Here is a 1,032,863-nt window from a genome sequence, read left to right as displayed (position 1 = left end):
CCTCCTGCAGTAAATATACCTATCTGAGTTACTGAGATTTACAAATAGACTAGCACATCCATTAATGAAAAAGAATAGCAAAAACTTAAAAAAGATTTACAGATATAAAAATTTTGCTAGGAGGAAATGTGAATTGGGGACAATAGGGGATGAATAAATTTATATTTGATATCCTTTAAGTTAGTGTGTTTTAAATTTTAATGTGCATATAAATCACCTGTAGATCTTGTTAAAATGCAGATTCTGATTCAGTATGTCCAGGGTGGAGCCTGAGATTATGCATTTCCAAAGCTTCCGGGTGATATGATGCAGCTGCTCAGGGATCTCACTTTGAGCAACAAGGCTTTAAGCTTTGTAACATTTATGTGACTAAGCTCACAATTATTCACACTTGTGATGGTTAATAGTGAGAGTCAACTTGATTGGATTGAAGGATACAAAGTATTGATCCTGGGTGTGTCTGTGAAGGTGTTGTCAAAAGAGATTAACCTTTAATCAGTGGGCTGGGAAAGGCAGATCCACCCTTAATCTGGTGGATACAATCAAATCAGCTGCCAGCAAATGTAAAGCAGGCAGAAAAACGTGAAAAGGAGAGATGGGCCTAGCCTTCCAGCCTACATCTTTCTCCCGTGTTGGATGTTTCCTGAGCTTGAACATCGGACTCCAAGTTCTTCAGTTGTGGGACTCGGATGCCTCAGCTTGCAGACAGCTTGTTGTAGGACCTTGTGATCATGTAAGTTAATACTTAATAAACTCCTATCTATCTATCTATCTATCTATCTATCTATCTATCTATCTATCATCTATTCTATTAGTTCTGTCCCTCCAAAAGAACCCTGACTAATACAGATATTTGTACCAGTAGAGTGGAGCATTGCTGAAAAGACACCCAAAAATGTGGAAGTGACTTTGGAACTGGGTAACAGGCAGCTGTTGGAACAATTTGGAGGGCTCAGAAGAAGATAGGAAAATGTGGGAAACTGTGGAACTTCCTGACTTGTTGAATGGCTTTGCCCAAAATGCTGATAGCGATATGGACAATAAGGTTCAGGCTGAGGTGGTCTCAGATGGAGATAAGGAACTTGTTGGGAACTGGAGTAAAGATGACTCTTGTTAAGTTTTAGCAAAGAGATTGGCGACATTTTGCCTCTGCCCTAGAGATTTGTGGAAATTTGAACTTGAGAAAGATGATTTAGGGTATCTGGTGGAAGAAATTTCTAAGCAGCAAAACGTTCAAGAGGTGACTTGGGTGTGTTAAAAGCATTAATTTTATAAGGAAAGCAGTACAAAAAAGCCCAGAAACTGTGCAGCCTGTCTGTGCGATAGAAAAGAAAATCCCATTTTCTGGGGAGAAATTCAAGCTGGCTGCAGAAATTTGTGTAAGTAGCAAGGAGCGTAATGTTGTTGTTGTTGTTGTTATTGTTGTTGTTGTTGTTCTTCTTCTTATTGTTATTATTATTATTATATTTTAAGTTCTAGGGTACATGTGCACAACGTGCAGGTTTGTTACATATGTATACATGTGCCATGTTGGTGTGCTGTACCCATTAACTCGTCATTTACATTAGGTATATCTCCTAATGCTATCCCTCCTCCCTCCCCCCACCCCACTACAGTCCGCGGTGTGTGATATTCCCCACCCTGTGTCCAAGTGATCTCATTGTTCAATTCCCACCTATGATTGAGAACATGTGGTGTTTGGTTTTCTGTCCTTGTGATAGTTTGCTGAGAATGATGGTTTCCAGCTTCATCCATGTCCCTACAACGGACATGAACTCATCCTTTTTTATGGCTGCATAGTATTCCATGGTGTATATGTGCCACATTTTCTTAATCCAGTCTGTCACTGATGGACATTTGGGTTGGTTCCAAGTCTTTGCTATTGTGAATAGTCCCGCAATGAACATACGTGTGCATGTGTCTTTATAGCAGCATGATTTATAATCCTTCGGGTATATGGCCCAGTAATAGGATGGCTGGGTCAAATGGTATTTCTAGTTCTAGATCCTTGAGGAATTGCCACACTGTCTTCCACAATGGTTGAACTAGTTTACAGTCCCACCAACAGTGTAAAAGTGTTCCTATTTCAAGGAGCCTAATGTTAATTCTCAATATCATGGAGAAAATATTGCCAGGCATGTGAGAGATCTTCACAGCAGCCTCTCCCATCACAGGCCTGGATGTCTGGAAGAAAAATGGTTTTGTGAGCTGGGCCCAAGGTCCCCATGCTGTGTGCAGCCTAGGGACCTGGTGCCCTGTGTCCCAGCTGCTCCAGCCATGACTGAGAGGGGCCAACATACAGCCCGGGCTGTGACTTCAGAGGGCGGAAGCCTCAAGCCTTGGCAGCTTCCACGTGGTATTGAGCCTGCGGGTGCACAAAAGTCAAGAATTGAGGTTTGGGAACCTCCACCTAGATTTCAGAATATTCATGGAAACGCATGGATGCCCAGGCAAAAGTTTGCTGCAGGGGCAGGGCCCTCATGGAGAACCTCTGCTAGGGTAGTGCAGAAGGGAACTGTGGGGTTGGAGCCCCCACACAGAGTCCCTACTGGACACTGTCTAGTGGAGCTGTGAGAAGAGGATCACCGTCCTCCAGACCCCAGAATGGTAGATCTACTGACACAGACACTCAATGCCAGCCTGTGAAAGCAGCCGGGAGGGAGGGGCTGTACCCTGCAAAGCCACAGGGGCAGAGCTGCCCAAGACCATGAGAAGCCACCTTTTGCATTAGCATGACCTGGATGTGAGACATGGAGTCAAAGGAGATCATTTTGGAGCTTTAAAATTTGACTACCCTGCTGGATTTCAGACTTGCATGGGCTCTATAACTACTTTGTTTTGCCCAATTTCTCCCATTTGGAACAGTTGTATTTATCCAACACCGGTACCCCCATTGTATCTAGGAGGAAGTAAGTAGCTTGCTTTTGATTTTACAGACTCACAGGTGAAAGGAACTTGCCTTGTCTCAGATGAGACTTTGGACTGTGGACTTTTGGGTTAATGCTGAAATGAGTTAAGACTTTGGGGGACTGTTGGGAAGGCATGATGGGTTTTGAAATGTGAGGACATGAGATTTGGAGGGGCCGGGGCATTTACTTCAGGTATAACTCCCAATGCCATCCCTCCTCCCTCCCCCTCCCCATAATAGGCCCTGGTGTGTGATGTTCCCCTTCCAGAGTCCAAGTGATCTCATTGTTCAATTCCCACCTATGAGTGAGAACACGCGATGTTTGGTTTTCTGTTCTTGCGGTAGTTTGCTGAGAATGATGGTTTCCAGCTGCATCCATGTCCCTACAAAGGACACAAACTCATCCTTTTTTATGGCTGCATAGTATTCCATGGTGTATATGTGCCACATTTTCTTAATCCAGTCTGTCACTGATGGACATTTGGATTGATTCCAAGTCTTTGCTATTGTGAATAGTGCCTCAATGAACATACGTGTGCATGTGTCTTTATAGCAGCATGATTTATAATCCTTTGGGTATATACCCAGTAACGGGATGGCTGGGTCATATGTTACTTCCAGTTCTAGATCCTTGAGGAATCGCCATACTGTTTTCCATAATGGTTGAACTAGTTTACAATCCCACTAACAGTGTAAAAGTGTTCCTATTTCTCCACATCCTCTCCAGCATCTGTTGTTTCCTGACTTTTTAGTGATTGCCATTCTAACTGGTGTGAGATGGTATCTCATTGTGGTTTTGATTTGCATTTCTCTGATGGCCAGTGATGATGAGCTAACAGACACATAAATTTTTTTATTTATTACCATTTCAATCTCACTGCTGGTTATTGGTCTGTTGAGAGTTTCTATTTCTTCTTGGCTTATTCTAGGGGGTTGTATATTTCCAGGAATTTATCCAGCACCTTTAGGTTTTCTAGTTTGTGTGCATAAAAGTATTCATAGCAACTTTGAATGATCTTTTGTGTTTCTGTGGTATCAGTTGTAGTATCTCCAGTTTCATTTCTAATAAAGCTTATTTGGATCTTCTCTCTTCTTTTCTTGGTTAATGTTGGTAATGGTCTATCAGTTTTATTTATCTTTTCAAGGAAGCAGGTTTTCATTTCATTTATCTTTTGTATTGTTTGTTTTGTTTCAATTTTATTTATTTCTGCTTTGATCTTTATTTATTTTCTTCTGCTGGGTTTGGGTTTGGTTTGTCCTTGTTTCTCTAGTTCCTTGAGGTGTGACCTTAGATTGTCAATTTGTGCTCCTTCAGATTTTTTGATGTAGGTGTTTAATGCTATGAACTTTCCTCTTAGCACTGCTTTTGCTGTATCCCAGAGGTTTTGATAGGTTGTGTCACTACTATCATTCAGTTTGAAGAATTTTTAAATTTTCATCTTGTTTTCATTGCTGACCCAAAGATCATTCAGGAACAGATCATTTAATTTCCAGGTATTTGCATGATATTGAGGGTTCCTTCTGAAGTTGATTTCCAGTTTTATTCCACTCGGGTCTGAGGGAGTACTTGATATAATTCTGACTTTCTTAAATTTATTAAGGTTTGTTCTGTGGCCTATTATATCATCTATCTTGGAGAATATTCCATGTGCTGATGAATACATTCTGCAGTTGTTGGGTAAAGTATTCTGTAAATAACTGTTAAGTCCATTTGTTCTAAGGTATAGTTTAAGTCCATTGGTTCTTTGTTGACTTTCTGTCTTTATGACCTGTCTAGTGTTGTCAGTGGAGCATTGAAGTCCCCCCACTATTATTGTGTTGCTGTCTATCTTATTTCTTAGGCCTAGTAGTAATTGCTTTACAAATTTGGGAGCTCCAGTGTTAGATGCATATGTGTTTTATTAATTTGGGAGCTCTAGTGTTAGGTGAAAGATTGTGATATTTTCCTGTTGGTCTAGTCCTTTTATCATTATATTTGTCTTTTTAACTGTTGTTGCTTTTTAATTTTTAATTTTGATGTTTTGTTTTTTAACTATTATTGCTTTGAAGTCTATCTTGTCTTACATTGACTAGCTACTCCTTCTCACTTTTGGTGTCCATTTGCATGGAATATCTTTTCCTTCCCTTTCTCTTATATTTATGTGAGTCACGTGTCAGATGAGTCTCTTGAAGAAAGCAGACACTTAGTTGGTGAATTCTTATCCATTTTGCCATTCTATATCTTTTAAGTGGAGCATTTAAGCCATTTCCATTCAATGTTAGTATTGAGATTTGAGATACTCTTCTATTCATCATGCTAGTTGTTGCCTGAACATTTTGCTTTTCTTTTTCCATTGTGTTATTGTTTTATAGGCCCTGTGAGATTTATGCTTTAAGGTAGTTTTATTTTGGTGTGTTTTGAACTTTTCTTTCAAGATTTGGAACTTCTTTTAGCATTTCTTGTAGTGCTGACTTTGGTAGTGGTGAATTCTGTCAGCATTTGTTTTTCTGAAAAAGACTTTATTCCTCCTTTATTTATGAAGCTTGGTTTTGCTGGATACAACATTCTTGGCTGATAATTATTTTGTTTAAGGTGGTTAAAGATAGAACGCCAATTCCTTCTAGCTTGTAGGGTTTCTGCTGAGAATTGGGAAAAACTACTTTAAATTTCATATGGAACCAAAAGAGAGCCCGTGTAGCCAAGACAATCCTAGGCAAAAAGAACAAAGTTGGAGGCATCACACTACCTGACTTTAAACTATACTACAAGTCTACAGTAACCAAAACAGCATGGTACTGGTACCAAAACACATATATAGACCAATGGAACAGAACAGAGACCTCAGAAATAACACTACACATCTACAACCATCTGAACTTTGACAAACCTGACAAAACAAGCAATGGAGAAAGGATTCCCTATTTAATAAATGATATTGGGAAAACTGTTTAGCTAGATGCAGAAAACTGAAACTGGACCCCTTCCTTACACCTTATACAAAAATTAACTCAAGATGGATTAAAGATTTAAATGTAACACCTAAAACCATAAAAACCCTAGAAGAAAACCTAGGCAATACCATTCAGGACATAGGCATGGGCAAAGACTTCATGAGTAAAACAATAAAAGCAATGGCAACAAAAGCCAAAATTGACAAATGGGATTTAATTAAACTAAAGAGCTTCTGCACAGCAAAAGAAACATCATCAGAGCGAACAGGCAACCTACAGAATGGGAGAAAATTTTTCCAATCTATCCATCTGATAAAGGGCTAATATCCAGGGTCTACAAGGAACTTAAACAAATTTACGAGAAAAAACAAACAACCCCATCAAAAAGTGGTCAAAGGATTTGAACAGAACCTGCTCAAAAGAAGACATTTAATTGCAGCCAACAAACATATGAAAAAAAAACTCGTCATCACTGGTCATTAGAGAAATGCAAATCAAAACCACAATGAGATACCATCTCACGCCAGTTAGAATGATGATCATTAAAAAGTCAGGAAGCAACAGATGCTGGAGGCGATGTGGAGAAAAAGGAATGCTTTTACACTGTTGCTGGGAGTGTAAATTAGTTCAACCATTGTGGAAAACAGTGTGGTGATTCCTCAAGGATCTAGAACTAGAAATACCAGCAATCCCATTACTGGGAATATACCCAAAGGATTAGAAATCATTTTACTACAAAGACATGCTCACATATGTTTACTGTGGCACTATTTACAATAGCAAAGACTTGGAACAAACCCAAATGCCCATCAAGGATAGACTGGATGAAGAAAATGTGACACAGATACACTGTGGAATACTATGCAGCCATGAAAGAGAATGAGGTCATGCCCTTTGCAGAAACATGGATGAAGCCATCATTCTCAGCAAACTAATACAGGAACAGAAAACCAAACACTAGATGTTCTCACTCAGAAGTGGGAGTTGAACAATGAGAACATATGGGCACACTGAGAAGAACATCACACACGAGGGGCTGTTGAGGGGTGGAGGGCAAGGGGAGGGATAGCATTAGGAGAAATACTTAATGTAGATTATAGGTTGATGGGTGCATCAAACCACCACGGCACATGTGTACTTATGTAAGAAACCCGGATGTTCTGCACATGTATCCCAGAACGTAACATATAATAATAAAAAAAGAAGAAAACTATTTAGAAAAACAGTAGTGTAATAGGATTTACAAAAAAAAAAATACAAATTCCATTTATCTGTTGTTTGACACGTAAGTTGATTTCATATCTCAGCCTTTTCGGTATTTTCTAAGACAATCATTTGGTTTTTGTCTTTAGTTCTGTTTATTTGATGAATGACATTTATTGCTTTTTGTATGCTGAACCACCCTTATATCTCAAGGATGAGCCTAGCTAATCATGGTGGATTAGCTTTTTGATGTGCTGCTGGATACAGTTTGCAAGTATTTTGTTGAGGAGTTTTGCATTCATGTTCATCAAGGATATTGGCCATATATATATTTTTTAATTTAAAAGTAAACTGTAATGTCAAAAATGTAAACTTGGGGAGGGCAGAAAGATCACACACAAGGCTGCCGCTTCACACTTGGAGGGTTGCAAAGCAGCCGGGCAGAGGGGTTCCTCACTTCCCAGACAGTGGGGCGGCTGGGCAGAGGTGCACCTCACTTCCTAGAGTGGGCGGGGGCAGGGCAGAGGCACTCCTCACTTCCCAGATGGTGGGTGGCAGGGCAGAGGCACTCCTCACTTCCCAGATGGTGGGTGGCAGGGCAGGGGCGCTCCGCACTTCCCAGATGTTGGGGTGGCCAGGGAGAAATGCTCCTCACTTACCAGATGGTGCAGTGCATCGTCCAGGCAAAGGTGCTCCTCATTTCCCAGACAGGGTGGCAGCTGGGCAGAGGCACTGCTTACTTCCCAGACAGTGGGGCACCCTGGCCTGACATTTTTTTGTTGTTTCTCTGCCAGGTTTTGGTATCAAGATGATGCTGGCCTCAGAATGGGTTGGGGAGAAATCCTTCCACTTCAATTATTTTGAATAGTTTCTGTAGGAATGGTACTCGCTCTTCCTACATCTGGTAGAATTTGACTGTGAATCAGGTCCTGGGCTTTTTTTTTTCAGTTGCTAGACTATTTATTATTACTGATTCAATTTCAGAGCTCATTATTGGTCTGTTCAGGGAGTCAGTTTCTCCCTGGCTCAGTGTTGAGAGCATATATGTGTCCAGGAATTCATCCATTTCTTCTAGGTTTTCTAGTTTGTGTTTGTAGAGTTGCTCATAGTAGTTTCTGATGGTTGTTTTTATTTCTGTGGGGTCAGTAGTAACATTCCCATCATCATTTCTAATTGTGTTTGTCTCTTTTCTCTTTTCTTCTTAATTAGTCTAGCTAGTGGCCTATTTTATTAATTTTTACAAAAAACCAACTCTTGGATTTATTTATTTATTTATTTTGTCTCCAGGCTGGAATGCAGTGGTGCCATCTTGGCTCACTGCAACCTCCGCGTCCCAGGTTCAAGTGATTCTCCTGCCTCAGCCTCCTGAGTAGCTGGGACTACAGGCACACGTCACCATGCCCAGCTAATTTTTGTATTTTTTTTTTTTTGAGACAGAGTTTCATTCTTGTCCCCCAGGCTGGAGTGCAGTGGTGCCATCTTGGCTCACTGCAACCTCCGCGTCCCAGGTTCAAGTGATTCTCCTGCCTCAGCCTCCTGAGTAGCTGGGATTGCAGGCATGCACCACCACGCCCAGCTAATTTTGTATTTTTAGTGGAGACAGGGTTTCTCCATGTTGGTCAGGCTAGTCTCAAATTCCTGACCTCAAGTGATCTACCTGCCTCGGCCTTCCAAAGTGCTGGGATTATAGGCATGAGCCACTGCACCTGGCTAATTTTTGTGTTTTTAATAGAGATGGGTTTCACTGTGTTGGCCAGGATGGTCTTGATCTCTTGACCTCGTGATTCACCTGCTTTGGCCTTATTGGTCTTTTGAATGGTTTTTTGTGTCTCAGTTTCCTTCAGTTTTGCTCTAATTTTTGTTATTTTTTTGTCTTATCCTAGCTTTGGGTTTGAAATGTTTTTGGTTCTCTAATTCTTTCAATTGTGAATTTAGGTTGTTAATTTGAGATATTTCTAACTTTTTGATATGGGCATTTTAGTGTGTGAGTTTCCCTCTTAACACTGGCTTAGCTGTGTCCCAGAAATTCTGGTATGTTGTATCTTTGTTCTCATTATTTTCAAAGAGCTTCTTGATTTCTGTCTTAATTTCATTATCTACCTAAATGTCATTCAGGAGCATGTTGTTTAATTTCAATGTAATTGTATAGTTTTGAGCGATTTTCATTGTGTTGACTTCCTTTTTTATTTTGCTATGATCTGAGAGTGTATTTGGTGTAATTTTGGTTCTTTCACATTTGTTAAGGGTTGTTTTATGCCTAATTATGTGGTCAATTTTATAGTATGTGCTATGTGGCGATGAAAGAAATATATATTCTGTTGCTTCTCGGTGGAGACTTCTCTAAAGGTCTATCAGATCCATTTGTTCCAATGCTGAGTTTAGGTCCTGAATATCTGTTAATTTTCTGCCTTGATGACCTGTCTAATATTGTCAGTGGAATGGTGAAGTCTCCTACTATTATTTTGTGGGAGTCTGTGTCCCTTTGTAGGTCTCTAAGAACTTGCTTTATGAATCTGGCTGCTTCTGTGTTGGGTGCACATATATTTAGAATAGTTAGGTCTTCTGCTTCATTTGAACCCTTTACTATTATGTTATGCCCTTCCTTGTCTTTTTTTTTCAACTTCATTGATTTGAAACCTGTTTTGACTGAAATTAGGATTGCAATCCCTTCTTTTGTCTGTTTTCTATTTGCTTAGTAGATTTTTCTCCATCTTTTTATTTTGAGCCTTTATGTGTCATTTTGTATGAGCCAGATCTCTTGAAGACAGCGTATCACTGGGTCTTGGTTTTTCATCCAGCTTGCTACTCTGTGCCTGTTAAGTGAGGGCATTTAGCTCATTTACATTTAAGGTTAGTATTGATATTTGTGGATTTAATCTTGCCATTGTGCTGTTAGCCGGTTATTAGTTTGGCTTGTTTATGTGGTTGTTTTACAGTGACATTGCTCTATATGTTCAAGTGTGTGTTTGTATTATTAATATCAAGTAGTGGTCTTTCCTTTCTATATTTACTATTCCTTTCAAGATCTCTTATAAGTCAGGTCTGTTGGTAATGAAGTCCCTCAACATTTGCTTATCTGAAAAGTATCTTAGTTCTCCTTCACTTAAGAATCTTAGTTTGGCTGGATATTAAACTTTTGATAGAAATTTTTTTCTCTTTAAGAGTGTTGAATATAAACCCCAATCTCTTCTGGCTTGTAGGGTTGCAGCTGAGTGGTCTGCGCTGAGCCTGATGGGAATTCCTTTGTAGGTGACCTACCCTTTCTCTCTAGCTGCCTTTAACATTCTTTCTTTCATTTTGACCTTGGAAAATCTGATGATTATGTGTCTTGGGGTTGATCTTCTTATGTAAATCTTGTAAGGGTTCTCCGTATTTTCTGAATTTGACTTTTGGCCCCTCTAGGAATGTTGGGGAACTTTTCATGGGCTGTATCTTGAAATACATTTTCCAAGTTGTTTGCTTTCTCCCTTTCCCTTTCCTGGATGCCAATGATTCCTAGATTTGACCTATTTATATAATCCTACAGTTCTCAAAGGTTTTGTTCGTTCTTTTTTTAAATTTATTTTTTGTCTGACTGTCTTATTTCAGAGAACCAGTCTTCAAGTTCTGATATTCTTTCTTCAGTTTGGTTTATTTTGCTGTTAATACTTGATTACATTGTGAAGTTCTTGTATTATGTTATTCAGCTCTGTCAGACCCATTAGGTTCTTTTTTGTACTATTTCATCCTTCAGTTCCTGTATCACTTTACTGTGATTCTTATTTTTCTTGGATTGGGTTTTGCAATCCTCCTGAATCTCAGTGATCTTCATCTCTATCCATATTCTGAATTCTTTTTCTGTCCTTCCAGCCAGTTTGGCCTGGTTAAGAACTCTTGTTAGAGAACTTGTGTAGTCATTTGGAAGACATATGATATTCTGGCCATTTGAGTTATCAGAGTTCTTGTGCTGGTTCTTGTCTATGTCTGTGGCTGTTTCTTTAACTGCAGTGTAGATTGAGTACAGTCAATAGACTTCTTTTCTTGATGTTTTCACTGGGCCAAAACTTTGTATAGGGTTTTATTTGAAGTTGACTTCTTGTCTCTGGTTTTAGATGAGGGTATGCTAGTGAGGTATTTTTGGTGTTGAAGCTTTGGGGTGTGATCCAGCAGGTAACATTTCAGCTGTTGACCAGTTGGTAGACTCTTGTTTGGTTGTGTGGCTTTCATATGTTTCCTCACAGTTGCAGCCACGTTCCTTCTCAGTGCTCTGAAAGTGTGGCTTTGTCTCCCTCTTGAGCACTGGCTGTAGTTCATGACTTGGCACTCTTGGGCTGCCCACTGCAGCTCTAGGGTGATCTCAGTGTTTATGTTCTTTCCGCAGCTTAGCAGCAGCAGAGAAAAATCTTAGTAGTGATTGTGGCTGACGGTTGTTTGCTTGACTGCTGGGGGCTCCATCCCAGAGAGATGCAAGTTAGCAATCATTCAGTGCCATCAGCTCAAGATGAAGAGTTTGTACTGTGGGCCCAAACCAGGGATTCCCTTTCTGGTGATAAGTCATGGTGGGTATGTGGGACCCATGTGAGCTGGATTGGCCTCCTCTCCTTGGGTTGATTGCAACTTGTTGGAGGTTTGGATAAAGCACTTAGGATGTTTGTTCCTTTGTTAGTTCAAGGGTGGCAAGGGCAGTTCAACTGCAGAGGCAGTGGCAAAGAGGCTTCCAGTTGCCCATGGAGGCTCTGTCCAGAAAGTTGCTGAGTTGGCACTGGCTCTGAAGCTCTTATGGTGGGTGGCTGGAGGCCCAGGCCTGGAGGACCTGCCCAGTAACAAGATATGGGAACAGCCACCCATGTAACAGTCTAGCCAATTTTCACAGGGCTGCTGTGGTATGCCTGGGACCCACTCCAGTCCCAAATTACCTCAGATCTTCCAGAACCTGGTGGTGTCACTAGTGAAGGCTACAAAACAGCACAAGTGGCAGCCTGTCCCTTTCCCTGGGAGCTTTGTCCAGGGAGGTGCAGACCTGCTGCTGGCCCCGTTGCTGGCTTCCAAAATCTTCTGGAAAAATTTGACTTTGATCCAGGCTAACAGTGACTGTGAGACTCCATTTACTTATAAGACACATTGTAATTCCAAAGCTCCTAAAGTATGAAGAAACTTGCATCATTGACATGATAAAATGTGATAGTCAGGAAGGTGACACAGTGATGCTTGGATTGAGGTTGAGATCTGAAAGATGCTGGCCTTACCTTAATGAAGAGGGTGGGAAGAACATTCCAGCCAAAGGCACAAACACATGCAAAGGGCCTGAGAAGGGGGAAACACAAAGTACAGGGAACTGGAGGGCACTGGCATAGCTGGAACATAGAAGAAGGGGGCGTGGTGGTAGTGAAACTTAAGAGGTGGGCCAAGGTGAGCCCTCACAGGGACTTGTAGGTCATGTGAAATAGTTTTGTCCAGATTCTAACAGAAATGGGTAGCCTCATATATTTGAGGATGGGGAAGGAGTTTGAGAGAATCACATTTGAGTTTAGAAATAATGATTTTGAGTACAGTAAGGAAAAGAAATTGAAAGTGAATGGAAGTTTAGTGTGTGATGCTTACATTTAATCCTTAGTGAAGGCTCTCTTCTTTGCAGTAAGGATATCCCAGAAAGACTGAGACCCACTTTGGACTTGACTATCTGAAAAGGAACAGTCCTCAGGTATTGAGAGTCCAGAGTGTCAACGTGCCAGGAGGTCACTGGTAGATCCTAAAGGTAGCATTTTGGCATTTTTGTAATATATTTTATAAGACATTGCTTGCCACTTTTTCCTCCTTAAGTGAGAAGCTAAAAAGCCATGTTTTTGAATGATATTTTTATAGAACAGATGATAATGGTTTCTTTAAATTCCCACTTGTCTTGTTTTAAAATAAAAACCTACTGAAATTCAATGACTAGGTCTGGTTTTACAGTAAGAGAAAGGTAGGATGCTGTCTCAGTGATTGAATTTTCTATGGTTGATCTTTTTGCAGATGCCCTGTATCTGGCTTTTAAAATTTCTCAGGAGTATTTTATTCTTAAACTCTAAATATAGTGTCAAAAAGAGTGACTTACAAATGGACCTAACAGACATTTATAGAATATTTCATCCAACAGCTGCAGAATACACATTCTTTTCATCAGCACATGGAACACTCTCCAGGATAGACTATATGTTAGGCCACAAAATGGTTTCAAAAAGTTAAAAAATGTCAAAATTACCAGAATCTTTTCTGATCACAATGGAATAAAACTAGAAATCAATAACAAAATAAACTTTGGAAACTTTAATTTCCATGTACACATATGTGGAAATTAAACAATATGCTGCTGAACAACCAATGGTTCAATAAATAAATTAAGCAGAAAAGGTAGACATGTCTTGAGGCACATGAAAATGGAACACAACATACCACGACCTATGTGATAGAGCAAAAGTAGTACTGAGAGGGAAGAAGTTTATAGCAACAAATGCCTACATGAAAAAGCAGACTTGAAATAAACAATCTAACAAGGTACAAGGAAATAAAAAAGCAAGAACAAATTAAACCTCAAATTAGTAGGAATAATAAAAATCAGAGTAGAAGTAAATGAGATTGAGATAAAAAATACAAAAGTTTAGGAAAATGAAAAGTTGTTTTTTGAAAAGATAAACAAAGTTGACAAACCGTTAGCTAGACTAATAAAATAAGGGAGAAGATCAAATACATAAATCAGAAATGAAAAAGGAAACATTACGACTGATACCACAGAAATACAAAGGATCATTAGAGGCTATTATGAAGAACTACATGCCAAAAATTTGAAAACCTAGAAGAAACGAATAAATTCCTGGACACACACAACCTACCAAGATCAAACCATGAAGATATAGAAAACCTGAGCAGATCAATATTGAAAAATAAGATCAAGGCAGTAATAAAAAGTCTCCCATTAAAGAAAACTCCAGGACCTGATGGAGTCACTGCTGAATTCTACCAAACATTTGCAGAGGAAATAATACTAATTATTCTCAAACAATTTACAAAATTGAAGAAGAGATATCACTTCCAAATTTATTTTATGAAGCCAATATTACCCTGATACCAAACCAGACAAAGACACCACAAAAAAATGAAATGAAACTCTAGGCCAATATACCTGATGAAACATCGATGCAAATATCCTCAACAAAATACTAGCAAACCAAATTAAATAACAAATTAAAAAGATCAGTCACCATGATCAAGTGGGATTCATCCTCAGGATGCAAAAATAATTCAACATATGCAAATTAACAAATGCGATGCAACACATCAGCAGAATCAAGGATAAAAATCAGATGACCATTTCAATCGATGCAGAAAAAGCATTCAATATTCAAAATTCAAAATTTAATATTCAATATTCAAAAATTCAACATCCCCTCATGATAAAAATCCCTCAACAAATTGGGGGACACAACAAAGGTCATATGTGACAAACTCATAGCTAATATCATACTGAATGGGGAAAAGTCAAAAGCTCTTCTAAGAACTGAAGCAAGTCAAGGATGCCCGCTGTCACCACTGTTATTCAACATAGTACTGGAAGTCTTAGCCAGAGCAATTGGATAAAATAAAGAAGCAAAAGTATCCAAATTGGAAAGGAAGAAGTCAAATTATCCTTGTTTGCAGATGACAGGATCTTATATTTACAAAAACCTAAGGACTCCACCAAAAAACTTTTACAACTGATAAATGAATTAGTAAAGTTGCAGGATACAAAATCAACACACAAAATCAGCAGTGGTAACTCAAAAAATCTGTATGCTTAAGCAATCAATGTGAAAGAGATATCAAGGAAGCAATCCCATTTGCTGCAGCGACAAAAAATACAACATGGGAATATATTTAACAAAAGAAGTAAAAGATCTTTTCAAGGAAAACTGTAAAATACTGATGAGAGAAATTGAAGAGGACACAAAAAATGAAAAAAAAAAAAGTATCGGAAGAATTGTCATTAAAATATCTATAGTACCACAAGTGATCTACAGACTCAAAATGATTCCTATCAAACTACCAATGTCATTCTTCACAGAATTAGGAAGAGCAATCCTAGAATTCATGTGGACTCACAAAAGACCCCAAATAGCCAAAGCAATCTTAAGCAAAAAGAACAAAGCTGGAGGCATCACACTACTAGATTTCAAATTACACTACAAAATGATTGTAACTGAAACAGTACGGTACTGGCATAAAAACAGAGACACAGACCAATAGAACAGGATAGAGAACCCAAAAATAAATCCATGTACTTACAGCCAACTTATTTTTGACAAAGGTGCCAATAACATATATTGGGGAAAAGACAGTATCTTTAATGAATCTAGGACAGTCTCTTTAATGAATGCTGGGAAAACGGAATATCCACATGCAGAATAATGAAACTTGATCTCCATCTTTCATCATATATATCATATATAAAAATCAACTCAAATTGATTAGAGACCTGAAACTATGAAACCATTGAAAGAAAACATTGGGGAAATGCTGCAAGACATTGGTTTGAGCAAAGAGGTTTTTTTTGCATAAGACTTCAAAAGCATAGGCAAGAACAACAAAAGTAGACAAATAGGATTATGGCAAGCTAGAAGAGCTTCTGCACAGCAAAGGAAACAACAAAGTGAAGAGAAAATAGACCAAATGGGAGGAAATATTTACAAGCTATCCATCTGACAAAAGACTAACAGCCACAGTATATAAGGAAGTCAACTAACTCAGTAGCAAAACCAAAAATATAATGGAATGATATTCAGCCGTAAGAAGAATGAAATCCTATCATCTGCCACAACCTGGATGGAACTGGAGGTCACTAGTTTAAATTAAATGAGCCAGGAACAGAAAGACAAATATTGCATGTTCTCACTCATACGTGGGAGCTAAACAAGTAGATCTCATGGCAATAGAGAGTAAAATTGTGGTTACTAGAGGCTGGGAAGGGAACGTAAGGGGATGAAGAGAAGTTGATTAATGTGTGCAAAAATACTGTTAGATAGAAGAAATAAGTTCTAGTATTTGAAATTAGGGAAATTACAGTAAACAATAGCACGATTTATAATATAAATTTTAAATTTACTTATCAATTTATAACACACATTTATTTAAAAATTTATAGCAATTTATTGTATATTTCAAAATAGCTAGAAGATAAAAATGTAATGTTCCCAACACAAACAAAAGATAAATATTTGAGGTGATGGATATCGCAATTACCCTGATTTTGTGTGTGTGTGTGTGTGTGTGTGTGTGTGTGACAGAGTCTCGTTCTGTCTCTCAGGTAGAAGTGCAGTGACTCGATCTCGGCTCACTGCAACCTCTACCTCCGGGTTCAAGTTATTCTCCTGTGTCAGCCTCCTGAATAGCTGGGACTACAGGTGCCACCTCACCTGGCAAATTTTTGTGTTTTTAGTAGAGATGGAGTTTCATCATATTGGTCAGGCTGGTCTCGAACTCCTGACCTCAGGTGATCCACCTGCGTTGGCTTCCCAAAGTGCTGGGATTACAGGCGTCTCCGTGCTTGGCCCAGTTACCCTGATTTTTTACACATTGTATACATGTATCAAAATATCACATTTAAAATATGTACAACTTTGATATATTAGTAAAAATACAAAAAAGTGACTTCTAATACCTACCAGAGATTTTAAAAATTTGCTTTTTGTTTAGAATTTATTTTTATTTCATTTTATTATTTTTTGAGACAGGATCTTGCTCTGTTGCCGAGGGTGGAGTGCAGTAGTGTGATCTTGGTTCACTGCAGACTGAACCTTCTGGGCTTAAGCAATCCTCCCACCTCAGCCTTCAGAGTAGCTGGTACCACAGGCATGAGCCACCATGTTCATTCTGATTTTATTTATTTATTTTCTAGAGACAGAGTCCCACTGTGCTGCCCAGGCTGGTCTCAAACTCCTGGGCTCAAGTGATTCTCCCGCTTTGGCCTCCCAAAGTTCTGGGATTACAGGCATGAGTCACCATGCCTGCCCCTCTTTGGGTTTTTTAAATTGGCTTTAAAATTAGCATAAAATAATATAAAATTGATTAATGGCACTGTATCATCCACAGTAAGGTTTTATTCAGTGAATTTTTTTCTGTTTTTTAAAACTTGCTTCCCACCATCACCTATCCTTCTTAGTCCATGATGCCATATCTGCCCTGTCAGCCCAGTGGCCCATCTAATTATTCTTATATATTTAGTTAAAACTTATATAGTGCTATATAAGCTAGGCACTATTCTAAGCCATTGGCAAACTTTAGAAATATGGTGACTACTGTAGATTTCTTCTGAAAATAATGTTTTTAAATGTGTAAAATAGAATATATAGGTTTATAAAGTAAAGCAAACATGTTGAAATAAATTTATTAGATATCATGATATTGTGATATAAAGTATATGATTTTTAATAACACATTAAATGAAAAAACAATGCTAGGTCAAATAATTATCATATTTTAAAGTAAAGATGAACATAGATGATATTTTGAGATACTGAAACACCTCTAATGTGATGTGAAAATATCTATGCTTCTATTTGTAACAGTCTTAGGTACTGCAAATGGTATTGAGGTGTGTTGCCTGTATTCCTAATTGAAGGAAGTATTAAACTTCAGTTAATTGTAAGAATAAAAGCATGTTTTTGTTTCTGTTTAATTTGTGGACCAACTCTAGGTTAAAAACCTTTTGGTGGAAGAATTCCATTTCTGCTAAATGAACTGTGTCTATGTATTCAAAGTTCAAAGGAATGTGTACGTAGTTTGGCTATTGGGTACTAGGCTTAGTGTCACCAATACCTGAGTGAAAAAATAATTCATACAGCAAACCCTCGTGACACAAGTTTGCCTATATAACAAACATGTTACACATGTACACCTGGATTTAAAATGGAAGTTTTCTTTTTTTAAAAGGATTGTCGTTTGGTATTAAGGGAAATCAAAGTGTATGTTTACCATGTTAGTAACCAATAGAAGTTGACGAGTACAGGGAGGATGTATTTTTCTACGGAGAACGTATTAGAGTAGGACATAGTGGGACTTCAAAATCATGCTACTCTGGGTAGCAGGATTGATTTAAACTAATAAGAAATCTAAGAAAAAAATCCTGAAAAATATTGGTTGAATTTATTTTAATTACAAGAGAAGAGCACAAAGAGTTTTCATAGATAGCAAATATTTTTTCATATTCTTTGAAAAATTTGAAGAAATCGGCATCTTTATATTATACATTTTTAAAAAAATGCTCTGGGATGCTTGGATTCCATTCTTGATGAGACATACAGGTTTTGTTTACTGTCGGACAAAATGTTGATGTTAGTGGTGGAAAGAGCAAAGATACCTTCTTGGTAGGGCAGTTTAATTTCATGAACATATTGATAGAGAGAGCGTCACATCCCCTGATTCTATTGTAAAGAATAATTGATGGCTTTAGACCACCCACTTGAAGTTTCAGACATATAGCTTGCTGCTTAGTGACTGGAGAAGTCCTACAACTACGCTTTAAATAATCCTTTCAAACTTTTTAAATTGTGATGCCCAAGAACAAAATACATTTTATGTTGAGAGGCAGCATACACACTCATATGAATGATGCAAAGATTTCACAAAGCAATACTAACCTTTAACGATGTAGAATGCACTGATGTTTTCTATTTTAGTTCATTTTATTCCATTTCTTTTTTTGATTTATTCCAGGTGTGTCATATAGTTAAAGTTCCTGCTTGGTACCAAAAGGCTCCTGTTAAAATGTAATGGCTTATTTTAAGGGACTATTTGCTGTTGAGTATTTTTCCTAGGGACATTTTAGACCAGTGATTTCCAAGTCAAGGTTTATAGTAAAAAATTTACTATATTCTCTATTACATATATTAATATATTCTCTATTACATATATATGTGTGTATATGTGTATAGACTTTTTTTTTTTTTTTTTTTTTTTCTGGCTACTGATTTCAACCAAGAATTGAAAGCCACTGTCTGAGACTAATTGCAGAGCTTCTCCAATCATTTAGAAGTAAAACATAGCAAAATGTGGCCCTGTTCTTTTCCTTACATTTCTAGCAGGCTGACTTTGTGGCTTAATCAATCATGCCTATGTAATGAAGCCTCCATAAAAACCCAAGAGGACAGGGTTGGCCGAGCTTCTGAATGGCTAAACACGTGGAGGTTCCTGGAGGGCAGCACACCCCGCGGGGTCATGGAAACCCTGAGCCGCTTCCCCCATACTCTCCCTGTGCATCTCTTCATCTGTATCTTTTGCAATATCCTCTATAATAAATTGGTAAACATAAGTAAGTGTTTCCCTGAGTTCTGTGAGCCACTCCAGCAAATTAATCAAACCCAAAGAAGGGAATGGAGAGCCCCCAATTTAAAGCCGGTCAGAAGTTCTGGAGTCTCGGACTTGTGACTGGTATCTGGGGATGTGGGGTGCAGTCCTGGGGACTGAACCCTCACCCTGTGTAATCTGACCCTGTCTCTAGGTAGATAGTGTTGGAATTAAATTGGAGGACACCCAGCTGATATCCACTGCTTGGTGTTTGAGGAAAATCCCCCACATATTTGGAGACAGAAGTCTTCTTTTGCATTAGTAATTGTCGTAATGGTGTTAGAGTTTAGGAAAAACCTGGTTTGAGTGTGTCAGAAACATGGGAATAGAGGAATGAAGGAAGGGGTACCTTAAAGACTTGTAGGCAACTGGGACATTTGAAGTTGTAGCAGGATGAGGTTTCAAGTTTGTGGGTTAGGCACACTTTTCTGTAGTGTGTTACCCCTGACAGCCTGATCTCTGTAGCTGAACAGCATCATTTGGCTCCTTTCTTTGCTAAAGATACTTAATATTTATTTATTTTTAACTTTTTTGAGACAAGGTCCTGCTCTGTCACCCAGGCTGGAGGGCAGTAGTGAGATCTCAGCTTACTGCAACCTTTGCCTCTCAGGGTCCCAAGTAGCTGGGACCAGAGGTACCTGCCATGATGCCCAGCTACTTTTTTGTATTTCCTTAGAGATGGGGTTTCACCATGTTGGCCAGGCTGGTCTCAGAGCACTCCTGAGCTCAAGCGATCTGCCCGCCTTGGCCTTGCAAAGTGCTGGGATCACAGGAGTGAGCCACCAGCCTACTGATGCATGCAACAGCACAAATGAATCGTAGCCACAAAGGGTTCATACTGTATGATTCCATTTACATGAATTTCAATAATAGGCAAAAGCAATCTATGGAGTTAGAGTCACACTTACCCCCGAGAGACAGTATTAACTAGGATGGTGCAAGAGGGAATCATCTAAGATGTTGGAAACATTCTCTATTTTGATCTGGATGGTGATTATATGAGTGTATTAATTTTCTCTTCTTTCACATTGTTTAAATGGAAAGTGTGAATTCTTTGGCCGTAGAAATCAGAACTTTACCTGGGTGGTGGTTATGCAGGTGGATACATATGTGAAAAATCATCAGGTGGTACACTTCAGACAGATCTGGTGCACTCAAGATGGTATGCTGTAGACGAGGTTGTATACTTCAGATCTTTACACTTTACGTGTCTTATAATGTAATTTTTTAAAGATTCCCTTATCAGAGAAGACTGTGGCAGGTGATTAACGTTATAGTCAACATTTGAAGATAAGGCCTTAGGCTCCAAATTCCCAGGAGCAACTGGAAGTTTGCATCCTGAAGTATTTTTTTTTCCTTTTGTGAATCTATCTCATCTGAAATGCTAATTTACAGAAAATAATAAACATAAAATTATAATACCAGAATTGGAAGAGTATGATTAATTCTTAAAATGGGACTAAACGCCATGCAAAATGATTTGCATCAAGCACTCAGTAAACATCAGGGCTGAGGAGAAGAAACTTAGACCTTTGCAACAGTGTTTTCCTTAGGCTGGGAGAGGTTGGGATTCTGTGCCCTAGGTGGGACGAGGGCATTGGTATCATAGAACTAGTTCTCTATTGGAGGTCTTGACTTCTGTCCATTTGAAGTCTTTCTTGAAGGCCTCAGTGATGACCGCTTTGAGGCATCTCATGTAGACTTTAATCACCACCTTCACAAGAGCCATAACCACAGAAGCTACAGACAGAACAACACACAGATAGTCACTGCTCATTTAATGGCCTCCCAAAGGCAAACACTCTTTTACCACCCCTGGAAGCCAATTTCAGTGCTCAATCTTCTATTTTGATTCTGCTATTTTCACCTCTACTGGCATTATCCTGGAGGTTTTCACTTATTTCCAGTCACAAATTGGCATTTGAATAAAATGTACCGTCTCTTTGCACAGCACACTCTTTTTTATATTGAAATGACTGGTTTGTAAGGCAGCATCTTCTCACGTGCACATGGCAGAAAGGATGTTGCAGAAAAACACTAGAAGTATCCTGAATATTAGTCCAGTTATTTAGTTTGTCCAACTTGTTATACAAGATAAGATAAAACAGTAGCTGCATTTATGTATGTAGAAGCTAGAATTCTTCCCTGAAAGATTGTGGGATTAAACAATGACCCCTTTCCTTCTCTGGAATGACTCTCCATCTGCCTAGCTGCTTTATGGAACTGTTAATACTTATGAAAATATTTTTATTTCTTTCAAATTACATATATATAATAATTTGTTTGAACAGATAATACATGAATATGGCTTAAAACATCACATAAGTCAGTGAAAAGTTCATTTCTTTCCTGCTCCTGATCTCTGTGGCTGTCTTTTTTCTTAGAGGCAACCGTGATGACTGGTTCCCTATGCAGCCTTCTGTAAACATATCCAGCATGTTTAAGAATCTATATATACCTTTCCTTCGTGGTGCTCATTTTTGTAATCTAAATTTATAAACTTATTGAAGTATTTACACAGAGATACTTTGCCAGTGAATTTAAGCCAGCATTTGAAAATCTGCTAAAGTATTTTCTAAACTTCAGTTGTGTTGGATTTTTCTAGCTATCTTTATTCTTCTAGGTGTTCTAATAAATGCCATTGAGTAGCAGGTAATTACCTAATTACCTGGAAATTCTTTACCAGTCTTTAAATAATCTAAACCTCCATTCTAGACCCTACAGAGAGAATATGCCCAGTATGGAAATTAGCACAATATATATCTCTTGGTTTGTAAACATTACTGCCATAGGAAGCCTTAAGTCGTAGCTAAAGATAGGAATGAACGTTTAAAAGTGGAAGAAAAGTCCGGTTATAGTCTTTTTCTGAGTTATAGAACACTAGTTTGTTGAAAGATTATTGTAACTAACTGGGCAATCACTTATTGAGAGTGTTCATTATGAATTAAGCAACCTTTTTAGTTTCTTACACAGATCATATCTCCTCTGTGTATAACTCTGCTGAGTAGTTTTTGTCATCTCCAATTTATAGACGAGGGATTTCATACAAAGACTACTTGTTAAGTCACAGAACAGGAATATAATTTAGGCTCATTAAGATTGGTATCCTAGTTGGCTTTATTCCAAAGTTCATACTTTTTGTTTTTTTCTCTCCTAATTCATGCTAACATTCAATGCATAACTTTACTAGTTTCCAAAGCAGCTAAGGACTAGCCTATTTCATGTGGGGAAACAAACTCAGACTAGGTTCTGAGTTGCTTAGAATATATATGTTTAAATTTATATTTTCAAACAACTTGAGACTTATAAAATATTATAAAAATAGTTCAGAGAGAGCAAGATGGCAGATTAGGAAATTCCAGCCCTCACTCCTACACAAAAACAATTATCAAATCAACTACCCACAGATGAGGATAGCTTTGTGAGAGCCTAGAAGTGCAGTTAGGGGGCTGCAGTAGACCAGAGGAGCACAGAGAATGGGGATGGCCACAGAGAAAGGGTGAGGAAGAATTCTGCCTGTGTTGCCCATCTCCTGGGCCAGCATGATATCAAAAGGAATTCCCTTGGCCATGAGTAATTCATGTAGGGTAAGAAGGATAGTAGGGCACCTTAGCAACCTGTGCCATTGAGGATCCCAGCAGCCCTAACCACTGCTGCAGAGGACTCTTTGGGTTTTTGCTGATGTGGACCCCAGCTGTTAGAGCTGTCCAGAGCCAGAGCTGCTGTGTCCTGTGAAATCAGAGCCTCCAAGTGCTGCCACTTCCCACCTCTGGAGTCAGAGCTGCTACTTCACCCTTATCCTGGTCAGGCTATTCATGCCTGCACTTGGAAATGGGCACTTACCACCAAGCACATTCCTGTGCACTGGTCCTGGTGCCCACCAGTGCCACCATGCATGTGTCCATATGCCCAGTGGACTAGGTGCCTACCATAGCTGTGCATGTACAACTACAGGACCAGGCACCTGCCAAAGCTGAGTATGTATGCCTATAGAATCAGGCATATGCTGCAGCTGTACCTGCTACCCAGCAGACTGAACCCTTGTGCCCCAACTGCCACAGTGTGCATGCACACCTGTGGACCTACTGGACAAGGCTTCTACTACAACCATGTGTGTGCTCATGAGCCCAGCAGACCCAACCCCTGCATGTCCTTGGAACTGATGTCTCCAGACACAGATCCAGACCTGGAGCCACTGTGCACTTTGCCCAGCTGGCACGCTCACAGCTACCCTTGGGAAGAAGTCTTTCCCTACCTAGGCCAGTCCTTGAAGTTTGGAAGGGGTGATCCCTTCTTTGAATCAAAGGTGACAATACAAGGCTACAGCAACATAAGAAACCAGAGAAACATGACACCACCAAAGGAACATCTCTCCAGTAACCACCCCATATAAATGGAGACCTATGAGTTGCCAAACAAAGAATTCAAAATAATTGTTTTAAACACTCAGCAGGCTACAACAGAACATAGATGGCTCAATGAGATCAGAAAGACAATACAAGAACAAAATGAGAAGTTTATCAAACAGATAAAAATCATAAAAAAGAACCAAACAGGAATTCTGGAGCTGAAGAATGCAATGACTAAAATTAAAAAAGGCAACAAAGAGCTTTAGCAGCAGATTTGGTTAAGCAGAAGAAAGAATATGTAAGCTTGAAATTGTCCAGACTGAGGAGGAAAGGAAAAAATATAACGAAAGAGTGAAGAAAACCTGTAGGATTTATGTGATACTGTAAAGCCTTACAAAAGAAGAAAAATCCTGCCATTTACAACAACATAGATGAACTTGGAAGATATGCTACTGAGTGAAATAAGCCAGACACAGAAAGGAAAATACTGCATGGTCTTACTTATACATGGAATCTAAAAAAGTTGAATTTATAGAAGAGAGTAGAATGGTGGTTACAAGAGGTGGGTAGGGGAAATGGGTAGATGTTGGACAAAGGATACAAAGTTTTAATTACATAGGGTAAATAAGTTCTAGAGAGCTAATGTATAGCATAGTGACTATAGTTAATCATGCTGTAGAGTATACTTGTAATTTGCTAAGAGTATATCTCCAGTGTTTTCTTTCTTTATTTTTAGTTTTTGAGACAGGGTCTCACTTTGTTGCCCAGGCTGGAGTGCAGTGGTATGATCTCAACTCACTGCAACCTCCACCTTCCAGGCTCAAACAGTCATCCCACTTCAGTCACCCAAGTAGCTGGACTGTAGGTGTGCTCTACCATGCCCAGCTAATTTTGTATTTTTTGTAGGGATGGGATTTCACCATGTTGCTCAGGCTGGTCTCCAACTCCTGGGCTCAAGTGATTCGCTGGCCCTGGCCTTCTAAAGTGCTGGAATTATAGACATGAGCCACTGTGCCCGGCCTAGATCTCCAATGTTTTCACTACAACTGCTCTCCCACCTGAAAACACAAGGCAACTATGTAAGATGATGAGTATGTTAATTAGCTTGACTGTAGTGATCATTTCACCATGTATCTCTATCTACATATATGTAATCAAAACATCACTTTGTACAACTTTAAACGTGTAATTTTTATTTAATTTTTTTAGAAAGTTCAAAAAGCTTTTTTCTGCTCTTTATTGAGATTTTCCTGTTCTTCATTGAGATTTTCCTGTTAATATGTTACACAACCACAGTGCAATGCTCTCAATCAGGAAAATAACATAGCTGCAATATCAACTAACTTATAGACCTTACTTGAATTTGTCTCTTGTTCCACCAATGTCCTTTTTCTGGTCCAGAATCCAATTCAGGATTCCAAATTACTTTTCGTTTGTTTTATCTCCTTAATCCTCCAATCTCTGACAATTCCTTAGTCTCTTTTTGTATTTCATGACCTTGCACTTTTGTGGATTCCTGGTCAGTTATTTCATAAAATATCTCTCAATTGGTGCTTGTTTCATGTTTTCTCATGTTTTAATTAGGTTATATATTTTTATCAGGTAAACCACAGAGGTGATGTATTTTTCTCAGCACATCATGTCAGGAGATATATAATAATATTATTTTATTTTTGTGATGTTAACTTTGACCACTTGGTTGAAGTCATGCTTTCTAGATTTCAACACTGAAGGGTGACTATTTTCCGTTTTGTAGTTAGTAAGTATCTCATGGGGAGACATTTTGAGACTGTAAACTTAGCCAACTTTGGTTCTAGACTTATGGCTACCAAAATCTCAGCCAAAATATTTCCGCATTGGGTATTGGGGGCCAAGGCCTAAGAATAACCACTGATTATTCTATGTTGATATATTTTCCTAAGATAGTTTGATGGAAAGAATTAGTTGGTCTAAGACAGGATTTGATTGTTTCCAAGTCCCTTGACTTAACATTGTCAGCTTATAACCCTGTCTAATTCCCAAATACCTTTAAGGTTTAGTCGAGATAATAGACCTTCCACAAGTCATTTGGTTTTTGTGGGCCTTAGTTTATCGACCTATCTGGATAGATGGGATGAAAAACCTTAGAGCCATCTTTCCTTACTCATTCCCCCTGCTAGTGAGAGAGAATTCAGTGGAATCAGAAACGGAATGAAACATATACTTGGAGAAGTAAAAGTAATTTCCCAGAACAAAAGACAGAAAGGGCCCAGTGAGCAATATAAATATGTATTTTATGTCCATATTTAGGCATATTGCAATTAAAGTTCAAAATAACAAAGATGATTTAAAAATATTATGTATCAAACACGGTTTTACTTACTGGACAGTATGTAGTATAGGTTGTGCATTCATTTAACACAACTTTTAAGCATTTCTTGGGGGCCAGGCATTGTGTCAGGTGACTAGGGATTTAGAAACTTATGAGAGATGATTGGCATAGTCAGTTCTGGCTGCCATAACAAGATGCTATAGACTTGAGGCTTAAGCAACAGAAATTTATTTCTCACAGTTCCAGAGGCTAGGAAGTCCAAGATCAAGGAGCAGGCAAGGTATGTTTTATTCTGTGGTCTCTTCTCTTGGCTTACAGGCAGCTGCCATCTTGCTGTGTGCACATAGCACAGACCTCTTCTTCATGCATCGGGGGAGAGGGACAGAGAGAGAGAGAGAGAGAGAGAGAGAGAGAGAGAGCACTTTTGTGTCTCTTCTTGTAAGGGCACTAATGCAATCATGAGGGCTCCAATTCATTTACCTCAATTTACCTCCTATCTCCAGATATCGTCACCTTGGGGTTTACAGGCTCACTACATGAATTTTGGGGAGACATAGCAATAATCCTCTCCTTAAACTCTTTGGGGGCAGCAATAGACATGTCAGTGAATAACTGCAACTACAGGCTAACAAATGGGACAATAGAATATACTCTTAAAAAGATGGGGCAGCACAAGAGGGCAATTAGCCTGGTCAGGAGAGACCAATGCAAACATTTCTCATCCAGCTGAATCCAGAAATTCAGAAGTAAAAAATAATACAAAGATTTTTTTTTTCTTTTCAGAATGCAGTTCTCTAAATTGCTTTGGTAATAAGCTGTGGGTGTGAAAAGACTGGCGGCAGGGGAAACACAGGTGTGAGGTATGTTACTGCAGTCTAGTTACTAGGGTTAATGTGTGGTTATTGCAGTGATGCACAGAGGCCCAAATGATTTCTGGAAAGCTTTCAATCACAAGCAAGTCATGAAATCACAGACTAGGGAAATAGATTTAACTATCTATGTTTCGGTTGTATCTCCAAGGAAAAGAAAGGAGCAAAAAATTTATGTAGAATTTTAAGGGAAGAATACGTTGTTTCTTTTATCTTTTTTATTTTTTTGAGTCAGAGTCTCGCTCTGTTGCCCATGCTGGAGTGCAATGGTGTGATCTTGGCTCACTGCAACCTCCGCCTTCCGGGTTCAAGCAATTCTCCTGCCTCAGCCTCCCGAGTAGCTAGGATTATAGGCACCCACCACCACGCCCAGCTAATTTTTGTATTTTTAGTAGAGACAGGATTTCACCATATTGGCCAGGCTAGTCTCTTGGCCAGGCTGGTCTTAAGCTCCTGACCTCGTGATCCGCCCACCTTAGCCTCCCAAAAGGCTGGGATTACAGGTGTGAGCCATACCACCTGGCCCACATTTTGTCCTAATAGAGTGCTTTGAGTTGACCTTCAATCTACAAAGGGGTTAGGCAATGGGGTAAGTTGAGTTAGTAATAAACACAGTGAACCCTTTTGTTGTTGAAGTCTGTAAGTAAGATAGTATTTCGTTAAAACTTTTTTGTTATTTAGCTGTTGATTATTAAAAGAAAGATATAACCAATACTGGAGTTAAAGTGTTTTTTTTTTTTTTTGGCAGGGTCTCACTCTGTCACCCAGGCTGGAGTGTAGTGGTGCAAAGTTGGCTCACTGCTGCCTTCACCTCCCTGGGCTCAGGTGATCCTCCCATCTCAGCCTCTGGAGTAGCTTGGACCTTAGGCATATGCCACCACACCCAGCTAATTTTTGTATTTTTAGTAGAGACAGGGTTTGCCATGTTGCTCAGGTTGGTCTCGAATTCCTGAGCTCAAGTGATCCACTCATCTCGGCGTCCCAAAGTGCAGTGATTATGGGTGTGAGTTACCATGCCCAGCTAATTTAAAGTTTTATAAAATAAGTTAGCTGGAGACTAATACCCCCAACATACTTATACAGGGAACTAATGATAATATTAAATAAATTGCAAATATGGATATAATTGAAATAATGAGACTGTTCTATCACCTGCAGCTCTCTACATAAGTCCTAGCATACTGGTTCTATTACCACTCATGTTGGTGAGAAAATGCTAAAGGGAACTGGATATATTCAATTCCACATTGTTAGAATAGATTCCATAATGGTTATAAAAGGACAATTTGACATGGTGGAATGAAGGGGTAAAATTAGCTGATAAGGGGTTGTGCCTTCACAGTCCAATCTAATTTCAACAAACAAATGCATAAGTGATTGTTAATAGCATAAACAAAATTCTAGCATTACATCATGTGGCACTTATGGTGAGAGGGTCATTTGTTTTCCATCTTTCTTAGTTTCTTTGATTCTAAGGTCTATGTTTGTTTGTTTGTTTCTGGGTACCACAAATGTGTTCCTAGGAGGTAGTCATGTTTGGATATAAACTGTGTTAGCCATTTCCACCTTTTCAAGAATAAGTTGCTCGAGTTACCTAGCTTAGAAAACAGAGAGTGAGCTATTATGCATGTGACAGTGGACAGGCAAATCTTGCTAAGAAGGAGTGAGGGATATGGACATGAGACAATTCTTTGGGAAACAGTGGAGCAAAATTGCAAACTTTGGCTTTGATGCTACCTCCTCTTTCGGAACATATCTCCTCTCCACAGTCATCATATCCTGGAATCTCATGCTACTTTATTCACGATCCATTAATTGACACATACGGGTCACAATGTGTTTTTCTTCCTAAAAGCATATATGCATTTTAATAATAATAATAATAATAAAGCTATTGTAACTCAAAAATGTGTTGTTAATAGACTTTAAGGAAAGAGTCTTGAATAGAAAATCTTTAGGAGATCTAAGAAAGGCCAGTCATAGAAATTTCAACTGGAATCCCTTGGCAGGCATAAGGAAATTCAAAGGACAGGGAAGTTGTGTGTGCTGGAAAGAGAGACTGATAACAAAAATAGTAATATTGAAAAGATAAATATGGTAGGCTACACCAGTGGATGGAGGTAGAGAGAAGGGAAACCAAGGTAATGGCATTCAAAAAATAATTAGCTTTAGTTCTAGAGATTGCATGGTAACTCTTATTTTCAAAATTTTGAAGAACAGGGTAACAGTCACCTCTTTGAAATTTTATGTGATACACAGCTTGGATTCAAGAAAGTAATCATTCCAGGCCTCGATCCCCTGAGGCCTTCTGAGGCGATACCAGGCTAACTAGGATTCAGTCTTTTCTTCTTCTCAGTCTTTAGTTCTGGCATTTTTCAATCAACATATGTGTCCTTTGGGTATTCTAACCATGAACATTAAAAAAAAATTTTTATTGTGGAAAATCTCAAATGTACACCAAAGTAAAGAGAATTGCCTAATGAACCCCATGTACCAGCTTCACCTGGTTTCAACAATCATCAGCATTTGTTAGTCTTGTTTTCTTATTCCCACATAATGCTCTTCTCCCTCCTTTTTAAGCTAAAATATTTTGAAGCAAATCCAAGACAGGATATCATTTTACATGTAAATATTTCAGTAAAACAATGGCCATTCTGACTTAATAAACATAGATATAGAAATTGGAATAAAAATATATTTAAGTTCTACTGTGTTCAGAACTCTGTGCTAAGCACTTTACCTGTGTTATGTCATCCTTTCACCATCCAGTGAGCCAGGCTTAATTGTTCTCACTTTCCTAATGGGGAAACTGAAGCCCCAAGAGGTCCAGTAAATTGCCAAAGATCACACAACTAGGAAGTGATGCAACTGGGATTCAAATTTGCTTTAACTCTCAAGAGCTTGTGCCCTTAACCATTGTATACAAATGCCTCAACAGTACAACATACCTGTCTTCTGAAAACAGGCCCATAAGGAACACTCTTGCATGGGTGAAAGAATGACTTTGCATAACACAATTTATTCTATTGCTTAGTGTCCTTAAATCTCTTCTTGATTGAGAATTTTTTAGCAGAAAGAATATTGGGTTTGGAGTCAAATGGCTTTAGGTTGGGTATGCTCTTCCATCACTTTATGGAGGTGAGACTTCGGGCAAGTTACCCAGGATCTGAGTCTCAATTTTCTCATCAATTACTGTGAAGATTAAATGAGACACTAGAAGTCCTAGAGCAGTTCACTGTATGTAGACTGGAATCAAGTATATGTTGGTACTCTCTCTCTACTTTCTTTTCCTTTCATCTGTTCCCTACACTTCACTATGAGTGTGCTTTTCCCTCCCCTCCTACCACCTTTCCTCCGTTCTATGTTGTGAGGACTATATTTATATTCATATGTCCTAAATTTCTTCAGTTAGCATGATTTTGGCTTAATTTCTACTCCTTCATTAGTTTCCATACACATTTTGAAATGGCTGAGCCTGGCTATTACCTTGTGTTAATTTTATAGATTCTTCTCATTGCATTTTTAAATGTAAGCTGCCTAAAACACTTTCAGGAAGTCAGCAGGGTATAAGTGGCCAGTTTCATTATTTATTGCCGCATTCTGTAAAGGATTATAAGGTAGTATGTGCTGCTTAAGCCATGGCACATATTTGTCATCATTGTGTTGTCAATTTCAATTAAGCTGAGGTTATGTGATGAATAGATTGGGTTGGCCAGGGGAGGGGAGGGTCATATAGGCTGACGGTTGTTTTGTCAGCCTGGCATGTTCTTCAAACCAATTTACAAGGCTGCTTTAATTACCTTGGCAGCTTTCCTTGGAACCCTCTCCAAGTTCCTCACATTAAAAAGTTTTCTCATCAGCACAACCAAAATTATCAATGATTATAATGTCATAAACCTCCCAGCTCTCTGCTTGGCTCATGATATGGATGAATGCTATGGTTTTATTGTCTGAGATGTCAAGCTGATTCTCTGGTTGCCCTTGGAAACAGTTTAAATCTCTTAAAAACATGAAATAAGCTCTTCAGGTCAAAACAGCGTATTCATATTGTGACTACTGAATGAATAAAACTAGATTAATGAAACTTTTTAGAGAGTTACAGGGACTTTTTGTTGGAAATTGATGCATTATTAGTTGGCACTGGGAAACTTACATAAAGAGATTAGACATCCATGTATGTTGTATGACTCAAACACATGTAGAATTAAGTGTAATTTTGACTTTGTTGAGACTTAGGGAATATAAATAAAAATGAGTACATGTGCACTGATACACATACACACACGCACACCCACAAACACACACACATTTACAGATCTTCCTCACACTCAAGAATAGCCGTAGGAAAATTGTAGTTTTATTAATTTAATGTATTTATTTAACATTTTTTTAAAAAATAGAGGCAAGATCTCATTATATTGCCCAGGATGGTTTTGAACTCTTGGGCTTAAGTAATCCTCCCTCCTTGACCTCCTAAACTGGTAGGATTACAAGCATGAGCCATCACTCCCAGCCGGAAAAGTGTAGTTTTAGAGTCTGAGGGAAGATCTAAAGTGGGCGTGGTAGTGACCTTGGAATTACAGGACAGAGGTGTAGATATAATAAAGGAGAAATGGGGAAATTTCCATAATTTCATGTGAGGCAAAGCAAAATGGGAATGGGGCAAGGCTGGCATGGGAAATGTTGACAGGAGGAGGAAACAAGCCTGCTGGCCTGTTCGGGCTCCAAGGCAGTGTTTCCTACCTGGGCATCATTTCCTGGCTTTCCAAAAGACCCAGAGAGATGAGCCCCGGAGTGTGGTAGAGATAAGGGAGTAGGGAAAAAGATAGTGCATCAATTAACTATTGCCGTATTACTAACCTCTCGAAAGTTCAGCGTCTTAAAACAACACCCACTGATTATTCACAATTCTGTGGGTCAGGAAATCTGGGCAGTACCCAGCAGAGTTAGCTTGGCTCCCCATATTGACTAAGCTCACTCATGCAGCACTGTTCATCTGAGTGTTGGAAGAGGCTGTAAAGTCTAAGATGGTCTCATATACCACGTTGTGGCGTTCCCGCCTGTCCTCTGGGTTGCTTTAATCCATCTCCACCTGGCATTTCTATTCATGCAATCCTTCTTTCTATTAGGATATCCCAGAGATTTTTTATGTTTTTGTTTTTTGTTTTTTGTTTTTTTTGAGACAAACCCATGCTCTGACACCTAGGCTGGAGTGTAGTGGTGCAATCACAGTGCACTGAAGCCTTGACCTTCTGGGATCAAGCGATCCTCCCTCCTTAGCTTCCCCAGCAGCTGAGACTACATGGACACACCTGGCTAATTGAAAATTTTTTTTTTGGTAGAGATGGAGTCTCACCGTGTTGCCCAGGCTAGAGCTCTTTACTTGTGGGTTAGGGTAGTAAGCAAGCAGAAGAGGAGTTGCCCGTTTTTTTTTTTTACTCCCTGAGACAGAATCTTGTTTTGTCACCCAGGCTGGAGTGCAGTGGCTTGATGTTGACTCACTGCAACCTCTGCCTCCTGAGTTCAAGCAATTCTCCTACCTCAACCTCCTGAGTAGCTGGGATTACAGGTGTCTGCCACCATGCCCAGCTAATTTTTGCATTTTTGGTAAAGACAGGGTTTCATCATGTTGGCAAGCTGGTCTCGAACTCCTGACCTTGTGATCCACCCGCCTCGACCTCCCAAAGTGCTGGGATTGCAGGCATGAGCCGCCATGCCCGGCCTGTTGCCAGGTTTCTTAAGGCCTAGGCCTGGAACTGGCACAGTGTCATTTTTGCTGTGTTCCATTGGTCAAAGCCAGTCCCAGTGCCAGCCCAGATTTAAGGGAAAGGAAAAAGACTTCACTTCTGGATAGGAGATATGGCATGGGGCTACAGGAGTTATGGGTGGCCATCTTTGCAGATAATTTTCCACAGATGGCTGCCCAAATACATTACAGTAAATGTCTGGTATCTTTGGCTTTTGATAGGGAGCAATGGCAAACTTTTCAAATCTCACAGTGGTAGATGGTGATATTCTGATTCAGCTTCCTTTTGTTGGGAAGGTAATCTGGAAGAAGAGCACTGGTTTTGACTTTAGACCTGGATTCTGGTCCTTAATTAGCCATTCATAAGTTGTATGCCCATGGTCCCACTTCATACTCTGTGAACATGACTTTCCTAATCTCTAGTTGGTAATAAACATTGCCTGCCTCCTAGGGTTGTGCTAAGATGTACTGAAATTACTTACACAGTGTCTAGCCCAGTGCTCAGTCAAAATAAACGCTCCATAATATTAATCTCCTTCCCTCCACATTTGATCCAGGAGAGGCATAACTGAGTGCTCATAAGGAAGGTGACCATATAGTTTATCTAAACCAGGACACTTTTGGAGTGCTATGAATAATTATGGAGGTGCTAATAATAATTATGCCAGATAAGAGATATAAGCCAGGAGTATCCCAGGTAAACTGGGTCCTCCTGGTCATAAGGAACTGCTGAATTGGGGCAAGAATAGGATAGTAGCCGTTGCCTTCAGTGAGAACTTGGCAAAGTCTATTTGTATTAAGTATGTTCTACATTAAAGGCCTCATACAACAGACAAGAAACCTCACAAGAGAAAATCAGAATTCAGAGTAACTGTAGAACAATGGTGGCTCACGCTTGTAATCCCAGCACTTTGGGAGGCTGAGATGGGTGGATCACTTGAGGTCTGGAGTTTGAGACCAGTCTGGCAACAATGGTGAAACCTCATCTCTACTAAAAATACAAAAATTCGCCAGGCGCAGTGGTGCATGCCTGTAATCCCAGTTACTCAGGAGGCTGAGGCAGGAGAATCGCTTGAACCTGGGAGGCGGAGTTTGCAGTGAGCAGAGATTGTGCCACGGCACTCCAGCCTGAGTGACAGAGCAAGAGCTAGACTGTCTCAAAAAAAAAAAAAAAAAAAAAAAAAAAAAATTGTTTGCCTTCTGTTACCTTGAGTTTCTTTGTCAGCAAAGGTGTATCTTGTGACAAATTTATCTTCCGTGTGAGGGTTACGAAAACTTACAAGGAAATCCACCTGAAAGCACCCTCTACGCCCTTCCTACTCCCCACTCTTTCTTTTTCTGTATACCCTTTCAGTCTCTGCATCACTAAATGTACAATTCCAAGAAAGAACAATTGAGAGTGAGGCCACGAGAATTCATGTTGTCAGTCTGGTACAATGGGAATGAAGCAGTCAAGAGAAAAAATTCCACCCCATATAGAATCACTTAAAACATGGTTGGTAAAGAAAAAAATATCAGACCCATGATGTTAATAGGGAACTGTTTTGCTTTAAGAAGTCTGTAGGAATGATAGGATCTTGTGAGTCCATAATAGAGATGTAGACATGACAAGCAGAGGAATAAAATAAGTTGGAACTGAATAAAAATGATCATGATTGCATGTTTTCAGGATTTTATGTCCAGATGGCTATAATGTTAAATATTGATGTAGGATTTTTTGCTCCTTAGTTCAGCTAGGTCTGGGTTCTTGTTGCCAGACCAGGAAGAAGTGGGCAGGTGGACACTCAAAGAATGAGTGGAGTAGAATTTATTAAGTGAAATGAAAGCTCTCAGCAAAGAGAAGGGTCCTGAAAGCAGGCTCCTGGTTGTCTCCTTCACAGTTGAATACCAGGGGTTTTATGTAAAAACTGATGGGGCTGGGTATAAGGCGTGAATTCCTGGTGGCTCCACTTCCTCCCCTCAGTGCACATGTGGTCCCTTAGTCTGCTGTGGGAATGTTCAGGCAAACCTCATGTGCAAGTTCCCTTATCTACACAAAACATCTGGTGCAAGCACTTGTGGGGTGGGTCGGAGATTCTCTGAGAACACTTCCCTTACTGTCTGACTAAAGCAAGCTGGCTAACTCCTTTCAATATGAGTTCCATATCTCTCTTGACTATAATTAATATTAAGTGTTAAGGTCCTTTTCTACTTGTGCAAAACATAATGGGCTCAATCCAAGATTAATTTCTGCAGCACTGTTTTCCAAATTTAAGAAAAGCAAGAAAAATACAATGCCCTTGGTGATGGATGTAGAAATTATATATTAAGGTACCATTGTGTGTTAGGCTATCACCAGTGCATCCTCACACATAGTAAACTATGTTTTTATGATGAAGTCTAAAAAGTAATCAATTTATTCATCTCCTTTCTGAACAACACAAAAGTTTTAGCATATTAAACATCCTTCCAACATCCCCTTGTTATTGTTTTCTCCCATGTTATTGGTGCCCAATATTTTGATTCCACATTGCTTTTAAATGTAAATTATTTACACTTTTTGCAGTTAAGAGTAATAATGATAATAGTGATTTATATTTAAGAATATAGTTTGCTGATTTTCTTTACTCCTTACTTCGGGGTTTATTTTTCTTCCTATCCAAGTATATGTAACTTTCAGCATTTTGTTTGGCATAGGTCTGTGGATTCAAATATTTTTAGTTTCAGGTGGGCTGGAAATGTTTTTATTTTGCCTCTCAGTCTCAAAGGATGTTTCGGCTTGGTATAGAATACTAGGTTGAGAGCTATTTTTCATCAAGTGTTTTAGAGGTTTTTATTGTGTCTGGCATTTATTCAGTGACGTGCTGGTAAATATTTTCTGGAGGCTGGAGAAAGAAATCTGGTTTGTAGCATTTATCAATTTCTATGGTATAAATACTCCCACCATGGCTGATTTTAAGCTACTGACATTTTAATGACTGGTTCACAAAATTCCTGGAAATTTCTCAGTCGGCTCTTGTGAGTTAGTGCAGGCTGGCTCCAGTATGCCACAGCATTTATTGTTACTGATTCATTGATGTTAGTGTGTTCATCTTTCTACTTTAGGTAATAGTCTTTGTTCCTGGTAGCTTGTCAGACTTTCTTTTACTATTGATGTTTTGTAGCCTTAAAATGATGTTTAGGTGTGGGTTTACTTTTATTTGTACTGCTTGGAATCCAGTGTGCCTTCTTCATCTAAGGACCCAAGTCTTTCGTCAGCAATTCAAAAATCCCAGCATAGGCTAGGTGTGACGGCTGACACCTGTAATCCCAGAACTTTGGGAGGGTGAGGAAGGAGGATCGCTTGAGCTCGGGAGTTTGAGACCATCCTGGGCAACATAGCAAGAACACGTCTCTACTAAAAATTTAAAAAGTTTAGCCCAGCATGGTGGTACATGCTTGTAGTCACAGATACTTGGGAGACTGAGGTAGCAGGATCACTTGAGCTGGAAAGATGAGGCTGCAGTCAGCTATGATCATTTTACTATCCTCTAAACTGAGTGACGGAGCAAGATCCTGTCTAAAAAAATCCCCCAAATCCCAACATAATGAAACAGCCATTGCCCCTTCCTGCTTCTTTCTCTCAGGAGTTCTGATTTGATGTAATTTGGAGCATCTAAGTCTAGCCTCCATGGCTTTTGTTCGTAGTTTCTATATATTATTCTTATGTGTTTATTTTGGGTTTTTATTCAGTTTATTCTTTAAAATTTACTAAGTCTCTTTTCACCTTTGATGAATTCACTGTTTAACATGCTTGCTAAATTTTTTATTTTAATGATTATACTTCTCATTTTAAGATTTTGTAATCTACTAATTTTTTAAAAAATCTATATTTCCTTCATAAATTACTGTTCTTATGATCTGAAAGCTTCTAATTATACTTATTTTAAAGTCACTTCCAGATTCCTCAATTAACTCTGCTCGCCTAGTTTGACTTCCACTTTTTAGGCCTGTGGATTATCTCTCGGCTATGGAATAAAAGGTAATATTTATTGAGTGTTCATTGTGCACTTTATGTGTGTTAACTCTCTTAGTCTTCTCCACAAAGGTGGATGCTCTCATCCTCATTCTGTAGTAAAGAATACTGAAGTGTTGAGAAGCTGAGTAACTTGTACAATATCACCTAGTTACGGGAGAGGCAAAACCAAGAATAAGTCAAGATTCAGAGTGTCCACTCATAATCACGATCGAAGGCAGGCTCCCATGTATCTTTTTTTCTCAAAGATCTTTCTATTGAAGTATGAACATACCTATATAAAAGTGCAAAAATTGTAATGGAAGAGCTTGGTGAATTTTCACAAAATAAACTCACCCACATGCAGACTGAAAAACAAAACAACATATTTCCAGCATCCTGGAGACTCCCTTTGTATATTTTTCAGGTGTCTTCAGCCTTGGATTCACTTATTAATCCTAGTAATTTGTCTCTAGATTATCTAAGAATAATTGCAGTTTCTCTTTTTTAAATTCTGAACCCTCCCCACCTCCCCGTTTTTTTTTTAACCCTGTCTTACGGCTAGGAACTCCTGTACTAATGTCGGATAAAAGTAATTCTTGCAGGCACCCTTGTCTCATTCCCCAATCTAAGGAAAAAGGGTTTTTAACATTTCATCATTAAATATGTGGCCTCTTGTGAATTTTGGGTGGATATACTCAGAAAACAATATCCTGAAATGTGCCACTTTGTACTTTACACTGAGCACTGGGGCAGCAGCAAATGAAGGGAAGACCTTTTTCTGAACCTTGCTTATCTACCTAAAGGCCAGATCCTCCAAAAGACATTCAACTGTTGTGAATCTCTTCCCCAGATGTCTCACTAACCATGGGAAATTGACGCATATTGCAGGAAGAAAGGTGACACCACACCCAGAGCCCAGAGGAGCGTTGTCCCAGGCTATTGTTTATACTTTGAGCTCATTCATCTCCCCTAAAAATGGTTTACTCTCCCTCTAAAATTGCCTACATCCCTCACTTTCCTCTCCCCTGTGGATAGAGTATTTAAGCTTCAGCTATCTGGTGCTTCTTTGAGTTTCTATACTTCGTGTGACTCCGTGTGCTTACATATTAATACATTTATATGCCTTTTCTCTTGTTAATCTGTCTATGATCAGTTTGTTTCATAGACTCAAATTCTTGAATATTCAGGGTATGAAAGAACACCTCTTATGAATCTTGACAACACTCTCAAATTAAGGAATTTCATTCCTATTCCCTGTTTGGTCTGTTACTGTTGTAAGAAATTAATACTGATGGCCGGGCGCGGTGGCTCAAGCCTGTAATCCCAGCACTTTGGGAGGCCGAGATGGGCGGATCACGAGGTCAGGAGATCGAGACCACCCTGGCTAACACGGTGAAACCCCGTCTCTACTAAAAATACAAAAAACTAGCCGGGCACGGTGGCGGGCGCCTGTAGTCCCAGCTACTCGGGAGGCTGAGGCAGGAGAATGGCGTGAACCCGGGAGGCGGAGCTTGCAGTGAGCTGAGATCTGGCCACTGCACTCCAGCCTGGGCGACAGAGCGAGACTCTGTCTCAAAAAAAAAAAAAAAAAAAAAAAAAAAAAGAAATTAATACTGATTTAGTGGATTAAGCCAACACAAACTTATTATCCTACAATTCTTTAGGTAAAAAGTCTGACACAGGTCTCATGGACTGAAAATCAAGGTGTTGACAGAGACGTATTCCATCTGGAGGCTCTAAGAGAGAATCTGTGTCTTTTTTCCAGCTTTTATAGATCACTAATATTCTTTGGCTTGTTGCCTGTCTCCTCTATCTTCAGAGCCAGCAATGTTGAATCTCTCACCATTCTCCCATAGTCACATCTCTCTCTAACTACAGTCGGGAAAGATTCTTATTTTAATTAGCCACATAATTAGGCTGGATAATCCAGGGTGCTCTCCCCATCTCAAGGCCTTTGATTTATTTGCATCTGCAAAGTCCCTTTTGTCATGTCAGGTTTTGGAGATTAGGATGCGAACATATTTGTGGGGGAGCATTATTCTGCCTGTCATATGGATGTTGGTTTTTTTTTGCATTTATGAGCTGATAAACCAATTTTCTCCTTTATTCTGTTATGTAGTGAATTACATTGACTTATTATTACATATTAGACCAGGTTAGATTACTATTCCGGTTTTGTTAGAATAAATGAAAACTTGATAGTTATATGTTAACTATTTTATATCATTGTGTTTGATTTGGTAATACTTTATTTAGGATTTTTATATCTATATTATGTGAGAGATAGCCAGTCATTTTCCCGTCTTAAAATTTCTTTGCCAGGTTTTTTAGTATTGAGATTTGCGGAACTCAAAAAAATGATTTGGAAAATGTGGTTTTTTTCCCCTAGAATATGGGGGAGTTTTGTAAAATTGCTATTTCGTTTTGAAATGTTTAGAAGAATTCACTAGTAAAGATATCCGGGCCAGGAAGTTTTTTTTAATTTTTTTTTTATTTCAACTTTTTTAGATTTAGAGGGTACATGTGCAGGTTTGTTATATTGATATATTGTGTGATGCTGAGGTTTGGGGTACAGTTGATCCTGTCACCTAGGAAGTGAGCCTAGTACCTAACAGTTTTTCAGTCCTTTCCATATTCCCTCTTTCTCCTCTTTAGTAGTCCCCAGTGTCTATTGTTGCCATCTTTATGTCCAGGAGTACCCAATATCTAGCTCCCACTTAAAAGTGAGAACATACAGTATTTGGTTTTCTGTTTTGCATTAATGTGCTTAGGATAATGGCCTCCAGCTGCATCCGTGTTGCTGCAAAGGACATAATTTTGTTTTTTTATAATGGCTGTGTAGTATTCTGTAATACATATGTACCACATTTTCTTTATCCAGTCTACCATTGATGGATGCCTAGGTTGATTCCATGTTGCTGCTATTGCGAATAGTGCTGTGATGAACATATGAGTGCATAAGTCTTTTTGGTAGAATGGTTTATTTTCTTTTGGATATATACCCAGTAATGAGATTGCAGCTTGAACAAGAGTTCTAAGTTTTTTGAGAAATATTTAAACTGCTTTCCACAGTGGCTGAACTAATTTACATTCCCACCAACTATGTATAAATGTTCCTCTTCTCTGCAGCTTTGCCAGCATTTGTCATTTTTTGGTTTTTAAATAACAGCATTCTGACTGGTCAGAGATGTTGTCTCATTGTAGTTTTGATTCACGTTTCTCTGAAGATCAGTGATGTGGAATACTTTTTAATATGTTTGTTGGTTGCCTGTATGTCTTCTTTGTTTTTTTTGAGACGGAGTCTCACTCTGTTGCCCAGGCTGGAGTGCAGTGGCATGATCTGCTCACTGCAGCCTCTGCCTCCTGCCTCCTGGGTTCAAGCAATTCTCCTGCCTCAGCCTCTGGAGTGGCTGAGACTACAGGCGTGCACCTGTATTCTGCTCATACCATGCCTGGCAAATTTTTTCTATTTTAGTAGAGTCGAGGTTTCACCATGTTGCCCAGGCTGGTCCCAAACTCCTGAGCTCTGGCAATCTGACCGCCTCAGCCTCCCAAAGTGCTAGGATTACTAGCATCAGCCACCATGCCTGGACTTGCTTGCTTTTTAATAGGGTGATTTGTCTTTTTCTTGTTGAATTGTTTATATTCCTTATAGATTCTGGATAGCAGACCTTTGACGAATGCATATTTAGTGAATATTTTCTCCCATTCTGTAGGTTGTCTGTTTACTCTGTTGATGGTTTCTTTTGCTATGCAGAAGCTCTTTAGTTTAATTAGGTCCCACTTACCAATTTTTGTTTTTGTTACAGTTGCTTTTGAGGGCTTAGTTATAAATTTTTTCCCAAGCCTGATGTTCAAAATGGTATTTTCTAAGTTTTCTTCTAGAATTCTTACAGTTTGAGGTCTTACATTTAAGTATGTAGTATATCTTGAGTTAACTTTTATACATGGTGAAAGGTAAGGGTCCAGTTTCATCCTTTGACATATGGCTAGGCAGTTACCCCAGCACAATCTCAGGGGAGTAGGTTGAGGCACTCAGCAATGACACATACAGACCAGTTCCAGGTCACCAAACTGGCCCAGGCTGCAATTCTCATCACCTAGGAGAAATCACAGCTGTGGCAGATATCCTGCCCCAAGCCTTCCATGGGGGAGAGCACAATTCCAGTGTCTACTGCTAAGGGGGCATTCCACAATTCTGGTTATAGAGGCCCCCTACTCTACTCCAGGGCAGGTGCTCCAATCTACAGCTCAAGACTAAAATGCCTGTGCAGCCATGGGACCCAGTTGCCAAAGAATGGCTGGTTTGTATGCACTCAGATTAAAAGTGGTGTCCTGTTCTCTGTCCTGGGTCTGGGAAAATGTCTGCAGTTTTTGCCACTATTTTTCCCTCATAGCATCTCCGAGTCTCTCCCCATGATAACTACAGGGCTTTGGAGAAACAAAGTACTCTCTCTCAGCCTTGGACCCCCAGTGGAAAGGCGAGTCACAGAGTGAGAGTCTCTTCCTCTCTCCTATACCAGGGCTTCATTCACTTTTATCAGTTGGACACCTGTCATGGCAGCTGTTTGCCTGTGTTCTCTTTCCTATGATCTGGGGTGTCCTTTGTGATTTTGGTGCATTCTCATTTTCCTTCTTGCATGAAAGCTCACATAATTGATTCTTATGTGTGATCTTGCTACTTTCAAGGCACTGAGTCATGCTAAAAGCCTCTACTCCACCATCTTGGGAAAACTTTTTGGGAATGTTTTTATAATCAGATTAATTTCTTTTATATATATAGGCTATTCAAATATTGTATTTCTTCCTATGTCAATTTTTTAAATTGTGTTTTTCTAGGAACTTTATTATTTCATTAAAAATTAAAAATTTATTTGGTTCAATTTGTTTATAATAGCCTCTTCAGTTTTTAAAGCCTGTGTGTTTCATTCCTGACTACCATAATTTGCACTTTCACATTTTCCTTTATTAATTTCCCCAGATGCTTATGACTTTCATTGATCTTTTCAAAGAACTAACCAAGGTTTGACTTTGTTTATTTTCTCTATTATCTATATGTTTATTTTGGCTCTTATATTAACTATTTCTTTTCTTCTATTTTCAGTTTGATTTTCTGCTCTCTCCCTCTTTTTCAACTTTATGAGGATACTCAAGTAGTTCACTTTCTTCTTTCCAAGTTATGCATTTGTAACTAAAACTTTTTCTCTCAACAGAAAATTATCTGAATTCTATATGTTTTTATATGTCATACTGAGACAGCCAGGTGGCAGGTGGGAGGGGGTCCCTGGAGAAACTACAACCAGCCTGCCCACTGGGGTGGAGCCTAGGGAAATTCACATCGTTTGCAGGGGGCAGGATACTGGCCCCTCCTCTTCCTGTGTGGAACCTGGGATTCAATCAGCCGGGTAGGAAGTGCTCTAGCAGAGAGACTCAGGCCTTGTGAGAGTCCTCGTTTCCTTCTTTTTTTCCCTTTTCACCCAATAGAACCCTGCTTTACTCACCCTTTAAACCGTCTACGAGCCTAAATTTTCGTGGCTGTGGGATGGGCAAAACCCCTGTCTTTAGCTGAACTAAGGAAAAGCCCTGCAACAATGTTTTCATTATCATTTGGTTAAATATGTTTTATAATTTCTATTTTATATATATATTTTTATTCATGTGTTGTTTAGAATAATATTTAATTTACAAATATTTTGAGATTTTCTTTTTTTCTTTGTTATTGATTTATAGATTAATTTTATAAATATATTCTGATTGATATCAATCCTTTGTCATTTGCTGAGAGTTGCTTTATGAACTAGCCTATTGTTTATTGGAGTTTTTACTCAAATATTCTGCTCATATTTGAGTACAGCATTTGTTCTATGTTGCTGAATAACATCATTATATGTTGCTGAATAACATCAACAACTTTAGTGATTTAAAACATTGACTTTGAATGAAAATCTGAAATTTAGAGAGAGTTCAGTAGGGACACTTTTTCTCTTCTCCACATGGTATTAGCTGGAATGGCTTAAAGGCTGGAAGCTAGTATATGTCATTCATGAAATTTGTTCCTTTTTTCTAAGTAGTTGAATTTATTGACAAACAATACTTTGATATTTTTAGTCACTCTCTCTTTGTTATAGTTAGTATTTTGGGGTATATATTTTTTACATCTTTTTAATTGCAGTCTTTCTGTGTCTTTACATTTAAAATGAATTTCTTGAAACAACATGTAGTAAAACTTTTGTTTTTTCCATTTCAGTAACATTGCCTTATAATTGGAGTATTTAGTCCATTTACATTTAGTGTAAATAATGATATATTTGTATTTACAAATATACATCTCTTTTTACAATTTATTTTTATTTGTTCATCCTGTTTTGTGTTCCCCTTCATTTTCTTCTTTTGCCCTAATCTAGTAATTTTTTTTATTGACTTGTTCATTGAACCTTATTTTGCTAACATTTTAGCAGTTACTCTAGAAAATGCAACATAAGTCCTTGACTTAATCATATTTCATATATAAGTACTTTTGTCACTAACCTGACAATGCTAGGACTTAAGAACACTGTAACTCCATTTGTTTTTGTGTTATTCTTGTCATGCATTTAAAATTTACATATATTTTAATTTTTAAAAGAAAGTCATTCTTTGGGAAACTGAGGTGAGAAGATCCCTTGAGGTCAGAAGTTTAAGACCAGCCTGGTGAGACGATGGGTCACAAAAAATAAAAAAATTAGCCAGGCATGGTGGCCCGTGCCTGTAGTCCCAGCTACTTGAGAGGCTGAACTGGGGAGGATTGACTGAGCCCAGGAGGTCGAGGCTGCAGTGAGCCATGATCCCTTCACTGCACTTCAGCCTAGGTGACAAAGTTAGACCGTGTCTCAAAACAAACAAACAAACAAACAAACAAACAAACAAACAAACAAACGGTTATAATTATCCTTTTGTTCAGTCAATTTACTCATATATTTACTCCTCTTTCATTTATTCTTTATTTTTCTTTTATTTTTATGTTTCTATTGAATAATTTTCTTTTCTTGTTTTGCTGGCAAGTATGTAGAACAATGAAGTCATTTTCTTTCTGTCTAAAAAACTCTTTCACATGAAGCATGAACGTGCTAACAATAGATTTTTTGTTTTTGATTTTTTGTTTCACTTTTGAAGGATATTTCACTGGGTTTAGAATTCTGTGTTAGAAGTTATATTCTTTCAGCACATTTAAGATTTTATGATTGTCTTTTTGCTTTCAGTCTTATTTTCTACTTTGAAGGTAGTATGCCTTTTTTTCATGGTTGCTTTTATCCAAAGTAATTTATTGTGGAAAATTTCAAGCAACTATGAAGTTTTACAGAATATTATAAGGAACCCTATTTATCAAACATTCAGCTTAAAAAATTATGAATTTATGCTTGGTCTTCTTTAATCTCTATTCCCACCTACTTATTATTGTGAAGCAATTTCTCATCAACTTATTTAATATTTAAGTATGTATCTCTATTTACTAAGAGTTCATTTTATCTTTAAAAAAAGACATAATCACAATACTATCATCATGCCTAAAAAATAAGAATACCTTAATATGATCCAATATTCCATTATTTAAATTATTTGAAAACAGCAAAAAAATATGAAATCCACACACATATATTTAACATTCTCAACAGATATTCAACATGTGTGAGTGCATGTGTGTGTTTGATTATCTTTTGGTTTGAATATGAGGTCAAATAAGTCTATTGTTTGGCTTGGTTGAAGTATCTTTTAAATCTCCTAATAGACTTCCCTCTTTCTTTTCTTTTCTTTCCTGCCTTCCTGCCTTCCTGCCTTCCTTCTTTTCTGCCTTCCTTTCTCCCTTCCTCCTTCCCTCCCTCCGTCCCTCCCTTGTCTTTCGTAATGTTTTTCACTATATTTTTGGGTTAGATTCCAGGAGTCCGTGTAATTTTCTTAGACATCATGAAATTCCCCTTCGTAAAAGTTGTACCATTTTAAATTCTCATAGGCAATGTATAAGAACAATTGTTTTTCCACAGCCTCACCACCAGAATATGTTGCAGAATGGTTGGATGTTTGCCTGACTTTTATTTTATTTTATTAACATTTTTAAAAAATAGAGATGTGGTCTCCTTATGTTGCCCAGACTGGTCTCGAACTTCTGGGCTCAAGTGATCCTCCTGCCTCGGCCTCCCAAATTGCTGGGATTGCATGCATGATCCACCTCACCCAGCCTTGCCTGGCTTTTAAATAGTTTTCTTTCTATTTGTTTTTTAGTAGTTTTACTGTGGTGGGCCTATATATGGGTCTCTATAGATTTATTTTGTTTAGAGTTTGCAATGGTTCTTCAGTCTATGACTTCATGTCTATCACCATTTTTGGGAAATTCTCAGCCATTGCCTGTTTAAATATTGCTACACTCACATTCTCATTCTTCTCCATCTTTGGGGATCTAATTACTTATTAGACCTTTTGTTGTGTTCCATGTGGATCTTGCGCTCATTTTCCTCTTTCTGTCCTTTTATCCTTTGTGCTTTATCCGGACACATTTTTCACTTCACAAATTATCTCTTCTGCTATATCTAATCTGCTTTTACAGATGCTGAGTTCTTAATTTGAATTAATGCATTTATCAGTTCTAGAAGCTTTAATTATTTTTCATGGATTTTAGCTCTTTAATAATTTAATCATCTGTTTTGTTAAACACAGTAATTTTAAACTCTGTGTTAGATAATCCCAATAAATGGGTCCTTTGTGGTTTTATTTTTTTTCTAGATATTCCTGGTCATTTTTTTATTTAACGATGACCATTATATGTGAAAAATTATAGAAGCTCTTGAGGATGCAATTTTTCTCTACATAGGGTTTACACTATTGTCTGGTGCAAGGCAGACAGAATAGACAGGCAGGTGGAATAGGTACAGGTTTCATTAATTCTGTGAGGAACTGACTTCACTGGCACTCAGTTAAGGATGCACTTCTGGTAAAGCTCTGTAACATGGATTTCTCCCTGTCCCTGGGGTATGGCCATTTTAAGGTCCTGCTGAGAGTCCAGATGAAGTGTTTACTGGAGTCTTATACTTTTTCTGGTCTTGAATTCTAATTTTCTTTCTTCAGCACTTGAGACTGCCCAAAATTCTTTCTTGTCAGCATCTTTGTATTTAGCTTCTTAGATTTTTGCCTTATGCAGCATAAATATTCAACAACTGCCTTGACTTAAAACCACCATGTGTTAGACTTTTCTTCATTCCTTTCTCTTCAGGATTTTGACCATTTAATTATTGGCTGCATTAGGATGTGCAAGGTCTAATTTTTGTCTCTTCATCGCCATGAGTTTGCCAGAAGCTCTGCTTTTGTAATTCTCTTTCTAGATTCTGATGCCATGCAAAGAATTTGCAAATGCCTTGAAGGTAAAAGTGGGTAGTGTGCTTGGCTTACTTCTCTATAATCCTGATGTCTCAAGTCCTATTTGCTTTGGTAGCTCTCTGATACTTTCAAATAGAGTTTTTAGAGAGGTATCATATTCAGTTTTCTAATTATTCTTGGAGGGAAAGTTGTTCCTCAGCAAGCTATTCTATAACATCGAGAAGGTAAAGTCACCTACGTATTTGTTCAGCACCTGAATTTTGTAACATGAATATCTTCTATATTTTATAATTTCTGTGAGTTCTTTAAAGGGAGTTATCTGATATGTATGTGCATATCTGTGTTTGTGTGTAGGAGGGGTCCTGCATATACTTTTGGTTGTAGAGGCCTTTCTACGGGGCAGTTTCACTTTAGCTTTTCCTGGGGCTCTATGGCATAAATCATTTTTGTATCAGTCATCATGTTTATTTATGTGACTGGAGCTTCTTCATATGTGGGTGGTACACATGTGATCCTTACCCATGGGTAATTTAAAATTTAGTTTTTCTTGGCCTGGTAGGATGGCTCATGCCCATAATCTCAGCTCTTTGGGTGACCAATGAGGGAAGGTAGCGTGAGGCCAAAAGTTTGAAACCAGCCTGGGCAACATAGTGAGACCCCATCTCTAAAAACATTTTTTTTTTTTTTAATTAGCCAACTGTGATGTCACACCAGTAGTCCCAGGTACTCAGGAGGCTGAGGTGGGAGGATCCCTTGGGCCCAAGAGTTTGAGCCTGCAGTGAACCATGATCGTTCTACTGCACTCTAGTCTGGGTGACAGAGTGAGACCCTGTCTCAAAAAAGAATTAGTTTTCCTCAAATAAGTCTATCTTCACTAATGACTTGAGGTAGATGATTGATTTTATTGCAATTTTCAGCTAGCAGGTTGAGATCTTGTGACTTTTGTTCACTGAATATAGAGTATTTTCCTTGTGTCTGGACTCTGTTGATGAAATCATAGTCTGGGTCACGTGAGCAAATGGTGCAATAAAACTCCATTGACACTTGATGAAAGCAAATGTATAGCCATTATGTGGAAACACTATTACTTATACAAAGTAATAAACTACAGAATATATTACCCACAAGAGAATGATAGTCTAAAAATAGAAGTATGTGACAGAGTATTTATAGAAGTATTAGTAAAAGTGGGAAAATTAATAATAAATCTAATATACATTAACATTTCTAGCTTCAAGGGTAAAATATAGGAGTGACATCACTGTTGGAAGTGTAAGACAAAGGAAAAGAACCATAAGTTGTTAAGTCATTATACATGCCAGGTACTTTATACATTTTATTTCATAAACAATCTTATCAGCAAAATGTTGGTTTCCCCATTTTAATAATGCGGACACTGTGACTTAAAGTAGCAGCTCATTTAAAGTTACAAAATCCCTTTAGAGGCAGCGTAGCCCTAAATTCAAGCCCTTTCAGTCTGATCAGTATATATGGAGTAGAAACTAGGGTTTTAGGGCTAGAAGACAGAATAGGTCTCTGACATCATAAATGGATGAAATGCCCATTTGGCTTCTCTTTTCCTGTTTTCTTCTGTCATGCTCATTTTGTATGTAATAATCGGTCTACCACTCACTCCAGGCTGTGGGTTCCTTGAGTGTAGTAACAGACTTATATTCATCTTTGTATCCTTAGTGCGTAACATAGTGTATGATGCATTAGGTGGATAAATAAAGTAACAGCTTGTAATTGCTAGATCCAATGTTCAAATGGAGATCCATCTTACAACAAACTTGTGCTGCTCTCCTTAATCCAGGGAGCCATGGAAAGAGGAGAATGTGCTAGGAGAAACTGCCTAATGAAATATGCCAATGACATACTTCTTAGTGTATAAGCTGTGCATCAACACCAATGGGATGAATCATGTTTCATTTTGATTTTGGAAACAGTTAGCTTTGATAACTTATACAAATAATATTTCCCTTTACATCACATTTCTTTTACTGAATAATGGGAAATAAAAATGATGAATAGTGATATAAATGGGTATCTTCGCTAATTCCTTTTAAAATTTTTTGCCTTTAAATATCTTTCTCTTATTACTTAAAGTACCGTGGCTTAACCGTGATATAAATGGCTAACTTTTCCAACTTCCTTTAAATAGTTTTGCTCATAGATGTAACTCTTTTATTATGGAAAATACAGTAAATTGTAATGGGTGGCTAGCATAGTTTCCATAGCAAGGTTTGAAATTGTTTCATCAGTTAACTTAGAAAGACTTACTTTGACAGCTTCTTCTGAAGTCGGTGGCAGTACTTAACATATAGGCAAAGCTGGTATAGCACAGGGGTCACGAAACATTGTGGTTTAAAGAAGAATGTCATTTAAATAATTTAAGTCTCACAGGAGTTTTGAAGAGAGTGGTCTAGGCCAGGACAGCTCAGCTCCACACAGTCATTCATGGTCATAGGTCTTTTGCATCTTGTGGTTCTTCCACACCCTAAGGTCTTGTTTTCATCTGCCTGGTCAAGCTGAATCTCAGGCACAGTAGAGTAAGAAGAAGTGGCACTTCCAGCTAAGTTTTTCTCATAAGTAAGTGAAACTAAGTTGAACATTGTACTTTTTCTGTTCATCTTAAATTGGTGACAACGGTCATATAGCTACACTTAACTTTAAGGGTGGTCAAGATATACAGTGTTAGTTGGACAGCTGTTGCTGAAATTTTATTACTGTAGAAGGACAGGGTAACAGATTTTGCTAGGCAATTAGCAGTCTTCACTAATAAGGATAGTACTGGAATTGACATGACAGAAAATGAGTTTTGGGGGTGGGTTCTAGAAAATCTTTGGTATTGGTTATTTATAAAAAATGACTTAATGTGGCTAAGCTGCTTTCAGGAAACTGAAAATTTATGCATTTTAATTTCCTAAGGACAATTTATTTAGTTAGTTCTGAAAAATCCGTCTCTATTACACTTCAAGGTAGCTGGCACAATATAATTCCCATCTCTTTTTAAATAATTTTTTAAAAATTTGAATTGATATATCATAGCTGTATATATTTTTGGAATATATTTTGATGTTTTGATATATGCATACAATGTGTAATACTCAAATCAGGGTAATTGGGATATCCATCACCTCAAACCTTTATCTTTGTGTTGAGAACGTTGCAATTCTTCTGTTCTAGCTATTTTGAAATATACAACAAATTATTGTTAACTATAATTTCTCTGCTGTGCCATTGAATACTAAAACTCATTTCTTCTATCTAAATGTAATTTTTATCCCCATTAACCAATTTATTTCCATTGTTGTCCTCACTTGTCCTTCTCAGCCTCTGGTAACCACTATTCTACTCTCTACCTCCATGTGAGTGAGGTAACTCACACTTATGAGTGAAAACATGCAATACTTGTCTTTCTGTGCCTGGTTTACTTCATTTACGATATGACTTCCAGTTTTATCCATGTGCTGCAAATGAGAGGATTTTATTCTTTTTATGGTTGAATAATATTCCATTGTCTATGTATACCACATTTTCTTTATTCCTTCATCTGCTGATGGATACGTAGGTTAATTTCATACTTGGTTGTTATGAAGAGTGCTGCAATAAACGTGGTATGCTGATATCTCTTTGATATACTGATTTCTTTTCTTTTGGAAATATATCCAGCAGTGAGATTGCTGGGTCACATGGTAGTTCTACATGGAAACGCCATACTGTCTTCCATAATGGCTGTACTAGTTTATATTCCACCAACAGTGTATGAGCATTCCCTTATCTCTGCATCCTCACCAGCATTTGTTATTTTTTTGTTTTTTTGGGAATAGCATTCCTAACTGGGGTGAGATGATATCACACTGTGGTTTTAATTTGTATTTCACTGATGATTAGTGATGCTGAGCATTTTGTTTTCATGTACCTATTGGCCATTTGTAGATCTGTGTGTGTGTGTGTGTGTGTGTGTGTGTGTGTGTGACAAGGTCTTGCTCTGGTGCCTAGGTGGGTGTAATGATGCCATCATGGCTCATTGCAGCTTTGACTTGCCAGGTTCCAGCAATCCTCCCACTTCAGCCTTTCAAGTAGCTGGGACTATACACTTGTGCAAGCATGCCTGGCTATTTATTGTTATTTGCAGAGGCAAGGTCTTGCTGTGGTGTCCTGTGGGGTCCAGGCTGGTCTCAAGCTCCTGGGCTCAAGAAATCCTCCCACCTTGGGTTTTCAAAGTGCTGGGATTACAGGTAAGAGCCACCATGCCCGGCCCCGTTTGTATATGTTCTTTTGAGAAATATCTATTCAGGCCTCTTGTACACGTTTTAATTCTTTTTCTCAAATTAATCAGAGGTATATTGCCTTTTGCCTATGACCAAGTCTGGTCAGTTGGATGTATATTCCAAAGCACTGACACAAGGAGTCTTGCTTTGCTAAGTGTTAAAATGATGGCAGAATGACTTTCTGAGCCATTCAGGCTGGAATGTGATTTTATTTAATAGAAATTTATCAAGTGCTGCTCATTGAGGATGATCCTTTTGACACAGGCTGCTATCAAGCATTCTTGCCTGGTCATTTTACGCTCTTCAAGTGTTGTGTTAAGCCTTCTTAAATATGAGTTGCTGGAATAGAGCCCTTTGGGGCCCCTGGTTGAATCTAAAGTGGTATTTATGTTATGTCCTAAATTGCCCAAATTGTCTTTATGATTTTAAAAATGTTAGCTTGCAGGGGATATGTGGGAAATCTCATTAACTTCTATTCAATTTTTTTTGAACCCAAAGCTGCTCTAAAAAATAAAATCTAATAAAAATAAATAAACACTAGTTTGTAGATGGAAAAATATGGAAAGTAAAGGGGTAATTTTATTTTGTAACCAATCCTAGTGTAGCATGATTGGATTGGGGTATTTGAAATGTCTGGTGATAATGTTCACAGACAGATCCAACAATTTTGTGTTTAGTCCTCAAACATTCTGGTATAAATAAGGGAATAAATGCTTGTGTATTATGGTTTTGAAACTGGTCTGGCTAAACTAGACCCTTGTTGCTTGAAGCATGGCCCCTGGACCAGCAGCATCAGCATCATCTGGGAGCTTGTTAGGAATGTAGAATATGAGGCCCTACTCCAGACCTTCTAAATCAGAATCTGTATGCTAACCATATCTCCAAGTGTTTCTATGTACATTTGAGCTTTGGAAGCACTGCACTAGAAAATCAGACATCTAATGAAGCCTTGTTATGTAGTTCCTTATAGGACTACCTCAGATTTACTGCTCCATAAATAAAATACCTCCATTGACCCTATTCTCCTTGAGATTTTAAAAACATCATAAAGCCCTGTGGTCCACCATATAAGTAACCCCTTTTAATTTAACCTGGTTTAATAGTTCAAGCTGACAAAAATGGAAATGCAAACCACAGGCTGAGAGAAATGATTAACAATATAGATATTTCACACTGGACTTCTATCCAGAACATATAACAAACTCTACAACTTGATAATAATAAGACAGACAACTCAGGAAAAATGTGAATAGACACAAAGAAGATATTTGAATGTCAATAAGCACATCTAAGGATGCTAAACATTAGTCAGAACAAAAATACAAAGTAAAGTCACAATAGGATTCCATTTGGATGCCTACTAGAATAACTAAATTTAAAAGCATTGTCAATACTAAGTGTTGAAAAGGGTGTGTAGCATACAAACGTTGCTATTGGGAGTATAAAATGGTCTAAATGTGTTTGCAAAAGTTTCTTTTCTTAGAATGCAAAACATATGACAAAGAAATTATACTTCTTAGGTATTTACTCAAGAGACAAGAAATCATTTGCCCAAAGAAAGACTTATACACAAATGTTCATAGCAGTTTTATACATATTAGTTGCAAACTGGATATAATTCAAATGTCCATCAACAGGTAAATGCATAAAGAAACTATGGTTTATCCGTATAATGGAATACTACTCAACCATAAAAAGTAATAAACTACTGACCCATGCAAAAACCTGGATGAGTCATAAAAGCATGCAGAGTGAAAAAATTTTATTTTCAACAATTACATACCATATTATTCTATTGACCTGAAATCCTAGAAGAGAGAAATCCCTTCCATAGTGGCAAAAAGTAGATAAATGGTTCTCTGGGGTTGGGGGTTCAGAAGGCTTGACTGCAAATGGAAACAAGGGAATCTTTTGGGGTAAGAGAAGTATTCTATATTTCAATTATTGTGATAGTTTCAAGGGTGTGTATGTGTATAACTTGCTAAAACTCATGGAAACACACACTTAAAATGGGTACATTTTTATTGTATGTAATTATTAATCAATAAAATTGATTAAAAAATCCCAAACAAACCTCAACTCTTAACTGCCAAGCTTTACAACTATCCTCCAGGGAAGTCTAAGTCAGAGCAAACTCATGCTACTCTAATATTTAGCTTCTTTTTATCTTCTAGCACCTAGGGATTTCTCTTTCCTGTAAAGTTAAATTTAAAAAAAGAAAGAAAAAGAAAAAAAAGCAATCTAACGATGGTTATGTTTTATGTAGCACTTCTAGACTTTTTGTTGGCTGGAAAGAGTTTAAATACTGTTTTAGTCTATGTTTTTTGAATCTCCAATTTCTATGAACATTATGGAAGTATGTGAGTAATGTATTTTTTTTTCCTAACCACTAGACAACCAGTGAATGTGACTAATATAAATCTTTTCTCCTTATCTTCTTAAAACATTTTAATAAAATCTGATTTCTTACTGTTGTCTTGTGCAGTGCTGAGTTCTGTTTACTGGTGAGGGCGAAGTCAAAATTTTCCTAAAGAAGGCTAGGTGCATACAGATAACAGGCAGATGTCTGGAGAGCTAAATGCTGAAGTAATAGATCACTCAAGACTCTTACAGAAGTGTCCTAAAACGTTCTAGATGATTTGAAAACAATATACCTTCACTGAGGTCTCATGACATTTCTTAAAAGTGTCCTATTGAGGGCATACTTTAAAAATAGACTTTTAGTTATTTATTTTTTGTTTAAAAATATTTTTAATTGTTATGGGTACTGTATTAGTTCATTCTCACATTGCTAATAAAGACATACCCGAAACTGGGAAAAAAAAGAGGTTTAATTGGACTTACAGTTCAACATTGCTGGGGAGGCCTCAGAATCATGGTGGGAGGTGAAAGGCACTTTTTACATGGTGGTGGCAAGATAGAAAAATGAGGAGAAAGCAAAAGCGAAAATCCCTGAGAAACCCATCAGATCTCGTGAGACTTATTCACTATCATGAGAGTAGCATCAGAAAGTCTGGCCCCCACGATTCAATTACCTCCTCCTTGGTCCCTCCCACAACACATGGGAATTCTGAGAGATACAATTCAAGCTGAGATTTGGTTGGGGACACAGTCAAACCATATCATTCCATCCCTGGCCCCTCCAGATCTCATGTCCTCACATTTCAAAACCAATCATGCCTTCCTAACAGTCCCCCAAAGTCATCACTCATTTCAGCATTAACCCAAAAGTCTACAGTTCAGAGTCTCATCTGAGACAAGGCAAGTCCCTTCCACGTATGAGCCTGTAAAATCAAAAGCAAGCTAGTTACTTCCTAAATACAATGCAGGTACAGGAATTGGGTAAATACAGCCATTCCAAATGGGACAAATTGGCGAAAACATAGGGGTTACATTGTCCAAGCAAGTCTGGAATCCAGCAGGGCAGTCAAATTTTGAAGCTCCAAAATAATCTCCTTTGACTCCAGGTCTCACATGCAGGTCACACTGATGCAAGAGGTAGGTTCCCATGGTCTTGGGCAGCTCTGCCTCTGTGGTTTGCAGGGTGTAGCCTCCCTCCTGGTTGCTTTCATGGGCTGGCAGTGAGTGTCTGCAGCTTTTCCAGGAACATGGTATAAACTGTCAGTGGATCTGCCATTCTGGGGTCTGGAGGACGGTGGCCCTCTTCGCACAACTCCACTAGGCAGTGCCTCAGTAAGGACTCTGTGTAGGGGATCCAATCTCACACTTCCCTTCTGCACTGCTCTAGCAGAGGTTCTCCATGAGGGCCTCACCCCTGCAGCAAACTTTTGCCTGAGCCAGGCATTTCCATACATCTTCTGAAATCTAGGCGGAGGTTGCCAAACTTTAGTTCTTGACTTCTGTGCACCCAGAGGTTCAACACCACATGGAGGCTGCCAAGGCTTGGGGCTTCCATCCTCTGAAGCCACAGCCTCAGCTCCTCTGCGTTGACCCCTTTCAGCCATGGCTGGAGTGGCTGGGACTCAGGGCACCAAGTCCCTAGGCTGCACACAGCACAGAGACACTGGGCCCAGCCCATGAAACCACTTTTTCCTCCTGGGTCTTCCGGCCTGTGATGGGAGGGGCTGCCATAAAGGTCTCTGATATGCCTGGAGACATTTTCTCCATGGTCTTGGGGATTAACATTAGACTCCTTGCTTCTTATGCAAATTTCTGCAATCAGCTTGAATTCCTCCTCAAAAAGTGTTTTTTTTTCTTTTCTGCTGCGTTGTCAGGCTGCAAATTCTCTGAATTTTTATGCTCTGTTTCCCTTTTAAAATAGAATGCTTTTAACAGCACCCAAGTCACATTTTGAATGCTTTGCTGCTTAGAAATTTCTTCTGCCAGATACCCTAAATTATCTCTGTCACAGTTTTACAAATCTCTAGGCCAGGGGCAAAATGCCACCAGTCTCTTTGCTAAAACATAACAAATGTCACCTTTGTCACCTTTGCTCCAGTTCCCAGCAAGTTCCTCATCTCCATCTGAGACCACCTCAGCCTGGACCTTATTGTTCATATCCCTGTCAGCATTCTTGTCAAAGCCATTCAACAAGTCTCTAGGAAGTTCCAAACTTTCTCACATGTTCCTGTCTTCTTCTGAGCCTTCCAAACTGTTCTAACCTTTGCCTGTTACCCAGTTCCAAAGTTGCTTCCACATTTTCAGGTATCTTTTCAGCAACACCCCACTCTACTGGTACCAATTTACTGTATTAGTTTGTTCTCATGCTGCTGATAAAGACATACCCGGAACTGGGAGCAAAAGAGGTTTAATTGGACTTACAGTTCCACATGGCCTGGGAGGCCTTAGAATAATGGTGGGGGGCAAAAAGCACTTCTTTTCTTTTTTTCCTTTTTTGTTTTTTTATTATTATACTTTAAGTTCTAGGGTACATGTGCACAATGTGCAGGTTTGTTACATAGGTATACAAGTGCCATATTGGTTTGCTGCACACATGAACTCATCATTTACATTAGGTATTTCTCCTAATGCTATCCCTCCCCTCTCCCCCATTCCGACAACATGCCCCAATGTGTGATGTTCCCCACCCTGTGTCCAAGTGATCTCATTGTTCAGTTCCCACCTATGAGTGAGAACATGCAGTGTTTGATTTTCTGTCCTTGTGATAGTTTGCTGAGAATGATGCTTTCCAGCTTCATCCATGTCCCTGCAAAGGACCTGAACTCATCCTTTTTTAAGGCTGCATAGTATTCCATGGTGTATATGTGCCACATTTTCTTAATCCAGTGTATCATTGATGGACATTTGGGTTGGTTCCAAGTCTTTGTTATTGTGAATAGTGCTGCAATAAACATACGTGTGCATGTGTCTTTATGGTAGCATGATTTATAATCTTTTGGGTATATACCCAATAATGGGACAGCTGGGTCAAATGGTATTTCTAGATCTGGATCCTTGAGGAATCGTCACACTGTCTTCCATAATGGTTGAACTAATTTACAATCCTCCAACAGTGTAAAAGCGTTCCTATTTCTCTACATCCTCTCCTGCATCTGTTATTTCTGACTTTTTAATAATCACCACTCTAACTGGCATGAGATGGTATCTCATTGTGGTTTTGATTTGCATTTCTCTGATGACCAGTGATGGAGAGCATTTTTTCATGTGTCTGTTGGCTGCATAAATGTCTTCTTTTGAGAAATGTCTGTTCATATCCTTTGCCCATTTTTTGATGGGGTTGATTTTTTCTTGTAAATTTGTTTAAGTTCTTTGGATATTAGCCCTTTGTCAGATGGGTAGATTGCAAAAATTTTCTCCCATTCTGTAGGTTGCCTGTTCACTCTGATAGTAGTTTCTTTTGCTGTGCAGAAGCTCTTTAGTTTAATTAGATCCAATTTGTCTCTTTTGCCTTTTGCTGCCATTGCTTTTGGTGTTCTAGTCATGAAGTCCTTGTCCATGCCTATGTCCTGAGTGATATCGCCTAGGTTTTCTTCTAAGGTTTTTACGGTTTTAGGTCTAACATTTAAGTCTTTAATCCATCTTGAATTAATTTTTGTATAAGGTGTAAGGAAGGGATCCAGTTTCAGCTTTCTACATATGGCTAGCCAGTTTTCACAGCACCATTTATTAAATAGGGAATCCTTTCCCCATTTCTTGTTTTTGTTAGGTTTGTCAAAGGTCAGATGGTTGTAGACGTGTGGTATTATTTCTGAGGCCTCTGTTCTGTTCCATTGGTCTATATATCTGTTTAGGTATCAGTACCATGCTGTTTTGGTCACTGTAGCCTTGTGGTAGAGTTTGAAGTCAGGTAGTGTGCTGCCTCCAGCTTTACTATTTTTGTTTAGGATTGTCTTGGCTATACGGGCTCTGTTTTGGTTCCATATGAACTTTAAAGTTGTTTTTTCCAATTCTATGAAGAAAGTCATTAGTAGCTTGATGGAGATAGCATTGAATCTATAAATTACCTTGGGCAGTATGGCCATTTTCATGATATTGATTCTTCCTATCCATGAGCATGGAACGTTCTTCCATTTGTTTGTGTCCTCTTTTATTTCCTTAAACAGTGGTTTGTAGTTCTCCTTGAAGAGGTCCTTTACATCCCTTGTAAGTTGGATTCCTAGGTATTTTATTCTATTTGAAGCAATTATGAATGGGAGTTTACTCATGATTTGACTCTCTCTTTGTCTGTTACTGGTGTATAGGAATGCTTGTGATTTTTGCACATTGATTTTGTATCATGAGACTTTACTGAAGTTGCTTATCAGTTTAAGGAGATTTTGGACTGAGATGATGGGGTTTTCTAAATATGCAATTATGTCATCTGCAAACAGGGACAATTTGACTTCCTCTTTTCCTATTGGAATACCATTTATTTCTTTCTCTTGCCCAATTGCCCAGGCCAGAACTTCAAACACTATGTTGAATAGGAGTGGTGAGAGAGGGCATCCCTGTCTTGTGCCTGTTTTCAAAGGGAATGCTTCCAGTTTTTGCTCATTCAGTATGATATTGGCTGTGGGTTTGTCATAAATAGCTCTTATTATTTTGAGATACATCCCATCAATACATAGTTTATTGGGAGTTTTTAGCATGAAGGGCTGTTGAATTTTGTCAAAGGTCTTTTTTGCATCTGTTGAGATAATCATGTGGTTTTTGTGAATGGTTCTGTTTATGTGATAGATTATGTTTATTGATTTGTGTATGTTGAACCAGCCTTGCAACAGAGGGATGAAGCTGACTTGATCATGTTGGATAAGCTTTTTGATGTGCTGCTGGATTCAGTTTGCCAGTATTTTATGGAGGATTTTTGCATTGATGTTCATCAAGGATATTGGTCTAAAATTCTCTTTTTTTGTTGTGTTTCTGCCAGACTTTGGTATCAGGATGATACTGGCCTCATGAAATGAGTTAGGGAGGATTCCCTCTTTTTCTATTGATTGGAATAGTTTCAGAAGGAATGGTACCAACTCCTCTTTGTACCTCTGGTAGAATTCAGCTGTGAATCCATCTGATCCTGGACTTTTTTTGGTGGGAAGGCTATTAATTATTGCCTCAATTTCAGAGCATGTTATTGATCTATTCAGAGATTAAACTTCTTCCTGGTTTAGTCTTGGGAGGGTGTATGTGTCCAGGAATTTATCCATTTCTTCTAGATTTTCTAGTTTAGTTTTTTTGCATAGAGGTGTTTATAGTATTCTCTGATGGTAGTTTGTATTTCTGTGGGATCAGTGATGATATCCCCTTTATAATTTTTAATTGCATCTATTTGATTCTTCTCTCTTTTCTTCTTTATTAGTCTTGCTAGTGGTCTATCAATTTTGTTGATCTTTTCAAAAAACCAACTCCTGGATTCATTGATTTTTTGAAGGGTTTTTTGTGTCTCTTTTCTCCTTCAGTTCTGCTCTGATCTTAGTTATTTCTTGTCTTCTGCTAGCTTTTGAATGTGTTTGCTTTTGCTTCTCTAGTTCTTTTCATTGTGATGTTAGGGTGTCGATTTTAGATCTTTCCTGCTTTCTCTTGTGGGCATTTAGTGCTATAAATTTCCCTCTACACACTGCTTTAAATATGTCCCAGAGATTCTGGTACATTGTGTCTTTGTTCTCATTGGTTTCAAAGAACATCTTTATTTCTTTATTTCTGCCTTAATTTTGTTATGTACCCAGTAGTTATTGAGGAGCAAGTTGTTCAGTTTCCATGTGTTTGTGCAGTTTTGAGTGGGTTTCTTAATCTTGAGTTCTAATTTGATTGTATTGTGGTCTGAGAGACAGTTTGTTATAATTTCTGCTCTTTTTCATTTGCTGAGGAGTGCTTTACTTCCACTTATGTGATCAATTTTAGAATAAGTGTGATGTGGTACTGAGAAGAATGTATATTTTATTGATTTAGGGTGGAGAGTTCTATAGATGTCTATTAGGTCTGCTTGTTGCAGATCTGAGTTCAAGTCCCTGATATCCTTGTGAATTTTCTGTCTAGTTGATCTGTCTAATATTGACAGTTGGGTGTTAAAGTCTCCCATTATTATTGTGTGGGAGTCTAAGTCTCTTTGCAGGTCTCTAAGTACTTGCTTTATCAATCTGGGTGCTCCTGTATTGGGTGCATATATATTTAGGATAGTTCGCTCTTCTTGTTGAATTGATCCCTTTACCATTATGTAATGGCCTTCTTTGTCTCTTTTGATCTTTGTTGGTTTAAAGTCTGTTTTATCAGAGACTAGGATTGCAACTCCTGCTATTTTTTTGGTTTCCATTTGTTTGGTAGATTTTCCTCTATCCCTTTATTTTGAGCCTATATGTGTCTCTGCACGTGAGATGGGTCTCCTGAATACAGCACACTGATGGGTCTTGCCTCTTTATCCAATTTGCCAGTCTGTGTCTTTTAATTGGGGCATTTAGCCCATTTACATTTAAGGTTAATATTGTTATGTGTAAATTTGGTCCTGTCTTTATGATATTAGCTAGTTATTTTCCCCATTAATTGATGCGGTTTCTTCATTGCGTAAATGGTCTTTACAATTTGGCATGTTTTTGCAGTGGTGGTACTGGGTGTTCCTTTCCATGTTTAGTGCTTCCTTTAGGAGCTATTGTAAGGCAGGCCTGGTGGTGACAAAATCTCTGAGCGTTTGCATGTCTGTAAAGGATTTTATTTCTCCTTCACTTATGAAGCTTAGTTTGGCTGGATATGAAATTCTGGGTTGAAAATTCTTTTCTTTAAAAATGTTGAATACTGGCCCCCACTCTCTTCTGGCTTGTAGAGCTTCTGCCAAGAGATCCACTGCTAGTCTGACGGGCTTCCCTTTGTGGGTAACCCGACCTTTCTCTCTGGGTACCCTTAACATTTTTTCCTTCATTTCAACGTTGGTGAATCTGACAATCATGTCTTGGGGTCGCTTTTCTTAAATGAGTTATCTTTGTGGTGTTCACTGTATTTGCTGAATTTGACTATTGGCTTGCCTTACTAGGTTGGGGAAGTTCTCCTGGATAATATCCTGAAGAGTGTTTTACAACTTGGTTCCATTCTCCCCATCACTTTTAGGTACACCAATCAAATGTAGATTTGGTCTTTTCACATAGTCCCATATTTCTTGGAGGCTTTGTTCATTTCTTTTTACTCTTTTTTCTCTAACCTTGTCTTCTCACTTTATTTCATTAATTTGATCTCCAATCACTGATACCCTTTCTTCCACTTGTTTGAATCGGCTATTGAAGCTTGTGCATGCATCATGAAGTTCTTGTGCCATGGTTTTCAGCTCCATCAGGTCATTTAAGGTCTTCTGTACACTGTTTATTGATCAAATCTGGGTACTTGAGGTATCTATCACCTCAAGCATTTATCATTTTAACAATGGACTCCTAATCTCCTTACTTGATTGCACCATTTCCCAACTCTATGCTTTGCATTAGAGAAGGCTTCTTTAAAGAAGTCATCCATTCCTACTTCTGCATGTTTGCCCTTCCTTCGAATTCCAAAAATGTCTAATACAGTTAACAGCAGTAATTTTCAAGTGTCACAGTTTTCTAAAGCTGTAAGGCAATTTTACATTTGAAACACAATTGTCTTTCTAAACATAGTAAATTAGACACTGAAATGAAGTCAAGTTTGTGATCTTTATTTCTTTTTGTATTCACATGTAAGCATACAACTTCCAGTATTTGAATACTTTTCTTTAGGGTGACTTATAAACACATAGGATTTCTTGCCCATGTGAAATGATAGATTAAATATAATAGACATAGGTGGGCTCAATATATAGAGGAACATCTCTATGGGCAGAAAAAAATCAAAGATTTAGTTGGATTTCAAAATGTGGATTTGCTGGGCTTGGGCGAACATGCATATAGCGGTTGTAAGGGGTTCACTGCTTGAAGTCCCCTGCTCTGGAAAAGGGACAGAAAGAGGTTATTGTGGGTTATGACTGATAGAAATTTGTGAGTTCAGGGAATTAGAATTCGGTCTTACCAGTAGGAACTGAACCAGCCTCCCACTGGTTCAGTGAGTGAACTGGTTTTGCCGTATTTCTTCAAATTACTCTGGGGCAAAGACTGAATTATCAGTATAAAACTGAAGGTCTGGGTGCAGTCAACCTGGAATGGCAAGGAGTGAAGAGAGAGAAAGACAGACTGAGGGAGACAAGTGAGCCAAAGCTTCCATTCAAAGAGTCAGAGTCTCAAAATTCTACAATAAATGAAGATATCTTAAGCTAAAAATGATGGTAAAGTAAATCAACAATCAGATGAAAAATTAGTCCAGATTTCTTAAAAAGCACAACGAATTCAATGTTATAAGGCAGATTGACAATTTTTAGCTATGTTAAAAAGCCACTGTATCAACAGTGGCAGTTAGATAGGATTTGACTGCTACAGACTACTCACAGCACCCCAAATGACAATGCTTTCAAATCTATAGTATTTTTTTTTTCTTTGTAGAAGAATGATACAGTGACAGCATCAAAATAAAGATATATATCACAGCTAAAGGCAGCCTGGCAGCAAGGGATCTGGAGTGACCAGGTGCAAACTCTAACTGTACTCTGTCTAATGGGTCATACCAGGATACATGTTAGCTCTCAAATAGGGAACCACTAATATGTGTATGAAATATCTCAGAAACAGGGATCCATTAATGGAGTCTCAGACCGAACTTCTTCTAATTTGCTGGTAAATTAGGAGTATTATTTCCACATAACAAGCCCCTGTGGCAGAGCTCTTGTAGGGACCTTAATGAGACCAGGTTCAAAAAATGTGTCTCACTATTATTAACAAACATGCTAACAAGCTCATATGCATTACTCCAAAACTCACTTGGAACCCATGCTTACAAAGCAACACTATTCATCAATTCATTTCATACCTTCACCAGAGATCAACGTATGCAGCTAATTCAGCAAAACAGTTCAGGCCAATTCTAGGCCTGCTGGAATTAATCCTTTACAACACAGCCACCACAAACAAAGTCAAAAGACCCATGACAGAGTAGGAAAATGAATTACAACTTACACTGTAGATAAGAGGTTAATTTCCCTAACATATAAGAAATTTCTACAAATCAATATTGGAAAGACTAACAGCCCAATCACAAAAAAGTCAAAAGACATGGACAGATACATTACAGAAACGAAATCACTGCAACATAAAAATAAGCATATGAAAATATGTTCAACCTCATTCATGGGAAGGAATGTGCATATTGAAACTGCACTGAAATGCCATTTCTCACCTATTATGTTGGAAAAGGTCAAAAAGTTTGAGTAAACATTGTGTTGGCAAGACTAACAGCTAACTACCTACTCCTCTTATAGCTGGGCAGAGTCCTTTCTTGAAAGGGCATTCTGAGCATCACATTTTAATGTCTACTACAGTCAGATGTCTCTAAGATAGGATTTTTGCATTCATAAACCCTTATACTGAGTTATTTTCTTCATACATAAATCAGTCAGAGTCCTCTCATTGTTCCTTGCCACCCATTTTAACTTCTCTATTCCTTGCTCTTTGTATTCAAGGTTAATCCCTTCACCTGGAATGCAAGAAATGACAATGCCAATGAAAACTGACACAATGTCAGCCCAGCTAATTAAATATTGACTGATAAGAAAACAACTTAATTTTAGAAAGTTAAAAAGATAAAAATAAAGATATTCTGGATAAAAGTTACAAGATGAGTAGTGTGGAATGGGTGTGTGTATGTGCAATATTCAAAGTTTCTGACACTAATTGGGATAATGATCAAAATCCGAATATTTAAATACTTTGTTTTTTAAAATTAGCAGTAAAAATCCTTAAATAACTACCTAGGATTGATTTATTCACCCCCCTCTTCAAATATTTATGGAATGATTTTTTCAATAAGCTGGCTAGGTATTGTTGGGGAATATCAATGAAAAAGAGGCCATTTTTTTCTTTGAGCAGCTTATGCTATTGCCTATAAGGGAAGTAAATTGCATACGTAAATAATCTGGAACAGAAGTTGGAAATCTTTTTCTGTGAAAGGCCAAATAGTAAATATTTTATGCTTTGCCACACGTATCCGCTCTGTTGCACCCACTATTCAACTCTGCTGTTGTAGTGCAAAAAATAGCCACAGGACAATATGTAAACAAATGAGTGTGACTGGGTTCTTTAAATTAAAAAAAAAATCTCTTCCTAGGAGAAAGAAACTAATAAGACTTAATTTATATACAAGTGGTGGGTTGAATTTGATATATGGGCCATAGTTTGTAAACACTTGAAAAATATAAAGTATTAATTCCATTTGAGAATTTCCAGTAAATAGGAATTTAGAGAAAGGAGAGCCTGTATCTACCTGGTAACAGTATAAAAAAACTTCATGGGGGTGATGATTTAACCTGGAACCTCATTGTTGTATATAATATCAACTTAGGGGTATGGTAGGTAGAAAAGTGAGGATGAGGCAGGAAGGATAGTCTCAGTAGAGGAAACAAATGTAAGCATAAGTGTGGTGGAGTTGGTTAGCAAATGGGTGTGCAGTAGCAGCTCAGTTTGTTTTAATGTAATAGCTTGCATTAAGTAAAGTAATGGTAACATAGGTGGAAAGAAAGGTTTCACTCAGACTAAGAAAGGCTTTACAATCAGGCAAAGAGGAATGAATTTATTATGTAGTCAACTTGGGTGGGTTGATGTTGGGCCATTGAATCAGAGAGTGGAATTGCCATTTCTGCCTTAGAAAAGTTAATCTGGTGCTCTGGAGGACCTGAAGCTTAAGCAACTAGTGAATACACTTCAAGAGAAAGGATTCAATATTACGAATTTGACATTAGGTATAGGACCCAATGGAAGGGGTCCATGTAAGTGTTGGACCCCAAGTCTAAGTTTCACTAGCCCCCTGGAATGTCTACCTCAGTGGGTTGTATTATGTAGGATGCCTCCAACAATAGTCTTGGCAAGATAACAAGGAATTAATGTGGAAATGGCAGAGGAAATTTGGAAAAAGGGACAAATATAACATTTTATGGAGGTGAAAGTTCAAGGCCTGGCAAATTATTGGATGCTGAAGGTGAAAAGGAGGAGACAAAGATAGGTCTGAAATTTGCAGTCTACAGGTAACAAGGAAGGTGGTGATGGTATAGACAAAGATAATACAAGAAAAGGTTCATGTTTTCAAGGAAGAGGATGCAATCATTTTGATCAGAGTGAGTTTGAGAATGTCTAGGTATAAATGTTCAGCAAGTCATTGAAAATGTGAAATTAAAGACTATCTGAATTTGAAAGTCACCTATTTCTACATGCATATTGTGATACAATGAGATTGTCATGGGAGGGGAATACAGAGAGACCAGAAATCTTTGGATGGAGTGGCCTCCTCATTTGGTAAAAGTTAAAATAAAAAAAATTCTGCTTATAGAACCAATACACTATCTGGATGTTTTTATTTGCTTTCTGGTTGCCAAAATTTTCTATGAATATCTTTTAACTTTAGCAGAGTATTTAGAATAAAATTGCTTTTCATGCTACTTTATTATTCATTAGAAGTTATAGGTATTGCCCTGAAATTTAACATTTAAATAATTTATATTCATTTTTACTTTCAGCGCCTATTTCTTAAGGTGACATTCACTGTGTTTTTTAGACTCCTTTAATGAAGATACAAAAATTTATGAAGTATATGTCCCCTTCCACTGACAGATAACCTTTACATCTGTCTTCCTTCCCTAGTATTTACAATTACTTTACCGCAGAAGGGGTCAAACTTCTAGAACTAGAAGGAAAGAACTCTTGAGATGCATGTAATTATAAGTAATAGTTATGCTCTTTTACTGTAATTACTGTTCCGTTTTAGAGCTTTTGTCTGCCCCTCCATGATTCCTTCTGACACGATCAGGATGTAAGAAGTTTGGTACAAGCTTCTGGAAAAAATAGATGTACTTTTTGAGAGTGTTTGTTTAATTATCTGGTCTCAAATGACTGGTACAAAAAAAACCCCAGGGTAATCAGGATGCTAATATCTGTGCAATCAGTCATCTTTCCTTCGTTAAGAAACTTAGTAATAAGAACACATATTTTTTCTACTTATTGTGTTTTTTAAATTGTCTTAATGATTTTTCCCCCTAAAGTTTCCCAGTAAATATTTTTGCTATTTTCAGAAACATAGTCCCTTTTCCAACATTCTTGGGTTTATTTGAATATGGGGAAAGTACCTCCGCCAGAGAGTTATTAGAAAATATACTGTAAAACTGGTTTCCAGCCTGGACCATTATCAGAATAACCGGGGAGATCAAAAAATACAGATTTAAACCATATGGGACCATGAACGGTTTATGCCTTTTCTTGAGTTGGCATGCAGTACTTTCCTTCTTCTTTCCCTCCCTACATTTTCACTGATATTTCCCCCATTCTCACAATAAAATATCATTTAAATTTGGATAATACCCAGATTTATATATCTCGTACAGTTCTTTGACTTGAATCTCGGAAGTGGCTAGGTGCATGTTGCTTACTGGTTGTTTTTCTGCAAAGCAATCCAACCCCATCTTTCAGTCATGTAATTTGGATTATGAGAATCCCATTCTTCCAATCTTTATTAGTCTGCACTTGCATTGCTATAAAGAAATATCTGAGACGGTTAATTTATGAGAAAAGAGATTGAATTGGCTTATGGTCCTGCAGGCTGTACAGGAAGCATAGTGGCTTCTGCTTCTGGGGAGGCCTCAGGAAACTTCCTATGATGGTGGAAGGGGAAAGGGAAGCCAGCACTTCACATGGCTAGAGCAGGAGGAAGAAAGGGAAGGGGTGGGGGTGCTATGTACTTTTAAACAAACAGATCTTGTGAGAGCTCTATTGTGAGAACAGCACCAGGGGGATGGTGCTAAACCATTCATGAGAAACTACCCCAGGATACAGTCACCTCCCCTCAGGCCCGCTCTCCATCACTGGAGATACAACTCTATTATTTGGTCGAGTCGCAGATTCAAACTATATGGCAATCCTATCCTTATTCCCACTTTGTGGTTAGGAGTGTGACCCAAGATTTCAGTACGCTGTATCAGCCTCCCATTCAGGACGAATCAACATTATTTTCTGATAGTTTTTTTTTTCTTCTTTTTTTGTTGTTGAGACGGAGTCTGGCTCTGTCGCCCAGGCTGGAGTGCAGTGGTGCGATCTCAGCTCACTGCAAGCTCCGCCTCCCGGGTTCACGCCATTCTCCTGCCTCAGCCTCCTGAGTAGCTGGGAATACAGGCGCCCACCACCTCGCCCGGCTAATTTTTTGTATTTTTTAGTAGAGACGGGGTTTCACCGTGTTAGCCAGGATGGTCTCGATCTGCTGACCTTGTGATCCGCCCGCCTTGGCCTCCCAAAGTGCTGGGATTACAGGCGTAGCCAACCGCGCCTGGCCTATTTTCTGATAGCTTTCGCTGTAGATGTCAGGAGCTTTGTGAACTGCTGGAGTTGTGACGCTGCTGCCTCTGCCCTGGCTGCATGAAGAAGGTCATCCCCAGTAGGAGAGAAAGTGACCGGTGTGTGAAGAAAAGAGATGCCTTGAGATGCCGTGTGGCTCCATTTATATTATCCCATGTAATCCTCACAATAACTCACTAGATTATCTATCGTTATTTCTATTTTGCTGGTGAGGAAAATGAACTCCAGAGAGATTAAGTAATATGCTTACGTGTTACTGTTCGAGTTAGAATATCATTTAGCTGTAAGAAATATTAGCCTGTGAAAAATTAATTTCTGAAGTATCTGTACAATATTAATTCTCTCTAGCCAAGAAAAAGTTTATTATGAATATTCCACGGTACAAAAAAACCGTGTCTTAAGAATGTGCATAATTATTTACTAACAACGGCAAATCAAAAGGACACGTGTTTTGTAGAAAACGTTAGTGGTAGTGGTGGTTGGCAGATTCATTGAAAGACTGAACTGTTGGCTCTGATGGATTAAGGTCAGTTAAGACAGTGCTTGTTCAAATTTAATGTGACTAGAAATCACCTGGAATCTTGTTTAAATGCAGTTTATGATTCAATAGGACTGGCATGGGATCTGAAATTCTGCGTTTCTAACAAGCTTTCAAATGATGCCCATGCTGCTCGTTCCTGGACCACTCTTTGAGTATCAATGGGTTAGAATATCTGTGATGTGAGTTATTTTTATTGCACAAATCTTCGTGTAGCCTCCTGAAAGATTATAGCCTAAATTGTAATCATACCCAATAGGATAGCACACAAAATTCATTGATGTTTAAAAGAAAAAAAGGACAACAGAGTTCGTGCTCATGTGATTAAGAGTGAGAGATCCACTGTACTGTGGATCTAGGGGAAGATTGGAGGAGACGTCTATGACTCTTCCGGAAATATAGGTGAGGCTTAAATTCTTGCAGGATTTTAAATGGAAGCTCTGGTGATGGGGAAGCTCCAGGAAAAACACAAATCATGGAAGTGAAGAACCTGTAGAAGAGAGATATTGCTACCTAAGAAGTTATTTCTTCCCAAATGTCACACTACACAAAGAACTAGAAATAAATGACTCTTGCTATTCAAGTATAGAATTCTTCTTGGCAAATATACACCTTAACACTTATGTATTTAAAAAGCAATTTTTTTTTTTTTTTCTAAACAGAGAGAGAGCACATGTTTTATTTATCTCCCTGTCTTTCTGTCAAGCTGGTTTCTTAGAAAAAGCAATTCATTTTATCCATTTGTAAATAAACTAACAGGGCTGAGAAGAATTCAGATTTCTGAAAAGTTGAATACGCTGGAGTACCTCTGCCAAACACATTATGAGAAAAATATCACTCAATGCCAGTAGGAACATGGCAAAATCAATGAAGTTTTGTTTCATGAGAATTTACACATTGAAGTTTTGTTACAATTTTACATTGAGAAAGGCCATATTCTTAAAATTGGTAACATGTTTCTTGTACTGTGGAACAGTAATTATTTTTTATTTTTGGAGAGGGCAGCAATATCGGTATGAGGCCCTGGGGTTGGGGAAGAAGGCAGTACAGCATAATTATTTCATTGTCTTTTGTGAAATGTGAAGGTAATTGTTTTGTATGAATGGGATTGAGGGCAGTTCTGAAGGTTGTAGCAGACCTGTAAACAAAAGGGATTAGTTTAAATTGAGCCCAGAGAAGGGCTTGCTTGGCATTCTAGAGTTATTTTCAATATTTCAAAAAGCCTAAATGAAATTCTTTGGTGATTAGACAATACATTGTGGCTTCTTAATTTTTACTGGTTTATGGAATTTATGGAGATAACACCAATTATCCAGAGCCAATTGGAAGTACTGATTTGTATGCCTTTGTTTAAAAATGAGATAAATAATTAATTGTAATATCATGGCCTAAGTCTCTCAAAAAATGGGATTGATGTGTGCCTAGAGAGACAATGAAAAGGCTCTTTTGAAAGTTGAAAAGTTTAGGGGGCAATTATTAAAAATCAAATACATTACCTTTTAGGGAAAACATTTTGAACTAACCAATGAATTTATTTGTAGCCAGTTAGTCAGCAAATATATAATGAGTATCTTTCATGTGCCAGCCACTGGGCTGGACATTTTGGAGAAGCAGTAATGAGCAAGTTATGGTCATTGCCCCTATGGAGCTTAGAAGAAAAAGGAAACATTAAAGAAGCAACTAGCTACACAGTTTCAACACAATTCGTTTTAGAGGCTTTTAATGCTTATAAAATGAGAATGCATTTTATTTCTTTATTTATATATTTAAGATATACAATTCTGAAGAGAAACTGACAAAAAGCTATTTGTGACTAATACAGGTAGCGAAAAGACTCAGGGTGCTTGTTTGATGCACGCACCATGGCTTGGAGTTATCCTACACACGTGTCCACTGGGTTTTTTTTCCTGAGACCTTTCTCCTGTAAGCAACTCTTGTAAAAGAATTGGTGTCTCACACAGTGAAGTGAGTCACTTTCACCAAAACAGCCTTTGTGGTGTTTACATTTTGAATTCTTGATACAGATGTTTTCCATTTTACAGCTCAGAGTTCAAGCTCAAACTTTTCTGCAATGACCATCTTTTGACTATTTGCATTTGGAACTTTTATGAATCCTATTTTAATTTACTCTTCTCGTCATTTGTTCATCTTAGTTGTCATAGAGAGTCATAAATGATCTCTTAGTCTGTTCTCTATATCCTTTCTTCTACAATTTTTCAAATGACTCAGTCATTTTTACACTTTTAAAAATGCTTTAATACTGATTATATCATTAAACTTCCAGAAACACAAAAATTATTTGATTAAGTAAACTAATGCTCAGAAAAATAGTCACATTTATTGAGTTCTTTCATAGGTAGTACTTTAATTTCAGACTTGGTGGTGTATGTCTGATGTTGTATATATTGTAGAACTTTGAAGGTTAAAGTGCTCTATTTCTTTTTTTCTTTGAGATGCAGTCTTGCTCTGTCTCCCAGGCCAGAGTGGAGTGGCACGATCTTGGCTCACTGCAACCTTTGCCTACTGAATTCTAGTGATTCTCCTGCCTCAGCCTCCTGAGTAGCTGGGATTACAGGTGCCCACCACCATGCCCAGCTAATTTTTGTATTTTTAGTAGAGACGGGGTTTCACTATGTTGGCCAGGCTTGTCTCAAACTCTTGACCTCAGGTGATATGCCCACCTCGGCCTCCCAAAATGCTGGGATTACATGTGTGAGCCACCGTACCCGGCCTAAAGCACTCTATTTCTTGAACTGCACAATGAGTTCATGTACACATAGGTTTCCTTATTGTTATTTTATGCCTTATAAATATTTTATTTATTTATTATTTTGTTGTGGTAAGAGCACTTAACATACCTACTCTCACCAAATTTTAAGTGTACACTACAATATTGTTGATAATGGGGGTACACTGTTGTAGAACAGATCTTTAGAACTCATTCTTCTTAATTAACTGAAACTTTATGCCCATTGATTAGTAATCCTCCCTTTCTCCCTCAGCTCCTGGAAACCACCATTCTACTCTTGAATTTGACTATTTAGATACTTTATGTAAGTGGAATCATGCAGTATTTGTCTTTATGTGATTAGATTATTTTACTTAGCGTAATGTTCTGCAGGTTCATCATGCTGTCATATATTACAGAATTTCTTTCCTTTTAAAAAGCTGCATAATATTTCATTGTACACCCCCCCCCCCCCCCCCCCCCCACATTTTCTCTATCTGTTCATCTGTCAATGGGCACTTAGCTTGTTTCGATATCTTGGCTACTGAGAATAATGCTGCAATGAACATGGGAGTGCAGATATCTCTTCGAGAACCTGATTTCTATTCTTTTGAATATGTACCCATAAGTGGGATTGCTGGATCATATGGTGGTACTATTTTTAATTTTTTGAGGAGCCTCCATACTCAAAAAGTTCCATAGGAGCTACACCATTTTGAGTTTCCACCATCAGGGTGCAACGCTTCCAATTTCTCCACGTTCTCACCAACGCATATAGTCCTTTGCTTTTTTAAAAGTAATAGCCATCCTAAAATGTGTGAGGTAATATCTCATTGTGGTTTTGATTTGCATTTCCCTAATGACTAGTGACATTGAGCATTTTTTCATATACTTATTGGACATCTGTATGTCTGCTTTGGAGAAATATCTACTATTCAAAGTCCTTAGTCTGTACTTTATTTTAATTTTAATTTTTTTTTCGCTATTGAGTTGTAAGAGTTCCTTATATATTTAGGAGATTAACCTCTTACCAGATATATTGTTTACAAATGTTTTTTCTCATTCAGTAGATCACCTTTTCACTCTGTTGATTATTTCCTTTGCTGTGCAGAAGCTTTTTAATTTGATATAGTCACAGTTGTTTATTTTTGCTTTTGGTTGTCTGTGATTTTGGTGTCATATCTATGAAAATATTGCTGAAAACAATGTCATGAAGCTTTTTCCTATGGTTTCTTCTAGGAGTTTTATAGTTCAGGTCTTATGTTTAAGTTTTTAATTCATGTTGAGTTGATTTTTGTGTATGGTGTTAGATAAAGATATAATTTTATTCTTTTGCCTGTGGAAGTCCTGTTTTCCCAGCATCTCTTGTTGAAGAAACTACTGTTTCCTCATTTTTGATACTCTTGCCAAAGATCAGTTGACTGCAGATGTGTGGATTTATTTCTGGGCTCTCTATTCTATTACAGGCTCCCCATGTCTGTATTTTATCATTGTTCCTTTCTATGTAATTAATATTTAATAAAAAGGATAAAAGTTACATTGAGATTAGAGGTTACAATCTCCAGTAATAGAAATCTGGAGAGAAATATGGACCCTAGAGCTTTTGAAATCTTAAAGATCACAACGAAGTGAACACTAAGCTTTGCTTCCGTTGACAAAATGTCAGTACTTCTATAGTGTTTACCGCAATACTAAGGTTGAATGAACATTCAACATTTGTTTTGTTGAATTTATGCCTGTTTCCTAAAATGTTCGCAGATTTCCTATTAGGTTGAAAACTTCACTGTAATAATTCAAGGACTGGAAAGTGTTGAGTGTTTATTATGGGCAAATACTGTGTTTGTTCACTTAATTTGTGAGTTATGTTTGCCACAGCTGGTTGGTTTTACACATCACTTCATGATCTTATTCAATAAATGTGAATGAGTTCAACAATTTAAAAAAGCTGGGAGGATATTTCTCTACATCAAGAAAATATCAAAAGGCCTTTTTTTGTTATAAAATAAGTTTTACAAGTAGATAAATAACAGTGTAACTTAAAAACAGGCAGAATCTTGATTTTCTGGAAACTATCAGCATTTACAAATTAAGGTGACATTTTTGTGTGATTGTTGAATACTTGGGTATTCTTTGGCTGAACGTAAACACATAAATATTACCCCTAGTTGGACTTTGGAAATATTGCTGAGTTTTTTTTTTTTTCAGATAGGTCTACACACAGGCATACACACACATGCAGGTATGATTGGTGTTATAGACAAAAATTAAAATGTGCGAAATACTGTACAACATGTGACTTAATTTCTTCTGAGCACATCAAAATAAATGGTTTTGATAGACAGCAGTATGCTATGGCACTGAAATGCAAGTTAAAGTTTAATTGAGAAAGAGGCTATTGAAGAGAGGCTGAGGCAGGAAGCCAGGATGGGAGCACCTGGGTTGTGAAAATGAAAAAGGATAGTGGGGAGCATTTTGAAGTTAAATTGGCTTCTTCATAGCAAAGCACACGCTGTGGTCTTTACCTGGAACATTATTCTTCCTCCTACCAATCCTTACCTGTTGCTTTTTCTTTGTATGGTTGATTTTTTTTTCTTATCTTTCAGGTCTCAGGTCTAATGTGTTTTCACTGGAAATGCCTTCTTACTTTAAGTAGTCACCTGTCCCCACTAAATAACTCTCAGAGCCTTGTTTATCTTTGTGATAGCACTTATGATAGTTTTCAGTCATTTAATTGTTTACATTGTGGTTGTTTGTCTCCCTTTCTCATTTCTAGTTTCTAAACTTCATGACAAACCATTATATGTCCTAGTGTCTACTAGAGTGCCTGGCACACCGCAGCTATTCATCAGAGATCTGGTACCCCTTATTGCTTTCAGGCAGCAATACAGGAAACTTATCTCTGAAACACGAGAATCAAGCATACTGTTAAAAGGTTTCTATATAGGAAGGTCTGTAGATCCTTTTATCTTTCTTCTCCCTGTCCCATTGTAGGCTTTTCATTAATTTAACATAGGACGTATGTTTTATAGGTGGGACATTTACTCATTAAGGAACTTTCATAAGCCACTTGAATTGTCCTTAGTAGTTTCAAATAGAATTTCTTCTCTTTCTTCAGTGATGATATAATGACTAGAAGGCCAAAAGCTTTCCATCTCTGTAGAATTTTATGAAGGCATGGCATGCTCAAGTTCTACCATTCTAGTGAGCCTCGGTTCATTTGGAGCAATGGGCTGACTGCTTTCAATGTTGCTTTAATGTCCCCTGAAGACTTATAATTCTATAATTAATTTGTAATTTATCATTAGGCTGTGTGTTTATTCATTCATAAAGCATTCACTAAGTGTAGATGAGATAGGAAATTGAATAGGTGGTCACACTTGAGACATAAAGATTGAAGGTGTCTTCATCCTTGTATTTGAGTTAGTAAAAGACTAGCTAGGAAGAGCAGACATTCATACATCAAACAGTAAAAGGCAATTACAGGCTATTTAAAACAATGAAAAGTTAGAATCAATGCAAATGTTTAGTAATAAGTGAATAGTTGAGTAAACTGTGATATAGCTAGATACATGATGAAATTTGACTTTAAATTACGTGAATTACATAGAAATGATTATATTATAAGGTTAAGTGTGGAAAAAATCAGATTTCAAAACATCAAAAATTTAAATTGCCCAGGCCTCCTTTTCTTTTTATTTATTTATTTATTTTTTTATTATTATACTTTAAGTTCTAGGGTACATGTGCATAACGTGCAGGTTTGTTACATATGTATACTTGTGCCATCTTGCTGTGCTGCACCCATCAACTCGTCATTTACATCAGGTATAACTCCCAGTGCAATCCCTCCCCCCTCCCCCCTCCCCATGATAGGCCCCGGTGTGTGATGTTCCCCTTCCCGAGTCCAAGTGATCTCATTGTTCAGTTCCCACCTATGAGTGAGAACATGCGGTGTTTGGTTTTCTGTTCTTGTGATAGTTTGCTAAGAATGATGGTTTCCAGCTGCATCCATGTCCCTACAAAGGACACAAACTCATTCTTCTTTATGGCTGCATAGTATTCCATGGTGTATATGTGCCACATTTTCTTTATCCAGTCTGTCACTGATGGACATTTGGGTTGATTCCAAGTCTTTGCTATTGTGAATAGTGCCGCAATAAACATACGTGTGCATGTGTCTTTATAGCAGCATGATTTAGAATCCTTTGGGTATATACCCAGTAATGGGATGACTGGGTCATATGGTACATCTAGTTCTAGATCCTTGAGGAATCGCCTTTTCTGCTTTATTTTTCTCTGTAGCACCTAATACCATCTAACATGCTATATAGTTTATTTATTTGATTATTGTATTCATTTATTTCATTAGCATATAAGTCCCATGGAGGAAGGAGTTTGTGTCAGTTTTCTGCATTGTAATTTTATTGTATCTAGAATTGCACCTGACACATGGTAGGCACTTAATGAATGAATGTGTAATTAAAATATAGAAATGCGTGGTAAAATAATAGAAAAATTATGAATGATGGCTGTCTTTCGAAGTGGGATTATGAGGAATTTCCAAATATTTTCATTCATTTATTTATTTATATTTTTAAAATTATACTTTATGTTCTAGGGTACATGTGCACAACGTGCAGGTTTGTTACATATGTGTACATGTGCCATATTGGTGTGCTGCACCCATTAACTCGTCATTTACATTAGGTATATCTCCTAATGCTATCCCTCCCACCTCCCCCCTCCCCACAATAGGACCCGGTGTGTGATGCTCCCCTTCCTGTGTCCAGGTGATCTCATTGTTCAATTCTCACCTATGAGTGAGAACATGTGGTGTTTGGTTTTCTGTTCCTGTGATAGTTTGCTGAGAATGATGGTTTCCAGCTGTATCCATGTCCCTACAAACGACATGAACTCATCCTTTTTTATGGCTGCATAGTATTCTGTGGTGTATGTGTGCCACATTTTCTTAATCCAGTCTGTCACTGATGGACATTTGGGTTGGTTCCAAGTCTTTGCCATTGTGAATAGGTAGGCACTTCATGAATGAATATCTAATTAAAATATAGAAATGTGTGATAAAATAACAGAAAAATTATAAATCATGGTTGTCTTTTGAAGTGGGATTATGAGGAATTTTCAAACATTTTCTTGTAATGTTTTGGGTTTTGTATAATAAATATGCATTACTTCTGTAACAAGACTCTCTCTCTCTATATATATCTCCATATATATATACACACACACATATACATTTAGGTCATTTCACTTAAAGCCGCAGTCTCCAACAAGAGAATGTATGTCAAGTTTATAGTCCAGGGTTTGAAATATAACAGGCACAGGATAAATAATATATAAATAAACATAACCACATACAGAGGATCCTCAAAGATGACTTCTTGTTATAACATTGATGAGAAAAAAATCAGTTCTTGGCTAAGACCACTGCGCACAATTTGCACGTTCTCTCCATGCCTGCATGGTGTTTTTCTGGGTACTCTAGCTTTCTCCCACACCCCAAAGATGTGCAAGGTTGGGGAATTTGAGTGTCTGAATTGTCCCAGTGTGAGCGCATCCTACAGTGGAATGCCATTCTGTCCAGGGTGGGTGCCCACCTTAACCCTTAGCTGCGGAGATAGGCTCTGGCCACCTGTGACCCTGAGCTGGAATAACTGAGTAAATAGTTTTCTTACTTTTTAAGATTAATCTTTCTTAAGTGTATGATAGCTCACATTTATTTCAATATTGAACATTAGAAGTGTTTGGGTCTTTATTGAGAAGTTTTGTGATGTTTTTGTGACCAGAAATATGCCATAGGAACTTAACTCTTGCTTCTATCAATTATTATGGTAAAATTGGTTTCATTATAGGTCGTTTCACTCAAAGTTGCAGTCCCCAGGAGCCTACTGACAGTGTTAAGAGAAGACTTACTGGACATACCTACATATATGTATATATAAGACTGGATGGAAATACAGTAGGAAAATAGCTTTCTTCACACTTGATCTTAGGCAAAATGCTGAGAAGCAATACAATAGTTTCTTTGAATCATAAACTTTTCAGTAAGTCTTTAAAATTTTTGTTTTCCACGTAAAATACAACACAAATTTGTTAGATTTGAAATTGTTTTAAAAAGAAAGGAAAAAAGCTTTCATTTTTGGTTGTGGGAGTTTGGATTAAAACTTTAATTTATATTAAAAAACACAAAAGCTCTCCTTTATTTATGTCATTTATATTTAATAATGTGAACCTTTATTAAAAAGCAGGTTAGACAATTATGAGGCTTAAAATAGGTTCTGTTTGTTAGAGATAATGTGTACATTGGAACTTTACTGCTGAAGGATCTTAAATAATTTAGACAGAAGTGATAGCAGAATATAGATTTTTTTTGAATTCAATAATTTGTGCTTTATTCTTACTTTGACACTTCATTACATATATCCTTTGAAAATACCAAATGTCTTAAAAGGGTTTAAAATAAGTCCTTGGAAATGTAACTTTTAACCTCAAATGCCCTCCTTAGCAAACAGTGATTAAAAAATGTTCCCCTGGTAATAAAATAGGAAACAGCAAAAGAAGGAGCATCACAACATATAACAAGAAAACTCTTAGTCAAGCTGTCAAGAGTTCGTTTTTAGAAGTGTAATTAATAGAAATTTTGGTTAAAATTTCATGACGAGTGTTGGCTTCCATCAGGATCATTTCCAGTCTGATGGGATTTAGCTATGTGTTTTGCATATCAATTTAGGTTAAAACATAAAGATGGGATACTGATTGTAGTTATTAACTTGGCAGTTGTTCTAAGTGCCTTCACTGCAAAGTGGGGAAACTTTAAGCTGTTTTGGTTAGGTGACCAGCAAACAACATTGTATTTCTTGCTTTTTTCAGGAATTATCTCTTTAGATCTCTTAGGTATATCATAAATATTTTGATCAGGTTGCTTTAGTAATCCATAGGTAAGAACTTTTGGAGGTATATAAAAGTTGCCTTCTGGATGATATAGTTGTTATTGTCAATCTGAAGAATAAAATATAGAACATACATGCTATGGGTTTTAGGATATAATTTGGTATAGATGTGCAAGGAATAGGATTTCATTTAAAGATAACTGGTGAGAAATTACAGGTATGAACTCATCTCTTTCTAAGGATAACTTTTTAACATCCATGTTTTTCTATTTAAAATTTAAATTAAAAATATCTCCTTTCTTTTGAAGAGATGTACTCCTATAGAGAGGAAGAATTTCTTACTCTCTCAACTGTAGTGCTTTTCCAACTTTAATATGCACCACCTGGGAATCTTGCTAATACAGATTCTGATTCAAGTGGTCTGTATGGGACCTGAGATTCTGCATCTCCAACAAGCTCTGAGCTGATGCCGATATTGTTGGTACTTGTTTTTCCACCGTACTTGTTTTTTGTGTTCATCATCTTACCTGCCTCTCTTGGATGACCTTAAACCCATTAGAATATGAACTGTTTCATCCAGGATTGTTTTGTACAGCTCACCCCACTCAGTAATGTTCAACTAACACCAACCTATTGTGGGATTAGGAATATCTTATAAATAATTTTCCTTAGTGCAATTTGGGGTTACTTGCAGAGAATTTAGCAATATTCAGCACTTGTTTTGTAATGTTCTGGTTTCTAAAGTGGTAGAATGGGAAAAGCATGGAACTGGGTGACACACATCTTCCGGATGTGAACCCTCACTTAGCACTTAGCCACTTGCTACTTGTGATAAGATCTTAAGTATGTAATGTCAGCTTTCTGAGCCAGTAAAATGCTAGAACTAATGCCTACATTGCTGGGTGGTTATAAAAGTTAAACAAGAGAATGTATGTCAAGTATCTGGTCCAGGGTTTGACATATAGCAGGCACAGAGTAAATAATATTTTTCTTTCTTACCTCTTCTAATAAACTCTGTGGTTCTGAAACAGAGGAGTAACATTTCTGTAGGCTTGGAAGTCATGGCAAAAAGAGAATTAGAAAATAAATTTAGATCAGTGTGTATGTCTCTCTTATTAGTATTTACTTCAGATCTAATCTAACTTTATATATTTTAAAACAGAAAAATATATTATGGAAAATAGTTTACATCATAAAATTACCACAGTTTGTATTTTGAGTATAAAAGTGCAACTTATTTAGAGGGAAATCACAACTTTATTAATTGGACTAACTTTGTTTAGTCCAATGTTTAACCTTTTTTTGGTTATATTTGGAGCTAAAAGTTGCTCTACTTTGTGATATATGACAGAATTAAGTTTTGTCCAATTGTGAAAATAAAGCTGTATTACTACGATTTGCTACAAAATAATATTATCACAAACTTAGTGGCTTAAGACAGCACACATATATTATCTCACAGTTTCTGTGGTCATGGCTTAGCTAGTTTTCTGCAAGGATGCAAGCAAGGTATCAAACAGGGTTGGGTTGTATCTCCTTCTAACCTCACATGGTTGTTGACAGAATTTAGTTTCTTGAGGTTATAAGGTAAAGTGTTCCCAATTTTTGCTGTCTGTTGGCTCGAGGTCACCCCCAGTTCCCAGAGGCTTTCCTTAGTTTCTTGCACCACAGGCCTCTGAATCTGGTCACTTGCTTCATCAGAGCCAGCAAGGGAGAGGGTCTTTCTGTAAGACGAAGGCCACAATTCTGTGTAATGTAATCATTCAAGTGACTCACCATCACTATTGGCTAAAAGCAAGCCACGGTTCCCACCCACATTCAAGGGGAGGGAATTTTACAAGGGCATGGATACCAGGAAATGAAGATCTGTGCCACAGAAGTATATGCCTGAAGTATAATGAATATTAACATACCAGTAAAAAATTAACATATCAGTAAAATATGTTTTCTTAGACTTTTGGTCCCACACAATGTCAAGCATCATGTACAGGAAGTATCTACATTCACAAAACTAACTGATAGAACATAGGAGAAAAAGTACCCTTAAACTCATTTGAATGTAAATTTGTCATTTGGAACTTGGTTTAGTCAGTTTAATTTTATGAGTAACGCTATCAGAAATTTTTGCTTTGGTGCTTTAATTTCATGTTCACAGAGTATTGTAAACAAAAGTTTACCTCACAGAGACATCAATTTGTCTCTTAAGAACTCATTTGGGATATTTTAAAAGGTGGAGCCAATTAATTTTGGGAGCTGCAGGCAAGAATAAAGAGGCCTTGTTACTATTGTTTGATAGAAAGGTTTGGTACATATGTATACATGTGCCACGTTGGTGTGCTGTACCCATTAACTCGTCGTTTACATTGGGTATATCTCCTAATGCTATCCCTCTCCCCTCCCCCATCCCACTTAAAGTATTTAAAAAAACTTATTAAATACTATTATTAAAAATAAGAAAAAATAATTAAAAAAAGGTTTGTAAAAATCCTTGGCCACTTTTCCCAACCCCAAACCAGAAACTTCTGTATCTGTCGCATTTGATGGTATTTACACAAATTGACTAATGAGTATACGCCTTAATTTTCAGTTTAGCCAGTTCCTAAAAGAGTGGGCTCTTGGTTGCATTTCTATCTCTGAATCTCAAAACTAAAGAACCTAAACCAGAATAAATTTTCCAGCTTATGATTATTTCTATTTCTGAATAAAATTGCTGTCTTTCTTCTGGAGTTGAAATCAGAAATGTTATTAGACGAAAAATATCTGTTAAATGTGCTTGTGATCCTATCTCCCGGAGCAATCATGGCAGACAGTTGTAGTTTAAAATCATTTCTTGCACTGTTTCAGGAATAGCTGGAAGCACTGTATGCTGAGTAGCAATGTATGTACATCATATATATTCTAAAACTCTAAGTTTTCCAGTTTTTGAAAAGAAAAAATTATGTATAAAATAAAAAAGCCACAGAAATACTTAACAAAATGTTTCTTCAGTTTCTCTTTTGAGATTATTATTTATTCTGTATAACTTTAAATGACCCTTTTTTTAATTACAAAAAGAAGAACAAAATAATTACCTCTAATACCAGTAATACGAGATGATCAATAATGTTTTGGTCTATTTCTTTGTAGCCCTATCTTTATGTATAAATGCATTCATATATGTTTATTATTATGTGTTATGTTTATTGTACTATTATATATATTACATATATTATGTGTGTGTTTAAGCATATATGTATTTTTACATTTTTTGTTTGTATCCCTTGACAATATATCAACATCTTTCATGATCATTAAATGTCACTTATAGTATTGTTTATGATGGATCTGTTTATTGGGAGAACATATTATTTAAACATATACTATTTACTTTTGACTATAAAAGCAATTTATGTTTCTAACACTTTGTCATGGTAAATTTCACACACATAGGAAAGTAGAGACATTTACTTACTCAACACTCAGCTTCACAATCATTCGTACCTGATCCTATCTTATTTTTTCTAACTCTCTACCCATTCCTCCCACCCCTTGGAATATTAGAAAGGAAATCCCAGACATATTAAAATATTTCATCTAAAAATACTTCAGTATCTCTTTAAAATATAAGGCCCTTAAAAAGTACGATCACAACACCATTTTCTTATTTAATATCCAGTTAGTGTTCAGATTTCCTTGATTATCTGATAAACGTTAATTTGCTTGAATTGGCATCCAAAAAGCAACACATTATTTTTGTAAAAATGGAACACTACAGATGTTCATGATGCAGAAAGTGAGTAATTCCTCCTCTGCCCAAATTCCACTCCCAGTGATAACCATGTGAGCATTTATCTTGTATATTGTTCCAGATCCAAGATAATGCCTTTTCTGTATCAATCTAATGACTCCCAAGTGATGGCTATTCTTTCTGTCTTGTCTTTGAACAAATACATGTTTTAACATATAATAATTCTAATTGCATATATAATTGTATTTATTTTCTTATCTGATTTTAATGTCAAGCCGTTTTGTATCCCTAAATAAAAGATGTAAGCAGAGCTTAGGAAATATGTGAAAGAGAGCAAAATATCAATTGATAAATTAGGAGATTTATGATCATGTTTATGAATTCATTTTCTCTGATAAATGAGTGCCTAATTCTTCCATAAACATGCACTTTCTAATACAACACATTTTAATTTTAAATGACCATATCAATATCTAACCGGATGCCATTTCAATAATTTATACACCAGTTAGTCTTTTTACTGCCAGCCTCACAAAGGAAGTACATTTGTTTGGTGAGAGATGAGAAGGGCACCCAGCCTCACTGTTTTCTCCTAAATGAGAAAAGCAGCTTTACGTTTCCTGGCTTTTACAACCTTTCCTTCACTTCTGACAAATTCCAATCTAAAAACACTGTCTTTTGGAAAGAGTGTCTATAATCATGCTGTTGCTAATAACGCTGCCATGTTCACTTGTCTTGTACAGTTCCTACAAACTGTGTTTTTCAGAGTGTAAGAGTAAGGATTTGGTGTCTTGCTTATTTTAAAAATCCCACCACAGGCCAGGCATGCATGGCTAACACCTGTAATCCCAGCACTTTGGGAAGCCACAGTGAGTGGATCCCTGGAGCTCTGGCGTTGGAGACCAGCTGGGGTAACATGGTGAAACCCTGTCTCTAGGAGGAAAAAAAAATTAGCTAGGCACAGTGGCACATACTACTCAGGGGGCTGAGGTGGGAGGATCTCTTGAGCCAGGGAGGTTGAGGTTGCAGTGAGACGAGATCGTGCCACTGCACTCCAGAACACCAGCACTCCAGCCTGGGCAATGGAGTCAGACCCTGTCTCAAAATAAAAACAAAAACAAAAATACGACAATTTTACGCATAAAGGTGGCGTAACAAAAGGTATCTTACTGCTGTATGTGTATCACTTGCTTGTTTAAAATATTACTATGCTAGTTACTATTTCTGCATAAGAAATTACTTCAAAATTTAACAGCTTAAAACAACTTTTTCTTTTTTTGTGCCCTTGGATTCTATGGGTGAGGAATTCAAATAGGTCTTAATGGGGATAAATTGTCTCCGGTCCAGAATAACTAGGGCCTTAGCTGGGAAGACTATAAGGCTGAAAGTGACTTAATGGATGGTGGTTGGAATTATTTGAAGGCTTGTTTACTTGCACGTTTGGTTCTTAGGCAGGAATGACTCAAAGACTCGGACTGCAGCAGGAGGGGATCTCTGTGTGGTCTGAATTCCTCACAGCATAATGTCATCAAGATAGGTGGACTCAGGGATCAAAATTTGAGTGTTCCAATGAACAATGCGGAAACAGTGGAGTTTTATGACTTAACTTAGAAGTCACGCAGTAGTGGGAAAGCAAGGATCCTTGGATGGTAAGTAAGTGCAGGTGTAACCATATGGCTCCAGTCACATTGCTTTGAACACCAATTTTATTGAAGATGTGTTTGAGTGCCATTAGTACAACAATGGGCAATAAGTATGCTTTTTTTTTTTTTTTTGGATGTGTGTGTGTGTGTGTGTGTGTTCGGTGAGCATGACGTCAATCACAGCTCAAGAATTCTATACATGTCTGCATTTCATATTGTCACAATAGTTTTGTTGCAGCCTGGTAGATGATAATTTCCATTTGAAGAGGGTGGTTTAATCAATAAGGACCAAGAGTTTAAAATGTGGTTTAATATATTTTCCATCATGCCTGTCCATGCTCCATGGCATCCTGTTTTTGTGCTTTTTTGTTCATTGCATTTCCCTTGCCAGGAATGCTTCCTATCTGCCTCTCTGTGTTAAACTCTTTCCCACCAGTCAAACTTTTACTGGTGTTGGTATATAGGTTATCTTTATAAGGATTCCAGTTTTTAAAAGTTGGAAGAGAAAAACTATTCCAACACAAAAGCAATTAAGTATACAAAGGTTGATTTCAAGGCTCAAATGTCCAACAATGTGTCTCTTGGAATTATACATCTTCCAAAGGTACTATTTCCTACCATCTTCTCTCTCTGTGACTTTTTCTCTTTCCCCTCCTTATTTTAAGTTGATGTCCTCAGCTCATATTTTTTTTAATTAAAACTTTTTAAATTTAAATTTCAAGAAGTGCATGTGCAGGTTTGTTACATGGGTGTACCACGTGATACTGAAGTTTGGGCTTCTATTGTTCCCATCACTCAAATAGTGAACATAGTACCCAACAGGTAGTTTTCCTCTCCTCCCTCTTGAAATCCCCAGTGTCTATTGTTCCTATCTTTATGTCCATGTATACCCAATGTTCAGCTCCCACTTATAAGTGAGAACATGCAGTATTTGGTTTTCTATTTCTGCAATTATTCACCTAAGATAATGGCCTCCAGCTGCATCCATGTTGCTGCAAAGAACAAGATTTTGTTTCCTTTTTAATGGGTGTGTAGTATTCCATGGTATATATGTACCACATTTTCTTTATGCAGTCCATCATTGATGAGTACTTGGGTTGGTTCCATGTCTTTCCTATTGTGAATAGTGCTGCAAGAAACACACTAGTGCATATGTCTTTTTGGTAGAACAATTTATTTTCTTTTGGGTATATACCCAGTAATTAGATTGCTGGGTCAAATGGTAATTCTATTTTTAGTTCTTTGAGAAGTCTCCAAACTGCTTTCCACAGGGGCTAAACTAGTTTACATTCCCACCAATAGTGTATAAGCTCTCCTTTCTCTGAAACCTTGCCGGCATCTGTTATTTTTTGCCTTTTTAATAATAGCAATTCTGACTGGTGTGAGATGGTATCTCACTGCAGTTTTGATTTGCATCTCTCTGACGATTAGTGATGTGGAACATTTTTTCATACTTTTTTGGCCATTTGTATGTCTTCTTTTGTTCAGCTCATACTTTAATGAGGAATGGCAGTCATTAAATGGGAAGTTGTTCATGTACCTTCCGCCAGATCTACAAGCATACGTGCGTCAGCCGCATCTTCTCTATCTTTGCTCCTATTATACCTGAGGAAAACTGAAATTCTCAGACTATTCTTTCTCTAACTCCTCTCTTTCTCTCTTCCATTATCATTACTTCCTTTCCACTCAATATTCTCATCAGCCAACAACACCAACAAACTTCGGATCCTTTATCTAAATGAAAACTCCATTGACTCCCACATTCTTCTCCAGCTACAACCCATGTACAACTCCTCTCCACAGCTAAACTTCTAAAAGAATTATCTGTCATATGAAAAAATAAATGTTTATCATCACTGGCCACCAGAGAAAAGCAAATCAAAACCACAATGAGATACCAACTCACACCGCTTAGAACAGTGATCATTAAAAAGTCAGGAAACAACAGATGCTGGAGAGGATGTAGAGAAATAGGAATGCTTTTCACTCTTGGTGGGAGTGTAAATTACTTCAACCATTGTGGAAGACAGTGTGGCGATCCCTCAAGGATCTAGAACTAGAAATACCATTTGACCCAGCAATCCCATTACTGGGTATATACCCAAAGGATTATAAATCTTGCTACTATAAAGACGCATGCACACGTATGTTTATTGTGGCACTATTCACAATAGCAAAGACTTGGAACCAATCCAAATATCCATCACCGATAGACTGGATTAAGAAAATGTGGCACATATACATCATGTGTATGTGCAGCCATAAAAAAAGGATGAGTTCATGTCCTTTGCGGGGAGATGGATGAAGCTGGAAACCATCATTCTCAGCAAACTATCACAAGGACGGAAAACCAAACACCGCATGCTCTCACTCATAGGTGGGAATTGAACAATGAGATCACTTGGACACAGGGTGGGGAACAACACACACCAGGGCCTGTCATGGAGTGGGGAGCTTGGGGAGGGATAGCATTAGGAGAAATAACTAATGTAAATGACGAGTTGATGGGTGCAGCAAACCAATATGGCACATGTATACCTATGTATCAAACCTGCATGTTGTGCACATGTACCCTAGAACTTAAAGTATAATAGATAATAATAATAATAATAATAATAATAATAATAAAAGAATTGTCTGTAATTTTGGTTTGATGAAACTAGAAAAGGCAGCATGACTTCATTCTAGAAATCCCCAGTTGTCCTTCCCCTAAGAGAGGAGGAGATTAGAAATGCAAACTCGTATTAGAGAACAACAGAAACACAAAATCACAAAATACGTGGATGGGCTGCCAAAAAAACAAAGAGGAACAAGGGAGACAGTGAGCAAAGATACCCACACTTACAGATCTCGGAGAGCACAGGGGCTCTTTTTCAAACTGAAAGGTCCTTCTTGAAGTTCAAAATCCAAATTCCTTATTGCAACAAGGGAAACAAGGTGAAAGGAGAAGGGACAGAAGCTTCCCTTAATGTGGCTGGTTTTGAAAGTGAAGTTTGTGCTGAACAAAGCATGTCACAGAGGCAATCCATATCTGCAGGAAACTGTTAGTGAGGCAGGGTAGTGGGAAGAGACTACACTGAGTCTTCAGAAAGCTGCTTCACTCCACTGGCTGGGGAGAAGTATAGGACTGAAGAAAATGTTCCATTGCAGGTCATAAGGAAAATCCCCATAGCCTGGAACATGGCCTTGTTTCTTTCTACACAATGAATTTACCCATAGGTTGAGGAAAAATATTCCAAGATAAATAAATAAATAAGAAAGAGAAGCAGAAGTTAAACAAAAACAGTGCAAATATAAAAAGGGGCATTAGGGACAGAAAAAAATATAAGAAAATTTGCCATGGAAGAGATAAAAATTGTGTGTATAGGATGGTTCAAGCCACACAAATCCATAAACATGATACATCGTATCAACAGAATCAAAGGCAAAAAATGGTAATTTCAATTGATGATAGGAAAGCATTCAATGAAATTCAACATCCCTTCATGATAAAAACTCTTAGCAAATTGCGTACAGAAGGAATGTGCCTCAACACGATAAAGGTCGTATATGACAAATCCACAGCTAGTATCATATGAAGTGGGGAAAAATTAAAAGCCTTTCCACTAAAATCTGGAACAGGACAAAGATGCCCACTTTCATCACTTTTATTCAACATAGTACTAGAAGTCCTAGCCAGAGCAGGTGGCCCAGAGAAAGAAATAAAGTGTATCCAAATTGGAAAGGAAGAAGTCAAATTAACCTTGCGGTTTGTAAGGCATGTTGTAATAGCTATAACTATTAAAAACATATAACTAATTGTTTAATAAAGGGAAAAATGGAAGTAAAAGATGCCTAATGAGTACAGCAGAAGACCAGAAAGGAGAGAAAAAGGAATATAGAACAGATGGGGCAAATAGAGAACAAATAGACAGAAGATGTAAGCCAAGCTACATCAGTAGTTACATTTAATGAAAATTGAATAAGTACTCCAATTCAAGGCAAAGCAATGGTTAAAGTAGATTTCAAAAGTCCTCCTGTATTTTGCCTAAAAAAGCTATCTTTTAAATATAAGGGCACAAAAAAGTTGAAAGTAAAAGAATGAAAAATAATAAGCCATGCATATACTAGTAGAAATTTTAGTGTGTTTATACTAATATTAGACAAAATAGACTTAAGGCAAGAAGATTGCTAGGGATAAAGAATATTTATCAATAAAATTCAAAAGATAAAAATCACAGAAATGAGAGGAGTGTCACTCAAAATTTTCTTCCGTTCCGTAACAGTCACATCAGTAACACGGGTCATGGGAGCAGTGGAAGGCAGTCTAGATCAATTGTTTCAACTTCCACACCTTTATGGATGTTATTGCTTCTCCCAGGAGAGTTTATTCAACCATTAACCCATCAAAGAAATTTTGGGTTGCCCCAGATTGTTACAATTACAAACAAAACTGATCTGAATATTTGTGTAAAATGAAAAATCATGAAATCCTCATGTTTGTATTATAAGAGCATAAACTAAAGAAAAAATAACTCAGGTAGAAGAGGATGAGACCACATAAGAAGAGGAAACACGAGCTATCATAGCTCTAGAAAAAAGTGAAATAATAGTAATTCTTCACTGAAGAAATGACGTGAAATTGGAAGTAGCAAACAGGGAAATAGACTCAGATCAAAACATATTAAGTGATATAAAAGACAAGAACAAGAAAAGTAAGAAGGAGAGAAAAATAAATAATCGGTGAAGTATCAGGAAAAAAAGAGGAATGAATGAGCAGGCTTAGGAGAGATAATATTTGCAAAACTTGAGTCTCCAAAGAAGAAAACTAAAATTATAAAAGTAAAACAAATATTTAAAGGTTCAACTTCCTTTTTTTTTTTTTTTTTTTTTTTTTTTTGAGACAGAGTCTTGCTGTGTTGCCTAGGCTGGAGTGCAGTGGTGGAATCACAGCTCACTGCAACCTTGTACTCCTAGGCTCAGTCGATCCTCCTGCCTTAGCCTCCTGAATAGCTGAGAATAAAGGCACAGTCACCATGCCCAGCTAATTAAAAAAAAAAAATTTGTAGGGACAGGGTCTCACTAATGTTGCCTGGGCTAGTCTGAAAGTTGTATTCTCACCTTAGCCTCCCAAGGTGCTGGGATTACAGGTGTGAACCATCACACCTCATCCCAGACAATTTTATAGAAACGAGAAAGATCTCGAATCTATTATATATACTTTGAGAGCATTCTGTGTCCTAGAAAAAAAAAATCCAGAGTGGTCAACATTAGCGTGTGTCTACTGAAAGTTAACTGAAAGAGATGAAGAAATCCATTATCTAGTCATGCAAAAAATATCAAGACATTTAAAAGTACAATGAAAATGTCAATATAACACTTTAAAAAAATACACTGAGAAGTCTTACTTATCTGTCAGATTGACGAAGATCAAAAAACGTATGAAGTTCCAGATGGCCGACTAAAAAAGCAGCGGAGTGGAAACAAAGTGGCGAGAAAATATTAGCTCTTCAAGTGGATCCTCTAAGAGACCAAGCTGGGATTCACCAAGAAAGGGAGGGGACCCAGAGAACAGAGGGGAGCAAAGCCAGGAAGCCGCCCAACTGGGACGGTGGAGCTGTGGGAAGCTTCTGAATGCGGGGAAGGGGCGATTGAGTGAGAGGCCCCGGGGGATCCACACTTCCCAAGCGGACCTTTGCAATCCTGGGCCCGGGAGAACTCCCCTGACCACCCTGGGCATCTATACCCACGCAGAGAGCCACGTGGAGTTTTTTCAGAGGCACCCCTCAAACCCACGTGGAGCCCCACAGGCCATGGATCTCTGAGCAGCGATCGGCTGCCAGAGCCCCCACAGAGGCCGCAGCTGTCAAGCCGAGGAGTGGTCAGACTGCCCCGCTCCTCTTCGCCATGTGAGGCTCCCCTGGGCTTCCAGCGCAGCAACCTGCCCCCGCCTGAACTCTGCAAGCAGTCACAGCAACGCCCCAGGGAACTGCCGGCCGGCAGAAGTGCGGCCTCTACCCCTGCTGCTGCTAGCCCAGGAGGCTCCAGGTTTGGACTTGCCCGCAGCAACCCTGCCCGCGCCTGAGCACTGTTGTATGGTTGTGGCTCTGCCTTCCTCTGGGGCAAAACTCCCAGAGGGAACAGATAATGCTTGGAATCTTTTGTTTGAGGATTCCGGTCCTCCTCAGTGAAGGGTCCGTGGCACAGCCACCCTGCCCCTGCTTCATCGTTTCACCAGAGGCCCAGAGCCTTTCTAAAAACCCACCTCCCACAGCCCTGGGATAGTCCTTGGGCTCCCACAACCTAAGCGTTCTGCCTGCCCTGGCCAGAGAGTTTGGCGGGTGACCTGGGGAGCGGCTTGTCTGCTTCTCCATGACAGTCAGCACTTGAACTCTGGGCTAGGGTTCAGTCCCTTCAGGACTCATACTTGCTGTCCAGGGGGATATGTAGGGGCCTGGGAACTGGGGAACTACCTGCTCCAGTCCTGCTCTGCTGGCGTCTGACCACTTTCCCTGGGGCCTGAGATCTGGCGGGGCCAACCAGCTGACACGACCACAACCAACATCCTCTTGGAGGGGCCAAAAGTGGGCCCTACCCTCCTTCACAAGAAGAGCAGCACTGCCACATGGGAGAACAGACCTTAAAGCTAACTGTACCCGTTTGAGTGACGAACTTACGCTCTGAAACCACTCCCGTGGAGACTCGAAAAACAGATGTTCCCTGTGGCTCTCAGTCGCATTGCGGTCTGGAGTTAGACTTCAGTGTGCGTCTGAACTAGGAGTCCCAAGCCCTGGGGAGATGGGGTGAGGGTTGAAAAACTACCTATCCGGTATTATGCTCACTACATGGGTGTACACCAAACCTCAGCGACACACATTTTACCCATGTAATGAAACTGCACGTATACATCCTAAGCCTAAAAGTTAGAAAAAAAAGTTAGCTATATTGTTTTGGCAAAAGTATGGGGAACACATAGTCTCATACACGGCTGGTGGATGTACAACCTTTGTGGAGATAAATTTGACAATTATTATCAAAATAACCAAGGCACGCACTCTTTGACATAGCAATTCCACTTCTAAGTTTCTTTTGTAGAGACGCCCGCACATTTACAAAAGGACATATACACGAAGATATTTGTTCAGCACTGTTTGCAATGGCAGAAAGTCAAGTAGGGACTAAATTATTAGTTTCATTCAATGAAGCACTACAAAAGTTTAAAATGATAAAGGAAACTATACAGTGATGTAAAATGATCTAAGATACGTTTTTAGGTGAAAAAAGGAAGGCATGGAACTGTGTATATAGGTCACAGTCATTTGTATAAAAAAATAAAAAGACAAGAATAATGCTTACTTATGCATAGGACACCTCAAGAAGCACAGTGGGGCTCAGGGATCCGTGTGGGAGGGAGCCCTCTTTCTGCGTACTCTTTTGTACTGTTTGAATTTTGAGTTCTATTAATGTATTTCCTATTAAAATATGAAATTAAAACAAACAAAAGGAATTGTGTGTGTGGGGTGCCTTTGCTTTCAGTTTCCATTCATTCCTCAACACACTGAAGCTGACTTCCCTGGCATGTCACGAAAATTCCTTTTGTTAAGGTCACTAGGTTGCTGTTTCCAATGGTCGCTTTTCGGGTTTCATTTTACCAAACTTCTGAGTAGCATTAGACCCAATTTACTATTTTTCCTCTTGAAATATTCTCTGTTCTGGGGTTCCATGATAGCACCCTCTCTTGGCTCTCTTACATCTCTGTTCCTTCTCATTCTCTGTTGAAAACGTTACAATCCTCTGACACTGGTTCCAGGTGCTCTCTCCTGTCTACATTCTCTTCCTAGGTGAACTCGTCTATTTTCACTGTTTAAATATCATCTGTATGCAGATAGTCTTGCTTTTACAACAGGCTTTTTTTTTTTTCTTTTTCTGAAGAAAACCAAGTTTGTGTTGTAAAAGCAAGGCTATTTGCTTTCTTCCATCTCATTACATTTCCCCACTTCTTTGGTACTTGAGCTGCTAGAATCTGAAGAGTAATCATTGCATCTTTCAACTATCCTACTCTACACAGCTCTCTGACCACATCGAGTCCATTAACAAGTCCCATTGTTTCTACTTCCAAAATATATCTAAACTTCATGCACTGTCTGTGTCTTCATTGCCACCATCATAGTCTAGCCAACTCTTTTTTGAGCTATTGCAAAACTCTTCCCATACTTCTTTCCACTTGAGTTCTTGCTACCCCACACCTTGAACAACTGTTTCCCATACAGCAGCCAGAGTACTTTTTCTTTCAAAGACTTAGATCAGATCATGTGATACCCTTGTGCAATGGCTCCCACTTCACTTAGCAGTACACCTTAGCACAGCCTGCAACATGTATGAACCAGACCTTCCTAACTCTTCAACCTCATTTTCTGTAGCTTTCCGCCCAGCTGATCACACTGGCCCACTTTAAGTTCCTGGAATATGGCAATCTCTTTCCCACCTCAGGACCTTAGTACAGGCTGTTCCTTCCACTTGGGAAGTTCTTATTTTTGCTTTTTCTCATGTTCGATTTTTTATCTAACACATCGTAGCTCAAATCTCTCTCCCTCAAAGAGGCCTTTTCTGGCAACTGGCAACCATGTATAGAACTGGCCTTCTCCAGATGTTTGCTACTATAGCCCTTATGATGTCCTATCTAACCACTCTGTTTTTGAGTTCTTTTGAGGTTCTGTGGTGTTTTTCAGTAGGTTAACTCTTTGACTGTAGAAATGGTGAGAGAACAGAGAATAATGTGTGCTTCGTTATCAGCAAGGGATAAGAGAGTGTACATCATTTGTAAACTATATGTGCGGTAAAAGAGACAAGAACAAACTCAGAAAGGGACTAATGATTATTATCCTGGCCCAAGGGAATTGGCAGATGGGGGAATAATATCCTTTGAGAGAAACAGGCATCCATTTACCATCTTGCAGTCCCTAAAGATACCTAATTACCTCCAGCAGCAACATTCATTACAGTTTAAATATGGCATGTCGTTTTAGGTTTTGAGCACAGTTAGGACTGTAAGAGGTCTTTAGAGTGTGTCCAGTGTATCTTTCCTTTTTCTAAAAAGCTCATTAAGAACTGGAGAGGTTCAATGATCTGCCCAAGGTCATCCTACTACTGAATGGACTTGCTGAGATTTAGAATTCATACAGCCTGCCTTCTGCTCTGGGGATTTCCACTACGCCCTGTTAATAATTAAGCTTTGAATTCCTAAAGGCAAAGGAGCCTGAGAACTGTATGGATCCAATGAAGCCTTTAAAACATATTTTTTTTCCTAGCAATGTCTGAAATAGGAGCACATCAGATTTTTTTTTTGTCTATGGTTTTTAACATGCAGGCTTTTCATTTTCTTTCTAGATAAAACAACTTTACAAATATAAGGAAAGTGATCATTTAAAAATGAGAAAATAGAGATCATTAAAAATGATAAAAATTATCCATATCATTTCCCCTCATGCCCTGGATTATAGCATTTTGGTGTCATATTTGATCTTATTAAAAATGGCTCAAAACAAGAGAATTGTCTTTAATCTTGAGTCTGTGATCCTGCTATTAAGTAGAGTCAAGAGTGGGCACAAGTTTCTTATCTCCATAAGTTTCCCTGGAAGATATGATAAAGTAGGACAACGAAGTAGGTATACATTTTGGGCGTAAATGCTTTTTAACTTTTTATTTGTTTTAAGACATCTTCAATGAGACCTCAAATGTTTTCATTGGAATGTATGAAGTAGGTGGAAAATCAATTAAAATACCTCTAGTTCTCTGAACATATTAATCCTGCCTTCAGTAATTTGCCTCATTTGATGTCAGCCCCATGAAACGGATGTGTGGGTGGGGTGCTCTGGTTTCTTTTTTTTTTCTTTTGTTGTTGCTGTTATTTTTTTCCCTAAGCACAAACACATTTTCTTTGCCTAGGATCCAAGTTAGAAGCTTGTAAGGGAGGGGCCCGCTGACATGTGATGCTGAAGTGTGCGTGGATGCTGTCCCAGGTGGTTACCAATGAATTAGAATTTCAAAGAAGGAAGGGATGACAAAAAATAATTCCCACTCTATTTCAGCAAGTTGAAGACACCAACATGTTTTTAAAATATACTCCATGGCGACTATATTAAAATCATATCGCTTCTCTAATACACTTTGGAACCAGTGAAGAGGAAAATAATGACTTGAGGTGCCTTAGTGTGAAGTCACTGGAAATATCAGGCCTTCCCTCCTCACATCATTACATTGAAAACTTCAAACACTGAATTTAAGATAAATGCCCTGCTCTCTTTGTGGTTAAACACAACTTTTTTTGAATGTAAACTTTGTAATCAGATAGCTCAGATTGTGAACTGTCCATTTTTGGGCAAGTTATTTATCTACAGGAGCCCCACATTTCTCTCATAGTCTGATGAGGAAAATTAAGTGAAACAGTTAGGCAAATAGTTTTGCACGGGTTCTTGGGTTCAACAAATATTTCCTGCTTTATTTATGGTAGGTGAGAGGGAGGAAGGGAAAGAGCAGGTCAGAAGGGTTTTGAGGGTAGGTTATGAACTAGGATTGCAGAACAGCTATGCTACCGGGAGGTTAACTCAGATTTTAATGACAAAAATTCCTTAATTATATCAAGTGATGTTTTCCCATTGTGATTTTATACAGTTTCTATTGTTAAAATTATAAATATCAAGTTGCAATAATGAAATACATGGTTTGTGATAGTAGCAAATGTGAACAATAGCTCCGGTATTTAAAAAATTGCAAGTCCCCCCCTTGAGACCCAGTAGACTCTGAGCATCAGCCAGCATCATCCTGTGTAGTCAAATATTTGTACTTTTCACTGACCTTGGAGCCTTTAGTGGTTTTTTTCCCCTCCACCTTCTCCTATACCCCCTGATGTGCCTCTTTGCTTAATCAGGAGTGAAGCTGAACTTTTCTACCACCCACTGCTTCTCAATGTATATGGATGGCTTTCTTTGAGTTGTGCCCAAAATAACATCTGATCTGAAAGCAACATTGGGAAATTAAATCGTCTATGAAAAGAACAGTGAAAAATAAAAGCCAAGTCAAGCCCCTTGAAAGTTCAGGTTCAGCCCTAGAAAATATACGAAAGGTGATTAGGGCGAATCTATTTCTGGAAATTCCATTGCTCCAGCACAATGTGTTGAACAGTAGGGGGATCCTTTTGTGTCTAATGCACACTCAGAGAGCGCTGCAACACTGTATCAGCCTTTTAACCGGCAGGAGAGCAAAGCTGGTCTCAGCTGCCTTACACTAAAGTTAATTCATCACTTGAGAGTTTTCCCTAGTGTAATATACTATAGCACTACTCTGATTTTTTAAGGTCTGCTGGGTCTTGGCAGAGAAGCATTTAGAATTTGAAGTAATACATCTAAACTGATTCTGAAGTTTATTTCTTATAGTTTGGTTTATTTCTCTCCCTCACTAATTTAATGAACGTACTTTTCCTTTAGAGACATTTCCCTGAATCAGGACATTCATATGCATGTTTTCCACACTCTAATGAGACTTTTTCTTAGGCCTACTGTGAGAGAAATAGGAGAAATTGTGACAGAACATCCAGCCCATGCCTACTAATGCAAACATGAGCAGTAATGTTGATGGGAGCTGCTGCTGCTGCTGCTGCTCCTGAAATTACAACCTCCTCCTCCCCACCACAACTCATGCCTTAAATCCAGTATTGACAGCTAGGTGTGAAGCTGCACTGCAAGTCTCTTAGGGGGGAAAAACCCCTAATCTTATATTCCTCTCCTCAGGGCTTCTGGATTTGTGTGTACTCTGTTCTTTTCTATTCTTCCTATTTGCCCTTGGTTTAATTCCACAAGGGATGAGGATTCCATCAGATCCATCATAGTCAGACTCTAGCTCCTAATAAGTTCATCTGAACTTTTATTTCTACAGGTATACTGAAGAGTATATTAAGAAAATAAACTCTAGTAACTATCAGCTCAACTCAACAGAAAACAACAACCAAAAAAAAAAATCATTTCATTTGGAATTATCTGGTGATTTCCAGGTGAAAGATTTCATTTTGCCTTGGACCATCAGAATAATTGCCTCATTTCTCCACTCTGCTTTGCTAGTGCCCTAGATGTTACTCTGAGCTTTGAAACCTTGTCTGGTTTCTTATTCCAGTGATTTGTGCTTCAAATGTTTCCTCCTCCCACCTTATTCTATTACTTGTAACCAAGGAAACTGATACATACTGAAACTTTCTGGTAAATGCACCTTCTGTCATTGTCTTTTTCACTGCTGGTTGTTGTTGTTTTTTCTCTGCCTCTTCTCTGGATTTTATAGGGAACCACGCTCCTTTGAAAGAAGAAACGACTGGTTCAGGATGAGGATGAGTGAATAGATTCTGGTAGCCCATGAAGTTGCCCTGGAATTATGTTGCAAAGAAACACTATTTTTCAGTCTGTTTTATACCTTAGTTGGAGTGGAGTAGTGGCAGGCAAATAGTCATAATATATCAACTGAACTTGGGTGACATCTCTGAAAGCAATGGAAAAATATCACGGCTGGGTTTCCCTAAGTCTTTCGGGCATGTGCCATCAAACATAGTAGCTACTGGGCATTTTGTGGATATTTAAATTAAAAATGATTAAAATTAAGTGCATTAAAAATTCAATTCTTCAGTCGCACTGGCCACATAGTGAGTATGCAATAGCCACATGTGGCCGGGGATACTGCACTGGACAGCACTGATATAGAACATTGCCATTGTGGCAGAAAGTCCTATGGAGAGTTCTACTCCAGTCATCAGTTTGCCTAAGTCGTTTTCCAGCCAGAAATATGAACTTCCCACATCACTGCCTCTGCAAATCTTAGTGGCCTTCCTGATGCTTGACTCACTCTTACCTCCATCATATACTGCAAGACTGCTCCACACTACATTTTCTAGTTTTAAAATTTCTTGAACAGCAATTGTGAAGTTTAGAATACAATAATATGTAGTCACTATTCATGATTTATATGTTAACTCTAGAATTTTAATTGTATTAAGAGCTTCTTGTGGACAAGAATCGTATTTTTCAATTTTATAGCTTTTTAGTGCCGTGCTTAACTCAAGGATCATTTTATTATTTCTGCGTTTTCAAAGCATACTCCAGAACAAAGCTCAAGGATTTTGCAGGTGTCTTCTTCTAGACTATGGGCTCTTGTAAGATAACATTCATAATTTATTTATTGTTGTGTCCACAATGCCTGGCACATGGTAGATTCTCAATAAACTTTAAAAAAGGGAGGGAGAATAATTTTATTTGATTTTATAACAGTGCAAAATAGGTATTTATCTTCATTTTTACAAATTCAGAAATTGAGTTTCAGGACAGTTCAATAATATTCATTTATTTATTTGCTTAGTAGAGATGAGGTCTTGCTCTGTTCCTCAGGCTGGAGTGTAGTGGCATGATCCAAGCTCACTGCAACCTCTAATTCCTGGACTCAGGAGATCCTCCTGCCTCAGGCTTCCAAGTAGCTGGGACTACAGGCGTGTGCCTCTACACTCAGTTAATTTTCATTTTTTTTTGTAGAGACGAGGGCTTGCTATGTTGCCCAGGCTGGTCTTGAACTTCCGACCTCAAGCAATTCTCCCATCTCAGCCTCCCAAACTGCTGGAATTATAGTTGTGATCCACAATGCCTGACCCAAGTTTAATAATTTAATGATGCACATAGCTTATAAGAATTGGATGTTTTGCAGCTTTCTCTCTACTTGGTATCTCATCCTTCTCTCCAGACGATAACCTGGATTTTTTTCCATGGCAGCTCAAACATCTTTGAGGGAAGAAGGGGTCTGAGACATACCAAAATGCCACTTTCTCATCATTCTGATGCTCAAAGCAATAGACAATCCAGCTCAGATTCAAGGAGTGATGGTATAAGTTGTGCCTTTGCATGCAGGAACAGCATGGGAAAACAGAGCAGGGAGAGATTTCTGGGGGGCATCTTTGGAGACTAGCTACCACATGGAGTCACTATCTCTACAGGACATGAGTTTCCTGGTACTATGATTCCTTTTGTAGTAATTCTCTTGTACCAGTGGAGGGTGTCCAGGTTCTTGGTATCTTGAACAAAGAGTTGGACAAAACACATGAACAAAGCAAGGAAAGACTGAAGCAATGAAAGCAGAGATTTATTGAAAACGAAAGTACACTCCATAGGGTGGGAGCAGGTCCAAGCACAAGAGCTCAAGAGCCTGGTTATAGAATTTTCTGGGATTTAAATACCCTCTAGAGGTTTCCCATTGGTTACTTGGTGTACACCCCAGGCAAATGAAGTAGTGTCCTGCAATCTGTCTGATTGGTTGTGGAAAGTGGCTGATCACAGGCTGAAGTGAAGTTACAAAGTTATACCCTATGCAAACGTCTGGTTTTGGAAAGTGACCAATCAGAGGCTGAAGTGAAGTTACAAAGTTATACTCCCATGCAAATAAAGACTTGGCCTTCATGACCAGACTGATTGGTTGTGGGAAGGGACGGATCAGAGGTACTTTCAGTTTTCCATCTGCCACACAGGAAAGGTGGAGGAGGGGCATGAAAAGGGAGTAGCCTCTGGTGTTTTTGTTACTTGGGCAGGAAAGTTGAGATTTTCCTTTAGATTTAGTTCTAGGAAGTCAGCATGAATTGGCCTTAGGTTCCCTGCCTTCAGATCCTATTCTGCCTCACTCCCACCTTAAAGCATCCTTCTGTGAAATTGGAAAGCTTTCAATGCAAAGCTGTAAGCTGCTGGAACATTCCCATGAAAAAAAGTTACCTGGGTTTGATTTTTAGAAATAAGTATATCTCTGAAAAACCTGGGATGGCCTCTCATTCCAGCAAGAGGCAACTATGGTCGTCAGTAGGCTATGCAAGGAACTGACGCTCTTTTCTTTCATGAGGATGCTTGTATTTCCCAACCAGAGGCCTCTTGAATAAGTGCTCCAATGCTGGGGTTCTGATAGCTAGAATTCTTGCCTGGAAGGTAAAGACCCTGAAACTGTGAAGCCGAGACACTTGCATCTTCCTTCCAAAGTGAAAACAAGCAAGTGAAGGCAAAGACAGGAAAGACATTTCCCCGCAAAGGATTCTTTTGGCTGCCTTCCACACTCCAGTCAGCAACTTCAGACTTTTACAATCAAATAATGTCTTTTTCATACATGATCATCCTTTATAGTGAGCTGGGCTGTTAAAGTTGTGTGAATTACTCATGTTGGAAATAAGAAATAACACTTTAAAGAAAATCTTCTGTGTTTACTGGGGTAATATTCTAAGCAATTCCTTTGAAAGAGAAATGTAACATGGAGGCTTGTGGATGTTTTTCTCCTTGTTGCTGTCAGAGAAGAATGCTGCTTTAGGGCCCCAAAAGGAGCAGTCAACATGGAAAAATGGAAGACAATAGAAGGCTTGAATTCAGTTCAGCTTCTGTCAGCTGAATTGTATTTTGGGGAGCAATTAATTATTCAACACAATGGGTGTTTTTAACAGCCCTCCCCCTCTTCACCCCACCCATGTGAGTGTGTGTGTGTGTGTTTCTATCTCAAGTTTCTCTGGTAAAAAAGAAAAGTACAAAAGCAGCTGAGCAAAGAATACTTTCAGGAAACCCAAAGTGAAGCTAAAGTGACTGAACCAGGCTCAGTTTAAAGTCTGGCTGTGTCAATTCCTCAATGATGTAGTGAGCACGGCTGTCTTTTCTGCAAGCTCCCTTGATCCTGTACTCCACTGTAGCTAGAAAGATGTTATGGCCTTGACTGGAAAAACAAAGATCTGAAAAAAGACAGCCCCAAGTGGACAAGCCTTGGTTCTGAATTATTCATCATTCTGAGAGCAAGTAAGGACTGGGATTTAGATAGTAGTGTTCTGTATAGCCCTGCTTTGATGTAATTCACTTTGCAGCAGAATTTAGAAATTACTGGAGGTCTCAGAATGATTTGGTTAAACCTCTGTTCTGTTTACTATTGTATAGCAGTCTATCACAAACTTAGTGATATAAAATAACAACAATTTCATTATGCCCTCAAATTCTCTGGGTTGGCAATCTAATAAGGGCATGGTGGAAGCAGATTTCTTTGCTTCATGATGTCTGGACATTCAACTGGGAAAACTCAAATGGCTGGGAGCTGGACAATCCACTTCCAAAAGTGGCTTCTTCCCTTGCACGTCTGGATGTTGGTGCTGGCTTTTGGCTGGAACCTTGGCTATGTAGCTCAACTTGAGCATCTGTGTGCAGACTTTCCATGTCGCAGAGCTTGCCTTCCTGCTAAGCATGGAGGCCTTAGGGTAACTGGACTTTTTATAGGCAGGCTCAGAGCTTTAAATGTGAGTGTTTTACTGAAGAAAGCAGAAATCGTGTCATCTTTTATGACCTATTCTCAGAAGTCACAGAGTGTCACTGTTATTCATCGAAGCAGTCATAGGCCATCAGAATTTGAGAGGAAGGAACATAGTTTCCACCTTTTAATGAGTTCGTGGTAAGGTTACAATGTGGAAGAGCATGAGAAATGGGAGATATTATTGTGGCCAGTTTCAAAAATGCAATTGTCTATGTTTCCATTTACCTAGAGCAGGGCTTAGGAATCAGTGTTATAACTTGCCAGGAGAGTCATATCCACCTACCAGTTACTCAGATTCATACTCTGTACAAGATAGTGGACCAATGAGCTCATGTCTCATGGATGTGGAAGATTGTATGTATCTCCCTCTCTTAACAGAGGCACACGAACACAAGCCATTGAATCTGGTGTGGGTTTTTATACTCCTAAGCCTGGATAATATATGCTATAAAATCAGTATACCTTGTTCAACTTAATTTTCATGTATCCAGCAAATAACCAGTAAAGTATGTAATTTTAAAATCATATTAAATATTGACACATACGTGCATGTATGTGTGTATGTGTGTGTAGGAAAATCTAGAAATAAATTTAACAAAAGACATGCAGCACCTTTATGGAGAAAAATATAAAAATTTGTTGAGATACATTATAGATGACTTCTTAATGAAGAGATACATTTTCAAAGATTAGGGTTTCAGTACAGTCAGCATGTTTGCTTTCCTCAAATTGGTCTATATATTCAATGTGTTCCAGTCAAAATCCCAACAGTGTTGGTTTTTTTTGCATTTTTGTTTTGGTAATCTAATTTCCCTTTGCTTAGGTTAGTCAAGAAGTTTTTCTGTTACTTGTCACCGAAGAACCCTAACTCACAAAATGGTTTAATTTATAGTTTATTCTCTCTTTCCTCAACCCTATCCTGTCGATGGGGATAGCATTGATACAGGCACACAAATGGCATAAGAGAAGTAAACAAATGTGACTTTTTGCCATTCTACCAGATGAGGAGTGGTCATGGGTTTAAACCAGGGCTTCAGTGGCTCTTGCTCAGTTTTATCAGTGTCTCTAAGGTTGCTACCAATGCAATTCAAGTACTCCAAAATGACTTTTTTTCACTTCACAATTATTCATCATTTATTCATTGTTATTCCCCAATTAATGATTTAGTGCCAACTGTGAGAGAGGTGCTATGCTAAGTGCTGGAGATAAAATGGGGTAACAACATCAGCTACAACAACAATAAAAACGTGATTTCTGCCCCCAGGGAATTAACATTCTAGGAAGGGAGACAAATATAAATACTTAAATAATCACAAGACAATTTTATTTCATTTTTAAATTGACTAATAAAAATTATACATATTTATTGTGCACAGAAAGTTGTTTTAAAATATGTATACATTTGGACTGGCTAAATTGATCTAATTAACATACATACTACCTCTCATACTTATCTTTTTTTGTAGTGAGAATACTTAAAATCTACTTTCTTAGCAATTTTCAAGAATATAATATACTTTAGCCATCATCTTGTACTACAGATCTCTTGAACTTATTTCTAAGTGAAATTTTGTGTCCTTTATCAACATCTCCCCAATCTCACCCCCTGTCCCATAGTAATAAAATAATTTCAGATTGTGGTAACTGCTACGATGGAGATAACATGAATGCTGTTTATCTAACTGGATGCAACCACATAGCTAAGATGCTAAAAATTTTCAAAGTATGCATCTATACATTCTTAGAAGAATGTCAAGTTATCTTGCAAGCACTTATCTTTCAACAGGATTCACAATATTTATAATCAGACTATTTTATATTGGTTTCTCTTAGACAACACAATAAAATTTTGTCTTCACTCATCTATCATATTTCCTACCTTCTCCTTATTAACCGAACTAATTTATTCTGTTAAATGACAAGTAAGAAAGTATTTGAGCCTGAAGTGCTGTGAAGATAACTCAATCTTTGGGAGTAGATTAGATTTAGAGGGAGTAATTAAAAAAAAAACATAAATTTAATGATTTTTTGGGAAAATGGAATAAAAATTTTAAAGTATTGTGACTAGTAAATAAATACCATTGTTAGCTTCAGTAAAAATTTAAAGTATTTTGATACAATTCTTTTACAACTAACTGCTCCCTCTATAGCCCATATGACTCTTACTTCGTTCTCCATCACTTTCCACTACGAACTTTGGACAGATTGAACTTTTTATTCTTCTATAATGTAAATAATACATTCTTATTTTTTTCTTCCTTGAATGTCCTATTCTTTTGTTGTAATTTAGGAATGGATTCTCATAGAGAATCCATCCACCTTCCGAATCTTGTGAGAATTTCTCTTGTGGCCAATGCTAACCTAGAACCATACACAGAAGGGAATTCTAATTCTAGCTCCATGGAGATGAACCTGTGTCAAACCACCACACAACGTGTTTTCAGTGCACTTAGTATTGTTAGGTATTCCACCAAACACTGTGTACACACACTAATAATTCAGTTAGAGAATTAATTTGCTAGTAATTTTCTAGAAACATGAATTACCTAGGCCAGAGTTTGTTTCTTTCAGCCAGTGGCTGAATTCCCTACATAGTTAAATTATCTCAAAGGAGCCAGTGGCTGGGGTTGTAGCAACATCCAGAAGGTTTGTAAGTGGTAGGTAAGTGTATAAGCCTTCTAGAGATCACATGAAGTATTTGAGAGAGCTGACTAGTAGTCCCCCAGCTGTGTCCCTTCCTTGGATTATTGAAGTCTTCCCCTTTTAAGTCTTGCATTTAATCAACCAATATTTACTGAAGAGTACCCTGTCTATTCCAGGCCCTGTGCTGAGGGCGATGGGGACAAGGGTGTCACAGATTAGGTTCCCTGGGAAGCAAACTCTGAGACAGATATTAGTGTGTAGGAGGTATATTGGGGAGTGCTCACGGGGTCAGCACCTGTGGAAGAGAAGGTAAGGAAGCTGGATGGGGTAGATGGAGAGGTTAAACTGTGATGCACTTTCAATGAATGAAGAATGATCTTTCAGAGCTGTTCTGCATTGGGGCAAGAAAGGCTGGGCCTTCATACATCTGCATCAATATTGGCCACTCCTAGGAGGGGGTGCAACCTTGGGCAAAGTGACTTTTTTCAGTTTTAAGCTTTTTGCAGTCCCCAAAGCCGCTGGCAGCAGAGGGCTGTCCTCCAGCAACTCTCCCAGAAACTACAGTACTAAGTTCTTTATTCTTTTTTTCCCTCAAATTCTGCCAAATCCCAGGATAAGTCCTTTTTTCTTAAAGGGAGATCTGGGGAGCATATCACAGCATCCACCATAAATGGTGGCCAGAAAATTAAGTGTCTAGTATAGGTGATGAGTAAAAATCTAATTCCAATGTTGTGTGATAGGGACTACAATAAGAGTGAGTGTCTCATAGCAGAGGAATTTAATGTAGTTTAGAGAGGAAAAAGGAGTAGCAGATAAATTCTGAAAGATTATTGGAAGTTGGAGAGACAAATGTGAATGAAGAGGGAAGACTGGAAAGCTAGGAGGTTAGAAAGTAGGTAATGCTTAGGGAACAACTTCCAAACCGGATTCTTAGAGTACGGTTAGATATTCTAAAAGAAGTAAGGTATAAACTGAGATATGAGGGATAAGCAAAGCCAGTCAGGTGAAGGGAGTGTGTATGTGTTACGGGTGAGTAGGAGAGTGGGGTATTATAGACAACGGAGCTTATGAGAAGGCTTGAAAGGAGGAAGTGAAGGAAGGAGAAGGAGGGGGAGGGAGGGAGGGAGGGGAAGAGAGAAAAGGAGTTGAGTAATTGAAGGAGGCTCCAGTTTGGCTGGAGAGTGGACTTTGACCATGAAGGTTTTTGTGTGCTGGGTAAACAAGTTTAAACTTTATCTTGGGTGCAGTGGGAAAGCTCTGAAAGATTATAAACAGAAGAATGACATAATCACTTTTGCTGTCATCTGTCATTTATCTCAGCATACCTCATTATTATTTATTCTCTTAAGGTTTATGTATGGCACCACTTAGGTACAACTGAATCTGAAATAATTTCATTTTCACATCCTGTCACATAGCTACCGTGTTGTATCAGTCAGGTCTCGACATAGAATAAGAAATGTATATTGGGGTTAGACCTTAAGTAAGTGTGCGAGCTGGTGGGACAGGCTATGCAGGCTGTTGTGTTTCTGATCTTTACCTGTAAGTTGCTATGGTTCAGCTAGACCTATGATCAGGAAGAAAGGCTGGATGTGAACGACAGCAAGGACAAATGGGAACTCAGAAAGATGAACTAGAACCCACGACTGTTTCTCACCACCTCCAATTTTGACAATGTGGGTGACTGTAGGAGAAGCTGACACGCTTCACTGTGGAGCGGCACGTGCATCTGGCCCAGGTCCTGGAGAAGCTAAAGGAGGAGGAGGTACAGTGGGAGCCGGAGGAGCTGCAGATCTATGCACTTCTCCACGCCAGCCAAATGGGGCAGAGGTCAGTGACGATGTGTGTGGGCTGCCACAGCGCCTGCTGCTCTGCACTTACCTTCAAAGGGCAATGGCTGCTGCTTCACTCCCACCTTCCAAAGCTTGTGAGAATTTCTCTTGTGGCCAGTGCTAGCTTAGAACCATACACAGAAGGGAATGCTAGGAGGCATAATTCTAGCTCCAGTGAGTTGAAACTGTGCCAAAACCACCACATATGTTATCAGTACCCTTAGGACTATTAGGTATTCTACTAAACACTGTGTACACATGCACACATGATATATATATGTAAATTATAAACTATAGACATATATATACATATATACACATGTATATATATAGTTTAATTATTTCAACATATACTGAAGGAATATAAACCTCATTTTACAGATAGGAAAAGAGATAGACTGAATGACTTGCTTTAGTAAGAAGGAAAATTGGCATTTACATTTATTGGTCTAATTCACAACCTATAATTTCACTCGCTATGAAAAATAGCCTTCTCTGCCGAGTATTATAGAAAGGTAGACAGATATACATATTAAAAACACCATTTTTGCCAACATAGCATATTTTGATACATCTAGCCCTAAAATGAAAGGAGTTAATGCACACTGATCCTTGCTAATGACTTTCGATGCTTGATACTATGATCTGTCTTTGGCACTCTCACAGTCGTCTGGCAGCTCGTCCATCACTGCTGTCAGAGGGGAACTGTGGCTTTAACTGTCTTCCTAATTTTCTGAGGCTTACAGAACATTTTAACCATGGATATCCAGATCTGGGATATACATATCTATTATCATCAACCAAAGCCTAAAGTCCTCTAATGACTGCATTTTAAATTGTGAAGTCTCTCCTGATTTAACACCTGTGAACACCTTATTACCACTGGGAGACATCATTACTGTGATGGGGAATCTTGAAGATCTAGAATCTGGGGAAAGAGGAGAGGTACTCCATACTAGGCTTTTCCACTTCTGTTTGCTTCTGTCACTTTCAGCTGCTAGTTTCTGCATCTCTTTACCTCCTTCTCCAAGTCAGGTGGATCTCTGCCTGAGTACACAGAAGAACTCAAATAGCAGGGAATTAATTCAACTAGGAGCAACCCTCAGTCAGTGAGTGGTGAGAGATGGTATAAAATACGCCAGTTCACCCTCAGCTGGAATAAATCTGGAGCATATGATTTTATGATTTCACATGATTTTCCAGAATTTTCTTGTGGGCTTAAACTCCAGTCACTCACCATGTTAACTTGATAAAATAAGTACTTTTTACTGACTGCCTTTTCTTCCCTGACCTCCTTCCATGCTTCTATACAGGCATTTCCTACACTTTCCAAATAAACTATTTGTACTTGAATCTTTGACTCAGATCCTGCTTCTGTGGAAATTCAAACTAAGAGAAGAGAGAAGGATATGGAAGGGAGATGAAAAATGTGGAACATGGGATAATAGAGGGAAAGAACTAGAGAGAGAAACTGGAGAGAAAAAAGGAACTGGGTTGCAGGGAGAAGCTCCTGGGATTCTAAGGGACAAGGAAAACTTGTTTCCCTAATCTGAAAATAAAACTGCTTGGTGAGCCCCTTACATAGACCTGCACATAAATCATATCTGTGATGAAATCAAAATCACCACTGTAGGAACTCAGGGGCAAAAGACATACTCATCTATCAGAATCATTGAAGGCCCCCAGTCCATTTTATAGCAAAGCTTAAATGGCACAAGAGACCTTTTATAAGAAAAGTTCAGTTTCATAAATGTACTATCTACGTATTCATCCCGAGTCTGATTTTTCATTTTTTCCCTCTTTCCACTTGCATATCAAGAGAGAATCAGGAATTTTTCTGACTTTGTGACCCATCTTTTTCCTTTTAGATTTTGAAGTAATCAAAATCTGGGCTGCATTTATGATAACCAGTGCCTGTAATATGACTTGACATTTTCCAAAGTGTAATAAAAATTCATGCCAAATGCACTGACAACCAATTTCATATTGAGTTTCTTATTGAGCAGTTCAGGAAATAATTAGTAAATATCTGAAGTATAATTCAGTTAGTGAATAAACCTCTAGTTGTATACAGTAACTTCCCCTGCCAGAGGACTCGCCTGGAGTTGTATCTGGGTTTTCTTTCACTTCTCCTTCTCTGACAGTGGGCCCCAAATGGTTTCCTCACCTGCCACTACTTTCTTTTGGTTTGCTTGTTCTCGCATATCCTTACTGGGTTGGAGTCACGCACAGTCCCCACACAAACTGTAGAACCACCTACTCTCAGATTGCTGTTGTTTACCATCATGAAAACTTAACTATTCATGAAATAAATATAAACTAAGATTGATCACCAGTCCACCCCCCAAATACAACCAGCATTTTCTTAGCGAATGAGTTCTTTTAAATAGCTAAGGTACAATCAGTTTTAAAGTTGCATTACATTAGCATTGAGTAGACACTAAGATACAGCTTTAGTCCAGCTCACATAATGATTCCTTTACCTTGCAGTATCAATGATGACTCTGGTAGATGCAGCTGAAAATGCAGTATTAATAGGTTCTAGGCCACTATTTCTACCATCGTGATTTTCGTACTATCTGTACTCAAATGTACTAAGTGTTTTTAATGAGTCACTTTAAAAACTCAAGATATTTGTCTAACAAGAAAATTAAAATCACTACCACAAATACAAAGTTTCATTTTTCTAATTTATACTAAAATAGATGCAAAATTTTTAAAACCTAATTTGGTCACTGAATCACCTAAATACAGCTCATAAACCACACTTTGGGAAATATTGCTATATGAAAGTATTTCCAGTGATTCCATTTTTACTATGAAGCAATGCTTGTAGAATTGGTTAACATGGTGATATCACACTGATCATCTATGTCTAACTCCCTCTAAAGAAAAGATTTTCTTCATACAACAGCATGTATTCTGACCACAGTGGAATAAAAATAGAAATCAATAATTAAAGGAAGACTAGAAAGCACACAAACATGCAGAAATTAAACAACCCATTCTTGAGAAAAACCAACATACCAGGAAAGAAAACAAAAGGGAAATTAGAAAGTATCTGAGACAAAGGAAAAAGTAAACACAAAATATAATTATTTATGGTATGGAAGAAAAGTAGTACTAAGAGGGAAGTTCAGGGCAATAAATGCCTATATATAAAAAAAGAGAAAGAGATAAAGATCTCAAATAAATAACCTAAGTCCAAGGTTAAAGAAAGGAAGGAAAGAGTAAAGGTTAGAACAGAAATAAAATAGAAAATAGAAAAACAATAGAAAAAAAAGATTGGACTGAGGGTTGGTCCTTTGAAAACATAAATAAAATTAACAAACTGTTAGCCAGACTAAGGTAAAAAGAGAGAAGCCTCAAAATAAATAGTCAGAAATGAAAGATGAGACATTACAACTGATGTCACAGAAATAAAAAGGACCATAAGAGACCACTAAGAACACCACAAAACTGCTTACATAGATGAAATAGATACATTCTTAGAAATATACTGACAGACACTAGTCAGGGTTTTCCAGAGAGACAGAACCAATAGGAATGAATGAGAAGGAATTTATTAGGGAAATTGGCTCATGTGATTATTGAGGCTGAGAAGTCCCATGAGACGTCTGCAAGCTGGAGACCCTGGTTTGACGCTGGTAGTGTGGCTCAGACCAAGTCTGAAAGCGCAAGAACCAGGGAAGTTGAAGGTGTACCTCAGTCCAACACTGAAGGTCTGAGGACTAGGATGGGGGAATGTTGGTATAAGTTCCAGAGTCCAAAGGCTGGGGAGCCTGAAGTGTTCAAGGGCAGGGGAAGAAGGTGTTCCAGTTCCTGGAAAGAGAGAAAATTCACCTTTCCCTTGCCTTTTTGTTCAATCTTGGGGCCCCAGTCAGTTGTATAGTGCTCACCCATATTAAGAGCAGATTTCCATTCAATTCAACAGGGGTTGAATCCTGATTTCCTCCTGGAAACTGAAGAATACACCCAGAGTTGTTTCAGTAGGGAGGGAGCTAATATATTTATCTACCATTGTCAGTCACTGGGTGAGGGCTACTCCTGGGATAACTACCTGGCAATTCTCAACCTTCCCTGTGTTTGAGCTAATCAACATTTCCTGTGGACAAAGAAAGCTCTAGACAGAGAGTTGCAGGGGCTGTGTATGGGAACTGAAGCTGCAAAGGGGGTGCAGGTTGGATTACAATGGATCTTTTATATAAAATAAGCACAGGGTAATACAGGAACATGTAGGAAGACCTAATCCAGTCTTGAAGACTCAAGGAAGTCTTCCTGGATCAACGTATCTTGTCAATAATAATAATAAACATCTAGATAGAGCATTATAGCTCATAGATCATGTTATCTCATATAATTATTTCACTAACTCTGTAAATGATTATTTTGACAGAAAAAAACTGATACTGAGCAAGCTTAAATAAACTGTTCATGACCCTTGAATTCAAGTCCAGGACCTTTTTGTTTTAAATACAGTTCTCTTTCTCCAACATGATAGTTTGAAAATGTTGACTGTCTTCTGTGAACCTGCTGGAAGGCTACTGGGACACTATCCGAGTTCTATTAATTATTTAAAATGTAACTAATTTGGTAGAAGATTATTTGGAGCTCTAAATACTAAAGTATTTAAATAAGGGAATTAGTCTTCAAGGAAACTTTTAAACAACTATTATTTAAAACATCATCTCATTGTAATAACTGAACAGTGATTTGCTACATGTGTGGCATTTAGAAACGTCAAGATGGTGTGAGCCCTGGTGCTACTGAGACCTACTGCCAGTATCATGGTGATCCAATCTACAGACATCAGTGGAGAATAGGATTCACACAGGATTCAGAAGTTATTTCAGGTTGTAAAAATCTCATGGATTTTATGAAACAAAGGTCATTTGTACAGAGCAAAAGATACTCTAAACGTACAAGTTGAAAGAAATTTGAAAAAGGGGATGCAGGAGCAATCTGATAGCACTCATTAATCTTATTGATGTGTGGATGCATCATCTCCTTCTCCAGTTTCTGCAGATGCTGATACCACAAATCATTAGAAATTTCCTGATCATTTATTTGTTCATGTTATTCCATGATATTTATGTGTGTGTTGGGTGGTGGTGGGGGCTAGGTAAAGAAATAAGTGTGCATCACCTACTTTGATTTTTAGTGCAAAAATTGATTAGTAATGTATTCATTCAATTAACATGTTATATAATATGTCACACTTTCACCCCGTTTTCAGATAAACTCAGAGTTTTGATTAATGAGACGTTACAAGTATTTGATATATATTTCACTTCATTTGTTTGATAGATTTATATTGAGTGAAAGATTTTGTAAGCTAAATATACACATTTTAAACTTGTTTATTTCTTATTGAAACTTCAATGTAGATTTTGCATTCAATCTATCTTCTGCCACGTGCTAACTGCTGATTTTGGGCAAATTATTTGACCCGTCTTTGTTACATTTCTTCATCTGTAAAATAGAGATTATTATCTACCATTTATTGAATCTCTCCATTGTATCAGGCAATTTGTTAAGCACTTTACAAGTAATACTTATAAAATATTACTTGTATGAATGTAACATCTATTCTACATTCTCAAAGCATATTTTATGCATTATTGAGTTGTTTTAGAATTAAAGTATTTAAACTCCAAAGATACCATTATTAATCCAAGTCCTAGACATTTGTATAAACTACCTTCTACTTAGAGACCGTATTGTGTAATGGTTAAAGGTACAAACTCTGGAGCCAGATTGCTATTACTAGTTATATGAATTGGACAAGTCACTCAGTGTCTCTTTGATTTAGTCCTTTAGCGTGAAATGGGTACACTAATTTACTAAATAGGGTTGTTGTAAGAATTAAATAAGCTAATGTGTTCATAGAACTTGGTACAGTGCCTGACATAGAGTACACATTAATAAGTATTTGCTATTATTATTATTATTGTTACTGTTACTCTCCTAAACAGTATGCAGCCTTAGAGGGCTTGCCAAAGCACCTAATAAAAGCAAATTTTTGCATTACTGTTGTTATTTTGCATTGCAGAGATTCCTGGTATGCTTTACAACAGTGAAACAATGGAGACCTAGGGTTAGAACTCAATAAATTGACATTTTTTTCCATGGGCTTAAATATTATTTGCAAGATGAAATTTTAAAAATGTATATTCACACTTTCACATTGTTGCATCTTTTTGGGAAAAGATAAAGCATATTTCTGTTGTATAGAAGGAATCTGTTTGGATTCAGTATGTAGACACCTACGATGTAATTTGCCACATTTATGATCTTCCTCCTGAAGCAAATGCTTCCTGCTAGGTTGTACAGACACATTTTTTCAATCTCTCTTCCTCTATTGTTTGATAGGTACCACTGTATTCCTGGAGATCCAAATGATAAAACTGCAGTGAGTTCTAAGGAGTTCTACCTATATGGTTGATATGTGAAAGAATTGATGTTCTGTGACCCACATTTCTCTAGTAACAGATGACAACCTAAAGGGAAAATGTCCATTAGTGCTGAACGGTAGCAAGGAGAACAAATCTGCATAACTCTGCCAATGGATAAAGTGTGATGAAAATGATCACTTTCAACCTTGTTTCTTCCCATATCTCTATTCTGGGGTCCAGGGTTGTAGGCTATAATAAGGCTCTTCCCTGTTTAGACTATCCTGAGCTTGTCTACATTCCCAAATTTTCTGGTGAAATAAAAGAATGCCAAGAGTGACATGAACTGATGTGGGGTGGAGGGGGGAAGATTTACTTCCAAATTATTTTAGTAATTTTTTGATCTTTGGTATTTTCTTAAAATGATGCCTTGAATGTCTGGGAGTAGTCATCTCTCCTCTCAGATCTTACCCATTGGTTGTTAACAGAATGGCTAAATTTGGTCTTAGTTTGTTTTGCTATAACGACTGGACTCACTATTCTAATGCCTAGCTTGATAAAACTTCTGGATAACAAAGGTAAATGGGCTCAAAGCAAAGCAAAGTTAAGCCAGGCCAGGTCAGGCAAAGCAGAACAAAAAGAGCACAACCTGCAAAGAAATCAAGCAAACCAAAACTGTTTAGGCTAATCGGTATTTGGAAGGGTGAACTACATTCTTATAAAGTTGAAATCTTCCCTTATGGTTTTTGTTGCCTCCAAAAACCAAGCCAAGTCAAACCAATTTAAGCCAAACCAAACACCAACCAACCAGTTAATAAACAAGCAAAAATGTCCAATTTTAATTTCTATACCTTTTCCTTACCTGTCAGTTCAGTTCTCCAGAGTAACACATCTAAGTGGGAGAAATTTATTTTAGTTTGTTTAAACAACTAACATTTATTTTAGTTTGTTTATTTAGCATGAGTATCTCCATTTTAGTTTGGTTTGGCCTGTTGGGGCCTAGTGCAAAAGCTTAGTCCAAAACACTGGCCTCCCATAATTTTGTTTAAAAAATTTCCCCTTTTGGTTCAGGTTCTCACTTAGGTGAGAGTGTGATCAAAACTTAGGGCCTTAGCGCTGCTCTCTGTTACCATCATTTTGGGTTTCTGGTCTCAGCACGTCATTTGTAGGTTACAGTATCCTTATGGTCACTCGTTTCTTTCAGCTTTTGTCATTCCAGTTGAAGAGAGACCATTTGACATTCTAGAGATGGCTGCATGCAAACATTTAAAACCTTTGAGAGAATACAGTACACCAAGGAGATTATTATTATAATCTCAGGGTCCCCATAAACCAAACCACCTATTGCATATCCATTTTATCTAATAGAGCTCATTGATAGAGAGAAAACTTTGCTTTCCAAACAATCTGTCTTTTGTCTTTCCCTTCTTTTTTTTTTTTTAGTATTGTATTTAGGAGGCAAACAAAAAATTTTCGTTATCTTTTAATATTACACAAAAATCTTGTTCAAGAGAGAAAACTAAATTTTACCCTTATATTAGTAAACTATTAATGTCAATGTCAATTTTTAATAAAACCTCATAGACGAATATATCCAATCTTAAGCAGTTTGACTGTAAGGCAAGATTTTTATAAATCTTTTATAACTCTTTACAAATTTTTGGTAAAGAGCAGATTAGTACTTTAAGAAAACTCTGTTGTGGTTTTATTTCTATGTTCAATTTATGGAAAAACTGAATAATGTCCCTTTAAATTTAGTCAATATTTTCACACATAGATATTTTTTTACAAGGTTAATTTTTACAAACTTTCCACAACCTGTTTAGACTTTCAGTTTTTTTCTATCTCACTTAAAACAATCCTTTAACTCTCTAAACTTAGGCAAAAAATTCAGATTCCTATGACTTTTAATAATCTTTTACCAAAAACACATTTCACTTTCTTTACATACTTTGTATGTAAAACTGTTTTTTCAGTAGTTTCAAATACATGTTACACTGTTAACCCTTAGCGACTTTTGCTTTTGGTGAAAAACCTTGGTTAGTTCAGGATTTTAATTAGGTACTAGGTGTGGAGCCTAGGACCCAGACAAAAATGCAAATAAGGTCTGACTCTTTCTAGTATCTCACTCCACGTGTCCCAGGCCTTACCTAACTGTAAAGCAGGCAAGTTGTACCGTTAAGAGTCATAGTGGCATTTTACAAATTATGTAGGAGGCCTAATCACCTTTAAATTGTCCAACATTTCTTGCATAAATTCCCTTTGGTGAATTCTTTCATGAGTTATGTAGACCACCTATGGCATGCTTAGACTTTCTGACTTGTCCTAAACAACCTCTTTTTAAACAACCAGTCATTTTACTTTAGCTTAGGATGAGAATTTACCATACAAGATCCCTTCTTATATAAAATCTCTCTTATTTAATACCTTTGCATAGCTAGGGGGCATGGCTGATTTCACATGTCCTCAGGTCTTATCTAGAATTTAATGCTCCAAAAATAAATTGAACAATTTTTAAAAGTCAAAGAAGCAGTTCATGATCTTAAAGTATTTAGCAAACTTAATATCTGACCTGCATAATTTAGACCAAATGTTTACACTTTTGAAGAAATTTTTATTTTACCAATAATTTTTAAACTGTCTTTATTTCCCAAAGATTATTTAAGTCACATGAACTGAAAGGCATTACACTTTTTACTTTTCTGACAAAATATTTGATTTAAGCTCTTATTTTTAAACCAATTAAAGCTCTTTCATATATAAACATCACACATATAATACATATAAATACACAGACAGCAAAAGATAAAGGACTCATTTTCCAAGCCAGGAATTGAACCCTGAATCTGAGCCACTATTGTGAAAAGAGAAAGCATGGCATGTGGTCTTTCTTTCTTTCTTTCTTTCTTTCTTTCTTTCTTTCTTTCTTTCTTTCTTTCTTTCTTTCTTTCTTTTCTTTCTCTTTCCCTCCCTCCCTCCCTCCCCCTCCCTCCCTCCCTCCCCCTCCCTCCCTCCCTCCCTCCCTCCCTCCCTCCTTCCTTCCTTCCTTCCTTCCTTCCTTCCTTCCTTCCTTCCGTCCGTCCTTCCTTCCTTCCTTCCTTCCTTCCTTCCTTCCTTCCTTCCTTCCTTCCTTCCTTCCCTCCTTCCTTCCCTCCTTCCTTCCCTCCTTCTTTCGTTTTTTACAGGGTCTTTCTCTGTCTGTCACCCAGGCTGGAGTGCAGTGGCATGATCATGGTCACTGTAGCCTCGACCTCCTGGGCTCAAGCAATTCTCCCACCTTCGCCTCCCAAAGTTCTGGGATTACAGGTGTGATCCACAGTGCCCAGCCAAAAATACACTTTCGAAACTAGATATTAACCAGTAGCTATATTGAACAATATTGTTTGGTTTATTTTACATTACTAGATATTTCCCTCCAGTTTTATTCACATCAAATATAATACAGGAAATAATGTAGTGGTTCTAGAAGGATATGTAAACAGTTTCTCTCTTGAGGTAGATTAAAATGCCTTTGAAAATCTGTCTAGGCTGTTTTCCAAGGCAGTGGAAATAGACTTATAAGCAGTTATTATAGACTGAATAGGTTTGTAAAGTCCTAAAATGTAGGCTGCATTTTGAGGCCACTTTCTGAGGGAGAATGGTGAAGGCTATAGAATCAGGAATAAGAGCTGTTAGAGTAATAGATTTCTTCTAAGCAGTCCAGATGTACGGTAGTACTTCTAGTCTCATTTCATGTCTTTGTGTAGACATCAGATGGTGAGTTTTTATTTCAGTTCTAGAATATTGTTGTGGACATGAATAGTTTTTACTATATCTATCTTTCTTTTCCTTATTTATCTAACTTAGGCTTGGCTCCCATCTAATTTGTCAATAGCTTGCTGAATTTGGTTTCCGACTTGTCCAAGACAACCTATCATATCACATCAAAAGGATTCTACACAGTTCTGGTTATATCACTCCTCTTTATTTGTGCCTTTATCGAGCAGCTACCATTTGCCAGGCATTGCCTAGGCACTGGCACAGAGAGTTAAGATTGTTTTTGTACATTCTTCCTGGAAGGGCAGACATTGCACAATGCACTATATACTTGATGCACAAGAGGTGTTGTTAGTCACATCAATTGAGAAAGAAAAGGTGAGCTTTTTAAGAACAGGAGACTGCATGTGTAAAGACCCTGATGTTAGAAGAGCCTAACTGAAGTGTAGCAATCATGGGGGAAAGTAGAAGGAAATGAACATGAAGATGAATATGGTCCAAATTGTGTAGGGCTTTGCAAACCATTTTAAGGAGTTGGAATTTTGCTTCATGTGTAATGGGGAAGCCACTGAAGGGTTTCAAGCAAGGGAACAATGTGCTCAGTTTGACATTAAAAAAAATCTTTGTTTCTGTGTTGAGAATGAATTGGAGAGGTGCAAAAGCTGAAGCAGAAGACCAGTTAGGAGACTGTTATACCCATTTGAGTGAGATACAACATTGGCTTGGGCAAGGAGGGGTTTAGTTAAAGTGAGAGAAATAGAAAAATTCAAGAGATGTTTAGGACTTTGATTCTAGAGAATGTTATGATTGGATATAGAAGATAAGGGAGAAAGAAAAGTAATGATGGATCACAATTATTGATCTTGAAGAACTGGGTGGATGATGATGGAATTAATCTGACATAGGAACAATTGGGACAGATAAAATGAGTTCAACTTTACATGGTTAGCTGAAAGGTATCTGTGAACTTTCCACATGGCGATGTTCTTAGGCAGTTGCATGTATGGGTATGAACTCAAAGAAGGTGGACTGGAGAGGTAGATTTGGGTAATCTAAGTTGTCTAGTGCCATGGGAATAGAGGTCATCTAGAGAAGACTGCGTAGAATGAGATGAGAAGAGGATAAGAAGTTAGCCATGAGTGATGCCAAAAATCTTGAGTGGCTTCCAAAAGCCTACAGAATGAAAATCCAAATATTTATGTTGGCATTTAAAGCCATCCATTTTCTTGTGTTTTTTTTCAGTTTCAAATTCTATTACTATTCCTCAACTTACCTTATATTCTAAACACACCTAACTATTATTATCCTATTTATATTCTAAACACACCTGCTATTATCCTTGTTGTTTTTCAATCTGAATTCTCTTTTTTTACTCTGTTTATTAACATTTTTATCTTTCAAGGCTTGAAACAACTGCCATTATACCTTGAAACCTCGCTGAATTCTAGAGTAGATATCCACTAAATGTGGAATGAATAAATGAAGGAACAAAGTATAGTAAATGCATTTGATTTACTCCAGTGAAGAAGGAAACTATCATTTATTCAGTATCTAGTAAGTGTCAAGAATTGCGTTGAGCCCATTACCTATAGAGTTTTCTCTGACCCTCACAACAATCTGTAGAACAGACATGTTGCCATTGTTCCCATTTTACACACAAGGAAAATGCCTGTGGCATTTCCATGACATCACAATGTTTTTAAAATAAGTTATTTCTCCCATTTACACAAAGCATCAAAAAACACCTGAGTCAAGAAAGAATCCCAAACTCAGTAAGTCACTAAAACATTAATGTCCACGAAGTCACCAGAAAATTAATGTCCTTTTTTTTTTTTTCTTTTCCCTTAGGTAAGATTTTATCCTATTATATTTTAATGGCAATGGCAATAATTACTTTTTTCTTGTTAATGGCTTCTCCACCCTGCTTCCTTGACAACAGGTTGAACTTCACTCTCAGATTAAATCCTCCAATTTGGTAAATGACCTATTGTTTTTCATGCCCAAAGACCAATTTAATTCAACTTAATAAACATTTATAAACCAAATACTACATGTCAGGTACTCTGGTGGATGTTGGAAGAAAATGCCAAGATGGGTAAGACAAACCACCTACTTCTAAGGGTTCTACAATCTCACAATGGAGTTAATTTAGAAAAACAAATATATGCAATACGAAATGGTCTTATTTATTTATTCACATACTATTTGTCACCTACTGTGTACTAAACATTGTGGTAGCCTCTAGGGCTAGATTAATGCAATATTATTATTATAATAATGCCTTGAGCAAAGGCATTCTCTGCAAGGAAAAGTAAAATGATAACTCTAAAGTAACAGACAACACTCAGAATAGCAACCTTGAATCAATAAACATTTAAAGACAGACAGAAGTCAGTATCTAGAATAATGATATTGCCTTCGCTTTGTGTTGCTGGATCTTTTCCCTAGTTACACAGAGGAACATATGGAATATGTTGGAGTGAACTGCAGGAGTTATGTACTTTGTAGGAATAAAGAGTAGAAAATATTTTAGAATTTCAGTGCAGAGTGGTTGTCATCTACTGTAATGCTTCCCAAATGTAAATGTGTGAGAAATCACTTATGGATCTTGCTAAATGAGGACTCTGATTCCATATTTTTGAGGTGGGGTTTAAGAATTTATATTCCAAGTTCCTGGGCTGCAGATTATACTTGGTATGATAAAGATCAAGTGCATGCAACTTTTATGATTGGTTAGTGTTTAATAATTATTATTATTCATTTTTAAAAGTGAGAAATAAAATTTGGAAAGAGTAAAAGAAAATATAAATGATTACTCTCAAAGAAAACTAAATAACTCCGAGTGGCTGGTGTCCCTTTCTGGAAGTATTTTCTGGCTGGGTTTGGGTTAGGGGAGGGGGTGATTTATAGGGCCCTGGACTTAATAGGGCCCTCAGTCTAGGGTCTGTGGCAGTAGCGCTTGGTGATGGGGTTTCTAAATCCGTAAAGAAGGAGCACTGTGGAACTGGATTATTGAGCCTAAATTGGGAGCAATAGGGAAAGTATGGGTTAGAATAGAGAGTCAATATACATTCTGGCAAAGAGCAGGAGAAAAGAAGGTAAAAGAGGGAGGAATTTCCTGAACTCAAAGCTGCAGGGATGGACTTTCTTATCTATTTTCCATGACCTCAACATGGGACAAGCCCAGAGAACTTAAAGATATAGTCCAGGAACTGACAGAAACTATATTTTCTCCTTGTGCTTTGTGTGCCTGTTCTAGATATAGAAGAAAGAGAATATTCCATGTTCTCACTTGAGAATGCTGTCCTTAGTACCGAAGATAGGAAGCTTACAACACTGGGAAAGAATGGAGTCAAAATGTCTGAGTTTGAATCTAGACCTTCCAATTTACTGTTCATAGGGCATTACACAGATTATTTGCTTCTGAATCAGTTTTCTTATATGCAAAATGAAGGAAACAATAGTGCCAACTCCATAGAGTTCCAGTGATGATTAAAGAAAGTGGTGCACATAAAAGATTTTAACATTTTTCTTCGAAGACTGTAAATATTAACACTTATTATTATCACCAGTCACTGGATGGAGCCTTAGCAACACAGAGTTTCTATTGGCAATTACCTATGCCCATTTAACAACCTCTACTGATAACAGCAGACACTGCTCTAGACATTGTGGGTACAATGATGAATACAAAAAGTTTCTTCTCTCAAATTACTCTCAGTTTTGCAGTAGAAATGGGATCATGTACAATAGGTTTTAATATGATATAGTTAACTGTGTTCTAAGGGATAAAGTAAGAGTATGGGGGGAGTGCATCATGTTCTTTTCCACCAAATTTTGGGATTGGGTGAAGGAAGTGTGTAAAATAGGAACTCGCCCCCACTGAGCAAAAAATCTGTAAGGTGCAGCCTTGCTAGGTCAGAAGGGTAAATAAGTGAAAGAATGCCCTGCTCATGCTGTGCATGAAGTCATAGCCTCATCATCAAAGAATATTCTCTTTTCTTTAAGATTTGGAATCATATATGCAATTCTCCCAAACTTGATACAGAAAGAGATTTATAAGAAGCTTTAATTTGGGTTGAATGGCTTATTCTTAAACCCAAAAGGCTGGGTAAGTAATTGGATTGATGTGTGAATGTTAAGTGTGTCCTTGAGATCCAAGTAAAATTTGGGGCCCTGAGTAGTTTATTTATTAAATAAGTTATTTTCTGTTTTAAAAAGACATTGAGGAATAATTTAGGCAAAAATTTTCTTACATGATATCAATGAATCATAAGAACATTTTTTTTTTTTTTTTTTTTTGAGACCGAGTCTCACTCTGTCGCCCAGTCTGGAGTGCAGTGGTCGGATCTCAGCTCACTGCAAACTCCACCTACCGGGTTCACGCCATTCTCCTGCCTCAGCCTCCCGAGTAGCTGGGACTACAGGCACCCGCCACCTCGCCCGGCTAGTTTTTTGTATTTTTTAGTAGAGACAGGGTTTCACCGGGTTAGCCAGGATGGTCTCGATCTCCTGACCTCGTGATCTACCTGTCTCGGCCTCCCAAAGTGCTGGGATTACAGGCTTGAGCCACCGTGCCCGGCCAAGAACATTTCTTGTCTTTGTAAGTTTTTTGTCAAGGCCAGGTGTGGTCAGCCTGTGTGTAATCATAGCACTCGGGAGGCGGAAGCTGGAGGAACGCTTGAGGCCAGGAGTAAGAGACCAGCCTAGGCAACACAGTGAGACCCCATCATTACAAAAAATAAAACATTAGCCAGGACTAGAGACACGGCCTGTATTCCCAGCTTCTTGGAAGGCTGAGGTGGGGAATCGCTTGAACCCAGGAGGTTGAGGCTGCAGTGAACTATGAGAAGAATGAGACCCTGTCTCTAACAACAATAAATCAACCAAAAAATAAAAGAAGGTTTTTTTTTTCTTTTTTTTTTTTGGTGGTGGTTGTTTCATTTCAAAAGGAAGGAGGAGTCATAAAGTAGATTCAAAACCTTTCAGAAAAAAGAAAATAATTTACTGAATGAACATTATTATAACTAAATAATGGAAATTTTATAAAAGAAAAATTATCTTCAATAAACGATCTTTATTTTCAATAATTTCTATCATTTCTATCACTTTTGCCCATTTGTACGATGTCATTTATGTAGTTTTAACTATAGTGTAGGACATAATTTAATATCTTTCCAAGTAATACTTTCAAATATCTCATATCATGTAGATTCAATTTGTGAATTTGTCAAATACTTTGGTTTTGTGAAGAGATCTATCCTTATCCATAAAGAGTACAATTGAACTGTATTTAGTCGATAAAGGTATGTTCAATTTATCTATTCTAGCAAGCCTAGGCTCCTAAAAGTAACAGTAGTTTGACTGATATTTACCAGATTTTGATTTCTACTTATCAAGTCTTATTTGAAATTCACATCAATCAGAAAGAAAAGTTGTACATGATCCATATATTTTACTTTTTTGTTGTTTTCTTAAGCTGTCATTCACTAAATGATAGAATAAAAGCAGTGTTACTAGCTGAAGCTTTGGTGAAAAGCCCATGCTCTTGGAGAAGAGTTTTGGGTGAAATAGAGGTGTGGAAGAATTACTACTACATTGATGGTAGTGCGATCAATATAAGAGCCCTGGAGTTTGAATGATCAGGGTTCAAAACCTGCCTCTGCTACTTGCAAATTGCATGATTTTTAATCAAATTAGATAGATCCTCTGAATATGTTTTTTAAATGTAAATATGGGCCATTTTTAGTATTATTTCTTACAGAGTGAAAAGTTGGCATTTAACATTCTTAAGACGCAGTCTCTTAGCAAGGTCCAGGGAATGGGTTCTGAAGTCATATTGCCTCAATTGCTGTATGAATTGGCATTGATTTCTTAATTTCTATTCACTTCAATTTCCATATCAATAAAATGGGGATAATAATGTTATACACTTCATTTCATCCTTATAAAGGTTAAGTGAATTAATTCATGTAAAAGAATTTAGTATAATTCTCAGCCTTTAGTAGAAATTCAATAAATATTTTAGTTTTCTAGTAGTGTGATATAATTTTAACCACTTTATAATCAAAAAGCTCTAATCACTTGGCTTCCCTAAGAGGAAACCCTCCTGTGACTCCTACAACCCTAGTGACCAATTCTTTTTCAATTTCTTTCAAGGAATCCCATCATTTGCTCTGTAAATGTTGGTCGTTCCTAGCAATCTGTCTTTGGGCTGCCTCTTATTACTATATGTATTACATATAATCTCCTCATCACTTTATTCATGAGCTATACTCCAATTAAACAAGAATCTATAACTTTTATGCTTGAGTTTTTCTGCAGGCTTTAGTCTTACACATATCCAACTGCCTTACCCAAATCTTCTCCTGGATATTTGAACCAACATATTATTGGCTTCAGTTTTTCACCCTTGTCTGCCTCTACACCCTTGCCATAGTCTCTTTGTGGGTAAAAGGTATTTACCCACCCTTTGACTTTGAACTTGGCCATGTGCCTTGCTTTGGCTATTGGAATATGGAGGAAAGTGATAGTATACCAGTTTTGAGCCTAGGCCTTAAGAGGCTTTGTGTGTTTCTGCATGATCTCTCCCACCTCTGCTGTCTTTATGGAAAAAAAATCCCAAACATGTCTTGAATAGCTCATTGGTTCAAGGAAGATGAATAAAACATGGAACAGAACCTTCCCATCCAACCCAAGACTTGCGGTGAGAAGCAGATCCACCCATCACATCCTAAATCAAAGTTGCCCAGCTGAACCCAGCCTAGATCAGCCAAACTCCAGTCAATCCACAGGTATGTGAATGATGATAAGTAATCTTTTCTTTTTTTTTTTAAACTACTGAGTTTTGGTGTTGTTTATTTTGCATCAATAGCTAGCCAATATAATGTTTTACAACATCTAAAATTTAACTTGCCTGAAATTAAACTCCCTTTCTACCACCCACCATAAACCTGTTCCTTTGTCCTGTATTTCTTTTAATGGTTGATGGAGTCACCACTCATCACTCAGCCAGACATTACGATATCATTCTTGACTAACATTTTCCTTATTCTCTACATCCCACAAATCTCCAAATTCAGTCAGTGTCATTTTCTAACTAGTTCTAAAACCTGTTTTTTCTTTTAAATACCCATCTTCAATGTCACTGCCAGGGCTTATGGTGTAATACTTATTCATCTGGGCTATTGGTCTAATGGGTCTTCCTGCTCCCATTGTGACTGTCTCTGATCCTCCGCATGGTAACCAGAGTGATAGAAAATTTGCCATGTTATTTTGCTGTTGCAAATTTTTCTCTAGCCCTCAACACCCACCGGAGATGTCTGAGGTGCTTAGCATGACTCCAGACTTTATCATCTGGTCTTCATCTGCCTATCCAAATTCATTTCACATTTTCCTCCCATTACGTGTATTATCTATTGGTTTAAAACTATGCCAATTTCTCTCAAATATAGCATGAAGTTGCCTACTTGTGTGCCTTTGTAAATAAAGTGGCCCTTAGAATACTCTTCCATCCCTTCTCCACAGGACAATCCCCTGTTCATCCTTTAAAATACATCTTAGGCATCAACTCCTCTTGGAATCTTTGCTGGTTCACTTAGAGAGAGTTAATCATCTCTTCTGTTACTTGAAAATGTTTACCACTAAACTTATCATGCTGAATTATGACTATAATTCTCTATCTCTTCCACAAAACTCTGAGTACCATCTGGGCAAGATCAGTGCCTATAATTTGTAGTTTTGAGCACAGAGCTTAATGTGTAAGAGAATAGACAGTCAATACACATTTTCTTGGCTAAACAAATACTGTTGTGGAAATGAGGTCACTTTAGTCAACTCTAGGGAGATAAGGAAGGCTGACAAGCTGGATCAGGCAGCTCCCCATAAGCGCCACATCCAGAGCCAGAAACAACCCTCGCTGCCCCAGAGGCTGGCTGTGTGCAATCAGGATGGTTGTGAACGTGGAGCAGTCTTTTGGAAAGGAGTAGGGTATGAGGAGACTTAGAGAAGAAGGAAGACTGGGTGGTAATGGGTGTGATCTCTTTCCGTTATTCCTCAAGCTTTAAAAGCCCAAGCTAAACTTCCAAAAGCATGAGTGTGACTGAATTTTTTGGGTGTTAACTACTAAAGGGACAAGTTATATCTGCTCTACAAGAAAAGATCTTACTGGGGTGTCACTCCCAGACGAAGGAGCTAAGGTTTTGAAGAAGTAAAGTTGGGAGTCACAAGAGTTTTGGAGTGTGCACTCAGATTTGCATGGGCTGTGAAAGATCCATTTCAAGCTTTTAAACTGAAATCTCTGAGGTGCAAATAGGCTCAAGTAGGATCTAGATTACAATGTTTTTCTCATAGAGTTGATGGTTAGAGAAAATATTCCAAAGTACCTATCACAGGGCATGGCATTTAGTATTTATCAGCAAAAGTAAGTTTTCTTTCTTCCTAAACTTCCTTTCAGAGGAAAGAAAAAGAGAAATCACTTTAATTTCCTCTCTAACTATCTCAATATAAACTTAATTTACCTACCTATGTTTTTTATGGTTTAATTTCTGTTAAAATGTAAACGTCCTGTTTATAGGGCAATATCTTAAATGTAACAATACAAATGGACAATTTACAATTTAACAAGTTCTTGAAAGTAAAAATGAAGAGAATTCCTACTGTTGAAATACTTGTTGACAGGTATAGTAGACATTTCTTGTACCCTTCCTCGCACCCTCTGGGCATACAATTTACCCAGCTGTTTTTGGAGTGACCAGCTTTGTGCCAGTGTAACCTCCCCTCAGCAGAATCTTCTGACTCTGTTTGTTACCTGTGAAGCTGTGGGAGTTCACCTAGTATTTACATAAGGATAATTTGCAAATGCACAGGTGTTAGCATCCCCGGGGTAACTCTTGATCAATGGGCAGCGTAGTTAGGGAATAAATGTCTCCTCTTCTGTCCCTGAGGTGTTCAATTCTGAGGCATATTCCACATGACTTCTCAGAATGTCTCAGCAGGACTGAGGTCTAGGTGCCCGCAGCAGTGACCAAGCCAAGACTGCACACTTACACTGACTTTCTCTCCTTTTCTGTTTCACTCTCACTGGGTCTTCAATTCTGTTGCTTAGAATTACTTCCCAAAATAACTACCTGTCTCAGACTGCCTTTTGAGAGAAAACTCAGGTTAAGAAAATAAACAAGCCCCTGTAGTTTCCCAACTCATAAGTAACCAGTTAAATTTTTGTGCCTTTTCTTAATTTTTAATTATGCATGCATGCATGCATGTATATATATGCAGGCTCACATGTATAATTCTGTTCTGGAACTCTCCACCCACTTTTGACCCATTGAAAGTCTCCTCAGCCCTCAAAATCAACTCTTTCAGAACCTCTTTAATGAAAGTTTCTCTAATTTTTCATGTTAGATATTTTAAGACACATTATATTTTGCTTTGTAATACAGTTTTATTTTTGTTTATAGGTACTTATTTTCCCAATTATAAACTTCTAGTCAAGAGGACAGAGTTCATATCCAATTAGTCTTTGAAATATCATATTATCTGACTGAAGCAGTAAATTAATATTCAACAATTGAAGAAATATACAATTTTGCCTATGCTTGTTTTTCTTAACACCTTCATCACACTATTATTTCTTCCACGTAATTATTTTATTACATACTTTTCTCCTTTATGAATCATTTCATAGATACGTGTCTCATTTCACCAATTAGGTTGTAAAATTTCCAAAGACAAGGACCTTTGCTTATATTTTTTTGTGCATTTATCACATTTCAAATTACAGAGCAGGTATCTGGCAAACCTTTGTTGATTCTCCACTGATATAGCCTAGCCATCAGATGCTGAATATTTTTTCCCCTAACCACGTCAAAAGCAGATCAACTCTAAGTTTAGAATATGATTAGAATCAATATCTGTGATAGTCCATGGCAATTAAAAGGGGCTTGTCCATGAATGTCTGAGAATGGCTGCAACTTATTTCTGATGATCGATCACTCCTATTGAGAAAAAGAATCAAATGTTTACAGACACTCAGTAACCCCAGAGAAGTCAGCCTTTGAGAAAACGTAGTTTCCACTGTTAAATGTCAGAACCTTTCAATATGGGACAATTGCTTGTTGATTTCTAAACATCAGAATTCACTTATCAGGGAGAAAATACTTAACAAATTCGATATTTGAAGAATGCAATTAGCAACAGCACTAACTTTCTCCAAAATGAGATATGGCATGGGAAGGTACATTCTTTAGTGGGTGCTGCCCCTCTCCCCATGAGAAGCATGAACATTTTTAAGATATTACCACGAAAATTTTGAGCTAGCCATGGTTCTATTACAGGTTGTCCATTTGCATCATGTGCAACCTTAGACAAGCCACTTACTCTCTGTATGCCTCGGTTTTCTTTTCTGTGTTACCTAGGTAACACGGCTATGATCTGAATGTGTCCCCCAAATTCATGTGTTGGAAATTTGATTCCCAGGGCAGTGGTGCTGGGAGGTGGGGCCTTTGGGAGGTGTTTAGGTCATGGAGGATTCGTAAATGGATTAATGCTGATATAATAGGAGCTTGTGTAAGTCAGTCTTCCCTCTTTCACTATTCTGCCATATGAGGACGCAGAATTTCTGTCTTGCCCTTCTGACTTCCACTATGTGAGGACACAGCAAGAAGGCTGCCATCAGATCCTGGTGTCTTGATTTTGTCTTTCCCAGCGTCCAGAACTGGGAGAATAAATTTCTGTTATTTATATAAGTTACCCAGTCTATGACAGTCTGTTATAGCACTACAAATGGACTAAGAGATCTACTTTATAAGGTTGTTAAAAGATTAAGAATAAGGCAATCCATGTAAAGGACAGAAATATGACAATCTGTTATTAGTTTAATAAGTAGCTTTTACTACTTATATTACTTTCTTTTCAGATTGTTAAAAAAGGAAATAATTTGACACTCATTAATATTAAATTGAGCAGTTTTTATGGTCAGATTCAGTATGCATCTCTTATTTTTTTGGCCTTTTTCCTGTTTTCCCTGTTTATGACTTTGCTATAGCACAGTAACTATAGCCACTTTCCCTGGGGTTCTTAGGGTTGAAGAGGCTGCTGTCCCTCTTCGAATGAATCCTCATTAAGCATGGCAAATATTAATTACTGACATTAGAAGTAGAAGGGCTGTGAAGTAGATAAAAGAGCATATTAGGGCAGTCAGCATATTACAGTTTTTTCTTCTGAGAAAATGTGAGCAAATGACAGGTATCATAAACTTATTAATTGTTCTAATATGGGACAGGCTCACAAGTCTTGAGCATGGAAGTACTTGTATTAAAATTGGCAAAACAACTCGATTAAATGGTATTGTATACACAGATGTGAAAGGTAAATTTCATTAATAATTATTATTATGAATAAGAAGAACAATTCAACTCCAGATTCAGACTCATTTTCTTTTCTTTTTCTGTTTTTTTTTTTAGATAGGATGTCAATCTGTCACCCAGGCTGGAGTGATCTTGGCTCACTGCAACCTCTGCCTCCTGGGTTCAAGCAATTCTTGTGCTTCTGTCTCCTGAGTAGGGGGAATTACAAGAGCGCACCAGCACACCCAGCTATTTTTTGTATTTTTAGTAGAGACTGGGTTTGCCATGTTGCCAAGGATGGTCCTGAACTCCTGGCCTCAAGTGATCCACCTGCCTTAGCCTCTCAAATTGCTGGGATTACAGATGTAAGCCTCTACACCAGGCCCAGACTCATTTTCTATGAGAAAAGGTGAAAAATTAAGAACTAATTATGTAAAAATAAAACAATGTTTAAATCTGTATGCACTTCCATTTAGTTAATAATAGAAGTAGATAAGCTAATAAGTGCAGTGTTATAAAAACAAGTGAATGCCTACTGACTTTGATGAGAGAAAATGCTCAGTTTAATACTAATGAATGCTAACTTTTCTTTTTTTGAGAGTCTGAGAAATTCTCGTCTCCGTGCTGCAATGAAGCTCATTGATTCTGTCTTCAAAGGTTTTTTAAAAATGTAAAATTTTTGCCTTTTAGAGAAGACGATGCAGATGACTATTAAGTTTTTTTTTTTTAACTCCCCTGATTCATGTTCTTTTTAAGAGAGGTACATGATAGCTCCTGCTTCCCACTTCTTATCAAATAATTGGCAGATCCTATTTTTGTTCTCTTTAATCTGCTTACCTCTGCAGAGCATTCCAGAATCTGTTCTGAATAGGAAGATAGATCCTTTACCCAAGGGGTTTAATTAAAGAAAGAACAATGCTCACAGTCAGCAATGCAGAAACAGGTGATGTGTAATATGTGAATAATACTGCCCAGGAACACTAACTGTAGGACTTGGAGGCCCTTCTCACCACTACCCACTGTGCACAGATATAGATAAGTCAGGTTGCTGATCAAGTATTAGACTAACGCATGAAGCTCAACAGGTGGCTTCAATTCCTGATGTGTTTCCCAGGAAACAAGTCACATACATAGATAAGCGTAACTACTTCTCTGAATGAAGAGATGCTTTTAATCATTTGTCTTCTGTCACCTTCTATCTTCATCACTGCATATGTCTTCATCACTGCACCTCTCTGACAGTTCACGGCTCATGATGAAAGAAACGGCAGAATAGCTAATGGGTGCTGGGCTTAATACCTGGGTGATGGAATAAACTATGAGCTAAACTGCCATGGTGCATGTTTACCTATGTAACAAACCTGCCTGCACATCCTGCACATGTATCCCTGAACTTAGAAGTTGAAAAAAAAAAAATCAAAATGATTGAAAACTTAAGAAAAAAAGAGAAAGAAATGGAGAGTTTTTTTTTTTTTTTTTAATTTTGCTTTTAGGTGACCAAAACTCACTATCCCCTTTCTAAAGATATAGTGCTTACTATTCACAATAGCAAAGACTTGGAATGAACCCAATTGCTCATCAAGGATAGACTGGATAAAGGAAATGTGGCACATACACACCATGCAGCTGTAAAAAAGGATGAGTTATGTCCTTTGTGGGGACATGAATTAAGCTGGAAATCATCATTCTCAGAAAACTAAAACTAACACAAGAACAGAAAACCAAACACCACATGTTCTCACTCATAAGTGGGAGTTGAATAATGAGAACACATGGACACGGTGGCCGGGGGTGGGGGGCGGGCATCACACACTAGGGCCTGTCAGGCAGTGGGGTCTGGGGGAGGGATAGCAGTAGGAGAAATACCTAATGTAGATGACCGGTTGATGGGTGCAGCAAACTACCATGGCACGTGTATACTTATGTAACAAACCTGCACAATCTACACATGTACCCCAGAACTTAAAGTCTAATAATAATAATAATGAAAGATTTGGTGCTTAAAATTTGGCATCCATCAGAATCCACTGGTGAGCTTTTTCACAGGACACACAGTAGGGGCCCTTCTTTACCCTACTGAATCAGTAGTTGGGATTAGACATGTGGGTTATGAAAAAAAGTCTCCAGGTGGTTTCCATGTATACCAAAGTAGAAAATCATCCGTTGATTCGGACAGATGATGCTGCATAAAGGTTCATGCTGCATAAACGTTGGACGATGTTGCTGCATAAACAACAGGAAATTTCGTTGCGTCTGCATAATGGAGCCACCTGGAAACTTTGAAAAACTGATGCTGGATTCCACCCCCAGAGATTCGGATTTAATAAGATACTGGGCTTTGAGAATTAGGAAAGCTTCCCAAGTGATTTCAGTGTTCAGCCAATGTTGTAGAACTGTGATCTAACTACCTACCCAGCCCAGGTGAGAAGCATTTTGACTATTCAAAGTGCTATATTTTATATGAATATATTATCATTGTCTCTCACATTTCCCTTGATAGAACTGCTATATTGAAAGTGTTACATATAGGACTGCTATTTATAAAGGACTGCTATTTATATTCATTTGTTAATTTGTTCATTTATTCATTTACATGTTCATCACATATGGGTCCTACCACGTGCTGTGCCTTGTCCTAGGGATTGCAGCAGTGGACAAACAATACATAGTCATTGCTTTCATGGTGATTAATATAACTGCGTGTTTTGAGTTCTCTTCATTGGTTAGCTTCTAGGTTTGTTTCTGTCTTCTTCTTTTGACCTTCTATCACATGTTCTGGATACTCCATTTTTACTGAACTCATACTTTCCTGAAGGAATAACCTTTTCTCATCCTTCTTGTCTCTGTTGTCATCTCTCTGTCTGATATCCCTTCCTCTTCCTCCTTAACTAGCTAGCTTCCACCCATCTTTCCACAATAATTTTGGCTATCTTCTCTTTTGAGGGGTCTCTCTGGACTGGGGTAGATGTCTTTCCTTCACTCCCCACATTCCTTTACATTAGTAGAATTGATAAAAAAAGAAATCTATTATATAAGAGGAAGAAAGCATATTGCATTTGATATTAAAAGAGAATATATTAAATCAGTGAATTCTTGGTGGTCATTTGGAGAAAGAAAGATGATATGAGTAAGATTATTGAGTGCTTACAATTTTGTGGCCTTATACATTAGATGAGCCAACTGCAGCACTGCATTCAACCTAAGGGGACAGAGAGTCTAAAAGGGGCTGAAATTTATAGGTTTCCCTCCTAGTTGCTCTGGGTCCTCCTCATTTTATGATATACTGAGAAAAGCAAAATGCAAACAACTCTAATAAGAGGCTGAAAAAGCAATGCTCTAATTAGCTCTATGTAATTAACAGAAGTAATTTTTGAGGGTTTTACACAATGCACAAAGGATAAGTCAAAGAGGAATGTTTCTTTCATGTTAAGTAAATGGTTGAATAAAGCGTGTGAACTGGGAAATTTTAGAAATATTGCAGATCTCTTGTGTGTGTGTGTTTTTTTTTCTGCTGTCGTTGTTATAGCCAGGATAAATAAATTAAATGTTTGTGAATTTTCATTGTCTCTTCTGTTCCAACTTGTGCCATCACTAGATGGGAGAAAACATAAGAACAGGGAAAGAATCAAGCCCATTGCCTTGATTGTATTCTTTATTCTTTGCTGCTATTGAGGAGGGTTAAACCCTTCCCAAGGGATTAGGATAGGCAGAAGATGAAGTCTCTACTCTTTGCTTTTCAGTGTTTTCACTCTTTGCTTTTCAGTGTTTTCACCGTCTATTACAATTGTTATTTCTTCTGTCCCCTTGTTCAGTGCCTGAGGGAGGTCCCTCAGGCTTTTCAACAGACAAGTGTAGGTGAATTTCTACCTTGGAGAGGAAGTGGATGGTGGTGTAATAGGCGCACTTATATTTCCTTTTTTGAACATACTGACTTGTCTGTGAGATGGGAAGCAGAGTCATAACAGTGAAGTGCCTCTCAAATGACTTAGATAGAAATAAAGGGACTAATATATAGACCTGGGAGAGTAAAATGATAACTGGATGGTGATCCAGTGGATTCCTCTAGAAATACGTGAAATAAATTTAATAAAATTGTATGGGTTGGGGGTGGTGGCTCACGCCTATAATTCCAGCACTTTGGGAGGCCGAGGCAGGGAGATCATTTGAAGCCAGGAGTTTGAGACCAGCCTGGCCAACATGGTGAAGCCCTATCTCTACTAAAAATTCAAAAATTAGCCAGGCATGGAGCCTGCACCTGTAATCCCAGCTATTCCAGAGGCTGATGAGGGAAATCGCTTGAACTCTGGAGGCAGAGGTTGCAGTGAGCTGAGATAGCCACAGCACCCCAACCTGAGTGACAGAGCGAGACTCTGTCTCCAAAAAAAAAAAAAAAAAAAAAAAAATTAAATGGTCCATAGGTTATGAGTCTTGACTGAAAGTGTTTGCATATTTTCAACAAAGGTAACAAAGAGAAGTGGCCAATCAACTTAGTTAATTAGGAAAGGAGGGTCCGAGAGGTACTCTATCCATGCAAATAATCTCTAGGTTAAAAAAAACCCAAAACACAGTATCTTGGCAACTAACATGACCACTTGGTACCAAATGTATATATGCTCCTTTTGTGAAAAATGGATACTTTGGATTACAATTTGGTAATAACCAAAGCAAGAATCATACAGTTAATTTCTCTACCTTGGTCCCACACTCATCATGGAATCATTTATCTGTAACTTGCTTTTTCGTGGAACTCAGCATATTGAAAGAAAATGTGCTTATTATATGAATACTATATTGGATATTCTAGGCTGAATAAAAATAATGTACATTGTTGTAAATGTAGTAATTGATATCCTGTTTGTCCACCACTCTCTTAGATCAATGCGCACCGGACTCTCCTAGTAGTTACTCTACTTTGATATTTACCTTCCTTTACATTCTGGTTTTTGTGTTATGTACCAAGAAGACTGAACATGAATTAACATGATGCAAAAAACTAGTGTGCAATTGTCATATATCCAGTACACATTTTTGGAGCTGACTATTCTGTTTTTCTCAAAAAGTTTGTTGTACCTTTCATGGGTCTCCGTATTTTAAAAAGTCAAAGAAAGGACTTCAATTATGTCTCCAGGTTTGTAAAGCTCTTAAGCATTTATTCTCTCACTGGCTCCTCAAAACAGCTCACTAATGTAGCTGGAACTGATTTTTATTTTTTCATTAGGTTTTGAGGTGGTGATGGTTGTTCAAAGTTACAGGGCTTTGTATTGGTATAGGGAGAAGTTGAAAGCAAATTTATGTATCTTAAGCCAATAAAATGTCCACATCTCAAGTGTGAAAGAAAAATAAAATCTCAGGACCCCAGACTAACTATGCCAAAGGGAAAATCAAGCTTAGGAGCTGAATCTGCAAAAACTGCCTTCCTTTTGTTGCCAGACAGCTGTAATTTCACATGCTTTACTTTATCTGTCTATTACATTTTAGATGTTGGCTTTTCCCCTCACTCCTCTCTTTTCACACGTAAAATGTGGATTCAGTGGGCACTAATCATAGCATCACATGAATGTAACACTTGCCTCACCATCTACTCTACTCTTTTTTTTCCCCTCTCCTTTTCCTCCTGCCCACTGTTTCCCCTTTTAGTATTAAAGTCCTCAAAACCCTGTTTTGAAAAACAGGCCACGGACCCTACAGTAACTTGTATTTATTTTTCCTATGTGTATCCTTAACCTTGGCAAAATAAACCGCTAAATCAATTGAGGTCTGTCTCAGTCAATTTTTGGTTTATGCAAATAACATATCAGACCGGGGAAAGGCATAAAAATTTCTCCGCATTAGTCTCAATGAAGGATTCCATCGAATACTTTCTGTGATCATTCTCTTAACTTTTGAAGAATCATCTTCTATTACAATATTCTCTATTCCTAGCCTTATTGTGTTTATTTGGTTCACTTCCAATTTATGTATTCATATACTTGACTAACAAGAAGAAATTACTATTTAAAATCAGAAATTTTCAGGAGAGAGGATCGTGGTAGAGGAAACCTTAAGGTTTCTACTAGTCTTAATGCTGCCAAGAGAACAGACTTGCCATTTGTTATGTCTAACTCATGATCAATTAGGGATTCATCCAACATAAAGTAGACTTGGCACTACACTTAGAAACAGTAGCCAGAGAGAACTAAAATACGCTTAGTAAATAGAGAGCTAAAACACTCTAAGACAAATTGTTGGATTATGGGGCATTTTAAGAAGGATTTAGGAAAGAGAACTAAGAGAAAAGAGAGGTGTTTAAAAAATTAGTAGAGTCTGGGGCATGAGCTAGAGAATGGCAGAGGGTGAGCAATCTATAGTAGTAAGGTCAACACAAGAACTTTAGGAAGATTTTCCTCATAATCAATTTTTAACTTTCTTTCTATTACTGTGATACTTAATACCTCCTTTTCTGCCCCTCTCTCTAAAGCTTCAGTAAAGTCAGTTCTACACTTTTTTTTTTTTTGGTCAGTAGCTTATCTCTGTTGAAATCAAGAGAAGAGTCCAAGTTTTAAGTCTGGATCAATACAATATTGGAAAAAGGTAAGAATATGAGTGTCATGGTAAAATTATTCGTGAATTAAGCTACTTTTGCAGAAGCAGATAGTGGGAGACCGAGATGACTGTAAGAACCCAGGCTCCCAGACCATTTGCAGGAATCTCGAAGGGGTTTGAACTTCCCACTGCTAGGGCATGAGGTTTAGTTCTTGTCTTGATTTTAACGGGTAGGGTGACCCTAACTGGCTTCTAGATTACTTTAAAAACATTATTATCTTGATTAGCAGAGCTCCTCCATAATCTTATTTGATTCGCATTTTATTACCTTTTGGCCAAAAGCTGTGCATTAAAAATTTATCATTACAATATACAGGGTTAATTTGTGCAAGGTTATGGCACACTGTACAGTAAAGGCAATAGGGAGAAGTGATTATATAATAAACAAAGCCCATGGACTTGGTCAGAAGCAGATCACCTAGCATCAACTATTTTTCGTACTGTTTATTTTGAGTATTTTAGTTCTTCTTGGCTGCTATTTCTAAATTTAGAACTCATCATCAATACAGTAAGCAGTTTTGGATTTCTTTTAGAGGTGATATGTATCTGATACATTATACATTCTTGCAAATTGACTCTAGTACACCTTCTTATTTTGATTACTCTTTGCATTAAGAAAAGCAGAAGTGTAAATCCCAGCACTTTCGGAGGCTGAGTCGGGTGGATCACGAAGTCAGAAAATTGAGACCATCCTGGCTAACACGGTGAAACCCCGTCTCCACTAAAAATACAAAAAATTAGCCGGGCGAGGTGGCGGGTGCCTGTGGTCCCAGCTGCTCCGGAGGCTGAGGCAGGAGAATGGCGTGAACCCGGGAGGCGGAGCTTGCAGTGAGCTGAGATCCGGCCACTGCACTCCAGCCTGGGCGACAGAGCGAGACTCTGTCTCAAAAAAAAAAAAAAAAAAAAAAAGTAAAATATGAAAAAACAAAGGCAAAACACCTAGGAATGCTGATTAGAAATACCAAATCCGTGTGACGATACCATATATATCTACTACCATATATATTTACTATATACTGGGGTCAGGGTTAAATTTTTTTTTTTTTTTTTTTTTAATTTATTTATTATTATTAAACTTCAAGTTGTAGGGTACATGTGCACAACGTGCAGGTTTGCTACATATGTATACTTGTGCCATGTTGGTGTGCTGCACCCATTAACTCGTCATTTACATCAGGTATAACTCCCAATGCAATCCCTCCCCCCTCCCCCCTCCCCATGATAGGCCCCGGTGTGTGATGTTCCCCTTCCCGAGTCCAAGTGATCTCATTGTTCAGTTCCCACCTACGAGTGAGAACATGCGGTGTTTGGTTTTCTGTTCTTGTGATAGTTTGCTAAGAATGATGGTTTCCAGCTGCATCCATGTCCCTACAAAGGACACAAACTCATCCTTTTTTATGGCTGCATAGTATTCCATGGTGTATATGTGCCACATTTTCTTAATCCAATCTGTCACTGATGGACATTTGGGTTGATTCCAAGTCTTTGCTATTGTGAATAGTGCTGCAATAAACATACGTGTGCAGTTGTCCTTATAGCAGCATAATTTATAATCCTTTGGGTATATACCCAGTAATGGGATGGCTGGGTCATATGGTACATCTAGTTCTAGATCCTTGAGGAATCGCCATACTGTTTTCCATAATGGTTGAACTAGTTTACAATCCCACCAACAGTGTAAAAGTGTTCCTATTTCTCCACATCCTCTCCAGCACCTGTTGTTTCCTGACTTTTTAATGATCGCCATTCTAACTGGTGTGAGATGGTATCTCATTGTGGTTTTGATTTGCATTTCTCTGATGGCCAGTGATGATGAGCATTTTTTCATGTGTCTGTTGGCTGTATGAATGTCTTCTTTTGAGAAATGTCTGTTCATATCCTTTGCCCACTTTTGGATGGGGTTGTTTGTTTTTTTCTTGTAAATTTGTTTGAGTTCTTTGTAGGTTCTGGATATTAGCCCTTTGTCAGATGAGTAGATTGCAAAAATTTTCTCCCATTCTGTAGGTTGCCTGTTCACTCTGATGGTAGTTTCTTTTGCTGTGCAGAAGCTCTTTAGTTTGATGAGATCCCATTTGTCAATTTTGGCTTTTGTTGCCGTTGCTTTTGGTGTTTTAGACATGAAGTCTTTGCCCATGCCTATGTCCTGAATGGTACTACCTAGGTTTTCCTCTAGGATTTTTATGGTATTAGGTCTAACATTTAAGTCTCTAATCCATCTTGAATTAATTTTCGTATAAGGAGTAAGGAAAGGATCCAGTTTCAGCTTTCTACTTATGGCTAGCCAGTTTTCCCAGCACCATTTATTAAATAGGGAATCCTTTCCCCATTTCTTGTTTCTCTCAGGTTTGTCAAAGATCAGATGGCTGTAGATGTGTGGTATTATTTCTGAGGACTCTGTTCTGTTCCATTGGTCTATATCTCTGTTTTGGTACCAGTACCATGCTGTTTTGGTTACTGTAGCCTTGTAGTATAGTTTGAAGTCAGGTAGCGTGATGCCTCCAGCTTTGTTCTTTTGACTTAGGATTGTCTTGGAGACGCGGGCTCTTTTTTGGTTCCATATGAACTTTAAAGCAGTTTTTTCCAATTCTGTGAAGAAGCTCATTGGTAGCTTGATGGGGATGGCATTGAATCTATAAATTACCTTGGGCAGTATGGCCATTTTCACGATATTGATTCTTCCTATCCATGAGCATGGTATGTTCTTCCATTTGTTTGTGTCCTCTTTGATTTCACTGAGCAGTGGTTTGTAGTTCTCCTTGAAGAGGTCCTTTACATCCCTTGTAAGTTGGATTCCTAGGTATTTTATTCTCTTTGAAGCAATTGTGAATGGAAGTTCATTCCTGATTTGGCTCTCTGTTTGACTGTCACTGGTGTATAAGAATGCTTGTGATTTTTGCACATTAATTTTGTATCCTGAGACTTTGCTGAAGTTGCTGATCAGCTTAAGGAGATTTTGGGCTGAGACAATGGGGTTTTCTAAATATACAATCATGTCGTCTGCAAACAGGGACAATTTGACTTCTTCTTTTCCTAACTGAATCCCCTTGATTTCTTTCTCTTGCCTGATTGCCCTAGCCAGAACTTCCAACACTATGTTGAATAGGAGTGGTGAGAGAGGGCATCCCTGTCTTGTGCCAGTTTTCAAAGGGAATTTTTCCAGTTTTTGCCCATTCAGTATGATATTGGCTGTGGGTTTGTCATAAATAGCTCTTATGATTTTGAGGTACGTTCCATCAATACCGAATTTATTGAGCGTTTTTAGCATGAAGGGCTGTTGAATTTTGTCAAAAGCCTTTTCTGCATCTATTGAGATAATGATGTGGTTCTTGTCTTTGGTTCTGTTTATATGCTGGATTATGTTTATTGATTTGCGAATGTTGAACCAGCCTTGCATCCCAGGGATGAAGCCCACTTGATCATGGTGGATAAGCTTTTTGATGTGCTGCTGAATCCGGTTTGCCAGTATTTTATTGAGGATTTTTGCATCGATGTTCATCAGGGATATTGGTCTAAAATTCTCTTTTTTTGTTGTGTCTCTGCCAGGCTTTGGTATCAGGATGATGTTGGCCTCATAAAATGAGTTAGGGAGGATTCCCTCTTTTTCTATTGATTGGAATAGTTTCAGAAGGAATGGTACCAGCTCCTCCTTGTACCTCTGGTAGAATTCAGCTGTGAATCCATCTGGTCCTGGACTTTTTTTGGTTGGTAGGCTATTAATTATTGCCTCAATTTCAGAGCCTACTATTGGTCTATTCAGGGATTCAACTTCTTCCTGGTTTAGTCTTGGAAGAGTGTAAGTGTCCAGGAAATTATCCATTTCTTCTAGATTTTCCAGTTTATTTGCGTAGAGGTGTTTATCGTATTCTCTGATGGTAGTTTGTATTTCTGTGGGGTCGGTGGTGATATCCCCTTTATCATTTTTAATTGCGTCGATTTGGTTCTTTTCTCTTTTCTTCTTTATTAGTCTTGCTAGTGGTCTGTCAATTTTGTTGATCTTTTCAAAAAACCAACTCCTGGATTCATTGATTTTTTGGAGGGTTTTTTGTGTCTCTATCTCCTTCAGTTCTGCTCTGATCTTAGTTATTTCTTGCCTTCTGCTAGCTTTCGAATGTGTTTGCTCTTGCTTCTCTAGTTCTTTTAATTGCGATGTTAGAGTGTCAATTTTAGATCTTTCCTGCTTTCTCTTGTGGGCATTTAGTGCTATAAATTTCCCTCTACACACTGCTTTAAATGTGTCCCAGAGATTCTGGTATGTTGTATCTTTGTTCTCATTGGTTTCAAAGAACATCTTTATTTCTGCCTTCATTTCGTTATGTACCCAGTAGTCATTCAGGAGCAGGTTGTTCAGTTTCCATGTAGTTGAGCGGTTTTGATTGAGTTTCTTAGTCCTGAGTTCTAATTTGATTGCACTGTGGTCTGAGAGACAGTTTGTTATAATTTCTGTTCTTGTACATTTGCTGAGGAGTGCTTTACTTCCAATTACATGGTCAATTTTGGAGTAAGTACGATGTGGTGCTGAGAAGAATGTATATTCTGTTGATTTGGGGTGGAGAGTTCTATAGATGTCTATTAGGTCTGCTTGCTGCAGAGATGAGTTCAATTCCTGGATATCCTTGTTAACTTTCTGTCTCGTTGATCTGTCTAATGTTGACAGTGGAGTGTTGAAGTCTCCCATGATTATTGTATGGGAGTCTAAGTCTCTTTGTAAGTCTCTAAGGACTTGCTTTATGAATCTGGGTGCTCCTGTATTGGGTGCATATATATTTAGGATAGTTAGCTCTTCCTGTTGAATTGATCCCTTTACCATTATGTAATGGCCTTCTTTGTCTCTTTTGATCTTTGATGGTTTAAAGTCTGTTTTATCAGAGACTAGTATTGCAACCCCCGCTTTTTTGTGTTCTCCATTTGCTTGGTAAATCTTCCTCCATTCCTTTATTTTGAGCCTATGTATGTCTCTGCGTGTGAGATGGGTCTCCTGAATACAGCAGACTGATGGGTCTTGACTCTTTATCCAGTTTGCCAGTCTGTGTCTTTTAATTGGAGCATTTAGTCCATTTACATTTAAGGTTAAGATTGTTATGTGTGAACTTGATCCTGCCATTATGATATTAACTGGTTATTTTGCTCGTTAGTTGATGCAGTTTCTTCCTAGCCTTGATGGTCTTTACATTTTGGCATGTTTTTGCAATGGCTGGTACCGGTTGTTCCTTTCCATGTTTAGTGCTTCCTTCAGGGTCTCTTGTAAGGCAGGCCTAGTGGTGACAAAATCTCTAAGCATTTGCTTATCTGTAAAGGATTTTATTTCTCCTTCACTTATGAAACTTAGTTTGGCTGGATATAAAATTCTGGGTTTAAAATTCTTTTCTTTAAGAATGTTGAATATTGGCCCCCACTCTCTTCTGGCTTGAAGAGTTTCTGCTGAGAGATCTGCTGTTAGTCTGATGGGCTTCCCTTTGTGGGTAACCCGACCTTTCTCTCTGGCTGCCCTTAAGATTTTTTCCTTCATTTCAACTTTGGTGAATCTGGCAATTATGTGTCTTGGAGTTGCTCTTCTCGAGGAGTATCTTTGTGGCGTTCTCTGTATTTCCTGGATTTGAATGTTGGCCTGCCCTACTAGGTTGGGGAAGTTCTCCTGGATGATATCCTGAAGAGTGTTTTCCAACTTGGTTCCATTTTCCCCCTCACTTTCAGGCACCCCAATCAGACGTAGATTTGGTCTTTTTACATAATCCCATACTTCTTGCAGGCTTTGTTCATTTCTTTTTCTTCTTTTTTCTTTTGGTTTCTCTTCTCGCTTCATTTCATTCATTTGATCCTCCATCGCTGACATTCTTTCTTCCAGTTGATCGAGACGGTTACTGAAGCTTGTGCATTTGTCACGTATTTCTCGTGCCATGGTTTTCGTCTCTTTCATTTCGTTTGTGAGCTTCTCTGCATTAATTACTCTAGCCATCAATTCTTCCACTTTTTTTTCAAGATTTTTAGTTTCTTTGCGCGGGGTACGTAATTCCTCCTTTAGCTCTGAGAAATTTGATGGACTGAAGCCTTCTTCTCTCATCTCGTCGAAGTCATTCTCCGTCCAGCTTTGATCCGTTGCTGGCGATGAGCTGCGCTCCTTTGCCGGGGGAGATGCGCTCTTATTTTTTGAATTTCCAGCTTTTCTGCCCTGCTTTTTCCCCATCTTTGTGGTTTTATCTGCCTCTGGTCTTTGATGATGGTGATGTACTGATGGGGTTTTGGTGTAGGTGTCCTTCCTGTTTGATAGCTTTCCTTCTAACAGTCAGGATCCTCAGCTGTAGGTTGTAGCTGCAGGAGATTGCTTGAGGTCCACTCCAGACCCTGTTTGCCTGGGTATCAGCAGCAGAGGCTCAGTTGAAAATGCAGAAATCGCCGGTCTTCTGTGTCGCTCGCGCTGGGAGTTGGAGACTGGAGCTGTTCCTATTCGGCCATCTTGCTCCAAAATCGGCTTCGGGTTAAAATTTTTTAACATGTATTTCATTTAATTTTTAAAGCTCGGTAGAGAAGAGAATTATTATTCATATTAAATTAATGAGGAAACAAAGGTTTGGAGAGATTAATAACTTGCCAATGCTCACATAGGGAGAAAGTGTTCGAGTTTGGACTTGAACTTAGGTCTATCTCATTCTAAAACTAGTGAATCCCGGCAAGGATCCAGATGGGACTACTTTAAAAAAGTTATATCACTTGGCATATATCAAAGACTTACTACATGCTGCTAACTTCTATCATTCTGAATAGGCATCTATTTAGAAAACAGTCATCATCATCAATTTAGCCTTTGAAAAGCTGCCAATCTTACCAAAAAATCAATGTTCAGTTTCTATCTTTTATATTCCATGGACCTAAATTACATACTATTTTTTTCAAATGTTTATTCCTAGAAATTTGATCAGGTTAGGTAAACGTCTTCTCATGTCATGTCTTAAATGCTTTCTAATCTTTGTCTCAGTTTGTTTACCCATGATGTCCTGCTTCTTGTTCTCTAAACTTTTCTTATCAATCAACCAATAGATACTGAATGCCTACTTCATGCAAAGCACTAGAGGTGATAAAAAGAGGTATAAAAGTTTTGAGGTGGATCCAGAGATTTGAGTGGGAAAAGAAAAAAGTAAAGGAGAGAGAAAGGCAGAGGATAGAGTGGGAAATGTAGGGAACAATTCAACAGTGGTGCCTAACATAAAATAAGGACTTAACAGTAATAGTTGAATGAATGAATCAATGAATGAATGAATGCACAAATAAGTGGATAGTCACATAAGTGAGTAGATAAATGAGTGGATGGATGGAATAAATTGATTTGAAAAAGATGGGGATGGAAAAGGTGATTACAACAATCATACATTGCCTATATAGACTGTGTCCTTTTAAGGAGAATCTGCTAAATATTTGGCAATGGTTCTAATCATTTTAAAAGCACACAAAATTACAGATCTTGACTCATGGTCCTCCCTGTTGTTCAGGTTTAAACAAGTCAGAAGGCATTTGGGGACTAGGTGATAGAGTAAACAGACTCTTAGTGTTTGGAAATGTTATAGAGATGATCAAATACAATTTGTTTTCAAATTGATATAGAAAACCTATGTTTTTAACTAAACTCTACCACTACGTATACTCTGATATTTAAAAAAATAGTGCTGAATAGAAAGAAGAAAGATATTTACACAAAAGCACTCTGACATCAGATGAGAGAAAGAGGCAATGATAGATACACACCTTAGCAAGGAATAAGCTTATGGCTTTGGAGCTGGAAAACAGAACAAACTGTCTTGCCTCTGCTGTACCAGCACTTTGCATCTCTATTAGTAACAGAAGATTACCCCCTGGGGTGCTCTGCCAATCTTCTAGGCCCAACTAAGTGTGCAGAATTTTTCTTTTTATTTCTTTCCTCCCCTGTTGTGCCAGTCTTAGAATGAATATTGTCTACAGGCAGACTTATGCAGATTTTTGAAATATGGTTCTTTTTATGTCATTGTCTTTTCTTAGACAACTATTGCTAATTTGAACATTGATTAAATATCATGTGGTATAGTAGAAAGAGATTTTTTTGTGACCCTGGGTAAGTTACTGAGCCTTTTTCTTCATCTATTATATGAGAGTGATGAGACCTAACTCATAATGACATTTTAAGTATTACATCAGATAACCCTGGTAAAAGCCGCTAGTTTTCTAGACTTACTGTGACCACTTCTATGAAATTCTGTGGTCCTATACAATTATATTAAATCCTGTATCTTGAGGCTGAGTCTATCAGATAGATTTGCCTACTATTTCATTGTATAGATGGAGGCAGCAAGTCACTTACCAGAACATGTTTTTATTTTATTTTTTCCTTTTTAATGTTATTGTAATAAGGACATTTGACATGAGATCCATTCTCTTAACAAATTTTTAAATGTACAATACAGTATTGTTGACTATAGTCATGTCGTTGTACATCTTTCAATCTTTAGAATTTATTCACCTTGCCTAACTGAAGCTTCATGTCTATCAATTAGTAACTCGCCATTTATCCCTGCCCCTAGTCCGTGGAAACCACCATTCCACAGTTTGATTTTATGAATGTGACTATTTTAGATAACCTCATATAAGTGAGATCATGCAGTATTTGTCTTTCCGTGACTGGGCTATTTCACTTGGCATAATGTCCTCAGGGCTCATTCATCTTGTCACATTTCAGAATTTCCTTTAAAAGAATCTGAATAGTATTTTATGTGTGCATACACCACATTTTCTTTATTCATTCATATTCCAATGGACACTGAACTTGCTTCCACAACTGACTTTTGAGAATAGTGCTACAATGAACATAGGAGTACTAATAGCTCTTCAAGATATTGATTTCAGTTCTTTTGGGAAAGTATCAAAAAGTGGAATTGCTGGATCATATGGCAGTTCTATTTTTTAATTTTTGGAGAAAACTCCATGCTATTTTCTATAGCAGCTGTACCGTTTTGCATTCCTACTAACAGTGTACAAGGTTCTAATTTCTCCACTTCCTTACTTATACTTGATGTCTTTTTGAAAGAATAAGAGTCATCCTGACAGGTGTGAGATGGCTTTGATTTGCATTTCTCTGATTAGTGATGTTGAATATTTTTTTCATATACCTGTGGGTCATTTGTGTGTCTTCTTTGGAGAAATGTCTGTTCAAGTCCTTAGCCCATTTTTAAGTTGGGTTGTTGTTTTTTTAACTACTAAATTGTAAGGGTTCTTTATATATTTTGGAGATTAACCCTTTATCAAGTATGTCTTAGGCTATTCTTGCATTGCCATAAAGAAATACCTGAGACTGGGTAATTTATAAAGAAAAGAAGCTTAATTGACTCATGCATGGTTCTGTAGGCTTAACAAGAAGCATAGTGCTGGCATCTGTTTGGCTTCTGGTGAAGCCTCAGGGAGCTTCCAATCATGATAGAAGGTGAAGGTGGAGCAGACACATTACATGCCAAACGCAGGAACAAGTGAGAGAGTGTGGGGTGAGGTGCCACAGACTTTAAAAAAAAACAGATCTCACAAGAGCTCACTCACTCATTACTAAGGGGATGGGCACTAAGCCATTCAAGAGGGATATGCCTCCATGATCCAAACACCTCCCACCAGGTCCTACCTGTAATACTGGGGATAACATTTCAACATGAGATTTGGTAGGGACACAGATCCAAGCTATATCAAGGTATATGGTTTACAAATATTTTCTCCCATTATACTTAGGTTGCCTTTTCACTCTGTTGATTGTTTTCTTTGTTGTGCAGCAGCTTTTTAGTTTGATGTAGTCCCATTTGTTTATTTTTGGTTTTGTTGCCTGTGCATTTGGTGACATATTCACGAAATCATTGCCAAGAACAATGTGTTACAAAGCTTTCGTCCTATATTTTTTTCTAGGAGTCTTAGAGTTCCAGATCTTAACATTTGTTTTTAATCAATTTTCAGTTGATTTTGGCATAGGGTGTAAGAGAAAGGTCCAATTTCATATTTTGCAAGTATATATTATCTTCCCAAAAGCATTTGTTGAAGAAACTGTTTTTCCCCCTTGTGTATTCTTGGTACCCTTTTTGAAGATCAGTACTATATACGTGTGAATTTATTTCTGAGCTTTCAATTCTGTTCCATTGGTCTATATGTCTGTCTTTATGCCAGTACCATACTTTTAAAATCACTGTAGTTTTGTAATATATTTTGAAATCAGAAAGTGCAAGGCCTTAAAATTTGTTTTTTCTCGCGATTGCTTTGGATATTTGTGATCTTTAATGGTTCTGTTTGAATCAATTGTTTTTTATATATCTGTAAAAATGTTATTAGGATTTTGATAGACATTGCATTGAATTTGTAGATTGTTTTGGATAATATAGGCATTTTTAACAGTATTAAATCTTCTAGTCCATGAACACGAGACGTCTTTCCATTTGTGTCTTGTAGTTTTCAGTGTACAAGTATTTCACCCCCTTGGTTAGGTTTATCCTTAGTTATTTTATTCTTTTGGGTGCTATTATAAATGAAATTGTTTCTTAATTTTTTTAAGATAGTTTCTCGTTAGAGTATAAAAATACAGGCCGGGCATAGTGGCTCACGCCTGTAATCCCAGCACTGTGGGAGGCTGAGGCAGGCGGATCACAAGGTCAGGAGATCGAGACTATTCTAGCTAACACGGTGAAACCCCATCTCTACTAAAAATACAAAAAATTAGCCTGGTGGTGGCATGCGCCTGTAGTCCCAGCTCAGGACGCTGAGGCAGGAGAATTGCTTGAACCTGGGAAGTGTAAGTTGCAGTGAACTGAGATCACACTACTACACTCCAGCCTGGGCGACAGAGCGAGACTCGGTCTCCAAAAAAACAAACAAAAAACAAACAACTGATTTTTGTATGTTGTTTTTATATCCTGCAATTTTACGAATTCATCTATGTTTTAATGGTTTGTTTTTGAGTTTTCACAGTTATGCCATCTGCAAACAGCAACAATCTTACTTCTTCCTTTCTCATTTGTATGCCTTTTATTTCTTTTTATTACCTAATTATTCTGGACAAAATTCCTAATACTATATTTCACAAAAGTGACAACAGTGGACATCCTTACTTTGTTCCTGATCTTAGAGGAAGAGCTTTCAATTTTTTCACCATTGAATATGATAGCTGCCTTTCACATATAGGATGTATTATTTTAAGATAATTCCTTCAATTTCTATTTTATTATGAAAGAGTGTCGGATTTTGTCAAGTGCTTTCTCCATATCTATGGAGATAATCATGTAATTTTTATCGTTTTTTCTGTTAATGTGGCATATCACATTTATAGATTTGCATATGTTGAAATATCCTTGCATGCCAGAGATAAATCCCACTTGGTCATACTGTATGATCATTTTAATGTAGTGTTGAATATGTTTTTATCTGGTTTGTTAGTGTTTTGTCAAGGACTTTTACTTCTATATTCCTTAAGGACACTGGCATGTAGCTTTCTTTTGTTATAGCATCTTTGTCTGGTTTTGGTATCAGGATATTGCTGGCCTCATAAAAACTTTTTTGCAAGTAAATCAGGGATTTCTTTTTGGTTTGGGTCCATTGCTGGTGAGCTAGTGTAATGTTTTTGGGGGTGTTAAAGAATCTTGTTTTGTCATATTACCGAGTAGGTTTTCTGTTTCCTTCTCATTTGGGTAGGCTCTGTCAGAGGGAAGATCTGGGGCTGAACAGGATCTAGGGCTAGAACCTGTTCAGATTCTTTTGTCCCATGGGGTGTTCCGTTGATGTAGTACTCTCCCACTTTTCCTATGGATGTGGCTTCCTGAGGGCCAAGCTGTAGTGATTGTTATCTCTTTCTGGATCTAGCCACCTAGCAAGTCTACCAGGCTCTGGGCTCATACTGGGGGTTGTCTGTACAGAGTTCTGTGATGTGAACCGTCTGTGGGTCTCTCAGCCATGGATACCAGCTCTGGTGGAGGTGGCAGGAGGGTGAAATGAACTCTGTGAAAGTTATTAGTGTTGGTGATTTAATGCACTATTTTTGTGCTGGTTGGCTTCCTGCCAGTATGTGGTGCTTTCCAGGAAGCATCAGTTGTGGAATTATGGGGAGAAACAGGTGATGGGCAGGGACCTAGAACTCCCAAGAGTATATGCCCTTTTTGTTCAGTTACCAGGGTGGGTAGGTAAGAACCATTGGGTGGGGGTAGGGCTAGACATGTCTGAGCTCAGACTCCCATTGGGTGGGCCTTGCTGCAGCTGCTATGGGGGATGGGGATGAGGTTCCCAGGTCAACAGGGTTACATTCCTAGCAGGATTATGATGTTCTTTACTGTGTCATGCAGGTTGTCAGGGAAGTGGGGGAAAACCGGCAGTCCCAGGCCTCACCCAGCTCCCACACAATCCGAAGGGCCGGTCTCGCCCCCACCATGACCCTGCCTGACAGCACTAAGTCTGCTTCCAGGCAGTGAGTGAGCAGAGCTGGAACTTGTTCCAGGCTACCCACCTCCCAGCTGTGAAAGCAAATATGGCTTTTTTCTTCTCGCACCTCTGGAGTCTGCATACCAGATTCATGCCGTCCCTCAAGTTCTGGCTAGGAGGCTTCTCAGTCACTTCAAATTTTACGAAGTTCAGCTGGAGATTTCCTTCTCCCTCTGGCCTTTTCCCAGTGCTTCTGTCTGTCCTCCTGTAGGACCCCTGTGAGGCCAGGCACAAATGGCTTGTTAGGGGACCCAGCGAGCTCCCAGGGCTTTTCCTGCTGCTTCCCTTAACCCTGTATGTTTCTTGGCTCTCTAAATTCACTCAGCTCCCGATAAGTTCAGAATCTTCTCCCATCATCTAGGCCTTCAGTTTCTCCAGTGGGAGTGTGTGTTCGGGGGTGGACAATTTCCATTTCCCAGTTTCATAGTTTGGGTACTCAGAGTATTTGAGGTGTCTCCTGGGTCCTGAAGGAGCAATCTGCTTTCTTCAGGGAGTCTGTGGGTCCCCTCAAGTTTCCTGATTTATTCCTGCAGTTGTTCTGGAGCAAAAATTCATGACGCAAGACTCCACACGCTGCTCTATCCGTCTGAGTTGGAGCAGGAATCTAGTCCTGCCTCCTGTCCGCCATGATCCCCTGATATCTCCAATCTACATAGTTTTTACAGGTCTGTTTAAACTTTCTATTTCTTCAATACCATTTGACCCAGCAATCTCATTTCTGGGTATATACCCAAAGGATTATAAATCATGCTACTATAAAGACACATGCACACATATGTTTATTGTGGCACTATTCACAACAGCAAAGACTTGGAGCCAACCCAAATGTCCATCAATAATAGACTGGTTAAATAAAATGTGGCACATATACACCATGGAATACTATGCAGCCATAAAAAAAAGATGAGATCATGTCCTTTGCAGGGACGTGGATGAAGCTGGAAAGCATCATTCTCAGCAAAATATCACAAGGACAGAAAACCAAACACCACATGTTCTCACTCGTAAGTGGGAGCTGAACAATGAGAACACATGGACACAGGGAGGGGAACATCACTCACTGGGGCTTGTTGGGGGTGGGAACTGGGGGAGGGATAGCGTAAGAAGAAATACCTACTTTAAAAGATGAATTGATGGGTGCAGCAAACCAACATGGCACATGTATACCTAGGTAACAAACCAGCACATTGTGCACATGTACCCTAGAACTTAAAGTACAATAATTTTTTAAAAAACCTTTCTATTTCTTCATGATTTAGTGTTGGTAGAGCATAGTTTTTAGAAATTTATTCTAGATAATTAGTTTGTTGGTGTATAATTATTTCTAGTAGCCTTTTATGATCTTTTATTTGTGTGCACTAGTTGTAATGTCTCCTTTTTATTAATTTCATTTATTTTTGTCTTTTCTGTTTCTCCTGGTTAGTCTACCTAATAATTATTCATTTATTTTCCCCTTTCAAAAAATAGAGTCTTAATTTTGTTCATCTTTTGTTTATCACTGTTCTATTTCATTTATTTCTATTCTAATCTTTGGTATTTCTTTCCTTCTGCTAACTTTGGGCTCCCACTTCTTGAGATGTAAAGTTAGTTAGATCTTCATTTTATTTTTTTTTAAATGTAGATGTTTAATACAAACATCCCTGTTAGTACTACTTTTGCTGCATCCCATAACTTGTGCTATGTTGTGTTTTCTTTTTCATTTGTCTTGAGGTATTTTCTAATTAAAATGTTTTTCTTCTTTGATTCAACAGTTGTCCAAGACTGTGTTGTTGGCCAGGTGCCATGGCTCATGCCTGTAATCTCAACTACCTGGGAAGCTGAGAATCGCTTGAACCCAGGAGGCAAAGGTTGCAGTGAACTGAGATTGGGCCATTGCACTCCAGCATGGATGACAGAGCGAGACTCTGTCTCAAAAAAGAAAAAAAAGTAAGAGTGTGTTGTTTAATTTGTGCATATTTGTGAATTTCATTTTCTTTCTCTTATTGACTTCTGTTTTTATTCCATTATGGTCAGAAATGATACTTGGTATGACTTCAGTCTTTTTAGATTTGTTAAGACTTGTTTTGGGAGTTAACATGTGATTTATCCTGAAGAAAGATTCCTGTGTGCTGGAGAAGAATGTGCATTCTTCTGCTGCTGGGTAGAGGGTTTTACATATGTCTGAATTTTAGGTTTGTTTAGTCTACAGTGTTATTTAGGGCCTCTATTTCCTTTTTGATCTTCTGTCTGAATGCTGTTTCTATTGTCGAAAGTGGGATATTGAAGTCTTTTACTATTATCATATTTTTGTCTATTTCTCCATACATATTTTCAATGCTTATATATTTAGGTATTCTAATATTAAATGCTTATATAATTATACTTTTTGTGTCTTCTTGGTGGAACAACCCTTTATCATTATAAAATGTTCTTTTTGTCCTTTGTGACAGTTTTTGACTTAAAGTCTATTTTGTGTGATATAAGTATGGCCATCTCTACTTTTCTTTCACTACCATTTGTGCAGAATATCTTTTTCTATCCCTTCACTTTTAGCCTATGTTTCCTTAAGTCTAAAGTGAATTTCTAATAGATGGTTTATAGTTGGGTCTTGTTTTTTAGTTCATTTAGATTCCCTTTGTGTTTCAACTGGGTTTTTAAAAATACATTCACATTTAAAGTAATTATTGACAGTGAAGGATTTACCATTTTGTTAGTTGTTCTTGGTTAGTCTTGTGGTTGTTTTGTTTTTCTTTTTCACTCTTGCTGTCTTCTTTTGTGTTTTATTGAATTTTCTTGTGTGTACACTTACCTTGGGGCTCATATAAAATACCTTACAATTTTGACAGTCTATTTTAAATTAATAACAACTTAAGTTCAATTGTACACAAAGACTCTACATTTTTACCACTCCCTGTCTCCAACACTTTATGTGTTATTGTCGTAATTTATGTTTATTCACATTGTGTATCTTTTAATAATTTTTCAGTTATAATTATTTTTAATAATTTTGTTTTTTAATATTTATTCTAGAAGTAAAAATGATTTAGCCCCCACCTTACACAAAAACAGTATTCTGTATTTGCCTATATAATTACCTTAACAACGAGTTTCATACTTTCTTATGTTATTCTGTGTTGTTTAGCATTCTCTTGCTTCAACTAGAAAAAGTCCATTTAGCACTTATTGTAAGGCAGGCCTGGTGATGATGAAGTCCCTCACTTTTATTTGTCTGGGAAATCCTTTATCTTGCCTTCATTTCTGAGGGAGCATTTTGCTGGTTATGGTATATTGCTGTTGTGCCTCTCTAGCAACATTTTGGTATAATTATTGTGTTCTTTATTTCCATGATTTCTGTTTGGTGCTTTTACGTATTTTCTGACTTTGTTAAAGTTTTACCTTGTTCATGCTTTGTTTCCTTGACCTTGTTGAACATCTTCATGAGAGTTATTTTTAATTTTCCGCCAGGTAAATCATATGACTCTGTTTCATTAAGGTCAGTTTTTGATTTATCTTGTTCCTCTGTTTGGTCTGTTTTTGCCTAATTCTTCATTTTCCTTGATTTTCTGTGTTGGTGACTACACGTGAGACAATGCGGGCACCTCTCCCAGTCCTCAGGGACTGGCCTCATACAGGAGGAAACCTCCACCAATTAGGCCATTCAGAGATTCTGGGGATCTTTGCCAAACCTTTTGCTCCCTAGAGAGAAGTAGGCAGTTGTGGTTGTTCACTTGCTCTGTGCTGAGATGAGGTTGGCAGGTGACTGCGACTGGGGTGTTATGGCATCTATAGATGCTGACATCCAGGATGCTGCCTCAGTTCTTTCTAAGTTAGACAGAAAGTGGCAGGCCTGCTAGAGATCAGGATTAGTGAGCTAGATACTAGTTCTTGTCTACTTGCTCGATGTTGAGCAGACGAGAGGATTAATAGCATCTCCTAGCCCAAGCAGTTACTTCCAGTCTCCCTTATGTGGCTAGACTGTGCCAGAACAATTGGGGCTTCAAGACTGGTAAGACAGAAGCCAGTCTGCTTGGGAGTCTTCTTGCGAAAGTTGGGCAAACCAACTTTGCAATCCAGAAGAGCTGGATGCACAAACCAAGCTCTTCCGTCTCCTGGGTACAACTGGGAGCTAGGGAGTCTCTCATTATATGGCACTGCACTGGGGGCAAGGTCTCTGGCAGTGTCAGTGTCACAAATCTCTGTACTGACTTCAAGTGAGTCAGTAGAGAGATTTCATATTCTTCTGGGATACAGGAGCCTTTCAATTAGTTTCTGATATATTACAAAGGAAATTCATCCATGAGTTGTTTCTGAATCAGTATGTGAGGGAAAGAAGTGTCCAGGGATTTCTATTTCACCATCTTGTTGACATCATTTCTCCCCAAAACTTTCTTTGCTTTTAGAATATGTAGTGTTTCCTCTTAGATATGTAATTGTAAGGACAATAAATCCTTTTTGTAACAGATCAAAGGCTGCAGAAGGTCACAAATGCTAGGGTCATGGAGCCTCTGTAAGCAAAATTTCAAGGTCAAGGCAATTTTTTAATAGAAAGTAACTAGTAGATTAAGAGGATCTTTACTTGAAGACTTTCACTGGAGCAAAATACACAATGAGAAAAGGGAATCTGCAACCATTACCCAATTTCAGTGCTAAGACTTTTGAGGGTTTAAGATTGGCATATGGTTGGCTAGGTGTTACAATGAAGTTAGGGTTTGGCTCAAAGTTGAAGACAGATTATCCTTTATCATACTGGGAGATGAGAGTGAGACAGCCAGAGTCCTCCTGTACTTTCTGTGATCTCAAAAAATTTAAGGGTGGGACAGACATAGAAAATAAGCAAAATGACTTTCTGATAATATGACATGTCAAGCCCAAATACTTTACATGGATATTAAAAAGGGATAATTTTCCAAAAAAAAATCAAGTCTGAATATGATCAAGCCTCTAGATCCACAGGAAATATAGAAATTGGTATAAATTTATAGGAAATACAGAGGCATAGGAATATGTTACATGACAATGCAGGATTATAATCAGGAAAATGTCAATAATGAGAAACTCTATGATATGGTTTGGCTGAGTCTCCCCCCAAATCTCACCCTGAATTTCAATAGTCCTGATGTGTCAACAGCAGGGCCAGGTGGAGATAACTGAATCATGGGGACAGTTTTCCCCATACTGTTCTCATGGTAGTGAATAAGTCTTACAAGATCTGACGGTTTTATAAATAGGAGTTCCCCTGAACATGCTCTCTTGCCTGCCACCATGTAAGACTTGACATTGCTCTTCATTTGCCTTCTGCCATGATTGTGAAGCCTCCCCAGCTATGTGGAACTGTGAGTCAATTAAACCTCTTTCATTTGCAAATTACCCAGCCTCAGTTATGTCTAGCATGAAAATAGATTAATGCACTCTACAAGATGAACAACTCGATTTCCACAATAAATAAATTGAAATGAGAATCAGAGAGAAAGAAAAGATGAAAAAAGACTGTGAAGGGACATAGTAATCTATTGTTGGCCTATTGTAACATATGAAACTTTTGTATCCTGATTTGAACACAAACTGAAAAATGGATAGAATGGCAGAAAAGTGAAAAGAGTCTGAATAGTGATTAGATATTTAATTATATTAAGAAATTAGGGATTTGCAGCAAGATGACTGAATAGGAAGGGCTCTGGTCTACAGCTCCCTGTGAGATCAATGCAGAAGATGGGTGATTTCTGCATTTTCAACTGAGGTACCTGGTTCATCTCATTGGGACTGGTTGGACAGTGGATGCAGCCCACAGAGGGCAAACCAAAGCATGATGGGGCCTCACACGGGAAGTGCAAGGGATTGAGGGATTTCCCTTTCCTAACCAAGGGAAGCCATGAGAGACTGTACCAGGAGGAATGGTACACTCATGCCCAGATACTCCCATGGTCTTTGCAACCAGCAGACCAGGAGATTCCCTCCAGTGCCTGGCTTGGTAGGTCCCACACCCGCAGAGACCAGCAAGCTAAGATCTTTTGGCTTGAAATTCTCGCTGCTAGTGCAGCAGTGTGAGATCAACCTGGGATGCTAGAGCTTGGTAGGAGAAGGGGCGTCTACCATTGCTGAGGCTTGAGTAGGCAGTTTTATGCTCACAGTGTAAAGAAAGCCTCAGGGAAGTCTGAATCAGGCAGAGCCCACCGCAGCTCAGCAGGGCTGACTGCCTCCCTAGATTCCACCTCTGTGGAAAGGGCATCTCTAAACAAAAGGCAGCAGCTCCAGTCAGAGACTTATAGATAAATTCCCTATCTCCCTAGGACAGAGCACCTGGGGGAAGGGGCAGCTGTGGGCAGAGCTTCAGCAGACTTAAATGTCTCTGCCTGGCAGCTTGGAAGAGAGCAATGGTTCTCCCAGCACAGCATTCAAGCTCTGATAGTGGACAGACTGCCTCCTCAAGTGGGTCCCTGACCCCCATATAGCCTGACTGGGAGACACCTCCCAGTACAGGCTGACAGATACCTCATGCTAGAGAGCTCCAGCTGGCATCTGGAGGGTGCCCCTGAGGGATGAGCTTCTAGAAGAAGGATCAGGCAGCAATATTTACTATTCTGCAGCCTCCTCTGGTGATACCCAGGCAAACAGGGTCTAGAGTGGACCTGCAGCAAACTCCAACAGACCTGCAGCTGAGGGGCCTGCCTGTTAGAAGGAATACTAACAAACAGAAAGGAATAGCCTCAACATCAACAAAAAGGATGTCCACACCAAAACCCCATCTGTAGGTCACCAACATCAAAGACCAAAGGTAGATAAAACCACAAAGATGGGGAGAAACCCAGCACAGAAAGGCTGAAAATTCCAAAAACCAGAATGCCTCTTTACCTCTAAAGGGTCACAACTCCTCCCCAGCAAAGGAACAAAACTGGATGGAGAATGAGTTTGATGAACTGACAGAAGGAGGCTTCAGAAGGTGGATAATAACAAACTCCTCAGAGATAAAGGAGCATGTTCTAACCCACCACAAGGAAGCTAAGAACCTTGAAAAAAGGTTAGACGAATTGCTAACTAGAATAATCAGTGTAGAGAAGAACATAAATGACCTGATGGAGCTGAAAAACTCAGCACGAGAATTTCGTGAAGCATACACAAGCTTCAATGGCCGAATCAATCAAGTGAAAGAAAGGATATCAGAGATTGAAGATCAAATTAATGAAACAAAGTGAGAGAAAAGATTAGAGAAAAAAAGGTGAAAAGAAACAAAAAAATCCTCCAAGAAATATGGGACTATGTGAAAAGACCACATCTATGTTTGATAGGTGTACCTGAAAGTGATGGGGAGAATGGAATCAAGTTGGAAAACACTTTTCAGGTATTATCCAGGAGAACTTTCCCAACCTAGCAAGGCAGGCCAACATTCAGATTTAGGAAATATAGAGAATGCCACAAAGATATTCCTCGAGAAGGGCAACCCCAAGACACATAATTGTCAGATTTACCAAGGTTGAAATGAAGGAAAAAATGTTAAGGGCAGCCAGACAGAAAGGTTGAGTTACTCACAAAGGGAAGCCCATCAGACTAATAGCAGATCTCTTGGCAGAAACCCTACAAGCCAAAAGAGAGTGGGGGACAATATTCAACATTCTTAAAGAAGAGAATTTTCGACCAAGAATCTCATATCCAGCCAAACTAAGCTTCATAAGTGAAGGATAAATAAAATCCGTTACAGACAAGCAAATGCTGAGAGACTTTGTCACCACCAGGCCTGCCTTACAAGAGCTCCTGAAGGAAACACTAAACATTGACAGGAACAACTGGTACCAGCCACTGCAGAAACATGTCAAATTGTAAAGACCACTTAGCTATGAAGAAACTGCATCAACTAACTGGCAAAATAACCAGCTAGTATCATAATGACAGGATCAAATTCATACATAACAATATTAACCTTGAATGTAAATAGGCTAAATGCCCCAATTATAAAATACAGACTGGCAAATTGGATACAGAGGCAAGACCCATCAGTGTGCTGTATTCAGGAGACCCATCTCACATGCAAAGACACACATAAGCTCAAAATAAAGGGATGGAGGAAGATCTACCAAGCAAATGGAAAGCAAAAGAAAGCAGGGGTTGCAATCCTAGACTTTGATGAAACAGACTTTAAACCAACAAAGATCAAAAGAGACAAAGAAGGACATTACATATTGGTAAAGGGATCAATTCAACAAGAAGAGCTAACGATCCTAAATGTATATGCACCCAATACAGGAGCACCCAGATTCATAAAGCAAGTTCTTAGAGACCTACAAAGAGACTTAGGCTCCCACACATTAATAGTGGGAGACTTTAACACCCTACCGTCAATATTAGACAGATCAACGAGACAGAAAATCAACAAGGATATCCAGGACTTGAACTCATCTCTAGACCAAGTGAACCTAATAAGCATCTACAGAACTCTCCACCCCAAATCATCAGAATATACATTCTTCTCAGAACCACATCACACTTATTCTAAAATTGACCACATAATTGGAAGTAAAACACTCTTCAGCAAATGAAAAAGAACAGAAATTACAACAAACTGTCTCTCAGACCACAGTGCAATCAAATTAGAACTCAGAATTAAGAAACCTACTCAAAACTGCACAATTACATGGAAACTGAACAACCTAGTCCTGAATGACTACTGGGTAAGTAACGAAATGAAGGCAGAAATAAAGATGTTCTTTGAAACCAATGAGGACAAAGTCACAATGTACCAGAATCTATGGGATACGTTTAGAGCAGTGTGTAGAGGGAAATTTATAGCACTAAATGCCCACAAGAGAAAGTAGGAAAGATCTGAAATCAACACCCTAACACAACAAGTAAAAGAACTAGAGAAGTAAGAGCAAACACATTCTAAAGCTAGCAGAAGACAAGAAATAACTAAGATCAGAGCAGAACTAAGGGAGATAGAGACACAAAAAATGCTTCAAAAAAAATCAATGAATCCAGGAGCAGGTTTTTTGAAAAGATCAACAAAATAGATAGACCGCTAGCCAGACTAATAAAGAAGAAAAGAGAGAAGAATCAAATAGATGCAATTAAAAAATGTTAAAGGGATTATCACCACTGATCCCACAGAAATACAAACTATCATCAGAGAATACTGTAAAACCTCTATGCAAATAAACAAGAAAATCTAGAAGAAATGGATAAATTCCTGGACACATGCACTCTCCCAAGACTAAACCAGGAAGAAGTCGAATCTCTGAATAGACCAATAACAGGTTCTGAAATTGAGGCAATAATTAATAGCCCACCAACCAAAAAAAGTCCAGAGCCAGACAGATTCACAGTCAAATTCTACCAGAGATACAAAGAGGAACTGGTATCATTTCTTCTGAAACTATTCCAATCAATAGTAGAAGAGGGAATCCTCCTAAACTCATTTCATGAGTTCCGCATCATCCTGATACGAAAACCTGGTGGAAACACAACAAAGAAAGAAAATTTTAGGCCAGTATCCCTGATGAACATCGATGTGAAAATCCTCAATAAAATACTGGCAAACCGAATCCAGCAGCACATCAAAAGCTTATCCACCATGATCAAGTCAGCTTCATCCCTGGGATGCAAGGCTTGTTTCACATACACAAATCAATAAACATAATCCATTACATAAACAGAACCAATGACAAAAACCACACGATTATCTCAATAGACGTAAAAAAGGCCTTTGACAAAATTCAACAGCCCTTCATGCTAAAAACTCTCAATAAATGAGGGATTGATGAAAGGCTAAACCAGGCAATCTCAAAATAATAAGAAGTATTTATGACAAACTCACAGCCAATATCATAATGAATGGGCAAAAACTGGAAGCATTCCCTTTGAAAACCGGCACAAGACAAGGATGCCTTCTCTCACCACTACTATTCAACATAGCATTGGAAGTTCTGGCCTGGGCTATCAGGCAAGAGAAAGAGATAAAGAGTATTTAATTAGGAAAAGAGGAAGTCAAATTTTCTCTGTTTGCAGATAACTTGATTGTATATTTAGAAAATCCCATCATCTCACGCCAAAATCTCCTTCAGCTGGTAAGCAACTTCAGCAGTCTCTGGATATAAAATCAATGTGCAAAAATCACAAGCATTCCTATACACCAATAACAGACAGAGAGCCAAATCATGACAGAGCTCCCATTCACAATTGCCACAAAGAGAATAAAATACCTAGGAATCCAACTTACAAGGGATGTGAAGGACCTCTTCAAGGAGAACTACAAACCACTGCTCGAGGAAATAAAAGAGGACACAAACAAATGGAAGAACATTCCGTGCTCATGGATAGGAAGAATCAATATCTTGAATATGGCCATACTGCCCAAAGTAATTTATATATTCAATGCTATCCCTATCAAGCTACCACTGACTTTCTTCATAGAATTGGGAAAAACTACTTTAAATTTCATATGGAACCAAAAGAGAGCCCATGTAGCCATGTAACCAAGACAATCCTAAGCAAAAAGAACAAAGCTGGAGGCATCACACTACCTGACTTCAAACTATATTACAAGGCTGCAGTAACCAAAACAGTATGGTACTGGTACCAAAACAGATATATAGACCAATGGAACAGAACAGAGGCCTCAGAAATAACACCACACATCTACAACCATCTGATCTTTGACAAGCCTGACAAAAACAAGAAATGCGGAAAGGATTCCCTATTTAATAAATGGTGTTGGGAAAACTGTCTACCTACATGCAGAAAGTTGAGACTGGATCCCTTCCTTACACCTTATACAAAAATTAACTCAAGATGGAATAAAGACTTAAACATAAGACCTAAAACCATAGAAACCCTAGAAGATAACCTAGGCAATACCATTCAGGACATAAACATAGGCAAAGACTTCATGACTAAAACACCAAAAGCAATGGCAACAAAAGCCAAAATAGACAATGGAGATCTCATTAAACTAAAGAGTTTCTGCACAGCAAAAGAAACTATCATCAGAGTGAAGAGGCAACCTGCAGAAAGGAAGAAAATTTTTGCCATCTATCCATCTGACAAAGAGCTAATATCCAGAATCTACAAGAAACTTAAACAAATTTACAAGAAAAAATCAAACAACCCCATCAAAAATTGGGTGAATGATATGAAAAAACACTTTTAAAAAGAAGACGTTTATGCAGCTACCAAACTCATGAAAAAATGCTCATTGTCACCGATCGTTAGAGAAATGCAAATCAGAACCACAGTGAGACACCATCTCATATCAATTAGAATGGCGATCATTAAAAAGTCAGGAAACAACAGATGCTGGAGACGATGTGGAGAAATAGGTATGCTTTTACACCATTGGTGGGAGTGTAAATTAGTTCAACCATTGTGGAAGACAGTGTGGTAACTCCTCAAGGATCTAGAACTAGAAATACCATTTGACCCAGCAATCTTATTTCCGGTTATATACTCAAAGAATTATAAATCATTCTGCTATAAAGACACATGCACACGTATGTTTACTGCAGCACTGTTCACAATAGCAAAGTCTTGGAACCAACCCAAATGCCCATCGATGATATACTGGATAAAGAAAATGTGGCACATATACACCATGGAATACTATGCAGCCACAAAAAAGGATGAGGTCATGTCCTTTGCAGGGACATGGACGAAACTGGAAACCATCATTCTCAGCAAAGTAACACCAAAAAGAGAAAACCAAACACTGAATGTTGTCACTCGTAAGTGGGAGTTGAACAATGAGAACACATGGACACAGGAAGGGGAACTCCACACACTGGGGCCTGTTGAGGGGTGGGAGGCTGGGGAAGGGATAGCATTAGGAGAAATACCTAATGTAAATGATGAGTTGATGGGTGCAGCAAACCAACATGGTGCATGTATATCTATGTAACAAACCTGCACATTGTGCACATTTACTCCAGAACTTAAAGGATAATAATTATAAAAAGAAATTAATTCTAATTTCTTTTTCTTTCTTACTGCCTCTATAACTACATAAAATGTTAATTTTTAAACTTGACAATAGTATTGCGATTCTTAAAGGAGTCTTTATCATTTAATCCATAAATATTTAACACTTATATACTTAAATATTTATGAATGAAATGATGAGACATTGTTGAAGTAAGAGAGCATGTCTTATTGACAGCACAAGCTAAGTATAGCAGGTAATATATATGACACAAAGAGATCACTAGAGATAACTGTAGTTTCTTCCTCCAGGTATACCAAGGTAGATACTCTTGAATTCCTTTTCTCAATGCCTCTTTCTTTACAATATCAAAAGTTTATTCCTAATGGATAACCTTCTGTGTTTCAGATGTCGTAATTGATTTCACTTGTATCTAAATAGCTTCTCCAGAAATGAGGTTATCTAGAGTTAGTTAGGGTTAGAAGGAACAAACATTTTTGTTTACCATTATGCAGAAGGCAGAATGTGGTAAAAATCCTAATGGCATACATATCACTATAAGTATCTATTTGTACTGCACCAAGCTTTGCAGTGGCTTCTTGTATGGGTTACAGCATTCCTGCAACGGCATGAACTGGGCCAGTGAGATGCAGCTGGGATAACTGTGGATTTGGTAAAAGATCTATTCCTGTCAAGAGTCGTTCATGGATTCTAAGGACTGTATCAAGCTCCCCGTTTTAGCTCTGAAGCATAAAGGAAATAATATGTTTTTAATCTTTTCTCAGATACCATTCTCTAACGCAAACAGTAGCTATTTGGCTCGGATTCATCAAATCCATCCATCCACTCATTGAATTCATACATCCATTCCTCCATCCATACATATTTATTATGTATCTACTTCTTACCTATATACCTTCTGTGTAATTTGTTTGAGATTTGATGTGACAGATTGAGTTTTATGTGATATTTGTCATAATGATTGATCATTAACATCATTATTTTGGGGACATCTACTTCATATTTCAGTGGAATAAGTTAGGTAAGGAGGAATCAGTAATCTTAAATATTAACTTGCTATATAACCTCAGAAAATCAAAATATTTTATGTGCTTAATATTCTACATCTATAAATCATTAATAAAATACTTTTCTTGAGAAAAAATCTTCCTCAGGAATAATTACTAATTTAAAAAAAATTTAAATGCAGTGACACAATCACAGCTCACTGCAATCTCAACCTCTTGGGCTGAAGCAATCCTCCCACCTCAGCTTCCCAAGTAGCTGGAACTACAGGCATGCACCACCATGCCCAACTAATTTTTGTATTTTTGTAGAGGGCATTTGCCATGTTGCCTAGGCAGGTCTTGAAGTCCTGGGCTCAAGAGATCCTCCTGCCTTGGCCTCTCGAAGTGTTGGGATTGCAGGTGTGAGCCACTGTGCCCAGCCTGATTATTTTATATCATGTTCCAAAGACTATTTAAAGAGATAGAATATTATGATAAAATATTAAATTGAAAAAATACCCTTCCAGCATAATCTCAAGTTTGTTATATATAGAATAAACAATTCTGGCTACAAATACATCAAAATGGTATGTTTCTCTAATATCCAAACTTGCTATAATTAAACTGCACTTATTTGTGACAAGGAAAGATGTTCTAGGAAAAAAATCTTGAAGATATAATGAGGCTACAAGTGTGAAAACCTGAAGAGCCGACATAATGTAATTGTTTGCAAGTCTTGTTTTATTTAGCAAGCTGCTGAAGGTTAGAGAAGGGTAATCCAGAGGGAGATAACATAGATAAATAATATTATTCTATTGTAGCCTTTCTAACTATATTAAGTTCAGCAATTACCTATTAAGAATTTTCCATGCATAAGACAGTAGGCTAGGTTCAACAAATGTTATTCAAATGAGTAAAGGTAAATTAAAGGAATGAGTCTGGTTTTCAGGTGGGTTATTTGAGATTAAAAAGAGATCAGTTAGAAGAGATGCTTTTATAAGAAAATCCAAGTGTGAAATATGAGCCCTTGAAAAAGATGTAGAGTATCGAATCCAGCACCTACAATTAACATAAAGGATAAAAGACAACATATATATGCTTGCTTAAATGCATATAGACAATGTCAGACTTAGGACTCAAACACAGATTTAAAGGCAAGATTCTATTCAATGGCATTTTAACAGAAATCTACAGGCATTTAAAAATAAAGGGTATAATTAAAAATTTTTTTTTTTTTTCCTCCAAAAACACTAAGAAATTTTGAGACAAGTGGTTTAGGGTTGGGAGTGGAGTTCCCTGATGCCATCAAGAAAACAGACTGGTTCACCTTCAGTTTCATGGAAGATGAAGAGATAGCACACTTCTGCTTACATTTAATTGGCCAACACTGAGTCTATATGGCCTCTTAAACCGCAAGAGAATTTGCAAGGTTGAGCTTTCAGTCTTCCATCTACTGTAGTTGAGAAAGGAATATAAAAGGAGTGTGAAGTACATGTTGAGTGAGCCAACCTCAAGTATCAGCTTTCCTGATTTTGGATATAGGGCTCTTCATTAACCCCTTATGTCTTACACTGAGCTTTATTCTAAGGGACTGATAAAATAGCAAAGTCTCAAAAAATGGATGAGGAAAGAAGGGCCTACTAACTTTCCTCAAATACTAAAAGTGTTGCCCAATTTGATGGTATTTGAAGATGGGACCTGTGGGATATAATTCAGTTTAGATGAGGTCATGAGTGTGGGGACCTCATGATAGAATTAATGCCCTTATAAAAAAAGAGACACCAGAGAGGGTGCTGTCTCTCTCTCTATTATATGAAAACACAGTGAGAGGGCAGCCATCTGCAAACCAGGAAGAGGGCCTTCACAAGGACCTGACCATACTGGCACTGTAATCTGATTTTCAGCCTCTAAAATTGTGATAAATAAACTTCTATTGTTTAAGCCACTCAGTCGATGGTATTTTGTTATGGGAGCCTGAACTGACTTAATACAGATTTTGGTACTGAGAAGTGGGGTGCTGTTGTAAAAAAATACATGTGGAGGTGGCTTTGAAACTGAGTAATGGTCAGCAGGTGGAATAGTTTTGAGGTACATGCTAGAAATATGAACATTAAGAGTGACTCTTGTGAAGTCTAAGAAATGAAGAATATGTTATTGGAAACTTGGGGAAAGGTGATTCTTGTCATAAAGTGGCAAAAAACTTCAATGAACTGTGTTACAGTGTTTTGTGTGTGGTAGAAACTGTGAGTGATGAAACTGACTATTTAGCTGAGGAGATTTCTAGGCAAAGTGTGCTGAATATTTAGCTCAGGAGATTTCTAGGCAAAGTGTGCATTAGTCTATTTTTATATTGCTATGAGGAAATACCTGAGACTGGGTAATTTATTTTCAGCAAAGAGATTTAATTGGCTTACAGTTCTTCAGACAGTACATGAGGCATAGTGCCAGCATCTGCTTCTGGTAAGAGTCTCAGGAAGCTTCCAATCATGGTGGAAGATGAAGGGGAGCCATCAAGTCACATGGCAAGAGCAGGATCAAGAGTGAGAGAGAAAGGGGAAATCCCAGACAACCAGAGCTTGTGGAAACTGAGTGAGAACTCACTTATCATCAAGAGGATGATGCTAAACCATTCATGAGGGATCTGCCCTCATGATCCATTCACCTCCCACCAGGCCCAACCTCCAATATTTCAACATGAGATTTGGAGGCAACAAACATGCAAACTATATCAGACTGGCTTGGGTCCTCCTGTGTTTTGGTTAAAAGACATTTTAACTGGGGTGAGATGATACCTCACTGTAGTTTTGGTGTGCATTTCTATGATGATCAGTGATGTTGAGCACTTTTCCATATACCTGTTTGTCATTTGCATGTCTTCTTTTGAGAAATGTCTATTTAGATCTTTTGCCCATTTAAAAATCAAATTATTACATTTTAAAAATAGAATTGTTTGAGCTCCTTATATATTCTGGTTATTAAACCCCTGTCAGATGGATAGTTTGCAAATATTTTCTCCCATTCTGTTTGCTGTCTCTTCATTTTGTTGATTGTTTCCTTTGCTATACAAAAGTTTTTAAACTTGATATGATCCCCTTTGTCTAGTTTTACTTTGGTTGCCTATACTTGTGGGGTATTACTAATGAAATTATTGCCCACTCCAATGTCCTGGAGAATTTCCCCAATGATTTCTTGTAGTAGTTTCACAGGACTCATTCATGTGTCTATGGGTGCTGGTCTACTGATCTAGGCTGGTTGATTGGAGCAGCTTGACTGAGTGGATTTGCTTCACGTGTTCTTCATCTCTTGGGACTAGTGGGCAAACTCAGGCATAAATTTTTCACAGAGATGGCAGGAACACAATAATGCAAACAGAAAAACGCAAGGTGTTTTAAGACTTAGGCTGGAAATGAAATGAAATGAAATTCTATTTTTATCTAATTTATCGACTAACCAAAGCAAGTTACATTTTTAGTTCAAGTAACTGTAAAGTCACATGGCAAAATGTGTGGATATAGGGGGCAAATGTGAAGAACTGGGGCTAAAGATGCTATTTACCATAAAGACTATCTGATCCAAGATTATTTAATATAATTAACTTTCTCAGTTTTCTATTTAAACCCAATGGTGATATTTCTTTGCAAAGTATTTACCAGAGCTGGTGTTCTCTGCGGGACATTTAGAATTTTATTTTCCTACTGTATTCTGAAACTCTACCTACTTCATCATAAGGAAGTTAGGAAAAAACCTTTAATTCTAGAGTATTTTTATTCTTTTGCAAAGAATGCTGTTCAAAATGCTTTATTTCTTTGATCTCACTTTGGTACGTGTAAGTAAGACTTTGTAATTTTAGAAATATACAAATACAATAAATACAGACACATTAAACTGTACAAATATTGCAGTTGAGAGGCAACACACCTGGGTCTTCACTAAACTTCAATAATTACATCATAAAAGCCAAAAACAACTAAAAATATTTTAAAGTAGCAGTCCAGAATTTAGCACGAGATTCACAAGAAGAATTTTCCTAGCTGGCAGTTATATGAACTCTAACAACCCCAGAGTAAACTTCCTAGTGAAAGAGAATAAGGGGCTGCATATGCCAGTGTTTCTATTTTTATAAAATCCATGGTCCAGGTGCTTTGGTTTTTTGTTTTATGGCAGAAAAATTTACACACACACATTCTCTCTCTCTCTATATATATATACACACACATATATATACACACACATACATACATATACACACACACACACATCTATATTCCTTTGTCTATATATCTGTATATATCTCTCTCGGTGTGTGTATTTTGTGTGTGTGTGTGTCTGTGTGTGTGAATATGTATCACATTTGGTGTATATGGGTATCACATTTTCTATATCTATCTATCTGTCTGTCATCTATCTACCTATCTGTATCTATCCTCTATCTATCCAATCTATATATGCATGTCTAGGGCGATGTAAATAGTTTGGTAAGCTGGACAAAAAGATAAACATAGTTGACTGCAAAGGTCAGTAAGAGCTAGTTTATGACAGATCTTGACTTTGCAGCAGAACCAAGGTTGTGCTCACTCTAAATTAAGATGTGTTCAGGGCTTCCTGGAAGGGCAGAGAGGGAGCTTACCAGGAGCCTGTTTGTATGAATAATAATAGTGCTCCTGGGGAAGAATCTTTCTGGAAAGGTACAGCATGTTGAGAAAAAATGTACGTTGCTATGATAACAATCCCCAAGCATTAGCAGGGAGAAGACGATTTAGAATCCTCAGGTACCATCTGTGTATATTGGGTTGAGTCTTAGAGGCAGGGGCTACTTACGAGACTGAAAGTTAAGTTTCCCCAAGCTTATTTTTTAGATCGCATTCTAAATCTTTTTTTTTTTTTTTTAATTTCAACTTTTATTTTAGATTCAGGGGGTACACATGCACGTTTGTTACGTGGGTATATTGTGTGATGCTGAGGTTTGGAGTATGATTAATCCCATCACCCAAGTAATAAACATAGTATCCGGTAGTTTGATTTTCAATCCTTGTCCCCCTTTCTCCTCCCTCACCCTTCTAGTAGTACCTAGTGTCTACTGTTGACATCTTTGTGTCTATGTGTACATGATATTTAGCTTCCACTTATAAGCAGTTTTCTGTTCCTGTGTTAATTGCTTAGCATAATGGTCTCCAGCAGTATCTGTGTTTCTGCAAAGGACATGATTTCATTTTTTTTTTTATGTCTGCATAGTATTCCATGGTGTGTATATGTAACACAGTTTCTTTATCCACTCTACTTTTGATGGGCACCTAGGTTGGTTCTAGTCTTTGCTATTGTGAATAGAACTGCAAGGACATGTGAGTGCATATGTCTTTTTGGTAGACAGATTTATATTTCTTTGGGTATATACCTAGTAATGGGATTTAAGGGTTGTATAATAGTTCTGTTTAAGTTCTTTGACAGTTTGAGAAATCTCCAAACGACTTTCCACAGTGGCTGAACTAATTTATACTCCAACCACAATGTATAAGCGTTACCTTTTTGCTGCATCCTCCCCAGGATCTGTTTTTTTTGACTTTTTAATAATCGCCATGCTGACTGGTATGGGAGGGTAGTTCATTGTGGTTTTGATTTGCACTTCTGTCATGATTCTGGCTGATATCCAGAATGGTATTTCCTAGCTTTTCTTTTAGAATTCTTGTAATTTTAGGTCTTACATTTAAGTCTTTAATGCATCTTGAATTAATTTTTGTATATGATTAAAGGTAGGTATATTCGTCCATTCTTACATTACTATGAAGAACTGCCTGAACCTGGGTAACTTATAAAAGAAAGAGGTTTAAATTGACTCACAGTTTAGTGCGGCTGGGGAGGCTTTAGGAAACTCACAATCACGGGGGAAAGTGAAGGAGAAGCAAGGTACCTTCTTCACAAGGCATCAGGAAGGAGAATGAAAGTGGGAGGAACTACCAAACAATTATAAAACCATCATATCTTGTGAGAACTCACTAACTATCATGAGAACAGCATGGGGGAAACTGTCCCCATGATTCTATTACCTCCACCTTGTCTCTTTCTTGAAACGTGGGAATTATGGGGATTACAATTCAAGATAAGTTTTTGGGTAGGGACACAGCCAAACCATATCAGTAGGGGTCCAGTTTTATTCTTCTGCATATTGCTAGCCAGCTATCCCAGAAGGACTCCCTATTAAATAGAAGGAGTCCTTTCCCCATTGCCTATTTGTGTTGACTTTGTCAAAGACCAGATGGCTGTGGGTGTGTGACTTTATTTGTAGATTATACATTCTGTTCTGTTGGTCCATGTGTCTGTTTGTTGGGCCAGTACTATGCTGTTTTAGTTACTGTAGCTTTATACTATAGTTTGAAGTTATATAATATGATGCCTCCAGCTTTGTTCTTTTTGCTTAGGGTTGATTTGGCTATTTGGACTCTTTCATGGTTTGATATAAATTTTAGAATAGTTTTTTTTTGAATTCTGTGAAAAATAACATTGGTAATTTATAAGAATAGTATTGAGTCTGTAGATTGCTTTGGGCAGTGTGACTATTTTAATGATATTGATTTTTCAAATCCATGAGGATGGAATATTTTTCCATTTGTTTATGTCATCTATAATTTCTTTTAACACTGTTCTGTAGTTCTCCTTGTAGAGATCTTTCACCTTCTGAGTTAGATATAGTCCTAGGTATTTTATTTCTTTTGCAGTTTCCCCATGATTCTAAGTGACATTGAAAGCACAGGTATTTACTCTTTTGAAACATGTAGGGGTAAACATTTGTGCCTCATTCCTCAAGTTCCTGGTTCAATACATAATGAGTTTAAGGACTGAGTGAACTTCTGTTCCTCAAGCCCTTTTGGAATGTAGAGAAGTACTGGTTTTACTTATTCCTGCTAAGGTGGGAGTGGTTAGGTAAAGTAGCTAATTTATTAGGCAGGATTTTGTTCACTGGGATTTGTCTATTAGAGGGAAGGGTGTTCACATATGACATGGCTTCTCTACTCTTCCAGTTACTAGCACTTTTTGTCTCCTTGTGCTTAGCCTGGGAAGAGCCCACAGCCTGTCTTCTGAAGAAGGTCTTGTGTGCTCGACCAGATACAAAAGGGGGTCTAGATTTGGGATTAGGAGAGACTACTTCTTTAATTGGTCCAACATTACTGTTACTTTGATTTACTATGGTCTCAGCAAGTAACATAGAAAAGATACATGATATTAAGGATGCCTGAAGATACACATAAAGGAAGCTCCCTAATGCATCCCTGATCCTCATGGAAGCATAGCTGAAGTTTTTTCTTAGTAAAGAATCTCCAGGTAAGTGAAGGGCAGGGTAGGAGGGAGATGGACAAGTCAAACTACTTAAAATGAATGTTTTGATTTGCTATACATACAGACTCTCTCAGTTTATTTCTTGCTATATCTTTGGGAAAAGCTTTCATTCAGCAGTCTTAGTCATAATTAGCTTCACATCATCATTCTTCAAGCTCTCTCTGTTCTGCATGTAACTGGGTGTATAAGGCAGGCCTGTTTGTGTAAGTGATATGGAGTCAGGTTTGAAGATGCTGTTTATGCCTCTGTGTGCATACCTCAGCATGCAGGCTCTAAGATTTACGTGTAGAATAGGAGGTAGGAGGCTCAGCTTGGGTCCCTCATCTTGCTTTCCAACTATACTTTCCATCCATGCTTATCCAAAGGCCCAGCATTTTGGAGATTCCCATATAAATAGACCAGTACTTTATTTTTTATTTGTCTTGCATGTGTTACAGCACTCATAACTGCTAACGAGGTATGTTTAGCCGAGAACTACACAGGTGAGACCGTTTGTTTTCTACACTGTGACTGCAGCTGAGAATATAGAATGCCAGTGATCTATTGAGGGCACTGGGCTATCAGCAGGGGAGGGCACCAGCCATATTGGAGTTTTGGCAGCTTCAGCAAAGCACCACATGAGCACGGCATGACTTCAGCAGACCTTGACAAAAGACCTCATCAGAGGCAGCATCAGTGAAATTGCACATTCATCAGGCTTCACAGAGATTGGGATATAGCTCACATGGAGCCAGAGATGAAGTAACCACAGGAATGGAGGAAGTGGTCGCTAAGACAGCCTCACACATCAATACCAGTGGGATCTCTTCAGGGGACACGCAGGAATGCTTGCAGGAAATTTTAAAGAGCATCTGGAAGATATTCAATAATAAGTGAGAGAAGAATTAGGAAACTACTGTGTTTCCATAAATAGGACTCCTGTCACTCCCAAACTTGTAGAGCCTAAGGAAACATAGGTGCAAAAGAGTTTGAACAGGTGTTTTGCATATCTTTTCCTTAACTCTAGTCATAACCAATCTGATAATCAACTTGGGTGCTTAAATGAACTCTTGATTGGTTTGATCATCTTAAATATTTTATTTTATTTTTGTTGTTGTTGGCTGTGAATGGGGAGCCTTAGCATCTACATTTAGCATTTTGACAGCTTCTGCATTACTGGTTTCTAAGTCTGTCAATTAAAATTTTATTGGTTGCTATGTCAGCACTCTGTGTATATGTGACAGGAGAGGATGATAGGTGATAAATATGTATGCAGAGGAAAGTGATATAGGCACAGGTGGAGGGAATTTAGCATAACATAGGAATTTCGAGTTTACCATATTAGGTTATAAACCCCACAAAGACTATTTATTTTCATTAACATTGTATTTTCATCTCCCATCACAGTGCATGGCATGCAGTATAGAAACTGTATTTTTGATGAATAAATATTTACTACATCTGTTAATTATTATATATGCAACATTCAAGAGAAGCAGTCCAGTTGTGCTTGCGGGGACAGAGAGGAAACAGAACCAGGAAAAGGCAGAGAAAAAAATTGAAGACAAAGTGGTTTGAAGAGGGAGCATGACACAAATCTGTTATTTTAAACCCTAAGCCTACCATCAATCAGTTTAGCTGTTTTTCTTGGGTTTTTCTCTATGTTCATTCTTCCTCTTCAAACTGGAAAAACTGTGCATTTATTTTCTGAGAATGTTTATTCAAGAAAAGTAATTCAGATCATAAGACAGAACAGACTCTTGACTGCATATGAACAATTTGTTTCTAAATATCAGATCTAAATGTTTTTCTATATGGTAAAATGAAGACATTTATAGGAGCTTTCATATTAAGGCCAGGATCTTCCTAGCCTTTTATGTCAACTCACATCTCTTCATCATAATGGATAGCTCTGTTTCACTTGGTGAGGCCATCGACTATGGGATGGGGAGAGAAGAGAAGGTGCTGAAATGGCATCTACACATTGTTGTGTCCCTGTAGTCACCTCAGATAGCAGAGTGCCTACAGGTGCCAACAGAGTCACTGTAAGAATTCTGAATATTAAAAAAAAACTATCCTTTTTTGGAATAAAGAGCAACGGAAACTCTTCAAAACAAACACAACTATGGGCAGCCTGATGTATATTTTCAAGCTGAAAGTGGGATAGTACTTTTTTTCCTTAAAAATAGACCTTTGTAGGCAGGGCATGGTGGTTCATGCCTGTAATCCCAGCACTTTGGCAGGCTAAGGTGGGTGGATCACCTGAGGTTAGTAGTTTGAAACCAGCCTGGCCAGAATGGTGAAACCCCATCTCTACTAAAAACACAAAAAATTAGCTGGGCGTGGTGGTGGACACCTGTAATCCCAGCTACTTGAGAGGCTGAGGCAGGAGAATCACTTGAACCTGGGAGGCAGAGGTTGCAGTTGCAGTGAGCTGAGATCGTGCCACTGCCCTCCAGCCTGGGCAACAACAGCGAAACTCTGTCTCAAAAAAGAAAAAAAAGTGTAGACCTTTGTAATAAGATAAAATACTACAACCAATTGTCAGTTTCACTATTATGACTTGTTCAGTTCCTTGAAATTAAAAGTATGATTAAAACCTGAACCAGACATGCTTTAATTAAAAAAAATGAAAGTATAAAATTGATAGGAGAAGAAAGAATCTTCCTCTTCCTCTTCCCCAACAATCCTCGAGTGACAGCAATGACAGTGCATTTCCAAGAAATGAAAGGGTATATTTTGTTACCTTAATATGCTCAAAAGATACATTTTGTTTTTCGTGATGTGCTTCTCACAAATTCTTCTCGTAGATGTTTATTTCTTTGAGAACATGTTATGAAAATGTCACAATAAAGATATGTTTATGTTCTTATTTTTTTTTTTTTAAAGATGGGGTCTCCCTGTATCACCCAGGCTGATCTTGAGTTTCTGGGCTCAAGAGATCCTCCTGCCTTGGCTTCCCCAAATGCTGGGATTACAGGTGTGAGCTGCTGCACCTGGTCAAGATATGTTTGCCTTCTTGTTGAATTATTTCATTGATGGTTTCCTGCTCTCCATTTTCTCGAATCTTTTTTTCTGGACATATTGGATGGATTGATCATTTAATGTCTTCTCTTTTCTCCCCTATTTTCCATTTCTGTTTCTTTGTCTTTTAACATAATGTCCTTGACATTATATTTCAAACTCTCTCTTGACTTTTTAATTTCTGCTATCATCTTTTTCACCCCTGAGGTTTCTTTCTTATTCCCCAAATGCTACTTTTTACTATTAAAAATAATGGCAAAAAAATGCAATTACTTTTGCACCAACCTAATAGCATCCTGTTCTTATTTCATGTGTTCAATTTATTCTCTCTTAGAGTCTATTGGTATGTATATGTGTGAGAAGCTTTCTTCTCTCAGCGGTTATGTTTTTCTTGAATTTTCTTTTGTTTTCTATCTATTTGTTGTAATCCCTATCTTTTGTGTTAGAGACTTTCCTCAGATTTTTGTTTGCCAACACTTATTAGGTGTCAGGGACAAAAATACTGATTAGATGCTCTGAAGACGTATGTAGCCCTTGTTGATTGTACACTGCAATATGCAGTAATACAGTTAGAAGTTTCTTGGGAAGCTCATAATATGAGTACCTTTGCTTTTTCTCCTAGACTCTCAGATTCTATAGAGATTTTTCAGTTTCCTGCCTGGGTAGCAAATGCAGTTTCGGCATTTTATATTTACACAAAAACTACACTTTAAAGTTCATAGCAGCTTTATTCATGATAGTCAAAATCTGGAAACAATCCAAGTGTTCTTCAATGAGTAAAATGCCCAAACAAAAGGTACATCCATACCACAGAATACCACTCAGCAATATAAAGGAGTGAACTATAGATGCATGCAACCACTTTGTGGGATTTCAAAGGAATTACGTAGAGTGAAAAAAGCCAGTGCAGTTTTCTGCAATTACTACCCAGGCAGGAGACAAAAGTTCTGAGAGTCTTGTGGGGAAAGAGATTGGCTTTTTTTTTTTCCTCCACTCATCATAATTCTCTTAAAATCATCAAAGTTGTTGTATCATTAGGCTGTATAAATGAAATTATACAGTGTGTAACATTTTGAGATTGGCTTTTTCACTCCACATAATTCCTTTGAGATCCACCCAAGTGGTTGCATGGATCTATAGTTCTTTCCTTTATATTACTGAGTAGTATTCTGTGGTATGAATGTACTACATTTTATTTAAGCATTTTATTCATTGAAGGACATTTGGATTGTTTCCCAGTTTTGACTGTTATGAATAAAGCTGCTATGAACTTTAATGTATAGTTTTTTTGTGTGTAAATATAAATTTCATTTCCTTAGTACAAATGCACAGAAATGTGATTGCTGGGTAATATAGTAAGTGTATGTTTGGTTTCCAAAGAAACTGCTGAGCTATTTTTTAGAGCATGGTGGTATTTTGCATTTCCACCAGCAATGTATGAGTGGACACGTTTTCCTGCAAATTTACTAGAAGTTGGTGTCTGTCCACTTTTAAAAAGTGCAATATCAATTTAATTTACTGGGATGCAATGATCATACTCAAAATTCTGGAGGTTTCATAGTTAAATACATTCATGTCACCATCACTCCAAATTATTACCATCTCAATTCCATGCAGCTCTTTTCCAGTCATCTTTCTCAACTTAAAAAAAATTCCATCACCATAGATTAGTTTTGTCCATTTTTGATTTCTTTCTTTTTCTTCAACTTTTAAGTTCCAAGGCACAGTGCAGGATGTGTAGGTTTGATACTTAGGTTAATGTGTGCCATGGTGGTTTGCTGCACGAAACAACCCATCACCCAGGTATTAAGCCCAGCATCCACTAGCTATTCTTCTGGAGGTTCTCCCTCTCTGTGTGCCTCACAGTAGCCCCCATTGTGTGTTGTTCCTTCCACCCATGTGTCCATGTGTTCTCATCATTCAGTTCCCACTTGTAAGTGAGAACAGGCAGTCTTTGGTTTTCTGTTTCTGTGTTAGTTTGCTGAGGATAATGGCTTCCAGTTCCATCCATGTCCCCGCAGAGGATATGAGCTCATTCCTTTTTGAGCCTGCTTGCTGGTGGGGACTCTGCAGATTCCCAAGGCAATGCAGGCCATTACATGGCAGAGGGGCTGAGAATGCTGGCTCAGGTCTCTTTCTCTTATAAAGCTATCAGTTCTACTCCATGATAATCCATTAATCTATTCATTCATTAATACATGAATGGCTTTGCTTTATGACCCAATTACTGCTTAAGGGTAATCCCTCTGAATATTGCACACTGAGGATTCCATTTAATGTAAGTTTTGGAGGGGACAAATATTTAAACCAAAGTGGTTAGTCTAACTAAGGGCTTGTAAATTTTGTTTAGCTTTTAAAGAAATAACTGTTTGTTTGATGTTTTTTCTATAGTTTTTCTCAACTCTTACGTTTCTGCTTTGAAATAAATTTTATTGTTATTTCCTTCGTTTTGCTAGCTTTGGGATTATTTTTTGTTCTAGTTCTTAAGGGTGTAATGTTAGGTGTTTATTTAATATCTCTATTCTTTTTTGATATAAGCATTTATGTTGTATAAAATTTCCTCTTAAAACTGCTATTGCTGGATCCCATAATTTTTTGTAAGTTGTGTTTTATTTTCCTTTGTCTCAAGCCATTTTTTAAGTTAAAAAAAATTTCTTCTTTGACCCGATAAGTATTCAAGAACATATTGCTTAATTTCTACACATTTGTTAATTTTCTATTCCTCTTGTAACAATTTCTAATTTTGTACCATTGTGATTAGAAAATATACTCGATATGATTTAAAAATTCTTTCAAAATTTGTTAAGACTTGTTTGTGGCCTAACATATAATCTATTATGGATACTGGTTTCTATGCACTTGAGAAGAATGTGCATTCTTTTGTGGTTGGATAAAATATTCTATTAATACATGTGTTTGGTAGGTCTATTTGGTCTAGAGTGTAGTTGAAGTTCAACGTTTCCTTATTAATTTTCTGCCTGGATATTCTGTCTCTTACTGAAAGCCAAGTATTGAAATCCCCTGTTATTGTGTTGCAGTCTATGTCTCTCCTTAGATATTTCAATGTTTGTTTATACATTTAGCTACTCCAGGGTTGGGTATATATTTACAATGTTATATCCTCCTGATGAATTGACCCCCTTATCACTATGTGATATTCTTTTTCTCTTCTTACAGTTTTTTACCTAAGGTTTATTTTGTTTTATATAACTATAGCTACCCCTGCTCACTTTTGATTTCCATTTGCATGACATATCTTTTTCTATCCCTTGACTTTGAGTCTATGAGTGTCCTTTAAGGTTAAGTCTTTCATAGGCAGCATATAGCTGGATTTTGTTTTTTTATTCATTCAACCTCTATGTGGTTTTTGATTGGAGAATTTAATCCATTTACAAATAAAGTGATTATTAATAGGTAAGAACTTACCATTGCCATTTTATTCATTGTTTACTCATTGTTTTTCAAGTCCTTTCTTCCTCTCTTGATTTCTTTCTTTGTGGTTTGATGGTTTTCTGTAGTTTTATGTTTTAGATTTTATTTTTTATCTTTTGTGGGTCTATTATTGACTTTGGCTTCGTGGTTACTATGAGGCTTAAAGCATATTATAACAGGTTATTTTAAGCTGATAAATGCTTAATTTTGATGGCATACACAAACTCTATGCTTTTACTCTCCTCTCACATTTTATGTTTTTGATGTCATAATTTACATCTTTTTATAATTTGTATTCCTAACAAATTATTATAGCTTTCATTGTTTTTAACAGTTTTTCCTTTTAGCATGTATAGTAGAGATATAGTTTATTTACCAACCACCATTACAGCATTAGTTTTTGGATTTGACAATGTACTTACTTTTACCAGTGAGTTTCATATGTTTGTGTGTTTTCGTGTTACTAATTTGTATCCTCTTCCTTCACCTTGAAGAACCCCCCCATTACACTTTTCAGTTTGGTTATAGTATCCCTCAGCTCTATGATTTCTGTTTGGTGCTTTTATATACTTTCTACCTCTTTGTTTAAAATTTCATTTTGTTCTTGCATTGCTTTTTTGACCTCATTAAATTCTCATAAAGTAAGCATTTTTATAACCATTATTTTGAGGTCTTTATTGGGTAAATCACATATCTCCATTTCACTAGGATTGGTTTCTGGAGATTTTTGTTCTTTTATTTGGTGATACAGTTTGGCTCTGTGTTCCCACCCAAACCTCATCTTGAATTATAATCCCCATGTGTTGAGGGAGGAGCATGGTGAGAGGTGATTGGATGATGGGGACAGTCTCCCTCATGCTCTACTCATGATAGTGAGTGAGTTCTCATGAGATCAGATCATTTAAAAAGGACAATTTCTCCTATGCTCTCTGTCTCTTCTGCTGCCATGTAAGAAGTGCCTTGTTTCCCCTTCATCTTCTGCAATGATGGTTAAGTTTTCTGAGGTCTCTATAGCCATGCAGAATTATGAGTCAATTAAATCTTTTTTCTTTAAAAACTACCCAGTCTCAAGTTGTATCTTCATAGCAATGTGCAAATGAACTAATATAGAGAATTGACATCAGATGGGTGGGGTACTGCTATAAAGATAACCTGAAAAGTAGAAGTGACTTTCAAACTGGGTCATGGGCAGAGGTTGAACAGTTTGGAGGCCTCAGAAGAAGACAGGAGAATGTGGGAAAGTTTGGAACTTTCTAGAGACTTGTTAAATGATTTTGACCAAAATGCAGATAGTGATATGGACAATCAAGTTCAGGCTGAGGTAGTCTCACATGGGAATGAAGAACTTAATGGGAACTGAAGCAAAGGTCACTCTTGCTATGCTTTAGCAAAGCAACTTGTGGCATTTTGCCCCATCCCAGAGATCTGTGGTCTTTGAACTGGAGAGAGATGATTTAGGGTATCTGGCAGAAGAAATTTCTAAGCAACAAAGCATTTGAGAGGTGACCTGGCCTTTCCTGAAATCGTACAATGATATGTACTGAAAAAGAGATGGTTTGAAATTGGAACTTACGTTTAAAGGGGAAGCAGAGCAAAGAAATTTGGAAAATTTGCAGCCTGGCTGTGTGGTAGAAAAGAAACACCCATTTTACTGGAGAGAAATTGTCTCCAGGGACATTTCAGAGAAATGAGGAAAATGTCTCCAGGGCATTTCAGAGATCTTTAAGGCAGCCCCTCCTATCACAGGCCCAGAGACCTAGAAGGGAAAAATGATTTTTTTGGGCCCTGCTCAGGGCCCCGCTGCTCTGTACAGCCTCGGGACATGATGCCCTGTGTCCCAGCCACTCCAGCTCCAGCCATGGCTAAAAGGAGCTGAAGTATAGCTCAGGCCATGGCCTCAGAGCATGCAAGTCCCAAGCCTTGGCAGCTTCCATGTGGTGTTGGACCTGTAGTGTACAGAAGGCAAGAATTGAGGTTTGGGAATCTTTGCCTAGATTTCAGAGGATGTATGAAAATTCCTAGGTTTCCACACAGAAGTCAGCTGCAGGGGTGGAGCTCTCATGGAGAACCTCTTCTAGGGAAGTGTGGAAGGAATGGAGCCTCCTCACTGAGTCCCCCCACTGGGGCACTGCCTAGTGGAGTGGTGAGAAGAGGGCCACTGTCCTTCAGACCCTGGAAAGGTAGATCCACTGACAGCTTACACTGTGCACCTGGAAAAGTCACAGGCACTCAAAGCCTGCCTGTGAAAACAGCCATGGGGCCTGTACCCTGCAGTGTCACAGGAGTGGACTTGTCCAATGCCTTGGAAGCCCACTCTTTGAATCAGCATGTCTTGGATGTGAGACATGGAATCAAAGGAGATTATTTTGGTACTTTAAGATTTAATGAGTGCCCTGCCGGGTTTTAAACTTGCATGGGGCCTGTGGCCCCTTTGTTTTGGCCAATTTCTCCCATTTGGAATGGGAACATCTACTCAATGCTTGTATCCCCACCACGCCCGGCTAATTTTATTTTATTTTTTTTTTGTATTTTTAGTAGAGACAGGGTTTCACCATGTTGGCCAGGCTGGTCTTGAACTCCTGACTTCTGGTAATCCACCCGCCTCAGCCTCCCAAAGTGCTGGGATTACAGGCATGAACCACAGCGCCTGGCCCCAGATTGTATCTTGGAAATAACAAGCTTACTTTGGATTTTACAGACTCCTAGGTGGAAGGGACTTGCCTTGTCTTGGATGGGACTTTGGACTTAGACTTTTGAATTAATACTAGAATGAGTTATGACTTTGGGATACTGTTGGGAAGGCGTGACTAGTTTTTAAATGTGGGAAGAACATGAGATTTGGGAGGGGCCTTAGGTGGAATAATACGGTTGGCTCTGTGTCCCCACCCAAATCTCGTCTTGAATTGTAATTCCCATGCGTTGAGAGAGAAACCCAATGGAAGGTGACTGGATCATGAGGCGGTTTCCCCCATGCTTCTCTCATAACAGCAGGTGAGTTCTCATGAGATGTGATGGTTTAAAAGTGGCACTTTCCCTTTTACTCTCTCTTCTGCCACCTTGTGAAGAAGGTACTTGCTTCTCCTTCACCTTCCATCATGATTGTGTTTCCTGAGGCCTCCCGAGACATGCAGAACTGTGAGTCAATTAGACTTCTTTCCTTTATAAATTACCTAGTCTCAGGTATTCTTCACTGCAGTGTGAAAATGGACTAATACAATTTGGAATATATTTCCTCATTTCTTCACTTTTCTTGACTCTCTGTGTTGGTTTCTGTGCATTTCATAAGACTACTGCCTCTCCCAATTTTATTAGACTGGTCTTTCTCAAAAGAAGGATCTCACCAGTACCTGCAGCCAGACATTTTTAGGTGCCTCTCAAATTTTTGTTTGTCCAAACTACTGTCTCTGTTTTCAGTGGCTCTCCGGAGATTAGAACATGCCATGTCCTGTCAGTGCCCTGAGATTGGTAAGGCTGAACCCTCCAGATGGAGCTAGAAATATGAGGGTGTCACATGTTTGTTCTAGTTTATTCTAGTCTAATAGTAAGGCTGATTACAGGAATTTCTCTCCTACTGTCTCTGCACTAAGCTAGGAATTTGTGGCAAGTGACTGCACTCCCGTTCAGATTGCACCCTCTGATCCTGAAGAGATAGCTTCTAGAAGTGAATCCATTGTATGTCTACTTATTTGTTTTCTGTGGTCCTTGGAGATGCAGGAATGCAAAACCCTATCAACTCCTAGAGCTAGGTTGTTGAGGAGATGGGAGCTATAGATGGGAGCTATAGAAGTTGTGGGACTTGGTGCATAAACAAACTTTCTTACAAGAAAAATAGGTAGACCTGGATTTATCACTGGGGTGAGCCAGAGGAAAGGCTTGGGAAATGCCAAGCTCGTGCTTAGGCTGCTGGATGTCTACTGTTTGTCTGTCTCTGTTAACGCCCTAATGCAAGTTAGTTAAAAGCCAGGCCATAAAGTAGCCAGTGGAAGATTATGCAGTAAACCCCTTCCAGAGTGAAAATGGAAGTACTCTATTCCAGTCTCTTTTCTGAACTACTCCCAGATGGTGTGGTCTGTAGCTGTATTTGGACACTTATTTAAAACCACCTCTTTTTTCTGTGATCTAGGGAGACAGGCAGATGCCTAATCCTCTCTACTTCCAGAGCTAGAGGTTTAGAAGGCATCTCTTCAGGTTGAAGCTACAAAAGTTGTGACTTTCAATGTGTGGACAAATTCCTTTCAGGAGGGATTAGTAGAACTGGCATCCTGGGGTGAGCTGGGGGGAAAAAGCTTGGGAAGTGCTGATCTGCATTTCAGTTGCCAGCAGGCTGTTTGTGTGCACCTTTGACTCTCCAATGTAAGTTAGTCAGAAGCCAGGTCATCATGTATCCACTTGAAAATAAACAGCAAGCTGCATTTTCAAGCCCCTTCTCTGTACTACTCCCAGGTGATGAAGCCGCTAGATGTACTTGCATGCCCAAATTGCTACAGAGACTCAGGTATGCAAATCCCCTCTGCTCCCATTGGTGAATTAACAGGCAAACTGTGCATGACCTTAGAGTTAGGGAACTATATATGTGGGCAAAACCCTTCTCTCCACAGAGAGAAGTTGGGTGTGGAGGATTCCTTCTTAGTTTTATGGTGCCGTGCCCAGGGAGGGGGTCTATGCCTGAGTGTGCCTCAGCAATTCCTGCCCATTCAGTGTGGATATTTTCTCAGTTGCTCAGCAGGTGGGAGTCTGTTTACTGTTTTTCCGACTTTCTCACAGAGGAAATTGATTCATAAATAGATGTTTATTCAGTGTGTCCCTGAGTGGAGAGAGCCAGGAGCCTCCTTTTCTGCCAAGTGGCTGACACCACACATGTGTTTATCTTTAATTAGGTTGTTTGCTTTTTGATTATTGAGTTTTGAGAGTTCTTTACATATTCTGGATACAATTTTTTTTTTGAGTTGGCACTTTATATTTTTTAATTAATTGATATTTTTAAAAATTATACTTTAAGTTCTGGGATACATGTGCAGAACATGCAGGTCTGTTACATAGGTATACATGTTCCATGGTGGTTTGCTGCACTCATCAAGCTGTCATCTACATTAAGTATTTCTCTTAATGCTATTCCTCCCCTTCCCCCCCAGTCCCTGACAGGCCCTGGTGTGTGATGTTCCCCTCCCTGTGCCCATATGTTCTCACTGTTCAGCTCACACTTATGAGTGAGAACATGCAGTGTTTAGTTTTCTGTTCCTGTGTTAGTTTGCTGAGCATGATGGCTTCCAGCTTCGTCCATGTACCTGCAAAGGACATGAACTCATCCTTTTTAGGGCTGCATAGTATTCCATGGTGTACATGTGCCAGATTTTCTTTATCCAGTTTATCATTGATGGGCATTTGAGTTGGTTCCAAGTCTTTGCTATTGTGAATAGTGCTGTAGTAAACATACGTGTGCATGTGTCTTTACAGTAGAATAATTCATAATCCTTTGGATATATAGCCAGTAATGGGATTGTTGGGTCAAATGGTATTTCTAGTTCTAGATCCTTGAGGAGTCACCACACTGTCTTCAACAATAGATGAACTAATTTACATCCCACCAACAGTGTAAAAGCATTCCTATTTCTCCACATCCTCTCCAGCATCTGTTGCTTCCTGACTTTTTAATGATCACCATTCTAACTGGTGTGAGATGGTATCTCATTGTGGTTTTGATTTGCATTTCTCTAGTGACCAGTGATGATGAGCTTTTTTTCATCTGTTTGTTGGCCACATAACTGTCTTCTTTTGAGAAGTGTCTGTTCATATTCTTTGCCCACTTTTTGATGGGGTTGTTTTTTCTTGTAAATTTGTTTAACTTCTTTGTAGATTCTGGATATTAGCCCTTTGTCAGTTGGATAGATTGCAAAAATATTCTCCCATTCTGTAGGTTGCCTGTTTACTCGGATGATAGTTTCTTTTGCTGTGCAGAAGCGCTTTAGTTTAATCAAATTCCATTTGTCTATTTTGACTTTTGTTGCCATTGCTTTTGATGTTTTAGTCATGAAGTCTTTGCCCATGCCTATGTCCTGAATGGTATTGCCTAGGTTTTCTTCTTGGGGTTTTATGGTTTTAGCTTTTACATTTAAGTCTTTAATCCATCTTGAGTTTATTTTTGTATAACGTTTAAGGAAGGGGTCCAGTTTCAGTTTTCTGCATATGGCTAGCCTGTTTTCCCAACACCATTTATTAAATAGGGAATCCTTTCCCCATTTCTTGTTTTTGTCAGGTTTGTCAAATATCATATGGTTGTAGATGTATGGTGTTATTTCTGAGGCCTCTGTTCTGTTCTATTGGTCTATATATCTGTTTTGGTACCAGGGCCATGCTCTTTTGGTTACTGTAGCCTTGTAATATAGCTTGAAGTCAGGCAGCGTTATGCCTCCAGCTCTGTTCTTTTTGCTTAAGATTGCCTTGGCTTTGTGGATCCTTTTTTGGTTCCATATGAAATTTAAAGTAGTTTTTTTCCAATTTGGTGAAGAAAATCAGTGGTAGCTTGATGGGGATAGCATTGAACCTGTCAATTACTTTGGCAGTATGGCCATTTTCACGATATTGATTCTTCTTATCCATGAGCATGGAATGTTTTTCCATTTGTTTGTGTCCTCTTTTATTGCCTTAAGCAGTGATTTGTAGTTCTCCTTGAAACTGGAAGCATTCCCTTTAAAATCTGGCACAAGATAAGGATGCCCTCTCTGACCACTCCTATTCAACATAGTATTGGAAGTTCTGGCCAGGGTAATCAGGCAGGAGAAGGAAATAAAGGGTATTCAAATAGGAGGAGAGGGAGTTAAATGATCTCTCTTTGCAGATGACATGATTGTATATTTAGAAAACCTCATCATCTCAGCCCAAAAACTCCTTAGGCTGATAAACAACTTCAGCAAAGTCTCAGGATATAAAATCAATGTGCAAAAATCGCAAGCATTCTTATACAACAATAAAACAGAGAATCAAATCATGAGCAAATTCCCATTCACAATTGCTAAAGAGAGAATAAAATACCTAGGAATACAATTTACAAGGGATGTGGACGAACCCTTTTTATAATAATTTCAATTTTTATTTTAGATTTGGGGGTATATATGCAGATTTGTTATGTGGATTTATTACATAATGATGAGGTTTGGGATAAGATTGTGGCCACATACTCTTTTTCAGATATTATTTCCAAATATTTTCTCCTAGTCCACGACTTGTCTTTTCATTCTCTTAACAATGTATTTTACAGAGGAAAGGTTTTTGATTTTGATGAAGTCCAATTTATCAATAGTTTTATTAATGAGCTGTGCTTTTGGTGACTTCTCTATGAATAACTTAACCCAGGGTCACAAAAATTTTATCTTGCTTTCCCCCAGAAGTTTTAAAGTTTTGGGTTTTACATATATCTTTGACCCATTTTGAGTTAATTTTTTATATATATTACAAGATATGGGTCTTTTTTTTTTTTTTTTACATGTGGATATTGAATTTCTTCAGTACAATGTTAAAAAGACAATTCTTTCTTTTTGGGGTTTTATCTTATATTTGTAAAAAATCAATTTACCATGTTTTTGAGGGTCTATTTCTAGATCACTTTCTTCCATTGATTTATATATTCTTTTGCAAATACCACAGCTTTATAGTAAGTCTGAAGTCAGATGGTGTGAATCTTACAAATTTGTACTTCTTTTAAAAAATTGTGACTCTTATTTCCTTCACTTTTTCATACGCGTTTTAAAATCAGCTTGTCAATGTATACAAAAAATCCTACTAAGATTTTGATTGAAATTGCAATGAATCTGTAGACCATTGGGGGAGAAGTTATATTCTAACAATATTTAATCTTCTAATCCCTGAACATGGTATATGGTTTCATTTATTGAGGTCTCCTATGATTTCCTTCATCAGTGTTTTGTAGTTTTCAGCATATAAGTCTTGCAAATGTTTTTCTACATTTGTATCAAAGTACTTCTTATCTATGGTGCTATTATAAGTGACTGTGACATTTATCACCATAGCTCGGGTGATTTTTTTTTTTTTTAAGCTTTTAATCGTCAGTGGTGAGGACATTGTCTAGTATAGACTAAGAACTCAGTAAATATTTGTTGACTACTGGCTTTAACATTAGATAATTTGAGTTCTATTTCAGGCTCTATTCTACTCATTGTGATATCTTAGGTAAGACACACAACTTCCCTGAGCCTTATTTTATCCATCTGAAAATAATGCAGTGGGTCCAGATGATGTCTAAGATTATTTGATGCCTACTTATTCTGTGAGTCTGTAACTGAGCCAATATGACATAAGTTGCCAAGGCATGTCTTCTTTCCTTCTTATTTGGAATGACTGATTTGAGACAGAAGAATTAGCAGAAGATGAGGGTGGGATAAAGGGAAAACTTACCAAAGTTTTTCTTAATCCATTCCATAATTTAGCTGAATTGAATACTCTTAGCATTAAATGTTCAAAATTTTAAAAATATGTGTTTATTGGGATTAGTGGGTTGAAATAGAAAGAGTAGAGAATCATGATAATACCTGCTTATTTTCTTCTTCATCTCACAATTCTTGGAGAATAATTTAGGGTTACATATTCCCATAGTCTGGGCATTCTCCAAGATGTACATGACTGGTGTTGAATGATCTGATAGTGATTACTCCTAGGTTATAAAGTTGATTATGCATGATAATCTTTATATTTAAAAGAGTCAAGTTGGTCTCATGGGCTCATGCAAAGTAGAAAGTTGTGGCAAACGTAATTTTAATGACCTTCTCTCCTCTTTCTTCCATCTAAACTAGTACCTATTTTATCACTCACTGGTGACTCATCGCCTCAGGTTGTTACAACAGAAGAAGGGATTTAATTTTCATTGGCTATTTATTTCTAAGAATATGTCAGAGAAGTGGTGGCCTAATTATTGTGGGCTTAAATATTTAACCTTACTTAAGGGGAGAAACAAGATTTGATAATATTGGAATTTAGTCACTCTTATGGGCTAGTCTCACTAGCCAGTATAGTTATCTCTTTTTATTTACTCAAATTATTGTATCCTAAATTAGAGCTGAGTGTAACTGTCACAATTCTCCAAAGTCAAAATAATCACAATATTTTCTAAGAAAAAAATCTTCTTTAAAAAATTGTCATATTCACTGCTAGTATTTCTTCTCTACTTCTTTAAGATTGCATATCTACCATTCAGTGAAAACTGTTTTTGTAAAAGCTACCTGTAACTCCATTTTTGTTTTCCTTTACTCTTAGATGCCTCTGAGTCATTTAAAGCCACTGGCCACTATTTCCTTGGCATTTTCTCCTCCCTTGTCTTCCATAACATTTCTTGAAGTAATTTCTTTTACCTCTGTGGCTTTTTTTTGTTACTTCTTTGCAAGTTTTGCAAGAACTGCAGAGGCCTTGCAATTGTGAAGAGAAAAATGCAGCAGTGACTTCGAACTGATGACCAGAGACCAGTTGGGAGGGCAGTCATGCTGGATGTCAGCAGGGCAACGATGACAACCCCAACACCTTGGCACAATGTAGCCCTTCTGGGACTATGGGCACAAATGAAACAGAAGTGGGGGGAAAACCTGAATCAACTGAGATTAATTTTTCACACCTAGGGCAACGGGAACTCAAAATTAAAATTAAATTTAGTTGTGAAAACAAAATTAAGCTGTATCCTGGCAAATCTCAGATTATGCTCTAAGATTTATGTGTACTCCATATAGCATTTTTGAATAGCTCTCTCTTATCATTGAACCCTGATAATATTATTAAGAGGAGTCAGTTATGGTTGCCGTCCACTCAGAGTTAAGTAACTTTTCCAAAGTCCATAAAATTCAATACTATTAAGGCAGGAATTGGATATCAGAACCTCTGATTCACAATGCCATGACCTTTCCATTGGATCATACAGACTTAGAAGTTATCTTGTTACTTAATAATTGCAGAAAAAAATGTAATGATCCATCATCAATGGTTCCAATCTCAAGTCAGATCCAAAAAGAAAGATGTAGTCCTCTGTAGCAATAGAAACTATGCTTATATGAAATACTTTCAAGGCAAACCAGTTGACATAGCAATCAATAGCGCTGATTGCTATTCAGTATATATTGAGTCATCCTACTTTGTCACTTTGGTGTTTAGAATGATTGCTGTAGATTTCAAAATAAAGAAATAGTATTTTAGGGTTGGATTTAGTCTCTTTTGAAGCTTCTTTAATTTCACAGGTAAGAGAACATAGGTCCAGGAATGTTACAATTTTTGCAAGGTAAGACGGTTAGTGATTAAAACAAAGCCAGAGACTAGGGTTTAATTTTCCTTTGCACTATCTCACCTTTTCAAAAACTGAAATGATAGACTTATTTTTATTTTAGCTTATCTATACAGGCTGAGGAAGTACAAGACTTCTGCAAATTGGATTTACTGCGTCCCAAGCTTCCTGAGCTAGATGTTCCTCCCTGCATTCTGCTGTCCATTATCAGAGTATTTTAGTAAACTTAATAGAGGGTATTTGTATTATTAAAGTAATAACCTTTCCTTGGAAAATATGAATATTTTTGACTTCTAAAAGTAGGGCTTATCTCAGAGTATTTGCTTAGGGTGTGGTGGGTGGTAGATGTATCTCCAGTCCGTTAGCTACCAGCTTTCATAGTCATTTTAAAAATAGTTTTCTTTAAAAGAGTTGAAGTTCATGCATTTTTTTTGCCAGACATATAAGGCATCCAGATCTTAGATTCTTATTTTATTTTACTGTGGGATGGTCATGTAAATTACTTTGTTTCCCATTTGCTTATTACTCTCTTTAAGTTTTTTCTTTTCCTAGTGCTTTTCATTACTTTTTATCTCAATGGAATTATGTTTCCCTCTTTCTTCTCACACCAACCCCTATAACTTGGACAGCAAGTGCACTTCATTCCAAACATGGATACTGTCTGAATTCGTTAACCATGTGGTCAATTAATTAGCCTAAATTCTTGAACACCTGTCAAGTCTTGCTGAGTTGGCAGGTCCTTCTTCTTCCTTACTTTCATTTTATGCTTTGTCTTTTTGACTAGTCATTTGGTTCTAGTGATGAATCATGTGGTTTTACTGCTCATTAGAGTGTTTTTAAGCGGAAATATGAACCTATGGTCTTTTTCTACACCATACAAAACATATTTAACTACATTTAGTCTATTTTTACTCAGTAATGTACATAGTTTCCCATGAGTCAATGTTAATTACTGAAGTGTTATTAGGGGGCTGGATTATGGCTATTACTGCTGAAGCCCAGGCACTTGTCAATCCTAAATGAGACTACTACATCCGCCTCCTAACTGGTCATCTTAAATCCTTTTTATGTCTGAGGATTACTTCTTCTCTGATCCTCCAGGTTTATTATACTCCAGTACATTAAGACACTAAAATGATAGAACTGTATGATTGTTCCCAAGAATGCCTCAGAGCCTTCTTTTCCCCATTCTACCAACATTAAATGCTCCCAGCTTTTTCACCTATGGGACATTAAATGCATGAAGAAGTCACGCTTAGGGTGACTTAGGGCATACCCACACCTTGCTACCCCCTGCTATTTACACTGGGTTTCCTAGAAGTACAGCCTGAGGCAGAAATCCAGGTGCACATGCTTTATGGTAGAGGTGCTCTTAGAAGGAACCCATAAGTGAGTGAAGAAAGTAGGATGGTGTATTAGTCCGTTATCACTTTGCTATAAAGAACTACCTGAGACTGGTAATTTATAAAGAAAAGAGGTTTAATTACCTCACAGTTCCACATGCTGTACAGGAAGCATGGCTGGGGAGGCCTCAGAAAAGTTACAATCATGGCGGAAGGTGAAGGGGAAGCAGCACAATCTTCACATGGCGGAACAGGAGAGAGAAAGTGAAGGGGGAAGTGCCACACACTTTAACAACCAGATTTTGTGAGAACTCACTCACTATCACAGCAAGAGAACAACAAGGGGGAAATCCGTGCCCATAATCCAATCACTTCCCACTGGGTCCCTCCCACCAGCATTGGGAATTAAAATTCTACATGAGATTTGGGTGGAGACACAGAGCCAAACCATATCAGGTGGTAAAGGGGAAAGAGCCTAGCAAGGTTTCTGTCTTAGGAAAAGTCACACCTTGACCCGACCCACTGATGGTGGATGGCTGCCTCTAGAGCATAAACCACACCACAAAACTTTCTCTCTATAAGACAAGGGGTCCAGTCTTTTGTACCCCCACATCAACTAGTTCTGACTATGAACTGACTTCGTGGTTGATTCATAAACTTCCCAGCCATGTGGCTCTCATCAATAGAGGACTACATTTTTAATAAAGGACTGTAAACTTAAAATAATCAAAAAGGTCAGAATCTAGCTTAAAGAGAGCTTATTAAAGTACAAAGTCGAGGAGAGGATCACCTGGAAAGCACAGATTTCAAGGAATGGAAATCAGTGTTCCAAAGTGTAGATGTTTGGGATTGCTTATATAGACGAAACCTAGGTAAGTTTCACAGAATTTCAATATCTTTCTATGTAAGTCTTGATGCACAATTGCAACTAGTGTGATTAGTCAAGGTGGTCTTTGTCTTTTGGAAAAGGTATATTTAACGTTCCAGATGGAAGATGTCATTGTCATGGAGTGTTGTGTGCCATCTTGTCTGAGTTAGACATAACAAAAGGAAGGAGGCAGTTAATCAATGACAAAGACCAGTGATTGAAAACGGGAAGGTCTGGTCTTTCCTTGTCATTTACAGAAGAACAACAATGAGAAAGAAAGTTGAACTATAACCTAAGAACCAGAATTGCAAACATGCTATGTGACTTAGTCGCCAGGATTTAACTTCCCCTTTGACATAATAAATTTAGAGGGTCTTGAAATTTTGTTTTCTTTCGCAGGGGTATTTGTGAGCTCTTTGCAGCTAAAACTTACAGCAGCTGCAACCCAGTAAATGTAATAGAGAGTGCCCCCAACAGCATCTAAAACACCAACTAAATTGGAATTTTTTACCTCCTCATCCGTGTTTATATCCTATGTGATTACTGCTTGCGTCAACTCTCATATGCCTCCTAAATTTCTGGAAAGTTGACAGTATTCAGTGGCACCCAGAGCAGTTTATTCTTATGTTAATGTAACTTCCAAAGGTTTCAACACTAAAATCTTAGCTCAGATTTTAGAAAAAAAAAACCTTTGATTGAATCCTTCAGTTTGCAATGTGAATAGAAATAAAAGCCAAGGTTTTAAATTTGTGACACTTGGGCTAAGAATATGAGTAAGCAACCCACAGGAAGTAACAGAAATAGCCTAAAGGCATATGAAAAATTATTAGCTTCATGAATAATCAAAGTAATACAATTTTTAATAAAGGTAACAGCCACAAAATTGATAAAAGTACAAAAGATCCTAATATCCAGTGTTAGTATAAATGTGGAGAAATAAACCCTTTCATGCATTGCTAATAGGTATCTCAGTTGGTGGCCTTTTTTTGCGGGGGTGCCAACTTAGCAGTGTGCATCAAAGTAGATACTCTTCATTATAGGGATTTCACTTTCTGGAATTCAACCTAAAGAAATAATTGAAAAGTACCCAAAGAAAACATTTTAATGACTAAAATATTTATTTTAGTATTGTTTATAAGAGTGGACATTTGCAAACATTTTAAAATAAGCAATTAAGTAATCCTATATATTTATACACTAGAAATCTATTTAGCCTTTGAAATGATGTCAATATGTTTATTGACACAGAAAGATACTCAGAAAATATCAAGTTTAAAAATCAGGTTATTAAACAATAGATAATTGCCTTCTATCATTTAAAGAGGACTCCCGGGCACTATAGCAGGACAATGGACTGGGTGAAGGAAGAATATGAATATATATTCATAGCAATGATGTTACATTAGATAATTACTTACCTTTTCTGAGAATCAGTTTTCTCAACTGCAAAACTTCAATACTATATAATTTACAAAGATATAAGAATTGGAGAAAATGTACTTAAAATGCCTAGTGCAATGCTCGGTGCTTAGCAAACTTGCAGTAAATGCAAAAAACCATCATGACCACTACTATCGCTACCACCACCTCCATACCAGTATCAAACAGGAGAGTGGTACACTTATGGACAGAGCTATTTCAAGGTAATTGTGGAATGGGGGCTACTCAGCACATATGCATTTTTACACATTTGATATCAGGCTAAATCAGAAACTCATGGAGTGCTCCTGCTGGAAGAGATCTTGACAAATCCGCTAAAATTATAAATGAGACTCACAAAGTTTAGATTATTTCTAATGACTTGTCAGGGTCAGAGCCAGGAGCAAACTCAAGCCTTAAGGTTCCTATCCTGCACTCTCTGCTACAAACATGGGTGCTGTGCTCAAAGGGGAAAAGATGCTCCCAAAGATGCACACTGAGGAGTGCTCAGGGCACTGGAATTCTTTCTCTGCCCAATCCCTAAATTCTTCTGTCCTATGCACAACTGAGCACCTGTTGTTTTTGTTTCTCCAGAATCCCCTACCTCTTCTCTTTGTTCTTTGGTAAACTGTTCCTTTCTTTCTAATCCTAGAGGGGCCACCAATAATAGTATTCTGCAGCTCCTGGCCACAGAGTGTGGGGATAGCTCCTGGCCATTCACAGCATCTGTTTTCCTTTGTCACAGTCTTACGGCTTAGTCACATTAAGAATTGGGTCATTACGAATCCTTCCTTGTCATTCCCAAGTCTTACCATCCCTGTCTACTGCATGAATGGCCTTCTCAGTTTTATGAACCAAATTCTCTCTCCGTCTCTCTCTCTGTTCTTAAACTACTTTGAGTTGAGGTTTTTACCATCGTGAAACTACTAGATGCCATCTACACTGCTAGCACATCACATTTAGTCCCGTCTCTGTTCTCAGTTATTAGCCAAGGCACAGGAGGTGTCTTGAATTCCTCGTTTACCTCCTGTCCTTTTCTTTTGCCTACTCATGCATTATTGAGATGAGCTATTTGAAGGCGAGACTGGAAATCTATTAGAGGAGTTATCTTTGATTTTCATCTTTTCCTCACCAACACTTCTTCCATTTCACACAGGTAGAGATTTTAGAGGTTAATTACTTTAGCTCCATTATTTTATCAATGATAAATCATGTTTTTAGAGGTGTTTACTAAGGTTAGAGACAGATAATGACTCAAGGGCCACCTTTACTGTATTGTCTGGTAGTCTTTTCACTACTGTATCCTTTATCCTCCAACCTCATTGGAGTCATCCCCTCTCCTGGGATCTTGTGAAAGATCACTGCTGCCTTGGCTGTAGTTAGTGAAGGGAGAATTCACACCATATTTACGAAGTAGACCAATCCCCCTACATAGATATATGTAACCTATTTACACAAACTATAAATTATGTAAAATTAATGTGAATGAGTGTGGGATATTTCACAAAGTCTGTATTAGTTTCATTTGTCAGTTTATCAAAAAACACTCAAAGAATAGAATATTTTGAGTATTTTCATGGTTCTAAAAGTAAAAATGAACCAAGAATTAACTATCTCCCTCAATTTCCAAATGGATATTACTTTCTGAATATTCCATCTTTTAGTTCCAGTGTAAACATTAATATTACATTGAATCTTTTTCTCTTACAAAGGATCTGCTTATCAGCTGCAACCAATAACACAGATTACAGACCTGAAAAATATATTGTTAAAATAACAGGTTAATTTGTTAGCAACATTAAAAGATTTCAAATCCACTACAAAATCTTTGTTAGGAAGTAAATGAGGATGGCCTCATTCTTGCAGCACACATTGTACAGATATATTTTGACATCAACAGCAGATTAATTTTCCACTTAAACCCGGGGAGCAGTGAACAAAGTCATTTATCCTTTCCTCTCATCCTCAGAAATAAATGGTCCTCTTATTCACATTTTTTCATGTATAAACTTCCCACATCATCAACTCTGTCTAATTTCATTCTTTTTGTAAAGTCCTTTTCGTTCCTTGCTTTATGAAGGACAGGTCCAATAAAAGAACTCTGGTGGGAAAGTCAGTATCTTAATCTGTTTTCTGCTACTGTAACAGAATACCACAGACTGAGTAATCTATTAAAAAAGGAGATTTATTTGGCTTATAGTTCTAGAGGCTGAGAAGTCCAAGATCAAGGGACTGCGTTGGTAAGGACCTCCTTGCTGTGTAGTAACACGGCAGAAAGGCAAGTGAGCACGTGAGACAGAGAGAAATGAGGCCAAACTTACCCTTTTATCAGGAGCCCATTTTTATAATAACTAACCTACCTCCACGATAGTGGCATTAATTTGTTCATGAGGGTGGAGCCTTCATGGCCTAATCACCTCTTAAAGTTCCCACCTCTTAATAGTGTTACAATGGCAATTAAGTTTCTAATACATGAACATTTGGGAGACACATTCAAACTACAGCAGTCAGGGAGGGACTCAATCATCTTTTTTTGTTAGAAAGTCTACGTGAGCAAGAAAGGCAAATCCTCTGAAGTCTTCATGTGAATTACCTGGAAATTTCTGAGGGAGGGAAAAACAACACAATGTTATACTTTTTTCTAATAAAAGGCTTTAGTTCTTAATCTCTGGAAAGGACAAAAATCGTATCTTAGATGTTCAGTTACAAACAACTTAGATGACCAGGTTTTCTACATTTTGGGAAGATGCAACTTTCTAAGCTTGGAATATGGAAATCTAGACTGTCCTTTGATGCATATTAACTGCATGACACAGGATGAACGAATACCCCAGGTCTTTAGATTAGACTCCTTCAAAGTTCCCTTATAATTATATCTCATGCCTATTCTAATAATGAGTTGGGACTATAGAAGCCTGTCAGAGGCATGTCTGCAGATGTATATACTATACACACCAAGTAGGCTCAATAATCTTTCTATGTGGTTAGCTCATTTCCACCTCCTCCATGTATTCCCATAGAGGAACAAGGACTCGTCAGGACTCTGCTAAGTACCTGCAAAACGATTTATGTATGTTATTTAGAGACCATTCTACTATAGTCTTCGTATTTAGTTGGAAAGATTACTCGTTTCTGAATCATTCTTGCTGACTTCAAACAGTGGCATTTTTCAGATTTTATCCCTTGAAACATCACTAACAAATGTTCCTCATTTAAAAAAAAATCTGTAATGAAATAGATTTCACAGACTCCATATCCTGTGATTGCCCTGGCAATTCACATTGTACTTCAGATACTAGAAGGTAACTGAAGTTCTGCTAATGAGATCCCTGTTTAATTTCATTTAAAATAGCACGGTAGGCAAAAGAGTTCCCAAAAGTACCTATGTTCTAATCCTCAGAACCTGTGAATATGCTGTTATATGACAAGGGGAACTAAGTTGCCGATAGAATTAAGGTTACTAATCAGCTGACCTTGAGATGGAGAGATTATCCTGGATTATTTGGTGGAGCCAATGTAATCACAAGAGTCTTTAAAAGCAGAAGAGTCAATTTTAGAGCTGGACAGAGATAAACTTGACTGGCTATTGCTGACTTTGAAGACAGAAAGAGAAGTCTTCTAGAAGCTGAAAAAGACAAGAAAGTGATTCCTCCCTAGATGCCTCCAGAAAGGAATGCAGCCCTTCTGACATCTTTATTTTTTATTTTTATCAGTTTTAGTATCTTATTTTATTTTTTATTATACTTTAAGTTCTAGGGTACATGTGCACAACGTGCAGGTTTGTTACATATGTATACATGTGCTGTGTTGGTGTGCTGCACCCATTAACTCGTCATTTACATTAGGTATTTCTCCTAATTCTATCCCTCCCCCTTACCCCACCGTACAACAGGCCCCGGTGTGTGATGTTTCCCACCCTGTGTCCAAGTGTTCTCATTGTTCAATTCCCACCTATGAGTGAGAAAATGTGGTGTTTGGTGGTCTGTCCTTGTGATAGTTTGCTCAGAATGATGGTTTCCAGCTTCATCCATGTCCCTACAAAGGACATGAACTCATCATTTTTTATGGCTGCATAGTATTCCATGGTGTATATGTGCCACATTTTCTTAATCCAGTCTATCATTGACAGACATTTGGGTTGGTTCCAAGTCTTTGCTATTGTATGTTTATACATGTGCATGTGTCTTTATAGTAGCATGATTTATAATCCTTTGGGTATATGTTTAGTAATGGGATGCCTGGATCGAATGGTATTTCTAGTTCTAGATCCTAGAGGATTTGCCACACTGTCTTCCACAATGGTTGAACTAGTTTATCTCCCACCAACAGTGTAAAAGTGTTCCTATTTTTCCACATCCTCCCCAGCACCTGTTGTTTCCTGGCTTTTTAATGATCACCATTCTAACTGGTGTGAGATGGTATCTCATTGTGGTTTTGATATGCATTTCTCTAATGACCAGTGATGATGAACATTTTTTCGTGTGTCTGTTGGCTGCATAAATGTCTTCTTTTGAGAAGCGTCTGTTCATATCCTTTGTCCACTTTTTGATGGGGTTGTTTGATTTTTTTCTTGTGAGTTTGTTTAAGCTCTTTGTAGATTCTGGATATTAGCCCTTTGTCAGATAGGTAGATTGCAAAAATTTTCTCCCATTCTGTAGATTGCCTGTTCACTCTGGTGGTAGTTTCTTTTGCTGTGCAGAAGCTCTTTAGTTTAATTACATCCCATTTGTCTATTTTGGCTTTTGTTACCATTGCTTTTGGTGTTTTAGTCATGAAGTCCTTGCCCATGCCTATGTCCTGAATGATATTGCCTAGGTTTTCTTCTTGGGTTTTTATGGTTTTAGATCTAACATTTAAGTCTCTATCCATCTTTAATTAATTTTTGTATAAGGTGTAAGGAAGGGATCCAGTTTCAGCTTTCTACATATGGTTAGCCAGTTTTCCCAGCACCATTTATTAAATAGGAAATCATTTCTATGATTTTGTCAGGTTTGTCAAAGATCAAATGGTTGTAGATGTATGGTGTTATTTCTGAGGGCTTTGTTCTGTTCCATTGGTCTGTATCTCTGTTTTTGTAGCAGTACCATACTGTTTTGATTACTGTAGCCTTATAGTATATTTTGAAGTCAGGTAGGGTGATGCCTCCAGCTTTGTTCTTTTTGCTTAGGAATGTGTTGGCAACATGGGCTCTTTTTTGGTTCCATATGAACTTTAAAGTAGTTTTTGCCAATTCTGTGAAGAAAGTCATTGGTAGCTTGATGGGGATGGCATTGAAACTATAAATTAACTTGGGCAGTATGATCATTTTCGTGATGTTGATTCTTCCTATCCATGAGCATGGAATGTTCTTCCATTTGTTTTTGTCCTCTTTTATTTTGTTGAGCAGTGGTTTGTACTTCTCCTTGAAGAGGTCCTTCACATCCCTTGTAAGTTGGATTCCTAGGTATTTTATTCTCTTTGTAGCAATTGTGAATGGGAGTTCACTCATGACTTGGCTCTCTGTTTGTCTTTTATTGGTGTATAGGAATATTTGTGATTTTTGCACATTGATTTTGTAACCAGAGACTTTGCTGAAGTTGCTTATCAGCTTAAGGATAGGAGATTTTGGGCTGAGATGATGGAGTTTTCTAAATATACTATCATGTCATCTGCAAATAGGGACAATTTCACTTCCTCTTTTCTTAATTGAATACCTTTATTTCTTTCTCTTGCCTGATTGCCCTGGCCAGAACTTCCAATGCTATGTTGAATAGGAGTGGTGAGAGAGGGCATACTTGTCTTGTGCCAGTTTTCAAAGGGAATGCTGCCAGTTTTGGCCCATTCCATATGATACTGGCTGTGAGACAAAGAAGGCCTTTACATAATAGTATAGGGATCAACTCAACAAGAAGAGTTAACTATCCTAAATATATGTACACAAACACAGGAGCACCCAGAATCATAAAACAAGTCCTTAGAGACCTACAAAGAGACTTAGACTCTCACACAATAATAATGGGAGACTTTAACACCCCACTGTCAATATTAGACAGATCACCAAGACAGAAGGTTAACAAGGATATTCAGGACTTGAACTCAGCTCTGCACCAAGCGGACCTAATAGACATCTACAGAAATCTCCACACCAAATCAACAGAATATACATTATTCTCAGCACCACATTGCACTTATTCCAAAATTGACGACAGAGTTGGAAGTAAAGCACTTTTCAGCAAATGAAAAAGAACAGAAATCACAACAAACTGTCTCTCAGACCACAGTGCAGTCAAATTAGAACTCAGGATTAAGAAACTCACTCAAAATCACACAACTACATGGATACTGAACAACCTGCTCCTGAATGACTACTGGGTAAATAATAAAATGAAGGCAGGAATAAATATATTCTTTGAAACCAATGAGAACAAAGACACAATGTACCAGAATCTATGGGACACATTTAGAGCAGTGTGTAGAGGGAAATTTATAGCACTAAATGCCCACAAGAGAAAGCAGGAAAGATCTAAAATCGACACCCTAACGTCACAATTAAAAGAACTAGAGAAGCAAGAGCAAACATATTCAAAAGCTAGCAGAAGGCAAGAAATAACTAAGATCAGAGCAGAACTGAAGGAGATAGAGACACAAACAACCCTTCAAAAAATCGATGAATCCAGGAGCTGTTTTTTTGAAAAGGTCAACAAAATTGATAGACTGCTAGCAAGACTAGTAAAGAAGAAAAGAGAGAAGAATCAAATAGACACAATAAAAAAATGATAAAGGGGATATCACCACCGACCCCACAGAGATACAAACTACCATAGAGAATACTATACACATCTTTATGCAAATAAACTAGAAAAGCTAGAAGAAATGGATAAATTCCTGGACACACACACTCTCCCAAGACTAAACCAGGAAGAAGTTGAGTCCCTAAATAGACCAATAACAGGTTCTGAAATTGAGGCGATAATTAATAGCCTACCAACCAAAAAAACGTCCAGGACCAGATGGATTCACAGCTGAATCCTACCAGAGGTACAAGGAGGAGTTGGTACCATTCCTTCTGAAACTATTCCAATCAATAGAAAAAGAGAGAATCCTCCCTATCTCATTTTATGAGGCCAACATCATCCTGATACCAAAGCCTCGCAGAGACACAACAAAAAAGAGAATTTTAGACCGGTATCCCTGATGAACATCGATGAGAATATCTTCAATAAAATACTGGCAAACCAAATTCAGTAGCACATCAAAAGGCTTATCTACCACGATCAAGTTGTCTTCATCTCTGGGATGCAAGGCTGGTTCAATACATGCAAATCAGTAAACATAATCCATCACATAAAGAGAAACAAAGACAAAAACCACATGATTATCTCTATAAATGTAGAAAAGGCCTTCAACAAAATTCAACAGCCCTTCATGCTAAAAACTCTCAATAAACTAGGTATTGATGGGATGTATCTCAAAATAATAAGAGTTATTTAAGATATCTTTATTTTTAACCCAGAGCAACTCGATTCTGACTTCTGACTATGAGAACTGTAAAATAATAAATTTGTGTTGTTTTAAGCCATCAAGGTTGTAGTAATTTGTTATAGTAGCCATACAATGTTAATATACACAATATTTTTCAAAGTTATATAACTTTTGGAAAATATTGGAAAATCATTTTCTTGCTGTTTTGAGCTTATAGAGGCCTCTTCCTAGTATCTAGTATGTGGTACTGTCACCACTAGTGGCCATAATATCCCCTTCTAGTGTCTCCTGGATCTAGTGTCCTGGAGGACAACATTTGAGGAGAATGCTGATCTCAACCCATCTTTCTTTTCTAAATTATAACTCTCCAATAGAGCTTTCTGCAGTGATGAAAATGTTCTATATGTATGTTGTCCAATACGGTAAGCACTAGCTACAGGTACCACTGAGCACTTGCAATGTGGCTGGTGCAACTGAGGAATGAAAATTTAAATTCTACTTCATATTATTTTAAGTTTGAATGGCTACATGTGGCTAGTGGTTACTGTAAAGGACAGTAGAGCTTTAGATCAAAGTTTCCAAATTCAGTTGCCTACAGGAGCTCTGTAGGACATGAAAATATGAGAAGCAGATGAAATGTAAACAAGTCAGCAGTGAAAGAGTTATGATAAATGGTCTTAGACTTCAGTACTTCAGAGATGATAAGGAATAGTGGAGAATGTGAGGAGAGGTATTCTTTACAGGATATGCCTTAGCTACAAGGTGTAGAGCTACTCTGCTCCAGCCTTTTATTTCAATGAGAAAACAAAGACTTAGTATAATTAGAGCTCATATTTCAAAAGAAGCTAGAAATTTGGATTTTTAGCTCAATTACTCTGATTTTTCAAAGTTTCAGACAAAAGCAAGCATAGCTATGGGGCCCATCCACCTTTAGACTTCTGATTTAGAAGTCCTGAACAAGCATAATGCAGAAACTTTTCCTTTATTTTTATTCTGAAGCCCTGGCCTAAGGGAGAGCATTCAAGGTAGTTGTTGTTGGTTGCATAGACTGGCATTGCACAAGAGCACACACTGTGAGTCACCACTCACATTGCACACAAAAGGTGTTTATATTTACCAATTTTTTGACAGATAGCAGTAAAGTATTTCGCTCTAAGAAAGCCAGCTTGTTCTGAGGATTTTCCAATAGATGGAAGTCGATTGCCTTGAAGAAAGGAAGTGTTTTGTTTGTCTTTTAATTTGCACAGTTGTGGTGTGGGCTAGTGAGAACTTGATGAAAAGAAATAGGAGTTCAAAGAAGAGTATCTAGGAAGGCTGCAAATCAGATACTATACAGCTTAAAAACTGGGTTTTAGTAGTACAAATGAACCCATTGTTTTGAAACTGCTGAGCTGCCTTTTCTTGTACACTTATTAAAAGAAAAGATCTATATCTTTTTGCAAAGGGTACCAGATCACTTATATATACTAAGCTGGGAATTCCTGCTCTGTCCTTCTTCCCAGAGAGTACTCAATTTTCATATCACTACTATTCATTGAAATGGCTTATTTAATTGATTTATCTTTACAGTCCAAGTGCCTGCTAATGCGGAGACCTCACATCGAATCTGCTCAATAGATCCTTGTTGAAGAAATATTCTTTCATATTTACCTCTTGCCCATTACAAGTGTTCTTTTCCTTTCTAGCTCTATCTGTTTCATTTTGTTTTTCAACTGTCTCTGTCTTTGCCTCTCTCCATCCCTGTTTGCCTTGGACTCTTTCTCACTCTGCTTCAGCCTTCATCTTTGTATCTCTGGTCTCCTCATTCCTTCTCTTACATTGTGCCTTCATCACCCACTGAACTGCTTTTACCTTCCTTTCACTTTTTCTTTTTCTCTCTCACTTAACTCTGCTTCACTAATTTCTAGCTCTGTTGATCTGTCTTTGGTCGCCTGTTTCCTCCAAACAGGGATTTAGAATCCACAAAACTGACATAGCAAAAGATGTGACACATCGGCCTTAATTTTCCAATTGTTTCTTTATCAGACATTTTCAGGCTTTTCCTCTTTCCAAGGGATAGAGCCAGGTTGGAGAGGTGAGTGGCAGCTGCTTCCAACTATGAAAATCTTTCTTAAAAGCATCAAGGTAAGGCCATTTATAAAGCCATTGACCTTTTGCAGCAGGAGCCCCTCGTGGCAGCTTTCCTTTTCTCATTCCCTTTTTAAAAAAATCTTAGAAAATACGTTGGTAGCATCACAGTGGAATTTCCTGCTTTAAATGAGACTCAAACACCTGCTTATTTCAGTTTCCATGGAGCTGGCTCTTCTTAGGCCAGAAGAGGTAGAGAGCCAGGCATTCAGGGAGATGAGTCTGGCTGTACCATCACACCAGCACCATGGGGGAAGACAGCTGGGCTGAGGAGGTGAAAATGAAGACGAAACATTGGCTGTGCCTTGTATTCTTTCAGCCTTACTTTCAGATGCTCAGCTGTGAAGAAACTGAGCTTTTGTCTTACCTGAGACAAACTACTTTGCTTTAAATCATTCTTCACTGGGTCACAAGAGCCAGTCACAGGTGTTCAAGTGAAAGGCTTACTCTGTTTCTCTAAGGGCTGTTTGAGATTTTAGAGGGATTTCTGTAGAGGCAAAATTTTTCCAGTTTCAATTCAGCACGCATGATCCTGGCATCAGATTTACATATAGTAAACCTACATATTTATACCTGGTAGAACCTCCTAGTTCTACTGAGTCCCCTTTCTCTCGTGAAGTAAGTGGAAATCAGCTAGTCATAGCAACTGAATTCAGAAGGAAGTTTGTTTGCATGGTGTGGGTACACTAAAGTCTTGCTTTTCCATAAATGACCAAAGGAATCAGTTCATGAACCAGCAATGAGATTTAAATTGTGACTGAGTTCAGCAAGAATCTTCCAGTTGGCCACCTCCTCACGTATGTTTCAATGATTTCTTTATAACCAGTCAAAATGACTTTTTTTCTTAGTTAATTAGTACTCTTGCCTTGACATACATTTGATTGAGCAAAGCTAGTGATTCAGAGAGTAAATGCGTATGCTCTCTTTTGGCCTCGCTGTTTTATTCTCGTGAATTTGCCACATTTCTTCCTGCCACTGGAGCTTTGAACAGGTTGTTTATTATTTGTGGACTGCTCCCTCTCATCTTCTACTACTTCATCTCTGTTCATCTCTTCGGTCCCCTCAGGTACTACTCCCTCAGAGAAACTTTCACTGACTTCCTGACTACTATTTATGGTGAGCCTTCTAAATACAGGATTTCACATGATACGTATCCTTTATATATTTTTCCTTTATACAATTTAATATTACTTTCTGTGATTATTTGATTAATGTCTGTCTTTCTTGCCAGACTACATGCTGCACAAGTACAGGGACTGGGTTTCCTCACTTTGCTTCTGTAGTGTTTGGCGCTGAGCTTAGCATGATGAACACTCAGTACATGTTTTCTGAGTGAATGAATGGATTACAGGCCTATAGCACCGCAATGCTGTTGCAATGAATCAGTTTAGCCACTAGGAGAAGGACTTAAAAAGACAGAAGAATGGATCAAGGGTCATCTGAGAATAAATCAAGGGTAATCTGACTACGTCCAAGGCTTCCTGTATTCTACATGCAAGTGCTAGTAAGCACAAGTCAAATCTATCGCAGCCTGCAGTGAGGGAATGATGGAAAATCACAATGAGATAGGAAAATATTCACAATCTGGGGTTAAGGGTCCAGGGGAAACAAAAGTGCCCAATAATTGTGGCCCCAACAGCTTCATTCTAATCAGACTGTTCCTATAATGCAGTATTAGCCTGAAAAGAAATCTCCCTCAGTTCTTAAAATAGTTCTTAACTATTTTCTGTCTGGTTTTTCTGTCTTCCCATTGACTGTGTGCTCTCTTCCTAATAACTTTCCTGATAATCTTCCAATACATGATTTTTTTATTTATAAAGAATCAAATCCTAATGCTTGCAAACAAGATATCTTGGACTTCTATAGGAAATGTGAGAGAAAAAGCCAGGAAAAGGCTCTCTCTAATGAACCCCCTGAACAAAAACCAAGCAATCCAAATCTAGTATCCTAAAATAGCCATAGACGAGAAAGTGTGGATTCTTTTGGCAGATCAGTGAAGTCTTGGCAAAAAGAAATTCCAGAAGAAGCCACTTGTGATGTTAGGTTTCATCTGTGGCATGTCAATTCTCTTGGAGATAAGTCTTCATGAGACCTGCCTCTCTGACCACCAGACTGCTGGAGCCTGAACACTCTTGGTTCCCAGAGTGGAAAGGGATAATCTAATTTAGTTATTTTCAACTGAGGCAATTATCCTTCTACCCTCTCCCCAGAGACATTTGGCAATGTCTGGAGATATCTTTGATGTCACAGCTGGGGAAGAGGGTTGCTACAGGCATCTAATTAGTAGGGGCCAAGAGTTCTGCTAAGTACCCTACAAAACACAGGACAGCACACAATCAGGAATTATCCACCAAAATGTCAATAGTGTTGCTATTGAGAAACTCTCATGTAAATAATTGTGCCTGAAACTACCTTTCTTCTTAGTAAGATCTCGAATTGGAAAGTCAACACTTAGAGTTTTGTTCGATCATTTTTAAAGAAAAACATTAATTTCATATTTGAGGTATTTCATCCAATAGACATTTTTGAACACTTTCTATGTGCTGATGATTGGGTTTATTAAGGATAAGTATCTCTTCCTTTGTGAAGAACTCATAGTCTACTGAAGAAGTCAGAGTTCAAAAAGGGGTTGCAGGAAAAAAACGTGTGTATAGGTGTGTATCAAGAAAGGGTGATTAGCTACTTGGATGAATCTGGGAACATGCCCACAGAGAAGGGTGTTGAAGTTGGGCTGGAATCTATCTCTCTATTCTTTGAGTATGATCTTATCATTTCCTCCTCTTGGGCTTACCATTTGGAATGTGGTCTTCACTTCTCCCTATCAACTAACATCCTGCCTGTGTTGGACTAAATGACTGAACTATATCTGGACCACTGTAGTCCAAAGTGATTCTTTATTGTATTGAACTTCTTTGAGGTCTTGACTTGTTGACTTCAATAGGTACTAATTAATATAGTTCTTGCCAAGACTCTCCTGTTATATTGTAAAGTGCATGAAGTACTGAAACAGAATTACGCAAATGTATTTGGTGAAGGCAAGAAAGACCATTCTAGAAGGTTTCATTGCATTAACTCTTACTTACAACTCATTCTTGAATTTACAGGAAAATACAATAATACACAGTCTGTGTATAGATTTCTGCACTGAACGATCTCACTGTGTACTCTCTCCTGCATTCCCTTTGCACTTTTCCATGTTTCCTTTGACTGCATACGCCCTGTTTAGCCTTCAGGTCTCAGCCATATCCTCCAGCAAACCTTTTTTGACCACTACTACCCTAAAGGATTATGTACTTTTTCTCCCAAAGCAGTTTGTCTCCTGAGAGAGTGCTTCTCATGTTTTACATTAATGTTCATTTGATTTTCATCTTCTTCCTTGGACTGTGAGTTTTAAGCAGCAGTGTCCGTGTCTGATTTGTTTTTCTTTATATTCTTAGCATTCAGCCCCAAGTCTGACACATGGTATGTCTTCTGCTCCAGGAGCAGACACCAGGGTGAGGAAACGTGTGTAGATGATTTCCCAAGAAAGTGTTTGCCGGGGAAAGAGAGTTGGGTGATCAGGAAAGGCAGGGGAAGGAGGCCAAGCAAAGGTGCAATTTCAGGTCATGTCCCAGCCTCACCCTGATCCCACTGAGAGTTCTGGAGTCTTATGCCCCTGAGTTGTTCCCAGTTGAAGTCAAGGGAGTTAGCAATCCACTGCTCAGTCATTAGAAATGAGCCATTCCTGGGAGACATAAACTCTTACACCTTGCAGGAAAAGCAGGTAAAGTGGCTCTGGTAGCACAGTGAAGTTTTCTGAAGAGGGTAGCAGAGGCAAGACATAAAAATCAAACACACAGATGTTGGAAGAGTACTGCACAGAAACTGTGAAGGGAATCTGAAAGATCCAGCAACAGCAGAGACAGTGTCCACTACATAGTAAATGATAAATAAATATTTGTTGTATGAATAATCTAAAAATTATCTATCAGATTGACCAGCAACAGCAAAGTTAATCCAAGTAGCTATGTAGCTATTCATGCATAATATAATTGACAAAACTAGCAAATATAAAATTGTACCTTGGCAATTTTGGAATCAAAAAATTTCTATTTATTTTATAGAATGTATGATCAGCAACCGATTAATCTACCTGAAAACAATTTTACAAAAAGTTTGGATAAACTAATTAGTTATAAATCCACAGTATGTTTTCCAGGGAAAGTCAAGATTTTCAAAGCATTTGTCCAATACTTTTAACTGATTTTAAAGAGAGAAGCAACAATATCCATTTACAACTTTTCTTAATACTATAGTTACAGAAATATTTTGTTTGCTGAACCAGTAGCCTTACCTATTATGGCATTACTTACACATACACCTGTTATGGACAAAAACACAGAATGGCAATACTCTTAATTGTGGGAATTGGTAAAGTAAGTGATATGGCAGTTTACTCTGACTGCAGGGCTGAATAGAAAAATCTGCTGCCTGAAATATTTGATCAGTATTTTTAATGACTATGGCAACCACAATGCTTCCCTTGAATTTATGAGGTTGTATGGCACCTGGTGGAGGAATCCTTATTTATTATGAAAACAGTTTAGTCTCACCAGGATGACTTCTGACAGTGTTTATACTCCCAGAGTTTGCCTTTATACCAGAGTACCTGGCAAAATATAAATAATGTGGTGTTTACCACAGAAAAAAGAAGAGAGTGATCAATGTAATGGAGATTACGGGATAAATGGTTTCAGATCAAATGTGTGATTCTTCCTATAGCAGGAATCTTATTTTTAATAGTTTTCATAGACGTCAACGTTGTGTGAGATTATTCACAGCTGTAGTGGCTCTAACCTCTCATTTCATTTATTTTAGCAATGTAGACCTCATTAGAAAAAACAAAATTTAAGACAAGGATAAATTAAGGAGAATGTTATTTCATCTGGAAGAAACCATCTACGTCACCTCAGGTTTTGTCTTTATTCTTTTGAATGAGAGCAGTTCTGACTTCCTAGTTAATGAGTGAAAAAACTATTTTATCAGAAGAGTGCTAGAGAAGAAATAATAATAAACATATGTCTATTTTCTGGAATGTACTATTATTAACCTTGTTATAAATAAAAATTGCCAATAATAAAAACGTTTACTCATTCCAGGTAAAAATTAATGTTACAGATCTATGTGAGAAGACATTAAAATTTGTATATTTATTGTGATGGGCTCCTTCAATTAAAAAGACAAGAAATCACAGATAATATGAAAGAGAATTACATATATAGAAAAGGAATTAGTAAAAGTTAAAAATAAACTCAATCAATCAAACAAACTCTAGACTGAACACAGATAAAGAATTATAGAAATAGAAAGGAGTTCTGACTGTTTCACTTTGAATGCAATACAGAGAGGTAGACATCATGTATGAAAGAGCAGTTGAAAGATATAGAAAATAAATTGAGAACTTTCAACATATGCCTGCTAGGATTCTGGAGAGAATGAAGAAAGTTTCAGATAAATAAGATTTGAAGCACCAGTGAAAGAATTGAAGACAGACACAAATATTTAGGAAGAAACTCACTTGGTGGGCAGAGCAAGATGGTGGAATGGAACACTCCACTGGTCATCCTCCTCGCAAGGATACCAATTTAGCAACTATCTACACAGAAAAAAGCACCTTCACAAGAACCAACAACCAGGTGAACCCTCATAATACCTGGTTTTAACATCACATCATATCACTATAAGAAGCACTGAAGAAATTAAAAGAAAAAACAGTCTTAAATTGCCAATGCCACCCCTCTCCACTTTACAGCAGTTGTAGTATGAAGTGCAGCTCTGGGCACTAGAAGAGGGAGAGCACAGCAATTGTGAGGCATTGAATTCAGTGCTGTACTGTTAAAGCAGAAAGAAAAAAATTAACCAAACTCAGCTGATGCTCACCTGTGGAGGTAGCATTTAAGCCAGCCTTAGACTGAGGGGAACCATTAATCATAGCAGTCAGAACTAGAGTTCCTGCAAACCTCAGCACCATAGGCTAACTTTCTTTGGGTCTCTAAATAAACTTGAAAGGCAGTCTAGGCCACAAGGATTGCAACTCTTAGATAAGTCCTAGTGCTAAACTGGGCCCAGGGACAGTAGACTGGAGCGATATGAAATCTACTGAGACACCAGCTCAGGTGGCTTACTGAGCACTACCTTCACCCCTTTCCTAACTCAAGGCTGCATAGCTTATGGCTACAAAAGAGATCCCTTCCTTCTGTTTGAGGAGAGGGGAGGGAAGAGTGGGAAAGACTTTGTCTTGCATCTTGAACACCAGCTCAGCCACAGCAGGATAGAGCATTGGTTAGAGTCATGAGGCCCTTGTTCCAGGCCCTGTCTCCTGCACAACATTTCTAGATGCACCCTGAACCAGAAGCGAACCCACTGCCTTGAAGAACTGCCAGACCCAGTTCTGGCAACATTTATCCCTGCTAACTGAAGAGTCCTTGGGAGTACTTCCGTGAGAAAGAAAAGGACATTGCTGAGCAATAAGCAATCTCCTAAACATAAAAAACTCATTGGTAATAGTAAGTACACAGAAAAACACAGAATATCATAACACTATAACTGTGGTGTGTAAACTACTCTTATCCTAAGTAAGACTAAATGATAAACCAGTAAAAGATATAATAACTACAACAACTTTCCAAGACATAGACAGTACAATAAAATATAAGTAGAAATAATAAAAAGTTAAAAAGTTGGGGGGAACCAAATTAAGGTATAGACTTTTTATTAGTTTTCTTTTTGCATGTTTGTTTGTTTATACAAAAAGTGTTAACTTGTTATCAGGTTAAGATGATGGGTTGAAAGATAGTATTTGCAAGCCTCATAGTAATCTTGAACCAAAAAAGAATACAATGGATACATAAAAATTAAAAGCAAGATACTAAATCATATCACCAGAGAAAATAACCCTCACTAAAGGAAGACAGGAAGGAAAGAAGGAAGAGAAGACCACAACAACCAGAAAACAAATAACAAAATGGCAGAAGTCCTCACTTATCAATAATAACATTGAATGTAAATGGACTGAACTCTCCAATCAAAAGACATACAAGGCTGACTAGGTGAAAAAAATGAGATCCCTTGATCTGTTGCCTATAAGAAATGCACTTCACCTATAAAGAAACCCACAGACTAAAGATAAAGGGATGGAGCAAGATATTCCATGCCAGTGGAAACCAAAAAACGGCAAGAGTAGTTATACTTATATCAGACAAAATAGATTTTGAGACAAACACTAAGAAGAGACAAAGAAGGTCACTATATAATAATAAAGATGTCAATTTGTTAAGAAGATATAATAATTATAAATAAATATATATGCACCCAACACTAGACACCAAGATATATAAAACAAATATTAGAGCCCAAAGAGAGAAATAATTCCCAATACAATAATAGCTGGAGACTTCAAAATGACTTTCAGCACTGGACAGGTCTTTCAGACAGAAAATCAACAAAGAATCGTTAGACTTAATCTAGACCTAATGGACCTAATAGATATTTACAGAACATTTCATCCAATGGCTATAGAATACAGACTCTTCTCGTCAGCACATGGATCACTCACAAGGGTAAACCATCTGTTAGGTCACAAAACAAGTCTTAAAACCTTCAAAAATCAAAACAATATCAAGCATCTTCTCTATGGAGTAAAATTAGAAACTAATGGAGTAAAATTAGACCACTATGTAGTAAAATTAGAAACTAATAACAAGAGGAATTTAAGAAACTATACAAATGCATGGAAAGTAAACAATATGCTCCTGAATGACTAGTGGGACAATGGAGACATTAAGAAAAAAATTGAAAAATTTCTTAAAAAAATGTCAATGGAAACACAACATACCCAAACCTATGAGATACAGCAAAAGCAGTACTCAAAGGGAAGTTTATAGCTATAAATGCCTACATTAAAAAAGAAGAAAAATTTCAAGTAAACAATCTAAAGATGCATCTTAAAGAATCAGAAAAGCAAGAGCAAACCAAACCCAAAATTAGTAAAACATAACAAATAATAAAGATCAGAACACAAATAAATGAAATTGAAGTGAAACAAAATACAAAAGATCAAGGAGGTAAAAAGTTTTTTTTTTGTTTTAAAGTGAAACAAATTGACAAACCTTTATCCAGACCAAATAAGGAAAAAGAGGGAAGATCAAAATAAAATCAGAAATGAAAAAGGAGACACTCCAACTGATACTGCAGAAATTCAAAGGATCATTAGTGGCTACTATAAACAACTATATGTCAATAAATTGGAAAATCTAGCAGAAATGAACAAATTTCTAGACACATACAACCTACCAAGATTGAACCAGGAAGAAGTCCAAAACCTGAACAGAGCAATAACAAATAGCAACAAAGAAGCTATAATAAAAACTCCCAGTAAAGAAAGGCCTGGAACTTGATGGCTTCACTGCTGAATTCTACCAAACATTTAAAGAACTAATACTAATCCTACTCACACTATTTCAAAATATAGAGGCAAAGAGAAGACTCTGAAACTGTCTCTATGAGGCCAGCCTTACCTTGATACCAAAACCACACAAAGGCACATTAAAAAAACACACAAAAACCAAAAACTACAGGCCAACATCTCCAGTCAATATTGATGAAAAATTCTCAAGAAAATACTAGCAAACTTAATTGGAAAATACATTAGAAAGATCATTTAACATGACCAAGTGGGATTTATCCCTAAGATGGAAGGATAATTCATCATACACAAATCAGTGTGATACATCATATCAACAGCATAAAGGATAAAAACCATATAATCATTTTGGATGCTGAAAAAGCATGTGATAAAATTCAACACACCTTCATAATAAACCCCTAAAAAACTGTGTATAGAAGGAACATATCTCAACATAATGAAAGCCATATGTGACCATTAGGATACTACAGCTAGTATCCTAATGACTGGGGAAAAACTGAAAATCTTTCCTCCAAGGATGTCGAAGAAGACAAGAATGTCCACTGTCACCACTGTTATTCAACATAGTACTAGAAGTCCTAACTAGAGCAATCAAACAAGAGAAACAAATAAAGGGCATCCAAATTGGAATGGAAGAAGTCAAACTACCTGACTTCAGGTCATACTACAGAGCTATCATAAACAAAACAACATGGTACTTGATTAAAAGCAGACACATAGAACAATGGAACAACATAGAGAACCCAGAAACAAATCCACAAACCTACAGTGAACTCATTTTCTACAAAATTGCTGAGAATACACACTAGGAAAAAGATAGTCTCTTCAATAATGGTGCTGGGAAAACTGGATATCCATATGCTGAAGAATGAAACTAGACCCCTATCTCTTGCCATATATAAAAATCAAATAAAAATGGATTAAAATCTTAAATCTAAGTCTTTTAAATTAAATGCTTTATTTATGCCAATATTAATCCAAGTTAATAATGTAAGTCTTAAAAACTTAAACATAACTAGTCTAATATTTATATAACTTTACCATAGTCTTAATTCTAACTTAGTCTTTAACTGAGTCTGAAGTGTAAACTTCAAACTATGAAAATACTAGAAGAAGATATTGGGGGAAATCTCCAGGACATTGGTCCGGGCAAAAAAATTCTTGAATAATACCCCACAAGCACTGGCAACCAAAGCGAAAATAGAAAAATGGTATCACATCAAGTTAAAAAGCTTCTGTGCAGCAAAAGATACACCAACAAAGTGAAGAGACAACCCACAGAGTGGGAGAAAATATTTGCAGACTACAAAATGGCCTTGCTTCTTTGTGCAGGTGCCTTGCTTGGGTGCTGCTTGGGACTTGGTGCCCTCCATCCCAGCTATGGCTGAAAGGGGCCATCGGCTCAGAAGGGAAATGTGGGGTTGAAGCCCACACACAGAATTGCCATTGGGGCACTGCCTAGTGGAGCTGTGAGAAGAGGGCCACCATCCTCCAGCCCCCAGAAAGATAGATCCACCAACAACTTGCACTGCATGCCTGGAAAAGCCACATCACTCAGTGCCAGCCCATGAAAGCAGCTGGGACGGGGGCTATACCCTGCAAAGCCACAAGGGCAGAGCTGCCCAAGACCATGGGAGCCTACCCTTTGTATCAGTGTGACCTGGATTCGAGACATGAAGTCAAAGGAAGTCATTTAGTGGCTTTAAGATTTGATTGCCCTGCTGAATTCCAGATTTTCATGGGACCTGTAGCCCTTTAATTTTGCCAATTTCTCCCGTTTGGAACAGGGGTATTTATCTAATGCCTGTACTCTCAATGTATCTAGGAAGTAACTAACTTGATTTTGATTTTACAGGCTCATGGGCAGAAGGGACTTGCCTTATTTCAGATGAGACTTTGGACTTGGACTTTGGATTATGCTAGAATGAATTAAGACTTTGGGGGACTGTTGGGAAGGCATGATTGGTTTTGAAATGTAAAATTGACATGAGATTTGGGAGGGGTCAGGGGCAGAAAGATATGGTTAGGCTTTGTGTTCCCACCCTAATCTCATCTTGAATTGTCTCCATAGTCCATTATCCCCATATAATATGCCCATTATCCCCATAGTCCCCATGTGTCAAGGGAGAGACCAGGTGTAAATAATTGATTCGTTGGGGCAGTTTCTCCCATGCTGTTTTCGTGATAGTAGGGGAGTTCTTATGAGATCTGATGATTTTATAAGGGGCTCTTCTCCCTTCACTCAGCATTTCTCCTTCCTGCCAGCTTGTAAAGAAGCTGCCTTGCTTCCCCTTCACCTTCTACCATGATTGTAAGTTTCCTGAGGCCTTCCCAGCCATGCTGAACTGTGAGTCAATTAAACCTCTTTCCTTTATAAATTACCCAGTCTCAGGCAGTTCTTCATAGCAGTATGAGAACAGACTAATATACTACCCATCTGACAAGGGAGTAATAACCAGAATATATAAGGAGTACCAACAAATCTATAGGAAATAAATCTAATAATACCATTTAAAAAAGGAAAAAATATCTGAACAGACATTTCTGAAAAGAAGACATGCAAATGGGAAATAGACATATGAAAAGGTGTTCACCATCATTATCTAAAAAATGCAAATAAAAACTACAATGGGATATCATTATACCCTAGTTAAAATGGCTTTTATCAAAAATTCAGGCATTAACAAATGCTGGCAAGAATGTGCCAAAAAGGGAACAAACCTTAGTACACTGTTGGCGGGATTGTAAATTAGTAAAGTCATTAGGGAGAAAAGTTTGGAGATTCTTCAAAAAACTAAAAGTAGAGCTACCATATGATCTAACAATCCCACTGCTGGGTATATAACCAAAAGAATGGAAATCATTATATCAAAGAGATATCTGTTCTTTTATGTTTGTGGCAACACTGTTCATAACAGCTAAGATTTGGAAGGCACCTAAGTGTCCATCAACAGATGAATGAATAAAGAAAATGTGGTACATTTACACAGCCATAAAAAAATGAGATTCTGTCATTTGCAACAACGTGGATGGAACAGGAGATCATTGTGTTAAGTGAAATAAGTTAGGAAGAGAAAGACAAACATCACATATTCTGACTTATCTGTGGGATGTAAAAATCAAAACAATTGAATTAATGGACACAGAGAGTAGGAGGATGGCTACCACAGGCTGGGAAAGGTAGTGGCAGGCTTGGGGGAGGGAAGTGGGGATGGTTAATGTGTACCAAAAAACAGAAAGAATGAACAAGACCTACTATTTGATAGCACAACAGGGTGCTATAGTCCATAACTTAATTGCACATTTTAAAATAACTAAAAGAGTGTAATTGGATTGTTTGCATGCTTTAGGGGATGGATACCACATTCTTTATGATGTGATTATTTAATATTGCATGTCTATATCAAAATATCTCATATACCGCATAAATATATATAACTACTATGTATCCACAAAAATTAAAAAGAAAAAAGAAAGGAAAGACATGCTAAATTCTGGCCCGTTAAAAACCCCATACCAAATGCTTGGCAGTGGAACTTCAGAACATAAATAATTAAAAAGAAGTTCTTAAAAGCTGCCTCAGAGAATAGACGGATCACCTAGAATGTCAATTAATGAGACAACAGACCCATTATGAACAGGATTATGAACAAGAGATGTCAAAAATAATGATAAAATATCTTCAAAATAGTGAAGGAAAATAACTTATGGCTTAAATTTTTACATCCATCTAGATTATCATGAAAGAGGGAAGAGAGGGTAAAAAAAAGACATTTCCGACATACAAAGACTAAGAGAGTTTACTAACCACAGTTTTTCATTTAAAAAGATGCAGTGGTCACCATTCACCTGCAGTTTTGCTTTCCACTGTTTCAGGTGGAATGCAGTTGGAAAATACCTGGGTACACAATAATACAATAAAATGTTTTGAGAGCAAAAGAGAGAGAAAGAGACCACAATCACATAACTTTTATTACAGAATATTATTATAGTTGTTCTATTTTATTAGTAGTTATTGTTTTAAATCTCTTACTGTGCCCAATTTATAAATTAAATTCTAACATTGCTATGTATTTTCTGGGGAAAATATAGTATATATAGGGTTTGGTACCACCTATGGCTTCGGGCATTCACTGGGGGTCTTGAAACTTGTGCCTCACACATAAGGAGGGACTACTGTATTGAATAGTTTTCTTTATCAAGAAGAAAAATAATCACTAAAGGGAGCTACAAGGAATTGAATATTGATATGGTTTGAGTAGTCCCCACACAAATCTTATCTTGAATTGTAGTTCCCATAATTCCCATGTGTTACGGGAGGGAGCTGGTGGGAGGTAATTGAAACATGGGTACAGTTTCCCCCATGCTATTCTTGTGATAGTAAGTTCTCACAAGATATGATGGTTTTATAAAGAGCTTTCCCCTTTGCTCAGCTCTCATTCTTCCTTTTCCTGCCACCATGTGAAGAAGGATGTGTTTGCTTCCCCTTTCACCATGATTTTAAGTTTCCTGAGGCCTCCCAAGCCATGCAGAACTGTGAGTCAATTAAACCTCTTTTCTTTATAAATTACCTTGTCTTGAGTATGTCCTTCTAGCAGTGTGAGAATGGATTAATACAGTAAATTGGTACTGCAGGGAGTGGGGTGCTGCTATGAGGATACCCAAAAATGTGGAAGTGACTTTGGAGCTAGATAACAGGCAGAGGTTGGAACAGTTTGGAGGGCTCAGAAGAAGATAGGAAAATGTGGGAAAATTTGGAACTTCCTAGAGATTTGGAGGGCTCAGAAGACAGGAAGATGTGAAAAAGTTTGGAACAAATGGCTTTGACTAAAATGCTGATAGTGATATGGACAATGAAGTCTAGGCTGAGTTGGTCTTAGATGGAGATGAGGAACTTGTCAGAAACTGGAATAAGGATTATTCTTGCTATGCTTTACCAAAGAGACTGGCAGCATCCTGCCCTGTAGAACTGTGGAATTTTGAACTTCAAATAGATGATTTAAGGTATATGGTGGGAGATATTTCTAAGTGCCAAGTATTCAACAGGAAGCAGAGCATAAAAGTTTGAAAATTTTGCAGGCTGACAATATAATAGAAAATAAAAACCCATTTTCTGGGGAGAGATTCAAGCTGGCTGCAGAAATTTATGTAAGTAGGGAGGAGCCCACTGTTAATCACCGAGACAATGGGGAAAATATCTCCAGGGCATGTCAGACACCTTCACAGCAGCCCCTCCTATCACAGGCCAAGAGGCCTAGGAGGAAAAACTGGTTTCATGTACTGGGCCCAGGGCTCCCCTCCTGTGTGCAGCTTAAGGACTTGGTGCCCTGCAACCCAGCAACTCCAGCTGTGACTAAAAGGGATGAACATACAGCTTGGGTGGTTGCTTCAGAAGGGGCAAGCCCAAGCCCTGGCAGCTTCCATGTGGTGTTGACTCTGCAGGTGCACAGAAGTCAAGAATTAAGGTTTGGGAACCTCTGCCTAGATTTCAGAGGATGTATGGAAATGCATGGATGTCCAGGCAGAAGTTTGCTGCAGGGGCAGGGCCCTCATGGAGCACCTCTGCTTGGGCAGTGTGAAAGGGAAATGTGGGGCAGGAGCCCCCACACAGAGTCCCCAGTGGGGCACTGCCTAGTGGAGCTTTGAGAAGAGGGCCACTATTTTTTAGACTCCAGAATGGTAGATACAATAACAGCTTGCACTGTGCACCTGGAAAAGCCACAGACACTCAATGCCAACTCCTGAAAACAACTGGGAGGGAGGCTGTACCCTGCAAAGCCACAAGGGTGAAGCTGCCCAAGCCCATGAGAGCCCACCTCTTACATCAGTGTGACCTGGATGTGAGACATGGAGTTAAAGGAGTTCATTTCAGAGCTTTAAGATTTAATTACTGGCTCATTGATTTTGTACTTGCATGGGGCCTATAGCCCCTTTGTTTTGGCCAACTTCTTCCATTTGGAATGGGTGTATTTACCCAATGCCTGTACCCTCATTGTATTTGGGAAGTAACTAGCTTGCTTTTGATTTTACAGGCTCATAGACAGAAAGGACTTGCCTTGTCTCAAATCAGACTTTGGACTTGGACTTTTGGGTTAAGGCTGGAATGAGCTAAGACTTTGGGGGACTGTTGGAAACACAGGTTTGTTTTTTGACATGTGAAACTATGATATTTGGGAAGTGCCAGGGTGGAATGATACAATTTGACTGTGTCTCCAGCCAATCTCTTCTTGAATTGTAGTTCCCATAATCCTCACGTGTGGTGGGAGGGACCCGGTGCAACATCATTGAATCATAGGTGCAGTTTCCCTCATGCTATTTTCATGATAGTAGGTAAGTTTTCACCAGATACGATGGTTTTATAAGGGATTTCCCCCTTTGCTTAGATCTCATTCTTCTCTCTTCTGCTGCCATATGAAGAAGGATGTGTTTACTTTCCCTTGCATCATAATTGTAGGTTTCCTGAGGCCTCCTCAGCAATGCAGAACTGTGAGTCAATTAAACTTCTTTCCTTTATAAATTACCTAGTCTCAGGTACGTGCTTATAGCAGCATGAGGACAGGCTAATACAGGTATATATGGTACAGAAACTAAATCTAAAAAATATAATAGTTTTAATTAACTACTGGATGTAAAAATAATGCAGAAAAAATATGTATGAATAAAATGAAAAGACTAATATCATAGGTCACAGTGACACCATGGGTACAACATAGGTCACAGTGACAACATGGGTACTTTGTTCTGTGGAGAGTTAACTGGTAATAGACCAATGTCATTTTCAAGAGGAAGAAAGGAATCTCAAATTGTCTCAAACTTAGAAAAACAAAGACCCAAATAAGTATATTAGAAAATTTAAGAGTAACCCCTACTTTTCTCCAGTGGAAGGGCACAGGGAAAGGAAGTATCCTAAAGTTCATTGATCTAGCAAATTGCAGCAAAAGAAAAAAAAATATGATGATAGAAATAAAAGGGTAGTTCACCACATGATGGCTGCTGATTCCCCTTGTGGCAGCTTCAGTCCTTTCCAGTTTTGTAAGATCAGATGATTCCACATAGCATTATGTTCTTAACCTGATAGTTCTTCCTGACTTCAGTTCCTGGCTAGGGAATGCTCTGGCATCTCCCTATAGTAATACTAATGGATTCACAGTCAGTTTTCACTTCTCAAATGAATATGAAATTAAGACTAGAGAACTTGGTGGAAGCCTTATATTGGTTTTCATCCACAATTTTTTTTTAAACTTATTTTTTATTTTTTACCATCTTCCACCTCTCTCACTGGGATATGGAATCAAGTTCCCAGGAAAGCTAATCCAATTTACATCCCTTAGGGGACACATGTTTTGAACCCCAAATCATATCACATGATCTGATGAGTGCTGATTTCTATATGGGACTATGAGATCAAGTAATTATAGTAGAGGTGAGCACAGATCACTACTCAGACATACGGTTATTATAAATTACATGAAGAAAATAAAAGAATATTATGCTATTAATATGGAAGAAGGACAAAACATACCTGATCTGCAAGATGATCAATGAACATGTTGAACCATTGGGAAACTGGTTATCCAGCCCACTGTACTACTCATTATTGAAGTATATTTTCTCATATGTATAATTTTCATTTCATCATAGTATTTACTGTTATATGACTTGATTGAAAAATGAGTCTCCTTTTAAACTAGAAAATTTCCAATCATTGTGTTTTGATAGAAAATATAGATAGATAAGAAAAGTTTAGTAAAAATACTACTCAAGACAATCACTATTAATTAACATTTTGGTATATTTTTATTTCAGTCTTTTATTTAAGTATTTGAAAAAATATTGGCTTCCCTTTTCTTAAAACAAATTCAATATATAGTGGGTTTCTGTATTATACTTGGTGTCCCCAAAGACAAGCATATGGCAATCACTCAATGAATAATTGGATGGACATATAAATGAATGAAGTGATGAATACATGAATAGATACATGAATAAAATTAATCAGGGAGAAAACCATGTATTCAAATTTAGGGCTACTTACATAGACCCTAGTACACAAAGAATAAAGAGAATAAATTGTAAAGGTAGCTTATAGATAGAGAATCCAAATGTCAGGAAATAACAGATCCCATTTTACTCTAAATATGACAGCCATAAATCTCAAATACAGAATTCATGTTTTAGGGGGAAAAATGGGTGATTTTCATATAAGTAATAATGACATCTATTTCATCTTCCTGAATTTCAGCCTGTGGAATTACAGATAACATATGCCAGCAAATGTGACTATAAATAGGGAGGCTCCTCATTCTGTGCTACTGTGGTTCATTTTGTGTTCTATAATGACATCATTATACATCACATAAAGGACATCTGGGCTTTTCAGATTTTTTGGCCTACAGCTTCAGACTGTAGGTAGAAGAAATTTCTGTAGAAAATTTCTGCTGCTGGTCTTAATATTATTTGGTCAATGTTTTTCCTATAGGTCTACAAATTATACATATCAAAGCTTGACTTCTTGTGCATGAGATTAGTTTTGGAAATTCTTTTGCTTATCGATGAAATATCATCAATTAGTTTTGAATATATACAAATGGAAATTGCAACACTTTAGTTTTCAAACTTTCTCTCTCTTTTAAACTAAACCTTTTTACTGAAAAAACATGATTTAGATATTTATTTTATTTCCATTTTCATTATTTAGTTTTCAAATATTTCTAGACAATTGAATAATAAATATTAACATTGAGTAATAAACATCACCATTCATTCAGTGCCTACTATGTGTCAGGCACTGTATTAGGTACTGAATACTTCATATTAAATTCTCACCATAACTTTTGAAGTTCATGACAATTTAGTAGATTGAAAGATACTGGTTGGTTGAGCTGGAATTCAGAAATGGATCTGTTTCTACCTACAGATCCTTGCTACAGATGCCTTGCTATAAATAAAGATAAAACATAGAAACACATTTCCTGATATCTTCCCTTGATTGATATCAATTCAGCATTCATAGACCATGTAAGAATTCAAGAGATAGCTCATTGGCTTCTCTCCTCAAAAGTCATTGTGTTATTATGAGAAAGCCTCTGAAATAGGATTGAGGAGAAAAACATTCCAGTACTGACTCTCTGAAAAAATATTTAATAAGAAGCATAATAGTAATAGCCATAAGAATAATGTTGCTAATAGAGCTTTTAGTATGAATGAATTACATGGGATTTTTGGTGGTTGAATCCTTCAAGCTCAATGTGTATAGATTAGTGTACTCATGCTAACGGCCTAGAACACTACTGTGAAATTGTAACAAAAGTGATTTAACAAATGAGTATCTCTAGTATCATGTCACAGCCACAGTCCTATGTTCTTCTCCCTGTTATTACTGCTTTTAAAAAGAAAATTAGATGAAGATATGTTTGGCCTCTAAACCAAGATTGCTGATGATATAAATTGTGTGTAGGTACTATCAGTGTTGAATAAATCAAAAATTGAAATGATCACAAGACATTAGACTATGGGCCAAGGTGAGCTACATGAAATTTAATTTTAAAAGGTTACCATTAATGATTAATACAAATCATTATGTAACTTGATATGAAATTATTAAACATAAAAAACAACAAACAAACCAAAAAACCTTAAGATTAGAGGAAACTATCAGCAGGATAATCCAAAAGTGACCTAGGGTAGACTTGACAATCCATGTGAAAGACTTATGGGTTTTACAAGTCACCTTGTCACTACAAGCTAATATTATGTTTTGACTGTAGAAAAGCTAACATATTCCTAGGAAATAGAAATATTATGCTGAATCGGAAAGTATATCTAGGACTTGCTTTATCTCAATCTAAAGAGAAAGATCGGAATTGCTGGTGATGTCCAGTATGGAATGCAATAACACCTCTAGAGGCAGGGAGCTACCTGCTATTGGTGGGGTTCAAGGCAAGCCAGGAAGACCATGTAAGAAGCATGAAGTTTACTTAGGAGTCAGGTTGAACTAGGTGAACTGAAGGACTGTTTCAGTTCTAAAATTATAATATTTAAATAGAAATTCCTTGAGCTTCAGTTTATGTTATCTGTAAAATAAGGTATTTTTCAGAACATTTAAGGTATATGTACATAACATTTTGTGGAAAAATAGTGAACATGCTTAGGCAAGTTCAAAATGATAGAGCAAAGTTCATGGTTTGTCACGATGAACAATTTTCTAAATTATGTCATTATTTTGATTTTTTCTTATTTAATTATTTTACTGTGTATAGAATTTTGTACAGAGTGACATAGAATTTGTTAGAACACTAATGGAGCTTTAGGGGTTCAGAAAAATAAGGGTTACTCTGTTGTTTTGTTTTAGAAAAAAGGGACCTAAATTTGTCTTATTTGTTTTTCCTATATTTTGATAATATTCCTCATAGTGTCAGTCAAGTAGGGAACCCCAATTTCCAGTCCTAAGCTAGATCCTGCAAAGAAAGCTGAAACAGAAGACATTCAGCTCTTCTAAGGAGGCTATAGTTTTTTTCCCTCCTTCAGAGTGGTCCAACTAAATAGCACTGGAATTCTCTAGAATAGCAATTCTTAGAATGTGGTTCATGGATTCCTGGGGTACTCAAGACCCTTTTAGGATATCTATGAAGTCATAACTATTTTTACAATATAATAATACTAAGGTAATATTTATCTTTTGCATTGTGTTTACATTTGTTCTGATAGTGCGACAGCTGTGGTGTGTAACACTTCTGGCACATGAATCAAGGCAGTTTCACTAACTCGATTAGTAGGTATGGTATTCTTCATTGCCACTGATATGATTTGACTCTGTGTCACCAGCCAAATTTTACCGTGAATTGTAATAACCCCCCCCCCCCCGCCCCCGTGTCATGGGATGAATCTGGTGGGAGGTAATTTAATCATGGGGGCTGTTTCCCCCATAAGTTCTCCTGGTAGTGAATAAGACTTATCAGATCCGATGGTTTTATTTTATTTTATTTTATTTTATTTTATTTTATTTTATTTTAGAGACAGAGTCTCACTTTGTCGTTCAGGCTGGAGTGCAGTGGCACAATCTCATCTCACTGCAACCTCCGTCTTCCGGGTTCAAGTGGTTCTCCTGTCTCAAGTCTCCTGAGTAGCTGGGATTACAGGCATGCGCCACCACGCTCAGCTAATTCTTGTATTTTTAGTAGAGACAGTGTTTCACCATGTTGGTCAGGCTGGTCTCAAACTCCTGACCTCGTGATCAGCCTGCCTCAGCTTCCCAAAGTGCAAGGATTACAGGCGTGAGCCACAGCGCCCAACTATCTGATAGTTTTATAAATGTGAGTTCCCCTGCACAAGCTCACTTGCCCGCTGCCATGTAAGATGTGACTTTGCTCCTCATGCCTTCTGCCGTGATTGTGAGGACTCCCCAGTCATGTGGAACTGTGAGTCAATTAAACCTCTTTTCTTTATAAATTACCCAGTCTTGGGTATGTCTTTTTTTTTTTTTTTTTGTTATACTTTAAGTTCTAGGGTACATGTGCTCAACATGCAGGTTTGTTACATATGAATACCATGTTGGTGTGCTGCACCCACTAACTCATCATTTACATTAGGTATATCTCCTAATGCTATCCTTCTCTCCTCCCGCCACCCCACGACAGGCCCCGGTGTGTGATGTTCCCCTTCCTGTGTCCAAGTGTTCTCATTGTTCAATTCCCACATATGAGTGAGAACATGCGGTGTTTGGTTTTTCGTTCTTGCGATAGTTTGCTGAGAATGATGGTTTCCAGCTTTATCAGTGTGAGAACAGACTAATACAATTGCACATTTTCAAAAATGTCAGTTTTACCTAGGAATATTCCTTATGAGAGAGTAAAATTCTAGTTTTATTAACTCATCCTACAGTACACCTTTTTAGATATTTGGAGTAACAAAATGGGATGGAGTGATGTTTAAAGCATTTGTGTGTGCTTTGAGTTGAAAGCTATAGGTTGGTGTAAAAGTTATTGCAGTTTTTGCCATTACTTTCAATATCATTACTTTTGCCATTAAAAGGAATGGCAAAAACCACAATTACTTTTGCACGAACCTAGTAACATAGCCACCTTTTCGTGAAATTTAAAATTTCCATTTTGAGAGATCAACTGACAAACTGTGGTTCTTCAAACTTGGACATTTGACAGATGTTTTCTCAAAAACAAATTAAATGAGTTGTCACTCAAGCTTTCAAGTGAAAATTAGAAGAATTTTTAAAAACTTGCATCAGATATGTGATCTTGATTTTTCCAATACTCATTAGACTTTTATGATGAGATCAGTGGTTATATTTTTTGATATTATGTAATAAAATCTGCCAACATTTTGAAGATCTGCATAACTCAGTGAAGCAGTGTTTTCTAAATGATCATCTCATGATGTTACAAAATCATTCATGTGCAAAAGATCCATTTAGAGTGCAAGAAAAGCCCAATGGATTTTAATGTTACAGAGTATGCAAAATTAATTGATGTGTTTTCAGATTACTTATTGCAATTTAGCTTTATGAAACTACCATTTGAGTTTTGATGTAGTGTCAAAGGAAGAAATCCACAAATATATAAAAATGCTATTAAAACACTCTTTCCTTTCCTGCTACATATTTGTGTGAGCCCTGATTTTCTTCATATCCTTCAACCAAAAAAAACACATAACATTTGATTGAATGTAGAAGCCAATATGAGAATTCAGTGTCTCTTATTAAACTGGATGTTAAAGGAATTTACAAAAATGCAAAATGATACTACTTGTCTCTTTTTTGGGGGAAATATAGTTATTTCTGTAAAATATGTTATTTATGCTAACATGCAATAAATATATTTTTAAATGAAAAATATTTTAAATATTTCTCAGTTTTCATTTGTGCTACTGTAAATATGGATAGATATAACCTAAAAAAAAGAAGTTTTTTTTAGAATTTCCTCAATAATTTTAGGTGTAAAGAAGCCAAAGGCCAAAAAGTTTGAGAACTGCTGTTCAAGAATACCCTGGAGCTGTAAATAGACAATTCTACCAGCCCTTTTTTTTTTTTTTTTTTTTTTTTTTTTTTAAGCATTGACTCTGCTTGCCCTGATGCAGCCTTTTCATGACTTTGTTCCTGGCCTTAAAATGAGATGTTAAAGTTGAGGGTCTCAATCACCATTAAAGTTTCTCTAAGTTGCCTTCAAATCCATGAACTTCACCGCCCTGACTAAATTCCCCTTGGGAAATTACAGCTTGTGGGATTTGGAAAGTCCTTTCAGCTTCCCTTGGACTTGAAGTAGTTCACTTCAGCAGTTGCATTTCCATGTGGTGTGAAATGATCCCTACATTGGACCCCTACTGTGGGAGCCGTTACCAACCTGGGATGGAAAACAAAGCCAAAAATAGGGTACAAATGTGCTCTCAAAAAAAAAAAAAACAAAAAAAAAAACTACACAAAACCTCAAACCTGAATAAGCCATCTTTTAAAATGACCATCTCAGAAAGACCCAAACTTAAAATGAATATTCGGATTTTCAAAAGTCATAAACAATTAACGAGCCATTAGTAATGGTTTCAAGTTTTTGAAATTACAATGTAAATCAAGGGGATATTATTATTCAGACATTTCTTTACTACGCAAAGTGATCTACACGTAAAAGTGTAATACAAACTCTACCCCATGTCTTTAGCCGTTGACAATGACTTAAAAATGATGTTGCTGGAAATGAGTTATCTGGAAATCAAAATGATTCCACACATATTGGAAATTTCATTAAAGTATAATTTTGGAGAATATTTAATATCTTTCTCTTGAGAATTTATTTGAATGCTCACGAATATTAGTGCTAATGGGTTACTAAAAGTCAAAGTAATGGCAAAGGCCTATGCTTATGTTTAGCATACTATCAGATTTATTTTGAATTAATTCAGGCACCACATATGGAGACATGCTTACTATTTGTGAGCTCCAGCTTTCGATTAAGATGTTATTGTACTGCTGAAAAATTAATAAAAATAGGTAACATTGATTATTTGCTATATATTCAATAGGTAATGTACTACTCTAAGCATTAAACAGATATTGTCTTATTTAATTCTTCAACAAACACTATGAAGCATCTACTACTGGTACATCCTTTTCAGAGATGAAAAAGCAGGATTTTCTTTTCTTTTTTTTTTTTTTGAGATGGAGTCTCGCTCTGTCATCAAGGCTGGAGTGCAGTAGCACAGTCTCAGCTCACTGCAACCTCCATTTCCCAGGTTCAAGTAATTCTCCTGCTTCAGCCTCCCGAGGAGCTGCGACTACAGGCGCCTGCCACCACACCTGGCTGATTTTTGTATTTTTAGTAGAGGCAGGGTTTCACCATGTTGGTCAGGCTGGTCTCGAACTTCTGACCTCAAGTGATTCACCCACCTTGGCCTCCCAAAGTGCTGGGATTACAGGCGTGAGCTACCGCGCCCGGCAGAAGCAGGATTATAAACGCCCAGACAAAACCAATACATTACAAAGTCAGGATTAGGACATAAAACCAATAAGTTACAAAGTCAGGATTAGGTCCCAGACAGCCTACCTACACAATCAATACTTTTAATCTGTATTGAGTAAGTTGTCCATGTGGCAGGATATGAGGAGAGATATACAGACATACCTCCTTCTTATTTTATTGCACTTCATTGTACTTTGCTCTATTGTGATTCACAGATACTGTTTTTTTTTTTTTTTTTTTAACAAATCGAAGGTTTGCTGCAACTATGCATTGAGCAAGTCTGTCAGTGCCATTTTTCCAACAGCGTTTGCTCATTTTGTGTCTCTTTGTCTCATCTTGGTAATTCTCACTACATTTCAAACTTTATTATTATTATTATATTTACTATGGTAATCTGTGATCAGTGATCTTTGATGTTACTATTGGAATTATTTTGGGGTGTCACAAAGCATGACAATGACGGTGAATGTAACTGATAAAGGTTATGTGCGTTCTCACTGCTCCACTGGTTGGCAGTTTGCTCATCTCCCTCCATCTCTTCAGACCTTCCTATTCCCTGAGACATAACAATATTGAAAGTAGGCCAGTAAATCAACCTACCATGGGCTCCAACTCTTCAAGTGAAAGGAAGAGTCGCGTGTCTCTCACTTTAAATCAAAAGCTAGAAATAATGAAGCTTAGTGAGTAAGGTGTGTTGGAAGCCAAGAGAGGTGGAAAGCTAGGTCTTTTGCACCAAACAGGTAGCCAAATTATGAATGTAAAATTAAAGTTCTTAAAAGAAATTAAAAGTGTTATTCCAGTGAATACATAAATGATAAGCAAAAAGCCCCTATTGCTGATACGGAGAAACATTTAGTGGTCTGGATAGAAGATCAAAGAAGTCAAAACATTCCCTTAAACCAAAGCCTAATCCAGAATAAGTTCCTAGCTCTCTTTAATTCTATGAAGGCTCGGAGAGGTGAGAAAGTGGCAGAGGAAAAGTTGGAAGCTGGCAGAGGTTGGTTCATGAGGTTTAAAGAAAGAAGCTGTCTTCATAACATTAAATTTCTAGGTGAAGCAGCAAGTGCTGATGGAGAAGCTGCAGCAAGTTATTCAGAAGATCTAGCTAAGCTCATGATGGAGGTGTCTAAACAACAGATAGTTCCTGAAATGAAATGGCCTTCCATTGGGAAAACATGCCAACTACAACTTTCCTAACTAGAGAGGAGAAGTCAATGTCTGGCTTCAAAGCTTAAAAAGACAGGCTGACTCTTGTTACGGGCTAATGTAGCTGGTGACTTTAAATGGAAGCTAGTGCTCGTTTTCCATTCTGAAAATCCTAGAGCCCTTAAGAAGTATGCCAAATCCACTATGCCTATTCTCTATCAGCAGAACAAGAAAACATGGGTGACAGCACATTTGTTTACAGTATGATTTACTGAATATTTTAAGCCCACTATTGATTCCTACTGCTCAGAAAAAAAGACTCCTTTCCAAATATTACTGTTCACTGACAATGAACATGGTCACCCAAGAGCTCTGATGGAGATGTACATGGAGATTAATGTTGCTTTCATGCTTGCTAGCACAACATTCATTCTGCAGCTGTGGGTCAAGAAGTACTTTAGAATTTCAAGTCCTATTACTGAAGAAATATATTTAGTAAGGCTATAGCTGCTGTAGATAGTGATTCCTCTGATGGATCTGGGCAAATTAAATGGAAACTTTCTGGAAAAATTTCAACATTCTAGAGGCCACTAAGTATACGTGTGATTCTTGGGAAGAGGTCCAAACATTGACATTAACAGGATTTTGGAAGAAGTTTATTCCAACCCACGGGGATGACTTTAAGGAGTTCAAGACTTCAGCAAAGGAAGTCACTGCAGATGACTTGGTGGAAATAGCAAGAGAACTACGATTAGAAGTAGAGCTCGAAGATGTGATTAAGTTTCTACAATCTCATAGTAAAACTTTAACCTATGAGGAGTTGCTCCTTATGGGTGGACATTGTGGTTTCCGGAGGTGAAATCTACTCCTGATGAAGGTGCTGTGAATATTGGTAAAATGAAAACAAATGATTTGGAGTGTTATTAGACTTAGTTTAAAAGAAAGTGGCAGGGTGTGAGAGGGTTGACTACAATTTGGAAAGAAGTTCTGCTGTGGATAAAATGCTATCAAACAGCATCACATGCTATAAAGAAATCTTTCATGAAAGGAATCAATCAGTGCGGCAAATTTCATTATTGTGTTTTTTAAAATTGATATATATCTTATTTGCACTTATTTTGGGAGAACATGTGATATTCTGACACTTGTGTACCAAAATATTTTGACACATGTAGCAAAATCATGTAATGATCAAATCAGCGTAATTGGGAAATCCATCAACTCAAAGTTTTATTTTTTGTATGTGTGTGAGGAACATTACTAATCTTCTAGCTCTTTTGAAATATACAGTAAATTATTAGCTATAATTTCCCTACTCTAATATAGAATACTAGAACTTATTCCTTCTATTTTACTGTGTTTTTTTTTTTTTTTTTTTTTTTTTTTTTTTTTTTTTTGGAGACGGAGTCTTGCTCTGTCGCCCAGGCTGGAGTGCAGTGGCTGGATCTCAGCTCACTGCAAGCTCCGCCTCCTGGGTTTACGCCATTCTCCTGCCTCAGCCTCCCGAGTAGTTGGGACTACAGGCGCCCGCCACCTCGCCCGGCTAGTTTTTTTGTATTTTTTAGTAGAGATGGGGTTTCACCGTGTTAGCCAGGATGGTCTCGATCTCCTGACCTCGTGATCCGCCCGTCTCGGCCTCCCAAAGTGCTGGGATTACAGGCTTGAGCCACCGCGCCCGGCCTTTACTGTGTTTTTGTACCCCTTAACCAATTTATCTTCATCCCCTAATCCTTATCACTTTCCCTTCCCAGCCTCTGGTAAACATCATTCTACTGGAACATTACTAATCTTCTAGCTCTTTTGAAATATACAGTAAATTATTAGCTATAATTTCTCTACTCTAATATAGAATACTAGAACTTATTCCTTCTATTTTACTGTGTTTTTGTACCCCTTAACCAACTTATCTTCATCCCCCAATCCTCATCACTTTCCCTTCCCAGCCTCTGGTAAACATCATTCTACTGTCTACCTCCATGAGGTCCACTTTCTAGTTCTCATGTGTGAGAACATGCAATATTCATCTTTCTGTCACTGGAATATCTTAGTATAATAATCTCTAGTCTAGTTCCATCTGTGTTGCTAAAGATGACAGGATTTTATTCATTTTGTGGCTGAATAGTCTTCCATTCTGTGTATCTGTCACGTTTTCTTTTTTCATAAAAGTTTTTAATTTTTAATTTTTGTGGATACATAGTAGGTGTATATATTTATGATGTACATGAGATGTTTTGATACAGGCATACAATGCATAATGATCACACCCTGGAGAATGGGGTATCCATCCCTTCAAGCATTTATCCTTGTGTTACAAGCAATCCAATTATTCTCTTTTAGTTATTTCAAAATATACCTTTAAATTATTATTGACTATAGTGATCCTGTTGTTCTATCAAATAGTAGGTCTTACTCATTCTTTCTAATGATTTTTTTGGTACCCGTTAACCATCCCCGCCTGCTCTCCATGCCATTACCCTTCCCTGTCACATTTTCTTTGGCCCTTCATTCATTGATAGATGCTTGGTTGATTCCATATTTTGGCTATTGTGAATAGTGCTGCAATAAACATGGGAGTGCAGATATCTCTTCGATATACTTATTTTCTTTCTTTTGGATATACACTCCTCAGTGAGATTGTTTAATTATACGGTAGCTCTAATTTTAGTTTATCGAGGAACCTCCATACTGTTTTTCATAATGGCTGTAATATTTTACATCCCTGTCAACAATGTATGAGCCTTCCCCTTTCTCTGCATCCTTGCCAACATTTGTTATTTTTTGTATTTTTGATAATGGCCACTGTAACTGGAATGAGATGATATCGCATTGTGGTTTTGACTGGCATTTCCTTGATGATTAAATGTGTTGAATATTTTTTTCATATACCTATTAGCCCTTCATATGTATTCTTTTGAGAAATATCAATTGAAACCTTTTGTCATGTTAAAATCAGATTATTTCTATTGAGTTGTCTGAATTCCTTAAGTGTTCTGGTGATTAATCCCTTGTTGGATGGATAGTTCGCAAATATATTCTCCCATTCAATAGGTTGTCTCTTCAGTTTGCTGATTGTTTTTTTTGCTATATAGAAGGTTTCTAGCTTAATGTAATTCTGTTTGTCTGTTTTTGATTTTGTTGCTTGTGCTTTTGAGGTCTTTCCTAAAATATCTTTGCCCAGATCAATGTCCTGTAGCATTTCCCTAATGTTTTCTTTTAGTAGCTTCGTAGCTGCAAGTCTTACATTTGTCTTTAATCCATTCTACATGTATTTTTGTATGTGGTGAAAGACAAGGATCTCCTTTCATTCTTTTGTGTATGGATATCCAGTTACCCAGCACCATTTATTAAAGAGACTGTCCTTTCCCCACTGTATGTTCTAGGCATCTTTGTGAAAAGTGAGTTAGATGTAAGTGAGTAAATTTACTTTTGGGTTATTTATTCTGTTTCATTGGTCTGTCTGTTTTTTATGCCATTATTATGCTGTTTTGATTACTGTAGTTTTGTAGTATAATTTGAAATCAGGCAGTGTAATGGACAGCTTCAGCCTTGTTTTTTGGCTTAGGATTTCTTTAGCTATTTGAGGTCTTTTGTGTTTCCATATAAATTTTAGGATTTCTTTTCTATTTCTGTGAAGAATGTCGTTGGTATTTTGATAAACATTACATTGAATCTATAGATCACTTGTGGTAGTATAGACATTTAACAATATTAATTTATCCAATTCATGAAAATGATACATCTTTCCATTTTTTTTTGTTCCTCAATTTTCTTCAGGAGTGTTTTGTAATTTTGCTTGTAGAGATCTTTTACTCCTTTGGTTAAATTAAGTCTTAAGTATTTTGTTTTGTTTCTTTGTGGCTATTATAAGTGGGCTTGCTTTCTTGCTTTCTTTTATAAAAAATATGCTTATTTTCGTTTTTCGTGGGTACATAGCAGGTGTATATATTTATGGGGTACATGAGATATTTTGGTACATGTATGCAATGCATAATAATCACATCATGGAAAATTGGATATCCATCTGGTCAAGCATTTATCCTCACTGTTACAAATAATGCAATTATACCCTTTTAGTTATTTTAAAATGTACAATAGATTATTATTGACTATAGTCCCCCTGTGGTGCTGTCAAATACTAGATCTTATTCTTTCTTCTGACTATTATTTTTGTATCCGTTAACCATCTCCACTTTCCTCCACCTCCCACTACCCTTCCCAGCCTCTGGTAACCACCTATTCTCTGTCTTCATGAGTTCAATTGTTTTGATTTTTAGATCAAAGTAAGTGAGAACATGTGATGTTTGCCTTTCTGTGCCTGGTTTATTTTGGTTAACATAAAGACTTCCAGTTCTATCCATGTTTTTGTAAATGACAGTATCTTATTCTTTTTATGACTGAATAGTACTCCACTGTGTATATGTACCACATTTTCTTTATCCATTCATCTGTTGATGGACTCTTAGATCGCTTCCAAATCTTAGCTATTGTGAACAGTGCTGCAACAAACATAAGAGTGCAGATATCTCTTTGATATAATGACTTTCTTTTTTTCTTTTTGAGACAGAGTCTCACTCTGTTGCCAGACTGGAGTGCAGTGGCATGATCTTGGCTCAATTCAACTGCCAGCTCCCTGGTACAAGTCACTCTCCTGCTTCAGCCTCCCAAATAGCTGCGATTACAGGCACGTGTCCCCACGCCCAGCTAATTTTTGTATTTTTAGTACAGGTGGGGTTTCACCATGTTGGTCAGCATGGTCTCGATCTCCTGATCTTGTGATCCACCCACCTTAGCCTCCCAAAGGGCTGGAGTTACAGGTGTGAGCCACCGCACTTGACCATGACCTCCTTTCTTTTGGGTATATATCTAGCAGTGGGATTACTAAATCATAGGGTAGCTTTATTTTTATGTTTTTGAGGACTCTCCAAATTGTTCTCCATATTAGTTGTACTAATTTACATTCTTATCAACAGTGTACAAATTTTTCCTTTTCTTCACATCCTCACCAACATTTATTATTCCCTGACTTTTGGATGAAGGACATTTTATCTGGAATAAGATGATATCTCATTGTAGTTTTGATTTGCATTTATTTCATGATCAGTGATGTTGAGCAACTTTTTATATACCTGCTTCCCATTTATGTGTCTTATTTTGAGAAATATCTATTCAAATCTTTTGCCCATTTTTATAATCAGATTATATATCAGATTAGATTTTTTTCCTATACATTTGTTTGAGCTCCTTATATGTACTGATTATTAATCCCTTGTCAGATGGACAGTTTGCACATATTTTCTCCCATTCTGTGGGTTAATTCTTCACTTTGTTGATTGTTTCCTTTCCTGTGCAGAAGCTTTTTAACTTGATGTGATCCCCTTTGTCCATTTTTGCTTTGGTGGCCTGTGCTTATGGGACATGACTCAAAGAAATCTTTGCCTAGCCCAGTGTCCTGCAGAGTTCCTCAATGTTTTCTTGTAGTAGTTTCATCATTTTTCTTCTTAGTTTTAAGTCTTTAATCCATTTTGATTTTGATTTTACTATATGGTAAGAGATAGTGATCTGGGTTTATTCTTCTGTATATGGATATTCAATTTTTCTGGCATCGTTTATTGAAAACACTGTCTTTTCCCCAATGCATGTTCTTGGCACCTTTGTCAAAAATGAGTTCACTGTAGGTGAAATGACATTAATTGTAGGGCCCCCTCTGGATCTGCTTTGGAACAGAGATCAGCAAGCTCATTAGAGAGTCTCAGACTCCAAGGCTGCAAGATATGGGTGAGTCTTCCTTTGGATTCTTGTGTGAGCAGCTCTGAGCTGGGACCCCAGTGGAGGGGGCCTGACGTCAAGCTATAGGGCGGCTTTCAGGTTCACTGCTGAGACCAATGATAGTGGGCAAATGAGCCTTTCTGCCAAAGTACTAGTGTGCACAGTTCTTTCTGGACCTCTTGGCAGATGGTTTTGGTTACAGGCTCAGGGCACAACAGGGCTGTAACCAAGCCTCTTGTAGAACTGGGCCTTTTCTGGGCTTGAACCCAGGAGAAAGCTCAGTGAATCAGCCAACTAGGTTTCAGTTTGCACTCTCAAAATGACACTCCATGGTCTTAGGCCTCACTGGAGTTTCACAAACTCCTACTTGAATCCCGAAGCTTGTAGAGAGACTTTTTTTTTTTTAATGGTAGATGGCTGCAGAGTTCTTGTTTTTATAAAGGGATATGAACAGGTTACTTTTTATTCTGCTATTTTGGTGATGTGGCATTGTTGTCTTACTTTAAGAAATTGCCCCAGCCACCCTGACCTTCAGCAGCTACTCACCTTGATCTGTCAGCAGACATCAACATAGAAGCAAAGCCCTCCTTAGTAATAAAGTATTTTTAATTAAGACATATACATTGTTTTTTAGACATAATGCTATTTTACACTTAATAGACTATAGTATAATATAAACATAACTTTTATGTGCACTGGGAAACCTAAAAACGTGTGTGACTTGTTTTATTGCAAAATTCATTTTATTGTAGTGGTCTGGAGTTAAACTGAAAATATCTCTGAGGTATGTCTCTAATATATCCCATATTTACTGTGTATGTCTTTCTCTCTCTCTCACCATTTTTACAACAAGTTGAAATCTCATCCATCCTCTTATTTCAAATGCCGTATCTTCAGTCTTCAATGTTGTCTTTTTCTCTTCCTTGTGTTTCCATAATTGCTTTTTTATATGTTTGTAGTGAAAAATGTAACCTAGATGTGGGTTTACTTTGTGTGCCACTCTTTTTTTCCTTTTAGGCTAACCTTAAGTAGTAGGTCTCCAGATTGCTTGGTTTCCATCTCTTGGCTCATCTCTTACTACCACAATGTAGGAATCATAAAGTAGCATAACATTTACTGAACATTTCTTGGTGCTAAATGCCTACTTTCTGCTCTATAATACAAACCTCCACCGAGGTATGGGTATAATCCTGGAGCAGGGAGAGAAAATTACATTAATTGTATGTTAATATATTATTCTACCACCCTGCATAGAGTACATGCTCAACATCTAATTTAATAGAATTTAATTTATAGAATTTAATAGAGTGTAATTGATCTTGTAAATATGTCTTTTAGAAATTTGGTCTGATCCAACATCATACTGCCTGGGCAAAAGCTAAAGCCGTTCACTTTGAGAACTGGAACAACACGAGGAAGCCTACTCTCACCACTTCTATTCAACATAGTACTGGAAGTTCTAGCCAAAGCAATCAGCCAAGAGAAAGAAATAAAGGCATCCAGATAGGAAAAGAAGAAGTCAAACTATCTCTATTTGCCGATGATATAATTCTATACCTAAAACCTCAAGACTCTGCCAAAAGAGTCCTAGAACTGAAAAACTACTTCAGTAAAGTTTCAGGATACAAAAGCAATCTACAAAAATTAGTAGCATTTCTTTACACAAAAAGGTTCTAGCTGACAGCCAAATCAAGAACACAATTACATTTATAATAGCCACAAAAAATGAAGTACCTAAGAATGCAGCTAATCAGGAAACTGAAAGTTCTCTACAAGGAAAACTGCAAAACACGGCTGAAAGAAATCAGAGATTACACAAATAAATGGAAAAATATCCCATTCTCATGGATTGGAAGACTCAATATTGTTAAAATGGCCAGACTGTGCAAACCAATGTAGATTCAACACTATTCCTGTCAAACTACCAGCATCATTTTTCACAGAACTAGAAAAAACTATTCTGAATTTTGTATAGAACCAAAAAAGAATCTGAATAGCCAAAGTAATCCTAAGCAAAAACAATGAGGCCAGAGACATCATATTATTTGATATCAAATTATACTACAAGGCTACAAATTATACTACAAGGCTTTTGTACTGGTACAAAAACAGACACATAGATCAATGGAACAGAATAGAGAACAGAAAAATAAAGCCGCACACCTACAGTCATCTGATCTTTGACAAAGTCAACAAAAATAAGCAAAGGGGAAAAGGTTCCCTAGTCAATAAATGGTGCTGGGATAACTGGCTAGTCATATGCGAAGAATGAAACCTATCTTTCACCAGATACAAAATATACTCAGGATCAACTAACACCTTAAATGCAGGGTCTCAAACAAAAAAATCCTACTAGAAAATCTAGGAAATACCCTCTTCAGCATTGGTTTTGGCAAATATTTTGTGACAAAGTCCCCAAAAGCAATTGCAACAAAAACAAAAATTGAGAATGGGACCTAATTAAATTAAAGAGCTTCTGCACAGCTAAAGAAATTGTAAACGAGTAAACAGACAACCTACAGAATGGAAAAAAATATTTGCAAACTATGAATCTGACAAAGGTCTGATACCCAGAATATATAAGTAACTTAAATCAACAAGCAAAAACCAAATAATATCCAATTAAAAAACGGGCAAAGGACATGAGCAGACACTTTTAAAAATAAGACATACGAGCAGCCATCAAACATATGAAAAAGTGTTCATCATCACTAATCATTAGAGAAATGCAAATCGAAACCACAATGACAGATATAGCTCACACTACTCAGAATGACAATCATTAAGAAGTCAAAAAATAACAGATGCTGGGGAGGCTGCAGACAAAAGGAAATGCTTATACACTGTGAGTGGGGATGCAAATTAGTTCAGCCACTGTGGAAAGCAATGTGGAAACTTCTCAAAGAACTTAAACAAGAACTACTATTCAACCCAGAAATTCCATTACTGACTATATACCCAAAGGAATATAAATCATTCTACCCAAAAAGACACATTCTCTTGCATGTTCGTCACAGCACTATTCACAATAGCAAAGACATAGAATAAACCTAGCTGCCCATCAACAGTGGATTGGAATCAGAAAATGTGGTATCTATACACCATGGAATACTACACAGCCATAAAAAAGAACAAAATCTTGCCCTTTGCAGCAACATGGATGCAGCTGGAGGCTATTATCCTAAGAAAATCAACGTAGAAACAGAAAACCAAATGCTTCATGTTCTCGTTCATAAGTGGAAGCTAAAAACTGAGTACATATAGCAGTAAAGATGCAACAATAGACACTGAAGTCTACTTGAGGAGAAAGAAAGGGAAGGGGCATGGGCTGGAAAACTACCTATTGGGTATTATGCTCACTACCTGGGTTATGGGATCATCTGTGCTTTATGCCTCGGCAAACCATGTATACTCATGTAAAAACCTACACATGTATCCTCTGAATCCAAAATAAAGGTTGGAAAAAAATAAATTTGGTCTGAGATATAAATTTTAAACTTATTTTAATTTTAGTATGTAAGTAATGTGAATATGTTCTCACTATAAAAACTTAGGGAAAGGACCAATAACGTCCTTTGATTATCTTTTCTGTCTTTGTCCTTATTATTTATTTTCTTGCCTTACTATATTAGGCAAAAACTCAACTACAATATTGAATAGTAGCACTAATACTTGACGTCTGACATCCTTTTATGGATGCCAACTTAATGAGCATTGTCCTAAAATTTCATCAGGTGAAGTAGCTTTTGATTGGATGTATTCTTGATTATATTTGTTAAAGTTATAATAAATGAGTGCTATATTTTATTAAATGTACTTTTTCATGTATTTATATAATTAATATTTTTTGGTTAATTTGTTAATATAATAAATTATAATACATTTTCTAATTTATCCCTTCTTCATATTTCTATGTGAAATTCTACCTTGACACAACGAATTATTCTATTATATACTTCTGAATTTACTTGGAAAGTTGAAGAGTTAAAATTTTCCTGCTGTTGTTTAGCCCCGTAATTGTGTAAGGTCAAATCTTTATAATAAATCTCTTATTATGTATGTCTCCTAGGAGGTCTGCTTCTCTGATTGTTCTTTGAGTGATACAATTATTCTCCATGTGTCTTTATACAATACCCCATTAACGAAAGGAATGCAATCATTGTGCTCCATATCACTCGCAAAACAGTGACTTTGTTGGAGTCACAGCCCTGGTAATTTATGTGGCTAGGACTCATGTCCACTGTTTCTGCGTCTGTGTTCTTTCAGCAGGATTATGTTGTTTTCTTTAAATCGTGGGAAATCAGAGCTGTCTCAGCTCATTAAAATGCCTTTCCTAAACATTTCCTTCCATGAAGTGCTAATGGTAATTACTATTTTAGCAATGACATGGTTTGAGTCAGCCATAAAGTATTTTTATTTTTCAGGTTGCCCAGATGACCTAACTGTTGTCTAGTGCCATCATAGCCATGTAAAAAATGGCCAATGTGGAAGCAAAATGAGCACTTTGTCCTGCCCCCATCATAAATAAAGATGCATATTATGTATCAGAATGAGATAAACCAAAAATAACAGGGTCACCTGGTCTAATTCTGCTCCCTAAAATAAATAAAACCTTGGGCACTTCATCTACATTACTTAATCTGTAGCAGAATGACTATAACCCAGACTTTTGCAGAGCTGATTTCTAAAGATATGTAACATCCTTTGTGGGTATGATAATTACGTGAGAAAGTTGTTGTTTATCTACTACAAATAGATTGGTGTAAACTATGTAACCTTGGCAATTTCACAGTTTTTCCCCTTAAATTTATGTTGTGTTTTTTATTTGACAAGCTACTCTTTCTGAAGTCTGACTCCCCTGCCAACATTTTTGAAAGTAAGTCTCTTTTCTAAATGCTTTGATCTCTGAGTTTTCATCTCATACCAATATATTTTTATGTTTCCTAGGAGGGAAATGCTCACGATAGTGGGAGAAGTAAAATCATAGTAGTGTTTTTCGTTTATGTTGAGCCCATATATCACAAAATGGTATGCAAATTTGTCTACTGACAATATATAATCCATAAGCAGATGCAGTCTAGGGAATTCATATTCTAACATGAATTTGGTGGGGGTACAGAGGAGGAAGGATGGGACCACGATGAAATCTGAAATGTTTGGTTTATTGCATATCCCTTTACAGTATTTAAATTGAGACCAGCCTGGGCAACATGGTAAAACTCCGTCTCTACAAAACATACAACAATTAGCCCAGCTTGGTGGCACATGCCTGTAGTCTCAGCTGCTCAGGAAGCTGAGGTGGGAGGATGACTTGAGCCCAGGTGGTCGAGGCTGCAGTGAGCCATGAATGTGCCACTGCAGTCCAGCCTGGGTGACAGAGCAAGATCCTGTAAAAAAAAAACAAACTAATTTTTATTGTTGTATTGCCTGAGTTTAAATGTGAACTTTTCAACTTAGTATCTATAAGATTTTAAACATTTTATATAGTAAAAAGTTATTTAAATGCTCTATGACTCAGATTCCTTGTCTACCAATCAGGTAAAGTAACAGTACCTACTTTCCAGTGTTGCAGTGAAGATTAAATGAAATAAAGTAAATATTCAGAGTAGCACAGAGCCTGATACATAATACATGCTCATTAAATTTTATTTATAATTATTAAGTTTTCTGATATTTTGGAAATAATTTCAGACTGGTTGGACTTACTCCTTGGAAAGCGGTGAAGATCAATCTAGTTAATAGACCAGAAGTGTTAACCACACAGGTACTGCTAGAAGTTAAAATTCGGGAGGCCAAATTAAGAACTTCCTTAACTAAATTTTGTCTTCAGGAAGAAGAGTTTGAGGGTGTGTCTATGACAAAAAAATCTTCAGGGATATTAGAAAGTAAAGTGCTGTGGAAAACAAGCATGAAATCCCAGTTCAATAGGCCAGAGGCAGGATCAAATTTGAGATGGCTAACAATCTAGTGAATCAGACAGTTGTGGTTTTGAAAGGAGAATTGATTGGGGAAAAAGAAAGGAGGGTGTGTAGAAAATATCTGAGAGCAGTCGATCTTTTGTCTTTATTGGATGATAGTGTATGATGTGTCAATTGTCCATCTGCTTTGGAGGTAGAGACAGTATAGTAGAGGCAATGTAGATTGAAACTAGTTTGGAGAAGTCTTTTTTTTTTTTTCACCTTTTATTTTAGATTCAGGAGGTAACACATGCAGGTTTGTTACCTGGGTATATTGCATAATGCTAAGGTTTGGGGTACAAATGATCTCATCACCCAGGTACTAAGCATAGTACCCAACAGTTAGTTTTTAACTCTTGTCCTCCTCCCTCCTCCCTCTAGTAGTCCCCCGTGTCTACTGTTGCCATCTTTATGTCTATGAGTACACAGTGTTTAGCTCTCATTTGTAAGTGAGAACACTTGGCATTTGGTTTTCTTTTCCTATTCACTTAAGATAAATGGTCTCCAGCTGCATTCATGTTGCTTCAAAGGACATGACTTTGTTCTTTTTTATGGCTGCATAGTATTCCTTTGTGTATATGTACCACATTTTATGTATCCAGTCCACCATTGATGGGCACCTAGGTTGACTCCATGTCTTTTCTATGTGAACAGTGCTGCACTGAACATGCAAATGCATGTGTCTTTTTGGTAGAAAGACATCTTTTTCTTTTGGAAATATACCCAGTAGAGGAACTGCTGGGTTGAATGATATTTTTTTAAGTTCTTTGAGAAATCTCCATCATTTGGAGAATTCTTGTATGGGCGATGGGAATCCTCACATTGGTAGTATATGGTAAGAAATTAGTATCGAGCAACTGTACTTTGCATGAAGTATTTCATCTTTATTACAAACTTATGTATTAAATATTTGCATTGTCAATTTTGCAGATGAAAAAACCATAGCTCAATGGGGGGAAATGTATTAGTCATGGCTTTTTTGATTTATGTGACCAAAACCCAGCTTGAACTTATTTAGGCAAGATGGGGAACTGGTTACCATAACAGTTGGTTTTCATGACAAACCATACTTCGTTTCCATGACACCCAAGTCATGGAAAGGAAAGGGACAACTCTTGTATCAGAGTTTTCTGAAACGGAAGAGAAGTGATAACTGTCCCCATTCTCTTACTGGCTCTCCCTGCATTTTTCTGCATATAATCTTCATTCCTTTTCATTACTTTTGCCATATGGCTGGACACATGGTCCCTGGAAGCTCCTTCTCTCACAGGTTTGCAATCCAAGAGGCATAGGCAATAACTCTGAGTAGTCTGGTATGTGCCGCATGCCCACTGCTGGACCACTGAAAAGTAGGGAATTGGGTACGAACACTGGTTGCCTCCACTATAGTATCAAGTTTCAACTGAGAAGAGAAAGGGTCTCCTCACTCCCCTTAATAATTTCAATTTGAAAAGAGTGGAAGGGCTGGGAAAACAAAACCCATACTTGATTAATCTGGGTAAATTATTCAAGGGCTCACACACTCTGTAAATGATGGAACTGGGATTAAAACCAGTTCTGCCTGTCACTGTTTACAAAGCCTTTGCTACTTTTTGATCTGCTTCCATTGATCGAGTTAATGCCCAGCATATGCAAGGTGTTTCAGGATTCAGGGTGAGGTGTGAGGGGATAGTAATAGAATTTTCATACTATGGTTTTTACCATCAAAAATGATTTTCCCTCCCTCCAGCTTCTGTAACAATGGTGCTGCATCTGTGTTACTTCTGTAATATTTGCCACTTATTACTCGCTGTTATTTATTTACAATGCAGTGTGCATTAATTGGTTGTGAGTCCTTCCTCTCTCTTTTATTGAATGGAAAGCTCCTGGAGGAGGGAGATTCTGTCACATAGTACCCATCATAGCCCTCTTCTCTTATTTAGTGCATCATAAATATTTTCTGTTAGATTAGTCTTCCCAAAACAGGTGGAATACTGGTTTCAGGTAGCTATCATTTACTTGTTTGCTTTTATTGAAATATAATGTACATACAGAAGAGTGCACAAATTATAACTATACAGCTCTATGTAGTCTCACAAATTGGAAAACATCCATGTAGCCAGCCCAGACTTAAAAGAAACAGCTAGTACCTCCAGAAACCCCTTCATACCCTTTGCTATTATTATTCTCTCCAGGAGTAGTGATTATAAGATGTTTATTGTTTTATATAACTTCTAACAAGTGTACCATGTCTTTTAAATATGTTCTCTAAAAAATATAAAATCCCTATATCAATGCTCTCAAAAGACCCTTATCATGTAACCTTTTCATGCTTTGTCTCACAAGAATCTAAAACTGTTACAGGGTAGAATCTAGCAAGAAATAAAAACCTAATGAGATATTCAGCTGCAGATGCTCTTGTGAAAAGATTTTAAAGTCATACAGATCATCTAACTCCTGGAATGGGCTTTCCCACAGACTAAGCATTTTCTAGTCTGTTTCTGAGGTCAGTAGTGGCCCTGAAGAAAAACATTCGCCTGTGTTTTATCTGATCGGATAAAGTTTTATCATTTTATTTTTTGGTGTCTTCTTGTGACATCTGATTTTCTTTGTTTTAGCAAATACTTTTTTTTTTAGGTAAGATTGCTTATGGGGTATCTGGAACTTTCTGTACAAAATAGCATCTGGATCCCTTTATCTTCAACTTTTCTCTCTTCAGCAAGCCACCCAGGCAGCTTACTTTCTCACTTAGCTCTCTCTGGAAATCTTGATTTTTGTTCATACATTATACATATTTCTTTGGTCATTAGGTTGAGATTAGATAATTATCCTTAATCCATAGTTACAGTGCAACCAGAAAGGCCAAATACTATCTGATAGTTTTTGTATTTTATTTCATTTTATTTTGCCTTCAAGTTAGTAGGACCCTCAGATCTTACTTAATGTTTGCCGAGTACTTGGTTTTGAATATTGTTTTCAGGACAATTTGATTTTTAAAAAGTAGCCTTATATTTGTTTAGTTTGTGCATCACTGTTGCCTCATGCAAATTCACTAGTGAGGACCCCAAATGATGGGAACCATGAACCTTAGAAAATGTGTTGCAGATTCTGATGGCCTCAGAGATGAATGTGACTTTGTGTTACATTCATTGTGTTGAGTTATTTTGTATAGCTAACTTCCTGTGCAGCAGGCTTTACAATTGCTCCTATAAAACATCTTGAATGGAATTCTCTAATTTTTGCTTCATTTTGTCCCAGATGTCTCCCCAGTTTTAGTAATGAATCTTTTACCTTAGCCATTGTGATGGTTAATTTTAGGTGTCAGCTTGACTGGATTAAGAAATACCTAGAGAACTGATAAAGCATTATTTTCTGGTGTGTCTGTGAGGACGTTGCCAGTGGAGATTGGCATGTGAATCTGATTATACTAAGGGAGATTTTCTCTCAGTGTGTGGGGGCACCATATAATTGGCTGGGAGCTAGAATAAAAACAAAGGAAAGATGAATTATTCTCTCTTTCTTTCTCCTGGAGCTGCGATGAACTAGTACTTACCTTCCATGTCTACTAATTGGTTATAACAGTAGCTACTAGGATCTTGCTCATACGACTTTAAGTTCAGGAGGCTGAGGTATACTTGCATCAACTTAGGCTCCCCAAGTCCGCTGTGATGTGTTCAATCCCAACTCAACTACTCATTTTGCCCTTTTCCGTAGGGCAACCATGATCACCTTTTTCTTTTCCTTAGTCCTGATTCGTTTCACCAGAAATAAAATTTGGGTAGTTCCTTGGGTCTTTGATAATGTTTAAGAAGATCAGTAGTTCTTGGTTATAAATCGTGGTGTGCTGGTAAATGTTCAGTAGTTGATTCTGAAAAAAAAATTGATTTGTAGCATTTGCCAGTTTTCTTGGTGTAAATGCTTTCATCATAGCCAATTTCAAGCTACCAACTTCACTATACTAAGTATGAGGGTGGGAGAAATATTCATAGTAGACTCTCCAAACCAGTTATAGCCAGTTACTAACCTTTGTTCCTAGACTTGAACTGTGCACCTCTCATTCTGTAAGCCATGGTCTATGTTCCTGATAGAGAACTCACTACCAAAGGAACTATATAGGAACTGAAGACAAATCAGTTCTAATTACTGCTTGACTTGAATCCCTACTATTTCCTTGTAGCGTATATTCTCCAGGGTGGATATATAACTCACTAGTGAACTGGAAGACCAACTGTGTAGATTTGAGTCTGTAATTAACTCCAAATTTGGACTCTGTATAATCTTATCTTCTCTGTAGCCTATGTCAGCCTTTGAGGCTTTGAATCCATAAAAATTGTGTTAGTTACCTTTTGTTGCATGACAACTTACCGGAAAACTGAGTAGCTTAAAACAACATTTATTATGTCACAATTTCCAAGGTCTGGGAGTCAAGTGTAGCTTACCTAGGTGCCTCTGACTCAGCATCCGCCTTTGAGCTGCAATCAGGTGTCAGCCAAGCTGCAGTGCTTAGGCTTAAGTGGAGGAAAATCTGTTTCCCAACCTTCTCACATGACTATGGGCAGACCTCTGGTCTTCCCTGGACATTGACTGGAGACAGCAATTCCTCATCATGTAGGACTCATCATAAAGCTGTTCATAAAATGATAGCTGGCTTTCCATAGAGCAAGTGAACACAAGAGTAAGAGAGGCTTCCCAAGATGGAAGCCATTGTCTTTTTGTAACCCAGCTTCAAAACTGACATCACTTTACTTTACCATATTCTATTTAGTAGAAGGGAGTTCCTAGGCTTAGTCCACACTCAAGGAGAGAACATTACATGAGGGTACAAAGAAAGCAGGAATCATGGGGCTGTTATTGGCCCTATGACATCTTCTAAACATGCCTCAAAGTGTTTTTCTCTAATTTCTGGTAGACAGTAGGCTGGATATGTAATTCAAAAGTCTCCTTAATTGCAAATAAAAATCAAGTTCAAAATATCAGGTCTTAGTATGCTCCAAAGGGTAAAAGTTTGGATCCAGTCCCAGTATATCTGCACTTAACTCCCTCAATTCTTCCAGAAAAACAAAACTAAACCCAAATCTCAAGTAATAGAGAGATCATTACATCTAGGTTAAAAAGCAATTTCCAGGAGGTGATTTAATGAGCAAGTTTTTAGATTTCCTAAATTTAGAGAATTTATATAATGCTACCTACATCTGATTTTCTGCCTAGAGCATACAATTTATAACGGTATTCTTCCCCAACTTGTCCCTCTGGGTTTGCAATGATATTCAAAGAACCACATTTGGTGCCTTGTGACTCATTGACACCATTCTGCTAGGAGTTGAGTTGGCATGGAGGGTGCAACGCTACTGGGCTTGGATTTTTGTTATTGCTTTCTTCACAGCACAAACTCCGTGCCTAAGTTCATACAACCTGCACAGTAGCCATCAATATATAACCAATAGAATCCCAGCCACCTGATGATTCATGTTTCATTCAAAAATACCTTTCCACTATTATACACTTTAAAGAATAGTGTCAATATTTATTGTGGGTTCAAGGGGCAGTATAGCATTTTTATCCAATACAGCAAGCAATCTATAAATACATAATAAAAATCGAAAAAAGTACTCTATAGATGATTGTCTGTCCTTTTGTGTGTTTTTTCTGCTTATGACAACAGCTGAAAACATTCTACCTTTACTTTCATTCTTATTGCCCTGTCAGCACCTCCAAGCATCCTACTGACTTCCTCTTCCCCAGGTGCATACCACATGCAACACAACCTCCTGGAATAGCTGTGTGTGGCTTTTGAGAAGATGGTCCCGTTCCCTCCTCTGCTGGTCTTTTTGAGATAATTAGGCACCAACTTGACCTTGGAACAGTAATTAATAAAATTCGCTATCACTATTTAAAGGGCGGTCGTTAAGACACTGAAGTTTGGATTTTGGTTTCTTTCTCTTTTGGTTCCTTTCTCCCAAACTCAAATAAGAAGAAAGTGGCCAGTGTTAGGAGTTACAAAAGGGCTTTGGAGATGTGATATGTATTCTAAGAACCAGCCTTAAATTCTTCATGTTGAAAGCTCTAAGTTGCTCTCCCCACTTCCCACCTCCATCCATTGAATCATCAAATTTTTAAAAATCAACAATTTTTAATGTTCAAATCACATAAAGTTATATTTAATATCATTTTTTCCTTACTACCTATGTGATATGGTTTGGCTGTGTCCCCAGTGAAAGTCTCATCTTGAATTATAATCCCCATAATCCTCACATGTTGTGGGAGGGACCTGGTAGGGGCTAATTGAATCATGGAGCTGGGTTTCCCCCATGCCATTGTGATAGCGAGTGAGTTCTCATGAGATCTGGTGGTTTTATTTTTGCCTGCTGGCACTCCTTCTCTCTTCTGCTGCCATGTGAAGAAGGACATGTTTGCTTCCCCTTCCACCATGATTGCTAGTTTCCTGATGCCTTCCCAACCACGCAGAACTCTGAGTAAACTAAACCCCTTTCCTTTATAAATTACCCAGTCTCTGGCAGTTCTTTATAGTAGCATGAGAACAGGTTGATACACTATAATTTTGTATTTGTGTTGCTTTTGAGTAAAGAAGCTTAATAGATGTTTTGGGCAAAATTTTGGCTGTAAAGTCAGTCACAACTGAGTTTAAAAAGAAGAAAGGCAATAAGAATGGACCCTTTAAAATGTTTTCTTTCATTCTATAGAAAGCATAGAGTGAAAAGAAGAGAAAACAATACAGAAACTATCAGGATTATTTTTTCTTCTCATCTGGGTCTGAGTACTTATAGAGACTTAGAGGCTGGTTAGTAACCAAATGTACTGCCCTTCAAATTTAAAAGCTATGATTTGTATCCCGTATTTAGGGATTGTGCACATTTGTTTTTAATTTATTATGTTTAGCTTCCTCACTTGTTTTTGGCTTGCTTCCCTGCCTACATAGCAGCAGGTGTTTGGGTGATAACAACATTTAAAATAATTCTAGGAAAATGTGAAAATTGGCTGGAATGCAGTAGAAGCTATCATAATCTTCCCACCCCTATAATTTACTTAAACTAATCAAGTTGTAGCACCAATGCTGTTAAGTGCTTGGGACATGGAAGTCTTTGGTGTGTAATTGTGTGGGTGTTTTAACTGCAGTGAGACCTAGATAGAAATGTTTTGAAGTTTGTGAGGGCTACTGTGTATTCTAGAAGTGCCCACTACCAAAGATGATCCAGCATAATAAGAATTAAGAGAGAAGAGCTTTTAATTCACAAAATTTGAACTATAAGATACATAACTAGTATTTATTAATATTCATATCAGTAAGGAATGTACTCAGCCATAAATAGACAAAAATTCAGCAATACTGTGATGTCATTAAGACTCAGATTTCTTCCATTTTCCTACTCTATTATCCTTAGTGTGTGGGTCTCTGAATGGTTCTGTACCTCCAAGCATCAGGTTCATATCCTAGCCTGAACGAAAATAGAAACAGGAAAGAGGAAGGGGCAGGAGCTATTATAGGAGGGTGAAAAACTGATGAAGAAACTTCTACCAGATTCCCAGTTGTGTTCTCTTTTTGAGAACTGGGTCACAGAATCATCTATAGATACAGGAATGGCTGGAAAAATGAAGATTTCTAGTTGGACAAATTGGCACTCCACCAAAATCAAGGCTTTTGGTTAATAAAGGAGAAGGGGAGATTTAACATTTAGTAGGTAATTAGACAGCCATGCAAAATCCCTTTTCTAAGAATAATCTGTCTCTCATCTGTGTATGTATATATGTATATGCAGAAATGTATGTTTGTGTGTGTATATCTCCTGAGCATGTTTGAGACTGTAGTCTTTGGCATCTGACAGAACTGAGTTTTGATTCTTTCCTAGTATCTACTAGATGTGAGGCTTCAGGGAAGTTGTTTCACTAAGTGTCATATTCCTGAGATTACAATTGTATTTAATTCATGAGATATTTTTGTGATCAGTAACTAAGAAAATATATGTGAAGCTCTTAGCACAGTGATTGGTATGGTACACAGTAAGCTTCCAATAACAGACAATGCTTTTATTATAAATATTGCTCTTACTGCTATCGTTATTAACCTCCAGGTTTTCTGAACTGACAGGAATTTGAGAAGTTAGATGGGAGCCTGGATAGGGACTGTCCACTCTCCTGTGAAGGACAGTCAGGGGTGTGTGGTTTGGTTGCCAGGAACATGAAGGTGTGGCAAATTCCTATCCAAGGGAGATAGAGTAGAACACACATTCCTCCTCCCTGTTGGCATTTATAGGGTATGCCCACTGCAAATGATGGCAAATCACGGGAGGACAACCATGTACAACTTGTGGTAAGGCAGATTGTATGGTTCAAGAGGTACTTCCCTCACTACAAAAAAAAAAAAAAAAAAAAAAAAAAAAAAAAAATCCACCCAATGCAGACCTGGTCTAGTCTAGAGCTCATTCGGCAATCCCACTCTTCCACCACCTGGAGCCATTTTTGTACATTTGCAGGGTAGTTGTACTAACTCCTAAGGAGGGGCATTACCATGTCTACCTGCTCCCATGTTCAAAACCTCTTCTGTGAAAGCTGACACTGCAGATCTCTTGCTGGAATCATTACCCAAAATATAACACAAGTGACCCTCTAGCACATCGATAAGCTCTTGCTGCTCAACGTCTACTGACCATGTTACCTCTCACTCACAGAGCTTTTGCTTGCTGATATACGATCTCATTATTATTTAGAAGACCCATGCATTATTCTTGTCTTCAGTTTTGCTGCCTACGTTACCTATACCTGTCTACCTGTCTGCCCTGCAGTAGAATCATGTCTCAGGCTGATACCCTGAACAAATGTTCTACTTGTAAGATGAATGCCAATAAATTCCATAACTGAAGTTATAGAGCCCAAGATCTCACCAAGTCCCCATTTTCTGAAACTACATCTAAGTTCCCCAAATTCCATAGATACAAACATACAAACACATTAACTGGAAGAATGATGGACTAAATATGTTGAGATTTTGCCAGCCTTATCTCAATCATCATTCAAGAAATCTACTCTCAAGCTTGCTGACAAACTTGATGGAACAAATGACTTCATGAAGCTAGATCAGGAGTGTGACTAAAGCCTTTTCTATGTAGTCCAGTGATCCTGAAGTAAAGAAGTTTCCTCCGAATGGAGACAATCTAGTCACGAAGTATTATTATTTTTGGCCTACACAGTGACTCTACAATCTCCCAGTGGGTAACGAATAAAGGAAATTAAGCACAACTATCCTCCATATTGATAATATTCTCATGAACATGATAAATGCAACTTCATGTAGACCTCTGGTTTGAGTATCTCTGTAGCAAGTATGATAGAACTATCGGGATATCAACCTTGAGAAATTAACTTTGTATGCCAAAAAATGAAATACCTAGTCCATGTTCAGTCTATTCAACTTGTCTGCATGATGCCAAAAAGGTACTGGAAGTTTTTGAGTGTTCTGTATTGCATACAGATGGGCCCTGACTTATGATGGCTTGACTTATGACTTTTTGACTTTATGATGGTGTGAAAGTGGTATATATTTAGTAGAAACTGTATTCCAACCACCCTACAACCATCCTGTTTTTTACTTTCAGTGTAATACTCAATAAATTACACAAGATCACTCAATACTCCATTATAAAATAAGCTTTGTGCTGGATGGTTTTGCTCAACTGTAGGAAATGTAAGTGTTCTGAGCATGTTTAAGATAGGCAAGGCTGAGTTATGATGTTTGGTAGGTTAGGCGTATTAAATGCATTTTCAGCCTACATCATTTTCAATTTCCAATGAGTTTATCATGAATTACAGTGAGTTTTTCACAACTTAACTCCATTGTAAGTTGAGGAGCATCTGGATTTGATGGGTTCCTGAAATAACCTGTTAGGTGTCTTGTTTCCCAGTCTGAATTATTTGGGAATGAGTTTGGCAGTCTTGCCCAGGAAGGTCTCTTAGTGAGCATTCATCCAGGTGCTCATGAATACCAGTGCCTGACTAAGATTTAGAGTCACATAGAGATGGTCTTAGGAGACATGTATGTGGACAGGCTTCTTCCTTCATTGCTATAGCTTTGTTGCTGCCACCCCAAAGAGGTATGTCTATCCATTCAACATTAATATAATCCACAGAAACTTTTGATGGTTCACAACCAACGTGATAGCTCTAACATTGCAAATTGTATGACTCTTAACCATATGTTATAGACAAACTCAGCAGGCCAGAGGGTGCTCTGAACTCATGCTAGACTCCTTAATCTCATTGAAAAAGTATTACAATAAATTTTATTTTATAGCCATGACATCATCCCGGAGACAGTGGACATTGACCAAGATTCTGTATTCCATTCTCTGCTTTGCATTCCCCGTTTGTACGAGCCACTTTCATCCTGTTTACATAAGGCATTTATCTCATTTTAATGATATAATTCTGACAGATTGTATTTGGATCTCCAGAAGGCATATGAGGAAGTTTTGTCTCTGATTGAGTTCCAGTATTTGCCCTCATGATCACCCCCACAATCTCCTTTATATTGGGTGCAATGCCAGGATTCTGAATCCTGAGTTTGTTTTCATCTTCCTTTCTTTTTTATTTTGCTTCTGAATCTTTATCCATCTTTTATTTCTTATACTATCCCTGACAAATGAAATTATCTCCAGGTTATAGGATGGATATGAAATATTGGGTTCATGTAGCAGCTTGAGAAAAAAATAATAAAATAAATGAAAACTCTACTCAATGACATGACAATCAATTTGGTCTATACAGAAAATAATTCTGAAAGCTAACTGCATTATAACCTTTTAGATATTATGTATAGTCATGCTGTGATTGCTCAGCCTTCATTCTTGCTAAAGCATTATCATTCTTTATCCTCATCCCTTTTGTTTTCCTAGATGCTTTCAGCAATGACAGTCATATTGAAGGTAAAGAATAAAGAAAAGAAAATAAATGTCAAAAATATGACTATCTATCTAAATGTCAATGACCATTTACAACTACTGGAGACACAGCCACCCTGACTGCATTTGAAATTTCAGACTTAATGTGGCCTCTGGCTAATGGACCTAGTGCTGCCAATCTTTTTGCACAGTAGAAGAGGAGCCTTGGAACTAAGTCTCTGATTTTTTTCTACCACCTAATTATCTGCTAGGTCCCATAGCTGTGGAAACCATGTAAATGGCATAATGCATTTCACTTAACCATGGCAGAGGTAAGAGTTCCTATGATTTCAGACCAGTGAGAAGTATTTTAAAATTGAGTTAAATTTAATAGTAGAATACAAATTTGATGTCAGAATATTCCATATAATATAGTATGTGCAAACCCAGTAGAAATGTTTATATAAATTTGGCTTAAACCATAACTAGTATTTGTATAAGTATCAGCTCAATTTATTTAATCAGGAGTATTTTAATAATAATGGGCCTAGAAATTAATGTGGACACAGAGAATAATAATTGATTAAGCTGAAAATCACATGCTTTAGAAAACTGATCTTATATCAATTTATTCACTTACTACTCTACAACCATTTGCTTCTACAACCACTAAAATTTCAGTCTTATTAAATAGGAGTCTAATGTAATGAAACTTTGGAAATGCAGGCAGAAAATAAAGAATCCATGCCAAATAAAAATAAAACAGAAAATTGATAACTTCGAGGGTTTCTATTATTATTACCTTCAGCTGGCAGCAAAGTTATAAGTTAATACAGACTTCTACTTAATTTGGGTCGACTACCCCCACTAATTCAATGACTCTGTTTCTGTGTGTGTGTGTGTGTGTGTGTGTGTGTGTGTGTACATGAATGAATGCAGGGCATTATGAAATGTTGCCTCAGTTACTAAAAGTTATTTCAGAATGATCATTGATGGTTGTCTTAAACTTTCCTACTAGATATTTTAAAGTAGAAATTATACCATTATGTTTGCTATTACTTCTTTTTAATTTGATTGATGTCGACAGAAAATTGTTCCTGACAATAATCTCTCTATTGGATGATGTCTAGAAAGATAGTTGAATTAGGAATAGCACCAGTAGATTTTCCCTTCTAATTTTTCAAGGAAAAGCATAGGCAATCATTTATCTAGAAAGAAATTACTCCACTGGTAAAAATATTTGCAATAGCTAACCTGCTGCCCTCCAGCCCCAAACTTGGTACTGCTTGACTAAAACACGGGTATGAGAAGATTGCTGCTGGCTGAAGCTGAAGATCCTTACTTGACCTCTTGTTAATCTGATGTCCTCCTGTGCTGGGAGTTGAATTATATCCTTTAAAAGGATGTTGAAATCCTAACATTTTGTATCTGTGAATGTGACCTTACTTAGAAATAGGATCCTTGTAGATGATTAAATTAAGATGAAGTCAAGGTGGACTCTAGTCCAATAGGACTGGTGTCCTAATAAAAGGGGAAATTGAGCATAGAGATAGACATGCACACAGAATTCCGGGTGAATATGAAGCAGAGCTCAGGGTGATACATCTACAAGCCAAGGCAGTCAAAACTTTCTAGCAAACCAGCAGGAGATAAGGAAGAGGCATGGAACAGTTTTCCTTCAGAGTTTTCAAAAGGAATCCATCCTGCTGATACCTTGATCTCAGATTTCTGGCATCTAGAACAGTGAGAAACGATTTTTTGTTGTTTAAGTCACCCAGTTTGTGGAACCTTTTATGTAAACCCTAGCAAATGAATACAACTCCAAATCCAACAGTGCTAGTCAGCTTTGCTCTGCTAACACACACACCTAGATCTCAGTGGCTCCAGGCAGTTCTCTGCACCTGGCTGTAGTTCTGTTCCACATGTGTTCTTCTGGATCCCAGTCTGAAGGAGCAGCACCTGTGTGGGACGTACCACTCTCATGGTGGACAGCAGAGGTGAGGGAATGGTGGAGACTTACAAGGCCTTTTACAACTTCTGCCCAGTCATGGTGTATGTGAGTCACTGAGCACATTTCACTGGCCAAAGTGAGTCACATGGCAATGGCAAGGATGTGGAAACTTCTTATAGGAAATATGGTGGGACGGTGAATAATTGTGAAATATCAAACAAACACACTATTTCTTCCTCAATGGAGCAAGAATTGAGGGGAGGCCCATCAAAACTCTGGCTCTGAACTTGTGTGTATAAAACTGGTATTGCAATGATGGGATGGAATAAATCATTCCAATGCTTAATCTGTAGATAAAATCTGCAAGTGGTTAGGACTTAGACTTGATTTTCAGCACTGAGAGTGTGCCTATCCTTCAGTGACATACCCACTGAACTAAATTTAATTGAATTAAAAATATTAACCTTATAATAATGCATATAAGATGTATACAAGAGAAAATGGTCAGCCTCTTTGTTTGCTTATTTTCCTCTTTTTCTTTCTCATTTATATTTAGTTACGACTGGAACGAGATAATTGACTTTTTTTTTGTTTCCTTCTATTTCCTGAGATAATTTTCCTAATATTCAGATAAAAGGCTTGAAATGGATTTTGTGCAGGAGAGACCAATAATGGTTTTCAGAAAATAACAGCTATCTATTTTCATTGATAAAAGAGAATATGAGAGTTGTGGAAGAAAAAGGTAGAATTCTGCTGTTGATCAATTCACATAATTTCTGAAAACAGTAGACAGCAAATTCAATGCTGCAGAAAGTCAGACTGGTGGAACATGGTGGGATGTAAGAAAAAAACTGAAAGATGAAAGAAAATGTGAGAGATATGAGGGCAGACATGGAAAATAGAAGTTTCTGAATAAAAAAACAGACTATTAATCAATGGCATACAAGATAAAGAAATACAGATGGTAAAAAATAGCTGAGGTAGGAGATAACAATGTCTCACTTTATTTCAGATAAATAAAAGAAGCAAAAACACTCTATAAGATAAACTCTGGCTATTTTATATCTTTCATAGTGTACAAATTTTATTTTGCTCTTCTCATCTCAAAATTAAAGATAAATTATCAAAGGAATTAAAATCTGGATAGCTCCTATTTCTTTATCATACTATCACAGTTAAAAGATAGTAGAGCAGTGTTTGAAATGTTCTCTAAGAAGAAGGTGTGATGCAGCTATGTCACACCCAGTTGAAATGCTGTCACTATGTGAAATACAGCCTAGTATATTTCAGATTTGTTTTCCAAAAACTTTACCTTTAGTGATGATGATATTTAGATTTTCGATCATTAACTAATTTTTTAAAAAAGGTTGAATTTTGTAGTTATTGTGGAAAAAATATAAAGAATATTGAAATCACTTACCCAATTTACAAATAAGTAAATAATCCTGTGAATTCGATTACAAAATAAGAGTGGTACAATTAGGAGTAAGGGTAGAAAGAAGATATTTGCTTTTTCTAATTATAAAAATACAAAAGACAATGGAAATAGAAAAAGAAAAAGGAAATGTACTTCTCCAAAAAAGGCATAAGACAGATGCAGCAAGTAACATAAATATTTGATATTCATACATAAAACACACAGAATCTTAGACTGTTTTTTATTTGAAAGGTCTAGTGATTTATTGCTCTGAGGATATCTGCTGAAAATAGATCAAAAGGTAAAATGAGTTAGCAAAAATGGCCGAGTAAAATTAAAAGAAAAGATAGTATGAGTGAAGAGGATCATGACAATATGATAAAATGCATAAATTATAATGAGTATATAACACTGATAATCTTATATGTACAAAATAACAGCAACAAAAATGATGTGAAATACACAGAAAAGAAAAAGCTAGAAGATTTTTAACTCACCTTAATTAATGTATTACACACTTAATAGAAAAAATTAAATACATGGAAAAATAAACATTACATTAAGCAAAGTAAAAGATAATGTTATAGAGATCATTTTGGGAACCTGAAACTTCTAAAAATATATTTTCTATAGAGAAAATGTGCTATCAGGTTTCTAACCAGATAAATATCATGGTACAGGAATTAAAAGGGGGGGCATGTAGAATTAATGGAAATACTTGAGAAAGTGACTAGAAAAATTTTGTATGAATGTAAGTATAAATATACACACAGATATACATGTGAATACACTATATACACACAAAAAACAATTATGTTCAATAACAATGAAAACTAGATACCTTACAAAGTCACAATGAAAAACATGAATTTGTACATCACCTTGCTCTGATAAGCATTTAAAGTTCTTTTAAAAAAAATAACAAATATGTGAAATGGTAAAAGAAAACATAAAGTGCAAATATGTAAAAATAAGTATTGTTCAAAGAGGTAAATTATGTAGAATCTTTGAAAAGGAAATGAAATTTTTTGACACATTTAAAAGATTTGAATAAAGAAATACAGCTGGCTCCTGGGACTCTCCCCTCCTTGATCTTTAACAACATATATTATGTATTTTTTGACTGTATGCAGTTTTAAGAATACAGAAGAGTGTGAAGAATGATGGTTAACACTCATATGCACAAAACCAACATTTGTATGTGGGTGAAGTATAGATATTCTTTTTAAATTCAAGAACAAAGTAACAATGATATATACTATCACTTTTCCTATTTACAACTGCATTTTATTCTAAAAACAGAGAGAAGGTCTGAAAAGTCTGCACCAAATTAGAAGCAACTAATTCGTTGTTTTGTTTTGTTTTTGTTTTTGTTTTTGTTTTTTGAGATGGAGTCTTGCTCTGTCCCCTGGGCTGGAGTGCGGTGCCGCCATCTCGGCACACTGCAAGCTCCGCCTCCCGGGTTCACGCCATTCTCCTGCCTCAGCCTCCCGAATAGCTGTGACTACAGGTGCCCGCCACCATGCCCAGCTAATTTTTCATATTTTTAGTAGAGATGGGGTTTCACGGTGTTAGCCAGGATGGTCTCGATCTGCTGACCTCATGATCTGCCCGCCTTGGCCTCCCAAAGTGCTAGGACTACAGGCCCGAGTCACTGCACCCTGCTGGTGGTTTTTTTTTGTTGTTGCTGTTGTTGTTGTTGTTTTGTTCAGAGACAAGGTCTTGCTCCGTCACCCAGACTAGAGTGCAGTGGTGCAATCACAGCTCACTGCAGCTTCAGGCTAAGCCTCAAGCAATCCTCCCGCCTTAGCCTCCTGAGTAGCTAGGACTATATAGGCTTTTGAGACTCCGTCTCAAAAAATAAAAATAAAAGTTCAAGACCAGCTTGGCCAACATGGTGAAACCCTGTCTCTACTAAAAAATACAAAAATTAGCTGGCAATCGCTTGAACCTGGGAGGCAGAGGTTGCAGTGAGCCAAGATCGTGCCCCTGTACTCTAGCCTGGGCAACAGAGCGAGACTCCATCTTAAAAAAAAAAAAAGAAAAAGAAACAGGCGGGGCAAGGTGGCTCATGCCTGTAATCCCAGCACTTTGGGAGACCGAGGTGGGTGGATCATGAGGTCAGAAGTTCGAGACCATCCTGGCTAACGTGGTGAAACCCCATCTCTACTAAAAATACAAAAATTAGCCGGGTGTGGTGGCAGGTGCCTGTAGTCCCAGCTACTCGGGAGGCTGAGGCAGGAGAATGGTGTGAACCTGGGAGGTGGAGCTTGCAGTGAGCCAAGATTGCACCACTGCACTCCAGCCTGGGTGATAGAGTGAGACTCTGTCTCAAAAAAAGAAAAGAAAAAAAAAAAAAAAAAGAAAAAGAAATAAACAAACGAACAAACAATGAGCTGTTAAGCCACTGAAACACATGAACACTTGAAGTTAAAAGCATATTGCAAAGTGAAAGAAACCAACCCAAAAGGCTACGTATTCATACCGTGTGAGTCGAACTATATCACATTTTGGAAAAAGCAAGACTACAGAGACAATAAATGACCAGTAGTTGCCAGGGGTTTGAGGAGAGGGAGGGAGTGACAGATGAATAGGTGGAGTGTGGGGGATTTTTAGGCTAGTGAAACTGAGAGGTGAAGCCAGCTGGGCTTCTCCCTCAGGGACTTGGAGAACTTTTCTGTCTAGCCAAAGGATTGTAAATGCACCAATCAGTGCTCTGTGTCTAGCTAAAGGTTTGTAAACGCACCAATCAGTACTCTGTAAAAATGGACCAATCAGCACTCTGTAAAACAGACCAGTCAGTGCTCTGTAAAATGGACCAATCAGCAGGCATGTGGGTAGGGCCAAATAAGGGAATAAAAGCAGGCCACCCATGCCAGCAGCAAACCGCTGGGGTGGCCTTCTATGTGTGCAAGCTTTGTTCCTTCGCTGTTTGCGATAAATCTTGCTGCTGCTCACTCTCTGGGTCCATGCCTTTTTGAGCTGTAATACTCAGCGCGAAAGTCTGCAGCTTCACTCCTGAAGCCAGCGAGACCAGAAACACCAAGAGGAGCAAACAACTTGGGACGTGCCCACTGTATGAGCTGTAACAGTGACCAGGAAGCTCTGCAGCTTCACTCCTGAAGTCAGCGAGACCACGAACCCACCAAAAGGAATAAACTCTGGACACATCTTAACGTCTGAAGGAACAAACTCCGGACACACCATCTTTAAGAACTGTAACACTCACTGCAAGTGTCCGTGGCTTCATTCTTGAAGTCAGCGAGACCAAGAACCCACTGGAAGGAACCAGTTTTGGACACAAAACCATTTTGTATTAAACTGTGTTGGTAGATACATGACATTATGTGTTTCTCAAAATCTATAGAACTGTATAATACAATGAGCCCTGATGTAAGTGATGGACTTTAGTTAATAACATTGTGTAAATATTGGTTCATTAATTGTACTAAATGTGCCACACTAAGGCAAGATGTTACTAATAGGGGAAACTGTATGTTGGGAGAGAGGGGAAGGGAAAGAGGACATGAAAATTCCCTGTACTTTCTATTCACTTTTATGTCAAACTAAAATTGCACTGATAAAGTCCATTAATTTAAAAATCAGAAAAGGAATGATGTAGGAAAAGAATAACTGACATATAATTACTTGTAAAAAAGTATTTTTAAATTTCTCAATTTTTTGTACATAGTATTCTATATGATGCTATAATTTTTCTAATGACAGTTAAATTTTTCTAATATCTTAGATTTATTCCTACGAATTTTATTATCTTATTTACTCCCCATTTTCTGGTTAGCTGATTAAGTATTTATTTTAATATAGTTACATTGTCTAGCTTTTCTAAATGTTTGAAGCACAACAGTCGGTTTTGCATAGTAACTCAATGTGCCGTACGGATTGTAAGTTCTCCAAGTTTTATCTTATTTTTAATTGACGAAAATTGTATGTATTTATTGTACACAACATGTTGTTTTGAAATATTCATACATTGTGGCATCCAAGTTTTTAAAAAGTATATTTGAAAGTATTTCTATCCAAATCTCAGAAGAAGTTTTAAGAATTTTGATTAAAAAAACTTCTAAATCACTGGAAAAGTGAACAGGTAAAAAAAAAAAATCCAGACAAATGCCTTAAAGAACAGCAATAGAGAGAAAAATGCCTGCTATATATTGAAACCTATAATAAAACAATAATATTTAAGATATTTTGATATTGGTAAAAAATAAAAATATAAAATAATGGGGTAGCGTCAAGTAGATATAAATAAACCTCACAAAGATGAATACATTTACTAAACATGGGAGGGAAAAGGAAAAATTGTTAACTATCTCACATTGGAATAATTGGTTAGCATTTTAAAGCACATTATACTAATCACCAAAATATATTCCATTTGAATAAGGGCAATGTATTAGTCTGTTCTTGTGTTGCTATAAAAAAATACCAGAGACTAAAGAATTTATAAAGAAAAGCAGTTTGATTGGCTCACGCTTCTGCAAGTTGTACAGGAAACATGGTACCGTCATCTGCCTGGCTTCTGGGGAGGCCTCAGGAAGTTTACAATCATGGCAGAAAGCAAATAGGGAGCAAGTATGTCACATGACTAGGGCAGGAGCAGAAAGAAGGTGAGGAGGGGGGTGCTACACATTGTTAAACAACCAGATCTAAGAACTCATTGACTATCAAGAGAATAGCACCAACAGGATGGTGCTAAACCATTCATGAGAAATCCACTCCCACGATCCAATCACCTTTCAGCAAGCCCTACTTCCAAAGGTGGAGATTGCAATTCCAAATGAGATTTGGGCAGGGACACAGACCAAACCGTATCATGCAGAGATTGCCATTTGGGTGGAGGTGGGTGGGAGAGTGGGTGGTAAGGTGTGGAGTAATAATAAGCGTTGTTTGCAGAATGATGCTGCATTCTCACTAGGTGTAAGAAAAAGGAGTAACTTTATAGCTATTATACCATTGAGAGTGGAAATTGTAATTTATCTATTTCTGCTTATGTGCTGAAGGAGAATGAAATGTCTAGATCACATCAAATTGGAGGGTTAATTATAAAATATCCAATTATAGAAGAACTGGCAGAAGATAAAATAGTTTAATCTATGGAGAAATAACTTTTTCAACATCTAAGTATTAATCAGAAGAATGAAAATATGTTCATATATACAAGTTTAAAATATCCTTATGATGAAAATAGTAATGAAATAAGATCAACCACAACATGTTTACATCAAGTATGATACATTTTGATTTAATATTTATAAAATATTAAGGATGCACTCAAGTTATGAGAAAAATATTGAGACTACAGAAGATAAGCAGGCAAGTGACGTGAGCTGACGCTTCAATAGGGGAAATGCAGTTGGAAAATGATAACATGAAATTGTTCATACTATCTAGTGATAAAAATTCAAAATAGAGCAATATTAAACAGCAAATTAAAAGAATTGATAGCTTCCTGTGCTGATAAAGTTGGAGTAAAATTGCTACGTATATTTTAAGTTGACACAGTTTAATTTAAAAGTAAAGTAATTGGATTGACAGTAGGTGTTCCTTACATCTCAAAAATACAATGCCTTTTCTGAGAGTTTAATTATGGAAAAATAAATTTGTAAATGGACAACAGATATATCAGTATTTTTTATTTACCTGATAGAGTGGGTTATAGCTTTATTTGAAGTCTTTAGTAGTATGTATAAAGCTGCCACAGAGCAAATAATTCTTTGTATGATCAAACAGAGAATATAACAAAGGCAGGCAGTCATGGCAGCGCGCAAGAATGGTCTTGTGTATTTGGAATATTTGCGTCTTTATAGCTGTGTATGTTTGTGTAAATTATTTAATTTCTCAGAAAATGCAGATAAGGGTTTCTCTCATTACAGGAACCGGCATGATGATCAGGGAAAGACTGCAACAAATCCCAGAATCTGATGTCTCTTACTTGTGGTTGGATTTGTCCCTGAAGTCACCTGAGGTTAAATCTTAAGGTTGTGCCTCCACCTGTGATGTTTTAACACCCCTCTTCTTGACTCCACTATTGCTCTAAATTAGAATTCCCAGGAGAATTAATCCTTCCATGAGCTGACAAAGGGGTTCATATGACTGGTGCTGATTTTTAAAGCCTTCGGTGGATATCTGAACAGGATTTCTAGATAGAGAATCAGTAGAACAAAGGCTGTATTCCCTCAGTTACCGAAGGTTTAGAGCACAGGTGAAAGCCAATCAAGGATTTCTCATTTCTCGTGTAGCTGTCTATCCTCTGTGTGCCTAGAGGAACTTGAGCAATCCTCTCAAGCTGTTCCAGCTGCTGAAGATGTTTGTTGTCTGGAGCATAGCATGCATTTTTAATTCTGAGCATTTACAGAAGCTGTTTCTTGACAATTGGACAGTTGAAAGTGGCATCCTTTTTTCATGAGTTGTAAAAAGTCCTCTGTATTATTGCCTTTGTTTCAGGTTAGACTACTCTAAGGAATCTCTTTTGTTATTAATAACTTGGAAGATGAATATGCCATTATAACTGGCTTATCAATCATTTGAGAAAAAACTACCTAAACAACTTCTGCCACATCACTTTTTCTCACTTATTTGCTTGTGGAGTGAGAAATATTTTTAAAGTGATTAACTGGAAATTTTAGGAAATGAGGGTGACTGACTTTAATGGGTTTCAGCATTGCTGTAGTCCTAGAAGATATCTGTACCTCAAGCTTCACATATTTTTTGAAATTCTATTGCCCTTCTCTTTGAAGGAAAATGATATTAACTAACTTGTAAGTATAGGTTGCCTCTTCCTCTTCCTAGCACATTCCTAGCACATTTTACCCTGAAGTCCAGGGTAAAAGATAGTCTCTGTGTTGACAGGATTCAGTAGCAAGAAATTAAGAATATATATATATATATATGTACACACTCACATAGTATATTCTTTGTGACTTTTTTCAATAAAAACTTTTTCGAGATAGAATAATCATAAATCTTTTCAACAAGCATATGACTCTTTCCATAGAGAGACATTAAATACCCATCCGTAATAAACAATGAAGGCTCTCAATTGAATGAGCAAATTTGATGAAACAATTTTACATGCCAATAGGATACCATAATGTTACGTATAAAATATATTCTTGTACATAACCTTTTAAGAAAAAAAAAATACAGTGCTTACATTTGACACTTGCATATTGCACTCTCTTGAATGAACAGAAAGAAAAGGATTTGGTGTAATTCCTTATGGGGTGTGTGTTGTTTTTCATGCCACAGTTTGTGAATTGTAATTATGGTTTCCCACTTCATTGTCATAACTGTGCAGAAATTTTTTAAAAAATCAATAAAAATACAAAGAAATGGTTAAGCAAAAAAAAAAAAAACATGCTTATAGATGCTTGGTTGAGAATATTTGTAGAAGTAAAATCTTTGTCAGATTATGTTTGTATGCATTTTAACATTTGCCAGATGTTGCCAAATTGCCCTTTAAGAAGGTGATATCAATTTAACATAGACCGACAGATGTTTATTAGCTACATGAACCACTTATCCTTGTTCTTTGTCAATTTTTCCATGGAATAACTTATCTCTTACTTTAATTAATATTTATATTTTTTTCATACATTAAGGAAGTTAGCACTTTGTCCTTGGTTGCTCATATTCTCCAGACTGTTGACTTTGTTAAGGATATTCTTTTTAGTTCATTTTTATGAATCTCTTTATGGTTTCAATCTTTTTTAGTTTTTAAGGTATTAGGTTTTTGTGTTCTGATTGGAATAAAATTATTGGGCCAGGTGTGGTGGCTCATGCCTGTAATCCCAGCACTTTGGGAGGCCGAGGTAGGTGGATCATTTGAGGCCAGGATTTCAAGAGCAGCCTGGGCAACATGGCAAAACCCCATCTCTACAAAAAAATTATCTGGGTATGGTGGTAAGTGCCTGTAATTCCACCTACTCAGGAGGCTGAGACGTGAGAACGAGACTTGTGTCAACCTGGGGGGCAGAGGTTGCAGTGAGCCGAGATTGTGCCACTTCACTCCAGCCTGGGTGACAGAGTGACACTCCATCTGAAAAAAAAAAAATTATTTACTCAAGGATTTTATTAGCGAGAGAGAGGAGAGAGAGAGAGAGAGAGAGAGAGTGTGTATGTGTGTGTTTCATATCTAAATCTTTGATTCTTCTGGGATTTGTACCTTCATTGAAGAGGTGAGTTAGAATCCAGCTTGCTTTTTAAAAGCTGGTTGTTTTAGTATTATTTATTGTCCATTGATATGAAACACTAGCTTATAATATATCTAATTTTCACCCATATTTGTTTATAAATCTCGCTTATTTTATATCATCAGGCTGTATATTCCATCTGCAGTACCAAGCTGCTTTAATGGCTATCGTGTGCTTTCATACCTGGCAGAGCTCATTCTCATTCACTGTTGATAATATGCAAGTATATAGGAGATGAGGTGGGGCCTTAGTAAAATCTGAAGAGAGTTTTATCGTACAGTAAACTTTAAATCCTAAAACCTAGTTTTCATTTTGAAAAGGGCTGCTTTTGGTAACTAGTCCCTAAACATCTTTCGTGATGACACACCTCAAATGTTGTTTTGTCTCTTCATTTTTTATTATAACATTGTGTGACTATTACCCCTTTTGGAAAATGAGTTTCTGGGATCTTGGAAGTGCTCTCAACTAGATAACCTCAGATCCCTGCTTTGAGACACAAATTTAAAAAGCTAGAGTCAAGATAAGCTATATTTTTAGAATTCATATGAGTATCAAGATTTTTCCCATAGAGGAGGGGATACTAAGGAGTGCCCATGGCTATGTTGGGATATAAGAACAGCGCACATATTAGAGGGTTTTTACACTGACTGAGCGTGGTTCTATGATTTCGTGGTGCATTGTATATATGAACTATAAGCTAGCTGTATTCACGATATCAAGAGTGCCAAATAAGCATTATTGTGAATAAATTTGTACAGGTGATTCTCAGATATATTCAGGTATCCTGTCACATTTTGTTGAAGTTTTATAAGTCTTTCAAGGCCAAATTTGAAGCCAGCTTTTTCCTGAAGGATTCGCTGATCCTTTTGCTCAGATAACATCACCATTCCCTCCTCCCACCTTTCTCATCACCACTGTAGTTTCTCTGTTATCACATAGTTCTGATCTCTTCTGATCTGTGTTCCAGCATCTGCTTCCTTCCTTTGAGTATGAATGACTTAAGCTAGGTTTTCCCCATGGCCTTGTTCATAATACTAACTCAAAAAAATCTTTGATTGAGTGGAATTTCTAAAATTTTAAATGTTTGGAATTTGATTAAAACTATTTTACTAGTGTCTGTGACTACTGTAATAAATTACCACAAACTTGGTAACTTAAAAGAAGAGAAATTTATTCCCTCACGGTTCTGGAAGCCAGAAGTCCAAAATCAGTATCAGTGGCCCCAAATAAAACTGGGTTGCACTCTTTCTGGAGGCCTTAGGGGAGAATCCTTTTCTTACTGCTTCCAGCTTCTGTGGCTGCCAGCATTCCTTGACTTGTGGCTGCATCACTCCAGTCTCTGTCTGCCTCTGCCTTCACATTTTCTGAGTGTAATCTTGTTTTTCCCCTTTCTTATAAGGACTTTTATTGCATTTTAGGTCTCACCTGAATAGTCCAGGATAAGATCCTTAATCACAACTGCAAATATCCTTTTCCATTTGCAACTTCCTGGGATTAGATGTGGCAAGTTTGAGGATATTACCCTACCAACTATAGGTAAATAGCATCTATCTGTGGAACCATATACTAGGGAACCTAATTTTTTTTTAATGTTGAATCTGTTTCCCTATTTGAAAGTGAAGTCCAGGGTAAAAGATAGTCTCTGTGTTGACAGGATTCAGTAGTAAGAAATTAAGAGTGTGTGTGTGTATATATATGTATGTATGTATATGTTCACATTGTATATATTTAATATAATATATATTATTTTAAAAATCATATTTATTGAGATATAATTGATATACAATAAAGTACAATCCTTTTAAGTGTTTTGATAAATTTTGGTAAATTCATTCTCATATAAACACCATTGCGATCAATATACAGAACATTTTATCATTCCACGAAAGTCCCTTGTGTTTGTCCCTAGCCAGTCCTCTCCTCTCTTTATCTTGGTTCCAGGCAATCACTGATCTGCTTTTTGTCTTTATAGATTAGATTTGTTTTTTTCTAGAGTTTTATATAAGTGTCATCACATAGTATACTTCTTTCACTCAGCATAATGCTTTCGAGATCCATCTATGTTACTGCATATATTAATAGATTATTTCTTTTATTGCTGAGCAGTATTTTTTGTTCATGCATTCCTCTGTTGATGGGCATGAGGATATTTCCAGTTTGAGGCTGTGATGAACATTTGTATACAATTTTTATATGTGGACATATTTTTTTGTTTGACATATGTTCCTTCTTTAGAATCCATCTCCCCCATTTTAATTTTCCATGACTTTAGAGAGCCATCCCTTAAAAGATACAGACATGAACAAACTTGGCAATAAATGTGGTGACAGTTTTTGTAGGACTTCCTGCCTTTCCTGTTTCTGTAATAGAGACAGAGCAGCCACTTCAAAGACTCCTACTTTTCTTTCAGTTAGGTTTTAATCCTTTCAACTAACCAAGCAGACAGTAGTTCCATTGAGAAAACAAAAGAAATTGGAAAGAATGTGAGAGCTTGGAAGTATAAGCAAGTAATTATCTGATTCAATCAGAGGGAGAACCAATCTTAATGGGGGTATTGCTTGCTAAATTAAACTGCAGGGAATCAAACGTGAATCTAACTTGAAATGGAACCAACTTTCTAAGCCACAGAAAGTTCAGGCTCCATTAGTGTACTTTGTTCTCTCCTGCTGTAGAACTCTTAGAAGAGCCCCTAGACAGATGGGGTTAATATGGAACCATTGATCAATCATATGATTGTTTCTTTTTCTCGTGACACAGGTGATTTTACAGTGATTTGGAATATCAACAGTCAATGAATTCACATATATGCTGTATTTCAGTGGTTGTGAGACTATCTGAGGTCAATTCTAGCCTAGCTCCTAACTTTTGTTCACTGAATACATTAAGGTCCCTTTCAGAAGAGAAAGGTAGAACTGAATATTTTAGCTGCTGTGGTGACAGGTGCCATTTACATCTGATAATTTTATTCTCAGAGAAAAGAAAACTGAGGAGAACTAAAACTGAGAAATGACACTCAGTCACAGAAATGGGAACAAGATAGAAGGAGGAAGTAAAATATGTGGTCCCAAGACCTCTGGCTCAACCTCTGTGCAGAGGATTTAATAGCAATAAAGCTAGAATTCCCAGTGCAGGGAATTTTCATTCCCACCATTAATTATATCTGTATACTGAGCTACAGCTAAGAAATTTTGAGATATTCTAAAACATAGCGTTCTCATTCAATTTCCCCTGACAGATAAAAGATAGAAACTTATATTAAATATAAATACCAGGTATCTTTCAGTGTTTCCACTAGTAACATATTGGACTGTGAGAGTTAATATGACTGTCTCAATAATCTATTGATCACTATTAAAAACACGGACTTTGAGAAACGGGTATAATTCTTTGGTAATTGTGTAAATACAGTGGTCTGTTGCCTACAAGAAACATACTTTACCTACAAAGATACACATAGACTGAAAATAAAGGTATTAAAAAAGATATTCCATGGGCCAATGGAAACCAGAAAAGAGCAGGAGTAAGACAAAAACTGTAAGAAGAGACAAAGAAGTTTATTATGTAATGATAAAGGGGTCAATTTAACAAGAGGCTACAATGATTGTAAATTTATGTGTACCCAACATTGAAGCACCCGGATATGTAAAGGAAATATCATTAAAGCTAAAGAAAGAGATAGACCTCAATACAATAATAGCTGGAGACTTCAAGATTCCACTTTCATATTGGATACATCTCCCAGAGAGAAAATCAACAAAGAAACATCAGACTTAATGTGTACTATACACCAAATGGACCTAATCAATATTTACAGAACATTTCATCAAGTGGCTGCAAAATACACATTTTTTCACACAACGATCATTCTCAAGGATAGACCATATGTTAGGTCACAAAACAAGTCTTAAAATGTTCCAAAAAATTGAAATAATATCAAGCATCTTCTCTGACCACAATGGAATAAGACTAGAAACCAATAACAAGAGGAATTTTGGAAACTGTAGAAACACCTGGAAATCAAACATTGTGTGTCTGAATGATTAGCAGGTTATTGAAGAAAATAAGAAGGAAATTGAAAAATTTCTTGAAACAAATGATAATGGAAACACAGCATACCGAAACCTATGGGATGCAGCAAAAACAGTACTCAGAGAGAAGTTTATAGCTATAAGTGCCTACATATGAAAAGAGGAAAAACATCAAGTAAACAATTTAATGATACATCTTAAAGAATTAGAAAAGCAAGAGCTAACTAAACCAAAAATTAGTAGAAAAAAGAAATAATAAGGATCAGAGCACAAATAGATGAATTTGAAATGAAGAAAAATAAGCAAAAGATCAATGAAACCAAAAGCTATTTTTTTTTTGAAAAGACAAACAAAATTGACAGATGAAGACAGATGAAGAAAAAAAAGGGAGAAGACTCAGATAAAAATGAATAAAGGGACATTACAACTGATATCACAGAAATTCAAAGGATCATAAGTGAGCAGCTGTATGACAATAAATTGGAAAATCTAGGGGAAATGAATTCCTAGACACAACCTACCGAGTTTAAAACATGAAGAGATCCAAAACCTTAACAGACCAATAACAAGTAACAAGATCAAAATTGTCATATGAAGTGTCCAGTAAACAGATACCTGGGACCCAACTGCCCCACCACTGAATTCTACCAAACCTTTAAATAACTCACCTGTAATCCCCAAACTTTGGGAAGCTGAGGCAGGAGGATCACTTGAATCCAGGAATTCGAGGCCAGTCTGGGCTACATGGCAAGACCATGGCCATCTCTACAAAAAGTACAAAAATTTGCCAGGCATGGTGGTACATGCCTGTTGTCCTAGCTACTGGGGAGGTTGGGGTGGGGAGATTGCTTGAGACAGGGAGTTTGAGGTCGCAGTGAGCCATGACTGCACCACTGCACTCCGGCTTGGGTGAAAGAGTAAGACCCTGTCTCAAAAAAAAAAAAAAAAAAAAAAAAAAAAAAAGAATACCTAATATAAATCCTACTCAAACTACTCAAACTATTCTGAGAAATAGAGAGGGGAGTACTTCCAAACACATTTTATGTGGTCAGTATTACCCTGACACCAAAACCAGACAAAAACACATCAAAAAGGAAACTACAGGCCAATATATTTGATTAATATTCATGCAAAAATCCTCAACAAAATAGTAGGAAACTGCATTAAATGATACATTAAATGGATCATTCAACATGACCAAATGGGATTTATCCCAGGGACACAAGGATGGTTCAAAATATGTGAATCTCTCAATGTGATACATCATATCAACAGAATGGAGGACAAAATCATACGATCATTTTAATGGATGCTGAAAAAGCATTTGATAAAATTCAACATACTTCTTGATAAAAAAAAAAACCTTTGAAAAATTGAATATAGAAGAAACATAATACCACATAATAAAAGCCATATATGACAGACCCACAGCTAGTATCATACTGAATCATAGAACCAGGTTTGGAACACAGGTACGTTAGATTTCAAAATCCATGCCTTTCTAAGCTTTTAAAAAAAGTCAAGAAACAGTGTTTGGGAAAGATTCTCAGGTACTGGATTCTGATATTTTAACATGGCAGGGTAAGAAATCAGAAGGAGTTTCTGGTGGGTCAGGGACCATAAACCCAAGAAGATAAGAGATTAATATTAAGTACAAGATATTAGTGCAGAAATTGGTCGAAACAGGAGCTATGAGCACAATTCGATGTATGTCTTGAAGTTTATTTTATGTTTCTACAAAGAATTGAGAAGGAATGATATTGAAATTCAGTGATCCAAGGGAAGATCCCTTGATACTGGATTCTATTGTTGGTTCTTCCACTTGTATGTCATATGACCTCTCTCAGTCTTCCTTATGAATAAAGTGGAGCGAAAAATACTGTAGTTACTGGGGTAAAAATGAGATGGAAAGTATGAGATCAGTGTAAGATGGACAGTGGAACCATTTGCAAGAGGCTTGGAAACCATGCAAACCAATCAGTGTGGTTGGAGGGCTGCAGATACTGAGAGATAACTATGGGAAATAGAAACCTAGTCAATTATATTGTAACAGGATGGCGTGACTGAAAAGGGCAAAAACAAAAACAAAAACAAAAAAATCAGATATGTTTTCCAGTCCTGTCTGTCGGAGGGAACATTGCTTTTTAGTCTTTTCTTAGACTAAGAGCTGTTCCACTCTGGATAACATATCTATCAAGGTCACTGTATTCCTTTTTACCTATGTCATGCTCACCAAGCAATCCTACACCCATAAAGGTTTTTTTTTTTTTCTTCTTCTTTGCTTGTTTTTTATTTTATGCTACTTTTATGCTGAGAAGGTATGTTCTGATTTCTGCTCAATTTAAGGGCATATCCCCACCATTCTTATTGTATTAGTTATCTACCTGCTGTGTAACAAATTATACTGAAATTTAGCAACATAAAACAACATATATTTATTATTTTATAGATTGTGCGGGTCTAGAATTTGAGTACAGCTTGACTAGATCCTCTGTCAGGGTTTCACAGGCTGCCATTAAGATATAAGCAGGGACTTTATTGCACAGCTTGTGACTATAGTTAATAACAATGTATTATAATCTTGAAATTTGTTAATAGAGTAGATTTCAAGTGTTCTAACCACAAATAAAACATATTTGAGGTAATACATATGTTAATTAGTTATTCTACAGTGTGTACATGTTTCAAAATATCATGTTGTATACCACAAATATGTATAGCTTTTATGTATCGACTTTAAAAATTAAAAAAATATATAGTCAATGGCTTCAAGGTTGAACTCAAGCACCAACTGGAAAAGGATCAGCCCCAGGCTCACTCAGTAGTTGTTGATAAGATTCAATTCTCTTCTGTCTATTGGGATGAAGGCCTCAGTTCCTTACTGGATGTTGGCCAGAGGCTGTCCTCAGTTCTTTGCCTTATGGTGCTTTCTATCACAGTAACTGAGAAGAACCTGAGAGAGAAAATACCAGCAAGAGAGAAGTCACAGTCTTTTGTTACCTAATAATGGAAGTGATACCACATTATGTTTGCTGTATTCTATATGTGAGAAGAATGTCATTAGGTTCAGCCTATACTCAAGGGGAGAGGATTTCATGAGTGGGCACACCAGGAAGTAAGGATCATTGGGGCTATGCCAGAAGCTGCTTATCACACTTAGCTATCTACAGCTGTTGTAGAGAAGGAAAGAGTCATGACTATTGAAACTAATAAAGATGGTTACTTAGAAAAAAATCTGAAGCCCCCTTTACTCTGTCAAATATCCTCTCTGTAAATGGAAAATTGAGCTGTGTGTTTCTCAATAAATGTATCACAGCAAGTGAATCACCCCTTCTGATTTCATTCAGAGCAATAAAAAAGCAATCACACTATACCTTTGCTTTTACTGTGGTGTCTGATATAGCCCTGTCTTTGAGTAGCCTAGTTCTGAGCAGACCCAAGTGAATAATGTAAGCCAAGGTCCCTTGACATATGGTTTTTAGAGTATATTTACACTCCATGTAAGTCAACAACCTTGATATTTGGCAGAAGTCTCTTGAGTAGATGATGGAACTATTTTATCTCACATTTAAGCCAACTCCTTTGTGTTGATATTTCAAGTATAGGCATGAATTGGAGAGAGAAGGGGAAGAGGGAAACAAGGAAGGAATGGGAGGAGGGGTGGCAAAGAAGGGCAGAGAAATTTTCTGTTTAGTCTCAAGCTTTATAAATAACAAGGGTTTTGCTCTAAAAGAAAGCTTCAGTGACAAACCTAAGAATTTGGGACCTCAATAAAAAATTTATGTTTAAACCAGAAATAGTTCAAGTAGGGACAATAAGAGTCACATTTAACCTGTTCCTGCTTTAATGAGAGACTGAGGAGAAAGGGGTCTGCCTGTCTTGAATGTTTGTCTGTGAATGCCTTGCCATTTTGGCTTAGACAGAGGAATACAGCCTTTTGTGTGTGTGTGTGTGTGTGGTTTTTTCTTCTATTTATCACCAGCAGTCAATAGTCAGAGCTATTGACTTTAAGCATTCAAAGACCTTAAGCCTTAAGAAAAGATGCCATTTCCTTTGACTTCATTTTTGTTTTGAAAAATAAGGATAGTAATGCTATGTACTCAGGTTATTTGTTTGCTAGATGATTCACACTCTAAGGTATACAAATGCTCAGAAGCTTCTTCAAAGAGGGCTATGTTAAGGAAAGGGGTTCATAATGGTTAAAGAGATGCCAAGTAGAGATTCTGCTTGTCTTTGGGTACCAGTTTGAAACACAGATATTGCACAGATTTTCATTCTACAGTTGGTGGAAGATTTGGAAGCACAAAAGTAGATCTTTTGGAGTGGTTAATTTGAGTTCCATTTTAGTTATTTAGTTTAAATGCTTATTGTGTTACGGGAAGCTTTACAATGGCAAGTCTTTTATTAATCTCCATATAAATAATGGTAATTGTCCAGATTTTATGGTCTATCAGCCATTTTGCATCAGCCTCTGTCCTGGTTGTTGTTTGGGGATTAGAAATCTATTGAAAGACTTTGGCCATCTTGGAAAGCCTTATAACCTAAAGAGGCACATGAGCAATAGATAAGCATAAAACTGGAATACAGTATAGGGCTAAGAGCAAGAGTTCTGAAACAAATATAATTGGGTTGGAATTCTAACTCAGCTACTTACTAAGAGTATGGGTTTGGATATATTATTTAACTTATTTTATACTCAGTTTCCTCAGCTATGAAATGAATATAATAGCAGTAACTACCCAACAGGATTATTGTTAGAACAAAATCAGTTGATATCTAAAGCTTCGAGTATAGTGCCTGTTACTTTATAAGCACTCATTAAATATTAGCTATTTTCATGTCTTTCCAGTTTAGACTCTTTGTTTAATCTTACCTTAATATCCTCCTCCATAGAATAAGCCTCATTTTATATTTTATCCTCTGATAATACTATGGGTGTATCAGGAGATAAATAAAAGCACTCATGCTTTTAAGGCACTTTGCAGATGTATATGCTTTTTCAAGATTTATTTACCAAGTTTGGGTTCAGGGCAGGGTAGAGTATGTACTTACAAACATCCAGGAGAGTCTGAGAGAGATCTAGTGACACCGTGGAGCTGTGCTGAGTACGGTTTTTGGAATCTAAAGGCACTGTGCTTCCTATTTGCTGTGGAAACTTGCATAGTTTCTCAGCCTCTGCTTTCTCGTTCATGACAAAGTGATAACAAAGCATTTTTTATGGACTTGTTGGGAAGATGAAATGAGACCGCATATTTAAAGTACCTGGCATATAATAGACAGTTAATAAACATCCTCCTATTTTGAGATGAAAAGAGGAGGAAAAGGTAAAATATGGAAGACCATGGAGGAAGATCATTGAACCCCAACATAGAGGCCCATTCCCACAAACCCTGATGGTTCAGCTCACACCTCCCCAGAGCTGTGGACATCCTGGATGCATGAGGTGGGCATACTTCTCAAGTATACTACTTTTCATCTCTATTTACCTTTTATCTGCCTGCTCTCTCTTCCACAGCCCTTCTGTTTAACACCAGAAAGAGTCAGTGAAGTAACTGATCCAGAATCAGTCCTAGTATCAGAAGGATGTAGGGATTCAACTTTTCTCTTTGTTAGTTCTAGATGCTGGGTTTCTTTTAGCTTTGCGAGTTGGGGCATGAGCTACTTGACTATTTACTATCCAAATGGTTTCTCACTTTTGTGACTAGATAATCACCTTCTCTGCTTGTATGGATGACCAATTTTAATTTTGGTTGCATCTGAGTAGAGTCCAAGTCATACATGAAAGTTTTTCTTAGACTTGCCTCTCTCCTTTCCCCAATGCTTGAGCATCTCAAGCCAGAAAACGTTTCAGAAACCACCTGGCTGAATGTAATTCATCCCATGCATCACCTCCACAATGAACTTGACCAATGTTTATCTAGCCATCTATGACCATTTTGTTACAGTTCCCTTTAAAATGCCAATTATTTTGACATGTACACAACTCTCAAAACAGAAATTGTGTTTCTGTCCATGGTTACCTTTTGTCTTTTGGTTTCTGTGCCTGTCGTTATGCTGTACTATTATATCCCTTTGACAGCCTTTGAAACTTCATGAAATAAAGAGAAGGGAGAAAAAAGGATGTTCTGACCTATCAGCAGACCTGACGACAGATTGGTTTTCTATTTCTAAGAGTTATAAGTGACTATGAACATCAATGGTAATTGAAAGGAAACAATAAATTAATAGCCAGAAGCACATTGATGAGTCAAGAGATTAATTCATTTAGAGGAAAGGTTAATTGGATACGTATGTGATAAAGACCTCTCAAGGAGATATTTTAATTGACATATCACTAGTGAGGAGAATAAGAGAGAAGAGTGTGATAAATTAGAGGATTTCAACTCAATGTTTTTTTTTCATAATTTCCCAAATTTTTTATTATTATACTTAAAGTTCTAGGGTACATGTGCACAACGTGCAGGTTTGTTACATAGGTATACACATGCCATGTTGGTTTGCTGCACCCATCAATTCGTCATTTACATTAGGTATTTCTCCTAATGCTATCCCTCCCCCAGCCCCCCACCACCCGACAGGCCCCGGTGTGTGATATTCCCTGTCCTGTGTCCAAGTGTTCTCATTGTTCAATTCCCACCTATGAGTGAGAGCATGTGGTGTTTGGTTTTCTGCCCTTGTGATGGTTTGCTTAGAATGGTGGTTTCCAGCTTCACAATTTTTTTTTTTTTTTTTTTGCACTGATCTGACTGTGCTAACTAGGGTGAGAGAAAAAGATGCGGTTTCCTGAAGGGTTTGAGGGAGAGAAGCAAGGACAGTCTAACTGCCCAGTAATAGCTTTTTCATTTTGTACATAGACCATTTTCCTCACTTTTTCCATTGTCTGTCAAAATTTTCTGTAAAAGAAATAAAAATATGCTAGAGCCTTTGTATTCTGTGGATTAAAATAAATATATTGCACTTATTATTAACTGTAGAAGAAAGACTTGATCCCCATTAAAGGAATTTTAGGCCATGAAAAGTGTATATGGACATGGGAGTCAATTTACGACATTTTTACAGAGAAGAAAACCTTGTTTAAAAGACCACATGCTAAAGGTAGTTTAAAAAATATAATAAATCAACCATATTAGTGAAAAACATAGTTTTATTATAAATAGTAATTCTGATGATGTTTTTGCATACAAACACTCATTTAAAAAATACTATTAGGTTAGTGCAAAAGTAGTTGCGTTTTTTTGCATTAAAAGTAATGTCTTTTAAAACCGCAATTACTTTCACACCAAGGAGAATGCTATGGTTTGGATATAGCTTGAGTTTGTCCCCACCAAAACTGATGTTGAAATTTTTGGTTCCCAGTGTGGTGGCATTGGAGGTGGGGCTTAGTGGGAAGTGTTTGGGTCAGAGGGGTGGATCCCTCATAAATGGTTTGGTGAGTTGTCACTCAGGCAAGATGGGATTCAGATTCGTTCTCGTGGGAATTCCTTACTTCCTGCAGAGTGGGTTGTAATAAAGCCAGGATGTGCCGGTCCTCAGGTTATGCACCTTTGCTTCTCTGCTTCCTCCTTTGACTTTCTCCCATGTTATGAGGCAGCAGGAAAGCCTCCACCAGAAACTGAGAGAATGCCACTGCCATGCTTATTGTATTTTCCCACTTGCAAAATCACAAGATAGACTTACTTTCTTTATAAATTACTCAGCTTCAGATATTCTGTCACAGAAACACTAAACAGACTAACACAGAGAACTTTACGGTTTAAAAAGTAATTTTAATACATGTTATTCCATTTACTTCATATCGAATGATCTTATGTAAATAGTATTTCCTTGTGTCAGTGGTCAGAATCGGCCCTTCATTGCTCTGCTTGTGATACTGCTTGTGATACTAACTGATCTTGTAAGTATTTCCTCATTGTCAGTAGAGGGCGCTGGAGAGACACTGCAGAGGAAAGGGCTCTTTTCGTGGGTTCTGTGTCCTGCTTCTGAATTTGTTGGTTCCTATGGTACAGGGTGACCAGTTGTGTATTGAACACCAGAGCCATTTCTCACACTAGCCTTGGTCCACTTGAACCTCCGGATGGATTTGCTGTTTGCCCAGCATGCATTTCCCTCTGGCCTCAGTCCAGGGACAATGGACCACTTCTTATCCAGGCAACCCAGCAAATCTCTCATTGGGCTACGTCTACCCCTTTTTCAGAAAGTCTGTATCCTAGTCTTGGAAACTTTCCAAATTTATTCCCTCCTTGGGTACCCTCTCTCCACCACGGATGTTCTTTCATCTTTTCTTAGAAACCTATCTTCCATAATAAAAATTATTTATTCTAAGCATTTCCTGTTCAAGTTACTGTGTGGTTTCTGCCTTTTGACTGGACCTGATACATACATAACTCATGTAGCAGATGCTCTTGTGCTCTTCTCACATACACTGTGCACTCACGGTTCCAGGCTCTGCTTAAGGCATTCTGCTGCAAACTCCTGGGACTCTCTGCTAATGTTTTGTCTTCATATTTGCATAGGGACAGGCCCGATGTATAGTTAACATCTCTGGGTGCAGCCTTTAGCCGTTGACAGAGGAGACTTGGAGGATGAATAATCCAGTTTCTTCCTTGTTAGGCCGTGCAACTCATAAGTCATGTTCTATAATGTTGTCTGAAGCTCCTTAGAGTGATTGAACCTCAGTTGCTTACAATGGTTACCTGCTCAATAATATATCACTTTCTATCTTCCTTCTTTCAGTCTCACTTTCCCATTCCCTAATCAGTGCTTCCTGAATTCATCCTCCAAATAAACTGTTTCACCAAAATTTTTATATCATGATATGCTTCTAGGAGAAGTCATACGGAAATAACCCAGCCTCAGAGAAAAGGGAGTGAAGAGTCTGAGAATTTGTTTGGTTCAAAGCCAAATAGTTAAGCAGTAAAGTAAAGAACTCAGTTTAGGCCGGGCGCGGGGGATCACGCCTGTAATCCCAGCACTTTGGGAGGCCGAGGCGGGTGGATCACTTGGGAGGCCGAGGCGGGCGGATCACGAGGTCAGGAGATCGAGAGCATCCTGGCGAACACGATGAAACCCCGTCTCTACTAAAAATACAAAAAATTAGCCGGGCAAGGTGGCGGGCGCCTGTAGTCCCAGCTACTCGGGAGGCTGAGGCAGGACAATGGCGTGAACCCGGGAGGCGGAGCTTGCAGTGAGAGGAGATCGCGCCACTGCACTCCAGCCTGGGTGACAGAGTGAGACCCCATCTAAAAAAAAGAAAAAAAAAAAAAAAAGAACTCAATTTATCTCAGCCCAAGTCTCATTCTTTATATTTACTTCAGAAAATGTCTTTATAAAGAGAGTGTTAACTACGTGTTAGATAAATGCAGACCTATTATTGTAGTCTAAACACATAAACCCTGGAGTATAGGTGCTGGACATATAAAAATAAATTTAACTTGTTTAAAAGTGAAACTCCGTAAAAGATTGCCACATCAGCCATGTAGGCAGCAGCATTAAGATATAGAAACAGTTTGTAATAATAGAAAACCTTCCATTCTCATTATTTCATATATGATATTTTATTGTCAGTAGATACCACCTCTTCACAGTCAGATAGTAGGCTATTAGCTATTTTTTATGAATGTGGTTAAAACAACACAGTGCTGCTCTTATGCCTTATATATGGAGCTGGTTTTGTGTTGCAATATAAAGCTCTGATTTCTGAACACAACAACCATCTTTACTCAAAATGAGAAAAAACATTAGGTTGTTTTTCTATGGGACACACTGTAGTCTTGAAGAAGGAACTTCTGTCTCAGCTCATGGTTCACAAGACCTACAATTGTGATCTACTCTTGTAACCAACAATTATTCTTTTCCCAAGCTCAGACTCATAAAACTGAGATGTGCCAATGATATCAGAGGAATAAAATCCTTCACAATGATATCTCTAAGCTAAACTAGAAATGATAGAATAGATGACATTATGGGGAGCCTATTGTAATCAGAAAGTGATAGGTCCATCTACTACTATGGTTTTAAAACAGAGGAGTATTTGAAGTGGAAAGAAGATGATGAGTCTCCAAGAGAAAGGTTGATATTGATACACATCTTGTTATACTCTTTATAACTATATGCACATTCTTTCCTGCTTAAACCCTACTTCAGCCAATGCTGGGTCCTTTGTCATCTAGACTAGAGCAGTAGTTCTCGAACTTTAGCTGGTATCTGAAGCACCACAGGTTGCTGGGCCTACCCCCAGAGTGTCTGATTCTATATGTCTGGGGTGGAGTGTGAATTTGCATGTCTAACAAGTTCCTGGTGATGCTGGTCACTGCTGGTTAAGCCACCACATTTTGAAAACTACCATTCTAAAGCAGTGTTTTCTTCAACCCTGGGTATATACTGTAGTAATGTAAACATTACCAATACTTAGGTACTACCCATGCAAACTAAATCAAACTCTTTGTGGTTAAGGCCAGGAATCTGTTTCTTAAAAGTGACATAGGTAATTCCAATGGGTAGCCAGAGTCAAGAACCAATGTTTGTCAGGGTATTTCTTTCTTTCTATTTTCTTTTCTTTTCTCGTCTCTTCTCTTTTCCCCTCCCCTTCCCTTTTTTGACGGAGTCTTGCTTTGCCGCCAGGCTGGAGTGCAGTGGCGTGATCTCTGCTCACTGCAATCTCCACCTCCCGGCTTCAAGCGATTCTCCTGACTCAGCCTCCCGAGTAGCTGGGACTACAGGTGACCACCACCACACCTGTTTAATTTTTGTATTTTTAGTAGAGATGGGGTTTCAGCATGTTAGCCAGGATGGTCTCCATCTCTTGACCTTGTGATCTGCCCACCTCAGCCTCCCAAAGTGCTGGGATTACAGGCATGAGCCACAGCACCCGGCCTTGTCTGTGTATTTCTAAGCCTTTAACATGTGCACAAATTACCTGAGAATCTTGTCAAAATGTAGATCTTGATTCACTGCTCTGGGATGGGGTCCAAGATTTTGCATTTTTAACAAGCTTCCAGATGAAGCTGCTGCTATTGTCCCACAAATCACACCTTGGGAACCAAAAGTCAGAAATTTTGTCTTCTTTACCCCTTTTCTGTAGATGTGATTTTTGTGTAAGTTAACAAGAGATATGCTAAGTGATCTAAGCCCAGGGCTCAAATACCTTTGGGGTACTAGAAGCCAGAGTTGACAATCAGATTGGTTCCACAGGTTGTCTGATTAGAGCAGGAGGAACTCTTATGACTCATTTTAGTCAATAAGTTATCATGGCAGCTTTTGGAAATCTGTGTTTCCATCTGAGGGCTTCTGGACATCACTGCCAATCATAGCAAGGGGCCCCGAAGACGCTGAGTGTCGGCCATGTGGCTGCAGCTACCCAGAGGGCTCTGTGTTCCCCGAAAGATGAGGCTGAGTTTGAGCCCCTTCCTTAGTAGCATTTAATACTGACCCCCATGCAGAATTCAGAAATAATTCTCTCTCAGGACAAATAAACCATAGTGAAGAATAAAGCTACAGGAGTAGTGTAAAGTTCAGGAGTCAGCACTGGTTAAAAAAAGTTACCATTGCAAGTAAAAGTGCCAAAGCAATGGGGTACTCTTTACCCTGGAGGAAATTCTTAAATGAAAATGGTCCTTTCAACTTAGTATATTAGTTCTTTACAAAAATAAAAAGCACAGACACACTTTTAAGTCTCACTTCCTCTTATTTGATTCTTTGTTGTACTTAAATATATCACATATGTATGTTCTATTTTTATCAAGCCAACTGTGAAAAAGACCCAGAAGCTTAGCTTCAGCATCAAATTCCATCCCATTTCCAGCTTCTTATCTCCATAAGGGAAAAACCCACATTAAAAGGAAGTAGCCTAAGAAGGCATAGTTTTGCCCTTTGGACACAGTTTTTCCCACCAGCTGTTTTTTTTTTTCTGGAATGTACAGCTTATTTAATTACCTGCAATGACAGGTGTGGAAGTGCTGGTCTCTCTCTGCCTCACTGTGCTGCTCTCATGTCTTTTATACTATTTATTCGGGGCTCTGTTGAATGTCACAACCCAAGGAATAGGTTCTTTCAGGACACAAGCTGCAGGAGGCAACATTTGGCTTATTTCCTCTGATGAGACCTACTCACATGATGGGCTTCCTAAGGGAAGCTTTGAAGGCATCTGTGTGTAGTGGCAGATATTTCATAAGCTCTGCCTCTAGCCAGAGGAACTGTGGGTAAGAGGGCAACAACATTTGCCACAGAGAAAGCTCTGAGGCTTTTGGCTGATAGTGCTCAGGTCTTCTGTCTCCAGGAGTGGTGGGTGTCACATATATGTGTGTGATTTCTGAAGCAACAGCAAATCTCTACAGAAAAGCTTTATGGGGAAAACATGGTGTGTGTTTGTAGAATATATTTGTGTTAGTGAATAAACTTCCTGTATCTTTCTGTAATTAAAGAGTTCAAAATAAAACTTCACTGAAATTCAGATAGACATATTAGAAGCCACACAGGTTGGGGATAAGGTGGCTGGGGGCAGAAACAGCACGTTTTTCTGCCCTGGTGGCTCTTTAACAACTTTTTAAAAAAAGGTAAATGTTGACTTGATTGTTAACACTGTGATGAATAGACTGTAGGGGACATATTATGAAAGCTAGTTTGTGACCTAAGCAGAGAAAATGTCAAAGAGAGGATTCATTTTCCAGAAAGTGGCCTGGAACACTGAGGGAGAAGGAAAAGGAGGAAGCGTGAGGAAGGGCCAAGGGGAGAGGACGGAGCGGGAAAGAGAGAACAGAGAAGATGTAAGTGGGATGAGGCTGGAGATAAAGGGAGAGCCAGGAAGAAGTTGGGGAAGAGGAGGGTGGGGGCAAGGAAAGGTGAAAAAATCAGGAAGGAGAGGGCAGAAGGAGATGAGGGGAGGAGGGGGAAATAGGTTAGGAACCAGGGGATGAAAGGTCAGGAAGATAAATTGACATTTGTTTAGCGTTTATTGTACGTCGGGTAGTGTGCCTTCACAAAAATTCCTTCATTAACTCTCACGAAGACTCTGAAAATTGGATATATTTTATTCTTCAAGTTTTAGATGAAGAAATTGAGGCTCAGATGTCTTAAATAACTGTCCAGATCACAGAGAAAGAAAAAATGGTTGGAGGCAAACACTCCTTTGTGTTCTTCCAAAACTCCTACTCCTTTCTCAGCTTAATATTTATTTGGACCATTTGCCTTTGTATAAAGTGAAATAAATAGGCAAAGGAAAACCTTTTGGATGAGGCTTTAATAAGGCCTGTGCCTGCATATGTACCCAAGTTCTATTTTCAGTGATGATGGTGTCTAAGAGAAGACTACATTTGAAGCACTATATACTTAGAAAAGAAGACATAAAAGCAATGTCTTAAAAAGATGACCTTAGAAAATGAGCTATATATGCCATGAGAATAAGTAGCTTTAGCAAGAACTATTTGGGGCAGGCTGTTTTCATTGTTATGAATAAAATCACAATCTCAACATTAGCAATTCCATTTCACATAGGGGACATCCACAGCAACTGTCATCTACTGACCAAATAGTTATCTTGCTTCACATACAAATATGATTCCTATCAGATAACTGACCCGTTTTTGAAACTTCAGAAGGTATTTTCACTTTTCTTTTTTCTTCTAGAAAATCTAAATGAAACAAGAAAACAAAAATCTACAACAAATCAAGAGGTATAAGTGGTGCAAGACACATAGTAGACAATCATTTTTCATTGAAGTAATTGATGCATGTTCAAAGCTTTCTTGGAGAAAAGATATCAGTTACTTTGATTAAAAAAAGTCATTGATGTATTTGGAACTGTACAGAAAGAAACTTGTCGGTTTTAATTGGTTTGATTCTAGATGGTCCATCTTCTCACAGAACCAGCTCATTGTAAAAGGAATGGTTGTACTTCTTAGGGCAATGTTTTCAGAATTTATTTCTTGGAACATACATATTAGAATCACTTGGGGACTTAGCTCATGTCTGAGGAGTTGGAGCCCTGAAATCTCTCTTTTAATAAGATCCTCCAGAAATACATTATTTGAACTAAAGTTGGAAGACTACTGATTTAGGAGTTAATCAGCTTTCTTTATTATACAATTACAGACTCTGGGTTGTCCTTAATAGAATTTCAATAGTTGTCTACTTACATGCAGATTAGCTAGGACTCAGACTTGTACTTCTATAGATTCTAGACCAATACTTCTCAGCCTTTAGTGTATTTGAGTCACACAGGAAGTTTACTAAATGGTAGAGTTTCAGGACCCATCCAAAGCAGCTGGCTTGAAGCTAGATTGTCTGCATTTCAAATATATACTCCCTGTGGTTGTGATGTAGGCATTCTGCTAAGTTCACATCCAATGCACAGCTCCTTCTGGAAAAACTGTTCCTATCAAATACTCATGCAGCTTCTGAGAGAATACTTTACTGGGGATAAACAATAAGCTCCATTTGTAAGTAGCTGGAATTATCCGAAATTTCTTCTTATATTGAATTAATATGAAGTTTTGCATAATCTCTCTGGTTTTAATTAGAATTGCATAGAAGATATTTATTCTCAACATAATAATAAAAAAAAAACTACCTTGACCAAGAAAGTAACTGCTTTTGTTGCCTCTGGGTTCCTGGGATGTTCCTTCAGCAGAGGGTGAGTAGGTGAAGAAAATGGAGGGGCTCAAAAATGCATCCCAGATAAGAAAACAAGGGCCTTTGCTATTTGTGCAGCTACAATGCTTGGACAATGAAACATCTAGGAAAACTTGAAATTCTCACTTTCTAGAATATTATTAGCACATACTTAAACAAAATAGAACTAAACTGTATCATCCTGAGTTGCCCTGGATATGGGAGAGTCCTATTTGTCAGAGTAGATGGGGGAAAGTGTTGATAAGGAATAAAATGGGGCTGATTTGGATGAGGCAGAGGTCCTCATGGAAGAAATGCATGGGAGCCCTCTCTCCTCCCAGGTGCTTGCTCACTTTTGTCCAGCTGCAGCTCCATGCAGGTCAGGGAGCTGGTTCTCATGCCTGCTAAAGTCAGATGTTGAGTAAATACAGAGAAGGTGATTGGATGGAAAATATGGGCTTGTTTCCAGCCAATTCACGGGAACATCCCCAAATCCCAAGAACTTAGCTAATTAATCCTATTTGTTTACTTGCATTGTAAAAATAACTCAAATATTTTATTCACTGATTTTGAAAAAAGTTGTTAGTTGACCCTTGAACAACATGGGTTTGAACTGCATGATCCACTCATATGCGGATTTTCTTCAGCTTCTGCCACCCCTGAGACAGCAAGACTCCTCCTCTTCTTCCTTCTCTTCAGCCTGTTCAAGGTGAAGACTATGACAATGAACACCTTTATGATGATCCACTTCCAGTTAATGAAGAGTAAACATATTTGCTCTTCATGATTTTAATACAATTTTCTTTTCTCTAGCTTTTTTTATTGTGAGAATACAGTATATAATACATATAATATACAAAATATATGTAAATCAACTGTTTATGTTATCAGTAAGGCTTCCAGTCAACAATAGGCTATTAGAAGTTAAATTTTTGGAGAGTCAAAAGTTATATATGAATTTTTAACTGTGTATGGGGCCAGCCCCCTTGCCCCTCATTGTTCAGTGGTCAATTGTAATTATTAGTAAAGTTTCAAAGATCAACAAGCATGCATGTGAACATGAACAGAGGGGTACTTAGAGCAGCCATGGCTGCTATCTATCATTTAAAATAGTCTATCAATCATTTAAAATAATGTGACTGGGCAAGTTAAAAAAAAATCTGTGTCTCAATTATTCACTTGTAAAATAGGGATAATAATAACAAATAAGTAACTGTTAGCAGTGTTTGATTAATACACGAGGAAGTATAATGTGTATTAATTCCTAAAAACTGACTGGTACAAAGTCAGTACTCAAGAAACAGAATGCCAGTTATTCTTGTTAGCATTAGTAATAGCAGTGTAATTTGCCAGAAGGACACTTGTGAGCCAACACCAGTTAACTCTTTTTGAACTGCACTTAAAATGATTACATAGGTCAAGAAGAGCAGAAGGGAGAATGTAAATGAATACATGAAATCTAGAATGTTGCCTTTGTCTCACTTTTTGCCTTAACTTAGGGAAAGACTGAATTTTGGAGAGGGGCAAAGTAGAAGGCATTGAGTCCTGAGTGACCTGCTTTATAAACATGTCCTGTGTTCATTTTTCTTAGAAAAGATATCTTTTTTCTCTGCTGCTCTATCCAGTTTTAAGGTGCAAGATTCACACAACATCAGAAGTCTTGGTGTGTTTAGATACTTTTAATGATACAATTCACAGATTGTTTAGTCTTTGTGTGGAAAATAGAGAACTCCAGAATGTGAACCCAATATGTCTTCCCAAAATGTTCAAGACAATTAGACCATAACTGTTCTAAAACACAAAATAAAACTTAAGTGAAGGTGCTTAAATCATTGCCAATCCCAGCATCTGAATTTGCCTGTTAATGTGAGATGTAGGGAACATTATGGATTCTAGACTGTGTCAGCATTCCTAACTGTGTAATCTCTGGGGCTTCCCCTGAGATTTATTAAAAATAGGAATGAAAACAACTGCACTGCATAGCGTTGTGGAGCCTTAAAGAAAAAAGGTAAAGTGCTGACCCACTGCAAGCTGGTATTACTCCCACAAGTTACAGCTCAGAAGTCTTGGCTCCATTTGGGGATTTCCACTGGTCTACTACCTCTTGTAAAAGCAAAGCACTGGGAAAGGACACACCCAGGTTTTCTCCCTCACTTTGAGCCCAAAATTGCCCTATGTCCACAGACCCATTTTGAATTCTTGAGCCACAAAATATGATGCCTAGAGGACAGACATTTCTGCTGGCACAACGACCTTAAATCAGGTCATTGACATGAGTCGGCAGAGCCTAGATGGAGCCTGTCTACCCCCATGCCAAAGCTCATGTAGTTGACACTCAGTCCATGTTTTTATTTCATCAACAAAATATGACTTCACTTTTCTTTTATAATCCAAAAGCATGAGAATACATTTGTTGCAAACTGCATGCAGAGAAAATGGGGGATTCCTTTGGAAACTACATCCTCTTAGTAATAAATAATTTTTGATCTACTATACACAACAGTAGTGCATTTCTTGTTAAAACAGCAAGCTTTTTTTTTTTTTTTTACCAAAATGAAAAGAAAACATTCATTTCTTTATAAATATTTAAATAGTTTAAATACATATTTCATACCAAGGATATAAAAATAGCCTCTGTGTTTTTTTGATAAATAAAGACGTTTTCATTTACATGGCAAATAACGTGCGAATAGCTAACCACTGGCCACCAGTTCTATTTGACTGATTGTCTAGGAGATGACATGCAGTGATAATTGTCCCTTTGCCTTCACAAAAAGAAAAATAGATCAGCAGGAGCTGTGCACTCCTGAGGCCAACAGTGCTATGGATATTGTTCAGGAATGACAATCAGGCACTCATGAAAAACCTTTGCCACACTTCACAAAAGCCACCCGGGACAAAAGTCATCCACAAATTCTTTGTCTAGGACTTCTAGCTGCTCAGACCCTCAGGGTCTTTGGATTGTTACCAATGTCTGTCAAACAGACCAGTAGTTTCATACCTGTACAGAAAAATGTTTCTATTATGCTTCTAGCATCTAGAAATTGTTTGCTACAGCATGGAGGTGGTTCTGCCTTTCCCTGACTCCTCACACTCTTTTCTGCAGGATTCCCAGCTTTGCTCAGTCTTCCTACCCACCAGAGGCAAAAAAGGCAAACTAAAACTGTCATGCAGTGGTAGGTCTGAGATTAGCAGCTGCTTCATGGGCACTAATATCATACATTTATGGCTTTGTTATCTTTCACTTCTGCTGTGCTTGTGACAACTTCCAGTGGAAAGTTCTCCAAAGGTTTTGTAGACGCTGATGCCATTCCTTCCTGGTTCCAAGATCCAGGTAAGTTCTCCAGACTGAAGGAACTCACAGTTCCCTGACTGAAGCTGCCCTCCTCTGATCTGCTTGGGAGAACTAGGTGCAAAGATGTCTCCGAAGAGGAGCAGACAGAGGATGAGAGAGTTGCTGAAATGGACTGCAGAGGCGTCAGCGTAGAATCTGAATGTGGAGAGATGCACCTTAAAAATTGCAAATGACCTTCCTGGACAACCTGGTAGTGGGAAGGTGAATAATCAAGGCTTGGAGAATGATAAAGTTCACTGTCTGCAGGATTTTGCTCATGAGCTCCAGTTCTTTGGGGGCTGCTCCCCACAGAGGAGGGATCCACACTCCAAATGTCTGAGGCGATATTACTGCTGCAAAGTTGTGCTTGGGTATAAGCAGCCCCGCCTGTTTGCAAGTGTAGGCAAGGCTGGTGCACACTCCAGCTCATTCTGGTCTGTAGGCTCTCCCTGGAGGGACACACAGAGGTGCTGTGCAGAGAGCAAAACCGTGATGGCTGCTGAGGTGACAGAACGTTTTCCAGAAGCTGGATCACATTTCTCATGTCTTTACCCAACTGAGAAACTTCCTGAGTCAATGTTGTTACCTATGTGGATACAGCAAAGTGAAAGGTAATAGTTAGAGGTGCATAGTAGTGACTAAATTTCAGAGAAATGAAGCAGGGAAGTGATATTCCTTTTGGTTTTCTTTTATTCCTACTTATTTAAACATTCTAGCATTTGCTTTGTGAAAAAGAAATTTCTTTGTCTTTTTTTTTTTTTTTTTTGAGACGGAGTCTCGCACTGTCATCCAGACTGGAGTGCAGTAGCGCGATCTTGGCTCACTGCAACCTCTGCCTCCCAGGTTCACGCCATTCTCCTGCCTTGGCCTCCCGAGTAGCTGGGACTATAGGCACCTGCTACAACGCCTGGCTAATTTTTTTTATTTTTAGTAGAGACGGGGTTTCACCATGTTAGCCAGGATGCTCTTGATCTTCTAACCTTGTGATCCGCCCACCTCGGCCTCCCAAAGTGCTGGGATTACAGATGTGAGCCATGAAAAAGAAATTTCTTAATAAGAAAGCCTGAAAAGCTGCTCCAACTCCAACCAAGCCCAAGGGGTGACTGGGTAGGTTAGGCATCTGAATGAACATACATCCCGATCTAAAGACGTCCTCATTCTGAAAGATCCTAGAGGGGCATAAGTAGTCTGGGGATCTTAATCAGTGATTTGGGATTCTTAAACAGAATGAGAGATATGGATCCATCATCTCTTAAGTACTGATGATATCTTTGCTCACTCTAGGTGAATGGGATGCACGATAGTGCACAAAAATCATCGGACACTTCTAAACAATGTGGAGTGGCAGAAATTGCATGTAAAGCACTCAGCACACTAAGCACTGCTACCTATTTGGAGTAGACACCTAGTGAGTGGTAGGTCTCACTCTTGCCATTTCTGGTTGAAGCCTATGCTTATTATAGGCCAGAGACAAAGTGGCCTTCAGTGATGGTGAAGTTGCTACAGAAGAACTCATACCAGATTTGCTACAGAGAAAGTTTGCAGAAAAAGGGAAAGCTATGGAATGAGAGTTGGAAAGAAATAAAAAGACCTGCAATGCGGACAAGTAGAGATAAGCATTGCAGAGCGTCTGAGAGTCCTGGAACCCATCAGTGAACCTGAAACCCCATGGAATTATAGAACAACAAATTGTGTTGTATGTACTTCATTCTGTTTTCTAGGTGAGACATTTAGCTTTCATGGCCCCCAAACACTTAAGAACCGTTGAAAAGTCTTCGTTTTACACTTAAAATGCATAATAAAATTCATCAGATAATTTATTTTCCTAATGACCACATCAGTATTTGAATCATGGAAGAACACGAGAAAATTGAATTTCACTTAAACCTGGCTTTTCTAAAAGATATGTATTCTTCAAATTGAGGAAAACATATTTCAGAAAGCAGGACACACACATATATTTTCTAGTCCTTGGTTATATTCATGTAACTAACATAATGTAATATTTTGCCTTCATTGCTACAATACTTTGTATTTTATAAAGGACTTTCTATGACTTTATTGTACTGTCATGAACCACAAAATGCTAATAGAAGCAAATGAACCTATGGGCTAAATATAATCAGGAAACAAAAAGAGGTAGTTCAACTTCATTGAACTGAAGATTCATTCAAGACTGCTGTTTTGGGCAGACATTCTTCAACATCTAAGTACATATTCCTAATTCATCCAGCAACTTAATTCAGTCTACTTACTGTGAGTGCATTCTGAAACTAATTCTCCCTGGCAGGTCCATCAGGAGGTAACACTGCTCAAAGTCAGGCATTTTAAAAAAGGCCAGAAGGAGGTTCTTCCATGGTTCGGGCAACCAACTGGTAACACCTGTCTTGAAATTGCCAGGCCAAAACTATTTCTGCCCTTCCGCTGGCCTGAAACTCAAGGGATTCAACTGAATACTTGTCTAGGCTTTTCAGCAAATCTAAAACTTCTGAAGACAACAACATCTCTCAGTCCCACATTTGAGAAGTGAAACAATGAATATGAGAAAAATTCAATATGCTTTGAAGTCTTTACTACAGGTTGTCAATTTCATGACCTGCCAAACTTCAATTCTAAAGCACACGAATCACACTTAAATCATTACCCCAGGATCTTTGCACTACCTACAGTCACAAGGGTTCCATCTTAAATTGATTAACTCTTATATCATAATTTCAGAAGACAAGGCTGCCACTAAATGAGATGGTTAAAGAGGCACATTAGCCATCCATTCATATAGGTTGTCCAAGCTAAATTCCTGTGTGAAGCTCACCAGGGCTACATTAGTTCACTTCCCAATAAAAATGCTTTGAATTGACCTTCTATTGAGAATTAAATAAAGGCACAGTCTCTGAAGAACGATTTTGAATTTTAGGCACATCAACTTATGTTAATCAACAAATGTTTGTACGTTTGTAAATTTATACAATGTACTTTCAGGTACATTTTCCCTATTGGATCTACAAACAGTGCTAAGACAGGCAGGGATGTATTATTATTTCTCAACTTGTAAAATGGGAGCAATAAGACTTAGAGGTGAAAGGACATTTTTAAGGTCACTTATTTCATGAATGACAGTCTTCAGTCTAGAATTTAGGACTTCTAAGTTTGGTATTCATTCTGTTGTGGAATGTTATCATGTGGAAAAAGAAATATTGCTTAAGAAAGGGTTGAGAGATTTTTCCTAATGTGGTCAGAACATGTAAAGAGCACGACACAGAAAGGTAGCCTCATGAGTAAAAAGCTGTGTGAAATGTTAATTCAACATTAAGTAAATAGCGTCATCTCTAAAAAAATAGGAGACTGATTAAATACAGTAAAATATCTTCATAGCAAACTATATGAATGCAAAAATAGTTTCCTCAGGGTAAGAACTGGAAACAGATATGTTAATAGACATATTTCTGATGAACTATTTTTCTAGTTTTCAAAATAAACAGATATTTTTCCATGATTGAAATACCTTTGCATAGACACATTCTTTTTTTTTTTTTACAGATATATAATAATCACATATATTTATAGGATACATGTGATATTTTATATATGAATACTGTGTGCAATGATCAACTCAGGATAATTAGTATAACCACTATCTCAAACATTTATCATTTATTTGTGTTGGGAATATTTCAAATATTTTCTTCTAGATATTTTGAAATATACAATAAATTATTGTTAATTATAGTCACCCTACTATGCTGTCAAACAATGGCACTTACTCCTTTTATTTAACTGTACTTCTCTGCCCATTAACTAACCTCTCTTCATCCTCACCTCTCCCTTCCCAGCCTCTGGTAATCATCATTCTACTCTCTACCTCTGTGAGATACATTTTTCTAGCTCCCACAAACGAGTGAGGACATGCAATATTTGTCTTCCTGTGCCTGGCTTACCATGCATTTGCACAACTTTGAGGCCATGAACTTTGAATAGGAATCCAGAGTCTTGACAGGATCCAGGAACATAAACAAGCACTAACATTTTCAGAAAACAAATTACTATCCTAGCTTGAACTAAAAGGAGCAAGTAACTCAAGGAAACAGATTTCTTTAACTCTAGAGGGAAATAATCAATTTATGTTAGGGAAGATTCCTGCCACTGTGTCTCTGGGGATACACCCTTGAACCTTATTAAAGTTGCATGAGGGAATTAATTGTGTTAAGTAAAGGATCTCTCTTTTTGCCATGACAAAGCCAGCTGTCACAAGGAGAGATGGCATTTCCTAGAAGTAGAGACTGTGGTGACAGTAAAGGTGACAACATACTGCCACAGAAAATGCCATAAAGTTTTACTGCATTTTTGTTTACTGCTTCCTGCTGTGCTTGCTATCAAAATTTATTCTAAAACAGGAAAGATCTCAGTCTTGATCAAATGTTGAAGTCAAAGAATGCAGTGTTGCTACTATCTGAGGGTGGTGGTGCAAGTGCTTCTCTATAGCATGGTAAGAAGACACTCATTTGCTAAAAAAGGATTGTTGGGGCTACTTTGTGAACAAAACCCTATCCACTTAAGAAGACATGTATACATATGTAACAAACCTGCACGTTGTGCACATGTGCCCTACAACTTAAAGTATAATTAATAAAAAAAAGATACTTCTTCAAAATACAACTTAACTGCAAAGAGATATGTCAATTAAAACAAACAAAATCGTTCTGATCAAATGAGCCTAAGTTTTCCCACTTACCTCAACAGCAGCATAAAATATTTAAATGTTTCTGACACTCATATTAGAAAATGCAATCTTTTTGAGCAGGTAATACAAAGCCCTTCACAAGCCCCACTTAGTTTTTAATGGCTCCATGTCCTGCGTTTTCTCCCTTGCACACCATCACATACAGTGAGCTTTACCCTTCACTGCCCTGGTGTGTGCTGTTCCTTCTGACAGTGGGCTCTTCTCCTCTGCCCTTCTCTGTCTGGCAAGAAAATCTTCTCCTTCAAACTTCTTTTAATACTTAATTTTCTCAGCAGAGCATTTCCTTGACTTACTGATACTCACATAGCAGTTTTAGCCCTGACCAGTTTGGATCACATAAGACTGTACCAACTAGTCTTTGGAGTTCCTTGAGGGTAAAACTGTTATCTCAGTATCTCCTGGTCTCAAGGCAATGCCTAGAACACAACATGTACTCAGCAAATCTTGAACGTAAAAATAAATACAATACCTCCATTTTGAAGGACTTTTGATTGTTATATTGCCTTTGATTCTGATATTATTTTATCTCATGATTTTACCATAAATATTTTAGGGGAAAGTTGCCTGATACAAAATTGTATTGGAAAAACTGTAACTGGCCATCTTCATTCCAAGTATATATACTAAAAGTGGGTATGACTGTTAGAATTCATATATATAACTTTCCTAAACCAAAGCCTTGACTATCATTTTAAGTGCAGGTGGTATTTCTACTGTTAAGAATCCCTTTTCCTTTATTGTGTTTCTTTTATAATTGTTGAAATATGTCTCCATTGGCCAAGGTTTCTGCTGGATTTCACTTGTCTTACTGCTTTGTCATCTGTCCCAGCATAAACTTGATTTCCACGGGTAGTTCTAATTCTCTGGGAAATTTCCCCCAGTGACTGATTCTTAGATCTCATAACTACATTATGAATGCCAAGTGATGAATTCAATTAAGTTATTAAGAGTTGTTTATCAACTGAAATTTGGCAAACATTTTGCATCCCCGATTGCTACTCTGGATGGCTATTGTAGACGTGGCCTTCAGATTCTCTTTATAAAGACTGCATAAAGGAAACATAACAATATACATTCTTATTTGTTTATTAATTTACATTTTCTTTATCCATTTCCCCCTCTTCCTCTTTTTTTCTTCTTCCCCCTTCTCCTTCTTATTCTTCCATGGATAAGAATCCATCAGCCTGGAATTTAAAACTGTTGGCCAAACCAGTTTACCATCACCATCTGCACAGCCAATTGTTCACATCCAAGATTCCTCTATCTCTTCCAAAATCCCAACTGTTAAAAAAAAGAAGTGATGAAAACACCATCTGTGCTTCCAAGTGGTACAGTTTTGTATCCAAAACTTTGAAGCACCTAAAGATTCCTCCCTTCTCTATTCTCCCAGCTTCATGCATTAACCACACAAATCATTAGACGTTTTGCAGGCAATGCATTTGCTCTTGTTAAACAACATCTCCTGTCATGAATAAAAACCTATGTGACAACTGACTTGCCAACCGGCCATGATAATCCACTCACTGATCCTTCCATAACCCTAAGAAGGGAATCACTGACTACCACAGCTTTTCTATTTCTGTTGTGTCCAGGTTTCCTCAGAACTTCTGTTGGTTTGGAAATAGTCATTGTTGCCCTACATTTCCAGAGTATCTGGTTTACTCCTCTCATGTTTAATCAGTTTTATTGGTGTAATGCTACTCTGTGTCATAGTTCCATAAGGGCCCTGTTGTGAGGATTAAATAATATAATAGATATAAAACTTTAGTCCCCATATGACTGGTATCATGTCAGAATTCCAGGTGGCTCGATTTGATAGTGGATTTGTGACACAGGCACTAAGCTTGGTAGAGAACTTCTGCAAGGGAGGGAATCCTAATCCAGAAAGTATTTAGCTTAAAGAAAATAGAAACTACAGTTATCTCTATAACTCTTCTTCTGCCTTAGCATAGAGAGATAAGCCATTCCTGGTAACAATTTTACATAATTAATATCAGAAGAAAAAGTCTCGAATTTTTAGTATTGCCTTGTATGGATCTTTGCAGTGGCAAGTAGAAACAGCAATAATTGATGCCATTGGAAGATGTAGATTAAGGTCTTGTATTTCAAGTACAAAGTTTGAACAACTGCATTCAGATGGATTAAAAATTCTCTATAAAGGATGTGTGAGCCAAAATGTAAGGATGTGCAGCCTGGTTTTGATCAGAATTGAAAAAGGACCAATGTGGAGCGGGGGGCAGGTAGGGCAGCTACTACATATATTTATTGCTCTTCACAGTAGTTGAGCTCCTGTGAAAATCCTGCCACATAATAGAACTCTACAAATCTTTGTTGATTCATGAATAATTCAATGAATAGTGAATTTCATGGTGAATTTCTTATGACTTTCTGTTATTTTCAATTGAACTTCAGTAGCTCACTTTCATCAGTCGCCCCTAAATATCACTGAAAGATAAAGAAGTATCAGTATACCTCTAGCAGGTAAGAATGTTTCATATAAGATCCATGTCTCATGGAAGTCCCCACCACTTCAAAATGGGAGCTTTCAAAACATCATGTTATTAAACGGCTTAAATAATCTATCTGCAGTACCGGTGACCTATATGCATTGTCAGTGTCCACAGTTAGATTGTGTGTTTTTTGGTGTAAACACAGATTTACTGTTCTGGTGTGTCATTAGATTGTGCCTTTTGGCAATAAAAGTATGAGTTACTAATGTGGACCAGAGAAAAAAGGTCTTTGACAAAATCTTTCATTTCACATAAAATGACATATAAAACCATATAAAATAGCTTGACTTCATTTTACATATGTTTTATATTTCTCTATCTTGGCTATTGGTGTGATATAATTATTGGGCTTTAAGTATAACTGGAACTTCCGTTGATAGGCAGAGAAAAAAAAATGTGATTTCCATTTTTGTGCATTCAGTGAGCAGATGGGGTATGCATCTGTTGACATAATCTTCTTAGCTTGAAGAGTTCTTGACCTGTCACTCAATTTTTGCCAAACATGTACACATTTGCCTGCTAGACACAATTCTCCTAAGGGGTACTAATTATACCAGTCATCCCCTGACCCACTACAAATACATATACATTTTTTCAAGCTATGATTAGGGGAAAGTAAATGGTTTTTCATTTAATCCTTTGTTATGTTGCATATTTATCATAGGATTTAGACATGTTCAAACAAACTCCATAAACAGGAAAAACAAAAAAGACGATTGGCATAATTTCATTTTTGTGTCTTTTGCTTTACAAAGCATTCAAAACAAGTGATAGTCTTTTCATCTGTCAGCTAAAATAATAATCACACTCAGCATATGCATACATTTCATCCAAATGATGACCTCAATCCCATTACTAATAAAAGTTGTAAATCTTTGTCTACAGCTGGAGAGACTAGAATGTTGGAAGGTGAAGTGGCTTGTTCTAGGTCACACAGGACTACTAACCAGGGTTTTACTTCTGCAGGTGCAGCCGATGTCTCTTAAATTATAATTAGGGAAGAATTACAAGTCCAACATTACCAATACAAAATGACCAATTATAGTCCTGAAAGTGATTCAATGGCTTCGTTGAGTTTCTGCAAGCTCAGGCCTTTGGACATTACTTCAGCTGTACCATGGTAATCTATTATTTATCAACCCTTTGACTGCATTTGTCATCTGTTTTCCTGGTTTCTGTGGCAAAGTTTGATTAGTGTTCAAATTGCTGTCTGACTAAGGGATCTTTACTGCTATCAGTAAACACCAAATGAAAGTTTGTCTGCTCTCAGAATACTGGTTGTATAGAACAGTGCTTGTCAAACTTTAATGTGTATAGGAATCATCTGGGGATTTAGACAAAGGGTATACTCAGATGCAGTAGGTCTTGGGCAAGACCTGAGATTCTGCATTTCTTATAAGCTCAAGTTGATGCCAATGCCGCTAGTTCATGCTCTACAGACAGATTCTTAGCCCCAATATATTTAGAAATTTCTTTTTTAGGGAAGCTCGAACTGGGTGGAGCTCACAGCAGCTCAAGGAAACCTGCCTGTCTCTGTAGACTCCACCTCTGGGAACAGGGCACAGCTAAACAACAACAACAAAAAGCAGCAGAAACCTCTGCAGACGCAAACGACTCTGTCTCACAGCCTTGAAGAGAGCAGTGGATCTCCCAACACGGAGGTTGAGATCTGAGAAGGGACAGCCTGCCTGCTCAAGTGGGTCTCTGACCCCTGAGTAGCCTAACTGGGAGACATCCCCCACTAGGGGCAGTCTGACACCCCACACCTCACAGGGTGGAGTACACTCCTGAGAGGAAGCTTTCAAAGTAAGAATCAGACAGGAACACTCGCTGTTCAGCAATATTCTATCTTCTGCAGCCTCTGCTGCTGATACCCAGGCAAACAGGGTCTGGAGTGGACCTCAAGCAATCTCCAACAGACCTACAGCTGAGGGTCCTGACTGGTAGAAGGAAAACTATCAAACAGGAAGGACACCTACACCAAAACCCCATCAGTACATCACCATCATCAAAGACCAGAGGCAGATAAAACCACAAAGATGGGGAAAAAGCAGGGCAGAAAAGCTGGAAATTCAAAAAATAAGAGCGCACCTCCCCCTGCAAAGGAGTGCAGCTCATCGCCAGCAACGGATCAAAGCTGGACAGAGAATGACTTTGACGAGATGAGAGAAGAAGGCTTCAGTCCATCAAACTTCTCAGAGCTAAAGGAGGAATTACGTACCCAGCGCAAAGAAACTAAAAATCTTGAAAAAAGAGTGGAAGAATTGATAGCTAGAGTAATTAATGCAGAGAAGGTCATAAATGAATGGACAGAGATGTAAACCATGACACGAGAAATAAGTGACAAATGCACAAGCTTCAGTAACCGACTCGATCAACTGGAAGAAAGAGTATCAGCGATTGAGGATCAAATGAACGAAATGAAGCGAGAAGAGAAACCAAAAGAAAAAAGAAGGAAAAAGAAATGAACAAATCCTGCAAGAAGTATGGGATTATGTAAAAAGACCAAATCTATGTCTGATTGGGGTGCCTGAAAGTGAGGGGGAAAATGGAACCAAGTTGGAAAACACTCTTCAGGATATCATCCAGGAGAACTTCCCCAACCTAGTAGGGCAGGCCAACATTCAAATCCAGGAAATACAGAGAACGCCACAAAGATACTCCTCAAGAAGAGCAACTCCAAGACACATAATTGCCAGATTCACCAAAGTTGAAATGAAGGAAAAAATCTTAAGGGCAGCCAGAGAGAAAGGTCGGGTTACCCACAAAGGGAAGCCCATCAGACTAACAGCAGATCTCTAGGCAGAAACTCTACAAGCCAGAAGAGAGTGGGGGCCAATATTCAACATTCTTAAAGAAAAGAATTTTCAATCCAGAATTTCATATCCAGCCAAACTAAGTTTCACAAGTGAAGGAGAAATAAAATCCTTTACAGATAAACAAATGCTTATTTTGTCACCACCAGGCCTGCCTTACAAGAGACCCTGAAGGAAGCACTAAACATGGAAAGGAGTAACCAGTACCAGCCATTGTAAAAACATGCCAAAATGTAAAGACCATTGAGGCTAGGAAGAAACTGCATCAACTAACGAGCAAAATAACCAGTTAATATCATAATGGCAGGATCAAATTCACACATAACAATATTAACCTTAAATGTAAATGGACTAAATGCTCCAATTAAAAGATACAGACTGGCAAACTGGATAAAGAGTCAAGACCCATCAGTTTGCTGTATTCAGGAGACCCATCACACATGCAGAGACATACATAGGCTCAAAATAAAGGGATGGAGGAAGATCTACCAAGCAAATAGAGAACAAAAAAAAGCAGGGGTTGCAATACTAGTCTCTGATAAAACAGACTTTAAACCATCAAAGATCAAGAGAGACAAAGAAGGCCATTACATAATGGTAAAGGGATCAATTCAACAGGAAGAGCTAACTATCCTAAATATATATGCACCCAATACAGGAGCACCCAGATTCATAAAGCAAGTCCTTAGAGACTTACAAAGAGACTTAGACTCCCATACAATAATAGTGGGAGACTTTAACACTCCACTGTCAACATTAGACAGATCAACGAGACAGAAAGTTAACAAGGATATCCAGGAATTGAACTCATCTCTGCAGTAAGCAGACCTAATAGACGTCTATAGAACTCTCCACCCCAAATCAACAGAATATACATTCTTCTCAGCACCACATCGCACTTATTCCAAAATTGTCCACATAATTGGAAGTAAAGCACTCCTCAGCAAATGTACAAGAACCAGAAATTATAACAAACTGTCCCTCAGACCACAGTGCAATCAAACTAGTACTCAGGACTAAGAAACTCAATCAAAACCGCTCAACTACATGGAAACTGAACAACCTGCTCCTGAATGACTACTGGGTACATAACGAAATGAAGGCAGAAATAAAGATGTTCTTTGAAACCAATGAGAACAAAGATACGACATACCAGAATCTCTGGGACACATTTAAAGCAGTGTGTAGAGGGAAATTTATAGCACTAAATGCCCACAAGAGAAAGCTGGAAAGATCTAAAATTGATACTCTAACATCACAATTAAAAGAACTAGAGAAACAAGAGCAAACACATTCAAAAGCTAGCAGAAGGCAAGAAATAACTAAGATCAGAGCAGAACTGAAGGAGATAGAGACACAAAAAACCCTCCAAAAAATCAATGAATCCAGGAGTTGGTTTTTTGAAAAGATCAACAGAATTGACAGACCGCTAGCAAGACTAATAAAGAAGAAAAGAGAGAAGAATCAAATAGACACAATAAAAAATGATAAAGGGGATATCACCACCGACCCCACAGAAATACAAACTACCATCAGAGAATACAATAAACACCTCTACGCAAATAAACTAGAAAATCTAGAAGAAATGGATAATTTCCTGGACACTTACACTCTTCCAAGACTAAACCAGGAAGAAGTTGAATCCCTGAATAACCAATAGCAGGCTCTGAAATTGAGGCAATAATTAATAGCCTACTAACCAAAAAAAGTCCAGGACCAGATGGATTCACAGCTGAATTCTACCAGAGGTACAAGGAGGAGCTGGTACCATTCCTTCTGAAACTATTCCAATCAACAGAAAAAGAGGGAATCCTCCCTAACTCATTTTATGAGGCCAACATCATCCTGATACCAAAGCCTGGCAGAGACACAACAAAAAAAGAGAATTTTAGACCAATATCCCTGATGAACATCGATGCAAAAATCCTCAATAAAATACTGGCAAACCGGATTCAGCAGCACATTAAAAAGCTTATCCACCATGATTAAGTGGGCTTCATCCCTGGGATGCAAGGCTGGTTCAACATTCGCAAATCAATAAACATAATCCAGCATATAAACAGAACCAAAGACAAGAACCACATCATTATCTCAATAGATGCAGAAAAGGCCTTTGACAAAATTCAACAGCCCTTCATGCTAAAAACGCTCTATAAATTCAGTATTGATGGAACGTACCTCAAAATAATAAAAGCTATTTATGACAAACCCACAGCCAATATCATACTGAATGGGCAAAAACTGGAAAAATTCCCTTTGAAAACTGGCACAAGACAGGGATGCCCTCTCTCACTACTCCTATTCAACATAGTATTGGAAGTTCTGGCTAGGGCTATCAGGCAAGAAAGAGAAATCAAGGGTTTTCAGTTAGGAAAAGAAGAAGTCAAATTGTCCCTCTTTGCAGATGACATGATTGTATATTTAGAAAACCCCATTGTCTCAGCCCAAAATCTCCTTAAGCTGATTAACAATTTCAGCAAAGTCTCAGGATACAAAATTAATGTGCAAAAATCACAAGCATTCTTATACACCAGTAACAGACAAACAGAGAGTCAAATCATGAATGAACTTCCATTCACAATTGCTTCAAAGAGAATAAAATACCTAGGAATCCAACTTACAAGGGATGTAAAGGACCTCTTCAAGGAGAACTACAAACCACTGCTCAGTGAAATCAAAGAGGACACAAACAAATGGAAGAACATACCATGCTCATGGATAGGAAGAATCAATATCGTGAAAATGGCCATACTGCCATTTATAGATTTATAGATTCAATGTCATCCCCATCAAGCTACCAATGAGTTTTTTCACAGAATTGGAAAAAACTGCTTTAAAGTTCATATGGAACCAAAAAAGAGCCCGCATTGCCAAGACAATCCTAAGTCAAAAGAACAAAGCTGGAGGCATCACGCTACCTGACTTCAAACTATACTACAAGGCTACAGTAACCAAAACGGCATGGTACTGGTACCAAAACAGAGATATAGACCAATGGAACAGAACAGAGTCTTCAGATATAATACCACACATCTACAGCCATCTGATCTTTGACAAACCTGAGAGAAACAAGAAATGGGGAAAGGATTCCCTGTTTAATAAATGGTGCTGGGAAAATTGGCTAGCCATAAGTAGAAAGCTGAAACTGGATCCTTTCCCTACTCCTTATGTGAAAATTAATTCAAGATGGATTAGAGACTTAAATGTTACACCTAACACCATAAAAACGCTAGAAGAAAACCTGGGTAGTACCATTCAGGACATAGGCATGGGCAAAGACTTCATGTCCAAAACACCAAAAGCAACGGCAGCAAAAGCCAAAATTGACAAATGGGATCTCATTAAACTAAAGAGTTTCTGCACAGCAAAAGAAACTACCATCAGAGTGAACAGGCAACCTACAGAATGGGAGAAAATTTTTGCAATCTCCTCATCTGACAAAGGGCTAATATCCAGAACCTACAAAGAACTCAAACAAATTTAGAAGAAAAAAACAAACAACCCCATCAAAAAGTGGGCAAAGGATATGAACAGACATTTCTCAAAAGAAGACATTCATACAGCCAACAGACACATGAAAAAATGCTCATCATCATTGGCCATCAGAGAAATGCAAATCAAAACCACAATGAGATACCATCTCACACCAGTTAGAATGGCAATCATTAAAAAGTCAGGAAACAACAGGTGTTGGAGAGGATGTGGAGAAATAGGAACACTTTTACTCTGTTGGTGGGATTGTAAACTAGTTCGACCATTATGGAAAACAGTATGACGATTCCTCAAGGATCTAGAACTAGATGTACCATATGACCTAGCCATCCCATTACTGGGTATATACCCAAAGGATTATAAATCATGCTGCTATAAAGACACATGCACACGTATGTTTATTGCGGCACTATTCACAATAGCAAAGACTTGGAATCAACCCAAATGTCCATCAGTGACAGACTGGATTAAGAAAATGTGGCACATATACACCATGGAATAGTATGCAGCCATAAAAAGGATGAGTTTGTGTCCCTTGTAGGGACATGGATGCAGCTGGAAACCATCATTCTTAGCAAACTATCACAAGAACAGAAAACCAAACACCGCATGTTCTCACTCATAGGTGGGAACTGAACAAGGAGATCACTTGGACTCGGGAAGGGGAACATCACACACCGGGGCCTATCATGGGGAGGGGGGAGGGGGGAGGGATTGCACTGGGAGTTATACTTGATGTAAATGACGAGTTGATGGGTGCTGACGAGTTGATGGGGCAGCACACCAACATGGCACAAGTATACATATGTAACAAACCTGCACGTTATGCACATGTACCCTAGAACTTAAAGTATAATAAAAATAATAAATAAATTAAAAAAAGAAATTTCTTTTTTATTTTGATTTTTTAAATTGACAAAAATCATGTGTATATATTTATGTTATATAACTTGATGTTTTGACATATGTATACCTTGTGGAATGACTAAGTTAAGCTTATTAGCATCTCTATTACCTCACATCCTTACCACTTTTTCTGTGGTGAGAACATTTAAGATCTACTCTTTTACCAATTTTCAGATATACAATACATTATTATTAACTGTAGTCACTATGTCACTACAAAACAAAAGAGCACAGCTTCTGACAACTGACCTTTTCCACCAAGCCTTCTCTGACTCATGATTCTGTAACTGCTCTCTACTCTGGCCCCTTCTGACCTAGGAGTTGTGGTGACCTTCCATTGTTATTATCAAGAGGGGTGGTTCTACCCCTTGTGGTTTCCCTATACTCTACTGACTTCTTTGTAAATAACTTTTTAATTCAACATTGCTAAAATTGCCCATTTGGAATGTGGCATTGGTTTTTACTTGGGCTCTTACTGATATATCCATCTTCTATTCAAAGATGAGAAGAGTCCTATCTATAAGCCATCACAGGCAAAGAGGAAGAAAACAACCAGTCTCCAAAAGTTACATGCATTTTAAATCCACACCTCACAGGAGAAGTTTTCTGAATGGCATACATAATTTTTTTCTTTTGAGAGATCCACATTGTTATTTAGAATTTTTAAAAAGCAGTAAAATTCTCATGAGAGTTACAAATCTGCCTATTTATATAGGCTTGAGAACTGGAAAATAACCAAAAAGAGTTCTACAAAGCATAAATTAGTTGGAAACATTCCAGGTTAAAAACCGATGTCCACAAAACGTAGTATTAACATCAATAACACGTATCTAAAAATTAAAAGAAAAACTGTTGGTTTTGCCAGGAGTTAAATGAATTTTGTCGTTCTAAGTCAAAAAGTGAATGTACAGTCTTTGTTTATATTTTGCTTTGAAAATTGATGAGCAATAACTATATATGATCAGGATGAAGAAGAAAACAGCCTATATAGACAAATCTTGGAATGACCTGACAATTCTGTCAGTGTGTTTCAGTTGACTCATTTGTCAATGAAAAGATATAATGGCAACACTAATTCAGAGGACTAAGGAATCAACTTTACTATAATATATTACTCATGTAGGTTCCCTTATGTGAATTATTGGTAATATCCTGTTTTTGTAGGCATTTAGAAAAGTAGTAAAGCAACTTTTAAATAAAAAACAGCCTCTCTTATTATTCCATCTCTTTGACTCAAGGAGATTTCATTAATCTATTAGCTTTTTCAAGTATAACCTAGAAAACAACTGAGATTCTTTGTCTGTTTTCCAGTGGAAGGTCTTTCATTGTTGGCATTTGTTTTTACTTTGATAATACATAATACATTTAATTGGGGGATATTTAGAATTGAATTTTGAGCAAAATTAAATGAGGGACAAAATTTTCCTATTAGTTTTTAGGTGCTATGGTACATACTATGAGGGTTTGCCAGTATCTAGTTTTCTTTTCCTTTTTCTTTTTTTTTGAGATGGAGTCTCACTCTGTCGCCCAGCCTGGAGTGCAGTGGCTCTGTCTCGGCTCACTGCAAGCTCCGCCTCCCAGGTTCACGCCATTTTCCTGCCTCAGCCTCCCAAGTAGCTGGGACTACAGGCACCCACCACCACGCCCGGCTAATTTTTTTTGTATTTTTAGTAGAGACGGGATTTTGCCACGTTAGCCAGGATGGTCTCGATCTCCTGACCTTGTGATCTGCCCGCCTCGGCCTCCCAAAGTGCTGGGATTACAGCCGTAAGCCACTGTGCTGGCCCAGTATCCAGTTTTCTATTTCTTTTGGGATATACAAAAGCTTACACTTTCTTCTCCCATTGAAATTAACTGTGCCCATGGAATTAGTTCTGGTGAATAAAATATCGGCAGAAATGATGTGTTTATCCTTCAAACCAAACAATTATGCTCCACACTTCAAATGGAAAACAGCCAATCAGTGACATTCCAGATGGTGCAGCCACTTCTACTGACCTGTGTTAGGCATTTTGCTTGAACGAGAAACAAATTTTAATGACTTTGGAGTTTGTTACCTCAGTATAATTTATAACAGTGCTTATCTGATAATGGTGGGACTCTTCAAAATGTTAGAAACAGTAACTGGACTTTTCGAGGAGTTGAAAATGAGAAAATAAAGCTAAAAGATCTTGATGTTATAAAATTAAATTTGAAAATCTAACTTTTAGCTCATAGTGATGATATAAAATAATTTTCTTTAAAGCCTTAGGACAATAGTGCATAGCGAAGGTAAACACCTTGTTGAAATCACAGAATAGGAATCTAAATATTTTTCTCTTTCCAAAGTGAATTCTCTTTCTTCCATAGTGTGGTTTATGCCTCATGCCTGCTGTGTCAGAGCGCACAGTCTCCGTTGGTAAGCTATGGCTTGTATCTTTCTGGGTCAGCCACATTTCAGAAATGAGAATGCACTCTAACCTTCACCTACAAACCTTTTCAGAAGTGGAGCATTTGACTTACACAGCCCAAGGCCCCTATCGTGACATTTTTGTAATTTTCAAAGAGTTTCCTTAGAGTCACACTATTTCATACTATGCCGTAAAGCAATGGCAATGTGGTCAAAGCGTTCTAATATTAGCAACTGCCCCACATCTTTTAAACTCTCCTAACTATTCTGTGAATGTAGGTAATTACCAATATTATTCCTTTTCAGACTTTGGTTCCATATTTAGCTTGCAGATTATGATTATGAAATGTACACACTGCTGAACGGTTTCTTTATGTCTTAAATCTTTGAACAAATCTTAGAATAGAGATTCTGCAGTGCTCTGACACCTCACACAGTGCCCCACAGTCTGCCTGGCATGTGTCACACGTATTTTAGGTCGTCCTTTTGGTGGCAGAGTTTTTATCATGCAGTACATCCCACATTTATTATCAATTCTTCTCTTGCTTGCTATTAACCAAATAATAGCAAGAACAAAGAATAAAGCAATCAAATGATGACACATGTTAGTAATAGAAAATAGGCAAAATGGTAAAATCAGGTTTGGACTTTCAAAAAGTTTTTTTTCTATATAAACTATCATTTTACAGGAAAGATGAGGAAAAGAAAAATAGGTTAGAAGAGGGATAATTTTACAGTTTGAAGTCCATTTGTATTTTTTATTCTGCCTGTCTTAGTGGGTTTTAATGCACTATCCAAGGGGTCAAAACTGTGTATAAATTAAATTATGTGTGAAGGATAAGATTTTTCTACTTAAGCTTCAACCGTGAATAAATCAGATATTTTCCTTTATGGAAAACCTAATTCTTTGGGAAAGAATAGTTGGACCTTGACATTTTATCTTGCCCTTTTTATTCAAATGTTTGACAAGATAAAAAGATGTATGTCGGTGAGCGACACAGAAGACCGGTGATTTCTGCATTTTCAACTGAGGTACTGGGTTCATCTCACTGGGGAGTGCCAGACGATCTGTGCGGGTCAGCTGCTGCAGCCCGACCAGCGAGAGCTGAAGCAGGGCGAGGCATTGCCTCACCTGGAAAGCGCAAGGGGGAAGGGAATCCCTTTTCCTAGCCAGGGGAACTGAGACACACAACACCTGGAAAATCGGGTAACTCCCACCCCAAAACTGCGCTTTAAGCAAACCAGCACACCAGGAGATCATATCCCACACCTGGCCGGGAGGGTCCCACACCCACGGAGCCTCCCTCATTGCTAGCACAGCAGTCTGTGATCTACCAGCAAGGCAGCAGCCAGGCTGGGGGAGGGGCGCCCGCCATTGCTGAGGCTTAAGTAGGTAAACAAAGCTGCTGGGAAGCTCGAACTGGGTGGAGCTCACAGCAGCTCAAGGAAACCTGCCTGTCTCTGTAGACTCCACCTCTGGAGACAGGGCACAGTAAATAATAACAAACGCAGCAGCTCTGCAGACGCAAACGACTCTGTCTGACAGCTTTGAAGAGAGCAGTGGATCTCCCAACACGGAGGTTGAGATCTGAGAAGGGACAGCCTGCCTGCTCAAGTGGGTCCCTGACCCCTGAGTAGCCTAACGGGGAGACATCCCCCACTAGGGGCAGTCTGACACCCCACACCTCACAGGGTGGAGTACACCCCTGAGAGGAAGCTTCCAAAGCAAGAACCAGACAGGTACACTCGCTGTTCAGAAATATTCTATCTTCTGCAGCCTCTGCTGCTGATACCCAGGCAAACAGGGTCTGGAGTGGACCTCAAGCAATCTCCTACAGCTATAACCTACAGCTGAGGATCCTGACTGTTAGAAGGAAAGCTATCAAACAGGAAGGACACCTACACCAAAACCCCATCAGTACATCACCATCATCAAAGACCAGAGGCAGATAAAACCACAAAGATGGGGAAAAAGCAGGGCAGAAAAGCTGGGAATTCAAAAAATAAGAGCGCATCTCCCCCGGCAAAGGAGCGCAGCTCATCGCCAGCAACGGATCAAAGCTGGATGGAGAATGACTTCGACGAGATGAGAGAAGAAGGCTTCAGTCCATCAAATTTCTCAGAGCTAAAGGAGGAATTACGTACCCAGCGCAAAGAAACTAAAAATCTTGAAAAAAAAGTGGAAGAATTGATGGCTAGAGTAATTAATGCAGAGAAGCTCACAAACGAAATGAAAGAGACGAAAACCACGGCACGAGAAATACGTGACAAATGCACAAGCTTCAGTAACCGACTCGATCAACTGGAAGAAAGAATGTCAGCGATGGAGGATCAAATGAATGAAATGAAGCGAGAAGAGAAACCAAAAGAAAAAAGAAGAAAAAGAAATGAACAAAGCCTGCAAGAAGTATGGGATTATGTAAAAAGACCAAATCTACGTCTGATTGGGGTGCCTGAAAGTGAGGGGGAAAATGGAACCAAGTTGGAAAACACTCTTCAGGATATCATCCAGGAGAACTTCCCCAACCTAGTAGGGCAGGCCAACATTCAGATCCAGGAAATACAGAGAACGCCACAAAGATACTCCTCGAGAAGAGCAACTCCAAGACACATAATTGCCAGATTCACCAAAGTTGAAATGAAGGAAAAAATCTTAAGGGCAGCCAGAGAGAAAGGTCGGGTTACCCACAAAGGGAAGCCCATCAGACTAACAGCAGATCTCTCGGCAGAAACTCTTCAAGCCAGAAGAGAGTGGGGGCCAATATTCAACATTCTTAAAGAAAAGAATTTTCAACCCAGGATTTTATATCCAGCCAAACTAAGTTTCATAAGTGAAGGAGAAATAAAATCCTTTACAGATAAGCAAATGCTTAGGGATTTTGTCACCACTAGGCCTGCCTTACAAGAGACCCTGAAGGAAGCACTAAACATGGAAAGGAACAACCGGTACCAGCCATTGCAAAAACATGCCAAAATGTAAAGACCATCAAGGCTAGGAAGAAACTGCATCAACTAACGAGCAAAATAACCAGTTAATATCATAATGGCAGGATCAAGTTCACACATAACAATCTTAACCTTAAATGTAAATGGACTAAATGCTCCAATTAAAAGACACAGACTGGCAAACTGGATAAAGAGTCAAGACCCATCAGTCTGCTGTATTCAGGAGACCCATCTCACGCGCAGAGACATACATAGGCTCAAAATAAAGGGATGGAGGAAGATTTACCAAGCAAATGGAGAACAAAAAAAAGCGGGGGTTGCAATACTAGTCTCTGATAAAACAGACTTTAAACCATCAAAGATCAAAAGAGACAAAGAAGGCCATTACATAATGGTAAAGGGATCAATTCAACAGGAAGAGCTAACTATCCTAAATATATATGCACCCAATACAGGAGCACCCAGATTCATAAAGCAAGTCCTTAGAGACTTACAAAGAGACTTAGACTCCCATACAATAATAATGGGAGACTTCAACACTCCACTGTCAACATTAGACAGATCAACGAGAGAGAAAGTTAACAAGGATATCCAGGAATTGAACTCATCTCTGCAGCAAGCAGACCTAATAGACATCTATAGAACTCTCCACCCCAAATCAACAGAATATACATTCTTCTCAGCACCACATCGTACTTACTCCAAAATTGACCACGTAATTGGAAGTAAAGCACTCCTCAGCAAATGTACAAGAACAGAAATTATAACAAACTGTCTCTCAGACCACAGTGCAATCAAATTAGAACTCAGGACTAAGAAACTCAATCAAAACCGCTCAACTACATGGAAACTGAACAACCTGCTCCTGAATGACTACTGGGTACATAACGAAATGAAGGCAGAAATAAAGATGTTCTTTGAAACCAATGAGAACAAAGATACAACATACCAGAATCTCTGGGACACATTTAAAGCAGTGTGTAGAGGGAAATTTATAGCACTAAATGCCCACAAGAGAAAGCAGGAAAGATCTAAAATTGACACTCTAACATCGCAATTAAAAGAACTAGAGAAGCAAGAGCAAACACATTCGAAAGCTAGCAGAAGGCAAGAAATAACTAAGATCAGAGCAGAACTGAAGGAGATAGAGACACAAAAAACCCTCCAAAAAATCAATGAATCCAGGAGCTGGTTTTTTGAAAAGATCAACAAAATTGACAGACCACTAGCAAGACTAATAAAGAAGAAAAGAGAGAAGAATCAAATCGACGCAATTAAAAATGATAAAGGGGATATCACCACCGACCCCACAGAAATACAAACTACCATCAGAGAATACTATAAACACCTCTATGCAAATAAACTGGAAAATCTAGAAGAAATGGATAATTTCCTGGACACTTACACTCTTCCAAGACTAAACCAGGAAGAAGTTGAATCCCTGAATAGACCAATAGTAGGCTCTGAAATTGAGGCAATAATTAATAGCCTACCAACCAAAAAAAGTCCAGGACCAGATGGATTCACAGCTGAATTCTACCAGAGGTACAAGGAGGAGCTGGTACCATTCCTTCTGAAACTATTCCAATCAATAGAAAAAGAGGGAATCCTCCCTAACTCATTTTATGAGGCCAACATCATCCTGATACCAAAGCCTGGCAGAGACACAACAAAAAAAGAGAATTTTAGACCAATATCCCTGATGAACATCGATGCAAAAATCCTCAATAAAATACTGGCAAACCGGATTCAGCAGCACATCAAAAAGCTTATCCACCATGATCAAGTGGGCTTCATCCCTGGGATGCAAGGCTGGTTCAACATTCGCAAATCAATAAACATAATCCAGCATATAAACAGAACCAAAGACAAGAACCACATCATTATCTCAATAGATGCAGAAAAGGCTTTTGACAAAATTCAACAGCCCTTCATGCTAAAAACGCTCAATAAATTCGGTATTGATGGAACGTACCTCAAAATCATAAGAGCTATTTATGACAAACCCACAGCCAATATCATACTGAATGGGCAAAAACTGGAAAAATTCCCTTTGAAAACTGGCACAAGACAGGGATGCCCTCTCTCACCACTCCTATTCAACATAGTGTTGGAAGTTCTGGCTAGGGCAATCAGGCAAGAGAAAGAAATCAAGGGGATTCAGTTAGGAAAAGAAGAAGTCAAATTGTCCCTGTTTGCAGACGACATGATTGTATATTTAGAAAACCCCATTGTCTCAGCCCAAAATCTCCTTAAGCTGATAAGCAACTTCAGCAAAGTCTCAGGATACAAAATTAATGTGCAAAAATCACAAGCATTCTTATACACCAGTGACAGTCAAACAGAGAGCCAAATCAGGAATGAACTTCCATTCACAATTGCTTCAAAGAGAATAAAATACCTAGGAATCCAACTTACAAGGGATGTAAAGGACCTCTTCAAGGAGAACTACAAACCACTGCTCAGTGAAATCAAAGAGGACACAAACAAATGGAAGAACATACCATGCTCATGGATAGGAAGAATCAATATCGTGAAAATGGCCATACTGCCCAAGGTAATTTATAGATTCAATGCCATCCCCATCAAGCTACCAATGAGCTTCTTCACAGAATTGGAAAAAACTGCTTTAAAGTTCATATGGAACCAAAAAAGAGCCCGCATCTCCAAGACAATCCTAAGTCAAAAGAACAAAGCTGGAGGCATCACGCTACCTGACTTCAAACTATACTACAAGGCTACAGTAACCAAAACGGCATGGTACTGGTACCAAAACAGAGATATAGACCAATGGAACAGAACAGAGTCCTCAGAAATAATACCACACATCTACAGCCATCTGATCTTTGACAAACCTGAGAGAAACAAGAAATGGGGAAAGGATTCCCTATTTAATAAATGGTGCTGGGAAAATTGGCTAGCCATAAGTAGAAAGCTGAAACTGGATCCTTTCCTTAGTCCTTATAGGAAAATTAATTCAAGATGGATTAGAGACTTAAATGTTAGACCTAATACCATAAAAATCCTAGAGGAAAACCTAGGTAGTACCATTCAGGACATAGGCATGGGCAAAGACTTCATGTCTAAAACACCAAAAGCAACGGCAGCAAAAGCCAAAATTGACAAATGGGATCTCATTAAACTAAAGAGCTTCTGCACAGCAAAAGAAACTACCATCAGAGTGAACAGGCAACCTACAGAATGGGAGAAAATTTTTGCAATCTACTCATCTGACAAAGGGCTAATATCCAGAACCTACAAAGAACTCAAACAAATTTACAAGAAAAAAACAAACAACCCCATCAAAAAGTGGGCAAAGGATATGAACAGACATTTCTCAAAAGAAGACATTCATACAGCCAACAGACACATGAAAAAATGCTCATCATCACTGGCCATCAGAGAAATGCAAATCAAAACCACAATGAGATACCATCTCACACCAGTTAGAATGGCGATCATTAAAAAGTCAGGAAACAACAGGTGCTGGAGAGGATGTGGAGAAATAGGAACACTTTTACACTGTTGGTGGGATTGTAAACTAGTTCAACCATTATGGAAAACAGTATGGCGATTCCTCAAGGATCTAGAACTAGATGTACCATATGACCCAGCCATCCCATTACTAGGTATATACCCAAAGGATTATAAATTATGCTGCTATAAAGACACATGCACACGTATGTTTATTGCAGCACTATTCACAATAGCAAAGACTTGGAATCAACCCAAATGTCCATCAGTGACAGATTGGATTAAGAAAATGTGGCACATATACACCATGGAATACTATGCAGCCATAAAAAAGGATGAGTTTGTGTCCTTTGTAGGGACATGGATGCAGCTAGAAACCATCATTCTTAGCAAACTATCACAAGAACAGAAAACCAAACACCGCATGTTCTCACTCATAGGTGGGAACTGAACAATGAGATCACTTGGACTCGGGAAGGGGAACATCACACACCGGGGCCTATCATGGGGAGGGGGGGAGGGGGGAGGGGGAGGGATTGCATTGGGAGTTATACCTTATGTAAATGACGGGTTGATGGGTGCAGCACACCAACATGGCACAAGTATACATATGTAGCAAACCTGCACATTGTGCACATGTACCCTACAACTTGAAGTTTAATAATAATAAATAAATTTAAAAAAAAAAAAAAGATGTATGTCATCTTGGAGGACTAGGGGAGGGATAGCATCAGGATAAATACCTAATGTAGATGACGGGTGGACGGGGGCAGCAAACCACCATGGCACGTGTATACCTATGTAACAAACCTACATGTTATGCACATGTACCACAGAACTTAAAGTATGATTAAAAAAAAAAAAGAAAAGAAATCGTGAATACGGGGTCATACTGGGAAGATATTTTGTTTTTCAAATGGTAATTTTGTTTTTGTTAATGAATCTACCCCTGATTCACACTGTCAAAGGAAAATAACAAACTGTGTGGATTTACAGCCCTAACTTGGAAAAATTATCTACATTCCTAAAGGTGAACATATAGACATTTTTTCTCAGAAGAATCACTAACTCTAATATTTGGACTAAGATACAGATCAGTCAGATCTTAAAATTATTAAATGCTTTTCTCAAATATGAGAGGAAAGAATTCAAATGATATTGATGGGTGGTTTTAGCTAAGAGCAGTATCTGAAGAGAAACTGTTCAATAGAAGGTTAACATCCAGTTCTCCAACAGGGAGTTGCATTAGTTTTGTTTTGGGTTTCAGTGTTTTTTTTGTTTTTGTTTTTTTTTAACAAGAGGTTATTTGGGTGATCCAGCGCATGGCTGAGTATTTTTGATTTAAGTATTTTCAAGCCAGTTAGTGGACCATCTAGTTTTCCTTTTCTGCTTTGTTAGTCTGCCCTTTGGCTCTCTTACTTCTTATTAGCAACAATCTCAGCTCCAGAGAGGGCAGGTGCAGAAGGAAGATGGCAGTAAAACATAAATCTCCATAAAGCTGAAGAAGCACAGGTTTAAGAGAAATCTGCAGATTTCATGACAAGCTATTCAGTCCACCCTTATTACAGATAACTGGAAGTTGATTATATGAACTTCATTTTTCGTAAATCTCATCAATACCATCACGTGATTACATTTTCCCCAAGGTGTCATCAAATCACCTATTAATGACTTTACTCCTAGAAAAGGATTCTACTGCACTGTGTGTCCCTGCCCACATGCCCTTGCCTGGGTCTACCCTGAAGGTCACCAAAGACAGGCACAGGTTTTGCTGCATAGTCTCGCGTGAGGAATTTTTTTTCTTCAGGGCTTCCTGAAGAGCCTCAACTCCACTTTTCCTTGCTTCTTGGTTGAATAATTTTGAGTCGTCCTACATAGTCTCTCAGAGGCCTCCAGTGGGATTGAGCCCCAGTTGTTTACGAGTTTAACTATCTCACTAACACTTCTGTTTTGCTTTCCTTCCTTTTCTGTCTTACTTCTCTATTGTTTAATTATACTTCCTGTATCACTTTCCAAATAAACTATTTGTACCCATATCATCTCAGAACTTGTTTTACTTTATTTTTTATGAGAGAGACCCCAATTAAGACGGTAATCAAGAAACTATCTTATTTTTACATTTAGGTCTATAAAATTGCCAGAAAAGGCAGATTTATAGAAATAGAAAGTAGATAAGTAGTTGCCTAGGGCTGGGACATAAGAATAGAGATTAACTGTAAAATGAGTATGAGAGATCTTATTGTGGGAATAAAATACATCCTAAAACTGATTTATACATGATGGATTCAATAAAGTTACTAAAACTCACTGGATGGTATTGGTGAAATGGACAAATTTTATGACATATAAATATACCTCAATAGAACTGTTAAAAATGAACAGATAGTAAGATTTAGAGAGGTAAAGTACTCAAGGGGACACAAGCAAATACAAGTCAGAGGAAAGGACAGAGTTCAGGCCATTTGACTACACTGAGAAACAGCATTCTCCTGTGAAGTAGTGACCCTGCTTTAACTCATTAAAAATGGAAGGTCACGAAAAAGTTTAAAATGTACCAATTAAACCAAATATGCATGTATCTATGATATTAATTATAATAATAATTTATTTACTGCCTACTTTATGCTAAACAATTTACCTAGATTATTTCATTTAATTTCACGAAGGGCCATAAGGCAGGTATTATTCTTCTTCCCTGCTTACACATGGGGTGGTGGAGCTTGAGAGAAGGTACGTGACCTGTCAGAGGTCACACAACTTACATGAGGCAGAGTAGGGATTCACCCATGGTGGTCTCATTCTGGAATGCATGCTTATAACTACTATATTACACTGCTTCTGTGAGTAACTAGGATCTATATCTCCTTTTACCATTTAAGTATGACCAAAGAAAGAGCTCCATACCTCACTGTTGAGTTTGTTTATCTGCTGCTTGGTCTCCTCTGCTTTGATGAAGAGAACAGCAGCTCCAATCTCTGGATCTGGAAAGTGACACATACACAGAATGAGTCCTTTAGGAATAAATCTCATATTTGAGGATTGAGGCAATTAGAATATGGAAGAAAGCCCACGCTATCACTTTTAATCTTTTCTGATGTCTGTGCACTGTACTGTCTTTTGGGGATCAAGCAAGTGTTTCTGTATTCCTCTGGATGGCACCAGATATACACATCATGGTGGTGATTGCACCTACAGTGACTGGATGTGTCCATTGCAAATACCCCATTTCCTCGAGTACAGTCACCACCATTTTCCAAGATGGCACATTTCCTTTTCTTTGACCATTGTTTAAAACTGTATCATAGTTAGTGCTCAGGCCATAGAAAAGGGATATTATTTGTATCCTCTCGTTCCATTCTAAACATTGATTCCTGTGCCCATGAGCACATTTTCCTCCTACATATATATCAGCTACTAATATCCACTGCAGTTTGCCTTTCTCTTCCTGCATCACTCTAAAGGGTAATTTCTCCCAGCTTTTAGTTCTTCTTCTTCACTTTTTCTCTACTTTGCTCTTCCAGATATATTTATTTTTGTCAGGGACAAGAGTACAGGTGAGTCAGTGCCACCTTGAGTGGAAAAGATTTGACAGATATAACCATCCTAATTCTGGTCAATTATGAGGAGAAAACTTGTTGGTAGGGGAAGAAAAGCAACTCAAAACACTCTGAAACAGAGTAATAAGAAATTGTTTTGCAGATATATCTTGCAGAGATAATCCATTCATTCAACGAATGATTGAAGGTCATATACAATAGGCCAGCCCTCTTTTAGAGGAGATAGCAACCAATAAAGAAAATACAGTTAACACTCATGGAGTTTAGAATCGAGCAGGAAAAATAAACATTTAAAAAGTAGGCCAGGCATGGTGGCTCATGCTTGTAATCCCAGCATTTTGTGAGGTTGAAACAGGAGGATTGCTTGGGCCCAGGAGTTCAAGACTAGCCTGGGCAACATAGGGAGATCCCATCTCTACAAAAAAAGTAAAATAACTTATATAAAGTAATTATGCAATAGGTTTGAATTTCATACAAAGGGCAACATAAAGCCATATTAGGGTTTTAAGCATAGGAATAGAGTAATACAAATAAATTTGAATTAATAAAATTCACTTTGCATGGAAAACAGTGTGAGGTCAAAGAAGAGACTTTGGTAGTCATGCAAGCAAGAGATAGATGTAGCTAGAGAAAGAGTGGTAGCAGCAATGCTAGAAAGTCTTAGAGAGAACTAAGATATTTCAGAAGTTGCTTCTAGAAAGCTTGTTGCTTGAATGTATAAGCATAGGGGTAGGTGATAGGCTAAGGAAGAAGAAGAAGCTAAAAGAGTGGTAGGACTAGAAATACGTGGATGAAATGGTGAGTTTCTGTGCATTGTCTCTAGTTGAACCAAAAAGATAAATATCCATTTGAGGTGTCAACAGGCTTTCATTGCAAATATATCAGTTTGATGATAACTATGATTTCTTTGATCCTTGGTCCAAGCACAGTAATATCAACATATGTAAGTCAATTAAATCAATAAATCAAGACTGTACCCCTTATCCTTTTGCATTCTCCTCACTTCACACTCCCAATCAAGGAATTTCACAAGTATCCTTTAGTTTCCCAAGATGAGTGCTGGAAAGAATTACTGATTCAGATGAAATGCTGGTATTCTACCAGAGAAACATCTCCAGAACTGTACATTCAAATGTCTTTCTTGGGTTTGGCTTTGTTCATAAAGGGATTTGTTAATTACCAGGACATTCTAACACAAGGATTTTAGAACTTGGTGGGAAGGGAAGGGGAGGCTGGGTGGGAATTGCTGGCCTTGAATTAGGTAGTTTGCTGGTAATTGTTTTGGATTGTCTCTGCCTATTCAACACATGTTCATTATTCTCTTTTTATCAAATACAGGTGTGTCTTCTTTAGAGTTTGTCATTTTATTTGTCTTGTTGACAGAATCCCTCTTATGAGCAACAAACTCAAGATTGAAAAGTAAAGACAGGGATTTCGGTTAGAGTTGGAGTACCCTCACATTAATTCACCATCACTGAAGGTTAGCACATCACATAGTTCTCCATCATTTCCAACATGCTTATATCTTTCTGAAGTTGTTTTTCCTCTGGAAAACTGCAATATATAACCTCACACTGAACAAATTGCTTAAATATAACCAATGTTCCTTCAGTGCACAATCAACATGGCATTTCCTCTAGATAATGCTTTTGTGGATTAATCTAAATTTATAATAGTAAAACATGGTTATCCTCTGAAATATCGCAGAAATTTGAGTCTCCTGGCATACCAATTACCTTGGCTGCTAAAGGGCAGCTCATCCAATCTGGACAGAGAAATGATCACAAATGACATTTTAACTTGGAAATGGCATAAACTCATGTCAAATTATTCAGTGGTATTGGTAAGGGTCTATGACAGGGAGAATATTCTAAGGACAGGAAAGCAAAAACAAACAAACAAACAAACAAATGTCCATAGCAAACATTACAAGTTAATAAGAAATATTGTACCTTAGGAGAAGACTAAATATAGATCTTACCTCCAAGAGGAGGAGAAATTCTGGGCTCTGATCTGATTCGTTCAGAGCCAAAATCAAAAGTCTGACTTTCTTCACTGCTGTTTCCATCTTCAATTCCATCAACAATCCTACTTAAAATAAAGGAAATTGACTGGTTGTGGATTCATATTCATGGATTCCAGTATTTTTAAAAGAGTTAAAAGATATTATGTTAAATTTCTAAATTCTAGATACTCTAGAACTGAACTATTCAACATAGTAACCATTAGCCTTATATTGCTATTGAGTACCTGAAATGTGGTTTGTGCAAATTGAGATGTGCTGTAACAATAAAATACACACTGGATTTTGAAGAATGTGTTGAAAAAATGTAAATTATTTCACTGAGTATTTTTATATTATTCAAATTTAAAATAATATTTGGAACATATTCAAACAAAATATATTATTAAAATTAATTTCACTTTTATCATGCTTAAAAATGTAGCTGTTAGAAAATTTAAAATTACATATGTAGCTCACAATTTTGTATCACATTATGTTTTTTATCACACACTGATGTTGTAGACAGAGGTTCTTTTACTTATTCTCAGATTAAAAACTTTAAGGTATGGTATAAAAGTCCTCTTACCTAAATTCATGTTAAATCACGACTCTCCAGGTTTTAACCCTTAGCATCACAGAAAATAAATATCATTACACCTCTACTCTAGACTTAGAGAAAATTCTAAATGTAAGAGTTAAAGAATTATATTTAAATCAGTATTTAGTCTTCTTTTCATGGTAAATAGTATCTAATCCACTCATTATTTTAAAAAAATACAAGTCCATTGTAGAAAATTTAAACATAAAGGTAACAAAAAAACAGAAAATAAAAACCACCTGTAATCTACTACTACAGTCAATATTTTGATGTATGTCCTCAAAATATTATTTTCTCTCTAAAGGAACATATATTTTTTTCATAAATGTAAGATCATATTGTATATAAACCTTTCTTTCTTAGCTCTGATACAGTCTCTTCCTATTTATAATTTATTATGTTTAATTTTAGTATAAACTTAGGAGAGTTAAGCAATATTTTCAAATTACCATCTCCAACTGAATTCTTGAAAATTTATCATCCGCCTACTTTTTACTAAACCTATTTTGTTTATCTTTGCTTTAATACTTTATATTAATGAGTAAGAATGTTGTTCAAATAAATAATAAAACCATAGTATTTGAGAAAGATCACTTGCTTTATAAGCAGAAAAACAAACTTTTAATCCACCTTTCAGTACTTAATATCTCTGAGATCTTGGATAAAATATTTACCCTTCGAGTTTCACTTCTTACAACTTTATATAGAGATAACACAAACTATGGAGTTCTGAGAAGATTAAATGCAACTGTCAATGTGAAATTACCTAGCAAAGTACATGAAACATAAAAAATAATACATATTTTGTTCATGCTTTTATTTATTATTCAGCTGTTATGTGATTTTGATGATGGCTGTTGCTTTTCTACACCATGGCCTACCCCTGAACATCTTCAGAATCAGGATTTTTCATGCTTTCAATCACCTTTAGTGGATTCTAAAATGATTTTTAAGAAATTAAAAATAGAACCATGCTATGTTACTTATTGAAGAGACCAGAAATAAAACTAAGTTTTAGCCATCCTTGATAATAAGGCAAGAATAGTATGAAAAATAAAAATATGCATTTCATTTTCTTCCTAATTTCAACTTGTTGCTTATGAAACTTTTGGTAAGATTGAGCACTGAGGGGTTAACATTGATGGAGTTTGTTCCATTTCTTTTATTTTCATTATCAATCATAAAATCACAATGTAGGAATATACATTTAACATAATAGGTAGTGCAAAATGAATAAAGGGAGTAAAGAAGGATTTCTGAACATTTAGTATTTTGAGAACATGACTAAAGCTATTTTGCTCATCCTGCATGCACACACACTTGCATATATACTCAAAAAACTGCCCACAAAACTCAGAAAAGCTGAGGATTCCAGGAGAGGAATCTGTGGAGTAGAAAGGCTCAGAAGGCTGAAGGCAGGTACTACTCTGTGTAAAAGGCAGCCACGATCATGTGAGAAAGTTATATGATATGAACTCTTACCTTGGACTGAGGTCTGGGGGTCCAGCATTATTCAAAGTTGAAAGTTGCAATTTCAAGTTCTTCTCTTTCCTTTTATTATGGTTGGGGGGGTCAATTTCCTGCTTGGTTTTGGGGGAATTTGACCTGGAGACTCTGATAGGTGAGTGAAAGGGCACCGTTCCCGAGGCCAGTTGCTTTAAGCTTAAACCCAGGTAGGTTTTACTGCTTCCAACCTTCTTGTTGCGTGAAGAAGATCCCCTTGTGCAGATGGGAGAGAGAGAGGCTGTCTCCTCTTCCTCCCCCTCCTCCTCCTCTTCCTCATCTTCCACAATGGATGGGAGTCGCTTGTTGATGCTGCCGTTTCCCTTGGGCTCTGACTAAATTAGTGGATAATATGAATTAGTACACTACAAAGACCGCAGAAGAGGTATCTCATTAATGCTGGAGGTCTCATTTGAACAAAATCAAATCTCTTAGAGACTCTTTTCATTAAAACTGAAGTCTTTGCAGATTTTATTATTATTTTATCAGGTGCTAAAGGTCTTCCCACTTCTGCTCTCCTCCAGGTTTACCCTCTATGCTTTCTTGATGTTAGCCTCTGATTTTAATCCTCCTCTTGGTCTTTTAAACTGTCTTCATGTGGAGCCACGTGAAAGGTGCATTATACCAGGTTTGCAACTGGATTTTAATTCAACCTGTCATTTGTAATAGTATATGATGGCATGCTCTTAGAAATAAAGACATTTTCCATTTTAATGTAGGGTCTTAGGCCTTGTTATTTAAAATTACAGGATCTTTACTGGAACTTTATTAATCAGCAAAATTGCATTATTCTTGAGAATAAAAAAAGCTTTCCTATTTTGGATCACATGAATGGAAGAAGATCAGAAGTATTCTCAGCTACTCTGCTTCCTGCTCTCCTTGTTCTTTCCAGTCACTAGCAAGAAAAGAAGCGAACCACCTGGTCTGCTTCCTTTGAAGAGCCTTGGAAAAGGAAGGAAAAATAGTCTTGCCAAAACCCATCCTATAACTACTGGACCCTTGACTGGGATCATTCAACTTTGTAGACTAAGAAGAGGAAAGAAAGAGTGTGGGAAAAGACAATTGAGGTGATGATGGAAGGGCCAGGGCAGTAAACACAGCAAAGGCTAACTAGTGGCCCTCAACAGAGTCACTGTAATAGTGTGTGCTTTTTGCTTTGCCCCAGACATGGCTTCTCTGCTCACTTTTCTGTGCCTCCGTCTTTCTTGCAAATTGATTCCCTTATACCCAATCATCAATAATTTATAATAAAAATAAGGCAAAGAACTGAAAATCTCTAAGATTACTATTCAAACTCTGGGCTGTCATGGTTATTGACTTAAAGGAATAGTTGTTCTTTTGGTGTGTAGGGATTTTGCTGTATATATTACAGGTATAATAACATTGCAGTGACTTGTAGGCAATAGCCCATTCAGTGTAGGCCATCGATGCTGAGTGAAATGTATAGTTTACTCATGAAGTTCTTGTACTTTAATCTCATCAGCTCAAAATTTCTTGAAGAAATGGCGTTCTTAGACTCATCTTTCCAAATACGTATGATTATTTTAATTAATGATGAGGCCATACTTTTTGTTTGTTTGTTTTGCTGGGATAGTCATGATGTTACTCTTGTTTGTTTTTCACAGCATTTAAAACTCTGTGTTTTTAACAAAAATTGGGCCTACATGGAATTACAGTGGAACATTTGTACACTAGCATTGTTGGATAGAAAAATTAGTTTACCCAGCTAAAGACACAACAGGGCAAACTTAATCTAAGAAATGAGAAACAATGAGCACATTCTCTAATTAGAATTCTGTTTACATTTGCATTGGCAAGTTAATCATTCCTTTGTTTCAAGAAGCCTCTATTGGCTCTAATTGAATTCTCTGACTAATAACCTGTCAAGTATTTGTACTTCTACAAGTTTGTGGAAATTTCATACCTCCATTTTGTTATGGAGACTTGGTGTCTTGGACAAGTTGCTTAGATACTGACTCACAATCAGCGTAGCAGACATTACTTATACCAATAATCAATTATCCCACCTGCCATCATTGCAGGCAGGACCTAAGTTTATTATATTATTAAATATTCAGCCTCACATTAGCCTCTGTGCAGGAGTATCAGTTACTTTCTTCAGGCCATCTATATAAAAACAGCTGCTTTCTGCATGTAGCTGGATTCACCTGTTATACACTGCCATGAAGTTCAACCACAGAACTCTTCCTTCTCAACTGATGTATCTTTTCATTTTCTTCCTGGAAAATGCTTTCACAAAGGCACTAGGATTTTTATACTCATAGTTAAACAAATCTAGAGTTTGGCTCATGATACTTTGCTGGGATAGCCACTTCAAAGTTACAAATGACTAGATTCCATCAAATCTGTCGTGACTAAAGGGGAAACTGAACAAAGTCTAGTGGTTGAAATTCATGAACTTTCAGTTACACAGTCCTAAAAAAAAAAAAAGTCCTGTGACTTACTAGCTGTAATCTCGGTCAAATAATATAATTATTAAATTATTGGTTTCTTCATGTGTGAATTAGGAATGGTGTGAAGAAAACACTAGATATTAGATAATGAAAACCAAGCACTTTAGCAATGTGCAAAGAGTTTAATAAATGCTTGCCTACATGATGCTGATGATCATAAAGAAAATGAAAACATTTATACTGTGGCAAGTGCTACAAAGGGTTCTGGTTACCTCCTTTTATGCAATATCCTCCCTTCTTTCTTAGTTAACAGAACTCTCAGCAATGCACCCTCAACAAAGATTACCTTTCTCAGGTTCCCTTGCCACTTGGTTTGGCCATGAGGCTAAGTTATGAGATGGTAGCATATAAGTGAACAGGTTTCAAGAAATTTTTAGAAAGGCTCATAGAAACACTGTAACCTCTGTCTTACTCTTGCACATTTCTTTTGTTTGTACTCTGAAGTATGGATTAAGTGAACGTATGTTCAGCAGTCCCCATGGAGAATGAGATCTTGGAGAAGGAAACCATATTTTGAGAATGATGATGCAAAAATAATAAATAATACATCCTGGCACCTTATTGACACATGGGAGCTTTCATATTTTTCATTTCTGGACTTGTCTACGAGAGGGAAACAACACCTGTTATTCTGGTGGTTTTAACATTACAAATTAACTTCAGCCTAAATTATACAGAGGATTTTGTTGTTGTTTAAAGTTTAGGATGTTGTAGTCTTGGAACAGATCTTCATTTTCAGAGTTCTATGAAAGGCAGAGGAATTCAAATTGAAAAATACAAAAAAAAAGTCTCTTTTTTTTCATAAGAAAGAGGGTATAGAAAGGTCTGAGGTGAAAGCAGTGCAGTAGAAAGGAAAAGCTGTCTGATGAGAAGAGTTAAGACATAAAGACGTTTATGGAACATAAAGGCCATTTTGCTTGTTGCTGAGGAGGATTTTGTAGAAATAAGAGAGAAAAGACAATTAGTGCCAGGAGAAACTTGAATGAAAGCACTGAAATGCTTTAAGAGCTTCTAAGAAGCTTCCCAATGTAATATTAAAAGTGGGCCTATAATCTTAGCACTTTGGGAGGCTGAGGCAGGCAGATCACTTGAGGTCAGCAGTTCAAAACTAGGTTGGTCAACACGTTGACCCATTTCTACTAAAAAATACCAAAAAAAAAAAAAAAAAAAAAAAAATAGCGGTGTGTGGTGATGCATGCCTGTAATCCCAGCTACTTGGGAGGTGGAGGCAGGAGAATCATTTGAACCCAGGAGGCAGAGATTGCAGTGAGCTGAAATCACACCACTGCAATCTAGCCTGTGCAACAGAGGAAGACTCATTCTATGATAAAGACACATGCACACATATGTTTATTGTGGCACTATCCACAATAGCAAAGACTTGGAACCAATCCAAATGCTCATCAATGATAGACTGGATTAAGACAATGTGGCACATATACACCATGGAATACTATGCAGCCATAAATAAGGATGACTTCATGTCCTTTGCAGGGACAAGGATGAAGCTGGAAACCATCATTCTCAGCAAACTATCACAAGATTAGAAAACCAAACACCACATGTTCTCACTCATAAGTAGGAGTTGAACAATGAGAGCACATGGACACAGGGAGGGGAACATCACACACCGTTGCCTGTTGGGGGTGGGGGGCTAAGGGAGGGATGACATTAGGAGAAACACCTAATGTAGGTGATGGGTCGATGGGTGCAGCAAACCACCATGGCACAGGTATACCTATGTAACAAAACTGCATGTTCTGCACATGTAACCCAGAACTTAGTATAATTAAAAAAAAAAAAAATTAACCCTATTTGACCCTTCTCCACCATCATCTTCAGTAAATTCTTAATGTCTTCATAATGCATTATGTAATTTGATCTATTTGTGTGCCTCTGTGTCACAGGATTATTGGTAATAAAAGTCTAGCTAATAATCTTAACAAATCAGTTTTTTCGGGAAACTTTTCTTGAAATTAGAGAGTTCTTAAAAGTTGAAACTGTTTTAAAAGTTCATTGAATCATAAAACATGGTTCCAGAATATCTCTCAACCATATTTTTAGCATTATTGACATTTACAAGAAAAAGTCTGACTACCAATTTTAAATGCAATGAAAGTACTTTTAAGATCAACACCTTAGGACTTTACATTTGGCATGTTTTGGTAACAAACTGCTTTATAACGATAACTATAAAATGCTTCCATAGAAATATGAGTTTCAATTCTCCTCTATACTCAAACTCAAGCAAATCAGTTGCCACATCTCTCATTGGAAAGTCAAGTAGGGAAAGTAAAAAATAAATACATGAAATTCTGAAGAGAAAGACAGATTTATTGGTAATCCTCCAGATTTTAGATAAATATTTTACTCTTTAACAAAAGCCATACCTGTGAGACCGTAGATTTGTTTGATAGTCTTGATATCACCTGAAAGAACAAACAGAAATGTTAATCATTGTATGTCTTCTGGTGGTTTGGGGCTAGGTGAAATGCAGCAGGCAGAGGAAAGAGAAGTATGTACAGAGTTTGCGGGAGGGCAAGAGCACAGGAAGGGGTGTGGATCTACCTGTGCATGCTAGAGAAGAGAAAACACCTTCTACAATGTGCCAAAAACAACTGCCTCATCCTACCCTCTAGGACCACTACTGATCAGGTGTGTGTAATGAGAAAAGGAGCACCAAGTTGAATGTCTACCACAGGATACCACACCTAGGAAATAATGACCACAATAGTGGGCTTATTGGCTGTATTTTCCACCATGATGCTTCGTTCTCTTTCCTTTTTTTCCCTATATCTCCCTATTCTTCTTTCTTGCTATTTTGCCAAATTTGCTCATCTTCCTTGATTTTTCTTTCTGTCTCTGTGGAAATAGAAATCTATGAAATCGTTTCTTACTTAATTTCATTACTTCTATTTATTGGCCTCACTTTTTGCCTGAACGCTCATGGGTATGACCTATTCATCCTGTTCCACTTGTTTTCCACTATCTCACCGTGGTAATCCCTGTGGACTAGATTTCAGTTTACTGGGAATCCTAATCCCCTAATTGAATCAAATATTCCACTGATTACGAAAAAAGAAGAAAAACTGCTGCTAATCAGTGTTGATATGCCATCAATTGTAAGACAGATTTAAATTTCAGAGATGCTAAAATTGGGGAAAAATATATATCTTACTTAGGCTTGAATCTCAGGACACATTTTGTATAAAATCAAACTATGGCACTATAGAGGAGTATATTAAAAACATGCACCTTCCACGATGTACAAAGAAGCTCTGGAAATTATAAGATGACCTGGAAACATGCTTCTGATATTATCTACATTGTTTTTGCTCAAATATATTATTTCATTTTAATGTGGTAATAGATGCTGTTAATTAACATGATTTTATTCACATGAAAAAAATTTGTACTTGAAAATGATCTGCCTAGAAAGCCAGACATATTTGGTAATTCTGTCACCCTCCCCTCATTTTTTTCCCTAGATGATTAGGGAAATAGATCTGTTATATTTATACAAATGCCAGGATCATTATTGCTGTGCAAATATATGTTTCATCAGTGTTTAATTTTATGATAGCAGTCAACCGATTCTACATCTGCTTAGCTGCCTAAATATGCATTAATCAGATGCATTTTAGACATAAGTTTTGTGATAATTCCCTAACTAAATGGTGACAAATAAAACAGCTGAATAGTTAAAAATGTGAAAAATAAAACAAAATTTTGGTGTTCTTGCTACTGTGGTAGACATGAAAACATGTTTGTAAAAAGCCTTTCATTTATAGCTTGGATTACAGAAGAACATCACAATGGGATTCAGGAAGCCTGAACACCTCCAATCACAGATACCCTTAGAGATATAAGAGAACGATGCTGGCCTTAGCAGTTTCCAGCTGTCTGGTTTACCACTAGATGAGTTCTGGCAAGTTGCTGAATCCCAGAGTCATTTTTCTATACTAGTGCTTTTCAAACATATTATGTGTACATGAATTACTTAGGGATCTCCTTAAAATGCAGATTCTGACATGGGAGGTCTGAGGTGGGGCCTGAAATTCCTAATTTCTAGTTAGTTCCCAGGTAATATTGGTGCTGCTGGCCCTGGAGACACATTTTGAGTAGTAAGAGCTTATGACCAACATCACAGTTATTATCATCCTATTTCCTATCAGTTATTTATCCATCATGTGATAAGAACCCTTATAAGTGTTTCCCAGACATTATGCACATTAATTCCCACTGTGATCCTACAATATAGGTATTTTTAGTCTCTATTCTGCAGAAGAGGAAATAAAAGGACCAAATTAGAGTTAAGTGATTTGGTGATGGCTGCAAAGTAATAACTGACTAAGCAGAGAAATGAACACCAGATTGGCTGTTATTAAGGTTAAATGCAATACTATATTTAAGTGTTCGGCATGCAATATATTTTTCTTCCTCCTACCTTTTGATACTTTGATTACCCAAGGTAACCTTATCTCATCTTTTACCAAATGTACTGATGGTCAAGAGTCAAGCAGAATAACCCTGGTACCAAAATCTGGCATAGACACAAAGAAAATAGAAAACTTCAGGCCAATATCCCTGATGAATATAGACATAAAAATCCTCAACAAAATACCAGCAAACTGAATCCAGGAGCACATCAAAAAGTTCATACAGCATGATCAAGTAGGCTTTATTCCTGGGATGCAAGGCTGTTTTGACATACACAATTCAATACATGTGATTCACCACATAAACAGAATTAAAAGCAAAACACGAATGATCATTTCAACAGATGCAAATAAAATCAACTTGCCTTCATGATAATAACCCAGATTAGTCGTCAGAGGAATATACCCGAAAATAGTAAGAGCCATCTCTTGGGCAGGTAGCAGCTCCGTGTTTTCCTGGGATGCTGCGCCCACAGAGGCAAGCCGCCATTTTTGCTGTCTTGCAGCCCGCGCCCCTGTTGCCTTCAGGCTTCCAGAGGGTGCGTGGTGACAAGGGACTGGTGCAGATCCCCAGCACCATGCAGCTGCCCTGTGGAGAAAGCAGCCAGACCTTTTTCCACACAGGTCTCCGATCCTGTTTCTCCTTACGGGGCGGCCCTTGTGACCTGGGACTCCAACACAACTACCCTGTCCCCACCAGAACTTGTCCATTGGAGGTGGCTCTGCAGTTCTCAGAGCAGGAACTCCCAGAGAAAACCCACAATCCCTCTGTTATTGCAGCTGCAGTGGTACCGCCCTAACCGCTCTGGGGCTGGGGAAGGAACAAAGGGCCTAGTCACTATGCTGGCACCTTCAGCACACTACACACCATAAGGAGAGGAATCCAGACCCTCTTCCCTGTGAGCCCAGGCCTCCCACTCTTCATGAGGCAGGACCTCTGGCTCCGGACCACAGATCAGCCTCCTCATCACAGCAGAACACACCCACTGGTACTGGCTCTGAGGTTCCCTGGTGAGGGCTCCCAGAGGCAATCAACAGCCCCTCTTGTCATTGCCACAGCAGTGGTTCTGCTCCTGCTGCCCTTGGTATAGGGAAGAAACAGTCTGAGGGCTTCACATGTGCTCCTGGTACACCACAGCCACCATACAGGGAGAAGCTCAGTCTCTCCTCCCTATAAGCTCTTGAACCTCCATTCTTCACCAAGCAGAGCTGCCAGCTCAGGCCAGCAGTACGTTTGTCTCATCCCCTTACTGAACATTTCCAGTGGCAGGGGCTCTGTGTTTCTCTGAGACAGAGGTCCCAGAGACAACTGAAGGCCTACTCCCATGGCCACTGCAGAGCGGTACTGCTCTTGCTGCCCTCGGACTGGGAAAGGCACAAAGATCCTGAGTGCTTTAACCACACTTCTAGGAAGCTGCAGTTGCACCCAGGAGAAGAGGCCAGTCTGTCTACCCCATGACCTACCCACTCTCCCTGCTTGTTATCAGGTAGGGCGCCCCCAGCTTGGGCCCCCAGTGCAGCCACCCCAACCTTGGCTGATTATACTGATTGGTAGCAACTCTGCATTTCTCTGGAGTGGAGTCCCCAGAGACAAGAGAAAGGCCCTCTGTCACAGCCACTGCTAAGGTCCCTGGCCTTGCTGCCTCCAAGCTGAGGAGGCCACATAAAGCCTGAGCTCACCCCAGAGTTGCAGTGTGCAGCCCAGGAGAGCCAAACCGAGATCTGCAGCCAGCACTCAAGTAGGAGAGATGCTCAGCTCACACTGTCAGACTGCTGAGAGAGAGCACAACTGCAATCATGAGGAAATACAGAGGAGCCACATGGCCAAGCAAGTGCCTACCTACTGGCCATTTCACTTAAGCACCACCTACTGGATCACAGCACAAACTTCAACACCAAAAATACTTTTGGTAATAGGCTCCTCTGTGAAACCAAAGAACTCAGCTAAAAATAAAGGCCCTGCACAAAGCCTTGGCCCTCTGAAAACATCCAGAAATGAAACCTACTGATTATACCCAAATTACACCACAGTTAGAGGAACACCAGCCCACACAGATGAGAAAGAACCAGCTTAAGAACTCTGGGAGCTCAAAAAGCCAGAGTGGCCTCTTTCCTCCAAACAACCACGCTAGTTCCCCAGCAAGGGTTCCTAACTGGGTTGAAATAGCTCAAATGCCAGAGATAGAATTCAGAATCTGGATGGGAACATAGACCATCGAGATTGAGGAGAAAGTGGGCACCCAATACAAAGAATCTAATGAGTACCATAAAATGATTCAGGAGCTGATGGATGAAATAGTCGTTATAAAACAGAAGCAAATAGCTGAAAAACACACTGCAAGAATTTTACAATGTAACCTCAAGTATTAACAGTAGAATAAACCAAGCTGAGGAAAGAATCCCAGAGTTCAAAAACTGGCTCTCTGAAATAACTCAGTAAGACAGAAAATACATAAAAAAGAATAAAAAAGAATGAACAAAACCTCTGAGAAATATGAGGTTATGTAAAGAGACCAAAATCTATGAATCACTGGGTCCCTGAAAGAGCTAGGGAGAAAGCAAGCAACTTGGAAAACATATCTCAGAATATCATCCATGCAAACCTTCCCATCCTCACTAGACAGGCCAACATTCAAATTCAGAAAATGCAGAGAACTCCTGTGAGATACTACAGAGGAAGACATCCCCAAGACAGATAGTCATCAGATTTTCCAAGGTCGAAATATAAGAAAAAATGTTAAAGGCAGTTAGAGAGAACGGATAGGTCAGCTACAAAGGGAACCCCATGAGGCTAACAGCAGAATTTTCAGTAGAAACTCGACAAGCCAGAAGAAATTGGGGGCCTATATCAACATTCTCTTTTTTTAAAAAAACTTTATCTTAAGTTCAGGGGTACATGTGCACGTTTATTATATAGGTAAATTTGTGTCATGGGGGTTTGATGTACAGATTATTTCATCGCCCATGTACTAAGCCTAGTACCTATTACTCATATTTTCTGATCCTCTCCCTCCTCCAACCCTTCACCCTCTGGTAGGTCCCAGTGTCTGTTGCTCCCCTCTTGGTGTCCATGTGTTTTCATCATCTAGTTCCCACTTACAAGTGAGAAAATGTGGCATTTGGTTTTCTGTTCCTGCATTAGTTTGCTTAGGATAATGGCCTCCAGCTCCATCCATGTTCATTTAGAGAACATGATCTCATTCTGTTTTATGGCGGTGTAGTATTCCATGGTGTGTGTGTGTGTGTGTGTGTGTGTGTGTGTGTGTATGTATGCATGTGTATATATATGTATGTATATATACATATATACACACTATATATACATATATACACATATACACATATATATACACACTATATATGTGTGTATATACACACATACATATATATAATATATCTCATATTTTATTTTATCCAGTCTATAATCGATGGGCTTGTAGACTGATTCCATATCTTTGCTATTGTGAATAGTGCTGCTATGAATATATGTGTGCATGTGTCTTTATGGTAGAACAATGTGTATTCATTTGGGGATATACCCAGTAATGTGATTGCTGAGTTGAATGGTAGTTGTGCTTTTAGCTCTTTGAGGGATCTGCACACTGCTTTTCACAACAGTTCAACTAATTTACACTCCCACCAACAGTGCATTCTTCCTTTTTCTCTGCAATCTTTCCAGCATCTGTTATTTTCTCACTTTTTAATAATAGATATCTAACTGGTGTGAGATGGTATCTCATGGTTTTGATTTGCATTTCTCTAATGATCAGTGATATTGAGTTTTTTTTTCATATGACTGTTCGCCACTTGTATGTCTTTTTTGGAAAAGTGTCTGTTCATGGCCTTTACCCACTTCTTAGTGGGGTTGTTTGTTTTTTGCTTGTAAATTTGTTTAAGTTCTTTATGGATGCTGAATATTAGACCTTTTTCAGATGCATGGTTTGCACAAATTTTCTACCACTCTGTAGGCTGTTTGTTGATAATGTCTTTTGTTGTGCAGAAGCTCTTTATTTTAATAATTAGATCCCACTAGTTAATTTTTGCTTTTGTTGCAATTGCTTTCAGCATCTTTGTCATGAAATCTTTGCCAGGTCCTATGTCCAGAATGGTATTTGCCTGAGTTACCTTCCAGGGTTTTTATAGTTGTGGGTTTTACATATAAGTCTTTAATCCATCTTGAGTTGACTTTTACATATGGTGAAAGAAAGGGGTCCAGTTCCAATCTTTTGCATATGGCTAGCCAATTATCCCAGAACTATTTATTGAATAAGGAGTTCTTTCTCCATTGCTGGTTTTTGTCAGCTTTGTTGAAGATCATATGGTTGCAGGTGTGTGGCCTTATTTCTGGACTCTCAATTCTGTTCCATTGACCTATGTGTCTGTTTTTGTACCAGTACCTCAGCATTCTTAAAGAAAATAATTTTCAACTAAGAATTTTATATCCAGCCAAACTAAGCTTCATAAGTGGAAGAGAAATAAGATCCTTTTCAGACAAGTAAACGCTGAGGGAATTCATGACCACCAGGCCTGCCTTACAAGAGGTCCTGAAAGGAGCACTAAACATGGAAAGAACAACAAACAAACAAACATACCAGCCACTACAAAAACACGCCTAAGTACACAGACCAGTGACACTACAAAGCAACCATACAAACAAATCTATATAATAGCCAGCTAACAACGTAAGAGGATGAAATCCACACAGATAAATATTAACTTGGAATGTAGATGGGCTAAATGCTCCATTTAAAAGTAACAGAGTGTCAACATGGAGAAAGAAGCAATACTCCCTGGTATGCCATCTTCAAGAGATCCATCTCACATGCAATGACAATCACAGGCTCAAAATAAAGGGATAAAGAAAAATCTACTAAGCAAATGGAAAACAGAAAAAGGCAGTGGTTGCTATCATAATTTCAGACAAAACAGACTTTAAACCGACAAAGACCAAAAAAGATAGAGTAGGACATTACATAAAGAGTCTAATTCAACAAGAAGACCTAACTATCCTAAATATACATATACCCTCAAGAGAGGAGCACCCAATTCATAAAGAAAGTTCTTAGAGACCTGCACAGAGACTTTGATTCCCACATAATAATAGTGGGAGACTTCAATATCCTACTGAGAGTATTAGACAGATTGTTCAGGCAGAAAATTAACAAAGATATTCAAGACCTGAATTCAACACTTGAATAAATGGACTTGTTAAGTGTCTACAAAACTCTCCACCCAAATATACAAAACAACAGAATATACATTCTTCTCATTGCCACGTGGCACATATTCTAAAACCAATCACAAAATTAGACATAAAATAATCCTCAGTAAATTCAAAGAAACTGAAATCATACCAACCACATTCTTGGACCACAGTGCATAAAAACAGAAATCATCATTAAGAAAATCTCTCAAAACCATACAATTACATGGAAATTAAACAACCTGCTCCTGAATGAGTCTTAGGTAAATAAGCTAAGGCAGAAATATAAAAGTTATTTGAAACTAATGAGAACAAAGACACAACATACCAGAATCTTTGGGACACAGCTAAGGCAGTGTTAAGAGGAAGCTTATAGCACTAAACAACCACATGAAAAAGTTAAAAAGATCTCAGATTAACAACCTAACATCACAACTAAAGGAACTAGAGAAGCAAAAGCAAACCAACCCCAAATATAGCAGGAGATAAGAAATAACCAAAATTAGAGCTAAACTGAAGGAAATTAAGACATGAAAAATCATACAAAAGATCAATGAATCCAATAGTTGGTTTTTTAAAGAATTAATAAGACAGACCATTAGCTAGACTAACAAAGGGAAGAAGAGAGAAAAGCCAAATAAACACAATTAGAAATAAAAAAGGGAATGTTACCACTGACCCTACAAGAATACCAAAAAACCATCAGAGACTACTACAAGCACCTCTATGCACACAAACTAGAACATCTAGAAGAAACTGATAAATTCCTGGACACATACAACCTCCTAAAACTGAGCCAGGAGGAAATTAAATCCCTGAACAGACCAATAATGAGTTCCAAAATTGAATCAGTAATCAAAAGCCAACCAACCACAAAAAGGTGCAAGGCTAGACAGATTCACAGCCAAATTATGCCAGATATATAAAGAAGAGCTGATACCATTCTGACTGAAAGTATTCCAAAAATTTGAGAAGGATAGACTCCTTCCTAACTCATTCTATGAGGCCAGCATCATCCTGATACCAAAACCTGGCAGAGACACAACAAAAAAAGAAAAATTCAGTTCAATATCCTTGATAAATACAGACAAAAACCCTCAACAAAATACTAGCAAACTGAAACCAGCAGCACATCATAAAGCTAATTCACCATGATCAAGTAGGCTTTATCCCTGGGATGCAAAGTTGGTTCAACATATACAAATAAATAAATATGATTCATCACGTAAAGAGAATTAAAGTAAAAAACCCACGATTATCTCAATAGATGCAGAAAAGGCTTTCGGTAAAATTCAACATCGCTTCATGTTAAAACCCTCAATAAACTAGTCATTGAAGGAATATATTTTAAAATAATAAGAGCCATCTATAACAAATCCACAGCCAATATAATACTAAATGGGCAAAAGCTAGAAGCATTCTGTTGAAAACCAGAACAAGACAGGGATGCCCTCTATCACGACTCCTATTCAACATAGTACCGGAAGTCTTGGCCAGGGTAATAAGGCAAGAGAAATAAATAAAAGGCTTCCAAATAAGAGAGAAAATCAAACTATCCCTGTGTACAGATGACATAATTTTATATCTAGAAAACCCCATAGTCTCTGCCCAAAAGCTCTGTGATCTGATAAACAATTTCAGCAAAGTTTCAGGTACCAAATCAATGTACAAAATCAGTAGCATTCCTGTATACTAACAATATCCAATATAAGAGGCAAATTAAGAATGTAATCTCATTTGCAATTGCCACGAAAAGGGTTAAATACCAAGGAATACAGCTAACCAGAGAGGTGAAAGATATCTACAATGAGAATTATAAAACACTGCTCAAGGAAATCACAGATGACACAAACACATGGAAAAACACTCCATGCTCATGATTAGGAAGAATCAATATCATTAAAATGGCCATACTGCATGGAGTAATTTACAGATGTTATTCCTATGAAACTGCCAATGACATTCTTCATGCAATTTTAAAAAATTTTAAAATTTGTGCAAAACTGAAAAAGAGCCTGAATAGCAAAGGCAATCCTAAGCAAAAGGACAAAGCTGAGGTATCATGTTACTTGACTTCAAGCTACATTACAAGGCTACAGTAACCAAAATAGCAGGGTCCTGGTACTAAACCAGACATATAGACCAATGGCAGAGAATAGAGATCTCAGAAATAATGCTACACACCTACAACCATCCGATCTTCAACAAAGCCAACAAAAACCAGCAATGGGGAAAGGACTCCCTATTCAATAAGTGGTGTAAATGGTGCTGGGATAGCTGGCTAGCCATATGAAGAAGATTGAAACTGGACCCCTTCCTTACACCATAAACAAAAGTTAACTCAAGATGAATTGAAGACTTAAATGTGAAACCCAAAACGATAAAAATTCTGGAAGATAACCTAGGCAATACCACTCTGGACATAGGACCTGGCAAAGATTTCATGAAAAAGATGCCAAAAGCAATTGCAACACAGGCAATAATTGACAAGTGGGAACTAATTAAAGTATGGAGCTTCTGTATAGCAAAAGAAACTATCAGCAGAGTAAAAAGACAATCTACAGAATGGGAGAAAATATTTGCAAACTGTGCATCCAACAAAAGTGTAATATCCAGAATCTATAAGGAACTTACACAAATTTACAAGCAAAAACAACCCCATAAAAAAGTGGGCAAAGGATAGGAACAGCCACTTTTCAGAAGAAGACATACAAGTGACTAGAAAACATATGAAAAAATGCTCATCATTACTAACCATTAGAGAAATGCAAATCAAATCCACGATGAGATAGTATTTCAGAGCAGTCAGAATGGCCATTATTAAATTTGAAAAATAAATGCTAGTGAGGTTATGGGGGAAAAGGAACACTTATATACTGTTGGTAAGAGTATACATTAGTTCAACTATTGTGGAAAGAAGTGAGGTGATTCCTCAAAGAGCTAAAAACAGAACTAGCAGTTGATTCAGCAATCCCATTACCGGGTATATAGCCAAAGGAATATACATTATTTTACCATAAAGACACACACATGCATATGTTCACTGCAGCACTGTTCACAATAGCAAAGACATGGAGTCAACCTAAATGGTCATAAATAGAAGACTGAATGTATTAGTTCTTTTTCATGCTGCTGATAAAGATATACCCAAGACTGCACAATATACAAAAGAAAGAGGTTTATTGGACTTACAGTTCCACATGGCTTCAGAGGACTCACAATCATGGCAGAAGGCAAGGAGGAGCAAGTCACATCTTATATGGATGACAGCAGGCAAAGAGAGAGCTTGTGTAGGGAAACTCTTGTTTTTAAAGTCATTGGCTCTCATGAGATCCATTTACCGTCATGAGAACAGCAACGGAAAGGCCCACTCCCATGATTCAATCATCTCTCACTGGGTCCCTCCGACAACACATGGGAATTGTGGGAGCTACAAGACGAGATTTGGGTGGAGACACATATCACTGGATAAAGTAAATGTGGTACATATACACTATGGAATACTATGCAGCCACAAAAGAGAATGAGATCCTGCCCTTTGCAGCAACATGGGTGGAGCTGGAGGCAATTATCCTAAGCAAACTAACACAGGAACAGAAAATCAAATACTGCATGTTCTCACTTATAAGTGGCACTAAAAACAAGAAAGCAAAGAAGAGAACAACAGACACTAGGGCCTACTTGAGGGTGAAGAGTGACAGTAGGCAAAGGATCAGAAAAAATATCTATTGAGTACTAGGCTTAGTACATGGCTGATGAAATAATCTATATACCAAAACTCTGTGATACACAGTTTATGTATATAGCAAACCTGCACATGTACCCCTGAACCTAAAATAAAAGTTATAATAAAACAATCTATATTAATGGTTCATCATGTAAAAATATAATTTGTAATTAAATAACATAAGGAGAATAATGTTGTATAGAGCAGGAAAAATAATAATAATAATAAGACTCATCAATAATAAAGCCACAGCCAATATCACATGGAATGAGCAAAAGCTAAAATCATTTCCCTTGAAAACTGGAACAAGAGAAAGATGCTGTATTTGTCAATTTTCACACTGCTATAAAGATATTACCTAAGACTGGGTAATTTATAAAGAAAAGGGATTTAATTGACTCACAGTTCTGCATGGCTGGGGAGGCCTCAGAAAACCTACAATCATGGCAGAAGGGGAAGCAGGAACATTTTACATAGTGGCAGGCATGAGAGAGAAGCAAGTGTGTGATTCTCTCTGCCATTTATAAAACCATCAGATCTAATTCACTCACTATCACGAGAGCAGCATGGAGAAAACTGCCCCATAATCCAATCACTTCCCACCAGGTCTCCCCCTAAACACCTGGGGATTACAATTCAAGATAAGATTTGGGTGGGGACAAAAAACCTAACCATATAAGATGCCCACTCTCACTGTTCCTGTTCAACATAGTACTGAAAGTCCCAGCCAGAACAGTTAAGCAAGAGAAAGAAATAAAAGGCATCCAAACAGGAAGACAAGAGATCAAACTGCCTCTCTTTGTGATGATATTACTGTATATCTAGAAATCCCTAAAGACTCTGCCAAGAGGCTACTAGAATTGATAAACAATTTTAGTAAGGTTTTAGGATACAAAAATCAATGTACAAAAATCAGTAGCATTTCTATACACCAATAATATCAAGGCTAAGAGTTAAATCAAGAACACAATCTCATTTACAATAGCCACAACGAAAATGAAATACCTAGAAAAACAGCTAACAAAGAGGTGCAGGATTTCTACAAGGAAAATCACAAAAGTCAGAAATCACACACACATACACACACACAAACACACACACACACGAAAAAACATTCCATGCTCAAGGACTAGAGAACCAGTGTCATGAAAATGACCATGCTGGCCAAAGCAACTTACAGATTCAATACTACTCCTATCGAACTACCAATATCATTCTTCAAAAAATTAGAGCAAACTATTCTAAAATTCATATGGAACCAAAAAAGAACCCAAACAGCAAAAGTAATTCTAAACAACAATAACAAAAATGAACCTGGAGGCAGCACACTACCTGACTTGTAACTACACCATAAAGCTATAATGATCAAGCAGCATGGTACTGGTACAAAAACAGACACACAGACCATGGAACAGAACAGAAGACTCAGAAATGAAGCCACATGTTTAAAACCTCTGATCTTCCACAAGACTGATAAAAATAAGCAATGGGAAAGGACTCCCTATTCAATAAATGGATAGCCATATGCATAGGAATGAAACTAGACCCCTATCTGTCACTACATCCAAAAATTAACTCAAGATGGATGAAAGATAGAAGTATAAGACCTAAAATTATAAATATCTTAGATGAAAACCTAGGAAGTACTCTTCTTGACATTAGTGTTGGCAAAGGATTTTTTGCCAAGTCCCCAAAAGCAATTGCAGTGAAAACAAAAAATGACAAGTACGATCTAATTAAACTAAAGAGCTTCTGCATAACAAAAGAAACTATCAAGAGAGTAAACAGACAACTGACAGAATGGGATAAAATATTTACCAACTACACATCTGAAAAGGGTCTGATTATCCAGAATCTATAAGAAACTTAAATTTACAAGCAAAACACAAACAACTCTATTAAAAAGTGGGCAAAAAGACATGAACAGATTCCTCTCAAAAGAAGACACACAGGTGGCCAACAAACATACGAAAAAAGCTATCATCACTAATCATCAGAGAAATGCAAATCAAAATCACAATGAGATACCATTTCACACTAGTCAGAACGGCTATTATTAAAAAGTCAAAAAACAACAGATGCTGGCAAAGCTGTGGAGAAAAGGAAATGCTGTTGCTGGGAATGTAAATTAGGTCAGTCACTGCGGAAAGCAGTTTGGAGATTTCGCAAAAAATGAAGAACTATTACTTGACCCAGCAATTCCATTACTGGGTGCATACCCAAAGGAAAATAGATCACTATATCAAAAAGAAATGTTCACTCATATATTCATTGCTGCACTACTCACTATAGCGAAGACATAGAATCAGCATAGGTGACCATCAGTGGTGGACTGGATAAAGAAAATGTGATACATATCCACCACAGTAATAAATTACCATAGTAATACAGTCATAAAATAGAATGAAATCACGTCTTTCACAGCAACATGGATGAATCTGGAGGCAAGAATCCTTGGTAAACTAATGCAGGGACAGAAAACCAAATACCACATGTTCTCATTTACAAATGGGAACTAAACAATGAGTACACATGTACATAAACATAGGAATAAAAACACTGGGAACTGCTAGAGAGAGTGGGGAGGGGGGTACGGGTTGAAAATCTACTTGTTGGGTACTATGCTCACTACCTTGGTACAATATCCCCATGTAATAAACCTGCCCATGTACCCTGTATATCTATAATAAAGGCTGAACATTTTTTAAAAAGTGTGAGGCATAATCAAGTGTACTTCATTCACACACACACTAACACATATATATGCAAATAATCAGTAATGTCCCAGCAATCTGAGAGACTCTCTGAATAATTTCATTTACATGCAGTATTAATCACTTACGCTATAAAAGAGCACTATGATATATTTATTCAGACGATTAACACTTCATACCAATCCAGATTCTGCCTGGAATATTTTTTTATTGGAAACTCAGCATTTTAAAGCTAGAAGTGACCGCAGACTGTCTGCTGAAATGATTTCTTTACTTGTCAAAGAATAGAATGTCTTGAGTAGCTTTCTTTTTTTATTTATTCAAAAGTTTATTCAAACGAATATAGCAGTTAAAAACATTTTCTTGTGATAAAACTGAAGGTTGAGAATAGTTTCTAAACATAAGATTAAATGTAAATTTAAGTATTGTTTAGAAAAAGTGACATGGTCTTCATACACCTGAATCCCTGAATAACCAATAGCAGGCTCTGAAATTAAGGCAATAAATAATAGCCTACCAACCAAAAAAAGTTCAGGATGAGACGGATTCACAGCCGAATTCTACCAGAGGTACAAGGAGGAGTTGGTACCATTCCTTCTGAAACTATTCCAATCAATAGAAAAAGAGGGAATCCTCCCTAACTCATTTTATGAGGCTAACATCATCCTGATACCAAAGCCTGACAGAGACACAACAAAAAAAGAGAATTTTAGACCAATATCCCTGATGAACATCGATGCAAAAATCCTCAATAAAATACTGGCAAACCAAATCCAGCAGCACATCGAAAAGCTTATCCACCATGATCAAGTGGGCTTCATCCCTGGGATGCAAGGCTGGTTGAACATACGCAAATCAATAAACGTAATCCAGCATATAAACAGAACCAAAGACAAAAACCACATGATTATCTCAATAGATGCAGAAAAGGCCTTTGACAAAATTCAACAGCCCTTCATGCTAAAAACGCTCAATAAATTCGGTATTGATGGAACGTACCTCAAAATAATAAAAGCTATTTATGACAAACCCACAGCCAATATCATACTGAATGGGCAAAAACTGGAAGCATTCCCTTTGAAAACTGGCACAAGACAGGGATGCCCTCTCTCACCACTCCTATTCAACATAGTGTTGGAAGTTCTGGCTAGGGCAATCAGGCAAGAGAAAGAAATCAAGGGTATTCAGTTAGGAAAAGAAGAAGTCAAATTGTCCCTGTTTGCAGATGACATGATTGTATATTTAGAAAACTCCATCATCTCAGCCCAAAATCTCCTTAAGCTGATAAGCAACTTCAGCAAAGTCTCAGGATACAAAATCAATGTGCAAAAATCACAAACATTCTTATACACCAGTAACAGACCAATAGAGAGCCAAATCATGAAGGAACTCCCATTCACAATAGCTTCAAAGAGAATAAAATACCTAGGAATCCAACTTACAAGGGATGTAAAGGACCTCTTCAAGGAGAACTACAAACCACTGCTCAGTGAAATAAAAGAGGACACAAACAAATGGAAGAACATACCATGCTCATGGATAGGAAGAATCAATACTGTGAAAATGGCCATACTGCCCAAGGCAATTTATAGATTCAATGCCATCCCCGTTAAACTATGAATGACTTTCTTCACAGAACTGGAAAAAACTGTTTTAAAGTTCATATGGAACCAAAAAAGACCCCACATTACCAAGACAATCCTAAGCCAAAAGAACAAAGCTGGAGGCAATCATGCTACCTGACTTCAAACTATACTACAAGGCTACAGTAACCAAAACAGCATGGTACTGGTACCAAAACAGAGATATAGACCAATGGAACAAAACAGAGCCCTCAGAAATAATACCACACATCTACAGCCATCTGATCTTTGACAAACTTGACAAAAACAAGAAATGGGGAAAGGATTCCCTATTTAATAAATGGTGCTGGGAAAATTGGCTAGCCATAAGTAGAAAGCTGAAACTAGATCCTTTCCTTACTCCTCATACGAAAATTAATTCAAGATGGATTAGAGATTTAAATGTTAGACCTAAAACCATAAAAACCCTAGAAGAAAACCTAGGTAATACCATTCAGGACATAGGCATGGGCAAGGACTTCATGTCTAAAACACCAAAAGCAACAGCAACAAAAGCCAAAATTGACAAATGGGATCTAATTAAACTAAAGAGCTTCTGCACAGCAAAAGGAACTACCATCAGAGTGAACAGGCAACCTACAGAATAGGAGAAAATTTTTGCAATCTACTCATCTGACAAAGGGCTAATATCCAGAACCTATAAAGAACTGAATCAAATTTACAAGAAAAGAACAAACAACCCCATCAAAAAGTGGGCAAAGGATATGAACAGACACTTCTCAAAAGAAGACATTCATACAGCCAACAGACACCTGAAAAAATGCTCATCATCACTGGTCATCAGAGAAATGCAAATCAAAACCACAATGAGATACCATCTCACACCAGTTAGAATGGCAATCATTAAAAAGTCAGGAAACAACAGGTGCTGGAGAGGATGTGGAGAAATAGGAACACTTTTACACTGTTGGTGGGACTGTAAACTAGTTCAACCATCGTGGAAAACAGTGTAGCGATTCCTCAAGGATCTAGAACTAGAAATATCATTTGACCCAGGCATCCCATTACTGGGTATATACCCAAAGGATTATAAGTGATGCTGCTATAAAGACACATGCACATGTATGTTTATTGTGGCACTATTCACAATAGCAAAGACTTGGAATCAACCAAAATGTCCATCAGTGACAGACTGGATTAAGAAAATGTGGCACATATACACCATGGAATACTATGCAGCCACAAAAAAGGATGAATTCGTGTCCTTTGTAGGGACATGGATGCAGCTGGAAACCATCATTCTCAGCAAACTATCGCAAGAACAGAAAACCAAATACCGCATGTTCTCACTCATAGGTGGGAATTTAACAATCAGATCACTGGGACACAGGAAGGGGAACATCACACACTGGGTCCTATTGTGGGGAGCGGGGAAAGGGTAGGGATAGCATTAGGAGATATACCTAATGTAAATGATGAGTTAATGGGTGCAGCACACCAACATGGCTCATGTATACATATGTAACAAACCTGCATGTTGTACACATGTACCCTAGAACTTGAGTAGTTTTCTTAAAAAAAAAAAAAAAAATTCACTGTGCTCACTACAGTGAGTCTCTTATAGTTGGTGGTGGAGGGAACCCAGTGATCCAGAGTTTTCCACAAGTCTCCAGGTTAGATGTGAAACCATTCATTTAGTCCAAGTCTCTCACTTTAGAAACATGTATACTATTGCTCAGGGAGATGAGATTACTTTCTCACTTTAAGTGGGGAGACCACCCCTCATATTGTCTTATGTCCAATTTCTGCCTCCAAAGAAAGAAGAAGTGAAAACTAAAATGCAAAAATGAAATCCACAGGCAAACAGCCCCGTGCCACACCCTGGGGCCTGGTAGTTAAAGATCGACCCCTGACCTAATTGGTTATGTCATCTGTAGATTACAGACATTGTATGGAAAAGCACTGTGGAAATCCCTGTCCTGTTCTGTTCCATTCTAATTACCAGTTCAGGTGCATGCAGCTCCCAGTCACGTACTCCCTGCTTGCTCAATCAATCACGACCCTCTCACACGGACGGCCTTAGAGTTGTAAGCCCTTAAAAGGGACAGGAATTGCCCACTCGGGGAGCTCGGTTTTTGGAGATGTGAGTCTGCCAATGCTTCCAGCTGAATAAAGCCCTTTCCTTCTACAATTCGGTGTCTGAGGGGTTCTTGTCTGTGGCTCGTCCTGCTACAACTTCATCCATCAAGTTAAGAACAGAATGTCTATCATAGGCCATGCATCCTGACTCTCAGCATTCCTTACCCAACTATAGTTTTCTCAGGTACTTTCTCCAGCAGTTAATGCTGTTACTTGGGCTGAAATAAATGCCTGATATACTGCAGAATTTAATCCAGCACAGGGTTTTGATGATTCCCATAAAGCAGACCCAAATAGCTCATGATGCAAGGTTGCTCAAGCACTGCTTTAACCTTTTCTGGATCATAGATTTTTCTAGAAATGTGATGCATTACAGACATTCTCTCCTCAGGAAAAAAAAATGCATGAATACAAACTTTGAACAGAAAAACTTTATTGACCCCAATTTTCTTGTTCTAACATCTAGAAGAGGACTCAGAAGTTTTAAATGTTTTGAAGAGGGCAGTCTTATCCAATTTTGAGTCCCTTCTACATAAAATTTTTACATCCTTTACACAACATGAAGAACTTCTTGTCATCTCTAATCTCTACTGGGGATAACTTAAAAAAATAGACTTCTAGAGGTTAGAGAAACAAAAAGGAAGTAAATTAGACAAAAGAGAATAAATGGAGTAGAGGTTGGAGAAACAAAAAGGAAGTAAATTAGACAAAAGAGAATAAATGGAGCTCATTGCAATGAAGCCTTTGGGGAGGATAAGAGAGTACTTATGAGTATAATATATATTATTTAGGTGATAAATACATTAAAAGCGGTGATTCTCCCTAGGCAGTATATCTATGTAACAAAATTAAACTTGTACCCCATAAATTTATATAAATAAAAAACAAAATCAATGAAGTCTTCAGAGAGATAAAGAAGACTGAGGGTTAGCCTACTGAAACCTTAGAACTGTGAACCAAATGTGGGCAAGAAAGATTTGTCTTTGCATAATGAACAGTGGTAAGGCTCTATAACCTTGTAGAGTGGGAAAGAAATATAATCTCAGCCACAGTCAGTTGATTTAAGAAGTTTCCACACAGATTTTCTTCTCCTTTCTCTCCCAATCCTAACCACCTAAATTGCTCTATCACTTTGTGAATACAGTGGGAACTGAGAGGGAGGACTCTTAAATTGGAAAGATAATTGTTTTTTTGGCATGAAGAACCAGACAGAGAAAATATAGTTTCTTAGTACTCATACTATCTGTAACAAAAAAAGCAAAACAAATTCACAACTTTTTTTTTTCTTAAACTGTAGAGAGAAGGCCTCAACATTCTACTATTGAGCTTGAATTGCAAATGAAATCAAGCATACCAGGCACATGGATAGCAATTTTACAGGTGAAAAGTGCTATTGTATTCTCTAATGTTGTCTTTATTCTACTGAATGAAGACATTTCTATAAGAGCTCTCATAGGCTCATACTTGACTTTGGCTATTCAACCTATATTTGCCTTAAATTCTTAAATTCCTCAATGGTAAATGTTCCTAATATTAGAATTTCCACTAATTACTGTAGTTGGGAAGGCAGTTCTTTGATTTATTTCATCTATTTCTCTAACTCATTAAATGCCTCTGAATCCTGACAGATGGTACTATAGTAACACACAATGTTTGGGACCCAGCCTTTTGTGGGATGATAATGCTTCACCTTTGAAAGGATTTTAAGTGGTTTTTCAGTCCTGTTGAGGCAGAAGGAAGTTTACTCTAAAGCTTCTTTCCAGAGGCTGAACCACCAAGAAGTTGACTACTGTGAAGCAAGGAAAGAAGCAAGCATTGCAGAACCCACAGCCTGGGCCTATGAAACCTAAACTGTAATCTAGTAGGACAGTGGCCCAGGGAAGATAGGAAATCTATTTGCAATGCTTACGTGGTACATAGGCCAGAATTTATAAGCCCTTGTTTGAGTCTGAAAATGTCCTCTCAATAAGGAATCTCATAAGACACTAAATGCTCCGGTAGGAATGTTATCTACAGTCGAATGCTCAATTGGGAAATGTGACGTATATTATAAGGTTCTTCTTTCTGACTGATTCGTGATATCTTCTGCCTCAATAATAACAGAGGAACATGTGTTCCCATTCAGAAAAAGAGATCATTCCATATTTTATCTTATTCACCGGACAGCAACATAACCAGTTAGTGGTGACTGTTTGGGATAAAGAGAATATGAACGAAGTGTACTCACAAATAAACCCATGACTCTCATAGTTAAAATGTCCACTCCTGCAAAATCATAATAAATGTCATATAATAGAGACACAGCAGATCAGCAGGTCCCTTTTTCATTTCTGATCTGTTTCTTCCTCTTGTAGACTCATCTGGAGGTGCCCATAAATAGTAAATAACACCCATGGCAGGTGTAATGGGAACAGGAAATGGAAACCTCTGGAGAAAGGATAGGTTTTGAATAAGGGAGCACTAATGTACAAGTAAACAAATCTGACATTTCACCACCATCTAATCTAAAGAAGAGATTTTTTGAGGATGGCCTGAAACTCTAAGTGAGTAACACAGTCTCTACTATATTTCCCTTGCTTGTTGTGTAACTTAGAAATGACATTTTTAATGAAAGAACTGATGATATTTTAACATTTTCCAATTTCACCCTGAGCTTTAGATCAAGATTAACTATTAAGACTTAGAGGATAATTCTTTTCTCCTAGGTAGATGGTATCACTTCTAATACAGAAGTACAAGTTAAGTAATTGAGCTCTGAATTTAGAGTTTATGGACGAGAGCTGGAGAATCAGCTACTGAGTTCATAGTGTAGGAAGCATCCCGCCAACTCGCTATTGCTGTATGTTGGAGTAAAAGGTCTGTGTGCCAGGGGATGGAACCCACTTAGCAGGTCGGGTAGCATAATGATTAAGATTTTCCTAGTCCTGTCAATTATTAGCTATGTAACCTTAAGAAACATATTAATTATGACAGAGTAGGTAATGCTGGGTTAACAATAATGTTCTAAATTTTACACAAAAGAACTTTATTTCTCAGTCATTTACAGTGTTATATGTCCAGCAGTTCTCCTCTAATGTAATCCTTAGGTGATTCAGGCACCTAGGCTTCTTCTATTTTGTGGTCTCAGGATTTTTCTGGTATTATCCAATGGGCAGCTCAGGAGACAATATAGGGAAGGCATACTGGGCACATGACTACCCCAGCCTAGTGTGACACATCACTTCTATTTACATTTTAACGGTCAGAGCTAGTCTTACAGTACAATTCTGGGAACATTCATTTCCTCTTCTCAAAAGTGATGACAATAACTGGAGTTGTTCTGAGAATTAAATGAAATATATATGTGATAACTGAATGGAGATCCAGTTGGCCACATCTGGCATTGTGTTACATTTAAGAGAAATGCAGTATAGAAACCAAATGTAATTAAAATGTAATTCTAATTTGTGTGTGTGTATGTAATTCTAATTTGTGTGTGTGTGAAATCCCACAAAAGGGATTTCAAGATCCTTTTTAAGGGTCTTGAAATGCATCCCTTTCAAGACCCTTAAAAGGGATGCATTTCAAATTAAAACCACAATGAGATACCATCTTACATTAGTGAGAATGGCTATTAATAAAAGTCAAAGAACAATAGATGTTGTTGAGGATATGGAGGAAAAGGAATGCTTATACATCGTTGGTGGGAATGTAAACTAGTATAAGCTTTATGAAAAACAGTATGGAGATTTCTCAAAGACTAAAAATAGTACTACCATTCAATCCAGCAATCCCACTACTGGGTATATACCGAGAGGGAAGTAAATCATTACATCAAAATGATACCTGCATTCATAAGTTTATTGCAGCACTATTCACAATAGCAAAGATATGGAATCAATCTAGAATTCACAGGCCCATCAGTGGAGGATCGGATAAGAGAAAATGGGCCTATGAATTCCAAACTGTGTATATATACCATGGAATACTACCAGGCCATAAAAAATAAAATTATGTTTTCTGCAGTAACATGGGTGTAACTGGAGGCCATTACCCTACCTGAAGTGACTCAGAAACAGAAAGTCAAATACTTGCATGTTTTCGCTTGGGAGCTAAACAATGGGTACACATGGACGTATAGAGTGGAATAACATATATTGGAGATAAAAAAGGGTGCGAGTGGGTGAGGGTTGAAAAATTATTTATTGAGTACAATGTTCACTATTCAGGTGATGGCTACACGAATAGCCCAGAGTTCACCACTATACAATATGTGAATGTAAGCAATCTGCACTTGTATTTCCTAAATGTAAATAACAAATAAATAGATTTAAAGAAGGGGATGTATTTGATAACTCACAGTAAGACATCTTAAGATTAGCCCTCCTTTTTTTATTTTATTAGCCATAATAATCATGCATCTCTCTCAATTCTCTCACTGAAACTCTCTCTGGATTCCTTGTTTGTTGCTTTCCCCCGGCCATAATTCTAAGCATTCCTGTTAGAGGTATTAGTGTCATGCTAGAGGTGATAGTGTCATGCCTTCCAGGCCTCTCATTTCTCCAGAAAGAAAGCATTTGGAGCCTTTTGGGCAGTGTAAGCCTCATATCCCTTCAACTTCAGGGTCCCCTATCCACAAGGAATTCTCACATAGAAATTACGGTAAAAAATAAAAACCAAAAAAATCCTCACATTATTTGTTATGTTCTCGGTCCAGTGTCTGGCATCAAGAGTAATTCTTGTTTATAAATATTAATTATATTTTATTGATATATTGATTATGAATAAAAGTTTTCTTTGAACTGAATTCATGTTGGGAATGAAGCATTATGATATTTTACATCAGTCATTTAGTTGGGTCATGATTATCTTAACATTCGCATGGTGGGTCTGTCCCACTTGCAATTCACAAATATGTACAATGTCTTAATAAATAGGCCACATATTTAAATACCAGTTTTCCTAAAACTGTTCTCCCGGCAAAAGGACTATCATGCCATGCCACAAAACACACTTTTCTTTGCACAACACTAGGAAGAATACTTTATATAAAGAAATGGCCAGGCATTCTATATTTTTCTTTGTCAATCCCTTCATGTGCTTTACTTAAATAAAGTAAGACTGTTCATGGGTGTGAATACAGTCAATAAACATTGACAATACACACAAATCAACTCAAGAATGATTATCTTTGGATGCAATTGCCTAAACTACAAGGCTCTGAAATTCAAAGAAAATCCAAAGAAGTTTCTTGATACTTATTTAAAAGCTTGGAAAATGCAGGATGATTTTGAGGGAGAGAGGGTTATTTACTAATACATGGCTCATATCATTCTAGAAGGAAAAAGGAGAAAAATATACACTATGATGTGAAGAAAACTGACTAGAAATCGCTCAGCAATGATGTAAGAGTTTTAAAGATTTCAAGCTTAAGAAACTATGCCCCAAATCAATGATATCGGAATTCAGCAGGGTAATCTGCGTGAAAAGAATTTATACTGTTTAAATTCGTTATATTAAGCTGAGATCCCATGCCCCCCAGTGACCCGCTTCGGATTAGGGTACAATGGCTCCTACTTAGCTTGTAAAGTCAGCTACTGTGTAATTGTAAAGAAACACAATAGACAGTTTCATAAGATTTTCAGGATACCCACTGAGTATTTAGGTTTCAAACCAGGTCGGTTAAGAAAGATGCTCACTTTGGTGTGAGAAGTTTGTGCAGCACAACTCCCTATGGCACTTTCAGCGTTAATGCGAAATGCCTAATTTGCTGCCTAGGAAGCCCATTGTCAATTATACACTGCAACAAAAAAGTTGAAGCCCATTGTCAATTATATACTGCAACAAAAAAGTTGAATCTACTTATCTGTTGAAGATAGCATTTGAACCAGCAAACTGAAACAAACTGTTTTGCTGATTTGAAATACAGTGCCTCGGTTAAGCTCAATTAGCCACAAAATAAGAAGAGGGCTAATAGAGGGTCATGAGAGTGGGATGATAGGCATCCTCCACGTGACTAAATGCATAAATTTTTTACTGAAAGATATCTTTGAAACTTAAGCTTGAAGAATATTATTCATCATAGTATTAGCACTTTTACCAAATAATCATTTTCAGGTGAGGGAGATATTCTCACAGTTAGTAGACATGAGGCCAATCTTCCTACGTTACAGTATTGTACTCAAAGTTGGTGTGTGGAGCATCAAAAAGAAGATATTATTGGCTAGTTATATATTGACTAAAAACAAGTCTTTGAGATAATTCACAATGGGATTACAAGTCACTGAAATTTAGAATAAAACACATCTGATTTGACATTTTTGCTCCCTCAATAGTTCTCCTGAAGAAGGAATTTCCCAGAACAAGAATTATGTCATAAATAAAATATGTCTGATAAATCTCCAGTTTCCTTCTCTGGGTCTCTTTCTCAAGAATGTTTCCACGTGGAGCATGTTTTCCATGGGGAAGAAATTATTCTCCAGTTATTTACATGGTCTTGTGTATTTTATATTAATTTTTAAAGTGAGTTTATATTTTGAGCCTGAGCTTTCATCATAGGATAGACATTTTCTTAACCTTTTGAGGAGGAAATTAGGGAGAAGGTTTGTGGGAAGAAGGGTGAATCAATGGTTCTTTTCCTGAAATTGTACTATTTGGAAAAGCATTTAGAGTCATCACATGGCAACCTAGTTACAAAGTCAGCATTTCCAAATTTGGGAAAAATCATAGGGATATGAGGAGCTTCTCTGTAAAAATGTGAACGGTGAACATATTCACTTAGAATGGGCATAACTTCTGAATATACAGAACTACCTAATTTAGCTATTTATAGATTCTGTACAAAGTCATCATTCATTTAGCTATACACATGAAACCTTTTTTCAGAGCAAGCTTTTCTCTCCCTTAAGACTATTATTTTCATGTAGCAAAATATGGACAAGAGACTCCATTGGAAGAATGATGCCTCAATGAATATTCACAAAAATTTGTGCAACTCTGCCCCTTTAAGCTTCCAATCTTTTGGATCAAAATGTGCCTGTTTAGTTGTTTCTTTGGGGGTTGCAAGAAACTCACAACTTTAGATTCTTTGGAGGAACAATTCTGGCCTGAGTCGTAAGTGTATTGAGTCTAATAGTCAAGATTTCTGGATCCTCTTCATCGCTCTTTTTGATAGAATCTTATTTCGTTGTTCTCTATATATGATGCTAACATTCTGTACTATCAAGATGGAAGAGTGACTAATAGCCTCAAAGGAAAATGTAAACTGTATAACCTAGGATATAAATATGCTTCATTAGCAATAATCAGACTCGGGACTGTTTATGAATGTTGGCAAAGTGCAGTGACACAAATCAGTCATCATATGTTCTGCTTTCAAAGACATTAATTTTAACAGTGGAAAATACAAGTGGAATTACCACATCATTAAACTTTTAGTATGTTGTATACATTCATATCAGAATTTTCCTTAATTAGTTTTTTCAATGACATGGAAACCAAACCCTTTGAATCCCAATTTATTTGACAGAAATGCATCTTCCTGGGTCCCCCCACCCTTACAGAGTTACCACACGCTGGCCTTCACATTCATAATTTCGAGCTACTTCAGTTTTCCCCTTAATTTGGCATTCAGCTTGCTTTGTATTTCTGACAGCTTGGCTGCTGTTTCCTCCACTCAAAGATGCCGCTCTTTTGGCATCCTGGCATGTTGGGTTTAAATGGCGAGCAAATAGATGCCTTGAATCTGATCAAACTGGAGGTCTCCAGATCTGCCTGCTGAGCACAGTCTGTGCTGCCTTGTAAGTAGACTGCCTCTACCATATGTTATCCTCTCTGCTGTCTACACCCTTTTGGGGAATTTTGTGGGAAAAACAGTATTAAATATGTTTATCCTGGGATTTTGCAATTTGTTTTAAATTTTAATTTAATTTCCACCAACTTAGCTCATGTACACAGTTTTAATCTTACCATGCACTAAATCCAACAGTTGAGTTTGGGAATTGGGGTTAAAGGGCTAACTGGTTTGGGATTTAGAGGGCCAATAGAAGAAATGACCCACATGCCTAAGGATGACCTATGAAATGTTATTATTCTGGCACAGCCTCAAACAGTGAAATATTTACCATGATGAAACGTTCAGGATTATTCTGAAAATCCTGGACAAAAAGCATAATTCTTGGACAGAAAGCATAATAGAATTATGTTTTAAAAAGTCCTAACATATCCACAGGTAAAGTATTTGCAGGTTGATGGAGAAATGTGAACAAAAGTCTAAATTAAAGACATCGCTTCTTTCACTTATGTTCTCAATCCCTCTACATAAATGTAGTGTGTGCATGAGTTTGTGAGTGTATACAAGAAGTTCTCAGAATGTGTTGCTGGTTGGCAAATATGATATATTCACACTCCAAAGATATTTTCATTTATTTCCAATAATAAGAAGACCTGTGTCTTCTTACAAGAATGAAACAGTCTGGGAAGAAAGTAAAATGCTATTTTGTACATTTGAAATGATAGTGGAGTGGTGATTTCACAAATTTACTCTTAAAGATGGAGCAAGGGAAGGATGAAGAACAATCATGTAAAGAGCAGGTATACTGAACTCAAGTATACTGAAAAACGTATACTTGAGTTGGAAGAAATTCTCCCAGAGCTAGTCTGTGAGGATAGGGTTATTTAATAAATGGATGGATTTATGAACAAATAAGAGCACAAATACAAGGGGAGTGGGCAAGTCAAATGGTCAAAGTATGGATGTTTTGTCACCTTACTTGTCTTCTTGCTAATCAGCTGTCTTTCCTAAAATGTTTTGTACCAGTCGGTTTCTGATGAGATATGACGAGCAATAGAATTCAGTTAAAGAACTTAAGGTGAATGTTATTCCAGAAATTCAGTATAGCTTATGCTATAAATCAGAAGAACACTAACCCATTTCTCTCTGATTTGTGGCAGATTATGTTAGTGGACAAATGTATTAGGCTTGTATGGAGAAGACGAGGAGTTTGACTTGATTTTATCCTGTTTGATTCTTTCACTAATTTTGTAATCTCAGGCAGTAAACTACTTGAATACTCAGTTCCCTTGTTTGGGAATCCTAAACATAATCCAAACTCCCACAGACAATGCAAGGATTAAAAGTTAAATTAAATAAGGTAATATAAACAAATTACTTTGCTCATAATACTTAATAACACTGACATTCTTACCTCTATGTAGCACGTAGGTATGCTACCAAACATTCAGTTAACAAGAGAAAGTAAAAAAAGATGAGATGTATTTTGTTTTCTTGACTAAATCATATTTGAAACACATGCTTGATGTCCATGGGAGATGTATTCAAATGTGAAAGTCTTCTCTGCAAAGGATATATTCTGATTAACATAGGTATGTAATTCACTTATATTATATATCTAACCAATGACTTAATTTTTATGCCACTTGTAATCCAATTGTATTAGTCTATTTTCATGCTTCTGAAAAAGACATACCTGAGACTGGGCAATTTACAAAAAAAGAAATTTAATGGACTTACATTCCCACATGGCTGGGGAGGCCTCACAATCATGGTGGAAGGCAAGGAGGAGCAAGTCACATCTTACATGGATGGCAGCAGGCGAAGAGAGCGTGTGCAGGAAACTCCTTCTTACAAAACAATCAGGTCTCGTGAAACTCATTCACTATCATAAGAACAGCACAGGAAAGACCTGCCCCCATGATTCAATTATCTCCCATTTGGTCCCTCCCACAACAGTGGGAATTATGAGAACTACAAGATGAGATTTCGGTGGAGACACAGAGCCAAATTATATCACCAAAGAAAAAGCTTTACTGGATGGTATATAAAGTGCCTTTGTGTTCTAACATTCTGTTATTCTGTGGACATTAACACACACACACACACACAAATGAACTGATTAAATTCCAATAAGCATTCATCAAGCACATACTTTGTACCAGCAATTCCATTAAAAAAGGATTGCAAAAATGAATTAAAATATAGTAATTGTTCTCAAGGAAATCATATGTGCACAACTGAATTATTCACTTGTAACTTGGTAGAATTCTTATAATTCACTTTTTAAAAACTTTCTAATTGAAGTATAGCATACAGAAAAAAAGTGCATAAATCAAAAGTGTACAGCTTAATACATTATCAAAAAGTGCTGTGCTTCATTTTTTACTTATGCATTTGGCTCGTGAAGCTGATTTTCCCATGGAAACGTGTTTTCTATGAATGCTCCATTAACTTAGCTGGCATTCAGTAATCATAGGATTAGGCAACTGACCATGAATCAATAACTTTGTTTTGATGGACAAACTTACACTAAGTTTCAACTGGGTTTTGAAGTCAGGTGGTTTGGGACTTAAATTCCCTTGATTTCTCTTGCTTACTTGCTAAAGGATTCTGGACCAGTTTTTTTTTTCCCCTCTTTCATCCTGAATTAGTCTCCTTATATAGAGCATAAACTTATACAACTTATTTCCAAAGTTGTTGTGAGAATAAAATAAGTTAATGTTTGTAAAGTGCTTAGCATGCAGCTTGGCTCCTAGGAGCTACTATATTATCAACAGTATATATATCATCTTCTTTTTGTAGAGCCTTTGCCATGAGTGTGAGGCTTTGTTAACCCAGCCTGCAGAAGAACTCTACAGAGGGCAAACACTGCACTTCATAGGCCTAAATAACTACCCAGAATGTAGCATGGAATAGACAACCCTTGATCCACATCCCCCTCTTCCTGCCAAGTAACTGTACAGCAGGTATGAGGATTCCTGGTGGATGCAGCAGGAGGTTGTTTTTCATTCTCAAGGAATACATGTAAATGGAGCCATGACTGTTTGTGGGTATGTGTGTGTATATGCAAATTTAATACTTTATGTAAGGCTGAAAATCTGCTGTTCTCTGCAGGATAGAAGCAACCAGGGAAGAAAGGAAAGAAACTTTTTTGTCTTGTTTATGGTATGGCAAGGTGGCCTTTTCTTTCTCTCCCTTTGCCAACCCAACTAAACTCCCCTTCCCCATAAACAAACTTAAAAATCTAAATGCTCACTGTTCAACCTGCAAACATAAGTTGAAATATCCAGATGACACTAAAAATGTGGTTGATCTCTTTGCAGGGTATATGTTGTGCTCTTTGACTAACAAGAGGCCACACAGGAGAGAACTCAGAAAAGATGAAGCATGAGCCACTGCAGCATGTTTTAAAGCTTTTTATGTGCTCCTTATTTAATATGCTCTTATTTTAATATATTTTTATAAGGGATTGGGTTTCTATGAAAATCTTGCCGAGATATGACTGCATGTAGACAAACTATAATGCCACAGCACAAAGGAGGCCCAATTCATACAATTTCTATCTTTGTTTTATGGGTCCAGCAGCTACTTCTGCCTACCCACGCTCTTTCTTGCTCTTGTCTCTTATCTCAACTCTTCAGCCCTCAAGGATTCCATGGAAACCACCATGCTCCTACAGGGCAATCTCTCTTCATCCTTGAAGCCCCCGCTCACTCTGCCACTCACAATAATTAATGAAATCTGGATGGGCACATGACTTAAAGCTGACCCACTCAGAGTCTTTCCATAAGAATCTAGAATCAGCTAAGAAAGTCCACCTTACTCTGCTCCTATTTAAATTGAAGAGCTGCTGTCTGACACCATATTTCTGCCATTTGGATGAGGAAAATAAGACAGCAAGTCTACCGAAGGAGAGAAGAATGAAGAGGAAATGCAGAGAAAAGGAAGAGTAAGAAATGGAGAGATAATGTTAGAGTTTGAGAGCCTGACTATAAGAGTTCCTGAGATCTAGGGGGTATGTGTGGTATGTGTGCATGCGTTTTATTTGATCCCATCGGATACTTGGAATTTTTACATTAAATCTACCCTTCTTTTAGTGCTATATTTGAGTTGAATTTCTATTGTTTACAATCAATGTCCTCATTCTGAATTACCCCCAAACTTAACAGGATTCCCAGGATGGCCCATTTGCAATGTCCCACACTAGTTCTATCCTAAAATAAGAATTAAAAAAAATTACATATAATTTGAGAAAGGGTGAGAGTAACTTATTTCCTTTGATTTACAGAGTATCAAGCTTTCATTTCTCTGAAGTAGGAATCTAGAACTTCAGGATTAGAAGGGAACATGACCTTGGACTCCAGTGGAGTCCAGTAGAGTACAGTCCTCACTGAGAAAACAATGAAGATGGGAAGAAGGTGGATAATAATAAAGGGAATGAAGCTGTCATCTTAGGCAATCACTAAGAAGAGAAGGGGCACCGAGAGTCATTTTGCTGTAGTCAGAGGAAGTAGGATGTATTAATAGATGCAAGAAGTCCAAATTAATCTTTATTTCCTCAATACCATGACCATAAACACAAAACTAGACTCTGGAGATGCTAATCAAAAACACGATCTCTTCCTTCAAGATACTATGTTTGCCACAATCACTTCTGAATCTACTGAAAGACATCAGTAGGAGGAAAGTTTCAGAATATAAAAAACATACTGTGACGGGCACCTGTAATCCCAGCTACTTGGGAGGCTGAGGCAGGAGAATCGCTTGAACTCTGGAGGTGGAGGTTGCAGTGAGCCGAGATCATGCCATTGCACTCCAGCCTGGGCGACCCTGTGACACTCCGTCTCCAAAAAAGAAACAACAAAAACAAAAAAAACAAAAAACAACAGCAATACCAAAAAACCATACTGGATCCAAGTACAATTTAATGAGCTTTTCCTATCTAACATTTTCTTAGGCAAAAAATGTAAAACAGTTCACTGCAAGATATTTCACAGAAGTGTTTTTGCTTCCTGAGGGAGAGTATTTTAAAGTACACAACTGACAAAACACTTGTTGGGCCTGAGATAACAAGGAAAGCTGACATGATAAAATGACATGTGAGTCCTTCAGTATGCAATTTTCTAAGAACAATTATCTCAGAAAAGTGAAGAATTAATTATGTTCTCTTATTATGCAGGACTCTGCTAGCAGATGCACACCTACACACAGGCTACTTTTGAAGAATTAAGTATCTGGGCTGTCAGATACGATTTTTAAAAAGTTATTAATATTCGATAAATCATTTTCAGGAAAATTGCTTCTAAGCAGCCCAATTTTATTTCAGACTGAAATGGGGACTAAATTTACAATACGTCTCTTCTTTGGAATAGCTCCCTTTTCAGTACATTCTTGAATTGAATTAAATTGTAATATAGTCACATAGGTGTCAAGAGATGTTTGCAAATCAAAAACTTTATACGAGAGATCTAGTTAGGCGCGTTTTTATCTAAGAAAGGAATCATGAAGTCGAATCTCATGGATACAGCACAGCTTAATTACACAAGAAATTGCCCAGTGCCAAGAGGTTCAAGCAGACGTAACTCAATAGTTCATGGAAATTAGATGTAGAAAATGGGTATATTAGCTGAGATTTGAAGGCAGATCTTTTATTTTAACCCTACTTACTATACCAAACCACCTGGAGAAATATTACTCAGATTGCAAGCTTTATTTTTCCCGTATTATTCAGCTTAAATTCCTCATGTTGCTTTTGAAAATCTCTTTTCCTGAACTTAGGGGAAATGCGAAATGTTGTTATTCAATTTAGCTGTTCTTTCAATTTGTTCTTTCAAATCCCAGTATTGATACTTTTTTCAGCTTTGCTATATCTAACAGATATAATCCTAAACTGTTTTTTGCTTCTCATTTTAGACTTTACTTACTGGCCATAGAGGCCGCTGTCTTCAGGACTTTCTTCATTTTCTTAAAACTTAACATTAGTTCCAGGCACCAAAGTAAACTTATTGACATTTGTTCATTCATTCATGTAACATATAGTAAATGTTGACTCTGCATTAGGCTCTGACCTAGGCACTGGGGCTATAGTATAGAACAAGACAAAGCTTTCATAAAATAGGTTTTGGTAGGAGAAACTGATCATAAGCAAGAAAATATACAAATTAAAATAATACTAGATCCTGCTAAATGCCATGAAAAAGATAAACAAGATGATATAACAGAGGATAACTGGGAGAGGGCAAACTCCAGAGCAGACTGTCAGGTAAGGGCAGAGTAGCAGCACAGCAGGAAGAGAGAAGATCAAATGCAAAGGCCCTGAGGCAGCAGAGGTGGGGAGGAGGGGAGGGAGGGAGGTGAGCGGAGCCTGCCTCCCTAAGGAAGGGAAAGCAGACCCGTTTGTTGGAGTGTAATGTTGGAGGCAAGATGGCATCAGATGACTTTGAAAGGCAGGCTGGGGAAGTAAGGCAAAGAACCTTGAAAGTTACCATAAGAAGTCTGGATGTTACTACCAGCCCGTGGGGATCTATTTCAAGCAGCAAAATGACACAATTTGATTTATGCTTTACAAATATTGCTCCTGTAGCCTTGGGGTCATAAGAGGATACAAGTGGAGACAGGGAGAATCACTATATTGACTCTCATTTGTCATAGTCAGGTAGGTATGTTTCAGCTCCCACTCCCACCACGCCCCTGTGCTCCCACAAACACATTCTTCCCTGCCCCATGGGCTACTGAAGGCAAGTTGACTCATACATTAGAGTTCAGCTTATTCCTGACAAAGGATACACATACTTTGTAGAGCTGGTGAATATAATTGTACCCAAGTTGCATGACTGTCATAAAGATTTCACCAGATAATGCATACACAGCGTCTATCACAGAGAAAGCAATCAGAAATGACAGCTTTTAATGATGTTTATCCCGTGCATTCTTTGCAGGTTGCTGGGTTATATATTTGTGTGTGTGCGTGTGTGTGTGTGTGTGTGTGTGTCTACCTATACGTGAATCTGCGAAAGGAGATAAGGGTCACTATATTTCGCTCAGGATATTTTAACATGTGTATTTTTAATTGAAATATTATGGATTCCCTATATGATATTGAAAGGGTCAATGAATCCCCTGAAACTGAGTCATGATACAGGCATACCTCAGACCACTTCCAAACCACTACAATAGAGTGAATTTCTCAATAAAGTGAGTCATATGAAATTTTTGTTTTCCAGTGAATATAAAAGTCATGTTTACATTACACTGTAGTCTATTAAGTGTGCAACAGAATTATGTCTAAAAACAACATACATCTCTTAATTAAAAATATTTTATTGGCTGGGCGTGGTGGCTCACGCCTGTAATCCCAGTACTTTGGGAGGCTGAGGCAGGCAGATCACCTGAGGCAGGGAGTTCGAGACCAGCCTGAGCAACATGGAGAAATCCCGTCTCTACTAAAAACACAAAATTAGCCGGGCGTGGTGGCACATGCCTGTAATCCCAGCTACTCAGGAGGCTGAGGCAGGAGAATTGCTTGAACCAGGGAGGTGGATCTCGGTAAGCCGAGATCGCACCATTGCACTCCAGCCTGGGCAGCAAGAGTGAGACTTCATCTAAAAAAAAAAAACAAAAACAAAAATAAAAATGTATTGTGACAAAATGTTAACAATCATCTAGTCTGCAGTACATTGTAATCTCTTTGTTGGTGGATGGTTTTGCTTTGATGTTGATGGCTGCTGACTAATCAAGGTGGCGGCTGCTGAAGGCTGGGGTAGCTGTAGTAATTTCTGAAACTAAAGCAACAATGAAGTTTGCGACATCAATTGGGCTATTCCTTTCACGAGTGATTTCTTTGTACCATACAGTACAGTATGATAGCATTTTACCCACAGTAGAACTTCTTTCGAAACTGGAGTCAAGACTTTCAAGCCCTGCCACTGCTTTATCAACTAAGTCCATGTAATATTCTAAATCCTTTGTTGTCATTTCAACAATGTTTGCTGCATCTTCACCATGAATAAATACCATCTCAAGAAACCACTTCACTCATTCATAAGAAGCAACTCCTGGCTGGGTATGGTGGCTAACACCTGTAATCCCAACACTTTGGGAGGCTGAGGCAGGAGGATTGCTTGAGCCCAGGAGTTTGAGGCCAGCCTAGGAACATAGGGAGACTCCATCTCTACAAATATAAAAAAGAATTAGCCAGGTGTGGTTGTGCATGCCTGTGCATGGGAGGCTGAGGTTGGAGGATCTCTTGGGCCCAGGAGGTCAAGGTTCCAATGAGCTGTGATTATGCCACCGCACTCCAGCCTGGGCAACAGAGTGAGGCTCTACCTCAATAAATAAATAAATAAATAAATAAATAAATAAATAAAATAAAGAAAAAAGAAAGAAGCAACTTCTTATATGTTAAAGTTTTATCATAAAATTGCAGCAATTCAGTCACATCTTCAGGTTCCACTTCTAATTCTAGTTCTTTTGCTATTTCCACCAAATCTGCACTGACTTCCTTCATTTAAGTTTGGAACTCCTCAGTCATCCATGAGGACTGAAGTCAACTTCTTCCAACTCCTGTTAATGTTGATATTTGGACCTCCTCCCAGGAATCACACATATTCTTAATCGCATCTAGAATGCTAAAATTTTCCCAGAGTGTTTTCCACTTAATTCACCCAGATCCATCAAAGAACTCACTATCTATGGCAGCTATAGCTTTACCAAACGTATTTCTTTCATAATGAGACTTGAAAGTTGAAATTACACTTGATCTATGGACTATAGAATAGATGTTGTGTTAGCAGGCATGAAAACTGCATTGATATCCTTGCATATCTCCATCAGAGCTTTCGGGTAACAAGGTACACTGTTGATGAATGAGCAGTAATATTTTGAGAGGAATCCTTTATTCTGAGTACTAGGTCTCAACAGTGGGCTTAAAATATTCAGTAAACCATGCTGTAAACAGATGTACTGTCATATAGGTTTTGTTGTTCCATTTATAGAGTACAGGCAGAAAAGATTTAGCATACTTCTTAAGGGTCCTAGGAGTTTTGGAATGACAAATGAGCATTAGCCTCAACTTAAAGTCACCAGCTACATTAGCTCCTAATGAGAGTCAGTCTGTCCTTTGAAGATTTGAAGCCAGGCACTGACTTCTCTTCTCTAGCTATGAAATCCTAGATGGTATCTTCTTCCTTAAATTGACACGTGAAATGTATGGATTGCTAAAGATTTCTCCAGCATTACTGAAATATGGAGAAGCAGAATAAAGAAAAGAACGTCTTTTAAGTAATGCCTTCAAAACTTTTTGAGTTACCTATTTATATTTCTTTTTAATTATTTTATCATTTTGGGTGCTATTTATGCTAATCTCAATTACTTATCTTGATACTAATCATATCGTTCTCACTATAATTTTAAAAATTCTTTTACTATGAATAATAGAGTAGATGATGGTGTCATTTACTAACTTAGAGGAAAGACTGAGGAGGGAAAAGGTATACAAGAAGTAAATGATCAAACTTTACTGGACATTTGGATATGCCATTTGGATATCAGCCATTTGTAAAGTGCCCGACCATGTTTTCCTCATTTAAAAAACTGAAGTAAATGTCTCTTTCTTACTTATTTTTAGGAGTTTTAATACATTCTGGATATTCTTTCTTTTTCAAATATATGTGATGCAAATATATTTTCGCATTCTGCAGTTTCCCTTTTTATTCTGTTACTGGTGTCTTTTGATGATAGAAGTTCTTCATTTTAATAAATGTCTCTTTCCCTTTATTGTTATTACAGTCCATGTCCTCCTTAAGAAATATTTGCTATTACAAGGTCATAATGATACTCCACAATGTTTTCTTCCAGAAACTTTATTGTTTTTTCTTTCATTTAGGTCTACAGTCCATCTGGAATTGAGTTTTAGGAATCTCATGGGCCAACTTTTAGGCCAAGGTTTCTTTTCTTTCATGTAAGTTTTAAATTAATATATCATCATTAATTGATAATTTAAACTGTCATTTTTTTTCACTATAGCAACTTGTGATAAATCAGGTGACCATAAAGTGTGGGCCTGTGTGTGGAGTCTGTTCTATTGAAATTGTACAGCCTTGCACTCATACCTCATTGGTTGAATTACTGTAGGTTTAGTTTCTAAAGTTGTGTTAATGTGACAGCATAAATCCTCAAATTTTGTTCTTCTTCTGAACTGCCTTAGGTATTGAGAGTCTTTGGTATTTCAATGTACAGAAATTCCTCTGGTATTTAAGTTAATAATTAGCTTATAAAATTGTACACTGATTTATTTGAGTACATTTTAATTTATGCAAGTGGTACTGTTTTAGATATCATTGTTTCTTGTCTTGTCAATAAATCCCACATTTTACATATTTATATATACTGTCACTGCTATATAGATTTCTGTTATAGATGCACCATATTTTATTGAATCTGTTCTTCCAGTGATGAATACCCAGGTTGCTTTTAGCTCTTGTCCACAATAAGTAGAGTTACAACGAACATCCCCATACAATCCCGTTTATAGACCTGTATGAAAAAATTTTGGATACATTTTGTAATTGAGAGGTCATCGGCTGTATATATATATTTAAATGGCCTAAGTAGTGACATATTTTTTCTCCTAATGGGTACAAAGACTATATTCCCCACCAATAACTGCATAAGTTCCTATACACTTTTATTAACCTCCTCCATAAAGTTGGTATTCTAAGAATTTAAAAGTTTACATCATTGTTTTTTATTTTCATTTTTATATTTCTAATGTTTTTGAGCATATTTTTATGTGCTTGTTGTCTTTTGTGTTTCTTCATCTACACAGTGCTTGTACATATATTTCGCCAATTTTTCTAACAGTAATACTTTTTACTTTTTGACCAAACCGTTATGGGTTTAGATATTATGGATATATTCTTCCATTATGTCCTCTATTAACTTTATGCATACTACTAGTATGAAACTTTTGCATTCAATTATGTTTGTTTATATTTGTGTTAACTTCATGCATAGGAGTACTCTGAAACTTTTGCAATGAATTATCATTATATAGGTACAGTGGTCCCTTAGTATTTGAGAGACTGGTTCCAGGATGTCCTGCAGATACTAAAATCCTCAGATGCTCTAAGCCCTGATATAAAATGGCATAGTATTTGCATATAACCTATGCATATCCTCCTGTATACTCTAAGTCATCTCTAGATCACTTGTAATACATAATACAATGTAAGTTCTATGTAAATAGTTGTTATACTGTATTGTTTAGGGACTTATGGTAAGAAAAAAGTGTGTACATATTTAGTACAGACATCAGTTTTGGATGATTTTGATAGGTGGTTGGTTGAATCCCACACATCTACAACCACCTGATCTTTGTAAATCTGGCAAAAACAAGAAATGGGGAAAGGATTCCCTGTTCATTAAATGGTGCAGGGAAAACTGGCTAGCTATATGTAGAAAGCTGAAATTGGATCCCTTCCTTACATTTTATACAAAAATTAATTCAAGATGGGTTAAATACTTAAATGTTAGACCTAAAGCCATAAAAACCCTAGAAGAAAACCTAGGCAATATCATTCAGGATATAGGCATGGACAAAGACTTCATGACTAATACACCAAAAGCAATTGCAACAAAAGCCAACATAGACAAATGGGATCTAATTAAACTAAAGAGCTTCTGCACAGCAAAAGAAACTACCATCAGAGTGAACAGGCACCCTACAGAATGGGAGAAAATTTTTGCAATCTACCCTTCTGACAAAGGGCTAATATCCAGCATCTACAAAGAACTTAAACAAATTTACAAGAAAAAAACAAACAACCCCATCAAAAAGTGGGCAAAGGACATGAATAAACACTTCTCAAAAGAAGACATTTATGCAGCCAACAGACACAGGAAGAAATGCTCATCATCACTGGTCATCAGAGAAATGCAAATCAAAACCACAATGAGAAACCATCTCACACCAGTTAGAATGGCAATCATTAAAAAGTCAGGAAACAACAGATGTTGGAGAGCATGTGGGGAGCATGTGGGGAAACAGGAACACTTTTACACTGTTGGTAGGAGTGTAAACTAGTTCAATCATTGTGGAAGACAGTGGTGATTCCTCAAGTATCTAGAACTAGAAATACCATTTGACCCAGCAATCTCATTATTAGGTATATACCCAAAGGATTACAAATCATGCTACTATAAAGACACATGCACACGTATGCTTATTGCGGCACCATTCACAATAGCAAATACTTAGAACCAACCCAAATGTCCATCAATGATAGACTGGATTAAGAAAATGTGGCACATGTACACCATGGAATACTATGCAGCCATAAAAGAGGATGAGTTCATCACTTAAATTTCCACAAAGGCTTTAACCATAGAAAATCCTGTGTGACTGGATATTTTTGGTTTTGTCTGTGAAAATCAAGGAAAGATTGATTTTCATTTGGTTCTACATTTATTCTGACACCAGAGTAGGGAACAGGGATCCATACGGTAATCATTAGGATACAAGTTCCCCTGAAAGTCACAGTATGCTTGGGGAGGGCACAAGACTTTTCCCCTAGGTACAAAGTTATAGAAAGAGAGGTCCAAACTTATCTAGCCCTTAGACAGCATAGTATCCCCTAGACTCTCAGTTATATATAATAGAAGTTTTGAGAGATAAAACATCAGGAAGTATAAAACAATGAAGGTCCCATCTGCCTTTAAAATGTAACTCATATGGAGTCCCCTTTGAAAAGGAGCAATACTTTTGGTTCCAGTCAAAATGAAGTAACTTACATTGAACTAACCCAATCAAAAGTAATTATCAAACTGGACAAAATTAATAAAATAACTGTGCATTAGCCTTTTCTCATGCTGCTAATGAAAACATACCTGAGACTCGGTAATTTATAAAGGAATGAGGTTTAATTAAGTAAGGTCTCAGGAAACTTGCAATCATGGCAGAAGGGGAAGCAAACACGTCGTTCTTTACATGGCAGCAGGGAGAAGAAGAATGAGTGTCTGGTGAAAGGGGAAGCCCCTTATGAAACCATCAGCTCTTATGAGAATTAACTCACTATCACAAGAACAGGATGGGGGAAACTTCCCCCATGATTCAATTATCTCCACCTGGTTCCTCCCGTAATATGTGGGGATTATGGGGACTACAATTCAAGATGAGATACACAGTCAACCCATATCAAACTGCTTGAAGGAATTTGAGAGGAATCAACTCGGATAAGACTTGAAGGACTGTGATCCCTAAGAAAAGAGAAGTGCACCAATGAGAGCATCACATTTGGCTACGTATTTTTCTACAGGCATTTGCTATTTCATTGTAAGGTGGAATAGAAGAGATGAGAAAGGAACATCCTTACCAACTAAGGAGACAGAGAAGTTCAGGTAAACCAAAACATAAAGGATTTGAGGAATATAATACCAGAGAGAAGTAAACTGCATTGATGTTCCCTTTAAGGCATTAGTCAACTTGAATAGCAAGAGGTAGTACTCTAAGAAACAGATTTAAAATAGCATGTAGAAGGCTAAATTGCAGGATAGAGATTTCAGCAGTCACGTGGTGTTGGGGAGATGGAGGCTGAAGCTCAAGCTCTGCTAAATAGGAATAGCCTTGGTAAACATACTATGGTTTGAACTGAGACTCCAGAAAAGCTGTTTTAGGAGTAAAGGCTAGACCTCAGGATTGAGGGCAAAATTGAAATATGCCAGCTTAAGAAAGCCTATAAATAGACTATGGGCAGCACAAGTTGGTTTGCTGATACTCTATCTGCCTGTGAAAAGAAAATCTTATTTTGAGGAAAATGACATGAACAATCTTTAATAATCAACATCTATAGTTAAACAAAATTCTGACACCTGCTTTTCCTTTTTTAAAAAGAGAACTAAATGACCAAAGAAGAACAAATGACTGAGAGAGAGAGACATAAAAAGAGAAAAATAACAGACAATGGAAATAATTCCACAGATAATTCAGGTATACACGCATTTTTAAATTACTATAATTAATGTTCTAGAAAACAGAAAAAGAATCATGAAAATTTTATCTAAGATAAAAATTCCTTTTCCACATACAGAAGAATAAAATTAGATCTTTATGTTACACCATATACAAACATAAATTCAAAATGAATAAAGACTTAAACGTAAGAACTGAAATTATGTAACTCTAAAAGAAAGCATAGGGGAAAGCTCCATGACATTGGTCTGGACAATGATGTGTTTGGATATGACTCCAAAGCACAGGCAACAAAAGCAAAAACAGACAAATTGAATTATATCCAATTAAAAAGCTCTGCACAGAAAAGGAAACAATCAACAGAATCAAGAGACAATCTACAGAATGGGAGAAAATATTTGCAAATCATACATCTGATAAGGAGTTAATATGCAAAATACATAAGAAACTCAAACAACTGAATAACACCAAAAAAAAAAAAACCTGATTTTTAAAATAGACAAATGACCAGAATGAACTTTTCTCAGAAAAAGACATGCAAAAGGCCAACAGTTATATGAAAATATGCTCAATATTGCCAACCATTAGGAAAATGCAAATTAAAACCACACCTCTTAGAAGGGCTATTTAAAAAAAACAACAAAGATAAATTTTGGCAAGGATGTGAAGAAAAAGGAACCCCTGCACACTGTTGGCGCAAATGTAAATCAGTATAGCTACTATGGAAAACAGCAGGGAAGTTCTCTAAAACAATTAAAAATAGAAGTACCATATGATCTGGAAGTCCTAATACTGGGTATATATCCAAAGGAATGAAATCAGTATCTTAAAGAGATATATGCACTCCCATTTTCATTGCAGCATTATTCATAACAGCCAAAATACAGAATTAACCTAAGTATCCAACAACAGACAAATGAATAAAGAAAATGTGGTATATATACACAATGGAATACTATTCAGCCTTAGAAAAGAAGAAAGTCCCGTCATTTGCAGCAACATGGATGAAACTGGAGGTCATTATGCTTAGTGAAATAAGCCAGGTATAGAAAGACAAATACTACATGATCTCAGTTTTATACTGAATCTAAAATACCTTGAACTCAAAGAAGCAGAGAGTACAATGATGGTTACCAGGAGCTAGGGCTGGCGATCCAGGAGAGATTAAAAAGATGTTGCTTAAAGGATACAGAGTTTAAGTTAGGAGAAATAAGTTCAAGAGAGCTGTTGTACAACATGGTGACTCTAGACAACAATGATGTATTATACACTTGAAAATTGCTAAGGGAGGAGATTTTAAGTGTTATCACCACAAATAAATGATAAACATGTGAGGAAATGCATACATTAATTAGTGTGATTTAGCCATTCCAAAATCTATACATATTTCAAAACATCATTTTGTATGCCACAAATTTTTTAAAAAGATAAGAATCCTTAATAAGTCAAATGAAATAAAATAGACACTGAGATCCAATATTTCCCACTTTCTATGCTGAGGAATATTAGTGAATATTTTTCTCTCTTTGCTAATTTATTCTTCTTTTTGATTACTTCCATCCCCTAACTCACCCTCGATTTTCAAAACAGTTGTCATTTTATGCTGTCATGGAGAGGACAGAAGACAACTGTAGTTTTAAAATTCAATCTACTGATTTTTTTAAAAGACATGAACATGATTTCAAGAAGAGGCAACATATTTAACAGAAACAATACATGTTTTAAACTCTGATACCTATGTTGAAACTCTGACCCAGCCACCTGCAAGTTTGTGTGAACGTACACACGACTTAACCATTCTGAATTTGTTTTCTCTTGCATAAAAACAGATCAAGACTTACCTTAAAAATTTGTCTTAAGCAATAAATGAGATGCTTTACATAGGTAGGGTGCTTAACACATAAAACGTAGCCAGTAAATGTTGGTACCTCCTCTGCTGTTTGCTATCAACAATGGAGAGAAGCATATATGCAAAACTGGTAATCTTGAATCTCAGAATGGGATATTATCTACGTATTTACTGTCATTAGATAGCCCCAACCAAGATAAAAGAATACACAATTTAAGTTTTCTTTCTACCTTTCACAGCAGAGAATATTAATGATTGACATGAGTATCTGCACAGTATGGGTTGGTCAAAACAATAGCTTCTCAAGTACATGGGAAAAAAATCCAGAGTTACAAATATCCGAGACAAAGCTCAAGACAGCATATAAAGGCTTGTTGTTACACAATGCTATGCATGCCTTGGCTTGTCTTTCAACAATCATTCCTATTAAATCATGTGTCTCTCTGAGACATCTAATGAAGTCATGTTCACGATCGGCTTAATCACAGGATGCAGTATAGTACATATTTTGACAGGAAAGCTGTTTGTCTAATACGAAACTTGCAGCAAATATATAATTGCACAAAATGTTGATTATGCTTTCAGTGTGACAATCCTTGGCTTGAATCCTTTTATGCATATTTACTCACTTTAAGATAGACTGTTTCGTGTACCATTAAATAAAAGATTATTTTTAGGCAAAATCTATGTCAAGCAATTGGAGTAGTGAACAATTACAAACACAGCAAACTGAACCATATACTTCATATGGAAATCTTTAAATTCTGGAGAAATCACACATCTCTACCTAATGTTATGTACAATTGAAATCAATTGTAGTTATAAGCATATGAAAATAACCAAGAAAGAAACTGAGTTGAGAAGTCATTCATGAAAAATATTTTCTTAAAATGTTAATAACAGACTCTAGGTTTGGCTTCTAGCTAATTATTTAACTGCTTAACTGGTGGCTGAATATTCACGTCTTAGATATTCAGAGAGTTTTTAAGGTGAGGTTGTGACATCTGCCTTTGCTGTTATAAATGATCTCCAGGCCCAATGTTATTAGGTCTCAGCACTAATTAGAAATGAGACTTACATCACTCTCATGACCTTCTCGAAGGTTGTATGTGAGGTCATGCTGAATGTCTTCCACGAATTTGTGAGCATATTCTGGGTAAAGGTCTAGCACTTCAAAGAGTCCTTTGAGGATGATGCACTGGAGATCACAGTAGGTTAAAGCCTTTACATCTGCATTGGTCTTGATCACTTGGTCCTTAATTGATAGATTTGCTCCAATTAAATCCCCTTTCCCTAGAAAGAGAGAGAGAGATCACTTTCAAAAAAAGCAAGCTTAGGACTGATAACCTCATTTGACTCACAGCCTTCATTTTTCAGTGAGATTACACTGAAAAGAGAAAAACGTTTACCTTGGGGCAGGGCTTTTCAACTTTGGCATACAATAGCCTCATACCTGGGCTTTAGCTTTTATTTGTTTTATGGCCATTATCCTCCATTTCATAAAGAACCAACAACTAACAAATTTTTAACTAACAACAACAAGCAACAAGCAAGCTATATCTTTGGAATGTTATTAGGACAAATGGCCTCTACTTCCCATTCAACAATTTGTTTTTAACTTTTAAATTTTTTATCGTACCCAGCATTGTTTAAAATTTTATTTTTTATTGTGCCCAGCATTTGTGGAAGCAAAGTTCCTGGTATGTAGCAGACTTCAATACAAGTCTGTTTTATCAGATTTGACAGTAAAAGGAAACATGTCAAATTGACTATGAATACCTGAGTTTTTAATAAATCTGCATGTCGAATAAAAAAATAGTTTAAAAATTATTATATTATAACTAGGTATTATCTTCAAGTTAACACTGGACTTAAACCTTGAAATTTAGCCTATTTTGGTAGAAGAAAAAATAGACTAAAATCTATATTTACAGACACTAGGACTAATACATAGCCAGGTGGTATGGAAGAATTTAAGTCTGATTTATTGTTGTCAATATTGCTAAACTTGGAAATTTTGTTTCTTGTATATTTCATTAGAAATCTAACTTGCTGCTCAAAACTCAAAGTTGGGTACTGATGCAGGATGTAAATATAGCCAGGATGTTTTGAATATGGCAAATTTTTAAATTTTGTATATTTGAGGAGAATTTATCATGATGCGGTGTCTTGCACAATAAACATTCACATTCTCTGTGAATCAACTAGTGTCTGCAATAACTTCAGGGTCATCGTACTTTCATACTTTGGGTTGCCATGGTATGGCTATTTCAGTCACAATGACACTAGCTATAAAAACAGCACCAACATCCTGCCAATCTTGGCATCCTAGAAAGAATTCCACTTTATTTATTCGTTCAAGGAATATTTATGGGGAACTGACAACGTGTGCTGGACCTTGTATTGAGTCCTGGCAAGCAGGTACTGGTGAATACCATGTTGGTATTCACCTCATTACCTAAAATTACCTCACTAATTTTACAGTCTTGTGGACTTCTTATTGTCTAGATTTAGGACCTTTAGTTAAGTTTTTAAGTAACTCTGGGTCTCAGTATCCTTATTTCTAAAAGACGAGAAAGATTTTCTTGTGGGCTCCATTTTTCAGCATTATACTACTGATCCTTGCTAATCAGTTACTCTTTCACTGAAACACATAAGGTGATAGGATGCATCTGCAAACCACCCAGGTTAGAGCTATAACTTACGTTTAGTTATAATTAGGCAGACTAATGTTCTGTTGAGAGTACATTTATTCATGCTTTGCCATTTTCTTTTAAAACAATGAAGAAATTGGTCGGGGAGACACTATTACCTGGACATGAAATCAAGGCGTACAAGGCAAACGAATTCCAGCCCCATAACAAATTCCTGCCCCTACCCTTTCCAGGTATCAGATTAAGAAATGTCTGCACGTATTGACTGGACAAGAAAGTTGCTAGGGTAAGTTTATGGTTGAACAGCTGTTGCTGTGAAGAAGAAGAACATTAATTTTTTTCATTGGCAGAGTGAACATGTGCTAAATATCTACAGGTCAAGTATAATGTCAAGTACTTGCTAAGTTTATCAAAGTAGTATTGATTTGAATTAGCCCTATAAGCCTTATAAGGCAATATTATATATATAATCCATAGGGAAAGTAAAATAGTCAATCTTTATTGAAATAATGTTAATCACAGAAAGTAAATATTAATCTTTTATTGTCTTTGTTTGAGTTTAGCCCCAGTACCACATACCAGTGTTTAGAATGGTCACGCAGCAATTTGCACTTTTGATGTATACATGGGAGAGGCAAAGATGTGAAAATGTTACCCATGTTAATCACATTTTATGGAGAAACTTGGGGCCAGGAGCAAAAGATAATGAATTAAATCTTTTAGCCGTAAGTAGTTTTTAAAAAAATGTAACAAGAAATATCCAACTGAATCATATTTGACTAGCAATGGAAGTTACACAGAAGCCACTAAATTTGTACTTATTGTGCTCTAGTGTCATAGATGATGCCTTTGTATTCTATTCCTAAAACTGTTGATAGCTACCAAAATTAAAAATACACCACAATTATAGAAAAATCCACATTATATCTGTTTAGAATGATACAAGATTCTAAGGAAAAAGTCTAGATGCCCTCTTAAAAACAGGCTGAATCCTTAGGCAGGCTATAAAACATTTTGTGGTACTAAAGAAAAATCAATAAAAAAAATTTTATGATTAAGGTTAAGTTTTTGAAGCAAATTAAGAATAACTGTTAATTCTACTTCAGAATAACAAGATGATAGGGTGACTGGCCTTTAACTTCACAAAGTTGAGAAGAGGCCAGGAAGAGTGTTAAATTCTCCCCTTAAGAAAGAACACACACACACATGCGCGTGCGCGCGCACACACACACACACACACACACACACACACAGGGAGCCTTGCTCTAATATTGCGTTACTCTATTATTGAGCCTCACTCTAATATTGATAAAGAAATGACCACATTAATAGTAAACTCTGAGTTGCCATTCCATGCCTTTCTATTAAGGAGAAAAACATAAGAGGATGAGAAAAGAACAGAGTCACAAATTTGAAAGACAAACCCTACCTTTACTCTAAGTGGCAAACAAGTCAACATGAAGCAGTGAAAAGCATATGGGTCTTTCATCATTCACTAGTGTCTCTCTCTTCACCTTTAATCTTGGAAGTAATCATACTGTCTTAGTCTATTCAGGTTGCCATACTGTAAACTGGGCAGCTTATAAACAAAAAAATTATTTCTCATAGTTCTAGAGGCTAGTGTCTGGTAAGAGCTCACTTTGTGATTCACAGGTGGCACCTTTTCGTTGTGTCTGCACATGGGAGAAAAGGCAGGGTAGCTCTCCTGAGTCTCTATTATAAAGACACTAATCCCACTCACGAGGGCTGTGCCCTCATCACCTATTTGCCTCTTCAAGGCCCCACTCCTAATACCATCATATTGGGGATTAGGTTTTGACATATCAATTTTGGGGGGAGGCAGACATTCAGATCATAACCCACAAATAATAAGGTTGCAAGATTTAAATTCAATAATGGGCATAAACACCCAGATCATATGCGGGATTCAATACATATTAGTTCTCTTTTTCTCTTCCAAAATATAATCTATTTTGAAGCTTACTAGCCAGAATCCATTGATAGAAGGTCTACAATGATTATATAGAATAATGTCTTTTTAAAATTTGCATAAATTTAAGGAATACAAGTGCAGTTTTGTTACATGGATATATTGCCTAGTGGTGAAGTCTGGACTTTGAGTGTAACCATCACTTGAATGGTGTACACTGTATCCATTAATTTATTTTCATCCCTCACCGCCCCCCCAGTCTTCCACTTTTTCTCGTCTCCAGTGTCTATTATTCCACACTCTATGTCCATCTGTACACTTTATTTACCTCCCAATTATAAGTGAGAACATGTAGTATTTGACTTTCTTCTTCTGAGTTACTTTGCTTAAGATAATGGTATCCAGTTCAATCCATATTGCTGCAAAATACATGATTTCATTCTTCTTTATGGCTGAATAGTATTCCATTGCATATATGTACCATATTTTTAATCCACTCATTCATTGATGAACACTTAGGTTGATTCCATATTGTTGCTATCATAAATAGTGCTGTGATAAACATATGAGTGCAGGGTTTTTTTAAAATTAGAAAAATATACATTGTTTAGACACGGAAGGAATGCTGAATACAGAATCTGATGTCTTAGATTAGCCTTGACTTTAGAAAAATCAGAGAAAATACCTTCGCCATCTTTCTGTGTTGTAAAGGCTTAAATGAGACCTTGTGTGTGAACACACTTTGCAAGTAATTGTTTACAAATATAAGGTTCTTAAAAATTAAAAATAAAAAGGTACTGAATTTACCCCCCTTTTATTAGCGCAAACTCTAAATATTTGTGTTTTATACTGGTGTTTGAAACACATCCTGAATTCACCTGCCTCTCACCATCATTACTACCACCTTGCCTGGTCTCAGACCCCATCGTATCCTTCACTTCAGTTTAATTTTCATGTAGGCAAGGATTTTGGCAATTTTCTTTTTTGCTGCATTATCAGTGTTTAGACCAGTACTGGATTCATTCATAGGCCCTCAATAAACGTTAGGTCACTAAACAAACAAAAATTACAGTTTTTTTTTTTTTTTTGAGACACTGTCTCTCTCTCCCTGCACTCAGGCTGGAGGCAGTGGCGCTATCTTGGCTTACTGCACCCTCCACCTCTCAGACTCAAGCGATCCTCCCATCTCAGCCTCCCAGGTAGCTGGAACTACAGGATCCTGCCACCATGGCCAGGTAATTATTTGTACTTTTAGTAGAGACAGGGTCTGTCCATGTTGCCCAGACTGGTCTTGAACTTACGGGCTCAAGCAATCCACCTGCCTCATCTCCAAAAGTGCTAGGATTGCAGGTGTGAGTCGCTGTGCCCAGCCCAGAGTGACCTTTAAAACAGCCCCACATAGCATTGTAAACAGGATTTTGTATACATTAACTCTGCATGCCGTTTTTGTCAACTGCCCTTTATATTTCAATGAAGACCAATTATGTGTTAATATTGAGAGTCAGCTCTGTGGCACAAAATTTTCACAATATATCTCGTAAGTTTTCTTTAAGGAAGTAAAAAGAGCCTATAGTCACCTTGACAGTATTAGGTTAATGACTGCTATGAGAGCTTATTCTTGAAACATAGTCACCTTTGCTCTATTTCTAGCACAGATACAATTTAGTTTTTGTGTTCTCTGAATTAATTTTCCACAAAAATAAATGCCCTCTTAAAACGGAGCAGCTATTTCACCAGAAGGGAGTATACATCATGATTAATAATCTGGCTTTAGGAATCAAAAATAACTGAGTTTATTTTCTTACTAGGTGATCTGGGTTTGTTACCTCAAGTACTAGTTATTCATGTCTAAAATGGAGATAATATTTATACTACTTTTTTTTTTTACAAGAATTAAATAATATGTTGGATATAACACTTAAGCAAACTAAACTCATATGAAGAATACTCCTGAGTTCACGTCTTCATCTATTCTTTCCCTACTCTCAATAGCAGTTTTCCCCCATTTCATCTTCTTAATTTATGCTCCAGAGTCAAACTTCATAAAGTTTTTCAATTCAGACCTACCAAGAATAGCCAGCACCATGCTGTCTTTAAGAACTTCCATGGAGCCCGAGCATACAAAGTAGATGGCCTGCAAAGCATCCCCTTGACGCAGCAGATACTCCCCCGGAGCACAGAAAGAGGTTTTGATGTGTAGAGACAGAGACCTGAGGCAGCCCCGGCTGGCACATTCAAAAAGGGACAACTGTAAGATCTCCTTGTTCAAGTGCATAGTGATGTCAGAACGCAGTTCATCTGGAAAGTCTTTCAAAAGCTGTCAGAGAAGATGAAGGAGGAAATCAAATTGGGGTAAGTGTAGTCTAACTGATTTACTTTGCAAGACTGCAGGGATGCTCTTCCTACTGTCTCCTGCTGTTTGGCCATCCAGCATACAGAAGAGAAAATCTAAGTATGTATAATCTTGGAGAGATTTTTCAGTGACTGTGATTTCAATTATGTGCTACTAAATAATCAGCTGATAAGAAGTCTGGAGAAAGAGAACAAATTAAGAAAACGCTCTAGCAGGAAAACATATAATGACTCATTGTGACTTGCTTCTCACAGAGTCCTAGTCAGGACATAAGATACGGAATTTGGATCCACTGGTGATTATACGAAGAGAGGAGAAACCAATTAATCACTACTAAAATGTTGGTTACAGGTTTGGTTGGTGGGTTGATGAAATGGTTGGTTGATTTATATAATATCTTTTTTTTTTTTTTTGAGACGGAGTCTCCCTCGTCTCCCAGGCTGGAGTGTAGTGGTATGATCTTGGCTCACTGCAAGCTCCGCCTCCCGGGTTCCCGCCACTCTCCTGCCTCAGCCTCCCGAGTAGCTGGGACTACAGGCGTCCGCCACCACGCCCGGCTAATTTTTTGCATTTTTAGTAGAGACGGAGTTTCACCGTGTTAGCCAGATGGTCTCCATTTCCTGACCTCATGATCCGCCCGCCTGGACCTCCCAAAGTGCTGGGATGACAGGCGTGAGATATATATAATACCTTTTTTATAGTGGCAGTCTGGGGTGTTTCTGGAAGTATAAAGATAACCCCTTTGATAGAATTTTTTAACTTTATTGATGTTAAAGGGAAACAGAAACTTGATTCATATAATTATTCCAGATTACACCATTAAATTGTTGTAAGAATTGATTCCTTCGAAAAGAGAGGATAAGAAGGAAAGTAAGTCCACCAGATTGAACAAGCAGCAAGTTAATATAAAACTTTGGTCAATCCAAATTGGCATTGTGAAAACACAAGCCAAAGCAAGTGAAAGAAGATGGATTGGGATTCATGAATAATTAAAAAAATAAAGGAATAAAGAAGTTAGTATGCTTTTCACTTCTGATACCTGCATTAGAGCATCTTGCTTTTACCTTAGAATATGTGCTTTCTGCCTGAAAACAACATGAGAAATGAACATTACCTCATTTGAATCTATTCCATTGTTGACTGACCAGGTTGTTTGAAAATATTCGAGCATCCTCTGCTTGAGTTGTTGGGGCAGGTGATGGACACGGATGAAATCTTTCAGATCCTTAGTTCTAGTGTGATAGAGGGACCATCTGGAGTACATCCTCTGTATGATTGCTGTCACGTTTCCAAACACCAAGGCGTGCATCAAGGCTAGAAAGTACAACACAGTATACAATGGAAGAGAAATATGACAGTGGGGCCCACGGCTTATATCTAATTTACAGTCTATCCTGGATCAGAGCAGAACGTGCTTATATGGCCACCATGTTGATACAGCTATTTTGGTACAAGCATTTTGGTGCAGACACTGTATCACAGGGTACATCCTGAAGCAATCACTTTGATTCCATATGGCTTGATCAGAGTAAAAATAGCTTTAAAAATACTCAATGATATGCAAAATAGGCCTCTTTGATTTACATTTAATCTGTTAGCTGCCATTCTGGTTATGATAAACTTTTATTTGAACTCGATTTACATCTATATTATTTTAATAGTTATGTATAGTTTAATAGTTACAATAAAATAGTTTTCATAGTTTGATAGAATAAGCTATAAAGTTATAGTTTAATAATTACTTTTATTACAGTAACTAATGAAATAAATTTTTGAAGTAAGTCTACTTTAGTTAGCCTTTGTGGGAACTTCAGTCTCACCCCCTCAAAAAGCCATCATTTAAACTTTGTTTTAGAATATTAAATGTGATAAATTTATATTAATGCAGATATGAAGGAAGTTGTAAAAAATGTAATTGAGGATTTCTTGAGCAGTGTGAAGCTCCAATACCCACTCCAACCCCAGCTCTGCAGTTACTTTAATTTTGAGGGAGATATTGGAAAATTTGAGACCATTCAAGAAACAAATGAATTCACAGAGAAAAAGAGGTATTCTGCATAGAGGAGTCATTGTTGCCACCATGAGATGCACCAGCAGGGTGTGTATGTATGTGTGTGTGTGTGTGTCTGTGTGTGTGTGTGTGTGTGTGTGTGTGTATATATATATATAGGGCTCTTGTTTCAATGAGGTTTGTCAGCCAGATAGTATTTAACCTCCACTTACTTGCTCAGCCTGCCCTTTGAGCCTGTCTCAAACCTACCATCAAAGTGTAATGACATGAAAAATTTTGTTCACCAGAATTTGAGGGCATATGGATATTTAGGGTGGGTATTTCTTCTGGAGAACAGTAGAGTGAAAGGATGGACCTCATTTTCCAGGAATTACCCACTTTGGGAAGCAACTAGGTATGGTCAAGGCATAGAAGGCATGACAGGATTTTGCACTCACTAGTCAGTAGCAGAATGAAACTGAAATGGTTTCTAAACAGATACCAGCAGATAATCCAAGAAGGCCTTGGACATACCTGGAACTGTGAAACTGAGAGAGATATTAGGGCCAAGCACATGCATTATTTATGGATAAGTCAACTCTAAGTAATATTCAGATTTTATCCCTGATCCTTATTCTGGGACAGAATTAGGAATGAGGCATGAAGCTTATTAGTTGGGTAAAATCATCTGTTTCAGTAATTTGGGGCTTAAAAAAAACACTAAACATTTAGTAGCTTGTCTATTAGGATCTATCAAAATGTACATGTATCAAAATCTCAGTGCCCAAGGAGCTACGTTAAAAATTTCCTAGCATCATAATGGATACATTAGTGCAAATATGTCAACATATTATTACTTCTATCTTCCTATCTTAGGATCTCCCCAATTCAAATCTTGTGTCCCTACATTTGTCAGAAATTACCAAACACTGGCATACTAATTTAATTCTAATCTCACACTGGAATTAAAATTCTTTACCAGGTAATACATAATTTCTCTATGGAATAATGGTCACTATGTCTATAAAATTACTCCCTTCATAACAAGACCTCAGTATTTTGGAAAAGTTACTAGAATAGGGTTAAACTTGGGGTCTATATACAAGAAGCAATGTAATGTTGCAGAGAGAATATGAACTTCAGAATCAGACAGATCTGGATTTGAATACTGATTTTGCTACTTCTTAATTGTGTGAACTTGGTAAGTTACATAATTCCTTTAAACAGATTCATGTTAAATGGGCATAGTCATTATGTTAAATAGCCCTTACTCATAGCGCTATTTCAAGATTTAAAGACCTATGTATGTTTTAAAAAGTGCCTAGTATATGTATGAAAAAAAGCATTTGCTCAATTTATGTTAATTTTCCTTATGAAAGTGAAAAATTTTATGAATTTTCAGCATGCTCAATGCAATTAAGCTTGGGGAAAATGACTCAGATTTAAGGTTTTCCTGCAACCTCTTAAATAGTAAAGAGCGGCTCTTAGTAGACATAAGTTATTGATGAAAGAAATTCAAAACATACTCAATAAATGCTTGATACATGCAAGAATGTGTAAGTATGTATTATTCCTAAATGTTCAAAAATGAGATGTGTCCCAACAGGTTAAAAATATTCCGTGAAAAATATATATCACGTAGCAACTAAATGTTGGATTTGTTCTTTGTAGATTCTAAATAGAGGTTTATTCTTCTGTATTGTTTTAGAAGCACAGCAGTTCTAATGCTTAAGTCTTTTATTTGGAAGATAAGAGCTCTACTTACAATAAACACTCAAAGAAAAGAACTGATTCTGCTCCAAGTCAAAGAAATTAAACATCGATTTCAGGCTCCCTTAATATACTTATGGGCTAAGTGTTTGGAAGCCCTACCATCTTTAACACTATGTAATCGTCTTTTCATGGAGATTAAATTGAGTACAGAGAACAATTCTGTTTCATTTATTTTAACACTGCTTTCCTTAATTATGTGTATGATTTTAACCTTGCTTTGCTTAATTATAATGTGTAAAGCACTTAAAGTAAGAGAAGTAATACGTTCAGATTATTTAACATCCTAGTTGTATTTTATTAGTAAAATGAATTACTGGATTAATTATAGCATTCATAAGTGTTATTGAAAAGTACTAGTCTATGTCTGAGTCACCACAATTTCAAAGTCTCATTTCAGCATAGATAACTATTTCTAATTTAAGTAGTTAAAAAAATAAAATTCTGGTCCTCATAGTCTTTCATTTTCCAAAGTTATTATGACCATTCTGTCACTGGTTATCATTTCACCCTGGCAAAGAGTGTGTGTAACTGTCAGAAAAAATCATTCCATCTGCTCTGAAAGTTTGACTCAAGAACTTCTATATCCAGGTCAGTATGGAAATTATTACTTACTTTCTCTTTATTTCTAGCAAATTTGATGTATATAATTCCTGAGTGTTTGACCTGCTGAGTGTGTGGGCGTCTCTTTTTTTGTGTGTAGTTTTGCATAAAATGCATTTTGTAAAATTTCATCTCAGTATCAGGTCCTGGAAGGAACCTCAACAATTGGCATCTAAGAAGAAAGTAAGCGGTTCTCAAATGAAAGAAGCGCTTCTGTAGAACTGCCTGGCCTTTTCTTTCTCGTTCTCTTTCCCTTTGTCTTTTCCTTTCCCTTTTCATTTCCCTTCCCCTTTTTCTTTCCCCTTCTCTTTCTTTTCCTGAATTTTGGACAACACGTATCTCCAGGAGTATAACATCATTGCTAATTACTTTAGCCAACTATTTTGCAGTGGCTTTGGAGGCTAAGTAGGGGGCGTTTTCTACTGATATAAAAGGAGGCCAGAGCTCAGGTTTTGGGTAATCTTAGCTGCCCTCCTTCTCTTTCCCACCTCCTCATTGCCCTGGAAATTTCCATTCTTGGTTATAAGTACACTGGCTTGTGGATGGCAGATGGTAGAGAGAATAGAGATGAGAAAAATTTCCTAAATGATGAATTTAAATGGCAGTGCAAAGACATCTTGAGAACAGCCTGAATTTGCGAACACAATAGCTCATCATATGGGTCCAATAAAACTATGTCAGGGTAGTGTGTGTGTATTCAGTGGGGGGACCCGAGGGAAGCCTTGATTACTTTGTGATAATAATGCTTCATTGAAACAGAATATGTTCTCAGTGATGAATGATCTTTATTAGGAAGCTTTATCCAACCTCCAAGGCTGTGCTGATGACTCTATCAACTGGGGCAAACTCATTAGGTGACTATAGGCAGTCACTGTTTAGTGTGATAGAATTTTTAAAGACATTGGAAAATATTTTCTGTATATTTTGTCTGGTTGCAAAAAATATGAATAGTTATACATACATATTTCAAAAAATAGTTATGTATGGAAATTCTGGAAAACTTTCTTTTGATAATGAGACTATGTGTAATTTTATTTTTCTGTTTGTTTTCCAGTTTTTTCTAAATGTACATTATAATAGAAAAAAATAGAAATAAAAAAGAAAGAACATCCTCTGCTTAAGTACCTATTTCCATTATTAAACTGTGAACTCCTTGAAAGAAAGTATCATATCTTAGTCATCTTTGTTTCCCCTGCATCTAGCACAGCTCTTGGCATAATTTAAGTATGCCATAAATATTTATGGAACTGAAATGTGCCTCTGGTAGTTTGATACTTTCTTTAAAATGTTTCATAATTGTAAGCAAATGGTTTAGAAAATCTATGATAAATAGTCCAGCCCCAAACTCATCCCTTCATCCCCATCTCACTCGCTAAAATCAACCTTTTAAAATGATTTTTTTTGGGTATTTTTGCAGTTATCACCAAAATGTTGGACAACATAATTGTACTCCATTGCTTGACTCATTATTGTTAAGACAAACCCAAGAACAACCTGATATGAAAGGCAAGAACTTAGCTCACTATTACCCAGCTTCTTAACTCACACTTGATATATTATTTTTAGCTCATCTATTAAAATTTTACAAGGTAAAATTAAAATCAAAGATACATATAGAACAAGTTACCCACTTGCTAAATGTGAAGCTCATTGAGATTTTTCAAAGTAAACATAGCTATAGAATCACTACCTCCCACCACCCCAGATGAATAAACCAAATAATAGTATTCTGGAGGCTTCCTTGTGTCCCTTTCACAATCACTAACCAATCCCTTCACCAAAGGTAACCACAGTTACCAATTATATTACAATTAATAAGCTTTGCCTATCTATGAACTTTCTCTAAACAAAATCATACAGTATGTACTTTTTTCTGTCTGGCTTCTCTGCTGAGCATTGAGTTTGTAAGATTTGTCCATAAGGTTCCATGACATAGTAGTTCATTTACTTTTAGTGTATAATGCTCTCTTGAATAGAGAATTTACTTATTTATTCTCCCATTAATGGACATTCCCAGTTTGAGATTCTTACAAAAAGGCTTTTGTAGACATCTATGTATATATCCTGAAGTATACATGTATGCATTTCCACTGGTTATATATTCAGAAGTGAAATTGTTGAATCACAGAGTAGAAGTATATTCAGATATGGTAGATGTTGACAAAGTTGTATCGACTGACATGCCCATCAACAGTGTAGGAGAGGTCAAGGTCTTCCATTATCCTCTCAAACACTTAGGGTTGCAGTGTTTTTAAACATATCATTTTGGTGAACATAAAATGGTATCTAATTTTGGTTTTAATTTGCATGTTTCTGATTAATGATGTTGAGCACTTTTTTATATGTTTGTCATCTACTCCGGTATTGGAAATCTACTTTTCAGGGTTTTTTTCAAGCTTTTGCCCATTTCAGGGAGTTGATTGATCTTTTTCTCATCGATTTAACAGTTCTTTATATACAGGAGATGAGAGTCCTTTGTTAGATAAACATTTGAAAATATCTTCTCCTGCCCTGTAACTTCCCTCTTCACATTTATAATAAGGTCTTTTCATACAAAAGAAGTTCTGCAGTTGAATTTATCATTCTTTTCCTTTATGGCTAGGGCTTTTTGTGTCATGATTAGGAAACCTTTGCCAAATCAAAGGTCATAAAAATATTCTCCTATATTACCTTTTAGAAGTTTTATTGTTTTCCCTCCCAAATTTAGATCAAAATCCACCTGGAATTAATTTTTATGTACAGTTTTAAGAGGGACCAAGGTTGTCTTCCAACAGGTAGATATACATTTGACCCAACAACATTTACTGAAAGTAGCATCCATATCACAAATGAAGTGACAATATATGTGTGCCAATATATGAGTTCAGAAACAGTTCTGAACTCTCTTCTGTTTCATTGGCCTATTGGTCTATTATTGGACAAACACCATACACTCTTAATTACTGTAACTTTGAAATACATTTGATATGTGTAGCACAAATCTTCCAATATTGTTTCATGATAGCTTTGACTGGTTTTTGCTCTTTTCCACTGATTTTTAGAAACAACTTGTCAATTTTCAAACACACACACACACACAAACACACATCTACTGGAATTTTTTATTGGGATTGCATTTAATCTTTAGATTACTTTGAGTACAACTAGTATTTTCGCAATGCTGAGTCCATTGTTAGCAACCATCACCATTGTATATCCTTCCATTATTTTCTCACTAATGTTTTGTAATTTTCTGTATGGAAGTCTTACAAATTTTTAGTTATAATTATTCATAAATATTTAATTATTTGTAATAATTTTTATATTTTATTTCTAATTTGTTACTAGTATATGGAAATGCAATTGATTTTTTGCATATCGATCTTGTGTCCATACACCTTACTGAATTCGCTCATTAATTCTAATATTCATCTGAAGTTATTAGGATTACTTATTTGTTTTGAGTGTTCTCAAAGTTCACATAGTTTTGTCTATGTATAATTTTTAGACATTATTTTTGCTTTAAATCTCTCTGATTTATAGTTTTAAATATTCCTCCCATATATTAGTGGTTTGTACACTCCATAATTACAGATGCTTATATGGAAGTTTATATGGCACCTTAAATGAAAACTTTATATATATATACACATACATATAAAGTTTATGCTTATATACATATACATGTATGTGTGTGTATGTATATATCTCTATATATCTATATATGTATATATCTCTATATCTCTCTCTCTCTCTATCTCTATATATCTCTATATATCTATATATGAACTTGCCTATCTATGAACTTTCTTAGCTCTTCACTGTAGCTCGCACTGTAGCTCTTCAGAAAATCTATATATATCTATAGATAGACATATAAAATAAAACTTGTACAACTCCTGTGGAAATTCTGATGGGTTCCCAGAGGACTCCCAGGTGGATCCATTCAGCATTTTTTCACCCGTTTCTTCTCACTGAGCAATATTATCTCTGTCCTTGATGATTATCTGGAGTTTTGCCAGTCCCCTTTCTCATTTAATATTGCTACTGTTTATTTTTCTAGTATATTGCATCCTTGCCACTAGCAATTTCATAGCCTTGTGTGGCGGATTCCTAGTGAGATACCTTAGACTTAAGTCTATGGTAACACAAATTTTAGGTCCTTCTTTTTAAAAATAAATTATTTGTTTATATTTATCAAAATTAAGTAAATAAAATAAATTTATGGTACATAAGAAAATGAGTATTTTAGAAGAAGTTTGCCAGGTCTTAGTGAGGCCTGGATTTAAACTCACTAAATCTCTTCTTCTGCCTTATGTCTAAATTGGGGTATTAATAATCTCTCTCTCACAGTATTGTAAGAATTAAATGAACAAAGTGCTCAATAGTGTGAGCTCTTATGATTAGTTCTCAACATTTTACAAGTAATTAGTTAATTAGGAAATATTAAAATGCAGGCATCATTTTTCCTAGCCAGCGTAATTTTCACAATAATATAAAATTATTTCCCCACAAACACAAATATGAAAAGCTTTAACTAATAAACTCAAGTCACTTAGATGCCATTTGACTTTCAAATGAATAGTTTGCTAAGTGCTGCTCAGGTCACCTAAATTTTTTAATGCCACTTACCAGTGGGCACTGATTTTGCACCAGGACATTTGCTCAATAAACATTCAACAAACAAGAAACAAAGTAACATTTTCAGATTATTTCCTGTATCTTTTGGCCTTTGTAATCAGTGTTGCACCTACCTACAGAGAACAGCCGGGAACAGTTTGTGCATTAACAATTTTTGATTCAGTACTACTCACAATACAGTAAGTGAATCAATAGAGAATAAGCTCATTTATCTTACGGATTTTTTGAAATGTCAAATTAGTAGAATTAAGCTGTGAGCATTTCCCAAAATTATCATCAGGAGTAGAAGAAACATGGGCAAATATTAAATAAATATAGACTATGTTTATCTGCAAAATGCTTGTGATTTTGCTTGGCTGAAATATGGGCTATCACAGAGAATAGAAATTATAAAAAGTCATAATGCTGGATATGAAAGAGTCACCACAGGGCCTGGCACACTGTAGCTCTTCAGAAAATGAGTATTCCTGTTCTCTGCTCCCTAGGCGATCACTGCTCTACATCAGCCAAGAGTTTGTTACAGTTGCTGCAGCCCCAGCAAGCTACTTCAACAACTGTGCCATGGCACTGTCTTTCCAAGAAACTCTCACTGCTTCTGAACTTCCTAACTGACATGGCACTTAGCATTTACTGCCTGGTATCATTAAAACTCTTTCCACATGTTTCAGCCTATCTCCTCCAAACTGGATCATAAGCTCTTTGAGGGAACGTTTGTTTTTATACTTCTTTGATTTCACTGTATGCTGGGTGACCAATTGCTTAAGACCCACACACTCATATCACTTCTCTCATGCAAGGAAGCCTGTAGGAGCCATCTCCTATTATAAAGTTCAAAACTCAAAGTGATGTCTTGAATTAAGGTCATTAAGAGGACATGCTAAAACAGGTTTTGAGGGGAATATTGTGGGGCAGAAAATATTAACAGAACTCTAGCCTAAAAAGAATGCTTACTTGATCCAGGTAGACTCCAACATCTCCTAATACTCCATCACAGCGGCCTATGGTTCAGTGAAGTTTCCCTTTACATATTTAAGGAGAGAAGTAAGTATTCACCTGGGTTCAAACCTTGCGTTTTCACTAACTGGTTGTGTGGCATTGGAAAGTTACTTTAATTCTCCATACTTTAGATTTGTCATCTGAAAAATGTGGATAATATCAATCTGCATCAGTTGGAAGTTTAGAAGAAAGAAATTATACTAAATACTTCAACAGCAGTAATTCAGTATAGAGAATTGGTTTTCCTGGGGTTGGAAGGCTGAATAAACAAAAAAGAAAAATAGAGGTAACACGGACATAGCAAATGCAGAAGGCTTAACCCTTAGGGCTGGATACACGGAGGGAAGAAGTGCAGTTATCAGAACATAGAAACACAGAGCAGGAGTTGTGAGGAGTGTCAGTGAGCCAGGGTTCTGTCTTTGGACAAGATGGCGCCCCTGACTGATGCAAGATTGTCTGAGGAGGCCCAGTGAGTTTGGTTCTGGAATGAAGGCTGAAACCATCTGCTGCTGCTGAGGTGCCCGCGTCCACTGAGGGAACAGCATGAGCACCACAGCAGGCAGTCCCTTCTCCCCTCCTCCTGCCTGCCAGTCTTCCCTTGGTTCCTCCTATAAGAAAAAGCAACTGAGGTCAGCTGGCAAAGAAGAATGAGTTTTGCTGAGTACAAACCCCAGCGTTACAAAGCAAAATAAATAAAGGTGGGTTTGGAGTCCAGAGAAAATAGTATAATAGTTTATTTGTTATAAGAAAAAATAATAATAGTGCCAACCCCATAGATTTGCTTTAAAAATTATGGTATTGTGTTAGAACACTTAAAACAGAGAATGGAACATAAAAACAACTAATAAATGTTCACTATTATTGTATTGGTGTTGTCATATAATAGACATTCAGTAAGTATTTGGTTATACACTTGATATGGTTGTGTCCCGGACCCAAATCTCATTTTGAATTGTAGTTCCCATAATCCCCACATGTTGTGGGGAGGGACCTGGTCAGAGGTAATTGAATCATGGGGACAGGTTTTTCCTGTGCTGTTCTGCTGATAGTAAATAAGTCTCACAAGATCTGATGGTTTTATAAAGGGCAGTTCCCCTGTACGTGCTCTCTTGCCTGCTGCCATGTAAAATGTGCTTGTGCTCCTCCATTGCCTTCTGACATGATTGTGAGGCCTCCCCAGCCATGTGGAACCATGGTCCATTAAACCTCTTTTTCTTTATAAATTACCCAGTCTTGAGTATGTCTTTATTAGCAGAGTGAGAATGAACTAATACAACATTTGAATACATAAATGGTTGACTCTACCCTGTTATTTTCCTTCCTTTCTATTGTGCCTCTATCTAGCTTGTTCTCTTCTTCCTGCTTAAAAAATTTACATGTAATAATTCATGTTATCAAACATTTTCTAAAAAATTATGTAAAATGCTATATAGTGAAAAGTCTTCCTTTGAATTTGCTGATTCTTATTAAAATTTATGTATGCATTAATAAGCAATATACATATGCTGGCTCTCCTTAGCCTGCTTTCTACTGTTAGGGTTTTCTCTACTCTTTTTAAGTTCATTTCTTTCTGTCTTTGTCACTCACTCTTTTTCTTTCTTTTGCCTGCCTGCCTGCCTTCCATCATTGATCTTTCTCTCTTCTCCCTCTGTCTCTTTTTGTTTTTTCTCTCTGCTTTTTCTTCCTTCCCTTCAGTTTCTTTTTCTTTCCTTCTTTTTATCCCTTATGACTCATTATATTCTCTGCAATGTCTATTCCCTTTTTTCCTTCAATTTTATCTTTGTGCATAAGATGGCTTTGCTTTTTTCTTTGATATCTTTGCTTAGATACTTCATCTCATCTTTAATCTCTTTTGTTATATCTTTTCTAAGATACTTAGTTTTTGTTTGTGGTCTTCTTTAATAACAGCAATAGCTTTATTAATATATTTTGAATTATTGTCTGTTGTTAGCATGATCTCTGCAAATATGAACGGTCTGTGTGATTCTTTGTGAGTTAAGCCTTCTCTACTTCTCCACTAAACTTGCTCACTTGTTGCTCTTACTTGTAATAAAGGAGGGTGATAGCTTTTGCACTTTAGGCTATGAACCTCACACTTAGGAAGTGTATTTTTGCTGATGCTTTCTGAGATTTGACATGCCAGATCCTCTTGTCACATCTTCCCATCTCTCCTCGCGTTTGCCATCTATCAGTCTCAGTTTTTGCAGACTTTATGTATATTTATGAATTATAGCTGTCTCTTAGTTTAACTGAATATTGAACTTACTGGCTTTAAAAATATTCTTAGTGCTTTAAAAATGTGATTTCTTTGAAGAGAAGTATAAAATGCAGACTATTTCATTATGTTCATATAAGAAATATTTATTCCTGTTTTTGATTGTCGTAAAATTCTCTAGAGAGCGTTTTGGACAAATTTCCTAATTTTTTAATGTTTTGAGCTTTCCAAAGTAAGTGTACTTGGGGCTTTCATTCCAGGAGTGGGGATAGATGTTTGCTGAATCAACCACCCTCTTTCACTGAGTCTCTTATAAAAGAGTTGCTTGCCTAGGGAAAGAAGTGTGAAGACCATCTAAATTAAATTTGTTTTTTTATTGGGAGAAGTACTGCTGGATCTTACTAATACCCTTGTTTTATAGAAAGCAATTTCTATGTTATTTATGGTCATATAACATTACATCAGAGATAGAAAGAACCACAGTTGCATCTTGCCTAATACATCACTTGAAAGATGAAGAAACTGAGTGAAGAGTCTGAAACGGACTTGACCCACAGTTTCAAGGCCACAATGTGGACCAGAAAGAGGGCATATGTAAAAGTAAGTTGGAGGATCTAGGAAAAGTCTAGGATCCAGGAAAGGGTCTAAGCCACTGTCCAGAGTACACATTCTAGTGGGTAGGGTAAATGTGTATTACAAGTTTGCCTACATAGCCACTTCTTACTTCGTCTTACCTTTGCAGGCTAAAACAGTAAGCTGGATGAGGTAATGATTCTACATAAGGGGAGCCCCATGTGTTAATCTTGCTCCATTCTTCTTAAATGCACGCTCTAGTGTGTTAATCTCTCAAGTCTCTTTTTATATGGAACCACAGAGACAACTACAGCTTTGCATCTAGACTATCTAATTAGTGCTTTTAGAATCTTGCAATGTTAATCAGCTTATCTCTATTGTATTTCAGGATGGAACAAACAGGCAGTGATAGTTAGACAGGCACAGTTCTTCTTGGTATAAAAGAAGATGCTCACTTACCACCAATCAGCATGGTGCAGATGGAGAAGATCTTTTCTGCATCTGTATTAGCAGAGACGTTCCCAAAACCCACGCTGGTGAGGCTGCTCAGCGTGAAGTACAGCGCGGCAATATAGGCACTTCGGATCGACGGGCCCCCCAAGGTATTGTTGCCATAGTACGGAGATTCCAGTCTCTTTCCCAACTCATGAAGCCAACCTGCAATGGAGGAAATAATGCAAATGAGAGAACAAAAAGTAAAGTCTCAGTATTAACACATGGGAGTAATGATAAATAAATATTTGGGGAGGTAATGATTTGCTCGGGGGAAAAAGGAGGTAAAAAGGAAATTAAAGGCAAGTTATTAGATTTCATTCTTTAAAAGTGAAAATATAATTTTCCTCATGCTGTTCTCTATAATACACATGGCATATAAACATGAATTCCAGAGTGGATTGATGGACAAAGCTAAACAAGTTACTATAATGCAACAAACTGCAGGGATGGCTACTCTCAGAAGCAGTGTTGCTTATTTCACTTGCCCTGTTAAGCTCATCTCATTTGGAATTATAAGAAGAAACAAAGAGTTGAGTAAATATTTCAAAACCCAAAGTGATGATATATTACAACAGCCATGAGTCTAGATGTCAGAGGTGAGAAGTCTAGAAGTCTAGGTGAGATAGACTTTATTTCCATTCTGTAAAACTCTTCCCCTTTGTATTCACTTGGGGAGGTATCCACTCATCTTACAAATCTTAGCTCATGTTACTTTACTCAGGAAGTGTTCTCTGCAGTCCCATTTTAAAATCAGGGTTGAAAGGGGGAAAATGCACGAGTAATGAATACCTGTAATCGATCAGAACTGAAAGCCCCTCTACAAACTGTTTTATGATACTATGCATATATGTGTCAAAATTTATCAAATTAAATGCTTTATAAATATATATAGTTAATTGTATATTAATTACGTTGTCAGAAAGCTGTAAACAACCTGTATTAATAAACATGAGACGATAGCAAGTATAAACTTAATAATATTATCTAGAATTTAAACACAACACAAAAATCACTTTAAAATTATTTATTGAAAATAATTATCCCTTAAGATTTTATACTTTATAATTCTCTCTTTCTCTCTCTATGTGTGTGTGTTGTAACAAGCAATAACAATGCAGCTCAACTCATAAGATTCATAAGGCTTTCTGTAATGGATACTAACTACTACTTTCTAATAAATACTTCATTGAATGGCTGCTCAAGAAGAGATGAAAAACCATTACACTCTTAAGTAGTAATAATATTATCATTATCAACTAAGCTTATATATGATAAAACTGTGCTAGGTAATTAAAATGCAAATTTGAAGCAGCTGGGAATTCCTTGCGACCAAGGAGAAGTGCTTAGGGGCAAGTACTGGGCCTTATTCCTTCTGTGTTGCTACAGAGTGTTTTTCAACCTTTAACTTGCATCAGAAACACCTAGAGGGCTTGCTAAAGAGGGTCTAAACCAAGCATTTATTTGGTTCTTTTGGTCCTGTATTCTCTGAATGAAATCACTTTGCATATCATTTACTTTCCTTAATAAAATAGGATAAAAATATGTGTTGGAATGCACAGATGATATGCTTGCTTAATGTCTGTTAGTTTACACATGTGTGAGATGGTGTGTCTCTGAAGTGGTTCAGGGAGCAACACACAGACAAACAACTGACCTAATTTTGTTGATATCTCTTTTCTGTCTAGCCAACTGTTTGGTCTATTTTGAAAAACATCTCATTCTTTAAAAGGATTGCCCTAAACTGTGTTACAGCTGATGAAGCAGAAGCAATAATGATGATGAAAAAAACTGGTAACACAGAAAGGAGGTAACACCCACAAATCCGGGGATTGGCTATGTGGGCCAAATAAAACTTTTTCACACAATGGCTCTTCTGAAATGAGAGCACATGTTTCACTGTAACAAGACAACATGTGACTGAACTGTTACAGAAGAAGCAATTTAACCAATTTGGAATCCAATCATTTTTTATGCTGGAGAAACTCATGTCTTTAAAGGAAAGGATGTTCTAGAACAGCCTGTTTCTGCTGCTCAAATATTTTTTTTCCTAAAGAACATTTTGAAGGAAACAGCATACACAACATAAAGCAGAATCTAAATATACTGAGTGCAGTGACTTATGATAAAAACAAAAGATATCATAAAACAATCTCATAATTAGTAAAATTGATTCCATGAATATAATAGGTTTATGAAATAAATAATCAATGTCAAAGACAGAACGACTCTTAAGAGTCATTCCTAGAAGAGTTTATCATTAGCATGATAATTCAGTTGGTGTATTTTTCATTGCATACTTACCATGGCCCCAGTATTTTGCTTAATTACATACTTTTAACTCTAAACAGGAGTTTCTTATTTTACTCTTTAGATTTCCTACAACAGTATACTTTGGTTTACTATTTATATGTGTGCATTCACAATGTGTACAGGTGTGATCTGTTTTATACAACAGATGTGTTCCTGGAAACTCTGATTTATGTTAGCATATGGTAAATTAACATGTTTTAGGTTTAATATAAGGAATGTGAGCATGTTATTTAAGGAAAACCTATGAAGAATCTCTGTGGTTATATAAAATACTTCAGTAATATGAAAAACCACCCAGTAAAAGATAAGCTTGTTAAATCAGATTTAGATGTTTGCTAAACGATATGTGTGTGGAGAGAAAGGGGAAAAATAATCAGCAAGTACTTAATCACACCTATAATTCAAAATGGTGTTCTACTTAATTTGGTATGAATGAGCCATGTTGTAAAAGAAGTTAGCTAGCAGCAAGAATGGGGCCCATGTGAGGGTTTCCTTGTTAGCAGGCTAGTACATGGTCAACATTTTACTAACTGCTGCCTGCGCTCTAGATACTCTGCTAAAATGGTACATCCCATCTCATTTACGTGCACTAACCCTATGGAATAGGTACAATTACAGTCCACATTTTGGTTCGTTATTTCATTAATAATCACAAAGAGTTAGGAATTGTTATCTCTTTTTTTTTTTTTTTTTTTTTTGAGACGGAGTCTCGCTCTGTCACCCAGGCTGGAGTGCAGTGGCCGGATCTCAGCTCACTGCAAGCTCCGCCTCCCGGGTTTACGCCATTCTCCTGCCTCAGCCTCCCGAGTAGCTGGGACTACAGGCGCCCGCCACCTCGCCCGGCTAGTTTTTTGTATTTTTTTAGTAGAGACGGGGTTTCACCGGGTTAGCCAGGATGGTCTCGATCTCCTGACCTCGTGATCCACCCGTCTCGGCCTCCCAAAGTGCTGGGATTACAGGCTTGAGCCACCGCGCCCGGCCGTTATCTCTATTTTAAAGATGTGAAAAATATGGCTCAGGGACATTAAATAACTTGTTAAAAGTGGCATTATCAGAATTTTAACCCAGAGGTAATCATTTTGCTGTATTTTTTTCCTCCAGTTGCCTTTTGGGCATATTTTGATTCTTTTTTCTTCAGTTTTATTGAGGTATAATTGATAAATAAAAATTGTGTATATTTATAGTATACAACATGATGTTTTGATATACATATACGTTATGAAATGATTACCACAATCAAGCCCAGTAACATATCCATCAACTCACATTATCTTTTTTTGTGTGTGGTGAGAACATTTAAGATTTATTCTTAGCAGTTTTCAAGCTTTAAATACATTATTAACCTTACAAGAGTTCATTTGTATAGTTATCTCGTGATGCTGCACAAAATATCATTTCAAATTATCATTTTAAATTGTGCTATGTTGAGATCATTATTAAATAAGTTTGCACTTCCCACTTTAGGGAAAATGTGTCCCAAAAGCATAACCGCATACCAGAGAAAATAGAATTATCCAAATGCAGTCTACAATATAAACATAGTATGCCTTGGTATTTAGAATCTGGATATTACTTTAACAGTAATTAAGAAGTATCAAATGCAAATTCCAAGAATTTAAAAATACTCTTACTAACATCTGCTTCCCCTCTCTCCACAATTCTGAAGGTCCACTTAATCAACCTCGTGGACTTCATTAGGATGAGAGGTGGAAAAGCACTGTGATGTTTGATGTAAAAGGTGGCAGGCGGTTTGCTGGGAGAGGCAGAGCATTGGAAGAAATGATTATGATGCGGCACAACATGGGAGCTTCTCCACCCTCTTCAGCCTCCTAAGCAAGGGCCTGAAGCATGGGACTACTCAGCTGCAGAAGTGACTGAGAGATATCAGGATAAGTTTCAGAAGTCTGCGTGTGTGTGTGTCTTTATGTCTGTGTAAAGGGAGATGGAGTGGGATGGTTATTGGTGAAGTATTTATTACTGCTACAAATACTGAATAAGAGCAAAGATCAGAGAAAAGCTTGAGATTTCATCTCTATTGCTCTTAAAATATCTACACTTCATAGCATTGATTACAAACATCATTGAAAAGAAACATACTTACATATCTGTCTCTGTGCTTCAAGGTTAATCTAGTGCCCATGACTATAATTTTTGGGGTGTTTTTGTTGTTGTTTTGCTTTAAAAGCACTTTTTGTTATGAGATAATTTTAGATTTACACAAAAGTTCAAAGTGTACAGACAGCACCTGTATAGCCCACATCTTTCGCTAGTTTCCTCCAGTGCTGATACCTTATGTTATCACAGCACATTTGTAAAAACTATAAAACTAACATTGGTACATTACTATTAACTAAACTATAAATTTTTCACATTTTAATTTCAGAGACAGAGTCAAAGAGGTTAGAGACTTGGATCCCAAAGCTCACTCTGAACCCTTCACCCCTTTTCCGTTTTATGAGATGTGATCAGGCTAGAACGGCACAAAGCGGTAACGGCATTTAGTGTTGATTTGTTGTTTTACTCAGAAGGCACCAGTAAATTTAGGTCCCAATTCGGCAGGAAAGCAGTTATTACTTGGAATTCCCACTAATGTCAGACTTTGATTCTCACAGAATAAGAAGTATCTTACATTTCTGAATTCGTACAATCTACTTTTGAGATAAACATCTGAAACAAAAGTAATTAATCATAAAATAGTAAAGACTGGACTTTGAGTCAGGAAATTGGGGGTCCTATGCTTGGTCTTGCTACTAATTGGGTAGCTCTGTGATCCTTCATAGAATTCCATTTTTTAAACTTAAATATGAAGTGATTGGATTGAGTAATCCCTAGGTTCCCTTTCACATCTAAGATTATGTGAAATAATATTCTGTAAAGCTTCTTCACAAATGACTGACCTTTTTTAAAGGCAAAATTCTGTGTAAAAAGTATGACTTTTTGAATTTATCTTTCATTTGTTTTAATTATTTGAGGGAAGATCCAACAGCAAATATTGATGGGATAAAGATGGCAGATTTTCACATTCTCATGTATGTATCACTTGTGCTCTATTTCCATGCTGAACAACCTTCCAGAACAAGCAATATTATATATTGTTAGTACTGTCAAGAAAAAAATGTGGCACTTGTATTAAACTAGTCCAGAGGCTGCCAGTTCATAATAGTCTACATGACAGTTGAAAAGTTTGTATGATAGGAAGTTTTTGAACATTGATTACCGAAGTACAGCATTTCACTTAAGCAATGATTAATTGAAAGATTGTACAGTATTGTAAATTGCCAAAATAGGCCATCATCACATGTACAAAAAATAAAAAAAAACAACATATGAAAACAAAAGACAAGCAAACAAAAAAAACCCCCTAAACAATCTGAAGCCACAGTTGAGCAGCTACTGTAGAGCTGTCTGGTTGATTCTAAGAAGAGAAAGAACAGGCCATCTGTTTCCAGCTAACTGGGGCACTTCCAAATGCCTCTTAAATCTCAGCTAATAATAGAAAAAAGTGTAACAAAGATTAAGCTCATGGTTAAGTTGGCAGAATATAAACTATGAACTATTGCATTTAACCTTCCTACATAAATTACTTACAATTCACAATGCTTTCAGATCTGTGCCCCAACATGGGCATTTATTTCATGGGTAGTTGCTCTAGTGTTTCTTGTGGCTTAAATAGGTTTGTGGGACATACATTTGTGCCTGAGCTCAGAGTATCCTTTACAAAGGAAACTGTTTACTCAGTAAGAAAATCTTAACTGAAAGTGCTCATCACTTGCATTACATCAGGACAAAAACATGTTTTAGGAAGGCAATTTGGGATAAAAATAAGTAAGTCCAGCCAAATTATTTCATTATTGATATGCTAAAGTTTACATTAATAGTCTGCCTCAAATTTCCTTCTTGTCCTCTCTTTTTTCTCGAAGTTTCAGGCTGGTGAAAAGCTGGAGAGGAAAAATGAAGTGACAGGTCTCCTCTCAAATTTGCATATAATTTCTCAACTGTTTTTGGTAGTTTCCTGACAGCCATTTTACTTAAAATGATAGGGTTTTGCATATATTGAAAACGAATCTCAAGTTTCCCTGGTTTGCAAAACTTCAAAAGAAAATTCTAATTACGTTTTTTTCCCAAAAACATTGGAGGGGGATGCATTTTCTAACATCTCAGTCATAAAAGTAAATGTAAAATAAATTAGACCATATAATATGCTTGAGTATTGTATACAAAAATCCTGTTAGAGAGTTCACTGGATTTTGTTTACCTTAGCTTGGTATTGAAACTGTTCTACCGAGAGCAAACAAATCCCAAAACTAGCAGAAGTTAAAAAATAACAAAAATCAGAGCCGAACTGAAGGAGATAGAGACATGAAAAACCATTCAAAAGATCAACAAATCCCAGAGCTTGTTTTTTGAAAAAATTAATAAAATAGACCACCAGCTAGATTAATAAAGAAGAAAAGAGAGAAGATTCAAATAACCATAATCAGAAATGATAAGGGTGATATTACCACTAACCCCAAGAAAAAACAAAGAACCATGAGATAATGTTACAAACACCTCTGTTCACATAAACTAGAAAATCTAGAAGAAATGGATAAATTCCTGGATACATACACCCTCCCAAGGTTGAATCAGAAAGAAATTGAATCCCTAAACAGACGAATAACTAGCTCTGAAATTGAGGCAGCAATAAATAGCCTACCAATTAAAAAAAAAAAAAAAATTCCACAACCACACAGATTTCTGGCTAAAGTCTACCAGATTTACAAAGAAGAGCTGGTACTATTACTACTGAAACTATTCCAAAAACCTGAAAAGGAGGGAAGGAGGGACTACTTCCTAACTCATTCTATGAGGCCAGCATTATCCTGATTCCAAAACCTGGCAGAGGTACAACAAAGAAAGGAAACTTCAGGTCAATATCCTTGATGAACATTGATGCAAAAACCCTCAAAATACTAGCAGACTAAATCCAGCAGCACATCAAGAAGCTTATCCACCACAATCGAGTAGGCTTCATGCCAGAGATGCAAGGTTGGTTCAACATACACAAATCAATAAATATGATACATCACATAAACGGAACTAAAGACAAAAATCAGACGATTATCTCAATAGATAGAGAGAAGTCTTTTGATAAATATCAACATCCCTTCATGTTAAAAACTCTCAATAAGTATTGAAGGAACATACCTCAAAATAAAAAGAGCCGTATATGACAAACCCACAGCCAACATCAGGCTAAATGGGCAAAAGCTGGAACCATTCCCCTTGAAAACTGCAAAAGACAATGATGCCCTCTCTCACCACTCCTTTTCAACATATTATTGGAAGTTCAGACAAGAGAAAGAAATAAAGCGTATTCAAATAGAGAGGAAATCAAACTGTCTCTGTTTGCAGATGACATGATTCTATATATAGAAAATCCCGTCGTCTCAGCCCAAAAGCTGCTTAAGCGGATACACAACTTCAGCAAAGCCTCAGGATACAAAATCAATGTGCAAAAATCCCTAGCATTTCTGTACATCAACAATGGTCAAGCTGAGAGTCAAATCGCAAACGAACTCCCATTCACAATTGCCAAAAAAAAAGCAATAAAATACCTAGGAATACAGCTAACTAGGGAGATGAGAGATTTTGTATTTCTACTAAGAGAACTACAAAAACACGTCTCAACAAAATCAGAGATGACACAAACAAATAGAAAAACATTCTATGCTCATGCATAGGAGGAATTAATATTATTAACATGGCCTTACTGCCCAAAGCAATTTATAGATTCAATGCTACTCCTATTAAACTACCATTGACATTCTTCACAAAACTAGAAGAAAACTATTTTTAAATTCATATGGAACCAAAAAAGGGCCTGAATAGTCAAGACAATCCTAAGCAAAACAAACAAAAGCAAAAACAAACAAACAAAAAAAACAAAGCTGGAGGCATCATGCTACCCAACTTCAAACTATACTACCAGGCTACAGTAACCAAAAGAGCATGGTACTAGTACAAGAATAGGCACATAGACCAATGGAACAGGATAGGAAATCCAGAAATAAGACCACACACCTACAACTGTCTGACCTGTGACAAACATGACAAAAACAAGCAATGGGGAAAGGATACCCTATTTAATAAATGGTGCTGGGATAACAGGCTAGCCATAAGAAGAAGATCGAAACTGGACCGCTTCCTTACACTATATACAATGATTAACTCTAGATGGATTAAAGACAGGAATACCATTTGTCCCAGCAAATATATCCTCTGGTATATACCCAGAGGAACATAAATCATTCTATTGTAAAGACATGCATGTGTATGTTCATTGCAGCACTATTCACAAAAGCAAAGACATGGAATCAACCTAAATGTCCATTAATGACAGACTGGATAAAGAAAATGTGGTAGATACGTAACATGGAATACTATGCAGTCATAAAAAAACAAGATCAAGTCTTTTGTGGGAATATGGAAGGAGCTTTGTAGGCTATTATCTTCTGCAAACCAATGCAGGAACAGAAAACCAAATGCTACATGTTCTCACTTACAAGTGGGAGCTAAATGATGAGAACACATGGACACAGAGAGGAGAACACCACACACTGGAGCCTTTCAGAGGGCAGAGGGTGGGAGGAGGGAGAAGATCAGGAAAATCAACTAATGGGTACTAGGCTTGATACCTGGGAGATGAAATAATCTGTACAAAAACTTGCATGAAACAAGTTTACCTAGTAACAAACCTGCGTTTGTACCTCTAAACTTAAAAGTTAAAAAAAGAAACTGTTCTAAAGGACTTTTCTTCATGTTTCTAGGAAATGTCCAAGTCTCAAAAGGAAACACCAAGTTTTAGGTGTCAGTCTTTGTTGGAAGAGTGGATTCTGACTCATATGCATTTAAAAACATATAAGTACCTTTGTTTCATAGCTTGACAGGTGTGAAAAACAGTAAGTAGTGGGAGTTTGCCTGAACATTCCAAAATAAGTTTTCAGCCAGTGTGTGGTGAAGCAATCGGCCTTGAAGTAAACACAGGGCAATGACGTTGTCTTGGAGAGACCTAAAGTGGGGCACAGTCATTTTGAAAAATGAGAAGTAGATAGAATGCAGAGAGACAGCACACAGGAGAACAAGAAATGCAGTGAAATGCAGAAGAGAAACATGAGTACAGAGAGATGTGTCAGACCCCGGTAATGCAGTAAACCTTGGTAACCCAGAAGGCAAGCAATGCAGCATATAAAAGTGCATACATGATCTTGTCCTGTAATTATGTTGCCTGACTTTTTATGTCTTAGTTCTGCCTCTTAGTGGTTATGTAATGCAAGTTTACTTATTCTTCTTCTGTCAGTCTTCTTCTCACTAAAATGGAGAACACAATAGTAACTCACTTCATAGGCTGTTGTGAGGTTAAGTGACATGATTCACATAAAGTGCTTAGCAGAATGCAGTATTACATGTTGCAAGCACTCAATGTAAGGCTTTTATTAGTGCTGGTGCTGTTGTTTTAAATATGGGATTTCTGTTTTACTGAAAATTATGCAGATTTCAAAAATCCTTCATTATTGAAAACCTATATAAAATATTAATTCAGCATCCCAATTTCATAGGTAGAAAATAATGTACACAATTGCATCATTCTCAGAAATCAAAGATCTTGTAACATTCATATTTACAAATGACACTTTCCATTATGAGGTACCGAAGACATTAAATGGTTACGACACAGACTCAGAATATTTTCTGGCATTATTTGTTTTACTGTTATTTGATTCCCTATGACAAAAATAGTATGTCTTAATGATCTTTTTTCTGTTTGTGTAGGAGACCATGATTTAATGTGCTAAGTATTTTATATATTATTTAATTTAATCCTACATCACGTAATTTAATTTCTTACAACTCTAAGAACTATGTATTACAATCTGAAATGTTGACATTAAAATATTGGTACTTAAGAAGGTTTAAGCAAAACAACCAAGGGTGGACATCTGTTAGGGAGAAGGACCAGGTTTTTGAATCTGGGTTTGTCTGAATTGAAAGTCATTACACTTTTTAATATGCTCCTATCTCCTGATCCTTCTTGTTAGTCAAGGTTTTGATATTAATGAACTTCTGAAAGACTTCATCTTTTTCATAGAAATAGCTATCCCAGTAGATTTTTCTCCATTTCACCTGCAAATAGGAATTTCTCACGTTGTCTACTGTCAACTTAACTGTCTCCATCATCTAGGACATGTGGTCTGCAGACCTTGTATTATTTTTATGTTGAACATGAAAACTTTTCTGAACACTTCCCCAGCCCTTCTCGCAGAAAACCTAGCTATTATTCCAAAGGCAGCTGGTGGGAGGGTGTTTTAATGTTTTGTGTATGCAAAGATTTCGGTAACATAAGACCTTTTTGGAACCACAGACTGAACTCTCAGCAACTTCCCAATGACTCATTTTCTAGGAATAGAACTCTTTGGTTACTGTTTTATGAACTTTGCAAGATATTGATATAGGTCATACCTATGCTGTGAAGAAATTTATAACCTCATAGCTTTTGTTTATAAGAACCCATTTTTCTATGTAATTTCTTGGACCTTATCAAAAATATTGAATAAACAAAGAACTTCAAATCACATTTTAATGATACAATTTATTGACATTTGACTTCTAATTTCACTTACAGACACCAACTATCTGTTTAGAAATCCACTGTTTGGCAACTATAATGCCTTTTCAATGGATTTGAAACAATGGAAAGAAGGACAAAAAGTGGTTTAGCCTCCAGCATGGCATACAAAAGCTGGTTTAATTCACATTATAACCAAAGTACAGTATCTGGTTTTAAATAGATAAACCTAACTAGAATTGACAGCGGTTTTTTTAAAAGCACTCTGAGAACAATGGGCCAATATCCTATAAACATTGAAGGATATGACTAGTCGATATCTAGATCTAACTCCCCATCTTCCTTTGAAGATAGAGGTTGCTTACCCCTGTTGCATTAATTTTTGTGTTTCTGTTCCTGGCCTTATCCATTGGTACCCTTTGGTGCTTTGCCCTGTGACACTCACGATATTATATGAGATGAGACATTTTACTAATCAAAACCATGGATAAATCTGAATCACCAACTCAAGACAAAAGGGAAAGGAAAGGAGATTTGAGAAAGGAGAAAGATACACATCGCACGAAGAAGGAAATATTTATCGACTATAGAGCAAATGTATAGGAAGAAAGGGACAAATGCCACAGGATCAAGAACAATGATATTTTTGATTCAAAAGTAGGCAAAAGTGGAAAGAAGAACAGGACTAAAGTGGCTGATTGCTAAGAAGCAAAGTCATAGTTTTGGGTGTTCAACCTCCCCTATTGTTCAAGACTATATCATATCACTTAGTGTTGAGGCTAACAGCAAATTCAGCAGCTATCCACTCTAATATTTAAACTTACAACGTTCAGTCAAATAACATCTAGCCCCTGGTCATCTATGGCAAAACCAAATTTACTTCATATCTTGTATGTCATATCAATTTTGGGACAATTCTGATTATTAGAAAGTTATTTCTGGTGCAGGGAACATCAGGGGCCCTAATATACATATCTACCTGAGTGGTTTGGGGATATCAAAACCATACAAGCCAACAGAAATTTAATTTGCACAATTGCCTAAGTCTTGACCTACAAATCTGGAAAAATGCCTCCATTATATGTCATTGGGTGGTATTTTCCAGAAACTCCAATTTTGGGAAGCATGTTTTAATTTCCATGTGGCAAATTTTACAGGTGTCCTTCAGAGACAGAGCTCTCCAACTTTGGCCAGGTACCAGAAGTGGCAAGAGGCACAACAACAATGGGAAAAGGGAAGTCCAAGAACACCAGAGCACAGCAGGAGCATAGCCCAGCAGGACCAAGGGAACAGCATCAGGGATTCTTAGGGAGAAGATAAGAAGCCAGGGCTCTGGTTATTCCAGGCCTTGGTGGAAGGCAGAGTTTGGCTCCAGTTTCCACTGGAGCTAAGAATCCAGGAACACATGATTCTCCTTGCTGTCACAGCCCTGACACATTTAAAATCCAGTGTTGAGTCCAAATCTGCTTCTGTTGCTTCTCCACTCTCTGGCCCTATTTCTACTCTCTTAAGTAATATTACAGCAATTTTCAATGTTTAAAAATAAAATTGTCAACACCTCAGCTCCAACTTCATCCCCTCTATATGGTAGTCTTTTTCAAGGTCATATGACAACACTTCCTGTGCCTGCTCTTCCTTTTCTGAACATTCTGCAGATTGTCAAAGTCTATCTTTGATATTTTGTGCTAGAACTGAACCGAACACAGTCAATGTTGTTTTTTCTTCATTTGTTTTTGCCTGCAATTGCCCCTTCATGACAAGATTTGATTCCTAAATGTTCTGTTCTCACATCCTGTTCCCAGTCAAGTTGACTTTCAGACCAGTTCCCTTTGCATTTCCTTCCACTACTATTGAAGGGGAGACTTACCTTGAGCCATGAGACTACAACATTAATTTCATTGAGTCCATCTATCCGGTAGTCTCTTGCCCTTAATTAGCTAATTAACAATTCTCTCCATTAAAAAATATTTAGTGACCATGCACAATGTTCAGGCTGTTGCATGAGATACAAAAATAAGGGAGAAAGGTCTTTATTATCTTGCAGTCTATTGGGGAAACCCTAATACAAATGTAAATAAGGCAATATAAGGTTGACTCTACTTAAAGTCCTCCTAGCTGGATCAACTAGAAAGAGTTTAAAGGAGGAGGAAAATATTCAAATTGTACTGTACAGAATGAGTAGAATTGGATGAACAGAGATGGAGAGAAAGTACATTTAGGACAGTTGAAAGGACATGAATAATAATCACAAGGCCAGGTAAATATAAAGCATTTATGGGGAAAGAAATTCATGTGAATTGGCTCAAATTAACGGTACAGAATGGGAAGTCATGTAAAGTATATTTAACTTACAAGTTTTCAAACTTTAAATGTTTTCCTTTTCTTCCAAGGTATCAAAATCAGAACCCATAAGAAAAGCTTGGTTTGGACTGATATTTAGTATAATGGCTCATTCTCTTCCTCTGTGTGTGTGTGTGTGTGTGTGTGTGTGTGTGTGTAACAGGGAAACCACAAATGATGTGGGGATGGATTTAGTATAATTCTTCCTAGAATCAGCAAGTTTGTTCAACTTTATTTTGAAATACTCATAATGCAAAAAATAATGCACATTTTAAATTTTAGAAATAATTTTAAGAGACTTTTTCATATATTTTTTGGCTATTTGTATACCTTCTTTTGAGAACTGTCTATTCATGTCCTTTGCCCACATTTTTATGGGATTATTTATTTTTTTCTTGCTGATTTGCTTGAGTAGATTCTGAACATTAGTCCTTTGTCAGATGCATAGTTAGAGACTGTTTTCTCTCACTCTGTGGGTCATCAGTTTACTCTTCTGATCATTTCTTTCTTTTTAGTTTAATTAGGTCTAATCTACTTCCTTTTTGTTTTGTTGTGTTTGCTTTTGAGTTCTTGGTCATGAACTCTTTGCCTAAGCCAATGTGTAGATGAGTTTTTCTGATGTTATATTCTAGAATTTTTATGGTTTCAAGTCTTAGATGTAAGTCTTTGATCCATCTTGAGTTGATTTTTGTATAAGGTGAGAGAGGAGGATCCAGTTTCCTTCTACATGTGGCTTGCCAGTTATCCCAGCACCATTTGTTGAATATTATATTTTTGTTTGCTTTGTTGAAGATCAGTTAGCTGTAAGTATTTGGGTTTATTTCTGCGATCTCAATTCTGTTCCATGGTCTGTGTGCCTATTTTTATAACAGTACCATGCTGTTTTGATATCTATAGCCTGTTGTATAGCCTTGTAGTATATCTGGTAATGTGATACCTTCAGATTTGTTCTTTTTGCTCAGTCTTGTGTTGGCTACGGAACTTTTTTGGTTCCATATGAATTTTATAATTGTGTTTTTCTAGTTCTTTGAAGAATAGTGATGGTATTTTGATGGGAATTGCATTGAATCTGTAGATTGCTTTTGGCAATATGGTCATTTTCCTAATACTGATTTTATAATGAGATACCACCTTACTCCTGCAAAAATGGCCATAATCAAAAAATCAAAAAATAATAGATGCTGGCACACATGTCATGAAAAGGGACTAGTTTTACACTGCTGGTGGGAATGTAAACTAGTATAACCACTATGGAAAACAGTAAGGAGATTCCTTAAAGAACTAAAAGTAGAACTACCATTTGTTCCAGGAATCCTACTACTGGGTATCTACTCAGAGGAAAAGAAGTCATTATATGAAAAAGACACTTGCACACAAATGTTTATAGCAGCACAATTTGCAATTGCAAAAATATGAAACCAGCCTAAATGCCCATTAACCAATGCATGGATACAGAAAATGTGACACAAACCCACACATACACACACTCACACACACAATGGAATATTAGTCACAAAAAGGAATGAAATAATGGCATTTGCAGCAATCTGGAATGGAACTGTAGACCACTATTCTAAGTGAAGTAACTCAGGAATGGAAAATGAAATATTGTATGTTCTCACTTATAAGTGAGAGCCAAGCTATGAGGATGCAAAGGCATAAGAATGATATAATGGACTTTGAGGACTCAGGAGGAAAGGTGGAAGGAGGGTGAGGGATAAAAGATTACACAATAGGTATGCTGTACACTGCTTGGTGACAGATGCACCAAAATCTTAGAAATCACTACTAAAGAACTTATTCATGTAACCAAAACTCACCTTTCCCCCAGAAATTATTGAAATAAAATAAAAATATACATAAAAAGAAATAATTTTAAGAGAAATAACAAGGAAAAAGATACTGAGGTTTTGAGATACTGCGGTAGAAATCTCTTGGAATTTATTTTAGGATTTATCTTAGGGTCATGCAGTCTGACCCAATAAATGTACAATCATGACAAAGCTTTTCAGTCTTTAGAAAAGATTATACTCAAGATTTCAAGTTGCTGGCATTCAATCCTTATGCTGGTGTTGAGATAATAATTTCTAATCATTGTGGATCATCATCACTATGACGCAACAATTATAAATACTGTTAAGGATCTTTCAGGATATTGCAAAATTCTTTCACCTGCAGTGATTTCATTTAGATTTATCCCCTTTCACTTTTCAGTAAACTAGGTAATCCATTTGTCATTTCAATTGCTTAAATTGATCAATCTCTTGGCCCTATCTTCCTTACACCTCCCACCCCACTGGAGGTCTCAACACACTTTAATTTCTGGTTATCTGCCTACAGGTAAATACTAGGCTGACTGCTTTGTGAACATAGGGATTATGGTCTCTCTTACACACTTGATTCCCAAGCCTAGCTCAGGATGAGGCACCTAATATGCACTCGATTAATATTTGTTAAATGATAAAAAAATGTATTTCTAAATTGTAAATACCACAGAATAGATACTCTTTCTTTGCATATAAAACAGGATTTGGGTTTACAGAATGGTTTGAACTGCAGCCCCCACCAATACTTAATAATTTATCTTTAGGTAAGCTAATTCTCTAAGTTTCAGCTTTTTCAGCTAAAATATGGAACTAAAAATGCCTTCTTGTTTGCTGAGAGCATTTAAGAAAATAATTTTGTTCTGGCACGGTGCATGGTGTTTTGTTCCTGCTTAAAATGACAGTTCTTTCTTCACCTTTTCTGCAGTCTTCTGTTACTTTGTCACAAAAAAATTGTATTATTTAAAAACAAGTTAGCTTTCTGATTTGGAAGATTAGTTGACAATTTTCATTATAAACTCTGTATATATCTACAAATAACCATGTGCCAGTTGGGAAATTCAAATGTGAAAATACCATGATCTGTAAATGTAGATAGAAACTAAGATATAATGACTATTTCTAAGACATCAGTATCATATAGCAAAACCATATACTTTCTGATTTGTTCCACTGAGGTGTCTAATATCTGAAGGAGGATATTTTGACCCAACTGTTTGGATTGTAATGATATTTGACCTCCATCTCCACCTAGTTACCATCGTTTGTACTATCTCATGTCTTTGCGTCTTGACTAAAGAAATAAACACATATTTTAATTATTATATCCAATTAGTAAACACAAGTGGTAGCAATGAGGCAAACACAGTTGGATATGTTTAAAACAGAGTACGGTAAAATTGATTAGTCCTCCAAACAAAACAAAACAAAAAGACCTGACTGGGATTATACATTCTTTAGGAACATTAAAGACAGCAAGCATTGATTTTTAAAAAATTAGACTTAGTAGAAATAATAAAAAATAAAATTAACAATGGCTAAAAACGCACAGATTAAAATTTGTAACTGACCCAAAATTGATGAAAGAATAACATTTTCTTGGTGGAAATTAGCTCACTAAAACTTAAATTGACAAAAATTGGGCGCTGTAGACATGTTACTAAAATAATATCAATGTATCTGATATGAACTTTTAAAAATTGATTAGTGAATTAAATCTTTGGTAGTAAAGTTTATACCAAAAGAACTTAATAAAAATAATTTCAATAAAATCAAAAAGGAAACATAAAGGAATTGTTTAACTCTACTGTATAAGAATTTGATTTAAAAATTAATTTAGTTTAATGAAATTATAGAAAGTACACTTTACATAAAAGTCACACAGGTTGCTATCATTCTAATGAGAATGTCTGTATTAAGAAACACACAATAGAAATGTCCTTAGGGATCAAGACAGTGAAGACAAAAACGCTTAAAATGGGAGGTTCAAAATGGTAGATGAAAATATCCTATACTTATTAAAATGTATTGAGTATTTGGTCAAATAAAGATTTTTAAAAAATTATCCAATTTGTACCTCTGAAAGTAATTTTTGACTTATATGAAAGAGAGCATTTTATTAAAATACTCCCATTTAGCTCATTACCCAAAGATGTAATATGTCCTTTCTAAAGAATAAAAAGTAGTTGTTGCACCAATTTTGAAAAAAGTGTCAAATTCTAACAATTCTATAACTTGGCAGTGATAATGAATTGCAGTTCTTCTTTCTCTTCTCCCTCCTTCTCTCTTACACACACATGTGTGCATGTGAACACACACCCACAGTCAATATGGTCATGATATTTGTAAAGAATGACCACCATAAGATGGCTTGCTTATACCATTCACTAAGGGTGTTGTTGATGGAGAAATCACAGTCACATATCCTCAGCTGCCAACAAAATAATACTAGATTTTCATTTAAGTATCTCTAACTCTTCTGAATCCTGATGTACCATGGTATTATTTTTTGGATTCTGGCAGATGTATTTGTATTACTATGCACATTTTTGTATGAAACATATAAAGCACTGTATTGGAGACTAGAATCATGTGCTATAATCATGTGCTGTCACTTGTAAATCAGACACGAATCAACTCTTTGAAATCATTTTTATGTATTACTCCTGAGTGGGTCACAGAGTCACGACATATTCCAAAATATACCATTTCAGTCACAAAATAGCTTTTCAATCTGTAAGCCTAAGCCATTATGTTTTAAAAATTAATGAAATTAGCTAGCACTAAAACATGATTTTATGGGCAGATGATAAAATTAGAAATACCGCCCTCCCTCTGTGCGTCACAGTCAAAAAAGCCAACCTTGACAGAATTCCATTTCAGGCTAGAAAGATTGCTAAAAATAAGCCTTTAATCCCTGACCATCAGGAGCAGGTTTTCGGTAGAGACTGCGAGCAGTTCAGGCACTGGCTTCAATATAGCAAAAAAGTTACATAAAGTTTATTGGGAACAAAATAAGCTACCATAGTCATTTAAATAAAATGTCATCATGTTAATAATAGCAATGATAGTTAAAACAACCACAGCAGCAGTGGCAGCAGTAGCAATGAACATATATTGAGCATTGAATCACTCTACATCACTTAATCCTCATAACCACCATATAAAGTAGCTAATGCTGTTGCTATTTTACAGGCTGTACCTTAGACAGCCTGTAAAATTTAAATATCTCATAAATTTTCAATGATAGTAAATACAGGGTCTAGGCTTTGGAGTCTGAATTTAGAACATATATTCTTAAAAATTGTCATATGACATTTTATCCTAAACACAGGTTCATTGAGAACTGTCAAGCCAAAGGTGAATTTTAAGTATCATTATAATAGAAAATGAATTTAGAGATGTTGAAAGCTACATAAAGCTAAATAGGAGTTAATTTTTATTTTTGCCTTTAGTGCTTCAATTGACTGACCCTTCTGGTATCCCATTTCTGCTTGAGTTTGGTGTAAAGGATAGGAGTATGGATAAATATAGTAGGATGTGAATCCACCAGTTTTTGAAATGGAGGCCTTTGTAAATATTTTCTATCTTGAATAAGGTTCTGGGCTCTGAGTTTCTGAGAAATTAAAATTGGGTTTTGTTTCTATCTTTTCTGGCTAATTTCAATGAAAATATAAGAAAAAACCCAACGATTCTCATGTTCAAGTAAAGTCCATGTCAGCATAGATATTTTGGCAGTAGCTTCTTTAGGGCCGAAGGGCGCACAACACATTTTAATTACTTCTTTTTGTGACTAGATGGAAAAACCCTAAATACAAAGCAAACAGCCACATATACATGCATGATGAAAAATAGAGAAGAGGTATTACAATTTTATTCCAGATGTCTAACTAGTTTAGATAAAATGTTTATCTTTCATTTCCTATCATGTATCTATGAGTTATGTTCATGTTTGTTAAAATCTCCTATGGGGAATGTATTCTGGTGGAAATTCTTTATAAATGCCAAAACGCTGTTATGGAAATATTTCCACAATTAGTATAATAGAATACCTTTTCATTAGTGCAAGTATAGAGAGCACGAGACCTTTACCTAAAAACAGCATTGGTATTTCTTTTCACAAGAATGTGCAGCTGGATGAAAATCATTTGGCAAATATTGTAAAGAAAATCCTTTTCAGTGTTTCTCTCAAGTTTGCATTAAAATTTTAAAATTATTATATCAATCAAGAAACCTAGTTACATCTTCTCTTACTCTCTGTCTGGGTATGTCTTAGGGGTCATACTCAGACACCTCAGGTAAAAGCCCAACCCATCATTTTGGTATTATCCATTTATTTCACTTTCTTTGTGTCTAGGATGGCAAATTAGTGACCAACGGGCTTGATCAGACCCACAGATATTTTGTTTGGGCTTTATATGATGTTTTCAAGTTCTGAAGTATTTGCCAATGTTTAAATATTAGAGATTTATAAAAAACTCCTGAGTCTCAAATTCTCTAGAAAACTCAGATGTGGCCAAACTTAAGCTATATTGGTGCTGGAGTTAGGTCATGATTAGTTCTTTCAGATGAGACTTGCGTTCTCCACCTTTTTTAGAACTTAATTTCATTAACCTTTAGTTTAGTATCCAGCCTGCTTCGTCCATGTACACCACGTCTCCTTCTCGTTTAGGTTTTCTTTTATCTTGCAAATTCAGCTATTCATTAATTTTCTACTATAAGCCAACTGAGCCACTCACAATTCCTCAAATACACTGTGAGATTTCCTGCTTTCATGCATTTATTCACACTGAGCCTCTCACCTGAAATGCTCTCTGATGAATCCTCGAAAATAATATTCACCTTTTGAAGCCCAGTTCAAATGCCACCTTCAGAGAGATTCAGAATTATTTCTGTGTCTTTCTGAACTTTTAAGGAAATTTCTACTTGTGCAAACACACACCAAACTAACATTTTTGTCTTTTTACATTTTATTTTACTTTTTACAATATTTTTGTGTCCACCTTGATTTTCTAATGAGAATACATTTAAAGGAGGCAGACTCTATTTTTCAATTCTTAGTATTATTCACAACAGTGTGTCGCTCTTAGGTAATCAATAATTATTTATTTTATAGTAAATACTGAAAACCTTATTGGATTTAACTGTCACAGTCTCAAAGCCTTGGTTCTTTTCTGTTTTGTCTTTTTTCATATCTGTAGTCTCTTAGACACATAATCTGCAGTATATTAACTTGTCATGCATTCCAAAGGAATTACTATGATTAAAGTAGCAGTTAGAAAAAAATAATTGTATATTAAGCATATTTTATGATCTCTTTTCAATTCAGAAGCATAATTTATATTCCTGCTAACTGAAAAATTCTGTTTGAAGGATTGAAGATTTGAGGTCTTACATTAAAATGATTTTCCCACATAAAGGGAAATCTTTATGTGGGAAATCTTACTTATAAGATTACTTATAAGCATAATAATCTTGTAATAATCTTACTTATTCTAAGCAAGAATAAGGTCCAGAGTAATTAACCCTTATTCAGTTGGCCTCTTATGGGTAGATAACAACCATTTTTATATTTCAAACAAAATATATAACAAAATCGCACTGGAATATAGGCTCTATTTTTTTTGGCAGAAATTAATACTGTGGTTCTGGCAAGATCATAAACTTAGTTAATGTGCAAGCCCTTCTGATAGAAATACCTATAAATACTGGAAATATATATATACACACACACACTCATATACATATATGAATACATATATTCTTCAAAAATATCTATTTTAATATATATTAGATTATATATATATCTTCCAAATATATATAATATTTTGGAAGTGAAATTTCCATATTAAAAATAAAGAGTAAGAAGTTAGTTAGCTGACACTATGGTGGTGATGCTGATAGGGGAAGAGATGGGAAGCTAATCAGTGGTAATGATGTCAGTGGGCCTGAGTTTCATGCCATTGCAAGGCACAGGAGATAACTCTTAAAGCCTGCAAACACTGGAACTTACACCTTTTGTAAAACTGGGTTAGTGAAAGGGTGAAACATGCAGGGAGAAAGACAGAAATAATTTACCTACCAGCTTATGGGAATGACAAAGAAACTTGAGTTTTAAAAAGTAGTCTCTTTTAAGCAAATTAAAAAATTCAGCCTTGTGCTTTGGAAGCACACTATCTATGAGGCACAGGAATTTTGATGCTAAGAAGTTTTAAAAAATTTGATCCCAGGGCAGGTGATAATACTGGCATCATTGAGAGAAGCAAAGACATAAACAATCACCACCGAAATTCTGTATATTTTCACAGCTCAGTGTGCACAGGATTTCTACAGAAAGAGTGCTATTGAAGACAAGCTCAGAATAAGAATTTAAAAAAAATTACAAAACACATGAGGGAATAATTTACCATTCACAAGGTTAGCAGAACAGAAACTTAGAACATAATGAATTTGAACTAATGAAACAAAAATGGAGAATACAGGAAGGTAGTATGTTTTAAATATTTAACTTCAATTCAGAAGCTTGACCTAATAAAAATATTTGAACTATAAAACACAAACTGAACACTGTAGAAAGTGAATCGAAACCTGAAAAAGCACCAAATAAAATTTCTCTATATATTTGATTAGAAAATAATTAATAAGGTCCTATAATATGTGTACAATTAAACTCAAAAGCTTGATCTAATGGAAATATATAAAACACTAAGAATTAATACATATTCTATCCAAGTACACAAAGATTATGTACTAACTGAGCCTCAGCAAATACTGATGAATCAGTATCATGTAAACCAAATTCTGTGATGACCAATGCACATAATTAGAAATCAGTAATAAGAATCAACTTCAAAAGTCCCACATAATTTAAATGATAATTAAAAAAATTTTACACTTAAAATATATAGCATTAAATAGATTACTTAGGAAAGAAGATAACCTGCAAGTTAATGAGCTAAGTGTCTAATTCATCAAAGAGAAACAGTACTGGTCAAAAAATGTATGAAAAAGTATTCCACCTTACCTACTCAGGGAAATGGAAATGAAAATAAGAATTAAGCACTATTTCATACCACTCGGATTTTTACAAATTGAAAAACACTGGTAACAATTGCTAGTGAAGATCTGGGGAAAGAACACAGAAAACTACCAAACAATAAATTGGCACAAATACTTGAGACAAGAATTTAGCAATATATTAGTTTGGTGCAAAAGTAATTGTTGTTTTTACATTACATTAAAGAAGTGGCAAAATTACTTTTGCACCAACCTAATATGTTAACTTTGCAGATGCATGAGCATTTGGACTGAGCAAGTGCACTTGTACATATCTTACCTAGAGAAATTCTTGCATGTATACAAGGGAACTCATATTTGATTGCTCATTGCTCTCTACTTTATTAATAAGTGCAAAACAAGTAATTGTGCTTCAGTAAGGAGATGGATACATCAACCAAAATGAATAAATCAACCGCTGATTGTAGAATAATAAACATAAATAAATAAACAGATAAGATTTACATCTGTTATCATGGGTAAATGCTCTGTGAGAAAGTAAAAATCCCAAAAGGAAGACAGAAATCCCAGCTCTCACGTATACTATCTGTGTGATTGTGATTTAGGATAAGTTATTTAGTCTATGGTGTGTTTTCTTACCTGTAAATGCAAATAATAATAGTATTGGGCTCATAGAATTGTGCCAGTATTAAATGAGTTAACCCATGTAGGTGTCTAGAACACTGCCTGGTACTAAGGAAACCTCATGTATGTCTGCTGTTATTATTATTACCATCGTTTCTTTCATTTGTGATGACTCACATAGAAGTTAATGAGACAAAATAATGCCATATATTGGTTTGCTAACTCATTTGTATAGTAAAAATAGTAGCTAAAAAATCTTATGCAACAAGTTTATAATAGTAGAGGAGAGAAAGAGGGGGCAAGTGAGAATTGAAGGGCTTTATCTGTAACATTTTATTAAATTTAACAATAGAAATTAAGCAATTATGGCAAAATGTTAAGACAATAATTTCTGGCAGGTTTCTATTACATTAGTGAGAAATTTTTTCATGTTAAGATATTTCCTAATTTTAAAGGATATCCAGGAAATCTCAAGCTTTTCAAGTTTTAGTTTTTTTCTTATAAAATCTGCTTGAAATTATCTGCCTCATGGGATTGCAATAAAGATCAGATGAAATAATGTACAAGAATGTATTACGCACTCTTCCATGCAATAGTTTGTGATCAATAAATGTAAGCACAATATTAATTTGATATAAATCAATTATTTTTTAATGATTAAAAAGGAAAACTTCCAAATAATTTTGCTACTCATTGGATTTATTTTCAATTCTTTTGTGTGTGTGTTTATTTCCTTTTTTTATCCCAAATAAGAATCATGTAATATGTAATAATCTGTTTCCTGAATTCTTCACATGAAATAACCTGAACTGTTTCCTATGCTTTAAACATTCTTTAAAATCATGGTGTTTATGACCTATTATTTCTTACATTTGTGTTTTCTTGGTATTTCCTTTTTTTCAATCTTTTTCCATATGTTTCAAGGTTTGTTTGATTTTTATGTTTTCTATTTTAAATTTTGTTTAGTGGTGACTTTTAATTTTGCAAAATCCCATTATATCTATATTTTCCTTCTTATCAGTAAATATTGACATTTTAACATTTGAGTATCTCCTTCCCTGCTCCAAACTCTAGTTGGGACATTTTGTAAACTTTAATGTTTCTTTTACTTTTGAATAGAATGAAAAAGCTACTGGGCCTAGCAGAGTGACTGTTATGTTTTAAAGCAATGTCTAAGCAGTAGAGGGATGATTGTCCCATTTTCTTGGAGACCTCAGCTCTCTGAATCAGGGAGCAGAGTGTGAGCATGGGGTGAAGGATTTCCCATTAGAATAGGTATCTCAATGGTATTGCCTAGGTTTTCTTCTAGGGTTTTTATGGTTTTGGGTCTAACATTTAAGTATTTAATCCCTCTTGAATAAATTTTTGTGTAAGGTGTAAGGAAGGGATCCAGTATCAGTTTTCTACATATGGCTAGCCAGTTTTCCCAGCCCCATTTATTAAATAGGGAATCTTCCCCTCATTTCTTGTTTTTGTCAGGTTTGTCAAAGTTCAGATGGTTGTAGATGTGTGGTATTATTTCTGAGGGCTCTGTTCTGTTCCATTGGTCTATATCACTATTTTGGTACTAGTACCATGCTGTTTTGGTTACTGTAGCCTTGTAGTATAATTTGAAGTCAGGTAGCATGATGCCTCCAGCTTTGTTCTTTTGGCTTAGGATTGTCTTGGGAATGCGGGATCTTTTTTGGTTCCATATGAACTTTAAACAGGCAAGGACTTCATGTCTAAAACACCAAAAGCAATGGCAACAATGCCAAAATTGACAAATCGTATCTAATTAAACTAAAGAGTTTCTGCACAGCAAAAGAAACTACCATCAGAGTGAACACGCAACCTACAGAATGGGAGAAAATTTTTGCTATCTACTCATCTGACAAAGGGCTAATATCCAGAATCTACAAAGAACTCAAACACATTTACAAGAAAAAAACAAACAACCCCATCAAAAAGTGGGTAAAGGATATGAACAGACACTTCTCAAAAGAAGGCATTTATGCAGCCAACAGACACATGAAAAAATGCTCATCATCACTGACCAGAGAAATGCAAATCAAAACCACAATGAGATACCATCTCACACAAGTTAGAATGGCGATCATTAAAAAGTCAGGAAATTTGCTGGAGGGGATGTGTAGAAATAGGAATACGTTTACACTGTTGGTGGGATTGTAAACTAGTTCAACCATTGTGGAAGACAGCGTGGCAATTCCTTAAAGATCTAGAACTAGAGATACCATTTGACCCAGCAATCCCACTACTGGGTATATACCCAAAGGATTATAAATCATGCTGCTATAAAGACACGTGCACACATACCCATGTATTATTGGGTATATACCCAAAGGATTATAAATCATGCTGCTATAAAGACACATGCACACGTATGTTTATTGCAGCATGATAAACAATAGCAAAGACTTGGAACCAACCCAAATGTTCATCAATGATAGACTGGATTAAGAAAACGTGGCACATATACACCACGGAATACTATGCAGCCATAAAAAAGGATGAGTTCTTGTCCTTTGTAGGGACACAGATGAAGCTGGAAGTTTGCTCATTCTAAGCAAACTATCACAAGGACAGAAAATCAAACACTGCATGTTCTCACTCATAGGTGGGAATTGAACAATGAAAACACTTGGACACAGGAAGGGGAACATCACACACCAGGGCATGTTGTGGGGTGAGGGCAGGGGGGAGGGATAGCATTAGGAGATATACCTAATGTAAATGACCAGTTACTGAGTGCAGCACACCAACATGGCACATGTATACATATGTAACAAATCTGCACGTTGTGCACATGTACCCTAGAACTTAAAGTATAATTAAAAAAAAAAAGAATAGGTATCACAAAAAACTCAAACTATCTGTTGTTTATATTTTTTAAATCTAATCCTATTTGCTTGGCTTTTAGTGAAAATTCCTTTACTTTCTTACAACATATCAGTGGTTGACACTTAACTTTTACTGATGATTAAGATGTCATATTATGTCTTCATCCTGGCCTTCATATTAATTTTAAAGGGAAAATGTGAGAGGCTGCAACAAGAGTTGTTTTTCAGATGAACTCTTTTGTTTTTAAAACAGAGGAGGGCAGTTTATTAGTTGTCTAGGGCTTCTATAAAAAATATCACGGACTAACTGTCTCAAAAAACAAATTTATTTCCTCCAAGTGCTAGAGGCTGGAAGTCCAAGATCAAAGTGTCAGCAGGATTGGTTTCCTCTAAAGCCTCTCTCCTTGGCTTGTCAATGGCTATTTTCTCGTTGTGTCATCACAGGGTCTTCTAGCCGTGTATATTGTCTCTGTTCTAATCTCTTTGTTCTAATCTCTTCTTTGTTTTCTTTTTCAACTTTTATTTTAGATTCAGGAGGTATATGTGCAGGTTTGTTACATGGGTAAAAAATGTTACCCATGATGCTGAGGTTTGAGGTATGAATAATCCCATGACCCACGTAGTGAGCTTAGTACCCAACAGTTAGTTTTTCAACTCTTGTCATCCTCCCTCCTTCCTTCCCTTCTCTAGTAGTCCCCAGTTGCTATTGTTCCCATATTTATGTCCATGAGCACCTGATGTCTCATTCCCACTTGTGAGTAAGAACATGTAATATTTGGTTTTCTGTCCCTGCATTAATTTAATTAGAATAATGGCCTCCAGCTCCATCTATGTTGCTGCAAGGAGCATGATTTCATTCCTTTTTTTTTCTTTTTGCCCATGTGGTATTCCATGGTGCTTATTTACTGCATTTTCTTTATCCAATCCACTGCTGATGGGCACCCATATTGAATCTATATCTTTGCTATTGTATTCAAATAGTGCTGCAACGAACGTGTGAGTGCATATGTATTTTTAATAGAAATGATTTGTTTTCTTTTGGATATCTATCCAGTAATGAGATTGCTGGGTCAAATGGTGGTTCTGTTTTAAATTCTTTAAAAAATCTCTAAACTGTTTACCACAGTGGCTAAGCTAGTTTACATTGCCACCAACGTTGTGTAAAGTGTTCCTTTTTCTCCACAGCCTCACCAGCACCTATTTTTTTTTACATTATAATAACAGCCATTCTGACTGGTGTGAGATGACATCTCATGGTTTTAACTTGCATTTCTCTTATGATTAGTGATATTGAGCATTTTAAAAAAATGTTTGTTGGCCATGTGTATGTCTTCTTTTCAGAAGTGCCTTTTCACGTCTTTTGCTCATTTTTTTTTAGTGAAGTTAATTGTTTTTTGCTTGTTGAATTGTTTGACTTTCTTACATATCTCAGACATTAGAGTTTGTTGGATGCATAGTTTCCCAATATTTTCTCCCATTTGGTAGGTTGTCTTTTTATTCTGTTGGTAGTTTCTTTTGCTGTGCAGAAGCTCTTTATGGGGTCCTACTTGTCAATTTTTGCTTTTGTTGTGATTGCTTCTGACTATTTAGTCACAAATTCTTTCCCAAGGCCCATGTCTGGAATGGTGTGCTCTAGGTTTTCTTCTAGAATTATTATAGTTTGAGGTCTTACATTTAACTCTTTAATCCACCTTGAGCTTTTGTATATGGTGAAAAGTAGTAGGTCCAGTTTCATTCTTCTGCATATGGCTATTTAAGCATCCCAGCACCATTTTACTGAATAGGGAGTCTTTCCACTCATTGCTTATTTCTGTTGACTTCATCAAAGATTAGATGGTTGTAGGTGTATGATTTTATTTCTGGGTTCTCTATTCTTTCCCATTGGTTTATGTGTCTGTTTTTAAATCAGTATCATGATGTTTTGGCTATGGTAACCTTATAGTATAGTTTGAAGTCAGGTAATGTGATGCCGTTGACTTTGTTCTTTTTGCTTAAGATTGTTTTGGCTGTCTGTGCTCTTTTTTGGTTCCATGTAAATTTTAGGATTTTTCTTCTAATTCTGTTTTGTTTTTGTTTTTGTTTTTTTTCTAATTCTAAAAGAATACGTTGGTAGTTTAATAGAAACAGTGCTGAGTCTGTAGATTGCTTTGGGCAGTATGAACATTTTAATGATATTGATTCTTCCAATCCTTGAGCATAGAATGTCTTTCTATTTGTGTGTGTCATCTATGGTTTCATTTAGTAGTGTTTTGTATTTCTCCTTGTAGATATCTTTCATCTCCTTGGTTTGATGTATTCGTAGTTATTTATTTATTAGTTTTTGTGGTTATGGTTAATGGGATTGTGTTCTTGATTTGGCTTTCAGGTTGAATATTACTGGTGTGAATGCACACTACTGATTTCTGTACATTGATTTTCCATCCTGAAACTTTGCTGAAGTTGTTTATCAGTTTCAGGAGTCTTTTGGCAGAGTCTTTACGGTTTTCAAGGTGTAGAATCATATATCCCCAAAAGAGAGTTTGACTTCTTTTCCTGTTTGGATGATTTTTATTTCTTTCTCTCGACTGATTGCTCTCTAGGACTTCCAGTGCTATGTTGAATAGAAAGTGGGACAGTGGGTATCATTGTCTTGTTCTAATTCTCAAGGGGAAAGTTTTCAGTTTATGCCTGTTCAGTATGATATTGGCTGTGGGTTTGTCATAGATGGCTCTTATTTCAAGACGTGCTCTTTTGATGCCTAGTTTCTTCAGAGGTTTTGTAACAAAGGGATGTTTGACTTTATCAAAATCTTTTTCTGTGTCTATTGAGATGATCTTATGGTTTCTGCTTTTAATTCTGTCTATGCAGTAAACCACATTTATTGTTTTGTACATGTGGAACGAACTTTGCATCCCAGGAATGAAGTCTAGTTGATCATGGTGAATTAACTTTTTGATGTGCTGTTGAGTTTGGTTTGCTATATTTTGTTGAGAATTGTTGTTTCTATGTTCATCAGGTATATTGACCTGTAGTTTGATTTTTTCACTATATTTTTACCAGGTTTTGGTGTTAGGGTCTGCTAGATTCATAGAAAGAGTGAGGGAGAATCCCTTTGCCTCAATTTTTTGAAATTAGTTCTAGTGGAATTGGTACCTGGCTTTCTCTGTACTTCTGGTATTATTCAGTGGTAAATTCAACTGGTCCAGGGCCTTTTTTTTTTTTTTTTTTTTGCTTGGTAGGCTTTTTATTACTGATTCTATTTTGGAACCTCTATATTGGTTTGTTCAGTGTTTCATTTTCTTCCTGATTCAATCTTGGGAAATTTTGTCTTTCCAAGAATTTATTCATTTCCTCTAGATTTTTAGTTTGTGTCCATAGAGGTGTTCATAACAGTCTCTGATAATCTTTTGTATTTCTGTGGGGTCAGTAGCATTGTCACCTTTGCTGTTTCTGATTGTACTTATTTGGACTTTCTCTCTCTTTGTTTTTTCTTTGATAATCTTGTGGTCTATTGACCTTGTTTATCTTTTAAGAAACTAAGTTTTGGTTTGGTTGATTTTTTAAATGGATTATTAGGTTTAAATTTTATTCACTTCCACTCTGATTTTAGTTATTTCTTTACTCCTGTTAGCTTTAAGGTTACTTTGTTCTTGTTTTTCTAGTTCTTCTAGATGTTAGGTTAGATTGTTAAAATTAGATCTTTTTAACTTTTTGAGGTAGGCGTTTAGTGCTATAAACTTTCCTCTTAACACTGCTTTGGCTACATCCCAGAGATTTTGATATGTTGTGTCTCTGTTTCCATTTATTTAAAATAATTTTTAAATTTCTGCCTTCTTTGTTTACCCAAAAGTCATTCAGGAGCAAGTTGTTTAATTTCCCTATAATTGTGTGGTTTTTGAGAGGCCTCCTTGTATTGATTTCTATTATATTCCACTGTGGTCTGAGACTACAGTTTGTATGATTTTTAGTTTTTTTTAAATATTATTGAGATTTATTTATTTTTTATTTTATTGAGCATGTGATTTCTTGGAGTATGTTCCATGTCCAGATGTCCAGATGGGAAGAGCGTATATTCTGTAGTTGATGGGTGGTGTATTCTACAGATGTTTATTAGGTCCAGTTGGTCAAGTGCTGAGTGTAAGTCCAGAATTTCTTGGTTGGTTTTCTGCTGTGATGATCTGTCTAATGCTATTGGTGGGGTCTTGAATACCCCCACTATTATTGTGTGGTTGTCTAAGTCTTTTTGTAGTTCTAGAAGTTCTTGTTTTATGAATTTGGGTGCTCCCATGTTTGGTGTGTACATATTTATGATAGTTAAGTCTTCTTGTTGACTTGAACAATTTATCATTATGTAATGTGCTTCTTGTCATTTTTCACTGTTGTTGCTTTAAAGTCTGTTTCATCTGATATGAGAATAGTAACTCCGACTCTCTGTTTTTTGTTTTCTGTTTGCATGGTATATCTTTCTCCAACCCTGTAAGCCTATGGGTGTCAGTACGTGTGAAACAGATCCCTAAAAGAGAGCAGATGAATGGGTCTTGTTTTCTTATCTAACTTACTACTCTGTGACTTTTAAGTGGATCATTTAGACCATTTACCTTCAAGGTTAGTATTGATATGTGAGGTTTTGATCTTATCGTGAAGTTGTTAGCTGTTTGCTGTGTAGTTTCTATTGTATTTTGGTTTTATGAGGTCTGTGAGCTGTATACTTAAGTGTGTTTTTGTAGCAGCAGTTATTATTCTTTTGTTTCCATGTGTAGAACTCCTTAAGAATCTCTTGTAAGGCAGGTGTAGTGGTAACAAATTCCCTTGGTGCTTGCTTGTCTGTAAAAGATTTTATTTCTCCTTCATTTATGAGTTCAGCTTGGCAGGATATAAAATTATTGATTGGAATTTCTTTTCTTTAACTGTTAAAAATAGATCACCAATCTCTCTTGGCTTGAAAGCCTTTTTCTGACAAGTCTGTGGTTAGCTTGATGGGGTTCCCTTTGTATGTTATTTTCCCTTTTCCTCTAGCTGCCTTTAAGTTTTTTCTATAGTGCTGACCTTGGATAGTCTAGTGGCTATATGTCTTGGTGATATTTGTTTTGTATAGTGTTTCAGAGGTGTTCTCTGAATTTCTTATATCTGAATTTCCATCTCTCTAGCAAGATTAGGGACATTTTCTTGAATGAGTCCCTCAAATGTATTTTCCAGGTTATTCGCTTTTCCTCCTTCTCTCCAAGGAATGCCAGTAATTTGTAGGCTTGATCAGTTTACATGAGCTCATATTTCTCAAAGATTTTCATCATTTTTAAAAATTCTTTTTTTCTTCATTTTTGTCAGACTGGGTCAGTTGAAAAGACTGGCTTTCTGGCTCTGAGCACCTTTCTTCTACTTGATCCAGTCTATTGATAAGATCTTCAATTGCATTTTGAGGTTCCTTAAGTGAATTTTTCAATTCCTGAAGCTCTGATTGATTTTCTTTTTAGGGCATTTATCTCTTTCTTCATTTACTGGATTGCTTTAGAATTTTTTTTGTGTTGATTTTCCACCTTGTCTTGGGTCTCTGAGTGAACTTCCTTGCAATCCATGTTTTGAATTATTTATCTGTTATTTCTGAGTTTCTATTTTGGATAGTGACCACTGCTGGAGAGCTAGTGCAGTCCTTTAGTGGTGTCACTACATTCAGATTTTTCATGGTGCCAGCATTCTTGTTTTGGTTCCTTCTCATATGGAGATGCTGGCACTTCTAATTCTTATAATTATGTTTCTGCAGGTAGGATTTTTTCTTTTTTGTTCTTTCCCTATAATGTTATTATTATTATTTTGTATAAATTCTATGTGTGCCTACATGTGGAGCTGAGAAACCTTGGCTTCAAGATTTCTGTATGGTAATGGGCGCAGCTGAAGCTCAATCTAGGAGAGTGGGTGCTCTAGATGCCTGGAGATCTGCCTAGGCATGGGACAGAGACAGCATCCCTGCACCAAGATCTCTACATGGAGCGGGGTGTGACTCAGGCTGCTGAACCAGGGAAATAGGTGCTCTGAATGCCTCAGGATCTGCCTGGACATGAAGCAGAGAGGGTTTCACTGCACCACTATCTATGTCTAGGAATGGTGGGGAAGGTTGGGCTGTTGAATCAGACAAGTAGGCGTTCCAAATGCATGGAGATCTACCTGACCATGGAGCAGAGAGGGTCACCTCAAGATCTCTGCACAGGAGGGGTGGGACAACTCAGGCTGCTGATCCAAGTGAACAGATGTTCCAAGTTACTGGCGATCTGCCTAGGTGTGGAGCAGAGGGATTCACTCTGCACCATAATCTATGTCTAGGTAGGGTGGCGCAGCTCAGGTTGCTGAACCAGGTAATTGGGGGCTTCAAATCCCTCTAGCAGATAAACTCTTGTCTGGAAACAACATTTGTAAATTTAGCAGGAACAGGCGTAGAAAGATAAGGAAGATATGAACTTAAGAAAAAAACTACACTTAGATTATATTTCCATTAATATCACACCTTATTTTCTATTACTTGTTGTAAATATTATTGTTAATTTTCAATGCTTCAAATTAAAAAATACTTTGTTTGGACTTGAGAATAGAAGCATTTAGACTACAAAGTAATTTTTAAAAAGACATATATCAGGTCAAACTTACTCCTTCTTTGGAACAAGGGTCAGAAGTCATAAAACCCATTTATTTCATGGATTTTTGGAAGTAGAAAAATATATTTCTATCTTCAGAAATTTTTTAGAGTAGAATAATTCTACTAAAAGAGCCTTTGTTCCACTCTTCTTCTCATGCAAATAAGAGAAGTTGATGTTCTAAAGATCTTGGAGCTCATTTGATCTGACTAGCTCATTTTACAGAGAAGAAATCTGAGGTGTAGGGCCAGGATAGATCCTTAATTTTATAACACTCAATCCATGTTCTCCGCACTACATTATGAGGCCTCATCAAAGAGAAATAATCAAGTAAAATTAGGGATTTAGAATATATTATCTCTAAATTCCCTTCTTACACTAACATCCTGTGACTCTATGGGTTACAGTTGGCTTAAATAAAACAGTAACTCACCTGGAGCCAACTCAGTTGCATAAGGTTATTGAGTATGGGGGTTGAAAAAAATACAGCAGTTAAAGACTATGTTGTGAAGGATCTCACAACATCTGGGCTAATTAGAACATTGTCCAAATGACAGAAGTCTTAAAATACTAGGAATCTCCTTTGCTTCTTACTATCCTTTAGAAATTAAACCAGAAATGAAATTTTGGGCATTTTAAAATATGTTATTTTTATATCCAACCTGAACAGTGGTTGGTTTCTCTCAATTTAAGAAATTACTACATTTCTGAAAAGTTGCATATAAAGTGAAACTGTTTATTAAGCTTGTTTGAATAGCAAAATTGAAAGTTCATGTCTGTAGCTAAAAGTCTCCAAAGGTTAAGAACTTTAGGAAGAAATGGATTAAATGAGAGAGATTTCACAAAAGCATATTACTATGCAGAATACAATTATACTTTAATGGTATAAAATCTGAAAGAATATAAAGGCTAACATGTTTTACTAGTGAGTTATGGCAACTGTTATGTAGTTTTCATTTATGACTAAAGATATGTCAGTAGACTAAGGCATTAGTTGTTCGACAGAACTAAAATTCATATGCAAGATACATTTCTTAAAGGTAATGTAGCCAAATATTACTTAAGTTAAAAACTTTAGAGATCAACTAGCTCTCAGATATTTTTGTGTGTTTTGTTTACCAGGATCCTATGAAATAATCTAATGAAACATAAAACTATACTTTAATGCAAATATCATTTATATAGAATATATTAATTTATCATTGGATATCTACAGCTTCCATTCATTTTCCAAAACGGTTTCAAGAAGGATTGAAACTCAGTAAGAATCAGTCAAATATCTCATTTTAAGAGAAATAATCGAGACAAATATGGTTTGATAAAATGTCCTACGTCAAACAGCTAATTAATGTCAGGGCTTGATTAGAGTAAAGGATTCCCAACCTCCGGGCTAAGAATTGTTCTATTATGTCATGTTCTTTTATGAAATACATTTTTGAGAACCACAATATAAAGTTCTGTGGTATATCACAGAACTTTATCAAGTATCAATGTATATCAAGCATTGATGATAATGCCTGTTAGTGATTTATAAAACATCTTTTCAGCAAAATCTCTTAGTGAAGTTACAGTACATATTTAATAAAATATGTCATTTTCTCAAGCTAGTAGCTAAAAAGACTACGGATATTAGAAGTCAGGGAGAAATTTATTCGTATGTATATATATTATACGATTGTCTTTCTAAAAAACTCAGAAAATATAAAACTTGTGAAACATTATTAGATACATATTATTTGAGATTTCTATAAAATATTTCAAAGTTACTAGATTTTCTCATACAGTAATGACTGAAACGAAAATCAATGAAAAATAGATCCCATTCACGGAAGCACAAAAATGCATAATTCTTAAAAATATACTTAAGAAATACGTGCAACTTGTGTAAAGAGAATTACACAATTTCACTTAATTATACAGAATAATATTTTAAATAAATGGAGATTAAATACCATGAACTGGACAAAAAAAACTCAATGTTCTCAAAGTATTACTTTCCCTAATTTAATTTCTAAAATTAACTCCAATTAAAATGTCAGTTAGATTTTTTCCCCTGATATTTATCTAAATAAGTAAATGAGCCAAAATGTCCTCTGTTCTACCTGCTATACCCCAAATTTTAAAGTACAATAATCAAAACTATGTAATATTTTTGTAAAGTTAGACTGTCAACAGAAGAAAAATGAAGCCTAGTAAGAGCCATAAGTATGCATAATTAAGCCTAATTAAAACACTATAATTAGTGGAAATAAATGGATTATTTGATAAATGATACTAGGAAACTAAGTAGGTGTTTAGAAAATTAATTAATTAGTTAGTTAGTTTAGATCCAAACCTCAAGTCAGTAGATCACATTGCTCCCATTGCCAAAAATAAATCTCTTTTCATTGTATTCTTTGAATGTTCCTATTACCTTTTAGGTCACTCTAAGATTAGTAGTTCTTGTGTGAGACATGCCTTCAACACTGAACTCATTTAAATATAGAAGCCCATGATACTCCCAGAGCCAGAAGCATATTACTTGTCCATGATCTTAACAACTACACAACTCAGGAAAATCCAGTAGGGTAGAAAAACAGTGATTGAAGTCATAGGATCCTTTCAGAGAAGCAGAGAAGCCAATGAATGGTCAGCAAACTATCACCTTATAACAAAGACTCCTTGGAGAAAATACTCAAAAAAGACTCACTCTTCTAAAATCTAGGTCCAAAGCACAGCCTAAGATGTTTAAGAGCCAAGAGTATTCCTTGAAAGCTAAGATACCAAAATGAGACTAGAAAGATGAGACTAGAAAGCAACAGCTCTTTGGAGGGATTCTGGATCCAACAAGAGCTGTAAGCAGTGCCAATCTAAATTTATCTCCAGCTAGAAGACGGAAGCATGCTTGAGCCATTTACTGAGACAGGAAATACAGAAAAAGCAACAGGGTAGGGAGTGAAGAGCAGTTGAAACGATTAGTTTTCTCTTGTAACCTGGTGAAATTAAAGTTCTGTAAAACTGAAATCATTGCTTATCATTTCCTTTATGACACTATCACACAGTAAGAAATTCAAAATACATTTACAATTGACTGATGCACTGCAACCTCACACAAATTTCAGGACATCTGATGAGGAATAGGGCCTCTAAAACCTACATATTAAAATGTTATATGGGGCATAATATAAAACATACTACACAGGTTTCAATAAAATATATACTAGGTACTTTAACAAAGTCCAGATAATAAAAATTACATAGTGATTAGCATCATTGCTACAGAACGACAATTAACCTCAGTCACAAAGTATTAGCTGCTTAACACTTTTTTATCCTTAGGAATACGATGACACTGTGGTTCTGATTTTTATTTTCATCATCAAAGCTAATTTGTCTGTTTGTTTTGGTTAAAAATATATTAGTGTGAGTGGTTCAAAACCTGTGCTTTTCTACAAGCACACTGAAATTTCACACTTCACATTTCAAATCAGTGACTTAGACTTAGTATTTAATTCTTATAGTTGCAGTCAGTGCTCATAGACTTATTAATCTAGTAATTATTTTTCACAATAAAATTATTTAGAGTTTACAGTATGTTCTTCTTTGATGGGGATAATAGTTAAAGACTGTTCTTTAGTAATACCATAAACAGAAAGATTTTATATATATATATATATATTCCTTACATATGTATTTCCTAGCGGGGGAAACAGAAGAAAAATGAGCAATTGTTTGTACGAGATTGTCAGTAGATGTGAGGAATATGTAGAGCATAGATTGCAAGTTAATTATTATAAAACAGGTCAAAGATTTTCAAAAAATAGCAAGGAAATGTAGGGGCAAGGTACACTTGGATAATGTTTTATAAGTCAGAAAACCAAACCCCAAATGGATTAATTTGTGATACTTATAAATGCTTAATAAAACTTATATTAATAATCGTCCAGTATTATAAGATCTTTTGAGAGAAAACCAAAACAGTTTCTCCTCAAGTGTAATCTGAATACTAAGGGACTTCAGTATTTGGGGAGCTAAAATATCCAAATAATAGACTATTCAATAGAAATAGAATCCTGACTTTTGGTTTCCCATAACTTTATTGCCTATATTTTAGGCAAATCAGTTTTAACCAAATGACTAATGAGAATGTGGTCTATAATAGTACAGTATAAATAATGAGATACTATAAGGAAGTATGAAACAATCATAACTTCCAAACACTGAAGGAAGACTGATTTCAGAATGTCTTTCTCTTTTAAGCTAAAGGGTGACCTGATAATAAAGTACGGAATCCCTATTTGTTGTTCACCCACTTATTTCTGCATCCATTCACTCAAATACATGTATTGTGCATGTACTCTCTACATACAAGCTAGGATCAGTATCGTGGAGAACATGAAGACAGGAATTTGTGGTATAGTGTATACACATTCCTGTCTTTCTTATATATGCATACATATACATATGTATGTATATCTGTGTGTATACTGTTAACTATGACCCCAAAATAACACATCATAATTCTATAGCACTTTTAGATTTGCAAACTGCTTTCATATACATTCCTTTTTTTTTTTTTTTTTGAGACGGAGTCTCGCTCTGTCGCCCAGGCTGGAGTGCAGTGGCGCTATCTCGGCTCACTGCAAGGTCCGCCTCCCGGGTTCACGCCATTCTCCTGCCTCAGCCTCCCAAGTAGCTGTGACTACAGGTGCCCGCCACCACGCCCGGCTAATTTTTTTGTATTTTTAGTAGAGACGGGGTTTCACCGTGTTAGCCAGGATGGTCTCGATCTCCTGACCTCGTGATCCGCCTGCCTCAGCCTCCCAAAGTGCTGGGATTACAGGCGTGAGCCACCGCGCCCAGCCTTTCATATACATTCTTATTTAAGCTCACCAATGATTTTCTAGGTAGGCATTTTAATCTCCATTTTGTAGCGAGCATAATCTCGCTCTCTATTTTTGTAGATTTACCGTGGGATGATACATGTGATACCCTATATTTTTAAAAGATTAAAACCATGATTATTCTTCTTATTATGATATTGGTTTTAGTAACTTTTCCTAAAGTTGTTTTTAAAACTTCATATTCATAGGATAAGATGTTAATAGAGTATTAGTAATATGCACAAAAAAGAAAAAGATTATGATATAAAATAAATTTATGCAACATTTCTTTTAAATAAAGTTTAAATCAATTTCTTCAGAATTTCTCTGAGCGTATATATGCTGCTAATATACCTTGTTAATCTTTTAGAACTGGGATGCAGTGTGCTACATCTCTGAAACTTACATGATAACAGAATCTTTGTTGCTTGGAGTGTTTGGTAGGAAGTGTGAACACATTTGGAAACAGCGGTGCAAAGATTCTGAGTATATTGTAGCTTCATTTCTTTCTAGGTATAAGTATTTTCTCCTCTTAAGCAACCGTAGCAACTTGAAATCATATTAACTCCCTGCTACCTGAAACCCAGAAATTCCCTTTCAAAGGACTGCAAATATTATGCAATTAAATGCAAACTTTTGTATTTCTTACTATCTAAATGCCCAAATAATCTTTAAATACAAGATCAGACTGCAGAGATAATGCAACTTCATAACTGGACATTGCTATATATACTTTATTTCCACAATTTTTATAATAAGCAAAGTTTATTGCTATACTTAAAATATAAAAAATTTGAGTTTTTAAAATATACCATTTGCTCCTTATAACGAAAGAGTAAAATCTTACTTCTAAAACATGGAAATATTTTGTTTTCTAGAAGCCCTTATGAAAATAGAACAGAGCATTGACAAAACTTTTAAAACGGATGGTATTTGATTTGGGTTTTCTGGAACTAACAGTAATATACGTTGTTTCTGATGACATTTTAAGTACCGTGTTGTACTACTTCAGTATTGAGGTTAATTGCTTTTAGATAGACCTCCTTTGTCCATTAGAAATAAACTATGTCCAAATAAATTTGCAGATGTGTTGGGGATTGAAAAAATATAGGATGGTGGAAAAGGATAGAAAGAACTGAATTGTTACTGGTTCGCGCTGTTTACAACTGGGAGTATTAACTTCCTCAAAAGTTTCAAGACATTTTAAAAACCTTGCCACCCACAGTGTGATGTGCTGGACCAGTGACACCAGCCTCATTTTGGAGTTTGTTTTAAAAAGAAGGGTCTTGACTTCCTGAATCAGAATTTATATTAAAGGAGATCCTCGGTTCATTACAGCGCACATTAAGGCTTAAGGTACTGACTGGTTTTTGTTTTAAAAAAATAAATCCAGGAGTCCTTCACTAGTGTCCACTTTAATGGCTGGAAAACTTCATTTTAGATTTTTTCCTCTTTTCTTTATCTCATGCATTCTTAAGAATGAGAATTTACAGGTAAGGGTTCTCTTTAAAAGTTTTTATAATTCTTTATGTAAACCCTGAAAAAGTAGGGTTAGTAAATTCAACCTTCTTTAGGAAAACCGATGCAGTTATTGAAGTAATCAGCTCACAATATCATAAGCCTGGTCATTTATTTTTTTTCTTACATAAGGCTTGTAAATGCTAAGTAGTTAATAACTAGAGAGCAATTCAAATCAATCTGCTTTTATGAGGTTTTATCCAACGAGGATCAGGAGATTTAGGATTAAAAGTGTCAATGAAAATTTGAAAATGATGTCTGACTTAATCCTTTTTTTTCCCATTCTAGATTCTTGGCCTTCCTGCCCTTCCCTGCATGATACAGATACACTTATAGGCATCTGCAATGGATGCGCCTGCTCCAGCCCAAGGGTAAGAGATAAAAGAGCTTCCTCTCTATTACAAAATACTCTTTGAACTTTGAATAGATTATTTATTTTAAAGTTCAGATTGTCATTGTCTTAGAGGTAATTTTGAAAAAGAACATAAGGTAACACTTTAGCTATAAAACGGGAGCTACTGACCAAGACACAATCTATTATAGATGAGGAAACACAGATTGGTAATTAGGATTCCACTGTTAGACTCACATAAGGAACACAGATTTGTTACAGTGAGCAAGATGCAAAAATACCACTTCCCCATATTTCAGCTAATTCTGTCTGACATTATCATGCTTTTTAATTTTTTTTTTTTTTGCTGGCTAACATCCTACCTGGCAGGGGTATGGGTGGGTTCTTCCTTGTATATAGTAATGGAGAGACATAGGGCTCCACTTTCCATCATGGAAGGGTAAGATGGAAAGCGTCTCCCTGGCCTGGCAGTCTGTGTCTGAGCATGTGATTTAAGCTTGGCCAATTGAATTCTTCCCTCAGGCACTGTGAATCAGAGGTGCAGAGGAGGTTAGGACTCCTGCACAGGATCTACAGACAGAAACATGTTCAGGCCATCCTTGTGAAATGTCACAATGGAACTTCTTGCATTGGCAATGTGGGGCTACCTTAGCTCATGTTCTCTTCCTAGTCTTGTTTTGTATCCTTCTAATTCTGAGTCTACATTTCCTGCGAATGAATTCCTTTTTTGTTTTTACATGCAATCAAGAATCATGACTGATACAAAAATATCACCTCTTTACTAGACTTTAAGGCTATTGCTATTTCAGTTCTACATTGCTCATTGATAGAAGTTTGAACAGGTTGCTGGAGTTTCAGATGGCTTCAATTAACAGTAAGAGCAGAGGTGGTGGTGATAATGGTGGCAGTTACCAACTACAAGCACACACTATGTACCAGATACTATGTGAAATGAGTACTCATGAGAGTCAGTATTGCCACAGTCATAGATGACAAATCTGAGATTGTTTAATGAAAAACCACACATTGAGGTCATTTTGGTCAAAATCACATGTCTGATTCAAACTCACATTCCTGAAGCAGGATTCAGACTTGAACCTTTTGAGCTGCAAATCAGAGCTCATATTAGGATGCTAACGTAGTTCTTCAGAGACTAATTCAATATCATTGATTGCACTTTAAAAGTGATAGGAGCTGAAACAATATATACATATATTGATACATAAGAAAACATGCAAGGTCTACTTGTACATTTTTAGCTGGATATTTATTTATATCCTCTTATAGTAAACAAATAAAGCATCCTCCACTCCCTGCAAAGAGATCCTTCTGAAACATTTCTTCACAGCCTCCCAAAAATTAAACTGTAAAAAGCACTCTCTGATTCAGTTGTGACATGTGTCTTTAATACAGAGTTTAATCTTACCCTTGAAGCACTATATCTAAATTCCATAAAAAGTTGATATATCCTAACAAGCTTATAAGGTTGATACAGGACTTGCCTCCTAAATGAACCTGAAAGAAAAAATCTCCTACGTATGTGCAATTGTGAGCCTATGCAAAAATTTTTCAGAGGCTGACTTTCCAATTGAAAGGAGGTACAGATAAATTACTTTAAAGATATGCAAAAGCATATAATTTTTTGTCCATCACCAAACTAAACCATGAAGGCAATACTTTTAAAGCTATTTCTTAATAACTTTCATACATAAAATGATAAGTATTCACTAGTCATAGTTCATGGTACCTTCTTTCATTAGAAGTAATTGTCACAATACAATGATAATGAGAATTATACTAGCTGTTACTTACTGAGCAGTTACTAGGTACCAATATAAATGCTTTATACATCTTGCTTAATTTAATACTGGTAACCCCACTGAGGTTGGCACTATTATTATTGTCAGTTTACAGTCACTGAAAATGAAGCAGAGTGAAACATCTCCCACTCTTTGGTGGTGCTCTATGTTCAAAGGATCTCTGTTCAAAAGAGAGCTTTATCCCTCGCTATATCTTATGATGAAGTCCACACTCTAAAGCTTAGCATAGTCTTTAAAGATCTGGTCTCTACCTACCTACCTACCTCTTTAGCCTCATTCCCTTTCTACCATACCTCCATTCACCTTCTGTGAGAGTGAATTGCTTAACATATTAATAACCTTGCTGTCACAAATGCCCTTTCCTCAACATCTATACAGACAAGGCCTATTCACCCTTTAAAACTTAGGTCATCTCTGAAAAGCCTTTATGATATTCTAGTTAGATTTAGTGCCACCCTTCTATATATATTCCTTTTATAAAATGTATCACACTGTAATAGACCCATTAAATCTTTGTCTACTTTTCCCACTAGATTTTAAGCTCTATTATTTGTTTTGGTATCCCCAGTGTCTAACACAGAACCAAGTATGTAATGGGCACTTAGAAATTTCATTTTATGGAAATTAACAGTAATTAGAAAACAATTTTATCCTTTGGGAAAATGAATCTATTTTTATACATCTAATGTTAAACACAAACATAAGGAACAACATATTCTCTCATCAAATGTTATTGGTATGATAAATTTTTGTATTAATGATAATTGGACCCAAAAAGGTAAAATTTACTATTAGTGCACAAATTACAGGGTAAAAACTAAAGTAGCCTAGACTCTCAGTTACTTCATTATAAAGTTAGATAGGGAAGGTCATAATTATTTAATTTGTGTTCAAATCTCAACCAGGGAATGTTTTAAATGAACATTTAAATGATGCAAGTAATTCTAGCGAAGAGAAAGTTTTTGTAGACAAGCCTATAAACTCAATATTTTCACACTTAATTAGCATACTATCTTGCTAGTCATATCCCAATAGGTGTTTGGACAGGAAATCTAGTTCTCTAAAGATAAATTTTCAGTCATTTTTATCATAAATAAGTAAGATTATCAATTATTTGACATGCCATGATCATAGGATGTACTTTCTAATATATCCTCTGGTGGTTTATGTGGATACTGACCCATAATAAGAAAACACACACACACACACACACATATATATATGTATATTTGTATATATATATACACACATACACACATATATGAAGCACACATTTTGGGGTTTGTTTATTCATGATAATCATTACTCATGAAACCAGAAATAGACTTTCAAATTATATGGTGAGCTTTTTCACATTGTAGATGAGGAAACTGAGGCCCAGACAGGTGAAAAAAAAATATTGCAAATCTGACAGCTGATTAGCAATGGAACCATGATGACAGGAGAGGTCTATTGCCCCCAGTCCAATGCTCTTCTTGCCACTACTTCATGACAATGCTCTGTCTGTGAGATTGTGTTCTGGCTTACAACCTCCGACTCATTACATTGAACCATAATACAAGGACCAAGAATACAAGTAATGGGGTAAATACAGAAGCAATTCAGGTTTGTTTGTTTTTTTTAATTGATAAACAAATACCTCTATATGTTGTGGGAAGAAAAACAACAGCTAGATTGTAAGTCTGCAGCAAGCCTGGCATGTTGGAAATGAAACAAAAGGCTTTCTTCATATAACTAAATTTGAGAGTGTGAATAAGCTAAATTTCCCCATCTGCAGACTCTCAGACTAGACGAGACTTACAAATTAATATGAGTGTATAGGTCTGGGGCCTGAGGAAAATTAGGTCAGGTCTAAAAAGGAATCAGGTGCTGACCACAAGTCAGAATTTTAATATAAATTCAAAACAAAGGGCAGAGATCTAATGCTGTAATTTACTGAACACCATTAGGATGATGACATATGATGTGATGAGGAAGCCTTCAAGACAAAGTTATAGAGAAGAAAACAATATTGAAAGATGGAAAATGTTTTAATCCACATACAATTTAGACCCTGATCCTCCTTTTAACCAACTCTTCTCTCTCTCTCTTTCTCCTTCTCTTTCTTATTGGATCTTATTTTCACCGAAGATATTTTTGCTTTCATTCAGCAGTTTTATTTCCCCATTTTCTTTGTTTCCTAGAATTGAGGACCCACCACAAGACATTTAAAAGTGCTTTGATAAAGAAGATAAGAAAATCACTCTAAGATAAAAATTATAAGAACACATCAGTTGTTTGGTGTAGCTCAGAATTAAAATTGGGATGTGAAGAGGTATTTTTAATAACCTGAACAGGAGATTATTCCCTTCCACCTGCTTTCCTAAGGTCTCCAGCTCTTCCTCCAGTGCTGCCTTTGAAGGCTTTGTATATGTCCTTTGCTGAGAGACTGCCATTTATGAGGGCCAACACAGGGATGTTCCAAATATGTCCAGCCATTTAGTGCTGGTATGAAAAGTTTGGGCATTTTTCTCTCTTGGGAGTCTCCTATGCAAAGGTTTGAACTTCTTCCAAAAGTTCAAGATCGATTTTTGGTGGAGAAGATATGTGAAGGATTTTCTAGCCAACTAAGAAGCAGATTCTTTTGATTAAATGTCAGATTAATAAAAAAAATTCTACATAAGGTACTGTGACAATTCTCTAAAGGGTATGACTGTGAGAAAAATGCAGATATTTTGGGATAGAGAGTTATAGTTTTGAGAATTTTCATTTTCTATAAATTTACTGTGGTTGACATAAGTTTAAAAATGTATTCATGTGCATAATGTTTCAGATTCATTTATGCAGATTATGTAACACTTGAAAAATCTCCCTTAAATTCCCATGTATTATGGGGACTCACAACTATAAACTATGCTTGTAAATATCCAGTCCTTTCTACCATCACAAATTCTCAAAGTGTGCTAAATGTGGAGAGTGTGTTATTATGTTTACTTTTGCTCTCACTCTCTCTTTTTAAAGGGAAGGATGGTAGAATATCTTTTCTATTAATGTACCACCTCAAATATAAGTGATCATTTTCTTATTAGTTAAGATATTGTAGAGATAGACCATAGGCCAGTTTCCCAGTGATTTACTATTACTAGCCCTGCATAGGAACATTTCAAGACAAGATTGAACATTATTTATCTAAACACTTCTACAGCCAAACTGGTTATTTTGATTATATATAAAATTTATTAGTTTAACACATTAATTTTCAAAAAAAATGTAAGGTTGTTCCAGAAAACCTTATTGAAATAAATTACTTATATCATGGATTCAAAAACAGAAATTAATTAGATAAATTGACAGTAAGACGAAATATATTTATAGACTTGTCTTTCACTTCCTCCAAGTTCTTGATACTCTTTTTTTAAATTTAAAAATGGAAAATGTGACAAATGTAAGCCCTTACCAACTTCCCACTTCAGAAGGCTGTTGTCTTCCCTCTCCATTTTTCCAATGACATACCAGATACACGCCATCCAGTGTGCAAGGAGTGCAAACATGGACATGAGCAGAGTCAGGACGATAGTACTGTGTTGGGAATAGCGGTCTAACTTCTGCAGCAGACGCAAAAGACGCAAAAGTCGCACCGTCTTTAGAAGATGCACAAGAGATACCTGTGGTAGGAGACAGAGCAGCACAACTTGGTGCATGTGTTAAAGTCATACCACAACATTAACCTGGAGCCATTCTAAAAATTCTGGAAATGAAGTAGAATTATTTTAATATTATTATTTTTATGAATTGTCTTTGTTCTTGACATATTATATCAGAAAGTGATAGAATTAAAGAGGCTGGAATAAAGGACAGGATAGGAAGGATAATTTAATTTCTTTGAGGAAATACCTTTCTTAATTAGGGGTTATCGTTTTTTCACTCCCTGTCTGATTTCATACTGTAGTTTACATTCTGATACACAACCGAAACACATTATGGTATCAGAATTGTACATACCTCGAATGCCCTACACATATTTTCTTTCAACCCCGCATTCCCTTCTCTGTGTAAGGAAATTGCTTTATAATAATAATTCAGAAAAACTGAAGTAAATGCATAGAAAGTGATAATAAAAATACTTTAGAGTTTATTTTTTAAAATAGGTAGACCCATAAAACTTGAGTAAGTTCTGCTCACAAATACCAGTAGCATCTTCTGCCTCATGTACTATACTTCCAACATTATCAATGGAGAGAGAAAACATTTGCCTGAAACTCTCTCTCTCTCTCTCAGCGCTCTCTCAAACATGCTTAGGTAATTAAAATGAAAGGGACAAGAATTTCTGAAGAGTCTCCTAGTGCCTTTGCATCCACTATAGCAGTAGAATTGTATCTGAGGGGTTATTTTATTGACTTCAGGGTCCAGTTGAAAAATGTGCATCATTGGTGTGGACCAGAATGGTCAATATCACCATTAATAAAGGGAGTACATAACACACATTCTTTTCATACCTTCAAAGAACATTCTAAAATAGAAACAACAAATAAAACATTAAATCATATGGAAATGCAGTTTGACAGATCTCTTGATGTCACCTCATTTCTTTGGGGAAAGCGTAAGTAGAGAAGGAGTGACTTTTTATGGCTTTAACTAACTGCACTCTTTCCTTTACAAAACTTAATCAGACACAAGGTCAGCATTGGGAGTTTGCTTTTGTATTTATCTAAAGTCAGTTGACTTCTAATTCTGTCCTCTGCTAGCCATATTCTCTTATCTCTAAGAAAAACAAACCTAGAACAGTGCCTGACACATAGAAAATGCTTAATATTTATTAAATGAGTGAATGAATAAATTATCAAGTTAAGATGCAAACACGCCAAGCTCAGCATAGAAATTGATACTCAACAAAATTATATTCAGTTGTAATCTTGTGAATTATTCTATACTCAAATACAGTAAACTCTTAAGGGCACTTGAAGAACTTAACAGCTAGCTGTGCTCTTTTATTTCTTTTTGTCATTCTCCTGTGTCAAATTTTACTTTCTTCTCCTTTATAGCTAAGTTCTCATCTATCATTTCTCAAGCTGGTGGTTAGCCAGATGGTCGGAGGCCAAGATTTGTAATCTCTATTCTGTTATTTAAATATATTACTGGGGATGGAGTTTATTTTACAGGTAGATGAATTTGATGGTTAGGTGACAATTTGGAAGTGAAATGAAACTGGAACGGAAGTCCCAAATGGAGGCAGGCATCTGCACACATAATTTTGATACAGTCTCCCCATTTTCTCTGACCAGACAGGGGATGTTTGAGCAAAGAATGTGGAGTTGCTTGTACATGAGGACAACAGCCATTTGCAAATATTAGGAACATGAACCTTGGTGTCCAGATGACCCAGATAGTTCTATGTTCATTCTTAAGTCAATAAAAACTGGCATTAAAAAAATTATGCTTGCTCCCATCAGAGTCAATAGCTTCTTGCTAAAGTTTTAATGTTGCCTCTTGAAGAATGATAGGAGAAAGAAGCATATTTGACTTAGACAGAAATATGTATCTGAAAAAGGGAGAGGATTCTTTTGACTCTTTGGATGCTGTTTCAAATTTGTCACTGATGAGAACTGTAAGCTACTCATAGACAGGTGCATTCATTGAACCCCCCTATCAAATGTGAGTTTCCCCTTTTACCAGATGGATATGACCACCTCCTAGCTATCACCCAGAAGGGAGAAAGAGAGAGAGAGGAGGCTAACTAACATGTTGTGAGGTCTTCCTAGGTTTTAGATATTTAGAAAAGCATTGTATAGATATGTGGCATTTTTAGTCTGGTCAAAAACTCTGTAGGAATTATATTATGCCCATTTTACGGACATTTTAGTGTTAACTTCCCCAAGTAAGTTACTCAGATGGTAAGTGATAGAACTTGGATTCATGCTTCTGCCCTTTCTACTCTATCAACCTTCCTATGTCTTATTCATAATTTTATCTCTTATAAGTGCCTTTTACAGTGATATACATACTAGTTTTCAAAAAGCATGTGATCTCTACTTAAAAGAACTGCCATGAGCAATTGTGAGCAGAGCCAAAGCCAAAGCTTATGCAGTTCTGAATGTCAGCTATGGAGATGCATTAACTGGACACATTTCAGATTTGGGAGACAAACACATTTTGTTATTTATTTGTTTCTTTTTTTAAGTCTTTGTTGTAAAAGAGCATAACCCATAAGTTATTCCTCATAACTTACATTTGCCTGAGAAGAAAACATAATACCTTGAACAAGCTTTTCTGTTCAAATATTACAGAATATTTTGTCCTGACTAACTTGTTTAAGAGGGATAATGAATTTAGGTGCCAGCTTTTTCAATGCTCATATGCTCACTCCTGTGAAAAGCAGAACAAGTATCAGTGAAAACAGATTTCTTCCTTCCCCTTTTTCTTTTTTTTTTTTGACATAGATGTTGCTCTATACCTTGTATTATTTATAAAGCATTTGTGTTAGATTACATAAGATTGATGAAGAGAGAGCAGAAGTGTAGTGAAAGTACATAAATATTTAAAATTCGTCAAACATGCGAATTAGACTTTTAAGACATTTCTTCATCCATATTAATTTTGGGGAATGAGAATGCTAATGATATGAAAGTGTATGTTATATATACCTATAATATATATTATATATGCATATTTAAAATACCTTATTTGCTCAGCACTCAAATAAAAATGGGACATAAAAAATGTATTCATTTTTAGTAGCAAAGCAGCAAATTAATTTAAAATGGAATTGTATTAAATAATTAATGAACAATTTAAAACAATTTGCCAGGGGAATTTGGAAATTTTTTTAACCTTTTGTGAATTACATGCTTATTCTGCAGTCTTGCAAAAACGTGGTTTTAAGCCATTACTGTTTCATGATGGTACACTTATCTAGTCAAATTCAAACTTAAAAAGCACTGTAGAAAGCCTGGATAAGAATTCAGTGTAGCAGTGATTGATATATACTAGATTTTTCCTGGGAGCTTTCCTTTCAGTTGAGTCATAAACGTTTTAAAGATGTTGGCACTATCAACTTCCCAACTTAAAAAGAAAAAGAATAAAAAGAAACTATTGTACAGGCAATTAACAAATGCACAAGTCTGCACTAACAAGTCGGGATCACAATTCTATATTCATTCTGAAGTTAATAATAAATGTATTTGAAACTGTGATTATTGTGTGTAATATTTAAAACTATGCCTTTAAATTTTTGAAAGAGAATATGATTTCTATGAAGCACTGTCAATTGAATAGAATATCTGCTTAATTTGAACTAATGTTTAATAAATTTTTACATGCCATCATTGGTTACTTTAGCAGAAAATTGCATTGCTGCTTCACAAATGGCCTCCCTAAAAGTTTCTTTATAAGGGAGCATTTAATACTTTTAAGAATACCAATCATCATATTATAAAAATGGCTGCCACTACAAGTGATATGCTTTCTGTCCTGTGAGGCTACATGAGGGTAAGGGATTTAGAGCAAGAAAAAGAAGGTACCAAGATTCATGCAAATTCAAGAGAACTCTCAAGTTTTACATTAGTCATATCATTTAGGTTTTTGCTACATCCAACAGTTTTACAAGGACTTCTAAGAAGTGGTTGAATTCCTTCATTTAAATTCAACAGTCCTCTCTATCTTGATCAGTCTTCAGTCAGTTTTGCCAATGAGTAACAAAATACTAAAGAAATAGAGAGTTAAGGGTCATAAAAGCAGAAAAAAAATCTTCAAATTCTCCAGCAAATTCTTGAGACAAGTATCTGCCTAGGTAATATAAACTAATGCTTAAATTCCTACAGATGATTTCCTTCAAGTGTGTATAGTATTTTCTATATTCTTGAATAAGTAAATGTAATATGGGAAGAAATCCATTAATCCTCAGATAAATCTGTAAATATAAAGCAATTCCAATTAAATCCTTATGGAATTCAAAAAAAAAAAAAGAATTTGTTTAGTGGGTCAATATTTATGATAAATTGAGCATTTCTGTGTTTCTTGGCTCTGGGTATTTATAAAAGCCAGAACAGGTAATATGAATGTCAAAAGGAAATCACTTCATCAACTGAAGAATCTGGCCTGCATATCACTGGGCATCAGGGCATCTTTATTGAAGAAGGTACAAAACCCTGGAAGCATAAATCGCCACAACCATTTAAAACCTAAACATGGGAAAAATAAATCAACCTTAAAGGCCATGTGGCGGGGAGCTCTTTACTCACCACTGTGACGTTGAAAGCATACAGGAGATCAAAAGGCAGGGCAGCGATTAAATCAATGATGAACCAGGTTGTGACATAGTGGATGCAAATTGATCTTGCTTCAAAGATAACTTGGCCAGACTTGCTGACATAAGTTGTTCGGAAATTTAAAATAATATCTGCTTGGGAAAAAAAAGATGGAGAAATAAAAGGAAGAGACAGAGAAGAAGAAAGAAGGTAGGAAAGACAATGAAAGAAAGAAGAAAGGAAGGGAGACAGGCAGGCAAGCAAGCAGGAAGGAAGGGAGGAAGAAAATTGTAGAAAATTAAATAAAATTAGGCAAATGACAACCACTTAGCCTAGTTCAGATTGATAATATCCAAAATGTTCTCTTCTACAGATCCAGTTCAACTCAACAGATACTGAAGAAGGGTGAAAGAAGTAATATCTTCTGAGCACATAATATGTTCCAGACATTAAGCCACATGTTAAGATTATTAAAATAAATAATGACAGCAATAGTGACAATAGTCATCACTTACTAAGTGTTCACTATGTACCCGATACTGTTCTAATAGCTTGGCATAGGGTATTTCACTTATTCCTCAGTACATCTCCTAAAGTAAACAGTGTTACTCTGATGTAAGAGTCAGAAATCAAGTCTCAGGAAGAAAAAGTAATTAATCCAGAATAATATTGCCAAGAGTGGTAGAGTCAAGTTTTAATACAGATACAGGCCGGGCATGGTGGCTCATGCCTGTAATCCCAGCACTTTGGGAGGATGAGGCAAGAGAATTGCCTGAGCTCAGAAGTTTGAGACGAGCCTGGGCAACAAAACGAGACCTCATCTCTACTAAAATTCAAAAAAATTAGCTGAGCATACTGGCACATGTCTGTAGTCCCAGTTACTCCAGAGACTGAGGTGGGAGAATCACTTGAGCCCAGGAAGTTGAGGCTTCAGTGAGCCATGATTGCACCATGGCACTCGAGCCTGGGCAACAGATTGAGACCCTATTTCAAAAACAAAAACAAAAACACCCACAAATATAATCTTAAGTCTGTATTCCTTATTTTATATATTATTATTTCCATGTATAAAAGTTTTAGTAATCTCTGTGTTGATATAGAATTCAGCCCTGCCCTGAAGGCACTCCTATTAACAAAGTACTGGTAGTTTCTTGTGTGAATTTCTAGGTTAAATTCTATTTTAATGAAAGATGTAATTGCTTTCAATCTTTCCCTGCATCATTATTTAGTTATATATTACTGAGTGTTTTACAATATATGAGGTCTCCTGAGTGCTGATCAAATGACATCGCTATGAGCTTCCAACAGCCCTATAAGCTTGAAAGAAGACCCTGAGCACCAGAAAGGAACACAACTCAGCTGACACTATGATGTCAGCCTTTTGAATTCCTGATTGGAGGATCCAACTAAGCCATCCCTGGACTTCTGACATATAGCAACTGTGAGATAGTAAATGGATGTTGTTTTAAGTTGATAAGTTTGCTATGCAGCAATAAAAACTAACACAATACTTATGTTATTTGATTCTCAGGATAGCCTTGTGAGGTGAAATACACAGGAGTTATGACAAGGCAGATTAGTATTAATGTAGATAACATATAGGTTCTTAGTATGAGCCCAGTACAGTTCTAAGTCCCTTATCATCATAATCTCATTGATGCCTTACAACAACGCTAAGAGGTAGTCATTTCTATTATCTCCTTTTACAGATGACGAAATTGAGGCATAAAAGAGGTCAAGTGACTTGCCCTGGGTGATACATCTGATAAAACTGAAGCACAGGATTACATCTTCCAACAAGTTAGTGAAAGAGCAAGACCCAAATCCAAGTGTCCTGAATTCCAGTTCAGGACTTGGGGTTGTGGTATCTTCACAGAGACTAGTCTCATCACAGATCTGGAGGCAAGTTCTGGGTGACCCAAAAAGAAAACAATCGTTGTTCTAGTCTATTGTGAATGATATAACTTTTACAATCTGAATTATTAAAAGTGACTTTTTTGTCAAAATATAAAAATACCTAGATAATTTTATTGTTAATATTGAGAATACGAAAGAATGAAGCTAATTAATAAAGCACTCACATAGGATAAGAACAATGCCAGGTGAATTCCACTGCACAGTTAAAACGCTATCGTGGCAAAGCACCACCGGACCATGGAAGCATGGCCACCGTGAAGGAGACAGGTCAGTGGAATGCCATCAGACTGTAAGAGTAGCACGTGAACGTTCATTCTTTATCTTTCTAGGCTCATGTACTTCCGCATTAGCAATGCAATTTAGTACCTCAGACCACCCACTTTGAAATAAAGCAAATATTTCAATTTCATGTTTTCTAAGAGAAAGCACAGGTGAAGCATTTAAATTCTCATGAGTAAGAAAACCCAGAGTTATTTATTGAGCCCATTAGTGATGTTTGGTTTCCGCAATATAGGCTAAGGCAAGCCCATAAGTTTGTTATAAAATTAAAGGGGATAAATTCCTTGAATACGTGGCCATGAGCTCTACCACAGTTTTCACAGAAAACCCATTGCCATCGTCCATATACATACCAGCGGCACTCCCATGAATGGAAGAATGAATGAAGTGAATGACCTATAGTTGATTGATGCAGCAACATTTTTAAAGCTATGTGGTTAGTTATGTGCTTGACTAAAGAACAAAATAGTGGTTCAGAATTCTGAAAAAAAAAAAAAAAAACCAAGTATTTTCTTGGATAAGTCATTACAGAATATTAGTTTAAAGAGCTTTTTAAAAAACAATTTATTATTCAATTGAGTTAATGGAATGAAAAGAAATATGCTAAATTTAGGTTTAAAAAGAAGTAATTATAAGACTTTTATACACAAAGAGATAACAGTAAAAGAATAAAAGATTTTAAAACATCTATACAAATCTATGTTTGACATACTTGAAAACTTTTTGGTTTATTTTCAGGGGGAAAACTTAGATATATATTATTTTCTAAGATTTCTAGGTCTATGGTACACTTATAAAGAGTATGGTACACTTGCAAAGACTGTATGTTTATCCAATCAATATTATTTTTTGGTAGCTGATTTCAAAGCAAACAACTACTTTTGTCATACTCATAAGAACAGACATAGTTCTGGTATATTTACAAAACACTTTTTCACATTCATTAATTTGAATATTTCCCATGCCATCCTCTCAGGTGGGCTGCTGTCACTTGCATTTTAACAATGACACAGGAGATTTAAGTAAATTGTTTGAAGTCATGCAGATAGTAAGCAACAGAGACAGAGGATGTCTTTTGACATTCAATCCCATTTTCTTTCCATTATCTAAATGATTACTGCACTTCTAAATATATTTTAGAGGAAATAACAATAGGTCAGTGCAAGGAAATGCATTTCTGACTGTAGTCCTTCGATCAAATTCGGCATCAGCACTACCCAGGTAAAATAATATTAAATTAGGGTCACAGAATTAAATGTGGTGAGATGAACTGTCTTTGATTCTGGAAGTACAAGGGCTAAGCTTTTGTTCAGGGATAACAGAGAAGTCTCTCTGTTTTCTATCCAGTGGTGAGGATGTGGTGGTGGTGTTCACGAACCAGGATAACTCAATGTTTATAAATATTTCCTTCCATTTAAGAGAACTGTAGAGATGGTAAGTACAAATTCTTCTTTGAAAGTGAAGGAAGCACAGAATAAAAAGATTGTGATGAGGAAGAGCTTTCTAGATCTGGTATCCCTCACGACAGAATCATAGAAACAGAGTGGAGCTTCACAAACACTGAATGCAGCTACTCCTCCCCATGTAGCTGTCTCACTCCCTTTAAGATTTTTGTTTCTTTGGCTAATTAAATCAATGATTTATTTAAATATTACAATAAGAGTGTGATCTCCAGACAATCTATAACCTATCTGAAAAGCAGCAGTATAACTTTCATTTTTGAGAGTCTAGAAGCATAAGTATAATGTTTTTCAGCCTTATGTTGAAAAAATACATAGAAGTGTATTCACTAATATCTACAGTTTTATATGTAATTTTCTGGTTAATATCATTTATGATCAATTTGCACAATTGTCCATAAGTACAAAACACACACACAAAGAAATTTCAAAATCCATAACAAATTAACTCAAAAGGATTTTTCACTTAGAAACCTTAATGTCTTCATGTGCTTACGTATGCATAAACGATCCTTTATAGCACAAATGAGTAAATAAGCAGGGTAATTACAGAATTACCATACATACTCTATGTGGTTTGTAGAATTTCCAAAAAACTCATCATAATATACCCACCCAAAAGAAGCAGAATATAATTGAATTATCTAATGCTTCAGATGACAGTTAATTATTTTGCAGAGTGATCAGTTTGCCTTATTGTATTTGAGTTTCACATAGAATGATTAATAAAAGACAAATAATCAAGAGAAAAATGTGTACATATTCTATTCCATACTGTTAAGGCAGCCAAAAGTGAGTATTTCACTTATATCCCATACTAAATGTCTATTTATGTGGACTAAAAAGCAGAAAGGTTAAATCCATTTTTTCTAGTTTGATTTCCTGAAGAACTATGTAACTAAAAAGCACAAAAAAGAGGCTAAATTTAATATGGCATAAATTAGTAGGTTTCTTTACTTTATTAGCATGCATGACAGATGGGAAATAATTTTAAAATCATATTGGCTTACTTGTTAAAAAGTAAATTAAAATACAATAGTGTGCATGAAAGCATATGCACCACATACAAATAATTAATGTCTTCATTTAGCCATTTCTTTAAAAATTAATCAATGTAGTACAGTGTAGGTGGAGAGATATCTAATTAAACCAGATGCCAACTAATATTCAAAGATACTCTGTTTTTTTCATTGCTTATGAGGCACTCTTTCAAACACAGTACAATATCACAGCAAATTTGAGCTAGAAGGTGTGGGACGAATGAATAGAGAGCTGATTAATGAAGAGAGGCTTGAGGGACTAACAATCCTAAGAATAATTGCAATTGATTGCCAATATTAGTGGATGAGAGTTTCATATCACTTGACCGTTGCTCATCTTGTCAGATTTGTCCCTCTTGCTTACCTGAAGTGAAAGATTAATGGAATAGAAAGAGCAGCAGGCCCAGTGAGAAACAGCATTTAAGAACAACTACATTTAGGAGAAAAAATGAAGCTGACAAAGGGCAATCAGGTAGATTGAGGTGTAGTTGATGCTGGTGTTGGCTTTTGCTTTGTATCTGTAGGGTCAATTATTCATAGTTGCATTAGTTGGCGATGTCCATCATTAGGTAGTTATTTTTTCATGTTTTAGAAAAATTTTCTTTTTTCTGTTGATACATGACCAATGTACATCTTTTGGGGGTGCATATAGTTTAATACATTCTTATAATTTATAAAGATCAAATCAATATAAGTGGAGTATCCATCACTTTCTTGCTTTTCTCAAGTCAGAGGAAATGTCTTCTTTCTCATAACTTCTTTTCCTTTATTCTAGTTTTGTTCTCAGCAGCAGCACAGAATACATTGTCCTCTCCCAGCCCAAAGCTCTTTCTGTAAATATCTGAGATCAGCCGTCAAGTTCATCTCTCAGTTCTCAGGTTGAATATCTTCATTTCTTTCAACCATCTCTTACTGATACGGTTTCCTCTTCAGAGGCCTGATGATACTCTCTAGTTTGGTAGTTTTCACAAAAGCCTCATGGAAGAAAGGAAGGATTTGGGTTCTACCTCCACCCACCCAACCTTTCCAATTTTCAGGCTGAGCTTTTATTCATTTTACATAGTAAGCCTCTGCATCAATTTTGATTTTGAAAAGGAATTTTCAAGTCTTTAATATAATAAAGAAAAGAAAAAGAAAACCACTCTTGTAAGGTACTTGAAATTAAATTTACCATCCCAGAAGTGGTCCGGCCAGTGTGGGAGACAGGGGCAAATATCCACAATTCCCACCAGCATTGTTTTCAGAGTTCTTGTTACTCCACAGCCTTGCTAACACTTAATGTTATAAAATTAAAAAATTTTTTGCCTATTGAGTGGGATAATAATAATTTTAATAGTGTGTTTAGAATTAGTTTTAATACTTCTAGTAATGCAGCCTTATTAAATTATTACGGTTTAAAAAAACTCTTTTATTACTATATACTGAAGTGAACTTTTGCCAACTTAAAGTCCCAGATGCTATTGTTTTTCATACATATTGGTCCTAATAGACTGCTTGGGTTCTTACTGGAAGAGCTAAAGCATAGATATATCTTTCAGCTTTTCAATATACTTAAGTATCACAAAATACTGCTATTGAGGACTTGTGTTCTTTGCCTTGTGCAGAGCCCCTGGCACTCAAAGATGAACAAGGCATCCAAGAGAAGCATGCCTTTTTCCGGTAACCACAGGATTTCATAATTTTATTAATCTGCAATCATTCCAGCTGTAGATGCATAAACACACACTATCTGTGATCTTGCTTGCAGGTCAGAGGAGACAGTGCGCGCACTACCAGTGGATCTTTAATATTCCTCATTTATCGTCTACAACGAATTATTTGGGTTATATTGGTCTTGTGCTTTTATTTTGTTATATAAGTTTACCATATCAAAAGACTTCCATGTAACATGCCCACTGGCATGTGTACAGACTATTTTGACTCCCTATATTCACTTTTTCAGTGATGTGTAACTCCAAATTAGATATTGAACTTTGGAAACATTTAATCATTTTTAATAAAAAGAATTTAATGATTAAACATAAACATACTGAAAAAACCTTATTTAATTAGTCTTAATTATATAAAGTTTTGACACATTTATTCTGTTTATAGGTGTAGTTATTAGGTGGCAAAGTTTCCAAGTTTAAGTAAAAACAAAATATAAGAGCTATCTAATTTATAATACTCAATCACGTAATAAAAAATTAACAATGGGGGTTATGAGTTTCATTTGAAGTAAATATTAATTATTCCAGTTACAAAGCTTAGAACTAATGAACACTTGGCTGGGTGCGGTGGCTCACACCTGTAATCCCAGCTCTTTGAGAGGTCAAGGTGGGTGGATCACATGAGGTCAGGAGTTTGACACCAGCCTGACCAACATGGTGAAACCCTGTCTCTATTAAAAAATACATAAGTCAGCAGGGTGTAGTGGTGGGCGCCTGTAGTCCCAGCTGCTTGGGAGGCTGAGGCAGAAGAATCACTTGGAGGCCAAGGCTGCAGTGAGCCCTGGGATTGTGCCACTGCACTCCAGCCTGGGAGACAGAGTGAGTTACACATCACTGAAAAAGTGAATATAGGGAGTCAAAATAGGCAGTCTGTACACATGCCAGTGGGCATGTTACGTGGAAGTCTTTTGATATGGTAAACTTATATAGCAAAATAAAAGCACATGACCAATATAACACAAATAATTAGTTGTAGACAATAAGTGAGGAATATTAAAAAAAATTAACGAACACTGAGATGAGTAATAAAAAATGTGTTAATATAATTGATGTTTGTCTCAAAATGAAATCCCACATGTATGCTCATTAGAGACAAAAATAAATTTAGGTTAAATAATATCTTTTATAGTAACATAGCTCTTTGCATTTTAATTATAACTATTATGTTCATTTTCACATTTGAGGAAAATAATATTCTCAGTATTTGTGGTAGGTTTTTAGTACTGTTTACCAAATATTATGGTTCCTTATTTCCTGGAAAGATTATAGTTTCGTACCATCTGAAGAGATTAAGTGCATCCCTGTGATTTGCTTTGGCCAAAATTGTAAGAACAGGGGTAACCTGGAACACTTTTATGAAAAGCTTTGAGAACCAGGGCATAATTTCTTACATTTTCTTTTCCTTGCCTTAATAATTATGGAAACATATGGCAAGATGTGGATCTTCTGTCAGCCTAGGTGCCTGAGAGGTTACAATGGGCAGAGCCCATTGTACATAGCATGAGTGAGACATAAAACTTTACAATATATCCCACTGAGACACTGAGATTGCTTGTTACTGTAGCACACCCTAGCCCATCCTGACTAACAGGTGTTTTTGTAAAGCCATAGAGCAGAGTGGCTAACAGTGTAGAATCTGGAGTCCATCTCCCTAGGTTGTGGATCACTGGGCAGGCGTTGTCATTATTATTACTATTACTACTGCTATTACTACTACTCTAGAGGCTTCAAAACTGAGGAACAGGGTCAATGAATGACTTAATCTAAGATTGCATAACATATTAATAGTAATATTTTCATTGTTACTTTACAGACCTAATATAGTGGTGTTAAAGTGACAACAAAATAGTAATAATAATCAAAGTAATATAGCTAGCATGTATTAAATTTTTACTTTGTGACAGGAATTGTTTAAGTATTTTCTATGTATTAAGTATTTTGGTCATCATGTAGTCACTTTAAAGTAGGCAATACGTCTACTTAATGATACATTAAACAATTAACTTGCTGAAGGTTACCCAACTGGGCAGTGGAAGAGCTAAAAGTTATACTTTAAGAGTCTGTCTGTATACTGCCACCAAAACATTATTTACTATAATTCTTACCCTCCTTCCAGCTCAGGAAAGAGATTCTTTTAGTAATATCTAAGTTTTTTGAAACTTAGTTAATTTTTAGAATCATATACAGATAATATTTAGCATTTAAACTATAGGTTTCCATATACAAAATTGCTCAACATTTTTTAAAATGTTGTATTTCAAGAATAGCATATATACTGTAAAATGCACTAATCTTAAAGGGACAGTTTAAAGAATTTCCCAAAGCTAACCATCTTTGTAGCCAACAATGGATAGAGATATAACTGGAACCAGAACTCCAGAAGCCTCTTTTATGATCCTGTCTAGCCATTAACTTTCAAAACATAACAATTGTCCTGAATCTCATAGATTAATTTCGTTTAAATCAGTAGGGTGTGTATGTCCATTGATTCTATTAATCCAATTGCTGGGTCAGCAAGTATGTATATATTCTAGTTTAATAGACACTGGCTAAGAGTTTAGTAGGAAGACTATACTAATTCGCATTCTTATATGCAGTGTATGAAATTTCATGTTGCTCTTTATATTCCTCCAATCCTTGGCAATTTCTGATTTTTTTTTCCTTTTTTTCCCTTTTAGCCATTCTGGTGGTAGTGAAGTTATTTTAATTTTCCTTATGACTAATAATGTTGAGCACAAACTACTTTCACATTTATTTATTCTTATTTATGAGTATCAATTCAGGACTTTTGTCTAGGGAAAATCTCCCCCACCCTCAGCATTCTTTCTCATTTGCAGGAGTTGTGCTACATTTTCATATAAATTGTGTCATGTTCAGGTAATTTCTGCCTACCCCAAGGTCATTAAGATATTCCACTGTGATGTCTTATAAAAGCTTTATTTTTTAACTTTTATAATTTGTCTACAACACAACTTCAATTGATTTTGTATATGGTATGATGCAAGAGTCAAGATTTACATTTTCCAGACAGATATCCAATTGATCCAGCACTATTTTTTTTTTTTTCTTTTTTTTTTTTCTTTTTTTTTTTTTTTTTTTTGAGAGGGAGTCTCGCTCTGTCACCCAGGCTGGAGTGCGGTGGCCGGATCTCTGCTCACTGCAAGCTCCGCCTCCCGGGTTTACGCCATTCTCCTGCCTCAGCCTCCCGAGTAGCTGGGACTACAGGCGCCCGCCACCTCGCCCGGCTAGTTTTTTTTTTTTTTTGTATTGTTTTTCAGTAGAGACGGGGTTTCACCGTGTTAGCCAGGATGGTCTCGATCTCCTGACCTCGTGATCCACCCGTCTCGGCCTCCCAAAGTGCTGGGATTACAGGCTTGAGCCACCGCGCCCGGCCTAAAAGCTTTATTTTTTAACTTTTATAATTTGTCTACAACACAACTTCAATTGATTTTGTATATGGTATGATGCAAGAGTCAAGATTTACATTTTCCAGACAGATATCCAATTGATCCAGCACTATTTTTGAAGACATGATTTCTTCAAAACGTTGCAGTGGCACCTTTGACATAAATCAGGTGTTCATGAACATATATGTGCAGATTCATTTATGATCTCTGTATTTTGTTCCAATGGCTTATTTGTCAGATGCTAGTTTTTCCACATTTCCAGCACAGTCAGAAATAGAAGTGTTCACAAACTATTTTTTAAGGACTCTCAAGAACATTTAAAACATAACTAATATATTTAACTTTAAAAGTAAAATTTAAATATGATTTAGTCATAAATACGAGGTGTTCTATTAAAAGTGAAATAGAATAAAATTTCTATATTTGAAATAACAGAACTATGCACAATTAAGAGAAAAATAGATTCTCACTTAGCACATTATGATTTCATAGTTATTTTTATGAACGCCAGCAGTAGAAATTGCTCATATTTTTGTGTTATGCTAGAATTTCATTTCTGCTTGTGGTTACAATAATTCAGTCTATTTTTAATAACTGTGAACAGTAAAATCACAAAAAGATCAATAGTATCAAGCCACACCCATGTGATTTCGGTAATGTATGAGCTCAAGCAATAATGCCAAACTTGGCACTAAGTGTTGTTCACTCTAGCTGTGTTGTAATTCAGGTCACTGAAACCAAAAGGCAAGTTGGGAAGCAAAACGGTTTACATTTTATTAATTCTCCCCCAGAGTTACTTGAGTAGAGGGTATAGCCTAATGACCAGTCAAGTCAATATCACTAGGTATTTAAGAGCCAAGAATTTCATTGTGGTAGCTCGATCACCAAAGCCAAAAAGATGAACAACACCACAAACAGAATTCAAAATCCAAACAGCCACAGGAACTCAATAAGAAAGAACAAGAATTCAGTGGGCTAGGAGGAATTACAAAGCCTGTTAGTGCTGAAGTACACCTGGCCTATAGTCAGAATTAGGGTTGAAAACGTGCCTCAGGAGGTAAGATCGATGGGTTGGAAATATACACAATCAAAAGAGTTTCCAATTAGAGCCAGAATCTCCAAAAACATGAAGTTGCCAGTCATTTTTATTTGTTCATATTTCATGTTTAAAGTTTTGTTTTTAGGTTCTTACACAGTTTATCCTCTTTTTGTATATTATTTCAGGACGGAAGGAAAGACACTGTTCCTGTATCTGTTTATATAAACATAGTATTTAGAGTTTCTCAGTGATATTCTAGAGGCAGCAAAACATAACTCTCAAAACTTACCAATGCTGTGTGTTTCTGTACTTATTCTTCATAGGGTATAGGTTGTTGATATAAGGGTTAATAAGCAAAACTTTACATAAACACAGCTGTTTGTTAGAAATGATCTACCCATATACTCAGGAAAGTTCTTATCCTCAAAATAACCTTTTATTATACTGACATAGTTTTACTGTTTTTTTTTTTTCCCCCTAGCAATATGGATGAAACCAAAGTGTCTTTACTGGGGTTAGAGTCAGAAGGTGCTACAATATTCAGGTTACTCAGGACTGAACACTGCCGCAAACTATAAGCCTAAGGCTTTATTCCAGGGAATTGTTTTCTGAGGCATAGCTCCAAACATTGAGTAATGCAAATGTGATATTTGGCTGTCACTTGTATGTTGCTTGACCTGGGGTGGTTTTGATGAATTCTGTTACTCACGTTAATGTTGTCTTCTTTTCTTTTCTTTTTTCTTTTTTTCTTTTGAGACAGAGTGTTGCTCTGTCACCAGACTGGAGTGCAGTGGCACAATCTCCGCTCACTGCAACCTCCACCTCCCAGGTTCAAGCAGTTCTCCTGCCTCAACCTCCCGAGTAGCTGGGACTACAGGTGCATGCCACCACACCTGACTAATTTTTTGTATTTTAGTAGAGACGGGATTTCACCATGTTGGCCAGGATGGCCTCATGATCTGCCCGCCGTGGCCTCCCAAAGTGCTGGGATTACAGGCGTGAGCCACTGCGCCCAGCCTTCTTATTTAGCATTCGAACGCTTATCAGTACTAATGCTATGCTAAATACTTATTTAAATACAGGCAAGAATATCTCCCTTGCCATTCAAGAGATTCAAATATAACTTCCTCTTAACTTGTTTAAAAGGATTGCTACTAGTCATGTACTCTATATTTAAATTTTAATGAGGCTTTTCATGTGTATGGTCAATTCAGATTTTCAATCTGTTATGAAATACCTTCTTCGTGATAAGTAAAGATTAATTTGTATTATGTTAATAAAATTGCCCACGATAGTACTTGATCTGATCAAATACACCCTCCAAAGCTGCTTACTATTTTTCTTCTTACTTTTATGTGGCACCTTTAAGGAACATGTAAATTACTTGCCTTTGTGTACCTACAGACCTCACTACTTGGGAACAACTGTCTGGGTGTCTGTGATGCATGAGACTTGAGATACCTTTAAAACATGCAACAGCTAAACTCTAGGGACTGTGAAGAAATAGCGTATATTTATTTGTTTTGCAAGGATAATTTTTTTATGTTGATATTAGGTTCTGAAGTTTCGAGTAAAGGATAATTCATGTAGAGTAAAAATTGTGCCCCAAAGAACTTGTCACCATAAAGTATATCATCATAACATATCATTTCTCATTAAATCCAATATATCACCTTTTTCTTCGGTGTTAAAATAGATCGTGATATCTTCAGTTAAATAATAGATGAAGTGGTTGACTTACATCCAGTGGTCATGTTGTTATGTTCCTTAAAATACTAAAATCACATTCAAATCACAACATTCCCACTCTATGGGAGAAACAAAGAAACTAAGAACAATACAGAGCATGGCAGAGTGTGCTCACCTATCTCACATTTTACCCCACATTTTCTTTGAGTCAAAATGATGGGGAAGATTGCTTCTAATACTTAAAACAGTCCCTTGCTATCCTTGTCTACTTTTCTTTCTATCTAAAAGTCCCGTAGTGCAACTCTATTGTACTATGAAAAACACAGTCGCAAAAAAAAAAAAAAACCTGACCATCAAATTCACTTCTGCTTTCTCCAGAGCAGTAAGATTGTAGCTGGAATGACACTTTCCAGCCATCTTTGCAACTACTTATGGTCACATGACTGAGCTCTTGTAATGAAATCTATATGTGCAAATTTTATGGTTTGCCCATAAAATTGTGCACATTTGCTTTTCTACGCTCTTTTGTTGGCTGGAATGAAGAAAAATAGAGTGACATTACTAGCCACTCATTAAAGATGGTAGAACCACTGTCAATCTCAGTTCCTGAATGATTATCTAAGAGAACCACCCCCAACACGCACACCTCCCCGCCTCACATACACCTCTCCCATCTCAATACACTACCCAGAACATTAGACAAGAAATAAAATAAAGAGAAATACATTTTCATATCCCATAATGCACTGAATTATTGTTGAGCACTTGTTCAAACAGCTTATTAACACTAACAAAGCAAAAACCACTGCCCTCTTCCTTTCACTAACAGCATTTTAATGGTTCTCAGCCTTTTGAGAATAGTCTTTTGATGATTGGTCTTGAAAATTCAATCAAAATGTGACCTTTTATCATTATGAACAAGGAATTCACACAGTTCTCCACCATCTACCACGGATGACAGCACTCATAAATAAGTTTTTCTTTTTCAATGCCCAGTCAAATGTTGATCAGTATCATCTCAATATATACCACTCTTGCAGCTCCTCCTGGGCACTGGACCTCTTAGTGTCGCTTGCTAAAAACCAGGGCATTAGTATAATCCATTGAGGTCACTGCTGTATACTTGCCAGATTTAGCTAATAAAATATAGGATAGCTGTGGAACTTTGAACTTCAGGAAAAACCAGATCATTCTTTAGCATAAATATATTGGATAAAAAGAAAATGTCCCTACATCTGATTTAAATGGCTATAACCACCCTTGGACTCTTAATCATCTCAGAATACATCGAGATTACCTGAAATTGACCACATATTCTCGCCTCTCCAACAAATGTGCACAAATTCACTCAATGCCCTGATCAGGAACCTTAAAAAAGTGTGTGTTTATCACTAGATGGATCCTGATGTGGATCCTGTACAGCAGAAATGTGTTTCAGTAACCAACAGAAAATATCATCTTTTCATTTGTCTCTTTGTCACTAATATCTTTTATCCTAGTTCTTTGAAAACAGTATTTTTGTTGGCTGCTATAGCTGTTAACCTTCTTGCTATTTCTTCCGGGATTTGTCACTGCCTAGTATAGCAAATGTATACAACTTACATTCTAGATTCCCATTGTATTCTAGACATTTGTTTCTATTGACAACTTATACACAGTAAGGGACATTCTGTCTACCTTCTTCCATGTATGTTTATGGTTGTGCAATCTCATTCTCTGCCTTACCTGTGCACAGTATTGCTGTGTACCCATCAAATGACCTTTTTATGTCTTCATAATTTTTTAAGTCACTAATTTTGGACATCTCCTCTTTGTTCACCATTGGTCTCCCAAAAATGGAAATGAGAGTTGCCTCTTGTTTAGTATCTCAAACTTTTGTCCCATGCCAGTGTATTTTGAGTGTCTTCACACTTCCCATTGCACTTTTTGGATTATCCAATGTAAATTTAAAATGTTCAAAGTTTCCTCCAAAGAAATATCACCAAAATTACCGATTTCCATGGAGACTACAATAATCATCAGGCTGTGGGCAATACATTAGCAAATTTAAAATATGTATACATTCGTTGTATTTTATTCTTTAAAATTATAATCTTAGCTTAGTAATAATATGATTATATGATAAAATGCCATGAGATGAATATTAGCTTTAAAATAAAATATAAAATAAAACATTTACAAATTAAAATATGTCCTAATCCAGCTCTCTCACTCAGTAGCAGTGTGTCCTATGGAAAGTTAATTATCTTTCCTAAGTTCCAATTTTCACTTAAGTAAAATGAAATGAATAATGGTTACCCTTCAACTATTTACTCAACCAGTATTTATGAAGCACCTAATATGTACATGTTTAGCTGAATTCTGGGAGTACACACACTCTGTTTCTGCATTAAAAGGAATTGTAGTTTAGTAGAGGACACAGACAAGCAATTAGGAAATTATAAAGTCATGTGATGAATGTTATGGGAATACCAAGAAAAAAATAGCTAACACAGACTTGGGAGGTGAAGCTTGAGGCAGGCAGGCAAGAGATAACAAGCGAGCTATATCCTAAAGGATTAATAAGAGTTATCAAGGCAAAGGGGAAGAAGGTGGAAGCAGCAAGTCTGCATTTATTTAAAGAGTAGCAAGTGATGGCAGGGATTTAAGCAGAGACATGATATGATCAGACATATACTTTATTAAAACAACAACAGAAACCTATTTATAGCATAGTAAATAAATCTCAAGACTGTAGGTAGAGAAGGAAGTTAGTCAGGGATTGTAGTAGACTAGACAGAGCTGATGGTGACCAAAACTAAAGAAGCAGTGACAAGAATAATAAGGGAGAGTGCAAAAATAAGTGGTTAGGAGGTGGACCATACAGGGTTTCGAGTTTGATTTTATCAAGGGATGGAGGGACAGACAGACATCTGCAAAGGGCCGGAAACTTATGACTTACTAGATCATTCACAAATATGGGGAAATCCAGGAAGGAAATAGGTTGTGGTTTAGTGGGAAAAAACGATGAGTTCACTTTCCAACTTATGGTATTTTAAGTAGCTATGTTTCATTGGAATGATATCCTATAGACAGTTGAATTCACTTGCATAAATTTAGTGAATGCATCATGCTCAAGATATTGTTTTGGGGGCCACCAACATTGAAATGCGAGGTGGCAAAACAGTCTCCCATGATGAGTGTGTGATACAACAGAGAGAAAGGAGAGAATCAAGGTTAATACGCAGGTGAGGAGTATCATTTAGGGTACAGGAAAAGGGACAGGAGCTCATAAAAGAGACTGAATAGAAACATCCAGCAAGGAGAAGGAAAATCAGGAGAACACAGTATACAATGGAAGCCAAGGAAGAGAGGAGGGGTCACTAGTATCAAATATGGAAAGAGGTCTAGTCACATAAAGACTAACAAGCACTCCTTGACAAACAAGAGGCTACATGCTACAAGCGACTGAACACTCTTCTGTATGTTTGTTACAACCATTAAAGGAAATAATGCATATAAAAATACTGTTACCTCCACTGTTCAAAATACGTTTATACTTAATTTCCAAACATATTTCATTTTAAAAAAAGTGATTTAAACTCTTTGCGTTTCACTTTCTGTATCCATAAACTGAGATGAATATTAACATGCAATTTGGCTCTTAATTATACTATAGTAGGAAATGTCAGCCTTACAAATATTAAGAGATAGAAAAGCCAGAAGGGAGTCTTTTCAGAGTTTTTGTATGTTTCAAATGAGAAAATATAAGTAACTAAACTTCAAATATTTTGAATTTTTGTGGCTATAAAGTATAATAAATTTTTAAAATTAGACAGTATCTCACATTTTTCTTGATGAGACCATCTGTTTCATCTAGGCCAATATATGATCATCCCAAGGGAATCACGGTCTTATTTACTATTGCAGTCAATTCCAATACACAATAACTTTCAAACGTGCAGCATAAATTTACTGACCAGCTATTATATTGCAGATACTAGATATCTAGCATGTTTATGCTCAGTCATGCTTCTAAGTATATAATCTTTATTCAATGGCCTTATTTGAGGAACGTCTCTTGAAACATTCCACTCCAGCCATGGATTTCCTTTAGTCTGTAGTAAGGCTAGGCTTAGATATAATTACAAATGGGGAAATAATCACAAATATAGCTTCTTTCTTGTTGCCACCTTGGTAAGTTCCTTCTCATTCCAGGTGCTCAGTACTCATGGTCTCTCATCACACTGTCTTATCCATTTCTCTTCTCTGATCATACCTTCAAATTCAGTGACTAGTATGGACCGGCCCTAAATCAATTTCGAAATACACCACAGATATTTTTCCTACACTTATGGAATTACACTACACAACCTGAACAAAGTTTCCACTCTTCTCCTTTACTATTCACTAAGAGTTTTCCATGCTTAGACAAATTTCCCTAATCATTGTATAGGCTTGTTGAACACAGGGATAGTGTCTTCAACTTCTTCAATATGCTTTTCATAACCCAAAGCATGGCATCAGATTTATATCAGGCCTGATATAATTAAAGTATTTAGCAATGATTAGGTAATTCTTATTAGTTATTTGATAAGAAAGATTTTTAATTGCCTGGTGGCCAGTATGTCTAGCTGAGTTAAGACTGTAGCATCTCCTTGGTCCTCTGTATGGTCATAAGTCTCCCCTTTAGGGTTGTCATCCAGGAAAGGATGATATCCTAACACCTAGCATTTATATTTGCTGGGCTAATCCCATGCTCTCTGGTAAGCCAACGCTAAGGGGGTCCTTGACAAGATCTTGATGTGTTTGCAAGCGTCTGGGCCTAGTGCCAAAACCTGTAGGATTTCCCAAGTTACCTGCTCTTTGTTTAATGATACATGACTTGTTAATAATTAGCAACTTTAAAGTAGGCTGTGCTGTTTAAAAATTTTAAAAAACATAAAAAACACATCACACACTGGGCCCTGTCGTGGGGTGGGGGAGGGTGAAGGGATAGCATTAGGAGATGTACCTAATGTAAGAGGACTTAATGGGTGCAGCACACCAACATGGCACATGTATACATATGTAACAAACCTGCACGTTGTGCACATGTACCCTAGAACTTAAAGTACAGTTTTTTAAAAAAGAAGAATGATTTACCAATAACATGTCAAAATTCCACCTAGAGGGTGTTTGAGCGTAAATAAAATTGACAGAGTAAGAAACACACACACACACACCTCACACCTGTGAGGCTACATGAAACAAACAAACATGCAAGCCTACCTTTGGAAATAAGGCTGTTGTTCAACTCAATGAACTACATGTTATATTTTGTTTATCTGAACTACGCTAGTCAGGAGACATTTGTTTAGTGCTACTATGGGTTAAATACTATATTTGTTGGTGGAATTTGACAAATAAATGCATTGCCTGGTCCATGTTCTCTGAGAGCTCAAAGTTTATTTCTGGTATATATATATATACACACATACACACACACACACACACACACACCAGATAATAGTGTATGCCCACTATTATAATATGGGGTTAAAGAGTGGAAGATGGAAATAAGTTAAATAGTGTGGGATGGAAACCTAACCCAGACTCATGGTAATCGGGGCAATAAGGGATAAAGATGGCTTTGCAGAGGAGTTCACAGATGATGCTTCAAGGATAAGAAAAATGTCATTGGGTAAAGAGGAACTAAGGAGAGGTCTTGCCATTTTTATTTTCTGGGAGTAGAAAGTGCAAAGATCATGAAACAAGGTGAAAAGAATGACACAGCTGAAGAAGTGCAAATGGTCAGTATGGCTGGAGCCACAAGAAGGAGGAGCAAGTGGTGATAGATAAAAGGATAGAAATAAGGAGCCCAGACCATGAAGGGTCTTCTATGCTTGGGTGACATCATAATGGTGCTCAACAAATATTGAATACATTGACTACATAAAGAATTACATCTAGACACAGATAGCCAGGATGTTTTCTGTTGTCTAAAAATATTTAAATAACTTTTCACTATATTCAATATATATTTGTTTTTATTGTTTATTATTTATGTATTTATTGATCTTAAAACTATTGGAGTGATGAGAAGAGGAGGTAATTCCAAAAGCAAATGCTAACACCATGGACTGAGATGGAAAATACAAACCACGTGAATAATGCCTTTTCTATTTTGAGAGTAGAATTTTATTTTATTTTTTTAAACTTTAAGAAAACATACTCGAAAAGTGGAAAGAAGAGAGAATGACATAGCAGAACTCATGTTTGGTAAGACGGAAAAAAACCCTCCCATTACATTAAATTTCTAAATCAAGAACTCACAATTTTCTCCTGGGTTTCTAAATTTAGTAACATTCCATTCTTAATATCCCTGCCTTGTTCAAAACAAGCACCACTATTTCATATTTTATGAGTACATGCCCGTCTCATAGTCTATTTACAGTAATATATGTCATAAGGCAGAATCATTCTCGGATACATGCTAAGACAATTTTCCTTCATATTTGCCATCTCTCAAATATTTCAAATTTTAACGTTTAGGTACACTGTGAAATAAGTTATACTTCATTTTCCTTGTAAGCATTAAACTTAAGGAAAAAATAGGAATAAGTAACAATAATGCAATATTAATATTATAGTATCTGAATTACTCCATCAAATTAAGTGACTTTAAGTATTATAAAAAATTCAGAAAGCAGCATGCAACTTATAATATTTCACAGTAACTATTACTATGAAAATATTACCATGGACAAATGGCATTTCAACTACAGCTTTACTGACCAATAAAATGCTCGAAGGATAACGTAATTTTTTTTTAAAAAGATGTGTTATAAGCTGTATATATTAATATTCTTTGGCCCAATAATTCCACTCCTTCTTAAAAGAACTCCAAATATGGGAGTAAAGCATCTTGCTGTCTCCTTTGCTTGGAATGTTCTTCATCAAGACATACAGTTGATTGCGTCTTCATTTCTCTTCTGTCTTTATTTAAATGTCATATTCTCAATTATACTTCCCGTGACCACTGATTTAAAATTGCAGCCCATTCCTTCCCCCTTCTCTGCTTTATTTTTCTATGTGCAACTTGCCACTATCAAGCATGTCACATATTTAAATTGATTGTTTTGTTTACTGTTTGTCTCCTATCAGGATGTAAATCATATGAAGGCAAAAACCTGTGTCTATTTGCTTCACTCGCCTATCTCCAGCATCTAGAAGAGTACATGGCAAATGATAGGCACTCAGTACATATTTGTTTAGTTAGTAAATAAATACATTTTTCATAGAGACGTTCATTACAATTTTTTATATTTAAGTGGCAAAAAATCAAAATCATCTTAAATGTGTAACAATTAAGATGCAGCTATATAAACTAAATAATTAATTATATGGTGGAATATTATGCAAATATTAAATATGTTTGTAAATATTTATAAAACACAGAAAAATAATTCTATTAAAATGTTATGAGAAAAAATATTTCCCAAATTTGCATGGAATACCAGCACAACTACATTAAAACAGGTAGAGAAAACAACAAACAGAAAGATTTAACATGGAAGCAGAGGTTGTTTTCGAATGGCTATAATTGACAGACATTTGTTTTTCTCCAGTGTTTCTATTGTAAAGTTTAGATAATTAGCACAGTATACCCATAGAGGAAAATTAAACAAATCACAAGAAAATACCTTAAAATGTAATTTGCAGGTTTAGAGAGAACATAGTTCTTGAGTGTGATTCTGCTTATAGTAAAGAATGGTGGAATTATTTCCAAAAATCCATAAGTCTGCCTAATAGAAAGTGATGGTGAATAAAGTCATTCTTATAATTAAACATAAGTGTATTACATCTTGCCCAAGGAAACATCAATTGCTATGTTTGAAACAATCAAATGAAAAACTGTCTGCTCTGCAGTTTCATATGGTTAGGGAAAATGTAGTGGTTACACATCCTGGGTATCCGTTCAATAGTTAATTTATGATAGCATTTCATCTTCCCATAGTGAATTCCGAAAAGCCTAATGAAGCAATACTTGAACTGACAGTTGATTTGCAAGATAAATGCAATTTTAATCTTTGCTTAAGTGCTTAAGTAGGTACTTTAAAGTTACCTAATTTGAGAGCTCTTAATAAGAACGATGAAAACAGTACCTTACTTTTCAATGCACTGTCTTTTCCCACCAAGGTATTCTGACACATAAAATCATTACATTTTTTAGATAAGACACTTACTACCTTACACCTCACTGGGAATCTGAAGTGGTAGTGTAGTTTTCTGGTTTTTTTGTATAATTATTGCTATATACTCAGGCTTAGATTTATTCACCAAAGAATAGCTGGCCAGTAGCCAAGTAGGCACTGGTTCATTTCTAGTCAAAGATTAATGCTCAATACAATACATTCCTTTTATTAAATATTCCAAATACATTATTTTGGCATATAGACACTGTAAATATTCTCATAGCTGCGTTATAAATAGCTTTGTGGGACAAAGGTCAAATCCGAGCCATAAATGCCGTATTGAGTTATTGTTAGTGAGAGACCCTATTACTCAATCCTAGATTAGTGTGAATGGCTAAACAGAATAACTGGAAGGAGTCTCCTCAACATGCTTAAGGCTTTGTGTTGTGGAGGTGTGGGCATGAAGATGTGGGGGTATATGGATATACGGACCTCCACTGCCACCTTATATCTAAAAGGTGGACTAGGAATAGGTGGGAGAATGTGAGTATGTTAGTAGTAGGGGAGGAGGAAAAATGAGATTTAAAGAGGAAGAGAGGAAGGGAGAGAGGGAGCCAAACACTAAGAGACGAATGGATGTTAACTAACCAAAGCATAACTATGTAGTCAGGGTATACCAGAATGTCCAAGCAATTCAGGGATAAAATTTATTTTATTTTCTCTTCATCATAAAACTTCAACTTTATTTATTATTAGATGTCTTTGCCTTTAGTATCCAAGTCAGTATCTTTAATTTTAGCCATTTTACCTAAGGAGGAAATGACATCTTTGCAGTTTTCAGGAAAATGACCATACCATAAATTGGGATTTACTTACACAATGAAATAACATTAAAATGTCCATACCCTTTCAGGGCCCACTGATGTTTATGTATTTTACCCTGATAGAAAAAGACATCCAAGAATCCTAGAATTAAAGTACCTTTTTGGGGGCTGCTAGTGTAACAAGCATTGATATGAGTAGAGTTCAATGGTACAAGAGCACTACCCCTTAGTTCCATTTAACATGAAACTGAGATAATATAGGTTATGCACAATAAAGAGGAGATTTGGAGAAAAGTTTTTTGAAGCAAATATGTATTTGTAAATGCTACTAAATATTGAACTCAGATCCAGCAAAATTATGAAGCTGTTGGAAAGGTACCTCTTGATTACTCAAGTTGGTGATTAAGCTTTTAGCTGATGACTTCCTTCTACACTGTGTTACTGGAAGTCCCAGTTGTGCCTTTCAGGCCTCCTCAGAGCTGTTTGGGGAAAAAAGGAGGAGGAGCTGAAATGCTGATGAGCTCATTTCCTTGTTCTTAGAAGTGCTGACGGAAGATTGGAAGGAAGAAGATACTGGAACGATTACTTCTAATGTTTGACATCATTCAATGCATGTCACTCCCTAGAGTACTGCAGATAAAGGACGCCTGACTTAGGTAGACATAAGATGATGGTCTTTAAGAGATCTTCTCTTGGTTTTTCAGAAAGATGCTGAGCCAAGTCTGCATAAGTACCTGAAAAAGCCTCTGCTCCTTTAAGTAGTAAATGAATCCTCAGACACTTGTGTTCCTGAAAGCTTTGAGTTGTGCAATGTTCTGGTGTATCTTAGTCTCAAAATTAGCTGGATTATTAAGTATGTTTCAAAGGATGTAGATTTTCTAAAAACAGTAGATATTAAAAAAAACTGAGGAGGATGGGTGCAGTGGCTCATGCCTGTAATCCTAGCACTTTGGGAGGCTAAAAAGGGAGGATCACTTGAGCTCAGGAAACCAGCCTAGGCAACATGGGGAAACCCCATCTACCAAAAAAAAACCAACAAAATTAGCCAGTCATGGTAGCACATGCCTGTAATCCCAACTACTTGGGAGGCTGAGGTGGGAGGATCACCTGAGCCTGGGAGATTGAGGCTGCAGTGAGCTGTGAATGTACCATTGCACTCCAGCCTGGGTGACAGAGTGAGACCTTGTCTCAAACAAACAAACAACAAACAAAACCAAAAACAAATATTGAGGAAATACAGGCTTGATGACCTTGAACATGCCACCTCAAGATGTGCTGCTTTGTTATATTGATTATTTCTAGCTGAAGGCATTTGAGAAACAGCAGGTGTAGGAAAGCCTCCCTGACCTTCTTCTAAATGCAAATCATAAAATTTCCCATGAGACAGGTGCTTTCCCCATATCAGAAAGAAAAGAACATTCTTATCACTGGAGACTGGGAGTTGAAACTGAGATGAATCTGGACAAACCAATCTACTAAAGCAACCCATCTTCCATTAATTTCCCCCATATATTTCCTCGTCACTGCCCCACAATTTGCTTCCCCTGTCTTGTCACATCCTCACAATGTTTAACACATTTTTTAAAAAAGGTATTTAGGCTTTTGGGCCTAACAGCTTCTTTGGATTTTCATTTTCTTTATGAAGACTGCTGTGTGTATGGAAAAGTATTTAATAAAATTTGTATGCTTTTTATTCCTGTTTGTCTGTCTTACATTAATTTAATTCTCAGCCACAGAACCTAAGAAGATAGAAGGAAGATTTTCCTCCCCTACATTATTGATGATAATCATCATTATTGATTGAACAGTGAGTGAGCTTATTTCTTGATATAATTACTTCACCAAATCCTCGCAATTATGCTACTTCTTTGCCCATTTACAAATGAAACATTTAGGGTTTTAGCTCTAGCTTCGTCAGTAATTAACTAGATCTTGTATAAACTTCTTACTTTCCCTCCCTTTCTCCCTATGTATACAAATATATACCTGCCCTAATTATGTCACAAAGTTACACTAAAAATTAAATGATATTCAGAAATAAAGATTCTGAGATAGAAAAATTTGGACATTTGTAAGTTAATAGAAGTATTGGTTAATAAAGCATTTTAAACAAAAGGAGAAAAACAAAATAATTACAAACAATGAAAATGTGTATATATGCTTATAAGAAATACTGCACTAATGGGAATTCTGCTCATTTGTTTAATTTTTACCCCATTTGCAAATATGTAAATTGGGACTACAAGCACAAATTCTATACCAAATAATAGTAATGCTGATTGGTGAATTAAAGTCAAACCCATGTATTTCTAAAGTATCTCCCATGGTTGGTATTGCCCTTTTGAGAATCAGCAAACTAGAACTACGGAAGTCGATGCAGGAAATAACCTTAAAACACAGCATTGAAAATAAATGCCAAGTATGTATGGATTATTTTGAGTTATAATGATTGGGAACATTACTGGTGTGTAGTGGGCAAGGACGTGAGATGTTCTGGCCTGGAGAGGATGATCTACCCAATATGATAGCACTTTACTCCACATGACTTCCAACTGTTTGGGCAGAAAAATGTGGTATCTCCTTTATTTTAATTAATGAAGAAATACTTACTTAAATGAGAGAAAATAATCCATGATTCTATTGAAAAACCATCAGGAAAATTTAATGTCATGATTTCTTTTTCTTGTTGTTTTTCCCCACTCAATTGTTTCTCCTGTTATTATTTATTTTGATTTCACCACTATCTCACTCCAGGTCTGAGCATAGGAACTGTTGGAATACTACATATAGGGATAAGGTCCAACAAATTTGCCAGAAGACTCAGTTTCCTCATTTTTTCTATTTTCATAGACTGAAATTTGTGTTAGCATGCTATCCTTACTTGAGTTAGCTATTTCTCAATTTCTGTTGTCATATATTAATGTCTGCTTAAATGAATACTCATCATAATACGAGTTCTTGTTCTATGTCCACTTGTACCTCTACTCTTTTAATCTGCCTGTACTACTTTGATGGAATTATTGTAAATCTAAATTTGTTCATTATAACTAATTGCAAGTGTTTATCTCATTATGCATTTTAGTATCCTAACGCTACAACCCTTATGAATTGAAATACACAAGAAATTATTATAAATGATTTCCTTTATGTTCTCTCTGATATTACAGTTATTGTATCAATTTAATTTTTAAGGTGAATAGGTAGAGAATAAGAAGGTATTATAAATATTTGTCATGGAAAAGGCAATGTTGGGTTAGAAAACATTGTTCTAGACCAGGGGTTGGCAAACTTTTTGTTTAAAGGACCGATTGTGAAGATTTTAGGCTCTGTTGGCCACAGAGTCTCTGTTGCAACTACTCAACTCTGCTGATATAGTAAGAATGCAACAACAAAACACATACAAAAGAATATGAGTAACTGTGTTAACAATAAGTTTTATCTATAAAACCAGGCAGAAGGATTTTGCCTGACACTTGGTTTGACAATCCCTGCTCTATATTCTTTTTTCTCTACTGTGTAGTTTTTCATTATATACGTCCACCCATCCACCACACTTGATTTATACTATACTCTTGGTGAATACAGACTTTGTTTCCATTATTTTGTTTCTGTAAACAATAACTCAGCAAACATTTTGCACATGTCTGCAAGTGATTCTCCACCTAAAAAAAAAGTGCTGAATGCTAGGATATGTGCATTTCAAATTTGATTGATTCTTGCCACATTGTTCTTATTTTTGTTTGCTTTCTAGAGTACAATTTCTGTCCTTATCTTTATGACCTCCTTTAGGCTTTTTCCCATGCTTTTTAAAAATTCTGGGGTAATCACTTAACTTTTATATTTATGTTTTTTACTTTAATTTTGTTTATTCTTTATTTGGCATTACAATTATATTGCTCAAAACTCAAAAGTTCACAGAAGGTATTCAGTAAAATCTTCCCTTTTCTGTGCTCAGTACCCCTTGTGGTTCTCTCTGGAAGCAAATAAGCTCAGCAATATCTTATTTAAATCTCCAAAGACAACCTAAGCATTGTCAAGTAAATATATACACACATACTCTTTTCCCACCTCTTCTGTATATAAACGGTAGCATACTATATATACACAATTAATCTTGCTTATTTCATTTCACAATATGTCTTGGAAATTATAATAAATGCATAAATTGGCAATGTCTAGAGGCAATTTTGATTGTTACAACTGGGCAGTGGGTGCTACTGGCATCTAGTGTGTAGAGATCAGAGGTGTTGCTAAACATCTTGCAATGTACAGGGCAGCCTCCATAACTAATGATTATCCAGCCCCAAATTTCAATAGTCCCAAGGTTAAGGAACTGTACTTAAATGATATTGTATCAGGTGTCAATCGCGTTTTTCAAATCTCCGATAGTCTAAAATTTTGATGTGCTAATTTATCAGTTTGTGATACTGTGTGTTATAATAGCTATTTTTATTTTCTAAAATAAGTTTCTCTCTCTCTCTATGTATATAAGCATGCACACACAACACACATACATATGTATATATAAGTACATATATTTACTATGGTTATATCTTCTTAATAGTTTCTTCCCTTAACAGGTAATATTACTTACTAGTCCTATTAGTATCTTCGTCTTAAATTTTGTATCTCAACTATTTATATTCTTGCACCACTTTTCTTTTGGTTAGTATTTACATAACAGATCTTTTTTCCAATTCCTCTAGTAGTTTTGTATTAGATTTAATTCTATAACTGGCATATTTTTGAATTTAAAAAATCTATTGACTATTACTTATTTTAGCAGGTGAGTTACTACCCATTAAGTGTTTACATTTGAATATTTGTCATATATCTTGATTTACTGCTCTTATTTTTCATCTTCTATTCCCCAATTTTTCTTCCTCATTTGTTTTTCTCCTTTCCTTTTCCTTGTGGATTGGTAATATTTCACATTTTCCTTAGGTTTTTTTTCTGGTTGTTTTGAAATCACTGGGTCCATTAATAGTTCTCTTTTTTCTTTTTGCACAGTTACTTTAAAAATTTTAATAACACAACTAATTACAAAGTTTTCTAACAATATTTTCTAGGTTCTAATGTATTTACTCTGAACATGTTAAAAGGTGACATACTGCTTTTTAGCCACCTACCATCACTTTCGTATGGTCATCATTGTTTAGAATTTTGGTTTCCATCTATTTAAAAAACATAAAACACCTTAACATATTTTCAGTCAATAGTTAATTAAATCTATCAATATGTTTTAGCAGTATCTGTTACAACTCATTTTTATTCAGTCCATCAAAACAATATTGTTTATTATCACCCAATGGTTAATCTAATTTGTCAACATATTTTTATCAATTTTCATTTTAAATTTTGTTTTATCTTGGATCCACTCCTTCCTTCTGGCTTCACTTTTCTTCCTGCTAAAGAACATATTTTAGTAGTTCTTTCAGTGAGAATTGGTGGGTGGTACAATTGTTTTGTTTTATTTTTTGTGAAAATATCTTCATTGTGCACCCTTTCCTCAAGAAGAATGAACCAAGAGAAAGAAATGAAAGAAAAAAGAGAAAGAAAAGAAAGGAAGGGAGAGGAAGGAAGGGAGGGAGGAGAAAGAGAAGAAAGAGAAAAGGAAAGAAGGAAAGAAGAAAGAAAGAAAGGGAAAGAAAGAAAGAAAAGGAAGGAAGGAAGGGAGGAAGGAAGGAAGGGAGGGAGGGAGGGAGGGAGGAAGGAAGGAAGGAAGGAAGGAAGGAAGGAAGGAAGGAAGGAAGGAAGGAAGGAAGGAAGGAAGGAAGGAAGGAAGGAAGGTTGGCCAGTCAGTATTTTTTTCTAGTAAGCCAGATATTGTTCATTGCCTTTTGGCCTCTACTGTTGCTGAGAAATCTGATATCAGTCTAATTATTATCCCTTGGTAAGTAAATTTTCTCTTTCAGAAGCTTTGAAAATTTTCTTTTCAATCCTTTATAATCTGCACTGTAACAAGTTTCGGTATGGAGTATATATATTTTTATCCTATTCAGTTCCTAAAGTGCCCTTTTGGTCTCAGGATTTATATATATAGTCCTTCCATTATGAAAGCTTCTCAGCTTTATACCTTTATTTATATATTCCCTATTACTCTATTCTGTTTTTTCAGATGTCCTATTACATAACTCAGTGATTTTTTGACTAAGGTAAATATAAACAGAAAGCATACTTGCATATCATGTTACTTTGACAGTTAGCTTTCTGAAGAGTTCTTAGAGAGACCAAAGCCATCAAAGATACAATTTTATGGCATAATCTATGACTCTCAGCCTTTGTGGTTATAATAGTAGTTAGTAAGAATGTGCAAATCACTTCTTAGTCTCACAGTAAAATGACAAGATATGAAAAAGAACATTCTGTTTCCTTTGAAAGAATATAACTTAGAACCTTTGAAATGGCCCAGTACAAACAATTAAGTGATTTTGTTTTTGTATTTTAAGAATGATATAATGATTACTAACAAAATACCCAGTTAACAGTGGCTCCAATAATAGGAATATTTTATATCATCCAAAAAGGAGTCTGGAGATGCATTGTCTCAACTTTCTGCTTGGCCATCCACATCTTCTTTGCCATATCTCTCTGAATGATAACAAGACAGCTACAGTGGTTTCAAAACATCATCTCCTTCTATCTACACATATCAGTGGAAATGAAGGAATGGGGATGCAAATATTTTTCCCTTGCATGTCTTTCTTCTTTTATCAGGGAAAAGAATTATTTCCAAGAAGCTCCCCTCTCCCCAACAAAACAATCTCTTTATATCTTATTGGATAAACTTGGTCACATACTGACCTTCACACCAGAAAGTGAGATAAAGGGAATGAAATTAGCACTGGTTTAGAACAGTCATAATTTATTCCCTGAGTCTGGGCATACTGCTGCCTACATAAAATTGCTTTTTGTTTTATTTTTCAGTAAGAAAATGGGAGAGATAACTGTTGAACCTACGGATACCCAGCAGTTTTCACCACCAAGATTACAAATTCAAACTATTAATTTCCATATTCATGGAAGAAAGAAAAGGAGGTAGCCTTTCTTTTTCTCATTTTCTGCCTCACTGCCATAAATAAAGAAAAGCAAGTTGAGTGAATTTTTTTCAGAAAATAGAAACTTATTGACTGTAAACTCGAGCAAAAAACCTGATCCAGCAACCAGAAGGCCTGAATCTGCCATCAGTTAGTTATAGCGCCTTGGGCAAATCACTAATGCACAGTTCTCCAACTGTGGTGGAAGAAAGATTGGATTCAATTAATTGCTATACAGTCACTTCTCGTTTTAAGTTTCCATAAGGCTTTGAATCAGCAGCTTAATTATATGGGATGATTTTCAAACTAAAGGTAACTCTATAGCCAAACTTTGTAACTAATAGGCAACCTTGCACCCTGTTGATCTCAAATAATTAATGTGGCTTACAAAGGAATTTAATTTAAGAGTCAGAGTACAACCTAGTAGAGATTCACCATTCAGAAGATGGCCAAATAGGAACAGCTCCAACCTCCAGCTCCCAGCATGAGCAACACAGAAGATGGGTGATTTCTGCATTTCCAACTGAGGTACTGGGTTCATCTCACTGGAGCATGTCGGACAGTCCATGCAGGACAGTGGATGTAGCCCAACGAGTGAGAGCCAAAGCAGGGTGAGGCATCTCCTCACCCAGGAAGCACAAGGGGTCAGGGAATTTCCTTTCATAGCCAAGGGAAACCATGACACACAATACCTGGAAAATCCGGTCACTCCCACCCTAACACTGCACTTTACCAAGGGTCTTAGAAAACAGCACACCAGGAGATTATATCCCGTGCCTGGCCTATGGAGCCTCCCTCATTTGCTAGCACAGCAGTCTGAAATCTAACTGCAAGGCGGCAGCTAGGCTGGGAGAGGGGCGCCTGTCACTGCTCAGGCTTAAGTAGGTAAACAAAGCAGCCAGGAAGCTCGAACTGGGTGGAGCCCACTGCAGCTGAAGGAGGCCTGCCTGCCTCTGTAGACTCCACCTCTGGGGACAGGGCATAGCTAAACAACAAGCAGCAGAAACCTCTGCAGTTGTAAAAGTCCCTGTCTGACAGCTTTGAGGAGAGTAGTGGTTCTCCCAGCACAGAGTTTGAGATCTGAGAATGGACACACTGCCTGCTCAAGTGGGTCCCTGACCCCCAAGTAGCCTAACTGGGAGACGTCCCCCACTAGGGGCAGACAGACACCTCACACGTCATACGGCCAGGTACACCTGAGATGAAGCTTCCAGAGGAACAATCCGACAGCAACACTTGCTGTTCAGCAACATTCTCTCTTTTGCAGCCTCATCTGCTGATACGCAGGCAAACGGGGTCTGGAGTGGACGTCAAGCAAACGCCAACAGACCTGTAGCTGAGGGTCCTGACTGTTAGAAGGAAAATTAACAAACAGAAAGGACATCCACACCAAAACCCCATCTGTATGTCACCATGATCAAAGACCAAAGGTAGATAAAACCACGAAGATGGGGAAAAAGCAGTGCAGAAAATCTGAAAATCCAGAAAATCAGAGTGCATCTCCCCCTCCAAAGGAATGCAGCTACTCGCCAGCAACGGAACAAATCTGGACGGAGAATGACTTTGAAGAGTGGAGAGAAGAAGGCTTCAGTCGATCAAACTTCTGAGAACTAAAGGAGGAACTATGAACCCAGTGCAAATAAACTAAAAACCTTGAAAAAAGATTTGACAAATGGATAACTAGAATACCCAATGCAAAGAATCAATAAATGACCTGATAGAGATGAAAACCATGACATGAGAACTATGTGACAAATGCACAAGCTTCAGTAACCAACTTGATCAACTGGAAGAAAGAGTATCAGTGATTGAAGATCAAATGAATGAAATGAAGCGAGAAGAGAAGTTTAGAGAAAAAAAGAGTAAAAAGAAATGAACAAAGACTCCAAGAAATATGGGATTATGAGAAAAGACCAAATCTACATCTGATTGGTGTGCCTCAAAATGACGGGGAGAATGGAACCAAGTTGGAAAACACTCTTCAGGATATTATCCAGGAGAACTTCCCCAACGTAGCAAGGCAGGCCAACATTCAAATTCAGGAAATACAGAGAACACCACAAAGATACTCCTTGAGAAGAGCAACTCCAAGACACAGAATTGTCAGATTCACCAAAGTTGAATTGAAGGAAAAAATGTTAAGGGCAGCCAGAGAGAAAGGTCAGGTTACCCACAAAGGGAAGCCCATCAGACTAACAGCAGACCTCTCAGCAGAAACACTACAGGCCAGAAGAGAGTGGGGGCTAATATTCAACATACTTAAACAAAAGAATTTTCAGCCAAGAATTTCACATCCAGGCAAACTAAGCTTCAAGTGAAGGAGAAATAAAATCCTTTAGAGACAAGCAAATGCTGAGAGATTTTGTCACCACCAGGCCTGCCCTACAAGAGCTCCTGAAGGAAGCACTAAACATGGAAAGGAACAACCAGTAACAGTCACTGCAAAAATATGCCAAAATGTAAAGACCATCATTGCTAGGAAGAAACTGCATCAACTAGCAAGCAAAGTAACCAGCTAACATCATAATGATAGGATCAAGTTCACACGTAACAATATTAAGCTTAAATGTAAATGGGCTAAATGGTCCAATTAAAAAACACAGACTGGCAAATTGGATAAAGAGTCAAGACCCATCAGTGTGCTGTATTCAGGAGACCCATCTCACGTGCAGAGACACACATAGGCTCAAAATAAAGGGATGGAGGAAGATCTACCAAGCAAATGGAAAACAAAAAATGGCAGGGGTTGTAATCCTAGTCTCTGATAAAACAGACTTTAAACCAACAAAGATCAAAAGAGACAAAGAATGCCATTACATGATGGTAAAGGGATCAATTCAACAAGAAGAGCTAACTATCCTACATATATATGCACCTAATATAGGAGCACCCAGATTCATAAAGCAAGTCCTTAGAGACTTAAAAAGAGACTTAGACTCCCACACAATAATAATGGGAGATTTTAACACTCCACTGTCAACATTAGACAGATCAACGAGACAGAAAGTTAACAAGGATACGCAGGAATTGAACTCAACTCCGCAACAAGCAGACCTAATAGACATCTACAGAATTCTCCACCCCAAATCAGCAGAATATACATTCTTCTCAGCACCACATTGCACTTATTCCAAAGTTGACCACATAGTTGGAAGTAAAGCACTCCTCAGCAAATGTAAAAGAACAGAAATTATAACAAACTGTCTCTCAGACCACAGTGCAATCAAACTAGAACTCAGGATTAAGAAACTCAATCAAAACCGCTCAACTACATGGGAACTGAAAAATCTGCTCCTGAATGACTACCGGGTACATAACAAAATGAAGACTGAAGTCAAGATGTTCTTTGAAACCAATGAGAACAAAGATACAACATACCAGAATCTCTGGGACACATTTAAAGCGGTGTGTAGAGGGAAATTTATAGCACTAAATGCCCACAAAGAAAGCAGGAAAATCTAAAATTGACACCACAATTAAAATAACTAGAGAAGCAAGAGCAAACACATTCAAAAGCTAGCAGAAGGCAAGAAATAACTAAGATCAGAGCAGAACTGAAGGAGATAGAGACACAAAAAACCCTTCAATAAATAAATGAATTCAGGAGCTGGTTTTTTGAAAAGATCAACAAAATTGATAGACCACTAGAAAGAGTAATAAAGAAGAAAAGAGAGAAGAATCAAATAGACACAATAAAATATGATAAAGGGGATATCACCACTGAACCCACAGAAATACAAACTACCAACAGAGAAAACAATAAACACCTCTATGCAAATAAACTAGAAAACCTAGAAGAAATGGATAAATTCCTGGACACTTACACTCTCCCAAGACTAAACCAGAAGAGGGTGAATCCCTGAATAGACCAATAGCAGGCTTTGAAATTGAGGCAATAATTAATAGCCTACCAACCAAAAAGAGTCCAGGACCAGACGGATTCACAACCGAATTCTACCAGAGGTACAAGGAGGAGCTGGTACCATTCCTTCTGAAACTATTCCAATCAATAGAAAAAGAGGGAATTCTCCCTAACTTATTTTATGATGCCAACATCATCCTGATACCAAAGCCTGGCAGAGACACAACAAAGAAAGAGAATTTTAGACCAATATAACTGATAAACATCGATGCAAAAATCCTCAATAAAATACTGGCAAACCAAAGCCAGCAGCACATCAAACAGCTTATCCACCATGGATCAAGTAGGCTTCATCCCTGGGATGCAAGGTTGGTTCAACATATGCAAATCAATAAACGTAATCCAGCATATAAACAGAACCAAAGACGAAACCCACATGATTATCTCAATAGATGCAGAAAAGGCCTTTGACAAAATTCAACAGCCCTTCATGCTAAAAACTCTCAATAAATTTGGTACTGACAGAATGTATCTCAAAATAATAAGAGCTATTTATGACAAACCCATAGCCAATATCATAGTAACTGGGCAAAAACTGGAAGCATTCCCCTTAAAAATGGGCACAAGACAGGGATGCCCTCTCTCACCACTCCTATTCAACATAGTGTTGGAAGTTCTGGCCAGCGCCATCAGGCAAGAGAAAGAAATAAAGGGTATTCAATTAGGAAAAGAAGCAGTCAAATTGCCCCTGTTTGCAGATGACATGATTGTATATTTAGAAAACCCCATCGTCTCAGCCCAAAATCTCCTTAAGCTGATAAGCAACTTCAGCAACGTCTCAGGGTACAATATCAATATGCAAAAATCACAAGCATTCTTATACACTAAAAGTGGACAAACACATATCCAAATCATGAGTGAATTCCCATTCATAATTGCTTCAAAGAGAATAAAATACCTAGGAATCCAACTTACAAGGGATGTGAAGGACCTCTTCAAGGAGAACTACAAACCACTGCTCAACGAAATAAAAGAGGACACAAACGAATGGAAGAAACTTCCATGCTCATGGATAGGAAGAATCAATATCGTGAAAATGGCCATACTGCCCAAGGTAATTTATAGACTCAATGCCATCCCCATTAAGCTACCAATGACTTTCTTCATAGAATTGCAGATTCACCATTCATATTTAAGTTTTGACTAGCATAATTTACAATCAGACACTTGCTTTATGGTGAATCTATATGGGAAGAATGTTTCTGAATCTATCTTCCCAAAAGAGCATTACTAAGTGGTCTGGGGAAGAATGAGTTCTGAGGTAAAAATAAATTTGAGAGATGCTGGATTAATCGTATTTAAATACATTTCTTTATCATAAACTTCTTAGAAGACCTACAATGCCAAAGCGTGTTGTGACTCTCCCAAAGAGATATATCACCTCCAAATTTGACTCTGGGTTCTTTCTTCATGAAACATTTGAATTATTTCTCAATTGAAAGTAATCATGCTGCCTTATATTTTTGTATGAAGTTGACATAAATTCCAAAATATTTTTTAAAACATCCTCTTGTAGTTCTATGAACACCTTTCCTTCCCAGACCTTTTTTGCACTACGTTTTAACAATTCTGCCCTAATTGATTATAAGATGTCAAACTAATAATACTATTCCAGAAATAGAAAATAAACAGTATATAAATATACATGTAAATTTTAGCACACATATTAATTTAATAAATATATATATTTTGTTATACTTTAATTTCTAGGTTACATGTGCACAACATGCATGTTTGTTAAATATGTATACATGTGCCATGTTGGTGTGCTGCATGCATTAACTCGTCATTTACATTAGGTATATCACTTAATCCTATCCCTCACCCTTCCCCTCACCCCACGACAGGCCCTGGTGTGTGATGTTCCCCTTCCTGTGTCCAAGTGTTCTCATTGTTCAATTCCCACCTATAAGTGAGAACATGCGGTGTTTGGTTTTCTGTCCTTGAGATAGTTTGCTCAGAATGATGGTTTCCAGCTTCATCCATGTCCCAACAAAGGACACGAACTCATCGTTTTTTGACGGCTACATCGTATTCCATGGTGCATATGTGCCACATTTTCTTAATCCAGTCTATTATTGATGGACATTTGGGTTGGTTCCAAGTCTTTGCTATTGTGAATAGTGCCACAATAAACATATGTGTGTGCATGTGTCTTTATAGCAGCATGATTTATAATCCTTTGGGTATATACCCAGTAATGAGATGGCTGGGTCATATGGTATTTCTAGTTCTAGATCTTTGAGGAATCACCACACTGTCTTCCACAATTGTTGAACTAGTTTACAGTTCCACCAACAGTGTAAAAGTGTTCCTATTTCTCCACATCCTCTCCAGCACCTGTTGTTTCCAAACTTTTTAATGATCGCCATTCTAACTGGTGTGAGATGGTATTTCATTGTGGTTTTGATTTGCATTTCTCTGATGGCCAGTGATGATGAGAATTTTTTCATGTGTCTGTGGGCTGCATAAATGCCTTCTTTTGAGAAGTGTCTTTTCATATCCTTTGCCCACTTTTTGATGAGGTTGTTTGATTTTTTCTTGTAAATTTGTTTGAGTTGTTTGTAGATTCTGGATATTAGCCCTTTGTCAGAAGGGTAGATTGTAAATTTTTTCTCCCATTCTGTAGGTTGCCTGTTCACTCTGATGATAGTTTATTTTGCTGTGCAGAAGTTCTTTAGTTTAACTAGATCTCATTTGTCAATTTTGGCTTTTGTTGCCATTTCTTTGGTATTTTAGTCATGAAGCCTTTTCCCATGCCTATGGCCTGAATGATATTGCCTATGTTTTCTTCTAGGGTTTTTATGGTTTTATGTCTAACATTTAAGTATTTAATCCATCTTGAATTAATTTTTTGTATAAGGTGTAAGGAAGGGATCCAGTTTCCACTTTCTACATATGGCTAGCCAGTTTTCCCAGCACCATTTATTAAATGGGGAATCCTTTCCCCATCTCTTGTTTTTGTCAAATTTGTCAAATATCAGATGGTTGTAGATGTGTAGTATTATTTCTGAGGGCTCTGTTCTGTTCCATTGGTCTATATCTCTGTTTTGGTACCAGTACCCCTCTGTTTTGGTTACTTGTAGTATAGTTTGAAGTCAGGTGGCATGATGCCTCCAGCTTTGTTCTTTTGGTTTAGAATTGTCGTGACAATGCAGGCTCTTTTTTGGTTACACATGAACTTTAAAGTAGTTGTTTTCCAATTCTGTGAAGAAAGTCATTGGTAGCTTGATGGGGATGGCACTGAATCTATAAATTACCTTGGGCAGTATGGCCATTTTCACAATATTGATTGTTTCTATCTATGAGCATGGAATGTTCTTCCATTTGTTTGTGTTCTCTTTTATTTCATTGAGCAGCGGTTTGTAGTTCTCCTTGAAGAGGTCCTTCACATCCCTTGTAAGTTGGATTCCTAGGTATTTTATTCTCTTTGAAGCAATTGTGAATGGGAGTTCACTCATGATTTGGCTCTCTGTTTTTCTGTTATTGGTGTATAGGAATGCTTGTGATTTTTGCACATTGATTTTGTATCTGGAGACTTTGCTGAAGTTGCTTATCAGCTGAAGGAGATTTTGGACTGAGACGATGGGGTTTTTTCTAAATATACAATCATGTCATCTGCAAACAGGGACAATCTGACTGCTTCTTTTTCTAATTGAGTAGTCTTTATTTCTTTCTCCTGCCTGATTGCCCTGGCCAGAACTTCCAACACTATGTTGAATAGGAGTGGAGAGAAAGGGGGAATGCTTCCAGTTTTTGCCCATTCAGTATGATATTGGGGGTGGGTTTGTCATAAATAGCACCTTTTTTTTTTTTGAGATATGTCCTATCAATACCTAGTTTATTGAGAGCTTTTAGCATGAAGGGCTGTTGAGTTTTGTTGAAGGCCTTTTCTGCATCTATTGAGATAATCATGTGGTTTTTGTCTTTTGTTCTGTTTATGTGATGAATTATGTTTATTGTTTTGCATACATTGAACCAGCGTTGCATCCCAGGGATGAAGCCCACTTGATCGTGGTGGATAAGGTTTTTGATGTGCTGCTGGATTCTGCTTGCCAGTATTTTATTGAGGATTTTTGCATTGATGTTCATCAGGGATATTGGTCTAAAATTCTCTTTTTTTGTTGTGTCTCTGCCAGGCTTCGGTATCAGGATGATGTTTAGCTTCATAATATGAGTTAGGGAGGATTCCCTGTTTTTCTGTTGATTGGAATAGTTTCAGAAGGAATGGTACCAGCTCATCTTTGTACCTCTGGTAGAATTCGGTTGTGAATCCGTCTGGTCCTGGACTTTTTTTGGTTGGTAGGGTATTCATTATTGCCTGAATTTCATAGCCTGTTATTGGTCTATTCAGAGATTCAACTTCTTCCTGGTTTAGTCTTGGGAGGGTGTATGGGTCCAGGAATTTATCCATTTCTTCTAGATTTTCTAGTTTATTTGCATAGAGATTTTTACAGTATTCTCTGTATTGATATCCCCTTTATCATTTTTCATTGTGTCTATTTGATTCTTCCCTCTTTTCTTCTTTATTACTCTTGCTAGCGGTCTATCAATTTTGTTTATCTTTTCAAAAAATCAGCTCCTGGATTCATTGAGTTTTTGAAGGGTTTTTTGTGTCTCTATCTCCTTCAGTTCTGCCCTGATCTTAGTTATTTCTTGCCTTCTGCTAGCTTTTGAATGTGTTTGCTCTTGCTTCTCTAGTTATTTTAATTGTGATATTAGGGTGTCAATTTTGGATCTTTCCTGCTTTCTCTTGTGGGCATTTAGTGCTATAAATTTCCCTCTACACACTGCTTTAAATGTGTCCCAGAGATTCTGGTATGTTGTATCTTTGTTCTCATTGGTTTCAAAGAACATCTTGACTTCAGTCTTCATTTTGTTATGTACCCAGTAGTCATTTAGGACCAGGTTGTTCAGTACCTATGTAGTTGAGTGGTTTTGATTGATTTCTTAATCCTGAGTTCTAGTTTGATTGCACTGTGGACTGAAAGACAGCTTGTTATAATTTCTGTTCTTTTACATTTGCTGAGGAGTGCTTTACTTCCAACTATGTGGTCAACTTTGGAATAAGTGCAATGTGGTGCTGAGAAGAATGTATATTCTGCTGATTTGGGGTGGAGAGTTCTGCAGATGTCTATTAGGTCCATTTGGTGCAGAGCTGAGTTCAATTCCTGGATATCCTTTTTAACTTTCTATCTCGTTGATCTAACGTTGACAGTGGTGTGTTAAAATCTCCCGTTATTATTGTGTGGGAGTCTAAGTCTCTTTTTAAGTCTCTAAGGACTTGCTTTATGAATCTGGGTTCTCCTGTATTGGGTGCATATATATGTAGGATAGTTAGCTCTTCTTGTTGAATTGATCCCTTTACCATTATGTAATGCCCTTCTCTGTCTTTTTTGATCTTTGTTGGTTTAAAGTCTGTTTTATCAGAGACTAGGATTACAACCCCTGCCATTTTTTGTTTTCCATTTGCTTGGTAGATCTTCCTCTATCTTTTTATTTTGAGCCTATGTGTGTCTCTGCATGTGAGATGGGTCTCCTGAATATAGCAGACTGATGGGTCTTGACTCTTTATCTAATTTGCCAGTCTGTGTTTTTTAATTGGACTATTTAGCCCATTTACATTTAAGGCTAATATTGTTATGTGTGAATTTGATCCTGTAAGTAGGATGTTAGCTGGTTATTTTGCTCATTAGTTGATACTGTTTCTACCTAGCATTGATGGTCTTTACAATTTGGCATGTGTTTGCAGTGGCCGGTTCCAGTTGTTCCTTTCCATGTTTTTAGTGCTTCCTTCAGGAACTCTTGTAAGGCAGGCCTGGTGGTGACAAAATCTCTCAGCATTTGCTTGTCTGTAAATGATTTTATTTCTCCTTCACTGATACTTAGTTTGGCTGGATATACAATTCTGGGTTGCAAATTCTTTTGTTTAAGAATATTGAATATTGGCCCCCACTCTCTTCTGGCCTGTAGTGTTTCTGCTGAGAGGTCTGCTGTTAGTCTGATGGGCTTCCTTTTGTGGGTAACCCTACTTTTCTCTCTGGCTGCCCTTAACATTTTTTTCTTCATTTCATATTTGGTGAATCTGATAATTATGTGTCTTGGAGTTGCTCTTCTTGAGGAGTATCTTTGTAGGCATTCTCTGTATTTCATAAATTTGAATGTTGGCCTGCCTTGCTATGTTGGGGAAGTTCTCCTGGATAATATCCTGAAGAGTGTTTTCCAACTTGGTTCCATTCTCCCCGTTACTTCCAGGTACACCAATCAGGCATAGATTTGGTCTTTTCATATAGTCCCATCTTTCTTGGAGGCTTTGTTCATTTCTTTTACCTCTTTTTTCTCTAAACTTCTCTTCTTGCATCATTTCATTCATTTAATCTTCAATCACTGATGCCCTTTCTTCCAGTTGATTGAATCAACTACTGCAAGCTTGTGCATGCAGCACATAGTTCTTGTGCCATGGTTTCAGCTCCATCAGGTCATTTATGGTCTTCTCTAAGCTGTTTATTCTAGTTAGCCATTCATCTAATCGTTTTTCAAGGTTTTCTATTGGCTTTGCAATTGGTTTGTACATCCTCCTTTAGCTCAGAGAAGTTTGTTATTACCAATTGTCTGAAGCCTTCTTCTCTCAACTTGTCAAAGTCATTCTCCATCCAGGTTTGTTCCATTGCTGGCAAGGAGTTGCGTTCCTTTGGAGGAGAAGAGATGCTCTGATTTTTTAGAATTTTCAACTTTTCTGCTCTGTTTTTTCCCCATCTTTGTGGTTTTATCTACTTTTGGTGTTTGACGATGGTGATGTACAGATGGGGTTTTGGTGTGGATGTCCTTTCTGTTTGTTAGTTTTCCTTCTAACAGTTAGGACTCTAAGCTGCAGGCTTGTTGGAGTTTTCTGGCGGTCCACTCCAGATCCTGTTTGCCTGGGTATCACCAGCAGAGGCTGCAGAACACAAATACTGAAGAACGGCAAATGTTTCTGCTTGATCCTTCCTCTTGAAGCTTCGTCTCAGAGGGGCACCTGGCAATATGAGGTGTCGGTCAGCCCCTACTGGGAGGTATCTCCCATTTAGGCTACTCTGGGATCGGGGACCCACTTGAGGAGGCAGTCTGTTCATTCTCAGATCTCAAACTCCATGCTAGGAGAAGGATTACTCTCTTCAAAGTTGTCAGACAGGGAAGTTTAAGTCTGCAGTAATTTAACAAATATTAAATGGTATGAACACTACCTTCACATTGTAAAGATATAATATTACAGGCAACTATTTTGTCCCCAGTATTTTAACTTATTTGTCTATGATCACTTTTAGGCCACCTTTTTGATATATTTTATAGAATAAAGATTTGGGGGAAACAGAGAAATACTAATTTAAGTCATTTTTCTAAATATGCTATCATTGTAGATATGCTTAAACTCATTCAAAAAAAAGAGCAAGCAGATAACACCAGGGAAGAACAGGAAAGTTTTTACTGCTTATAAAAATAAGTCCATCAACAAGGGATTTCAGGCAGGAGTCACACTAGAACTGCTTGCAGACCAAAATTTCAAATCCTAAATGAATCTTTGCAGAAAGTAAACTGCAAAAAAATTGGAATGGGTTTTCATTCCTTTGTCATGTAGCTAGTAAGGGATGGATATTGCCTACTGGGAGAACCATCTTGCTGCCTGAAGAACAGTAGAAATGACAGTAATAAAAAACACAGAAGAATTTAGGGGTTGCTATCAGGGGAGCAAAAGAGTCTCCATTGGTTTAGTAGAGAAAAGCAGCCTTAAAACGAAATAAACAAAAACTTTTAAAATATCTCCATCAAAAGTATGAGTTTTTATGGGAGTAAATAAGTCATCATCTGTTAATGAACACACAGTAACAGAAGTGGCTTCTAAGGCCAAAGAATTTCAAATATCTAAGAACCAGGAAGAATGGAAAGGAAAGTTCAAGATATAACTTAACCTAATAAAAAAGTTGTAAATAACAATAATAAGATGATGAAATATTTGTTAAGCAGATACTTACATCTATTATTTCATGACACCCTATGCAATCGTTACTACAAAAATTAAGGCTTAGACATGTTGAGTGATTGTCCAAATTCTTGAGAATTTTGACCAGGTCATGGAGAGTGTTTTTAGGATGTTAATTTATGTGTGCATCATGGGTGGGTGGAAGGAGATGTCAAATGTTGGCAAAGTAAAAGGATACAAAACCATAGACACACCCAATTTGTCTACCATTTTCATTTTAAATTTTTGTTCAAACTGGAATGTTATTTTCCATTTAACCATTATTTAATAGATCCCTTTATGGTTACAACTTTATAATAAAGGATAGCTATATTTTAAAATTAAAAAATTAAAAATAAATTTGCCATCTGCCTAACTAGACAACATTGCCATCTAGTGGCCTAAACACACTACAGCTACCACTTCTGGGGTGACAGCAGGGGTCCTATCAAGGCTCTGAAGGATGTGCCCAGTAGATACAATGTTAATAATGATGGCAAGCCATACCAAGAGCACACAAACTCATCCAAAGCAAACGTGCTGACATTCAACAAGAAAACCCACTCTAACCTCAAAGATGTAACAGCTTCACTGAGAAAAAAACAACCAAAAAAAACCAACTACCAACACCATTGAACCAAGGTTTTGATGTGCCTCACCTATTTATTTATTTATTTTTCTTTGAAATTTTAAGATCCATTTCTTACTCCTGTGTTCACCTACCTGCATGGTAATGTTTCCAAACATTCTCTCATCTTTACAGTAAGACTATAGCCCTCTATCAACATGACCAAGGAAAGAAGCAGGTATCAGCTGCTAACGACAGTCAATAATTCAACAGGGAGTCAATCTGTTGACTTAACAGACTTTAAGTTAAGTTTAAGTCCCTGTTGACTTTAAGTCAGGGACTTAAAGACCCGGAATCTGTCCTAGAATGAGCAAGCTAAAGCTAGGCTTTGGTCTAAACAAGATGAAGATTTAAAGGACAGGAAAATAGGAAAAGGCTTACAAGATTGGCACAGATGCAGCTTCAACTGAGGTACCCAATATTCTAGTGATAAATTCTCTTAACAAACATCCTTTGGGGCCTTTTCTTTAATTAAAATCAGATACTCACTGCTTCTCCAGATTTACTGCAAGGCTTATGTAACGCTTTGTTTCTGCAACCAGGTCACCTATTGAAACCATCAACGTGCTGAAAGGGCACGGAAGGGCATGGAGAAAGAACCACGTCAAGGAGTGGACCACTGTCACAACACCACTGGTGGGTTTTTGCCAAATCCCATCTCTGACCCTACAAGTTTAAGATCATGAAGGATGTGAGAACACAAACAAAACAGCTGTTAAATCTTTTTTAGCCCATTTTGGATGAAATAAGTATAGAAACACAGGAGATCAGTTTAGATCTGTTTGAATAAAGGAACAGGAAAAGTTGGAAGAGGCAATTTTCAGAAATCCAAATACAGTATGCGCTTCTCCAAAATTTGCATCAGAGGCTGAATCACGCCCATGCAAATGGATCTTAGTTCAAATTCATATCAGAAAAATCTGGAACACACTTCACTTCCCATATGCAAATATCCTAGGAAAGCAGCTGTTTGTTCTTACCTATAATAAAAAGGATCTCCACTGCAATGTCACTGACAGTTGTGCTCCGAGTTGTGGATAGGTCGTCATTGCCAATAAAGCAAACGTTGTAAGGTACAGTCACAGCAACATAAAACGTTGCCAACAAAATAAGCCAGTCCCAGCCAGCTTTAAAAGTGCTAAAATGCAAAAGTATGAATTTGGACTTTTTTGCATCAGAAACTTTATACTCCGGAAATGCTGGTTTATCTACAAAAACATTCTGTGGATGAAGACAAAAAGGAGAGAAAGGAGAAACACAACATTAGAAACAAGGATTACATAGTTTGAAACATACACTTTTGTGAGGAGGATCATTCACTACACAATGCAATATCTTACAAGTGACTTTTAAAAGTTGGTGATGCAAAACATCTAAACATCTAAAACTGAGCAGAGATCTTTGTTATAAGGAACAGGAATATGCAGTTTAGTCATGAAGCTAAGTGAGTAACCCAGATTTTGTTCATTAAAAAATAAAAAAGACCATTACCTAAGATGTCATCAAAAAACATTCACAGTTACATGTAATCCTACACACATTATAAACACAAAGCTATATTTACATTCCTATTGTCATGGGAACATTCTGTATACTTATAGATTTCTGATGACAGTCATTATCTAAAGACTACATTTGACCTGATATTTTACTCATGACAGCAATGGTATCTTTCTTTCCAAAAAGAATAGATATATGACCAATAATATATTGGTAAACAGTTTACATTTCTTTCCAAATATAGCTAAGTCATGCTAACTACTTTCATTTTTTGCATTGTGGCTGTTGGTGAAGTTGGGAACCCAAACCTCATTACCTTGATAGACACAGATGCAGTCTGACATGCACCAGACATTGTTCAGATAGTAAAGTAAGAAACAGTTACTTAAGAGTTATTATTCAAGTCAGGGGAGAAGAAAGCCAGTGTTCACTGTGCAGTTGACTAAATGCAGAATAGCTGGAGTTTTTGATAACTGCAAAAGCACTTCACTTTGAATGCAGTTCAAATTGATGAACAATTCCCTTGTTGCTAGAAGACAAAGGGAGGCCCAACAATAGCATGTGTGGAAATTTGACAAGCCTGTGACCAGATACTTGCAGACCTTGCTTTGACCTCAATTAATGAGAAATCCAAGATAGGTAATGGAAACTTATATTTGAAAGTTTAGTTGAATTAACAGAGCAGTTAAAAATTCCAGAATACATATTACTTGTAGGTCACTATGTTGTGTTCTTGTCTCACTCATTGAGGGAAGGGCAGATTAATGTGAAGTGTTCAGGGATCCTGAAGTACCTGAGGATTCAAGAAAGGTTCAGAAACATCAGGAACATCTAGCTCTAAGTGGTGACTGTCAGTGATTGAATAGTTCTGCTACCTTGATATTAATGCACCCCTGTCTGGCATTTCTCTTTGGTAGGTATTTTCAACCCATGTTTCCACTTCCTGTTAATATTCTCACTCAACCCACACAGGCATCTCATAATGTCAGCACTTCGTGGTGGGTCACTGTTAAACTATTTCCAGATGGTCCTTAGATGCCCATCTGCCACTGCATCTATGTTTCATACAATTCCCTGATATTCATCCTGTCTCCTTTGCCTCATTCTCTGGTTTGAAGAAACCAGTTCCAAAGGTAGACTTTGGCATAAAACAGAGAAGAGGAGACGAAGTAGCCCTGTTGGGCTTCTCATAAAAATTCAGTCTGTTACATTGGAAGAGGGAATTGAGGTCTGTAACCATTAATCGTCCCACTATTGATAAACACTTCTAGTTATAACAACATGATTGATTCTAATCCAAATTTTCCCTGAATATTTACTACAATAAAGAGTTATCAGAAGCCATGGGAAATATCTCATTTTCTATCCACATAAGTTTTTCCTATTATATTACAGAAATTAAAATTTTACAGTGCTTGAGGGAACATTGATATTTAGGGGTAATGATTTGGGAAAACTAAAAAGTGAAGTTTTTGCTTTTGTTTTTGATTATGCTGATAATGAAGCATTAGGGATTCTGTCACAAAAGTTCAGCAATATATCACTTTTCTGTACAAATCAGAAAATAAATCACATGGTTTCATTTTGTAAGCTACTTAGAACATATTTTAAAAATATTTTTAAAAGATACTGAGAATTCAATACATTTGAGATTAGATTTACATTTTGAAATGTTGTTAACTCAAATCCTGCAAACATCTTTACATAATCACCTGAGTGAAAAAAAATAGATGCTCCTCTTCTTCCACCAGTTTTTGTAACGTTTTATCAAAATCCTTTCAAATGAAAAAAATACTTAAAATTATAAAAAAAAATTGTACACAGTTGTAAAATTATGCTTTTTAGCAGGAAGTAGGGAAGAAGACATGTTATTTGTAACTGTCAAACATGGAGTTTGTCTACTCTAGACGTTAGGTTTATCTTATTTATTAATCTTCAATCATATTTCTTTAGTACCAATGGTGTTTTAGATGTTTAACCTCTAACCTGTGACACCAACAAAATAGTTAACTCCAGTGCCTAATTAAGCTAATTGTTTCCTAAACTATTTTTGCAATAGTTCCTTTGAAGCTATCATCTGAAAGAGCAAGAGAATGCGAAAATATTTCTACAGTCACTTCAGTGAGTAATCTAAAGCCAGTGTATGCCTTTGATGATTACCACTGTCCCCTGCCGGAAATACGCACTTGTAGCACTCTCCTTTCAAGCTTCCAAGGCTCTAGTGTGATCTTTAACATTTCTTCGTGTTGAAAACATTTGCATCATCTCATTCTTATTTGATTGACAGAATAACAAATTAAGGAAGGTAGAATTTGAAAACACCTTTTTCAAGGTATACCAGGCAAAGTTAGAGCCAGACTAAAATATGTTGCATCCTGATTCCCAAACCTGCTGATGACCTGATGAGTTCATTTGACTATGGCTGAAGCATATATTCCTGTTCCACAGAACTGTATCTGAGAAACAGCAAGGTAAGAGTCAGAAGCACGGTGGCTTTGAATTAGAAGATTAAAGATTGGGTACCACAACTGCTGCTTCTAATAAGTTGAGTTTTTTCCATCATTAAAATGGGACTAATAAAAATCAGACCTAGTATTGGCTTCTATGAGAATCAGATAATATGATTTAAGTAAAAGGAATTTGTAAATAGCAAACGACTATAAAATGTTAAGAATTATTTTTTGTGTGTGCAAATGTTATTACAGCCAGAATTTCCAGAAAATTTGTTTATTTAATAAACTATACAAGTCATTTCCTCTTCTCCCTTCTGTCTTCCTTCTATCTGCCATTTAGCCATTCTACTCTGTTATTCCCGAAAGGAGATGGTGAACAGGTGAACAGGGCAAATCCTGATTCCATACTTTGCTTCAGGAATAAGATATTACCTGTAGTATTAGATATTACCTGTAGTATTACCTGTAGTATTAGAGTCACTGTGCTGATTAGGCATCTTAAATTACTATGTATTATTTTAATACTCTACCCTGATGTTTGTATTTCTTAAATGAATGGCAATTAAGCAAATTAGCTAAGTAATGGGAGTTATACTTTTTTTGAAATCATATTTTTAAGTACTGCTTTGTACTTTGTTAAATCTAAAGGGAAAAATAGCATGCCCAGCAAATGCATTTTAAAGCACTAATTCTTACTACGTTTAAATTCTCCACTAAAAGCTAGATAGTGTCAGCTTTCAGCCTTACAGAATCTGTGCATAATATTTGTTTAGGTGCTTTGCTGGTTGGTTTGCATGGAATCAAGCCCAGATGTAGTTACCTTTGTTTCTTCCTATAACTTGCTTATGTCAGTAAGGCTGACTTGGTAACTGAAAGGGGACGTAAATAGGCACCAGTGGAAGGATCCATAGATCAAGTGGTGTGTACTGTTTCAAGCCTCTCCCTGGATTCCCAGGAAATCAATATAACACTAGGGCACACGTATCCCTAGAGAACCTTTATATTGAATTAGGACCAAAAAAAAAAAAAAAAAATCAAAATGTGACCTTCCACAGTGGTACATGGCAGACCAGCACGGACATGGTTGATGGTCCTGGGAGGACAAATGATTCAAAACATCTTGTTCTGGCTTCCAGAAAGTTGCACTGAAGTAGAGCCAGGTTTGCAGCACTTTCATGTCAAATCTGGCTCCTCACCCTGGGTTCATAGATCTTTCTTTGTTCACTACAATCAGAGAAATGAATACTTTGTATGTCTGATGAATGGTCCTGTTTTATCAAAGCATGTGTATGTGTATGTCAGATTAGGTAGTCCTTGAGCTTGCTGTGTTAAAAATAAAATGCCTAAGGATCCCCCCTCTGTCATTAACTCCCAGAACTTCTGGATCTTAAATGAATTCCAAAATAGATCTGGTCATTTCATGTGACTTTTTCTTGTCATTGGCAAGTTAGATGCTGGTATTTAATCTGCCACCTATAGTCACACAACCCCCCATATACGTTCTGATGATTCCATAAGGCAAATTAATGACATTAACATCATTTTAAAACTCTGACTATCTACAACTAAATAGATATTGTTCTAGGTTTCTCAGTGAAGTCTCTTAGTGCTAAGAACCAGTTACAAAATTCCGTGTGAAATCCTGGAGGATATATGTCATGTAAAATTGGAAAGAATCACCTTATACAGGCATAGTTATTTGTTGTGGCTTTGACAGAGAGACACCATATTTCAGAAAGCAACTCTGTTGTAATTTACTAAAAGTGTGACTTTCCAAAATTGTTTAATGTATGGTATGCAATTGTAAATCCAGTGTTTTACTGTGAAATTTTCAACTGTGTTTTATATATAATGAAAGTTTTTTAGTGGCGTAATGGCTTTGATTTGGTCATGTTTCTCCTGGATAAAAGCATTTGTACAACTGGATAACGTGCAAAACGATGGAACTAAAATTAAATTTGAGAAATTTTAACCAATAAACTATGAATGTGTAATATGACTTGCTGCATCATTTTTGTTTCATAAAATGTAACCAGTGTGTCCCCATTTGCAGTGTCCCTAGTACCATATTTACTTCACTGCAATAATATTCTAATCTCTATGCTGTGATAACACTATGATTAAGCACTTTTATTATAGAAATGCCTCATGACTGCTGACCTTTTCCAGTTTGTTCTATATAGAAAAGCACAAACCAAAGTGGAAAAAAAAATGTAGGCAAGCCAGTAAATGGGTAATTGAGGCCTTTCTTTAACGAGTCAAACATTGCCACCAGGGGAAACACTAGCATTCGTCCTGTACACACATACCACCTACGTTATTTATTTTCAATTTGTTCTTTTCTCTTCTTTGCAGGTGCCCAGAGATGTGATAAAGGACTGCTCGACTCCGTCTCCGGGCTGAGTCAAAGTGGGTCCCTGCTCTTGATCTTCCTTTGACTTTGTCTGAGGGAAAATAAAGCTCATTAGACACAAATGCATGCATCATTTCACCTCCAGAATGTCGTTTTGACAATTCCCTTTCAAGAGCATATTGTACATGTTTTCCAATACCTAAAATAATCTGCTGGATCCTAATGACATTTAATTTAATTTTAGTCCTTTATAATTTGTACATTTTTATCATCATATTGACTGCATTAATTTTTAAAAATTAAAGTAAAACATACATGAAAAGAGGAGCACTTTCAAATAGTTCAGGAAATCATTAATGGGTATTATTCCTTCCTTCCTGCTGTTCCACACTGAAATCGCTAATTCTACTCTCAACATTTAAAAACATTCTTTGCAGAAAAATTTCTAATATGTACCCTATATCCACACTTATATTTTTTCTCTGCATATATATATAAGTTTACAGTAAAAATTGTTTACTTATTACTTTTTTCACATTAAAATACTTGCAAATCATTCAATATTTGCATATTATAGTTCTCTCCTATTTTTTTAAACGGCTAATAGCACATTATGTTAAGGATATAACTAATTTTATTAATTTTACTATTTCTCTATCATGAAGATTCAGATTTACCTAAGTTTTTTTGTCAAAATCCGTGTGGCCAATCCTGCAAAGAAAATTCTTAAATGCATACAGCTTTAAGTTTATTAAGTAAATAAATTACTGGCAGAGGTATGTACATTTTAAATTTTGGTATACATATTCCATATTTCATTCCAGCAATTTACAGTACCAGCAAGTGAATAGACGTGCTTGCTTCACCACACACATGCCAAAACTATAAACTATTAAATGAGTATTGGCTAATATTTGGATAGTTGAAAAATGCCATTTTAATTTGTATTATAAAAATCATGAGTGTGGATGAGCATGCTTTAAATATTTATTGTTTGTTTGTATTGATTTTTCTGGTCTATTCAGTTTTGTCAATTTTGAAATCGAAGTAGTGTTTTTAAATTTATTTGCAGTAGCTCTTTGTATACTAGAGTAATGGCCATTTTCTCATCATATTTGCCACCAAAAATGTTCCCAATTTGTTCTTGACTTTGGAATTCATTTACGCAGTTTATAAATTCTAAAATACCCGTTGTCATGTTACAGTAGGTAGTTACTCAGACATGAACAGTGCAGGAGAGGACCATCTCCCCAGGAATGTCAAGCAAACATTAGTTGATGGTCTGGTGGTTGCTAAACCATCGCTCTGAAATGATAATTGGCTGCAGCCAGTGCCAGCGAAGGACAGTATCCCGATAGGTAGAAAACACCTGAGCTGGTGATGTTAGGAGTTGAATGAGTGGGCTCAAGCATGTGCACTAAGAGGCAAAATGGTGGTGTTTAACTGGTACATAACCTTCCTCTGGGAATGCACTACTGGTAAGGGAAAGCACCTCAAGTGAACAAGGAAAACACCTTCAGTAAACACACTGTGCATGCAGCCCCTCCCTAGTGCTGGCAGGCCACTGTGCATGTGGACAGCCTACCTCAAGAGAAGAGTCAAGAAAAGAGAAATGGAAACCCTAGAACCACGCTAATGTGTAAAACCCCAAGTCAAAGGCTGAACAGAGAACTTGGATCTCTCAAGTCACGTGCTTGGCCCGCTTCCAAGTGTACATTGCTTCCTTTCATTCCTGCTCTAAAGAATTTTAAATAAACTCTCAATCTTAAAACTTGCCTTGGTCTCTCCCTCTGCCTTAAACCTATTTCTGCCCCTTGGTTGAATTCTTTCCTCCAAGAAGGCAATCATGGAGTTTGCTGCAGACCTATATGGATTTGCCACTGGTTTCAGTCAGACTTATCTTTCTATTTCTGGTGTCTAGACATTATGCCCTGCATAGCCAAACTATTGTCACACAAAAATATATGCAAGTTTATTCCAATATATTTTGCCCTTACTTTAAAAAGTTTTAACATTTAAATCTTTAATCCAATTGGACTGTATTTTAGTAAAACAAAGTAAGGATCTAGCTATATTGTTTTCTTTCTAAAGGGCTACTGTTCAAGAAAAATAAAGTGGTTATGTTACATTAAGAAACATTTAGTCATTATTTGATCAAATTTCACCCTAAATAAATTGTATCTATGTTATAATTATTCCAAATATAAAAACATTAAAATCTATTTATTTAAGTTCATTATAAAATCTCTCTACTATTATTAAAGCTCTTTGATATCTCTCCTTCATAAAAAAAATTTGGTTTAGTTGCTATGTCATGGAAGCCATATGACTGCTGTTGATGCCTACTGTGTGCCAGGCTCTGTTCTAGATCTTCCAAATGTATTATTAAAACTGATCTTCGTAAGTATCTTATGAAATAAGTATTATTATTCGCCATTTACAGATGAGAAAACTGAAGGTCTAATAACACATTAGATGGTCACACATCTAGTAACAGGAGTAGAGTCAGTATGTGAAGTCAGATTGGTCTCGAGTCCCTCTTCTTTCCACACACAGAACCAAGTCCCTTAGTGACTTCAATTAGTGTTCGGGACTGCCGCTTTTTATCGACTTTCACATAGAATAACAGGTATTATAATTCCTGCCCATCTGAGACCTCACTCCAAGTCTTTCATGGACTTTAATTACCCCTACCTCCAGAATTCCCACACCACTCTGGGATGCTTTAATGACCAGCAAATGGGGTGTTTGATTCACCGCAAAAGTCTAATTGAATGTTACTTTTAAAAAAAGCATTCACCTTTTGCTGCATACTTGAAAAAATATTGAAAATCAAATTTGCCACATTACTATAGACTTGCATCACTAAAAATAGATTTTAAAACACCCAGAATAATATCAAAAAGGACACTTTTTAAAAACTTGTGGCTGAACAAAGCACATTTCATGGTTACTGCTAAAAGTTAAGATCATATCTTCGTGTGTTAAATTTTTTTTTGATCTACATAGAATCTTTGTAAATTACATTTGAAAATGGAATTATTACTCCAGCAAGGAGTAATTTTAAATATATTTAAACTTGAAAACAGCCAGAGTTTTCAGACAATCTCTACAGAAATTTGGTAGGAATGGCCAACAGGCTGCTTATACAATATCAATTGGCTTCAAAATGTCAAGTGGAATTACAATGCTAACTACAAAATGAACCAGATTAGATATTCACAACCGTCAATAAACCAATTCCCTTCTCAGTGGAGAAATCTAATTAATAACTGAGATTTTCCAAATCAAACGACAGCAGTTTTACCATCTTAGAAAAGGTCCCCTCAAAGGGAAGTGTCAAAGAATAATTTGTGATAGTCTTGACTCTAAATGGAAGAAAAAAAAGTTTTCTGTGCAAATATTTAGTCACGATTGAACCCTCATGCAAGATTGGGTTGAAAATCATTCTACTTTACTATAATATTCATGACAGCAATATTTGTAATCTGCATATCTACACAAACCACAAACACATCAGTATGTATATATATACACATAACATATGGGTGTGTGTGTATGTATAACTAGAAATAAGCCAAATGTCCACAAATAAAACAATGCATACAGGCATAGTAATGACATAGAATATCAGAATTCCATCAAACTGAACTTACATAGGAAATAAATGGGAAATGAATGAAATAGTGTCTTCCTATTAACACAGAAATATCTCAAAAACACAATACTGAGTACAACAGCAAAAAATGAAAGAGAAAAAAATGGCAACATTTAAACAATATTCACAGATGTGTAAAACTAAATAACATACTGTTTAGAGAAATGTACAACTGCTGTAAAACTGTATGTAATCACATGACTACAACCAGCTGCACAAGAGGCTAGAAAACAGAATCTCCAGTTGACCACCATGCCTTACTAAATGGTATTAGTATAATTGTATTTCTTAAACTGGATTGGGGGTATATAATGATCTGTAATAATATTTTATACTTCATATATATTTTTAATATAAAATTATTTCACCAAAAAAGGACAACAATAAAGTGATATTAAACCATTTAACAATGAAACCTGATAAAATGATACAGAGTGGCGGTAGAAGTGGTGGTGGTGGTAGGGAACAAACTGCTTGAGATGGATGACCCAGGGTTAAAATCTGAAGAACCAATAGTTGTTAATAAGATAGGGTCAGAGGAGCAAAGACAAGGTGTGAGGATCTCAGGCAGAAAGGAGTTCAGCATCTTTGAAGAACTGAACGAAGTCCAGAAGAGTTAGTATATGGTGAAAGGAAGGAAGAGCAGTAAAAAGGGGAACTAGAAGGTAGGCAGAAGTCAGACAGCTCATTCAGCACCTTTGAAGCCACATTAGAATTTTTGCTCTTGACTATAAGTGCAATGATAAAAGTATTAGTTAGGAAACAAACAAATAAAAAAGCCTAAATTATTTTTTTAAAAAGCCTAAAATATATATTTGCAGCTACTTGAATAAGAAGATAACACTCTCTCCCCTATCTCCTTCTCTCCTCTCTCTTTCTCTCTCTGTCTCTCTCTCTCTCTCTCTGTGTGTGTGTGTGTGTGTGTGTGTGTGTGTTTTCTGTCTCCCTCATTCTCTTCTTGTTTCCTATAACATAGCACAGATTAGCAAGCTACAGTGCTGGAGCACATGAAGCAACAGTAAGATTTTAAACCTTCAAATGACATGAGAACATTTGAGTTTTCAAAAGAACAAATTGACTTGTAATGGGTGATTTTATTAGAAAGAGACAACAGAAGTTGATAGGAGATTACTCAGGAGCCTGTTTTAGTAGATCAGTAAAAACATGGTAAGACTAAAGTGGTAGCTAGCAGTAGATGTGGAGCAAAGCCGGCACGTTTGAAATACGTGTAGAGATAAAAGTTGCCTGGCTTTGTCAATTAGTTGATTATGAAATTATCTAGTAAGAGTGGTCAGAGTAAAAGGAGAAAATCTAGGTCTTCCCTTTTTCTTTCAGTGATGAAAAGGTGAAGATTTCAATTGCCACCAGGTCAATGAAGGTAAATAAGTAAAATACAAGAGGAGCAGGTAGTGGTCAGTAAGCAGGATAATTAAATAAGCCATTTTAGTTACTAAGCAACACTGAGAGATGAAAATTTCCAGGAAAAAAATTAAAGTTATGATTAGACTCCACTGAGTTAGGACTTCTGAACAAAACATCATACATTAGCAATATTCCCTTAACCTCCATCATGTTCTAGGCATTATGCCAGGAACTTTGTCTTGATTCTTTTTAAATCCTCACTTTGTTAGGCATTAGTTTTTCTATTAACTGAAGGGGAAAAAAAGCATAAAACAAACTTGAAGATCATGAAAATTGTGTACTTGTCCAAATTCACACAGAAGTGGGAGGGTTGATATTTGAATTCTCAATGAACTTCCGTGAAATCACATGTTCTTTCCAACTCACCATAGTAAATAATAGATCACTGAGCTGTGAGCCTGTCCAATATTTTTACTTATCTGTGTTATAGTGTTGAGTCAAAATGGATCTCTTCTAGGCAGGAGTTATCTTCTCTGCTAGACAGGGTCTTCTCTTATTTCGCTCTCTTTCTTACACTAAAAAGGATGTACGCTGAAATGTACTCTCTCTCCAGTTGTCATTTTAGGTTTTATTTCCTTTCCACTTTCTCTCATATCCCTACTTTTACATTGTAAACTACTACTTTTATAACATGCTTTTTTAAAAAATAGAGCACTTGTTCCCATTTAAATATCAATGCAGAAACTTATAGTTCAAGATGCAAAGGAAACGTCCTTTTAAAAAAATTACAATAAAATTATACATTTTTACATTCTAAATTATATAGCATTGAAAAACATTAAAAACACAGGAAATCTGAAAATCCAAAATCACAGTGAAGTAACTTCATCTGTCTCAGAAACTGATAGCTGTGGTGGCAAAAAATAAATAAAATTATAGGGAATGTTAATACATTGATTTACAAGTTATTATGGCTAATACATTAATAATGTTAATGTTAATAATTATCTATAATTAATGAATGAGTATCTACGGTATCTACCAAAGAAAGAATTTCTCTTCTTTTCTATGCTCATGGAATATTCCTAGCAGTTGATTTTGTTCTGCAAACACAATTTCAAAAATATTTCAAAAAATAGAAGTCATGTGTATGAAAACAATTCTCCATATAATGGCTCAAACTCTATTTTGATTTATTAAATTTCTGTATAGTTTTTTATATTAAGAGAAATTAGTAAGCAAATTTGTAGACTTTTGGAAATAAAAGACTTTTTAAAAAGAAATAATGTTAATAAGCACATTTGATATCCAAACTCAATGGATGTAATCAGATGAATGAGAGAAAAATCAATACTTAAAATGTACCTATTACAAAATATATCATATAAAATATCTAATACATGAAACAAACTACATATTTAAAATATTAAATATGTAGAACTTTAAGACACCAAATAAATATAATAATATAATAGGAAAACAACAAATAAGAGTAAACTAGGTTATAGAAACAAAAGAAATGAAACAGAAAACAAAATGTTTTTAAAAATGTGGCCAATTAAACGGAAAGAAGATAAGAGAATTAAACTTCTGGCAGTTGTATTCAAGGAAAAGAAATAAGACCAACACAAATAATATTCAGAATAAAAACAAGATCATGAATTTGGAAGACTTTAGAAATTATAAAATTACTTTGTAGAAAATTACATTTTCATAGTTTTGTAGATTTAATGAATACTTTGAGGGCAGGAGTCAATTACCAAAATAGTTCCAAACAGTAGTAAAAATTTTGAATAGACCAGTAATGTGGAAAGAAGCAGAGAAAGAGACTATCCCATGTCACTTACCACCCCTCTCTGAGGCCTATTGCAGAGGGTTTTAAAGTCAAAGTTATCAAGCTTTAAAAGAACAGATAATTCTTTTAACAACTTCAGAGAATAAAAGAGCCAAAAAATTTGTGAATACACTTAGAACTCTGGAAAACTTGGTACCAAAACTGTGTGTGTGTGTGTGTGTGTGTGTGTGTGTGTGTATGTATGTGTGTGTATATATATATCACTTTCACTTATAGATGCAAAAATCCTTAATAAAACATTAGTAAACTGAATATAGAAATACAGTAAAAGAAAAATATATCAGTCTCATGTAGGATTTATGCTAAGAGTCGTTCCCTTTTAGGGAATCAATATAATTCAGCAGATCTGTAAATAAAACAAAACACATGACCATTTCTGTAAATACCAGATTTTATATATAACTCAGTAAACATTTGTGTTTTTTAAAAAAGCTTTATAAAATGCAATAGAAGGACTCTTCTTTAAAAATATTCAACAGTAACGAAGGGAACAGTCTTATTTAGTGGGGTGGCAGTTTTTGTAACTTATAAAAAGGCTGAAATCTAAAAACTATACATATTTTAGAGAGAGAGAATAAAGGTAATTTAAACTCATTATGGAAAATTGGGGAAACACAGAAAAAATATATATGTAGAGAGAGAATAAAGGTAATTTAAATTCATTATGGAAAATTCGGAAATACAGAAAAATAAAAAAGAAAGAATGCCTGATTGGCTTCAATATCAAGAATTTCAAGCATTTCCTTCCAAATTTTTATTGCATTTATTTTTTATAAGCTCAACTACAATTAAATAGTGCATACACATTTCTTCCTTGAATATTAAAAATAATACATGTGCATTTTACTAAATTAAGAAGTGAAAAACAATGTAAAGCAGGAAATGAATCTCTTTCATAATACCACCTCCCAGTAATAATTTAACATTTTGGTGGACTTATTTTTTGGCTTTGTTCTAGGCTTTCTTTTTCTTTTCTTTTCTTTTCTTTTTTTTTTAACATCACTGACCTCATATAAATTAATCTTAAACATAACTAACACAGGAATAGTTATAGATCTTAGATATAAAGAGGCTTTAAGGGGCAAATATCTGCCAAAGTACACGAGACTGGACTTTTAGTTTTGCTCAATTTTAAAAAAGCCTGTGACTCAGTTCATTCAATATAAATTTTGAATATATACATCATATATATATGTAATCATTATTAAAAGGTTTGAAATGCAAATGGCCATTTGGCCACAAATTAAGCCCTGCTTTGGTTTGTTTTTTAGAGATGAGGTCTTGCTGTGTGGCCCAGGCTGGAGTACGGTGGCTATTCCCAGGTACAATCATCGCAAGCTATAGCCTCGACCTCCTGAAGCTTTGCTTTTGTGATGAGAAATAAGAAGACAGGTTCTACTTGCTGAGTTGTAGTACATGTTAGGCTACACTGGCCAGATGCCTGCTCAGGACTAAAAGCCTGAAGTCTATAGCGCTGGGAGTGTACCTGTCCAGAACCATCACCTCTTAGGCCTCAGTCCACTTATGAATTTCCCTCAGGTGAAGTGAGTGGCTCTTCCCAGAACATCCTGCATTCAATGACGGTCCATATGGGACTGTAATGAGGGGTCCCTGCCCAATTCGAGACAACTCTGCAGAGCACCCAGTTTTAGCTGCTGGTGAACTTGGAGTCGGCAAATATCTTATAACTGCATTGCAGCCCAGCTTATCCCTCTGCCCACTCTTCTTTTTATTCCTTTATTTAAACTTTTATCCCATAAGTGCTGCTAAGAAAAATTTCCAATATGAACTGTGGGGAAAAAATGTGCCCCAGAAAAACTAGTTGCTGATACACAAAAATGACTACAAGTGAAAGAGGAATCATGTAGGGAATTGATGAAGGGTGTCGTTTACACTGTGAACTGAAGAATCCTTCTGGATTAATACATAACTGGTCCAAATTTGTTAAGGAAGGACACAAATTTATATCTTCCACATTCTTAAATTTATAATTTTGAATCATTTCTGTTGGCTGGAATACATTGTCATTTTTTAAAGAAAAGTATATGGAGTATGTATTTTATCATTTTCCATGTACTGAATTATACAACAGTCTATTGTGAATTTTGTTACCGTGAGAGTGTTATAAAAACCTGCTAATCTCTAGGTCTAGCAAGAGCAGTAGCATACTGCCAGGGTCAGGGCAGGGAAAGCACTCCAAACCTCTGTAGACAACAGGGGAAGTGCTGTCTGCAGAAATTTAAAAACAATAATAAATCCAACTACATTTGGTCAGTTTTGTATTCTTACCATGCGTTTGCAATTCTAAACAAAAAATCTTTTGTTGATTTAGGTTCAAAACAATTGCATGGTTACTGTTAAATTTTAATAGTATATGGAAGCTTTGAATTAGCACATTTATAATACAAATTACATCCTGGGAAAAGTATTTCTAAACCACTCATCTGACAAAGGACTTAGATGTAGAATATATAAAGAACTCTGAATACTCAATAATAAGAAAACCAAACAATCCAATTAGAAAATAATCAAAAGACATTTCACTAGAGGATATAAAAATAGCAAATCACCACATGAAAAGATGTTTAAAAACACTAACCATTAAGGGCATGCAAATTGAGACTACAATTAGATATCAATAGACACCATATGAGATATCAATACACAATAGCAAAATAAAAAATAGTTACAGTATCAAATTCTGGTGATGATGTGCAGAAACTGGATCTCTCACACATTGCTGGTGGAAATGAGAAGTAAAACAGTCACTCTATGCCGGGCTCAATGGCTCACCCCTGTAACCCCAGCACTTTGGGAGGCCAAGGAGGGTGGATCACTTGAGGTCAGTAGTTCAAGACCAGCCTGTTCAACATGATGAAACCCCGTCTCTACTAAAAATACAAAAATTAGCTGGGTGTGGTGGCACGCACCTGTAATCCCAGCTACTTAGGAGGCTGAGGCATGAGAATCACCCGAACCTGGGAGGCACAAGTTGCAGTGAGTTGAGATCGTGCCACTGTCTCAGCCTAGGGGACAGAGGGAGACTCTGTCTCAAAACAATGGAAAAATAAAAAGAAAAAGAAAAACTGTTAATCTAAAAAATAGGTTGGGAATTTCTTGAAGAAAAAAGCCTTAAACATATCTTAACCATACAAGTGAGCAATTGCACTGTTGGAGAACTATTCCAGAGAAATGGAGGCATGTCCTCATGAAGCCCTGTGTACAATTGTTAAGTAAACTGGTCTATCTATACCATGAAATACAATTCAGACATAAAAAAGAATAGACAATGGAAGTGTGCAGCAACTTGAATTGATCTCCAGGGCATTAAGTTGAGTGGAAAAAGTTAATCTCAAGAGGTTACACATTGCATTGTTCTATGATAGCATTCTCTAAATGTTGTAGATGGAGAACAGACTAGCAGTAGTCAGGCATTAGGGATGGTAGAGGGTGATGGGGTTGGTATGACTGTAAAAGGGTAGCAAGAGGGAGATTTTTGTAGTGATAGAAGTTTGAACAAAAGCAAAGCAATGTTTTGTAAGTGAACCTGAAACTTCCCAATATGAGGAAATAGGCCTGAAATCTTGAGTCAGTGTAGTTCACACACGTGAAATGTATGTGAAAAAAAAGTAATATATAGCAAAAATAGGTGATATATACATCCTTAAAGTACAAATACTTAAAAAAAATTTCTCTTACCAAATAATCTGATATTGGCCATTTTGAGTATGGATCTTCACAAGTAAAATGGTTCAGAGTCTAGGTATTTCATTGTATTTGACTTAGACTTAGTTTCATCATGATAGAAGACTCACCGTGTTACACAAATGTAATTAGAATAAATAGGAGCTAGTATTTAATGGCACAACAGAGTGATAACAATCGATAGTAATTTGTTGTACATTTTACAAAAACTAAAAGGGTATAACTGGAATGTTTGTAACACAAAGAAATGATAAACGCTTGGGGGGATGGATATTCCATTTACCCTGATGTGACTATTATGCATTGTATGCCTGTACCAAAATATCTTACGCATCCCATAAATACCTAAATCTATTATGTACTCATAAAAATTAAAAATAATTGGCCAGCACGGTGGCTCAAGCCTGTAATCCCAGCACTTTGGGAGGCCGAGGCGGACAGATTATGAGGTCAAGAGGTCATGATCATCCTGGCCAAGAAGGTGAAACCCTGTCTCTACTAAAAATGCAAAAAATTAGCCAGGTGTGGTGACACACACTTATAGGCCCAGGTACTCGGGAGGCTGAGGCAGGAGAATCACTTGAACCTGGGAGGCGGAGGTTGCAGTGAGCCGAGATTGAGCCATTGAACTCCAGTCTGGCACCAGAGCGAGACTCTGTCTCAAAATAATAATAATAATAATAATAATAATAATAATAAAAAAATAAAATAATTAAAGAAAGAAATCCGTCTCAAAATCTAAATCTTCTCAAAGTCAACATGTAGCTATTACTGTTACCAACATCAGAAAGCCAGAACCTTATATTATAAGAAAAAATCTCAAAAAACTTCCCCACAGTATTAGAAAATGATACAAAGTATGAATTTTGATTTTTAAAAAACTTTATTTATACTACCTTGCAAGAAATAGTCTGCCTACAGTGAACTGATTATTATTTGGTATCATTGGTTGGAGATTTATGTCCTTCTGGGAAGATGGCAGATACTGCAATTTTGAGTCTTACTTCTTCAGTAGAGAATATGACATTTTAAGAAAAAATTGAGAAAATGTCTGATGGAATTTAGCTTTGAAAGGTAGTTCAAAAGACTAGGCACCTCACAATATATGATTATCCTTTGCCTATAGGTGATCCTCTAAAGTTAAATAAGTTATGAAGAAATGAGAGTTTTCTTCCTTACAAAAATATCATAACATTTGCTAGGAAGTCCTGACTATGGGGAGACACTCCTATGTTTGTACTATATGATACCAAAACAAACCCCAAAATTTCCCTATTAGTGGTTAAGAATAAAACAAATATTTTGGTTTTCCTATTCCTTGCATTAACTTCCTGATAGTATTTTCCAAATCTTGTTTGTAATGTCCCCAAATGGCACAATTTCAGGATAACTTGATGCTCCCAATATTAAAATAACTTCAATTCAACTTAAATGTCAAAAATAAATATGACTCCCACAATAGTTTCACAATAGGTGTTGGAAATTCATTGTCTTCTTATAACCCCATCAGTTATAAGGAAGATGTTGTGAGACAGAAAGCTCATATAAACAATTTCTGACTTCGTTGAGATCATTTATGGTCAGAAAAATAGACATAATTGAGGATATGGTGGCACACATGAGCACTAAATGGAAGTATTTGTGGAATATAAGGAAGATGTTTACAAGGGAGAATAAGAACAATAAAAAAATCAATAGAGAAACTAGCCTCTGGTCTGAGCCTAGAAAACATACTTTTGGCCAAGCTTATGGAAGAAAGGGAATTCTAGACTGAGAATGCTTGAGCAAAAATATGTTAGAATACTTTATCATTTGAGAAAAAGATTACATACATTATGTGTGGTAGTGTGTAATGGATGCTGTGGGAGACAAAATTGAGAGTAAAATTTCAGCAAAATTCAGTAGAGATCTTGAATAATAGGCTAAAGAATTTAATCCTAACTCTTTTTCCTTCTTTTGGAAAAAAACATTATTAAACACGCAAGAGTATACTTCTCAATATCACAGAAGAGTTTCCAAATACAAGTGTTAGAAGGAAAAAAAAAAAAAACAAACAAACAAACTAAAAGCTAAAAGCCAATCAGAAACAGTTTGGGTGTGCAGAGGACTGGAGGAGGGACAGGGACTGCACATGGGAAGGAGCCACTTTTGTATTCCATAATTTGATCTTGTTGTGCCAGAATGCATGTTTTTTTTTCCTCCAAATGAGGAATTCATTTCAAATAGGAATTTCCTTTATTCTTCTGGAACTGAAATGCTTAGTGCTATCCCTAACATCAACCATGGGATTTTTGAAGTTATCCCAAATTTGCAATGCAAAGCACTTTTATGTATCTTCCAGTTGTAGATCGAAATAGCAAAAGTGAATGCTAAGACCCTCCTAAGTTTTTATCCTCCTAAATAAAGACGTTCCCTTCTAGAGAACAAATGTATCATAAAATGTCAAAACTAGAAGAGAATAAAATGAAAAGAAAAAACCTAGAAAAATATCCTAAAATATCGAATGCGGTCATTTCTAAATATAAGCTTTTAATATTATTATAATTATAGCTTTACCTATTGTTCTTATTGTTCCTATGCTGCTTCTACAACGTTACATCAACTATACTTAGCTTTACTCTCCCAAAATCTTGGTGATGAAGCCTTCTGAATGTGCTGTCCAAGCAAAGATAAGGTAATAGTAGCATCAAAGATTAGGTGAGGTTTATAGAAAGAAACATATCCAGGCTTACCAAAGTATGAAGTCAAGAATATAGTATGTGATCAGCTTTCAAAGCATTTACAAGTGCTGCAAGTTAGTGAAATAGCTGTCTCCATAAACAGAGGAAATGTCAGGAAACCTCAGAATGTCCTTCTGGTTCTGGCATATTGGAATCCTAACTCTTAAAAGAAATATTGGGGTTATCTAGACAAGGAAGATGTGATCTGACTTCTGCTTTTGGATTTGGAGTGATGTATTTATTAAAGAAAGGTTTTAGAAGTAGAAAGACCAAACAAATGGTGCTAGCTATAAAAACTCTAATGGATTGGTAAGAACTATCCTTTGGTTATTTACTTTTTTAGAACATATTTCTGACAGTATTTATCAAGGACATAAATAAAGAAATCATCCAGCAACACCCACCAAAAGAAAAAAAGTGCCTGCATATTGTATCTATAGCAAGTATAATAATATGATAGAAACAGGATTCTTTTATTCACTATTTTATTTTAATGCTTAGTCAAATATTGGTTAGGAGTTTCTTTTATGGAAATTCTAATCACACAAAATAACGTATGAATCAAGAAAGATAATGCGCTTTTCTTGATTTTTCTTTTCAAAAATTGCAATCACTCAATTGTCCCTAATCATTGCTATTACTTTCTATTTATATATTTTTTCCACAGAATTTATGAAGACACTGACTAATGCTGTATCTGGAATCTTTCATAGATAAAATGGCCCTAAAAGCAAATTTTTACTGCTTCTCTGGTTGTGCAATTCAACACGTTGTTATTGAAAAGTTGCCAATTGTTTAGTTCTATTTACAGTGTGTGAAATTTAAAGTGAGTAGTCGGGGGACACATGGTTTAAAATACCCCCAAATTCATCATGGAGCATAAAACTGATGGAAACGGTTTGGAAACAAATAGATTAAAATACAAGGTTACAAATATTATTAATAAGCACCAGAAACATTAGACAACGCTTCTGAAAAAGAAAAGATTTCGTATGGATTTAGGAATAGGCAATGATAGTTTATTTGGCAAAAGGAAAGTATGAGCCAAGGCTTAGCAGTAGCAATAACATGGCAAACTCAGGAAAGAATAATGCACCCAGCACAAGAGAATAATAGTTGTCAAAATGCTTAATAAATCTTGAAGAATTTGTTGAACAATATCAGTAGGTTTATGACAAATATGTTTGATTGTTATGAACAGTGGTTAGAAATTTTCAAAAATGTTTTTCTTCTAGGAAAAGGTAATGGGATAGAAAAAAACTGAGAGAGAGAGAGAGACATGTGGAAATAGGAAGAAATAAAGTAACACTTATTGAGCATCTCTTAAGTTTCAGTTAATCACTATGCATAAACTATATTAATATAAATCTAATATTAACCCTTTGAGGTAAGTTTTGTCCCCTCTATTAGTTAGTAGATGAGAAGACTTGAAGTAAAAGAGCTTACATATTTTGCTCAGTGTCATATTACTAGAAATAAGTAGACCTGACATCCACTTGAAGGTCTATATGTTTCTAAAACCTGTGTATTTTCTACTAGGCATATTGAATTAGAAATAATGATGACAACACTCACTCCATATAACCTGAGAAACCAGTGACATCACTGATATTGTCAGGAGAGACATGAAAAATGAACAAGGAAAGAAAGGAGAAAAAGGTGGAAGGTGTAATAAAATGTTAGATTGTCTGTAAATATGGCCATGGGGCCAGGCGTGGTGGCTCATACCTGTAATCCCGGCACTTTCAGAGGCTGAGACTGGCAGATTACTTGAGGTCAGGAGTTCAAGACCAGCCCAGCCAACATGGTGAAACCCCGTCCCTACTAAAAATACAAAAATTAGCCAGACATGGTGGTGTGTGCCTGTTATCCCAGCGACTTGAGAGGCTGAGACAGGAGAGTTGCTTGAACCTAGGAGATGGTGGCTGCAGTGAGCCTAGATCACACTACTGCACTCTAGCCTGGGTGACAGAGTGAGACCCTGTCTCAAAACTAAATAAGTAAATATGGCCAGCAATTAGCCATCACATTCTTATTCATATGTGCTTGTCTTCCTACCAATAGATAAAGGTTGTTTTCTCTCCCCTTGAATTTGAGCTGGTCCTGTGGCTTTCTTTGACCATTAAAGTATGGCAGAAAAGACTGTGTGACTTCTGGACTTATGCAGCTTCCATATTTGCCCTCTTGAGAGCCAACCATTATGTAAAGTCTCAAAGCTCAACTACTGAATAAGAAGAGAAAGCAAGCCAGAGAGAGAGAACCAGACATCTTAGACAATGGAATGACCCCCAGTGATTTTACCCTCCTCAGTTAAGGGCCCTGCTAAGACACCAGATATATGAATGAAGTCCTTCAGAATATTCTGGCCCCAGCCAAGTTCCAAGCTGATAGTAGCTACATGAATGACTCCAGCCAATACTATTTGAAACAGAAGAACCATGTAGCTAACCCACAGAATCATAAAATATAAAAACTATTTTTGTTTTCAATTTTTCAAGTTTTGGGGAAATTTGCTGTGCAGCAAAGACTAACTGGTACAACAAGTTCGGGATCTTGAAATGGAGAAAACTAGTCATCAGGAAAATACAGGCATAGCAGGAGAGTAGTGCCACCTTAGTCTATCTTTATTCAAATCCTTGAGCCTATATCTGATATTAACAGCTACTTCTATTAAAATATAAATACTCTCTGGAAGAAATAGCTGCTTAGCAGGAATTAGTTGACAATCAGTAGAATACCAACATTTGGCACAGGATGAAGGGAATGATTTTACCTATGCCTGACTCAGAAAAAGGAGTTTAAAAAGTTCAGAGATACTTCATGATTTTGCAGAGCCTTGACTCTGGTCATGTCTAGTTAATATCAACACCATTACTTCCACAACAAATCATAATGATTTATTATATATATATTTTTAACTTTTATTTTAAGTTCAGGGGTACCTGTGCAGGCTTGTTACATAGGTAAACGTGTGAATGTGTGTCATGGCGGGCGGGGGCGGGGGTTGTTGTGCAGATTATCTCATCATCCAGGTATTAAGCCTAGTATCCGTTAGTTATTTTTCTGGATCTTCTCCCTCCTCACATCCTCCACCCTCCTATAGGCCCCAGTGTGTATTGTTCCACTCTATGTGCCTATGAGTTCTCATCATTTGGCTCCCACTTATAAGTAAGAACCTGTGGTATTTGGTTTTGTGTTCCTGCATTAGTTTGCTAAGGATAATGGCCTCGAGCCTCATCAATGTCCCTGCAAAAGGCATGATCTTGTTCTTTTCTACGGGTGCATAGTATTTTGTGATGTATATGTACATTTTCTTTGTCCAGTCTATCATTGATGGACATTTAGGTTGATTCCATGTCTTTGCTATTGTGAATAATGCTTCAATGAACATACATGTGCATGTCTTTATAATATTACCAAACGATTTACAGTTCTTTGGGTATGTACTCAGTAAGGTGATTGTTGGGTCTAATGGTATTTCTATCTTTAGGTCTTTGAGAAATTGCTAAACTGTCTTCCACAATGGTTGAACTGAATTACACTCCTACCAAAAGTGTATTAGCATTCATTTTACTGCATAACATCACCAACATCTGTTATTTTTTGACATTTCACACTGGCCATTCTGACTGGTGTGAGATGCTATCTCATTGTGGTTTTGATTTGCATTTCTCTAATGATGAATGCTGTTGAGCTTTTATTCATGACTGTTGGCCGCATGTATGTCTTCTTTTGAGAAGTGTCTGTTCATGTCCCTTGCCCATTTTTTAGTGGGGTTGTTTTTTTCTTGTCAATATGTTTAAGTTCCTTATATATGCTGGATACTAGACCTTTGTCAGATGCATAATTCGGGAAAATTTTTCCCCCATTCTTTGGTTTATCTTTCTACTCTATTGATAGTGTCTTTTGCTGTGTAGAGCTCTTTAGTTTAATTAGATCCCATTTGTCAATTTTTGTTTTTGTTGCAATTTCTTTTTGTGTCTTCATCATGAAATCTTTGTCCATGCCTATGCCCTAAATGGTATTGCCTAGGATGTCTTCCAGGGTTTTTATGGTTTTGAGTTTTACATTTAAGTCTTTAATTCATCCTGAGTTAATTTTTTAATATGGTGTAAGGAAGCAGTCCAGTTTCAATCTTCTGCATATGGCTAGCTAGTTATCCCAGCACCATTTATTGAATAGGGAGTCCTTTCCCTATTGCTTGTTTCTGTCAGGTTTGTTGAAGATCACATAGCTGTAGGCATGCAGTCTTATTTCTGGGTTGTCTGTGCTGTCCCATTGGTCTATTTGTCTGTTCTTAAATCAGTATCATGCTCTTCTGGTTACCGTACTCCAGCAGTACAGTTTGAAATCAGGTAGCCTGATGCCTCCAGCTTTGTTCTTTTTGCTTAAAATTGCCTTGGCTGTTCGGGCCCTTTTTTGGTTCCACACGAATTTTAAAGTATTTTTTTTTTTCTAGTTCTGTGAAGAATGTCAACGGTAGTTTAATGGGAACAGCATTGAATTTATAAATTGCTTTGGGCAGTACGGGCATTTTAATGACATTGACTCTTCCTATTCATGAGCATGGAATGTTTTTCCAATTGTGTGATCTCTGATTTCTTTGTGTAGTGGTCTGTAGTACTCCCTGTGGAGACCTTTCACCATCCTGGTTAGCTGTATTCCTAGGTATTTTATTGTTTTGTAGCAACTGTGAGTGAGAATTCTTTCATGGTATGGTTTGATTCTGTGTCCCCACCCAAATCTCATCTCCAGTTGTAATTCATATAGTCCCCACATGTTGAGGAAGGGACCTGGTGGAAGGTGGCTGAATCATGGAAGTGGTTTTCCCCATGCTGTTCCTGTGACAGTGAGTGAGTTCTCATGAGATCTGATGGTTTTATAAGCGTTTGGAAGTCCCTCCTCTACTCTTTTCTTTCCTGCTGCCTTGTGAAGAAGATACTTGCTTCTTCTTTACCTTCTGCCATGATTGTAAGTTTCCCAAGGCCACCCCAGCCATGTGGAACTGTGAGTCAATTAAGCCTCTTTCCTTTATAAATTGCTCAGTCTCTGTTATAAATCCATTTGCCTGGAAACCACACTCCCATTGCCCACAGCAGCCACACCAAGTCCCACCCCCAAAAAAGTATGAGCTCAGACACACCTAACCCTGCCCCATTGAATGGTCTTTCTCTACCCACTCTGGTAGCTGAAGACAAAGCACATAATCTCTTGGGAGTGCTATGGCTCCACCCACTGCCTGATCCTATACTACTACAGCTGATGTGCTCTTGAAAATGCCACCACCTGGCTGAAGGCCAACCAATACAAAACCAGTGCACTTAACAAAAATACAACCAAGAACCTTCACAGGGTCCACTTCACTCCCCTGCTACCTCCACTGGAGCAGGTGATGGTGTCCATGGCTGAGAGACCTGAAAACAAATCACATCATAGCACTCTTTGCAGACACTCTCCAGTAATGGCCTAGAGCCCAGTTGCTCCACTGGGTGGCTAGATCCGGAAGAGAAATAACAATCATTGCAGTTCGGATCTCAGGAAGCCCCATCCTTAGGGGAAAGGGAAGAGCACCACATCAATGAAGCACCCTGTGGGACAATAAAATCTGAACAGCAACCAAGAGTCCCAGATCTTCCCTGTGACATAGTATACCCAAATGACAAGGAACTAGAAAATCAATTCTGGTAATATGACAAAACAAGGTTCTTTAATACCCGAAAAGATCACACTAGCTCACCAGCAATGAATCCAAACCCAGACAAAACCTCTGAATTGCCAGAAAAAGAACTCAGAAGCCAATTATTTTTTATTTTATTTTTATTTTTTTGAGATGGAGTCTCGTTCTGTTGCCCAGGCTGGAGTGCAGTGGCGTGATCTCGGCTCACTGCAAGCTCCGCCTCCCAGGTTCACGCCATTCTCCTGCCTTGGCCTCCTGAGTAGCAGAGACTACAAGCGCCCACCACCATGCCCGGCTAATTTTTTGTATTTTTTAGTAGAGACGGGGTTTCACTGTGTTAGCCAGAATGGTCTCAATCTCCTGACTTCATGATCCACCTGCCTCGGTCTCCCAAAGTGCTGGGATTACAGGTGTGAGTCACTGCACCCAGTCCAGAAGCCAATTATTAAGCCAATCAAGGAGGCACCAGAGAAAGGTAAAATCCATTTAAAGAAATAAAAGAAATACAGGATATGAATGGAAAAAAACTGCAATGAAATAGATAGTATACGTAAAAAACAATCACAATTTCTGGAAATGAAGGACACACTTAGAGAATTGCAACATGCATGGGAAAGTTTCAGCAACAGAATTGAACAAATAGAAGAAAGAACTTCAGAGCTCGAAGACAAGGCATTTGAATTAACCCAAGTCAATAAAGACAAAGCAAAAAGAATAAAAAAAAAATTAACAAAGCCTCCAAGAAGTTTGGGATTATGTCAAAAGACCAAACCTAAGAATAACTGGTGTTCCCGAAGAAGAGAAATCTAAAAGTCTGGAAAACATGTTAGAGGGAATAATCAAGGAAAGCTTCCCTGGCCTTGCTAGAGATCTAGATATCCAAATAAAAGATTTTCAAAGAACATCAAGGAAATTCATCATAAAATGATCATTGCCTAGGCACATAGTCATCAGGTTATCTAAAGTCAAGACAAGGGAAAGAATCTTAAGAGCTGTGAGGTAAAAGCATCAGACAACCTATAAAAGAAAACCTATCAGATTAACAGCAAATCTCTCAACAGAAACCTTACAAACAAGAAGGGATTGGGGTCCAATCTTTAGCCTCCTAAAACAAAACAATTATCAGCCAAGAATTTTGTATGCACTGAAACTAAACTTCATAAAAGAAGGAAAGATAAAGTCTTTTCCAGACACACATAAAAAATGCTGAAAGAATTCACCACTACCAACAAGCCAGCACTATAAGAACTTCTAAAAGGAGCTTTAAATTTTGAAACAAATCCTCAAAATACACCAAAATAGATTATTCTTAAAGCATAAATCTCACAGGACTTATAAAACAATAACAGAATGAAAAAAAAGGTATTCAGGTAACAAATAGCATGATAAATAGAATAGTACCTCACATCTCAATACTAACATTTAATGAAAATGGCCTAAGTCCTCCAGTTAAAAGATACAGAATGGCAAAATGGATAAGAATTCACGAACTAAGTATCTGCTGTCTTCAAGAGACTCAAGAGATTCACCTGACACGTAAGGACTAACATAAACTTAACGTGAAGGGGTGGAAAAAGAAATTCTACGAAAATGGACACCAAAGAAGAATAGTAGTAGCTACTCTTATATCAGACAAAAAAAAAAAAAAAACTTTAAAGTGACAGCAGTTAAAAAAGACAAAGAAGGACATTATATAACGATAAAAGGACCAGTCCAACAGGAAAATATCACAATCCTAAATATATATGCACCTAACACCGGAGCTCCCAAATTTATAAAATAATTACTACTAGACCTAAGAAATGAGATAGACAGCAACACAATAATAGTGGGGGACTTCAATACCCCACTGACAGCACTAGACAGGTCATCAGGACAGAAAGTCAACAAAGAAACAATGGACTTAAACAATACTCTAGAACAAATGAACTTAACAGATATTTACAGAACATTCTACCCAACAACTGCAGAATATACATTCTATTCATCAGCACATGGAACATTCTCCAAGATAGACCATATGATAAGTCACAACAAGTCTCAATAAATTTAAGAAAATAGAAATTATATCAAGTACTGTCTCAGACCACAGTGGAATAAAATTGGAAATCAACTCCAGTAGGAACCCTCAAAACCAGGCAAATACATAGAAGTTAAATAACCTGCTCTTGAATGATCATTAGGTCTACAATGAAATCAAGATGTAAATTCAAAAATTCTTTGAACTGAATAATAGTGACACAACATATCAATACCTCTGAGATACAGCAAAGACTGTGCTAAGAGAAAAGTTCATACCGTTAAATGTCCACATCAAAAAGTTTGAAAGAGCAAAAATAGACAATCTAAGGTCACACCTCGAAGAACTGGAGAAACAAACCAAACCCAAACCCAGCAGAAGAAAAGAAATAACAAAGATCAGGGCAAAACTAAATAAAATTAAAACAAAAACAAATACAAAAATTAAATGAACCAAAAACCTGGTTCTTTGAAAAGATAAATAAAATTGATAGACCATCAGCAAGATTAAGCCAAAAAGAAAAGAGAAGATCCAAATAAGCTCAATTAGAAACAAAATGGGAGATACTGCAACAGATATCACAGAAATTCATAAGATCATTCAAGGCTACTATGAATAACTTTACATGCATCAACTAGAAAACCTGGAGGAGATGAATAAATTCCTGGAAATATACAACCCTCCTAGATTAAACCAGGAAGAAATAGAAACTCTGAACAGACCAGTAACAAGCAGCGAGATTGAAATGGTAATTTTAAAGTTACCAACAACAAAAAAAATTCCAGAACCAGATAGATTCACAGCTGAATTCTATTAGACATTCAAAGAAGAATTGGTACCTATCATATTGACACTATTCCAAAAGACAGAGGAAGAGGGAATCCTCCCTAAATCATTCTATGAAGCCAATATCACCCTAACACCAAAACCAGGAAAGGGCTTAACAGAAAAAGAAAGCTATAGACTGATATCCCTGATGAACACAGATGCAAAATTCCTCAAAAAAGAAGAAAAAAGTACTAGTGAACCAAACCTAACAGTATATCAAAAAGATAATCCACCATGATCAAGTAGGTTTCATACCAGGAATGTAGGGATACATTCAGAGGTATGTATATATTAACGATACATAGGTAAATAGATGTGATACACCACATAAGCAGAATTAAAAACAAAAATCATATGATCATCTCGATAGATGCAGAAAAAGTGTTCAACAAAATCCAGCATCCCTTTATGATTAAGACCCTCAGCAAAATCGGCATGGATGAGTCATACCTTAAGGTAATAAACGCCACCTCTGAGAAACCCACAGCCAACATTATGCTGAATGTGGAAAAGTTGAAAGCATTTCCCCTGAGAACTGGATCAAGACAGAGATGCCCACTTTTACCACTTATATTCAACATAGTACTGGAAGTCCCAGCCAGACCAATCAGACAAGAGAAAGAAATTAAGGGCATCAAAATCAGTAAAGAGCAAGTCAAACTGTTGCTGTTTGCTGATGATATGAACGTATACATAGAAAACCTCAAAGATTCACCCAGAAAACTCCCAGAACAGGCAAATGAATTCAGTAAAATTTTAGGATACAAAATTAATGTACACAAATCAATATCTCTGCTATACACTAAGAGTGACCAGGCTGAGAATCAAATCAAGAACTCAACCCCTTTTACAATAGCTACAAAAAATTAAAATACTTAGGAATATACTTAACCAAAGAGGTGAAAGCCCTCTACAAGAAAAACTACAAAACACTGATGAAAGAAATCATAGACAACACAAACAAATGGAAACATATCCCATGCTCATGGATGAGGAGAATCAATATTGTGACAATGACCATGCTGCCAAAAGCAATCTGCAAATTCAATGCAATTCCCATAAAAATTCCACCATCATTCTCCACAGAAGTAGAAAAAACCGTCCTGAAATGGATATGGAACCAAGTAAAGAGCCTGCCTAGCAAGACTAAGCAAAAAGAACAAATCTGGAGACATTACATTACCCAACTTTATACTACAAGGCCACAGTCACCAAAATAGCTTGATACTGGTATAAAAATAGGCATAGAGACCAATGGAAAACAATTGAGAACCCAGAAATAATCCCAGATACTTACAGCCAACTGATCTTCAACAAAGCAAACAAAAACATGAAGTGGGGAAAGGACACCCTATTCAACATACGGTGCTGGGATAATTGGCTAGCCACGTGTAGAAGAATGAAACTGGATCCTCTTACCTTATACAAAAATCAATTCAAGATGGTGCAAATACTTAAATGTAAGACCTGAAACCCTAAAGATTCTAGAAGATAACATCAGAAAAACTCTTCTAGACATTGGCTTAGGCAAAAACTTCATAACCAAGAACCCAAAAGCAAATGCAACAAAAACAAAGACCAACAGATGGGACTTAATGAAACTAAAAAGCTTCTGCAGAGCAAAAGAAAGAAACAGCAGAGTTAACAGACAACCCACACAGTGGGAGAAAATCTTCACAATCTATACATCTGACAAAGTACTAATATCCAGAACCTACCAAGAAATCAAATAAATCAGCAAAAATAAAATAATAAATAAACAAATAATCCCATCAAAAAGTGGGCTAAGGGCATGAATAGAAAAGTCTCAAAAGAAGATACACAAATGACAACACGCATATAGAAAAATGCTCAACATTACTATGTATCAGGGAAATGCAAATCAAAACTACAATGCAATACCACCTCACTCCTGCAAGAATGGCCATAATAAAAAAATCATAAAGTAGTAGATGTTGGCATGGATGCGGTGAAAAGGGAACACCTTTACACCGTTGGTGAGAATGTAAACTACTACAACCACTATGGAAAACAGTGTGGAGACTCCTTAAAGAAATAAAAGTAGATCTACCATTTGATCCAGCAATCCCACTCCTGGGTATGTACCCAGAGATAAAGAAGTAGTTATATGAAAAAGACACTTGCACATGCATGTTTATAGCACCAGAATTTGCAATTGCAAAAACATGGAACAAGCCCAAATGCCCATCAATCAACAAGTAAATAAAGAAAATGTGATATATATATGTGTGTGTGTGTGTGTGTATTCCATGATGTGTATGTGTATGTATATGTACACACCATATATGTGTGTGTATATCTACACACACACACCATGGAACATATATATATGTGTATATATGTATATATGTGTGTATATGTATGTATTCCATGGGTGGGTTGTGTATGTGTGTGTGTGTGTGTGTATACATACTTCTACTCAACCATAAAAAGGAACAAAATAATGGCATTTGCAGCAACCTGGATGGAATTGGAGACCATTATTTTTAGCGAAGTAACTCAGGAATGGAAAACTAATAATTGTATGCTTTTACTAATAAGTGGAAGCTAAGCTATCAGGACACAAAGGCATAAGAATGATACAATAGACTTCGGGGACTTGAGGGACAGGGTGTGGGGGTGAGGGATAAAAGACTACATCTTGGGTACAGTGTATACTACTCTGGTGATAGGTGCATCAAAATCTCAGAAATCACAACTAAAGAACTTATTTATGAACCAAACACCACTTGTTCCCCCAAAACCTATTGAAATAAATAAAATAAAATAAAATAAATTAATTGCCCAGTCTCAGGTATTTCTTTATAGCAATGTGAAAATGAACTGATACAGTTTGTGATTTGGCTCTCTGCTTATCTGTTGTTGGTGTACAGGAATGCTAGCAACTTTTGCACATTTGTTTTGTATCCTGAGACTGCTGAAGTTGCTTATTAGCTTAAGAAGCTTGGGGATTGATACGATGGAAATTTCCAGATATAGGATTATGTCATCTGCAAACAGCGATAGTTTGACTTCCTCTATTCCTATTTGAATACGCTTTATTTCTCTTTCTTGCCTGATTGCCCTCGTCAGAACTTCTAATACTCTGTTGAATAGGATTGGTGAGAGAGGGCATCCTTGTCTTGTGCCAGTTTTCAAGGGGAATGTGTTCAGCTTTTGCCCATTTAGTATGACATTGACTGTGGGTTTGTCATATATGGCTCTTATTATTTTGAGGTATGTTCCTCCAATACCTAGTTTATTGAGAGACTTTAACATGAAGGAATGTTGAATTTTATCTTGTCTTTTCTGCATCTATTGAGATAATCACGTGGTTTTGTCTTTAGTTCTGTTTACGTGATGAATCATATTTATTGATTTGCATATGACATTTATTATGATTATGATTGACTTACAACTACCTACTTAATGCAAATACTTCTTGGATCACATTTAATTTAATTTTCTCTATTCTCACAGTTATACTCTGAGGTAGTCATTGGCCCATTTTAAAGACAATAACATTGAAGTTCATTAGGTTTAAATAGCATGTCCAAATTAATGTTTACAAGAGTGCACATGACAATTAATACCCAGTTCTGCCCAGTTCTAAAGCATTTTCTCTTTGTCTTTATCATGCAGTTCTGAAAGAAAAGTATTGGTAACAGATTTTGAAAAGTAATTAAGTTCTATATAAAATTGGTCCATGTTTTGGAGTTACAAAATACATTAAAATAATTAAGATGAAAAGCAAGTTTATAAGAATTCTAGTGTGAAAATTAACTTAAAAATTTTAAGTCAGCCTTAATAATTTGTAGCAGTGACAATTTTGTTACAGTGATGGTAGGTACTGAAATAATACAATATTTTTCCACTAGTATTCTCCAATGTCTTACATAAAACTCCTTAATACTTTTTGGTTCTGGGCCCACCTTTTGCTGATAGAAGTTAAAGCAACAAAATCTTGGCCATATCTTGAGTGTGAAAGAATAGAACAGACTATCTATGAATAAATCAAGCCACCAGGAAGTAGTAGTCAGGAATGAATATAGGACTATAGGAGGAAGAAGGAAAAACAGAAGATGAAAACATGCTGACTCTTCGTCTGTAAGATCAACGAATAGATTCCACCTATTCATCCAATTTCGAAGCATCTATTTCTCTTGTGCCAGCAATGGAGTTGGAAAGACAGAGATAAATATATCATATGTCTTGACCTTAAGGAAAATTAGGCAATCTGATTTATCCAGACAAAAAGTATGTTGAGAGGCTTGGAGGTAACTCAGCTAATTCATAGGGTTTCCAAGATGAGGTCCAATTCATTTTCTATTCTGAGATGTAACTCCACCATTGCTGCTCTGCATGCAATCTCCGGTTGAAGAGCAGGATCAATAATACAATCTTCTTATTACAACCTTAGCATGATATTGACAACATGATATGTAAGAGCTAGAGGAGCACAGAGATAGCCCTTTATGGAGCATTGCTTTATTTCCAAATATTAAGTTTCCTTAGAAAGTCTTGTGTAATAATGCACCACTCAAAAATACTAAATAAATAAATTCATTTCAATACCAAAATTCAATTTTTAAAGACTTGTATTACTAATAAGATACTGCTTCTATTCCTTAACCCTATACGTTATAGAGTTATGGCCTGGTTGCTGTATACCAGTGCATCTCAACCAGGGGAGATTTTACCCCTAAGGAGATTTCTGACAATGTCTGGAGACAATTTTGGTTGTTTAAACTTGTGTATGGGTATTACTGGCATTTAGTGGGTGGAGAACAGGGATGCTGCTAAAAATCCTGCAATGCACAAGACAGTCCCCCACAACAAATAATTATCCAACTCAAAATGTCAGTAGTTCCAAGGTTAAGAAAACCTACTGAACACCAATTTTACATGAACTTAAAAACCTTTCCATAAAATTCAACCAAAAATTATGCAGTCAATCATACACAAACAAAAGATGAACTACTCCTAAAAATATTTTCAGGTTTGTTTATTTTTTTCCAAAATAATGAAATGACTTGAAATTAATACATGACTTAATTTATTTTAAATCCTTAGGTCACACAAAATAAATGGAGTAATAATCAGATATATTCAATTTAAGGACAGTTAACTTTCAATTGATTCATCTTTCTCTAGTCATGTTTATCAAGTCACCAAATAATGATCTAAGTTTCTAACATCTTTAGAGATCTCTCCTTTGAAGCAATTCTTATATACGAGTGGCCAACTATAAAATATTCTCCTGATTTTTTCCTTAAAAGAAAAATTATAGTGCCTCAACCACTTGCATCCAAATTATGAATCTATAATAATCTCAGTAATATCTAAGATAAAATGCCCTGGCTGAACTAACTTTGATAGTTCATATAGGTCAGGGGATGTATTTTAAGTGCACAAAAGAACTATTCTGGGGAATACTTAAGCATTCCAGATTAGGCCAACATAGTAGCCAACTACTAATAGACTATTAGCACATTTTTAGTCATCTAAATAGATCTACGAAGGATGTCTGATCTACAAATGATGTCTGAAAGTCAATATTTATGGTTCTACCTCTATCTACTATATGTTGGGTAGCAGGAAGTACCTTGGTGCCTTTACGTTTTATGAAACAACAGCCAGCAAAAAAAGACCCTCAGTTCATTAAAATAAACTCTTGGATAAGGCAAAAGCTGATCAGGATTTGTAGAGCTATCACAGAGAGTGCAGGCAAGCTTTCCTTTCTCATTACCTTAGTTGTGTTCCCCAGTTTCTTGGGCTCCTAATACTTTGCCTTTTTGACTGTAGGGTATCCTTGGACCACCTGCATAGACTTGGATGCTCTGTGATCCTACCTCTTGGATGAGAAATAAAACTTTCATTTTCTTTACCAGTTCTGGTTCTGACACTTCATTACCCAGTTTCAAGTCTGCACGATCCTGGGCCATGTTTGTTATGATTCTAGAACATGATCATTTTTGATGAGAATGGAGGAGTTCTTTTCTTACCTCTTTCCCCTCCAGATCAGAAATATGGCCCAATTTATCAGAATCCTAACCTGATCTTCATTTAATGGTACATAAGTTCCTGAGACCTGATATTAAAGTATTACACCAGATATAAAGCAATACCACAACAACAGTCTTATTAACTCTTAGCTAATACAATTTAAGAACTGGATATGAAGACTAAAATAAGCTCCATATCAATGAGAATTTCAATGGGATTATGTATAGTCAATGTCCAGTAATTAGAAAAGCTATAATTGGGAGCCAGCTATTCAGTCCAATGCTATTTTCAATATGGAATGATCTGGGATTGGGAGAGGATTGAAGGAGAAATCACTTGTTAATTACCTAGATCAAGTATCTGCCAGGTTTTGCTCACCAATGGAGCACCTGTTTCAGTAAATAAAGTTGTATGGAACATAGTCACATGCATTTGTTTATAGATTGTCTATGGCAGCTTTCCTGCTACAGCCGGTGAGTTAAGTACTGTGGGGTTTTGTTGTTGTTTGTTTGTTTGTTTGTTTAGACACAGGGTCTTGTTCTGTAGCACAGGCCAGACTGCTATGTCATGACCATGGCTCACTGTAGCATCGACGTTCTGGACTCAAGCGATCCTACTGCCTTAGCCTCCTGAGGAGCTAAGACTATAGGTGCTCACCACCATGTCAGTCTAATTGTTTAATTTTTTGTAGAATCAGTGTCTCCCTATGTTGTCCATGCTTTCAATCTCCTGGCCCCAAGCTATCATCCCTACTTGGCCTCCAAACGTGCTAGGATTACAGTGCTGGACTCCTTTGTGCCTGGCCAAGTACTGTAGTATCAATAGACATTATATGGTCCACAAAGCCCAAAATATTTACTATCATATCTTTTACATAAAAAGTTTACCATTTTCTAAACTTAGATTATAGAGCAAACAAAAAAGAAAATCCAAACAAATAATTTTTCTAAATATATTCCTATTTGAGAATCAAATTTTTGGAGAAAGTATGATGACCCAGCTTTATCAAAACTTTCAGAAATTAAACTTCATGTAATTGATTCTAGGTTTTTATATGTAGGTGGTTTAAAGGGGTGGGGGGAGAACATCTGCAAGTACATTTGAAGTTCAAATATTTCTCAATTCTATTCATTTCACCATTATGTAACATCAAACACTCTATAATATATAGGGTTTAAGAAAATCAAATCATTTAAGGACTGGCATTGAAATGCAAATTCCCACTTAATTCACTGAGAATACTAACATCTACTTTTATCTTTCTCCTGAATAGGACCTTAAGGTAACCAGGGACCCATGGAAGCTTTGTATGACCATCTATAATCTTATGCATGACACTTCTTAGTGTTTCTTCATTTATAGTTACAAAGTTTTTTGTTTTTTTGTTTTTTTTTTTTTCCCAATTGAATCTGAGGGAGCACCAGGAAAAGAATGTATACTTCAATTTCAAGAATGTAGACTAGAACAAGAGTGTTTTCTGGTTGGTAATACTGCATGTGACAAACACACTGAATGTTCACTGGCTCTGGTGAGTTGAGATGGGAGATTTGGAAAACAGGGTCATTAGTTCATGATCTGTAAGTATGGTTCTATGTGGTCATGCTTTTGTGTCATGTAGTGCGATTATATAATTTTAGATTCTTACAATAAAAGAAGTCTTAGAAATGTTATATTCCAATTATTTTATGTTGTAGCTGGAGAAACTGCAGTTAGGGAGGCAAAAATGCCTGGCCTAAGATCACAGTACTAACTAGTGGCAGAGATAGGACTTGAACTTGTAACTCCTGGGATTTGTTTACTATACTGCAGAGCTAGCAAGTAGACTTGTCCCAAATAAAATGATGAAATAGAGAAATGCTGTCCTCAGACAACCATAAATAATCCTAAACCCCCTTTTGAGTGCCTGACTTGGCAGGACTCACACACCACTTAATAAAGAATAAAGACCAAACTGCTTAGCACACCCCACAGTTGGGAGCCTGAATTACCTATGTGTTCCCCATTCAATGCAACCACTCATATTTTTGGAATTCTAGAGCAACTCACAGGCCAGGACATCTCCATGAAAGCCAAAGTGGCCAGTAGCAGTTATGGAGAAAACTATTGTCTTCAGAAAATCCTGGACACTAGAACTTATCCAATTCTGAAATAATAGGTATCTAGAACAAGAGGGAGTCATCCTTTTAAATGGGCCCATCTTGACTACAAAAGGTACTCTCAGATTTATTCCAGGAAATGTCCTGTGTCTTTTTATAGGAAGGTGGTGCTGAAAGAAATCTTGTGGAACATCTAACCCAGTGATTTCCACAGTTTCAAAGTTATGATCCATAAAAGCAGTGAAGGAGCAAGCTCTTTGATCAAATTTTAATTTTGTATAAGACCTAGGAAAAATATTTTATTCATCATAATACTAATAAGAGCCACATAGCTCAAGATCATACACTCTTAATCTAGATTTTATTTAGAATAATATTTACTAATATCACATGATCAGAAGCTGTGATTGATCACTGAGGAACTCAGAAGAACTTCTGAGAAGTGACTGATGGTTCAGAAGCATTCAGATGGTCAGAGTTACCATTCTTTTAAATGCCAAGAAGTAATATAATCCAATATATTCCAAGTATGTATGAGGAAGCTCAAGCCCAAGACTGAGAGTATTAAAGGCCTACCCAAGCTTATACAACTTGCCAAGTTTCCCATTTCTAAGTTGGTGTCCCTTTCACCATAGTATACTATTTCACAGCATGGAAAGTTTTATAGCAAACTGATCGCATAACCTTGTTTTCCTCATGTTCTGAAATGAAGAAAGAAATAATAAGGAAAAATAGAAGGGATAAAGACAAAAGTAATTTAGTTCCTTTTTATGTCATTGATTGGCCCCTACACATTTGCATTTTTAGAATTATAATTTTGAATGAAGTTTAAATCAAATTCACAACAAAGTTAAAGTCTGTATGTAAGCTGTAGTATACTTGAAATGAATTTTAGGTTAGTATATTAATTCAACGGATCTTCAAAATGGATTCAATCAATATTACATAATATATAAGCGCAAAACACTGCAGAAGAAAGAGTTTGAGAAAGGCAACCCGTATGTCTAAAATTTTACCCTTTAATATGGGAGAATCTGTCAGCTTTATATCAATTAGGATACTTTATACAGCAATTAACAGAAAAATCTAGAAAACTGTACACTGTTTAAAAAAGAGAAAACAGGAATTTTGGTCATGACTCTGTGTTAACTCAGTTCTCAGAAAGAGAACTCCAAGGATGTGCATCATCTCAGTTTCAAATGTAGTCAAAAGTATGCATGTCTGCATCTCATAATGTCTCTTTGGCTCTGGTGGGCTTGTGTGTCTAACCTTGAACCAGTTGCTGTGTCAGAGGAATGTACAGCTCTGTTTGGCCTGGTCTGTATCAGATAACACTCCTGGAGTCTGTGAGGGATAAACAGCACGCCACAAAAACTACGGCTGAGAGTGAGGAAATAGTGGATCCCTCCCTCTTAAATATGTTTCTGGGTGTAGGACAAATTAATACAAGATGGCCAAGAGGCACAAAATGTCTATGACATACACACAGTAAAAATAATTAAATTTTATATATTGCATAAAAGTCAACTAAAAGGCAAAGCTGCAGAGTAAATAGCTATAGTAGTTAATAGCTCTGCAACCGGGCTGTACAGGTTCAAGTCGTCACTCCACCACTTGCTAGCCACTAGGGCAAATTACTTAACCTCTTTTGGCTTCAATTTATTCATCTCTAAAAAATGGTGTTAATAAGAATATCTATTTACAGGTATTTTTTGATAATTAAATGTGGTTAAAAAATAAATAAAGTCCTTAGAATAGTGCCTGACTCATGGTAACCACTCAATCAATGTTAGTTGTCATTATTATCATTATTAGACATGAGAGGCAAATATAAGGACTGTAAAAAATCAGGGAAAGAACACTTATAAAGGGAGTTCGAGCAGGGTGATCTGTGGACCTGCATTCAATGGTGAAGAATGGGTAACTGTGATAAGCAGACGGGAAAGGAGGTGACCTTCTGGTTGCTAGGAACACTCTATGCCAAAGTGTAGCAGTATGAAAGAGCAAAAGTCACAGTAGTGCAATCAATTTCATAGAGTGAAGAGGAAAAACAGGGTTGTAAGTGCTATCCTTTTTTCAAAAATACTGTGCATGGATAATTCTCCCTAGTTGTGATCCTGAAGTATTATTAGAAATTGTATTTTTTCACCTTAGGTTTATCATCTTTTATTATGAATAGTTATAATCTTCTGTTTTATTTAATTCATTCACTAAAAATAGCTTTGTAGGCACCATTATATGATTTTATGACATATTCATAAAATTACTCTGTTAAGAAACAGATTGTAACAACTCACCCCTTTGAACCCAAGAATAGCTATCTTGCCAACAAGAATGTTAATCTAAGGATTATTATTCTCATTTTAAAAGCCTCGTAACTTACCAATAGCTCTCACCTCCTCCAGATCTGCTAACTTCTTTCTCACAGTCTTTCCTCAGAGACTTCATAAAAACAATGTTGTTATGATTCTCAAGTTATGAAAATCCATAAATAACACAAAAAGAAAATCACATCCTATATATTGACATTTCATGATATGTTATATCTGTCCCTGGATAGGATTCAGCAACATTTGCTAAAGGGTAAGAATTCTGCACCACATTGGGTAATTATTTTTGTAAGTTGCTTTATATTAAATAAGGCATTATTCTTTAACAAGTAGTAAAAAAATCTTTGAACAGATCTAATGAATACAATGAAAAACTTTTATATTAGTCACTTATGTAAGGCAACACTGAAATTTTACTTGGATAAAAAAATTTAAAAAAAGGAAAATTCTTCCATCTCAAATACCATGGTAATCAGTATGCTGATTGTTCACATATTCATGCATTCAAAATATGTTTTGTTTTCTTCTCCCCTTTTAAATAGACATAACTACTATATTCAGGTACAATGCTAGGAGCAAGAACGCAAAGGCATAGACCTGCCTCATAAATATTTCAGTATTTTTGGGATGCAGAGTTCCTATTTCTTTTCCTCCCAGGAGCTTCCTGCATGTAGAAGATCCAAAAAGCTAGTTATCTAGCAACAAGCAAGGTCCAAGAAACACAGAGATAGTGGGAGAGGGGAGACACTTGACCCACCAATGAATTGAGCCTTGTGCCAAAGCAAATTGTCCTATTGCATCTCTATTTGGATGACAGATTTTCACATAGTTTCTGATTCAACTATTACATTAAGTGGTTTCAAAAAGGACATGACTGATGGTTGCAAGAATGGGATTTTGGGTTCATGCTTTGCCGCAGCTCTATCTATCCAAATATTTTCCTTCTGAAACTATCAATTCCTTTGAAAATTCTTTCCTTCATTTCCCTCATCCTCCTCCATGACTACTCAGAAATAATCATCACTTTCTTAAAACACTTTTTCCGCAGCTCTACCTTACTATATAGAATAATATATGTTAGTTATTAGACACTATCACTCTCCAATTGACAGTGGTATTATGTAAAGGTAACAATTTTCCTTTTTCACCTTTCTGTGTCTAGATGTTTGGTGGCTCTGCTGAATGAATAAGTGCAACAATGAATCTATGCATACCACTTCAGCTAAATTTTAACCTTTTAAATAGTATGTCTATGAAGATGTGCTCTCAGACTTTATGAAACACCATAAAACCTCCAAATAAATTTTCCACTGAGTCAAGTTTGATATTCAGGCAATTCTTCTCCATCCCTCGGTAACTTACATAAATGGAAGTTAACTAGCATTTTGAGGGAATATCCCTCTCTTCTTTTAGCTACAGGGAAACCCCAGTCTCTCTTAGACAATGGCAGCACTTGCTGTTGGGGCCTCTGTGAAAGAAAACAGGACACCAGTGGATGGAAAAGGGAAACCACTGAACTCAAGTTAATAATAATCAAAAGTCCACCAAGCATGCTAAATCTACAAAAAGAAAAATACTAGAAAATAAGCATTTGGCTGGTATAAAGTTTTAATCTTATTGTCACATGCTGATTCCACTTGAACACTACAGAGTTGTGATTTGGTGTTATTTCCAGGACTGAAGCTGTTGTTCTCCTTAATAATTGGTGTGTGTTAGCATCACTGGAATTTACATTAAGACAGTGTAGCCTGCTCCCTTAAAAACAGATTAAATTTAATCCTCGGTTTTCATGGCAATGAAAATAAAATTTGCTCTGAGAAAGAGGGAGACAGAGAGAGAGAGAGAGAGAGAGAGAGAGAGAAATTGCTGGTATAGGTTGAGCTCCCCAGAAAGCCAACTAAAGAAAAGAGGTGCTTGCAGGCAGAGCTTCAGAGAGTGCCTCAGGGTCAAAATCTTTTAGGGAAAAGAACAAAGCAGGATTGGGTAAAGGGAAAAATGGAGCTGTGCCATCTGAACAAAAACCCTCCCAGTTCCATGGGGTGCTCTGGAGTTAGGAGGCTCCTTCAGAAATGCTCAAGTTGAAGAAGAGTATTGTGCCTTTATACTTGTAGACTCCTCAGCTTTCCCACCTGCAACTCCCACGCCTAATATTGACTAGCCACTGGATGAAAGTTGCTAGGAAAGCAATGTGACCATGGAGAGCTCCTCTTTTTAGCCCAGGTAATTCCTGTAGAGGACTAATAGCTCATAGTTGTCAGCCAGCAACGCTTGCAGAAGCTGGGGAATAAGTTCTGTCCTGAAGAAGACTGGTAGCATAACAGAGTGATCTAGGTAACTGAACAGCATTAAAAAAACTGTATCATTTTAAATAATTGTTTCCTGTCAAAATCTTGTGTTCAAGAGATGGCAGTTGTAAAGATCACTGAGGATCAACAAGTTAGTAATTTGAATATTCCATTTTTTCCTTCCTTCCTTCTTTTCTTTTCCTTTCCTTTTTTTTTTTTTTTTTTTCTTTTTTTTTTAATGAGACAGAGTCTTACTCTGTCACCCAGGCTGGAGTGCAGTGGCATGATCATGGTTCACTGCAGCTTCGACCCCCTGAGTTCATGTGATTCCTGCCTCAGTCTCTCAAGTAGCTGGGATTACAGGTCTGTGTCACCATGTGCGGCTAATATTTTATAATGTTTTGTAGAGAAAAGATGTCTCTATGTTGCCCAGGCTGGTCTTTTTTTTTTTTTTCTTTAAGTAAAAGCTAGAGTCTTGCTATCTTGCCCAGGTTGACCTTGGCTAAAGGAATCCTCCTGTCTCATCCTCAGTAGTTGGGACTGCAGGCACAAGCCATCATGCCCAGCTCCATCTTTTCTTATCTAAAAAATTCACTTGAAAACAGTTATTCTAAGCCTGAGCAACATGGGAAAACCCCACCTCTACCAAAACAAACAAAAAAAATTAGCTGTACATGGCGGCTTGTGCCTGTAGTCCCAGCTACTTGGGAGGCTGAGGTGGGAGGATGGATTGAGCCTGAGAAGTTGAGGTTACAGTGAGCTGTCATTGTGCTGCTGCACTCCAGCATAGAAGACACAGCAAGACCCTGTTTCCAAAAAAAAAAAAAAGTTATTCTATCTAGAGGTATTTGAAGTGATTTTGTTTCTTATTTTATTGTTTGATTTGGTTTTATTTTTATGGGCTATAACTAGTCTTTAGAAGAAAAAGATGTTTCAATGCTCATTTATGAAATTACAGATATTCATATTTTTCATATGAAAAGGTGGTGCAAATTTGTCGCCTAATGTCATTTCTTCTGAAATTACTTCTCTGTGTCAATTATTACAGATTTAAAACTGAAAGTAATCATTTCTGCTTTTCCCAATAAACTTAGAAGCAAAATCACCTTATTTGTAGAGTGACTAATTTCTACTCAAAATTGGAAGATATTTGAAAAGGAAGGAGGATGCATTATATCAGCAGTTAGCACAGGGCTTTGATGTTTGACAATTCTTGTCTTGAAAAGATTCCCTTAAGATACAATCTATCTGATCACCCAAAGGCCAATGTAGGACCACAACTCCCTATTGAAATGTAAATAAAAACTTCATGCAATGCAGAAACTTCATGTCATGTCTACATGAGTCATATTCATGCAGAAAAATTGTACTGGAAAGTAAGGCTGAAAAACCAACTCACTGATAACTTGACCTTCTTATAGACAAAAACACAACATTCACAGGGTCTTTTCATGTGTGTGCTCATTGGAATTAAAAAAAAAATTTGGAAACTTTTGGTATTTGAACACTTCTGCTGTGGTGGAATTGAATTTATGTGACATTCTGGATTTCACCAAATTATTATGTGGAAGATTGTGGGGAATCATCAAAAGTTTTATTTTTTCGAACTGACAAACCTTGAAATATCCTCTTCCCAAGGTAACTGATTAGGCTTCAGTCAGGAAATATAACTACTCAGGGTTTAGGTTAGGTAGAAGCTGTCAATTTCAAGGTACTATGCACCGATTAGTTTGAGGTCTACTGATAGTAGGTCATATGAAATCTAATAATCACCTTTTTTTTTTTTTTTTAGTGAGGAAAAAATTCCCTGTTTTGTGTCTTAGAAAATTTACAAACTTTAGAGTCTAGACCTTTAATAAGTAGCAATTCTTTAAAATTTAATTTATTTAAATTGATAATAATTGTACATATTCATAGAGTACACAGTGCTGTTTCAATACATATAACATACAGCAATCAGATCAGAGTAGCATATTCATCATCTTACACATTTATCATTTTTCTGTGTTTGGAACATTCCATATCATCTTTCTAGCTATTTAAAATCACAAAATATATTATTGTTAACTATAGTCACCCTACAGTGGTATAGAACACTAGAACTTATTCCTCTTATCCAGTTTAAAGTTTATATTCTTTGGCAAATCTCTTCCTGTTCCTCCCTTTCACCTACCCTTACCAACATCTAGTATATTCTGTTCTACTTTTTACTCTTGTCAGATCAACTTTTTTTAGCTTCCACAGATGAGTGAGAACACAGTGTTTAACTTTATATTCCTGGCTTATTTCACTTAACATAATGTCCTTCGGTTCCAACCATATTGCTATGAATGACAGGATTTCTTCCTTTTTAATGGCTGAATAGTACTTCATTATGTGTATATGTACCACATTTTCCTTATTCATGCATCTGTTTTTAGACACCTAAGTTGATTCCATATGTTGCCTACTATGAATACTATGGCAATAAACATGGGGGTGCAGATGTCTCTTTGATATAATGATTTCCTTACCTTTGGATAAATTCCCAGCAGTGGGATTGCTGGATTATAAGGTAGTTCTCTTTGCAGATTTTTGAAGAATTTCCACTGTCCTTCATAGTGGCTGTACTAGTTTACATTCCCCTCAACAGTGTATAAGAGTTCCCTTTTCTCCACAGCTTTGCCAGCATTTGTTATAGTATTTTTGTGTTTTTGATAATAGCCATCCTAACTGGAGTGAAATGATTTCCATTGTGGTTTTGATTTGCATTTCCCCGATGATTAGTGATGCTGAACATTTTTCATATATATATTTTTGGCCATTGGTTTGTTTTCTTTTGAAAAATGTCTGTTGAAATCATTTGTCCATTTATAAATTAGATTGCTTTGTTTTTCTTTTGTTTTGCTGTTGAGATGTTTGAGTTTCTTGCATATTCTATATATTAATCCCCTGTTACATGAGTAGCATCCTTTATTGAAGGAACTCCTCAGTGAGTATTCTTGGCACTTTTGTCAAAACTCAGTTGGTTGTGGATAGGTGGATTAGTTTCTGGATTCTCTGTTCTGTTCTATTGGTCTACGTGTCTCTTTTTATGCCAGTACCATGCTGTTGTGGTTACTACAGCTTTGTAGTATACTTTGAGGTCTGCTAGTGTAATACTGCCAGCTTTCTTCTTTTTGCTCAGGGTTGCTTTGGCTATTTGGGGTTTATGTGTCTGTGTGTATCCAGAAAAGACTTAGAAAATGGATCTTTTGTTGATAATTAAATGATATAAACCTATACTATTTAATCCTTGATATGATATCACATTTCCTGATAGGTGAAAGGAATCAAATGAGCCACATATTCACATTTTGCATATTGCTTCATTTTATTGGCAAGGAAGATAGAACAATAATTCTGGCTCTGGGGCTCCTGCTCCTTTGTTCTCTCCAACAATTTGCCTCTGTGCCAACCCTGATTTTGCTCATTCTTTAGAAAGAATTGTTTCCTTTGTCTTTTGAGTCAGCTTCAGGTGGAAACTTAGGTACTCCCTAGCTGTAGGACCTTAGATCAGGCTTTAGTGAGAGATCACTGATGAGACTAACCAGCATATTGCCTGGCATGCAGTAAGAATTGAACATCGACTCTTTCTCTGCAGAGAACTCCTGGTCCTACTAAGACCATTGACTCTCTTCACTCATTTGTTTTCCTTATATGAAGTCTACTTTAAATGTTATTTTCCCTTTTGAGTAATAGGTTGTTTTTTCCTAATATGATGAAGGGCTACCTCATCAATTTAAGTACCTGATAGAAAGGAGACGTATTATTTGTGTTTAGTTTAGTTTATGTTTTTATAAGATTTTAGGGAATGTATTATCACTCACTAACACATTAGGACAAGTTTGATAATAGCCATCCTAACTGTGGTGAATTCTGAATGCAACTGGTGCTATTCATTTGACCTGAACATTTTTCTTTGATAAATAAAAGTTATACATACATGTGGCGTAACTTGTCCCATCGTTAACGGAAAACCAGAAGTTCCCAGATCCTCTCCTCCCATTTCTTTCACACTAGAAACAAAACTTTTCAAGCGTTTTGTCCATTTATTTTTAGTAATCACTTTCTTACAACTAACATACCTATGTTGCCATTTTTTATTTTTTTTTTTGGTTTGGCTTTCAAGGCATTACCAATTAGTTTCCCATATAACAAATGAGACTTTAGCTCACTTATATCCCATCCCCTAACCACACATACCCTCTTTCCATTGCTTCGTTTTGCAGCAAGGTAAGATTGTTACTTTGCTTAAATCAATATTCAGTGTTTACCATATTGTGACAACTGAGCCATTGGTGTCTGATAAATATTTGTTTTCTACACAAGCTTTTGTTTTCTTTGAAGTTAACAATTATCTGGATTTTTTTTTTTTTTTTTGGTTTGCTTTGTTTTCTATATGCTTATTGCTACTAATACTACTCTAATATGTTTTTTATTATTACTAATAAAAATCCAAAGTCTTCCCCAATTGTGTGTGAATTTTCTCTCAATAGGTTTTGATACATCAAGTGGAATATTAACTAATTTTGAAAACTCCCAGAGCCTCTGCCTGCTCTGGGCAGGATGGCTGATGAACCTAGTTCATAGCTCTCACCCTCAGCTGACCCTTGGTCATCATTCCAGCAGCACCATATAGTAATGTCTTGAATTCTGTCTTCATTTCCTTAATTTCATGTTTACATTTTCTCAGCTTATTGCCTTCTTTTGATGCACCACATCTTCTAGTAGATAGCTAAGACAAGGTACATGAAAGGGAGATACACTTTAGAGACATTTCATGTCTGAAAATGTATTTTTTCTGTCTTTGACTTTATTGCCAATTATGCTGGATACAGATTCTGGGTTGGAAATCATACTCATTTAGAACTTTTAAGACATTGCTCTACTGTCTTCTAGCTCCCAGTATTCCTCTTGAGAAGTCCAAAGTCATTCTGGTTCTTGATCCTTTGTATAATACTGTTTTTTTTTCTTCCCTTTTTCTGGCAGTCAAAATAATTGTCTTTTTGATTGCAGTTAACAGTGTCATGAAGCTTAAGTCTGGAAACTCATGTTTTTTAGATCTGGGAACTTAGCTGGCATAATGGACTCCTCCTTTCCAACCAGTTTCATTCTCTCTATTTTTCTTTATTTTTGGTACTCTTTTTAATTTAGTTCCTCAGCCTCCTAGATCTATGCTTTCCAATACAGTAGCAGCTAGCAACACGTGGCTTTTCACATTTGCTTTTAAATTGATAGATATAAAATAAATTTTTAAAACTAACTGTCTTAGTAACCCTAGCCACATTTCAAGTGCTCAATAGCCACATGTAGCTAGTGGTTACTGTATTGGACAGCACAAACACAGAACATCTCTGTCATCACTGAAAATTCTAGGGCAGTATAGTCCTTGATAATCCTCTAAATTTCTAATTATTTCTTTTTATTTTTCACATATTTGTCACTTTGCTCTAATTTCTGAAAGATTCCTCACCTTAATTTTCTAATCTCTCAACTGCTAAAAAATTCTGTCATTATCTTTTAATCTTCACAAGTTTTTCTTTAAATTTTATAGTTTGTATGCTTCTTTACTTCATTATATCCTATATTTATTTCATGAATATCATATTTATTCTTATCTATTTATAAGACATTTATAAGATATTATAAGATATTAAATATTTATAAGATATTAAATATTTAGCTTTGTTATTTTTTGTTAGTTTCTTTTTATTTAATGGAATTTTTTTCTCTTTGTTTATTTTGATTTTATTCCTTTTCCATAAGAAGCTCCCTGTAGAAGTCCTGGCAGTTTTTTGTGTCTGCTCATATTTAAGACTGAAGCAAGATAAATCTGAATAGAAAGTCTGAGCACATGTGTGGAATGTGTCAAATTTGTTCTTTGCTATAGAGTGATATGGATGGACAAGGTTTGATGTCAGTATATTGAAAATTTTCCTCATGGGCTGTCCAGGTTATTTTGAAAATCTTCTTCCAAAGTCTTATTGAGAGCGTATAGACTTCTTCGCTGCTAGAATTATAGGAGCCAAGTTGAGGAAGAGAACTGGGGGTCTTAACATTTGGGATATAAACTTTTGCTTATTTTATCCTTTTTTAGTACTGTCTGATTTTCTTCAGTCCAGAGACTCTATTTTACCTTCACAAAAGAATAGGCCTCAACTTTTCTGCAAAAAAATGATGTATTGGATAGTTTGCAGTCCCCCTGTATCCACCCTCAAAATCAAGGGTCTATTTCCCCAGCTCTTGGGAGTGCCCTTGGTTGAAGAGGATCACCTTGCCCATGATCATGCACCATTTGTAAGGTCAGCTTGCCTACGATGATTGTTCAGTGTGACTGTTTACAAATTTCCAGGTCCTTTACTCATCTCAAGAGTTTTCTGAAAGGTCATCCTGGCAGGGAGGCTTTTTTTGTGACTATATCAGAACCCAATGACTTCTGCTTAGCACTGCTTTCCTCCTTCACCACATGATACTGATCCCACTAATTTTGCTGACAAAATTAGTGACAGCTTTGGGAACGTGACAGCTTTGGAAGGATAGTCTCAATGCACATATCAGGGGGTTAATCTATAAATATAGACACTCCTTAAACATACTTTCAATTTATCTTTCTGGTTTTAGTCTTACTGTCATAACCACTTCCAAAGGTGCCAATTTGCGAACTTTTGGAGGCACCTACAGTGAAAATCGCGTTGCTTGTTAGCTCTTTCCACTGCTGGTTAGGATTTAGGTTTCTCAGATCTATTAAGTCAATTCACACTGATCTGTTTGCTTTTCAGCTTCTAAAATTTTGTTCTCTCTTTTCTATTATTTTTAACCTGTGGGTTTATGTCTTTTTAAAAATTTCCTCATTGTTATTTTAGTGATGTTTTGGAAATCCATGCATTTAATCTGCCAGTTTCCAAACTTCACCCTGCATTTAAAACTGACATTTTTATTTGTAGGCCATATCGTATAGTAAATAGAAATATTCATCATTAAAGCTTTCTTATTGCATTAATCCAAGAAAGAAAAGTGAGTAGAAGAGTGGTTGTATATCTTGAAATTTGATATATCCTTGAGGAAGTAAGTGGTCAGAAGCTATCAGACTGAGGTTCGGTATGGATGGAGTTATTACAGGTTTTGCAATCATAAGATGATATAAAAGACTGACTATAAACCGTAAAGTGGACAGTATCCCAAGGATTATAGTGGCTCGTGACTTGAATGACAGTCATAATTATTTTTAAGAGTCATTCTGATGGGGTAGAATACATAAAATAGAGACACTTAAAAGCTATTCTTTGATTAAACTCAGTAGTGACGGGACGTAATATGCATTAGCATGTACTGTTCTAGACTCAAGAGGAATAGAATGAACTTCAAGAGGGCTAAAAGGAAAATAACAAATATGTTAAAGGGTTGGGGATGAAGAGAGTCTGTGTAGGAAGCAGAAAAGCCTGTAGTTTATTCAGAAGAGAAGAATGGCTCTAAAGGATGTGAAGAAATATTCACTCTTTTACACCTTCCTAAGTGCTTTTTCTGAGAAAATCTAATGAGACGATTGGTGAGGGCAAGTACCTTATTGATAGTAGGACGTTTAATGTTTTCTTCACAAAGAATTCAAGCATGATGAAATGGTCTTTAATTTAAACATGAAGAAATAAAGCTTTAAATAAGAATTTCCTAGAAGCTAAGATTATTACAGAATTGGTTTATTGCCTTAAAATTTACTAAAATTTACAAAGAAAAAATAATGGATGTGTGATATTTTAATAAGAAATACATATTTGGTCTTCCTCTCTGGTTCCTGGCATAGAGGTTCCTAGTATTTTTGGAATTTCCAAAGGGATGGAGTGAGAGGAGTATCTTTTGTTATTCATAATAAGCCTCTTTCAACCATATTTATATTTATGCTACTGAGGTGACTCCTGAAAAATGGAAGCTGGCTTCCAGAGGAACCATTACCTGATTGGACGGTTGGAACCTTCAGTCTCACACCCCCAAAAGAAGAGGGATTGGAGACTGAGTTAATCACCAATGGCTGATGTTTTAATCAATCATAGTTACATAATGGAACCTCTATCAAAACTGTAAATGCGAGGGTTTGGAGACCTTCTGGGTTGCTGAACATATCCATGTGCCACAAGTCTAGTGCACCTTGTTCACAGTGACAGAAGCTCCTGTGCTCAGGACCCTTCTGGACCTTTTAATTTGTCTGTTCATTTGCATCCTTTATAGTATCTTTTATAATAAACTAGTAAATGTAAATAAAATGTGCCCCTGAGTTCTCCGAGTAGCTATAGCAAATTATCAAACCTGCAGAGGGGAGTTGGAGTAGTTGTAGCAAGCCCATTTGCAGCCAAGCTGAACAGAAGGATGTGTAACCTGAGACTTGCTACTCGTGGGTGGCATCTGAGGTAGGCACAGTTTTATGGGACTAAGCTCTCAACCTGTGGGGTCTTCACTAACTTCAGGTAGTTAGTGTCAGAATTGAATTAAATTATTGGACACTCACTTGGTGTCCACAGAGAATTGGAGAATTGCTTGACGTGGAAAAAACACACATTTGGTGTTAGAAGTGTTCTATGAGTAGAGACACAATATTTTCTTTTTTGGAGAGAAAAAATTATGTGAAAGATAGTTTTCTTTTAATAAGCCTATTAATGATGGATTTCCTTAGTTCTTCAATTTTTCTTTATATTTCTAATTTTACATTTATGTAAATACAAAATTATATATATTTATATTCATGTAAATAAATACTATATATTTATTTTATAAATATAAAATATGTATTTGTATTTTCTTTATATTTCCCTAATTTTACATAAATGACCACGTAACATTTTAAAAATGGATACAAATTGTCACTATTTTTATTTTTAGTTGCAACCTGATATTACATATATATTATTTTACACTGTGATATAGAGACCTTATAGGGTAAAGATTGTAGGAGATGAGACTCAAGCTTAATAGGGCTTGGGTTCAAGTCCTAGCTTTGCCACTTTTTAGCTTTGTGACCTTGGGAGTGTTACTTAACCTTGGGAAACACTGATAATAATATTGCTCATATCACAGGGTTATTGAGAGGATTATATTAATAAATATATAGAAAATATTTAGAAGAATATCTTGTAAGCACTCAATAAATGTTAGATATTATTTTTTATCCCTAAAGCATTTCAGGTAGCTTAAAAAATATATTATAAAGGCTTTAAAAATTAAGAAAAAGGATTTAGGCAAAAGGTAGAAAATAATGAAATAAAGCTAAAAGGAGTTAAAAATTTAATATTTTAAAAATTAATATTACTTAACAAATATAAAATTTCTAGCTGTCAATTGAAAAGAAGAAAACGTGGTTGGATATAACATCTAAATGCCTATAAATTTTAAAACCATCAACCAAAAGTCATATCCTGACCTAAATGTTTCCCCAGGGCTCTCACAAAGGAATCATTGAGATATATAACTTATTTATTAGAAAGTGTAAAATGTTATGTAATCTCCACTCTTAAGTACCTTGAAAATTAAATTTCTAAATATTGAGCACCTAGGGGTCTACGTTTCCTTAAGCTTATTTTTTTTTTTTCCTAAACTACAGAGATCAAGCACAGCTATATGATAAAAATACTCCACAGCAGGAGCTTATATATGCCCCACTGAGTTATAGGTAAACAGATCAACAGCTAGACAGAGTTCTAATGCTTTTGAAGTTAACTATGTTTCTCTGTCTTTCGGTATTCATCAACTTGCCCCATGGTGAGTCTTCCTATAATTGACAAATGTGTCCCAAATTAGTCATTCAAATACTAGCTTCCTTATTTTGCCATACTTACATAACGCCTGTTCATATTTTCTTTTCTTTCTTTTTTTTTTCCTTTGTTGTTTTTTGAGACAGAGTCTTGCTCTGTCACCCAGGCTGGAGTGCAGTGGTGCAATCTTGGCTCACTGCAACCTCTGCCTCCCAGGTTCAAGCGATTCTCCTGCCTCAGCCTCCCAAGGAGCTGGGACTACAGGCGCATGCTACCATGCCCGACTAATTTTAGTATTTTCGGTAGAGATGGAGTTTTGCCATGTTGGCCAGGCTGGTCTCGATCTCCTGACCTCAGGTGATCCACCTGCCTCAGCCACCCAAAGGGCTGGGATTACAGGCATAAGCTACCATGCCTGACCCATATTTTCTGTTATATGTACTTCCAAATCACTTCTTTATTTTATTTAGATCATTTTACTAATATTCATGCACTGATGATGCTTTCTAATGCATATTAAAATAGGTTTTTATCTTTATAAAGTTATTGATGTGTCATCCAAAATCACTACTGGTATACCACCAGCAATATTCATGACTTCTACCTACTCTTTGGAAAATACTGGAATAGAAAATTATACTTTGACATACATAGTCACATTAAAACTTTTTTATTTTTTATTTTTATTTTAATTTTTTTTTAAGTTCAGGGATACAAGTGCAGGTATGTTACACAGGTAAACTGTGTCATAGGGGTTTGTTGTAGAGATTTAAAAATGTGAATAATCATCTCTAATTTGGAAATGAAAATTATATTTCCTTGTTAAATGAAAAAGAAGAGACATTTTTTGTTGCTGTTGTTTTCTTTTGTTTGGAGATGGGGGTCTCACTATGTTGCCCAATCTGTACTTGAACTTCTGGACTCAAGCAATCCTCTCACCTCACCCTCCTGGGTGGCTGGGATTACAGGCAGGAGCCACTCTTCCTGATTTAGAATGGAAATTTTGAGGAGCACATCAGCCACTGTGTCTGGTCAGAATCACTTTAAATAAAATTTTCAGCTAGGATTACTCCATATTCCACATGTATTACGAATCCAAGTCCCAGACTTAAACAACCGTGAGATTGCAATTAGAAATTCTTAAAGAAATTTTTCTTTTTATTTTCCATGCACTACCCAGAACCAGAGTTTAAATAAGAAAGTGTCTTTTGGGACAGCCCTACATCCCTATGCCAAGTGACACTGTCAGTGTCACCTTTCAGTTGTCCCAGATTTATGCTGGTGTCTTCAATTTGACCTTCCACTCTGCTCAAAAACTAGGCTTTGTCCCTTCTTCACCAACTCCAAAGCACCCCTATTATTTATAACTTTTCCCCCTCAAATCTAATTGTTTCTCTTACTTTACCATGAGCACAGCCACACTGTAAAATTTTTATTTTATGCAGCAACTTTAAGAATTCTGTATCAGTATGTCTTTTCTGCACCCCCAGCTCATCACATGATTTTTACTTTCACAATTGATTTATTTGTAATTACAGAGTTTTGATAACTCAACTGTAACCCACAGTGGATGGATTATTTTCATTTCAAAACTATATGAAAGATATACTATTTTGTATTTATGAGTTAACCCCACAAGAGAAGGTTTGAGGTCTCCAACATTCTACTTGTTATAAGAATGACACTGCTTTCCTTAACTGCAGGTATGGCAAATATCTGCTTTGCTTGTGACTATTACCTTCTATTCTCCCATCACCGTGACCTGGCAGACTTCAATAACTGATCATAACACCTTTCTCCTATGAGATAAGATGTTACCTTAGAAAGGTTTTCAATGAAAATTCTAGGTAGTCATTACCATTTACATGACATTAGGTAATCTAGTAACTCTTTTTTGCCGTCCCTGTTTAGCTAATCAAATTCACTGTATTTTTCTTCTCAGCACTATTATTTATTATTCTCACCTATTAAAACTTTATCTTTTGACTCTAATGGTGATGTACAATTGCACAAGAGTGATAGTCACCATGGAGAGACACCAAAAAATACCAGCAAAAGACACGCCACACTTTTATTTAACATAGGTGATTAATAAAACTCCTATCTACAAATCTAGAAATTGTTACACAGAATAAAATAGCTAGCCAGCAGTGCTTCTGGAGAGCTTGATAAGCATCTGCGGCTTTCAAGTTCTCATATTGGCCCATTGCTGCCAATGAAATCACTTGATTGAAGAGAGGCTTTGAGAAACTCCTTTCACCACTTCACCAATTTTCTGTTTTTGGTTATGTATGAAGTTGTAGATACCTTCCAGCCCTTTTCCTCTCACCAGTAGCCAGCATACTTATGAGAGGTTTGTAGGTAAATTAGAAAATTGAAAATCAATTTTCCAGGTGTGCCATACCCTCAGTAGACTCAGGTTTGAGCTTATCTGAAGTCATATTCCTTTACAGAACGCAGTGACAGAACACTTATAGGAATACATTTCACTGAAGCTTCAATTTGGCCAATCAATCCCTCTTACAATAAAAAGCTGAACTATCTATTCAGGAAGTCATCATCTAATGGCATAGCTTAATTTTCTGTACTCAACAAGCTGTTAAATAACTTATGTTGTCATCAATGTATCATCTAGGTATTGCTGAATCCTATTGTAAGATGAAATACAGTTGTAGTACCATTTGGGCTTTATCATTTAACTACTTCCTTAAGCTCATATTATAGCAGCCTAACCATGTGAGGGAACATGTATTTAAAAAATCATGTCGGGATTCTCAGCCATTTAATGGCTGCTTCTCAAAACTGTGCTCCAATGTGGTAAGAACTTTACCCTATTCTTCCCTTCTATCTGGGTATCTCAGTATTTTTTTTTTCCATGCTGTTGAGTACATTTCTTAATGTTTACATTATTCTGAACCATTTTATTGAGAGTTTGATACTCTCAAGTGTCTATCTCATACTGTAGTCTCATGTGTTTGCTTTCATATTCCATCTGGATATGTATGTTTTTCCACCTTTGCACTAAGATGGAACTAATAAATAATATATTTTGTATCTGTATAATTGGAATATTCCATTTCTAATTTTTAAAATAGACTCACTACTTTTCTTCATTTGTAGTTAGTAGAAGTTGTTCCTTTTCACGTCTTTTTTATAAGAAAAAATATATATTTAATTTTCATAGGTTTTGGGGGAACTGGTGGTGTCTGGTTACATGAATAAGTTCTTTAGTGGCGATTTGTGAGATTTTGGTGCACCCATCACCTGAGCAGTATACACTGTACTCAATTTGTAGTCTTTCATCCCTCACTCTCTTCCTACCCTTTCCTCCAAGTCCCCAAAGGCCATTGTATCATTCTTATGCTTTTGCATTCTCATAGTTTATTACAAATAACCACAAGACTTCTGAATCTTTTAATGCCACTCAATTAGCTCCTCACACCTTAGCCTAAATTACTGGGATCAAAAGTGAATCAGACATGACATCTGTTTTCACAGAGCTGATAGTCTAGAAGAGGAAAGGAACACATGGAAAAACTACAGCACAAACCAGTGTGCTCATGAGCACCATTTATAAGTTCTGAAGTTTTCATCAATGCAATCAGTCATTTTAGCAGCTTTCTAGTTAACATTTGTTCAGCTTACCTCCCACATTGCATAAGCATTCTTAACATGAATGTCTGCTTTGAGAAATTAATACTTGGGCAAAATTTTCATTCTCCAAATTGGGGAGCAGTCTCCTAATTATGTTTGTATGTAGTTTTTCTCATGAATGTGAAGATGTATTTTTGAAGTAAATCAAATAAAACTGAATTGCTATATAATATTAAAAGACTGAAGCAACTATGTGAACATTTCAGTAGACATTTGCCTTTGAAGCTTCTATATTATCCATGAGTCAAATTGTTCCCCCACACAAAGCGTCAAATACATATATATATATATATATATATGTAAAGCATCATGGAATTTTGAGGAGGCTCACTGGGGAGGTAAGCAGGATTGACACATAGTGACTCCTGGACATTTTTTCCTACTGTATGAAAACAAGCTAGTTGGGATGCAAAGCTTATTTTTACTGAAGCATGGAGCAGAAACTAGACTCAAAATCCCCCCAAACTGGGAACCCTATATTTCCCATTCAGGGCACCGAGTTATTCCCAGTCACTTCTCCAAATAATGGCACCTATGCCCTTGGTACCAAATAGTCTGTTTTTTCCTCACTGGCAAAGTCACTACCTCAATAACCCCACATAAAAACTCGGCAAAAAAGGAAAAAGCTCTACACTAGCCACACCACCCATTGAAGTACAAACCCACAGTATTTTCTGCCATTCCCCAGAATGTTTCCACAGAAAATGCCAGGAGGCCAAAGAAACCTTACCTATAGACCTTTCTGTAGGTCTCCAGCCTGTCCTCAGTGACACTGTTATCATCCATGACAGTATCATGACAGCTGTAATTCCCAAACTGGGAATATTCCTTCATAACAATGTCTAGGTAAATATTGCTGGATATAGTGAACATCGTCAAGAATGTATACCCAAACAGGGGGTCAAGTTATATGGCTCTGGCTGTTTTAGCTCTCAGCCTGAACGTATTTATTTATTTATTTATTTATTTATTTATTTATTTATTTGAGACAGGGTCTCTCTGTGTCACCTAGGTTGGAGTACAGTGGCATGCTCACAGCTCACTGCAGCCTCTACCTCCTGAACTCAAGCAATTATCCCACCTCAGCTCCCTGAGTAACTGGGACCACAGGTATGCACCACCACACCAGGTTAAATTCTTTTTCCATTTTTTTGTAGAGACGGTGTCTCCTTGTCTTCCCCAGGCTAATCCTAGGCTCAAGCAATCCTCCTGCCTCAGCCACCCAAATTGGGATTACAGGTGTAAGTCACTGCACCTGGCCTTAATCTTCTTAATACCATATTTGCCTCGTGTTTCAATGAATTGACCATTTAATTGCAAAAAGTTTTTTAATATTAAATTCCAAAAAGGGGCAAAAACCATGTTTTAATCTTAAAGTAATAAAACTAGAAATATACTGTATAAAAAATAAGGCCAATGAGATAATAGCTTCAGAAAGTTTTGTCCAAGGATAACAAACTACTCACCATCAGAACAAATGCAATCCACAAGAGTATTTTGGTGGCTGCAGATACTTTAAATTTTTCTTTCAAATGGAATGACTTGGTGAAGCATGCCATGACTATTATGCCTAGTCCTTACCACAGACTATGGCAATATCTTTCTCATTACATCATACCATGGTCTCTAAAGGCAACCTAATTTATGAACCCTAGTTTGCATATTTGTCTTTAAAAGGTTTTGGGAGAAAAAAGACATTAGCGAATATGTGTAGAAACTCCAAAGATCATTTTTTAATCACTTCAAGCATCTATATGAGCTCTTCAGTTCCAATGTCATCACATATCTGATAAAGAGTTGGTACAGATGTCCCTAAGGCAGAAATCTATTTTGTGGGATAAAGTATCAATTTTTACAATAATTCTCTCATCAGGCAACTTCTCTTTATTAGAAATTTGGCATGTGTTTTTTCTGTTATGCAAACAAAAGAAAATCAGGCAGAATATTTCAGCAAGTGGAAGGAACATTACTGCAATGTTCCACATTGAAAATTAAAATATTCGAGGTATATAACAACCATCTTAGATTTAATTAACATCTGATCAGTCGCTTAATGTCTTTCCTTTTGGTGACTTTTTATTTTTTATAACAAATAACTTCAATTATCTTCAAAATTTTGACCACATTGAGATTCTTGGAAACTTAACAACAGAAGAGTTAACAAGAACAAAAAATCAACCAACAACAGCGATTCTATTCAAAGCCAAAGGGCTATTCAATATCAGCAGTAAGAACACATTTAGAGAAGTTAAGACTAGGGTAAATACATGAAAAATCGTCTTTGAATGAAATCAAGCAGAACAAAGCCAAATAATACAGTGATCAGAATGTGCACCTGAGACATGCAGCTTTTGTAATTATGATCTGGTTATTTTGAAACAGCGAGAATGCTATGTTGTTATCTATCTCTGAAGAGCCAAGTATCCTAAATTAAACATCATTTATGCATTCATATACTTATCATCCATCTATCAAATATCTATTGAGCACTTACCATGTGTCAGACACTCTGTGTTAGAAATAAGATTCTCAACAAAAGCAAAGTCTATTCCTTGACGAAACCTTAATTTTAGTAGAAGAGAAAATACTTACAATTAAAACCAACTTTTGAGTAATATTGTTTCAGATAGGCATACATGCTATAAAACAATGTTGCTATAAAACAATGTAATAGAATAGCTGAAGATGGATTAGTTTAATATGGATGGTTGGGGAAGCCTTCTAAGAAATGTGTACCTCACAGGGCTTCTTAAACTTGGATAGGCATGTGAGTCACCTGAGCTCACTGAAATGCAGATTCTGATCAAAAGGTCTACCCTAGGACCGGAGATTCTGCATTTCCAATGAGCTCCCAGGTGATGCTGCTGTGTCAGTCCCTCAGACCACACTTTGAATACTAAGGATTTTAAATAAGAAATGAGAATGGTAAAAATAATTGAGACAGGGGCTCCGTTTCAATAATAATTACTTGTAGGGGTTTGGGGAAGAAACTGAGATAAGTCCAGCTTTCTTTCCACCTCATTTCCAGTTTCTTCTCACTTGTTTCATTGCAGGTCCCCTTGTGGTATAGTGGAAATATATAAGCTCTGAGACCAGATGGTCCTGGGCTTTACCCTGTCTCCACCTCTTCACAGCACTGAGGTCTTGGGCAGTTCACTTTTCACTCTAAGTCTCATTCTTCTACATTGTAGGATCCTGGGATAGCATATCTGGCATATCGAAAATAATCAGTAAATGATACCTTGATAGACACTCTAGGATGCCTGACCCAGTCTCATTCCAAGACTCTTTCTCTTTTGACTATTTCTATTTTTGAGATATAAAAGCTTAGAAAAAAAACCCCAAACCTTGATTTATTGGCATTCCTTGGAGCTAGAAACGGGCCATGGCCTTGTGACAAAGTTATGGTAAATGACGTGCTGACAGAAATCCCTGGCAGGAGAGAGAGGCAAGGGGAAATACATTCTTTCCTACAAACAAAGGAGAATCCTCCTAGAAAGAGGCGCCTGCCTTTTGTCCATCACTCCTCTTATTGTCTGCACCACAGAAATGAGTTCTAAAGGTGCAGCATGCATCTTGCAACCATCAGGTGATAAGCAAGATGAAGAAAAACAGCACATAAAGGACAGCAGAGCAGAAACGCCAAAAGAGCCTGAGTGCCCACCAGTATTACAGTGTCTCTGTTTCCAATCACGGGCTGCTCAGTCGCATGCTCTTTGAAATATGAGGAAAATAAGCCTTTACTGTTTAATCTTGTGTTAGTTAGGTTTGCACATTCTTGTAGCTAAAGGCAATGCATATCTAATTGTTTAGAATAGCTGTTTATTATTTTATTTCTCCTGAAGTCACTTAGTAATAAGCAATGGTATATGCAACACAAAACTTTTGTCAGTGTAATTAACAATGACAACCTGCTGCGGCTTGCCACTTAGACTACCAAGAAATGCCACTGCATTGGAATCTTGATTTGTATTACTACTAAAGATAATGTGAAAGGCTTCACACATCAACCCCTAAATTCTCAAAACAAATGTGAAGTGCTCATTTTTTAGAAATTATAATTGAAATCCCCTCATTCTATGATAACTGATGTTGTTACCACATAATGAATAAGCCAGCATCAACCAACATTCCAAAGCAAATCTGAGACACTGAACAAGAAATAAACAAAAATAATTTCACTGGGCTCTGTGCCTGCAAAAACAAGGCATGTAGTATTATACTCAACTGGTTTGAATGGAAAACCAAATTAACATAATGAATGAAATGCTGTGGAAAATGTTTGGAAAATTGACACAAATGCAACTCAGTGTAGAGGAAAGGAACTTTTAAAAGACATTTACCACTGTCACACAGGTGAGGGCCATTGAATACAATAAATTAATAAGCAAGTATTTACTCAGTTTCTATTATGTTTAAGGCAATGTAGGAAATGCAAAGAATGAAGCTGTGTGCCAGTTTCAAGGCCCATAATGATCTGGGAATGACAAGATAACAGAAGTTTGATACACTGGTGCCAGAAGGTTTAGAAAGATGACTCCACCAGCAAGGAAGAGAGTGTTTTAAGGGAAGGACACTTACTATGAACTAAAGTAGCCGGGAAAATCTGACTATACAGAAAACAAGTGGGATTTTCATGATGAATAAGGTGACAAAGATACATTCCAAGTGAGGGAAAATTCTCCCGGGTAAGGAGAAATAAGAGTGTGAGCTGAAAATGAACAGGCCAGCTTGACTTGTCCCCAAGTTTCAAAAAAGTTAGAAAGTGAAATGGTAGTAAGTGGAGTGTGGGGCCGGGCGCGGTGGCTCACGCCTGTAATCCTAACACTTTGGGAGGCCGAGGGAGGTGGATCACGAGGTCACAAGATCGAGACCATCCTGGCCAACATGGTGAAACCCCGTCTCCACTAAAAATACAAAAATTAGTTGGGCGTGGTGGCGCATCCCTGTAGTCCCAGTTACTCAGGAGGCTGAGGCAGGAGAATCACTTGAACCCGGGAGGTGGAGGTTGCAGTGAGCCGAGATTGTGCCACTGCACTCCAGCCTGGCGGAGACTCCGCTTCAAAAAAAAAAAAAAAAAAAAAAAAGGAAAAAATAAAGTGGACTGTGGGGAGCTTAATAAGCTAATTCTTAAGTAATTTGAACTTAAAATCTACTTACATGAGCTAAGAGCATATAAGAAAGTGCTACAATTGTGTCTCCTTAATTTTAATAATGTGATGGCGCAAAGTGTTGGAAAGTTAGTAAGATTCTCATTATTGACTTTCTCTCCCAGCTCTCTCTTGAAACTGCTTTTAGCAGCAATCCTGTAATCTTTCAATTAAAAAACCCAATGGGCACATCTCTGTCCTCATCTGACTTAATTTCTCTATGATGTCTGGTTCCATTTTTCTCTAGTGTCTCACCATTATTAATCTTATAAACATATAAATTTGGGAGTGACATGAATCAGTTCATAACAGCCCTTAAACCAGAAAGAGGATTCCAAAAGATCTCCTTTTCCTTCATCTCTTATGTCAAGGCCAACCTGTTCTAACTCTGAAATATATCTGCATACCACCTAAACTCCTTAGGGTTGAACTTCAACTTCATGACTTTTCTTATGAAAAAAGGTCAACTACTTGCTGTTTCATCACCTAAAATTAACATTCTTTCCTTTCAGTCTTACTCCACACACAAATCATCTTTCAAGATTTGCTTCAATATTATTTCTCCTGTGAAGTTCTCCTTGACTCTGCTCTACCTCTTGCTGACCCACTCTATCTCGTTTCCTTGTCTGAGAAGAATTTATTATTTCTCTCATTCTACTATCACTGGACCTACTATATTGCAAAACTGGATCTGTGTCCACCAGAAGATTATGAGCAATTTGCAGAGGGCAAGTGAGGGAGAAAAAACATAATGTAGGCTCTGAGGTTTGGCTGCATTAGTGTAAATCCTAGGTTACCTTTTTTTTTTTTTTTTTTAACTACAGCTTAAATCCTTTCCACTAAATTTTAGCTATTAGTCCTTCCAGAAGCTACTTACTGTCTCAGGAACTGAGTTTCTTCATGTATATACGTATCTCCTACATTTGTTATAGGTTTATAAGAGATAATATATGCAATTCGCATAGCACAGGGCATATAGAATATGCTCAATAAAAGATGTGGTCATGGTTGTTATATTCTATAGGTTTTATAAAAATAGCTAGCTCTCACTGAGTCTCTGCTTCATGCTAAGTGCTTCACATAGGTGACTTCATTTACTTCTCATAACTCTGTGAAATAAGTATTATTCCTATTCCCATTTATTGATGAATTTAAGTGACTTGACAAAATTTTGACATCTCCAAATGCTAATGCAATGCTGGGGTCAGAGTGGGTGTTGAATGAATATTTTTTGAATTACTTAATACATTATTAATCCACTTTTAAATTTACATTAAATTTTAAATATAATTTTTAAAACTAATTAAATTAAATTAATTTTATTTTCATTAACTAAACAAATTAAAGCCTACTGCTGAGGCTATTTTCCTTCACTCAGAGGAAACAATTCCCTCTGAACCACTCCATTCAAAGGCCCTCTGTTCTCAGCCTTGTGAATGTTTTTCCTAATCCTTTCCCACCATTGAGGACCTGGTGTCCAAAAAGACTTTGCCTACCCTGGCTTCTTGTACTAAGCAGACATTCCCTCTCCTCTCCTCCCCTTCCCTCCCCTTCCCTCCCCTTCCCTCTCCTTCCTCCCTTCCTTCCTCCCTCCCTCCCTCCCTTCCTTCCTTCCTTCTTCTTTCTTTCTTTCTTTCTTTCCTTTTCTTTCCTTTTTTTTTTTTTTTTAAATAAAAAGGTCATATTTAACTGCCAGCCAAGATTTCTGATCAGCAACAAAAGAACCTCAATTGCCAAGCTGATTGACATATAAATCCAAATTTTATATCAAAGTATTTCTTAACTGATACAGAAAGACATAAACAGGGCCTCGTATTAAATTCACTCTATAAATAACGCTTGACATGAACACAGAAGTAAGTGGTGTACACATTATTTTTGGAATGGAAGTAAAATATGTGCCAAAAAGGAAGGTAGTTTTAAAGGTGATAAAAACCATCAGATTTCTGCTGAAGGCGCTCTCTCTCTCTCTCTCTCTCTCTCTCTCACACACACACACACACACACACACACACCAGCAGATGCACTAGCTGAAAGCTACTGTACATACAAATAGTAGTTTGAATTTTGTGCTTATCTTCTACTAATGCTGTTCATTGACAAAAGGCCTACATTATATCCCACACCTTGTTAGCCTCTTGTATAAAACAGGTTCTTCCCCATTTAAATAAACTCCCTCAAAACATAGATAAATAATTAAAGTATTTTTAATAGAAGTCCATGCCATTTATATCTCTTAAACGAAGCCCATCATATGAACCTCAATATTAATTAATTTAATTAACATGAACCTTATTTCTACAACTTAGATGAACTTCAGTGATGCATTTGCAGAAGATGCAACACTGGGTCATGTCATGCACTCATTTAGTTTTTTTAATGTTATGACACAATAGTGCTACAGTTACATGGTGACATTTTAATAATCAAACACTTATTTGGAAGTTTTAAAAATATCATATGTTAAGGTGTGCCTTTCCTGCAAGACATGCCATCAATTGGTGAATTTCAATAAGTGCAGGTAAAAATATATTTTTTTTCTTTTTCTTTTTTTTTTTTTTGAGACAGGATCTCACTCTGTCACCCAGGCTACAGTGCAGGAGTGTGATCACCAGTCACTGCCACATTCACCTCCTGGGCTCAAGCAATTCTCCCACCTCAACCTCCCAAATAGCTGGGACTACAAGTGTGCACCACCATGACCTGGCTGATTTTTAATTTATTCTTTATTTTATTATTTTTTATTTTTGGTAAAGACAGAGTCTTCCTATGTTGCCCAAGCTGCTATCAAACTTCTGGTCTCAAGCAGTCCTCTTGCCTTGGCCTCCCAGATTGTTGGCTATTTTTAAATTATCATTTTATAACCATGGTTACTTACAATAGTTACTCTGTCTTTCTAAAAATACTACATACTTTTATGGGACATTTATAATAAGGTAGCAATAGAAAAAACTGTTCTTGAGTGTTCAGCAAATATTAGAAGTAATATTTTTATATGAAATAAAGCTGAGATAAAATATCTGGGGACTTACTAACAAATATTTCAAAAAATTAAATCATATTTTGCATAATATAATTAGTGTTAAAAGTGTTTTGCTATTTTTTATTTAAATCTTGCAAGAGATAGTCTTTACATTGCACATGTTTCCTAAACAAAATGAGAATATTATTGAGCACAATTTAATATATGTATTTAAATACAAATGTAAAACTCATTTTTCAGATAGAACTTTGGATAAGTTTGTTATTGGTTGACAGTGTTCAAATGGATGTCCTTCACTTCTAAACGACAGATGTAATCTTTCAAGTGCAAGCAGCTCTACTAGTGTGACATGTTAGTCTCTCTCTGCTCCTTAACTTAGCTATTTCAATGGAAAGGAGAAGAATATAATTCGATAAGTTGGGAAGGTGTTATGGACATGTGTAGGAGAGCCCCTTTGTCTTCCCTCTCTTTAGGGAGCAACTATTCTGCTCTGGTTCTCCAGACATTAAGTTACATCGTGAGAGGCTCTGCTTTGGCCTCAGTCCAGCTTTGTGACTGAAGGGCAACTTTGCCTAAAACTAGAGCTCACTAGAAGGAAGCCCACTTGGAGGTAGAGATATTTCATGTTTTCCTTTATTAGTGTCATCAGAAATAAAGGTGATATTTTGGTTTCCAATCTACTCATTTCTCATTTTTCTTTTTCAGCTGATTCAGAACGTGGATGGCAAAAATGAGTATTTTTATTGAGCTCTCTCAAACTCCAAATGAAAAAGTATACTTCACCGCTTCTATTCATTGCAGTCCACCAAGATGGGGATTTCTCCCCTATCAAGAGACATAAGGAACATAAGACAAAGATAATTAAGGGATTTGTATAATACCATTAGGCATGGTCCTCATATTCAAAACAAGTCAATTAAAGGTTAATAAAACTACCTTCTTTCAAGCAAAAAAAAAAGTCATGTATTTCTTTCTAAGGATTGTGTTATATTTCTATTTATCCACACATATTTGTGAATGTACATGATATCAATATATATTTATATGTTTGAATAATTTTATTCAAAGGATCCTTGCCCTTTGTGTTTCTATCTTACAAAGAAAATATTAAAAGCAAAAACTGTACACATCAATTTTCATACTTTGTGGAACTTACATTGGACAGGTACTACACACTTGCTCTAAAATTCAAGTAACTTTAATTTTAAGATGTCTCTTCCTTTGCATATGTAAAATAAGCCACAGAATTTACTCATGCCAATATACAGCAAAACAGATATGCATTTGCAAGGCTTTCAAATGCTAGAAAGTGAGAGCACCAAACTATGATATCTGTTCATTTGGGTTGTCATTTCAAGAGACATAATGTATTGAAAACAATCACACACATTTTTAAAAAGAACTGGAATAAAAGAGTCCATTCTTAAAAAGACACAGCTGTTGAAATGTCAAGTAGCTTATTCTAAAAAAGAACTTACTACATAGGAAATCCACAAAGGATAATTGCTTTTTCTCTGGTGACTAGAATCCTACTGCTGTTTAAAACAAATAATATCCGCAGGTTTCAGTGTTAACTTATGTCAGCTTATATAAAATGCAAAGAATTTCTATATAAATTATAATAAGAAGATACAAGGTAAACAACACAAATTCTTAGACTCCTTTAAAGATAACTGAAAAGCTTGTTTATGTCTTAAAACAAAGTATTATATTTGTATATATGATAAGGTACAGGATTCACATTTGTTTGCAACATTCTATTCTAACAACCACTAAGCTAGAGTTCTTACCTTTGTACATAACTACACTTTGCACATCTAAGTTTGAGCTACAGCAATCTAGAGGAAATGGAGAGATGTATTTTTAATCACATCCTCCTAACGTTACTTATCCCATCCATTAATTTTTGACTAATACAATGAAGTGGTGTTAATCCTTATATTGTGATAAACTGTTTTCTCATCCTCATCCTATTAACATAGGAATATGGACTTTTAGTTCCTGTCAAGTGAGTCTTTATTATAAAGATGATAGAATGTAAATGCATGTGAGTCTCTATGATTTTGGAATATGCACCAAATACTGACTGCTAACAGTTACGAATATTTATCAGTTGCTGTTATTAAAAATGCATTTTTTTCTCCAAGAGTTTTTAAGTAAACAATTTCAAAATGTTACTCCATCTGTTAATGTTTTCTGAAAACGGTACAAACCTTCTTTTTTATCTTCTGGAGTAATCTTCACTTTTGTATCTGTTATATCTTTGAATGAGGCCAGAAAAAGTACTACATCTCCTTTTTCATTCTTTATGGGAACAATATCCAGTAGGCACCAAAATGGAGACCCTGCAACAGTAAAAACAAAAAAACAAAAAATACAAATCAACCATTGCCTTGTGTTATTTCTATGGAAATCTCAATCATTAATAAAAATAAAGCCCTTAGTGTTTTCTTCAATCCCACAACTCCCTCCATCTTAAAAATGTCAGTTTTCAGATTCCATAAATTTCTATCCTATATGCATCTCTCTTCATTCCAAAGGAAATGCTTTTTCTGAAAATAAAGAAGTATTTTAAACAAAAACACTTGTCTGTGCTGAGACATTTCTGCTTATATTATTCAAACTGCATTTCTTCTTTGGACTTGTTGATGTTGAAGCATTCCACTTTATGAGAGATTGTCCCTTCCTACCCCCAGCACACAGTTTTCTTCAATAAAGACCTTTGTTTGTTATGAGTTTGCCAGAGGTTTATATAGTCAATTTAAAAATCAAAGCTTGTACAACAGAATGCTAAAATAAAAAAGATGAAAAATACCAAGTTTTGGGGAGCATGCATAGCCACTTAAACTCTCATACATTGCTGGCTGGTTGCAAATTAATACATCTACTTTAAACACAGGTAGTATTAAAATTTAATCTCACAATACTACATTATACATCAGCGTGAATGAGTGACTTACAATCATTTGAAACCAAATGGACGAGTATCACTAATATAATGTTGAGTAAAATACCTAAACACAAATGAGTAGAATGCAATAAGAATTTGTTTGCATTAAGTACAAAAATAGGCAGAACTAATCTATGATGTTAAAAGTCAGGTTAATGGTCACTTTAGGGAGCTTGTGATTAGAAAGGCATTCAGGTCTGGGAGTTGTAGGATGCTGGTCAAGTTTCGTTACATGATCTTTATGTTGTTTACATAGGAGTGTTCAGTTCTTAAGTGCTTACATGTATTTTTCAGTAAGTATGTTACATTTCAAAAAATATTTGAAGAAGAAATAATCAAATTCAATTCAATTTTTGAGCAAAAAACCACGAGAAATATCATTAAGATTCAAGTTCAAAATATAGTAGCCAAATGGTATTGCCTAAAGCTTGTATTTTCAATTTTTAAATATATTTTAAAATATGTATTTTAGAAATATGTAAAAAAATCTTGCACTGTGTTTCCTACTGAAAGGCATTTTGGACAGGAATATTTGAAAATGATGATAAAGTTGTTGTTGCTTAAAAACTAAACTATTAATCTATTTATAAATAATTTTCCTTCATCTTCTTTTCATGAGGGGAAAAAGACTTCAATCCTGTGAATTCTCATCTTATTTGGGTGTTGATTTCAAAGTCAGGGTACAAGACAAAAATATAAGAGGGTCAGAAATATCCTTGATATTTTGAGTTGTTTTGCATACACTGTATTAGATCTCATAATTTCCAACACAACTGATGTATTCATCCAGCCTTGGGATCTATCATTCTTTTCTGCAGTTAAACACCAGGTGAAGCCATTAATTTATATTTAGGAGCCATCTGATATAAAAGTCTATTTTATTGTAGCTGCTGCTGTATTTGTTTAAAAGAATGGCTGGATTATGTATGATGTGCTGCTCTCATAAGTTACACATGGAATATAATAAAATATGCTTGCTCCTCTGTATTCTCCCAATAGTTTCAGAGTCATGATTTCCTCCTTTTTTTTTTTTTTTTTTTTTCCCCTATGGTATCCCATTTCATTCATCTGCCCCAGTGTCTATGCCATGGCAATACCATTTCAATAGCTGATCACCAGGCTCTAGAAGACCTGGGATCTAACCACGGTTCTAACATTAGCCATGAAACGATAGGGAAGTCAATTAACCCATCTGGAACGTGGTTCCTTTCATTGTAACATTCTCACATCCTTCATTCCAGTAGTGAATACAGTGACCCCAAAAATGCTGAGACAATAAATCAACTCAAATGTTTGTAATTCATGGAGAAGCCTCAAAAATAAGCCATACCCATAGCGAAACACTGCTATCCTCATCATCCCAGAATGGTTCTTAATTGAAATTTTATCTGTGGTCACCATTTCAGATTGGGAGCCTTTTTCAATGCTGTAGCTATGATAGAAATAAAAAGACTATCGGGCTAAACTAATAATCAGATCTTATAGAAAGTAATAGTGGGGATACAAAGAATGGTATGAATCTGACATTGTGGTTGAAATTTTAAAGCACCTCTCTCTCAATTGCACCTCTCTCTTGCAAGAACATCACCAAATCATAACCAAGGCTATTAATTTTCCTGAGAATATTTTATCTGTGTACTCAGACAAGTATCATTACTGTCTCCAAAGAGCCTTTGCATAGGTGCACCAAAGTATTTTGGAGAGAGCCAAAACCACAGCATGAGGTGAAAGCCAAGGAAATAGCTGTTGATATGGGAATATTCACTGATCAGCCTTTGAGGCACAGCCATCATTTCACATTATATTCTAGAAGAACTGAAAGCTTACTTTGAGATTTGTCTTTTAACTTACAGTGATGTGATCACTGACATTTTATAAATTCAATAAAACTTCATTAATTCAGATCTTTCTAAATTCAAGCTTTGGAATGATTTTACATGAACTAGACTGATGTCTACCTTCCCAGTGCCTATATGACAAATAAGCTTATGAAGGAAACAGTGTAAAGGGCATCAAAACTATTTCCTTTTCCTTCCTTCCTTCCTTCCTTCCTTCCTTCCTTCCTTCCTTCCTTCCTTCCTTCCTTCCTTCCTTCCTTCCTTCCTTCTCCCATTCATGTTCAATGCAAGACCCTTTATACTTAGCATGCTCTCTTATCCTCTGCTTCTCTGCTTTCCTAAATCTTTCAAGCAAGTACTCCACCCTGGATTTCTAATGACACCTTCTACCTCTTATGAATGCAAAAATTCAAGGCTATTCTCCAGTATCTGGCTCTTCCTCTCTTACCTGTGGGCACAACGATGATCAACTCTCTCAGTCAAGTGCAATTCAAGCCCAGTTCAACAAATCTCTCTTAGGGTTAAGGTGAGAGGTTGCAAGTCCCTCAGCCTCAAATTCAGAGATGTAAACAATTTATAAGAGCAGAGTTAGAGGGCAGACATTTCATGAAAATTTCAACTCCTTCTTTATATAGCAGTAGTAATTACCATGTGAGTTGGAGAGTGCCAACACAGATGAGACTCTGACAGGATTTAGGTTAATGACACCTTTAATTTCTATGGATAAATACAATCATGGAGAGAAAACAAGGTTTTTACCTTATATGGGAAAATCTACTTTTGGAATTGAATAGTTTTACACAAAAGCTCAAATCTGGTGGAATGCCCCTTGTCTCCATTTTGGTACTTTGTTTTTCCTTCATTGGGAAACAAGGATGCAGGATAACTTGACTTGCTAATATTTTTGTTGTTTATTTCTTTTTATTGAGGTAAAACATACATATATAGTTTACCACCTGTGCCTTCTTGTTTTTTAAGAGAAAGTCTTACTCTGTCACACAGGTAGGAGTGCAGTGGCATGATCACAGCCTACTTTAGAGTCAAACAATCCTGCCATCTCCCAAGTAACTAGGACTACAGACGTGAACCACCATGCCTGGCTAGTTTTAAATTTTTTTGTAGAGATGGGGGTCTCACTATGTTTCCCAGGCGGTCTTAAACTCCGGGCCTCAAGGGATCCTCCCACCTTGGCCTCTCAAAGCGCTTGAATTACAGGCATAAGCCACCATGTGCAGCCCATCTTTACCATTTTTAAATGTACAGTTCAGGGGTAATAAATATCTTTATAGATATTTTTCCCTTCATCCCCCTGCCTCCCCTTCCTAGTCTAGGGTAACCAACAATCTACTGTCTGTCTTCATAAGATCCACTTTTTTAGCTCTCAAATATGAATGAGAACATGCAATATTTGTCTTTCTGTGCTTGGCTTCTGTCACTCTACATAAGGGCCTCCAGTTTTATCAATGTTTCTGCAAATGACAGAAATTCATTCTTTTTTATGGCCAAATAATATTCCATTATGTATATATACCACACTTTATCTATCCATCCTTTGATGGGCACTTGGGTTGATTCCATAACTTGGATATTGTGAGTAGTGCTGCAATAAACACAGGAGTGCAGATATCTTTCATATATTGATTTCCTTTCTTTTGGATATATACCTGGTAATGGAATTGCTGGATTACATGGAAGTTTTATCTGTGGGTTTTTGAGGACCATTCCATACTTTTCTTCATAGTGGCTGTACTAAGTTTTGCTAATATTTATAAGTATTAGAGAACTCATATGCTTTCCAGACACCACTAATATATACTTGTCCATAGATAAAAACTCATAATAGCTAACTAAAAATAATGTTTCTAGTATGGGTTCATGGTTTAGTAACTTAATAACCTAGTAACTTAATACAAGCAGGTATAAGGAAAATTGAGTTGTGAGTGGTTCCATTCTCTTTAGTGACTGTGCTGTCATGATGGGAAATAACTGCATTGCTCAATATAACACAATAGGTCAAAGTGAGTTATGGACACATTTGATGTTCTCTTGTTTCTAATATCAAGCAGGAGTTTGAATAAATTTTTAATGATAAATACATAACATCTTGATTTTTTGAAATTATAGCAACAATATAATATCCCAAGGGTTAAGAGCATCAGTGTTATACGACCTAAACATTTTCAGGTGTTCCTCCTAGTTCACATAAAGTCTGATGAATCTTATTCTGTACAACCATTGTCTCAGTGCTACTTAATGATAAAATAACAGGCTTGCCAGTTTTTAGAAATTAGTCCAGAGAAAATACATATATATATGTATTATATATATACATACGCACATAAATATATAAAATATATACACATATATAAATATATACACATATATAGACATATACACACACACACACACACATATACATATTGGGGTGGGAGTGGGGAAGAGCTGCAGTTGAGTACACAAGGCTGCTATTAATTGTGGCTGGGTGAAGGGACACTCATTTCTTCAGCAGAAAGAGTGGGGCAGTAATTCAGTCCTAACTGAATCTACTAGAAAGCTCCAAGTTGCCCCTCCTCTTTATCATATTTGCTACTGTTTTGTTCTGGTTTCAGTCATCTCTTGCCCACTTTTCCAAAGTACTCTTTCTGCCTCTAGTCTTCCTCCCATGCTACTGCCAACAATCTTTGAAAATACAGGATCCTGGTTAAAAACACCTGCCAGCTTTTCACTATGCTCAAATCAGCACACATTCCAGACTCTAATCAATATGGAAAGTGTATTTCAAGGGAATCGAAAATACGGGAATGAGATGGACAGTGCAAAGAGGTAAACTAAAAAAAGGTGTCATGTTAAAAAGGAGGGGAATGTTCCCTGGAATACACAAAGCTGCTTGGCAAATAAGTCTCTACAGCATCCTCACCAGCTCTTCCTGATGTTTGTACTACACTAAGAGATGAGTAATGGTTCTTTAGAAAATATGAGGTAAAAGCTTCACCTTATCTGCAGTGAACATTTCTTCCAGGGACCATCTATTTACAGTGCAGCCCACATAGGTTGTAAGTCTTTGCTCAGCCCTCACTGAATTTATGTTGAGTCAATACCCCTTCTCCAAATGCCCTAGGATACTAGTGAGCCAAAGTAAATGGCACCGGTGCCCTGACCCCTTATGTAACAGTGGAGGGCAGCGTGGGAGTAGACAGGAGATGAACTGAGACAGCTGGAGAGGTCCCTGAACTGGGTGGTGGCTAAGGACCCCCTACATTTCAATGTTTAATGAAAAACACAATGGGTTTTAAATTTCTTTTTGTGTTAAAGAAAACATGGGTAGAATGCACATACAATATTGAGTTGAAAAAAGACTGGCAGAATACACATAAAATCTACAATGGTGAATTGTGAATTATGGTTTAATTTCCTTTTCTTCTCAGCATCTTTATTTTCAGGTTTTCTAGAATAAGCATGAAGAAATATATAGTGGGATTCTGTCAACTCCAGTGATTTGAGGTAGAGATGTAAAGAGTTCAAGACTGGAGTAATAAGAATGATGAGGTCATATTTCTGGGGAATAATTTTTTATATATTGATAATTTGAAAAACAAGTTCTAATGGATACTTCCATTTCAAACTTTTGAGAAGAGTGCTCAATGTTGAGTCTGAATATCTGACAGAGAGGGAGGGAAGGGGAGGAGAGGGGAGAGAAGGGAAGGGAAGGGAAATCAAGTTATGCCTAACAGAGTTAAACGTCTCGCTCTGTCGCCCAGGCTGGAGTGCAGTGGCCGGATCTCAGCTCACTGCAAGCTCCACCTCCTGGGTTTACGCCATTCTCCTGCCTCAGCCTCCCGAGTAGCTGGGACTACAGGCGCCAGCCACTTCGCCTGGCTAGTTTTTTTGTATTTCTTAGTAGAGACGGGGTTTCACCGGGTTAGCCAGGATGGTCTCGATCTCCTGACCTCGGGATCTGCCCGTCTCGGCCTCCCAAAGTTCTGGGATTACAGACTTGAGCCACCGCGCCCGGCCACGCGCCAAGCTTTTAATCCTCTTTTCGTTTTGATCCAAGTTACCTTTCTCCTTAAACAAAAGTACTTTATTCATTTCCCAGGTGTATGTATAGCCACTGCTCAGAAATCTCTAATAATTAGGAGCAAGAAGAGCCTGGAAACTCCAGGTACAAAAATATTCCCATGACATGATTTAGTCAATATGTCCAACATCCTTGCTCAACAAATTAACTGGGGTTATTGACCAGTAGAACTAATACTTGCTTTAAGAAAACCAAATTGGTTCTCATGGTAAACACAGATAATTCTTACCTACAATTGAAAGGAGTTTCCATGTACAGTTAAACACAGATTCAGCAGCAATAGTTTTATAGTAGGAAATGGAAAAACTGAGTACAGTCCAACAAGAAATGGAGATAAAGAGGCCCTGAAAACAACACACACAGCAAGGACCTGGTGGTTGCTGTATTCTGTGAAGAGTGTATTATGTGCTAACACTGTGCAACACGTCTTGCATGTATTATATCTAAATTTCCCACTGATCAACCTGATCAACATTTTACTGCACTGAGCTATATTTTACAATTATGGAGACTGAGATGTTTAGCATTTTCTTTAGGTCACAAAATAGTCCTGTGAAGAACTGAAATTTAAACACAAGTCTGAGTTTGATTTTCTAATGTTGCCTTACTATTAATGTAATATTCTGGGGATGATCCTCTTCTATGGACAATGTTTTAAACATTGAGTTTGGAGTCAATTTAATTCTCCGTTCTACACATACTATAGGACATGATTACATATATGCTCTAAAAAATATCCTATTTTAAGTGAAAAAAGTGCAGTAAAGTCTCTTTATAATAAAAAGAATTTCACTCTCAAACCAAGAATAAGAGTAGAACCACTATTTAAAACAAGATTCAGCTATTTTAGTTTAAGACTGAAAAACATCCTTCATTAAGGTATATGTGGTGTTAATTTTTAAATTTGCTTGAGTATCCAATGAGACTGGGATCAGAAAAACACCACTGGTGCTGCTGCCAGTCCCAGGTTGAGATAGAGAAAATGTACTTATACAAGCTTTGTGATTACAGTATCTAAGTGTAGTTACCTAAGTTGCTAACACACAAGGCACCATATTCTGACCTCATTCACAAAGCTTCTGCATGCTTCTGCCTTCCAGTATGTTTTGGCTTCTTGCTCTCTTGGGAAGTTTCAGAAATGGTGATCTGTATACCATGGCACCTCTGTGTAGGATGCAGAGCAACATCCCCTGGATTCACCTGCTAAGACTGGAAATAGTAAAGAGAACTGAGCCCCAATTAACGTCTGAGTCATGGCTCTATCTTTTCAATGATCCTTTGGAGAAAAGAAGGCCACATGTGACGGACAATTGGTAGTGAGCAGAAAAATGTCTCATCTGACAGGTTTGGTTTCATGATTGCTACTTCTAAGCCACTTCTTTGTGAGAACAAGGCACTGAAACCCAAACCCACTCTCTCGATACTTTTCTTTAAGAAAAGCAGTTTAAGATTTCTTCAAACTTGCAATTGTTCAGTGAGAAAGAACTTGCTTTAAATGAGAATTTGAGGATTAAGTTAACCCTCTCTAATTGCACAAGGCTTTAGTCAGAGGAATCTACGGCCTTTGCAGAGCAATGAGAATAATTGTTGGTGCCAATACACATAATGTCTATATGAACTCAGCAGTATTATAAGGATCTGGGACTCTGGGATTATCTAGTTTAGGATCCAAAAGAAAACATTTGGAAATTACATTGCAAGCAATTGGAAATAAAGTTATTCATTCATTCAGTGGATATTTATTGAGTGCCTGCAATGGCAGGCACTGTTGTTAACTGTTTGGATATATCAGTGAACAAAACAGAATAGATCTCTGTCTTATCCCTGAACGGACTTATATTCTAATTGGAGTGAAAAACAATAAATTATAAATGCAATATATAAGCAGATTGTATAGTTTATTAGAAGGTCTTAAATGCTATAGGAAAAAAGAAAAAGGAGAGCAGGGTAAAAGGAGAAATGTAGGAAAGTGTGGGAGATCAGGCTGTAGGATTGTAGCATGACATTCTTAAAGAATTATTCATGAAAATGCTACTTAATGTTGCTTTTCAATATTAATGAACTATTTGTGTGTTATTCCAGGTCTTCTTAAAAGCAAACTATGAGAAGACCATGATGTGGTTTTGACGTCAAGTGAAGGAAAGAAGAAGGAAGAAAAACTGGATGAAAGGAAGTGTCTAGATTGTAGCACAGTTCTAAGCAGTTCCTCATTTCCCAGGAACAGACCTGTCTTAGCAACCCTGCCTCATTCAGTCATTGGCTGGAAGCAGTCCATGAAAACTTTGGCTGATCCGGTGATGTGTTTCAGAGCACCGCAGCTGGGGCCATCAGCCAATTACTCTCCTGTAATCAGAGACACCTGAGGCACATTCTGAGTTGACACAATTAGTATAGTTTACCTCTCATATTTTTGGCAGAATATCATCTGTGCCCCCTTCCTCTTGTCATTGCACCTCGAAATTTTACTGGGAGCCAAACCTCCTTTCTGCTTGCAGCCTTGGTAGAACCATCTGGTGCTCTGCAAACCCTCACTGGAGGAATGGGCAAATCATCCAAAATGAAGCAATCAGTCTTTCTCTTCTGGTAATTTTAATCTTGATTTGATGAATCCGAAATCAAAAATGAAGAAATTATGTTCATTCAATAATGAAGCCTGGAAAAAGCTTTCCAATTATTTTTGCTACCTAGACCTTACAGAACGACTGCTTTTTGTCTTTTTCAAGGCTTAGATTCTCATTAACTTCTTTGATTTGATAAGTTATGGCATATATTTTTCATTAAATTATTATTTTTGCTTAATATGATCAGAACCAATTTGTGTTACTTTCAAAGAACACTAAATACAAAACTGTATCTTTAGAAAAGAAGAGTCAAGATGCAACAGGAACATGCAGGATTTAGATGGCGTTGCACGTGGTCAAGTCCCTGGATTCATCTTCTAAGACTGGAAATAACAGTCAGTTACTTTGCCATTTACTTGCTGAATATTCTCAGGTACAATTTTACACCTGTTTATACCACATCTGCATACTGTATATATGGCTAACTCTCATGGTTAAGAGCTCTGAGGAGGCTAGGGTTAAGAGCTTTGAAGTATTATATGCATTTTAAATAGTTATATAAAGTAAGGGCTTTACCTGTATCTGTAATGCTTTATTTATTTAACCATAAAAACAATCATGGACAATTATGGCTTAGTTTTAATATATCTTAAAGTTAGGTGGCAGTGTAAAGTGGATATTTGTTGCAATAATTTCTCTTTTGTGTATGTATGAAACATTTCATTGTTAAATGAAGGAAACACATATCACACATATACTTTAAAAATGGAGAATTCAGTGTTTCTTTGAACATCTAATATAATGCTAAGGTGAAACCTACAAAGGCATTTCAGATTGCTCGAGTTAAAAAAGATCTTAAAGATGATGAGATGGAACTGTTTATTGTAAGGATGAAAATCATGAGTTCAGAGTGTCTCAGTAAATTGAAGTCAAAGATGTTAATTGTTGTAAGAGTTGGGACTAGACCTCAAATCATGTGACTCCCAGTTTCACAAGCTTTCTTGTGAAAACACAGTGCATTTCAACATATGTTAAAAGAAATTACCAAAGGAATCATTATCACAGGAGTGAATTATCTATTTTTGACATATTAAAAAGGAAAAATTATACTTCTATATATTGCTATTATTTTATTGATAGCATAAGCTAGGACATGTAACAAATTCAACTTTGACCAAGTCCTTTTTAAGAAATTAGTTGCAGAATTAGAATTTGTGTTTAAAAGGTTAGACAAATACAGTGAAATGAATGAAAAATACATCCTATGTAAGAAAGCAGAAACATTGAGATGAGAATTTGGAAACAGGAAAGAAGTAAAAAGAAGTGGTTAAGGATCTCATGACAATTCTCCAGTGTATAAATATATGATTACAGTTTTAGGTGACAATTTAGCACTTTCCAAGAATATGCAGACAACAAACATACTGAACATTTCTTCCATTGTGCAAACTCAACTCTTAACGAAGGCTTGTGAACACTGTGCCAGATTGCCCTGAGTCACAACTTGGCAGACATGTGAAGCAAAACAGACATCTTCCTCAACTTACTGCTTCTCTCCCAAAATAAAGTGGACACCTCACCAGAACTTGAGGCCAAAACCCGGTGCCCAGGTAGGCGTCACTGTACTCAGACTACTCAGGTGAGGTATTAGCACCAATAAGCTTATCCTTGCATTACTCAACAGACATCTGCTCTAACACAGAAATCGTTTCGTGAAAAACAAATTTGTGCAAAACATTTTCCCATACGATTATAGGCACTTTTCTACAACAGAAAAAAAAAATACATTTTGAGACCATATGTGCCATTAAGAAATGAAAATTCAGAATCCTTCTAAACTGTGAGGGTTCCAATTGGGTATGCAACTTAACAGATTTGGTTATTCATCTTCAAAGGTCAGCAAACTTGTTCTATAAAGGACCAGAGAGTAAATATTTTTGGTTTTACAGCGCATATGGTCTCTGTCTCAACTACTCAACTTTGCTTTTGGAGTAACAGACAATACATTAAGAAATGAGCATGGCTGTTTACCAGTAAAACTTCATTTAGAAAAGCAGGCATCCTGCCAGATACAGGTCATAATTTGCCAATATTTGATGTAGAAGCCTAAAGATTACTGTATGCTGGGAGTTAATTCTTGATTCTTCAGAGATTTAAGAAGACTGTATACTACCAAAGTAATAAAGAAGCACTATTTGTTAGTGTAAAAATCATAGAGACAGTTTTGCTTGAGAAGGAGCCTAGACTATGTCATAGTGGTGTCTTGTAAAAGATCGTCCAATCAGACAACACTGTTTTCCTACATAAAGGCTAGTCATTTGCTTTCCAATTTGATATTGAGCATATAAGTAATTATCCTTCACTTGAAAAATAGCGTTGGCCATCAATGGCCTAGAGGGATCTCTGATAAGGCTTTTACTTCGAAATTCATGAGCGGAAGCTGCTTTGGGAATTATGGCACAGAGTAGGAGCTTTCTGAGCTGCATTACAAAGCAAAAGATATGTAAATCAGGAGTCTAAAGAAGTGAAATGGAGATATTGGTCTGAGTCTATACAGAATCAGATCAAAGCAACTAGAATGTTAAAAACGTGAGAAATGTCCACTCTGGCTATCTCTTATATGTGTGAAAAAGAATAGGTACTTTAAAAAAATCACTGTAGACATTATACAGAGTGTAACAATCTTAGGCGGTCAGTGATTTTTTTTAACCTCAAAACACATTCTGAGTTTAATGTTTCTCCTTTTAATAGTATATTATCTTAGTAGCATTTTTAACAAGATTTCTTTTACTGTTTCACTCCTAGTGTAGTTCTGAAAAGGTAATTTTTTTTAAGTAGTGGAACATGATGTTTCAAAAGATAATCTAGGGGACTCAAAATTGCGAAATTTTGGGAAAGTAAAGACTTCAAGAAAAATAGCTCTCCTTATCATAGAGGATATCAGCTCTCCAGTGATAACTTGCTTATATTGCCAATTGGTTAAGATGGTCCAAGTTATAAGTTATTTTTTTCACCTAAAGTATTTTTTATAATGATGCTTCTTAGATCTTATCAACAGTGCTCTGTGAATTAGTACATGCTTAAACAAACAAACACATGTAAATCAAAATCCACACCCTAGTCCTTTATCTTTTCTAATCTCAAAACAGATATAGCTATACACACAACAAAGCATAAAAAGTCAGATTAGATGGTTTCTTTAGATGCACAATTTAGAGTCATTCTTGATGCTTCCTTCTTTCTCATTCCCCAAAGTAAAGATGTTGCCAAATCTTGTTAATTCTAGTAGCTAAACCTCTGAAATTGGTTTTAAATGCATTCACTCTTCAGTCTTCACTGGCTACATCCTAGACCAAGCCAGAGCTTCTTAACCTTTAGTGAGCATCAGAATCACCTGGATTGCTTGGGAGAACACTTGAGTGCTGGGCCCCATCCCCAGATTTGATTTGTAGGTCTGGGCGGCACTCAATAAATTCCAGGGTAATCTGATGCTGCTGGTCTTCAGATCACACTTCGAGTAGGACCTGCCTTAAATGACCATCATCTCTTATGTGGATTACTCATATGGAGCAAAAATTTTCTTTGTTAAATGATATTTTCATCATGTGACTTTCCTGCTTAAAAAACTTTGACTGTACTAAGTTGACTCTCAATAGCCTGAGCATAGTCAACAAAATCCCAAGTGATCTAACTTGGTTTACCTACCTTCTCCTATGTGATACACAGCTATCTGCCCTCCAGCTAAACTGGCCCTCTCTCCACGTCTCAAATAAGACAGTCTCTCACAAGAACTTTGCATACGTGGCTCTCTTTGACTAAAATGCTTTCATTCTTTCCTCCATATAGTCAATTTCTACTCATCCTTCAAAAGTCGACTCAAATATCATTTCCTTGCTGAAGGTTTCCTTGAACTTCGTATTTGGTGAGATCCCCCTGTTATTGTCTACCATAGCAGCCTGCAACTTGCCTTCAAACTACCGAATATGTTTGTGTGATTATTTGATTAGTCCTTCTCTGTTAATAGACCACAAGGTACAGGAGGGCAAGGTTTATATTTTCCCTTTTCTTGTACTCTCTTATGTGCAAAACAGAGGGCCTGACCCAAACATAACAGGTACTCTAAACTCTGTGTTCAGATACTGAACAAAATTATTGTAAGATGAATTCAAACTTTGCAACGGTAATGCTATTGGTTACAAGAGTGACAATTAAAATTTACTGAGCACATATTATGTGTTAGACACTGTGCAAGGCACTTTACACTTCACTTAAGCCTATGAAACAGATGATATTACTGTTATTGCCATATTACAGAAGAGAAAACTGAGGTTTGGGAAGTTGAAGTTAATTGCTCAACATTACATAGTTCATAAGGGACAGAAGCCTTTTGGTCTGGTAGATATGAATGTAGACTCTGAGAGTCAATACAACAAGCATTTATGTGTTTCTTTATATTTTCTATAGTTTACTTTCTTTATCTGATCCTCTTAAATGCTTTTAAGAGCTAAATATTTCTGCTTGCCTCTTCAGGCAAGATTAGATATTGTAGGGTTAAACAGCTTGGCTAAGATCACCTACAGCACCTTGGTGACTGTGCAAGGACTCAAACTCGAGTCTTCGTACACAGAGGTCATAATTTTTTCCAATCTAACCGGCTAGAAATAGTAAAAAATGCTTTCTATGATTTACTACATTTTTCTTCTCAAATATGCATCTGAAAATGTGAATTCCTTTGAACATCCTGCAAAGTTGCTGAAGGCCAACATTGGACTGCTTCTTAGAGTGCTCTTTCAGCCTTCAGAGATATTTACACGCCAAAGTTTCTAAGCAGAGTAAAATACTTATTCTTTTCACATTCAGAGAGGTCCCATTGTCTCCATCATCAGGCACGGGGATTTCTGAGTTGTGTGCAAGTTGCTGGCATCAGCGCATTCTAGCGGCTGTCTTCTTGGGTGCTTTTCCCTGGCCTTTTCTTGCCAGCATGCTCAGGGGACACACTCACTTCTCTCAGCTGCCTTTTTTGTTTACCTCCTCTTTGACTTTATTGGCCCAACCTCCCAGAGGCAGCTGTGACAGCCAGGACTGAGGCAGAGCAGAGAGATGTCAATGAATAACCCTTCAGACCGCCGTCCTCATGCTGGAATTAAAATACCTTAGAACAACCCGGTCACTTCCCATGCAAACAGATGTTAATTTATCAACCCAGTAGAAACTTCCAGAACACCAATCACTCTCTCTGTGTAAGATAGAGAATTGAAATATGTTTTCCAAGTAGAGAAAAAGAAAATATTCCAGCAAAGGAATTAATGTCTAGAAACAGAAAGAAAAGTGAAGGGTGAGGTCAGAGGTCTTTCTTGGGAGGAAAGGTAACCATAAAGTTGAAACAGAAAAGCAAAATGAGTTTATGTGACAATATAGAGAGACGTATACAACATCTCAAGGTTATTCTAACATGGAAGCAGTATAGGGCTTCAATTGAAACAGCAAGAAAAACTATTTATTCATTCGCCCATTCAGCAAATAGCATTTACTATATATCAGGAACTATTCTAGGCACTGTAGATAACAAGATTAATATGGTACCAATGTCACCCTCAAACATGCATAATGAAACAGAGATGTATAAAGAGAAAGTGATAACACAAGGTGGTGCCTACTGTGATGCATGGAAACATCGTGTGAAACAGAAGGTCATAGTTGAAAGTCTCACAGATGAAATAGGCTTGAATTGAATCTCATAGTTTTATTAGCTTAATATGAGGATGGAATTTGGGAGTGGGGAGTAGCATTCCTGGCAGGGGGAACACCGAGTACAAAGGCACAAGGCAAGTTAGGATATGGAAGATCTTTAAAAAACAATACTATGAAATAATTAGGCTGAAGTCTGGGATATGCTGACATGGGAATGAAGAGAAATGAAGGGAACAGGGATAGAAAAAGGGAAGGATGAGTTTAAAGATATTATAGGCTGGCAGTAGTTCATAAGTGGCTTTATATGCCAGAGTGAAAAGTTTTTATTTATCCTGAAAGGCCATGAGGAACCCCTGAAGGCTCTGTCATAAGACAGTAGCATGTGTTTTGTGGAGAGGCACACTTGGGGATTGCAGGACACACTTTAGGAAGACAATTTTGGAGACAGTGAGGAGAAAAGACTTGAGGGTGCAGAACTGGAGGTTGGTCTACAGATTGAGAGGAGTTATTATAGCTCTGTACCAAAATTGTGAGGGTCTGACCTAAGACAGTGTCAGGAAGGATGAATTTCTGGTGCCAGTGATTGTGTAAATTTGATGGATGACGTAGAGTAAAGGCTCATCACTGAAAAATAAAGCACTATTTTAATATAATTGTAGCCAGTCGATATTATATAATTATTCATGCTGCTAGTATAGTTTAAGCATGTGTAAATGATGTAACTTTTTGTGTTGATTTTCTAATTTCTGTTCAACTCAAGAGACATAGATCCTCTTGGCTAAGACCTCACAGAACTTTTGTGAGATCTCATTGAAGATGGATAGATATTCACGGCTTTCTGATAAGGTAAGGGAAAACTAGAAACCAGACCACAGGCCAGGGTTCAGAGTTAGCCAAGGGCCAAGCATTAGATTCCAGGCTCCTTAATGTGAGGTTCTGAGGATCTAGCACTCTGGGAAATAGGAGTAGGCAGGTTCTTCTGGTGGGAAGAATGTTAGGGGTGGAAAGAATATTCATTAAATGGCTATGATGTAGAAGGCCACCCTCATGGGCATGCGGTCTGTGCAGTCACATAGACCCCCGCTTAGAAGGGCCCCATGCTTTCATTTAACGCTCTGCTGGTGCTGTCTTGAAATTTTTAGCAAGTTTTTAACAAAGGCATCTGCACTTTCATTTTGCAATGGCCCCTGCACATTATGTGGTTGTTCCTCACACATTATGTGTGATGAAAGGTGGTTATCTCATTTGGCCCTTCATAAGACATCTATGAGGATGATACCGGATCTCTATTTTAGAGAAGATCAAGCTGAGGCTCAAACAAGCAAAGTCACTGAACTAGAATACATACTTACTGAATGGTAGAAAGCCGAGATTCTACTCTAAAACCTTCTGATTCTAGCTATTATTGAGCTAGTCCTTCCTTGATAGTTTGTCAGTCACTCACCCCAAGGGTTATGTATAGTGCCTGGCATGCCTACCATCCACCGCCATAGACTACGGGCTTCCTAGGTAGAAAGCTTAGGTTTGCCAGGTGCATGAGTATAACTTAGTATTTCAGAGTACAAGGGGTCAGGAGTCAGAATTGCCAGGACTTGGATCCCAGCCCTCCCACTTAACTTATCTGTGAATCAAAATCTTTAACTGTGCAATACGATAGTAATAGGATATACCTCAAAGGGTTGAGGAGAGGATTAAATTGAAGCAACAACACAGGCAAAGAGCAGAGCACAGAACTTGGCCCACAGTGAACGCTCAGTAAATGTTAGCTGTTTCTATTTTATGAAGTTGTCTGTGCTAAGTCAGGAAGGTGCTGAGGCTGACTTTGAAGAAGTGAAAGTATGGAGGAATCTAGTTAGGCAGTATCGCTGAACACTAAATCTAAGCAGAACAAGCTAAGCTAAGCAGTTTCTGATGAATGCACTGCGACCTGATCTCTACGTTTGTCTCACTTTCTTCTCATCATTCTGGCTGCAGAGTGTGGGTCAGTGAAGAGCACTTCAAAAACTGGACTTACTTAAAACCCCTGCTCATTGATTAAACAATGCAACTTTAGTCATGACCATAGAAAAAGAACAGGCTCTCTCAGAGAAGCTCTCTCAGATAAATGAAAAGAAGAAAAGAAAGACAGCCTACATTTACAAATACAAAGCTGATGTGCAAACAGAAAGATAAACTGCAAGGCAGACTCTCATACAGGCTGCATGTGCTACCTTCAGTGCACATACTTTCTGAACCCTTTGCCTTCCTGCTACCATGACTTTGAAGTTGTCTTCCATAAATGCATTTGTGAGATTCACCTCTTGAATGCAAAAGGCGTAAGAGGCAAATATACAATATTAATCTCCTATCAAGACTGAAAAGATATATTGGAGAATCTTTAAAAAATCTTTTGCCAAAACATAAAGAACAATGCATGCTTTCTATTTGAGGGCATGCAAAGTCTCAGTAAGGCTTCAGATGAATCCAGCTGGAGAAAGCAACTGAGAATAGTCACAATAATATGACCCAATGTTTTCAAATACACTTAGTTGAAGGAAGCATGGTAACTGTTTAGTGGCCCCATAGACTTTACGAAAACTGCAAATTTTACAAGCGTCAGAACCAAATGCTCTCTTGCCTGTTGCTACACACACACTCATCCCCAAATGTGTTTCTAAGAAACTAGATATTAAAGTTGTACAACACAACTGCACATTCTTTGACACTCTTCTTATCAAGAGGTGGAATTTTGGTCTCCTTTCCGTGAATCTGAGTGGACTTATGTCTGCTCCACTCAATATGGTATGGCAGAAGTTATGCTATGTAACTTCTTAGATGAGATCACAAAAAGTCTTGCAGCTTCTGCCAGGTTCATGAAACACTAGACTACCAGACTAGTGACTACCCAAACCCACCATGCGGAAGAGGACATGGGGAGGCACTTTGGTTCATAGTCTCAACTGATCTCAGCCTTTCAAGATGCCATACATGAATGAAGCCATCTTATACCTTCCAAACAGATGCATTTCCCCACTGAACACCACCAAATTCCAACCTCTGCTAACTCCACATGGAAGGAGAATTAGCCACCCATGGCCAACTTAAATTCCTGACCCACAAAATTGTAGGATATAGTTATTGTTAAGTTGCTAGGTCCTAATGTAGTTTGTCATAACTGGAACACTAGACAAACTATTTTGAGTTTCCTTGACTCTACAACCCAGCGAGTAAAAATATGGTCATATATATTACACAGGAAAAATATTACAAGGTCTCACATTCAGGAAACCAAGTCTCCTTGGGGCTCTTCACAAATACTTCTAACACTCAGAGGAAATGTCCTTATAATCCAGTCCTTTTGGCTTCCAAAGAAGTAAGAATCTAAGTTTTATACTGTCCTCCAGGCTCACTTGGATGCATTCAGTTGCTGCCAAGGCTACCATTTATATAAGCCTAATGCCCACGGTGCTAATGACTTTAAGATTCTCAACAGCCTGAGGAGAACTTTATAAAAAAATATTGCACTTGTGCTGTTGTATTGCCTTTCTCTCGTCTTAGACTCTGGTTTGAATCAATGGGAGGGCTAGGTGAGAAGATAATTTTTTTTTGCTCAGAATGATCTTTCCTTTCTCCCCAGGTCTCACTCAATCTTAGAATAAACTATCTTTTTATTTTGTGTGATCTCAAGCCTGGTTTCTCTAGCTCTTGATAAAATTAATTCTTGGTTCTTTAGACGTGGTGAAATTCTAAAGCAACTACAAGTGTTGTCCATGCTGGGAACTCTGGTATTCACAAAAACATTCATTTGGATACAACACATTCTGTTTAAAAGTACATTCTTGCTGTTGTTCATTTATTAAATGGGTGGGCATGACATCTTTTGCTCTGAAATTTATAGTTACCTGAAAACATTCCATACTCTATGCTATGAACCCACTACTTAACAGCCAAATGGGGAAGTCACATGTGCTTCAAATTTAAAATTGTTATTTTGGCAATACTCTGAAATTTTACAACCCAAATCATTGTCTCTTTTCCTATTTTGAGTTCCAATTCTGAAATAACTAGATGACATAATCAAATATTCTAAAAATCTTCCAGTCATATTGAATAACTAAGTGTAAAAGAACTCATTAAGAATATCTTCTTAGTGTTAGAAGCAAAATAATGGATGAGAAATATATCTACACTGAAAGCTATACAACACTGATGAAAGACACTGAAGAGGAGACAAATAATGGAAAGATAGTCCATGCTCATGGATTGGAAGAATTAATATTGTTAAAATGTCCACACTACCCAACACAATATATAGATTCAATGCAATTCCTATTAAAATCTCAATGACAATTCACAGACAGAAAATAATCCTAAAATTCATATGGAACCACCAAAGACCCAAAATAGTCAAAATAATTCTGATTAAAGAAAAAAAAAGGTTGCAAGCATCTGACTTCCTGATTTAAAATTATATTATAAAGCTATAGTAATAAAAAAGTAATAGTGCAGGCCTTAAAAACAGACAAAGAACAGGGAGACAGAATAAAAGTCCAGATATAAATGCAAACATATACAGTGAACCTAATTTTGACAAGGACGTCAAAAAGACACAACAGGAATAGGAAATCTCTTCAATAAATGGTACTGGGAAAAAAAAATCTGGACTTCCACATTCCAAAGAATACAATTGGATCCATATCATATACTATACACAAAATTCAACTCAAAATCAATAAAAAAAACTAAATATAAGACCTGAAACCATAAAACACTTAGAAGAAAACATGGAGGAGGAAAAGCTCCTCTCCAAGACATTGGTCTTGGCAATGATTTCTTGAATCTCACACCAAAAGATCAGTCTACAAAAGCAAAAATTAAATAAACAGGACTACGTCAAACTAAAAACCTTCTGCATAGCAAGGGAAACAGTCAACAAAATGAAAAGGTAACCTACAAATTGAGAAAAAAAGAATTGCAAACCATATATCGGATAAGAGGTCAATATCCAAGACTGATAAAGAACATGTACAACTCAATGTCAAGAAAACATATAACACAAATAAAAAATAAGCAAAGGACTTGAATAAATACTTCTCCAAAGGTGACATAAAAATGACCAATAGATATATAAAATGGTGTTCCACATCATTAATCATCAGGGAAATGCAAATTAAAAACACTATGCAATATCATCTCACACCATTAGGACAGTTACTATCAAAAAGACAGGATAACAAGTGTTGACAGGGGTATAGAGAAAAGGGAACCCTTGCAAACTGTTGGCAAGAATGTAGATTGGTGAAGCCATTATGAAAAACAGTATGGGGGTTCCTAAATAAATTAAAAATAGAATTGCCATATGACCCAGAAATATATATATATACACACACACACACATATAAATATTATTCAGCCTTAAAAAAGGAGGACATCCTGCCATTTGTCACAACACAGATGTGACTTGGAGAATATGATACTAAGAGAAATAAGCCAGACACAGAAAGAAAACTTGCATTATCTCACTTATATATGGAATCATAAGGTGAAAAACAGATCAAACACATAAAGATAAAGAATAAAACAGTGGTTACCATTGGGGTGGGGAGAAGAATTTGGGGGGATGCAGTTCTAACGATAGAAAACAGCAAATATGCAACATGAACAAGTTGAAAGATCTAATGTACAACAAGAAGACTATAGTTAATAATAGTGTGTTGTACTTGGGATTTTTGCTAAATGAGTAGATTATAGCTGCTCTTGCCACAGGGGTGGAAGTGGATAACTATGTGAGATAATGGATATGTTAATCTGTTCCACCCAGTAACCATTTTACTATATATACACATATCCTATAGTGTCATATATATATATAAAATATACACAATAATTGTTTTAAGTAAGTAATGTTTCTTACTGTAATTGTCTGTCATTAATAGTTCATTGTAAAAGAGGGAGGTCATGAAGAAATTTGCTTCCTTTTCACTTTTATCACGATCTGAAATCGTAAGACTGACTATGAATATACCTGATTCAGACAGCTTATGTGTACACTTGTGTGAACACAGCGTGTTGCCCAAAGAGCAGTATGAATACTTCTGGTGGTACACAAGATTATTTTAAGTGGAAAACATAAATATCTTACATTCAAATATGTACATATTAGTTACAATGTGTATTTGAAGCTAAAATATGCAGCTAGCATATAAAACTTACCTTTAGACATGTTGATGGATAAAATACCACCAGATCACCAGATGTTTCCCCATTTATTTCCCTTGCTCGCTCCCCTTTTCTCCTCTTTATCTGTCACGATTCCTCCTTCTTTTCCTCTACCCATCCCAATGCTAAAGAAGCCTCTTCAGCCCTCCCTATTTCCATACACCAGTTTTTGTTTATTCAGCAGCTTAGTTCAGCTTGAAATCTGCTTGTAAACAGAGGTTCCCTCTTTGGAAATATTCCCCCTTTAAAAAAAGGCAGTTAATTATAAAATAATTGGTTTTGTTTTAACAAGTGTGTGTGTGTTTGCGTGTGCATGTGTAAACACACATACATATAGGCATATATATACATACTATATATATGTATATGTATCCATATATCCATATTGCAAACAATTGAAAGCCTAACATGTTAAAAAGAATGGGCTTTTTGAGGCATTTTACTATGTCCTCAGATAATTAAATTTTAAAATGTAAAAATAAATAAATTGAAGCGCATCAATTTGTAAATAAGTCAATCTGTAAATAAAATAAGGAACAATGAATGGGGCAACAAATTGGGACCTGTTCATGACATAACATTTAGACCTGTGTTTAAGTCATTTTCTACATCATAGTTTCCTCATTTGTAAATGGGAAATAACACATATTTATTTGAAGGGTTACTGGGAAAATTAAATAAAATAACATACATGCTGGTTGGCATAATAAAATTGATTAGGTCTATTATTACTTGGATTTCCAGTATACTTTTTACTTTTCTGATTTTAAAAAGCTTAAAACCAATGTTTTCATTTAATATTTATTTATGTTTGCGTTCTATTTGAAATTAGTGATCCTGGTTTTGCATTCAGGGTAGTGGCTTAGTTTTCTTTTGCTTACAATTTATTTAAGTAAAATAAAACAGTGAACCAGAATAAAGACAAACATCAAATAAGCAATAGCTCAGGAAGTATACACACAGAAATGGCAAACCTTGATGGTGACGTGAGAATGAAAGCGTTTGTGAGTAAAGAGTTATCCACAACCTTATCAAAACCCAAGATTCTCTTTTAAATAGCTATATTTCCCTTTTTACTATCTAGAAATAAAAATCATCATAATAAAACTTGCCTACCTACACACATTATTTTCAGATATATATATATATACACACACACACATACACAGAGAGAGAGAGAGAGAGAGAGAGAGAGAGAGAGAAACAGAAAATAAAAATGAAGTCATTTACTCTGATAATATATAGCTCAACAAGAAATGCTCAGGTATGACCAACTAGAGCAGAAGATATAATAAAACAGTTGCATAATTGGACCAGTATATAGAATCACTGCAAATGCTATGCCTCTGAGTGCAGAACACCTGAATATGTGCTCCATCAGACCAACAAGTGTTGTGAGCCACTAATAAGATTTTCTTACATGGGGAAATTCTGAACGTGATAAAGTTCAGTCTTCACTCACTTACACTACAGTTTTATTCTTGAAAATTCAGTGGGAAATAAATCCTTTCAAAAAGTACTCTGTATGTGAAGTTCAGGATTCAGGTAATTAGAAACCAGTGTTTCACCTCCTGGAAAGTCTGACTGGGCATTAGACAGTTACGCAAGAAACTGGACAATTCTTCAATTGCAAGATCATTCCACACATTACAGTATATTTAGCAACTCAATCTTGCCCAATAAATGACAAAAGCATTCTCCTAATTACTGAGTCAAAAACCTGCAGAGATTTGCAGACTTCCCCTGGGAGATGGCAGCATCTCCACCTCCACAGAGAATCAGTGGCTTAAGAGCAAGGACCTTGAAGTCAAGCAAGAATGTTTATGCATTTGGGTTTTTTTATTTACTAGTTTGTAATCTTGGGCAAATGACTTAATTCCTAATCTATTCAATATAAATGTAACTAGACGTTTTAGGTTGAATTTTGTCTTCCCCAAAAGATATGTTGCAGTCTAATCCCCAGTACCTCAAAATGGGACCTTTTTGATGATAGGGTCTTTACAGAGGTAAGTTAAAAGGAGGTCACTAGAGTAGGACCAAATCCAATGTGACTGATGTCCTCATTTAAAAGGGAAAATGTAGACACAGACCATCACATAGGGAGACCTGTATGTAAAGGTGAAGGCAGAGATCTGGGTGACACTCTACAGGCCGAGGATCACGAAAGGTTTCCAGCAAACCACCAGCAGTGAAGTGAGAGGCATGGGACAGATTCTTCCTCATATCCCTCAGAAGAAACCAACCCAGCTAACATCTAGATGAGCTACTAGTTTCCAGAACTATGAGATAACAGATTTCTGTTGTTTAAGTCACTCAGTTTGTGGTACTTTATAATGGTAATCCTAACAAACTAATACACCACAATAATATTTTTTGCAAAATTGGCAATATTATCCTAAGAACAACCTTAAATCTTTGTTCTCTACGTTTTTCTTTCCAGGAAACTGATGATATTGGACCTACTAATATGCAAATAGGTTGTAAAAAAATAAGCTTTCTGTAGAGAGGATAGATATGTTAAGATAAACATATAAAAGCTAAGGCTGGTAGGTCCAATCATGACAGTCTTTCATGCTATTAGAGAAGACACAACTCGTTGATATTAAAGTTCTGCCAACAAGCTAGAGTGAGGAGGAAAACAAATAGGACATGACATCTCAGCGTGTCCATTCTCAGCTTGAAGGATAACAAGAAAGAACAAGGAAAACCAGAGATGATCTCCCACTATGTGGTTTTACAGCTCTGAAGCACGGAGAAATTGTGTTGGATAGCTTTTCCCTATCACTTTTTCTGTAAGGTCAGGAGAGCAATCATAGCATTAAGGAACAAATAGGCAGCACAGCACAATCACAGAATGTCAAAATGTATCTGGGTAGGATAAGATAAGCATCTGCTTTCTAAAGCATATTAAAAGAAAATGATCCTTGAAAAAAGGAAGGAGGACACTTTAAGTCATAAGCATATTTTTTAAAACCAGAAATCCAGACATATTTTAAAGTACCCATAGGCTAATAATCAATTTCAATTCCCTTCAGCAAGTATTTGCTAAGAAACTACCATCTGAACAACGCTGAAACCCCAGGCTCCAGGCACTGGGGATGTAGACGTGTGCCTTCAAAAGTTCACAACTGCATTTACAGACAGAAATTTATATAAATAGTTATAATGCAGTATGATTAGCCTAGGGTAGATGGCAATTTTCAGTCTAGTAACTGGATCAATTAGTTTTCTTAGAATGTCAGACAATTCCCCATAGTGACTAGCTTAAAGGGAATTGGTGCCTTTAATGATTTCTACTCAAGTGTGTCTAAGGTTGCAGAGACATCTTATTAAAAAACTGGGCTCAAGAAATTCTTGCTCCCACCCTGTACGCCATACTTTCTACCTATCTAGCCTATAAGTCTCCATTGTTTGGTCCTGACACCTAGATTTGGATATTGTGAAGTGGCTTAAAAAGGAAAATACTCGTACGGATTTGGAGTGACCTACACAAGACGCCTATCTTAAGAAGGACAAGTCTGCAGTCAGTGGATATTTCAGACAAAGGAAATCCTTTCCTCTTTGTTCCACCGGATGGCAGCTTTATCACTCCCTGCCAGTCTGCATTCTCAGCAACATCCTCCATTTTCTTTTATCTCAGGCCTCCTTTCAATGATTATGGTATAATTACATAGAGCTGGAATCCTTTTGTTTTATCATATTTGCTATGTAGGCCTTATGTATTGACACTGGGAAGGACACAATGGTCTGAACTGTGTTACCAATGCCAACGAATTGAGGTATCCTGTCTCAAAGAGATACTCTCCAATACTTCATAACTACTGTATATCCAAAATTCACATCATCAGGGAATATCCTCCAAGGAAAAATAACTTACAAAAGGGGATGAAATGTCCATATGCAGGCTCTTCTTGACATTGATCTCAATACCTCAAAGTAATGAGAGTAAGATATAGAAGCCAGGGATGGTGCTAAGCATCTACACTGTACAGGACAGCCTTCTACCACAAGAATTACTGGCCCAAAATATCAACAGTGGCAAGTCTGAGAAACCCTGAGCTAGAGTATAATTTAAATATTGTTACACAAAGACCCCAAAATAAGTGACTCAAACAAGATAGAAATGCAACAAAACAAGATAGAAATTTTGTTGTCTGGAGCGGAAAGTGGATCTGTAAACATACCCAGGTTCCTTCTGTCTTGTTGCTCTGCATTTCATTATGTTATTGTCCTTGTCAAATGGTTGAAACTGGCTTTCCAGCCTTGTCTTAACTTTTTATTTTGAAGGGAAGGAGTACACATTATTGTAATATTGTTATAATGAATAAAAGGTGGAACTATCTTTTTTTTTTAGAGCCAGTAAATAAACTTCAGCAACATCTTAGCCATTATTGTTTCTATTTCAAATATGCAATTCCTTTTCTTCTTTTAATTTAAGTTTATTTCATTTTAAGTTCCAGGATACATGTGCAGGATGTGCAGGTTTGTAACATAGGTAAACGTGTGCCATGGTGGTTTGCTGCACCTATCAGTGAAGCATTCCTCTTGAAAACCAGCACAAGACAAGGATGCCCTCTCTTACCACTCCCATTCAACATAATATTGGAAGTTCTGGCCAGGGCAATCAGGCAAGAGAAAGAAATACAGGGTATTCAAATAGGAAAAAAGGACGTCAACCTGCCTCTGTTTGCACATGACATGATCCTATATCTAGAAAACTCCATTGTCTCAGCCCAAAAGTTTCTTAAGCTGTCCTAACTTTTTAACATATGCATATTAGTTTGCTTGGGCTGCCATAAGAAAATAACATGGACTAGGTAGCTTAAACAATAGAAATTTATTTTATCGCAGCTCTGGAAGCTTGATGTCCAAGATCACAGGGCTGACAGGTTTGGTTTCTCCTGAGGCCTCTCTTCTTGGCTTGCAGACAGCTGCCTTCCTGCTGCATTTTCATGTGGTCTTTCTTTTGTGTGTGCACACCCTCAGTGCCTCTTCTGCTTCCTATGAGGACTCTAGTCATATTGGATTAGGTCCCCACCCGTAGGGCCTCATTTAACACTAATTATCTTTTTAAAGGCCCTATCTCCAAATACAATCATTTGGGGGTTATGACTTCAATATATGTACTTTCTAGGGCACAGTTCTGTCCACACCATGGGAAAGGGAAAGGAGATAAATTAGAGAACAAACAATTTCCCTTTCAGATATTTTACCCAGAGATTGCACAAAATATTCCTTCTCATATATCTTGGCCTAAACTTAGTCACAAGCGCAACCTAATTACAAATAAGACTGGGAAATATTTTTTCTAGTTTGGTAGCCATGCGCTAGCTAAAGTTCAGAGGATTATGTTACTACAAGGGAAAAGGAAAGCTATTAAAGAAAAAATGAGAATTTTGGATACTGATAAAATATTAGTTTGTTCTAATTTTTGATCTAGCATTTCTCCCATTTCTCTCTCTTTAATTTACCTAAAGTACCAGGGCCCATTTGCTAATGATATGTATTTCTACATAGAACCCAAGAACTGCGGACACCTTACACACCCCTAGATCCTCTTTCATTTAAAAGAGAGTCACAAAACTGCAGCCACAAGAAAATACCTAGTATTTCCCAGGGGCAGTTTGGAGCCCAGGAAAATTTACTATAACATCAGATGCTATGTGTCTCCTGTTTTGTGTTTAGAATTTAAGAGAATAGTGAGAAAGACTCTGTGTCTAGGTAACTGGAAAAGAAAATGTATATGCCAATTATTTTTTTTAACTGACTTCCTTTTTTGCAGGGAACACGCGGATCTCTGTGTTTAATGACTGGAATTGAGATGTAGCTCTTTAAGGCATAAAATTTGGGAAAAACTCCTGGATAAAAGTTGTTAATACCCAAATAACTATTATACATAACATATATTTTAAGAATTACCAAAATATAATAGTAACATACTTTATTTTAACATATATTAACTGAGTTAACTCATATATTATATGAGTTAATATATGTTAACTCAGTTAATATATGTTAACTATTCGTTGACATTGAATAGTTATAATTCTAATTCAAAATTTCTAGGCAGTTTATGCTACTAATGGTAAAAACAAGGCTATCGTCCAAGTCATTTGTGAAACTTCTATAACAGGCTGCATGTATATGAAATGCCATTAAGCCTTAATGGAGTTGTGGAGCAATTACTAGGTTGAAAGAAGACAGCCTTTCACTACTCTCCAGTGAGCACCAAAGAAAGCCAACTCACCATTTTTCTTGTAGAACATAATTTCTCCTTTGAATTCTGTTTTCTCCTCCAGTGACTTTTCTATTTGAAGCATCAGTTGCTCATTGGTTTCAACCCCAAATAAGAACTTGCAGCTACAACTCTTCTGCATGACTTCAGTTCGGGCAAATCCAGCAAGCTCGCAGAAGCCATCGGAACAGTAGACTATAGGGAAACCCTTAGCCACCTGGGCATTGGCGAGGATGAAGTTGCTATCTATAGAAAAACAAGGAGAAGATACTCAGCAACTAGATAAGTATGAGAATTTATACACAACTCCTGTATAAATTACCAGCATATGTGTTTAGCTAACTGCCAAAAGGCACGTTCTGATGTGCAGCAGTGGAAAAGAGACACTCCAAAACATAAAATGGACTTGACCAGCAGAAGCATGCTTTAAGTTCTGACTTAGGCTTGCATTTTGAAACACACTGTGGAAGAAACATAGGTGTTCACTGGTCTGCTTTGTGGCACCTACCATCTAGTTGGCAGTAAGGGATGATGCTTTTGATCATGGCTTCTGGCTTCATATACTGAATCTGCCATGTAAGGTATAGGTGAACTTGAAAAAGTTACTCAAGAACTCTAAACCTCAATTTCCTTAGATCTGCTTTCCCCAAAAGCAAATCCTGAGACTAAGATTTGAGCATAATTAGTTTATTTGGGAGGTGATTCCAGGAAGAAAGCAAGTAGTAAATTGAGATAGGGAAGAGATGAAAGAAAATAAAGAGTAAGTTAAAAAGGGGTTCACTGCTGTAGGCAAAATATATGAGTCCTGAAATAATTGTGAGGAGTACAACTAAAGGTTGTCACACAAAGGGAAGAGAAAGCAGAAGTATTTACCCACTAATGTCCACACATAATTGGTTAAAGTTCACTCCTGGGATGTCAATATGTTGGCACTTCTGACCTACTCACTTGAGCTAAGTGCACTCTCCAGAGATCACTCTGGCAGAAAGATGCCAGAAAACAGTGACATATAAGGAAATGGTCTGGATACGATCTCCAAGTGAGTCAAGGTGACATTGGCAGGGCAATGACCGGTATGCTACAATAATAATAATGTTATTTACTTCATAGGTGAGTTGTAGGAATTAATGAGATCATGCATATTATGTGCTTAGTGAAGTGTCTGGCACAAACAACTACTTAATAAAAAATTATTGTTAAGAGTGCTATTCAGGCTAGACGTGGTGGCTCACACCTGTAATTCCAGCACTTTGGGAGGCCAAGGTAGGTGGATCACGAGGTCAGGAGTTCAAAACCAGCCTGGCCAACATGGTGAAACCCCATCTCTACTAAAAATACAAAAATTAGCCGAGCATGGTCGTGGGCCCCTGTAATCCCAGATACTCAGGAGGCTGAGACAGGAGAATCGCTTGAAACTGGAAGGTGAAGGTTGCAGTGAGTCAACATTGTGCCACTGCACTCCAACCTGGGCAACAAGAGTGAAACTCCATCTCAAAAAGAAAAAAAAAAAAAAATTAACACAAAAGACTTAGAGGACAATCAAAATAGTAAACTATTAAGTAATCAGTAAGAGTAAACTATTATTAAGTGCTTAGAAATAACTCCTAGGGGAGAGACAGTCAATATTCAGAGAAGGTTTCCATGGGATAAATTTTTTGAGATTTAATTTGAATATAATGTCAACAGGGAGAAAAGATGCATATTGGAGATGGGGTTTAAGATAAGGCATTCATAAAATGTGTTGTTGGGTGACTTTTAGGTTCACTATGAATGAATTAGATACTATTATCAAATTAATCATTCATACATGAAACAAATGTTGGACACTGGTATACCAACAGTGTTAGAGACTGAGATTTTAAAGATAAAGATAAAAATGGAAAAACTACAGTATAAGCTGTTAATTTGTTAAAAAGCAAGATTCAGTATAGTATGTTATTATATGAGCGATTTATCTGAAATAAATATATATATATGCATATGTGTATGCATACCAAACATGAAATGTTTTTGTATACCTAAAAATAAATGAAATCTGGTAATTGTGTTGTCTCTAGAGAGAGTAACTATAGGCAGAGGTAGGAAAACACTTATTTTTCCCATACACCCTACTGTACCTTTTGAATTTCATCCCACATGCTTTATATATTGCCTATTCACAAAACAGTAAGTTTAAACGAGGTTTGCAGCGGACAATCTTTCCTGCCATGCGAAAGAAGGTACTCCAGCTACTTCTTGATGGCCAGCAGGAGAAGCACTGAAAATCTTTTCCATTTGTTTTTCCATTTCTTTTTAAGCTTTTGTTGTTTGTTTCCAAACATAGTCCACCATCGGCTGGCAAAACCAAATCCACTCTACTCAGCTTTGCTCCAATCAGCGCCTAACCCCAGAGTACCAACTGTAGTGTAAGCATCAGCATCCCGCCTCCAACCAGCTGGCTTTTCTGCCTTCCCAGCCACTCTCTCCCTCTGAAAGCATGAGCTAGAGACACACACTGAGAAACTCCCATTATACATTGTTTTGAAGCCACAGGAGTGCATTACATTACCCTAGACTCATAATTAATTCTTTCACACGTTGCTGAATCACTTATTGACTATACATTGTATGTTGGACTTTGTTTCAGATGTGGATGTAAAAAGTTCATTAGATGTGGTCCCAGTCCTTAACAATCACATAGTCATAAACCTGTGGGAGTCTCCAGAGGGGGGTACCCTCCTACTGGGGGTTGTAGTCTCAGTCTCATCAACTCGGCACAGCTTTGGGTCACTTTAACAATAGTGTGTGTCTCTCCTCAACGCCATTTTGGAATTTTGGCTGGAAGATTACTTAGAAAATGTAAATACATAGCATTGACAAAGTACTAAACATCTTAAAAAAGCTTTTAATGCACTTTCAGAAGCCATTTTTCAGTTGACTGCTGACATGTTTATTAACTTTCTATTATACGATAATACCAGGTAACACAATTTTACCAGATGGCAAGTCCTGGGGTGAGGTGACAGGAGGTGTTTAAAGAAGAATAAGCATGATCTCTAGCTCTAAGACATTGTAATTTAATTAAAGAAATGCATGTACATAAATAACACTAAAACACATCATATAAGTACCAAATCAGTGGTACACAAATAACAGGTACTACTAGAGTTGAGAGATCAAACATCTTGGGCTTTGAAATGATTAGGTTGGAATAATACAAAAATAGATCAAGATGGCCTATCATAAGTCCTAGAATGTTAGAAGCAGATGCTTGGATGAAGTAGGTTCAGAGAATGAATAAGGAAACAAGAATTGCAGGCAGAATAAACATCGCATTTTATCCTAAAGTCTAGTTCTTAAACTATTTATATAGATACAATAGCTTTCTTTGTTAGTATTTGTCTAGCATATCTTTTCCTATATTCCTATTTTCAGGGACTTATGTTTTAGTTGCATCTTGCACATGGCATATATCAAGTTTTTTTTTTAAGTATAATAGAAAAATACATTCTTCAACCTAAGATTCATATATTTACTTTTATTATTATAATTATATTACATTGGATTTTTTACCAACTTAATTTTTGCATTCTCTTCACTATGTTTTGTCATTTTGTCTTTTCTATTTTTCTTTTTTTTGAAAGAAAGGTTGGAGTGCAGTAACACAATCACAGCTCGCTGTAGCCTCAATTGATTGATCGATCCTCCCACCTCAACCACTAGAGTAGCTGGGATTAAAGGCACACACTACCACACAGATTCTTCTCTATACAGATTATACATTAAAAATTCACACCTGGCTAATTTTTGTAGAGATGGAGTTTTGTCATGTTGCCCAGCCTGGTCTTGTATCCTGAGCTCAAGTGATTCACTCACCTTGGCCTTGCTGGTTTACAGGCATGAGACACCATACCCAGCTTGCCTTTGCCACTTTAAAAAATTAGGAAATATGGGATACCCCGTAAAGATGGTGTAATATTATTAAACAATAATAAATACATGTAGATCATGCATGCAGTGAAAACCCCTGTGTATACCATACAAATTGTATTTCCTTCCTTCCCCAAAGAAGAAGCTCATAATTTGAATTTTTGTAATAATCACTCACATTTATGTAGTTTTCACCCCTTACTTATGTATCCTCATGCAGCAGAGTGCCTATTTTTAAATATTCAGGACATATTTAATGATATTTCATTTGGTATACTTCTTAGTTACTTGCTTCATTTATTAATTTCCTTAGCATCTTTATAATTGTTTATGAATATAAGAAAAGACCAGTCCTTCAGAGCTGCAACAAACTGTTGACAAAAGATGCTGAAGGATTCACCAAGTTGACTGATCTGTGTGTTTCAATTAAGGATTGTAGTGTCTTTGAGGTGGTTAATTCTTCCCACAAATATACTGCAAAAACAAAGGAAAAAATAAAGGCATGTATTTGGTCTTTTCTGTTTATATTTAGCACTTGTCCTCGATATGTAATTGCATTTCAATTCTAAAGAGAATTTAGTGGCAGCCTGAGCTTCATAAAGCTCAGTGTACCAGCTACATGAATGGTCCTTACATTTGGGAAAGTAGCCTGTCTTGCCCAGCTATCTACCTGGAAACATATGCTTTTCTGAATCCCAGTCCTGGAATCCCTAAAGAAGAAACATGACATTTACTTTAGAATTAAGTAAAACAAAGCCACTGCCATAATACTTACGGGCTCATCATGGGTATATCACTATCCACACATATGCTAAGGGTATTTAACCTTTTAAGAAATCAATTATGCATATGCGATATGCATCTAAATGCCACACGGCTTTTCTCTGCTTGTTTCTAGGTCATTTTTGTATATATATTCAGTTTGAAAGTGACGGTAAACAGTAAGATATAAATGTACTTATACACGAGGTAGTTGACTATTTCTCTAAATGCTTTCCTAGCAAAAAGCTTTCATGAATCTTCAGAGAGAATCTCATGATTGGTAAACACCCAGGTCACTGAGTCTGATCTAATATAGAGCACCACTTTCCCCTTCAAATGAAGATGCACTGTTTATTGTTAACTTCTTAAGCCCAAAGAGAAGGGGATAGGAATGGGAAGGTATAAAAGATGAAAATAAAAAAGAGAGAAGAACATAAACATTGATCCACTATTAGCTTCTTTCATCTTTGTACTTGTCCCACTTTTCAGAGAACACAGACCTAGAGAACTTTAGTTTCCTGTCTAAGATCCAATGCTGGAGATTAAAACTCAGTCTGTGTGACTTATTTTACTATGCCATGCATTCTGTAAAGAAGTGACTTGCTCCCTACTAGCAGGAGAAATGGGCAAATTGTAGAAAAATGTTTTTACCTATTTCAGTCTCCATAAAACCCAAAGACACGGATTTTTCTCTACACAGATTGTATGTTAAAAATTCATTGATGACATCTCCTAAGCCAGTCTGGATGTGTTAGCAAACTCTATGTCACTTCCTAATTTCACGCAGAAAATCTGTATTTCAGAAATAGGACAGTAACTTCTGTGGTCTCAAAATGTTTTGCATACAGCCACTCTGGAGTCTCACAGGCGGCACAGAAATGTCGTTTCTACTCAAATAATCTGGTCTCTAATCTCACATGCTTGTAATGTATTTCGCAGTACTTCAAAAAGTTTCCCACTGAAATATCCTCCTACTGGCCAATAAATCTGTATTCCACAGGGCCTAGAAGCATACTCCTAAGCCTGATATTATTTTCAAATCTTACGTTTAACTTAAAAATTCATCAGAATTTTTCATTATACCCTTTCATAAATTATTGCTTGTTGTAGTGTTATTTTGTTTTGATACGGGCCTGTAAAACTTTTAATTCAATTGAAACTTTGAAAGGTTGTGCTGTTTCTACTATGACTTGTGCATATCATTTAGTATACTACTACATAATTTAGGTTTGAGAATCACAGCTTTAAGTAGGATAGTGTGTGCTCAAGAAGATTAGGTAGATACAAACCATTCTCCCTTTGTAGCCTCAAATATTTAAAAATAACCATCTCAGCACCGAGCGAAATAACTCTCCATATGGCAGGTCCCTGGAGTCATTCAAAGCAATGGGGTCATTGATACACACTGACTTGGCATCATACAGAAACCTGCCAATTATGCAGAAATTGAGACATTTATAGTTCAAATCTTTATTTCTGAAGAGTATCTTTGATATTGGTTCTCTTTTTAAAAAGAAACCTTATATTGGGTTAGCAAGTACTCATAGTAACATACGCTGTTGACAAGGAAAGTGGACAAATGTAAGTCCTCCATTCTTCACTTTCCTGCACAGAGCAAGAAACAAACAGGAACTTTTGACATTGTTTTGGGAGTTGCCCCCCAGGCTTTCAGAATTACCTCTACATACAGGTTCAACAAAGACAACGTTTGTATCCCTTGTGATATTGAATACAGTCATTTCTGGAGACTACTTTGTATAGGAAGATAGAATATTAATGTTTATGACTTTAAATTATTTAAATGATCTTCGTACTTTATATTGATTTCAGGGAGCTTAACTGCATCATTTCCAAGTATGATAACATCTTTATTAGATTAATAGTACAGGCTCCAAGCTAAAGTTTACAGCATGCTTTCTGCCAAAATTTAGGAAGTTATCTTCATTTGGTAACTTTTCTAACCTTGTTTAAATAGCAGATTAAAAATTTGTAAAAAAGATTTCTCATAGTCCTTGTAATTTATACATCATCCAGTATCAGGCTTCATATTGCTAGGTTTCATTCTTCAATTATGGTTTGATTTTTAAAATACTGTATAGATTATCACTTAAGACAAAGATTGGAAGAAAGCTTTGTGACAATGCAAAGCTCAAAGCTGGAACTCTAGTGCTGAAGTAGTAGTAGAAAGCAGAAAACTGCATCTGTTTATGAGACTATCTTGCTCCCTTCAGTCCAATAAACAAACAAACAGAGAGACAAACAGAAACAAATGTCCTTCACAACCTTGCCATTGGGTGCATAGTCCTGGGCCAGTAACATCAGCCTCAGGAGGTGGAAATTCAGAATCTTAAGCTTCACTCCAGACCCACTAAATCTTAACCCATATTTTAACAAGATTCATGTACACATTGAAGTTTAAGATGATTCTTTAGAATAGCACTGGAAAGATCTACAAGAATCTAGTGACAGTAAATGATTGAAGGAAAGTAACTATATGGCTGAAGATTAAAAAAATAAGAGAGACTTATTTTCATTGTATACCCACTTTAACTTTTGAATTTTCTGTCATATGCATGTCATACGTACTCAAAAATATCTTCTTGGCCAGGCACAGTGACTCATGCCTGTAATCCCAGTACTTTGGGAGGCCGAGTCAGGCAGATCATGAGATCAAGAGATCGAGACCATCCTGGTCAACATGGTGAAACTCTGTCTCTAAAAAAATAAAAAATTAGCTGGGCATGGTGGCGTGTGCCTGTAGTCCCAGCTACTTGGGAGGCTGAGGCAGGAGAATCGCTTGAACCTGGGAGGCAGAGGTTGCAGTGAGCTGAGATCACACCACTGCACTCCAGCCTGGCGACACAGTGAGACTTCATCTAAAAGGAAAAAAAAACAAAAAAGGAAAACAAAACAAAACAAAATCTTCTTAAAGTTATTTAATCATTCATTTGAACGGCTTAATAAAAATAATTTTAAAAACAGCAATCTTATTGAAGAAAAAACTCCGTATTAACAAATTGTAAAACTTCCATTAAACAAAGGTGAAAGCTCATCAGGATAAACAAACTTGAAGCAAATTTATATATTCTTTCATAATTTAGAATTAGCAAAATCATCAATAAATTTTGTAAATTTCACTTTTCCACCTGTATGAGCTTTAGTGTTGAATTGTACGAATTTTTGTCAGGTTTATTGTCTCTTAGAGTTCAATAAATAAGTTTCATATTGAAAAATAATGGAAGAGAAAAATAAAAAGTTATTCAAATGGGAAAATAAGTCAAACTATCTCCTTTGCTAATGATATTACTCTATACCTAGAAAACCCTAAAGACTCTGCCAAAAGCCTGCTAGAACTGATAAACACTTTCAGTATAGTTTCTGGATACAAAATAGATGTACAAAAATGAGTAACATTTCTATACACCAATGTCCAGGCTGACTGTCAAATCAAGAACATAATCCCATTTACAATAGCCACAAAGAAAATAAAATACCTATGAATACAGCTAACCAAAGAGTTAAAAAAAAAAAACTCTACCATAAAACATGGCTGAAAGAAATCAGAGATGATATAAATAAATGGAAAAACAGTCCATGCTTATGGATTGAAAAAATCAGTATCTCTCCATACCATCAGAAAGAATTTACAGATTCAACACTATTCGGATGAAACTACCAGCATCATCCTTCACAGAATTATAATAAAATATTCTAGAATTCATATGGAATCAAAATATAGCTCAAATAACCAAAATAATCTTAAGCATAAAGAACAAAGCCAGGGGCATCACACTACCCAACTTCAAAGTATGCTATGAGCCTACAATAACCAAAACAGCATGGTACTGGTACAAAAACAGACACATAGACCAATGGAACAGAATAGAAAACTCAGAAATAAAGCCACACACTTACAACAATATGATATTTGACAAGACCAACAAAAACAAGCAATGGGGAAGTGACTCCCCTATTTAATAAATGGTGCTAAGATAACTGTTTAGCCATATGCAGAAGAATGAAATTGTACCCCTACCAGTCACCATATACAAAAGTTAACTCAAGATGGATTCAAGATTTAAATGTAAGACTTTACACTATAAAACTCCTGAAGAAAACTTAGGGAATAGCCTTCTCAACATTGGCCTTGGCAAAGAATTTCTGGCTAAGTCCCCAAAAGGAATTACAACAAAAATAAAAATTGACAAGTGGGATGTAATTGAACTAAAAAGTTTTTCCAGAGCAAGATAAACTAGAATAAACAGACAACCTGCAGAATGAAAGAAGATATTTTCAAACTATGCATCTGACAAAATCTAATATCCAGAATCTATGTGAAACTTAAACAAATCAACAAACAAACAAACAAACAAACAACCCTATTACAAATGGGCAAAGGACATGAACAGACACTTCTCAAAAGAAGACATACAAGTGGCCAATAAAAATACAAAAAAAAATTCATGTCACTAATCATCAGAGAAATGCAAATCAAAACCTACAACGAGATACCATCTCAAACCGGTCAGAATGGCTACTATTAAAAAGTCAAATAACAGATGCTGGTTAAGCTGTGAAGAAAAGGGAATGCTTATACATTGTTGGTTGGAATGTAGATTAACTCAGCCACTGTGGAAAGCAGTTTGGAGATTTCTCAAAGAATATAAAACAGAACTACCATTCAACCCAGCAATCCCATTACTGGGTATATACACAAAGGAAAATAGATCATTATAACAAAAAAAAACCCCACAAAAAACAAACAAAAAAAAAAACCCATGCACTCATATGTTCATTACAGTGCTATGCACTATAGCAAAGACATGGAATCAACCTAGGGGCCCATCTATGGTAGATTGGGTAAAGAAAATGTGGTCAAACTTTTCCCCTGCATTTGCAAAGAGCAAGAAGGAGAAAGCTTATGCTTCGCCATAGCTTCCCCCTTTCAACATACACAAATGAATAGTAGATAAAAATCCCCACCCAGAGGTAAAGGAAAGGTGAAGAGTTACGGAGAAAGTGACAGGGCCTGGATTTCCTAGGACAATTTTCATTTACTGAAATTTTATTCTCTTAAATAAACATATGTTTCTGTGGCTAAATGGGACTTTAATGTTATACCTTTTAAAAAATTTCTTTTAGAAGTTTATTTAAAAACAAAGTAAGACCACAAGACGATATTTTTACTGGAAAAACATAGTTATTTATCTTGACATCTTTTTTGGCCTACTGAAAGACAAGTTAAGTGGAATCTAGCAAATGAAACTAGCCATATTCTATTAATACTACGATTCCCAAAACATTTAATTTAACTTGTCCCGATTGTCCCGAAGCACAGTCTAGACTTTACTTGCAATTATATTTAATTCAAAGAATATTTCTTTTTAATTTCAAATAGACTGGAACAGCCTCTTTACTTCAAGCATACATGAGGCTTTGAGGAAAAAAAAATGGTTAATTCAGCCATGTTTTAGTCGTTTTATTACTTTTACCCTTATAGGTCTTTTAAATTTGAATTTTTGAAGACAACATATGCAAATTAGTATGCCCAATCCATCAGAGTGGACCGACCCTTCTCCATTTAAGTTTTGTTTATATTCTGCAAAAGATAATGGTATTCAAATGTTTTCCATAATTTGGTAGCATTTTCCAGAATCTCATCTGTCTCCTGCATAGTTTTTTCTGCTTTGCAGTACTCATGTTAGATTAAACAGGAAAGATGAGTAGATTTACAAGAGATAATTGTAAGTTAAGTAACAGGAAACACAAGACTAAACTAATTTGATGGTCATAGCTATTTCATGGCTGTAACATCGGATTTTTCTTCTAGTCTCATTATAATAATGCAGAGATGGAAAAAAAAAACTTTAATTAAGGTGATACTTGCTTAAGGCAAGTCTCTAGCAAGAGAGGTCAAGGCAAGAAGAAGACAATAGTTGAGAAACAAACCAACACAGGTGGATGCTGACTCTGCATGACAGAATACAGATGAGTAGTAAGAAGGAAGCTAAATAAATTAGGCTGAAATAAAGCAGATAATAGCTTTTGTTTATTAAGCAGTTGTGATGTGCCAGATGCTCAGGTCAGCATTCTGTATTTTGAATCTGTGGCCCTCACAATAGCATATTATGGTAAGTGTCATTATAGATGAAGAAACTTTGGCTCAGAAAGGTTGCATAACCTAACAATACAAGTTAAACTATCCTTACAGCTGTAATACTCCTGAGTTCAGTGGAGGATGGCTAGAGGTGAACTAGAGCTAGGGTCTAAATGGGTTTTGTTTTGTTTTTTCTTTTGTTGTCACGAAGCCCGCTGTTTCTCAAAGTACAGTCCTTGTTCACTTCATCCACCTCATCTATTGGAATCTCCTGGGTTGCTTATTACATTTGCAGTTTCACAAACCTTACCTCAGGTCTACTGAAACAGAATCTCCAAGGTATAGGACCTGGTGACCTTCATTTTAAACAAGATTACTCAGTGAGAGCTATCACACAAAAAAATAAGACCTTCTGCTCTAATGGAAGGGGGTTCAGATTATATTCCACAGCTCCAATGTAGGAAGGGGGATACCACCTTTCTAGATAAGTATATACTTGATTTCTATGGTTTGGGGTAAGAGTGGGAATTCCCTTCTGAATAATAACCTCTTTGATCTTATGGTTTTCTTTTATTCTTAAAAAGAAATTTTCAATAATTAGCTTAGTTGATAGAACTATAGAAGCTTAAAGTTTGGAGAGGATCATAAAGGTCAATACATAACTTCATGCACCTATAATCCTTTAATCTCCCTCTATCATATTCCCATAAAGTGGTTGCCCAGCCTCCTCTGCACCAGTACCCTAGTGATGGGGCTCTCACTCTCTCATTAGTGATGTCTATGGTATGACTGTGAAGGGTGCTCACCTAACCCACATGTGGATTTAACACCTGCTTTTGGTTTTACTACCTAGAAATCTTTGCAGAAAAATCATGCGTATCACCCTCCTGTTTTATATTCTTTAAAGATTTTCCATTGCACTTGGAATGAGATCTAAACTACCTCTTTCACGGCCTGGAATACTCTGCCTAAAACTTCACTCACTCCTCACACCTGATATCTTACACTCAAGAATGTTCTTCTCAGCTCTTTCTACTTTCAAGGCTTTTGCCCATGCGGTTTCTTCTCCTTGTTTTACATACTTCAGGTCGTGGATTAAATGTACACTTCTCAGAGTCCTTCCCTGATCATCTTCTCTAAGTAGGTCCCTCCCTCAACTATTCTCTATCATCATGGCCTATTTTTTAATTAAGACTATTACAATTTTCAATATTGTAGTTAAGTTATTTATGATTTGTTAGCCACACATACCTGAGTCCCTTATACCCGAAAGTATAAAGGCACACTCAACTGTATACTTGCTCCATCACGAATGGTTTCTCTTTTATCAAGCGTGTGTGTGTGTGTGTGTGTGTGTGTATTTTTATAACTGAATATTACCTAAGATATACATACACACACACATTTTTCCAAGGCAATGCTGTCAATACACCTGAGTTATGTTGATATGACACCATGGCAGCCACCTAATCTGCAATTTACAAAATTGTGTTTTCATGAGAAAACTCATTTCTGTTGCTGATTAGATTGTGGATTGAGCACCTTTTAGACCTAAGTCATGAGGAGGTTTACATATTAGATATACTATATCTAGTAGATATTTTCTACTTTGGGAAAACGCTAGTCTACACATGAGATATCTTAGAATTGGGTTTCAATTCAATCAATAAAAAACTGTATGATCATGCTAAAGTCACTTCCCCTCTTTGGATCTTACCTGTCTCATGTGTAAGGTGAAGTAGTTGAATCACATGATCTCCAAGATCCTTTCTATCTCAAACAGGTGGTGAGTCAATGAATTATGGATACTTCCCATATGGATACAGAGGTTATGTGTGAACAGTGACTAGAACTTAATGACTATAATGAACAATGTAAAAACTGCATACAGTTTTAATCTTAAGAATAAAAGGAAGGAAGAAAAGAAGAGAGGGAGAGAGGAAAGAAAGAAAAAAGACAAATTCAAACGGACAAAAGGAAAACAGCTTGAATATTACGATCCAACAGAAGCATCTTAATTAGAATTAAATATCTCAACCCTAAATTTCTTCCACTTAACAAAATAGGATGGGCTATAGAAGAACAAAGACCAGACTGGGAAGACCAGTAGAGGGTTATCATGACAGTCCATAAAAAATATGAGGTGATTTTTGACCAGAGCGATACCAATGAATGTGGTGAGAAGCGGTCATATCTGAGACATTTTTAGAAGAGCTGAAAAATTTGCCTATGGATTCCACTGATGTTGGAGATAAAAAAAAAAAAAAAAAAAACAGGAATTCAAGAATGATGTCAATGCTTTTGCCTTAATAACTAGAAAGGAAGAGGTGTATTTTATGAAGTGGAACAAAAACCTGGCAGGTCTGGGTAATTTTGACAGTTTGGTCTTCTATATGCTGTTTAAGAAGTCTATTAAGCATCCAAGAGGAGATATAAAGTATGCTGTTGAATAGAGTCTGAAGTTTTTGTTTGTTTGTTTGTTTTTTGAGACAGAGTTTGGCTCTTGCTGCCCAGGCTGGAGTACAGTGGTGCGATCTCGGCCCACTGCAACCTCCACCTCCAGGGTTCAAGCAATTCTCCTGCCTCAGCCTCCCGAGTAGCTGGGGTTACAGGCACGTACCACCATGCCTGGCTAATTTTGTATTTTTAATAGAGACGGAGTTTCTCCATGTTGGTCAGGCTCCTCTTGAACTCCCGACCTCAGGTGATCCGCCCATCCCAGCCTCCCAAAGTGATGGGATTACAGGCATGAGCCACTGCGCTTGGCCTAGTGTCTGAAGTTTAAGGATGACAGCTATGCTTAGATAGAAATTTGGAGTTAGGAGAAATTGGATAATTTAGAGAGTAAGTAAAAACAGAGCAAAAACAAAGTCTGAATACTGAATCCAGAAAACTTCAACTGTCAAAGGTTGAAAAAAATCAGGAGAAACCATCAAATGAGCCTGAAAAGAGTAGCCAAGAAAGCAGAAAGTGAGTAAAGAGGGAGCTCATGAAACTAGATGAAACTAATCACAATGTTTCCATGCCAATACTAAATATATTTTATGTTTAAATATGATTTGCAGTGTAGATTTTTAAAGAAATCAATATAATTATGTTTTGAGTCCGTAAACACTGGGGAAGGCATTGGTTGTGATACTGAATATGCTCTAGCTAAAAGAGACCAGGATGGCTTCCCTGCTCCTTTCCCTGCTTCGGTTAAGTATAGATGTGTGGATGTGATGTCAAATGAGATACTTGATAAAGCAATGAATCGGTCAAGTCGAAGTCTAATATCTTTAAGGTTAAATACATTTAATTTTATTATAAATGCATGATTTAGTTACCTAAGGTAGCCACATTATAAAACATTAGGAAACTAGATTAGATAGACAGCTTAGGTAGGTAGGTAGGTAGATGGTTAGATCCCATCATTCTACTTTTCTCAGCTACTGGTAATCATTTTAGACTAGTTTCTAAAATTTTTCCCCATTAATATTTTAAATACATATTATCATAGCATAGCCATAATTGTGAAACTGATATTTTCACTTGCCATTATGTGGTCAAGTTAACAAGTGCTGTCCAGTGAGATATTCGCATAAGTAGGTTTGAAAGTATCTAGGTTAAAATATTTTCATTTCTATTAAAAGAGAGCTGTGAGAAGAGAAATGTTCTCACCATCCAGGCCATTGTGCTCTTCTACCTTTTCTGCCCCTCATGCCTGCCTTGTAATGTGATTGTGGTGTCCAGGCCTATACTAGTTATCTTGTGACCTTGAGGTGACATGCCTGGATATGGCATAACCAAAGGATGGAAAAAATCCTGGATTTTTGATAATATCATTTAATAGTAAAATAGGCCAGCAAAAGCCTATAGCCAGATGTTTTATTAGGTGGAAAAAAAAGTCCTATTTGTTTAAACCACTGATATTTGGGTTCTCTGGTATTTTAAGCTGAAAGCGTTCCGAACTGAAACACACAATATCATGAGTATTTCCCTATTTATTCCTGTCTTTATAACTACAATTTGAATGGTGATGTAAGAATCAATATATCAAAAATTACTTAGCTAGTCCTGTATTCTAATAATTAAATATGTTTTCTGGGAACTTTCTAGGTTTGCTCCTTTAAAATTTTAGTGTGAGTAAAAATTAAAGCTAGTATTCGGAACATCCTCTGGAATTAAAAAGACTGTAAGATACTCTTCTCCTGCTCACTGCTAGACACTTGGTACCAAATGACCTTGAAGACTTGTACCAAATTCTATAATTTTCAACAAAAGCTCATCGAGGAAAAAAACCCAAAATGTGTACTTTATGATATAAACGTATGCTAACATATGCTAAGAAGTAACATCATAGTAAGCTTCATTTATTTCCCTCTACTTTATATGAGACTACAATATTAGAAACAAGGAGGACAAGTAATTGGTTCTTGTGCCTTTGTAAAAGCTCTTCTGGCATTGTTATTCATCCACAATTTGGAAAGCAAAATATATTTCCTCAGCATGTGGTTATTAAATCACAAAAAGAGAGTTATTATTCTATACAAATAAATTCTCATAAAGGGGTGCAAGTGTCTGCAAAAACAAAGACTTGGAATAATCTCTCCACTTCCTGGATATTTTTTTCTTTTTCAGTTTGTTTTACCATTGTCTAGTCTACTATTTTCTCAGTCTTGAGACAGGGAAATTATACCATTTCATATATCTGCAGCGTTGTCACATAGAAGAGAGAGCAGTCTTATTCTAGGTTTGTCCAGGAAACAGAAGTAGAGCCCACTGACGGACATTACAAGGAAAAGATCTCAGCATGACCATATAACTCTGTCCAGTAACTAAGGCTATCCAAAAGGTCACGAACTACCTTAAATATAGTGATCTCCCTGTTACCAAAAGAACTAATACTAACGTGGATGACTCGCACAAATGCAACTGAAAGCAGACTACCATGAGGTGCAGAAACAGCCTACATGACTTCTGAGGCCATTTGAAAAATCTAAGAAATAATCTTGCCATGCTTTTTGGATTGTGTCCCCAGACCAAGCCCTGAATTCTGAAGATCTTTATTTTGAAATATACTCCAAATTCAACTGCTAAATATCTCTTCATAAAATTTATAGGACATATATAAATTTTATATAAATATACTTATCCCTTAGCCAATAGTTTCAAAACAAACCTTTTAATCACATTTTTTCTTAAGCAATGGATATGCAATTTGGATAAAAATTGCTTTGAAACAAAAGACATACACATGCTTGTGCACATGTGTGCCCTGCATATACATTATTCTTTGATTCTGTTCTGGGTCCCTCAGTGGTTCATGTACTTTAGTGAATCAGAGCTGATATACAATTGTACAGATTTCTCAGTCTTGCTATTTTCACTTGCTCCAAGTTCAGCCTGTAAAGCACAGGGTCTTCACTGTCTACATTTACATGACCCTAATTATTCATTTGTGTTTGCCTCTGTACAGATTACTGTAAACCACTGAACTCAAGGAACACACTAATATTCAATGCATGTGCCCACTGCAGTTGCCCTTTAATACTCAGGTGTGTATTCCTTGTACTAATGTGAAGAAGAGGGTTTTATAAACCATCACAGATTTTGGAGAACAACCACCAGGGCTGGCACATACATTTGAGTAGGTCATATTTTGAACAAGAGTGCCCAGCTAAAGGACTGAATGAGGACTGAAATCCAGCCTGCACTCGTTCACCAAGCCATGAGCCCTAGCACTGGGCCATGTCCACTGGAGGAAAGATGCCTTCGTCTAATTCCCACACAGACCATGGGCAACTCTGAGAACAACAGACTGACTGAATAATATCTGAAGACTCTTCCATTACTCAACAACAAAAACACCAATTAAAAACATCTACAGATGCTACCTGTGACCTCCTATCAAGTGGTTCTTCCTAAGGGATTTATAAATACGAAGTTCAAAAAGAAAAAAAGCAAAAAAGTTTATGCTGTTTGTTGCTGCATTAACATGTATTGCCATTTAATTTGACCATGAGAACTGTATTTACCTCCTACAATCTCATACCATAAACTAAGTGACTTCTAAAGGAATTAGGTCAAAACAGAATAATAAAGTCAAGTTCAACTGGGTTTTTTAACCAACCAATGTTTTTGACAATTGCATTAAAATATTTTAGCATAACATATGTATGGCACATAGGATGTTGAAACCTAGAGTATTACAGAAAGGTGTTAATAATTTCTGTGTTTAAAATCTACTCCTCCATCTTTTATTTTTCTTGTCTTAAATATCTTCATTTACACATGTCCTACATGGATGTCTATTATTGGAATCTATACCATTCTAAGGCTGCAACTTGATTGAATAATTTTATGCTTTGTTTCATCTTAAACTTATATCACATCTTCCTTTGCCAGATTCTGAGGAAAGGGCATATAAAATGGTTAGAGTGTCACAGTTCTACCTAATAGTACAAGAATAACAAATTTTAATATTTGAACCAGTGCCCTCTTACTCCACCTTCAACTCTCAAAAACGTACACCACGCAGCGTACATACCAGGGTTTTCCTGCTTACCTCCCTCCCCGTGAAAGACACTGTAGTCATTCATCTCAAGCATATGAACAGGTTGAAGAAGGGAGGCAGTGCACGACGATGTAAGAAGAGAAGAGAGAGTATGTAATTTATCTAGATAATGACTGTCCACATTTTTGTTGTTTCTGTTGTTAACCAAAAAGCTGCATGTACCCATCTCCACACAGAGGAAGACTCAGATGAAGACTTTTTCAAAGACTCAAATGAAGACTTCTTCCAGGATTCAAAGAGAGACTAACAAATTCAATGAAGTTTCTTTCAGCCCTGGTATTCTGCACTGGTTATTGGTACTGTGGAGCAATGGAGATGAATCTGTGGAGCCTTTTACATACTATTTAAAGGTCTGAAACTATACTACCAAGCTTCCCCCATCTCATAAAACTATATACACACAGTTACATAAAACTACACGTAAAACTATCATTTATTCAATGACATTACGTAAAAATTATATCTAACTACAAGGCCCTACGTTGAAATCTGTTTTATCAAACAAATGCACAATGGCTGTTTTCCAAGTGAGGATAATCAAATCTATGCTGAAAGTCAGTTTTCCTGATTTCAATTTTGGCCATTTTTCTAAAATAATTGTTTAAGAAAATCAAGTCATTTCAACGAGGATGTCTTTCACTCAGAACCTTAGATCGCTGTAACTCTGTGAATTTGAAGTGCCTGATACCCTCTGAACGGCATTAAAAAGGTAACAGCCTCTGCATTTTTAAAGAAAAATCCACTAATTTGTTAATATTTAAATTTTCCACGTAAAACAGACTTAGATGATCATTGTTATATCTTGATTCTTAAGTATTCAGACATAAAAATTGAAGGAAGTAATGTGACCAACATTCAAGGCCTATTGTCCGGAATTAACAAATATTAACATATTTCCATATTTATTTCTAATTTGATAATATTCCAGATGCAGCCAACATTGTTTCCTCAATTTTAGTCCCCCTCATCTTTCCCCAGAGGATACATATGTATGCCCCAGAGGCACACAGAATTCTGGAGTGCACATGTAATCTACTCACCTTTGTTTTAAACTTTCATCATATTTTGTGTATATAAACAGCATTTTAAAATGTTTTATGTGTTTGTAAAATTTACATAAATTATATCATTCTATACGGATTATTTTGAAGTTACCCCCTCCCAATTAACTTTGTTTTTGAAATCTATCACATTGATAACTATATAGTAAGACTCACCTAACGTCATTGATAGGTTCTTGGAAGCTGTGACTTTAAGCAAAGCAAGGTATAATAAAACCAATTTTACCATAGACTAATTGATATAAATAAGAGTTAAGTTCCTATGGCATATTTCTCCTAATGTCACTAAACTTCTAAATAAAATCCAACACACTTCTAATATTAAACACTGAGATAAGTGCAAACTGTACATACATTTAAGAAAGGTTAATAAAAACAAGTAAGATAATTATTTACCCAGTTACTTAAGTTCAGTGTCATAGAGTGGCCAGAGTGAACCTATCCCAGAAGTTTAGGGTGCAAGGCAGAAACCTGCGCTGGACAGGACATCATTCTATTGCAGGGTGCATTCACACACACCCACACTCACTCAGACTGGGACCATGTATGCAGGTCAGATCACCTAGTGTGTACATCTTTGACATGGGAGAGGAAACCAGGGTACCCAGAGAAAATCCACACAAGGGAACATGCCAACTCCACACACAGTGGCCCATGCTGGGAACCGATGTTTTTTTTCTCATCAATGTTATAATAAATGACTTGAATGAAACAATATTATTCAAGGATATGCTGTACATCTATTTGCTCCATTTGAACTACTCAGCTGTAGGCATATACCACATTTTATCCATTCATGAAAGAATATTTAACTTCTTTCCTTCCTTCCTTTTCTTTACCTATAATAAACAAAGCAGCAAAACACAGAAGTATAAGTTCTAGAGTTTCTTGAAGCTCACTGTAAGCATTATAACCTACAAAAACACTACATGCATTTTGTAGAATATTTGTCCAGAAACAATTCCAATTGTTTCATGTTTCTAGGTATATTTAACAAGTAGTACTAGTGATTCTTCTGCTACAAACTTTTCATTGATTAAAATGTCCCTAACTTACTATTGTGTCCTGAAACTGGCACCCACTCAGTGTGCTGACAGTAGCAATAAAATCAAATCAAAGTTATTTTCAACATTATCAAGAGTTAACAGCTCCATACAGAGATGGCTCCCATTTAAGATAATAGTTCAGTTTATGTAGTGGTGGAGGGGGAGGAATATCAAGACATTGAGGTGTAAGAATAAGAGACAAATAGTATTTTAACCAAAACATCGGAAAATGGCCAAGCACTAATAATAGGGGACTTATTTAGGTTGAATCATAAAAAATTGCCATTTTGTGTGTCAAACATAAGCAATACATAAAAATCAGCTGTTCCTCATGCTTTGAATTTGGCAATAGCATGTACGGTATTCTCTGAAATGGCCAAGAACTATTTCTGAGACCTGTACCTACCACTACACGTGACCCACGCCAATTGAGATTTGGAGGTGTTCTCAGGCGCTATAGGGCATCTTTCATACCATACCTCTCAGATGCTTCATACAATTCTCATACACTCATCCTTTACCCAAGGGCTGCTATCCTGGGTTGTGCATTTGTGTATTTCACAAAGAATCTAAGCCAAATGGGAAACAGGGTGCCAGTGACTAACCTTGCACCCCAGGATTCACCCAAGGAGGTTCTTTTTCCTAACTGATCTGTCCACCAGGAGTGCCCTTTTCTAATTTTTACAAAAGCATCCTATAGGTTAATTGCTGATCATTTTTTGAATTCTATACAAGCTTGGACAATTAAAGTATAAGATTAGCTGGGTAAGAAAACAGTGGGCTGAACCTTCATAATACGTGCAAATAGAAACTCTCCTTTGTTGTCTTGGATCCTTGGTTTTCTCATAGCTCAGATTTTCTACATCAAACATCCCTTTGATGAAAATGTTAAGGGATTTTCTCCAGATTCTCGGTGAAGGATGTGGTTGAGGAAATAAAACCAAGAGTCAGATTATCTTCTTGGCAACCAAACAGAGATGACGTATTCAAGTTACATTAGGACATTTGCAATCTATTGATCGAAGTAAATAAATCTGGAAGGTGTGTCTTGTTTGCTGATCGTGCAAGAGGCTTCCCTTTGACCCTAAATTTTTCTTTGAAAAGGAAAAAAACACTAATTCCTGTCAATTATTTTCACACTAAAAAAATACATTCCAATCAAGATACAGCAGCAAGCATTTCAAATGCATAATTCAAAGATTGTGAAAGGAATTCAGTATAGTGACCTCTGAATTGAGCTAGAGGCTGTGTATTCTCTTTTGGTGTCAGGTCTCAAAACTCGTGGCAATTAATTTGATGTATTGATTTAATATTTCAGGAAGGAATGTATTTACCTGGCAAAGGCACTGTGGGGAAGATGTTTTGAAGAGAAAAGAAATGTTTGCAAATGAAGACGAGCTCCTTTGATGAAAGGAAAGCTGAGAATGAGTAGCATTCACAGATTCAGACCCCAAACACTTATTACTGCAAGGCTCAATTTCCCAAATTAGAGCTAATAATGATTAAGCATTGCACTGTTGGATACTTCATTCTGTAAAAGAATACCACAGGGTAGAAAGGATGCCAAGCAACAGATATGATCTTGTAGGTTGGCCTATTAAGAGAGGGTTATTTAAACTAGAGCCAAATTAGAAAGAACCATTTCAACACTATATATCTAAGCCAGCAGTTTTGGAGAAAAGATGCTGTCTCTCTTTTTCAATATGAAAATTTACTATTACTTTTTAAATTGTCTGTTCTGATTATATAAATAAGAAAGTACTAAATAAAATATAAAATGTAAAAAAAAGTATAATTCCATTATATAAAGACCACCAGATTTTCTCTCCTTTCTTATTTATTCAAAAGAAGTTACAGTTTATCTACAACATACTGAGCATTATGCACAATAAGGACACTACACCAGTAAAAGCCACAATCCTTTCCCTTGGATTTCTTTGGTGTAGTGGGAAACATGCATAAATAAAAAGGAAAATGAAGTACATTTTAATCAGTGTTGTCAGAGAGGTATAGAGGTATATATGCTATATATTAATATAATCAGATTTTTAAGAAAATAGTTCCTCTTTTTCAGTTAATGTAATATGTTCCCCCAAAATAGCAGATATACATTTTTAACATCATGTTATTGATAGCAAAATAGCCCACAACTTGGATATACTATAATTACTATACTATAGTAACATAATTGGATATAGCATGTTAGCCATTTTCTTACACTTATTTGTTCAGATTATTTAAAATTTTTCACTCATATCTAACATGATGATGAATGTACTTTACATCTTCCTTAAGGCAAATTCCTAGAAGTTAAAAGTTTTGATTCAAACGGTAAGAACATTTCCAAAACTCTTGGCACATATTACAAATTTGCGTTCCAAAGAACAAAAGCATTGTGCCAAATTACATGCCCACCAGGAATGGAACCTTATGAAAGATACACAAGTACACACTCATAAATCACACTGTCCTTGTTTTCTTCAGTTTGTAAGTTTTCTAAGTGCAAACAATCTGTTTTTTCTTGAGAACAAGTGAATAAATGTTTACAGTACATAAAGAGTTAGAGATGATAACTGATTTTGCCTTAATGTAAAAAATACCTATTTCAAAGTTTTTTATGGTACAGCTTTGGTATTATGTAACCAATGACATAGTATGCATTTTCTCTATAACCATTTACCACAAATATCTAAAACTATCTTTCAAAATAGCATAGTAGCAGATCTTTATCTTCTCTCATTATCAAGTCTGGTATTTATGCTATCTGGTTCTGAGCAAGACGAAAGAGTCTGCTGCTTATTTAGATTTTATTACACTTCTATGTTTACTGTTTGCAACTGTAAAATCTAGATAACCACCAAAAAATGAGTGGTTGGAAATTAAGAAAGTAATCTCTCCAACTTTTATGTAAACTTGGCATAAGATTTATTGAAACCCTTGAATTATTAAAACAAGTTATTTTTGCTTAACATCTGATATGGTTTGGCTTTGTGTCCCCAACCAAATTTCATCTTGAGTTGTACTCCTATAATTACCACTCCCATAATTACCCTGAGATAATCTGAATCATGGGGGTAGTTTTCCCCATACTCTTATTGTGGTAGTGAATAAGTCTCATGAGCTCTGATGGTCTAATCAGGGGTTTCCGTTTTTGCATCGTCCTCATTTTCTCTTGCCGCCACCATGTAAGAAGTGCCTTTCACCTTCTGCCATGATTCTGAGGCCTCCCCAACTATGTGGAACTGTTAAGTCCAATTAAACCTCTTTTTCTTCCCAGTCTCAGTTATGTGTTCATCAGCAGCATGAAAATAGACTAATACAGTAAATTGGTACCAGTAGAGTGGGGCATTGCTGAAAAAATACCCAAAAATGTGGAGGCAACTTTGGAACTGGGTAATAGGCAGAGGTTGGAACAGTTTGGAGGGCTCAGAAGAAGGCAGGAAAATGTGGGAAAATTTGGAACTTCCTAGAGACTTGTATTGCTTTGACAAAAATGCTGACAGTGATATGAACAATAAGATCCAGGCTGAGGTGGTCTCAGATGGAGATGAGGAACTTGTTGGGAACTGGAGTAAATGTGACTCTTGTCATGTTTTAGCAAAGAGACTGACAGCATTTTGCCACTGCCCTAGAGATTTGTGGAACTTTGAACTTGAGAAAGATGAGTTAGGGTAAGTGGCAGAAAAAAATTCTAAGCATTCAAGATGTGACTTGTGTGCTGTTAAAAGCATTCAGTTTTAAAAAAGAAACAGCATAAATATTTGAAAAATTTGCAGCCTGACAATGCGATAGAAAAGAAAAATCCATTTTTTAAGTAGAAATTCAAGCCTGTTGCAGAAATTTGCATAAGTAATGAGGAGTTGAATGTTAATCCTAAGACAATAGGGAAAATTTCTCCAGGGCATGTCACAGTCCCTCCCATCACAGCCCAGAGGCCTAGGAAAAAACAATTCTTCGGCTGGGCCCAGGGTCTGCATGCTGTGTGCAGCCTAGGGACTTGGTGCCCTGTGTCCCAGCTGATCCAGCAGAGGCTGAAAGGAGCCAACGTACATCTCGAGCCCTGGCTTCAGAGGGTGCAAGCCCCTAGCTTTGGCAGTTTCCATGTGATGTTGAGCTTGCAAGTGCACAGAAGTCAAGAATTGAGGTTTGGGAACCTCTGCCTAGGTTTCAGAAGATATATGGAAATACCTGGATGGCCAGGCAGAAGCTTACTGCAGGGGTACAGCACTCATGGCGAACTTCTGCTAGGGCACGGAAGGGAAATACGGTGTTGGAGCCCCCCAACAGAGTCCCTACTGGGGCACCACCTAGTGGAGCTGTGAGAAGAGGGCCACTGTCCTCCAGACCCCAGAATGACAGATCCACGAACAGCTTGCACCGTGCACCTGGCAAAGCTGCAGACACTCAACACCAGCCCATGAAAACAGCTGGAAGGGGGGTGTACCCTGCAAAGCCACAGGGGCAGAGCTGCCCAAGACCATGGGAACCCACTTCTTACATCAGCTTGACCTGGATGTAAGACATGGAGTCAATGGAGATCATTTTGGAACTTTAGAATTTGACTGCCCCACCAGATTTTGGACTTGCATGGGCCATGTAATCCCTTTGTTTTGGTCAATTTCTCCCATTTGGAATGGCTGTATTTACCCAATGCCTGTACCTCCATTGTATCTAGGAACTAACTAGCTTGCTTTTGATTTTACAGGCTCATAGGTGGAAGGGAGCTGCCTTGTCTCAGATAAGACTTTGGACTATAGACTTTTGAGTTAATGCTGAAGACTTTGGGGGACTGTTGGGAAGGCCTGATTGGTTTTAAAATGTAAGGACATGAGATTTGGAGGGGCCGGGAGTGGAATGATATGGTTTGGCTCAGTGCGTCCACTCAAGTCTCATCTTGAATTGTACTACCATAATTCCCACATGTTGTGGGAGGGACCTGGTGGGGATACTTTGAATCATGGGGGTGGTTTCCCCCATACTGTTCTCATGGTAGTGACTAAGTCTCACGAGGTCTGATGGTTTTATTAGGGGTTTCCGCTTTTGCTTCTTCCTCATTTTCTCTTGCCGCCACCATGTAAGAAGGACATCTCTCCTCCCGCCATGATTCTGAGGCCTTCCCAGCCATGTGGAACTGCAAGTCCTATTAATAGCCTCTTTTTCTTCCCAGTCTCAGGGTTGTCTTTATCAGCAGTGTGGAAAGCAGACGAATACAGCATCTTCAACTATTTTGTGAGATATGTAGTAGTGGCAATATCATTTACATCTTCAGCTACTTTTGAACATCTAATCAACTACAGACAGAAGTAATAAAGTCAAATAATGGGTAATACTTAGAACTAATAACAGACAGAAGCAATAGAGTCAAATAAATAGAAAGAGAATCCATTGTCCAACTGGATGAGTAATTCTAGACTAATTTACAACTTCCAATTATAAATGTCCTATAATGTTTTACAAAAACATCCTGATTTGGAGTTCCAAGATCTAGCTTGGCTTCATGACTTGCAGTGGTTATTTTACTTCTAAACCTTGAAGAGTAAAATGAGTTACCTCCTATAAAAGTGCACCGCACATAGTAGGTGTCTTAAATATAATTTTTTTCATAGGTAGACATATTTGCTTTTTCTGTGGCCATATTAGCTAAACCATTAAGCATGTAGCTTTATTCATAAGTTTCCAGTGAATGTTCTGCTTTTTATCTGCTTTGGAAAATAACCTGATGAATACAAATAAGTAGAAAGTAGCTAAATATATTGGTGACGTAACACACAAATAACCATCATTTTATTTGTCAATATAGATACATTTTTTAAATGAATCACAGAACTAGAAATGCTGTGAGTAAACATTTATCATGCTTTCTTACAATACATTGTAGAACCTATGTTATGGTTTTATTGAGCTGCCCCTAAAATTTCACATCTGTGCCACATTCGTCCAAAATGTTTCAGATGCTTATTTTTATTTTAAAACTCTTGTATGTTACAAAATAAGCCACGAATTACAAAAGTGCTCAATATAAGCCTAACATGAGCTTGTGAAAAAAGAACAGCCCTGAGGCTAAGAATGTAGATTTTAGAATAGGGATTAGCAAATTCTTCTGTAAAAGGCCAGCAACTAAATATTTTAGGCTCTGAAGGCCATACAGTCTGTCACAAATACTCAATGTTCATAGTATGAAAGCAGCCACAGAAAATATGTAAACAATTATTGTCATTAAATAATAATATTATTCTTTTCAACATTTATTAATATAACTATTGTTCTTAGCTCACCTGTTCAAAAAAACAGGTGAGCCAGGTAGGGCCCACAGGGTATGCACAGGGTACAGCCCTAGAGTCGTACTGTTTGTATTCCAATTCTGGTTTATGCCTTTGTGGTTATGCGATCCTGCCTCCTCTCTGGCTCGGGAATCTAAGCAGGAATGATAACCTATACCTCACTTACATGATTATTATGTGGTCTCAGTGAGGAATATATGAACGTGCATAACATTATACATGAAGAGCACATGTATAACCACCAAAAGGGTGGTTCCTTTCCCCTGGAAACATCTTTATTTTCACAGGCATCATGTATAGTGGAAACACAAGATCCTTGAAGTTAGACAGACTTGCACCCAAATCATGACCACCAACTTTGAGCCTTGTTGCCGCTCACTGGGCGTACAACATTATCTGTACTTCACAATTGCTGTGACAGCCTGGTTCATAACAGATACTGAGTGTTTTCCTGAATCTATAGCATAAACAAGATGTTCAAAAATTCTGGTTATTTTTGTTTTGCACTAAACTCGTTTTCTTATTCTTCATAGGGCATAGGTAGTTGATATATCTTATATCTTTGTATCATTTATAACCTATGTGTCCCTGTGTGTGTGTATACTCCTTCCTGAGCTCTGGACCGAGAACACTTTTACAGAAATAAAGTACCAATATTCAAATATAATCCATAGTGATGTTGGGAATTCTTGAGTTCTCTTGTATATTTTGATCTTCGATCTAACCAATGGGTCACCTCGAGGAATAAAAGTTCTCAATAAGAGAAAAGTGTCATGTATTACTATCTTACTCCCCATCAACCCACTTGAGATATCCGAATAGGATAAAATACTGGCTCATTTGATGTACAGATTAGTAACACTATGGAAAATAGCAACTTGGCCCAAGGTGGAAAGAAATGAGTAAAAGGAGGGATTAAGGACACCTGACTTGCTAAAGAAGAAAGCACAGAGGGAAGCAGATGTCTTGTCTGGTTTTCAAGATTAAAAGGAAAACCAGGTTGAGGTGCCCAAAGAGTAATGTTGGCTCTAGAGAGCAACAATGATATTTCCCATACTTATGCCTGAATATAAACAACAAATTCCAGTGATTGCAGTGATATGAAAGTGTCACTGGACCTATCCAGGCAAAAGAAGTCCAGTGAAGAATCCAGGTGAAGACTTGGGACACAGCTCCAAAAATAAACCCTAAGTCTTGAGGTCTAGTGGACAAGTCAGAGATAAGAGACTGGGAAACTGTGGATCTCCAGAATTGTACACAAACCATAGATCTAATGTATATGGGTGTTTTTTCATATTATTGAAAATCTTTTGGAAATATTTTAAGACATGTCCTGCTCTTGAAGAGCACTAGAGAGCCCCAGAAGGCACCAATTCCGACTATAGGCACCATATCCTAGGGGATCTTTTGTGAATGGCACCCAACTGAGCTTTGCAGAGCACAGCCTGAATAGCCTAAACATCAGTAAGTTAACAGCTGCCTTTCCTGCAGAGTGAATTTTCCCGTGTGTGTGTGTGTGTGTGTGTGTGTGTGTGTGTGTGAGAAAGAGAGACAGAGAGACAGAGAGAAAGCAAAAGAGAGAGAGAGAGAGAGAGAGAGAGAGAGAGACTAAGAGAGAGAGAGACAGATGGTGGAGCAAATACTTTGATGCTAAAGAAGTATGATGCCTCCAAAACGTAAATCAGTCTCTTAGTGTCAAGACCTTACCAAGACAAGGATTATAGAAACCACACTTTCTTCTAATGACCTTGCTTATCATTCAGGAAATACCAAGCATGCCCTTGTAGGGTTCAACGAAGAGAGGCTCTGTTAACTACTACTACTACTACTAATGATCAAAACTACCTTTCGTAGGGCTCAGAATGGAAAATTTTATCCACATGTAAACAGATACAAACATATATAATTATATCAAATATGTGTGGACATCATATAAAATAGCTAACTATAGTAGACACTGCTTTTGCTTAAAGCTATTTTGCCAACCCTGCTGGCAGCTGAAGCACTGCTCAATAGAATTTGTATTCTCAATATAAAGGCCTGAACATTTTTCAAATTATGCCTTACAAGACAAGCATTCAATACTTATTCCATTGGAATATACATCTAAGACTGGGGTAAGGCCCATATGGTCAAGAAGAACTTAATATCAAAAGAATTACTTCAAAATACATATTTTCAGTTCCTAACAATGTGCTTTGCTAATGATATCACTTTTCATAAACACTACATTCATAATAAACACCTAAGAATATAAGACTTACTTCTGAAATCACTGGCATGTATATATACCTGACCTAGCACACCAGCCAAAATAGCTTATGGAGGAAAATATCACTGACTAGTATTCTAAATGAAAACATTTAATTTTTGCAAATTTTAGACCCATATTGTGGACAAAAGCATTATCCAAATCAGCCATCTATGAATGAGAGATACTAAGAAATAAAATAACTCCCAGAGTAGATAGAAAAGCCAATTTCTAAAGAATAAATGTTACAAGAAACTGTCAAGTTCACATGAACAAAACACACCACCTTCCACAAGTCATGGAGTGAGTCAATAATTTTCTAAAAAGGAGAATTATAAGAATTTTTATATGAAGGGCAAATACATTAGCATACACACCACATTCATATGTCCAGGAGAAAGTTCTCATTCTTAGAAGCTCACAGGAGAAGAACAGATATTAAAAAACAATGACAACTAGGCCTATCTCTACATATTTAAGAAGTAATAACTGCTGAGGACTTTGACCTTGAATAGCCCAGTATAGCCTAATGTGATCAAAAGATTTCTAGGCTGGAAGTCAGCAGATTTGGGTTTTTGGTCCAACTAAGCTACTGATATTGTATAGAACCTTTGATAACTCACTTCCAAAAGTCACTTCTGTGCCTCAGTTTCCTTATGTGTAAAATAATGGATTGGACTTTTATGGATCCTTCCATAGTAGAGTTCTGATTTTTGTGGGTCCATAAAAACCCAGTCCATATTAGAATACTGTCACTCTATTATGTCTCTACAAGTCTTCCTTCATATTAGCTTAGATTTCAGGTATTGAGAATAAAGTCTAAATCCCTCAGGTTAGTATTCAATGTATCCCATGTTTTGACTACAACCTTTGTCTTAATTTTTAACTCATTCTATTCCTGAAACTATATCAACATCCCCATTCATGTCTTTTTCTTTGTCAGTCTTCATCATGGTTGCCTTTGTTTTTCTTTCCTCTTCTTCAACTCAAGTGTTTTATTCATTCTAGCATTTGCCAAAGTCATCTCTGTGTTAGAATTCTGTATGTCTGTTGTTACTACAAGCCCCTACATATTGGAGGCTGGGCTTTATGCAAGGTGTCATCTGTTTGTACAGTACTCATTAACACCTGGTCCAAAATATATCCTTGGGAATCACTGGTAATTCTAACCTTGGTAACAGAAAACAGCAAAAGACCTGATTCCAGTTTAATCATTGACACATTTCGTCAAAAACCAAATCAGGCTGGGTGAGGTGGCTCATGCCTGTAATTCCAGCGCTTTGGGAGATCAAAGTGGGAAGATCGTTTGAGCCCAGGAGTTCGAGGTTACAGTAAGCTACAACCATGCCACTGTACTCCAGCCAATCTCAAAAAAAAAAAAAAAAAAAAAAAAAAAGGGTTCAAAACAAAGTACATCCTTCTTAACAAAAGTTAGTTCCTCTCAACCTTGTAGGAATACATTATTGGAAAGGAGGGAGAAATGAATGACACTTCAAATCATTAAAAATGGTTTATTTCTCTTCAAACATAGACTGTTTAGGTTTCATAATTTTCAAAGCAAGTATGGTTTAGGTAAACAAAATAACCATCACTAGACTAATTTTTCACAGGCTCCATGGCAACTTTTAATACATTACATTTTCAAGTGCTCCAAAAAACCTAATGACTGAAATAAGGTTAAATATTTTCTAAGTTGGAACATGCAATATACTCATTATTTAAAAATGTCAGAATTTGTCTTTATTTAATGTTCAAGAAAAGTTGATCTGTTTGAGTTAGGCTACTCTATTTCATATGCCAAAAATAGGAAAAAAAAACTTTACTTTGAAATCACTAAGAGAAAAACCACTCCATGCCAATTAATCTTAACAGAAATCTTGGCTCTGTCTTTTAAGATGCACACGCATTCTCTTATAGGGAAGCACAAATCAATATAAGATGTGTCACTATAGATCTTAATCTGTCTGTATTTATTCCTCTGTACATACGAAATATGATTTCAAATAACTTATTTTACATCTTTCCCTCCCTGACATTGAATACATCTTTATCTCAGAAAAACATATTAAAAATTAAAATCTTTAAGATAAAATTAGAAAGCGAAATAGCTATATGACCTTTAAAAAGGCAGCCATTACTTTTTAAATTTTCCCCCCAAAATAGAAGAAAATGACAAGTGGAGTCAATGATAAAGCATTGAGGAATTGGGCCAGAAGTTAGTGGTTTTACAGTCTCGAATGGTAAAATAAGAAGAGGAGACAAAGACGATGTCACAGAAATGGTCCACTCTAGTAATGTGATTTAGTAATGAATGTCTGAGAGAAATCTTCATCATTAGCAGTAAACCCTGAAAGCACAGTGGAATCCAGGCCCAAATAAGCACATTTAACTCACACAAACTTAATATACAAGCTCAGCATGAACATATAGATAAGTAAATAAATAAGGAAATAATTAAAAAGAGAGGAAAATTGTTGGAATGGTTTAAAGATAAACTTTATTTTAAAAAATATATAATATGTCTCCAAAACATAAGGGAACTATTTTATTAGAGACTGAATTCAAGAGTTAGTTACCTATTCAATACTGAGGAAATTCTGACTGCATTAACGAAAGACAAAAATGTCAGTCTACAACAGACTTACTTCATAAAGGAGAGTGGTAGGTAATTTTGACCATATGCAAATTTAATTTTATGTTGAGACCTTAGTACAGAGTTGTTGAATAATGCATGACTCTGTTCGAATGCCCAAATTTGGAGTTGCTGACCTCAAACCAGAATTATCCCCTCTAGTAACTCTTGCCCAAGTATTAAGCAATAACTCAGTGGAATCCTAAGGGCTTCAGTGATATCGTCAACTCCCATAGTACTCTGTTATACCTAGAGTGCTAATTACTCTTCTGCTCTATTATGGACCTGACCCACTTAATATATGAATAAAGAGAAAACACCACAAAATATTTTTGCAAGAGCTCAAAATATATAAAATAAGGCAACTGAGCTCTAAAGGACTTAAAGGATTTGGTCAAGGTCTACACTTAGCATGGGATTCTGTACCTTAGAGTGCTTGGTACATCGCTAAGGATAGGAAATGCAAATATTTCTTCACTAGTAAAGTACAATGTAGAGGCTTTCTTACACTTCTCCTATAGGCTTCACCCTAAAAAATATCCTGAAATGAACCACACATTAGTGATTTATCTGTGGTCAAAACAGAACTTCCGAAGATTTCAAAGGCTCTACAACTGGCTTACACTCGATCTGGAAAGTTTTGAATTACTTTCATCAAAACTTATTATCAATCTATCTCTTGGTGGTACAATTTATTTAAAGGGTGAGCTTGTATTATTTGTCACACTACAGGTTTCAGAGCTTTACTGATATCTTCTAAAGCCATTACTGCAGTTAGATTGATGACTGGAAATGCCAAACAAAATTATCCTCTGTGTACAAATGCACATGCTTTGACCTGTTCTAATTAGTCAACTCTAGTTCAAGTAGAAATGCTTAAGCATTTCATTACTATCTTTCCTCACACAAAATTTGAGAACACTGTGGCTACTTAAAACATTCATTTTTCACTGAAGTATATATTATATATGTAGAATAAAGGCATTCAGCAAAAATAACATTTAGGAATTCTCTCATACTATCTGCAAATAATTAGGAAAAAAAAAAAAAACATGTTTTATTTAGAAGGGCATAGCCTCATGTAGAAGGCAAAAAGACAAAAACCCTGGGTAATTCATAGAGGTTTTTAGCTATGAAAATCTACTCATATTGCAGAACTCCACTATTGTATAAAAATAAGATGCTAGGCTGGGTGCGGTGGCTCACACCTGTAATCCCAGCATTTTGGGAGGCCAAGGTGGGAGGATCACGAGGTCAGGAGATCAAGACCATCCTGGCTAACATGGTGAAACTCCATCTCTACTAAAAATATTTTTAAAAATTAGCCTGGCATGGTGGCATGTGCCTGTAGTCCCAGCTACTCAGAAGGCTGAGGCAGGAGAATCACTTGAACCTGGAAGGCAGAGGTTGCATTGAGCCAACATCACGCCATTGCACTCCAGCCTGGACAACAGAATGAGACTCTGTCTCAAGAAAACAACAACAAAAAAAAGGATGCTAGTGTTATTTTTTTCTTGCACTTAGAGACTTGATAAGGACTAGTTATCTAATATCTGTATGTTTTTAGAAGTTGTTGAGGGCAGTGAAATTACTAATAATAACCACCAAATGACATTAAACTTTATATGACATTTTCATACATTAGGACCCAGAGAACCTGTCAAAATTTAACAAATTAAAGATAATTGATAAGGCCATAGAAGGGACGATCCATGTTTTGGAAGTCTTAATGCTTTTTTAAAATAGGAAAAGTTCTGTAAGAAGAAAATTACAAATAAATTAGGAGTGAAGATGAATATTCACTTAAGATGAGAAAAAAATCACCCAAGTAACAGATTAAAAAAAGTCGACAAACACAAGAAATCCAGAAAAATAACACGATGGCTTTATTAATCACTGACTGCCAAATGTATCTCTTACAATACTTTTCCACAGATCTGTTTTTGGCTATTTCAGGCCTTCCTTCAACTTCCCCATTGTCACAATTCTGGTGCAATGCACTGTAGGAGCTATCTATCCTGGGGCAAGATCTCAGGCCCTGCACCTTAGTGTCCTAACACTCAGTGAGTCATGGAGCAGGTAACTCAAGTATTCCTGCAAGCCCATGTATTCCTATACCAGAATGACTAGCAACAGCTATACTTGGAAATTGGTGCCGCAGTTCCAAGATGGCCGAAAGGAACAGCTCCAGGCTACAGCTCTCAGCGTGAGCGACACAGAAGAAGAGTGATTTCTGCATTTCCAACTGAGGTACTGGGTTCATCTCACTGGGGCGTGTCGGGCAGTGGGTACAGGACAGTGGGTGCAGCCCACTGAGTGAGAGCTGAAATAGGGAGAGGCATCACCTCACCCAGGAAGCACAAGGGTAAGGGAATTTCTTTTCCTAGCCAAGGGAAACTGTGAGATAGAGCACGTGGAAAAAGGGGTCACTCCCACTCTAATACTGCACTTTTCCAAGGGTCTTAGCAAATGGCATACCAGAAGATTATATCCTGCACCTGGCTCGGAGGGTCCCATGCCCATGGGGCTTCCCTCATGGCTAGCACAGCAGTCTGAGACCTAACTGCAAGGTGGCAGCGAGGCTGGGGGAGGAGAGCCCATCATTGCTGAGGCTTGAGTAGGTAAACAAAGCAGCCAGGAAGCTTGAACTGGGTGGAGCTCACCACAACTCAAGGAGGCCTGATTTCCTCTGTAGACTCCACTTCTGGGGACAGGGCATAGCCAAACCAAAAGCAGCAGAAACCTCTGCAGATTTAAATGTCCCTGTCTGACAGTTTTGAAGAGAACAGTGGTTCTCCCAGCACAGAGTTTGAGATCTGAGAACGGACAGACTGCCTCCTCAGGTGGGTCCCTGACCCCCTAGTAGCCTAACTGGGAGGCACCCCCCAGTAGAGCAGACTGACACCTCACACGGCCGGGTACCCCTATGAGATGAAGCTTCCAGAGGAACAATCAGGCAGCAACATTTGCTGTTCAGCAATATTCACTCTTCTGCAGCCTCTGCTGCTGATACCCAGGCAAACAGGGTCTGAAGTGGACCTCGAGCAAACTCCAACAAACTTGCAACTGAGGGTCCTGATGGTTAGAAGGAAAACTAACAAACAGACAGGACATCCACACCAAAACCCCATCTGTACAAACGGTACCAGCCACTGCAAAAACATGCCAAAATGTAAAGACCATCAATGCTAGGAAGAAACTGGATCAACTAACGAGCAAAATAACCAGCTAACATCACAATGACAGGATCAAATTCACACATAACAATATTAACCTTAAATGCAAATGGACTAAATGCTCCAATTAAAAAACACAGACTGGCAAATTGGATAAAGAGTCAAGACCTATCAGTGTGCTGTATTCAGGAGACCCATCTCATGTGCAGAGACACACATAGGCTCAGAAAAAGGGATGGAGGAAGATCTACCAAGTAAATGGAAAAAAAAAAGAGGCAGGGGTTGCAATCCTAGTCTCTGATAAAACAGACTTTAAACCAACAAAGATCAAAAGAGACAAAGAAGGCCATTACATAATGGTAAAGGGATCAATTCAACAATAAGAGCTAACTATCCTAAATATATATGCATCCAATACAGGAGCACCCAGATTCATAAAGCAAGTTCTTAGAGACTTGCAAAGAGATTTAGACTCTAACACAATAATAATGGGAGACTTTAACACCCCACTGTCAAAATTAGATCAACGAGGCAGAAAGTTAACAAGGATATCCAGGAATTGAACTCAGCTCTGCACCAACCGGACCTAAGAAATATCTACAGAACTCTCCACCCCAAATCAACAGAATATACATTCTTCTCATCACCACATCACACTTACTCCATAATTGACTACATAGTTGGAAGTAAAGCATTCCTCAGCAAATGTAAAAGAACACAAATTATAACAAACTATCTCTCAGACTACAGTGCAATCAAACTAGAACTCAGGATTAAGAAACTCACTCAAAACCACTCAACTACATGGAAACTGAACAACTTGCTCCTGAATGACTACTGGGTACATAAACAAATGAAGGCAGAAATAAAGATGTTTTTGAAATCAGTGAGAACAAAGATACAACATACCAGAATCTGTGGGACACATTTAAAGCAGTGTGTAGAGGGAAATTTATAGCACTAAATGCCCACAAGAGAAAGCTGGAAAGATCTAAAAATTGACACCCTAACATCACAATTAAAAGAACTAGAAAAGCAAGAGCAAACACATTCAAAAGCTAGCAGAAGGCAAGAAATAACTAAGATCAGAGCAGAACTGAAGGAGATAGAGACACAAAAAACCCTTCAATAAATAAATGAATCCAGGAGTTGGTTTTTTGAAAAGATCAACAAAATTGATAGACCACTAGCAAGACGAATAAAGATGAGAGAAGAATCAAATAGATGCAATAAAGAATGATAAACGAGATATCACCACCGACTCCACAGAAATATGAACTACCATCAGAGAAAACTATAAACACCTCTACACAAATAAACTAGAAAACCTAGAAAAAATGGATAAATTCCTGGACACATACACTCACCCAAGACTAAACCAGGAAGAAGTTGAATCCCTGAATAGACCAATAACAGGCTCTGAAATTGAGGCAATAATTAATAGCCTACCAACCAAAAAAGTCCCAGACTAGACAGATTCACAGCCGAATTCTACCAGAGGTACAAAGAGGAGCTGGTACCATTCCTTCTGAAACTATTCCAATCAATAGAAAAAGAAAGATTCCTAACTAACCCATTTTACGAGGCCAACATCATCCTGATACCAAAGCCTAGCAGAGACACAACAAAAAAAAGAGAATTTTAGACCAATATCCCTGATGAACATCAATGCAAAAATCCTCAATAAAATACTGGCAAACCAAACCCAGCAGCACATCAAAAAGTTTACCCACCATGATCAAGTTGGCTTCATGCCTGGGATGCAAGGCTGGTTCAATATACACAAATCAATAAATGTAATCCAGCAGATAAACAGAACCAAAAACAAAAACCACATGATTTTTTTTTTTTTTTTTTGAGACGGAGTCTCGTGCTGTTGCTCAGGTTGGAGTGAGTGGCGCGATCTCAGCTCACTGCAAGCTCCGCCTCCTGGGTTTACGCCATTCTCCTGCCTCAGCCTCCCGAGTAGCTGGGACTACAGGCACCTGCCACCTCACCCGGCTATTTTTTTGTATTTTTTAGTAGAGACGGGGTTTCACTGTGTTAGCCAGGATAGTCTGGATCTCCTGACCTTGTGATCCACCCGTCTCGGCCTCCCAAAGTGCTGGGATTACAGGCTTGAACCACTGCGCCTGGCCTAAAAACCACATGATTATCTCAATAGATGCAGAAAAGGCCTTTGACAAAATTCAACAGCCCTTCATGCTAAAAACTCTCAATAAACTAGGTATTGATGGGATGTATCTCAAAATAATAAGAGCTATTTATGAAAAACCCACAGCCAATATCATACTGAATGGGCAAAAACTGAAAGCATTCCCTTTGAAAACTGGCACAAGACAGGGATGTCCTCTCACACCACTCCTATTCAACATAGTATTGGAAGTTCTGGCCAGGGCAATCAGGGAGGAGAAAGAAATAATGGGCATTCAATTAGGAAGACAGGAAGTCAAATTGTCCCTGTTTGCAGATGACATGATTGTATATTTAGAAAACCCCATCATCTCAGCCAAAAATCTTTTTAAGCTGATAAGCAACTTCAGCAAAGTCTCAGGATACAAAATCAATGTGCAAAAATCAGAAGCATTCTTCTGCACCAATAACAGACAAACAAAGAGCCCAATCAAGAGTGAACTCCCATTCACAATTGCTTCAAAGAGAATAAAATACCCAGGAATCCAACTTACAAGGGATGTGAAGGACCTCTTCACGGAGAACTACAAACCGCTGCTCAGTGAAATAAAAGAGGACACAAACAAATGGAAGAACATTCCATCCTCATGGATATGAAGAATCAATATCGTGAAAATGACCATACTGCCCAAGGTAATTTATAGATTCAATGCCATCCCCATTAAGCTACCAATGACTTTCTTCACAGAATTGGAAAAAAAACTACTTTAAAGTTCATATGGAACCAAAAAAGAGCCCTATTGCCAAGACAATCCTAAGCTAGAAGAACAAAGCTGGAGGCATCACGCTACCTGACTTCAAACTAAACTTCAAGGTGACAGTAACCAAAACAGCATGGTCCTGATACCAAAAGAGAGATATAGACCATTGGAACAGAACAGAGCGCCCAGAAATATTACCACACATCTACAACCATCTGATCTTTGACAAAACTGACAAAAACAAGAAATGGGGAAAGGATTCCCTATATAATAAGTGGTGCTGGAAAAACTGGCTAGCCATATGTAGAAAGCTGAAACAGGATCCCTTCCTTACACCTTATATGAAAATTAATTCAAGATGGATGAGAGACTTAAATGTTTGACCTAAAACCATAAAAACCCTAGAAGAAAACCTAGGTAATACCATTCAGGACATAGGCAGGGGCAAGGACTTCATGTCTAAAACACCAAAAGCAACAGCAACAAAAGCCAAAATTGATATATGGGATCTAATTAAACTAAAGAGCTTCCACACAGCAAAAGAAACTAGCATCAGAGTGAACAGGCAACCTACAGAATGGGAGAACATTTTTGCAATCTACTCATTTGACAAAGGGCTAATATCCAGAACCTACAAAGAACTCAAACAAATTTACAAGAAAAAAGCAAAAAAAACCCATCAAAAAGTGGGCAAAGGATATGAACAGACACTTCTCAAAAGAAGACATTCATACAGCCAACAGACACATGAAAAAATGCTCATCATCACTCGCCATCAGAGAAATGCAAATCAAAACCACAATGAGATACCATCTCACACCAGTTAGAATGGCCATCATTAAAAAGTCAGGAAACAACAGGTGCTGGAGAGGATGTGGAGAAATAGGAACACTTTTACACTGTTGGTGGGACTGTAAACTAGTTCAACCATTGTGGAAGACAGTGTGGCGATTCCTCAAGAATCTAGAACTAGAAATACCATTTGACCCAGGCATCCCATTACTGGGTATATAACCAAAGGATTATAAGTCATGCTGCTATAAAGACACATGCACACGTATGTTTATTGCGGCACTATTCACAATAGCAAAGACTTGGAATCAACCCAAATGTCCATCAATGACAGACTGGATTAAGCAAATGTGGCACATATACACCATGGAATACTATGCAGCCATCGAAAAGGATGAGTTCATGTCCTTTGTAGGGACATGGATACAGCTGGAAACTATCATTCTCAGCAAACTATCACAAGAACAGAAAACCAAACACCGCATGTTCGCACTCATAGGTGGGAATTGAACAATGAGGACACTTGGACACAGGAAGGGGAACATCACACTCTGGGGCATGTCATGGGGTGGGGAGAGGTGGGAGAGATAGCATTAGGAGATATACCTAATGTAAATGACGAGTTAATGGGTGCAGCACACCAACATGGCACATGTATACATATGTAACAAACCTGCACGTTGTGCACAGGTACCCTAGAACTTAAAATATAATAAAAAATTAAAAAAAAGAAATTAGTGCAAACAATGTAAATATATTCCGCTCAATCTAACCTAAATAAATGCATTCTCAATTCAACATTCCCTTTTAGCTGAACCTCAAAATTGCCTGCAGCCATATGAAGATGAGTGTGGCAGAAGGGAAATCAGAATGGTGAGAGACAGTACAGTAAACCTATTGTGTTTAAAATACATTCCTTTTGAAAATTTTACAAACAAAACTGATTGTGGCACATGGTAAGGCTCCCACTAGGGGAAGTAGAAGGCCCCAAAGCATAGGCTTCATTAGGTTCTTGATAAAGCTTTGTCTGCAGAAAGAATCCATCCTCATCAAAAGGAGCTACCTCTGCACTAAAACATGCCTAGCCTTTTCTTTTAAATGGATTTAATGTAGATAGCACTGATAGGACGAGAAAAAAAAAAAAAAGTGCCATTGTTCAGGAAGTATATGATGTATGGCCAAATAAGGAATAAGATGGGTTTATTACCTGTGGATTGAGGGATCAAATGTGCTGCTTTGGTCAATGATGCCTCTTGATACCACTCCTGTTTTATGGTTAGTCATGGATAATGTTGCTATCCATGAAAGAGCATGGCTGAAAAAAAAATCAATGTCACATTTCCCACATCTGTATAGGCAGTTCTTCCTCTTTGAAGACTCATTCATTTTAGATGCACTGTTGACAGGTTTCACCACCTGGGCCACATGACCTCAGAAACACCCTTTCAGGCTCTCCTACAGGTCACCAATCTTACCCCTGCAAGAAGAACTCCTTAAGCAGTGTTTCAGAATTTATTTTTGCAAACCATTCATGAGTTTAACGAGAAACTGAACCAAAGAACAAAGGCATGGACCATGCCACAGTGATACTTAACCCAGGTAGCTGGGTGGTGATGCAACCTCCACGAGATTGTGTGGGCTGAGCTCTGAGACTATACTTCAGCTGGGGTTTCAGAAGGATTTTCCAAGCATTTTCTATATACAGTATCTATGCTGGGCACCAGACTGAAAATCAACAATAGGCAAGACATGCTTGCCCTCATTAGATTCCACATTCTGTGAGGTAGAGGCTGATAACAAACAGACAATTTTAACATAAAATGTTGGCTTGGCTAGCTTAGCAGTTCTGCTGGGAATCTTTCCTTATATTGGCTACCAGAGAACGATGAGAGACCTTGATGTGATTATTAAGGCAAGTGGATGTAACATCTGTGGCCCTTTAAACCTTATCTACTCCACTGAAGCCAGAGAAATGTCTCTCAGAGTACTTTGTGGTTACTTTAGGAGCTTTTTGCTTTTGATGTTAGTGGGAAAATCACAGCAAGTCATGATGCCTGAGTTCCTGAATTGAGTAAGAGGTCCCTTCTAGAAGCCTCAGTGATTGCTTCTCCACATGCTAAGTGATGGCAGAAGCCAGTCAAATGAGGCCTCTCCCATCTCTGGAAGAGTCGGATTCCTCTCTGTAGGAAGAGAATGCTTTGAGCTCTCAGAAGGGAGCCATGGCAAGCACCCACAACGATTTGCAGTCATCATGAAGATGGTATTTAGCTAAAAGCCTCGAATGTATGACGTGGAAAAGCCATGTCACAGTGTGCAAGAAACTTGTTTCAGATATGTTTTGCCTTTCTCCCAACTGCCTTACTCCAATATATTAAAGGGTTTCATCTCTCAAACTAAACCAACAAAGAAAAATGGGAGTGCTACACACAATTTCAGTTCTAGGTGCTTGGATTACATTGAATAAAAAAAGACACAGGCCCCTCAGTGGGCTTACACTCCAGTATCAGGGTCAGAAGACAAGCAAAAAACATTTTAGTTATAAGGTTATAAATACTATGGAAAAAAGAAAAGGAACAGACAAGAGGGTCTGAGGGACATGAGGAGGAGTTGGGGTAAGATTTTAAATAGGGTGATCTGCATAGGCATTACTGAGGAGGGCATATCTGAAGACATACTTAAAGAAGGGAGTTTGTAATCCATGAGGACAGTGGTGGTGAGGGTGGGAGTGTTCTAGGCAGAGGGAACAGATAAGGCAAAGACTTTAAGGCAGGAGCACATTCAAGTACTCAAAAAACCTCAAAGAAGGTAGTATGGCTACCCCACAGTGAGCAGGAAGAAGCATAGTAGGTGTTACAGACTGAATTGCGTCCCAAATTCATATGTTGAAGTCCCAACCCCTAGTACTGCAGAATGTGACCTGATTTGGAAATAGAGTAATTGAAGATACCATTAGTTAAAATTAGGTTATACTGGAATAAGGTGGGCCCCTAATCCAATATGACTGTGTGCTTATAAAAAGAGGAAATTTGGACACAGAGATAGACATGCTCACAAGGAGAATTCCATATGAAGACTGGAGTTGTTCTGCCAGTCAAGGAGCTACCAGAAGCTAGGAGAGGAGCTAGGAACAGGCCCTTCCCTAGCACCAACAGAGGGAGGAAGGCCTCCTGACACCTCGATCTCAGACTTCAGCTTCTGGAACCGTGAGACAATTTTTTGTTGTTTAAACCATTTAAGTTTGTGGTACATTGTTCCAGCAGTGAGAGCAAAGTAATGAATAGGCAATCAGGCCAGAGAGAGAGTGAAGGACCAGATGATAAAGAGTCTTACCGCAGGGACTTTAAACAAGCAGCCATTACAGCATTTTGAGTGAAGGAGTGATATGATCTGACTAAAGTCTGAGTTCTGGAGCAGTTCCACTTCATGAAGTCGCAGAACATAGGTGGACATGGCAAAGGAGCTACCAGTGATGTGGCAGGAAACCAAGAGCATGTACAGCAAAGAAAGCTCATGGTTTTTTCAAACTAAAAATATGGTCAGTTGGTATTATAAAAGCAGACCACCGCTGGTGGATCAGGGACAAGTACTAAGAGGGAAATCAAACAAGTTCACTAACTTCTTCAAAAGCAAACACAAACTAGTTGAAAAATTTAAAAAATTTCTTAAATTTGTAGGGTTCATTATGGTTAGTGGAGTTTTAAAATGTCTTAAAATTAAGAGTTAATTTATTAGCAAGAAAATAAAAAAAATAATAAAAATTCTGGTCTCAGTACATAGGTCTTCTATTTGTGCTGAATAGAACTACTTTAAATTACTAAGAAGGGGTTCCTAAAATAATTTAAAACGATGGAGGTCTCAGAATCTAGTTTGGATTGAGAAAAGAGTTTAAGTCAGTCAAATCCATGGCTCCTAGTTTATGTGACACAGTTCCTTTAGACGAAGTCCTTAACACCACTCCCTGGCATGCCCCTGCATCCCTAAACTCCTTACCTGAATGACTTACGCAAAAGGGAAATTTCTAGTTAGTACCACAGTCCCAAACAAATGAAATAAGGTAACTCTAAGTTAACTCAGAAAGCCTAGACGTACAGACACACAGAACAAGTTAAATAATCCCAAATCCAGTTATTCAAAAGCTGCCACCATACAAATGGGCTAGATTGATCTAGCCTCCTACCTGTAAGTACAGACTCTGAAGCCAGCCGGCCTGGATTAGAATCCTGGCTGGACAGCTTACTGTCTACGAGATCTTGAGCAAGTTACTTAATTACTTTGTTCCTCAGTTTACATATCTGTAACCACAGGAATAATAATAGAACCAACTTCATAAGGATTACATGAATTAATATTTGTAATAGGCCTAGGAAATGCTTGGCACTCTGTAAATATTACGTAGGTATTTGTTAAATGCATAATTATATATTTCCTAGGAAAGGGTATTGATGAGCAAATAAAAAATATAAAAATGGCTAAAAAGGAAGAAACTTCATATATTAAAGACAAACTTTTCAGGTTCTTAAAATGTTTGCCTCCAGAAAACAATATGTATGCTAATCATAACTACTCATAACTATGCCTGTGTGTGCACCTGCTCACAGAATGGGTCACCTACTTTGAAAGTTTGAACATAATAGATTTTTATAAATGGTAGAAATGTAAGGTGAAATTCCTTAAGCCATGTATCTAAATAAACTGAAATAGAACACTTTCCAAGCAAAACAGATGACTTTCTCCTCAACTTGAATTAGCAGTGATGATCAGTGTATGCAACCAAAAATGTTAGTCTTGCACAAGGGACTGTGCTCAGACTTCACATGAATGCCTCCTTTAATCCTTCCAATAATCTCATGAGGTGCATCTTGTTATCATCCTCTACAGAAAGATGAAGAAACAATCTCAAAGAGGTTAAATATCTTCTCTACCTTCACACCAGCTAAAATATATGCTGCTTCATTTGCACCAAAGTCATGCTCTCAGATTGCTCAACCTGGTCTCTGAGATCCCTGGCTCCTTCCTCACCCTTCCAGGCGAGCATCAGCACCCTGGATCTGGTCTGTTGCCATACTGCTGCAATCTCATCTCAGAGTCAAACGGAAAAATCAATCCTGTTCATAACTGTCTCCTTGAGAACAGTGCTCTAACTGCTAAAAAGCTGAAGAGAACATAAAAGGGGTTCCTGATGTATCAATGAGTGAGCAGCACATTGAATTTCCTTGAGGGACACACATTTCCACTGGGGAAAAAGAAGTTACACCCAAGGGACTAAAATCACATAAATAAAGATGGCAAGGACACTGTAACACATTTTACTAGTATGACGAATCATTATGATTACAAACATTTTGAAGCTGCTGGTGACACTTGCTTATTTTCCTGAAGTTAAAATCCATTATGCTCAGAGGGGTAGGGACCATGATACTGGAGATCTATTAAGAAGAGGGATCAAGAACTACTAGTAGATATTGATCATAACTGAGAATTTCTATTGAGAATATCTGCCATTTCAAATAAATGTGGCACCACTTGGATTTCGTCCAAAGTTACCTGCACAATATACATGAATTTCATCCAAAGTTACGTGTGTAACACAAACACTCTTCGTCCCTGATGGAGATGCAGGCCAGCCTGCCTCTGCTAGCACTGTAAGTTGTTTCTATTTTTTCTGTCTCTCCATTCCCTGCATAGAATGGAAAGAATCAACTCCACAAACCAGCAAGCTAAGGGGAAAGGGTAAAATTTAATTGGAAAGTGATAATTCAAGTTGTTTGTGAATGACAGGTACATCCAGCAGGTTAACTTAATAGACAAACTTTGTTAGCAAAACTGCTTATTCAAATTACCAGAGGAACTAGGTTTCTCGAACCCATAAATGGTTCATTGCAAACATGCCCATTTATTCTAAATTCCTATTAATTTTTCAATTCCCAGTTGGATCTAGTTGCCTTCAAAGGCATGTTTCTATTTGCAGTTGCCGACACCGTAGAAATGGCTAATAATTTCATCTAAGTGTGGGACACTAAAAATATGACTGAATTAGCTACAGGTATACTTCATCCAGCCACAAAGAAAGCATGGCAATGCTGAAGAGAGTGTAATCACCTTTATGATATGGGTAAATTGTCTCTCTGCAGAAAGGAGAGCCTACTAGCAAGAATACCAGCTTTTCATTTATTGGTTTGTTTGTTTGTTTCTTGAGAAAGGGAGAAAAAAAGTTGTGGGCTGTCAAGTAATTGGAGTCATATGGGAAATTTGGAGTCATACTCTAGTAGGCAGCATTGACTAGGCTAAGAAATCCCCAAAGGGATCTGCATGCAACGGTCAAAAACAAACCACAAAATCAAAATATAAGCTGGGATCATGGAAAAGAGACAATTAGATCCAAGACCTGTTGACTCGTCCGCTGAATCTTCCACTGTGTTTTAGAGCATCTGAAAATAGAACGGGTTGAAAGAAGCTGCTCTCACATAGTGTTGGCCCAATTATCTTTCAATCTCTTATAAATCTAGGTCCTCATGGTTCTCCCAGGTCCCTGAGCAATCCTTCAATTGCCTCCACCCCGTTCCTGGATAAGTGCTAGTGTATGGTGCCAGAAATCATAAATAAACCCACTGTTACGGCCCCCACTCATAGATTATTTACCTAAAATGTATTCAAGTGTCAAGATATCATCTTAGTTTCTGTACCTTAGTAAATGCCAGCGCACAATTGCCAGGAAATGGAGAACTAGTCTACTCCAAATAAACCTGACTGGAGAACAGCAGTGTGATTTAGCTAGACATGCAGACTCACTTCAAGGAACTGGGAAGGCAGAGTTCCAATTAGAATGCTGGCCCACATTCTAGGGAAGAGATATGAGCCCAATCCAGTAACACAGGGGATGTGTAAGCCTCCACGAAATACATAATGGGCATGCGGACCTATGGCAACAATGGGCACAGGCCTTAGATATTCTTGCATCAATAATCACACATTTCAGTCTGATCTAATGGCAGAACTTTCTCCAGGCTAAGGTGGCTCAGCATGGAAGACATACTGGATTAGGGAGAACATGCTGAAGGTGCAAGATTACCTTAACTATGAGACAATGCTGGTTAGAGAGCACAAGATGTGGAGTTAGATGGATCTAGTATAATTACTAACTTCACTATCTTCTAGCACTGTGTTCTTGGTACATGTCTAAGGTCAGGTTCCCCAGATGCAGAGTCTGAGGCAAAGACTAGGATATACTCAGTTTATTAAGGGAATACTCTCAGGAAAGACACGTTAGAGAATAAGGGAAGTAGGATTGACAAGGGGAGAGAGAGCTGAGAAAAGACATGGTTTCTGGCAAAGTTTAGCCTTGGCCTGATCCACAAGGGAACTCTGGGAGGCACAGTGTACCCACAGAATTGTCCTTGCCTTAAGTCAAAGGAGCTGGCTTTTAACGGTTAGTCATTGGCTCCGGCCCATAGGTGGGGGAGGAGGAAAAGGTGGCTAACCTCCTGAGCTTGGCAGCTCCCACTAATGAAGGGCAATTATTCCAAGGAAGGGGACAGCTATGTGTTTTGTGGCCAATGCTCCTAGCAGCTATGGGATGGTCCTATAGAAATCCAGATCCAATCCAGATAAAGATATCACATGGTAAATTAAGCAGACAAAATTTAATATAGAGAATTATTAACTCTGATAAAAGAGTAGCTATATATTATCCTAGAACTCAGGGAAAAAATCCAAGGAAGGGAAAACTTAGAGAAAGTACAGTTCAGCTCCCAACATCATAGAGAATTACATAGGTATGGCCAGGCCAGAGGTGGTCTGGAGTTGCTGGGCCAGCAATAGGCTATCACCCTCTAGAGTGCTGAGTGCCAGCCCAGAGCAGATGATCAACAAATAATCCCACAGGCAGGCGTGGGTGGTAGAAGCCCAGGTGCTGTCAGCAATAGGAGCACTTCAGTGGGTGCTAGCCATGCCTACCTCTGGTTTCTGTGTCAAGAAGGCAGAGGAAAGGCTATGGTCATGCTGAAGCCGCAGGCTTGCAGAGGGACTGTGTTTTGAGCTTGATACTGGAGTAGACTTCACTAGATATCCTCCTACCCACACGGCCAATACCAGGACCATTCTGAAAAAGGTAGCAAAACCTTTTCCTCCTCTGGTGTCCCTCTAGCACCCTCTCCTGAAAACGACTAACATTATGCTCTCTTTAAAGGGGAAAGACTTAAAGGAATTCCATTATCACTGAGCATATAGTGAAGAGTGCATTCTGAGCTGAGATGAAATAAACAGATGACTGAAATAGTACCCCGGGCCAATAAAGACACATCAAGATGACTTCTGCTTTTCGGCCCAAACAACTAGAAAAACTAAAGTCTCAATTCAAGAGCTGAAGAAAACTGGGGTATGGGGGAAGCATTTTGGTGGAAAAGAGAAATCAAGGCTTTGCTTTTGGATATTAATCAGAAATACCTATTAGACATTCTAGGGCGGGGGCTCAAGTTGTACATGGGCCGTTATACATGGGTCTCAAGTTCAAAAGAGAAGAGGCTGTTCCAGAGATACAAATTTCAAAGTCCTCAGTTTACAGATGTAAAGGCTTGAGACTGATGGGATCACAGAATGAGGTGCATATGGATGGAAAAGGGGAGAAGTTCAAAAACAGTCCTAGAATACTTCTATTAAAACACATAGGATTGCAATGTTCTCTTGGGTTTAATAGAGGAAATGCCCTCTTTAAGTTAAGAGAAATATATTACTCGTAAAGGCAATGAATTCCTGTTCCATGTGCACAAGCAGCACCTGTTGACATCAGTAAAGGATGCTGTAGAGATTCCTACATTGGGTATAAAGAAGGAGTCTGTGATCTCCACGCTCAAAGTCATCAATATAGAAGATAATTGATGAGAAATTGAGATACTTTTAATTAAAAACCTGCCCTAAACTTGCTCTGTAGCTTTATCAAATTATGAAACTCCTTTAGTCTTCAGTTTTCTCATTGAAAAAATGAAGGAGTTGGATGAGATGTTCTTTCAGATTCTCTTGTGAGACCCAAAAATCTATAATTATTAGGCATCCATTTTTGTGCTACTTAACCCAGATGTTACAAAACCCAGCTATAGAAAAAATACAAAGTGACTTAACTGAAGAATTGCTGATATGCTCAAAATTAATTAATTAGATTCTTGGAGTCTGACAAAGGCAAATCCTTTCCAGGTAGTTCCTGAATTATCTTTGCCAGAGCTCCTGTTCCCACTTCCACTCCGAGGTGGTGCAGCTGTACTTCTGTGATAAGCTAAGGTAAAAGAAGAAAATTTAGCTCAATTCAAACAATATGAGCCCCAACCATGAGACAAGTACAGTGCTAGATGCCTTGAGACATCTTAACAGGCCTTTTCAGGATTTATAAACCAGTCAGTAGATGGCCAGGTAAATTCTAATGAAGAGAAGAATAAATTACTACCCAGAAATGCATAGTGCTGGCTGCATGAAGGCCAAAGAGGACATCAACCATCCGCTGGAAAGTGGGGCTCACACAGAAAAAGCTGGTATTCACGTTGGGACTTGAAGGTAAAGAGGGTTGCCAGGTATGATGAAGAATAGAAGTTTTGGAGTCAAGTGGGTCTGAATTCCAAACCCAGCTCTATTCTATTAGCTGTGAGACTTTTGGTGAGATTATTCACTCTTAAAATCAAGCTAACACCTTTCTCTTAATGTACTTGTGATAAAACATGTAATAATTATATTTAAGCTGCTTAATAAATATATGGAATCCGAGAAGGAATCAATAAACCACAGTTATTACTATCTGGATAAAAGAGCTGATAATATAATCCCAAGAGAAGGAAAACCATGAATAAAGCTCATGAGTCTAGCATTCCCTGATCTTCTGACCTATTCACAACCAACCAGTCTTTCTAATCTCATTCTGGCTACTTTCTATCATGACTCTCCTTGTTATCGCATGGAACTACCTGCCATCCTCAGTGTTCTCCCAAATTCAGTCATTAACATACCACCCAAACAAATTTTCTCCTAACACTAGTACTATTATTTGTCTCTACTTTTCCTTAAGTTGCCTAAGGTTTTCCTTAAATACATTTATTTGATTAAAACATTTCATACCACAATTTTAAATGGAAATCCAGCATGACTTTCCATAAGATTAAGAGAACTAAAAAACAAATGCAATCTGAAATCAATTTTATTATAGTTACTGTTGTCTGACACAGTCTTGAAGCTTGAGACCTGCTGGCTATATGTTAAAGAATAGGGGGAATGAGGAGGAACTGGCTAGCTAGCAAGTAAAGCAAGAAGTTAAAATATCAGACTGAGGTCTATTTTTTTCCTGAGTAAAAGAAGTTTTGAAGACAATTGGAAAGAGAAAACTTTCTCACTAAAGGTTCAACATTATTTAATGTTACATCTGTCTACTGTGCATATCAGCAGTGGTACAGAGACTATGCTTTGAGAAATACTGCCTTGATTCACACCATCCTGCCTCCTTAGTTTATCCCAATCCTTCACATCTCTCAATGTTTCCCCCAGCCCCACTTCTTTCATGAAGCCTGCCCTGACTATTCCAATTAACAGACAGTGGGCTCTCCATCTTTTAAATCAAAGTACTTGGTGTTTAGCAAACCTATTTGGAAATAAATCATGCACTTCTACATGGCATCTGTTCTTTGTCTGTGGTACTCACATTTTACTCTTGCATTTTTATCATTGTATATGTTTTTCTTCTGCCTCACCAGTGTAAGTCATTATGGGCGGAAACTATGTCTTTTCTTTTCACCCACAATACCTTTCTCTCATGTACTTTAAAAAATGATAAGCATATAATAAACATATGTAGAAAACTAATGAAAATATGTGGCAATAGGACATCATGTATTTATCACTGTATTGGAGAACTGAAACAATCTAGATGAAGGCTAAGGATAGTGGCATCAACTAGGCATTATTGAAATAAAAATATTTGAATATTGGGTAGTATGGAAACATCTTCCTGACCTAATTTCAGTTTCATATGGATGTGAAGAAGGAAGCTGTCAGCACTAATGCAAAAAGGTCATCATACTTTCAGGGTCCAATATTAACAGGGCTCTGCCCAGATGGTGCTGTCAGAGGAATCTACTTTGTATTCTCGCCATCATCCTTCATTTTTATCTCTCATTTGACCCACGAGGAAACATGAATGACTCCTATTTGAATATATGTGACAGCCCAGTTTTTCTAATCAAAAAAATTTTTTTACTGATAGGTTTATGAAACTTAACCTGCTATGGCACTAAAGCAACCATTTTACAACGTGTCAGAACCCTCCACAGCAGAATTTCAGGAGTAAAAGGACAAACTTGATGAAAGCAGTATTTTTTTAAAAAAATGGGCACTCAAAGTGTGATGCAGAAGAAGATAAAATATGAAAATGAATTCTCTTACATCTTACACTTCAAATGAGATTGAAGCACCAAAAAGAAGACCTTATTCATCCTGGTGGTAGGGTTTTTGTGTTATTTTCTTACTAAGCCCTATGTAATAATTAGGATGTTAATCATCCCACAGCTAGGTATACAATTTAAAGGATACAATTTCATTTTGTGCATTTGGGTAATATCACTTTGGAGAGAATCACGTAATTGAAAAAGAAAAAAGGTAGAAGAAAAAAAAAACATCACTGAGAGCCTTGTGCTGCTGGTCCATCTTTGACCTTTCTCTCTTAATTTTAAAATGTGATGGCAAATCTCTTCACTCACAAAATGTTTCCTAGAAATAAATGGAAATTAAAAGGCTTTCCTAGAAATAAATAAGAAATTCTAAATAACCTTTCATTAGAATGGGAAGAGATCTTGGAGACTGCCTAATTTAAACTTCACATTGTACGAAGAGAAGACCAGAAAAGAGTATATAAATATAAGATCACTTAGACAATTTTGGCAGAGGGAGCTCTGAAATGCAGGCCTCTCAAACCAAATAGCTAGCCTTGGTTTATGCAATATCTCCCCCTCATAAAAAGAAAAAAAAAGAAAGAAATCTCTTCCCGAAGCCCAGCTGAGGGCTTACCTAGGGACTACACATACACTGATGAAGGATAACTCAACAGTTACCTATAACTCTCCCAGGAATGGTCCTGCCAGATCTTTAAAAAGCACATGAATCCTGTCCGACTTCTCTTCTTGGCAAATGGAGTGAACAGGCAGTGCCTCCTTGTTAAGTTTCATGCTACCATTGACAATACACCTCCCTATATGCAAAGCTGATTTTTGTTCAGAATCCAGTAAACAGAGCTGTGCTGTGTGTTCATAACAGATGTGAAGGCACAATCATTTGCTTAATTCTGCAGGGGAATTCAAATACCTTGGATAATTTAAGGTAGTCCACATGACTAGTTTGAATGCTTTGCAGTGTAATAGTCAATCTCTGAGTGAGTGTTAGAAACCCTACAAAAATCCCAAAGACTAAATTAGCTTTGTTTAGAAGAACCTACTTTATTTTAAAATGATCCAAGTATTTTCTTAAATTTATCAGCATTACTTTCTAGATAAACATACCTCCTTGGCCTCAGAAAGTAAAATAATATTTTCCCCAAGAAGTAGAAATTATTTTCCTAAATGAGGAAAGCATGTTTTAGTGATTTATTTTCATCAGTAACTTCTAAGCATTAAAAAGATATGGTTTGCATGTGAGGGCAATCATAGTGAATCTTTTTAAGTAAAAAATGCACATGGCCTTTTTTTTTTTTTTTTTTGAGACGGAGTCTGGCTCTGTCGCCCAGGCTGGAGTGCAGTGGCCGGATCTCAGCTCACTGCAAGCTCTGCCTCCCAGGTTTATGCCATTCTCCTGCCTCAGCCTCCCAAGTAGCTGGGACTACATGCGCCCGCCACCTCGCCCGGCTAGCTTTTTGTATTTTTTAGTAGAGACGGGGTTTCACCATGTTAGCCAGGATGGTCTCGATCTCCTGACCTCGTGATCCACCCGTCTCGGCCTCCGCACATGGCTTTAAAAGCAGCTAAGGGATGGGAATTGAGAAGGTATAATATATATTTTACATGTTTATTTACTCCTTTACAGCTATACATATATATTTATACTTTGCACACATAAATTTACGAATATAATAATATGAATAAAGATGTGAAATGTGTATTCTATATTTATATACTATATATAGATAGAGGAGAGATAGATACAGATAGATATAGATATAGATATAGCCTTGTGATTTTGTTTACTGAATAAGGAAAGTATGAAAAATATCCCTGGGATCCAGAAATATTAAAGACCTGACATCTCCTCATCCCTTGCTTTAACACTGGGTTCCTCTGAAAGGCAAATTCAATCCCCCTTTTCCTCTCTTTCCTACCCATAAAGAGGAAAAATTTCTCTTTGGAGTATTACCAACATCAAAAAAATTGAAAGAAGACCATATCTGCCATAAGTCCCTTTTGGTTTCCTTAATTCCCATGGATCTCTCCTTTCCTTAAATGCTTTCCACATTTGCACTGAACTTAATGGTGCTCAGCATTTACTTGTCCTCTTATTAATTTATAAAGGGTACCTTCTCACCAACAGGCTTGGAAATATCTGAGCATAAGGACTACAATTTATTATTTGTGCCTTATGGTAGACGGTGGTATATTAATAGTATTTGATTAATAGTATCAAATCATACTAGTTTGATTGAGAATCACACACCACTCTTTTCAATTTTTTTAAGTTGTTGAAAACATATATCCAAATGGAGTTAGGATATTAATTTAATTACAAAAAAGAGTGAATTTATTCTTTGGTAAGACCCAGACAACTTCTGAACAGATTACATATATTTTTTATTATATTGAAGATGTACAATAGAAATAAACATAATAACATTTGAAATGTTAAATGTGTACTTTCTGATAGTAAATACAAATAATAAATGTCTTCTTATGAATAAAACATAATGCAGTATTTTGCAAATTGCCAATATTTTGCTTAGCTCCTTTTTCCCAACAATGACAAGAGGAGTACATGATTAATTTCTTTAAATTGTGCTTGAATCTTGGGAAATGAATTTCTGTAGTATTTAGTATTCGACACTCTCAACTTGTGGAATAAGCAGATAAACAGGCAAAGGCTATAAGTACTAGAGTTTTATTAATTCAACTGAAACTAGCATCTTATTTTAATAATTCTTAGTAGAACTGCCAATCAATACTAACTAAACTGAACACCCTGATACACATTTAAAAAAAAAAACCTTGAAATCCATACCAATTACATTAAAATTTCACACAAGAAAACATTTTTTCCCTCTTTGATATCCAGAATACATCCTGTTGGTGATGAATATAATATCCACGTTTTACATTTTTGGTGAGAAAAGCCATAAACTGTATGAGACAGCTGTTCACAGTCTTCCAGACACAACTTGGCATATTTCAAGACACACAAATGATCATTTATAAATTAAATGAGTCCAATTACACATTGCATTTATTTTGTACTGGCTTAATTCAGCTATCTGTGCATACTGCTATGAAAAGGAACATCATAAAATTATATCCCTGGAATGTCTATGTGTGAGAGTCTCAAAAGACTTCATATATATTAACAGATTATTTTGTATTATCACAAAGTGATCAAAGAAGAAGCATTAATTATGTCCATTTTCTTACGTATGGTATTGATATAATATTATAATCAAAGACTATTGAATAATCCAGGCCCACAGACCCACTTTTATTTTCTTAAAAGAGGTCCTTTATTCAGTATAATTCATTATGATTCATTTATTTATTCTTTCATTCATCCGGCAAACATTTTTTGAATACACACTATGTGTCAGCCACCAAATCTACAAAAGAAAATAAGTCTTCATTTAGCTTTGTATTTTCCGCTCAAACTGCTATCTCCAAAAATATTTTTTATTTCCTATTTGAATACCCCTTTCTTTACCATTGTTACTAAGACACTTCCTTCCCAAAAAGCTTGAGATAATACTCCCAGCTCTTTTCTTACCCCTGACCCTTCGTTGTCTTTGATAAGTTTCTCTCCTGCTGTATCCTCTTCTACTTATGTTCCCAAAAGTTCAATTGCCAGCCCACTTGTTTTGCTTTTCTATACACCTCCTTCCTTACTTTTATTAACAACACCCAAATCTTTTTTTTTCAAGACCAAACTTCATGGAGTTTCAGGTATGTATACTCCACTGATTGCCAGACCCATTTGCCTGGAGGTAACTCAGGCACCCTGAATTTTCAAGTTCAAAAACCAAACCCATTATTTCCTCCAGTCTCCCTGTCTTTGCCTTGCTCTTTCTCTTCTTCTGATATTTTCCATCCCAGTATCTCTCAAATTATCTGCCATATCTGGCGGGCTTTAATCTCTAAATTCTTTCTGCATTTGATTCTGATTTCACCACTTGTCTGTCTTTCTTCAATTCATCCCCTGGGTGATTCATCCAAAACACTGGTTCTCAACTTAGGGCAATTTTGCTCCTCAGGGGACAATGACAATGTCCAGGACATTTTTGAATGTCACAACTTGGTAATGCTACTCTTATCTACAGGGTATAGACTAGAAGTATTGCTCAAAATCCTATAATATACAGGATAACACCCCAGCCCCTACAAGATGACAAGTAATTATCTGGTCAATATTGCTAAGGTTGAAAAACTTTATCTAGAATAAAAACTAACCATGTCATTGTCATCCCCACCACTTAAAACCATTTCAGTGGTCTTTCAAGCTTCTTGAAATTTCATAAAAGTCCTTGCATGATAGATCCCAGCTTTCCACTGCAGTTCATCTACTGCCCAGGATGCCTTTCCACTTATGCTTTTGCAGCCCAGATACCTGCACACACATGTTTATAGCAGCACAATTTGTAAATGCAAAAATGTGGAACCAGCCCAAATGCCCATGAATCAATGAGAGGATAAAGAAACACACACACACACACACACACACACACACACACATATATATGATGGAATACTACTCAGCCATAAAAAAGGAATGAATTCATGACATTCACACATTCACAGCAATCTGGATCGGACTGGAGACTATTATTCTAAGTGAAGTAACTCAGGAATGGCAAACCAAACATCCTATGTTCTCACTCCTAAGTGGGAGCTAAGCTATGAGGATGCAAAGGCATAAGAATGATACAATGGACTACGGGGACTCAGAGGAAAGGGTGGAAAGGGGGTGACAGATAATTCAGTGCATACTGCTCAGGTACTGGGTGCAATAAATATCTCACAAATCACCACGAAAGAACTTACTAAAGTAACCAAATACCCCCTGTTCCCCCAAAACCTATGGAAATAAAAATAACTAATAATAATTTCCCATCACACTGTTTGTCACCTTTATGCCTCCAGTCGTATTTTTGTGCCTCCTGGAATGCCTGTCACCTTTATGCCTCTGCTGATACTTTTTGTGCCTCCTGGAATGCCCTTCCCTCCCTTCTTCTATTTGGTTAATTTCATACATATTTTCAGACTTTTCACAGAGATCTTCCTTGATACTATTACTGCCCCCCACCACCTCAGGTGAGGGTGGATGCCACTTCTATGTATTCCTATAGTACATTGAGCATGTTTCTATCAGAAAATCAGTGGGGTGGTTTTCAACAAATCCATGTGTACCTATACCCCCTCGCTTGAGTGTAAGCGTGGTGTTTTATCAGTTTTCTCCGTACCCCAGTGCCTGGCTTATAAGTATTCAATAAATATTTGTTAAAATTAACTGGAATAGTTAAGTAGAATTTGACCGACTATATACACCTGAGGATCAGAACTTTATTAGCATTAAGAGTAACTCTAAGATATTTTCTAAATTCTCGGAAAAGAACTCATCTTGCCCAAAGCATTGGAATACAAGCAGAAATCTAGCTATATTGAAATACATTTTTTGGCATCAAATCTCTACATGAGACTATAAATAACTTAAGATCAGGGCCTCGTTCTCATTTTTTTGCCATTGAAATATATTAAAACTATGCATTTATCAACTATTAGTTAGACATATGAAAGAGTGAGCGGATGGATAGGTAGACAGATAGTTGGGTGGGTGGATGGGCAGTTGAACGAGTAGGTAAATAGATGACTGGCTTGGTAGGTGGGTGGGTGGATGAATGAGCAAATAGCATAAACACTGTATTCTTTTGATCTCTATTTTGGTTTCTTTTTTATGACCATCTGCCTCCTAATAGGTATAGGAAACATTCTTTGTACTTCTTTATTTGACGTCCTTGTCTATGTATTTGTCCTCCATGTTGACAAGACTCAGAAAGATCAAGCACAAAGATTGCTGAAAGCATCTGAATGAATACTTCAATTTTTAGAGTTCATTAAAAGCATCTTGATTTCATTTATAATGAATGATATAATATTTCATTTATAATGAATGATAAAAGATCTCTTTAGGTCCTTCATTTACAATACATTATGGTTCCCTCCCCAACCTTGATATTTTTTTCCCTCAACTTGTTTAAAATGTTTTGTTATATGCTTTTTAAAAACTATTTTGGCTAAAATATGAATCTTAGAAGGAAAGAAAAACTGATAACCACTTACCTGAAACCAGGTCTGTTTATTTTTAAATCATGTTCAGAACACACACACACAGACACTCTCTCTCTCTCTCTCTCCCACCCCCCACCCCCAGCAAGAGAGAGTACCATAGTTTAAAGCTATTATTTTCAACTTCAAATCAATTAGCAGTAGACAGCTGTGTAGGGGTTCTTATCCAGCCACCTCTAAGAACCATTCCATTATAGAGAAATGGGCTCTCACAGACACATTAGTCTATGTAATTCATTCCCAAGATCACACATGCTTATGACAGAGGAAAGACAAAGACAGAAAGTAGTAGCTTCAGTTGACAGTAGAATTAAGTTCCTGGTCCTAGCCATTATGAGCAGGGAGGCCATGTGATTTATCATCCAAATCAAATGATATTTAACAGTGAATGTGAGCAATGCAAATAAATGATATAATTTTTGAAATGATTAAAAATTGAAAATTTTGGTTTAAAATATATTGGTGAAGCAATAAAATGTACTATTCAATACCTATCCTCAAAATGATATTCTTTCTAAAAATAAAATTGGTACTTATTTTACATAGTACACTAACATTAAAATACTTCTTAAATCTTATCTGAATAATAAACATAGCATAGTAGTCACTTTCTGCTTCTAGTAATTGCATTGATTTTATCAAAGATATTTTATAGTTTAAGAATGCTAAAATATTTAGAAAAATATTGAAAAGCATTGTAAAGCCTTTTAAAATACAGTGTAAGAAATTAGCCTAGAAAAAACATAAACAGAGGAAACATTTTTGCATACCTTTATGTATTTGAAGAGTTTATCTATTTCTATCCCTACTACCATGTTACTAATATTATTTATATGTTATTTCAATTGGTGATATTATTTTTGCTTTTTTATAAAACTACCTGCAAACTTCTTCAAAGATGCATTTTTATGGATAACATATTATAAATTGTGAACATTTTCAATTTACATTTTTTGTAAACCATAAAATTTTTATTTATTTATTTATTTATTTATTTATTTATTTATTTATTTATGTTTTTGAGACTGAGTCTCGCTCTGTCGCCCAGGCTGGAGTACAGTGGCTGGATCTCAGCTCACTGCAAGCTCCGCCTCCCGGGTTCACGCCATTCTCCTGCCTCAGCCTCCTGAGCAGCTGGGACTACAGGCGCCCGCCGCCTCGCCCGGCTAGTTTTATGTATTTTTTAGTAGACGGGGTTTCACCGTGTTAGCCAGGATGGTCTCGATCTCCTGACCTCGTGATCCACCCGTCTCGGCCTCCCAAAGTGCTGGGACTACAGGCTTGAGCCAGCGCGCCCGGCCCAAACCATAAAATTTTTAACTGAAAAAGTATGTTTTCTTTGAGTTGTCTGGTAAGCAAAAAGCAAATTATGCTACATAAAATATATTCTCAATTTTAATATTTCTATATTCAAATATGTAAATATTCTTATAGACTTTTTTACTTTTATTTAGAATAACTTCCTTTGACAAACATTCTATACCAAAAAAAATCAACAATTTGTCTCTATTCTGATTATTTTGAATCTTTAGCCAAATTTAAGTGCGTCAAATATATGAGTAACTTAATTAAAGAAGGGAGCTCTAACAAAACATCCTACCCATAACTCAAGATATTTTAAAGTGCAATTATAAACTTTCAAATTAAGTCTTCTACACAAGTGGGGCTCTCATTATTTATTTGCTTAGTTTCTCCTTTTGTAATGATCCATTTTAATATGCTCCTGTTTGCATGAATTGTTCACAATAATTATAGCTTATTACATATTCAAAATACGACTATATTGTTACTCCATTATTTGAATACTTTAGTCCTAAATTTCTAACTCATTTTGAACAAAATGCATACAGTATTTGAAGTAGACACTGATGCTTCTTCAGCAAATTTGTATCTTCTGGTGGTCAGGTGGTTTGTGATACGTGTATAGTCCCCATAATGGGTGGTAAATGTCAACAAACTTTTTGCGCATGTTACATGTTGTCATCAACATTTTTTAATAACTGTAAAATTAGTACCTAACATTTCAATAAACACATTTCTTTTTTTTACTTTGTTATTGAAGCCAAAAGGGTCGATTCCAAAATAAAAAAGGTTTTCCAAACAATGCAATATAGTTGTAGACTTAAACATACAAATAATAACAAAAAGTTACAGACTACTCTCTATAGAACAGGACCCTGCATCCTCTCTTTTCCATACATATTTCCCATACCAAAAGCATAATTTCTCATATTTCTTCATAACTGCAATCATTGGTAGCTTGGCAGCTTTGTGCATCTGGCACAGGAGTTGGCTGTTCTCAGCCCCTGAGGACTGAGAGGTCTTTGTATTATCGGCAAACACAATTCACATAGTCTTTGAAGGGAGATTGGAGTTGGAAAGGGTTGAGAATAGAGGGACAGGCTGGGCATTGTCTATCAGATTTAACCGCATGTTAAAATTAGAAATGTCTTCATTGCACATGGGAATCACAAACTACTAGTTCAAATTATGGCAGGGGATGCAAACAAAGTAGAAATATATCAAACTCAACCCAGTTCATCTTAATAAAATAAATAGTAATAATAATAACTTGTCCTTAAAAACCAAAAACTTCAAATACTTGCTAAACCAGATAAAATGCTGGGATAATAGGCATAAGCCAGGACTGGCCTAAGCAAACCATGACATATGATTACCCGCCTCATGAAGTCCCTTTGCACTTCCAGCCCTAACTTAAGAGGGACATTTTTAAACCCAACTCTCCTAACTCAACTAATTTGGTGCTGTAAATACATTTATGAAATGATGCTATTGGATTTTATTTCTAAAATAAGTGAGATATCTGCCAAATTCAATCAATTGACCTTGTGTTTTTAGTGTTATTTTGTTTTTAGAATGAAAAAGAAATTAGTACATTGTTTTCAGAACAGTAGAAATTAACATCTAATGGTTTCGATCTGAAATGTGAAAGCCATCAACTTATCTGCCTAGTAATAACATAAGTATTAATAAAACATTTAAAGATAAATTAGAATGGAACTTAGTAAAGCAAAAACTCATGTCTTCATGTGAGTGAATTGAGATACCATGTACTTATTCTGTCTTGGACTGATAATTCAATGGATAATACCAGTATGGGTGGCTCTTCAAGGTACCCAGGAGATTATTAAATAAGGGTGAGGGGCCCAGGTTAGTGACAGAAAAAAATCAGATTTAAATAGGGCATTCATTAAAGTCATAGCTAAGGGGCACTGAGCTGTGTAGCAGTTGGTGGAGTAGAATATAAAAAAGGTCAAAAAAAGTATGTTCAAGTACCCCCACTCTGTCACTTACTATGATCCTTTCTCATTGCTAAACCATAATTTTCTTATGTGTAAAACAGACATAGAGCGTCCTTGGAAGAGAGAAGGCTGTGAGATTAAATGGCACAATGGCACGTAATTGACCTTTTAAAAACATCTGTTAAATTTTGAATGTTAAAAAATAACTAGATGAAAACAAAAACTTGAAAAGAAACAAAATAAACATGTTGTGATAAAAATGTTAGCAGCATATATGAGTATTTACTATAATTTTTTTTTCTTTTCTTTTCTTTTCTGGGGTTTTTTTTTCTGTTTTTTTTTTTTTTTTTTTTTTTTTTTTTTTTTTTTTCCTGTTTTTTTTGAGGCAGAGTCTGGCTACTTCACCCAGGCTGGAGTGCAGTGGTGTGAACTCAGCTCACTGCAACCTCCACCCTCCAGGTTCAAACGATTCTCATGCTTCAGCCTTCCTAGTAGCTGGGATAACAGGTGCCCACCCCCATGCCCAGCTAATTTTTGTATCTTTAGCAGAGACAGGGTTTCACCATGTTGGCCAGGCTGGTCACTAACTCCTGACCTCACATGATCCGCCCATCTCGGCCTCCCAAAGTGCTGGGATTACAGGTATGAGCCACGGCGCCCAGCCGTATTTACTATAATTTTAAGAGAATAACTGTTTATATATAATTTTTTTTACATGCTTGAAAATATCCCAATGATTTAGTATGCTTATCCTGAGAATACATTCAAAATTAATAAAACAGCAAAACTTTAAGGACAGAAATTTACTAACGAACTCTCACTGTAAAAGTAATGGTTTGGGAGAACTTCATGTATTAAAGTTTGATCAAAGTCTGATTTTGGGAGATTCATAGGTCAAAGCTACCATTGCTATAAATTGACAATAGTATATAACATAGGAAGGCATCAAATCTTTACAAAAATTAGTTAATAAAGATGAAGCTGAACTAATGTTCATTTAAAAGATTTTTTAAAAATAGGTAAAATTGAAAACCATAGTTAGTTAAAGATCACACTGCTTATGCCCTGATAATAAAACATTGTGCCAGGAAAAAAAAAAAAAAAGGTGGAAATCCAACTGTCTATGTAGTAAGAGCTTCACAATTTTGGTTGGGTGGCATAATATTCAGGACTTTCAGTAAATTTTAAAGACATGCCAATTTTGTTTTACAATATAAAATTTTATAAACTTTATTCATTTAATAGACTATTATGAGTTATTTTTAAATTCTCTTTAAAAACAGACACATAAAAACAAACTACCAGAACTAGATGTACCATATGACCCAGCCATCCCATTACTGGGTATAGACCCAAAGGATTATAAGTCATGCTGCTATAAAGACACATGCACACGTATGTTTATTGCGGCACTATTCACAATAGCAAAGACTTGGAATCAACCCAAATGTCCATCAGTGACAGATTGGATTAAGAAAATGTGGCACATATACACCATGGAATACTATGCAGCCATAAAAAAGGATGAGTTTGTGTCCTTTGTAGGGACATGGATGCAGCTGGAAACCATCATTCTTAGCAAACTATCACAAGAACAGAAAACCAAACACTGCATGTTCTCACTCATAGGTGGGAACTGAACAATGAGATCACTTGGACTCGGGAAGGGGAACATCACACACCGGGGCCTATCATGGGGAGCGGGGAGGGGGGAGGGATTGCACTGGGAGTTATACCTGATGTAAATGACGAGTTGATGGGTGCTGACGAGTTGATGGCTGCAGCACACCAACATGGCACAAGTATACATATGTAACAAGCCTGCACGTTATGCACATGTACCCTACAACTCAAAGTATAATTAAAAAAAAAAAAAAAAAAACTACCAGTTATTTGTGCTTATGTTTCGGTCTGAATACACTGTCAACCACATTTAGAAACTTCCCAAGATCATTTTTTTGTCAACATTTTCTTGGAACTCATCTTATTTTTTAACTTTACGTTTTTCACCACTCTTACTTCCACCCATTTTTTCTCTTGTTTTATTTTTATGTAGAAAAAAATTTAATCACATAAAAATCAAATTTTATTTTTAATCACTTAATAAAAGTAAATTTTATATTTAATCACTTATTTGTATCTTGGAAAGCTGCCTCCTATCAGTTTCTGGAATGATGTGAACAATAATTTGATTAATTTACTTAAAAATTTTTTTTAAATGCCAGGCTTAGGAATTCATTGAACAAGATATTATATGCTTCAGTATCACAACAAAAACTTATACCAAGATATTCACGTCACATGGGGATTTATAGCAGAGCAGTTTAAAAAGAAATCCTACTATGAACTTCTTCATAATGAACTGTGGCATTAGATCAGGAAATTTGCTGAATAAAACCCAGTTCATATAGATAGAAAGGACAACTCACTTTTTAAACTAAAACAGTAATATTTATGTCACATATCACCGTGTTTCAGTAACATCATCTACCATTTATCAATATAATTCTCAGTGATTTACATATTTTACTCAATATATCCAAAAGAAACATCTTGTTTATAAGGATAAGAGACAGTCCCTTATAATTAGAAAATCTAGGTACTCAGCCAGGCGCGGTGGCTCACGCCTGTAATCCAAGCACTTTGAGAGACTGAGGTGGGTGGATCACAAGGTCAGGAGTTCAAGACCAGCCTGACCAACATGGTGAAACCTGCCTGACCAACATGGTGAAACCCCATCTCTACTAAAAATACAAAAATTCGCCGGCAGTGGTGATGCACACCTGTAATCCCAGCTACTTGGGAGGCTGAGGCAGGAGAATCGCTTGAACCAAGGAGGTGGAGATTGCAGTGAGTCAAGATCCTGCCATTGCACTCCATCCTGGGTGACAGAGCAAAACTCCATCAAAAAAAAAAAAGAAAAGAAAATTTAGGTACTCATTGCTAAGACATTTAAAAACATATATCATTATGTACATATTTATATGTACATAACATAAAAATATATAATACATCATATATTTTTATTTATATAAAATTTAAATATATAACGATTATATATGAATTGATTCTAGCAATTAATGATCAAAGTACATTTCTGCTGCAGGAATTACATGAATAGCAGTTTTTGTCCAGCAGTTTTTGTCACTACAAGAATTTCTGGTATTACAAGATGAAATACATATTTACAAATTGAGGGTAATCATTTTGTTACATGATTAAAATCATTTTGTTACATGATTTAAAAGGATGCCTCTTAGGACATGATGGCCTTTGTTTCTGATTACAATTTATGTAATATTAGCGAATAGCTTCTATAATGAAAGTTTGTGCTCTGACTTTTGTGGAACTTACTGTTCTAAAAGCACCATGTGAGATGAAAAACAAAGGGTAGAATTAAGTTCAGTTCAACACATAACACGATTTATTTAAATGTGATTAGTCACAAATAACTATCAGACTTTATATATTAGTAGGATGACACAGTGCTATGAGTGCGATAATATGCAGCATGGTAAAAGTTAAATATTTGAGGGGAAGCTAAAAACAGCTTTGAAAATATCAAGCTATCTCTTCTCACAGCGTATTTCCTATTTTATAATGTTCTTCCATAAACATGAAGCTGATATTGGCACTTCTTGGTCAGCCAGTCAGTCTTTATCATCTGTTCACCTGATACCTGCCACTGTTTGAGGTACTGGTTAGTTTGTGGCTCTTCCAGGCAGTGGCCTTGTTTGAAATCCCTCTTCTCTCATCTATCCTCTTTCTATATTTACTAACATGTATCTCGTTTCTGCAGATCCTGTTCTTAGTGAGACAGCTAATTCATCTCAAAAGTCGTGGCTACTTAATGGAATTCAACATTCTAAAAGATATCCTAGAAACTACATATAGTGTATTCCTTTGTATTAAGAAAAATTAGAAAACATCAATGGGGAGTGGGTATTGGCATTGGTTGTTATAATTGTTGTTTGGAAAATGTATCTGTTCTTGCGGTAAGGAAGAGTCACTATCATATTAACTGTGTCCGTCCAAAATATATCCTTACTTCTACAATATTAAAATGAGGCAAAACAGAATCACAATCGTCTGAAAACATTATTGATGACTTATTTTAGAAACTCAATCTGCACACATTCTCTATTAACTGTAGGAAAGGGTCCAAACCTTTTTTTTTTTTTTTTAATGGCAGGATGGACTTCTGTGACTTCTCCAGCTTTATTTTGTGCCAAACCTGAACCCACTGCAGTTGTCTTGCACTGCAATGTTGGTTCCGCCTTATTTGTTCTACTCGCTTGGTTGGAACAGTATCCCATTTTTACCTCCCAACTCCTCCAGTTCAAGGCTTAAGCATTACTTCCTTCAAGAAACCACCACCAGCTTACTCTCCCTCTGCATCCTGTCCCTATACATAAAGTTCAGCAATTGATTGCCCCTCTTAATTCATTTATTAATTTTTCTGTACTGGGTGTTAAATGCTCTAAAGATTGGAATGGTTATTTGTCCATTATGAATCAATAAGTTTTATCTCTATGTCAGGTACATGATGAATACTCAATAAATGTTTGCAAATTCAAGATGGATGAGAGACTTAAATGTTAGACCTAACACCATAAAAACCCTAGAAGAAAACCTAGGTAATATCATTCAGGACATAGGCATGGGCAAGGACTTCATGTCTAAAACACCAAAAGCAACGGCAACAAAAGCCAAAATTGGCAAATAGGATCTAATTAAACTAAAGAGCTTCTGCACAGCAAAAGAAACTACCATCAGAGTGAACAGGCAACCTACAGAATGGGAGAAAATTTTTGCAATCTACTCATCTGACAAAGGGCTAATATCCAGAACCTATAAAGAACTCAATCAAATTTACAAGAAAAAAACAACCCCATCAAAAAGTGGGCAAAGGATATAAACAGACACTTCTCAAAAGAAGACATTCATACAGCCAACAGACACATGAAAAAATGCTCATCATCACTGGCCATCAGAGAAATGCAAATCAAAGCCACAATGAGATACCATCTCACACCAGTTAGAATGGCAATCATTAAAAAATCAGTAAACAACAGGTGCTGGAGAGGATGTGGAGAAATAGGAACACTTTTACACTGTTGGTGGGACTGTAAACTAGTTCAACTATGGCGATAAACAGTGTGGCGATTCCTCAAGGATCTAGAACTAGAAATATCATTTGACCCAGTCATCCCATTACTGGGGATATAAGGATTATAAGTCATGCTGCTATAAAGACACATGCACACGTATGTTTACTGTGGCACTATTCACAACAGCAAAGACTTGGAACGAACCCAAATGTCCATCAATGACAGACTGGATTAAGAAAATGTGGCACATATGCACCATGGAATACTATGCAGCCATAAAAAAGGATGAGCTCATGTCCTTTGTAGGGACATGGATGCAGCTGGAAACCATCATTCTCAGCAAATTATCGCAAGAACAGAAAAGCAAATACCGCATGTTCTCATTCATAGGTGGGAACTGAACAATGAGATCACTTGGACACAGGAAGGGGAACATCACACATCGGGTCCTATTGTGGGGAGGGGGAGGGGGGAGGGATAGCATTAGGAGATACACCTAATGTAAATGATGAATTAATGGGTGCAGCACACCAACATGGCACATGTATACATATGTAACAAACCTGCACGTTGTGCACATGTACCCTAGAACTTAAATTAAAAAAAATTATGACATGTTAGAATTATTGCAGCAGTCCTTAATCCAACCTTTCCAAAAACCTTTCCCATAGCTTGCTGCAAACTGTTTAAACACTACCTTTGATACACAAAACCCTGCTCAAAAGCATTTGTCAGTAGCTCCTCTTTACCCAGTGATTAGGCATCAGATTTGTAAAAAATACCGCACAAATTTTAAAAAATTATATGTTTCCACAACTAACTTAAAATTTAGTTGGAAAACAGTAAGCCAAGAAGCAGTAAAATAGAAATAATATCAATAGTAACAGTAAAATTTTATACAACTTTGAAACAAATATATCTGTAAGGACTTGACATGTATTAACTTACGTAATTCCAACAACAATTCAGTTACATAGGAACTCTCACGGTCCTGCTAGAGATAAAGAAACCAAACCACCAAGAATTTATATAACTTGCCCAAGGTTACAGATAAAGGAAGTGGCAAAGTTGGGATCTGAAGCCAGGAAGTCCAGCTCCAAAACCTGTATTCTTAACTACTGAACTAAACTGCCTTTAAGGACATGATGCACAAAATGCTTACATACTCCAAAAACAATTGTTAAGATTAACTGCTAAATGTCTAAACAGACACGGGCTAACTTTTAGAGGAGGCAACAATGGCTCCAATGCCAGATAGATTTGGGGAAACTTTATGGAAGAGGTAAAAAATTCACTGAAATTGATTTTTCAGGGTTTATTAGGTTCAGCAAATCAGAGTACAAGAAGGCCTCATAACAGAGAAAATTAAATCTGAGAAACCAAAGATGAGTAAGAATAAGGTGTGTTGCTTATGAGATAATATTGGAGGGTACAGAGGGCAAAATTGTTGGGGGTGGATTAAATTCTGGAATCAACAGTTCAAAATATTTCTAACTGACCATGGAAGTCACTGAGGCGAAGAACAAAGAGAAATAAAGCATTTTATCAGAATAATAATCTCTCAGTAACTTGTAAAGCAAAAATCAAAGGCAACAGATTGGAGAAAATGAGCTCACTTGAACACTAATGTACAGAGTTGGACAGAAGTAATAGGACTCCCGTGTTACCTATCACTTCTTTCCTATGTAAATTTGAATTCAGAAAATTCTGAATTTGAAGTTGGAAAATCTGGATTTAAATTCCACCTTTGCTATTCATTAGCTATGTTTATGTCACTGGATACTAAAAGTGTAATATTTCCTATTTGGTAAAATCAAGTTGTTAAAGGATAATTTTTTTAAAAGATAAAATCTCTCAAACAAACATAAAGCATGTAGGTATCAAACATTTTATTTAACTTCTTAATTAATAAGATAATCAGTCAACTAGTTGAATTCTTTTGGATTCTCAAAGGAGAATCCAGAGAACCACACAAATAGACTAACAACTGCGTTCTTCCAAGGCCGAGAAAGGAAGTCAATTTAGCCTCTACCAAGCATGATGTATTCGCACATCCACAGACAATAATCATGTGTACTTCTATCCACTTTCCACAGTTTATAGAGATGTAATTATTTTAAAGACAATAAACAGTACAGAGACCTCCATATAAACATAACCAGGAAGGATGTGCTAAAGAAAACCTAGTTTTCCACCAGAGGCAAACATCTTTTTTTTTAAGTCTTTCACTGGGTAAAAGTACCCATCTCAATATATTGGTGCTGAGCATTAACAGATAATATCAGTGATATTGGATTAGAGCAGAAATTTGAAACTTTCTAACACATGAGATTAGATGTCACTTTTCCTCTCCTCACCTCTTAAATAGTACCTAATCATTTTATCAATATATATGTGAACTAGAAGATTCAGAAAAAGAGTAGAGCTATTTCTTTTATGAGGTTTAGGCATATGCAAGTATCCTGGCCACTTTTGGAGTGGTAGAGGAAGACAATAACTGAACAAAGGAGAGGCTTGAGTCTCTTACGGAGAATCTGGCACAAGAAAAAAGACATCGGCCTGGATTAATAAGCCAGACTTGGCAACAGGGTTTTGAGTTTCAGACAGAGTACTTTCTTGTAAGAAAAATAAACTAACTTGGGCTATTTTAATATTTTTGAAAAAGCAAATGAACAAAACATACTCAGGAAGTTGACAGACAGATATTAGATTTGCAGAATCTGCAAGAAGGCTAGAAGAAGATGCAAACTGAAGAAAGACCAGGACACAGGAAAGATCTTAGCTGGAGGACCAAGGAACAGGAAAATCCAATTACAGGACTGATGATTCTGAAAGAAAGGACCAGTACTAGAAACCACTGACATCGAAGCTACATCATTCACCACCAATAGCTTCTAACTGATCTTTCTTTCTTGAGTCACTTGCTTTAGAATCAGTTCCAGGATGAAACATCTGATTGGCTGAGGTTGGGTCATAGGCCTTGTTCTGTCTCCTGGGTAATTATCAAGTTGATGGAATATCTTCTCCTCTGCTTTCGTAGTGACAGGCGAAAAACTTCAGCATGCCAATCCTATACACAGGGCCAAATTCTGCCAAAATATAGAGGGAGTAAAAGATCTTCCATTGTTAAGTGATAAAGCAGATGTCCAGAACTGTCAGGTGTTGAGACCCAAGAAGTTATCTGTTGGGTATGAAGAGATGAGACATGAATTCCTCTCTGATTCATCTACCCTGTCAAGATGAATATACTGTGAGGGAAAAAAGGGGCTATGTGAATCAAGAAAATGAAAAGCCTATGATACCAGAGCCAAGATGTTCTGCTGTGTGATCCCTTCTAAAAAGTCAGAATAGAATAGAGACAGGAAGAATCTGACAACCAGCAAGGGGAATGAACACATTGGCATCTTGGAACTTCAGGAAGCCCAGGCAAAGCTCATGAGTGGAACAGGGGTTAAGGCACAGATGTAGATAATGACAGCAGAAAAATGGGGTTATGAGACTCCCGGCAAGACTCAAGCTGGCAAAAGAGATTTTTTTCAAGTGTTCCTATACTATAGCTGAGGCTCAGGGAAACATGTGATTATAGAAGTTATTGGTATTTTCCCTTAAAACATATCATGTCTTATTGATCATTTTTTTCTGTCACTTCAGTTATGATGTCTTGCTCATAATGCTTTTAACCTACCCTAAGAGGGCCTTCTACTCCTTATCTAACTATATTTTGTAGCTTTTAGATAACTGGGCAATTCCACCTCTTAACAAACCATTCCTAGACCTAAACCAACCCATATTGTTTTCTCTGTTGTCTAAATAATCAAAACTTTTATCACACCACTTAGTATTTAAAGTGAAACACTGTATTATGACCTTCTCTCATTTTTTAGCTTATGTTTTAGATTCAGAGGATATATGTGCAGATTTGTTACATGAACATATTGTATGATGCTGAAGTTTGGGGTAGGATTGATCCCATCACCCAGGTAATGAACCTAGTACCCAATAAGTAGTTTTCAACCCCTACCCCCTCCTTCTCTTCCCCTTGTAATAGTCCCCATTGTCTATTGTTTCTAACCCATAAGATTTATATCTCCAATTAACTTGTTCGCCCTATGGAGAAACCGTACTATCTGACTTTGAAATGTCCTAGCCCTACAATAGGTGCCTAATAAACACTTCTTTCATTAAGAATTTAATCACGGTAGAGTAGAAAGAAAACAAAAGTAAGATAGTGTGGGTTAAGCCTGTCACTCGTCGGAAATTGGATAAATAATTCATACAACTTTTTGATCCTTCCTTCTTCACCAATAAAAAAGGAACAATATCTACTAACACTTGCTCAAATAAAGAAAAGGAATAAAGATGATGAAGATATCAATACCATCACCAACAGCTAGCACAAAATGTTATGAAGAGCCAATAAAAATACAGCAAAGTACTTTCAAATGTGAAACTGCTGCATTTCAAAAAATGCTATTTTTGAATGTGTACTATTACCTACTATTAGCATCAAACAAAAGCAATTTCTCTAGCAGAATTTTAAATGCCATAACAAGTTGTAGACAGAAGATATTTCTGGAAATGAAGTCCATTCGAGCATGCTTCAAAATACATCATTTAGGTAGTTATAATTTTGCTTAAAATTTACTGTCTTTTCCTTTCCAAATATGCTCGGTTCTACACCTTATCAAAATTGTTTCATAGTCTCTCAATATCACCTCCCTTCACAATAATAGCACCTTATATTTATGAAGTACTTTGCGGTTTACAAAAAAAATTCACACCTACTGTCTCATTTATTTTTGCACAAACACAAACAAAAACTACAAGAGAGAAGTGCTAATACTTAATAAGCTTCCCAAGATGTTTGAAGCGTTCAAGTTAAAAAGACATTTCTTCAGTGAAACAATGCTTCCTTTGAGGAGTCTCCTTCTGCAATATATTATCTCCAATTTAACACTCAGTACTTAAGACAACAATCTGAAAGTTTTTAAGCCTAATTTTATAGCATTTTCCCTCTATTCAAAATTTAAATTGATACTGTATATCTGCCTGTACCTTTTACAACATCTTCTATTATAAGACAGTTTTATAGAATATTTTTATACCTTTCTCATTTGATCTCTGCACAGAAACAAACGTCAAAATATGAGGTAAAAAATCATGTCTTATCTATTCATCATGTCTTATCCATTGTATCTCTTGGGTCTAACACAGTGCCAGGCACATATAAAATACTGCATAAATGTTTGTTAAATTAAACACAAAAGAACAAAATGAAGAGAAGCAAGGAGAAAAGGGAGAGAACGGTATGACTGAAAGACAAGGAAATATGAGTGTCCATGGAAATAAGATTGTTCTTATTTTTATCTATGCAGAAACTTTGCTAATTTACATTCATAGTCAATTCTTACACATAACCTTTGTGTTCAGCACCAAATTACAGGTTTTAGAAAGAAAGAACTTATTAAATATTGGCAATAAAAATGTTTAATATTTTTTAAAAGCATGTATTTAAAAATCTAAAACTTAAAGTCTAATAAAAAATGAAAATAATCTTTGGATGGGATCAGTTTCAACTTTCAAATTAAACTCTCTCATTACTGATGTTTTAAAATAAGAAAGTTTCAATGCATCTATAAATGAATCTTTCTAAAAATTTATGTAAAAATATTAAATCACTGACAATCCTGCACTTAAAAGAAGACTAATGCTTCTAATAATATTTGATTGGGTTAAATTTCCAGTAAGTTTGTAGACCTTTTCTAAATACACCTGCTACAAGAATTTCAAAGAAGCAAGATAAGTAGTCATCTCTTTTATTGGAATCAGACTGAGTGAAAATAAATATAATGGGATCAAATTTAACCACAAATCCAAGCTAACTCCATAGGAAGCTTAAAAGGAATAGCTTGAAAAAAATATAATCAGTTACTCAAAATGACAATACTATTTGTTTAACTAGAGACATTTTATGTCAGTAATAAAAGAACTATGGTCTTCTTAGTTCAAATAGAAGATTACTGACTGAGCAGTCTCCTGACTTCCCAAATACCTTTGAAAGGGACAAGTGAAAAAACAAAAGTAAATAGAAAAGAGCACTGGTAATATGGGACAACTGTGAATTTCCTGGAAGATATAAAGCAGATGGAAATAGACTAATATCAAAATTCAGCTGAATTAAAACTATCTCAATCAGAGAAGGCCTTAAACAATCCCAAGATAAAGGCATTCCTTGGAGACAGATTGGATGACAATCAGTCAAGAGAAAAATAAAAGCATGTTGGAACCCCAGTGAGAGTAGCTGACTCTTAAGGTTGGTAATTATTATGTTTGCTGCCTCAAAAAATGAAAACAAACATGAGTGCATTCTATCAAAGCAGGAATTCTTACATGAGAGACTTTAAGAGTGAGCAAAAGTGCCAGAAATATGAGACAAAATCCTAGGTAACACATTTTCTAGGACATGCAAGAAAACTATAAACTAGTTGAAGGTTATTGTTCCCCCCGAACAATAATAAGAGGGAAAATTCCTGTCTTTAGAACTTGCGTTTGCTGTCAAATAAAAAGGACTTATCATCCAGTCTGTGGAACTATACTGAAGCTACTCAGACTGTACAACCTGAGACCAGTGGAGAAAACCATCAACTTGAAAAGGAGGTACCGATCTACTACCCCAAGGAAATTTGAATAAACAGACCAAAAAAAAAAATTAAAAGAAAGATTAAAAATGGGTAGAACTAAGGCCCTAATCATGAATATCCAAGAGGATAGTGAGAATAAACAAAAAACAAAAAATTATACAACCACATAAATAGGTTATTATAAAAATCATAAACACCAAAGCTAAAATTGAAACAAAATACATCAAGAACTAAATAGCAGGATGAACCTTGATAAAAACTGGGAATCTGGAAGACAGAGCATTGGGACCTCCTCGATGAATGCACTGGACTAGGGTTGGACAGTAGAGGACAAAAAGTTTAACAGTGTGAGAGAGCAAAGTCAAAAGGTGTATTGATGAGATATTGAAAAGCTAACATGCATCTAATAGGAGTTTTAGAGAGAGGTAACAGAGAAAAAGAAATAATCATAGTAAACAAACATAAAGGAAAATTTCCCTAAGCCTTAGACTCTATAAAATAAAATTCATGCATACAAATAAAGAGACAAAATCTGCCCATTAGTTAATTCTTAAACTGATAAGAACTAGGCTAATTACACAATTAACATGTGAAAGATGTTCAATTTCGTTACTAATCAGATATATCAAAATCATAACAACATATCACTTTTTGTTCGTAATATTAACAAATATTTAGAAGGTTGATAAAATACAATGCTGACAAGCTTATGGGGAATAGATGTTCTCACACAGCTACAGTGGGATAATGATCAATTTAGCAGGAAAGTTAAAGAACGTATTAAAATATTAATTGTGAATATATTTTGACCCATCCACTCCATTTGTAGGGCTCTATCTTGTGGAAGTACACACATATTCTACAATGTATAAACTTAGGTTTATGGCAGCATTTTTTGAAACAAAAAAGATAAAAGTTTTTTTGAAAGTTTTAAGATGTGATCATCTTAAACTGACGTTAAGCATCGTAAAGTCAATTCCTCAAAATAATCTAGTTCAAAAGGTTGATGAAAGTAATCTTACAAAATTAAGAACAATTAAAGTATGTGACCAACACTTTACTACAGTAATACATATCAAAAGCAGTATTACATATGTTCATTTCCTTTAAAAGGAAACTAACACAGCATACTTGAAATAAGGCCATGCAAACTTGTAGAAGCTACTCTACCTTCGTGAGATTCATGTTTGAGGGATTTTAAGTGGAGGTCTGAGACAGGAAGCTACAAATAAATACTTCTTCCTGTGCACAGTCCTAAACTCTACCATCCATTACATATCGTGAAAGCCAATTTATTGCCACGTTGTCAATCCACTTGTTGCTTTAGTAAATTAGCTCATTTCCAACAGCATCCTATTTTCTTTGACATTAAATCCATATGGCTTCTTGTCCATGCAGCTAATTTTTCTTTGCCTATAAATACACTGGACACATATTATTCCCACAAAGCTATTATAGGAAAAATATTCCATCAAAGGAGGCAGATTTATATATTTTATTCCTTATAACTCATCAACAGTCAAATTAATTTCACCTAGGCTGTTCACAGCTTTCAAAATATTTCCTGGATAAAATAAAATACAAAAACAATAAAAAACTCAATCTGCTGAAGACAAGTGACCTTGACTAACCAAGAATAGAACTACATTTAGTGAGGCATCTGTTCAACTGCTCTTGGCAAGACCTTGGATCTCCTCAGAGAACTAAAGGGAAGTTGTTTTGTTACCAAGAAGAACAGCTGCTGATACAATAAAAAGGCAGTGAATAAAATTTTTCTCTTAGAACTTCTGTAAGTGAACAAAAATGAAAGAAATCGTTTATTAGTTTCCATAGTTTCTTGAATCAATGGAAAACCTGTGAACACCAGTTTTAACATGTTTACTTAACTACCGGACTTTAGAAACATATTGATTCTGATGTCACACCTTAAGTATTCCCACTCAGCAAGCAAAGGTATTCTGTCTCCCTTAACTAGACCATCTCTGCTAGCACTAGATCAATTTTGCCCAAAAGCAATTGATCAAATAATCGCCAACCTTTACCAAATGTATCAACTTATAAGCAGTATGTTAATGAATTTTTAAATTATAGTCAATAGCTATATATTTTTAATGAATCCATTTAAGTAGCATCAGCTTTAATTTTGTATTTATAGCAATTAAAATGTAAAGTCTCAGCAATTGATATGTGATGGAATTTTTTTGGGCTGTTTTCAGTTTGCACACATTCTTTACTATTTCATATAAGTTTGTCATCATTTCACCAAATGGCGTATCAGTCATAATTTTGTAATTAATAGGAAGATCATTAACATTTGATATCAATGTGTTTCTAGATAAAGCTATGTTTCTGAAGGTGATTATAGGTCAGATTTGGGATGCTAAATCTTATTCTAAATTTTGGTTACTGAATGTGAATCACATATTTCTGAATATTAAATGAGAAATTTTTCCTAAGAAAACTAAGTCATACTATGACCTTCTAAAAATTCTCTTTCAAAAAACTAATTATTTAAAATATTGCTATGGTCTTTAAAAGACCAAAACACTGAAATTTACAGAAATTTTAAGAAACCATTAATTTAGACCCACAATATAAACCGCTATATAATTATAAATAATTAAACTAAACCTAATCAATGTTACTCGACTTTTAAAAGAATTTGAAAGAGATCACTACATACCAATTCTCATATGAAACAGTTGTAAGATTCACTTAAAATAGTAAACAAAACAATATATTTATAAATGTATTCATAAAAATTAACTCAGCATTGAATATTCATTGAATATGTTCAAGAACAATTAGAGTTTTGCTGACCAGCTTTTAAACTTCCTTTCTGGCCTGTCAGAGAATGATTTATCATTGTATTTTAACTGTTGTAGTTTCTTTGACCAGACACCTTTGATTTAGCTGACATCTAAAAATCCTGCACTTGTAAGATGAAGATGAAAAGTTCTGACCAATATCTAGGGTTTTAGAAGCAGTTTATTTAGTAACTCAAATGTGTATATGGGTTATGGCTATAACTCAAAAAGGAAAACTACCCATAATTTGTGTTAAAAAACAAAACAAAACTTGTGAGCTGGAAGCAGTGATGCACGTCTGCAGTCAGCTACTTGGGAGAATGAAGTGGGAAGATCGCTTGAACCCAGGGGTTTGAATCCAGTCTGGGCAACATAGCAAGATCCTGTCTCTAAAAACAAAATCAAACAAACAAACAAACACTTGTAGAATACAGGCTGGTTTTCTTCAAGAATATGCTATTTCGTTTTTTAAAAACTTTAAAAACCTAGTTCTTTATTTTAACATAAAACATTCATAATAATGTAATTTTATATTGTATTTGTATAATGGAAGGATTATATAGCTAACCAAATAATGGCTTCCTAATTTACCTCTGCAAATGTGATGCTTTATAGAATCATTTGTTAAAGAGTATATATTTATAAATCGATTTGCATTAAATTTTTGAGAATCATCAGATGTTCTACAACAAGAGTTAGCAAACTAAGGCCCTCTGGACATAATCACCCCACCATATGTTTTTGTTAATAAAGTTTTATTGCAAACTAACCACATTCATTTGTTTACATATTGTCTATGGCTGCTTTCATGCTACACTGCCGAGTTGCATGCATGGTTATGATGGAATTCTATGGCCTGCAAAGGCTAGAATATTTACTTTCTGGTAATTTACATAAAGATTGCCAATATCTCTGCTTTAGAATATATTTGCATACTCTAGAACAAGAGGCCAACTATCACAGCTGGACAAATATTACCTTAAAAGTTACATTTTAAAGCTCATCTAAAGCCCACTAAAGGAACACAATTACAAAAACAAAAACTGTTCAGCAATATTTGATTATAAAGTGGGAATCCATAGACAATATGTAAACAAATGAGTAGGGCTATTTTTCAGGAAAACTTTATTAACAAAAACATGTGGTGGGCTAATTATGTCCAGTTAATTCATAAAAATAAAAATGCACATTTGAAGACCTTAGAGTGCTCATGGACCCTAAGAATATATCTGATGACCCTAGTACATGTATAGTGGTTACAAAACACAGTAATAAGTAATATAACAATAAATATATTAAAGAGGTAATTTTATACCTGTACCCAATTCATGAAATCTTACCAGTGTATTCAGCCAACAAGTAGATGAGGGCTGATAAAAGTTTGTTCACGAGGACTTTTTAAAACTATCTGAAAAACTATTACATTATATGTACAATTTAAAACATATTTAATAAAATGAAAATACTCATATTTATATAGTTAACTTATATAAAGAGGCTCTATATCTTATGCGTTTGTTAACACCCAGGTTGTAAGTTTTCGTATGTTCCTCATGCACTCAAGGAAAGCTGTCTGTTTCAAATATGCTTGGAATTCCGTGTGCGTTTGGTAAGCCAATTGTGAAAGAGAATACTTCTAGGTAACTGATCACAAAATAGTATTTTTTACTCCATCAGGTCGGGTTAGTCTTATGAGTAAAGTGGGTGATCAACTGAGGTGATATAACCCCAGTGATACACGTTAACAAGGTATGGTAATCTGTACTTAGACAATCTTGGTTTTTCCAACATTTTTAGCATAGCCCCTGTTGTTGTTATTTTATGACAATTATTTATTTATATTACATATATGCACAGATAAATATGTATGTAAGTAGATATATCTATGGATATTTACTATGTACATATGTAACAATATTACATTTATTATGTATGACAACTTATTACTATAAATCTTATACTTTGCAAATCTGTGCTGATTTTAGTTATGAGTTTTTCAGAATATTCTCTGTTGATTAAATGTTAATCAAATATGTCTTGCAGGCTGTTTTTGTATGGTTCACAGCAAGGACTAGTCTTAGATTTTTAAATGTTTGAAAAACAAAAAGCAAAAAGAACATTTTGTAACATGAAAATAATATGAAATTTGAATTTCAATGTCCATAAATAAAGTTTTATTCAGACAGAATTATGTCCATTTGTTTATGCATTATCTATGGCTGCTTTCACGCTACAACAGCTGAACTGAATGGGAGACCATAAGGCCCACAAAACCTAAAATATTTGCTATCTGGCATGTTGCAGAAAATGTTTGACAATCCTTGCTTAAGAAGGAGAAAACATTACTAGGTGTCTCCAGTGAAAAATTACACATTGTCCTCCTTCACCCCTCTCTCTAATGGAAAAGTCAGTTTTATCTCCTTTTGTACACTGATTACAACATTACTTTGCTCCACAAAAACTTGGGATTCATTCGCTTCTCCTTTGAACTTTGTAACATCAGCCTAGTTCCCTTTTTAATAATGAATTAAACAAAATCTTTAACATGTTTATTTTATATCTATAAGAAAGTTATGATTTTTCTTTTTTAAAATTTGTCTCTCAACAAAACAAAGAAACACATCAAAGAATATGTCTTATTCTCCCTGCCGCCACCTCTTATATCATGTGAGGGCAGAGCACAGAAAGGTGATCTGTTTTTGCTCTGTCCTTTCAATATATGAATAAAAGACAAGGGCCAGAAAAAGAGCCCTTAAGCAGCACAATAATTTGTGAAATGCCAGGTGTTTAAACAAGGTTTTCTTTTGGAAAGACTTTTGAAAATGAACCAAAAAGCATATGCAAGTGTAAAGGACATTCATTTCAAGCTAAGGGTGGGCTGCAATTTTTTTTACATTTTTTAAAGAGGAGCATTCCACATAAAATAAAGCTATGGGAGAATGCACTCCGGTGAATTGTGCATTGCAGCAATGTCTCCTAGACAATCAGACAAGTGATTCAGAAGACTTACCTATTCTAGAAGGTTTTAATGCTGATTAATCTAGTTCCCGTGGAAGCATTTGACTTTTAAAATTGTTTCTTATTGCTGTTTTTAAAAGCATACTTAGTAATAATTTTTATTGTTTTTTAACTAAATCCCTATTTTCCATGAGACACTAATCTTACCAAATAAAGTCTGTCCAACAACTATGAGGGTAACATCTGCAATTGGCAAAATGTTAACTCATATTTTGAGGCAGAGAAAATGAATGTGTGTGCATGTGTGTATGTGCATTGAATGCAGAGGTTTACCACTCACTCAGAATGCAAATCATGAAGAAAACTTTAAAGAATGTTTTAAACAATATTTACTTTAGGGGAACAAATGTGGAAAGTAAATATAAGACCATTGCTTTGACAGAATTACCAGTAATTAGAATGTAGGAATTCTAATACATTTGAATTAGTATTTTTCATAAGATTTAAATCCCCAGCAAATAAATCATAGGAGCATAAGCATGCTAACTACCTAAATTATCCATTAGAGTGATAAATGGTCCTCTTGTAAATCATCTTCACAGCAGTACTTTCTGTCCAAAGTAATATCATGTGAGAGATATGAAATACATGAAAATCAAGCCCCACTTAAAATTTTGTTATTTCTTACAGGAAGAAAATATTTGCAAATCCTACATTTGGTAAAGGACTCATTCAGATTAGAACTGTCATAACTCAGTAATCATCATCATCATCATCATCCAGTTTAAAATATGGCAAAAGACTTGAACAAACATTTCATCAAAGAAAACATCAAATAGCTAATAAGAACATGAAAAGTGTTCAACATCATTCATCTTTAGAAGAATGCATATTAAAACCACAATGAAATAACACTATACACTCACCTGAATGACTATAATCAAAACACAGATGATGAAAAGTTTTGGCAAGGATGTAGAGAAACTGAAAATATTACTGGTAGAAATGTAAAATTGTATTGCCACTCTAAAAAATAATTTGGCAGGACTTTAGAAAGTTAAACATGCGCTTACAATGATTCAACAATTTCACTTCTATGAATCCACCCAAGAGAAATAAAAATACATCTCTCTACAAAAGTTTTATACAAAAAATGTTCACAGCAGCATTATTCATAATAGCCAAAAATTGTGAGCAATTCAAATAATCAACAACTGGCATATGGATAAACCAAATACAGTATATCCGTATAATGCACTACTATTTGCTAATATAAAATAACAAAATATTGATACATCCTACAACATGGAAGAACTTCAAAATGTTATGTTACATGAAAGAAACTAGATATAAAAGACTACATATTGTATGATTCTCTATGTACGAAGTATTCAGAAAAGATGATGGTCTAGACCTCAGGCACTTGCATTAAGAAATAATTTCACATCATTTTTTAATTTCTAGATTTGCATTTCTCTCACTTGTTCTGCAATAATCTAGTGTCTCCATAGATATCCTCAAAATTCATTCCCTGATCAAATGCATTTGAAAAATGCCAAATACTACTTTTACCTTTTAGAGAGTCACAGTGCATCTTAAGGTCTGAGAAATCCAACATCAGTTACAATAGAATTTAATTTTAACACCATTTTAAAATGAAATCTCATTATCATCCATAAAGTTATCAAGAATGTATTTTTATTTGTCAGCCAGCCTTATTAAATGTTAAGATTTTTCAGTTTTTCTTTATATTTAAATTAGAAAAATTACATATACATTTGAAATGCTTATGTATCAAAATTCCATCCTTTTTTCCAGCTGATCTACTATCCTAAGCTAGTGTTTATTATTACTATGCTTCTTTTTATACTGTTATCACATAGCTATGTCTATAAATAGTATACAGTATTTTTAATATGCTCTAAAACTTTAGCTAAGCAGTGACATACTTGTATTTTTCTCTCAAAATTAGGTTTTTGAGATTCTGCCATGTTATAGGTGGTTCACTTTCATAAGGGCTTAGTATTTAATTATATGATTACATTGATAATTCACTTATCCAATTTATAGTAAAATTTGCATAAATAATGATGCAACAAACACTATAAACATATCTTGTGTACTTGTAGAGGATGGATTTCTAGAACGTGTTTCTAAAAGCGGAATTGTTCCGTCAAAGAGCATGCTTATGTTCAAGTTTACTGTAACTTGACAAATTGCTCTCCCAGAGTGGCTATTTCAATTCATATGAACATAAACATGTTTAAAATCCATTTCTCTAAATTCTTGCCAATACTGTAAATGTCATGTTCAAACTTTTAAAAACACAGTGGCCATATAAATGTGAAATGTTTTAATATGCATTTCCCTGGTTGCTAATGAGGCTGAGCATCTTTCTGTTTCTTTCTTATGCTGACTTACCATTAGAGTTTCCTCCTCTGTGATTTGCCTTTGTCCGTTTCTCTTTTAGACTAACCAGAAGTTCTTTTAAAATTCTGTATGCCATCTTTTGTCAGCCGCATGTGTGACAAATATCTACTTCCAGTCTGCATCTTCCATTTCAAATATGTTTATCACAGGCATAGCTGTGGTTGTTAAATACGTTTAAAATTAGGATTTAATGGCATTTGTGAATCTTTCCTTTATAGTTTGTCAACTTTTAAAGTTGTTTGTTTAAGTCTTTAGTCGACTCGCAATAGCTATTTCATCTTTTCCCAACTCATTTGTAAAGTTAACTCTCCCCTATATCAGTTTTTATAAATATCTAATTCTGTTTCTTGGCTCTATATTCTATTCCATTGTCATTGTTCCACGCATGCATGATACCTTATTATCTACTTACTATAATTTAATGTATAATAAATCTTGCCATCTGGTAGAGCTCGTCTCCACACCTTGTTATTCTTTAACATTATCTTTAGAGTGTTTCTTTGTTCTAACAGCATTTACATTCTCCAGGGCTTTCTACATAGACAATGATATCATCTACAAATAAGAATACTATTTTTTTCTGATTTGTATATCTCATTTCCTTTTTTATTATTATATCGCATTGGCTAGAACTTCCAGTACAATATTAAATAGGAGAGGTAATAGCAGAATTCTTCACTGCTCCCAAATTTTAATGGGAATGCCTAAAGTTTCACTACTAAATATATTAACTGTTCATTTTACAGTTAAAATACCTTTAATCAGGTTGAGACACTTCTACTACTTTGCTATGATGTTTTATAATGAAGAAGCATTGAAAACTATTTAAATGTTTTCTGTATCCAAGATCATTCATTAATGTGTCATTTAGCCTTTGCTAAATGTAACAAAATGTCCAAAACTGTTGTGGCCAAAAAGATTATTTTTTTCTCAGTATTTCTCAAATGCATTTCTCACGAAAAAAAATAGTTGTGTGTTGGCCGAGCATTCTGTTCTCAATTACGCTCACTCAAAAGGCAGAATATATTCAGTAAACAGGCCTACTAGGACTCAGCTAGTACTACTGGGGCCTCTTTTCCCTATTTGTCTTTTCACCGTGCTAGAGGCTAGTCCATGCTTTTTCACAGGATTATATCAGGGCTCTGGGCACAAAAAAAGCAGAAAGCTTGATGCACAACCACTTTTTAAGCCTCTTCTTTTCTTTCTTTTTTTTTTTTTTTTTTTGAGGAGTCTCGCTCTGTTGCCCAGGCTGCAGTGGCGCAATCTTAGCTCACTGCAAGCTCCTCCTCCCGGGTTCATGCCATTCTCCTGCGTCAACCTCTCCAGCACCTGGGACTACAGGCGCCCACCACCACGCCTGGCTAATTTTCTGTATTTTTAGTAGAGACGGGGTTTCACCGTATTGGCCAGGATGGTCTCGATCTCCTGACCTCGTGATCCGCCCGCCTCGGCCTCCCAAAGTGCTGAGATTACAGGCGTGAGCCACCGCGCCTGGTCCCAATCCTCTTCTTTAGTAAGATTTGCTAATTTTCCATTGGCCAAAGCAAGTCACACAGCTGAACCTAGATTCAAAGGATAGAGAAGCAGATTCCGTCTCTTGATGGGAAGAATAACAAAGAATATATGCCCTCTACTCACAATCCAGTCTCTTTTTTAGTATAGTATACGTAAACAGTTTTTGGGTTTTTTTTTTTTTTTTTTTTTTTTTTTTTTCCCTGATGAGGAACCATACTTTACAGTATGGTCCTGGGTATGTTACAGATACCCAGGAATTTGGTCATTTTCTTTTCTATACAAATGTCACACACAACACTGAATTCACTTTCTTAGTATTATATATGTTTGTATATGCAAAAAGGATTGGCCCCTAATTTTATTTTTATTACTATTCTTGTCTAGTTTTGTAACAAGATTTCTAGATCAAGGATATTTCACTCTTTCTCTGTTTGCTGAAACTGTCAGCCCAGATAAGGAATCATCAGTTCCTTGAATATGGGTGCTCATAATCTTTCTGTTGTCTCATAATCTTTCTGTTGTCTGTGCAAGACAGGGGACAATGAGAACAAACTATGAACATTTTTGAGTTGATTGATTTTTCAAAATTCATTTGTTTGCTATTTGCTTATTCAACTTTTCTATTTTTTGAGTCAATTTTGGAAATTTACAATTTTATAGATATTCATCTATTATATATAAGTTATTATACTGGCTTAAATTTGCTCATGGTAATCATAGGGTGTTAAAAATATCTGTTCCCCTTTTTATTACAAATTCATTTCTTTATCTCTTTTCTCTTTTTTATGTTAATCTTGACAGATATTTACATATTATTAATTTATTCAGAAACCCAAACTTGTTTTGTCGTTCATCTCCTTCTTTCCCTTATATTGAACATTTCTGATCTATCTTTGTTCCTCCTCCTTTCTACTACTTTATTTAATTTTATTCCATTTTTCTTTTTCTAACTTCTGGAGTGAAATGAAATATAGAACAAAGCAGCAGAAGGGCAAGGAATAGATCTGAGAGGAAACTGCAAAGACCAGCACACAACCCTTCTGGGCTCAGTTTTCCTCTTGATAAAGTATATCTTTTAAAAATTATTTTCTGAATGTTTATTGGGGATAAACTCTTTCAGTATTAGTATGACTAAAAATGTCTTGCCACAAAAATAGGCTTTGACAAAAATGTATCATGTGACTGGAAAGAAATGCAACTTCATAAAAATGTTAATCCTCTCTAAAACAGTTTATATTTGTTATGATAATATTCAGGCCATCTTGAAAATTGCATGCTTTTTTATATTACCATGTTATATTTGTGTCTCTATTCTACCAAAATAACTTAATTTCTATTTTATTTTATTTCCTCTGACCAATATCCTTTCTCTGTGATCACCTTATGCAATTAGATATAACAATTACTCGTCAGCAGAAGTATCAGATGGAAGATATTTTTTAAACTTTGTGTAATCATCTAAAAATATGCTCTCACAGAATATTTTACAAAGAGTATATCCTCATAGCCTATCAGATAGTCTTTTTGGGGAGATTTAAAAGATCAAACCAAACAAAAATTGAACAAACAAAACCGTACAACTTTGTACTGATTTGCTTTGTAAGTATAATGAACCAGATTGTAAAGCCACAATAGCAATTTTGAATGCCTCAAGTCAAGTTCAGAAAATACATGAACCTGCCCAAAATAAGGCAACTTTTAGAAGAATCAAACTTAATGAAATTGCTAATGGCTTATTCTTCTTATAACATTGGCAATTCCTAATCTCCAAACGTGTAATATTCCTAAAGTCAAAGCTAATCTTCCATTTTGACAGCCTTCTGTTTATTCCATGATAAATATCAGGCTCAGTTCAATAGTAACTTTCATAATTGTTTCAACAAGAAGCATGTCTCTGTGAATACTTTGAAATAAATACTTCAAAATTCCTTCAGCTCTGATTGGAAAAGTCTGTCTTGGCCCTGTGAACAAATGTAGGTCATGCCAGAGCGCCTTCACAAAACTCTCAAAGTAGGTAAAGTGTTGAAATAGTTTTATAACACATTCTAGGCTATCCTAGCATATTCTCTCTAAACTTTTCAGCAGAAAATATTGATTCTGAAGCATGATTTTGACTTTTAAATGTTTTTAGGTTTCAACCGTTAGTAATCAGTACAAATTTAAGAAAACTTCTTATTATGAAAGCTGCTCTGTTTTTCCTGTGTACTCTCATTCTGGCCATGTTTAAAAGCATCAATCTTATGTCAGAAGACCTGCCCTTCTGCATTTTATTAAATAATCATACCTTTACTAGGGTGTCTTTTCAAAAAGTCCTTCTCTTCCTACTTACCAACTCTACTGCAAACCACCACAAATGTCATTTACATAATTTCCATCTTTATAATCTTCCCTGCTGAGATTAGAGCAAGAATATAGAGTCCAGTGTGTATGGATACACACTTCTCCTCTACCTAGAGTCTCAGCATCTTTCAACAAGCATTAATACCCTGTTTCCCCTATGACTTTACTTAAATAGCACTATCTATTATTGTATTTCACTGGAAGCAATAAAGAGAATGGTTTTATTGTAGCTGTTACTGTTATTTCACTCTGTTAAACTTTCTGCAAATCTTATTCAAACATACGTATATTTTAAATCTTTCTTACAAAATTTGTTCGGAAATACCACCAAATCTTTCAAGCCCCTGAGATGAGTTAGAATGTTTCTACTTTTAACTAAAATATCTGCCAGAAGTATTTTAATTGTCCCTGTTAACATTCATCTTAGAGAGAAATAACCACAACAAAAACATACCATAACTGATATTCTTAATGTTGACAGTAAGGCCCATGATATTAATTATCTTTCAAATGACCAGTAAAGATTAAATTATTAATCAGCTTAGTTTTTTAGGATTAAGCCAAATATTTTGTCTTTATTACTCAAAATGGATCATTTATATATGGTATTTTACTATGACCACAGATATGTGTGTTTGGCAAATGTTAGAGAAACAAATAATAAACATCCTCACACCCCAAATAAAAACAGATCAACAACAAAAACAATAATTTAGCAGGAGTAAATTATCTACAAAAAATAAAGAATTCTAGTTTTGGGTAAATAATCTCTCAGTCAAGAAAAAAATATTTATTACACTAAAAATATATCCTTTCTCAACAATGTAACTCATATTTATCCCCAACTTCCTAATTCAAATTTCCCACTCTGGTTCAGCAATACTATGAACACAATTCCTAACTTGCTTCTTTGCTTTTAATGTTGCATCTTACCTAATCCATCTAATGCACAGCCTCCTGCCTCAGGAGTGAGCCTGAGAACAGAATGCTCAGCCAACACACAACTTCTTCTTAAAAGCAAGATTCCCTGCCAGTTCAATATTTTGTAATAGCTCCAGTTATCTATTTATTAAAATCTAACCATATTACTTAACATGCAAGACCTGAACCACAAGTCCAAATTACCATTCCAGCCTTCCTGAAATTTGCCTCCCTATGTTTGTCTTCAAGAATTTCCTGCTCCAGTAAAACCTGCTGGATGACCACACTTCCTTTCTAGCTAACAGATTCTACTCAGAATTCAAATCTCAGTGTAAATTCTCCTTTCCCTATTCTCCTTATGAAGCAGGCTTTCCATTCGCCCCACTCATATTCTTTGCTGCTAGTTTTTGTATAATCTTTCCATTTTACACTGTATTATAGTAATGCCAGTCTTCCCTCTCTTTCTGTAGTGCATCTTGAGGAAAAGAAATATTCATCCTTCTATTGAAACAGCTCCCTTAGCAATATGTAACACAATGATTTGCAGAGTAATTTTTGAATTTATGTTTTCAGTACTGAGTTAGGGCCTGAAGATTAAGAGACTGAAAGAGAGCACTAACCCTTTATTTCCTATTCACATTTTTTTTTTTAATGAACAAAAAGTTAAAATGACTAATGATTTCTATTCTCCAAAGACAGAGCAATAAAAAAATCTCCAGGTATAAAATATAAACCAAATCAGTACTTTTTTTTTAATTTCAGAAGCCTCAATTCTAAATCTTATTAACAATCAAGTGCAGAATTTTCTGGAATTGGCAACCCAATTACTGCGTTTGCTTCCCTGTGCTATTCAGTGTTGCCAGAAGGCATAAATTAATTTTGATAAATGAATAAAGAACTGAGTTGGTAATATACTAAACAAATGTTCCACTGACTTTAATATTAAGGAAAAAAAAAGTGAAGCAAAGCATCACCTTCTAATATATAATGATACGTTCAAATTTAGTAGCTAGAAGTGTGGCAAAAACTGAATTAACTATGTCAGAAGATGGATGACTTCCCATTAACTGCATTTTAAAATAGTGTTAAGACTGTATTAATTATGAAGGCTTTTCATTTTAATTGTCTATAAACAGAACAGGTTAAGTCAATTTTATGTACATCAAATAATTTTTAAGCAGGCTGCTACACTAACACATGAATAATTAGTTCATTCATGATTCTTTCAAATGACTTTCTTTTGCACATCAGCACATCCTTGTTCTCTCTCCTTCTTTCTTTCTCACTCTGTCTCTGTAGGTGTATAAAAAATAATACACATGTACTTAGATATATATGCATTTAAATACTCAAGTTTTAATACATATATATTTAAAAGATAATAAATATTACACGAAGAGGTATTTCCCTAAAACCAATAATAAGTAGAAGCACAGAATGGGGGAGGCTGCTGTCTACCAAGTATTTTGAATTAAAAGATAAAACATAATAGAAAATAATTCCTATTGTATATTAACCAAAATATGTCATAGATGCATGATAATCATTATTTCTGGGTGCCTTATTTGTGAATTTGGCAACTCATTAAAATGTATTTATAACCACAAAGTCAGTACTCATGAATCTTTTACAATTATTTGCAACACACACAAAGCATTAAAATATTTGAATTACCTGACACATTCCCACCTGTGGCTGAACAAAGTGATGCTCTGCCTTCTTGGTTTAGCTCTCATACTGTAAAAGCAAGTGTCTTTTTTGTGTTCTATTTAGTGCTGTGTTTTTGGCATTTTTGTGCATTTTGTTGGTAATTTTCTTTTTTAAATTGGCTCAGAAGTATAATGCTGAAGTACTGTCTAGCGTTGCTAAGAGCAAGACTGTGATGTGACTTACGGAGAAATCACATATGTTAGATAAGCTTTGTTCAGGCATGAGTTATAGTGCCATTGGTTGTAAGTTCACTGGTAATAAATCAAAAATATATATTAAAGTTGCCTTAAATAGAAATACACATAAAACAGTGTTATATATTGATTGTTTCACAAAATTATTGTGACCAGAGGCTCACAAGAACTTAACTCCTATATCTCCTTTAGGAGAAATGGTCAAGTATTTGCTAATTCAGTGTTTATACAATTTTATAGAGCATAACTAACACAAATAATGAGAATCAACTGTATATCATATACACATAAAACCATACATGCAATAGAATATTCTGATATAAAGTTATAAAATTAATCAAAAGATAGGTAATGTCAGAAAAACTACTTTTTTCAACTATATAACACTGCCTGCTCAAAATCAATTTTCTGGTCAAACTGAGTATATATTCTCAGTTAAAGGAAGAAAATATTTCTATTAACTTTTGTGATAATTTTAAAGATGAAATATAGTCTTAAAAGAATCTTAGGAAAAAAAGAATGTGTCTTCCATATTAAAATTATGCTGAATGCACTACTAACCACAATCTCATAGCATTTTCAGATATTTCCAACACTTTCCATCTCGGTAATGTTCTTACTAGAAAGGTCTCCGTTGAATGAGAATACTCTTACCTCATGTTTATAGAGCCTCATACTGTTTAGCTGAATATTTTCAGTAGAGTAAGGGCACAATATAGACAATGGCCTCTATCCTAAACAGCTGTGCCTCCTTAAGCCTCCAGTTTCCTTACCTTCAAATAAGAAGCTGAACAAGGTAATTATTCAAGTCTTTTTCAGGGTGTTAGCAAAAAATGCATCCTGAATCTACTTGAGAGTAAAACTGGAGTAAAATATTAAAAGACAAGAGGTGAACAAATATTTCACCTCAAACTCAGCTGGACCTATTTTCTGAGAAAATTCTAACAACAGGATACAAGTCTAGAGACAGTACTGGCATCATAATTTGAATTTGTATCATTTTGGTATGCATTATTTCTAACAAGCTAGTGTAGCTAAATTGATCCTGAACTCCCATACAGCTACCGGAAATTTATTACTTGAGGAAAATGTGAAATCTGAGTGCCTACGGGAATTTGGACTTGTATTCAAATCTAAATATAAATAGCTCACGGATTTTTTTTAGCCCCTCTGAAATGTCATAGAGAGTATTAGGAGACCCAGTTTATATTCAGCCTTTACACTTAATTGAATAAATATATGATCAACAGAAGAATCAAGATGACAAATCAAATTTCATTTTAGAAGCTGTGAAAAGGAAGTGATTTGACAGTATTTCCAGAAGAAATATACAAGGAAGTGTATAAGAACTAGTCATTGTATTCTTTGTAGAGTTTATAGGAAATATAATCATAAAATAGTATTTTAACTATTCAGTCACATAAAATATGACAAATTCATTGCCATTCTATGGAGCAATTTGAAATGAAAGAGTACAAAAAAGCATGACCCATAAAATTACAAAACAGTTATTGTGCAGGTTTCAAGTCAACAACTTCTTAAAGAAATGTGTAAATATGAACAGAGTATCTCTATATTACTATGTTTAGACAAAGGCAAACTATTAGCAAAAGTCTGGACTCAGAAAATACTGGTTTCTGGTGTGAAAATATCCTCTAAAACTCATGCCACTTCATCCAAGGTTAAGAGGCCAAATTCATTAATTAAAAAATACCTTATATTCTGACTAATTGGTCAGAGATTTTACATAATAAAACAAAATTATTAGTGCCTAATTCAAAAGGGCATATTTCTTCCTTTCATTTGCAATGATTTTCATTAATAGAAACAAAACAACTATGAATGGACTCAAGTATTCCTTTTCTGAAATAAAACAGGCACATACTATTAACTATTCAGAAATAAAAATACTTTAAATTGTATATATTTCTTCTTTTTAACCCTCCAGACTTTAACAGTCACATCCATCTCCTATGCTAGACACCACTAGAATAGTGATTATTTATTTTTAACTTTTATAATTATATCCAAAAGCATGTAGTAGATGTCAGACTAACTGAATAAAGAACGTTTTCAGACACAATTCTAAAATAATCTCACTAAAAACATGGAAGTTCAGTTTTAATTTAGTTCTTAAGATTGAGAATGTAAAATATAATTAATATTCCTTCTTAACTTGAATGAGGTCCAAATTAGAACTTTTAAAATAAATCCTTGACTATTCACTAGCTTGCTTGACCCCATTCTATTTATTTTTCCATTTTCCTAAAGAGACAGAATACTAAGATTTGTGGACTTGTCAAGACAACTGCATAAACATAATTCTTAAGGTCCCTATGATCCTTTGGAGACATTTTTAATACTATTTTAGAGGAAACTACCATATTTGTGTTTTAAAATTTTATTTTATTCAAATGTATTTGAAAATACTCAGAAAAATGAAATCTCTAAAAGTACAGTTGCTCGCCAAGGCCTGGAGCTAATGTAAGAAGTAGAGATGCCAGAACATTACTGAAAAAAGTGAAGAAACCCATTTCATGTAGATATGGGGCCTAGTGGTGAGCTGCAGGAAGAGCAAGGGGGAAAACGTTACCTGCCACAGGGTATCTTTTTCTTACTTCTTCTTTTTTTTTTTTTCTTTTTATTATACTTTAAGTTCTAGGGTACATGTGCATAATGTGCAGGTTTGTTACATATGTATACTTGTGCCATGTTGGTGTGCTGCACCCATCACCTTGTCAGCACCCATCAACTCGTCATTTACACCAGGTATAACTCCCAGTGCAATCCCTCCCCCTCCCCACTCCCCGTGATAGGCCCCGGTGTGTGATGTTCCCCTTCCCGAGTCCAGGTGCTTACTTCTTTTTAGCAGTAAAGGAGTCAAAAGACAGAATGAAGTGGTGTAGAGTAGGAGTGGCCAAGTGCTGGGGGTGGTGAGCTGGGAAGGCAAGGTCAGAGTGGTAATAGGGGAGAAAAAAAGGAATGTGATTATAACACACAGATACTAGACACTAGAACAGATTTTAAAAATCTATAAAGATACCTGTGAGAACAGTCAGATGTCAAAGTCAAACCTGATAAGCACAGTTACCAAGAATTTATGCTTGGATGAGACCTGGGGACACAAAGATAATTATTTACTTTGAGGATAAATATGAAGATGTAGAATATGCAATGAGCAAGAGAATCATAGTCAAAACTCCTTTGTTCTTATGTGAATGTATTTAAATTTTGGCCTAAATGTTCTCTCATTTTTCTCATAAATAATAAATTATGAGTAGCTTGTATTAATGATTTATGTGTTCTCCATTTTATTTGTGTGTGTGTGTGTGTGTATGTAGTTTTATGCCTTTCTCTCTTGCACTGATTTCTCTAAATCCCTTACTCTATGAAACCTACAAACTGGGCACCGAACTAAGACATTAGAGCTGAGCATGTTGTGAACAAAGTGGATATACCTCAAAATTTTAATTATAAAGAAAAATTAAATAGTTATATTGGTTGAATTATTTCCTGTTTTTACACTTGCAGAAGTGTAAGCTCTTGCACATTGTATGGCGCATAGTAGATACTCAATAAATATTTATTAAAAAAAATAACTAGGAAAAATCTGGGCACTGTCCAGGCATCCACTGCTCAAGGCACCACCACCATTGCCCAAGGCACTCACACTGATGGTCCAGTGCCCAGGAAGAAATCACTTCTTCAAGTCACTGTCTCACAGACCTAAGCCCTGATTTGCTAACCAGGTTGCACATAAGAAATACAGCATGGCATTTGTTTTTGTTTTAATGAGATGCCAGGATCTCTCCTAAGGGATTCTGATTCAGCAGTTTTTGGACAGAGCCTGGGAATCTGCAGTTTTCAAAGACTTATTAAGCAATTCTGATATGTAGCCTGAGTTGAGAGCCACCTAGAATGAAATGAATCTCCATATCTAGGATTGTATACATACACACACACACACACACTTTTATTCCTTTAATTAACCTAACTCAGATTTTTTTTTCTTTTCAATAGCATACATCCAAGGAGGCATGTAGGTAAGCAGATAGCAGGAGATGGGATTAAAGCAATTAAAAGACTAACAAAAACTTTATTGTACAATCAAGAAGACTGGTGGGGGGAAGGGGAAAGGTAACTTTTACCACAAGCACAACGTAGGTAAGAGTTTGAACCTAAAATAAGACAAGTACACAGTTTAAATCATGACTCTGGCTACTGGTTTCAGCTGTGACAAATTGCTTGCCTTCTCCATACCTCAATTTCTTCACTTTTAAAATGGAGCTGAGGTCAGTATCTCATAAGACTGTTGTGTGGATTAAATGAGGTTATGTATAAAACTTGCTTAACAGAGAGACTGGTACTTAATTAGAGACCGGTACTTAATTAGAGACCAATAAATGGGAAGTGAGATGATGACAAAGATGACAACAGTGATGAAAACAACAATGCTGGTAATGATGGCTCCTGAATATAAGTGATCAAGGAGTTTTATAAACTCTAGGTAGTTAAATAGAAAAACACTTTCTATTATTCTTCTTTCACACTTATCAGGTTAAAAACTTATTTTTTTTATATCTACTGTGTTTTGACACTCTGCAAGGCATTGGAGAAAAAAATCGTTAAAAAGATAAGATTGTCTTTAAGGGGTATGTATTCTCATGGAGAAGAGAGGTATATAAGTAAAAATAATAATACCAAAGTAATGCCATGAGTACAAATAAGGACCTCCTTTTTCTCTGAGGTATAAATAGTTCCAAATACAATTTTTGCAAAGATAACCTAGATACTAAGAGGTAGCAAAATTTACAACAAGATTTGCTCTTTTATTACTTGCACAACCCAGGAAGGTAGTCAAAGTATTCCCATTACTGTGAAGTAACAGATGTCAGAAGAAAAAGACATTTTTGCCCAGAAAATCCACTGACAGACAGCAACTATCTACACAGTGGGAGTCTTTCTCACTCCCTCCTACATGATTGAGAAAGGGATTCACTATACTCCAATGAGATTACCCCATTGTCACACAATGACTGCAAACATTGTCAAGTTCTTATCCTCATTCAGAATGAAGATCCTTGACAACTTAGTAAGCAGAGAAAACCTAACAAGCGAACCAACACCAACATAGTAAAATTGCATGTGACTTGTTTTCAGAACTAATCTCAGTTTCTCACTTTATATCGTCAACCCAGGGCCATGTCTCACTCTGGATTAATGAGATAGTTTTCATTTTACCTATAAACTTAGAAGTGAAGGTAATTAGCATGTTTCCTTGCTCCCTTCAAATATGTCACAGATACTAATTTTAAAAGTATACGTGAGATCATTTAAGTGGATCTAGTAATCAGAGGAGCAGAGCTGTCATTCACAGCATCTTGGTCTTGGTAGACTAACTTATTTATAGAGTCGAGCTAATGAATATCTACTCGAAAATTGAAGAATTGAAGAAAAGCCACATACTTCTACCATGTGCATCAACCCTTAACAGATGACAACTTGAAAAAATGGATTGTAAGCACGGATCATTCATTTTTTCTGAATCTTAGTTTTTATACCTCCAGTCACTGAGAAATAAATAGATATAGAGAGATAAATGAATAGGAGCAAAAATATAAGCTGCATTCTCCAAGGAACCTAATTTAACCTAGAAAACTCGGCAAGTGAGAACGTTTTTCAAAAAGTAGAAAAATTGATTTTTTAAAACTTATGTTTATTTATATGATTAATTGTTCCAGAAAAGAAATTACTCATATTGCTCACAAAACATATATAATTTATAAAAGATATATAAGTGAGGAAATTAGAGCAAGTAAGAACAAGAAAGAGACTATGTGACCAAGGATATTATCTTTACTTAAAATATATGCCCCAAGAAGTTGGGTACTTACTTAAGGAAGGCTGAACACCGAAGTTTGAACATCCTTAAGCCTGTGTAAGGAACACTCACGATCAGTTTCACATTGTTCCCCAAATCTCTTCCCTATGTAACTCTCTGATACTGTAAAATGTTCTAAATTCTGTAAGCTTGAGACACTATTACATCATATATAACACTTCAGGTGCAATGAACATTCAATTGAAGTAGTAATATGTTTTATATAGCTGTGTACATGTGTGTGGATACATGTGCAAGTGTATGTATACATTCATGTGTGTTAAACATAGAGCTTATGGAACTGTTAAGAAAGGGATAAATATAGGACGTGAAAAACAAAACAATAAATTTACTTAGGACAATTTTAGAGACATACTTAGAATGCTTTTTTCCTCAATATTCACGTGTGTAAAATGTGAAGGATGCCATTTCTTTAAATGTGTCACAAAAATTTGATAGCATGAACTATTAACATAAAGTGAAATAAGGGAAGAATGAAGGATATAAGGCTGGAACACAGGGATGTGGATCTCCTCCATACATCTCAAATGGGAACATATATGATTCCTTCTCAAACTAGTCGGCACTTGTGAAAAATTAATAAGATAATAAGTGGTTTCTTTTTTTTGTAACAAAGCGTTGAATGTAATCTTACTGATAATAAAATCATGTTGAGATCCTTGAAAACAAAACAAAAAAAATATGATATACAACTTCTCAGTCATTAGAAGAATATGTATGGATCCTCGATAGGTTTCAAAAAATTCACTTTAGCTGGAGCTATCCATTTATTCAGGGACAACTATATGCTAGGTTATCTTTGTTATAAAACAGGATAATATAATGTATCTATTTCAGTTTCCATTTTTGTTGAGGTCTGAAAACACTAGGTGCTAATGCCTCCAGGGTCCAAAGGGAGGTGAGAAATAACACACAGGATTTTCAGATGAGCTAAACAAAAACCAGTTATGCATACTCTTAATGCTTCTTTCATTCCAATGGTAGAAAAGAGTTGAGATTAGGCCAGGCGTGGTGGCTCACGCCTGTAATCCCAGCACTTTGGGAGGCCGGGGCGGGCGGATCACGAGGTCAGGAAATCGAAGGCATCCTGGCTAACACGATGAAACCCCATCTCTACTAAAAATACAAAAAATTAGCCGAGCGTGGTGGTGGATGCCGGTAGTCCCAGCTACTCTAGAGGCTGAGGCAGAAGAATGGCGTGAACCTGGGAGGCGGAGCTTGCCTTGAGCCGGAGCTTGCAGTGAGCCGAGATCGCTCCACTGCACTCCAGCCTGGGCAACAGAGGGAGACTCCGTCTAAAAAAAATGAAGAAAAGACAAGACAGAAAGAAAGCAAGAGAGAGAAAGAAAGAGAAAAGAGTGAGATTAGGAGATTTAGGGTGGAGTTTCTAAGAGGCAGGTCATGAAACTTGGCTTAGATGTCATCCAAGTAGAAGGAAAGGACTGGCTCCATAAAAATGAGTTTGAGCAGACAGTTGGGTCATTGGGTGCTCATTTAATAAAACAGTTACAATTATATAATGTTTAGGTGACAGATTCGATGTTTTCAAATTTCTTTTCAGCCACAGAACTCCTTCCTCAAAGGAAAACTAATGATCCCAGACTTACTCCTGTTTGGGGAGGGATGGTGAGGAGGAAAATCAGCAGAAGTATGTGGCAGGCCCCTAAGGATACTGAAGGATAGTTTGAAAACCGACCCTGAGATAATGTCTTCAACACCTAGACTTTTGGATTCATAATTATATTTTAATTTTTTTTATTGGAGTGATGAAAATTTAGTAGTTCCACAGATTTTTCTGAGGATATTTCATAATTTAAACACTTTTAATCCTTTAAACACTTCCTGAAAGCTGTTATTCTTCATCCTTCATAGTTGAAAATGATAGTTACACCACTGGGAAGACATTCAAACACGCAGGTGGCACACGCCCTCATTCTAAGGTTTATAGCTGCTCACATTTACCCAAGTCTGTTGGCTCTTTTGGGGTGCATCACCATTTGCTCAGACAAATTATCTTAGCCCTTGAGACCTGCAAGTCCTGACAGCCCATTCCATACAATTTACAAAGGACAAAACTGGTAAAAATGAATGGACAGACTACAACTCAGCAATTAACTATTGACATAGGCACATATCAACTTGGATGAATCTCAAGGAAACGATGTTTAGTGGAAAAGTCAACTTCAAAAACTACTTACTATATGATTCCATTTATATGATGTTCTTGAAATGACAGAATTATGGAAGTGGAGAACAGAGATCCCGGCGCGGTGGCTCACACCTGTAATCCCAGCACTTTGGGAGGCTGAGACCAGCAGATCACCTGAGGCCAGGAGTTAGTGACCAGCCTACCCAATGTAACGAAACCCCGTCTCTACGAAAAATACAAAAAATAAATAAAAAATTTTTAAAAATTTAGCTGCGTGTGGTGGCAGACACCTGTAATCCCGGCTACTCGGGAGGCTGACACAGGAGAATCGCTTGAACCCTGGACGCAGAGGTTGCAGTGAGCCAAGATCGCGCCACTGCACTCCAGCCTGGGCGACAATAGCAAAACTCCATCTGAAAAAAAAAAAAAAAAGAGGTGGAGAGAGGGATTCTTGTGATGAAATTGTTCTTGACCTTGGCAGCTACTCCACAAAACTACACATATAATAAAATGGCACAGAACTAAATACAAACACACACACTCACACACAAACACACACAAATGATTCCATGTAAAACTGGTGAAATCTAAATAAGGTAGGTGAATTGTTTCAATGTTAAATTTCTGGTTGTGATACTGTGTTACAATTGAATACCCTGGAAGACACTGGATGCAGGGCATCTGTAATTTCTCCTATTTCTTATAACTGCATGTGAATCTATAGTTACCTATAAAAAGTAGAATAGAAAAATACCAGAATCTGTGTACAGTAACTGGATTGCCATTCACTTTTATGATTCTCGTGCCTTAAGTATTTGCATTAATAAGAGGGTATTGACTTGTAAAAAGTACTAAAAAACAATGCAGGAATACCTAATTTTGAGAGGGAAAGTAGAATCATATTCCTTGGTCTCAGATTTACAAAAAAATATGATTCAATAGATAATCTTCCCTATTGATACATTTTCAGTTTATAAATTGAAAGAGGAATCTTCATTTTATAAAATGATTCACATCTAAATGGGGGAAATCTTACAAAATGTTTGGATTTACAAGAAGAAACGTTTTGAATAAACTATGACACCTCTACGTTAGCAAAACCAACATTGCTTCAATACTTATGAGATTTCAATTATTTAAATCTTTTCAATTCCCTTATCAACCCTTTTTGGTAGCAATATGATACAACTTAAAACACAGGGTCTGACAATTAGGACAACTGGCCCCAGTGTTGTCTGTGTCGTTTACCTGCTAATGACTATAAATCAAATAAGGTTGAATTTCCTCATCTGTAGAATGGGGATAAAATATCTTCCATGTCTCTCTCATTTTGCTATGAAGAACAAATAAAAGAGACACTTATAACAGAGAACATTTGGAAATATTATGCAAACATACCACAATATCTAATACATGCAAGAGGCTGGATATAATCTCAGCTAGTTATTAACAGCAGACATTCCAGCACCGCAACTGAGATACTTTAAACAGAAGTGCAATCCTACTATATTAACCATTAGTGGTCTTGCCACCTTGGGTCAAATAGCTCACATTGACGACTTTGTCAAAGAACATTTAAAAATTTATTATTCAGTGGATAAATCTGTAAAACTTGCTTTAAGGGTACTAGATATCCCTGTTGCTTTATAGTTCAGCATAGAATTTAATATTACATACCATCACTATCCTTGATTTGACTTTTAAATAACCTACTGATTTTCTTACTATTGTCCTCAAGTCTACTTTTCATTTTTGGATAGCATTCCAACAATTTGATCAAATTTGGCTCCATGTAACTAGAAAAGTTCTTCACTTCATGAAAGCTTCCCATGAGGCAGGCAGGGTTTTTTTTTTTTTTTTTTTTCATATTTTACAAATTCAATCATCCAACACATATTTGAAGTTTGGACTGTGTACTACCAACAAAGCTGGGGGCAAGGCATACACTGTCAACAGGATTGAGGTGACTGCCATCCTTTTTAGCTTACATTCTTGTAAAAGTAGGCTGACTGTGCAAAGCATTATGCAAAAGTGTATATTTTTTGCATGTGCAGTTTTTAATCATATTGAAATATTAGAACTCCCTCCTTTTTGATAACATTTTTATGTATCTCAGGTAGCATCATAGATTTTGTATTCTATGGCATTCATTTTAAACATTAACTGCATATGTATGTGAGGAAATAAGCCATTTTAAGAAACAAAACTCTTATTTTACAAAAAAAGAGATGTCTAACCTTTTTTAAAATAGCTTTTAGTTTTTGAAACGTGTTATTTTTTCCCCAAAGATAATAATAATAAGGCAAATATGATGGATTTTATTATTGACTCTAATTATCCTTTGAAACATAACTTTCAGCGCCCACTAACTGTGGGAGGGCATCATTCCCATGCGTATGCTTGTCCATGTGACTTACTTTAGCCAATGGGATATTAACAAACATTACACAAGCAAAGTCTTGAAAATCATTTGTGTTATTGGGCTGGCTTTGTTCTACTCCTGCCCACAGGGTCATGCTCAGCCTTTCAGGAGCGACATCTGGAGAAGAAATGCCCTAGTTAAGCTTCCCCAGCCAAGTCCACACAGAAGCAGAGCCTGTAGACAATCTACATACACATGAGTGAGTTCAGCCAAGATCCCAGAGCAACTCAGCTAAGCCCTGCTTAGATTAGATTACTCCCCAGTCAACTCATAAACAAGTGAGTGAGTAGGTAACTAATATAGAAAACAAGTCTGTAGTATTGACCAAAAAAAAACCACTAACTTTAATCTAATTTTACTGTTAAAATAAGTTTGCATTATTAATTTGACTATGTTCATTGTTAACATTATTTGTTTCTCAAGTCTTATATATTCAATAGTTTGTATCTGCACAAACAGTAGTATTCCAGAAAAGGCTGCTCATCAGAGTTGAGAAACTTGAATGCAGAGGACGTGTCATTCTGTTAGGTTGGTGTGAAAGTAATTGCTATTTTTGCCATTACTTCTGCACCAATCTAATAGTGCTGTAGTTTTAACACTACCCATCTCTCTTCCACCCCAGGAAGCATTTTTAACAGCATTTTTGAAGTACAATTCATGTACAATGAATTGCACAGAGTGTACAATTTGATAACTTTAACAGATGTAAAGCCCAAAACATCACCACAATCAAGACAGTGACCCTATCCATCACCCCCAAAAGTTTCCTCATGTCTTTTTATAATCTACCCCTCTTGGCCCTGACCCCCACCCCTAAAGAACCACTGATGAGCCAGAAGCATTTTAAAATTCAAGTTAGTGTGACATTGTTTTACAGATAATTCTGAATATATTATAATATTAACAAGCTCTGGACTTGTGGCAGAGCTCTCAATTCTCCAACACCAGTGGGTTACTACTCCTTAGGTAAAAACAGCCTTCTGGGTACTTTATTCTAACAAGAGAGGTAAATTCCAGAGTAACCCACTAAATACTGTTTATAAAACATTACCAGTTGGCAACTTTATGGGTTGAGGTTCCCAGATAATGTCTTCTTAAAAAGCATAAAAATAGCTTGTAAGTATCTCACAGTGAAGTCACGTATGATCATCAAGTTCTTAATCATAAATGTAATGCCTTACACTTGAGATCCAATTTTTGCCTTTTATTAAGTAGGGTCTGCTATTGTCAAAACCATGTGTATAGATTCCAGCTTTACTACTTATAAAATGTGTGACTTTTGACAATTTATTAAACCTGTCTAGGCTTCAGTTTCCCAATCCATGAAGTCAGAACAGAAACATCTAACTTGCATTGTTGCTGAGATTAAATTAACTAACGAAAGTGAAAATACTAAGTACAGCATTAGGTCGAAATTTGCTTATTAAATGTCAATCCTCTTCCCTTTTCTTCTTTTCAAACTAAAAGCAGAGTCAAGTTGAAGGAAGAGCATGGGTTTTGCAATGAAGAGGAGAATAACAGCCAAATCTTCTCCTGTTCTAGCTTTGAGACAAAAATACTTAGCCTCTTTAGGGTTCTCTGGCTCCTTGTCTATAAAGTGAGCACAATAAACATGTCTAGGAGCAATGACAGGCCAAAGGAGACACAGGTCATCTGCATGTCAATGTTTCTAGCATATAAAAATTAAAAAGATATCAGTGTTATATCAATTGTTGAATATTTAATATTTACTGTTGACCCTTGAACTAGGGGCACCTCCCTCCAGTAGAAAATCTGCATATAACTTTGGACTCTCCCAAAACTTAACTACTAGTAGCCTGCTGTTGACTGGAAGCCTTACTGATAATACAGTCAATTAACATGTATTTTGTGTTTTATATGTGTTATACACTGTATTCTTACAATACATTAAGCTAGAGAAAAGAAAATGTTAAGAAAGTTATAAAGAAGAGACAATAGATTTACTATTCATTTAATGGAAGTGGATAATCATAAAAGTCTTCATCCTTATCTTTACACTGAGTAGACTGGAGGAAGAACAGGAAGAGGAGGGGTTGGTCTTGTCTCGTGGGAGGAGGCAGAGGTGGAAGAAAATCCTTGTCTAAGTGGACTCGTGCAATTCAAACGTCTGTTGTTCAACAGTCAACTGTGTATTAACAATTAAAATTGTGGAATAATTGTTCCCAATTTCATCAATCTACCTCAGAAGATAATATAAAAATGAAATTATTTTAAAAGTCTACTTTTTGGAAATTTATGCTTGGCAATCTAAGGCACAACCAAAACCCCTGCCTAGTTCCAATGGCTTTGAAAATGATTTTTATGAAGTGAGTATAACATAAGGTATAAATTAGGGACTGCTTTAGAGTGAAAATAAGTATTAAATAATAAAATAATGTAATTGTATAAGTATTTGGTTTTAGTTTTGACTAGTTTTATTATATTGATAAACCTATAAAATTTATTTTTTACAAAAATATTTTAAAACATAAAATTATTTCTGTTCTATATATATATAACCACAAAATAAAATAGTACACTAAACACAATGATATTTTATTATATTTTTATATTTAAATCCTGTATTGAGCCGTATCTGTCTCTTATGCCAAGTTGTTGGCGTTATTCTGAAAACGATGTTTTTGCTTTTCCTCTACGTAGTGTCATTATTTTTATTTTTTTCATAAAATTGCCTGTAATTTTCCTCAAAGGTGCATTTCACAGTTAATAAATTTGAAACTGTTGACATCTCCAATTAAGTATTCACAACAGACCATAAAAATTTAAATTGAAAAAATATTATCTGTGGTTGCTAAAATAACCTGTAGGCATACAGCAAATTTTGCTAAATAGAGGATATTTTAAATTCTACTTTTCCCCCAAATTTTGCTGTGCTAAGAATATTCTGAATTATATATTTTTTTATATTGGAAAGTGCAAATATTTCAGTCCAAGTATTACCTCTTATTTTGCCTCATGTTTTTGTTTTTACCTTCAAAAACATTTTTGTAATGTAAAAATGTATCATAATAGGTGTCTGTATGATTCTTTGTAATATTGTTCCAGATACAGAGATTGCAAAATCAGTACGGAACACAAATTTATCTAATTAAAAACAAATTCGACCAAAATATTTTCTAAGTTAAAATATCTCAAAGAAAAAATAAATAATTTTAAGTCTAGTAAATAGTTTGAGCTCTCAATGTTTAATATTTTTCCCTTATCTGGTAACATATTTGTTTTTTTCTTTTTGTTTTTCTTTGAGAAAGAGTCTCACTCTGTCGCCCAGGCTGGAGTGCAGTGGCGTGATCTTGGCTCACTGCAACCTCCGCCTCCCAGGTTCAAGTGATTCCCATGCCTCAGTCACAGACATGTACCACCATGCCCAGCTAAATTTTTTTTTCTTTTTTGTTTCTTTTTCGTATTTTTAGTAGAGATGGATTTTCACCATGTTGCCCAAGCTGGTCTCGAAGTCCTGGCCTCAAGCAATCCACCCGCTTCGGTATCCCAAAGTGCTGGGATTGCAGGTGTGAGCCACCACACTCGGCCTTCAGTAGTACATTTCAATGTACTTCTATCTGCAAGATTTGTTTTTAAAAAGTTGCTATTTGTTAAAATGTTTAAAAGCTGAAGTTTTTAGGGTTTTAATTACGAACCTTGGTTAAATATTCTCAAGTGATTTCAAACAAAATGAAAAGAAAATATAAAAGGCTCATTCAGAAAAGACTAATAACTTTGTTGAACACTTATATTGTTTACAAGTAATAATTCAAAGACTCAGATATTTCAAAACTCTGACTGACAACAAGCATTAAAAAAAGAAACCATGTAGTGTCATGCCAAATAGTTTTTCTGTATTTAATGTATCTAATCACATAGTATAATTACTGTACCTAATTCTCCACATATAAAAACGTGGTAATTTTGACCAATCCAATTTCTATAGTGATTAACACAAAAGTGAATTATGTGTACACTACATCAAGTCCAAGAACATTTATGCTTCATACATTTTATTAATTTAGAAATTAATTTACCAAAATTTACATTTGCTTTGTCACCATAAAATTAATAACTTTATCTTTAATGACCTTTTAAACTGAATTTACAACAACATTTACAGAGAAATATAATTCACCTACAGAACAAACTTTGAAAAATTTTACTTCAATTAAATTAGATACAAAAACTCAACCATTATTAAAGTTAACTGGTTTTCCATTGGAAACCCTCATGACATGAACACTTGCCAAGTGCTTTTACTAATAACAACACATTAATCACTAGTGCTTCATTTTTTTCTACACACAAAAGAAAACTTGGAATCAAAATGAACAAAATTTTCAACAATAAAACAGAACAAACTACTGCTTCCCTCAAAAAGAGGAATAAATTGCAAAATCATTTATCTAAGTGAAAGAAGGCAGACAAAGAATGCTACATACAGTAATCCCCCCTTACCTGAGAGGGATATGTTCCAAGACCACCTGGTGGATGCCTAAAACCGACAGTAGTACCAAACCCAATTGCCCTCAATTGGAATATGTTTCTGTTCATGTATTCTACCCACAAATGTAATGCCTTTTTCATCTTAACTAATCACTTATGCATTGTGGCTGTAACTTTTGCAGTTTGAGGTGTGACAGCAAAACTAGCACAATTTTTTTTTTTCCTTCACAATTTCACAGATAGGTTTATTCATACTGGGGATCTTAGCCACCCCAGCATATTTTTTTCCTCTTCTCATTATGTTAGGAACTTTCACTTTTTTACTTAAAGGAAGCACTTTATGACTTCTTTTTGGTGATGCCTAATCACCAGCATCACCACTCTTGTGCTTTAGGTCCATTATTAAGTAAAATAAGGTTTACTTGAATACAAGCATTGTGAAACTGCAACAGTTGATGAGATAACCTAAATGCCTACTATGTGACTAATGGACAGGTAGCCTGTACAGCATGGATACTCTGAATAAAGAGATAGTTCACATCCTGGGTGGGATGGAGTGGGATAGCATGAGATATCATCACCCTACTCAGAAGGGTGTGCAATTTAAATCTTATGAATTGTTTGTTTATTTGTGGAATTTTCTATTTAATATTTTTGAGAGTAAGCTCACCAAACGTAATTGAAATCATGGAAAGCAAAGCTGCTTGTTAAGGAGTCAGGTACTGTATGATTTCATTAATATTACATATTAAACAAAGGAAAATTGTAGGCATAAAAATAGATTAGTAGCTGCTATGTACTGGAAGTGGGAGGACGGTACTGACCTTTGGGGCTGAGGACACTGTTCTAAATCTTGACTGTGGTGGTGGTTACATGATTGCATATATTTTGCAAAATTCAATGAACTGTACACTTAAAGGGAGTGATTTAATAGATGTAAATTATATGATTACAAACCCTTAGCAAAAAAAAATGAATAAATGAAATTCATTTGGAAGAGCAGTCCTTTGATCTAAATGAAAAGTCATGCTTCACAAAATATGTCCAAGATACCTTCTACAGAATGAATCATAATTTTTAGGTACAGTCTTCTTAAATTGATTACTAGTTTTTTTAAAAATGCTGATGCTTATTCAGCAGATTTATGCATTCTGATTTTAATGTAGTCAAGTGATTTTAATGTAGTCAATGTGGGCACCCATGACAAATGTAAATGTCAGCATTTTCTCCCAGTTATCTATGCATCATCAATTTTCTTAGAAACAAGAATTCAATAATTCATTAAACTTATTTTTCATTTTTGTGAGGTCACTGAGGCCAAAAAGGTTTATTGTAGGATTTTTTTTAATACCAAAGATACTGATAAGTTCTAAATATATTGCATGTATATATATACTATAATTTCCCATATTTCCAACTGACTCCACTAACTTGTGGGCTGGTAACCTTAGGCCTCTCACAAACTATGAGACATTACTAGTTCGTGTACAATGTGCATGTTGTTATAGGAAAGGAGATGATAGATATAGATACAGATATATAGATACAAATGTTTTGTACCTGAAAAATATGTGATATTGCTGGGCGTCTTTCAGATTTAAACACACATTGAAGTAAAAACTATATTCACTACACAAACATTTGAGACACTATTAGATAAGGCCATAGCCAAAACTAGAAGCCAACCAATCTTGGCTCTGTTTTCATGCAACAATGAATAATAATGCCTTATTACAATATGAAAAATCTGCACAAATGCTAAACCAGATGGGATTACCTTATAATTGACACAAATATGGGTATGTAGTTTCCCCACCAAAGTCAAATAATATACACATCCAAGAAAAGAATATAAACTCCAATATGATATACATATGCACATCATATCACATATATGCACATATATACCATATTATATATATACCATATTATATTTGTGTGTACATATATTTTTATATATATATCTCTCTATATATATATTCAGTGTAAAAGTCTTATTAATGGAGGGAAAGTCCAGCAACATACCAAGTAACTTTTATTGAAAGGATGCAAAGATAGTTCGATATTATAAAACCTGTTGAATTCATTATATTAATTGATTCAATAACACAGAAAGAATAGCCTTGATAGATAATAAAAAAGGCAATTGATTAAAAAGGCTTAATGAAATAAGAATACATTACAAAGTCTTTTAATAAAGCACAAATATATAATAAAATATTTACTTCTCAAATGACAAGCCAGACAACACTCATTAGAAAAACAATAAAATAATTCCCCTTAAAGTTAAGAAGGAGAAGGGTTTTCTTTATAGCCACCATGTTTTAACATTGATCTAAAATTGCCAAAACAATTAAACAAAAGGGAAAAAGTAAGAATTGCAAAAATTAGAAACAAAAGGCAAAATTTTTATTATTTAAGACCAGTATTATTTCTTATCTGAAAACTTCAATAATCCAACACTAAAATTATTACAAAGGATAGGAGAATGTCAGTAAGTTGGCTGGTTAAAAAAATTAATAACATATAGAAGTTAATTTCCTTCAAATAAACAAACATGATTGAATTAGAAAAAGCAAAACAGTGAAAGAAAACTTTCTATTTTACATAGAAATTGCAAAGATAAAATTACTAGGAATATTATGAGTACAAAATGTTTTACTTAGAACTCCCTCAAAAGGTGTAAACAATAAAACTACCTAGTAAGTTTTTGAATATGAATTTTCAACATCATAAAAATATCATATTTCCTATAGATTAGTCCATTAAAAATACCATCAGGATTTTTTTCAACTAGAAAATTTGATACTTAAAGTCATATAGACTTCCAAATAAGTACAATTAGTCAAGTAAAATTCTGAGAACAAAATAATGGAATAAGAATTTTAAGAACATATCACAAATATCCTATAATTAAAATTGTAGTACTTAAATAGACAGAAAAAGACCAGTTAATATAATAGGATAGAAAGTCAAGAAATAGAATTACATAGAGAATATAAAATATGATAAACTAGACATTTCAAATTAACATAAAGAAAATGAATTGCTGAATAACACTGTTAGGAAATCTGTCCAACTCTCAAGTCTATAAACTCTTAGGATAGGAATTTGAAACTAATATAATTTTGATCCCTGTATTACACTCAGGAGATTAAATTACAGAACTTATTAATGGAGGAAAAATATTGAATACTTAAAATAAAACTATAGTAGAACATATAGGATATGTTTTAAAAATTATACACCTACTATGTACCCACAAAAATGAAAAATTAGAAATAATAGTAATTTCAAAATAGGGAATGCCTCTTTAAGTATGACACAAAATCTAGATATCGTAACAGGGAAATTTATTTATTCATCTATATAAAAATCAAAAGACCAACCAAAACTGGGAAAATTTATACAACTGATATTACTAATAAAGTGTTCCATTTTTAAAACTATATAAATGGCTCAAATATGTCAAAAAAGGGAAAAACAACAATTCATGTAACAAGAGACAATGAATATAAACAAGTAATGCTCAATAAAGCATTTAAATATCTCTTAAACATATTAAACAATTCTGAACTTCAATTATAGTAAACAAATGTACATTAACAATCACAAGAAACCACTTTTCATCCATTAATTTAAAAACAATTCAAGTGATGACATAAAGAATGCTGAAGAGCTATACAAATATTAGCCATTATTAATACCTACCAAATAATTGTATAACTTTTGACTTGCTAGAACCAATAATATAACATATAATATGAGTACTGTACAGATAAACAAGAGGCCTAGGTTTTTATCAATGATGTATCCTAAAACCTAAAACTATACATTTGTTGAGAGAGAAGGGCAGGCTCATTTTCAGATGACTGAGATGTAGCCTAACCAAAATTGTACCAAATTAATACAACACAAAAGCTCCTTCTCATTGCCCCAGTCCCAATATCCTCCTCCTTTTCCATAAGTCATCAAATCACAGAAAAACATTTATCCAGACGTTAAGGTAAAAGCTTTGCCCAATTTTACCTTCTACTTTATTCTCTCCATTGAAGGAATAGCCAGAACACCACGGGTAAGAGCCATCTACTTCTTGTCAAACCGGATATTTGACATTTCAATAAAATCTGAACTTCTCATGTGGATCCCTTTTTCCAGAAAATCAAATAAAACATGGTAAGACTGGTAAGTGCTCTGGTCTCTGTTCCCTTTAGTTCAATAACTGGAATAAGAGATTCATTTGGACTGACAAATACAATAAAGATGTCTGTCCAAAACACTTAATAGAACAAAAGAAAACCTCTTTAAAAAAAAAAAAAAAAGGCTTTACACACTTGAGAGTTGGAGGACTAACTACCCTTACTTCTTCCTGTAAGTTCATTGTGGAGAAAAGGTAAACTATTTCTGTTAAAAGACGTCAACAGTACCTGACACTGGAAAATACATTCTTCCAATAAAAGCAGACCCTACATGGAAAATACATGGAAGAATGTCCTCTATATGACCCTAACAAGGTAAATATCCAAAATGACGTCACTATAATAGCTACGAGAATTAGAATATCTTCACAGAGAGATTAACCTCACAGCAAAAAGAAATCACAAGAGAGTAATAAAGTCAGCAAATTCTAAGCAGAAAAATCTCAAAGAAAATGGATTTCCTTTTTTTAAAAAAAATGGACAGTAGATTTTCTTTGATGAGCAAAACTGCTTTGCACAGTGAATGCATTTAATAGTTCCAGTTATGAGTCTTAAATACCAATTTTAAAACATCATTTAAATGACAAGTATTTAAAGCATAATACATCCAAAGGGGAACAAACAGCATATAAACTAGAAATGGCTAAAATATTTAAAGAAATATCTTCTTCTTTGCAAGAGCTAGAAACTAAAAACAATACCACAAACCACCCTAGTCTGTTTACACTTGCTATACGAGCACATTTTAGAGGCAGTATGATATAGTAGAAAAATCACGGGCTAATAGGATATAGTAGAATTCTGAGTTTGAATTTTGTCATCTTTGACTCAAAAAGTGGGTGTTGCCTTCCACCTTGCTGGGTTATTGCGTTGTCGTAGAAACAGAAGAAGGACCAGCACCGTACACAGTATGCATGTAGACATGCCCAAGATGATAGACAATACTCTCACTAGAGTTTGTAAAAGAAAGTTGTGCTTGAACCATGTGAAAATAAGAGGGTGGAAGACAGTCTAGTATTATCTCTCAAAACTGAAGGTAATCATGCAATAGTGAATAAAAGGAACACCAGGTACCACTAACGGGAGATAAAGATAATTAATATACAGCCCTGGCCTTCAAAGAAGTTGAAATTCTTTTACTCAAAGAAATATTTACTGAGCAAAGACCATTTCAGCTATAAGTCTAAGCAATGGGAATAATGACATAGTTAAGGCTTCAAGGAGTTCATGGTTGAGTATTAAAATATGAAAGCATATAATTATAGCACATATAACAGCTGATTACAGGAATGGGCAAGGTCATGTGGAAGTATAGAGGAAATGTCATGTAACTTTACTGGGAACCTCAGAGAAGGAGTTTGATAGAATGTAATCTTTAGGATGGATCTCGAACAAAAAACATCTTGTTCTTCAAGTGAAAAGCAGAGTCCCAAAACCATGAAAGAGCAGGGAATTTAGAATGAGTGTGTGTGTAGCCTAGGAGACAGTGGTTGGAAAAGATTCTGCAGAATCATCTTGGGGTCAGATGATGCTAAGGACATTGGACATTATCCAAAAGGTAGCAGGGAGCCAATGGATGGCTCTAAGCAGGAGTGTTACATGATTAAGTGGTACTATTGTTTTTAATGGAAATCACTCTGGGAACAATGGAAACTGAACAAGCGGCAGTGGAAGAAGGGACTGATGGTCACAGTGGTCTAGGTAGAGAAAGGCTGCAATTGTGGAGATAAGAAAAAGAGGATCAAAATTAAAACAGAAGCAATAAAGAGGGAATTGAGGGGCCAAATTAGGGAATTTCTGCAGTAAAATATTAAAAATTTGATAATTAATTAGATGTATAGGCAGTCAAGGCCAACTCAGATTTCCAGCTTGAAGAACTGGATGGGTGGTGATGCCAATAATGAGTCTGGAAAACGTAAGAAAACAAATAGGTTTCAAAGGCTAGAAAAGATTATTAGTTCATTTGAGGGCATGTGGAGTTTGAAGGGTTTATGTGACAAAGATGATTGTATTAACAACCATAAAGGAAAGCAAAATATATCTTCCAGGAAATTTATAATCCAATAATTATATTTGACTGTTTACTGAAAAAACTCTTCAATTGCTCCAGTTGCTAAATACGAACTATGTCATAGGTAAAGTTGAAGTCTCATCTTTGATGTTTGTATTTTGGATTTTAAACACAGCATTTAGACAAGATCAGCAAATATACATTGCCAGGGTGAAGTATACTATCTTTGTAGCAGTTCCAACTCTTTACCTTTTACTGTTGGGATTTCTCCAATCAACTTCACTGGCACTAATTCCAACAAACCCTCAATTCTTTTTCTCGACCACAGGCATAACTCTAGAGTAACACAGGGGTAAACTGTCCTGGAGGAGAAGAGTAGTCAGCTATGTGGTGAGAAATAAATCTATCACTTCCCTAAGAGAAAGTTAACTCCCTGGGAGAAAGAAACATTCCTCAGAAAATGAATACATCAACTCCACTGCATTCTATGGAACCTTTATTTTAAAAAGCATTATTAGAAGAGATAGTGAAAAGAGACATTCCAAGTCTAAAGTTGACATCTACTGTAGTGTGCTTTAGACTGTAGAACATGGGAAGGTTGAGTGTTTTGGGAGTTTTTTAACCAGACATAGATGGCACCATAGTTTTTTACCAAAATATTGATCTATCACTTCCAATGGCTTATTATGACCAAACACTCTGGGTTTAAAGATCTTTTATGGCTAGTCTAACCTACTTTCCATTGCCCTCTTACCTCTACACTGACCCCTTAACACCCTTTAAAATGCCTGTTATTCTCACTAAAGGCTCTTTCTAGCCTCCATGACAACTACTCTACAAACTGGCAAATTAAATAGAATATTGTTTTTGCACCTATCATATATGATACGATCATTCCCACCCAAAGTTATTTATTATATGAAGCCCTTTCAGATGATTCCTGCATAGAAACTATTCCTCCCTCACCCAAATGTGCATAGCCCTTTGTCTGCACTTTCCAAATTACACTTATCTTTTTCTAATCTATATTATGGTAATTTGTGCATGTTACATTGCCCCATTTAAGAAAAAGATAGTCCTGATTTATTCCAAAGATCCTAGCATAATGGCTTTGTGTATAGTCAGTATTCATTGAATATTATTAGAAAAATGATTGGGCCAGGTGCAGTAGCTCACGCCTATAATCGCAGCACTTTGGGAGGCTAAGGCAGATGGATCACAAGGTGAGGAGTTCAAGACCAGTCTGGCCAAGATGGTGAAACCCCGTTTCTACTTAAAATGCAAAAAAAATTAGCCAGGCGTGGTGGCGGGCGTCTGTAATCCCAGCCACTCAGGAGGCTGAGACAGAGAATTGCTTGAACCCAGGAGGCAGAGGTTTCAGTGAGCCGAGATCGCGCCACTGCACTCCAGCCTGGGCGACAGAGCGAGACTCATCTTAAAAAAAGAAAAGAAAAGAAAAGAAAAGAAAAAGGAAAATGATTGAATGAATGAATAAAGTACACATTTCTTTAGAGAGACTGTGCCTCTTCCAGAAGTATGTTGAGTCTAAGATATCTCAGAAACTAGTAACTCAGGATCCTCAATATGCTTCTGTAAAGACTTTTTGTCCTTTGCCAGCCTCATTGGCCAGAAGAGGTCTCATGCCACAGCCTTTAGAATGAAAGTAATGAAAAATGTTAGAGCCTAGAAAGAATATATCGTGGACATAATTTCAATTTTCAGCATATTACATATCCATTTTCTCTATATAATAATGCCAAAATTGTCTGATGTTAGCTTTTAAGACTGTGCAGTACAACTTTTCGTATTATTTGTGTATCTCGCGAAGCAAAAGAAAATCATTTCGGTAAAGACATAAATCCAATTCCTGTAATTCGAACACTTTCTTCATTGTAGTGAAGTTATGAGAACCCCTATGATAAGTCCTTTAGAGGGCACAGAATTCATCTACAAAGTCAAGAGTATGCTAATGGGTACATTATCCTTCTCCCTATGCGTCTAACATTAAGAGGTCTATGTACCTTGATGAAAGCAAAAAGATAAAAAGAAAAAACCACTGAGAATTTCCTCTGTAGAGGAAGTATCTCAATTTTAACAAATTTCTTTTTTCTTTTTTCTTTTTTTTTTTTTTTTTTTGAGACAGAGTCTCACTCTGTCACCCAGGCTGGAGTGCAGTGACATGATCTCAACTCACTGCAGCCTCTGCCTCCTGGGCTCAAGGGATTCTCCTGCCTCAGCCTCCCAAGTAGCTGGGATTACAGGCGCTTGCCACCGCATCTGGCTAATTTTTGTATTTTTAGTAGAAACGGGATTTCACCATGTCTGCCAGGCTGGTCTCGAACTGCTGGCCTCAAGTGATCTGCCCGCTTCAGCCTCCCAAAATGCTAGGATTACAAGAGTGAGCCACTGCGCCCAGCATCAATTTTAACAAATTTCTTTGGACCATTTCAAACAGGCTCTATACAAGTGCATAAAATATATGCAAATATTAATGAGTTTCTAAACAACTATTACTTTGAATACTTTGATTGGAATCTTCTTGATGGAGTCCATGGGGCTACAAACTTCTTTTAAAACTTAAATTTGTGTCTTAGTAACCCAAAAGGGAAGAAGTCTGGCCATATTTTGATATGCCTAGAAAATGTAGGCTAATCCACCATTATGTTTGAAAATGGATACTTCCCTCTGAAAGCTTTGTATCTTTTTTAAAAAGCTGTTTTTCTCAAATGGTATCCTGCGACAAACAACTGTACTAAAAGCACTATCTTTTTTCAAACATAAATATATTGGTATATTTTTTTCAAATATATGCCAATGTGTTCCCTTATTATACTTTGTCCAAATTAATATTTATTTACTTAAAGCAAAAGTCTAAACAGAAAAGATTTCTTAAATTACAGTAAATATGTTAAAAAAAAAAAAAAAAAAACTATGTAGAATTGAACTAGTTGCAGGCCATATCATTAGGAGTGTGTGTGTAGTGTATATGTGTGTGTGTATGTCTTAGAGTGGTACAAGTGAGTGGTTTTTGCTATAAGTAATAATTCAAAGAAATTCTTTGGAGTTACTTTTACTTTTTCCCCCTAAATGGGGTACACATTTTTAAGATTTCTAAGGTTCTTAGTTTTTCTAAGTCTCATTACACTTCAGTTAAATACAAACCATAGAATATATTTCAAGAGTAAATATATTTAGTGGTAATTTTATATAAAAATATTTTTATTTTTCAATAATGGTTGCAAATTACATTGCATATCAGAAAAAATAGCTTCAATTAATAATCCACAAATGTCTTTCAATACTGACAGAGCTCCCTTTTTAAATATTAAACAGAAGAAATATTATAATATGTAAAATAATAAAGTGTCACTAAGTTATAAAATGTATTATTAACTCCTGTTATTTGCCCTGTGATAACATCTCAACTGATAAATAGTACGAGTATATTATAGAGTTTTATGTTGTCATATATTTATTTTTCCTGGGAGGATTTTCAGATGGTGTCTTACATTGTTTTATTATTTTACAATAAAATAAATCAATAAGGCTAATAATAATACTGCATGTTGGGTATGTTAGCAAGGCAGTTTGCCAGGGTTGTTGTTTGCTCTCTAATTTTTTTCATAAAAATTGTCCAAAATAAAATAAGAAACTAGCATAACTGTAAAACATACTTCACAAATGAGGTAAAAATTATACCAACTCAGCATATTACATATTGAGTATAATTAACATTATTCATTTTCCAGCAGTTTTTGAGTAGGTGGCAATTTTGTAAATTTAAAATTTGTAAATAGTTTTACTCTGCAAAAGAAAATAAATGACACCAGCTATAAAAATCAAGAGTAGGAAGGATTATCATAGGAAAATAGTTTCAGAGACAGTAATTACAAAACTGTATCAACAAGAAACGATGGCATAAGAAGATAAAGTAAATAGCTAGCTGGAAAAATGGTATGCCCATGATTCTAGATGTACCAAAATTTGTGGCTAAAATTTTGTTTAAGGTATTTTGAGTTTCAGATTATTCAAGTCATCCTGAAATTCAAAAAGAAAAAAAAAAGAAAGGAAAAGAAAATGAGAAAAGAAAACCCTCTTGAATTGAGTGGGGTTTCTTGGGAGGAGAGGTGTTCACCAAATGTTGTAAACAAAATCTTGCCAAAGTCAACCTTTACATTACTTATCACCTTCAAATTTGTTTCTCTGATTGTCAGATTTCATGCAAACTGGTTCCCTCCAGGAATCCCCCAGACGCTGTGGAGCACAGACCAAGTATGGTCTCCAAAAGACTTCTTGATTCTTACTATACTAAATACAGGTCTGTCAGGATGGTCTTCTAAAATAAGGATTTAAAGTATCTAACCTATCTTATTAACATTAATGTGTAGCCAACACAGAAAAAGAACTATTCACCAGTACATCCATCTCTCCCTACATGCCCTCCTGCTTATCATGCATATCACTATAGTCAGAGTCAGAGGCCAAGATATTTCCATGCTGATGATTTAAAGCCCCTCTCATTTGCAACTGATATCTGAATGTAACACTGTAGTAATTCCCCCGGGGGAATTACTGTGCTGGGATGATTCACTACACATTACACTTCATTCAACTTTAAATGGCAATGAGATAAACAATTACCATTTGCCAATTACCTCATTTTCAATAGACACATTCAGGGTCAATGTCTACAGCCTTTTAGTTTTGGATGTTCAACTTCAAGAAAATACATCCACATGAAACTAATCAGTAGCTCAGGTAATGAATAGTAGTACCCGCAATCATGCAGGGTGAAATACAGCAGTGGTGATTTTGTGTGGAGCTTCAGTGGTGTGGTAGTGGCAATGGCAGGGACTTGAAGTTTTCCTACAACATTAATTACTATCATCTAAAAAAGACATAGGTAACAACATTACACCTCATACATAACATCTAACACATTTAGAATATAAAAAGGGAAAGAAAGAATGGCTAGATGTAAAGATAAAACACTTAAGAAGTGACCAAATATCCACACCAGCTACCATGATTAGGCTAGATGTCAAAAATAAACACTGAACAAAATTAAAGTAAGTGATTCATTTCTCTCTCATGTAAACTTTTCCAACTATCTCTGAAAAATAAAAGTCCAAGACTTGGTTCCCACCCAAAGATAAGATTGTGTATTTAGACTACTGGAGAGGAAATGAAATTAGCATTACTCTCCCATATCAGCTCCAAGGAATATACGGAGTAAAAACAATGACACTGGAAGCACTAAGAAGGACTTTAGGATAAATGAGTTTCTCTGAGTCTCAAATAACAGAAAAATGGAAGACAATGCACAGAGGCAGGATAAGCTAGAAAAAAGATGAGGATATTCGTAGTGAAACCAACTGAGAGTATTTGTTAGGCTTGGTAGTGCAGACTCCTAATTACAGGGTTAAAGCCAGCTGGGAAGATCCACAGGGTCAAGTAGAGAGCTTGAGAAGCCTGAGAAGGAGTGGGGACCTGACCGTGGTCCTGAAAGAGAACAACTTGCAGATGATACTGAACCATCCGCTAGCAACCACACAACATCCTATGTATTTTTTTCCTACTGTAGCTTAAATGAGCTAAATGTCCAATAATATTCGTCCTCAAAAAACTGAAAACTTTCTCTTATCACCAAATCAGTCTTTATTCATGTCCTTCCTGAACAGCCTCTGCTTGAGTGTTAGGCTCATTTCAGGATTAAGAGATACGCTATTTTAGCTCAAAAGCAGGAATCAAGGTTCTGACAAACTCACAATACTTAAAATTCTACAGAAAGCTTACACTTGGCAATCCTGCATTTCTTAAACTCAGTAAATCATACCTATCCGAAAGATATCACAGAATGAGGCTCCAAAAAAGAGCACGCCAAGCTCCCCCTTTCAATCTAGGGAGTCTTGAAACTCTAGAAAGGTAAGGTACACCGATATTCCCATTTTCACCTTAGAAAATTGCAACCAATTCCCTAAAGATACACCAAAATGCAGGTCCCATAGTGAATACGGGCGTCGGTCTTTCCTCAGGCTACGTTTCAGTTCTTACAAACCCAAGAACTCAAGAGAGCCAACTATTACACCAATACAAAGTGTTAATACTACACCAAACCATGAGGGGACAAATTTCTTCCCACAAAAGATACCTTGGCAAGAACAGAAGAAAATTCACTCTGCTGGTGCAGAAGGGAAGGTGGGAGCAAAAGTAATGTGTACGAGAAAAATCAGTCTTAGAAAATGACATACCACTCGTCCAAGTGTAAGACTTACGTGTTCCGTCAAAACGGGTGGCGATGGTGTCCAGGAAGGTGTTTTGCGGCGCCAGTAATCCTTTCATAACCGGCATTTTTCCAGCGTGGTGTGAAATTCTCCATCAAAGTTTGTCCAGAAGGATGGTTCGAAAGGAAAGTGCCAAGAAGGGAGAAGGGGAACCTGATGACGGCAGGGAAGGGGGACCCGGCCTGACGGCGGGGCCGACCAGGGGAAGTGGAAGGATGGAGGGAGAGAAGGAGAGAGTTCCAGCCGCCCTGGCTGTGGCAAGAGCAGCCCCGAGAGCGCTCCCCGAGCCCGCCCCGCACCTCCAGGCTCAGCCCGGCGCAGGCTCCCTCTCCCGCCCCCTCCACCCCCGCCAGCTGCTGAAACCCCCCCCCCCCCCCCACCACCACAGTCCCTCCGCGGGCAACAGTGCCCGCCAGGCGCCGCCGCGCGGTGCCTCGCCCCCCACCTCGCCCGCCCGGAAAGAGCCGGCAGTGGCCCGGGGCGCCGCGCCCTGACCGACGTCTCTGGGGTCTGGAAGGGCGGCGCTGAGAGCTGGGAGAGGCGCTGAGCCTCCCGGTCTCCAAGGGGCGCCAGGAAATGAGAGCGAGCGCAACTCCCACCCCCCGGGAGCCAGTGAACAAAGACCCCTTTGTTCCCTCTCCGTCCCACTCCCGGGGAGACTGGAGTCCCGTGGGTGTGGTATTGGAGAAAGGGAGGAGACAGGTCGGAGCAGGTATCCGGCCTCGGCCTACAACTTAGGAGGGGGAGGCCCCCCAGTGGTGTCCAAGGGAGCAGAGGCAGCCAGGAGCCCCACGGGGAAGTGGCCCCCTTCCGGAGCACTTGCCATTGAGAGCCCACGCGACAGGGGCAGGGTAACCCGAGTTAGTTGTGAGGCCCATGCCCAGTCACTAGGGTCTTTTAGTCCAGGAAACTGGCCCCGAGCTCCAAAAAGGGGTGCTTCAGCCCTTCTCCCCTAATTGCCATTGGCCTCCCCAAGCCATACCAAACTTTAAAAAAAAAAAAAATAGCCTTTTAAACGAACAATGGATGGTTTCTCAATCTCCGGTAAAATGTGAATAATGCATTTCTAGAAAAGTTTGCTATTTTTATTAATTTGCAAAATACCACGTAAGTAAAAACAGTAAGGCTGCCTCCAAAAATAGTTTCAAACACAAATCCCCTACCCTGTCCCCCTTTTCCCCAGGCCCCACTCCCCAAGACTGACACCTCCAAGAAGAAAGCCTGGCGGTCGGCCAGGAACTGAAGGCGTCTCAGAAAACCAAAGTGGTCTCTCCCAGTCCTCTCCCCTGGCCCCCGCAGGGACTCCCTCTCGGCCGACGTTCTGCGAGGAAAGTCGCCCAAGCCTGCGGCACAGCCCTGTGGAGAGTGCAAGAGGACACCCCGAGCCTGAACTTTACAGAAAACTCTGCAAGGGAGGCGGGGTGTGGAAGGGAAGTTGAGAGCCCCAGGGTAGAAAAACAAACGTAAGCCCAGGTGCTAGTGCACCCGGAAGGAAAGGAGGGGGAAAGCAAACAGGTGTCAGAGCCGCGGAGAGGGCAGCTCTGATCTCCAGGGACTCGAGCGTGACAGGAGGAGAGACCGAGCTTCCACCTCCCTTTACTGTGGGTAAGGGGGTTTCTTGTTTCAATTCCCTCGGCCGTTGGGGCTTTGGGGGGGGACCCCGCGGGTTTCATCACGTCTGCCCTGCGCTCCGTGAGGGAGGGGGTGGAGAGAGAGAGGCGGCATCCCCCTCTCCCCGCCCCCAGGCCCCCTTTCTCGTGATGCACTTCCTGCGGCCGAGGATTCCCTTTGTGTTGAAATTCGAGAAGATCCGGCAGAGGCTCGGGGCTAGCTGGGCGGGGGCGTGCCGGGGAGGGGAGGGGATTCCGGAGTGGGCGGTGCGGGACGGCCATCGCAGAAGAGGAGCCATCAACGTGGGGCTCCTCGCCCAGCTGGACCCTGTTTCTGCCGCATGTCCATCCCTGTCCTCCCCTCCATCCTTGTGTCCCAACCCAGCTTCGCTTTTCGGAAACCGAGCTCACGCGGGTGAAGTCCCCCACGCGGCGAGCGGATCGCAACTGCGGGTGGCTATGTGGCTCCGTCTTGGGCGGAGCTGGGGAGAAAAAGATGAGGGAGTCCCCGGTGTTTGGGTGGCACATCGTGTCCCAGAAAATTCAGGCTGTTGCTGCCGATGTAAAACGGAGATAAACACCACCCGTGAATTGGCTTGAAGTTCAGGATGAAATGTATTAGTTGTGAGCCATGACTCGGGTTCATACAGTTTGCACTGTAGGGTCGTGTGTGTAAAAATTGTTTCCTCGTGGTCCTGGTCTATGTTGCCTAATGTATGAAATCACTGCAAGAAGCAAGCCACAGAGGGGATTAAAAATGACAACCCAAAAGAAAGCCCCAGTTTCATGGCAAAAGGAGCCTGGCATTTATCATTCACTGTCTCTCCTCCAACACCTATTATGTGTCAGAAACTGCTAGCCATGGCAAGATCCCTGCCCTAAATTCAAATTCAAGTCCTGTATCCTACTGAACTGCAGCAGATGGACCTCACTATCTCTTATATCCTTTGCCCACCAAGAAGTATTTCTTAATGAAGACTGCCATCACCACTCTGGTCTTGAGTTCCAGGCCCTTTTTAAGCTCTGGCCCGAAAGCCTAATGTTCATCTTAAGGGTTTGTGGCATCGATGAAGCTAAATTGTGCCATTAGAACATGACCTCCATCCAAGTTTAAGTATATTAAATCCCTTTAAACATGTTCTGCCACCTAGAAATCAAAGGCCATGAAAGAAGCACCATGGGAGTCTAGAGTTTTCACTGTCATCTGCCCCAAATCACCAAATCTCATGGGCTTTCCTCAGAGGAAATTTTCCCACTGTCCCCACTTACTGACACAAAAAAACCCCAACTCATTTTATTGCAGATTCCTTCTCCACTACAGGGATGTGATCTTTCTCTATGGCCTAAACCAGACAATGCTACAAGAATATAGGATAACCACATAATACAGTAAACTTAATGCCCTCATTAAAAAATTGATGTTTTTAATATCAATATTTTTGGGGCTTTGGAAGGATAGCATTAGGAGAAATACCTAATGTCGATGGGTGCAGCAACCCAACATGGCACATGTATACCGATGTAACAAACCTGCACATTGTGTACATGTATCCTAATAATAAAAAAATTCTTGGCCGGGCACGGTGGCTCACGCCTGTAATCCCAGCACTTTGGGAGGCCGAGGCGGGCAGATCATGAGGTCAGGAGATCAAGACCATCCTGGCTAACACTGTGAAACTCTGCCTCTACTAAAAATACTAAAAATTAGCTGGGCGTGGTTGTGGGCTCCTGTAGTCCCAGCTACTCAGGAGGCTGAGGCAGGAGAATGGCGTGAACCCAGGAGGCGGAGCTTGCAGTGAGCTGAGATCTTGCCACTGCACTCCAGCCTGGGCAAGACAGCAAGACTCCGTCTCAAAAAAAAAAAAAAAATTCATGTTCACAGAAAAGATCATTTTATTTGACTTTAAAACGTAAAGGAAGGCACAAAATCCCTATATCCAGACCAAGATACTGTATTATGTACTACAGAAGGCCTCTTTAGGTAAAACCAACCTAGGCAAAGTTCACTTATATAATAAACCACCCCAAACCCTATTGACTTAAAATGACAATGTTGTATTTTGCTTTCAGATCTCCAATTTTTACAGGGATCAATGTGGCAGGTTATTTCTGAGTACACTTAACCTGGAACTGGAAAATACACTTCTAAGATAGTTCACTCGAAGTGATGGAAATTTGGTGCTGGCTGTCAGCTGGGAGCTCAGCCAGTGCTAGAGCCTTGGGACTTCAGTTATTGGTGTGGATCTCTCCAGGAACTACTTGGGCTTCCTCACAGCATGGTGGTTTCGAGAGTGTCTGAAAAGACAGGAAGTGGGAACTGCCAGTTTCTTAAGGCCTGATGTAGAAACAGCCAGCTTGAAAGGAGGCACAGAACCCAGGTTAATCAGAAAGGGTGAAAAGTCCAACCTTTAGATGGAACAAGTATCAGATAAAATGGAGCCATGTTTTAAAATCTTCCCATCAATTTGTTAGTATTTTGAGTTTCAAAGAAAATTACATCATAGTAGCATTCCTTAATGTGATTAAAAATCCATTTTTACCTATTCTTTATGTCTCCATAAGCATTTGAGATTTATGAGTACAAGATCTGGGTTCAACTCTATAATTCCTTATAGGGAAAGTATAATACACAAAAGAGAAAATACACATTAAATTCACTTAAGAGTTATAAGCCACAGATAAAGCAATTTTTATTGTTATTTTCTTTAAGACTGACTCATTAGCATTTGATGTTGTCTTCTCAGACTGAATGGAACTGGAAAGAGTTTCAGGGCTCTCCGTATTAGTGTGATGGTTTTAGGTCCACTTCATGTGTATTTTCTAATTATAGCATTCATCCAATACCATGACACAAAATAGCTGCAAATACCTTATTGATGCATATGTATTTGACTGTAGGCACTGAAAATATTCTTAAACTTTTTCTGGCAGCAAGAATTTTAGCCTTCATAAGAAGGAAATATTTTAATTTACAGGCATCTACTCAGATGTATTGAGTTCCAATTTTGTTTCAACCACTTATCCCCTTTGTCATTTAAACTTTGTGAGTTTCCATTTCCTTAACTGTAAAACTGGAATAATAATATTTTCCCTACTTCCTCCACTCAGTAGAAGAAAATATTTGTGAAAGCCTTCGAATCTCATAATATGTGGCATACAATAAAACGGATGATAATAATCATCGTTCTCTTTTTTTGTATCCTAACATATCTAATACAAGTTATTTATCCACAATAAATATTGTTGACCAACTATTACAATGTATGGTCCTGTTAGAACACATTTCTGTATTAATAATTTGTTACAGCCTATGATTTGTGAGCTTTTCCTTCCAAATATGAATGACTTTAGAAGCTCAGAAGGAAAATCAAGCTAGTTCATTTCTTTGACTAATGCTTTCAAGTTGTTCTGCTCTAATATCCAACCAAACTGATTTCCAGTGATATGCCTCTGCCTCCTGCTCCCCAGCGTTCACTGCCTCCTGTTCCCCAATGGTCACTGCCTACTTCGCAGTGTATGTAGAAACTAAAATACTCCAGCAGAGTCTCCAAAGCTATGGTTTCAGTGAGAGTAATCTAGGTTATGCCTCAATAAAAAATATCATATCTCAATGGTTTATTACAATAATGCTATTTCTTGCTCAGTCTACATGTCCCACCTGAGTTGGCAAGAGCCTGCTCATTATTGGGACCCAGACTGATGGAAGTTCTGCTCAAAAGGTATTTTCTTTGAAGAGAAAAAGATAATCTGGCAAAGCATATGCTGTTTTATCAAACTTCCACTTACAAATTAATGACCAAAATAAGTCATATGGCCATCCTAATTTTAAAGAAGTGGTAAAATACAATCCAACCCTTGCCCTCAAAGAAAAGGAACTCTGGAATATTCAAGAACTGACATTTGGTAGCAGTGGAGGTGCACTGTTCGGATCTCATGTCAAGAGAACCTGGTGGGAGAAGTGTTGCTGATGACAGTCTTCAGCTGCCACATCTTCAAATCTGCCACACTGTCCATGCCAGCCGATGGCCAAACGTGATGCCAATAGTAAAGCTCAGCCCTTTCTATCCTGTGTGGGGCTCTTCTAATAGGTAATCTCTGTGCCAGGATTCCTCATTAGCTTGACAAAGACTTTCTCAGTAGTGCACCATTCTTCCTACACACTGTTCCTTCCCTCTCCTTCCCAGGTGTCAACCCTGGATCACAGTCTGAAAACTTCCTGCCCCTCTGCCTACCTTTATCCTTCACATGCTCTTTCTTCAGTGTCTACTTCTGTCTTGGTGTCTGCTTGATGGAGGATCCAGATTGACCCTAGCATATCAGGGAGGTTTTCTGAGAGGAAAGAACCATGAGCCCATTTACTAAATTCTACAGCTAATAAAGAATCTTGAATAGAAAACAAATAAACAAACAAAAAACACCTCACATATGTCTTTGTTGCCTTCACTCCAGCACATCCTTTTCCTTTGCTGCCTATTTTTCATCCGTGATTCGCCACTAGCCCAAAATACAATCTGGGAACCAATCTTGATTATCCTCTTCTTACATTAAAATACATAATCTATCACTAGTTTCTATTACCTCTAACTTCATAAAATCTGTAGAGTCTGTCCTTTTTCCATGTTCTGCTGTTACTCTTTTAATCGATATACTTATTATTTCTTACTATAACTATTTTTCTTAACTGGTCTTCCTGCCACAAACCATTCTTCTTGAATTCATCCTTTATACTGCAGCCAGCATTGTGTTTTTCTCTAATATAAATTAATCATGTACTCCTTCCTTAAAATCTTTGTATCTTTGAGGACAGAGCAAAAGTATATCACCTATCAATTAAAGCCATTCAAGAACTGGCCTCTACATAGCCCTCCAGCCTTATTTTTTATGTACATAGCAAATTAACTCCTCCATCATTTTATGTTTGACACTTGCTCAATTATGTACAATCCCCAGAACATGATGTCTTCTTTCAGGCCTCCATCTCTTTAACGCTGTCACCCTTATTTCAAATGACTATCTCATACTTGCTAACTTTCCTCACCAGTTGAACTCATGACTCAAAGATTATCTTTAACATCACTTCCAGTGAAACCTTTGAATTTTCTAATCAACTTAAGTACTCATTTTGTATGTGTCCCTATAGTAACTCGCGTATGCCTCTGTTATAACCCTTACTTTACAGGCATAGGTATGTGCCTGAATATCTACATAAGTGCCTTATATTAACTAGAATTCTGCTTGTCTGCTAGTAACAGAATACTTGCCTTAAAGTGGGTCAGAGGGGCTTAAACAAACAGGGTTCTTCTTCTCTAAAATAAGTGGTCATGGGGTGGTTAGCTGCAGATATAAATTCAAAAGCGCAACAATATCAGTCTATTTCTGTTTATCTTCACGTTTTCCTCATGGTTGCAAGATGGCTGCTGGAGTTCCATCCAGTACTTCCTTGGCTTGCTATCAGAAGTGAGGAGCAGGTAGTGCTGGCTGAAACCAGCTCTTTTTATTACGAAAAGTTAAAACTTCCTTGGGAAAAACTCCTTGCCTCTCAGAACATGTCTGCCATTTCTCATTAGCTAACACTGTGTAATAGAGACGTCTTTAGCTACAAAAAGAATGTGGAAGTGATTAGTTAACTTAATTACCCAGGATTTATAAAAGAAGCAAGCAAGAGCTAACAGTTTAAGAGTGAGTGTGGGCCAGGCGTGGTGGCTCACGCCTGTAATCCCAGCACTTTGGGAGGCCAAGGCGGGCGGATCACGAGGTCAGGAGATCGAGACCATCCTGGCTAATACGGTGAAACCCCGTCTCTACTAAAAATACAAAAGTTAGCAGGGCGTGGTGGCGGCGGGCACCTGTAGTCCCAGCTACTCGGGAGGCTGAGGCAGGAGAATGGCGTGAACCCGGGAGGCGGAGCTTGCAGTGAGCCGAGATCGTGCCACTGTACTCCAGCCAGGGCGACAGAGTGAGACGCCATCTCAAAAAAAAAAGAAAAAAAAAAAAAAAATTCAAAGGCAGTTATAAACAAGGTGTGACATAAACAAACGTCCGTAATATGGATGACATGCAGGTTTTATATACACTTCAATCCTAAAAATTAACAGAAACTACTTGGCTTTCTGTATTGAAAATAATTGCTAGATGATTCCCAGACTCATCAAGAGACAGTTGAAGAACAATTGGTAATGTCTACCATGGGCATAGTAGAAAATCTTAAGGATTCAGATCACTGCAGTAGACCTGGAGCTGTTAGCTGTGTAGCAGATTCTTAAGAACCACATTTGTCCCCATCTCTCCATTTCAGAGGAAAGTGAAGAAGTACTTACTTACCCTATGATGTAGTGCTATGTCTCTCATTTTGATCACTTGTTAGTCAGACTATGTCAGATTATATTGTGGTAGCAAATTAATACCCCACCTCAAGTTTAAGTAAATTAACCACCAAAATGTCATTATCACTTCCAGAGCGACAGAGGGAGCCCTTACTTTACGCAATTACTCAGGGACTCAGGCTGATGGATACTCATCCATGTTATAGTTATACATCCAGAAACGGAGGCCTCCATCATGATCGTTGGACAGAAAACTCACCTGCTATCCTTTGATTCAACCCAGAAATTATACACATCGCCTCTTCCTAACGCTTACTGACCAGAATTACTCGTGTGTTTTTACTCACCTATGAGAAAGAGCACCCGGAAAGTACTCTGCCAAATTCCCTCTGTAAAAATAAATGACAATACCACCAACTCAGACTTTTTGTGTTAGTTAAATGAGTGAATAATATAAAACAGACAGAATAATGACCAAATTACAGTAATAGCTCAATAAATGTGAGGTATTACTATTTTAGGTAATTCTGCATATACTCCCACCTTCAGAATTCAGGTCACTGCAACAGACCCTGGGCAATAGTTAAGTAGTAGATTCCAAGAGGTACATGGTTTCAACCAATAGTATTCTCAACTCTTGGCAAATTCTCACAGTGGTCAAGTTACATAATGAGGAATACATTCCATATCTTACTGCCATTCAGTGAATCTGAGCCTCTTTGGAAGGGTGGAAGGTGAAAAGTGGAGATAATACTGCTTATTTATTTATTTAATCTCGCCATCTTTCTCTTGCTTTGAAAATTTCCTGTCACAGGAAACAACATGTCCCTCAGTGCCTATCCAATTTTCAATAGGCTTCTTACACAAACATTGGAATCTCAGTCTCATCAGACCTTAATGGTAAATACCTTCCATTTTTGTTGTCTCCTCTACCAGTGTATTTATAACTATGTCCATCCTACTTTCTTTTCTTCCAGAAGATTAGGCGTTCTCTCCAAAAGTAATACACAGCCACCTGAAATTTTCATCGTCTGTTTCCAGAATCATGTTCCATTTGTCCTCTCCTTCTCTTCTATATCTTTATTTCTGTCTCTTTTTCTCTTGCTACTTGTTTGTTCTCTCAACATATAAATATTCCAGCTATTCTAATCGTGAGACATATATTTCCTTGATCTATCTGATCTTTCACATTTCTTTTATGTGTAAAGTTCCTGAAAATCCATCTAAAATTATTTTGATCATGTTGCTTCTTCAACCATTCTGAAAATGTCTCTTATCAAAGTCAATAATGACTTAATTTTCTAAAATAATGGACATTTTAAATCCATATATTCCTAATTTTTTATTTTCTTTGACTCTGTCAATTCCTTCTTAAAACTTCCTAAATTTCTGAAATAGAAAACTTTATTGTTTTGAACAGAAAGAGTCTTTTTCTGTTGAGTGGTCGGGTATCTTTGAAAAAGAATTTAAAAACCCTCTTCCCTTAGCCAATCTTTATATTCTAGTCTCCCTCAAAACTCCATAAACTGGGCCACTAAACTCTACATTTCAGTTACTGTCATATTTTAAATATTTCCTTTCTGAGAACATTTTCCTCATCTTTATCTGAAACCCAACCCTCTAAGCTTCTGACAATACCTAATTCCGCTCTTGATATTACTCCTTAACTGTTTATTTTACATAAACTCCTGTGTATACCACCAAGTAATCTATGTGAGATCCCAAGTAGTCCTTATTCTTATATCTAAGAGCCATATTTGACTCCAGTCTATTGCCCACACTGGAGTGCAGTGGTACAATCATAGCTCCCTGTAACCTCTAACTCCTGAGCTCAGGTGATCTTCCCACCTTAGCCTGCTAAGTAGCTAGGACTACAGGCATGCGCCACACACCCAGCTATTATATATATAAATATATATATATATATATTTAGAGAGAGAGAGAGATCTTTGCTATATTGCCTATTCTGGTCTTAAACTCCTGCCCTCAAATGATCCTCCTGCGATGGCCTCCCAAATCACTGAGAGTACAGATGTGAACCACTTTGCTTGGCCTCTAAGCCTTTCTTTACAATGTAGCTAGCATGATCTTAATAAAAGGCAAATCTGAGTATGTCACCCTTGGCATTTTGCCTCTGGGATTATGACCCCTTCTTATCTACCATAGCTCATTTCTCACCATCCTCAAAATTTATACTCAAGGAAAACACAATTCCTAGAAGTTCCCAAAATACACAGTGCTCCTCTAGAGACTATGACTTTGATTATGATAGCCTCACTTTACAGAAAGTGCTTCCCAGACCTTCTTTGCATGACTAACACACACATACCCACTTTCCACTTCAGCCTAATTTGAATGCCACTCAAAATAGAAGCATTTGCTTTCATAATAGATGTTGTATATCTTCTGACCTAGTTTTATCTGTGCAGTTTTAGGCAAGCCTTTTCTTAGTTTCATGGGGATTATAATAACACACATTTCACAGGGCAGCTGTGAGGAATAAATGAAATAATATAGATAAAATGATTAGTACAGTATCCACTGTTTGTTCACCATTGTATCCCCAGTGGCTAACATAATCCCTGGTACATAAATATTTGTTTAAAAAAAGTTAGTTAACATAATTATTATCTCAATCATTTCACCACCACATTGCTTTATATTTATTAGCTTATCTCCCTGAACTTCACACGGTTTATTATCTTATCCTGTCCAACATTTACTTAAGGTTATCTACAACACAGGATGTATTAGACAATGTTTAATGAATTAGAAACAAATACATAGAATAATAGAATTAATCTATAGCATGTCTTTTTCTGGAGCAAGTGTCAACATTGACTTTATGTCTCTTTTATTACAATTCTCTTTTCTATACAATCTCTTTTTCCCTTGGTTTATTGATACCCTGAATGTAGGGGTATATGTACATGTGAAGGTGTATAAATTTTACTTATTGATTTTTGAATCATGCAAATGTGAAATTAAAATAATATCCCGACCATTTTTCCCCATACTGCTGAGCTGATCATTTACATGCAAAAAAAATGATTCAAGGAGTTGGTATATGATCCAAACTTCCTCATGTAAATTAGGCATTTTCTATTAATGTGTGTTCTTTAAATCACAAGATTTTAAGGCTATAGAATCTTTCTTAAATCTGCAACTATTCACTATGAGTCCAAGCTCCCATGCTCATGTCCTGTACTGGGGCTTCAATCTCATCATGACACATATATATATATATTTGTTGTTGTTGTTGTTGTTGTTTGTTTGTTCATTTGTTTTAAAAAACAGGGTCCTGCTCTTTCGCCCAGGTTGGAGTGCAGTGGCAGTCATAGCTCACTGCACCCTCAACCTCCCAGGCTCACGTGATCCTCCCACCTTAACCTTCTAAGTAGGTGGGACTATAGGTGTATGCCACTATGCCCAGCTAATTCTTTGATTTTGTTTTTGTAGAGACAGAATCTTACTGTGTTGCCCAGGCTGATCTTGAACTCTTGGGGTCAAACAATCCTTCCACCTTGGCCTCCCAAAATGCTGGCATTACAGGCATGAGCCACTGCATCTGGCCCAACATAAATGTATTTTTCAAAAGGCCCCCATTTGTTGGATGCCTGTTAAGCTAAATGAACTATGCATATTAATAAATGGATGGATATTAGTGAAAAGTGAGGTGATGTAAGTTCTGCTGAAGAAAATAAATTTATCTGTAAAGTAACCTCTTTCTATTTCGTAAATTATCTCAAGGCAGCTTACAATCAAAGCATATATAGAAATTATTTCAAGTAAAGTAATGTGAACTGAAAAGATTATAAGACATTTTTGCTTATTTATATTTGGACATGTTGTGCAAATTTTCTATAATGAGTATACATTATTTTAAAAATTAAATTCAAAATACATTGGAAAAAAATAGAAAAAATCAGAAAGTATAAAGGCAGGAGCAATTTATTGTACAAGGAATGTGGTTTACTCACCTGAGTATTAAATTAAGCTGTCATCTAAATAGAGAGTAAAAAATGGCCTAGTGATGGCCGGACATGGTGGCTCATGCCTGTAATCCCAGCACTTTGGGAGGCTGAGGCAGGCAGATCACAAGGTCAGCAGTTCGAGACCAGCCTGGCCAACATGGTGAAACCCTGTCTCTACTAAAAATACAAAAATTAGACAGGCTTGGTGGCGGGCGCCTGTAATCCCAGCTACTCTGGAGGCTGAGGCAGGAGAATCTCTTGAACCCGGGAGGCAGAGGCTGCAGTGAGCCGAGATCACACCACTGCACTCCAGCCTGGGCGACTGAGCAAGACTCCATCTCAGGAAAAAAAAAAAAAAAAGAAAGAAAAAAAAATGGCTTAGCTAAAATTAGCATCTTGATTATTTGGATGAGATCAAAACATTTCCTGGTAGTAAGTTTCAAGAAAAAACTCTCACTTGTTTTTATTGAAATAGCAAAATACCAGATATGAAAACTCAAGTTCTCTACTCCAAGCATATTGTTAACTAATTTTGAGACCTTAAACAAATCACTTAACATTTCGGAAATTCATATGGAGGAAGAAAGACAGAAGAGTAAGTTCAGATTTCTAAAGTCCCTTTGGCTTTAATGTAATATGATCCATGTTCAGATAGAAATTTTCAAAATAAGATTGGGAGCTACTTCTTTTCATTTGAAAATTGAACCCCAGCAATAATCCTTGCTGACCCTGAGAACTTCAAAGAAAAACTGTATCTCTTTGCTCACATACAGATAAAGACAATTCAGAGTTTTTCCTAGTGCATTAAAGATGAAAAGAGTGACTCTCACACCCTCCTTTTCTTCCCTAGATTCTACCCCGGTTTCTGTTTTTAGACTTTCACACAAGCAATATATATATATATAAAGTCAGTCTTTTCTAAGTCTCCTGCTGCTCCTTTGTATGTATTTAAACCAAATGTTTTAGCAGAAGACGAGAATAGATACTCAATGCTGATGTAAATGGCAATGCCGTCATCACTCAGCTAAAAGAAAAAAGAAATCAAGGGGAGGGAATGTGAGCAGTTCTAAGTGTCGATGAAGTAGATGTTTAAAAACTGTAAGTTCTTAGTGGTCAGACATCATGCTATCCACTTCTTTTTTATTAACTCATGGTACTAGCTCAATGGTCTCTTTCTTTTCAGAATTATAGTAGCACTACCCAAATTCTCTGTCTGGTAATGTCTCATGCAATATCAAGGCATATCTTCTTTTGATGTCTTGACTTCATTCTGTAAAATATAGTTTCATTATTTTCCAGTGCTGCACATGTTAGGTCTCCTACTAGACCAGAGCTAACTTAGGGGCAAGGATTACATTTTAGATTCTTTCTACCTTTCATAGTACCTGTCCTGAACCAGTGTTCTTCATACGTTTTCAATACAAACTTGTATTCTCTGCACATGCTGGGATACTTAGGCAGTGTGTATTGATGAGGTGAACTTAGCTAGGGTCTCCATATTGCCAATTTCTTCATTCTAATATTTAATTGAAAATCTTTGAACTGCAGATTCATTTCAACTACATTTTTTGTTACTTCTTCAACTCAATCCCTTCTTTCTTTTCTTCTTTTTATTATTAGCTACCATCTTCTTTTCTTTTCCAGATTTTGCGAAAATTCACCTGCTTTAAAAATCTTCTACTCTTAGGCCAAGCGCGGTGGCTCACATCTGTAATCCCAGCACTTTGTGAGGCCGAGGCGGGCAGATCACAAGGTCAGGGGATCAAGGCCATCCTGGCTAACACCGTGAAACCCCGTCTCTACTGAAAATACAAAAAAATTAGCCAGGTGTGGTGGCGGGCATCTGTAGTCCCAGCTACTCGGGAGGCTGAGGCAGGAGAATGGTGTGAACCTGGGAAGCGGAGCTTGCAGTGAGCCAAGATCTCACCATTGCACTCCACCCTGGGCAACAGAGCGAGACTCCATCTCAAAAAAAAAAAAAAGTCTTCTACATTTAATTTTTTTCCACTTTGACCATCACTTTAACTTGAAGTGATTTAAATCTTGAATATTTAGTGTTTCCTTTGTTGCTGCCATCTTGAAATGTTTCTAATTTCCCCCTAAAAACACTGCTTCTAAATAAACTGGAAGGAGCAGTCTTGGGTCATTTCTTTTTTATTGCTGAGTATACAGTGAGTGGCAAATGATAGTAGCTCAATAAATGCTGTTTTCTTCTCTTTGCAGCAGCCTCAAAATAGCAGGCAGTCAAAACGTGTTTTAAAATTACACTGCCAAAACACTTTCTGGTGATGAGGTTGGCAGTTAGGGAACATTGCCACTCTACTGTGTTTGTTAATTCAAAGTGAAATGTTGTAAAATGATAAGAAATTCAGTACATTTTAGACTCACAGGATGACAACACTAGAGAAGACTATAGAAGCTATGCAATGACTCCAGCAGGGGAGGGATGGCACACTAAAAAAGACTGTGACTTTTCCAAAGTCAAGCAGCCAAGTAAAGACAGAGTACTTCGATCTAAATTGTCTTAGCAGAATACTCTTGTGACTTTGCTTTTGTAGCTCTTTTTCCCAGATCAATATTTTTGAGACTATTAACATGGTGTACTTCTTGATGCACAATCTCTAATGTGCCCATGGAAGGTTAATTTCCTTCTTTTCTTTTGAGTTAAATTATTCTGATAAAATATTTATGGCAGTTAATCTTTTGTAGACCACCTTCAGTGCTTCTCGAACTGGCATATATGTGTCTTTGATAATTCATGGTATGTGGTAAAGTTATTTCTAAAGACACAAGATAAGACACATATTCCAGAAGCTTCATTTTTGTATTAAAGTATGGTGATATATTCTTTTTAATAAAGGAATTTTTTAAAAATTCAAAGTTATGGCTGTCACTTCAGATCATTCTCCCTGGTATATGCATTCAGGCTACCTTGAGGTTAGCAGAACTCAAGAAGAAAAATTGAAGTAGAGAATGTAACAATATCTAGTGAATTGCAGAGTATCTGCAACATCGGTTTATAAAACTACCTGGAGTTATTACATAACCTGTTGTTTAACCTTCACTTTCTATCTATCAATCTTATTTATTTGTATCCCCTACCATTTAACTAAGTATGGAGCATATACATACTTGTTGCCTGTTAAATGTAGAATATATAGTAAGGATGACAAAGAGTTATTGAGACTGCAAAGTTGGAGGACTCGAAGATTCTGCCTTAGGAAATATGCAAATCCAGATATGACAAAATAGTATCAAGGAATTTAGAAGTTACAACACTTTGATAATATTTTAAGCTCTAAGAAAAATTAGAAAAGAACAATTCTGGGTTTCTTTAACAAAAGCTTTCATTTCAAATTACAGATGTGAGAGAAAACAGATGGAAAATTCAATAAAGCCTATTATGCACATAGTTTATAATAAGAACAAGAATTAAAAGCTCAGTAGCTTCTACATGCACATTAATTGATCATTCTATTATACAATTATCTGATTCTGTATGCTGTCTTATTCTTTCTAAGAGACACACACATAAAATATAACATTAAAGATAAATCAATCACATTTGAGTTTTACTCAAAAGGAAAAATGAAAACATTCAAATAATGAAGTTAATAAAATAATAAAATTATTAGAATTTTTATCTTTAAGCTTATGGATTTTTTTTTAAATAAAAAAGTCAACACTTTCATATTATAGGGCAGAGATTTTAGAGACATTATTTTCCAAAATAGTGATACATTTTAAAAGAATATAATTCATAGTTAACTTTTCACTAGTCCTTTCTTTCTTTTAGCTGATAATTTTATGTGACAGTAACAATGATTTTTGGGAAGTGAGAGAGTAGATCCAAAGAAACAACTTATACAAAACACTGGAAATACTAAAATATATTTGATAGGGTGAGGATGTAACGGCTTATTCTTTCCTTTAAAGAATACACAAGGATCAGTATCATGGGTATGCTTAATGTACAAAATAATTCAAAATTAAAACAATTCACGAAATTATTCAGGTACCACAGAGATGTGATTGCCTCAATGAGGCATGAGTGAATGTATGAATGAATGAAGGAGTGGAGTCAAGTACTGCTTGATGAAGCAGCTGGTCCTTTGACTCAGTGTGTTATTTGCTTCTGTAGAGTATGGTGCAGAAGTGTGAGTTTATTTGAATTTTGGAAATAAAGATTTTTTTTTTTTAATCAATAAGCCCACACTGTAGATCCTTTATATTAAGTTCAGTTTCAACAGTTAAACACTTCCCTTGATAGCATTTTGTAAGCTTACTCATTCTTCTTTGCCAAAGACAAATAAACACACACACACACACACACATACATATATATATATATAACAACAACAAAAAAGAACAGCTATCAGTTTTATTCTAATTGCTGTTAAATGGTTATTTAAGCATATGCAGAAGAGTTTTGGGGACAGTAGCTAAAATCACCACTATTTCCTATCCTTTTTAATTTTTTTAAAAGGATTAAGTCTTTTAAAAATAAGCCCTTGAATGGCTTACTTAAATGTATATTAATATATTTAAAGGATAAATAGTACTTAGTCACATTGATTGCATTCAGGTAAAATTAGAAGTTAAAAGCTGCTAATTAAATTAATATTTTAATTAAATAGTCATTAAGTTTAAAATTTATTTTGTCATGTACAAAGTTTCAAGTTTCATTTAATTGCTTCCTGAAACATGACAAAAATAGTTTGCTGATTTTTGTGGATTATAAATTTTAAAAATCAAAAACATAACTTACAATTGGATTTTTTCACACTATTATATTAGTATGGATAATGGCTCCCTTCTTACACAAACTATGTATGATAATTTGAATATACATATTTCAGAAGGTAAACAGAGAAAAGAGGTTTCCAAACATTGGAACCTTTTCCAATGTATAATTGGAAAATCACTGGACTTGGAATCAAGGGACTTGAATTTCAGTCCAAGTCTTGAACTCTTAGGACACATAAATCATATCATAAACATTCAAAATCTTTGATATCCAAAAAGAAACTTACTGACTAGATTCAATATTGCTCACTTTTCTGTGGTAATTTCCCGTAAGGACATGCAACATAGTTTTATAGGTCTCTAGTGCAGTATTTTTCAGAGTATGATACTATGAGTTGTTTGTTGGATGAGTTCAGATTATATCAAGACGACATTATTTAACATTTATCCATTATTAAAATACATATTAGAAAAATATTTTCCTATTTTATTAATGATTAAAATATTCTTTAATGTTTACATTCTTTTGTTAGCAGAGATCTGAGTTACCCCAAGTTACTAGGGATGAATCTGTAGGTATTGCAGCAACTTCGATTTTTGCCTCCTCAGAAGAAAGAATTTCACTGAGGGGCATAAAGCAGAAAAAGAGACTGAGACAAGTTCCAGAGCAGAAGTGGAAATTTATTAAAAAGGCTTTAGAACAGGAAAGAGGAAGGAACCCTTGGAAGAGATCCAAATGGGCACCGAGGCCCAAGAGAGAAAAAAGAAGAATGTTTAACCTTTGATCCTAGGACTTCTTAGGCTCACCTCTTTCCCATGATTCGTCTCTTAGGGTCAGCTTTCCTCATGTGCGGTGCTCTCCTACCCTTGGGAACTGAACATACTCAGTGAGTTTAGGGAGTTACATACATGCCCGTCTGAGGCTTTCTTCCCTTTTTCCAGTGGAGTGTACCCAGAAGATTGTACTTCGCCATTTTGTCTCTAATGTGCGCGCCCAGGAAGTTGCTTCTCCCTGGAGTCTGCCTTTAATTAACACTTTAATGTTCACAGGTATGAATCCTCAGGAAATGGCCTCTCCCTGGCACCGGCTGCCAATATTTCACTTTTAGAGAGGCAATGAGATTAACTGCTGAACCATCACCTGACTTTTCTAGTGGTTGAGGGGAGAGACCACTCCTGCCCCGCTCATGTCTATCTACCTACCTATAGCATTTTAAATTGATTTTAAAAAGGCTATACGCAATATTAGTATAAATATGATAGGTAGTAATAAAGTAAAAAATATGTTTAAATGGTGGAGAATGCCTGATTATTGGGAAATATATACTTCCCTAGGCAATGCAAACCCAGGTTTGAGAACTGCTTTACTACAGAGTAACTGAGATTCCTTCCAGTTTTCAAATACCTCAAAGAGAAGTGAATCACAGTAGCTTTCCACTAGATGGCAAAAAAGAGACCACACGGTCTCTCTTTTGTATACTAAGTATACATTTTGTATCCTACATGTAAACTTCGGTAACTCTAAACAATTTTGTTTTTCTTTAAAATACAGTCCCTTATGTATTGCAGACTACCTTCACATTAGTTATTCAAGGACTTTTAAATCTTAGCTCTTCAAGGCATTTTAAATGGAAGCTATCATATGGATATAGTCCATCACCCAGGACCCCTCCCAAGGGTATATGGTTCCAATAATCCAGTATAGAGCTGATGTAAAGGCAGACATAAAAATGAAAGAAACAAAATATAGACTACTGAAATAGATCCATTTATATAAGATTAATTAAATTCTAATATTTATACTGTCCATGAAAAGCATCAAACTCTGTAAAATATTTGAAGAGATTTATTCTGAGCCAAATATGATCCATGACCTGTGACACAGGAGGTCCTGAGAACTTGTGCCCAAGGTGGTTGGGAATTCAGGATGGTTTTATACATTTTAGGGAAGCATAGGACTTAAATCAACTACATTTAAGAAAAACATTGGTTTGATCCAGAAAGATGGGCAACTTGAAGGGGAGTGGGGTCTAGCTTATAGGTAGATTTAAACATTTTCTGGTTGACAATTGATTTAGTTTATCCAAAGACCTGGGATCAATAGAAAGGTATGTCTGGGTTGCGATAAGAGGTCCTGGAGACCAAAGTTTTATCATGCAGGTGAAGCCTCCATGTAACAGGCTTTAGAGAACAGGTTGTAAAATATCTCTTATCAGACTTAGAGTCTGTGTTGACGTTAATGCCGGAGAGGTATAAAGAGGCATGTCCAACCCCCACTTCTGTCATGGCTTGAACCAATCTCTCAAGTTAAATTTTAAAAGAGCCCTGGCTGAGGAGGAAGTCCATTCAGACGGTTGGAGGACATTCATTTAATTTTTGGTTTATAGTACTGTGATAGTTAATACTGAGTGTCATCTTGAATGGATTGAAGAATTTAAAGTACTATTCCTGGGTTTGTCTGTGAGGGTGTTGTCAAAGGACACTAACATTTGAGTCAGTGGACTAGAAGAGGCAGACTCACCCTCAATCTAGGTGGGCACAATTTAATCAGCTGCCAGTGCAGCTAAGATAAAAGCAGGCAGAAGGATGTGGAAGGACTAGACTAAGTCTTCTGGCCTCCATCTTTTCCCGTGCTGGGGGCTTCTTGCCCTTAAACACTAGACTCCAAGTTCTTCAACTTTTGGACTCTTGGACCTACACCAGTGGTTTGCCAGGGGATCTCATGCCTTCAGCCACAGACTGAAGGCTGCACTCTCAGCTTCTCTACTTTTGAGGTTTGGGGACTCAGACTGGCATCCTTGCTCCTCAGCTTGCCGATGGCCTATTGTGGGACTTCACCGTGTGATCGCGTGAGTCGATACTCCTTAATAAACTCCCTATATACATCTATCATATTAGTCCTGTTCCTCTGGAGAACCCTGACTAATACAAGTACCTAAATATTTCAATAGGGAGAGTATAATCTTTTACTAACAATTCTGAAACTGGAAATTTCTTTGGGAAAAAAAAAAAAGTCTTGACCTTTATCGCACACCATGCACAAAAAATAATGTAAAATGGACCATAGATCTAAACATAAAAGCTGATACTACAAAATTTCTTAAAGGCAACAAAGAGAAAATCTTTGTTAATATAGAGTTAAGAAGAAGATTTCTTAGATAGGTTATAAAAGTACCAACAATATAAGAAAAAATTATAAATTAAATATAATCAAAATAAAAAAAGAAACTATTCTTTGAAAGGCATTAATATGGAAGGCAAAAGAAAAGCCACTAATTAGAAAAAAAAATTACAGTACAAATATCTGATAGAGAGAAATCTCCAGTAAACATTAAAACTTTCATTACTCAATAATAAAAAGGCAAGCACTCAATTAAAAAAAAGATGGGCAAAATATTTGAACAAACATTTCACAAAATAAGACATACAAACAACTAATAAGCACATTATTAATTATCAGGAACACACATAATAAAATAATGAGATATAACTATACACTCAACTGAAAGGCAAAATTGTTTTTTAAAAGATTGGCAGTATCACATGTTGGGAAGAAAATGGGGCAACTAAAAGTCTCATACACACTAGTGGCAATATATAAGCACTTTGGAATAAATTTTGCAGTAATGGTGAAGTTAAGCATATACTTCCTATATGATACATCAGTTCCATCCCTATTTACCTAATAGAGATAAAATACATGTCTACAGAAAATCTTGTACACAAATGCTTATAGTGGGTATAATCACAAGAGCTCCAAACTGGATGAATGGATAGAAAACTATAAACATACAATATAGTACTACTCAGTAATAAAAAAAAAAAAAAAGAATGAATTACTGCTACATGTGACAACATGAAACATCTTAGAAATGTATATAAAGAAACCAGAGTACATAGTGTATTATTATTCCATTTATATTAAATGCTAGAATTTTAACATTTTTAGATTTCTGTAGTAAGAGAAAACAGATCGGTTTCCTGTTTTTCAATTTAAGAAAAGCTATGTTGCCAAGGAATATGCACTAAGAACATATGAGCACTGATGATGCTCACGACTGAAATGATTTGAGAAGAGTTGGACTCTGAATGGGAACACATTGTAGGATTCTCTTAACTAGCATATTTGACTCTCACCCATATACTCTTTCTGATGAATACCCGCAAAACTTACATTTTAAAAATCTACATCTAAAAATGTCTAACAGAGATCTTTCAAAAAGTAAAACAATTTCAAAACCTTAGGGATTGTAAGTCACTGATTCTTAGTTTAATTGGAAGTATTTTTTCCTCAGTAGTATATAAAATGATAATGCTTCTTTAAATGAACACTATTTTAGATTACATATATTTTATGTTAGAATTGTTTCACTGTAAGTGAAAACATAAGAGATTCCAACTTGCTTAAACACCAAAGGGAATCAATTATTTTATTTAATCATAAAGTCAAGTTTTTCAGGTTGTTTCAGGTAAGTCTTCAGCCAGGGATTAATAATGTCATTGAGAAACTGGTTTTATGTTCCCATTCTATCTTCCACTTTATGAGCTTCATCTTCAGGTTATCTTCTTTTATAATGTCAACATGACTCCAACAGTTGCTGGGGCTACAGGCTGCTTTTTCCACATTCATCAGGATAAAGTGGGGACTTTCTCCCAGAGATCCAGAAAATGTTAACATATAACTCTTTTTGGACCAGCATAAGTTGCCTGATCCACCCTTTGCTCCCTAAAAGTAATAGGAAATTCTCATACAAGAATAAAAAGATAGGAAATGGATGCAAGGAAAGCAATCACAAATGATAAATTCTTTTATTTACCAAGTATAGCAGGCTTGTTAATTCCCGTATTATCACAAGCATCAGAGCTCTTGGGCCTGAATTCCAACTGCTAGCACCTGCATGTCTTTGCCTCAGGGCATTTTTGGTCTCCAAAATCCCCTTTGTCCACCTATGCAACAGGACAGAAGAGTAAGAAAGTTAATGGCCCTGATATGGTTGGATCTGTGTCCCCATCCAAATGTCATCTCAAATTGTAATCCCCATGTTTTGAAGGAAGGAAGTGATTGGATCATGAAGGCAGTTTCCCCCATGCTGTTCTCATGATAGTGAGTGAGTTCTCATGAGCTCTGATGTATTTATAAGTGTTTGTCATTTTCCCTAATTTTACTTCTGTCTCCTGCTGTCATGTGAAGAAGGTCCTTGCTTCCCCTTCACCTTCCACCATGAAGTGTCCTGAGGCCTCCCCAACTGTGTGGAACTGGGAGTCAATTAAATCTCTTTGCTTTATAAATTACCTGGTCTTTGGTATTTCTTTATATCAGTGTGAAAAGGGACTAATACAGGCCTCAGTGTGGGTGGATAAATACCCTAGCTCCTACTTCCTTTGTTCTTTGGGTTAGAATAATATCACTCTTATTCCCAGAGCAGCATTAAATACCACTAGCCCACAGTGGTAAATGATTTGATAACAAATTCTTTATTTGTTGGTTTACCTTACCGCTCTCGCTTCTCCACTTCCTTCTCATGTTTTCTTGTTCCAAAGAAACTCTTTGCACTTGGCTCAGGATCTACTTCTGGGAAGACAAAAATTCAGTGATATTAAAGCTTCATCTTTCCCTACTCGTCTCAAATAAAGCATTTATTCTTCAACATATATCCGAAACTCAGTTTCCTCCTAAATAAAATGAAGATAATAATGTCTGCTCCACTTTTTTTTTCTCAAGGTGACCAGTGAGCTTTATTCTTTTAAAATCAGAGTAAGCATAAAGATTAAACATATTTCAATCCACTGCAATTGTAACTCTTTTTAAATTTAACTTTTATTTTATGTGCAGATTTGTTATATAGGTAAACCTGTGTCATGGGGTTTTGTTGTACAGATTATTTCATCACCTAGGTATTAAGTTTAGTACCCATTAGTTAATTTTCCTGATCTTCTCCCTCCTCCCATACTCCACCTTCTGGCAGGCCCCAGTGTCTGTTGTTCTCCTCTGTGTGTCTATGTGTTCTCATGTGCTGCACTTTTCTTAACAGGACTGATATAAAGGTCAAATGAGATAATTCATTTAAAAATGTTTTCTAAAATGCTGTGCAAATGAGCATTGCTATTGTTATAATTATCATATACTTTAGAAAAGTAAATCTCTTCAATTATTGGCAAGTAAACAGCAAAGAGTATTAATCAGTGGCAGGAATCCAGGTGATGCTCTCTGCTTTCTCTTAAAATCAAAAAGAACAAGAATTAATAAAAAATCAGATGATTCATCACAAAAGAATTACCTAAGACATTGCTTTTCATAGGCTACAACTGTCATTTATTTGTTGTTAATACTAGAAACATCTCAGCAGGAAGGGAGCATAAAGTAAACAGTGAAAAGTCTAGAAAACAGCAAAGAGAAGCTGCCCACTGGGCACTGCTGTCTCAAAGACTGATTTAACCTGAACTGACTCCACAGGGCTGCCTATCAAGACCAAGCATGTAACCCATGCGACAACCACTTACCCAATGCAGAATGTTTGTTTCCAGGAAAATATTTAGATCAATAAATAGCTGCCAATTACACAGTAATTGATTTTACTCAAGTTTGGAGTTCCACATGCTTTGCTTTACTTTCTTTTTATTATTTTTAACAATAAAAATGTTACTGAACTCTAACAGACATGTAGGAGAGTTCACAAATCATACATGTGCCTTTTAAGTAATTATGACATTATGAACAAACTGTTAATTACTAGGCAAATAAAGAAATAAAGCATTATGGGCACTCTTCATGTACCCTCCCAGTCTTACCCTACTCCCTTCCATAAAGCTTATCTTTTTCTGGATTTTACCACCAGGGATTGATTTTGCCTGTTGTTGAACTTTAAAAATATGCAATCATACAGTAGATACTCTTCTCAATCTAGCTCCTTTCACTAAAATTTTGATTGTGAGACTCACCTGTGTTGTTGTCTCTAGTTGTATTTCATTCCTTTCATTGCTATAAAGTATTGCATCATATGATTTTACCATGAGTTATTTTCCCTTTCTATTGTTGATTAACATTTGGATTGTTTCTTACTTTGGGCTGTTATTACTAAGTCTGCAATGTCATTCTCATAAAAGTTTCCATGTGGATGTATGGACTCACTTCTTTGGAACATATACCTTAGAATTGTTGGATCATAGAGCAGGTATATATTTTAATTTTATTAAAAATTACAGTCTTCCACATGTATCATTTACAACCACATGTATCATTCTCAAACACTTATGAGAATTCTTGTTCTTATACATCCTTGTAAGCACTTCATTTGTCAGTTATTTTAGTTTCACACATCCTAGTAATGTCTCATTTACATTTAAGTCATATTTTACTGATTACTAATGAGTTGAACATAGTTTAAAATATTTATTGACCATTTGGATATCTTCTTTTGAAAAGTACCTGTTAAAGTCCTTTTACTTTTTCTATTGTGTTGTCCATTTTTCTCTTATTTATTTATGTATACGGATACAAATAATTTCAAAGTTAAGTGTATTGTGGCTAACTTCTTCCATTCTGTGGCTTCACTCTTCATCTGCTTTATGTATTTTAAGGAACAGAAAGTCTCCCTGTAATTAATTTTACCATATGCCTAGCCACCAAGACTTAGTTTTTCATTCATTGAAATTCAATCATTTGTCCTGTGCTTTAAAAGCTCTCTTTACTATTTCTTGTAGTACAGATATGCTAGTAACAAATCTTAGTTTATGTTTGCCTGAAAATTCTTTATTCTTTTCTGTTTTGGAATTTGTTTTAACTGGATGTTGTGTTTTGGTTGACAGATTATTTTATGTTTCACAATTTAAAGATGCTCTTCAGTATTTTCTGGCTTACATAGTTTCTGACAAGATGTCTGCTGCAATTATTTTCCTTGTTCTTCTGTATATGATGTCTTTTTTTTCTCTAACTATTTTCAAGGTTTTCCTTTTTTTATTATTATTATTATACTTTAAGTTCTAGGGTACATGTGCACAACGTGCAGGTTTGTTACATATGTACACATGTGACATGTTGGTATGCTTCACCCATTAACTCGTCATTTACATTAGGTGTATCTCCTAATGTTATCCCTCCCCCCACTCCCCTCCCCACATTAGGACCCGGTGTGTGATGTTCCCCTTCCTGTGTCCAAGTGATCTCATTGTTCAATTCCCACCTATGAGTGAGAACATGCGGTGTTTGGTTTTCTGTTCTTGAGATAGTTTGCTGAGAATGATGGTTTCCAGCTGCATCCACGTCCTTGCAAAGGACACGAACTCATCCTTTTTAATGTCTGCATAGTATTCCATGGTGTATATGTGCCACATTTTCTTAATCCAGTCTGTCACTGATGGACATTTGGGTTGATTCCAAGTCTTTGCTATTGTGAATAGTGCCGCAATAAACATATGTGTGCATGTGTCTTTATAGCAGCATGACTTATAATCCTTTGGGTATATACCCAGTAATGGGATGCCTGGGTCAAATGGTATTTCTAGTTCTAGATCCTTGAGGAATCGCCACACTGTTTTCCACAATGGTTGAACTAGTTTGCAGTCCCACCAACAATGTAAAAGTGTTCCTATTTCTCCACATCCTCTCCAGCACCTGTTGTTTCCTGATTTTTTAATGATTGCCATTCTAACTGGTGTGAGATGGTATCTCATTGTAGTTTTGATTTGCATTTCTCTGATGGCGAGTGATGATGAGCATTTTTTCATGTGTCTGTTGGCTGTATGAATGTCTTCTTTTGAGAAGTGTCTGTTCATATCCTTTGCCCACTTTTTGATGGGGTTGTTTGTTTTTTTCTTGTAAATTTGTTTGAGTTCTTTGTAGGTTCTGAATATTAGCCCTTTGTCAGATGAGTAGATTGCAGAAATTTTCTCCCATTCTGTAGGTTGCCTGTTCACTCTGATGGTAGTTTCTTTTGCTGTGCAGAAGCTCTTTAGTTTAATTAGATCCTATTTGCCAATTTTGGCTTTTGTTGCCGTTGCTTTTGGTGTTTTAGACATGAAGTCCTTGCCCATGCCTATATCCTGAATGGTATTACCTAGGTTTTCTTCTAGGGTTTAAAAAACCATATGGTTTTTTAGGGTTTTATACATTTAAGTCTCTAATCCATCTTGAATTAATTTTCATATAAGGAGTAAGGAAAGGATCCAGTTTCAGGTTTCTGCTTAGGGCTAGCCAATTTTCCAGGACCATGTATTAAATAGGGAACCCTTTTCCCATTTCTTCTTTTTGTCAGGTTTGTCAAAGATCAGATGGCTGTAGATGTGTGACATTATTTCTGAGGGCTCTGTTCTGTTCCATTGGTCTATACCTCTGTTTTGGTACCAGTACCATGCTGTTTGGGTTACTGTAGCCTTGTAGTATAGTTTGAAGTCAGGTAGTGTGATGCCTCCAGCTTTGTTCTTTTGACTTAAGATTGCCTTGGCAATGCGGGGTCTTTTTTGATTCCATATGAACTTTAAAGCAGTTTTTTCCAATTCTGTGAAGAAAGTCATTGGTAGGTTAATGGGGATGGTATACATGCTATAAATTACCTTGGTCAGTATGGCCATTTTCACAAAATTGATTCTTCCTATCCATGTGCATGGTATGTTCTTCCATTTGTTTGTGTCCTCTTTTATTTCACTGAGCAGTGGTTTGTAGCTGTCCTTGAAGAGGTCCTTTGCATCCCTTGTAGGTTGGATTCCTGGGTATTTTATTCTCTTTGAAGCTATTGTGAATGGGAGTTCATTCATGATTTGGCTCTCTGTTTGTCTGTTACTAGTGTATAAGCATGCTTGTGATTTTTGCACATTGATTTTGTATCCTGAGACTTGGCTGAAGTTGCTTATCAGCTTAAGGAGATTTTGGGGTGAGATGATGGGGTTTTCTAAATATACAATCATATCATCTGCAAACAGGGACAATTTGACTTCTTCTTTTCCTAATTGAATACCCTTTATTTCTTTCTCTTGCCTGATTGCCCCAGCCAGAACTTCCATCACTATGTTGAATAGGAGTGGTGAGAGAGGGCATCCGTGTCTTGTGCCAGTTTTCAAAGGGAATGCTTTCAGTTTTTGCCCATTCAGTATGATATTGGCTGTGGGTTTGTCATAAACAGCTCTTATTATTTTGAGATACATTCCATCAATACCGAATTATTGAGAGTTTTTATCATGAAGGGCTGTTGAATTTTGTCAAAGGCCGTTTCTGCATCTATTGAGATAATCATGAGGTTTTTGTCTTTGGTTCTGTTTATATACTGGATTATATTTATTGATTTGCATATGTTGAACCAGCCTTGTATTCCAGGGATGAAGCCCACTTGATCTTGGTGGATAAGCTTTTTGATGTGCTGCTGGATTCGGTTTGCCAGTATTTTATTGAGGATTTTTGCACTGATGTTCATCAGGGATATTGGTCTAAAATTCCCTTTTTTTGTTGTGTCTCTGCCAGGCTTTGGTATCAGGATGGTGTTGGCCTCATAAAATGAGTTAGGGAGGATTTCATCTTTTTCTCTTGAATGGAATAGTTTCATAAGGAATGGTACCAGCTCCTCCTTGTACCTCTGGTAGAATTCAGCTGTGAATCCGTCTGGTCCTGGACTTTTTCTGGTTGGTAGGTTGTTAATTATTGCCTCAATTTCAGAGCCTGCTATTGGTCTATTCAGGGATTCAACTTCTTCCTGGTTTAGTCTTGGGAGAGTGTAAGTGTCCAGGAAATTATCCATTTCTTCCAGGTTTTCTAGTTTATTTGCATAGAGGTGTTTATAGTATTCTCTGATGGTAGTTTGTATTTCTGTGGAGTCGGTGGTGATATCCCCTTTATTCTTTTTTATTATGTCTATTTGATTCTTCTCTCTTTTCTTCTTTATTAGTCTTGCTAGCAGTCTATCAATTTTGTTGATCTTTTCAAAAAACCAGTTCCTGGATTCATTGATTTTTTGGAGGGTTTTTTTGTGTCTCTATCTCCTTCAGTTCTGCTCTGATCTTAGTTATTTCTTGCCTTCTGCTAGCTTTTGAATATGTTTGCTCTTGCTTCTCTAGCTTTTTAAATTGTGATGTTAGAGTGTCAATTTTAGATCTTTCCTGTTTTCTCTTGTGGGCATTTAGTGCTATAAATTTCCCTCTACACACTGCTTTAAATGTGTCTCAGAGATTCTGGTGTGTTGTATCTGTGTTCTCATTGGTTTCAAAGAACATCTTTATTTCTGCCTTCATTTCGTTATGTACCCAGTAGTCATTCAGGAGCAGGTCGTTCAGTTTCCATGTAGTCGAGCGGTTTTGATTGAGTTTCTCAGTCCTGAATTCTAGTTTGATTGCACTGTGGTCTGAGAGACAGTTTGTTATAATTTCTGTTCTTGTACATTTGCTGAGGAGTGCTTTACTTCCAATTATGTGGTCAATTTTGGAATAAGTGTGATGTGGTGCTGAGAAGAATGTATATTCTGTTGATTTGGGGTGGAGAGTTCTGTAGATGTCTATTAGGTCTGCTTGGTGCAGAGTTGAGTTCAATTCCTGGATATCCTTGTTAACTTTCTGTCTCGTTGATCTGTTTAATGTTGACAGTGGAGTGTTAAAGTCTCCCATGATTATTGTATGGGAGTCTAAGTCTCTTTGTAAGTCTCTAAGGACTTGCTTTGTGAATCTGGGTGCTCCTGTATTGGGTGCATATATATTTAGGATAGTTAGCTCTTCCTGATGAATTGATCCCTTTACCATTATGTAATGGCCCTCTTGTCTCTTTTGATATTTGATGGTTTAAAGTCTATTTTATCAGAGACTAGGATTGCAACCCCTGCTTTTTTTTGTTTTCCATTTGCTTGGTAGATCTTCCTCCTTCCCTTTATTTTGAGCCTATGTGTGTCTCTGCATGTGAGATGGGTCTCCTGAATACAGCAAACTGATGGGTCTTGACTCTTTATCCAATTGAGATGGGTCTCCTGAATACAGTAAACTGATTGATCTTGACTCTTTATCCAATTTGCCAGTCTGTGTCTTTTAATTGGACCATATAGTCCATTTACATTTAAGGTTAATATTGTTATGTGTGAACTTGATCCTGTCATTATGATATTAGCTGTTTATTTTGCTCGTTAGTTGATGCAGTTTCTTCCTAGTATTGATGGACTTTACATTTTGGCATGTTTTTGCAGTAGCTGGTACCAGTTGTTCCTTTCCATGTTTAGTGCTTCCTTCAGGATCTCTTGTAGGGCAGGTCTGGTGGTGACAAAATCTCTAAGCATTTGCCTTTCTGTAAAGGATTTTATTTCTCCTTCACTTACGAAACTTAGCTTGGCTGGTTATGAAATTCTAGGTTGAAAATTCTTTTCTTTAAGAATGTTGAATGTTGGCCCCCACTCTCTTCTGGCTTGGAGAGTTTCTGCCAAGAGATCTGCTGTTAGTCTGATGGGCTTCCCTTTGTGGGTAACCCGACCTTTCTCTCTAGCTGCCCTTAACAGTTTTTCCCTCATTTCAACTTTAGTGAATCTGACAATTATGTGTATTGGAGTTGGTCTTCTCGAGGAGTATCTTTGTGGTGTTCTCTGTATTTCCTGAATTTGAATGTTGGCCTGCCTTACTAGGTTGGGGAAGTTCTCCTGGATGATATCCTGCAGAGTGTTTTCTAACTTGGTTCCATTTTCCCTGTCACTTTCAAGCACACCAATCAGACGTAGATTTGGTCTTTTCACATAATCCCATATTTCTTGGAGGCTTTGTTCATTTCTTTTTACTCTTTTTTCTCTACCCTTCTCTTCTCACTTCATTTCATTCATTTGATCTTCAATCACTGATACTCTTTCTTCCAGTTGATCGGGTTGGTTACTGAAGCTTGTGCATTTGTCACGTAGTTCTCATGTCATGGTTTTCATCTCTATCAGTTCTTTTAAGGTCTTCTCAGCATTGATTATTCTAGTTATCCATTCATCCATTCTTTTTTCAAGGTTTTTAGTTTCTTTGCTCTGAGTATGTAGTTCCTCCTTTAGCTCTGAGAAGTTTGATCAACTGAAGCCTTCTTCTCTCAACTCATCATTCTCTGTCCACTTTTGTTCCATTGCTGGCGATGAACTGCATTCCTTTGGAGGGGGAGATGCACTCTGATATTTTGAATTTCCAGCTCTTCTGCACTGCTTTTTCCCCATCTTTGTGGTTTTATCTGCCTTTGGTCTTTGATGATGGAGACGTACTGATGGGGTTTTGGTGGGGGTGTCCTTTCTGTTTGTTAGCTTTCCTTCTAACAGTCAGGACCCTCAGCTGCAGGTCTGTTGGAGTTTGCTTGAGGTCCACTCCAGACCCTGTTTGCCTGAGTATCAGCAGCAGAGGCTGCAGAAGATAGAATATTGCTGAACAGTGAGTGTTGCTGTCTGATTCTTGCTCTGGAAGCTTCGTCTCAGGCATGTACACAGCTGTGTGAGGTGTGAGGTGTTGGTCTGCACTTAGTGGAGGATGTCTCCCAGTTAGGCTACTCAGGGGTCAGGGACCCACTTGAGCATGCAGTCTGTCTGTTCTCAGATCTCAACCTCCATGCTGGGAGAACCACTGCTCTCTTCAAAGCTGTCAGACAGGGACTTTTACATCTGCAGAGGTTTCTGCTGCTTTTTGTTTAGCTATTCCCTGTCCCCAGAGGTGGAGTCTACAGAGGCAGGCAGGCCTCCTTGAGCTGCAGTGGGCTCCACCCAATTTGAGCTTCCTGGTGACACTGTTTACCTACTTAAGCCTCAGCAATGGCGGGCGCCCCTCACCCAGCCTCGCTGCCACCTTGCAGTTAGATCTCAGACTGCTGTGCTAGCAATGAGGGAGGTTCCGTGGGCGTGGGATCCTCTGGGCCAGGTGTGGGATATAATCTCCTGGTGTGCCATTTGCTAAGACCCTTAGTAAAGTGCAGTATTGGGTTCTGAGTTACCCGATTTTCCAGGTATTGTGTGTCTCAATTTCCCTTGACTAGGGAAAGGAATTCCCTTCCCCCTTGCATTTCCCAGGTGAGGCGATGCCTCGACCTGCTTTAGCTCTCACTGGTCAGGCTGCACCCATGGACCAGCATCAACTGTCTGACACGCCCCAGTGAGATGAACCCAGTACCTCAGTTGAAAATGCGGAAATCACCTATCTTCTGTGTCGCTCACGCTGGGAGCTGGAGGCTGGAGCTCTTCCTATTCAGCCATCTTGGGCACGCTACCTCAGGTTTTCTTTTTAATCTTGCCTTTTCAACAGTTTAGATATTATGAATCTAGCTACAGATGTTATTGTAATTATTATTATTTGATATTTATTTGTGTTAGTTTCTCTATGTTAATTGAATCTATGGTTTGTTGCTTTTCATTAATATTAACAATTTTAGCCATTTTCTCTTTAAATATTTTGAAGAGATAATTTCATCATCTCATATATTTCTTCTGACCTATTTTCTCTCTTTTCTCTTTCTAGAATTGCAATTACATATACATTAAATTGTTATATATTGTCCCACAAATATTCTCTGTTCTGTTATGTTCTATTTACTCCTTTTTCTTTTTCACCTTCTTTTTGTTAATTTCTACTCTCCTTTTGTCAAGTTAGCTGATGTATTCTTCATCTATGTTTAGTCTACTGACAATCCCATTGAAAGATTTCTTCATCTCTTTTACCATGTTTTTTACTTTTAGCATTGTGTGTGTGTGCGTGTGTGTATAGTTTCACTATCTGCTCATGCCTGTTTTCTACCTTTTCTATTAAAACTTTTAACATACTAATTTTAGTTGTTTTAGATTCCCTTTCTGATATTTCCAACTTAATCATATTTAAGTTTTATTCTGTTGGCCTAGAAATGGGCACACATGTTTTGATAGACCTTTAGTGTGGTAGTTTGAGTCATTCTAGTCAGGAATTGATCTAGATTTGGGTTTTGTTGTGGCTGAGTTTTTTCAGTTCTTTTAGCATGACCTTATGCTGAGATTTGTTTTATTAAAGGAGTTTTCTCTATCTCTATCTCCAGTAGGTCTTCTCTTTGTACCTGCTTCTAATAGAAGGTCTCTGTCTTGCCTCTCTTCCAGAATTAGAGTGCTGTTGCTGACTACTCAACTCTTGCTGACTTTGTGGTGAGAGGCAGGGAGTGTGTCCTCTGTTGTTTGGATTTAGTCTCAGTGTTAGGCAGCTGCTAAAACACTGGATCTCAGGGATGAAGGCTTCTCTGTGATCTGGTACCTCTTCTAGTGACAAGGAATCTCTAACGTCAGGTCTTCTTGCCATTCTCCCAGAGTAGAAAGTTTTTTTTTTTTGTTACTGTTCTCTTCTCCCAACTACAATGAGTTTTCGCCTATGATCTAAGGGCAACAGAATCTAGTGCCCCTCTTCAGGATCTTAAAGGTTTTGTTCAGCATGGGAGATAGTGGGGAAACATGAAGACAAGTTATTCTGGCTTCCTCACAGTGGCTGCCTTGCTCTCTCTTCAGATGCACCACAAGTGGGGCTTTCTATTTTTTTTTTCCTTTTTCCTTTAAGTTCTGGAATACAAGTGCAGAATGTGTACTTTTGTTACATTGGTATACATGTGCCATGGTGGTTTGCTGCAACTATCAACGCATTATCTAGGTTTTCAGCCCAGTATACATTAGCTATTTGTTATAATGCTCTCCCTCCCCTCACCCACCACCCCTCAACTGGTGCTGGTGTGTGATGTTCCCCTTCCTGTGTCCATGTGTTCTCATTGTTCAACTTTCACTTATGAGTGAGAACATGCAGTGTTTGGTTTTATGTTCCTGTGTTAGTTTGCTAGAGGATGATGGCTTCCAGCTTCATCTGTGTCCCTGCAAAGAACATGATCTCATTCCTTTTTACAATTGCAGAGTATTCCGTGGTGTATATGTGCCACAATTTTCTTTATTCAGTCAATCATTGATGGGCATTTCTGTTGGTTCCAAGTCTTTGCTATTGTAAATAGTGCTGCAATAAACATATGTATGTGTGTGTCTTTATAGTAGATTGATTTATATTCTTTTGGGTATATACCCAGTAATAGGATTGCTGGGTTAAATGGTATTTCTGGTTCTAGATCCTTAAGAAATCACCACAGTCTTCCACAATGATTGAACTAATTTATATTCCCACCAACAGGTAAGAGCATTTCTATTTCTCCACAGTCTCACAAGCATCTATTGTTTCTTGACTTTTTAATAATTGCCATTCTGACTGGTGTGAGGTGGTCTCTCATTGTGATTTTGATTTGCATTTCTCTAATGATCAGTGATGTTCAGCTTTTCATATGTTTGTTGGCTGCATAAATGTCTTCTTTTGAGAAGTGTCCATTCATATTTTTGCTCACTTTTTGATGGGGTTGTTTGTTTTTTTCTTGTAAATTTGTTTAATTTCCTTATAGATTCTGGATATTAGCCTTTTGTCAGATGTGTATTTTGCAAATTTTTTCTTCCATTCTGTAGGTTGCCTGTTTACTGTGATGATAGTTTTGTTCGCTGTGCAGAAGCTTTTTAGTTTAATTAGATCCCATTTGTCAATTTTGGCTTTTGTTTGCAATTGCTTTTGGCATTCATATAATGAAGTCTTTACTCATGCCTACGTCCTGAATAGTATTGCCTAGGTTTTCTTCTAGAGTTTTTATGATTTTAGGTTTTACATTTAAGTCTTTGATTCATCTTGAGTTAATTTTTGTATAAGGTGGAAGGAAAGGGTCCAATTTCAGTTTTCTGCATATGGCTAGCTAGTTTTCCCAGTGCCATTTATTAATATTAAATGGGTAATCCTTTCTCCATTACTTGTTTTTGTCTGCTTTGTCAAAGATCATATGGTTGTAGATGTGTGGCATTATTTCTGAAGCCTCTGTTCTCTTCCATTGCTCTCTATATGTCTGTTTTGGTACCAATACCATGCTTGTTGGTTACTGTAACCTTGTAGCATAGTTTGAAGTCAGATAAAGTGACGCCACCAGCTTTACTCTTTTTGCTTAGGATTATCTTAGCTATACAAACTCTTTTTGGGTTCTACATGAAATTTAAAGTATTTTTTTTCTAATTTTATGAAGAATGCCAATGGTAGTTTATGGAAATAGCATTGAATTTATAAATTACTTTGGGCGCTATGACCATTTTCACAATATTGACTCTTCTCATCTATGAGGATAAATGTTTTTCCATTTGTTTGTGTTGTCTCTTATTTCCTTAAAGAGTGGTTTGTAGTTCTCCTTGAAGAGGTCGTTAATATCCCTTGTTATTGGTATTCCTAGGTATTTTATTATCTCTGTAGCAATTGTGAATGAGAGTTCACTCATGACTTGGCTTTCTGCTTGTCTATTGTTGGTGTATGGCAATGATTGAGATTTTTGCACATTTATTTTTTATCCTGAGACTTTGCTGAAGTTGCTCATCAGCTTAAGGAGTTTTTAGGCTGAGACAATGGGTTGTTCTATATGTACAATCATGTCGCCTATAAGCAGAGACAATTTGACTTCCTCTTTTCCTGTTCAAATACCCTTTATTTGTTTCTCTTGCCTGATTGCCCTGGTGAGAACTTTCAATACTACGTTGAACAGGAGTAGTAACAGAGGGCATCGTTTTCTTGTGAAAGTTTTCAAAAGGAGTGCTTCCAGTGTTTGCCCATTCATTATGGTAGTAGCTGTGGGTTTGTCATAAATAGCTCTTCTTATTTTGAGATAAATTCCATCAATACCTAGTTTATTGAGAGGTTTTAACATAAAGGAATTTTTATATTATATGGAAGGCCTTTTCTGCATCTATTGAGATGATCATGTGGTTTTGTCATTGGTTCTGTTTATGTGATGTGTTATGTTTATTGTTTTGTATATGTTGAACCAGCCTTGCATCCCAGGGATGAAGCTGATTTGATCATGGTCAATAAGCTTTTTGATGTGCTGCTGGATTTAATTTGTTCATATTGTATTGAGGATTTTTGTATCAATGTTCATTAGGGATATTGGCCTGAAATTTTCTCTTTTTGTTATGTCTCTGCCAGGTTTTGGTATCAGGATGATTCTGCCCTCACAAAATGAGTTAGTGGGGCGTCCCTCCATTTTAATTGCTTAGAGTAGTTTCAGAAGGAATGGTACCAGCTGCTCTTTGTATCTCTGGTAGAATTCAGCTGTGAATTCTTTTGGTCTTGGGCTTTTCTTGGATGGTAGGCTATTAATTACTGCCCCAACTTCAGAACCTGTTATTGGTCTATTCAGGGATTTGACTTCTTCCTGGTTTAGTCTTGGGAGGATGTATGCATCCAGGAATTTATCGATTTCTTCTAGATTTTCTAGTTTATTTGTGTAGAGGTATTTACAGTATTCTCTGATTGTAGTTTGTATTTCTGTGTGGCCATTGGTAATATTCCCCTTATCATTGTCTTTTCTTCTTTATTAGTTTAGCTAGCTGTCTATTTTGTTGTTTTAAAAAAACAGTCCTGGATTCATTGATTTTTTTGGAGGGTTTTTTGTTTCTATCTTCTTCAGTTCTGCTCTGATCTTAGTTAATTCTTGTCTTCTTATAGCTTTTGCAATTGTTTGCTCTTGCTTCTCTAGCTCTTTTAATTGTGATGTTAGGGTGTGAATTTGAGATCTTTCTAGCTTCTGACGTGGGCATTTAGTGCTATAACATTGTGTTAGCTGTGTCCCAGAGGTTCTGGTACATTGTCTCTTTCTTCTCATTAGTTTCAAAGAACTTCCTGATTTCTGCCTTAGTTTTATTATTTACCCAGGAGTCATTCAGGAGCTGGTTGTTCAGTTTCCGTGTAATTGTAGTTGTGTGGTTTTGAGTGAATTTCTTAATCCTGAGTCCTAATTTGATTGCACTGTGGTCTGAAAGACTTTTTTTAGATGACACCAGTTATTTTGTATTTGCTGAAGAGTGTTTTGCTTCCAATTATGTGGTTGATTTTAGAATAAGTGCCATGTGGCACTGAGAAGAATTTATATTCTGTTGATTTGGGATGGAGAGTTCTGTAGATATCTATTAGGTCCACTTGATCCAGGACTGAGTCTAAGTCCTGAATATCCTTATTAATTTTCTGTCTCGTTGATCTGTCTGATATTGACAGTGGGATGTGAAAGTCTCCTACTATTATTGTGTGGTAGTCTAAGTCTCTTTTTAGGTCTCTAACAACATTTTGTGAATCTGGGTGCTCCTGTATTGAGTGCGTATACATTTAGGGTAGTTAGCTCTTCTTGTAGCATTGATCCCTTTACCATTATGTTATGTTTTCTTAGTCTTTTTTGATCTTTGCTGGTCTAAAGTCTGTTTTGTCAGAGACTACAATTGCAACTTCTGCTTTCTTTTTGCTTTTCATTTGCTTGGTAAATTTTCCTTCATCCCTTTATTTTGAGCCTGTGTGTGTCTTTGCATGTGAGATGGGTCTCCTGAAGTCTGTGTCTTTTAATTGGGGCATTTAGCCCATTTACACTTAAGGTTAATATTGTTTTGTGTGAGTTTGGTCCTGTCATCATGATGCTATCTAGTTATTTTGCACACTAGTTGATGCAGTTTCTTTATACTGTCATTGGTCTTTATATTTTGGTGCGTTTGCAGTGGCTGGTACTGGCTTTTTCTTTCGATATTTAGTGCTTCCTTCAAGAACTCTTGCAAGGCAGGCCTGGTAGTGACAAAATTCCAAAACATTTGGAATTGTCTGGAAAGTATTTTATTTCTTCTTCACTTATGAAGTTTAGATTGACTGGATATAAAATTCTGGGTTGAAAATTGTTTTCTTTAAGAATGTTGAATATTGGCCCCCACTCTCTTCTGGCTTGTAAGGTTTCTGCTGAGAGGTTTGCTGTTAGTCTGATGGGCTTCCCTTTGTAGGTAACCTGACCTTTCTCTCTGACCGCCCTTACCATTTTTTTCCTTCATTTCAACCTTGGAGAATCTGATGATTATGTGTCTTGGGTCGAAAATCTCATGGAATATCTTAGTGATGTTCTCTGTAGTTCCTGAATTTGAATGCTGGCCAGTCTTGTTAGACTGGGGAAGTTCTCCTGGATAATATCCTGAAGTGTGTGTGTGTTTTTTTTAACTTGGTTCTATTCTCCCCATCTCTTTCAGGTACTCTAGTCAATTGTAGGTTCGGTCTCTTTACATACCTCATATTTCTCAGAGGTTTTTGTTCATTCCTTTTCATTCTCTTATCTCTAATCTTATCTGCATACCTTATTTCAGCAAGATGGTCTTCAAATTCTGATATCCTTTCTTCCACTTGGTTGATTTGGCTATTGATGCTTGTGTATTCTTCATGAAGTTCTCGTGCTGTGTTGTTCAACTCCATCAGGTCATTTATGTTCCTCTCTAAACTGGTTATTCTAGCTAGCAGCTCCTGTAACCTTTTATCAAGGTTCCTAGCTTCTTTGCACTGGACCATAACATGCTCCTTTAGCTCAGTGGAATTTGTTACTAGCCACCTTCTGAAGCCTACTTCTGTCAATTCGTACATCTCATCCTCTGTCCAGTTCAGCATCCTTGCTGGGGAAGCATTGCCATCATTTGGAGGAGAAGAGGCACTCTGACCTTTGGGCTTTCACTGTTTGTTGTTGTTGTTGATTCTTTATTTCTTTCTCATCTTCATGAGTTTTTCTGGTATTGATCTTTGAGGCTGCTGACCATTGGATGGGGTTTTTGTGGGGACTTTTTGTTGTTGTTGGTGCTGTTGTTGTTGCTTTCTGTTTGTTTATTTTTCTTGCAATGGTCAGCTCCCTATTCTACAGGGCTGCTGTGGTTTGCTGGGGATTCACTTCAGGCCCTATTCATCTGGTTCATTCCTGTGCCTGGAGGAGGCTGGTGAAGAGCAAAGATGGATGCCTGCTCTTTCCTCTGAGATCTCTTACCTAGAGGGACACTGACTTGATGCCGGTAGGAATGCTCCTGTATAGGATGTCTGACAACCCCTGTTGTGGGGTCTTATCCAGTTGGGTGGCACAGGGAGCAGGACCTGTTTAATGAAGCACTTTGACTGTCCCTTGGTGGAAAGAGTGTGCTTTGTGGGGGAAACCCACTCATCTGGGCTGCCCAGATTCCTCAGAACTAGCAGGAGGAAAGGCTAATTCTGTTGGTCCATGGAGACTGCAGCCATCTCTTCCCCTAGGGGCTCAGGCCCAGGGAGATCAGTGTTCTGTCCCTGAACCCCTGGCTGGAGTTGTCAGAGTTCCTGCAGGGAGGCCCCACCCAGTAAGGAGGGATGGATCAGGGTCAGGCCTGAAGAGGCAGTCTGTCCACAGTCTTTCACAGCCGGTGTGTTGGGTTGTAGGGTATACCTCTTGCAACCAAGCCAGTCAGCCTCCCTGACTCCAGCAGGGGAAAAGCATGGCCTGGAGCTATAGAGATGGCTGCCACCCTTCCCCCATCCTGGGAGCCCCAGTATTGGCTGTTGCCCCTCCCCCAAGGAGCTCAAACTGCTTAGACAGCAGGCAGCCACAGCTGTGATGGTTGCCCCTCTTCTTGGGAGCTCTGCAGGCTTAAGCAGATACTAGCTTAGTGGCTATTGAGAATCTGCATGGCTCCATGGTTGGAACCCTAGGTCTTGGTGGCATGGGCCCATGAGTGGGATCTTCTTCCAATCCCTGGGTTGCACAGTTCTGTGGAAAAAGCATGTTTTCCCAAGCTGGGTAGCATGCTCACTCACTTCCTCCCTTGGCTGGGGAGTATGAAAGTGGGAACTCCCCTGTCCCATGTGACTCTCAGATGGGCTGCCACACCACACTGCTCTTGCTTCCTCTCTGTGGGTCACACCAACCACCTAGTCAGTTTGGATGAGGGAACCTGGATACCTCGGTTGCCAGTGCAGGATTCCCATGCTGTTATGGGTCTTTTCAATGGGAGCCTTTTAGTCGGCCATCTTGGACAAGTGGGACTTTCTTAGTCTTCCTCATTGCCCCTCACTAGTGAATCCTGGGAAGATTCATTGATAAGAACCTGAAAATAAGTATTAATACTTTGGAGTCTACTGTTCTCAGAGGCTTTATAATTTCCTCCTGCCTCACACATGTGCTTTAGTAATTTGATAAATACTTCAACTCTTCTTATTGTCTTGTATAGGGCCCTGATCCAGGTAAGCAATTGTTCTTCTCTCCTTTCTCCTAAGAGCACGTGTTTTTCCTAAGACTTCAGGTTAGTTGTTTGCTTTAAAGCCTCAGGTATTTGTTGCCTTGAAACCTCAGCTATCTGCTAGGTTTGAGAAAAATAGAGAATTTTCAGATTATCTGATGTTCAAATTTTTGTTGTAAGATTGGAAGCTGAACTCTTTCCAGTTTTCTCCATGTTGAGCAATAGCTACAAGCTGATCATGATTTTTAAAAATTATTTTTGTTTTCAGTTGTAACGTGTCTTTAAGATAAGTTAAGAAACAAAGACAAAATAGTAATTTGTATTTACCTATATGTTTACAATTTTTTGTGCTCTTGATTTCTTTGGTACCTCTGAATTTTTTAATGTTATATCATTTTCCATCAGGCTGAGGAAATTTCATTAACATTCTTCATAATGTAAATCTTCTGGTGACACATTCCTTCAGGTTTTTTTATTTGAAAATGCATTTGTCTTCAGTTTTGAAGGACACTTTTGCTAGTTATAGAATTGTAGATTTTCTTTCTAAAGATGTCAGATCATCGTCTTCTGACTTGCAGTGATTTTAATATAAATCAGTGGTAATTCATATCACTGTTCATCCTTATAACCTGATTTTTCCTCTCTGGTTCATCTTGAGATGTTCTAGCAACATTTCGATTGGAATTAGCTGAAGCTTGCCAGATATAACTGAGTGTCCTAGAGAGATACATTCAATGTCCTCAGCAGAGGTAAAAGCTTCTGCAATGACTCTGAGGCAAGAAAAAGCTTGGTCATTATAAGAAAATGAAGGAAGGTAGAGCTGGGCAAAAAATTTATCTCAGGACTGTACATGTTTTAAAACTAAAAGTCCTGCATCCCAGGAAACCTCTCAGTACTACACAAACCAGAATGGTTGGTTGGCTACATCAGCTTAACTCTTTATTATAGTTTATACCTTTTTTCCTCTCTATCTCATTGACGACTAGCTTATTTCAGCTCTTTTATATTTTTATTGGGGTTGTAGTAATGTCATGCTAAGTGACTTTCTTGCTTTTATCATTGGCCACATGTATTGTTAATTTTCACAATCATTTCCTAGTTTAAAAACCCAGAACATCCATGATTTCTAATGATATTTCTTGTAACCAGTTCTGTATCTGATTTTCCTTGAGAACAAAGCTATCTCTCTGCTAGAACACTGGTACCAGTTTGTTCTAATAGTGCAAGAGTCTATGCCTGGACTATAGAAAATGTTCTATCTTGATTATATAAAGTGCTGTGTTTTCTAGATCCAGTGTCCATCAATTGCCAGTGTCAAATGAGATCCAGAGGAACTTAATATTTTCTCTAATGAGTTGACTATGCCTGTTGATTTCTAGCACTCATGTGGGATGAAGAAGTGTTGGGCTCTTTTTCAGTCCATGTGGAATTAGAGTGATCCTGGGCTTCTCAGGTTGCTACTTCAGGAACAAAAGTGAATTGCTATAAGAAAATTACGCTTGTTAAAGGTACATATTGAAAATAGGGTTTAGATGCAAAGAAACAAACAAAAAAAATAAGACAGTGGAATGAATTTTGAACTATGTTTTAACTTGTAGCTACTGGAAAGTTAGGATAGTTTCTATTTTCTCTGGTTCTTAGTTACAGATAAGCCAGTTGTTATGGACTCCAATGGTTCCTTAGATGGAAGATTCTACGCACTTCTTATCTAAAGCAGTGTCCTAGAAAGTCAAGAATATCTCTAGAGAAAATATGGGCATCCCAACTACCTTCATGCGTCTTAAATAAAATAATTATACCAAAACAAAATATTTATACCAGCTCACCAGCAGCATTGAAGGGAAGTTTTTAATTCTTTTCTATATTGTCTATTTCCAATTACTATAATCACTGCTAAAAACTTTGTCAAATTCCTTAAACACTCCAGAAACATACTGGTTACAGATCTTGATAAATGAATTACCTTATGGCCAGAAAACCGTAGACTTCGTAGTTGATTGTTATGGCTTAAAGATTGTTTAGTAAAACTGTTTTAAAATTATACTTTTTTTTTTTTTTTTTTTTTTTTTTTTTGCAGTGGACACCTTTCTTCAAACAAAACCTTGCGTACAAATGTAGCATATAAAATAAGAACATGAACACTTCTCTGGCTCAAGCATGGAAATATGACTACTCACAATTTTCCCCTTCTCCAGCATTTGTTGTATTATGAAGAAACAGCTATTATAATTTACAATCACATTGTGCCAAGTTTGCAAAAGATTGTAATGGAACCTGCCCAAAAGTTACAAGAAAAATTGCTCCCTAAATTGTATTCCTGCAAAGAATACAGTGGAAATATACGGTTTTCCTATCAGATTGAAATTGGATATATTGTGCATTATAACATTACAAAAGAGCTCGAGGGGAAGCTTCCAAAAAAACCTAGTATTTTGAAAATCACTGTATAAAACTAGCCTTGACTTATGCATAAAATACCTATTTGAAATGGTAAACTATTATCTTTTTAGGATTTATCTTTGTAAACAAAGTAAGAATAACAACAATTATAAAAACAAACACAAATTTTTGAAGTAGAATATGTCAGATTTAAATTCATAGAGATATAAACTAGTTTTTGATCTAACTTGTTGTGTATCTTTTGACTATGTTTAAATCTGTGGAATCTCTTCTTCAAATCATACTTTATGTGCAAGATCAATGGGTAAAATAATTTGAAGTCGAGTTCTTCTGCTTGAAGCAAGGATAGGATTCTGAAACCCTTACTGCATGCCTCCCTAATGACATGGCTGTTTTCCAACACTCTTAACAGTCTGTCTCATCAGTCCTAGACTTCCTTTCTGCCAGGGTGAGAACCACTCTAATAAAGGTCATAAACCAGAATATTTAAAGGTGCAGGCTCTGGAATCAATGAAGCCCGGGCTTGATTTGTCAACCTGATATCCCTGAGCCCCAATTTCCTTGTCCAGAAAATGAGAATAATTGCAATGGATAGTCTCTAAAGTGGGCTGGCATCATTTTCTTTTCTCTGTACGTCCTGCTACTCCACCCCTTGAGAGGTAGAGTCTATCTTCCATTCTTGAATGTAGGCCAGCCTTGTAAAATCCTTTTAGCAATAGATTGTAGAAGAAATGACTGTGCCAGGTCCAGTAATAAACCTTAAGAAGTCTGGTAGCTCCCACTCAGGAAAGCCAGCTGCTGCGCCGTTAAGAAGTTCAGATGAAACTGTTAGATGGGGAAACGATCATGTAGTGACAGGGAGGAACACTGAAGTACCAGACATCTGAGTAGGGTCTTCTTGAGCTCTCCAGCCATGCCCAGACACTGGCTGAAGCCAGATAAGTGAGTGATTATCTGTGTATAAGGAGAATCATCTAGCTGAGACATGCCTAAATTCCTGACCCACAGAATAGTGAGAAACGATAAATTGTTGCTTATTAATCCACTCATTTCTGGGGTGGTTTATCATGCAACAATAAATAATTGCATCAAAAATAGAATATACCTCATGTGGTTGTTAGGATTAAATGAGATAATAATAGTTAAACAATTAGTACCCTAACGTGGAATATGCCAATTTAATTCAAATGTTGCCAGTGACTGCACAGCATCAGTGAGTTAGAGTTCTAGGGACCTCTCCTTTTGTGGTGCTTACATTCTTGAAGGAGCTGACAGAAATAATAAGTAAATGATACAGTTTGTTAAAATGTGGTAAATACTATGGGGGAAATAGGAAAAAATGATCGAGTAAAGTAGATTGGTAATATGGAGTTGGAGGAAAAAGGAGACAGTTTTCAATTTTAAATAGGATAACCAAGGTAGTCTTTATTAAGAAGATTAAATGTGAGAAAAAGAAGGTAAGGGGAGGAAGGCGCTATCCCTGCACATATTAATAAAACAATCCCGAGAAAGGACACAGACAGTACAAACATCTTAAGGAGGAAGCATACTTGGAGTGTTCAAGCCTCAGGAAAGAGGTCACAGTGGCTGGAACACAGTGGACACAGAGGAGCACACGAAGAGATAATGTCAGAATGTGGGGACCTGTAGAATACTGTAGGCCTTGGCTGTCCTAGAACAGTGTTAAAGAGATGTTCCGTGTAATGAAGGCAGTGCTATTTTCTTTCAAAAACTAGAAATTGGAAATTTAGCAACAGTTGAAATACCTGGTATTATTTTCTTCCTAACATCTATCATCAACTGCAAGTATCTTGCTTTGTTCATTTGTTTACTTGTGTAATTGCCCTTCCTACTAAAATGTAAGATTTATGAAAACATGGACTTCCCCTTTTTATTTCAACACTGTATCTACAAACCCTCAAAAAGTCTCTGTCACAAAGTAGATGCTCAAGAAATATTTTTATTAAAGGAATTCATGGGGCTGGGCAAGGTGGCTCATGCCTTAATCCCAGCACTTTGGGAGGCTGAGGCAGGTGGATCACCTGAGGTCAGGAGTTCAAGATCAGCCTGGGCAACATGGTGAAACCCCATCTCTACTAAAAATACAAAAATTAGCCGGGCATGGTGGCACGTACCTATAATCCCAGCTACTCAGGAGGCTGAGGCAGGAGAATCACTTGAGTCCGGGAGGCAGATGTTATAGTAAGCCGAGATTGTGCCATTGTACACCAGCCTGGGCAACAGAGAGAGATTCCATTTAAAAAAAAAAAAAGTAAGGAATTCATGGAAAAAAAGAAATTATGAATAAAAACATCTCTCCAATATATCATAATTTACAAAATGCTTTTATATAAGTTATCTCATTTTAACCTTACAACACTGTGAGGTAAATAATATTATTATTCCATATTATAGAAATGCAGAAAGTTTAAGAGTCTTGCCATAGAGATTCTTTTCTGGGCCAGATGTAAGTGAACTGGGCTAATTTTAAGAGGTCTTCAAAGCTTTTTTTTGCATACTGTCCAGTTTTTTAAAAAAACTGTCACGTTGCACATTTTAACTTTATGTATAAAGAAATTATATATATATTTAAATAAATACAAAGAATGTGGTTTCTAAAATAATAAAATTTCAAAGTCTTTTATATGCAACAAATCCAGTATAACTATAAAAGCTATTTGATCCCTACTATTGTCCTTAAAGCATACATAAAAAGTTTTCTTTAACAGCTGGAAATCTTTTCGTATTTCTTTTTTCTTCCTTGATCTCAAATTTCCATTCCATATCGTCCATAGCATTTTATCTTTAAAAGTTGGAAACTCAGTGATCCCCAGACCCCAGTTTGAACACTGCTGCCTAAGACGACAGTCTGTAGAATTGCCCAAAGTAATAAGGAGATCAATGAATGTACTGATAAAAATTAAAGAGTCTAGAAGCATGACCTCAAAGAAATCATGAGGCATGGAGATCCAGGACTCGCTTTAGAACAAGGGCACAAAGTGGCTGAAGCAGGCAGTTCAGTACCCAAGTCCTAGAACTCTGGACTGCTGGGGATGGAGATGAGAGTGGCAGTGGCAGGGAGGAGGTAGGGCGGGAGTCTAAGAATTATTCACCTTTAGATCATTGGAAATTTTTACGTGAATCTTCTCTTTGAATCTTATGAGATAATTTGACATGAAAAAAATTACAGAAGAGGGGCCATGTAAAGGAAATCATACACCTGTATGTGCTAGTTTTTTGTTTTTTTGTTTTTTTGTGTGTTTTTTTTTTTTTTTTTTTCAGATGGAGTCTTGCTCTGTCGCCCAGGCTGGAGTGCAGTGGCGCCATCTCGGCTCACTGCAAGCTCCGCCTCCCGGGTTCACGCCATTCTCCCGCCTCAGCTTCCTGAGTAGCTGGGACTACAGGCGCCGGCCACCATGCCTGGCTAATTTTTCGTATTTTTAGTAGAGACGGGGTTTCACCCTGTTAGCCAGGATGGTCTCCGTCTCCTGACCTCGTGATCCGCTCGCCTCGGTCTCCCAAAGTGCTGCGATTACAGGCATGAGCCACCGTACCAGGTAGATAATTTTTTGTAATGAAATCATTTTTGCATGACTTTAACGTTGCTCAATTTTAGCGTAAAAGAAACTTTAAAAACCGGGAAAACAATAAAGTTGTTATATAAAATTTTAAAAGATAATAATATAAATAAATGCTCAAGATACTTTAACTAAAATATCATTAAAACATCATAGTGCATCATGCTCCCAAGTTTGAAAAACAAATTAAACACACATAGATAAAATAACAGGAACGCTCTTCACAAAAACATTAATAATAAATTTTCTCTAATAACAGTAGTATGTGTGATTGTGGATTTTTATTATATGTTTGTATTTTCTAACTATCCAAAATATGCACATATTATTTTTATTATTAATTTTAAAATAGCATAATGGGAATATGTCTTTTTAATATTTAGTTACAAAATAATAAAACTGTATAAAAAAATGAACAGAGGCAATTACAAATATTTCTATTGTTTGGAGCATATAATAGCAAAACTAAATTATGTGGCAAATGATAAATATTTTAGGGATACATATAGTTCCTTTGCTTCCTGGTCTGTTATCAATGAGGGCTTCTTGCTCTCTTCCATTGTCAATAAACTTCAAAGTAATAGGTTTCAATCATAGAAGACATCACATTTTCTTGAACATAAGAGGAAAAAAGCCAGAAAAAGCATTTGCTCAATTTTTCAAAAACACTGTTTGCAAGGAAAATCTGTCTGCTTGGCTACCACACAAAAGACTGAGCACATGTAAAGCATTTTATGGATCCGATCCCAATACAACACAAAAATAGGAATTACTTTGTTGATTTACACAGATCTCTGATATGGCTCCAAATATCCAACTGAAGTTTACCAACACAGAGAATGGAAAGTGAAGGGGATTCTCCAAGAATTTCCGTTCTTAGCATTTACTTTTTAAAATTGTGTTTCGTTCACTAGAGCACTGATATTCTAATTATACTCGGATAGAAGCGAATTCTGCAGTACCCCAAAGTATCTAACTTATAATCAAGGAGTCATTTCCACCAGGACAAAGTAAATCTGTTTGCAGGTATATCTCAAACACCTCAAACATCTGGTTTATAAGCATCTAACAACATGATTCCTTTAAGAGGTGAAGATAAGTAACCCAATATATGAGAAACACTGTTGTCTGAAGCCTTCTGAATGGCAAGAGTAAAAAGACTGCTTAATTAAAAATGGCAAAGTAGTCTAAACTCAGCCAGAAGGCAACTGCTCAGCCTTCATACTGACCACTGATCTGCTTTTTAATCTTCTCTGGCTCATCAAGTTCTTTGTTTTCTTAATAACTACTTTATTAGTTCTTGTTGAACAGAAAACCAAACATCACATGTTTTCACTCATAAGTGGGAGTCGAACAATGAGAACATATGGGCACAAGGAGGGGAACATCACACACTGGGGCCTGTCAGGGAGTAGGGGGCAAGGGGAGGGATAGCATTAGGAGAAATACCTAATGTAGATGACTGGTTGATGGGTGAAGCAAACCACCATGGCACATATATACCTATGTAACAAACCTGCACATTCTGCACATGTCTCCCAGAACTTAAAGTATAATTTTCATAAAAGAAAGAAAGAATGAGAATAAAGTCTAAGCGGAAACCCTATAGAAAATCATCAGATCTTATGAGACTTATTCACTATCATGATAACAGTATGGGGGAAGCCCCCCATGATTCAATTATCTTCCAGTGGGTTCCTCCCACAACATATGGGAATTATAGGAGCTACAATTCAAGATGAGATTTGGGTGGGGACACAGCCAAGCCATATCACACACCATGCTTTGAAAATTTCTGTGAGAAATTAGCCTGTCTAGAGATTACACTGACTTATTATCTTAATGTTTCTGTTAGAAATCTGATAGGGAAGAGGGTTGGAAATACAACCCTGATCCTCATTGTACTTAAGGAGAAAAGTAAGGTTGCATTGAATGGTATCAAAAGCCATCATTTTTACCCAGAAGAGGTTATAAGAGTTTCATAATACTGGTTCCCTTAAAAGTAATCATGTCCATAGAACGCAGATATTCTGTTCTGAGTAATTCTTACTCTTTTTGTTGTAGTTTGTTTTTGTTTTTTAATATGAAATATTTCACACATATAGGAGAATAAAAATTAAAAATGTAAATAATAATAGTTAATAAAACCTTGGTGTCCACAGCCTGGGTTAAGGCAAGGACCATTACCAGTTTTCAGATTCTGTGTGATCTTAGCCACTCCTTATCCCATACACAGAAATGAAAACTATTCAGATCATTGTTCATGTCTTTTCCATGTATTTCTTTATTGTTTACCACATAAGTATGTATAATTAAAATTTATTAATTTACTTTGCACATTTTTGAACTTTGATAGAATCATATTTATGTCATATTCTGACACTTTTTCTTTTGGTTAAAATTTTATTATTGTTTTTTCCATGTTAATCTGTTTCATTTTAGTTCACTCATTTCACTGCTGTACGTTATTCTTTCATATAAATGTAATGTGTTAGTCTGTTCTCACTCTTCTAATAAAGACATACCCGACACTGGATAATTTATAAAGGAAAGAGGTTTAATGGACTCACAGCTCCACATGTCTAGGGAGCCTTCACGATCATGGTGGAAGACAAAGGAGAAGCAAAAATAATGTCTTACACGGTGGCAGGAAAGAGAGCTTGTGCAGGGCAACTCTCATTTATGAAATCATCAGATCTCATGGCACTTATTCACTACCATGAGAACAGTATGGGGGAAACTGCCCCTATGATTCAATTATATCCACCCGCCCCAACCCCCGACCCTTGACACATGGGGATTATTATAATTCAAGTTATCTGGGTGGGAACACAGCCAATCCATATCGCATACCACAACTTATTTACCCATTCTTCTGTTGATGGCCTTTTATAGTATAGCATTTGGGGTATTTATAGTATTTTATTTAAAAAAAAAAAAAACTGCTATGAGTATTTGCATACTTGTCTCCTAAAATATACATGTAAACATTTTGGGTTTTTCATGTGAGAGAAAATATCTGGGTAATCAATTGTGTACATCTTAAAATGTAATAGATAATGCCTAATTACACAGATGTAGTGAAAATATACAATCTCAAAATAGTAAAACTTTTACTACAGTCTTCAAATACTTGGTATTGTCAGATTTAAACATTTCTGCCAATCATGTCAAGCAAAATTGTATTTCATTATAGTTTTAATTTGCACTTTTCTGATTAGTTAATTACAATCATTTCATAGATTTGATGCTATTCATATTAACTCTTCTATGAAAACCAGTTCAATAATATTTTCTAATTTTCTGTTGAGTCATTTGTCTTTTTTTTCTATTGTATTTTTAGGATTTACTTACATAATCTGGGTACTAAATCCTTTGTCAATTCTAAGTGTTGCAAATGTCTCTGCTTACGGCTTGTATTTTTACTTCCTTTGTAAGGTCTTTTGAAGGAAAAGTGTTTATTTTAATAACAAAGTTCTATAGTGTATTCATACCACATACATATACACCATGGACTACTATGTGGTCATAAAAAGAATGGAATAATGTCTTTTGCACCAACATGGATGCAGTTTGGGGCCATCATCCTAAATAAATTAACAAAGAAACACAAAGCTAAATACCACATGTTCTCACTTGTAAGTAGGAGCTAAACGTTGAGCACACATGGACATAAATATGGGAACAATAGACACTGCAAGCTACTAGAACTGGGAGGTAGGAAGAACAGCATGCATTGAAAAAAATCCACCTATCAGGTACTGTGCTCACGACCTGGGTGATGGGATCTATACCCCAAACCTCAGCAGCATGCAAAATTCCCATATAAGAAACCTGCGAATGCAGCCCCTGTATCTAGAATAAAAGTCAAAATTAAAGAAAATTCTATAATGTCCTTTATGTTTGCATTATTTGTATTTTTTAAAGAATTGTTCCTTTATCTTGAGATCATATATTTTTTCTGTTGAAGCACTTAAAGTTTTCAGTTTGGCATTTAAGCCTTTAATGTACTTTGAATTTATTTTATTTTATTTCTTACAATATAAACAATTGTTCCAGAGAAATTTTCAATTGTTCTAGCTCATGTGAAATCCCAACTCTATTATAAAAGTTTCTGTTTTTATATTATTTTGTTTCTTGAATTATCTTCCATTGTCCTGTTTATTTATAGCTCCAAGACTACTATGTTGTGTTAACCACTATGGCTTTATAATAAATAATATCTGATGATGTAAGTTTCTCTGTTCTTCTTCTTTAACAGTATCTTATCTCTTCTTAGTATTTTGTTTTCCCATGTATATGTAAAATTTGTTTGTTAAGATCAATAAATTATTGTTGGAAATTTTATTAGAATTATACTGAACCATAGATTAATTTGAGAAAAAGGATCATCTTCATAATATTGTGCCTTACTATACATAAACATGATATGATGCTTTATTATTTAGAATTTCTATAATGTCTTTAAATAAGATTTTCTCATTTTTCTCAGAAAGCTTTTACAGGTTTTGTTAGATTTATTCCTTGATACCTTATATTTTATATTATTTTCTATTAAGTTTTCTAACTTTGGTCTGATGTTTTGTTAGATTTATTCCTAGGTTCCTTATATTTTATACTATTTTCTATTGTTTTCTAGCTTTGACCTTGTATACAGGAGTTTAATGGACTTTTCTTTGTTAAGCTTCAATCCAGCAATGCTGCTAAGTTCCTTTTAGTTCTACAATTTATTTAAAGACTGTTTGGTTTTCTATATAGAATATCATCTCATTTGCAAATAACAAAGTTTCTTTTTCCTTTTTTTGAAAGTCACATGTATATTTTTCTTTCTATTTTCTTACCAACTGGCTAGAATTGACAGTCCAATGTTAATTAGAAGTCCTAATCATAAACAGTCTTGTTTGATTCTGATTGTAAACATTTAAAATTAGTACTTTTAAAATTTAACTGTTATGTAGGATGCTTACTCCAGAGTTTTTTTCTTTTTTGACAAATTCTATATCAGAATTGTATCCAGATGAAATTTGTCACTTTTTTCCCCTAGAAAATGCAAAACAAAAGTAGTGCATCTACATGAGGGTCTATTCTATTATTCAAAATACTGTGAAAGATAAGCAGTCCAAGGAAGATATAATAGCTACATAAAATCACCAAAAATGTATCTCTTGAATCTTTCTCCTCCACCATTCTTCATGTGAATTGTCCTTTTAAGGTCATTTCATGATGCGGAATGGCTCATGCATTTCTAGTCTTCATAGCAACTGTTCAGGGAACAAGGAGGAGGAAGTTGGGGGTAGGGATATGGAGGAGAATCCGTTTCTATCAAGAGGCCTTCTCAAAGAGCTTGCAAAACACTCATGTTTCATGAGTAATCAGCTACAAGTGAAGTTAAAAAATGTAGGATCTTCTTATATTTTACACAGATATCTAATCAAAATTGAGATTATTTAACTAAAACCGAAGGGAATATTGGAAAGTAAATAGGCAAATAGCAATCTCTGCCTTTATCAGGTTAAGGAAGTTCCAATCAATCCTTGGTTAGCTAACAGTTTTTTTAAAATCACGAATATACGTTAACTTTATTAAATGCTTTGCTGCATCTATTCAGATTATCATATTTTTTATTTAATCTGTTAATTTTATAAATCACATACATTGATTTTCTAATTTAGATGTACTTTGTATACCCAGCATAAACTCATTTTGATTGTGATATATCCTTGCTGTATGTTATTGGAATTGACTTGCTAATATTTTATTTATGATTTCTTTTACACGTACTAATGAATGAGATCAATTTGCAGGTTTCTTTTTCATTTTTTCCTTGCTGCTTTTGGGTATCAAGTTTATACTATTTCATAAAATTAATTAGAGGGAGTTACCTCTTGCATAAGGTTCAAGCTCTCTCTACCTTGAAGCTTTGGTAGAATTTTCTAGTAAAACCAGTTTTGTCCTGTGATTTCTTTTGTAAGAAGATTTGTATTTTTAGTTTTCTGAAATTATCAAAATTTTTGTTTCTTTCTGTCTTTTTAATTTTAACATAAAAACTCTTCTCAGATCATTTTATTTTTCTAAACAGTTATGTGATTTGCTTACAAGGATCAAGAAAATGTGTGTATTTCACAACCCATCCATTGTGGTAGTTCATCTTTTTTCCTAGAGAAAAAAATCAGTAAGTAATCCTAGGAAAAAGGAGAACAGGGACTGAAAGTGTTTAATAAGCTGTACTCTAGCTGGCAGACAGAACTTGACATAAGTCCTTCCCTAAGCCTCATGTCTAGAGTGTCTGGATTCATGAGCTCAATGAACTGAAGACTGCCTCTTCCCGCATGTGTGACCTAGCTCGAGTATTGCCTTCTGCTCTAGCCTCTATACTTGATTCCCACGGCTGGAGTCAAGCAGTGAGCTCACATCTACTTTGTAATGATGTTTTCCTAGAATATAGTCTCTGTATGTATCTTTTTCATCCCAACCACCTGGACCACTACCCTTTTATATTCTTTCTTTCAAAACCTCAATTCATTTATCATTTTTCCTGGGAAAGTTTCCAGAATGTAAACAGAGTTGTACTGTCTGTATTTCATGTCATTTCCGTATCTATTACTTATTCCCTCCACTTCATTTGTTACACTTACTATTTTAAAAACTTTCTACTGAAATACAATATATATCACAAATGTGTACATCAAAAGTACACAGATTTATAAATTTTCAAAGACATTGCATTTTATATTTTTGTATCTTGATTGCTCCCATTATACTGTGAGCTAACCAGTGGTTCTCCATAACATTTCTAGGACTTATCACACAGTGGCTGAAACAAATATTAAACAAACGATAGATACTCATATTTTCTCATTTACATGTTTGGTTTCTAGTTACTGACTATACAGCAATGTATTAATTTCTCTTAACACTGTGAAGTTGCTGCTATTATTGCCAGTTTTCTGAGGAGAAAACAGTATATGTTTCTTGCTTAAAATAACAAGTGGGAGATTGAATTGTTGGCCCCAACACATCTTCCTTCTCACAAACAAGCGTGTTGCCATATACTTTTGCTGTTTTTCCTACCACCATGGGTAGAATATTTTTCTCTAATCCTTGACTGTGGGCTCAGCCATGTAACTTGTTTTGGCCGATTGAAAATTAGCAGATGTGATGTAAGCAGAGGTTTGTAAAGGGCATTTATTGTCAAGCACTCTTGTGCCTCTGCCATTACTGCGAAAAGAGCTCTCCCTGTGCGGCTGTTGCTCCTCAGGCTGAGTCTTAGAATGAGAAACATGAAGTGGAATTAAGCCAATTTAACCCAGCCTGGCTCAGCTGATCTACTCACCTGAGTGAGACAATTGAGCACAATAGAGATGCCTCAGTCAACCCAAAGTTTGAGATAGTTGCATATCACTGAGAGTACTGTTTATTGTTATGTAGCCCTGACTCACTAATTTAGCCAATGTAAACAGATTTGACTGACACTCAGATCACGTTTTTAAGCAAAGTACAATTCTCTCTTCTTTGATACATTTTCCAATCAAGTGTTTAGGCCTCCTCTTCATGTATCTTCTAGTTCCTGATTCAATACAAAAAGTCTTTTAAAATACAAAAAATCTATTTACCCTTCATTTATTTTTTCTCTCCTTTCTTCCTTTTTCCTTCTTTCCTTCCCTCTTCTTTCCCTCCATCCCTTCCTTTTCTCACCTTTCTCATGAGTATTGTAGTACTATTTGTCTAGGTATTCTATTTCATTTACTATAATGTGAGTAGTTTACCATCAATATTCTGCACACTTTATATAATTTTTTTGTCTTCTCCTTTGAGTAAATATTGAAGCACGGGAATTATTCTGTACCCAATTTTCCATAGCTTGGGATGGTCTTAGAAGAAGAGCTAACCATAGTCTTTGTTGATGGTCCTAGGTCTTTTGCATTGTGTTCAAAGTCTTGTATTTGAGTCCACTCCTATTTCCTGTTTCCTTGGGGATATGGCTTTGGGTTTTGGATCATTTTTTCTATTCATCATGAAAATCTGAAAAATGTTGATTTCTGGCAATTTATGTTGCCAGCATTGAGAGTCCATAGTGGAAGGCAGGTGCTTCCAGACTTCAGTGACTTTTCATTTCTCTTCTCTAAACTGCCTGCTCTCACTCTCAGTTGCTTTCTCTCCTAATTGGTAGAAATAATTCTTGGGATTTATTTCACTCATGTTCTTTCCACATTATTGGTTCTGAAAACCGGAAAAGGCTTAGGAAATATACAATCAAGCTAGACATTTCCATTTAATTTTTAGGTCACTACTTTTTGTAATGGATGAAATTAATATTCTTATTTAGTTGCCATTGTTAAATCAACTTCCTGTTTTTATTTCTTTCTGTTCATGTCATTATGTATTTTAGGGAGACACATTTCTCTTTTCTAAGATATTGGCCACAGCCACCACTGTGTTATTGACACTGATTCTTTAGCCTTTTCTATTTGTTTAGTTGATGAAGTTCAGCAGCCATTTGCAAGATTTTCTTTTTCTTCTTTGTCTATTATTCTATATTTCCAATTTATTTAGTTTTAAGACATCATAATGTTACTGAGACATGATTCATATACCATACCTTTAAATCTATCCAATTGAATTATATAATTCATCAGTTTTTAGTGTATTCAGTTGTGTAACCACTAATTCAATTAACTTTACAACATTTTCTTCACCCACAAAAGAAAATACATACCTATTATCAATCACTTCGCATTTTTCCTCTAACACCCCAGCCCTAGGCAACAAATGATTTACTTTCTGTTTCTCTACACAAGCCTATTCTGGACATTTCTAATCAATGGTGTCATACAACATGTGGTATTTTGTGACTAGGTTATTTCATTTAGCATAATGTTTTCAAGGTTAACTATATTGTAGTATGTATCCATTTTTATTGCTTTCCTTAAAAAAATTTTTTTCAGAGCATTTTTAGGTTCACAGCCACATTGACAAGAAGAAACAGATATACCACATACCCTCTGTGCCCACACATACATTGCTTCTTCCACTGTCAGTATCTCTCAGCAGAGTGGCACATTTGTTACAACTGATGAACCTACAGTGACATATCATTATCATTCAAACTCCATAGCTTACTTTGAGGTTCACTCTTGGTGACATACATTCTATGAGTTTGGACAAATGTAAATGACACGTATTCTCCATATAGAGTTTTACAAAATGATTTCACTACCCTAAAAATTCCCTGTGTTTCTTCTATACATCTGATCTTCTTACTGTCTCTGTATTTTTTTCTTATCCAGAATGCTGTATAGTTGGAATCATACAGTATGTACCCTTTTCAGATTGTCTTATTTGACTTTATGATGTGCACTTAAGTTTTCTCCCTATCTTTTCATGGTTTGATAGCCTGTTGCTTTTTAGCACTGAATAATATTCCATTGTCTGGATGTACCACAGTGTATCTATCCATTCATCTACTGAAGGACATCTCGTCTGCTTCCAGGTTTTGGCAAGTATGAATAAAGCTGCTATAAACATCCATGTGCAGTTTTCGAAGACAAAATATATGAACTCCTCTGTGTAAGTACCAAGGGATGCAATTGTTGGAATATATGTTAATAATATGTTTAGTTTTATATGAAACTGTCAAACTATCTTCCAAAGTGGTTGTATCATTTTGCATTCCTACTAGCAATGAATGAGAGTTCCTGTTGCTCCATATACTCACCAGGATATGGTGCTGTCTGTTTTGGATGTTGGCCAAATAGGTGTGTAGTAGTATCTCATGGTTGTTTTAATTTGCAATTCCCTAATGACACATGATGTTAAACAACTTTTTGTATGCTTATTTATCATCTGCATAAATTCTTAGGTCAGATGTCTGTTCAAGTGTTTGGCTCATTTTATTTATTTATTTAATTTTTCTTATTGTTGAGTTATAAGAGTTCTCTGTATGTTTTGAATAAGAATCCCTTAAAAGATATGTCTTCTGAACGTATTTTCTTCCAGTTTGGGGATAATCTTCTCATTCTCTTGGGAGTGTTTTTTGCAAATCAGAAGTTTTATATTTTAATGAGGCCCAGCTTATCAACTCCTTTTTTCATGGACCATGACTTTGAGGTCATATCTAAAAAGTCACTGCCACACACAAGGCTATGTAGATTTTCTCCTATATTATCTTTCAAGAGCTTTATAGCTTTGTGTTTTGCATGTAGGCCTGGGATTTATTTTGAGTTAGTTTTTCTGAAGGGTGTAGGGTTTGTGTTTAGATGCTTTTTTTTTTTTTTTTTTTTTTTGCATATTGACACCTAGTAGTTTCAGAATCATTTGTTGAAAGGCTTTCTTTTCTTCATGGTATTGACTTTGCTCCCTTGTCAAAGATCACTTGACTATATTGACATAGGCCTGTTTCTGAGTTTTCTATTCTGTTCCATTGATCTATCTTTGTATACTTTTACCAGTACTACAGTGTCTTGATTACTGTAGTTTTATGGCTTGCATTTGGCTAGTGTCAGGCCTCCAACTTTGTTCTTCTCTTTTTTTTTTTTTTTTTTTTTTTTTTTTTTGAGACGGAGTCTCGCTCTGTCGCCCAGGCTGGAGTGCAGTGGCTGGATCTCGGCTCACTGCAAGCTCCGCCTCCCAGGGTTACGCCATTCTCCTGCCTCAGCCTCCCGAGTAGCTGGGACTACAGGTGCCCACCACCTCGCCCGGCTAGTTTTTTGTATTTTTTAGTAGAGACGGGGTTTCACCGTGTTAGCCAAGATGGTCTCGATCTCCTGACCTCGTGATCCGCCCGTCTCGGCCTCCCAAAGTGCTGGGATTACAGGGTTGAGCCACCGCGCCCGGCCGTTCTTCTCTTTCAATATTGTTTTGGTTACTCTTGGATTTTTGCCTCTCCACTTTAGAATCAATTTTTGGTATTCACAAAATATCTTGCTAGGAGTTTGATGGACACTACATTGGATCTATAGATCAAGTTGGAAAGAATTGACATTTTGAGAATTTTGAGTCTTTGTATTCATGAATATGGAGTCTTCCCCCTGTTTATTTAGTTTTTTTCAATTGTTTTGTCAGAGTTTTGTAGTTTTCCTCATTTGAATCTTGTACATATTTTGTTAGAATTATAACTGAATATTTCGTTTTGGGGAGTGCTAATGTAAATAATATTATGGTTTTAATTTAAACTTCCATTTGTTTATTGCTGTTACATAGAAAAGTGATTGGCTTTTGTACATTAACCTTGCAAGTTTTTGGTCATGACAGAAATTGGTCTGTAGTTTTCTTGTGATACTTCGGTTTGGTTTTTGCTTTAGGGCAATACATAGAATGAGTTAGGAAGTATTTCCTTTGCTTCTATCTTTTGGAGAAGATTATAGAAAATTGATGTAATTTCTTCCTTGCTGTTTGGTAGAATTTACTAGTTAATCCGTGTGGGCCTGATGCTTTCTGTTTTGAAAGTATATTGTTTAGTGATTCAATTTCTTTAACATATATAGGCCTATTCAGATTGTCTTTTTTATTGTGTGAGTTTTGGCAGATTTTGTCTTTCAAGGAATTGGTCCATTTCATCTTGGTGATCAAATTTTAGGGCACTGAGTCATTCATATTCTTACTTTACTATTCTTTTAATGTTCAAAGAATCCGTAGTGATGCTCCTTCTTTCATTTCTAATTTTAATAATTTCTGTTCTTTCTCTTTTTTCTTAGATACACTGGTTTAAAGCTTATTGATTTTATTGATCTTTTCAGAGAAGCAAGTTTGGGCTTCATTTATTTTCTTTATTGATTTCCTGTTTTCAGTTTCATTGATTTCTACTCTAATTTTTATTTCTTTTCTTCTGCTTACATTGGATTTAATTTGTTCTTCTTTTCTAGTTTCCTAAAGCGGAAGTTTAGGTGATTGATTTTATGTTTTTCTTTTTTACAATATATGCATTCAGTGCTATCACATTTCTTTCTAAGTACAGATTTCACAGCATCCCATAAATTTTGATAAGTTGTATTTTCATTTTCACTTAGTTCAAAGTATTTTAAAATTTATCTTGAGATTTCTTTTTTGACCCACTTATTATTTACAAGGATATTGTTTATTCTCTATGTATATGTGATTTTTAAATTTTTTTGTTGATGATTTCTAATTAGATTCCATTGTGATCTGATAGCTGATATTGTATGATTTCTATTCTATTTGCTTTTCCTTTCCATTTACTTGGTGCCCAACCCATTCATTTACTTTTAATTTAAATGTGCCTTTAAATTTAAAGTAGGTTTCTTGTGGGTACTTATATGTTAAGGTGTAACTTGTGGCTCACAGTGTAGTTTATCTTCAAGAATGTTCTATGTGAACTTGAGAAAAATATGCATTTTGCTTTTGTTTGATGAGGTACTCCATCGATGTCAATTATATCCAGTTGAATAATGGTACTGTTGAGTTCAACTGCATCTTACTGATGTTCCGCCTGCTAGATCTGCCCATTTTTGATAGAAAGATGTTGTTGTCTCCAACAACTATAATAGTAGATTTATCTATTTCTTCTTGCAATTCTATCAGTTTTTGCCTCATGTATTTTGATGCTCTGTTGTAGGTGCATACATATTAAGGATTGTTATGTGTTCTTGGAGAACTGACAAAACTGATAATGAGTTTATCATTATGTAATGCCCCTCTTTATCTCTAATAACTTTAAAACCTCCACTGTCTGAAATTAACATAACTACTCCTGCTTTCTTTTAGTTAGTATTAGCATGGTATCACTTTTCTCTTCCATTTACTTTTTATTTTTAATTTTTTTTCTTTTGAGACAGAGTCTATCTCTGTCATCCATGCTGGAGTGCAGTGGCATGATCTCAGCTCACTGCAACCTCCATCTCCTGGGTTCAGTTGGTTCTCTTGCCTCACTCTTCCAAGTAGCTTGCATTACAGGCGTGTGCCACCACACCCAGCTAATTTTTGTATTTTTAGTTGAGATAGGGTTTCACTATGTTGGCCGGGCTGGTCTTGAACTTCCAGCCTCATGTGATCCACCCACATTGGTATCCTAAAGTGCTGGGATTACAGGTGTGAGCTACAGTGCCCAACCCATTCATTTACTTTTAATTTAAATGTGCCTGTATATTTAAAGTACTTTTCTTGTGGGTACTTATAGTTGAGCCTTATTTTTTAATCTACTCTGACATTCTGTGTCTTTTAAGTGTTGCATTTAGACCATGGACATTCAAAATGATTACTGATATAATTGGATTAATATTTGCCACATTTATTGCTGCTTTGTTTGTTCCCTTTTTCTTTGTTCTTATTTTTGTCTTCTACTCTTTTTCTGCTTTTTGTGATTTTAATTGAGAATTTTATATGATTCTATTTTTTCTCCATTCTTAGCATATCAGTTACATTTATTTATAATGTATGAATATCATTATCATGTATCAATATCACACAGTATTATAATGTATCAGTATCATATCAGTTACATTCATTTAGAAACTTATTTTAGTGGTTGCCCTAGAGTTTGCAAATACATTTACAACTAATTCAAACCCACTTTCAAGTAACACTGTACTGCTTCAAAGGCAGTGTGACTACCTTATAACAAAATAATCCTCATTGCTGCTTCTCATCCATTATCTCATTGCTATCATTTATTTCACTCATATATAAGTGTGTATAACACACATATATATGTATTCAAAATGGGATAGTTCCCTTGGCCCCTTCAAGAGTGGGACTTGTGAAGGGGTGGCTCATTTACTGAGCCCACAGCTCTGAATCCTTCATGAAAGGGGAGCATGCAGGTGAGCATGCAAGAGACAAAGCTAACAAATGCTGGAACCAGCTGATGGCTCCTGTCTGGTGTGAGGAGTCTCTGTGTGGGCCCCCTTGGCAGCATCCTAGCATGTTACAATGCTCCTTTAGCACTGTCATCTGGGAGGGGGTGCCTGTGAGCCCCAGAGCCCCAGAGGGCACGTTACCAACTCAGTGAGCCTTTTGCCTCATTGTATGGAGCAGCTGCCCACTGCCAGCAAGGGCAAAGGGCCAATGTGGTAGCCTTTTATGGGTTCCCACACCCAGTGTATCCCAAGGTTTTGTCTGGTGCCCAAGAAGAATGAGGTCACACAGACTTGAAGGATGGTGAGAGTGGAGATTTTATTGAGTGGTGGAACTGGCTCTCAGAGGGATGGGGAGCTGGAAAGGGGATTGAGTGGGAAGGCAGTCTTGCCCTGGAGTTGAGCTTTCCCCAGCAGTTACTAACCATCCATAGCAAACATCTCTCTGACTGTAGTCTCCAATGTCCAGCTACTTCTTCTCTCGACATTCAAATGCTTCTCTCTCCTGTGTGTGTGTGAGCTGAGTCTGTGGTTTGGGGTTCTTATGCATACAGGATGGGGGCATGGTGGGCGAAAAGGCATCATTCAGGTGGGAAAACAAGGATGTGAAGTTTTCACTTAGGGCCGTGGGTCTAGACTTGAGGGTGGAGCCCTCACCAGAAACCCTGCCCTCTTCTACCCAGGATTTCCCTGCCTCTTGTCTGTATTATACACATACATAACTAATATATTGTTGCTGTTTTTATTTTGAAAAAACTATTATCTGTTAGGTCAATTAAGAATAACAAAAAAAAGTTTCTATTTTACTTGCATTTATTCCTTTTTTGATGCTCTTTCTTACTTTATGGAGATATGAGTTTATGACCTATATCATTTTCTTTCTCTGTAAAAATCTTTTTTTGTTTAACATTTCTTGCAATGCAAGTTCATCAATATTTGTTTGTCTGCCAAAGTCTATTTCTCCTTTGCTTTTGAAGGATAATTTCACACGGTACAGAATTCTAGGTTGGTGGGTTTTTTCTTTCCCCAATAATTTAAATATTTCACTCTACTTTCTTATTGCTTGTTTGGTCTCCAAAGAGAAATCAGATGTATTTCTTTTTTGTTTCTCTATAAAGTTAGCTGTTTTTAGTTTAGAATTTCCTTTAAAAAATACTAAAAATGGAGTTATATGATCCAGCAATCCTGCTGCTAAGTCTATACCCCAAAGAAAGGAAATCAGTGTATCAAACAGATATCTGCACACTCATGTTTATTGCAGCATTATTCACAATAGCTAAGCTTTGGAAGCGATGTATATGTCCATCAGCAGACACACAGATAAATAAAATGTGGAGCATATACACAATTGAGTACTATTCAGCCATAATAACGAATGAGATCGTGTCATTTACAACATGGATGGAACTGGAGGCCATTACATTAAACAAAATAAACCAGGCACAGAAAGACAAACTTTTCATGTTCTCACTTATTTGTGAGAAATAAAATTGAAACGATTGAACTCATGGAGATAGAGAGTAGAACAGTGGTTACCAGATGCTAGAAAGTGTAATGACTAAGGGAAGAGACAATGGTTGAATGTGTACAAAAATACAGGTAGATAAAATGAATAACATCTAGTATTTTATAGCACAACAGAGTGACTCCAGTCAATGATAATTTATTTTACATTTAAAAATAACTAAAAGAGTATAATTGGATTGTTTGTAACACAAAGAAGGGATAAATGCTTCAGGTAATGAGTACCCCATTTACCCTGATGTGATTATTGCACATTGTATGCCTGTATCAAGATATTTCATGTACCCCATAAATATATACACCTACTATATATCTACAAAAAAGAAAAAAAAACTAAAAGCAATAAAGTTAGCTGTTTTATCACCCTATGGCTTCTTTCAGGATTTAGGAAAAAAAACCCTTTGATTTTCTATAGTTTGAAAATGGCATGCTTAAGTGTAGTTTTTTGTTGTTGTTTGTTTGTTTTTTGTCATTTATCTTCCTTGGTGTTCTCTGTGCGTCCTGAATCTGTGGTTTGGTGTCTGATATTGATTTGGAAAAATTCTCAATTATTATTGTTTCAAATATTCTGTTTTTTCTTTTTTCTTCCAGTATTCCCACTACATGTAAGTTATACTTTTGGTAGTTATTCCACAGTTTGTGGATATTTTGTTCTCCCTCTGTCCCCACCTCTTCACCCTGCTCAATCTTTCTCCTCTTTGCTTTCCAGATTTGAAAGTTTCTATTGATATAGTCTCAAGTTTGGAGACCTTTTTATCTGCCATGTCTAGTCTACTAAAAAGCTCATCAAAGGCATTCTTTATTTTTGTTAGTGTTTTCTTGTGTCCAGCATTTTCTTTTGGTACTTTCTTAGAATTTCAGTTTCTCTGCTTGCATTGCCCATCTGTTCTTGCATGCTGTCTCCTTTATCCATTAGTATTCTTACCATATTAATAATGTTTTAAAATTTCCTGATAATTTTAAATTCCCTGCTGTGTCTGGTTCTGATGCTTTCACTGTCTTTTCATACTGTTTTTTTTTTTTTTTTTTTTTTGCCTTTTAGTTTGCCTTGAATTTTTTCTTAATAGTCAAACCTGATATGTCAGATCAAAGGAACTGCTATAAATAGGTCTTTAGTAATGTGATGGTGAGGTGTGTGGAAAGGGAAGGATTGTATAGTTCTACAAGTAGATTTCAGTCTTTTAGTGAGTTTGTCTCTCTGGACTGCGAACTTTACACATGCTTCTCCATCCTTTCCCCAAACCTTAAGTGGAACAAAATGGCTAAAATAGGCTTGAGTTGGGTATTTTTCTTCTCCCAAGTCAGTTGGGCTTTCCCTAGGAAATTAGGCTCTGGTTAACTGGTTTCTTTTGAGGACAGACCTTATTAAGAACAGGGTGCACTTACTTCAGAATGGATCCTTTCCCTTCTCCTTTGCTGGAAGCATGGAAGTATTTATTGCTGATGTTTTCTGTGAGAACTTGGTCAAGTTCCTGGTGATAAAACTCACAAACGTGTCAGTACCCTCCTATGACTAGGTCCCCCTGAAGTTTTTAACTCTCAGACTTGTCCACAGTTAGCCTGCAGCAATTTGTCAATGACAGCTCAGGTTTTTCTACTTCAGCACTGATTCCTGGGGAGATTTGTTCTCTGGTATGTGGAGATTCTCTCTATCTGCCTGTATTTCCAGTTTGGGAGATAGCAGATTTACCCTGTGACTTTGCTTCTGTGAAGTATCTAAGTTGTTTTTATTTATTTATTTTTTAGTTTGTTTAGCTTTTTACTTATTTTTACCTATTGTTTGGACAGAGTGGCAACTTCCAAGCTTGCAGAACTGGAAACTGAACTTCATTTTGTTTTTAATCACATCTTTGAAATGGAAAATTAGCACTTGTCAATAAATTAAGACAAATACAACACTTTCAAAACAGTTTATCAATGACTTTCAAAGAAGTTTGTTTTTTTCTGTTTTTTTTTTTTTTTTTTTTTTTTTGCAATTTAAAGACTTTGTAGTGAAATTACTTTCCAAAATTTAAAACAGAACTTTTATTTGAGTTTCCACATTCCTCAAATATTAATAATTGCTTGGGAAAAAATGGATTGTGTTTTCCTTTAAAATATACACAAAACCTGTTTTCAATGGCGATTACAAGAAAAACTATAATAAGGTTATTTTATATAATCTGGTATTACTTTATAGTACAAAAACTAAAAAGAACTAAAGTTTTATTGTTTTAAAGCTGGGATTCCAATCCAAATTTTGTCATTTACTAAATAAGAGTTTTTCCACGTGAGTTTCCCTGGGTATTAGGTTCTGCATTTGAAAAATAAGAAATATAGTACCCACATGAGTTAGGTCTTGAATTGTTACACGAATCAAACTGAGTAATATGTATGAAATTTCTCATAAATTTAAATTGATACATCAATTAAAGTTGTTTATTTTCTCAACACTAAATGAAGAACTCCAGAAACTCCTAAGAAAGCTTGACAATTGTGGAGTTAAAAACAATTTGAAAGCAGCAAAGAGTCCATAACTTGAGCTAATATTCCTTCATTTCAAGTTAAGGTCTTTGGTAACCAAGTAATAATATGAATGTTGAGAAGGGAAACAATCAATGGTGACACCCTCTGACCCTCCCTCTCCTCTTTCTCAATTTTAGGTTAGTAGACAATTTTTTAAAAAGAAGAAATAAATAAAGGAGTTAACCACCTGATAGTTCAGTCAAAAAATAATGGGAGAGCATTGTGTTTCACAGGAAGTCAATTAGTTTCACAAAATGACTCATGTAACAAAAAAAGTCTTATTATCTTTTCTTTTGAAAGAGAAATGATTGATACCAGACCTTGATACTAGATTAAATTAAGACCCATCAGGTGAAACAAAATTGTTTTCTTCCTTAATTTTCTATGTATCTGAATCAAATTATTTCATTTTGTTTTCTTTTCCATTGCTACTCACTAATTTATTATTATTGTTGTTGCTTGTTGTTGTTAAGGCAATTTACCTAGACGAGCTAAAAGTATCCTGAGTCATCTAAGGTTTGAGGTTGTCTGTCTTGGACCCAGAATACTGGTTCCCAGATGTAAGTCAAAGGAATTAAGATGGGAAATTATTACATTTTGCTGGCTCAGTCCTGGGATAGCGTTACACTTGGGCTCAGTCTCATTCTTGCTTCTTCTTTCCCTGTGGATTCTTTTCAGATATCATGGGTCATTTAGTGAATAATGGTTGTAAGCCCAAGTACAGAATCCAGACTAAGTTTGGGTTCAAATCCCTTCTCTTAATCATCTATGTGATCTTAGGTAGATGACCTCGTCTCTTTTGGCCACAGTTTTCTCATAAATAAAATGGAGATATTTAAAATACCTCCTTCTTAGATTTGCTAGGAATGTCACAGAAATGGCACATGTATACCTATGAAACAAACCTGCATGTTTTGCACATGTATCCCAGAATTTAAAGTAAAATTAAAAAAAAATCTAGCACTTATTAAATGCTCATTATTGTTAGAATATTCTAGAATTTAAATTCAAGTGAAATCTTAAGACCATAATATCTTCGTTCTGAAAAACATTTGATTTCAGCTAGCCAACTTGTCTGTCAATAAGACAGTGCTTCTCCAACACATGCAGGGCTATTTGTTTTTCCTTTGGTCTCAGTGTCTTTTAAAATAAACTCATGTTTAAATCTAAAGCAAATCCAAACTACTTTAGCAATGGTGAATATTTCCTTGCTAAAAATAAGACTTACCTCACTCCTTAAGTCAAGCTGGAGTTTCCTGTGGAGGCCAAATGCCGAAAGCCTGCTGAGAGAGCAGCATGTGATGAATCACCAGAAAAGATGAAAATGATCATACTCTGGAAACACATTTTGTGAACACAAAGACCACAGAGTCTCCTCTCTCCATACCATCAGGCTATTACCACTTCAATCTCAGGGCATTACAGTAAGACAGCAATGATGATAAACTCTGAACTTGTTTGGTAAGGGGTCAGAAGAAGGGAGGCCATAGATCTGAAGGTATTTTTATAATATTATCCTGTCCTTTGTATTACATACTTGTTTTTATTTTGTGAAATTGTTCTTGGTCTGGTGTAAGGAACATGAGACTAACACTTACAGTGTGTTCTAGACCAGTGGATCTCAAAGTGTAGTTTCCAGACCAGCAGCAACAGCATCACCTGAGAATTTGTTTGAAATGCAATGCTTGGTTCCATCAAAGAACTATTGAATCAAGAACTCTGCTCGTGGGGCTTAGAAATCTGTGTTTTAATAACAGGTCCCCCAGGTGATTCTAATGCATGATTAAGTTTGAGAACCAGTTACAAGAAGCTGGAGAACCAAGTCTCCTGTGCTAGCTCTGCAGTTTGTTTCCCTGTGGACTTGAGTTAGACCTCTTAGAACTTGAGCCCTCCTCTGCAAAAGATAAATGGAGATAACGGGCCATTGGCAAGAAGACAATATGTGAGGGTGCTTTATAAACTATATGATATATACTTGTGTCATTTTATTTAAGTCTACTAATATAGGCTTCAGAAAATTATGTCAGAAGGGGATTAATCAGATTTTTTTTTTGAAACTGAATGATTTTTTTAATTAAAAAAAGATAAAATAGCCATAAAGCTATTCTCAAAGCTTAGGGCTGCTTTCATGAGCAGACCAAACTAGACCAGTCAGAACAACCCACAGGGGCAGTGGCCAGGGAGGTGGGAAGCAATCCCAGAATTGTGCCAAGGCGCGGGTTCCACTGGGGAAAAGAGAACAATGGTTTTTCATCTCCCTTTTACAATTAATTGTATTTCTTTGACTCACATTAGACTGCCTCTTTCTTTGTAGTACAATGAAGATGAAAGATCACTTGAGTTACCCCCAAGATCATAAAGCCACAGTCGAAAAGTTAGTTTGAGTAAAATACCTTCATAAAATTACAGCTGGCAAAAGGGAAGCCTGACTGTTTGGACCCCAGCAAATATATTCTTTCTGTCCTCAAGAGAATACATTAGCATCTTCCTGAATCCTGATTGAAAAGACTCAAGCTCATTCTCTAATCATTCAAAAAGGATGCAATTTTCTAGTGACAATAAGGGCTATTAAATGTCCCAGTTGGAAATGAGAATAATGTGTGGCTCATCCAGCCAAATTCCAAATCAGTATTCTTCCTTAGCATCAATCAAATTGGTGATGCTGTCTATTTCTATATATTGCTTATGGGTTATTTATATGTGCCATTGGATTTTATAGAAATATTTAAAATATAATATCTACATATGAAATGTCTTTGCTCTCAAGTGATATTTTCAAAGTCATAAGTAATAATGTAAACATAAATATAAAGCCATTTGTTTTTATACAGTGAAAATGCTCTTTGTAAGAATTGCTATCCCTTTTCATTTCAAAGCTCTTTCTTCCTTTAAGGTACCACAGGCATACAGAAGACACTTTTTTCAAAGAAATGGCATATTAGGTTTCAAATGCCCAATATTAAGCTACATTTACCATGTGTACTAATCAAATTATGCATGTTCCTTGCAGGTTCAAGGAAAAAATATCATATGACAGGGAGGTTGTTGTGGTAGAGATCTTTTCCATGAGATAAGCATACCTGGTTCTGTGTCATTTACCAAGCCAACCTTACTACAGAAAGGCTGCCATGAATGGGGTCTCTCGGCATACTTGGAAATTATGACTTAGAGAACGAAGTTGAAGAGGAGCCAGCATTGCCCAAACCTTGAATCTACCCCACATCCAGCTCTGAGTCAAAAATCAGTATAGAAAGCTCCCTGGCTTTAAACACTAGATTTAAGATACCCTACTGCTACCAAAACATGAGGTTAGAATACTTCAAATTAATTTCTAGATTTACCACCAATAGGTTGACTATGGTGTGCCCATTCACGGGAGTACAACAATTTCCCTCTAACACAAAATAGGATAAATATACTAGTAAGATTATGTTACTATCTATACTGCTGTAGTCTGTGTGTTTGTTTGTTTTTTGTTTTTGTTTTTTCTTTTTCACTTTTAATAGACTTTATTTTAAAAGCCATTTTAGGTTTACAGCAAAATTAAGCAAAAGGCACAGTTTCCATATATTCCTTGCCCCTGACACACCCACAGCCTCCTCCACTATCAACGTCACTTATCAGAAAGATACATTTGTTACACCTGATGAATGTACACTGATGTATCACTGCCACCCAAATTCCATAGTTTGTACTAGGGTTCACTCTTGGTGCTCTATATCTGATGAGTTTAGACAGATGTATAATACATGTATTTACCATTGTAGTATCACACACATTAGTTTCCATGTCCTAAAAAATCCTCCGTGCTTTTTCTATTCATTTCTCTCTTCCCTCAAGCCCTGACAACCACTGACCTTTTTTTCACAGTCTCTACAGTTTTGCCTTTTCCACAATGTCATGTAGTTGGAATCATACAGTATGTAGCCTATTCGCATTGTCTTCTTTCACTTAGTAGTATGCATTTAAGGTTACTCTCTTTCTGCGGTTGATACCTGTATTAGGCCATTTTTGCATATCTATAAAGAAATACCTGAGACTGAGTAATTTATAAAGAAAAGAGGTTTAATTGGCTCACAGTTCTGCAGGCAGTACAGAAAGCATGGCACCAGCATTTGCTTCTGATGAGGGCATCGGAAAGCTTCCAGTCATGTTGGAAGGCAGATGGAGAGCAGGCATGTAATATGGCAAGAGCTGGAGCAAGAAAGAGGGAGCAAGAGTGAGAGTGGGAAGGTTCTACACACTTTAAAATGACCAGATCTCCCTCGTGTGAAGACAGAGCAAGAACTCACTCATGCACCAAGGGCATGACACTAAGCCTTTCATGAGGGATCTACTCCCATGACCAAAACACTTTCTACCAGGTCCCACTTCCAATGCTGGGTATTACATTTTAACATGAATTTTGGAGGCAACAAACGTCCAAACCATATTACTTAGCCCCTCCCTACCTGCCAAATAGCATATACTTTTCATATTGCAAAATACAATAGTGCCTTCCCAACAGTCCCCAGAAGTCTCAAATTGTTCCAGTCCTGGCTCAAAGATGGCAAGGTCCAAAGTCCAAAGTCTCATCTAGCGATGGAGTTCCTTCCAACTATAAGCCTATGAAATCAGAACCAAGTTATTTATTTCCAAGATACAATGGCAGTGCAGGCATTGAGTAGACATATCCATTCCAAAAGAAAGAAATTGGTCAAAAGAAGGGGACTATAGGCTTCATACAAGACTAGAACCCAGCAGGGCAGCCACTAAATCTTAAAATTTCAAAATAGTCTTTTTTGACTTCATGTCCCACCTCCAGGACATGGAGTGGCGCAAGGAGTGGGCTCCCTAGGTCTTGGACAGCTCTGCAGCTGTGACTTTCCAAGGTGCAGCACTCATGGGTGCTTTCATGAGTTGAAGTTGAGTTCCTATAGCTTTTCTAGGCTCAGGATGCAAGCTTCCTGTGGCTCTGCCATTCTGGGGGCTGAAGGGTGGTGGCTCCCTTCAACACCTCCGTGAGGAAACGTCCTTGTGGGGACTCTGTGTTGGGGGTCCAACCCAACATTTACCCTCTGCACTGCCCTATTAGAGATTCTTTGTAAAGGCTCTGCCTCTGTGGCAGGCTTCTTCCTGGGCACCCAGGTCTCAAACAACCTCTAGAATCTAGGAGGAAGCTGCAAAGCCTTCACACTTGCATCCTGTATGCCTGCAGATTTAACACCAAGTGGAAGGTACCAGAGTGGCAACCTGAGCTGTACTTGTAGCTCTTTGAGCCACTGCTGGATCTGGAGCAGCCAGGATCTTGGGAGCAGTGTCTGGAGGCTGACCAGGGGCAATGAGGCCCTGGGCCTCGCCCCTGCAATTATTCTTTCCTCCTCTGCAGTTTGGACTTGTGATGAGAGGGTCTGTCTCTAAGATTTCTGAAATGCCTTCTAGGTCTTTTCCCCATTGTCTTGGATATTAGCACTTGGCTCCCTTTTAGTCATGATAATCTCTCTAGTAAGTGGTTACTCTACAGCCTGCCTGGATTCTTTTCCTGCCATATAGCAAGGCTAGAAATTTCCCAAACTTTTACACTATACTTCCCTTTTAAATATAAGTACCAACTTTAGGTCATTTCTTTGCTTCCATATCTGATCATAGGTTGTTAAAAGTAGCCAGACCACCTCTGAAATGCTTTGCAGAAATTTCTTCTGGCAGGTACCCTAAATCATCACTCTTATGTTCAAATATCCACAGATCCCTAGAACATGTGCACAATGCATCCAAGCTTTTTGCTAAGGCATAACATGGGTGACTTCAGCTAGGACTTCTAGCACAATGGTAAAATAAGTAGCAAGAGAAGACATTTTCTAATTTCTTAATAGTAGGTATAATGTAACCAGTAGGTTTAGTGTAGATGTTATTTTTCAAGGTGAGGGAGTTCTGCTCTACTTATTGTTTGCTGATAGTTTTTTTAATGTAATAAAATATTTTAATTAATTAAGTGTCCTAAATTGAAAAAATGAATCTGCTCACAGTTTGAGCTCAAATCTATGTTTCTAAACTTGCTTGGAATGTACTAGCTCTCTGATTGGTCTCCTCTCATCTTAAACATTTTATAGGCTCCAGTTCAGGTATTTCCTTTCTCTAAAACCTTTCTTGATCACCTTAGCCCAAACTGGCCTTTTCCTCCCCTAAACACAGTGCCATATTTTAAATTAACACATTGTAATTGTACACATTTATTGTATACATAGTGATGTTTTGACACAATGTATAGTAATCAAATTAGGTAATCATGCTGAGTTTTTTAAAAATTATGAATGGGTGTTGAATTTTGCCAAATGACTTTTCTGCATCTTTTGATAGTTGTGTGATTTTTCTTTTATAAGGTGTTGATGTGACGAATTATATTAATTGATTTTAAAATGTAGAACTAGCCTTGCATACCTGGAATAAATGCCATTTGATAATGAGGTATAATGGTTTTTATACATTGTTAGATTCAAGTTTTAAATTTTTTGTCAAGGATTTTTCATGTATGTTTATGAGATATACTGATCTGCAATTTTCTTTACTTGTAGTATCTTTGTCTGGTTTTGGTAAAAGGGTAATGCTGGCCTCATACAATGAGGTTAATATTCACTCAACCTCTATCTTTTGAAAGAGATTGTAGAGAATTAATATAACATATACCTTAAATGTTTGGTATAATACATTAGTGAACCCATCTGGGTTTGGTGCTTTCTGTTTTGGAAAGTTATTAATTATTAATTCAATTTCTCTGATAGATATAGGCCTAGCTAGATTGTTTATATTCTTTTTTATTTTTATGGTAGTATTTGAGAACTATGCATTAAGAACAAATACAATAAATACATATCAAGGTATTTTCATGGAAGCCTTTATATTTCCTTAAATACAGAACTGAATTGTTGATTAAACTTTTTATGTCCCTTGCTTTACCAGCTTACTATCATTCTACACTACTGACCTAAATTTCTTTGTTTAAAAGTTTTCTTCAGACTTGAAGAAAATGATATATACTTGTGTCATTTTATGTAAGTCTACTAATATAGGCTTCAGAAAATTATGCCAGAAGGGGATTAATCAGATTTTTTTTTGAAACTGAATGATTTTTTTAATTAAAAAAGACAAAATAGCCATAAAGCTATTCATCTTCATTGTACTACAAAGAAAGAGGCAGTCTAACGTGAGTCAAAGAAATACAATTAATTGTAAAAGAGAGATGAAAAATGATCATTAGTTTATTTCTTCAAAGAGGAGAATTGTCATTTACTGATGTCAAATAAGGCAATATAGAGTGTTAAGTCTACCCATATTCTGATTTTTGAGTCATACCTTTAACAGGACTTAATCCAATCCCAAGAGGAAATTCTTTTCCTTAATTAGGGAACTGTGCCTGGAGCAAGTAATGAATCACTCAAAGATATGGAATACATCCAGTTTATAACTCAAATTCCCTTTAATTGAATTATATTTTACCACTACATAATTATGTGTTCCATACTGGTCTTTAGGGAAAATAACAAAATGTTATTCCCCTACCACAACCATTTAGGAAAAAAAAAAAACCCAATTTAACAGAATTTTAAAAACATGTCTCCTTACATTATAAAATGAATTATGGAGTATAATACAATATTTTAAATGTCTGAATAGACATATAAGGTTATTCTAGATATATTCAATACAACAAAATTATTGAAAGCACATCAGGATTTGTAATCACATTATATGGTTCAGTTCATAAATATCATAACCACTTTCAAAAAAGGACTTTACTCCTCATCCCAGTATATTGCTTGTTTACATAGAACACAACCAAATAAATAATGTGCCCAAAATACAATCAATCAAATTATATTTGTATTATATTAATTCTGAGTTTACTTTACAAAGCATGTAAATAATACTAAGTGTGAGAAAGGGAATTCTGTTGACCAGATGTGGCAGATTGCATTTTCCAATGATCACCACATTCTCTCCCAAAGCACATGGTCTTCATACAATGTGACTCTAACATTCCTCCAATATTAGAAGGGAGATTTATATTCTCTCCCCCTTGAATCTGGGCAAATTTGTGACTAGAATGGATGTGATACGATGTGAAATCTGAGGCAAATTTATGAAAGTTGACAGCTTCCAACTGGCTATCTTTTAGGGCATTTTCTCTTGGCATCCAGCCACCATGCTATGCAGAAGCAGAGATCACATGGAGACAATGCATGTGCAGGTGTTTTATTTGACAGCCCCAGCTTAGGTCTCAGTCAACAGCCAAAATCACTGCCTGGCATTAGGATGAGAAGATGATTTTAGCCTCAAACATTGAGATGCCCCTCAAAACCTTTCTGAAGTATGCTCTAGACATGATGGAGCAGAGACAAATTGTGCCTCATGCTTTTTTCAGAATTTCCAACCCCACTGCCCATGGGATGCCAGAAATATATCTGTCTTTCTGGACTCTGTTAGATGTTGTATTACTCAAGTAAGTCTGGCAATGGGTATCTGTTGCTTTTCCAGGCACATGGTGCAAGGTGTTAGTGGATTCTGGGGTTTGTAGGATGGTGGCTCTCTTCTCACAGCTCCACTAGGCAGTGCCCCAGCAGGGACTCTGTGTGTGGCTCCAACTCCATGTTTCCTATCTGCACTGACCTAGTAGAGGTCCTCCATGAGGTCTCCTCCCCTGCAGCAGACATCTTCCTGGACATCCAGGTGTTTTCATACATCCTCTGAAATCTAGGTGGAGGCTCCCAAATTCTTGCCTTCTGTGCAGTGGCAGGTCCAACACTCTGTGGAAGCTGCCAACGCTTGGGGCTTGCACCCTCTGAAGCCCTGGCCTGGGCTGTACCGTGGCCCCTTTTTAGCCATGATTGGAGCTGGAGTGGATCATGAGAACTCACTATCATGAGAACAGCATGGGAGAAGTTGCTCCCATGATCCAATCACCTCCCACCTGGTCCCTCCCCAGACATGTGGATTCAAACTCCTGGACTAAAGGCAGGCTTAATTTTAAAACTGAGAAAATGTACAGGCATTCCTTTGTAATTGCAGCCAATAAGAGTATACTGGACATCAATGGAAGACAACTGAATTCAAATACTTTCTCTAGAATTCACCGCATGTCCTCCCACCTTAGCCTTCCAAAGTTGTGGGGTTACAGGTGTAAGCCACCACACCCAGACCACCTCTGCTCTTGATTATGGTACCTGGAGACTCCTATCTCATCTTCATCTCCAGAATAGAAATCCTTATGTTGTTAAATCTTTCATCTTTCAAAATTATAGACAAAACTTGACCTTCAAACACATTCATGTTAAAGTTTTCATAGAACTGGACTCAATTCTTCTTAGATTATGGTAACATTTTGATTTAGGTCCTGGGGAGTAGGATTTGCTTCCAAATCCCTGTACATAACAGGACGGAGGCAGCTAACACCGTCTTGCCTCTGGCTTGGGAACTATAGCTGGCTTTGGCCATAGCTTAGTTGATTTGTACATCCAGCTTTGAGGGTCAAGGAATTCAAAAAAAAATTAAAGTAAGTAGAACATATTTGGGCCACCTCCAGTTAACAATTTTGTTCTGATGAATTTTTTGTACAATGAGGGATAAATATAAACAATTCTATAGAATACCTTATTCCTTTATTTGTAATGATGTAGGCAATACACTTAATCTTTTGATTTTGAATTTTCCTTTTAGACCATTAGGGAAACTTTGCATAAATTAAACATATAGCTGATAGAGCCACAGTTAGAGGAAGCTGATTCTGCTGAACACAACAGGTTTTATTACAATTCACCAAGTCTTCTGGTTTAGGCAGTTAGAGAGTGGTTAAGTGAGGCTTTGTTTTAAAACTGAGAACATGTCTAGGCATTCGTTTGTGATTGCAATCAATAAGAGTACACTGAATATACATGAGAAACAATTACAAAGAACTACCTGAGACTGAGTAGTTTATAAAGAAAAGAAGTTTAATTGACTCACAGTTCCACAGGTGGTAAATTCTATCGAATTTAATTGATTCACAGTTTCACATGTGGTGAACTCTCTAGAATTCACCACAACCTTGAATCAAGACTCTCAACATCTTTGTATTTCTGTTTCCCACTCAAAGATTGTTCTGAGTGTTGAATGTTATATCATATATGATAGCATACAGCAAGGAGCTGGAAATGTGAATCTTCAAATGTCACTTCAATCTGTCTTTAACGCTTTTCTGTAGTTTCAAGCTATCTACTAGGTAATAGGCAAAGAGTTCCTTGCCTTTATGACATGTGTCTTTATTTTGGCTCTTACACAGTAACTGACACACAAGTACTCATTATATTTTTGCTAAAAGAAGAAGAGAAGGAAAGAAAAAGGCAGATGTAACCATGAAATGACCAAAAATTATACAATCAGAAACCTGTTTAAAGGTCAGCAGAACAAGTTGAAACTATGTTGTTATGTGGTTTAAGGATTTGCTATGTCTCTTTAAAGCAGAGTTTGATGATGGTATTTCAGAATCAGTTGTCTTTATTCAGCATTTTACAAAACACTCATCTAAATTTTGTCCAGAAAAATGCTGTTGTACAGAAAGCTTTATGTCATTATCACCAAGAAAATAATCATAATGCAGGATTATCCTGCTGAGCCTATGTCATGTCATAATTATTGTTTTGTTAATAAATAGTTGCAGCAAGATAAATGAGAACATCAGCAGCCATCTGACCTGGGATATCTGATTAAAACTATAGAAGCCCAACAGAAAATGAAACAGATAAACATTATTTTTAGTCCCTAATAGAGAAGTTGGTTGCAACCCAATCATTTGAATAATTTGTACTGTTCAACAAATCTATGTTTCACAAGCACATTATTGTATATATGTGATAGTTGGTTCAAAAGCCAACCCACCAAAGCCTGTTTAATGGCTAGTACAACTGAAGAAGTCTTTGTGCTTACGGGGCAAGGTGATCAGGGTTTCCACATGGGATGCTAGAACTGTGTCTATCTTTCCAGATTCTGTGAGATAGGAAATTCCTTTCTTGTTTCTAACCACTTCAATTCCCATTCAGCAGGGAGGAGGACATGCTAACTGGAGGATCTGAGTATGGAACATTTGCTCTTGAACTGAATTTAACAGGGGTAAAGGTTAGAGGAATCATTTATGGGATGAGGAAAAAAAATAAGAGATGTTCAGTGATCCTAATGGACTGTATATAATAATATTGAGATTAACCTTTTATTCATTCCTCTAATTTCTTATATATTGGAGGGAAAAAAAACACACACAATGTCTAGCATATATTTTACCTATATAAAATGTCTAGCATGTATTTTACCTATATGACATATATAGTCATATAGTTATATATGTAGTCATAAATTAATGATAAAACTTAAGAGCTGTAAGGAATCAGTTACTTTAGTGTATAATTGCAAATGAACTCTTTATTTGTGCTTTTCTGATGAGCTCCCTAAAAAGCTTTTTACAATAATTCCAACTCCACAAGAAGCAGAGAGTGACCTTTCCTAACCATGCAGGGAAAAACTCTCTGAGTCAACTCCCGTTGACACTACTGAGCTATTGAGCAGAAAACAATCCTCTTACCTCCACAAGCCTTGGCCTCTAACCCTGCAATCAAAAAGTAGACCCATTATTGGCCCTGCATTCACATCTATCGTTTTAAATGTTCTAATTTGAAAAAAGAATTGTTCTCACGTTAGTTCTCAGCTTGTGTGCTGTGATTGGGGGCTCATGTGACAAGGCTACCATCTAGTGTGTTATAGACTTCATTACATCTTGAAACTAGAAAAAAACATGTTATAACAGAATTGCACCGCTACGATTAGCTAGAGAGTTTTTCTGGTGATTTTAAGATGCAGGCCAGTCAAAACTCACTAACAGAATTACTATTTTCCATCACATTTTACGTACTATAATTAAAAAATATCTCCCAACTGTAGCCCTCACATTTGGAGTACTTTGCAGAATCAGAGAAAAATATGTATGCACATCTTTAAAGTCTGATTTGTGAGAGAAATCAGGACTGCTGAAATTATATTGTGCATACAAAGATTAGAATCAGCAAAAATTTTTTTGCTTCACTGCCAATTTTCAAACAAATTTAAACAGTCTATATAAATAACGTTGGTGTCCTGAACTGCATTATGACTTGACAAGGTATTGGTGAACTCACACCAAAGACTTTTATAGAGAGAGGTTTAGCGAAGAGGCAGTATAGAATGGTGGCAAAGAGCATGGGTATTTAAAGCCAGACTGTCTGGGTTTTGATGCTGGCTTCCTTACTTAATAGCTGTGTAGACTGCGAGAGTGTTACCTAATGCCTGCATCCTTCAGTTTCACCATCTGTAGATGGGACTAGTATAGCAGTTAGTCACAAGGATGCTGTGAAAATTAAGAGAGTTATGATATACAAAGAAATCTAGTACACTTCTTTTAAAAATTAAATATTGTACCCTTTATTGAATAACCAAGGATAGCCAGAATTTGAGTTTTAGAGACTGCACCACTTTATTTAAAGTCAAACCATTGGTAGTTAATAAAGAATGAAGCCTAAAATCCACTTTTATGTTTATTTTTCTTCTTAGACATCAGCCAAAGAAGGCGGCCTTGTTTTCTGTGCTGAAAAATTGCATTTCAAGGTTCAATGCGAGGAAATAGCCAAAAAAAGAGAGGGGAGGGAGAGGAATCTGGAAGCATGAATGTTATCAGAATTTTTCAAAAAGTAGGAGAAAAGCCAACTGGTTTGCAATGAAAAGCGTCTGCTTGTAGAGTTTAGCTCACTCGCTCTCCACCCTTTATTGAATTACATTCAATGAATCAAAATGAAGTGAAATGTCATATCTCAACCACCTGAGTAATTGAAAAAAAAAAATGAAACAGAAGCCCATTTCGTCATATAATGAAATCGTATAATTTACAGCAAAGACATACAGAAACACAAAAAAGTAACAAAGTTAGTTAGTGCTGAAGGCTAACTCAAGAGGTGCTTCTCAATACTCAAAACAGACTTCAGCAGACAAAATAAAGGTCACTAAAATGACATTTTTATTGATAACTAGTTCTTTTAGTAAACACTGATCAGGCCAATTAATTAAAACATATATAATTAGGAGAAATTACTCCAGCTTTGCAAATACTGTTTACTCACACATCTCCTTACCTATGTTCCTCTCAGCAGGCATTGGTACAGATATTTACTCAGGGCAAGAAGGGAGGCCCACTAAGTGTAAATTGCTCCTGTATCTTGGAGAATTGAGCCAGGACTAAATGTAAGAAACCTAGAAATGTACTAGAAAAACAATTCCTAAGGGTGCAAATATTTTTCAGTATCAGGAGAAAAAAGTTTCTATGAACACCAGAGAGCAGAAACGTTGAAGAGCTTGACAATCAAGGTGATCACCTCTCCACTCTTGCTCTTGTGAGAGCTAATTCCTCAAAAGCCATCTAGATAACTACCTGGGCAACCACAGCAGACACCTTTGGTGTCTTATGTCACAATCCCACAGCACAAGAGTATTTCAGCAGCAGGTGTGGTGGATAGCTCTTATTCAGACTGACAGTTTCCCACCTGGACTCTCCAATGTTATTACTCAATACTTTCTCAAAAACCAAGGGAGCTTACTCATAAAATGTGGGAGAATTAATCTTCCCAGGGGAGACCATTATACCATGGGAGATTGGAGTCACTAGAAAAATGTTTCAACCACCCACCTTTTCATAAGGTAATTTTGAAGTGCATTCTGCAAGTTTTCTCAAAAGTCCTTAGTGGGATTGCACCCCAGTTGGCTACTGCAATAACCAGTTCAAATAACAGACAGTTTTAAAAGCTCTTTCCCTGTCTCATTCTCCTTTCTCTTTCCTTCCTGATTCCTGGAATTACTTCTCCAAAAAATCGACCTGCATCTGAGTCCTTGTCTCTTAAGTTGGGCTTGTAAAGACTCCAATATTATAGTTTGGATAATTTTTGGCTCCCTGCTTTGAGTTACTCTTCTTTGGTCAGATGAAACATTCAAGGATCACTATTAACTTACCTGGCTTACCTATAATGAATCTTTGGCTCTCTGACACGTCTTGGAGGGAAATAAATGCAAACATCCATCAGCATTTACTATATTTTATTGCAAAGCTGCAAATACCTCTTTCAAGATGGGAAACAAGGGCTAGAGGGAGTTTACTATGAACCAAGTTATTTTCCTGTAGAGTACTTCCCAGGGATTAGGGCAGGTTCCAGGGCCTGCAACACAGCCTTGGTGTACATCTCCATGTGACTCTTCTCAGAGTGCTTTCTCTGAATCACTTTGCTATATCTGGAGAGTAGGGGGAAAAATTATGCTGTAGCCTGCCCCTTCACACGTCTAGTTCACAATTGTTGCAGCCAAACCAAACATATACTAGAGCAACCAGGCCCATATGTTTTGTTCTTTAATATACTCTGAAGTCTGATTAGAGAGGTTAAAACTTGGTTAGTAGTCATAAACAGTGTTCCCTGTGCATTCACACAGGCACAATAATGTGAGACAAAGCATGTGCTTAGAACTAGATCTATCTGATTTTAAAGACTAGCTTAATCATTAAATGTATTTGATGATCCACTTAGAACTTCATTTAGGGATGAGGAACATTTTCTCCCAATGGCTGGGAGTCTGTCAGCTAGTGGCCTTAAGCTGTCAGCTATCTCCAGAAATTACTCTCGGTGATCCCTCAGTACTCCTTTGAACATGGTCACACACCATCCTAAGGCAGCTGACCCACATCATTCAATGGCTGGTTTACTTGCTTGAATAAAGATCTGGCCATCCCAGCTCAAGTCAAAACAACTCTGAGTGGCCCAGATCCAAGGTTTCACTTGGGGTTGGTTAAAACCCTTGTTGAATCTTTACCACAGCCTACTCTCTCCCTTGGCACAATTCTGCTTTCTTCCTTTTTGTCTATAGGAGTTGGTCCTGAGAATATGCTCTAATAAATTATCTGCCCTTTAACTTCATTGCAATGTCCTTCTCCTGGGAAACAACCAAGGATGCTATATAACTGTGCCTGATTGACACAGGGGAGGTTTTTGTTTTTTTGTTTTTTTGTTTTTTTTTTGGTAAAACTAAAAATCCAGTCCTAATTTAAAAACAAAAACATTCTTTTAATGTTTGATCAGCATTTACCCCTTCGGGATAGGATCAACACCAATGAGGAATGTTATATTCTTGCTTTTGTTTTTCTCTCCTTCCGCCCTAGAGGACTAATTACATATCTCAAATGATGGTTAGGAATCTAATGTGAATTCCTAGATTAGCTGTCAAGAAATTTTCCAAATGTTTTAATGTCAGTTACAGAAACATAGAAAATATCCATGTATCCCACTCCTTAATCTGTTCTGGGCCTATTGTATGATACTGAGAAAGCCACTTAAATCTTGTGAGCCTTGGTTACCTTAGCCATAGAATGTAGATAATTGTGTCTTCCTCATAGAATGATTGAGAGAAATTGAATTAAATAAAAATATAATGTCCTTGGTCCAGAATAGCTATGCAACACAAGTTAGCTTACTTCTCTCATCTTCAGCAAACTGAACCATTCATATTTTTCAGTAGGGTAAGGTTACAAATTATTATAACATGAAGACTACAGCTATCAAAACATCATGTTGTACACCTTAAACTTATACAACAACAACAAAAAACTATGGTTATGATAAAGTGAGATTCTCCTGTGGGCCTCCAGTATTTGCTGCAAAATACATAGTGGGCCATCAATTTGTTGGGAAAGTTGAGTTTCTCCCAAGGAGTGAGTCAAAAACATCTCTTATTAGTGTTTGAGGATTTTCATCATGTTGATGGCTACAATTCATGTTGAAATTTCTCTCTCAGCCAAGATTTTCTTTTAGGGGCTACTACATTTTAACAAGAGAGACCATTTACTTCAAAGATGCTTGGCCAGGTCTTCATAGTACCTTCTGTTACTTCTGATAACCAAAATAACTTTTGAAATGGCAATATTTCTCCATATAAGCAAACAATGGCAAATGAATAGAAAGAGTTTTAATATGAGGTAAGAGGACACAAATATAAGGTAGTTGTCTTGAATTATTGGTTCCTTGGAGATACTGCTTGCCATTTTTATTAATCCTAGCATTATCTACTTCTTATTTGTCTAAACTCCAGGTTCTGTAACAATTATCTACTTCCAAGAATCTCTCTAACTTAAAAAAAATAGCTTAGCATAATTTACACAACTCCTATCTGTGTTGCAGTGAGGAGTTATAAATCAAAAGAAGATTCAGGACTTCTATGTTCCAGTGGCTTACCTACATAGATTTGTGTGTTCCAGAAATCCAGACATCCAATCAAAATTTCCAGTGTCATCTTAATGGGGTATGGAATATGGAAAAAAATTACCTTTTGGTTCAATAAAAATGTGCTCTGAAATTTTTTAATGTTCTCATAAGTTCAAGAAGATATTCAAATAATGATTCATACCAGGAAGAAAAGAAGAGTAATGAGGTCATCATTCAACCTGTAGAAAGTAACGGAATAGAACAAAGTCAAAGGTGAAGGTTAGATGAGTATTCAGATGGAAGCCCCAATCCTTCCCTCAACCTGTCAATTGAGTTGCTTTTCTGTATTTTCTCCTTATTTACTCTCCCAACCTCTTCCAAATCTGAAATCTTAGAGGTTTACTTTATATTGATCATCAAGCTATTACACTGTTATTAAAGATAAAACTTACTGAGACTGATTTGAAATAGAATTATTTTCATCGACAGCAGCAATGCCAGATAGTACTAAGAAAATATGAGTAACTTTGATTTAATGCTCTAGCTTGGCATACTTTATGTTTATTTCCTCTTCATACGCAACTCATCACCCGCGTGGCATATTGAATGTGTTTTCCCATAACAATGACTAGTATGGGGAGAGATGGAGAGTTATGCTTATTGAAATTTATCTACTTATCTCTCATTCCTCAAGGACCTGGTTTTTGGTTAGTTCTCAGGCTGAAAAATAATCTAAATAAATCTGTAATAAAATATCAGGATGTCCAATTATGTCAATGGATATTCCTTCCTCATTTTCAGCCTGATTGAAATTTTCTTTAACCTATGCATGCATCATTGTTTCAAACGTCATTTTAAAATTGTACTAATTATATCTCTTTATCCTATTCAAATTTTCTTCAGTCTACTGCTACTGCCCTATTCAGCCCACAAATGACCATTTCCTAGCTATTGGAATAACATATAGAAACTTTTTCCAATAACTTTATTCTTGCCATATAGATACATATTTATGTAATAAGCCTGATAATACAATCTTGTAATAACTGTTTTATGCAATTGTCTTTTTAATCAGTTAAGAAAAGAGCAAGGACGTATGTATGTATGTATATGTTTGTGTGTGTATATATATGGATTCTAGTTTTGAGCATGGCTTCTTTTTGCTTTTGAACATAGCTGGTTTTCTTTGTCTACTCAATCCAACATCTGTGTTCCCTCAGAGAGTTTCTGTTGAAACAGAAACAGTTTCTTCCTGTGTATTGGTCACATAGTCTTATTTTTTGTCATGCCTTATAATATTTTGGTTGAAAATGGAATATTTTAGATAATATATTATATACTCTAGATTTTGATTTACACCTCTCTCAGGGGTTGTGAATGTTATTGTTGTTTTTAACTTGTGTATTTGTTTAGTGATTTTCCTAAACTAATTCTATAGAGTTTGAATCCCCTGCAGGCTGTGACCACTGATGTCTCTGCCTTTTTTAAAAAAAATCTTAATTCTTGCCTTTATTTTTAAGACTTTCTTCATGTGGGTCAGCAGAGTTTAGTGATTAGTTAAATATATAAAAATTCTATCTTAATATGATTTATCCAATTAATTTTCTAATTTTAGAGTCCCACATTTCTAAATTTATTTTCATAAAGGCCCTACTATGCATCAGACTCTTTGTTGAACTGTGGAAAAACAACATGAATAAGAAAATCAACAATTTTACTTCCTGGGAAATTGCAACTTCCAAGGCGTGATAAAAGAAGGGAGAAAAATCATAGGAATCCATATTCAGGGACTGAGGCAAATATGAAGAGGGGTAATATGTGTTTTTTCTTTTTAAAAAACTTGGTTTTGTTGGCCATATTTAAGACTTTTTTCCCCTAGATATGGCTTAAAACACCTAGTGAGATTCTGAAATATTGAAAGCAATGATTGGTGTTGCAAAAGAGAGTCATGGTATTTTAGGACATGTTTGTTTTTTATTTATTTACGTATTCATTGGTCAGTGACTAACATGGGGGATTACTATGCCCTTGTTTTTATTCCTTGATGAAACAACAGCAAAGAAGAGAAAGGAATTTTGCCATTTCTTTTGACTCTATGATAAGCTCTCACTCTCCTCAATAAGTTGCTTACTCGGGGCTTACGTACCCATGCAAGGGTCCTGGTCAAAAGACTAGTTTTATTTATTTGTAATCAGATAAGCTATTTTACTATAAATTTTGTTTTATTATTGGTATTCAGTTGGGACTAGGATATAATAAAAAATCAGAAATTCCTAATCCTTGAGGACGGAAATACTGATGCATGCAAATCTGTATCTCTGACCAATGTGTGGTGGAATTTTCACAATTATAAGGAATAGGACCATCAAATGTGTTTTTTATAATGCTATTTATTTCTGTATCGTTTCTTTCAGGAACACATGTTACAAATCACTACACAAATCACTGGAGTTTATCCAGTAAATACGTTTCATAACTTTAAATATGGCATTGCACATATCAAGAAACTGGAACATCAAGGAGACGAGAATGATTTTAAATGGGACTATCACAAAGTATGGCATAGTTAAGACATACTGAGTTGATTGATTCTATTATAGAGACCGTGAAGAATTACAGATCAGAGAGAAGGATTAGAATTCTGAAGTGATGAATTAGTTACACACACACACACATACACACACCCCCCCAAATAGTTATATTGTTTCTCATTTCATAAGCAAAACAAGAAAAGGATACACATAGAAATGAACTGAAAGGAAGGTCTCTCTTGCTTTCAAAGACTTATTTCTTTATTTACGTGATTTGTTCATTTTCCCTCTCATATACAAGAATAGCTTAGCTTTAGTAGAAACAGTCTTGCTCAAGTAATGATTTTCTAGCTTCATTGTAGAGAGACCCTTCAGCTGGTAGAAAATCATGTTTTTGCTCCTAAGTAAAATGATTTTTCTATGAAGCATAATGACTGATGATTTTTAAAAGGAATATGATTTTCAAAACAAACTTCACAATACCATATTCAGGAGGTTTCTTTTTACTGTAATTAATGGAAACAACTTCCCCAGCTGAGCCTGTGAGTCCCCAAGGGCAATGTTGTTTTAGCTCAGGATTCAGAGAAAAGTCATGATGGGTAGTCTGCAGGTATCACTCAAATGCAGGGTGGGAGGAACCTGAGTCTAAAATTAGACCCATCCTCTCCTAGAGGAGAAGAAATACTGGCAGTTTCAAGAGGGAGGAGTATGTTTGTGTATATGTGTGTGGGTGGGGTGATTCTTTTTTTGTTGGCAGTTGAGGTTGCCAAGATAATTCCTTGCTGATCCTGGAATTACATTTTTTTAAGTATCACATTCTTCACTTATGTTTCTAGTGAAAGCAACAATCTGAGAACTTACATTTGTTTTCCATTGTTGTTTAAAAACATATTACAAACAGTGACATTAAACAATGTGCATGCATTATCCCATGGTTTCTACGAGTCAAGAGTCTAGGCACTTAAATGGATTCTCTGCTCAGGATCTCATAAAGCTGCAATCAGGATGCTAACTCAGTTGCATGCCTTTCTAGAGCTTGAGTTCTTCTTCAGAGGTCATGTAATTACTGGGTGAACTTAATTCCTTGTGGTAGAAGGACTGAGATCTCCATTTCCTAGAGGTCAGCCAGCATTATCTGCCACATAGCTCTGTCTTTAATAAGGCAATCTCTTTCTCCATGGTGAATGGGAGCATCTCTGATGCTTTTTAAACATTTTTTTATTGTACTTTAAGTTCTGGGGTACATGTGCACAATGTGCAGGTTTGTTACATAGGTATACATGCACCATGTTGGTTTGCTGCATCCATCAACTCGTCATTTACATTAGGTATTTCTCCTAATGCTATCCCTCCCCCAGACCCCCACCCGCTGCCAGGCCCCAGTGTGTGATGTTCCCCTCCCTGTGTCCATGTGTTCTCATTGTTCAACTCCCACTTATGAGTGAGAACATGCAGTGTTTGTTTTTTGCTTCTTGTGTTACCTTCCTGAGAATGATGGTTTCCAGCTTCATCCATGTCCCTGCAAAGGACATGAACTCATTTCTTTTTATGGCCGCATAGTATTCCATGGTGTACATGTGTTTTTTTTCTTACCTCTAGACCCTGTTTTAATTTATCTATATTAGGCCAACTCACCCAGAATAATCTTACTTTTGATTTTCTCAAAATCAATTAACTTGGGACCTTAATTACACTTGCAAAATCCCTTTTTTGCCTTGTGACACAAAATAACCATGGTGTTATGTCCATTATATTCCCTTACCCCTATCTGCACTCAGTGGGAGGGGATTATACAGGGTGTATACATCAGGAATCAGTGGTAATCTCGGGGGCTGTTCCATAATTCTGCCTACTACAGATCTCAGTATGAGCTGGCTGAGTAAATCACTAAAGCCAAGGATGAATAAAGAAGGTAAACACTAAAATCTACCAGGAAGAGACTCATTATTGAATAACAGGGCTTGATTTGAACAGAGAAGAGACTGAAAGAGTAATTCAGAAAGTTCAAATTATGCACAGAAAAGCTTCAGGTTTGAAATTTAGAACAAAGCAAAGCATTAACGTTAATAGGAATCACTGTAATTTACAGAGGAATAGGGTCTGTTTTTCTATCCAGTATTAGAACAAGAATGATGTGTGCTTAACAGAGTATCATGTACATGCGATACAAAAAATAAAAACAAGGGCCAAATTTTAAGCCCTGTTAGGGGTTAAGAGTGATATTTTCATTCCAATAAATAAAATATGCCTGAATAAGAGTAAGGAATTTGGGGATATCTGAATCCTGCCTTGCCAATCACTGTAAATCCCTTTGATTTCCTAAGAGAACTATGTTTAAAAGACACAATAGCAAAATGTAGAATTAAAGTAGCTCTTCATTGATATTTGGGATAATATTCAATACTACATTGTAGACAATCTCATAAATGCTGAATGGGAAACAAGTACTAAAGCTTTAGGTCTATGAGGAAGCTTCTAACCTCTGACATTTCTTCTCCACTCCCAGCTTCAAATTACATAATTGGAATCAATGTGGCCAAATAACTTTGAAAAGAGAGAGAGAGAGAGAGAGAAAGAACCAAGAAAGACTCTGAGTCCACTTAACCAGACACATGGAATATAAAAAGAAGTTCAAAAGACTAAATGCTTTGTCTTACCCTAAGGCTGAGGTCAGAAAGTCAGAATAAAGGATGGAAACTGAGCTCATAAAATTAAGGTATGGAAGCCATTTTCATCATTATACACGACCTGATTCAATGAATATCCTGAACTATGGCCAATCGTGACCTCTTCTTGTAGTGGGAGAAGTTAGGAAGGCCTGTAGTAAGATGATGGGCAGATTTTTTTCTCTGGATTAGTGGGGAGGGCCCAGAGATTCTTTAAAAATGTGGCCTATTTTCTTTTGGGAGGTGGCTTAAGTACAGTAGACATACCTTTGAATGGCAAAGAACAGATCAGGTGACTTGTAGCAGCTGCTTAGGCTGGTACTTAGGTTTTCTTTGTTCTTGGCCTGGTGGATACCACGTCAAGGAGCAATAGACTCTATCTAAGTTTCAATAATTACTGAAAGGTTGTTTTCATTGTACTATCTGTTTTAATTATCACTGGCTCATCCCACAGTGGATCTCAGGTGTTTGAGCTCAATTTTATAATATCCACTTTGGATTCCCTAATATTAGACACTGTATGGTATGTTAGGCACTGAACTAAAATCATAACATTGTGATAAATAGAAATTATGTTGTCATATTTTGAGTGCTGTAGTTAGTTTAATTACAAAGTTGTTTTTGCTTTTATTCGTGCTTTAAAATGTCTCACAGTTATTTAAAACATATATAAAAATGTTTGTTTTTCAGAGTGTAAAATGTACATGCTTACTATAGAATATTTGGAAAATGTTATAGTGTAAAGAGGTAAATAACAGTATACAGACTTACCATCGTTTAAACTCTTTTCTATTTCAATCAAAATCTCAATTTACTATTCAGTGACTCAATCATGACTTTGGCTTTAACTTGCCAAATTAACATTCTTTCTTGGGTAAACTGTGCCTATGGCTGCTGGAACAGAGCTTTGCTTCGTTATAGTAATTGGAGTGACTACTAACACATAGAAAATGTGCACAATTCTTCATGTTTCCTTCAGGAAAGAGTTCGGGAATTAGAATCTATCATCAAGCGGTATGAATCTATTAAGCCTTGTGATAATGTTGCTGTGACGGTCAGTTTTGTTTGTCAACATGGCTAGGCTATAGTCTCTAGTTATTCAAACACTAAGTTAGGTGTTGTTACAAAGGTATTTTGTAGATGTGACTAACATGTCTAATCAGTTGACATTAAGTAAAGGAGATTATCCTCAGTAATCTGGGTGGGTATGATCCAATCAGTTGAAAGGCCTTAAGAACAGAACTGAGGCTTTCCTGAAGAAGAAAATCCATCTGTGGACTGCTGCTTCAGCTCCTGCCCTAGAATGTTCAGCCTCCCCTTTTCTAATGGTCTTCTCCCTTACAGATTTCAGATTTGTCTAGCTACTCAATGCTTTGCTTTATCTCTCTCTCTCTCTCTCTGTCTCTTGCTCTCTCTCTCTGTGTATATATGTCTACATACATATGCATATAAAATAGATACGTATTATGTTAGCACATACATATATGTGTAGCACACCGATCACATACATGTGTAAACATATGTCATATATACTACATATATAATACTGGTTCTGTTTCTGTAGTGAAACCCTGGCTCATACAGTAGCCAATTTCTTTCCAGAATTATTATATCAATAGTTTATAACAATGTCTTACTCAGCACATTCTAACTCAGCACAATACTAATGTTGAGTATTATTATTCCTTGGAAATGAGGATCCATTGACTATTTTTAACCAAGAAATACCATCAGAATTATATTTCCATCCATAACACTGATATGGTGACAGCTAGTAGGTTTTACAACAAAGGTGGATTAAGAAATCAGGGAACCTGGTGAGGAGTTCACTGTCACAGATCACAACAGTGAACTCCCAAATACTCAACTCATATCTAATTGACAATGTGTATCTATTAGAATTCTCACATATTTTTTACTTCTTGTCTGTAATTGTCTATATAAATTAAAACTAAGTTTAGAAATGGTCTGCCCAACTGATGGTTCAAGCATTAAGATTATCAGAAGAGTTTGAATTCCTATCAAATACATCTCAGGTAAATTCTTTGGGCTATTTATCTATCCTGGAAAGTAGCATGGTGTTTCTTTATTCAAACAACCACTTTTCAGATTCTTTTTGGTTTACAATTAGCCGCACTTTATACAATAGTCCTTGATTCTTCTATCAAAGAAGGAAACTGACTACAAATGTGGAACAGTGAGTTAGACATGAATTTCTGTAGCAAAAATCTCATTCAAAGATCTTAGGAAGGCATAATAGACTCTGTGTATAGCTGTTACTAAAGATGCCTCACTCATGGGGGCAATGACAAAGCAACACAACTTTAATTTTAGCTTTTGATCTTCATTTTAAATCTTACCAGTCTAAGAATTGTGTGGTAATTCTTCCCCTGCCTTTGCATCAAATTGCAGGTAGTCCCTTGGCTTTTCTGATTCCTTTCCAGTAAAATTAACAATAGCCAATCAAAATTACAAACATATCCTCAGTTTAGTAATTTAAAAGTCCAGTCTCATGTGTAATTAAAAATATCTAGTTCTCCTGTTAGTTAGTTGTCCTGTAGACAGGACATACTCTTGTCAGGAATGAGGGTATAGTTGGCATCTTTTCCACAATTTACTTGCTCTCCATCTGCTGACAAACTTTGTGTTAAATTAAATAAGTAGGAGGCCATTAGCTTTGGGCTGTTCCCATACTTTCGGTTCCTACGTAATAAATTGTAACCTAATTTAGAGGTATAATTTTTATAACAGCCAGGTTTTGGCCAATCACAAACAATAAAGCTTTAGCCACCCATAAGCAGCTAACTGATTTAACCATGTCCAAATGTGTCAAATGCTTAGCTATAGCCAATCAAATAATTTATCTACTTTGCTTCTGTGTTCAGCCTGTGAAAGGTCACTGCTCACAGCTCTCTGCACCTCTTCTGGTTCTGGTTCTGATTCATGCATTGCTCTTTGCTCAAATAAACTCTTTTAAATTTAATTTGCCTAAAGTTTGTCTTTAACAATCTTTGTCATTAGAAGTGGGATCCAAAGGAGACCTTCAGTGACCCCTAGAAACACCCAGTAACCAAATGAAGGTACATGCTGGCCCATTGTACCCCTTGTTCTCTCACTGCAAATGGAGGTTGTGGGTGAGTAACCTGCCAGATTTGAGTCTGCAAATTTGCTTTTTGAGCTCTCTGACTTTATTAAACATTTGAGAAAAAACAACAACAACAACAAAAAACTCGATTGGGTTCAGAATCAGATTGGATTTGATAACTAACTTGGTTGGACTTCGAGGCCTCGGGTAGGTACCTTCTGAAAATAAGTTCCTCTGAATTTAAGGACTCCAGGATTCTAGTACTTCGATTTCTGAAATGCCAGCTAATCTTATCTTCAAAAATTACACTCCCAAAGCCTGTGTAGTTTTACAAAAATGGTTTGACTTTAGTAAGAACAACTGAGAAATACAGTGGCCAGAATGAAAAAGTTTTAATTCTTGAGTCTTATTAGAAAAACAAGAATCTAAAATGCCTCAAAAACAAAAGGATGCATATTTTATTGAAATGTAGAGGCTTCCAAAAGACTAAATGAATCAAAAGCTGCCCCTTTAAATGACCTCTTTTGAAAGGCAAATGAGAAAGCTTATAAGATTTTTTCCAATATTAATAAAAAGCTTTAGCTATATGTGCAGGTGATGTTATCTCACTGGCCAGAAAAAAATCAATCCCAGGTATTCTTTAATAAAACAATGAGCTTTTATTATTACACATGCACATGAATAAAATTTTAGAATGAAAGCTGGAAGATCTGCTTCTATCTGCATGTTTATGTATGTATACATGATACATTTTCCACCTCTGGATGTTATCACCAAAACTAAATCGTAAAAGAGCTCTATTTAGTTGGCTTAAAGAAAAATAAGTATTGATAAATATTAAGCATTACTTAAACTCTTAGAAAGATAGAAATTAACCTCCATCCTGGCTAACACGGTGAAACCCCGTCTCTACTAAAAAATACAAAAAACTAGCCGGGCGAGGTGGCGGGCGCTACTGGGTAGGCTGAGGCAGGAGAATGGCAGGAACCCGGGAGGCGGAGCTTGCAGTGAGCTGATATCCGGCCACTGCATTCCAGCCCCGGCGACAGAGCGAGACTCCACCTCAAAAAAAAAAAAAAAAAAAAAAAAAGGAAATTAACCTAAGATGTTTTTCAAGTTCATGTAATCTAGGATAATCTTCAGTAAATAAGAGCTAGTTCAAGTTTGTTAGTTTGACGAATATAGGCATGTCTTTAGAGTTGTCAGCATTAAATATAATATGACACACAACTTTTCCTACTTAAGTTTACAAGTAAAATAAACTGATGTTGTCTCTTACATTATAAAATTATTAGCAAGAAAACTAAAGATGATAACTAGCTGTTTAATGTCTCATTTTTATGAGCAATCCAGGCAATATTGTTTAAAAAATAATTAAATATATGTAAGATAATAGTTTATAAATAAACTCTTCACAATAATTATGTTTCTATAATGCCTACTTAAAAAAAAAGATTTCCCAAATCTCTTTGGTAACTTACACATCTGAAGTTATACGAAGTTAAATTAAATAATGGATATTCATTGAATATTTCAATCATTTACAAATAAGATAATGTACCAAACCATTTATTTCTTGACATAATTTTTTTTCAATTTAAAGAATAGTATTTTATTGAATAAGTTTTATTCACAGAAAAATAAGCTTTAATCTACAATGAATGCCAGATTATACAGCAGAAAGCAATTTTCTTAGTTTTCCACACAGAAAGGTTCTTGCTAAGTGAAAAAAAGGCATAAAATTATATTCACAAATATAGTACTCTGTCTCAAAACATTCCACATGATATTCACAATAATAATACAATTAGATCAGTCATTCAGTCAGGTTAAAGTATAACAGTACTGAAAAAAATGCAAAATCTAACATAAATTACATTAAAACCCTTCTTACATCAAACTAAAAATGCAAATTTCTTACTAAATCCAGAAAAATAGTAAAATATATAGTAATTTAAAATATTACATTAATGATGGCCGGGCGCAGTGGCTTACGCCTGCAATCCCAGCAGGGACTGCGAGGTGGGCGAGGTGGGTGAATCACGAGGTCAGGAGATCGAGACCATCCCGGCCAACACGGTGAAGTCCCGTTTCCACTAAAAACACAAAAAAATTAGCCGGTGGTGGACGCCTGCAGTCCCAGTCACTCGGGAGGCCAAGGCAGGAGGATGGCGTGAACCCGGGAGGCGGAGCCTGCAGTGAGCCGAGATGGCGCCATCGCACTCCAGCCTGGGTGACAGAGCAAGACTCTGTCTCCAACAACAACAGAAACAAAAATTACATTAATGATACAGAATAGGAAAGTGGTAAACTCCAAAAATCTAAAGGCTTATCTGCTAACTTCAGACTTCAAAGTAGCATCTGACCACCCAAACATTAATGTAACATTTGTCTAATTTTAGTTTTGTTTTGTTTTTGAGACAGAGTCTCATTCTATCACGCAGGTTGGAGTGTGGTGGCACCATCCTGGCCCACTGCAACCTCCGCCCCCCAGGTTCAAGCGACTCTCCTGCCTCAGTGGCCCGAGTAGCTGGCACCACAGGCACGCGCCACCACGCCCAGCTATTCTTGCATTTCTACAGAGACAGGGTTTCAGCATGTTGGCCAGGCTGGTCTCCAACTCCCGATCCCAGGTATTCCGCCTGCTTCAGCCTCCAAAAGTGCCGGGATTACAGGCGTGAGCCACCGCACCCGGCGTCATTTCTTGACATAATTTTAAATTTATTTACTTTTTGCTTTGAAGAAGTTCATAAGATACCCCCTCAAATACATTGCTCTGACATATTGTCTATTTTGAGGTAAAGGTTAAAAAAAAAAAAACCCTAAAAAGGCCGGGCACGGTGGCTCACGCCTGTAATCCCAGCACTTTGGGAGGCTGAGGCGGGCGGATCACGAGGTCAGGAGATCGAGACCATCCTGGCGAACACGGTGAAACCCCGTCTCTACTAAAAATACAAAAAATTAGCCGGGCTTGGTGGTGGGCGCCTGTAGTCCCAGCTACTCGGGACACTGAGGCAGGAGAATGGTGTGAACCCGGGAGGCGGAGCTTTCTGTGAGCCGAGATCTCACCGCAGCACTCCAGCCTGGGCGAAAGAGCAAGACTCTGTCTCAAAAAAAAAAAAAAAAAAAAAAACACCTAAGAAGACAGAAGACAGAGATTAAAAAATGGTTGTCTCCCCTACAATTTCTTATTGCAGAGAGACTAAAGATAGTTGGGTTTGTGAGTAAATACATTCTGTGCCAAAATGAAAAATTATACTATGAGAAAGCACATGCTTCAAAAAATTATGAATCATAGGTTTGCTAATCTATAGAATGTTGGTGTGACAGGCAGTTCACGATTGCATACTTCTTAGTTTTCACCAGAAATTGAAGTTTCTAAGGGTTAAAAATTCAAACTGATATACAGTTTATCCTTGAATAATACAGGAGTTACTGGTACCTTTCCTCATGCACAATATTTGCATATAAGTTTTGATTCTCCCAAACGTAACTACAATACTAATAGCCCACTGTTGACCAGAAGCCTTATCAATAACATAAACAATTACTACATGTTTAATATGCTATATGTACTATATGTTTACAATGAAGTAAGCTAGAGAAAATGAGACATGTTAAGAAAATCACAAGGAAGAGGAAATATATGTTAATAAATGTCGTCATCCTCAATGTCATCACATTGAGTAGGTTGAGGAGCTGGAAGAAGAGGAAAAGTCGATTTCTCTTGTCTCAGCGTGGCAGAGGCAGAAGAAAATGCATGTAGAAGTGGGCCTGTGCAGTTCAAACTCGTGCCATTCAAAGATCAACCATAAATAACTAAAATTAGTTTACATAATAAAGGAAACAACTCTATGTCCATGTATACAAAGAAAGTAAGCTGTGTATTTTGTTAGAAAACCTATATCAGAGTGTGTTTTGATTAGTGAGGAGAAAAATAGTGATTTTTGTCCCAAAAATAGAAAGACTGGCTGTTACACAGTGAGAAAGAGGAAAAATATAAAGACAAAAATTGAATAAATATGAGAAAGTTATAGGTTTCTGGAAAAGGAAGTTTGGGAAAGAAATTTTATGTGTGCTCAAGATGGCTAAGATTTGAAAGGAAATTATTTGTAAGTTTTGAAAATGTAGCATTAATGTCAGAAGTATACTAATGCAAAATTAGATTTTAGTTTAATCTGTTAAAACAACAAGTTTTGTTTGTGTTTGTTTTGTTTTTAGTATTGGTCTGCTCTTAATAATACATTGTGAAAGGTTTTTCTTTAGCTTTTAAGTAATTGGACTGGGAAACAAAGATTCTGTGTTTTATCCAGATAATTTCCTGCAGTTCTTGTTGGCTTTACTAGGTTTTTGATTACTTAAGAAAACTGAGTCCTCTTTAATGTAAGCTAAGGCTTTTCCTAGAAGTACATTATTTTCTGTATTTGCCATTGAAGTCATTTAATAATCTCTACAGTTAAATGAATATATAATGTTCCACAGTGATCTGTGATTCTGTTTTAATCAAGTATTTCCAATCTTTTAACAGTTTTGACAACTTCCCAAAATCAAATTATAAACTAAGATCTTTGGATCTCAAACTAACTTTGGGAGTTTTCAGATGGACCCCTGGAATATCTCAAAATAATTTTTAAAATATATTTTTTTATTTTTTAAATTTTTGTGGGTACAAAATAGATGTATATACTTATGTCATACATGAGATATTTTGATACAGGAATTCAATGTGAAATAAGTACATTATGGAGAATGAGGTATCCATACCTTCAGCATTTCTTCTTTGAGTTGCAAACAACTCAAGTACATTCTTTAGGCTTTTTCAAAATATACAATTAAGTTATTATTGACTATAGTCATCCTACTGTGATATCACAATAAGTCTTATTCTTTCTTTCTTTTTTGTACACATTAACCACCCCCACCTCTCCCAATAATTTTTGTCTTATAAAAGGAAATATGTTAAACTAATTTTCTTACATGATATGTTAAATTGTATGGGAAGCATGGTCAAATAATGTGATGCTGAACCTTCTTCAAACCATACTTTGGAAATGTTGTTAATATATGTCCCAGAAATTATACAAAACTCCTAAAAATCTGATGGTCCTACAATAATGCTGTCAGTCGTAATTCTAGTTAGTATCCTACAATACTGTATATCACAGAAATAATGTAATTTCCCTGAAAATTGCTTTATAATAATTTCTCATCAGATATTTTGCATGGCCACTTTAAATATTGTCTTCTACTACAGTTAATCATTTTACTCTGGTACTTTCTTGAGCACTGTCGAAGCAACTATAAATGTAAAGTGTTCTGTCTTTAAGGAAATTCATGGGACAGACTTTGATAAGTAAACATTTCTGATAACTTTAAGATCATACTATTAAACTGGATGATAATTGCCATAACTCTAATGAAGAAACTGATTGGTTCATGAAACTGCTAACCTAACATCAAGAAGGTCAAGAATTAATTAAGTACCAAATAAATACTTTGGCAGATTTTCATGCTAAACCAGCTAGTACTGAAACTGTTAAAATATGCAATTTGAATAAACTCTATAGGATTGATCCAAGTCAAATTACCTAAAATAACCTATTTAATAAACAGTGCTGTGTACTAGAATTAGAGAAACGAAATTGGCATTTAAAAGAATGTATATTCAAAATTAAGTGTGGACTCATAGAGGGCCCTGATGGTTGCCTGTTCTTTCCTGAGTCCTTAAAGTTTCCATTATTAAGAGCTCTGCATCCTACGACTATCACGGAGTAGTCAAAATGATACAAAAAATATTGGTATAGAAACTATTCTAAGAATTTCTAAAATGGTCTATAACCAATGATTGGATTGAAAACTCAATCCTAGTAAGATAAAAACCTCAAGTGTTACATTTCTGCCACCTACTGGATTATTTGAACACTTAAAGATGGATTTCATTCAATTTCCACCCTCCATGGATTATCAAAATGTTCCTGTAATTGTCTGTATGTTATTTGGTTGAATAGAAGCTTTCCTGTATAGGAAGGCTGATGTTATACCAGTAACTAAAATATCATGAGTAAATATGTTTTCTTTATAGGATATTCTCAGATAAGTCTCCGATAATAGAGGTACTCACTTTACTATACATATTATAAAACAGTTACATAAAGTATTACAGTCACAATGGCATTACCATTGTCCCTATCATCTTCAATCTTCTGGGAAGATTGAAAGGACCAATGTTATTTTAGACACTAAATTGGCAGAAAACTAAAAGAAAATATAATTCAACAGTTTGTAGACAAGTCTATGACCCAAATTCTCTAATTATTAGTAGTTTCCAGCCATGCAATAATTCAGTAGTAGAGCTTTGAATAAACACTACTAGTGCTTTCTTACTGATGAGCCCTAATGCTAAAGGTATCCTACAAGAAGTTGTCCTTTTTGCTTCTCCAGGGTGTATTTTTATCTGTGGAGGATTTATTGATCAGTCACATATATGAGCAATCCATGTCTCAATAAGTGGGAAACAAGAACTCAATGCATGTTATGGATTATAATGGTACCACTGCCACTTTATAATGAATTTGATACTGAACATTGGTCTATACCTTCTAATTTGTACTCTAACATAAGAAAGAATTTGCCAGGAGGCATAAATATCTCTGTGATGGTTTATACTGAGTATCAGCTTGATTGGATTGAAGGATACAAAGTATTGATCCTGGGTGTGTCTGTGAAGGTGTCGCCAAAGGAGGTTAACATTTGAGTCAGTGGGCTGGGGAAGGCAGATCCACCCTTAATCTGGTGGCCACAATCAAATCAGCTGCCAGTGAATATGAAGCAGGAAGAAAAACGTGAAAGGCGAGACTGGCCTAACCTCCCAGCCTACCTACATCTTTCTCCTGTGGTGGATGATTCCTGCCCTGGAAAATCGGACTCCAGGTTCTTCAGTTTTGAGACTCTAGTGACTCTTCCTTCTAGAGAACCCTGACTAATACAATCTCTAAGTGGGCAGCTTTGATAGAATGTTTCTTCTTTGGCATGGCATAAATATAAATGAGGTTATGATTAAATATCTACCCAAACAATGGCTACTATGGTTGACTCTATTGCAAAGGCTGCAGTTGCCCAGAAACTTCTCTACTCTTCTTTGCTAAAGTTGTTTTAGAGAACAAGCTTGCCTTTACTATGTGCTGACTGAACGGGGGAAAGTGTGTGTGATAGCTAACACCCCTTGTTGTACTTGGGGAAACACGTCTGGTATGAGAGAAGCTCAGTGACAAGAAAACAACAAACTGCCTACTTGGTTGAGACAAGTAGATCCCTTTTATGGATCATTCTTGGGTTTATATGATTTTAATTTATTTGATTAAGGAACATATTTTAGTCTTTTGGTATTATCCTCCTGATGGTCATAATAGTCTCCCTGGTGCACTGTGTTCTCTCAAGCATCTTAAATGTATGTATACAGCCATCTACTATGTGTTACATGGTCTCACATTGGTTAAAGCAACAAAACATGAAGAGACTATAAAGAATCATTCAACTGAGCCCATGCTGTGATTTGTGAATTCCACATTGAGACCAAACAAGTCCATTATGATAGCCACAGAGAATCGCAACATTGTCCAAGGTTTTGGTCAATCTTTCAAGATTGATAGGCTGACCAAAAGGGGGAAATTGTTAAATTTAATAAGCACAAGGCCATCAACTTGAGATTGTCTCTTACTTTCAATCCTACATAACAAATTGTAACCTAACAGTATATAAATTAAACAACACCCAACTTGAATATATTTTTATAACAAATAGCTGAGTTTTAGCCAATGATAAACAGCTGAGCTTCTACCAATCATAGACAGCCAACTGATGAGACCGTGCTCAAATAAGGCAAATCCTCATTATACCAAGCACAAATGAGGCCAATGCCTAGCTGTAGTCAGTCAGATAATTTCTCTACTTTGCTTCTATGTTCAGTTTATAAAAACTCACTGCTCAAACTGCTGGTCTAAGTTGTCTAAACCTCATCTGGTTCTGAGTGATGCCTGATTCATGAATCATTCTTTGATCAAATGAATTTTGTTAAATTTGCCTGAAGTTTTTCTTTTAACACTGCTTCTGCTATTTCCAGTGTTGGAATGAGGGAAGGAGATGCACTAAGGGGGAAAGTCCTCACTTAACAGATAATCTTACAGCTATCTAGTTTCAGTGCTCTGCAAATTTGGCAGACATGTAAAAATAGACTTTGTGGAGTCACTTAACTGGATTGTTGAAGATATCCCACCTACCTCACTCTTGGAGAAATCATCTACCTGTCATGACCTTGATTAAAAAACAAAAGGCATCCATGGCTGATATTCTTACTTCCTCCCAGCCCCTACCAATCCAGCAATATCTCCAGCCTTTTCTTTTAAGCTCCCTTAACTCCCTGTAGTCTTCCCTTTTGGACAAAATTTAAGATTACCCCAGCCAAGTGCAGTGGCTCACCCCTGTAATCCCAGCACTTTGGGAGGCCGAGGTAGGTGGATTATGAGGTCAGGAGATCGAGACCATCCTGGCCAACGTGGTGAAACCCCGTCTCTACTAAAATACAAAAAAAAATTAGCCAGGCATGGTGGCGTGTGCCTGTAGTCCAAGCTACTTGGGAGACTGAGGCAGGGGAATCGCTTGAACCCAGGAGACAGAGGTTGCAGTGAGCCGAGATAGTGCCACTGTACTCCAGCCTGGCGACAGAACAAGACTCCATCTAAAAAAAAAAAAAAAAAGATTACCCCAACACCGTGTCCCTTGCACACAGGCCATGCACAATCTCCAGATGAGAAGCACTCATTCATCTTTTTCCCTGACAAATTCCAACTATGCAGGTTAATTCCACCATATTAGAAACTTAACATTTTCCCTGCCTTTGATCAGCTAGCCAACCAGTCTCTCTTGTTCTTTAGATTTCTTAAGTGAGAGAGAGACAGGATTCCCCTCTATGTTGCAAACTATGAGAAACATATCTCTTCAAGTGGTTGGATTGAAGCGTCTTTCCCTGGTCTTGATGGAAGCTGCCTGCACTCTCCAGCCCCACGTCTATCACTTGTGAGGGGACAGGACTCAACAGTGCACATTTTAGAGTTCTCTCTAAAATAACTTCCAGTTTCCTCATCTCCTAATACGTGACTGTTTATATTATCATTGTAAGTGAAGTTTGCATCATAGTTGTACTGCACTTCATTTTAGGATGCAGTATCTACTGAATTAGGGAAGTGGTTCTCAAAGTGGCCACAGATCAGCACTATCACCATCACTGAAGAACTTATTAAAAGTGCTGCAAATCCTTAAAACCCACCCCAGACCTACTGGGTCAGAAATTATAGAGATGGGGCCGCCATTAGTCTGTGTTTTTAACACATCCTTCAGTTAATTCTGATGCATGGTAATGTTTGAGAACCATTGTATTAAATCATCTGCCAAAATTCCACTTTACTATCCTTTTACATGTGTACTTGACTGTTGCTGTCAACCCACTTAATCTGTTTCTCATAATAACTCATATGCTTACAGAGTCAATAACTATAAAAATGATAAATCATAATTACCCTTTACTACAGTTAGTGCCTGATATTTGACATGAGTTGAAGTTTTGGCCAATAAGGGCAGCTGGAGGAATGTATCCTCATTCCCCTTCTCCTATCTCCCTATGTCCAGCTTGCTCTCTAAATTGTAAAATAAATTATCATTTTTTAAAACATTGCATTAATATTTTGACTTTGAACAGATTATTTTTTGTCATTTAGAGACATTATCTTTTCATTTTATTCACTGCCTTTTATAAGACTCTCTTAGGTCCTTTTGTTGGTGTAAATTAGGACTTCACCTTGCTGCTGTTGATATTTTGAGCCAGGTGATTCTTTGTTACAAGGAGCTGTCCTGAATATCAGTAGCAATCACTAAGTTGTGAATAACAACATGTTTTTCACACATTATCAAATGTTCTCTGAGAGTAGAAATCAACTACAATTGAAGAATACTAGTTAAAAGGGATAACCAATAAATCACCAAATAGATTAAACATTTCTTTGAGAGAATCCACACCTTTTGAGGTCTAGAAGAAACATTTCATTTTGGTCAGGCCTTCTAATTAGCATAGAGATGATTTCAAAAATATCTTAAATAGTTTTATTTGCAACTTGTTATAAAAATGCAGCTTTAGATTGCTGAGAAAATATTTTTAAGTTCATCTGATTCATATCATCAATTAAACTCATAGAATAATTTTGAGAATTCACTGAGAATCCTCATTTACAAACGCAACAGGCTCCAATAAAACACAATTACTATACATTTTCTGAAGGAAGGGAGTGGTTGCAGCATCTTAGACTGTTGATTTAAATTGTCTTCTTTTTTTTCTTCTTTCATTAAGTGGTAATTCAACTCTTCATCTTTAGCGATTTTCTTTACTTACTTTAAGCAATTATTGCTGGCGATTATGATGTTAATGAGTTATGCAGAGCAGACGGAAAAAATGAAATATATTTTTAGGAAGTTAAGTTAATGGGAACAACTTGAATGCATGCAAAAAGCAGGAATCTTTCTTATTGTGCTCTGATTGATTTTATAAGTCAGGTGTTCATATGAATAGATAACCTTTACTTAGCGCAAGGAGTATTTTGACAGGAAATTTACTCTGATGAGCCATAAAGGAAGTCTTTTGTGAGACTGCCTGTTATGCATTGTGTCTGGTATTTTTTTATACTGCTAGAGTTAATTTTAAGGTCTCCCAATCTAAGCAGAAGATGCTGATCAACATGAAAACCATAACCCTTTTCTTAGCTCCTTTGTAGTTGAATTCTAAATGGTCTTGACATATTGTGGTATTGTTCACCAGGGTGACATAAAATACAATCAAATGCACACACAGATGACTACAGAAAAGCAAATCCAGATGACAACACATATCAATAGAGTACTTTCTTTTACCTTTTTCTTGTTCTTCAGTGACATAGCAATTAAAATAACCCTCCTTTTGAACACCTTTGATTCAATCAAATGCATATTTCCTCCTCAAATGAGGTTGAAATATTAGTGCTTCACTGTCATAACCACCTTTGTTTCTAAATTAATACCCAATATTTACATACCAATAAGATTCATCATAATACGCCAGACTCTCATCTTTCTCTACCTTCAGTCTTATAAACTACTTTTTTTCTGTGTAAACATTCAAACTGAGTGCTATTAAAAACATTATACTTCAGTGATCCAGACTGGTTTTTGTGAGAGATGGAGATGGTAACAGGGAGCTAATATAGGTTAACCATGTTTTCTTCACGGTAAAAACATTTTTTAAAAATTATATCTATATGTAAGAAAATTTATCTTAAATCAGAAAGGACAAAAGTCTGAAAATAAAAAATAGTTCTTAAGTAGATAATATACTTAGCAAAAGTAAAAATAAGTCTATGATATTTAGATTGTAGATATCAATATTGTACAACAGAAGCTTCTGGGATGATGGGTGTGTGCTATATATACACTTTTCAAAATGAAGCCATTAGTCACATGTGTTTACTGAATGCTTGAAATGTGGTAACTGTGAGTAAATAATTTAATTTTTAATTGTACTTAATTTTAATTAATGAAATTTAAATTTCAATAGGCACACATGGCTAGTGGCTACTGTATTGGACAGAGAAAATCTATGTGATTTATATATTCCTATATTTGCTCTTAGTTTTCTCATTTTACAGAGAACCTGCCATTTATCTGTTATTCTGTTTTAAACTGCTTTATTGGTACCACAGCATGCCACATGTCATTGTCTATATCATAAAAAATATTATTACAATTCACTCATTTAAAGTGTACAATTTAAGGACTTTTAGCACATTCAGTGTTGTGCATTTATCACCATAATCAGCTTTAGAATATTTTCATCATCCCTCAAAATAATCCTACACACTAATTGTCATCTATATTCCTCAATACTCCCCAAATCTAACCCGCCAGCCCTAGGCAATCACTAGTCTACTTTCTGTCTCTGTAGATTTGCTTATACTAGAATATTACATATAAATGGAGTCATACAATATGTGATCCTTTTTGACCGATCTCCTCACTTAGAATTATGTTTCTAAGATTCTCCCATGTCAGTATTTTCATTTTATTGCCAGATAATATCTTATTGTGTGGATATATCACAGTTTGCTTATGTATTTGTCATATGATGGATGTTCGACTTGTTTTAACCTTTTAACTATTGTGAATAACATTGCTATAAATGTTATAAATGTGTGTGCACATTGTGTGGACCTACGCTTTTATTTTTCTTGGGTATATACCTAAAAGTGGAATTGCTGTATCTTATTTGAAGTACTGTCAGACCGATTTTCAAAATGGCTACTTTATTTTATACTCCTACATTACAATGCTTGAGGGTTCTGATTTTTCCCAACCTTTGCTAACACTTGTTATTTCTTATATTATAGCCATTGTAGTGGGTGTAAAGTAGTATCACATTGCTATTATTAGACATACGATTTGTAAAAAATTTCTTCCATTTTGCAGGTAGTCCTTTTATGTTTTTGATGGCATACTTTTGAAGCACAAAATTTTTAATTTTGATAATGTAGATAATGTATATCTTAACTTTTTTTGCTTGTGCTTTTGGTATTATAGCTAAGAAAACATTGCTTAATGCAATGTCATACATATTTATGCCTAAATTTTCTTCTAAGAGTTTTATACTTTTAGATCTTACTTTTAGGTCTCTGATTTATTTTTAGTTAATTTTTATGTGGTGTGAGGTAGGATCCAACTTCAGGATCCAATATGCGTGTGGATATTCAGTTTTCCCAGCACTATTTGTTGAAAAGACTATTATTGCCCCATTGAATTCTCTTGCTACCCTTGTTGAGGATCAACTGATTATAAACGTGAGGGTTTAATTCTAAACTCCCAATTCTATTTCTCACACACACACACACACACACACACACACACACACACACACAGTAGCCATACCACACAGTCTTGATTACTGTCTCTTTACAGTAAGTTTTTTCAGAAAATGTGAATTCTTAAACTTTGTTCTTTTTCAGGATTGTTTTGACTATTCTAGGTTCCTTGAATTTATGTAGGAATTATAGCAACAGCTTTCCAATTTATTCTGCGAAGAAGACAGCTGGGATTTTGATAGAGATTTTGTTGAATCTGTAAATCAATTTGGGGAGTACTGCCATCTTAACAATATCATCTTCTGATTATTGATCATATAATATCTTTCCACTTACTTAGGTCATCTTTAATTTCAATATTATTTTAAAGTTTTTAGAGTGTAAGTCTTGTATTTCTTTTTAAAAAAAATTTTCCTGAGCACTTTCTCATGCTATTATGAATTGAATTGTTTTCTTAATTTTATGTTTTTCTTTCTCAAAGACACAGCATACTAGAATCTCTAGAAAGCAGTGTTCAGAGGGAAATTTATAGCACTAAATGCCCACAGGAGAAAGCAGGAAAGATCTAAAATCAATGCCTTAACACCAAAATTAAAAGAACTAGAGAAGCAAGAGCAAACACATTCAAAAGCTAGCAGAAGACAAGAAATAACTAAGATCAGAGCAGAACTGAAGGAGACAGAGACACGAAAAACCCATCAAAAAATCAATGAATCTGGGAGCTGATTTTTTGAAAAGATTAACAAAATAGATAGATTGCTACCCAGGCTAATAAAGAAGAAAAGAGAGAAGAATCAAATAGACACAATAAAAAATGATAAAGGAGATATCACCACTGATCCTACAGAAACACAGACTACCATCAGAGAATACTATAAACACCTCTATGCAAATAAACTAGAAAATCTAGAAGAAACAGATAAATTCCTGGACATATACACCCTCCCAAGACTAAACCAGGAACAAGTCAAATCCCTGAATAGACCAATACATTCTGATATTAAGGAAGTAATTAATAGTCTACCACTCAAAAAAACCCCAGGACCAGACAGATTCACAACTGTATTCTACCACAGGTACAAAGAAGAGCTGGTTCCATTCCTTCTGAGACTATTCCAAACAATAGAAAAAGAGGGAATCCTCCCTAACTCATTTTCTGAGTCCAGCATCATCCTAATACTAAAACCTGGCAGAGCACAACAACAACAAAAAGACACTTCAGGCCAACATCTCTGAAGAACATTGATGTGAAAATCCTCAATAAAATACTGGCAAACTGAATCCAGCAGCACATCAAAAAGCTTATCTACCACGATCAAGTCAACTTCATCCCTGGGATGCAAGGCTGGTTCAACATATGCAAATAAATAAACGTAATCCATCACATAAAGAGAACCAATGACAAAAACCACATGATTATCTCAATAGATGCGGAAAAGGCCTTTGATAAAATTCAACAGCCCTTCATGCTAAAAACTCTCAATAAACTAGGTATTGATGGAATGTATCTCAAATTAATAAGAGCTATTTATGACAAACCCACAGGCAATATCATACCGAATGGGCAAAAACTGGAAGCATTCCTTTGAAAACTGAGAGAAGACAAGGATGCCCTCTCTCACTATTCCTATTCAACATAGTATTGGAAGTTCTAGCCAGGACAATCAGGCAAGAGAAAGAAATAAAGGGTATTCAAATAGGAAGAGAGGGAGTCAATTGTCTCTGTTTGCAGATGACATGATTGTATATTTAGAAAACCCACCGTCTCAGCCCCAAATCTCCTTAAGCTGATAAGCAACTTCAGCAAAATTTCAGGATACAAAAATCACATTCCTATACACCAATAACAGACAAACAGAGAACCAAATCATGAGTGAACTCCCATTCACAATTGCTACAAAGAGAATAAAATATCTAGGGAATACAACTCACAAGGAATGTGAAGGATATCTTCAAGGAGAACTACAAACCACTGCTCAAGGGAATAATAGAGGACACAAACAAATGGAAAAACATTCCATGCTGATGGATAAGAAGAATCAATATAGTGAAAATGGCCATATTGCCCAAAGTAATTTATAGATTCAGTGCTATCCACATCAATCTACCACTGGCTTTCTTCACTGAATTAGAAAGAACTATTTTAAGTTTCATATGGAACCAAAAAAGAGCCTGTATAGCCAAGACAATCCTAAGCAAAATGAACAAAGCTGGAGGCATCACGCCACCTGACTTCAAACTATACTGCAAGGCTACAGTAATCAAAACAGCATGGTACTGATAACAAAACAGATATATAGACCAATGGAACAGAACAGAGGCCTCAGAAATAACACCACCTCTACAACCACCTGACCTTTGACAAACCTGACAAAAACAAGCAATGGGGAAAGGATTCCCTATTTAATAAATGGTGTGGGGAAAACTAGCTACTCATATGTAGAAAACTGAAACTGGACCCCTTCCTTATACCTTATATAAAAATTAACTCAAGATGGATTAAAGACTTAAATGTAAAACCCCAAACCATAAAAACCCTAGAAGAAAACTTAGGCAATACCATTCAGAACATAGGCATGGGCAAAAGACTTCATGACTAACACACATAAAGCAATGGCAACAAAAGCCAAAATTGACAAATGGGTTCTAATTAAACTAAAGAGCTTCTGCACAACAAAAGAAACTATCATCAGAGTATACAGGTAACCTACAGAATGGGAGAAAAATTTTGCAATCTCTCCATCTGACAAAAGTCTAATATCCAGAATCTACATGGAAATTAAACAAATTTACAAGAAAAAACAAACAACCCCATCAAAAAGTGGGCAAAAGATATGAACAGACACTTCTCAAAGGAAGACATTTATGTGGCCAACAAACATATGAAAAAAAGTTCATCATTACTGGTCATTAGAGAAATGCACATCAAAACCACAGTGAGATACCATCTCATGCCAGTTAAAATGGCGATCATTAAAAAGTCAGGTAACAACAGATGCTAGAGACGATGTGGAGAAATAGGAATGTTTTTACATCGTTGGTGGGAGTGTAAATTAGTTCAACTATTGTGGAAGACAGTGTGGCGATTCCTCAAGGACCTAGAACCGGAAATATCATTTGACCCAGCAATTCCATTACTGGATATACACCCAAAGTATTATAAATCATTCTACTATAAAGACACATGCACACATATGTTTATTGCAGCACTATTCACAATAGCAAAGACTTGGAACCAACCCAAATGCCCATCGATGATACACTGGATAAAGAAAATGTGGCACATATACACCATGGAATACTATGTGACCATAAACAAAGGATGAGTTCATGTCCTTTGCAGGAACATGGATGAAGCTGGAAACCATCATTCTCAGCAAACTAACACAGGAACAGAAACATGCACAGGAGCAGTACATGTTCTCACTCATAAGTGGGAATTGAACAATGAGAATACATGGACACAGGGAGGGGAATATCACACACTGGGGCCTGTTGGGAGGTGGGGTTGTAGGGGGAGGGATAACTTTAGGAGAAATACCTAACGTAGATGATGGGTTGATGGGTGCAGCAAACCACCATGGCATGTGTATACCTTTGTAACAATCCCATATATTCTGCACATGTATCCCAGAAGTTAAAGTATAATTTTTTTAAAATTCCGTTTATTTTTGTATATTGATCTTGTATCTTACAACCTTGCAGAACTCATCTGTTAGTCTTAAATGCTTTAATTTAATTCCTTAGGATTTTCTATATACAAGAACATACCTTATGCAAATAGAGATAGTATTACTTCTCCTTTCCAATCTAGATGCCTTTTATTTCGTGTTCTTACCTACTCACTCTAGCTAGAACTCCTACTATAATATTGAATAGAAGCAGGCAGAACAGACAACTGTGTCTGATTCCAGACCAGAGGTTAAAAGCCCTCAGTTTGTCACCCTTTAGTATTATGTTAGCTGTGGATGCTTCATAGATGCCCTTTATCAGGAGAAAATTTCCTTCCAATCCTAGCTGGTTGAGTGCTTTTATCATAAAGGGTGCTAAATTTTATCAAATTTACTGCATCTATTGACATGATAATGTAATTTTGTTTTTTAGTCTGTTGATGTAGTATTTTATATTAGTTGATGTCCATTGTCAAACCCATCTTGTATTGGTGGAATAAATCCCATTCTGTCATGGCATTTAATATTTTATGTATTCCTTAATGCACTCATTAGTATTTTTTAATTTTTGTGTGTATATGTATGAGATATTGGTCTTTAGCTTTCTTTTTTTGTGATGTTTTTGTCTGGTTTTGGTATCAGGGTCATACTTGCCTCACAAGATGAGTTAGGAATGTTCTCTTCTCTTGTAGTTGTTGGAAGAGTTTGTGAAGGTTGTGTATTTTTTAAAAACATTTTTACTTATTTCTTCTTTTTTCTTTCTTTCTTTCTTTTTCTTTTCTTTTCTTTTTTTAGAGACAGGGTCTTGCTATGTTGTCCAGGCTGGTCTTGAATTCTTAAACTCAAGTGCTCCTCCTGCTTCAACTTCCCAAAGTGCTAGCATTACAAGTGTGAGCCACTGGGCCCAGACCTTGTAAATTATTTTTTAAGTGTTTGACATAATTCACAGTGAGGCCATCTGGTCTGGAATTCTTGTGTAGAAAGTTTATTTTTTAATTATAAATTTAATCTCTTTACTTGTTATGATTGTATTCAGAGGTTTTTGTTACTCTAAAGAAAGTGGCCATTGTTTGTCTTTCTAGAGGTTTGTTCTTTTTATTAAATACATCTAATTTCTTGTCCTATAATTGTTCATATTTTTCATTTATAATGCTTTGTATTCCTATAAGTTTAGTTCCTCAAATAACCAACTTTGGTTTGTTAATTTTCTTTTCTACTATGAACATTTTTAGTTAATATTTACTAACGTTATTGAACTTGTAAAAAAACAAATCTGTCATTATTCAGAAATGGTACAATTCTTTACACAGAAAACAAGAAGAATGTAGCACTCTTTCTGGGTACTAAGCTAATATTAAGAAGTTAACTGCTTTTCTATTCACCAGCCACAATTAGTTAGAAATGTTTTTAAAATAGTACTTACTTTTCAATTAATGGCATTTATTTTTATTATTTTTTAAGTGTTTTTAATTTTTATAAGTACATAGTAGGTGTATATATTTAGGGTTACATGAGATATTTTGGTACAGACATACAATGTGCAATAATGATATCAGAGTAAAGAGGATGTCCGTTATTTCAAGCATTTATCATTTCTTTGTGTCATAAACATTAAGCTTATAGTCTTTTAGTTATTTTAAATGGTACAATAAATTATTGTTGACCAAGTCAGCATATCGTGCTATCAAATATTAGATCTCATTTATTCTAACTATATTTCTGTACCCATTAACAATGTCTACTCTGCCCTGCCATTATCCTTCCCAGACTCTGGTAACTATCATACTATACTCTCTGTTTATGAATTCAATTGTATTAACTTTTAGCTCCCACAAATAAGTGAGGAAATGCAAAATGTGTCATTCTGTGCTAGGTGCTAGGCTTATTTCACTTAATATAACATCCTCTAGTTCCATCCATGTTGTTGCAAATGACAAGCTCTCCTTCATTTTTATGGACAAACAGCACATCATTGTGTTATATACAACATTTTCTTAATTCATTCCTCCTTCAATGGACACAGGTTGATTCCAAATCTGGACTGTTGTGAGTAGTGCTGCAATAAACGTGGGAGTGCAAATATTTCTTTGATAGACTGATTTCCTTTCTTTTGGGCATATACCTGGCAGTAGGATTGCTGGATCACATGGTATTCTATTTTAGTTTTTTGAGGAACCTCCATACAGTTCTTCAAAGTGGCTGTTCTAGTTTACATTCCCATCAACAGTGTATGAGGCTTTCTTTTTATCCACATCCTCACCAGCATTCACTATTGCCCGCCTTTTGGATAACGCCATTTTAACTGGATAAGATTAATATCTCATTGCAGCTTAGATTTGCATTTCTCTGATGGTCAATGATGTTGAGTACCTTTTTATATACCTGTTTGTCTTTGGTACTTTTTTTTTTTTTTTTTTAGGAAATGTCTATTCAGATATTTTGTCCATTTTTTAATTGGATTATCAGATTTTGCATTACTGGGTTGTACTTTCTCACACAGTTTGGTTATTAACCCCTTGTTAGACGAATAGTTTGCCAATAGTTTTCTCATTCTGTGGGTTTTCTTTTCATTTTGTTGATTGTTTCTTTTGCTGTGCAGAAGCTTTTTGACTTAATGTGATCCCAATTGCCCATTTTTGCTTTGGTTGCCTATGCTTTTGGGGTATTACTAAAGAAATCTTTGCCTACTACAATGTCCTGCATAGTTTCCTCAAAGTTTTCTTTTGATAGTTTTATAGTTTGGGGTCTTAGATTTAAGTTTTTAATCCATTTTTATTTTATTTTTGAATATAGTGAGAAATAGGAAACTAGTTTCATTCTTCTGCATATACATATCCATTTTCCCCAGTACCATTTATTGAAGAGACTGTCCTTTCCTCAATGTATGTTCTTGGCACCCTTGTTAAAAAATGAGTTAATGGTAGGTGTTTGTATTTATTTCTGGATTCTCAATTCCATTTCATTGGTCTAGGTATCTGTTTTTATGCCAGTAGCATGCTGTTTTGGTTACCATAGCCCTGCAGTATAATTTGAAGTCTGGTAATGTGATTCCTCCAGTTTTATCCTTTTTGCTCAGGATGACATTGGCTATTCTGGGTCTTTTGTGGTTCTCTATGAATTTTAGGATTTTTAAAAATCTATTTCTATGAATTATTTTATAGGCATTTTGATAGGAATTGCATTGAATCTGAAGATCACTTTGCATAATATGGGAATTTTAGCAGTATTGATTCTTCCAAACCATGAACATGGAATATTTTTCCATTTTTTTGTGTCCCCTTCTATTTATTTCATCAACATTTTAGAGGTTTCATTGTCGAGCTCTTTCAATTTTTTAATGAAGTTTATTCCTGGGTATTTTGTTTTATTTATAGCTACTAGAAATGTGATTACTTTCTTGTTTTTTTTTGAGACGGAGTCTCGCTCTGTCGCCCAGGCTGGAGTGCAATGGCCGGATCTCAGCTCACTGCAAGCTCTGCCTCCTGGGTTTACGCCATTCTCCTGCCTCAGCCTCCGGAGTAGCTGGGACTACAGGCGCCCGCCACCTCGTCCGGCTAGTTTTTTGTATTTTTTTAGTAGAGACGGGGTTTCACCGTGTTAGCCAGGATGGTCTCGATCTCCTGACCTCGTGATCCACCCGTCGCATATGGAAATGCTACTGATGTTTTGATGTTGATACTTTATCCTAGAATTTTACTGAATTTATCAGTTCTAACAGTTTTTTAGTAGAATCTTTAGATATTTTCCAAATATAGGATCATATCATCCACAAAGATAAGTTGACTTCTTCCTTTCCAATATAGATGCCCTTTATTTATTTCTCTTACCAGATTGCTCTAGCTAGTACTCTTCCAGTACTATGTTGAATAACAGTGGTGAAAGTGGGCATCCTTGTCATATTCCAGATCTTAAAGGAAAGCATTCATTTGATACTAGCTGTGGGTCAATCATATGTGTCTTTTATTGGGTTGAGGTATGTTGCTTCTAAAGACAGTTTTTTGAAGGCTTTATTTTTATCATGAATGAATGTTGAATTTTATCAAATGCTTTTTCAGCACCAATTGACGTTATCATTTGATTCTTTGACTTCACTCTGTTATGATATATCACACTGATTGATTTGCATATAGGATGATTCAATAATCATCCTTGCATCCTTGGAATAAATCCCACTTGGTCATGATGCATGACCGTTTTAAGATGTTGAATTCATTTTGCTAGTATTTTGTTGATGTGTTTGCATCAATGTTCATCAGAAATATTGGCCTGTAGTTTTCTTTTTTTGACATTTCCTTGTGGTTTTGGTATCAGGATAATAATGGTTCTGTAGAATGAGTTTGGAATTATTCCTTCCTTGTCTGTTTTTCAGAATAGTTTGAGTAGAATTAGTATTAGTTCTTTAAATGTTTGGTAAAATTCAGCAGTAAAGCCATTGAGTCCCAGATTTTTCTTTGCTGAGAGACTATTTAGTATGCTTTTATCTCATTAATTGTTATTGGTCTCTTTAGGTTTTGGATGTCTTCACTGTTCAATCCTAGTAGGTTGTACATGTCTAGGAATTTGTCGATTTATTCTAGGTTTTCCAATTTAGTTGCATATAGTTGCTCAAAATAGCTTCTCATGATCCTTTGAATTTCTGCAGGATCACTTGTAATGTCTCCTTTTTCTTTTCTTTTTTCCCCTTCCCTTCCCTTTTCCTTCTTTCCTTCTTTCCTTCCTTCCTTCCTTCCTTCCTTCCTTCCTTCCTTCCTTCCTTCCTTCCTTCCTTCCTTCCTTCCTTCCTTCTCTCTCTCTCTCTTTTTCTTTCTTTCCTCCTTCCTTCCTTCCTTCCTTCCTTCCTTCCTTCCTTCCTTCCTTCCTTCCTTCCTTCTTTCCTTCTTGAGACAAAGTCTTGCTCTGTCCCTCGAGGCTGGAGTGCAGTGGTGCAAACAACTCACTGCAACCTTGACCTTGCAGGCTCAATCGATCCTTCCACCTCAGCCTCCTGAGTAGCTGGAACTACAGGTACACACCACCATGCCTGGGTAATTTTTTCACTTCTTGTAGAGATGGGATCTAGCCATCTTGCCGAGGCTGGTCTCTAATTGCTGGACTCAAGTAATCTGTCCACCTCAGCCTCCCAAAGTGTTAGGATTACAAGTGTGAGCCACTGTCCACAGCTTGTAATATCTCCTTTTTCATCTCTAATTTTATTTATTTTGGTCCTCTGTCTTTTTCTCTTAGTCTTGCTGCAGGTTCACAATTTTGTTTATCTTTTCAAAAAGCAAACTTTTTATTTTGATCTTTTATATTTTCCTTTGGTATAATTTCATTTATTTCTACTCTGATATTTATGATTTCTTTTCTTCTACTAATTTTGGGTTTGGTTTGCTCTTGGTTTTCTGATTCTTTAAAATGCATCATTAGATTGTCTATTTAAAGTTTTTCTACTTTTTTGACATAGGTACTTATTGCTATAAACTTTCCTTTTAGTACTGCTTTTGCTGTATCCCATAGGTTTTGGTATGTTGTGTTTCCATTTTCATTTGTTTTGTGACATTTTAAAAATTTCTTTCTTAATTTCTTCATTGACCCACTGGTCACTTAGGAGCATATAATTTAATTTCCATGTATTTGTATAGATTCCTAAGTTTCTCTTGTTACTGATTTCTAGTTTTATTTCCTTGTGGTCAGGGAAGTTACTTGATATAATTACATTTTTTGAATTTTTAAAAGACTTGTTTTGTGGCCTAACATATGGTTTATTCTTGAGAATGATCCATGTGCTGAGGAGAATTATGCGGCCATTGAGGGAAATGATCTGTAAATATCTATTAGGTCCATGTTGTCTGTACTGCAGATTAAGTCTGGTGTTTCTTTGTTGTTTTTCTATCTGGATGATGTGTCCAGTGCTAAAATGGGATGTTTAGGTTTCCAGCTATTATTGCATTGTGATCTAACTCTTTAGCTCTAATAAATTTTGCTTTATAAATCTGTATGCTCCTCCGGTACTATGTACATATATATTTATAATTTTTATATCCTCTTCCTGAATTGACCCCTTAACCATTGTATAATTACCTTCTTCGTTTCTTTTACAGTTTTTGACTTGAAATCTGTCTTATCTAAGTATAGTTATTCTTGTACCTTTTTAATTTCCATTTGCGTGGAATCTCTTTTTCCACCTCTTTATTTTCACTCTATGTCTGTCTTTACAGGTAAAGTGAATTTCCTGTGGGTAACAGACAGTTGGGTCTTTCATTATTATTTATCCACTCCATGTCTTTTGACTGGAGAGTTTAGTCCAGTTTCATTCAATGTTATTATTGATAAGTAAGGCCTTAGTGCTGCCATTTTGTTACTTATTTTCTGTTTGTTTTGTGGTCTTCCCTTCCTTCCTTCCTGTCTACCTTTTCGTGAATATGATTTTTCTTTGGTACTCAATTTAAATTCTTTTTTTTTGTTTTCGTATGTGTGTGTGTATTTGTATCTGTTGTAGGTTCTTTGATGTGAGGCTACCATGAGGCTTTCAAATAACATCTTATAACTCATTATTTAAATCTGATGACAATTTAACTCTGATTGCCAAAAAAAATTAACAAATAATCAAAGACAAAACTAATAAAAAAACTTTAACTTTATTTTCCCCTACTTTTAAAGTTTTTGTTCCATTTACATCTTATTATATTGTCTGTCTCTTAAAACGTTGTTATAGTTATTTATTTTCATAGATTCCTTTTAGTCTTCCTATAAGATATGAGTTGGTTATTACAATGTTACAATATACTGTATTTGTCTATGTACTTACAATTTGTCTATGTACTTACAATTACCAATGAATTTTGTACCTTCAGATGATTTCTTATTGCTTGATAATGCCCTTTATTTCACACTGAAGAACTGTCTTTAGCATTTATTGTAGGACAGTTCTCATGTTGACAAAATCCCTCAGGTTTTGTTTGTCTGGGAATATTGTTATTTCTCCTTTATTTGGAGAATATTTTCGTTGGATATTCTAAGATAAAAGGTTTTTTCACTCAGCACTTTGAATATATCATGCAACTCTCTCCTGGCTTGTAAGATTTCTACTGGGAAGGTTGAAACCTGTTGGAGGTCCTTTGTATATTATTTGTTTCTTTTGCCTTGCTGCTTTTAGGATCCTTTATTTATGCTTGGCTTTTGGTAGCTCAATTATTAAATGTCTTGAAGTAGTTTTATTTGAATTAAATCTGCTTGGTGTTTCATAACATTCTTGTACTCGAATATTGATATCTTTATATAGGTTTGGAAAGTTCTCTGTTATTATCTCTTTGAATATATTTTCTACTCCATTCTCTCACTCTGCCTTCTCTTTAAGGCCAATAACTCTTACATTTGGCTTTTTGAGACTATTTCCACATATTTTAGGCATGCTTTATGCTGTTATTCTTTTTTCTTGTTTTCTCCTTGGTATATTTTCATGCAGTTTCTCTTAAGCTCACTAATTCTTTCTTCTGCTTGATCAATTGAGAGGCTCTGATGCATTCTTCAGCTGGTCAATTGAATTTTTCAACTTGATAATTTCTGCTTGATTGAAAAATTATTTCAATCTCTTTGCTAAATACATCTGATAGGATTCTTAATACCTTCTCTGTGTTATTTTGAATTTCCTTGAGCTTCCCCAATACAGTCAGTCTGGAATTTGTCATTGGTTCCTTATTCAGTTCATTTGGTGAGTCACGTTTCCTGGATAGTCTTGAAACTTCAGGATGTTAGTCAATGTCTGGTCATTGAAGAGTTAAGTATATATTCTAACCTTCAGAGTCTGGGTACCCATCCTTCTGGTGAAGGCTTTTCAAGTATTCAAAACAAATTGAGTATTGTGGTTTAAATCTTTGGTCATTGCAGCTTTATGTGCATTAGGGGGCACCCCAAGCCTATTAATGCTGTGACTCTTGCAGAATTATAAAGGTACCACCTTGATGATCTTCAGTAAGATCCAGGATAATTCCCTGGCAAGGTCTTTTGGTCCTTTCCCTAACTTTCCTCTAAACAGAGTCTCTGTCTCTCTATAGTGAGCTGCTTGGAGTTGGGGGAGGAATGACACAAGTCCTCCCATAGCCACCACTGCTGGGATGATGCTGGGTCACACTTGAAGCCAGCACAGCACTGGGTCTTGCTCAGAGCCTGTGCCCAAGGCCTCTTTAGTCAGCAGGTGGTAAATCCTGCTAGGCGTGAGTCTCTCCCTTCAGAGAATTAGGCTCCCTTCTGGTTCAGGAAGGGTCTAGAAATGTGGTCCATGAGCTGTGGCTTGAAATAGGGGACTTTAGGAATCTGCTTGGTACTTTATTTTACTGTGGCTAAACTGTACCCACTTTGCTAGACAAAGTCCTCTTCACTTTGTTCTCTTTTCCTCAAGCAGAAGGAGTATCTCCCCAAGGTCTCCACAGCTGGGAATCCACTAGGTCACACCTGAAGCCAGCATGGTACTGAGGCTTACCCAAGGCCTGTGGCAACTACTATGTGACTAGCACTGATGTGTATTCACAGCCCAAGGACTTTTTACTCAGCAGGTAATAAAACAGGCCAGGACTAGGCCTTTGCTTTCTGCTTCTGCCTTCATTATTTGAAAAATAGTTTTGCTAGAAATAAGATTCTTCGGTGACAAATATGCACTGTTTTTTTTCTTTCAGCATTTTGAATATCCTGTTGCCTTCTGGGCGTCAATGTTTCTGATGTGATGTCCTCTGCTGATCTTTTTTTTTTTTTTTTTTTTGAGACGGAGTCTCACTCTGTCGCCCAGGCTGGAGTGCAGTGGCCGGATCTCAGCTCACTGCAAGCTCCACCTCCCGGGTTTAGGCCATTCTCCTGCCTCAGCCTCCCGAGTAGCTGGGACTACAGGCGCCCGCCACCTCGTCCGGCTAGTTTTTTGTATTTTTTTAGTAGAGACGGGGTTTCACCATGTTAGCCAGGATGGTCTTGATCTCCTGACCTCGTGATCCGCCCGTCTTGGCCTCCCAAAGTGCTGGGATTACAGGCTTGAGCCACCGCGCCCGGCCGAGCCTCTGCTAATCTTAATTGCGGCTCACCTGGATGTGATGGGTCGTTTTTCTCTTGTTGCTTTTAAGATTATCTCTTTGTTTTTCAACATTTTTTTATGGATGTTACTTCAGGAAACTGGGTTCCCTTCTGGCCCAGAGTGGGTCTAGAAATGTTGTCCAGGAGCTACAGCTGGAATGGGGGCTCCGTGACTCTGCTTGGGCTTAATTTTACTGTGGCTAAGCTGATATCCAAGTTGCAAGACAGGGTCCTCTTAATTTTTCCCTCTCCTTTCCTCAAGCAGAAGGAGCATCTCCTGAAGCTGGGAGCTATGCTGCTTGGAATTGGGAGAGCGGTGGCCCAAGCACACACTTGGCCATCTCAGTTGGTGTGTCTCACTGAATCGTATGCACCCCAAGTCCACCGGTTCTGCACCCAGCAGAGCACCAGGACTTCCCAGGAATTACAGTCCTTGTGTCCTATGCCATCTTTCAAGTTTATTTAAGGACCCAGAGTTTATTAGCCCATGGTGGTGGGACCAGTCAAAACTAAGGTTTCAACAGCTGGGATGGACAATTCCCCTCTGGCTAGGGCTAATCTAAATGCTCCCTCCATGTGTGCATTCTGAATTCTGCCCTGTTTTGCTCTCTGCTCTGACCAGGGAGCTCTGAGTTCCAATGCAACTTCCCACAATCACTTTGCTCTCCCTCTCCGAAGCACACAGACTTTCTCCCTAAGCCACGGAGCACTGCCAGGGGAAGCGGGAGATGGCATGTTGGCTGCACAAGACTGTTTTTTCTACCCTGCTCAGTGCCTCTTTCCTTGATGTGATGTTAAAACCAGGCACTGTGGTCCCTCACCTAGTTTTTGCTTCTTATGAAGCTGTTTTCTTTGTGGATAGTTTATCCATGTGGTGTTCCTGGAGGGGTACAGTCACTGGAGGGTTCTATTTGACCATCTTGCTTCCTTGTTCTGGTGATTTTTGTCTGTTGTTACTCAATCATCTATTTTATTAATTTTCGTTCTAATACATATGATTATTTTCCTTCTGCTTGCTGTGGATTTAGTTTGTTCTTTTTCTGTTGTCTTAACAGGGATACTTAGTTGTTGATTTGAGGTCAGTCTTCTCTTTTAATGTAGGTATTTGCAACCATAAATTTACCTCTTAGCAGGGCTTTAACTGCATTCTGTAAGTTTTAATACGTGTGTCTTCATTATTCATCTTAAGTATTTTCTACTTTACCTTGTGATTTATTCTTTGACTCATTGGTTATTTAGCAGTATGTTTTTCAATTTTCACATGTCTGTGAAATTCCCAAATGTATTTCTGTAATTCATTTCCAGTGTCACTCATTGTAATAAAATGCCCCTCTTTATCTCTTTTTTGTTGTAAGGTCGAACTTTATCTGACATTACTATAGCCATTCCAACTTTCATTTGCATTAAGTGAACATTTTCTATTGTAACATTTTAATGCCTGTAATAGTTTTTTACTAAAATTTTTAGCTATATTCTTAGTAGTTGCTTTCAAGCTTACCATATACATCTTAACTACTAGGATCTACTGTCAGGTTTATACTAACTTAATTTCAATGTAATATAAAAACTTTACTTCTATATAGCTCTATTCCCTCTTCCCTCTTTCTGTGGTATTGCTGTTATATATATTACACCTATCTGTGTCACAAACCCAGTAATACCTTGTCAAACTTATTACTTTATGTAATTTTATGTCTATTACAAACACTGAGAAATAAAGAGCAAGTGCATACTTTTAGAACTTGTTACATTTACCTACATTTTTCCCATTTTTGCTTCTCTTTGTTTGTTCCTGTGGATTTAACATCTGGTTTCCTTTTCTTATTCATTACAACTCTGCTTCTACCCATCTCCTTTTTCTGTTCGTGTCAAATATATTATATTTCTATATGTTATAAGTGCCACAATATAATTGTTTGCATATTGTTTTCTATAATCACTTCGTAAACTATTAAAGGGAATAAAAAATAGCCTTTTTATTGCCTTTTATAGTTACATTATTAAATTTATTGGTGCTCTTTTTTTGCTCATGTGGATTTGAATTTCCATGTTGACAGACTTTTGGTCTGAAAAGCTTTCTTTAGTATTTTTTGTGTGTGTGTGAGGTGCATCTCCTAGCAATAAATCTCTCAGCTTTTTCATTTTCGGAATGTCTTTATTTTGCCTTCATTATTTGAAAAGTAGTTTTGCTAGAAATAAGATTCTTGAGTGACAAATATGCACTGGTGTTTTTCTTTCAGCACTTTGCACATCCTATTGCCTTCTGGGCTTCATTGTTTCTGATGTGGCGTCCTCTGCTAAACGTATTGAGGCTCTCCTGGATGTGATGGGTCATGTTTCTCTTGTTGCTTTCAAGATTTTCTGTTTGTCTTTCAACGTTTTTTATGAGGTGTTGTTTGGGTGTAGATTTCTTTGAATTTATCCTACTTGGAGTTTTGTTGAGCTTCTTGAATGTGTGGATTAATGTCTTTTTTTGCAAATTTGAAAAGCTTTTAGTCATTATCTCTGCAAATATTTTTGTATTTCTTTCTTTTTCTCCATTCTTTCTGATTTTCCCATTACATATTTATTGGTGTACTTAAAGTTGTCTCACATTTCTGTGAGGTTGTATTCATTTTTCTACTTTCTATTGGTTACTACTGCTTGGTGTCACCTTTTTTTTTCTGCTTTCACAAACACACATAAACATTAAATTTATCATCTTCTCACAGCACACAGTACCAGGACCCATGACCCCTCCTCAATGTAAATATTAACATCAAATAATAGTGATAAATATAAGTCAGCAGAAAAATAGGATCTCTGGAAGCACCATTATGAAGTGAGTTTGGAGACAGGTGATCTGAATTTATTTCCTGGACCCACCACTTTTTGGCTACATAAATTTAGGGAAACTCGTATCTTAACATATTAGGGATTGTCATCTGTGACATTGGTGGTGAGGGTAGAAATAGAAGCTGTCTCAGAGAGTTGCTGTAAGAAATAATTGTAAAGCGGTGGCAATAGTGTAGTGTATACATGAAAATGATACCTAATAATATTATTAGGTAGAAGAAATATGAGGTACTTTAAAGCAGTATTCTCCAATCGAACTTTCTGTGAGGAAGAATATTCTCTGTCCGCCCCGTCCAAGAAAGTAGTCATTAGCCACAAGTGAATGTTGAGCAATTGAAATTTGGCTAGTGTAAGTGAGAAATTGACATTTAAATTTGATTTAATTTTAAATTATTTAAATTTAAATAGTCACATGTGGCAAGTGGCTACTGTATTGGGCAGTACAGCATTTAGGGCCATATATTAGACAACAAAAAGTAAGAAGGGATTTCTCTTTTTGTTTTTGGAGCACCTGTTATTGGTGCCCTGTAAATGACCCCTTGGTTTTTCTGATTCTTGAGCTGAGACAGTTCCTTGGGGCTAGAAAAAGTGCCAGTAAGTGTAGAGACATCAGAATACTGTGACGTAGACTTGACTAAGGATTTAAAAGTATAAAAGAGTGTGTAAAATGAATTTCTTAAGTAAAATTATTTATAAGTGAAACCACTAGCTAACTATATTTCCAGAAAGTCTGGGGAACATTTCCATCATGTAAGTGGTAAGGCATTCACTAGGGAGAGAAACACTGGCATCATTGAGAAGCTCAGTGGTGGCAGTTTCCTGATACTTATAGCAGTGAGCTTGCTTCTGTCAATGGGCATAATAAAGAACCAGGAGAGAGAAAACTGACAGCAGCACCAAGACATCAAAGGCAAGGCAGGTGTAATTACCTGGTTGGCATTAAGGCCAGTATGACCAAGAGCCCTTGACTTGCAGCAATCTGTGACAAAGGTATATAAAGCTTGGTGAGTCTAGGGGTGAGATGGATGAGTAGTCAACGATGATGTTTTTTGTCTAATAAATCCACAAAAGATCAAGAGTAAGTGACCAAGAAGATTGATGAGAGCCTTCAAAATAAAATAAAAGAAATCACAATTTTTCACCTCGCTTCCAGACATGAGCCAGTTCTTTGACCAAGACATGAGACAGCTTTTCCCTTTAATGAAAGGACATTTCAAGTCCCCTTGAGGAAGAACCTTGCAATTCCACAGCAAGGATATGTAGTAGCAATTTCCCCAGTCTTTCCCTGAAGGGTCTTATGGCTAATTTCCAAATTAACTCTGGAAAGTGGAGCACTGAGATCTTTCAATGGCTATTAGTTACATAATTTCAGGTGACACTATAATCAGATGACTCAAAAATGGCAACATGGCCCCTTTGATAGTATAGAAACTTGCAAAGGTGATAAATAGAGTCCTGGTACCAGTCTGTCTCAGGGAGGTTCTTGTGTGTTCATAGATACACGCTGTGATTTTTTTAAAACTCTGTAAGTGCATTATTGGGATGAATATACCAAATGATAGGAAAAGGAAAACACCTGGGTCTGATTCGCAAACTAGTTTGGCTTATGTATTAGGTTTCTCCAGGCAAACAAAAAAATATATATATTATATATTTATTATATTATATATAATATATAAACATATACATATATTAGTGTGTGTATGTATGTATATGTAAAACACAGTTTATTATAAGAAATTGGCTCACATGATTCTAGAGGGTAGCAAGTTTATATCTGCCATGTAGACTGGCAGGCCCAAGGCCCAGGAGAGCCAGTAGTAAAATTCTTGTCTGAAGGCTGCCTGACTAGAAACCCAGGAGAACCAATGGTGCAGGTGAAGTTTAATTCTCTGGATAATTCTTTCTTGCTTAATGAGTCCAGTCTTTTTGTTCTATTTGGGCTTTCAACTGATTGGATGAGGCCTATCCACATTATAGAGGACAATCTGCAGTACCCAAAGTTCATTGATTTAAAGGTTAGTTTCATCCCATAAAGTTGGCACATAAAATTAACCATCACAACTTGACTACAATTGATGTGGGTTTAAATTGAAATGCTACTTTACTACAGCCCCATTCAGGAGGAAGTTTTCCTAGAAAAAAAAAAGGTGATGGGGAAACTTCCCAGTGAGCAGAAAGTATACTATTAAGTTACTCTTGTACCTAAACGTGGTCTGTAAATAAAAGTGGTCTTAGGTAAGAATATGAATGGACCCCCGAGGAGAGGCAAATGATTTGGTTGCTTTGTTAGCGGCTCCAAGAAACAAGATTGGCAGTTTAGAAATAAAGAGGTCTGGAAAGAAAGATGTGAGTAGACCTATGAGAATAGGTGGTATCAATTTTATGTGATTCTAACCTAAAAGTCTTGCAAATTTTGGTGTTCCCATGTCATTATCACTAGTGTACAGCAGAGCAGGCATTGAACAAAAGATGAATAGGATAACTCTTCAGATGGTATTCAGTGTCCATAATAGCCATGTTGACAGAGAAGAAGGCAGAGAAGTGTCCTCAAACAGGGGTTTCCTTTTACCAAAGTTGAACTAGCTACTGCTTACCCTAAACGTCTTACCTGCTAGCATTAGTCAGATGCTAAGCCCTCTACCTCTGTATGGCAGCATCCCTCAAGGAGACAAGCCAGCCAAATTTTGCAAGTTCATACATTATACCTCTTCTATCCCAGAAAGAACAGTAATTTGTTAATATTTAAATTAATGTGTATTTAGGGTATGGATTAGTCTTTTCTGCCCACAGTGGCTCAGCACCACCATCCAAGGTGGTTATGGCTTACCATGATGAGATCTCCTTGGACCAAGTGGCGTGCACATGACCATGAGATCTTCATCACCCAGAAGCTGACGATCTGACAGAACAAAGGAATGGCATCTTGTAGGCACAGCTAAGGTTCCAGCATGGGGATGACATCTCTCATTATTGAAGCACTATTATTGAAAGCATGGCATATACTTTGAACCAATAGCCATCATGTGGAGCTCTGTTCTGAACTACTAGAAAACGCAGATATAGAAACTAAGAAATAGAACTTAGAGTGACCCATTTTACCACCAATCCCCCATGATCCATTTGTAGTGTGTGTATTTTCTATCTCCAGAACTTTAGCCTCTGAGGAACTAGAGGTCCTAGTTTTTTAGAATTGAGTTGGGTAGGGATCCTTCTAACAGAAGACACAATAAGAGTCTAATAAACCTAAAGCCATAGCTGTCATCTGGTAATGAAGTCCCTCATGAGAGTGCAGAAACAGGAAAAGAACAAAATTGCTATGCTGGCAGGGATTATTGTCCCTGATTGTCCTGAGGAGAGAAAAAATTGTGCTACATAAAGAAGGCAAAAAGAAGAATGTCTTGAACTCAGGGGGTCCATTGGGATATCTCCTGGTGCTTTCTTGCTCAGGAATAATTATGATCGAGCAACTTCAGCAAGCATAACTTTACAAATGACTGTAACTAGAGACTTAGATGACATAGGAATAAAGGCCTCAGTTACCCCATAATGCAAGCAACATGCTAGATAAAGGATCTTGAATGGTTGATAGAGGAGGAAGATGGGAGGCATTAATATTTAGATAAACTGAAGCAACAAGGATAGTAACTTGTTCTACTAAACCTACTGTGTAAAATTTTCCTTTTTAAAAATTTGAAACTAGACACCACCTTGAAGCATTAACTCAAAACAGTGAACTTAAGGTGGGACACAAGTGGATCTGAATGGTGCAAGGGTTTAAGTATAGCTGATATTGATGATGCCGTCAGTATCCCTCCAACACTTATTCATGAGCACACCAACCCAATAACTTCAGCTACAAACCCTTGCAGCTCTTTATCTGGAGGCATTCATTCCACAGGCTAGAGATATCAGGCAGTAGCCCACCTCCTCAACAGCCTTCAACCAATGACTGACAGGAATTGGTGCAGAAAATGCTCCTGGTACTTTCCTGGGGTCAATAGTTAGGTATGTTGGGCTAACTCTGAGGCACGTTTTACATGTCCCTAAGCCTCAATTGCCCACTGATGGTTATCTGCACAATAACACATCCTTTATTTGCTTCCTTCTCCTCCTTGACTCACTTCCCCATTTCCCTACAGGTGCTTTCTGGAATCATCTCCCAAATAAACTATTTGTATCATATCATTGACCCAATGTCTGCTTTGGGGAAACCCAAACAAAAATATTTTTATCTCTGAATCAAACCTCTGATTTCGTGTTTCCTCTTTTTAAATGAGATAGAAACATTGAGGAAAAGAGGAAAAAAAAATAAGACAAAATAGCTGGAAGAATGGAAGGGAAAATGGGGATGTTCTTCACTCCAAGAAAAGAGTGTTCTCTAGCGGCATTGTGCGTTCACCTGCTCAGAAAGGAGGAATATGAAAGAAGAGCTAGGCTCTGACCATTTCACTCCATCAGACACTTACCCAACCTCCAAAATAACCACAGAGAACACATCTGGTTGCCTGAAACTGTTACTACAATATAAGCTATGTCAGTTGGGGAAGGGGTCAGCTGCAAATAAACTGAATGCAGTCACTTGAGTGTAAAAGATTTGCTTTCATCAAATCATAAAATATGAGGCAGTGAATGCAGGTCTCTTCCAATGGCTTAGCAATAATGTCAAGAACCCAGACATTGTCTACTTTTGTGTTTCAGCATCTTTTGTACTTATGCTTGCCATCTAGGGTTTGTAATATAGCTGACACACCCTCATCTCACTTCTATTGCAGGCAGAAAGAAGGTCAAACAGGAAGGCATCGTAGTTATACTGGGAAATCTAAACTTTCCCAGAAGCCCTCAGGTATTTCTACTGGCTAGAATTATGTCTCATGGTCATCTATAGATGCAATAGACTATTTTTAGCAGGGTACATTACCACCCCGGATAAGGAAGAAGGGATTTAGGAATTAATAGTAGGTCAACAATTACTTTCCGCCACATAAAGTGAACACAAGTAAAACCCAAATTATTTCACATTAGAGTTTGCACATCTCTCTAAGGTCATTTTGTAAAATCAGTTCCTGAGGACTGGACCCTAGGGATGAGTGCGTGACTATTCCAGTGGTTTCATGCAATTAGAAGGCTACCTACATAGTGGATGCGTGTGTGTGTGTGTGTGTGTGTAATTGGAGAGACAGGTAGGTATTATCTAACAGCATGCCAATAAGTAACTAATATAAAAATGAGATCAATTAAAAAAACCATGTTAACATAACAGAGAAGGAGCTAGAAACACAGAGACAAGAAGAAGGTATAGAGCTCATGCAACAATCCAAACAATAGGACTGCACTTTTTACCCAAATGCATAGCTGATTAGGCTTAATCACAGAAAGCAGAAAAACTTTCAGGTGGGCCTTCTGAGCGTAATTTCTCTTCTGTAGTCTAAGTATGAGGTTGAATGACTTTATAGACTGAAAATTGAAGTCCTCAGTTTAACAGCTTATATCTCAACTTCAGTAAAACTGTTTCAGCCATCATGTTCTATTTGTGCACATATTGTGTTTGTGTGTGCATGTGTATGCGTGTATGCACCCTCACATACATGACTTTTTTTAAAGTCAGAGTATTCCAGAGTCAATCTTCATATTAATTTTCAATTTCTAAGGGATTTAGAGGGAATTCTGAGAAACCATTCCCTTGTACTCACCTGAAAAATTCACTTGTTGTAAGTAATGAAATCCCCAGGAAGATATAACACCATCATGCTTCTGTTCTTTTCTTACTTTTCAAAATATGTACAGAGTCTTTTGATCTCTCCAGACACACCAAATCTGCTTATGGATAGAAAGATGATTCTTCTAAGATTCATAATTTTCCTTTTCCTTGAGTGTCTGTAGCTCTTACTACATGTACTGCACACACGTGACAATGCAGAAAATATAAACATGTCTTCTTTTATTTAGAATTAAAAGTCTTCAGGAAATTCATTGGAATGGCAATAAGAAATGCATGCTCATACATTACTTATCTCTGCTGTAAAAAATGGAATTTACAGTAACATGATGTTTACGCCTTGTGCTTCTGAGATGCAGAGACATGCGCCTCTTTTTGCCAGGCACTTTAAAGCAGAACTATTCCATTTCATGCTGATGGCATTGCAGCATCAAAGAGTACCAGTGAAATTGTTCAGGGTCTTCCAAACAAATTTCTAGATTTCATTATCGAAAAAATTGTCTGCCCATTCGTACTGCCTGTCTTAGTCCAAACTGACAGCATGAACTGGAGTGACTCCAAATCTGTTTCTGTAGGGATATCTCACAGAACACAATGGCAGTTACAGAATATATTTCGGAATTCCATTACATTACCTCACTGTTAAAAAAAAAAACATAAAAAGAGGAGTTCTTATTATTTTACTCTGTTGTTTTGCAAGAGAACTTCTAGAAAATTTGCATTTAAAATTTCCTGCCAGGAAAGATGGAGTATAGTTACACCAGGTATTCTGGAATACCAGACATGAGGACAAAAATTATAGATTTCCAGGTGTATCACCTGGGCTAATTATAATCTCATAGGTTGACTCAAATTTGCATAGGAATAAGTATAGTTTGCATACCTACTACTCCATCATGTATTCAAAGTTGCTACAAGTTTGATATAGATGAGTTGTTTTCAGCTAGATATTTCAGCTTACTCTTGTTACAGATTTCCTTCTAATCAACATCCTTTTTCCTAAGATCCCCCATAAAGTAAGACATTGTGTTATTTTGACCCACATGAAATTGTCATTTTTCTAAGTCAAAAGTGGTTGCATATAATGTGATTTGACTCATCCTAACATGTGGCCCTAACTAGAAAAATAACTTGAATTAACTATAACTGCCTCTCTTCCCTAAGAATTTGCCCCAGAATCCTGACCTCTGAATGGTTCCAGATAACACATTCTTTATTTCATAATTCTCCTCGTAGAATACGTAGTATTGCACAAGGATTTGGACAATTGTGGCTCAAATTGTGGTTCTTCCATTTCCATAGTCTTAAGTTAGTTATTAATAATGGTTCCAATGTTATTCATAGTGGTTGGCATGGGTTTTTATGAGGTTTGTAAGTATATTTTCAGATATTCTGGGAGGAGAGATAAGTATATATTTATCTTACAGGTTAGGAAACTGGGGCAGCTGTGATGAGAATGATTCCTATAGTTATCATTTAGGCAAGGACGGTGTCAACCTCAAGTCCTTTTCTTCTGCTGCCTAACTCCAACAGGGCTGTCAGGTCTGTAACTGCTCACAATCAATCACAGTGCTTCAGTCTACACAATTCGAATGATTTGACCTCACTTGTCATCTCTAAAATGTGAATAATAATAGTATCTACTTCATAGTATTGCTGTGAGGATTAAGATAGTCAATACATGTGAAGTATTTAAGAGTAGTGTTTGTATTGGGAAAATTGCTATGTGTGCTGGATATTGTTATTAGATTTTTTAATTCAAAAGCCTCATGCTCTGGGAAGGTGAAACTTGATGAAAAAAAAACTTACACTGGAATTTTATTACAGTGAGTGTTCATATGTGTCAAAGTAACAATATTAAAAATAAAACTGAAGTTGGATTATGAGTAGGTGTATAACACTTTGCCATAATAGTGATCGTATATTTCACCATCCAGGGAGTTCATCCATATTCCTTTTTGTTTATAGTCTTATGTTGGGTAGAGGAATAATTTTAGGAATCATCAAAAAGCCAAGGTTTTTATCATAGCACCTGGAAGCAAGCATACCATGGAGGAACCATTCACCACATTTGGTGCCAAAACACCTCAGTCCTTTCACTGCCATGACTGTGGTCTTGGACATCACTCAGCCAGCCACTGCCAATCCAGCATGTCTGTTTGATGGTGCAGTGTTTTAGGAATTGAGATCATGTGATGAGTTCTCTGGCTGCATTTCACAACTAGTGCTTTTTACAAGTCCTGTAGGATTGGAGCTGTTGGTCTCTGGGCTCATTGCATGATGGCCACATATGAAATGCTCTAAAAGGACAGATGGGAGCAACTTTGGCAACTTCTGGATTACAGTGTATTACTAATAGACTACTTCATCCAAAGACCAAAAACAGTACCTAAGTAAGACTGTGTTATTAGTCTGCTTATAGATAAGTCTTATCTTGTAAGATAATCATATGTACTTTCCCAGCCATACAATAATTGCTGCTATTTTATATATCTATTGCCAAAAATACTTGATTCTCTAGTTACCAACAATTTGCTTCTGAGTTACTAAAAATGTCTAAATTTAACTGTTGAAGTTGGGATTGATTAGGTGAGACTCTTTCTGTTGAGGCTCCAGGAAGCAGGGGAGTCAAGTTGATGAGGGATGGATCATGGAATTGCAAGCCCAGGGTGGGGGTAAATGACCTGATTCATGTACATTCTGTACAGCTGTTGTAGAAATGCTATTTCCCAATTTTTCATGGGAATAAGAGGCCTAGTTGGGGAAGAGATGAAGTTTGTGAGCAAAACAAGTGAAAGAGTGGAGATTATATTTATGTTGTGATGGTAAGTATTGCCTTAGATGGAAAGAACAGTGAGGGCAAAAACCAGTGGAATTTGATAGAATGAGGTGAGGCGAAAGGCTTAGTATGTGAGCTGAGGCAATTCAGCATCTGTATCTGCAGAAGCTGGGAAAGTAGCATTCATATGTCTTTCATAAGACAAAGGATCAGTGCATTTTCTTTGTTGTAAATATAATAGTTCCTTAAAGAAATGAATTAGGTCAGATGACAAAACCTTAAACTTGAAAGTTGCATAACAAAAGTCCCATAGTAAGAAAATAGATTGGTATTTTTTTTTTAATTATTATACTTTAAGTTATGGGATACATGTGGAGAATGTGTGGGTTTGTTACATAGGTATACACGTCCTATGGTGGTTCGTTGCACCCATCAACCTGTCATCTACATTAGGTATTTGTGCTAATGCTCTCCCTCTTCTAGTCCTCCACCCTCTGACAGACCCCAGTGTGTGATGTTCCCCTCCCTGTGTCCATGTGTTCTCATTGTTCAGCTCCCACTTATGAGTGAGAACATGCACTGCTCCTGTGCCTGTTTCTGTTCCTGTGTTAGTTTGCTGAGAATGATGGTTTCCAGCTTCATCCATGTCCCTGTAAAGGACATGAACTCATCTTTTTTTATGGCTGCATAGTATTCCATGGTGTATACGTGCCACATATCCTTTATCCAGTCTATCATTGATGGGCATTTGAGTTGGCTCCAAGTCTTTGCTGTTGTGAATAGTGCTGCAATAAACATATGTGTGCATGTGTCTTTATAGTAGAATTATTTATAATCCCCAGAGTAATTTACAGATGCAATGCTATCCCCATCAAGCTACCACTGACTTTCTTCACAGAATTAGAAAAAACAACTTTAAATTTCATATGGAACCAAAAAAGAGCCCATATAGTCAAGACGATCATAAGCAAAAAGAGCAAACCTGGAGGCATCATGCTACCTGACTTCAAACTATACTACAAGGCTACAGTAACCAAAACAGCATGGTACTGGTACCAAAACAGATGTACAGAACAATGGAACAGAACAGAGACCTCAGAAATAACACCACACATCTATAACCATCTGATCTTTGACAAATCTGACAAAAACAAGTAATTGGGAAAGCATTCCCTATTTAATAAGTGGTGTTGGGAAAACTGGCTAGCCATATGCAGAAAACTGAAAGTGGAGCCCTTTGTTACACCTTATACAAAAATTAACTCAAGATAGATTAAAGACTTAAACGTAAAACCTAAAACCATAAAAACCCTAGAAGAAAACTTAGGCAATATCATTCAGGACATAGGCATGGGCAAAGACTTCATGACTAAAACACGAAAAGTAGTAGCAGCAAAAGCCAAAATTGACAAATGGGGGTCTAATTAAACTAAAGCACTTCTGCACAGCAAAAGAAACTATCATCAGAGTGAACAGGCAACCTACAGAATGGGAGAAAACTTTTGCAATCTATCTGTCTGACAAATGCTATACTTTTAATAAATGACATTTCCTTCAAATTTGTTTTCATGAATTAAAACTGGAGGTTAAAAAATCAGTGAAAAAGAAAGGTAACAATGTCAAAATAACATAGTAAGAAACATCCTCAGCTGAACAAACTGTAATGAATTGACTTTCTTTTTTGATGTCAGGGGCAAAGTTCACCCAAGACTGGAATTCCTGTTGATGTCTAATAAAAGGTTGCAGAATTCTCAGGCCTTGAAAACTCAGTGTTGAACTGAAGCAGATTTCTTAGTTGCAGAGCTTCTCAGAGTCTTTACTAATTTCTAATAGAAGCCTATAAAACACATTTCCCAAATTTGATAATAGCAGACACATCGGTAGGGACTAATGTTTTCCCAACACATTTTGAGAAATGTTATTCAAGAGGTCTCAGCAATTCTCCTTTATGAGCCTCAGGATATCTTAATAGGCCTCATTAGATTGTAGCTATTATTGTGTGTGAAACACTTTACACATATTATTTTTAATTCGTAACTCTCATGTATGCAAGACATTATTAGTGCATGTTATAATTAAGGAAAGAAATTCGGAGAGGTTAATGGATCCATCCAAAGCCACACAGCTAGTAAATGAGCTGTGTTTTAAACACAGATCTGCCTCAATCTACTGCTTTTTTTCCCTCCTATATAAATACAATTTCTTTCTTCATAAATATTGTTGAATTCCATAGGTGCTCATTCTGTTTGCAGAAGAAGATGGTATTCTTCTATCTTTTAGAATTAATTACAATGAAGAATACACTTTTGATAAATTTAATGCTTACTTTAAATAGCTATTGTGGAAGGCAGATTGATAAAAAAGCAGACAAACAAATAAACAAAAAAACCCCCAAAGGAATGAAATCATTCCATATGAAGCAGGATATAACCAAATTCTGTTGCCGAGTAAGACTTGAAAATTATTTTCAAGGTCACATTAATGCATCATCTACTGGCTTTCCCCTGGCTTCTGCTGTTACTTTGCCAGATTCAGATTTGATTTAATAAGCAACAGTTTAAGAATAACCATTTAGGAGCTATCCTTGCAATGCTCAGAAACATGTTCAACTTGAAAGCATCTTGGAGACTTTGTTGAACCAGAAGGACCATATCCTGTGCATTTCTCATTTTGCCCTGAAATAAAACCTCTACTTTTCTTGTCCTGGCACTCTTACTTGTAAAGCCTGGCCTATAAGCTTAAATATATTTTCCTGCAGGAACAATCCTTGCTACTTTACCTTTGCTTCAACCACACTAAATAGTTGACAAAGCACAACTGCCAACTTTAATGGGCTTCGCCTCCCCAGCCACTCTTCTCTTTACAACAAGGGTCTTCATATTCCAAATGGATGGTTTCTAAAGAGAACCATTCAATCAGCTTACTTTTCTAACTCTAGTGCTATCGAGTTAAAAACAAAAAAAAAGTCTCCTTTTTTTCTTAACTGTAGTGTGATGTTTTTCCTTTTATTTTATGAATTCAGGATGCCTGATTATTATAAACTGTTCAAGTTTTCTATCTTACATCACACGAAGTCCTCTGACTTAAATTATAACTCTTTTTTTTTTTTTTTTTTGAGACGGAGTCTTGGTCTGTAGCCCGGGCTGGACTGCAGTGGCCGGATCTCAGCTCACTGCAAGCTCCGCCTCCCGGGTTTACGCCATTCTCCTGCCTCAGCCTCCGGAGTAGCTGGGACTACAGGCGCCCGCCACCTCGCCCGGCTAGTTTTTTGTATTTTTAGTAGAGACGGGGTTTCACCGTGTTAGCCAGGATGGTCTCGATCTCCTGACCTCGTGATCCGCCCGTCTCGGCCTCCCAAAGTGCTGGGATTACAGGCTTGAGCCACCGCGCCCGGCTAAATTATAACTCTTTATTTTAACTCTGTTTCCACCATAAGTGTGGAATTCTGAGGCTGTTAGATTATACTTTTTGAAGCCAGTTTCCTATTTCTAAGACAGTTCAGGGTCTAAGAGAACAGATTGAGAAATTCATCGAAGATTGTGGGGTGTTCAATCAAAGTACCTCTTCTTTGAAATTTCTTTCATATTTACTACAATGCCTTTTCTTTGTCTAATTTTGTTTTATTGTGGTAAGATCAATCTTCTTAATAAAGTTTTAAGTGTATAATACATTATTGCTGACTGTAGGTTGAATGCAGTACAGCAGATATCTAGAGCTTATTTATTTTGCTTAATTAAAACTTCATACCCATAGATTAGTTACATGGAACAATATTCTGTGAAAAGAGGTGGGAAAGGTTGGAGAAAAGTGAGATAATGACCTGGGAATATAAGTAGAATTGCCAGATAGAATACAGAATGCGCAGTTAACTTTGAAATTCAGATAACAATGAAATTTTTTTCTTCTATGTCCCATGCAATATTTGAAACATACTTTTTCTAAAAACTTTTTCATTGTTTATATAAACTTCAAAGTTAATTGTCGTCCTGTATTTTTATTTGCTAAATCTGCAGCCCTAGATATGCGAGAAGTCTTGGTACAAAGGGCAAGAGCTGGTCATGAGTGAGAAAAACTGCATGTGGAGCTGGGTACACCCGGAAGGAGTTGGAACAGGAAGACTCTAGAGGCAAGAATGACTATAGGAGTGTGCATTAAAAGGGAGGAAAGAAAACCTGCTTCTTAGTTTCTACAGTTACACTTCATGAGAATATTTAAGAAATAAAATGAAAATAACCTAATTACTTTTATAAACAAATAGACAAAACATCAAATGTTAATGTTTTATCACATTCCCACGTAAAACCCCAAATGTGGGCTTTTATAAATTCTGAATTCAAACTAGTTTTATTTTTACAAATCATTTCTCATTTTATCTGAAATAGTAACATCGGAACTGTACTTTGTAAAGTTTATTTTTTAATAAAATTGCATGTCTTTGGAAAATAGTTTATGTTCCAGGATTTGTTTCAAGATAATTTATGTGTTTGCCCTGTATGTTTATTCCCCACACCTGTATTCTAAGCACATAGCTGACCCTTTTGCAGATAGACCTCTGAGATGTTTTGGCCTGGCAGAAATCTTCAGTTACCATCTGGCTAGGAAAAGCCTAAAAAGATAAATGCTAAGATTGCTTCTGAGGACAACTAGAGACAGAGGAAATAAGTGACTATCAGAGCAACAGGTATGAAGAAGAAAAATATTTCCCAGGAAAGAAAAAGAGATGGAGGAGGAGAATGGGATGGTGAGGACTGACATATTTCCTTGTGGTAGTACTCTGCCTGTAGACTGGTGAGTGAATGATTTCCTTGAGATATGGTTGAGGAGGCTCATCCCCAGGGCAGACATAGAGATCCTCAGCCTTCGAAAGTACATCAAACAGCTCAAGTACAAATGGAGCATAGGCAGACCTGAAGGGACCCTGAGCACTAGGCCTGCCGTACCTCAGTAGTAACCATAACAGACTAATGGCTGATGACCCAGGGCGTTCCTCATTTCCAGGTATTACCTAAGACCTGGGAACCTTTGCATAACACTGGGCAAAGGGGGTGGTCCACACGCCCCCGGTTAAATTTCCCACCAGCACAGCAGATATCTAGAGCTTACTTAGATAAGGTGAGGTGAGTCAGAATTAAGCTGATTTGGGAAAAAGAAAGTGAAATTTCTTGCATGCCTGTGGCCTAAGATTTATACCCATGCTACATATTTGCTTCATTTGAATTCCACGTTTACCAATTACTGGGAGGAAACCTTGTATTTTTTTTTTCTGATAATTATGCCTAAGGTATCATGATATGAAATACTAATTTTATAATTTTTTCTAAGATATTGTAGGTTATAGAGAAATTCCCAAATTGCTTGATTTTGATTCAAGTAGGCCAGACTGTAACTAATTGTGTTTCCTCTAAGATTTGAGAATAATTGAATCTGCTTTTGCTTTTTGCCAAGTCCTAGAGAGTAGTGCTCGATATAATAATATTTCCCTAGCATTACTTCAGCAGTCAAACAAGAATATAATCCAAAAAGCCCCCTGTATTCACAATGACAATGCTCTTATGATGAAACCACAGAAAGAAGTTGTAATTAATGCAAGGAATAATGTGAACAATCTATTAACATAATCTGAATGAAATCCTTGCACTGTTAAATGCAGACACTAAGTGCTCATATAATACTTTATTAATTAACAAAGTATTTATCCACAGGGAAATGAGGATAAGAGACCATACACTTTGTCAGACTACAGGAAAATGTATTAGTGCTTCATAAGAAATGCATACAATTCAAACAATAGCATGATTATCTTTTTAAAGCAATTACATTTAATCTCAGAAGAAAGAATAAATACATTAATTCTTCCATGTTCCCTGATAAGCCACCAAGATACATAAGCGATCATTTTCTTTTCCTACAGCTCTGGAGGCTGGTGACAATTCAGCGTGTGCTGCTTAGACAACTTATACAGTGAAATACCACTTAGCACACAAAAACACATTATGAGATTAACTGACTTTTGGCTGAATAGAGTTCTCTTCCCTGGGAAGCTGTGGTTTGTACTTAACTTTGCACATTCCTTTCATCTTTGGAGACTTGAATCATGAGAAGGTGGATGCTTTAGTCTGGTTAGTATTGTTAAAACAGAATACCTGAGGCTGGGTAATTTATGAATAAAACAGTTTTATTTAACTCATGGTTCTGCATGCTGGGAAGTTCAAGAGCACGGCGCTGATTTCTAGAAAGGCTTTCATGCTGCATCATAGCATGACAGAAAGTCAACAGGGGAGTGGATGTGAAGAAGGGGCCAAATAGGTAAAGGAAACTTGCTTTATAACAACTTGCTGTTGTGGGAACTAATCTATATCTGTGACAGCAGGAACTCACTTTTCAAGAAGGCCTTAACCTATTCATAGGGATACACCCCCCATGACTCAAACACCTCTGACTAGGCCCCACCTTCAATACTGCTACACTGGCAATAAAACTTCAATATGCATTTTGACAGGAACAAACCACATCCAAACCACAGCAGTGGATTGCCTATAATAATGGTGTTTGGTGTTGAATTCCAAGTCTGTATTTTTTTGTTGTTGTTGTTGTTGTTTTATCTTGATGTGCTGGGTTAAACCAAGTATCATCACCAAAAATGTCTTCCACCTTTAAAGTTCCAAATGGAAGCCAAAGTAGTTAGCACCATGACTTCCTTCTTTCGGCCTCACTCGCTCTTCTTGACCTTCCAGACCCGGGAGCTGATAAGCAGAAGGTCCACCCCGCATCATATTAGCACATTGTGACATTATATGATGATCTACTTACAGGCCTTGTGGCCAACAACTAATAAGACAGAGTTTTAGCCAACATGGCTCTTATTCATCACCTCCTAAGCAATAACCTGATTATCAGAGCTCCAGGTTCCAGCCCTATACCAGTCTCTTGTCAATCAGTATCAGAAGGTCTGCTCCAGATTATCTTATGGTTGCTTTATAGCTGCCTCCAATGGCTACTGGCTTCTCAGAAATATCCCTTTCCAGTTTAACCTAGGGACCAAGACCCAGAGTACTATATGCCCTCAGATGTCATAATTCCTCACTGGGTTTGCAGCAGATACATGAGAGTTGACATAAGACTACAATGGTAAAAAAAAAAAAATGTATCCTGAATAAGATGTTCAATAGGATAAGGCATAGAATCAAGAGACCTAAGTCCTCTATGTCATATGGTATGACATTAAGAAAATAATTCCACCTTTAAGGCTTCTGTTTATGAGATCCATAAAATGGCTGTATTAATTATTTTTCTGTTGCTTCCTGGGGACTGTTGTGATGAAGAATTATTACCACACATGTGAAAGGGTTTTGATTTTTTGACAAGTACAGAATGTTAAACAAATGCATTGCATCATTGAATTAAGTCAGCCCTTCATAATGTTTTTCCTAAAGCATGTCCATCAACCATTGCAATGTACCATGGAAAAAAATGCTTATAAATGTTACATGATCGAATACATTTGGCAAAAACTACCTATGGTATCTTCTTCTAAAAGATGGATGATGCTTGTTGGCATAATAAAGATTCTGAAAATTCCTATCAAAAAGACACTTGTTAAATTTTGGTTAACTCAATGTTTTCCTTACTTTTTTGACCGCTGAACTTTTTTTAAAAATGGCATTAGCCATGAGGGGAAAAGACATAAAAATATAAAACAACAACAAGTATTTCATGAAACTAGTTTTCTATAAAGCATAATTTAAGAAGCTGGGTAGAAAGCTGTTTCAAATGTGACCCTGAAATGAAATGTGAAGACATCATAGTTTGTAAAAAAAAGTTGCTTATTTTTATGTAAGTATTCTTAGGCTAAAGCTTGAATCGTGTCAATATGAAATTAAAAGGTATCCTATGTTGTTTTCCACCAAGTTTTATGGCTTTCCATTCATCAATTTAAATATTATGGTTAAGATACTGATATTTCTAGGCAAAGGGCAAGGAGACAGTCAGAACTTCTCACATTCCTCATTGCTGCCACAACTTCCTTCCCAACCACCTCGGTGAAAAACAAACATCGGAAGGGAGGAGGTAAGGGGAAAAGTGAACAAATCCTTTCAACCAACCCTGTATGTCAGGAGATGACTATCCAAGTAAAATTATAAGATCAGTATCATTTTCAAAATCTGGCAACCAGAGAACAGCAATGGGCCAGGTTTTGAGTTTGGTTTCCATGCACCTTATCACTTTCTCTCACTTCTCTGTCTCCATCTTCCTTAGTCATTTTTCTCATTGTGTCTTCTTTGGTTTTCTTTAGTAACTCTATTTCTTTTTTTTTTATTTTTTTTTATTTTATTTTTATTTTTTAGATATTATTGATTGTAAAGTATACCATGGATTTAGTAATAGCTTGGGCAGAAAGAAAGTAGATATAGTGATTTTTTACAGATCAATTCTGTAAAATCATATGATTTTATAAATTTATTTGAATAAAAGACAACCATAAAGTACTTGCTATTATACCAAACACAATTCTAGGCCCTTTTTATTTATAATTCATTTACTCTTCATAATTACTTGATCATAGATACTCTTGTCTTTATTTACAGATGAGGAAACTGAAGCAGAGAAATAAGGAATCTGTCCAAATCTCACAGCAAGTAAGTGGTAGAGGCCATATTCAAACTCAGCAATTCTTCCCACTGCCCTATTTGATCTCAAAAATCATTCTGAGCCTCAAAAAATGGATTATAGTTGATAAGCTATATTCCTGTTTTACACATCATAAAGTGCAATGAAGATTGGAACAGCATAATGAGTAACCTACAATCAACGATTTAGCTTTATACCTTACAGATATATATTACACTTCTACTAGGTGCATTCTGGTGCAGACTGTCCTTGGGGGAGTAAAGAGGTTCTGCCTCAAGGTGGTTACAGTTATCTTGGGGGAAAAAAAAGATATACACTGTAAACCAAAGTATGAGAGAAGACTGCCTTTTGGAATGCTGCCGCATATGCTGTTTATAAATACTTCATTTATGGTTCCAGTTTCTTGCCTAAGATCACACAGTGATAAGTAGCAGGACTTGACAGTTTGTTATTTTTTGAAACAATATAATATTTAAAATATGTTAGATTTATTCAGTTCAGAATGTATGAACGTTTTCACCAAAGAACAAGTGTCTGCTTTACAGTCTTCATTGCAACCTGTTTTTTTCAATGACCTCATTCTTAAAATGAATTTCAAAAATGCCTTTCAGACATTCTATTTTGGTAGAGAACTTCTCTTAGTGGTCTTTTGACCTAATAAGCTGCAATGATATTATTGCTAATCGGAAATAGCAAGTATATGATTACAATACATTAGTGGGAATATGAAGCCAATAACACTGAATTTTATTGAAATGCTAGAGAAAGTTGTCTTCTGTATAATTGTAAAAGTTGCATGGTATATTTTCCCACATGGACAACAAGCTGTCTAGGTAAAGGAATTCAGGGGGATTCTGAGGAATGTGGTACATATAGTCAGAGATAAGTTTTTTCTTTTTCATTCTGGAAACTGGCTTTACTCAGGAGAGATCTTGAGTTTCCTGGAGTCAAAATTGTATGTCCCAACACCTTACACTGATGGCTGAAGTGATCCAGCATTATCATCACTCCTCCACATGAAGTGACTGTATCTGGGAGAATCGACTCTCTAACTAGATAATACATTAAGTAGAATTTATTTATGTGAAAATTTTATCTTTAGGCAAAGCTGAGTAGAAATGAAGTAGAGAGATTAAAGTCTGGCACATTTTGAGGATGGGATAGCCTCATAGAAGGAAAAAGGGCCTATTAAAGATCGCTTGAAGCAGCTAAAATCAGAATTATAGTAATTCTCACACTAGTTTGCAAGTTCTTTCTGCAGTCACAAAAAGTCTCCATTAATTGTACTCATTAGAAGTCACTGCTTTATGTCAGTGATGCTAGAGAATGAATCTGCCTGAAAGACTTCAAATTCAATATAGCCAGGACTTTGTCTTCAAGGAGGACTTTCCAGATGCTTCCAGAGAGATTGTTTTGCTATACATTCTTAGTGAGCCCTGAATTTCTCAGCATTTGCTACAATTATAGAAATTAGTTTAATCTGGCAATACCAGGATCCCTATGTTTCCAAATCCCCAACCCTCTGGAGTTACTCTTTTCTTTACCATTAATATAGTCAATTTGACTTCCTGTGTCCTCGAGGTAAGTGTAACCACCTATCCTATATCATTCAGAATTCTCATGAAAATAAAATTTACATTCTCCTGGGATCCCTCACTTCCTGGTCAGAACACTACTTGCATCTCAATTTTGATCAGCTTTCACCATTTAATTACCACTCCCACTCACAGGTCTCACCCTCTTGCCTTTGTTTTCTAAGTAGGATGACAAGCCGTTTGGGTTTGCCTTGAATGTGGGACTTTCTGGGCTAAGACTGGAAAAGTCCTAAGCAAACTCAAACACCATGCTCACCTTATTCTTTAAGAAACCAATATGTAACTCTATTATGTGTAACAACTGCTGAAGAATTGGGAATAATGATGGTGAAATACAAGCAGAAAGAGAAAACAATGTAAACGAAAAGATCAGACATCAGCGTAGCCAAGGTGCCTTGTCCTCGCTATGCTTAGCCTTGGTTAGCTGACATGTTTCACTACAGAAAACTTTCTCTCACCTCCTTTTCTCCCTGAGTCCCAAGCTCCCCACAAAGTTCTTTTCTCTTGATCTACCTGGGAAAAAACCAAACATTGCTGTTACTTTGAAATAAAGAATAATTTAACTCCCCTAGTCTCCATCTCTTTACTAGAGACCATCCTTTGAGGCTTGGTTTTCATTGCCAAGTTTTGTTGTTTTTGTTGTTGTTTTTAATAACAAGGGTGGTCCACCCTGACAGTCTCTCTTGAGGTACACAACGAACTTTAACAGTTCTAAAACTGTAGTCCATCTTCTAGGAATGGAGAGGTTCCAAATTAAATATGTAGGTAAACCTCAATATCAGATAGTATTTGCTTGCCTTTTTGAAGGAGATGTTTGGCAGCATTTTGGGTGAAATTGGAACAGATCTGAGGTGAGTGGAAAACATCTTTCTGCAGCTAACACTGTATCTTGCATCAATTAGGCACTTAAAAACACCTATTGAAATGCCATAAATATCCTAAAACCATTTAAATAAAAAATACACTGAAAAATATCTTAATACGGAAAAAAAGTTGTGTCGATTAACAAGAGTCCCAACATATATGGGTTCCAGAGTTAATTCAATGGCTCTTTGCTGTTTTCAGGAGGCATGTAACTTCCATCTTTCACACTCGACCATCCTCTGTACCTTTGCTGTGCCTCTTCTCATTGTCACGAGATGGCAGTCCTAATTTCAAATGCAATAGACTGCATGGCCACATCAATGGAGGAAAATAGGGAAATGTACTTTGTTCTCTTTTCAATTAGGGAAGAAAGTCTTTTCCAGCACTTCCCACCAGATTTGTCTTTCAGATTCATAAAGTTAAAGACAGGAAGCTAGGAAAACCAGACTTTAAGTGAAAAATGCAGGCTTTCCTAAGCAGCAGAGAAATAGAAGGCTATTGGTCAGGCAGCAAACAGAGACTTCTACTCACAGGAAAAGTGGGCCATTATCAGTAAATTGAGGTAGTGAGATTTCCTGTAAAATGAATTTATGTATAGAATATCTGATAATTTTTAGACATATTTTGGCAGAGACTGAATAGAAGCTCATCAGAATAATTTTTTTCATGATACACAGAAAGATTACCTTTCCCAGTATCTCTTCCAATTACAGGGGGCTGGTATGACTGAGATCCCACCATGGAAAGTGTGTAGAGGTGCCTTGGAGGAGATCTATTGAGAAAGCCACATCTCTCACATAAGACTAAGATGCAAATGAAAAATAACTTTTATTGATTTCTAGCACCACAATTTCTAAGTTTATTTGTTATTGCAGCATAATCTCTCCTGCCTCACCTAATATGCTCATCTAAGGAGAAAAATATTACTCAGACTTTCAATAACCCTTCTTTTGTGAATGGCATGCAAGGTCAAAATTGAAACTTATTCTTCATGATATATTTCTGTGGCTTCAGAAGTCAACATATATTTACAAGTTGACTAGAATTTATGTCTTGAGAACCCCTATCCTTAGCAGAGTTTATTTGTGCAAAGAAAAATGGACGGAGGAGACCTGGCACAGTGGTGCACGCCTGTAATCCCAGCACTTTGGGAGGCGGAGGCGGGCGGATAACCTGAAACCAGCAGTTCAAGACCAGCCTGACTAACGTGGAGAAAACCTGTCTCTACTAAAAATACAAAATTAACTGGGTGTGGTGGCGCATGCCTGTAGTCCCAGCTACTTGTGAGACTGAGGCAGGAGAACTGTTTGAGCCTTGCAGAGGTGGAGGTTGTGATGAGCCAAGATCGCACCATTGCACTCCAGCCTGAGCAACAAGAGCAAAACTCCATCTCAAAAAAAAAAAAAAAAAAAAAAAAGAAAGAAAAAGAAAAGAAAACTGGATTGAGCTGATTGAATTATTTTCATCATTTTAATAGAAGTGATTGCAAATTCAAGGTGAGGTTAGACTCAACTTCTTTCTTTAAGACACTGTGAAAGGAAGCATTATGGGGTCAGTTATATATGGCCTTACTTTTTGTGTCAGTCATCATAATCCTGACTTTTATCACTTTGTCGTTCAAGCATTCACCAGCCTGCTGTGTGGGCAAATTTTGTTAGTCTCCAGGGATTATAAAGATGAACAGTGTCTTGTCCTCATAGAGCCAACTGTTTATATATTAACAATGAAAAATTCATGTCATATGAAGAGTAGTAGAAATGTATGCATGGTGCAATGTAACATAGAAGCAAATCTTATTAAATCTGCCTGGGGGACAATTCTGCACTATCTCTCAGACATGAAGCTCAACATAAGGCCCAAAGGATGATGCCAGTGTTCAATAATGTTATCCTTTATCCTTACTCCAAAGCTATGTTCTAGCCTAAAAGCACTTTTCTTTTAAAATTCTGTTTGCTCCAGAATTTTAGCTGTCATCAGTAGTGTGGTGACAAACAGATTCCCCCTTCCCAAATAAAGTCTTGATATATAACATTTACTAATTTCCATGGTGTGAACATTTTCATTATGGCCAATTTCAAGCTGCAACGCTTTAAAAATCGGTCAAGAAAATTGCTGAATATATAATTCACTATTTTGAGCATATATAAGCCAGCTCCCACAAACCACTGGCATAATCTGATAAGATTATCCTGATCAGTGTATCTTTAAGTATTTTTACACTTAAAAGGACTTTTCAAATTTTGGATTTTATGAAGATCTTTCATTCAACAAATATTGTTTTTCCTTTTACTAGGTGCCCAGTCCTTTTATAGGTGCTGGAGATGGAGCAAGAAACAAAATAAACATGGCTCCTGCCATTATGGTGTTTCTGATCTAGTGGACAATGATGACTATAATGGAGAAGAATGAAGTGGGGCAAGGAGGGCACTGAGATCTTATAGGAAATACTACTTTGTATGTGGTGATCAGGGAAATTCTTATTGATCAGATCACATTTGCGCAAGGTTTATAAAGAAGTAATGGAGAAAGCCATGCGGATATCTGGAAGAGGACACTGAGGGTGCAGAGACTGTGAAGGAGAAGTGTGCTTGGCATGTTTGAGGAAGAGCAAGAAGACCACTGTGTCCTCATTGAAATGAGTAGGGAACACAGTGGCAGGGTATGAGGCGATAGAGGTATACAGGCAAGATGGGAGGATACATACTATGGATTAATATAATTTATTAAATGCCTACTTTGTGGCCATAGAAATTGTAAGAGTATAAAGATACTGTTTTATTTAATCTTTACAAGCCTTTGGGGGAGTTATTATCATCCGACTCCCTTACCAGTGATGAATTTGAGGCATAGAATAGTATTTTAGTTTGAGTTACCCAAGAAGCAAATCCTAAAGAAAGGGCCTGAGTTCAAGTGGTTTATCTGTGAGCTGATTGCAGAAGATGCCAACAGGAAATGTGGAAAGTGAGTCAGGGAAGGGAAGAGAACAGAAAAATGATGAGATCTCAAGACAACTATCACTGTGGACAACTGGAGCTTAATACCACTGGAGAATTCTAGAAGCTAGTATAGAAGTATGACCCTCAGAATTATCTCACTGAGGGGTTACAGAAATGGAATACGTATACCCCAAACTCCTAGCAGTTATAGGCTGGTACTATTCCCAAAGGGTGCTAATTATCTGTATTTTCAGCCTAGTGTACATTCGAACATGTATCCAGTCACCACAGGAAACATTTAGACAAAGATTGACAGGGGACAACAGTTAGTAGTGCTAGGTGCCCAAAACTGTTAATTCCAAAGAAGTTATGGGTGGCATACTGGGGACATTGACTATCAAGACTTAAGTAACTGGTATTTCACAGAATCAGAATTTGCACACTAACCCATACTGCAGTGCTGGTGGAAGAAATTAAAAGATTGTTAGGACCTCAACTGGCCTACCTTTGTGTTACAGGGAAGGGAAATATGTTTTATTTCATAGAAGTCAATATACCCCTCCCATTTTGAATACTAGTACTGATTCATAATGAATATTACAACTAGTTTTCATCAGTAACCCCAAAATGTGACTAAGAATTATCATGGGTTTTATTTCAAAGTTATTGCCAATATAAAGAACACTTAGAGATGATGAGCTTTTTTTTCATATGTTTGTTGCCCACATAAATGCCTTCTTTTGAGACATGTCTGTTTATACCCTTTGCCCACTTTTTGATGGGATTGTTTTTTTTTTTTCTTGTAAATTTGTTTAAGCTCTTTGTAGATTCTGGACATTAACCCTTTGTCAGATGGATAGGTTGCAAAAAGTTTCTCCCATTCCGTAGGTTGCCTGTTCACTCTGATTATAGTTTCTTTTGCTCTGCAGAAGCTTTTTAGCTGAATTAGATCCCATTTGTCAATTTTGGCTTTTGTTGCCATTGCTTTTCATGTTTTAGTCATGAAGTCTTTGCCCATGTCTATTCCCTGAATGGTATTGCCTAGCTTTTCTTCTAGGATTTTTATGGTTTTAGGTCTTACATTTAAGTCTTTAATCCATCTTGAGTTAATTTTTGTTAAGGTGTAATAAAATGGTCCAGTTTCAGTTTTCTGCATATGGCTAGCCAGTTTTCCGAACACCATTTATTACATAGGAAATCCTTTCCCCATTGCTTGTTTTTGTGAGGTTTATCAAAGATCAGATGGTTGTAGATGTGTGGTGTTTTTTCTGAGGCCTCTGTTCTGGTCCATTGGTCTATATATCTGTTTTGGTACCAGTACCACACTGTTTTGGTTACTGTAGACTTGTAGTATAGTTTGAAGTCAGTTAGTGTGATGCTTCCAGCTTTGTTCTTTTTGCTTAGGATTGTCTTGGCCAAAAGAAATGCAAATAAATACCCCAATGAGATACCATCTCACACCAGTTAGAATGGTTATCATTAAAAAGTCAGGAAACAACAGATGCTAGAGAGGATGTGGGGCAATAGGAACGCTTTTGTACTGTTGGTGGGAGTGTAAATTAGTTCAACCATTGTGGAAGACATCATGGCAATTTCTCAAGGATCTAGAACCAGAAGTACCATTTAACGCAGCAATCCCATTACTTTATAAAGGATTATAAATCATTCTACTATAAAGACACATGCACACTTATGTTTATTACAGCACTGTTCACAATACCAAAGACTTGGAACCAACTTAAATGCCTATCATTGATAGACTGAATAAAGAAAATGTGGCATATATACACCATGGAATACTATGCAGTCATAAAAAAAGGATGAGTCATGTCCTTCGCAGGGATATGGATGGAGCTGGAAACCATCATTCTCAGCAAACTAACACAGGAACAGAAACCAAACATTGCATGTTCTCACTCATAAGTGGGAATTGAACAATGAGAACACATGGACACAGGGAGGGGAACACCACACACTGGGGCCTTTTGGGGGGTGGGGGACTAGGGGAGGGATAGCATTAGGAGAAACACCTAATGTAGATGATGGTTGATGGGTGCAGCAAACCACCATGGCCCGTGTATATCTATGTAACAAACCTGCACGTTCCTCACATGTATCCCAGAACTTAAAGTATAATAAATAAATTAAAAAATTAAAAAAGAATGTTTAGGAAAAATCAGTGAGGAGTTTTTCTTGAAGTCTAAACTCACAGTAATTTAAATAGACCAGAGATTTCACCAGCAATGGTGCCAAAGACACAGGAGTTACTTGATATCACTGGAGATTAAATTTTTTCTTCTCTCTCTGTTACAGTGATAGCACAGTTCAGAGGACCAAGAAGCTGAGGGATAGTGCAATGTGAGGCAATACCCTTAATGGTAAGAGAAAGGGGAGGGTTGGAATATTGTGTTAAAAAATAGAACTGAGACATTTTCAGTGAAGAGTTGCTATGTTTGTCCAAGAGGCCTCATCATGTCCACATATAAATAGATATGAAGCAGCTCTGGCTTTCAGGGAGCAGCCCAAGTGTGCCTGTGGTCTCTCAGCTCATCCGTACGTGACATTTCACAAAAAGAGATGGAGAGTGGAAGTGACTGGAAAGAACCCTTTGGGTTATACTGATCATTGCTGTGTGCTCCATGAAACTCCACTATCTGAAAGGTAGTGGTCAGGAATTCAAAGAAAATCCTACAGAGAGTGTGATACAGAAGGTTTTGCATAAATTAAACGTAACACAGCCATTCCCAGACCTCAGAGATCTTGTTTTTCTCTCCAATCTCCAGTTAGATTATTTATTTGAAATAGTATCGAATATGCCTGTCCCTAGGCTAGGAGTAAAATAGCAATTTTGATGCTGAACATAAGGAGAAGAGAACAAAAAGATTAAAGCAATCAAAACAAAATGGGGCATGTTTTGGAAAAAGGCTAAAATCATGGCAAAGAGAATACCATTCTTTGCTGATACGCAAAGAGCCAAAATTTAAATAAATAAATGTTAAGGCCATATTCAAGATAAGCACAATTGTTGGGTATAGAAAAATGAAAAATATAGCAGAAAAAGACATGATCAAAACCAGTGGTTTAAAACCATTTTTAAAACAGCAGAATGCTTTTATTCCAGTGTAATTGTACATGAAATTCAATTGATAAAGCAGATAAAAATGCAGCTGCTCCAGTAGAATAAGGGGAGACCAAAGGCACTGTACCTCTGCCTCTCTGTTTTCCTGCAGCTGCTCCTGTAGCCCTGCCAAGGAATTCTTACACTCTGCAAAATGGAATTTGAAAAGCAAACATTGTAATGCCACAACTTCTATCCATTGCATAGTTTTATAGGTGTTAAAATATTATTAACTCCTTTTAAACTGGTAGGTATACACTAATAAAGTTGCAGGCCTTTCTCCTTTCTTGTGTTCATAATTCTACATCTTAAAAATAGAGTTGAAAGATGTAGCAGCTGACAAAAGTACAAAAATTGAGCCAGCCCATTTCGCACTTTCTGGTGCCCCTGCTGATATTGGCAGGAGAGAACTGTATGTGGATGATGTGCAGTATTCACATCAGTAATAAAATTCTTGTCTGCCCCTTATGGTCTGATTTATTTGAACTTCTTATTGTCTCTCAGATCCTTGACCCAGGGACTGTTGGTAATTTGCATTGCTTCTACTGAGTAAGTCGGATATGTTTAATATTTATCTTCAGAAGGTCAGAGACCTTAGGTGAACTTTGTATCTAGTTAACTGGAATGATTAATTCATACATCCAAAAGCTAAAGGGTGCTTTCTGTGAATTGTCAGCATCCATTCTTTGAAATGCAACAGGACGGTTTAATAGCTTAAATGCACTGGTGTTGAAGGTTTGAGGAGGGCTCAGTGCTTCTTGGTCTCGTGTGGAACTAAAGGCACAGAAGTGAAAAAGACTATTTAGCCCCTGCTTAAGCCATAACCAGGACAGAGAAGTGCTTGGCCCTGTAATTTAAATCATTAATCTCCAGTGAAGAGGAGAAGGTGGGTTTATGTCACTTCTGAGTGGATCATCTGAGGAATGAGAAGGCAACCTATGATATGCTTGCTGTTAAAAGAGAAACAGCAGTCAGCAGGGCTGGGAGACATACAGACATTCAAATTCTTAAGGCTTCCCTGCTTCCAGCTTGCTTTCTCATCTATAAAACTAGAACAAGAATAGCTACAAGACTGGGTGCGGTGGCTCATGCCTGCAATCTCAGCCCTTTGGGAGGCTGAAGTGGGAGGATTGCTTAAGGCGAAGAGGTAGAGAGAGAGGCTGCAGTGAGTCATGATCATGTCACTGCACTCCATCCTGGGCCACAGAGTGAGACCTTGTCTCAAAAAGAAAAAAAAAAAAAAAAGTAAAAGAAGGAACAAAAGAATAGCTACAATGATAGGTTCAATTATTCAAAAATATTCACTGTTTCTACCAACTTTATATCAGGAATAAACTTTCCTATTTCATTGACATTGGATTTAGCCATGCAACTGGGTGGACCTCATCCTGGGCGGGAAGTACTTCATATTTTGGCTTTGGCCTTGAACTTGCACAGCTAGTGGGATATCAGAAGATGTGATGCAGTAACAGTTTAAAACATGCTTATCATGAGAAAAAATGCTCCAGCTATCCTGATGTCTAAGGAGTAGGAGAGGCTTGTTGAACAGACCTGGATCCAACCTTCAGCTGGAGGTCAAGTCCAGCCTACATCACCAACCCCCTCATTGACCCACAGATAGGAGAACAAAAATAAATATTTTTTCTAAGTCCTGGGTTTTACAGTGCTTTGTTACACAGCAATAGTTAATATACTTATATATAGGTTATTATAAAGATTAAATGAGGTGACATATATGAAACATCTTAATACAATGCCCATCAACCATTAAACGCTCAATAAATCATTTCTGTTATTATAAACAATGTTCATATTAGCATTTGGGTTATTTTTCCTTCAAATGTTGCTGGCGAAAAAAGGGATAGCCATAGCCTTTTGGCTGGAGTCTTGGCCTGGTGAGAAAAAGCTTGGCAGAGTACATTGCGAGGCAAGTCTCCTTTATACTGCCCTACCCTTCTAGTTCTTTCACCTCCATTGTGGAGCACTGCAAGCAATGGCAAGATTAGACATTTCTTTGGGATTTTTTTTTTTTTTTTTTTTTTTTTTTGCAAAGAAGTCTTTTCGTGGCAACCAACTAAAATGGTAGGCTTTCCACAAGCTTCTTTGGGTGTGCAGTTGTAAGCATTTGGATGCTTGTGGTCTGATGCCGGCTCTGCCACTAGTTTCCCTGTTGCCTGAGGAACTTAACCTCCCTGTATTGCACTTCCCTGATTTACATAATGGGGCTGATTATAATTGCCAACCTCACAGGATTGTTGTGCGAATTAACTAATGTTTGTAAAGTGCCTAGAGGTCCATAGATGAAAGGTGCTATATAAGCCTATTATTATGTCATCAGAAATGAAATTCCAATAAGATTACACTTCCATTTAAATTCCCATTAATTTTGTCATCATTCTAGATTAATTCTCACCAGTTTTCTAGAGCAAATAAATAAATAAATAAATAAGAGAAAAGGGTGATATATTAAAACATGAAGCATTCACATGGAAAGGAAATTAGCTAGGAAAAGCTAACACTTAGAAGTGATTTTTAAATTATTATCCTTTAACGAGCCCTGATCATGTAATCAATATTATGTAAAACCTAGATATGGTCTCTGAGTTTACAAACTAAATTATAAACCTGACTGATTAAATAGCTAACATTTTCTATTTCAAGTGTGTAGAAATGAATGCTATATAAAGGCCTATAACTCAACTCATTTTTAAATTGGACCTCTTGTTATAGGAAATAACCCCAAAAGATTAAAAGTGTATAAAGAGTATGTTTATGAGGTTATCATGTGGTCTGGTTAATTCTATATTAAGTCCATGTGAATTAGTGTTGATAATCAGACCTACTTAAGTGACCTGCAGGTAATTAGTACCATAAAGTTTGATTATAAATCGTCTCATAAAATCAGGAAATGTTAGATCTTGAACATCTGATTTAATCCCCTCATTTTACAGATAAGAAAACAGAGACCTCGAGTATTTAAATAGTTTACATAAAGTCACATATCTAGAGATTGGCAGATTTGGGCCACCAAAGTCTCCAACCGATGCTGTTTCCAACACAGCTATTTGTACCTATGAATAAGAAAATTAGTTACTTATCCATGTTGTAACATAGATTATCTCTTCCATGCTCTTGGCTTTGGGGATATAGTAGATAGATATTTCAAGTCCTCATTGTTCACTGAAGTAAGTTTTTTGTATTAATACTAGTAAAATGGCTGCCTTCATTTGGATACCATGCTGATTTCAAAAAATAAGACATTATTCTGGGTGTCCTAAATACATAGAAATGAGTCCTTTTTCCAGGACTGTTGACAAGAGATGGCAGATGGGGCCTTGGAATCTGTTTTCTTCTTTGAAAATCCAGGGGGTGGAAAAACATCCAGTTCTCCAATTCTAAAGATCTGTGCATCTGAAATGCTGGGTTCATTAGAAGTAAAGAATCGTACTAGATCCTATGCTTTAACAAGGACAGTTCACTGGATTCCTTTAAATTGTAATGCTAGTAGAAGGAGATGGATGCTGTCGTTTCATTTTCCATTAGGTAGATGCTACATACAGATAATAAAGGAAAAGTCTATTTAGAGGCCTAATGCACACTTATTTCTTAGGTTGCCTCATGCTGCTGATGTCTGAAGATGCAAATTTTCTTTTTAAAATTGGGAGTGATATCAAGTCCAACTAAACTTCACTGGGTTATGGATGAAGGAAATTATGTTCCATTTCATGATTGCAGTGATGCCAAAAGAAACCTGAAAGACAAATGCCTGCCTTAAATATTGAGACAGAGATAGATGGACTAAAAGATGCACTTTAGGAAAACAGCAACAAAAGCTTTAGTTAGTGAGAATTTTATTCCTTTGCTAGATTCAGTTCATCTTTTTCACTCCAGTACCAGCTTTACCCATAAATTATTTTTCTGTTTCTAAGAAATTGAAATGTTGGTTGCTCAACACTAAGGTGTGTAATCCTGAGGACTTCTTCATTTATTCCTACGTTCATTCATTCAATACTTTTCAAGCACCTCCTATCTTGTGGGATGCATTTTGGGAGGTGTTGTATGTAGTGACAAATATTATTGCTAATTTTTACATCATATTGTATATGTCATATACTTTTCTATCTGTCTTATGTATATTAATTCATTTGATCCTCACCACAACCCTATGATGTTGTAATTATTATCCCCATTTTACAGATGAGGAAAATGAGAGAGGTTGAGCAACTTGTTCAAGGTCATTGTATTAGTCATGTTTTTCATTTTCTGTATCTTATGTTTTGAAATCTTAAAAATCTTGGTGGTCAGTGAAGTCTGTCCTTCCAAGGGTGAGCCACTCTTTAGAGATAACAAAGGGCTAGGCCATGAGCATACCTTTCATACCCAAACCAACTAATCTCCAACCACCTGCTTTATGTAGTCTCATACACCAAGCCAATATTTCCTCTGACCTAAATTATTCCAGGGTCAGATACCAGGCAACTAAGACCACTCCCATAGCCCAAAGCCCATTGGAATTATTCAAACTAGTCAATCCTGAACAGGTTATTCTACCTCACCTTGCCTTTCCTACAGAAACCCCAATAAAACCTCTGGCCTAGGCTTCCACCAAAGCCCTATTTCTGTCTCCTATCCAAATCTGCTGTCTCTTCCTGTGGCCCTGCATGGCATGCCACACCTCTTGTTTCTCAAAGTGTGAATGACATTAAACTTTTCTTTCAGTGGCATTGATGTCTCCATGTCATCTATCAGTCACCTTGTTAAATTAAGACCTGAGCACTATTTACTTATAAATTTGAGTCTGTGCTCTTAACATATGTGCTATACTAATATAAATAATAACTTTAAAGGGCTCATTGTTTTGTTGGGAAACAAAGTCAGAACCAAACTGTTATAAAATACCAAGTAAATACAATCATAAAGAGATCATTGTTATAACTGGCTCATTTGATAGCAGTATTATCAGTGTGAAAATGTATACCCTGGTTTAATTCATATTTGGAGAAGTTTGTGTGAACTTGCTTGTTTTTATTTAGTTCATTTGAATTCAACAAATATTTAAGCATTTATTATATGCAGACACTTTGTCAGTTACTGAAGACACACACACAAAAAGGGAGCAGAGGATAAAATGCAACTTTGAGTGGTGGAGTGGAGAACACAGGTACTTAAATAGCAACCATAATACAGTGTAATAGATGCAAACACAGAGGAATGACTGTGAGAACTCAAGGGAGGGGTAATTAGTTTTGATCCTAAAAAGCAGATGGGGCAGGTGTGCAGCAAAATTCCTGTGAAGAATTAGAAATTAGGAAAGTTTTGTGGGAGACGGCACAGGCTGGGGGCAGGAAAAGAGTGTGAAGTTTCATTTAGTTTGAAAGGAACAGAATTAGCCAGGATTTTGAGGCATGTTGTTATGCAAATCTGATGAATTGGTTTGTGTCTTTGAAGATCTGATTTTGTGGAATACCAAAAATGAGACTGGATTATTGATATGGTTTGGCTCTGTGTCCCCACCCAAATCTCATCTTGTAACTTCCACAATTCCCACGTGTTGTGGGAGGAACTCAGTGGGAGGTGATTGGATTATTGGGGGAGGTGGGTCTTTCCTGTGCTGTTCTGGTGGTGGTGAATGAGCCTTACAAGATCTGATGGTTTTAAAAAATGGGAGTTCCCCTGTGCAAGCTCTCTTTGCCTGCCACCATGCACATGAGATGTGACTTGCTCCTCTTTGCCTTACGCCATGATTGTGAGGCTTCCCCAGCCAGGTGGAACCGTAAGTCTAATTAAACCTTGCTCTTTTGTAAATTGCCCAGTCTTGGGTGTGTGTTTATGACATACAGCACGAAACAGACTAATACAGTAAATTGGTACCAGTAGAGTGGGGCACTGCTGAAACTATACCCAAAAATGTGGATGTGACTTTGGAACTGGGTAATAAGCAAAGGTTGGAACAGTTTGGAGGGCTCAGAAGAAGACAGGGAAATGTGGAAAAGTTTGGAACCTCCTAGAGACTTGTTGAATGGCTTTGAACAAAGTGCTGTTAATGATATGGACAATGAAATCAAGGCTAAGGTGATCTTACATGGAGACGAGGAACTTGTTGGGAAATGGAGTAAAGGTGACTGTTGTTATGTTTTAGCAATGAGACTGGCAGAATTTTGCCCCTGCCCTAGAGATTTGTGGCACTTTGAACTTCAGAGCAATGATTTGGGGTATCTGGTGGAAAAAATTTCTAAGCAGCAAAGCATTCAAGAGGTGACTTGCGTGCTGTTAAAAGCCTTCAATTTAAAAAGGGAAACAGAGCATAAAAGTTTGAAACATTTGTAGACTGACAATTTGATAAAAAGAAAATCCAATTTTCTGAGGAGAAATTCAAGTTGGCTGCAGAAATTTGCATGAGTAATGAGGAGCTGAATGTGAATCCCCAAGACAATGGGGAAAATATCTCCAGGGCAAGTCAGAGGTCTTCATGGCAACTCCTCACAGCACAGGCCCAGAGTTTTAGGAGGAAAAAATGGTTTAGTGGGTCAGGCCCAAGATCCCTCTGCTGTGTGCAGTCTAGGGACTTGGTGCCCTGTGTCCCAGGTGCTCCAACCATTGACTAAAAGGGACCAACAGCTTGGGCTGTTGCTTCAGAGGGTGGAAGCCCCAAGCCTTGGCAGCTTCTATGTGGTGTTGAGCCTGCAGGTGCTCAGAAGTCAATAATTGAGGTTTGGGAACCTCTACCTAGATTTCAGAAGATGTATGGAAATGCCTGGATACCCTGGCAAAAGTTTGCTGCAGGGGCAGGACCCTCAAGGAGAACCTCTGCTAGGGCAGTGCAGAAGGAAAATGTGGGGTGGGAGCCCCCACACACAGAGTCCCTACTGGGGCACTGCCTGGTGGAGTTGTGAGAAGAGGGCCATCATCCTCCGGACTCCTGAATGGTAGATGCCCCGACAGCTTGCACAGTGCACCTTAATGCCACAAACACTTAATGCCAGCCCATGAAAGCAGCCAGGAGGGGGTCTATACCCTGCAAAGCCACTGAGGTGGAGCTACCCAAGACCATGGGAACCCACCTCTTGCATCAATGTGACCTGGATGTGAGACACGGAGTCAAAGGAGATCATTTTGGAGTTTTAAGATTTGACTACCCCACTGGATTTCAAACTTGCATGGGGCCTGTAGCCCCTTGGTTTTTGCCAATTTCTTCTATTTGAAATGGCTGTATTTACCCAATGCCTCTACCCCCATTGTATCTAGGAAGTAACTAACTTGCTTTTGATTTTACAGGCTCATAGGCAGAAGAGACTTGCCTTGTCATGGTTGAGACTTTGGACTGTGGACTTTTGAGTTAATGCCAAAATAAGTTGAGACTTGGGGGACTGTGGAAAGGTATGATTGGTTTTGAAATGTGAAGATAAGAGATTTGGGAGGGACCAGGGGTGGAATGATATGGTTTGGCCCCTTGTGCCCACCCAAATCTCATCTTGTAATTCCCACAATTCCCATGTGTTATGGGAGGAACCCAGTGGGAGGTAATTGAATTATGGGGGCAAGTCTTTCCTGTGCTGTTCTTGTGGTGGTGAATGAATCTCACAAGATCTGATGGTTTTTTAAAAAGGGAGTTTCCCTGCTCAAGCTTTTTTTGCCTGCTGCCATCCATGTAAGATGTGACTTGCTCTTCCTTGCCTTCTGCCATGATTGTGAGGCTTCCCCACCCATGTGGTTCTGTAAGTTCCATTAAACCTCTTTCTTTTGTAAATTGCCCAGTCGCAGGTATGTCTTTATCAGCAGCATGAAAATGGACTAATACAACTATATTCATAATTTTAAGCCCAGATCACAGACAATACTGTATGGCAGTGGGGAGCAGGTCAGAACAGTAAAGAGTGACAATTTTTGGAACTTGATAGACCTGAGTTCACATCTTGATTTTCTAACTCACTGGTTGAATGTCATTGGGTGAATTACTTAATCTCTCTGAAGTCCAATGTGAATAATTTTGCCTACCTAAGATGTGTAAAGCACCTAGCTAAGGCAAAAAGAAAGTTTTCTTTCACCATCTGGACAAAAGATTCTAGTTGATTTTAGTCAAAATATATGTAGAAGTACAGAACCCCCACAAAGATTGCATGAATTTTAAGAATATTCTAAAGGCTATGGCAGCAAGATTCAAAACAGGTTTTTGTTAATATCCATTATAATATGGGAATTATTAAAAATAAGATGTACCAATTTTCTGCCTTGTTTTCTCCTTTGATCCCTTAGTAGCAGTCACTTGTTTGGATGGGCCTTAAACATGAACTGGTTTGTGAACTCTTGAACTATAAGTGGGAGGGGATATTATATCAGCAGAGTGTTACTCATATCATGCAAGAATTATAAATGAAAAGCAGAATGATGTATCAAATTGTTAGTGGCTTACTTTCATTTCCCAATCAGTATTTTTCTTTTCTTTCAGTCTTTCTCTTTCTTTTTCTTTTTTTTTTTTTTTTTTTGAGACTGGGTCTTACTCTGTGACCTAGTTTGGAGGGCAGTGGCACAATCTCAGTCTCTGTTCACTGCAACCCTCACCTTCCGGGGTCAAGCAATCCTCCCATCTTAGCCCCCCAAGTAGCTGGGACCACAGGTGCACTCCACCACACCTGGCTAACATTTTGCATTTTTAGTAGAGATGGGGTTTCACCATGTTGCCAAGGCTAGTCTTGAACTCCTGAACTCAAGTGATCCACCCACCTTGGCCTTCCAAAGTGCCGGAATTACAGGTGTAAGCCACCGAACCCGGCCTCCAGGCAGTATTTTTCATTTGCTTTTCATCACCAAATGATCAGGCCCCAACATCTCTTCCAAGTCTTCCTTCTTGGTCGCTGTATCAGATTTCCCTGGAGGATGCACTCACACCATTTTATGAGTGTTTGCTATGTTATGTGCAGTTTGGGACGCTCGCTACATTTGCATATATTACAATGACCTTGGTTTTAAGCTTACTAAGCACTAACACGTTTGAATTCATCTGCTTTGGGCCTCCCTCTTGTCAATGGTAAGAGTTGGATTGATCACTGGATAATCTTTACTTCCAATGTATTACATATTCATTTATCATTTGATTTCATATTAGAGACTGACAGAAGTTGATTTATTGTGGATTAGTAGAGTAAATTCAGCAGCGTGTTGTTTCTTGATGCCACCTTAACAAGAGTTCACAGGGAGAAATCTGGAGTTAGACTGCCTAGATTATATCTTGACCCTTTCATATGCTGGTCTGGTGATATCAAGACAAATACCTTAATTTCTACAGACCTCAGTCTTCTCAAGCATAAAAGCACCTACTTCATAGAGTTGTGGTGTTAATTAAATGAGATAATATTTAGCTCAGTGCCTGGTATGTAGTAAGTACTCAAAAGATATTAGTTACCATTTTTATTGACAAGGACAACTCAATGCAACTAACTTCCCTATGCTGTCCATTACATTAGCCACCAGATATGGTTATTTATATTTAAATTAATTAAAATTAAATTGTAAAAAATCAATTACTTAGTTGCACCAGCTACATTTCAGGGACTCAACAGCCACATGTGACTAATGGCTACTGCTGGATTATGCAGATATGGAATATTTCCATTATCGTAGAGAGTTCGGTTGGACCATACTGACAATAACATTGCCATCAAACCCTAACAATAATGAAAGAAAACTGGCAAATGCACCACATACTTAAAAAAATTCAGTTGTCTGTTCTACTAGGGCTTTAAGCTCAAAGAAATCCGAGATACCTAGTTTAAGTGTGTGTCACCCTTTTGAAACAATTATAGCCTTATTTTTTTCCAGTTGTTTTGTTGTTTCTCCCTGCCCCCTCTCCTATTTTAAATGTCTTTCTGATGGAGTTACATTCCATATGTAACATTGTTACAGGTGCAAAATTGTTTCTTTTAATCCTGAATGCGGTAGCACATGTGCAGCAACAGCACTGAAGGCCAACACACTATTACTGTGCATCCAGGCCTCTCTCTCACAGTCTGTGGGTCAACAACGTTCTTCTTTGCTTGCTAATGCTTTATTGTCTCTTAGTATACATTGGAATAATAATGGTAATTTATGCAGATATTTTGTATGCATAGCAAATAATGAGAAACACCTGCAGAAATTTCCCTCCTTCTCTGAGTTCAGCAACTAATTATATTTTTAAATAATGGCTACCATTGAACACAATTATCCAAATCACTTTAAGTAATGGAATCTTTTTAAGGTGTTTTTGAAAATTTTAGCACAGTTTTTAAACACTCATTTTTATCTAGATGATGGGAGAAAAAAAAAGGCTAGTGGGCGGCTTACTCACCCAAAAAGCAGTTTCTGCCAAGAATAGATCGGTCCGGAATATTCCTCTGGGCCCAGTCTTCGCTCCAGAGGTTATGACCAGCTGATGAAAACCAGGTTTTCCAAAGAGCTTACCTTCTTGATTTTGGTGCTTCGCTCTTCTTCCCTTTCTTCCTTTCTTAATGTAATATAAAAATAATTAGATTGCCTCTAAAAATTCTCTGTTTTAAAAGCACAAATTGCCACATGATTTTCCCTTCTGTCAATTTAATAGTTTGAGTGGGAAAAGCACTGGCTGGCAAGTCCGAAGACCTAGATGTTTTGTCTTCCTCGATCTCCATTTCCTCTTCCATATATTTGGAAAGTGGAGACAGATCAATTCCTAACGCCTTTCTAACTCTAAAATCTGCAACCCCATGACAGCCACAGATCTTTGTACCAGAGCACACCAGGAATCAGGTTTAGCAAAGAGAATCTGAAAAATAAAAGTGGCCAGCCAAGAGCAAGGCCAATAAAAATACATATTTTCCTCTCCATATTGAAACTTTGGGTTGTGTTCTTAATTGGAGCAAAGTTCCAGTAACTTGATGTATATGTGTGTAATGTGTGTGTGTGTATTTACGTGTGTGTACATATCTGGAGGTTGGAAGTTAAACCCTCAGACACACACACACACACACACATAAATACATATATATAAATAGAACAATTTGGAGAATTTACATCTTCCTTTTAGGCACTGTGGCATTGCCAGCATGATGTGAAGGTGATCGATTTCATTTCCTAACATTTCTAACCCCCCTTCTATGTGCCTACCAGGAATTACTGCTCCGTGGAAGGAAAAATCAGCTCTTGCATAAATCATATCTTTTTCTGTCAGATTTGGGTTCATTTGGTCGACTGGCATTTATGGAGTGCTCCTTACAAAGTGAATAAGTAATAAGAATTCCTGACCTCATGGAGTTTACAATCTGGAGATGGAGGTAAGTGCAGTATCAATCAAATTCAAAATAAAATGGATGAAAATAAAATAATATGTAGGAGCTTAGATGAAACAACGGTTCATTTTCACATGGAAAATCAAGGAGAATCTCTTGAAAGAGGTAAATTTGAGCAGGACTCTAAAGAACAACAAATAGTGAGCTTATGTGTTCCAGATTTTAGTCTGTAGACTAGCACTACTGTATACTGAAGTTTAGCTAATCTAATTGATAAAAGCATAAAGGAGAAAAAGAAGAAAAATGAGATAAACGTGATGATTTTTAAAAACTAAATAAAGCTAATGGAAAAGGATGTCTTTTTTTTCTTTCTGAGATTATGTTCTATCTGTTCTTTTGTTGCTAAAGTCTCCTTTATTAAACAATGATCAGAATATATGGTAATTATCAGGACTTCTTTCACCATTTTTTGGCAAAATATTAATAAAAAGCTGGCAAATAGGTGTCAGTCTCAAAGCCTGAATATTTGGTTGACATTTTACTGGATCATTAAATCTAAATTCTGATTCCTCTGTGTTACAGTTCCCCTATTTCCTTCTTTGTTTTGCCAACTTCCAAGGGGCTCTGTGATTTCCTAAGAGAATGAAGGAGGAAGGTAAGGCGCCAATTGGCTTTTTAGGTTTTATTTTTCCTGTGCAAGTATATTACATTGATAATCTCAACAAGAAAGAGAGAAACAGACAAACAGAGAGGGAGACAGACAGAAGCAGAGACAAAAAGTGAGCAAATGCAAGGAGCAATGAACAGTTTGACGGTACAGTTCACATAAAAAACCAGTTGATGGACATTTTTCAATACCCACAAGAAGGTAATCACTACACATTTGTGGAGGAACATCTCCTGGTCATTGTTTCATTTAATCATATCTCTTTTTTTTTTTTTTTTTTTTTTTGTTTTGAGACTGAGCTGAGGTGCAGTCGCATGATCTTGGCTTAGGGACTGCAACCTCTGTCTCCCAGGTTCAAGAGATTCTCATGCCTCAGCTTGTGCGCATCACCATGCCTGGCTAATTTTTGTATCTTTCTTTTTAGCAGAGACAGGGTGTCACCATGTTGGTCAAGCTGGTCTTGAACTCCAGACCTCAGGTGATCCGCCTGCCTAGGCCTCTCCAAGTGCTGGGATTACAGGCGTGAGCCACTACCCCCAGCCTAATCTTATATCTTTTTAATGAACAAAAAGAAAGGGAAAAAAATCAAGGGAAAGAATTGTAGTGGGTTGGGCATTAACTCCACAGGAAGCTTCAGACCAGACCTGGGTTGAACGTGACAAAAGGAAATGCGTGTGCAAAGGTGCCTCCCGAGCCCAGTCATGGTAGACAGTGGCATCAGAAACCAAAATGGGGAATAACTTTGCTTTTTAAGTTCACTATTTTAAGGGGGGGAAAAATCATTCTTCTCAATTTTGGAATTTGTACTAAAACTTAAGTTGATGCTAGTCCTATTTCCTTAATATATAAGCTTCCTCTCTTATGAGAGCTTTTGATGTGACTCATCTTGCAGGTGAATAGTTAACAATTAAATGCCTGTGTTTTTATTAACAATGGAAAGGTGTGCACTTCTAAACAAAATGGAGGCTCATGAGCAAAACCTGCGGAGCTGCCCGGCAATGAAGTGAAGAGACTTGTAACTTGGTGCCTGAGCCTGTTCTAGATGAGGGAGGGAAAGGAAGGAGTTCATTTGGAATCGGAAGAGTAAGTGATATGTTGTCGGTAATTATATTATCGCCATACTCCTGCTTCTGGACGACCAGCTCTCTTTCTATCACCCTCCTAGGACACACAGAAATCATGTCCGTTTCCAACCCGAACCTCATTTTCCATGTTAAACTTTCAAATACTTAAACTCTGTGGTGAATGAGAAAGACTGTGGCTTGAAAATGGCTTGACAAGAACGAATGCTTTCATTCTTTCAAAAGGATCCTTAAAGTAGAATTGAAAGTCGGCATTGTAATTACTCAGAATGTTGAAGTGTACTAAAACACATCGCATCCGACTTGCGTGGATGGCTGCAATCTTTTGTAGACACAGTCATATGACCGTGGTGCAGATTCTTGTCTCTGTTACTAACAACACTTTACTTTTACATTAAACACAGTCTTCAGAAAGAAAAAAAAAAAAAAAACAAAAAAAAAACAAAAAAACAAACAAAAAAAAACCTACTTAAGGGACAGCTCTTGGCTGTTGCTGTTCTGAACATAGCTTAACACAGACAGAAAGTATTTGTGGGCTGTTTACAGTTACGGTGTCAGAAGAATGCTTTTTATCACGGTAATTTGGAGAGTGTAAGATGGTGGCCCCTGGGGAAATCTGACTCAAAATAAATCTCTAAAAGCATATATCAAAGGTGCTTGGAAAGATCATTTTAGAGGAGCTGGTTAATTGTAAGATTTTTACCCCCTCTCAGATGATCTTTGAGGATAAAATCTGAAAGGACAAGCATAATCTAGATTTAATTGTACACTTACGATGTTCCTTTAGGAAATCATTAATATTTTTAATAGTGAAGTTATAAATGTATTTCTAAAGCTACAGAGACAGCCTAAACTGCCTTTTTCCCAACATACACTTTAACATATTCAAAAATGTCCTAAAATGTGGACTCTATCCCCTATAGGAGAGTATTTTTCTAATACCACCAGGAAATAAGCATCAGGATGCTTGGCTGTTCTTTCACCCCAAACACCAAAACTTATACCTTACTGAAAATAAATCAGAAAAACTTGAGAGTTCTGGGAATGCCTCTCAATACAAGGTGCAAGTAGATCACTACAGTATGCTGTGTCGAAATCTTTTTAATAGTCACCGGATTTTTACTTTCCTCCGTTCTTAAATCGCACTATTGAAGCATAGCCACAAGAGGGAACCATTGTTTAAATGTTGGAAAGACTGGGTTGGTTTGAGGCATTCATCCAGCTCAAACCTCTCTTTAATATAAGAACCTGGTCAAAAGGATTGAACAAAAAAAGTAAAAAAAAAAAAAAAACCAGATGCAATCATCGATTCAGTTATATTTTAGATAGCTGAACTATTTCTGCTTTTAAACATACAAACAATCAAAGGTGTTCCTAGGACTGTAACCTGGCAACAGAAAGCAAAGACCAGAGTCAAGCACCTAATAGAAATTCATGTAATAAAGAAAGCACTGGTGAGTTTTTATTTTTCCATTGGTTCTAGCTTGCCTAAGAATAAGGCAAACTTTTTTGACACAAACAGAAAATACTGAACTATTAGGAAACAAAGACAAATCTAAGCCTTTAAGCTCAAACTATTGCCTATCAAATAGCAAATCGTAACAATGATTGGTAACCGGAGAAGGGGAACATATGTTGTAAAGACTTCTTGCTTACCGCCCTGTGAACCAGCACAATTGTGAAATTTAGACTAATGTTATAAAAGACATATAGAATGGCTTCTTGGAGGTTGCACGGCACCAGGCTGGCACAGGTCCAGTTTCCGCACCAACAGAACTGCAAAACAAACTGGAAAATATTTGATGCCAGTAGGGCTTTTATAGGAAAACAGATGACGGCTGAGATTATTAATCCTGACAGTTTCCTGATTTATTAGGACGTGTCATCCTCTCCTTTTGTATAATTTGGCAAATGATCATAGTATTAGACTTAGTGGAGGCAGAGCTAAAGGTTTCCGCCCGTCCTTTAACAGTAGCAGCAGGTATAAAGCAATACAGATTGGGTTTAGGCAAGAAGTAGATGAAATGAATTTTCAGTTACATATTGTCATTTGAGGAACACAGTGAATTTTCAGTTACATATTTTCATTTGAGGAACACTAAGTCGGTGGTTTTTTTTTTTCCTTTTTTTTAAGGACTGTCAACCTAGATACAGCTATGTAACTAAAATGCATTAATTAACTCTGAGAAATATACCTTTTGTTTATTTAATAAATCCAAAGTAAAGGTGACTAAATTTAAAACCCAGGTCTCTAGCAATTAAGAACAAATGTTACTGTTTACCGTGCAAGCAGTGAGAAACAAAGAAAACAGTCAGAAAATAGTAGTAATCTTTGAAAGCCATTCCTCTAAATTGTTGTATGCTATAAAACGAAACACATGGAATTTCTTACTCTGAATCATTCATACAAAAATCACTAAAACAATCTTGAGTGACTTCATAGTAAACTCAAGAAAGAAAACACTTGATATATTTTATTAGTGATCTCTTTCACAAAGATATTTTTATATTCTATTTTTATAATCCCTTGAATTTAAAATAACTGCAACAGAAATTAAGTCTCAATCAAAATGTATCACAAAGATATTTCCAATGAAACAATATTATCTCTGAGACAGTTTTATCAAAATATAAAAAATCAAACTTAAAATGCTATAATTGAACACTTTTTTATTAAGAAAAACCATGCCTGCACCTATGTTTCAAGACTGACATATTGTGCAGTAAACAGCAATCAGTCTAAAGATGCTATATTAAACAAACCAAGTTTTGTTTTGCTAAACTAAGCAAAATTAGTTGAATGCCCTAAGTAATAGTTGCTGGTATTTTTTTCTAAATTATTTCTCCACTTGTTTTTGTGTCTATGCATAAATTAAAAATCTGCTGAAATTTATTATTCATCTGAGATGTAATTAATATGCAAAATTATGCAAATTAAGATGCAATTAGGCTTCAATTCTCTAGTGGAATTTTCCATTATAATTTAATACAAAGTAATAGAGTAATTGGTGTCACGTGTAATTACGGTTACTCACGTGTACTTGCAGACGTGCAAATGATGTGGTATATGTTAGTTATCCTATGCAAATGGATCATGCAATCTCTTAATACTTGGGAATGAAGTAAACAAAGATGGTCTTCAAAAAACGGGTGAGAGGGACCCCTCTTTCTTCTCATGTGCTACCATTTTGAGGAACTATGTGAATAATTGTAACTAATTTCCTTGCAGTTATTTCTAAGAATTTTTAAAGTGGTGTTATGCAGTGCATTGTTTATTACTTTAGAGAAATTATTTCTAGCAAAAAATGAATCTTTAAACAGAGACCTAATAGTGATTCAGATGCCACATAGGTGCACCCAGGATGACAGCAAGCAAACAAAAACTGTGTCTATCAGGGCAGAGGCTGTTTTTGTATCAGGCTCAAAAAGTCTCTTCTCTAAAAGAAATAACATAGCCAGCTTTGCCAAATAAATCATTTAACAATTTTCTGTTATTTCCTGATTATGAAGTTGACCAATTTGCTTTGCAACCTTTGCAGAAGCCACACAGTTTGATTTTTAAAACCAAAATTTCTTCCCTCCTAATATGCAAAATTCTAGGAGAATTCAGTGTCATTTCTCTCTGAATGAATAAAGCAATAAGTAAATTGAACTATATAATTCTGTATGTCACTAACTCTGCCATTTGATTCAAGGGACTCATCTGCTAACTACCGTGTTTCTCCTTGTGCCTTTCTACAGAAATGAAAAGAATGGCTCTCCCATGCGCTTGTCCTGAGCCTGGAGCTGCTGCTTATAATTTCTCCATGAGAAATGATTACTGCTTGTTTTAAAACACCCATGCTGTGTTGAATCTTGCACAGAAAACATTATGATCTCGACACTTTCCTTCTCATAACTGAAGCACACACTTTAAGACGAGTATTTTATATTCTCAGCTCCAATTAACCTGAAGTGTTTCTCTTCCCTATGTCTCCCCCCACCCCCACACCCTTCACCTGAGTCTATCCTTCTACCCTTTGTAACAGACAGATTTTGTTTTTCCAGGAGGGGATGTGTGATATACTCTGTTATAATTAATAAGTGTAGGCACTGGAAAACAGGAAGGGGCATGATATAAAGTAGTAGATGAGCAGCTTCACTCTTTCTCCACTATATTCCTACTTCCTATCCCTTTTCCTCCACTCACTGTGGATGGTTATTTGAAATAACAGGCATGGATAAGAGAAAATAAAAGCTACCATTTGTCTCTGAGGCTGCACCCTTTTGTAGCCCCACCCATTCATCCATATGTGGCTTTCCCATTCATTCCAGTAATAATACCAATTACTATGCAGGCAAGGCCATTCTTATTCACATTTGCAGCTCACTGTGGACATTTATGCTACACTCTGAGCAACATTCATATCTTCAACAACATCGATTATACAGCTGTTGTACAGTCATTGTAAATGAAATATACAATGCCTCATTCAGCTCGCCGAATCATTTGTGATCCTTGGATGTGGGGCAGGAGGGAGGTAGCTGTTCCCTCTGCCTTACTTTTCTCTGGCACTGACCTCATTTTCTAAGTCCAGATACTTCCAGGGGCTTAGGGTAAGGAAGAGGCCAACAGGCCAGTTTGTAAATAAGAACCAAAAAAGCTGAAGCAGTGGTTTGTTTTTGTTTGTTTGTTTTAGTTTTTTGAAGGAGGGACTTTGGAATCCAGTTTAATGGAAAAAGGAGGCCCCAGAGTCTTCAGCGTTACAAACAATGACTGTTCCTGGACTTGTGTGAACACACATCCCAGGTCAGACAGATGGACCTTGACTCAAGCTTTCTGAGATCACCCAACCAGAATGTCCAGTGTAGGCACATGCTTCTCTCTTTGTGCTATTTCCTCTCTTTCCTCATCAACTTTCCTCCTCTGTTCTCAACAGGTTACATTTATTGGGCAAAACCATTATTACATATCCGTTTTTTCTTCTTTGAGGAAATTTTTAAATTTGGTCTGCCTTTTCCAAAGATATCTAATTCATGAATCTTTCGATGTTCTTTTCTTTCCCCAATTTTGGTTCTTTCAGCCCTCAGACTCAGATAGCTGAATTGACATACACAAGATGCTCTACACGTGACCATCCACTCACCCATGTACAGTCACATGCAACGATTGCAAGTCAAATTATGTTTGTTTTATAGATAAAAAGGTCAATGTCTTAAAGAAGGCTATATAGATAATAAATGATGGAACTGAGACTTGAGTGAAAAGACTAGCTTTTTTCTCTATAAAAATTTATTTTTATTTATCAAACGCTTTGATATTTCTTTATCTAAAGTTTTTCAAATAAACTTTTTTATATTTTATCATCTAGGAAAGTCAAAAAATCTTATAATTAATAAAATTTTGACAGTAATTCTCAGAAAAACAGCAGAGATTATGTAGCTGTTGATGTTTGTATACGCACAAACTTTTTTTGTTGTTATTCTAGGTAAGTGATGGGACAATTGAAATCCTTTGAATGTTTAGCCAACAATCTTTAACTTAAGGACCATTTAAAGAAACAACACAAGTCTTCCTGTTTGAAAATTCTCCATTGACATCTTCTAGTAAGATCAAGAAAGTGCCAACATGAAAACTCTTGTTATGGTTTCAGTGACTTAGAAAAAATTCCAAGAGACAATGGGGAGCACTCTTTTAACTGCTACATTACCAGTGCTGCTAATAGCACCAACAATAATACTGTGTTTAAATCACAATGGAAAACTAATTCATGTCAGACTAATAATGTGGGGAGGTTTTAAGAATACAAACCAAATTATTTCACTTAGTATTTCTTATACACATACACCCATGAGTGACATATGATAAAAATTACTGTGAAAATAACTCTGAAAGAGCTCTTTAAATAATTATAAAACAACAATTCCGAGTGATAAGAAAGCATTGTGTCATAGGTTAATTAGCAGCCATCTTTTCTTTCTTAGGGACACATAAAATAATGATGCATCTTGTTTTTAGTGGTGTCTCAGAAACATGGAAATATATTAGAAACTCATTTCATCTCATAAACATTGTAGGAGGTTGGTGCTATTTGTTTCACTTTATATATTAAGGACTGAGGTAACAGAACTAACTTGTGAGGTTATGTATCTAGTACATCCTGAAGCAAAAATTGGAACCTAGAGAATTTGACTGGAGTTCATGCTTACACTGGACCAAATCTGGCCTACAGATAGAATTTATTAAGTTTAGACATTGATTTTTTTCTCTAAAGTTATTATTACTTTGCTGTTGTTGTTATAGGCACTTAAAATTAGGAAATTTGGGGGAAGCAAGATGGCCAAATAGAACAATCTAGCAAATCCATGGAGGAACACCAAATTTAACAGCTATCCCCACAAGAAAGCATCTCCATAAGATACAAAAGTCAGGTAAGCAATCACGGTAGCTAGTTCTAACATTATGTCAAGGAAAGAGGCACTGAAGTGGGCAGGAACGACAGTGTTGCATTGCCTACATCACTCCTCATCTTTTGGCAGCTCATGAAGAGAGAATCTGTATGCTTGGGTGAGGGAGAGAGACATGATTGCGGGAACTGGCATTGAAACTCAGTCCTACCCTGTCACAGTGGAACACAGCATAGGGCAGAATTTGTCCAGTGACCATGGAAGAAGCATTTAAAGCAGCCCCAGCCATAGAGGGGACTCCTCCACTCCAGTGGCAAGAGCCTGAGTTTTGCCTGGCCCCACTACGAGAAACTAAAGTGCCATGGAGTCCTGAATAACTATTAAAGGCAGTCCACAAGGACTGCAGAACTTTGGCAAGTTCTTGTGCTGCACTGGACTCAGAGCCAGTGGACTTGGAGTGAATGTGACCCAGTGAGACACCAGATGGGGCGGCCAAGGGAGTTCTTGCATCACCCCTCCTCCAACCCCAGGCAGTGCAGCTCAGGGAAAGACTCCTTCTGCCTGAGGATAGTAGAGTAATGAGTAAAAGGAGTAAAAGAGTAAAGAGGACTTTGTCTTGCAACTTGGATATAAGCTTAGCCACAATAAGTAAGGCAGCAAGCACCTGAAGCCTCTGATTCCAGGCTCCTTGATGGAATTTCTAGACACACTCTGGGACAGAAGGGAATCCACTGCCCTAAAGAGAAAGATCCAGTCTTGGTAGTATTCACTACTTTCTGACTAAAGAGCCCTTAGACCTAGAATAAACGTCATCTGTAGCCAGGCAGTAGTCACCACAGGCCTTAGGAAAGGCTCAGTAACATAATGGCTTCCCGTATGACCTGGCACAGTCCCAGCTGTGGTGGACACAAGATTGCTTGCATCACCCTTCACCAACTCCAGTTCAACATGGCAAGACTTCATTTGTTTGGGGAAAACTGAGGGATGAGAACAAGAGACTCTGCCTGGTAATCAAAAAAGTTTCTCCAGACTTTATCCAAGCCCACCAAGGTGATACTTACATGAGTCCACAAGAGCTGCAACATTACTGGGCTTGGGGTGCCATCTAGTGCAGATAGAACTGTAGTGACCAAAAACTTAGATCACAACACTCAATTCTTTTTGAATACCTGGAATGCCCTCTCAAGGAGGATGGTACAAATAAGCCCTGACTGCAAAGATAAAAATAAGTACCAAACTCTTTAAAGCCCAGACATTGTGAACATCCACAAGCATCAAGACCATCCAGGAAAACATGACCTCACCAACTGAACTAAAATAAGGTACCAGGGACCAATCCCAGAAGGACAGGCATATGTAACATTTCAGAACAGAGGATTCAAAATAGCTATTTCAAGGAAGCTTAACAAACTTCAAAATAATACAGAGAAGGAATTAAGAATCCTGTCAAAGAAATTTAACGAAGAGATTGAAATTTTTAAAAAGTCAAGCAGAAACTCTGGAACTTAAACATTCAGTTGACAAACTGAAAAATGCATTAGAGTCTCTCAACGGCAGATCTAATCAAGCAGAATAAATACCGAGGCTGAAGACAGGATACTTGAAAATACACAGTCAGAGGAGAAAAAAGAAAAAAGAATGAAACACACTTACAATATTTAGAAAATAGCCTCCGAAGGACAGATCTAAGAGATACTGGCTTTAAAGAGGAAATAGAAAGAGAGACTGGGGTAGAAAGTTTATTCAGAGAAATAACAACACAGAACTTTTCAAATCCAGAGAGAGATATCAATATTTAAGTACAAGAAAGCCATAGAACATCAAGCACATGTAACCTAAATAAGACAATTAATAATCAAACTTCTAAAGGTCAAGGATAAGGATACTAAAGCATCAACAGAAAAGAAACAAATAACATACAAAGGAGCTCCAATGTCTGCCAGCAAACTTTTCAGTGGCAACCTTACTGCCAAGGAGAGAGCGGCATGACATATTCAAAGTGCAGAAGGAAAAAATCTTGTCTTAGAACATTATATCCAGGCCAGGCGCGGTGGCTCAAGCCTGTAATCCCAGCACTTTGGGAGACCGAGATGGGTGGATCATGAGGTCAGGAGATCAAGACCATCCTGGCTAACACGGTGAAACCCCCTCTCTACTAAAAAATACAAAAAACTAGCCAGGCGAGGTGGTGGGCGCCTGTAGTCCCAGCTACTCAGGAGGCTGAGGCAGGAGAATGGCATAAACCCGGGAGGCGGAGCTTGCAGTGAGCGGAGATCCAGCCACTGTGCTCCAGCCTGGGCGACAGAGCGAGACTCCATCTCAAAAAAAAAAAAAAAAAAAAAAGAACATTATATCCAATAATATATCCAACATATCCTTCAAACAGGAAGCAGAAATAAACACTTTCTGAGACAAACAAAAGCTGAGGGATTTTGTCAACACAGACCTGTCTCACAGGAAATGCTAAAGAAAGTTCTTCAATCTGAAAGAAATGGGTATTATCAAGCAATAAGAAATTATACGTGGGTACAAAACTCACTGATAACAGTTAGTGCACAAACACAGAATACATTAACATTGCAATTGTGGTATGTAAATTACTTATATCTTGAGTATGAAGACTAAAAGACAAGCCTATTGAGAATAATAAGTAGGCCAGGCACAGTGGCTCATGCCTGTTATCCCAGCATATTGGGAGGCCAAGGTGGGCAGATTGCTTGAGGTCAGGAGTTTGAGACCAGGTGGGCCAACATGGTGAAACCCCGTCTTTACTAAAATACAAAAATTAGTTGGGCATGGTGGAGTGCACCTGTAATCCCAGCTACTCAGGAGGCTGAGGTAAGAGAATCACTTGCACCTGTGAGGCAAAGGTTGCAGTGAGCTGAGATCATGCCACTGCACTCCAGACTGGGCAACAGAGTGAGACCCTGTCTCAAAAAATAATAACTACAAAAACTTATTTAAAAATAGTACAAATGACATAAATAGAAACAACAAGAAGTTAAATAGTGGGGTGATGAACTTGAATTACACAGTCTTTTTTAGTTTTCTCTTTGCTTGCTTTTTTTTTTTTCTTAGAATCAGAGTTAAATTGTCATGCATTGTCATCAGTTTAAAATAATGGCTTATGGGGCTGGGCGTGGTAGCTCACACCTGTAATCCAGCACTTTGGGAGGCCGAGGCAGGCAGATCACGAGGTCAGGAGATCAGGACCATCCTGGCTAACACGGTGAAACCCCATCTCTACTAAATATACAAAAAAAAAAAAAAAAATTAGCCGGGCATGGTGGTGGGCACCTGTAATCCCAGCTACTCGGGAGGCTGAGGCAGGAGAGTGGCATGAACCCAGGAGGTGGAGCTTGCAGTGAGCCAAGATTGTGCCACTGCACTCCAGCCTGTGCAACAGAGTGAGACTCAGTCTCAAAACAAACAAACAAACAAACAAACAAATGGTGTATAAGATGTAATTTGCAAGCATTGTGGTAGCCTTAAGTAAATAAATAAACAAAAGTAGATACATGAAATATGAAAAGCAAGAAATTAAAACATACCACATGAGAAAAATCACTTTTCCACAAAGGAAGACAGGAAGGAAGGCAGGCAAGCAGGAAGGAAAGAAGGCCATAAAACTACTAGAAAATAAAGAACAAAATGAAAGTAGTAAATTCCTACCTATCAATAAGAACATTGAATGTAAATGAACTAAATTCTCTAATCAAGGGACATGAAATGGCTCAATGGATTAAAAAAAAAAAAAAAGAAAGAAAAACAAACCATGACCCAAATATATGCTGCCTACAAGAAACTCACTTCACCTATGAAGACACACAGACTAAAACTAAAGGGATTAAAAAGATATAACATGCAAATGAAAACCTAAGAAATAAAAATAAAAAGCTGGAGTAACTATACTTACATTAAATAAAATATATTTTAATACAAAAACTATGAAAAGAGACAAAGTAATTACATAATGATTAAGGGGTCACTTCAGCAAGAGGAAATAACAATTTTAAATATATTCATGTACAACACTGGACCCCCCAGATATATAAAGCAAATTTTATTCGAGCTAAAGAGAGTTAGACCTCAATACAATAATCACTGGAGAACTAAACAGCCCACTGTCAGCATTGGACATACAAAAAATTAATAAAGAAACATTAAACTTAATCTGCACTATAGACCACATGGGCCTAATAGATATTTGGAGAACATTTCATCCAACAGTTGCAAAATACAAATTCTTCACAGCACATGGATTATTCTTGAAAATAGACTATATGTTAAGTCACAGAACAAGTCTTTAAAAACTAAAAAAAAAATGAAATCATATTAAGTAATTTGACCACAGTGAAATAAAAGTATAAATCAATAACAAGAGGAACTTTGAAAACTATACAAACATATATAAATAAACTGTATGCTTCTGAATGAGGAGTGAGTCAATAAAGAGATTATAAAGCAAATTTCTTTAAACAAATGAAAATGGAAACACAGCATACTAAAACCCATGGGATACAGCAAAAGCATTGCTAAGAGGAAAGTTTATAGCAGTGAGTACCTGCATTAAAAAAGTAGAAAAACAGCCGGGTGCAGTGGCTCATGTCTGTAATCCCAGCACTTTCGGAGGCTGAGGTGGGAGGATCATGAGGTCAGGAGATCAAGACCATCCTGACTAACACAGTGAAACCCCGTCTCTACTAAAAAATGCAAAAAATTAGCCAGGCATGGTGGCAGGCGCCTGTGGTCCCAGCTACTGGGGAGGCTGAGGCAGGAGAATGGTGTGAACCTGGGAGGTGGAGCTTGCAGTGAGCTGAGATTGCACCACTGCACTCCAGCCTGGGCGACAGAGCAAGACTCTATCTCAAAAAAAAAAAAAAAAAAAAAAAAAGTAGAAAAACCTCAAATAAACAACCTAACAATGCATCTTAAAGAACCAGAAAGCAAGAGAAATCCAAACTGAACATTAGTAGATACAAGAAATAATAAATATCACAGCACAAATAGCTAAAATTGTAACAAAAATATGAAAGATGAAAAACATGAAAAGTCAAATTTTTGAAAGGCAAGTTTTATTCAAATGTAGAACAAAAGAAAGAAGCACAAATAAAATCAGAGATGAAAAATGAGACATTACAACTGATATTGCAAAAATTCAAAAGATCATTAGTGACAACAATGAGCAGCTATATCCCAACAAATTGAAAACCCTAGAATAAATAAATAAATCCCTAGATATATAAAATCTACTAAGATTGAATCATGAAGAAATTCAAAACCTGAATAGACCAATAACAAGTAATGAGATGAATGCTATAATAAAAAGTCTGACATCAAAGAAAATTCTGGATCCCAGTGGTTTCACTACTGAATTTTACCGAGAATTTAAAGAAGAACCAAAATCAACCCTATTCAAACTATTGCAAAAAAATAGAGGACAGGGGAACACTTTCAAACTCATTCTATGAGGCCAGTATTACCGTGAAAACAAAACCAAAGACACAACAAAAAAGAAACAGCATGCCAATATCTCTGATGAACATTGATGCAAACATTCTGAACAAAATACTAGTAAACCAAATTAAACAACATAATAAAAGGATCATCCATCACAACAAAGTAAGATTTATGCCAGGGCTGCAAGAATGTTACAACCTATGTGACTCAATCAATATGATACATCATATGAACAGAATGAAGGACAAAAATCCTCAAAAAGATGGCTCTAGAAGGAACATACCCCAACACAATAAAACACATACATAACTGACCCAAAGCTAGTATAAAATGTGGAATACATGAAAGTCTTTCCTCTAAGATCTGGAATATGAGAAGGATGCACATTTTAACTGTTGTTATTCCACATAGTACTGGAAGTCCTAACTAGATCAGTTAGACAAGAGAAGATATAAAGCACAACCAAATTGGAATAAAAGAAGTCAAGTTATCCTTGTTTGCAGATAATATGATCTTATACTTGGAAAAACCTAAAGACTCTGCCAGAACACTATTAGAACTGAAAAATGAATTGGGTAAAATTGCAGGATACAAAATGAACACATAAAAATCAGCACCTTTTCTGTATGCCAATAGCAAATAATCTGAAAAGAAAAAAACTGAGAAAGTAACCCCACTAACAATAGCTATAAATAAAATAAAATATCTAAGAATAAACTTAACCAAAACATGAAGGATCTCCACAACAAAAACTATAAAATATTGGTGCAAGAAATTGAAGAGGACACAGAAAAATGGAAAAATATTCCATGTTCATGAATTGGAAAAATCAATGTTGTTATACTATCTATTCTACACAAGGCAGTCTACAGATTCAATGCAATCCTAGTCAGAATACCAATAACATTCTTCGTAGAAAGAGAAAAAACATCCTAAAATTTATATGATACCACGAAAGGCCCAGACTAGCCAATGCTATCCTGAGGAAAAAAAACAAAAAAAACAAAAAAACCAAAGCTGGAGGAATCACATTACCTGATTTTAAATTATATTACAGAGTTATAGTAACCAAAACAGCATGGTACTGTCATAAAAACACATAGCTCAAGGGAACAGAATGGAGAACCCAGAAATAAATACACATACCTACAGTGAACTCATTTTTGACAAAGGTGCCAAGAACATACACTGGGGAAGGGACAGTGTCTTCAACAAATGGTGTGAGGAAAACTGGATATCCATCTGCAGAAGAATGAACAGACCCCTTTCTCTCACTATATATAAAAATCTAATCAAAATGGATTACAAATTTAAGTCTAAGAGCTAAAACTATGAAACTACTAAAAGGAAACATTGGGGAAACTCTCCAGGGCATTGGAGTGGGCAAAGATTTCATGAGTAATAGCTCACAAGCCCAGGCAACCAAAGTAAAAATTGACAAATAGGTTCACATCAAGCTAAAAAGTTTCTGCATAGCAAAGGAAACAATCAACAAAGTGAACAGACTATCCCCAGAATAGAAGAAAATATTTGCAAGCTGACCATTTGGCAAGAAATTGATAACCATACTCTACAAGGAGCTTAAATAACTCAATAGGAAAAAAATCTAATAATCTGATTAAAAATGGGCAAAAGGCCCAAATAGACATTTCTCAAAAGAAGACATACAAATGGTTAACAGGTATATAAAAACATGCTAGCATTATTAATCATCAGAGAAATGCAAATCAAAACTAAAATGATTTATCATCTCATTCCTGTTAAAATGTCTTTTATCAAAAAGACAGACAATGAGGAGTCCTGGTAAAGATATGGAAAAAGGAAAACTCTCACACACTGTTGGTGGGAACATAAATTAATACAGCTGCTATGGAGAACAGTATTGAGTTTCCTCAAAAAATTATAAAAAAAGAAAATTATCATGTAACATGGCAATCTCATTGCTAGGTATATATCCCAAAGAAAGAAAATTATTATATCAAAGAAATATCTGTACTCCTATGTTTATTGCAGCATTATTCACAATAGCAAGATTTGAAATCAACCTAAGTGTCCATCAACCGATGAATTAATAAAGAAAACATGATACATATGCACAATATAATATTATTTGACCATAATAAAGAATGAAATCCTATCATTCGCAAAAACATGTATGGAACTGGAGGACATTATGTTAAGTGAAATAAGTCAGGGACAGAAAAACAAATTTTGCATGTTCTCACTATATGTGGGAGCTAAAAATTAAAACAATTGAACTCCTGGAGATAGAGAGTAGAATGATGGCTACCAGAGGCTTGTAAGGGTAACGGGGGACTTGGGGGATTTTCAGATGGTTAATAGGTGCAAAAATATAGTAGAAAGAATGAATAAGACCTCATATTCGATAGCACAACAGGGTGACTACAGTCAACAATAATTTATTGTATATTTAAAATAACTAAAAGAGTGGAATTGGAATGTTTCCAACATAAAAAAATGATAAATTCCTGAAGTGAAAGATATATCATTTACCCTGATGTGATTATTAATGGATGCCTTTATCAAAAGGTGTACCCCATATGATGTATTACATTGCATGCCTTTATCAAAACATGTATCCCGTAAATATATACACCTACTGTGTATCCCTAACAATTAAAAATTAAATAAAATCAATTAAAAATGGGAAAGTTTGTGTAAGAACTTGAATTTCCAACCTTTTATGAAATCAGATCCAGCAATCTGGATGTCATTTTTCTCACCTAATAATAATAGGTTTCAGATTTGCTGCCTCCCCTTAAAGAGGCAGACTCTCCAATTTGTCCCCAGTCTGCTCCCTTTACCTTCCTCACTCCTCATTTCCCTGTAGAGTGTGTTTTTATATTCTTTTAGTAATGTTGCTGTATTCACACAAGGGACACCCCTTGGAGAACCTTCTCCTCACAAATCACCATTCCTACCTTAACCCCACCTGTCCCCACCTATACCCCCATGTAGCACAAGTACCATCAGGCCAAAGCAGGCTGAAATGCCTCTTGCCCAAAGTTGTGAAATCAAAACCATTGTTTTTGTCCATGGTATCAAGCAGGAATTGATCAGAGAACTGAATGTTCCAGGAGTGACAGAAAATATGGTGCTTCTCATAGAGATTTTACCATTTAACATTGTGGGAGCTGGTGAAACTGTAGATGTGGGGCTATCGTGTTTGCATCTAGTTCTGAGCCTGATGTCAGCAGGGCTTGCTGTGCAAAAAAAAGAAAGGTGGCTGTTAAGTAGGAAGAGCAGGACCAGCTGGAACCTCTGAGGAGATGTGGGACCCACGTCCATGCTTCCTGCTTGGTTAATGAGAGTGATCTGCTGGAGAAGCCAATCCTCTTATGGAGATAAATAGAATCCTGGCCCACAGTTCACAGAAGGTAAAGGATGAGACCTCGCCAGAGTTAGAAGAATAGTGCTCGACTACTGCCCCATACCAACCAGGTAAGCCAGCACACCTGTGATAAGGTGCATGAGCTACAACCAATCCTAACTCTGCACCAATCCTTCAAGCATAAACATGACCATTGTTTTATTCCTGCCTTTTAGCCCCATGCATAATTTTCTTATGACCAATTGGTAGCTTGGAACCATAAAAGGAAGGAGATTCAGGGAACTGTAATTGCAGTTCAGCTAAAATTTAAAAAAGCATAGAGCCGGGTTGGGTGTGGTGGCTCACGCCTGTAATCCCAGCACTTTGGGAGGCTGAGGTGGGCAGATCACAAGGTCAGGAGATCAAGACTATCCTGGCTAACATGGTGAAACCCTGTCTCTACTAAAAATACAAAAAAATTAGCCGGGCATGGTGGTGGGCGCCTGTAGTCCCAGCTACTCAGGAGACTGAGGCAGGAGAATGGCATGAACCTGGGAGGTGGAGCTTGCAGTGAGCCGAGATCGAGCCACCATACTCCAGCCTGGGTGACAGAGCGAGACTCTGTCGCAAACAAAACAAAACAAAACAAAACAAAAACACATACAGCCACAATAGCTAAGAGTCAAGAAGTTGTAACTGTCATAATCTCTTGCCTTAATAGCTTCATTTTCCCACCTTTGAGTCACCAGAAGGATGATTTTCACCAGAAGCATGCCAAGATTTTTGTTTGTTTTTCAATGAGACTTGGAAGAATCCATGGAACTTGGGTGATGAGATATTCATAGGATAGTGCCTCCTAATTGTCTGCTACCCTTACATAAAGCCTGAAAGACTCATTTTGCAAGTCCAGCTTCTTTCTTGACTACTACAAACCTATCTCTCTTCTTCCTGATTCAATCCTGCCTCAGTTAACTGGTTCCAGTGCTCCGTGCTGACTCATCTGTATTCCACTCCCCTCAGGGTAAGGATGCTTCCATCCAAGCAGTAGCCCCTGATGTTACCATTGCCACAGTTGTTCTGTTCTTAGGCCCCAGCCCTGGTTTCAAAAGTCTCTGACAGGGAGAAACTGCAGAATCTTGTTTTACACACAGTAAAGGCCTTATATAATCCTGCCCATCTGCTGATGACCACATGCATTAATTCTGACATTGCTGCTCAGCACAGCAGCTTACAGGGAAAGCAGAAAACAGAAGCATCTCCCCTCAGGGTTACCCTTATCTGTAATGGCTTATACTGCCTGATAACTGGACTCTCATTTTTACAGCTGCCTGTGTTTTACTCACATGCACAGGTAACCTGCCCCAAGTGAATTCACAAAGTCCGGGTTAGATGGCAGTTCCAGCCTGATCCTCACACTGTGCTCAACCTTGGTCTACGGCAACAACCGAAATCCACCCTTACTCCTACGACAAATTTCACATTAAGGGCCCTGAGTGCCTTCTGCTGCTGATCAGCCTCACTTGGGACAATCTTTATAAATCGGAGTCATTCTAATAATCTTTAATCCCAAAGAGAAGGACATTTTAATCTTTTCTTTCCTAGAATCTCATTGGTCCTTTATACAAACTTGGCCACCCTTACCAGTTTACCATACTAAGAGCTACGGAATGGGAAGAAGTTGAGCCTTAAAAATTGCCCCATTATGCTCATCTTAGCTGAAGTTCTCCCTAAAGTGATATGAGGAAACAGGAATGAAGGATAGGTAGAGTGAAACGGGAAAGGAAAAAAAACTAAGACAAGGATGCATGATCGAGTTGACCCCCACTATGTGACTGATGTTCATCACGTGACGTTTTCTGGAAAGCCTTATAAAATACATCTTAGACCTATCTGCCTGGGAGATAGAAAAGGAAATAATTTATCTATTGGCCTCCTAATTCATTCACATTTCTGGGTTGCATGTATTTTGAGTTTTCAGTGAAAAAACTCATGTGGAACTGGTTATTACAGCAGTGGCTGGTAATGTAATAGGACTGAGCAGAAAGTGGGGCACAAGAGGAGTCAGAGGCAGCTTATTCACGGCAATGATTAGTTTCACTTATGCCTTCCAGTAAGTCCATGTCCATGGACCAGGTTATAGAAGACTTATAGAAGACTACTGTCTTCCTAAAATTTAAGAAAATGTGTTCATTTTATAGAAAAATAGAGTGTAGACACCAAATGTTTGGAGAAAATATCAAGCTTTCCTTTGTGATCGTCTCATTGATTTAGACATTAATAAACTCAATGGATTAGATATAAATAAAACATGACAATAATTAATTCCTTACATAATCAAATAATACATATCTTCCCAAGGAAAAACTTCTCAATTACAGAGGCTTCCCATTGGCCCATATTTGCCATGATTCTACCATATGCATGGTTGTGTCCCAGCAATATCGTTGAAAAACAGTTGATATTTGTGAAATTAAGTCAAATTGAACTGGCGTGAATTGAAGGAGTGGGAGGAAAATGATATAATCATTGTGCTAGGGACATTATATCAAATATGAGGTGGCTAATAATATTCCCATTTTGCAGATGAGGAAACTAAGGTTTAGAGAGAGTAGGTGGGTTGCTAAACATCACACAAGTAGTAGTTAATATGGAAGTTCATGAATTTTAAAAGCCAACCCTCTTTCCACAATATCAAATGCTACCTTGAATTGATACAAATGTAAATTGAGTCAAAGTTAACTGAAATGAATAGTATTGAACTGGAAAATTCATCACAGTGCAGAGATGTGGGGCTCAAGATTCTGTAGTGCTGACATTAATTATGGTATATCATTACATCCAACACCAATCACTATATGCCTATTTCCTAAGGGTGATTTTTTAAAATATTGAACTCTTAATATGTCTTTAATCTACTTTTATTAATAAAAGTTTTAGTTAATCAAAAAAGTTTTGAACCAAACTCTTGGGTGATTTATATTGCTATAATAATACCTACCTCTTTCTTTGTGAGAATGGCCCCTTTGGTCTCAGAGTGCAGGAAACAGTCCTGATTAGCATTTGTTCATAATACATCTGGTCTCATTTGACCTGTCCGCATGGTGCAAAGTTGTCTGGAATAATAATCACAGTAGGAATGTTCACTAGTGCATCAGCTACCAAGATAAGCTTTTTAGGAAGCAAGTTCTGTACTTTGTTTATAAAAGTCATCTCACACTTTGAGCTAACACACTTAAGAAAAAGCAACAACTAGCAGTCTTATCATTGTGGAATGCTACTTACAGGTGGTTTTTAAAAACTAGATCAAGTTCAACGGCCTCAGTTTTCAGAAGAGGAAACACTGCTAACACATCAAACTGATCTCCCAGTTTACACAGAGTATTCACGCATCTACTGTCTCATCTCTTACGTAATTTGAGGCATCAGTCCCAAGAGAATAAGCAAATTGTCTAAGGTCTCATGGTTAATTAGTGACAGAATGAATACGAACAGTCAGAAACCTTGAGGTTTGTTAAATGTGTGCTTTTTATTGATTTATTTGCTGTACAAATATATATTGAGCAACGCGGAATAGACATTGTTCTTAGAACTTTGCGTTGGAGTGGCAAAAGAGAGTGTGAAATATTCAATAAATGTTGTATTGCCCTCAACCTGCATACGGTCTAATAGCAAAGGAAAAGTTGCCAATACAAAGATACAGTAGAATGCCTGTGAGTAGTTCTAATCAATGGAGAGAAAAATTCATGTAGGAGTGATTATTTTTAGCTCAATGAAGACAAAGGTCCTCAATGATTTCTAAGTGGGAAGATATTTGCATAGATTTTTAGATACACAGGATTACGTGAATATGTAGACCTGGAGCATAGAAAACAGAGGGAATGGTTCTAGACAGGGACAGGCAGCAGAGAACTTAAGGTGTAGAAAACAATAAGGACTCTGCTTTCTTCCTTCTCAGTCACATTATCTTTCTAGACTTTACTGTCTATAAAAACATGATTTATCTTAGAATCAATTTCAAAAGAAGCTTACCATCCGTAAGGATGTGGAGTAAAATGTGTATTAAACAAATGATAGACTTTTCAATCGATAGTGTTTCATAGCTAAGTACTATTGATAATTCATTTTGGCAAAATCATTCAAGGGTGAATTGAGAAAAGTAGCAGAAACTTCTACTTCAGATTTATCTTGTAGAGAAATCATGAAAGACCTTGAAAATCTGATTAAAGTTATGGAGACTTTACTGTGTAGGCAATCAGAAGTTTTAAAAGAGGAAGATTACTGAGAGGTGATTAAAATAGTTAAGCACAGAAATAATCTGAAGCACCAAATTAGTTGCTGAATAACCAACCATTCCAAAACAAAAGTTTTGCAATGCTTTAGTTGCTTAAAACAATAAACATTTATTTATCTCACAATTCTACAGGTTGGTACTTTGGGCTAGGCTTTGCTGGGCAATTCTGGTTTCAGCTGGCCTCACCCATGTAACTACAGTCAGTTAGTAGGGCTGGCTGATCTAAGATGGCTTCAACTGGGATGGCACATGTGGTCTCCATGTGGTTTTTCATCATCCAGCAGACTAGCTTAGACTTAACGTGGAGGCTACAAAGAATTTCTGCAGAGAATAGAATTGCCAAGGGCACATGAAACCTAGGTTTACAACTGTCACAATGTCACTTCCACTGCATTTCATTGGTCAGAGCAAGTTGCAAGTTCAGACCATATATACAGGGTGGAAAGGCAAAGCCTACCTTTTGATTCAAGATACTGCAAGTGACAGTGCAAAGGGGCATGAATAAAAGGAAGAGATGAAAATAATTATGTTCATTTTTTCAGCAATCTGCCACACTCTCCAAATTATTACTTCCTTTGTTATCTTTTTTCTTAAAATTTTTATTACTGTAGTAACACCATAGAAAACTAAGCCATTTTTGTGAAACAGATCTTATTAGTAATCTCTATCTAATTATTACCTTTATCGCTAAAAGGAAGAACTGCAATAGTGTTATGTTTTTAGTTAAAAATCACCAGTTCTATTTTGATGATTCAGTTCTATTCCATGTAATCTTCTAGCCATATTTAATATGAATTAATTTAATTTTATAACTAAATTTGTCTTTTTTTCTCTCTTATGCTTAAATTATATTACAATAAACACAATATTCTAGTCTTAGTGAAAAGTATAAATCAGTGGAGGCCCATGAAAGATATTCCAATATGTTATTTAAAAATATTTTGTAGGCCAAGTGCAGTGACTCTCACTTGTAATCCTAGCATTGTGGGAGGCTGAGATGGGAGGATTGCTTGAGCCTAGGAGCTTGAGACCAGCTTGGGCAACACAGTGAAACCCCGTCTCTACAAGAAAATAAATAAATTGGGCCAGACACAGTGGCTCATGCCTGTAATCCCTGCACTTTGGGAGGCTGAGGCGGGCGGACCATGAGGTCAGGAGATCGAGACCATCCTGGCTAACACGGTGAAACCCCGTCTCTACTAAATATACAAAAAAAAAGTCACTGGGCATGGTGGCAGGCGCCTGTAGTCCCAGCTACTACTCAGGAGGCTGAGGCAGGAGAATGGCGTGAACCCTGGAGTTAGAACTTGCAGTGAGCAGAGATCGTGCCACTGCACTCCAGCCTGGGCAACAGAGCGAGACTCTGTCTCAAAAAAAAAAAAAAAAAAAAAATTAGCCAAGTGTAGAGGTGCAGGCCTGTGATCCCTACTACTCAGGAGGCTGAGGTGAGACAATTGCTTGAGCCTGGGAGGTCAAGGCTGTAGTGATCCATGATCCTGCCACTGCTTTCCAGCCTGGGAGACAGAGCAAGATCCGGTCTATAAAATACAACTTAAAATAAATGAATGCTTGAAACATTAAAATTGCTTTGGATCTAAAATTTTACTGACTATCAATTTGGGAAAAATTTTCAAGTTTTCTCATCACATTGGTAAGTCTGTTTTTAAAGATCTTGAGAAACCAAGGAGAACCTTTCTAATACATTTCATGAACTAAGAGAGAGGCAGAATAAAATGTAATTGCATGCCTTAAGAAAATTTTCCTTAAGTGCCAGCCCAAAAGAAGTATGTCTTCCTTCCACATCTGTTTTATAAACATGTATTTAAAATACATGTGCCTCTGATTTCAACCAGTTGTCTTCTTGAAATTTAACAAATTACAAACACTGCTAGATAGAAACATCTAGAATCCAATTTCATTAGAGTAAGTCAAGTGTTCTGACAATATTATATAGTTTATAAATACTAAATACTAAATCTAAATCCTTATTGAATCTCGTGATCACTGCCATTTCTCCAGTTCAGGTCTTCATCACTTTTCTTTTGGACAAATGTTGTATCCTCTTAATTCATTTCTCTGCTTCCAGTTTTTCCGGTTTTGCAACACATCATTTTGCTCATCGGTTCATTTCCAATGGGATATTAGTCTAGCCAGATGTTCTCTGAAGATAAAGGATCTGTGTTCAAATAAGTTGTAAAGTGCTGTATATACCATATCCTCAGTGTTTGTAGAGTCATAACACCTGTTAGTGCATGAAGCTCTTTAGGAAGTCCTGGGTAATGTGAAGACAGTAATGTGTGTTTCTTTTCCACATTACCGATGATCCTCACCTTGTTTAATCTGAGGCACCTAATACCTTAGAGATAATTAGGATATTTATAACAGGAATTTGGAGAGAAAGAGTCAGTATTCAGCATTCAGCATCCCAAAGAGGACCATGAATGCCAAGACTAGCAAAAGTATTGAAACCCTAGCTTCAAAAGACCTTCTGCTTATCAAAAATCAGGCTTGGTGGAATCATAGATCACTAAGTTTTACCAAAACACAATGTTGAGAAGAAAATTAGAAAGCAATGTTATATGGGGAATGCCTATCAGAAAAAGGAAGGAAGATAATACTGCTCATGAGAGGAAGAAGAGCATTTGGAAGGATTAAGCATAGTGTAAAAAAGCAGCCTGGATTTTTCAGGAATCCAGTCAACTCACCTCCATTAACCATAATCCAAGAGGCACAGGAGAGGAGAGGGGAAAACTCCAGGCAAATTGGAAGGGAAGTTGAACCCCTAGAGTGTATGTATTTTCCTTCCCAGTTGTAACTCTGAACTAAGACTGACTTCCAAGATTCTTTCTTGTGCTAATATGAGATGGTTATAGTGGAATAGAAAATATTATAGACATATTTAGGTAGAGAAACAGCAGGAAATTTTGCCAATGGAATATCCCTTGACAGCTCTGTGATGTGGAAGGGATTCAAAATTTCTTTCGTGCTCTCATTGGGAGCATGAAATAGCTGGAAGTAAAAACTGGAAATAGCTGAGAAGTGAAAACAGTTGGTCTTCCATGGGTCAACAGAGCAAATTGCAAGGTGATCACGTATGAGATAGAGTGGAGTGGGCAATCTAAGCAAGAAACAGAAGTTACAGCTGAAAATCAGAAGATTTAGAACGTCAGTGGGGACCAAGTACAAACATAACATCCAGAAGAAAGGATGAATATATTAGTTTACTAAAGCTGCTGTAACAAAACACTGCAAACTGAGTAGCTTAAGCAACCGAAATTTATTGTTTCACAGTTCTGGAGGCTGCAAGTCCAAGATCAAAATACCACCAGGATTGGTTTCTTCTGAAGACTGTGAAGAATCTGTTCCATGTCTCTCTTCTAGCTCCTGGTGGTTTGCTGGAAATATTTGCTATTCTTTGGCTTGTAGAAGCATCACCCCCAATTCTGCCTTTATCCTCACATGGCATAGTCCTTGTTTGCATGTCTTTCTCCAAACTTATACCTTTTTGTAAGGACATAGCCATATTGGATTGGGACCCATCTTAATAACCTCTCAACTACTTATATCAGCAATAGTCTTATTTCAAAATAAGATCACATTCTGAGTTACTAGGAATTTGGATTTTGTCACATGAATTTTGAGGGGATATAATTCAACCCATAGCTATAAGGATAGATACCTTGAGACTTGATTTCTCTGTGACAGCAAGTATTACAATATATCTGTTATAGTCACTTGAACAGCAGAAACAGTAGGAAACAAGGCCATTGCCCAGAGTAAGGTGAGACAAGCTACACTTCAACGTGAGTTCACTAAGAGTAAGCCCCAGAAGACATTTGCACAATTCCAGACACCATTTGGAAAAGGAAACGGTGAGTATTACCTGGAGAAGTTAAACTGAGTGAACATTTACTAAATGAGGCGATTTTAAACTTGAAAATATTGAGTTATCTGCAACTGGAAAGTTTACCTTACTTTCCAACCATCAGTAGAAATGGGGATCATAAAGGAATTTAAGTACACAGCTAGCAATGTTAGGAAAATTTTTACAAATGAGTGTAAATATGAATTGTCTACTCTGTTATGTGGGTAAATCTTTTTCCTTTTTAGATCCAGAATCTCCCAAATTTATTTGTCAATAAAAAATTTACATTACATCTCTTAGAATTAGTATTACATAGAACATACTCTGAAAAATAGGGTCATAGGATATTATTAGGTTATTTGTACAAAATAATCTTTTAAGAAATTGTTATTTATTTATTTAAAAAACATTTATTGCAGTTCTTGCATGTTTGGGGCATTATGCTAGGTGCATAGACTAGAAAGATAACTGAATCATGAATTCTGATTTCAAGAAAGTCACAGATTTTCAGAGAAAATATGTACTTGCTGTGGCAGCACATATACTAATATTGGAAGAGTACAGAGATGACTAGCATGAATACTGTACAAAGATTATACAAAATTTTATAAAGAGGTTCACATTTTCTCTTCAGTAGTTTATAATTTCCCTCTAAGACAATGATGAAGGCAAAGATATTCTCTCACTATTTCTACTCTACATAAAACAAGAAGTTTAAGAAAGTACAATAATGCAAGAGAAAGTCATAAAAATTCGAGAGTATGATGAAATTCCATCTCTACTAAAAATACAAAAATTAGCTGGGTGTAGTGGTGTGCACCTGTGGTCCCAGCTGCTCGGGAAGCTGAGGCAGGAGAATCACTTGAACCCAGGAGGCGGAGGTTGCAGTGAGCCGAGATCACACCACTGCATTCCAGTCTGGGTGACAGAGTGAGACATGGTCTCAAAAAAAAAAAAAAAAAAAAAAAAAAAAAAAAAAAAAAAATTTAAACTGTCAGTATTTGCAGATGACATGATTGTGTAGTAAATCTTAAAGGATATACAAATATCCACTAGACTACATAGCAAATTTAGCAAGGTCTCAATATACAACGTCAAAATAAAAATTTAAAACTTCCATTTCCACTACTTCCAAACACATAAAATATTCAAGATAAATTAATGCAAACTAAATCTCTATACAGAATCCACAAAATATTAATGAGAGAAACTTTTAAAGTCCCAAGTAAATGGGGTGATAGACTGTGTTCATGGATTGGAAGACTCAATATTATCAAGATGACAACTCTTCCCAAGTTGATATACAGATTCAACATAAGCCTAATCATAATTGCGATATGCTTTTTATTTTAAAAATTGATAAGCGGATTCTAAAATTTCTCTCAAAGTACAAGTGATCTAGAATAGTCAAAGAAATCTTGAAAAAGGAAAATAATACACATAGGAAGAGAGCTAACAGTGCCTGACTTCAAGACTTACTATGAAACTACAATATAATAACAGTGCAATAGTTATAAAATGATAGTTGAATAAAACATAGAGTTCAGAAATACACCCAAAATTGTACAGTCAATTAACTTTTGATAATGGCACTGAAGGATTTCTATGTGGATAACCACATAGAAAAAAAATGAACCTTGACCTGTCCTTCATTCAATATGCAAAAATTAATTTGAGATGAATCATAGACCTATTTTTAAAAGCTAAACTTAAAACCTTTTAAAAGAAAATCTAAGATATCTTTATAACCTAAGATATATCTGGCAAAAGACAAAGACATTTGTATCCTATAATTGAGTAATAAAAAGACAATTGAATGAAAACAGACCTGAACAGAGAATTCACAAAGAAATAAGTATATATGGCCAATAAGTAAATGAAAAAGGATCCAACATCATTAGTTAGCTGGAAAATGCCATTAAATCCTAAAGAGGTACTACTCCATATTTAGCAGAATGGTTAAACTAAAAAAAGACCAACACTAAATATTGTCAGTGATATGAAGCAACCATAATTCTTATACTTTGATAATAGAGTAAAAATTACACAATCAATTTGAAACCTGTCAGTTTTAAAAAACTGAACATATGTCCTCCCTATGATGTATCGATTCTACTCCTATGAATTTACCTAACATAAATGAGAATACATTTTTACAAAAGACCTTAGAGAAAATGTTCATGGCAGCTTTATTAACTGTTTAAAATTGGGAACAACACAAATGTCTATCAACTAAAGAACAGGTAAGTGATTTTGATATCGACATGCAATGGAATAATACTGTGCAATAAAAATGAAAAACTATTTATCCATATAATAATATGGATGACTCTTTTAGACAATGAAAGACTGAGCAAATGAAGCCAGACCCAAAAAAAATTCACACTACGTGATTTCATATACGTAAAAACTCAAGAGAGAAAACTCTAAGCTATTAGATGAGGGAATTTACCAGGAAGCGGCAACAGGAAGCTTTATACAATGATGACATTTTCTATATCTTAATACCAGGGTGAGTTTCATGAAGGCACACAATGTCTTCACATCTCACAACTTATCACAACTCAATGAATTGTAAAGATTTGTATATTTTACTATTTACAAGTTTTGCTCTAAAAAAGACAAATAGTAAATTCCACTTAATAGAATTGATTTGCACTACGGTACAGACTAACAATTCTGAAATCTTGCTCAGTGTGTTCTGTGAGTGAGCGAATAAGTGAATATATCGATGCCAAAATGGATGCCAAAATTGTCACTGTTGGAGAAGGGGATTATAAACACGGAAGGTAGTATAGTTGGAATAAACACAGGTGACTGGAATTGTAATTATCAGGTAAATTCATTGTTTTTAATATATAATCAGGTAAACACAGGAAAAATATGTGTACGTGTGTGTGTGTGTGCGCGCGCGCGTGCATTTTCAGTTATTTTTCCTAGTTCTGAACATTGGGATAAGCTACAAGCAATGAAATGCTAGCAGCAATGAACACAGCTAGTAATCAAATATTGGTTCCTAAATACCATTCTTCACTAAAAGTCATCAGGGCTCCTTAGAGGAAAGGTTGATTTCAGAGCTACAACTAAAATCATACACAACGAGTTCAAAAAAGCAAGAAAATACTCAAAGAATGTTGGAGACATGTCAAAAGGGCACAAAAGCCACCTTGAAGAGACAACCAACGTCCAGAATCTGGTACAATTTAGCATCAACATAAATAATGTTGACAATGAACTATAACCCATTGAATAAAATAAAAATCCATAAGCCTAACTTCACCTTCAAAGTTTTTATAATGGATTTATACAAACAGTAAATAGTTCAGGTGTTAGGGTGTTGGTGGGAAATGACAGGTAGGTGAAGGGAGGTGCCAAATCTCATGAGGCCATGAATGCTTTTTCACAGTTCTCTGCTTGCATTCATATTCTCCCCTCTACTAGAAATAGCCTTTATTTTCCTCACCACCTTGACGTCCTCCTTCCCCCATTCCTCCAAGGCCCAATTTACAGGTCACCTCTTTCGGGAAGGTTTCTTGAATCCTTAGAAGCATCTTAGTATTATTATTATACTGTAAGTTCTAGGGTACTTGTGCATAACGTGCAGGTTTGTTACATATGTATACTTGTGCCATGTTGCTGTGCTGTACCCATCAACTCGTCAGCACCCATCAACTCGTCATTTACATCAGGTATAACTCCCAATGCAATCCCTCCCCTGTCCCCCTCCCCATGATAGGCCCCAGTGACCTGGTTATGTCTTAATTAGCCTAATAAAAGACAAGCTTTAAAAAAAAAAAAAAAAAAAAGAAGCATCTTAGTAAAGTAATTATTAACCATTTGTTGTCTGGCTTGTTTTTCATAATCTCTTTCTTTCTCAGCATTGGCAGCATAAATTATTTTTGTATTTCTTAGTGCTTCTTTCTCTCTTAGGGTTACGTTGTCTTCTATGTTTCCTATTCCTACACTCCAGCTCCTACTTGTTGGCACTTAGGTTTTAACTCATTTTTTGATGCTTTGCTATGAAAAATCTGGTAACATTAATTGCATTGTATTAAATTATATCTCATCAATTGGTTTTGAGCTGATGAAAATGAAAGTAATAGAGGGTCAATTTAGTAAAAAAAATTAGTTTATCGTGATGCCAGCTGTGAAAAATGCAGAAGACTGGCTGGGAGCCAATCACAAAAGTCCTATAAGGTACATCCCTCCACCTGCTTGAAGGGAAAACCTTATTTAACTTAAAAAAAAATAGCAGATGACTGTAGCTCTCCTTCTGTCCTGTGATTCAGATACGTGGTTTGTTTTGCTCCCTTACTACACAGATCTGAGTTGGGTTCCTTAACGACAGATGGGTCTGTCAGCCAGTTGGGCCAAATGAGTCACAGTGATCTGCCGCAATTGTGGATGTCCAAAAGCCATGGAGGGATCTGGATGCCCACTCACTGAGGATCAGAAAGAAACCTCATGCTGGCTGCCAAGCCTGCCTTCTCCTCTCCTTAGCACCTGATAAAATCAACTCATATAAGCCACATAACACAACTCTTCCACCAATTGTCCCTTCTAAAGATTATATACAAAAATAAGCGTCAGAAGCAGAACCCCCTCTGTGGAGGGTAGGGAATTCCTCAGTGCAAGTTAACTTTAAGCAACAGACCAGGCAAAACAGTTGATATTACAGATACTAACCACTATCCTGCTTATTAAGTGAAAAGTCATTCTATATTTTTGCTTTGCTAGATATTAATACAAACACTGTAGCCACAATTCCTTCAGCCAGATGTGCCTGATCATATTATTATAATAACAATTAAGTGGCAAACTGGGGCTACATGAGCACCTGTCTGAGCCAAAACCCCAGGAACATGCACTTACTGAAGGTGTGCACAGTCCCAATAAATGAAAGGCAGCATCTGAGAGGCCATGGGAAGACTTCCATTTCCAGTGCTTTTCTTTGGATTTTCAGAGGCTTCTTCTGACCAGCTAATATTTTTGTAATCATGGAAATTACTATATATTATAAACATCTAATTATAACCAATATTGATACAGTCATTTCTGATCTACACAATAGGATCAGATCTCCAATTTCAGCACACTCTCTTGATAGCATCATGGAAATGGCTCCTCTAAAAAAGATATAATACTCCCCATTTTATAAAGAAACAGAGACTTTGAGAGGTAAAAACAATTTTCATTGTAAAAAGAAAATAACTATGTAATTCTGGGTTGAAAAATAAAGAGATATTAACATAGGAAGTTGAATGGGCAGTAAACTAGCATGTTGGGTATTACAAAAAATAAAAAGATGAAGAGAAGAAATATAATTGGGTATTATCTAGTCAGATGTTCTTAGTAAAAGTTGGTATCAAAGGAGGCTGGGATAGGTTAACTCAACACCTTATTACCTATGGGACTTGGACTTGAGGTGTCCGAAGATGTTACTTGGCTCTGTCTGGGGAATGGAGACATCCCTTCCCAAATTCACCCAGTTATCTGGCAGATTTTGGGACCTTGGGGTAAGAGGAAGCATTAGCAAGACTGTGAATGACTCAGGGGCATTTCTATCATATTAATGAAAATAGTTCATATAAATGTAGAGTACTATTCTGTTTCATTCCTCTGTAATTCCTGTCTCCTTCTCCTTACTCTGCACTCCATGTTGATTACTGTAAGGGAAAATGGTGCAGCAAAGCAGAACAAAACAAACAAAAAACAAAAACAAACAAGAAAACCAGAGTTGATTTTCAAAAGTCTTATTTTAGGCTCAAGGTAAAAAGATTGAGAATAAGAGATCAGTCGGATTCAGGAGGAATGGTGAAGAAGAGGTAGTAGGTACTGAAGAAATTGGAGATAATGGATCCCATCAAAGGAGCCCTGCACCCTTCCCTTTGTCTTCTTCATACTTTATTTCCCAACTATGTTTAATTTCACAGGATGATAAAAGAATATCCAGAGAATTTGGGGATTTGAATGTAAACATTAAGAATCATGAAAATTTTCATAAGCAGTGCCTAGGAAGGAGGCAAGAATGTGTCCAAAACGATGAAGAAGCAGAAGAAATAGCTAGGGTCAGACAATAAATCAGAAAATATTCTGCCCTAAGATCAGCCTATTTGGGGGAGGGGCTGTTAACAAGGGGTTGTTTGCTGGTTTGGGCAGAGGGTGGGTCAAAGTTGAGATCCCTGGGGGAAAGAGAGAAAATTAATCAAAATTTAGTTAACAAGTATTTTGCTCTGATTGATGAGGGTGGGGGGCAAACAGTTAAGCTAATCATTTATGAGGCAAAGAATGAGAATCCGGAGAGTCTGTTTATCCCTTGTCATAAGTAAACAAGGTGATATCCATGAGTATTATCTAAGTCTTGCGTGAAAGTGTGGTGCTTTGCAGTAAGCAGTTTCCCGGAACACAAAACAGTGGGGAATTTCTTTAACGCATACTGTTTTCCAGGATCACCAGGCTTCAGTAAAGTTCGACATTGTCAATGGATACCCAGCAGACCAGGAAAAGTGATCCAGTATGGTCAACTCTAAGACTTATATTTGCCCTTTAAAAGGTAAAGGCAAAAAAGGAGGTGATGGAGAAGGAGAAAGAGAATAGGAGAAGGGAGGAGGAGCTGCAGTTACGGCAGCAACCAGGAAAAAAATAAAAATAAAAATTCCTAAGAGAAGAACAAAATTCTTGTCTTATGTTTCTTCTTACAAATATTTAATATGAGAAGGCTGTAGAACAACACTTGCAAAATACGCAAAGTAATAACGTTGAGTCAAAGATTAGTATAGCTACTCAAATTTGATTTAATATATAATACCTATAAACAAACAGCTTTTACCATGCAAGAGCTCAGAGAATCTTGTGCCATTGAGCTTTTATTGAGAGGATCACTAGAGAATGAATTTGGGCCAAATAAGAAATAACTAGACAAACACTGGCAAAAAGACTGAAAATACTGAATGTATACAACCTAAATGAAAGCAAATATGGAAGTTGACATGTCAGAATAGAAAATAAATTTCGTATGCCCTGCCAATGCAGAAATAATATATTTAACAAAAATTGGACAGGCAGCCAGGTGCAGTGGCTCACGCCCGTAATCCCAGCACTTTGGGAGGCTGAGGTGTGTGGATCACTTGAGGTCAGGAATTTGAAACCAGCCTTGCCAACATGGTGAAACCCCATCTCCACTAAAAATATACCAATTAGTCAGATATGGTGGCGGGTGCCTGTAGTCCTAGCTACCCAGGAGGCTGAGGCAGGAAAATTGCTTGAACCTCGTAGGCAGAGGTTGCAGTGAGCAGAGATCACACCACTGCAATCCAGCTTGAAAAAAAAAAAAAAAAAAAAAAAAAGGACAGGCAAGGAAGAAAACTCATAATCTAATTTAATTAATGAGAAGTAAACACCGTTAGTAACTAAAGTCAGGTAAGAGGGATGAGGAAAAGAGAAAAGGAAGAGGAAATTTCCAATTTTTAACTATTATTCATAGCAGGGAACTTAGAGATGATGTATTAAAAAGAAGTATATGAATAAAGGTCTAATGTAAAATTATTATTATAAAGGTAATAAATAAAGAAAAATACAAATAGCTTCATTAGCAGATAAACAATGCAAAAGAAGCAAAGAAAACAAAACTTATAACGAAATACTATTTTTAAAACCACAAAGAAAATGCAATACAAATAATATGATGTAAGAAAGACAAAACGCTGCTTTTGTATCAGTAAATTTTTGTATCAATAAATAACCTATTAGAAGGCTTAACTTAGCTTTCAAAAGAAAAAAAAATTCAGGATGGATTATAGTGAACCCAATTTTATATCCTATGGCATAGACTTACCTAAAACAAAGTACTTCAGTAAGACTGAAAATCAAAGAATGTAAAAGTATATACCAGAAAAGACAAAAATAAACTAGGGTCTGCAGCCTAACAACATTAAAAAAGAAAAAAGGAAAGTTAATAGCTAAAGTGTTCACAATGGACATATTACAGTTACATTTATAAAGCATAAATGTGCCAAACATTCATAAAGCATAAAGGGCAGGTGACAGAGGGAGAAATAGACATGAAAACACTAATGAGAGGTGTTATTGCACCTTTCTGGGTCCATGTTAGATCAAGTGGATGAAAACTTAATATTAAGTATACAGAATATCAAAATAAACATAAATAATAAAGTGAGTTAATTGATAAGGCAATTTTGTACCTTATTAATTTTGAATAAACTTTGGAATATTTGGGAAAATTAATCGTATATTAAACCACCAGACACTCCTTAATCCATTCTGAATTAAAAATAAATAAATCACAGTTGCAAGCTTCTCTAATGACCATGTAATAATAAAACTATACAAAAACTAGGATGTGGTGACTCACACCTGTAATCCCAGCACTTTGGGAGGCTGAAGTGCATGGATCACTGGAGGTCAGGAGTTAGAGACCAGCCTGACCAATCGGTGAAACCCCATCTCTACTAAAAATACAAAAATTAGCCAGGCATGGTTGTGGACCCCTATAATCCCAGCTATCTGGGAGGCTGAGGCAGGAAGATGGCTTGAGCCCGGGAGGTGGAGGTTGCAGTGAGCCGAGATTGAGCCTATGCACTCCAGCCTGAGTAACAGAGTGAGACTCCATCTCAAAAAAAGAAAAAGCTTCCTTTCCCTGAAATTTGTAAGAACATTTTTTAAAAATCTAGGTTGAAGAGAAAATAGAAAATAAAAATTGTGGCATATATAGGAGACAATATAATAAAGACACTTTTGAATCTATAGGATCTAGATAAAACAGGGTTTAGAAGAAAATTTATAATCTTAAAATCCTTGTCATGATAGATATTCAACTCAAAAAATTAGAAAATGGTAAACGAAATAAACTGAAGGAAAGGAGAGAAAATTTGGTATATGAATACCTTTCCTACTTTTTCAGTTCTTTTTGTGCATGTCTTCTACCCTTGATTTGGGCTCAGCCATATGGATTCCTTTGGCAACGGGATGCCAGCAGATGTGATTCAAGTAGAGGCTTACAATGTGCTTGAACACTTGAGGAAACCCTCTTGTGCTGTTGCCATTGCCCTGGGAATAACATACCTAAACTAGCCTGCTGGTCCTAGGAGAAGGATGAGAGACACCTAGGGGAGAGCCACACAAGCCAATTCAGCATAAAGAGGAACTGCTTCAGCCACCAGTCAGGAGAGAAACTGCCCCAGCAAATATTGAAGTTCAAGGGTGAGACAATGCCACTGAGATTTTGTTGTTGTTTGCTACATGGTACTGTGACAATATGAACTAATGGACTAGAAAACAGAATAATGTTAAATTTTATTTATATTTTTATTTTTTAAATTTATTTGAGTTTGATTTATACATTTATATTTCTTTAAAAAACTAACATACTGTTAATCTCATCAAGAGAAAGAGAGAGAGAGAGCATTTAATAGCAAAAATAAATACCAATTAATGGGGAAATATTCACAGAAATAAAAGTAATTTAGAACTCAGTAAACTAATTTTGCTCTAATGTCTGAATAAATTTGAAAACCTGAATGACATGTTATTTTCTAGGAATACAAAATATTCTGAAACTTACCTCAGATGAAATAGAAAATTCAAACAGGCTGATCCCATACAAGAATTAGCCAACTCCCACAAAACATCAGGAACAGGTAGATTCACAAAGGAATTCTACAAAACCTTAATGAGTAGATAATTTCATGCTATTTAAATGTGCCTAGCGCATTAGCAAAAGAAAAACATTTCCAAGTAAGATTTTGCAGTGAATATAATAGAGATGCAAAAATCTATCGAAAGATTGCACACAAAAGAATATTAAAGAGCAATCTCGCTTACATATATCAATGCAAAAATTCTAAATAAAATATTAACAAATAGATTTCAGTAATAATTAAACTTTAAAATACACCAAAAATCAACCAGATTCAATTCCAGAAATGCAAAGATGGTTCCATATTAGGACATCTATTAATGTAATTCATGTGGTTGATGAATTTAAGGAGAAAAATAATAGGATCGTATCTAAGCTCCTGAAAAGTCATTTGACAAAGTTCAATATTCATTTTAGATTTTAAAAAACCATAAGAATAAATATAAGTTTCTTGAAAATGAAAATCTCATATGTGTATGTACATCTATTTTTTATTTCTGTCTGTATGTATATCAGCTCCAAAGTCACATTTTACTTACTGGGGAAATAAATTGTTTTCTTATGCATTATAAAAACACCAGATAGAATTTATTTAAAAAGAACCTTACCAAACATTAATTAACATAAAATGTAATAATCAAAAATATATCTCACAAGAATTGTGCAAAATATATATGAAGTACATATTAAAAAGTTCCTGAAGGGCACACAAAAAAGCTTGAAAAATGGAAAAAGAAATTACATTTTTGATAGGATACTTTACATCATAAATATATTCATTTGTCCCATGGTAATCAATACATGTTTTATAATCCTAATGCAAATATACATAGTTTTTGTATTTTTTGTAAAAATAAAGCTAGAAGAATCTCATGAAATTCATATAAAAAGATGAAACAAAACCAAAATATTCAAGGAAAGCTAACAAGGAAGAGCACTGGGAGTGCACTAAGCCCTACCATATATGAAAACATCATTAAAGCACTATGATATTTATGAGTAAACAGAAAAATAAATCAGTTGAACAGAATCCATTAAATAGACCACAGCACATATGCAAGTATATTATATAATAAAGATGGCATATTAAAACTGTGAGACAGAGATGAACTCTTCCTTAAAGTTAGATCCATTTGTCACATTGTACACTATAGTAAATTCAAAAAGAATCAAAGGTTTAGATGTAAAAATATGAAATAATAAAAATACTAGAAGAAAACATTAATTTCCTTATAACCTTAGAGTGAAACAGGTCTGCGAACTCATAAAAGAAAATGTTGATAAATTCAATTGCATTAAAAAAAGTATTCATAAAAAATGAAACCGCTTTTAGCAACAATTAAAACAAACAACAAAGTGAGACATATTTATGTCTGATTGTACAAAGAGCAAACACCCTTAATTCATAATAAACTAGAAATTGAAAAACAAGATTAATAACTTTATAAAAATGGGCAAATGATATGCACAGATATTTTATGTAAAAGAAAAATACAAGTGGCTTTGAAACGTACGAGAAGATGATTGTATTAGTCAGGGTTCTCTAGAGGATCAGAACTAATGGAGTGTGTATATATATATATATATACACACACACACACACACACGCACACATATATATATATAAATGAGTTTATTAAGTATTAACTCACACAATCACAAGGTCCCGCAATAGGCCATCTATAGGCTGAGGAGCAAGGAGAACCAGTCCAAGTTCCAAAACTGAAGAACTTGGAGTCTGATGTTCAAGGCCACCAAGCATCCTGTATGGAGAAAGATGTGGGCTGGAAAGCTAGGCCAGTCTCCTTTCAAATGTTTCTGCCTGCTTATATTCTGGCCACACTGGCAGCTGATTAGATTGTGCCCACTCAGGATAAGGGTGGGTCTGCCTTTCCCAGTCCACTAACTCAAATGTTAATCTCCTTTGGCAACACCTTCACAGACACACGCAGGATCAATACCTTTTATCCTTTAATCCAATCAAGTTGACACTCAGTATTAATCATCACAAGTCCACCCCTTGTCAACTTGAACCCATACACATCTCCTGAGATTTTACATAATCTTCAAATAAAGACAATAATAAGGTCATAATTACACCTAACATAATACAACTATCCTTTGTACAACCGGAAATGCACCAATCCCCAACCCAAATACTATTACATAAAGTGAATACTTAAGTGCTGATGTGAAGTCAACAAATATTATGTCACATGATAAAGGAGAAAGGAAATAAAATGAAGATATTTTCTTAGTACAAGTGTATACATGTGCAAACATGTTTTTAACAAAAGAAGGATGAAATACTCATGACAACTACAGTCCTCATTTCTACAGCTAGTCCTGTGGTCATAGCTGGTATTGACGACTGCCTTCTACTACCCATTCTGTATTCCCTTTGCCTTCACGAAGCACCTCAGCAGGTCCTGGTTTTTATCCCCATGGGGTTACCCAAATCTTCATTCCTGAAGGGTCTGGGTCATGTGTAGACCTGCCTGGATAGGGCTGTTGTAGTTTCCCATTGACCTTAATCACAGGGAATGGTAATAATAAGAGGCGCCCCAATGGATCTCCTGTATTCCATGCATACTCTCCCTTACCTCCATTGTGGAGGAGTAGACTGATTGCATCTTGATAGTGCAGGTCAATCACCCCAGCCAACACTGTAACTTCCTTCTTACCCTGTTGACTTGAAGGCAGGAGGAGCCCAAAGTGTCCAGGTGGCGATCTTAACCAGTTTAGTGGAATCGCTATTTTGTCTCCTGGTGGCAGTGTTCCTCCCTCTGGAACTAAGACCTCTAGGCCAGCAGAACATAATGTCATGGGAACAAGAAGCAAAAATTTTGCTAGTTGATCACTAGGGGTGATGGTGAGTGGTGCCAATTCCACTTCCACCCCTTGATTCCTGGACCTGTGAATCCTGGTTATAGGAGAAACAGTACCATATATTGGATGCTGATTCAGAGTATACACAGCCTTCTGAATAACTTTACCCCAGCCCTGCAAAGTATTGTCACCCAGTTGGCATTGTAATTGTGACTTCAAAAGGCCATTCCACCATTCCATAAATCCACCTGCTTCAGGATGATGGTGAACATAGGAAGACCAGTGAATTCCACGAGCATGAGCCCACTGCAGCCTTTTTTTTTTTTTTTTTGCCATAAAGTGAGTGCCTTGGTCAGAGGCAATGCTGTGTGGAATACTATGATGGCAGATAAGGCACTCCGTGAGTCCATAGATGGTAGTCTTGGCAGTAGCATTGCATGCAGGATAAGCAAACCTACATCCAGAATAAATGTCTATTCCAGTGAGGACAAACTTCTGCCTTTTCCATGATGGCACAGGTCTGATATAATCAACCTGTCACCAGTTAGCTGGCTGATCACTCCAAGGAATGGTGCCATATCGAGGGCTCAGTGTTGGTCTCTGCTGCTGGCAAATTGGGCACTCAGCAGTGGCCATAGTCAGGCCAACCTTGATGAGTGGAAGTCCATGTTGCTGAGCTCATGCACAACCTTCATCCCTGATACCATGGCTTGTTTGTTCATGGGCCCATTGAGCAATGATGGGACAGCTGGAGAAAGAGGCTGAGTGGTGTCCACAGAACGGTTTATCCTAGCCACTTGATTATTAGAATCCTCATCGGCTGAGGTTGCCCGTTGGTGAGCACTTACATGGGACACAAATATCTTCACAGTTTTTGACCACTCGAAGAAGTCCATCTACATACTTCTTCCCCAAAATTCTTTGTTACCAATTTTCCAATCACGCTTCTTCCACATCCCTGACCATCTAGCCAAACCATTGGCTACAGCCCATGAATCAGTATATAATCTCACATCTGGCCATTCCTCCTTCCATTCAAAGTGCACAACAATTTGCACTGCTTCAAGTTCTGCCCACTGAAAAGACACCCTTCATGCCTGTCTTTCAGGGATGTCCTAGAAAGGGGCTGTAGGTGCTGCAGCTGTCTACTTTCAGGTGGTGCCTGCATATCGTGCAGAACCATCTGTGAACCAAGCCCTAGTCTTCTTTTTCTCTGTCAACTGATTATAGGGCACTCTCCATGAGGCCATCGGTGCAGGCTGGGGGAGAGAAGGCAGGGTGGCAGGAGTGGAGAGCATGGGCAATTGAGCCACTTCCTCATGTAACTTACTTGTGCTTTCAGGACTCACTCAAGCCCAATCATGTATATACCACCTCCATTAGATGACGGAATGTTGCTGAGCATGACCCACTTTATGGCTAGATGGATCAGAAAGCATCCAGTTCATGAAAGGCAGTTCGGGTCTCATGGTGACTTGATGACCCACAGTCAAACATTCAGTTTCCACCAAAGCCCAGTAACAGGCCAAGAGCTGCCTCTCAAAAGGAGAGTAGTTATCTGCAGAAGACAGCAGGATCTTGCTCCAAAATCTGAGAGGCCGCCACTGTGATTCACCTATGGGCGCCCACCAAAGGCTCCAAACAGCATCCCTATCGCAACTGACACTTCAAGTATCATTGGATCTGCTGGGTGATATAGCCTAAGTGGCAGAGCAGCCTGCATAGCAGCCTGAACCTGTTGCAGAGCCTTCTCCTATTCTGGACTCCATTCAAAATTGCCAGTCTTTTGGTTCACTTGATAAATGATCCAAAAGCCTGAGTAACACACCTAAATGAGGAATGTATTGCCTCCAAAGTCCAAATAACCCCACTAGGTGTTGTGCCTCTTTCTTGGTTGTAGGAGGGGCCAAATGCAGCAGCTTATCCTTCATCTTAGAAGAACTATCTCTGCAAATCCCACGCTACTGGACCTCTAGAAATTTTACTGATGTAGAAGATTCTTTAATTTTAGTCGGATTTATTGCCCATCCTCTGGCACACAAATGTCTCACCAATAAGTCCAGTGTGTTGGCTAGCTACTTCCTGCTCACTGAATCCAGTCAGCATAATGTCATCAATGTAATGGACAAGTGTGATATCTTGTGGAAGCAAAAACTGATCAAGTTCTCTCCGAATGAGATTATGACACAAAGCCAGAGAGTTGATATACCCTGAGATACAACAGTAAAACTACATTGCTGGTCTTGTCAGCTGAAAGCAAATTGCTTCTGGTGGGCCTTACAGACAGAAATGGAGATAAATACACTTACCAAGTCAATGGCTGCATACTGGGTTAACAGGAGATGTGTTAATATGCTCAAGCAATAAAACCACATCTGGTACAGCAGCTGCAATTGGAGTCACCACTTGGTTAAACTTATGATAATCAACTGTCATTCTCTAAGATCCATCTGTCTTCTGCACAGGCCAAATGGGAGAGTTGAATGGGGATGTGGTGGGACCACCCCTGTGTCTTTCATGGTGGCACTCATCTCTGAAATCCCTCCAGGGATGTGATACTGTTTTTGACTTACTATTTTTCTAGGTAGTGGCAACTCTAATGGCTTGCATTTGTCCTTTCCCACCATGGTAGCCCTCACCCTACCAGTCAAGGATCCAATGTGGGGGTTCTGCCAGCTGTTAAGTATGTCTGTGCTAATTATGCATTCTGACACTGGGGAAATGACCACAAGATGAGTCTCAGGACCCACTGGACCCACTGTAAGTTGTACCTGGGCTAAAACTCTATTAATTACCTGACTTCCACAAGCCCATACTTTTACTGGAGGACCATAGTAATGTTTTGGGTCCCCTGAAATCAGCATCAGCTCAGAGCCAGTGTCCAGTAGTCCACAAAATACCTGATCATTTCCCTTTCCTCAGTGCACAGTTACCCTGGTAAAAGGCGGGAGGTCTCCTTGGGAAAGGATGCTAGAAAGAGTCACTGCATAAATTGTCAGCTATATAGTGGGGTCCGTTCCCAAGGGGACCTGCTCTGTCCTTCATTGAAAGGGTTCTGGGTGTGTAAACTGGCTCAAGTCTGGAAATTGATTGAGGGGCTGTGATTCTGTTTTTATAATCCAAATTAGTCTTTTTCCCCTTGACCTAGAAGTTTTCTGCTTATATAAATTAAGTAAGAATGCAGTAGGCTTCCGGCTGGGTGTGGTGGCTCATGCCTATAGTCCCAGCACTTTGGGAGGCTGAGGCAGGTGGATCACGAGGTCAGGAGATCGAGACCATCCTGGCTAACACGGTGAAACCCCATCTCTACTAAAAATACAAAAATATTAGTTTGGCATGGTGGTGGGCGCCTGTAGTCCCAGCTACTTGGGAGGCTGAGGTAGGAGAATGGCGTGAACCCGGGAGGTGGAGCTTGCAGTGAGCTGAGATCACACCATTGCACTCCAGCCTGGGTAACAGAGTGAGACTTTGCCACACACACACACACATAAAAATAGAATGCAGTAGGCTTCCTATCAATTTCACTCTAGGAACACCGTGATTAATTAGCCAATGCAAGAGCTCTACATGAGTCAGACTATTCTGATTGCTGCTTTCTCTCTTCTGTTCATTATGTGTTCATTATGATGGTTTTGCCCACCGTCTCTTTGATGATTGAGTGCTGCCACTCAGGATCCAATTATTCCCATTGTGTTTAAATTTTGTAGTTGAGTGACTGCAGTTCCCACTGTTAGATCTGACATACAGAGAAGAGCAATTACAGGGCTCTTCAAAGACACATAAATAGATTTATGCTGCCCTCATAAATCTATTTCACAAGGCATTGGTCAAGGGTATATCTTCAGGACACTCCCAACTGGGATGAGCAGGTCGAAAGTGACTAATCCACTCTACCATCTCAATCTCCCTAAGCCTTTCGATCCCTTCCTCTACATTAAACCAAGGGAGATCAGGCATTTCCAGCTCACTCACAGTGGGCTATCTTTTAATTCATATATCAGCTAACCGAGAAAATAAACTACTAGAACCTTTTTTAACTCCCCAAGCTGTGATCCTACTTACTGGGTTGAAGTCAATTAATTCAGCCTGATCCAACTCTCTGTTCCTTCTACCATTATCCACACCCTTAATGTCCATTCCCATGGCTATTCCCCAGATTTCTGTGTATATAAATTAGAGAACTCAAGCAGTTCTGCTTGAGCATACCTCACATTGTCATGAGTCACACTCTCAACCTTACATCTACAGGCCTGTTGGGACTTTAGTCTAGTTATAGGTCTAGAAGCAAACAGAGGTGTTGGGGGAGGCTCCTGAGGAGAATCAACATTATCTCATCTGGCAACTGCCTCAGGGGAGGCCATCACTGTTGCCTCAGGCAGTGCAGGGTTTATCTCCTCAGATGAAGGTGGAAAGACTGATGGTAGCGTGGGTTGGGGAGGGGATGTTGCCACTAATGAGGATGGGGAATCTGTTTCTTCTGGCAAGAAAGGTTCATCAGAGTTTACAATCTCAGTATACCCAGCCATCAGGGTCCTCCCACACATCCCCATTCCAAGTTGCAGGGTCCCATTCTTTTCCAATCAATGCCCTCACTTTAACAGTAGACACCAGGCAAGGTTGTGCATGCACCTTTCATTGCAGGTCAGCCACTCACATGATAAGAGCTTGTGCCTGTTTTTCCACAATCTCAGCTCTTTCTTTGCAGGAGATAGAACTCTCACTCAGGGCAATCTTAGCGGATATGAGACTCAGTATCCGCTTCTGAAGCTGGGAGATAGAATCCCTGAATTCATTATTTTCTTTCATCACTTTGTCCACTGAACTTAGGAGCAACCACCCAGCTTCATTATGTTCCTTGGTTCTCCACATGTGGTCAAAGGTATTATGTAGAGAGTCACTAAACTCCTTTCCTTTAATGAGCAATGAATCAGGACTGTCACATGTATTTATTTTGCATAACTCTATAAACAGTTCACACCAAGGACTATCAGTATTCTCCATACTATTAGAAGTAGAGTCCTTAGCATTTTTTGGCCTAATCATATTAAACAGCCAACTCCAGAAACCCCAAACCAATGAAAGAACTTCGTCCTTAATATTATGTTCCTCTAGAACCACTCCTTGTAACAAAATCTGTATTAATCAGAGTTCTCTAGAGAGACAGAACTAATAGGATATATAAATATATATATAATAAATATGAGTTCTGTATATATTAGTTTTATATTTATATATCCCTCTAGAGAGGGACAGAACTAATATATACAGAACTCGTATTTATTTATTTATTAAGTATTAACTCACACCATCACAAGGTCCCACAATAGGCCGTTGTATTAACTCACACTATCACAAGGTCCCGCAATAGGCCATTTGCAGGCTGAGGAGCAAGAAAAGCCAGTTCAAGTTTCAAAACTGAAGAACTTGGAGTCTGATGTTGGAGGGCACAAAACATCCAGCATGGGAGAAAGGTGTAGACTGAGAGGCTAGGCCAGTCTCTTTTTACATTTTTCTGCCTGTTTATATTCTGGCCACACTGGCAGTTGATTAGATTGTGCCCACCCTTAGGTTAAGGGTGGGTCTGCCTTTCCCAGCCCACTGACTCAAATGATAATCTCCTTTGGCAACACCCTCATAGATACACCCAGGATCAATACTTTGTATCCTTCAATCCAATCAAGTTGACAGTCAGTATTAAGCATTGTAATGATTAATCTCACTTATTACATTAAAAATATGCATTAGAACTATAGTACAATATCATTTTTTAGCTAATATTAGCAAAAATAACGTAAGTTTCATAGCTCCTTCATTCCCAAAGCAGTAGGACTAGATGGTGAGAATGGATAATGATTCAAACTAATATGATTTCTACAGATAATTTGACAATATTTTTCAAAATTATAAATAAATTTACTCTTTGATCTAGCCAACTCATTGATGCTATTTTATCTCATGGATTTACTTGTAGCAGTGCAAAATAATGCGTGCAGTGGTGTTTATAATAGAAAATGCTTGAAAACCATTATTGGAAGAGTCAAATAAATTGCACTATATATCCTTACAAAGAAATATGCTGCTGTATAAATGAATAAGTAAGCACTATGTGTGTGTGTGTATATATATATATGACACCAGTGTAGATATACACTGTGTATGTATTTATATATCTTGTATATTTATGTATTTTATTTATTTTTCTATACTTTAAGTTCCGGGGTACATGTGCAGAACGTTCAGGTTTGTTACATAAGTATACACGTGCCATGGTGGTTTGCTGCACCCATCAACCCGTCATCTACATTAGTTTTTTCTCCTAACACTATTTCTCCCCTACCCCTCACCCCCAGACAGACTCCGGTGTGTGATGTTCCCCTCCCTGTGTCCATGTGTTCTCATTGTTCAACTCCCACCTCCGAGTGAGAATATATGGTGTTTGGTTTTTTGTTCTTGTGTTAGTTTGCTGAGAATGATAGTTTCCAGCTTCATCCATGTTCCTGCAAAGGACATGAACTCATACATTTTGTGGCTGCATAGTATTCCATGGTGTATATGTGCCACATTTTTTAATCCAGTCTATCACTGATGGGCATTTGGGTTGGTTCCAAGTCTTTGCTATTGTGAACAGTGCCACAATAAACATAAGTGTGCATGTGTCTTTATAGTAGAATGATTTATAATCCTTTGGGTATATACCAAGTAATGGGATTGCTGGATCAAATGGTATTTCCAGTTTTAGATCTTTGAGGAATTGCCACACTATCATATGGAACCAAAAAAGAGCCCACATAGCCAAGACAATCCTAAGCAAAAAGAACAAAGCTGGAGGCATCACACTACCTGACTTCAAACTATACTACAGTGCTACAGTTAAAAAAAAAAAAAAAAAAAATGGTAATGGTCCCAAAACAGATATGTAGGCCAACGGAACAGAACAGAGGCATCAGAAATAATGCCACACATCTACAACCATCTGATCTTTGACAAACCTGACAAAAACAAGCAATGGGGAAATGAGAAATGATTCCCTATTTAATAAACGGTGTTGGGAAAACTGTCTAGTCATATGCAGGAAGCTGAAACTGGATCCCTTCTTTACACCTTATGCAAAAATTAACTCAAGATGGATTAAAGACTTAAACGTCAGACCTAAAACCATAAAAACCCTAGAAGAAAACCTATTTATGTATTTATTTTTAAGTAAGAAGTTGCATTACTCTGTTCTCACATTGTTATAAAGAAATACCTGAGACTAGATAATTTACGGAGAAGGGAGGTTTATTGGCTCACAGCCCTACAGGTTGTACAGGATGCATGCCTGGGGAGGCCTCAGAAAACTTATGAACTGGCAGAAAGAGAAGGGAAGAGACAGGCATGATCTACGTGACCAGAGCAGGAGGAATAGCGAGTAGGGGGAGGTTCTATATACTTTTAAACAACCAGATCTTCCAGTAACTCCCTCACTATCATGACAACAGCATCAAAGAGGAAATCCGCCCCCATGATTCAATCACCTCCCACCAGGCCTCACCTCTGAAGTTGGGGATTACAATTTGACATGAGATTTGGGTGGAGACACAAATCCAAACCATAGCAGGAGTGGTTTTCAAATGATTGACTTTAAGAAAAAAAAAAAATGTATATATAGTGTGGAATGTGTTGTTTATAATGGGAGGCATAAGAATATGTGTGTGTTTGTGGATATATTTGTTTTGCTTTCAACAAATAGAATAATATTGGTGAAAACTCATAAACCAGTAACAGAAGTTATCTGTCAGAACATGGGAATCAGAATGAAAAATGGACAGATCAAGGCAGGGGTAGAAGTAAGGCTTTTCATTGTGGATCATTTTACATTTTCTCTTCATTTTTGAACCACAATTCATCTATTTAGAAAAAAAAACCTCAGTAAAGGATTAATCATAACAACCAGCAAAGTATTGATAAGGAGAAATACATCAGATTACAAGAAGAAGACTAATGGATGAGCATAAAAGGGGAAAGGATAAAATCAGTCCCATAGCATTGACATATTACTGTGTAGTTTCAGCACCAAAATCTGGTAACCACTGGCTGAATTTAACACTCAGATGTGTGATTTTTCTGGCCAGCATACTATTATTTTAAAGTGTGAATCTTAGCATCTATGTGGGTCTGCACTTTTTAGTTTATTATGGTCACTAATGGTCTCTATTATTTTATACTAGGGACTGATAAGCATTTGAGTTATAATTTTGAACATAGTCATCTTTAATGGCATTTTCATTATGGGTTGTAGGAATGATTATATTCTCCAGATCAATCTCTAAGAGTTTTTTCCACTATAGGAGAGTTACTAGCTTCTAAATGTCTAAATCTGAAGAGATGACCCTTTGAACTAATTTATTCAGGAGTCAGAGGATCTAGCAAGGTCATGAAAGAAAATCTGTGTTTCTGCCACCTATAATAGATTTGACCTGTTTGTGAAAAGCTTTTCATATGAGAAACAAATGTTCCTCCTAACATTTACCTAAATAATTAGAAAATGGGTTAGTAACAGCCTTATCTTTCTGATTTACAGGAAAAGACAGTGTGACCTTTTAATATTCTCTTTTAGTAAATTTTTAGGATCAAGTTTGAGAAAATAAATTGAGAATAAATATTGGGAAAAATATGACTGTTAAACAGCCAAACCTGGAAAAGTGAGCCCCACAAAAGGGAAAGTAATTGATAGATGAATAATACAATGTGTAAAGATGTATTAGTGTTTTCATTATTTTGTACTATTTCTATTCAGTTGGAGCTGATTTCCATAGTAATACAGTTAGCTAAAAATCTGCCTTTGCATATAAGGTCTCCACAGGAAAAGCAAATATGAAAATGGCAATTTTTAAAACAATATTCTGTTTTTTGTTGAATAAAACTAATGTTTTCAAGTCTGCTTTTATTAAAACACAATAAATACCATCAATTTTTGACATGAAATCTCATTATATACTGTAAATATTTATCACTTTCTAGGGGAAGATTATGCAGTAGATGACTTCTCATTGATTCACTCATAAAGCTGAGTTAGAAGTGAAGCTCTTTTTATTTTCATAAAAATAAAGGGACTCAGAATTTGACATCCATTCTATTTTGACCAGCTAATCAGACAAAGCACAGATGGTGCACTTTTCAAGTGCATTTCTTCAGCATTAGAAAAATTAACAGTAATATTAATATAAAACCTTCAAGGTAAAATAGACTGAAAATGGACAGTGAAATTTCAGAGTTCATTCTCTCCCTGATTCTGGGACTCATTTTCTTTTTAAATCTAATGTTTGGGTATCATATATTTCATTAAAATATGGGTAAAACAGCATAATTTGTGTTGTCTTATGTTTATAGATCTGTAAAGAAAATCTTTAGGGTGAAATAATGGCTTAAAGTAAAACACAAAGCACTTACATAGTCTTAATATAAACTGGCCATGGCTCCTTGAGCACCATCACAGCTCAGTCATTTGTCAGATTTCTGCAAACTTAATGTTATTTCTTATAGATATCATTGATCATTAATGTCAATAAACATATAGATTATTAAGGCCTTATCTTTGCTTAAACTGAGGGATAGCTTAAACTATCCCTACTTCATGTTGTTATGATATGAAGTGAAACCTTGGTGATGAGAAAAATAGAGTTCATGTCTTTTAGGAATTGGTGCTGTCAGGGGTTATGTAGAGGCAAAGGACAGTGGCCAAAGACAGTTAGATGAGTCCTGATCTAGGCACCCGTATGACTCATGACTCTGCTGCTCAGTGCTGCTTGGACTGAGCATAGTCACTTCCTTTGTCTGGGCCTCTGTTTTTTAACCTGTAAAATGAGAAGATTAAATTACATTTGTGACTCAACCTTTTTATAAGACCAAAACTTTGTGAGTCTGATGAAAGTTAGATATGCACACGTATCTATAAAATTTTGCATTCAAAATCAAAGGAGTCACAGACCTTAGAAGTGCTTCCACTAAAAATCCATGGACCACTGGTTAGGGGCCTCTGAAATAAATAATTCCTAAATGTGTATCCGGGTCTCCTTTTCATCCACTTATTACTTGGTCACATTCCCACTCTCTTCTTTAGAAATATGTGAATCACTGTCTAACTTCAAGTATTCTGATACTCAAACTCTAAAGTGGATTCCATCATTAATATTCTTTAACATATAATTCTACCTCTTAGTCCTAGTCATAAATCTGTAGTTTCTGTCTCACTTATGGAGACAAAAGAGAGTCTGATTTGAATTTTGTCTCTATTTTCTTCTGAGTTAATGGTAATGGGGGAAGGGAGAAAAGAAAGATTCCTCCATCTTTACTGAGCAAATAAACTCACGTAAGACTTTAGCCCAGCATGTTCACCTTTGAAAATTTATTCTTTGACCCCAGTGCACCGTTATCCTTCCAGACAAAGTCATATAACACTTTGAGTTTTTTACTGCCGCTTAACTTTTTTGAAATAGTAGAAGATGAAACCATCATAAGAACAAACCAATTAGATTTAAAATAGTATTCCTTATTTCTATTATTGGTTTAATTCAGTTTTTTAAGTGTTATTATTTATCAGGAGAAGTTGACATCCCAAAGTTTTCAAAGTGACTCTGATTTTTATCTGTTTGCAATTCAGAAAAATATTTTGTAGATGCAAATTGCAGATGCAACTAAGTTATGTGCAATTCAATGACTTCTCCTTCAAATGGTTTCTCCTCTTCAAATTAATTGACTTTTCAATTAATACTCAATGTGTTTTAAAGGAGCTAACTATTCACTTTATGAAAGCAATTATCGAATTATTCTGGGCAAAAGCATGCATGTTGTCCCAGATTCAGAAAAAGTTATTTTCCAATGTCAGCTATTTCTGTTCTTTGACCATCACATTTATAGTGTTTTAGTCAGACTCCAGGACTTTAAACTAATGCAATATATTTACTCCAATTTGGTGTCTGGAATATAATTCTTAAAAAGTAATAATATAATTTGGATGTTCGTCCTCTCCAAATCTCATGTTGAAATATAATTCCCAATGTTGGAGGTTGGGCCTAGTGGGAAGTGTTTGAATCATGAGGGCAAATCCCTCATGAATGTCTCGGTGTCATTTCTGTGGTAATGAGTGAATCTTTGCTCTGAGTTCACATGAGATCTGGTTGTTCAAAAGTGTGGCACCTTACGTCACACCCTAGCTTTTTCTCTCACTATGTGATATGCCTGTTCCTGCCTTACCTTCTGCCATGAGTGAAATCTCCCTGAGGTCTCACCAGAGGCTGAGCAGATGATGGCACCATGCTTCATGTACAGTCTTCAGAATTGTTAGTTCTTTACAAATTGCCCAGTCTAAGGTATTCCTGCATGGCAATGTAAAATGGACAGGCACAGGCAGTATTCTTGAATTTGTTCTGGGGAAATGGGATTAAGATAGCAGACTGAGAGCACACAGCAGTCTTTCCTCCTGCTCAAAATTTCTGAATGATAGAAGAATTTTTAAATTAAATAATTATTATATTAAAAGTATCATTAGTGCAGCAAGAATTTTAAAAAATTCCCAAACAAGTGGAAAGCAGACAGAATTGGATGCATGGTGGTAACTGAAGGTCATGACCTTTACAGACATTTCGGCAGTTGTTCCACAGAAATACAAAGCTAAGAATAAAAGGATTCAACAGGGAAAGGGAGCACAAGGACAATGGTGAAGGTGACAAGTTGGGGAAATATACCCTAGGCGCCTAGGTGGCCCAACTCTTTCCTACTGACTTGTTTCACTGGAACAAGTTAAAATAGCAAATGATTGAGAAAAACTAGTCAGCATGGCAACAGGAGGGTCTTGGAATCTTCAAATATCAGAAAAGTAATTTCAGAAACTCTGTAACCAGAAACACATTCTACCCAATCCTCATAGAATTGCTAGAGAGATACCTATGAAGCAGGAATGCTTCTCAACAAAGAATTGTAGAATACTTCAGAAAAGTCATACTAGTCATGGACAAGAGATCTAAAAATTTCAAGAAAAGTTCTGTCTAAATTTTGAATTTCAGTAGAAGAGAAAATGAAAAATGGAGGAGATAAAAATATTTTTAAAAAGGCAGAGAGTAATTCCAAAGTTGAATAAAGAAATGATTATTTTGCTTTCAAAATATACTTGGCGACAAGCAGAATGTATACAATAATTACACTTTGTGGATTACAATTTTAAAAATTAAAGATAATGAAAAAATTAAAAGTTTCCAGAAAAATAAAAGCAAATTTTCTACAAAGATATGAAAATAAATTGACATCACACTTTTCCTCAAATGTACATTAGAAAACACAGGAGGAAAATGTTCACAATTCTGAAGTGATTTTGAACTTCAATTCTACACCCAGTGAACAGTGAAAGTGGTATTCAACTTGAAAGGTCTTACAAAAACATTTTAGAATAAAAAAGTTTCAAAATATTTACCATACATAGACTTTCTGTAAAAAATGGTTAAAATGACTTTCATAAATAAATAAATACATGCATATGGCAAAATCCATGACAGACAAAAAACAAGTAAAACAAAAGCAAAATTGTCATCCAAAGAAACTCATAAAGCATTTAGTTAATTCTAAATAATATTTGTGCAGAATCTGGAAATATAATAACCATTAGAATCTAAAATCCTAGAAGATCTTAACATGTAACGTGGTAGAGGTTAGGAGCCTAGAACAATATGATAGAGACAAAAATCTCCAAGAATGAATTGGGGAGGAAAAAAGGAAAATCTGAGAGAAAAGATAGGACACAGGAAAACCTATTCTATAGATCTAACATGCAAGTAGTAGGAACCTCAAAACAAGAGAACTGAAAAGATATTATGGAAGGAATTACTGAAGCAATAATAGGGGATAATTTTCTTTTTCTTTTCTTTTTTGTTTTTTAGATATGGAGTCTTGCTCTGTTGCCCAGGCTGGGGTGCAGTGGTGTGATCTCGGCTCACTGAAACTTCTGCCTCCCAGGTTCAAGCGTTTCTCCTGCCTCAACCTCCCGAGTAGTTGGGCCTACAGATGTGCACCACCACGGCTGGCTAATTTTTGTATTTTAACGGAGACAGGGTTTTGCCCTGTTGGCCAGGTTGATCTCAAACTCCTGGCCTCAGGTGATCCACCCACCTCAGCCTCCCAAAATGCTGGGATTACAGGCTTGAGTCACCACGTCCCACCTAGGGAAGAATTTTCTAGTGCTGAAGAATGACGTAAGAAAAAGACCTGTATTTCTGTTCTAGAAATGTTCATTAAAATGGTCAAGTAAACTAGGAAAGGGGAACATATGAGCCCATAAAACAGTCGATAGTGAGTGAACTAAAATTATATTGTAATGTATAATGTAAATTATACATTGTAGATGTAAATTATAAATGTAATTAATGTAAATTATAACTAATATACATTAAGTTATTTAATACCTATCTAAGAAACCTATATTACTTTTGTCATATTATCCTTTCCAAAAGCCTAATATTCACTGTATAAAGTAATAAAGGGAATGTTTCAATGTGATTTTTTTTTTTTTTTTTTTCTGAGGCAGAATCTCACTCTGTCACCAGTCTGGAGTGCAGTGGCATAATCTTGGCTCGCTGCAACCTCTGCTTCCTGCATTCAAGTGATTCTCCTGCCTCAGCCTCCTGAGCAACTGGGACTACAGGCACATGCCACCTTTTTTAATGTGTATGTTTATTTGAAATTTATGAATCAAGAAATACAGATAAAAGACGTTACTTTTTTTCTCAGAAATCCTTTTGACCTACTTGATTTGTTACTAGTGCAGGTGTGAACTTGAAAAAATACAAATACAAAATAAATAGAAGCAGAAAATAATAATATTTAAATGTATTGCTTCCAAGTAAAAAGAAGAGGGCAAAAATGGCTCAAAGGTAACCTTTAATCCATTCAACAAATGAAAAAGAAAGGAAGATGGTGTAATGAAGAGAAAATATTTAATATGGTGACAGGATTAATTCCAATATTACAATAAATGTAAATGTGATAAATTTCTCTATTAAGATATAGACTCCTTTAGTTACAAAGAAACCAGTTATTATTACTTGCAAATGATATGATACAGAGAGGCACACACTTTACCTGTTTTGAAACATCCAACTTTTTTTGACATTTCCTTTTTGAAGATTCTGTTATAAATTTCTCTTTCACAGGGTTGAAATAGAGTTTGATGTTCTTCATGTTGATATGAATAGACTGAAAATCATAACATTTTAAAAACAGTCAACTATCACCATTTTTAAAATGATCACCCTTTCTAAAGACATTAATACCAGTAAGATTTTATAAAATTAATACTTTATAACAGTTTTAGGCTTACAGAAAAATTGAACAGAAAGTAGAACTTCCCTATGCTTCCTTTCTCCTGCACACAGTTTTTCATAATAGCACCTTGCATTACTGTGGTACATTTGCTACAATAGAAGAATCAATACTGATACATCATTATTGACAAAATATACATAATTAACATTAGGATTCTCACTTTGTGTTGTACAGTTCTGTTGGTTTTAACAAATAAATAATCTACTGTTACAGTGTCATACAGAATATTTGCACCACTCTAAAATCTTCCTGAACTCCACCTATTCATTTGTCCCTCTGCTTGAACCCCTAACGGCCACTGACTATTTTACTATCTCTACACTTTTCCATTTTTCAGAATGTTGTATAATTGGAATCATACAGTAAGTTGTCTTTACAGACTGGCTTCCTTCACTTGGCAATATGCTTTTAAGGTTTCTTCATGTCTTTTTGTGACTTTATAGCTCATTTCTTTTGTTGCTGAATACTATTCCATTATATGAGTGTATCACAGTTTGTTTATCTATTCACCTATTAAAGGACATCTTAGTTGCTTCTAGTTTTTGGCAATTATGATTAAAGCTGCTAAAAATATTTTCATGCCAGCTATTGTGTGGTCATGTTTTCAAATAATTTGGGTAATTACCTAAGAGAGCAATTACTGAATTACATTGTAAACCTCTGTTCAGCTTTGTAAGAAACTGCCAGACTGTCTTTCAAACTGACTGTACTACCTTGCATTTCTGTGAATGTTCCTTTAATCCACATTCTTACAAGAATTTGATGTCAGTGTTTTAGATTGTCACCATTCTAATAGTGTGTAGTAGTATCTCATTGTTGTTTTAATTTGCAAATCACTAATGACATGATGTTAAGCAACCTTTTGTATGTTTATTTGACATCTATATATCTTCTTTGGTGAGGTGTCTGTTCAGTTCTTTTTCCCATTTTTTAATGGAGTCATTGTTTTTTATTGTTGAATTTTAAGGGTTCTTTGTATATTTGGATATAAATTCTTTATCAGATATGTGTTTTGCAAATATTTTTTCCCAGTCTGTGGCTTGTCTTTCTGTCTTAACAGGGTAGTTCTGAGTAGAAGTTTCTATTTTTAATGAAGTTCAACTTTGCATATATTTCTTTCATGGCTCATGCTTTTGGTATTGTATCTAAAATGTCATTGCCAAAACCAAGGTCATCTAGGTTTTCTCCTCTTATTTGCTGTTATTAGAAGTTTCATAGATTTGTATTTTATATATAAGTCTATGATTCATTTTCACTTAATTTTTAGGGAAAGTACAAGATGTAAAACCTGTGTCTAGATTTATTTTAGGATGAGGAGAGGGTTGCGGATATCTATTTGTTCCAATAACATTTGTTGAAAAGACTATTCTTTCTCCATTGAATTGCTTTTGTTCTTTGTCAAAGATCAGTTGCCTGTATTTGTGTGCACCTATATCTGGCTCTATTCAGTTTCATTGATCTATTTGTCTTCTTTTTTTCTGCCAATACTAATACTGACCTAATTATTTTTGAAATCATGTAGTGCTAGTCTGTTGACATTGTTGTTTAATATTGCACTGTCTCTTCTGACTTGATTTTCCATAAGAACTTTCAAATCGATTCATAGATAAACACAAAATAACTTGTGACTTTTGGGAGGATTGCATTCAATATATAGATCATATTGGGAAGAATTGATACCTTAAGAATATTGAGTCTAACAACGTACCAGAATCTCTGGGACATATTTAAAGCAGTGTGTAGAGGGAACTTTATGCCCACAGAAGAAAGCAGGAAAGATCTAAAACCGACACCCTAACATTACAATTAAAAGAACTACAGAAGCAAGAGCAAGCAAATTCAAAAGCTAGCAGAAGACAAGAAATAACTAAGATCAGAGCCAAACTGAAGGAGATAGAGACCCAAAAAACCCTTCAAAAAATCAATGAATCCAGGAGCTGGTTTTTTGAAAAGATCAACAAAATTGATAGACTACTAGCAATATTAATAAAGAAGAAAAGAGAGAAGAATCAAATAGATACAATAAAAAATGATAAAGGGGATATCACCACCGATCCCACAAAAATACAAACTAACATCAGAGAATACTATAAACACCTCTACTCAAGTAAACTAGAGAATCTAGAAGAAATGGATAAATTCCTGGACACATACAACCTCCCAAGACAAACCCAGGAAGAAGTTGAATCTCTGAATAGACCAGTAACAGACTCTGAAATTGAGGCAACAATTAATAGCCTACCAAACAAAAAAAGCCCAACACCAGACGGATTCTACCAGAGATACAAGGAGGAGCTGGTACCATTCCTTCTGAAACTATTCCAATCAATAGAAAAAGAAGGAATCCTCCCTAACTCATTTTATGAGGCCAATATCATCCTGATACCAAAGCCTGGCAGAGACACAACAAACAAAAAAGAGAATTTTAGACCGATATCCCTGATGAACATCGATGCAAAAATCCTCAACAAAATACTGGCAAACTGAATCCAGCAGCATATCAAAAAGCTTATCCACCACAATCAAGTTGGCTTCATCCCTGGGATGCAAGGCTGGTTCAACATATGCAAATCAATAAATGTAATAATCACATAAATAGAACCAAAGACAAAAACCACATGATTATCTCAATAGATGCAGAAAAGGCCTTTGACAAAGTTCAACAGCCTTTCATGCTAAAAACTCTCAATAAACTAGGTATTAATGGAACGTATCTCAAAATAATAAGAGCTATTTATGACAAACCCACAGCCAATATCATACAGAATAGGCAAAAACTGGAAGCTTTCTTTTTGAAAACTGGCACAAGACAGGGAGGCCCTCTTTCACCACTCCTATTCAACATAGTGTTGGAAGTTCTGGCAAGGGCAATCAGGTAAGAGAAAGAAATAAAAGGTATTCAGTTAGGAAAAGAGGAAGTCAAATTGTCCCTGTTTGCAGATGACATGATGGTATATTCAGAAAACCCCATCATCTCAGCCCAAAATCTCCTTAAGCTGATAAGCAACTTCAGGAAAGTCTCAGGATACAAAAATCAATGTGCAAAAATCACAAGCATTCTTATACACCAATAACAGAAAAACAGAAAGCCAAATCATGAGTGAACTCCCATTCATAATTGCTACAAAGATAATAAAATACCTAGGAATCCAACTTACAAGAGATGTGAAGGACCTCCTCAAGGAGAACTACCAACCACTGCTTAATGAAATAAAAGACGATATAAAAAAATGGAAGAACATTCTGTGCTCATGGATAGGAAGAATCACTATTGTGAAAATGGCCATACAACCCAAGGTAATTTATAGATTCAATGTCATCCCCATTAAGCTACCAATGACTTTCTTCACAGAATTGGAAAAAACTACTTTAAAGTTCACATGGAACCAGAAAAGAGCCCACATTGCCAAGACAATCCTAAACAAAAAGAACAAAGCTGGAGGCATCATGCTACCTGACTTCAAACTACACTGCAAGGCTACAGTAACCAAAACAGCATGGTACTGGTATCAAAACAGAGATATAGACCAATGGAACAGAACAGAGGCCTCAGAAATAACACCATACATCTACAACTATCTGATCTTTGACAAACCTGACAAAAACAAGAAATGGTGCTGTGAATACTGGCTAGCCATATGTAGAAAGCTGAAACTATATCCCTTCCTTACACCTTATACAAAAATTAATTCAAGATAGATTAAAGACTTAAATGTTAGACCTAAAACCATAAAAACCCTAGAAAGAAACCTAGGCAATACCATTCAGGACATAGGCATGGGCAAGGACTTCATGACTAAAACACCAAAAGCAATGGCAACAAAAGCCAAAATAGACAAATGGGATCTAATTAAACTGAAGAGCTTCTGCACAGTAAAAGAAACTAGCATCAGAGTGAACAGGCAACCTACAGAATGGGAGAAAATTTTTGCAATGTACCAATCTGACAAAGGGCCAGAATCTACAAAGAACTTAAACAAATTTACAAGAAAAAATCAAACCACCCCATCAAAAAGTGGACAAAGGATATGAACAAACACTTCTCAAAAGAAGACATTTATGCAGCCAACAGACACATGAAGAAATGCTCATCATCACTCGTCATCAGAGAAATGCAAATCAAAGCCACCAGTTAAAAAGGTGATCATTAAAAATCAGGAAACAACAGGTGCTGGAGAGGATGTGGAGAAATAGGAAAGTTTTTACACTGTTGGTTGGAGTGTAAACTAGTTCAACCATTGTGGAAGACAGTATGGCAATTCCTCAAGAAGCCAGAACTAGAAATACCATTTGACCCAGTGATCCCATTACTGGGCATATACCCAAAGAATTGTAAATCATGCTAATATAAAGACACATGCACATGTATGTTTACTGCTGCACTATTCACAATAGCAAAGACTTGGAACCAACTCAAATGTCCAACAATGAGAGACTGGATTAAGAAAATGTGGCACATATACATCATGGAATACTATGTAGCCATCAAAAGGAGGAGTTCATGTCCTTTGTAGTGACATAGATGAAGTTAGAAACCATCATTCTGAGCAAACTATCGCAAGGACAGAAAACCAAACACTGCATGTTCTCACTCATAAGTGGGAATGGAGCAATGAGAATAGCTGGACACAGGCTGGGGAACCTCACATGCTGGGGTCTGTTGTGGGGTGGGGGAATGGGGGAAGGATAGCATTAGGAGAAATACCTAATGTAAATGATGAGTTAATGGGTGCAGCAAACCAACATGGCACATGTATACATATGTAACAAACCTGCATGTTGTGCACATGTGCCCTAGAACCTAAAGTATAATAATAAAAAAAAGAAAAACGGCCGGGCGTGGTGGTTCACGCCTGTAATCCCAGCACTTTGGGAGGCTGAGGCAGGTGGATCACGAGGTCAGGAGATCGAGACCATCCTGGCTAGCACAGTGAAACCTCGTCTCTACCAAAAGTACAAAAAACTAGCCAGGCACGGTGGCAGGTGCCTGTATTCCCAGCTACTTGGGAGGCTGAGGCAGGAAAATGGCATGAACCCAGGAGGCGGAGCTTGCAGTGAGCTGAGATCATGCCACTGCACTCTAGCCTGGGTGACAGAGCAAGACTCCGTCTCAAAGAAACAAGCAAACAAACAAAAACAACAAAAAACAAACAAACAAAAAACAAAGAATATTGAGTCTAGTCATAAATATGGAATGTCTCTCCATTTATTTAGATTGTCTTTGATTTCTTTCATGAGAGGCTTGTAGTTTTCCTCAAATTAATCTTGTACATGTTTTGTTACCTTTATACCTAAGTGTTATATTCATTTCTTTTGGCAAAAATATAAATGGTGTTATGTTTTACTTTCAAATTTCAGTTTTTTATTGCTGATATGTGGAAAACAGTTGACTTTTGGATATTACCATTGTATCCTGCACCTTTGCTATAATTACTTATTAGTTCCAGTTTATTGTTGTTGTTGACTCTTTGCGGTTTTCTACATAAGATAGTCATGTCATCTGTGAACAACAACAATTTTTTTTCTTTATATATATATATACCTTTTACTTCCTTTTCGTGTCTTACAGCATTAGCTAGGATTTATATAATGTTGAATAATAGTGGTGAGAGGCGCCATCTTTCTCTTGTTTCTAATCTTAGGATAAAAGCAGTTAGTTTCTTGCCATTAATTATGGTATTAGCTGTAGGTTTATTATAGATATGCTTTATCAAGTTAATGAAGTTCCCTTCTATTCCTAGTTTTTTGAGAGTTTTTATCATGAATGGATGTTCGATTGTGTCAAACGCTTTTTCTGCTTCTATTGATATAATCACATGACTTTTCTTCTGTGGCCTGTGAATATAATGGATACATTAGTTCATTTTTTTTTTTTAGACAGAGTTTCACTCTTGTCGCCCAGGCTGGAGTGCGGTGATGGGATCTCGGCTCACTGTAGCCTCCGCCTCCCGGGTTCAAGCGATTCTCCTGTCTTAGTCCCCCGAGTAGCCGGGACTACAGGCGTGCACCACCACGCCCAACTCAATTGTTTTATTTTATTTTTTTATTTTTATTTTTTTTTTGAGATGGAGTCTCGCTCTGTCGCCCAGGCTGGAGTGCAGTGGCCGGATCTCAGCTCACTGCAAGCTCCGCCTCCCGGGTTTACGCCATTCTCCTGCCTCAGCCTCCCGAGTAGCTGGGATTACAGGCGCCCTCCAACTCACCCGGCTAGTTTTTTGTATTTTTAGTAGAGATGGGGTTTCGCCGTATTAGCCAGGATGGTCTCTATCTCCTGACCTCGTGATCCACCCGTCTCGGCCTCCCAAAGTGCTGGGATTACAGGCTTGAGCCACCGCGCCCGGCCAATTGTTTTATTTTTAATAGAAAAGGGGTTTCACCTTGTTGGCTAAGCTGGCCTTGAGCTCTTGACCTCAGGTGATCCACCCGCCTCAGCCTCCCAAAGTGCTGAGATTACAGGCTTAAGCCACCACACCCAGCCCATTAATTGATTTTCAAATGCTGAACCTTTCATTCCCTGTTGGATTCAATTTGTTAATATTCTGTTGAATATTTTTACATACATGTTTATGTGAGATATTGGTCTATGGTTTTCCTTTTCTGTAATGTATTTGTTGGGTTTTGATATTAGTGTAATGCTGGCCACATAAAATGTGTTGGAAAATATTCCTTCTGCTTCTATTTTCTGAAAGAGTTTGTAGAGTCTTTTTGTCATTTAAAAGTATATATATTTGGTAGAATTTACCAGTGAAACCACCTGAGCCTTGTGCTTTTCATTTTGGAAATATTATTGGTTTAATTTCTTTTGTAGATACAGGCCTATTCATATTTTCTATTCTCTTTGTGTGAATTTTGGTAGGTAGTACCTTTTAAGGAACTTGCCTATTTCACCCAAGTTATTGAATTTGTGGGCATAGAGATGTTCATAATGTTCTTTTATTATCCTTTAGTATCCATGGGATCAGTAGTAGTGCCCCTCCTTTTATTTCTGATATTAGTAACGTTGTATTATCTCTCTCTGTTTTGGGTTGGTCTGGTTAGACATTTATAGATTTTATTTATCTGTTCAAATAAGAAGATTTTGGTTTTGATGATTTTCTACATTAATTTTCCATTTTCAATGTTATTAATTTCTGCTCTAATTTTTATTATTTCTTTTCTTTTGTGTACTTTGAATCTAATGTAGTCTTTTTGTTTTAGTTTCCCTAAGGTAGAAGCTTAGATTGTTGATTTTAGATCTTTCTTCTCTTTATTGTATGTTTTCAAAAATATAAATTTCCTCTAAGCATTGCTTTAACTGCACCCCACAAGTTTTAATAAGTTGTTTTAATAAGTTATTTCAAAATTTTTCTTTTCTTGTGACTTCTTAGATTCACATGCTATTTTAAAGTATATTGTGTAATCCCAAGTATTTTCCAGCTATTTTTATGTCACTGATTTCTACTTTAATCCATTTTAGTATGAGAGCATACCTTGCAGTGTTCGTTTTTAAATTTCTGTGTGATTCCTTAATGGCTTTGAGTATGGTCTTCTTGGTAAGTGTTCTATGTAAGAATTATAAGAATGTGCATTCTGCTGTTGTTGAATAAAATATTCTATAAATGTCAATTAGTTTCAGTTGATTGATGGTCTTGTAATGTTCTAATATATCCTTATTTTCTACCTGATGTCAATTACTAATAGAGAGGTGTTGAAGTCTTAAACTATAGTAGTCTCCAACTATTTTTTCTTGCAGTTTTATCAGTTTTTGCTTCATGTATTTTGACATTCTGTTTTAAGTGCATACACATAAAGAAATGTTGTATCTTCTAAGATAATTAGTTTCTTTATCATTACGTAATATCTCTCTTTACTCTTGAAATCTTTCCTTGCTCTGAAGTCTGCTTTGTCTGAAGTTGATATAACCAAGTCAACTTTCTTTGATTAATATTAGTGTAATTTATCTTTCTTCCTCCCTTTACTACTTTTTGTTTGTTTGTTTGTTTGTTTTGTATTGCTTTTACTGAGACAAAGTCTCACTCCATCGCCCAGGCTAGAGTGCAGTGGTGCGATCTTGGCTCACTGCAGCCTCCGCCACCTGGGCTGACGACATTCTGGTGCTTCAGCCTCTTGAGTAGCTGGGACTACAGGTGTGCGCCACTAAGCCCAGCTAATTTTTTTTTTGTACTTTTAGTAGAGACTGGATTTTGCCATGTTGGCAGGCTACTTTCAAAACCTGTATCTTTGGTTTTCTTTTCTTATTTGTTTGTTTTTTGTTTTTGTTTTTGAGATAGAGTCTCACTCTTTTGCCCAGGTTGGAGTGCAGTGTCACGATCTCAGCTCACCGCAACCTCCACCTCCCGGGTTCAAGTGATTCTCCTGGCAAGCTACGTTCAAACACCTGACCTCAGGTGATCCGCCCACCTTGGCCTCCCAAAGTGCTGGGATTACAGGCAAGAGCCATGGGGCCAGGCCCTTCCCTTCCCTTATAATTTATCTACGATTTTATATTTAAAGTGGGTTTCCTGTAGACAACCTGTAGGTGGATTTTTTTTTTTTAATCTGACAGTCTCTGACTTTTAATTGTTGTATTTAGACCATTCACATTAAAAGTGATTACCCATACAATTGAATTAATATCTGCCATATTTGCAACTGTTTTTATTCATTGACCTTGTCCTCTGTTCATTTTTTTGTCTTTTAATCTTTTTCTGCCTTCTCTTATTTTAATTGAGCATCTTGTATGACTTTATTTTTTTCCTCACTTAGATCAATTATACATCCTTTAAAAAATTTTGGTGGTTGCCCTAGACTTTGCAATATACATCTACAACTAATCTAAGTTCACCTTTGAATAACCCTATACTATTTCACAACTAGTGTAGATACCTTAAAACTGAGTATTCCCAGTTCTTCCCTCCCATCCCTCATAATATTGCTGTTATTCATTTCATTTACTTAAAATCTATAATCATTCAGATATTGTGGGTATTATTATTTTGAACAATTGTCTGTAGAACCAATTTAGAATAAGAAAATATAAAAAATTTTTTTGATTTTATTTATTCCTTCTGTAATGTTTTCCATTTCTTAATGTAGATAGAAGTTTCTGACCTACGCCATTTATGATCTCTTCAAAGAACTTCTTTCAAAGTCAATTGATGGTAAATTATCTCAATTTTTGTTTGAGAAAATCTTTTACTTTTGCTTTATTTTTAAAGGATAATTTCATTGGATATAGAATTCTATGTTGGTGTGTTTTTTCTTTCAATATTTGAAATATTTCACTCCACTCTCTTCCTGCTTATGTGGTTTCCGGGAAACAAGTCTAATATAATTCTTATTCCTGTTTCTCTGTACGTAAAGCTTGTTTTCCCCTCTGGCATTTTTCACAATATTCTCTATTTCTTTGGTTGTCTGCAGTTTGAATATGATATTCCTATGTGTAGGAATTTTGTTTCTTTCTTTTTCTTCTGATATTTGTATTGCATATGTCTTAAAACTGGCTAAACTGTCCCACAGCTCTTGGATATTCTGTTTCATTTATTTTTTTTTCCCTCTTTGTTTTTTAGTTTAGGACATTTCCATTAACATATCTTCAAGCTCATTGATTCTTTCCTCAGCCATGTCCAGTGTCTCTATGAGCCTATCAAAGACATTCTTTATTTTTATTATAGTATTTTTAAGTTTTAGGTTTTGTTTTTTTTTTTTTTGAGGCGTAGTCTCACTCTGTCACCAGGGTGGAGTGTAATGGTGTGATCTCGGCTCACTGCAACCTCTGCCTCCAGGGTTCAAGTGATTCTCCTGCCTCAGCCTCCCAAGTAGCTGGGATTACAGGTGTGCGCCACCACGCCCAGCTAATTTTTGTATTTTTAGTAGAGACGTGGTTTCTCCATTGGTGGCCAGGATTGTCTCGATCTCTTGACTTCATGATCTACCTGCCTCAGCCTCCCTAAGTGCTGGATTACAGACATGAAGTTTTTAGCATTTTCTTTCTTAGGGAGAATTAATTTTTACAGTTTTCATCTCTCTGTTTATTACCCATCTGATTTGTATGTTGTCCACCAGAGAGTATTTTCTACTGGAGCCCTTAGCATAGTAGTAACAGTTATTTTAAATTTCCAGTTTGATAATTCCAGAATCTCTGCCATATCTAAAAGTATGACCCTGATCTTGCTTTGTCTCTTTAAACTGTGCTTTTTGCCTTTTATCATGCCTTTTCATTTTTTCCTAAAATCTGAACATGATGTGTTAAGTAAAAGAAACTGAGGTAAATAGATATTTAGTGTGAGGTTAGGTTCTGTTTACCGTTTGCTGTAGGTGTCAGAGATTAAAATTTTCTCTGTTTTCTTGTTTTCATCTCTCATGTTTTCTTCAGCTTTCTCTAGGGACTCCTTCTTAAATAGAGTTGGAGGCTTGCAGTTCTTTTAGCTGTAATTTTCTGTTATTATAAAGGAGCCTTGTTGATGTGGCAGTAAGTTATGTTGGTGTGTAGAAATTTATTTGGAGTTTGAGTTTTTCTCTCACAATTAGTCAGTTTCCATTTATGTGCTTCTACCAGTTGCTGGCTTCAGCAGCTTCTGCTCCTAGTACACTGTGATTTCGGCATGTACCTACCTCTCTCTCCAGTTTTTAAGGCAGTGATTTGTCCTGTGACCTCAATTTTCTGATGGATATAAGAGGAGTTCTTGATATTCAGTTTGCTCAATTTTATTTTTATTTTTACAAAGATGGGAGTGGTGGCTTTCAAACTCTTACATGTTGAACCCAGACAGTTTTATAGATAAATTCTACTAAACTTAAAAGAACAGATTCTAATGGTATAAAGATTACTGCAGATCATAGAAACATATGCAATGATTTTAATATAATGTACAAAGCTCTTATAACCTTCATACAAATACCAGACAAAGTTGGCACAAATACTGAAAACTGTGGGGCCATATCTCTTACAGATATAGAGGAAAATGTCCAAAATAAAATATTTACAAAGCAGATGGACTTTTATAACTACTTTTTTCTTTCAAAGATATTGTTGAAGACATTTCTTAGCTGTGTTAATAGCTTTGTTACCACATCATGAGAAGCTTTTTATTTTCAGTTCCTTGAACCATTTATTTAACACAGTCCTGGGCACAACACAGGTGATCTATAAATATGTTTTCAATAAATGAAATACTACATGTAGAGTTTTGTAAGAGAAATTGTGGGAGTCCCTTAATGAACAGGACAAAGTTACTGTCCTTCAGGAGCTCACATTCTCATGGGGAGACAGCTACAAATAACAGAATAACCCAAATTGGAACAAGATAATTGCTACTACAGAGAAACAATCACACTTCTATAGGCACACGAGGGAAAAAGAGATTAATCTTAAAAGGCAGTATTTATTTAGATTATTGTTTAAGAAATAGAAGGAAATGAAGCTTTCTGAGTAAACTTAATTTTACAATTACCAAGAATCATAGAATTAGATTTACACAGTGGTCTATCAGAGGTTTAGTTATTGCCAATTAGATCACAGAATCACTTTAGAATGCTTATTCTGGAGTCCAAAGAACTGATTTGGAACCTGAGTTTTCTCAGACTTTCTCATTCTAAAGATAATACAGTTCACTTTCACAGTAAATATAAGACATCCCTGATATCTTTCTCAGTGTGTATTACTTAAAACTCCAGTCCCTTAAAAATCCCATCTAAATATTTCTGAACATCCTTGAGAAAGTTTCATATGAACACTTAAACCTCTTCAAGTTTTTCTTCTCTGCCTCTCCCTCTGGTTAAAGTCCATAGCCCCATAAGCCTCACAAAGTAGGACCTCCTCTTGTCACCGCAGCTTGTGCCTCATTGACCCATCAGTGGTGCTGACTCCCAGTTTTTTCCTGCAGCAAAGTTATTTTACTCATATGAGAGGGAAAAAAAATCTCAGTCGACAATGTCATGCTGTGTTTGGGACACAGGGCACTGTCTCAAGACCTCCCTCAATCCCACTCTCCAGACATACCATTCTTCCTGGAAACTTACTGCTTCCTTAGGCTGCTGCCAGGAAGATGTACACAGCCCTCTCTGTTTGCACGATGCTCAGATCTTTCTGTTCTTGCTTCCCACTCCAACCTCAGCCCATAAAAATATTCTTCTAGTTGAGATGGCTGGGAGTTTCCCTACTCCTGTCTTACACTTTTTTTCTAAGCTACTCTGCTTCTTCCTGCATGTTACCTTGCTTCCTTTCTTCCACCTCTACAAAATGCATGTGATTTTCTAAAGGCTTAGGTTGGGGAAACAAAGCCAAGACATCTTCTGGTTTTAGTCCTGCAGTATTCCTCCCCTCCTGAGACAATGCCAAAGAAATCTGTGCTTTCAGGAGGAGGAAGGGAAAGAGGCATAACATGAGGATAATATAACTCTAAAAGATATCTCAAATCTTATCCAGCTGCATCAGCCTCAACTTCAACTTAGGTTCTTTACTATATTTTAGAATTGTAAAAACATTTAAAGGTCCTACTTCTATCCCTGACGAGGAGAAGAACGAATAGTTATGGTTATCTATAACTGTGTAGCAAATGATCCCAAAATTTAGTGGCTTAAAACAACAATAATGCTTGTTATTATTATTATCATTATTATCTCTCATGGTCCTGGAGTTGTTTGTGTTCAGCTAGGCGGTTCTCATTTGGAGTCTCTATATGGCTGAATCAGATTGTAGGTGGGACTGGAATCATCTGAAGGCTCGTTCATTCATATATCTGATGGTTGATGCTTTCTGATGGCTCAATTAGGTGGGGGCAAGAACAGCTGAGGCCCCTTTAGCATCTTTCTCTATCTTTTTGTGGCTCTTCCAGATAGTCTCTTCAAAGTGGCAACATCAGGGTAGCTGGATTTCTTACTTTGTGGCTCAGGACTCCAAAGGCACATGCTGAAAAAGAAAGAGAGAGAGAGAAAGCTAGCATTAGCTAAATCACCTTTCAAGAGCTAGCCTCTGAAAGCAAGTCTCTAAGCTATGACCAGTTTTTATTCAGTGGTGAAACATTATTCTGCTTTTTAATGGAAGTGTCAAAACATTTGCAGACATGTTTTAAAACCATCACAGTTGTATGTCTTATGCTAGGATGTTGATCACTTCATTTCTTTAACATCTCATATTATATCTATCCTACCCTTTCCAGCATCTAGTTTATTACTTTAATATGTCGCTGCAATTGGAAGATTTCTCTTCACTCTTATAATCAAATCTCTTATTGGCTTCCTTGTCACTTCACATGTGAAGTCCAGCCAACTCCCTTCTCACTTTCTTGGCTTCTCTACTTTTCTGCCACTTTTTGCTAGCTCTAACCAGGCCTAAACAGTAGTGATAAAATTATTTTCTAGACTCAGAGTGTCCATTCATTCTTTTTTAGTTTTCTTAGAAAGTATAACATTTCACATTATCATAGCAGCTGATCTTTTTCTGTCTGAATAAAGCACAATAATTACCCAGAAATATTAAGATTCTGACCCAGCAGAGTCAGTCTTTCTGATACAATTCTAAGCTCCACCTTACTGTAGGAGAACGTGTTGTTGAATTACAAAGAGATGTTGCACACCAAAGGGAATCTTGAGAAAAATAGCCAAGAGTCAATTGCAGATTCTCTGGAAAGTAAAATATGAAGATTTAGAACAAGGCTGGCAAACATTCAGACAATGTGTCACAGTACTGTTTTCCTTACCCGTGGAAGATAAGACTAATCAATCATGGCATTGCAGCTGCAAGTAGCCTCAACACAGTGCCCTAGTAGCTGCAACCAGTAGATCTATCAAGGTGGACATACAAAATAAAATCTTTGCCTTCTTGGGTTCATAATCTTCTTGGTAACCCATAACCCAATCTTCTTGGATCCAGAAAGAGATGAAATGAAGCTAATGTTAATAATTTATTTACAAAAGTTTGTGGGTGGTGGATTTTGCTTCCAAAACATATTGATGGCACAAGGCATACCTATAGTGATGTGAGTATAGTGGTTTTCTGATTGGCATGAGACAGTCGTACCAAAGGGTCCGTCCAAGTAAATGTGGTCAATAATCACTTGTGTTAATTGTGACGTGTGACACTTTCAAATTATTTTGTCCTCAGGCTTAAGAGATGAATCACCTTGGGTACACATGGGAACACAGCTTCCTATTATTCATTGGTTTACTCAAGCCTATATACCTTGTCATCATAATTGGCACGGAAATCTTCTAGCAGCAAAGAGATGGATGTAATCATGGTAAATATGAGTCTGTCCTCAAGAGACATCCTGTGCAAATTTTTACTTCTCAGTTTCCTTTTACTTCTCCCACGTCCATACCTCTGTGTTGAATTTAGCACACTGAAGAGGTACAAGAATCAATGATGATGATGTGATCACAATTATTTTTAAATTCATACCCTTCAACATGCTGCAGAAAAATTAAAAGGGAAATTCAGAAATGTTTTACAAAGCATATTGCATATGTCATTCTGGATACATATATAGTGTCCTGATGCTTCAGACAACTGCTTAGTTGTTCATTTTATTTAAATAAAAAAGAGCCTCTTAAGAGCTAAAACTGAAGCATATTCTAGTTATAATGTTTAGAAAATCGAAAAGAGCATTTTGGCAAGCCCATGATTATTTCTAATTGCCTTAGAGAACTCGTGTTCTGGGGAGGGGTGTTGATAAGAAACAAAGCATAAAGAATCGATTTTGGATGCTATTAATTAGATGCCAATGCCACACTAAATAAACAACCATTCTGTTTCGTGCCAGCTCCTCCTACAGAGGACGCAGTGGAAGGAAAGAATGCCTGGGCAACCTTTTGGGTGAATCCCTGTGGAGGGCCTCAGAAACACATGCTATCTGGGCATGCACATTTATCAAATGGTTTACACATTTTTTTCCTAGCCTGTATTACAGACATGACACAATTACTAGATTTATTAATTCCTTGTTGCAGAGACTAGAGATTTCCCAATGTGATGGACCAATGCATATTGCATTAGCTCTAACATCTGGGGCTCTACACCCACCTCCATCAAGAGATTAACTGAAACACAAAAATACAACTTTTCCTTTTGTCTCAATGCAAGTCTCCTCCCTCCCTCCTCACATCGTGAGCTTTATCTTTCTCTCTGAAGCCCTCAACACACTTTTCTGAGCAAGGGAAGCAAAATAGGATTTGATTTACAACCTCATTTTGCCTCTGCTTGTATTTCATCTTCCATCTTCACATTTCTTATTGAAACCACAATAAGTGGGGGGAGACTTATGGACTATCTATTTGCTTCTCAGTCTTTCAAGTCTTTGGAGAAGCACCAATCACCATTCAAGTTGTCAAGAATTCTGTCAAGATCTAGGAGCTCAAAAGAGCAAAATAGCATATGGTTCTTACATTAGACCTAGGGCCTGGGGGCCACTTCATCTTTTGGTGGGGTTAAAAGAACAGCTGAGAATATCATGGTCATATGCCTATTGAGATCACTGGCTTGTCATCACACCTGCTCAAATAAATGCCTTCTGCCATTAAAATCCATGTTACCTGAGATTTCCCTGTTGCTTATACTGCTCTATTGGTATCTCTCAATTTCTTTAATTCTTGCTATTCAACTCCTGCACTCTAGGACTTTCCCCACAAAACAATGTATAAACAGGGGTCTCATAATCATCTTGGTAAGGCTCCAATCTCAATTATTTGTAGGGTCACTTACAGAAGCAGGCCAAGCTTTTACAAGCGAGAAAGCAAGTACTGTGATATAGATGGCAATTGACACACAGTTTCAATGTCAGAGAGACAATGTCATTGTCATCATGGGCTGATTAACTCATGTCCTAACTACAGGGGGATGCCATAGTCCTAGCCAATTTGTCACCATATGGTAATATGTGGCCTGAGTTGCCAGGTCTTTTGATTTTTCAAAAGAAGCCAGAAATCTGGATTTTCATGTGAACTCCTCCTGTTTGTGAATGTTGGCAACTAACTCACATTTTTTTTAAAAAGTGTAATGCAAGCCAAACAAAACCCATCTGTGAGTTTGATTAGACCCATAGGCTGACACAGTGCTGCCTCTGGTTTGGGACTCTATTTCCCAATTGATATGCTAGGAAATGCCAGGAAAGTTTGTCCAGAAGTTCAAACCTTTTAAAATAGCTTTTCTTCTTCTTTGGGCTTCTACTGAATTTACTTTTGACTAAACATCCCTTACCCTCTCACAGAGTCCCCTTATCTATCTTATTTCAATTCACCAAATGTTTAATTGAGCGTCTCTGATGGGTGAGATACTTTATAAGACACCCTGAGAAATGCAAAGATAGGTTTATTATCGAGAACAGATTAGGCTGCTGCGAAGTTGACCCAAATTGGTGGTGGCTTAAACAAAATAGGCATTTGTTTCACACATAAAGCTCACAAGGAAATATTTCAGAGGTCAGATGTTATCTCCATAATGTCTGGAACCCAGGAATTTTTGATATTGTGACTCTTTCCTCTTTAAGGTGTTAACATTGACTACATGGCCCAAAATGGTTATCTTTCTACTCTAGACAAAATGTCTTTGCCACACTAACATATTTATATGCATACGCCTTCTAGCAGGAATAATGAATTGGCAAAAAGAGGGCATGTCCAGAAAGGATATACATAACTAGTACTCCTATTCTATTGTATAAATCTGTATCACTTGTTCACTCCTAGATGCAAAGGGGGCTGAGAAATGTGTTTTTATTCTGAGTGACCTTTTTTTAAAGCTAAAACAATGTTCTCTTGCGATAAAAAAAGGAGACAGCATAGTGAGGAACAACTAGAACATTTCGCTATAATGAACTTGATATGGTCTTTGCCCCAAAGGAATTTACTGTTTAGCAGAAAAAATAGGTGTGTACATAAATGATTATTTTGAGGTAAACTATGTTTTGCTTTAAAAAAATTTTATGAGGAGCATAAACAACGCAAAAGAAGGGCTAAGCCATTAATGATAACTTAAACAACCGAACAATTATAATGGATTAGAGAAAAACTTATTATTCAAAATACCCTGGGGTCCTAAGGAAAGTCTACTGTCCCAATCAAAGAAGCCCTCAGAGATGAGGAGATGAAGCTACATTTCCATAGGGTTTCTTACAGTGGGGACTGGTCATATTAATATATTGGTAGGATATTATATAGCTTTCTTCTATATAGTCCTCATTTAAACTTGTGGTTGCAATGTAGTCATTAATAACACCCTATTTCAACCATAAAATTTTTTTAAAATAACACCCTATTTAGAATGTCCAGATTTGGGCAACAGAAATTATTCGTTCACTTTATTGATTGGAGGCCAGGCTTTGGGAAGGTAGAAGATAATGTGAGGAGGGGAGCTAGGAAGTTGTAGGAGGGCTGTATGGTGCCCAATGTGATTTCTTCCCAAGATCTTATGTGTTCATTAAAGTTACTAATGGAATGAAATCATATGTATGATTGAATTTCTTATGGAAAAGAGTGAATGGATAAAGTAATTATACTAGTTGGAATGAAACCATTCCAAGATGGCAGTGGAAAAAGGAAATCTGGGGAGTTATGAGGCAGTAATTTTGAAAATGTGCAGCTATCTTGGGGAAGGTAGTAGATTCCACAGCTGTAAAATTGAAGGTTCAAGCTAAGTTCAACTGATGTCCAAAGGATAAGGGGACTCCCAGCGTTGTCAATGTTATATTCTACATTTTTCCATAGATACTATCTGAGCAGAGTCCTAAACGATATTTATCTACTGATTGGCATTCCACCTGGAGTCTGCATTTCTATGGACTATCCAAGTCTTCTCTCATCCCCTCTAATAAATCACTCACTCCCATACAACTTCCACCTTCGCCAAATAGAATCACACAAGCTGTCCACACCAATGCTCACTACTAGTACTTCTTTCTCCACTCTTCACTCATACCACTAAGACAAGTAGAATGAAAATGTTTAGAAAAGCACTTGTTTAGGAAAGGTTTACTCATATCTCACTCAATTAAAACATGTAAACAGTGAAGTGGCATACAAGAGACCTGGGTTGATCTTTAATTTGGAAACGTTCACATTCTTTGGGAAGTCTCTTCACTCTTTGAATTTGAATTTACATATACATAAAATGATGTTTGGGAGCTGGGTGCAGTGGCATGAGCCTGTAATCCCAGCTACTTGGGAGGCTGAGACAAGAGGATCACTTGAGCCCAGGAGTGGGAGGCTGCAGTGAGCTGCATTCCCCCCACTGCATTCCAGTCTGCACAGCAGAGTGAGAGCCCATCTCTAAGAAAGAATGTGTATATATATGATGTTTGGGGACAGGATCAGTTCCACAAAATACTTATTTGATGAGATGCTATTCTTCAAGCAGAAAAAAACTTCCACTGAGGAGCATGGTGAATCAACACAACTTACCAGAATAATAAATCCCCTGAGAGTTCCTCCTTTAAAAATTCTTGTGTAATTGTTTAATTATGTCAAATCTGCCATATCCAAAACAAAGCGTGTCTCTTCTGACATTTCACATTGACAGGGCAAATCTCGGTCGAATGCTTGGATGGATCCAAATACGTATGCTTCCTTCACCCCACTTCCATCCATCTATATCCATACTGGTTTCTTTCCAGCTCTTGCTTCTCCTGGTTATTTTTAGGATAAGTTACATCCAAGAATATATTATCCAGGTGGTACTGGGGCAGCTTTATCCAAGTTCTTTAGACTTCTTCCTTCTCAAGGTCACCTTTACTCTGGGCCTTCTTCAACTTAACACTTAGAGTCTGTTTCTGCTATTTTCAACTTTATTTTCTGCATTATAACTTTTCATATTAAAGTAGGAACTGTGTATTCTTGGTTTTGTGTTTTAGAACTTTTGTGGAAGGTTTCAACCTTTTCTGAGATGTTTTTGAACTAATCTCCCACCCCCTTTCTGTTTTCTATTTAGTATTTGCTTTCCGCTCTTTTTTGCCTTCAGTATTTTCTTCACTTCAGTGTAAATGGGGCTTCTGTTTGGTTTTGTTACCCAACTGCAGTAGACATTTTTACTTACGCTTTATTTTAGCTGTTTTGGAGGACAGTAGATGGTGAGCTTTGGAGATTATCATACTACTTTTCTCTCTCAGCAGAGTTCCAAAATTATTTTTAGAAGAAGACAGGCAAGGAGCTCTTGATAACTCATCTGTCCTTTATTTATAACACATTTATTCACATTAAAGGCATACCAAACAGTTTTAATAACCTTGTACATCCAAGGGCAGAATACTTAGTAGGGGACCTAATGACATCATACATATGTAGAAATAGGTTTTCTAGAGTTCAATTGCATGTAATTTAATGAAGATATCCCATTTGTCTACTTAAAAGATCTTACCGTCAAGTTGATCCAGAGCAGAACTTTGAAGAAAGGAAAAAATGCTTAGAAACAACTTGTTATCCCAAGTAAGTTACTTAACTTCTGAGCTTCATTTCTTCAACCGTGTAATGGGCATAATAATAATATCTATTATATTAAATAAGATAGTTTGAATAACATATAAATGCTGATTTTCAACATTTTTGACCTATAAAAATGGCAATTTCATATTTTCAATTCTGCCCCAACATAATACATGAGCCAGAATAGGTCATCAATAAAAGTCAATTGTCTTAAACTGCTCTTTATCCAACTATTCACCGAGTGCCCCAGTAATTCCCTGCTCTGCTTTTTCCTAATTACATTCACATATTAAATATACTCTTTTCTACTGAAGCTCAGAAATAAAAGACTGTCATTCTGAAAGTTGTGATTCATCTACCACATTTTTGTCAACTGCTTTTCTGAAAAAAAATGCACATTTTGTAGAAGTTAGAAAAACACAAAAGACTTATAAAAGCACTAATAACCCATCATTCATCATCCCTGAAAAATAAATGACTCATTATTTATTTAAACTTCCAGATACATAGATAAATATAGAAATAAAACTTTTAAATATATAGGGAGAGGAGAAAGCATTTTCATTTTAGTTCTCAAAATAAGACTATCTTACAGCTATGATTTTATATCATTTAAATTTAATATATTATTAACAAATGTGCCGTCAATTAGTCTTTTACAACATATTTTTAATGGTTATGTGATATTCTATTTTAAGGGGACATCAAAATGTATTTAAACAAACCCCTATATATTTATAAGTGCTATTTCACATTATAGAAAGTATTATGAAATTCTGATAAATAAATGTCTGCAGAAGTCTACATTTTTAAAGGATAAACTATTAAAGGTAGAAATTGTTGGTCAAAAGTTAGCCAAATTTTAATAGTTTTGACAGTTTTACAAGTTGCTCTGCGGAAATGCTGCAATCAATTTACAAAACCAAGGGCAGTTCATACAATTGTTCATTACTCTATACCAGCAGTTATCAAACATTCTAGTCTCAGACTCTTGTATGCTCAGAATAGTTGAAGCCCCAAAAGAGTTTTGGTGAAATGGATATTTTTTATATTTATCATATTAGAAATTAAAGCTAAGAATATTGTAAATGTGTATATATTGATTTTTAAATAACGGTAATAAACACTATATGTTAATAAAAATAACACAGTATGAAAAATAATTATATTTTCCACACCAAAAGACATGTACTGAAAGGAGTAGCTTTGTTTTTCATTTTACAAATCTCCTTCATATCTGGCTAAACAGAAGACAACTGGATTCTCATATCTACTTCTATAATTCAATGTGCTTTTGGTTGACATACATGAAGAAAGTCTTGACTCATACAGACATGGAGTTGAAAAATAGAGACGTATTTTAATAGACTCTTCACGTAAATTGTAGACATTCTTTGATAAAACCCAGAACTCAACAAGTTGTAGTTTCTTAAAGGTTAGTTGCGGTACGAAATGGGAAGTGAATGTTTTCTACTCTGTTGCATTAAAATCCATTCTTCTATCTTGCATTTTTACCCACTCATGATTATGTAACACCATGTGTTGGTCATTTGAAAAATACTCTTCTTCATGGCTATACAGATATTATAATCTTTAAAACATTCTGTTATATAACGTCAAAACATGTATTTATTAATGCTACCTTCCATCTCTTGGAAGTATTGGGGAGCTGTCAAGGCACGGTCTCTTGAAAGATTTAATTTTATAATCGGCTGAAAATACTGTCAGTTGTTTTTCCTGAAGCCACAGGCCCCCTTTATTTATTTGCAAGAAAATGTCTGCAAAATATTCAACGTTGAATGCCCATAGTTTGTCTGTACATTCTTTCAGGTAAAAATGGTGGCTCTCAAACAAAAGGGACTAGTGCAGCTGGCATCTCAAACAATCACACAAGTGCTTTTTCTTGAGACAATTGTCATACTTTGGTATGCAGCAGAAGCACTTCAGATATTCTTCCCTTTCATCACTCAGAATGTTTAAGACTTGTACTCAAGGTTGAGATTTAATAAAATTAATATTTTTTTACTACTTCGCCAAGGACTTTCTTAAACGAAAATGGTTTTTCCCCCTGCAAGTAAATAGTAATGAAGAATATAATTACTCCTAGTGCAGTTTGTTTTCATGTTCTTAATTTTTTCTAAGACTCCACTGCTTTTGCATTATCAGTATAAGTGCCAACACAGTGAAAAGGCAAATATCATCTTAGTATTACTATGAAAATAGTTTTGACCTAATGGCCTACTGAAAGGAAAAGAGTGGCTCCTACTATTCTATTATACTTATTACAATTATCATAAGTATTTTTTCTACCCTCCTTTAATTGAATGGAAACAGGGATGGATTGCAAGAGCTGTTTTTCTCCTTTCTTTCCCCCGGCAATATTTACTATTTAATTCCACTTACTAATACTCAAAGAAACAAAACAAAACTTCTCAATTGACAGTGCAATGACACAACAAAGACACGGGTTCTTGAATTCAAAGTGGAGCAGGAAAGATGGTAAATACACATTTACTTTAAATATGTAGATACACACACGTATATATATATGTGTGTGTGTGTATATATATATATATAATTTATGTGTTTAAAGCACAAATTAGTTTGGTAAAGAACATCTCATGCCTGTTTTATCTCCACATCCCTGAGACTGACAATGGGATGCCTATCAATTAATTCATTTAGAGAGCCATACACAAGAAATAAATTATTTGTCCTCTGGAGCTTGTCACAGGGGGATTTTTAAAAAACCATTAAACAGAAAGACAACTGTTCATCTTAGAAAGATAAAAGGCCAGTTCTTCCTCTTTGGCTGATAGGTTCTTAATAATAGTGATATCTACTAATAAGATGTTTTACATAGTGTAAAGCATGTTCACATACAAATTAGCCTCTTTGAACCTCAGTTTTCTTATATGTAAAACTGGATTAATAGTACATTTTGTATTTAAAAGATAATGTATATGTAGTGTTTAGCATTTTTGCTTGACATCTAGTTCAGTTCTCAGTAACTGATATGGTGGTGGTGGTGGTAATAGTAGCAGTAAGATCCGTAGTAATAGTAGTAAGAGTTGTTTTAGAAATTTGTAACTGAGGCCTGGCAAAGTTAAAGTGCTCTTTCATTAACACCCAGAAGGGAAGAAATGAAGCTGGTCTTCAGAGGCAGGCTATTTTCACTCTGTGTCCTAAATTCTTCCCCTTAGACCGTTTTCATACTTCTGGGGCTCTCAGAAAATATTCTCAGCTATTCTGTTAGCTTGATCTCCTACCATCTGAGAGTGGGCTTCCTTCAAACAACCAAATTTCCAAGTATTTCTAAACTGCCCATCCCCTACACCATTCTTTAGTTCAGTATTTCAAGACCCCTAACAGAAATGGCACATTTACATGTAAGCAGAGGATAGTGAAGTGTTTACAACAAGTGCTTTGGAGCAAGCAAATATGAATCAGAATCCAGCTTTCCTTTCCTACGTACATGACATTGGGCAGCTAATTTCTAAGATTTTGCTGCTTCTTCTATGAAAATGGAGTACTAGTACTTGCTTTGTGCAACTGTGATGGTTACTATATGAGGTAGCATCTAGAAACAGCTTAACACATTGCCAGGCACCCAGTGCATGGTCAATGAATGACTATTTGAGGACTAACTATTACAGGAATGTTTACTCTTCTGAGTCTTGATTTCTAGTCTCCTAGACTAAATAGGTTCACTGTTTTCCTCCAGGTTCAGTTCCCAGACACATCACAGAATTATAAGAATATTAAAAACTCAGGCTTATACCTACACAGGATTTTCTATAACTCTCTTTTTGCTTTGAGCTCCTAAAGCTATTTCATAGAAAAATGACCTTATTTTTAAATAGAGGGGGCAATTGAAAATCAGTGAACGGACCTACCCCCTAATGATTTTTTTCTCAGACATAATTATAATAATTAGCATTATAAAGTGCTAATTATCTTTGGACACAGAGGACCTGCACACCAGAGACAGAGGTCCGCATTAAGTAAAGTGGATTTCGCTTTCTTCAGTTGTGAGATTTCTTTTCTTTTTTCTTCTTTGTAATGATGCAAAGACATATCGTCCACCCAGCCTCATTTAAAAACTTTTTCCAGTTAAGAAACTATCTCCTGGCCATCCACAGCCAGACTCCATATTGAGATTATGGATATTCAAAGAAATTGTCTTTCCTTTGTATATCGTCATTACTTTTTGTGAAATGTTCGTTTCATAGTTCCAGGCCAGCACCTAGAACCTGGCTAGAATAAAAAACTGCAAAAAGCGTAAGTTTCTTGTTTGGATGAAAGAGCATTCCCACTAACAAATGATAGATGGCTATCCTAGTGTGAGTCCTGAAAACTGGTGGTGTGATTGTTGAATGGGTTAGGGGTATAGGAGAGAAACTCAGTGTGGGGTACATGCAATTTCAACTTGAATCACACTTAACAGGTCCTCTACTCCAACCATTTAAATTTACAAAGAAGAAATTAAGGCACAGAACTCCTTGAGAAGAGAAGCAGAATTGAAAACTAGAGCTCCTGATTGTTCTCAAAATAATTTTTATCACACTGCATTGGGTTCTAAGTGAGGGACTTCTTATTTAGTAATGCCAAGGCCATGTGTTAATATGTAAAAAAAAATTAGATGAGGAATGGGGCATTGATGTAAGATTATAGAGAGTATAAAGCTGGGCTCTCTCTTATCATCTGTTGTCAACAACAGATGTTACCCAGTCCTTACCATCATTAACACAGAGACATTGGGTATTGAGGAAGGCTTTAAAATAGAATATTAGTAATGCAGAGCTATAAAGAGCCACGATCATATTAATACAATCCTCCATACACATAGTGACCTGTCTGCAGCTCCAACCTATAGAAACCCAGTTATTCACTTGTAGGGGGCAGCACCATTCTCAGAAAGCACTATTCAATTGGAAGTGCTCATCTGTGTTAGGTCAAAAACTACTTCCTTTAAATATCCATTCTGTGTATTGAAGTACAAATGAGTCCCACTTAAGAAAAAACAAAACAAACCAATTTCCAATGATTTAAAAATACTAACGTGACCCTCTTAAGTTTACTCAAAGCTAGTGTTTCTCAAACATCAGCTGTATCAGAATCCCTGAAGGATTTGTTAAAACAAATTGCTAGTCTCTACTCTGAGCTTCTGATTCATTAAGTGTGGTACGGTACCTGAGAATCTGCATTGCTAACATATGCCCAGGTAACCCTGATGCTATTGGTCTGAGAACCACTTTGAGATCCACTTCTCTAAGCTAATCAGTCTGTCCATTACACCTTACAAGACATACTTTCCTAATCTGACACCCTTCTATTTGTCTTTTTTTTTTTTTTTAATGCTTTAGAAATTTAGCTGTTATCTTTTTTATGTAGTTTACATTTTAAGGCTTTCCTTGGTGGACATATATGACTTTTTTACTTGAAAATAAACACATTTTTCTTTAATTATCATTAAATAAAATTGTAATTAGTGATCTAAAGCAAGATGACTAAAAAGAATCTCTCCTTACTATGTTTGCATAGCCTGTATACAAATTATTTGAACCAGAATGCATTTGCTAAGTAAATTATTTCTATTTCCATTACTTAATAGTGAATATTATGGTGATTAGGTGAAAAATAAGCTTTGTTTTTTCTTTTGAGATGGAGTCTCACTCTGTCACCCATGCTGGAGTGCAGTGGTGCCATCTCGGATCACTGAGCTCAAGCGATTCTACTGCCTCAGCCTCCCAAGTAGCTGGAATTACAGGTATCTGCCACCACGCCCAGCTAATTTTGTATTTTTAGTAGAGATCACCATGTTGGCCAGGCTGGTCTCGAACTCCCGACCTCAAGTGATCCGCCTGTCTTGGTCTCCCAAAGTGCTGCGATTACAGGCGTGAGCCACCACGCCCAGCTAAAAGAAGCTTTTCTGATAGTAACTTTGTTTTCCCATTCTGGAGTTTATGGCTATATGAAAAAGTCTGAATTTATAAGCAGAAGACCTATTTTTGAAATCCGGGGACCTGTATTTCACAACGGCTTTGATGTGTTTTGATTGTGCACCTTTAGACAACTTATCAGTTTCCTCATTTTTATACAACAATAAAATAGTAGCAGCTATCCATTAAATTCCGTACAGAAGCTAGGGACAGACACAATAACACTTGCATATCTATAAAGGTTTTGTAAATTTGGGTATCATATCTGATGTTTATGCACTTGCTGTTTGATTTTTTTCATTTGGAATTCCACTCCATTAGAGGAAAAGTAACATACAAATTCAGATTATTGTAAGTCTTCAGGCATAAGGCCTCCATTGAGTAAGTACATTGCCTACATAATTTCTCCTAACCCAAATGAATCTCCAGTTAAACCAAGCTGGTGGTTATGTACTGTCTCCAGAGGATGCCAAGTATAAAGTCCTTGAGTATATGCCTCTTGGATCCTCTGATTAGACAACTGTAGTGTTGAGACTTCAAGTTCCCCCTTGAAGGCCACAGACCGTTCCTGTAATTTTACTCAAGTTTTAAATGTATACTCTTTGTTAAGAAAGAGTGACAATGATTTGATTTATTTTCTATGACTGGGGTTAGGGGTGGGGGAAACTCTAGGAATGTGACTTACCAGTAAGGTTCTAGTTCTGTAAAACATAGGCCAAGTTTTGAGAGGCAAATGTTGGACTATAGGGCTGAAATTGTTTTCCACCACAACATATAGACTTCTACTAACCTGAAAAAACACGAGAAAATCAGTTGAGTCAGCTGAGTATTCCTTTATGAGTATGGAACAGACTTACAAATCAATGTTGCAGGTAGTGGCTCTGGAAAGGTCAACCACTTATTTTTGGACAACACTTTTCTATTCTGTATAACCACTTTTTCACCAAAATAATACTAAATAAATATGCTATAGGAAGCTATATTTTGACATGACTGTTTTAGGCAAAGATATACTCACCAACTTACTCCACAAGAGTTTCTAATCAGAGAATATCATATGGATCTATTTGAATTGCTCCCATGCTTGGCTGAGCCCAAAATAATTTACTGTGCATATGTACACCAAGTGAGAAGGTTGAGGAGGTGTCACTTGTACATCTCCTTATTCTTTTTTTTTTTTTTTTTTTTATGTGTGTGTGCTATTTTCATGTGTTTTGAAAGACTCTCTTGCTTAGCTTTTACTTTGCCGTTAAAGATTTTTTCTGTGCTATAACTGTATTTTTAAGTCTGGTTTGAGTTCAAGAAATCCACAAATTCACAAAAGATTAAGAACAATTTGTGAATAAAATGATGCAGAAATAAAAAATGAATTTCCCTTGCAGTCCTTCTCCCCCAACTACCACTTTCTATTAAGTTTCTTCTTCCTACTCTATTAAGTGCCATGAGCTTTCAATTCATTGTATTTTAAGTACAAGCTATACTTACTAACCTTCGTGTTATTCTTTGCTACTTAACTAAGCTTGCTTTCATAGTTCAATTGATGTATTGTTCAACAGATATTTTTAATTGGTGTATTTTGATGTATATTGATAATTGATATATATATAATTTATTTGATATATTTTGGGTATGGGGGTTGGAAGGAATCATTTCATAATTTTTCTACTTAAAAGAAATCTTTTTTCATTTAACAGCTTTTCCCATGGGGATAGAGTTTTCATGAATCAAAGTCATTAAATGAGGTATATTGTACATCTTTTAAGATTCACAGAAAGAAGCAGCAACAATTTACCCAGGCAGAGGGTAGAAGTTTAGACCTTGGTTGCCTGATTCCTAGGACAAATCATTTACTTTTACTTGTTTTTCTTTATATTTTGACTTTTTTTTTTTTTGGTCTCTCTCCTGCCCCTCCAGTCTCCAGGTCAAATACTTGACACCTGAATGATGTTTAGTTATTTAAAAGATGGATTGGCCAGCTCAGCTCCTCTCTCAGACAGACTGTCTTTAAATGTATTTTCAACATGTCTTCAGACAGTTATTTTTCCTCTGTTCAATTTTGTTCATCTTCCTACTTAACTTTTCAAGTGCTACGATTTCCTTTTTAAATGTAGTATTGAGAAGTGCAAACATTATTGGAAAAGAGAGTCTTACTAGCATAATTGTGCATTATCTTCCTTTTATATTGCAGATGGAAAACATTAAATCTAGGGGGAATAGAAATATGCTCAATCAGATATTGATAGTAAAATTTCCTCTAAAAATACTTACCTGTGGAAAAGAAAACGGATTTTGTTTTTAAGGCGGCAACTTTCCATCATTTTTAAAAGAGCTAAATGACATAGAGAATTAAAACTGTCTCTTGAGAGTCAGACTTCTGCTGATGCTACCCTTTCGTATCTTTTGCAATCTGATGTTTTATGAGGGATTTGGATGGGATGGCAGGGAGGGAGTGGTCCTGGAGGGCTGTGTATCATAATTTAAAGGTAAGAGTACTTGGAAAGGAATACAGTGCTCTGTCCCATGGCTTCGATTAAGTTTTAGTCAATAATTGTTTACAAAAAGTTTAAAAGCTTCGTTAGAAAAATAGTCAACAATAAAATACACATATTTAAGATGTACAATATAGTAACTTTGACCTGTCTTTATACACAGATTTGTATCTGTGAAACTATCACCAAAAGCAAGACAGTGAACATATCATATCCATCATCCCCCATAGTGTCTTCACACCTCACCCTGATCTCAGACAACCACTTATCTGCTTCCCATCTCTACAAGTGAATTTGTATTTTCTAGTTTTATATATAAGTGGAATTAGACAGTATGTACTCTTTGTGTCTGGTTTCTTTCACTATGCATAATTATTTTTAGATTCATCCAGGTTGTTGCATGTATGAATAGCTCAGAGCTGATTAGTCTTTGTGTGGATATATATGCTTTCATTATTTTTGGGTAAATAAATAGTATCGAAATGACTGAACTCTGTGGTAGGTGTATATTGAATGAAAAAAAATTCCAAACTGTCTTTCAAAAGAGTTGTACCTGAAAAAATAAACATGAGACAAAATACTTGAAACAGTGTTTTTTAAGACAGTGAACAGGGTAGACAGGTAAATTTTGTCCCAGTTACTCTATTTTGGCCAGAAACAGAAGAACAATAATTATTTGTTATTTATAAAGAAAATTAAAGGAGAACATAGTATTTTAACATTGTTTTCAAAGGAGGGCAGGAGAACTTTAATTGCAGAGATGACACACAGAAGTGTTAGTCAAAACTGGAGTTTTATTTCATTGCCATATTTTCAGTGGCTCATACGGAGACCTGAAATTTCATATAACTGCAAATCTTTGAAGTTTGATTTTTTTATTAATGATAATCACCAAAGCTTTCTCAATTAAAAAAGAATTTTTCTTTTGTGTAGTAATTTCAAATGTAGACAAATACTTTAATGTCCTAAGTCTTTCTTCCAAATTGGAATTCTTATGGAAGTCTTCAAAAAATACTAAAGAAGTGTACTTGCTCAAATCTAGAAAGTACTTGCCTTCAAGACCATTCTCTGAGCAGACCAAATTGCCTGGAATTTTTGCCTGATTGATATCTTAGGACTCTGATTTTATAGCTTTGTGATTTATGGAAAGTTTTTTAGCTTTTCTAACCCTAGGTTTTCTTATCTATGAATTGGAGATAACGATCATAATATTTACCTCCTACGCTTATTGTATGAATGAGACAATCTGCATCAAATATTCAGCACCGTGCCTAGCTTATAGTAAATCCTCAATAAATGTTAGCTATTATAGTAATTATGACTGTGAAAAAGATAATGTAAAGAAACAAGGCACATAGTGAAAATGAGCTCACAAAGGGAAAATGCCAGGGAGCTAACTACAAGCTTTGATGATTTTCAAATTTTGAGTAGGTTTTGGTTAACAATTTGGGCCTAAAGCTGAGTGGTGCCCACATGGACTTTGCTAGGATCATAAACGGGGCACTCTTTTGCCAGTAAAGTAACTTGACAAAGCTTTAGGGCTCTACCACAAAGGGACCTACAAAATTATGATCAGGAAATTGAATAACTATATAAATTGTCTTTTGTCTTCTTGGGAAGTAGAGTTCACCCACAATCCAGAAGTAGTTTATTAGGAGGCAGGCAGTGACTACCTAGCTCTGTGGGACTTTAAAATTTTTTAAATTAGGTAATTTTCAAATCAATTTCACTCTAGAAATTCGCCCCTCTCTCTAAGAATACTATTCTTACAGAAATAAAGTTGTTTCTTAGACACAAAAATAAGCAAGCATAATCTTGAGAACTTAGAAATTAAAATAAAATAAATTCTGGGGAGCAGGACTTATTGGAGTTTAAGGAAAAAGTGGCTAGTTTAAAAGATCTTTAACAAGAAATGACTAAATACTGGCTGAAGAAATGGCTGTTACTTAGTTTGTCTTCTCTCAAAGTGGAAGCTCTCACACATGTTGCATATGAGTAATAAGGATCTTCATAAAGATGCATGCTGTGTGGTATTTGTTTATTTCTTATTAGTGACTCATTGTCCCTTCCTAACCTTTCCCACTCTCACCCCAAATGCCACACCCAATTTTTAATTTAAATTCAGAGTCATTTCAGACAGTATTTCTCTTTGTCTGACTAGTCATAGAATTAATCTGTAGCCTAAATTCCTTGAAACTTTCATATTCAATCTTTTCTCTATAAAGGTGGTTATCACTAATTCAGAATGCAGCCTCCAAAGAGGAAATCAGCTCTATAAACCCAAATAGATGTCTCAAAAATCTGTAAAATCATTGCTGTTCAAGCCTTGACATATTGTCTTCATTAGCCCAGCTGTGTGTCCATCATAAATGCCATCAAAGAGCTGACTGTTTTCTCCACACTGTTTTGAAAGTCTAATATGAATGTTAACTAGCCCAGTAGCAATACAATTCAGTTTGTTAACAGCAACCTCCAGACTCAAAGACAGTTCAAATGACTATTATCTGGAAAAGCGAGACAAAGAGAGAAGCTGTTACTTGTTATGATTCTTAATTTACAAATTAAAAGCTCTTCAAACTCTCATTTCAGAGCTGGCCCTATTTGGGGCAGTAGTGATGGATAATAAACATTGTTCTAAATAGTAAGATTGCTTGAAAATGTAGAATGACAAAATAATTATACTTCAATTGACAGCTATTTTTCATTTCTTAACAATTTCACAACTATGATGCAATCAAAATTATTGGGCCATCATTGGCCTATGCGTAAGCATACGGAATAATATCATATGTACTTAAATTACTTACCAGTTTTCTTTAAACATCATTTCCTAGAATTTATGTCAAGTCCATCTTTCTAGATTGTGAGAACATTTGTGTTTGAACATGTAGAGAAGTAGATGTATTCTAGATTGGTGTTAACTTTTTTAAAGAAAAATATATACATCATATAATAAGATTATATAGAATGTCAAAGACCAGAGAGAAAATCAATAAGACTTTAAATGATCTCTTAAGAAGCCAAGATAATATTCTATATTTAGTAGCACTTCTAATTGACTAGTTTCAAGAATTTCATGAAAGATACTATGATTTATAGTCATTTACTTATGTATTCATTTATTCAAAATACATATATTGAATGACTACTACCTGCTAGACATTCTGCTATATGCTGGATATAATGAAAACATCTTGAGACTGGAGGAAAAAAAAAAGTGTATCTAGTTTTGCTTCTGCCACTAAAGAATTATATGATCTTCAGCAAGCCCTTTAGCTCTTGTGGTTTCATTAATGAGTTGGAAAAAGTATGAATGATAATTCTTGCCTTGTTGGGGAACAGATACTCAAAATTATTATCATATGAAGAGTTAACTAGAGAAGAAAACCAGTGGTTTTCAAATTTCAGAAATTGATACATTAATTTTTGTGGCAGACAGGTCCCCTCCTCCTGATGTTCACTCCTTTCATAATTGCTTCTGCTGGAGTGTACACAGGACTTGTGATGTATTCTACAATGTGACAAAGTAATAGGGCATACGTGATTACTTGTACTTGATCACATTCCATGAGATTTCAGTACCTGCTTTGTAAGTAGAGTCTCTCCTTGCTGGCATTGAAGAAGCAAGTTGCTGTGTTGTGAGCTTCCTTATGAAATGGATCATATAGCAAGATACTAAGGGCAGTCTCCATCTAACAGCCAGCAAGAAACTGGGCTGTCCATCCAGTGCAGCTCACAAAAAACTAGATGCTGCCAAAACCCCAGTAAGCAAGGAAATGAGTCTGTTTTTAGTTGAATGTCAGATGAAACTACAGCCTTGGCTGATGCTTCGAGTTTAGCCTTGCAGAGAAAGAATACAGCTAAGCCAAGCATGAACTTCTGACCCACAGAAACTGAGAAAATACATGACTGCTGTTTTAAGCTTCTAAGATTGTTGCAATATTGTTACACAGGAATAGATAATTAATATAATGTGTTACAAAATAAATTTGATACCTGGTGGTCTGCAATTTAAAGAATGAAATAAAACAGATGAATAGAATAGAATAGAATAGAATAGAATAGAATAGAATAGAACAGAACAGAATAGAATGAAGCGTCAGCAGCTTTCATTAAAATTTTACTTCAATTATACTGCATATACATGTCCATAATAGGTTACAGTAAAAACATATTTCATAATGTGAGTTATTGTAAGAGAAAAATTTAAAGCCTACACAAGAACTCTTGAAGTTTTAAATGTACATATTCTTGTATCTATGAAAACTTTACAGGGCCTCTGTTTCCTTCAGGATTGTATAAGCAGAGAGTGAGAAAGTAAAAATGTAGATGCTCCCCAACTTACGATGGAATTACGTCCCAATAAACCCATCATATGTTGAAAATATTATGAGTCAAAAATGCATTTAATATACTTAATCTACTGAACATTATAGTTTAGCCTAGCCTACCTGAACATGCTCAGAACACTTGCGTTAACCTTACTTAACAGTTGGGAAAAATCATCTAACACAAAGCCTGTTTTATAGTAAGTGTTGAATATCTCATGTAATTTATTGAATACTGTACATTATGTTGAGATTGTGAAAGTTTCACATCATTATGAAGTTGAAAAATCGTTAAGTTAAATTGGTGTGTGTTAAGGAGCATCTGTATTGATGACCAAGAACATTTCTTTTCTTTTCTCTCTTTTTTTTTAGACAGAGTCTCACTCTATTGCCCAAGCTAGTATGCAGTGGCACAATCTCGGCTCACTGCAACTTCTGCCTCCCAGGTTTAAGTGATTCTCAGGCCTCAGCCTCCTGAGTAGCTGGGACTACAGACATGCAACACCACACCTGGCTAATTTTTGTATCTTTAGTAGAGACAGGGTTTCACCATGTTGGTCAGGCTGGTCTTGAACTCCTGGCTTCAGGTAATTTGCCTGCCTGAGCCTCCCAAAGTGCTAGGATTACAGGTGTGAGCCACTGCAGCTGACAGACCAAGAACATTTTTTTAATCACATTTAGACTATTTTAGATTTTGTAGAATTAGGAAGATTACATCTGGGATAAGTTTTAGAATTATCTAATGTTCATTCAGTAGCCAACTTATAAACAGAGAGAGGGAACTAAACAAGAGTTTAAGCTCTAATTTAGACCTATTTTCCCAAATGTGGTCCTCATTTCATTGCTAATACTGAGTGATTTTAGTTTGCAGGCAGACAATTTAAATTTTAAAATTTTTTAAAATTTATCTTAATAAATATTCAAAAAACAAGTTACTCCTTAGGTTGAAACTAACACAAGTAGTATCTTCACTCCATCTCTGCATTTTTTGGCAGCATAGTACACTTTTAGTGGTTTGTGAATAAGGCAAGTAACAGGAAGGGGATTTGCAAATGTCTAAAATCTGAGTCAGGTAACCCTGTTGCAGGCCAAATTTAGGTTTAATAAATAAAGAAATGGAAACGTAGAGGCATTAAAATATCTTCTCTTGTTCAATAGTACTCATGGAATCAAACATGGAAGAAAAGGAATAAGCAATTGCCTAAGTGTATGTAAATTGTAGACTCTCTTGAATTAAATAATTTATGCTATAGGAAGTGTATACATGTGTGTGATATGATAAATGTTGGGGGTGTGCGATATGCCTGTGTATGTGTATGGTGGAGGTATGTGCCTGTATGCATGTGTGTGTGTGTGTTTTTTGGTGGTTCCTGCATTATAAATAGTGCTAAACTTAAAAAATAAGATGTCTAAGGCATATTTATTGTCCTTTCAGTGTTTGTAGATTAATAAATGATCATAATTAGTAACATATTCAATAACAAATAAGTTGTTGAAATGTCGATTATTAAAAGCCTCTTTTGAGAATCATGGGAAAGATGCAAAACAATGTTGGCTTTCACATCAGAAGATGTGGCTTTGGACTCTAATTCCACTGTTCGCTGGTTTTATGATGTTGGACAATTAAACCTCTGTGTGCTTCATCACTGGATTGTCTATTATTCCAGTCTCTCCAGAGAAACAGAACCAATAAGATGTGTGATGTGTGTGTTTGTGCTTTTGTGTGATGAGATTTATTTTAATAAATTGGCTCGTGTGAGTATGGAGGCACGTGAGTTCGAAGTCTAAATTAGGCAGGTTAGGCTGGCAGGCTGGAGGCCCACAGAAGAACCCATGCTGCAGTTTAAGTCTGAAGGCAGTCTGCCACTGAATTGTCTCTTGCTTGGGGGAGGTCAGTATTAAGTTCAATTAAGACCTCTAACTGACTGGATGAAGCCCACCAACATTATGAAGGGCAATCTGTTTCAGTCAAAGTCAACTTATTTAAATGTCAATCTCATCCAAAAACACCCTAGCAGGAATATTCAGAATGTCTGACCACATATCTGGGCACCATGGCTCAGTAACGTTGACAGATACAATTAACCATCACGAGTTTACCCCTTGTGAACTTGGCAACCTTATACATGTCCTAAAACCATACTTAATCACCAAATAAGGAAAATAGCAAGGTCATACTTCCACCTAACATGATGCAACTATTTTGCTTACAACCACAATGGAACACGCACTAATCCTTTCCCCGGAAGAAGATACAATGTCCTTGAATAATGTTTACTCTTCTACTTGACATCCTATAACTTAAAAACTATGATAATAAAGTCAACATATATTATGTACACGATAAGGAGATAAGAGAGGGAAAAAACGAAAATATAATATACGTATATATTATATATATAAATTGTTATGAGGATTAAATGAAATAAAATATACATAGCACCTAAAAATTTCTAACATATGGCAAGTTGTTACCAGATGCTGTTTCTCCATAGTGTACTCTAATTTAGGATCAATCTCTGGCTACATAGTGTCATACATTAACAACGATAAGAAGTAGCCTTTGTACAAGTGTGGGTACCAGAATTTGTATGAGGTATGGGCTTGCATGTTTTGATAAATAATAGATTACATGTGTAGTAGTTATGTGCCTGTTTATTTTTATATAAAATATCATTCTCCTAAATTTGTTGCATTTTAGACCATGTAAGCGCAATTGTGAAATACTTGGCAGAGGAAATCCAGAGCTTTTATATTTTAAGAATCTGAAACTAATTCTTAAAATTCTACACGTATATAATAAAATAGGCCCAAACAATCGTGTGTAGCTATGTACCTATCTGAATTATTTGCCTCAGAATGATGATAATGACTATTATGTGTGTATATACATATATACACACACACAGACACAGACACACACATACATAAAAGCATTAAATAACTGCCTTTTAAATCTCCTGCAACTGATACCTGGGAGTTTCTGTAATTCTTTCAAATGTTCAATCTTACTGTATATCCACAATGTAATTGAAAATTGCTATCAACATTATGCAAGTCACCTCCTGCTCTATCCTAGCTAATCTAAAAAATAAAGAAAAATATTGGACCTTGAGCATTTAATCCAGATATAAGATAAAGAGCTCTACATCCACATACCTTGCATTTATAGTGTGGCATCCACTTATAAAATGTCTTTTCCTCAATAAGGCAAGAAATACATGCCTATGCTAAAATTCTATTTCTTACTTCTTAACACTTTTCCTAATCCTACTGTATAAGTGTAATATATAGCAAATATTTTTTCTATTAATTAAAGTCCTTCACTTTTAGAATGGTATTTTTAAAAGCTCTTCAAACCTCTCGTGATCCTTAAAAAATATCGCTTCACATAGAAATGCTTACTTCATTATTTGATACCGTAAGCATTAAAAATATTTATGCTAACTGGTTTATTCTGTCTTTCTTTCTTCAGCACTCCTCACCCCCTCTTTGTATGCTCAGACAAATATCATGAGGGGGAAAACAGTCTCACTCACACACCTGCACAGAAGTCTATGGAAACTCTTGCATACCAAGAAGGCTAGTTCACATTATATCTTTCCTCCCATTCAAAACTATAATAATCAGGATGGTTAATGATTGGGAATTTAAATACCACTTTCTTATTTCCAATCATGCTAAGATCACAGAAAAAACCTTTTAGCAGTGTGTATATAATATTTTTAAAAACCTACCCAATCAAGTTACTCTGAATCCAATCTTTCCGTGCCTCACAAAATCAGCTATGTCTAGTTGTTTTCAGTTTCCTGATTAAATATGTCAATAGATTTTCTACTGCTCACTCCTTTATTTATCCAGAGCATTAATGAACTTTTTTACCTCCTGTGGATCCATAAATATTGCTATTTTGTTATCAAAAACAACCCTTAATTGGACTAAAAATAGAATTGTAGATCAGCCCCCCACATAAGTAGTGAATTCACTATTTTGGCTTCAAAGTCACCATTCATTTATTCATTCATTCACTGATATTTATTGCATGCCTACCACATGCCAGGCATTATTCCTGGTGTTTGGGATTACACAAAGGAAAAAACGAATGAGGTTTCTGCTTTTGTGGGTCTTTGATTCATTAAGAGAGATAGTTAAAAACAACCACATAAAGCAGAAACTTCTCATGATGATAACTTCTATAGAAGTATGGAAGAGGAAAATCTGGGACATGATGACCAGGTGGGTGAGAGTTAGAATGCGTGGCCAGGGAAGAGTGAATAAGGAAGTCCCCTTTGAATAGTTAACATCTGAATTGATACCAGAATAATGAGAATGAGCCAACCAGGCAAAATTCCAAGGGAGAGATTTTCAGTCAGAAGGAACAACAAATGCAAAGGCTCAGAGGCCAGAACAAACTTGGTACATCTGACTACAATAAAGAAGGCACGTATAATCGGAATTAGGTAGATAAGCAACTGCAATGAAGATGAAACTGACAACTTTTCAACTACTTGTCTTTAATAATAATGGCCAAAATGTATTGAGTCCTCAGTATGTGCCAAGCAACCAGTATATACATTCATCATCTCAATTAATCCTTGAAACTACCACATGAGGAAACTAACTTTTATTTCCATTTTACAGCAAACTAAACTGAGGTTCAGAGAAGTGAGTGATCTGCTGATGGGTATTCAACTAGCAAGGGGACCAATGCAAATTGAATCAAGCCTGAGTCCTTAGCTAATAAGTTACATTGCCAACATAACCTCTTTTCTGCTAATGACCTAAACTATTTTTACTTTATTTTATGTGTTACCTTTACGACTAGAGGTTAGCCACTTTCATTCTAGGACTGCTATTTATGGTACTTTCGGCACCTTTAGAATACCTTATTTACTAGGTAGGCGGTGTTGGTGTGCTGGTAACTGTTTAGCAAATAACCCCAGTCGTCTCCCAAGAAAGCCCTGATTTATGGCATTTATTGATTTCTGTGGTGTAAATTCTCTCACAATAGCTTATTTCAAGTTAACTAGCTGTCTACCAAAAGTACAATGGAGAAGTAGTGTGCCCGTTTGGTTCTCATGAACCAGTATGAGCCAGCTCTGATACACCACTGTTAAGAGAGAACCACTAAATGTTAACTTGAAAGAAAAATCTACCCACCAGGGAATAGTTCGGAATCCTCTTGATGAAAGTCAGAATCACAAAGACTAAAACAAAATGCGTATTATTACTCTCCATCCGCTCAATTTATTATTAGGGAGAAAGGTAGAAGGCAGTGCATGAAAAAACAGATGCCTCTTCCCCCACTTCATGCCAGTGAGATTTTTATCATTGCCAACTGAAATGTTTTGCAATTGAGTTTGCCCATGGAAGAGCAAATCTCATTCTTGAATATAGTGTACACAAATGGTTATTTCAAAACAAAGAGGCACAGCACCTTAGGTACCTATATAAGTTCTGGATGGTTTTGCTAATTGAGAATTTAGGAGACCAAGCCCCTGGATGCAGCACCTGAGGAATTGTTTTACAACATGGAAGCCATTAGACAATATGGACCTTCTAAGAATAAGCAGAAATCTTTGCAGTGAGGGTGGGGAAACTGCCTTCCAAGTGCAAATTTCAACATGGAATCGTCAAATAATAATTCATGACAGAGATACAACATATGCTCTCATGATAGAGTGGGAGTTAGAGGACACAGAGAGCAAGTAAGCAGCAGAAACTTCATGAGTTACAGCACCTCATTGCCATTATAAAACATCTTTATTGAAAGAGAAAATGCAATATTTTGGTAGAAGGAGATGAAGTAGGTAGTCTAGATTGCTCACTTATGGTAGAGTGTGCAATTTTACAGCTGGGATATGCCCGTCTGCTTTGTGTCTTTCCCGACTCACAGCCTATCCAGAGCAGGAGTTGAGTACACACAGTTTAATACATAAAGCAATGAAAGTGCTTAGGTGGAACTCGGGAAATGGAGAATTTTATAAAAAAGAAGACTATATTTTCTTTAAGAAGTTAATTGCCATCCTCTCCATGCTTTTTAAAAGTTAATTTGATTTGTGCCACCTTTGGAAAGCTGTGCGAGTGGTCATTGTGTGTGTGTGTGTGTGTGTTTGAGACAGATTAATTCACCTGTATAAAATACATTAGTACAGAGTTAGTATTATAATTTACTGCTAGAGTTTGGGGATTGTTGCTATTTCCTTAGGGAAGTCTTAATTTTACGAACACATTGGACTAGTGCACAGAAGCCTAACACCCGCAGATCATTCAGGCTTACAGCAAATGTCTGCTTTACTTAACCAATGTTATAACAGCAGAGAGGTGGTTTATAAAGTTATTAGAGAGAGGCATATTCAATCTGAATTTTTTCAGAAGAAACTGACCATGCAAATGCTTCAGTAAGGTTAATGTGTGCATCTATCTATCTATCTATCTATCTATCTATCTATCTATCTATCTATCTATTTTTTTTCTTTCTAGAGCAAGGGAAGGAAACTCATGCTCTCTCCATAAAAAAATTTTTCAATCAAGTACTTCTGTGTATTTTTTATTCTTTCTTATGAAAGGACAAGTTAGAATTGGACCCTTTACCTATTTGGCAAATCAGAATATCAAAATAACATGATGAAGTTTTAGAGCCAAGAATAGCTATCTCAAATAATAGATACAGTGCCCAAAGCCATTTGCTGAAAATACACAATATTTAAAAATCTCCACTTTGTATCTTTTCATTATAGTCAAGGATAATATAATTTCTCTATGTAAACATTTAAGAGAGAGTTCTTATACTCATTTTTTACTAAATAACCTGCTAGGCTTGTTGAAATGTTTCTTTAAAATATTTGGAATTGCAATCATATGTTGAGGGGTTCTTTAAAGATAAGGAGGAGTCATCGATTTTGTGCTTTCAGTAATGTGAGTCTAGAATATCATTATTTTTCTCTTATAAATTTGATTAGTTAAAAAATACCATGCAAAGGTCAAATTAATTCTTTGTAAGTTGGCTTCTAATAGCTATGTTTAGAAAAAAAAATTTCAATGGATGCATTGAGTTGATAAGCATTACTGATAAGCCTTCTTTATTTGTTACTGTCTTTTAAAAAGCATGAAAATGTCTTTCCTATTTGGAGTTGTTTTCAGGAAATATGGACTCTTTTCTCTCTCTCACTACCTCCTGGCTACAGTCACTTTCTATGCTATTTGTGTATCTACATTATTCATGCTTACAAGCTCAGCTGTAAAATAAAAATAGAGTGAATGAATGAGTTCTAAGGATCAACATAAAAATATGGCCTGAACTCCAGCCAAACCTTGAATCTAACTTATTTTACATAGTTCACCACTTTCTTTTTCATGGAAAATTCTGTTAGCCAATCTATTCCTGTCCTGAAAACCTGGTAATCTGAAATTAAGCTTTGTGCCCAGGAGTCTTAATTAAAATAATAAAATCTCAATATTTCATGTATTCTGTATGTTACTAGGACCCTTGAAAGACCTGGAAAGTTTTAGTATCAATCAAATATGAGCGTGCTTGATTTGGTCTGTTTCTGAAATTTATATCTCTTTATTTTTCAGTGCATTTATATTCACTCACCAGTATGAAAATATCTTGTGTTTTTCTTTGAAGCTATAAAAAAATTAATATGGAATCCCCCCAACCTCACTATGCTAATATTCTGGGAAGTATGGTCCTCAGAGACCATCTGAGGCTGGCTGCTACTGCTGCTGATACTGGTAAATTGAAAAGCAAAACACCAACGACATAGTGAAAAAGCATGGTCAAGTTTACATCAGACTTAACTGTTCCTGCTGTAATGCACTTCTTTCAACACATAATAGTGACTGATCTGCGTGATCTTTTCCACTTAGGGAAAAAAATATTTCTAAGCTCATTTTATCAGCTCCAGAGTTTCATGTATATGAAACAGAGAATTATATATGTGACAGGGCTCAATACTGGGACTAAGACATTTCCAAGCCTGAAATGAAAAACATATAGTTTTCAGGCAATTTTAGCTTTTGTAAATTGTCCTCTCAAGCTGATGAACCCCAACTCACAGCTTCCTAGCTTTCTGCCGTCAATTGTAGTGAAATCATTGTCAATTAATCATCCGGAAGAGCAAACACCTGCCCAATTTATTATTTTTTTTTTACAAGTAATTAGGGGGTCCAATAAAGCAGCAGGAGCAGATACATTTTCGGGTAAAAGCATATGTCAAAACCTGCATGCTTCTAAGCAATCCCACACCACAGAGAGAGAGAGGGGGAGAGAGAGAGAGAGAAAGAGAGAGAGAGAGAGAGAGAGAGAGACAAAAGAATATATCTCTTTTGACAACAAAAAGCCACAGATATTCTGAAATGTGGAACAAAGAGGCTTGTCAAGCAACGATCTTTATTGCCCAGGATCCCAGCACCTGCAAGCATATGTAAAATGTTCAAAGGAACATATGTGAGAGATATATGTAGGTCATTGTGTTTGTGTAGGTGGCACAGGTACTATTGGCCTGAGGATAGACAATGAGCCCATATCTAGCAGTTTTATGTATATTTAGTCAGCCAGACAACAGAGATGGACCTTAAACTTTGCCTCTTCTCCACCAAAAGAGAGAGAGAGAGAGAGCGAGGGAGAGAGAAGCAGCCGGGTGGCAGAAGCCCATGTACACTTGCACAAAACAGGTGGTGTTCTAGTTAGGATGCCATATTTGCTATTTAGGGTTCCTGTGATCTCTGGAAGGATGGGTAAGCTATAGGGTGCGTAGGAAGAAGCTACACAAAGCATCCATAGCACTCCAAGCCTACAGGCTCCGTGTGACCTGGCACTCCACATATGAAGATGGGTTATCTCAGCAAGCCTGCTACAGCGTCTCTGTGAAATTTGGGTTACCACATTTAGCTGTGGGATTGCAGCACGTAATACCACAGATAGGAGATAATGCCTCAGGCGTGTGGCTGGTGCAATGTAAGCATCACAAGACTAATTATGGTAGATTTAGGGGTTGGGGGAGATGGAGGTGAGGCAGGACGTGAAATGGGTAATGAGATGTGGCTTGTGGCTTGCTAGTGGCTGTCATGGCATACCCTCTCCTACAGCCTGATACCCCCACCTACACTAACAAACCAAAACAAAGCTATAAAATGTCATTCTGTGCTTCCATCTTCTTTCTGAGGCAGACAACAATAAATCAGAATTTATCTTCCTCAATAGGAGTCCAACAGCACATTAAAAATGCAGAATTTATTTTTTATTTGACTTTTAACTGTCCTTTTTGAGGCTGAAATGATAGGTTAAAATCTTCTTTTTGATGTCACTTCATGAATTTTTTCTTTAATGATTCAATGCTCGTTGCTTTGAATGGCCAGAAGCTCTCAAGATATTTATGAAGCAAGTTGTCACCTCTTGGCACCTCACCAAAACTTTGTTTTTTTAACATTTTTGTCAGTGAGCTTTATTTCTCACTATATTTTTGTTCAATAATCTCTCCAACCCTGGTACCAGTCCTGGATAAATCTGGTTGAATTCAGAATAACACCAAACTGCAGTGACACTTCTTGCTAGCTCAACTGTCTCGGGGTTTGAACCTGTTAACATTTCCCATCTCCCAGTGTTTCCTTCTGATGTACAAAAACCACTTGAATACTATGTTAACTCAGAAGGGTCATTTCACTCACCTCTCAATTTCTCATGAAAAAAATTGCTTATCATAATCTTTGCCCAACACATATAATAGGGTTTTTATGAAGCTCAAATGTAAAAAAGGTATTTTTCACATGTAATTGGAGTATTTTCAGTGTGTTGGATTGCCATCTCTCCTCTTTCTCTTAGGTAAACTCTACTTGATCTTGGAAAAATGCACAACAATGAGATTTGAAGCATGTAAGAGACATAATAAGTTGTCCAGGAAGTCTTAAAATATATTCTGAAAAATACTATGTATGGTAGTCATTAGTACTGTTCCCAAATTATTTTAGGATCTCTGCCTTTTGGGCATATGTTGGGATTACATTTCCTGTCCTCCTGTGTTTGGATGAAACCATATGACTAGTCCTGCACAATTAATTGTGATCAGAAGTGCTGCGAGTCACCTCGGATTCAGGGCACCTAGAGGCTGGTGTTTGGGTGGAATATTCTTGAGCTTTCTGTTTTCCCTCTAGCACAGCAACTGGCCTGCTTCATACGACGACTCTTTCTTCAGTTTTGGTCCATGAACACAGCACTCCTGCTGATCCCTAAGGACATGCTGAACGTGGATCATGATGTAAGAAATAGACAAATCTTTAGTGAAATAAACCATTGACATCTGGGAGGCTCTTTGTTACCTCAGTATAATATAGTCTACCTTGACTATCGAACTAGTCCATTGGGAGTGCAATGCATGTGGTTAACAAAAAGGGATGCAAGGCCAAACAAGTTTGGGAGAAGCTAACTTGAAGAAAACTAAATAGGTTACTTGGGCTGGTTTGAATCCAGTAATGGCTGTGACTCTTCACAAGTCTATTGTAAATAAACCAAAATGTCCCTGATACAGTTCTTTTGGTTTAAAGATTATTCCAAAGGACTAATATATGCTAAGGAAAGCGTGCCAACTTGCCACCACTTCACCAGCCTTTGTATTCACGTGACTACATTGGGACAGTTCCCCCTCCCCAGTAACACTAGCTCATGGCATGGTGCTGGTTTCAATGCTGTTCCAGGTTCCCTGCAATCCATTTGTCTGAGGAAGTCTACAAATTCATCTGCTTTTGAATGTTAGCTAGTTTTAAAGGAAATTGCTATAATATCTTGTATACAGAAGACAGAGTGGTACTATTCTCTAAAAGGTAATGTATTTTTTAAAAAGGTAGACTGACGTTTTTCTGGCTCACTAATTTCTTTTATTTTTCTAATTAAAAAATACACTTCATTTATGAGAAATAATATATTACCATACATGCTACAAATAGAAGCCAAAACACCAAAGAAAGTAACTGCTAAAAGCTGGCTAATTGGAATGTAATATATTTGTTTCAAAAAGAATGCTCCCCAACACACACACACACACACACACACACACACACACACACACACACACAATCACATACATGCACAGAATTTTGGCCTCACAGTTCTTTCGAAGGTTGTATCTGTGCTTCTTTATCTGGCAGTGTTTTTGCTGCACTGCAGAAACTCGAAAAATCTGTTCTAACGAAAACTAAAGGTGGTCACCCACACACAAAGTCAGTAACTTTGTGTTTGTTCATGATTTTTTAAATATAGGCTGATTGTATAGATGCCAACCTGACAGAGCACTCTGCCTGTCAATGGTGTGTTGTATTTGGAGAGGGTAATGAGAACCGAATTCTCAAAATGTAACACCTGATGCAAATCCAGGCCACTCTATTTCAAAGCTCTAGTTTATTTTTTTAAAGTCACCTTGCATTTCTGGGGCTAATTTGGTCTGAAATGTCACCAGCTAGTGAAGAACCAGAGTGTTTCCAAGCTTTAGGCTGCAGGTGACTGAGATAAAAGTAAATCCTATACTATTAGAAGAAAGAAAGGAGGAGAAGGGAAGAAATGAAAAAACAAAATAAAATAAAAAGGAAGGAAGGAAAAAAGGAAGGGATAGAGAGAAAAAAAGAAGAAAGAAAAAAATCTGCTCATGTACTCATTTACTTTCTGAATTGACACATGAGCAGCCCAGATCTTATCAGATAATACACACATTTAGAAATTCAGTCTGCACGTGTCTATGTTCCTACAGCCCATTCTGCCTAGCTAAAACAACATCTTTTTTTCCCCAAAAAATCTGTTTCCTTCTTACATAGTCCAAATGTTAGAATGTGGTTTGAATTCTTTTTTGAACATTAATTTAAACAGTATGGGAATAGATCAGCCCTTATAAGTCTAAATAAAACTTCCTTCGACATATATAATATGGTGTGCTTATTTGGAGGCTAATGAAGTTGGAAAGAAAAAGTGGGAAAGAGTTAAATACAGAAAAGAGAAAGCTTCATAGAAGATTTTTTCTTATAAAAATTTAAAAATTTAATTGCTGCTTTTTTCCCATCCCAATCTATTTAGTAGAAATTTACAACAAAGCTTTAAACTGGTTTTCATACCAGCATTCCAAATGTTTGGATATTTTGACCTGAACAGAAAAATGCAAATAACACAGTGCCACTTAGTGGAAAGGGGGGAAAAATCATTGTGAATGAGGAAGAGAATCAACAGGCATCCAAATCGTTGTCTGGAATTATAGATACAAGTCATGTTTGACATTCAGATGCTATGCCTTTTGATGGCTTTCAATCACATTAAACTCCTACTGCCACAATAATAAGTAAATTGTGTCACATACTATCACAACAAACATTTCCAAAAAGAGCGTGGAGGAATCCATTCAACACTGCTTGTATAGAAACATTATAAACTCTATTTGCTCAAGGAGAGACATTTTACTGACTTCTTAAGGTGAGACAGTCTCATAAACTGATGAAACCATATAATTTTTTGTAGCTTTATGAATTATAATCAGATACTTCTTCTGAATTCAACAGAGCAATTTTCTTCTCTGCGTTAAGGAGGAAGTCATATTCGTAGGAAAGCTGGTAGATTATTCACTTCCATAGATTTTAGGGACCTGAGGAAGTCGGTGGTGGGGCAGGACATTGTCTCTAGAATTTCTGTTGAGTCAGGGGCCAGGGCCACGAATGTACTTTGCAGGCTGAATATTTCGTTTCCAGTAACAACTAAGGTCGCTCTGAAGTGAAGATTTTTTAAAACTATTGTTGCATTGTCCTTAGGGTAAATTTTAGGATAGGTTTATGCATCTCTTTGTGAACCTATCATATGTTGTAATTAGCTACCGAGCAGCATGTCACTATTCTAATATTTTGCAAAATTCATAGCATGCATCACCAAAACGCTGACTCTATTTGCGTCTGTATAACTTGACACACCCTGTAAAGAGCATCGAGGCTCTCTTTCCCTCTCCCACTCCCTCCTGTTCTCTGTTGAAGTTAGAGCTTATTTATCCAGCTCTGAAGTGCTCTGAGATTCTGCTTCCTCCCACCACCTCTCATATTCCCAACACTTATGTAAAAATGCTACCTATGGATGTTAGATTTATTTTGATAACCCTCCTGCCAGCACACACACTTTAACTCTCGCCTAGGTAACTCAGAGCAGGATATACTCAAAATTCTACATTGTCTGTTGGGCTAACTTGTGATCATTTTGGGATGAGTAGTGCCAAATACTAATGGTTTTATAAAAAGTATTTGAGGCATCCTAGACAGTACTTGGGGAGTCAGCAAGGAATTAAATATGAACAGCATTCACAGCTCTTAATCAGAAGCTCTTTCTATAAGAAAAAAAGAGAAATTAAAAAAAATGTTCCTACATTACCTACAGTGTTGTTAATGTAACTTTCTATTTACATAATATGCAAAAAGGGCTGTCTGCAAACTGCAGTAATCTATATGGAATGAGGACAAAAGATACTGATTTCTCTAAAATGTTCTTGTTAAGGAATAATCAAGAAGTTAGAACCTCTAATCTTGCAGTCAAAGCAGAAGTTGGGGGGATTTTATTTTCTTTTTTTCATTTTTGCTCATGTATATATATTCACATGCACAGACGAGTACAGACAGATTTACAGATATCAAATATATCATCTTTAACATTCAGGAACTAAATTAAACTTCAAAGAAAAAGTTAAAGTTCCTGGTAAAGGAAACATTTATTCACTTTTGATTTAGCCTTAAGCATTTCCAACGAGTTTTCTCTGAGATGTCTGAGGAAAAGTTAAGTGTGTGTGTGTGTGTGTGTGTAGGTGTTACACATGTGTAAGATGGAGAGATGGGAAAGGGAGGAGTGAGGGAGGATAGAGTAGACTAGACTAGACTAGACTGGATTAAACTAGAATGAAATGGAATGGACTGAAGAGAGGAGGGTAAGTGAAGAGAAGAGAGGAGGAGAGGGAGAAGGAAAAAAGGAAGAAAGTAAGGAGGAAAGGCTATCAGATACCCCTTCTACTCTGGATGTCTGAGCTTTCTTTTTTTAAATCGACATGAGGCATATTTTACCATGAGTTAAAACATGGCCTGAGGAAGCTTCTGGAGAAGGAAATTCAAAGCAGGATGAGCTGAGAAAACGTCTAACTCCTTGTTGGTTCTGTCTTCCATCTCCACATGATGATAAGGAAGACTCTGGTTGACATCAATTGTCAAGGGATAACACATAGAGAAAACTGTCTCTAAGGCAACACGACACCAAACTAGCAAGGGATGACTAGATGAAAAATCAACATCTGGAATTGCACTTGCAAACAAATAAGCAGCTAGTACACAACCCCACTGGGATTGCTTTGTAAACCGCTGCATTGTACACCAGTATGAGCTCCCCAGATTGAGCATAGCAGGATTCAAATGAGCTCAGAGTCCTGATAGTCCATTGGATGTCTTATTACTTCCATGTCCTTAGAGTCCAAAAGTTTCAATAAGTCAAACTCAACATAAAGGGCATGGGAGATGCTAAAATTCTGTTGTAAAATAATTTTCACCTTACAGAGACTTCATAGGGGTCAAATGAGATCATCTCTGTATAAAATCTTCACCAACTGTGACTAGTAATCCCATGGGGTCATTTTGAGATTTCCTTTTCTGAGGCCGATAATTTTTTTTTTTTTTCTGGGAGGATTTCTTTATTTCATGCTTAGACCCAACATGCTCAGATGCCTTGGGGTCCCATGAGGGCTAAGGAGGAGGTGCAGAGTCAGCTCCTGGGGAGGCTCCACTCTTAGGGAAGGGAATACACTGGAGGCCGCATCCAGCCCCCCATGGAGGGACCCGTGTTGCTCTAATAGAAACTGCCAGAGATGCAGAGGTCGTCTCTAAGGCCCTGTGGGAGGGGGCCATGTGGTGACCCAGGGACCCCAGACCCAGCCGAGCTGAGCTGCCGTTGGGTGGGCAGGTGGGGGGCTTCTCAGGCCCGGTGCTCACTGGCCCTTCTGAGCCACCCGGGCTGGGCCAGAGGTCCTCTGAGGCCAGTGAGAGGACTACCCCCACTGCATTTGCACTTTGTGGCAGACTGGGGCCGAGCATCTCTGAAAATTGTCCACTTCAGAGCTATTGGTACCATATTTGGTGGTTTAGGGTGATGAGTCTTTTTGTAAAGTTTTTATAAAGATTCTGGAGAAAATCCAAGTCTCCCTTCAGGATAAAATGGAGCTTTATTTGAGGAACCCGTGTAAGGGTGGAGTGCCCTTCTCACGTTTCTCAAAAGAACACCATACCTCATCATACCTACCATCAACTAGTTAGGTTTCTAAAGGTTAATGCTCCCCTCGGTCAATAATCTAGAAGGTCAGCATTGAAAGGCCTTAAAATGGGCTCTTTCTATGTGCAGATGCTGTTTTTAATACTTTGTATGTATTTTGCTTAATCTTATTGAATATCCTGTAGAGAGCTTATATATTACTATCACCCCTATTTCACAGATGAGGAAATTGAGTCTTAAAGCACTTATTTGTCCAATTATTGATCATGGAAGCCGTAACTGCCAGCAGGTCAGATTCTAAAGCCCCTGTTTTTATCCACTTGTCAAAATAGTTTATCTTTACATTTTCCCCTCTCGATTCTATCAAAAGCTTTGCCAGAAAAAAAAATGTCATTGGGAATTAGAATATAAGAGAGAAATAATATATTGTGGGAATAATGCAAATTAAAGAATATGTGTATAGTACGATATTTATAAAAATAAAGCTCTATGTTCATACATGTGTAAGGGGTTGAGAAAAACATTGAAGACAATCTGAAGGAATGGATACATAATAAATTTAAATGGTGGTATGGGGACATGTCAGTAGGAATGCAATTTAAATTTTAATTATTTTTATTTTTTAAGTAAACGTGTACCATTTGCTTTAAAAATAGTTTAAATAAAAGTGTGTGTTACACAACACTTTTGACATTTTTCTAAATTCTATATGCAGATGAACTTAAACCAAAGGAAAATTATTTGAAATCAGAGTATTCATTATTTGTTCCTTCATACTAATTTAATGCTAAATCCTCAGCTTCTAGCAAAGTAATCACAAGAAAGGGTTGTCTGCTTTCCCTTTAGAGTGATTGTCAGGACATTATTTATCATGTACCTCTCTGACCTGTGTTACATTCCATATATTTATTAGAACTTAGCCAGGAAAACCTATATTTCCCCTGTAGAATTAATATGCCTTCTTCTTTCAGCTAATATAGAGGACAGACCAAGCATCATATTTTCTTTATGCACAGATACTAGACAGTTTAGCTAAATTTGCTCCTTCATTAGAACTGTATTGATCTTTGTGCCCAGTTTAATCATTTCTTTCATTTCCCCTCAGAACTGGTTTTCTCTTTTGCTTTTCTTACACTTCATGGATATGTACTTGAACCCTGAACAGCACAGGGGATGGGGCACCCACTCCTCACGCAGCTGAAAATCTATGTATAACTTTTAATTCCCCCAAAACTTAACTACTAATAACCTACTGTTGATGAGAAGCTTTATCAATAACATAAACTGTTGATTAATACATATTTTGTATGTTACATGTATTATGTATTGTATTCATAATAAAGTAAGGAAGAGAAAAGAAAATGTTATTAAGAAAATCAAAAGGAAAAGAAAATACATTTACAGTACTGTACTGTATTTATCAATACTGTAAATTCATATCATCTGTTTGAAATGATGAGCAACCGCAACTGCAGAGCTCAGTCTATGGTGCTTATAAAGCAATTCAACTTTTTCTTGTAATGTCATGACTTTTCTCTGCTTCTTGGGAGCACTTTGAGTATCACTAGTTGTACTTCGTGTGTGGGTCCCATAGTGTTATTCAAGGGTTATGGTATTGCACTAAACATGATGAAAAATACGGGAGAAAAGGGGGGGATCACTTATTGCTACACAAAACTTGCTGGAGAGAGGAACTGCTCACAATGAGATAATTAGCATCTCGTGGAGAAAGACGAACAAGATAACACAAGAGGCAGAGACAAAAACCTCTGGCATTTATCTAGTGGGTGCTGTGGGTCAGGCTCTGTGCTCCATGCTGCGGAAGTGAACTAGACAGCCAAGACCTGATTGGTGAGAAAGGGCATGTGATAAAGGTAGATAGATAAGTGCAGGCATACATGGTGTGAAGGCTGTGGGAAAAAAAAACAAAAAAAGTGTTTTTTGATATATGCAGGCTAGTAGATCATGGTTTGGAGACTGACTGGATTTTGAGAAGTGATCCTAAATTCTTGTTTGAGTTAGGGGATCATGGAAGAGTTTCATCATCTGATGTGATGCAGTAACAGGAAAAGTCGTAATGGAGGGGAGGCAATTGTGTCACCTGAATATGAAGCCACTTGAAAGCATAGCATTAAAAATAGGAAACTGGCTAGCCATATGGAGAAAACTGAAACTGGACCCCTTCCTTACACCTTATACAAAAATTAACTCAAGATGGATTAAAGGCTTAAATGTAAGACCCAAAGCTCTAAACCCCAGAAAAAAACTTAGGCAGTACCACTCAGCACATAGGCATGGGCAAAGACTTCATGACAAAATGTCAAAAGCAATTGCAACAAAAGTCAAAATTGATAAATGGGATTGAATTAAACTAAAGAACTTCTACCCCGTGAAAGACACTGCCATCAGAGTGAACAGGCAACCTACAGAATGGGAGGAAATTTTTTGCAATCTACCCATCTGACAAAAGGCTAATATCCAGAATTTACAAGGAACTCAAACATATTTACAAGAAAAAAACAACCCCATCAAAAAGTGGGCAAAGGATATGAACAGACGCTTCTCAAAAGAAGACATTTATACAGTCAACAAACATATGAAAACTGATCATCAACATCACTGATCATCAGAGAAATGCAAATCAAAACCACAATGAGATATCATCTCATGCCAGTCAGAATGGTGATTATTAAAAAGTCAGGAAACAATAGATGATGGCGAGGCTGTAGAGAAATAGGAATGCTTTTACGCTGTCGGTGGGAGCGTAAATTAGTTCAACCACTGTGGAAGACAGTATGGCTATTCCTCAAGGATCTAGAAGCAGAAATACCATTTGACCCAGCAATCTCATCACTGGATATATACCCAAATGAATATAAATCATTCTACAATAAAGATACATGCACAGATATGTTTACTGCAGCACTATTTACAATAGTAAAGACATGGAAGCAACCCAAATGCCCATCAATGACAGACTGGATAAAGGAAATGTGGTATGTATACACCATGGAATATTATGCAGCCATAAAAAGGAATGAGATCATGTCCTTTGCAGGGACATGGATAAAGCTGGAGCCATCATCCTCAGCAAACTAACACAGGAACAGAAAACCAAACACTACATGTTCTCACTCATAAGTGTGAGTTGAACATTGAGAACACATGGACACTGAGAGGAGAACATCACACACCAGGGCCTGTTGGGGGGTAAGGGTTGAGAAGATGGAAATTAGAGGACAGGTCAATAGGTGCAACAAACCACCATTGCACATGTATACCTATGTAACAAACCTGCACGTTCTGCACATGTATCCCATTTTTTAAAGAAGAAATACAGAAATAAAAAGATATTGGCTCAGGATGCCAGTGGGTTTGGAGGATTTCTTCATATCCATTTCTTTGTCAATTAGCCCACTTTGCCCACACTCCACAAATCTGCCATTCCATAAGGCTAAAACCCAAGCACTATGTGGTGCTTGCATCAAATTTTTTTTTGTGCTCTGCATCACATCTCCTCAGCCCAGCTCATATTATGTGCAGCTGTAGTGGACAGTTTTGTATATGCTGATATTATCCCACTTCAATCGGCCAGCTCAACATCACTCTGCTTTTCTTTCCTAGGGTTTTTCATGAAGCCAAAAGATTGCTCTCAGAAGGCAGGTAGATGATCCCTGTGAGTAAGAGGAGTTAACACTATCAGAGAAATCCCTCAGCCAATGAGGGATGGGTGTTGGTGGATATTTCCCCAGACCTCTGGTTCTTAGAGAAATAATTTGGATTCACTTTCTACAGAGTTCCCCACATTTCCCCAACTGGACTGAGCACTAATTGCTCACAACAATAACCAGCTCAGTAGTGTAGTTTATTACCTTTGCTAGTTGCCCATCTTACCCTCCCTGTTCCCTACTCCCTGCTTCCTGGGATCAATTCCCAAATAAATAACCTGTATCCAACTCTTTTGGCTTCTGCTTTCAAGAGAACCCAAACTAAGACAGAGTTCAAGGTAGTTCTTTAGGTCCTCTCTTTTTCTCCTCCTTCTTACTGTCCACTACTTTCTTTGGCTCCAATATCTTCCCAACACCTGACATCTTGGCTGGATATTATTGATCTTTATCTAAGCAATGGCCACTTTGAATTTCTTCCTCATATTTGTTCTGCCTGTTAATTGGGCCTCAGTTCCCTCTACATTACTTCATTCCTTTCCCTCTGTGTTTCTGAGTGGTAAATCCCTTTTAATTCTGAAAACTCAAAAGCTACCTCTAGTTGTTACAGAGCTCCCAGACAAAAATTCTGACATAAAAGAAACATATTTAATCCTGAACAGTAAGAATCTCTCTCCATCCAGCCAATGCAGCAACTAAAATACTTTCAATTATTGGCTGTTGACCCTAAGAACTTTATTGATTCACCAATGACAAAAGTTAATAATTGCTTTGTTTAGAATTGTTCATTCTTCTGAAAGTTGAAGGTGATATATTAAGCGTAATTCTCAGAATGTCATCAGAATGAGGATATTTTTAATTATATTGGCAATTTTAGGGTATATCCTTAAATAATTCCATATTCCACAGAAAGATATTTTGTAGATATGGTATGTTTATAGAATGGAGTGAAACCTAATATACACGAATCACACAGGAACAATTTTTATATTTACTAATTGGGTTCTTGTCTACATTTTTGTTCTCAACTCCAATGATACGTATTTTTAAAAACAAATCGCCTTTCCTCCATAAGATTCACAAGTATCTATCAATTACCAATAAGATGTTTGAATTTCTAAGGTAAAATAAAATCATTATAATGATAGCTAATGAATTGAGATGTTTTCATGTATCAATTAATATCCTCTCCCAAAATGGGTTTCAAAACATTGACCCACATTGCCCTTGAACAATGGTTCCTACTGCAAAAATGAAAACAGAAATTGGCTATGTTCGGCTCCTGAGCTTCTAAATGGATGTAATACCAAGGCAAACACACAACAGTTTTGAAGGAAAACAGTTCTTTTGAAGGGCCAGAGCCTCTATCTTTTGAGCATCAGTTTCCAAGACCTTGACCTCAACCTTAGATAAAAAAGGACATTATGTTCAGTGAGAATAAGTTGTTGCCCCTGGCCCAAATAATGGTTCCACATTTCAGCCAGAGGAGAAAGAACTGTTAGAAATAAAGCAAAGTTAATTAAATGTTTGAAGGTTCTCTTTAAAAATGGGTGCTTTATTCTCATTTTCATTCTCAGATGGCAATGTGGAGGCTGACCATGCTGAGGACTAAATGCAATTGTACATAACAGCAAGGGTATATAAGGTGAAAGCATGTCAATCAAGGGTGATGAGGGCAGGAGGAGCAAAATTTATTATTAAGCCAATTTAAGCCTAAATTGGCTGATTCAACATTGTACAGTTTGAGGAGATTTTATTTAAAAGTTTGTGTTTCCAGCTTCTCCTGAAAAATTAGATCTGGTGACATCAGGGACTCATTCTGGGCTGACATTTCACCCCCTGGACTGAGTATTTTCTGCCCCTGTAAAGTTAGTTCTTCAGTCTGCCTCAATCCCTACTACTCCCTAGTAAATTACACGTAGTGTATTACATTGTTACTCATTTAAATTACTATCCTGAGTCCTGTAGGTATTTAAGTGCCTATCTTTGAGTTTAGAAAACAAAGCAAAGGAAAGGAACTGCTCAGAATATATATACATTTGAAGAATTATATTCACCAGGTTAATATTATCAATAAAATTACCACTTCATGCCCATCAAATTCAGAGACTATTTTACCTGAAAAGTCATTGTCTGCTTTTCTCATATGGAAGTTGCCACCTAGTACCTATGAGACTGGGATAATAGACGCCTTAGTGTCCTATTGTATATAAGTGGGTGTAATGTAAATATATACATATATACGTGTGTGTGTATGAATTAACTCCGCTAGTACCCAGCAAATTTGTCACTATCTTCCTGTAGCAAAGCTTTGAGAAGATTCTGACTCTCAAGTTACAATTATGAAAACAAAACTGGTTTCTTCTTAATTTTGTAGATACCAGGTTTGCATACAGCATTAGCCATTTCCTGTACATTTCCATTAGTAATGTCTTTGCTGATTAGTTTTTTTCTAAATTAGCATGTTTATCCATTAGCATATCAATATTGCTGCCAACCATCCTCTTAATTTTTAGTTTTCTTGTTGCAACAAATTTTTTTTTGCCAATAAAAGCAGGCATTTCTTAAAGCCTTAATTAACTCTAGCACAATTCTTTTCTGCTTCTTTAATAATAGTGTGTAATATTTACTAAGATTATAGATTTTGTCTTATTCAAAAACACCACTCACTCGAATAAGCAAAATCTTCACATTTTCAAGTTTGGCATTAACACAGTCTCCTCTTGTCAAAATAGTTTCCCTGATTTTTGAAGTGCTTTGGAAATACTGTATATTTTCAAGATCAGTGTAAATAAAGTTTCAAGGACAAAGATTCCCTAAATGTGAGAATTTTTCTATGTGATTAGCAAAATAAGGTGGATTTTCAGTTACCATTGTAAAGGGAAAAGGATGATTGTCAAAACCTGAATTCTTTGGGCAAAGTCTCTTTATCCTCATTATATCACTGCAAATAGAATTTTGCTTGACTCATCGATCTGATGTGTACAATTACATAAATTTGAAGTCACCTACACGGAATAAATAACACTATGTGTACCAAAGTACACAGGAAGCAAGTAAAATATACAGTCTGTTAGACTCCTGTCTACACCATTATTCAAGGTAAATTCTTTTGACTATAATAATTAAATATCTGCTGAGTCTGAGTAGACTGTTGTGAAAACTATGCTTACCCAATTGTAAGCACTGTCTTATTAAGGTAAGTGCTAGTAATTATAAATCTTTATGTTTAAGCGTAAGGGTTTTTTCACACCTTTCTGGTGATTAAGAAGGAATAATGATGAAGAAGTTGATGATGTTAATGATTTCATAACATATACTGTTTGTGGGGGTGTAAATTGTCACTGTCTTTCTAGAGGGCAATTTGGCAATATTTTTCAAATGAGGATTACCTTTGACCTATAAGTTCCACTTCTGAAAATTGTTCTTAAGGAAATAATTGAAGAAGGCAAAGATAAATTTGTAAAGATGTTCATAATAGTGAGAGAATGAAAAACAGTCTTAATACCTATCAATAGAAATGTGGCTAAATAAATTATGAAAATCCATATAATGGAATACTAGGAAACCATAAAATTTGATTGGGTAAATCTCTACATATTAAAATAAAAAAGGTTAACAGTTATTTAATATTTAAAGTTTACATAGAGTTACAGAATAATATACATGGTATGCTATAATAAGATGTATTTTCATATGTAAATACACAAGATTCAAAAGGTCTAATTAAGCTATTAATATTGTTAATCTATGGTAGTCGGTAAAGGCATTTGCACTTTGAACTTTAATTTACTTTGCTATTTGGTCAGCAATTTTCTATTTGATTTATTTATTTTTGGGAGGTTGAGTTGTAACAATCACACTCATTTGTTTTCTTTCACCTTACTCTTCCCTTTGAGAATGTTCCTGCTGTGTACAGCTTGGCTGAGGACAGTACCCACCTCCCACAAAAGATGTTGAAGAAACCAGGTCTTCTCTCCTTTCACCTAGAGCTGCAAGGCACACTCGTGGCAGCCTTTCCCCCCAGGACTTTGATGCTAAACAGAGAACTCAAGGTATGGGAGGAATTTGCTTTAAGATTCAATGTAGGAATAGAGGTAGCATGAAATCCAACCATTCCCATGGAGTGGTCTTGCTGTGGATCCTGCTGCATGCCTAGCTTTTGAAATATTCCTGATTTGTGTCGTTTGCTAAACCTTCTCCTTCAGCCACCTGCCAAGTCCATGAGCCCATTCTATGCTTCTCATTAATCTCCCTTTGGCTTTTAATGGCCGTAGCCTGCTTCTAACTGATATATATGGTTTACTTTATCAAGAGAAAAGAAACTGTTTCTATTTATGAAATGAAAGAAATACTGTATTTAGAAATAAAAATCAAAACACACACACCCACACACCCACACACCCACACACACACACACACACACACACAGCAAGAGGAAGAAGCCAAAAAATACCTTGTAATTCCAAATTGATAAAGTGTGGGGCAACCTGGTAAATTATGATATGGACAAAGAACAAGAATGAGAATAAAGGTCAAGTGTGTTTGTTACCCTGAGCACCTAATTAGAATAATTAGTATATGTCAGGGAGAAGTTCACCTCTATATTTTGCTTTTAATAAAATAAAACAAGGGCAATATTAAGAGTTTAATTCTTATTGTTCACTGCAGAATTATTGAAATATGAGTCCCTTGGGGAGGTCTGGTTAATTTATTTCATATGAAACAGGTATCTTCTGTGTTAGAAAATATTGTATTTTATTCATTTTTGAATTGCTAAATTATCCAGACTTGCATCTTTCCCTTACTAAGATTAGGTAGATTCATAGCACCACAAATAATATAATCAGAAACAAATAATATTGGAATAACAGGGAAATAGTTTATATCGTGACTTTCTCTAAGCTGAAGACATAAATGTTTCCTTCTTGAATACCCAAATAATTAAGTAAAAGTATTCTTTAAACTTTCCAGTATTCATATCTAAGAACATAAAATATTTTCACAATACAAGTACATTTACCAAGAGCAAATGTTTAAACAAAAGAACCAGGGTTCTTAATGAAACACCCTCAGGAAAATGTTTAAACTTTGCCCTTAAGTTTACTTTGTTCACTAATAGGCTTCTATTTCGAGTAGAGAGTAGGAAGGGTAAGTTCAATGTGTTAATAAGAAAAAAGTAATAATATTTAATTAATTCTGGCTGAACACACATGGTTTAATATACTTGGCAATATCATTCCATCACATGATATGATAATTTAATGGAACTTTTTTATTTAAATTGCTGGCAAGTTTATGAAATTATAAAGCAAATAGGCCATGCACTTGGGTGTAATTGACTGTATAAATGTGTTTTATACTATACTGTTGGCAAATTAGCCAATCCCTGTCACGGAATCAATTATTATCTAGCTGAATTCCACAAACACAATAGCAGAAATATTGCATTTATACGAAAAACACCAAGATTGTTAATCTTACATTGTGCATCTTAAAGCAAGGCAATAAACATTTATACACTGGATAATCATCTTAAGATAATGCCAGTGCCAAATGATGCACATTTAAAGATTCCTTGTTGTTGGAGACAGTCATTTGGGTTTTATTTGTGCTTGCCTCTCCGGATCAATGAAGAGGATAATGGAAGCTTCAGTAGTTCAAGTTAAGTAGGGGTTCAGGCACCTGACCTCCATTTAAGAGACGCACACTGCCCAAAGCCAACATAACACGGTACATGCATACCTTGCTCCAGAGGCTTTAGAAATAATAACAATGCCTTTTATTTAAATAGAGCTATCGTTTTCCAAGTGCTCTCATGCACATTCTATCTTGTTACCTTTCAGAGTGAAAAGCTGTGTTGTAGATGACCCAAAGAAAAACTCTTGTTTCATCAATCTCTAGTCTAGCTTAACATATTCAGCAGTTTATCTGAAACAGAAGGAACAAGGAGCAGGCTCCCGCATGCTTTCTTTCCTCTTCAGGTACTCCTACAGTATTCCTAGCCTACCCTTCTGTAAACTGCTTGTTGGAAAAATTCCTTAGGCAGCTTCTCAGATTCTGAAGCTCAAAAGTTGTCTAAGTGGGCTCTTGAGATAACATTTTCAAAACTGAACTCGATGAGACAAAGTGCACCTTCTCCTGGCCATGGCCCCTTTCGTTTTCTCATTTAAGATTCATTAAGAAGCCTATGAGCTTTACTTTCTTCACTGATCTGATGAGAAAATTGAGACTTAAAGAGTCAGGGGTATTTATCCAAGATTACACACATATCAAGTGGTAGACTTCGGATGCTGATCCTACATACTCTCATTCAAAACCTTTGTTCTTTCCTTAAGATGAAAATCTAAAAAGCAAATCCTTCTTCATGTAGTTCCTGCTAAGAAACGAAGTCTGACAAAAATAATGCTAAACTGGATTCAACAGAGAACTCAGTAAGCATATCCCTTATAAGAATACTAAATTTTCTTCCTGAAGAGAGTACATTCTTTTTCTTCTCACCATTTGAGAAGGGAGTAGCATTCCCTTAAATATCCAACTGAAGCATGCTGTCTCCTCTTTGTCCTTTTATATTCATTTATATGAATGTTGCAATATGCCATTTGTTTTAATAGACGTCTCTCTGCCTTGTTTTAAGCATATAGACATTCCTTTATTCTGGAAGGTTTTTTTTTCTCTGATTTACCTTTTGTTGTTGTTGTTTTGTTTTTTTTATTTTTTGATGCTGGCATTGATTTGTATCAGTTTCTTCCCTACCCCATTTTCTTCCTCTTCTTTTTCCTTTCAATTTCTCCTGGGCCTTGCTCTCATACTCTCTTATAGCAATCAAGCTGGAGAACTATGTCTCTCAGTAATTTTATTTATTACATATTCTCAGGCACTGAGTTGGAGGAATAACAAAAGGGGAGAAGAAAATGTTGCATTGAAATATTGGGTTTTAATTTCTGCTCTGCCTTCTCTATGTGCATGATATTCAATTAATATTTGATAATAGTGAAATGCATCATATAAACAAGCCTTGTCCCCATGCTACACTATATTTAGTGTAAGTGAATGGGTTTTTTAAAATGTCATAACTTTTACCATGATATTCACCATCTTTAGGATCCAAAGAGCTAATCAGCCCTTAAAATTTGCAGAGATACTTCTCTGTAAGATCTTTTATAAAACAAATATTTGTTGCATGTTAAAATTTGATCTATAATCACATTCCATCCTTGATTCAAGAAGAAATGGGAAGCTCTGGGATATGGCTGTGACTATTCTAATAAAACAAAGGTAGCTCAAGGAATTTTAAAATAATCATAAGCAATACAACAGATTTTCTAACGTAGGCATTAGTTTAAATGTTTATATGAAACCTAGATCAAGTGTAGATTTAATTTCTCCATCCTGTGAATACTCTTTTTTAAGCTAGTCGATGAAAATAAATTTCTTTTATTTGCCTTGCCCAAAACCTGCAAAACATAAAATGGAATGAAGGGAAGAGCAGCAATTTTTACCACTTACCAATGCTGCATTTCAGATTTAGAAAAGAGGGCAACCATAATTTTTTCTTGGAATATTAAGGAGAACTGTGGCGATGTAGGTTAAAGCCTACATCAATTGTGTAGAACTTTTTGAATCAGTCATTCAACAAATGCTTGTTGATTTGTTCAGGGTACTCAATACGTAAAGCATTCAGATTTTGCAACAGAATAACTGACTAAATAAGTGGTAGAACTTTCAGCCCCCAAATGTATTTGTGTAAGTGTGTGTGCATACCCAAGTACACACCACACATTTACTGCCAACTACCCACTAGAAATCTTCAACTGGATATCCCAAAGTAATTCCAGTTATAACAACTACAAAGTTACAAAAACATACATAGTCTCCCCAAAACTGCCTTCTTTTTAGCATCATATCTATTAGGGAAACACAGTTATGCAATCTAGAAATCTGCCTAACTCAGAGACCCAGACTCAGAATGTAAAAGTAATCTTGAACCCCTTTGTCTATACCAAAGAACCCTCCAATCAATGAGCCCTCAAGACTTCTGCATACTGCTTCAGCAATGCATCTCCTTCTCAATTTTATTACGTTTAGTTCTGACCTGTATTATTTCTCCGGTCTAGGTATTCCTATTGTCCCCTAGTAGATGCAGCGAATCTAACACTCTCCCAATGTATTCTCCACACATTTTTTTTTCCTGAAAACTAATCTTACATATCATTTTCCTGCTTCAAAACATCATGACCTTCCAATTTCTGGCAGTATAAAGTCCAAACTAGTTAACATGATGACAAGGTCCCTCAAGATCTTGCTCACTGTAGCTCTTACATTCTTGTCTCCCAACACACCTCCATACTTGTTATGGACTCAATTCTTGCATCCCCATAAAATTCAAATGTTAGAGCTCTAATGCCCAATGTGATAGCATTTGGAGTTGGGCTTTTGGAAATAATTAGGTTTAAATGAGGTCATGAAAATGGAGCCCACATGAGATTAGTGTTCTTATAAAGAGATGACAAGACTAAAGCTCTCTCTGCACTCTGCTATGTGAGGACACAGCGAGAAGATAGCCATCTGGGTATCAAGAAGCAGGTCCTTACCAGACACCAAATCTGCCAGAGCTGTGATCTTGGACTTCACAGTCTCCAGAACCATAAGAAATAAATGATAGTTGTTCAAGTCACCCAGTCAGCCTGAGCTGACTAAGATAACACTGAAGTTGCTTCCACCATACTTGACATGATGTGTGCTTGAAAATGTGACTTCCTCATATGCCAATCACTATGAATGCAATTTTTTTAAGAAATTAATCTCTACAAATTCCAATTTACTTATTTATTAAATACACCTAATGATTTTGAATGCCTTATATGGATGGGAGGATTAAAATAAGCTAATATATGTAAAGTGCTTGGCACAGGTTCTGGCACATGGCAAGTTTGCAATAAATATTAGTTAGTTATTATTGTTGTGATTACATGCCAAGTATTGTTTTTAGTCTAGGAAGACTTTTCCCCTCATCCTCCTGGAGAAATTGGATTCTTAAAGACCACTCTGGCTAGGCACGGTTCTCAAGCCTGTAATCCCAGCACTTTGGGAGGCCAAGGCAGGCAGATCACGAGGTCAGGAGATCGAGACCATCCTGGCTAACAGAGTGAAACCCCGTCTCTACCAAAAATACAAAAAATTAGCCAGCCGTGGTGACATGTGCCTGTAATCCCAGCTACTCGGAAGGCTGAGGCAGGAGAATTGCTTGAACCCAGGAGGCGGAGGTTGTAGTGAGCCAAGATCATAACACCGCATTCCAGCCTGGGTGACAGAGAAAGATTCCACTTCAAAAAAAAAAAAAAAAAGACCATTCTTTTTGGGTAGCCAGCTGTAACTTGGCAGATGGTTATACCTTCTCCATTTACCAATAGTACTTTGTTCATATATTTTAGAAAGATTTGCCTGATTGGTTTGAGTGTTTGTCTCTCCCATTAAACTGTAATGTTATTAAGAGCACACACAAGGTCTTTATTGGGGGGGGGTCCCCAGAAAGTTAGTCAAGGGCTAGGCATTTAATAGAGGCACAATAAATGATTATTTATTGAATAAAAGACACATGTTACATAACATTGTAAACCAACACTTTTATCTAAAACCTCAAAGAGACTATAGAAATATTTTAAAATCCTAATTTTCTACTTCCATCCCCAAGAGATCTTGTCCTAGGCTGCTGAACAGTGGAAGACCCCGTTCTTTGACAGCTTTTTCAGGGGAAATGGGAGATTGGTTCATTCTAATCATCCTTTTGAGAGAAGAATGGTTGGGACAGAAATATTCTATTTTATCCTATCTTACATATATTTTAGAGTATGATGTATAGTATATCTGTGCTAGTAAAATTCAGAAAACATTTCATTCATTTGCATGTGATTCATGCCAGCGACCTGCCAGAAGAGTGTAGATATGAATCAAAAAATGTTGTGATTCATTATTCCTCATATAGAAGTAATTATCTATGCCCATGAGATTCTCGCAAAGGGACAGCATGATATTTAAAATAGGAGAATTTATAGCTCTAACACATATTTGCATCTTTTAAAAAGTTGATAATATTTTGAAAAGAATTGTGTGGAATATATGGGTGCCCTCAGGCCTATAGAGTTCCAATGAATCTTGCCAAATATTACACACTAAGGAACTCCAACTCAATTGGCAATCTTAAGCTCCATCATGGGTGTGGAATACTAAATTCTTAAGGTGATAGCCCTTACAAATACAAATAACTACAGCTCCTACATCCCAGATTTTCTTCAGGACATTTTCTCAAGTGCATTTTGGTATTTCTCAAGTGTCAGAGGGAATGAGAATTAATTTAGAATGATTGATGATTTGGCAACCATCAAATGAAAATGATTCACTCTTTCCTTCCTTGGCAGTCAAAACTTAATTTGGTTTCCTGCTTTCTATAACCCATGAAAGTAAGATTTTCTAAGGTTTCAGTAGAAACTGCTGAAGAGTTTCCTATAGTACCTTCAGATGACTTGGTAGAACAGAACCAGAAGAGATATATGACAGGTTACAAACATTTACACAGATTTTTTTCACATTTGAACACTGAGATGAAAAAATACTGGATTATTTCTGTCTTTTTTCTTTAATTGAGTGATTTAGGCAGACCAATTCAAGTCTGTCTTAATTGTTTCTCCCCGGTCAGAAAATGGTTCAATTCTAGTTGTGTCTGGAGATTTTAATAAGCTCAGTTCTTAGCTACCAGTCCAGTGGATCTTTGTTAAATAGATTTTGATTTTATGGGTTGGAGTTGTTGGGGCTTGCATTTCTAATAAACTTCCAGGTGATGTTGCTGGCCTGCAGACCACACTTTACTGAGCATCTAGATATAACTCTTCAGCCCTGGGTTAATCCCTTTATACCAATCAGGGTCTGTGAACTAATATGGAGGGAAAATGTAGTGTTTTGGAACAAGAGAGTGAGTACATTTTGTTCTGAGAAGAAAACAAAAAGTACTTCAAATGTTATTTAGAATCAAAAGGCTTAGAACTGAGAGACAACATATCTACGCTCTCTGGCAGGTCTCTGGCATGAATCACATGCAAATGAATGAAATATTTTCTGACTTTTATGGGTACAGATATACCATAATAGGTGAATGACTAAATCATCCTGTGATATGAAAACCAGCTCCCTGCCTCAAGGTGGGCTCAACTCTCTAGCACAACTCTTGTTCCAGAGTTCCCCTCAGGCTCATTCTGGGGTTACTTTCCAGTTGAACCTACTTTCTTGCCTGTTCCTTGCCCTGCCATACTGTGCTTCATTTAGTCCCCTTATCTGAGAGCAATCTGCCAGTGCATCACCTAGCACAATGATCCTCATCTTAGGCTCTGCTTCTAGAGAACATGTCTGAGAAAGCTTATAACACTCCTCTGTAGAAGTCAAGAGATGTTATCGAATTCCAAGAAATTCCATTGTTTTTTAAAGAAAGAATTTGAAGGAGAGTGAATGAGAGAAAGAAAAGAAAGAAGAAAAAAAGACCCTAAATGAAAATATCTAAATTAGAGGAAATAATGCTGATATGGTGATAATATGTATTTCTTGAGTTATTCTGTTTGTGGTTGAGGATAGAATAATTTTCTCATGCTTAGTAGAAGGAGTAATCGATGTTGATTATTTTGCTCAAGTAATGTGAAATGGGATAGCTCCCTCTGCTAGGAAGGAAAATGAATGCTATCAATTCTTCATCCAGAGCACATTCACTTCTGCTCACCTTCTGAAATTCAAAAGAGATTGAGTGAAAAGCAAACTCACATAAAGAGGACATATACCAGATTACTGAGATTCCAATAGATTAGCTTGTATTCACATTGAAAAGATGAGGCAATTGTCCTATGGTTAATGTCTCTTTACTTTATCTTGTCTTTGAATAAGTGAGGGAGTTATAAATAAAATGTTGTTCAAGGAGGTATATAAATAAATTGGCATAATTAGATGTCATAATTAGGTGCCCATTGCTGATCCAGACACATTTACATAATTGTCAGTGCTGCAATGAAAATAATTGTTTGCCAGTATTGCTTCTGTTAAGGCTGATAGTACCTTACTTAGTATAGTGTGTTCTAAGTGGTTGTTTAGAAAATATTCTAAACTCTGACTGTGGAATCATTGTACACAGGCTTAAATATTAGCTTATTAAATTTATTCTTCAAAAGTAAAACAAAGGACAAATAGCTTACATTTGAAAACTTTATCCATAAGTAGAATTTTGAAAAAAATAAAAGTTTATATATACACATATACACATATATAATTATATACATATAACAATATATAGACAGCCAATTTTAGAGTTTTCTCTTGATTTCAGCTTCTAAAATCTAGAACTTCTTGAGTAGTATTTGTTTTCCTTATTAATAAATTTAACTGTCCAAGATCAATTGAAATACTACAGTTGAAATAAATTAATAAGATTCCATCACAGAGAGGAAGGTAAGGCAGAGATTCTTTTGTAGAAGTTAGATTTCTTTATTAATCACCTGTCTTAGGATGTAGACTTTCTGAATACTCTTCCTCCAGATGTCCATCAAACTTTTCAAGCCTTTGTGCAGATGTCACCTTCTCAGAAGGTCCTAGTTTGGCCACTCAATTTTTAAAATTGTGCTCCCCCCCACACATACATACACATCATGCCCTGCTCTATTTCAGTCTTCTCTTCATAACCTTATCACCTTCCACCATTTGATATGATTTACTGTTTAAATATGCTTGCCTGTCTCTTCCCCCTCCTCCCCCCCACCAAAAAGAACCGAATGTGAAGACAACCGCAAAAAGAAAATTATTAGTTTACACAATTTAAAAGTTCAGGAATAGTCACCTGCAGGCAAGGCTGTATCCAGCAATTCAAATAATACAATAAGAATATGCTGTTTCTTTGTTTGTTTTTCTGCTTTACTTCTTCAGTTCATCCTAAGGCAAATTTTTCTACTTAGTGGCAAAACGACCTATAGTAACTCTGGGTTACTTTCTACTAGCCTAGAAATACCAAAGCAAGGAAGCGCTCATGTAACCAATAGTCCCAACATTAGAGCCAAGACAGGCTTTCAATGTTTATTCCTGAACCAATCACTGTGGCCAGGGGTGCAATGCACACTCATTAGCCAAGCAAAATTCCATATTCCTACCTGGGGTTGGGGGTGGAAGAAACTCTATCTAAATCCCATCATTTGAGGTTGGAAGTACTGTGGTTTCCCAAAGGAAAATCAGGGTGCTGCTATCAGAAGATGAGTGTGTGGATGTTTGGCAGATGAGAACAGCAGGTACTATGGAGTGAATGTTTGTATCTACCCCCAAATTCACCTAATCCCCAATGCTATGGTGTGAGGAATGCTTTGGGAGGTAGTTGGGTCATGAGGGTGAAGTCCTCATGAACAGGATTGGAAGAGACACAGGGGAGCTTGCTCTCTTTCTCTCCACTGTGTGAGGATACAATGAGAAGATGACATCTGCAAACCAGGAATCAGGCTCTCACGGGATCTGGTGACACCTTGATCTTGGACTTCTCAGCCTCTAGAATTGTGAGAAATAAATGTTTGTTGTTTAAGCCATTCAGTCTATAGTATATAACAGTCTCAATGGACTAAAACAGCAGGTGTACACCGAAGTTCACTGGAACAGGGATCTTACCCTTTCATCTATCTATTTCTAGTGCCTAGCATAATACCTGGTGAATAGCAGATCCTAAATAAATACTTGTTCAATTAATTCCTAGGCAAATCACTATATCCCTTTAACTTCAATTTTCTCACCAAGGACAGGGTTGTAACTCCCAGAAAGTATAGCAGACTCTCTGAGTGGCGAAAATATTTGCAGCTCACAAAACCTTGAAAAGATTGTCATAGACACCCCCCATCATCTCCCATTACCAACTGTTGAAAATCATTGTTTTAATCCAGCAAGACTTCCTTTTGGTGTAACATGTGACTATTACCTTAATTTTTTCTACATCATTAATCAATTGTTTTGCCTAATCTATATAATAAAATTTTCTTTTCCCCTTTCTTCTTGACAAATTTAAAAATGTAATTTACTTTCCTACTTTCTTGTCATATATTAATTCTCTATATAATAATGTAAGAATGCATATTACTCTATATAATAAGTAAGAATGCATTTCTAGGTTTCATATTCTGTTTATTCAACCCTTTCTGTCAGTTCATATGATAGTTCCATTCTTTGATAATTATAACTTTATAAACAATGTATTATCAGGTAGTTCAAAGAACAAATGTAAAATTTTTGTATTTGCTAATTGTGCTTTTTTACTAAAAGCATCAGCCATTTGTGATTTAAATATTTAAGGATACTTTTCTTGTGAATTGTGATGCTCATTCACTTATTATAGGTTGATTTACAGATCTATGAATGCTTTCATGGACATTTCCTTTCTCATCATAACGAATTACTATAGCAATAGTAATGGCCATTAACTCCATCCTATGAATGATTTTTGGCTACAAAAATTGTTCCTAATATTAAATAAAATGGGCGCGGCTCTTTTCTTCTAACTACCCTCTTCTACTACCACTAATAATTAATGCCTCTTTTGCTTGTAACATCATTTAACTTTTAGGTAGACAGTTATATCTCCCGTCAGCCTCCTTTGACTTGAATGAATATTGCTATTCTCTTAACTATTTCTCAAAGGTCTTGTTTTCCAAACCTTCTATCATTTTTGTTGGTCTCTTCTGAACTACTGACAATTTTATTTAAAAATATATGGTATCTGATATCATCACCTGAAACAGAATTATTTCATCACAGAGCAGAATCAATTCTTTTGTTTAAGGATTTTTTTTTTGTTTTAGCTATTATATAAAGCCTCTTTCTAACCTACAGGTGGATGATACTATTGCTTAACTGGTATTCCCCTGGTTTTATAGCTATTTGGAAATTTACCAAATGTCATCATCAGACCCCTGCACAGATGTACAAAATATAATGAAGCAATTATTTAAAGGAACATAAAACTAATTTTTTAAAAAAAAACTCTCCAAGTTGATGCAGCTGTTAACTCTGACCTGCTTTCAGCAGGAAGTTTACATGTAAAGAAGAGAGTATTATCTGCAGGCGTGAATGTCCCCCTTGACATGGTTAACTTAAGAATTCTGTTGTGTTATTTGTCCTTGTTCATGTTTTGTTTTTGTTTTTGAATTCTTCCATTTTACATAACCAGGACTTTCAGAAAATGCAAACATCTATGCTTTTCAAAATTATAATAGACATTGAAGTATTATAAAATTGCACAAGGGAAAAAAATCCCAATTGACACTAAATCATGATTCAGAGGATTTGGCCTGCCATTTTATAATTAATATGCTGATCATATTTTTATTGTTATACAGATATGACATGATGTTATAGAGTTTCCTTGTATAAAGATGTCATGTACAGCATAGCACAGTCCAGGATGCATGTATAATACTATGCATAATACTATTATATTTTCTGATAGTCTAATGCAACATATTGTCTGATTACACACACATTCTGTAACATACTGTACAGCATCCAACCATGTGTCTTTAATGAAACTTCAAGCCTTTGTGCAATATCAATCTGCCAAAGAAAGTAGTCCCTTTGCAGGTGATATAAGCAAACTCAGCTGCTTCCCTTTTGAACTTCCAGATTCCTCTCTCATAATCAATCTAGTTGCTACAATTATCTATGTGACAGATGTTAAATGGAGAGATGTTTAATTTTCCCAAGGTGTTATTATATACTTATTTTATGTTCATTTGTTTTCACTCACCTAACTGCTTCATTGGAAGGAAATTTCCTCGATGACTGTCTTGGGTTGTGAGTACTCCACATCTCAATCCTAAACAAGCCTTCCCTGACCTAAAAAAGTGTTTTACTACCCCATAAAAATAAATTCTTTTGCCTTGTGTCTACTCTTCTAGCTAATGATTAGATTCACATTTCCCAAAGAGTTATCTTAGGAAAATGAAATATTCTCTATGACAAAAGGGTCCTCTGATCAAATAGGGTTGGGAAGTTGTATATTTTACTCAACTCTTGGAGAATCACAATTTGCATTCGAATAATAAAGGCTTTGAAAAGTCCAAGAATGAAGAAACCTGTTTAAGGCAGTGATTCCTCAACATTTTTGGATTTGACATTTGATATGTTTTTACTCCCACATAGCTCCCATTAACAGTCTTTGGAAATCACTTGGAACATTGTGAAATAATGCTTTGCAACTGTATTTCATCCTGTTATACTTTCTCTGTTGATTTTCAGGTGAAGTCTAAGGCCAAGGAAGTACATCAATGGTGTTTCCTTAAGAAATTTAGCACATCTGTAATATGTATAGGCAGATGAGACAGACATGTATTTACCTAAACTTGGGAGATGGGAAGAGTGAGTGCCCATACTAACTGCTGGAAGAAGTAAATAATTCTTAAGCACCTATTTTATGCTAGACACACTTACATACTTTACGTACATTTACTCATTCACAACAAATATTTATGAAGTGATTATTATTCTACGAGGTAGGAATTGGTCTAGAACAAGAATAACCCCCCATTTTGATGATGCTTAGATTATCATGTTGAGTCTTCAGGAGGTAAGGACTTTTGTATTTTTTTTACAGATCTGAGAATTGAAGCTCAGACATGCTACAGAACTGGTCCAAGGTAACAGAGGTGGTATGTCAGCATGGAAAGATATGTGGAGACTCACACAGGTTTCCTCATGAGGCTTACATTCTAGCCCACACTCCCCGTCCACTGGGCCTTGCTGCAAGGTTTAAGAGTGGCCGACAGCAGAGACCCACAGGAGATGAGATCAGGGGATTCATGCTCAGAGACGACTCATCAAAGCTACTGTACTCAAGATGCTTGATTACCTGTTACACACCTTCTTTAACAACTACCTATAATAACGCGAGGAGATAAACCTGGAGGCATTAAGTTATGTGCTTAAATAACACTCTTTGCCTTTCCAAGACATTTTGCATCAGCATTCTTAGTAAACGCTTTCATCCTTGGTTCCCAACCTAACTTTACAGAGAAACTTAATCTATATATTTACAAATCACTCTCCAAGATGAGTCTCAAACCCATCTTTAAATTCACAAAACCCCTTATTCTGCCTCTCGCAGCTGAGAATATGCTGTATCCAGAAATTCTCCCTGAGTCCTTGACCCATGGCTTTCATGGGGAAACAGAATGGGCTTTGAATTCTAGGTTTGAATACCTGCTCTCTTTCTTACTTAGAGAACATGAACAATTCAAACCAGTTTTAGTCCCCCTCTCCTCTTCTCTCTCCTCCATTATACTTTTTCTTGCTTCCTTGTAGCCAAGATGCTTTTTCAAAACTGTCTCTCAGGCAAGGATTTAAAATGCATTTAGAAAACATAGATTCCTTTTCATTCTGTCTCTAATAGAATGAAGTTTCCCTTGGGGATGTTGAGGCGATTGTCTTTTGGACTCCTGTAGAACGCTATCCCACATCATTGGCTTTAACTGCTGCCTGAATGCTGTTGGCTCACCAATGTTCAGGTTGGTGTTTTCTTCTAAACTCCAAACCTGCATTTTCAACAACCTACCTGGCATTGCCATCTAGATATATTACAGGCACTTCAAATTTCCTCATCCAAACCTGTTCCCCCTCAGCATTCCCTACCTCAGATCCACTCTGTAACTTAGCTGTTATGTAGGCCTTACCTTTGACAAGAGGGGAAAATTTATATTTATATCTCCATGGCTCTGCATGTTCTCACCATGAAGTTTCAATCATGGCACTTCTAAGTCACGACAATGCTGATCGTTTACACAATCTGTCTTCCCCACAAGACTGCGAGCATCGCGAGGACAGCTAGCATGTCTTATCTGCTTTTACATTGTCAGGACTTTACAAGTGTTATATATGCTGGGTTTCAAGTGATTGATAATGGCAGGCAGGCAGGAAGGCATGAAGGAAAAAGAGAAAGAAGGAGAGGAGAGAAAGAAAGATAGACAGAAAAAAAAGAGAAAGAAAGAGGGAAGGAAGGAAGGGATGGAGGGAGGGAGGAAGGAAGGAGAAAGAAAAAGAAAGAAAGAAAGAAAGAGAAAGAAAGAAAGAAAGAAAGAAAGAAAGAAAGAAAGAAAGAAAGAAAGAAAGAAAGAAAGAAAGAAAGAAAGAAAGAAAGGAAGGAAGGAAGGAAGGAAGGAAGAAAGGAAGAAAGAAAGAAAGAAAGAGGAAGAAAGGAAGGAAGGAAGGAAGGAAGGAAGGGAGGAAGGGAGGAAGGGAGGGAGGGATTAAATGTAAAGATGATAATTTCTATGACTGCCAATAATTTGCTAAGGATACTTACAGTTTAAGAGATATATCAAGTTCAAATTAAAATAGTAAAACACTAGTAGCATTTTTTGTATTTGTTAAGCAGTGTTTCTAAACTTTATACAAAAAAAACACACGCTAAAGAAAAATGTGAGGATATAGCTACTAAACTTGTTTGAATTCTATAAATATGAAGTTTAGGACTCATCTAATTTTTTTAAATATAATTTTTGGTATCTTGGATTGAGAGGCAAAAATACAAATTGTAGGTTATGTATTTATAATCTGTTGTTACATAGACAAAGTGTTCTTTTAGTATGACATCATAGATAAGGAAAGTCTAAGACGATGGTCAGAAAATTTCTCTGAAGTTGGAAGCAGTCTGGAATGCTTTGTCTGGAATTGCTTGACTCAACTCTTCCCATGATTTCTTCAGCTTACTGGCTTCCTTTGATTTTAAAAACAAAACATAGGGACTATGGCTATTTATCAAGTTTGTACAAACTGATTCTCTCTGGGATGATAAAAAAAGGATCTTAGAATTTGAGTATCACTTTATGTGTCATCCAAGGCAGAAGTTTATCTGCATATTAAATGCAGTAATGCCACAAAGAAACCCCTTTCTTCTTATAATACAACAACAAGAAAACTGTAGCCAAATTTCCCAAGTTTTTCCACATATATAAATAAAAGAATTGTAAGCCTTCTGGTATTTAAGATGTTATCAATGTTATTATAATTCATTCAATGAACAAACAGGGGAGATTCCACAACTTTCCCTGTGATATTGTTGACACTTGCCTTTCTGACAATGAAAAAAGAACTATCTTATTTTGTATTTTTCTTTTTAAACATTAAGGGCTTTATTTTTAAATGACAGACTACCTCACTGCACAAAATAGAGAACATCACACAAGTCACTTGAAAATAAGGGCAGGGATCTTCCAGTCTAAAAGAAATATACATATATCTCTATATTTTTAATTATTATTATTTTTTAATCTCTGATAAGAGGGGTCATAATAACCGGACATGGTGGCTCAGGCCTGTAATCCCAGCACTTTGGGAGGCCAAGGTGAGCAGATCTCTTGAAGCCAGGAGTTTGAGACCATCCTGGCCAATATGGGGAAGGGAAGAGGAGGGGAGGGAAGAGGAGGGAAGTACAGGAAAAGGGAGGGGAGGGGAGGGGAGCAGAGGGAAGGGAATTACTTTTAAAAAATTTATTTAACAAAGCCTTACATAAGGCTTGCCTTGTACTAGGCACCACTCTAAATCCCCCAATACTGGTTTATTTAATTTAATCCTACTAAGGACTCAATGAGATAGATTTTTTAAAATCCCTATTCTACAGATGAAGGAATTTAAGCAAAAGGTTAAAATCAAGGTCACACAGCAATAATTAACAGAGCCCGGAAGAGTAAAAGAGTTACCAAGAGCATTAATCATGGCCCACTTTTTATATGTTTATTGTTAAGGGCAACAGAGTTTCTTTAAAGTAAATAGCTTTGTCTGTTGCAAAATCATTTTTGAGAAGAGCTACGCAAATAGACTTAAAACCTTGTCTAGATGCTGATTTAAACAAACTGAAAGAAAAAGAGACATTTAATGAAATAATCAGGAAAGGTTGAACATAAACTAGGTAGTAGATAATAATAATGAATTATTGCAATATTTTTCAGTGTGATAATGTTTTGAAAATTCTTATCTTTTGGAGAAATAGTAGTTTTTATGGATGAAGGAATGAAATGTTTGGGATTTAAAGACTGAATACATTGATTAAACAAGAATGGTAAAATGTTGATAATTGTTGGAGCTATGTAACAGGTACCTAGATTATGTTATTCTCTCTAATTTTGTGTATGTTCAAATTTTTTTACAATTAAAAAGTTTTTAAAATACTGTTGATTCCTCTTGAGAGATTTTGAGATTATAAGAAAGGAAAACTTCTTACATTTAATGCAATAATAATATTGATTGTAATTAATATAAAACAATATATTCTACAAGGCCTTTAACACATACAGCCTTGAAATCATGTTTTGCTTCCTTTAAGCAATGATTTAAACATGTCTGTCATGTATTACAGCCTTTCTCACATGACCAAGTGATCACTTTTTCAACAGATGTGGTAAAAGTCTTATAGTAACAGCAGCTCTGTCTTCTCCAAGATAGGAGTCCACTGGGGCTGAGTACTGATGTTCTCCCTTACAGAGAGTCTGTGCCCTCCAGCTGAGAACAGCCCCTTATCAATCCCTATTGTGTTACTCTCACTTACTCTAGCTCCCTGGAAGATTGTAGCTATTGCAAATTACAACTCTGAAGTCGTATTTCTTCTTAGATCATAATATGCAATAAATTATTTCCCATGTTCATACCTCTGTACATACTGAAGACTCCACCTGAAATTTGCCTCAAATCTTATCCAATCCCAATCACACTACCTGCCTCTACGTAATTTTTTCTGCCTGGCTAAATTAGTCACATTCGTTAATATTCATTGCCTTCTCTTAATATTTCCAAATGGGCCATTCTGGGCTTCTTTATCTGTCGTAGCCATTTACCCTGTATAGTTGCTGGGGGAGAGCATTGCATTTTATTAATTTTTGTATTCTCATTTACTAACATAGTTCTTGAGTTATAGAAGGGATAAATAAGTAGTTGGTGAAGGAAGGAAAAAAAATAAACTGTTTACTTAAGCTTTGCTAACATACCTGTTATACTGACCAAAGTTAATTTTTTTTCAACCAAATTTGCCAATATCCCCAACCACCAGTCATCTAATGTCCTGCCTGCTTACCTTCCTATGACTATGATTAGGTAATTTGAAGGTGGAAATTAGATATTTGCTGAATGTTACAACCATAGGACTCTCAGAGAAGCACCAGCTATGCCACAGGTATGAACAAACTAGTTTATCACACAATTTTTAATTATTGTTTTAGACTTAAGGAAATAATAAAATTTAGACTACAGGGTCTTTCCTCTTTCTTCCCACTCTTTCATTTTATAGCAAGAATATGGAGATACAATGAGGTTAACTGACTCGTCCAAATTCATACCAATGCTTAACTTTTTTGGTCTTTTTTCAAAAAAATTCAATTCTGATTCTACATTTTATACTTAGAGAAAGTTAATACTTTGGCCTCCTTTTTAAAGACCTGAAGCTTATACAATTTTGGAGGTGCTTTTTAAGAAAAAGAACCCAAAAGTATGCACGCAATATTTGGTATATACATGAATATTTTTTGGAGTAAGAAAATCATCACAAATGATACAATCTTTTTAAATGCCAAAAATACTACAAATATCACAAAACATGAAAAAGTAACAATATTTGTATAGATTAACTGTCTGACAACTCTGTTCATTAAGTTAGTTATTTGGGATTATTAGTGGTCTTAATAGAGTTCCCTTTGATAATATAACATCTTAAAATGTATTTAAAAATAAAGTTATCTATCTATCTATCTATCTATCTATCTATCTATCTATCTATTGAGATAAGTATTTAATTTTTCCAAGTTGTAAAGACTTCACCTCTGGTAGTTTCAGCCAGGCATATCCAAGTCATAACGGAGCCTCAGCAGCTAGGCATACCTCAGACATTGCTAGGTAAGAGATGTGACCGTGTAAGTGTCCATTCATTCACCAGACATCCATGAAGTTTCTACTGGGAGTCAGTCATGGCACCAGGTATTGGAAATGTAATGATGAATAAAGTATGTTTTCTTGCCCAGAGGTCCCCCAGTCAATTGAGGAAGACAGGCAAATAGAGAATCAGAATTCAATGCCATAACTACACTTAATAGGGATGTAGAATAAGAATACCACATTACGAATTCCTTTTTGGGGAAGACGTGCAGGAGAAAGATTCACAGAGGAGGTATTTGAGGTGAGTCTTGAAGGATGAGTAAAAGGGGGAGGAAATATAGGGACAATATGTATAAAGATGAAGAGCCAGCAAAAGTGGAAGCTATGACTCAGTAAGGGTTAGAATAGAAGGTGTAAGTCAGTCTGTGTCAGGGGTCAGGGCTTGAAAGACAGGAAGGGAAAGATGAAGAAGTGACATGTATGGTGTGCTAACGGTCTTGAGCAATAACTTGCAGGTGATGAGAAGCCCTTTGTATTAGTCAATTCGCTCTGCCAAAACAGAATACCACAGACTGAGAGACTTAAACAACAGACATCTATTTGGCACAGTTGTAGAGGTTGGGAAGTTCAAGATCAAGGTACTGGTAGATATGGTGCCTGGTGAGGGCCCTTTTTCTCATTTCCTGGTTTGCAGATGGCCATCTTCTCATTCTACCCTCATCTAAAGGAGAGCAGAAAGAGAGGAGATGCAAGCTTTCTCATATCTCTTCTTATAAGGGCACTAATCCCATTCATGAGGGCTCTACTCTCACGACATAATTACCTCCCAAGGCCCCACCTGCAAGTACACTGAGGACTAGCATTTTGACATATAAGTTTGTGTGGATATAAACATTTAGTCCAGAATTCAGTCCACAGAACCCTTGAAGGGTTTTAAGTAGGTGACCAACATGACCTTGGTACTTGTGGGAAGGGGTGGCTAGAGGGACAGAGGAAACTGTAAGCCAGAAGATAACTATGATATATATCTAAAAGCCTGACAGAGAATGGCCTGAGCAAAAATGGCACTTGAGAGGATGAAGAGGAGAGAATCAAGACACATTCTCTGTAAAAGGTAAGAAGGGCAGAATCAGTGATAGATTATTAATTGAGGATGAGATGAAAGACAGCAATTGGGAGTAAGTCCTAGGATTCTCACTTAACTACTCAGGAATGGCATTATCATTTGCTGAGATGAGAACTATTAAATTAGTATAGGTATTCCAGTTCATATTCTCTCAAGTACTTTGTTAAAGTAAATAAGAATATTAATAATGATACCTAAATATTTTCCATTACTAAGTATGCTTTGTTTTCTAAATATAAACTCTTTAAAATATTTTATCTGTTTCATGTTTCACAAAATTTAGTTCCATATTTGTCTACTTGTACTGATATTAAGCTTCATGTGTGGACAGTTTCACTCTTACAGTAAGCTCTCTTGCTATTCAGGTTTTGATATCTTATGGCTCCTGTCATCTTTCTTGTATTTTCTGATTTGCCCTAAACTGACTTTTAAAAGAGGGCACTTGAAATATCTCCCTGTCTGCCATCATCAGTTCTGTTTCTGTGACCCAGTGCTACTCCCACAGGTAACTAGTTCTGCAAGCTTTCTCTTACATAGACTGATCTCTTTGCACTGTACAACATGGTAACCACTAACTACATGTAGTTATTTATATTACAATTAAAATTCAATATATGAAAAATTCAGTTCTTCAGTTGCACTAGCCACATTTCAAGTACTCAATAGCCATACGCGGCTCTTGGCTACTGTATTAGATAGCTCAGACATGATGCATTCTGGAAGGTGCATCATTTCCAAAAGTTCTACATCATTCTAGAAAGTTCTATTGGAAGTTTTGGGCTAAATCATTATCCTTATTGTTCCTTTGGAAACTATAACTATTCATGCTGGATGCTAATGAGTTTTTCCCTCCAATTATTTTCATGGAAAACACAATCTACATGCATTTTTATATAAACTGTCCATGATGTTTTGCATATAACTTTAATGGTATTATGAAAATAGTAAAGTATGAAATGTTTAAGAAACTATTTTGGTACAGTTACCAGAGATTGCTGATGCTGAAAAGATCAAGATATAATGGCTATCTCTGATATGGTGTCAAAGTGACATCACAAGTTTTACAAGAGAAAAGGTTGTTCACAATACCAAACAGTTCATCTTGGTCAACTTGTCTCTGATGAGTAATAAATCCTCCCTGTTTGCTAACTCAGCCAACTGATGTGCTTGGTTGGCCCTAGAGAATTTATAGTCTCTTTCTAAACATTTATTACTGAGTGGATCAGTATATTTATAATTTCAGGATCCCTAACAAAATCTTATCCAGCCATCTCAGAAATAAAGTGGCATTATTTATTTGAGTGGTAACTAGAGTTTCATGAGTATTTCCCCTCCAAATCCATCTCTGTCATGCCTTTCAGTAAGTCAAAATGTAGTTAAACTAAACTAATTTTTTTTTGAAGACAAACACCTCATTCCACATCACCAACTCTGGATATAGTTTAAAAGTTAATCAATCTCCTTTATGAAAAAACTAAACTCTGGTAATTCATCTACCGAGAATAACCAAAAGAGAAATAGGTCATCATTGCAGCAAAAACAATAAGCATAGCACTATTTGGAAGAATCAATAGTGTCATGATAAATGAAGTGCCCCTCTTGTATTGCTGCAACAAACCTCCTGTGACTGGGAAGTTGCAACTGACTCCCCACCAACCCCCACTCCCATACAGTCAGCCCCTAGGGTTCTCTCTGAGACTCTTCTAAAATAAGTGGCTAGGTCACATAAATCAAAAATTGCCTCACAGATACAACTACAGTCAGAAGTAAACCAGTACTTTCTGAAAGGGCACCCCAATCAGGCGAACTGATTTCTGGGCCTTTGTCATATTTTCAGCTGTGCTGGCTGTATCTTGCAGCCACCCTACTTAGCAAGTGTGACGGACACCCGATGCAGGGAGAACTTGATGTCATTCCTGCTGACAAGGACGTTAACAGACTATATTCTTCTTGTGCCATTCTGAGGCACATTGAACAAAGAGGTAAGTGGTCAGAATGTTCAAAGTTAACTGCAAACAGGAAAAAGAAAGTTAATGTGACACACTGCAGTATTCTCTCTTAGCATGCAGTTGCAAGCTTTGAAAGTCCCGTTAAGTATCTCTTTTTTAAGATAAATACCTATTAAGTAATGTATATGCACAAGCTGAAGTGTTAAATGGTTTGTTGAAACCTATTAGAGTACACAAGATGATAAACATAAATTATAGCTAATATACTGCACCAGTGATTTTTAAACATAAAAATTACTGACACTGTAAAAACACACTTGAGTCATCGTAGCAGCATAATAGCACTAATCCATGTTTATCCAACCATGCACTTTTCAAAAACAACACAAACCTTTAATAAATGCTTTGGCTTCACCTTGACAACTTATATGGGTTATTGCCTCGTTCATGCCTGGATAACCATGTGTTATGACTTAAATGTTCTTTAATATCAATTTATGCCTTGAAGAAAAAAGATTGAATAACATAGTGTACATATGGTTCAATTTATTACAGCAAAACAATCATTTTAGTTCGAAGATATTTTCTCATGGTGCATATCATAGAAATCTTCTTCAATAGAGCTCTCAATAAACCAGATTTTTTATGTCACAATAAATGAAACTAAGGCAGCTAATTGTTGCTAAGATTCTAAATAGATGGGTCTATTTGGCTTCCTTGTCAATCAAGAAATACATTCCTTAACACTTGTATTTCTGGATTCTAATGTCTCTAATTGGATTTTACACTATCTGATTAACGAGGTAGTTTATAGGCTACTATAAAAAAAAAAAGATACTCAAAAAATAGAGGAGGAAATTGTAGATTGTCAGCATTATTGAAGTCAAGAGCAGACCAAGAATCACAAAAACCAAATGGGAAGAAAGAAAGGAGGAGGAAGTGAATTATAGAAAGAGAGTAAATCAAAATTGTCTTTAGTAATCTCAGAAAGGTTTCTGAAATAATGAACATGCTACTGTTGAAATCAGGATTTCCAGGGTACTGAGTACGCCCCTCCCCCTCCACACAAACCAAAATTCCAAGTCTTGTAAGTAGATAGTTACTTTTGTTTGGCCCTTGCTGTGTGAAGAATTAGGGTTGGGTCATACACTCAGTACACTGATATGAAAGCTCAAAGTGGTAGGTGAGATTGCAGATGACATGGAATCTGCAGGTATCTATTTCCTTCAGAAGAATTAGCCAGTCACACCAACACTTATTCATAAAAAGGGAAATAGAACTAATATATTCACAAATGGCTCACAGTAAGATAGCAAACTCTACATCAATGTTAAAATATATTCCTTTATTCTTTTTTCTCATTGTCTGTCTTCCAATCAATACTGTTATTTGAGAACACTTTCTTGGGTGGAGGATGGATGTAAAATGGAGCAGACAGGCGAAGATAGCTTTGGTTGCTGAATCTTGAAAAGCACAAATTAGTCTGAAAATGACCCATGGGATATGACAGAAAGCCAACTAAAACTCAACATGTCTTCCTGAAATGAATGTTAACAGTAAAATTGAGGACCAAAAAATTTTATCCAACAAATGCTAGGCAAAGGAATATTCCACCTACTTAACAAACTTGCTCTCTTCCAAATAGGGTTTCCTTGAGATGCTCCACTCAAGCAAATGCTAACTCTCCTGTTTCTTAATGAGTCACTGTAGCTAACTAAATTCAATCTTTCCATATGGTCTTTTCTGTAACCACTAGCTTTCTCTCACCAAGGTGCGTCAAATAGGTGAAAAATATTCTTAAAACTAGATTCATCTTTCTAGGCACTCTAAGCAAATCCAATTATGAACTGATTAATAAAAATTCAGTCAATCTTAACTTCGTTTTCAGAACTTGACCGTCTGTCTTTCTATATAGCTCCTCAACTTTTTGATTGCATTAGTTTTTCTTCCTAGAATTCCTTCCTCTCTCATCTCTAAATACTCAAATTCCATCTATCTTTTAAAGCTCTAATCTTATCTCACTGCCACAAGGATGCCTTCTCTGACTGCCAATAGCTTTGAGTAGAGCCTGTTTCCTCACCACTCCCACAGTTTTCTCCTGAACTTTTTCTATAAAACTTTCTGATCTTTATCCTATACCATCATTGTTTATATTCATGTTCCTTATCTTCCCTGATAAACTCTAAGCTCCTCAAGGGCAGGCAGAGCCATTACTTCTCTCACTCTGTGTCTTCCTTAGAATTTAGTGCTGTACCTTGAGTGGCATAAGCGGCAAGCAGGCTTGTTTAATAAACATGATTATTTTTCCATAATTGTGAGGCTTTCTTCTATTAATGCTACAGAACCTCACCATAATGAAGATTATAATTTTGCAAAAGTATTAATGAAGAACTCTCATGGCCTAATTACCTCCCAAGGCCCCACCTGCAAGAGATATTTCTTCTGTAGCCTTTTTATTATGCTAACAACAACAAAGAAAAACATTGACTTACAACCATTACTTCTTTCACTTCAGTTTTACTCAATCCATCCAAAGGGACTGGATTTTACAACTCTATGGTTTACAAATACATATGGGTATTTAAAACACCAAGAAATATGACTGTCTTGTGTATCCTTGGAAATATAGTGACAAACACAAAGTACAGAGCATTGTCTTCTGATAGACTAAGCCTATCTGTGTGCCCATTGGAATGCCTACTTGAATTGTCTAATTCTTTCCCATTATCCATTAGCCCAGCACACATATTCTGGGATGAGGCTCAAAGTCAATGACTGTTTATCATCATTAGTTCCTCCAAGCAATGATCTACGTGTAAGTCCAGATATTGTTCACTACAGCTTCTCCAGCCCATCAGCAGCCAGATTTCCCCTAGAGCACCCTTAAGTTATTCCAGCTTGAGGAAACTCATCCCAGATTCCAAATGTGAAGGTCCTTGAGCAGCATGTGAGTAGACTAAATAGTCTACATTTATGAGGTCCCCTGTGAGCATTACCTCTGTAAAAGAAACACCACATGCAAATATACAAAGTCATGTAAATATCACCTACTCCTTTTATAACAGCAATAAATGTGTTTTTTAAATCAATTAACTACTGGGGATGGGATGGAGGTGGGAAACCTAGCAATAACAGAGTCTTGGTAGTAATTTAGAAAATGGCTGCCAGAATGTCTCTGGCTCACTTGATGAAAAAATTATCCTTTCTCTGGAGCTACATGGATGGTTTTACGTGATAACTAAAAGAGAAGACCATCCAGCAGATTAGAACAGGGACCTGGAAGACAAATCTCACAGCTCTAACTTTGGCAATGCTGCCGATTTGCTGGGCTGATCTTTGAAAAGCATGTTTTCTGTTATAGGGCATCATTTTCCTGCCTAAAAGTACAAGAATGTCACAGTGGAAAATGTCTGGATAATGTTTTTATAATTTTCTTAATAATACATTTCAATTACAAAATAAGTGATTGGGCTTTCATGAAATTTTAAGATCATCTTAAATAAAAGGTTTTATAATCTTTTAGAAATGTGTTTCCATGTTCTCCAGAAATCAGATTTTTAACAACTGGGGAAGAATCCATCTACTCTGTTTAAAAGGCAGAAAGAAAAACAAGCAAACAAAACTCTTAACTTTCCCCATGATCCCTATATTTTAAAAATCTATGAATCTGTACTTTTAAGCTATGTTTAGAAATTATGTAAGCAATGGTGTTCATTTTACTTCACATAATTTTTCCTTTTCTGGTGTAAAAGACTTCATATGCAGAAATGCAATCTGCATTTTGCATATATTTATTCATATACACTCCAGGGTAAAGTTTATAAACTCATCAGGGTAAAAAAAAAACCAAAAAAACAAAAAAAAACAATCCAGGCTGATGTAAAAGTCTTAGGTATACTGCCTTCACAATTGTCACTTCCGCATTTCATCCTGTCCTTTCTACCTCTAGTGACAGCCTCCTTATGAAAACCTAATGCCAGGCTATGATATCATTCATTTATATTCTAAGGTAAATTTAAGATAGCATTTGTTTTCCTCTAGGGACCTTGGATGTCAAACCTAAACTCAAATTTGAAACATTTGCACCCTGTTAAAGAAATTTAGAGCACCACCAGTTGGTAGATAAAAAATTCGTAGGGGTAAGAGTTGAGAAGCAGGGGCAAGAAGACTTCTTCAGTATCCTAGAAATCATACTTCATAAAAAGTAACAATCTATCTGAGCTAAGAAGAAACCCGACGAAGTTCATTTTATACATATATTTGTTTTATATTTGTGTTGTTAGATTGAGTACATAATTTAAACTAATTATTAAATTTGATACGGGAAAAGCATTCCCACCAAATTATAGATTTCCAGTCATAACTCTGAATTTCATTTTCCTCTTTTTCATTTTTTTTTCTAGCTAATGGGACGGGACTACTAGTAATCAGATGGCAAGAGCAAGGGTTATCTCAAAGGCACATTCTCTAGAATTTCCCTTCTCTAAATCCTGTTATATTTTACCTCAATTTCCCCTGAGTGAACAGTCTGTGTAGAGACAGGGTTTATCTTCTTTACATTCAGATGGTTGCATTTCCTGCTTAAAATGTCAGCTGGATTGTCTCTGCACCCTGCCTCCCCCCATCTTTTGGTCTCCCAGAAGCTGTCTGCTGCCTCAGGCAAACTTAATGATGGCAGGGCCGCAGAGCCAAAAAAGGAAAAACACCTGTGGCCAGTCTAAAGTTTAGTCCTGAAATAGACAGGCAATGGCCATCACCTGCCTGCTGTGTGAGAGCCCAATCAAGTCTATTCATCACAACTGTGCAGATAAGGGCTTTTTTTTTCCCCTTTTTTCCCCCTCTTTTTTTTCCTTCTTTTTTTTTTTTTTTTTTTTTTTTTTTTTTTTTTTTTTTTTTTTTTTTGCTGTTGTTTTTGTTGAACTGAGTGTGATAGGAAGAGAACAGAATATAGCAAAGGGATGGTGCCCTCTGCCTGGCCCTGAGGAGCCACTATTTAGATATCTTCTTTTAAAAATTCTATTATGACGTTTTCATTAAGTTTCTTGAGGAAATTACATAAATGAAAAGAATGAGGGCTAATGACAACTAAGTGAGGACCTATCGTGTGTTAGGGAGCATGTAAGCAGGGGTTTGGCAAGGTGATTTCTTGTCCATGCCTTGTTGCAGCAGGAAGAAAAATAAGAAAAGGGAAAAATCAGGCAATTGTAGACAAAATATATAATTCTATCCTTATCTTTCTGCGATTTTTTTTTTTTTTTTTTTTTTTTTTTTTTTTTTTTTGGAGACAGAGTCTTGCTCTTTTTTTTGCCCAGGATGGAGTGCAGCGTCGCGATCTCGGCTCAGTGCAATCTGCGCCTCCCTGTTTCAAGCAATTCTCCTGCCTCAGCCTCCAGAGTAGCTGGGACTATAGGCGCCTGCTACCCCGCCCGGCTAATTTTTTTGTATTTTTAGTATAGATGGGGTTTCATTGTGTTAGCTAGGATGGTCTCAATCTCTTGACCTCGTGATCTGCCCACCTCAGCCTCCCAAAGTGCTGGCATTACAGGCGTGAGTCACTGCTCCCAGCCTTCTGTAACTCTTGATGTTTCATTCTTGACATTTGATTCCTGGACCTTCTTGAAATAAGCTGCTTTGTTATGATCCAAAGTCGCCTGGTTTATTTCCAATCTCCTTGACTGGCTCTTCTCCACTTCCTTTGCAGGCTTTTCCTCTGCTCATTTCTTCATTGGTGTTGATCCTAGGCCCTAAGTCATTTGATCTCTGCTCACTGTCCTTGGGAGATCTTATTTCATCCACCACAAAGCTGCAAGTAACATCCATATGTTGATGACTGCCCAAGCAGTTCTCTATGTGCAATCTCACTCTAAGCTTCACACCAATATGTAGGGGTGGCCACTCGCCATGCTGCTGGCTAATGAGATACATGCGGGTGGCTACTAGGGGTTTCTTAGTGTACCCAGCCTTTCTGATATAAGTGTCAAAGCACCATGCTTTTTTCTTCTTGTATAGAGGATGATAAGTGGGGGTAAAAAGACTAGATTGTGAACAAGAGGTAGCCATTAGGAAGAAAACTACCTGCTAAAAATGGAATAGCAGACTGATAGATAGAGCCTGGGACTTTTATGAAATTGTGAAACTACTGTATGAGTTGTGTCTTCTTGCCCTAGATCTCTTATGCTGTGAGAAAAGTAATTCTCTTTCTTGGTTTCAAGTATAATTGTATGTACAGAGAGTATTATATGTATAGTTGCATATAATTTTATACATTAAATGAGAGCACAGCAATTTAAATGAGATAATTATATTTAACATGGACAGAATGTTCCCAAAAATTGATTATGCATTTTTCCACAGAGGCTATCTCAACATAATCAAAAAAGCAAAAATTCAATGGGCCACATTTATTGATTGTAATTGAATACAGAGACTAACTACAATAAGCAAGAATCCCCCACCATTACCACCATGAACACACCTTACCATCCAAATTTATTCAATTTAAAAATCACAACTTCTAAGTAATCCTGAATTAAAGAAAAAGTAGGATTCAAATTATAAGTAATTATGAGTGACATTCTAGTAGAAGAGTTTTCCATCCCCTTATCTATCTGTCGATTGATCAAATTTATTTATAGCTCTGTGGATTCATGAACTCTTTTATTCAATACAATATAATCTATTATAATTATTGTGTATTTTGACCTCAAAATTGTTTCAAATTTGGCTAATGAGAGCCCTTTCAAAATAGCTCTTTTGTCTTTTTTACATGACTCCATCACTTTTTGAATATTACTCTCTGAGCTAAGGTATCACTGGCTTATTTTATACTTTTCCTGTTCTAGCTCTGGAGCCAGCTATTTCTTCAGAAGTCCTGGTTCCTTTTAACGAGAAACACCATTTACATCGCAAGCTTAGCTAGGCTCCTTACTCTAGCAGTACCATTGCTTCTAAGCACCTTCCACAGGACAGAATTCATTCTAGTCTGCTTTTTCACATGTGTAACTCCCTTCTCTATTAGTGAGAAACCTAATTCTGTTTATCCTCAATATATTTACTCAGGTCCTCAAGCTTAAAAGTGATTTCAGAACTTCTAATCTATGTTTCTGTGAGAAACAAATCTACTAAGGTTCACAATTTGTTCACAGATCCTTACCTTTCAAAAAATCAAGATCATGAAAGAAAAAGAAAAACTGAGAAAAAATTTCCAGATTAAAGGATTTTTAAGAGATGTAACAACTGACTGAAATAGGTGGTATTTGTTTTGTGTCATGAAAAAGAAGACTATTTGGACAATTAGTGTAATTTATCATGGATTTTAGATTAGCTAATATAATTGTATCAATGTTATATTTTGAGATTTGAAAATTCAGTTGTGATTATATAAGAAATACTTAGGGAGTACAGGAACAAAAATGTCTGTAATTTACTCTCAAATTTTTCAGAAAAATGTATGCATTTAATATATATGCATACACACACACACATATATATGTGTGTACACAAAAACATATACATGTTTGCGTATGGATACATCTAGATAGTGAATAAAAAGGAAATGGGGCAAAATGTTAACAATTGGCAAATCTGGATAAAAAGCATAATGGAGTTATTTGTACTATTTTGTAATTTTTGTGAAAGTTTCAAATTATATAAAAACAAAGTTACAGATAAAAGAAAATAATAAATAAATGACAATGGGTATGTTATTGAAGAAGTGACTAAGAGAAATTTACAACTTCAGGGGCATATAAAAAATATTCATATAAATGAGCTAAATAACAATGAAATAAACTAGAAAAGTACAAACAAGTTCCGAAAAGTAGGAGTAAGGATAAAATATAAATGCAGCAGTTAGAGACATAGAAAAAACAACAAGATCAAAACAGAAAAAAAAGAAAAAACCCGTAAGTATTAACCAATAAAACAAAAACTTATTCTCTGAAGAGACTAATAAACACATTTTTGCCATGTCTGCTTCAAAATAAAATGTGATTGCACAGGACAACAATGTTAGGGGCATAGGTGTACATCCAGAGGTAAATGTTATGGTAATAAATTTGAAAACCTAGATAAAACAGAAAATATAATGGGAAAATGTAAACTTGCTCAAGAAGATGAAGAAAATCTGAATCACTAAACCACAAACATAACAAAAATAAATCTAAAAGTTAATAAAGCACTGCCCCCAATAAGGAGGAGATGTATCAAGTTAGTGGGAAGATTCGACAGTGAAAAATGCCAATTATCCTCAATATAATGATAAATGTAATCTCATTTTCACCAAAATGTCATTATAATCTTTCATGTCTCTTAAGAATAAAAATTTAAATGTAAGAGAATGTATATAAATGTAACCAAAATCTCTTAGAAAATAGGAAATATTGAGAGTTTCAATTTTTACAAATATTATACTATATTATAAAGTTGTAATTAAAGGAGAATAATGCTGATACATAAAAAGTATTCATCAGTAGTAGAAGATTGTAGGGCTCTCAGACGCAAATCTAAATATACATGGAAATGTTGTATATTACACACATGATGAAAAAAGGATGGTGTTATGACAATTGGCTGCTATTTTAGGAAAACAACAATAACCTTAGATACCTACTTACTATTTACTAAATAAAACAAAATGCCAAGTGGATTTAAACTCTAAATTTACTTTAAAAGAATTTGGGCAAAATGTTTGAAATAGATAGGTATTCTTAAACAAGATATACATTGAAAATGCCGTATGTTTTATAGTTGAAGAAAATGTCAGTAAGACAAATGATACAAAACACCAAAATCTAAAAAATTTATAAGTGCTTATTGGGATAATTTTTTTCATTGTTGGCAACTGAAAAGAGTTGGAAATCAGAATATATCTTAAAGCTATTAAAAGTAATAAAAATGAAACACACATATCCAAATACACAAAAAGTCACATGCAATGATGTCTACTACAGCATTGTTGTGTTAGGAAATAAATTAAGAGTTAAAGTGGTCATCCAAATGAGAAGGAAAATAGATATACTCATACAATGGCATCCTGTGTGTAATTTGGACTGAGTGTGGTCAATTTATGTAAATGATATAAATAGATTATCAGAACATGCTGTTGAATTGCAAAAGCAAGCTAAAGAAGAATATATATGGTATTATACCATTTAAAAAAAACCTCACACAAGGTAAAATTGCTGAGGGTACTGTGTGTAAATGCATAGAGGAAATGCTTACACTGAACTGATTTAGTGAAGAAAAAATTCTTACTGTTGTTAGGAAAAATATAGGGATAGAAGTGATGACTACGAGTGACATGATTCTATCTGTATTATTTAATTATTTAACATGTAGTTAAGTGGCACTTTTACAATTGAAAGTACTTTCTTCAATTTTTAAAAAGTGATAGAGGTTATTTGTTCTGCAACCATAACTAACCATGTTAGTTATATTCACAGAAAGTAGTTAAAGATCTCAAAGGTTATTTGGTGAAATGATGACACAAATATTGTCGTTTTCACATTTCTATACATGCATACCTAGATACATGTGAATGCAGCTTGTTTGATTAAAAATTACTGTTCAAAATAATGATGCATATTTAATCACATACAATATCTACATTCCTAAAAAGTTGAAATAACTGAATCATATTTTAAATGTGCTAACAAAGTACAATTATGCTCCATAAAATGCTTGACTTATAAATATGAATTTTATACAACAGCTTTACTTACTAGAAGACAGTCCTGCAGGTAACTCTGCTCTCCCTATTCCCTGTCTTTCGAAAGTTTAGTTAGTTTATACAGGTTATTTTTTATCATATTCTTGGACCAATTTATTTTTATAAAAAACACTGTGAGAATGCAGCCCTTTTATTTAAATACCAAAAATCCTCCACAGATTTCTTTCTAAATCATCAAAATCTCCTTGGAAAACTGTGTGTTTGGGGGAAATTGCTATATTAGTTTTCATATTTTAATTTTATTGCCAAATATTTAAATATATTTGATAAGTACCGATGCAAGCTGAAGGATCTTAAGAGTGTGTTCAAGGGGATTATATTAGAGGCCTCAGAGTAACTTCCAGATCTGGAGGGATTTCTGAGGCTAAATGAATTCTTAGAAGGTTTATGAGAAAACCTTTTAGGAATAGTTTGTAAGTTTACTTATTAATCAGCAGATCTGATTTCTGCAGTATTGCTCACAGTGAACAATTAGCTATTTTTCATGGCTCCAATGGTTAGTTAAGAATGATAAATTTTAATTATACATACTATTGTTTTTCTATAAAAGAGAAGAGATCCAAGCATGTAAGATACACCTTAAAGTAAAAAACAGGTCAGGTTTCATTTTCTTGAGAATACTTGCCCTTGTTTATCAATAGCCAAATCTCGTGAGACCTTAATGATCCAAGTCAATTACATGTTTTGCCACCTTGTGGTAGTTAGAGAAATGTCAAATATAAACTAGTGTGAAAGGCCATTGTATCCAGAAGGTAATGCCCAGGTCTGGTTTAGGCATCCAGTATATTTGTTTTCTCTCTAAAATCTACTGCTGACCATACCCTTAGATACAAGTGGAAACACTATAGTTCAAGCTCCAAATTTTCTTAGAAATTAGGAAAAAGTAGCCAAAGCCAAGAGGGAGAATAATCTATAGCTACAAAGTGATTTTCATAATCTATTTGACATATTTTATCATTACTTAAAAGAGAAAAATACAGAGAAACAAGTAATACAAAAAAAAGGAAAAATTTATAGAAAATGTGAATGTGATGGTCACATGACCAAAAAATATTTTTGAATGCCCACTGTGAGTTGGTAAAAATGCTTTTGTATTTCATTTAATAATGGAAATAAAAGTCACCTTGCCCTTGTCTCTTGCACTTGTTTAGAAAAGTACAAAAGTGGCCGGGTACGGTGGCTCACGTCTCTAATCCCAACACTTTGGGAGGCCGAGACAGGCAGATCACAAGGTCAGGAGATGGAGACCATCCTGGCCAGCACGGTGAAACCCTGTCTCTACTAAAAATGCAAGAATTAGCTGCACATGGTGGTGGGCGCCTGTAGTCCCAAGTACTCTGGAGACTGAGGCAGGAGAATGGCTTGAACCCAGGAGGCAGAGGTTGCAGTGAGCCGAGATTGTGCCACTGCACTCCAACCTGGGAACAGAGCGACAGTCCGTCAAGGAAGGAAGGAAGGAAGGAAGGAAGGAAAGAAAGAGAGAAAGAGAGAAAGAGAGACAGAGAGAGAGGGAGGGAGGGAGGGAGGGAGGGAGGAAGGAAGGGAGGGAGGGAAAGAAAGAGAGAGAGAAGAAAGGAAGGAAGGAACGAAGGAAGGAAGGAGAAAGAAAGGAAGGAAGGAAGGGCAGGGAAGAAGGAAAGAAAGAGAAGGAAGGAAGGAAGGAAAAAGAAAGAAGAAAGAGAAAGAAAGAAAGGAAGAAGGGAAGGGAAGGGAAGGGAAGGGAAAAAGTAAACCTATCTGTTCAATCCTTTTTCTTCATAGTTCAGAGTCTGAGAGCACTCCCCAGTAAACTTCTTGCATATGAATTTTTTTCTCAGAGTTTTCTTCTAGAGAGCCCAGTCTAAGGAAAGATGCCATTAAACTTTGACATTAGCAACACTCTCTTTTCAGGGGCTCACTTGGAAAGAAGAGTCAATAGTTATGTAAGTTTAACAAATCAAAAAGAACAGTAGAATGCTATTATTAAATATTATGAGGGAAATGAACAAACTCAGAAAATGCAAAAAACAAAACAAAACAAAACAAAAACACTTTACCTCTTAGAGTGTAAAGTAGAAAAACCTACATTTTCAACACAAGGCCTTCTGTTCTACTTAGCAACGTTCACATATTATTTTAAATTGTTTGTTTAGGATAGTGTAGGGGAGAAGGGAAAACTTTCTCTTTGCGTTCTGAAGGTTTGCTAAAAATCAGCTTACGAAAGGGAGGTTAATAGGAGAAAATGCATTCAATATTTTATTTTAACATGCGTGGCTCGGGGGAAGTGCAGGGGAATGACTACCCAATAATCTGGTAGGAATCCTGTTCCTACAAAAGGAACAGAGATGGGAAAAATGGGTGGCAATTTGGGTGATAGCAAATGATTTTCAGAGGACAGAAAATGGACTTGGAGAACATACAATGGCCTGGGACAAAGTCTACTGGGCCCAAAGAGCAGATAGGAGTTTGTAACAAAAGTCTGTCCACATATGCTGACCGACTTCACTTTTCCTGTGATGTGAGTTAATGAAAACTCAGGGAAGGAAACAGAGATGATTTGTCTTTTTCTTGGGTGAATCTGGACTTCAGGCAGATAAGAAAACTTCAGAGGACAACTTCATCTTGTGCATCAGGAGAGAAAGAGGACTGAGACACAGGAGTGAGGGCTGGGAAGGTCAGAGAGACCCTGAGTGCCTCTTCAGTCCAGCATGTCAAAGTGCCATATTTTGCAGTATGTTTCTGAGCACCAACAATAGGGACTTATTTTAGAATGCGTGTTTCGGCTTTCCATATTCAAAAATAATATAAAGGAAGGGAGGAAGGAAAGAAGAGAGGAGGGAAGGAAGAATGAAAGGAGAGAAGGAAAGTGGAAGAAGAAGGAAGGGGAAGAAGAAAGAGAGGAAGGAAAGAAGGGGGAACGAAGGAGGGAGGGAGGAGGAAAAAGAAAGGGAGGGAGGAAGAAAAATATTCATTTTCTGTAAATGAACTGTGAACAAAAATTGATCAATGTAACTCACCATATTAACAAACTAAAAAAAGAAAAAGCATTTAATCAGATCATCTCAATAGATGCAGAAAAAAAGTTAATTAACAAACTCCAACACCTATTCATGATAAAAAATGCTCAGCAAACAAAATAGAAGAGATTTCCTCAAGGTACTTTCTTTCTTGAATGGTCCCAGAGAGATGATAATGAAAATCCAGATGCATGAAGCATGACCAAAAAAAAAAAAAAAAAAAGAGGCATGCAGGAAAGGCAGGCATCACTAAGCTGGCCTGCATCACTCCTTATCAGCATGTAGACATATAGGCCATGGCCTTGTCCTAAGGCACATCCTCACTCTCACATCACAGTGGGCCAATAGATTAATTCAAAATGTGAAAGGCCTAGTCTTATGGGTTGAAACAATAACAAAAGTTACCCAATATCATAATCGATTGCCTACCCTCATTTAGAAAATTTCCTGTAGCTCCAGAACTCCATTTTCCCCTTCTTTTGAATAGCATTTTTATTTCTCTTTCTTAGGCCACTTTTCTTTATTTATATCAATAACTTTGTCCTTCTATTCAACTGTAAGCTCCTTGAGAACATAATTGCATATTCATCATCTTTGTTTCTCCCCAGAGCCTAGACAAGAGAGATGTTTTCTCCTAAGTGTTTCTTGATAACTACATGTTGAATGAAATAGAATAAACTGGCATTAGACGGAAGAGACCACAAACTAGAAATAACAAGTCTGGAATTTTAAGCCTGACTCAGTCATTAACTAGTTATATGATCTTGTAAACTTCTGTTTCATTGGGTTTCAGTTTCCTTTTCTATTAACTTAAGTAATTGTAATTAATTGTGAGGTCTTAAGATGGCTTCCAGCTACAAGTCTGCGTTTTGTTATGAATTCTAAAAGATACACTTAAAAATGACTTCTCATTTAGATACAGAAATGGTGTCATTGCTGTTTTTGCCAGATGTTATCTTAGCCAAAAGGTTGGGGGATGGGGATGAAGCCACCTAAAAAGGTTCTGATAGAAACTGTAGCAATGACCTACCCAGGTGTTTAAAGTAGGACACTTTATTGGGTGTCCTCCCAGCCCTGTGGTAAAGCTGACTATCAAAGGAACTAAAAAATTGGGGGAAGATAAGAATGCCACAGGTGTATCTATGGTGAAACAATTCTGTGCTGTAGATCACTATGAAGTCCGGAGGGGAGGAAAGGGAGCTGCCAGATCAATATACCATTTTCAGAGACTGAGTTTTCAGAGGAACAGTTGCCAGTGTGGTACTGGCCTAATGATTTTATCTCATTCTCTGTCTGACTTCCCTCCAGTGAATCTTGTACAGGAACCAGCTACCTGATCCTTTAATCCAGCTAACATTTTATCAAAGAAGATTCAAATTAGTTTTGCTTATTCCAGATGCTTTATATGCAAATGAACCTCAGAATTGGTGGCAACTAAAATGTGAAGCAGACGCCATGATCGGTAGGAGGAAATATTCCCACCTGAGCACCCTCCCTAAACAATGGGATCATTCTCTTCTCCTTGCTGCCCTTGGCTTCTTTTTCTCAAGGGAAGAATTCTAGAAGGCTCAGATATCCCCTGACTCTTTGATTCAAAGGATGAACTCTTCAGATTCCTTTTAAGTGTAATTGGCTTTGACTTTCACCAAACAACATGTGGATCACTATCCCATCCTTCCATAAAAAGCATTACCTATGCAGTATTAATCACAGTTTGCAAGTCAAATATTAAGATCATTCCTCGGAGTAATCCAGTGATACAACTTTGCCTTTTAATTTTCCCCTTTGCCACTCTAACTAGACAAGGGAGACTGAAACATTGAGCTAGGAATTATTTATTTAAGCCACAAACCAACACACACAGATTCTGGATGAAGATTGCTTACTTTCCCTTATAATAAAAGTGGCATCTTAATGCAGAGCTGTGTGGAGCCTCAACCTTGCCTGTAGGCCAACTCTTACATCCTCCCATGTAGCCTGGCATTTGCCCTGTAGCATTCCTATGTTGCTTGGCTCCAAATGGAAGTGCTCTTAATTTCAAATGATTTATTGGGGACAAGCAGGAGGCGCATCTGATCTAAGTCTGTTTGTATTTGGCTTCCCCGTATCTCAGGGGTGATTTTGAGAAGATATCTTATGTTGTAAAGCAGGGATAGGAAATAGAGAAATACCCACCTGCTGTTGGGATAGCGCTCGCTGGTGTTTTATGCAGCTTCCTGGTACCATTTTCAGCCACAATGAAAAGAAAGAGAGTCAAGTCAGAGGACAGCAGCTAAATCACTGACTGGCAGAGTAGATTTATACAATTCTCATGGGGTTATTTGTTGAAGGAGAGTCCTGCTGGATTGTTCAAAGAACAAGAGGGTAGCCCTACTGACACCAATCTCAGTGACAGTTGTATTAACCATAGTCCTGCTCCCACAGCATTCACTTCTGTTCCAAAACTCTCCAGATTATACAGAAATTACATTTTTTCTATATCTGTTTTCAGCATTTGCCTGTGAGTTACTCATAGAAGAGGTATTACATTTGTATTCTCTCGATTCTGCACAGTACCAAGCAAATAATAGATACTCAAGAAAAATGTTACTTGAATACATATGTATGTGAATGAATTAAAACGTTTTTTTCAGCTGAAGCAAGTGCATGCTGATAGAGAAAGGTGCTGTATTTAAATAGTGGCATCAAATGCAAATATATTATGTAAACTTTTACTACCAGTTTTATTTACATAGACTATCAGGCTAAAGAATTAGAGCAGCACTGTCCAATATAAGTTTCTGCAATAATGAGAAAGTTTTATTTCTGTGCTGTCCATTATAGTGGCCACTAGCCACTTAGGACTACTAAATACTTGGAATACAGCTAATGTGATGGAAGAAGTATATCTCAATTTTTTAAATTTTAATAATTTAAATAGTAACATGCAGTTCATAACTACTGTATTGGACAGCATAGATCTAGAGATACTCCCAGGGGAAAAAAAGAAGAAAGAAAAGTGTACTGCTTGACGTTTTTCAAAGGGAAAAATACATGTGCATGTGCATATGTATAAGTATGTGTGGTATGTGTTATAAGTGGTTAATGCCAGATTCATCATCAACATGGTGAAATACGTTAGGAGCATGTCTTTGGAATAAGGCAGACCTCAATTTGAGTCTTTGGCTCTGCCACATACAAGCTATGTGACCTTGAATAACTCATTGTTACTACTGGCATGCAAAATTGCCCTTCCTGCCAAGCATGTCAGAATAGAAACCTTAAGTTTTTGGAGAAGATATGATAGGATGCCAACATCATTCTAAAAATGAGTTGCTGGTAGGTAGCCCCATTCCCCCCGCAAAATATAATATAATATAGATACCAATGATACACTGCAATTCTTCTTAGCTTATGTAATCTTATGTCACTTTTCCTTACTGCCAAGCCTCTAACTTAATGCGTCTGGAAAAGTTATTTCGTCTTTTATGAGAGAATGGAGTCAAGATTTTTGGTGTATTATTGACATTTATAACAGGAGTTATATACTTTAAATATAAAAAGTCAAGAGAAAAGAGAGACAGGAAAAAAAACTCAAGATACAAGAGCTCAGCTGAAAGCTAGTTTTCTGTTTGTTTTGTTTCAGTTAAATATCATAAACATGACTATCACCCTTGTGGCTCAGAAGAGGTGTAGACGCAGGGAAAACAGTATCCTTGGATCTGAAGTCTTACTTGTCAGTTTACTCTCAGCCTTTGGTCAAGTTATTTAATCTCTGTCAATATCAATTCCCCATCAATAAAATAGGGTTAATTTTACTGTATGGTTGTTTAGAAACTATGGGAAGGACAGGGGTTGACACATAGTAAGCATTTAAAAATGTTTCTTTTCTTCTCTTTTTTTCCATGACTACTATTAGCATTTTCCCCAGTTACAGCTTCCTCTGGATGTTAGAGGAGTGGACCACATAGGATAATAAGACTATTGTCTTATTGTCTTTATCTATATCTTGAGATAAATAAATCTAATGAATATAGGAGCTGAATGATGGCCATTCTAAAGGAACTACCAGCTTTTACCATAAGTACAATGAATTAAAATTCTGTTCTACATTTTTTTTCCATGTTAGTAGGACATGTTTCATTAATCCAGTGTTGGTAATAGAGTTTTATTTTAAAAAGGCATTAAACTATGATTTAGTTCTCACTGTCCTCAACTGTGGATAGCTTGGGCATGCATACTTTCTGCCCTGATCACCAAGACTTAGATGTGAACCAACTGAAATTGAACTGAGCTAGTAAGGGACACATCTACAAAGGAAACTCAGACTTTCAGACTGCAGTCAACAACTTGGGAACCATGACTGATACTTCAGCTTCACACTCCAGGTCCCTTTATTGTGAAGAAAGAATAGGGCTGGGTACCCTTTTCTTGCATGTGCCTTTGGGCACATTGTTAGGGATCAAAGAAACCTCCTCTGAAGGACCTCTCTTGTGCACCAAAACACAACACTTTCCCATACAGAAACACCTGCACATTTTTAAGAAATTGTATCAACCAAAAGAGGTAGGTCCATTAATCAACTGAAGCTAACAAAAGTGTTAACATTCTTCACATGCTTGCTGAAGAGCATTGTGGTCATAGATTACTATCTCAGATCTTCCTCTCATTGCTGCAGGCACCTAAGGAAACAAATCCCTTCTGCTGGTATCTCTGCATCATAGCCTTTCTCCTCAGCAATAATAGCAAATGGTTATGCTTCTTGAGAAGCAAAATTAGAAGCAGAAAAAAAATTGGACAAGTTTAGGTTTGTTGCTATAAATATTTCAGAGAGCCAAACTGAGTTTCTAAGTGCTTTTCTTATGACAGTTGTTTCCCATATCTTGGGAAAGGTTGTGATCACCATCATATACATTAAAAAAACTTGCAATGCCTGTTTGGTTAGGGGCTGGCTGCTTTACAAGGCAACATTTCAGAGTTGGAACCTACCCTTGAAAGATTGGTACTCCAAATGAAACAGTTTGAGGGTCTTCTTAGAAATATTGGATAGGAAAAAAATATAACCTGAAGTACAATATTGAAGCAGATGTAAATGAAAGTGGTGAGCATTTTTTTTTTCTTTAAATTTCCAGCACTTAGCATAAGGCCTGGCACACAGTAGTTGCTTGATACCTTGTGGATGGGTTAAACTGTGGAAAGATTAAAAAAAAGAGAGAGAGACTCAGGGATGAATTTAGATTTTAAGACCCTAGGCTTTGAAAAGATGATAGGCCTCCCTATGTAATTCAAAATAATATAAAAGCAATTCTGAACTGTAAAACAAGAGTAAGGAAATCTAATAACATGAGATTCCTCTCATGGTACTTTTTAATAAGATCATACAATAAAATCTTTCAAAATATTTTTCCAATTTTTTTGGTGCTTCCGCTTTGCTGGTATCCTAAACACGCAGTTATTTTCCTCCCAGGTAATTTAGCCCTGAGAGGACACTAGCCTTTCACCTATTGACTCGTTTTCTCATTTACTCCACAGACTTTTATTGTTGGTCAGTTATTTATAAGACTAGAAACTCATAAATAGATAAAAGTCAAGTCCTTCCTCTGGAAGGGTTCAAAAATCTAGTGGAGAGACAAATGTAAGCATAACAGTAGTGTGGTGAGGATTATAACGTTCCCAACAAGACTCAAAAAGACCAAAGAGGAAAGAAACAAACTGTGGAAACATCAGAGAGAACTCCCCTGTGTCATCTCAGGTAGATTATTAAAATTCCAGAGATAAGTCTTTAATAACAACTCACGTGGAGAATGGAAAGGGGCATTCTAGGTATACGATATAGCATTGCATTCTCTAAATAAATGTAACACTCAAATGCAACTAGGGGAACTCTAGTGGGTCCCAACTTCAGGAGCAAAGGACTTCAGGCCCACTTTGACTTCTTCCTTGTTTCTTTATTTTCAGGTTTCTTTACTTACATTCTCTCTCACATGCTATATATATATATTTCTTTAGGGGTGATAGATGCTGTAAAGCTGCCTAGCCTGTTTAGATTGCATTCTGAACCTTTGCCTCCCCCACCTAGTTAGGACCTTTATAATGCATTACAGTTGTCTTATAAGCTGAAGAGGACTTAAGTTTGGTAGCTGAATATCTGATAGCATTCTGCATTTCCTTTGCCTTGGTTTGTCTGAATAGTCAGTCTCCTTTGTGATTAGAATATAGTAGATAGATAGATCTTTCTCTCTGTCTACATTTATTATGTCCGATTTATGTAACTGTAATGCTCCTCTTAATTTGATGTGTGGATGCTGGACATGGGGGAGGACATGCATAGATTAAAGTGATACTCTTGGTGCCTTAGTGTCTGAGCACCTGGGTGCATCTGGGGACTGTTACAGAGCTAATTGTCAGGTGTTGCACATTGCAAGTACAAAGATCTTCCAAGCTTGAAGAAATAACCACTTCAAGGGACCCCTAAAGAAAAAGACTCAGGGTGTCTCTGTCCTACTTGTTTGTTATGAAAAGTAGATTGTCATAATGACGAGAGTGGGTGAAGTTAGGAGGGACACGGAGACAGAGACAGTGGAATGTGGAAAATATGCCTGGCATACATAAGCGTCTAGGAAACTACTCCTTTGAACTTGGCTTGGAAAATTCTATTCCCTAAACCTATGGGAAAGGTAGACATCATATTTCTTCAAATTCTACATGGAAAACTAGTCTTTCTCTTCTCTAGCATCAAGGAAACCCTAGGTAGTTCGGGACTCCCTGAAGAGATGGAGACAGTCCGTGTATGTGAATTTGGGTGGAGTGAGGATGAGGGAATCCTGGTTCTATGAAAAGATTGCAGACCAGTGGGCAAAAGGTCTTGGAGAACAGCAAACAGCTTAGTGTGATCCTTTGCCATGGCAGAGGAATAGCAAATAGAACCAGATATAATCATGCACATTATAAACCATGCCAAGAATTTACACTTTCGTTAATAATTAGAAAATGGAGATTTTCCCCATGGATTTTAAATCGGGAAGTCATATGATTGGATCAGTCTTTTACAGAAAGTAATTTACTTGCAGTTTGAAACATAGGTTAGAGACAACAATACTAGCTGCCGGGTGATGTGCTCACAGTCTATGCCAGTAATAAAAGTGATAAGGCCATAAAATAGAAAAAAAAAAGTGAGTAGATCTTGAATTAAGGTCACTGAGGCACTGGAAATAGAAATATTAGAAAAGAATTCAAGGGCACCCAGAAGTTTTGTTTTGTAAACAAAAAAGTAATTGGCAATGAGACCAGAATTAGGAAAAAAATCTAGAATCTCTCTCTTCTGGCTTTAGTAAGTGGGTGGGTGAGGGTCTGTGCTAATAACTCAAATAAGTAAGGGCTAGAAGGTTTGCAGACAAAGCACAGAGAAAATAATTTTATGAAAAAGCCAAACCTATATTCATTCATTTATTCACTTTGGAAGTTTGGTGCTTTGTTTTTCTATTGATGTAAGATGGATCTTCTCATCGTATTAGTCCTGCTAGCCCTGACATATTTTTTTTCTTTAGCCAGCACTGTGTGCTTAAAATTTTAAATTAGTTGCTAACATTTAAAAAGACAAGTGCATTACATAAAATTCTGGATTTCTAACTGCTGTTGAAACATCTGCCAATGTCTTCCAAATCCACAATCCCTTTGCATAGGACTTGTGCTCTCTAATTTGGTACAAATCTTACCACTCCCTGTTGTCTCCTTGACAGGCCTTTTCCAATCATTCGTGCTTCCTGAATGGGACCTACATACAGCAGATGCTTTCAAAGTCCTACCCTTAATCCTCAGACGGTTCTGACGGCTTCCTGTGTGCTCTGCTGAGGTTGTCCTCTTCCTGCGGGAATGCACTTGGCATAGCTGGGGACCAGGCTGGAGGTGCCAGAGAGTCACCCTTCTCCTCCCTAGTAACCATCAACCCATGAGTAATGAGAGTTGTTGGATAAAGACTCCTGCTTCCTTGACATCTCAGCGAGACAATTCTGAGGTATTTCCAGGTAGTCTTTCAGAGATTTCTCAGCTGGATTGAGCCCCAGTTGCCTACTGTGGTAACCCCCTCATTTACACACTTTATTAACTGTCTCTACTTTGCTGACTCACTTCCCTGTTCCTTCTCAGGCTTCCTGGGATTCTCTCCAAAATAAGCTACTCGCATCCAATTCCTTGTCTTGAGGGTCTGTTTGAGGGGAACTCAAACTATGACAGGACTTGCAACCAATTAAATCTGTCACCCCTGATTTAGACCACCTTCTGCGTGCTAACTGCTCTTCAAGAGTAAATTTCATAGCCTCAGACTGTGAGAAATAGAAATCACTTTAGGGAAGGAAGAGGCCTAGAAACTGCAAGTGAATGGCCTGAGGTCACACAGCATGATTGCTTCAAAGATGAATGAACCTCTTTCCCCTGACCCCGTCCGGTGTTCCATCCCCTGCCTCACAGTAGACAATCCACAGCACCTCCATCTGCCAAATCCAGAAACTGCAGGTGTTTGAAAATAAAGTTTAATGGGAACACAGCCATGCCCACTTGTTTACCTGTTGTCTTTGGCTGCTTTCTCATCTGCTCAGCCCAGTGGAGATCACCAATTTCACAAAGCCTCTGGGGGCAAATTTGCTGACCCCTGTACTCTGTCATCATAGCACTGGGGGTATCACACTCTGCAGAGCTCACTTACGGATAAAGCATTAAGAAAACCCTCCATCTTTCACATGAGCTCAGTGGAGCAAAAATTGCAGCTACCTCGCTTTTGTTCAGCTGGTAGAGGATGTTTGTGGCAGAGCCAAAGAATCAAGGCTGTGACTCTGACATTACTCAATAAATTAATTTATTATTTAAGCACATCTGCCTGTTTATTTAAAGAGTTGTGGTGGCCTCCACTTGTGCACTTGTGTGGAGGAAAACATCACACTGAGATCTCAAGTGTCACAGCAATTAGTCAAATGGGGAAAGATGCTGCTCCAGGATGTTCAGGGACACTGTACTTGATAATCTTTAATTTGCTCAATATTACAATTAAGGTAGCTTCAAATGTGTTATAACCTTAATAATGTCAACATGTTTCCATTATCTCTGGTGTGCATATTATTTTTAACCTACTTCACGCACAAGAATGTATTAATGCGTTTTTTGGCTGCTGGTAAAGTGGCCCTCTAACGTGCTTGTGAAGGACTTAATAACTTTGTAGAAATGTTTTGCTGATGAGTATGTTTAAATTATTGGGGAATCTCTCAGTAAGGTTTGAAAACAAATGCACTACACTCTCATTGGCTAAGCGATAAAGATAAATGAGGAGAGAGGCGATTTCATAGGAAGACAGACAACGCTGATGTTATCATGACAAAAGAAAGTAGAGAATGAGGAGGCAAATAGGGCGGAATTCAAAGTCAAAAGACCTGAGGTTCTAACTCTGGCTTCTCACCTCATTAGCTGTGTGATCTCAGGAAAGCTGCCGAACTTATCTGAGAGCTGGTTTCTGTATCTCCAGCTAAAAAACCATGGTTATTCTAGCAGTATTCATATGAGAATGTAAAAAATTGATGCTGGTGAATGAGTTGTGTAAAGAGCTATGCAAATATGTATTATTATTGCACAAAGCTGAGAATGAAAAACATTTGGATGATGAGTGATGCTGTTTCCTGTCCTCATTTATCACATGTGTTTCCAGTAGTATGTTAAGACAATTAAGTATAAACAAGAGGAAAAAGAGACAGAGGGGACAATTCATTTCTTCCATCTTGGAGCTGCGGAGCTGCCTAGCCAGAAATGATAGATGATGGCTGCTCTACATCCATGCCTCTGCCCAATATGAGGATGGGTTTTGTGTGGGAGAGAAGCAGCCTGCTAAATGGCAACTGGAAAATGGAATTTGTAAGAGTCACATTTTTATACCATGCTGAGAGCGACCAATGACCAGTGGCTAGATTTTATTTTCTTATTTTGGGGTCAATGCCACTAGCCTCCGACAGTTGCTTATTTGCCCTCCTCCTTCACAAACCGTTCAGAGGCAGCCATAGCCCCATGCCTGGATTATTGAGGTAAACATTTATGTAACTCCAGTGCTTTCCACTGGTGTGAAATTACTGATACATTGGGATCCTCCATTTTCCCTAATTAGACCAGTGAGTGAGGGATTTGCAGAAACAATTCCAGAGACTCTCACTTTAATATTAACTAATGTGCAGTTGGCCTACTTTTTGATTTTCCCACTGAACATATAGGGTCAGTTTCTCATCTTGCTTGGCACCACTGTGGAGTACGCTCTGAGCTCAGAACTGCAATGTTTTCAGAGGCGGTGTCTTCCCTACTGTTACCTCTGTCTTGTCCTTTGCCTCCCACTAGAATTTTGATCACCGTCCAGTCACGTACAGAAGCTGTGGTTTCAAGGGGCTGTAGAACTACGTTGACAGACTTGTCTAGTGAATTTAATTAAGCAAATTGAAATGGTTCAATTGATTTTTTAAATATATACTGTATAGACCTGTACGATCACTGGGGGTGAAGGGGTGTGTGTGTGCACGTGTATTTTTTTTTTTTAAACATGAATTGGATTTCAGAGGTATAGGGTACTCTTTATTCAGACACACTTTGGGGAAGGTAAACTAGGAACACAAAAGGAAATACTCTCCATGAAAATCTAAGTGAGGCACAGTGGGAAGAATAACAATTTTTGGAGTCAGACAGATTGTGTTCAAATTCTGGCTCCTGAACTGACTTCTTTTGTCATCTTCAGCTAGTAAATTTATCCATGCTCCAGATTCCCTGTCAATAACGTAGGAATAAAACTTAGTCCTTAATTTGGTTGTGGGGTGATAATAATGTTGGTATATTGCTCCCCATATCTCGGCACCTAAGAGGCATTTCATGACCACTTGTCATTTCTGAGAGATTCATGAGACAGACACATGTACAGAAAATCTACCTAGTATATAGGTAAACAAAAAGAGACCCACACTTTAGAAAGAGAAGAGAAAGGGAGGAAAACGAATGAGCATGAGACTAGTTTCCCAAACCAGCTTCAACCAAAAGAGCTGTGTTTCTCTCTTTTACACACCTGACTTCCAGATAGGATTTGGGTAGCTGAAAAGGCTTCGCATCTATAACAACTTGGCAAACCACTAGACGCAATGATCCTAAGATTCCTTCCAGCTATCATATTCTGTCAGGATGTTGTCACCTTTTCAGACTTTAGTTTGGTAGACTGTCAGGCTGTCTGAGGCATCAGGAAATTTCACGGCAGTTGTAGGGCAGAGTCAGCTTTTTGAAAACTATGAAGCAAACATACAATTCTTATCTCCATTTTCTATGTAGGCAGGGCGCTGCTTTTCCTCGGATTCCTCACTCCAGTAACCTATCCAGCCTCTAAAGTTTCTCAGAACAACTCCCTGTTTTGGACTCCCGCCTCACTCCACCCCAGTCCTCTTTATCCTCACAGCCCACCTTTCTGTTTAAATGTAGAAACTTAGTCTTTATCCCTAATGGTGTCCATCTCCATTGAATTGTGGCTAATTAGAAGTAAGCACTTCACACCCTCCTTCCTCAGAAATATCTTTGTTACCCAAAATTATAAGCCTCAGAGGGAAATACTTTCCTTCAAGAGTATCTTTTCTCAGCTCTCAAATGCCCACTGCAATGCCAGCTGTCTGGTTTGTCTTCCCCAGAAAGCCAACTTCGATATCAGATGTCAAAGTCTCTACTACAGTCATTAGAAGATAAGCTTATGGGTCAAATAGGCTCATGCTTAATTCTGGCTGCGTAACTTCTTTGCTTCTTTTCCTTGCACAACTTACTTAATTTCTCCAGTTTCTGCTATTCTTACGTAATATCTATCTTGGGATTGCTGGAAGAATGTGACCTTTTCTTGGGATAAACAGCCACTGAAACCAGTCATACCTCTTATTTTTTGTTACCACCATCATTATCATTGTATAGCCATTTGACTTAGTCCAAACCTGAAGGTAAAACCATCTTTGCAAAAAATCTCATTTAAAAAATGAGAAAATTATTACAGTGAAAGAGATCTGACCTAACCATCTCCATCTTGCTTCTAACCTCTAAGCTGCCCTTGTTCATTCCTGGATGTAGGCTGAACTAACTTTGGGAGGAACTTAGTTTATAGTTTAGCTTTGAAACAAAGATGATAACAGCCCTTTCCCCAACTAAGCCCCCTTCCTACCTGGGGACTGCACTGCCTTTGCAGGACTAACAAATTAGCCACTATGGTTTAGCCAGTCATGCAGCTGAAGGCTGCAAGATTCTAAACCTCCCCAAATTGCTCCTGGGAATAACATCACTATTGCAAAATCTAATATCAGGGCTTGAGATATTTTGCAGACCCTGCACTCAGTGGATCAGCTGGCATCACCCAGATCAATAAACTGGCTCATCTGGTCTTCTGGCCCCCATCCAGGAACTGACTCAGCACAAGATGGCAGCTTTAACTTCCTATGTCTTCATCTCCCATCTGACCAATCAGAACTCCCGACTCACGGGTCCCTTACCCACCAAATTATTCTTAAAAACTCTGATCCTCAAATTTTTAGGGAGTCTAATTTGAGTAGTAATAAAACTCTGGTCTCCCGTATAGCTAGCTCTGTGTGAATTACTCTTTCTCTGTTGCAATTCCCCTGTCTTGCTAGTGGACAAGGTGAACCCATTGGGCAGTTATATATTCTGGAGGAAGTGTCACACTTGTTCACTTGATATAAATAAACTCAATTTGGTCAGGTGCAGTGGCTCACACCTGTAATCTCAGCACTTTGGAAGGCTGAGGGGGTAGGATTGCTTGAGCCCAGGAGTTCAAGGCTGCAGTGAGCTAGGATCACGCCACTGCACTCTAGCCTGAGCCACAGAGCAAGATTCTGCCTCTAAAGAAAAAAATAAAAATAATAACAAAAAGATAAGATAAACTCAATTTAAATAAACAATGGGGTTCCACTGTACACACACATACATTCACACACACACACACACACCCCTACACTTCCAAAGCTGCATCTAAAGGACTTTGAATCTTCCCAGCACTAAAGCTTTGGGAAAATCCTTCTATCACTACTGGCCAATTTTTGTTTGTTTGTTTGTTTGTTTTTGTTTTTGTTTGAGATGGAGTCTCACTCTGTCACTGAGGCTGGAGTGCAGTGGCACCGTGTCGACTCACTGCAACCTCCGTCTCCTGGGTTCAAGCAATTTTCCTGCCTCAGCCTTCCGAGTAGCTGGGATTACAGGCACCCACCACCACTCCTGGCTAGTTTTTTAAAATATATATTTTTAGTAGAGACAGGGTTGCATCATATTGGCCAGAATGGTCTCGAACTCCTGACCTCAGGTGATCCACCCACCTCGGCCTCCCAAAGTGCTGGGATTACAGGCGTGAGCCACCATGCCAGGTCTTTACTGGCCAATTGTTAATGGTTGTCTCAGCTTCTTGGATACTTTATGGTCCAAAGACTCCCCTGTTTCTGGGTCTTACTCAGATCATAGACATTAGGTGATAATGAGAGCTCCCATGCTTGGAACCTATGCAACTTAGCCTGAGACCAGAGTATCCATTCAGAGTAATGAGCTGGCACACCTTCTGTTGAAACCTGTCATTCTGTAGCTTTTTCCCAGGTTGGGGAAATTTTCTCTCTTTTCCTGCTCTTCACTTTTGCCCTCAACTCCATGCTTCTCCCACCATCCACTTCAGAATACTCAGGACCTTATGAAATACTAAAGGAATACACACATACCTTGATAAGAAAGAGAATAGCACCTAGAAATGAGTGAGTGAAAAGTGTAATATATATACATGTTATAATAATCTTCTGCCATATATAACACCACCATCCACAGCAGCATCACCATCATCATCATCATCATCATCACTGCCTGTGCTACCAATACCAAGAACTTCTTTTCTAGAGTCTCAACACTTGGCAAATGTTAAAAGAAGACAAAGATGAGTCAGACTTGTAATAGTTTGGAAGATTTTGTTATCGTTATGTATTAGTCTGTTCTCACACTCTTAATAAAGACATACCCGAGACTGGGTACTTTATAAAGGAAAGAGGTTTAATGGACTCACAGTTCTACATGGCTGGGGAGGCCTCACAATCATGGTGCAAGGCGGAGGAAGAACAAAAACATGCATTATATGGCAGCAGGCATAGAGGGCTTCTGCAGGGGAACTCTCCTTTTTAAAACTATCAGTTCTTTTGAGACTTATTCACCACCACAAGAACAGCATGGGAAAGATCTGCCCCCATCATTCAGTTACCTCCTACTGGGTCCTTCCCAGAACACATGGGAATTATGGAAGCTACAATTCAAGATGAGATTTGGGTGGAGACACAGTCAAAGAGTATCACTTTTTGAAGATAAAGAGACACATAGACCAACAATGCAAAACTCTAAACCTCAAAGGCATCCATTTTTGTCCAATGCATATCTAGATACCAATAAATCCCTTCCCTTTATGCAATACTTCACAGTGATTTCACCAAATCTAATCTTCTTCTAACACAAAACAGTAAACTAGCATGATATATGGAGGAAAGGAAAATATTATCAGGAAGACTGTACGAGTCAGCTGGCCACTGAAGTTTCAGCTTAGATTTTTAAGTGTTAGTGACTTCTTGTGAGCTAGTGACAGTGAATAACCCACATTAAACTAGGGAATCTTGTTGATGGGTCCTTTCCCTATTTTCAAGTAAATGCTAACTTCATATAAATCCCTTTTAATGAATGAAAGGTAAACACATTCAAAGACAAACGTAGTTCAGTTTATAACTGTGGCTAAGTTCGATAGATAGAAAATTCATGTAAAGGGCTTAATATTATTAATCCTGCAGTAGTACATTTCCAGACCTTTGATGTGTAAAGGCAGAGCCCAAAATATTCCTCCAATTCTGATTACATAATAATGACTATTATATACTAAAAGATAAAATGTGCTTGGCAACAATGTAAAATCTTCACAAACACTAGGTCAGTTAATCCTCATATCGTCTTTGACAAAAAAATGCCCCTGCACCTTGAAATGGGAATAAAACTATTTCACATTGCATAACCAGGAAGTGGTAAACCATGATTCAACCCTTGTTTGATTGACTCCAAGGCCCATGTTCTGAACTATGAAGCTACACTGCCTCCCACTTCATAACCTCTTCACCTGCTTGAAAGCAGTAGGATGCTTGTAATACCAAATTTGGTAACTGACAACCAGTGTCCCCTACAATGCTTTCAACATTTTTCTAACTGGCGTGATTTTCCATTTATTCAATTTAGTTTAATAAATGGGAACAATCAATTGCCCTCATAAACCTCATGTTGCTTTTTGTTTTTTCTTTTAGAGACAGGATCTTGCTCTGTCACCTAGGCTGGAGTAGTGTGATCATAGCTAACTACAGCCTTGAACTCCTGGACTCACACAGTCTCCTGCCTCAGGCTCCCATGTAGCTGGGACTACAGGCATGTGCCACCATACTCACTTAATTTTTTAATTTTTTTGTTAAGACAGGGTCCTGCTGTATTGCCCAGGCTGGTCTTGAACTCCTGACCTCTAGTGATTCTTCTGCTTCAGCTTCTCAAAGTGCTAGGATTACAGGTGTGAGCTATCACACCCAGCCTGATAATCCTCAGGTTTATGAGGTTGTTTATAAGAGTCAGATTGAACTGAATCTTTCAATCCTTCATTTCACATTTCCCACATTCAGTCAATTGACAAGTGCTTTTCTTTCTATCTTTCAGAAGTACTTTAGTTTATTCCTTCTGTCCATTAGTTGAGGTACTAATTTGTCATGTGGGTGTTGTACTAGTTCCTAGTGAGGTTTCTCTGATGATCTTTTCTACTTTTATCTATAAGAAAAACTTGTGAAGGACTTTGAAGTACACCATACCAACAAATAAACAAATAAGTTGCTATGTGTCCTATCTGGTGCCACCCAGGTTATTTCCACCTTCCATTGCTTTTGACCTATTTATAACTCTAAATTGTAGCTAGCTGGTAGCAATACAAATGGATACAGTCTACACACATGTAAATGAATTCTTCTTGGTGAAGGAACAATTGACCTCTCCTTTCTCCACAAAAAAACAAGTTATACATCTATAGTCAACTTTCCCAATCTATGGGTTCCTGTAACCAACCAGATTCAACCAACTACAGATAGAAAATATTCAGAATGAAAATGGATGGTTGCATCTGTAGTGAACATGTACAGATTTATTTCATGTTGTTATTCCCTAAACAATACAGTATAACAACCATTTGCTATATATATACAAAGAGAGAGATTATTATGTATGATAAGTAATTTAGAGATTATTTAAAGTGTCCAGGAAGATGTACATAGGTTATATGCAAATACTGAACCATTTTATACAAGAGACGTGAGCATTTATAGATTTTGGTATGCATGGGAGTACTGGCATCAGTCTCTCATGGGGAAGTAGTCATCTGAGGGACAAGTATATTTGTAAATTTATTTCAGTACTGTTGACCGATCTATTTTTGAATTACCCTTTCAACAAATTTTAACATCTTAGTGGTTTCCTCATTAATTAATAAGTTAAATAAAATAGTTGGCATGTGTTCATCTTATATTTATATGAGAGTCATAGTTTCACCTTTAGATAAAACCTTAAACATATCTATCTTTGACATTGTAGTTTATCTTAATTTATATTCCCCAGAAATTCAAGACTGAAGCACAAATTTGATCACAAGCATTTATTGGAAAGTGACCCCAGAAACCCATAATAATGATGTGGAGAAAACAATACAGGCAAGAAGGGAAGATCAGTAAAGGGTATGTTACTGAGCTGGTTACCAGTGTGGATGCTGGTACTCAATGCTGGTGGGATACCCTTTGAGGAACCATGCAGAACACATGCCTCAGAATTATCCCTCCAAAGGATAAGAGGCTGGGACATTTCCCTGCCAACTGCCCTCTTCTATAGGTGGAAGATTACCGTAGGGTATTAACTCCTTTGTACTGCCTATCTGTGCATTCCTTGGCTTTAGAAAACGTTGTGAAGCAGAAAAGTGAAGAAAAACTTTTGTGTGGAGTTGAAGTATTATGCTGAGAGAAATGCACAGAACTAGTATCCTGGCTGTGCTAAAATCATGTGGGTGGAGTAAATATGGTGCAAGGCACGAAACAACTGCTACATGACCAGTGTGATCTATCTAAACTGGAAGTTTATTCTATTCCTCTTCAATTTAGAACCTTTAAGTGATTTCCCATTGTCTTTAACATAAAGTTCAAGCACATGGCCCTTCATGCTCTGGCTTTAGCCTTATCTCCCGCCTCTCTCCTTCTGGAACCCTATCTTCCGTTCCATATCAGATACTTACCTCCCCTGACACTATTTTGACTTCGCATAGTGTTCCTCCTCCTCCTTTCTAGCTAACCTATCACTAGATGTATTGGAAGTATTAAGTTTTCGCTCCCCACCAATATATGACATTTTCTGACTTATGTCATTCTGCTTGCTACACTCTGTGCATTCCTTTATCAGAGCAGCAGCTACTCTATATTCTATTTGCCTGTCCTCTTTCTCTCCTGCTCTCACTTTTGCTGTGTTTCTCATTTTTCTGTGAGTTCTTTGAGGGTCAACATGGTACTTATTTGTCTTTGTATCGTCAATGCTTATTAGCTCCTTACCCATAGAAGGCACTCTGTGATGGTTAATACTGAGTGTCAACTTGATTGGATTGAAGGATACAAATAATTGATCTTGGGTGTGTCTGTGAGGGTGTTGCCAAAAGAGATTAACATTTGAGTCAGTGGGCTGGGAAAGGCAGATACACCCTTAATCTGGGTGAGCACAATCTAATCAGCTGCCAGCATGGCTAGAATATAAACAGACAGAAAAATGTGAAAACTGAGACTGGCCTTCCCTTCCAGCCTACATCTTTCTCCTGTGCTGTATGTTTCCTGCCCTCAAACATCGGACTCCAAGTACTTCAGTTTTGGAACTTGAACTGGCTCTCTTTGCTTTTCAGTTTGCAGACAGCCTATTGTGGGACCTTGTGATCCTGTAAGTTAATACTTAATCAATTCATATCTATATATATGAATCCTATATATAGTTTATTTATATGTATTTATATATTTATATTATATATTATATATAAAAATATAATATACAATATGTAATATATTTTATATATTTATGTATTTATATAATTTAAAAAGAGATATAAAATATAAAATATATTATATGTGTATTATATAGAATTACATATTATATAAATATATTTATATTAAATATATATTATATAAAAATTTATTTTATATTATATATTTCATATTATATTATATAATTATATATTTTATATATAATTATATACAATGTATATTATATAACATATTATATATAGTATATTATATAACATATCATATATTATGTATTATATAATATATATTATAATATATAATACATAATAGATAGGATACATATATACCCTATTATTTCTGTCCCTCTAGAGAACGCTGACTAATACACACTCCAAACTAAAAGTTTGTTGATTTAAGTAAGCACTTACTCTACACTGTACTAGAGCATAATAGAATGTAAAGAGTTTGCATTAATCAGGATTGACCAAGTTATGTTGCAGTAACACATAACTGAGAAATATCAGTGGTTTACAACTAACAAGGTCTATTTTCCAATCCCCCTCTACCTCAATAATATGTAAACAGAAAGCCTCTGGTCATAATAGTTACCCAGGAACCCAAGCAGCCAAGCAACCATCCTCTGCAGCATTGTAGGCTGCTCTACCCAAAGGAAAAGAGAGTTCTTGAGTATTTTGTACTGACAATTATATGCTCAGTCCAAGAGTGACAAAAATCACTTCTGCTCGAAAGTCACAGGCTGGAGCAAGTCCTGCAGTCCCATCCATTCAAAAGGGGACTAGAATTATAAATCTGACATGTATCTAGGAACAAGGGCAACTAGAATTATTTGGTGATTTTCACAACAGTTTCAGTCATCAACATTATTATGAGTGGAATTGTGTCTTATGAAAAATTCTTATATTGGTGCTCTCACCACCAGTACTTCAGAATGTGACCTTATTTGAAAATAACATCATTGCACATGTAGTTAGTTAATATGGAGTCACACAGAAATATATGGACTTCTAATCCAATATGAGTAGTGTCACCGCCCTTATAAAAGAGAAAAATTTGGACACAAGCACATATACTGGGAGAATGCCAAGTGAATATGAAGGTAACTATCTCGAGGCCAAGCAGAGAGGCCTGGGGCAGATTCGTCTCTCACAACCCTCAGAAGTAACCAATCCTGCCAACAACTTGCTTTTGGACATCTAGCCTCCAGTACTATAAGACAATACACTTCTGGTGTTTAAGCCACCCAGTTTGTGGCCTTTGATACAGCAGCCCTAACAAACTAATACAGATTTCTGTACTAAGAAATGGGAGTTTCTGTAACAAGTACTTACAGACGTGGAAATGGCTTTGGGATTTAGTAAAGAGTAGAAGGTGGAAGAAAAATGCATGATAGACTAAGCCTAGACTGCTCTAGACTGTCGGTACAAACATGAACCTTAAAGGTACTTCTTGTAAGGTCTCAGATGGAAATGAATGACCTGTTATTGGGGACTGGATGAAAAGAGATCCTTGTTATAAAGCTGCAGAGAACTTGGCTGAATTGTGTTTTGATGTTTGTGGAAAGTAGAACTCATACATAATAAACTTGGATATTAACAGATGAAATTTCTATGCAAACTGTTCAAGGTGTGGCCTGGTTTCTTCTTATTGCTTATAGTAAAATGGGAGAGGACAGAGATAAATTGAAGAGGGTATTGTTAAGAAAACAGAAACCAGTACTTGAAGATTTGGAAAATTCTCAGACTATCCATATTGCAGAAATGAGAAAGCTTGCTTTGGAGAGAATGCCAAAGATGTGGCTAGACAACCATTTGCTAAAGAAATTAGGCGTGTGACTCATGAATCCAATCAACCATCTCAGCAGAAGCCAGAAATAGAGGTGCAGTTATCCAGGAATAATCTGTGGAGGATTCTTTTTTTTTTTTTTCTGGTGGCTTGGACCCCCATGAATTGCACAGGAGGCCAACAAAGTTTTTGAGAATTTCATACCAGCAGAAACCTGGATGGAATGGAAACAGAGATAGGACAAAATGAAGAAATAATGATGCCAAAGGTGGCTGAAGGGCTGGATCCTCCTGTTTCAGAGGACTGAGTCACTCTCACTTGTAGAGGGCAGGGTCAATATGAGAAGCAGGACCACCACCTAGAACTGAGTGGGGCAGGGCCACCACTCTGATAGGCCTGTATCACAAAGCATTGAGCCAAAGAGGATTGTTCTCAAATCTTAAAATAGAATGGAATGAACCTTACTAAGCTTCATTGGTCTTGGGATCCAAGACCTCTTCTTCCCTTCTGATTTTTCCCTTTTAGAATGGAAATGGCAATTCTGTGTCTATCTCAACACTGAATTTTGGAAGTAGATATTGCCTGGTTTTACAGGTTCACAGATGGGGGAGAATTTTGCCCCAGGATAAATCATACCCCAAGTCTCATCTATAACTGATGTAGATGTTATTTAGATGAGATTTTAGACTTAGAGTTGATCCTAGAATGGGAAAATAATCTGTGGGATGATGAGATGGAGTGGATGTATTTTGCATGTGAGAAGAACAGGAATTTTGAGGGGCCACAAGGTGGACTGTTATGGGTTGATGTGTATCCCCTAAAATATATATGTTGAAGTCCTAATCCCCAGTACCTCAGAATGTGACGTTATTTAGAAACAGGGTCATTGAAAAAGTCTTCAATCATGGCATGGTGCCTTAATTCTGTTCACTCAAAAGTGCATCTTGCTAGTAGTTAATTTGAGAGATGCTCTTAGGAAGCACTGTGAGGGAGTTGAGAAAGTGAGACTGGAAAGGGAGAAAGTAAAAAAACAAACAAACAAACAAAAAACCAAACCAAAACAAAAAAAACTACACTGATAGGATGGTTCTATCACTAGAACTCAAGTTGTAAATAGGATGCTGGTAATTGTCCAAACCTCTCTGAAATCAAGTGTCTAGATAGATGTGACTTCATGCATCATGAGTATCTGTCATTCCTAAATTCGTAGATTGACCTTGTGAAAATATATATACTAACTGTCAGGCACAAAGGAAATGTCTAACAGATTTTTGAATGAAGGAATGAATGACTGAGTGACAATGGCTGAGGAAAATGTCCACTAAAGAATATTCCTTAGGCATTCCATCATTTCTTAAAGTTACCCCTGCTGTGAGATGAGGCTATTTCTTCAAAGGACGAAGTCTGAAAGAAAAGGTCCCACATGTATATTGCCCTAAGCAATGATGTGTCACTGCCAAACTGTTTAAGGCAACTGTGATGCTTAATACTGAGAATCAACTTGATTGGATTGAAGGATACAAAATCTTGTTCCTGGGTGTATCTCTGAGGGTATTGCAAAGAAGATTTGCAATCTGGGTGGGCACAATCTAATCAGTTGCCAGCAGGGCCAGAATAAAGCAGGCAGAAGAACATGAAAAGACTAGACTGACTTAGCCTCCCAGCCTATATCTCTCTCCTGTGCTGAATGCTTCCTGCCCTCGAACATCAGACTCCAAGCTTTTCAGCTTTGGGACTCGGACTGGCTTCCTTGTTCCTCAGCATCCAGACAGCCTATTGTGGGACCTTGCGATCCTGTGAGTTAATATCCTTAATAAACTCCCCTTTACCTATACATCTATCCTATTAGCTCTGTCCGTCTAAAGAACCCTGAGTAATACAGTATCTTTGTTTTAGATCATCCACTTATATATATACACACACACACACATATATATGTACCTATATATATACACACACACACATATGTATGTATTTAGGATGTATATTTTTTTCTTCTCCTGCTTACTGATGAGCAACCTACTGTACTATCCTGCTCTCACTCATTTAAAACATCAGAATACTGTACCTCAATAAACACTCCCAGTTCAGGCTTTGCCGCTTAGACAATGTTCTTTTATCCTATGAGAAGCTTCAGGAAAAAAATGTTCCTGGTCAAAGATACCTGGCGTACTTATTTCCCAATTTTTTTTTTTTTTTGAAAATTCACTAATCACAAGGCCCTGAGACTTTCTGCATAAAATTACACTTGTTTAAGGGTTTCACTAACTTTTTTGATGATTTCACTCTTTTAGTAAAACAACTATATGTGTCCAGCAGAATTAGTATTTGGCCAAACAGTTCTTTCAAAGTTCCCTTACAACATAGGGTATCTATGCATGTCGACATGAAACAAGACAGTGCAAACCCACAAAGTTATCACAAAATAAGAATTTTTGTTCCATGGTCACTTGCACACTTTCAGGTCCTCTTTGCTACTCTAAGGTAAAATGCAAATTTGAAGGTGTTGCTTGACTCAGTGGATGAGATTATTTCTATGACCTGCCAGATCCTTTTCGTCTGTGAATTTCCACTCTGTTCTTATGATCCTTTCTTTTCTCAGTCTTTTAAGATTTTCACAGCACCTTCCTTTTTTATTGCTTCTATCCTAGATTCTAATTTTCTTCCCTGATAGCTCCTTCACCTTCCAGCTACATATAGATAGAATATACCATTTTAATCCAATTTTTTTTTCATAAATTCTCCAGTATTCTCTTGAAAGATTTTGGAAGAAATGTAGGGGAAAATTTCATGGCACATTATATTGTATTGAAGTAGAGATATGTCAACTATCAAAGCCAAGCAAGATCCTTCAGACGTGTGTATAATACATATTTGATTGCCTCCACTGATCAAGTTGAACCAGATAACTGGCGTTTCTCCATTTTAGCTGAGCTAGATAGATACAGACTATGCATTTGACAAAAAGGTTTCCCTTGAGTCATCTTTATGCAGCGACTTACTTGGCGTGAGATAGGGGTTCGAGGTAGTGGTGGTGGTGATGGCAGTGGCAGTAGCATTGATAATGGTAGTGGTGATGGTCTACATATAATACGTTGTTTTTATAGCTCTGTGGAGTCTAGGCCAACTTTCTTCATAGATACTATTCTGTGTACATTTGGGGAACAGAAATTCTACAGCCCAGACTAGACTTTAGATATCAGTATTTTATATAGAAATAGTGTTTCGGAACTTCAAAATAAGTTGGTCTGTCTATCTGTCTATCTACCTATAAGCTAGCTATCTATTATCTATCATTCTCTATATTTAATTTTTAACTTTATGAGACAAAACAGGAGAAAACCATCAATGAAAAAAACAGAATGCTCATAATGCAGAGGAAAAACTATCTTGGTAAGGAAAATATTTCCATTTTATATTTTTAAGAGGTCAATATAAACAATAGTGAGTGAAAATATTTTTAAAATTATGAACAGTGCCACTTGCCAATGTTGTATTAATTAATGCAAATGTGGAACACTGCATCAGTTCTTGCTTGAAATCTACCAATGTACATCTGTACAGTAAATATGTTAGTGAATAACCCTAAGCCACTGTCAGAAGATTCTTTTCCCAACTGCTAATCCTAGAAAATCATTGCCAGCATTCTAGGCATATTTTCATATGTTCAGGAAAATCAAAAGGAACCAGTAGAAGCCTACAGAAGGGAGTGTGGCACTTTCCCATTCTGTATGCACAGGCTCAATTGCCCAATAGTAAGCAGAAAATAGAAAGAAAATTAACCTTTATTGAGCAGCTACTAAAGAAGTGACTTATATGCTGGTTATTTAATTTAATTTTTATGAAATATGTACTATTGAAGTGTCTGGTAAGATGTCTTAGTTTTCCAAAATGGCTAAGAACAGAATAAGTAAGAAAGGTTAAAACAAAGATGTTTGTTGGCCGTATTTCGTGTGAGGGTACCAGCTCATTATTCCATGATTGCCATTTTTACTAATACAGAAGGATTTTAGTATTGGCAATCTTTTCTTCTAGTGAATAGAAAACAAAAACTTAACATCTAAGTATTCAAAATATCTTTTTCCCACAACACTGTTAACAAGAAATCTGTGTCTGCTAACTTGGATTCTGAGTGGTTCTTGTGGAGAATCATGAAAGGAATTGAGAGAGAGAACAGTAAGTCACTGAAAATTGAAAACAGAGGGTTAGTGGCAGAAGAGAGATTAACAATACAAATAGGAAAAAACCAGAGAGGAGAAAAGCCAATGCAGATTGGGTTGTGTGTGTGTCGGCGGGTGGAGGGGGGTGGGGAATTAAGGGTAAGAAGGAGGACATTCAGAGAATGTCCCAGAGAGCCTGAGAACCTAACTTACATAAAAGAAATAGATCTGAAGGTACAAGAACTTAAAAACATGATTATATCAAATGATATCCTCTTTCCACATTTCCAATTTAAGTTGCATTTCAAATTAAATATTGGATTAATTTTTAAAGTGTATCTCAGTTTTAGACTAGAACTTAGATTAATTCAGTTTTATGTAGTTTACTTTAGCATTATAAATTACATCATTTCTGTGAGGATAATGATATTCTTCCTCTATACATCTCTGGATATTTCCTTCCAGTTTTTTTTTTTTTTTTTTTTTTTTTTTCCCAGAGATGTGGTCTCATTCTCTTGCTCAGACCGGAATGCAGTGGCAACATCATAGCTCACTACAGCCTCAAACTCTTGGGCTTAAGTGATCCTCCTGCCTCAGCCCCCTGAGTAGTTGGGACTACATGCATGTACCACCACATCTGGCTAAATTCCCCCAATTTTTAATTGGTCAATCTGTTTATGATCTTTGAAGATTTCGTATTCTTGACTCTAACAATGTATAGATAGAAAGAAAAAGAATGCATCACATTTGCATCAAGATTTAAATGAATACAAAATTTCCATTCTCAGCAAGACTTTGGAAAAATATTGAACTTATACTAAGCTAAACATAAATCTACTACAAAATTGAAGTGGCAATGTGAGGAGCTGTGTAGATGCCCTCCTCAGTGGAACAACCTACCTGGTCAAAGATTTTTTTAAGAAAAAAATTAAAGTCTCTAGAAATTTTATGCTAAGGGCATGCAGAAAATGGAGAAATATTTTATTCAAGAAAAAATTACCAAATCTTGGTAAAAATAGGAAGTCTGTGACACTGAACCATGACCAGATCTCTTCCCTGCCCCAGCCCCACCTGACTCCAGTTGAGTGTGGTGGCAGCTCTATTCCTGGTGACTTTAAACAAAATCACAGGGCTGTGCCTCCTCTTAGCTTTCAGTCTAGGGCCATGACTTCTTCCCTGGAGCATCAGGACACCAGCATTTTTCCTCTCTCCAAGCTTTAGCTGGCAGAAGCTGTGTTCAAGGCAAGTGTGGCCTGGAGGTCTAGGGCTCCCTTTTTCTGACCAGTCCCCACTTGTGTGGTGGAGCTTTGTCCAGTATGTGTGCAACTTAAAAGTTTTGAGACCTATTTGCTCTTGTGTCAGTTCACCAATAGAGATACCTCCTAGAACCAATGACCCCCTAATAGAGTAAGGATGTCACCCCTAAAGAAGCTGGCCACTTTCCATTTTTTAACTCCAGAGTAATAATCCTGATGTTCTGTCCACGGGGAGGGCAGGCTGTAAGAGCAGAGAGGTCCATAGCTCTCCATAAAGTAACCAGCTTTATTTGGAGTAGAGCATAGGGAAGTTCAAACCTTAGGTAATTGTTGAAAATAGTGGAGATTTTAGTGATGAGAAATTAAAAGAAGTCTAGTAGCTGCATGATGGCAACAAGTGAAATGGAGACCAGCCAGAAGCTGGTCTTATTAGAAGAAAAGAGTTAACTAAGAAGAACACTCTAGTGATCTGAGAAAGTCTCAAAGACAGGCCACAAAGAATACCTGTGCAAACCCATGTTTAATTGGATTGGACAGTGGAGCAACTCATGCCCCAGCCATTGTTGAAAACAATGGAGCAATAAGCTAGTAATTCACGGACACTAAGAACTGGGTGTGATACCAATACAGGCAGACCAGCCAGAAGCTTAACAGGAAAATCAGGCAAAGAGACAATCCGAAAGCCAGGATAAAATCACTATCACCACTGAAGGGGTGGGGGTGTGGCGGGCAGGATCATGACTGTACACATGCCCAAGGCTGCACCCTCTGAGGAGAAACGTGTAAATAAGATGGCACACTGTGGAAATAGACTTTACAGATTTAGTTCATCTAAGTTACTAAACAAATAAACAAGGGGTCAAGCAAACACAGTAACAACTCCTGCAACAGGAAAATCAATAACAAAAGTATCTACAATACATTAACTAAAATGTCTAGTTTCCAGTAAAAAATTATGAGACATACAAATAAATAGGAAAGCGTGACTCATACACAGAAAAAAAGCAGGCAACAGAAGCTGCCTGTGAAAGGAACAAGATGTCAGATTTTAAAAAGACATAAAAGTAGCCATTATAACACGTTTAAAGAACTAAAGGAAACTATACTTAAAGCATAAAAGAAAGGTATATCTCTTCATATCTTGATGAGGTAATAATGTCTTATCAAACAGAGAATAGAAAAAAAGATTAAATTATTATATTTTTAAAATGAGTCAAATGGCAATTGTGTAGGTGGAGAGTAAAATAAGCAAAATTGTAAATCACTAGAGGGGCTTGACAGTAGATTGGAGCTGGCAGAAAAGAGAACTAGAGAGCCTAAAGATAGATCAATGGAGATTATGCAATCTGAAGAACACAGAGGAAAAAAAGAATAAATAAAAATGAGCAGAGTCCCAGAGAAATATGAGACATTTTCAAGTGCACTAACATAAGCTCAACGGGAATACCACTAGGAGAGGGGAGAGGGAAAGTACAAATAAAAATATTTGAAGTAAGAAAGGCTAAAATCTTCCTAAATTTGATGAAAAACATTAATCTGCACATACCCCGAAGTTCAAGAAACTCTAAGTAGGACAAATATAAAGAAATACACACCTATATACCCACGACTATATCTATACATCATAGTTAACATGTTGAAAGATTAAAAACGTGGAGCAAATTTTGAAAAGAGGAAGAGATAAAAGTGATCATCATGTAAAAGTGATACCTAAACATTAATAGTTGACTTCTCATCAGAAACAATGGATGTCAAAAGGCAATTTAAAATGCTAAAAGTTCAAAGATATGAAATCAACCTAAATGCCCACCAATGGCAGATCGAATAAATAAAACGTGGCATGTCTACACCATGGAATGCCGTGCAACCATAAAAAAGAGTGAAATCATGTCTTTCATGGGAACATGGATGGATCTGGAGGCCATCATCCTTAGGAAACTAACATAGGAACATAAAACAAGATACCACATGCTCTTACTTGTAAGTGGAAGCTAAATGATGAGAACTCATGGACACAAAGAGGGCAACCACAGACACTGAGTTTTATGTAAGGGTGAAGAGTGGGAGGAGGGAGAGGATCAGAAAAATTAATTATCGGATACTAGTTGTAGTACATGGGTGACGAAATAATCTGTACAACAAACCCCCATGACATTAGTTGACCTATGTAACAAATCTGCACATGTACCCCGAACCTTCCCCGAAACTTCCCCAGAAAAGAAAAAAATCACTAACAATGTTCAACCCCAAGAATCTCTAGCAAAATTATCTTTAAAAAATGAAAGTGAAACAAATTCCAAGATAAACAAAAACTGAGAGAATCTGTTGCTAGCAAATCTGTCTTACAAGAAAGTCTAAAGAAAGTTCTTCAACATGAAAAAAGAAAGCATGATAGTAAAGATAATGATGTAGCATAAAACAATACATATGTAATTGTATTGTTGGGCTTATAGCATATATAATATACTTGATGATATAAGCACAGTTATATTGGAGTAAGGAGCAGGAGCATAGTTATGTTGGAGTAAGAAAAGAATACCAGGTTTTAACTAATATCCACAGGAATAAATGAAGGGATGAAAAAGATAAATAAGAAGATTAATGTAACAATCTCCTAAAATATATATACTTGTTCTCATGTCTCTTTGAAATTTATTTAGAAAACACTATTATAACAATGTATTTGCTTAAAAGATATATGGACATAATATGTATAACAATCATAGCACAAAAAAGAAAAGAGAATTTCACTGGAACAATGTCAGTATAAATCTAAAATAGAGTCATGTAATGGAACATAATTGAAAGTCCAGAAATAAACCCTCATATTTACTGTCAATTGATTTTTTTACAAGGGTGCTAAGATAATTCAATGAGGAAATGATAATCTTTACAACAAATGCTGTTGGATAACTGGATAGTCACACGCAAAAGAATGAAGTTGGACCTTTTCCTCAAAAAATTACCTCAGAATGGGTTCTAAGAGCTAAAACCATACAACTCTTAGAATAAAACAGAGAAATAAATTTTTGTGAACATGAGTTAGGCAAAATACAACACCAAAACAATAGTGACAAAAGAAAAAATAAATTAGAATTTGCCATAATTAAAAACTTTTGTGCCTCAAAGGATACCATCAAGAATGTGCAAAGATACCTTATGGAGTGTGAAGAAATGTTTGCAAATTGTTTATCTAATAGGAGAATTATATCTAGAATAAATTAAGAAATCTTACAACTCAACAATAAAAAAACAAATAACCCAATTTTTAAAATAGGCAACAGATACAAATAGATGTTTCCCCAGAAAAAAATCTGTGAATGATAATAAGCACATGAAAAGATACTCAACATAATTATTCATTATGGAAATACAAATCAAACCCACAATAAAATAGAGGGCATACCTCACTCATTTTACTGTGTTTCGCTTTATGTTTCTTCAAAGAGTTGTGGCAAGCCTTCATCCAGCAAGTTTATTGACACTATTTTTCCAAAAGGTCACTTTATATCTCTGTATCACATTTTTGTATTTCTTGCAATATTTTGACCTTTTAAATTATTATTCTATCTGTTATGGTGATCTGTAATCAGTCATGTTTGATGTTACTATTGTAATGGTTTGGAGACACTAGGAACCACCTATACAGGACAGGAAACTTTATTGACAAATGTTGTACGTGTTCCAACTGCTCTACTGACAAGCCGTTCTCCATTTCTCTCTTTCTCTGGGACACAATATTGAAATAAGGTCAATTAATAATCCTACAATGGCCTTTTAGTGTTCAAGTAAAAGGGGTAGCTATAATGCTATTATACACTTCATGGACTACAGAATAGTGTAAACATATATGTTGTATGCACCAGGAAACCAAGAAAATTGTGTGACTTAGTTTATTGCAATATTCACTTTATCATGGTGGTCTGGGACTGAACCCACACTATCTTGATGGTATGTCCCTACCACTTCACATCCACTAGAATGACTAGAGCCAAAATGCAGACAATAAGTGTTGATGAGGAGAAACAGGAACACTCATATACTACAATTCCACTCCTATGTATATAATCCTACATATATATCTACAAGAAATGAAATGTATGTACACGTAAAATCTTATACACAAATGTTCATGGAAGCACAGCTTATAATAGTCAAATAGTGGAAACCACCCAAATGTCCATCAACTGATAAATGGACGACAAGAATGTCCTACAACCACACAACAATGTATTATTCAGCAGTAAAATTGAATGAAGTACTAATACATGCTACAACATGATGAACCTTGAAAGCATTCTGTTAAGTGAAAAAACATGGTCACAGGGTTGGGTGTGGTGGCTCATGCCTGTAATCCCAGCACTTTGGGAGGCTGAGGCAGGCGAATCACGAAGTCAAGAGATCGAGACCATCCTGACCAACATGGTTAAACTCCATCTCTACTAAAAATACTAAAATTAGCTGGGCCTGGTGGCACATGCCTGTAGTCCCAGCTACTTGGGAGGCTAAGGCAGGAGAATCACTTGAACCCAGGAGGCAGAAGTTGCAGTAACTGAGATCGTGCCACTGCACTCCAGCCTGGTGAGAGAGTGACACTCTGTCTCAAAAAAAAAAAAAAAAATATATATATATATATATATATATATATATATGGTCACAAAAGATCATATATTGTAGGATTGAATGTTTATAAATTATCAGAATAGACAATTCTATAGAGACAGAAAGCAGATTAGTGATTGCTCAGTGTTAAGAGAAACGGGAAAATGGGGAGTGGCTGCTAATGGGTATGGGGTCACAGGAATATTTCAAAATCAGGTTGTGAGATTGTAGTGATTGTACATGTCAAATGGGTAAATTGTATGGTATGTGAGCTATATCTCAATAAAACTGTTTAAAAACTCTATTACTGGAAGTCTATCACTAATTATTCCTGTCTTACAATGAGGAGATTAGAGCTCAGAAATGGAAAGTGGTCACTCAATTCCACGTAAGCAAAAACTACCAGAAATAAGTTTGAAACTTAACTTCATCCAAAAGCTAGTGCTCTTTCCACGTCACCAAACTGTACACCAAATATGTATAATATGTACTCTGGTAATTTATATTGTTTTGTATAAAGACCAAAACATCGAAAAAAAAAAACCTTTTAGAAAAACAAGAATTGGGAGAGTGAAGCAGCTTCATACTCTTAACTGAAGCAAAGCAGACAAATTTTCTCAGGTATTACATAAAATAAGTGTTTATCAAATGTAACATTGGATTAGGCATGTTTGTGAGGGTGGTGAGGTAAATTCAGATAAAACCTATCCCCTGACTTCAATGAGTGTTGAGTTATGTCAAACACAAAGTGCAAACATGTGCTGTGATGAAGTCACACTCCGGGAAAATAGAGAGAGGAGGGCTCTGCATCAAGTAAGTCATTTTCAAAGTGACATTTGGGCTGACTCTTAGAGGACACACAGGTTTTTAGGTAGATTTTTTTTAAAAAAGTATTTTCTAGTTAAGGAGTCTTAGTCAGTTCTCCTCTCCAGAGTTCTGACTCAATAGATGAGCAGACCCTTGGACATTAAACTACCATCTTAATTACTAATAAAGCTATTTGGAGAATATGATTTTAGTTTGTGCCCAAGTGGGCTTGCTGAGTCATCACTTCTAAAATTTCATGAATTTGCAAAAACAATGAGTTATCTATTGCTATGTAACAAATTAGAAAGCTTAGAGTGTTAATGTTTCATTACTTCTGATGACTCCATAGATTGACTGGGCTGTTCTACTCCACGTGGTGTTGATGGAGATATTCATATTGTCTGCATTCAGGTGGCAGACAGGCTGGGCTGAGTGGCCCAAGAGGGCTGCCTTACATGTCTGGAGCCTTAGGGCTGGATTTGGCCATGATGCTTTGGTTGTCCTCTACATGGTCCCTTCATGTGGAACTTCCTCTCACACTCCTTGTGTCTTTGGCAAGACAGGCTGGATTTCCACACAAAATGGCAAATAGATTCCACGAGGGGAAAAAATGGAAGCTGTCAGGCCCTTTAAGGTCTAGACCTAGAACTCATAAGGCATCAGTAGCATGGTACTTTGTTAGTGTAAATAAATCAGAAGTCCAGCCTGGATTTAAGAAGTGGGGAAATAGATTTTAATTCTTGATGGAAAAATAGGCAAGCATGTGCAGGAAGAGGAGGAATATGTTGGCAGCCTATTTTAGGGGATGATCCCAAACAGACTTATACATGTAGTCATAGATATGGCTGAAAACATCAGGTCTTTATAACCCATGGATACTGATTGCATGGCAGAGAACAGACAGAACAAGTACCCTCTATAGACGAGTGGATTCCAAACAGAGAGGAAGGAAGGCACTGCTCCAAGACTTCTCAATTCCTTCTCCCAAGTTCACCAATCAAATGAGTTCTCCTCCCCAGACTTGGAAGGAGTAAGGGAGTGGAAAGGGGACTAGAGGGTTTCTCAAGTAGCGTGCTGTTCATATGGAAGCCTGAGGACTGAGGAGTAAGTGGTTCACCAAGATGCTGAGCAGAAGTCACACAGAACATTTGCAAAGCCAAATATTAGAAGGTGTACATGAACTCTACAACTTCCCATTAGTCAGCACGGCTTGGAAAAGTGCCAGGATGTTGCTGTCCAGAGCAAAAGGAAAAAAAATAAATGAGGTTTCTTTTTCTGCGATGATCTCACCAATACCTCAGCCGATGTGCTCAACTCCATGTGGAGTATTTTGAGAGATATCTGTTCTTCTTCTTCTAAAATAGGATTTAAGTTTGAGTACATACTTATGAAACCTGAAGATGGTTATTTTAAAGACAGATGAGAGCAGGGCCTATACTGTGGAGGGGTATATAAATTACAGAGACAGAAAACCCCCCAGAGCCATGGCCAAGTCAGGTCCTAACCCTCAGGCTCCTTCCATCCTGTGCAGAAGTACTAAGGATGTGCACGATTCCATCATCTAATTAATGCAGCAAATTCTGAAATGCTGTTGATGCTCACTCTTAATGAGTACATACAGTAAGGCAGGATGCTTCCATTTAGATATGCTAATGAATGTAATTGTAATTTTAATCCATCTTCTCTCCAGAGCAATTGAGGTTTCACAACCTAGAAAAAATAGTGGGAGATTAGGAGTATCAAAAATGGGCTTTCTCCCTGAGGTAATTCACCTGAAACAAGAACCCTCAGGTAAAGAAAAAAAAGAAAAGAAAAAAAAATTAAAACTATAAATCACCATTTGGTGCAGACTAGAGAAGGATTCTTGTCCTCATTTTGGAATCCCACTGGGCCTAGAACACTCTGTGTTCAAGGACTCTCAAAGTTGTTTGTTCTTTTTGTTTGTTATTCCTTCCTTTGAGTTTATTTTTAATGGTTGTTGATTATAAGAACAATGAATTTGAAAGCATGATAGAACTGAATTAGGATACAAACACATACACAACTATGTTGCATTACTAGCTGGGATTGGGGGTCACAACAACAGAGGTTAAGATAAAGGGCAGACACGGGTTCTGTGGAGTCCAAATAACCAGGGTACCCTCTTTTAGAAAAAGAGTTTAAATTAAGAATATAAAAATTAGATCCTGGGCCTCAGAATGGGTTGAGATAATTGAGAGTCTCAAGGCTTAAGTTTTATTGGTTTCATAATCAATTGACCTCTGTTGGAAATATAACCTTGTTAAATATAATATATCTTCTGATACTTTATATTGTTTTGTATAAAGAGGAGTGGTTTTTCCATCATTGACATATGTGTTTTGTAGCAGAGAAGAAGAATTATAGAGGATAAGAGGATATGTTACTGACAGGTGAGTTAATTTGCTAGTTCTGTTATAAAAAAGCACCACAAACTAGGTGGTTTAAACAAAAGAAATGTACTGTCTCATAGTTCTGGATGCCTGGAGGCAAGATCAAAGGGTCAGCAGGGATGGTTCCTTCTGAGGCTGTGAGGGACCGTGAGGGAGAATCTGTTCCATGCCTCCTGCTTTAGCTTCTGGTAGTTTACTGGCAATCTCTGGCTTTGCTTGTAGACATATCACCCCAATCTCGGCCTTCAACTTCATCTCGTGTTCCCTGTGTGCATTTCTGTCTCTGCCCAAATTTCCCCTTTTTTGTAAGGATACCGGTCATACTGGATTAGGACCCACCCTACTGACCTCATCTTAACTTGATCATCTACAGAGATCCTATGTCTAAGTAGAGATAAATTGACAGGTACTAGGGGTTAGAACTTCACTATCACTTTGGAGGACACAATTCAACCCTTAACAACAGGTGACAAGATATTGATATAAGAACTAACTTAAGAAATTAAATGTTGCTGGGTAAAACCCAGTATACCGCTTACATCCTATTCTAATAAGTGAAAATGTGTTTAGAAAATGTCAGAATTGTAGCAACAGAAAACCAACTTGGGAAGAAAACCTAAGTAACTCCTTCCATTCTATACCTGGCAGAATTCTATGGCTCCTTCAAATTGTTCAGGCATCACCTTCTCTGAGACACCATTTCTCACTCATGCAACCTCTGTTTGTTCCTCCAGATCCAGCTTTTTCAACCCTGCCTGGCCTCAGCCTGAAAAGGTTGACTTCATGGGCTACATCAACTGGGCTCCTAAGTCCTTTAGCTTCAGGTTGGGTTCAGCATATGGGGACTCCTAAGCGAAGACTGAAATAGGTAGGTGGGTAAGGCCTAAGGATGTACACCCAGCATCCTTCCTGTGAACTCATCTCTGGCTGTGTCTCTCAAATGAAGCATACCGTTCCTCTCGAGTTCTCTGATTCTACATCTTTTTCCCTTCAGGCCCTGGACCCTTTCCTTTCTCTGGTCCCTTTCTTTCCTGTTTGGATCTTGGGTGTAATAGCTCAGGTTCCACTGAGCCATGGATGTGGGTTCTTTGCCCTGTGTTTCTTTACAGTCATCTTTTTGTTTGTTTCAGAGCTACTCTTTTAAATGACCCATCTGTTTTGTACTGGGACCCTGACTCATACATCCTCCAGACCCCAAATTTAATCATTTTCTCCTCTATCCTACCAGTGGATTAAACTTAATATCTAAACAAACATACTGTATTGCACTATGTACATGCAATGGTATTCACAGCCTGACTCTCCTACTAGGTTAAGGGGAGACAAATATCAAGTGAAACCACTGCCGGAGCACCACTGAGTAACAGTGATATCCAGCCCTTCCAAATAAGAATTTATATACCAGTTATCATCGCTAAGTCTGAAATCTGATTACATTTGCCTTCCCTCTTTCTTCTTTCCCCTGTTTCTGGCCATTCACCTCTAAAAGCAGCTGATCTAGCAATTTTTAAGTTCATTTCGGGATAATGGGTCTTCCCTACACAGCACATTGTTTATCAAAATAAAGTAATGGAGAAGACATAATCTTAGTGACAAGAGTCCCAGTCTTAGGAAGTGTTAGCTTCAGTTCACATACTTATATCTGAAAGAAATTGTACTGCCTTTGCCATAAATCAACTCATTTCATAGGCTTAGAGGAAAAATGAAACTTAGTCATTTTCTGAGTTCTACTTGTAGAGTTTTGCACAGCGGCCAGGTATTTGAAGGGGGTGTTATGGAACTAGTTATGGGTCACTTGTCTACAGAGTTACTGCTCACACTTCTGCTGTCCTAGATGCTCTCTGTTCTTTCTTTTCTCTCTCTCTCTTTTGAGACATAGTCTAGCTCTGTCATCCTGGCCAGAGTGCAGTGGTGTCATCATAATTCACTATTGCCTCGCATTCCTAGGCCCAATCATCCTCCCACTCAGCCTTCCAAGTAACTGGAACTATAAGCATACACCAGCACACTCAGCTAAATTTTAAATTTTTTGTAGAGAAGGGTCTCACTATGTTGCCCAGGCTGGTCTTGAATTCCTGAGCTGAAGCAATTCCCCACATTAGCCTCCCAAAGTACTGGGATTACAGGCATGAGCTACCCGGCCTGACCTCTCTGCTCTTTCTATTTCAGGTTTGGGGCCTGGAATACTTCTGCAAGGCTTTCCCTGCACTTATAGAACTAACCATAGCCACAAACCATTTCTTTCTGGATTCTTCTTCACCATCGAAGCTACATGAAAGTTCTATCCCAGTCTTCCCTCTTTCTTCCCTTTTAAATCTCCAGCCTTCAGTCACAGGAATATCTCTTTCCTTTTTGCGTTTTTTACTAAGATATCTTGTCTATGTCTCAGTCATCTTTATCAACTGTTTAACATATCTGCTAAGGTGCCCTAAAGTCTTAGTATAATGGAACAGAAAAGTCACAGAGAATTAGGGCTTCAACTTTGAGCATAGTGACACAGGAGCAAGCAGGAAATAAAGGGTAAAAAATCACCTTTATGGCGATTAGCATTTCAAAATATTATCCTACCATCATACATTGATCTGGGGAGAAGTTCCTAAGGAGAGATATGAACACACATAGCTGGAGAGGGCAGTGTGGTTGTGTCACCATTTATATCAAATTGCGTGATTAAAAGAGTAGAAATCCATGATGCGATTCATTGGTTTACCCAGAAATTGCCCAAGTAACAAGCAATCAGCAACCTACCTGCCATGAGCATGTGTAGAAAAGAAGCTGCCATATACGACTGGAGAAATCCCCAGCATTACCAATGAATGACTGTTTCTTATTTGAAACTTCATGATGCACTTGCTCCAAATGGCTGCTTGCTACCATTTCCACTTTTGCCTGACTCTCCTGAATTGTTTAAAGTTGCAACTTGGTGGTTCCTCTTATCATTCCTCTTACCCACCAAACTTGCAGATTCACCAAATAGGGCCTACTTCAACTTCTCCTTTATTCACTTGCCCAGGAATTTAGCATCTCTAGATTAGTGATTCTCAAATTTGAGCATATCTAATTACCTGAAGGGTTATTCAAATGCAGATTGCTTGGTCCTATCTCCAGAATTTCTGATTTAGTAGACCTGGAAATTTTTCATTTCTAACAAATTCCCAGAAGTTTCTTTCCCCAGGTAATGTTGATCTAGCAATGCCACTAAACAAATGCTGAAGTTTGGAAATGAGATCTTTAGTCCTGCTCTCCTAAAAGCAAAGTACTTCAGTGACAAAGAGATCACTCTATTTTTCTCTGGTAAATGACTATTTTTTCCAGCCTGTGTGCTTTGATACAGTCTAGTCACTCTGAAAATTTAAGAATTTTATTCTCTAGAGTCACTTTCAGGTCAGGGAATTATTTATTCAATAAATATTTAGTAAGCACTTACTTTCTGCAGTAGATATTATGAGATGTATTAATATGAGACATATCCTCCATGAAAGAGGCAATAGTGTGTTGTCAAAAGCATATAACTCTGTAAGTCTCAAAGTTGAAGTTAAAACCCACCTCTGCTCTAAGACATTGATTCTGGTTAGAGTTAGTCACAGAAGAAGTTCATGCAAGATGTGGAAGCAGCAGCCATTATGCTCAAATTTTGCTGTAGGGCAACTGTTGCGGCTTGTTCACGTGTCACTCATCTTGTGTCTCACTTCATAGGAAAACGCAGCAGCCAGTTTGCAGCTCTTCTGATTCCCATGGAATCTCTTCCTTCAACTTCTCCAAGACCTGGCCCAGGTGCTTGTACACACACCTGGTGAAAAGCTCCAGGTCTTTTTGTAGCACACTATTCACTCCATTCAGGTTGGAGGCAGTGAGACACAGATGTGAGTTCTAATTTGTCTTTATGGGATCCATTTTGTTCTTGGCTTCCTATCTGTCCTGATTTTCTCCCATTTTATGTGATCTTTTCTTAGGCACCATTGTCCCTTATTACCTACAGTGACTTCCATCCCACACCCAAAGAAGCAATGACTTTCCATAGAACTCTTTATAAGCTCTCCTCCGTACTTAAGGCGTAATCTGTATCATAAATTCCCTATTCCACATCACTCTTAGTGGTTCTGCTTCTCTATAAAAACATGACTGAGGCCAGACATGTTGACTCATGCCTGTAATCCCAGCACTTTGGGAGGCTGAGGCGGGCAGATCACTTGAGGTCAGAAATTCGAGATCAGCCTGGCCAACATGGCAAAACCCCATCTCTACTAAAAATACAAAAATTAGCTGCGTGTGCTGGTGTGCTCCTGTAATCACACCTACTGGGGAGGCTGAGATAGGAGAATCGCTTGAACCCGGGAGGCAGAGGTTGCAGTGAGCTGAGATCTCACCACTGCACTCCAGCCTGGGTGACAGAGTGAGACTCCAACTCAAAAAAAAAAAAAAAAAAAAAAAAAAAAAAATGACGTAGAGCCATCACTCACATAGACAATGATAAGAATGCTGTTCTTTAGAGTTTACAGTGCACAACCTATGCAATCATATACATTAGCCCTGCTCTAACACTTAAGATCTAAATGATCTTGGTCAATCTATGGAACTTTGCCTCATATGGAACTTCAATTTGCTAACATAGATAAAATGTCCTGACCACTCTAACTTAATGTAATCATCCCATCTCTGTTGTTGTTCTCTATACCCTTATTCTGTTTTATTTTCTACGTATCACCACTCTCCAAAACATGTATTTATTGCTTTGTGTACATGTTTATAATCTGCATGCACTAAAATGTAAAATTCATGAGGGGAAGGTGTTTTATCTACCTTGCTTACAGCAGTATCAGAAAACACATGTTCTTACCTCTAGAACATGCCTTGATACTCATCAAATATGATGACTGGCTGAAATTGAAGCCATCTAGCTTGGCCGATTGAACCCATCCTAACATGAATTAATGACTAAATTAATAAATGAATAAAATTCTTCAAAGAATGGCTAGTTCATGGTGATAACTCAACGTACAATAGTATTCTTTTTTTAAAAAAATTGGAAACTGATAATGGAAATGAGGTCACCATTAGCAACAATATCCAACAGATTGTGATATATTCCATAAAAAAATGGTACTATAGAATTTGAGAATATGAGAAAGTCACTTGTAGTTAAGTAATAAACCAAGACTTTGTGGATAAGGAGACATTTTGTAGGGGCAATAATTTTAACTGGATAAGGCTAGATGGAAGAGTGGAAAAAAAGAGGAGCAAAGCAGGTGTTTAGCAAAGCATAGGTTGTGTTGAAATAATAAATGGCCTTTTTTTTTGAAATAATAAATGGCCTTTACTTAATAAGAATATAAAGTTCTTAACAAGACATTTATGGTAGTTAAATGAGATAAGATAGAAAGGAAAATGAGGACCAAATTATGAAAGCCTTTTATTTACTCTCTCAATACTTAAAATTTCATTTTGTGGAACAGTATTTCACTAAATGCATGCTCCACAGAGGACTAACACTAGCTATTCAAGACACTTTAGAAAAAAAAAAGCATTCATGGTCAAGTACCATATCCTTTATCTTCCTCTTGGAGTACTGTAAGTACATTACCATATTTAAGATTCAGAGAGTCCTGAAGTAAAGGGACCTATTTAGTTTTGTTTAGCCCATGATTCCCATATTTGCTGATGGAAAATTTTCCATGCAAAATGCACAGTGATCTCAAGCAGAATTAGCATCTGTTGGATAAAGTTTGAGAAGCACTCTACTAACATCCTATAATAGCTGTCAAGGAAATACAGCAATATGATACATTCCTGATCATCTGGGATGTAGCCCTCTTACTTTGTATAGTGAATAAAGCACAAGGTTTATAGCATGATTTAGAGTTGGAAAACAATGTATTCCAAAATAAGTCCATAGATATATTCATCTTGAAATGGCAGATAATAAATGTGGGTGTTGGAGGAATAAATACAGAGAGAACAGTTATGAAACTTCTATATTTGTCTGAAAATAAGACAGTGAAGCTTTGGATTATGGGTTAACAGTTGAATGCATAATGCATTCCTTCCTCCCCTTTCCACACTCATTATCTGGCCCAGGCCAGCTGAGAAACTCCATGAAACCTGGAGGCAGGGTGATGCTATAGTTTCCAAACATTTTTTTTATTTTTATTTTAGAGAGAGTCCTGCTCTGTCACCTAGGCTGGAGTATAGTGGTGTGATTTCATCTCACTGCAGCCTTGACTTCCCAGCTCAAGCCACCCTCCCACCTCAGCCTCCCGAGTAGTTCTAAACAGTTCTTGAGACATGAGGGCGTGTGTCAGAAGGTCAGAGCTGGGAGAGCAAATTTAAACCAGGTGACAACACAAGAGGGCTAAAAGAGAAGACTCAAGTGGAGGATGAGGTGTGATGCTAAACAAAAAAGTGGTGAAGGAAATAAGGAGAAGAGAAATGAGAAGTCACCGGTTAGACAAATGGAGATAGTCTTGGGGAGCCCAGGAGACACACAGATGCTATTAGGATACAATTTAACATAGTGACCAAAGCCAGGTTAATTTGAAGGGACAAATGGCAGGAATCAGAGGTTAAAGGCATTAAGGAGGAGCATCCTTATAATTTGGAGGCTGACTAAGGTGGAAACAAACACAATCTTTCAGGAAAATGGGCTTTTGTCAAGGAGCCTGGTGGATAATTTGTATTCATTACTCTTCTCCTTAGAAAGAGATGGGAATTTTGCTGAGCAGACATGGAAATGGACTTAGACATGGAAAGTTGCCTGGGTTTTCTGTCCCAGTGTAGAAGCTAGCCTCCAGGAAGAGAAGCAGTCCACTTCTCTATATTTATCTAAGTCTCCAGTGGCTGTATCTGTATGAGATCTGCTAGCAAAAGAACTTCAACTTTCAGTTAATGGCCACTTCCTTGAGTGTGTTGTGTAGATCTCTGTAGACAAACATGGCGCAAGTATACATGTGTAACAAACCTGCACGTTATGCACATGTACCCTAGAACTTAAAGTATAATAATAATAATAATAAATGAAAAACAAAAAAACAAAACAAACAAAAAAAAGTTTCAGGCTTAGTACTAGTATGTAATAAGAGTTCAATAAGTATTTGATGCTCGAATAAAAGAAGGAAGAAACAAAAGAAGGAAGAGAGAGAGAAAGGGTGATCCTGCCCAAGTTCAGAGAACGTATAAAGATTACTTAACAACATGAGGGTTTCTAATAAAACCTAAATACATTATGTAAAAGCCTAGTGGCAAAGGGATAATCTTACAAATTTTCTCTGACTTTTGGAGGTACCAAATAAAAACCAGTTTATCTTTCAGATGCTTCCTAATTCTTCAGCGTTACTATATAGTGTAAACAAAAGGCAATTTGTGCATTTGCATGACTGAGTCAACTTTCAAAGTCTATTTTCTGGTGTATTTGCTGTGAGTGATAGGACCACTCTGAACAAGTACAGACAGGTACATCTAGGTAGAAATAGAAATAATCAGAAAAATCAGACAAAGAAGAGAAAGACATGGCCATCAGATGAACTGAAAATATTGAGGAGAAGATGGGTATTTTGGTTCTAAAATTAGTTCAGGATATTTATACAGTTCACAGTTTCTGTCTGCATAGACACAATGAAGTGGCCTTCCTGTGATCAGATTTTCAAAGAAAAAAAAAAGCAATTCTTATTTGTCATTAACATTTGCCTAATGCATAGTGTCAGTTGACATTAAGAAAAGTTGTTCAGGTAGAGTTAGGGTAGACTGAATTCTTTGAGGGAGGAGAAAGAAAACTGGCTTATTCCGGTACTAAGGTAATTTAAAAATCCATAATAAATAAAGTAATGAGATTTTCAGAGAATCACTTAAGCAGGAAAAAATGGCATACGGTTACTAAATCTATAGCAGTATAAGGATTCTTTAAAAGTTTTATCTCTTAACTTACTAAACAGGAATTTTACACTTATTTTCTGATAAAAAATAAAAGTTCTATTTTTCTGATTTTGTATAGAATCAATATATTGTTTTGATATTTGTATAAATTTCCTGATGAAATTAGTGTGTTGAAAATCAGCATAGCCATCGCACATTAAATGGATATTGATCTAACATTAGAAATAAAAAACAATACCCATTAAATTAATCAATAAGGATTTAATTCCTGATGAACTCAGCAGCCTAAGGTGGGGCATTTGTTTGCTTTACCCCTTTCTAAGCAAACTATTTCATATTATAGGAAATAATCCAACATTTAAAAGATTATGCTGGGGGAAAAACAGCACTCGTGAAAGCTGCAGTTTGTAATTGCAAAGTTAATTATCTTTCCTAAACCATCAGTTGTCACTTAGAGAGACCAGATTCTTGCAGACTCTCCAGGGACTGCCTTTATTTCATTCCTAATGGCTTGGGACCCACCATTTTGCTGTCTCTGAACATTTGGTCACTGAATGCACCATTTATGGAGTATTGTTTAATTAAGGACAAATTAAGAGAACTGTGCACAGAATTTAATTTCATAGGCTCTGTAAATTCTTTTAAAGAGGATACTAACTATAGGCATGATAAGTTTTCATTATCCATTTCTTCTATAAGGTATTGACAATTTATTGTTTGCAACAGTTCCAAGTTTTGTTTACTCTTCAGGGGATTTTGTTGGCACTGTACTTTTTGTGCTTCACAGAAATCCTATGGATGCATCCAATTCTTTATTAACCCCTTCCACTCTGAATCACCCAGATGCAGAAGCTCACATGTTTGAAAGATCGCATTTGGCTTTTGTAAAGACCAGGGATTTATGGTAAGGGTCAAATGAGAACTGCTATCATTAAAACATGTGCTTAATGTTTTAGATCTCGGGGTATAAAACATCCCAAGTTGATAGTCATTCATTCATTCTTTCATTTGGCAAATATTTATTGACTGCCCGCTATGCTCCAACAAATATTCTAATGGAGAATGCACCATTTGCTAAGAAGTAGAGGAGTTCTGAAATATTTTGGTTTTACAATTTTTTTGGAATAAATTTGCACCAGAATCCCCACTGCATCTTCTGAAAAGTCAAATATACATTATAAAATTGTAAAAAACTTTTGATAGAATAATTCTGCATTTGATATGAGGTGGATATTACAGATCTTATTGTCCAAATTCCCATATGTTACTGATGAAGATTATGGTTTATAATATAAAATGAGCCAATATTTCTAACAAAGACTCTTAACTTATGAACCCTTCCTCTACTGCAGAGTTATCTCCAAAGAGGAGGGACAATAGAATCATAATTTTGTAGATCTAAGAGTAGAAAGACCTTGGGTCTTACTTCTGCTTTAACCATCCAAGTGAAATCAAGTCTCATCAGAATGTCTTCTTCCTTTCATAGATCAGAAGCATAAAGAAGGGCATTTGCATCATTTGTGTAGGTGGAGAGGCCTGAGCAGCCCTTTGAAGAGGCCTCTTGTGACACCTCTGGTCATGGGGGAGAGCCAGATGGAGGCAGGATGTCATTCCAAGAGACAGTGAACATCAAGAAAACATGTAAGGACAAGGAGAAAAGCCTCAGGGTGAGGTCAGATGGGGGACTTTAGCTCAGTGGAAGGAGGATGATTGAAACCTTGATTTAGAGGGATTCAACTTAGCACAGGCCCTGTCTCTGCTGCTGCTGCTGCACTATGCTTTGGAGAAAGAAAACCTTAGTGAAAATCAGTGTGTCTGGGCCAAATGTAGCCTTCTGATATTCTACAAAGCCACATCCTTACAGCAATTGATCCTCAGTGTTCATTAGACCCACAGACCTCTCTCGACTCCCTCAATCCAGAGAATTTATTTTTAACTGAGGGACACTACCTCCTTCAACTCCAAACTCCTCAATTAACATAAGCTTTTGATGAAAAACCCAAGAGGTATATTGCAAACAGGCATTAAAGCAAAGAGTACAGGACCTGTTTTAAGAATAATAAAAAAGACCAGGTGCGGTGGCTCATGTCTGTAATCTCAGCACTTTGGGAGGTCGAGGTGGGCAGACCACAAGGTCAAGAGATTGAGATCATCCTGGCCAACATGGTGAAACCTCGTCTCTACTAAAAATACAAAATTTAGCTGGGCATGGTGATGCACGCCTGTAGTCCCAGCTACTCGGGAGGCTGAGGTAGGAGAATCGCTTGAACCCAGGAGGTGGAGGTTGCTATGAGCCAAGGTTGTGCACTGCAGCCTGGTAACAGAGTGACATTCCGTCTCAAAAAACAAACAAACAAACAAACAAAAAAAGAATGTAATAGGAAGAAAATACAGGCAAAATAATAGCAACAACAATAGCAGCAACAGAAAAAAACACTAAAATTATAAATTTAATGTAAACAAATGAGTTTTTTACATCTATTTACAATGTAAGGTAGTTAGAATCAGCTAACAGTAGCAAAATACTTGATAGTTGACACGGGGAGGAAATTTTTTTTTTAGTTTACAATGAGTCAGAGAAGAAGACAGTTACTAGCATAGATTCAGCAGCTGTACATTGTCAGGGTCAAGAACTCTGAAATATATTAACTTCCTCCATGTGGTCACAATATGGCTGCTACAAATCTGGCCATTACATCCTTATTCAAGAAAGAAAGAAGGGAAAGCTGGTAGAAGAGTGGTATCATCCCATTTGTAAAGAAGAACATTTTTCCCAAGAAACTACCTGTGAATTTCTGCTCACAAAACTCATTGCTTAAAACCAAGTTCATTCTTGGCTAAAAGAAAGGCTTAGAACATGAACATTTAACAGGGCTCATTGCATCTTTCTTACCAAGAAAGAACAGTGAATTGAATTTTGAGTAGATAACCAAGACTGTCTCTAGCAGTGGTATAGCATCTTCTTATTTATAAAATAGTTTCATAGCAAAGAATGATCCCGACTGCAGGGATAAAAATCATTTAGGGGCAATAACTAAAAAGTTGATAAAGACAGCCACAAGTGAACCTGTCTCAGAAATAAAAGTCTATCTTGTATAGAACAAATTTTGGAAAGGCCCACATCCATGATTTGGAGACTCGTATTCCTACACAAAAGCACTATACCCTTGTTAATATATGTTTATTTTTATGTATCATGTTTGGAGCATGTTTGTAGAATTCCTATGCTTTCAAGGCAAAACTAGGATAAGGGAAGGAAAAGGATATATCTAAAAGCACCTCAAATTCCTTCTGGCCCTATTTTCTGACTATTTTCATCTTTTGAATAATCCTACATAGTTTCCAGCATATGGAATCCTGAAGTTTCAGCATAATTACAATATATGAGTATCGCTTTGTTATTATAACAATCTAATCTTACGTATTTTCCCTCCAAACTGAAAAAGTCTTTGTTTTATAGGGATACTGCTGTTCTTTACAAAGTCAACTTCTGGCTAGCAGCCCTTCACTCATCAGAAAAAAAAGATTCAAAAAAAAAAAAAAAAGCAATGTGTGTGCACGCACACATGTGCATGCATGAAGTGGGGCCAAGACAGATTTTATAAAAGCCTGGATCATGTAACACAATGTAGGGGACTAAATCCTTGCGATTTACATTTTTGCCATCAGATGAAATAACAGTATAAATGTTTGGATATAAGAAATAAAAACATAATAAATCCATAGACAGGTAAAACTCTGACATGTACTCTCAGATTTGCAGATGTGCACATTCAGATTTGCAGCCAGACAAAAGAAATTTTTATTATTGTATGTCATAAAGAATCTTCTAGTCATGAACTAGCTGCTAAAATATTTAGATAAGATAGAGTATATATAGAGGGAAGCAAAGGAGAGAAAAAGGAGGGTGTGACAGGGAAGTGAGGGAGGACTTGGAGGGGAAAGACTAAAGGGCTTAGAAATAAAATGTCATCTGAATCATAGCTAACATATTGCTCACCCGACACTAAAATGCTATAGAAAAATTATACCAAATCCAAAACCTGTCAAATGAGATTTAGCAACACAGTTCAGAAGTTATCCCCCATTGGGTAACTGTCTATACTCTTGCAGCAAACCCCATAAGTGTTCACGGTAGTTATTCCATATGCTAAGAGTAGCATATCATTTCAGAGCTGTCAGTTTTAATTTTGGTTTTATTAATTTTACCATAAGCCTACAGACATATATTTCAGAAGGCATATATCATGAAGATCGTAAACTCCCACAAAGAAGCTGGTGATAGTTATAGGTTATGTCACAGGTTTAATGGGAATTAGATTCATCAAGAGAATAGTAAGAGAAGGTTTAATGTATACGTCAAAGCATGCATCAAGAACTAACCTGTCCACAAACTGGCAATCTAGATTGTCCAAGTGATCAAAAATACTTTGGGGAGTTATTATTTTGTATTTTTTTTTTTTTATTAACAACACATTGTGTTACAAAAATTTGGGCTTTAAAGCAAACCTCTGAGTTCCGGAAAAAGAGTTTATGGTTTTTTAAAAAGAAAATTATTTTTATTTCTAAAAGCACCACTTCTTACTTCAATATTTCTTGCGTAACTTGATTATTTTTTCAGAACCAGAATCAAATTTTCCATAGCATATTAGCAAACATCTTTCAGTCACTGATTGGCTGGTGTCTGTGGGCTTTAAAACATATAAAATGAAACAGATATTGTCAGGAATTAAATATGGCTGAAAATTATTTGCCACTCGTTCCATTGAGAGGCAGAATTTCTTCCTTCTCTGTGACTCTTGGGTGACTTTGTGACTTGTTCTGTCCAAGGAAATGTACTAGAAGTGATTCTGATTAATTTTCCTGGTTGAACCTTAAGATGTTAGTCCTGGGCTGGGCGCGGTGGCTCACGCCTGTAATCCCAGCACTTTGGGAGGCCAAGGCGGGCGGATCACAAGGTCAGGAGATTGAGACCACGGTGAAACCTCGTCTCTGCTAAAAATACAAAAAATAAGCCGGGCGCCTTGGCGGGCGCCTGTAGTCCAGCTACTCAGGAGGCTGAGGCAGGAGAATGGCTTGAACCCGGGAGGCGGAGCTTGCAGTGAGCTGAGATCGCGCCACTTCACTCCAGCCTGGGAGACAGAGCGAGATTCCATCTCAAAAGTAAAATAAAACAAAATAAAGTAATAAAAATAAAAAAGATGTTAGTCCTAAGAGTCTTAAAATAGACTCATCAATGAAAAGAGAATCATGAGAAATTATTAAATCTCAAATATGGCCATTTGATATTTGCTGGGTCATTTGATTACTATCACATAAGAATTTAGAGGCTGGGCCTGTAATCCCAACACTTTAGGGGGCCAAGGCCGGCAGATTACCTGAGGTCGGGAGTTCAAGACCAGCCTGACCAACATACAGAAACCCCATCTCTGCTAAAAACAAATACAAAATTAGCCGGGCGTGGTGACACACGCCTGTAATCCCAGCTACTCAGGAGGCTGAGGCAGGGGAATCGCTTGAACCCGGGAGGCAGAGGTTGCAGTGAGCCGAGATCGCACCATTGCACTCTAGCCTGGGCAACAAGAGAAAAACTCTGTCTCAAAAGAATTTAGAACCCTAAGGCTTTCACCTTTATGTCTTGGAACACTCCCCCTTGGAAGCTAGCCACCACATATGAAGTCCAGCTGCCCCTTAGACCATCCACCGTGTTGCAAGGAAGCCCAAGTCACTTAGGAAGAGAGAAGCTACCTGGGAAAGTGCTGTGGTGCCCAATATGTAAGTGAAAGTTTCTTAGGTCTCAGCCCAAGGCCTAAGGATGAGACCTAAGAAACTTTGGCTCAGTCCTGTCAATAGCTGAATGCAGCTAAATGAATGCCCCTAACCGCACCATGTAGCAGAAGTACTGCCCAGAAGAATCCTGCCAAATTTCTAACCTACTGGATAGTTAAAATAATATAATGTTTTTACTTAAGCTACTGTGTCTTTAAGTGGTTTGTACTGTGCAACAAATAATCTACACAGATTATCTGGATATATACGCATATGTATATGTAATGCACACATACGTTTGTAATTTTAAGATAAGTGATGCAAAATAAAAATTTAATGAAACATTGCACTGCATTTTTATTTTAAAAACCAATAAACATGGGTATATTGGGAGATGGCACAAGGTGGATAGGAAACTCAGATGAGAGAGATACTTGTTACTATGTACCTCTTCAAAGATTTTATACCATGTGATCATACTTACTCAAGGAGAGAGAGGGAGAAAAGAAGGGAAGGGGAGGGAGAGGGTGAGAATGTTTGGTTTTGGAAATGCTTTCAGGGATTATATTTTGAGCAGCCTGGATGCCAGCTCCAAGACAGACTTCAAATAGACTCGCCAATGGAAATGTGACCATGAGAAAGCATTCAATCTCAAACGTGGCCCACTGATGGACCCTTGACTCTTGAGACATAAGAAGCCCCCTAGAGCCAAGAAGAGTAACCCTATTCACTTAGATACATGTTTAAACTGAACATCTATGCTCAAAAAATCTTACTTTTATTTTATAAGCAATGTTTTCATTTTTTAGTGAAGATTCACATAAACCACCTAAAACTTATCAACTGTTCATAGCTATTTATTTAATGTGGAGATAGTCAAAACAAAAAGTCGCATTTACAAAGTAGGCATTTATAAGGGGCATGCACGCATGTGTGTGTGATAATTACAGTTATCTTCACTGAGTCTGACTTTTTAAGTAGGTTTTGTCATGCTAACTGAACATTGCATCAAAGAAAAAAGATAGCTTTTAAGTGGATCTTATCAGAAATCATTTTGAACTCCTCTGTCATGAAAATTGAACATGTTTTCATCCTAGGATCTTTGTTAGGCCCATGTACAAAACATAGTACCACAATAGTAAAACATGCAATTCAACTAATGAGTATTTTAAAATGAAATGGCTAAAACAGCTTCTCAGTAGAATAAGCTAATTTCATTACAATGCTAATCATCAAAACAAACTGACGATAGTATTCCATTAGTACTGCACTGCAAACTTCGATCTGAATATGACTCAAGAAGGTACAACTCTTCCTTCACAAAACTTTCATTCTCATTGACACACATACAGAGAAAAACTATTCCTATATACAGATACCATTGCATCAGTATTTTAAATGTTTTAGACTTAAACACTTAAACACTTATTAGTTTTAACTAATAAAGTTAGAACATTATTTTAATGTTCTAACTTTTTAAACTTTTGAAAATTAAGAATAAAGCATTTGATGAAAATATACCTGATACAACAAGTAATCAAAAGAATTAATGTTCACATGTGCACAAACACAAAAGTTTTAATAGCATAGTGTCTTCAACCATGTAAAAAGTTGCAATTGTGGTCACTACAAGCATTGACTTTTGAAAGCAAACATAACTTCCATCTGGCAATACAAGATTAAATTTTGATGAAATAAACATTTTACTTGGGGAGAGAATTATTAGGTTCGATTTAGTTTTGGAGTACTTTGCTGAACATCCTTTGAGGCCAAATCTACTATGGTGCCTTGTTTGATTGTGTTTGCCGTCTTATGCTTCTTTTATATTCATGAAAGAAATTCAACAGGGTAGGTGTCACCTCTTTAGCTCCAGTTGTAGACTAAATACAATGTAGAGAAAGTCTAAGACTAGCTCATAGCAAAGCACCAAACTAGCGAGACCTATTGCAGGACCCGCCTACCAGAGCCCAGCCTGGGTGTATCAATCCCAGCTTACCCACAAACATGTGAGAAATGTGCACTTCTGGTGTATGCGGCTGTGATTATGTGAACATCTGTTACACAGTAAGGTCTAACTGATACTACTTCTTAAAAGATGTTAGGAAAAAGAGACAAGTGGATTTTTCAAGAGCATAGGTTGAATACTTTGTATTTACACTTTTGGTTTCTAGTTTTAATTTAGCAAACACTAAACAGAAAGAAAATATCGGGAGGAATTAATCTAAACATCTGACGGAAAAAAAAAATCTCACTGGGACTAGTATTGGGAGATTGACAAGAGGGTACAGAAAAACAAAACAAAGGAAAATCACCAAATAAACAAAGTCCCATTCTAACTCATGATAACTGATGTTATCAACTGCAAATGATATTGATCATATTCCTTTTACTAAAAATAATACTTTTCAAGTATAGTAATTTTTGTCATTTGACTCTCATAAAATACAATTGAAGAAAACAGAAAATATATTTTCTATCTTCATGTTATAAATCAGTCAACTAAAACTCAGAAAGGTGAAGTGCCTCATCTGTTATCATCTAATGCAAAGATTTGACTCTAAGTTTTTTGTCTTCTAGGCCTGGACCTTGCCATAACAATGCTTTTTATCTCACTTTATCACGAAAAAAAATGAAAGCAAAAATAAACGCCTTATCCTTACCTGGAATTCAATACAGCATCTTGCCTAAGAACCATAAAATGCTGCAAAACATTAGCAGTGATTATCTAAGGACATTGTCTGTATGCTTCTTTGGGTTCATTTGGTTTTTTCTGTGGTACAGATGTGTCATCTAGGTCAATCACTCACCCCTCCTTAGTGGTTGGTCTCCTACCTAATGTTACTGACCAAAGCTGAGCCCCAGCAATGGATGAAGTCAGAAATTGGAAGAAAAGGCATGATCTTGGCTCCTATGTAATGGATTAAGCAGAAGCAAAATGCCAACTGTAATTAAAAATATATCTTGATCCTCAGTTGATATTTAGCATCTTGTCCATTAGCTTACTGGCTTGAGAGTTCACAGCCTTTGTGGTCATACCATTTGAGGGTTTTGATTTGGGCATTGTGGTAAACTACAAGCATTTGTCGGCACTCACTGGGGCTATTAATAGAACAAAATCTAAAAAGTTATGTTGTATTAGGTATTTTTGTTTTGGTGTGTTTTTCCACGGGCATAACAGAACCACTGCCTTTCTCATTAACAACAAAAAAATATGCTATGCTGATATCCTATTAGCCAAACATGGAATAAGTTGCTTAGCTAGTTTTAGCACTAGGATGATCTCTAAATAGAAGCCAGGTATTTCATTCTAAAAACAAATATAACCTACTACGTGCCAGGCACTGGTGATATAAGGTTATATAATACAAAATTCCAAAAGCATTCCTTTGACTGGCTGTTTGTTAGTTTTTATGATAAGAAAATGATTAAATCCTCCTAGTCGGCTTACATAAATCATTTAATGATTCATTCGTTGAAGAAACACTTGTAGACCACCTACCATGAGAAAAATGTTCTAGAAGCTCATTTAGGGACCTTCTCCAGTTAAAACTTATGAGCTAAAATGACAGACAAAAAATGCATGCATCCAGACAAAGCTTGGAATGGTTATTCCGCTCTGAAAGCCCAGTGAAATAGATTGTCTTTCGTTCATGTTGGAGAGGGGGCTTTGGATCATGTGGCTGCTGCAGTGATCTTCTCAAGATCATTCTCTTCATAATTCCTTCCAGATTCTGCATCCACGATTTATACAAAAATGGGGACAGGTACTCTCTATCCCACTTATGGCACCTTTGTCACCTGGCTGCTAAGGTAGGATTCCAAATGCCTTGAATTTCCCAAGTTTTTCCATCAAAATAATCTTTTCAAGTGTAGCCTACATCTCTTATCCCTGTAGAGACACACTGTCAAATATGGTAACTGCCACATGTGGCAACTGAGTACTTGAAATGTGGCTAGTCCACATTGAGATGTATTGTAAGTGTAAAATACACACAAGATTTCAAAGGCTTAGCATGAAAAATTATGTAAAATATCCCATCCATAATTTTTATATTGATTATCTATTGAAATGATAATGTTAGATACATTGGGGTAAACAAATTATTAAAATTAATTTTACCTGTTTCTTATTGGCTACTAAACACTTTTTAATTACACATGTGGCTTACATTAACATTCTGTTGGACATTCTTACTTTAGAATATCAGATCTAGACCCTAAGAGTGGCTGGTTGAATACATATGTTTTCAATTTTTTTCTTTTCCTTTTGTCACTGTCCCAAATACTGGTGTTCTAGCATCCTCCTGGTCCAACTTCATGCAGGAATCTGTTTCTCCATGTTTATCAAGGAATTAAAACACATATCTGGGAGTGGGTCCCTTACCAACCTCTTAATACCTTCAGAACTCATTAAAGCTTAAGCAGAGCATCCTGTCAGACCTGGTGGAAGTGCAATACTATATTAGTTTTCTGCAGCTGCTCTAATAAATGACCACTAACTTAGTAGCTCGAACAAAAAGAAGTTACTGTCTTACAGTTTTGAGGTCAGAAGGCTGACACAGATCTCACCAGACTGAAATCAAAGCTGTGTTTCTTCCTGTAGGCTCTGGGTAAGATTCATTTCTTTGTCTCTTTCAACTTCAAAAGGCAACCTGCATTCCTTGGCTTACAATCCCTTCCTCCATCATTAAAACCAGCAACAAGACATTGAGTCACTCTAACTTCTGCTGCTGCCTGACCTCTTCATCTTTTGAGGGCCCTTGTGATTACATTGGACCCACATGTTTAATGCAGGATAATCTCCCCTTCTCAAAATCTTTAACTTAAATCACAGCTGCAAGGTCCCTTTTACTATGAGTTCTCAGGATTAGAGTATAGACATCTTTGGGGGACAGAAAGGACGTTATTCTGCCTACCATATAAAGCGTCATTTAATCAACCTAAAATAAATGCATGAATTTTTGAAATTCTAAAGAAGGTTATCTTCAAGGGAATGAAAGAGCCTTGGCATCTGATGACCAAAAAGTATCACTTCGGCATATGAGGTGAGGAAGACCTTATGAATGGTACAGATAAAATATAAGTTTGGAGGTCAGTGTTTCTGGAACCCTAATAATAACAACTTCTGCTCCACATGATTTATGAAAATGTGTCTTGTATATGTAAGTGTTTTATATAGGGCTTAATCTTCATTCCCAGGAGACTTACTAATCAGGGTATCATTGTCTCACTAAGAATCTTTACAGAGGACTTTCAAGAAAATTCTAAATGAATCAAATAAGTTAGAAATTATATCTGGATTCCCATATTTGCCATTCATCATCTTATTTTGTAACACCTCCTTTAATGCTATCAGTACCTCTAGATCAGGGTTTCTTAATGTTGGTACTATTAACACTTTGGGTCATATACTTCTTTGTTGTGGGGCTAGATTGTGGGATGTTTAACAGCATTCTTGGCCTCTACCCAGTAGATGCCGGTAATAGACACCTCCCACCCCAGAATTGTGTCAATCAGAGATGTCTCCACACATTTCCAAATGTACCTTTGGGAAAGGGGATAAAATCAACCTCTGTCCAGAAACACTATTTTATATATATTAGGACACTCTAATGGAAATGGCCCTGATTCAGGTATCCCATTCCTTCAAGCCCTCAAAGAGTAAAAAGTGTAACATTTTATTTATGTTTGACAGGAGTTTTTCAGAATGATTGTGTATATTAATCACTCTCCTTCCACAACAATCTAACTGCATCTCTCTATATAAGAAGCAATCACAGGTAGTAAAAAGTATGAGCTTTGGAGTCATAGAGACTTACTGTAGCCTTGGTTGACATTTCAGAACTTTAATTTTCTCATGAATGAATGTGAGTAATACATCTCCTTTTATAAAATGTCTAGCACGGTGCTCACTGGTCCCCGACAGCTGTTGCTTCCCTCTCCTCAACAACTACAGCCCCCTCACAACCCCACAAAAATCTGCTAAAATAAGAAAACTCAGAGCTCCTGTAACATCGTGGACTAACTCAACGTGTGAGTGTGTGTGTGTGTGTGCGCGTGCACACAGGCATATACACACACAACGGTAGGAAATCACTGAAATCAGAGGCACAAACTGCTCCACTCTGCTTGCAGCACAGTCTGGGTGTTCTGAGCCAAGTTTGATATTCCGACTTGACTGTGATGCACAGGCTTCGTGATGCATCTACTCCAAAGCTGAGACTAATGGCTATTTTGGTTTATCCTGGAGTCCTTGAAGTCATATCACAAAATCCGAGAATGTTAGAACTGGAGTCACGCTTACAGATCATCTAGTCCAGGAGTTTTCAAACTGTGCATATTGGAATCCTTTAGCGTCTGCTCTGGTGGGAGGAAGTGAGGAGCTAGATCCAGCTCTGCGTTTCACAACCTCACTTCAACCGAAGTTAACACCACTTGGACCTGTTTTACAAAATTTGTGTGATAAAGGGGTTCTGCTGAATTTTTATGTTTAGTTTTCAAGCCGTTGATTTAGTTCAACCCCCTCATTTTGCAAAAATGAAAGTGACTTGACCTGTGTCCCTCAGTGAATTAATACCCTTTGCACTTCAACTTGCTGCTTTTCTAAGGGTCGCCGTTTTGAGAACCGAGCTGGCTTATGATCACTGTCAGACACTGCATCAACGCTCTGCAATCAGCCAAGGGCATTGTGCTGAGAAGCCATCAATTATCCCGAGTAGTCAATGAGAGTTTGCTGTTGTAAAGGGACTCAATTGAAGATAATCCATAAAAAATCAATTACATTATTATTTCTTAATTAGGGCACTTGACAATATAGCTTTCCTCAGCAAAGCCATCAGTGAATAACACATAAATACACATAAATAAAGGCTGCTTCTGTCCCACTGAGCTCCTCGAGAAGTTCACAGTGACCTTTATTACCAAACATTTTCCAGACAAGAACATTTGCATGTTTAAGAAAATTTGCAAGCTGTTTTTCTCTGTTGGACAGAAAAATGAGTCAATCGCAAGTCCCTGTAATAATAATAATAATAATAATAATAATATATTTATATATTATTAAAATATTATTTAATGTTAATATAATGCTTTCTAATTTACAAAGAGCTGTCATCTCTTTGAGGCAGTGATGAGCTTGACTCTATACCTTGAAGGAAGCCAGTATGTTCTCACACCAACAACCAATAAGGAAGTGCCTCATCATATGAGAACACTTTCATGAATCTCCATCCCTGATCTTACACCATTTCAACTTCTAAGTCAAGGCTTCATCTCTCATCTGTAGCCTTGAAAAAGTCCTTTGGACTTGGTATTGATTTTATTTGTTCATTCAACCTTTGCCTGATTTATGTGACAGTCATTGTAGAAACAAAGATTGTGGATGTACAGAGTTTATACTCCAATGGACAGGCAGTTATAATGCAGTGCAAACCTCAAAGCTCTACAGGAGTCTGAGGGCACTGAGTAGAGTGTCTTACTCATGCTTAGATAGGAAGAGAAGGCTTTCTAAAGTGAATTACCAGCTAAGCAGAGACTAGAATGATGAATAGGAGTTAACAAGACCAGGATAAAGTGAAATATCATGCGCAAAGGCCCAGGAGTAAAAGAAGCTATGGCATAATACCAGATCTAAAAGTAGATCAAAATGAGTAGGGCCCAAAATATGACTGGAAATGTTGATTAGAGCCCGATGTAGGAGTAGGGGGAGAAATAGAGCTGTGAGAAAAAGATGCTCTAGGCAAACAGTAAAACAGAGCAGGAACTGAAAAAGTTGACTATCACTAGTCAAGAATGAGGGATAATGGTGAGCAATTAATATGGAATCAAGAACCAGACTATGGGGGACCTTACAAACATGTTAAAGAGTTTGTACTCTTCCAAGAGCAAATTCCATTCTAGTTCCGGCCCAAGAGAACTCCTTCTCTACCCAGTATTCAGAATGCATTTTATTTATTTATTTATTTATTTACTTACTTACTTATTTATTTATTTTTATCATTGACTCCCTATTCCATCTTAAAATACCAATGGCTTTCCTTCACACTTGAGATAAAATCTAAGCTCCTTACCATGTCCAAGCAGGTTCTACATGCTGTCATCCCTACTTACTTCTCTCACCTCCTCTCAAAACTATTTCTCCCTTGCTTACGTTACTCCAGTCACATGAACCTTCTGTCTGTTCCACTAGTATGTTAAATCCCTGCCTGCCTCAGGGACTTCGCACTTGCTGTTCCCACTGTCTGAAATGCTTTTCCCCTTAACATGGCTGGACTTAGCACAAATGTCATCTCAGAGAGGTCTTCCACTATCACTCTACTCTCAGATTGCCTTTAGCTTAACTTCCTATTGTGCTGTATCATATCTTTCTGTCATATTTTATTCATTGCTGTATTATTGTAATAGCTAGGGAAGGTTTGCTCACATTCCCTCACCACCCCCACAATGTGGAATGACTCAAAGACAACAGAAGCATATTTCTCATATATAATAGTCCAAGATGGGTATTCCTTTCTGAAGGGTGAATTTTCTACTTGGAATAATGCAAAGACCCAGGGTACTTCCATGTGGTGCCTCTGTTCTTCTCTAAGGCTGCCATTCAACTTCTGGGAAGAGAAAGAGAAACTTGGTCTGGAAGTGACACATAATGTTCTCTCTTACTTTCCACTGGGGAGATTGAGTCCCATGACCACATAATTAGCTATAAGGACATTACAGTATTTGTCTGTCTAGCCACTTCCCAGCAATATATAAAGAGAACAGATTTTAGTGGACAACCATCTCTGCTACAGTAGCATAATCGCTATTTAAAATTACCCTGGTTATTTATCAGTTTGCTTAGTAGCAGTAGTAGTAGTAGTAGTAGTAGGAGTAGGAGTAGCAGCAGCAGTGGTAGTAGTAGTAATTTATCTCCCATCAAAAATTAAATACTGACATCATGAGTTCCATGATGCCAGAAATTTTTCTATCCATAGATACCATTATAGCCTCATTTCTTAGAATATGGCCTGGGAGAATAAATTATCAATAAATACTGTTTTAAAACTACATTTTTTGAGGCCAGTCTGGGCAATATAGTAAGACCCTGTCTCTCTCTCTCTCTCTCTCTCTCTCTCTCTCTCTATATATATATATATATATATATATGCATTTATATTTTTATACTATATATATATTTAACAAAAGTGTTTTTGTAATTAACTTTGGTTTTCATATGCAAATCCCACACTTTTTCCACCATGGTGGTTTCTCAGCTTTCCCGTAAAGAGAAATCAAAGACGTGGTTGTCTTGTGTAGAACTGAAGATAAGGCTTAGAATTAGTGGTTTTTGAAATTTCATTTACCCAGCTCTGAAATTCTGTGTGCTCCTGATTCATTTTATAATGTAAGGAGGAGAAGGGAACTTGCTCCTGAGATGCTAGTGTAGCCTCGCATTAAATAGAACAATGACTTATATTCTTTGGTTTGGCTTAGGGTTGGGACACATTTTCAAATCTGAGATGGTCCTTAGTGCAGATCCTGATATCTTTAGGCAAGCAATCAGTTCTGCAGGGTTTTACTGCATCTCCTGGGGATGACAAGGAAACAGGACAGAAACAAACTTTGAGACAATGAAGTCTTGCTGTTATTCAAGTGTGGCTAAGTTGCAATATTTTTAATCAGCACAGCGATTGAACTGACTTTCTTGATGCAGCAACAATTCTATGTTACTCTGTGGTATATTGAAAGATTCAATAAATATCGGTTTAATAAATATATTTAAAATATCACTAATAATTAGAATGTGTAAGTATGTAAAAATGAAGAAAAGTTGACCAAGGGAGTTTCATTTTTTGTCTTTCTTTTGTTTTCTTTCTTTTTATCTTTTTATTTTAAGAGACAAGGTCTCACTCTGTCACCCAGGCTGGAGTACAGTAACACGATCACAGCTTGCTGCAGCTTCAACCTCCTGGGCTCAAGAGGTCCTCCCACCTCAGTAGCAGGAACTACAGGTGTGTAAAACTATGCTTGGCTAATTTTTTCATTTTTTGGTTATGTTATGAGAGACAGGGTCTCCCTATGTTGCCCAGTCTAGTCTTAAACTCAAAGGAGTTTTTAAATATGCCTAAGGTCACCAATTCTACAACTTTTAAGAATGCAGAGATTATACAGGATGTTGCCACTTTAGTTACATCTACAGAACAGCAAGATTTCACCAAAATGCTTTACAAGCATTTCCCTTTTCTGGAGTCTTTGGGGTAAAGGGGTATTTTGGTATGGCTGCTTCTGAGTCACCTTCCCTTGCATCTCCTTTTTTGCTGCTCCTCACTTTTAGGTACTAACATCTCAATCTTTATTCCTATAGCTACTATTCTTTTCCTGTCTTGGTGTCTGCCAACAAATGCCTACTATTTCTTTTATTTCCTCAAACACACCAAGGCTGCTGTATATATTAGGCTCCTACTACAAAGATAAGACGTGGTGGCACCAAACCAGGTCCAATATAAGGGCAAACGCCAAACTCTTCAAAACTACCAGCCCAAACACAGAAGGTATCATTTCTTAAGCTCACTTGCTTTCGTCTTATCAGGACCCAGGATCATTTCTACCCACTTGCAGAAGATGTTGTGTATGAGGCTGTTCTTGCATTGCTATAAAGAAATACCCAAGACTGGATAATTTATAAAGAAAAGAGGTTTAATTGGCTCATTGTTGTGCAAGTTTTATGGGAAGCATGGTGCTGGCATCTGCTCAGCTTCTGGTGAAACCTCCGGGAGTTTTCAATCATGGCAAAAGGTGAAGGGGGAGCAGGCACATCACGTGGCAAAAGCAGAAGCAAGTGAGGGAGTGCAGAGGGAGGGGCCACACACTTTTAAACAATGAGTGACAAATCACTTACCACTGACAGGATGGCCCAAGCCATTCATGTGGGATCCACTCCTATGATCCAAATACTTCCCACCTGGCCCCACCTCCAACACCGGGAATTACATTTCAACATGAGATTTAGGTGGGGACAAATAACCAAACTATATCACCTCATCAATCCTTCACTCAGTCCTCAGGTCTTACCAGTGTCCCCTTCAGAGAGTTTTCTCTGGGTGTCAGTGCTCTGCTCTCACCAGGCACAACCCTGAAGAGTGGGAGAATCAAGTTTTTCCCCTTCCCCATCTTCTAGGAAAAGCCATTATCCATTATGGAGAAACGCCCCAGGCTCCTCACTTCTCAGGTGAAATACTCCAGTGATGTGCCACAGCCAGTACACACCAGCTCCCAAGGGCTGATAATAAATACTTAGGAATTTGGTAAGTCATTGCTTAAAATTTAAAAATTAAAAAATTAATTGTATACATTTCAGTTAAGTAAACAATATGAAAAACAAGAGTACTAAATACTCAAATGCATCATCTTCTAATGATTTTGCTACATTTATTAGGAAATACAATGTAACGAATGGTTTGCTACTCTGCATGCTTTCAAACTCCATGTTTAGTTATATCAGGTAGACAGTTTGAAATAGGCCACGGTGGGAGTATTTACACCAAAGGAATCAGGAAACGCCACAAATCAGAATTCTTTTTATCCCCAGAGAGTAAAATGTTGACCAGTCCACCCCTGGATACTGCTGTGGTGCATGTTCTGTACTGGTTCCCGGAATTCCCTAGTGCAATTCAGCTCATTACCCGCACTCCTGGTTACCTTCATATCCTGGTTTCATTTCCTCACTTTGCCAACCGGTGTTTCTTGAGACCACCTCAAGAGTGAATTTGTTAATTCTTTACATGTATATTTATAGTTATTTATTTGTTAAATTTGTCTCAGAGTCAGCTTCTGGGTGAATCTGCAGGAAAACACTACTGGATATTTTTATGCAGCTTCATTAACCCTCAATAAACACTTCCGCCTGGACTCAGGACTAACCCTGAATATCCAAAATACCCATGTGCCCCTGATGAACAGTTTTAGCAAAGAGGTGACAGAAGCTCTGAGAGTATTTTCTCCAAGAGGCATTTCCTGATCACCCTATCTAAAATAGTGCCCCCGACCCCACCATCCACTGTTCTGCTTTATTTTTCTTCGTAGCATTCATCACCACCTGGCATAAGAATAGGTGCTTACTTGCTCATTAATTTATTATTTATCTCTTCCACTAGGATGTAAGTTCCATAAAGACTAGGAACTTCATTTATTTGCCTCTAATTTGTACATTTTTTGATACAGTTTAAACCCTATCCTACATCAACCAATCTACCAGACAAAATTGAGCCAGACATAGAGGGTATAAAGAAAAATATGATGTGGTTCTTCCCCTGAAAAAGTTATGAGGCTAATGGGAAACAAATAATCAAATAATGACAATGGACTGTGTTAAGAGGTGAGAGCAGTGGCCCAGTCTATGTCTATGGAGTCTATCTCTTTAACATCTGTCATATGTAGGTACTACTGATTCTCCACTCCGAATGCCACACTCTCAGCTCAGTCTCTCTTCATCTACTTTCCTTCTAAATAAGTGCTCTTCCTCCAGGGATTTAAATACTCTGCAGATCCTATTAGAGTAAGCTTACAATACTCCAGCTGTGATCATGTCTTTTCCCTCATAAAAGCCTTTCAGCAGTTTGTTATTGCTTACATAAGAAATTCAAAATCTTAAACACGCTATGGACAGTTCTTTGAGGTTCTTGTATCCTCATTTACTTCTCTACTCCTTTTTAAGTGGAACTCCTCACAGTTCTCAACATATAAAACTTTTCTTGCTTCTATTTTCCATCTAGATGATCCATCTTTTTCCCCTCATTTCCACACCTGTCATGACCACCATCACATGGTTGTTTGGGGACAATTGTCCATGGATCTCTTTCATTTCTGCATGTCCTAGAAGTGAGATACTGTCTGCCTTTGTTCTGGGCTATTCCTTCAGGGTACCTATATAGCGAATAGCCTTGGAAGATAAAGACAGTGTCTCCCTTTGGAACAAAGAATAGGTTTTCTTACTGCTCATTATAAAATAGATTTGAGTTTCCTAAGCTCAGGATCTCTCTCCTGTGACACAACCTACTGTGTGTTCAAGTGTCATCTCACCCTCTTCTTGTCTTCCTGTGGGAATTGAGGCTCAGGGAATCTTGGCAAAAAATATGCTGATATGCTGGTTACTTCTATCACTGTGAGTAACAGGGTATAATTTGTCTCTGATCAAGAAACCTTGTATTTCTACCATCATCCATGTGACTGTGGCAGAATAACTTGTTAGCTTGCCGAAAGGGTAAAATCTTAAATTCTACATAGTCCATGATAAAGGCAAACCCTTTCTTAACTTTTAAGACTTAACTAAATTATGATATTGTCAAAAGAAAACTGAGAAAAAGATGCATAAGAAAATGCTCACTTTGAAGCGTTCAAGAGAGCATATGGTAGTCTCCAAAGAGGGCCTCATTTATTCCTTTCCTTACTTTACATGAATGCTGCTCCTCACATCAAGAGATTGAGTTTAGTTCCTATCCCCTTGAATCTGAGCTGGCCTTAGTGTAGCAAAAATCATGTTCTGAGGCTTCTGAAAGTAGGTTATTAGAAGGCTTTCAGCTTCCATGGAGGTGCCTTAGAAACTTGCTTTTGACACACCCCGTCTTGTCAGCCATATACCATAATGTGAGAAATCTAAGCCACAAAGAGAGACCACGTATAGGAGCTCTGGTCAACAGCTGCCAATGAGCTCTCAGTTCACATACACAATCAACTATCATCCATGTAAGTGAGCCATTGTGGTCCTCCAGCCTTGTCACATCTTCCAACGACTTCATTTCCAGCCATTACCTGAGTACAACTGTATGAGAGACCACAAGTGAGAGCCTCTCAGTTAATTCTGGTCCACCAATGGTATGATAAAAGACAATAACACATTGTTTAAACTGCCAAGTTTTGGAGTGTTTATTATAAAGCAGTAGATAAATGGAGGAGAATCAGATTTCAGAAGGCCTGGAACACCAAATAACATACACAACAACTATTTTCAAAAGTACGCATGCAGATAAAAATACCAATGCAAACAAATTTATTTCATTCTAATCATGGTGGAAAAGACAGTAACTTTCTCAGATGATTATCGTACTTAGGAAGGTTATAACATATCTTCAGACATCAACATAACTAAAAGTAGGTAAGGTATCAAATGATTTATTTAGGGATCCCAGGTTTATGTAAAGGTTTTGTTATATTGGGGATTTTACTCATCGGAGTGACCCTGTTAGTTTTGGTTTGCCTCAGAATACAATTTATTTTTTCTGACTGTGCAAGGTGGTGATGTGCATAGTCATACTGGAAACAGAATAAACTGACAGTTCTTCCTTTTCCAACTTACGTGAAGGCTTTCCTGCTCACTGTATTTGTTGCAACATGCATCCACGTGTTATAAGATCATTTTCATTAGGATATTGGGTATTCTTAGACCTGACTATAAAGACCGTGTAGTATAGGTTAGCAGTCCTCAAATTTTAGCATGTATCAGAATCACCCAGCAAGTTTATTCAAACCCAGATTGTGGGCCCTATCCCATATTATCTGACTCCACAGTCCTGGAGAGGGGCCTTGAAACCTGCTTTTCTAACAATTTCCCAGGTAGTGCTGCTGCTGCTGCTCTCAGGTCCACATTTTAAAAACCACTGTATTATAAGTAGTAGTTAGGAGGGTAGCTGCTACTGCTGTAGACCACCCGGATGTGAATCTCTGTCACATACTACTTTTTTTTGACATTGTGCTTCTACTTCCTTGGTAAAATAGATATACTACGAATAACCTACAGTAGAGAGTCGTTGAGAATATCAAGCAGGAGAACCCATGTAAAGCTTGTAGAACAATTCTGGCATATAATAAGCACTCAATTAGTGCAGTTGTCCTTATTGACAAACTATTTACTCTAACCCAGGCTTTGGAAGATATTATCTATTAACAAAAATCGATGTAAACATGTACAGGCTTGAACCTTTCCTTCACAGGAATTTTAGGATTCTCCTGCTTACTTCTTTGATTTCTCCTTTCAGGTTGTGTCATATAGTTGAAACAGAGTCAAGATTAGTTGAGTAATTAGCTTGCTCTCATTGACTATTTCATTTCAAAAATGGCAAAGCCCCACATAATTGTGATTGATCATCTATTTAAAGGAAGTTACATAATTTGCCACTTCTACCCTTTAGTCTACTTCTTTATTACATTAAAGTCTTCACTGGTCATTTTTTTCCCTAAAAGAAGCACAAAGAGAAAGGGTATTAAATAAATAATAGTATAGGTTTAGTATTTCCTTGTTATTTCCTGAAAGATGAAGAGGAAATGTTAGCATTCCCAACAAATGTTTACATAGCAGAAATGACTCTTAGAAGTCTTAGAACTGCAGAGAACATTTTACTTTGGCTGACAAGACCACCAAGTATTTTCCAAATGTTTCTACTCCTTACTCTGAGCACTGCCAATGCTAATCTACTCACACAGTTTATAATTATTTGCCCTCAATATCAGGTTTCTGTTTAGATATATTTGTGTTGCCACTTTGCAAAATTTCATTTTTCTTTGGAGATTTTGCCCACAAAATATCACATATCAGTATAAGTCATAAATGGAACTTATTTAACATTCAAACTCCTTAGCTTATCTTACCAAGCCATTCACAGTCCCACCTTATTTATCCTTTCAGACTAAGCTTGTCAAACTGCTACTTCTTACAAGAGGGGTGTTCATGCATCTTTAGATATCAGCTTTCTGAAGGAGGGGGGGAAAAACCAACTACCATCACCACCACCATCAACACCCAGATTTGTTGTGTTTGCCAATTGTGGGGGTATAAATACTCCCACAATGGCCAATTTCAAGCTACCTATAAGATACCAATGAATGCAGACAGGAAGAGATACGCACGGTTGGTTCTCACGAGTGAGCTGACACTAGCAAACCACTGCCTCTGATACACATACACACATCAATGTTACAACCATAACAGGGTATCCTTGATTTTATAAATACAATAGCACTCTCAAGCCAGTTTGCTTTTGCTTATGTTGTTACTACTGCCAAGAATACCCACCCACATGTGTACTGGCAAACTTCTACTTTACCTCCAAGGCTCAGACAAAAAAAAAAAAAAAAGTCCAGTCTTCATTCATAGTTTTGCCATCACTCTCAAAGGGAACAATTAATTACTCCTTTTTTCTGTGTTCACTTGGCACTTTAGTAATACTTTGTTAAATGCTATTATATTGCCTATGTGCATATGTATTTGTGTATGCCTTGCATAGTTGCTGACACATAGTAATTAATTAATACACTCATATTTCACTATCCAGAAAAAAAAGCTCCAAGTAAATGAAAGCCCAGCATTCTAGGAAACAGAAGAAAAAATATTTTCCAAATAATGAAATTAGTAAAAATAACTTGACTCATTAAAAATTATACAGAAATCATTTAAAATATTCAAGTAAGGGTATTTATTATATAGCATTTTTGTTTAAGAATATAATACTTAAATATATTAATTTTTTACTTAATTCTTACTACATTTTAGGAAGGCTAAAAGAAAAACTAGCTGAGGTAAACCAACATATTTTAAATCAGATAGCTAATTATTAATAGAGTCAAGAATGAAATTTTTCTAATCTGCCTTTTCTACTGAAATATGAAGTCAGTCTAATCTATACCCAAAGGCACTATCAGCTTCCTACAGCATTGTAAACTCAACAGTCACTTAATAAATATTACTAACTTTTCCCAGCCCAAGCCTGGTAAAAAATAATTCAGTAATACACATTTAATTCATTTGAGTCTTTCAGGTTTTGATAAACTAATACAGAAATATGACTTGAAAAACATGTAAAAATTATAAAAGTATAAAATTTTCTATTTCAGCAGTATGGTTTTAACTCAATCCTTCATCAGATATATATTGAATACCCACTATGTAATATCTAACATTTCCTGTCTCCTTACTATGTGTCAGGCAGTATGCCAAACACTTTATGTATATACATTGCATATATATAACATATATATTACATATGTATTACATATATATAATCTTATTCATTCTTATAAACTTTTGAAGCAGATACTATTATTATCTACATTTTTCAGGTACAGCTTAGCAAGTTGAAACAATGTGGCCAAGGTCACACAAGCTTGTACTTGGCAGAGTTGAAGTGCAAACCAAGGCTGACACTTCCACTATTAACTATTAATACTATGGAATGCTGCTTCATTTTTGTGGTAGAAATAAAACTATTGAAGACTCTAAGCATTAACAATAGCAAACTGTCATTTAAATATTGGAGTTATAAGAATTAGAATAACTAGTCCCTGGCTTCCAAAGAGTTTAAGGTCTGTTCAGCAAGTCAGGACATTGACATAAATATATTTAAATAAAGATATATTTGTGATTAAAAATGTTTCAGAAATTCAGAAAAGATGGGATTTACTGGCAACTGAAACAAATAGGAGTCAAAATTTGAGGTGGGTGCCAAATGAAGAGTAGGAGAAGAGAACGGGAGGAAAGCATTTCAAAGGAGCTAAAAAATGTCATATTCAAGATTACAGGCATTGCAACATGGAGGTGAAGGATGGGGGGAAGACTATAATCCAGATCTGAATGCTGAAGCCTGGAGATAGGATGATAATAGGGAAGTGAATTAAAAGAATCTACTGCAAACGTCTTCACGAAAATGCAATAAGATTTCGTGAGTAAAGATAAAGGGACTCCAGAGTTTGCAACCCCAGTGACTAGGGGGAAAAATGAGGATATTTGAGAGAGAAGCACTAGTTTGTGGATGTGGATAAGTCCTTTGTTTGCAAATATTCCAAAAATGAGAGGATATAAAAGCTTCCAAATGGAAATGACTAGCAGGTAGCCAGAGATTTTTGTAGAAATGGATTCAGGAGAATGGTTTGGATCAATAGTAAGAGTCTTACGTATACAGAAGTAATAGAAAAATATCTTGTGAGAGGGTAAAAATCTTGACTAAATACTATTACAGAAAAGTAAGAGCTAAATCTTTGAGTAAATCAACATTTAGGGGATTGGAAGAGAAAATGCAACCAGTAAAGGGGACGTTTTTAAGAATCAGCAAGTGTTAAGAAAGTCAAAATGAGAAATGGTGCCATGTATTCTGGCCAGTAGTACTGAGTACTAAAAAGAGGTCCAGGAAGACAAGAACTAAAAAAAAGATTTGCTCTTCACAACTGATTGAAAGTGCTGTAGAGTACTAATACAATGAGTTGTATAGAAATCACATTGCTTGGAGTTAAGAACAGTGAAGAAATCAAGACAGAAATATGGACACTGTTTATAGTGAGCTAAGAGAAGAGGTAGCAGGATGTGGGAAAGTTTTGGTATTTTTATCCAAGCTGGAGGAGACTCGGGTACACTAGAACAGAAAGACTCAGGATTGGGACAAAGACAGAGAGAATAAATACAGATGGAACAAAGTTCTTGAGAAAGCAAGAGAACATGATGAAGTTAAAGGAACAATTGGAGAAACCAACAGTAAACTGCAAGATATTTACCTTTTCCTTCCTATGGGACCCTGGAAAAGAAAGGAAGACTAGAGAACATATTTTGCAGTTCAGAAAAGGGTATCGTTATTAGGCAAAAAATATCTTTTTGATAATCTACCTACATCCAAATTCAGTCTGCCTGCCAAGTCATCACAATCATTATTTAATGGAAAGGCTTCCCCTAAAGGGAGCAGGTGTGATTGGAACCAATTCAAGTGTAAAGGAGTAGACTTCCTTTGGCAGTCTCCCACCTTTCTTCTCCCTCTTCTTTCTACCACATCCTGCAGGTGCCAGTGGCCCCCCACTGAGGAAACACATCCAGGTCTGCTCCCTGGGGATAATTCTCAAGACTGTACTTATTAAAAATTTAGACCATTGTTGTTTTTTGCTTATCTGTCAAGAAAATGCTGATATTTTATTGGATCTCCTATCAGCTAAATTATTATCACATTTTTCTCCTAGGACATTTCTTTCAAGCAAAGAATTCTCTATAACAAAATCTTTAGCCCAAAGGAATGTGTAGAGTTTCTGGTGCTGGCACAGTCCACTTAGGAATTTTTTGTCAGGAGTAGAGGATCTTGATCCCTTGAAAATTATGTGATATGGTTAAAATCCACCTGGGCTCAATGTATTATAAGCCTACAGAGAGGTGGTTGAATAGAGTATAGGAATGGCTTCCTGACATATATTAGTGCTGATTAAATATTAGCCAATATTGTTTATAACAATAAGTGTAATGAATTATTGCTATCAGTTTTTCACCCTTTAAATCTACTTTATTAGAGAAAATAAGATGGGTGAGAAACTCCAAGTGTAGAAAAGGTCTGTATCAGGAGTCAGGGTTCTTTGAGAAACAAAACTAGTAGAATAGATAGATAGATGATGGACAGATTTATTTCAAGGAATTGGCTTATACAATTATGTGATAGGGCTCAGGTGGGCAAGTTTGTACTCTCAGGCAAGAGCTGATGTTGCGGTCTTGAGGCAGAATATCTTCTTCCTCAGGGAAATCTCAGTTCTGCTATTAACACCTTTCTGCTGAGTGGATGAGGCCCATCCATGTAATGGAGGAAAATCTCCTTTATTTAAAGCCAACTGATTGTGGAAGTTAACCACATCTACAAAGTATTTGCACAGCAATATCTAGTATTTGACTGCATAGCTGGGTACTGAAGCCTAGCCAAATTGACATGTTAAACTAACCAGCATACGGGCTAAGTAATGACATGTAAGAATAAGGATGAGTTGAACATAGTTTTAAGTTGATTGCTATATTGCACTATCTTCATCCCTTCACACATCCACTTTTTACAGTAATGCTTTAGAGATAGCCAGGATAAGAAGTTTGGGTTAATTCTAAATAGAGAGAAGAGACAACCACAGGAAGAGAGACACGAAGTTTTTGGAAGATTCAGTAGAAACAGAAAATAGGAATTATTTGGGAAACACGATCAGAGCCTGAAAATCCCTATGGGGGCTCGAGTACTCATGGGATGAGTTCAAATAATTTTTATTTTTACTTAAACATCCAAGAAAGAGTGACCTAACAACACTGGAAGATTTGGAAATTCCCAGGTAAGTGACATTTAAGTTACATTCAGAAGGAATGAAATAACGTTCTTCCATCCGTTATATCGTTTTCTTTGGTTGTTCTGATTATTTTCTTTTGCATATGAATTATTTTTAAAAATTAGGATATAAAACCAGATATCATCACATCAGTGACTGATCAAAGGCAGAGTCAATTTTTCTATTAATTTATCATAATTTACACTCCTAAGTAAGGCATGTAGCTTATTAAGAGGAGGAGGAAAAGCTAACATTTGCTGTGTGCTTACTACATGCCAAAGCATCTTACTAATTTCCTTACTTTCATTTTCTCCTCAGGAGGGCTCTTTAAGTTAGGTATAATTATCTTGATTTTGCATATAAGGAAGCAGGATTAAAGAGGGTAGGCACAACACAAATGAAAAATGGAAGCATTCAAAGTGGATCTAGGTCTCAAGATAGGGCCTTCAAAGTCCATGCTTTTGACCAATGTGCTAAAGTGCAGTTCCAAAGCTGCAAGCCCATTATTTCTGGAAGTGTCCCTAAATGTACTCTTTCGTGCCTTAGCATGCCACTGAGTTGCCTTAGGGACAGGCTGGGAAGATCAGAAGAAGGCTGTGAAGCTTGGAGTGCTAAGACAGGAAACTCACATCAGCTAAATCGCAGACCACTTTAATCATGTACATATTGTTTTCTAGTATTCCAAAAATTATAAAACCACTGCTTTAGCTAACTCATTCCAGGTATCTGCCAGACAATCTCATAACTATAATTTTTCTTGAATTAGTACTTATGATCCAAAGGACTGGATGTGGTTCTAAACCTAGAGTTTGGTGATTGAGATCCAACCACGGTGCAGAAAAAAATAACTTCTCATTTAAAATGAAGATCACCTCACTAGCAGGAAAATTTTCAGGTCTAAATGAGGTACACATTCACTGAATAAGCAGCCTGGGGAATACTGAGGTAAATTTTAGACTTTATTCCATTTCAGGCTGCCTATAGAGGCCAATCCATAAATCAGAGCCTATCCTACTAGAGTCCTCCTAAAAAGCAGCTAAATAGGACATATATTAGGTAGCATAATCCAAAAATCAAAACATAAAGAGTCTTTGAGTGTTATCAAATCTATTAAGTCCAAAATAGTTCATTGATGACCAATTTCCAAGTGCTTAAATGGTGCAACTGCATCTTAGCTTATGTGAAAATCAATGCAAAAACATGAATCACCAGAGAGTATGGTGGAGCCTTCCAAAGACAGTTTGTAATTAGCAAACCATCGATCCAAATAGACAGGACTCTGAAAGCTACAGAGACCAGGCAGGTGAAAAGTCAGAGTCCCTGTCCTTTACAATTAATCATTACTGCTCTGCTCCCTCCCAGCAGGCAGAAGAGACTTCCAACCAGAATGTAATCTAGGCATTTTAGATGGTTTCAGAATAACTCAATTCTGGCACCAAAGGGATATATGTATGATATTAAAGGGAACTCATTACATGACTTATGTAGGCTCCATTATAAGGCCAGCACTATTATTAATCCTTTCTAGTATCTTTTTTCCACTCACCACACCACATTCTGGTCAATATTATATAAATCTAAGTGAAGATTATAATTCATAGAATTGCAGAATCTTGGAACTGAAAGGAAGCTAACAGATCATTCTATCTGACCACTTCATCTACAGAGATGGTGAGGCAATTTGTCTAAAGTTACAGAGCAGTAGATCCAAGGCTAGAATCCTGGTCTCATTCCCAGTCCACGCGCTTTTCACTACATCTTACAGACTAATAGCACAGGAAGTTTAACCTGGTGGTCGAAATCTTTTATCTTAAAGTGATTGATATAAATGTTAATTACACTATTTTTCAAAAGGAGATCTGACCTTCTGTAAGAAGGCTCTAGTCAAGCCTGGATTCATGCCACAAACTGACATGCATTTTTAGTTTGCAGACAAAAAAAAATTCCCAAGTTCTTTCCTTCCATATTCAAACTGTTGTGCAGACTCTACCTAAGGCAGACCCTCCTGCTGTTCACCAATATCCAGTTTCCCTCACGAGAAACTGTGCTTCACTATCTCTTTGAAGACAGAAAAGGTTATGACTACTTCCTCGACAGTTAGGGGGCTTGTTGATTGTGGTCAGAAGTGACATGTATCACATTTGGGCTCAATCATTTAATTGCTAATGTGAGATCCTGCACTTTGCCCTTTCTCTACCTTTCCAGTCAGGACAAACAGCATGCATCAAAATGGACTGTCCATTATCATGGTCCCTGCATGACTTATAACAAGCAGAGCTGACTGATGTTGGGCATATAGTGTGAGTCACAGAGATTTGATGGCCATTTGTTGCTGCAAAATTACTGAAACTGTTCTGACGAATACAATAATATTTGATCAAATCAAATTTCTCTTGATTTGTTGTGAGATTTGAAAATACACACATGCAATTTAGGTAGACAAAGAAGTGTGTTAAGTGATGCATATTCGGACAAGATAAGAGTCTGTTACATTTTTTTCTCTGCTTGCATAGCTTAAAAGCACAATCAAACTTATTTACTCATCTAACAATCTTATTACATACTTTTGGAAACCCTGCTTGACTACAGATGACTATTTATCTAGATTGTACAGTAGTTACATGTATAACATTGGTCATTAATATTTTATTTTGGTTACAAATGTATTTGTTTAAAAATCAGTTAAATAGTGTTGAGAGTAAAACTACTTTGGAGAGAGGCAACTGAGTTTGGAGCCAGCAGTTCCACAACAGTTACCTGAGAACACTATAGGGATAATTATTATTGAGTCAGTCAAATGTTCCAGCAGCCTGGTCACAGTAGGAAGCAATGCACACCTCTGTTTTCAATATCAAGGGATCATCTCAAAATCACCAACATTCATAGAGTGTGCAGCAAAGTGGGTTCTCTTTAGCACCTCAGGGGTCTGGATAGGGTTCTTTCATTACTTTTGTTTAAACCAAATCCTTCTCCAAGAAGTTGAGAGAGAACTTTTTAAAACTCCACTTTGTTGGTATAAAACAACAACAAAATACATATATAGCTACACACTTTTACCTTTTCTCTCTTTCTCTTTCTCTACCCCTAATAATGGTTCTTCTTGCTAGGCTGGACAAGTCTTGTCATGAAAGAACAATAGAGGTGCCTAATGGACGTGTTTTCATCAAATTTATTTGACTTTGAATCTAATAATATTCGGGGCCATTTGTGAAGCTGCAGGTCAGTCAGAACTCAAAGACCAGTAGTCATAAATTCCAGAGGTTCCAAACCATTAGATGCACAGCAGAAATTTCCCAGAAAACCAAGCCTTCAGCTTCTAAGAGTACAGAGCAGTGCAACTCAACATGTGGTCCCCGGACCTGCAGCATCAGCATCTCCCGGGAGTCTGTTGGAAAGGCAAAGGCTCAGACCCTGATCCATACCCTACTAATTCAAAATTTGTATAGAAGCACCCGGGAATTGTGTGTTTTTAATCGTCTCTCCAAAAATTATGAAAATAACTTGCGTAGAGCTTTTAATCAGCCCAGAAGCCTTCATGTGTTTCTGTGCATTTCCACTTTCATCTGGAACTCCGAGAGTGGGCAACTCTGGGACCAGCAGATATCTGTGTGTACATTATTCAGCTGTTCTGAAGCCTCTGTCCGATTAGACCTTGTTGATGGCAGTAGTGATAGCAGCTCCTGCTTTGTGTGCTGAGGAAGTGCCAGACAATTGCCTTTTCTTAGATAATTCCAAGATTAACGGGCTCACATTGCTCAGATTAGCAATGCTTCCCACCCTGCAGCCAGCCAGAGAGAGAACATGCTGTCCTCTCTGTGGGCCAAGGGGCCTGCTTCCCAGCCATCAGTTTGGGCAGGAGAGATCCTGATCAACATAAGTCACTGCCTGTTCCCAGATTGTCACCATTACCCAACCAGTGAGACATTCCGTCCGTGTGCTCAGGCAATGCTCTGCTGGTCTGCCTGGCTCATACTGTAGATGGGCAACTGCACGAATAATTGCAAAGGGATTCTTTTCAAAAGGGTGCAGGCAGAATAGGAAAACCCCTTCCACCTGATTCTGGGAGGAAATGTCAGTGCAGTAAAACAGTCATTTACAGACAACAAGAGTGAGATGTGCAAGAACCTTCTTGTGCATCCCACAGAAAGGCAGCTGGACTTTGAAGTACTTAATGTGTTTCTCAGCAGAGGTCACCATGTGGACAACTAGCCTCCTGGGGGAAAGAGGAGTGATGGGAGAGACTTCCGTCTTTGCTTTTTTGAATTTCACTTTGAAACTATTGTATTTTTTGGTTTATACAATTTGGAGCTAGTGTTAGTGCGTGTGGATTGCAAGAAAACAGGTAAATATAATAAAGTAATAGCTGTCCTCAGTAACAAAAACACTTTCCACAGTAGTAATAGATTCTACTGCAAAATCTGCAAATAGTAGTGGTAACAATACAGGTAAACACAGGTTCTCCCTCTTTTAAAGCAGAAACCATGAAGACATTTTTATATGATAGTACTTTGAAAACAATGCTGCTTGTTTTAAAGTCTCTGGCTATAAGATGAAATGGAGTCCAAGTGTTCGAATATGCAAACGTGACCCTCCTAAAATACCCAATTCTGCCCAATTTTTGTTAAATGGTTTAGTTCGGTCCAACCCCATCAGATGAAATTCAGAATGGATGAACTAGAAACAATAGCAAAAAATGTTTTGCTACAAAAGTAGCAATGGCAAAAGTCTGGTTTCCTCTCCAGCCTCTCAAAAAAAAAGTATCCAGGCTGCCCATTATAACACCTGCTGCTCACAATGAAAGCCCAAGCCAAGCAACTCATGCCCTTCCATCCAAATATCCAATCTACCCGCAGAGAATTCAAGCTGTCCAGCCACACACCAGCTGCTTGCTTAGTCACTGCAGAATGCTCGACTACAACTCCCTCATCTCTCTTAATGTTTGTTCTCTTGGTTTCCCTCCTCTCTGCCTCTTTCATGAAACAGGAGCCATTAACACAATCTCAGAATCCCCCACGAACTCATGAACCAAGATTTGGGGCTCTTCCAGAAAAGAGCATAAAATTTTAGCCTTCCCTTTAATCCATCTCTTAAGCTTCTAGTATGACACAACGACAAACATTTCTAAAATACAAAGGAGAACCATCAGGTTCTGCTCAGCGCTTAGGGACGATGATGATTCTGGACACTTCACAGAATGGATGAGCTGTGACCCAACCTCGTGAACTTACCCTATTCCATTTTCCAACTGCAGGGGGAATTCAGAGATGGCTCTCATCATCTTAGGAACCCTATTAGGGAGTTCATTTTCTTCCCATTTCATTTTGCTTTCTTGAGTGCCTCATTCACAAAAATAGTTTTCTGTCTTGCCTTGACTTGAGTCGTGATTCACCTTACCTCATAGATACAGTTTTAAAGCAACACATGTAAACCTTTAAAAATTGTATTTTCTCATGAATGTACTATTTTAATTCAAAGACTATTTGATTTTACTGCTGATTGATTATTGGGCAGTGATTCTTAATATTTTAAATGTAAATGCCTCCTACTCAGGCTTTGACACATACTTAGTATAACAAACTTAGATGTTCATAGTGCCCTTAGGATTAATCTTTATGATATAATGGATGATTCTGTGATATAAATAATCACTCCTAGTGATTGTACTTGCAAGTCATGATGGCCCTCTGATAGTTCTCACAACAATCATGAGACTTCCTCACCTGTGACCTTAACCAGGACATCTCAACCAAGGGGGATAAAAATATAGCCCTAGCTTTGCTTGCCAAGCCACGTAGCTGTCCTGAAATTCACCTCTTTGGAGAGGGAGTCTTTTTGCAATTTATACAGAGATTCTGTGTGGGCTGGCAGAGGCCCCTGTGACTGAAACACCCCTCCAAACCTGTAGCAAGTGTGGTTTATTTCCAACTTTCAGATCTTACCTCTCAGAGAAACCCTCCTTGACCATCTTATTGAAAGCCACATGCTCCTAACCGAAATACTTACACTTTCTATTCTACTCTATCTCAGTCCACTATTTAATTCTTAGCAAGAAAACCAAGCAGGGATTAGGTTAATAGTAGATTTGATTATTCACCCCAATTCTTTACCCTCTGCCAATATCTATGTTCTTTTCTATGTAATTTTCTAGTCTTTTTCCACTTGACCCTTGTGATTTGCTTTGGACAACAAAATGAGACAGAAGTATAATCACAAAAGTACGTTTCAGGCCTCTGTTTACATCAGGTTAATAATGTTTTACTAGCCAAACAAGTTACATGGTCAATCCTAAAGTCAAGAAAAGGGGAGGTGGGAGGAAATACAAAATTACTTTACAAAAGATATATATATATGGAAGCACTTGGCACTAATGACTCAATACACTGCATTGGCCAATTTCTACCAATTGTCAGTGCCTACCTGGAACATTGTTCTGAGGATTCTGGGGTTTTGACTGGGCTCATTGAAAACTGGGTGCTATGCCCTGAATGTTTTATCCCCCCAAAATTTATATGTTGAAACCTAACCACCAAGGCAATGGTATCAAGAGGAGGGCCTTCAGGAGGTGATTAGGTTATGAGGTTCCACTTTCATGAATAGGATTAGCACCCTTATAAAAAGGCCTGAGAGAGTTCTACCCCCTGCCCCGCCCCCTTCAGCCACGTGAAGACACAACTTAAAGGCATCAACTCTGAAGCAGACAGCAAACTCTCACCAGACACAATTTGCTGAGGCCTGTTTCTTGGATTCCTAGCCTTCAGAACTTAGAGCAATACATGTATGCAGTTTATAGACTACCCAGTGTAAGGTATTTTGTTATAGCAGCCTAAACTGACTGAGACAGTGGGCCACCCTAATTTCCCATTCCTATCATAGTCTGTGGATATATAATGAAAAACTGTAGAGAAAGCTGTAGAGAAAGAGTTAAAAACAGCTCAGGGGAATCAAGAAAGCAAATATTTGTCAACAATCCCAGAGTTTAGGAAACACCACTGATCAGTAACTTTGTCATAGATTTAGTACCCTATGCCTCTCATTTGTTGTTTGTTTGTTTTTCCAAAGGCTGTGTTTTGGAGACCGCTGGCTGTATTTGCTATAGCCAGATGCTTATGTTTTCCTAACCTAAGAACTGAAACTATCAAGGAGGTTATAAAGGTGGCAGATCAGTGGTGGGGTTGGGAGCATTGAGTGTATTGTGCTTTGGGGAGCTTAATTTTTTGCAGGCTATCTCTAAAATTGATTTCAAAAAGTCCATGTTTTTCTCCAATTATTTGGATTCATCAAAGGATTTCTCCTTCATAGGCCCCTTATTAAAGTGTGTTGATAATTTGCTTAAAAGTCCAAGAAAATGACTGGCCTAGAGTCAGTTGTCCTATACCTTTTTTTCCTATGGCATCACTACTGGAACTCCTCTATGAAATCTATTGTTTACTCCCAATATTCACTTAAACCTTCAAGCACCAACAAGTTGTTTGTTTTGCTGTTGTTTTAAATCTGTCTCATAGAATATTTGTATAATATAATTGGGGGTGTTGGGCTTCTGGTCTAGAGTATCTACCTATACTCTACTCACTGCAGTGGCTTTCATATGTGTTGGATATAGCAGCTTTCCAAATTTTTGTTTTCTGAGAAAGTCAGACAATATTTTTAACCAAGTGTAGCAGTATTGTGTGCAGCATCGGGAAAGAGAGCAGAATCAAAAATTAAATCAGGAGGTCTCCTTAAAACACAAGTTCAGAAACCACTGACTTGGTAAGGGCGGTGATTTAATTCCCCTTCACTCTGAACCCTGCTTGATTTCCTCACTTGTCTTGAATTCCTTGCTTCAGTGAAATTGGTTACTAACTGCCCAGCTATCCTAGATATAACCCAGAATCATTCTTAATGTTGCTTCTTCCTCAAACATCACCAAGTCAGGCAAATTATATTTTCTAAAGTGGTCTCATATTCATCCTCCTCACCTCTCTCCTTCTCTCTCTTTCTCCCCACATTCCCACCCCCAGTTGAGACCATTGCGCCTTTCATCCATGTTATTGCATAGCCTCCCGTATAGTCTCCCAATCCCCATGTTCTCTCATCTGTTTCCCAAATGACCAAAGTGATTTTCCTACACAGTATTTCTGATCAAGACATGAACGCTTAATCCCCATTATTGTTCTTTTTATTTTTATTTTTTTGAGACAGAGTCTCCCTCTGTCACCCAGGCTGAAGTGCAGTGGCATAATCCCAGCTCACTGCAACCTCTGCCTCCCGGATTCAAGCAATTAGCCTGCTTCAGCCTCCAGAGCAGCTGAAACTCTAGGTGTGTGCCACCATGCCCACCTAATTTTTATATTTTTAGTGGAGACGGGGTTTTGTCATATGGGCCAG

General features: G+C 36.8%; 1 protein-coding gene, 1 long non-coding RNA gene and 1 other non-coding gene across 9 annotated transcripts; 2 read left to right on the top strand and 1 right to left on the bottom strand.

Annotated features, from left to right (window-relative positions):
* Positions 1–269,915: 269,915 nt before the first annotated feature.
* KCNH8 (potassium voltage-gated channel subfamily H member 8) lies at positions 269,916–665,965 on the bottom strand. 5 transcript variants are annotated; one of them, XM_073023635.1, is made up of 17 exons: positions 665,779–665,965; positions 664,564–664,754; positions 552,279–552,512; positions 524,929–525,060; positions 466,592–466,719; positions 461,303–461,543; positions 419,214–419,371; positions 414,434–414,641; positions 370,249–370,446; positions 358,137–358,336; positions 356,737–356,986; positions 351,164–351,378; positions 309,082–309,120; positions 304,197–304,552; positions 302,093–302,202; positions 299,459–299,535; positions 269,916–273,869 (listed from the first exon to the last, which is right to left on the bottom strand). In XM_073023635.1, exons 2-17 carry the CDS (start codon positions 664,637–664,639, stop codon positions 273,165–273,167), a joined length of 3,327 nt encoding a protein of 1,108 aa, XP_072879736.1. In that variant the 5' UTR covers positions 664,640–664,754; positions 665,779–665,965; the 3' UTR covers positions 269,916–273,164. The 5 variants fall into 5 exon arrangements, with proteins under 5 accessions (XP_072879736.1, XP_072879735.1, XP_008007447.1 ...); XM_073023634.1 differs by lacking the exon at positions 665,779–665,965 and adding an exon at positions 665,018–665,726; XM_008009256.3 differs by lacking the exon at positions 665,779–665,965 and having other exon boundaries at positions 664,564–664,894.
* A 31-nt stretch (positions 665,966–665,996) lies between these two features.
* LOC103241740 (uncharacterized) lies at positions 665,997–824,036 on the top strand. 3 transcript variants are annotated; one of them, XR_012095600.1, is made up of 9 exons: positions 665,997–666,177; positions 718,707–718,783; positions 797,155–797,205; positions 804,906–804,970; positions 812,986–813,087; positions 816,832–816,995; positions 817,533–817,605; positions 818,558–818,700; positions 822,441–824,036. It is a non-coding gene; the product is annotated as an uncharacterized lncRNA (long non-coding RNA). The 3 variants fall into 3 exon arrangements; XR_012095602.1 differs by lacking the exon at positions 718,707–718,783 and having other exon boundaries at positions 666,000–666,177; XR_012095601.1 differs by lacking the exons at positions 665,997–666,177; positions 718,707–718,783 and adding an exon at positions 791,644–796,636.
* An 18,517-nt stretch (positions 824,037–842,553) lies between these two features.
* Positions 842,554–842,660, top strand: LOC119626024 (U6 spliceosomal RNA). Its single transcript, XR_005242227.1, has one exon. It is a non-coding gene; the product is annotated as a U6 spliceosomal RNA (small nuclear RNA).
* Positions 842,661–1,032,863: the final 190,203 nt, after the last annotated feature.

The sequence above is a fragment of the Chlorocebus sabaeus genome, chromosome 15, assembly GCF_047675955.1.
Source record: "Chlorocebus sabaeus isolate Y175 chromosome 15, mChlSab1.0.hap1, whole genome shotgun sequence".
Lineage (NCBI taxonomy): Eukaryota > Metazoa > Chordata > Mammalia > Primates > Cercopithecidae > Chlorocebus > Chlorocebus sabaeus.
The sequence above is the reverse complement of the archived record's forward strand: the minus strand, read 5'-3'. Positions and strand labels throughout refer to the sequence as shown.

Bases quoted from the DNA above. Each gene is read 5' to 3' on its own strand.
- KCNH8 (XM_073023635.1), bottom strand. From the start codon at position 664,639: ATGCCGGTTATGAAAGGATTACTGGCGCCGCAAAACACCTTCCTGGAC. The intron at 356,987-358,136 runs GTAATGTTCATT...CTTCTCTGACAG, and splicing joins ATGGAATAGATTCAAATGAG to CTTTTGAAAGACTTTCCAGA. The intron at 302,203-304,196 runs GTAAGAGTTCAT...CTTTATTTTAAG, and splicing joins CCCCCAGACCTCAGTCCAAG to TAGGATTGTTGATGGAATTG.